Here is a 1,153,433-nt window from a genome sequence, read left to right as displayed (position 1 = left end):
TTAACTTGAGCCCTGCTTACTGACTCTGGAGCCCCAAAGCTTACCAAGTTGTTATTCTTTCTGCTTGAGCAGGCTGTCATTTCTCTCTCTACAATTCTTCCCTAAATTGTATACTTTCTCTAGCAGAAGAAGGTCTCTCCATACTTTTAATGTATAAATTTCTCTTAAAGGTTAATGTATGACAGATTATGACAATATCAATACATCCAAATCTTAAACTTTTAACAATATACTGTATAAGTAGATTTTGAAATAAAGACAGTTCACCTTGGAATTTATTCAAGAGATCTTACAAAGATACCCCTTACTCACGAAAGTATAAAAGTGGAAGTTGTTCAGTCATGTCCGACTCTTTGTGACCCCATGGACTATACAGTCCATGAAGTTCTTCAGGCCAGAATACTGGAGTAGGTAGCCATTCCCTTCTCCAGGGGATAGCCCAAAGATCACATTTTAGCACAGATTTGGTGTGTTTAAAAAAATTATATGTCACCCAATAACTTTATTCTGTCCTCAGGGTATAAACTAGACTTTGATATTTTTTCCTGAGGACAAAAAAATAAGTTACTGTCAGTCTTGACATTTTAAATTCTGTAACAGACAATGTCTTGGGTTTTGTTTTGGCTCCATACATTTTAATGTATTTAACAGCAACAACAAAGCAGCTTTTCTTTTAATAGTTATTTATATTTATTTATTTTGCTGCACCAGGTCTCAGTTGCAGCACACAGGATCTTCAGTCTTCATTATAGCATGCAGGATTTCGTTTTGTTTTGTTTAGTTGCAGTATGCAGGATCTTCAGTTGCAGCATGTAAACTCTTAGTTGAGGCATGTAGGATCCAGTTTCCTGAACAGGAATTGAACCCAGGCCACCTGCATTGAGGGTGTGGAGTCTTAGTCACTGGACCACCAGGGAAGTTCCCCAAAGTAGCATTCATACTTAATAAGGGCTTCCCTGGTGGCTCAGCTGATAAAGAACCTGCCTTCGAATGCAGGAGACACGAGATGCAGGTTCAATCTTAGGGTCAGGAAGATGTCCTGGAGAAGGAAATGGCAACCCGGTTCACTGTTCTTGCCTGGAGAATCCCATGGTGGGCTACAGTCCACAGGATCGCAGAATCAGACATGATTGAGTGTGCATGCATACATACTTGTAAAATAAGCAGAAATCCCATTATCAAAATCCTCATTTTCTGTTATTTAGCAGCTTTAAAATATCAAAGCACAGTACAGTGTTTTCCTTTCTCCAAGGGGGATATGTTCCAAGAACCCCAGTGGATGCCTGAAACCACAGAACCCTACATATGCTATATTTTTCCCCTATCATACTTACCCAACTTAAAGTATAATTTATAAATTAAGCACAGTAAGATATTAACAATAACTAACAGTATAGAGCAATTACAACCATATTCTGTAATAAAACTTATGTGAATGTGATCTCTCTCTGAAAATACCTTATTGTTCAAATTTAATGCCTTTTCCATCTTAACTAAGCATTTATCGTGCACTGATTATTGGCCATAATTTTAGCAACCTGAGGTGTGCCTGCAAAATTAGCACAAATTTATTCTTCCTTCTTCACAATTTCATGGGTACAAGACACACTCTTACCATACATCTTAGAAACTTCAGCGTACAACGTCTTTTCTTTCCTTAGCATGTCAAGAATTTTCATCTTTTCATTTAAAGGAAGCACTTTATGACATCTGTTAGGCATATCAGAATTGCCAGCATCACTACTCTTTGTGCTTTGGGCCATTATCACGGAAAGTAAGGGTTACCTGAATACAAGCACAGCGATACCTTGACAGTCAGTCTGATAACCAAGACAGCTACTGAGGGACTAAGAAATGGGTTACACTGGACAAAGGGGTGATTCTCATCCCAGAAGGGCAGAAAGGTATGGCGAGAGAGGCCATCACACCCCTCAGACCAACGAGTAACTTAAAATTAATCGTTTACTTCTGAAATGTTGCATTTAATATTTTCAGACTGGGGTTGACTTTTGGTAACTGAAACCACAAAAGTGAAACTGTGGATAAAGGGGGACTACCGTTATCTGTGTATAGAATGCAAGAAGTAATAAAAAGTAAAGATTCAGCAAAAAATAAACCACATTTGGATTCTAAATATCTTAATGGTGATTTAGCAATCAGACTTTAAGTGGGTGGCATTTTCAAGGAAACTAAAGGACTTAAATAAAAGTGTGGTGTGAGGCTTCACACTTCATGAAGGTAACTACAATAGGAAAACTTAAAATTGAAGTGTTTATATACCAATTATTTTTGAACTCTTCAGTAAGGTCTTTGTAATATTCACTAAAAGACATTCTTCAGAAACTAAAAAAAAAAAAAATAGATGCCATATTAGCTAAATATTTGGAGCAGAGATAATATTATGTCTGCTATTGTTCTGGAATAGTTACCTACTCTAGTATTCTTGCCTGGAGAATTCCCATGGACAGGAGCCTGGCCAGCTACAGTCCATGGGGTCGCAAAGAGTCAGACCTGACTGAGAAACTAACACTTTCATCATAAATTTAGGTTTGTTTCATTGTATTCTAGCATTTATTCTTCAACCAAATACCTGGGGATGTGATCATATATTTTCCTAATTAAGCTATGTTTAACTGGATACTTAAATTATTTCAGTTGATTAAATCACACTTAATATTCAAAAAGTACCTAAGAACAATACTCTTTTCTTTGAAGAAGTATTTGGTGATATGATAGTTTTTATGACTTTAATTTCCTATATCAAGCTGTTTTGCAAACTAGAACATTTTATCTTTAAAACACAGGCAAGGATATACAGTGCAGGAAAAAGTGTTCTTCATCATCCCTGTTCCCCTCATTACTGTCAAAATCTTTAATACCATGTTCTCTAAGAAAACATCTGTGTACTATTATAAAGTAAGTTCTTGGGTTCCAGGAAAAGTATCTCCAGCCTTCATCTCAAAATGGAGAAATAGTAAAAGCTAATGTTCCAGGAATATACTTTTCTAACATTATTAGATGCTAAAACAAAAGTATTAATAAAAAAAAGTGTTTATTTAAACACTGGAAAACCTACTAATCCAGATCTCCTGGAACATGACATACCTGCTACCTGTCCTGAATAATATATATTGCCTTTTCTCCATCTTGTACTTCAAAGTCAAGCTGAACTATCCTAGGAGATTCGTGAGATTGAGCTTGAAGGGTTCTTGGGACCTGGCAGAACTAACCCTGAAATATGAGACTTTGTAATTCTCCTATTGTCAGCCACAAGTGGTCAGGGTCATTCCAAGTCTTCAGAGGACCTCCCAGGTGCTTTTTGTGCCATATCACCTAGATAGATAGATAGACAAAGGTATCTAAATGTATCTGATGGGACTGTTGTTTTTGTTTTTTAAATCAAGCTACCCTCAAAGGACTGACGATGAAGCTTCAATACTTTGGCCACTTGACGTGAAGAGCTGACTCATTCGAAAAGACCCTGATGCTGGGAAAGACTGAGGGCAGGAGGAGAAAAGGGGAGGCGGCAGAGGATGAGATGGCTGGATGATGAGATGGTTGGATGGCATCACCAACTCAATGGACATGAATGTGAGCAAACTCCAGGAGACAGTGAAGGACAGAGAAGCCTGGTGTGCCAGAGCCCATGAAGTCACAAAGAGTCGGACAGGACTTAGCAACTGAACAACAACAACGCTCAAAAAGAAAGATATTTGATACTATAAGGCAGTTCTTTACTTTCACTAACCAAAAGGAACACCAGTGAAGCAGTCTAAATAATGGTTTTTTCAAAAAGGAATCTTAGCATGGGTAATAAAGTGGAAAGTCCTGGGTTTCAGTTACTAGTTCTGACACTCACTAGATGTGAGATTTTAGCAAGTCTCTTTGTCTCTGACAGATTCTTTTTTCATTTGTGAAATAAGCAAGATAATCACACTTAACCTACCAACCTACAGGATTTTTGTAGGGCCAAACTAGTTAATAAACATATAATAAAATTACTCTATAAATTCTAAAGCAGTTTCTTGATGTCAGACAGTCATGATATTAACAATACCATTGGGTGAAGTCGGCATTCACGTCAACACAATGAGTGACAGTGGGTGGCTAGTTTTCTCACACTCCCTTTGCATTCCCCGTTCCTCCAGACATAGTAAAATCTGGTTTCTGCAGAATAGGACTTAATTTGAGTTACTGGGAAACAAAGCAATTAGCCCAGACAGGATACAGCTGAAGATTTGTGCGAAAGAATGATGAGATGCTTGATCGTGAGCAGGTGTTCTCCCTAGATTATCTAACCTGCAGTTGATTAAATTTGGAAAATACGGCTTGTTCCCAAGTGAGTAAACCTTGGGGTCTTAGCTTTTCGATATTGGGAAGGCCTCAAGAAGGCCCTGTAGGACGGAGTCAGGGAGATTTTCCAAGTATTAGGGGCCTGGATGGAACTCTTATCTTGAAGAAGTCTTGTTACCACACACAAGCCGTTTGCCTGAAGTAACAACAGGATAACTCCAGTCAGTGCCTGACTAGTCAGGAATATAAAAATGTGCAGAGATGCCCTGAGGGCTTGCCGCAGGGAATGCTGGGAAAATAGGAATGCTGGGATGGTGCGGGGCAGGCCGGGAAGGGAAGGTGCAGTGCATTCTGGGAAAGGCCGGGGGGAGGGCCGGGGCAGAGGGACGTGTTGGGAAGTTGCCATGCTGACCTTGAGAGGAAGGACGGAATGGAGGGCTATGGGACCGTTCTGGAATAGAGACTGCTAAGGAGCTGCAGTGTTCATTTATCACAGAAGTGAAGTTACCCTAGTAGTGTTCATTTTAGAGCTGATTTCGCCAGACAAGACAGCTTAGATCGTTTCCAACTAGCCTCTCTTCTCCACAGATGTGTTTCTTCCTTTGGGTTTCCCTACCCTAGTACCTCAGTTTGGTCGAGATGGGCGAAAAGGGACTTTGCTGTGGCCTCTTCCCGTTGTTCCAAGTGTTAATGATCCCCACCTGTACTGACATCCTCATTCTGGCTGTTTAAAGCCTTCTCTGCCTTGGACTCTAATTTTTTTCCGTACTGCGGGGAGAAATGTCTCTGAAGTTTTACTTTTCCACTCGAAATGGATAGAACAGGCCCTCAAAAGTTTCCAAAATCATACTTTAAGTCCCAGTGTAAGTTTTTTTCATTTTAGACAAATTCATTTTATGATTGCATTAATTTGAGACAGAGCCCCAACCCTATTTGAGTGGATTATAGATGAAATCCTATTAAATAGAACTCTATTGGACCTGATTGCAATATGCAAACAAATTGGAATACAACTTCTGGGTCATTTTGAACATGACAAAAGCTAAAGGATTTAACTTTTTTTTTTCTAGTGCTTATTCCCTCTGAACTCTCAGGTGAGATTATCTTTACTCTCTTTTTCATATGTAACCCAATCTAGTTCGTTCAAAATTTAGGACAATTAGATCCATCTGAGCAGGGTGACCATTGCAATCCAGTTAGCGTTTTCTTTCTCTTCTAATGTTTTCTTAAAATCTGATTTAAAATATTCTGTTAAGTGTAGTTTGGTATACTTATAAAATATTTCTTGCTTTCCCTTTCCTCTTTGTGATTTGTGGGAAGGATTGTCTTTAAGTTAAAAGCACTTAGAGTTGCTTTTTGAAAATTACAAAATATAGCAGAAGAGTTGAAGGGAATAATTCAAGTTAATAAGAAGAAAATAATCATTAAAAAAGTATTAAGTACATCAATAGGTAAATTATATTATGGATTATGTCTAATACTATACTGTAAATATAATAAAGAACATCTTTATAATCATAGCAATCATCTATTAAAAGTCTACCAGTTCTGTCATTTTAAACTAACATTTTTAAATGGAATTAAAACCTTTACTTTGGAATCACCATTTCATGGATAAAAATATAGACATAAATATAGAGTATAAATTACTTCAGTGTTAAGTTTTACTGCAATATATCTCTTCAACTTTACATATCTTATTTCTTCTTTGCAATGCAACTTATTTCTATATTTGTTATTGATTTTTTTCTTAATCACGATGAAAATTATATGAATTTTATAAAAAAATATTTTGAAAAGCCCAAAAATGTGTAATATAAAACATAACACCCTTCCACAATAAAGGTTCCCTCCCTCACTCAGAAATAACTACCCTTGGCTGATTGATGCTTTATCCTCCAGATTCTTTATCATATGTATACTAACATATGTTATTATTTTAAAATAAAATTATACTTCAAAAATTATTCTGTCATTTTATTTTTCCACTAAATCAGTCTCAGATAGCTGTGTTAACATTTGTATACTTGATTCTTTTTGAAAGCCTATATAGTATTCCTTGTGTGGATGTACCATAATTTATAAAGCCAACCCCTTGGTCTTGGATATATTGGCTGCGTCAGATTTCTCATTACAGTTCTTTACTGTATCCTTTTTCCTTTCCATTGCAAATCACCACTACCCCAAATTTGGTGTTTACTAGTGACCCAGGACTACTTTATTCCTTTTTCACTTAGCCTATTTTCCAAAAGTTTTTCTGACTTTAGATCTTGTCCTTTCCTTTTGAATTTTGTCTTTTTATTCTTTTTTTTCCATTAGGAACAAAGATCTTCTTATACAAAAAAAATCTCTCCTCTCTGGTACCAGTGTGCTCTCCTCACACTCTTTCCAACCCCAGTGGTGAAGAGAAAAAAGTGCTGAATATCAGGTTTCTGATAAGAAACCAGGGGCTGTTACCAGCAGGGAGCCTTGTCAAGATTTCCCTCATTCTGAGCACTCCATTCCCACGTGAACGACAATGAATGGAGGTTTCACCCGCCCACCCCACATTGTTCAAGTTGTCCTTTGCCCTTTCTGTCAAATCTTGGCACCCAGGAGACAGCAGAACATGTACTGAATTCAACCCTGGCGAGCCACGGATCAATATCACTTGACTCTTCTTACCCATTAGTTGTTCTCTTTCTATGCCTGACGTGGAGTGAGGCCTATGCTATTCTTTGTCATGGCCCCTGCTCAGCTGGCCCAGCTAACCCCTATAGGGTGGGATGGCTCTCTCCATCCCCTAGGCAGAATGCCACAGGCAGAGAGTAGAACCAGGACAAAATCCAAGGTTCAGTCTTAGGACACAGGTTCTCTTGCTGCTTTAGCTGCAGGCTCGGAGACTGTGGAGAAAGTTAGTATGTTTTATCTTTTTGTGATCTTGGTTATCAAATACCAGTTAAGAATATTAACTATCCACTCAATTCACAGAATACTATGAATATGGAAATCTATAAAGTACTTTGAAAATAAGATTCCAAAGAAATAGTTTATTATTTTAAGTCTCTTCTTTTTTTTGTACCTATATTTTAATTGACTTCCTTTGTTTATATCTGCAACTCATTTTTGGTTTTCCTATAATTCATACCTATCCCTCCCCATGAGTTAGTTTTTATTTATGAAACACAGTGTATTTATATTTCCAATGTGATCTTCTTTCAGCAGAGATTTTTGTGTTTTTTGTTTTTGAGGGAGTATGGGGTGGGTTCAGAGAGGGAGAAAGTCATGGCTGTTGTAATTATTTTAAGCTAAAATTTTTTTGTTCCTCCTGTTACTTTTATATTTGAAACATTCTCTGGAATTTTTATATGATTATTAAGGCCTTAATTTTAAGTGGCAACATTCAAACAAGCATAAAAACTTTATAGGGAGACTAAATTCCTGTCTGATAGTAAGTTAAGTGCTTAGAAAATGAGACTAATTCTTCTAAGCCATAGATAAGTTGGTCAGAAAAAAACAAAACCCTAAACCAACTCGGTGTTTGAGTGACTCTGGGCCAATGTCTTAATCTCTCCATATCTGAAACTTCCAACTATAGCACTGGTGGAACTTTGGTGCCAAAGCCAATTGCCTTCTAATTATCAGATGACATATTGCAGGATGGTCTAAATCTAAATGACAGTGAAGACACCTTAGGAGAAAGTTGTCTTAATGCTTTCCAGATTTAAAATAAACATTTTAGGAGTTTAAATGGGATGAAATTTCAGAAAATTGCAGCTCTCATCTCCTGTCATAGTTTATGTTAGAAGAAAAGGATGAGAAATTGTTTTAACTGTCATGAAAATCTTTTTTTTCAATCGTAGAAAAACAGCCTTGGCTATGTATGTGTTCTTTTTCCCCTTTGTTAAAAATAGTCCATTTCTAAGCATATATTACTATCACTTCCTCTCTAATTTAGTTCTTCCTTCCTGAATACATTTTAATACCATGTCAACATATTCCAACAATAAATTATTTTTTTGGCCTTTGATTCTTAAGGAAGGGGGGAAAGGCAAATTTGTCCTTTATTTATAAGCATATAACTTCTAATAAATTATACACAATCTCATAATTCATCTCAGTCTGAATAATCAAGATCATCTGAGTTTTCAAACATAACACTTCACTGTAATAAAAGAGAGCCCAGTGACTCAACATGCAGAACTATACAGTAGTGACTATTATATTGCTGATTAAAGTGATTATAATCTAACATTCCCACCGAGCATTTCATGTTTGCTGTACAAACTACAGAGACTCAGACCATTAAGAGGAAGAAAGGACCTTAGGATCTGTGACGAGTATCAAGAGACTGCCAGTGTCCCAAGCTTACATCTCCAGTAAACTATGGAAACCTCCTATCTACTGAACTGGAAGATAACACAGCATTAAAGATTCCAGAAGGGAGTTGAGTGTGAACAGTGCTAATCACTAGGATAAGGTTCCAAATGACTATACGGCTTTAAGGAGGAAATCTGAAATGAGTGGTACCAACAAAACAATTAATTACATGTGAAATTATACATGAAGCCTTCACATAATGAAGGGTTGAGAAAGTCAGCCTCTAATATTCTTTAATGAAAGGAGGATCTTATGAAATGTTGGCTGAGTCATGGGCTAAGCTGAATGGCCTGCTAACTGGTTAGGTCATCTGAGGCAGTGATGCTTCTGCCTTTGTATTTACATTGGTCTAATTTGGCTTAGTTAGCCTGGACCCTCCATAATGTTACCAGCATGTCTAGGAATTAGGAACCGGAGGCATGGACAGGACCTGCCAGAATGACCTCTTCCCCCTCCCATTCCCCCAGCCCCTGCTTTCTCCACGACCTGCCAAAATCTATATTCAGCGTATCTAAAAATCCAATGACTCCAGAACATGGACAGAGCCTTCATGAAGAGCGTGAGATTGGGAGTTAGACCTCGCTCAGAATTCCAGCTCAGCTATTCACCAGTTGAGTGATCTCAGTCAAGACATTTAATTTTTCTGAACATCATTTTCCTTATCTGAGTATCTGAATAATGAGGACAAAAATATCTACTTCACAGAGTGACCACAAAGAGTATTTATTTTAGCTCAGTGCCTGGAGTACAGCCTCTAGAAGAATGTACCAGTATTATTACTGTTAAGTTTCCTGATCGGCCTTTATAATGTCTACTATCCTGCACGTACACACACAGTTGCCACACAGGCAACCAGTCACGCTTATGTAATGGAACTTCAGTAAGCACTCTGAGCCAGTGAGGCTCAGGTGGGCTTCCCTGGTGACAATATTCCATGTGTTACGCACAGGCACCAGGGAAATAACGCATGTAAGAACTCTGGGGAGAGAGGACCTTGGGAACTCCATATTCAGTGATTTCCTGGATTCTGCCCTATGCTCTTCTTTCCTTGGCTGCTTTTAACCTGTATATTTTCCCCAAAATGAGCTATAACCATGAGTATAACCACTTTTCAGTTTGTTTTTTGAGTCCTGCTAGCAAATTATCGTACCTGAGGAGAAATGTGTTCCTGCTAACTCTGCAGTTTCCCAATCTCCCAAGGAGTTAGCGCTAAACTTCAGCAATATCATAAATGTGATTTTTTTAAAGTGGTACTTTTTCCTCATCTACTATGTATGCCTGTGTGTGTATACATTTGCGTGTCTGTGTATGTAATCCAGCTAACACACATATACCCGCTCCTCAATGGAACAGTGCTTTCAATGCTGGGAAAGAGAGAATCTCTTAAAAAAGGAAATTTTGGAAGCATCTTAATATTTTGTACTCCAAATTTTGAAAGTAGATCTTTATAAACTTAGAAAAATATGGGAAAATGAGCATCAACTACTTAACAGAAGTAATCTAGGTGAAGTAGGGAGAGAGATGATGACAGCATTGCCATTTATTCTCTATAAATAACTGTTAAGTGGTACGATTAAGAGTCATTTTTATGTTTTTTTGAATTCTTCGAATTAATGAAAAATAAGAGTATTCTGGGCAAATTTAGAAATGTATATGTATAAAAAATTTATGTATATTAGGAATTCAGAAATATAAGAATTTCACACTTATTATTTTATGGTCACAGGAAACAGAAAACAATTTATTTCACTTATACACATAGTCTTGTTACAGAGAAGAAAAAGAGAGTGATCAAATCTTTTAAGCATAAAACCTTTTCTATCAGTATAAAATTCTGTGAAGGAAATATAATGAAAAATAAGATGTCAAGGAGAAAAAGGAGTGATATTAAGTATCCCACTGTAAAAGACAAGCTCATTTTGGAATTTTTAAATGCTGATGGCTATCAAACCCCTACGATATTTTGTATTTAATTATATTTATTTAAAAGAACGATATAAATTTTATTTTTAAAATTTCAGTATTTACAGTATGGCAGAAGTACATTTCTTTAGTTATTTAAACTTTTGTTGAATAATTTTGTACATAAACTTAAAAGTTTGTGGAGGGTGTATATGATTTAAAAAATATTTTAGGCGTACACGAGTGAAAGGTTTGGCCATTCACATTCGGGGATCAGTGGGAAAATGCAATACTATTTAATCTAAGCCAAGGATACTCTGCCACCTAGTGGCTTACAAATTTTATGCTCAGTCGAGTCCTATTCTTTGCTACTCCATGGACTGTAGCCCGCCAGGCTCTTCGGTCCATGGGATTCTCCAGGCAAGAATATTGAAGTAGTTTGCCATGCCCTCCTCCAGGGAATCTTCCAGACCCAGGGATCAAACCCGCGTCTCCCCCGAGTCTCCTGCATCTCCTGAATTGCAGGCGGATTCTTTACCCGCTGAGCCACCTGGGCTTTGAAATTTTACTTCTTCTTCTTCTTCAGTCGCTCAGTCGTGTCCGACTCTCCGCGACCCCATGAATCACAGCACGCCAGGCCTCCCTGTCCATCACCAACTCCCGGAGTTCACTCAAACTCATGTCCACAGAGTCGGTGATGCCATCCAGCCATCTCATTCTCTGTCGTCCCCTTCTCCTCCCGCCCCCAACCTTTCCCAGCATCAGAGTCTTTTCCAGTGAGTCAGCTCGTCGCATGAGGTGGCCAAAGTATTGCAGTTTCAGCTTTAGCATCAGTCCTTCCAGTGAACACCCAGGATTGATCTCCTTCAGAATGGACTGGTAGGAATAAAAACCCTTTCTCAGGTCAGGCAAGATGAAGAACTGATTCATAATACACAGAATCAGGGAGATGAATTACTTGATGGCAAAATATGATACAGAGAAGAAAGCCAGAAAATTATCACTGGTAGTTTTTTATGAGGTAGGAAAATTTGTAAAATCTCTCATCTAAGATCAGCTAATATCAGAAATACTTAAAATGCTAGTTCATATAGCTTTCATTTGTGAACTTGATAAAACCAACTTTTCTCTGTTGTTTTATTGTGGAGAAACAGAAAAAAAATTTGATCAATTTCTGTGCACTGTGGAAAATTAAAATTACCAAAGATTCCCTACTTTATTGAAAAAATATATATGTAATTCTTATCACTTGCTTTCAATGCCTGTTGACTAATGCTGTTTTAATTTGTAAATATTTCTGTAAAAAATAAGTGAAAACAAAGAAGTATGGACTTTGTCACAGTAAATCAAGTAACTATATTTCTTACTTCTGGAAAATCATTCTCAAAATTATAACATAATAGAACTTTAAATTTATAGGATATGTCATTTGAATTTGTATGTTTTCTCCTACCATAGTCTCTAGATAATTTGGAATAAGCAGAAGGAAAATTGTATGTCTTTGAGAAGTAGCGTTACAATCTTCAATATTCAGACGGAACTACAGATGACTTCAGAACTCACCATCACATTAACAAAAGTGCCTGTTGACATGTATTTCTATGATGTCTCTATCCAAAAATATTTCTACTTTAATTCTGTAAATAATGACTGGTTTTTGTAATTCCCTTAGAGGAGAAAGGAACTGTACAAACAAGTAGGATATCCACCTTCATTAAATACCTGAAAGTGGTCAAGAGTGAGAGAATATCAGATTGAAACACATTTGCCAGACTGACTTCTATTCTAGTTAAAGTGGAAGTGGGGCTGATCTTCTCTCGTTACAAAATCTAAAATGATCGCTTCATGTCTCAGGATGAAAGGAGGATATGAAATCAGAAAGTCAGAAATCCAGCATAAGCTTTTTTCTCTGTTTCACTCATTTTAAATGATTTTTTTTTTCCTTTCGGTTCCTTGCTTTACCTTGGTTAATTTTTCTATTGTTTGGATTTCTTAATGAAAACAAGAACTCTCTTCTAGAAGTTGGTGGTCGATTTTTGGTTTATTTGCTTTGTGTTTGGGGCTTGCATTATGGATGGGTCTTAAAAGAAAAAGCCCAATTTATTTAGACATATTATGTTAAGAAAATGGTGTCTTAATATATGTGTATATACAGCGATACATACAATGTGTGAATGTAAACAAGTTTTAAAGGTATAGCTCAGCACTAAATGGAGCTAACATTGCAAAAATACACCTGCAAAAGTAACTGAGCAAATTCTGAGGAAGAGGAACGAAGATGACCGGTCCTACCAGATACAAAACATAAAGGTACTGTAAGTAAAAGCCACGCCTCACGTGACTAGACACCTTAGCAGCCGTAACAAAGTACACGTGCAGTACGTGTGGAGATTAGTGCATGACAGCATTAGCACTGTTGAGTGAAAAAAGCAAAGCGTAAAACATACATTGGCACATATCCATTTGTGTGTGTGTTGCTATATAAAGGGGATGATGTTTAAAAAATTTTAGTAGATTCTTCTCTTTTGTCTTTCTGAGTACAGGCCTAGGACACCTAAGGTATCTACTTGCCCAGGATCTCCTTCCAGGGGTAGATCCTTTTGTGACTTAACCGATTATACTTAATCTTCCTCTTTTTCCAAAGGAGCAGATATTCCCATTATAGATGCTGTGGAAATGTCTGACACTTTCCTAGTCTTCCTTTCAGTTGTGGGTATCCATGTGACATGGTTATAGATAATATGAAATACAGAGAAATCTATTGAAACTGCTTCTGGAAAGACTTTTGTTTTTTTTTTTACATGACAAAAAGGAGAGACATGGAGAGATGTTTCTCCACTATGAAAGCCCTCCCGTCTCTTGCCTTTCAGCAGGGCTATCTGAAGTGATGTCCAGAGCAACTGCAGCTACCCTGCGACCTTGAGGTGAGAAACCTAAAGGTAAGACATCAGCATGCTGACAATGGCAGAGCACAAGGTCTGCCCCCTGAATGGCATTATAGACTTGCCAAACCAACTCTGGGCCCTTTAACCCTCAAAGTTTCTGTCTTGTAAGTTTATCAAATGCCTTCATTGTTTAAGCCGCATTTAGTTGGATATTCTCACTTGTGGCCAAAATCATTCTAACATCTATGATATGGACGAGAATGTCTACAGAATGACTGAGGTAATGTGCCATGACTGATAATAAAAAACAGAATTGTGTTGAGAAAAGGGTGATTCAAACTCCCTCACCTGTTCCTCAAATATATCAGCACCCAAGGCCAGAGGACCCATGTGTATTAGGTCCCCACACAGTGAAGAAGTTAGCGTGTTTGTTGGGGCAGTCAGACCACGTGTTTGTCTTTTAATAAATGGCCTCTGCAGGGTGGGGAGGAGGTTAGACAAGCTCGGGTGACAGTGAGGGCAGGAGGAGAAGCTGCACCCCTTCCACAATTCTCTGCCTGGGAGGTGCCACCTCACCGGGTGCCCCATTCCAACCTGGCACAGCCACACCAGGACAAACGTCACCGTGCTCGTGGTCAGGTGGAAGGTCTGACGCCAGGTTTAGCTTTGCCAACCTGTCCTTGGGTCTCACGTGCTGACAGGCTCCAGAGGTAACTGAGAACCTGGCTGGCCAGCCACGCTGAAGTAGCTGCCAGGCAAGGGCGACCTGCTAAGGGGAAGGCTGCAGAAAGAAGGCTGAGCGGGGTCCATGGGCCTGTCAGACAAACCCAGAGGGGCCACACGGCCATCAGAGGCTGGACAGCGCTCACCTCGGCCCAGGGCAGCCACCAGGAACCATGCCCCAACAGCAGACCCCTGACCCTCCACTGAGGTCTGAAGGTTAGCCCTGACCAGAGGAGTGAAGCGCGAGGCCCAGAATGGCCCAGAGGCAGGGACCCAGAGGCCAGTAGACGCACACGAAGTGGACCCGAGCGTATCGGCTGAAGGTCTCATAAGCTGCTTGACCCTCATCCTGAAAGGGGCAGGGCAAAGGACAGGTTCTAGGGAGACTGATCATTCTCATCAAAGTCAGCCTGAAACCTCTTCTAAATGAGCAGCTTAAACTACCAGGTAGACTAGGGCTTAAATGAAATTGGATCCTGGATTTTTTTTTTTTTTTTTTTTTGCTGTTATCCCATGGGTGGTGGAGAGGTGGGGCCAGGGAGGGTACAGAGGAAGGCCTGATTCATTATAGGCAAAAACAAAAAGCATACGTTTCAGTAATATGAGCTAGATGTATGACCTTGCTACACACAGTATTTCATTAAAAGACCTAGAAGAGTGGCCCTGGGGGAGAGGAGCTGGGAGTCTGGGAGTGTAAAAGGGACGTTTACTTTCCTCTGAATACTTTTTGCAGTCTGATTATCTTTCTGTGCCTATATTACTTTTTCAATTAAAAAATAAAAGAGTGCTCAGTAAAAAAAACTAGTGAAAGTAAATGGTATGGGACTTCCCTGGCTGTCCAGGGGTTAAGACTCCATGTTCCCATTGCAGGGGGCATGGGTTTGATCCCTGATTGAGGAACTAAGATCCCACGTGCTGTGCAGCGTGGCCCTCACCAAAAAAGTAAATGGCATGAAAACTGTAAATAGATAGTAGATAACTCATCATTCTTTCTCATAGAAATATTTTTTAAAAGCCATAGTGGACCAGCCAAGAGATTATATAACATGAAAATCACACCTAGCAGGTAAAACTAAACTAGAGGTGAAGGAGGGCACCATAAACCCTCATCGAGTCACCAGGGCACAGGGAGGGACTCCTGTTTGCCACGCACTAAGCTGGACAGTCGCCAGCTGGAGTGGGTACCTCTAACCTCACAGGCTAGGGTGGAGGAGAGATAGCAGGGTCAGCAGCATCAGTGAACTTGGACACCCTCTCTTTTGGCTTAATCAGGGCAGCCACATACTAGCTGGTAACTCTGGGTAAGTTACTTAACGTTTCTTTGCCTCAATATCCTCATATGTCAATTGAGAATAATAAGACTAATACAGTCCTTAGGGTAGCTAAGGACTGTAGGAAGTCCTTAGGATTCAGGGTAAAGCACTCAGAATTGTTCTTGGCATGAAGTTAGCATCTGCTGTCACGGCTACTTCTGGAACTGATTGGGGGTTGGGGTGGAAGGTGCTCAGTCTTCCACTTTCTAAGCTCACAGAAGTACCAGATCTTGGGGTCTGCCATTACCCCAAGCAGTAGCCTCCTAACTGGCCTTCATGCCTCCAGTCCACCCACCTCCGCCCTGGACGCCTGCATGCTGCTGGGTGTATGATGCTTCTAAACTGCAAATGTGATCATCTCACTTCCCTGTTCAAAATCCATCACTTTCCATTGATTTATTTTCTTATTTATTTATGGCTGCTCGGGGTTCTTCGTTGCTGTGAGCAGGCTTTCTCTAGTTGCAGCAAGTGGGGGCTTGTCTCTAATTGCAGTGCATGAGCTTAGTTGCCCCGAGGCAGGTAGAATCTTCCTGGACCAGGGATCAAACCTGTGTGCCCTGAACTGGCAGGTGGTTTCTTAATCGCTGGACCACCAGGGAAGTCCACTCCCCACTGATTTCAGAGTAAATCTTACACCTTTTGGTTTAGCACGCCGGGTCTCGCATCATCTGGGTGTGGGTTCCTCACTAGCCTCCTCTCCTGTCACTCCCACATTGACCCTCTATCTCAGCCACTCGAAACCAGATGTCAGTTCTAAAATGTGGTGTGTGTTTTCTTTCCTCCACTTCTCTTCACGTGCTGTTCCTGAAATACTCTCCCTAGCCTCTTCTTTTTCTAGTAAGTGCATTCTCATCCTCTAAATTCAGTTTGTGTCACCTCGTCCAGGAAGCCCTCTTGGGTCATCCCATTTGATTTGGATGCCCTCCTCTGTGTTCCCATAACTCTTTCATAAAGCCCATTCAGTTCAGTTCAGTCGCTCAGTCGTGTCCGACTCTTTGCGACCCCATGAATCACAGCACACCCATTACGTGCTCTATTATAATTGTGTCTAAATTGTAAATTGCTTAAACACTGAATGCATTTTTGGCTTGGTCTATTTATGTTGGATTTTCAAACTGTATTTTATTTTTCCAATTAATTGAGCATGTTCATCTAGAGTTCAGGGTGACTGTGCCCCCAATGGCACCTGCTATCTATCTCTCCAGGTAAGGGGCCTGGAGGCAGGAGCAGGGTCCTGTCCCCTCTTCTCAGAGCCAGGAGCTGCCTGGCTTCACTGTCCCCTCTCTGTCACACTAGGCCATCTCCTCCCTTCTCTTGGCCAAGCTACTGCCTCCCCAGGAAATGAAATATTGGGGTCCCCCTGCTCCTGGGCCCCCACAGCTCTACATGTTATTTCCTTGGTCATTCATGGACACAACAGGTGAGGTGGGGTGATGGGGATGACCCTCATCATGGACACTGCACTTAACCCAAGTCCTCCGCTATATTGACTGGGGCCGGATTGAGGGGTGGGGGAGGGTGCTGATCCCAGCAGAAAAGAACCTTCTGGGTGATTCTGGTGACAGGGACAGGGACTCAGCAGTGCTAAGCCCTCTTGATGGCTTGTATTACTTTGCTGAGCATCTCAATCTACAGTACTAGTTACAGAGCAGTATTTTACAAATGTTACCGTGCATGAATCCTTAAATTAACTTCCATAAATGTACACGTGATCCTCCTTAGTGTAGATATTCTGCAGTCCAGTTTGGGATACTTTTTTGTTCAAAGAATGTTATTTGGTCTGTTGGAACCTTACAGAACAAGGTATTATAAAGACATAATATTTTCCTACATTTTAGACAACTGTGATCATTTATTTGTACATATAGGAACCAAGTTCCATATCAGTAATGCAAACTGACAAGGTCATAAAGTAGTATGAAGTGTGAACCAGTTTCCCATTTAACGAGGATTTCTGAAGTCATTTTCACTGTGCCTTAGAGGCCTCTGTGAGGAAATCACAGTAAAATATTGGGGATGATGTTTTATCCTCAAATCCTAACAAGTGAAATGCTGTGTTTATGTTAGGAAGAAAATGCCAGAATGGACTGTAACTTCACACTTAGAGAAGAACTCCTACCTTCCAGTCATAAACAAAACCAAAAGCATCAAGCAAGAGGTCCCTCCCAGAGCAGGTTTCAGTCGTCTTTCACACCAGCCAAGGGACATGCTTGATATATCACAGGGCCCCGGCTCAAGCGAGGTTTGGAATTTCCTTTCCTGGTTCTAGCTCTTGGAGACCAAAACAATAATCCCTCAGGGTCGAATACACTGTCAAGCTTGACATCACTTTGGGCTGGAAATCTCTGGACTTTTGTCCCCATGATTCAAAACCAGTGCAGGTATGAAGACTGAAAATCATGCTGACAAGTAAATTAGGGAAAATGAAATATGAATAAAAAGCAAGGTGAGGAAGATTCTCTGTGTCCCTCTTCAAACAAAACCCACATATAATCCAAGACTGTGTGGTACACTCCTTGACAAACGTTCTGTTGTTTGGATTACTGCCCCAGTGCCCTGGATCAGGAGGTCAGAAGCTGGCATCTCAATTCTATATATATGTTTCTTTTTTTTTTTTTTTGGTTGTGTCTTGTGGCATGCAGGATCTCTGTTCCCTGCCCAGGGTCAAACCTATGTCCCCTGAATTGAAAGTGCAGAGTCTTAACCACTGGACCACCAGGGAAGTTCCAGGAATATCAGTTCTAGCAATTACTAATTAGCTGTTTGACTCTGAGTCCCCTTATGGGCTTCAGTTTCTCATAAATAAAAAGTAAAAAAAAAAAGTGCTACATGATTGCTCTTACCCTTAGCTCTAAAACTCACTGATTCTTTTTTTACCAGTTCAGGAGCTATGTGTATTTAAAATGTCTCAATAACAATAGGGCACATGTTAGACTCATAACGCATGTTCCTTGAACTAATTAATTAATTCAGGCACTAAGAACAAGAGGTTCTTCATTAGCAGTTATTCGATGAATTATAAACTAATGACATCTTCCTCTTTCAGACTAGGAGATGAGACTGCTACATAACAGCCAGGAGCTGAACTAAAATCTCGCTGGTGTTTTGCTGGTAACTCCACCTTACTGGATCTGTGTGGCCCAGGAATCAAATTCCCCCATTAACCTAAAGAATCCTTTCATCCCCCCAATAGGAGCCCCATGCCCAGAACAGAAAGTCTTGACCACGTGTGGAATGCACCTTCCAAACAAAATTGAAGAAGCACAGTCCCTAACAAAGTACTGGGTACCTTCCAAACAAAGAAATAACTTGGAAAGGTGATCATGTTTCAAAGATGAAATGGAATATTAGAAGACACAACTATTTTTAAACAGCTAACTACTGAGTAGAAAATAAAAGTGTAATAGATTTCTCTCTTCATTTCATTTAAGAAGATGACTAAAATTTAAAAAATGAAGTAAAAAAGTTAAAAGATGAATAATTATTTAAAAATTATTTAACAGACTGTGTGTCTTGATGTGGGGCTTGAAAAAAATTATTATTTCTGTTGCAGGACCACATATACCCATATATACTGGCAACCCACTCCAGTATTCTTACTGGAGGATTTCATGGACAAAGGAATTTGGCTGGCTACAGTCCATGGCGTCACAAAGAGTCAGACATAACTGAGCGACTAACACACGATTATGGAGAAATACACCAAGTAACTGCTCCTTGCCCTTGCTGCTGTTGCTGCTAAGTCGCTTCAGTCGTGTCCGACTCTGTGCGACCCCAGAGACGGCAGCCCACCAGGCTCCCCCGTCCCTGGGATTCTCCAGGCAAGAACACTGGAGTGGGTTGCCATTTCCTTCTCCAATGCATGAAAGGGAAAAGGGAAAGTGAAGTCGCTCAGTCGTGTCCGACTCTTAGCGACCCCATGGACTGCAGCCCACCAGGCTCCTCCGTCCACGGGATTTTCCAGGCAAGAGTACTGGAGTGGGGTGCCATTGCCTTCTCTGCTCCTTGCCCTTAGAGCAATCATAATCATATATATATATATATACATATATATATATATAATTCATTCTTGGCTCAAGGTCAAGATTAGAAATGCAATATCCAAAGAAACAGCGCCTACACGGTGGTTCAATAGTACAGGCCCTGGGTTTTGACACTGAATAGACTCTGTGACTCTACCATTTGTAACGTCTAATGCTCTCTCTGAGTCTGTCTCTTCTGTTATAAAATGGAAGAAATAACTCTCACCTCACAGGGCTGTTAAGGAGTAAATGCTACGTGCTTAGTCGCTCAGTTGTGTCCGACTCTTTGCAACCCCGTGGGCTGGAGCCCACCAGGCTCCTCTGTCCACGGAGATTCTCCAGGAAAGAATACCGAAGTGGGTTGCTCCTCTTCCAGGGGATCTTTCCAACCTAGGGATCGAACCCAGGTCTTCTGCTTTGCAAGTGGATTCTTTACCATCTGAGCGACCAGGGAAGCCACCAGGGAAGCCAAGGAATAAATGGTACATTGTACAAAGAGCCCAGGACAGAGTGTAGCAATTCAACAAATGGCCTTAATGCCATCTGTGTTGAAGCTTACCAGAACTGGAAGAGGAATCTAACACAGGGGCACGGCTAACAGAAGGGAAAGCTGAGAGACAATTACAAAGTAAGGCTAGGATTCATCCACTCAACAAGCATTCACTGAGGGTCCACCATACGCCAGGTGCCATGCTGGGCGCTGGGGTCAGAAAGGAGAAAGAAGGAATGAGAGCAGAGGGCAGATGCTCCCTACCCCTGGACCCTCCCTACTGTATGATGGGTGGGACAACATTTGTGTTCATTGTGATGGCTGGAATGTGGGCTACTTTAGAGGAATATCTATATTACTGCAGGTATGGGGGGCATGGATAAGGAACCAACTGCCTAATAGGAGTGTGACCTTGGGCAAAACTGCTGACCCTCTCTGGGCTTCAGTTTACATCCACATAAAATAAAGGCAATCACTCGCTTCATGGTGTAAATTGTGATTATGATATGAAACTGGAGAAGGAAATGGCAACCCACTCCAATATTCCTGCCTGGAGAATCCCATAGACAGAGGAGCCTGGTGGGCTACAGTCCATGGAGTCACAAATAGTTGGACAGAACTAAGTGACTAACACACACACACACACATAAGACATAAAATATAATAAAATAGGGAGAGACTGTTCCAATAATAAAGTGTTATTAAAAGTTGGTTATTATATGTCAATAAAGTGTAATGCCATAGATCTATGACACATTATATCTCTGGTTTGAATGGAGTTTAAATAAATTGTTTCCAGTCCCCTCTTGGAGGGTAAGGAGAGAGCCACCTACAAAGACAGGCTTCTGCTTGGTCTCAACTGCTGAACTGAATGAAATTCTCCCTGAGGATGAGTGGCTGGGCTTTTTTACAAGCTGCACTCATGTGGTCACAGAGACCAGGCCACGGCTGGAGGGGCTTGGTACTTCCGCCCAGGCCTAGAGAGGTCATACAGGGCAGGGGTCTCTTCCCAGCCGCCAGCATCTTCCTCTCAAAATAGAGGTTACACCATCTACCTTATGAAATGAAAATACTTTTCATTCCAGTCCCAAAGAAACGCAATGCCAAAGAATGCTCAAACTACCACACAATTGTACTCATCTCACACGCTGGTAAAGTCATGCTCAAAATTCTCGAAGCCAGGCTTCAGCAATACGTGAACAGTGAAATTCCAGATGTTCAAGCTGGTTTTAAAAAAGGCAAAGGAACCAGAGATCAAATAGCCAACATCCTCTGGATCATCAAAAAAGCAAGAGAGTTCCAGAAAAACATCTATTTCTGCTTTGACTATGCCAAAGCCTTTGACTGTGTGGATCACAATAAACTGGAAAATTCTGAAAGAGATGGGAATACCAGACCACCTGACCTGCCTCTTGAGAAACCTGTATGCAGGTCAGGAAGCAACAGTTAGAACTGGACATGGAACAACAGACTGGTTCCAAATAGGAAAAGGAGTACATCAAGGCTGTATATTGTTACCCTGCTTATTTAACTTATATGTAGAGTACATCATGAGAAACTCTGGGCTAGAAGAAGCACAAACTGGAATCAAGATTTTTGGGAGAAATATCAATAACCTCAGGTGTGCAGATGACACCACCCTTATAGCAGAAAGTGAAGAACTAAAGAGCCTCTTGATGAACGTGAAAGAGGAGAGTGAAAAGGTTGGCTTAAAGCTCAACATTCAGAAAACTAAGATCATGGCATCTGGTCCCATCACTTCATGGGAAATAGATGGGGAAACAGTGGAAACAGTGTCAGACTGGCTCCAAAATCACTGCAGATGGTAACTGCAGCCATGAAATTAAAATATGCTTACTCCTTGGAAGGAAAGTTATGACCAAACTAGATAGCATATTAAAAAGCAGAGACATTACTTTGCCAACCAAGGTCCGTCTAGTCAAGGCTATCGTTTTTCCAGTGGTCATGTATGGATGTGTAAGTTGGACTATAAAGAAAGCTGAGCGCCAAAGAATTGATGCTTTTGAACTGTGGTGTTGGAGAAGACTCTTGAGAGTCCCTTGGACTGCAAGGAGATCCAACCAGTCTATCTTAAGGGAGATCAATCCTGGGTGTTCATTGGAAGGACTGATGCTGAGGCTGAAACTCCAATCCTTTGGCCTCCTGAACTGACTCATTTGAAAAGACCGTGATGTTGGGAAAGATTGAAGGCAGAAGGAGAAGGGAATGACAGAGGATGAGATGGCTGGATGGCATCACCGACTCAATGGACATGAGTTTGGGTAAACTCCCGGAGTTGGTGATGGACAGGGAGACCTGGCGTGCTGCGGTCCATCGGGTCGCAGAGTCTGACACGACTGAGTGACTGAACTAAACTGAACCGCCTACTTGGATTTTGCTGAAAGAACTAAATCCCATGATGGTTGTAAAGGCTTAAGTACAATGTGCAGCACAAAGTCAGGCCTAGTCAAGTTTAGGGGGAGATCAGTGGCCTGCAGGGTGGCAGACTCCACAACAGAATCAAGGAACCTCTGGAGACGAGTGAGGGGCCAGTGTGTGTGTATCCGACTCAGTCGTGTCCGCGACCCCATGGACTGTAGCCTGCCAGGCTCCTCGGTCATGGGACACTCCAGACAAGAATACTGGAGTGGGTAGGAGGCTGGATTTAGCAAGTTCGTGATGCGGGTGTTTCCGCGTCTCACGGATGCAGGACGAGCATCCTGTGCGGGGCCGCGGAAGCTCGGCGGCGCTGACCCTGGGATGCCTGTTGCACGCCAGTACCTGCGGGCCGGGGCCACCGGGCGCCTCCCCCGCCGCCACCTGCACACCAGCGAGGGCTGGGGCCACTGCGAGGCTCTCTGGGCACAATCTTCTCCGGCTTGGGTCCGGCGCGCAGACCGCACTGGGGGAGCGCAAGGGGGCGCGCGCATCCCGGACTGGCGTTCCAGGCTGACCGCGCGCGCCGGGCTCCTGGGGCTGAATTCCAGACGCCGAGAAGGCAGGAGGCACTGACCTCTCTCACCCGGCTTCTTCCCGGCCTCCGGTCGGCCCGCGCCGCGCCCCTAGAGCACACACCCGCAGCCGCGCGGCCGGCCGCAGGTCCCCCGGAGTGCCCTCTCCGGTTCCGAGCAGCCGCGAGGCGCTGGGCGCCGCTCCCTGCAGGGATCGGGTTGCCACGGCAACGCGCCAGCCCCAGCATCGCCTCGCGGATCTCCTCTCCAGAAGCCGGAGGCACAGCTCTGGCAAGGCGGAGAGGAGCGAAGCGTGCAGGAGGTCGGCTCGGGGCACCCCTGGCTCTAAGTTTGTCGCCCCCGGCCCGAGTGCACCCCAATCCCTCCCCCAGGGGAGATGTGATCAGGACACAGCAAGAAGGCAGCCATCAGAAACCAAAGCTGCTGACATATTGGATTTGGGACTCCTACCGTCTAGAATTGTGAGAAAATCCATTTATTATTTAAACCACGCAGTCTGTGGTGTTAAGAATTTTCTTACGGCATCCCTCACAAACATAACGGTGTAATAGCTGTGTGAGATCTCCCTCTAGTGGCCACATTGACTAATGCTATGACATTCAAACTATTTCCTGAGCGCTTCTTATTCATGGCAAGCCACACATATTTGATCGCTGTGTCAATTCCTTATTTATTTTACTTTAGTGTTTCCAGCAGCAGGGAATAAATTGGCATCACAGTTCATAGAGATATTCAGTGCCTAAATAGACCAACAGGGGAAACTTGGCACTCTTAGAACCTGGCAAAACCGTAGCTACCTTAAACAATCAGTCAGACATGACTGAGAGACTTCACTTTCACACATTGGAGAAGGAAATGGCAACCCACTCCAGTGTTCTTGCCTGGAGAATCCCAGGGACGGGGGAGCCTGGTGGGCTGCCGTTTGTGGGGTCACACAGAGTCGGACACGACTGAAGTGACTTAGCAGCAGCAGCAGCATACTGTTGTTGAGGAGCTAGGAGAACACACTGGTCATAGCAAACAGCCTCTTCCAACAACACAAGAGAAGACTCTACACATGGACATCACCAGATGGTCAACACCAAAATCAGATTGATTATATTCTTTGCAGCCAAAGATGGAGAAGCTCTATACAGTCAGTAAAAACAAGAACAGGACCTGACTGTGGCTCAGATCATGAAATCATTATTGCCAAATTCAGGCTTAAATTGAAGAAAGTATGGAAAACCACTAGGCCATTCAAATATGACCTAAATTAAACCCCTTATGATTATACAGTGGAAGTGAGAAATAGATTTAAGGGACTGCTGCTGCTGCTGCTAAGTCACTTCAGTCGTGTCTAAGGGAGTAGATCTGATAGAGTGCCTGATGAACTATGGACAGCGGTTCGTGACATTGTACAGGAGATAGGAATCAAGACCATCCCTATGGAAAAGAAATGCAAAAAAGCAAAATTGCTGTCTGAGGAGACTTACAAATAGCTGTGAAAAGAAGAGAAGCAAAAAGCAAAGGAGAAAAGGAACGATATAAGCATCTGAATTAAGAAAGCCTTCCTCAGTGATCAATGCAAAGAAATAGAGGAAAACAACAGAATGGGAAAGACTAGAGATCTCTTCAAAAAAATTAGAGATACCAAGGGAACATTTTATGTGATGATGGACTCAATAAAGGACAGAAATGATACGGACCTAATAGAAGCAGAAGATATTAAGAAGAGATGGCAAGAATACACAGAAGAACTGTACAAAAAAGATCTTCACAACCCAGATAATCACGAAGGTGTGATCACTCACCTAGAGCCAGACATCCTGGAATGTGAAGTCAAGTGGGCCTTAGAAAGCATCACTACAAACAAAGCCAGTGGAGGTGATGAAAATCCAGTTGAACTATTTCAAATCCTGAAAGATGATGCTGTGAAAGTGCTGCACTCAATATGCCAGCAAATTTGGAAAACTCAGCAGTGGCCACAGGACTGGAAAAGGTCAGTTTTCATTCCAATCCAAAAGAAAGGCAATGCCAAAGAATGCTCAAACTCCCGCACAATTGCACTCATCTCACAAGCTAGTAAAGTCATGCTCAAAATCCTCCAAGCCAGGCTTCAGCAATACGTGAACCGAGAATTTCTAGATGTTCAAGCTGGTTTTAGAAAAGGCAAAGGAACCAGAGATCAAATTGCCAATATCCGCTGGATCCTCGAAAAAGCAAGAGAGTTTCAGAAAAACATGTATTTCTGCTTTATTGACTATGCCAAAGCCTTTGACTGTGTGGATCACAATAAACTGTGGAAAATTCTGAAAGAAATGGGAATACCAGACCACCTGACCTGCCTCTTGAGAAACCTGTCTGCAGGTCAGGAAACAACAGTCAGAACTGTACGTGGAACAACAGACTGGTTCCAAATAGGAAAAGGAGTACATCAAGGCTGTATATTGTCACCTTGCTTATTTAACTTATATGCAGAGTACATCATGAGGAACGCTGGGCTGGAAGAAGCACAAGCTGGAATCAAGATTGCTGGGAGAAATATCAATAACCTCAGATATGCAGATGACACCACCCTTATGACAGAAAGTGAAGAGGAACTCAAAAGCCTCTTGATGAAAGTGAAAGAGGAGAGTGAAAAGGTTGGCTTGAAGCTCAATATTCAGAAAACTAAGATCATGGCATCTGGTCCCATCACTTCATGGGAAATAGATGGAAAAACAGTGGAAGCAGTGTCAGACTTTATTTTTTGGGGCTCCAAAATCACTGCAGATGCTGATTGCAGCCATGAAATTAAAAGACGCTTACTCCTTGGAAGGAAAGTTATGACCAACCTAGACAGTATATTAAAAAGCAGAGACATTACTTTGCCAACCAAGGTCCGTCTAGTCAAGGCTATGGTTTTTCCCGTGGTCATGTATGGATGTGAGAGTTGGACTGTGAAGAAAGCTGATCACCGAAGAATCGATGCTTTTGAACTGTGGTGTTGGAGAAGACTCTTGAGAGTCCCTTGGACTGTAAGGAGATCCAACCAGTCCATTCTAAAGGAGGCCAGTCCTGGGTGTTCTTTGAAAGGAGTGATGCTGAGGCTGAAACTCCAATACTTTGGCCACCTCATACGACGAGTTGACTCATTGGAAAAGACCCTGATCCTGAGAGGGATTGGGGGCAGGAGGAAAAGGGGATGACAGAGGATGAGATGGCTGGATGGCATCACTGACTCGATGGATATAAGTTTGAGTGAACTCCGGGAGTTGGTGATGGACAGGAAGGCCTGGCGTTCTGAGATTCATGGGGTCACAGAGTCAGACATGACTGAGCAAATGAACTGAACTGAACTGAACTGATACTGTTGTTAGCACCTTCATATGTAACTCAGATACATATATAATGGTTGACACAGAATATTCATGGTAAAAAATAATGTAAATTGTAATTGTCAAGGACATGAACAAGGAGAACAAATATTAATTATAAAGTAAAATGGCAGAAATAAAATTTTAAAATATGTGTAGTGATTTCTTTGCAACTTCCTTTGAGCCTATAACTATTTCAAAATAAAATTTTAAAAATACCAGTGGTCACAATAAATGGAAATGAAACCAGGCTCTCCAGTCAAAAGATAAAAGTATCAATTTAGACTTTTTTAAAAAAGGAAAAAGAAAATATACCTCAAGCATACAGCATGGTTGAAGGAAAAAGAGTAGAAAAAGAGAAACTGGACAAATGCAAACCAAAGAAAACAGCTATTGGTCTGTTCCTTTAGGAGATAAAGAATTTAGGGTACAAGTATCACTACAGATAAAGAGGACTAAAATTTAATGATAAAAGCTAGATTCATCGAGAAGGTATAACAATTCAAATTTTGTATGTCTTTAAGAACAAAGCCTGAAAACATATGAAGGAAAATTTGACAGAACTACAAGGAGAAACTGACAAGTCAACCACTGAAGTGGCGATGATTTTGCACGGCAGACACACATTGTAGACAATCGTGTTTCTGCTAGTATAGTCACTCCTACTTTATATGATGAAATTCCAATTACCTGCATTTCATAGTGCTCCACAGAAGGTAGGGTGGGTTCCAGGTGCTCCATTATCGACAAATTTAAGAGTTAGTACACTAGACAGAAAGAGAAAGATGAATAAACATCGCTTATCCGTGGGATCTAAAATAAGACCCAGAGGACCTTATCTGCAAAATGGAAACAGACTCACAGAGATAACAGACTTGTGGTTGCCAAGAAAGAGGGGGAAATGGGGGAGGGAGGGGTTGGGAGCCTGAGGTTACAATATGCAACCCACTCCAGCATTTTTGCCTGGAGAATCCCCGTGGACAGAGGAGCCTGGCTGGCTGCAGTCCATGGGGGTCACAAAGAATTGGACACAACTGAGCGACTAAGCGTACACATACACATATCACATATGGAATGGATGAACAACAGTGTGTTACTGTATAGCACAGGGACCTGTGTTCAATACCCTGTGATAAACAATAATGGAAAAGAATATATAAGGAATGTTAAAAAGAATAGGTATTCTTATACACACATATATATATAAGTGATTCATATATATATAAATCTCTTTGTTGTATAGCAGAAATTAATACTACATTGTACATCAATTATACTTCAATAAAAATAAATAAATAAAATGTCACACAGGTTCTTTGTAAAAAAATAAATAAAAGAACTAGTGGATTAGAAACTGAAGTGTGCTATTTCCCTATTCATTTAACAACCATTTATTGAACAATTATTATGTTTAACACATCATGGAGCTTATATGTTAAAAAGAGTCAGTTACTACACTTATTTAGTTTAGCCATATAATGAAAATGCATAAGGGCTTCCCTGGTGGCTCAATGGAGAAGAATCTGCTTGCCAATGCAGGAGATTTGGGTTCGATCCCTGGGTCGGGAAGATCCCCAGGAGATGGAAATGGTAACCTACTCCAGTGTTCTTGCTGGAAAGTCCCATGGACAGAGAGGAGCCTGGTGGGTGTCAAAAAAGTCAGACATGAGTTAGAGACTAAACAAGAACAAGAACAAGGAATGTATAAGCTGGAGTTTTGTAGAGACTTATAGAGTAAACCATCCTGAAGGTCCTCCCTCCCCCAACTAAGGCTTCTGCATCTCTTTCTTAAAGAAATCTGTTTGATGGGATGAGCCACAGTGGTTTCCAAAATCATGATATGCCTTTAGTATATTGTTTTCTAAAACTAAGAAAATACTATTGTAAGTATAAAGGTTGCCCCACAAACTCAGTGGACTCCTTTCTGCTGAGCAGTGGAAGAAGTTTGGGTCCCCATTTATTTCTCCACCGCCTTTGGATGGATTCCATCTACATTCCAGGGATGTCTGATGGTAGCGCCAACGCTGAGGAGGAAGGGCGTGTGGCCTGGATCTCCCAGCGCTGGCCCCAGCTGCCAGGCCCTTCCTTATTCCCTTCTGGTCTCCTGTTATTGCCCCTCAAGGTCACACCCAACACTCGCCTCACTTACAGCCCTGTGGCTCTTCGGGTCTGGCTCCGCTTCAGCTGACTTTGGTGTCCTTGGTTACAGAATGTCCTGGGGCTGCTCCCACACCACTCAGGGGCAGGAGGAACACGCTGCGGTTTTCTAGAGTCCTTCACGCCCGCAGGCTAACCTGCAGGGACCTGGAATGTGTTCTCCTGTTCCATTTCATGCTGGATGAACTCTGCAAGGCTGTCTCTGACCTGTGTCCTAAAACTCCACCCAGCCACGTCTCCCCGGCTGCTCACTGCCTCCCTGGACTGGGAAATGTACAGGGTCCGGTCTTCTCAAGACCCAAATGAACATCTCACTCCTTGCCTTCTCTCTGGTGCCTCCTTTCTCCCCAGGTTTGGGAACTTGATAAAATTTTTGGAAAGGTGTGGGATGGGCAGGAAGTTCTGCTTTCCCTCGGGTATTCTACCAAATCTCCTGTGTAGATGCGATTTCTTTCTCTTCCTTGGGAAATTTGAATGCTAACAATAGACTCCTTATTTTCTTTGCTTTCTGAATGTTTTCTGTTTTGGAGGTAAGGACGCAGAATGTCTTGCTGACTGAAAAAGGAAAGGGTCGGGGGTAAAAGCAAGCATATGGAGAAAACGACCTCCCATATTAAAATAGCAACATATTGCTATTCAATAGTACAGATGAACAAAGAAGGTCTCTTGGATAACATCTATTAAACACTGATTTAAGAAATAACAGGAATAAAGCAAGTTTTATGAAAAAAAAATCCTAGGATAAGGAAAACTAAATACTGGGGAAACCAGCTCAAAATGTACTTAAAAAACCATCAAGTCAACTCCAGGTGAGTAGCGGATTTATTCATAGAAGCCATAATTCGGTGAAACCAGAAGTCAGTGAAAAATGAAGTGTGGATAGTTATGGTTGGAAGACATTATTACACAACCATAGCAATAAGTTTAACTGTACTACAGAAGACTGAAAATGCTTACTGGGGTTATGGATAAAGTAAAGTAAAGGGGATACCCACCCCTGCTAGTGGGGGAGAAGCTGCCGGGGCTAAAAGCATGCAGGTTCCCTGCCTTCAGCAACTGCTAAGCCAGCTTCTCCAGGGTGGAGGGCCTTCTGGGGAAAAAATCCCTCTGAACATCTTTTTTCATGATTCAGGGGCTCCTCTGCCTCCAAAATCGCCTCCTTTAAGTAACAGTGCCTGGTATTTCCCCGGTGATCCAGTGGTTAAGAATCCGCCTGCCAATGCAGGGGATGCAGCGCCACGCCTTGGTCTGGGAGGATTCCACGTGCTTCAGAGCAACTAGGAATGTAAGCCACAATTACTGTGCCCGGGTGCTGCAACTACTGAAGCTTGCACGCCTGGAGCCCGTGCTTTGTGCAACAAAAGAAGCAATCACAGTGGGAAGCCTGTGCGCCGCCACAAAGCGTAGCCGTCACTTGCTGCAACCAGAGAAAGCCCATCACAAAATGAAGACCCACTGCAGCCAAAACAAATAAATAATTGCTTTCAAGTTAGGATGCATTAGGAAAAAAATAACAATGCCTAATATCTTTTTAAACAAAACTTTTGTGTCATAAGCATTTCTAAAATGTTAAGAACACAAGTCTGATTGGGGTAGCACATGAAAGTCATTCACTCAGAAATCCTACTTGGATCTTTTCCCATGAGGTCGGAACAGCCTTGCAGGCACCACATGTACAGTTGTGTCTGCCAGGTGAGCTCCTCCAGGGCAACAATCTTACCTTTCTTGTATCACCAGTGCCCAACAGTATTTGGTGTCAGACTAAGCATGCAAAAATGCTTGTCGAAAGATGAAAAGGAAGTGAATTTGAATGAATGGAGTGTGAATGGTTCAGGTAATTTCTATTTTGATGGATGAAGGTAGGAGGAGAGTAGATACCCAAGGGAGTTTATCATTAAAGGGTTAAAAGTTTCTACAATGAACTAGTGGGTTAAAAAAAAAGACACATCTTGTAGTTGCATAATTTTCTTGGCAGGAGCTAACTAGGAACTGGTAGTTGGAGTGTTTTGCATGAATACACATGATTTTGAAGGCATGTGATGTGTGTGTGCACTCCATTAAGGGCTTGACTATTAAGATTCTTATAAAGAGTTTGTTAATTAAGGTATCGTTCTGATTACTGGAGCTCCCTTAAGCGAAAATGGTAGAGAAATATTGCATTCGTTTTGTTTGGTCTTTTTGAAACAACGCATCAATGCATGGCTATGAAAGTCTACTAAATACTTTCGATTGAAATTCAGCAATTCATGTATGGTCTTATATGGTCAAAAAATAAATTTTCAGAATTGACTCCTCTTGGCTTAGGGCTGAAGTTTAGCATGGGAACAAATAGTAATAGCGGGTTCTAATCCCTAGCGGGTTTAGAGATATACCTACACACAGGCGATTCCTTAGCCCCATCGTCAGCAAGTCCTGAAGTGTTTTTGTTTCCAGTGTCCTTTTCCTCTTTAGCAGCTCCCAGACTCTAGCTCCAATTTGGTAAAAAGAAAAGATTAATTCTTTCAAAGCTGCCACTGGACTTCCCTGGTAGTCCAGTAGTTAAGACTCCAGTGCTTCCAAAGCAGGGGCGCTTAGGTTTGATCCCTGGTCAGGGAGCTAAGATCCCATGTGCTGTGTGGTGCAGCCAGAAAATTAAAAAATATATATTATATATTTATTATATATATTTATATTATATATTGTACTTTATATTATATATATAAATATTATATATAAAATATATATATGTGTGTGTATAAGCTGCCACTAAAATCAAAAGACTCTCTCAATACCTTACTCTCTTTTCTGTGTAACCCTCCCACCACCCCACCCAAATCTCCAGGATACCACGCCACATTTGAAGGTACACTTTTCTCTTTTATCTCAGATGCCGTGTCCATTCTCAGACTGGCAGAAAGACACCACATACTGGGATTGGCGGGCAGACACATGTTCTGCTGAGCACCATTCTCTCCCCTGCCTGTGTAAAGTGATACCCAGACCTTGTGACCACAGACAGCTCATGCTCCTGGGGGCATCTGAGGCCTCCCTTTTCTGAGAAAGTCCATGGAGGGAAAGGACAGTGTATGGATTTCCATGGAAAAGCCCCTGTCAAGGATTCCAGCTACAGCTCCCCTGAGGTGACAGGAGAAACTGACAGAAGCCAAGGAAAAATACGATATCTCCCACTTAGAAAATACTAAAAATTCTGATCAGTAAAATGAAGTGTAACGAAGAAGATAAAACTTCCTGAATCAATATGCTAATTGAACTTAAATGTCTGTTATGTTTAAATAATTGAACACCTTGACAGTAAAAAGTAAATCCAGGCATACTGGCAGATAAAATATTTTGTGTTTTAAGTGGCTGTGGAATCACCTATCAGTTCAGTTCAATTCAGTTCAGTCGCTCAGTCGTGTCCGAATCACCTATAGGCAGTTGTTATTCTTAATAGACTAAAAAAAAAGTTGTTTTTAAAGACTAATGATCAAATAAATAAGTAACTGTATGATAATTTCCTAAATTAAAGCTATCGGAGAAGGCAATGGCAAGCCACTCCAGTACTCTTGCCTAAAAAATCCCATGGACAGAGGAGCCTGGTAGGCTGCAGTCCATGGGGTCACTACGAGTCAGACATGACTGAGCGACTTCACTTTCACTTTTCACTTTCACACATTGGAGAAGGAAATGGCAACCCATTCCAGTGTTCTTGCCTGGAGAATCCCAGGGATGGGGGAGCCTGGTGGGCTGCCGTCTATGGGGTCACACAGAGTCGGACACAACTGAAGTGACTTAGCAGCAGCAGCAGCAGCAAGCACTTACACAAAAATCTAGAATTAGTAATATAAGACAAATAATGGGGAGGAGAAAATACCTACTTGAAAATCAGTTTTGGGTTACCCAAGAATGGTATGGAGAAAAATGAAGTTGGATTATACCACTTTATAATATGTAATGTAGTGTTATATTTTTTAAAAATTACTACCAAAAGAAGTAGAAGATAGATTAATTATGATTTAGGGCAAACAGACTAGTATATCTACAAAAGAGATACATTTACACAAGAACAGGAAGTATATCATCATATTCTACATCTGCTCCTATTTAAATAAATAACATGATTAAAACAATGCAAGAAAATAAATATTTTTAAAAATGAAAAATGCTCAAAACATCTTTATTGTCCCAAATCTATAAAGAATAGTTGTAAGTATAAATACTCTGCATTCATGCCATAAGTGGTCAAGGAAGACTAAGATTTTAAACAAAAGACAAATGCTAGCAAACTAAGTTGAATCATGTGGAATGTGTATAGGTTCATAGTAATTAAAGAGGTGCAACTCATAAAATGTCACAAATAGCAAAAAAATCCTTTCTATTTTTTTTTAAGTCATTGTTGGTGGAGGATCTGTGGGAAATGAGCCTGTTTACATAGCTGGTGAACTCCACATTTCTTCTTCCTCTTTTTTTGAATTATAGGGAGGCCTGGTGTGCTGCAGCCCATGGAGTCACAGTCAGACATGACTGGGTGACTGAACAACATTATATAAGTTTCTGATGTACAACATAGTGATTCATAGTTTTAAAAGGTTATACTCCATTTGCAGTTATTATAAAATATTGGCTATGTTCCCCATGTTGCACAACATTTTGTAGCTTATTTTATACATAATAATTGGTGCCTCTAACCCCTCACCCCTATCTTTCCCCTCCTCGCTTCCCTCTGCCCACTGGAAACCACCAGCTTGTTCTCTATATCTGTGAGCTTGTTTCTTCTGTGCTATATGCACTAGTTTGTTGTAACTTTTAGATTCTACAGAAAAGTCATATTGTACAGTTTTTCTGAAGAGCAATTTCTCAATCTGTTCAGTTCAGTTCAGTGCAGTTCAGTCGCTCAGTCGTGTCCGACTCCTTGCGACCCCATGAATCACAGCACGCCAGGCCTCCCTGTAAATCACCAACTCCCGGAGTTCACTCAAACTCATGTCCATCAAGTTGGGGATGCCATCCAGCCATCTCATTCTCTGGCGTCCCCGTCTCCTCCCGCCCCCAATCCTTCCCAGCATCAGAGTCTTTTCCAGTGAGTCAACTCGTCTCATGAGGTGGCCAAAGTATTGGAGTTTCAGCTTTAGCATCAGTCCTTCCAATGAACACCCAGGATTGATCTCCTTTAGAATGGACTGGTTGGATCTCCTTGCAGTCCAAGGGACTCTCAAGAGTCTTCTCCAGCACCACAGTTCAAAAGCATCAATTCTTCGGCGATCAGCTTTCTTCACAGCCCAACTCTCACATCCATACATGACCACTGGAAAAACCATAGCCTTGACTAGATGGACCTTGATTGATTGGCAAAGTAATGTCTCTGCTCTTTAATATACTATCTAGGTTGGTCATAACTTTCCTTCCAAGGACTAAGCGTCTTTTAATTTCATGGCTGCAATCAGCATCTGCAGTGATTTTGGAGCCCCCCAAAATAAAGTCTGACACTGTTTCCACTGTTTCCCCATCTATTTCCCATGAAGTGATGGGACCAGATGCCATGATCTTTGTTTTCTGAATGTTGAGCTTCAAGCCAACGTTTTCACTCTCCTCTTTCACTTTCATCAAGAGGCTTTTGAGTTCCTCTTCACTTTCTGTCATAAGGGTGGTGTCATCTGCATATCTGAGGTTATTGATATTTCTCCCAGCAATCTTGATTCCAGCTTGTGCTTCTTCCAGCCCAGCGTTCCTCATGATGTACTCTGCATATAAGTTAAATAAGCAAGGTGACAATATACAGCCTTGACGTACTCCTTTTCCTATTTGGAACCAGCCTGTTGTTCCATGTACAGTTCTGACTGTTGCTTCCTGACCTGCATACAGGTTTCTCAAGAGGCAGGTCAGGTGGTCTGGTATTCCCATCTCTTTCAGAATTTTCCACAGTTTATTGTGATCCACACAGTCAAAGGCTTTGGCATAGTCAATGAAGCAGAAATAGATGTTTTTCTGGAACTCTCTTGCTTTCTCCATGATCCAGCAGATGTCTCAATCTGTAGCAGGAGCTAAAACAACATTTAAAATGTTCAATCTATTAATTTCATTTTGGGGATACATGAAAAGCAAAAAAGTTGAAGGGGATAATAAAATCTGTACAGAAGTATCTGTATAGCAGCATTACTTTTCATAATAAAAACAAGAAATATCTCTAATGCATAGTTAAAAGAAAATGGTTTAGACAACTGCTCTATGTTAACAGAAGGTAATTAAGTACACTATTAAATTAAAATGACTAATATGTGGATTATGTTGATCCATGGAAATCTGTATGTGAACCTGGGATAAATCTGAACAAGTAACAAATATGTCCTTGGCTGAACTGAAATAAGCCATGGACGTATTTTGGGGTTCTTGGGGACTGAGCCATATCTTGGGGACTGAGCCAGATTGAATCCACAGGGACAAACTTAGTTCCTAGTACTCAGTAAGTGCTCAAGTATTTGTTGAATAGATGCATAAATGACTTTTCTGTTTATGCTGAATTCTTGACCTTCTGCCTGACCTTGGTAAATGTGCACTTTCATACAGCTCACCTAGGTTTCTGAACTCTAGCCTGCTCCATCCTCAAATAAATGTGTACCCTTTATGGTGCTGGCACTCAGCTAAGTGACCTCTGCTCTACTGAAGTCTCCAAACCCAGGATGACACAGGGCTGCAGCTCACTCAGTGCCTAGCATGATGTCTGTCTGCACCAAGCTCATGAAAAAAAAAAAAAAAAGGAATAAACTTTGTCCAGTGTACAAAGGAACATTAACAAACATGGCAAGAAATTGGATAGTGAAAAGAGTTTAGATCAATCATTCTAGGGGAAGGAACAGCTGTATTTGAAAAGTTGTATGATTCTATGAACTGTCAAAAAATAAGTTGCTGCTGCTGCTAAGTCACTTCAGTCGTGTCTGACTCTGTGTGACCCTATAGACGGCAGCCCACCAGGCTCCCCCATTCCTGGGATTCTCCAGGCAAGAACACTGGAGTGGGTTGCCATTTCCTTCTCCAACGTGTGAAAGTGAAAAGTGAAAGTGAAGTCGCTCAGTCGTGTCTGACCCTTAGCGACCCCACCGACTGCAGCCTACCAGGCTCCTCCATCCATGGGATTTTCTAGGCAAGAGTACTGGAGTGGCTTGCCATTGGATATCAAAGCTCATACTAATATATTTTCCTAAATACAAAAATTTAAATTGCAATCAATTTCTAGGACTAGATAGACTATACCTCCCCAAAGCCAGGTGTCTATTAAAAAAGAGGGAAAAGCAGTCAAGCATTCGACCTTCTCTTACTTAACATTCCCCAGTCATCCGGCTACTCGGATGGGAAGGGTAACAGCACCGACTCTCAAGAAGCTGCCAGCTGCCTGCGAACATTCTGCCCAGAATATTTGCTGAGATTCTATTGAGAGCAGGGTGGAACATTAAACCCTGAAGGGATTAAAAAAAAGAGAGAGAGGCCTATAAGGTCCTCGTTATTTATCAGGGGCTGTGTATCATGGGGTGACAGGCAGATTCAATAGACAAACGACACACACACAAACTAAATACTTGCTAAATAAGTGTTCACCTAGTGGCCCCCCTACCACTCGGCCTGTCCTGGTGGCGCTGAGTGCCGGCCACAGAAACACTTGCTAGCGGAATGAATGGTTGAATGATCTGAATGGACAGAGAGGGGATTCAGCAGGTTGCCACATTAGATGAGGCAATCTCAGCATCAAGTGACGTTGGTGTATTTACTCTGGCGGATCTTCATTTATTTGTGAGCGCACACCACTCTTTAAGGGCCCGCATACAGGCAGGGAGCTCTGGGGAGGGACATAGTTACAAAGAAGAAGAAAAGAAAGAAGAAGAAAAGAGAGCCTTCCACGCCTCGGTCGGGGGCGGGTCGCGTGCAGACCCGGGGTTAAGGCGAGCGGGGCTGGAGGCCGCGGGTCCCGTGTCCGCGTCCAGGTCGGCCTAGGCCTCCTGTGCTATAAATACAGAGGCCCACATGCTGCAGAGACACGGTGTTCCCTGCGCTCGCGGGACAGATAACATGAATTTGCCCTTTAAACGTCCCAAGTGAAGGAACAGCCCCTAGCCCACCCCTGCCTCCCGGAAGGGCCTTCGCCCCCGTTGCCCTCTGCAGAAGAGGGGGCGGGTCAGGAGGCGGGGCTCCGCGCACCCGCCTAGCCAATGAGCGGGGCACGCGGGGCCCCGGGACCCCGCCTCCTCTCGCGAGAGCCTGGGCGGGGTATATAAAGCGGGCAGCGGGGCGAGGTGAGCGGCCCCTTAGCGTCGCGCAGGGTCTGGAGCAGGGGAGGCCGGGGCTGCCCGGGCGGAGGGAGCGAGAGCGCGTCTCGCGGAGGCGGTGTGCGCCCGGCTGTCACCATGAGCGATCAGGCTCTGAGCTTCCTGAAGGACTTCTTGGCCGGCGGCGTGGCCGCTGCCATCTCCAAGACCGCTGTCGCGCCCATCGAGAGGGTCAAACTGCTGCTGCAGGTGAGGACCTTGCGGGCGCGAGCGCGGCGCGGGCGCGTGGGACCGGGCGCGCGGGGCCCCGGAGAGCCGCGGGGCGCGGGGCCGCCCCCCAAATCCGCGCTAGGCCCCGGGCCCGGCGCACGGCCTGCGCGAAGGGGAAGGTGCCCTCTGCGCAGACAGGTCCGGCGTCAGTAGCGGATTCCTGGTGTCGGGTGGCGCCCCGCGTGCGGGTGTCTATATATGGAAACCCACCCCGAGTAGGTTGCAGCCAGCCAGATCCTGCTCCGGGGACAGCGCGGGCACTCAGGCCTCTTGGGTCGGCCTCACCTCTTGGTTTTCAGAGCCTCTTGCACCCTTTTCTCAGCACCTTTTACGATTAACAACATCGGAGTAATTATTACTCAAGATTATTACGGTGTCCGGTGTGCCATGCTATAGCCGACATTATTCTATTATTCATTTATCTTTGTATGACCTCTGTAAGACAGATGCTGTTTCCCCCATTTTGCACATAAAGAAACAGGTCTTGGGAGACCACTTTTCAGAATAAACTCACACTTTTCAGAATAAACTCAGATGGCCTTATTCATCCTTTCCCCAAATCTTTTCCTCTCCAGCTCTGATCTCTGAATGGCTCGTTCTCATCATCTCACCCCCGCCTTTTTTTTTACTTGCCCAAAAAGCAAGGACCCCTCCATGAGGAATTGGGCATTCTCAATTTGGGAGTCAAAATGATCAAAAGCAAGAGAAAACCCCAACAAATGGCCCACAGCAACAGCCCCCATCATAATTGATATATTTGGATTTGCTTGGAAAATGGCAGTCTCCAATGCTGAATGGATTCCTTCTTCTTCTGTTAGAACACCTACTACTCAAAGACTGCGTCTTCAGGGAAACTAAAGAGAGACTGAGGAATCTTCACCTCCTGCCCATCGTATCTGTCAGATCAGAGCAGGTGTCCTTTGGGCCAGGGACCTTTAATTATTTCTGTCTCCCAGTAATATACCCTTAGTACAGTTCTGGCACGTAGGGAAAATGCAGCAAATCAATGTCTCCCTTTACGTAATCAAATCATCCTTTTCAGTGTATTTTGGAACACAACTGTTTCTCTCAAATGCCCTGGTAATTGAGGTAAAACGGGGTTTAGGGGACTCAGTGTCCAAGTATCTAAGACTTCAGTTTACTCAGTGTTCATTTGACTTCCCCATACTTTTTAAACAAGGAAATCATGAAGCGCAAACCTTCTTGTTCTCCTGACCTCTTCTCTCTCCTGACCTCCCTGTCCCCCCCATCTCCCTCCTCCCTCGCCCCTCTCCCCGCTGCAGGTCCAGCATGCCAGCAAACAGATCAGTGCTGAGAAGCAGTACAAAGGGATCATTGATTGCGTGGTGAGAATCCCCAAAGAGCAGGGCTTTCTCTCCTTCTGGAGGGGTAACCTGGCCAACGTGATCCGTTACTTCCCCACCCAAGCTCTCAACTTCGCCTTCAAGGACAAGTACAAGCAGATCTTCCTGGGGGGCGTGGACCGGCATAAGCAGTTCTGGCGCTACTTTGCCGGTAACCTGGCCTCCGGTGGGGCAGCTGGGGCCACCTCCCTCTGCTTTGTCTACCCGCTGGACTTCGCTAGGACCAGGCTGGCTGCCGACGTGGGCAAGGGTGCCGCCCAGCGGGAGTTCACTGGTCTGGGCAACTGTATCAGCAAGATCTTCAAGTCTGATGGCCTGAGGGGCCTCTACCAGGGTTTCAACGTCTCAGTCCAGGGCATCATTATCTACAGAGCCGCCTACTTTGGAGTCTATGATACAGCCAAGGGTGAGAGAAGGGTGTCAGGGGGCGCAGAGCGGAGGAGGGTATGTGCAGAGAGGATCCTGAGGGGTGTCTCACTCATAAAGGACCTTGTCTTGTTAATCTCACTTTCGCCTAGTCCCTCGGCTAAACTGTGGAGGTGGTGAGCTGGGGATCAATAGCTGGGGGACTCTCCTTGTCCTCTCCTGAACTACCCTGGCCTTGAGTTACTCAGAGAGGGCGAAGGGGGTGCCTGGCTCCTTTTATCAGTTACCAAGTTTAACTTGGAGACACTTCAACATGCCCTGTGTGTGGGGCACTGCTCGGGCTTTGCGGATCCAGGGAGGGTTGGCAGCACCAACTTGTGTTGGCTGCTTGGTTACTCCTGAGGCACCCCTCGCGGGGCAGGCTTTTCTGGAAGGGTGGGGTGTGGAGTTGCGGTGCCCTGTTCTCCATCCCCACCTGCTTTTTGCTCAGCTGCTCGGAGGAGGAATCACGTCATGGCCATTTGGCTTCTTGACTCTGCCCACAGGGATGCTGCCTGACCCCAAGAATGTGCACATTATCGTTAGCTGGATGATCGCCCAGACTGTGACGGCGGTCGCGGGGCTGGTGTCCTATCCCTTTGACACCGTCCGCCGAAGGATGATGATGCAGTCTGGCCGGAAAGGGGGTAAGCCCGAGACCCACAAGAACCTTACTTTTCTGCTCAAGGAGAACGCTAGTCAGCGCGTCAGCGCTCTTTATAGCTTGCATTCTTCTAAGTTGTTAGAACTGAGATAAAAATGTAAGAAAGATTGTGATGAATCCTCCCTAATGTTCTAAACTATTCCTTTAAAGATTTGGTTTGTTTTTATCAAAGAAGAACATGGAAAATGGGACATGGTTTGGTTCACCTGGTTTGTGAACTTAACTAGGTAGCTAGCATCATAGAGGGCTTAGGCCTTTTCCCTTAGAGCCTGGCTGCAGAAATAGGGGAAGGAATTGAAGCAATCAGCTAGTTTATTTAAAAATGCTTCTTACCTAGTTTTATAAGTATTATTGGGGACAGTGACTTAGCTGGAGGAGAGATGGCCTCCAGCAGTTTGTGGCAATAGGAAAAGTTTTGGCTTCGATAGGTTGAAACATAAGAAATTGCCATTGTAACAGTAAGAAACAGTGAGTATAGTTTCATCTGCTTCAACCTAATAATTGTATCTCTTGCTTTATAAGAGTATAATCTGAGATTGGATCTCAGTTTTCTTATCAATAATCAACAGGACCCCTCGGCTTAATACTTCTGCTCCCCCCTGCTCCCTTCCTGTTTCTCTGTTTGACTTACGTGAATCAGCTGGTTCACTGCCCCAGTTCTTCACTTGATCTTGAGTTGAACTCGGAATCTAGAGACCCCACCCAGCAGTTATGCAAGGGGAGGGGCTGTCCCATTGACTGTGCTTAGAGCTGGGCTGAAGACTCAAAGTGACCTTTTGTAACACTGAGAACAAACTGTGCAGGTGTCTTTCAGAGGAAAAGTCTCTTTCCTCCAGAACCATGGAGCCCTTACCAACAATGTTTGTTTCCACAGCGGATATCATGTATACTGGGACAGTGGACTGCTGGAGGAAGATTGCAAAAGATGAAGGGCCCAAGGCTTTCTTCAAAGGTGCCTGGTCCAACGTACTGAGAGGCATGGGCGGCGCTTTTGTATTGGTATTGTATGATGAGATCAAAAAGTTTGTCTAATGTGATTAAAACTCGATTTCATTGGTTCCAGATCCATTGTGTGGTTTAATAGACTCTTCCTAAGGGGAAGTAAAAAGAAAGATCTGGGATGAAACCAGATTGAAAGGAATACCTCAGAGGGGGGGAAAAAAACCTTTGAGTATTCATTAAACCACAAATGTATTTTGTATTTATTTTACATTTAAATTTCCACAGCCAATAGAAAATAACTTATCATACTTATATAATTAACTGAAGAACTGATCATGAATAACTTAATGTGAAATGTCAATAAAGACCACTTAATGCATGTTCTCTATTTTCCTGAATTCTTATTAACTGCCAAATGGATTAAAATCATAAGACCGTAAATCTTATTTTCTAGCACAACTCATTGATATAACTCAGTGGACAAGCTTCTAAATATCATCTATTACACTGTGTTATCATGTGAACGCCTAGACTACTTCCGAGTTATGGTTTTCAAACTGAAATAGGTTATGTTCTTTCTCTTCACCTTATACCATCCTGCTGTAGCCTTAGTGGTAACATGGATTGCAGCTTCCATAATCTCACCGTATTTTATGCACTTTTCACACAGTCTTCAGGAATTCTGAGATTCCACTAAAAGGTTTAAATTACAGTTTCAGGAGCTTTGCATGGTTAGGAAGTGCTATCAGTGCCTTTAGAGTACTGTGATACTTGGAATTTTATGACAGGTGGACAGTCATTGAAATCTGTTAGCAAGCTAGCACTGAAATCCTGTTGGATCCTGTGGAAGATAGAAAAAGGCAGAAGCCCATTGGGGAAAAAAAGCTTAAGTGGGGTTAGGAGAGAGGAGGGACATGTCATTGTTAAATAGTATAACATTTAATATCAATAGAATGAATCTTGGCTGAGGCGAACTAGAAGCCAGAGGGAACTGGGGGGAAGGAGAGAAGATAGGCCTTGAAAGAAAATAACTAGACTTAGATACATGGGTATAGAAAATATCTGCCAGCACTTCTTTTCTGCAACAATTTATCAAGACCTGGAGGAAAAGTCAGTTTGGCACTTGACTCTGGTAAGTCTGTGAGCAACAGGAAAACAAGGACAATTCTACATTGGAAAGTAAGCGTTTTAGGTCCAGAAAACCACACGGTTCATAGGGTCCTCGCTTGCTGGGAGTGCCCTGTGGACACAAGCCCCTACGTGTGGGGTGAAGCCTGGAGGGCAGGCACGTGTCTTCACGGTTCTGACAGGTGGCGGAGGGGTGCCTCTGCACTTTCTGTTCTTGACCCGCTTCCTCCCCAAGCTCTTCCACCTTCTCACTCCTGCCTCCCTGACAAAAAAAATGGCTGCCTTGTTCTATTCCAGTAGCTAAGGTCTGAGTTTTGCCACATCCAAGGTAATATCCATCTTAATCTAGTAGTTGTCTCTGCCAACAGGAAAGGCCAACAGAAAGCCTCTCAAGTCCATCTCAAAGCCAGGTCGCAAGTACGGGTCATTAGGGGCCTTTGGATATGTGTCTCGTTGGCTTTCTATCCTAAAGGTGATCTGAAAAGTCCAAGCTCTGCTGCTGATGGAGAGAAAAGAGGGCAGGCTAGTAGGACAAGTGCTTCTGTGGCGTGGCTCTCCAGAGAAGGCCAGCCCTAAGAGTTAGTGCAGGGGGAGGGAGGGTGGGGGGACTTGGGGGGCGGTATGGAAGCAGGTGGGCAGTGCGAGCAGTGGAAGACCCCTGGGCCCTCTCTGGCAGGAACAGGAAGTGGAGAAGGGGATTCAACATTTACTTAATAGTGTGATTAACCCCCTTCTGTGCGTGACCCACAAGTCAGCCTCCCCGCTTCCCGCCAAGTGTTAACCTCCGTGGCCTCAGGAATGGATATATAAGGAGCCTGTGCAGTCAGCCCTCACCCCAGCTCCTTAACGACCCGGAGCCCCCAGGTCCCTCAGCCTTGGGTGGGCAGAACCTCCCTGGACTGCCCTGTCTTTACAATCCCCTCACTGTGGATCCATTCCTCCAGGAGGTGTGTGAAAGTTGTGGAGATGCAGCTGGAAGGCTGAGAATTGGAGAGTGATTCTGAGAGTGGCCAGGGGGTGGGGAGGGAAGGGTCACACCTCTGGGCGGCCTCCCGCAGCAGGAAGAGGGAACCAGGGACAGGGTGGCCCCTGTAGTCCCGGAGGCCAGCTTTCAGCTGTCTCGTCCCTTTAGCTGGATATGGGAGACTGGAGATTGTGAGCACCCCTGCTGCCTGCTGTCAAAAGCAAAAGTAAATCTCTGGAAGAAAATACCATCTAGAGCAGGGGCCAACAAACTTTTTCTCTGAAGGGCAAGGTAGTAAATAGTTCAGGCTGTGTCGACCAGATGGTCTTTGATAGGGCACCTCTGCCCTATTGCAACAGCGCTCTGGACTAGACACGAAACCAGGGTGGCTGGTCTGCAAAACTTCATGGACTGACACTGAACTTCTTAGAGTACTGACATGTCACAAAATATTCCTTTTATTAAAAAAAAAAAAAAACACTTAAAAAGGTAAAGGCCACAAAAATGAGATCTGGGCTGCTGAATATGACCAACAGGCTACTGTAACTCTGTACCCTGATCTAAGGCTTCAAATTTTTCCTACGATTTTTTATATAAACATAACCAAAACCACAAATATAACTTTAAAACAGCCTATAAAAATACATTCTAAAGAGCCACAGAGTAAAATGTGAAAATCAGAAGGGATATTCAAAAATGTTTTGAACTTGATAACAATGGGGTCTTCCCTGGTGGTTCAGTGGTAAAGAATCTGCCTGCCATTGCAGGAGACTCAGGTTTGATTGCTGGGTTGGGAAGATTCCTTGGAGGAGGAAATAGCAATCCAATCCTATAGTATTCCTGCCTGGGAAATTCCATGGACAGAGAGGAGCCTGACAGGCAACACTCCATGGGATTGCAAAAGTCAGACGTGACTTAATCACTAAACAACAAAACAACAAAAATACCATGTTATCAAAACTTGTGGGAAACAGCTAAAGCCATGCTCAGAAGAAACTTATAGCCTTTAATGTATTTATTAGAAAAGACAACAGCAACAACATTAGAAAAGAAGGGCTGAAAATCAGTGGACACGTTCATTCCGAGTTTTAAAAAATGACAGCAAATTAAGCCCAAAGAATAAAGTTGGAACTAAATAACTTAGATAACAGAATTAGTGAAAACCGGACAACCAACAATGGCAGGTGAACTGCATATCTAAGTGTAAAAGGTAAAATTTCCAGAAGGTAATAAAACAGCATTTTTTCAAGTCCTCAGGTAAATGAAAATTTATAAAATCCAACAAAAAGACTCTGATGCTAGGAAAGGTTGGGGGCGGGAGGAGAAGGGGACGACAGAGAATGAGATGGCTGGATGGCATCACCGACTCTGTGGACATGAGTTTGAGTGAACTCCGGGAGTTGGTGATGCACAGGGAGGCCTGGCGTGCTGTGATTCATGGGGTCGCGGAGAGTCGGACACGACTGAGCTACTGAACTGAACATTTAATAAAGAACTAATCATGCAAGAAAAGACTGACAAACTGGACTCGGAAATAGAGACAACATTAAGATTGTATTATGGTGATTCCAGAAATATCTCTAAGTGGATTAAAACAGTCAGTAGAATTTTAAAACCAGTACAAATTTCTGCTATAATGTAGTCTCATTTGCTAGAGCTCAAATATACTACTAGCAGGAACTACTCAGTGATTTACTCCAATGGCACTATTGTTATTTAACCCTTATCAAAAAATTAATAATGTTTTAGCAGCAAGTGTTAGAGTATTTCTTATCATTCATAATACACACTATACCTATGAAATGTTGATGTGAACTTTAAAAAAAACACTCCTTCAAGCTATAAGAGTGTCTCTTGTATTCAAGCTATAAAAGAGTGATTTCCTAAAGGAAATCAATCCTGTATATTCATTGGAAGGACTGTTGCTAAAGCTCCAATACTTTGGCCACCTGATACAAAGAGCCCACTCACTGGAAAAGACCCTGATGCTGGGAAAGACTGAAGGCAAAAGGAAAAGGGGGCAGCAGAGGATGAGATGGTTAGATAGCACCACAAATTCAGTGGGACATATATTTGAGCAAACTCCAGGAAATAGTGCAGGACAGGTGAGCCCGGTGTGCTGCCGTCCATGGGGTCACCAAGGGTCGGACACGACTTATCGACTGAATAACATTGTAGCAGCGTAACAATTATGATGTGGTTTAAAGAGATGATCGAGAATGTAATTTTAAGCACTTTTCCACATAAACATCATACTTCCAAAGTAATATCCTCTTTCCAATTTCATTCTCACTATTTCTTAGTCATGGAACCATGTAGAAGTTATTATTTTAATTGAAAGCCCAGAGATAAATCCACGCACCTATGGATACCTTATCTTTGACAAAGGAGGCAAGAATATAAAATGGAGAAAAGACAGTCTCTTTTAACAAGTGGTGCTGGGAAAACTGGTCAGCCACTTGTAAAAGAATGAAACTAGAACACTCCCTAACACCATACACAAAAATAAAATGGATTAAAGATCTAAATATAAGACCAGAAACTATAAAATTCCTAGAGGAGAACATAGGCAAAACACTCTCCAACATAAATCATGGCAGGATCCTCCATGACCCACCTCCCAGAATATTGGAAGTAAAAGAAAAAATAAACAAATGGGACCTAATTAAAATTAAAAGCTTTAGCACAGCAAAGGAAACTATAAGCAAGGTGAAAAGACAGCCTTCAGAATGGGAGAAAATAATAGCAAATGAAACAACGGACAAGGAATTAATCTCCAAAATATACAAGCAGCTCCGGCAGCTCAATTCTGGAAAAATAAATGACCCAATCAAAAAATGGGCCAAAGAACTAAACAGACATTTCTCCAAAGAAGACATACAGATGGCTAACAAACACATGAAAAAATGCTCATCATCCCTCATAATCAGAGAAATGCAAGTCAAAACCACAATGAGGTACCATTTTACACCAGTCAGAATGGCTGCTATCCAAAAGTCTACAAGCAATAAATGCTGGAGAGGGTGTGGAGAAAAGGGAACCCTCTTACACTGTTGGTGGGAATGCAAACTAGTACAGCCACTATGGAGAACAGTGTGGAGATTCCTCAAAAAACTGGAAATAGAACTGCCATATGATCCAGCAATCGCACTTCTGGGCATATACACCGAGGAAACCAGAATTGAAAGGGACACATGTACTCCAATGTTTATTGCAGCACTGTTTATAATAGCCAGGACATGGAAGCAACCTAGATGTCCATCTGCAGATGAATGGATAAGAAAGCTTTGGTACATATACACAATGGAGTATTACTCAGCCATTAAAAGGAATGCATTTGAATCAGTTCTAATGAGGTGGATGAAACTGGAGCCTATTATACAGAGTGAAGTAAGCCAGAAAGAAAAACACCAATACAGTATACTAACACATATATATGGAATTTAGAAAGATGGTAATGATAACCCTGTATACGAGACAGCAAAAAACAGTCTTTTGGACTCTGTGGGAGAGGGTGAGGGTGGGATGTTTTGGGAGAATAGCATTGAAACATGTATATTATCATATGTGAAACGAATCACCAGTCCAGCTCCGATGCATGATACAGGATGCTCGGGGCTGGTATGCGGGGATGACCCCGAGGGAGGATAAGGGGAGGTGGGAGGGGGGTTCAGGATGGGGAACACATGTACACCCAGGGCGGATTCAGGTCAATGAATGGCAAAACCAATATAATATTGTAAAGTAATTAGCCTCCAATAAAAAAAAATTTTTTTAAATTTAAAAAGGAAGTTATTCTAATTTTTACAATGGGAACAAGAAGACAGTGCATTTGAGAGACAGACAAAGGATCAAAACTCAGTTATCTTTGATTCTTTTCTTTTTTTCTTCATTGTCCCAAGGATGAGTTCTTCATGCCTAAAAGACATTATAGTAGACTGGGAAATTAAAAAAGAATGTTGATTTTTAATTTTCTTACTATCTTTATTCATACAAATAAAGTAGTCATGAGCATTAAGCATGTTTTCTTGGATGGTTTACAATCATTTATATTGGTTCCAACTTTGGCATTTAAGATATTAAACATTTTATGAATTGAATTATTAAAATAAGAGAGTAACTTAAACTTGTGTCCCCAACTTTACATTGGTCATAATACTTTTCATAGTATGCAGTGTTTGAATTTGAAGATGAAAGTACACACACATATCCATCCCAGTGACCTCTTTTTAAAGTTACCTAGATATCCATTTTGGACATTTGGGTTAATGGGCTGAAAACAACTACATTACACTACATTTACAAGCAAACGAGAAAACTTTTATTTGGGGTAGCAGCTAAGAAAGCAGCTTTTTACGGAGACTGAAAAAAATAAGGAAGTAGGGGAAGTATAAGGGTAATTGCTATCCTTAGGAAATAACTTTAATAATTCAAAACTTTTCATAGGATCTTATTAAGAACGATGCAATGCCAGTATAACATTTAACAGATATGAAAGTAACTCTCAATAAGAACCTTGCCTAGTAATTGCTGACCTGGCATGAATATCATTTCTGGTTGCACACGCAAATGTTCAAAATATATATCTTAGGTACAAGTGAACCAAATAAAAAGGAGCGCTAGACAGTCCTTCACATTTTTCATGTTCTTGAAAATGAAAATACTTCTGATTTCTTCATAAAACTACCCCCTAAGTCGTAACAACTTAAAAGGCATCTTGACTTACATCGGAGAATATCACATTCTTCAACTCCTATCCCTCTACTTATGCTTATCAAGGTAAACTAATCATGACAATAGTTGCAAATTTCTCTTTGAAAAGATGAGTATTGTTCTTTCTGACTTTTGCTTTAAGCTGAATCCCTGTTATCAGTAATACTTAGACGAAACTCCTCTGCCTAAGTAGTAAAAACTGAAGGTGTTAATTTAGTATCTAAAATCGAAGTACAGAGAAAAAATTTTTTTAAAGATCAAAGAAAAAGAAAGTACAGTTTTTACCTATAAGATTAAAATTGTGCCATATGGCAGCAAAGACTATACAAAATGTATTCAGAGACTAATACTATTACATAAAAGGTTTCTTTTTCCCCCTAACAACTTAAAAACCAATTTAAAAAAATTGGCTAACTTACTCACTACTGGGAATATATTCAAATATATTCTTATCCCTCCTTAAAGACAGGTTGTTGTTACACAAACATCAAAAAGTGCATTAAGTTAAAAAACAAAACTTTGGTTTAGTACAGCTAAAGTTTATAAAGTAAAGCACTAAATGATGTAAAAACCTATACACCAGAATATCAAATAACAACAAATGAACATTATAACTCAAAGAAAGCAGCAGAAAAATCTCACGGTCAGGTTGTTTTCCCATGAATTTTTGAACTCCATTCTCCCCTCCCTTCTCAAGCCCTACCCGAAACAAAATCTATCAGTACAAACTAAGACCAAGACATTCTGAATTGATGTTCAGCAAAATGCAGTTTGGCTTACCGCTGAAGGTGTTTAAGGAAAGTTAAGTTTGGTGTACACGCTACAGAGCTTGAGCAACCCAGAAAAACAAAAAAACAAATCTTACTGTGTTTACAGATCAAAAATTCACACTGAAAAAAAAAAAAAAGGACAGATTTGGCATTTAGTATAGAAACTTAACAATACATTTTAAGGTATACATAAAAGGCCAGAAATGAAAACAGTGATAACTAGAACAGCAGAAGCAACATGACCGAGATATACTTCGTTGCACAAGAGCCTACAGATTGACAGAAAAAAATACTCTGATTTCAAGAGTCAACTATATTACACCCTACTCACATATCACTAATTTCAAAAGTTCTTTGAAAGTGAAACTGGCAAAAATGGTACTTCCAGGATTCAATACAAAAGGCCAAAACAAAACCAAAAAATTGGCTGACGTTTATAAAGTAGCCTCAACAAATACGGGATTTTTTTCCTCCTTTATCATTCATATTTTTAGTTTTTTTTGTCAGCCCTTAAAAACAGTAGCTGGAACTTCTAAAGGGTGAGAACAATGCATTTGTGTCTTACATTTCCTCTCACTTAAAACAATAAACGATGAACACAGCACAACCCGTCAACAACACCCCTTAAAACACTGTCCTGACACAACTTGGGATCTGCTTCATGGTTCTTCAAGCTGGTGGTGCCTGTTTGCTAATTCAACAAATACTTGCTTTTGCTTATGAAGATCTGGTCCTTGGACAAACTATTCACAATGCAGGAGCTCTAAAGAAACCTAACTTCTCAGCATCCTTACCTACTTCCCCTGAAAAACACAAAAGAGGAGCTTCTAAATTGAGCTTTCTAAGACTCACAATTTGAAATGGTCTGGAATGGTGGATAACATTTTTAAGATCTAACTCAGCGCACACTTCTATAGAGGTAGTAGGCACCTCTGGTAAATCACAAGGACTGCCCTGGTGCAAGCTTCTGTGTTCTCCTCAAAGCTAAATCAGCGCCACCAATGAGAACAATTTCAAAATTCGTTTCATAATAACTCTCTTACGATCAAGTTATAAGTCACACCACCCAAGTTCTGAAGCAAACAGAAAACCAAGTCAGTCAGGAGCTACCCTCACTGTATAAAACTTACAGAAAATGAAAACAAGACAACAACACATTAAATGAGAACTATATAGCTAACATTTTGGTCCAGCGTGCAGGATGCTATCACAACTGCTTCATCAGTCCGACAGTTGAACCAATTTCTATGTTGAGAAAAGACACAGGTATACTACCATTTCTCTATGAAATATATACATGTCTCATATAAACACCCCCTCGCAGGAAACACTGATTTTTATATTAAGTTGTCTTTGTGAAAACCATTTTGCATCAAATTACAAGTCACTGTATACCTTAAATCGCTTAAGCCAGTATTTAGATGTCTACATAGAGAATGACAGCATTATACAAGAACACTTCAACTGGGAATTGGATGAACAATGTTCAAAGTAAAAAGAGTTTTTATAACCAAGCTGTACGGACATTCGGGGGCTTAGGTCTTAGCAACAGGCCGCCACCAGTTGTGTCAAAAGCAGATCGCTCACTCTTACAGCTGAGGCCACTGGTAGCACTGGATGTCCTGGAAGCTCCTTCTGAAAATAGACAAAGAGCAAGAAATTATCTGAACTAACTAAATACATAAATCATCATCTGATACACTTCCTTTCCTAGTCTGAAGCCCAGATTAAAATAAAACTGCCTTCTCTATCTCACATGTGTTTTTAATAGTCTAATTCTATTCTCAACCAGGAATGTACTTCAGAATTCCCTGTGGAACTTAAAATAACAAACATAACCAAACTCTATACAAGGGCATTTTGATGCAAAAGATTTGGGGTGGGAATAAGTGTTTTTAAAAGCCTCTCAAAGGATTCCAGTGGGAAAAATAAAATCTCTCTGTATAACCATTCACACATTTGTTCAACAAATAATTTTGCACATTCAAGGCATGATATTAAGTGTAAGTTATTGGAATAAGATGCTGTCTTAGCCACTAACTCTACCAAGGAAGTGATGCGTGAAGGATGAATGAATGGAATTAAACTAGTTATCTGAGTGTTTAAGACTACAGGTGGTTCCAACTTTCTGTTAGGACTAGCTTTGACAGACTTTGTAGCTTAGAACATATACATGAAGTAACAGCACAGCCTTCTGTAGGGAAAACGGTCTGGCCTTTCCATGTGTTGTACACGCCAACACTCAGCGGCCACTCCCACCTATATTCTCTGGGTGCATAACGGATCATATACTGAGCATTAAGAGGGATTGATCTGAGGACTACAGATTGCTAATTCCTGCCTTAGTTACCAGTGAAGAAGAAGCACGCATTAGGGCCAGAAGATACTACTGAAAACTCTTCACTGGCTAAAGAGACTGCTTCAGCAACTTTTAAACAATCTATCTGTTCATTTCTTCCTTTAATTAACACACTGAAATTAAAAGTCTCTCCTCCATTACCTAAGAGACTACTGATCTTTTCAGTTGTTTAACCTCCTGGTTTCCTTCCTATGGTGCCATTATACGCAGTAAAAAATGAAACCTGAAGTCAAGTGAACTAACACAAAACAAGGCATGCCAGTGAAACACAACAGACTGCATTCCAGAAGTCAGCATTTAAAACTCTATCATAAGAACCAAGGTCATATACTTCTAAAAGGGAAAAGGGTACAAACAAGTCCAAAATACGTGTGCGTGTGCTTACTCAGTGAGCTGTGCTGGCTGAGAGTGGACCTCACTCGTCTGGAGACTGGGGATGAGCTGAGATAACCCATGTTGCGGTGATAGTCCATCAGCTGTTCTGAGCGTTTCATGCCAACTGTTGGCTTCACAGCTTCAAGCCTTTTCAGAAAAGCCTTCATTTAAATGAACAATTTAAAAGCTAACGTTAGATAAATAGCAATAGTTTTTTAAAAGGCAAACACTTTCTAGAACCTGAAATTCACAAAATAAAGTAGAAAAGACTTCAAGTCACTGCAGAAAAAATATTTCAATAATAATGTGGAAAATCTGAAAGTTCCTACCTGTCCCATAGCTAACCAAAACCATTATGACTTTGACAACCAATTGGAGGCACAGCTCTCTTGTTAGGTTACAATCTTAGAAAAGGTGCTGTAAGTTGAAATACATTAAACCTTATTTTCTCATAGAAATGACATTATGGGAGTAATAATGCTAAGAGCCCAATGTTCAACCCTAGAAATGACCGTGAGCATATGCTTAGAGAGGAACTGACATACATACATTTAAGAGCATGAAATAATGTCATTTCTTTCAGCGAGTGAAGTGAAACTATAGACCATACTATAGGAAACTATAAAGTACCCTCGTTGACCTCTTCCCTTCTCCTTCTGCTAAGATTATTCAGGCAATTTTTCTTAAAAACAGAATTCATATTGTGTCCAAATGAATATATGGAAATCTGGTTTAACAAGAACAGTTCCTAATTTTATGAATTAAAAAAATTATCCCCTTTTGAAGTAAGGAAGTTCTAATACAGTTGGGTCTATATGTAGCAAGTGCGCCCTCTACTGGAGAAGGCTGTCCTCCTCACCTGTTCTGCATAGCACCACTCCTTTTGCCCGGAGGCTTGCAGCCTCTGAATTGCTAAGGAGCTGACCTTAGGGAACTGGAGCAGAGTTGCTTTAGTCATTATGCCTGTGAGCCATGTGAACTGGCCTCTATCGCTGGAGACGAGCAAATGAAGGATTATGAATCATGAAAATTACAAAGTATGGACCCTGGCTGTGCAGTACATTGGACACAAAAGTGTGTGTGCGCACATGTGCACCCTTGCATGTGTGTTTTTGACTACAAACAACCCGGCAAACAGGTTAAAAAGTGTATCATCTCACAATGAAGAACCATTTGAGCCAATGCGGCTCTATATAAGGGTTTGGTAGGTGGCTGGTTATACAATGAATACACAAAAGTTGATAGTTTACGAAAATAACCAATTAGAAAACAAAATGAAAAATTTCATTGCAATAACATAAAAAATATCGTTTTAAAGAAAACTACAAAACCTTACTAAGGTCGACTGTTAAGAAGGCTTGAGTAAACAGAAGGACATACCATAGTGCTAGATTAAAAGGTAATATTTTAAGAGTGCCCAACACTCTGCTATTAAAATACAAATTCAACAAAATTCCAACAAAAATTTAATTAAAAAAATTTTATAAAGAAAAAATAATCAGCTATTATGAAGAATAAATGCAAAGGACCATCCAAGAAAAAAATATTATAATTAGTTTTATTTTGCTTAATAAAGCAAATATTTGCTTAATAGAGTTAAGCATAAATCTGGACAATTACCATTCCTTACAATAACATAATAATTTTTATAATAAATTATGCTTATTTCACCATTTAGCTTTAAGCTACTTTTTCTGCTTCTTGTGAATTAAGCTTTTGATCCAGAGGTGCACTGTCCAAGGCCACAAGCCACATATTGTTACAGAACATTGAAAATGTGACTAGTTCAAATTGAGATAAGCTTTAAGTATAAAATATACAACAGACTTCAGAGACTTAGTATCAAAAGACGTAAAATATCTCTCAACAATTTTTTATATTTAGTACATGTTAACGTGTAATATTTTTTATTTAGTCAGGTACATATTATAGTAGAATAATTTCACCTGTTTCTTTGACATTTCTAATGTAACTGTTAGGAAAATTTAAATTAAACATGTGGTTTACTTTATGTTCTACTGTTCTCCAGTATGACAAATAAGATCCTACCATGAAATGGAGAAAAATATTGCTCACATATACAAATTACTAAGTAACAAAGTAAAAAGAAAAAACTAGTGGTAATTTTCCACTGCTTATTAAAATAGCTGAGATGTACAATTGATATGGGGTATAACAGAAGCTGTAAACAGAAGCTGCTTACCAGTTTTCATCTCGCTTGTATCTAGAATAGTCCCTAGACATTAATGGCTTCAACTTCTCAGAAGTAAACCCAAGTTCCTCAAAACAATAAACATAGAATTACTGTATGACCCAGCCAGTCCACTCTTAGGTACAAGCGTAAAAGGAACTCAAAGCTGGGACCTGAAGAGAGTCCTACAGTCAGTGTTCAGTGCAGCATTATTCACAATGGCCAAAATGCGCAAACAATCCACATGGCCATCGTCAGATGAGCGGGGAATCAAAGTGTGGCATATATACATACACGGAATATTATGCAGACACAAAAAGGAATGAAGTTCTGATACAGGCTACAACATGGATGGACCTTGAAAACATTATGGAGTGAAATGAGCCAGGGACAAAATGACCAAATAGTCTATTATTCTACTAATATGAAATATCCAGAATAGACAAATAGAGACAGAAGGTAGATTAGCGGTTACCAAGGGCTGAGGGGAAGGGAGAACAGAGCGTTATTGTTTGGCACAGTGTTTCTGTACGGAGTGATCAAAAATGTTTTGGAAATAAGTAGTATTTATTCACAGCTCAAAACATTGTGAATGTAATTAATGTCACTGAACCAATCACTCAAAGCAGTTAAAATGGCGAACTTCCCTGGTGGCGTGTGCATAAGAATCCTGCCTGCCAATGCACAGGACACAGGTTCGATCCTTGGTCCAGGAGGATTTCACGGGCATGGGGCAACTGAAACCTGCACGCTCTACGGCCCATGAGCCACAGCTCATGAGCCCCTGTGCCCTAGAGCCATGTGCTCTGCAACGAGAGAAGCTGCCACAGCAAGAAGCTCAAGCACCACAACTAGCAGGGAGTCCCTGCTCCCTGCAACCAGAGAAAGCCCGCATACAGCAACAGACACAGCACCGCCAGAAGTATATTAAAAATAAACACAGCAGTATGCACACATCAAAATAATAATAAGGAAGGCACTGAACATTTTAAAAAATTAAAATGGCAAATTGTGTTACTTTTATATATAACTTAAATGAATCATGTAATTTATCAGAACCCACTATATACTTTAGATGGGTATGGTATGTAAATTATACCTCAAAAAAGATGTTAAAAAGAAAAAAGTAATCCCAAAGCGAGGAAACCTGGATATGATTCTACCACCTGCTCTAGCTGTTTAACCATTTTCATAAAATGTAAAGGAATCCTGAACTTGCTAGAGAAATACGGAGAAAGTTATCACATAGTTCACTACCCACCAACCTCATTTCAACTTGTTCTGCTGTCATCTACTCCCTGCCATATTCAGGGTAACTCTCTTGACCAATATTTTACTATTTTTTGCGAATATATTACCCTAGCGCACCAACTCTTGGTGTTACTGATAGTAATAAATTCATAACAGTTACTCTTGCAAATTCAGGTTAAGTAGAACTGTACTGATGATGAAACATAATAAGGGTGAATTTGGGGAACTGTTCTAGGAATTTTAATAACAGCTTCATCACTTGTTTTAACTCTGAATGTATGTGTTCATTAAGGGTCTAGCTCGAGCTTAAGATGCTCCCTGGGTTTAAAATCTTGGCTCAGTCACTCGCTTAGCAGCTCCTTGTCCATGGGTTAATTACATAACCCTTTTAGGTCTCAATTATTCCACCTGTAAGATGTGGATGAAAATAAAGTATGTCCCTAAAAGAATTATTGTCTGGATTCAATAAGCTAATATTTAGAAGACACTTGGAACAATGCCCAGCATTAAAGAGCTCTATGCTGCTGCTGCTGCTAAGTCACTTCAGTCGTGTCCGAATCTGTGTGACCCCATAGACGGAAGCCCACCAGGTTCCCCTGTCCCTGGGATTCTCCAGGCAAGAACACTGGAGTGGGTTGCAATTTCCTTCTCCAATGTGTGAAAGTGAAAAGTGAAAGTGAAGTCGCTCAGTTGTGTCCAACCCTTAGCGACCCCACGGACTGCAGCCTACCAGGCTCCTCAATCCATGGCATTCTCCAGGCAAGAGTACTGGAGTGGCTTGCCATTGCCTTCTCCAAAGAGCTCTGTAAATATCAGCAATTATGAATTGCATTTTAAAAAGAAAATGATATGCTATGAATAGTAGCTTTTTAATGTGAAGATTTTCAACAGTTTCCATATATATATTTCCTAGGATATCAAAGGACTATTACTGTACGATTTTTAATAATCAATGTCTTTCATACATTCAAGCAGCAGGGCACCAAATCTGATCCGAGAATGTGTGTATTATTTAAAATAAATGATATATAAATTATTTTAGCTTTTGAGGATAAAATGAAGTAAAATAGATTTAGCTAGTGACTGAGTACTTTGCAGAAGATGTATGTATCTAATCCTTGGACACCATTTCCTGTATTGCTCTAGTAATTTAACAGATTTAGTCAAATAAATAATAGATCTTGCAGTATTTTCATTTAATACTCCCTTAAAATATAGTTTCCTGGATAAAAAAAGCACATACTGTTACCTTCCAGGCTCATGGCTCATCCGATATTTTATGCCACACAAACCTATTCCTACCTTTATATCATTTAGAAATTTTGGCTGTATCGGGTTTGCTGAAAGTTGGGCTTACAAGTCAGTACAAATGCACTTTATTTGACGACTAAAATGTTAGTCAGTCACTTACCAGATTTTCTCTTTCAATCCTTTGTTGTTCCCTCTGTCTGTTGAGAGCACTATGATACAACTTAGGGGGAGGACCAGTCGATCTCGGAATCATACTCTTGCTTCCCGGTTTCTCAGCCTGTCTTGACAGTTCTTTCAAAAGCCTCTGATTTTCCCGATCAATCTGCCTCACTTCCTCTCTTGTGAAAGAGTAGTTTTTCCTGGGTGCTACTGAAGGCTGATCAAAGTGATGTTTTGGTGGTCCCTTTTTATCTAACTGCAGAAAAGCTACAGAAGTGAACAACAAAAAAAGTGAGCAGAAGAAGGAAAAATGGCTAAATAAACAGCAATGTGATGGCATAATGGTATATGCTTTAACCTTTATCGACGGAAACGACATTAATTCATGATAAGGATGTAGGGAATAATTGCAATGACACCCAGACTACAATTGGGTAGAAAGAAAATTCAGAGGCAGCTTGAAGGTCTATGCTCACTGGGTTCTTTGGGAATAAACACTATACACAAAACCATGAAAACATTCTAATAAGAAATGAACAAGGCACTGGTTATAGACTGCAGGTACAATTTATGGAAAATGCTTTGGTCATGTTCATCCTCCTGCTGCTGCTGCTGCTGCTAAGTCACTTCAGAAGTGTCCGACTCTGTGTGACCCCATAGACGGAAGCCCACCAGGCTCCCCTGTCCCTGGGATTCTCCAGGCAAGAACACTGGAGTGGGTTGCCATTTAGAAACCTCTGGTGGATTGCATTGACACAATACTCAGTTGAGATGGTTTTTATTAGTCAGAAAGGCATCCCAAGTGGTGCACAAGATTCCATCTGCAATGCAGGAGATGGGGGTTCGAATCCTGGGTTGGGAAAATCCCCTGGAATAGGAAATGGCAACCCACTCCAGTCTTCTTGCCTGGGAAATCCCATGGATAGAGAAACCTGGCCGGCTACAGTCCATGGGGTAGCAAAGAATTGGATACAACTGAACGACTGAGCACACCAACATACATAATTCAAAAAATAAAATGTTCTCAGCAATGCAAACAATGGCCAGAAAATGGCAAAAGCAAACCTAGAATATTCTGGAACTTTCGACTTAACCTGAAAGTATTTTACTATACAAGATTTATGGTCTTGATATTGGCATTGTAACAAATACTTCTACTATAAAAGTCAAACTTTTGTTGCTGACTATACATAAGCCATAAGCTATACTTTATTTTTTGGGGCTCCAAAATCACTGCAGATGCTGGTTGCAGCCAGGAAATTAAAAGACGCTTACTCCTTGGAAGGAAAGTTATGACCAACCTAGATAGTATATTAAAAAGCAGAGACATTACTTTGCCAATAAAGGTCTGTCTAGTCAAGGCTATGGTTTTTCCCGTGGTCATGTATGGATGTGAGAGTTGGACTCTGAAGAAAGCTGAGTACCGAATAATTGATTTTTTTGAACTGTGGTGCTGGAGAAGACTTTTGAGAGTCCCTCGGACTGCAAGGAGATCCAACCAGTCCATTCTAAAGGAGATCAATCTTGGGTGTTCATTGGAAGGACTGATGCTAAAGCTGAAACTGCAATACTTTGGCCACCTCATGGGATGAGTTGACTCACTGGAAAAGACTCTGATGCTGGGAAAGGTTGGGGGCGGGAGGAGAAGGGGACGACAGAGAATGAGATGGCTGGATGGCATCACCGACTCGATGGACATGAGTTTGAGTGAACTCCGGGAGTTGGGGATGGACAGGGAGGCCTGGCGTGCTGTGATTCATGGGGTCGGATACGACTGAGCTGAACTGAACTGAACTGATACATAAGCCAAATGAACACCTTATATAAAAGGAGCTTTTAACCAAGAAAAATATTTTGTATACTATGATTATCAAATAAAATTTTTATCAACATGCTAAATTCTCAATCTTTCATATTATTAGAGCAATTTTCAGCAAGTCACAATTATTACTGAACAGTTATCAGAAATGTCTAAACATATTAAGCTTGTTTCACCTGAAGTTTCTGCTAAAAACGAATATGTTATATCAGATTAACAGTATGGCACCTTTGTTTTAACAATATCTTTCTAAAGTAACCATTATTTATTTTAAATTAATTATTTATTTGGCTGCACTGGGTCTTAGTTGAGGCATACAGGATCTAGTTCCCTGACCAGGGATTGAACCCAGGCCCTCTGCACTGGAAGTGTGGAGTCTTAGCCACTGGAAGTCCCCCACTATTTGCTTTCATTGTATCAGAGTACCTTTATGTTCATGGGGTTCTCATGGCAAGAACACTGGTTGCTGTTGGTCATTCTCTCCTCACTGGAAAAGACCCTGACGCTGGGAAAGGCTAAATGCAAAAGGAGAAGAGGACGACAGAGTGTGAGATAGTTAAGACAGCGTCATGGGCTCAACGGACACGAATTTGAGCAGACTCTGGGAGACAGTGAAGGTCAGAGAGGCCTGGCGTGCTGCAGTCCACGGAGCTGCAAAGAGTCACACACTTAACGACCGAACCACCACCACCACCACCTTTATGTACACTCTTTTACTTGCTTAGTACTTTTATGCTGCTAAAAGCATTTTTAACCCCATTTAAAAATGACTGGTGCAGAAAAGTTAAATCCTTTGAGCAAGGTCACAAAACTGTAAATTTACATCTCAACGCTTAAACCAAAGACGATCAGAGATTAAGGAAACTTTAAAGAAAATTATTAACAGTGACTTCCTGATAGGAAAAATTAGGAAATTAATGACTGGTAATTTGTTGAAAAGCACACCAAACTAATGATGAAACCTGAATAGGAACACATTTAGAAGGAGATATATATATAGATTATATATAATTGAATCATCTTGCTTCCAAGAAATATCCATTTTGTAGAATTGAATAAGATTTCTAGATTAATTTAGCCTTTAAAATTAAATTCTAGAGGGAATTAAAAGTAAGCTATTTTCCTAATGTCATTTACAAAAAGCTTTTATAAGTAAAATAAGGCAACACCTAAAAATAAAATAAAGGAAGGAATTCAAGCTAATTCATTTAAAAAAACAAAACGAAACAGCATTCTAACCCTGGATGGGAAAAGTGTATGTTGAGTGCTTACATACTGATGCTAGGTACATTAGCACATTTTCCAAAGTGGCTACTATACGTTTTAGTATGAGGCAACCTCCAATAAATGATCCACTGTCTTTCCAATTAAGATCTAAAAAAATGTCAATTTGAATAAAGTTTCAGGGATAAAAATATATTAATATAAATATGTATATTAGTTAAATTACACATTTAAGAAATACTGCTTTTCCCTAATCTTTGTTAATGAAACAATTTTGCTCAAACTCTGTACAGTATTTCAATATGTCTATTATCACTAGAGCCACTTCTTGAGTCAGTAACACCATTTACTAGAAGTACCAGCTTAACTTGCACCCAAACTGTGATACAGACAGCATTTAAAATGTTCATGTGAATACCATTAATGGAAAATTTATCCCAAGCCATATTATGTCCTTATTTACATTAGTTTTTCTTTAAAAAAAAAAAATCCACCCTGTAGGCATATTCAAAATCCCAATTAAAAAAACCAATGATATATGCTTTTAAAAATGATGTTTCAAAGGTTGGTTTTTTTTTAAGTCCCAACTCTTGTAACTGAGAGGTGATGATTCAAGGAATAATAACTAAATTTACTAGGTTTCTTTATCTTCTTTATGAACATCTTGTCAGATGAGAACTTCTGAAACATTCTTCCGGTTTCCTTCCTTTGCATCTGGGCAGGTCTGTGATGGCTCAGACCAACATGATACAGCCCAAGGCTGGGCAAAAAGAGACACAGATGCAGGCCACTCCCCCACCCCCTTGTCTCTGGAATCCTTGTGCTTGGGGCCCTGGGCCACCCTGTGTCTGGCTGACCCGAGGCTGTGAGTCTGACTACCCTGTGAGGACATCAAAACCACATAGAAGGGCTGTGTGTGGCGTGGGCTCTGTGATGCCAGCCTTCAGGTCATCCTAGGTTGCCACTTTACCCATCTAAGATTGTGATCTGTCATCAGAGCAATAGTAATGAACATACAAAACAGAGTACCAGGAATTGGGTACCGCTGCAACAAAAACCTAACATCTGCAGCATGAGCTTTGAGATCAGATAGTTAAGCAGAGCTAGAAAGGAGGAGACTGCTGGTGAAGCTGGTCAAGTGGCAGAATTTTAGCAACACTGTTGGCTATGACAGCAAAGGAAAATGGAAAACATACCTTCTGCCATTGGTGGATTTTGCTAAGCAGATCTCCAGGGAGAATCTTTAAAGTATCAATAGTTTATTTTACCACCATAAGACAGGATAGAAAACAGATGAACTGAAAAAGGAATCGGTCAGTCTTCAAGCAGAATTTACAGAGAATATCAGAGTTGAGACTTTTGAGGTTCAAAATTATCACTACTTCGGCTTCCTAGTCTCTCTTGGCAGAAGATTCTCAAAGTACTCGAGCTATAATTAAGGAACCACACCCAAGGAGCCACAGCTGCCCTTGGGACTTGATTTAACCCTGGATCACCAGGTGGGAGGGATCTTTGAAAAGGGGGAACATAGTTTTGTATTTGGGAGGAATGTAAATCAATGTATGGCCAGAGGGTGGACTGAAGAAGTTTTGCAGAGTGTCTGTGTTATTTGACACACCTCCCATTAAGAAGGGGGTGGTCTATGCCCCTGCTCTTAAATCTGGGAAGGTGTATAACCAATAGAACATGGAAGAAATGATGCCATGTGGCTTCCGATGCTAGGTCATAAAAGGTGATGAGGTTTGTGCCTTGTTTCCTAGAACACTGTCCCTGGGACTCTGAACCATCTGCACTGAGGCTGAGGTACCTCAAGTAGCCAGACCACAGGGAGAGGCCACGCACGAGCCCTCTGCTCAGCAAGTCCTGGTCTCCAAGTCACCCCAAGCCCAGACACTTGATGTGTGAGTACATCAGCACTCAGATGATTCCAGGCCCCACCTGTCAAGTCACCCCCACCTTTGAGTCTCTCTCTATACCCTAAGGGGTTTCCCTGGTGGCTCAGACAGTAAAGAATCTGCCTCCAATGTGGGAGACCAGGGTTCGACCCCTGGGTCAGGAGGATCCCCTGGAAAAGGGAATGGCTACCCACTCCACTATTCTTGCTTCAAGAATTGCATGGACAGGGGAGCCTGGGTGGGCCACATTAGTCCATGGGATCACAAAGAGCTGGACACGACTGAGCAACTATGAATATACCCTAAGTACTAGAGTGATTTGTTATGGAGCAATAGAAACTGCTATCACTTAAAAATATATATTATGTAACAGACAAGAAAAACAAAAAAACAAAAACCACAGGCCAAGTGCAGCCCGTAAGTGAATAGTTCATACTTTTTTTTTTTGTCTAACATCTACCAATCTTCCACGGTGATTATGGTTTTATCAATTTCATCATCTAGCTCTGTTTTGCTTTTATCAAACACTGCAAATCAATGGCTGTTAAATCTCTTTAGTGTACTTGGTCAGTTTGTTCATGTAAAATACTCTTCTTTGTTCCTTTCAGTGATTTTCACATCTCAAATTCTATTTTGTGTACTAATAAGACTGATATTTCTATTTTTTCCTTGTTACCTGCCTGGCATAACTTTTTTAAGCCTTTATTTTCATTCTTCCTATACTATTGATATTTTAAACATCTTTGCAAGATGGATTTGATTAAAAAAATTTATCCCCTCTGATAACACCTTCTGATAAGTCAAAACAATTTATATTGTTTGATCTCTTCTCACAATTTTATATCCTCAAAAAAATGCTTTTTTTTTTTTGTTGTTCTTTTCCCCCATTTTTCCCCTTTTGGAAGATTGACTATGCTAATTTATTTTTTCTCTAATAGCCTATAAATCCATTCTTCAGGAATAGAAGTTCTTAAACAGATCTCACACCAAAAGTTTACTGAGGACCCCAAATAATGTTTACGTGGGTTATATCTATCAATATTTACCATGTTAGAAATTAATGGTAAAAAAATTGAAAGATATCTGTTAATTCGTCTGAAAATAATAAGCCAGTGCTATGTAAATATCACATTTTATAAAAATAAAAAATTAGTGAGAAAAGAAGCAGAGTTGAACATTTCTGCAATCTTTTACAGCCTGCCTTAATAGAAAACAGCCAGAGCGACACAGCTTGGCCACGCACGCACCACATTTCACATGTCCGTGGCTTAGCTCTAAAAGAAAAACAAAAATATTCTTGGATCTGAAACCTTCACTGGGCAAATTCAGCAGGAATAATAATTTCAGAAACCTCAAGAAACACTGTATGCATAGACTGACCGCCACAATTAGTATTTAAAACACACTCTACTGCTATAAAGAATCTTTGGTGGGTTATACTGGTGACTCCAATAACAGATGCATCAAGAGGCAAACGCCACTTTGTTCCTGGGCCCGTAGTAGCCCTGAGCACCGCATAATGTATGGGCAGGTCCTGGGATCAGGGCTCCCCAGGGGGCAGCAGATTGAATAAAGCTCTAGTCCACGTGCCTACAGACTGAGCCACATTTTAGCTCTGTTTCCTAGTGAAAACAGGATAAGACTAGAAGGCAGAAGCAGGAGGCAAAGATTTATTGTATGTATTTCAGATGGCAAACCTAAGACTAATGGGTAACTGTTACAAAATCCAATTTCAGTGAAACTTAAGATGCATACTTCCTGACCGTTAGCACTGTGGACAGAAGCATCCCACAGTCCTTTCGGTAACAAATAGTGTCTAATGCGGGGATTCCAGCAAGGAATAAGATCCTGCCCTCTTGTTGCTTACACTAACTCCAGAGTCTCCTGAAAGGAAATGGGCTTTTGTGACCGTGAGGCAGGGGTGGGTGTGAAACTTCTGCACAGAATATTCAGAAAAGTACTTCTGAGAAGGTGATAGATAAGCTGAGGGCTGAGCAACAGGCTGAAGTAGCCTCTACAGAGAGAGGGGCCAACCTCAAGTGCAAATAGCCCACGAGTGCAAAGTACTAACATTCTATGAACAGTAAAGAGGTACTGTGGCTGCACCGAGCGGTAATCAGAGAAGGAGCTGAAGGCAGTAAACCTATGATGGCAAGCCATGGTTCAACTTTAACTGCACATTAGACATGTGCACCAGGCTCCCCACGGCAGAGCCTAAGCAGCAGTACTTAATAGTTTGTCTTAATAATTTGAGTAATTCTCCAAGAGATGCTCACCTACTTCCTGGGATGAAGAATCACTGAATAAATAGTCTGTTAGCCAATGAGAAGAAATTTGGTATTTATTGTTAACCTAAGAATAAGCCCACTGAAGAGTTAAGAAGGAAACTAGTAGGTCTGATCTACTTTTTAAAAGATCATTCCCACTGTTAGGGGAAGAAGCAGAGGGGCAAGAATAGAAAACTCAGTCTTGAAAGTTTTAAGAGATTGAATGAGCATTGATCAGGAAAGGCATGCTGAGTGGAGGCTTAGCCCCTAGATGGTAATAGGCAATGCCAAGAATCTGATTTTGAATTCTACTCTGTGTACTAACAAGATTGATACTTTATTTTCTCTTTCTTACCAGCCTGGCATATCTTTTTCAAGACTTTACTTTCTGAGTATTCTTCCTTATACTATCGATATTTTAAATAATTAAACAATCAATGAGCAACAATCAAAGAAAACCTATAAAAGAGGGGACATTCACAAGTGTCAGTTCAGTTCAGTTCAGTTCAGTCGCTCAGTCGTGTCCGACTCTCCGCGACCCCATGAATCACAGCATGCCAGGCCTCCCTGTCCATCACCAACTCCCGGAGTTCACTCAAACTCATGTCCACAGAGTCGGTGATGCCATCCACCCGTCTTATTCTCTGTCGTCCCCTTCTCCTCCCGCCCCCAACCTTTCCCAGCATCAGAGTCTTTTCCAGTGAGTCAACTCGTCGCATGAGGTGGCCAAAGTATTGCAGTTTCAGCTTTAGCATCAGTCCCTCCAATGAACACCCAGGATTGATTTCCTTTAGAATGGACTGGTTGGATCTCCTTGCAGTCCAAGGGACTCTCAAGAGTCTTCTCCAACACCACAGTTCAAAAGCATCAATTCTTTGGCGATCAGCTTTCTTCACAGTCCAATTCTCACATCCATACATGACCACGGGAAAAACCATAGCCTTGACTAGACGGACCTTGGTTGGCAAAGAAATGTCTCTGCTTTTTAATATACTGTCAAGGTTGGTCATAACTTTCCTTCCAAGGAGTAAGCGTCTTTTAATTTCATGGCTGCAATCAGCATCAAGTTGCTCCAAAACACATTTTATCAATCTATGAGACTCATTTGACTAAATAAGGGACTTATTTATGCCTGTCTATCAGGCCACCATATGTAAATTATGTAGCTGAAGATTTATTCTTTCAACTAACATTTCAAACAAATGAAAACAAGAGAGTCCTATTTACAACTTAAAAACGTTATCTTCAATTGCCCTAAAACCTAACCTGCAAGCTCAATATTTTTAGTTTTATGTTAACTAGTCAAAGATGAAGTTTGAGGTTGCTTTTACTTCACCTGGAATATATTGTTCCTTTCAAACTAAATAGTGGGTATAAATAAATTGAGACAGAAATACAGTAGTCAGGATTATCTTAATATCTTAAAAGTAACTAAAACTTGAATCATGCTATTTCATCAACTTGGTAATTATTTTCCAGTAATTCTCTCTAGCCTTTAACTTAAAATCTGAATTGTCTTCTACAGTTTACTCTGAGTTCTCTTAATTTGCCAGCACTCATGCCACCTTCCCTTCAACTTGGTGTTCTTGCATTCTTTCTCAAAGAAAGTGAAATATATCTTACACCCGTGTCCCCATCAAATGTAGGAAAACATCTGGCTCCCCTTCGTGCATTTATTTTATCTGGTCTCCAGGCATTCTGAGTTTCTAAGAATCACTGTGAAGTAGTTTCTAGTCCCAGTTGATCAGTTTTGCAGTAATATAAATAATGATATTCCAGATATCTTTAAATGAAATAATTTGGTTACATTATAATAATATATCCATGATCTCAAACAATAAAACACACCTACTAGAAAAATCAAGGCAAATTCATAGCATTTAATATTTAAGCTCAATATAATATTAGGTTTAATATTTAAATTCAATACACAGGACTTCCCTGGGGGTACAGTGGATAAGAATCTGCCTGCCAATGCAGGGGACAGGGCTGCAATCCCTGGTTTGGGTAGATTCCACATGCCATGGAGTAACTAAGCCCATATACCTCAACTGCTGAGCCCGTGTGCTGCAACTACTGAAGCCCATACACCTAGAAGTGGTGCTCTGCAATGAGAAGCCACCAAAATAAGAAGCCTGTGCACCCCAACTAGACGGTAGCCCCCCCCACAACTAGAGTAAATCCATGCAGCCAAAAATAAATTATAAAATAAACAAAGGCCCTATCTCCAGATACAGTGATTTAAAAAATAAATTCCAAACACAATGTTTAAAATTACCTTTTAAAAGATGATTCAGGTCCATTGTGTCATGTAAGACTTTCTGTTTGTATCTGTGGTCTAAACTGGAATCCAATGCTGTTGACTTTGAGGTGAGACCGGGTTCATGTTTTTCCTTCCCTTTTTTGGCTGCTTTCAAAGATTTCGAGTTATTTTTCAAATCTTCAGCATTTTCATATACTTCCTGCCTTACATTCTCTTGCCTTTTAACTTTCATTTTTCGGTCGCTTGAGGCACCCAGTTCAAAAGACTGAACTGGGCTGATGTCTGGGGTCGATAAAGGAGTGACGTCCGTCACAGTGTCTTCCGATTCTTCGCTGTCATCGCCAACCTCGGGTTTTGTACCTGAAGCGTGGGCTCCTGGTGATTTTTCCCCTGGTTTATATTTCGGTTTGGGTGACAAGTGGGTGGCGCCAGGGAGACGCTTCTTCAGTGATGGAGAGGAATCAGACAGGCCGACATCAGATCCGGAATCTGAACAGCCTGTATCGGAACCTGACGATGAGAAGGACACAGAGGAAGAGGAACTGCTTCTGGAATACTTTTTACTTAGGCTTTTCTTGAATTTATTCGGCAGCTTAGCCGACTTGGGCCTGACAGGATGCTTTTTCTCATCACCAGTGCTGTCCTCTCCATCTGTATAGCAGTCATGCTCACCGTCTTTTACAGTCTGGGGAAGGCTGTTTGGAGTGGGCAAGCGTATTTTATGTTCCACTCTAGCTTCACACACTTTTGATCTTGAAGAAGTGGTCGAGGATGAAGAATTTCCAGCTTGTGCATTATCACCTTCTACAGGGTGTTCCTCTGGAGGAGTTTTCCCATCATTCTCAGTTCCCTTCTCAGTAAGATCATCTTCCTTTCTTTGGAGTTCAAGTTTCAGGTCTACATTTTCCGTATCTTTGTCCATTCTCTCTTCAGTGTCATCATCCTGCTTGTCAAAAACTGAGCTACTGTCACATTTCTTTGCTTCTTCGAAGTCACTGTCAAAGAAAGAATGGTCCACTTCACCTTCTGATATGTCGTCAAACCGATCCATGCCGGCAAAAATATATCTGAAAAAGAGGAAAGTGTAACCATCAGACTAAGAGTAATTTCCAAATTACTCTTTTTATTTTTATACAGTAATTGCAAATTTTCCCAAACTAAGAAGTCTGGGTAATATATAAAGAGAAATATGAAAAAGAAAAAAGCTACCATAAAAACAGTAGCTCAGTGAAATGACAATGGGGGCTACAAGCGTAATGACAAGTTATACCAATGATCTGAACAATAATAAGAGATCATCAAGGCAAGCATATTACAAACGTGGATATATAGGTAAACGCCAAGGAAAAACTGACTTCCATAAAGTAAGTACAGCTAGAGTTTAGAATGCTAAGCCAGCCCAAACAGACATTATTCTGGTAGACTGGTCGGTTAAAGACTCACATTTCTAGGGGAGGCTGAAGCTTCAAGGTTAGTTATGAAAGTCCCAGTTTGGTGGGATGGCCCAGCAGTCAGGACTCCACCAGGAGCCTGCAGTTTAAAAGATGAGAAATGTGACCAAAATCTGAGGCATTAGCAACAGTTTCAGCTACTGCTCTTAAGTTCTTAAACTTTTTGTTGTCCCTTGGTGTGGCGTCTGTAGATTACGGCGTTTTTGCTTAACCCATGTGACAGTCACAGGTCACAGCTTCAGGCTCACAGTCTTAAAGCCAGTCATTCCCTTCTCCACTTTTCTGAGGTTCAGTCTTAGGGAGAGATCATTTCCTTGATGGTTAGTGGCTATGAAAGTGCAATTACAGCATTACTTTTTATACTAAAAAAAAAAACTTGAATAGAGGAATATTTTGAGCCCATTAAAATCATTATTTAAATCACAGGTCAGCAAACTACTGTGAATGGGCTAAATCTGGCCCACCACTTGTTCCGTAAAAAAAGTTTTATTGGGACACAGCCCCGTTCACAGGTTGAAGAACTGTCTCTGACAGCTTTCCCACTGCATCTGCAGAGTTAAGTAGCTATGACAGATACCACAGGGCCCACACAGCCTAAAATATTAACCAATGGATCCTTTGTGGCCCCCTGATGTTGGTGCTATTGTCAGCATGAAAAATGCATTAATACAAAATTGTTAGCTATACTGGATTAATAATACAATTTAGACATTTGGACAAAAAAACGAAGAGTTGAAAAATCAACAATCCCATTGCATTTTTAATATTTCCACTATTGTTATTGTGATAGTGTTCATGTAATAAACTAAGCAAGGAAGTGATGACAGGGAGTCTGCACAGTGAAAAAGAACCAACTGGGTCAGATCCTCAGGCTCAAAACTTGGTGCTACTGCTTCTCAGTTGTTTGTTCCTGGGCACATGGACAAGAAGGTACATCACAGCCCTGTCTGCAACAGAGCTCACTGAGAGAAAAACTCAATGTCCAGTCGGAGGAAGACAGAGAAGAGAAATGTTGTATATTATATACTGTGTATCAGTCAAAAATGATGAGCTGAGAGCCACAAAAATCATGTCTACCAAGAGAGAGGAATTGAATGACAATATAATCATGAAAAACGTAACCCACATACACACACACAAACAAAACAACACTGAACTCTTCAAGCGGACAAACATACATAAAATTCCACCAGCCTGGCCTGGGAAGACATGTGTTAAATATCTAAGAGTGTGAGCCTATAAAGGGAGGGAGGGGGAATGAAGTTGGAAAAAGGGACAAAGGGGAAGCATTAAGAACCGGTATTCTGTGATCACGGGTCATCACAAATATAAAAAGGTATGACTGATCACTGATCGTTATCAATCTAATTCTGCCCAAGTTCAAAGAGATAAACAACAAATCAAATAAGCTACCGCTTATTAATAGTGATTAAATTCTCCCCAAAGCTGTCCTTTTTTTGTAAGATAATTCACACTTTAAAATGTCACAGAATAAAAGAGCTGTGGTAGCTGTTTTATCCCACTGTTTAATGCCTTTAAGGATTAAAAAAATTTTAATACGTTTCTTCAAATTCTAAAATCAAACAGTTTCATAGCACAGCCCAGAGCAAATTTTCTTAGCCAGTTTAAAACACAAACCTTTTAAAAAACAAATCATCCAAATTATTCCAACTTCCGGTCCATCTGCAAAACTTGTTTACACTTTTCAGGAAATAAAATTACTAACCTAAGTCTCATTTGTATTAGTGTTGTTATTCTACTACTGCTGCTGCTGCTGCTAAGTCACTTCAGTCGTGTCCGACTCTGTGTGACCCCATAGACGGAAGCCCACCAGGCTCCCCTGTCCCTGGGATTCTCCAGGCAAGAACACTAGAGTGGGTTTCCATTTCCTTCTCCAATGCGTGAAAGTGAAAAGTGAAAGTGAAGGCTCTCAGTCGTGTCAGTTAAAACATATTGAGTACTTATATGTTGTTCAGTCACTAAGTCACATCCAACTCTTTGTGACCCCATGGACACCAGGCTCCCCTGTCCTTTACTATGTCCTGGAGTTTGCTTAAACTCATGTGCATTGAGTCGGTGATGCCATCCTACCATTTCATGCTCTGTCGTCCCCTTCTCCTCCTGCCCTCATCTTTCCCAATGAGTCTCTTCACATCAGGTGGCCAGAGCATTGGGGCTTCAGCATCAGTCCTTCTAATGAATATTCAGGGTTGATTGTTCGAAGTGCAAAAGAAGTACTAACTCACTGACTCTTGACAACAACTTTTAAGATATTTTGTCACTCTCTCGTAAGTGGGAACTTGCCTGAAGCCACACAGCTAGTTAAGTGGCCTGCCAGGATTCTAAAGTGGGCAGCTTTGAGGATCACGTGACTAATCACTGTTCTACTCTGCTTTAGAAATATGATCCTAGCCTTATGGAAAGAGAAAAACCAAGATCTTCCTTCTTTGAACTGTAAAACACATTGTTGTGATATCTATGATTTATTTGACAGTAAACAGGGGCCAAGATAGTAAAATAATCCCTCCCGTGGTAGGGAGTTTTAAGAGAAAGTGGGACTTGTTTAGCAATTCAGCTTTAGAAACAGTTCTTTTTAAAAAAGGATGGCCTGCCCAGTGAAAATTAGAAACACGTGCTAGTGTTTGCCACACATTTTGCTGGATATATTTGCCATGCAGCAGTTTTCCTCTAGCAAAATAATCTGGAACAAAACTCACTGGCATCACAAACTGAATAAACCAGTTCAGTTCAGTTCAGTCGCTCAGTTGTGTCTGACTCTTTGCGACCCCATGAACCGCAGCACGCCAGGCCTCCCTGTCCATCACCAACTCCTGGAGTCCACCCAAACCCATGTCCATTGAGTCAGTGATGTCATCCAAGCATCTCATCCTCTGTTGTCCCCTTCTCCTCCTGCCCTCAATCTTTCCCAGCATCAGGGTCTTTTCAAATGAGTCAGCTCTTTGCATCAGGTGGCCAAAGTATTGGAGCTTCAGCTTCAACATCAGTCCTTCCAGTGAACACCCAGGACCGATCTCCTTTAGGATGGACTGGTTGGATCTCCTTGCAGTCCAAGGGACTCTCAAGAGTCTTCTCCAGCACTGCAGTTCAAAAGCATCAATTCTTTGGCGCTTAGCTTTCTTTATAGTACAACTCTCACATCCATACATAACCACTGGAAAAACCATAGCCTTGACTAGACAGACCTTTGTTGGCAAAGTAATGTCTCTGCTTTTTAATATGCTGTCTAGGTTGGTCATAACTTTCCTTCCAAGGAGTAAGTGTCTTTTAATTTCATGGCTGCAGTCACCATCTGCAATGATTCTGGAGCCCAGAAAAATAAAGTCAGCCAATGTTTCCCCATCTATTTGCCATGAGGTGATGGGACCAGATGCCATGATCTTGGTTTTCTGAATGTTGAGCTTTAAGCCAACTTTTTCACTTTCTCCTTTCACTTTCATTAAGAGGCTCTTTAGTTCTTCTTCACTTTCTGCCATAAACCAGTAGCCTTAGGTAAATTTAAGTGTTAACCTACGTAATAAGAATTCAGAACTTTGAACTAACTTGTGACTCTCTATCCCAAACTAGTCAAGCTATGGTTTTTCCAGTAGTCATGTATGGATGTGAGAGTTGACTGTGAAGAAAACTGATCACTGAAGAATTGATGCTTTTGAACTGTGGTGTTGGAGAATACTCTTGAGAGACCCTTGGACTGCAAGGAGATCCAACCAGTCCATCCTAAAGGAGATCAGTTCTGGGTGTTCAGTGGAAGGACTGATGCTAAAGCTGAAACTCCAATACTTTGGCCACCTCATGTGACGAGTTGACTCACTGGAAAAGACTCTGATGCTGGGAGGGATTGGGGGCAGGAGAAGGGGATGATAGAGGATGCGATGGCTGGATGGCATCACAGACTCGATGCATATGAGTTGGTGATGGACAGGGAGGCCTAGCATGCTGTGATTCATGGGGTCGCAAAGAGTCGGACACGACTGAGCAACTGAACTGAACTGAACCCCAAACTAAGCTTTCAATCAAACCACCTTTCCAAAGACAGTGAAGAGTTTCCCAGGTATTTCTGGCAAGGAGAGTGACAAAGCTGGGGTAGCAGCGTACAATTTGCATCATATTCTGCTTGGTCAAACCACCTTTTGGATGAAGCACTTAGCTTTGAGTGCCATGGCAAAGAGTCTATAACCTGAGTTATGATTAATGGTTTACCGACCAAGGGCTCACAAAAATAAAAGAAATAACTAAGGGAAAGGGTGTGTTGAGATACTTGAAGAGTAGTGATATGAAACAAACTTGAGAGCTATTATTTGCAGCTCCAGAGGCAGAACTTGCATCAACAAGTAGAATGCATAAAAAAGCTGTTCTGAGTTTAACATTAGAATTGCTCAAAAATGCAATGAGCTCCCTTCAAGGATTATAAGCCATAAGTCATCTAGCCCCAAGTCACTAGATATTGTTGGAGCAAAGACTGGATGGCTATTTGCTGGGGTGCTGCAGAGGGAATTTGTGTGCCCGGAGGATATGACCTTTCCCAACCCTAACATGAGCTAGGCTTAAATCCCAAAGTCTATCCCTGAGCCAAATGACTACAGATACTTCTTTGAAATCCGTTTTTCACAGCTGTTTCCTGCCTTCCCTGTCTTCTTACCAAACTGGGAACTCCTGGTACCTTGCTCATCTTTATATCCTAGCGCCTAAAGTCAGACCCGACATATACTAGATATTCAAAGAATGTTTATCTGATGAAGGAGTTTGGAGTTAGGAGATTTGAGATTGAGCCAGCTATGTAGGGCTTTCCGGGTGGCGCAGTAGTAAAGAATCTGCCTGCCAATGCAGGGGATACTGGAAACATGGGTTCAATCCCTGGGTCAGGAAGATCCCCTTGGAGGAGGAAATGGCAACCTGCTTCAGTATTTTTGTCTGGAAAATTCCATGGAGTGAGAAGCCTGGTAGGCTACAGTCTATGCAGTTGCAAAGTTGCACACGATTGAGCACAGCCAGCTATGTAAGCAGAAAAATTACCTCTTTCACCTGAGTTTTTTTCCTGGATAGTTTTCCATAGCTGTCCTTCATTCCCTTCCTACCCCAAACACTAGAAGCAACTATCCCCTTATCTGCATTTACAAGATCCCTGTGAGTGTGAAAGTCACTCAGTCGTGTCCGACTCTTTGCGACCCCACGGATGGAGGTCTGCCAGGCTCCTCTGTCCATGGAATTCTCCAGGCAAGAATACTGGAGTGGGTAGACATTCCCTTCTCCAGGGGATCTTCCCAACCCAAGGATCAAACTCAGGTCTCCTGCATTGCAGGTGGATTCTTTACCATCTGAGCCACCAGGGAAGCCCCACAAGGTTCCTCTAGTCCCCAACAAATGTGAGCATCTGTCTCCCTATATGGTCACAGTTCATGAGAAGGGGTGCAGAGATCAGTGTCTGGGAGACTTTTCAGGTTTAGCCAAGCCACTCCAGTACTCTTGCCTAGAAAATCCCATGGATGGAGGAGCCTGGTAGGCTGCAGTCCATGGGGTCGCTACGAGTCAGACATGACTGAGCGACTTCACTTTCACTTTTCACTTTCACACATTGGAGAAGGAAATGGCAACCCACGCCAGTATTCTTGCCTGGAGAATCCCAGGGACTGGGGAGCCTGGTGGGCTGCCGTCTATGGGGTCACACAGAGTCGGACACGACTGAAGTGACTTAGCAGCAGCAACATCCAACAGATGGGTTATTGTAAGGACTTAAACATTCAGGTTTTTCCAGTAGTCATGTATGGATGTGAGAGCTGGACACTAAAGAAAGCTGAGTGCCAAAAAATGGATGCTCTTGAACTGTGAAGTTGGAGAAGACTCTTGAGAGTCCCTTGGACTGCAAGGAGATCCAACCAGTCCATCCTAAAGGAAATCAGTCCTGAATATTCACTGGAAGGACTGATGCTGAAGCTGAAATTCCAATCCTTTGGCCACCTGATGCAAAGAACTGACTTATTAGAAAAGACCCTGATGCTGGGAAAGATTGAAGGCAGGAGGAAAAGGGGACAACAGAGGATGAGATGGTTGGATGTCATTAGCAACTCAATGGACATGAGTTTGAGTAAGCTCGGGGAGTTGGTGATGGACAGGGAGGCCTGGTGTGCTGCAGTCCATGGGGTTGCAAAGAGTTGGGATATGATTGAACGACTGAACTGAAACATTCAGGTGACTTAATGAATGGAAAAAATATCCAACTATCCCAACCACTAAGCAGTCCTTTTGATAACCTTCACTTCAGTTAGTGAGATTCAATTTACATTAAAGAGTAATAAAAATATGGACTTAATAAGATAGTAAAGTTTCTCTTTACAACATATTGGGAAAGCGTAAAAATCAAATGACAGTTCATCAGGCTGCAATAACCCTGCTGGTACTCAATGAGGACAAATACTTGCCAAAGCTGCCCAGAAGTCATTTAGACACCCATGTTTCGTAGAGCCCTTGCAGAACCAGCAATACAAATACCAACGCTTTCGCCTTACATCAGGAAAACACACAAAGAGGAATCCGGCAATTTTAACTGTCATTTTAGATACTGGGACATGACGTTTCTGTAGTTAAGACATATGATTTGATCCAAAGAAGGTTAACCTATTGGATACCCGAAAATCTCAGCCCAAAGGAGACACCTGTCTTCCAGGATCTGACGTTCCTTACACGACCCCCCCAGGCTCCACGAGGTAGCGGATAACTGACATCCCCCTCCCGCCTCTGAGTTCAGGGTCAAGTTCCGCGGGGGTGGGCGGGGGAGACCTGAGCCAGGGTCTCCCGGGACGCTGGGGGAACGATCACATCTTCATTCACGGCCGACCCCGACCCCACGCCACCCGCGATCGCGCCGGCCGCGGACGCCTCCGTGTGGGTTACACCAGCCCGCCGACGGGCTGCCCGGGCCGCAGAGGCGGCGGGGCCCGGAGGGCTGGGGCGTGCGGCCCGGCCGGTCCGCCTTCCGCATACCGACCCTGTGCGCTCGCCGCCGCCTGGGCCCCGGAGAGGGGAAACGGATCCCGAACGGGGGCCGGGGGGCGCGGACGCAGGGTCGCCCGCGCGCAGCTCACCCGGCGCCGCAGCCGCCACCTCCTCGCGCCGCCGGCTCCAGGCCGTGCGCCCGCGCGCGCGCTCCCGCAGCCCCTCCACGCGGCCCCGGCGGCCGCCCGCGCTTCCGGGGGCGGAGACGGCGGAACGGGAAAGGAGGTCGCCCGGGGCGGCTCCTCTGGTCCCGCGGGAACCGGGCGGCGCCGGAGGCTGCTCGCGGCGGGCGTCACAAGCGCGGCGGGCGGGCGCTCCCGGGCGCGCGGGCGGCGCGGGGCCTGGCCAGCGGGCCCCCTCTCGGACGTGAAGGCACGCGGGAGGAAAGTGACCTTCGGACCCTCGGTTGTGTCCTGCCTGCACCGCCAAGGTGTTAACTGCTGCCGCCTCTGCTGTTAAAAAAAGCCGCTTTGATGGTCTTGTGATGTTGTACCCAAACAGCAACAGTAACAATAAATATGGAGGCAGCTGATATAAATATGCTTATATCAGCAAAGTTCAGTTTAAACAGCCCTGTGGTCCAGGGGCTGGTAAACACGTAAGAAAGTCCTCCGACAACTGGTAAATGAGATGGGTAGTTCAAACAATCTGAGAAAAATGATCTCCATCCACTATATTGAATTGCAGCCCCTCTTCGTGTTTGAACTCGCAAGCACATAGTAGGTGCGCCAGAGCAGTGGCACCCCACAGATGCCAGCCTGCTAATCCCAAACCTGTGAATATAAAGCAATGTGGACTGTTCTGTGATTAAGGATCTTCAGATGGGAACATCAACCTAGGTTATCCCAGGTGAGCTCAACGTAATCCCAAGGGTCTTTATAAGAGGGGAGACAGGAGATCTGAGGTCAGTAATCCCTGGTGGCTCAGAGGTTAAAGCGTCTGCCTCCAATGCGGGAGACCCGGGTTCGATCCCTGGGTCGGGAAGATCCCCTGGAGAAGGAAACGGTAACCCACTCCAGTATTCTTGCCTGGAGAATCCCATGGACAGAGAAGCTTGGTAGGCTCAGTCCATGGGGTCGCAAAGAGTCGGACACGACTGAGCGACGGAACGGAATAAAAAAAAAAAACATGGCCATGGAAGCAAGAGCTTGTAATATACACCGTGGTGACTACAGTTAATACCATGCTGTAGATTTGATAGAAGCTGGAGTTTCCCCATGGACAGAGGAGCCTGATGGGCTACAGTCCATAGGGTTGCCAAGAGTCCGATACCACTGAAGCAACTTGTCATGTACTGGAAACTGACAAGAGAAGAGAAAGGATTGGGAAGAGAAAGGATTCTCCCCTTGAAGCCTCCAGAAGAAAAGCAGCCCAGGTCACACCTTAATTTTACTTTTGACCTCCAGAACGGTGAGATAAATTCATGTTGTTTTAAACCATTAAGTTTATGGTAATTTGTTAAAGCAGCAACAGGAAATTAATACAATAGGTACCCAATATTTTTTACGTGAAAGTGTAGAGAAAGGAACGCCTGGCAAACCATATCATGCATGCCGAGTCACTTCAGTCGTGTTTGATTCTTTGCAACCCTGTGCACTGTAGCCGGTGAACCTCCACCGACCGTGGGATACTCCAGGCAAGAATACTGGAGTGGGTTGCCATGCCCTCCTCCAGGGAGTCTTCCCCACCCAGGGACTGCACCTGAGTCTCCTGCACTGGAAGCAGATTCTTTACTGCTGCGCCTTCTGGGAGGGGGCCTTCACATGGATTTCAACATGGAGAGATGTAATTCACTGGTTCCAAAGACGGACAAAGCTGAGCACACATGTATGTAGGCCCCCTCTCATTTAATTCCTGATTGGGCCAATATGATTTGCTTTCGCCAATGGGATGTTAACAAATGTAACACAAGCAAAAGCTTAAAAAGAACTTGTATATCACATCTCTGACATGGTCATGTGAAGAGACCCAAGCAATCTCTTGAAGGATGAGAACTCAGGGAACAGAGAGAAGCCATGTTAATGGAGGCTCCATAGCCAAAGTAGTCCTAGCTTGTGCACCAGGAGATCAAAGCATCATTTGTGGCTCAAGGCAAGAAGAGGAGAACTGACCTAACTGACCCCAGACCATTGGCTGACCTGCAAAATCATAAGCATATCCAGTGGTTGTTATTTGGTGGTAGTTATATGACAGTAGATAATTGACATACTCTATTTCCCTAAGTTTCAGGTCAAAACTTGAATAAATTGAAATTATCCTCTTTTGGGGATCTACCCACGTCAATTCTTTGTCTTGATACCAGCTAATTCAGTGTACAGTACTTTCCTTTGTAACTCTCTTTCTCTTTGAAGATTAATACAAAGACACTTCTGCCGGAAAGTTTCCCAACATGAATATTTTTACTTGAGGCCCACTCAGCATAATTTATATATCAATGTCCTAAAATTTTGTTCACAGATTAGTTTTCCTTTTCCAAATGCTGTAGTATGTTTCCTTTAAGCTTTAGCAGTCTACTATTTGTTTTTAAAGTGTTTTATAATTTTTTCACTTCTTTTGAAGTTTGGCTGCACTTACAACCATATTTTCTGTAAACTACACTCTGCTTGGAAGTTTACGAGAGAGAGAGTTAGGTTAACAGACCTGTTATGTTCTTGTGGTGAATCGGCAAAAGAAACTATAATGATCTCTAGGTATTTTGATTCATGTTAATCAGTTCAGTTCAGTTCAGTTCATTCGCTCAGTCGTGTCTGACTTTTTGTGACCTCATGAATCACAGCACGCCAGGCCTCCCTGTCCATCACCAACTCCCAGAGCTCACTCAAACTCATGTCCATCGAGTCGGTGATGCCATCCAGCCATCTCACTCTCTGTCATCCCCTTCTCCTCCCACCCCAAATCTTTCCCAGCATCAGAGTCTTTTCCAGTGAGTCAACTCGTCGCATGAGGTGGCCAAAGTATTGGAGTTTCAGCTTTAGCATCTGTCCCTCCAATGAACCTATACACAATTTTACCCAAAGTGGGCAAAGGCAAACACAGTGTTTTTCTCTCTAACCCTACGACTACCTTTAAGGAGAAGTATACTAAATAGTGAATGGGCTTCCCTAGTACCTCAGACGGTAGAGCATCTGCCTGCAATGCAGGAGACCCGGGTTCAATCCCAGGGCTGGAAAGATCCTCTGGAGAAGGAAATGGCAACCCACTCCAGTATTCTTGCCTGGAGAATTCCATGGACAGAAGAGCCTGATGGGCTACAGTTCATGGGGTTGCAGAGTTGGACATGACTAAGCAGCTAGCCCACATGCTAAATAGTGAAGGGGAAGATTCATTCATAATATCGACAGAGATTGGGTGCTGTATACCTGTTTATACACTAGTACTTTAAATGTCAAATTTTCACTTAATTTATCCTTGTAGTATCCCAGTGAATTCAGACAGACACCATTCCCAGCTTACCAAAGAGAATAATGAAGATAACCCATGGAGTGTTTAATTACAAACCTGTCAGAATGTGCTGGCCATAAGGAATACAATAAATAAGGCATCTCTACTTAATTTGGTCTTAACTTAGACCTGGTAGGACTCAGCACTGACTTCGAGGAAGGGACACCTGGATTGTAATTTAACACCTGACATCTCCCTCGATACCTCCTGATCTCAGGCATGCCCTTGTATATCTTACCACCTCTCAGTGTTCCTCAAACCTTGCACAGGGTAGAAACCAAACTACTACTTTTAAGTAAATGTTTGAATTGTCGGTGCTGACTTCGCAGCAATATGACATTTGCTTTAAGGCAGTTTTCTGACCATGAGTGTACATTTCTCCAGATCTCATTCTTGGGAACAATATATAGTGTGCTGGAAAGATCATGAGTTATAGACCAGGGCTCTCAATAAATGTTAGACAGTTTCCTCTTTATTGATTATACAATTTTACCGACTTTGGTGATTACTATCAGAGAAGGCGATGGCACCCCACTCCAGTACTCTTGCCTGGAGAATCCCATGGACAGAGGAGCCTGGTAGGCTGCAGTCCATGGAGTCGCAAAGAGTTGGACACAACTGAGCGACTTCAGTTTCACTTTTCACCTTCATGCAGTGGAGAAGGAAATGGCAACCCACTCCAGTGTTCTTGCCTGGAGAATCCCAGGGACGGGGGAGCACAGAGTCGGACACGACTGAAGCGACTTAGCAGCAGCAGCAGCAGTGATTACTATAAATCACTTTGCACTTGTCAGGTGGCTGGCTGAGATACCAGCCATAATCAAAAAGCAACAAAACAAAACACTTATAAAAGCATGGCGTACAGGGACTAAGCTCATGGATTTAAACCCTGTTTTTTTCCGCGTCTCTCATATGGGGTGACTAAACGAGATGGAGTTTTTGGAAAGTACCATGACTTAGTGCTTAAATGCACAAGCCTTAGAGCCAGAGCTGCTGCTGCTGCTAAGTCGCTTCAGTCGTGTCTGACTCTGTGCGACCCCATAGATGGCAGTCCACTAGGCTCACCCATCCCTGGGATTCTCCAGGCAAGAACACTGGAGTGGGTTGCCATTTCCTTCTCCTTAGAGCCAGAGCAGGTGGGTGATAAATCCAAAGTCTGATAACTCTATAACAGTTGAGCAAGTTATTTTGCCTTCTCTGCCTCAGTTTCCTCATGGATAGATGGAGATTACATTCAGGGGTGATTGTGAAGATCAAATGAAGCATGTCTAGTGCTTAGAACAGTATCTGACACAGTTAGTGCTCAATTAGTTACTATTATTGTCAACTGCAGTAAACCCATATTTTGGAAAATTTTAAACATATATAACGTATGTCAAGCGCTCCGCATGCTGTCCCCTGCATGTAAAGGATCACAGACACACACAAAAATGTATCTTATTGTCAGTAATATCAAATTACCATGCTTTATTTGAAATAATTTGGAATTGTAGGGTACACTTTGAGGACCCCCAGTGGGATGAACATTATTTTAGGGGCAAAAGGGCTCCTTCAAGGTCAATTACACTGCTTAATTTAAAAAAAAGAGAAGACAAGGAAGACAGGAAGGTAGTAACTACTTTTGAAGTCATCCCCTGTCATCACCTAGGCATGTTTAAGTCACATCTGGCCTAAGGCACTCATTATCGCCTTGTCTTTGACTTACAAGGAATAAGAATAAAGTGGTCCATGAATACTAATATTTAAAACAATCAGCTTTTTAAAAATGACAAATGTGTGTGAACATTTGTTTTTATATAAATAGATAAAATAATTCATTTCTGTGCTGTTTTATTAGACCTTAATATTAGGGATAGTTTTTTTTTGGCCTCCTACTTCCCTTGAAATCCTCCCACTTGAAATCCATGCCATTCCAGGGAAATTTATTATAAAAACATGAATACATGGGTGGCCTTTGTATGTCTATGGACACTGGTATTTTTTCATTTGAATGATAACCTCTTGGATAATACTTTGTTTTAAAAGAATAAACAGGGAGTTCCCTTGTGGTCCAGTGACAAAGACTGCGTTCCCAATTCAGCGGGCCCGGGTTTGATCACCTGGTTGCAAGCTGGATCCCAGATGCTGCAGCTGGAGATCCCACGTGCAGCAATGAAGATCGGGTCCAGCCAAATAAATATTTTAATAGTTAAAAAAATAAATTAATAAAATTCCACTAGTTTACTTTGTAGGAATGTTGTATTTTTCTCAGTTGAAACGATAGAGATTCCTTATAGAAAAGCACAGTATAGTCACAGTATTTGAAAATATATTTTAATGCTTACTTAACTCTATTTCCTAGGAAGCAGGCTATAACTCAATGTATTGGAAAATGCTAGTGCTTTTAAACTTTTGCTTTTTGATGTCTGTCTTCCACATCCTCCATGGCACCTCATCTATTTACCCCCTTCCCTTTCTTCCCCTTTCTATTCTGGATTTGCCCCCTCTATTCTGTCACCCCCTTTTAAGTAAGCATTAATCTCTTTCCAATTCCTTCATCTCCCTTAGAATTCCTTTATTCATTAAAGATACATCTGTTTTGTTGATCATAGTATTTTCTAGTGTTTAGCATATTGGCATCTTTTCAGTAAGCATTATCTGTATATTAACGCCGGGGCCGTGGTAGGAGAAGAAAATATGTATTCTCAAAATTACTTGGAGCACTTTTACTTGCGTGTGGGCACTGGCATTTGTACTGAATCGTTGGCGACAAAAATACAGGGAGTTGGAGCCACAGTGAGGATGGCAGCTGTGCACGCCCCCTGGCGCCAGGCAGACTTTTTAGGGGGGACCTCTCTGTACCTAGGAATTTTTCAGGCAGCATTTACTGCTCCCCGTTTGCCTTGGTCCCGACCCGGAGGCGGCTGGGTGGGAAAAGGGGAAGGTTGTCAGGGGAACTGGGTTAAAAGTGAGGATCAAGAAGGGCTGCCTATTTCAAACAGCAGGTGCAAAGGAGGCAGAAATTTTGAAGGAAGGGCTGTTAAACCCCCACCCACGGGGAGGTTACTTGTTAAGAGATGAGCGGGCCGAGGATTAAGGGATCACCTGAGCTGGAGAGCTGCAAACGCTTCTGACACCTGCAGCAGAATTTTCCATCAACAGACGGTATCCCGGGGGGCGGGGACAGGAGCGCAGGAAAGAGCCGTTTTCGCGTGATTGGCGGCGCCCCCTCACCCGGAGGGGGGGCCCCCGGCGGGTGGGCGGGGCGGAGCCGGGAGGGGGGCGCGGGGGCGGGGCCGGGCGGCGGGTGGGCGGGGGCGGTGGGGGCGGGGCGGAGCCGGGCGGGGCGGGGCCGGGCGGCGGGCGGGCGGGGCGGGGACCGGGCGGGGCGCCCCCCGGCTGTCACTCAGCGGGTCGCGGTGGCTCCCCGCCCCGCCCCCTCCCAGCACGCTCTCCGGGGCCGCCCCCGCCCCCGCTCCGCCCCCTGGGCTCCGCCAGTGCCAGTCCCATCCCGGTGCGGCTACCTGGGGCGCGCCCGACCGGGCAGCCGTGGGCCCGGCGCTGGCCGGCGGCGTCTGTGAGAGCCGTTCCCTCGGGCGGGGACCGCCGACGAGGGCATGAGCGCGGACTCCTGGCTCCGGCGCGGCGGGAGCGGGGAGGGCAGGAGGCGCCGCGCGGAGGCCGCCGTCCGGGGCAGCGCCGGGGTACAGCGGGGCGGGAGATGTGCCTGTCCTTAGCGGCCCAGCAAGCAGCATGCACCCCGATGCCTCCGACAGCGGCGGCGCCGGCCTCGCGGGCGCCCCGGGCGAGCGGCGGCCGGAGCCCCAGGGGGACGCGGCGGCCCCGGGGGCGCCCGGCGGCGGGAGTTGGTGCGTGGCGGCGGCCGCCCTCGCCGCCGTGTGCGCCTCCTGCCTGCTGGCAGGCTGCTGGCCGCCGGCGGCGGGAGGCGCGGGGCCGGGCACGGTCCTGCTCAGGCTCAGCCTGTACCTGGGCTGCGCCGCGGCCGCCTTCCTGCTGGGGACCGTGTTCTCCCTGGTCTGCCGGAGCCCGCGAGCCCCGCCGCCCGACTTCGCCGCCGCCTGGAGACGGCTGGCCGCACGCCGCCGGCCGGAGGTGAGTGCTGGGCGCCCGGCCTTCCCGCCGCGGGAGGGCCGGGGGTCGCGGCCGGCCGGTCCTCTCCGGGAAGCGGGGGCTGGGCCGGGCCGGGCCCGCCGGGCGGGGAGATAGATGCGCGCGTCCTCTCGGCCCCCGCGCGGGGCTGGCTCCGGGCTCGGCGCAGGGCGGGCCGAGATGCCAGCTAGCAGGCGATGCACTTAGTTGCTCGACTCCATCCTCAGTCCCAGGCTCGGGAGCTGAATAATCCTTCCAGATCTTGGCTGTGGCCCTGCCGCGGGGGAGCGGGGCGGCCGCTGCACGCAGGCGCTGCGCCTGGGGCCGGTCATCACGCTGGCTTCTGGTAACCGTTCCCCGTGGGAGGTAACTTTTATGCCCTTTTACAGACCGGTTAACTTGGCGCAGAGGGGCTCACTTGGCTTAGGTCCCCCTCCTGGTATACCTCATGCTGAAAGCCCGGGTACGCTTTTTTTTTTTTTTTTTTAAATCACGCTGTCCTGTCTTCCGCCGTGCAGAGAAGTATCGCAGTTTCAGTGATTTAGGAAACGGATGCCCGAAATCACTGTCGTTTGCATCGAAAGGAACGTTATCATCAGTGGGGTGTGGCGATCTAGTGGAGAATGGTGGTTAAGGAATTTAGGGAAAGACAGTGTTTTAAATGAGCTCTCCGCTTCCTTAGTGCCAAACCGCTGCTTTTTTCTCTACCTCGCAAAGCTTCCCTTTCACAACCCTTGAAAAGAAACTCGGTTCTGTCGTAGCTTGACTTAACCGCTTAACTGAATTTTACTGTCATTAACCTGAAATTGCTCACTCTGGAGTAAGAGAAGTGGCTATGGCTTTATTTTGTTAGAAGCATTATTACTCCCTGGGTTTTGTGTTTGTTTATAATACGACCTGCTTCTTCTTTTTTTTAATTTCACCCTCTTCGCCAAAAGGACCCTTTCCTCAGTGTGTCAGTTCAGAAATCAGAGCTGAAATAATGGCTAAAGAGGTGTAGGTAAAGGGGCGCCCATCCCCACTAAGTTAAGCCGCTGTCAGTATGTTGAGGAACAGGAGCTTCAGTTTTCATAAATAGCCCCAAACTAGCTGTGTTTATTTCTTTTAAAAACCTTCACCCAGCTATTATCTAATTTACCAAGAGTTGGTGAGTATATGTATTTTTCCTCTTGCTTTTTCCCTAGAATGATAAAAGATCCCAAAATTTTACTGTTGATCTGTGAATGATGTTACAATTCTTTAGAGTATTTTAAGCTGTTGTAATCTAGTCCATGTGTATTTAATCGTATTTATCGAGTCGTTCACAGAAACCGGGTATTATTTTGGAAGCTGGGGTTGAATCAACAAGACAGACAAAAGCCCTGCTTTCTGGAGATTATATACTTATGGGGGAATCAGGCATTAAACAAAGAACTGCGTTACTTTTGGACAGTGATAAATGCTTAAATACTTATGAAACCAAAAGTAATTAAGAGTTAAGAGATTAAGAGTGCTTGGTGTGTGGGGGCAGGAAGTTTAGATGGTCGGGTCAGGGTCTAAGCCTTAGTATTGTCACTCCTCTGGCCTGGAAGCCTCCCTGGTTTACCTCCCTTTTTTCTGGAAAATACATTCCCCCAAAGCTCCCAGCTCACTTATACCTCTGATAAAACTTAGGTTATCATCCAGAAAGATGCTTTAGTAGAGGAAGCAGAGAAAATACTACATTAGAGGTGACAGAAAAGGAAGCAGCTTATGTGATCTCTCATGTATACTACCTGAAGATTTCAGGCAGCGGAAGAGGTATAAGTGTACATTAAGGACAGGTGATTATTGGTCATTCTTTTTGAATTCAGATTCCTACAGCATTAAGTAGGTAAATAAGTACATCAAGAGGTTTACTTTCTGTTACCTAGAATTAAAGTGTATGCACATATGCTATTCATATTTGTGTGCCTGCTCAGTTGTGTCCACCTCTGTGCAACCCCATGGACTGTAGCCTGCCAGGCTCCTCTGTCCATAGGATTTCCCAGGCAAGAATGCTGGAGTGGGTGGCCATGCCCTCCTGCAGGGGATCTTCCCGACCCAGGGATCAAGCCCGTGTCTAAAATTATTTATATATATTTACAGTACCAGTGCAGTTTACTCAAGCCTTCCGTTGTGCTGTATTTCCAATAACTTATGCATAATGTTTTAAAAAGATGCTCCTTATGAATGGAAGCATAAGCATGTGGTGTAGTGTGAAATATCTGTCAGTTCTGTGGGGGTAGGAGCTGGACCACACGGGTCATCTAACATATGTGGAGGGGGAGGCTGTTTTGTAGTGAACCAAATGGTTTCTCTTAAGATACAGTGACTACTTTACTACAGAAATTGTGATTCAACATTAAGAAAAGAATCCTCATTTGTTCTTGTATGTTTCAGGTTCTTCTAGTGTCTGCTGAGTGTGTCAGACACTAGGATCTATCCTGTCTGTCTGTCCTTTCTTTTTTCTCCCCCTTCTTGACTTTCTTCTCTAGAGGGAAAAAAATGCATACACTATTAAAAGTAGGCAAACAGAGAAGACTCAACTAGAAAGGAGAAGGTATTTTCATGTCTAGACGTGTTCAAATGCTCCTGCACGCTTTATAAGGTTGGCTGTCATAACTCTTTGTGGTTGAGATCCTTGACTGATATCTTTTGTTATCCCTTGTACCTTGCAGGAGCTCCAAAACGTGTTTGCTGATGATAATGAAAAAAATTAGGTCAGTTTGTGGTCACTAACTGAGGGCTTTCGCCTTTTAGTTAACCTGGTGTTTACTGAGCATCACTTACGTGCAAGGAATTTTATTTTACTTGGCTGGGAATCATTACTGATTAAAGTAGTAAAACTGATTTTTCAACTTGGGTAGAAAGAACATGCAGTGGTTTAGTCAGGTGGCAAAAAAAAAAAAAAGCTTTGTGTAAGGTCAGGAAGGTTGATGCTTAAGTCTTGACATTTGCTCTCTGGGCCCCACTTTAGAAAAACTTGAATTTTGTTGCAGGCCAGCTGGCTGGAGCTGTAATGCTCTGGGGTTCGCCTGCTTCTGGGGCAACAGTTGTTAGCCCTGCTTTGCTGAGTAGGCTGCCGTAGTGTGGTGCTTCTTAGTCCAAGGTTGTAGTTTGGTGTTGTGCCAGACCTATCGACTCACGTGGACCAAAGGCCTCAGATTCACTAGCTGCGGTTACCTGACCCTAGCACATGATCTAACCAAAGCAACAGCAAGAAAAACATGGGAATAATGAATCAATAGTTTAGAAATCCCAGGGACGGGGGAGCCTGGTGGGCTTCCGTCTATGGGGTCACACAGAGTTGGACACGACTGAAGTGACTTAGCAGCAGCAGCAGCAGTTTAGAAACCTTACTTTCATTACTAGACTGGCAGTACAAAGTGCATCTTCATATAATGGAAAAAAGGGAAAATAATTTCTTACATTTCGGTGATAAAAATAAGGAATAACTTTTTAAGATGTCAGTTATTCACATAGTTTATGGATTTTTCTCTTTTACATGGTAATTTATTAGATGTTTCTTGATTTACACTTGATTTACACCATTAAGTTAAAAATAAGCACTGGACAAATGAAGGAAGACTGGAGGCCTGATACAAGAAAAGTCCACAAAGGTGCTTAGTAGCATAATGGGAAACTAAAGTCCACTGCTGTGTGAAGAAAGTATTCGTGAAAGACTTTTCCAAGTTTAGACAGAAAAGTTCAAGAAGTTCATCAAACCTCATAAACATTTACTGTATATCTGCTGCATATTGCTGTTCCGATCTCGGGAGATCATTTTGGCCTAGTTAGTTGCTAAATGTCAGTGCCAGGCACATAGTAGGTTCTTTATGGGTGGATTTTTGTCCCTAATGAATGGATTATTGTTTGAGATGAGAACAGACTTAAGTATCTGACTGACATTTTTAAATTTGAAATTTCAGCCACAGTTCCCTAGAGAAGGGATCATAGTCTCACAGTGTGTAGTCGCTCAGTCTTGTCTGAATCTTTGGGAGCCCGTGGGCTACACTGCCAGGTTCCTCTGTTCGTGGGATTTCCCAGGCAAGAATATCTCAAGGTAGGTGTCACTGAGAACTTCGATAGTTGCTTTGCATTAAGTGGATGGCAGTGTTTTCAGTGTTGGGGAGGATCCAGAGATGAACAAGATGCGCTCTGTCCCTGCCTTCTCAGGCTGAGTAGATTAGATTGATAGGGAGGACTGGAGGGGAGGGCAGATGTTTATAGAGACAGTAAAAACATTCACACAGCAATCCAAGGGGCCACTTGGCTTGGGTGGGACTTCTAGAATCCCTAAATGAGTTCTTTTACTGATACAAAAGTTCTTTTGAGTAAAACAAACTCTATTTAGTTACTCAAGGGAAAAAAGGAAAAGCACCAAGATGTAGGGAGACTATACACAGCCTCTTTGTGACGCTCCTTTATTATGCTAATGTGATAAACTGATCCTCAATAATTTGATAGTGGATAGTGTCTTAATACACTTACTGTCTTCAGATTATTAGGTTGTATTTTGACTGGGGGATTTAAGTCAGGGTGGCTACTGGGAAAAATGTTTTTGAGCAAGATGGCTTTTGAAACCCCCTTAAATCTAACTGTAGTGTAAGAATTGTTTACCTTAAATTCATTCTATTCATAATGTTTAAATTTAACTTTTTTTGCAGGTTATGAATTCACATGGCTTTAATAGAAAAAAGAAAAGCAAGGATATGGATTGAAAAAAATAATCTCCCCTATAGGCAACCATTATTAACAGTTGATTTTCTTCCAGATATGTATTATGTATATACAAGCAAATACAAATACATACTCAAAAACAATATAAACAGTGATTACACATAAAAGAAAATTATTTTCTGTATCTTTATTATGAAGGAACTATTTCTTAGGGTTAGTAGACATCAGAAATTACAGATGAAGAGTGATAACTTCAAAGTAGGAAGCTACAATTCATGATGAAACCTGGAACATTAAAAAAATGGTCATCGAAACCAGCAAATGTATTCTAAGAAATGATGAACATGTATTTTTGAATTTAGCAAAGCTGTCTGAAGGAGGCTTATATATATTTTCACAATTTATACAAAACCAAAAGGATTTCCCTGGTGGCTCAGCTGGAAAAGAATCTGCCTGCAATGTGGGAGACCTGGGTTTGATCCCTGGGTTGGGAAGATCCCCTGGAGAAGGGAGAGTCTACTCACTTCAGTATTCTGGCTTGGAGAATTCTATGGACTGTATGGAATGGGGTCGCAAAGGGTTAGACACAACTGAGCGACTTTCATTTCACTTTGAAACAAACCCAGAAAATTGTATTTTTTCATATTGTATCCTAAATTATTACAAGATTTTGAACATGATTCCTTGTTGTTTAGTTGCTAGGTCTTGTCTCTTTGCAACCCCATGGACTATAGCCTGCCAGGCTCCTCTGTCCATGGGATTTCCCAGGCAAGAAAACTAGAGTGGGTTTCCAGTCCTTCTCCAGGGGCTCTTCCTGACCCAGGTATTGAACCCGCCTCTCCTGCTTGGCAGGCAGATTCTTTACCACTGAGCCACCCGGGAAGCACCCCTAGGAAATTGTTTTGAGTTGCTGGTGAGTGTAATCAGATGAATCCCTAGGAGGTAGGATTGCAGAGGTGGTTTGGGCGGGGTTGTGGAAGTCCTCAGCTGTGAGAGAGTAGGGCTGGGTTGTTGTCTGTGGTTAGGGCAGCTCCTCATACCTTCTGAACTCTGGAGTGTGGCATCAAAGCTGGGTTATGGACATGCTAAATGGAAATGTGATTAGGGGGTACTGGAGGAGAAGCACTAATCAGCTGCAGTGATACAAAGTGAGAGTTAATGAAGCTGTGTGAATGGAGACCGGAAGCTGTGTGAAGGGAGATCAGAGCCAAGAGTGACTTTCATGTTTCTTTCATGTTAATGTCATGATGAGTGAAATTTCTGGTGACTTTCCTGTGAGACATTTCTTTCGTGATAATTACCAGTAGTTATCATTACAGATGGGTTTAAGAATCTTTTCAAGAGCATCTTAACATTCTCTTTAAATAATAAACTCAGCCTCAAACTAAAGTGTCCTACTGTTTGTTCACAAATGTGAAGACCAAAGTTTCCAAGCTTGAGCAGTCTACTTGGAGCCTAAATTCTGATCATTCCCACGAGATTTATTTCTAATTCCCTTGAATCTTAAGCCAGTTTTGTTTTGGACACATGCTACGATGTCAGCTTTGGTAGTTAAATGTTGCCTTCTTAAAGATATCTTAAGTTTCATTTCCCATCCTTATCATTTTGAGGGTAGGAAGTGCCCTACTTTCCTTAGAATGTATGAGCCCGCATGCAGTCAGAATACTGCACACACTTGTACTAAAAAAAGTGATTCAGCAAGTTTGGTGCTGAGGGCTTAGGTTTTAGAAAAGGAAATGTCAGTGGAAGCCTGTTGGTATTAAAATCATGACATACAAACTTGCCTTTTTTTTTTTTTTTTTAACTGCAGCTTTGCTTTTGAAAGAAAAACTTGCAAACTTGGAGCTTGTATTTTTACCAACTTCACTGTTAGGTGACTTTCTAAATGAGGGCTGCTTGTTTGCATGGAAGTGACAGATGATAGGGGTAAATAGACAGTCCTTCCTGGGGACTCTGCTGGGCACCCTGGGGGCTGGGTTCAGTTAGTCATTCTTACACCTTCCTTTAGTCCTGGCGTGTGTGCTTATTTAGTTTCTCCACACACAGTGGAGCTTTCCAGAAAGCCCAGTGGGTTTTGGTTGCATTTTGGTGGGCTCCTCAGCTTGAATAATGCTTTGTGAGAATGCAGTTAGGAGGTGACATGTGTGGGCTCTGTCCCCAGGGCTGGCCCGTGCTTATTAGTGATCCTAGGCCAGCCCCAGTCCATTTGTCAGCCAGCCCGGGGCTTCCATATATGAACAGCCGTGAGCTGGACGTAGAGAAAAATGAATATGGTAACTCCAAGTAAAATGGCTCCAAGGCCAAGGGGGAAGCCAGAAAGAGTTGTGTGCTTTTAGAATAAGACACTGGAACTTGTTTAGGTCACTAGGATCTATTTAATAGTAAGCTTTCTGTTTTAGTGTAGACTACACCTCTTGGAAAGTTGGATGCATTTTTAACAAGTACTCATTTCTAAAGTAGCCTGCCTTGCAGTAGTTCTCACCCACCTTGTATGTATGGGTGAGGTCACGTTAATAGTAGTAACTCAGAGTGGACAGAGTTTGCTCCTGTCTGTTCACGCCGAGCTTCATCCTGCAGTCCTCCTCTTATTTCTGCCAGCCCACAGGCGGGATTTTGTACACACGAGTGCATTCACTTATGTTCTTCTGTTCCTGGTCACTGCAGAACATTTGAGAGAAGCTCCTCTGTGTCACCCGAGCCAGTCTGTGGAAAAGCACGTTTCTTCTGTTTCCTGCTCTCTCAGTTCCCTCAAACTGGAGATCCAGGAGGGCTTGGTCCTTTTTTTTTTTTTTTCCCCTGAGCTGAATCCACGTTATGTGCTTTAAGGAAGTTGACGTATAGCCTTGTTTCTCTCACTGAGTATAATTAAACTTAGTTTTTACCTTGTAATAGAAGCTGAGAGGAGCTTACGTCTCTGTTAGCGTCTCCTGTGAAGATACCCCATCACCTCTGTCTACCTCCTCTCTGTCCCTGCAAAAGAGATGGCTGAGCGGCTGGGCACATCCCGGGCTCAGAGCAGCCCCTGGGGTCAAGAGCTTTCTCAAGTCTCCAACCTTGAGCCACTACTCTGAAGGCCTCTCCTCATATGCAGATATAGTTGTGCAGATTGTGCCAACTCTTTTGACGTGAAACTAACATCCTAAACATTCCAGAAGTTGCAGTGGGTTTTTCCTGAGGTGCAGCTGTTAATCTCGTATTGTTTCTTCTGATTTTTTTTTTCCCCACCACGCTGAACCTTTCTGAGATTTCAACCCCTAGATAAGCGCAGGAAGTTGCTTTGTTTCCTACATTTGAATTTTGATCATTCTTGAGGTCCCATTTGTGGAAGTATATGGCTCTTAGGCAGTCTTACCCTGGGCGCCACCCCCCCCCCCACACACACACAAAATAACCATTTGCTCAGGCTCAGACTCACTCATTCAGCTGCTGACCCTGATCTTTTCATTTGGTGCTCTCAGCAGGACCTGAAACCATCAAGTCCAAGTTTCCATGTGTCCTGTGATCAAGTCCCCGTCCCTCTCCCACTGCTCCTGTGTCAGTGTCTGGCACCTTCTGCAAGTCCTCCATCCAGAAGCCCGAGGCCTTCCTGACATCTCCTCCTTCCTTCCTACACATAGTCCCATCCTCCAAACCTGTCTCCTTACCTCTGGACTATCTTACGTCCACTTACTTCTTCCCATCTATCTTGCTTGGTCCCAGCTATCATCGTGTGCCTCCCAGGTGACTGCAGTAGCCCCTCAGTTCATCTCTCTGCCTCCCTGTCCCTCCTCCAATTCATTCTCCTAAAGATGCAAGCCCAGTCCCATCCTTCTTCCACACCATGTTTAATTAAAAGCCCTCAGCATCTTCCTGGTCTTGTCATAATTACCTTTACTCCTCATGCTCCATCCTCAGCCATCAGAGTACTAAGCCCGCTCTGTCAGCGTTGACTCTGAGTATTGCTTGCTCTATCTCTAGCCCCTGATGCCCGCTTGCCTAATTAACTACTCCTCGGGCTTCAGCCATCACTTCCGCAGAGCGGCTCTCCCTGTCTTCCAACTGCATGTATTCTCGTAGCACCACGCACCTTTCCATCACTGGACTTGGCTCAGTTGTAGATACTTGCACAGTTCCTTGTGTCTTTCTCACTAACTCCTGAACTCCATGAAGGCAGAAACTCCTCTCTGTCTCTTTAACATCTAGCATAATTAAGCAGGTGGGCCGTAAACATTTCTTGAGTGAATGAATAGCTGGGAATCAGCAGAGCACAGGCATTCAGAGAATGGTCCTGGAGTCAGCCAGACATTTGAATTTCAATCTGACTCCGCCTTGATAATGGTGGGACAATGGGCAGTTTACTTAAGATTTCTAAACCTCAGTCTGCCAATCTGAAACATGGAAGTAGTAAATACCTTCAGAGGTTGTTTGGAACAATGTGGTGGTATTGAAAGTGCTTTGAATTAGAAGGTGTTAAATGGTGGATTTTACACTTTAACCTTTTTTATTTATTTTTTGGCTGCGTCATGCAGCTTGTGGGATTTTAGTTCCTCAACTCAAGATTGAACCCAGGACCTGGCAGCAAAAGTGCCCAGCCCTAACCACTGGACTGCCAGAGAATTACTTGCTTTCACCTTTTTTTTTTTTTTAAAAAAAAACACCTTTTAACATAAGATTGAAGATGCAGCTTCAAAAAAATTATACAAAATAAATGTATAGTTGGGTGAGTGATTATAAAATACTCTTGTAACTTCCTGAAGCTCCCCTATATGTCCACCCCAATGGCAGCCCCTTCCCTTCCACCTGAGTAATGCCATCTTGACTCTATAATAATCACTTCCTTGTGTGTTATTATAGTTTTATCAGTCAAATGGGCATCCGTGGATGTTATAGTTTAGTCTTGCCCATTTGAAAAAAAAAAATTGTCTTCCCTGTATCATTTCTTTTCCCTGGGGATTATCTATTGGAGAACCTGCAGCATTTGTCTTGTAGCATCCTGTAATCGGGATTTTGTTGGTTGCATATGAATGCTTCCCAGGTGGCTCAGTGGTAAAGAATCTACCTGTCAAGCAGGAGACACAGCTTTGATCCCTGGGTTGAGAAGACCCCCTGGAGAAGGGAATGTCTACCCACTCCAATATTCTTGCCTGGAGAATTCCATGGACAGAGGAGCCTGGTGGGCTACGGTCCATGGAGTTGCAAAAGAGTCAGACACGACTGAGTGACTAAAACAGCAACCTGTGAATGATCAGCTCGGTTTGTTGTTTCTTCCTTTGTGTGTCCTACCTGTTGTCCAGATCAGACTTGTGTTGGACCCGTTTGGCAAGACTGTAGGTGGTGTGTGAATGTTCATCAGGAGGCGCATAATATATGATTGTCTTTTTTTGGTTTTATTAGTAGCTGTTGATGCTCAGTTACTTGGATCTGTTAATTTGTTGGGGGTGACAAATAGGGGTGTTTTAATTCTGTCATTTCTCTCATTTATTGTTTTGAATTTTTTTGGAAAGAGACATTTTCCAGTCATCTACTCTTTGGTTGCACAGTGGTACAGTTCATATAAAAAAGCAGGATAAATACTAGATTCTTTCCCATTATCAGTTCTCCAAGATAATGAGTTGGTTCCCCCTCATCCTCTGAAGGTGACCAGTTAGTTATATGTTTTAAAAAATATTGTGAACTCGTGAATTTGAATATATTTTATGGGTTCCAGTTAGTTGTAATTATTATTATATAATTTCTTTTTTGAAGGCAGTCTCATCTCTGGCCAGTGGAAATCTTTTCAAGTTGGCTCCTTAGTCCTTTTGATATGACCCCACTAAGTCTGAGAGTTTTCTTGCTATCTGGTGTAGCAAGACAGATCAGGTTCATTTTGAGTGTTTTCTGCTCACACCTGGAACTAGCCATTTCTCCACAAAGAGCCCTGATATCTTTTAAGGGGGAATAGTATTTCAAGAACTCACTCTGTCTCACTTTTGAGCAGCACAGCCAGACTCAGACCCAGCTATTGGGACTTGAGCTGATCATTTGTTTGTGGGGTGACCAGCTGTCCCAGTTTGCTCAGGGCTGTCATGGTTCTCACACTGAAAACTCTGTGCCCCGAAGGGGTGGGGGACTCATTCCAGGTGTTAGGGAGGCTCATTGCTGTTGGTTTGGTCATTGAGTCTTGGCTTTTCTCAACCTTGGAGAGGTTGGAAAAAATATGTATGAGATCCATCTTTTGCAAAGAATAACCACTCATTAGTTAGATTTATATACTCTATGTCTCCTTCAAGGCAGGTAACTCTTACTTTGAATAGTGCTTTGCTATTTGCTTATTATAGCCTATAAATTGACATTGATAATGGGTTCTGGAAAATGGTTTCTCTGGCTGACGTTTGATTCATTTTACTGTAACCGATGGCTCTGAGTATAGTGGACAAATCCATGTACCACAGGAGTCATAATGTGAACGTCATAAAGTGCCTTAGTAACTGCTATAGCTAAACTTAATGTTCATTGCATTTACTGTATGTCTGTATGTATATGCGTTACCTAGTTAAATGGTTGTCTTCCATGTGAAGTAGGAACAGTTAATCTCATTTTACAGATGGGAAAACTGAGGTTTGCCATTCTGCTGTTTAGTCCTTCAGTTATATCACGTTTTTCAACCCCATGGACTGTAGCCTGCCAGGCTCCTCTGTCCATGAGATTTCTGAGGCAAGAATACTGGAGTGGGTTGCCATTTCTTTCTCCAGGGGATCTTCCTGACTCAGGGAACAAACCCAGGTCTCCTCCTTGGCAGGTGGATTCTTTACCACTGAGCCCCCGGGGAAGGCCAAACTGAAGTTTAGAGAGGCTAAAGTATGTGCCCAGAGCAAGTGGAAGAACTAAATTAAACCCAAGTCTTTCTTATTTTGGAGCCTCTACAGTTATTTTAATTATTTATTATTAAATAAAGATTTTAATTATTAAAGATTAGTCTGGCCTGATTCAGGTTTTAGAAAACTTGAGAATCTTTGGGATGGTTCTAGGATCTGTTTAGGAATTAGTGTCACTTTAGAGGTCTCAGAATGACGTCACAGCTGCCCCTTCTGTGCTTATGACAGTCACTGCTGATCAGGTGAGGCTGCTTCTCTTCCCCGCCCCCCGAGTCAGGAGGAAGCCTCAGAATCCTTTTCAACGTAGCATTCCAGGAGGCTACTAAGATTTTACTAGTTGGCATATAACATGAGACCCATCTGCCATTCTGTGTGAGAACCTTGTGGAACAAGTGAAGCCTCCGGATTCCCACTCTGCCCTCACTGTACTGGATCAGACAGTCATACGTTCTTTTCTTCTGTTCTGGGAAAAATCAGAGTTTTCTAAACTGTGATCCGTAAACACTTAATTTCAGAGATGCTTTTAGTTATTATATACTGCAAGAACAGAAGAGGCAAGATGAGAGGCTTGTCGAGGGGGGTGGGTCACATCAATTTGAAGACATAAGTTCTTGAAGCTGTCCACTGTGTATTGCTGTACTAATGTTCTGGGAAATCCAAGTGAAGGGACCCATTTAACTTTTTTTAACCCGGTGTTTTCTAACCATGACTTACACCTGTAAAGCCCACCCCCCACTTTTTTTAAAACAATGAGATTTATTATCTTAGGATTCATCGGTTTACTCAGCCAAGGTCTCAGTCGGCTCATCTATAAACATGGAGCTGAGGGGAACGTCTGCATCTTGGAGGTGGATTTAGGTGAGGTTGTGAAGCTTGCGTTCACCTACAGGGGCTGCCCAGTTTCTTATATTTATTTCCTTATTCTGACTAAGCATCCATCTCTGTCTCTTAACTTTGTGCTCATAATTGTGTATTTTTTTTTCTAAGAAAGCCTTCAATACTGTGTAAATTCCAATCTCTGTAAAACCTGGATCCACCTCTCTCAATATCCCTAGAGTTATTTTGGTTATTAAATAATTTCTTGAAGCTCTTAAAGTTTAAAAATTATAACCCAGAGGTAGGAAAGTCACAGAGGAGGTCAGGCTGCGTGTGGACACACCCCCCTCAGGACCACCCCTCTCTGTCTGTCTTAGCTCTGCCCTCCCCATGGGGGGGCCTGCCTGTCCCCAGCTAGTGGTCCAGAAAGAGGTGGGGAAAGTGACCCCAGATTTGACACTGGAGACCGTGTGGGTGGCGTCTGGGAGGGCAGGGTGGACACGGGGCAGACATGGTGTTGATCCTCTTGGGTGAGGGGTGAGGGGCAGGTGAGGAAGCAGAGATGGGGTGCACAGTGCTCCCTAGCAGCTTGGCTGAGCAGGAGAGAAGGCGGCGTTCACAGGTGTGTGTGTGTGCTGGGTGTGCTTTGGGCAGTTTTGTTGTTGAGGAGAGATTTAACCGCAGTTTTGGGTTAAAGAGAAATCTTGAAAAGTAGAGAGGAAGAGCCTGAAGATCCCAGAGACAGGATGCTAACAGGCTGGGGCAGTGTCCGGGCGGACAGGATCAGGGTGCAGGTGGAGGGTTTCGGGCTCGAGACTAACGGGAAGGAAGTAGAAACAGGAGCAGAGGGAGAAGCTCGTAGGCCGCAAGGCTGGCAGGGGATTGAGATGTTTCAAACCGGGGCGCCTCGACTTTCTGGGTAAGTGGGAGGCAGATTAATTGCTGATAGTGAGGAGGAGGATGTGTCAGGGGTAATTTTATTGAGGTGGTAAGAGATTCCGTGAGTCTTTTGTGACTCTGTCCCAACTGATGTAAAACGATGGCTCTGCTCCAGTACCCTTGCCTGGAAAATCCCATGGACGGAAGAGTGAAGTAGACTACAGTCCATGGGGTTGCAAAGAGTCGGAGACGACTGAGCGACTTCACTTTCTTTCACTTTCACTCTTGTATTAAAATAAATCTTCCAAGAAATAAAACTTCCTAACTTTTTCTCAGGGGTCATACTCTTTTGTCATCACCACCATTTAGCAGTGTTTCTCCAAATGTGGTCTAAAGATGCATAAATAATTTAGGAATTCTTGCCAAAAATGCTGTGTTTCAAAGGCACGCCTTATAGTTGTTGAATTAGGATCTAGAAATCTGCATTGGAACAAAATCCCCAAGTGAGTCTTGAAAATGAGTTACTGTGTTTCCAGGCAGGGGCTGGGGGCTTCCCGAGGTCAGCAGGGACTGAGAAAACTGGGGTGGTCCTGTCCTGTGGATCCACACTCACCACCCGTCCTCTCTGCTCGGAGGTGGGGTGGCTGCTGCGCTGAAGCTTATCTTTAATACCATGTTTCTCATAAGGAGAAGGTTTTATTCTTTGAATTTCTATACATTTATTTTACATAGAAACAGAAGAATTTCTATGATCTAGATCTAGGCTGGGGTAGACAATTTTTTTACTCTCCAGTTATAAGGGATGTGAAAGTCCGTCTCTTCGAGTAGATTCCATTGAATTGTACTTTCTTTTCTTCTTTTTTGCAACTAGTATTTTTATGGCAGTAATCCATCTCACGCATATCAGTATCTAGTACATGTATGTTATCCAAGCTGTTGCCTGGAGCTCAGCTTTTTGCTTCAAGGGAGCTATGAAAATATTAGAAATCTCACTGAATCAAATCACCAGTGTGATGTTTTTCCAGCTAGATCCTGAATATTTTATCACCAGTTTTCATTTAAAAGCCAGTCAACAAATTTAATAAGAGTGGTATTATGGGTATTTGGGACAGTAATGAAGAAAAAAAAAGTGATTGCTTTCATTAAAGCATCTCTGTGAAAAAAAGCAGTTCTGTGTGACTCATCGAGTTGTTGAGTTACATGATAGCTTTGAAGCGGGGGCAACCACTCTGGCATCTTCTCCATTTCAATTCAGTGGTTTCAGTGAGAGCTCTTATGAAAATAATTTTTATAATTTACTTCACTGTGTCTGAACTTCAGAATTCTTATGAAATGATCTCTTGGACTGATTTCATATTTGAGTAGATTTTCTTCCGTGACCTGGGCTGGAGAGCAAAATGTAGAAGAGAGACCAGAATAGGAAGAACGCTAGAATTCCTAAGCAGGGGCTCCCACACTGTTCAAGCTCATCAGTTATTCGATCATGAGCTTCTGTTCCATCAAGGATAGATTAAGTCTTTTGAGCACAGAGAATGTATTTACCTTCGTCTCTGGAACCCAACTAAGCGGCAGATGCACAGAGTCCTCATTACGTGTTAGATGATTGAATGAGTTGATGGAAATGTAAAAACCTCTGATTTCCCTCATGAGCTCAAAATTACAGTGTGAGTCAGTGATAAAATGGCTGCAGAATTTTTCTTACACAAATCTTTGTAGGAATGCAAAAAGCTGCTGCCAGTCATTAGTGATCTTTCCTAAGCCAGTTTGCTTTTTCCTCGTTCTTCTCCCCCAGCCTGAGTCTCTGGTTCTGTACTTGCCAGTTTAGACATACTGCTGTCTGCCTGTGTACTCTCAAGTGCATGTTATAATTTCAGTTTCCAAATCTGTGTCTGGTTTGAAATACACTTAAATTTCTCTTGTAATCAAGTGGAGTGTGTTTTCTCAGGAGCTTCAGATCTGAGTCCTTGACATTAGAAATGAAGCACATTTTTTTCTTCCCACGACCTAATTTGTCCATCTGAATGGAAAAACAACCCTTATTATGTTAACCTGTCTCAAAAAATACCTCTGTTGATCAGTTAATAAAGATTTTGCCTTTGCATTAATAATCATTTTTTTCTTAGCAGATTAATAACCAAGAAACATTATTAAAGGAATTTGCTTGTGATAGTCAAATCTGAAAGTATGCTATGTCGTAACACTAATCACGTGTAATATAACAATAATCATTCTTTAACATTGCAAAAAATTTGGACTATGACTTTTGGCACTGTAAAGATGATCTGTATTTGAATACTCCTTTATAAATGCAACCCACTCCAGTATCCTTGCCTAGAGAATTCCATGGACAGAGGAACCTAGTGGGCTACAGTCCATGGGCCTCAAAGAGCCTGACAATGATTGAGCGACTAAGAGTCTTGCACTTTGAAAAACCCTTTCACACACATTGTCTTCTTGGGATGCGTAACAATCCTTTAGAATAAATAGGACAGACATTATTTAAACTGAATCTCAGAGAAATGGACATATTCATCATAACACAGCAAGAAAATGGCAAAGAATCGACTGCAACCAACTTTTTTCTGGGTCTTAATTAAGTCTTGCCACTGTCATGTGATGTCATGTGCTTTTGCCCTAGTAGTAATAATGGGATTGTGCTGTAGCCTGAAGCACCCTTGAGTTTCATATTTGTTCAGAGAAAAGATCTAATTGATTTCATACCCAGTCATAGGATCTGGTCTCAGGAGCTAACCTATCTGATTATCTTTCTTTATAGAAATAGAAACAGAACCTTGATTCCTACATTTGCATGCAGGCAGGGTTGGCCTTTAGCCTGAGCACAATATTTCTGATAACTGGTGTGTACTAAGCTATAGAAGCTGCTCACCATGTAATCTACCATTCATCTCTTGCCAAAGTTCATTTCAGGTGAAATCATGGTGGGGATTTATGCTTCTGGAGGACACGATGATTTCCTTTACTGCTCTCCGAGGGTGTCCCTGAGGGTAGAGAAGGCCTGACCTGCACCTGCCTCTTGTGGCCATTACTCGTTTTCCCATCTGGAAACACTCTGAAGTGTTGGACTTTCAAGGCATGTAGGTTACTTACTATTGGTTCAAAAGGCTGGACAGGGACTGTTCCTGTTTACCTTTGCATGGTTTGTGCTTCACAGCATCCGATACACACAACGCCCTGTTTGATCAGTTTCTCCTTGGCTGGTAGAGGACTTTCCTTAAAGATAAGAACAACTTTCTCGAGGAACACAGTTGTTTGAAGTCAGAGTTCAAATCCACTTTATGGTTCATAGACACTTCAGTATTGTTTATAACATTTTTGGTAATACTACACTTAGGTCGATAGCATGGAAATGAATAGGTTTTTCATGGAAAATAGGAAAAACGTATTGAGGACCAAGTAAATACACAGTAATAAGAAAATAGTTAAAATACAGTGTAAGTTATTCAAAATAAAACATTCCAGATCTTTATTACATAAAAGATGGTCATGATAAAGTACTGAGCGTGATAAACCAGGCGCAGAAATGTGTGAATGCGATGGTTGTAATTTATTCCGAAGTATATGAAAATAAAGGACCAATAGTAATGTATAATTAACAATACGTTGCCTGGCACAGTTTCAAACACTTCATGAGTATTAATTCAATGCTTGTATCAGTCCTAAGAGGTAGGTACCGTTGTTATTTATATTTGTTTTATGATGAGGCCCTTACGGAAAAGTAAGTTGTCCACGGTTACATGGTAAGAAATGGACTCACCAACTAGGAGGAAATAGACCAAAATATCAGTAGGGATTATCTGTGGATAATGGTGTGAATAAGCTGATTTAATTCTTTACATTTATAGAATGTGTCCCTCTCTACTCTTGATATATTAGAACTAGCAATTTTAAAAGAAATTGAAGCTTATGAGAACATTTGTAGGTTTGAATTTCAGAGAGTAGCTTTTCTTTCTTCTATCTAAAACAAATTATACTCAATTAAGAGGGGGAAAAAGACAAAAAAAAAACCAAACAGTACTTTCTATCAGTACAGTCTCCCTAAATGATAACTTTTCAGTATATATTGGATACAGTTTGATCTATCGATAGGGAGAACCAGACCTTCTTTAGTTCACAATTAAACATTATAAAGCACAATCCAAGAAACTGGTTCTGATCAAAGCAGGTTTTGTTTGAACACTTGAGTACTTCACCAGTGATAGAGAATGTAAAGGCCCATACACGACAGAACGTCTCCAGGAAACGGACACTTTCCTCTCTGGAAAGTACATCCTCAAAGGCAAAAGTACTTCAGGAACAGTATGTTCTATTAAGTTGTGTCTTAACTTTGGTGATTTAACTTTCAATCCTTCTCTCTTGCTTTCATTTCCACGATTCTTTTCCCTTCAGAAAACAATCCAATCAGCTGTTAAAACCAACCAACGATTAGCCTCAGTGTGTTGAAAGTTGATCCTGTTTTGAGTTTTATTAGTGATGGTAGTTGTACTTTGCCACTAGGTGCCGGGCACTCTGCTAAATGCTTTCTGCAAGCCAGCAGTTACAGACTGGACGCCATTGCTGGAAGGGCTGTTGTCACTCACGTCACTGTCTTTGATCAGGGTCTCGGTCAAGTCCGGTGGCCTTTCCATACCTCAGTTCCTTCCTGTCTTCCTGAGAAGGGATCTTTGTGGGTTGTTTGTTTCTTTGCTTTTGATTACATGATTTTTTGAGGATGAGGTAGAATACAGTTGGTTTGAAAGGAGCTATGGTTTTGAGAATAACATAGCTTAAGAATGAGAATATTAGTCACAAGATCCCAATAGATTGTCTGATGCTGCGAATACTTGGGAAGACTGGGCCATGTGACAGCTCCATGTGGATAATGATGGTTGGGGTTTTGTGTTTGTTTTCCTAAGATAAATCACCATTTCAGTAGCTTTACAGGAAATTATGCCCATCACGCCATCAACTCTGTACAATTTTTTTTTCTTTTTTAAAATAAACCAAGATACATTAAAAACATTTTTTTTTAAATTATAGAAGCATAGAGTGAAGGAGAAAGATACTTGTTTATTTGAGTTGTCCAGGTAATAGGCATGAAAGGAATTACTAGCCCTGTCTCTGCTCCCACAGGAAGAACACAGTAAGCAGTGTTGTCTGCGTAAACAATGGAAAGTGAGGTGTGTGTCTTGGCTGGGTTCCAGGTCACCCCTGGCTGTCTCGTTGCTAATGGTGTCAGGGTACCCAGCTCTCTGAGTGGATTCTTTCTCCGGTTGTTGTTCCCTCAGGAGAGGATGTCTTAATTCTGACACGAAGACAGTTAGAGCGTATTATGGCTGTAGACTAAAAGCTGACATCCAGAAGTAAACAGAGCTGATATGATACGTACGTACTCAGGACAGCATTTGTTGATACGACTTCTACTCTCTGATGCTGAGACTCGGATATCGGAGCAAAGCCTTCAGGTTTTGCCCTGTCTTTGGAGAACATTTTCAGAGTGAGCAATTATTTGTTGAGGCTTCTCACTTTCTCTCTCCAGAGAACTCACTGAGTGATTAAAATGACCTCAACAAGTAGGGTCCAAGCTAGGTTTAAATCTCAAAATGAAGATAAGTTTCATTTATCTTAATGAAATGGAGAATAAGGTGTATCATTTTTACATGGCAGGGATCCTGGTTCACCAGATGTTCCTCTGTGTTAGTATTGGCACACGCTCAGTCGTGTCCAGCTCTTTGTGACCCCATGGACCGTAGCCTGTCAGACTCCATGCAAGAATACTGGAGTGAGTTGCCGTGCCCTCCTCCAGAGGATCTTCCCAACCCAGGGATCGAACCCAGGTCTCCTGCATTGCAGGCGGATTCTTTACCGTCTGAACCACCAGGGAAGCCCAGTATTGGGATACTGAGGCCAGACTCCAGGGGAGGGCTGACCGCTCAGACAACACTCGAAGTCCGCAGTTCTGGATGGAGTGGTGAAGCCTCCTGTCACTTACACTTTGTGGCAGAGGGCTGAGGATAGCATGCACGTGTTTCTCTGACCCTCCCCAGCGCCAGCGTTATTGGGAAAGTGGTCGTCTGAGGCAGGCTTTCCCTGCGGAGGGGGAGGGACTGTGAGGTGCAGAGCGGGTCGAGCGTTTGCTGGAACACATCTCTGGGGAAGTCTCTGCTGAGAAGTTCCCCTTTTCGCACCTATAAATGGAAGGAGAGAGAAGGCAGGTTTCGCCTCACCGCCCTCTGGGCCACGGCCGTGCTCACGTGCCTGAGCCTCAGCTGCCGGCCTTCTCCCCGCTTCCTCTCCACCCTGGGATGATGACTGTCTGTGAGTCCCATCCCTCTGTGACCTGAACGAAAAGGCGTGTGCAGTGACTAATCAATGCTAGTGTTGTAGTTTAGTCATGAAGAGGTTCTACTTCCAGAAATATTAAATCCTTCAGAAAAAGGACTTTCCATGTGTGGCTACCCAGTTACTTTGGGCCCCTGATGTTTTCTTTGATCTTCCTGTTCTCCTTACTTCCAGGCTGTCAATTAGGCTGTGGGATGACAGGGCTGAAGAACTCTTTTTGTGTTTTTTTTCTTCCTAATAAGGGTCCTGGGGGACAGAGTGCAGGGAAATCCGGAACCAGACTGAAAAACTGATAATGCTTTTACGTAAAGAGCCAACATAGAAAATGTTATTCCTGTAAACTTTTAAAGTTAAAGAGCATAAACGCCTAATCCAAATACAGTGAGTAGGGACAAACACGATTATTGTATGTATTATGTCTAAGTGGGAAGCAGGGAGAGAAATGTGCAGATAGATGGTAAGAATTGGGAAGGCTGTAACTAGGGAGAAAAAGGAAAGGTAAAAAAATGAGCACAAAATTGTTCAGAAGGAAGCTGTAAAGATAGACACATAAGTACAGAATATGCTCAGACAGGCATGTGTTGTCATAGTCACACCTGCTTCTCTCCCAGCCCTTAAAGACAGTTTCCATTTTAAGAACCTGAATTCAGGAACTTCTCAATTAAGCATCATTTGGCTGTGGTTTCATCATCCGGTTAGTATTGTGCATGAAACTGCCGTACCTGTATTGGGAAAACTATACCCGAGTGTTTGCCAAAGGCTTGAGAAGTTGTGGTTGAAGTTGTTTATCAGTATAGTGCTCTAACAGTGTTAAGTTGTTTAAATACCTGCCTGATGTTCTAAAAAGCACTAGAATTTAAAAATTCTTCTCATTTCTTCAGTCTTTCCCTTTCATGAACTAAAATTTTAAAAATTACAGTAAAATGTCCTGACCATTTAATTTTTATTTTTTAAATTTTTTATTGGAGGCTAATTATTTTACAATATTATATTGGTTGGTTTTGCCATACATTGACATGAATCTGCCCCGGGTGTACATGAGTTCCCCTTCCTGAATCCCCCTCCCACCTCCCTCCTCCCCTTATCCTCCCTCTGGGTCATCCCTGTGCACCAGCCCCGAGCATCCTGTATCATGCGTCGGACCTGGACTGGCGATTCGTTTCACATATGATAATATACATGTTTCAATGCCGTTCTCCCAAACCATCCCACCCTCGCCCCCTCCCACAGAGTCCCAAAGACTGTTCTATATATCTGTGTCTCTTTTGCTGTCTCGTATACAGGGTTATCATTTCCATCTTTCTAAATTCCATATATATGCGTTAGTATATTGTATTGATGTTTTTCTTTCTGGCTTACTTCACTCTGTATAATAGGCTCCAGTTTCATCCACCTCATTAGAACTGATTCAAATGCATTCTTTTTAATGGCTGAGCGAGGAGTTGACTCACTGGAAAAGACTCTGATGCTAGGAAAGGTTGGGGGCAGGAGGAGAAGGGGACGACAGAGAATGAGATGGCTGGATGGCATCACCGACTCTGTGGACGTGACTTTGAGTGGAGTTGGTGATGGACAGGGAGGCCTGATTCATGGGGTCGTGGAGAGTCGGACACGACTGAGTGACTGAACTGAACTGAATACTCCATTGTGTATATGTACCAAAGCTTTCTTATCCATTCGTCTGCAGATGGACATCTAGGTTGCTTCCATGTCCTGGCTATTATAAACAGTGCTGCGATGAACATTGGAGTACATGTGTCTCTTTCAATTCTGGTTTCCTTGGTGTTTATGCCCAGGAGTGCGATTGCTGGATCATATGGCAGTTCTATTTCCAGTTTTTAAGGAATCTCCAGACTGTTCTCCATAGTGGCTGTACTAGTTTGCATTCCCACCAACAGTGTAAGAGGGTTCCCTTCTCTCCACACCCTCTCCAGCATTTATTGCATGTAGACTTTTGGATAGCAGCTATTCTGACTGGTGTGTGGTTTTGATTTGCATTTCTCTGATTACGAGGGATGTAGAGCATTTTTTCATGTGTTTGTTAGCCATCTGTATGTCTTCTTTGGAGAAATGTCTGTTTAGTTCTTTGGCCCATTTTTTGATTGGGTTGTTTATTTTTCCAGAATTGAGCTGCCGGAGCTGCTTGTATATTTTGGAGATTAATTCCTTGTCCGTTGTTTCATTTGCTATTATTTTCTCCCATTCTGAAGGCTGTCTTTTCACCTTGCTTATAGTTTCCTTTGCTGTGCTAAAGCTTTTAATTTTAATTAGGTCCCATTTGTTTATTTTTGCTTTTACTTCCAATATTCTGGGAGGTCATGGAGGATCCTGCTATGATTTATGTCGGAGAGTGTTTTGCCTATGTTCTCCTGTAGGAGTTTTATAGTTTCTGGTCTTACATTTAGATCTTTAATCCATTTTGAGTTTATTTTTGTGTATGGTGTTAGGGAGTGTTCTAGTTTCATTCTTTTACAAGTGGCTGACCAGTTTTCCCAGCACCACTTGTTAAAGATACTCTGACGGTTTAATTTTACAACAAGTTACTCAGAAACTAGAAAGTAGTTTTTGATAGAAGAGAGTGTATTTCTTTTAGGATAAAATGGCTTTTGTCTATAGGATTATGATTGAGGGTTTTTGTCTTTTTTTAAAAATGATTCCTTGAGAAACTGTTGAATGTTATGTATTAATTTGTAGCATTGTATATATGTGTTAGTCACTCAGTCGTGTCCAGCTCTTTGTGACCCCATGGACCATAGCCTGCCAGGCTTCTCTGTCCATGGGATTTCCCAGGCAAGAATACTGGAGTGGGTTGCCATTCCCTTTTCCAGGGGATCTTCCCGACCCAGGGGTTCAGCCTGGGTCTCCTGCACTGCAGGTAGATGCTTTACCATCTGAGCCACCAGGGAAGCCAAGTTTGTAGCCTAAAGGGATTCTTTTCTGAGTGTAACACATACGTCTTAAGGCTTTTAAAAGTATTTCAACTAAAGAATCTTAGCACTATGACTTTTTTTTCAGTAACAGTGATCACAAAAGTGGATGATAGTCTTGGCGTTTGACCTACAGATAGTGTGAAACTAAGCCGAGCATTGGAAATTCTGCTCTCGGGGTTGGGTGGTCCAGGGTCAGGGGTTGGTTGCAGCTGTGTTGGGGTGGCTGCCTGAGAACGGAGGGCTTTCCTCACCCTTATTTATTGAATGAAGCTGATAGGGCCCTTAGCCATTTAGACCTTCTGAGTGACGGTGGCTGGTAGTTAAGCACTTGTAATATTTGCCATGTACAAAAAGGTTCTCTATGTTCCACTAATAACTAGCTTCTTTTTATGCCCTGAAACCAGTGGTGGTGGTGGTTTAGTCACAAAGTCATGTAAGACTCTTGCAACCCCATGGACTGTAGCCTGCCAGGCTCCTCTGTCCATGAGATTTCCCAGGCAAAAAGGCTGGAGTGGGTTGCCATTTCCTTCTCCAGGGGATCTTCCCCACCCAGAGATCAAACCCGGGTCTTCTGCATTGCAGGTGGATTCTTTATCAACTGAGCCCCCAGGGAAGCCCCTGAAACCAATAAGTACGCCCATTGCCATATTTGTTGTTCAGTTGCTCAGTGGTGTCCGACTGTTTGCAACCCCGTGGACTGCAGCACGCCAGGCTTCCCTGTCCTTCACCATCTCTCGGAGCTTGCTCAAACTCATGTCCTTTAAGTCGGTGATGCCATCCAATCATCTCATCCCCTGTCGTCCCCTTCTCCTCCCACCTTCAGTCTTTCCCAGCATCAGAGTCTTTTCCAGTGAGTCAGTTCTTCACATCAGGTGGCCAAAGTATTGGAGTTTCAGCTTCAGCACCAGTCCTTCCAATGAATATTCAGGATTTATTTCCTTTAGGATGGACTGGTTGGATCTCCTTGCAGTCCAAGGGACTCTCAAGAGTCTTCTCCAACACCACAGTTCAAAAGCATCAGTTCTTCAGCACTCAGCCTTCTTCATGGTCCAACATCTGCTTACAATATATATATACTTTTGATCACTTTGGAGTGTGATCAGTTAAAAAGCTTTTCTCTTTAAAGTACCCTTAGCTGCCTGATAGTGGGGTTAAATCCTACATGTTGCCTCTCTGTTTTTGCCAACTAGTACCTTTTTATAATTAAAATTTTAAATTGTGTTATACACACATATATGGAGGAAGAAACCATTTTCAATTGTTTAGCATATGTGTTCCCAAACATTTTCCATCTTGGAAAACTTTTCATGAAGGCATACGTATCCCTAGTTCATTCTTTCTCATGGTTGTATTCTAAAACATGAACCATCACAATTTAACTCTTTGATTCTTGATATACACTTGAGTCCGGGAGTTGGTGATGGACAGGGAGGCCTGGCGTGCTGCATTCCATGGGGTCGCAAAGAGTTGGACATGATTGAGCGACTGAACTGAACTGATAACACTTGATTTATTTCCAATTTCTTCCCTTAGAGACTTTCAGCAGTGAAAGTCTTGGTATATGTACTTTTTTTTTTTTTAATGTGCAAGTATTTTATCTTAGCTAGATTCCTAGAAGTAGAATTACTGAATAAACAGAGTGCTTTTAAATTTTGATATGTGCTCAGTTGTTTTCTTAAAAGCTTTTAGAAATGGACGTTTCCCTTCACGATGTATGGAAATGACCGTTTCCACATATCTTTGCCAACATTAGGTTAGATGACACTTTGCCCCTGCTTTGTCAGGCTGATGGTGTCTCATTGCACTTATTTGCGTTTCTCTCATTGGAAAAGAGGTTGCATTTTTTTTCATAAATTGATTGGTGTTTATCTTTTATGATTGCTCTTTCAATTTCTTTGCCCGGTTTTGAGTTATTTTTCTTGTTTTTGGATCTCTGTATATATGAAATAATATTCCTTTGTTGTACATCTTGCAGATATTGTCTGTCAGTTATATTTTATAGTTATCTTTTGTCACACAGGAATTTCCTATTTTATGTAGTTATATTTGTCAGGTTTCTTTTCCTTTATAACTCTTTTTGTGTCTTATTTTGGAGAGGGCTTCTCTATCCCAGGATTAAACACAGCATCTCCTTTGTTTCCTTTAAATACATTTTTGGTTAAGAAAATATTTAGTTCTTTAATCAGTTTGGAATTATTAATATACAAAGTATGGCGTAAGACTCTAACCTTTCTTCCCACGTGAATATCAAATTATGCCAACACCACTTATTGAATAGTCTGTGTTTTCCTCACAGATTTCAAATTTTTCTCAGTATGTTCTTAATTCTCATATATTTGCCTTTCTGCCTAGATGTTTTTGTACTTTCTACCATTCAGTTGTTTATTTCTACACTGGCATCACACTTTCTTGATATCTGCTGGGGAAAATCCTTCCTTAATTCTTTTTCAAAAATTTCTTAAGCTTAAGCATATGTTTACTTTTCCAGAAGAACTTTATAATCTGTTAAGCAATATTTTTATGTCTGTTTAAATGGTTTTTCATACTTTTGGTTTTATATTTATATGTGATTTATTCAGTAATCTCTCTCTTTTTTTCTTCTTATATTTCAGAGTCCTGTGTATGGAGACTCACATGAGTCAGTTCAGTCTAGAAGGGTAGTCATTTCTCATAATATGGACAAAGCTCTGAAAGAAGGTAAGGACTAAGTGAGGGTATATAATTACCATGGGAAGCAATTCATTATGTTCTAAAAGGAAAAGAGTAATTTCCAGCAAATTTATCTATCCTCTCTCTGTTTGATGCCATTTGGATTTTTTTCATCATGAATTTTTACTTGAAGACATAGTAAATACATCCAGTTGTCGTTTAGTCAGCAAACTGTGTCTGACTCTTTGTGACCCCATGGACTATAGTCCGCCAGTCTCCTCTGTCCTTGGGATTCTCCAGGCAAGAATACCAGAGTGGGTTGCCGTGCCCTTCTCCTGGGGATCTTCCCGACCCCGGGAATAAACCTGTGTCTCCTGCATTGGCAGGTAGATTCTTTTACCATTGAGTCACCAGGGAAGCCCCCAAATACATCCATGTTTCAGTTAAATGAATGGGATCTAAACATTAATTAAGCAGGAATTTGCAGATCACATGAAACTAGCCAGCTTAGTGGGGCTGCTTCCACGATATGAAGCAAGAATCTGTTGTTCACTGTTACTTGAAGTGGGTATCAGGAAGCCTTTTTTTTTCCTTTTGTTAATAGATATAACGTAGAGAAAGTATGTTGGGAATAAATACACTCAGGCTTGCTCATGGGCAAACCAGTTATCAAATTAAGGGATCTTGGCCAACCTTGACGAAAGACTGAAGGACAGAGATGTCAAACCTTTATTAAAGATGATTGAAAAGGGGACTGTGGCGGGTACGGTGTTATATGTCTGGAAATGGGGATGAGTAAGTGTAATTACAAATATTAAAGTTTAAAAGAGAATCTATTTTGATCAAATTAAAGTTTTAAAAATATGTTTTAAAAATCAAATTTCTAAGAACTGACAGTTTCAGTTATTATTTGCAAAAAAAAGTCTGAGGTTTTCCAGATGAAAATTGAGTGTTAAGTATGAAGTTAGGAGAGAACTGGCAACCTACTATATCAGTTCAGTTCAGTTCAGTCGCTCAGTCGTGTCCGACTCTCCGCGACCCCATGAATCACAGCACGCCACGCCTCCCTGTCCATCACCAACTCCCGGAGTACACTCAAACCCATGTCCACAGAGTCGGTGATGCCATCCAGCCATCTCATTCTCCGTCGTCCCCTTCTCCTCCCGCCCCCAACCTTTCCCAGCATCAGAGTCTTTTCCAGTGAGTCAACCCGTCGCATGAGGTGGCCAGAGTATTGCAGTTTTAGCTTTAGCATCAGTCCCTCCAATGAACATCCAGGATTGATCTCCTTTAGAATGGACTGGTTGGATCTCCTTGCAGTATAAGGGACTCTCAAGAGTCTTCTCCAACACCACAGTTCAAAAGCATCGATTCTTTGGCGATCAGCCTTCTTCACAGTCCAACTCTCACATCCATACATGACCACGGGAAAAACCATTGCCTTGACTAGACGGACCTTGGTTGGCAAAGTAATGTCTCTGCTTTTTAATATACTGTCAAGGTTGGTCATAACTTTCCTTCCAAGGAGCAAGCGTCTTTTAATTTCATGGCTGCAATCAGCACCTGCAGTGATTTTGGAGCCCAAAAAAATAAAGTCTGACACTGTTTCCACTGTTTTTCCATCTATTTCCCATGAAGTGATGGGACCAGATGCCATGATCTTTGTTTTCTGAATGTTGAGCTTCAAGCCAACCTTTTCTCTCTCCTCTTTCACTTTCATCAAGAGGCTTTTGAGTTCCTCTTCACTTTCTGCCATAAGGGTAGTGTCATCTGCATATCTGAGGTTATTGATATTTCTCCCGGCAATCTTGATTCCAGCTTGTGCTTCTTCCAGCCCAGCGTTCCTCATGATGTACTCTGAATATAAGTTAAATAAGCAAGGTGACAATATACAACCTTGACGTACACCTTTTCCTATTTGGAACCAGTCTGTTGTTCCATGTCCAGTTCTAACTGTTGCTTCCTGACCTGCATACAGGTTTCTCAAGAGGCAGGTCAGGTGGTCTGGGATTCCCATCTCTTTCAGAATGTTCCACAGTTTATTGTGATCGACACAGTCAAAAGCTTTGGCATATTCAATGAAGCAGAAATAGATATTTTTCTGAAACTCTCTTGCTTTCTCCATGATCCAGCGGATGTTGGCAATTTTTCTGGTGCCTCTGCCTTTTCTAAAACCTGCTTGAACATCTGGGAGTTCACGGTTTACATACTACTATATCAGATACCCTTAAAAGTTTATCTCCTCAAGTTACATTTCCTGGAAAACTGACAGAAGGTAGACTTTTAAAAGTGTTTTTGACTTACTATTAAATCTCACTAGATCTGCAGCCCAATTTTCACTGGACTGCCTTGAATTATCTCAGTAATATGGGCTGGAAATGTAATTCAGCAGTTATCAAGTACCTGCTGCTTGCTCAGTAGAACTCAGACTGTCCCAGGATTAGATGCTGACACAAAAGAAGCATAGCTGGTACCTTGAAGAGCATGGCTTTCTTCCTCCCTATAGGCTCAACTTCTCTAGTTCATGTCTCTTTACCCAGTGGTATGAAATATGTGTTCATTTTTCTTGAATAAATCAATAGATCCACCAGTGACATAAGCTAATAACCTCAGATCTTCCCAGAAGATGACTTTTCTTCTGCACACAGAGAGTAATTACTAATTGCATTTTTGAAAACTTTGCAAACCACAGAGGGACATCTATGTGATCAATGGAATTGTTGTCATCATCACTAGGGCAGTTCCTGGTTGAATGACTGTTTCTTTTTCCAAGAGAGTTGGGTCATGGACCACTTATGACCTATGGGGCTCTACCCTCTTGGTCATGGAAGACTGTACCTGAGTTACCGTGGGGAGAAGGCAGAGGTGGAAAATGGCTCTCTCCCATACTGTTTACTTAGACGGAGTCATTCCTTGTTCTGAACATTTTTAGATATTTACCTAACATAACATTTTCCAGACTAAATGGTAGCTTTTAAACTGGTCTCCTCGCATCTAGTATTTCTCTCTTGTTACCCTAAATCGTCTTTTCAGATTAACTAAAACTGAAGTTCTAATCATGTTATTCCATTGTCTCTAATCTTCTGTGATCCCCTGTTACCTGCTTAGTTCTTGAAGAGCAGGCCTAGAAAATAGATGTATTTAAGTCATACCAGCATTGAATTTTTTGTTAGCTGTTACGCCTTTAGAAGAAAAGCTGTCTGCTTGGCAGTGAGAATAAGTGTTCTTTCATTTCTTACTGTGGTTTGTTACATTACTCATGCATATTTCTTAATGAAGAACATAAAATGATTTTACTATCATGAATTGTCTCCTTGAATTAACACAGATGATATATTTTAAAATATTTTGGATTTTTTTGTACTTGTATGAATGAGTGTCTATAGTTATATAACACATACTTAGAATCGTGTCTTTGTTTTGTACTTTTATATTTTTATGATGCTTAGTTTGAAGAGGGGTGCTGATGAACTATTGAAAGAAGATATACCTGTGACTAGCACATATCTCTGTTACTAAGTACAGATTTTTGCCAGTATTCATTTTTATCCATTTCTCCCCAAAATGTATTATCAGAGGAGTGTTTTAGAGTTACAGTAATCAGAATATGCAATGTGGTTAACAAATGTAATGAAACATCATATAGGTGAATATGGCCTTCACATAAATCCTTTAGCATGTTGAAAAGATCTTAGTTTTAAGTATTAAGTCTCTTATAATTGCTCTTAATTTCCTGCTTTAATTTGAAATTAAATTTTAATGAAAGAAAAAATGCTCCTATTTTCCAAACGCTTCGGTTTGCAGATTTATTTGCTATTAGCTAAAAATCCCAAGGCATGAAAATTTTTAGTTTAATAGAAGAGTTAGAGAGAAGGAATTGCACGTGAAGAGCGTACCAGTGTTTTTATTGGCAAAGTGTGTGTCATCACGCTCTTGCTGCTTGGCCCTGGGATGCCCAGAAGGAGGATAAAAGGATGTGAAAGCCTGGCAGTCATGTAACCCAGCTTACCATCTCAGGAAGTGCTTTCTTCCATATCATCCTTTTCCATCAGATTCTCCGCTTGTGTTGAAATTTCTTATGATGGCACATCCATTGTCTAATATGGCAAACTCTCGAATAGTTTTAATGTTTTTGTTCAGCTCCTCCTTATGTTGAACAGAAAAAAAGCAACTTCCTTGTGATTTCCACCCATCCAGAGCAATTTGTAATTAAACACACAATCAGGGAGTTGGGTACCAAGATAGACTATTTAAAGATTAGGCTATCCAAGAAAATCCAGTACCTCGGGTCTCCACGGCCCCAAAATTTGAGTTAGATAAGAATCTCTTATTTTGAAAGGTTTCAGGAAACAGCGTGTCTTCCCTTGTTTTGCTTTGCACTCTTTATATTTTAAAGCGACTGTTAAATAGCAGCAGACAGCGGGAGAGTGTACTCAGCGTCTGCGGCCCTCGCCCGCGTCTGACGCGTGGCCTTTCTCTTCCCAATAGTGTTTGACTACAGCTTCAGAGACTACATCCTGTCCTGGTACGGAAACCTCAGCAGAGACGAGGGGCGGCTCTACCACCTGCTGTCCGAGGATTTCTGGGAAGTCGCCAGACAGCTGCGCCACCGGCTGAGCCACGTGGACGTGGTCAAAGTCGTCTGCAACGACGTCGTGCGAGCGCTGCTCACTCACTTCTGTGACCTGAAGGCGGCGAGTGCCAGGTAGCTGTCACAGGGGGAACAACCTCGCCTTCCTTTGCTGACAATAAAGTATTTTCATTGTTGAGAAAAGGGGTCAGAGTCACGACAGAACTCTAGCGTATTCATCCTCTTATTGGCCCTTGGCTGGGAATGTTGACATTGCGGGGAATCATTATAATGTTCTAATAGAGCAAATAAAAAATTTTTAACAGAAAACCACTGTATAGACCTGTTTGATTTTGTAAATAGCTGAAGCAGTGAGATTAATTTTACAGAGCCAGCACTATCATGAATTTATTTAGCAGCATTAAAGGTGTCTAGAAATAGAGCATTTAAATATAGTTTTACACTCTGAAGAGTGTCAGTGAGTTTTCAGTTTTCGAGAAAGTTTAAATAAAGTTCATGTTTCTTTTTGTGAGTCCTGTGTTAAGAGCTCTGTTGCATCGTAGTATCCTAAAACTTGATTTTAAAGAAGGAGCTCAGTATTGGAGCTTGCAGGCCATGATTAGAGAAGGTGTTTTCATGTGAAAATTGCCAGTACTCAGGCTTGTCAGTCTTTTGTACTATTAGCAGGGAAAGGTTTGTGCCCAAGAGGTGACTCTGCCTTTGGAAGAAGACTTCAACAAGACCTCGGTGCTCATAACAAATCATTATTCCCTTAGGTTTGCTGATAGGATCCTAAACGTCTGTCTTACTCTTGCCTGAGTGAGAGCATGACGACTCATAGCGCCTCTAACCTGGACATAAAGAGCAGCCTCACTGCAGCGAGTAGCCTTCTGCCCACTGGATACAGACTCAGTTGGAGTAGGAACAGGGTCCCAGCAGTTCCTGGGGCCTCTTCTCGCTGATACAGCACTGCCTCTATTGTAGGGGAGAAGAGAAAGTATTTGCAAAATATGTAAGGGGATGAGGAAGCAGAGGCCTCCTCCTCGGGCAGGTGGTAGCTCTCCTTCTAAGAAGCCCTGTCTTGTGGATTGGTCTGCGAGCACTCGCTGCCCTGCCTGTGAGGTTGTGGGGGCTCCTGGCTGTTAAGGGGGGTCGTGCGGCAGCAGCTGTCCAGGAGTCATCTCTCTCCCCACGCTCACCCAGCTCAGGTTCATGAGGCTGGAATCCACAGGGCCACTGTATGCCTATTCTTTTCCAGTTCACTGCCCCCAGTGTTTTTTGCAGACTTTTTTTTTCTTTAAACTACTTATTTTGCATTGGAGTATAGCTGATTGACAATATTGTGATAGTTTCAGGTGGACACCAAAGGGACTCAGCCAAGCATATACATGTATCTGTTCTCCCCCAAATGCCCCTCCCATCCAGGCTGCCACATAACATTGAGCAGAGTTCCCTGTGCTATACAGTAAGTCCTTGTTGGTTATCCATTTTAAATAGAGCAGTGTGTACATGTCCATGTTTTTTTCAGATTTTAAAAATAAAACGGGGGATACATTTAAAAATTTTGTTTCATTAAACTTTTTATTTTGTATTACACTATAGTGGATTAACAATGTTGTGAGAGTTGGGAATACTTTTCATATTGTGATCCAGTTTCATCAAATCATGCTCATTACTTATGAGAACTTTGATTTTTGCTGTTGTTGTTGTTTACCATTTAAAAGGCATCTGAGATTAAATTTTATCTTGTTCCTTGCGAGTCCCAATCCACAGTTTGAAAAATTTACTGTGGAGCAGGGGTTTTCAGTTTTCCTGTTCTGAGGATACATTCCCTGTGCTCTTGAAGGTTTTCGAGGACCTAAAAGAGCTTTTGTCTGTATGGGTTAGAGCCGTGGGGTCCTGGGGACAGCTTGCGCTGGTGCAGGAGCAACCCTGAAGTCAGTGAGCACCTCCTTGTCACTTTGTAATTGGCCGCAGTGGGAGTACTGACCCCATGAAATTGGGCCAATGCTCCAAATGGGAGCTTTTTTTCCTCCTTTGGAGAGCCAGTTGTTAAACATTTACCAGCTCAGCACTCATATCTGTCAATATTTATCATATCAGATATTAAACTAAGACTTTTTTTAAGTGTAAGAATGCACAGTTCTCTTTCCACTCACGGTCAAGAGTGACAGGGTCACCACACAGCCTGTCGCCTCTGGGAAACTCAACTACAACTCGTGAGAGCAGGCGAGACACATGGGATTGTTTTGTGGCTGTGAACAGGGTTTGGGCCTTACAGACCCGCTTGACAATGTCTGGGGGACACGCGGGAGCCTGCAGACCACCCTCTGAAAACCACCATTTTTAGAGAAAGTAACTTCCAGTAAGGAAGGGGGTATGTGAACTGATGAGGAAGTTATAAGGGTCACCTCGCTGGAGCCTCAGAAGCTTCAGCCTTTCCTCCTGAGTGTTCTGAGGCCCGTGCAGCACCTATGGCATCCGCTCCATAAAGCGCTCCCTAGTTCTGTCTGGTGGATACCGTCATCAGTGGAAGCTCATTTTTAAGTATTTAAATTATGGCTCAATAGAGGACAGTAGTTTTAGATCATTGTTTTATTCCAGTTAGAAGACTGATGAATTTAGGTTTGGGAGAAGAGCAAGCGGTTAGAGAAATGGAGTGTTTTTATGATTATCTGATTTCAACATGAGAATATATTTTTCATTGAGACATTTACCAGCTTGCGAAATGACTGCTTTTGTGGATTATATAAAGATAATATGAGTAAGCATCAGAGTAATAGAAACAGAAACTTGATTGCATTTTAGAAGCGCCTTCTGTTTGGACCTCCAGTTTTCTTGTGCCAAAGATAGATTAATTGGTGTCTGGGCTATGCCTGGAAGCTTTGGTTGATGATTCTTATTAAAGGAAGGAACTCTATCACTGTTCTCTGAGATTATGGATATTTGGGAAAGTGCCAGGAGGTCACTAGTGTTTTGCATATAGATGGTGGTGCCCTGGAGGTGAACGCTGGGGATCTAATATCTGGTTGTGCTTCACCTTCTACACATCACACAGTGAGACTGGGCAGAAATGCATCTAGGTTCTATGGTTATCTCTGCGCTCACCTGCCCCAGATAAAGTGTGCCTTCACCCTGGAAATCGCCATTGGGGTGCAAATTTCCATTGACTGCAAAATGACAGTGGCAGCCAGGAGGCACCCAATTGAATTGGCCACAGTCAGGCAAGAGAATAATAAATTGCATTAATAAAAGCGACACATCCTCTGGTTGACTGTTGGGCAATTGTGTGGAGGCAGCTTTCCGGTCAGCCTGTATTTATTTCCCAGCTGACATGCCATTGGCTGCTCTAAGTCAATCCAGATCACACTTAATTTCTTGCCTGTTTCCTCTTCCTTTGCCCCATCTGTCTTGTTCTAGCATGTTTCAGGAAAATTTAAAAATGATTGTTTTTATGCTATTAAATCAATGGCATTTTTAATTTCATAGCCTCCTTTTTACAGTCTGTGTATTCTTTTTACTCATAAAGCCAGGCATGCTGTTTAAGGGACAAAATAATGCTTTTCCTCACATATTTTTCTCTTTATCTCTGAATTTTTTTTTTTCTTTTCATCTTAATCTCTAATTCTGACTTTGTGTTAAAGAGTTGGGGATGTGGGAGTCAGAGCAGAACTTGAATTACTTCTACCGTTAATTACCTCTGTGACTTTGGACTGTTCACTCGATCATTCAGATCCTTAATATTCTCATCTGTGAAATGGCGATGATAATATACACTTCTTGATGTAGGTGGGAAGATTAAGTAATACTGCGCTTGTGAAATGTATAGAAGGTTAACGTCCTTTTGCTTACTCAAGGCATGAGAGCCCAGAGCTAAGTACTAGGAATTGCAGTAAGGACGCTGACAGAAGGATGCTGTCAGGACCTGGTGACCCTGGATTATGCTTTGTTAGATTTTTTTTTTTTTAAAGGACGCTCTAGATGACATTTAAAAAGAGAGCTAGAAGATTTTAAAATCTAGTTAAAGAGACACTCACCCCTTTCTGGATAGTTGTTGCTACAATTCGGGAGTTCTGTATAACCGTTCATGCTACTTAATTAAGGTTAGAAATCCCAAAAAGCCAGTTTTTCCAGATTAGTCTGTGGTTGAGAAAATTATTGAATATTGATAGTCGAAGAGTGAACATAGTTATTAAAACTGATGTGTTGCCCATTTGAAGTTTGTTTTTTTTTTTACCTAATGGTACCTGACCAAATTGTTTCTAGAAATTTCTTTCCTTCCTTTTCCCTCTGTTGGTGTATTTATTTTTTCAGACATGAAGAGCAGCCGAGGCCTTTTGTGTTACATTCTTGCTTGAGGAACTCGCGTGACGAAGTACGGTTTCTACAGACGTGTTCTCGGGTTCTGGTGCTCTGTCTCCTGCCTTCGAAGGACGTCCAGTCTCTCAGCTTACGCATAATGCTCGCGGAAATTCTGACCACAAAAGGTAGACTTTCATAGCTAATTGACATTACTAATACGATACTTAATGCAAACGAACATGTTCCATGTGAATGTGAGAACACTTTGTATGATACCTGTACAGTACAGACCTTGTATACTGTGGGATGCATGGGAATTAAAGTATTTTCAAAAGATCAAGTTTTACATGTCATTTGACGAAGACATCACTTGGCCCTATGTGATAAATTTTTTTATATAACATATTGCCACATACATAGTCCATTTCGTTTTTTTAATAAGATGACCAGTCCTTATGCCCTTCACAATGTAGCATCCATTACATGCATAAACACAAGCATATCTGTCCTCAAGCAGTAGTGTGCATTCACTGAAAATACCTTTGCTGCAGTATTCATTGCTAATACCTATATGTGACTTAGGTCTTCACAGGTATAGCGGTGGGAAAGAACCTACCTGCCAGTGTGGGAAATGCAAGAGACGCAGGTTCAGTCCCTAAGTCAGGAAGATCCCCTGGAGTCGGAAATGGCAACCCACTCCAGTGTTCTTGCCTGGAGAATTCCATGGACAGAAGAGCCTGGTGGGCTACAGTGCATGGGGTCACAAAAAGTCAGACACGACTGAGCACAGCACCACCACCAACATATGTGACTTGGAATACATAAAAAAGGAACTGTACCACAATATAATGTGGTTGTTAGAAAAAAAGTGTATCCAAGGAAATGCTTAGCTCGGATAAGAAAAATGGAAGAAAATATCATCTAAAGAGAAACTTTCCCTACCTCAGAATCTCAAAGAACGTTGTGTTTATATGCATTGGTTTAATGTCTCATTTATTATCTCAGGATTAGCCAGCTCTGCCCGTTAGCTGATACAGCCAACCCTAGAGAGAAGGCGACCTTTTTAACCTGAAGTTTGTAGGATGACTCTTTCATGGTGTCATTGGCTTTCTCAGAACTTCCTCCCTGAGGCCTGTTTCACCAGTTGGGAGAATGTTAACTTTCACCCTTTTAGCAGATAAAGCATGTTGAGCTTTATAATGGAAATAAAAGGAAAAAATGAACGTATTTAATTTTGATAGCTTTGTTAACCACTTGGGTTCCGAATGGCTTTCTTTCATCATTCTTTCCCATGTAACTCATTTGTTAAAATGACCACTTGGTTGTAGCCTTAGCTGGTAGCAGACCCAGAGGGATGGGTCCGTGTGTGTGTGTGTGTTGCATGTGTGCGCATGCGTGCACACTTTTACATTCCACTTGGGTAGTTTCACAGTGTTTGCCAGGCGCAGTTTCAATTACAGAAGCATGAACACGGCTCCTCTGAAGGAGAAGGCCTTTTCAGTGTTGCTCTCTTCTCTGTCCCGCAGTCTTGAAGCCGGTGGTAGAGCTGCTCAGTAACCCAGATTACATTAACCAGACGCTGCTCGCCCAGCTGGAGCGCAGGGAGCACGTGGATGAACATCACAAGAGAGCCTACACGTACGCGCCTTCCTATGAAGAGTTCGTCAAGCTCATTAACAGCCACTCTGACGTTGAGTTCCTGAAGCAGCTCAGGTACTCGGTCTTTAATTATAGCATGACAATGCTACTAACTATCCTTCTCTGCCTGGTTAGGTTAAAAAAAAAAAGTGGTTGTCAGGGAAGCAGAAATAAAGGAAGTCTGTAGATCTCACTAATCAGTAACAACAAAATTTATCGAGCTTCTCCCTTAGTAGTGGAGTTCGTTTGTTCAAAGTACCATGTTTTTCAAATGATTAGGTTATAATAGAAAGTCGATCAGTTGTTAGAACCTGCGGAGCTGCTCGGATGCTTCCTCTGGGAAAGCAGTGGAAGGAACTGATGTGTGTTTAAAATTACAGCGTAGAACATTTCTGTTGATTTTCTTTTTTCTTAGAAAACACAGAGGCCCGGTTTGGGGAATAAAGGGGTTCTTGACTGATTGTCTTGAGAAATAACACCCCAGGAGTCTCTTTCATAGGGAAGTCCGGCCTCCTTCCCTGACCTGTGACTGGGAGAGTTCCGTGGGCTTTGCTGTGTCGTAGCATCTCGGGCAGTTCTCTGTGAGGCGGCACTGCTGTGTGTTTCATCCTCGCGGTGGTTGTCCCTGTTCATTGTATCTGAGGCACAGACCTGAGGACCAGTTCTTACTCTCTGCTGCTTGCACTTGAGAGGCTGCCAGGAACAACTCTATGATGCCAGGGATTGATCTTTCTGCTCAAAGAGGAGGTGACGCTGCATAAAGTATCTTGTTACTTAGCTACTTATTGTTCATCCGATAAAAAAAAATATTGCCCTCTTATTTAAGGGTCAACTCTGCCCACTCATATTGACAGACAGAATTGCTTTTTATCAGACTTCTGTCTGAAACCCACATCGATGAGCCTCATCAGCACAAATGGAGCTGCTTTCCTCAGTCATAATCTCAACTGTCCCGTTGTTTTTCCTGTACAGTTAGAGGACTCTGCTGTCTGACTTTTATTAGCATTTTAGGTCCCTGTCTTCAGATTGCCCCCAGTAAAATTTTGGGATAGGCTGCCTAAAGCAGGAATTGCATCTTATTTAGACTAAGTGAAACCATCTTTGTTACATATTTGAAAAAAGATGCACACGTGCGTGCTTAGTCGTTCAGTCATGTCTGACTCTTTGCGGCCCCTTGGACTGTAGCCCTCCAGGCTCTTCTGTCGCTAGGATTTCCCAGGCAAGAATACTGGAATGAGTTGCCGTTTCTTCCTCTGGGATCTTCCCGATTCAGGGATCAAACCCGCATCTTCTGCTTGGCAGGGGGATTCTTTACCACTGCATAACTTGGGAAGCCTGGAAGAAAGATGAGTATTTTCTAAAGGAAATAGTCACTCAGCTCTGCTAGACTGGGATGCATTAAAAATAAACAAACAACAGCAAAAAAACCCATGAATGCGCTATTTGTAGTTCTGCAGTAGAACTACAAAAAAAACTTTTCTTTTTTTCTGAGTCAGCATGAGATGCTTTCATGGTGGGATTATAGCGCTAGAAATGCATCCAGCAGGCACACCCCTGGCTATATATTAGAATCAACCAGACTTTTAAAAATTACAGCTTGAGATCCCACTGTCTCTTTGAGGCTGCTTCCTTGTTCTTCTTCTCTAGCCTTCAGGATGTCACACTGAGGCTGTGGGAGTTAGACTGGGTTAATATTTTGAATTTTCTGGGTCTTCTAGGAGGAGCAGTGAACAGCTCTGCTAACAGAACAGGAGCCGGTAATCCGAATGTCGTGTTGATGCAGGATGTTAAAGGGCAGCTGATTAGATTCCAGTGGTGGAGTGGCTGGTGGGGCGATGGCCACCGTCAAGGAAAGGCAGAGAGCCTCGTTCAGAGCTAAGATGCACCCACCCGTGAAATGCGGCAGTCACAGCCGGACTGGAGAAAAGACCGCATGTTCCTATATTTTGAAGATAAAGCGGGCGTCGAAGTGAACATTAAGCAAAGGAGAAGTGAAAGGCCCCAATGGAACCTTTTGTAAACAAGTAGGCAGGTTGTGGCCCAGGAATCTGGCATATCCAGGGCTGTCTGCGTTGTGAAAAGTTACTCTAATGAAAATTATTTGCTCCTCCATGGAACGTACAGATGCCTAGGCTTCACCCCTGGGAACTTTGTAATAACTGGTCTGGAGTGGAACTGGCGCATCAGCCTCCCAGGGGGTCATAAAGTGCGATTAAGACCCCAAGGACGTGGCGTCTCCTTTAAATGTAATATCCTCTCACAAGCTGCCAGTCTGAGGCCTTTTGCCAGATGTCTTGTCATGTGATTCATTCTGTTCTGATTCTTTGAAAACGATGTATACTGTACGAGGTGCCTGGTAACTGATGGGGGGAATACTAACTGATCCGGGCACCTCATTCTTCTGCCAGGCTTACTGTCGTGAGCAAGGGGCATATTATCCCTGACCTTCCGGAGAGACGTGTTTAACCCGAGGTTTCTCAGCCTTGGCAAAATTGACACATGGAGCTGGATGATCCTTTGTTGTGGGGGTTGTTCAACTTACTGTAGAACATAAGCAGCACCCCTGGCCTCCATCCGCTCACTGCCAGCAGCACCCCCAGATTGTGACAACCCAGAATGTCTCTGGACATTGCCTTGTGTCCTCTGGGGGCCAGAAATGTTCTTGCTTAAGAGCCACTGGTTTAACTCCAAGGACAGTTTGGAGATACTGTACTTACATTGTACATGCTTGCTTAGTCTCTTCAGTCGTGTCTGATTCTTTGCAACCCTGTGGACTGTAGCCTGCCAGGCTCTTCTGTCAGTGGAATTCTCCAGACACAAATACTGGAGCGGGTTGCCACGCCCTTCTCCAGGGGACCTTCCTGACCCGGAGATTGAACCTGCATCTATGTCTCCTGCGTTGGCAGGTGGGTTCTTTACCACTAGTGTCACCTGGGAAGCCCCATCTTATATTAGGTTTAGATTCAGCTGAAAATTAGAAAACCCACAGAATAATGACAACTTGTCAAAGAACAGAGGGTGTTTTCTTCCTTACACAGAAGAAGTCTGGAGTACCCAGTGGGGCCCCAACCTTCTTAAGGACCCAGGCTCCTCCTAGCTCACTGCTCTGCCCTCCTGTATTCCAGAGTCCTCATGGTGAGGATGTTCTCTAGGATGCCAGCCGTCATATCCCCATCCCAGGAAGTGGGAGGGAGGCCGGGAAAGATGGTGGCATAGGTCACGTATGCACTGCTTGTCTTCTAAGGAAATTTCTAGAAGCTGCTACATGGCATTGTTGTGTTGGTCAAAACGATTGAGAAAAAAACAAGTAGTCTTTTTCTGGGCACCCTTAGGCTTAGTTAGAATGGGTACAGAATAGGCAGGTAGGCATGTTTGCCCCGGTCCTGTGTGCTGTGGGTTAGAGTAAGGCAGAGCGGCACTGCTTCCCACACGGGCAGTGGGAAGGTGCTTTCCTGGCCTGGACATTCGCCACGGTTAAGGAGATGCCAAGCTATTGCTCAAGAAAGGAAAGCTCCTTTTGTTTTAAACTACCATTTGTTGACAGTCTAATATGTATCCAGCACAACGCAAGGTTCTTTATAATAATCATCTGATGCTTATAACCACCATGTACAATAGGTGCGTGTTGCTTATGGCTTGGTTGAAGAGAGCAAAGCGACTTGCCCTGGATCAAAGCTAATCAGTGACAGAGCTGGGATCTGAACTCGGGTCTGTCTGGCTTCATACCCCGCTTGTAGAGCTGGTGACCTGCCAGCCAGGTGGGCAGAGAACAGCAGTGAGACACAGCCCCAGTCTTGTGGGATTGCCTGCCGGCGTGGAGACAACTCTCCTGGTTGGTGGGGCTTGGCAGGCACCGACCCTGGCATGGGTATAACCCACGCGATAACCATCAGAAGCGCCATCATCTTTTATTAAGACAGTGACAGACCACCAGAGAAACGAGTAGTAATAAAGTAAATCAGAGCAGCCTGTCCCTGCCGTAATCTTATTTACCGCCAGCCTGATCTTTATTAGATTTTTCAGTTCTGTTTTTGTTTATTTCTGACCCTCATTTAGAGAGCAGTGTGGAGAACCTAAAAATAGAGAGGAAATTCTAATAATAAATGAAAAGTTAAAATTAAAGATTATTTTGCTTGGAGAAGAGAAGGAAACCTTTTATCTAGCACACGCTGAGATTGGTGTGGTGTTTTCAGTTTTACGAAAGCAAGAGGCAGTGGGCCTAACTGGATTAACTGAAGAGAACGTGACTAACATTAGCATGGGTTTCTGAGAGGGTTTCTAATTATTTTTTCTTTGGCTATCATAATGCATTGGATTTTTCAACTCTGAATCAGTTTAGGTACATCTGCACGTGAAGATAAGATATTAAAAATAATTAAATTCTTAAAATCTCATGCTTTTATGTAGAAGAATTCAAATTATTTGAATGTTTAGTGTTTTGAACAGAATTCTGAAAATGTGAATCTTGAGCAGTAAATAGGGTCACGTTATAGAGGAACAAGAAAAAAAAAAGAAATCAAGCATGCTTAAGACAACCCATTGCAGTGTGTCAGAAATCAGTGAGCATGTGTAAACCGCTAAGGCAGGCTCGTGTGGGCGGACAGGGAGATGGAAATTCAAACTGTAAAACAGAGGCCTGGCAAATCTTTATGAAAAGAATAAATGAATATAAATTTAGTTTTTAAACACACATTAAAATGCGAGACTGCCTATGAAAAGTGTCTAAAAGATCTTTCAGCTTTATGAAAAATAAAAGTACACTGACTTCAGATATAATTCCTTCCAGTGTCTGAGAAATGGCAGAGGGCACTGAGGTGGGAGTTAAACATATCCGAGGGCACAAGTTATTTTTATTTAGGAGGCAAGATGATTAAGTGTTGGCAGCAATTAAAATGTGATATGAGAAGGGGGATTTTGGTGTGAAGTTTATGCTGTCGCTGTGCTTGTGTTTGGAGCAGCTCTGGCACTGGGTTAGGTGCGGGTAAGTGTTCCCTGCTTTATGAATGACAGAACCACAAGTCAGTTTACGTAAAGCACTTGACCCAGGACCTGCGTGTTTCTAATCGTTAGCTGGTACTAGTATTGTTATTGTTTGTAATCACTAGACCAAGGCTTGCAGATAGACTTCATATTATTGAGAAGACTGGGCAGCTCCTCAAGGCCTGCGAGGATGCAGCGTTTCATCTTAGGGTTTGAGGAGCCCTTATGATCAGGTCCATCTCATCAACACTTTGGTTTTTCCAGTAGTCATGTATGGATGTGAGAGTTGGACCATAAAGAAGGCTAAGCGCTGAAGAATTGATGCTTTCAAACTGTGGTGCTGTAGAAGACTCTTGAGAGTCCCTTGAACAGCATGGAAGTCAAACCAGTCAATCCTAAAGAAAATCAACCCTGAATGTTCATTGGAGGGACAGATGTTGAAGCTGAAGCTCCAATACTTTGGCCACCTGATATGAAGAGCTGACTCACTGGAAAAGACCTGGATGCTGGGAAAGATTGAAGGTGGGAGGAGAAGGGGGCCACAGAGGATGAGATGGCTGGATGATACAGCTGACTCGATGGACATGAGTTTGAGCAAACTCCGGGAGATAGTGAAGGACAGGGAAGCCTGGTGTGCTGCAGTCCATGGCGTTGCAAAGAGTCAGACATGACTGAGCTACTGAAGAACAACATCATCAATTGCAATGGTCTTGTCCATCCTGATGTCTGATCCATCTTAGGGTAAAGGAATAGGGCAAATGAAGACCTCAGTGTCACTTTTATTACTGATGGATCATGGAGAACGTGGTTTACATATGTGGGCAGCACACTGGCTAAAACTGAGTTTCAGAATTAGACGGTCCTTCCTGCCCAGCACTGCTGGACTGGAATCCCTCTGCTTGTGCCTGCTCATCCCTGACGGGTGTGGTCCACTTGCCGCTGCCCCGGAGGCAGAGAACACATGCCCCTGAGAGGAAAGGGCACAGGAGGGCTGCTCTGCACTTGCCCAGCTCCTCTTCCTCTGTGATCAGATGAAAAGCCTCTTCATCTCAGGAGGAGAGGAGTTAAAGAGAGATGGGGAGAGGCCGGGGGTGGGGCTTCTTGGACTTTAAACATGAAGGGTTTGAGAGTAGGGTGAGGTCTGTGGGTACTTCCTGTCTCTTTAAAAAAACAAAACAGAGACAAACACTGCAGTGCTCACAGACCTTCCCTGCTGTCCAGTGGTTAAGACTCCACCGTTCCACCTCAGGGGGTTCAACCCCTGGTCAGCGGAGCTAGGATCCCACGTGCCACGCAGTGTGGCGCAAAAAATGAAAACAAAAGTTTTTTTTACAGATGATTGGGGGAACAAAAGAACTTGTGATTTACGAGTAGTGAAGAGTGGTGAAGGCTGGTGGAGGTGGTTTGCTGGTCCTCGTGAGCAGCTGGTTTCTGTGGCGGGAGGGTTTTTCTTACCCCTGACTTGCAGCATCTGGCGGTTCCTCTGGTGTCCACACTGCCAGCATGGCCGGTGGAAAGCCACCAGCGTGACGTCAGCACATGCGGAGCTGGGAGGAGACCCACGGAGTATGTGTTCATGCAGCATTTCCAGTACACTGACCCCAGTGGGTGTAAAGAACCTCCCACAGAGATAAGAAATCAATGAAATCATTAGGAACCAGTGAGTTTTGAGTACTTTTAATCCTAAAAAAATGGTCAGTTCAGTCAGTGCAGTCACTCAGTCGTGTCTGACTCTTTGCGACCCCATGGGCTGCAGCACGCCAGGCTTCCCTGTCCATCACCAACGCCTGGAGCTTACCCAAACTCATGTCCATTGAGTCGGTGATGCCATCCAACCATCTCATCCTCTGTTGTCCCCTTCTCCTCCTGCCCTCAATCTTTCCAAGCATCAGGGTCTTTTCAAATGAGTCAGCTCTTAGCATGAGGTGGCCAAAGTATTGGAGTTTCAGCTTCAACATCAGTCCTTCCAATGAACACCCAGGACTGATCTCCTTTAGGATGAACAAGTTGAATCTCCTTGCAGTCCAAGGGACTGCTTAAGAGTCTTCTCCAGCACTGCAGTTCAAAAGCATCAATTCTTCAGTGCTCAGCTTTCTTTATAGTCCAGCTTTCACATCCATACATGACTTTGTGTAACTTAATTTTAATAATGGTGGGCTTAATTCCTGAAACGCAGCAGCCAGCTCTCCAGAGCCCGCCCAGGACTGGCGGGCCGACTCCAGCCCTGCACCGAGTAAGTCGTGGCCATGCATGTCCTGTCTTTTGATGTCCTGCACTTGACAGAAATTCAGTTCTTCTAAAGGCAGATGGGCATTAACAACGTAAGAGGTCGTCTCGTGAAGCATCGAGCATCAAGGCAGACCCTGGCCAGCAACACCGGCTCGAGGGTCCGACAGGCCTGGACTTCACTGACCTGGTTTGCACTGTGGCTTCACTGATTGCCGAGTGCATGGCCGGAGGCAAGTCGCTTCCACAATGAGCCTCAGTCTTAACTGTGAAGCAGAGAACATAGTTCCTATTGCATAGGGTTGTCATGATAATTGAGATAACGCATGTAAGGCAGGGCATGCTAGGCTCCCGGTAAGAGCTGAAAAAATAACAGTTGTCAGGAGGAGGAGGAACACTGTCAGGTCCTGACTTGAACACAGTTAATGAAGGCGATGACGTGACACAGTATATCTTATTGCAGAAAAACTTGGTTCAAAACGTGTGAAAAGTCATTAGGACTTTTTTGGTATAGAAGATAAAACTAGGCAACTGAAGGTTACGCGGTAGACATTCTCAGTGAAGATGCTTTATATAAGAACTGGGAATGGAACACAGTGGTGCTATAAATCCATCTGTAAATACTTTATAACAATATTAATGTCATACAAATATGAGGAACACAAGTAGAAATGAGATACTGGTGGCAGAGGAAAACTTTGGCATTCTTGAGGTTAACTCAAGGGCACCAACTGGCCAGCATGACAGAGCTTTGGCTGCTTCTGTAACATGCAATTTTTGTAGACTCTGGGAACTAGCAAATGAATATACAGTCGTTATTTTAGGAAGATTAAAAGATACAAACAAGATTAAGAAAATAGAAATTACTATTCCAGACAGATAAAAAGTATGACTACTTGACATGTATGTTTCCAGATTATTTTCTGTACACATAACATGAATTGTGTGTGTGTGTGTTTACATACACTCTGGATTCCTCAGGCTGCTCTGGTGCAGAACTTTCTAGCTAGTGTGACTAAAGTACAGTGTGTGGGTGTGCAGGGCTGAAGGCGTCCTCAGTGCACGAGGTGGCTGGGATGGTGGTCACCCCTGTGTCCTCATCAGATACCGTCACTCGCTGTGTGTGCCGTGAATGGGAACAGGCTGGGAAACGTGCCTTAGACTCTCTGTGGAATCAGCCGCCTTCTGCATACTGGAAAAGTGGGGGTAGAAAAGTGGGGGGAAAAAGTGCCTCTTTCTCCTGAATCTTAACTGAAAATTTCCCCTGTTTGTGCTGTAGCTCTGGGTACTTCCTGCTTAAGACTGTTAAATATACCTCCTGAAAAGATAGCTCAGGAGCCTGTTGTCATCCTCAGTGGTACTCAGACCAAAAAGCTAAAATTAGATACTTCTCTCTGTTCATAATATTGCTAAAGATTAAAAATTTGATGCCTCGTGTGTTATCAAGAGTGTCCTGTGGGTTGAAATTATGTCCTTTCTGTTACAGCTTTTATAATCTGAACAACAGGGCACAAAATATGCATTCTTTCAGATAGATTCATTATTCATAAGAATTTATCTTAAGAAAATAATCAGGAATATAAGGAAAGATTTCTCCAAGAACGTTTCTTGTAATTTTATTTAAAATAGAGAAGTGCTTGAGATAATTAAAAGCATCTCACAGTAAGGGTCGGTTAAAAAAGTTTTGACTCACCTGTACAGTGGATTGCCATGTAATAATAGTGTGGAAACAGAATATTTAATACTATTGGGAGACAGTAACTATTGTACTGTAAAGAGATCAAACCAGTCAGTCCTAAAGGAAATCAGTCCTGAATATTCATTGGAAGGACTGATGCTAAAGCTGAAATTCCAATCCTTTGGCCACCGAATGCGGAGAGTTGACTCATTTGAAAAGACCCTGATGCTGGGAAAGATTGAAGGCAGGAGGAGAAGGCGATGACAGAAGATGAGATGGTTGGGTGGCATCACTACTTGATGGACATGAGTTTGAGTAAGCTCCAGGAGTTGGTGATGGACAGGGAAGCCTGGCGTGCTGCAGTCCACGGGGTCACAAAGAGTCAGACATGACTGAACGTCTGAACTGAACTGAACTGTAGATTTATAAGTTGTAGAGAACTTTCCTGGTGGTCCAATAGCTTAGACTCCCAGCTCCGGATGCAGGGAACCTGAGTTTGATCCCAGGTCAGGGAAGTTGATCCCATATGCTGCAAATAAGACCTATCAGCAGCAGCAGCAGCAGCCCAATAAATAAATAAATAATAAAATTTTAAAAATAAGCTTGAAGCCAGTATTTATAGCAAAAATTCCATCTTATAAAGCAATAAGAAAATCATGTTTGCATAGAAAAAAGGTTATAAAGATACCACATGTTAATAGCAGTTAACTTTGAATGTCGTGCTTTCTGTATTTTCTCATTGTCTTGAAAGAGCGTTATGTTACTTCAGAGAAAGTAAAAATTGGCTCAGACTGAGAAAGTAAAATCTGCCTGTCCACCTATCAGGCTGGTGGGAGCAGACACTAAAACCAGCTACCAAGTTAACAGGAAATAGTATTTCTTCCAAATACAGCTGTCAAATGTCATGATGGTACTCCCTTCTGAGCAACCCCTGCTTTCTTATTCACTGAAAAGCATGGCTCTGTAAATTTTGTTGGAAACTTTGCTGTATGAAATTATATCAGTAGGAATGACACATCCTATTCTTGCCTGGAGGGTGTCAGTCACTTTGACACAGAGAAGCAGCCCCATTTTAACCCAGAGTTGCAGATGGGGGTTTCTGGACTCAGCATCCTACACTGACTTAACTTTGTGGTTTTTAAGGCAGTAGTGCCCTGGGTTCATCTGAAATTGACCTTTTTACAAGCCCTGCTCTGAGCCTGTCACAGCACTGCTTCATTTACATTTCATCCACACCCTGCCTTTCCCCAGGATCCTATGGTAACTTTTATCTTTTTCTTTGGGGAGATGCCCTATGGTTCCCCTTGTTCATGGCGGTGGGCCAGGAAGCCTGATGTTCTGGGACTATAATGACCCTGGTGGTGTTTGATTGATCAGGCTGAGACTCTCATAGGGAAAAAAAGGTGAGGTTACTTATTATAAAATGGCTTTTATATGTATTTTACAAGCACACACGTACCATCCCCCTAAACAACACACATCTAAAGAGTCAGCAGCAGTGTTAAAGGACAATAATTATAATCGTTGTTAAATTCTTACTGTGAGGCAGATGCAGTTCCAGATATTTTAAGTTCTTTCATGTAACTTTGTAAAAATCCTACGAGGAAAAATGCTGCTATTCCTCTTTTTACAAATGAGGACTCTTGAGTTTTAAAAGCTTGAAAGTTTTTCCTAGGGTGACATTGTAAGCATTGAAAGCAGCATTTGAACAAAGCCCATCTGGTGCCAGAGCTCACATTCTTTATATTTTATATTTGTATATTAATATTTGGCAGTGCTGGGTCTTAGTTGCAGCATGTGGGATCTAGTTCCCTGACCAGGGATTGAACCCAGGTTCCTGCATTGGGAGCACAGAATCTTAGCCATTGGACCACCAAGTTCAGTTCAGTTCAGTTCAGTCGCTCAGTCATGTCCGACTCTTTGCGACCCCATGAATCACAGCACGCCAGGCCTCCCTGTCCATCACCAACTCCCGGAGTTCACTCAAACTCACTCATGTCCATCGAGTCGGTGATGCCATCCAGCCATCTCATTCTCTGTCGTCCCCGTCTCCTCCCACCCCCAATCCCTCCCAGCATCAGACTCTTTTCCAGTGAGTCAACTCGTCGCATGAGGTAGCCAAAGTATTGGAGTTTCAGCTTTAGCATCACTCCTTCCAATGAACACCCAGGATTGATCTCCTTTAGAATGGACTGGTTGGATCTCCTTGCAGTCCAAGGGACTCTCAAGAGTCTTCTCCAGCACCACAGTTCAAAAACATCAATTCTTCGGGGATCAGCTTTCTTCACAGTCCAACTCTCACATCCATACATGACCATGGGAAAAACCATAGCCTTGACTAGACGGACCTTGGTTGGCAAAGTAATGTCTCTGCTTTTTAATATGCTATCCGAAGAAGACCCCAAAGCTCACATTCTTAACTACTCTGATACACTTTATAAATTATCCAGCAGACCTTGGTAGTGTCATGGACATGGGAGATGGCGCCAGCTTAGCTAGAAGAAATCACCATGGCTTCATTTTTTAAACACTTTAGGTGAAGTCCCTTTAATGGAAACATTATCCCTAGCCTGGTACAGAGTAGCCTGTGGTGGTTCTGAAACACTGTTTTTAAATTTCTGGTTTTCTTCTTAAACATTTGTATGTATATGATACTCTGCTCCATGGTAGATCCTTGCTCATTTTAATAGCAGATCGCATTTTAAACCAGTTACCGTGTTGTGCACCTGAATTTGTCCACAGCCTTTGACTCTCCTAAGATGTTCCAGTATGTACACTCCCAAGACAGCTCTGAAGTCATATTTCAGGGATGTGCCTAATGAAGTGGAGAGACTAACTCTTTTGATTTGGCTTCTAAATAATTTTGAAATCAAGTCTGATAGGATCCCAAAGCTGTTCTGAACATTTGATAGTAGAAAGTGTTGATTTCCAAGGTAGTTATTTTGAAGGCTGGTGCTTCCCAGGTGGCACAAGTAGTAAAGAGTCCGCCTGCCCGTGCAGGAGACGCAAGAGACACAGGTTCAGTCCCTGGGTTGGGAAGAGCCCCTGGAGCAGGAAGTGGCAACCCACTCCAGTATTCTTGCCAGGGAAATCCCATGGACCAGAGGAGCCTGGAGGGCTACAGTCCACAGGGCCACAAAGAGTCAGACATGACTGAGTGACCGAGCACACGTTTTGAAGGACTGTGTAGCATTCAGGCGAGATTAAGATCGTTGGGGAGAGTTCATAAAAATAATCTTGGTCTAAGTCTTTGTTAATTTAGCTAAGTGTAAAAAAGTGAAGGGAGGTGAGGTGGCAACTCAGTGGCAGGCTCCAGCAAGCTTTGGGTGACTTTTTCATCGTCCTTGAGACAAAGATGCTCTGGGTAGGACCTTGCGAGGATTGGGAAGAGCTGAATTCTTACTATACTGCTTCCTCCTAAGATTTGAGTTTACATCATCATTTTGGAAAAAGAGATGCTAACAATCTCTGCTCTTCTGATTAAGAGTAAGCCTACAGATAACAATCCGCCCAGTGGTTGAACTGAACTTGGCACCAGCAAGGCTGTGTCGTTCTCTGGAGGGGACGGGCCAAGTGAGTGCCAGGTACCCCCCGATAGCTCCTCAGACAACCAGGAAGGCTGTGCCATCAGCCTCGGCCAGCATTCGGAATGAAAAGTCCTTCCTTTCCTGCTTTGCCTTTTGGCATCAAGTGAAAGTGAGTTCTGCAGATTCAGTCAGCATCTTCAGATGCCTCCTATGCGCTGGGCACCATGTGAGGAGGGTCTGGTATCTGTAAAGATGAATTGACTCTGGACCCTCGATTCTTTCCCCTGTCATCAGGGTGTTCACTGTTCAAAACAGGAGACCCCTGTGGGTGTAAATCGCTAAATGTGAAGACAGTCAGGCCAGAAGTAGAGTGTGAAGAGCTAAACAAGTGGGTGAAAGTGAAAAAAAGTGAAGTCGCTCAGTCGTGTCCCACTCTTTGCAACCCCATGGACTGCAGCCTACCAGGCTCCTCCATCCATGGGATTTTCCAGGCAAGAATACTGGAGTGGGTTGCCATTTCCTTCTCCAGAGGATCTTCCCAACCCAGGGATCAAACCTGGGTCTCCCGCATTGTAGTAAGATGCTTTACCATCTGAGCCACCAGGGAAGTCACAAAGAAGTGGGTAGGAGCAAATATTTCCTGCTGTAAGTGAGTGGGATCTAGGAAGCTTCAGAGAGGAGTTGGCTGAGGCTTGAATGTTTTGGAGTGAATAGGATTTCAGCAGGTGAAGAGGTGAGGTGTAGGAGGGAGAAGAAACGAAGCAGAGCCCGGGTGGTAGGAAAGAGCTGGAGTGTGTTTGGAGCGTTGCACATGGCCTGGTTTGCCTGGAAAATGGCGTCCGAGAGGGATGTGGAAGGCAGTTTGGCTGGAAAGATGGTCTGGCCTTAGCCGTGCTGATAAGCTGTGAAGGGCCTTAGACATGCTAAACACTAACCTGTTGAATTTTAGGGAAGCTGGAAAATGGCTAAGAGCATGCGCTTTAGCATCATCAAGCCCTAGATTGTCATTTTGGTTCTTGTACTTAAAAGCAGTGAAACCTTGTATAGATTTCTTAATGCCCCTGAACTCCAGTTTCTCCCTCTGTAGTGTGGGGTTCTTTACAGTGCCTTGTGAGGATTAAATGAGGTAATGTAAAGTATTTAATTAGGTCCCTGGTACCCGATGAAAGGAGTCTGTTAGCTGATGTTCCTTTAGAATTCTGTGGACTTGTTTGAACGTGCCACTTCCTCAGATGGCATGTATTTTCTCAGTGCCACCGATGACTTATTTGTTCCGGAATGTTCACTGAGAATACCCAGAGAGCAGGTTGTTCAGGATGCTGTGTGCACCTGTTAACTGTTACAGATGTTAGCACTTAGGAATTTAGCTCTTTGGTTTGGACCGCTATCACTAATACACCATAGAATGGGTGGCTCAAGAACAAACGTTCCTTTCTCCCGGTTCTGGAGTTTGGAGAGTCCGAGATCAAGCTGCTGGTAGTCAGACTGGGTGTCTGGTGAGGGCCTGCTTCTGTCCTCATGAGGTGGAGAGAGCTCTCTGGGGTCTCTTTAATATGGGCATGGACCAACCTCAAAACCTAATGACCCTTCCGAGGTCCTGCCTCCAAACACCGTGACCCTGGGGTTTAGGCTTCACCTGTGACTTTAGCGGGGGACACACACACTCCGTCCCTGGCATTCCGAAATATTTACTGCCAAGTTAGGCTCGGTTAAAGAACTCAAGACTCAATCCCTATTTTCAAGAGGCTCCTGATCTAGTTGGAGAATAAAAACAGCATATCTTTTTTCATAGACAAAGCTACAATTTTGTTTTAGGCTCCGACATTTTTGTTTCAGGCTTTCAGTTAAGTTCAGTTCACTCGCTCAGTCGTGTCTGACTCTTTGCGACCCCATGAATCACAGCACGCCAGGCCTCCCTGTCCATCACCACCTCCCGGAATTCACTCAAACTCATGTCCATCGAGTCGGTGATGCCATCCAGCCATCTCATTCTCTGTCGTCCCCTTCTCCTCCCACCCCCAGTCACTCCTAGCATCAGAGTCTTTTCCAGTGAGTCAACTTGTCGCATGAGGTGGCCAAAGTATTGCAGTTTCAGCTTTAGCATCAGTCCTTCCAATGAACACCCAGGATCGATCTCCTTTAGAATAGACTGGTTGGATCTCCTTGCAGTCCAAGGGACTCTCAAGAGTCTTATCCGGCACCACAGTTCAAAAGCATCAATTCTTTGGCGCTCAGCTTTCTTCACAGTCCAACTCTCACATCCATACATGACCACGGGAAAAACCATAGCCTTGACTAGACGGACCTTTGTTGGCAAAGTAATGTCTCTGCTTTTTAATATGCTCTCTAGGTTGGTCATAACTTTCCTTCCAAGGAGTAAGCGTCTTTTAATTTCCTGGCTGCAGTCAGCATCTGCAGTGATTTTGGAGCCCAACTTAAAAGCAGTGAGACCTTGTATAGATTTTTTAAAATTTATTTATTTATTTTAATTAGAGGCTAATTACTTTACAATATTGTAGTGATTTTTGTCATACATTGACATGAATCAGCCACGGGTGTACATGTTTCCCCATCCTGAACCCCCCCTCCCACCTCCCTCCCCATCCCATCCCTCAGGGTCATCCCAGTGCACCAGCCCTGAACACCCTGTCTCATGCATCGAACCTGGACTGGCGATCTGTTTCACATATGATAATATACATGTTTCAATGCTGTTCTCTCAAATCATCCCACCCTCGCCTTCTCCCACAGGGTCCAAAAGTCTGTTCTTTACATCTGTGTCTCTTTTGCTGTCTCATATATAGGGTCATCATTACCATCTTTCTAAATTCCATATATATGAGTTAATATTGTATAGATTTCTTAATCTCCCCAACTCCAGTTTCTCCCTCTGTAGTGTGGGGTTCATTGTAGTACCTTGTGAGGATTAAATGAGATAATGTAAAATATTTAGTTAGGTACCTGGTACCTGATGAGAGGAATCTGTTAGCTGGTATTGCTTTAGAATTCTGTGGGCTTGTTTGAACATACTTCTTCTTCAGATGGCGTTAGGCCCACTGCTTACTTTTAAGTACAAGACTTGTTACCATGTTTAAAAGAAGGGCGAGGCCCCCAAAGCCCTGGACACACCGTTTTCTTCATTTATAACACTCTTTGTGGAAAAGAGTAGATACATGGGTGATATTATAGAGCAGAAGTAATTTAGGGTTTCAGAGAGGAGAAATGTTGATATGAATGAGAGGGACTGATGATAACCTGAGGGAAGAAATAATATACGCAAGATCTGATTAGGTGGCCAAAAAGGGAGGTTATTTTCAGAAGGAAACAGCATAAGCCAAAGCCTGGCAAGTGGCTACAGTTTGAGGAGAGCTGTGTGGAAGCCATCCTGACTTCACTTCAGGTTCCTGTGGGGGTTGAGTGAGGAGGCCAGCATCGGTTGCTGACAATCCCCAGGCTGGAGCAGAGGGGTCCTCCTCCGGGGAGGAGGCTCAACCCCTGCAGGGACCTCCCCGGAGGAGGAGGCGCTGAGAGTGGTCCTTGAGGAAGGGGCTTTGACAGCGCTGCACAGCGTGGGTTGGGTGGGAGATAGGAAGGTTGACATGAAGGAAACAGGCCGTCCAGCTAATGCAGCTGACCCATGGGTGCGAAGGGTGGTGTCTAGAGGAAGAGGACGAGAGGGACTTGTTTAAAGATTCAGGACTTGGAGATTCATATTTACGGGAGGGCGGATATCAAAGATGGTATTTCGAGCCTATAGAAATGATGGGGCTCGTGCAGAAATGGAGAGGGGAGGAAAGCTTCCTGTGCAGGAAGGAAGGTAAGTCTAGTGTGAACTGGCTCGGAGAGAGAAGTAGTTTGGGAACAGTTTTAAGATGACTTATGATTCTGCCACTTTAATGCAGTTGTTCCTTCCTTTATATCTGTTTTGCATTGTAGCCCTGGTTCACAGACCCACATATTTAGATACCTGCAATCATAAATGTACCTGCCATTTTGCATTGTAGAATCATTGAAATCTATTATGTAGTCTTCATAATTTCAGATATTACAGGCTGTTTTCTCCGTCTGATATATCCCTGGAGCTTTCTGAAAGCAGACACCATACTGGTGTTACTTACTTCTGTGTGTCTAGAACCCAGGAAACGATTAGCAAGTGTTTGTTTAATGAAAGCATATTGACCACATGGGTTATTCTTGTGCTTTTTCTTTGTAGAAGTTGCTACAACAAGCCTGTGGAGTTTGGTGACATGCATTTGAGTTGCCTGGAAAAAGTCAGTGCTTTCTGCTTGTAGAACCTAAGTCCAAGGTTGAAATAAAGACTTGGTTAGGGAGTGTTAGACTTGGATGATTCCAGGTTTGTGTACGCTTATAAGCTGTTTCCTCATCTGTTCAGTAACTGGCGGGAAAAATCACATGAAAAACTATCTTTGTGTTTTACCATTAATGAAGGAATGAAGGTGGCTCTGTCACACAACTGTAATGGTCATTAATGTCCTTGCAAGGCTGTCTTTTGCAGAACATTACCCGAGAGTGTGTTCAGCCTGGAGATAACTTCTCCATGTGCAGAGACTTCAGGAAGTTCTCTGCCAGTCAGGTGGCATTTGGCCACAAGACACATTGACGCACGGTTACTTGAACAAGTCAGGGCTTTATTACCCTCAATACCAGGAAGTCCTGAGATGGCCAGGCCGGGGCTGCAGTCGCGGCTTAGTGGTGTGTCTGGAGACCTGAGCTCCTCCCGTCTTCTCCCGTCACCGCGTGGCTTTCGTCCTTGGGGGTGCTGCGCCTCCGTCCCGCTGCATCCTTGTCCCAGGCAGGAGAACTAAGGAAAGGCAGGCACAAAAGCCGAAGGGGCCTTCCCGTGGAGTCCGCCCCTGTAGGAAGCCTTCCTGGAACCCCCTCCTGGCCAGTTCCGCTCACATCTTGTCGGCTACAACTACTTCAGATGGCCGTCCCTAACTGCTCGGGAGAAGGTTAGCATTTTTGGCTGGAGTTCGCTTGCCCCGATCAGTGTGGTCCAGTTAGTGGGGAAGAAGGAGATGAAGGGTGTTGGCAACCGGCAGTTTGCCGCAGGTGACCACCGGCCAGCGCTCCCGACAGTCCGTTCTCTGAGGGTTGGGGTAGCATCGATGTTCATATGACGCAAAGGAAGAAATAAAAAGATGTGAATATGTGAATCTGAACCCATGAAGCGCTATGACTGATGAATTCGAGTCATCCAGGTATTAGTTGAAAAGCAGAAGAACATATTTTGTGCTCTAAAAGCCAGCCAAGGGAACTCCCTGGCGATCCGGGGGTTAGGGACTTGGGGCTTTCACTGCCGTGGGCCTGAGCTCAACCCCTGGCTGGGGAATGAGGATCCAGCAAGCCAGGTGGTGGGGTTATAAAAAAAAAAAAAGCCAGATGTAGCATTAAATCTTAAAATGCTGCTAAGCTTGTGTTCTGATAAAGAGTTAATGTTACATAGTTTTATTACAAGCGGGTTCTTAGTATAATTAAGGGCTGAGAAACACTCAGGATCGACGAGTTTCATTAGGGAAATACTTAATAATAATTGAATAGTCCCTGAGAACTTGGGTTTATAACCCACCTGACTTGAACGTGCTCAGAATAGCCATCGTTCTAGGATTGTACTTGGTCTAAAAATGTAAGGTTTTCTTTATCCTGAAGCAGAGGTGTTCTCAGTCACACGTACATATTCCTGGAGCCGTCACCCACAGCTTCCTCACATTGACACAATCCCAGGTCCCGGGGGAAAACGTCCCATGAACCACCATATCTTATAATGATGGAATATTCCCTAAGTGTTACCTCTAGTAAAGGTTATAGATGGACGTGTTCTATCTGCACAGTCCACTGTGGTTTATGGGGTCTGTGAGGCGGTTCAGCACTTCAAGTGTGGATGGTGCAATGAGGAGCTGAAATTGTGATTTAAGTAGCCCACGTGGCTCGTGGTCACCTTCCTGGACAGCGCAGGTGGGTTTTGGTTACCAGTGTCGGGGGCGGGGGGCATTGGTCGGGGTTGAAAGACGGGGAGGAGTTGCTCATGACCTCAGGGTTTCCCTCTTCAGAGGGGAGGCAGGTGGGAACGCTTCTGTACGGGGAATGGAGGTCGGGGTACGTTCACGACTCTTGCATTCAGGCCTCAGGAATGGGTAGCCCGTGGCGCAGCACCCAGCCCGCTGACTTCATCTGTGTTGGATGGTTTTCATGATCCTTGTGCAGGGTTCACTGTGTTGCAGTTGCTCACTACAAATAGAGTCTGAAATTCTCCCTGAAGATAGTCTTTCCTCCTGTTCCGTCTTTAATTGTTCTCTTTTCTCAATACTCAGGTATCAAATCGTAGTGGAGATAATCCAGGCAACAACAATCAGCAGCTTCCCCCAGCTGAAGAGGCACAAAGGTAAGAACCGGTTCTTTTTCTTCGCTTTTACGTCCTGGGTCTAGTTCCCTGTCTTCCCTCTCCCGCCAGAGTTCGGACATGTATGGAGTATACACTTAAGTATTTCAAACTTGTTAAAATGTTGCTGTATCAGCAAAAGAGAAAGTATGATTTCATCCTGACAAAAACCTTTCTAGTTCTGTGTTCCCTGGTAAACTTTGTGTTCATAATTTTTAGAATATTGAAGTCAGTGGGTAGAATCATGCTGCTGTTCTGTTTACATACTGAACATAGTTTCCTAGTTTTTCCTCATATTAAAAGGCTCCCCCCAAATAGAATTGTTTTGTTAGTTTTTGGAGAGCTTTGTTTAAAAGAGAGTGCTATCTAGTCAGCGTGTCAGCGGGCTGAGCATCTGGGAAGTGCCTCGTCTGAATGTTAACCTCTCCCCGCTGCCCCACCTGCCTGCACTGTTTCCTTAAAGCTGGACAGTCGGGCTGTGCTGGAAGTGACCATGTAGCGATGCTGCCAGGCTGTCTGTGCGGTTCTAAGCAATTTCATGTCCAGGGTTGTTTCTCCTTAGCCTTAGCTTCGTGTTCTCTTTGTGAATAGTAAACTGAAGAAGTGTTTCAAAAAAAATAATGGACAGATGGAAGATCCTAAGAATACTTGGGATTCAAACTAGTCGTGAGAACTTTTTTTTTAATGAAGGTAGAATGAATATGCTAAAATATAATTTTGTTGCTGCATATAAATATGTTTGTTTCAGGCAAGTCTTTTTCAATTATAATTGTTCACTGATTAGGAATTGGTATGTAATTGTGAAAGTATTTTGAGGATTTAAAGGGAGAAAATACCGTTTAACAGGTGGGTATAAATTACCCGATAGTGTGCCCTCTGAAACCTTAAGGAATTAACTAGCTGACTCTGCATTGACTTTTCTCAGGATAATACAGGAGGGCTGGGGGGACTTCTTTACTTTGTATATTCGGGAATGTTCTAATCAGGCTTCGAGGCTTCAATAAACCCCAGCAAATCCACACAACACTCTGAGAATGTTTCAGGTTCACAGTAGAAGAACAAATTACTCTCTTTAACAATGTAGAAATTTTAATTTGATTTTTGATGGCTTTTTTCTTTTAGAATTTGATGTTTTTAAGAAATAAGGTATCAAGTGGTTTTTGAAGTCTTTACAATGTCTTGCTGCTGCTGCTGCTAAGTCACTTCAGTCGTGTCCGACTCTGTGTGACCCCATAGACGGAAGCCCACCAGGCTCCCCCGTCCCTGGGATTCTCCAGGCAAGAACACTGGAGTGGGTTGCCTTTCCTTCTCCAATGTGTGAAGTGAAAAGTGAAAGTGAAGTCGCTCAGTTGTGTCCGACCCTTAGCGACCCCACGGACTGCAGACTACCAGGCTTCTCCATCCATGGGATTTCCTAGGCAAGAGTACTGGAGTGGCTTGCCATTGCCTTCTCCGTACAATGTCTTAACTAGTTTAATTGCTAGTACTGTTCTAGGGAAACTAAGTAATCATAGAAATAAGAAAAAAAAATTTGAGACCCTCTTACCCAGATCTTTGTCCTGTGAGCAAGAAAAATTAGGAATATTTGGAGAAACAGGTTCTTAGAGCAAATTTATAAACACTGCACAATTTATAAATTTTTTGAAGCACTTGGTCTCAGAAGTTTTAAGTGTGCTCACAAAATTTCCTTGCCTCTGACCTTATTTTATCATTCATTCTGGCCAAACATATTGACTGAGGCGTGACTTTTACCTACTAATCCCATCAGCTGCTTGATGGTCACAGAATTTTGGAAGTTTGCTTTGGTCAGGAGGGTGGAGTCCTCATGGATGGGTTTGGTGTCCTATGAGAGAGGCTGCAGAGAGATCCCCAACCTCCCCCGTCATGTGAGGACACAGCAGGAAGATGGCAGTCTGCAGCCAACGTGAGGGGCTTCACCAAGGACCGCCCTGGCGCCCTAGTCTCCAGACTGTGAGAAACACATCTGTGTTGTTGACAGCCGGCCAGTCTGTGGTGTTTGGTTATAGCTGCCCAAACTGAGACACTGGCCAAGTGCGGCATTCTAGTAGTAACGGAACATGTGTTACGACTTCTTTGCTGTTGAAGGTGAGTAAGCCCAGTATTTCAGCTCCCTCTTTTTTTTTTTTTTAATAATTTTTAATTGACTGGCAACTTTATTTTAAATTATATGGGCTTCTCTTAGGTGTGTAAGCCAGCCGAGTTATCACCATACAGCTCCTTAAGCAAGCCCTGGGATTTACTGTCCTGATGTCTAGTCTGATGTCACTTACCCTGCAAGGCTGTGGAGGGGGCGGAGGGTCTCCACGGGGCTGGTTGGTGGGAGCCTCCCCGCCCCAGACCTGGCCCCTGGGTCAGTGGTTTTGAAGGGTGGATCCTGTCAGCACACCTCACAACAGGGATGAATCAGAATCCTGCTTTGGAAATTCAGACATGCAATTAAGAGAGTGGACATTTTAGGCTTTAACCACTAGAACAGCTGCCTGAGAAGCCATAGCTCCCCAATGCCTGGACTCCTTTTTATCCGTAGTTTATTTCCTCCTGTTCTCATCACATCTGCAGTGAGCAAAACCTGTCAGCCCGTTAAGAGGGGTATGAGGTCAATTTAGTGGGAAACTTAAAAGAAAAATCCTTGAGCATCTGATTGTATCCTGTGTGTTACTCTAAATTATTGTGAAGAAAGCTGATCGCCGAAGAATTGATGCTTTTGAACTGTGGTGCTGGAGAAGACTCTTGAGAGTCCCTTGGACTGCAAGGAGATCCAACCAGTCCATTCTAAAGGAGATCAATCCTGGGTGTTCACTGGAAGGACTGATGCTAAAGCTGAAACTCCAATACTTTGGCCACCTCATGCGACGAGTTGACTCACTGGGAAGAGAGTCTGATGCTGGGAAGGATTGGGGACAGGAGGAGACGGGAACGACAGAGAATGAGATGGCTGGATGGCATCACCGACTCAATGGACATGAGTTTGAGTGAACTCCCGGAGTTGGTGATGGACAGGGAGGCCTGGCGTGCTGTGATTCATGGGGTCGCAAAGAGTCGGACACGACTGAGCAACTGAACTGAACTGAACTGAGCTGAAGGCTTTTTCTTTCCCTCACTGCTGTTCTGGATTCTGAAATGTTAGCAAGAATAAAGTGATTCAAGAGTAATATTTATTTTGCTGACTGCAACAAAGGACAGGATGTTGATCTGAGTCTAATAGAAACTGCTCTGTATAAATACTGCACATGTGGGGGTGACGTGTCCATTGTGTGCCTTGTTTAGAGTATAAGAGAGTTTTGGAATTGAGTATATCAAGCAGAACTGTAGAAGAACTTCAGAATATGCTGAATATGAATATACACACAGCTACTTGTTGATAAACCATAACGATTTCCATTAAGAATAATTTTTGAATCATATTTCTTATCTGATTTTGGATTTAAAAGTGTCCCTGCCTAAAGGAAGGCACTATTCTGTAGACACTAGAGGACTTCTCTCAGAGTCCTTTCTAATGCTTTGATTTCGTAGTATTGCAGTAATTTGACACAATTTCTAATTTATGAGTGAGCTAAACTTAGACTGCAGGCCATTGCTGCAGGGCCTTTGCTAGGGTTTCTCTCTGCCCAGCCCTCCCGCCCTGAGCGCGGCAGCGCCCGGAGCCTGCAGTCCCTTCCCTGGCATCCAGCGCAAACCCTGTCCCATCGCTCCCTTGTGGCCAAGGACTCAGCCGCTTCCATTACATGCTCTCTGGTGGTGGTGGTTTAGTCACCAAGTCATGTCCAGTTCTTTTGCGACCCCGTGGACTGCAGCCCATCAGGCTCCTCTGTCCATGGGATTCCCCAGGCAAGAATACTAGAGTGGGTTGCCATGCCCTCCTCCGGGGGATCTTCCCAACCCAGGGATCAAACCCAGGTCTTCCGCCTTGCAGGAGGATTCTTTACCGTCAGAGCTACTAGGGAAGCCCTATGCTCTCTGTGAAAGTGAAAGTGGCTCAGTCGTGTCTGACTCTTTGTGACCGCATGGACTACACAGTTCATGGAATTCTCCAGGCCAGATTACTGGAGTGGGTTGCCATGCCCTCCTCCGGAGGATCTTCCCAACCCAGGGGTCGAACCCAGGTCTCCAGGATTGCGGCTGAGTCACTAGGGAATGCTCTCTGTAGCCTCATAATTTATATATCCAGCTCCGCTCCCATCTTCCCACTACAGAAAGCTTTAGTCATCATCCGTCCTAAGAACCTGTATTTATTCAAGTAAAGTTCAGGTCCAGAGGTTTTCAGCAAGTGCGTGGTCAGTCATGTGTTGATCTGGGGCTCAACCCCACGTGTCCTGCCCTCTTCCCATTGCCCTGCTCACTCACACAGGCGGGTGCTTGAGAGTCACGCTCGGAACTTGGACGCTGCATGCGCCAGAGCTGTGTCTTTGGTTTCTGACTCCTCTGCTTCAGTCACATTCTCATCTGGGAGCAGGCCTCTCTTGGTAATCTGGCATATGGGTTTAACGGATGGGCCTTACTACTTTAAAAATCTGTTGCAAGCGTGTTGGAGGGCCTTCAACCGAGGAAGATGCTGGAAGGTTCAGCACTTGATATATTTAAGGAAGGAAACACGAATAAAAGGCGTGCTGCAGGCCCCTGGCCTAGGCCTCGCCTGGCCCTCGCCGTCTCTGTTGTCCTCTCCGCTGTAACAGGAGCGGCTCCGCCGGGAGCTCCTGCTGGCCTCTGCTTATTCCTCAAGTATCCTTCCTACTGAAGGGGAGCGGCACACTCGACTCTGGAACTTCAGGTGTTTGCTGTGATAAGAGAATCCCACTTGTTCTTTTTTTTTTTAAAGCATACTGGCCCCAAGTTGGAAAGTAAGGTAAATATTGCGTTAGTTCCTGGGCACCTTTTGAGGTGATCTTCAAATAACTTTGAGGAAGTCTGTGACGATCAAGAACTGCCGTCGGCTCTGCATTCAGAAGGAAACAGCATTTCTCCCACTGAAACTGCACTAGTCCCTAAATAAAAACACACCCGTTTTCTGAACCCCCTTCTCAGGGCCTTTTACTGAAACATCTGTTTCAGTGGACAGGACAGATTTCGAAGACTTGTCAACCTGTCAGTGTGGACGGAGGCCTGACCTCTGCCAGCGAGGAGCCCCGATGATCCCTTCCCTCCTGCCTGGGGGGCCTGAGGAGACCTGTGCATCATGGGGGGCGGAACCACATGCTGGGGAGCCCCGTGGGGGTGGGCAAGCGCAGCCTTGCCTCCTGCACCCCCTTAGGAGCTGCGCCTCTGTAGTAATCCTCCCAATGTGGTGGGGGGTACAGTTTTGCCTTCCAAGGGGCAGGGGGCATTTAACCAGGTCTGCAGACGTTTCTGGTTGTCGCCCAGGGGGAAGGGGTGCCTCTGGCATCTAGTGGTAAAGGCCAGGGATGCTGCGAGACATTCCGGCCACACGGGACAGCCCCACAGGGAAGGTTTAGCTGCCCGGAAGGTCACTGGTTCCGAGACCGTGTGTCCTCCGTGGGGCTGCTTAGTGCTTGGCGGACGCGGGGGTGCCGTTTTCGTCCAGCTCCGCTGGTGCCACGCGGGGTCTGTGGTTCGCGCTGTGAGTCACTTCACTGCCCTTTGCCATGTTGGAGGTCGCGCTCAGCAGTTGTCCCCGGTGTTTCTGTTCGGCGGCAAGTCACTGCTCCCTCAAGGGGGAACTGTATCGTGGGCGGAAGCCCCAGAGGGCTCTGTGATGTTGTTCCCGGTGGGTGCCCTGCAGTGTCCACAGGGCTCCTCCGAGGTCTAGCCAGATCTCTCCTCCAGCCAATGACCCCCTTCCCTCCTGCTCTCACCTCAGCAGAATACAGACTTGCCAGGAGGGAAGCCAGTAAAGCCCGATAATGAATTGTTTGAGACAGTTGCAGCACTCACGTGTTCTTCTTGGCACCCGTGTAAAGAGCCGCTACCACCCACTGTGTCACCTGCCACCGTTTGTGGTCTCAGCCTTCTTCCTTAACCTAGATTAAACATAGTGAGATTCACCCAGCTTAACAGCACACGGCGTTACCTAGGGCTCAGCAGACGCGGCTGCAGGAGGCCGGTGTGAACCGGGCAGTGTGTCATCCGCCCCCTGGCCTGTGCTTCTCTTGATGAGAGGATTTCTTGGCTGGACGGGTCCTCAGGTCACAAAGAAGCGTATTCATCTCTCTCTGGATTTCCTAGGATTTTTGCACAACAGTCGCACGCATTGCAGCAGGGCCCTGTTAGGCATTAAACCCTGAACGTGGCATTAGTTTTCTGAGGCAAAAAAATAAACAGAATTGTCTAAGCAACAAACTGGCATTGCATTTGTTCTCAGCAAGCTTTGTGATCAGACAATGACTTTGGCCCTCAACGAACAGAAGGCATTCATGCGAGCAAGGGACACTCCAGCAGGACTCCGGGATGTTTCCTCAGCTCTGCAGCTGGGTTTTAGGGGAAGGTTTATTCTTTCTCCCTTCCCTTTGGAATTTGCCTGGTTTTGTCCTTTTAGAAAGACTTTCAAGCCTTCTCAGGAGAAGAATGTGTTTGTTGTTGAGTGTGTATCTGTTTCTTCCTCTGTGTCTCAATTAGCCTGTTTTAACCCAAAGTTAAAATTGCAGTCTAGGTTTATTTTATAAAAGGCAACTTTTTGTCCTCGCATTTTAAAGTAGCTTAAAGATTATGCACAGAATTTAGAGTTTAAGAATATATGTGTAGCATGTTTAAAATAAATGTAACCAATGCAAACTAGTTTAAGGATATATGCTTTAAATCTTTTTAAAATAAATGTAATCAGTGCAGAATTGTGGACTGCAACTATGGGAGTTTAAGCTCCTTAGACGCAAAGTGTAATGGAAATAACCTGAGTTTTGGTTTTCTGAAAAAGTCACAATTTCAAGCAAGTATTTCTTCAGGTACACCCACAAATAATTTCAGTTTGAAGTATGCTAATTTGGAGACAAACTGCTGCTGCTGCTGCTGCTAAGTCACTTCAGTCGTGTCCGACTCTGTGTGACCCCATAGACGGAAGCCCACCAGGCTCCCCCTTCCCTGGGATTCTCCAGGCAAGAACACTGGAGTGGGTTGCCATTTCCTTCTCCATTGTGTGAAAGTGGAAAGTGAAAGTGAAGTCGCTCAGTCGTGTCCGACCCCTAGCGACCCCACGGACTGCAGCCTACCAGGCTCCTCCATCCATGGGATTTTCTAGGCAAGAGTACTGGAGTGGCTTGCCATTGCCTTCTCCGGGAGACAAACTAACAGTTACTTTATTTAAAATTTTTAATTGGAGGATAATTGCTTTACAATATTGTGTTGGTTTCTGCCATACATCAAATGTTTGTCTTCCCACTAAGAGGGTTCTAAAATACTACTTTTCTTCTCGAGATGCTGAGTTCAGTTCTTTGAGCAGGGCCTCCCTGGCAGCCAAGCACAGGACACAGAATCCATAATTGCCGTCAGATGAAAATGCCTCCTCAGTTCAGTCGCTCAGTCGTGTCCGACTCTTTGCGACCCCATGGACTGCAGGACGCCAGGCCTCCCTGTCCATCACCAAACTCATGTCCATTGAGTCAGTAATGCCATCCAACCGTTTCATCCTCTTTCGTCCCCTTCTCCTCAGTTACACATATGAAAACACCCTGTGACACATGACAGACCCCCTTGAACAGGGCTGACTGTTGACCCGAAGTCTGCACGTGACCATTGGTGATGCATGTCGGAAAAGGCTGCTCTGATAGATACTGTGCCTTATGGTCCTTGCCTGAGCTTTTCCTGTTGGACATGTGCAACCTGTCCAGGCATGGCTGTCAGCATCTGCACAGACTGACTCTGTGACCTGAGGGTGGTGACGACCACCCTGGGGAACTGGCGGTCTCCCTCGGTGTGTGAGGGCTTCCCTGGTGGTTCCATGGTAAAGAATCTGCCTGCCTATCTTGAGACAGAGTTTCGATTCCTGGGTCTAAAGATCCTCTGGAGAAGGAAATGGCTACCCACTCCAGTGTTCTTGCCTAAAAAATTCCGTGGACAGAGGAGCCTGGTGGACTTCAGTCCATGGCATCACAGAGAGAGCCAGACATGACTGAGTGGCTAACAATTTCTCTGAGCGGATAACCTCACTCCCTGCTTCCAGACAACAGACCCCTAGGAAGGGAACTGCTGCAGCTCCCAACACCAGGTCCAGACTGGCTGGTGTCTGCATCCATCCCTGTGCTTAACTGCTTCCTTCCACCAGCATTAAAACCAGCTCATTTCTCACCCATTTAAAACAAAAAAGCCCGCCCTCAGCCCCTGCCCCTCCCTGCCTGCAGGTTATGTATACAAAGCTAGTCTCTTCTCCACAAGGAGGTGCTCAATGCTTGCTACTGCTACTGCTGCTAAGTCACTTCAGTCGTGTCCGACTCTGTGTGACCCCATAGACGGAAGCCCACCAGGCTCCCCCGTCCCTGGGATTCTCCAGGCAAGAACACTGGAGTGGGTTGCCATTTCCTTCTCCAATGCGTGAAAGTGAAGTCACTCAGTCGTGTCCGACCCTTATTACGTTGCTTAGTCATTTTTAAAAATTATTTTGTGTGAATTTTTTGCTTTTGCTTTAAATTTCATAATGCCAACTTAAGGAAGCAAACCATTGTAAATATTTTTAAGTTAAATTTTAAAAAAAAGTCTTCCTGAGACCACAGAGCTCGTGGTGGCAGAGACCAAATTCTAATCTGATTCCAGACTCTACTGACAGCCGTCCCCAGGACTTGTCAGCTCATGGTCCTGGCCACAGCTGATTGGTGGCAGGGAGGGCTAGACGCCGTGTTGGAGTAAGGTACAGAGCGGGAGGTGAGGAGTCTCACCCCGGCTCTCTCTTTCACAGGCAGAGCTGGAGAGAGAGAGCACAGTACCTGATGCATAGCGAGGACTCGGCGGAACCTTAGCTCTGTTATACTGAACCCTCGGTAACATTTGACACAGATCACGCATCCACTCAGCACGTTCCCCGAGTCCCGACTGAGTTGCTGGGCACTGTTGTGGGTGCTGGTGGCACAGCCGTGTTTAAACAAACAAAATGCTACTTTCATGAGGACGTACGTGGAGGATAAGTAAGTCAAATAGGTGGTATGGCAGTCGTGCTATAGGGAAGGTATAAAGCCGAGCGGGAGCAGACTGGTGTTTCAGGGTGGAGGTTGCAGGTAGAAAGAGGGTGATCAGAGATGTCTTTGCTGAGCCCTGAGCTAGGGACCTGAAGGGGACAGGGAACGGAGCCAGGCAGATTCTTGGGGGATCTGCTGAGATAATGGGTATTAAAGCCCCACAGGAAGCTACCCAGTGTGTTCAGGAAGCTGGTCACCAGAGACCATATAGTGTACAGGAGAGGCAGATCCAAAGACAGCCCTGTAGCCTAGTGATTCCCTGTTTTTATGGATTATACCATATAGTTATTATAAAATATTGGCTCTATTTCCTGTGCTATATGTTCTATCCTTGTGTCTTACCTATTTTATACCTGGTGGTGTGTACCTCTTAATCCCCTTCACCTGTGTTGCCCCTCCCCACACTCCTCTTTACCCTGGTAACCACTAGGTTATTACTTGTGAGTCTATTTCTTTTTTAGATTCCACATATAAGTGAAAGCATACAGTATTTATTTTTTTTCTCTCTGACTTACTTCACTAAATATAATGACCCCCAGGTCTATCCATGTCACAAATGGCAAATTTTCAGCCCCAGATTTTCACAAAGTTGGCCCAGAGTCACCATGTTCCCTCCCTCTTTGGTGCCTTGTCCCCTGACTGCCTACTGCCCATCTGTCTCTTTCCAGGTAAAGAAACTGCCGCCATGAAGGCTGATCTCCTGAGGGCCAGGAACATGAAAAGGTACATTAACCAGCTGACCGTGGCGAAGAAGCAGTGTGAGAAGAGGATCAGGGTCCTGGGGGGCCCTGCCTATGACCAGCAGGAGGGCGGGGCCTTCGATGACGCGGAAGGGCCTCAAAGCCAGAAGGTAGAACTTGGCGGGTTCTTGCTTTGCCATTCTGTGTTTGTTATGATCGCTGATGTCATCACATAGACAGTGCTTTCACTTCTTGGTATTTAACCTAAGACATGTATTCCCTAACATAAACTCACATGTTTACTTTTAGGAGTCAAGAATCCACATTTCTTGGTGTCCTTGACTTCCGCAAGTGGTAATTGGTGTGACCGGGGGGTGTGAAATGCGTGTGTGTGTGTGTACACGCCTGTGTGTGTTTTCCTGTCTCCCTTTTGTCCTTCTGCCATCCCAGAGGAGCATATTTATATTTTCAAGGGCCCAATCAGATTGCTGTCTACTAATTGGATAGAAATTACCAGCAGTGAAGCAGAAGGTCTCTTGGAGGTTGTTTTACTTAGCTCTCGCCACAGTGCTATGACTGTGTACTCCGTGTCTCCATTTTACAAAAGATGAAGAAACAGTTGGTGTCAGTAAATTACCTAATAAGGCCATGTGGATAGGAAGAGACGGGACTATAGAAAAACCCGGATCTAGCCGGTTCACAAGTCTGAGTGTAGCTGAGGACCCTGCCCTTGAATGTGAAAAGACTCCCTGATTGTGTCTCTCCTCGAGTTCTTTCTTACAGAGCTCTCAGTCCACCTTTCCTTCTTGACTTCCGTACTGTTTTTAGTTTGCTAAATCTTTTGGCCTGAATACAAATCAGGTAATTTCTTAAGAAGAATAAGTATTTTATTATGGGATGGGGGAACGGATCGTTTGGGATGGACAGGTACACGCTGCTGTATTTAAAATGGGTCACCAGCAAGGGCCTCCTGTGGAGCACAGGGAACTCTGCTTAGTGTTCTGTGGCAGCCTGGATGGGGGGAATGGATGCATGCATATGTATGGCTGAGTCCCTTTGCTGTCCACCTGGAAATACCATAACATTGTTAATCAGCTATACTCCAATATAAAATAAAAAGTTAAAAAAAAGAAAGTTATGCTACAGAGTCAGAAAGCCTGACTCTTAATCCCAGGTTCACTGGGGATTCACTTCGGGCAAGTCAGTTAGCCTCTCTGCACTCTGTTTGTAAAGTAACAGTAATTGTACAGACCATAGAGGGCATGATAATCGTGGAATTAAATAATGCACATAAAATGATAAGCACAGTAGTTGGTATATAATGAGCACTCAATAAACATCTGTTACAACCGGCATTAATTATTTGGGGGTATGTTTTAGTGATGTCATAAATGTAAGAGGAACCCAGTTGTGAACTCTCCTTTCAGGAGAAAGCATCATTCCCAGGATCCTAGTTCTCCATATCCTCTTTAGTCTGCTCTAGACAATTTCATGAGTATTTTGTCGATATTCTGCGGCCGGAGAATCTTGGGCCTGGGGCCCTCTTGGTAACACGTTGGGTGTTTTAGGAGAACGCTTATTCACTATTCTAGGCCTTGTGGTCCTTTTGAGTGCTATAGGGATGTATTTCCTATAGAAAAATTAGCCTGTGGGTTAAGAGACAACACACACAAAACATGAAACTAAGTTAATAGCACACGCATCATGAAACCAGATCCAGTGGGACTGGGACGCAATGAAAAGAAGTAAATAAAAATCCCTGATTGGGAATAATGATCACAGGGCACTTTCTAGCCTGAAACACTCCATGGCCTTTGGCACATGAAACATCCACCAGAACAGTTTTTTGTCTTCTGCCCAGAGGTTATTTGTGGCAGCACCCCTCCCAGAATTACCAGAGGTTTTAGGACAGAAAGAAATATGTAAATCCAACAGAGGAAATTAACACAAGAACATAGTGTTTGCTATATGGAAGCCCTTCGTAAATGGTAGTTTGTATTACGTTGTGTATATATACTTATGTTTGTAAATCATCTATCGAGCAGTAGTGTCCACTTTAACCTGCCCAGTGTTCTCTTTTCCACTTCTACACGAAGTCTCAGAATTACTAAGAGTAGCTCATCTCAGGTTAATGCATTGAGATTGAGTTCATCTCACAGAAACACATTTGACTCGAAAGTGTGCCATGTGTTCATCCTGGTCCCCCAGACCTGCACCGTTAGTGTGTGTTCCTCAGTGAAAGGCTTGTGTAGGCTTCAAGAGAAAATTAAAAGCAAAAACAGAAAACTTGGAGGAGAGAACTTAATTAATTCACCAGCTAAGATATGAGATGGATCAGATCTTGAATCAGACTTGGGATGGGTCTGCTGTCATTTATTTGTTTGTGTGTGCACTTCTAGAACTAAACATAAGAGTGTTCATAAGACACAATAAGAATAAAAGCAGCTAATATTTTAGAAGATGTTTTGGGCTTAATTTTGCAAACACAAGAATTTGTATCTAACTTGGAATTCATTTCAATCTATGAGATTAGACTAGGAAGACTTCCTTAGAACTGTTGGATGTCTCTCCTGCTCAACTCCTCCCTGAGATGAAAATGGGTTGTTCTCTGAGTAATCTGTCATTCCTATCAGAGTTGATATGGGAGCCTTCAGACTTCTTTGGAGCCTGTACAGTTAGGATTTGCACTTTAGAATGCTTCACTGGTAGGTTTACCTGAAGTGAGGATACATTCTATGATTTTCCAAAGTTAGTACACTACATCCTAAGTATTAATGATCTGGAGCAAGGGATGGTCATTCCTTTAATTAGTTACCAAAAGCTGCTAGAAAAATGCCTGCCTCTTTCTGCCCACAAAACAGATTGAAGACTTACTGTCCATGGCAGAGGAGGTGAACATGCATTGATCATATGCACTTGATTTTAGAAAAATCTTACTGATAACATTTCTGAAATTTTTCCATCTGCTACAATATTAGTTTGAAGAATCTTAAACGTAAGTTTTCCTTTTATTGCATTATACTTGCTGCTGCTGCTGCTAAGTCGCCTCAGTCGTGTCCGACTCTGTGCGACCCCATAGACGGCAGCCCACCAGGCTCCCCTGTTCCTGGGATTCTCCAGGCCAGAACACTGGAGTGGGTGCCATTTCCTTCTCCAGTGCGTGAAAGTGAAAGGTGAAAGTGAAGTTGCTCAGTCGTGTCCAACTCTTAGTTACCCCACGGACTGCCGCCTACCAGGCTCCTCTGTCCATGGGATCCTCCAGGCAAAAGTACTGGAGTGGGGTGCCATTGCCCTCTCTGCATTATACTTAGACATCATTTTTATTACTAAATAGATAACTAAGGATATAGCAGTTAAATTCCTTCTAAATTAATTTGAGGCATTTCTCCTTGTTAAGTCCTGAATTACTGTAAAGGTCATCTACTTTTTCTTTAGCAGTCCATGCTCAAGATTGATCACACTGTGTCTTCAGGTAGTGGTTTTTCTTATGGTGTAAGCGCTCAAAATGGTAAATGAAGGGGTAATTTTGAAACTTCCATACATTGGACTTTTTTTTTTTTTTATTTCAAAAGGTTGTGTGATTCAGTAATACATGTACACATATATTATTTTTTTTTCACAAAATTATTAAAAGCTTTATTTACGATTGGAATCATTCAACAAAAAAGCAAAAGCAAATGAGCCTGAAAAAGGAACTAAGCTGTTGTCTAGAATGTCCTCAGAACATTCAATACCTCAGTAGCTAAGCTGCCTTTGCACCTGGCTGGCATGACAACAGTGGCTCAACATACACAGCAGTTGTACTAACAGCAGCACAAGTTTTCCCCTTAAAACTTGCCCAGAATAAAGCAAGAGAACAAGGGGAGAGTATAAATTCTGCCAAAGGGTGTTTAAATACTGCGTGGAACTGTCAACAGCCTGAACCTTTCCCCTCATTTTTGATAGTTGCAGATTGAGGTAGTAAGTGTCATTTAGCAAATGCAGAATGCATGACAAAGAAGAAATCAGATGGCCTTAAAAATCCAAATATGAATGATACTGGTGAGTGTTCTTGGTATATCTTCAACGACTTCTTTCGGGACTTTTCTTTGTCTAAGTATAGCTCCAGCATTACCGAGCACCTGAAGCAAAGGTAAAGCAGCTAGCACTGTTCCAAGTATTCAGTCACTCTAGAGATAGACTTCTGGCCCGTGGTTCCAACAGCACATGTAAAATTCATGAAGCTCAGGAATTTTTGGAGCATCTCTGTCATTATTGAAAAGTCTCCTTCTGGCAGATACTCCCGCACAGTGGTCACATTGATTGGACTCTCCTGGCAGAGACACCCAAGAAGCAGTGCTGTGTATGAGGCCACAGTGCAATCCTCCATGTGTTTGCCAGCATGCTGAAGGGCTTTATTGAGGTCGACTTCCTCATCGTCCTCCTCCTCCTCATTCTTCTCTTCTGTGACATCAGTCTTCTCAGTTGATACGCACTGTGTTTCTCCACTTGTTTCTTGCCACTCTCCACTCTTAAAACGCTGAGTGGTGGGAGCACCTTGGATCAATTCATCTGTTTCACTTTCTGCCAGCTGTGCTGCTCGTTCTCGCTCAAGGAATAGCTGCACTAAAGCCTGAACTGCGTGAACTTGTCCAGCTGTCCTTAAACTATCATCTCCTTCACTGTAGAAGGGAGAATCAAAAGAACATGATGTTTCCATGTTGACAAGACAGTGCCGATTTCGAGCACTGTATTCCACTAGATTTATCAGTAGACCTAAACCCAGCACTCGGATATCAAATCTCTGCTCCGGAGGTAGGTACTTTGGAACTTGAAGCATACAGTTCATGGCTGTGCCAATCAAGCCATCCTGTTCTCCTGCTTTGGTGCTGCCCCCATTCATTATCATTAGTTAAATTGAGCAACACCCCAGTGATGGCCCTCATGCAGCCTTCCACTGCTTTGCCCACGTGATTAGTTACATTCTGGTGAGGCAGAGGCTTACTGTCAGGTAAGCATACACTGTTCTCAGCACGGTTATACTGCTTAATCAGCTCTTCACAATGTTGTAATGCTTTAGCTGATGAAACAATGAGTTGTGAATCTTTATAGGCAATCAAGTAGCTTTGATTCTCTGGATTATGCACTGTTACACTTTCTAAAACTTGTAAACATCTCTCTGCTCCCCATAATGAGGCTACTAGTTTCTCTTCACGGAGAAGGCAATGGCAAGCCACTCCAGTACTCTTGCCTAGAAAATCCCATGGATGGAGCAGCCTGGTAGGCTGCAGTCCATGGGGTCGCTAAGGGTCGGACATGACTGAGCGACTTCACTTTCACTTTTCACTTTCACACATTGGAGAAGGAAATGGCAACCCACTCCAGTGTTCTTGCCTGGAGAATCCCAGGGACGGGGGAGCCTGGTGGGCTTCCGTCTTTGGGGTCACACAGAGTCAGACACGACTGAAGTGACTTAGCAGCAGCAGTTTCTCTTCATCCTCATCTTTACTTAAATGATCCACACATTCTTTCACTTTATCTACAATATGATCCAGACCACCCAAAAGCCGTAGTTCTTTAAACCAGTCTCCTGTTCGTTTAGAAGTAAGGGACAGTAAAGTCTCCATAGCTAAATGCCCAGTCGTTAGATTTTCTAGATCAAGGTGCTTATTGTGTACAGTTTCACAAAGCCTTCGAATTTTTTCTTTGATTTTGTTCATGTCTCTCTCATTCAGCAGCTTAGCTGAAGAAGCATCTTGTTCCAGTTCTAGAAGTCGAATCATCAGATCTAGGCTAGCTCTATCAAGATCCATGTTTAAACGATCTCTACTCAGTATGTACATGAGGGCAGCTGTACAAAGGGACAGATTCTGATGATGCTGAGAATCATCCAAGGTTTTAAAGACCATTGCTACCATTCCGTGTGCTCTCAGGTGCATTCAAAAACTGGGCATGGCACATTTAGTAGCCAAGCTGATAACACTAAGGCAACGTGTGTTTAGAGGCTGAGTGCTCTTTAAGCCACTTAACAAGTACTCAGTGTCATCAGTGAACTCTTGGTTTTCACCAAATTCCACCACATTATTGAAGTGCTTCACATGCTGAACAACAGTATACAATTCTTTGTCTTCTTTTCTGCATTTCAGTGCAGTAACTATATCTTGGTAGGGCTGAGTAGGTATTGTCACAGTTTTTATCACTTTGGGTGGTGGTTCAGGAGCCTTAAAAACTCCATCATCTTTTTGATTTTGCTCCTTTGAAGACAGCCTCACTGTGACACTCTGAGGTTTTACTACTGGTGGCGCAGGTAGTTCTTCCGAATCTGGATGATTCCAATGTCTAGCATTATATACGGCTTTTGTAGGAGACCGTTTGGGGCCACTAAAAATCTTTCTGGTATTTTCCTTTGATTTATCTCCTTGTTTATTTGGAGGCTTCTTCACACTTTCAGGCACACCAGGCAAGTCCTCTGCATTATTAGAACTAGACTGACTGACCTGGGAATTATCATTGCTTTCTAGAGGAGGCTGCAGGGAGGGTGATGGAGCTGTTTTAGTTCTTTTTTTGCTTGTCTTTCTTTCCACCTGATAGTCATCATCTTCATCATCTTCACTTTCACTGAGATCATCAAAGCCAAAATACTTAATTTTGTAGTTAGAACTCCCAGAACCTCCCTCATCACCTCCTGTCTCATCATGATCTTCAAAACCAAAAAATTCAAGTTTAACATCCTTTTTAGATTTAGTATTACTAGGTCGAATTCTAGTAGTGGTCTTAGATGTAGCAATATCTGCTTTTTTTCTTAGCCGGCCAGCTTCTCCCAAATCTGCAGGAGTTGAAGCAGTGAACTCATCCATGCTGCGTTCCATAGTATCCTGTATGGTAACATTACAAACTGACAAGCAAGATGGATGTAAAACAGTATAATCTCTAGTCCGTCCAACTGTCCCTCTAAAACTGGTCCCATGACTTACACTGCCTTTCTTTGCCTGATTCAGGCCATCTTTACTTGATTCACTGTTTGCTTTGGCTAAGACCTGACTGGTGCCGTCCATTAGCTTATCAAAATTCGATGCTCCTTGTGAGGATTTTGCTTTATTGGCCCTACAGTACGTCCTACAGTTGTTTGGCCTAAGAACAGTTTGCATCATGTCTTCCTCAATGGCTTCGTTTAGATTTTCCAACCGATTTTTAAAATCCTCATCCTTCATCTCCAAAAGAGGATCACTATCCAGATTTAAAATACAATCTTCAGATCTGCTGTCTTCAAAATCATTATCCCATTCATATAAACCAGTTCTTACAGATCCCTTGATTGACGATGTTTCTGATGGCGATTCTGACCTTTTTCCAAGTTGGGAATTCCAAGTATCATTTTCCTTGATTTCATCAGCTTTGTATCCAGAAGCCACTGAAGTTTCTTCGTTGTGTTTCTTAGTACTGGCTTCAGCATTTTTGTAAATATGGTGACTATTCTTTTCATGTTCTTCACTAAAGTTCTCCACTTTATCTGAAGTCATTAATTTAGCACAGCTACTTCTGCTTGCATCATCTTCTAAGACATGGTTTGTGCTCTTTTCTTTCCCAAGCAAAGTATCCTCCAAATGTAAGAATTTATCAGATACAACACTGTCTTCACCCATCACATGACTAATTTTGCTATTAGCTTCAAGTACAGAAGTGACGTCTTCCAACTGAGCAGCTTCACTAGATTCTGTGTAAGAGGAACCTTTAGCTAAATTCTTTGAAGAAACTGGTAGAGATTCATCATCACTATCAAATCCAAAAGGATCTCCAGTATTTTCTTCTTCTATCTTAGGTTTCTTCGGAACTTCTTGGATATCTGGTTTGAAATCGGGCCTCTTCTGCCCTAATTTAGCCATAAAAGTGGTTTCTCCCCACTTTGTGCTAAGGGTGGTCCGTTTGTTGGAAAAGACTTCATCAAACTTTGAACTTCTATTTCCTCCTTTCCTACTGTCCGTTCCGTCGCTCAGTCGTGTCCGACTCTATGCGACCCCGTGGACTGTAGCCTACCAGGCTTCTCCGTCCATGGGATTCTCCAGGCAAGAATACTGGAGTGGGTTACCGTTTCCTTCTCCAGGGGATCTTCCCGACCCAGGGATCGAACCCGGGTCTCCCGCATTGGAGGCAGATGCTTTAACCTCTGAGCCATCAGGGAAGCCCCTACTGTGTGTTTTCCCAAATCTGGATGTCATTTTGACACCTGTTTCATATTCTCCTCGGCGCCTGGCGGGTGCTTTAGCCTCGGGCCGCCTCCGCCTCTCCCGCTCCCAACGGCCCAGGGGCGGGCGCCGGCCCCCGGGCGGGAGGACGGGCCGGCTGGTGAGCGAAGAGCGGCAAGGGGCTCCGCCACCGTCGGAACCGCGACTCCGCTCTCTGTGAATAGGAAACCCGGCGGGGCGGGGAGAAGTGGCGGCACCGCGACTTCCCTCCCCGCCTCCAGCGCCGCCGGCCGGGCCCGGGCCTAGGCCTCCCTGGCCGTCGCCGCCGCTGGAGCTGGTACCGGAGCCCGCTTCGTCCCACATATATTATTTTTGAAATTATTTTCCATTATAAATTATTACAGGATATTGACCGTAGGTCTGAGTGCCACACAGTAAACCTTTGTTGCTTGCTGCATATCTGCTTTTTAAATTAGAAATCTCAAACCTTAATCAAGCATAGTAGAGAAGTCTTTGTTACATATAAATAATGTGTACAATATATATGTTTTAGAAAACTTATGAATTTTTGCCTAAGTAAAGAATTTATGACATTTTGATTCTACTTGTTTGACCTAATGTGAATAGAATGCTAGATATACAGTGGACTCTTATGGGTCAATTACAAGAGATTTTTTAAAATGAATGTGATATTGTAATCAAAAAGGCAAGGTATGAAATCATTCGTACATTTCCTTACCCATATGAAAATAGGATGGAAAACAAAAGTACCAATTGATTAGAGTCCAGCTACCTGGTCTTTTAAACATCTCTCTGACTTTTTCTATTATGAGCATGGTTGCTTTCAGCAGTCCATCATGTAAGGCAGGGATTTTTATCTGTTTCCTAGAAATGCGCCTGATACAGAGAAGAAGCCAAATGGATCCTTTGCTGAATGAGCTAATGGTTAATAGAAAATTGGTATTTTTTTGAGTATGTGCACTTTGAATATTCAGTAAGCTTTTTCAATTTAAAGTTTAGGAAGGTGAAACAGGCACTCTTTGACCTTAGAAAATGAGGTATTTTTTTTCCTGAATGTGAAAATGAATCCTTTGGAAGTCAGAGTGAGCTGATATTTAAAATTAGATTTTTAAAAACTCTTAATTACATTCGCTTCATAGATTCTTCAGTTTGAAGATATCTTGGCCAACACTGTCTACCGAGAGCAGTTTCGAGCGTACATGGAGAGGATGGACAAGAGAGCTCTGATTAGTTTTTGGGAGTCTGTGGAGTCTTTAAAGAATGCTAACAAGGTAGGACATGTGGGTCCAAAGGAATGTCGCTCACTGGCTGGTGAAAACTTGTGTTTAGGCAGTGTGTCTGTGTTTTCAATAAAGCCGGAAGATAAGCTATACATTAAAAGAATAGTCTAAGCCAGACTTACTATTGGCATTATGATCTGGCCCATAGTGGTAAATAAAATTATATTTTATTTTTATAGAAAAAGTGCTTTTAAATGTGTGTCAAGGAGAAAAATTTACAAATGTACCCAGTTACTGAATTTAATTTCAGGTAGTTATTTTGTAATTCATTATAAAAAGGCACATCTTACCCACTTTGCTATTATAAGTTTGATCTTATCACCTGTACCTCATTCTTATAACATTGTAATGTGCACACTTAACTGTCATTTTATTTAAAATGATTGTGTTAAGGAAGACAAGAAATAATTCTTGATTATGAATGCCTGTTACAGTGGAAAGCCCAATAATGAGCATTGTGTTTTGTGCTCGGCAATATGTGTTTTGTGCTTCTCAATATATATTTAAGAATTAAGTTGAAGAATGTGAAATACATATCTGTGAATATATGTCAACAAACATATATAACAATATATACAGCATATATAATATATACATTTTGAGAGGCTTATTAAAATAAGCCCAAAGAGTATTATGTACATTAAATTACTCATTTACACTTAATATGAATATTGCTATAGTTTAATATCAACTTAGAATACATCATAATTCACAGACTGTGTTGGTTAAGGAACTAAATCCAGTCTTACAGTATTTTGAAATCTTAGGAATTTCTTTCAGTGTTAATTTATAAGCCACCAATGACCTCATTTTACTCCATATTGTACTAGCCAGCTTCGTTACATATTTTATCTACCAGACTTGACTATAAACTTGGCTTTGGCTGCTATCAGAGCAATACTGTAAAGAGCAATCTAAAAAAATTTCCTAAACTATTAAAAACAAGTTGAAAAATGTCAGTACAGTAAGAGGGTATAGCTTCCTCAAATAACTATATTTTGATCTAGCAACACTGATTAGGATGTAAAAGTTCCATGATGTTGGTTATGTTTATAGTATTCATTAAGTCATTTGTCTTCATTTTTTTGCTACTGTTAAAGACTTTGCATCATTCCTAGAGTTGTCTCTAGCAGAAATGTAAGAGTTCTGTTAATCAGATGTAAGAGATGTTTGCACATTCAAAGTAGGATGGCTGTGACCTAGTGTAGTAAGGCATCATTCTGAAGAGTATGGCTCTTACTTCCACAATTATTATATTGACTTTCTGCTGGAGTAGGAAGTTGGCACTTCTATTTATATTAGATGGAAAAGTCAAATTGAATTTAGCTGATGAATTATATTCCTGTGAAACTGAGATTTATGAGAAGGGAATCCACTGCAAGAAAAGAGCTGTTCTCATTCTTTGGTTTTTCCTTCCAGCATTAAAAATAACTTATATTTGTTAACTGTTCAATGTAAAGTGTTCCTTTTAAGGACTCAACTGGTTTTTTTTTCAGCGTCTGATGCTCACCCCTTGGCCTTAAATGTGCCCACAAAGCTGCACACTCACCCCGCATTCCGGGTGTCTTCCTCCACCTTTAAAATGCAGAGAATTCGGAAGAAAATAGTTTTTCTCAGAGATGGTATTTCATACTTTCTCTTTCCTTATCTCCCCATCTTTTCAGAATGAAATCCCACAATTAGTTGGTGAAATTTACCAGAATTTCTTCGTGGAGAGCAAAGAAATATCAGTGGAAAAATCACTTTACAAAGAAATCCAGCAGTGTCTTGTGGGCAATAAAGGGATCGAAGTGTTCTGCAAAATCCAGGGAGACGTTTATGAGACTCTAAAGGATCGGTATTACCCTTCATTCATCGTCAGCGACCTGTATGAGAAAGTAATGGTGAAAGAGGAAGAAAGACATGTCTCACAGTTGGTCTCCAGCAAGGACGAAGTGGTGAGTCTCATTTACCTTTCTGCTGCCTTTCGTGTGGTCACGCGTGGAACGTGACTAGGTGGGCGCAGACTGTGGGAGTCAGGTAGGGTGTGCACCTCCATCGTCTAACATACAGGACTTTGAAGTACCTTCACTGCTCCTGGTCGGTGCTTCTTTCTCTGTCCTTCTGACCGGCTGGTCCCACTACCCAGCACTGAGTCAGAGACCTCCTTGCCCTGAGTGAGTTTGATGAGTTTGATGCCTGAAAAGTGAGGGCAGGACTCTCGGCAGGTGGGGAAGATGTGTGTGACTTAGGCCAGGTAAGAGTGTCAGCAGCTTGACAGTCTAGTCCAAGACCAGACCAAAGGGATGGGGAAAGGATGAGAGGCAGAGAATGTAGGAAGACCTGCAGGAAATGTTTTGGAGTTTAAACAAAATCAGGTGAAATTAACATGTTTTGGAATAAACCTTTTCCAGCCATACCTGAAGTCTGATTTTCTTACAGTGTATTAGATCATTTTGGGTAGCCCAGTGGCCATCTCCCTTTCACTGTTAATGATTTATATGAGTTTGAAGGTTTTGAAAGTACAAAGAAAAAGTGTTTTAGAGTCACTTTGCATAGAAGGATTGTAATTTATCTTGGATTCTCTCTCTGTCCACTTCACTATGTCTCAAGCCCTGAGGAATCTGGTGCTTCTTCATGATAGTTTTGGAAGTGGATGTCTCTGAACTTCACTCAGACTTGTTAAAAAAAGTTATATTATGGATCTTTACATTTTCAGTGAACAGAACCACTAACCTGAATTGGGCATTACTCATTGCATTTTATTTTTAGAATAGCACAGCTAAAACAAACCAATCTTTATCTCTAACTCAAAAATTAAAATGGTTGATGTGTAAATTTTGTGAACAGTTTATTCAGATTAGTAAAAGCATGAATATCCAACACATAAATTGAATAAAGACTTGAACTGACCGTTGATATGATAGGTAATAAATTGTAAACAAACATGAAAAATGTCCAGCTTCACCTAGGATTCAAAGAAGGGTGACATGTATCATTGACCTTTTGAAAGTACTAGTACTGTCACTTTTAGAAATTTATCCTATGAAAATAATTAAAATGTAGGGGGAGAAAGGTTTATACACTGTGGAGTTTATTTTAATACATCTGGGATGGCAAAAAAGCAGAATCAACCCACAGCAGGAGTAGCAATAGGAATATACCTCAGTTTATTATCAATTCATAGAATACTCTGCAGCCATAGCAGTTATAATTTTGAAGATTACAGTACCTTCAAATATGTAGCATTGTAGTAATATATTTTATGAGAAAGGCAGAATACGCTCTTGAATGTATAAAGGCATACAATAATGTCATAATACGTATACTCATGGACAAGAATTAGGAAGAATATATAAAAACACAGTGAACACAGCTTGGTGTTCTCTGAGTATTACTATTTTCCTTTGACATTTTTTGTCTTTACTGTTTGTTACAAGTAAGAAAAACGAGAAGAAAAAAATCTGGAATAAAGTTAGGGAGTAAACGAACCAGAAGACAGTTCTCAGCAGTTCTTTAATGCTCTTGCTGCTCATGAATCTAATTACTTACATGCTGTTTGTTGGTAATCTGTCAGGTTTTTCCCAAATTATGTAGTTCTTTATGAATCTTAAGTCACTTTCAAGTGCTAACCATCTAACTTATAAAATAATCTACCTCTTGATTAGTAAAATACATCTTTAAAAGAAGGACTGAGCAGAGTGTATGCTAACAATACCTTCACTAGTGGGAATTTGGAAATTTTATTTTAAAAGCTCTGGGAGTTGGTGATGGACAGGGAGCCTACAGTCCATGGGGTCACAAAGAGTCGGACACGGCTGATCGACTGAACTGATTTGAAAGAGACTTGCATGAATTTTTCATAATATCCTAGGAGACCAAAAGCAGCATTTTTTGGTCAGAGTTTAGGCACAGAACATCTGGGTTTAGTTGGAAAGATATCTCAGTTGCCTTCCCTTGTTCTGTGCAGGTTCCCATTTGGGAGATAACAATATGAAATTTTTTTTCTCCTTTCTTTAGGCTATTAAGTATTTCCTTTCTCACTGCAGTTCCAAATACCAGTTACTTTGGTTCTAAATACTGTGACTTTTCACTTTGCTGAGAAAAAGCAGGCTGCTTCTAGGCTTTCTACTATGGTTCTTTCCTTAGTGGGATCCAGTGATTTGGGGCAGTGTATTGTCGTGACCTAGAGCCTGTAGTGTAGGTAATACTGAGGGAATATTCCATCTTTACGAGATACGGTGGTTCATGTGACATTCTCCCCCAGGACTCGGGAGGTGAGGTTGGTGAGGAAGCTGTGGATGAAGGCTCCAGTCAGGTTAATGAACAGGCCAGCTTTGCTGTCAACAAGCTACGAGAGCTGAGTGAGAAGCTGGAGTATAAAAGGCAAGCTCTGAATTCTATTCAAAATGCGCCGAAACCCGACAAGAAGGTAACTTCCATTTTCAAGGTTGTCTGTAAACGTTTCCATTTTTCTAATTTGGTAGATAAAAATTCTATAACTTTTTTTTGTTTTTATGGGGTTTTTGTGTGTGTGTGTGTGTGTGTGTGTGTGTGCGCTTATAGTATAGAATTAGGGGCATTTGTCTTTTACCCATTAGGGTCTGGTTTGTGTTTTCCATCCTCGGCTATGAATCTCTGTGTTTTATATGACTTGTCTGCAGTGCCTTTGGGAAAGGGGCTGAACTGCCCCTTGTGCCAAAATTGTTTCTGGGAGTGAGTTAACTAAGCAGGGATAATCTTAATTTTTTTTTTTTTGTCTTTCAACTCTGCAAGGACAACCTAGATCATCTCATAGAATTATGCAAGAAATAGATTGTTTGGGGACTTCCCTGGCAGTCTGGTGGTTAAGACTTTGTGCTTCCAATGCAGGGGACGCAGGTTTGATCCCTGGTCAGGGAACTAAGATCCCATATGCCATGCTGTGTGGCAAAAAAGTGGTGGGGGGGGAAGGATTGTTTTGCTAGAAACCAACAGAATTTGAAAGTTTAAAAAAAATGTAAACAGCATCTCACCCAGGCGGTGGTGTGGCCTCTTGCTTTGTGTTCCTGCCTCTTGCTTTGTGTTCCTGCTTCTTGGGTCCGACAGGGAGGTTTCCCTTAATGTAGCTGCGGCTGGCGCTCTTTGCTTTGTCAAGCTGATCTCCTCTGGCACCTTCTGTATGTGCCTTCAGAAGCCTCAGTGCTGAGTAAGTTCAGGGCAGGATGAAGAACAAGGGAAGCAGAGTAAACAGAGAAACCTGCCCTGGCGGGGGCGGGGTGGGAGTCAAACATGCTGACCGTGAAACCAAAGATGAAACAATTACAGCCCATACTGATGATACAGTGCAGGACAGGCTTGCTGCAGGCTCTCTCAGGAAGGAACAGGTCCTTGTAGACTGCATGATCAGGAGAGTTTTGAGGCAAAGCTACTGGCCTCAAGTAATAGAGTTGCATAAATTGTGGGGTGTCTTTCCCTCCACCTGTGTCTCCTATAATGTCTTTCTTTCTTTATAGTTTTCCTTGTAGGAATCTTTCACCTCCTTGCTAAAGTTAATTTCCTAAGTATTTTGTGATTTTTTTTAATGCTATTGTAAATGGAACTGTTTTCTTAATTTCCTTTTTGGAGTATGCATTGTCAGTATATAGAAACAGAGCTGATTTGTGTGTGTTGATTTGGTATCCTGCTACTTTCGTGAACTACACAGCGTTTTAGATGGTTTTGTAACTCCCAGGATGTTTCCCCCGTGACAGATTGTTTCTAAATTGAAAGAGGAGATAATTCTAATAGAGAAAGAACGCACAGACCTCCAGTTGCACATGGCGCGGACAGACTGGTGGTGTGAGAACTTGGGCTTGTGGAAAGCCTCCATCACCAGTGGAGAGGTAGGTCTGACTGCTTCCCTTCCCAGCTGATTAGGAGTTTGTTCCCAGAGTGTTAAGTTTGGCTTTATCAGATTAGATTTTGTCCCAAAGAATTAGGGTTGGGAGTCGAAAGCTTGTATTCATCCTTCTGGACTGCACTGGTCCTGCCTTACTCACTCCGAACCTCCATTCTGCTTCCTGACCAGGAGCTGCTTGTTGTGTTGCCTGGTACGGAGCTCGTCTCCTTCCCCTTGAGACAGAAAGTTGTCCTCATTCACGAATTGTAAGCAACTTTCAGATAGAAACAGTTGATAGCCTCAAATTACCAATTTCCTTTTCCACCAAGGGTTGAAAAAAAATGGAAAACACTACTTGAAATTTGGAGATGAAAAATTTTTAATGTATTTCTGATTGATCCATCCTGCTGATGTCAGTGGCTCAAACATCAGTAGCTCCAAGATCTTTAATAATGAATATCTCCTCCTGGAATTAGAAAATATTTTGCTTTTCTCTGAGGGACATGGGACAGTAGTTTTCAGAATACAACACATCCCTTTATTTGAATGTAAAAATGATTTCATTTGATGGAGAAATGCTTATATACATTTATATCGTTAGTGTAAACTTCCTTTCCATCTAACCGACTGTCAACACCTGGAGAAGAAAGTCAGGTCCACCCTACCTAGAGATTATCACGCTAAGCAGAGAAAGTCAGTATCATATAATATCACTCGTGGAATCTGAGTTTAAAAATTAATGTAAATGAATTTATTTATAAAACAGAAACAGACTCACAGATTTTGAAAACAAACTTACTGTTCAGTTCAGTCATTCAGTTGTGTCTGACTCTTTGCAACCCCATGGACTGCAGCACACCAGGCTTCCCTGTCCATCACCAACTCCCAGAGCTTACTCAAACACATGTCCATTGAGTCAGTGATGCCATCCAACCATCTCATCCTCTGTTATCACCTTCTCTTCCTGCCCTCAATCTTTCCCAGCATCAGGGGCTTTTCCAGTGAGTCAGTTATTCGCATCATGGTGGCCAGAGTGTTGGAGTTTCAACATCAGCCCTTCCAATGAATATTCAGGACTGATTTCCTTTAGGATTAACTGGTTTGATCTTCTTGCAGTCCAAGGGACTCTCAAGAGTCTTCTCCAACACCACAGTTCAAAAGCATCAAATTTATTGTTACCAAAGGGGAAAGGTGTCTCAGTGGCCTGATGCTCTTTCTTGGAGAAAGGCTTAGAATTCACAATCTGAAATTTGCTTCTAGTTTAGGAAGCAAATCCGTGCACGTTCTCCAGGTGCCGGCCTGAACGCACACGCCACGTGAGTGCTTACCGCGCGCCCTCAGGTGCTTGCTGTCCTCCCGCTAAGGGGCAGGGCCAGGTGCCTTTGTTGAGGGGAGGGCGGGCAGCGGGTCAGGGGAGGTTGCCCAGAGCCTGGAACCGTGTAGAAACGGTTACTCACTGCTGATGGAAGCCCCTTTGGTGTAGAAGTCTAGGAAGGGGCACCCAGGGGACGTGGTGTCAAAGGTATAAAATGGGGGTACAAACAGATTCTGTTACCTCCTCAGCTTTGCCCAGAGCTGCGTCTGGCATTTCACAGTTGCTTATAATTGTCTTCCAAAGGCAAATACTGAGGAGGGGAGGGAAGGAGGAGAAACCCTCACAAGGCCCTTTGCCCTGGTCGTCAGTTGTTAGTCAGGAGCTTGCTGTGACCTTGGTCCCTGAAAAGATAACGGCAGTGGAGCAGAGGGGTCGTCTGACCGCCCAGCATCCACGAAGCAGCCCCCCGTGGGAATGGCGGAGGGTGTGCTCCCCTCCGGATTTCTGAGCCAGGCCGAGGCGCCGTGAGCTGTGCGCTCCCAGGACAGTCGTGGGCTGTCTGTGCTCCACCTCCTGCCCCACGAGGGACGGTGGTCCTCCTACCCGGCGGGGCTCGGCTGGGCTCAGCAGAATCGCGTCCCTTTGCTTTGCCTTTCTGTCCACTCTTTGCCTCTAATTCGGTTCATGACACTAGTGTATTTTCTTTTTGCTTTTTCTCTTTTCCATTTACGTTAGGAGCAATGGTGGCCTTTTCTGAATTGACGGGTGTGTGTGTGAGTGCTTTAAGAGCTGTCTTCAGTTGGGAGGTAGAGGAAATCATGTCTCCCAACGTGAAGGTTCATGAGAAGAGAAACCACGGTGTGTGGAATCCTATGTTAAACTGGGGAAGCCCCCCACCCTTCTCTGAGAGAGCTTTTGCTCTCTCACACCTGTCTGCTTACCGTTAATTTGCTTTTTCAAGGAAATGCAGGTAGGATGTTGAGTCCGCTGGGCTAGTTTTCTTTTGCTACACAGCAAATTTTCTCACATTTCATGGCTCAAAACATCACCCATTTCTTAGCTCACAGTTCTGCAGGTTGAGGGTCCAGCTGTGTGACTGGGTTCTTTGCTCACTATACCGTAAGGCTGAAGTCAGCTTGCCAGCCAGGCTACGTTCCTGTCTGGAGAATCTGGGGGAAGTCTGCCTCCAAGTGCATCCCGGTTCCCGGCAGAATCCGGTTCCCAGCAGAATCTGGCTCCCGGCGGGGCTGAGGTCTTTGTTCTCCTGCTGTTAGTGTGGCACTGTTCTCAGGGCCTAGAAATACTCCAGATCTTTCCAAGTGGCCTGGTCCACCTCTCTGCCTGCACCGCACGTCAGATCCTTCTTGTGTGTCCTCTGATTCTTTTTCTACTCACCAAAGAAATCCCTCTGCTTCTGCAAGGGCCCCTGAAGTTAGGATGGGCCCGGTCTCAGGTGGGCTGTGCCCTCTGAGGTAGCCTAAAGCCAGAGCAGAACCCGTCCTTTTCAAGTCCCGGGGACGATGCGGGACCTGCACGCCCGGGAGAGGGCTCCTGGAGGGGTGCTGGAGCTGTCGCCTGGCGGGTCTGCTCACCGTGCTCTTTCTTTCTGCTGTGTTGTCTGTTTCTCCAAGGTCACAGAAGAGAACGGCGAGCAAATGCCCTGTTACTTTGTCACGGTAAGCTTACAGGAAGTTGGAGGAGTTGAAACCAAGAACTGGACGGTCCCCAGGAGGCTCAGTGAGTTTCAGAATTTACACCGGAGACTTAGTGAGGTACGAACGCTTGTGGCACAGGCTTAGAATTACTGAGCTTCTGAGAAGAGACCTCAGGGCCCATTTCCATTTTAACGACACAGGGAAACCGGTCCCTCTTTCCCCTTTGCTCTTGACACTGGCAAAGTGGTGTTTTTAGCCTGATGGTTGGAAATTTACTCGTAGGTCAACCATCTAGTCTAGTCTGAGCCCTTGAATACACAGATCACTGTCTGACTTCCGTTGAAGCCAGCAGAACCCCAGAGCTGGTGGAGGGCTGGGGGGATCTCTGGCCAGTGGTTTCAAAGCTGCCAGCTGTGACCCATTAGAGGATAACGGGATCCGTTCGGGGTCGCAGCAATAGAGAGTAGAACGTATTGCATTTCATCACACAAAGGAACTGAGTCAGTGAAGTGTGGTGTTTGAAGGCACAGACTCTGGGGCCAGGTTGCCAGAGTTTGCCTGCAATTTGGGTCCTCGCTTCACTGCTCACCAGCTCGTGGCTGGCCCTGTCACCCTGTCTGTCTGTCCTCATCAGTGGGTGCAGATACAACAGTGCCTTCTGACCCGCCCCCCAGAGCTGTTGGGAGAATGAAAGCAGTAACCATGCACAAAGCGTTTGGAAGGATGTGCTGCACATGGCAAGCATTATTTGTTTTTATTAGTAGTTATTACAGTTGTAGTGGGCTTTCCTGGTGGCTCAGTGGTAAAGAATCCACCTGCCAGTGTAGGAGACTTGGGTTCCATCCCTGGGTCGGGAAGATTCCCTGGAGGAGGAAATGGCAGCCCAGTGCAGTATTCTTGCCTGGGAAATCCTATGGACAGAGGAGCCTGGTGGGCTACAGTCTGGGGTCATGAAGAGTCAGACACGACTGAGCAACTAAACACACGCATAGCTATTACACACGCCAGACTTCTCGTGCAGTGTCTGGCAGGACACAGGATTTAATCCACAAAGAAAAGCCTGTTGTTATTATTTATTAACATCCATTATTAATATATTTACATTCTGCACTTTGCCCCTGAAAGGCAGTAATAAAGCTGCAACCCAAGTGGTTCTTCCCATGCTGTATTTTTGTCAACTGTGATAACGTTCTAATGTTTTACAGATGTGTTGTAAACAAAACACATTCCAAGAGAAAAACTCTTGCCGTGAGTCAGTCGTCCATACCCTGCACCCTGTGCTCTGTGCTGTGTGCAGACCCGTCTTCCCAGCCTGGCTTCATGATTTCCAGCTGCCAGGCACTTGTCAGTCTAGGGACGAGTCATAGCTTTTCTCGTCACATATCCTGTTGCTCCATATTCTTTGAGCCTGGTTAGAACAGGTAGGTTTTCAAGGTGTTCAGTCTCAGAGGAGATGAATACAAGAGGAAGTTCCTTGGTTTGTTCTTATTAAAAAATCTAGAATAAATTTTTAAAGATTTAAATGTGATTTTGAGTAACTAACATTTGTTTATTTTCCCTCACAGTGTTTCCCTTCTTTAAAAAAAGTCCAGTTGCCTTCTCTTAGCAAGCTGCCTTTCAAATCTGTAGATCAAAAGTTTATGGAAAAGTCAAAGAATCAATTAAATAAGTTTTTACAGGTAAGCCACTGACAACTTTTTGGATATGGAAGGAAACATTAGTTACTTGGGGTTAAACTGACTCCATGCTAAGGGTTTGCCTGTTCGCCTTCTATTCTCACACGTCATGCCAGATCCTCACAACATATTTTGGGTTTTTTTCTTCTTTGTTTTTATTATTTTTGTTATTCTGTGTGTGTGGGTTTTTTTTTTTTTTTTTTGGTAGTTAAACTATTGTTGTTCAGTTGCTAAGTCCTGTCCAACTCTTCGTGACGCCATGGACTGCAGCACGCCAGGCTTCCCTGTCCTTCATCTCCCGGAGTTTACCCAAACTCACATCCATCGAGTCGGTGATGCCATCCGACCCTCTCATCCTCTGTCGTCCCCTTTTCCTTTTGCCTTCAATCTTTCCCAGCATCACTGTCTTTTCCAGTGAGTCAGCTCTTCACATCAGGTGGCCAAAGTATTGGAGCTTCAGCATCATTCCTTCCAGTGAATATTCAGGGTTGATTTCCTTTAGGATTTTCTGGTTTGATCTCCGTGCAGTCCAGGGGACTCTCAAGTGTCTTCTCTAGCACAATTTGAAAGCAGCAATTCTTTGGTGGCGCTCAGCCTTCTTTACAGTCCAACTCTCATGTCTAAACATGACTTCTGGAAAAACCATAGCTTTTGGCTCTGTGGACCTTTGTTGGCAAAGTGATACCTCTGCTTTTTAATATACTAAGTTTGTTACAGCTTTTCTTCCAAGGAGCAAGTGTCCTTGCTTAATGTGTCCTTAAGTTAAGCAAGTGTCCTTAATTTCATGGCTGCAGTCACCATCTGCAGTGATTCTGGAGCCCAGGAAAATAAAATCTGTCACTGTTTCCACTTTTTCCCCATCTATTTGTCATGAAGTGATGGGACCAGATGTATAGATATAGAAAATGCAGATACCATATGTAAGCCTTTCTCCGGTTTTATAGCTGGACACAGCCTTGTAACTAGCATCCGGTCCCAGAGACAGGGTGTCTCCTGTCCCGCCAGCATCCCCGCAGGGGACCGGAGTCCTGACTCCCAACCACGTGGTTACAGCTGGTTTTGAACTGCACATGAATGGAGTCACAGGGTGTGGACCCGCTTCTGTGTGACTCCTTTCACTCAGGGTCCCACTTCTTCATTGCAGCCCATCTTTGATTTCCCTTTCCTTCTTGTTTTCACTGTTGAATGGGCTTCTCCTTGTGCACACCCACCGCAGTCCGTTCGCGCTCTTGCTGATGGGTGTTCAGAGAGTTTGCAGCCAGAGGCTGTGCGGGGGAGTGAGGCTGAAGCTGCCACTGCTGGTCTTTGGTGAATATCTGCTGGGAGGTCCCTGGAGATTGGGGGTTTTCATTTATCCTCAGTGGTCAAAGCAGTCTGTACACTCTCATCAGCAGCATGCAGGGTTCTGGTCGCTCCACGCTGGACTGTTTTCTTTTGTGACGTTAAAATTGCGTCTGTTTTTCTGTCGTGTCAGCTGTCTTCTCCATTTCGCTTTGCAGGAGTTGGGTGTGTTTGGATGTAAGTCTCTTGTCGGAGCCTGTGCTGTGGATTTCTTCTCTCTTTCTGTGGGTTGCCTTTTCAGTCTCTTAATGAGTTCTTTTAATGAGCATAATTCTCAATTTTAGTCCAATCTATCCTTTTTTTTCCTTTTTGTGCTTAATGCTTTTTGAGCTCTTTGCCTACTTGCAGGGTCCTAAAGATAGTCTCCTGATTTCCTCTAAACACTTGTTTTCCTTCAGTCGATGTTTGGAAAATGAGACCCAGCAAAGCTATGCTGTCTCCAGTAGCAACCACTGTTTATTTTTTTCCTCAGCTGGGGCCTCTGTCTTCAGTCCATAATTAAGTCACTCACACCATGGGCCCCTGAGTCCTAGTTCTCAGGGGCAGGGGACATGAACCTTCGCCTCATAAAACACTGTTTGCCAATGAAGAAGTAGCTGGAAGTCCTGGGACTTAATAGGTGTTGCGCAGTCTCAATAGAGGCTATATTAAAATATATTCAGTTGAATCAGGTGTATGGATCATAGTTAAATTAGGTAAATTTCAGCTAGAGTTCCCTTCCAGGTGATCATCAGTTTCTGCTTTTCTCTCATATATTAATTTCTCTCCAAAGATACATGTATGTGTTGTTATAAATATAGAAATTTGTGTGTGTGTCCATCAGGAAATAAAATAGTTGCATCTTTGAAAAGCTTTCCGAGTTTAGTTATGGCAGAAGTGGGATAGAGAATCATTTATGTTTAAGTGCTCTTACAGAAATATTACCATCTTGTTGCTGATTCAGAATGTGCAGGAAATACTAAACCCACTCAAGCATTGTACCTGATTAAATCATCCAGATGAATTTAAGGTCTTGTTTGTGAAACGAATCTGCGTTATTCACAATTCCAGGTTGTGAAGTCCCTCGTGTGTGGCTCTGGGCCCCTCCAGCTGACACTTGCATTTCCTTGCTGCCTCTGCTGTTGGGGAAGGGAGGGTCTCGGGGAAAGGAGGGTTGTTTGGTGCTGCCAGCCTTTCAGCCGCCTTTCTGGCTGTGCTTCAGAGACCGGGGCACCCCTACACTTCTGGGGATGTGGAGAGGGGCCAGGTTTGCCCCTCTTGGGTTGCTGGTGATGGAAATAGGTTCATGGTCCCCGCCCTGGTGCCAAGAGGAGAATGTGCTCTGCGCTGCCACCAGGTGGCGAGGGTGAGGCTGAGGGCGGGAACCACCTGCCTGAACAGGTGCAACAGCTTCCCAAGGAGCAGCTTGTCTTTCGATCAGGACTGTAAGTCAGAAAGTAACTGTTTAAATTGTTTTTCATTTCCTCAAAGACTTTATTTGTAAGTGCTCACTGTTTGATATATTTAGGTAGGTTACACAGCTGACTGAAGTTTCAGAATATCATCCTACAAATGGGAAAAGCAAAATGCAAACGGTTTAGTCTGAAAGGCAGATATTAGGTCCACAGGACCTTCTATAAAAGAGGATTCCATTGAGTGTGTGTTTATGTGAATATTTATATATGGGTCCCTGTGGAGGCAAACTAATAACAGATAGTTAATAATCTAGCTGATTGCTCCTCACACACAGATGCCTTACTCCAGCCGTTCCCCCGATTACGCTGCCCCTGCTTCTGGGCTGGCCCTGCTGTCTGCTCTTCCCGGAATGCCCTGTACACTCGTCCCCTCCTATCCACAGCCCTCCTCCACTCTCCGCCACATGCAACGACATGCTCTGAGCCCTCGGGGGGAAGGAGTTGGGACTGGGATTCTGTTCTCAGCATTAAAATGTGATAAAAATCCCAATTATACCTTCCCCCATGGACATAGTCTTTGAGAACATGTCTAACTTTTCATACATAATCAATTTGTTTATTTTCCTTCATAATAGAATATAACTTAGTCCAAACATTTAACACATCCTGAATCATTTCCATGTTTATGATTGTTTATTATTTGAGGCTTACCATCAGTTACCCTCTCCTATGAATTTATGAAAGAGTGTCGGAGTGTAGATTAGCCAGGAAATCAAGGTGGAAGGAGAATACTACACTCCTGCTCATCCACGCTCATGTACCGCTGAGCATTTAAGGCTCTGTGAAAGGAATAAATGCTCAGGGGCCAGGAAGGCAGTAGTGAGTCCAGCAGCCCGTGTCTGCAGTCTCCTTCCCACACCTGAGGCAGAACCTCCAGCCTTAGGCCAGTCTTCTGCAGGACACAGGGAGCTGGCCACCACTGGAATGTGGGCAGCCGGGGGCGGGGTGCCCCTGGGATCCCAGTTCCCAGTGTGGCAGTATTGGGCACGCTCAGAGGGGCTTCTCTAGGGAGGGTCATAGGGTTCATCAGATGCCAACCTGTGTCTGAACAAAGATAATGCAAACCTCATGGGCAGCTCCTCTCTCCTCATCTCCCAGCAGAGAGGGTTCTGCCCTCAAACTGAAGTTCCATCCCCCAGGGGCTCACCCCGTCCGTGGGGCAGGGTTTCCCATTGGTTCATTTATCCCGCAACCCCGTGTCTGTGAGTACCGGACACTTGCACGTCCTTAGGGTCACATCGTTGACGTCCTGACTTGCCAGGAGCACCTGCTTTCACAGAAACGAACCTGACGATGTCCTCCTTTCCTCTCTCCTAAGGCCAGACAGGCACACCGAGAACTTGAAGGAAATTTCCAGTTTAGGGGCCAATAAAAAGCTACATAATTATGTAATCACGCACCACCTGGGGAATGTGGCAGCCCAGGGACAGAAAGCTGCCGCCTGGCAGGCAGTTACCGCCTTGTGGCAGCACAGAGCTCTTTGCTCAGCTGACGTGCAAAGTCCGCAGGCAGCCATGAAGCAGTGGTTGAGTGAGATCCTGGTGTGCTGTGCAAATACGTACCTTGTTCCAACACAGACGAGCGATAGTTAAGTTGACTTTGAAAGGTGGTGGCCCCTGGATCTGCAGGCAGTTTGCAAAGCGCGACTTTTCCATTGCCCCAAGCTGTGAGTTCTCTTGTGGGCCAGTATCTCCCACCAGCAGAATGGTCAGGGAGCTCCAGTCAACCTACCCAAAGTTGTTTGCCATTGAGATCAGTGAGAACTGGGCTAATGCATTTTCTTTCAGGGGGAAAGGCTAATGGTTTTAGGTTCAGAATTGCGAAGGAAGTACACTTCCTGAGACAGCCAGCCCTTTACCTTGACGTCAGGGGCTCCCAGTGCACGGACGTGTTCTTACCATGTAGGAAGAATTAATCCTCTTTCTCCCACAGAATCTGCTTTCGGATGAAAGGCTGTGTCAGAGTGAAGCACTTTATGCCTTTTTGAGCCCTTCTCCTGACTACCTCAAGGTCATTGACGTGCAGGGGAAAAAAGCCAGTTTTTCATTAGCCTCGTTTTTGGAAAGACTCCCTCGCGACTTCTTCTCCCATCAGGAGGTGAGCTGTCTGAAGGCTGTATGTCTTTGAAACGTGTTTAAGCGATCGTCGTCTTGAGGTGGTGTGAAGCAGCAGGTGTTTGTGGCAGGCCTGCTGCACGTGGGGAGAAAGCAGCCCCCTTGACTTACCATTGCGGTCATGTTGGGGGGCAGGGTGGGGGAGCAGGTAGGTAGGTGGGATGCGGCCGAGGTTCTGGGGGAGCCCTCTACGGGAGGCAGCCTGGCTGTTCCCCACGATGGTGACCTTCACTTTGGAGGAGTTGGAGCTAATAATGAGATTCAGGAGACAAGGATGTGTTAGGCAACAGTCAGCAGGTCTTAGACTGGGGGGGTTGGCTTAGGAAAGGGGGCTGATGGAAGATGAGGCAGAGGGTAGATGGAGGGGCAAGGCTGTGCCAGGCTGCGGGGTTCGAGCTTTTTTCTCAGGGGACGGAAAGCCATGGCGTGTTGCAAAGCAAGATGAGCCTGGCAGTGATGTGAGTGGGTGAAGGATGACTAGAGGGAGACCGCGGACGTGGGCAGTCTCATACTCGGGCTTCGGGCTTCCCTCCCGGCGGGCTCCTTACTCGGGCTGCGCCCCTCACCTGGCTCTCCAGCAAGTTACCCAAGCCCGTCTCTGAAATCTGGCATCTCTGTAGTGTGAGAGACTCCTCCGCCTCTTCACCAGAGTTAGTTTAATGAGTTCAGACAGAAGGAAGTGACCACGGAAGGAGCGTCTGCTGCATCGTGAGCTGGAGCGGAGCCACAGGGGATCCCGTGCCCACGTCCCTCCCGAGCACCTCCCTGCCTCTCTCCTTCATGGCCGCATGTGCTGTGTCCGGCCCGACTTGGCCCCTCACCTCTGCCACATCCCGTTTATCCCTGAACCTCTCGCCATGTCCCCTGTGGCCCAGCCACGGCAGGAATCTTCCTTCTGAAGGGGACGCCTCCTCCGGCTGCAGCTCCTCCCTGCTCTCCACAGCCTCTGGTGGTGGGGGGACTCCTCCTCTGCGACTTCTCAACCACTCCTCTGCCGTCCAACCCCGAAGCCCTGGTCCCACAGTGCCAGCTGCTCCCTCTGCAGACAGCAGAATGGACTTCCTCAGCTGTCATCTTCTGGCTGACGTCTGCACCCCTGCCTCCGCTCTGCACCCTACTACAGAAACAGCCACGTGTCTCCTGGTCACTTCCGCACAGAGCTCAGGGCCTCTCAAAGTCGGGCGCCGCATCATACTCGTTTGCACTGGCCTGGTGCCTGGCACATAATGAGTTTTCAACTGAAAGTTGCTGATACGAAGATCAGGAAATGAGACTAGCTGAAATACAGAATAACAGCTTGATTCAGAGCCTTAAAAATAAATTACTTTAAATGATACATGCCTGTAAAACACAGTGAGTTTAAAATCATTTAAGCTGAAAAGCCTTTTAAAACCCTAAATGGTTAGCTATTTTGTCATCTGTGAATTCACTCCTCATGAATGCAGTGACAGAGGCTTTTCAGAATTGTATTAGAGCTTGAATAAGGCTTTGGGATCAAGCTTTTCACTGGGGTTAGAGACACTTTGACCTTTTTTGAAAATGCCTAGAGTTCTGCAGGTAGGAAAGTGGAGGACTGTGTGAGGTTGGACCATGAAGACATCATTCAGAATTGACACTGCAAGAGGGATAGCGCCTCCGTCTCTCTTGGATGAGTGACCTGCTTTCCGTGGCTTTTCTGTTCCCCCAGGAGGAGGCAGAGGAGGACAGTGATCTGTCAGATTATGGTGACGATGTGGATGGAAGGAAAGACGCCTTGGCTGAACCGTGTTTCATGTTGATTGGGGAGATTTTTGAACTTCGAGGAAGTAAGCCTCTTTGTTACGATTCAGTGGTGTTTTCAGGTTAAGTGTCTATACACACATGGACACACGTATATTTAACATCCCTTTGTTCCTGAAGCAGACATGTATTTATATCCATTCAGCAAATACTTTCACAGGCCAGCCAGACACCAAGTTAGGCTCTTAGGAAAGGTATCATCTCTGTGCTCCTGGAATGCAGGGTCGTGATTTACCCTGCACCGTGTTCCCCTGAATACAGAAAGCCGGAATGCTTTGAATTTCTTTTCATGAGACTTAGCACAGCCTCATGGCTTTATCCGGAGAAGGCAATGGCAAGCCACTCCAGTACTCTTGCCTAGAAAATCCCATGGACAGAGGAGCCTGGTGGGCTACAGTCCATGGGGTCGCTACTAGTCGGACAAGACTGAGCAACTTCACTTTCACTTTCACACGTTGGAGAAGGAAATGGCAACCCACTCCAGTGTTCTTGCCTGGAGAATCCCAGGGATGGCGGAGCCTAGTGGGCTGCCATCCATGGGGTCGCACAGAGTCGGACATGACTGAAGTGACTTAGCAGCAGCAGCAGCATGGCTTTATCACCAAAAGGTATACAAAAATTGATTTTGTGCAGCAGAGGAAGAGCCACTTGTTAAAGGTGAGTATGTGGCCAGGGACGCAGGGATGGCCAAGTCTGCTTTCAGCTACCTCTCCACCCCAGAGCAGTGGTCATCCATGGAGGTGTGGGGGACTTTTGTCCCCAGGGGACATTGGGCGTGTCTGGAGACATTCCTGGCTGTCACAGCCTGTGGGGTGGCACCTCAGGCATCTTCTGGGTGGAGGCCGGGGCTGCTGCATCTACACCCCCAGCGCCCTGGGCAGCCCCACAACACAGGGTTCTCCTGACCCAAGTGACAGCAGTACCACGTTGAGAAATCCTCCCCTGAGGGCCCCCAGGGAGATGAACTTCAAAGAAACGAGCATCGAGAGGATCAGGAGACTGTTCTGCTCAGACCTGCACGGGCGCCTCTGTCCCAGAGCACCACTGGGTCAAAGGTCAGACTGCACTGCTCGGCTCTTGTCTCGATTCCTGAGTGGGACCCTCTGCTCCCGCTCACCTTACACAGCCCCCACACTCTGAGTCATGAGGCCAGCGTACTCAGGCACACCTGGAGCCTCAGGTACTAGCTAGAGGTGTGACAGGTGCCCAAAGGCACACCTGAGTGCCTAGAAAAGGAAGCACATGGGAGGAGCCAGGTTTCACAAGGCACAGTCATGCCACCAGCCAGTACGTGTTGCCCTGAGAGTGTCCTGGCCTCTGTCCCCTGGGATGAGCATTTCTTCCCCTGGGGCAAAGGCAGTGCTGAGAGTTGGTCCTACACAGGAAGTAGGCTGTAGCTTCTTATTTACACACCCCTTAACGTGCCACTTAAAGAATTCTGTGTAGATGAAGAAACATCCAAGGGCTGTGACAAACTTGAGCACGTCTTTTTTGTCTTTTAATCCTTGGTATCTGTTATCGTGCCTCGTCCATGAACCTCAGTAGGTGATCAATAAAATGCTTGGGTAGATGCATGAATAGGCAAGAAGATTTTTAGTACTGGGATGGTTTTGGTCATTTTTCTTTCTCTAACATGTGTGTCAGTAACTCAGTTATGTCTGATCCTTTGCGACCCCACGGACTATAGCCCACCAGGTTCCTCTGTCCATGGAATTCTCCAGGCAAGAATACTAGAGTGGGTTGTCATGCCCTTCTCCAGGGGATCTTCCCGACCCGGGGATCAGACCTGGATCTCCTGTATGGCAGGCAGATTCTTTACTGCCTGAGCCACCAGAGAAGCTCAGTGGTTTCTTTCTTCCTCTAAACCAAATCTAAAATAATCAGCAAACACTTTAGGAATTTATGTTTTAGCTATAACTCTATAGGAGAAACAAAAACATCTCAGACATAGAGTCTTCCTTCAGTGAATTTACAGTATAAGGGTTCCCAAAATGTAATTCACATTGAGCAGTAGACACAATTAAATTCTAAACTGCAGGCAGAGGTTTATATATAGATGTTCATTTGAGCATAATTTTAATAATGAAAATTTGGAACTAAGTCAAACTTCAGAAACAGGTGTTAGTTAAATTAGGAACTATCCACATGATGGAGTATTGTCTAAGTATGAAGGATCCTTTCAGATGAAAAAGCTGTAGCTGGTCTATATTTTAGACTCTTTGAGGTGTTTGCTAATGTTTGTATAGGCAGAAAATACCTGTCCTGCACCCACCCAGAGTCTGACTCTTCCTCAGTGAAATCTGGTCTGTTAAACCGTGACTCCTCCAGAGCTGGCAACAGTGAGGACGCACCATCTTCACCTTTGCTCAGTGTGTTCTCTCTGCCACAAGGAGGCTGAGAGAGAGGTGGACGTGTCGGAGGCAGGCAGGCCAGGAGTCGGGCCCCAAGTCCTGTCTCCGCGGCGTGCACTTCCTCCTCGTGCCTGCTCAGAATGTTTGGTTTTGCTGGCGACATTCTAGAGGGCAGTAAATAGAACATCATTGGCAATGAGACATTGCCAATAAATGAATGATTTATGTGCCATCAGGTAACTATTTCAGTGCACGGAGGTAAATATATAAAAGGGAATATTTGGTTTTGATTCTAATTTGCAGATCAAAAATATCCTCACCACATTTCCTTGCCTTCTTTTAGTTTATATTCATATTCTACACTTAAAGCAATGTGTCTCCTAATCTAATGCTAATAGTTAAGAGTTTAGGTCTGTAGGAAGGACCCTTCACAAAACTCTTTGATACAAAATACTGACGTGACTCTGAGCAAAAAAAAGAAAAAAGAGTCTGTGTTAACACTGCCATTTCCCAGGTGAGGCCCCACAGGCTGGGAGGAGAGGATGGCGGCCGCCTGCTCCAAGCAGTGGCGCAGCTGCGCCGGGTCCATGGCTCTCTCAGGATCCTGGTCTTCCCAGTTCCCCTTTCTTCCCCCACAGGCATAAAATATATAAAGCCCCTGGTCCACACAGCAGTATTCAAAGGGAAGAGTTAGACCCAGCCATTCATTGATATTTCAGAATATTCATCCAGCATTTGACTACAGATGCTCCTCATTCACAGCACTGTTAGAACATTGGCTTCAAGAAGCCAGACAGAAATCTCCTGCCTGGGTTTGCACCGTCTGCTAGTGGAAAACAAGACGTCAGCAGCTCAGGGACTCATGAAGTTTTTAGTTCCACTTGCTAGCTCAGTTGTTGTCAGGCATTGAAAAGCTGTAAAAAAAGAAATTGTAGGTTTCATCAGTTGCTAAGTAGAAAGTGAAAGCTTATTAGAATTCTGGGTAGAGAGGTTGGCTAATCTAGACGCAAATTCTGGAGCTCATCGCCCCTGACTTGGTGTCAGGGCTCAGGTTGAATGACATGGTGAGATTTATGCTTTGTGCTGCTGTGACGACGTCACGACTGTGATCACCTGTGGTGATGCTTTCCCTCTGATTTATATTTCAGTGTTTAAATGGGTGAGACGAACGTTGATTGCTCTCGTTCAGGTCACTTTTGGAAGAACCATCAACAAGTAAGTTGCATGAAATTAGTATCTGAATTCATGCCCTACCTTTTGCCTTAACAGTCAGATTACCTCCACAAATGAGGGTTTCCTAGTTTCTCTTTGTATTTCTGATATGATTCTAAGACTGGAGAGGGAAGCAAATATCTTGAAGAATCTCTCCCCCAGAACACACGGTGCACCAGATGACAGAAGCTGGCGCATGCTCCTGCTGGCTGGCTGATGAGGGTCGGAAGATTGTTCTGTAAAGTTCTCTGTTGACCCTGATGCCTGGTTTTAGTACCGTGGGTACAACATTTTTATGGCACATGATGGGGATCAGTTTAATGGCTTAGAATCTTGAGCCAAAGGAAAGCAGGATGAGCATCGCATGGCCGGTATTTATTTGCAGGGTCTGCAAACCATACATTTCTTTTAGAGTTGAGGTGGCATTAAAATATTATTTGTTAGATGATACCTGAGTGTCCATGAAGGGTGTGTATATCCTGTTACACTGCTAAAGCCGTATGTGTATTCTAAACTGTAGCACATTATCCATATACATAAAGGTTATATATACTCTATACCCAGCACTCTTTAAGACTGTCAGCAGCATGACTTCCTCACACAAGAAAAACTGAGACTCAAATGCTAAAATTGAGGGGGAAATCAGTTTAACAGCAAAATATGTTTTAAGATGAATTATCAGATATTTTTCATAGTGAAAGATTTAGTTGTCAAATGTGTGTACAAGGCTACAGTGATAGTTTTATTACACAAATCTTATAAATTTTTGTGGGAAACATAATAAAGGACATTTTATATTTTTATTCATTTGCAGAGAGAATATATTTCCTTGGTGGTGATAAACCAAAATTTACTTCTGTTTAAGTTTTCTTTTTTAATGGTGTTAGTGACTTGTTTGGTTGACTTAGTATTGTGGGCTTTTGTTTTAAACAGAAAAATGCCGTTTAACTTAGTTTCAGTCTGATGAAAACCTCTTAACCTTAGTACTGACAGGCCTTGGATAAAGTTTTCAGAATGGCCCCATTTTGCTTACAATTCCACATTTGCACATTTGTTTTCCAGTTTCAGAAAGTCATGTGTACATTCCTTGCTCTGATTTATGATGTTGGCTCTTAATGCTGAGATGAACAGGTGTGGGTTGAGAGTGGTGAACACGTTAGGTAGTGGTTTTCCTGGCCGGGGGAAGGGCACTGGGTAGGGATCTCCAGGCTGCTGGCTCAGGGGGCTTGTCCTCCGGTGGAGAAGTGGCGGAGCACCCCGCCCTCTGCTCTTCTGCTTCAGGCAGACGATGCCACACCATGTTCAGCAGCAGCTCCACGTGCCTCCTGCCTGCTACTGACTGTCGTTTCACAGTCCAGAATGGCTTCAGAAGCTTCCTACGGTTTTGGCTAATACAAAGTCAGACTTGAATTGATAGAAAATATGTAGGAGATGGCCTTTGGTAAAAGCCACTCACCTAATTCTCAGTCGCGAATTGAAATTTTCCTTCTTTATTTCTTCATGCAATGCCAGTGAATAACCCAAAGACTCCAGTCTAGACAAACTGTTTTGTGATGATGATTTTATTAGGCAGGTCAGCAGGTTCTCTCCTAAAGCAGAAATCCCACTGAATTAATAAAATTACTTTATTTAGTCTAAGCAGTATTGGGAAGTGTCTTAGGAGACATGCAATTACAGGATTACCATGGTTCTGACTCATAGTGGACTCTGGACTTCACTGGCGACTGGGTTACTCTGCATAGTGCTGGGCTTGAAACATCTATTTCAGATACTGCTTCTGAAAACCAGACGTCGTCCCTTTAAAAATCTGGTTGGGATGTCAGATTCTTAATTCACAAATAATAAATCAAACAGCGCTTTAAGTTTGAAGTCTCAGGCCTTCCTGGTGCTTAGAGTCGAAGGTGATTCTGTTCCCCTTTTCTGCAGAGACCTCCCTCCCGCCCTCAGGACTGCTCCTCCCCTGTGAGCTCTGCTGGTCTCTTGACAGCAGCAATCCTCTGGGTGGTTGGAACTGGACTGCTGAAGTCGGCTTTATGGAAGACCTGAGTGACCAGGGATAAAAGCCACTTACTTATAACTCTGCGGGTCAGGGTCTGTTGGTCTTTAATCCTGTGGGAGGCTGGAGTAGCTGGACGGCAGTGTATCCTCTCAGTGCTCCCCTTTGTGGGGAAAGGGGTATTTCTCTTCTCTTTGCCTCGTGAGCTGTGAGATGCTTCCTGGGTTGGAGAACTCCGTCCAGCAGCCCCTGCCACAGCAGCCCCAAGGGACGACTTGTGAAAAAGCTTGCTTCTCCCTGGGACTGCCAGAGCTCAGGAGGGTCTTCAGGCCATTTTTTGCTGTCTTTACATAGATGGATGTTTTCAGTTTGCAACTTTATGGAGACATTAGTATGTTAAATACCATGCACAGTTAGAATAGTTGCCAACTTCAAATGAATCCATCTCCTCTCAGTTCTTGCCTTTCAGAATTGAAAGACACCGTGTGGCAAACATTTAGAGAAGTCAGTAACAGTGGAAATGTGAGCTGCAGGACTGAATGGCCATCAGTGTTACCAAAATGAAAAATAACTTTGAGAGCCAGTGTTTAAAAATCCAATTCCTAGTTTATTCATCAAATGCCTAGATCACACTGTATCTTAACCTACCCACTGATAAATGCCTTTTGAGAAACAGAGAATACAATTTTTAAAAACCTCATACGAGACATACTTTTCTCTTAAAAGACAAATTCGGGACACAGTGAACTGGATTTTCAGTGAGCAAATGTTGGTTTACTACATCAACCTTTTCCGGGACGCTTTTTGGCCCAATGGGAAGCAGGCGCCGCCAAACACAATCCCACGCCAAGAACAAAGCCGCACGCACAGCCAGGAAACAAAGCAGAGAGCACAGCAGAAGCTGCTTGAGAACATTCCAGGTGAGGCCTAGGTTCTGCTCCTGAAAGTCGGACAGAAAGGGAGTGTCGTCAGCCCCACTAAGGCATCTGCCACTTAGGAAACATTATTTACAGTGAAAAAAAGTGATCATACCTTTTTCTTTCAAATCATGTCTTGTCCCTTGCTAAGAAATTATACTGAGAGTCCCCAAAAGAACAGTACTGGTTATAATTTCACTAGAACAATGTTTTAGATAACAGAATTTTATACTTTAAAAATCCCTGTTTTGAGAGCTGTGGTTTTAATTGGGGTATTAAAATTCTAGTCTGTATAAATGCCTGACACTGGCAAGAACCCACCCCTCGTGTTCCTCAGCACCTTTGTGTGCTGTGAGTGCACAGGGCATGGCCTCTCACTGAAGGTCTGGGCACGGTGCACTTGTATCAGTAGCAACTCGGAATACAAACTTAATTTTTCAGATATGCTTCAGAGCCTTGTTGGACAGCAAAATGCCCGTTATGGTATAATAAAAATATTCAATGCACTTCAAGAAACGAGAGCCAATAAGCACCTGCTATATGTGAGTAAAGCCTCCCAGAGGATTCACTGTTCTTCAGTTGTACATTTCTGTATGGGGGGGTAGATTTAATTCTTTATACTTTAATCATTTTTATTCCTTATAACTCTGAACCCATTTTCTCTGCTTTATTTTTGTCTGTTCAATTTGGTTAAAAAAAAAAAATACTCCCAGTGGATGCCACCTCCTCTTCCGAGCCTGCTGCTGTTTCTCTCTTGTGCTGTAACATCTCTGCCTGACTGCTTCGCTTTCTTATTTCAACCAAAACAAACTGTTTCCTAGCTGTCTGTTTTATAATAGTGAGCAATATTAAATACCCCTGATGGCCTGATGATGGTTAATGGACCATGAAATAAATCAATCTGAATGGAGTTCATAGAATACGGATTCCTTTGGAGAGTAACTTGTTCACTGAGGACCATCTCAGGCTTAAAATTAGATTTTAGTCTTAGATGTAGATATCTGAATAAATCTTTAGAAAAAAAGACTTTTTCTTTCTTTCTTGGTTCAGGTGCTGTTGGAACTGCTGCTAACTGAATTGTGTCCTGAGCTGAGAACTCATTTAGATCAACTTAAAGCTTGTCAGGTTTGAGACTGCACAAATAAACCACCAGAGAAATGTCTGTACTAATAGACATGAAACATTTTCCTCTTTTCCACAGAGGGCTTGACTGAGAACCATACTGAACTTTTAGTTACCTCCTTCTAGTTTTATGTGAATTAAGCAGAATTCGGGAGGAAACTTGATGCTGTATATTAGGCAACAGAAAAAAAAAAACCCACTTGTTAATTATTTTTATTTTAATATAAATTCTTTAAAGGACAACATACTGTTTGAAATATAAATGTTGATATGTGATAAGAACCTAGGAAATATTTTAAATATTTATGAAGTTTTGTTTTAAATGAAGAACTCTGAACATTGTACAGTTAATCTCCTCACTGAGGACTCTGAACATTCCGCTATTCGTGTGTACTGAATATTGTTGTGCAATTCTTTGTGTGAAGTTATTGTGAAAATTTTCCTGTCTTTATTTTTACCAAAGATTTCCCATAGTTTGAAGCATTTGAAGCAATAAATTATAAAAATGAATCAGAGTTCTGATGTTTAAGATGCTTGTATCCTTCTCTCAAAAAAAAAAATTTGAAACTGAAGGCAGTTCAGATATATATCAAGTGCCTTGTTTGTAGAAAACATTGTGCATGTGAGTTCTTCTGTAAGAGGTATAAAGGTTGTGCCATTCTCCTAGAATGAATGTGAAAAATATGATTTTTAATTGAATAAGACGAGCCAAATGGGTGCCTAAAAAGCTGTATTCAGGATGGGGGATAGGAGCTAAATTTTGAAAGACAGGTAGGAATGAGATGGGGAAACAAAGAGGAGGGAAGCTACTTCATGCTGCTCATGACTTGACTGTGCCATCAAGCCTTGGGGACTAGGCGGGGCATTAGGTGTACAGACGTGGCTGTGTTTTCAGTAGTAGGGCATGGACAAGTGACTTAATTTGCCTGAGTTTTACCATTTATTATGCAGCGATGAGGAAATACTTCCCCTTTCTAACCGCCAGGAATACTGAAAGAAACTACCTAAGCATAAATTCAGTTTGAAATCCATGAAAGAAAAATACCATGTAAATGTATATTAAAATGGTATTGACTATATCATTGTTGGAGCATACCTGTCAAGTTCTTGATATAAAACGTAAGTTCTGAAAGAGAAATGATTAAAAATTAGTAAAGCAAATTTTATCTCTGAGATTCTGTTAGCTAAAGCTCTTTGATCCTTTTCTCAAACCAAGATATTGTACTTTGGAATTATCATTCACAGCGGCATAGAAAAGACATTCAGAGAAGAGAAGCAGAGTGAGGTCACCAAGCCCCAGGAACCTCACAGCAATTACTTGAAGTGTCCATCTTCTGTAATTAAACCAGAGCTGTTATGACTTCTCAATATTAAATCTTACCTTTTCATAAGTTATTAACTATAAGGACTTAACTGAAGTTTTTTTCTTTTTTTGAAAACAGTTAATGATCTTGAAGCTTCACCTCCCTTAAAGATTGACTCCAATCACAGGTCAAGGTATGCATCATGGCTGGCGGCAGTGGTATTAATAGTTTTCAGGGGCTCACTTGTGCTAGACGTGCCAGCCTTATGGTAACTACAGTAAACTGAAATTTTAACTTCTCTGTTGGATTCACTTAGAACATGCAAGCATAGCATATCACAAAATATGACATGTTAAATTCCTACCTTTACGATTTCTCAGACCTGTGTTCTAATGGCCGTTAAAGTGGTCTTCACTTTGGAGACTGAAGAGTGAGCTATTAAAAGTGCTATTAAAGTCCCCATACATGGCTTTATTACATTTCTATTTTAAGATTCTTAAAGGCTCAAGGAAATGGACTGAGTGTGGAGAAGAAAATATCGGTTGGGAATATGGATCTTCAAATAACTGAAGGAATGTTCTCTGGATGCTATTAAGAAAACAAGAGCAAAGCAAGTGGGTTTGTATTATAGAATGATTTAAGTTAGGTTTTTATGAAATCTTGTAGTGGGCTAGAGAAATGGCAAAGTTGTTCCTGGGGGAGAACACAGTCTTCAGTAGAGATCCAAGAAGGTAAGGACAGGTTTTCAGGGATGGTTTAAGTTTCTACTCTAAGAGATTTAAAGGAGAAGTATATGGCCTAAAGTTTGTTGAAATTTCTTCCCTTTAGATAAAGACAAAATGAAGTTCAAGTAATACAGACAAACCAGAACATGAAACAAAAGCAGGTAGTTTTGTGCCATTTAATACTTTGTTAGTGACCAGTGCCTACATATTAACTGTATTTTACCACTGCTAAGATGAGTTCTTATAAATTACTTTAGAAAGGATGGGTGTGATTTATAAAATAAAGCCAAAACTTTTACAAAGAAGGTGTCATTTGGGTATCTTAAACAATACTTTCAATATTTATTTTACAGATGTGTATTTCCTTTAAAGTCTTTTGTGTATGGATTCTATTTTTTCTGTCGGCTTTTGCCTTTGTAGATGTAATGGATAAGGAAAGCCTCTTGCTGATTTAACAATTTCTGGAAACGGCAACCCACTCCAGTGTTCTTGCCTGGAGAATCCCAGGGACAGGGGAGCCTGGTGGGCTTCCGTCTATGGGGTCACACAGAGTCGGACACGACTGAAGTGACTTAGCAGCAGCAGCAGCAGGTCTTATACTGGTAGATGATTTGAGATTTATCTTTGAAATACACTGAGGGTTTTAAAATGTAGACAAGGACTTGAAGTTCAAAGAGGCATCTTGTTTCAATATAGTAGTTTTACTCACTAAGATGTTTAAGGGAAGATATAGACAGGCAAAATTGTAAGCAGTTTCTTAAACCGACTTATTTTCAAATTTAGATTTCAAGTTTTCCCTTTCAATTTGGATTTTTCTATTTTAAAGTTTTAGATGACTGAATAAAATTATTAAAAACTCACAAAACTAAAGATTAAAGAACTTTAAAGAATTAAACTTTGTCATTTTTTGGTAAGTCTGGAGCACTTATACTATTAAAGTTAAGACTGCACCAAGTATTTGAGGACACTAAGAATGGAAAAAACACTGGCTTTATAGAATAGTTTGCAATACCTGACAATCTGGGCCACTCTTTAGACTAAGAGCTGGATCTCTGAGGACTCTTCCTGAAATTTGATCTTGTTAGCTAGGTTTCAAGTTGTATTGTACAAATTCAAGAATGAAGGTATCATGCCATCATGATACCATTAAAATACCCAGGTTACCATGCCACCATTAAAATACCCAGGATAATCTAACATGCGAGGCAGAAAACATAGCTATTATAAAAATACATACATTATAAGCTGTTAGAATAGATGATCTTTGTTGAAATGCATTGTGATCTAAATTCTTTGATGAATAAGTAAAGTGTGAAGTTCATCTGCCAATGCAGGATTCAGACGACAAGCCTTAAAATTCAGAGAAAGTTATTTAGACATATTTTGGACTGTTGAACCTTTTGTTTTTAAGAAGTAGAGTACAGTGATTTAAGGGAATTTTGTAATTAAGACAAATTTCTACTCTAATTGCTTAATTAGGGGAATTCAAGTTAACCTATGCAAAAGAGATCATACTAAAAATAACCATGCTATTATCATTTGAGGGAGAGAGAATTTTCAGTGCCCAGAATAATGAATTTGCACATTGACAGTATTCTAAGATGTGAATTATTAAAGTAATTAAAATAGAAACCATTACTATTTGACCTCAAACTTGCTATCTCATGTGAATAGCAGCATGGATAATTTTTAAATATATGGTTTGGTTATGCCTAAATCAGTGATAAGGTACATAATTTCATAGTATGTCAAGAATTTGAAAGACAGAAGGCATCTCACCCAAACCTCCCTCTCTGCAGAAACTGTCTCCTTAGTTCCCACAACAGTGGGTCACTGGGCACTTGCTTGCTGCCCTCCCCTTCCCGTCACACTGCCTGGGCTGTAAGCCTCTCCCCACTGTGCCTCCCTTCTAGGACAGCCTCGCAGTCTGCTGAAGACCACCACTGAAGCCCCTCAAGTCCTTTTTCTCGGAGTAAAGTACTTAGTATTTCCTTTATTGTGCCTCATCTGACATGATTCCAGACCTTCATGGGTATTCCAGAAGGGAATTCCCTTTTAAAATGCAGAAAAGTTAGAGGAAGTATCTCCCATAAAATCCAGTGACCAAAACTGAGTAATGGGTCTTTTATTATCTCCCAGCCTAAGGAAAATAGTTTTACAGTCGTACCTGATTATTATTATGTTTTGTTTAGGATGAACATGTACCACATTTCTGGATATTTTTCACCCAGAGTTCTCTTTCCTTATGTCTACTCGGAAAGGACACCTAGTACAGAATCTAAAACTGACTTGGTTTGGAAACTGGTATAATAAAATAATATTTAGATTGTTAAAAAGACAGCTGTTACTCATACTAATAGAGTGGTGTAATGGTAGATATCTCAAAGGTTAGTTGTATTTTTGTACCTTGTTCTGATATTTGTGTTGATACGGGTTTAATACTGTGGACATTTTAATTTCCAATAAAAATAATTTAGGGTTCCAAACTTGCTGACACACTGCAACCTCCTGGGGAACTTAAATCTGCCTGTGTCCGTTCTAGGACATTAAATTGTTCTGAAATAAGGCCTACGTTTTGGAATTCTTAAGAGATCCCCATGTGATTTTAACATGCAAATAATTTTGAGAACCACTGCTGTAACATAATCAGATTTTTAGGCAAGGGACTCAGAAAATTCTTCTTTGCTCTCTTCCCCTCTTCCAGCTGAACAATTTGTGTATTATGCAAATTTTTATGATCTAATTCTAATTTGGACTTATGGATGTCACGGACCTAAGGTGTGCAATTTTTTGCTTTCTTTTTATTAAAAAAATGAACTTGCAGTTACTATTCATAATGACTGCCTTTCTCACTTCCTTTGCAGTTTTTAACAGTTGTGTTTAGATGTGAAATCTATTTGGTATAAATAAACTGATCACATGGATTAACACATGAAAAGGCTGATTTTAACTGGTTGTATTAGATGTCATGCATAAAGACACCTTAATGAAATGTACTCTAATGTATACAGAAAGAAAATAGAGATTCATACTTTTTTTGGGTGAACTAAGGCATGCTTGTTCAGGCTTTAAGGTCTTAGTGCTGAGCCTTAGACTGCAGACAGTGAAACAGAATAATCTGCATCAAAAATAGAAATTTTACCATCTGAACTTAATTATGTTAAAAAGAATGAGAAAACTGTCTGCAAACAAGCTGCATGTCTCACAGCTTCTGGGTAGACAGAGGTTATCTGCATAGTAAGTAAGAAAAAAAAACTATAAAATGTTCAAGTCTCAACTAAAAACCCAGAAATTCTAATTGAGTCCATTTATGTTTGCAATAGGGCTTACTTTAGAATAATAGCGTTTAGCTGTCGCCTCATCCTTTGTGACCCCCAAGCCGAGCTGCAGACACCGTGCGTGGTAGAAAGAGGCCATGGCCATGCCTCTGCTGATGAATTCTGGGAGACAGTCCGTGACCTGGGCTATCATGGGGATGTCGTGAACCTCATCATAGTCGGCTATCCTGGAACACCCAGTCGTCAAGTTTAAAAACACTATCACTTAGGGTTTACATTTTTATAAACATATCCAGAAATTGTCCTTGTGCCCCAAGTGGTTTCCCTAGCATTTCTACAAGTTTTAGAACCAAATTATTTGCTGTATGGGGAAGGGTAAATAGTCAACTAACACAAGTGGAAGAGGAACTAACCACAGTGGTTACTTTACAGCCCCTCTAGGATTACACTCGGAGAAGGCAATGGCAAGCCACTCCAGTACTCTTGCCTAGAAAATCCCATGGATGGAGGAGCCTGGTAGGCTGCAGTCCGTGGGGTTGCTAAGGGTCGGACAAGACTGAGCGACTTTACTTTCACTTTTCACTTTCACACATTGGAGAAGGAAATGGCAACCTACTCCAGTGTTCTTGCCTGGAGAATCCCAGGGACAGGGGAGCCTGGTAGGCTGCCGTCTATGGGGTCGCACAGAGTTGGACACGACTGAAGTGACTTAGCAGTAGCAGTAGCAGAATTACACTTGTCAGGCTTAATAACCACTAGAAAACATTAAGTTTAAAATATTACTACAAAAACTCTTACCACTTTGCAGATGTAAACAACGGAGAGAAAAGCAGTCTTCTCTCTCTTTGGGTATTTAAACATCAACCCTGAATTTGGACTTCAGTCACAGAGGACCGGAAAACACATTGAGAAACTTGCACATCTATGTTAGTGGACAATAAAACGTCATTCGTTATAACCCTGAGATGGACAATTATATGGAAGAGTCCATTCCATGTCAACTGTGATACTGTAGGAAACGGGAATATGGACAATAATGGAAAGTTCCAAAGATTTTTAAAGGACTGTTTGAAGTCTTAGTTCTACCCAGATGGGCTCTTGGGAGATTTGAGACACTGGAGACCACACCTTTAAGTATCCTGCTGCCTGGAGCCCATGATGCTGGGGAGGTGACGGCAAAAGGCGTTCCTTCATCCTCCAGTGTGATGTCCATTTCACACTGGGTGCCTGTGGGCGGGCATGTAGGCAGGGAGATGGCGGCATGGCCTTACAGCCATTCTAGAGGACACCACGTTCTCTTTCTCCTGGCGTGTTGCGTTTGTGCATTGTGGATAGAGGCGGGAAAGTACATGGCCTCAGAACAAATTTCCATATCCTTTATGTTAGTGTTGAGTCTTTTAACCATTCTCATTTTGCTGTCCTCATCAAGCTACAGTGTAACTGTACAGTTACAGAACCCGTGGCTGAGGGTGTAGGAAGAAAACATTTCTCACGTGCCAAGCTATGTTAAATGCTTTATATTCACTATTATTTTTAATCAAGAAGAAAATACTTCTGCAAGATTGCAAAAGAACAACTGGTGCCCTCAGAAGTAAAATTTGCTTAAGATCACTTAGCCGGCATATAGAGCAAAGAGCAGTGAAATCATGTAGATTGATGGCACAGATGTTTCATCAATCACTATCTGATATGGTAGCCACTGGCTGTGTGTGTCTGTTTAAATTAAAATCCAATGAAAGTTACAAGTTAAGTCCTCAGTTGCACTGGCCACTTTGCAAGTGCCAATAGCCATCATTTCCAATACTGCAGTGAGTTCTATTAAACAGACCAGGCACAGAACATCTAGTAAGTTTTTGTAAATACTTTTATCCAGCTTACTCACCTTTTGGAAAATGCAACACACTTTGTAAAGAACTTCATCTTATAGTAATACTCCACGAGATTCCCTTGAGCATAGACGTTGCCACGCTCTGCTGCTTCCCTCAGGCAGTGCAGGGCGGCCTCAGTGTCCTGGCGGATACCTTGTCCGTAGAAGTACATGAGCCCCAGGGCACCCTGAGACTCTAGGTTTCCATTGCCACAAGCTTCTGAATGCCAATAAAATGCCTAAGAAAAAGCATAAATCCATAGTATTCACAAGGTGGAATTTAATTCATCTCTAGGACACAGCTCCAGCCTCTTGAACACAGGTCAGGCTAGCACCAGTTTCACACGCCTCAGAGAGGGTGCTGAGGGAGGCTCCCCTGTTGTCTCCCCACAGTGCAGGCCAGGTCACCGGCTTGAGCTCAGCTATTCAGGTTTTGGGATTTTCAAGTTTTCCAGAGGAAGCACAGAGAAGGTGGGAAACAGGAACCAAGTGTCTGAACGGCTTTGTAAAGCGGCCCAGCAAGGAGACCAGCTGATGATGTTAGATGGTGGCCATCTCTCAGACCCACTTGGAGCTCTGACAGGACCAAAGACAACCAAGGGTACAAACCTGCATGTGATCCAAGCACATCTGCCCTGTGAATCTGAGTTCACAGTGATTTCCAGGTAGCTGTTCAGCTATCTGCCAAGGATCGGGGCAGGGGTTGTGGCGCAGGGAGTGAGTGGTGGTGGTTATGTGCCTCCTACAAGCTTGCCTTGAACACCTCATTTTCTCCTCCCTGTAAGATTTCTTGGAAACAGTTCCCATCACTGATGATTAAGAGAGACTGTACTAACTCAGCCTCCTCTTTTACCTATTATGGTAGAGTATTTTGTAGGTGTGTTTTCCACAGCACACAAAGTGCTCACATCTGTGGTCTCCTTTGGTAGAAGGAGGCAGCATGCATAGTTGAGGAAAGGGCGAGATGAGCTTGGAGATCCTAATATATCAGCTTTCTTTACATTTTAAAGAATGATGAGCTATTCAGGACTACATACGTATTCCTCACTATCCTCCATTCACAGAAGGAATAGTGAGCCAAATATTAATCTACACATGACCCTACAGTCTTATCAAATGAACCGCTGTTACCTTCTCAAGCTCTTTGGGCTCCTTTGTTGAGTAATACAATCCTAGGATACTCTGAGCCTTCACGCTAGCTTTTGGGTTTCCATTGTCTGCAGCAAAAAGCCACAGTCTAGAAGAGAAGAAGGCCAGTTATTCTTTGTTTAGAACATTTGATTAAAACAAAACCTTGTTCTTAGGCCAGATTACCTTTCAGCTTCCTTGTCTGATCGTTTAACACCTTTTCCTTCATAATAAGCTCTCCCAAGGTTGTAAGCTGCTGCAAATTTTAAGTGTCTTGCTCTGGGGCATGGAGAATCAACAATTTTCTTCATATATTCCACTCCTTTTTCCTTCCACAAAGGAAAAGAACAAGACAGAAAGTCCCAGTTTAGTTTTACCCAAATCCCAGTTTAGTTTTACTCAAACTAAGTTTTCTGATAATGCCATGAAGCGTTCATGCTCTGACATTATGTAGAGTCTCGAGTCTGTACCTAACAATATGGTTGTCCTGGAGTCTGCAGGGATAGAAATAAAAGGCCATCTCCTGAGTCAGTGTTCCTAGGACCTCTGGGATGTAAGGCATTCCTCCCATATTACAGCTTCCACAGTTGCATCACATCTCAATATGAGTTCCTTTGTCTCTTCTCATGGTCCTTATTTTGAATCAGCACAGTTCTTAGAACTTGTCAAAGTGTAAGAATAACCAGACACTTTCAACTTTTTAACCCTTACAGGATGCATGTGAGCCCTAAACCCTGTCTTTAAGTGCACTTTCCCTAGCTGTGCTCAGTGATAAATTTATATCTACTACACACATCTTCATATGATGTCTGTGTAGTCACAAAACACAGAAGACATCCTAACTGCTAATAAAAGGCTTGCCCTGTCTCCGAAAACCCAGCCACAAACTGTTTACCAAACCAGGTTCCTCTTGCCCAATGCCCAGCAAGCCAAAACACTGAGACACCAAGGTTTGCAGCAAGGAGGGTTTACAAGGCAGCCAAGTAGTTGGGAGAATAAATCTCAAATTCTGCCCGCTGCAAGGCAGGGGTATTTATGGGATGAAGAAAGCAGTCATTGGAGGCATGGGTAGCGTGGGGAAAAGTGACTGGAAAAAGGTGTGGGAGTCTTTGTTCTGTGCAAGTGTACCTAAGCTATAGGGCTCTGCATGTTCAAAAAGTCACCAAGCAATGGACACTTGTGCATGCCCAGATGAAGAGCCGATGGTTCCATCCCATCTGAACCAGCTCAGCTCGAAGTAGACATACCTGATTTCAGGTTCCTAAAAGGAGCTTGGGCAAGCGTCTTGTTTAGGCTACATGCTGCCTGGGAGACATACCAGTCTTAAAAGCACCTGGATTAGTGAAGGCAATCGAAATTGATCTGAACGTGGTTTCAGACCCCACCTTACCTTTTGACCATTTCTCACTCTTGAGGAAAAGGGGCAAGGACAGATCTGGTTAATTCCTGCTAACATGGGTTTGAATCAATCTCTTAAGCACTTATTTGAGAATATGTTCCTGGTTTCAAGTGAACATCTTTTTTAATGTGGATGATTTTTAAAGTCTTTATTGAATTTGTTATGACATTGCTTCCGTTTTATGCTTTGGTTTTTTGGCTGGGAGGCATGTGGGGTCTTAGCTTCCCAACCAGGAATCAGACCCGCACCCCCAATACTGGGAGGCGGAATCTCAACTGGATCACCAGGCAAGCCCCTCAAGTTAACATTGTGATCCCAAACAAATATCACTTATGCACCAGCTGGCGGGGTATTCATAGGCTCAACACTGGTAATAAAACTTGTAGATAAATATGTACCAGGTTGGGAGCGGGGACAACTATGTACCCTCTGAGGGCACACAGAATACCAGACATGTTAAAACTTAAGACTCTCATCCTTGGGGATTTTATCTGGGACACAGCGAGCCAGGGATCTCTGTCTTATAATACTTTTTACCTATTGGAGTGTCTTGATCATTATCAGTTGACGGAAACACTTAGATAATATGGAAGGGACACAGGTTGGGAAAGTTGTGTGGTTTCTGAAATATCCTCACCAAACAGAACCTTGGCAAGGGGAGATGCCAAAGGTTTGGTTTTGTTTTTTACTCTGAGTACAGGAAGAAAAGACAAAATTTTCATTTAGTCAAGAAAATAAAGGACAGGAAATTTACTGATTAGCCTAATTCAATAGTCACACCTGAAGTCACAGTGAACTTAGGGATGGTCAACAATTAATGACAGGCACAACTAAGGGCTCAACATGATCAAATACAGAAGGTTTTGGATGACAGCCAAAAGGTAGAGAAATTACCTACTTTTGCCAAAGACTGAAAAATTCTGATCACTGAACTGTCCTTCCAAGCCTGGGAGGTTATAAACAAAGAGAAAGCGGAACAAAACAATCTGATAACTAATGAGTTATTTAAATTGCTCTCTGAATTTTATTTTCTCACACCCACCACCAAAGCAACCCCATTCACCTTTCTCTCTCATGGCTTCTTCCTCAATTGAAACTTGAAATCTGTTGGGGGTTCACTGGCCCACTGGGTGAAGCTAGGGTTGATATTCCTCCTGCAGTGTGGTTTCCCTCTCCAGGCCAGTTCCTCATAAGGTCCCAGCTGGGCTTCACAATGTTTAGTCTCCATAACTTCAGTCTAGAGGCTCAGTACCTCCTCCTTTAAGAACTTCTGAAAAGGGTTTTGCTGTGCTTCCAAAGCTGAGGACCCAAATATGGCAGAAGCCGGCCACTTCCAGAGATTCCTGCAGTAGTCTCTTGGTGGGGGCTGCAGCTCTGCCTAGAGCTCCCCTTCTGTCAGAGGGCAAGTCTCTGTCCTTGTGAGAGTTCAAAACCCAAATATTTACCAGAGGGCTGCGAACTCTGCTTTTTCCTGGATACTTGATAGCCTCGTTCAACCAAAAAGGCTGAAATCAAAATCATGTTCTGGCAACTTCCCTGGTGGTACAATGGATAGGAACCTGTCTGCCAATGTAGAGCACACAGGTTGGATCCCTGGTCTTGGAGCAACTAAGCCCATATGCCAACAACTGTTAAGCCTGTGCTCTAGAGCCTGGGAGCTGCAACTACTGAAGCCCGCACGCCTAGAGCCCATGCCCAGCAAAGAGAGAAGCCACTGCAATGAGAAGCCCAAGCATTACAACGAAGAGAAGCCCCTGCTCACCGCAACTAGCAAAAAGCCTACACAGCAACAAAGACCCAGCATAGCCAAAAAAATAAAGAAAAACCATATTCTGGTCTCAAGTGTCCTTTATCTTACTGGTAATCTGAATACCATCCTACCTCCCTCATTGAGTTGAGGGTCCCTTAATCTTTTGCCAGGATTTCTCCAAATATGATGGGTGAAGTTTTAAATCCTCGAGGAAGTACTGTCTGGCAGTACTGTTGTTTTAACTCTTAGTATCAGATCTTCCCACTTGAAAGCAAACAACTTTTGGGATTTAAAACAAGGACGTGCAAGAAAAGGCACCTGTCACCTCTCATACAGTAGACCGACACTTTGCAGACAGATCAGTGACACAGTGCAGGGCTTAGAGACTGCCCCATGAGCCTCTTTTACAATCTGACTGCTCTTAAATCCTGTACAAGCCGACTTCATGTGATGCCCTAACTTATATAGGCCTAGCTCTCCGCTCTTGCTGATCTCTCCTCCACCCAGGCTTCTGGACTCCTGTTTGCAGTCTCTCCTGGAATAGCTGCAGGCTGTTCTCTTTGGGGGTACAAGCCTGCTCTGTTAGTACTTTAACGCTCAGGTGCAAAGGTAACCGTGGTATTTAGTAAATCTCTCAGAAGGGGAATGGGACATTCAGGCATATATACAAAGTTATGCTTTTTCCCCATCTGACAGTCTAGCTCCTGGAAAAAAAGGCATTTTCAGGTTTTCTTTGGACACCTCAGCTCAATCCCCAGTAGCCAATTCCTAACATTTAGACAGTCAGACACAGACATACATGGACAAGCAAGACTAAAACAAAACCATGGCCCTGGGCCTGTGACCTGGACAGAGGCCTGTCACCTTCTGCACGGTCTGCCAGAGTCCCTCCAAGTGGACCTCTGGTCCGTTATCCATTCAGGGCTGCAAAGACAATCTAGGCATAGTTGTGTTTAACAAAGTTACTCACCCAAAAGAAATCTTCCAAACCCAAAAGCCCCAAACCTCCAAATATACTACTGAAAATCAGGTCTGATTGCTCACCGCTCAGAAGCCAACCCTTGAGAGGCAAGTCTGGTGGAAAGTAAAGTGTTTTTCATTCCGGAGGCCAGCAGTGGGACAGAACGCTGGACTCAAGTCCGAAAGCCAACTCCTCACTGACAATCATAGTTGGAGAGGGGGCTGCATGCAGAACAGCACCATCAGTTCTGACAGTCACCTTGAAATTGGTCGTGAACTGGTCTGACCAGCGTCATCTTGATTGTTTTAAGTACACTTAATCTTCAGTTCCAGGGATTGTTTGTTTTCATTTCTTTGGGGCCAGTTCTCATGGCTAGTCTGGTTATTATGTATTTAATTTCTTCTACCTGGTGGGGGTTTCAGTGGCTACAAAACAGCTCAACAGATGTGGTTTAGAACATTATCTGTAGCCCTTGAGGAGGAACTAAAGGTCCTTGGCTTCATTTAATGACTGAAGTAATGCTTCAACACTTTCATTTCTCTGAATTCATTCTTTGACTGAAATTTTTCTCCCTGCAAAAGGCAGGAAGAAGATGCGTGGGTGGGGCTAGGGCGGTGGCAGGAGAGGGGAACGAAGGCCATAGGGTCTGCTTGTCCCCAGGTCCTCAGCACCTGCAAGGGGCCAACAAGCCACGGGTGAAAGGTTCATTTTTACTTACCTCTTGGCTGGCTCACCACATCTGTTACCAAACTAGATTTGTCTTGCCAGACACTGCAAGCCAAACGCTGAGACACCAAGGTTTGCAGCAAAAAGAGGGTTTATTTGCAAGGCAGTCAAACCAGAAGACAGGAAGAAGAAATCTCAAAACAGTTTCCCAAGGCAAGTGGCTCCAGGTATTCGCAGAATAATGAATAACGCAGCATGGCAGTTGGAGGTGTGGGGAGCATGGTGGGCATGGGGAAAGGTGTAGTGACTGGTGGGTAATTTTCACTCTGCGCAGGTGTGACTAAGCTACAGGCTTCTCCGCACATTTAAAAGATCACCAAGCAATGGACACCTGTGGATGCCCAGCTGGAGGGTGGGTGGCCCGATCCAGTCTCAACCAGCTGCTCAAACTAGATGCAGCTGACTCCCAGTTTCTAGACAACCACTTGGGCAATGGTTTATGCTCATGCTGCCTGGAGGGCATGTTAGCTTTAAAACAATCTTGACAAAATGAAGGCAGGTGAAATGGACTTACTCCTCAGTTTCAAAACCCTCAAAAGTCACTCCAAAGAAAAAAATAATATTTAACAGTCATGTACAGCTGTATACACTTCATTCTAACTTTTACCCCCCACTGCTCTCTCAAAATGCTGTTGTTGGCTAAACAACACAGTAAAAGATGAGAAAATAAAGGTGTTTTCCTGGGTCCCAGATCACTTGGATCTATTTCTGTGAGTGTGTGAGGTAGGTGTCTACCATTCCCCCCAGCTTGTTAGGAAGAGAGAACTTAGGGTACCACCACAGTAGAGTGAAGTGTCTAAGTAAATCCTCCCACAGATGGCAGTGATTAAACGGGCCAAACATACAGAACCACTTTGTAAAGGCACTAGGAAGTTTACCAAAGCAAACATAAACTGGAAAAGGGATAACTCTTGAAAACTGCAACTGAAGGGGATCCTTGAAATTCAGTAAACCCCAGATAGGATACACAAAAACCCTCTCCTAGGCACACATCATAGTCAAACTGCTGAAAGCTATAGACACCTTGCAAGCAGCCAGAGAAAAAGGCCACATTACATACAGGAAACATAATACAGAGCTTCCCTGGTGGTTCAGATGGTAAGGTATCGGCCTGCAATGCAGGAGACAGGGGTTCGATCCCTGGGTCTGGAAGATCCCCTAGAGAAGGGGATGGCAACCCACTCCAGTATTCTTGCCTGGAGAACTCCATGGACAGAGGAGCCTGATGGGCTATAGTCCATGGAGTCACAAAGAGTCAGACACGACTGAGCGACTAACACACAATACAGAGACTGACTTCTCATGAGAAGCCAGATTTTAGAATGGCACTTCTGAAGTGGAGGAAGAAAGAGCTCAACCCCAGAACAATTCATTAGAATTGAAGGTAGACTGAGGACATTTTCAGGTACTCACAATTGGAGATAACTCATCACCTGCACATTATACAAGAAATGTTCTTCAAAGGAAGTTTTTCAGGTTGAAAAGAAATGGAATACAGAGTCAAACGGGATCCCACCTTGATAGGAAGGACTGAAGAGCCCCAGAAATGGTAAATATGTACAAATATAAAAGATAAACAGGCACATATATACATACTTGTGTGTATGTATTTTTTCCTCTCAATTTATTTCCAAAGATATATGATTAAAGTAAACACAACTATTTTGTATTTGGGGATTTACAATGTAAATTTCAAGACATTTCAGGTCTACCACACAAAGCACATTTGGTTCAACCAGACTCTGGGTCAAATTAGGCTCAAGAACAACTCAGTAAATTTATAAAGTGATAAAAATTAAAAGAATTTGCTTTTTGCCCCGTTACGTTGGTGTTAACTGAAGGGACCTACAGAAGCCATCTTCCTTTTTGCTCCTTTGGTCTCCATATGCAATCACATCAAAGTCATTCTACTTTGTGGAACTGCCATATCCCAACCCACTGAATCTACCAATTCTCCTCATCTCTCCACACCTTCATGTTCTTCCCGCATTATCAGCTTATTCTATATCTGTCACTGTACTCATTCCTCTGTTCCTCTTGCCCTCCATGACACTCACTCACGAGGCCAATACCGTATGTTCTCCCTACTCTGCTGAACATGAACTGAACATTGCTGAACATTGAACATGGCTGGAAAATAAATAACCATGCTAACAGGTCCTTCTTAAAATTTATGACTATAAATTTCAGAGCAAGCTCTCAGCCCTCACAAGTAATACTATCAATTTGTTTCAACAATAGTCTCTCCCACTTATCTCGAAGAGGGGATACTATTTCAAACCTCCTTTCTCTTCAAACTTCTGCTCTCCCTGCTCCCACTCCCCAGTCTCAGCTCATGGCTTCAATTTTTAAAATATTTTTATAAAAAGTATGGAACAGTTCATGAGTTTGTGTGTCATCTTTGCATAGGCTATGCATACAAGCTGCTAAAGCAAACACATGGCCTCACTTTTATTTCACTGAGAAATAAAATGTTACATACATTTAGGGAGAGGCAGGCAGCTGGCTATGTGGATCTCAGAATTAGTTTCTGGTATGAAGACATGATTGGAAAGCTTTTATAAAGTATGTATAGACAGTGTCAGCCATGGAACTGGATGAGCCTACTCAAGGAGAGAGTGAAAGGAGGCAGGAAGGGCTGAGGCCAAGGTTCTGACATATTTCAACATTAGATGGGAGAGAAGCAGCTAGCACAAGGGTCTGAGGAGCAGTTGTGAAGAGGCAAACAGAAAAAACTGTATTTCAAATATACAAACAATGGTAGAATGATGTGTGCAAAGTATGAGGGAGAATCAGATGAACTAAAGATATCTCAGATGCTAAGGGGAGAGGGTGTTACAAGGAGGGTGTGGTCAGCTGTATTAAATTTGGAGTAAATGCAGGCAATATAGTAATGGATAATGCAGGTTACTAAACTTTCAAAAATTAAACTATATATAGGTTACAACGAGTATCTTACAATTAATGCAAATATTTACTTTTACCGTTCATTTCATCATAGGGTACAATGATTATAAATATGGAAAAATGAAGAATTTCAGGAATTAGAGTATAGTTCTCATTATTAGCTTTATACAAGATAAAGTCAGGGAGGAAAATGTTTCTTGGGCACTTACTCCATGTGCCCCGTGTTAGTTATTTTTATGTGCTGTCATCCAATCTCATCAACAACTATGTGAGTTAGGTTAATGAGTTTTATTTTTTATGCTGCCTTCAATGGATTAACCTGGTAATGTATCCTTAAAGCTTTGTACTGATAAAAGTTCTGAGACTATGTCTGGACTTAGCTACTCTTTGTAGCTGATTGGGTTATGATCAATCATCAAGGTTGGCCACAATCAAAGGAGAGGGGAAATGACAGATGTATCTCTGAGGTTATTTATCTTCATTTTACAAATAAGGACACTAAAGCTAGAAATAATTTTCCCAAGATCATACTGCTAATAGGTGGCGAAACCAATGGTAAAGCCAAAATTTGAAAGCCTGTGTACCTTCACATTTTAGAATTTGTAATAGACCTACATGGATAGGACACCTTAGCAAGTGAATACAGGGAAATTAAATTCTAAATATCTTTGAAAATTTTAAAAATAAATTCCGTAGGAAATTTCTCTGTAATATGAGGCAAAAAAAGGGGAAAGAATTAAAAAATGAAAACCATAAAGCATAGAAAAAATTGTATTACCGATCTCCAAATCTCATAATTTATTCTTTCATCTTCAAGCATGCCAAAAATGAGGCCTAAAAATACTATTGATATACAATAGATTATTATACAGTATTTAAATGAAAATGTAGACTATATCTATTGACAATGAAGGACATTCAAAACACAGATGGAAAAAAAAAGATTACAATACAGTATGTATACTTGGTCTTAAATTTTAAAAATGTAGGTGTATATACACACACATAATTTTTTTCTGCATAGGGCAATACATGAAAGAATATGCTCTAAAATAATAACTATAATAACTTCATATTTGATAGGAAAATTTGGAGTGATCTTAATTTTGCTTATTTTCTAACTTCTCTCCATGTTCATGTAGCTTTAAAGTAACTTTTTAAGAACAAAGGAAAACATTTTAAAACATAAATGTTATTGATGGCTAATAGTAGCAAGGAGGGGGCAAAAAGAAATTTTGTCTTCATGTAAATGCTGAAAGAACAGATAGTTATTTAAATATGAGTACAGATATATATTATTAAAATATAAATAATTTTAAATATATCAAATAATCCAGAAACCATGAAATCTTAAACACTGAACAAAACAATAACTTACAGAGTCTGTGGCCGTCCCCAGGCCATCATAATACATCACTCCTAGCTGGTAAGTTGCCTGATGATCCTTTTCCTTGATTTCTTCAAACTGTTCTAATGCTTCTTCATACCATCCCTGTAAGATCCCAGGATATATTGAATTATTTTCTTTATTATCTTAAAGGAATCAGAGATACTTAGTTCCCACCAAAATCTAGCTAGCAGCACCAAATAAAACAAAAAAAGACAAACAAATTTATGGAATTTACAAGTGAGCCACTGACAACATCAACACACTATAAAAATCAGTAAAATAAACCTAAACATGGCAACTGAGGGAAGTAACGAGGAGGAACCTAGGAGGGACTTTCTTTGACTTTCACTCTTATTCTTGGATATTGCTGAACTACCCTCTAATGATAGCATAGCTTGGTGCTCGTCCCAACCTGTCATAATCACTCATCACTCCCAGAATCTGAGAAACTTCAGAGTTGGGGCCAAAGTCTGTGAGAAAAGAAAAGCATCGGGACACCCATTATTATTAAATATCCCCTCTAATATGGATCTTCCAGTTTTGCCATTTTCTAGCTAAAGAAGACACAGAAAAGCAAATGTGTGCTTCTCAAAAATTATCTTCCTCCCATATGTCCTATAGAAACCTCCATGTCATGTCATTCATTTAAGACTCCTTAGCATCATAGGACGGACAAGGCAATGGCCACTCCAGTACTCTTGCCTAGAAAATCCCATGGACGGAGGAGCCTGGTAGGCTGCAGTCCGTGGGGTCACTAAGGGTCGGACACGACTGAGCGACTTCACTTTCACACACTGGAGAAGGAAATGGCAACCCACTCGAGTGTTCTTGCCTGGAGAATTCCAGGGACGGGGGAGCCTGGTGGGCTTCCGTCTATGGGGTCACACAGAATCAGACACGACTGAAGTGACTTAGCAGCAGCAGCATCATAGGATATAATAAGAAATATGCTAAAGTGTAAGGAACAAACATGGAGCTTGTATCTTCATCCCCCATGGAAAATATCTTACATTAAAGAATAAATCATTTGTAATAGTGGAAAAAGAGTCTCTGAGTTGAAAGGTCAGTACTAGGATGAGAAGGCCTGACAAAAACAACTTCTGGAAAACACAGAAACTACTGAATTTCTCTTTTCCTAAACTGTAATTAATCAACAAATTGATAAAATTAATAAAAATTGCACCAAAATGCTAACAATAAGTTAATAACTTGTAAAGATTCATTCTCTTTTCTGGCTAATGTTTGGCCAAGATATGAAGGCGGGGAAACTCAGAATACTCTATACAGAGAAAGAGAAGAGAAGACCTTACAGTTTTTGTGATTTTAAATGTCATATACATGCTGGAAAAATCTCAGATATATATTTACTTTCAACTCTGGCTTTTATTTTGAGATCTAAAGTATTACATGTAGTTTCTACTTTGAAACCTTATAGTTGGATGATGAAGGGGAATCTTAAACATAAAATGTCCAAAAACTGAACTCTTGGTTTCCTCAAAACTCACCCACATCTCCATTTTTCTGTCCATGCCACCATTACTTGTGTCTCCAAAATAAATCCAGAACCCAGTTCCACTGCTACCACTCTGGTCAAGACCACCATTCTCTCTTGCCCCAACTAGTATCAGTTCAGTTCAGTTCAGTTGCTCAGTCCTGTTCGACTCTTTGAGATCCCATGAATCACAGCATGCCAGGCCTACCTGTCCATCACCAACTCCCGGAATTCACTCAAACTCACGTCCATTGAGTCGGTGATGCCATCCAGCCATCTCATTCTCAGTCGTCCCCTTCTCCTCCTGCCCCCAATCCCTCCCAGCATCAGAGTCTTTTCCAGTGAGTCAACTCTTTGCATGAGGTGGCCAAAGTACTGGAGTTTCAGCTTTAGCATCAGTCCTTCCAATGAACACCCAGGACTGATCTCCTTTAGAATGGACTGGTTGGATCTCCTTGCAGTCCAAGGGACTCTCAAGAGTCTTCTCCAACACCACAGTTCAAAAGCATCAATTCTTCGGTGCTCAGCTTTCTTCACAGTCCAACTCTCACATCCATACATGACCACTGGAAAAACAACAGCCTTGACTAGACGGACCTTGGTTGGCAAAGTAATGTCTCTGCTTTCTAATATGCTATCTAGGTTGGTCATAACTTTCCTTCCAAGGAGTAAGCGTCTTTTAATTTCATGGCTGCAATCAGCATCCGCAGTGAGTTTGGAGCCCCCCAAAATAAAGCCTGTCACTGTTTCCACTGTTTCCCCATCTATTTCCCATGAAGTGATAGGACCAGATGCCATGATATTAGTTTTCTGAATGTTGAGCTTCAAGCCAACCTTTTCACTCTCCTCTTTCACTTTCATCAAGAGGCTTTTTAGTTCCTCTTCACTTTCTGCCATAAGGGTGGTGTCATCTGCATATCTGAGGTTATTGATATTTCTCCCAGCAATCTTGATTCCAGCTTGTGCTTCTTCCAGCCCAGCGTTCCTCATGATGTACTCTGCATATAAGTTAAATAAGCAGGGTGACGATATACAACCTTGATATACTCCTTTTCCTATTTGGAACCAGTCTGTTGTTCCATGTCCAGTTCTAACTGTTGTTTCCTGACCTGCATACAGGTTTCTCAAGAGGCAGGTCAGGTGGTCTGGTATTCCCATCTCTTTCAGAATTCTCCACAGTTTATTGTGATCCACAGAGTCAAAGGCTTTGGCATAGTCAATGAAGCAGAAATAGATGTTTTTCTGGAACTCTCTTGCTTTTTCCATGATCCAGCGGATGTTGGCAATTTGATCTCTGGTGCCTCTGCCTTTTCTAATACCTGCTTGAACATCTAGAAGTTCACAGTTCACGTATTGCTGAAGCCTGGCTTGGAGAATTTTGAGCATGACTTTACTAGCATATGAGATGAGTACAATTGTGTGGTAGTTTGAGCATTCTTTGGCATTGCCTTTCTTTGGGATTGGAATGAAAACTGACCTTTTCCAGTCCTGTGGCCACTGCTGAGTTTTCCAAATTTGCTGGCATATTGAGTGCAGCACTTTCACAGCATCATCTTTCAGGATTTGAAATAGCTCAACTGGAATTCCATCACCTCCACTAGCTTTGTTCGTAGTAATGCTTTCTAAGGCCCACTTGACTTCACATTCCAAGATGTCTGGCTCTAGGTGAGTGATCATTCCATCGTGATTATCCTGGTCGTGAAGATCTTTTTTGTACAGTTCTTCTGTGTATTCTTGCCACCTCTTCTTAATATCTTCTACTTCTGTTAGGTCCATACCATTTCTGTCCTTTATCGAGCCCATCTTTGCATGAAATGTTCCTTTGGTATCTCTAATTTTCTTGAAAAGATCTCTTGTTTTTCCTATTCTGTTGTTTTTCTCTATTTCTTTGCATTGATCGCTGAGGAAGGCTTTCTTATCTCTCCTTGCTATTCTTTGGAACTCTGAATTCAGATGCTTATATCTTTCCTTTTCTCCTTTGCTTTTCACTTCTCTTCTTTTCACAGCTATTTGTAAGGCCTCCTCAGACAGCCATTTTGTTTTTCTGCATTTCTTTTCCATGCGGATGGTCTTGGTCCCTGTCTCCTGTACAATGTCACAAATCTCCGTCCATAGTTCATCAGGCACTCTATTAGATCTAGTCCCTTAAATCTATTTCTCACTTCCACTGTATAATCATAAGGGATTTGATTTAGGTATATCTGAATGGTTTAGTGGTTTCCCCTACTTTCTTCAATTTAAGTCTGAATTTGGCAATAAGGAGTTCATGATCTGAGCCACAGTCAGCTCCTGGTCTTGTTTTTGCTAACTGTATAGAGCTTCTCCATCTTTGGCTGCAAAGAATATAATCAATCTGATTTCGGTGTTGACCATCTGGTGATGTCCATGTGTAGAGTCTTCTCTTGTGTTGTTGAAAGAGGGTGTTTGCTACGACCAGTGCGTTCTCTTGGCAAAACTCTATTAGCCTTTGCCCTGCTTCATTCCGTGCTCCAAGGCCAAATTTGCCTGTTACTCCAGGTGTTTCTTGACTTCCTACTTTTGCATTCCAGTCCCCTATAATGAAAAGGACATCTTTTTGGGGTGTTAATTCTAAAAGGTCTTGTAGGTCTTCATAGAACCGTTCAACTTCAGCTTCTTCAACGTTACTGTTTGGGCATAGGCTTGGATTACTGTAATATTGAATGGTTTGCCTTGGAAACGAACAGAGATCATTCTGTCATTTTTGAGATTGCATCCAAGTACTGCATTTCAGACTTTCTTGTTGATCATGATGGTTACTCCATTTCTTCTAAGGGATTCCTGCCCACAGTAGTAGATATAATGGTCATTTCTCTCTAAACTTGTCTTGGTTTTATACTTCCATTCCAGGCCATTCATCACAGTCTCAAAACACTTCCAACAGCTTCTCACTACTTTTGAAACAAGGTTCGTCTAGAGCCTTTCAGTTCAGTCGCTCAGTCATGTCTGACTCTTTGCGACCCCATGGACTGCAGCATGCCAGGCCTCCCTGTCTATCACCCACTCCCGGAGCTTGCTCAAAATCATGTCCATTGAGTTGGTGATGCCATCCAACCATCTCATCCTCTGTCATCCCCTTCTCCTCCTGCTTTCAATCTTTCCGAGCATCAGGCTCTTTTCCAATGAATTAGTTCTTCACATCAGATGGCCAAAGTATTGGAGTTTCAGCTTCAGCATCAGTGCTTCTAATGAATATTCAGGACTGATTTCCTTTAGGATGTACTGGTTGGATCTCCCTGCAGTCCAAGGGACTCTCAAGAGTCTTCTCCAACACCACAGTTCAAAAGCATCAATTCTTCGGCTATCAGCTTTCTTTATAGTCCAACTCTCACATCCATACATGACTACTGGAAAAAACATAGCTTTGACAAGATGGACCTTTGTTGGCAAAGTAATGTCTCTGCTTTTTAATATGCTCTCTATGTTGGTCACAACTTTCCTTCCAAGGAGCGAGCATCTTTTAATTTCATGTTTGCAGTCACCATCTGCAGTGATTTTGGAGCCCAAGAAAATAAAGTCTGTCTCTGTTTCCACTGTTTCCCCATCAATTGGCCATGAAGTGATGGGACCAGATGCCATGAAATTAATTTTCTGAATGTTGAGCTTTAAGCCACATTTTTCACTCTCCTCTTTCACTTTCATCATGAGGCTCTTTAATTCTTCTTTGCTTTCTGCCATAAGGGTGGTTTCATCTGCATATCTGAGGTTATTGATATTTCTCCCAGCAATCTTGATTCCAGCTTGTGATTCATCCAGTCCAGCATTTCTCATGATGTACTCTGCATATAAGTTAAATAAGCAGGGTGACACTATACAGACTTGACGTACTCCTTTCCCGATTTGGAACCAGTCTGTTGTTCCATGTCCAGTGCTAACTGTTGCTTCTTGACCTGTAGACAGATTTCTCAAGAGTCAGGTCAGGTGGTCTGGTATTCCCATCCCTTTCAGAATTTTCCAGTTTGTTGTGATCCACACAGTCAAAGGCTTTGGCATAGTCTATAAAGCAGTAGTAGATGTTTTTCTGGAACTCTTGCTTTTTCGACGATCCAATGGATGTTGGCAATTTGATCTCTGGTTCCTCTGCCTTTTCTAAATCCAGCTTGATCATCTGGAATTTTACAGTTCACATAGTGTTAAAGCCTGGCTTGGAGAATTTTGAGCATTATTTTGCTAGTGTGTGAGATGAGTGCAATTGTGCAGTAGTTTGAGCATTCTTTGGTATTGCCTTTCTTTGGGACTGGAATGAAAACTGACCTTTTCCAGTCCTGTGGCCACTGCTGAGTGTTCCAAATTTGCTGGCATACTGACGGCAGTACTTTCACAGCATCATCTTTTAGGATTTGAAATGGCTCAACTGGAATTCCATCACCTCCACTAGCTTTGTTTTAAGTGATGCTTCCTAAGGCCCACTTGACTTTGCATTCTATTCACATTGTAGAGCTCACCAAAGTCTTCTTCATCTCAGAAACGTTGCATTTGTTTTCCCTTCTACCTGGAATGACTTCCCTGTGGCTGTCTGCATTGCCTGTTTCCTGAAGTTTCAGTTTCAACAACAGGTCTTTCTGCCCGAACCCTAAGTTATTCTGTATCAGAGTAGCCAGTTAATTGCTTTCATAGTACTTTTAACTTATTTGTAATCATATATTAACTTGTTATCTTCCTTTTGACTATAAGCTCCATGAAACGGGGACCATTCTAATTCCCTCACCACTCTATAGCTAGTACCAAGCATAATAGTAGCAAATACTTATAAAGCACTTATTAAATGGCAGGCCCTATCAGCAAGTATTTTTATAATTAATATATCCTCATAATAGCTCTATGGCACACATATTATTACCCTTCCTTTAGAGATGAGGAAACTGAGGCACTAAGAAAGAGGTTAAGCCTTTGTGACCAAGGGTATAGTTAACAAGCAACAGAACCCAATTGAACCTACGCTCAAAGCTGAAAGATCATTATCTCTTAAACATTATGCTACCTGATCCTCAGAGTGACAGGTACGTGATGCTGCTGCTGCTGCTGAGTCACTTCAGTCGTGTCCGACTCTGTGTGACCCCACAGACGGCAGCCCACGAGGCTCCGCCATCCCTGGGACTCTCCAGGCAAGAACACTGGAGTGGGTTGCCATTTCCTTCTCCAACGCGTAAAAGTGAAAAGTGAAAGTGAAGTCGCTCAGTCATGTCCGACTCTTTGCGACCCCATGGACTGCAGCCTACCAGGCTCCTCTGTCCATGGGATTTTCCAGGCTAGAGTACTGGAGAGTCCTCAACAAATATTTGTTGCCAGAATGAAGGAAGGAGCCATAAAAAGATTAGTAAGTGGGATATAGGTGAAGGGTTGCCCAAGCATTCAAGAGAAAGTGAGGGGTTGGGGACAGAGGTCCCTTTTTGCATCTTCCCTTGGGGTTCAATGAACAATTGAAGTTATACTGCTGAAGCTGGAGTGATATCTTGCACAGGTCTACCTAGGCTTATTTTGCAAATCTCAGCATAATGTGGATAAAGAGGGAAACTCTCTCCTTAATCCATACAGAAACTTACTTAAAGCTACCTTTAAGTACTATTAATCGATAAGAATCAGGATTGTTAATAATATTTTACAAATGACACTGAATATTTTAGCAAAATATAAAAATTAGACTTTTTATTTTTATGCACAAATAGATTTCATAACAAAATGACTCCCATAAATGACATTCATTAGAATGACTTTTATGGAGAAAGGTCGAATAGCTCTGTAAGCTGGGACCAATGTATCAAGCTAAAAGCCACAAACACAATCTAGGGAATTTGACAGAACTTCCCTGGCTTAACAATGGTAAGGAACTCTATAGGAAACTGCTATGAAGATCTAACAATGGCTTTATATGAAATGAAAACAAATCCACAAAAACTGGTACCTCTTCAAAATACAGTTGACCTCGTAGGAAATATGCCATAGTATCCCCTCTTCTTATCCTTTCCTTCAAGAGCTGCAAGGCCTTATCCACCAAATTAGCATGGCTGTAATGATCTGGTTTTTTAAAAAGTAAAGAATTCCATCTTTACCCATATAATGTGAATTTTTTCTCTTAAAGTAATAAAGTATATAGAATTCATCTGACACTGTTTATACTGGTTTCCTTCCTAGTTCTCATTCCTAAAACTGACCTCCTTAGTTCAGGGAAAAAGCACCACCTTAGAAAAAAGAAAGCACTATCATAATACCAGACATTGTACCTTATATAATTAAGAAGTACATTGGTGGGCTGTCACACTAACCCTCTTTCCTCCTAGGCAGGAGCTCTAGCAATGGAGTCTGTGTGGAATTCTTTAGACAAAGCTGGCCTCTGTGAAATTCTTAATTTCAGTCTTAATTAGAACTACTCTAACTAAATGAGCTAACCATCCCCAATTTAATTTTTTTTAGGTCCAAAGAAAAATGGTAGCTTTAAACACCTATTTCAAATAAAGTATGGTACTGTCCTCTCTAACAGAAGTGACATCTGGCTTCTTTTTTCAAGAAGGGTGTTCTAAAGTCCTGAGAGTAAAACCAGGAGCAGGATCTCATGATGAAAGTTCTTCACTGATGATCTGCTACCAGATAAGCTGGGTAGCAATTCCACAGATTCTTACAGGAAAGCTAAAAAGGACTGTAAACTTAACCACTTCCTCGCCAGCAATAAGACTCATATTTCCTGGCTCTTTTTCTCTGGTGTACGTAATTAACATTTAGTGAAAATATTATCAGGACTTGTACTGGTCTCTTCCTTTCTCCACTGGAAGAATTAACCACTTCCTTGCCAGCAATAAGACTCATATTTGCTCTGGTGTACATAATTAACTTTAAGTGAAAATACTATCAGGACTTGTACCAGTCTTTTCCTTTCTCCATTGGAAGACTTTTGCATTCTTAGCAGCGAAGTGGGATAGAGAAGTATAAGAGGAGTTCTTGGGCAACTTTTCACTGGTCAACTTCATCCTGTCTCCACAGTGGGTATTCTGTAAAAGAGAATAAACTAATAATATGGTAGAAATATCTTCCGCCAGGAAAATGCACCAAGAGATTCCATTTCCACTTGACAGAAAGAGCATCCTCCCCTCATCACTGAGGGATAGGGCACCAAACTAACAGCTCTGGTATATGAGCATTCCTTCTTAGGAAACTAGGGCCTTTCACAGCTACGAGAAGCACAGCCCTCGTCCATGTCTGTTCCCACTGCATGGAGTCAATGACAAGAGCTATCTGCAAGTCCTCTCTGGCTGTGAAATCACATGCTCTAGCAAATCATGTCACCCACCACAGCTGCTGCCACTAGTAGGAATTGGTGACACTGCCCATAGATACAGTTCTTGTGCACTGGTACCTTCCCATTACCTCGTAACTGAAGCTCATCAAACTAATCCATTTTAAATGAAAGCACCTGTCTATTTTACCTGGGAATACACTTTTAACTGTGTTGTTCAGTTTTATCTTTCCATCTGTATTGGGTTTCCATGTTATAGGTGGATCACAGTTGAATGGAAAATCAGAGCCTTCATATAAAATGTAGAGGCCACCTCATGTGGGATGAAGAAGTCCAGGTTGGCCTAGGCTGAGGGTAGTGAGGCCGCAAACTCAGTTGTTGCTACGCTTTTTTGTTTACTCCATGGAATTCCACTGTTACAGCGTGCTCTCACCAATCAGGAACAAGCTTCCAGTAAAGCTTCCTGATTGGTGGTGAAGAGAACTCAACAGACCTTTAGCATGACTGGAAAGCCACAATCATACAATTTTATGATACTATTTTGGACAATAAATTGCTTTATTTATGAGAAGGGAGTGGCGACCCACTCCACTATGCTTGCCTGGAGAATTCCATGAAGAGAAGAGCCTGGTGAGCTACAGTCCATGGCGTTGCAGAGTCAGACATGACTGAGCGATTAACACACACAATGAGAATGAAGTGCAGAAAGGGAGATAAATCAGTATACCAGGGGAAAAAATCACCAAAGTATCTATATGATTTTTGGAAGAGGCATTTAATTTTTTAAGAGTTAATTTTCTCATCTGTAGTTTGGATTATAAATAGTTTGAACTAGAGGATTTCAAAATATCTGTTGCTAGATATGTAAACTTTGATTACATGATTCCAAAAACCTATGGTTGTACTAGTAAATATAGAAGTTTCCAAAGAACTTCAGGGTGAAGCAGTATTAGGAGAAGTATTTAGAAGAACTAAGACAATCCAAATACGATGATGTTCACAGCATGTCTGTTATCTCTGAATTGCCAGCATCTCGACTCTTGTGCTTTGGGGCCATCAGTAAGTAAATAAGGGTTACTTGAACACAAGTAAATCTGATAACCCAGGTGGCTACTAGGTGACTAAACTGGACAAAAGGGGTGATTCACCTCCAGGAGGGATGGAGTGCGATTTCATCACACTACTCAGAGCAGCATGCAATTTAAAATTTATGAATTGCTTATTTCTGTAATTTTCCATTCAATATTTTCAGACTATGATGGGCCTGAAACCACAGGAAGTGAAAATGCAGGTAACAGAGGACTACTGTAATTTCCTCCTTCTGTTCCAGGATCCATAGTCATCATGTTTCCTTAGCCTCCTCTGGTCTATGACAGATTCTCAGGTTTTCCTTGTTTTTAACAACTTTGACAGTTTTGTACTGGCCAGATATCCTGTAGAATGTCTCCAATCAGGGTTTACCTGATATTTTACTCATGGTTAGACTTGGGTTATGGACTTTTGGGAAGATGCAGAGGTGAAGTATCTTTTCGGCAGACCGCATCAAGGGTGCATGACTTATCACTGATGATAATAACAAAGACCTGGCCAGGGCAGTGTTTCACAGGTTTCTCCACCATGAAGTTACTTCCCCTCACTTCCCATACTCTACTTTTTGGAAGCAAGAGTCATTCTGCAGAGCCCACTACTCAGAGGAGGACGGGGTAGGGTAAGGATTAACCTCTACTTCCTGGAGTGAGGAATGTCTAAATGATGTGTTTGGAATGCTTTTGTAAAGAAAAGCTGTCTTGTTCCTTACTTCTTTCCTTCCTATCTATCCATCTTTATCAGTTATCTATTGACTTGGCCAAAAAATCCATTTGGGTTTTTCCATAAGATGTTACAGAAAAACCTGAACGAACTTTCTGACCAACCCAGTATCTATTCTTCGTGTCATAATATCCTGGAGCAGTAGTTGTTTAGAGTAACTATACAATTTATCATCTTTTCCAGGAAGTTTGAGTAAGCAAGGCTGCAAGGATTTATACAGTATAAACTAGGCACAGGAAGAATTTCTTTGTGGGAAATCCTTTTGCTTTTACATGTGCTAGTCACTCAGTGGTGTCCGACTCTTTGCAACCCCGTGGACTCTTAAGTCTCCAGGCTCCTCTGTCTATGTGATCTTCCAGGCAAGAACAGTGGAGTGGGCTGCCAGTTCCTTCTCCATTTACAATCATATTAGGATCATATATGGATTTCCTGACTGCCTATGCCAATGAAGGTCATAATTATACTGATTAGTTCAAGTCATTTTCAAACTGTGGATTTAAAAAAAAACTGTTAAAAATCAAAGACCATTTATTGAAATTCCAGCTCTGGCTATCATCTTCTGTCTTTGAAAGGTTTTCTTATTTGCAGTGATATATTATCTTCAGTATATGAGCTATAGAATTGTATCTGCCATACAACTTTATTAATAATTAATATCTAGTTACTTTTAAGGCTCACTGGAACCTGGTCAACATTAATATAAATAACAGGGCACCTAGCTGGCAATAAATAATTGAAACATCATATTCAGAAATGTCTGATGAATATTACTTGAATATGTTTGGGGGTTATAAAATTCTCAAGAGATCTAAATAATACATGTGAAACCAAGTCAACTATTGAGATTTTTCAGTTTTACTTTATATTTCTTCATCTGCTTTAGAGCTAAAGTTTTCTATAACATTATTGCTAAATGTATACAATGTAACCAAATATTATATAATAGTGATAAATGGGGATTAGAAGGTATTCCCAGTTACTCTTTCTTTCAATATTATGCATTTAGGGAATATTTTCTAGTCATCTTTTTGGCCAATAAAGGCAAACAGGAAATAGATGAAATTAGCCTAATTCTAATTAATTAGCCTGTCCACCAAATACTTTTATTTAATAATTTTCACCAATTGGCACATATTCATTCATTCATTAAAGAGGAACTCCTTCAATAGAAGGCATTGGACTAAGCACTGTGGGAGATTAAGTTCTAGAAACAAGGCTACATTAAGTCATCATAAATGAAAGAGTGCTTTTCAATGGATTGTAGTAATCTTCTCTGAGGACTTCATTTTGCTTTAAAGCAGTCAATCTTAGTAGCTTTGAACTACCCAAGATGACCACAATTCTTTAAAATATAGGTATAAGAATGTGGGCTCTGGAGTCAAATTGCCTGAGTTCCAGCTCCATTCCTAATAATGATATGATCTTAGATAAGTTATAGAAATCTCCCTAAGTATCAGTTTCCTTTCCTATCTGTATTAACCATGGGGCATAATAAGTGCCCAATTAATGTCAATGTACCACAACACAATAATATATTGGAATAGACATTCAGCTCAGTTCAGTTCAGTCGCTCAGTCGTGTCCGACTCTCCGCGACCCCATGAAGTAATTTAATATAATTTCTCATTTGTATATCTTTATTTCACATCACTGCTATATGTGTAACATATATTGCAACCAGACTGAATTATACATAGTTCTCAACACTGAAGATATTTAACACTTCTTATAAATTCTCTTCCTCTTCTGGATGACCTAGCAAACTCTTACCCTTCAAGTCTTAGTCCCCACATCTTTCACTCATTTGGTCACTTAGTCATCATTCAAACTTTTTTTTTTTTTTTTACATTCACTCTAAATGGCACCCTTCTGGAAACACAACTACCAGCAAATTACACATAAGTAGAATTGGCAATGCTTGGAAGAGTGACTATTCCATATGCTTCTTAGACCATCTACCACTTTAGAAAATCAATCCCACCTGCAATATGTTCTGTAAAATCTCCAGTCCCTTGCCAGTAAGATATTGTCCCCCCGTGACACACACACTCACACATACAAAGGTATAAATGAACTTAATTGACAAAACAGAAGTAGAGTAACAGTTTTAGAAAACAAGACTTATGGTTACCAGGGGACAAGTGAAGAAGGGATAATTTGGGAGATGGGGCTTGTAGTATACACACACTGCTGCTGCTGCTGCTAAGTCGCTTCAGTCGTGTCCGACTCTGTGCGACCCCATAGACGGCAGCCCACCAGGCTCCCCTGTCCCTGGGATTCTCCAGGCAAGAATACTGGAGTGGGTTGCCATTTCCTTCTCCAATACACACACTACTATATATAAAATAGATAAGAGAGAACCTACTACATAGAACAGGGAACTCTACTCAATACTCTTTAATGGACCATGTGGAAAAAGAAACAAAAAAAGAGTGGATATCTGTATATGTATAACTGATTTACTTTGCTGTATACCTGAGACTAAAAACTGTGAATCAACTATACCCCAATAAAAATTTAAAAATAAAGAAAAAAGCAACAAAAAAGAAAAACAAAAGAAAAAAAATATTGTTCTCCGAATGTATTTATTCTGTATACTTCTGTACTTCACCAGCTCTATTCAGTTTTCAGAAAGCTTTTAGGCCCATTTCTAAATCAGATACTTAGCTGAGACATAGAGTTGTTTGGAAACATTATGAGCGATGGACAAGTATGCAGTGATTAAACGGACAAAAGCTTTAAAAACTACTCACAAAATTCCCTTTCCTTGTGAAATTTAAATATGTCACAGGAAGATAACAATAATTACCAGATTTAATGCATGCTGAACAGAATCTTGTTTTCAAGAAAAAGGACTTAACGTGGAGGTGCATGTATCACACAAATATCCCATTTCATATGTTAACTGAAAAACATAAGTTTTAGAACTCTAAGAACTTCTTCGATGACACCTTGTATTAGTTAGGAATTCTTGAAAATGAACATTTGTGCAAACTTGAAGCTTAATTATATGCTTTGAAAATGAAAAACACGAGAAAAGGAAAACTGGCAATATGGATATGTGTTCTCATATATCTCTGACATTCTTTAAACAGCATAAAAAGTACTGTGAATAGTTTAAATTTAATAAAAAGAACACAAGCACGATTCTATACGTTTGAATATAAGTGTGTGTGTGTGTATATATATATATGCTTATCTTTAAGTACACATATAAACAAAGATGTTTAAAACTACCCCTGTGCAAACAAAAGAAAAGAGAATTTTGCTCACCAAGTCTTTGAGGCAGCAAGGCACTGGATACTTCAGATGAAGAGATTAAGGTGATAACAGGAGGTGCACTCAGTGCTTCAGACAGAGGAAATAAAAGATGAAAAGGGGATGCTCTGTGCTTTGGACAAACAGGCCCTTCAGTTCAGTTCAGTTCAGTCGCTCAGTCGTGTCTGACTCTCTGCGACCCCATGAATCACTGCACACCAGGTAATGAACTCTGCTTCCCATACATAGAAAAGCACAATAATCATTAACTTAGAATATTTGTCCTTTGTAACTAGCAGTGATCTTTTACCAAGATACATGTTGACTGCATGTATTCCCTAACATCTTCCCCACCTGCACCTCTTTGGAGCAGTTGCTCAGTGCTATCTGAGGGCTGTCTCTGGGGCTGCAGTCCTCAGTAAAAACCCGAATAAGCTTTAACTCACACCTCTCATGCTGCACATCTTTCTCTAAGTCGACACCTTGGATCAACTGCATAAATCTAGAAATATAAACTACTGCAAAAATTAGTTTATGGCTCTTATTACAAAATAAACAAGAAACTGTAACCAAAATTAGAACAAAAAGTCCACCCATCTATCTTCAGAGGACACTGAGCTTGTTCTCCAAAAACAGAATAAACTTGCAGTCTTGCTCTCAAAAGGTACCAGTACATTCAGGGGAACAGATTAAGATATTAGGGGAAAATAAATACATGGTTGGATCTTTAGCTTTTAGCTAGATTAACCTGGGGAAGAAAAAAAGGAAAAAGTGCTTAGGAACTGTCCAGAGATAAAATACACGGTCAATGGCTATGGCTTTGAAGTCAGGATGTCGTTTCCACAGTTTTCTGAGGTCCGCCCGGCCCACGGGGAAGAGCCCCCAGGGGTCATAAACGCCCATGGCCTGGTCTTTTCGTTTTTCCACTAACTCCTCACGATGAGTGCGGGGCTCCCGTCTCAGCGAGCTCATGAGAGCGGGGACCACTATGTCCCCAGGCCTGTTCCTGAGGCGCCACATTACAATGGCGGGCTCACTCTACGTCACTCCCGGAAAGGGCACGGTGTCATTTTGGGGTGTGGGTGAAGCAGTCCTGTGGGAAAACCGAGCCCCTTGGCTCACCTTAGCCGCCCCTCCACCACCACCCCTACCTCCCACACGCCCTCAGGCTCTAGCTTTCCTAAACGTCCAGGGCCTGAGGGACAGAGGCAAGCCTGGGCGGCTTTGAACACGATGCCTCAGAAGGAACTTTCTTCCCTCAGGAGCCAGAGGCTGGGGCCGCGGGGGGCCAGCAAGCGCTGTAGCAGCTTCCAAAGGTTGCGTTGCCGCCCAAGATCCTGGTAGCTCCCTCGTTTCCTGGTTACGTGCGCGCCAGCAGAAACCAAAACCTCCACCCGCGACTTCCGCTTCCCCAGAGGGACTAATGGGCTGGGCACAAGCAGCGTGAGACGTGCCGAATTCTGGGCGCCTCATGGCGGCGGGCGAAACCCGGCGGTCCTGACGCCGGTCCTTCATGGCGCACGCGCAACGGGGCCTGGGTGGGAACGGCCCCAGGGCTCCGCCCCGAGGTGGGCGGGCCCGACACCTCCCCCTGGCCAATCAGCTGGCGCGCCCTCGCTGCCGCCTCCTCACCCCCGCCCCCGCCCCCGCCCGCCTCACGGGGCTCCGGGTTACACGTGCTAGTGTTTGTGTACGTGCAGCTGCTGCTGGGCGGAGAAGGGCGGGCAGCCTAGGGTTGGGCTGCTCAGGCCGAGCTGCAGCTGGGGCACGGCGAGGCGGGGCTGGCCCCCTGGCTTTGGTGATCTTTTAAATTCTCCGGCTCTAGGGCGGCCTGTCCACTCTTAACCTGTCCGTCTGCAGCGAGTGCCGTACTGCTCAGCTCTCCCAAGGACGCCTGTCCTCTACATTAGGGGGTAGATGCTGCTGCTAGATTGCAACCCAGAGGTGAGACTCAGGCTGCTTTTGTCCGGCAGGCTTAAGCTTCCACATGTCTGTCTTCTAGAGAGGGCAAGATAGGGTGAGGGTGTACTGACCACTTGGCGCTGCCAAGTCAAGCCTCTTCAGAGTTGGAAGGTTTTTGGAGTGGTGGATTTCAATCCCCGGAGGGCAGGAGCCTGGACAAGGGCGAGAAGGAGTGCTGCTGCTGCTGCTAAGTCACTTCAGTCGTGTCCGACTCTGTGTGACCCCATAGACGGAAGCCCACCAGGCTCCCCCGTCCCAGCTGTTCTTTTCTCGCAGGTGGATAGTCTGAAGCATCTGCTGGAGACCGGGGCCTCTGTCAACGCACCCCCGGATCCCTGCGAGCAGTCGCCTGTCCACTTGGCTGCAGGTGGCGGCCTTGCTTGCTTTCTTCTCTGGCAGCTGCAGACGGGCGCTGACCTCAACCAGCAGGTAACTAGGTAACTGATTGTTGCTGTGTGCAACCCTCCCCTTCAAATCCACACAAACATTTCTTAGACGCCAAGATATTCAGTCGTTTCAGTTATTAGAAACATGACTAGTACAGTGATGCCCATAGAAGCGTGAGACACTATGTAACTTTACAATTTTCCAGTAGCCACGTTAATGAAGCGAGTCACTTTAGTAAACTGACCCAATTAATCAAAATATTTTCATTTCATGTGTAACCAATATAAAACATTATATATATATACATATATATAGGATATGCCTTCTCACCCTGTGTATTTTACGTTGACAGCACATTTCAATTCAGACTAGCCACAATTCAGGTGCTCATTAGCCAGACAGATGGCTGCTGGCGACTACATCAGACATTTCTAAGGTCTACCGTTCATTTCCAAAGGAACAACTGCTCCATTACAAAATTCTCAGGGTAGCACAACTTGTAAGACATGCTCACAATCAATATAATTCCTTACAGAACTTTCTTAGGGTAGTTTGCATCTTCCATTGAATGTTAAATTTTACACTGTAATTTTTTACTTCTGTAGGATTCTATTTTGCTTTTAATCACTTAAAATTTAATGTATGTAGCTGTGACTGCACATGCTTTTATTAATGACAATTCTATGTTTAATAGGGCACCAAATGAACTTTACTTTAAAAAAGAATTAAAAGATTCAGTCCAGTACAGTGCAGTTCTAACCCTACTTCCTCAAATAGCTTCCTCAAGCAATAAACCTCACTTATCAACTTCCACAAGAGTGTTTTGGGGAGAGACTGAAATACGGTGTTTTGTCTGTAAGGATGTTTTTGGAGAAGCTCCACTACACAAGGCAGCAAGAGTTGGAAGCATGGAATGTCTCAGCCTGCTTGTAGCCAGTGATGCCCAAATTGAGTGAGTACGGAATCAGTGACTTCAAATTTTATATTTTCTTGGGTTAAATTAATCAGACTGCTGCAGCTCAATTAAGTGATGCTTGCCTAACTGATAATGTAGTGGAACCATTCAAATGTTAACTTAGGCTGTTAATGATTATCTGATACTATTCGAGTAAATTAAAAAATGGATCCTAAGCTATTAGAGGTACAGTTCTTTTCATGTGTCATGGCAGTATTACATCTTAGTTTTGTTTTAAAAAATCCATTCTATAGATGTTCTCACTGACTTCCTTTGTGTACTCACTCATTGATTGAAATAGAATACTCTTTTATTTGTGCAGAAAGGAAGTGCCCATTCTGTGCTGTCCTCTGTGCTAATTAAGGACATGGAATTCCTCTATGCTTCCTTTACCTCTTTTATTCTGCAACCAATATTTGTATGAGCCCAAAGCATCTTTGTTAGAAATATATTTTTAAAAGGCTAAACAACTTTCAACTTTTACTTGAACACTTTTTTTTTTTGTCTTAAATTTAGTTTATGTAATAAAAATGGGCAAACAGCTGAAGATCTTGCTTGGTCATGTGGATTTCCAGAATGTGCCAAGTTTCTTACAACAATTAAATGTATGCAGACAATAAAATCAAGGGAACAACCCAATAAAGATCATTGTGTTCAAGTGCTCAGACAGAAACGAAGTTTTGGAAGTGAGGAAAATACAAGTGGGAAAAGGAAATGTTGGTAAGTAATTCAGTTTCTTCATTCTTCCTCCTTTAAGGATTTCTTATTTAAAATAGAATTTATTGTTTCATTTAAATATTACCAGTCTTATGTCTTATATATCTTTTCATTCTCATTAACACATTTTAATACTGGATGCAGTAACTACTACTAGACTTTAGAGATCAAAAATTGTCCTGCATGGTGGAAGATTGGGGAGGAAACCCTTTAAAAAAAGGTTTTAATATGTTTTTCAACAACAGATGTATTGGTCATGAAGAGGTGTGGAGAAGGTCTTCACTTCATGCAGGTCTACCACTCAGCTTACGAGCTGTGGCTTCAGGCTCATCAAGTGTGTCTAAACTCCTTCTAAGAAGGAGGAAACCTTTCTTCTAAGCGAAGATAATGTTCAAGAATACATGTATTTACATGCCTATAATGTTCTGGTTGTGCATGCTTTGTCTATTAAAAGAATGTCCAAAGAATAAATTGTTTTCTTTGTGATATTTACAACCTTTGTAAAAACTCATAAAAACCACCAAACTACCCCCAGGATTTAATTTAAAATTAAATTTATTCTTTATCATAACAAAGTTACAAAGTACAACTTTACTACAGTCTTTGAGTCCAGGATATTTTAAATAGTATTTGGTCGCTGAGGGAGACATAAGTTATAGTAAGCATCCTTGTTCCAAAACTCTGGGCCCTTCCATCCACACCAGCCCTAGATGTGGGAGAAGGGAAAGGAAAACCTTTTTACAGGACTACATAATTGAAATTGTAACATTTTACAACTGAATCTTGCAGTAAGACTAAATACCTATACAATGCAAGTATCTGAACTCCTATTAAGCACAGAAAAGTAGCTTATTTGGGTTCATTTCAGATAGAATTGAAAAATTTTTATTGTGATATTTAATCATAGAAATCATTTAAAAAAGGAAAAGCTTCATTATGGTACTATTACTCAATGTCATATTTTATTGATTTTTAAGATGTATGGTTTTATAATTCTGGTAGTCGATGGCATGTGATAATTTAACTGCCATCTGTCCCACGGAAGACTGTATAGACAGTGAGAAAGCTTATGAGCCTTTTCATTGAAAGTGGGCCTCCCCAGCCACTGATTTCCCAGCAGTGGCATCTCAGCAGTGATATCAGGCAGTAAAGAAATCTGAACTTGCACTTGGGAGTTGCATTCTACATTCTTCATTTTCCTCAGGCCATAATCACTGCCACTTCCCAGTTTCATTGCAGTATTAATCCTTTTTTCCAGCAGAGAAAATTATTTTCAAACAACATTTCATTGTGAATATAGTTAAGTTCATCAAATTTCTTCTAGGGCCATTGATTTATTTTCTTAAAGACCCAGCTAAATGACTTGTCTGAATTACATCATTCTGAAATGAAACACCTGCTTACACATACTTGTTCAGAGGTTAGCGAGTGAAGTCGCTCAGTCATGTCTGACTCTCTGCGACCCCATGGACTGTAGCCTACCACGCTCCTCCGTTCTTGGGATTTTCCAGGTAAGAGTACCGGAGTGGGTTGCCATTTCCTTCTCCAGAGGATCTTCCCGACCCAGGGATTGAACCCGGGTCTTCCACATTGTAGGCAGATGCTTTACCATCTGAGCTACCAGGGAAGTCCTTCAGAGGTTAGTGAGGACTCAAAATGTCACTGCATTGAGTGACAGGCAGTGGTCTTGCTCCTTTACCCTACCTAGCTGGGAGTGTATGTGTGTGTGCTCAGTCATGACCTACTCTCGTGACCCCATGGACCCTACCTGGCTCCTGTCCATGGGATTTTCCAGGCAAGAGTACTGGAGTGGGTTGTCAAATGAGGAGAAAATCCTCCTCTAGGGATCTTCCCAGCCCAGAGATGGAACCCGAGTCTCCTGTGTCTCCTGCATCGGTAGGCAGATTCTTTACCACTTGAGTCATTAGGGAAGCCCACCTAACTAGGAGGCTGCTGGGCATTCTGGCAGGGACCTGAAGTCAAAGGTCATAATTCCTACAGAGGAAGATGGTGTGTTAGCCTGTTTTTCAGTGTGGAGGCGAGAGGGTTGAGTGGAGATGCTTTTTGCTGCTGCTGCTGCTAAGTCACTTCAGTCGTGTCTGACTCTGTGTGACCCCATAGACGGAAGCCCATCAGGCTCCCCCGTCCCTGGGATTCTCCAGGCAAGAACACTGGAGTGGTTTGCCATTTCCTTCTCTAAGGTGTGACAGTGAAAGTGAAGTCGCCCAGTCATGTCTGACCCTTAGCGACCCCACAGACTGCAGCCTACCAGGCTCCTCCATCCATGGGATTTTCTAGGCAACAGTACTGGAGTGGCTTGCCACTGCCTTCACCGAGGAGATGCTCTTTAGGTCTTTATTATTTTTCTGATTGCAAAAATAAGATACACATAAAGAAATTCAAATGAGGTGAAAATAAAAATTAAAAAATTCTCTACCAGTTCTGCTCCCTCTGCTTACAGATACCATCAATTAAGTCTTGTTTATTTCCACTGAGAGTTGTTTCTTTACATAATATTCTTTTTATCATTAATTTTTTTCAGCAAAACTTTCTCTAATGAATTTCATGTCCTAAAATCTGTTTCCTTAACGACAGAAAAAGGATTACACTTTCTGTTTTAATCTTTCACACATGTGGGCCATCTCTAGGTAACTGGTCTCAAAATTTTTTCAAGACAAGTGGGTACAGACAGTACCCAAACCAGCAACTGTGGGGATAAGAGGAGCCGGACGTCTTTCTTTTGAGGTGACTGGCTTAGGGAACTTACACAGGAAAGCTCCCCAAGTGGGCAGAGAGGTCAGGCAGAGGGAGGATTGTCCCTCCAGCCCCTGACATAGACTGAATGTATCTAAGACTTGTATGATGAACCCTAATATCCAATGTGCTGGCATCTGAAGTGGGGCCTCTGGGAGCTGACTGCGTTAATGACAAGAGAGCCATCATTAGAGTGCCCAGAGAGCTCCCTCATCCCTTATACTACGTGGGGACAATGAGGAATTCTGCCGTTTTTGAACTAGAAAGTGGGCCTCACCACCCACCAAATCAGCCAGCATCTCCATCCTGGATTTCCCAGCCTCCAGAACTTTGAGAAACAAACCTCCGCTACTATAAGCCGCCCCCTCTACAGTGTTCTGTTATAGCAGCTGTAAGGCTTCTTAGTGCCTTTGAGATAAAATCTGAACGCGTGTGTCTCAGCCTGGCTCTCGGTGGCCATCCTGACTTAGCTCCTGCAGATCCCTCCAGCCATCAGCCACCTCTCTCAACCATCTCAAGTCATGTTAACAATGCCACAGTTCTCAGAACATGTCCAGCTTTCCTTTCACTTCCTTTGAGTGATCCCTTTGCAAGAGCAGCCTTGTAAGCACCACCAAAGACACTGTATTTTTGGGAGGAAGGAATCCTTTATAAGGTGGAGGAGGAAATGGCAACCCACTCCAGTATTCTTGCCTAGAGAATCCCGTGGACAGAGAAGCCTGGTGGGCTGCCGTCTACGGGGTCGCACAGAGTCAGACACAAGTGAAGTGACTTAGAAGCAGCGGCAGCAGTCCTTTATGGACTCTCCTTCTTTGTCCTTCTATACTAGACAAAGAGCTCTTTAAATATCCATTTTAATACCCCCAGTGCTTAGGACAGCGAATGGTAAATATTAGGTACTTAATGAATGTCCAATGAATGAACACTGCTACAGAAAGACAGTCAATATTGCTCCTATTTTCAGGAAGATATGTATACCAGCCAAAAACATGTCATAGACTTAGAAGTCCAAATGCCTTGAAAGAGAAAATTGTGTGTATGTGGCATTTAAAATTTTAAGAATGTGTTTATATTCTTTTAGTATTTATAGATGCTCCAATAATTGGCAAAAGACTTTACCAAAGTGGGGATATAAGAGTTCAGGTACATAAAACACTAAAATCTCTTTACATAAACATCTCATCCATAGGGCTTTAGTAATCTCATATAGCTATATTCAGGTTTGAAGATCTCTCATAAGTGAATTTCAGTGTTAAACCATCCATTTCCCCAGAATTCCCTAGGATTTCTGATTTAAGAAATCTTTTTATTGGTACTAATGACCTATTTGGCAAAAAATATAAAACTTTTTAAAAATTCAAGTTTTGTCTTGTAACACTTGCCTCCGAAAGATTTAGTACTGAGTTTCATGGAAATTTAGTACTAATTTATCATTAAAACTCAGTACTAAATCTGAATTAGTTGCCTATAAATTAACATAAATTTATACCTCCTTTAACTGATAGCTTAAGCATTAACAAATATTCTTAAATTTGTTTCAATTCAAATCTTTCATAGAATGAGATTAAGTTATATGTAAAATATATATGTAAAAGCAGTCAAGTCTCCATAATGTCCATCATACTGCCAATTTTTGGTTAATTTGAAAATTATAAACGTTATATATTTCACTCTTTTTTGAGGCATTGATAAATCTCATTATATTTACAAAAAGCTGTAAAGTCTCCAAAGGAATATATTTATGAGTTTCATACTCTATTATTTTAGTTTCCCCCTGGCTTTCATATCTAGAGAGAATTACTCATCACAGGCTTACAGTCCTTCCTTACAGTGAGGATTTCTGCTCTCAGTTTACAATCAATCTCTCTGTTAGCTTCCAGTTCTCCCTCCTGGTTTTGGGTTCTTTCCTTATATTTATTTGTTAAACACTTACCTTTTCCAAAATAACCTGCAGATCTTCAGCACCTGTATAATGTGGATCTAAAATCAGAAATTTTATCTGTCCTGTAATTTCATTCCATGCAACTCCTAGTATTGTGTGAGCCAAAACTCCTCCCCCTATAGAAGAGGAAATAAAGAAATGAAAGGGCATATGTTAGTCTCAACTTACCACTCAATTTCAGTTGAAAAAGATTTTGCCTATGAATTAATCTAACATAATATCAAAATTGATTGACCTAAACTGGAAAAGACATAACGTCAAACATACTCCGAAAAGACAAAATTACATCTTTAAGATAGAAAAGATACAACCACATCCATAATCATATTAGGTTTCTATGTCACTTTAATATTCATGGAATTACCTAAACTGGATTTAAAAAGGGCCACAGAGGGTCTAAACTCCTCACAGCAGGGTAACAATCATTGCTGTTGGTACCTCTCTCAGCAGACAAGCCATGTTACCTCTGCTCTGAGTACCTCCAGTGGTGCAGCCTGTCTACTCGGTCAGTACTTTCTGTAGTTTGCTGACATCTGCCTACATGCATTTCTTAGCTTGCCTTCTCTCATCCAGGACAAGTCTTATTTCTCATAGAATTGTGAATCTTTAGATTAGCTAATCCAATTCTCTTATTTTACAAAGAAAGCCCAGAGAGGTTAAGCAATTTACATAATGTCACACAGCGAGCCAAGTTCCTGACAGCCATGACTTCCAATGCTATATTGAGTGACCATTGCCTCTTTTCCATTCTGCTCTGAAGTCTATTTGAACACAGTTATCAAATCTCGTCTTAGCCTTTACTACTTCTAGTTATTATAATCTTTTCTATAACTTGCCTCCCACCTTGGAAATTTTAAAAAATATCCAGAGGTCAGTATGCATGATGTAAAAGCTAATTTTAATATGTTTACAAAGGACTGATATGTGCCATTATGTACTTACATTAACGATAAGTTTCACATACTCTCCATCAAGAACACAAGATTCCAAAACACCTTACCAATCATTATTGGAGTTCCTTCACTCTGGAAATGATTAGCCAGTTCCCGTCCCTGAGAGGCCATTTCAGAACCTTGGCTAGAAAAAAACCAGTTTCTATCAGATGAACTATTCTGAGGATCAACTGAGCTTGGGAACTAATGTTTTCTACGTTTTTGGTTTTTTGGTTATTAAAAATATAGATAGAAATTTAACTAAAATTAAGTGGTAGGGAACTGAGAGCAATTTAAAGCAATACAACCTCTAAATATTTAAAGTCACTAAATGAGCTAGGAAAGAAGACCTTGATTCTTTGCTTCTAGAACTGCATAAAGAAGGTTCTGGATTTTTAACCTAAGACTGAAAGTGGTCACTTTGATACTGAGTTGATTCTTATGGTGGATTTAATTTCAGAAGGATAGGTTTTAAATCCTGGGATTTTGTCTTCTTACCATCAAACTCAGCCTGTAATTCCTCATCTTTAATCTGGGACCAAAAATACCTGCCCTTCTATGTGACAGGAGATTCCAGGACTAAAACAGACCATGTCTGTGTAGCTAATGTGAAAACTGTAAAATGTTTTCAAGTACAACATATTTTTAGGGAATATTTCAATATCATACAATTTTTACTTCTGAGAATAGAAAAGATGAATAGATGAAATCATTTTTTTTTTTAGAATGGAGGTGCCAGGTGGTGCTAATTAACCCTTAGCTCTTGCTTCATAAGCAATGTATGAAGCAACATTTTCATGTGTCAAAACTTACACTTTTTAATCACCATCTACTTCACTGTTGCTGCTGCTGCTAAGCTGCTTCAGTCGTGTCCGACTTTGTGCGACCCCATAGACCGCAGCCCACCAGGCTCCCCCGTCCCTGGGATTCTCCAGGCAAGAACACTGGAGTGGGTTGCCATTTCCTTCTCCAGTGCATGAAAGTAAAAAGTGAAAGTGAAGTCGCTCAGTCATATCCGACTCTTCACTACCTAATCTATTATTTATTTGTTAGCACTGATTTCCACATCAAATCCAAATTGCAACTGTGAAATCAGATGTACTAAAGAACTTGGACAATAAGGATAGTGACATTACATTTATCAAGGTTGTCATAATAAATGTATTAAAAACATAAGCTCATATAAAAGGAGTAAGCTAAAGATGGTCATAGAAATCAATCTTATGTAATATTTGCTCATATTTTAATACTAGAAGTGTGATTAGAATAGTAATATTCTATTTTTAATATATAAGGAAAAGAAAATTTCCTATTTATAAATTTTATATTCCTATATTATAAATTACATATTTCCTATATAAAATTTCCTATTATAATAGATAAGGAAAAGATAAAATTATATTTGGATACATGATTAGTTTATTAAAATCTCAGGAAGCAAAAGAGTAGGAAGTAAACTAAAAGGTCAGTCATAGATCAATATTTGATTTTTCCCTTCCAAGATTTCAATGACGTCTGCACTAAAAACCAGACCTTCTGTAACTACTCAAAGTTGACATATTTCCAAGTTTTCCTCTTCCAGACTAAGACCAGGCCTAGATCGTACAAGTCATGAAGTTTACTCACAAACATCTTCTAAAAAATAACAGCAAAAAAATTTAAGATTGGGAAAAATGAGATTTATAAAGCAAGGGGGAAATGTGGAGGAAGAGAAAAGAGCAAAAACAAACTGGGGGAAAAAATGCACTTTTTTCTTTTAAAAAAAGTGACAAACTCTCTTTGAAGTGATTTCTCAAATTTCTTAAAGTTTCCTTACCTGACAAACAGTATTTTTGAAGTTACACCAATCAAATGGTTCAGCACCAGCTGTACCTCGATAGATCCAATCCACTGCCGTGATCCGACAAATGTTGCTGGTTTGTCCCCAGCATCAACTAGAGCCTTCATTTAAAAATACAAAAAGAATCATACACAAGACAGCTATTAAAAATTATGTATAGGGTATTTCCTTTGATTACCAGTATATATGTTTTTTCCCTTCAAAACAGAAGTCAGTCTGGACCATGAGGTAGGTATGATTATTTAATGGTATATTAGGGTTCATGAAATGTCCATATAATTCAAAATGGTATGTTCTGTACCTGCTGGATTTCTCTGTGTGTTGGAATGGATCTCTCTGTGTATCCTTGGTGTTTGAACCAGGAGCAGATAGTCTGCAGAGACCGATAAGCACAGCCCCAGCCATTGTCATCTATTCGATCCTGCATATAATGATGGTAACCGTATGTGCCCTGGACCACATAAACCTATATAAAAAAAAGAAACACAGTAAAATATTAACTTTAGATGTATATATTATACGTACACATACGTATATCATCGATTAAGATAACATTATATACATACACATGCTCGAGTCATTTACTGTTTTCAGAGCTAGATTGTTGCTTTTAGTGCCTTATAAAAATTATTTTTTTAAAAAGAAAAAATACTCTCCAACTCTTTCAATGTATCAGTGTATTACTGATATAAAAGTGAAGTAAGAACAGTATGAGAAAATAAAATTATAAGACAGTATCATTACATAAATGAAAAAATCTTAACAAAATGTTAGCAACCTAAGTCCCACAGAGAATAAAAAAATAATTGATCATAATCAAACATCCACTGGGCACAAGCAGAAAACAACTAATGACACTAATGATCAACAAACTCGTATAAATAATTACTAAACTCACCATACCAGTCTCTACGTTAGGTGGATTGAGATAAGTATGTGGATTTCTAATGTAACCATCTTTGTATGGTTCATCTGGAAAATGATAAGCATTAGACCTTTTGAAATAAGGTCTGTCATGAGGCAGATTGAAGACATCGTGTAATTCCTAAATAAAAGCAGAATCAACAGGAAAGAAGAGAAAAAAGGTTAAATGATATAGGTTACTAGTCAATAAATAAACCCAAACTAGCTACAAAACAGAAAATTTACTATATACTGGTTATACAAGTTATCAAACACTTATGATTTAATTCACGAAGGTCAAAGAGGGTGAGATTTAAACTAAAACCAAAAAGGATTTATTTTTGTTTATCTATGTATATGGACAGAAACTGGAAGAGAATATAGAAAATTGAAAATAATTTGTTACAGTGAAACAACTGAGATAACTTAAAATTACTTATTGTAACACAGTCTGCTAAAATAAATCCAGGCTAAAGACTAGTTTTGAAAGTTTTGTAAATGAGTAATTAACAATGATATACCAAAAAAATCATGCTTAGGTTTTTATTTTTAAAAATCATGCTTAGAGTATTTAACAAATATAAGGGATAGTGATTAGATTACAGAATGGAAATTGGTGGTTTAAAGACCAATATGGCATCAAAATAAAAATACACATATATGTTTAAAAGGCAACATATTCCTGAATGCATAAAAACATATAATAGTTACTCTGAAAGTTTGACATCTTCTTTTTGATATCTCCTATGTATTCGAGCAGTCTGAATGAGATCATTAGCTTGTGTAACTGTTGCCTCTGTAAATCAATTCATTTGGCACTTACAGAGAGGCAGAGGGTTACAGTGTTACATCTCTTTTCAGGGACAGCGATTGGGAAGATGTTTCCATGGTGTAATTTGATGGGTACAAGGCAAGGCCACATATCAAAAATATAGACTACCAAAAAATACATATATACATACACTATCGAACCAGTCATCTGCCAATTAATCTCATTTCTTTGAATGCTGATCATGTTTTCTTCAAAACGCCTCTAATAAAACCCAAATGACCCTGGGAGGTGGGGGATGGAGTAGTACTACAAATCCTAATTAGAAACAGGATAAAATCTAATTTCCCTTCTCTAACTGTAATCTTGTCTCTTTTATAAATCTGCAAGTAATGGAAAAGAAAAGGAAGTTATTAAATAGCACTCATAGCTACTCTAGGCATGTAAGCATCTTTTCATTCTTAAATTTTACTATAGAAAAATAACATACGAACTTCACCGAATATATGAAATTAAAATGTTATATATGATTTAGCATAATTATTTTTTTCTTAAAAACACTTTGAAAAGTTACATGAGACTAGACATTAAATAAGATGCAAAGCCAGTAGTGTGCATACACACTGTATAAAATTAAATCACAAAACACTGGCTATTTATTAGAAGCACAAAATTAATACAAAATGAATGATATTTTTATTTTTCTAAGCATGAATTGGTTTTACCTTTCTATAGGCCTGCAGCTGGCCATCTGGAATTCCTGATGGATATGAAATTGTTACAAGATTTTTCTCCCCTGGTAATAAAAAGTGCAGTGGTTCTGGAACCACAATAGATGTTCCTTTCATGTATTTCAAAATGCATTTTTCCATATCAGTTAGTTGATTATGAATTGCATCAACTAGAAGTTTACGAACTCTGTGGGGGGGAAATAAACAAGTGTATTAACAAAAGTTATAATAGTTATGATACATGAAAGTGTCACATCAATATATTCCTAATATGCCCTTGATAGGACTGGGTTTATTAAAATAAGTCTAAATAATAAAAAGTTAAATGTTAAATAAACTAAATTTCCTCTGTGCAGATAAATGGGAAATTCTATAGGTTTTGCATATTATCCTACTTCCTCAATAAACACTGAATTACTAGATGACTCTTAGTTTAATAATAAACACGGAGTAAACCATAGTAAAAAAAGAACCACCACCACCCTAGATATGCCTCAATGACACTTAAAATGGGCTTTGATTACTTTGGGGAGGGTCCTCATTTAAAGGTGGGAGCAGTGTTAGAAAATACTTACTTTCCCCACGTTTCTTCTGGAGCAACAGATAAAACTGCATCAACTGGTAAAGTCATACTAACGTAGTGGTGTCCTCCGCTTTCCCTTTCAATAATGGGCGTGACGGCTGCCAGAGGGGTGGACACTTCCAGCATCAGATCTATATTTACTATTTGATGCTATAAAGATAAACAGTAATAGTTAAAGCACACTGAACAATAATATAAAAGGTAAGTAAAAGGACTTTTTAAGGACCATTTAAATAAATTATTTAAAAGCACAATTCTTAAAGTAAAATTCTTCTCTGCTTCAAAATTATCTGAGGAGAGGCACAGAGTAAGTGGAAAGTGAAGATGAAACCAGACTGATCATGTATCCAGAAGCATTAAAAGTTCACTACGGTTCATTGCATTATTATATTTTTGGATAGATCTAAAATTTTCAAAAATATTGAATAAACAAGATATAATAACCACACATCAAGACAACTTTTAAACACATGTTATGAATATATACCTCTGCTCTAAAGACATACTAATAATGAACTCTATTAGAAGGTTTGATTTTGATAGTGGTATGGAAAAACAATCCTGAAAATGCTTTCTGTATATTAAACAAATTTAGCAAAATATTAAGAGTACTGGAAGCCAGGTTTCTCACCAGGAAAAGGTTAGGAATTGTGTGAGGCTGAAGGAGAACTGGAGGTGTATGATTTACATGGGTAAATATTGACGTGTGCGTTATATATGTACATGTCTGGCTTCCTTGGAGAAATGGCTGATTCCTGAGATGAAACAGCAAAAGTACATGAACCTGGAACATCCTGGGAAGAAAGTATGAAGTATTCAAAAGTACAGTATCAAGAGGACACTGGAGCCAGCATGAAATTTCTCTTGGCCAAATTAGAAAACATGAGCATCAAAATAACTGATGCCAGTTAACAGACAACTCATTGCATAAAACAGGAATCCATGCTTCCACACAGTTAATACACAGGGAAAAGGAAAAGCTCCTCCTTACAGTACAAAGCCATCTTGTAAATGTAACAGACTTAGAAAAAAATCACCACTTTGCAACCATCAGATTAATGCTAGGTTCTGACAATCATCAAGTGATGTTAGAAGTGTTGGGTAAAAACCTGACGAGGAATAGGATATATACGTAAACCCAAAGCATCTTCCCACAAGATACCTTCTAATTATCAGGGCAAAAAAATAGGACCCTCACAGTGGAGAAAAGTGGCAGTTACCACATTAAGTGATCAACGTTAACGTCACTGATACGAGAACCAACTAAGCATATGCCTCTTTCATACGATGTGCTGAGGACATACGTTACTTCTTTAGTATTGCTATCAATAATGACCATCTGAACCTTCCATAAGTCAGTCTAGAACAAACTCAAACCCAATCTGAGAAACATTCTACAAAATAACTGACCTGTAACCCTCAAGATGTCAACTTCCAACTACCAGTAATTCTCAAATCCTTATCCAAAGCACATAGTTTTTTTGTACACTCCACATTTAAAAATCTCACAGCTCAGGTCGGCACCTCACTGGTGTCTCAAACATAGTAAGACCAATACTGACCTCATGTCTTCCCCATCTCCCATCTTTACCCAAGCAAGAAGCTGGTATCCCACATCCGATTACTCTCCAAGTACAATCCTTTCCACTCCCTAAACATTCCTTGTATCCATCCCCTTCTCTTTATTACTATAGCTACTGGTTTTGTTCAGATTCCCCTGAGTGGTCTCTGTCCACACCTCCAACCTCACGTCCACTCTATTATTCCTACTAGTCTGGAAAAACACTACAGTCATATTAAATATTAACTCTGTACAACTTCCTGCCTTGAAGTAGCTGCTCCGTTTTTTATCTCTAATACCTGGCAAAGATTAACGCACGTGGAAGATACTCAACAGTACTGGTTCAAAAATCAACAGAACCAAAACTGTGAAGAAAAGTAAATCACTTATCATTTACTATTTCATATAGCACAAGCTGGAATCAAGATTGCTGGGAGAAATATCAATAACCTCAGATATGCAGATGACACCACCCTTATGGCAGAAAGTGAAGAGGAACTCAAAAGCCTCTTGATGAAAGTGAAAGAGGAGAGTGAAAAGGTTGGCTTGAAGCTCAACATTCAGAAAACAAAGATTATGGCATCTGGTCCCATCACTTCATGGGAAATAGATGGAAAAACAGTGGAAACAGTGTCAGACTTTATTTTTTTGGGCTCCAAAATCACTGCAGATGCTGATTGCAGCCATGAAATTAAAAGACGCTTGCTCCTTGGAAGGAAAGTTATGACCAACCTTGATAGTATATTAAAAAGCAGAGACATTACTTTGCCAACCAAGGTCTGTCTAGTCAAGGCAATGGTTTTTCCCGTGGTCATGTATGGATGTGAGAGTTGGACTGTGAAGAAGGCTGATCGCCGAAGAATCGATGCTTTTGAACTGTGGTGTTGGAGAAGACTCTTGAGAGCCCCTTATAATGCAAGGAGATCTAACCAGTCCATTCTAAAGGAGATCAGTCCTGGATGTTCATTGGAGGGACTGATGCTAAAGCTGAAACTACAATACTTTGGCCACCTCATGCGACGAGTTGACTCACTGGAAAAGACTCTGATACTGGGAAAGGTTGGGGGCGGGAGAAGGGGACGACAGAGAATGAGATGGCTGGATGGCATCACCGACTCTGTGGACATGAGTTTGAGTGTACTCCGGGAGTTGGTGATGGACAGGGAGGCCTGGCGTGCTGTGATTCATGGGGTCACGGAGAGTCAGACACAACTGAGCGACTGATCTGATCTGATCTGATAGCATAATGTGTCACTGTCATGTTCTAGAATGATTCCTTTTTAAGTAATTTATAAACATACTCAGGGACAAAAGTTTAGATATATAAAACAGAGGTATAACCTTGGGCATGTCACTTAATCTTTCTGGACTTGAATCATCTGATCTGCAAAAAAAAAATAAGAATTTTCTAAGATCTCACTCAACTCCAAATTCAAGGACAAAAATTTTTATCACTAAGGAGACAGGTGATTTGCTTACCATGTCTGATAACTTTTTATCTTTCTTCTTCATGAATTTTCGTTTTGTATCTTCTTCCTGTTCAGATCTAAAATTTGAATACACGGAGATGTTTATAATGTGAAATGATATTGTAAAAACACTTCTAGCAATCTTCAAGCATACTCACTGAATAAAGCGCATTATGTTCTTACAGGCAGAACTATCAGTCAGCTCTCCTGGAATGGTGTTCATGTCACTGTTAGGCCATATGTACAGTGAACTGTGGCAAATTCTGAACACAAGGGCATTTGAAGAAAGCTTGGTTGACAGGTCACTCAGTACATGTTTTAGTGCGTTCTTGATAAAAACTTCTAAATTAAAAGAACACAAATAGAAGTTAATATGAAAAACTGTAAACATTTCAACATGAAGGCATCCAAGCACACAAAACTAGAGCACAGTAAAAGTGACCCCCAAAAATCCATTCCTCAGATTCAATAATGTAAAAAAAATTTTGTCTTTAAAAAAATGGAGATAATATCCATAGACCAGAAAATTCATTCTTTTAATGTGTACAATCCAGTTGCTTTTAGTATACCACAAGGTTTACAATCATCACTATTTAATCCCAGAACATTCTGTCACCCCCAAATGAACCCCGGACTTCCCAGCAGTCATTCCCCACCCCCCTGCACTTACCCATGGCAATCACTAAGCTACTTTTGGTCTCTATTGACTGGCTTACTCTGGACACTTCATATAAATAAAATCACACATTTTGTGGCCTTTTTTGTGTCTGGCTTCTTTCACTCAGCCTAATATCTTCAAGATTCATCCAACTGTGAATCCATCCCTAGCATGAATTAGCACTTCACTCTTTTTTATGGCTGAATAATATTCTATTATATGACCAGAACATACTCTGTTTATTCATTCGTAAGCTGATACACATTTGGGTTGTTTCTATCTTTTCAGTTCAGTTCAGTTCAGTCGCTCAGTCGTGTCCGACTCTTTGCAACCCCATGAATCACAGCACACCAGGCCTCCCTGTCCATCACCAACTCCTGGAGTTCACTTTTAGCTATCATGAATAATGGTTTTACAAATATTTGTGCAGAAGTTATTGGATGGATATGTCTTTAATTCTTTTAGGTAATAACCCAGAAGGAACTGCTGGATCATATGGTGACTTTCTTTTTGTATAACTGTCAAACTGCTTTCTAGAGAATTGCATCATTTTACACTCCCATCAGCAATGGATGAGGATTCCAATTACTCACAAAATACCATATTACTTACAGAAATAACTCTGGAGTGAGATTTGAGTTTCTCTGTAGTTCTCTTCCTCAAACTATATCCCACTAAGACTGTACAAAGTATTGTGTTCTTAAGTCATGTTCTTTTTTCCTCTGTGTGGTAAGTTATCAACCGGGTATTTGTTTGACTTCATTTTCAATGATTTCCTTTTTACTTAACAGAATTTTTTGAATATAAAAATCATTTTCATGGTTCCAAAGTCAAAACTATATAAAAAGATACATCTGAAGAAGACAATATTTAAATATTTGTCCCAGTTTTATACTCCCAAATCCTAAACCTATTTAACTCTGTGGTTAAAATATTTAACTATCACACTGATATCTTGATAAATAAATACCTTGAGGTTGTGGGAGAGAAAGATTACTGATAACAAGTCAGATATAAAAGCATCCTGATATATTTCAGAAATCCAAATTTAAAGATTTATACTTTCACTACAAAAGACAAACATAATTCCTGGATTACCTTCTGCCCATCCCTGAAGACTATGAAATATCTAAATAATTGTGATGTCTTTAAAGTTAAGTACCTCCACTCTCGGTATTTCCTCATTAATGATTCCCTTCAAGGAGTGTTTCAAAGAGTTGGGCACAGGAGGAGGAATACTATAATTAGAAGACAAACTCAAATACATCAATTATTTGGGTAAGAATATCTGCAGTCCCTATTCACATTTGAAATTACATAATTATGTCTGTTGACTGATAGATCAGTTATACTTTGCAGTATAAGTTCATAGCAAAGGATAACTTCAATTTGTAGTGAGTTGTAAAATGTAAGGCTTTATCCACACAGGTAACACACTGCGTGGGAGCTCAGTTGTTAAGTCCTGTCCGACTCTTTGTGACACCATGGACCACAGCCTCTCCAGGTTCCTATGTCAACAGGATCTTCCAGGCAAGAATACTGGAGTGAGTTGCCATTTCCTTCTCGAGAGGATCTTCCTGACCCAGGGATCCAACCCATGTCTCCTGCATTGGCAGATGGATTCTTCACCACTGAGCCACCAGGGAAGCCCAAGGAACAATACTTTACTGATAAGACAGGCTTAAAAATGAGTTTGATTTAGTTCTTGCGACATGATTCTCATCTTGATGGCACATTAAAGAATCAACTAAAAAACTTACTGATGCCCAAGTCTCTGTCCTTGAGACTTACTTTATTTGGTTAGGGATTGGGGATCAGAATGTGGTCCAACACAGAGAACAATTTTTTAATATGAAGGGATGCGTCAGAAAGACCATCGTGCATTCTCTCCCTTCCTCTTTCCAAAGGGCCAGTTAATAATCATCAGCTGGGGATCTTGAAGGAACTCTGACACTGTTTGTTCCTCACCTTTCTGAACTTCTCTATGGCTCCTGACACCCTTGACCATACTTTTTTTGAGTGATTTCATCTAATACAAGGCATTAACTATCATCTTTGGGATATATTAAGTTCTCTATCTCCAATTCTGACTACTCTCCCCCAAGTTTCAGACTCAAATTACCAGTTGCCTGCTGGGAATTCACACTTGATGTACTGTGGCATTTCAAATGAAACACATCTCAAACACAGCTCCTTGTCATCCTCCTCTGATATCCTTTAGCTTGGTTTGTGGCAGCAGTCAGAAACAGGAAGCCATCCTAGAGTTTGGTTTATACCAACACTGCTGATTTTTCTCCCATAGAACCTGCCTGCCATTCCTAAACCACACGACCTCAAGTGAATGGCTTCTGGAGTCTTAGGGTTATGTACTATTTAAGTCTGAGAAGTGTAAGTCTAGCTGTCTCATTTACATTATGCTCAGGGTGGATATTTATATTTATTGTGACAATTTTCTTGGAGAGGGCAGTAAAGCTTCTTAAGTAAGGGGACACCGTAATGTGCAGAGGAGCCCCCATGGGCTAGCACTGGTGGGGAACGCAGCATCTAAGTTTAAATCCAATTCATATCATTTACTATTTGACTTTAGACAGTTTATTCACCCTCTTACTCAGTTTCGTTTGCAAAATGGGGAGAATCTCACCATATTTCATTGTCGCTTTTACAGTAAAAAAGGAGAGTATCTTGGAAGACCTACCATTAGGAGTAGCTAGCTGAAAAGCTAGATCAAGGCCACCTCTTATTCTGAAGAGTATATCCATAGTCTCTGAAATAACCTAAGACAAATAAAACCAAAATTTCATTGTAAAACAAAAGAAACTCATCCTTATATAAGTTAGAATCTAACTGAATTTAGATTAAGGCATAAATTAACTGTGACTTTTCAAATTATTTTTTGAGTTAATTCCTTGCTTTATGGAGAAAAACACACCACCATAAATTTTTTATTAGAGGTTCTCAGCCTTTGTTCCACATTGAAATTACCTGAGGATTTTAAAGTACCCATTCCTAGGCTACACTCCCAGAGATTCTGATAAATTGGTCTGGGGAGGATATTTAAAAACTCTTCTATGTCAATGATTCTAAAGGAAAAAGGTTGAAGACCACACTGTTCTGGGACAGTATTTCTAAATTATAGTCTTCACAATCATAGGGTTTAACAATGCCATGAAAAGATCAACAGTCAAGAAATGGTTTAAGAATGGGACAGGAACACTGAACCTATTATGATAACAACTGGTGGGCAAGACAATGAGAGGAAACTCGTATATCACTGATGGTGGGAGTATAAACTCTTAGAATTCATCATAGAGTGATGTGGCGATAAAAATCAAAAGCCTTACATTGGCATTCTTGGTCTAGTAACTCTGCATACAGAAATTTAATCTAAGGAAATCTGCAAAACACACAAAGATTAGTGTATATGAATGTTAACCTGTTAACAAGAGGAGACCAATTAAATAATTACAAAGATTATATAGCAGTGAAAAATCATGCTTTATGTGAATATTTAATATCAGCAACTTATAAAGGGGAAAAAAAAGCACTTGTAAAATGAGATTATTAGCAGTTCTTAATTTGGGTCCATATGCTGAGTTCCAGGTAGTTGATGACACATGACAAAAGATATATCATTTTGCTTGGGGAGAAGGGTGGAAAAGAGGAAGGCAACCTCTGGGAAAAGGTTTCAAAGATTTCATCAGATTCTCAAAATATGCCTCGAACAAGATGAAGAAACACACTACACAGTAAGAGTCCTATTTTTAACTAAATCAGTAAGTACTACATTTACTGAGCTCTTAAAAAGTAAAAGGCACTATGCTAAATGACCGGACATACACTAACTTTGATACTCAAAATAGGCAACATTACTATTTTTCTCATTTATAATCCTTGTCACATTGTGCCAAGGGCGACTGCTTTTATTTTCCACAAATTATAACCTATTGAAAGGCCATGCCCTTTGCCCCAGTTATATGTCTTGGAATTTATCCTAAAGAAATAATCAAGAAAGTTCAGGAAAAAGTTAGCTTGAATGCTGTCCACTTATCGTACTGTTGTTCATCACAGCAAAAAACAAAAAAAATCCCACCTAAATAGCTATCAATAAGAATCTGTTAAGTATAAGAAGTTGGTTAACTACTATGTACCTATTTGAATAAAAAACATTTAATGGCACTGAAAGATACTAAAGATAAAAGTTAGCAAGAGCAACACTTTGTGACTTTCTGTATGACCTTGTAACTAATGACTCAAGTGTGTCTTTTCTGTAATACTGGAAAAATGTACATCACAGGGTTGTTCTGAAGGCTCCATAAGAGATCTTATGTGAACGCACTAGAAACTCCTTACATTTCTGAACTGAGACTCTCTCTGAAGAAATAATATTTAAACTGAGATCTGAGGGATAAGTAGATAAGAGTATTCCAAAGGAAACACTCCAAAAAACATTCCAAGTTCTAAAGGAAAGATAGGGGTGAAAGTGGCCAAGACTTTCCCAGGCAGGGGCTCTGACTGGTGAAGGACTGCTTAAAAGCCCACTGAAGAGACCAAAGCAGAGGGTTAGATCTCATGATGCCAAGGACAAGAATAACTAGAGACTGTGATGGCTGACAACCATTTAGAGGTCAGTCGTGTCCGAGTCTTTGCGACCCCATGGACTATACAGTCAGGCCAGAAAGCTGGAGTGGGTAGCCGTTCCCTTCTCCAGGGGATCTTCCCAGCCCAGGGATCAAACCCAAGTCTCCCGCATTGCAGGTGGATTCTTTACCAGCTGAGCCACAAGGGAAGCCCAAGAATACTGGCGTGGGTAGCCTATCCCTTCTCCAGGTAATCTTCCCGACCCAGGGATGGAACCGGGGTCTCCTGCATTGCAGGCGGAGTCTTTACCAAATGAGCCATCAGGGAAGCCCTTGTAGATTCCATAGTATTTGAAACATTCCATAGATGTTCAGGAGCTGCGAAGAGGGCGATGTCAAGGATGATTTCCAGGTGTTTGGCATGAACAACGGTGCGGTGGGTGGTGGCGCAATGACCTGAGACGTGGGTCACTGGAGGAAGATCAGGGTGAGGTGGGGATGGTTAAGTCAGTTTTGAACTTGCTGAGTTTAAACTATATATGGGCCAACCAAGTGGAGGTACAGTTAGTAGATATGAGGCTCTGGAGCTCAGAATACATCTCTAAGCTGGACATACCAATTCTGGAGAAAGCCCAGGGTGTAAAGAAACGTACTGACATCTAGGGTTACCGGACTGCAGCAGAACCTGCCTGAGCAATCATGAGGAAACCAATGAAGTGTTACCACCACACAGCCGAGGGAACAACAGTTATGTGGAAAGTTACTCTTTTCTTTTCTAGGCCCACTCTTTCTTCGAAACCTTCAAAAACGTCTCATGATTCCCTCGTTCTCAAAACGCACACACAAGGGAAAGGTGTATGGAGCGCGGTGGAGCCGGGGAGTCGAAGGTCGTCCGGGGGCGGCTTTCCTCCGGCCCCACCGGGAGGGCCCAGACCAAGGCCCGGAGCACCGGTCCCCGGCAGGCACAGTTCTTTCAAGGGCCGCAGAGCCCCACTCGCAGGCAGCTAGTGAGATCGCAGGTGACCACGCAGGAGTCGGCGGCGAGCTGTGGGGGAATACTCACCATATCAGCTACACGAGCCGACAGCAACACCGACGTCCCCCTACCGCGCAGGAGGCTGGCTCGGAAGTGGTTCCGCCAGAGGGCGGGACTTGGGAGGACCGACTACCGTTCCCAACATGCCCTGCGGCGTGCGTCACGGGGCGTACCACCACGCCAGATCTCGCGGGGGGATAACGGGGCGGGGGGCGGAAGTCCTAACGAATGATGGATGCAGGTCCTCCGCACCCTCTTGACGTCTATCTGTCTGTGTCTTCCTCGATCCGGATGCGAACCCTCCACCTAGCCTCCCGCAACGTTCGTTCTCGGAATGGATTCTCCCGTAGCCGGGGCAACGCGCCGCAGACGGTCTCTGCGGCTCGGCGAGCGTGCGGACCCGCTGCCTGGCGAGGTCCAGCGCGGGAATCGCTCGCGCGGGGGCTGCTTTGTGGTGCCGATCGCTCCTGCAGCTTGGCTCGGACTGGAGTTGGGACAATCTCATCTCTGATCTTTGTACCCTTCTCCGAGGTGGCTTGGTACTCTCAGCCATCAGGTACTGTCTTTTAGATACCTGCTGCTGCTGCTGCTGCTGCTCTGAACCTCCGTTTCCCTAATGGGACATCATTTTCCCCAGAAGTTTTCTGTCCCTCCTTCATCCCCTCGGGCACTTTATCCATAACTTTGGAAGGGTACTTTCCGTGTTCCACTGTGTTATACTTTATTGTCTTGCCTAAGAGTATAAGCTCCCTAACAGCAGTATCTGTGCCTTTTAAAATCTCAGTTTTATAACTTCTACCAGCAAGCCCTACTCAGAGGAGGGTTTTGCAAAACGTTAAATAAGTGAATGAAAGATTTTGCCAATGCTGCTCAAGAAGAGTTAAGTAGTGGAAAAATTCAAGGCAAAAACTGCCCTTTTGTTCCCTTTCCTTTCTTCCCTCTGTGTCACACTTCGTTGGGTGGTTCCTGTCTTCCTGGAGTCCACAGTTTAGTGAGGGAAAACAGCAGTTAATTCAAGATGCCTACAGTTCAGTTCAGTCACTCAGTCGTGTCCGACTCTTTGCGACCCATGAACCGCAGCACGCCAGGCCTCCCTGTCCTGTTGGTAATCCAACTCCCGGAGTCCACCCAAACCCATGTCCATCGAGTCGATGATGCCATCCAACCATCTCATCCTCTGCCGTCCCCTTCTCCTCCTGCCCTCAATCTTTCCCAGTATCAGGGTCTTTTCCAATGAGTCAGCTCTTCACACCAGGTGGCCAAAGTATTGGAGTTTCAGCCTCAACATCAGTCCTTCCAATGAAAACCCAAGGCTGATCTCCTTTAGGATGGACTGGTTGGATTTCCTTGCAGTCTAAGGGATTCTCAAGAGTCTTCTCCAACACTACAGTTCAAAAGCATAAATTCTTCAGTGCTCAGCTTTTTTTATAGTCCAACTCTCACATCCAATATGACCACTGGAAAAACCAAGTGAGGGAAAACAGCAGTTAATTCAAGATCCCTACAAGGTGAATGTAAAATAACCCAATATCAAATAAGCATCCATGATCAGGGCTTGGAGAGGGAAGTACATGGTGCTATGATGAAGTGAATTAAGGAAGTGAAGAATGAGCTATACAATCAGAAGGATCAGTATTTTCTGAGGAAAGAAAGGGGTAGGCACAGTGAAGTACCTGCCAAAAGTGAAACAGCATGTGCTAGTGTCCTGTGGTTGGAGAGAGGCCGACTTGAGAACTGGAAGACGATTGGAGCTGAAAGACAATTCCCATGGTGACAGATGAGGGTGATAGTGGCCTTTTGATCCATTTAAAGGATTTGAGCCCCTGTAGCAGCACGGATGGAGAAGGAAATGGCAACCCACTCCAGTGTTCTTGCCTGGAGAATCCCAGGGATGGCGGAGCCTGGTCGGCTGCCGTCTATGGGGTCACACAGAGTTGGACACGACTGAAGCGACTTAGCAGCAGCAGCAGCACAGAAGGACTTTAAGGTTGCAGTGGAGATGGAGCCTTGAAACATGAAACAAATCGAATTAGTGCCCTCCAAATGACTGACTTTTAGTTTTAAAACATAGGAGATCAGAGGTAGGATGGCACGGAGGAGGAGAGGATGAGCCACAGATTCAAATAGGCGATCTTGTTATTGTCATTGAAACAGCTTGCCCTGAATTGAAGGCAGAAGTTTCTTACCTTGGATTATAAACTGGGAAGTGTAAGCCAATGTTTGTTCCAGTACCTAGATCTAGTTGGTGCTTCAAAAATATTACCATGAAATGGAGGCAAGTATTCTTAGCTCTTTGGTCCAACTTTTTAGAACATGTCTAATTAAAGGAAACATCCAAATACGTAGTTGCATATTTCGAGTGATGTTTCAAGAATTCATAATTGCAGTCTGCTCTTTAACAAATACTCTGAATTCCTTGTGGATTTTTGTTTTACTGTTCGTGTTTATCTTGCTTAGTCAGTTGTCCTCTCTTCCTATTCCCGTTGTAAACTGATTTCGCCAAGTGGCACATTTGTTACATACATTTAAACTTGAAAAAATTCAAGAACTTTAGGGTAATGCCTAGGTGTGTTGTGCATTCTATAAAAGTAAGTTGTAATTTTTCATACAAGGGACAATGTAGTATGTTTCGATAGGAGAGTCTAAACTAAAAATGACTGCCTTATATAATTAAGATCTTTCAGGCAACTTTGAACTTCTCAAAAGAAGGATGTTGTTTATACAGTATTTATACCACACTGTACCATCATAATATTACTGTTTGTGACAGATGAATGGCAGTGCCACAGATAAACATTTCTTTGTAATTTGTGGATATTTCAGCTGGAGACTCAAGGGGAGGGTTTGTGGTGATAATTTTGAATCTCCATTATTCCTCCTCGGCCCCACAAAGTAGATTCTTTCCCCATATAGCTTGGGACTATTGTTTTATAATGTAACTGTGCATGTTAACTCTCAGGCTGAAAATATTTTGGACTAAAAGTTAGAATCACCTTTTCCCTAAATTTTCTCCTGTATTTTTCAGTGTAGAGTAGAATTTTGCTGTAGAAGTAGCACGAAGAAACCCGCCGAAGTCACCGACTTAGCGTACACACTCAACAAGGAGCCGCCATGCCTGCGGAAGGAGGGAAACCTGATATGGAGAGGATCGGCCTCTTCAGTGAGATGGGATATATTACTGTGGGTGATAAATATGTGTCGCAGTTTAATCGTAAGTATGATTTGGTTTTCTTTACAGCCTAAGAGTGGATGTCTCCCCTATAAAATTTTGATTTTAACGTTTGTTAAATGGTCTTTTTGAATGGTCTGTGTTTTAAAGCTTCAGGTATAAAGTTGAAAACACCTGTGAAATTTCAATAGCGGTAAGAGAGAACTTTTTTTTGGTAAGATCAGGAAGCTCGTTTTCTTGGACTATCCTACCTTCATATATTCTCATAGGTATTTGTTATTTATGTTCAAGGTGCATGGCAGTTTTCTCCCAGAATATTTTTTTTTGTTTGTGTTGGCTAGTCACTAAGTTGTGTTCGACTCGTTTGCAAGCCCATGGACTGTAGCCCTCCAGGCTCCTCTGTCTGTGGGATTTCTCAGACAAGAATACTGGAGTGAGTTGCCATTTCCTTCTCCAGGGAATCTTCTGGGCCCAGGAATCGCCCCAATCTCCTGTCGCTCCTGCATTGGCAGGCAGATTCTTTGCCACTGGCACCCGACCTGGAAAGCCCAAAAAGGGAATCACAACCATGAAGGGACTGAACCATTGGCTTTTTTTTCCCCCTTAATTGGGACACTCCGCTATATAAATCGGAGAAGGCAATGGCAAGCCACTCAAGTACTCTGAAAATCCCATGGATGGAGGAGCCTGGTAGGCTGCAGTCCGTGGGGTCGCTAAGGGTCGGACACGACTGAGCGACTTCACTTTCACTTTTCACTTTCACACATTGGAGAAGGAAATGGCAACCCACTCTAGTGTTCTTACCTGGAGAATCCCAGGGACAGGGGAGCCTGGAGGGCTTCCGTCATGGGGTCACACAGAGTTGGACACGACTGACGTGACTTAGCAGCAGCAGCTATATAAATAGCATTTACATTTACATCTAAAATGGCCATCCACGATCACTTTCTTGAAAATGAAGTGCCAAATAAATTCCTGAGAGATTTTTAGAAGAGTCATAAATAAAATAATTAAAAAGAATACGCTAATATGGAGCATTTCTAAGGTAAATTGTTAAAAAGGCAAGATGCAAAACAGTTTCCTATGGGAAAGCACTGGATTCAGTGACCTGTAAGGCCTCTTCCACCTCTCAGATTCAGAGTTTAAGAGGATCTCAGTCTAATTATTAAAATGTTTTTACGGAAATGCCTTAGTTCTTATTGTCAGTGAAGCCTTTGATATGGATCTTTCAGTGACCATTTTGAAACAGCATTTAAGAGCTCAAAACTCATTGGCTCAAATCACATTTTGAAACTTTTCTCTGTTGTCCTGGTGTTCTAGTGGCAAGGATCAGCAAAGTTTTCTGTTATTTTTCATGTCCTTTTACTAATGGTGAGCTCAAAATTGTCATATTCCTTTTTTATTTTTAAAGGACCTTTTAATGAAGCTGCAAGCAAAAATAGACAGATTCTACCTGGGGGATCCAAGGAAATGTCCAGTCTCCAGGCAGGTTATTTTGATCCCCATTTTGCAAGGATTTTTGAAGGTGAAAGCTATGTCAATCCGAATCAAGTGAGGAGACGGTACATGATGGAAGAAGCCAAAAAAAATCTCAGCAAAGCTTTCCTGCCTAGCAGTGGAGAGAAAAAGCCGTAAGTATCGGGGAGAAAATCTTAAGTCTGTTTCCTGCATCACTCTCTCTCCTCCAGCCTAAATTGTTGATTTTTCTGTAGGACTTACTTATGTATGACTCACTTTTTAAAGTGTGACTTTTAGGTTAAGTTTGTCTTAGATGGAGACAATTATATTGGGTGATTTAAGTTGTAGGGTAATTGATTAAGTAGATTCTCATTGTCACATTAAATTTTTAGTCATCTATGTCACTATTTTCTATCAGTTTATACTAATAAAGCCAACTAAATAATGACAATAAGTTTTAGTTGAAAATCTTGCAATAGACAGACTAGAAAAAAAAATTGCCTTGGGTCATCATGTCTGTGGCCTTGACTATTTTTTCTGCTTTTTAAAACTTTAAAAAAGTATAAATAAAAAATGTGAAATTAGGAGAAATCTTTTTTGGATAAAAAAGATAATTTATCAAAGTACATTGTTTAAAAATCATGATGAAGTTACATGTAGGGGCTTAACAGTATTTTGGTTATAAAAATTGTCAGGATAAGTTTCTTTTTTTTAACCTTTAAATCCTTAAACTGATAAAATCATATAATCTATGTGCTATAATATAGCTGAGTTTTATAATATGATATTAATTCACACCCAGTAACGTTGACTCTCAATCTAGAGTTTATGACAGATGAGGATTGGTTGAAAAATAATTTTGTGCTTATTTGTGATTTTGAGATTAGTAAAACGTCAGTCTTCCAAGTTAAATTAAGTCTTTCTTAAGAGTGGAGAATGTCTTCTTTTCTGTTATTTTAGTTTATCTTTTCCTACCCTTGTACACTTTGGAGAAGTTTGAACTGTTTATTATTATTATTACTACTTTTTTGGGGGTTTCTTACTTTTCTTCTTAGATGTAAATTCCAATGTGTATTTTTGGGGCTACTATTTTATTTCGTTTTCATGTAACATACGTATATTATCCTTTAAACAACTTTTTTCCTGTTCAACTTTCTCGTCCCCTGAAACTAATATATATTGTTAATAAACTATGCTTAAATAAAAAGTAATTTTAGAAAAAGCACAGCAGAAGAACACACAAAGGTCTGTTTATTCTCATGGTTAACTGAACTAATGTAAACTCTTCTAACCTCCTAGAGATTGTTAAAACGGTTTATACAGAACATTTAAAATGGAATTTTTTACTTTGAATAATAGGGAAAATTAGATTAAAAAAATGACAAAAGAGTTTTTTTTTTCTTAACAAAAGTTAGGCAAGTAAAATCTACTGCATATATTTTGTTCCTCTTTCAATAATATTTTATAGATTTTGGTAAAAATACATATAACACAAAGTTCACTATTTTATTTTGCTTCTTTTTGTTCTCGTTTCACTGTATTTAAGCTGTGGATTAGGAAGTTACTATGGAACCATAGGTGGACCAGTCCCATTTTTCAGTGCACAGTCTAAACCCAAAGAAAAATATGAGCCACCTGGAAAGAATTTATACACAAACCCAGGAAAGAAAGGAACTGGATATGGGTAAGGTATTTCAATACTTTCATATCATTTGTTTTGAATTTTAAAAATTTAATTTCTGAACCCTGAAGTCATCATCATTATTTTCCTTCCTTAGCTATGCAAATATTACCATAGGTAAGCAGTTTCCACACTCTTCTGATCTCTATGATGCAGCAAAACTAAATAACAAGGTAAAAGAATCTCTTGTAACGTATTTCAATCTTTCTCTTACTTAGTTAACTTAGAGAATTCACTTGTGATCCAGTTCGGGTTTATTTTGTTTTATCTATTTGTATTATATGGGCAATGGCAGATTGATGTTTAGGAATTGTCATAATTTTACCATTTTGATTTTAGATTCCCTGGATGAGCTTTAATTCCTGCTATAGTTTATCTTCCATCTCTCTAAACTAGCTGTGAGACTTCTGTCAGAGTGGCCTGATCAACTCTGCTCCATTTTGATTCTAAACGTTGTATCCTAATCCTTAGCTGTATTCCCAACACTCCCTAATATTTTGTGCTTAAGAAAGTAGTGGTAGTCCTTTTGGGCCATTATGGTGAGTGAGCAGAATGGAAGAGTGTTGGGGAGAAGGGAGGAAGTGGAGACTAGAGAAGGATATAAGTTTTTAAATTTTCGTTTGTTTTTCAGCATGCAGTCTTCAATAATTTTGGCTGTGGTGACTTTAAATGGCAGTGAGATAGATGGAGGAGGGCATGGCAACCCACTCCAGTATTCTTGGCTGAAGAATCCCCATGGATAGAGGAGCCTAGCGGGCTATAACCCATAGGGTTGCGCAGAGTCGGACATAACTGAAGTGACTTAACATGCATGTACACACGAGATAGAAGAATAGTGGCCAATTTTGCAAATGAGCATGTCCAAACCCAGGAAAAGTTTTCTATTAAATTGAGCAGAAACCTTGGTCATTTGAAAATAGTCCTCTTTTGTTTCTATGTATGGACTCTTCACTTTATATAAGATTCTATGAAAACTACTTTTTACATAGAATAGAATAATATATTCTATAGGAATGATAATACCTAATATATAAATACATACAAGGCAGTTTTATCTATAGCTTAGTAATTAGTCTTTTATCCTAAGTTTATGGATATAAGATGCTTTTCTCTCTTTAGAATAAAACTTTCATTCCGCATTTAGAACTTACTATTCATAAGTCAGAAATTTTATGTCCCTGAATTTCCTAAAATAATATTGTAACATGAAAGTGTTGTAATGTAAAAAGTAAGTATTGCTTATTCTTAGGAGAAAAGCTGACATTTTTTTGAAGGTCTACCATGTGTCAGGTACTTTGAACACATAATCGCATTTAATCTTTATCATAGCATTAAGGATTGGGGGGATGTTATGATCGTCATTTATAGTTGAAGAAAATGTGACACTAAAAGGGTCAGTAACTTTCCCAGTGTCCCTGGGAAATGCTAGAAAGCTGGAAAGAGTTAGGGTGTGAACTAGAAACTGACTTTTATTTTTAATGCATTATATCATATTATCGATAGTTAATAAAGATTTGCTCAAGTGATATATCTATATACATCAGATAAATTTATATTCAAGATGAACAATCATAGCTGTCCTTCTTCCTAAGCAAGCATATCTTTTGTATCATAAAAATAGAACATAGAAAAGGAATGTTTTAAAAAAGTGAACCCAGCAGTATATACTTAAAAAATCTACATGTTTATATTAAAATTTAAAGTTAAATTAACTTTACGTTACTTCCAGTGTTGAGTAATTTTTGCTATCTAATATAATTTCAAACACTTTAATTTACAGAAAGAGAATGAAGAACATCATCGTTTACTTAAAGGGACAGCTTTCAAATTAAATCTTTACCCGAGGGAATATTTTGATACCAATCCTTACATGTCTGAGAAACCTTTACCACCAATTAAAAAAGCAGAAAAGAAAGAAAAGGTTGGAAACCCTTTTAAGCCGTCTTCTCCTGGTAAAAAGGTACGTTAAAGTTTTTAGAATGAAAAAATACTAAGCATCATAAAAAATGTTGCCTCTTGCTGTCATATTATTTTATTTCCCATTTGTTTATATTCATGCCATGAATCATGGAACCCATTTTGATGAAATTATGAAGTCATAGAGTGTGGATACCATAAGGAATAATGATGCCCTTATGAAATAATTATTACTCATTTCTAAAGTATTTTAATTTACAATGCATTTTCTAAACACCTCTCTAGATCTTAGGTATAGTTTTTCTCAAAACCATAAAAAGTCAGACCATCTTTAGTTTTTGAAAGGTGATTAAAATGAACTGTCTCCCTTCTGCTGAGGTTTTCAAGTGCGAATAAAGATCAAAGTCTCCCTTACAGTTTATAGACTTAGTTTATACCTTAGTTTTTTTTTCCTGTGAATTGTGTGTTCCTTTTACTTGTAAATGTTCTATTAAGACATTTGTCTTTTTCATATTAATCTGTAAGATCTTTTCATATATTAAGGATATTGTTTTATCATTTGTGTTGAAAATAATTTTTCTAGTCTATTGAATCTTTGACTTTGGTTATAGTATTCTGTGCTATTCAGAAATAGCAATAATGATTTATCATTGTAAAATATAAACTTTATAATGATAAAATCATATAAAATAATGATTTTATCAGTCCTCTGTGCTGAGTTTATGTCATCCTCAGAATGACTTTCCTTCCCAGAAACGTTAGTGAAATATACATTCTTGATTTCTTTAACTTAATTTCTTTATCCTTTTGTGTTTAAATTTTCATCTGGAATATATTTTGATGGAAAGAACAAGGTAAGGATCCAGCTTTTATCTTTTTCAAAATTCAATTTTATGGACAAAAGGATGCTTTGAGAGGAGGATGTGTTCCGTATCTTGATTGCCTTTGTGGTTTCAAGGGTGTATCAGTCAGTCAGTTTGGTCACTCAGTTATGTTTGACTCTTTCCGACCCCATGGACTGCAGCACGCCAGGCCTTTCTGTCTGTCATCAACTCCTGGAGTTTACCCAAACTCATGTCCATTGAGTCGGTGATGCCATCCAACCATCTCATCCTCTGTTGTCCCCTTCTCCTCCTGCCCTTTCCCAGCATCAGGGTCTTTTCCAATGAGTCAGCTCTTTGCATCAGGCAGCCAAAGTATTGGAGTTGCAGCTTCAACATCAGTCTTCCAATGAACACCCAGGACTGATCTCCTTTAGGATGGACTGGTTGGAGCTCAGTGCAGTCCAAGGGACTCTCAAGAGTCTTCTCCAATGCCACAGTTCAAAAGCATCAATTCTTCAGCGCTCAGCTTTCTTCATAGTCCAGTTCTCACATCCATACATGACCACTGGAAAAACCACATCTGTCAAAACTCACAGAATCTGTATACTTAAAATGGGTGGAGCTTGTTAAACTTGTAAGTAAAATTTTTCCCATTCTGAAGGCTGTCTTTTCACCTTGCTTATAGTTTCCTTTGCTGTGCAGAAGCTTTTGTTTTAATTAGGTCCCATTTGTTTATTTTTGCTTTTATTTCCAATATTCTGGGAGGTGGGTCATGGAGGATCCTGCTGTGATTTATGTCGGAGAGTGTTTTGCCTACGTTCTCCTCTAGGAGTTTTATAGTTTCTGGTCTTACATTTAGCTCTCTAATCCATTTTAAGTTTATTTTGGTGTATGGTGTTAGGAAGTGTTCTAGTTTCATTCTTTTACAAGTGGCTGACCAGTTTTCCCAGCACCACTTGTTAGAGAGACTGTCTTTTCTCCATTTTATATTCTTACCTCCTTTGTCAAAGATGAGGTGTCCATAGGTGCGTGGATTTATCTCTGGGCTTTCTATTTTGTTCCATTGATCTATATTTCTGTCTTTATGCCAGTACCATACTGTCTTGATGACTGTGGCTTTGTAGTAGAGCCTGAAGTCTGGCAGGTTGATTCCCCCAGTTCCATTCTTCTTCCTCAAGATTGCTTTGGCTATTCGAGGTTTTTTGTATTTCCATACAAATTGTGAGATTATTTGTTCCAGTTCTGTGAAAAATATTGTTGGTAGCTTGATAGGGATTGCATTGAATGTATAAATTACTTTGGGTAGTATACTCATTTTTGCAATATTTATTCTTCCAATCCATGAACATGGTATATTTCTCCATCAATTAGTGTCCTCTTTGATTACTTTCACTAGTGTTTTATAGTTTTCTATGTACAAGTCTTTTGTTTCCTTAGGCAGATATATTCCTAAGTATTTAATTCTTTTCGTTGTAACAGTGAATGGAATAGTTTCCTTAATTTCTCTTTCTATTTTCTCATTACTAGTGTATAGGAATGCAGGGGATTTCTGTGTGTTGATTTCATATCCTGCAACTTTACTGTGTTCATTGATTAGCTCTAGTAGTTTTCTGGTAGAGTCTTTAGGGTTTTCTGTGTAGAGGATCATGTCATCAGCGAACAGTGAAAGTTTTACTTCTTCTTTTCCAATTTGTATTCCTTTTATGTCTTTTTCTGCTCTGATTGCTGTAGCCAAAACTTCCAGAACTATGTTGAATAGTAGTGGTGAGAGTGGGCACCCTTGTCTCGTTCCTGACTTTAGGGGAAATGCTTTCAGTTTTTCACCATTGAGGATAATGTTTGCTGTGGGTTTGTCATATATAGCTTTTATTCTGTTGAGGTATGTCCCTTCTATTCCCACTTTCTGGAGGGTTTTTATCATAAATGGATGTTGAATTTTGTCGAAGGCTTTCTCTGCATCTATTGAGATAATCATGATTTTTATTTTTCAGTTTGTTAATGTGGTGTATTACGTTGATTGATTTGCGCATATTGAAGAATCCTTGCATTCCTGGGATAAAGCCCACTTGGTCATGATGTATGATCTTCTTAATGTGTTGTTGGATTCTGATTGCTAGAATTTTGTTAAGGATTTTTGCATCTATGTTCATCAGTGATATTGGCCTGTAGTTTTCTTTTTTTGTGGATCTTTACCAGGTTTTGGGACTAGGGTGATGGTGGCCTCATAGAATGAGTTTGGAAGTTTCCCTTCCTCAGCAATTTTCTGGAAGAGTTTGAGTAGAATAGGTGTTCGCTCTTCTCTAAATTTTTGGTAGAATTCGGCTGTGAAGCCGTCTGGACCTGGGCTTTTGTTTGCTGGAAGATTTCTGATTACAGCCTGTAGTTCTGTGCTTGTGATGGGTCTGTTCAGATTTTCTATTTCTTCCTGGTTCAGTTTTGGAAAGTTGTACTTTTCTAGGAATTTGTCCATTTCTTCCAGGTTATTCATTTTATTGTCATATAATTGCTGATAGTATTCTCTAATAATCCTTTGTATTTCTGTGTTGTCGGTTGTGATCTCTCCATTTTCATTTCTAATTTTATTGATTTGGTTCTTCTCCCTTTGTTTCTTGATGAGTCTGGCTAGTGGTTTGTCAATTTTATTTACCTTCTCAAAGAACCAGCTTTTGGCTTTGTTGATTTTTGCTATGGTCTCTTTTGTTTCTTTTGCATTTATCTCTGCCCTAATTTTTACAATTTCTTTCCTTCTACTGACCCTGGGGTTCTTCATTTCTTCCTTTTCTAGTTGCTTTAGGTGTAGAGTTAGGTTATTTAGTTGACTTTTCTCTTGTTTCTTGAGGTGTGCCTGTATTGCTATGAACTTCCCCCTTAGCACTGCTTTTACAGTGTCCCAGAGGTTTTGGGTTGTTGTGTTTTCATTTTCATTCATTTCTATGCATATTTTGATTTCTCCTTTGATTTCTTCATTATTCAGCAGCGTGTTGTTCAGCCTCCATATGTTGGCATTTTTAATGGTTTTTCTCCCGTAATTGAGATCTAATCTTACTGCATTGTGGTCAGAAAAGATGCTTGGAATGATTTCAATTTTTTTGAATTTACCAAGGCTAGATTTATGGCCCAGGATGTGATCTATCCTGGAAAAGGTTCCGTGTGCACTTGAGAAAAAGGTGAAATTCATTGTTTTGGGGTGAAATGTCCTATAGATATCTATTAGGTCTAACTGGTCTATTGTATCACTTAAAGTTTGTGTTTCCTTGTTAATTTTCTGTTTAGCTGATCTATCCATAGATGTAAGTGGGGTATTAAAATCTCCCACTATTATTGCATTGTTGTTAATTTCCCCTTTCATACTTGTTAGTAATTGTCTTACATATTGCGGTGCTCCTATGTTGGGTGCATAAATATTTTTAATTGTTATATCTTCTTGGATTGATCCTTTGATCATTATGTAGTTTCCTTCTTTGTCTCTTTTCACAGCCTTTGTTTTAAAGTCTATTTTATCTGATATGAGTTTTGCTACTCCTGCTCTCTTTTGGTCTCTATTTGCGTGGAATATCTTTTTCCAGCCCTTCACTTTCAGTCTGTATGTGTCCCTCGTTTTGAGGTGGGTCTCTTGTAGACAACATATCTGGGGTTCTTGTTTTTGTATCCATTCAGCCAGCCTTTGTCTTTTGGTTGGGGCATTCAACCCATTTACGTTTAAGGTAATTATTGATAAGTATGATCCCGTTGCCATTTTCTTTATTGCTTTGGGTTCGAGTTTATACACCCTTTCTGTGTTTCCTGTCTAGAGAAGATCCTTTAGCATTTGTTGGAGAGCTGGTTTGGTGATGCTGAATTCTCTCAGCTTTTGCTTGTCTGTAAAGCTTTTTATTTCTCCTTCGTATTTGAATGAGATCCTTGCTGGGTATAGTAATCTGGGCTGTAGCTTATTTTCTTTCATCACTTTAAGTATGTCTTGTCATTCACTCCTGGCCTGAAGAGTTTCTGTTGAAAGATCAGCTGTTATCCTTATGGGAATCCCCTTGTGTGTTATTTGTTTTTTTTCCCTTGCTGCTTTTAATATTTGTTCTTTGTGTTTGATCTTTGTTAATTTGATTAATATGTGTCTTGGAGTATTTCGCCTTGGGTTTATCCTGTTGGGGACTCTCTGGGTTTCTTGGACTTGGGTGATTATTTCTTTCCCCATTTTAGGGAAGTTTTCAACAATTATCTCCTCAAGTATTCTCTCATGGTCTTTCTTTTTGTCTTCTTCTTCTGGGACTCCTATGATTCGAATGTTGGGGCATTTAACATTGTCCCAGAGGTCTCTGAGATTGTCCTCATTTCTTTTAATTAGTTTTTCTTTTTCCTCTCTGTTTTATTTATTTCTACAATTCTATCTTCTAGCTCGCTTATCCTGTCTTCTCTCTCTGTTATTCTACTGTTTGTTCCCTCCAGAGTGTTTCTGATTTCATCTATTGCATGATTCATTGTATATTGACTCTTTTTATTTCCTCTAAGTCCTTATTAAACCTTTCTTCCATCTTCTCAATCCTTTTCTCCAGGTTATTTATCTGTAACTCCATTTTGCTTTCAAGATTTTGAATCATTTTCACCATCAAAATTCGAAATTCTTTATCTGGTAGACTCCCTATATCTTCCTCTTTTGTTTGTGTTGGTGGGCATTTATCTTGTTCCTTTACTTGCTGGGTATTTCTCTGCCTCTTCATCTTACTTATATTGCTTTGCTTGGGGTGGCCTTTCCCTCTTCTGGCCGTTTGTGGAGTTCTCTTTATTATGTAGTTTCCTCACTGTGTGTGGGGTTGGACAGGTGACTTGTCAAGGTTCCCTGGTTAGGGAAGCTTGTGTCGGTGTTCTGGTGGGTGGAGCTGGATTTCTTCACTCTGGAGTGCAATGAAGTGTCCAGTAATGAGTTATGAGATGTCAGTGGGTTTGGAGTGACTTTGGGCAGCCTGTATATTGAAGCTCAGGGCTAGTTTCCTGTGTTACTGGAGAATTTGCGTGGTATGTCTTGCTCTGGAACTTGTTGACCCTTGGGTGGTGCTTGGTTTTAGTGTAGGTATGGAGGCGTTTGAAGAGCTCCTATCGGTTAATGTTCCCTGGAGTCAGGAGTTCTCTGGTGTTCTCAGGATTCGGGCTTAAGCCTCTTGCCTCTGGTTTTTGGTATTTTTGGAGTAGCCTCTAGACTACTCTGTCATTTCCAAGGTAGTTCCCTCTGTTTTAGCTTCTGTTTGCTGGTCTCTTCAGTGTCTAATTTCCATCCTGACACTAGGGTGCGGGTGGACACTTTTTAAAGGCTCAGTTGTTCAGTCCTGTTCTGGGAAGGGAGGAACACTGCAGACGAATATCTCTGGCGTCTGTGGGGAGTGCTCGCAGCGTCTCGGTCACACTAGGTTTGCCCCTGCTCACAGCGCGTGTGTTGTCCCAGTCTACACTGCACAGGCTCTAGGTTGCTCTGCCGGGAAATGTCCGAGGCCGGCGCTGGGTTGTATGCACTTCCCAGGTCTGAGCGGCTCAAGTTCAGTTTCTCGGGTACTCCACGAAGGCGCAGACTTGGCTGGGCCTGTGTTTTGTTCCTTCCCTGATCTGAGCAGCTCAGGGGACCAGGTGTTTGGTGAGCGTGGTCGCTGTGACTTATCACCTCCCCAGTCCCTGCCACTCGGTTTTCTGGGTGTACAACTGGTGCACCTTCTCAGGCGAATATCGACCGGCCGGAGCCCAAGAAGTCTTGATTAGCAACAAGCCTGCCTGCAGTTTGTATTGGATGCCTTTCTGGGGCCGCGGTTGCCCCCTCTGGCTCTGGCTGCCCTCCCTGCCTGTCTCACGGGGGATGGGGGATGGGCCAACCGCAGCCGGCTGGCTCTGCTCAGTCCTTTGTTCTGTGAGCGGGGCTGGCGGAGTCTTAGATTAGAGCTTTCCGCCTTTTCGTGGGGAAGCTATCCCAGTCTGCTTTGCTATCCCCAGTTCTCTCAGATTGCCCTCGTGGCATTCAAGCCCAGTCCTCTCTTTAAGCAGTTCAGCCGGCTCCTCCCTGCCCAGCCCCTGCTTGCTAATGGCGTATGCAGGCGTGTGCGCTGCTTCTCTGCTGGGAGTTACCATTTGGCGGGTAATCTGTGGGTTTTAATTGTTTCTTTCTTTTTCCTCCCGGTTATGTGGCCCTCTGAGATTCCAAGGCTCGCCACAGATTCGCCAGTGAGAGTGTTTCCTGGTATTTGGAAACTTCTCTCTTTTAAAGCCTCCCTTCCTGGGATGGAGCTCCGTCCTTACTTCTTTTGTCTCTCTTTTTATCTTTTATGTTTTTTCCTACCTCCTTTCGAAGACAATGGGCTGCTTTTCTGGGTGCCTGATGTCCTCTGCCAGCATTCAGAAGTTGTTTTGTGGACTTTACTCCGCGTTCATATGTTCTTTTGATGAATTTGTAGGGGAGAGAGTGGTCTCGCCGTCCTATTCCTCTGCCATCTTGTTCCTCCCCTCCTATTATTGCATTTTAATATTGGGTGATCTAGTCTCTTCTTATTCTTTAAATAAGTTTATATGACTATTTTCCAGTAGTTATTATTTAGAACTTTGGAATTATTTTGTGAAGTTCTGGGGAAAGAAGACCTTTGGTGTTTTGCTCTAAAATGAGACCTTTAGATTTTAGCTTGTATTAGCATTTTTATACTTTGAATCTTCTTATGTAGAATTAAGCTACTTACAGAAACCTTTGTCTTGTAGATTTTTATATTTTGTTTCACATAGATTTATGTATCATATTTATTCTTATTTTAAGGTCCTAGTCAGTAGTGTCTTTTCCCCATCAATCCCTTTATATTGTTTGTTCTTATTAAAATATCTGATTTTTTTAAAGTCACTGGCACTTTATTAAATTTTATATTCTGATGGGTGTTTCATTGATTCTCTTTGGATCTTTAGATATATGATTATATTATCTGCAAATAATTTTGCTCCTTCCTTTCCAGTATTTCTCTGTCTCATGCCATGCTTGTGCCCGATGTTTAGACATGATATGGGGATCATGGGAATACCTCTAGCGTTCATGTTTAAAAAAATAAGACTAAATCAGGAATGTTTGTAGAATTATGTTGAATGTTTTGGTATAATCTATCTAGACCATCTTTGTTTTTCTCCATTAACTTATTATAAGGTGAGTAAAAATAATAGATTTCTTGAAATGATTCTCACTTGACTGTGTTATATTAATCTTTAAGTGTAATACTGTGTTTTATTTGCTAATATTTTATTAAGTATTTTTGCGTCAATTATTATGTGTTGTGACTGGTCTGTATTTTTTACATTCCTTGTTCTATTTTGATATAAGTAGATGCTAGCATCTAAAAGTAAGAGTTTAATAGCATCAAATATATCTTTTCCTTGAAAATTTAAAAGACTTCTCACAGTAAGTGTTCTGAGCTTAATTTCTTACATGATGTCCATCTATTTTCTGTAGGTGTCTTCTCTTTGAGTCACTTTGACAATATTTTTCTTTGAACACCATTCATTTAATTCAGGTTTTCACATTTGTCAATGTGGAGGTGTAAAAAAATATTATCTTACAGTTTCTGATATTCCATATATGTATAGGTTTCTTCCACCTATTTTTCAATCTTTATAATATAGATTTACCTGTTAATTTTTTAAGCATCATCTGGTGAGTTGGTTTACTTACCACATGTATTTTTCCATTTTCTATTCATCTGTTTTGCTTTTACATCAGTTAATTAATCAATTGTATTTTCTTTAGATTCTTTATTATTTGTTGCTTTTAAAATAATCCATGTGTTTTGATCTTGATAACTTGAAAAATTGCAACCATATCTTTCAAATAAATCATTTTCTTATATATCTGGCTTAGACACTGTAAGAGAAAGGATGCCTAATTAAATGGGTTATTGTGATTGAATAGTTTTCTTGGTGACTATATATAATGTGATGAAAATCTTGTTAATATGTATCCGTTTAAAAAGTCAAAGCAAATGTTTGTTTTGCATATAGGTAAAAAAATGATTGACTTCTCTTAATAGATTATAAGAAAAGTACAATGTATGGTACAGTTATTCCTCAGTATCAATGGGGGATTGGTTTCAAGACCACTGCCCCCTACCCCCAGAATACCAAAATTCAAGGATGCTCAGGTCCCTTACATAAAATGGCCGAGTATTTGTGTGTAACCTTTGCATATCCTCCTGTATAATGTAAATCATTTCTAGACTACTTACAATATCTAATGTAATGCAAATGATATGTAAATAGTTTCCTGTGCATCTCAAGTTCAACTTTTCTTTTGGGGAACTTTCTGGAATTCTTTGTTTAAAAAATATTTTCACCCTGAGATTGGATGAATCTGAGGATGCAGACCTTGCTGGTGTGGAGGACTGATTGTGGATTATGTTTGCCTCTCACTTTCTTTTTCTATGTGCTATTCCTTTATTTTTATTAAAAAATTTTTTTTCAGTATCTTCCCCATCATTTACTGATGTTTACTGAACTCGTGTTGTGCCAGGCTTCCTTTTAGATAAACCTTACCTTTGGCCTCATCTCTCGTCCTCTGGTTCTGAACCCTAACTTCTTCCTGTATCAAAATACATGTGACCGGGTCTCACTCCCTCAGGAATGCACTCACGTCCTGTGTAGTTCATAGCCTGATCTGATAAACTCACTAATATATTAACTGTTGGCAATAGTTTAGAATATTACCTTCTTATAACTATATGCATTTTAATGAGAACTTTTGGAATTATAGTGTCTTAACCCATAAAATTGGTGGTAGGAAGACCCTTTGATGGTATTTGAATTAAACAGAATAAACAGTTTTCTTTAAATGTAAAACCAGCTCCATGTACAATACACAAATATGTATGACCTTTTTCACATCTAATTTTTGTTAGAAGCATTTTGATAGAACCACATTAAATTGTCCCATTTTTACTTGTAGGCTGGTGGAATGAAGGCAGGAACATTTGATCCTTACCCTTCACATTCTGCTGACCCTTACGTGGTTAAATTGAAAAGCCCATCCAGCAAAAGTGCTAAGGTTTTCCATCCGCCAGGTGGACCAAAAAGCAGACCAATTGAAAGTATAATGGCTTTGAATGTCAAAAGGTAATAATATTAGCCCATAAATTATTTTCAGGTTTTAGATTTCTTCAGAGTAATATCTTTTATTTATATATACTTTTAAAAGTCGACACATCTGGGTGACTTTAGAAATCTCAGCTTCTTCTTTATACCTGCCCTCCCCTGTAGAAGTTCTTTCCCATCTTCTGAAATTCCCAATTGAAAAAGCTTAATTTATCTGTACCAAACAGACACAGGTTCAATTCCTGGGTTGGGAAGATCCCCTGGAGAAGGAAATAGCAACCTACTTCAGTATTCTTGCTTGGAGAATCCCATGGACAGAGGAGCCTGGTCTACCGTCCATAGGGACACAAAGAGTCGGACATGACTGAAGTGACTTAGCATGCATACATGCATATATACATATGTATATTTCACTTAGCAGTACATATTAACATTGTTTCTTAAAAGGATCTTTTGACTCATTAAATTATTATCTCTGTATAGGCCCCAGACTCTCAGTAATTGTTTGGACTCATAATGACACTTATTCTGTCTTTAACTTTTAAATAACCCTCTATGAGAACTGGAAATATTCTGATTAATTAAAAATACTTTGAGGAAAAGTATATGTATATTATTCATGTATCATAAGACTCGAATCTTTCCTAGGTCTTTGAGCACTCTCAAAACTGAAAAGTTCTTAGAAGTTCAGAATATAATTTAGAAAAGGACAGCCTGTCATTCTTTTGTTATATGTGAAAGATCATAAATACTGAAGAATTCATTTGATTCCCTTTCTGCCTATTCACCAAAAAAGTTTTAATGCCAATTTGACTAACTTACATATTTCTAACTTCATTGTAATCATACAATGGATTAGGAAAAGGACATCAAATTCATATTCCTTTTAGAAACAATAGTATATCTTTATTACTTGTGGATAGTGATTGTAAAAACATTATTATAATCACAAAAGTAAGACTGTCCTTCATTATTTATATAATTTAACTGTTGTCTATAGGAATAATATATTTTTGCAGGCTAGTTGGTAGAGGATTCATTTGGGAAACAAAGATGTGTAGCCTTTTTTCCATGTCCTTTGACCTTTATCCTTTGACAGCCGAACTGACAGTAAAGTTAGAATTTTCCTCAACACTTCTGCTGCTGCTGCTAAATCACTTCAGTCATGTCCGACTCTGTGTGACCCCATAGACGGAAGCCCACCAGGCTCCCCCGTCCCTGGGATTCTCCAGGCAAGAACACTGGAGTGGGTTGCCATTTCCTTCTCCAATGTGTGAAAGTGAAAAGTGAAAGTAAGTCGCTCAGTCGTGTCCGACCCTTAGCGACCCCATGGACTGCAGCCTACCAGGCTCCTCCATTTATGGGATTGTCTAGGCAAGAGTACTGGAGTGGCTTGCCATTGCCTTCTTCTTTCCTCAACTCACTCACACTCAAATAAATGGAATTTTGTGTGGGGTGGGGAGGAGTGTGGTTTCAAGTTTTCTGGCTATCCAGAGAACAGATCTGAGAAAATTCTATGATGCTCTCAGTTCAGTTCAGTCGCTCAGTCGTGTCCGACTCTTTGCGACCCCATGAATCACGCCAGGCCTCCCTGTCCATCACCAACTCCCGGAGTTCACTCAAACTCACGTCCATTGAGCGGTGATGCCATCCAGCCATCTTATTCTCTGTCATCCCCTTCTCCTCCCGCCCCCAATCCCTCTCAGCATCAGAGTCTTTTCCAGTGAGTCAACTCTTCGCATGAGGTGGCCAAAGTATTGGAGTTTCAGCTTTAGCATCAGTCCTTCTAGCACATGTTTAAAGCAAAGGAAAAAAGTATCCGATTGTTCAGAAGTTTATCATTTGTTTAGTATTTTGAGTTTATTGAAATATCTTTTTTTTTCATTACCACAAATATTATCCTAAATCAAGTTTTAGCTTCTTTTAGCCTAATTTTAAAACTCTGGGAAGTAGTATTTAAAATTGGTCTCATAAACCAGTTTTTCCCTCTTAAATTACATTTTAAAAGTATATCTGATATACGTGAAGCTTTCTCTTTGGTGAGAAAATTTGGTTTTGTTCGGATTGTTAACTTTTAATTGCAAAATGTTTTTTTTACAAGAATATACAGATTACCTGCACCTATAAAATTAAATGTGCATTTATTTTCCAATTGTAGGGCACTAAATATGAAGAACTACAAGACTGCTTCGGTACAGTCCTATTAGCATCTGGAAGACAAATAACCTTACAGGTCCTGACTACCAAAAATACACTATCAAGTGCTCATTACTTGAAAAAATATGTAAGATGTGTGGAACAAATAGCTCAAACATTTAAAAGAAATTTAAGGCTGTGACTCTAATGCTTTTCCTTCTTTTCATACTATTACATCAATAAATGACTAGTATTTGTTAATAATTGCTATGTTTCTTGATCTGTGTTTCTGAGGAGGTGTTTAGGAATGTTTGAAACTGTTATAAAATCTTAAAGTGTACTCTTTCATTTGACGTATATTGCTCCTAACATTAAAAATATTGCCGAGTTGGAGGGTAGGGATGAAAATGGGGACTGAGGGTAGAACGTGCACAATGAATGCTTACTTTTCTATTAAGTGGTACTGTTTTTCTGTTTTTTTTTTAAGATTAATTTTTATTGGAGTATAGTTGCTTTACAGTAAATTCTTAATTTGCTGTTCCTTCTTGGAGGTATTTGGAGGTTGAGTTGACAGGTATCCAAGTGTCTTGGTCCATTAAAGCATTCTTAATCTTGAAAGATGATGTTGTGAAAGTGCTGCACTCAATATGCCAGCAAATTTGGAAAACTCAGTAGTGGCCACAGGACTGGAAAAGGTCAGTCCCAATCCCAAAGAAAGGCAATGCCAAAGAATGCTCAAACTACCGCACAATTGCACTCATCTCACACGCTAATAAAGTCATGCTCAAAATCCTCCAAGCCAGGCTTCAGCAATATGTGGAACTCCCAGATGTTCAAGCAGGCTTTAGAAAAGGCAGAGGCACCAGAGATCAAATTGCCAACATCCGCTGGATCATGGAGAAAGCAAGAGAGTTCCAGAAAAACATCTATTTCTGCTTCATTGACTATGCCAAACCCTTTGGCTGTGTGGATCACAATAAACTGTGGAACATTCTGAAAGAGATGGGAATACCAGACCACCTGACCTGCCTCTTGAGAAACCTGTATGCAAGTCAGGAAGCAACAGTCAGAACTGTACATGGAACAACAGATTGGTTCCAAATAGGAAAAGGAGTGCGTCAAGGCTGTATATTGTCACCTTGTTTATTTAAGTTATATGCAGAGTACATCATGAGGAATGCTGGGCTGGAAGAAGCACAAGCTGGAATCAAGATTGCCGGGAGAAATATCAATAACCTCAGATATCAGATGACACTACCCTTATGGCAGAAAGTGAAGAGGAACTCAAAAGCCTCTTGATGAAAGTGAAAGAGGAGAGTGAAAAGGTTGGCTTGAAGCTCAACATTCAGAAAACAAAGATCATGGCATCTGGTCCCATCACTTCTTGGGAAATAAATGGGAAAACAGTGGAAACAGTGTCAGACTTTATTTTTCGGGGCTCCAAAATCATTGCGGATGCTGATTGCAGCCATGAAATTAAAAGACGCTTACTTCTTGGAAGGAAAGTTATGACCAACCTTGATAATATATTAAAAAGCAGAGACATTACTTTGCCAACCAAGGTCCATCTAGTCAAGGCTATGGTTTTTCCCGTGGTCATGTATAGATGTGAGAGGGACTGTGAAGAAAGCTGATCGCCGAAGAATTGATGCTTTTGAACTGTGGTGTTGGAGAAGACTCTTGAGAGTCCCTTATACTGCAAGGAGATCCAACCAGTCCATTCTAAAGGAGATCAATCCTGGTGTTCATTGGAAGGACTGATGCTAAAGCTGAAACTGCAATACTTTGGCCACCTCATGCGACGAGTTGACTCACTGGAAAAGACTCTGATGCTGGGAAAGGTTGGGGGCGAAAGGTTGGGAGGAGAAGGGGACAACCGAGAATGAGATGGCTGGATGGCATCACCGACTCTGTGGACATGATTTTGAGTGAACTACGGGAGTTGGTGATGGACAGGAAGGCCTGGCGTGCTGTGGTTCGTGGGGTCGCGGAGAGTCAGACACGACTGAGCGACTGAAATGAACTGAACTGAACATCAGGGAAGTTACTGATCCAGTTTTATTTAATAGATTCTCGTATAATGAGGCAGATAGCTCAGTTAATGTGGTATGGTGCCTTCTGTTTATAGCCTGTGTGAAGCATCAGATCTGCTGGTGGCAACCCCAGGCTCAGCAGGGTTGGTGGGAGTGTAGGGTGTGTGTGTGGGGGGGATGGGAGAGTGGGGAATGTACTTTCAGTTCAGTTCAGTTCAGTTCAGTTCAGTCGCTCAGTCGTGTCCGACTCTCCGCGACCCCATGAATCACAGCACGCCAGGCCTCCCTGTCCATCACCAACTCCCGGAGTACACTCAAACTCATGTCCAGAGAGTCGGTGATGCCATCCAGCCATCTCATTCTCCGTCGTCCCCTTCTCCTCCCGCCCCCAACCTTTCCCAGCATCAGAGTCTTTTCCAGTGAGTCAACTCTTCGCATGAGGTGGCCAAAGTATTGGAGTTTCAGCTTTAGCATCAGTCCCTCCAATGAACACCCAGGATTGATCTCCTTTAGAATGGACTGGTTGGATCTCCTTGCAGTATAAGGGACTCTCAAGAGTCTTCTCCAACACCACAGTTCAAAAGCATCGATTCTACGGCGATCAGCTTTCTTCACAGTCCAACTGTCACATCCATACATGACCACGGGAAAAACCATTGCCTTGACTAGACGGACCTTGGTTGGCAAAGTAATGTCTCTGCTTTTTAATACACTATCAAGGTTGGTCATAATTTTCCTTCCAAGGAGCAAGCGTCTTTTAATTTCATGGCTGCAATCAGCATCTGCAGTGATTTTGGAGCCCAAAAAAACAAAGTCTGACACTGTTTCCACTGTTTTTCCATCTATTTCCCATGAAGTGATGGGACCAGATGCCATGATCTTTGTTTTCTGAATGTTGAGCTTCAAGCCAACCTTTTCACTCTCCTCTTTCACTGTCATCAAGTATCAGTTCAGTATCTTATAAAAAAGGCCAGGTTTCAAGATGGATGAAGTTGGTCCTTGGTGTTCTCTTATTCTCCTCTGTAGCTGCCTCTCTAGGTCTTTTCCTCTTCCTTCCCATGTTACCTCTTCACTGGCCCTATCACTTTAAAAAATCTGTTCTTAAAAGTTATGCTTTAAATACATTCCCGTAATTCATAGTGAGGTGTGTCTCAATAGTTCTCATTCAGTTGGGGTGGGGTAGTGGTGGTGTTTTAAAAGGGAAGTTTACAGTATCTATTAATTAAACTGTGGTGATGGAGAAGACTCTTGAGAGTCCCTTGGGCTGCAAGGAGGCCAAACCAGTTCATCCTAAAGGAGCTCAGTCCTGAATATTCATTGGAAGGACTGATGCTGAAGCTGAAACTCCAATACTTTGACCACCTGATGTGAAGAACTGACTCATTTGAAAAGCCCCTGATGCTGGGAAAGATTGAAGGCAGGAGGAGAGGGGAGGAGAGAGGATGAGATGGTTGGATGGCGTCCCTAACTTGATGAACATGAGTTTGGGTAAGCTCCGGGAGTTGGTGAAGGACAGGGAAGCCTGGCATGCTGCAGTCCATGGGGTCACAAAGAGTCAGACACGAGTGAGCGACTGAACTGAACTGATTAGTATAATGTGTTGGGGGAGCTATTTTTGATTTATGGTTTCTTTCTTAGTACTTGTCCCTCTGCCATTCTAGGCCTCCCAGAGCTGAAAATCAGAATGTGTAGAGGCTGCAGTGCTCTGCTTCTAGACCCAGTTTTTTCCAGTGGTGGAGAAGCCAGGTCCGTTCAGGTACACCTGTGACTTTTGAAGGGATTCAGAGGGTACAGAGAAGTTTTCCTGTTGTCAAACGTATATTTTTATTTCATGCCTCATCACTCTTTACTTTTTTCCTAAAAGAATAAATTTTTAAAGAAGACTGAAAAAAAGTTTTCTCAAGGAATATTTACGATTTTTATTTCCTATCCAAAGGACAGTGTGGAATGAAATCTCAAAGACAGTATCAGGGGTATCATGAGCCTCAAAGGGGAATATGTTTGTCTCAGAGTAGCTAAGGTTTTTCCAGGTGGACAAAAATGAATAAAAATTCATTTAGTTACATAGTGGTAAATCTCACCAAACAAGCCAAGGCTGGGGTGTTCCCACCTCTCTGCATTCGGCAGTGGCTCCAGAGCTTCTAGGGTAGGGTAGAGACTACTCTGCACCCACCCTAATGAAAGTCTAAAAAACCAGGCTGAAAAGGATCTGACTGAAAAAGAAGTAAGCACAATCAGTTCCAACAGAAGCACGCACAACTCAGCACAACCAGGTCCATCAATCTGTAAGGGAAGACACCAAATTCAGACACTCAACAATGTAAAATTCACAAAAATCCAGGTTTCACTGGTGGCTCAGTGGTGAAGAACCCGCCTGGCAATACAGGAGACACAGTTTCGTGCTCTGATCCGGGAAGATCTCACATGCCATGGAGCTACTAAGCCTGTGTATGTCACGACTACTGAGCCTGTGCCCTAGAGCTGGCGAGCAGCAACTACTGAAGCCTATTGCCTGCGCACCTCAGCTAGAGAAAAGCCTGTGCAGCAACAAAGACCCAGCATGGCCAAAAATAAACAAGTAAATACAATTATTAAAATAGAAATCCATCTGGAAGATAAACAAGTAAATACAATTATTAAAAAAAAAAATCCATCTTCCAGTTTAAAAACAAAACACAACTACTAGACATGCCAGGAAGCAGGAAAATTTAACCCGCAACCGGGAGAAAAATCAGTCAATAGAAATGAGCCCCATAATGGTAGAGAAGATGGAATTAGCAAATAAAGACATTAAAAGGGCTGTTTGACCTGTTATTGTATTTAAAGGAAAAGCTCAGAGTTTTCTCTTGTAATTACCGCTGGGTGGCTTTTTTCATGTTGCCTGTAGGAATTGGGAGAACCCTTGGGAAAGGGCTGTTACTCTGCCTACCGCTGTTGCTGTGAGCAACAAGCTCCTTTGTCTCTGACCCAGGATTCTCTTGTCTTCCACTGGAAGCCATGACACCGTGTCAGGCTATATATAACACATTAGCTTACAAACTGGATAAAGTCTCAAGGTGTTTATAGTTCTCGACAGCATGGGAATATATACCTAATTCCAATTTCTAATTAAAAACTGGCCCAATCAATTATAAGGTAATCCTGATCATATGTGGAGGTCAATTTAAAACTTTTTGTTGAAAAAAGTACCCGGATGAAAGATTTTGAAATGTTGTTTTCAGAAATTTATTTACATGTCTTGGATGGAAGCAGTTGATACAGTTTACTCGGAGTTCCTGGGGGGAAAAAAAAGAATTTTTGAAAAGATGGGACTGCTAAGTGTACCTTGGAAAAATAATAATTAAAAAAAATTTCCTGCTTGCTACCAAAGTTGCTTTAGCCATATACAATATATAGAAGTAGTATAAATAACACATCTCATCAAAGGACCAAAATCTCTAAGTAATTCCACAGTGTAATGAATTGGATACAAATCTTACAAAAATAGTGTTCAACTTATTACTGTCCTCTGGCTAAACCTGATAGACAGAAGAAATCTTACACATTTCTACGAATCCACCAAGATATACATACCTTTCAAACCAAGGGCTAAAGGCCTATTCCCAGGACTAGAGGTGTCTTCATAAATATCATAGATGTCAAAATGGAATTTATCTTTCCTTGAAACGTGACCCATTTTTGAGAGGTCAATATGGTAACTGCAGATTTTTTCAGTTAGATTTGAATATTCTCTTTGAAGGTTCCGCATCTCAAATTCCAAGGTGTCCCTTTCATTCTCTATACTTCTTACATAGTTTTCTAAGAGTATTTTGTCTTCCTCAAGTCTGCTGATGCTATTTTCAAATTTTATACTTTCTTGGCTATTTTTTTTTAGTTCTTCTTTTAGAAGCTGATTATCGGTCTTAATTTCCATTACCATTTTTGATAACAGTTCACATTCATTGCCCATTTCTGACAAAGTGTTCTTATAAATACTTGCTTCTGACTTTGCATTTTTTATTTCTTGCAGAAAGTTCTCTTCCGTGGTAGATTGGTACGTTTGAATATCCTCAATTTCTCTTGCCATCATCTCTCTCGCAGCAGTAGATTCTTGTAAGGTTGTTTCAAGATTAAGCTTTTCATTTTTAACTGTTTCTACTATTTGAAGAAGTGTCTCTTGTTCGATTTTTGCCAATCTTTCTTTCTCTTTTAGCTGCGCTATCTCTAGGTGGTTTTCTTTCAGTTCATTTTCCAGGGCACCTTTTTCCTTTAGAAGCAGATGTGTTTTTTTCTCTAACATTTCTTTTTCCTCTTGTATCAATAGAATATTTGTTTTCATTGATTCCATTTCTGTGCTCAATCGTTTGTTTTCATTACTGACAATGGCCATATCACTTTGAGTTTTGTGTTCCTTACTTTTTAGTTGATCTAATGTTTCTATTATTTGTTGATTCTCCAAAGAAAGTTGACTGTTTTTTTCCTCGAGGGTTTTATTTTGTCCTTGGAGAACATTATAGTTGCTAACTGTTTTTTTCAATTCTTTAAGACATTCTTTGCCATCTTCTTCTGTTTTTGTTAACTTTGACTGGAGAGTATTCTTTTCGTCAACCAATGTCTTAAGTTGCTTTTCATACATTTCAATTTTCTGTATCAGAGATTGTGTGGTAAAGACAAGAGGTTTAATTTTTGTTTTAAGGGTTAGGTTTTCATTCTCTAGTTTCATTACTTTTTTCTGTATTTGCATAGATTCTTTCAAGTAATTCTGTAAGTACTGAATTTTTGCTACACATTGCTCAGTAACAGAATTGACTTTGGATGTTTTCTCATTTTCAAATATTATTGATCCTCGTTTTACTGTAAATGGTTGTTTTTCTTTGTCTTTCATTTCATATTTTGTTGGGTCAAAGAATGCCAATGTATGTCTTGGGACTCTGGAATGGAATTTTAAATCGGCAATATTCTTGTCAGTGATAGGAATTTCTTTATTGTTTTTCTCATTCCTTTTTCCCCTGTGTATTTCACTTCTAGATAATTTTTTACATTTCCTACAAAAATTCACATGGAATTTTGACACTGTTTCCCTAAGTGGGAGCAATTTGTTTACTAATGCCTCTAATTCCAAAATTCTCTTCGATTTTATATCTTCATTTAAGTTACTTTCAATATTTTCTTCCTTAATAAACTTGTTTTTTTCTTTGTGAATGGGAGGCAGGTCATAATTCCCATGCCTTGGAACAGCTTTTAAAGTCTGCAGTTCGTTTGTAAGTGCCAGTTCCCTATTATGTGACTTCTGAAGCTCTTCCTTCATTTGTTTGATGGAATGGCAAATATCATCTAAATTTTCACAAAATCCGTTCTTGAGAAAAGGCATTGTCATTCTGGACTTATCCAGAATTAGCGTCTCAGCTTGAGACATCCCATTTTGAGGTGCATTAGGTAGAAAATTACAAAAGTTATTATAATTCTTCAACCTGTCAGAATTTTCTGAAGCTGAATTATCTGTCGAAGTTCTCAGAGTTAATATGTCCTTGAAGTTTATCTGGCATGGAACATCTATACTTTGAGGAAGACTGTCAATACTATCACTACTGAATTTTTCTTCTGCTGAATGAAGAGTCCTGGAATCCTCAAAATGATGAATTTTCTCTGTAGAAAGGGTTTCTTCTTGATTCTCTATAGGCTAGGAAAAATTAAAATCACACCATAAATGTACTGTCATTTGCTACATGACCAACAAATTAAGACAATATTTTTGGGAGGATATATTTTTACAACCAGAATAAACATTTTATCCATTTCTTCAACAGAGAAGCCTAACAAGTATGATTCATTTTCTGCAGGAAAATCTACCGTTATTTTGAGATCTGTAACTCTGGTCTTCACAGTGTGCTAAGAAATTATACTTATTTTCGTAAGTAGTGAGATAGCAGGGCCAACCCCTCAATTTCAGAAATAGAAACCCAGCATTTCTCATCATACATTGATGGGGAAGAGAGAAGCCATAGTTCAAAGGGAAGTTTAAAGAAAATGAAAATTTTCATTCCTTCTGTATGTCAACCTTAGCTTGTCTTCCTGGTTTCAAGTGTATCTAGGGCTGTGACTGTTCTGGAAATGTGAGTTCTAATGAGTGGAGACACAGTGACTCTGGTTTGGACCTGTTCTAGAGAATTCACTCTAGGTCTAAGTCAATCCTAAAAGTAGGAGAACTCATAAGTGGACAGAAAGGCTGTAAAAGCTGCCTTGCATTTCAGTTTACTTGGGAATCTTTACATATCTGGACTAAGCCAAATGCCCCTCATATGCTCTTCTAAGAGAAACAAGAAAATTGTAGAAGTATGGAGGAGGTAAACATACATCTTTTAGGTTTTTCAGGACAGGAGTTTCCTTATTTTCACCTCTGATAATCCAGTCACCCTGTGAAGAAGGGGAGAATGTAAAGATGAATATCAAAGGTTGTAATACCATTTCTGAAGAACCTAAGTGTAGAAACGATTTTATGTTGAAGAACATACCAAAGCCGCTTCATTGTGTGTGCCGAATACTAGATTTTTTTCTGGGTTAAATTGTGGGTTTTCTACTTCAATAATACTTTTGTTCAATATTTCACTGATTTCAGACTGTACCTTTAAAAGACAAATTAAGAATATCAGACCTTGATTTATAAACTTATGAATGCACAAGAATAACACATATTATAATTAAAAGATATCTTTAAATTTCCTACACATAAAAGTTATTGGCCGCCATATAAAATATAAATTAAACTTATTGTAATCTCTGTCATTGACGAAATCTTTAAGAAAAGTATGCTTTTGCGATGTGATTATAAAATCAGAAAGACTTAACTGAGGAAAGTAAAATCTTCTGAATTAAAATAACTTTAGATGTTTGATTTTTACATTTTTGAATAAATCAGAGATCCTTGATCGCTGTCATCAGAATGGAATCTGCTGTGTCAGCCTCAGGAGGATTTTATCTTCTCTTCCCGTTTCCTGCACTTGCTTCTAGTACAGGAATATCAGGATGCAGTTTACATAGGGCTTCTAGCTGTTTGTGTTGTGTTCTGTGCCCCCAGTATCCACACCCTGTCCTGTTAACACTGCCCCTTGTTTCTTCTGGATAAAGTCCCTGTGCCTTTGGTGGTGGTAGAGAGCCCACCTCCAGCTCCAAGGGGTGAGCATGTGACCAGTCCGAGCGCTGCCTCCCTCTGAACAGGGACTGCTTTCAAGAATGCATGTGGGGCCGTCAGAATCAGGGCAAACTGCTGAGAGAGCAAAAGCACAGTCTCTTCTCTAAATTGGAGTCTGGAAAGATAAAGGCCAGAACTTTTAGCAACCCTTTTGCTACTACCTGGAGTCTGAGAATCTGATACTGTCAAAAGCAGAACCACGATAAGGAGTGAGACTGATTCTCGGATGATGTAGTCCTGGTCATATGGATAAAGCCGTCCCCAGGTGCCCTACACCTGGGGTTTTCATTACCAGAGCTAACAAAGTGCACTTTCTCCTTCCTTTGAGTTAGATTTTGTATCACTTATGACGAGAGTCCCTATTTGTAGACTGTATATAGGCAACAGTTTAAACATACGTTTGTTTTTTTTTAAATACAGGTATAACAAAATGTAGTTTCCTCCAAATTTGGGGTCTAGAATAGATTGCAGCTCTATTTTATTACATTTATTTTCAAGTAATCAATAGGTTAGGGGTCGTCAGCTTAGACATGTACAATGGTGTCCTCAGTTTGGATATTTTCTATGTAAATTAAAAGAAACGTACCATGCTAACATTTTGCAGAGTCTGTATTCGGAGAGCCTGAAACGATTCCAGTTGTTGCTGAAGAGCCTATAACAAAGTTATACAAGGATGCAATTGAACATCTGTAGGTGAACATACACTTTGTTATGGGATTCCCTAGTGGCCCAGACGGTAAAGAATCTGCCTGCAATGCAGGAGACCTGGGTCAGGAAGATCCCCTGGAGAAGGGCATGACAACCCACTCTGGTATTCTTGCCTGGAGAATCCCATGGACAGAAGAGCCTGTCAGGCTGCAGTCCATGTGGTCGCACAGAGTGGGACATCACTGAAGCGACTTAGCACGCATGAATGCACACTTTGTTAGAATTTTTTAAAAATATCCCCCAAAGTTGCCTATTACAGGGATCATGTGGAGGGTGAGGTGGCTGGCTTACATTCTTAATCATTCTTGCTCACTCTCCAGTATTCTGAGAAAGACCAGACTCCGACTTTACACAGGTTTTCTGAGGAAGTAAAATGAAATATACTCACTTTCAATGCTGATTGTGGTTGGATTTGATTTTCTGATTCTGATACACAGCTGTGTTCTAAAAAGTAAAATTGAAAAATGGTGTGATTTAATTCTTAATTGTTATTTTTAAACAATGTTAATGGAAAGCAGTCTCTTAGCTTTCTTGGATGGTGAGGCAAAGAGATAATGAGAAGACTGATGTCCACATTAGGATAAACCCAGTGCTACCTGTATAACGAATTCAATAATTTTCATCTGACTTAAAATACTGCACCTACTTGAGGTTGTAACAGTGGTTTTACTTTTATAATAAATCATTAATTTGTAACACCAAACTTAGAATACTCTGAAACTTCGATATCTTTGTTTGTCTCAGGGATATAAACTATATGATTTTTGGTATAAAAATGAACAATTCTTATATGATGGGAGACCCTTGGCAAAGTACTATAGAGGTCTCAGTGTCTACGAAACAGCCATGCGATGTTTTTCTTCCTTAATCTGGAAAACAGTTTGGATTAATAGAACATAGGTCTTGTCATGTTCTTAAGCAGAGTGCTATAAAGATCCGTGTGTTCCTTCCTAAAAAACAGATCATTGATCTAAAGTAGGGGAGAGACTCGGAGAAGGCAGTGGCAAGCCACTCCAGTCCTCTTGCCTAGACAATCCCATGGATGGAGCAGCCTGGTAGGCTGCAGTCCGTGGGGTCGCTAAGGGTCAGACACAACTGAGCGACTTCACTTTCACACTTTGGAGAAGGAAATGGCAACCCACTCCAGTGTTCTTGCCTGGAGAATCCCAGGGACGGGGGAGCCTGGTGGGCTTCCGTCTATGGGGTCACACAAAGTCGGACATGACTGAAGTGACTTAGCAGCAGCAGCAGGGGAGAGACTATATAATGTTTGCAAATTTCATGACATATGCAAAATTTTTATTTAAAAAAATTTAAAAACATGTCCTGAATGAAATGAGGGTTACATTAGAATGTTCCGCCTAGGCTGGCAATTTCTGATGTTTAAGAGAAGGTTTCTAAAGAGTTCAGCATAGCTCCTTTGGAATGGAAGTCTGTCAGATGTTATAGAATCTGGTTGCAAAGCATCTTCCCTCCCATCCCGTCCCAATCTGGCCCTTATCACTGAGAGAGCAGCTCTGGTTCACAACCTGGAGTCATTTGGCCAACTGAAGAATCCCACCTTCATCACAGGGCAGGGATGGACACTGAGTCCATCTGGTTACTGTTCAGCTTTGCAGCTTACTGGGAATAAAATGGTAGTCAGAAACGTTCATCTCAGAGAGGAAAAAAGGAACTCAAGTTAAGGTTTGGACCAGTCCTGTAAGGCATCCCAAAGTTCTTCAAACACTAAAATAACCACTACAATATTGTAAAATAATTAGCCTCCAATTAAAATAAATAATTTTAAAAATAAATAAAAAAACCTCTTCTGATGAACTCAAATAATAATAGATCAAAATGCAAATGAAAAATGAATATATCACCTGCTGCTGCTGCTGCTGCTAAGTCTCTTCACTCATGTCCGACTCTGTGTGACCCCATAGACGGCAGCCCACTAGGCTCCTCTGTCCCTGGGATTCTCCAGGCAAGAATACTGGAGTGGGTTGCCATTTCCTTCTCCAATGCATGAAAGTGAAAAGTGAAAGTGAAGTCGCTCAGTCATGCCCGACTCTTAGTGACCCCATGGACTGCAGCCTACCAGGCTCCTCCGTCCATGGGATTTTCCAGGCAAGAGTACTGGAGTGGGGTGCCATTTCCTTCTCCGAATATATCACCTAGAATCCCACCATCCAGAATTAAAGATGCTTGCTCCTTGGAAGGAAAGCTATGACACACCTAGACAGCATATTAAAAGCAGAGGCATCACTTTGCCGACAAAGGTCCGTATAGTCAAAGCTGTGTATGGTTTTTCCAATAGTCATGTACACGTGAGAGAGCTGGACCATAAAGAGGACTGAGCACTGAAAAACTGATGCTTTCACACTGTGGTGCTGGAAAAGACTCTTGAGAGTACCTTGGACAGCAAGGAGCTCAAACCAGTCAATCCTAAAGGAAATCAACCCTGAATATTCATTGGCAGGACCGATGCTGAAGCTGAAACTCCAATACTTTGGCTACGTGATGCAAAGAGCCTACTCATTGGAAAAGACCCTGATGCTGGGAAAGATTAACGGCCGGAAGAGAAGGGGGTGACAGAGGATGAGATAGTTACATAGCATCACTGACTCGATGGACATGAGTTTGAGCAAACTCCAGGAGGCAGTGAATGACAGGGAAGCCTGGTGTTCTGCAGTCCATAGGGTCACAAAGAGACACGACTTAGCGACTGAAAACCAACAACAACAACAAAACTTCAGGTACCTACCCTTTAGTCAGCTCTCTAGATACATATGTGGAAAAAAAACAAATGATTTTCAATCAATAGGATCATATTATGCATTCTACTTTTAAATAATAATATTAGACATATTTGATAAAATAAAACTGCTAAAAGTCAAATTTATTGCTAATATTCAGATTTTTACTCACTACGTGAGAGATTATTTCCTGTGAGAGCCCTCGAAAATATTGGAAATGGGTCATGAAATGGATTAAGAGATTGGAAATTTTATGTTTTAAGTGGGGCTTCCCTGATGGCTCAGCAGGTAAAGAAGCCATCTGCCAATAACATACATTTCTGATGTGAATATTCAGTGTGATTTACTCCATCCATGCCAAAAAATGGAGTAAATGATGAGAAAATTGGCCTCACCCTTCCTCCCACACCTGCTCCCCAGTTGTCATGATGTTTGATAGTGATATTATTTTCATGTTTCATGATGTTCACACTTTGTTCTGTAACTATAATTCTCACAAAACTATTTAAACCCAAAGATATTATTGCTGTAAATATTCCCAGCCTTTAGCTTTATTCTTAATGGATTTCCTATTCACAAATTTATCTCTTCCTGCCCACAGCAACAGCCTCCTTTTTCTGCACAGATTTCCTTTGTCTAGCTAGGACTTGCAAGTTTAGGGCTAAATATAAGGACTCCTTTTGCTAAGATGGAGTAAAAAATGTGGGGCAAAAAGAAATCCAAAGACTTGGTCAAGAGATACAGCCGAATGCAGATCTTAAGGAAAGAGCATGGGCTTTCTAGATGGCTTCTACATGGAACTCCCTCCCTCCGTCTCGTTCTCCTGTGGAAGGTGGAGGTTTGTGGCATTGGATATATATATAGGCAGCATTTTCTGGCTTTACTGTGGCAGTGGATAAGGTGCCTAGTGGGGACCGGCATTTGGGGGAAGAGATATGAAGGTCCAAGAAATTTTTTAACTTGAGAGAGTCTCATCTACCTGCTTGCTGTGGAAATCATGTAGTGGAAATGGAGAAGAATAATTCTGGAGAATGAGGCCAAAGTTAAGAACTGCCTAATTCCAGGAGAGATATGAACTGGAGGAAGTGGCCTGTGATGGAACAAGGACAATCCTTCCACAGAAGTGGGGGCAGCAGAGAATGTGGGACACAGCCAGGTAGCTTAGCAGAATTTAAGGTTGAGGGTCAGGGTGTTTGGGTCTGACTGCTTCTAAGTTTTTTTCGTACAATATGAGATTATATTGCCCATTGAGAGGTAGTGGTGAGAGGTGCTGGCGATTTCATGAAACAAGAAAAGTGAAATAGTTATCTTGGAGAGGGCCTGATAAAATGTTTTCTGGGGAAATAAAGTAACTTTTCCAAATAGCATTGAGATCCACAGTATGACTCAGAAGTGAGTGTTTTTCTCCAGCAAAGTTCCAATGATTCAGTGAAGATACAGGGTAGGCAGAGAGTCATTTATTTTAAAAAGCTATCAAAAGAACTTTTTATTTTTCTTATGAGTTTCAGAGACACTGGCTGCTCCTTACTCCCAACGAGAAGATAATTTTAAAATTCATCAATACTTAAAGAACCATATAGGATTTCGTGATTCTAGAATTGGAAGAGAAGTTATGAATGAAGCACAGGAGAGGGAACAGAATCACACGTCACAGTTTATTAAGTCCTTGCTAAACGTACAATACTGGGAAGTATTTAGACTTAAGTAGAGGATGTGGTGCCAGTCCTGAAGAGGCTTAATCTCTATTCAGATGGAAAGAAACATTATTCAGATTAGATTCAACTTAAATTCTCTAGTTGTTTCATATTTAAATGTCAGAATTTAAAAACAAGATAGTTTGCAACAGGATGCCTTTTGAGATAATTTAGGTAAAGATATGGGGAATTTATTCTAAAGTCGAAAGGAGCTTATGTCATAGTAGACGTGTTTTTGTTGTTTAGTTGCTAAGTTATGTCTGACCCCTTGGACAGTAGCCCACCAAATTTGACCACGGGATTTCCCAGGCAAGAAACTGCAGTGGGTTGCCATTTCCTTCTCCAGGGCATCTTTCCCACCAAGGAATCAAACCCAAGTCTCCTGCATTGGCAGGTGGATTCTTTACTACTGGGCCACCAGGGCAGCCCATTCAACATATAGAGAAAGTTTTAAGGAAACGGAGTTTTAAGAAAGTTTTAAGCTAACGGAGCAGGAAGAACAGATGGATTTTAAAAATGCGATGTGGTAATAAGTCTATATATGATGTTAGATACTCTGTAATTGAAGCTTTTTAATTCTCAGGTTCAAACACTGAGTTTTGCTGTGGCAATTCCCATTCACTCCTAGAAGGAATTGTTTTCTGAAGCCTTGTGAGCTGCTCCATCCATCCAAGCCTTCATTCATTCATGTAACAACTGTTTTTGAACACCTGCTATCTATCAAGTACTGTCCAAGGTGCTGGCAATTTTACAGTTGAACAAAACATGCAACATCTCTGCCCATGTGAAGCTTCCCTTCTAGTGAGGGGCACAGAGGATAGAGTGTGTAGGACGGGAGTAAATCCTATGGGGAAATGTAGGGCACAGGGGAGGGTATGTCCCTGCACAAGGCACTGTCCCGGGAGCTCTGCAGCCAGGCTGCCTGGGCTGGAATCCTGACTTCGCCAGATGCTTGCCATGAGGGACCAATGTCTAGTTTCTAGGCAAAGCCTTACACAGTGCATGGCATACAGTAAGTACTCAAGAAAATGTTACTAATATTACTGTAGCAGCAAGGGTGTTATCAATATGATGATGGTTTGGTAAATTTAAAATTTATAATTGGGATGGAGAGCAGGGATGACCACTCCAGTTCTCCACTGCTTCCTGGTTTGCTCAGAACAAGCCCTCTCATCGTCCATGGAACTGCCAAGCCCAGTTTCCTCTCTGAACCCTCCTGCCATCCTCCTCCTCCTCCTCGCTCATTCTGCCCCCATCACTAGCTACTCCTCAAACATACCAGGCCTCCTACCACCTCAGGGCCCCTGCAGCTGCTGTCCTCTCTTTCCTGGAATGTTCTTTCCCCAGAAATCTGCACTGATGACTCCTTGACCTCTGTCAGGCCTTTGCTCAGATGTCATCTGCTAATGAAGTCTTCTCCCATCCTGTTTAAAATAAAATTGCCCACTCCCCACCCACCTCTGACATTCCATATCCTCCATCACTTCATATATTAACTACTCAAAATCAGAGACCTGAGAACTGTTGCAGGGCATTGTAATTCAGTGTTATTTATGCAAATCACGTTAATGTTCTGTTGGTCAGTACCCAAAGAACAGACCTCTTGGTGACGATGAAATGTAGCTAAGAGAACAGAAAGAGGGCAGAACATAGGGTCACACGTCCGAGTTTCATCTTTAGCTGTAGGCAGCAGATCCCTGCCATCCTTCATCACACCCGACTTGGACTATCTCTCACTGATTGAGCCCCTGCCCTGATACCCACCGTGTTCTAGCGAGAAAGACAGGCTCTCTCAGCCAAGCCTATGTGCTATTTTGTATGTAACATCATTTTCTGTGAACACTGGCATTTTCCTCCAGAGCCTTACATCTCGCTCACGTTAGAGAATACACAGTCTTGCAAAATTCAAGTCCATCAGTCTCTTCTGATCTAAAACGCTCTCCCTGCGGTGCAGAACTGTCTAAAACGTCTGTGAGGACTTCTCCCTGGGTCAGGACTTCTGGAACCACCCCCACCCACCCACACATTGCACAGGGGTGCCTGCCTGGCCTCCCCCCAGAAGACGGGCGGTGCTCAGAAGAGCGGAGAGGGGGCAGGTCAGCCCACCGTCCCCGTAGGGGCCACTGAGATATGGCTTATGCTGGTGGTCACGGGCATCCCGCTGTCTTTGTCTACAGGGGTGTGGCTGCGCCAGCCCTGTTTTCAGAGCCCTTGACAAAGCCTTTGTGAAGGGCCCTGGTTTCTGAAGGTGGACAAACCCGTCCTGACCTCAGATCTCCGGTTACTTCTCCCAGCCCCTCTGCGTGGGGATGGGCCACGTGTCCCATGTGGCTTAGGGGCAACTGTAGATCCGAACGTGGCCCATCAGTTTAGAGACGGCCTCCCGCCCCCAGCGCTCTGCGCCTCCCCTGACATCGCTGACGAACACCAGGCCCCTCTGAGAGCCCTGGAGCCTCCTCCAGTCACTCTGGAGGAAGCCAGACTCCAACTTCAGTGTGCTCAGATGCCCCCCGCACATCTTATTCATGGTTTATATGGAGCTTGAAAACTGCAGCTCGTTAATTATTTCAAACACCCTCCCAGTAGTCCGCAGAAATTTACTATAAAAACAGTTCTTTTGGAAAGAATCGGTATCTTTTTAGTGATTGTCCAGAAAAATCAGCAATTTCTTCTTTGATATTCAGAGAAGCAGTATGGTGTAGCTGGTGTGTTGAGGCCTGGACATTTGCAGCTGCCCTGCTGAATACTGGCTCTGTCACTTGCTGTGTGACCTCGGAGAGTTAGTTCGCCTGTCTGCACCTCTCTCAGCTCCCTCACCAGTAATATGAGAAGAACAGTCGTACCTACTTCATAAGGTTGTTGTGAGGATTAAGTTGATCTGTTTAAGTGCTCAGGACAGACGCAGAGGAAATGTTGCGTGTTAGTTTCTGTTAGTACCAGACGAACAGTCACCGGACGTACACCAGTTGGGCCAGGGGATTTAGGCGGCGTACTGGTTGCTCCGTCATTTCTTGTAGTTTTACTACAGCAAAAAGGCAGAAGCATCACTGCGGGCTGAGCTTGGCCGGGAGGTGTTTGTTTTTTTACCTGTTTCACTGCTACCATTTTCCTTTACCCCCTCAGAAGAATTTAGGATCTTGGACGCTGAAAGGAGGACGCAGTCAACCTCATCCTCTTCCTCAGGACGCTTTTCTGTAACGAAACAGCACTGGGCTTGGGCCTTTTGGCTTTGCCGGGAGGAGGGAGACGAGGCCTGGGGAGGAGGGAGAGGAGGCCTGGGCATGCGGGGCGCGGGCGCGCCGAGAGGCCACCTGGGGGCGCGCTGGGCCGGAGGCGGGGCGGGCGCCGGGACGCCTTCCTCCCGGCCGGCGGAGGTGCGCGGCTGGCCCTGTAGATCCGCACCCCAGACCCGACTCGCTCTGGGGGTGAAGGGGCCGGGGCCGGGGAGGCGGCGCTCTCCAGTACCCGTCCACCTCCCAGGGCGCCCCCTCAAAGGCCAGTCCCAGCCCAGCCTGGCTCTTACCCGGGCTCATTTCTGCTACTCAAGCCTCTTCCCAACTGCCTTCCCTTCTCCCAGACATTCTGCTCGGTTGCTTCTAGCCCGGGCAGCTCGTTGCTTGGCAACGGAGTGGCGGGGACCGCGCGAGGGGCAGTAGGGGGGCGCGCGCAGCGGTGGGGTGGGGAGGAGGAAGATGCGCGCTGGGGCCTGGGGTCCCGGGTCCCAAACGCCCGCCCCGCCCGAGCGGCGGCGCCTGCGACGGTCGTGTGGTTGGAAGGTCCTACCTTCGCTGCTGCTGCTGCTGCTAAGTCGCTTCAGTAGTGTCCGACTCTGTGCGACCCCATGGACAGCAGTCCACCAGGGTCTTCTGTCCACGGGATTCTCTAGGCAAGAAGAATACTGGAGTGGGTTGCCATTTCCTTCTCCACCCACCTTCGCTGTGCCCCCCGAATCCAGTGACAAACTCATTAGCGCGCCCCCCTGCCTGCCCCCCGCGTCTCCCCTGCTCACGCCGAAATTGATCAGACTCTGACTTAACGCAGCACCTGTTGAGCCGAAGTTGTGTGGACAGAGGCGGGTGTTTGGAGAGACTCAGACACCTAGGAACTCCCCGCCTTCTCCGATCGCCATTTCATGGTTTTATTCTGTTCCTCTTGTTTCAACCCATCTGTCAGGTCAGTTTCAGCGACTTGGGATTCAAACTGTCGTAGACAGGGACATCTGTTTGCTGCGGTTAAAAGAAGACCCCTATTTCCAGTAATGAACTTACAATATCAGTGTATTGAAATGTACACTTTAGAGCTGTCGCAGAGGCGCCAATCTTTATTTGTAGAGCATGCTGATTTCCTGTTCACCTGGGCAAACCACTCGTGAAAGATGGATGTTGCCTTGGAAGTGGGGGGTTGGTGGGGCGTGCGCGGAGGGAAGGGGGCGGGGGCTTGTTCAAGTAAAGACTGGTTGACCCTGGCCACAGTCAATCCCCTTGCCCATCAGAAAATGGAGCTCTTTAAGTGAAACTATTAAATGAGTATATGTTATTATTTTGTGATAACAGCCATTACAGATGGAATATAAAATAACTGAAAGTTCAGATTTTGTCACAATAAGGAATTTCAAGTCATGATGGAATAATTTATTATGTAATAATTATGTCCCTCAATTTCATGGAAATGAAGTTCTTTATCATTGTTTCATTGTTTACTAGCTGTAAATTTCTTGTTTCCTAGCCTATAGGAATGGCCTCTGGAAGATTTGGGAGTCTTTCTTGTGGTGTTGTAGACAGTTTTCACAAACTGTAATTTTGAGAACCTAGGTTCTCCACTGATGATTGATGGTGACAAAGTTAATTTTTTCTGAAGAGCTGCAAACGTTTTCATCAATGTAAATGTCAAATTACTCTTCTGAATAAATTTCAGTATTTTGAAGGGAGAATGTAGATAAAAAAGCATTACATTTTAGGAAGTTAACCACTATACTAATGAAATATCCATAACAAATAAGAAATTACTGTAAAATATTTTATTTTATGCAACATTATATATTAATATCTAATAATGTGATAATTAACATAACGTAATATTCTACAATAGCTGATTTGTGTAATGTTTGTGGGTTAGGAATGCAGATGTGTACACAGAAATTACTTGTGGATTTAAATGGGATGATTCAACCATACCATTCAGTACAGGATATAAAAAGCAGATAAGAGCTACAGTATCAAAAACTCAAAGTTGGCCAGTGTGCTCATTTCAGTAGACATCTACTCTAATTTTAAGATACTTCCCAATCAATTCATCAATGAGAGCAGCAGTTCTTTATTTAGGAGTTCAGTTGATTTTAGATGTTAGGTCAACAAGATCATTTGATTACAAGATTCATTTCTCTTTTGTAAACTAAAGAATAACTTTTATTTATTTTTTTTTCTCATTAAAATTCTCTTTTTTTTAATTGAAGGATAGTTGGTTTACAATGTTGTGTTAGTTCCTGATGTACAGCAAAGTGATTCAGTTTTATATTTTTATATATATATATATTCTTTTTCATGTTATTTTCCATCACAATTCCTTACAAAATATTGTATATAGTTCCTCATGCTATATAGTAGGACCTTTTTGTTTATATATTTTATTTTATTTATTTATTTATTTTTCTTGTTTTAATTTTATTTATTTATTTGCATTACAATAGTTTAATATGAACAATCAGAACTAATTAACAGTATAACAATATTTTACAACTGAAATAATTAAAATAAACTATAAAATTACTACATAAAACAGGTCTGATCTAGCTTATTTACTTTCTATAATCTCTTCAGTGCTGCAAAACCATTTATTTCTTTTTTTTTTTTCATGTTTTAATAAACACTTCGTCTTTTTGTATTGCTTTTTTTTCATCACAATAATAGAAATATAACATCATATATCACTGTAAAACACATTTCCACATAAATGCTGATAAGCACAAAATATTTTTCATCATTTACATTTTAACTGTAATAATATATGGCAGAATTAAAGCTGCATCCATCATGAGTCTAACTCACCTTGCTGTAATGAATTTTTAAATGTAATGGTTTCTGTCGCAAAGTAAAATCGTACATAATGTCTAGTGACACAGTACGCTGGTGGATGGGTGGATTTGGAAAATGGAAATGCAACTTCATTTTTAATTAGATTTATAAACTTCACCACCTCCACCTCCAGCCAGCTTCCCAACCCTCCCTCCCACCACCATTATTTATTTATTTATTTTTTTAAAATGAGGCTTTTAATTAATGTTTGACAGAGCTGATTCAGGTTGAATAGACTAAATTTCTTTAAACAAACTTACTTATACTCCAGAGTCCTTTAAAAACTTAATAGCATTTATACATTGAAGGTATTTGATTTTCTTGTAACTAGCACTTCAAATGCAACAAGCATTTGAAGCAACAAGCATTTGACCCAACAAGTAAAACTTTCTACAGTTCATAACTTTTATAAATAAAATAAATTAAATATACAGTGAATAAGTTCTCTGAAATATTTCAATATTTCTGTAGGTTTAGTAACATCGTAAAATACATTTCAACTAAAATTCACAAATCTAAAAACCTGTTAGGCATTTTTAGGCGTTTTAAGTTGGAAATGAAGACCAATGTTACATCGTAATATGCCAATTACAAATAGCACTTCAAATAGCAAATACTACAGTTTGTCCCAAACTTTAAAAACTATTCATGAACTCAACACTGAACTATTGATGGCTATGAGAATTGTTTCCTAGCCTTTTTGAAAATTTCAACCCATTTACGTTTAAGGTAATTATTCATAAGTACGATCCCGTAGCCATTTTCCTTATTACTTTGGGTTCAAGTTTATACACTCTTTCTGTGTTTCCTGTCTAGAGAAGATCCTTTAGCATTTGTTGGAGAGCTGGTTTGGTGATGCTGAATTCCCTCAGCTTTTGCTTGTCTGTAAAGCTTTTGATTGCTCCTTCATATTTGAATGAGATCCTTGCTGGGTATAGTAATCTGGGCTGTAGGGTATTTTCTTTCATCACTTTAAGTATGTCTTGCCACTCCCTTCTGGCCTGAAGAGTTTCTGTTGAAAGATCAGCTGTTATCCTTATGGGAATCCCCTTATGTGTTATTTGCTGCTTTTCCCTTGCTGCTTTTAATATTTGTTCTTTGTGTTTGATCTTTGTTAATTTGATTAATATGTGTCTTGGAGTATTTCGCCTTGGGTTTATCCTGTTGGGGACTCTCTGGGTTTCTTGGACTTGGGTGATTATTTCTTTCCCTATTTTAGGGAAGTTTTCAACTATTATCTCCTCAAGTATTCTCTCATGGTCTTTCTTTTTGTCTTCTTCTTCTGGGACTCCTATGATTCAAATGTTGGAGCGTTTAACATTGTCCCAGAGGTCTCTAATATTGTCCTCATTTCTTTTAATTCGTTTTTCTTTTTTCCTCTCTGTTTCATTTATTTCTACAATTTTATCTTCTAGTTCGCTAATCCTGTCTTCTGCCTCTGTTATTCTATTGTTTGTTCCCTCCAGAGTGTTTCTGATCTCATCTATTGCATTATTCATTGTATATTGACTCTTTTTTATTTCTTCTAGGTCCTTATTAAATCTTTCTTCCATCTTCTCAATCCTTTTCTCCAGATTATTTATCTGTAACTCCATTTTGCTTTCAAGATTTTGAATCATTTTCACCATCAAAATTTGAAATTCTTTATCAGGTAGATTCCCTATATCTTCTTCTTTTGTTTGTGTTGGTGGGCAATTATCTTGTTCCTTTACTTGCTGGGTATTTCTCTGCCTCTTCATCTTGCTTATATTGCTTTGCTTGGGGTGGCCTTTCCCTCTTCTTGCAGTTTGTGGAGTTCTCTTTATTATGTAGTTTCTTCGCTGTGTGTGGGGTTGGACGGGTGACTTGTCCGGGTTCCCTGGTTAGGGAGGCATGTGTCAGTGTTCTGGTGGGTGGGACTTGATTTCTTCTCTTTCCTTTAGAAGACAATGGCTGCTTTTCTGGGAGCCTGATGTCCTCTGCCAGTATTCAGAAGTTGTTTTGTGGACTTTACTCCGCATTCAAATGTTCTTTTGATGAATTTGTGGGGAAGAAAGTGGTCTCGCCGTCTTATCCCTCCGCCATCTTGTTCCTTCCTCCCCAGAACACTGGATTCTTATATTCCACTTGATCGTGGAGTACCTCTTCCCAGCTGCTCCAGCAAGGTGCAGCCGCTGTACCTTACCTCGGACGAGGGGTATCTCCTCAAGGCCGCCCCTCCTGCTTTGAATGTGGATCAGCTCCTCTCGGACCTCCGGTGCCCAAGCAGCCACCGCCTCCTGGACGTGGTACAGCTCCTCTCGGCCACCGCCCTAACCCTGGGTGCGGGGCAGCTCCTCTCAGCCACGATTCTGCGCGTGGTCGGTTGCGCCGGGAGCCGGGCGTCTCTCGCCTCTGCGCCGCCGGGAGCCGGGCGTCTCTCGCCTCTGCGCCGCCGGGAGCCGGGCGTCTCTCGCCTCTGCGCCGCCGGGAGCCGGGCGTCTCTCGCCTCTGCGCCGCCGGGAGCCGGGCGTCTCTCGCCTCTGCGCCGCCGGGAGCCGGGCGTCTCTCGCGTCTGCGCCGCCGGGAGCCGGGCGTCTCTCGCGTCTGCGCCGCCGGGAGCCGGGCGTCTCTCGCGTCTGCGCCGCCGGGAGCCGGGCGTCTCTCGCGTCTGCGCCGCCGGGAGCCGGGCGTCTCTCCTAAAGAATAACTTTTAAAAATAATTTATTTGTCTGAAAATCATTATCACTTAATATACAACAAGCCCATCTTTGGAGCCAACAAAGTTATAATACATTTTAAAAATATCTTTAATAATTAAAGTGTCTACGATATGAATGATATCCCCTCAGAAGAGGCCCCTTGTGAGGGCCCTACACGAAGAGACGTGTGGAGACCCTGTTCTTTGGTGAGAGAGAGAAACTGGATGGTTAAGGAGAGAAACTGTCACCCCCAAAATGGATGTATTTGGTCACTTTTGAGAGTATTTATTGCATTTGTGAATGTATGTCCAGGGAAGTCTTATCTGATTACTTGTGGCCCCACCTATCATGGTTTCTGGGCCTGTGACACTGAAAAGGTTGATGATCCCAGCTGAAATTGGCTAGCAAAGTTTAGAATCAAAACACTTACTCTGAGAGATGCTCATTTTTTTCCCTCCCTTAGTATAATTCAGTTCAGTTCAGTCGCTCAGTCGTGTCCGACTCTCCATGACCCCATGAATCACAGCACGCCTCCCTGTCCATCACCAACTCCCGGAGTTCACTCAAACTCATGTCCACAGAGTCGGTGATGTCATCCAGCCATCTCATTCTCGGTCGTCCCCTTCTCCTCCCGCCCCCAACCTTTCCCAGCATTAGAGTCTTTTCCAGTGAGTCAACTCGTCGCATGAGGTGGCCAAAGTATTGCAGTTTCAGCTTTAGCATCAGTCCTTCCAATGAACACCCAGGATTGATCTCCCTTAAAATGGACTGGTTGAATCTCCTTGCAGTCCAAGGGACTCTCAAGAGTCTTCTCCAACACCATAGTTATTATTGCCCCAATAATTAAGTTTTTGGTGAAATATTCTTAGCTTATACTTCATGGTGTTGAGAAGTGTGGAATTTCATGGAAAAATGTTATTTTCCAGATAAAACTGAAACATGGGAAGGTTTAGGAACTTTTCAAAAACTCTCCTAACTGGTCAGTGCTAGACTTCTTGATTCTGAAATCCTAGTTTTGCCACAAATCGGTTTATTTTTATTTTTTTACCCATAGCAAATCACAGTTTAATGATATAGGACAACATTTCATCTAAATTTTACAAAAGTATAGAGGAGGTAGAAATATTAATGTTAGAACTGAAAGTTTGTTTCCCTGATATGGTGTCACATGTCACCTGTACTATTTTCTCAGTATGGTGAGACTGTTGCTACTTCATTTGACCTCATATCAGGTGGACAGTGGAGAATTTTCTGTCAGGGGATATGCCTTCTCTGGCCATACATGTCAGTCAGTCCAGAAACTGCTGTGAAAATGTCTTATTTATTTATTTTTTATTGTGAAGCTCATTGCTAAAGGTTGGAATTAAAATCTGTACTGCCAGTTTGTTTGTTTTTTTAAATCTGTGAGTCACAATATTTCAGAATCTTCAAATAGTAGCTCTTCTTACAGAATCCATTTTCACCTGTTGACTAACAGCTGCAGAATCAAGAATCTGGAACAAATTCAAGAGCCTGCACAAAAACAAGCTAGTCAAATCTATTCTTAGCAATTTATTACCAGACTGAAATACTTCTGGGGTTTTAGCTCCAGAAGATCTTTTTAAAAACCTGAGATCACAAGGCTATCATTAATCATAGCTGAGGTCTATAGTAGTGTGAAAAAGTGACTGAGTGAGTGAGTGAAAGTCGCTCAGTCGTGTCCGACTCTTTGCGACCCCATGGACTATATGGAACTCTCCAGGCCAGAATACTGGAGCGGGTAGCCTTTCCCTTCTCCAGGGGATCTTCCCAACCCAGGGGTCAAACCCAGGTCTCCCACATTGCAGGCGAATTCTTACCAGCTGAGCCACAAGGGACGTGGTAAATTTGGGCAATTTTCATAGGTTAGTGCTTTGGTCAGAGGAACTATGTGCTGGTGACTTACGTCTTGGATGGCTACTGGACCATCTTAAAGGCTACTACTGCAAATGCAAATCCACAGCCATCTTTAGGTATCTTTTAGAGTTAATTTAAACCTGATTTCATATAGGAGAATAAACCTAGCTCACTACGAATAGCCAGTAGCTTTGGCTCTTAGGAAGTTGATTGCTGCCTTAGGCGACTTATAAATAGTGGTGTAGTGGGGAAACTCAGAAAGTGGAGGTGATCTGCCTGTACTAAAGAGAGAGACAGAGGATTATCAAGGGGGCTTGAGAAGGAATAGATATTAAGGGAAAGAGAGTTTTAGTGTGGTGGAGAGTATGTGAGCATGCCTGCAGGCTGAGAAGAGTCCATAACACAGAAAGACTTGAGTGGGAAAAATAGGCACCCTCTGTAAGATTCACAAACACAGCCTTATCTAATGGAAGTGCCTCATTTCAGAGAAAGTGCATTCCCTATAGCTTCAGCTTCTGTCAGAGAGCCAAGTTCAGTATCATCATCCCTACAGATCAGACAAAGCTTCCTAAGATCAAAAAGACTGTTGGTCCGGACTTCCCTGGTGATCCAGTGGTTAAGAATCTGTCTGCCAATGCAAGGGACATGGGTTCGATCCCTGGTCCGGGAAGATTCCACATGCTTTGGGGCAATTCTAAGCCCATGTGCCACACTATAGCGTAGTCCCCTCTCGCTCGCAGCATCTAAAGAAAGCCCATGTGCAGCAACAAAGATCTGCTGCTGCTGCTGCTGCTAAGTCACTTCAGTCAAAAAAAGGAGAGAGATTTGGTCTTTATTGGTCCTTATTGGTCCAGATTCCAACATTTTTTCCCCCTATATCTAGAATTCCTACCCTTGGAGTCTTTTTTTTCTTTTAGATTAAAGGGCTGTCTCCAGAACAAAACACAAGTATTTGACATAAAAGGGGCAGTAGAAAATTAATAGTACTTGTTAGCAGCAATTAGTCTTTTCCATTGGCTGGCAGAAGCAGCAGTGGAATCAAGGACTGTCTCCATGTGGAGGAGTGACAGGGTTTGAGACATGAAGCAGGGTTCCGGAAGGGTCAAGGCTGAAAGCCTCGGGAACTCAGCAGCATCTGGAGCCCAGATGTGTGAAGGGGTAGGCGGAACAGCATGTGCCCCTGTGTGAGGCATCAGGGTACACAAAGCAGGCTCTTGCATGGGACACTGGTGGCATAACCTTGGTGCTTTAGTGAACCACAGATACACGTGCACTTTGGCATATATACACATGATAGGTAATTCACACGTTGTGTTTTTCAATCCCCTCTACTTCAGGAAAGGAGATAAAATGGGAATTCGATCTCTTAAGAGGTAGGTCTGAAACTCTGCAATGTATTCTTGCCCTGGGCACAGAAACAACTTGTATATACTCATTTTATGTTCTTCTGAAGTGTGATTAATAATATTACTTCAAAATTTGAAAGAAAGAAATTATGATAAAGCAACCACTTCTTATAGGTGCTTTGTTTTAACCTTCATCACGTGAAGCATTCTAGCTAGCTTGAAAATGTCAGCTTGTAAATATAGCCAGTGTATTCAAAAATCCATTTCATTGGGTTCAGTGTCAACATTTCTTACTTGGCAGGTGCTCAACTAAGTATTTATTGAGTGCACTCCAACATGAATAGAAGCTTCAGACAATTATCTTGGAATATTCATGTAGACCAAGTAAATGGTTTATTTGCTTGAATTATCTGAATGCCCTCTATCTTTCTCCAATTTTGTTTTTTATGCTTAAGATTCAGATACCACAGCATAAGTAAAGAAAGGACATTAGGCCATGATGATATGGTAATAAAGAGTAATGGTTGTAAAGAAGTAGTTTCTCAAGGCTAAAATCAAATCTGTTTAAAGGACGGCTTGACAAACTTTTGCAACTCAGGTTGTTAGTAGAAGAACCCATAAGCTTCATCCTGCCTATCTTGGAATGTTCCTGTGTTGGACAAACTTTAGATTATCTTATGTAGAGATAAATAAACTGTTTGCACATCATATTAGCCATTAACTTTGCTTTGCTTACACAGGTGCAAATGTATGTGATAACCAGAACTGTTTTTTATACAAACAGTTGTCCCATCAGTAGAGGGTGTAGCAACTCTATCCTGGGTTTACTCTGAAAAAGGAATAATTTAGTTAATCATGAGCCTAGAGTTCTTAAACAGAGATGATTTCATTGATCATTGCTGGTTTTAATAAGCTTATAAATATAAAGACAGTGACTAATCTGTTTTCTCAGAAGATACAGTATTCTGAGAGCTAAATAAAAACTGGTTGGCATTCTTTGTTTGTGGCATGAATTCCTGTATAAGCCCAAGTGTGAATTCATTATTGAAAGACAAAATGCTAGTACAGGGAGAAATATTGCTTTCTTATTTATTTTTTTAAAAAGTTTTAATTCCTTTCCATTTTAACATTGCTATTTTCACCCTGTACTTTGTATGTTTTAAAATGATTTTTATATTGCATTCATTTTTACTGGTTAAGTCTATCATAAATTTATCTTTATGTTCAAATTCTAGGTAACTCATCAAAAGAATAATTTTAATTAAAAATAACGAACATGCAATTTGAGAATTTGCTTCATACGCCTTGGGGCTTCCCAGGTAAAGAATCTGTCTGCCAATGTGGGACACACGAGTTGGATCCTGAGTAAGGAAGATCCCCTGGAGGAGGAAATGGCAACTCACGCCTGTATTCTTGCCTGGGAAATCCCATAGACAGAGGAGCCTGATAGGCTACAGTCCATGGGGTTGCAAAGAGTTGGACATGACCTAGTGACTAAACCACAATAATCACAAACCTTAGTCACATAGACTGAATTATCAGCTTTAAGCCATATGGCCCCTGAATTTCAGATTAGAGCTATACTACTACTGTTTTTCAAACTGTACTACTTTTCCCCCTCATTATTGAACATCTGAACTTAAGAACTTCATTACAAAGTATATAAAATATAATTTTAAGGAAAATACTGTCTGACATCTAACATAAAGTATGCATTAATGTACAGCATAATGTCTAATATACACTTTTCTTCTCATGAGTCTTTCATTCTTATTTAACTTCTTTTTAGTATGGTATTGCTGCTGCTGCTAAGTCACTTCAGTCCTGTCCGGCTCTGTGTGACCCCATAGACAGAAGCCCACCAGGATCCCCCGTCCCTGGGATTCTCCAGGCAAGAACACTGGAGTGGGTTGCCATTTCCTTCTCCAATGCATGAAAGTGAAAAGTGAAAGTGAAGTCACTAAGTTGTGTCTGACTCCCAGCGACCCCACGGACTGCAGCCTACCAGGCTCCTCCATCCATGGGATTTTCCAGGCAAGAGTACTGGAGTGGCTTGCCATTGCCTTCTCCGTTAGTTTGGTACACGTACCCTCAACTTTGCTTCCTGACTCCAGAGATGCTGTTTTACTTTCTCCAGATAATACGAGGCAAACTTTCACTAGGAAAGGCTATGGGTGTGTGAGAGAGGGGCAGAGAGGGGACACAGTGGGGATTAAGTGCTTCTCAAACAGCTTGTCCATGACCCTCCTTATCATTATCTCCACCATTATCCCCTAGTCTAGAAATGCCTATATTATCAGTTCCCTCGCCTTTTCAAGATTCTGGGTTGAGTCTTCAGTTTTCTCCATTGCTGCTTTGGATTTTAACTTTCTCAGGTTTCCTAAATCAGTTCCCACTCTTTTACTCTCTCGCTTCCAAACTTTTAAGATTATATCCTTCCCAGAAAAAAAAATTTTTTAAATAACATCTGAACTAAAAAAGTAATGTGTTTGAATACAGTCATTTCTTTGATTGCATAGTTTTCTATTTTCTTTGAAGTGCTCCATGAATGAATTTGTGTTTTGGTGCAAGGGTTCTAGTTTCTATCTCAAATGGCCCAGAGGGGTGGGGCAGGTGTTCTGTCTTGTGTCACTAGTTCAAAACCCCAGACCGGTCAGGATCAGAAATAATCAGAGAAGTTTAGGAGAATCCCAGAGCAGTACAACACGGGCCCTAGTTTCCATCTGGGACAATAGGAGGATCCTTGCTCCCAGCCCAGAGGCAGCAGCTGCAGTCGGGTAGACATGACTTTGTGACAAGGGGGTGAGACCAAGGGCCTGAGACAGTCCCTACCTCCCCAGCCTGTTGGTTCCCATGTTTATACTTGGAGAGGACAGTTTCGCAAGTTCTCCTTTGTCCCCAGGGACGAGCTTGGGAAGTAGGTAAGACGTGCACGTCAGGGGGCATTGCTGTGGCACCACCATAGTGAAGGCAAGGTGCCCGAGCTGAGCCAGGGGCCAGATGGGGTTCGTGTCTGAGATGCAAAGAAACCATGACTCCAGGGAAAGCTGAGCTGAGACTTTTGGAGGTGGTGGTAAAGGTGGACTTGTTGCCTGGTTCCAACTATGTTGAGAAAACAACACAAGTGGAACCATGGATTTTCAGCAGAGAATACAAGCAGGACCCCAGGACAGCAGTAGCCCCTTTCCTCCCCAGAGGGTCCCCTGAATGTCTCCTCTTGGAGGTGCCATCTTTGGGAGGAGACAGTGGTGGAGGTGAGCCTTGAGAATAAAGAACTAGCCTTGATGGAGACTGAACTTTGAATATTTATCTGAAAGAGACATTTAAGACGAAAGAGACTATTTCAAAGCAACAGAAACCATTTTAATCTGAGACTATCACCTTTAACTAGCAAATTTAAAACTTCCCCTCCAATCAGCAGAAATTGTGGGCTCATAAGAAAGAGCAAATGAGTTATAAAAATTAAAGAAACCATATTGTTTTCCTTAAAATATCTGAGTTGTCACTTGTGTACAACCCGAGTTGTACACGACAAGTTAGGACTGGGCTCCCTCATTGGAATGTTGATTTTATCTGAATTCAGCGAGTGCCACTTCGTTAGGTATTTTAAAAATATTTTATGAATTTATTATGTTATGTTGCATCCAGCAGTATGACTGAATCTGAAACTAGAGAGATCTAGAGAATTTCTCCCTGACATGCATTGTAATTGTTGAAACAGATAACAGACACTGCAGGTTTTGTTAGAATACAAGATTGTCATTTGGTATTTACTAGAATTGCAAAATCAGCTGGTTAAGGAAAGACAACTGGACTCCCCAAATATCTTGATGTTTACATGTTTGATGGTCATAATAATACAAATGTAAACTGTGGAGAATGACATGAAAAAAGTATTGCTTTAAATGCCATTAAGTTATTGCTAAGCTCCCCCCAAAACAGTTGAATGCATGTTTGTGTTACAGCAGGCATGTTCCTCCCATTCCTTCTCCGAAAAATACAATGTGTCTAAAATTTTGGTTCTAGATTTGGCATCAGCCCTTTGCTATAAATCTGCCCAAAGCCATTAACACCAGCCTGTGTAGGTGCGCATGGGTGTGTGCGTGCTCCTCTGCCTAAGACTTAAGCTTTGGGATAAAGGGTGACTGTGTCGTAGCCCTCTGGGGGCCTCGTGCGGGCCCGGGCGTGAGTTTCGCAGTACAGCTCCCCCTCCACGAAGAAGTAGCCCTTCTGCTTGAGGTTGAGGTTACAGTCGGCGCACACAAAGCACTCCGGATGCCGGTATTTGTCCCGTGCTTTCACAACCGCACCGCTGGTGGGAAAAAGGAGACCCTTGTGAACACACACACACACACAGCCAAAAACATGACCCAAAGGGAGACAACACTGCAGGTAAGGCAGGTGTTTCACATTCAGGAAACAATAGCTGTAAAACTGGGCTCAGCTGTGGAACTGATGCAGTTGCCAGGAAGAGCCAAGACAACCACAATCAATCTTCACGGGTTTCTCTCCACTGTTCACGTGTGAATGTTTTTCAGATTTTTTTTTTTTCCAAGCAAGTTTTCTTTCTTTTTTTTTTTTTAGAGAAATAATAGGATCTTACTTCATGATCTCTCCCCATTGTTTCTTTAGAAGCAGGAGAGATGATGCAGATAATCCTCCGCAAAGGAATTGGACTGTGACCAAGGTTGTTGTCTATACAACCAAAGTCCCTCTGCTTAAACTGTCTAGCTTGGTGGGCCAGCGTCCACTCTATGGAACACAGAACACATCAAAGGGCAGAGATGGAATTTCCATGGGTGGGTACACTTGCATTTTGACAGTAAACTGCAGTTTACTCCAACTTGGGAGCAACAATTGTTGGATTGGCCAAAACAATCCTTTTGGGTTTGTCCACTGCAGCATAAGGAAAAGCCCGAACGAACTTTTTGGCCACCCCAATACTTTGGGTAACATCACGACCTGTCTTGTGTTACGAGGTCCTCTCTGCCCCCAGCCCCCTGTCCTGCTTGTTTCTCTGTCTTCCAGCCCCCTCTGCGCTATAAGCAGGCTTCTCTCCCTCCCCCGCCCTCCTGGGGTGCCTCCTGGGTGACTAGACTGAGCTCCTCAGTGTGAGAGCTAGTGACAGGGGAACAGAAACAGGGGATGGAAGATGTGCTGCCATGGTCCAGGAGGTGGAGGGACTGAAATGATCTGGTTCACTTGAAGATCTGAAACTAGCAAGGGTGGCTATTTACACCTAAAGCCCCTTAAGATGGAAGCCGACTGTGTGTCTAAAAATCATATTTCAGTATTTGTGCAACTTTAGGAAATTGACTAAAGATTATGTGCTTTAATGAACAATTGGATGACCCCCATATTTGTTTCCCTGGGTTTATACAGAAAAGGAAGAATTCAAAGACTATGCATCAACAGAGGGAGGGCTTTTTGAAGTGAAGTCATGATTCTCGGAAATGACTTTTGGGATATACTTCTGGGGCAGTTTCCTTTCATGAACAAATACCTGAAATTATAAGTCAGGATTTCCAGCTCACATTCTGTGATAATTTGGGGGTACACCTAAAGGATTTCTGGTCAAACTGCCCTAAATGTTGTGGACATTTATATTTCAGTTCGCTGAATAGAAATTTGTTTTTTGTAAAACTTAAAGTCTCTTCTAGAAGAAACAGGGAACTGACGCCAAGATTGATGGTGAATTTTGGGTTGAAAATGAAACTTACACGATGCCACTCCCGCATTTGTCACAGAATGGCATCTTCTGTGTGCCTCCAGCACCGCCGTGGACTTTTGTAACTGGAGCCCTCACACTCCGAGTTCCAGCAGGACGGTCATCTGAAAAACAAAGTGCTTCCATTTATGGCCAGGGAGCAGCTGGCTACGGTTTATACTTTGCTTCTATTTTAAGGTGTGCACTTTAACCTGAGGAATTCTTAGCCGTACCCACAATATCATTTGGAAAGAACTAGGATCTGTTCAAGCATAATTTATTCTGAAACAGGACCTTACAAAATGAAATTAGTTAAAAACTGTTGTTGTTGTAGGGAGCTGTTACAAAATGCCCAAAGGAACAGAGAACATTTTGCATCTTTCTTTTTTAAATTGTGGTAAAGTATGCAGGAGATCAGTCCTGGGTGTTCTTTGGAAGGACTGATGCTAAAGCTGAAACTCCAATACTTTGGCCACCTCATGCGAAGAGCTGACTCATTGAAAAAGACTCTGATGATGTGAGGGATTGGGGGCAGGAGGAGAAGGGGACGACAGAGAATGAGATGGCTGGATGGCATCACCGACTCGATGGACGTGAGTTTGAGTGAACTCCGGGAGTTGGTGATGGACAGGGAGGCCTGGCGTGCTGTGATTCATGGGGTCTCAAAGAGTCGGACACGACTGAGCTACTGAACTGAACTGATACATAGCATAAAATGGACCATCTTCGCCATTTTAAGTGTGTAATTGAGTAGCAGTAAGTATGGTCACAATTTTGTGCAACCGTCACTGATACCTATTCTAGAACATTTTCATCATCTAAAACAGAAACTGTATTTCAGTCTCCTTTCAGACCCTAGTGACATCTATTATACTTCCTGTCGCTATGACTGGACTATTCTAAGGTCCTCATATAAATGGAATCATGCAATATCTGTCTCTATGTCCCTGGTTTATTTCATTTAGCAGAATGTTTTCAAGGTTCATCCATGTTGCAGCATATATCAGAATTTTCATTCCCTTTTAAGGCTGAATAATAGTGGACTTTATGAATATATACCACATTATGTTTTTCCATTCATGTGTGAATAGACATTTAGGTTGTTCCCAACTTTTGGCTGTTGTGAATAATGCTTCTGTGGATGCTGGTACGTAAGTACTGGTTTGAGTCCCTGTTTTCACTTCTTCTGAGTATACATCTAGGAGCGGAATTGCAGGATCCCATGGCAATTCTCCCGTTTCAGTTTCTGAGGAACCGCCATACTGTTTTACCCAGTGGCTGCACCATTTCACATTCCTCATCAGCAGTGCACAAGGGTCCCATTTCTCCACATCCTCACTAACACTTATTTTCCTTTTTTTTTTTTGGATAATGGCTATACTAATGGGGCATTTTGCATTTCTGTGCAACTTCCGAAGGACAGTATATACATTTTGGACATGGAAAATCATTGGTAAGAGCATGAACTCTGAAGACCCCAGGAGTGGACTGGAGACCCAACTCTGTTTCTTATTGGCTGTGTGGCTTTGTGGAAATCCGCCCTCTCTATGCCTCATTTTCTCTTTGGAAAAATAACAGCTCCTACCTCACTGAGTTATTGTGAGAATTAAATGATCACATGTGCAAAGCAGCTCGGCACAGGATTTGGAACGTAGTGAGTGTTCATTCCAGTGTTATCTAAAAAATTTGATGATTATGATAGCCTGGGATATGGGGGAGGCTGAGAAATCTTGCAGTATTTTATGATCCTTAAGCTGAACTAGCCCTTGACTACTGAGATAGGATTTATCTCTGATGCTCTTTTACCATCAAGTTGGTGGCTCCTTAAATATGTTCTGGATGTTCTCCTAAACCAGGCAACACCAAATCCTTTTACAGCAAAGAGTCATTTGATGACTGATGAAAATCAATTTTTAGACTCTCATTCCCATTATGCTTGCTGCCCTCCCTTCCCCTGACCCTTGCAATAACCTCTGTCAACAACGTCTCAGCAGATATTCATGGACTGCTCACCAGGGCCATCATTCACTAGTTCCTGGAGCACCCTGAAGGAGCCTGACTGGCGAGGCTGACTAGGTTCATTCCGATTGTCATGGAGCATCCGGTACACATCTGACTCCGGGGGCACGGAGGCCGTGGGTTCACTGAAACAACATGGTAGGCAAAGCCACGTCAGGAGCGTGTGTACGTGCAGGAAGACACAAGATGTCAATAAGCAGTGACTACTATATTTACAGCAACTCCCAGAGATTCAGTATTCTCAAGTTAATCTCTGTTATAGCTAAGTATAATGTGAATTCACACGGTTGCCTTAATAATATCATTGATTAACCTGGGGGTCACTTCAGCACTTCTCCATGTGGAAGAATCCTTCAGAGGGCAACTGAAACGTTGTTAGGAAATAGTAATTTAAAAAATAATGCGTGTGTCTGATGGATATATAATTACAATGTGAACAAAATTAACCTTTTAGAAATAGAAGACCACATACGTGTGATAGTGCATGAGTGAGCCCAGTTTATCTCAGTCATAAAGATGTTAATAAAATTCAGATTCATTTTTGATATTAAACCAAAAGTGTATGGTTTAGTTTTGTTAACTCCTGAATCAAGGTAACATTTTGCCTGTAAATCGAAGAATTCAACTTGTCAGTGTTTGAAAGTGCATAACATAGTCACTTTTACATAGAAGTCGGTTGTATAGGCTACTAAATAGCTGCATTATAATTCACTTACAAAAATGATAGATGATTTATTTTAATAAACTTTCTACAAATATATTCATGATGAACAATAAAAAATACCACAATAAAAATACATGTCAGGCACTGTAATATTTTACTATCTTGTCATTTAATTGCATTATCTACAAAAGGTAGTTGCTATTTGCAGAAATTTTTATTACCTATATCATATTTGGAAATAATCGTCTTACCTTTCTGAAGCTCCTTGCAAACGGCTTTGAAATACATTATGCTATTATTATCTCATTGTATTCATCCCAAGGGCTATCTTTGGGATATTGTTACATAGCACTTGTAAGCATTATAATACTTTATAATGGTTCTATAATATTGAAAGAAGTAATAAGGTTTTATCTTCTAATAAATCTTTTTAATTGAAAAGTACTTTGAACAAATATGCATAATAAAGAAGAAATTAGTCAAAATAGAGACCAATGGAAATTAGGTATCTACATTAGTAGCCTGAGATATTCACTTACAAACCCTTACTCATGGCAAAAATAATAAATGGAAAAATAATTAACTCTTCCACAAGATGCCATTAGAAGAGACAAAAGATATCATTTCTTTTAAAACTTCTCTGAACCTCCCATCCCTTACCCAGTTTTTGATACCCAAAGAAGAAACAAAGTATCCCAGATTATAAATCACTTTTGAGAAGTACATTTGTAAAGTACATTGTAGTTTTTCAAAAGACATGTACATTTCGTCCTGCCATGATTTCATTTTATTGCTATCTGTCACATAAAACTCTGCTTGCTTAATTTCTCAAATCGCCATTATCACAAGGCCTAGATATCTGCAATAAATCCTTAGTACTTATTTTTCTTGAAAGCATTCTTTCAATTAAGACAATGTCACAAGATAACAGTGAAGTCCACAGTGCCCATGTGTTTAGTTAATATGCCCACGGTTCAGAAAGACTCTCATTACCTCATCGAGGGTGTTTCCCCTAGAGCTGTTGAAACCTGACCCTGAAGTGTTTCCATAATATTGTCATCTGAGTACAACTGCATTGGTGTATTAAATTGAGCATGTACAATCTTCACACCAGGAAGTTCCATTTCCAAAGGAATGTTAGGGGCCATCTTAGCAGCAACTTTCAAGTCACCTGGGCAAATAGTACTAAGAGTGCTGACAGAAGAAGGGGTGCTACGTCCGCTGCCACCGTCAACACCGGACGGAGTGCTGCATCCACTGTGTTAATGACCACATCACACAGAAGACCACAAAGGAACCAGAAAATCCAGACAGGGGGACACAGACAACAAGTACAGAGAGGTTAAAAGTAAGAGGTGAATTAAATCGAATGGAAGAGAGATGTTTATTTCTGGCTAGAATTTTAGAAAGGGAACACTTTTAAAAATTCACGATTGAAAAAAGTTTCACAGAATTAAAGGATACTGGTGACACTGCATTTTTTGGCTCTGTTGTACTATAAAATATGCTCTGCTAGGTGAAAGCTTCATGGGAAAAGAGTTGTGTATAAAGGAAGTGGCTCAGGGGAATTGCATTGGCTGGAATCCTTTTACCTATCTGAGCTGCAGTATTTAGAATTAAAATATTAATGAATGATCCTACACAAATAGTAATATGAATATGCAGCATGAAGATCCAATCAAATATTTAGGCTAAACATTGCAAAATAAGTATTTTCAGAAATATAGTTGGGCTTAATTCAAAGTAATTGGCAACTTGAGGTTGTGTGATAAAGATTCTGTTTTATGACTTTTTATACATATTTTGTTACTATTTTAACTTTTCCTATTTAACTCTCTAATTTTGTGAAGACTACACTTTAAGAAACTGTTTGGTGACTTAATATAGGTCCTAGAAATAGCCAATAAATGCTTGTCACCTTGAAATTAATAATTAGAGAGCAAATAAAGTGATCTCAGACTCTTTGGATACAACTTAGGGCTAAGATATGTATCTATATTTCCTTAATACATAGCTATTTCTTGCAAAATTTTGAAAGCACATATATATTTTCATGCATATTTTTCATTTCCTTTTAAAGTCAAGTTAAAGGAACTTACTAAAACATCAGAAAGGCCAGTCATGCAATTTTAAGAACAACTACAGAAATTTCATATTCTCTTTGAATAGAATTCTCTACAGATATGAGGTTAGTCATAACTGACATACTGATGACTGAAAGTCATTTTTCTACATGCATTTTAAATGCAGCATGACAAATGCATTTTTTTTGAGAAATGGAATATATTGTTTTCTTTTTTTTAAAGCATAGTCATTTAAGACAACGCCAAAGGAAATATTAGTATTGATGTAAGCTTCTATCATGTCTGCAAGTTAGCGTTGCTGTAAACTCAAGGCAGAGAAGAGTTTATATGGTGTGTTTATATCAAAGTCAGTGTTCCCTTAGGGCTCAAGTAAGGCCCCTGCCTGCATTTACTCTCTAGGGCTATTAATGTCAACCTCAGGCCCATACAGAGAGCAAAAACCCCAAACTCAATATATTGAGGATTGATTTTGTTGGCTTCATCAGTATTGCAGCCTGGTTAGTCTGGGCAACTCATATCGCTAAATAAATTACAAAAAATATTTTTTGGGTTGTGTTATCTAATTTGACCTGCACAGACTAACGAAGCAGGTAAATATGAATGTGCTCCTTCACTTCCTGGCTGTTGAGAACCTGTCTGAAACTCAGTCAGTAAATTGGTTGATCACACACAAAAATATCAAGTGGTTTATTCACCATTTTCATAGGCTTAACACTACACTGGTTGCTGAAATTGACTTCAGTTGATAAAAGAGTAGAAATGAAATTTCAGAGTGAAGTTCAGTCAGGATCATATTGATTTGACCTCAGTATAATGATGTTTATTAAATTGTAATTTAGGGATTTGAACGGAGAAGGCAATGGCAACCCACTCCAGTACTCTTGCCTAGAAAATCCCATGGACGGAAGAGCCTGGTGGGCTGCAGTCTGTGGGGTCGCTAAGGGTCGGACACGACTGAGCAACTTCACTTTCACTTTTCACTTTCCACTTTCACACATTGGAGAAGGAAATGGCAACCCACTCCAGTGTTCTTGCCTGGAGAATCCCAGGGACAGGGGAGCCTGGTGGGCTTCTGTCTATGGGGTCACACAGAGTCGGACACGACTGAAGTGACTTAGCAGCAGCAGCAGCAGGGATTTGAAACACTGAATTTCAGTATTGGGAGACTGGAGCTTAAAATAGTGAACCTTTTTCACAAGCATTTTATAACTATTCTGACCTTACTGTGTGCCAGGCATGGTGTTAGATAGTGGAGATGTAAACTATGGTTAACTTGGAATTTACAGATAGAACTTATTTTACAGTTGTAATTAATATTATTTTTTCCCCTCTTATTAGTGTTCTTATATACATGCATGTCTGTGTATATAATTTTGTTTAAGCAGAGATTGTGTCTTCTATTTCCTAGTTTCTTAATCATTCTATTTAAGGGCCCATGTCTATCTGTTCACATAGGAAATAAAACCTAAGCAAATGACAATTATCTTTTTATACATTTCTGGAACGATCTTAAATAAGCTCTTGAACTGATGCCAAAAAACAGTTTTCATGGACTCCAGTCACTGTGAAGATGATCATGGGTCAGCATGACCTATTCCTGTGACTTGGAAAGATAGATACTGCTGAAATTTCATGACATTGAGCTATTGACTTGGCAACCTGTAAGGCTGATGATACACTCAATTACTATCATACAACTGGATAGATCATTAGACACAGAACTCATTTCCCTGCTGTGTATATGGACTTTTGGGGACATGCTTCCAGAAGTAGCTTGTCCAAAAACCACTAACCGGATTGTATTTTATCACTTGGATCCATAAAATGCCTTGTATGTATTTTTAATGATAGTTTTGGCTTTAAACATTTACATACTTTCATATGAAAAACTGGTCTTTTAATATGGGTCAGTTACGATGAAACCATTAAAAGAACCCTAACTATTATTAAGACCCAGGGAGATGACTATATGGTATCTCCAACTTACATCTGATTCAAAAGTTGTTTATTAATGGTGTAGTTATCACAAGGTAAGTAGCCACTCAAAATTCCACCTTGATGAAGAATTATTTGGTAAGAACAAGAAATTCGGAAGCTAGAGCAAATAGTGAGGGGCCACAGGAAGACAGGGAGGATAATAGAAGCATTTTTAGAATTTTTTAAGGTTTGTTTACTGGTACCTGTTTTTTAAGCAAATCCTTTCATACCTGTTTTTCCTCTCCCCTCTTCTAAATTTAGCTAGATTGAAAGGCACGTCACAATGAAAAAATTATGAGTAGCTTGTCATTATCACCATGTTTGAATTAAATGAAAATATAAAAGAAGGGCATTACGTACCTGAATCGCTGCCTTACCCTGAATTTTGCTATTAAATATTACTGGTCTTTAGCAGAAACAAGATCTGTGTTACTCTAATGTATCATTTTACTCAAGCCTTGTGGAGTTCTATAGCTCATGTTAGTGAGCTTACATTTATGTTAACCTCAAAAGAATGCAAATATATCTGTTTTACTATGCTTCTTTAGGAAGATGTATGTATATATATTTATTCAATAGTAAAAGAGCATTTTAACTTTTAATCCAGTATTTTTATGTTATTGAGAGTGGGGTTAGAAAACTGTTGAATGGGGGGAAATAGAGAAGGATGTAGAGGGGAATGAAATATGAAGGAGGAACAAACTAAAAGAAGCCAAAAAGGATTGTTCAAAGCTGCCAGTATGCAGGAGGAATAACAGCTCCTGATTCTTCTTGCTATTCAGGAAGTCTAATTAGGTACTCTTGAGATTTTGTTCCTTTATCTAGTGAACATTTGCTGAGCATTTACTGTCCTAGCCTCATTTCTTGGTAGTGGAGATATTATGTGCTTACATTCTAGTGGGGTCAGATGTCTTTGGTAGTCATTGCCTTATTATTAATAGCATCTTTCTCTGGCTCTTTTACTCCATTTCCTCTTTCTGAGTCTGATATCACAAAATTGGCTTACTTTGAGGTCATTTTCTGGCCCTGACTCTAGCTCATGGGAAGGTCTGCACATGGAAATCATATATCAAGTGATGACTGACCATCCATGGCAAGCAGCATAAACTCAGATGTCTCAGGGGCCAGGAGGGTCACACATATATGAAAATGGGCCAGGTGTCATACACATGGGAGTTAAGGGCATTCTGCCAAGATCGAGAGTAGATGTTCCATCTTCAGGCACTGACCTAAATTCCATATTTTTAAACAACGGGAGAGTTAAAGAAAACATTGTGAATTGACTCCACCTACGGACCACCAATCGGGACACCTGATGTAGATCATTGTTCACTAATCTGTTAGGGCTGATCCAGCCTAACCCCCACTTCCTTCCTCTGGGCTGGTTGATGGAGCTGAGGTCAGAGGACTTCAGGTTTCCTGAAGTCACTGTTTCCTGATGTGGCAATACAGGGAGTTCATTTCTTTCCTCGTAGGTTGGAATTTAACTTCTAGAGAAGATTTGAAAAGGATCGTCTGATGATGATCTATTTCTCTGACAGACAAGAAGAGATCTTGCTCATTATTATTCCAGTCTATGCACAGTTATCCATGAGGGTTACCCAGTAAATCTCCCTCCTCCCAACTCTCTCCTTATACTTGTTTTCCCCAAGTGGAAAAATTCCAAGTGGCCTCTCCTCCTTGGCAAGTATCTTATGTGTGTATGTATGTATGTATGTTAGTCTCTCAGTTGTGTCCAACTCTGCAACACCATGGACTGTGGCCTGCCAGACTCCTCTGTCCATGGAATTCTCGAAGGCAAGAATATTGGAGTGGGTGGCCATTCCCTTCTCCAGGGGTCTTCCCAACCCAGGGATTGATCCCAGGTCTCCTGCATTGCAGGCAGATTCTTTACCATATGAGCCACCAGGGAAGCCACACAAGTATCCATGTGTGAAAGTCGCTCAGTTGTGTCTGACTCTCTGTGACCCCGTAGACTGCAGCCCACCAGGCTCCTCTGTTCATGGAATTCTCCAGGCCAGAATACTGGAGTGGGTAGCCATTTCCTCCTCCAGGGGATCTTCCCAACTCAGGGACTGAACCCAGGTCTCCTGCATTGCAGGCGGATTCATTACCATCTGAGCCATCAGGAAAGACCAAGAATAGTGGGGTGGGTAGCTTATCCCTTCTCCAGGGGATATTCCTGACCCAGGGACTGAACCCAGGTCTCCTGCATTATAGGCAGGTTCTTTACCAGCTGAGCCTCCAGGGAAGCCACACAAGTATCCATAAGAATGCAAATTTATTTATGTAAGAGCTAGAATGAATGGGATTACCCAGCAGGCTCTGATGACACAGTGAGAGCTAGGTGCTGAGATGGGATGAATGGAGTCCGTCAAACACAGAAAGCTGCAGCAGCCTTTCCACGTTTGCTCACCTGCTTCCTTACTCCTGACTGGGGGCTGGTTTTCATGTTTGTTCCTGCTGACTGGGCCATCCTGCCCTGGGACAGGGTATGTCTGCTGACCTCAAAGGTCACTGTGTTCTGGATGGGATTCTCAGAGCAGCCGGGGTATCAGTTATAAATACACACAGCGATTGCATAATATTTCACAGCTCTATAATCTTGTCAATATTTAGTCTCAGAAATGGAGGTGAGTTGGCTGCTAGTCTCCGCTAGGTGAATTTGTTTCTTTTGATTTTGCAGTAAGCTTCAAAAAAGCGAAAAGTCACTCCAAACACCTAAGAGTTATGTATCTTGGTGATTAGTAGGATTTATTAAGGAGGCATGCACTCCACACTTCACCATCTTAAAGCTCATGACCTGCTTCGGCCTGGGATTATGAAAGGTTTGGGCCGAACGTTGTGCTTGTGTTCAAAGTAGTTCACATCCTGTAAAAACAAAGCGTTAAAGAGCCCCTCAGTGGAGGATTAATAGATATATATATTTCAGATAAAATTAAATGCACTATAATTGTACAGAAAGGATTATTTATCACCAGATATTGACATGAGTAAGAAGGGTGATGATGGAGCCAGAGCGATTTCTTCCTCTCAACCATCTATTCACTAAACTTTCAGGAACTGGCAGACTGGACCCTGGAACCATGTTCTAGATGCTTGTCTTTAAAAGGAAAATCTGATCCGTGCCTTCAGGAAAGTAAAAATCGAACAGCAAGAGCTGGACTTTCGAAAGGAAAAGCAGCCTAACTATCACCATTGAGAACATGGCCGCCCGAAACCAAGTGGAATACTTACTTTTGAGGTGAACTAGGAATGAGCCCCCGCAGCTGCCCGTGAAGCGCATCTTGGATATTGCTGGTTGAATAGAGCCCAATGGGTGAGTTATAGGAAGCGCTCACTACCTGCCTTTTGTCATCAATGTTTGCTGCTGCAACGAAAGGCTGGGCCCTTCTGTTGTGTGCGGCACCAATGGGTTTGAACTCCTGTACAACGGCAGACAAAATACACAAAGCCACAGAACGCACAACAAAGCCATTAGCGCGCAAACCCACAGCACCGCTCTCGTTAATCAAGGCTTCTCTATCCACTACGAGATTAATGGCAGGGTTAAAGGAGGACTACATTTGCCATGAACTTCGTATGTGTTGTGAACGTCACCATATGTTAAGGTGCAAAGGAACTGATATTATTTGAAGTATAAAATAATGCAAATATTGTACCATTTGTCTGCTCGCTACTGACTTCATCTAAGAAAGTCTTGTAGGACTCATTTCAATCCAGAAATTTTGTGTCAAAAATAAGATTTTTGGCTTAGAAAAATGATTCTGTGTAACACTTTCTTAAGTAGAACTTAGATAAAATTTCTCTTAACATTTCCCGCATTTTAGGAAGTGGGAGACTAAAGCAATCAGAAAGGGAGTGAACATTTATGAATAACTGTCCTGCATCCTTGTAACTAATCAAGTCTTTTCCCTGTTTTTCCTTAATTCCTACAACAAACAAAATTCTTAATTTGCATTAAGATATAACCTTAAATTCTGAAAAAATAATAGAAATTAAAGGACTTCCATTATGAAAGCAGGAAAAACATTTATAGAAAACCTTCCCTTTTTATTGTGCTGATTTCATATTGTGGGTTCAAGTTTACTTTAGTTGCAGAAAGACTTAGGTCAGCATTTCAGAGACAGTGAATGTAGGTGATTTACAAAAGCATTTTCACTTTATTGCTCAGGAAAAAGAACAAACTTCAATCCAAAACTATGAGTTTGAAACATGCCTGAATGACCTGAAACTCTGTTATTATCTTTCAATGTAGGAATTGAGTTTTCCAGTTTTTATACACATGGATAATTTTGTCAAGTCATTAAACTTTTTCTTCTTCTAAACAACAGAAGAAAACCAAAAACAAATGCTAAAATACACACAAGCTGATTCTCTTTCAAACCTTCTCATTTGGCAGAATTAGTTAAGATCAGTCTTCACATTATTTTCACTCACACATTCACACCAACTTCCTTTACTTTCGTGACTTCACCAACAGTGTTTCACAGAGATCTCAAATAGTACAAACATTTATGAATACTTGAAATGTTAATGGAGACTATTTTTATTTAAAAACTAAAAACATCTAGTAATATTCTTGTTTGTGTCATCTTCCCCTTGTGATTATAGATGAGTAAGGTGTGGGAGTGTGCTTTTTAGAAAAAAGTTTGTGTTCCTCTCTTAGGGGTGGAACCACAGTTTTGCGTGGATTTCAGGGAATGCCAACAACTTACTTTAGGGACCCAACCAGAACAATGCTTCTTTTTGGTTCTCCTGAGCAGGCAGTCATCACATATGCTCCCTGTTCCACCATTTAGGCCTATTGGAAAAAGCCCACTTACAAAGTAGCTATGACAAGGCAAATGGGGTACAGCTTCAAATACTAGCCCTAACAGAGTCTTTGACTCCAACTGCCCCAAATCTCATGGTACCTGAAAATCTGTAATGTGGTGAATAAGAGCTTTTCTCTCAACTACTTTGGACAGCATATTTTAATAGCATCCTGAACTTGAAAAGAAGGTCTGTGATTCTATAGTATGATTGACTTGACTCATATCTTATTGATTCAATCTTTAATCTCCAGAATAATGGCTCACTGCCTAGGAGTTGGTTGAGTGACAATGTAGTTGCTGATATTAGAGACCAGAATGATTGAAACAATCAAATGTGGCTTTAGAAAAGTGCTGAATCCCAGAATATGTGAAAATGTGCGCAAAGATTGATACAGCGGTACCATCTGATTGCTTTGACTGACTTAATAATGAATTTGGATTGGCTGTGTTTTATGATTAACCATTATGATTAGCCGTTATTATGGCATGAGAAAAAGTAAATGGGAAATAATTGTAAATAATGACGATGGACATGATTCAAGCCTTTGTCACTTTGGATATGAAAGAAGACAGAAGGCTAATTGCCTAATTTAGTTTTCAGTTCAGTTCAGTTTAATTTTGGTGTATTATAAATCTCTCGGGTTAATTAAAAGAGCATATAAAGAAGTACTGAAGGACTCAAGCTTTGTGGAATTTAGCTTTTTTTTTTAAAAGTGAGATCTTTAAAGATCTTGGTATGTAATATTGATTTTACAAAAAATTAGGTAACATAATGTGATGACTTTATGAGAAAAAAAAAGTCTTTGCCCTTATTTCTTCTTAGTCTTAAAATGATAAATAAACATAGATGGCAACTGACCTATAAGTGAGGCATCTTCTCTGAAAATATTTGTGCAATAATAGCCCCTAGTAGTACTTCAAAAAGCAGCACATAAGTTAATTAGCTCCAAGCTTTTCTTTGCTATTTTCGGTTTTAGTTATATATTGCAAATGTCACAAAAGTGTAATTTGTTAAAATGAAACAATAAAACCCTCTCTCTTTTCTACTCAGATCCTAAAAGGAAGTGTTTCTAATACAAGCTTCAAACATTTGTATTCAGGCTGTGCAAAGCATTAGTTTATGGGCTGCTGGAGTTATTCCAAAAAAGCACAATGAAGTGTATATACTAAAGGTAAACAAAAAATTTAAATATGGCACAGAGAGGCAACATTCTATCCAAGTCTTACATCACTATTGATGGTCAAACAGAATCAAAAGACAAGACCAATTAGAAGCTTGCTATTCTACTTTAATTCCTTTTTATATTTTCCTGGAAAATCATTAGTAATGGAAAAATACTGTAAAAATTTTATCTAGCAGTCAGTATAGTCCAGCTCTTGTGTTTCTTCTACCCAGACAAAAGAATCTAAATGATTCTTATCTCTTAGGAATTCAATAGGTAATTATTGTGATTAATTAGATTTTTCAATATTATTTTTAAATGGTAGGATCTCATATTAAAGAATAATATTTTGAATTAATGAAATGCTAGAGCTGCCTGAGTGAAAGCTAAGTAACTTGACAGAGATCTGCTGACACTGGGAGAATGCAGCTCTTGACAGCAATCTCCCCAGTCCTTGAAATGATCTCAGAGATTTTGTCATTCAAAGAGAGTTCACCTTCCAGTTTCTTACTTGAATAAATATTTGGTCTGAGAACTGAAGCAATGACAAGCTTTGACACAACATGTCTGATACACGTGTGACAGTATGCAGAGCTACTTATAAGAAAAAACGGTGGCAAAATTAGGAAACAAACTATATCAAGAGCTCAAATCAAGGCACACTTAGTAAATGATTATATTTTATCATGGTTGAAATTTGTCAACAATCCCTGTCCCATCCTCATGCTCACCCCTTAAATGAAAAACAAAACCACTCATATTTTCATTTCAGTGATCTGTTTCAAGTGTTCTCCCATAAGTCAGTGGGGAGGAGTTTGGGGACATGAGGATTTTATGAAGACTTGTTTTGGGCAGGCTGCCATCCAGTTATCAAAACATTGCAGAATAAAGTTATTTCATGAAAATATGACAACTTCAAGCCTACTTCTGCACCCTACTTGACTGTGCAGATAATATGTTTTTATTGTCAAACCTTTTATGGAAAGGATGCAGTCTTATCTCATTTAGAAAACAGCATTTTTATTTCTGAAAAGCATCTTTCCTGTTTTGTGATAACTATATTATAATTTTGAATAGTTCAGCTAATATTAAACGAATATGAGGGTAATGCCTTATTGGAGAATGTGACCTTTGAAGAAGGACAAAGAACTCTAACACATACCTTTTGTCCTTTACTATACTTTATATGGAAAAATGCACCCATCTGCTCATAGGCATGTTCAGGATTGTCCAGAAGGAGTTTATCCAATGGCCAGGGGTTGATCTAAACAACCTCTAAGCCTAAGATTGGAGTCTGAATTCATAAAATCAAAATTTAGCTATTTAATAATAGCATGGAAAAATGAAAAAAATCTAGATGTTAAAATTTAGTATCATTTATCACTATAACTGTATAAGAAAAAGTTCCCAAAGCTTAAACCTATTCCTAGGGGAAAAAGCTGGAAAAAAAATACACTCACATTTTATTATTTGTGATTGTACTTGCATGGTAGGGTGTCATGGTTTCCCCCCACCCCCACCCCCCAGTGAATATATATTGCCTTTAAAACGGAAAAATAGTGTTTTAGTTCAATAGTAAAGGTCACATAACTTACAACAGAAGTTTGACTTGGGTTGAGAAACAAGAACTCAACTATTATATCACTCAAACGCAACATTTTACCATTCATATACAATGGCATTTTAAAGACTTACTGGCATTTGTTTTTCAGACTGACACACCTTTATTGTTCAGAAGGGGTTGCTTTATTTGTAGAGTTCTCATTTGGGGAAAGAAAAAATATCGTTTGCAAGATATTTCTTTGCAGAGCTTTGTGTTAATTTTTTTAGAAAATGAATACAAACATAAGTACAGTTTGGCCAGTTCTTCAGTCTCCGTCCACAAGTTAATTCACTGTTTGATACTTATCCCTACATTTTGTTCCCGTTTGTGCTATGTTATTTTCAGATAGCAGAGGTTATGCTGAAATTTAGCTGTATTTTGTAGGGAAGGTCTTTCCTGAAGTGCCAAGCTATGTGAGCTGGTGATGCATAAATCTGGCTGAGGGTCATAAGGAGTAGGAATATTTTGGTCCTTTAGGGGAAGAACAGAAATGGTCCTTATCTCTGAGCCCTTCAAACACCAGCCTCTTAGAGAAAGAGTACAAGTAAGAAGTTAGTCATGACTCGGTCTAATGGAATGTTCAGAGGCTCCATCTGACTGACTTCTGTAGCCCTCAACTCAGTTTTCACCTCTCTCTCTTTTTTTTTTTTTAATAAAAACTATCCCATTCTTTATCTTTTCCCCATGTGTAGTATCATAAATATTTATATTGTCTGACCCCAAAATGCAGGACACATGCACTAACAAACGATTGACAAGAGGCCAGGGTATTTAACATTTGGAGTATCTTTTAAAATTAAGTCTTGGAATAACCATAGTCATAAATTAAAACTCATGGATCTGCAATAAAGATTAAAGGTCAGACAAGTTCCAATTCTGGGGAGATGATAGAAAAACACAGGCTCGCAGCAAGCTCTCAGCTTACCCTGTGCTTAATAAAATCCATACTTGCCGAATTATCCATGTGCCTGAGTGGGTGCTCCAACACAATCAGGGATCACTGGGGATTTGGCACTTCGGTCAAACATGTATAGCTGGTCCCTTATTTTCGTATCAGTGAAATCGGGTTTAAAAAATTAGGAGAAATTTTGAATAGAAATGTGCAGAAGGGTGCCGTACAATTTTCGCTGTGTCCTCTACATGGATCGAGGAAATTCAGAATTCTATCCAGTTTGTCCTAGTAATAGGAGAGGGGGGGGTGTTGATATATGCATGTATGTGAACCTTAAATTTCCTTTTTTGTTTGTTTGTTTCTGCTTTTTAAAGCACCACATGCTCTCTGTTTTCCTGTGTTGCCTCTAAGTGATGAGCTGATGAGGGTTGGAGGAAGCAGGTGGGTTTGGTCATTACTGCCAAGGGCTGTCCACAAGTGACCGCTCTGCCTGGAGGACTTTGCTCTCACTCCTTCCAACCTTTTCTTCTATCAAAGAAGATGTTGATGACAGGTGTTATTCACCCACCCACCTCTGACGCCAGGCTAAGCCACCTTCAGCCTCTGTCACATAGGCAGCCTCCACTGTCAGGAAAGGCCAGGAGACCTTCTGATCACAGCCTGGCAGGAGGGAGTGTCACACCCAGTCATAATGAGAGTGCCCACTGAACTGAATCTCTCTAAGAGCAATTCAGTATGCCAAGTTATTTTTCTATCTTATTTTATTTCAATCTTTAGAAGTCCTATGAGACACATGTAATATGCACTCTCCATGTATTTTTTCCAAGAATAAAATTAATGAGGGCTTAGGCCCCTCACGTTTTTCACTTGAGGGACAAATTCAGGAGTTGATGATCCTGAAAATGGAAACCTTGCTGAAGTATAAATTATAAATATATTTTCAGTTCATTTTCATTAGACATAATCAGTTTAGTAGTGATACTTGTTTAAAAGGGAATATTCAAACTATGTCTGTCTGTGTCTCTAAATGTGGGGAGCATTAACCAAGCAGAGGTTCCTTTTCTTGATTACACTGTCTACACAGCACAATTGGGGGTCAGTTTAATTTCAATTTGTTTCCTTTTTTTGGGGATTTTGAAAGTAGACAGATAAGCATCAGATTATTAGATTAATTTAACTCATTAGAGTTGCCTGAAGGGAAAACCCTTTATATTTTGTAATTCAGCTGCATAGGCAGAATATCATTGTGATTACATAATGCAAAACTCTCTTCTTAGAGTAAACTTAATTATGGAATGCCTGAACTGATAATTAAAGAAGGATGTAACCTAAGAGCTGGGGGAAGACCTTGAGGAATTGAAGGTCACAATAACTATTAGATTAGAGACACCTGTTTCAAATGCTCGACCCTTTTTTTGTTTTGCTTTGTTTTAACATCTTAAATTTCTTGGGTTACCTCATGGTCATTTGTCAGTCGTCCATCATGAAAAATGAAAAAAATAAGCAGACTGTACATAGATATAACCTCTTTTTCCCTAATGAGAACACATTTGTCTTTTAACAAGATATTTACGTAAGAATACTTCTCTTCATAATGTGAACATCATTTAACTCCAAAATTCATACCTGTGGTTCTGATTCTAAGTTGATTTTGAAAGGATGAGCCTTTCCATCTTCAGTTACCTGTGGAGACCATAAGCGAGCTTCCGCCCTGTAAATAAAAATAAAATTCATAAACCCAAATTCTAATGGGACTTCTAGTTTTAATACACTTTAATTTCCTGCATTTGTGAATCCCGGAAGCCCAACCATGCTGGCTCCCTGATGTTGAACTTTCAGCCTTCATAACTGTGAGAAATAAATGTTTGTTGCTTAAGCCAGACAGTCTGTGATATTCGATGGTAGCAACTTGAACGAGGACACCATAGAGTTTCTGGAGAAAGCGGGTCTGCCGTGCATGCAGGAAGCATACAGGAGAGGGAGATCCTGGCGACCTGCCCTGAAGATGACCACAGGGCTCCCCCCGGATCTCCTCAGCTTCCCTCCTGTCCTAAGTAGGGCACCACAGGAGGCAGTGAATGATGTGCCAGGTGGATTTGCTGCTGGCATCAAGGACATGGGCTCCGTCCAACTCTTCTTATGCATCTACTTGGGGTCGTGTGGCTCCTACGGAACTATGTGCTTGGAGGAGCACAGGTGATGCAGAGACGGGGCAGAGTCAGTTTCACCCCATGAAATGGCAGACTCGCTGATGGACTGTGTCCTCTGGACCACAGCAGGGAAAACTGTGGATACAACAGTGGCAGGATAAACACACATGCTAATCACGGCAACAAATCATTCTTTTCACAATTCAGTTCCAGATCTCGGGTCTGATGGCAAAAGATCAGGTTCTATTTCCTAATATTTTTTTGATCAGAAATGTCTCCTTGTCTAAAAACTCTCATGTGCCCATGTCCTCTCATACCTTGTGAGATTCTTCCAGGCTGAATTCAGTACAAAGCAGAAAACAGCATACAGGACATTAGCAACCAGAGTTTAATAGGATCACACTTTGGCAAGCAGGAGATTCTGTTTGGAAATTCCATTCCATTCTCTACCATGTTTAGAACAGCAGTGTAGCTAGACATGCTGTTCGATGTTTATGTGGCCAGTACTATTTTCTCGGTCGACCAACTGGGTTAGTGAAGGAAAAAATTCTTTTAGCCTCTTTCATTATTCTGACATTCCAGAGAATTCTTTTTAGAAATCCTTTGTTAACAGCTACCAGACTGACTTCAGTGAAGGACGGACCAAAGTGGCCAACATATAAAAAAGCCAGTTAAAATTCTGGGTCCTGCAATATTTTTCCTCACTTGGAGGATAAGGTCATTTATCGTTCTGGTTCAGGTTCTCCTGCAAAACAGATCAAATTTTACCACCATTAATTAAAGATCACCTGTCAATTTTGAGACAGAGCTGGTGTCCTGCTGCCTTAATCCTGTCCTGTGCATCAGCATGAGTCATGGACTCTGTCCCGAAGCCATCAATAGCCAGGATGACATCTCCAGGACACAGGTTGGCAGCTGCCGCCTTGCTTCCTGGAGTGATCTGGAAGAAATCATCGCATAGCTAAAAATCAACACCCTGAGGCATCTTGAGTTTTGTGCCTGACATTTGTACTTCACCTTGGTAACATTCTAAATGCTTCACTGGGCAGGAAATACTGTGTTCAGCTGCTCAGTCCTGTCTGACTCTTCGTGACCCCATGGACTGCAGCCTGCCAGGCTCCTCTATCCATCGGATTTCCCAGGCAAGAACACTGGAGTAGGTTGCCATTTCCTCCTCCAGGGGATCTTCCAGACCCAAGAATCAAACCTGAGTCTCCTGCAGCTCCTCCATTAGCAGGCGGATTCTTTACCACTGAGCCACCTGGGAAGTCCCCTGCAGAAAATATTATATCTAGCTTAACTCTTAATTGGCCAATTGTATTCTATTTTCCTCTTATGTGAGATAATTCTATTTCTTACTAACCACATTTTCTCCATCATGACATTTCTAATTCTCTTTGAAAACATCTTCCATGACTCCCTGTTTGAATCACATTTTTGCTTTAAATAAAAATTTGCTTTCTTAGAGTCTTTTGTCACCCCAAACTCTCTATTTGGGAATATAACTTTACTATTAATATATTTAGGGTGCTTTTATATTTGAATTGAAACAGCTTTAGCATCCCCATAATGCACTTGGGTGGGATATAGAAAGCTGGAAAGAGAATCACTCTTGTATTAACAAGAAGCCAGATAATATGCAAAACTATAACTTTTCACGGACTCTTCAGAGAACTGAAGTTGCAGGGCAACCAACTAGCTTGGATCTAAGGAAAGATGGGCGTCTCCAAGGAAAGATGAGATGTAAGCATGGGCTTACTTGTACCAGATCACGAAGGAAGATGGAGCTACGCGTACAAGCTATTGAGAAGAATTTAGCTAAAATTGTGAACAAATTGCTAAAGGCCAAGTATGAGTTAAACAGTGAGAGTCTAGAACCCCTGGGAACTACAGACACAAGAGAAGTTTGTGTCTACTTATAGTCTCTTCTCCATCAACGAAGAAGAGATGGAATAAGTAGAAAACAACTAATAAGATGGCAGCTTTCAATTAAACTGTACCACTGATTACATTGCCATAGCTATTCTTCCAAGGAGCAAGCGTAATGATTCTTTTGATTGCTATACCCACTCCCAGCTTTCCTGGGTAAACCCAACTGACGACTAATAGTCCTCACTTGGTGTCACCCTGCCTACTTCTCTAGCATGATCTCACAACGTTCTGCTCCTCTTCGTCCACTGCCCTACGGCCAGTCAGATTTTCTGCGAGCTCCTCAGATAGGCCAAGCTTGCACCCTCTTCTGGACTTTCACGCACTGTTCCTTCTGCCTGAAATGCTCCGCATGCTCATCACCCTGTTGCTCCTTCTCATCCTTTTGGTTTAGGTTTAAACGTTCTGAAGAGACCTCCCCAGACCTCTGATATAGCGTCTCCAGCCCCTCCCCATTGTTCTCCGCTGTGATGCCCCATTCTTCCCCTCTATGAAGACAACTTGTACTTGCATGTTTGTTTATTTACTTGTGTATTGTGTCTTCCCAACCTCAACTTCTTAAAGGACAATAAATACTATGTATATCCCTAATGCTTCCCAGTGTATACTCAGTGTTCTGAACTGATGAATAACTACTTGAAGGATGAATGAAATGGACATTTAATCAGAGCTTGTGAAATAAAAAGAACTAGTCCTCACACACCCAAAGATGATGGCTATTAATGTCAATCTGTCACTGCTCCTTTTGCAAATTCCCACTAGTTAGAGCAGGATAATATGTGGAAAGAAAGAAAAGAAAGATAGCGCTAAGACATGTCTGACTTTTGCGACCCTATGGGCTGTAGCCCGCCAGGCTCTTCTATCCATGGGATTCTCCAGGCAGTAATACTGGAGTGGGTTGCCATTTCCTTCTCCAGGGGATCTTCCCCACCCAGGAATCAAACCCAGGTCTCCAGCATTGCAGGCAGATTCTTTACCAACTGAGCTATGCAGGAAGCCTGGATAATATGTGGAACTTGACTTAAACCTCAAACTGCTCCAGGAATAAATTAGATCATTCCTAATGTTTAACTGAGGATCAGTCATTATTTCATTTTTTCTCCACTTGCTTAATCTAGTCTTCTATATAATTTAACTTCATGGCTCTAAAAGAGATCCAAGATTCACATAATTGAATGAAGTGAAATGAAAGTCATTCAGTCATGTCTGACTCTTTGCAATCCCATGGACTATACATACAGTCCATGGAATTCTGCAGCCCAGAATACTGGAGTAGATAGCTTTTCCCTTCTCCAGGGGATTGTCCCAACCTAGGGACCGGACCCAGGTCTCCCACATTGAAGGAGGATTCTTTACCAGCTGAGCTACAAGGGAAGCCCGAGAATACCGGAGTGGGTAGCCTTTCCCTTCTCCAGTGGATCTTCCCGACCTAGGGATCGAACCAGGGTCTCCTGCATTGCAGGCAGATTCTCTACCAACTGAGCTATGAGGGAAGCCCCGTATAAATGAATAATTCATATAAATTTATATTCATAAGAAGAAAATAACAAATTCTCATGTGTCTTAGGTCTTCAGTCTCATCAGTAAAATGTTTATTATACTCAGTTCATGGCTCTGATCATCTCACTGTAGCAATCATGATTATTTTCCAGTAAGGACAGATAATGGGGCCCTGGGTGAAGACAACTGGAGATTATTATATCTCAACTTTTGGGAGGCATGCCATTTTTCCATTTAGAAATTCTCCCAGACTCACAACTGTTAGAAGAATAAGAGTTTCCATCCCCAGTGTGGCTTGTAGAGATAAAAATAACCTCAAACTTTTAATTTTCTCTAGCTATAGTTCATCAAAATCAATACAGTCTATTTTTAAACTTCTAAGACCAGAATGCTTTTGAGTTTAAACAAGAGAAAGCATGGCTCAATGTGTTTACTTTTAAAGATTCACCTAGCGTTTCTAATATACTTAAATTTGGTTTACATATAATACTCAATATTGGTTTAGAAAAGCCTAACATTATTTCTTAGCTCTGGTTCCAGTGAGTGTAAACATCTGAGGGTAGGCTTGGTGTGTATCTGTCTATATAAACTTTAAACAGAGACATCTGATTCTGTTTACTAAACGTGGGCTTCCCCAGTGGCTCAGTGGTAAAGAATCAGCCTGCAGTGCAGGAGCTGCAGGAGACGAGGGTTCTATCCCTGGGTAGGGATGATCCCTGGAGGAGGGCATGGCAACCCACTCCAGTATTCCTGCCTGGAGAATCCCATAGACAGAGGAGGCTGGTGGGCTACAGTCCATGAGGTCGCAGAGTCGGATATGACTGAAGTGACTTAGTACCCACGCATTAGTAAATGTAATTAGCAATGTTAATATGGAAGTTAATAACTATCTTATACTTACCCAAAATATTACATTTACAAAACTCTTTTTTTTTCTTTTTCAAAATGTTTTTATTTATTTTTTTTTGTAATTAATTAATTTTTTATTGGAGGCAAATTATTTTACAATATTATATTGGTTGGTTTTGCCATACATTGACATGAATTCGCCCCGGGTTTACATAAGTTCCCCCTCCTGAACCCCCCTCCCACCTCCCTCCTCCCTTTATCCTCCCTCTGGGTCATCCCCGCATGCCAGCCCCGAGCATCCTATAACATGCATTGACCCTGAACTAGTGATTCATTTCACATATGACAACATACGTGTTTCAATGCCATTCTCCCAAATCATCCCACCCTCAACCTCTCCCACAGAGTCCCAAAGACTGATCTATACATCTGTGTCTCTTATGCTGTCTCGTATGCAGGGTTATCATTTGCATCTTTCTAAATTCCATATATATGCGTTAGTATGCTGTATTGGTGTTTTCTTTCCGGCTTACTTCACTCTGTATAATAGGCTCCAGTTTCATCCACCTCATTAGAACTGATTCAAATGTATTCTTTTTAATGGCTGAATAATACTCCATTGTGTATATGTACCAAAGCTTTCTTATCCATTCGTCTGCAGATGGACATCTAGGTTGCTTCTATGTCCTGGCTATTATAAACAGTGCTGCAGTGAACATTGGAGTACATGTGTCTCTTTCAATTCTGGTTTCCTCGGTGTGTATAGCCAGGAGTGCGATTGCTGGATCATATGGCAGTTCTATTTCCAGTTTTTTGAGGAATCTCCACACTGTTCTCCATAGTGGCTGTACTAGTTTGCATTCCCACCAACAGTGTAAGAGGGTTCCTTTCTCTCCACATCCTCTCCAGCATTTATTGCATGTAGACTTTTGGATAGCAGCCATTCTGACTGGTGTGAAATGGTATCTCATTGTGGTTTTGATTTGCATCTCTCTGATTATGAGGGATGTTGAGCATTTTTTCATGTGTTTGTTAGCCATCTGTATGTCTTCTTTGGAGAAATGTCTGTTTAGTTCTTTGGCCCATTTTTTGATTGGGTCATTTATTTTTCTGGAATTGAGCTGCAGGAGCTGCTTGTATATTTTGGAGATTAATCCTTTATCAGTTGCTTCATTTGCTATTATTTTCTCCCATTCTGAAGGCTGTCTTTTCACCTTGCTTATAGTTTCCTTTGCTGTGCAGAAGCTTTTGATTTTAATTAGGTCCCATTTGTTTATTTTTGCTTTTATTTCCAATATTCTGGGAGGTGGGTCATGGAGGATCCTGCTGTGATTTATGTCGGAGAGTGTTTTGCCTACGTTCTCCTCTAGTTTTATAGTTTCTGGTCTTACATTTAGCTCTCTAATCCATTTTGAGTTTATTTTGGTGTATGGTGTTAGGAAGTGTTCTAGTTTCATTCTTTTACAAGTGGCTGACCAGTTTTCCCAGCACCACTTGTTAAAGAGACTGTCTTTTCTCCATTTTATATTCTTGCCACCTTTGTCAAAGATGAGGTGTCCATAGGTGCGTGGATTTATAAAACTCTTTCTAATAACTCTATCACTACATCTCTAAGACAGGCTGGACAAAGGAGGCTGCTTTTTTTCCATCAGAGGAGGTAAAGTGCTAAGGAACCTATGGCTTCTCACTAAGGTGGGAGCTGTGTCGCCAGTGGTTTGATTAAGTCACATAGGAAAGGTCACTGACTGATAGTGATTCTGGAACCAGAGTCTGACTTTGCATTCAACCTGGACATTGATTTCCTGGGATCTCCCAGGTGAGAGTTGATAAGAAAGAAAAAATGTATGTCCAGAGATGGACGAGAGAGAAGGAAAAAACAGGATCTTCCCTTCTTCCTGGGTCTCAAATTCAGAAAGGCTAGTGATCAGCAAGTGACCACTAAATTGGCCTGGTTTTAGGAAGTTAAACGATCTGTTTAATCACAAGAATCTATTATTTCCCAGCATTACTTTATATTATTAGTTTGCGTTTCATTTATATTACTGCCTATAGTTTAACATTTTCCCAAATTAGGAGGAGAGAGAGGTAAAATGAGGCAAAGAGGTTTTTAGTGGATTATTATTCAGTTTCATTAGTGTCTCAAAAGTCAAAAGCACTCAAGAGATCATTGGAAACAGTACTGCCGCCAGCCACTGAATACATGGTTTCAAACTTGTCTGATGAGAAGAATCTCTGGGTGGGGGGGGAGCGGAGGGGGGTCTTTGCTCAACATAAAGATTCCAGTCCAATCCAGAAGCCTAGAATTGTGAAGCAGAAGCTCTAGCAGAGGAATTAGGGAATCTGTGCTTTTAACAAGTCCTTCAGATGATTCCTATTTTTCACATCAATATATTACTTGGGTCTGTTTGGAAAAAAAACAAACAAACTGATTTAAACCACAGGGATACCATCTATAAGGTCCTGTTAACTGTGGGAGACATGAAAGAAGTCCTTGGCCCTGATGGGATTTTTGTGTTAACAATAAAAATGACTGGAACGGTTATGGAGCAAGACAAGTGTGTACTGAAAGGCTGTCCTGTGGGACGTGGATCTCAACAGTGAGAAATCCTATTGTTCAGTTGTTCTCCACTGCCTACAAATAAACTCCAATGTCTGAAAGCCTTCCACAGCACCTGGCTGCAATCTACATTTCTAGTTCAATCAGAATCTCTGCAAGTAGCAACTGGTCATGGATATTTTCAAAAATTATCTGAGTGAGTTTAATGTGCAGCCATGTTTGAGAACCATGTTATACTATTATATATTATATTATATATAATTATGTTATATATTATAACAGTGTTATACTATTGGTGTTTGTCTTTTTTAAGATGAGAAAATGAATACTCAGAAAGTATAAGAAGCATGCTTAGGGTCACACATCCAATGAAAATTTGAAATTCCTCATGAGTCTGTCTAACTCTGTAACTCAAGCTCCTCCACTATCCCACAATGCCACCACTGCAGGTACTCTCTCTTCTCGCACTCCTCCTGTCTCTTTGGTCACACTTCTTTCACGGAATCCTGGACAAGTTGTATCATGGTGGTTGTGTACGTGTCTGTTCTGATACATGAACTTCTCAGAGGGGGTGGAAACTCATTAAGTTATAACTGTATCCCCCACAGTGCTTTACACAAACAATACATTCTGCACCTGATAGATACTTGTGGGATGTATGAATGGCAGGAACAGATGAACTAGTGCTTGGATGTAGACACATCTCTGTTAGAACACAATACAGTCACCTTTCCAAATCTGTGGGTTCTGCATCCAGGATTCAACCAACCAAGGATTGAAAATATTTGGAAAAGAATTCCAAAAAGTTCCAAAAAGCAAAACTTGAATTTGCCACATGCTGGCAACTACTTACATAGTATTTACGTCGCGTTAGGTATTATAAGTAACCTAGAGATGATTTAATGGAGAAGGCAATGGCAAGCCACTCCAGTACTATTGCCTAGAAAATCCCATGGATGGAGGAGCCTGGTAGGCTGCAGTCTGTGGGGTCGCTAAGGATCAGACACGATTGAACGACTTCACTTTCATGCATTGGAGAAGGAAATGGCAACCCACTCTAGTGTTCTTCCCTGGAGAATCCCAGGGACGGGGGAGCCTGGTGGGCTTCCGTCTATGGGGTCACACAGAGTCAGACACGACTGAAGTGACTTAGCAGCAGCAGCAGCAGCAGCAGAGATGATTTAAAGTATACAGGAGGATGTACCTAGGTTATGTGCAAATACTATTTTATGTAAAAAACTTGTTCATCCTGGGGTTTTGGTATCCTTGAGGGGCGATGGGGATTGGGGAGAGAGAGGGGTGGAGTCCTGGAAACAATTCCTCAAGGATACTGAGGGCTACGTGGGAAAAGACCACATTCAATTGTAAACATTTCTTTCTAAAAGTTCAAATATAGTTTATATTAAAGTATTATTCCGTGTTAAAGCCTAACATTTTCTATGTTGGTACCCGGATGCATATACAGCATTCTCAGTCACAGTGATCTCGATCCTGGGTATGCTCTGCATACAAAGGAGGGAAGAAGTGAGTGGGAAGGGACATACTGGCAGGAGATGTATACAGTCATTTTACATCATGTACACAAAAGAAGCCTGTGCTTTATTCTAAACTGGACCATTTGTGAAAACAAACTGTCTGTAACTTGGCTGTGATAATAGATCCACCTTCTGGGTGGTCCAAACATTTAAGACAGAGAGAAATTCCTTTGAAACTTTTGCCAGAAAAAGAAAAGCTGCTCACTTAGAGATGTGAACCTTAAACTTCTGTGAAATACCTAGGCCAGCTGTATACAATGTTCGCAGTAACAATGCCCTCCCCGACGCTAAACATCCGCAACTTAAATTCACCTTGCACCAAGTAAAGAGCACCTTTGCCTAGAAACTGCTACTACTGCTGCTGCTGCTAAGTCACTTCAGTCGTGTCCGACTCTGTGCGACCCCATAGAAGGCAGCCCACCAGGCTCCCCCGTCCCTGGGATTCTCCAGGCAAGAACACTGGAGTGGGTTGCCATTGCCTTCTCCAATGCAGGAAAGTGAAAAGTAAAAGTGAAGCAAAAGTAAAAGCTCAGTCATGTCCGACTCTTCGAGACCCCATGGACTACAGCCTACCAGGCTCCTCCGTCCATGGGATTTTCCAGGCAAGAGTACTGGAGTGGGTTGCCATTGGCTTCTCCCTACCTAGAAACTACTTTCCTACAAATCAAATCACAACCAATTGCTCAAAAAATTTTTTGAGATTATCTGGTATTTGATTTATCATCTGAGTCATCAGGGAAGCCCCAATTTATCTTACTTCCAATTTTTTTCTTATGATACAGAGTTTTACCTGGCTGATAAATTGGATGGTAAACAATTATTGGACGGGGACCCTTTCTTCTAATTTTGTGAATTGTAATTTCACCTGATGGAAAGAGTTGTTTTGTAAACGTGCTCCCCAGCAGAGGGTGGAGCAGAGGACCATTGTCTAAGTAGCATTGCTATCATCTGCTTTTGTAGAGTGTGAGGATGGGAAGGGAGGACATTGCTTGTAGGATAAAAACTGAATTGCCTTGAGGACCATATCTCATTCGTGGGGCTTATTCTGGTGTCCAGTACAGGCACAGGTGTTTTAATTCTTTGCATGCTTAAGAACTTACATAAAACAAATCAATGAACAATAAAAGTTTTTCTTTTTATTTATTGTGGGATATTTTTGAGGATATAACTTGCACCCACTAGGAAAATAAGGTTATGTCAAAGGTGAACAATTTAATAACTCATATTGTATCTATTTTTATTCTGTAACATATATGAGGTACTAGACACTGTGCTTGGCACTGAATAGTGCCCCCCCCCAAATTTGCTGGTTGTTGCCAAGAAGGGGGCATGCAATCTGTGGGATACAGATGTATTCAAACAACTGTGGTACAAGGAGTAACATAAGGAGATGTACAAGAGCTACAGTAATTAAGTGGATGAAATGATGGCTGCCAGAATCAGGCTGGAGGAGTGGTATTTGAATGGGTTTACAGAGGCACAGAGGACGGTAGAATGGGTGGGGAAGAGAATTCTGGAGAAAAATGATAGCAAGAGCAAAGCCACGTTAGAGAAATCATAAGCGGTCCAGAGTATGGGCCCCACTACATATTTATGGAGTGAGAGGAAGAAAGGAGAGAGAAGAGAGGGAGGAAATGAAGTTGGACACTTGAGTGGAGAGAGAAGGTGAAAGCCATGAATGTCATTCTGAAAACCACACGTTTTACTCTCTGTAAACTGGGAATGCCACTGAAGGACTTTTAAAAATGGGGAAGACAGGCTCAACCAGCAACCGTCTCAGAGATGGCTGGTGAGAATATGCATGGTGACTCGAGAAGGGAGACAACTAGGTTTCATCTTGACTGGGGGCAGTGGAAGAAAAGAGGAAAGTGGTAGATCTGAAAGAGGTAGCATCAATGGGGCCTGGATGGCACAAAATACCTCTTTGAAAATACCTGTACAATAAGAAGAGTCTTTCATGTGTTTGGAGGATGCAGGCTTTAGAAGCAAGTCGGCCTGCATCAAAGTCTGTCCCACCACTTGTGGTCATCGGCAGGTTATAAATCTCTTGAAGCCTTACTCCCTTCATCTGCAGAAAGGGATATTACTACTACTACGCTGATAGGATTATTGGAGATTCAAGTGAGTTAGTGGGTATGAAAGGCTCAGAAGAGTACATGGCAGGCAAAAGTATACTAATGCACACACAACCTCATCCACTACCTTTTAACACAGTATAAAAATTATGAAATTAATACAATCATTCTGCCACCTAATTATAATACTGATAAGTATGTTCATATCTTTTAGTCTTTTTCCCAAATGATTTTTAGTATTCTAATAATTTCAGTGGAAGTACTCTCAATTAGGTGTTCATTAAGACAAAAAAGTTCAAGTGACTATGTTTTCATTTATTGAATAAGAATCTACCGTGTGAATGGCTTTGGGTACACTCGGATAATAAAGTGTATGCCTATTAGAATAATAAAAGGTATACCAATTAGGATAAATTTATAAAGTTATCTCAAAAGTGAATGACTTAATCACTCATATTGTGTCTACTTTTATTCTGTAACATAAGAGGTACTAGACACTGTGCTTGGCACTGAGTAGCCCCCTAAATCTGCTGGTTGTTGCCCTAAGCGGGAGAGCATGCAATCTGGGATACAGATGCATTCAAACAACTGTGGTACAAGGTGTGATGTAAGAAGAGGTTGTAGGTCAATTAAGTGGACGAAATGAATTAAGTGGATGAAAACAAAGCAGTGTAGTGGTACCTGCTATCCTTAAGTTAAATTAATTAAAGAGAAAATCTGTAGTCAAATGAAATAATCATATGTGTTCATATGCACTGTTATTGAACGAAGTGTCACTGTGAGTGACACAAATTAATTATGAGTTAAAAATTCAAACAGAATTGGCTTCCCAAATAATAGTTGTCATTATATCAAATATATTTTCTGATAGCTCCTGCAGTCAAGTGCAAAATGTTAAGTTCTGCTTTGAAATAAACATTGTTTATAAAGTCAACAACTCAACATTTCAAGCATAGGATTAATCATATTGATATGTTCTAGAGTAATCGCAAGATACTTCTTTTATAAATCACTGAAAGGATTTTTGTGACAAAGTTGTTTCCCTAAGATTTACTGTAATATGATTTGTTAGGATTTATAATATAAATAGGATTTGTTAGGATTCAAAAGCTTATATCATTTAATATAAACAAATGAAAACTATACTTCAGAAACTTTAAAAATATTTCTCTGTAGAGATAATGGAAATTGTTTCCTTTGGTAAATCCATAAAAGGCATTGCTTGGCCCAGATCATTGAACCATTTTCTGCCTAATTTACTTAGGAACATTTTGGGAGTGTGTTAAGTTCTTATGTCAATATGAAAACACATGTCAGATGTGTTTATGTTTTCAAAAAATATAAAACAAAGCTTGAAATGTTCCATGCATCCGTATGTTTTGAGATATTTTTAAAAGCCATTGGTTCTTAAAACCCATAAGTAGAACAGAATTTAGAATTCTTTGTTCAAAGTCTATGTGAGTATGTCAGATTATAAAGTATACATTTATAAAATATAGTATGAGCAGTAAGGAAGAAAATAAAGCATAGCAGCAGCAGCAGCAGCAAAGATATAAACATGCTGAAAGTTTATGTTTTTAAAATTAGGTTTAATATATATATTTATATGTGATAATTGAAATAATAACAATTTTCTGTTAAGACGATGTTAGAAAAAAATCAACTAGACCAACTAGAAATTTACTGACAGGACAGATCCTGAATTTTTTCACTTTCTTTTTTCTTAATTGGACAATACTTTAGAAAATAGTAAGTTTAAGGAAAGCTTGACTTTGATAATGAGGTTTATCTTCAAAGTTACTAGTCTGAATGATGGCTCTCAATCAGGTGAAGGAAGCTATCTGACACGTTTTCTTTGTAGTTTGAGTTACAGGTGATGATTTCTAAGCCAAGTTCCAGCTTTGGAAAGTATTTACTCAAAATGCCTGGAAACCTAGTAATACAAATTAGTAACTTTTCCCGTCTGGGCTGATATGATAGATTCCAACTTGGCCGGCCCAGGTGGTGCCCTGCAAACAGCGCCCTGAACTTTTCATCCAGACAAGGAAAGCAATCAGATGCGCATCTATCTCCATCAAATCACCACTATTATCTCCGCTTTTCTGATCCCCACCTCGTTTGTTACTGAAGGAAACCTGGCGTCGAGGGAGAGAAGGCAGCCCACTTCGCAGGGAAACCACGCAGCCGGTTCACCCCTCCTCGGAAAACTGCGGGAGGCCAAGAGGCTGCAGACAGAGATCACTAGGACCGATGTGGTTAATTCTCTAAACCGCTCCGCATCCCCCAAACTTTGTTCGCCGAGATGCTGCGGTCCCTCGACCCGTGAACCCGAAGCCAGGACCCACCCTGCACACCCCAGTGGCTCACTGGCCGCTCTCCTCTCCCGAGGGGGCCAGAGTCCCCGACTTGCAGCCGAAAGATGGAAAACACCTACCCTGGTGATGACCAAAGGCTGGTTGAAGTCTATGCCCCCCGACAGTCTGAAGCCCCAGGGCGCCGGCCCGGGCAGGACCACGGTTTGGGGCATGGTGCCTCCTGGCACGGCCTTGCTCGGGCGGGGCCGCAGCGAGTGTCCCCGAGCGGCACGGCCCACTCCGCTCCCGGGGCAGTGTCCCCGCTGGACCGCGCCCCGGGAGCTTTATCCCCGCTCCCGTGTGACGTCACTGGCCTCCCCTCCTCCCCGCCCCCTCCCACCTCGGAGAGCTCCAACTTTGGAAGAAAGAGACGTGCCAGACCCGCGGGAGTTTACAGGCGCGCACCGGCCGGGCGCAGCCTCCCAGACTTCTTGGGCTTAAGGCTGGAGGAGGCTTCGGGTTACAACTCCCATCCCTCTCTTAAAGTAACACCTGTCCTACTGTTTATCTTCTGCTTGGAGAGCCACAGGGAGCTTCATTGGAAGTTAAAAGCAGTTCAACCACAGCCTCTATACTTCAAGTTAAAAGAAGACGAGCATCATCAATGCAATTGGTTATTGAGCAATTTTGAGTTCTTTAATGGTGGCTTACTATTCTGTGACTCTGACTAAGGTACTCTAATTTCTTAAGCCTCAGTTTCCCCTGCAGGGAATTATGGTCCTTCTCTGGTAGGGTTGCTGTGAGAGTTAAATGAGCTATTTCTGCACAGTGCTTTGCACCGCATGTGGGTGTGTACCTGTGCCCTAAGCCACTTCAGTCAAGTTTGACTCTTTGCGACCCCATGGACTCTAGCCCACCAGGCTCCTCTGCCCATGGGATTTCCCAGACAAGAATACTGGAGTGGGATGCCATTTCCTCCTCCAGGAGATCCTTCCCACCCAGGGACAGAACCCGCATCTCCTACGTCTCTTGCCTGGGCAGGCAGTTTTTCTTTTTTTAACCACTAATGCCACCTGGGAAGCCCTTATGTAATCTATGACAATATAAATATATTAAACTTCTATATTTTTTAAATGAAGAAATCTAAAAGTGAAAATATTATGCAAAGGTACCCAATCCAATGGGTCAACTAAAAGTGTATATGAAAAGATAATTCATCAGTATACTCAAAGTGTTAGTGAAAATGTAAGTCGCTCTGTCCTGTCCGACTCTTTGCCACCCCATGGACTGTAGCCTGCGCCAGGCTCCTCTGTCCATGGAATTCTCCAGGCAAGAATGCTGAGTGGGTTGCCATGCCCTCCTCCAGGGGATCTTGCCCACCCAGGGATCGAACCCTGGTCTCCTGCATTGCAGGCAGATTCTTTACTGTCTGAGCCAGCAGGGAACCCCAGTATACTCAAAGTATCATTTAATTTTGATTGGAGTAATTGTATTTCCCTCAAATTCAGTCTCTAAACTTATGTTTTTGACACATGGGTGGCGAGTGTAACAGAAATCTAGGAGCTGGGACTGTCCTGTGTGAGCCGTGCAAGAGGACCCCTGAACAGGATGATACTGGGTATGGGAGAAAAAGAGGGGTGGGTGTTCAGTGAACATCTTAATTGTCCAGGTGCTGCAGTGATTGCTTTATCCCTGTCATTGCTTTATCCCAAGCCCATCATATTGCTATTTTTCTTCTCAATTTTTTTCCAGTAAAGAAGTAATTTCTTAGAAGTTACTTGCATATATCACATAGCTAATAAGTGATACAGTTGGGATCACAAACCCAGGTCTGCCTGACTCTAGGGTGTGCCTGGTGTAGGTCTGAAGACCAGGATAGTCTGAGGGGCGGGGGTCCTGTCTAGGCTCCATGTGGAATTGGGTATTTATTGTGTTATATTCCAGGATGCTCTGATTCCCAAGGAGAAGGGGAAAGACGAGGGAGGAGAAGTATGAAATGCTTAAAAAGCCCAAGGATGAGTGTCTTGGACTTCATGTCCAATACGATAGGGCTGTCTTAATTCAGGTAAGAAGAGCTGCAGTATGCTTTATTAGCAGTCTAGTCTGTTTGTATGTGGTTTTAAGACTCAGAGAGAGGACAGATTCAAGAAGCAAAGAGCAAAGTCGACTAGCCTGGAGATCGTGTAAATCACAAAACCTGGGTTGGAACTACTTTGTCCACTGTGGCGGGTTATGTAAAATCCTAGCGGATAGGTGTTTTCTGGTCCCAAACAGTTCTTTCATCCTTTCTTCCTTCCCTACTTCTCTTTCTGTCTTTAAAGGAAGAGTATGTTTTTAAGTCTGAGAACCTTCAGTCAGTGGTTCTGAATTTTGATGCTCATTAAGAGAGCCTGGGGGGCTTCCTTGGTAGCTCAGATGGTAAAGAATCTGCCTGCAAAGCGGGAGGCCTATCCCAGGTTCTATCCCTGGGTTGGGAAGATCTCCTGGAGAAGGGCATGGCAACCCACTCCAGTATTCCTGCCTGGAGAATCCCCATGGAAGAGGAGTCTGGTGCGCTACAGTCCATGGGGTCTCAAAGAGTTGGACATGACTGAACAACTCAGCACATCACATAGCACAAGACAGCCTGGGTGCTTATTAGAGATGTGGACTCCTGGGCTCCGTTCTACACATATCTGAATTCAGTTGCTCGGGCCAAAATCCACTGTGGGTGGTCTGTGGACCACACATTAAGAAAAAGTAAATCAACACACAGAATTCTATTGTCTTATACTGTGGCTTCATATGTGTGGTTCGTCCTTTCGGAAATGTCTTCTTTTCTCTATCACAGCCCACTGTCTTTCCACATTTTCTGGGAAGACTTGATTGGTCACCAGTATCTACCCCGAACATTTTCTTGACTTGGCTCTTATTTCTTGTCAATATATCCTGATTTTGAATTTAGCTTTTCTCCAATATAACCAAGGACTGGCTAATGTGATGGATGCTGGGGTTAAACACAGGACAAGGGATGAGTCTGGATTTTGACAGGCACATAATCTTCCAAGGATGATGTTTTATTTTGTTTTTATTCTTTACTTTTATTTATTTATTTTTTGGCTACTTGGCATGTGGGATCTTAGTTCCCTGACCAGGGATCAAGAATTTCCCTGCATTGGAAGCACAGAGTCTTAACCACTGTCCCACCAGGGGAGTCCCAAGGTTAATGTTTTCCTGAGAGCTATTTTGCATTCCCAACCAGACAATAGGTTCCTCCAGGGGAGGCGTCCTATTTCATTGGAATTTACCAAAACTGCCATCTAGTGCTGGGCTTTGAGGAGGTGGTCGGTAATTATTGAGAAGTGTGCTGTGCTGTGCTAAGTCACTTTAATCACGTCCAACTCTTTGTGACCCCATGGACTGTAGCCCGCCAGGCTCCTCTGTCCATGAGACTCTCCAGGCAAGAGTACTGAAGTGAGTTGCCGTTTTCTCCTCCAGGGGATCTTCCATAGGTAGAAGCAGGTTTTGGTCTTGACTGGAATTGGTTGGATTGGGGAAGGTCATTGTTCGTTCTTGACTCTCCCTTCCACAACAGTCCTACCAAGAAGCACCTTCCCTGACAGCTTTTGTTATGCTCATTGTTCACGAGGGTTTCGTCTCCCCCAACCCTACCTTGCCGACGCTGTAGTTGCGTGTCTTTGCTGGTATGGCCACACAAACCAACTTATCCAGGGGCCTGGGCAGCCAGCCAGTGCTCCCAAGCCCTTCCCTGCATTGTATCTGACTTCCTCTTTGGTAAGAGCCTGTGTGATTTTCATGCTTTGGAGGATTTGGGCCCTTGTGAAACCTCTTCTGGAGAATTAACCACACTGAATTCCATGCTTTGTGTCTGCCCTCAGTGCTGGCAGGAGCCTCCATTGTTTCATTCCCACGTCGTCACACTACTTGGGACCATGTGATGGTTCAGCTCAAGTTCATTTGGTATTCCCCTCTGAAATGTCACTGAGTTTTCCCACTGTTTGTACTGAATTAACTAATAACAATCAAGAGACTCATCAGTATGCTGGAAATGAGAACTGAGGCACTATGGGCTGAGCAGCAAATAGGGGCGACTTCTGGGTACCAGCCTCTCTTACTGCTGGTGGCTGCTGCTTGCATGCTAGGGCCTTTGCAAATGTCATCTGCAAAATGGCCTTTGCAAATTGCAGTGTCATAGAAAGAAAGAGAGAGTTGGTCAGAGGATGAGTGTTTTTACCATGTTTTTCCATCGAAGCCGCTTATCTGGGGTTATTTCCATCCTTACTAGATTGTCTTCTGGGTGGACTTCAAGCCGAGTGAGGGCAGGTTGCATCCTGGCACTGGCAGCTTGAGGAAGAAGCTTCTTTCTTTGTGGACTATTTACCTGTTTCTAGTTCTGCCAAAGTGAACTTGATCAGAAGAGCTACTATTGTGTGTCAGGCATTGTGCTAAGCATTTAACAGGCTAGTTATTTCTGATTCCTAAGACAATCCTGCAGAATAGATACTGTCCTAGGAAATAGGGACTGTGAGAAGATAAGGAATCTACCTAAGATCTTATACCAGATAAGTGGCAGAGTTGGATTCATTTAGAGCTGCCCCTTTCTGCCACACCCTGCTGCTTCCATTATTTCATAGTGCTTCTTTTTTTTTTTCTTTTTGGCTATGCTGGATTTTTGCTGTGGTGCACAGGCTTTCTAATTAGGGAGCCCCTGGCTCTAGAGCATGGGCTTGGTATTTGTGGTGCGTGGGCTTAGTTGCCCTGCAGCAGGTGGGATCTTAGTTCCATGACTAGGGATGAAACCCATGTCTCCTGCATTGGAAGGCGGATTCTTAGCCACTGGACCACCAGGGAAGTCCTTTCATGTTGCCTCTTAATGCACATTTGCTAGGTTTTATCCAACCCAGACGGAGAAGGCAATGGCAAGTCACTCCAGTACTCTTGCCTAGAAAATCCCATGGATGGAAGAGCCTGTGGGCTGCAGTCTGTGGGGTCGCTAAGGGTTGGACACGACTGAGCGACTTCACTTTCACTTTCACACATTGGAGAAGGAAATGGCAACCCACTCCAGTGTTCTTGCCTGGAGAATCCCAGGGACGGGGGAGCCTGGTGGGCTGCTGTCTATGGGGTCACACAGAGTTGGACACGACTGAAGTGACTCAGCAGCAGCAGCAGCAGCAGCATCCAACCCAGAGAGCTTCTAACAACCTCTACAGGCTGTTCAGTGCCATGGTTTGAGGTCTTTAAGAAGCCAGAAGCTTGTTTTCCCTGGGGACCTACGTGGAGTCACAAATCCCACTGGAAAAGGACTCCTCAGAAAGTTGGAGTTGATTTCACTGACTGCAACCTGTTCTTGATGTTTCAGGGTCCCTAGAAATTCCTGCCTAAATGGGTCTTGGGAAATCAAAGACCTAATCTTCAGTCAAATGGTATTTTACTTGGTAGGGTTAACTGCCCTCAGATTCCATCTAGATTTCTCTTTTTAACATGCTCATGAGCCATTAAAGAGCCAAGATAATAGTTGTAATAGAAATACATTGGAACCCAAGCTTCGGTAACAGAGACCATGTGTTTTGGGGCTTTTCTGCTTGGAGTCAGTTTATCATCTCTATGAAAACATTTCAGATGAGAACAGAGTGAGTGGAAACCCTGGGGGAATGTACAGGGAGCTCTAGACTTGGATGGCTGGATGCCTGGCCTGGATTTAGTCACCCAGAAGGTTTGAAGGAAAGCACTAAGGCTAGAATTTAATCTATCACAGACGCCTTGGCCATCTCCTTGAGCGTTTCCACCTGCTTCACCACTAAGCTGCATGACTGGTGTCTGAGCAAATAAAACGTGTGTGTTCTGTACTTGGTATATCAGTTTAGTCCAGATAGAACTGGGTTCCAGACACAGTCATCTTAGTGGCCCCACGTTTTCTTTTCTTGAAATTCTTTAAGACGAAAAACGGGGAAAATAACTAGTGAGTAATTACTATATATAGTCTGTGTTTATATTATTTGGACAATGTTATTGCTGTTCTAGAATAATGGGCTCAGTCTCCTCTTGAGTGGAGGAAAATGAGTACTTCTGTCCCATTGGTCGCAGTTTTCTGGTCACGTGAAGGGAATGAACATTTCAGGTTCCAAGTCCTGGCCAAGCGGTTGTAGTTGGAAGAAAGCCTTCTCACTACAGGAAGGCCATCTGCAAAGCACACACACTTGCTCTTCCTCCAGGATAATGAAACCTCTAAGTTTTATATGTAGAATTGGATACTCCTGGTACAAACTAAAACCAGTGAAGTCTTCAGTCTACTTATTCCATTAAAATTGTGCGTTTCTTAGACCCTGTCATACCAGAATTTTCTGGACTTTTTTCTTACACGTATCACTGGAAGCTCCTGAGTTCCTTCAAAAGCCCCCTTCCATAATTGCCTCTTAAATATCAGTGGGTTCCAGGCTCATCTCATGTTCTGGAATCTCACTGAGAGGTTTCATAAAAGCCTGTGGCTTTTTTTCCTACATAAAAATTAAAGTCTGGGGACTTTCCTGCGGTCCAGTGGTTTAGACTTCATCTTCCCGTGCAGGGGGTGTGGGTTCAATCCCTGGTTGGGGAACTAAGATCCTGCATGCCAAAAAACCAAGACATAAAACAGAGGCAAGGTTCTAACGAATACAATAAGGACTTTAAAAATAGCCTATGTTAAAAAAAAAAAAAAAAAGAATTCTGGATTGCTGTCTGGCTTCCTTTATGAGCCAGCATGGAGGCAGAGGGCCCGGAGAAGGGCTTCGCAGAGCTGGAAACCTGGGGAAGGGAGTGACCGAAAACCAGAGGCAGAGGAGGAACAGGAGGACCCCAAGAGGCCTCGGCAAGAGATGGATACCCTGTGTATACATTGCAGGCCCCGAGCCCCTTCAGGCCTCTGCACATAAGAAAGCTTCTGGAACCTTCTCGGGACTCATGGAAACTTCTCAGCTCTGTGAGGTCGGGCGCAGTATTTTTCCAGCGAGGCCACGGGTTTGTGAGGTGCTAGAGGGAGGTCGCAGTGGCACCCCACTCCAGTACTCTTGCCTGGAGAATCCTATGGATGGAGGAGCCTGGTAGGCTGCAGTCCATGGGGTCGCTGAGGGTCGGATATTTCACTTTTCACTTTCATGCTTTGGAGAAGGAAATGGCAACCCACTCCAGTGTTCTTGCCTGGAGAAATCCCAGGGACGGTGGAGCGTGGTGGGCTGCAGTCTATGGGGTCGCACAGAGTCGGATACGACTGAAGCGACTTAGCAGCAGCAGCAGCAGCGGGAGGTCGCAGGAGGAAAAAGCGGTCCAGAAGCCGCGAGGCCTGCGCCGAGGGCTGGGTGTGTCCTGACGCGAGGAGGCTTGGCCGCGCCGCGGGCCTCCGAGCTGCAGCCTCTGCTCGCGCGCCGCCGCGGGCTCCCTGGTCCCGCCCCAGCGAGCCTCTTGCAGTCTGAGCGCCAGGTGTGCCGCGGCGCCCGAGGGGGCAGCTTGGCCGGGGCAAGGGGGAAACCGGTGTCTTGTCTTCTGGGTGTGGTGCGCGGACAGCATCTCCTCGTGGCACATGGGGACTCAACCCGCCCGGACGGCTGCTGGGCCTCTGCCCGGTGACCTCCGAGTAGGAGCCGAGGGCCGGACGGCAGGGCGGCCAGAGGGATGTGGACCACTCGCCTGGTAACCGCTCAGGTCCGGCCCCGTTCGGACCCAGGGCTTCTTGTCACCTGGGAGTAGGACACCGTCAGAGACCATGGAGGGCTCCTCACTGGTCAGGAGTTCTTGAGAGGCAGAGAGGGCCCTTACTAGCCGAGCCTATCTACTGATAACATCTATGGTGTTTATCAAACGAGGCATCTCTGGTGCGTGCTCAGACATGGGTTTTATAGGCTTCTCTATCCGCCTCCAGCTTCTGTACCTGCCTGATTGAGGCACCGAGTTCTTAACTAGCACGACTATGACTCTTGCAGATGTCCGGGGTTTGTTTGTTTTACTCATTTTTAGCAGCAGTGCCTAATTGAGTTTTTAATTCTACTCTGTGGTGCTTTTCGGCTGTGCTTGGGGTGTGTGAGCTCTCAAGCTGTGGCTTGTGGGCCCCAGAGCAAAGGGGTCTCAGTAGCTGTGACGCATAGGTTTAGTTGTCCTGCTGGCGTGTGAGATCTCAGTTCCCTAAGGCTCCAACTTGCATTCCCTAAGCTTAACCACTGGATCACCAGGGAAGTCCCCTAGATCTCTGTTTTGTCTTTGTTTCTTGACAGCTTGCCTCTTGCCCTCCGGGCCCCTATAAAAATCTACTTTCAGACCCCAAGAAGAGTCTTATTTTGAGCTAGAATGATACTGGCTAGTCCACACAAATGTTTACTAACCATGGGACTGGGCGGTAGCAACATCCTTTTTGTTTAGAAAACATTAACAGGGACAGGGGTTAATGGGCTGGAGTGGCTTGGGAGCCTCCTTCCAAATATTTTTTTATAGAGAAAGATATATCTATATATTGTATGTGCCTTTGTAGTTCATGGTGGGTGGGGACGGTCACTGGATAAGTTCCAACGTCGTCTTTGTCTCATTCACTTACCTTCACTCCTGTCTTGATCTCGGTCCCCAGTTCAACTTAGACCCTTTTCTATGTAGCTAATCAACTTCTCTTGTGGCTCAGCTGGTAAAGAATCTGCCCGCAATGCGGGAGACCTGGGTTCGATCCCTGGGTTGGGAAGATCCCCTGGAGAAGGGAAAGGCTACCCACTCCAGTATTCTGGCCTGGAGAATTCCATGGACATGAATCGCAAAGAGTCGGACACGACTGAGAGACTTTCACTTTCAATCAACTTCTCTGGCTTCCCTGGTGGTTCAGTGGTAAAGAATCCTCCTGCAATGCAGGAGATACAGGTTTGATCCCTGGGTTGGGAAGATCCCTTGGAGAAGGAAATGGCAACCCACTCCAGTATTCTTGCCAGAAAATCCCATTAACAGAGGCGACTAGCAGGCTACAGTTCATGGGGTCGCAAGAATTGGACACGACTTAACGACTAAACCACCACCACCGCCAATCAGTGTCTTACGCCATGTTACTAACAGTTATGTGATTAATTATTTACTCAGTCACTATATGAGAACATAGAGTGACAGTGGGCAATAACACACGGCTCTTGGTATAAGTCTTATAGACTACTAAAAAAGATAGATGTTGAGACTTCCCAGGTGGTCTAGTAGTTAAAGACTTTGCCTTCCAATGTAGGGCGTGTGAGTTTGATCCTTGGTTGGGGAACCAGGATCCCACATGCCTCCAGGACAAAAACCTGGAACATAAACAACAGAGGCAGTGTTGTAACAAATTCAGTAAAGACTTTAAAATGATTCACATAAAAAAAAATTTTTTTTAAAGGTAGATGTTTAAGAAATAAATGTACAGAGGACTACAGGCATCATGGCAGATGTGTAAGAGGGGTGGAGTGGGGCCATGGGAAGCATGGTTGACTCCTTCTGGGTAGGTAAAGCCATGCTGTCAGTGTGGAGCTGATTTCTGATCAGAGGCTTCTGAGATGGGTCAGTTTTCACCAAGTCTTTCAGATCATTCCTGAACTCTGAAAGAACCTATGTATGTATGAACGAATGCTCCATTGTATCCAACTCTTTGCGACCCCATGGACTGTAGCCCATGAGGCTCCTCTGTCCATGGGGTTTTCCAGGCAAGAATACCAGAGTGGGTTGTCATTTCCTCCTCCAGGGGATCTTCCTTATCCAGGGATTGAACCTGCATCTTTTGAGTCTCCTGCATTGCAGGCAGATTGTTTACCCACTGAGCCACTGCAGAAGCCCAAAAGAGCCTAGTGCACTCCTATAATTGCGAACAAAGCTCCATGGGTATAGAGTGTTGGGTCAAGACCATGGTAAAGGCAGGCAAAGCCTGGGAAGTATCTGTGTACATGTGGTATCCCTGTGGTGCAGTTACACATGTTGTCTACGCTTAGACAAGGAGAGGTTCACAGACAGCATGCAAAGCTGCTCTGGAGGTGACAGAGAACCCGTGTAAGCCACTAAGGGGAACTGAAAACTGAGGTGTCACCATAAACCAAGAAAAATCTCCATATGACCTCATAATAGATTAAAATTCTGGTCACTACCCAGGCTTTTAAACTTACAGGAAGTGTTAGAGTGAGAATAATAAATAATTGAGTTTTGAAACAAGAATGAAAGTCTGTCTCCCCCAGTGAGATATATAGCCTGTCATTACTTTCTTTTTCTGGATGCAAGAGCCATATATCGAAGTGTCTGTTAACATTTTCCCTCAGAGAAATGCAGGCTCAGCTTGTCCAAAATTTGAATCTTCTGCCTCTTTCCTTTCCTCTCCCCCCTGTTCTGGTGAGGAGCACCCCTGGTGTTGCTGGTCAGGGCTCAGACCTAGCTGTTGTCTCCCCTTCTCCTTTCAGCCACCCCAAGTAATGAGCACTCCCCACATGTTAAATGATTCCATTTATTTGAATATTCAGAACAGCCAAATCCATAGAGACAGAAAGCAGATTAGTTGTTTCTGGGGCTGGAGACTGTGGGAAATGGCGAGTGACTATTTCATGGGTGCAGGATTTCATTTTGGGGGAGATGAAAAGATTCTGGAACTAAATAGTGGTGGTGATTGTACAACACAGAGAATGCCCCTACTGCCACCGAATTGCAGTCTGGATGAACTTGGAGGACATTATGTTAAGTGGCATAAACTGGTCACAAAAGGACAAGTACTGTGTAACGTTACTTAGATGTGTGTGTGAAAGTTGCTTAGTTGTGTCTGACTCTTTTGCGACCCCATGGACTATATAGTCCATGGGATTCTCCAGGCCAGAATACTGGAGTGGGTAGCCTTTCGCTTCTCCAGGGGATCTTCCCAACCCAGGGATTGAACCCAGGTCTCCCGCATTGCAGGAGGATTCTTTACCAGCTGAGCCGTGAGGGAAACGTAGATGAGGTGTCTAAAATAGTCAAACCCATAGAAACTCATAGAAACAGGGGCCTGAGGGGAGGAGGAAATGAGGAACTGCTGTTCAGTGGGAATAACATTTCTGGTATGTAAGGTGAATGAGTTCTGGGTCTGTTGTATAACACTGTACCTCTAATTAGCAATTCTATACTGTATGCTTAAAACTTTGCTAAGAGGGTAGATCTCGTATTAAGTGTCCTTACCACACAGAAAAGTTAACTTGAATCATGAACGAGATCAGATCCATAATTCACATGTCATTAATCAGCTTACCAAAGATGATCAGCGAGGCAACGAGTTCTTCCATGCTTTTGATAAACTCTCCACTCTGATACTCAGCCAGAGTCTGTAGTCTTCTTTGAAGGTTTTCTGAATTCCTACATCAAGGAGTACTATCTTCTTGGAGCTGTTTGCTTGAAAGTTAATGAGGCACATGAAATTGGTGAACATTTTCTATTCTCAGGATAGTGAATGGTAGCTTTATTCTTGGGTTCATCTATATTCTTAGAAATTAGAAGAGGTAGATATAATTATGCATTTCTTTAGGTGAAAAAATGAATTCCTTTCAAGAGGTCATGGGCTTTGGGGAGTTTACTATCAGTGGTTGTGCATTTTTGCTGTTCTGTACATACATGCATGCTTAGTCATGTCTGACTCTTTTGTGACCCCATGGACTGTAGCCCACCAGGCTCATCTGTCCATGGGACTTCCCAGACAAGAATACTGGAGTGCGCTGCCTTTTCTTCCTCCAGGGGATCTTCCCAACCCAAGGATCAAACCTGCATCTCCTGAATTGCAGGCAGATTCTTTACCAACTGCTGAGCCATCAGGGAAACCCTCTGTACATACATTCTGTCTAATTTCCCTGTTACTGGGTATGTGCATACTTTAAGTGGTTGGCTGGGCTCATGGAGTGGTCTGAGGGCATAAAATGGGTTGTAGCCAGCTTATTAATAATGGCAACTGAATCCTTTGATTTATATTTTCCTAAGTTCCACCCTCCAGGTAGCAAATTGACCTACCACAGGTTAAAAGCTTCCTGAAAATGAAACCATGAAAGGATTTAAAAGCTATTTTTAAATGTGTCAAATATTGAAAAATGTTAGTTGATTGTGTATTTCTTAAGATACATATATATATTTCTTAAGATTGTGTATTTCTTAAAATCTCAGTGAAACAGTTTGATTATGCTAGTCTGCAAGTGAAACATAAATAATGAATTGTACATTTACCTGGCGGCATGACGTTTAAAAGAAGCCAACATGAAAAAGAAAACATTGCATCTTTGGGTGTCACGGAGACTCTACTATAAAGACTGCCTGCCATTCATATTTTATATGCTTATCTGTTTAGTGGAGACATACCCTTTTGTCTTAGGAAAACACCATAGTTTTTCTCTCTCACTCTTTCCAGGGTTAAATTTAGCACATCTCCACCCATAGCTTATGGTATAATTTTAAATAACACAGGGCCCCACTGGAAGCAAGATATCCCTTTAGCTAAATATTTTTTGAAGGTGGATGGGATGGTGATTGACTTGTGAGGTTGGTGGGAGGCTTAGCAGGCATTCTTAGAATTGCAGGCATGTCTGATTTCATTTTACCAAGCAGTTTAAAATAGATGACAAAGAATTAGTCTGTCTGGGGGGCTTTCATATCGCCTGGTCTTCCAGCTGTGATGGGGAGTGGGTGGAGCAGTGACAACCAGGGCATCCACATCTGACCGCACTGTATCTTGTGGATCTTTCTCTGTGACCCTCAAATTAGAAAAGCACTCTTTATCAGAGACTTGTCAAAGAGAGTCTTATGATCCTTACATTGTGATATCTGTTTATGAAATTCAAATTCCAATTAATTACTGTGGTATTAAATGAATTGTGAGAAATTTGAAACTCGTTTTCTTGATACTAACTTTCTGTACTGTATTCTGTTAAGGTTTTGGTGGGTTTTCTCAGAATTAGGACACAGATTTTAACTTCTTTAAAGAGGATCGTGAAGTTATTCTAGAGACACCCACAAAAGAAACAAAGAAAAACAAAACTACCAAGTAGTCAAAATTGAGCTGGTAGCCTATGCTTTTCGGAACTCAAGTATTGAACTTCTAGGTTTGTCCACCACTTGGCATCAACAAAGATAAGACCATTTCTTATTGTCTTTGAAGTAAATACTCTCAAAAAAAGAAAACACATAGTTGTAGCAGGCAGGCCGTGGAATTCCAGATTGTCTGGTATATATAAAGGACTCATGAGCTGGCCAGGTGCTAAAGTGTTAGTTGCTGTCTACTAGGTGCTATGTGGATTTTTAAATGAAGAGTAGTTGCACGTAGTTGGGGCTTCCCTGGTGGCTCATATTGTAAAGACTCTGTCTTCAATGCAGGAGACCCAGGTTCCATCCCTGGGTCGGGAAGATCCCCTGGAGAAGGGAATGGCTACCCACTCCAGTATTCTTGCCTGGAGAGTTCCATGGACAGAGGAGCCCAGCAGGTAGTTGTGGTGAGTAACCCCTTCTGAAGAAATTGATCCCAGATCAAGAGAGAATAAGAAATTGGATAATGCTCAGAGGTTTGGTGCAAGTCCATAAGTTCAGTTCAGTTCAGTTGCTCAGTCGTGTCCAACTCTTTGTGACCCCATGAACCGCAGCATGCCAGGCCTCCCTGTCCATCACCAACTCCCAGAGTCCTCCCAAACCCACGTCCATTGAGTCGGTGATGCCATCCAACCATTTCATCCTCTGTCGACCCCTTCTCCTTCCCTCAATCTTTCCAGCATCAGGGTCTTTTCAAATGAGTCAGCTCTTCGAATCAGGTGCCCAAAGTATTGGAGTTTCAACTTCAACATCAGTCCTTCCAATGAACACCCAGGAATGATCTCCTTTAGGATGGACTGGTTGGATCTCCTTGCAATCCAAGGGACTCTCAAGAGTCTTCTCCAACACCACATTTCAAAAGTATCAATTCTTTGGTGCTCAGCTTTCTTTATAGTCCAACTGTTACATCCACACATGACCACTGGAAAAACCATAGCCTTGACTAGACGGACCTTTGTTGACAAAGTAATGTCTCTGCTTTTCAATATGCTGTCTAAGTTGGTCATAACTTTTCTTCCAAGGAGTAAGCATCTTTTAATTTCATGGCTGCAGTCACCATCTGCAGTGATTTTGGAGCCCAAAAAACAAAGTCAGCCACTGTTTGCACTGTTTCCCCATCTGTTTCCCATCTATTCCCCATCTATTTCCCATGAAGTGATGGGATGCCATGATCTTAGTTTTCTGAATGTTGAGCTTTAAGCCAACTTTTTCACTCTCCTCTTTCACTTTCATCAAGAGGCTGGCTCTTTAGTTCTTCACTTTCTGCATAAGGGTGGTGTCATCTGCATATCTGAGGTTATTGATATTTCTCCTGGCAATCTTGATTCCAGCTTGTGCTTCCTTGAGCCCAGCGTTTCTCATGATGTACTCTGCATGTAAGTTAAATAAGCAGGGTGACGATATACAGCCTTGACGTACTCCTTTTCCTATTTGGAACCAGTCTATTGTTCCATGTCCAGTTCTAACTGTTGCTTCCTGACCTGCCTACCAGTTTCTCAAGAGGCAGGTCAGGTGTTCTGGTATTCCCATCTCTTCCAGAATTTTCCACAGTTTATTGTTATCACACAGTCAGAGGCTTTGGCATAGTCAATAAAGCAGAAATAGATGTTTTTCTGGAACTCTCTTGCTTTCTCCATGATCCATCAAATGTTGGCAATTGGATCTCTGGTTCCTCTGCCTTTTCTAAAACCATCTTGAACATCTGGAAGTTCACAGTTCACGTATTGCTGAAGCCTGCCTTGGAGAATTTAAAAGGGTGGGGGTGTTGTACTTAGTAGTTATCATTTCAGGTCAGCCAAACCAATCAATATCAAAACATGTATCAGTGGGTTTCAAAGCCCTTAGGCAAGAAATTATAATGAGAAAGAGTGATTTCATGAAAATGTCAATATGATTTAAGACACATACTGCCAGTTACAGGCTTCCTTAGTGGCTCAGTGGTAAAGAACCTGCCTGCCAGTGCAGGAGACATGGGTTTGATCTCTGGGTCAGAAAGATCCTCTGGAGACAGAAATGGCAACCCAGTCCAATATTCTTGCCTGGAAAATTCCATAGACAGGAGCCTGGCAGGCTACAGTCCATGGAGTCACAAAATAATCAGACACAACTTAGTGACTAAACAACAACAACTGACAGTTACTCTAGTGTGAACAAACTGGTAGCTTCAGAGGGCAACTTCGTCAGCCAGCAGTACCCTCAACACTGGGCATGGTTCACTCCTGGGGATTGGTGGCCCTACAACATAAGTAGACATTAGCATGAATGTCATTGCTTCTGGGAGGGAGCAAGCACATTGTGGACTTGGTGTAGCTGTATTGCCTACTCTCCTTGGAACTGTTATTTGGATCGGTGACTTCGGTGGGCATAGGCAGGAGTGATAGCAGCTTCTATGGGCATTGGTGGTTTTTACTTCATCATGTTACATTGGCAGAAGCTGTCATTTTTGGTGTAAACAGTTCTAGGAACCAGACCATGAGAGAAGGCATCATGGTGTACAAGTGAGGTACTCCTGGGGAGAACAGGGAAGTTGAGAGAACTGCCCAGTCGTGGGGGCAGAGTCAGATAGTCGTCTTCTGCCATTGAGTGTGGCCTTCTTTTTATCTCAGATTAAAGCAACCTGAGAATGAGATTTGACCAGTTTGGGCCAGATAATCAGCTTACATTTTGAAGTTTTGAAGTTTTAGGCATCCAGAGGGAACCAGTGAATAATCGAGAAGGGAGAATTATAAAGCATTCCTTGCTTTCCTGTTTCTTTCCATCTTTCTTCTGTTTATGTTAGAAATGTTTAAAATTTCCTTAATTTCAAGAAACTTCCGACTTTACATTGAAAAAAGCTTTTGTAAAACTAAATATTCTGTTTACATTCTTTACACACGTGTAAAAAGAATATAAATGAGGATGAGATTTACTGAAACCCTACCGGCCAGAGTCAACTAGATAGATCCTTTAAAAATACATTATGGCTGTTCCTCTGGAAATTGGGCGTCATTATTTTCCATTCTGTCATTTTCTCCTTAGTGGCTCAGCGCCATATTGATCGTTAGAATCAAACGTCATCTCCAAGTTTGGCAAACAGCTGCCCTGACTTGGTTTAGGGCTAAGGCCTATTCTGGCAAAGAAGATGGATCTGCTCATTCCAGATGAGAAGATTTGGATGGAAATGGTGGGCCATCAGCCAGAGCTTCAGGGATCAGAGCAAGGGCCGCAGTTCACGTACAATGTGAGCTGGACCCAGGAGATGGAATCTACAGTCTCGGGAGCCTGTGTGCCTGTGAGCAAATGTTGAGCTCTCCAGCCAGCAAAATCCACTCATGGAACAATTGCATGGCCTTGAATCTAGGTATGTTGCATCATCTCCTCTGAAAATACTTACACATGGCAAAGGTCAGTCATATTTCAGTTCTCTTAGCAGAAGAAAATTAGCCTGGTTTTTCTTAAAATTCCCTGTTCATATATCATACTTAATTGCAATAGTAGTTTATTATTCCCACTGAAAATATTTTGGATAATACTGTGTTAGATTAGCCTTTAAGCAGCCATTCTGAATCTGCCAGTTTCTTGATTATTCATTTATTTAAAAAACTCTTATGTGTCTCGCATTGGGTAATGACAGAAAAAAATGGAACATAAGATGACATTCCCTGGCTTTGAGAAGACAAATATGGTTGTATAAAACAAGTTGAGATCAATAAATGGGTCAGATGAGTGTTAGCAGTTTCAAAAGTTAAAGACAATTCTGAACAACAGTCCCAAGGATGGAAAATAGTCAGGGAAGGATACTTGGGTGTTTTGTACATTGTGAAGAGAGTGTTTGATCTTAGCTGGCAGAGAAGAGAGGATTTGGCTTTGCAGGCTGGTAAACATTAGCAAAAACTATGTAGGTGGAAAAACACATCTTGTGTGATTGAAGGTAAAGGAAGAGGTAGTGGGGAGCTTGGAAAATGGTTGGAGTGGGAGGAGAAAGACTAAGTAAGAAGACCAGACTAAAATTTGTCTTGTGAAGGTTATTGGAAGAAAATGTTGGATAGAATGCGTGGATCCATCTGATGGAGGTTCTTACAATATCTGGCAGGGGCCTTTGAGTTATCATTCATTCATACATTTGTTCATTTATTTATCAAATATTTATATGTGAGGCATTGGACAAGACATTGGAGATGAACATACCCATTGCTTGCTCTAATGGCTTGACATTAGGAAAAAGAGGCTCATACACAGTCGCTGCAATGAAGGTCTGTTGGAAGTAGCCTGTAACAATACAGAAGATTCATTTTGCCTGGAATAGAGGCAGGACTGAAAAATTTTTGGAAAATATATATTCTTAAGCAGGTGGAACTGATGAAAAAAAATCTTAAGCAGATGAAACTGATGAAGCAGGCTCTGGAAACTGTTGCAGAATAATAGAAATTGAGACACAATGAGAGGACTACATGCTCTAACATAAATTGCAGTGAGCGCTAGCAATCAAGGAGGACGGAAGAAACACCTTAAACGTGTGCAGTTTAGGTGTGTAGTTGGCCTGGGGTTGGGCTGCTGGGAAGAGGCAGTGACACAGAGAAGTTTGGTGCCTACAATTAGAAAGTGCTGACATTGAAGGCAGAGACGAATTCCTGGAATCACTGTGAGTAGCAACTTGCTGTGTGGGCTGGCCGCTGAACTGCCACCCAAGTCCCCAAGAGACAGCAGTCTTGGTCGTTTTCTTTGCTGGCTGTCCAGTACTTCAGGTATTATTTTGTGCATCTCAATCTGTGAGTATGTCACTCCTCTTCCTGTCTATCACCTGAAAGCCCTTGTTCTTCTGGAGAAATCTTATTCATGTTTCAAATGTCATTTCTCTGACACCCCAAGGAACTCCTCATTCCTGTAGATAAGTATCTCTACTTAGTATGCAGCTCTGCTTTGGCATTTACATCTTATTTTACTTAGTCATTTACTTGTAAACCTTTACTGTGGATTGTTCATTCTTCAAGGACAGAGCTTGTGTTTATAGCACAAGCTGGATTAAGCCTAGTTTTGACTTCAAGTCCCTACCTTACCACATATTAGCTCTGTGACTTTACAAAACATGGTTAATCTGTCTTTATCCATGTTCCTCATTTAAAAAACAGGGCAAATCGTATCTACTTAATAAGGTCTCTGATAAAAAGTTATTAAGAGACTATATGTAAAACACTATCAGAGTGGTTTGTTCATGAACACTCAATAAACATTAATATTTTTCTTCCTCCATTTTTGTCATTTGTATTCGCACTGCTCAGCCGTATATAGAAATTTACCACATCCAGGCACTGTTCTAAGCACTTTCAGTTCAGTTCAGTGGCTCAGTCGTGTCCGACTCTCCGTGACCCCATGAACCACAGCACGCCAGGCTTCCCTGTCCATCACCAGCTCCCGGAGTTCACTCAAACTCATGTCCACAGAGTCGGTGATGCCATCCAGCCATCTCATTCCCTGTCATCCCCTTCTCCTCCTGCCCCCAACCTTTCCCAGCATCAGAGTCTTCCAGTGAGTCAACTCGTCGCATGAGGTGGCCAAAGTATTGCAGTTTCAGCTTTAGCATCAGTCCTTCCAATGAACACCCAGGATTGATTTCCTTTAGGATGGACTGGTTGGATCTCCTTGCAGTACAAGGGACTCAAGAGTCTTCTCCAACACCACAGTTCAAAAGCATCAGTTCTTCGGCGATCAGCTTTATTAACTCATTTAATACTCTCTGTAACACCATGAAGAAAACACTTAATATCCTTCTTTTGTTTATGAGGAATCCAGGACACAAAAATGTTAAGTACTTATTGAGGCAAGTCCAGGGAATAAATGGCAGAGGCAAGATATTTTAAAAATATAACTTATTTATTTTTGGCTGTGCTGGGTCTCTGTTGCTGCTTGAGCTCTTCTCTAGTTGTGGCGAGTTGGGGTTTCTCATTGCGGTGCCCTCTCTTGTTGTGGAGCATGGGCTCTCGGGCTCTGGGGCTCCAGCAGTTGCAGCAGCTGGGCTCCATAGCTGAGACTCGCGCTCTAGAGTGCTGGCTCTGTAGTTGTGGTACACGGGCTTAGTTGTTCTCCAGCATGTGGGATCTTCCTGGATTGGGCATCAAACTCTTGTCTCCGGCATTGGCAGGCAGATTCTTTACCACTGAGCCACCAAGGGATACCCAGAGGCAAGATTTGAATCCAGGTAGATGCAACTCTGAAGTCCATGCTCTTATCTTAACCTTGATTCTATACATAGTTTAAATTTGATGTTGAACCTTCTGGAAATCTTCTCATGGTTATGAGCTGGCCCCCTCAATAGAGTTCCAAAAGTAGGACTGCCCTGTGCCTTGAGCAAACCCACTCCTAGTATGTTCTTTCAAGGACTTCTGACTGCTCTTAAATGCTTGAGAAATTTGTTCCCAAATAAAAAAGTATCGGGGTCCAGCCCCGATATGACCCAGGGTATCCTCTGGATGAACGGCGTCGGCGTCAGAGAGAGAGAGAGAGAGACAGGGGCTGATGATTCCTTGGTTTACGCTGGAAACCAATAAAACCCCAGCACGGGGCTTGCTCTGTTTACGTAGGCCGCAGGCGCCCTCTCGAATCACTTGAGGCACCCCACCAGGGCACCCCCTCGAGTGGGTCTTAGAAGCCCAGGCAGATAAGTAAACTCAGAGGGCCCAGCGCTCCAAGGATCTCAACCAGAAAAAGGAGAATAGAGAAAAGGATGGAAAAAGAGAAAGAACGACACGGGGAGACCAAGCTTCAGTGAGCAAGGCCCAAAACTTTATTTTCCAGTGCTGCTTTTATACCCTAAGTTGTGCACATAAAAAACAGAGAAAGAGAGGTATAGAGTCACGCCAAAATCACGCGGGGTCAGCAGTCTTGACCCTTATCAGGATCAGGGCTCATTTTTGTATGTCTCGTGATATACAAAAGTTTTGGGTGGTTTACATCATCTTCTGGCCAGGTGGCCTGCTAACAGTTTATGGCCCTCTCTCCTAACAAAGGTTAGTTAGCTAGAAAAAGGCTTATATTCTTTTAAGTTGATTTTCCTAAAGTCAGGTGCTATACACATGACAAGGTTACATTCCTATAAGGTACAGGTGTAGTGAGCTACAAGAAAGGAATTTATTAACTTAAGATCTGATGTGGTTAAATCAAAGGCTACTACTTATATTCTCTATATGTGATTAATATATTTCCAAGGATACAACAGATACAGGAAACTTTGCAGCAAGCATTGATTCAACAATGAAATCTCTTTTAGTACTATTCTAATGATTTTAACTTCTTCAACAGATTTCTGTATTTTAGAATATCAGACTTTCTGTCCTTGCATGGCTGGGAGGCTATAAACAGTCACACTCATAGTTGTAAGAGCCCGGACAAACTTGTCATGCAAGTTAGAAAGCTATCAGAGGGGCTTGGATTGGAACACTCCTATTAAGCCGAGGAGAACTTTTAAACTACAGTTCTGAATTAATGTTTTCAGAGAAAGGTGGTTGGGGGGAAACCCCCATAAGTATTAGAGGACTTGGTAAGAGGCGTAAGATAGTAAATCAGTCAGATTCCGGTTTTCTTTGGGGTAGATGCTCAGGTAGGTCCAGGGGGCTCCTCGAGTCCTGATTAGCCTTTGCCCGTCAGGCCTCTTCCCCAGTTGACCTTTGCCACGGGTAGGATTTCCCTCGCTGGCTCCCGGCAAAAAAGAGTCAGTTTTTTCTTTCATGGGAACTCCCTCACCCACATGGACGTCCATTCAGATTAGAATATGAATTAACTAAGTAGCTTATTCATCTGAGTCCTACTTCGAGGTTGCTTAATTGTCGTTAAGCTGCAGAGGCATAAGACGTGGCAGTTGCCCTTGTCTTGGTGTTGGCATTGGTGGCACCACCACTACCAGCTACTACTATTTCCTGAACTTCTATATGGAAATATTTTGGAGTAAGTTCTGCTATAGCTTCATCTTGCCGCTGAGAAAGTTGAAGCTCCCAGAGGTAACTCATTCGCCATGGTCATAGACAGAGCAAATATTTATACCTAGGTTTTCCTGACTCAGGCGCTATTGGGAATGCAAAAGCAACATAAGTAGAGAAGCTGGGTGATGGTTCTGTAGCAGCTTGTCCATGGTTTGTCTCAAGAGGAAAGAATGTGGTATACATTATCAGTACTCTCCTGGGTAGTTTTCAGTATCTGTGTGTCCAAGACATCAGGCAGGATGTCTTGGGTTTGAGCCTGGAATCGCCACTCAAGTCTCATAACTCCTTGATTTATTACAAAAATTAGAATGATAATGGCACTCACCCCAAAGGGCTGCTTTGAGGATTAGTTGACATTACGAAGGTGCTTCAGTAAGGTAAGGCACTTTTGAGGACATTTATTGTTTTGTCTGTCCAGCTTCTATGAGATAGAGACATTCACTTATGAGTGGGAGCATAAGTAGAAAAGATATTGTGGACATGAAGTAGAAGAGTCCTGAAGAAACCATGAGTATGAGGAGCCAAAAAGCAGAGAATCAGGATGTGGGCTGCTTATTGCACACAGGTTGGTAGCATTGTCAGATTTCTATCCCTGAGGGGCAAGAAGGTAACTAACACATTAGTCTTCTATTGTTGAATATCAAATGAGCACAGACTCAGCTGCTTAAGACAAAGAAATCTATTTTACCATGATTTCTGTGGATCAGAAGTCTAGGCACAACATAGCTGGGTCCTCTGCTCAGGCTCTCACAGGCTGAAGTCAAGGTGTCGGCGGGGCTGTGGTCAGATGAGGCTCAGGGTCTTCCAGGCTCATTGGTTGTTGGCAGAATTCAGTTCCTGTGGTTGTAGGACTGAGACTCTCAGCTCCCAGAGGTTGTCTGTTACACCCTGCTGTGTGGCCATCTCTGCACTTGGTAGTATGCTTCTTCAAGCCCAACACGGGGATTTCACTCCAGTTTTCCACTCAGCATCTTAAAGAGCAGTGTAATCATGAGTGACTGTCTTACCATACTCACTGCTCCACATTCAAGAGGAGGGGATTACACAGGGTGTCTACACCAGGGAGTGCCAGTCTTTGGGGCCACCTTGGGATTCTGCCTACCACACTCAGTCTAGTCCCAAGGTGCCCTTAGAATCTTTCAGTTTTTGAGCTGTGCTCTACCTTCCTGGGTTCCCACACAATTCCTGTCTCTTGTCACTAAATATTGTAATTCCTTGAGTGAATCAAAAGACCCTATTTAACATATAGGAAGGAAGCATAAGAAAAACTATATCTTCTGAGAAATGATCATTTTTAGTGAAAAAGAAAAAAGTACACATCAAACATTTTAATTATTCCTGATTTAACTATTAATTTAATATGAATTTTGGTTTCAGCAAAAATAGTGATTCTATGACCTATAGTTCCTCTAAGTCAGACTTTTTCATGAAGAAAAATAGAAAGCTTAAAAATCAATTTATTTTCTGACTATTCAGATGGAAGCAGATTTTTCTGTAACAGATTTCACTTTAAAATTAACCAATGGGGCTACAATAGTTTTCTTTTTTTTTCTAGCTCACAATATAACTTTTCAATTTGTGGGGAGGCCAGAAGATGAATTTCTTTTTAGGAAATGAAACAAAACATAAATATTTTCTCAAAAGAGGCCTGCACAGACAATATTAATTATTAGTGATGAAATGGTATAACCTTATGACATCTAATTTTGGTTGTGTTTCAGAGTATTGATTGATGGAATTCAATTTCCTTTTTGCTTTATTTAAACCCATTTTATAGTTCCTGAGAAAAAGCTTGAAAGCCAGCAAACATGATAAATAAGACTAATGTGCACCAAGTACATATTCCTTTCCAAACTGGAAAGTACATACATTCCTTTTTTCTTTTTTCTCTTGAGGGCGTTACTTGGCCAGATAAGCACAGACTGTACTTGTGACTAAGTCAGGAATAAAGTCATAAACTTGTAAACTTCAGGAGAGCAGTGTTGAAAATGAATAGACACGTGTGAATTTCCACATAGATGAGACTCCATGGGAAGTCAGTTCAGATGCCCAGCACAGAGAGGACTGGGTCTCGCTCCCCTGGCTCGGGTACCCTGGGGCCCTTCCCTCCCGCTGGCATTAGAGTGCTGCTGGAGTCAGTGGACAGCGATGCCCCCAGGCCCCTGTCGCTGGGAGAATGTGGGGCAGACATGCTCCAAGGTTTCTAATGTTATTATTTTTGCGGTGGGCCTGGGTCTCTTTTCTTCAGACACTAACCCTCAACAGGAAAAGACTCTGATGCTAGGAAAGGTTGGGGGCGGGAGGAGAAGGGGACAACAGAGAATAAGATGGCTGGATGGCATCATCAACTCTGTGGACATGAGTTTGAGTGAACTCCGGGAGTTGGTGATGGCCAGGGAGGCCTGGCTTGCTGTGATTCATGGGGTTGCAGAGAGTCGGACACAACTGAGCGACTGAACTGAACTGAGCTGAACTGAACCCTCAACACAGTAGGACCAACCTGGCCAATTTGCTCTTTCTTGGTCTCTCCCTTTCATCGTGAAGGCAGTCATTATACAGGTGTTGAGAAAACACCTGCTTCTGTTTTGCTCCGGGATGCACTGGTACTTAAGTGATGGCCTTTACGTGACAGGCAGACTCATGGGGCTCCTGGGATGATGGAGCCTCTGGGCTGAATGCTAGCACTTCTGGTCCTGGCACCTCCGGTCTCCGCTGTCACCAACATCTCTGCCTCCCAAGGGGACTGACTGGACTTTTTACTCCTCATGGTTCCTTAAGCCTCTATTCAGCCAAGAACATCCCACAAGAAAACCTTGACAACAAAACACCAAAGCCTTATAGCTCCAATGACATATCTCTTTCCATTACCGTGAGTACCATTTGCCTTTTAGCACACACATTGTGACAGTGTGGCTGGAGCATCAGCTACGCTCCTGGCTGTGGATCAGCAGTTTTTCTACCTAGGCCCTGCTGTTGTGTCTGGATCCGTCCTCCAAACACCCTTCTCCCGTCATGATGATAAATGTCTCTGCTACGGTCTTTTGCTGTTCTTGGGACACACATAAGATTATGCTAGTTCAGCAGGCAGATTTTGAATTCTTTGGCTTTTAAGCAGAAGGAATCAGGCCACTAATCAATTGTCTTCGTGGTCCTCTGCCCCTTAGTTGCTCATGGTTGCAAAATGATACACGGGGAAAGGCAGCACCCAGTAACTTTACCAGCCGAAATGCAGATAGATATTTTGGTGGATGGTGACATCTGTCTCTTCCACCAGTGGTGTCCAGGACTCAAGATCTTGCCATGCTCTGTGTAATGTGAGGACAGCGAAGGGATTTGAGCTGCATCCACATGCTGATGACCAAGTGCTCACAGCATTCCGGGTATGGTGCTGCTTACTTGCAGGTAACAGTGTTTCTGCTCTCAACAGTCCCTTCTGACTAGGTTCCATTTATTTCTCTGTGGTGTGCTGAAAACTTCTGCAGTTGCCGAGAGGCTTGGTGTGACTTATTTATCAAGTGGTGTGATGACAGAGGGACTTATCTCCAAAGCACTGCCATCATAGCTGGGTTCTCTCACTCTCTTGATTCCAAAGCAATGCCTTTGTGTTGAAGTGACATTTCTTCCTGGAACATGTGCTCTTTGTCTCCTTAGACATGGACTTGTTCCTCTGAATGATAAAATTCAGGTTTGAAGACCTTAACAGCATTTTCTTCAGTGTTCCTTTCCCATATTTCTCAAGCAAACCCCTTCTGGTTCTGAGGGAACCACACAGCCCTCTACGTGCAGAGGGTATTTGCCAGCGTCTGCTTCTTGGGATCAGAGATGAGCTTCTGAAAAAATATAGACATCCTGGGGCCAAGGAGGAGCTTAGTCAGCAGTTACCAGCTAGCTTGAGAAAGGAGAAGTCCATTTATCAAGGATAAAATCATATTACCCTGTAAGTATCTCTCTCTCTTCTTTTCTGTCTCTATAGATTAACTTTCCCTGGACATTACACAAATGCAGTCATGTAATATGTGGTCTTTTTCTTAGTTTTAGAGGAAACAGCATTGTCTTTCACTAATAAGTGTGATGGTAGCTGCAGATTTTTCAAAGAATCCTTTTATCAAGTTGACAAAATTCTTTCCATCTCGAGTTTTGAGACTTGAGTGTTAGATATTGACAAATGCTTTTTTTTCTATGTGTTGACATGATCATATGATTTTTGTCCTTTATTCATATTATGTTAAAATTATTTTATATTGACTTTTAGATATTAAGTCAACTTTGTACTCATACTCAGTCATGGTGTATAAGCCTTTTGATATGTTGTTGAATTCAGCTTGCTGACATTTTGTTGAGAATTTTTGCATTTAGACTCATGAAGAATATTGGCCTGTGGTTTCCTTTTCTTGTGATGTCTTTGTCTGTTCGGACACGACTGAGCGACTGAACTGAACTGAACTGAGCCTTGAGTGACTGGTTGGGAAGTGTTCTGTCTTGTGTTTTGTGGAAGAGTTTTGAAGGAGTGGTGTTGTTTGTCCTTTAGATACTTTATAGCATACACCTGTGAAGACATCTGGACCTAGCCTTTTATTTGAAGAAAGATTTTCAATTACTAATTTAAATTCTTGTTATGCATCTGTTCATATTTTATCCTTTTCACTCAGTCAGTTTTGTTACTGTGTACTTTTTTTTGAATCTTCTTATTTCATCTAAATTGCCTAATTTGTTAGCATAAAAGTCTTCATAGCATGTCCTTATAATCCTTTTACTTTCTGTAGGATTGGTAGTGATGTCTCATCTTTCATTCCTGAGTTGAGTAATTTGAGTCTTCTCACTTTTTGTTTGGTCAGACTAGCTCAGGTTTCTCAACCTCAGCACTATTGATATTTGGGCCCAATAGTTTATTATGAGGGGGCTTTCATTCTATGTAAGATGTTTGACAGCATCTTTCCCTGGCCTTGGGCAACCACTCATCTGCTTTTTGTCTCGATGACTTTGTTCCCGTTTTCTAGAGTTTTATATAAGTGGTCTCACACAGTATGGACTCTTTTGTGCTTGGTTTCTTTCGTTTCGTGTAATGATTTTAAGATTCACCTATATTGTTGTATCAGTTGTCCTCTCTTCCGCCTCCTCCGTTATTTTTTTCCTTAGTAGTATTCTATATTGTGGATATTCCACAGTTGTTTCAGTTCAGTTCATTTCAGTTGAGTCGCTCAGTTGTGTCCAACTCTTTGCGACCCCATGAATCACAGCACGCCAAGCCGCTCTGTCCTCACCAACTCCCAGAGTTCACTCAAACTCATGTCCATCGAGTTGGTGATGCCATCCAGCCATCTCATTCTCTGACGTCCCTGTCTCCTCCTGCCCGCAATCCCTCCCAGCATCAGAGTCTTTTCCAGTGAGTCAACTCTTCACATGAGGTGGCCAAAGTATTGCAGTTTCAGCTTTAGCATCAGTCCTTCCAATGAACACCTATTGATGAAAAATTGTTTTTTTCCCCTCAGTTTGGGGTTATTATGAATAATACTGCTTTGAACGCTTATATTTAACTCTGTGTGGACTTACATTTTCATGTGTGAATTCCTAGGAGTGGACTGACTGGATCCTATGGAAGGCGTATATTTAACTTAAGAGACTGATGAATAGTTTTTCTATGCGGTTGTTCCATTTTGCATTCCTACAAGCAGTGTATGGGATCAGTTACTCTATATCCTTGCTAGCATTTGGTATTGTTAGTATATATACCAGTTCTTGAAGTATAAATTCATGTAAATGAATGGTTGCAAATATAAACAGTTACATGTATTGAAAATAATCTTGAAGAATTACTATGTTTTAGTAACTAAAGTGCTTCCCAGGTGGCGCAGGGATAAAATATCTGCCTGCCAATGCAGGAGATGCAGGAGATGTGGGTTTGATCCCTTGAATTAGGAAATGGCAACCCACTCCAGTATTCTTGCCTGGAAAATTCCACCGACAGAAGGGCCTGGTGGAGTACAGTCCATGGGGTTACAAAGAGTCAGATATGACTAAGCACACAGGCAACTGAAGTAGTTGATAGATCTCCCTCTTCTTTTGTTCTCTTATGTTGTATTAAGTCAATTTCTTTTCACTAAGGAAAGGAAGTTCATATTCTAGTCACTAGTGGACAGTTAAACCCATTGTAGCTGAGGTTAATGAAAAGCACTGCTATTAGTATCCTGGAAGAAAAAAAAAAAATCTCTGAATTACAATTGGGGAAAAAATAGAGAAGGAACAACAAGTGGTTAAATATTATATGTGAAACTGAAGGACTAGGTTAGAATATGGTGATTTTCACAGTAGTTCTAATCATATACGGTCACATTGCTGTCCCCAGACCAGAGCTCCACCTTTAGACTTCAGAAGCTGGGCAGCCAAATTGCACCAAACCTATCTCTTAACAGTGAGTGAGCTTTCCACTCTTTTCCATTTTCCACCATCACTCTCTGGCCATGTTAACAGGGCCTCCTAGAAGACCAGAGGTCATGAGAAATTGGCAGTAGCTGTGACTGAGTCCCCAGTTTTCCCTGAGGCTGCCCGTTTGCTGCCTTTACTATTAAGTTATCAGCAATCAAAGCAGCTGGAGTCAGGCTGGGTGAGGAGGAGGATGTGGGTGGGGTGGTCATTACTGGCCACAGTGAGTACCCTGGGGAAGTCCTGAGCTCATGAGCTTCCTTTTACTCTTGGGGCTCCAGTGTAAGTTGAGTGTGTAAACGTGGAGAGAGAAAGGAGAAAAGAGGAGGAGACAGAGGAAGAGAAAAACACAAAGACAAGATTTGTGACCAAGGAAAAGAGCTTTGAAAAAATACAAGCACAGTATACAACAAAGTTTCTCGTTTTTACAGTAAAATTACTCACTATCCCCTCTGCCTGCTCGTGCAGTGGCAAGCTCTGATGGGGGGCGGACCAGCAGCATAGGAGTGGCTTGTTGTACCCACACGTGTCACTGCAGCCTTACCTGAATCACAGTACGTGCAGGATGGAGGCTGGATGAAGGGGAGGAGCAGTACTGGCTTAGGCTGGAAGCCTGGCTCTGATGCTTACAGACCTCAGCTCCTCTGGGCCTCAGTTTCCTCATGTGTAATGCAGTGGAGATAATATTCTTGTGTGCGTGCGTGCCTGCTTAGTCGCTTCAGTCATGTCCTACTCTTTGCAACCCCATGAACTGTAGCCCACGAGGCTCCTCTGTCCTTGGGATTCTCCAGCAAGAATACTGGAGTGGGTTGCCATGCCCTCCTCCAGTGGATCTTTCTGACTCTGGGATCGAACCTGCATCTCCCACATTGCAGGTGAATTCTTTACTGTTGAGCCACTGGGGAAGCCCAGATAGTATCCTTATCAACGAGCTATTGTGGGGATCAAAATAAGCATGAAAGTTGGCATTCAGTATAAAAACTCTGTTCACAGTATTTTTGCTTTTTCCAATTTTGAAACGTTATTCATGAGAGTTAGTTCTTAACTGTCTCTTAACTGTCATATGTCTTCAAGGACATAGTGGGAATATAGGATTAAATAATTTCTTCTGGGTGTCTTACTTTCATTGCTTTGATGATTAGCATCCCAGATACTTGCCGACAGGCAGCACTTGAAGATCATGGCTCACAAAAGTTTAATTCTTTCACTCAATTACTGAAACTTAGCATATTTTAGTTACTCTCAGTTTAGGTTCCATACTCTCTGGCCTTGCAATACTGCACCAAACTATCCTTCCCTCTTGAGGATTCTCCACAGTTTTTCCTCCATTAAACCCTGTAATGAGTTTTGTTACCAAGATGCCTGCTGTTTCCATGCCTACAAGTCCTGTTTTCCAAACTGGCTGTTCTCAGGCTGGCGAGAGTGAACTGATTTAACTCCAGAAACATTTTCAACTTCCTGAAAGCTTCAATGGCCAGGGGTGCTCCCACAGATCCTCTGCGTTTTTTTTTTTTTTTTTTAAGTTTCTGCTTTCTTTACAGACATGACAGTTTTCTGTAATGCTCTCTAAAATGTAGCATCCATCAAGGCTGTTCTGTGGTTATCAACAAAAAAAACCTCCCTATCTCCTCCCTGCTTCTCCTTTCCAGAATCTCTTGAATGCTTTGATCTCCAGCTGCTTTTTCAGTCATTTTGGTTTCCAGAACTTTTACCTGTTCTGGAGGAACATGTCAACCTTGAACTGCCTTGGCGATGACTTCCCGTGGTGTCTGACACCAAAGACTAAAAATAGCAAGATGAAGCCCAAAGCATTCTCCAAGGAAGTAAAATTGAATAACGTAACCAGATTATTCTTGGTTATCTTGCAGATATCCGTGTGACCAGACGTCTACAAATGGCGGTGAGATCATTTCTAGTCGCCCTTTAATCTGTTGGCAGCTGGCTTCTGAAAGCTTCTTGTGAGATTTTTTCTTTGTTTTCCCCTAAGCCAAAGGCAGCCAGAAGTATTTGAAACTTTCCGTGCTGGATTGTCCTTCTGACTTTCACATGGACCTTTGTCAGGTCCCTTTTCCTTTCTTTCCTCATTTCAGGCTTGTTTTGGGACTGGGGGAAGGGAGCTCTCTACCTTTTTACAGTGGTTGCTAAGAAAGCATCTTCTCTGTTTATAGGCCCCTAACAAATAGTGACAGCTGAAAGACAAATATGGTATGGTGTTTGCAGGAGGAGGATGGAAGGCAGCCAGCAATTAGCAGCTCCGAGCACCAGCGCTCACAATGAGGGCTTTGAGAGTGGGGATTGGCATTATGCTTCCACAGATTGCTTGCAGTAATTTTAAAAGGTGCTTGTCTCATGCCTTCAATGACAAACTTATTTCCAGAAATCAGCCAGGGCTGTATAACTTGATAGGGTTGTAAAATAACATAGTCTTTTCTTTCTCAAAGAAGCCTTTGCTTGTGAACGGGAGTCAGATCTCCATTCTCCAAATCTCCGATATCCATTTTCAGAACAGGGTTCTTGAACCTTCTAGTCAGAGGCTGGAGTGTCACCAGCCAGAAGAGGTAAGCCAGGTGTAGTTTCATTCATGTTCACCCTTTGTTTCTGAGCCTTTACTCCATTCTGGGGGAGTAGCCCTACAGTAGTAGTTTGGAAAAGCATTATGCAAAGAAAAGAGAAAATGAAGTTGTCTTTCTATCTACTGATATCTCATAGGTATTTGAGTTTTTCATTTCCTAATTTTACAGTATAAAAGAAATGGTTGTGTTTGTGTTGCTCAGTCGCTCCGTCGTGCCTGACTCTTTGTGACCCTATGAACTGCAGCCTGCCAGGCCCTTCTCTCCATGGAATTCTCCAGGCAAGAATACTGGAAAGGATTGCCATTTCCTCCTTCAGGGGATTTTTCCGACTCAGGAAACTAACCTTCATCTCCTGCATTGCAGGTGGATTCTTTACCACTGAGCCACAAGGGAAGCCCCCAAAAGAAATGGTTCAGTTCAGTTCAGTCTCTCAGTTGTGTCCGACTCTTTGAGACCCCATGGACTTCTGCACGCCAGGCCCCCCTGTAACTCACCAATTCCCGGAACCTGCTCAAACTCATGTCCGTTGAGTCAGTGATGCCATCCAACCATTTCATCCTCTGTCATCCTCTTCTCCTCCCGCATTCAATCTTTCCCAGCATCAGGGTCTTTTCAAATGAGTCAGCTCTTCACATCTGGTAGCCAAAGTATTGGAGTTTCAGCTTCAGCATCAGTCCTTCCAATGAATATTCAGGACTGATTTCCTTTAGGATGGACTGGTTGGATCTGCTTGCTGTCCAAGGGACTCTCAAAAGTCTTCTCCAACACCACAGTTCAACAGCATCAATTCTTCGGCATTTAGCTTGCTGTATAGTCTGACTTTCACATCCATACATGACTACTGGAAAAACCATAGCTTTGACTAGATGGACTTTTGTTAACAAAGTAATGTCTCTGCTTTTTAATATGCTATCTAGGTTGGTCATAATTTTTCTTCCAAGGAGCAAGTGTCTTTTAATTTCATGGCTGAAGTCACCATCTGCAGTGATTTTGGAGCCTCCCCAAAATAAAGCCTGTCACTGGTTCCACTGTTTCCCCATCTATTTGCCATGAAGTGATGGGACCAGATGCCATGATCTTAGTTTTCTGAATGTTGAGTTTTAAGTCAATTTTTTCACTCTCCTCTTTCACTTTCATCAAGAGGCTCTTTAGTTCTTCACTTTATGCCATAAGGGTGATGTCATCTGCATATCTGAGGTTATTGATATGTCTCCCGGCAATCTTGAATCCAGCTTGTGGTTCATCCAGTCCAGTATTTCTCATGATGTACTCTGCTGCTGCTGCTGCTGTTAAGTTGCTCCAGTCGTGTCTGACTCTGTGTGACCCCATAGATGGCAGCCCACCAGGCTCTCCTGTCCCTGGGATTCTCCAGGCAAGAACACTGGAGTGGGTTGCCATTTCCTTCTCCAGTGCATGAAAGTGAAAAGTGAAAGTGAAGTTGCTCAGTCGTGTCGGACTCTTTGCAACTCCATGGACCAGGCTCCTCTACCCATGGGATTTTCCAGGCAAGAGTACTGGAGTGGGTTACTGCCTTCTCTGCTGTCAGAGGGCAGACAGACTGAAAACCACAATCTCAGAAAACTAACCAATCTGATCACATGGACCACAGCCTTGTATAATTCAATGAAACTAGGAGCCATGCCATGTAGGGCCACCCAAGATGGATGGGTCATGGTGGAGAGTTCTGAAAAAACATGGTAGACTGGAGAAGGGAATGGCAAACACTTCAGTATTCTTGCCTTGAGAACCCCATGAATGGTATGAAAAGGCAAAAAGATAGGACACTGAAAGATGAACTCCCCAGATTGGTAGGTACCCAAATGCTACTGGCGAAGAATGGAGAAATAATTCCAGAAAGAATGAAGAGATGGCGCCAAAGCAAAAACAACACCCAGGTGTGGATGTGCCTGGTGATGGAAGTAAAGTCTGATTTTGTAAAGAACAGTGTTGCATAGGAACCTGGAATGTTTGGTCCATGAATCAAGGCAAATTGGAAGTGGTCACACAGGAAACGGCAAGAGTGAACATTGATGTTTTAGGAATCAGTGAACTAAAATGGATTGGAATGGGTGAATTTAACTCAGATGACCATTGTATTTACTACTGTGGGCAAGAATCCCTTAGAAGAAATGGAGCAGCCATCACAGTCAACAAAAGAGTCCGAAATGCAGTACTTGGATGCAATCTCAAAAATGACAGTATGATCTCTGTTCATTTCCAAGGCAAAGAAATGGTTATCTGGGATAAAATAGAAGGCTATGAGATAATACTTATTGGAAAGGAGGCCATAGAAGACAGATGAAGAAAACAGACAGAGATGTGAAGGAACACAGACAATAATGAGTGATGGAGGGGATGGCATCTTCTAATGTCCTTCACACATATATCAACTTTACACTCATTCACACCCCCAGCCCTAGCTGCAGGTCCTGTGATGATCTCAGTTTACAAGGGAACAGAATAAGGTATACATTACCTGCCCACGATACGCAGTGGATGGTGGAGCTGTGGTCTGAATCCAGGCGGCTTGATTCAGAACCAGTGCTCAGAACCATGGCTCTCTGTTGACTCCGTTGGGAGGCCTCCATTCTCCAAGCCTCAGCTTGTGTTCTCCATCTTTTAGTTTGATCAACTGCACTTTTGGTTCTGAGGAAACTGCCGAGAGAAAACTTTTCTACCGATTTAGTAGGAAGACCACCTAGCTTGCCTGTCTTCTTTTTCCGTCAGCCTCCTCTAAGGGGACATTGTGTATGAAAAATTCTGAAGTGACTTTAGAGAAAACAGAGGACATGTTGATATGGAAAGAATAATAAAAACCTCAGTGTTAATTATTTTCTTAACTCAGTGTACCATTCACAATCTGAACGTTTCAGTTCAGTACCACCATCTTCAGATTTTCTTGAACCCACAAGTGCCTGGATTTATTTTTTCTCGAATCTAAATTATGTCAGAAACCATCCACAGGCAGGTGATATCAGGTAATCAGTGGAGAAAAATTCAAGTACCTATTGGAAAGATTTCATTCCGTGGGAGAACTGAGATACATATTTGTTGATAAAACTGATTAGGCAGGGTTTGTCCTTGGCTTCAGGAGGAAATTCAAATTTCTCATCGTCAAGGGCCCTATTTGCCTCTTCATCCTCTGGTGCAGTGTGTGAGTCTGCAAATGCAATTCTCTCTGCCTTTAATCCCTTCTTGGCCTCTTCACTTAGGAACCTCTAGTGTAAATTTTCTCCTTTACTAACCCAGGTTATTAGGCAATACTTTAAATATTCACTTAAAAAGAAATTTGAAGAGTTTCAGTACTGGCTCTTGAAACTATTTGGGGTTGAATGGAGACTTCTTTTCATTTTATACCCATATGATTATTTTGTAAAGTTTCCATAATTATTTGTGAAAAGAAATCTAACTAATTTAAAATGACAAGGCTTTAATTACTTTGAATGTTTATGGAGCATACTTAAAAAAAATTATTTCTAACTAAGGATGATTGCTTTACAGTATTGTGTTGATCTCTACCAAATACCAACATGAGTCAGCCATAGGTTTACCTATGTCCCCTCCCACTTGAACATCGCTCCCCATCCCACCCCTCTAAGTTGTCACTGAACCCCTGTTTGAGTTCCCTGAGTCATACAACAAATTCCCACTGGCTATCTATTTTGCATATGGTAATGTATGTTTCCATGTTAGTCTCTCCATACATCCCACCCTCTCTTTCCTCCCCTGCCAGCTGTGACCATAAGCCTGTTCTCTGTGTCTGTGTCTCCACTGGGGTATAGAGCATATTTTTTACATGGCAAGGATCTGAGGGCGGCCTTGGGAAGCTCCTGCCCTGGGCAGTGAGGGGCAGTGGAATTTTTATTGTGTGAGAGATGATACCCATACAGTGGATTATGATACAGCCTGCTCCACTGGCAGCAAGGTCCGCCTGTTATGGGAGCACAGAACAGGCAGTGGAGGGTGAGAAGGGGTAGCCTCATTAAAGAAAGGTTTATAGAGGAGATAATATTTTAGTTGGATTTTGAAGGATGTGTTCACCTACTCAAACAACATTGTTGAATGCCTGTTCTATGTAGGCTCCATGACAGGCGCAGGGTGTGAAGAGGGGGAAAAGGCCCACCCTCTGTGTGGAGATAGAAGCCAGGAGTTGGCATTGGCGTCTGCCATGGGCAGTGATCTGTGTGGCGGGAGGCAGTGTCAGGCTCAGATGTCAGCGACAAGGGAAGCCATCGTCTGCCCAGTCCAGCGCGGACCAGTTGTCCCCAGGGGCACAGATCCAGAGTCCAGCCTCATCAGGCCACCACCCTGCAGAGGCCAGCGGAGGACGACGTCTGCCCCCACCATTGCTAGGAGGATCCTCAGGTTTCCGTTGTACCCAGAGCAATTCAGGAAGGAAGAGGGAAGGGGAGAAAAAACTGGTTAGCCAGTGTGCTTTGTGCTTAATGAGTCTTTACCAAAATTAAATTGTCTTAAACCAGAAATGTCTGAGGTGCTAATTGCTAAATTTGAGCTAAAGTAAATTTTTACTGCTGCTCAACAGGGTAAGAGTTCTTGGGGCAGTTTGATTGGCTACACAGTGTATGATCCAATTGGTAAGAAATATCTGAAATAGGCAGATTCATGGGGACAGAAAGTACCATTAGGTACCATCCTAATCTGGTACCATGTTGCTTAACAGACTACATATAGCTTTACATTATTTCTACCAAAGGATAAACTTCAAAAAAAACCCCCAAAAACCAAAACTGGTAATCATAGATAGCTCTGCAAAAATAAAGTGATCCACAAGGTATATAAACTCAGTTTGAGATGACACTTATGAATTAAAATACTTTGGGTTAAATCTGTTTTTTATCTTTTTGATTTCTCTTATGCTTCAAAGATATCAAATGACATGTTACTTTCTAAATCAGAGTGCTTCTTACAGCTATTAAGTATACTGATTCAGAACAAATTTTTAAAATTTTTCATTTTTACTTTTACGTCTATTGATATTGTTATCACAGAAAACTTTTATGTGGAAAATAAATTACCATCACTCTTTTTTAAGAGCAACACTGGAAGTGGGCCATTTCTCATATTGTTTTTATTCCTGCAGTTGGCTTGGCTTGGAGCCGCATAGTTGTCATGGACCCCACCATTTCCTTTCATCCTTAACCCAGTCATTGGCCAAGTCTTGCTTATTTTACTTTTGTAACCCCTCTCACACGTTTTCCACTGCTGCTGCCTTACTGTAGACTCTCCTTTTCTCCCACCTGGACCAGCATGGCTGCTGGCTTCTTGGCATCCATCTTGCTCCCTCTAAAGATTCCAGGGTCATCTTCTTAAGCTTCGTATCATGTCGCCAGGTCACTTCCCACATGCTCTTCACCATGCTTTCCTTGACTGAATCTTCATTTTCTCTCATACTTTGGTCTATCTTCTTTACACAACTATATCATCTCCAACATTTCTTTCTTCTTTTTCTGTGTGAACTAGAGAGTTTGCACCTTTAAATGCTTCTAAAAAGAAGAAGCATTCTTTTCTTTTTTTTGACGCTCCTTAATCATATACCATTCATTTTTCCTGTAGGGTGAGAGTTATCCCTGTCAGCTGCTTGGAATCCTTTCTGGAACAAGACAGCAGAGAAATAAACTATGGACATGGGTGTCTTAATTATTTATCCTGGTCTCCAGAAAGTGTCATGCCCGTAGCAGGAAGATTGTGCATGGCATAATTACTTCTCTGTGAAGCAACCTGAGTATGTAGAGAAAGTACATGAAGTACACAGGACACTTTCTTTCTTCTTTTTCTTTATTTTTTTAGAAGACAGTATTTTATTTTATTTATTTTTTGTCCATGCCACAGGGCATGTGGAATCTGAGTTCCTGACCAGAGATCAAACCCAAAACCCCTTGCACTGGAGGTGCAGAGTCTTCACCACTTGACTTCCAGAGGAATCGCAGATGTTTTAGTTTTTATCTCTCAAATTTCGTCTATATTTTGCACTGGTTTCTCTTAATTCCCTTCATTAACATCCAGCATCCTCCAAGTCTCAGTTCATCCTTTCTTGGCATCTCTCTGTTTTATCTAGGTATGTACTAATATTTAGGCTGACTCTTTTTGGTAAATAGCTTTATTATGGAGATAAAGTTTTAAAATATTTAATTTTTTGCTTTCTTCAGTCAAAAACCTTTGCTTCTTCTGCCCTCAGTATTCATTTAAATATAATTTCTATAGGAGAAATACCAAGAGAAAGACCAAGGTAATATTCATTATTAATCTGATTGAAAAACAGAATGATATAAACTACTGTCTTACAAGCAGTTTCTTGAGAGAGGCTTCCTACTTCCCATTATCAGATTAATAACTGAGCATAGAGGCTTCAGTTCAGAGAGATTTTTAATAATGCAGAGAAGAGGGCTCAGTTGCTTCAGTTGTGTCCAACTCTTTGCGACCCCATGGACTATAGCCCGCCAGGTTCCTCTGTCCATGGGGATTCTCCAGGCAAGAACATTGGAATGGGTAGTCCTTTCCTTCTTCTGCAGAGAAGAGACCCCTGCATATTTAGCTGGAGTAGGTAGGGGGGAAGGGGCCGGGTATAAAGGAAGAGAAAGAAAAGCCATTCTGTGCTGGGAGATGAAAGAAAGAAGGAGACAGAAAGAATGAAGAAAGTGGGATGTCTCTTGATCCCCGCCACCCCCCCTCCACCGGAGGCCTATGCTTTCAGGTGAATTAGCAGTCTAGGCTTCAGGCACATCACAAGTAAGCTGGGCAAAGCAGTGTGGTCAGGCAGACGGGGGGCCCTGGGTTTGAGTTTTGCCACGCTACCGTAATTCCTTATCTGATAGGGATGCCGAGTTGCGAAGGGAGAGATCTACAGTGGTGCACACGATGGTAAGGTGAAGTGACCTCCGAGGCAGAGGCTGAAGAAAGGGCATGGCAGTTGTTCAGTCAGCCTGCAGAAGCTAACACAAGCCTGAGTCAGCCAGGAAGTGACTGGAGCAAACCAAGGCAGATCAGATCGCTAGCCACACCATCCTCAGATTCCAGCCTCGGAGGCCAGGGGACACCCAAGGGACAAGGGATGCAGCCCTGGAGACCAGAATAGGTAGAGGACATCCTCTCCCACCATCCCACTGGATCTTTCCCACCATCGCAAAGGATGTTAGATGTTACTTCTTCCCATTCACCTGGGAACTGTTTTGGGAAGGAAGCTTAGGAGGGGAGGCTAACCTGAAGGACCAAGTGTTTTCATCCTGATGAATGATTCTCTGGGGAAATGTTTTCCCTAAAGACTTCATGGACAGCTCAGAAATGAAAGGAACTCAACGATTCTGTTGATTTTCTTCATTTTGTCAATGAGGATATTGACCTTTCGGTCATTCCAGTAACTTTCAATGTCACAGATGACATGAGGACAGAATTCAGGCTCCATAGACGTCTAGTCTGGTTGTATGTCCATCTCCCCCAGTCCCACTAGGGTTTCTGCAGAGGGACTCGACCTCTGTGTTGGAACTGTCTGAATAACTCATGGTCGGCAGCACTTTATCCACATTTCCTGCTCTGTTATCTTTCTGTTTCTAGCTTTTAGCTGTGTTTTTATGTCATTTCCTTCTTAAGAACAATTAGCTTATATGAAAAATTACTATACCTGTTTTATATAAAATATGCTTTAAAATATTGACTTAAAATGTTTTTCAGTGCTATATTGTGACTGTCCTCTTCAAACATCTAGACTCTCAAACTTAGTTGTGCAGCCAAGAGGTGTATCTACAAGTAAATCCAAATATTCGCTGCTAATTAGAATCAGCCAAAATGGTAACTGCAAAAGGAAAAGAAGGCCAAGGAACTAGCCTTTATTTAGGGTCAACTGTGTGTTCAATTCTGCTTGTGTATTTTTATCTCATTTACTTCTCAGATAAGCTTTATGTGATTTTAAAAAATTGTATCCATGTATAAGCTAACTGAAGTTGTCACCAGTTCAGGGCAACTTCCTTAGAAACCTAAGTGAGTCTGAATTTGAACGATGTGCTTTTCATACTGTTTTACTGATTTGTGTTGGCAAAGCAAGGCCTTCATGCTCTTATGCTTTTGCTTTTGATTAATGCTGAATTCCAGAATGATCCTCAAAAAATATGTCATTATCAGCACCTGCAGAGTCAAAAAGTCACCATGTTTGAATTTGAAGTTTATACCGTGTTCCTTGTTGCTTCTTTAAATCTTTTCTTGCTGGGAAAAATAGCTCCTGAGGTAGGAAGATTATTCATGACCCCATTTAGAAAGCAGGTCATCTCATCAATGCATCATCAGTGTTGAGAAGTGTGCTGTGGTTTTCAATACAGCTGTCTAGTGATTTATCTTTAATAGTGAAAGAAATACCAAGCCCATTAATCCAGGGGCAGATGTCTGCTAAGCTTGTTGTCATATTGTCTGACAGCTGACCAAAGGCTAACTGTTTGTTGGAGGGGTACTGGTGGTGGTGGTGGAAAATCTAGAGAGCAGTAGCTCAGAGTTCATAACTGTTTTGAAATTCCTCCATTAGAAGAAAGAAGGAAGGGAAAGGGAGAGAAGACGATATTTTAGGAGCTTCATTGTAAATACTTTGAACAAACAGTACCAGTGTTTTTCTTAGGGAGTAGGTCAAAGATCAACTTGCTAGTTCCAACTCATTTCTGTCCACCAGTAACTATCTTTCTTAGCTGATGAGTTGGGGGGAAATGCCAGTAATTCTAGGCAGAAGCCTATGCTATCATCAACTCTGATAAGCTATCCAACAACTGCCTGGTTTGTACAGGAGCAGACTTCCAAGGAGGGATTTTCTTACTAGCAAAGTAAGCCTGCAGATGGTCAACAGACACATGAAAAGATGTTCAATATCACTCAAATCAGGGAAATGCAAATCAAAACCACAATGAGATATCACATCACACCTGTCAGAATGGTTATCATCAAAAAGCCAGGAAATAACAAGCGTTGGTGTAGAGAAAAGGGAACTTTTGTGCACTGCTGGTAGGAATGTAAATCAGTGCAGCCACTGTGGGAAATAGTATGGAAGTCCCTCAAAATTATTAAAAAATAAAACTGCCGTGTGATCCAGCAATTCCACTTCTAGGTATTTACCTGAAGAAAACAACAGTATTTTGGAAAGATATTCACACCCCCATATTCATTGCAGCATTATTTACAATAACCAAGACATGGAAGCAACCTAGGTGTTCACGGACAGACAAATGCATAAATAAGATATGGTGTATATATGCAATGGAAGATCGCTCAGCCATAGCAAGAATGAAATTCATGCTATTTGTGAAGACATGGATGGACCCAGAGGATATTATGCCAAGTGAAATTAGACAGAGAAAGAATACCACAAGATCTCACTTACATGTAGAATCTAAAAAACAAAGCAAATGAACAAACGAAAACAACCAGGCTTATAGACACAGAGAACAGATGAAGTGTTGCTGATGGGGAGAAGGAAAGGGGACTGGGAGATTAATAGTTGCAAATTTTCAGTTACATAATAAGTTACAAGGATGTAGTATGCAGCAGACCATAATACTATAATACAGACAATAATACCATAATAATTTTGCAGGTGACGAGTAGTTACTGAGCTTGTTGTGGTGGTCATCTTGCAATGTGTTTGTCAGATCACTAACTTGTACACCTGAAATGAACATGATACTGTACATCAACTATGCTTCAGAAAAATTTTAAAAAGTCATCAAGCCTCATGTCCCAGGTCTGGTCTATGGTGACACACACATGTTCTGAATAGCTCTGTGACTAAGTATGTATTTGTTTTGTTTTGAGTTAAATATCTTCTATCGATAATGAGTCCCAAAACAAGCCCAACAGCAGTCGTGTCTGGCCTTGTCAGAGCTCTGGGTATCAGGCCCCAGGAAAGCTTAGTTGAGATATTGGCAGCTTGCAGTCAGGAATCTTCAAGCCAGGATGCCTTGAATGTGTGGTGTTGATATCCTATTCCTTGTATCAAAGCTCATTTGCAGAAATAAATCCAGGGGCACAGGCTCAGATATAGACTAGTGGTTTTGAGCAATGACAGTATAAAGAGTACTAGGGGTTGATGTTCATTGCATGCATGCATGCTGAGTCGCTTCAGTTGTGTCCGACTCTGTGCGACCCCATGGACAGCACCCACCAGGCTCCTCTGTCCAAGGGATTCTCTAGGCAAGAATACTGGAGTGGGTTGCCATTGCCTTCTCCGAATCATTCAGCTACTTATTAGTAAAACGATTGATGAAATATCTGATGTTCATTAGAGACCCAATAAAGCCAATATTTATACCAATCTAATTTTGAGACCAGTTTTAGTTGATGTGGTTAAATAGTGAGTGAGTCTTTAGAAAAGATACGTTGATTTCTTGCCATTTTGTCTAAGGGAATTTCTCTAGGATAAATACTATATGTAACCTCTTGAGCTTATACCTCATCATGGCTTTATCAGTACTTACACCCTCAGGAGAAACATTGGTATTTCATATCCAGTCAACAACTTCTGGAGCCAATAGCACCCCTGCTTGTGACAACCAAAAATGTCTTCATACATTGCTTGATATCCCCTGGGAGAGGGACAAAATTGCTCTTGGTGAGAAGCACTGTGCTAGTACATTATGAAAATGTTTTAGATTTAACTTTTCTGGAATATATCTACTTTCAAAATAAATTATTATCCGTTCTGTCAGTTTTGATTCAAAACCTGTGCACTCAGCTAACTCCCAGGACAGTTTGGATGTCGTATCCAACTCCGCTGTAGTTCATATATTCCTCTCTTCTTTAGCCACCCCCTTAGCTATAAAAATGCCTGATGCATGTGGTGGCTTATGGCAGGGAGATAATAAATATTATTTCTTCTCTCTCTTGATCTTTTCTTTCTTTCATCTACCAATTCCTTGGATTGCAGCAGATTTTCTAGCCTAGTGGTAATTCTGTAGTTCTTGCCTCTTGGTTTTGTGTTCATTACATTTTCATGAATCCTGGGGTTGACTTTGACTTTTTTCTCACCGGTTTTGTAACCCTTGGTAATGTTGAATTGAAGCACTATTTATTTACTGTTTCAGAATCCTGTTCAATGTTAAATGTCAAGTAATATGTTCAGTATGATTCCATTGTTTTCACACACACACACACACACACATATGCACCACACACAATAGGCTAATACACATGTGCAGAAAAACATTATGGAGGAATATATTCCGCATGATAATCTTTACCCTAAATGAGATGCTTAGTGATTTAGTGTTTTTTCTTTCTGCTCATTTATATTTTCTAATTTTTCCTACAATATGCGTTTTGCTTATAAATTATAAAAGATAAAAATGTTTGCAAAGTCATTCTCAGGCTTTCTGTCTGATCAGTGCAAGAGTTGACACTCACCCACGAGTGTTGTTAATGGTAACCAGAGTTTTGTTTTCAGTGACGCTTATTTTTGGAAGACACTAGGACAACTGAGTCACCCACAGTATTTTAGGGAAAAGGATGAAACAAGAAACCCCAAAGGAACAGGTGAAGATGCGCTAGGCAGATTTCTGTCTTGTACTGAAAGTTTTTTGGGTCAAGATATATGTACGTGCATGAGCTCAGATGGAACTTTCCTGAGCCATGGCGAGGCTGAATTTAGCCGTGAGCTAAGGCGCTCAGTCACTCAGAGTGTCGTCCAGCAGAGAATGGCTAGCGTATCCTGGGGCTTTGTTTATTGAAAAGAGGTCCAATAAGCACACCATGTTCTTAGAGCATGCTGGCCTTGCTCTTCTCCAAATGGCTCTACAATACCAAGCATCTCCCTGAGCACCATCTGCTGCTGACGTGACTCATCGTCAACAGCCTCCAGGACCTTCATGAATCACAGCTCACGGGCAGGCTCATGCTCAGCTGAGACATGTCAATAATTGAAGTTATAGCCTCACTGGTTACTGTGTACTTTTAGAAACCCAAATTAGCTTTCCTCAGGGAAACACTATGGTGGTGGGCAAAAGCAGACACCTCTTTTTGTCATCTTGGGCACAGCTTGATGCTGCTATGAGTGGCTGGCTGTTGATAATGGCAGAGTTTTCGAGAGGGAAGTGATAGAGAGGGAGGGAGCTGGGTGGATGTAGCTGTCTGACTCTGACTGCACACGATCTGATCAAAAGTGTTTAGCACCAGGTTCAGCTGACTTAGAAGAAGGAGTACAAGCTTGGTAGATAGACCCCAGATTCTGAATTCAGGTTCCATTGCATATTTTGTATTAACTTCTCATAGCCTCATCATCCTCATCTATAAAATGGGCACAGAGAAGATTTCCTCTTAGATCTGTTGTGAGGATGAAGACACAGAATGCTTGTAAATGACAGCCTGGGATATAGCAGACATTCAGCGTTCCTTTCTCTCTAGTTGGTTTCCAGGTTTTTGACTGACAGTTCGAATAGATGAGGGGTTCACAGGTTGTTTTTTTTTCCATAAAGGGACAGAGAGCATGTATTTCAGGTTTTGTGGGCCAGGAGGCAAGATTGAGGCTATTATGTACATATTTACATGGACGGAGGTTTGTGACATTGTGCAGGAGACAGGAATCAAGACAATTCCCAAGAAAAAGAAATGCAAAAAAGCAAAATGGCTGTCTGAAGAAGCCTTACAAATAGCTATGAAAAGAAGAGAAGCAAAAAGCAAAGGAGAAGAGGAAAGATATACCTTTTTGAATGCAGAGTTCCAAAGAATAGCAAGGAAAGATAAGAAAGCCTTCCTCAGCGATTAATGCAAAGAAATAGAGGAAAACAATAGAATGGGAAAGACTAGAGATCTCTTCAAGAAAATTAGAGATACCAAGGGAACATTTCATGTAAAGATGGACTCAATAAAGGACAGAAATGGTATGGACTTAACAGAAGCAGAAGATGTTAAGAAGAGGTGGCAAGAATACACAGATGAACTATACAAAAAAGATCTTCACGACCCAGATAATCACAATGGTGTGATCACTCACACTCACCTAGAGCCAGACATCCTGGAATGTGAAGTCAAGTGGGCCTTAGGAAGCATCACTATGAACAAAGCTAGTGAAGTTGATGGAATTCCAGTTGAATTATTTCAAATCCTAAAAGATGATGTTGTGAAAATGCTTCACTCAATATGCCAGCAAATTTGGAAAACTCATCAGGGGCCACAGGACTGGAAAAGGTCGGTTTTCATTCAAATGCCAAAGAATGCTCAAACTACCGCACAACTGCACTCAACTCACATGCTAGTAAAGTAATGCTCAAAATTCTCCAAGCCAGGCTTCAGCAATACATGGACTGTGAACTTCCAGATGTTCAAGCTGGTTTTAGAAAAGGCAGAGGAACCAGAGATCAAATTGTCAACATGCACTGGATCATTGAAAAAGCAAGAGAGTTCCAGAAAGACATCTATTTCTGCTTTATTGACTATGCCAAAGCCTTTGACTCTGTGGATCACAATAAACTGTGGAAAATTCTTCAAGAGATGGGAATACCAGACCACCTGACCTGCCTCTTGAGAAAGTGGTATGCAGGTCAGGAGGCAACAGTTAGAACTGGACATGGAACAACAGACTGGTTCCAAATAGGAAAAGGAGTACGTCAAGGCTGTACATTGTCTCCCTGCTTATTTAACTTACATGCAGAGTACATCATGAGAAATGCTGGGCTGGATTAAGCACAAGCTAGAATCAAGATTGCCAGGAGAAACATCAATAACTTCAGATATGCAGATGACACCACCGTTATGGCAGAAAGTGAAGAAGAACTAAAGAGCCAGCCTCTTGATGAAAGTGAAAGAGGAGAGTGAAAAGGTTGGCTTAAAGCTCCACATTCAGAAAACTAAGATCATGGCATCTGGTCCCATCACTTCATGGCAAATAGATGGGGAAACAGTGGAAACAGTGGCTGACTTTATTTTCTGGGCTCCAAAATCACTGCAGATGGTGATTGCAGCCATGAAATTAAAAGACACTTACTCCTTGGAAGGAACGTTATGACCAACCTAGATAGCATATTGAAAAGCAGAGACATTACTTTGTCAACAAAGGTCCGTCTAGTCAAGGCTACGGTTTTTCCAATGGTCATTTATGGATATGAGAGTTGGACTATAAAGAAAGCTGAATGCTGAAGAATTGATGCTTTTGAACTGTGGTGTTGGAGAAGACTCTTGAGAGTCCCTTGGCCTGCAAGGAGATTCAGCCAGTCCATCCTAAAGGAAATCAGTCCTTTGTGTTCATTGGAAGGACTGGTGTTGAAGCTGAAACTCCAATACTTTGGCCACCTGATTCGAAGAGCTGACTCATTTGAAAAGACCCTGATGCTGGGAAACATTGAGGGCAGGAGGAGAAGTGGTTGACAGAGGTTGAGATGGTTGGATGCCATCACCGACTCAATGGACATGGGTTTGGGTGGACTCTTGGAGTTGGTGATGGACAGGGAGGCCTTGCGTGCTGTGGTTCATGGGGTCGCAAAGAGTCGGACATGACTGAGCGACTGAACTGAACTGATATTACATACTCTATTATCCATATAAGAATAGGAAAGTCAAGAAAATGCATCCAGAAGAGAAAAAGGCTGGGTACCAGATTGTTAGATAAAACCATTTCTATGGGACTTTCTTTTCCAGTGAGTCAACTTGTCGCATAAGGTGGCCAAAGTGTTGGAGTTTCGGCTTTAGCATCAGTCCTTCCAATGAACACCCAGGACTGATCTCCTCCAGAATGGACTGGTTGGATCTCCTTGCAGTCCAAGGGACTCTCAAGAGTCTTCTCCATCACCATAGTTCAAAACCATCAATTCTTTGTTGATCAGCTTTCTTCACAGTCCAACTCTCACATCCATACATGACCACGGGAAAAACCATAGCCCTGACTAGATGGACCTTGGTTGGCAAAGTAATGTCTCTGCTTTTTAATATGCTATCTAGGTTGGTCATAACTTTCCTTCCAAGGAGTAAGCGTCTTTTAATTTCCTGGCTGCAATCAGATTGGGGGTGGGAGGAGACGGGGACGACAGAGAATGAGGTGGCTGGATGGCATCACCGACTCGATGGACATGAGTTTGAGTGAACTCCAGGAGTTGGTGATGGACAGGGAGGCCTGGCGTGCTGTGATTCATGGGGTCACCAAGAGTTGGACACGACTGAGCAACTGAACTGAACTGAACTGAACTGATGGGACTTCATAGAACCATTCAACTTCAGCTTCTTCAGCATTACTGGTTGGGGCATAGACTTGGATTACTGTGATATTGAATGGTTTGCCTTGGAAACAAACAGAGATCATTCTGTTGTTTTTGAGATTCCATCCAAGTACTGCATTTCGGACTCTCTTGTTGACTGTGAGGGGTACTCTATTTCTTCTAAGGGAATCTTGCCCACGGTAGTAGATACAATGGTCATCTGAGTTAAAGTCGCCTATTCCAGTCCATTTTAGTTCACTGATTCCTAAAATGTCTATGTTCACTCACCATTTCCTATTTGACCACTTCCAATTTGCCTTGATTCGTGGACCTAACATTCCAGGTTCCTATGCAATATTGCTCTTTACAGCATTGGACTTTGCTTCCATCAGCAGTCATATCCCCAACTGGGTATTGTTTTTGCTTTGGCTCTGTCTCTTCATTCTTCTGGAGTTATTTCTCCACTGATCTCCAGTAGCATATTGGGCACCTACTGACCTGGGGAGTTCATCTTTCAGTGTCCTATCTTTTTGCCTTTTCATACTGTTCATGGAGTTCTCAAGGCAAGAATAGTGAAGTGGTTTGTCGTTCCCTTCTTCAGTGGGCCACATTTTGTCAGAACCCTCCACCATGACCCATCCATCTTAGGTGGCCCTACACGGCATGGCTCATAGTCCCTTGGACTACAAGGAGATCCAACCAGTCCATCCTAAAGGAGATCAGTCCTGGGTGTTCATTGGAAGGACTGATGTTGAAGCAGAAACTCCAATACTTTGGCCACCTGATGCAAAGAGCTGACTCACTGGAAAAGATCCTGATGCTGGGAAAGATTGAGGGCAGGAGGAGAAGGGGACGATAGAGGATGAGATGGTTGGATGGCATCACCGACTCAATGGACATGGGTTTGGCTAGACTCTGGCAGTTGGTGATGGACAGGGAGGTCTGGCATACTGCGGTTCATGGGGTTGCAAAGAGTCAGACACAACTGAGCAACTGAACTGAACCTACATTACAGAGAGAGAACTAATTTCTCTCAATTTTGAATTGATGAAATCCAAATAATGGCAACCCACTCCACTGTTCTTTCCTGGAGAATTCCAGGAACGGGGGAGCCTGGTGGGCTTCCATCTATGGGGTCGCACAGAGTCAGACACGACTGAAGCAACTTAGCAGGAGCAGCAGCAGCACGGAGGACTCCCAGTGGCTCAGTGGTAAAGAACCTGCCACCAATGTAGGAGATGCGGGTTCAGTCCCTAGGTCAGAAAGATTCGCTAGAGAAGGAAATGGCAACCCACTCCAGTATTCTTGCCTGGAAAATTCCATGGACAGAGGAGCCTGGAAGGCTACCGTTCATGGGGTCGCAAAGAGTCAGACATGACTGAGTGACTGAGCACAAATATAATAACAGGATAAAGTTTTTCTAATATAGACCTACCAGTGAAAAGAAAGGGATTCTTTTTCTGGGGAGAAACATTTGACTTAATTGGGGCTCAAAGTCAGTGCTCCTTATCATCATATTGATTGCCCATGTTCATCTGTACAAACCATTCTTAACTTGCAGACCAAATAAACACAGGCAGCAGGCTGAATTTGGTCCACAGGCCATAGTTTACAGTTTCTTATTGTAGACTCTCTTCAACTAATGGCAGTCTCTGCTTGTGCTCTAACCCAATCATCCATATTGAGTAAATAATTTGAAATCATAATTGCTACATAAACAATAATTGGAAGGCTACAATCTGGAAAGGAAGATGAAATAATTCAATCTGTAAATAGGGTTTTGGAAGCTGACAAAGTGCTTATTCTATCTGATCCAATTGTGGCTGAAATCAGGAAAACAGTAGGAAGAAATGATCAGGCCACACAAACTGACCACCTGCACACAGAGATCAAGCCGTGGATCATCATGGAAACAGTTACTCTATGAGGTTCTTTCTGCTTCTTTTCAAATTTGAAGTGACATGCCTATTTGTATTCATCCCCACCCACTCTGTGCAAAGGAGGGATTAAAATTTGGCACATAAAATGTCAGAGGGTCCCTTCCTGCTGCCCTTCCTCTGACCCAGCTGGCCTGTTGGTGCACGGATGTGAGTCCACAGCCCACTGAGGCTGACGAGTAGAGACAGTGCTCTATGGGGCTTACTGTGTTGGTTTCACAACAAAATGGATCCTATTCTATCTACCAAGGCAACCATTAATGGCATAAATGAGGAATTTCATTGATGATCATGCATTGACATAAAATCAAGTAAAATAGGTCACTAAGCATCAGTTTTGGAGCAAAAAAAAAAAAAAAAAAAAAATTCCGCATTCTACCCAGAGTTCTGACATCCACAGTGAGGAAGCACGGCAGGAGGGCTGAACGCTGGTTATGGCCAGTCTGGATCTGACAGCAGTGCTGGCATGGCTGAGTCAGAAGTCTGGGCAAAATGCAAAGCTGTTAGGATTCTTTGTACTATTTTCATTCTTTTTTTTTTTTTTGCCTGTGCCATGTGGCATACAGGATTCCCAACCAGGGATCAAACCCATACCTCCTGCACTGAGAGCGCAGATATCTATCACTGGTTAAGAATCACTGGACCTTCAGGGAAGTCCCTGCTTAGGCATTCTTGAGCTTGGGCTTTGACAGAGTTGCTGCTGCATCTCAACAGATTCTGCAGAGGGACACAGATGATAAAATTCTCCAGTGAGACAAGGAAGTCCAGAGTTTGAGGCACGTGGTTGATAAAATCCCAGATTTATATATTTAGAGTGCCGATCATTTGGCAGAGTCTCTTGCAGAAAGGTCACCAACAGCATCCTGCATTTGATCCGATTCACCTGGTTAAATTACCCATAAATATTCTCACAAAACCCGGGACTAGAAGAATAATACAGGGCATATTCTTCCTACAATGGGAACATTCCTTTGTGGAAAGCCAATACATGGTGGAAACTACCCAGTGGAATACAGGGGATCAGGGTGGGTGTTAGGGTGAAGCTACATAAGACAACATTGATAACTAAATTGCCAACAGAGGAACGTCCATGTTTCTTAGTATGTGAATGAGTGATATGGAAGAGGGCTGAAGCACATAGAGCCAGAAAGGACTCCAGTTTATTAGGAAGGATCCAAGTGGAAGAGCTAGCTGCTTACTATCTGTTGAGATAAAGGAATGACACCCAATGGCAACACATAATTTGAGATTCATTGAGCGCTTGTGAGTATTAACAGTTTACCATGCCAATGGTGATAAAGCTTTTTGGGGTAAGGATGTTGAACTGAAGATAGTTGAATTTGTAAAGTGCTTACAACTTCTTATAATTAACTTCTTAGAAAAATAGCTATTTTTGAGGCAGAAATATTTTAAAATGTGTTATTTTAGCTGAAGAACAATCTTTAGCCAAAGCGTATTTAGCAAAGGAGCTTTGGTGATGGTTTTAAAAAATATTTCTTATCTGAGCTGATCCAAATGCATCTTTTATCCATTTGTGTGTCAAGAGAACACAGAGCAAATGCATGTTATCTGAGTTTATCTAACAGGTTGGAATAAAGTACACAATTCATCTAAGGATAAATGTCAAGAAGAAAAGCTGAAGTATATGTCCAAGCAAAATTTATTAGATGTCTATTCAAGAAAAACACAATGACCTTTGCTTGTAAGAATTTGAAGTCAATTACCTAAAAGCTTGGTATGAATATTTTTTCGTTTTAAAATCAGATACAGAGAGTAGAAACATTAATTTTTCTTAAGTATGACAGGCAACAGATATTGAAGTCTTCTCTCATAAATGGCATCAAAGATAATTATTCATTTATCAGCAAAGCCGCATGCAGTTGACCTAATTTCAAACCCAAAGCCTTTAAAATATAAAGCTGGCTGTGAACTTGACTATAATCAAGGTAGGCTACTCAAAGATGTTTCTTTACCTTCTTCCTAGTGAAATTCCTCTATAATCAGTATTTATATACATTTTAGTTTGGCTGCTAAAATCTTATATTCATAAACTTTTGCATAAGTGCTATCTTACAGAATCGCACTATCAAGTCATAATAATGATTTGTGGGAGATGTAAAGGATGATCTGGTGAAGGTGTTTTAGCTTAGTTTAAGTGAAGGATAAAGACCAAATTAGGAAATTCCCCTGTCTTCTCAACAACTAAATAGTCTGTACAAAAAAAAGAGCAAATGTATGTACAAAATTCTAGAGTCTACATACATTGTGAAAAGATCAATCACTGTCCACAGAAGAAATGCTGTAAAAAGTTTTATCTATAAGGTGCTGAAGATCCAAATATGAATAGTTCTTATGCAAAGTCATAAGAAATACAAAGCTAGTTCTCGGGGTATGCGTAATTCAGGCACTATTAACCACATTAAATCTTTCAGGTCCCCATATCATCTTGTAGATTTCTACTTCAGGGCAGAAAATACAACCTGAATGATTTAACATTGTCTCTAAAAAGTGCCTAATGTATTCCGAGGAAATAGTTTACACACACCAGGAAAATCAGGCTCAACATATTCCTGTCCTCAAATGTAGCCAGGATTCTGAGTTCCAGAGAAGAAAAATAATTATCATAGTAAAAATAATTGTATTGATCATAATCCTTACTAAAACCAGCCTTAATACTTGTGATGCTTCCAAAGTACTCTATTTCTATAAAATAATGTGTGAGATTCTTCTACATTTCCATAAAATGTATAACATAGCTTATGGATTGTCTGTTCTCATACAATTTCAGATGTGTATGTGTACACACAGTGAAATCTTACCTACGAATATTGCTTACACATACTTTCAAGTGTCTATGTTAGAATAATTCATTGCCCCTGTCACTAACACTGCTTTTATTTAACTTTTATCAGATAAATAAAACACTAAGAGCTCATTGTTCATGATGCTGATTATTACATTTTAATATAAAATAGCAATGCAACTTTACAACACAATAGTTATTTTTTTTTTTTGTAGTCTAGCTAAACCTCTTATAGTCTCATGATTATTACCAAAGGCTCTTATTCACTTATTGTTTGCACTTCTAAAAAGTACAAAAAGAAAACCTGCAGGAAAAGACTCCTATTGGAAACTCACATTCAATTCAACAAAATCACACTCATTCAAATTAACTTTCCTACTCTTGCTTTAGATTTTGTAATCACTGTGCATATTACAACAGATAAGTGCAGGCAAACAATAGTTGAAGTACAGTTGTCATATCGTGTAAACCAGGACACTAGGCAAACTCGTGAAAGGAAAATATACTGCCAAGCTAAGAAGGTGAAAATGCGAACCACAGCAAGTAGTAAGAAACAATCTTCTGGTTGCCTGAAGGGAGAACAGCTTCCAAAGTGGACCAAGGAGCCTCCTTGAGACACTTATTTTTTTTGCCTCAACTGCTCAACCCTTATTAAGCATAGGGTTTTCTTTCTGATGCCACACATCCACTTTTCCAAGTTTAGAGCAGAAAGCAGGAATATGCACTTTCACACGGAGGCTAATCCGCCCATCTTCCCAAGGCGTGGCAGTTCAGTTGCTGGTGGTTTGGTGGCAGGTGGAGATGGTGACGGTGGGTGGGGTGACTTCTGTTGGGAACTGGAAGGCATTACAGCAGGAGGCCTGCGGGATCTCTCAGGCAAGGTTATGGAGATGTGCTGCTGAAATGCGGCATAAATAACCAGGAGAGTGATTCACAGCCTCTTGACATAGTTTCCGGGAAAAGTACCAAAGAATTTGGTTCTTCTAGAGGTTCCTGAAAATAGAAATGATAAATGAAATGGGGGGGAGGGTAACAACCATGAGATATCAGTTCATCAGTTCAAGTGGGCTTGAAAACTCACTAAGAGAGCAAGCCCTCAGAGTTAGAAAAAGAAGAGAGACTCATTGAAAGGATGGGATGACAGAGTCGGCAATCTAATCTCTACTGCCCGATGCCTTCATCACTTCTTAAGCTTAAAGGCTGCGCTCCCATCAGTTCAGTTGAGTTCAGTTCAGTTGCTCAGTCGTGTCCGACTCTCTGCGATCCCGTGGACTGCAGCACGCCAGGCTTCCCTGTCTATCACCAACTCCCGGAGCTTGCTCAAACTCGTGTCCATCGAGCTGTGACGCCATCCAACGGCTCCCATCACACCAGGCTAAAGAGAAAAGCTCAGCCTTTTGGTCTGAGGGGAGAGACAATCTCGCCGAGGAGGTGGGTTTTTAACAACAAGGATACTTGAGTATGATGGGGCTCTATCACTGAGGCTGCTAGACAGGAGTGAGGAGCGGAAGAGGAAACGCATGTGGGTACAATCTTCTCAATAAAGATGGGGCTGGCCGTGGGATAGGACGGACTGGAAAAGGCCCACACCAAGGCTTGGTTCTGTGAGCGGGGTTCTGTCACGGCTTCTTAGCACAGTGTAACACGAACGCTTTATCAGGGATTCCCTCACCACCCAGGTTTGTTATTTCATAGCAGATCATGCTGAACGCCACAGCATTCATTTACAAATAGCCCTGCCAGGGTCCTTCATAAAATATAGAAAATTTGAACAACTTACCAAATCACTAAAGACAAAAAGGCAGACCACCATTAGCGGGCAAGGGTTCTATCATGGGGAAGTTTCTAATATAAGGAGTAAAACCAAATGTATAAAGGACCATCATGATGATCGCCTTTGGATTCAAATATCGTAATTCCTTTGAAGCTTTTTGGAAGAGCAAGTGTTACCAAATTCTTCCTTAGGTTTTCCAGCTCACACAGATTGAACAGTCTCTGTATTTCTCCTTCTCATTTACCCTCTAGAGCTTACTGTCCTGGTTTGATGACTGATCTTTATCCCTGTGCAGGTAAGCCATTTACTCTTCTTCACAGTGGGGAATTAATATAAACAGAGGCAGAGCCTTGTGGCTGCTAATGTGGCCTTTGTTCCTTTATTTCCCCACAGCTGGCCTGTCTACAGAAAGCCTTCATATCTCCATCAGCTGTATCCTTCATCTTCCTACATCTGTTTCCTTTTTATCTCTTTCCTCTGTGACTTAGTGTATGATACTCTTATCTACAAAAATTTTCTCAGAAAACCTCTAGTTTTCTTTCAAGATGGTAAGAATGGGGTTGTTTTGTATGTGCTAAGAATGGAACTTCTCTCTACTTGGACCAAATATTGAAGCTAAGGTGGATCAGCGGATTCTTAAGAAAGGCTATGACAAACCTAGACAGTGTATTAAAAAGGAGAGACCTCACTTTGCCAACAAAGGTTCCTTTAGTCAAAGGGTTTTTCCAGTAGATGTGAGAGTTGGACCATAAAGAAGGCTGAGTGCCTAAGAATTGATGCTTTTGAACTGTGATGCTAGAGAAGTCTCCTGAGAATCCCTTGGACAACAAGGAGAGCAAACCAGTCAATCCTAAAGGAAATCAACCCCGAGTCTTCATCAGAAGGACTGATGCTGACTGACTCCAATACTTTGGCCACTTGATGTGAAGAGCTGACTCACTGGAAAAGACCCTGATGCTGGGAGAGATTGAGGGCAGGAGGAGAAGGGGACGACAGAGGATGAGATTGTTGGATGGCATCATCGACTCAATGACGTGTTTGAGCAAGCTCCGGGAGATAGTGAAGGACAGGGAAGCCTGGCGTGCTGCAGTCCACGGGGTCGCAAAGAGTGGGACACAACTGAGTGGCTGAACAACTTCAAAGGGCACCTCGAGCAGACCTAGTCATGCATGAGTTGTTCACTTCATCTGTTTTCTCAGATTAGATTCTCACCGCTGATGACCAGCATTCTGTGCTGAATAGAATATTTGTGTCTCTCATCTAGGGGACAGCTCATTGTTATTCTCAGATCTAAGTCTTTACTGGTTGGTGCTATTTAGAGAAATTTTCTTCTTTCAGTTGACTTGGAAATAAAACCAGCAGGAAACCACATATACCTGAAGCAGTAATACCAAACAGTATTCAAAATGCAGTTGCCCTAGGATTACATAATGCATATGGATATGTGAAAGATAAAGGCATTATGAAATCAAAGAAAGCTTGACTATCACAGCCAACCATGCACGGGAGCACACATAAGCAAATTATAAAATGGCCAAATGCCTGAAAGGAAATGTACACATACCCACAAACCATCCATCATCACATTTTTCCATCACGTCAATGACATCACTTTCTCTGAGCTCCAGCTCATCTTCATTCCTAGGAGTATAGTTATACAGAGCCTGAAACCTTAAACAAGACAAATGCATGTGTTAAAAAATTTTTTTGCACTTCTATGAAACTACTGAAAGAATATAATATTTATTTTAGTTTGAACCTATCCTTAACATATTAATTAGGTAGTATAAGTCTTTGGTAAGGTTGTAAAGTAAGTAGAGGTAGTTAAGCTTTCATAAGAATTAGACTACTCTAACAGCATTTCAGAACTCACAATGAGGAAAATTTATGGAAGATTCTAATATTCATGAGTTGTATTAAAACATTTTAACATTTATAAATTCAACCTGCACTTCAATTGTACAGTCATAGATAGCTATCATTTGGACATTAAATAATAATACAGAATATAAGAGAAGTGGTATGTGTACTTTTCAGCTATATAAAACAAGAAGGAATTACAGTTTTAACTAGCCATATTCAGAAGCAAGGAACTGCAACTTGCAAGTAGAATTTTCGAATGATTCTAAATTGAGATGTACAAAATGTCTCAGGTAAAGCTTTTATATTGCTATGTGGAAATTACTATAAAAGAGAAGTTTATTTTTTTTACTGGGAGGAAGTCTTTAAAATAGTTTAATTTCGCAGTTTGCATAAGTGTAAGCAGTGATCTCAAGCAGTAGATTAGAGACACAAGTGTTTTTTTAAAATGGGTCCTGGAAAAATTGTGCTTAATGTAAAAACTCTCTCTTGAAATAATTGCATGTAAAAGTATTACTGATAGAATGCTGCCACTTTCTTTCTTTGAATTCTTTGAGAGCATATATTTTGGTGGCATCAATCAGTAATAAACTCAGAGAATTTTGGGTAATAAAATAGCATGCATATTAATATGGACTGGCATTTTGGAAAGACACCAATTCTAGCAGTTTAGAGGGTCAGGAAGCATTTGATATGCAGTTAACATGAAAATATCATATTACTACTAAAATATTATCAGTATTGTGAGGGGGATTTTTTTTTAAGTTAATGAATTTGTTTCTGCTGTTCTTCTTAACAGTTAATGTAATTTTGCCAAAGTAGGAAATAAGAACCACATTTCAGGGCACTTTGGATTTTTTCAAGCCAACTTTAAAAGGTTGATAATATTGGATATTGCTCAGGAACAAGAAGGGTTTGTTTTGATTACTTCAGTCAAGAGAATCATCCTTTAGTAGAACAAAACTATTCCCTCACCTGAACTCAAATGTCATGTGACAAATCAGAGACAGCTGCATTGGCTTCTCTAAACTTTTTCAGATTGGGGGAGGAGGGAGTCTGGATGAAGCTGGACTGGGGGAGGGTGTACTAGGGAAAGACCCGATAAGATGTGGTGTCTAACAGCCTCACCTAGAAAACATTATCTTCTCTGGCCTGAGAGCAAAGCCTGAAATTCCAATGTTAGAGATTTTTTTCCGTGTTAACATTTTTCTCTCTGGATAAACCTCTTTAGCCACTTTGGGGTTTTCTTCTATGGAGAAAGGATTCTGGTTGTGGGAAAGGGCTAAGAAAGATAGCTTAAATCCTTGAGCAGTGGCAAAATAGACAGGGAGGTCTTGAGTACCAGCATTCCTTAATTTGGATGTTTGCAGGGGGCCAGCCCTGGTTGGAGGAGTCAGATTATGTTGTTTGATTTGAAGATGCTCAGGTGAAGGAATGGTATCTTTTGTCCATCCCTGGGGGAAGTTAGTTTCACCACCATTTCTTTTCTGGTCTCACATTTGAGGGAGATAGGCATTCCTGGGGTGCTAAGTCTATGTATATACATTGCATCTCTCACTTTGGGAAACATTGGATCTCTTCAGGCTTCAGCCTTCACCCAGGCCCATCTCCAACCACTCCCAGGAACAGGCCTATTTAAGGCCATAAATCCCAGCTGCTTGAAGAATCTCAAGGTCCCAAGAGCAAAAAAAAAAAAAAAAAAAAAGAATTGGCACGAACTCCTACTTCACTTTAACATGATGAAAACCAGTGTGCTTGTCAAAGTTTACTTACCATTCTGGATTAATTAGACCACCAAAAAAAAAAAAAAAAATTGGAAGTTTCATGGAGACATAAACCTTTCAGAAATCCTCCTGCGTCTCTTGGCTTTCAAAGTCAGTGTTGCACGACAGGAAATGCAGTTGAATTACCATAAAAAAAAAATGCTGTTTTGAAGGATGTGTTGGTGAGATGAATGATGGTGGTGGGGTCAGGATGCCTCAAAAATAAATTTGTCTTTAAAACAGGAAATGCTTGGCCAATCATGAAACTCTGTCTATAACTTGCAGCTTTTTCTGCAACATATTTTACCATACTTCTGAACTGAAGTGACATGATAACATTTTGTTCCTATTTCTTAAATGAAAGAGATTAAGTGATACCCTGCAGTCCATGGGGTCACAAACAGTTGAATGTGACTGAGCGACTGAACAGCAACAACCTATACTTGGCATTGTAATCAAATAGAAACTTAATAAGGAATTTTTATAACGTTCAAAGTAGGACTTTGAAAATGTGCCTTCTCCCACCTGTGAGCTCATAAACACGTGAGTATTAACTCCATATGACATGAAACAGAGTAACATCACCTGTATCCTAATTCATAAATTGATTAAAAGCTGCTAATATAATGCATTGATGATGCAGTGCAGTAAACCTAATCAGTCTCGGATTTATTCTCTGTGATTCATCTCATAGTCAATTTTGTAAAAAAGAACACAAAGTCAACCTTTAGAGGGTTATACTTAAACTTTTTTTTCCCCAACTAAATGAAATTTTAAATGATTTGTTCCTCCAAAACATTTTCTTTTCATTAACAAAAATTTCTTTCTAGCTGTACCCAGTGAGAGCTAGTTTGGGCTTAGAGATGGTTTCTGAGGCCTGTGCTTTTAGCTAAGCACCAGGTATGTGAGCAGTGAGGAGGGACTGACGGCTGGGAAGTCACCAGGCCCTGCTGGATTGCTCTGCTCCAGCCGGGCGTGCTGAAGTCCGTGGGGTCGCAAAGAGTCGGACTGAGCAACTGAACTGAACTGAACTGAGGGGAGTGGAGCTTAGCCAGCCAGCAGGGGGTGCACTGTGTGTCCTCAGGTCAGCCCGACAAGGTTTAGTCCTGTAAATGCTCCTTCCCAGGGCGCTTGCTCCTGACTCAGAGAGGCAACAGCCAACAGGACATGGATAACCTCTGAATGTCTCCCTTGGGCAAAATGGAGCAGAAAGACAACCTTAAATGCAGTATGTGACACCTTGAGGGTTGATTTGACTTAGTATCAGAAAGGAGGTGGGGATTTGAAAGAAAGTGTGAAAAGGCATTTATTTTCCTGGCCCTCTGGGTAGTAAACATCACGTAACTGAATAACAGTGCATGTTTTAAGACCTCCATTTCCAACATTCTGGAACTTCGGAATTATGTCACTAACTTACCACTGTAGGTCTACTTTGACATTCTCTTGCTTTTCAAATATGTGTAAAAACAATGTTAGAACAGTGTCTTTAAGGCTGCAGTTACTAGAATCTACATGCTGAGTAGAACAGGAGATAGGTTCATAAATCTTAGGAATCACTGCAACATTGGAAGGTTTTTCCAGTGCATAAACTAATCTTTGCAAAATCATGGATTTTTTTTCAAAAGTAGCTTCTGTTCTCTGTTGCGAAAGATGGAAGTTATCGCAATTACTCTTAATCTGGGAGGTCTTATCTCATGTTAGTTACTCTGGTCTCTTTCATGTGCAAAGTTGTACCACCCTCGTTTATGGTACATCAATGGTCCGTTTTGTGGGTCAAGGTTAGTCTCAAATTTAGAAGATAAGAAGAATACTTACGGTTCCCCCCCACCTTGAATGTTTTCATGAGTAAACACAGGACGCTGTGGCTGAAATGAAATGATTTTCAATGTAATCAATGCTTAAACTGGTACTAATTAAAAGATAATTTGGATAATGGCATGGCACTTTTCTTGACATTTAATATTTCCTGTTGTAAAAAACCAAGAGGAAGAAAAGAAAAACCAAATAAAGGGTTTCTACAGGATTCATAATTAAAATATTTTGAAAGGTGCTTTAAATTAAGTTGAAATAACCAAAGTTCAAATGTTTGAAACATATCTGCAATCTTGTCTGCTCAAGCTTTAAGGAAGACTCAGGGCTCAGTCCCATTGATTTTTCAAAGGCCAGGAACATGGCAAGAACATAGACACCGAATAACCAGACTGGGGAGTTTGGACATTTTCATTCAACCTTATTCTTCAGCGTTTTCTCAAACAAGCAAAAGATAAACCACATGTAGTCTTAACAGCAAAGTATCCACATTCATTCTAATATACTTTTCCTTCACAGACAACATTTTCACATACGGTACAGAGGAACATGTCAAGAGGCAGACATGCCATGCTACATTTGAATTAACACTCTCTGTTCTCAATGCGGAGGAAACACATGCATTTTTAAAAACAGAAAACAGAGAGTTTTAAGTTGCATGTAACAAACAATATCCAGGTAACACGTAACATTTTACCTGAGAAGAGAAATATTGGTAGAAATCCCCAGTGCACTGAACTCTCAAAAGAGTTTCCTTTCTTTTTAAACTAAGCATCAAGACCAGTATCTGTAATAGATACTTATAATATTGGAAATGACAAGCCTTTGAATCCCATATATCCACATAAATACTTCAATGAATGAAAGTTAACACGTTTCTTGAATATGTAAACTCAATGTCATCTATACCAACTGTCTAAATATTACCTTTTAGAGGGGGAAAAAGCATCACAGTTCATTCACAACACACTTCAAAACCATTCTCTTATAAATGATGGCTACGTGGTAAAGATGAGATAAATCAGAATCTGCATGACAAATTGCATGACAATTATAAAAGTGATTCCTTATTGATGACTAGATTTTAGATCCATGACATTAGACTTCAGGGTCAGTTCCTGGATCCCGGAGTTATAAATGGATAACTGAGAGACTGGGAATTTCCCCCTGCAAATTGTCCATCGAAACCCCACTAGTTCAAGAATGGAGGGTGACTCTGGGATTTCTTTCAGTCTACGAGTCTATAACCTGCTCTCTTCCTGCATTCTATATCCATTCCCTTCCCATCCAAGCTGTCTGTCTAGCATAGAAGACTAGGTACTTGTTACTATACTACTAAAACTTCAAGCTTTCAATTAATAGTCATTGGAAACTACTATTTACCAGCAGTATTCTTAGAAATTTCACTCAACAGTCTATGCGTGGAATATATAAGTGTAAGATTAAACAGTGGATAAAAATTGCTGGACACATGGATGGCTTAAGAGTATAATACTTAGCCTGTACATAAACATAAAATAACTATTTATTATTAAAATGATAAAATATACTATTTAAAGATTAAGACTAAATTTAAATAAATGAAGAGGTAATGTTAAGTCATTCTTAAGCCTACATTTCTTCAAGTTTTCATTCACTCATATATATATGATATATTACATATATATCTCATATAGTTTCATGCAGACATAAGATTTGTATTTATCAGTTGCTATTTATGTTTTGTAATAATTTCCAGTCTCCTTTTCTCAGTCTTTTTTGTTTTAAGTCACTGCAGAATAATGTTCCCTCACATATGTATATCTATCTTTTCTGATTGTCTGAGTCATCTGTCTCTCTTTTTTGCTTTTGAAATTAAGATTGATCTTGCCTTTTTCACTATCAGAAATATCAAAGCTATAAACATTTTTATACAAAGAGATATTTTCTTTTGAGCTGTTCCTTAGAACACATTTCCAGGAGTAAGATTTCAGGCCAAAGATTATGCATTCAAACCACATGATACTGAAAATGCTGGTGTTAGTTACTGAAAAATACTACATTTAAAAATGCAACTTAAAGACATCTAAAATGCCATATTTCAAATCTCATACCAAGATAGCTACTAATGCTCTCACACACAAAAATATCATAGCGCCATTTACAGTGCATAATAAAGTTATAATTAAGAAAATAGTATATGTTCTTGCTTTAAGAGAAAATGTGTAAAATATATTTCACTGTGCTCTAAAAATGGCATGCCTATTTTCACACTTTTAAACCATTCTAATATTTTTGAGTTGAGTAAAAGTTTCACTTCTACATCATGGCATCAGTGTTTGGTAAAACTGGTTGGTCTGATTTCATTGCTGCCTCTCTTAAAATGTGAATACAACTTTAAGATCAGATAGTTAATATTAAAAAAATTTACTTATTACAACCCATATAGCACTTTTCCAGTGTTGTCATTATAGTTCTACTAGTTTAATTTCTTTAATTCAGCTCATCTCCTAAATCATTTAAATGAACCATCTCTGCTAATTATGAAAGTCAGGCTTTTGCTAGAATCATGTGGCTACCTTAATTCCAGAGGCCTCTATCAGCCAGTAACGTCCTTTTTTTTTTAACCAATCTTTCCCAATACTTCCTTCATATCCTTTAAAGGACCCACCCCACTTTTTTTTTTTTTTTTCCCCTGAATCACTGGTTTTCTATACTGGTCACATACTCAGGCTAGGATTTATCACAGCTTTTATTAGCAGAGAAGTTCTGTATCATTATAATAGAGTTTTAGAACTTTTCTGAGGTTACCTTTGATAGAACTCATCTCCATGTGAATGTGGATACCTGGGAACCACTTTGGAGGAAAGATGACCAGTTACACCAACTGAAATAATTTATTTTAAAAGTATTTGGTCAACAGAGGAGTGAGCAGTATAGATACTTGTGAGGGCACGCTTGTGTCTTTCTGGAGTTGGCAGTGACTAACTGTGTGACCTTGGATATGCACCTCAGTTTCCATATTGCTGAAATCAAGGAGTCAGACACAATGATGGTTTAGGTCATGTCCCCCTTAGGGAATCCATAAAGGAATCCACATTTCCACAGATGTCTTTCCCTTGTTACCCATTCAATTGTCAGAGATCTGTGACAACTGATGTTGGTTAATTTCCAAGTGTCTCCGTCACATAAAGGCAATTAATTTTAAAACAATAATTAAACTTCATTTTTCAGATCCATAAACCAAAGCCCAAAGAAAATTTCTTAATACCACAGACAGGTAAGAAGAAGGAACTGAATTATAATTTTGACTCTCTATATTGGATTAAAGATGACTATGATGGAATCGATAGGGTGGGCTTATTCAAGTCACATCTTAATTTCTTCCTTTAGGCAAGTGTTTATGTTCTGTGTGGATACTCAACTGAACTGTTGTGGGAGGCTGTCTTTTGCTTTTCCCTCTCCTGATGTTGAAACTGGGCACAAAGCTTGAGGCAAAGACCTGTGTCTGCACTCTATTGCCACCTAATGGTGAGTAATGGCAGCAACATGTTAAAAAGTATTAACTGCCTTTGGACAGCTCTCCCCAAGTTCCTTCAGCCTGGAGTCATTTTGAAAGGCTATTTTAAAGACCACAGAGCGATGTGGAATAGATATTCATCTGTGTTTTTGATCTGTCTCAGATTTTAAATTCTGAGAAAGGATCAGTTTTTAGCCACCATTATTTTTGGTCTGTGTTCATTTGTATTTTCACTGTCTGCTCAGGCATTTTCTATTACTCATAACTTCTTAGTGGTTCTGTGATAAATACAGAACCAGATACATTAGTGACATTCAAGGCTTCCCTGGTGACTCAGTAGGTAAAGAGTCTGCCTGCAATGCAGGAGACCTGGGTTCGATCCCTGGGTTGGAAGATCCCCTGGAGAAGGAAATAGCAACCCATTCCAGTATTCTTGCCTGGAGAATTCCATGGACAGAGGAGCCTGGTGGACTACAGTTGATGGGGTCACAAAGAGCTGGACACGACTAAGTGACTTTCACTTCACAATGAGTCTTAAGAGCACAATAAAAATTAGAAAATTCAATGAAACATGATATTTTTTGTAGAATCCTAAATATTAGCTTTTTCCTTGACAATGTAGCAATCTTTTTTTTTTCTCTCCTAGTGTCACTATTTTTTAGTGTTGTCAAAAGCAGATACAAGAGAGACAGGTTTTAAACACATGCTAATTTCAAAGCCAGAACCAACCACAAACCACTGCTCATAAGAAAGCTGGTTTGAAATATCCTAGAATCTCTGGTATCAGTAAAATATATACTTTTCTAGTTCAGATAATAAGTCTGTCCTAAAATTAGATAATTCTTATATAAATATTGACCACTACTTTAAATAATAATGTGGAAAAATCTTGGAAAGAGCTATAAGCAGTTCTAGAGTTCTTTTTTTTTTCCCCCAGAAAATGTTAGGTGTGGTACTTTCCAAGCAGAATTAGACGAAATTCTCTTAATAACAGTACCAGATTTATGTTTATAGATGTATTTTTCTTTCCTACATTATACAATAGTTTTAATATTTAAATTATTTTTAAATTGCAAAAACACAACTTTTCATAAATCTAAAGAATATAGAATATTTGTGTTTCATACAAACATGTATAATAGAACATATAAGCACAAATGTAAAAATCTGGCAAAGAAAAAACTTAAGGTGACCCAAAGCATACCATCTCACTGACCCAATGAGGTTTATGGATGGGCCATATTAATTTTGGAAAATTCTTTCTTTTTGTTTTGGCTCTGGAAAGCCCTTCCGTGAGACTTTTTTCCTAGTCAACATTCTCTATGGCAACAACAAATCTCTGCCTCAAAAGCAAAATCAGGTCTTATTATGCAAAGCAAAACACACAAAAATGGCCTAAACACAGAGAAGTATCTACATTTCTTAAAAACAGAAAAGGAAATCTTTGCCATCAAGCCCTTAAAAGCCTGCAGAACCACAACTTCATCATGTGGTGAAGCATGTGAGACTGAACCAGCATCCATTAAAATAGAAATGGGAAAGGACTGACTTATGCAGAGATGAAAATTCTCAAACTCCTCCGCTGTCATTCTCAGAACTGATGGCACCAGTTAGAATCAATTTATTTTCAAGGGCTGTTGATGCTACAGAACTAAGTAGTCAAAGGGAACGTAATCTGACCTTTAAGTTCATTCAAAGCTCTCAAGAGACTGGGAGACCCTGGAGCCCAGAAAAGTAGCATTGGCTTGAAAGGGTCATGGAGCGACTGCAGCACATGCCAGCAGAGCAAGAAGATATTTTACAACAAGGATCATGGATTAAAGGAAATCCAAATAAACTGAACAACCCAGAAACAAACATGCCCGGAAGGGTGTAAGTTCAGTATGTGATTGGTAGCAGCTTTATTCTTTGCACTAAAAATAGTGATGCGAGAGCAGTGATTTACACAAGATGGGGGGATAGAAGACAATATATCCCACGCCCTTTTGTGTACAGAGGAGAATTGGGACATGTCTTTTTGGCTTTTGGAAGGCTTGCACACACGCATAAAAGAGAAGCACATTGCCCACAGACGCAGGATAGGATTTCCGTGTTGATCTGACTTTGTAGCTGTTCATCATCAATAGATCATCTCCTTTCAAGGGTACGTCCAGTCCTACATCCCTGGCAAAGTACAGCAATGACAACTAAGGAAGAGCCAGCCCACCGAGGGCGGAGGGGTGGCCGAGAGCCTGGCTGAAGGCGGGGCGTTCTGACCCTACCCTGTGGGAACCGCCGAGCCCTCTGACAGGGGAGCCGAAGGTCCTCCTGGACATCACTGGGCTACGCGGAGGCTTACCCAGGACAAATACCTCGCTTTTAAAATCAGCCTGGAAAAGCCATAAGAAGTTGATTAGTTCCCGTCTTCATTATCCAGCCTTCAGAGGAGCTTTCTGGTTTCATTTTTGTCCCCCCGCCCCGCCCCCATGCACACACAGCATGCCAAACTCCCGAATAACAGAGCCGGAAGGTTAACGGCCTGCAGACAGCTTGCCTGGCGGCCCAGAGTTTTCACTGCACAAGCATCAGTTGCTGCTTTAATAAGGAACTCACGGGCACAGCAGAGCGACATTTATGGAGGGAAACTGGTATAGGGAAGATGTCTGAATGCAATATGCATGGCTAAGAGCACCTGCAGGAATGTCTATTGAAATGCTTAACGATTGGTTTCAAGAGACTCTCAGATCTGACCTGTTTTCTTTGTGTTTGTTTGAATACATCCAAGGTAAGATCCAGGGATATTTCATTTAATATCCATCAGATTTCATAGATGGTGCCAATCATTTGTCAAAGGCAAATTTTCTAGTAAGACACATACGAAGAAAATATGGCTTTTCTGGAGGAAATGGTGAAATATAATTAAGTTCAGAACACTGTTCTAACTCCCAACACCTTGTGACTGTTTTGATGTTCCTTCAAAGTAACATTTTTTAATACAACAGTGAAAGAGCTAACCTTTCTTGTGTGCCTGTCTGATTTTCTGTCCATTCATGGACTGAACCTAGCAGTGTATTGTCTAGTATTTGATTTGGCTTATGGGAATCTTGGGCTTCCCTGTTGGCTCAGATGGTAAAGAATCTGCCCACAATGCAGGAGACCAGCGTTCGATCCCTGGGTCGGAAAGATCCCCTGGAGAAGGGAATAGCAACCCACTCGAGTATTTTTCCTGGAGAATTCCATAGACAGAGGAGCCTGAAGGGCTGAAGTTCATGGGGTCACAAAGAGTTGGACACGACTGAGTGATTAACACTGTACTGTACTATGGGAACTTTAGCAGGACTAAAGGACTTTTAAATAAAAGCATGTGGTTTTCTCAAATTTCATAATAATTAGTAATAATTGACCTCCTATCTTCAATCTCTGGGGATGAAATGCATCAGGCACTTCTCTTTAGGTCTTGGGGCAGAGAATGCTTCACATTATCCAGTATCCATTCTTTTCTTTGTCATCCCAGTAATGGAATCCTGAATGTCAGGTAGGCACACAGCCATTCTGAATGAAGTCTATTTTCCAGCCTTCCTGTGATAAGTTCTGACAGATGGGATACGTGCAGTTACTAGCAAATGTCCTTCAAGAAAGAAGGCATAAGCTTCCCTCCTCTTTTCTCTTTCCTGCTAGCTGGTTTGAGGAAGGGACTGTTGGAGCTGCTGCAGCCACTTTGGACCACCAACTGGAAGCTTTTCATTGAGCATGGTGGTTTGCCAAAATAAAATGGAGTCTCCTGATGAATATAGAGCAACATACCAATCCTGGATGCCCTACATTTATGCATAAGAAGTATATACTTCTACCTAATTATTTTGAGTTTTTTGGCACTGCAGTTGCCCCAATCTTGACTAATACGAGGTTTCTATAAACATCGAGTCATAGAAAAAAAAAGTAGCATTGGAATGATGTGGATAAACAGCTGGAAAGATCATCTGAACATATTAGGAAGAATCAGGGCTTAATTTCATGTTGGAAACTGTGTTCAAGGGGATCACCTTCTGCTGCGATGGCTTTAAGGTGAGGAGACTTCCTTATGGTACCGTAATAACTGAGTTTCTTGGAAAAAAATAAAAACCCGAAGAGTCTTTCTATCTCTTTACAAAGCACTTCCACTGCAGTTTGAATCCATGGGCTACATGGATTTTTACAAAAGAGTTTTACATAGAATTGGAAGTTCAACTTACATCAAAGCTGAGGATTATAATAATTCTTTTTTTGCGAAAAAACATTATTTTCAAAAAGATGCTCAAAGACTAGAGAAAATGTTGGATTCTGATTTATATATCAAATTCATAATTTATATGTACATTTCAGTCTTCTGTAATCTATAAAGTGGTGGCAACTTTTACAAATGATTTTGCATTCCATGTGACAGACTTATCTCAGAAAATACTTTAGAAGAATAAAACTGCATTAAATTAATATGGGTTAGGTAAAATAGTGGTTGACGAGTATTGATAAAAATGTTATAATGATTTCATGCATACTATACTATGCCTACTAAAACATTATTGCAATTTTATTTTCTCTTTGCTTTTAGTGCTAGGTTACTTTTCTTCTTTGTAACGAGCATAATTTTTAACATTCTTGAAACAAGAAAACTAGGAAGCCTTCTTAAAGGATTCACATCAATTTTTACTGTATCAGATGTGGATTAAACCATAATAATGGCCTAAAATTTGTAGTTGATTCAATTTGTATCTACACTTGCAAGCATAAATTCAGTTGATTTGTGTTTTTCTATGAATAAAAAAATTGACTTATAAGAATCTCAAAAAACTCAGTAGGGGATTAAAATTAACATTTGCTCTCAAATATGAGATAAAAGGAGAAAAATAACTTAATTTTTCTGGAATTAATTATTTAAGTATTCTTTGAAAACATAGTTACTGTGAATATCTCCATGGTCTCATATCATTTTATGAACTGAGACATAAAGAATGTATGAGATGAGCCTGGTTCTTACAGGAGAATAAACCTGTTTAAATTCTGGTTTTGTCCTGACATTACAATGGTGAGTGTTCCATTTCTCTGAATTAGAGAACTCCGATTCTCAAGTTACTTGCCCACTTATTGGCTAACCAATTGGCTGAAGGACAGGTAGGGAAAGGCAAGGAATAAATATTTTGGCTCTAAAAGAAAACCCCCCCCCCCCACACACACACAGAGATGGCAAATTCTTAGTCTTAGACCTTATCTAAAGAATTATTATTATTTTAAAAATTTCCTAATTATTTCCTGCTAGCTAAGATAAAACCTCAAAGGACAAAGAGCAATTAGTCTTTAAAGTATATTACATCCCCCACTCCAAAGATTCCTTTTCTAAGTAAGATAGCATTCACATAGATGGACTATTTTGGTGGATCGATTCGGTGACTGGGGTTTGGAAGATTGCGTAAAAGGCATTTCTTAGGTGTTGGTACTTTCTATTAATAGTTCAAAAACATGACCCTACCAGAGCCTTCCTTTGTTTCATTTTTTACTTATCTGAAGAGGCTCTCATTCCAAGTGGAGAAGATTGCATGCAAGGATGAGTCATTATCTGAAAAGGTTTTGAGGATCGTTCTGAACACAGAAGTAAAACTTTTCTGTGATGGATTGATTTCATGCTGTGGTTCTCATTAAATGTCTTTCCAAGGTCAGTCATTAATTGTGTTAAAAATCTTTTATCATGGTATCCTAAGAGGGAGTTAAACAGCAGCAGAGCCGCCCGCCGGCCTGCAAGTCTCAGAGATGGATGCTTTGTTAACTGCTACAAAAGAAGCCTCCTTCCCACGTCCTCATTAGTGTCCTGCAATTTTGTGGAAGAGCAAGGCTCAAGATAGTCAGTGTCGAAGATCATCCAACCCTCAGGCTCTGCTGAACCTGCTGATTAGTTGGGAAACTTGGGAGGCAACGAGCCCACTAAGAAGTGACAGAAGATGACAGGCACATAGCTGATACCTTTAAATGGGATGGTTCTCCTGCTGATCCTCAACTTGAAAAAGTCTAATGATCACATTTTATTACTATACAAAGTTTAGCTTGTTTTTCTCCGCACTCTTAAGTATAGCTGCTGTGCAAATATATCTTTCAAATTTTCAGACAGAGGCCATGCTAATGATGTTAAAAGTTAGCAACCACTATTGAATGACTTTTTAGATCTTGTAAGATGACATGAATCTAAAGACATACATGTAATTAATGAAGTTCATTGAAAGACATGCAATAAGCCACACTCAAGATGCAGTTACCTTTAATTGTGGTGAACTTATCTCCTGTTGGTAAGAGTATTTAGGGAGGAGCGGAGATGAGTAGGGCTGGGTAGGCTGAGAGAGTGTGGGGACCAGTTCAGAGACAGTGGCCAAGGAGGAGTGAAAGGAAGGGGAGGAAAGCAGACAGCTGGGAAAAGATGTAGATGTTCGATGTCCCGAAGAGAATGAAGATGGCTTAAATATTGAGGAAAGACAAGATGCAATTATGCTTGTGTCCAGAATGAGGTTACATGCTTTTTAGAGAATACCCCCCCACACACACCTAAATATTTTTAAAGTTACTGCATACCCTGGGTGTGTGACATTTATGAAAACTTCTTGCTTTGAAAGCACTAACTTCTGAATTTGATTCAAAATTCCCAGTGGGGTTTGATCAGTTTCATTTTTCTGATACGAGGGGCTGGAGATCAGAATTCCCATAGTCTACAATTTTATAAGGTATTTGTGAAGTAGGGCCTTCTAACCATGAAGGGGAAAAAGTGTAAAACCCTGCAATGACTGTAACTTGCTTGTGAAGTAGATCGCAATTTATGAAGAGTAGGTTTGTTACAAAGCTAGGCAGGTTAGGATCTCTGTCTGTGCCCGCGTGTGCTTGTTGGGAACTGGCTGTAAAACTCAGCACCCCCTTCCTGAACACCATGTCAGTGGTGCTGCCTGCAGCCTGCAGTAGCAGTTCCTGGGAAGCAAGCCACATATCTAATCACATCTTAAAACTGATTAAATTGAAGGGAAAATAAGTTATTTAAGGAAGTGACTTAGAAATATTTTTGATTTACTGCAATGAATGACCTCTATTACTAAAAAGTGTGTTTATTTTATACAAATGCAGGGATGGCTGGGTTCTTTGTCTAGTTGACATTTTCTCACCTGGTTGGGGAACTGCTGAGACTCGGGGTTTTGTGACTGTCCAGTGACCTAATGGACACTTACCATCGTTTAATCCCAAGAATACCCCATATAGACCAAAGACCTCTACATTTGTTATTGATAAGGTCTTAATAGGAAATTGTGAGGTTTTAAAAATGATTTTCATGATGGAAAAATGTTTCAAATAAATGAAATGCACAAGAAAAAAAATTGTCATTTTAAAAGATTTCTAAATAGAGGAGCCATGGGAGAAAGTGACTTGCTTAGCAGCAGAATATGACTAATTGATTTGGTTTCATAATTTTAATATTTGCCAGTAGTCACATTTGCTTTTCTAATTCACAGATTAAATATTTGGGATATCAAGTTTTGTTTCCGTCTTTTTTAGAAGAGAGAAGCTTACAAGAAGCTGAAAGATTTAGAGCATTTCCCTCTTTATTGATTAAAATCACTGCCCAAGGCTCTTTGTTAGTAAGGTGAATATGCAGGACCCAATTCTTAAGTAGTTACCAACTTTAAAAATTACACAATTCTCTCTCACAATTTTCAATTCTCTTCAGAGAGAATTGAAAGGGAAGTGGCGTGTATATATATATTTTTTCTTTTCTTTCTTTCTCTTTTTTCCTTCCTTCTTTTTCAGACTGTTGTTATATCAAATAAATGGTGTTTAGTTTTTGCACTCTGGAGGTGAACTAATCTCTCTCTGTGTGTATCAGTTTCCTCATCTGTATAGTGGGGATGATAATAATGTTGCCTACCTATTGAGTTTTGAAAAGTAAAGATGTATTGTTCTTAGAAAACTATTTGACTAAACAATATAATATCAACATCTTTTCATTTAAAATTTCTTTAAAATAAAGTGTGTTTATGTGCAGGTGTGTGTGTGTGTGTGTGTGTGTGTGTGTGTGTTTAACCTCACCACCTGGAGGCTGGGGGACTTTACATTTAAGTTCTCAAAAACAGGACATTTTAAGTAAAGTACTGCTCAAAGCACTCTGTACATACGTGTTTACTCATCTCTAAAGTGATGGGTCAAATTAGACAATGTGTGAAGACTGTTTCAGTGCTAACATTCTGTAAACCCTATGGTCAAAATGAAAAATAAAAGCCTGTAACTAAAAAAAAGAAACAATTTGAAACTCAGTAATACCTCAAATATTAACTATTATTATTAACATTAAAATTAGAAAGACTTTATAAAATGTTTAAATATGGACTTATAGTAATAAATAACAGAATAACAGTACATATGTACATCATCTTATTAAAATTTGATGTGTTTTTCATCCATCCTTCCACCTCGCCCTTATACTGCATGGTGTTGTGTTTATTGCATGAAAACCTTCTAAGACAATGTCAGAATTGGTGTTTATTAATATGATTAACTGTCATAGCTAATTGTAGTAAGACTGGTTAGTTCTTCAGGAATTAGGCAACGTTAAAATACCTCATCACTGGTTTTTGCTGCATTGCTGTCTTCCTTAGGGGCCCTAGGGCCTGTGAGGGTGGCTATTGGATATCTTGGGCAGTCAGCTTGTCTCTCCTCATCCTCCTCTTCAATGTGCAGGTGTGACATCACCTCTGTGCCATCACGGCCACAGCACAAGGCATCTGGATCTTGAGATTCCGGCCCTCTTCGGGTGCTTGCCCTGACCCCCTCATAGACTTCCTCATCTTCCTCTCCAATGACGGGGAGGGTTTGGGGCAAGGGACCCAGGCCAGGGTGTGCAGAGGTCACAAACTTATCACCCAGGACCTCCGGTACCTTCTCTGGGCCTGCGGAGCCTTCTCTCATTTTGGTCACATCTGCAGACTTGTTCGGAGGTGTCTTTCTAGAATTCTGGAGCATCGCGGCCTCAGGAGGCCGGGCTGCAGTTGAGGTCGTAGCCGAGCGGAGCAAAAGCAGCTGAGAGGAGGGGGCTTTGGCAGGTGTGGGTGCTCGCGGCCATGCGGGGAGAATGGAGGGGTCCTCCTTAATCTCAAGGCTGATCTCCTCTAGCGTATCTGGTTTGGCTGGGTCAGCTGGTAAAGCTAAAGCACCAAGCTTCTCTAATTCATCCAAGAACTTGTCCAGAAAGTGAGGCGGCGTTGGGGCTGAAGGATTTACCAGTGCACCCTTGGCTGGCAGGGACAGCCACCCCGGGGTGGTTCCCTGGAGAGCGTCGCTATCTGGGTCACGAGAAGCTTTGTGCAAGAGAGGGGGGCCTGGTTCACTGGAAGCCAGCTTAGAGATGAGCAGGGATTATGAAGTTACAGAAAACATGAAAGTGAAAATAATGCATCAAAACACAGAGACCGAAATGCAGAAAGACATGGTGGTCAATATAAAATACATGTTATGCTATGGTGTAGATTGGCTGATAGCTTTTGAATTTAAATACATAAAATCCTTAGCATATTAATTAAAGATTGATCTGAACTATGCTAGCATTTGGAAAAGGTCCATTAAATGTCAAATGACAAGGTAAAAGTGTCATAGAGATTATAAAGACAGGAAAATATTTAGAGATTTAATAGACTTCTTTGAAAATAGGTTTCTAGATATTGATTTAATATAAACAACCCTGGAATAATGTTAATGTAGGATGAAAACCAACAATTAAGCCTTTTTTATTCCCAGAACTTGTTTAGTGTCCTTCCTGTGCAAAATCTTTTGAACTTTCATCATTTTCTCACTTACAGTTGCGAGGTGATTATAACATATGGCATAAAATATTTTTACATCATTATACATTAGCACATTTCTAAATGAATAAGTTCTGAGAAAGATTTTTTTTTAAGAAGAGAAACTTATGATCAAAATGAGGCTGAACTTACATAACTACTACTTCAAAGTTTTAAAAAATTCAAAGCAAATGTTTACACAGAAAGAGAGCATGTGACGTGAATAGGAGTAAACTTCTGGTAGGACTTCCATTCTCTTTTTCAAAAGCTTGACATTTCATGTAAACTAGTGGAGGTCTAATTTATGAAACTTAATCTCCTGAAGTAAAAAAAAAATACTTCTGTATATCTTAATATTACCACTGCATTTTGGATGTACTGAACAAAACAGAATTTCTAGTCATTAAAAGTTGTTCTTGACGTGTGCCTTGGAACATTCTAATACATTTATATATTGTTTTTGGACTAGGAAGAATGTTATATGCTACACATGTGAAGTATTTGAGACAGGCTGGCGGAAGACATTTTACTTTGGCTCTTTCCAAGTAGATGACTGGGGTTTGGAAAGAAAAAAATCTTCAAGAGAGATTGCACTTTCTGGCTGACTGTTTTGAATGACATGTCACTGGTGCACTCAGCACTCCTGATCCTCGCGCCTTAGTATGGATCAGTGCACGGTGCATTCTGCACTTAATTTTAACTTCTATCCTATAAGAGGAATGGGGTTTAATGAATTTATCTAGATTTTTTTAAAAAATGGAAATGTGATGTCATGTCACCATGGGGTGGGATAAACAAGACAAAGCGTCACAAAACATTTATGAGCTTCCTTATAGAAGATTCAAGACTAAAGGCTACATGGCACCTTTTAGTGCCAGGAATACGACGTGGCTGAGGAAGAAAGGTCTTTAAATTCCTTATTGTCATGACTATCACCGTTTCTACCTGTTACTACCACTCCTCCAATGCCATTACCACCACAGTTACTAATATACTTGTTAACGGGTTCAAAGTGCTTAGCCTTACCATGGGCTTGCTTCTACTGAAAGTTAAATCGAGTACCCTGAGATACCTATATCACAAAAAATATACCTATAGTACAAGTATATAATTAGAATTGGATTCTACTCTACTAAAAGCAGAAATATCAGAGATAATACCAACAACTTACATTTGAACCTCTCCTAAATAAAGATAGTATGTCTAAAGAAATGTGATTGGAGCATGTCCAAGAGTGATTCATGAATCACAGTGAATTCCCTTCTCTATTTACAGAGATCAGTTAGAAAATAGGATATTTAACATTTAGTTTATTTTGGGTGTCATGGTTTAGAAGTACATTACAGTTTTGTTTTTTTTTCTGAAAATGATTCAGTTCAAAACTATTAAGGAGTTTCCTTCATTTAGCCAGTGACATCATAGTATAGATTCCAGTTGGTGAACTGTTAAATATTTTTTTTTAATTTATGGACATAAGCTTTTCAATGTATTTTTCCCCCAGCAGTGAGAATAAAACACTAATTAGTTATTAGTGAAATTTGTACACATCTCTACTTATAAAATGTGGAATATGATATCCTAAGAAAAACCTAGGAAATTGAAAATACATTTAAATCATATTCACAACAAAGATCAAAGCATTGTGATGTAAACTGCTACATTGCCAATATTTATTAAGACTTCATGGAAAATTTCTTAAGTTTTAAATAAGCCTTTGTAGATACACTCTGATTCTTTATTATAACCTTTTATTTGAAAGGGCGGTCACTTTGAAATTTATCCAGCAGTTCTTTTAAGATGACTGAATGCTAAATAAGACAGATATTTAATACAGAGATGAAGATTTTTTTCTTTTTATCAGTAGGAACTACCGAAGGAAGGTTGTTGCTATCTAAATGCTGAGCTCTGCTAGTGAAGTAAACATTCTAAAGAAGATTGTGGAACATTTTGTCACTGGTCAAACAAAATTAGCAAGTACTAAACTGTTTCACTCTCCAGTGCTAAAGGACTGAGAGTAATTGCTCATAAACCCAGTCTTCAAAGAAAAGTAGAATAAAATACACAGCCTTAGCCCTCTAAAAGAAAATGCTTCTCTTAAGATAGTAGATTCTTTATGTCATTTCCCTTTGTGTAGCTTAAACCATTATGCTAGCACCCATAAGAAAAAACTAAATTACACTGACTTGACCTGGCACTCACACTTAGAAACACAACATGTAAATCTTTCATTTTGCCATAGATACGATGTTGTAGTCTAATGCCCTAATATGTACCAATTATCTTACTCCGAGCTCCCATGTATTATACTAATATGCTAGAATGTCTTCTTACCTTATTTGAACTTAAGCTGTGGATCCGATCACTAGAATAGCTGTGGGGTATTGGAAGTTCAGGATAGTCCTCAGCACCTTTGGTTGTATTCTTCTTGACAACTTCTACATAGGAAACAGGGAAGATGCCTTGTCTGTTGGTTCCTGGAATTTTACCTTCATACCAGTTTTGATCAACTCTTTTAAGAAGAATAATTCTATCTCCCTGTAATGAATAGTAGGAAAATTCATTAGAAATAGACATGCGATAACATAAAAAGTTGTAATTGTCAGTGTTTTTTAATAATAGTTTTCCGCCTGGAAAAGTCTTAAACTTTGAGTGTTTTCTTTTCGTTAGGAGAATGCAACCAAAGCCTCCAGAGTTCACTCCTAAATTATAGCTCATCAACATATATACAGCATAATCATCCATTTATTAGAATCTTTCCTAAGGATACTTGGGCTTTACACATGTTCAGATTGGTCCTGTGGGAAATGTCATGTGTGAGTTATTTCAAAAAGTACAGTAGTTTAACCTGCAGTGTGTTGGTGACAAGACCATCCTCTGATCACTGACAGATTCAAGGGGATGAGCTGCAGTAGGCAGAACTTCAGAATGTGCACCAGAGATTGCAGTGATGGTGTGTCTGAAAAGAGTTACAGAAAGTAACCTCTGGAAGGGATGAAGTTGGATAGCACACCATTTTTCTTCTTTATCTAACGCGCTGCATAGTAACGAAAGAGTAAAAGCTAACGGGATGGGGCAGAGCTAGCATCCTAAATAATGCATAGCTGTGGCCAGGACTCATGTCCACCTGGTCTGCATCAAGACGGTGTAATACCAGCATCCATTCTGGCTGGTGGGTGGCCATGCCATAGTGCTCAGTAATGTTTTTCATAAAACCCCTGGCTTTGGGAATGCTAGGACCTTCTACAGTCACTATTACTGTGACCTGAAGGATCAAGCCAATGCTACAAAACCCATTTTGATAGAACCTTTGAATAACAAGGCAGCAGAAGAACAATATTTTGAAGTGTACTAAAGTGCTATTTTCTTTTGATGTTTTCACTTGTATATCTCCTGATATTTAGCCCGAGGCACCCCTGGGAGAAAATTTGGAGCTCCCCCCGAGGAAAAGTCTCTCTGCAAAGCTTTGCATCCCACAACGACCTCATCAGGAAGGACATGGGAGAGAGGTAGGTAGCAGTGACTCAGGGCAGCCTTACAGGGTCCTTTGCAGAAAATGAGCAAGATGCAAAAATTGTCTAAGGAAGAAGATGACCTGTCTTAGTTTTGAAACTATGCAGCCTTTCAAATGCACCAAGGAAGAAAGCCACTTACCTTTCTCAGCGATAGCTCCACATTGGTGTCAGCACTGAAATTATATTTGGCGACAGCTTCTCCGATTTCACCAAGCTGGGCTGGGGGAGGTGGTCTTGCAGGCTGTGCTTTTTCAGGAGGTGTGAGTTTCTACAAAGGAGAACAGTTCTCTTTACTCTTTGTTTTCTTTTTAAATTAATTTTTATTGGTGTATAGTTGCTTTACAATGTGTTAGTTTCTGCCCTACAGCAAAATGAATCAGCTACATATATACATATATTCCCTCACTTTTGGACTTCCTTACCAATCAGGGCACCAAAGAGCTCAAAGTTGAGTTCCCTGTGCTGTACAGTAAGTTCTCATTAGTTATTCTATTTTATACATGGTATCAATAGTGTATGTGTGTCAGTCCCAATTTCCCAATTCCTCCCAGGCCACTCCCCACCCCTTGTTGGTAGGAGTGTAAATTGATACAGCCACTATGGAAAACAGTATGGAGGGTTCCTTCAAAAATGAAAAAGAGAACTAACATATGACCCAGCAATCCCACTCCTGGAGATATACCCAGAGAAAACCATAATTCAAAAGGATACGTGTACCCTAATGTTCAGAGCAATACTATTTACAATAGCCAGGACATGGAAACAAATGTCCATCAGCAGAGGAATGGATAAAGTAGATGTGATGCATATATAATTGAATATTACTCAGCCATAAAAATGAATGAAATTGGGTCATTTGTGGAGACGTGGATGGTCCTATAGATGGTCATACAGAGTGAGGTAAGAATGAGAAAAACACACGTCATATATTAACTCATAACTGTGGAGTCTAGAACAATGGTACAGATGAACTTATTGGCAAAGCAGCTGTCTATTCTTGACCCATGGTGACTCTAGAAACAACAATCATGTATGGGGGAAGCGGAACGGCTTACCTCTACATATGAGATTGGGAAAATGCCCACTCTCCCGTGATGCTCTCCCTCATACCAATTTTGATCAATTTTCCTGAGGATGTAGACAGTATCTCCTTTCTTAAATGACAGCTCCCTGGAAGAGATACATTTAATGTTTTTGTTTTTTTTTTTCGTGATGTACAGCAGTTATTCTTCAGATCAGCATTCTCACTGGATCTGCATTTGGCTGGTTAATGTACTTCCAGTATTGAAAAAAAAATCTGTTGAGCCCAGTTAGCTAAGGATGCTCCTTGAAAAATTTTTAGAATTCATTTGAAACATTATCACTCTAGAAATGATTGAAAAAGAGCAAATATAAACATCATGTCTGATTTAAATCACAGGCAGATTAATATGATATTCAAAGGTGGGGACAGACGATTGCTATCTAGTCTTTGGTTTATGGGAGAAGAGTCGTGGCACTTGCCATAATGCTGGGTTCATTCTGCACTGATTTTTATTTGTCCTGAAGTTGGTTGTCTAGTTAGTTACTTCTCTCTCTCTGTCTCCTCCTGTAAGCTCAAGCTTACAATGAGGAGACCAATATCATTTCGCCTTAGCACACAACTGCCAACACGAGAAAAAATTTTATTTGTGGTTCCTTGAAGCTGGTTGACAGGCATTTAACTAGAAGTATCTTGATAATGATTTTATCTTGTGAAGCAGAAAAGATTTTATACTTTGATTTTTCAATGAGGCACAATGAGAAACATTTTAAAAAAGTGGAGTATAATTGACATGTAACATTATGTTAGCTTTGGATGTACAACATAATATTGGTATATATTTCAAAATGACCACCACAATAAGTTAACAGTCACCCCATGTAGTTACCATCTTTTTCTTATGATGAGAACCTTTAAGATTTATTAGAAACTTTCAAATATGCAGTAAAGTATTATGAACTATGATCACAAAGATAAACTTGTTTCAAGTGGAAAGACATGCACAGATTGCTTGTACCCTCCTTTATATGTTTTGTTTTTTAAATATGAAAATAATTTCAAGAAACTAAGTATGCTTTTCCATTTTGGCTGTTTCTAAGGGGACAGTAGGTAGACTAGGGTGTTTAATTTTAAGTTATAAAGACATTACTCATCGTGAATAATTCATGCCTAAATTCTCACCCCCACTGTCGTAGTTTTTCATGGCTTCATCTCCCAGGTGATTGTGTCTCTGTGTTATTTTGCCTCCACAATTATGTCTCGTTGAAGGGTACTTATTTCAGATCTTTTGCCAAGAGCCCCACAGTCCCACACATCTGCCTTCCCACTCCCAACTCTTCTGTGTTGTTCTGTTCAGGATCTTGAGTTGGAGCATTTATGTGTGCAGAGTATATAACGCAGAGAGGTTTATAGTAAATGTAGAATATTTCGCATTGATTAAAAGAATTAACTGAAAAAAGTTGGATAGTAAAAAGAATTATCACACATTTAGAAGTGAAAAATCTTCACAATGGAAGTGTGTTAAATTTTCAGTAACCCTAAAAGCAAAGAAGATTCACAGCGCCTAACATTCAAGCACAGTTCAGTTCAGTTCAGTTCAGTCGCTCAGTTGTGTCCGACTCTCCGCGACCCCATGAATCATAGCACGCCAGGCCTCCCTGTCCCTCACCAACTCTCGGAGTTCACTCAAACTCATGTCCACAGAGTCGGTGATGCCATCCAGCCATCTCATTCTCTGTCGTCCCCTTCTCCTCCTGCCCCCAACCTTTCCCAGCCTCAGAGTCTTTTCCAGTGCTTCCCTCTTTATGCATGTGGCAAATATAGAAAATAAAAACCAAAATATTTTCCTGTTTATAATCCAACAGTTTTATTTATACTAAGTACATTTTGTATCTGGAAATGAGATCAGAAAGCTTAGCTTTAAAAAAGGAGTAATTAAAAGACAGCTAATTATTTTTCTTTTAAATATGAAAAGATATCTTTTCTATGTGTAAAGACTTGTACTTAAATTTTTCAAGTCATCTGGGAAAAAAGGACAGCAATCTCACTTTTCAGTTTCAAAATTATGTTCATCTCATCTCAGAGCTAGAATTTCTAGAAGTCTCATTTTTTAATTTTTTAATTGAAGGATAATTGCTTTACAGAATTTTGTTGTTTTCTGTCCAACCTCAAAATGAATCAGCCATAGGTATAAGAGTCTGATGCTGGGAGGGATTGGGGGCGGGAGGAGAAGGGGACGACAGAGAATGAGATGGCTGGATGGCATCACCGACTCGATGGACATGAGTTTGAGTGAACTCCGGGAGTTGGTGATGGACAGGGTGGCTTGGCGTGCTGTGATTCATGGGGTCGCAAAGAGTCAGACACGACTGAGCGACTGAACTGAACTGAACTGAACTGATACACATATCCCCTCCCTTTTGCATCTCCCTCCCATCTCCCTCCCCATCCCACCCCTCTAGGTTGATACAGAGCCCCTGTTTGAGTTTCCTGAGACATATGGCAAATTCCCGTGGGCTGTCTATTTTGCATATGGTAATGTCAGTTTCCATGTTACTCTTTCCATACCTCTCACCCTCCCCTTCCCTCTCCTTGTGTCCATAAGTCTATTCTCTATGTCTGTTTCTCCACTGCTGCCCTGTAAATAAACTCTTCAGTACCATTTTTCTAGATTCCATGTATATGTGTTAGAATATAGTATTTTTCTTTCTCTTTCTGACTGACTTCACTCTGTATAATAGGTTCTAGGTTCATCTACCTCATCAGAACTGACTCAAATGTGTTCCTTTTTATGGCTGAGTAATATTCCATTGTGTACATGTACAACTTCTTTATTCAGTCATCTGTTGATGGACATCTAGGTTGCTTCCATGTTCTAGCTATTGTAAATAGTGCTGCAGTGAACAATGGGATACACGTGTCTTTTTCAATTTTGGTTTCCTCACAATATATGCCTACGAGTGGGATTGCTGGGTCGTATCGTGGTTTTATTCCTAGTTGTTTTTTTAAGGAATCTCCGTACCGTCTTCCATAGTGGCTGTATCAATTTACATTCCCACTAACAGTGTAAGAGCATTCCCTTTACTCCACACCCTCTCCAGCATTTATTGTTTGTAGACTTTTTGATGATGGCCATTCTGACCAGTGTGAGGTGATATCTCAGTGTGGTTTTGATTTGCATTTCTCTAATAATGAGCAATGTTGAACATCTTTTCATGTGTTTGTTGGCCATCTCTATGTCTTTGGAGAAATGTCTGTTTAGGTCTTTTTCCCACTTTTTGATTGGGTTGTTTGTTTTTCTGCCATTGAGTTGTATGAGCTGCTTGTATATTTAGGAAATTAATCCTTTGTCAGTTGTTTCATTTGCTATTATTTTCTCCCATTCTGAGGGTTGTCTTTTCACCTTGCTTATAGTTTCCTTTGCTGTGCAAAAGCTTTTAAGTTTAATCAGTTCCCACTTGTTTGTTTTTATTTCCGTTACTCTAAGAGGTGGGTCATAGAGGATCTTGCTTTGATTTATGTCATCAAATGTTCTGCCTATGTTTTCCTCTAAGAGTTTTATAGTTTCTGGTCTTACATTTAGGTCTTTAATCTACTTTGAGTTTATCTTTGTGTATGGTGTTAGGAGATGTTCTAATTTAATTCTTTTACATGTAGCTGTCCAGTTTTTCCAGCACCATTTATTGAAGAGACTGTCTTTGCCCCTTTGTATATCCTTGCCTCCTTTGTCAAAAATAAGGTACCTATAGGTACATGGGTTTATTTCTGGGCCTTCTATCTTGTTCCATTGGTCTATATTTCTGTTTTTGTGCCAGTACCATACTGTCTTGATGACTGTAGCTTTGTAGTATAATATGAAGTCGGGAGGGTTGATTCCTTCAGCTCCATTCTTTTTTCTCAAGACTGCTTTGGCTATTCGGGGTCTTTTATGTTTCCATATGAATTGTGAAATTTTTTTGTTCTAGTTCTGTGAAAAATGCCATTGGTAATTTGATAGGGATAGCATTGTAGTCATTTTCACAATATTGATTCTTCCTACCCAGGAACATGGAATATCTCTCCACCTGTTTATGTTGTCTTTTATTTCTTTCATTAGTGTCTTGTAATTTTCTGTGTACAGTTCTTTTGTCTCCTTAGGTAAGTTTATTTCTAGATATTTAGTTCTTTTTGTTGCAATGGTGAATGGGATTTATTTCTTAATTTCTTTTTGATTTTTCATTGTTAGTATATATAAATACAAGTGATTTCTGCGTATTGATTGTTGATCCTGCAACTTTGCTAAATTCACTGATTACTCTAGTAATTTTCTGATACTATCTTTAGGGTTTTCTATGTACAGTATCATGTCATCTGCAAACAGTGAGAGCTTTACTTCTTCTTTTCTGATCTGGATTCCTTTTACTTCTTTTTCTCTTCTGATTGCTGTAGCTAGGACTTCCAGAACTATGTTGAATAATAGTGGTGAAAGTGGACACCCTTGTCTTGTTCCTGATCTTAGGAGGAGTGCTTTCAGTTTTTCACCATTGAGAATAATGTTTGCTGTAGGCTTATGGTCTTTACTATGTTGAGGTAGGTTCCTTCTATGCCCATTTTTTGAAGAGTTTTAATCATAAATGGGTGCTGAATTTTGTCAAAGGCTTTCTGCATCTATTGAGATGATCATATGATTTTTATTTTTCAATTTGTTAATATGGTGTATCACATTGATTGATTTGTGTATATTGAAGAATCTTTGCATCCTGGAATAAACCCAACTAGATCATGGTGTATGAACTTTTTGAAGTGTAGCTGAATTCTGTTTCCTAAAATTTTGTTGAGGATTTTTGCATCTGTGTTCATCAGTGATACTGGCCTGTAGTTTTCTTTTTTGTGTGTTTTCTTTGTCTGGTTTTGGTGTCAGGTGATGGTGGCCTCATGGAATGAGTTTGGAAGTGTTCCTTCCTCTGCAATTTTTTGAAAGAGTTTTAGAAGGATAGGCATTAGGTCTTCTCTAATGTTTGATAGCGTTCTCCTGTGAAGCCATCTGGTCCTGGGCTTTTATTTTTTGGAAGATTTTTGATCACAGCTTCAATTTCAGTGGTTATAATTGTGTTGTTCATAATTTCTATTTCTTCCTGGTTCAGTCTTGGAAGATGGAACTTTTCTAAGAATTTGTCCATTTCTTCCAGGTTATCCATTTTATTGCCATACAGTTGTTCATAGTAGTCTCTTATAATCCTTTGTATTTCTGCATTGTCTGTCCTTTTTCATTTTTCTAATTTTCTAATTCTGTTGATTTGATTCTTCTCTTTTTTTCTTGATGAGTCTGGCTAAAGCTTTGTCAATTTTATCTTCTCAAAGAACCAGCTTTTAGTTTTATCAATCTTTATTACTTTTTATTAATCTTTATTGTTTCTTTCATTTATTTTTTATTTATTTCTGCTCAGATCTTTATGATTTCTTTCCTTCTGCTAATTTTGGGGAGTTTTTGTTCTTCTTTTCCAGTTGTTTTAGGTGTAAAGTTAGGTTGATCTACTCAATGTTTTTCTTGTTTCTTGAGGTAGGATTGTATTGCTATAAACGTCCCTCTTAGAACTGCTTTTGCTGTATCACATAGGTTTTGAGTCGTCGTGTTTTCATTGTTATTTGTTTGCAGAAATGTTTTGATTTCCCTTTTGATTTCTTCAGTAACCTGTTGGTTATGTAGAAACGTGTTGTTTAATCTCCATGTGTTTGTGTTTCTTACGGTTTTTTTCTTGTAATTGATATATAGTCTCATAGCATTGTGGTTGGAGAAGATTCTTGATATGATTTCCATTTTATTAAATTTACTGAGGTTTGATTTATGACCCAAGATGTAATCTATCATGGAGAATTCTCCATGTGCACTTGAGAAGAAGGTGTGTTCTTCTGCATTTGGATGGAATGTCCTGAAGATATCAGTGAGATCCATCTCACCTAATGTATCGTTTAAGACTTGTGTTTCCTTATTAATTTTCTGTTTTGATGATCTGTCCATTGGTGTGAGTGGGGTGTTAAAGTCTCCTACTATTATTGTGTTACTGTCAATTTCTCCTTTTATATCCTTTCAATTCAGTTCAGTTCAGTTCAGTTCAGTCGCTCAGTCGTGTCCGACTCTTATGTCCTTTAGTGTTTGTTTTATGTATTGAGGTGCTCCTATGTTGGATGCATAGATATTTACAATTGTTATGTCTTCCTCTTGGATTGATCCCTTGATCATTATGTAGTGTCCTTCCTTATCTCTTGTAATATTCTTTATTTTAAGGTCTATTTTGTCTGATATGAGGATTGCTACTCCAGCTTTCTTTTGCTTCCCATTTGTATGGAATATATTTTCCCATCCTCTCATTTTCAGTCTATATGTGTCTTTAAGTCTGAAGTGGGTTTCTTATAGATAGCACATATATGGGTCTCGTTTTTGTATCCATTCAACCAGTTTGTGTCTTTTGGTTGGAGCATTTAATCCATTTACATTTAAAGTAATTATTGATACATATGTTCCTATTTCCATTTTCTTGTTTGGGGTTGGTTTTTGTAGATCTTTTTTCTTCTCTTATATTTCTCGACTATAAAGTCCCTTTAATATTTGGTATAAAGCTGGTTTGGTGGTACTGAATTCTCTTAACTTTTATTGGTCTGAAAAGCTTTTTATTTCTCCATCAATTTTGAATGAGATCCTTGACAGGTACAGTAATCTTGGTTGTAGATTTTTCATTTTCAGTACTTTAAATATATCCTTCCATTCCCTTCTGGCCTGCAGAGTTTCTGCTGAAAGATCAGCTGTTAAGTGTATGGGGTTTCCCTTGTATGTTACTTGTTGCTTCTCCTTTGTTGCTTTTCTTTTTTTGTGTTTAGTCTTTGTTAGTTTGATTAGTGTGTGTCTTGGCATGTTTCTCCTTGGGTTTATCCTATATGGGACTCTTTGTGCCTCTTGGACTTGACTATTTCCTTTTCCATGTTGGGGAAATTTTCAACTTCAAAAATTTTCTCATACCCTTTCTTTTTCTTTTGTTCTTCTGGGACCCATATAATTTGAATGTTGCTGCATTTGATATTGTCCCAGAGGTGTCTGAGACTATCCTCAGTTCTTTTTATTCTTTTTACTTTATTCTGCTCTTCAGAAGTTACTTCCACCATTTTATCTTCCAGCTCACTGATTTGTTCTTCTGCTTCAGATATTCTGCTATTGATTCCATTTACAGTATTTTTAATTTCAGTAATTGTGTTCTTTGTCTCTGTATGTTTATTCTTTAATTCTTCTAGGTCTTTGTTAATTGATTCTTGCATTTTCTCCATTTTGTTCTCAAGATTTTTGATCATCTTTACTATCATTATTCTGAAATTTTTTTCAGGTAGTTTGGCTATTTCCTCTTCATTTATTTGGACTTGTGTTTCCTGTTTGTTCCTTCATTTGTGTAGTATTTCTCTGCCTTTTCATTATTTTTTTTAACTTATTATGTTTGAGGTCTCCTTTTCCCAGGCTTCAAAGTTGAATTCTTTCTTCCTTTTGGTTTCTGCCCTCTTAAGTTGGTCCAGTGGTTTGTGTAAGCTTCATATAGGGTAAGATTTGTGCTGAGTTTTTGTTTTTTTCTCTGATGGGCAACACTGAGTGAGGTAGTAATTCTATCTGCTGATGATTTGGTTTATATTTTTGTTTGTTTGTTGTTTAGATGAGGTGTCTTGCACAGAGTGCTCATGGTGGTTGGGTGATGCCAGGTCTTGTATTCAAGTGGTTTCCTTTGCGTGAGTTCTCACTATTTGATATTCCCTAGGGTTAGTCCTCTGGTAGTCTAGGGTCTTGGAATCAGTGCTCCTACTCCAAAGGCTCAGGGCTTGTTCTCATGGCATGGGAGGCTCATCTTCCTAGAAGTCTCATTTTGATAAGTTTATTCCACCCCCAACCCCCACCACCTTTGAATAGTGGCCATTGACAACCTTAGGGAATAGCATTTTATCTCTTTTTCCTAGTTAACAATCTAGACATTATGTATTCAGTAAAAAAAAATAGCATTTAAAACAATTATTTGAAACAAATATCTGTCTCTTGTTTGTTAAGATGTTAGGCACAAGAAGTACTCACATTTCTTGCAGGACATTTTATCCTGCCCAGAATGTCTGTAAGATATTTGGCTTCCACCCAAAGGTCCTTGATACATGCTCCTGTCCAAAACCATTTGGCATGGACAAATACACTCATGGACAGTTTGGAGAGGACCAAACTTCAAGGACATCTGGGCCAGATGTCTTCTAACCCTCACATCTAGCTCATGGTTGAAATAACTTCGCAATGTGGCCAGTCCTCCTGAAACTTTCAGAGCTGTCTGGATGTGTGAGCCTTTTTTGTCAAGCTGTATGAGTCATCCACAACCATGATTTTTGTGTCAGGTATGTAACTACACATAGCCACTCTTTTATATTTCCTGAGAATAGAAAAAGAGGTAATTGAGCTGCAATCAGATAAGTCTATTGATACTATGAGGGAAACAATTTTTTTTTCTTCTAAAGAATGGGAAAGTCTAAGGATCTCTTCAAGAAAATTAGAGATACCAAGGGAACATTTCATGCAGAGATGGGCTCAGTAAAGGACAGAAATGGTATAGACCTATCAGAAGCATAAGATATTGAGAAGAGGTGGCAAGAATACACAGAACTATACAAAAAAGATCTTTACAACACAGATAATCATGATGGTGTGATCCAGACATTCTGGAATGTGAAGTCAAGTGGGCCTTAGGAAGCATCACTGCAAACAAAGTTAGTGGAGGTGATGGAATTCTAGTTGAGCTATTTCAAATCCTAAAAGATGATGCTGTGAAAGTGCTGCACTTAATATGCCAGCAAATTTGGAACACTCAGCAGTGACCATAGGACTAAAAAAGGTCAGTTTTCATTTCAATTCCAAAGAAAGGCAATGCCAAAGAATGGTCAAACTACCACACAATTGCACTCATCTCACACACTAGTAAAGTAATGCTCAAAATTCTCCAGGCCAGGCTTCAGTAATATGTGTACCGTGAACTTCCAGATGTTCAAGCTGTATTTAGAAAAGGCAGAGGAACCAGAGATCAAATTGCCAACATCTGCTGGATCATGGAGAAAGCAAGAGAGTTCCAGAAAAACATCGACTTCTGCTTTATTGACTATGCCAAAGCCTTTGACTGTGTGGATCACAATAAACTGTGGAAGATTCTGAAAGAGATGGGAATACCAGACCACCTGACCTGCCTCTTGAGAAACTGGTATGCAGGTCAGGAGACAACAGTTAGAACTGGACATGGAACAACAGACTGGTTCCAAATAGGAAAAGGAGTATGTCAAGACTGTATATTGTCACCCTGCTTATTTAACTTACATGCAGAGTACAGCGTGAGGAACGCTGGGCTGGAAGAAGCACAAGCTGGAATCAAGATTGCTGGGGGGAAGAAATATCAATAACCTCAGATATGCAGATGACACCACCCTTATGGCAGAAAGTGAAGAGGAATTAAAAAGCCTCTTGATGAAAGTGAAAGAGGAGAGTGAAAAAGTTGACTTAAAACTCAACATTCAGAAAACTAACATCTTTGCATCTGGTCCTATCACTTCATGGCAAATAGATGGGGAAACAGAGGAAACAGTGATAGGCTTTATTTTCTTGGGCTCCAAAATCATTGCAGATGATGACTGCAGCCATGAAATTAAAAGATGCTTACTCCTTGGAAGGAAAGTTATGACTAACCTAGATAGCATATTAAAAAGCAGAGATGTTACTTTACCAACAAAGGTCCGTCTAGTCAAGGCTATGGCTTTTCCAGTGGTCATGTATGGATGTGAGAGTTGGACTATAAAGAAAGATGAGTGCAGAAGAATTGATGCTTTTGAACTATGGTGTTCGAGAAGACTCTTGAGAGTCCATCCTAAAGGAATCAGTCCATCCTAAAGGAAATCAGTTCTGATTATTCACTGGAAGAACTGATGTTGAAGCTGAAACTCCAATACTTTGACCACCTGATGCGAAGAACTGACTCATTTGAAAAGACCCTGATGCTGGAAAAGATTGAGGGCAGGAAGAGAAGGGTACAACAGAAGATGAGATGGTTGTTTGCCATCACCGACTCAACAGATGTGAGTTTTAGTAAACTCCAGGAGTTGGTGATGGACAGGGAAGCCAGGCTGCTGCAGTGCCTGGGACTGCAAAGAGTCAGACACAACTGAGCGACTGAAGTGAACTGAAAGTTATGGGATGGCTTCCATGGGTGATTACTCACTCCACTTCTCTAAAGGCGTATAATACAATTAGATTTCATTGGTTGAGGAAGACCTTGTGAAAGTGGGGGTAGTGCAAGTGCCCTTGAGAACAACTCTGTCATATACACTCCCGTGGGCAGTGTGTGGGAGAGTGGGCTTCCCTGAACCTTTGCCACATTCACACATTCACAGTGAGGACTTGGCCATGGAGGAGGGTGAAGGGCTTGGCACTTGGAGCAGATGAAATCCACTGACACAATGGACACCACAGACACCTTTCCTCTGCATTGCACCTCATCTGTCTTTTGATGCTTGTTTCTAATTAAGATTTCTCAAAAAGCTTCTGAGACCTGAGCATATTTTATACATCCTGTCATTCCTCAGGGCTTCACACATCTAAGGACACATTTGATTGTCATAAAGAAGAAATGAAATTTACATGTTTTAAATCATTATTTTATAAAACTGACATGCCTTGTATGAATGAATGATCACACTACATCCGAAGAATAGCAGTGGAAACAGAGCAGATGTTACTTCTCTCATCAGAAAAAGGTTGTAAGCTTTCCTTCAGAATTTTTTTTAACCCTAGATTTAAGTCATGTTCAACATATTCACCTCTAAATAGCATTTTCTTATTCATTCCCAAATTTTGAGTGGTTTTATTGTTTATATGTCTTCTGCCAGAGATGGATTCTTTAACTGTTAATTCATATAATGTGCATTTTTATGACCAAATGGTTTGGTTATTGTATATATTTCATCTAAATGGCATTCAGTTCAGTTCAGTTCAGTTCAGTCGCTCAGTCGTGTCCGACTCTTTGCGACCCTATGAATCACAGCATGCCAGGCCTCCCTATCCATCACCAACTCCCAGAGTTCACTCATAGTGTAATTTAATGCCAGTATCTTGAATTCTATTGGAGACCAAAGTTTCTTAGGTTAGGCATGTGACATAGACCATAATAGAGCTGGAAGTCTTGCTCCTATTTAAACCTCCTCATGTGCTTACTATTAGCTTTCCCTAACCATGTGCCCATCTGATGAACAAGTTCCTAAAAAAAAAACGTGAAAAATTGCAACACAATTTGTGTTGTGAAAACACCAACATTAAAAGACCACAGAATAGGGAATTCCCTGGCAGTCCAGTGGTTAAGACTCTGTCTCCATGCTTCCACTGTGGAGGGTGGAAGGTTGGGTCCTTGGTTGAGAAGCTAAGATCCCACATGACCCTCATTGTGGCCAAATAAATAGATAAAATGTCAACCTCTTAAAAAAAAAAAAAAGGCCACAGGATAAAAATGCACTCAGAGTCTTTAAGCTCTGAGCATTGAGAAATGGAGATTTTTACTATAGGAGTCTTTGTACACAGTTATAGTCTTTAACCACAAACTACCCTTGATATAGTTGGATAAATAAATGTTATCAAATTCTCTAAGTGTTAATTACTCCCCAACACTTTATTTTTACTTCATTCTTGACATGAAAATTCTAGAAACAAAGACCCTTAATTTCATTTTGTTTTTCCTATCCTTTTGAACTCATTGTGCTCGAACATATTTACTGTAATTTAAAACTCAGCGTTTCTCAATGAAACTCAAAATGAAAATAAAATTACCCCCACATCCCAATTAATTAAAAGGAACCATTTAATTAGAGTTGATTGCTGAATTGGGAACTAGGTCTTATTTGTAACACATTTGTCTTTTAAAGTATTATTTTTGTATTTAAAGTCAACTTAAATCATATGATGAATGCTTATACTTACTTGGATGTCTGAGCCTTAAAATCATAAACAGCTTTTGCAGGCAGTTTCTGAAAAGGAAGGAAATGGTTGATGCTAACTTAAAATTTTGGATTTCCTATTAAAAAAGCAGTTTCACATGAATTAAAGAGAAATAAACTTGAAGGATTGATTAAACATATACAATGTAAATCATATATGCAATTTATAAGCAAATCAATTGGTTCTTTTTAGATAGTTAAACTATAACAGATAATTATTGAATATCACATTTCATCTTAGGGACTAAGTTAAATGTATGCCATGAAAGGAGAATAAAATTCCTGCAGAGGATTTGGTCTTTGGTATAATTTTGGCTTTTCCTGGGATAACTGTGGAAGGTCAATTGTTCTGTGTCCTAAGTATTGACACAGCTTCTGAACCATAATTAAAGGACTGGAAAAAGTCACAAAGGAAGTCACTACTCCTTTTACTAAACACTTGTTAACACAGTAGTAAAGAAATATAGCCTAGTTATCATGGAGAGGCTAGTTAGTGGCCAGAAGCATGGGCTTGGTCATTTTGTATTCCCTGGGGAATTCAGGAACTCTCCAGCACCCAGTAAACCAGCTGCTCATCTTTGAGTCCTGACCAGATTCGACACGAGCTCACACTCAAGCTCTGGGGGCACCTGTAGCTATGTACATGAGCTCTCCCTCTCTGTTGCCAATCATCCTCTCACTTCTCTTTCCCTGAGATTCTGGTGGACTTTGGGCATCCTGGATCATTCCTGACTTTGGATCCTGGATCCACAGGCACTGGACTGTGTTAGACACTGGTAGAGAACTTTCTGGAGTGGCTGACAGTCCAGGACCAGCCTTCTGTTTCTATCAAAACTTCATGGCTCCAAGATAGTACAAGCCAGACCGTCAGCCCTGGCTCGGGACCACAGACAGAGCCAGCAGGCTGGGGGTTCCCAGGAACAGCGGTTTTTTTTCAGGGATCCTCCCCAACAAAAGCAGGGCAGCAAAAATTATTTCCATGGAATTTGCATTGATTTGCAGCACAGCTGATAGGACCATCCTTTTCTTCACTGGACCAGAAATCTCGATGGGGAAAGCTTTCTTCCTCCAAGGGGTGGCCCAGCTCAAGACTGTTTCAGACAAAGCTATTAATCTATAGGTCAGGTCAAGACTCAGAGAGTCACTCTCAAAAATGGACTACAACTGGGGGAGACATGCTGCTCAGGATAGAATGCAGTGGCTTCAAATCCTTTGCTTGGGCTCCAGGGAAAACTCATTTCTAGTTTCTCCATCAACACTTTAATATTTTTAATCAGGGCTCTTTACTGGTTTTAGACATAACTTCAGCTGGCAAATGCTTTTGTATATTGTTGAAAAAGACTCAAATGCCACTAAGTAGACTACCTCTTTTTCTGGAGTTCCTCTTCTTTCCCTGGGTGCGGTTCTTCCAAGATCAGTCAGTGTGGCTGAGTAACTCCTAGGGGACTCATGGTCTGTTGGAAAGGACAGGGCCAGAGTGAGTATCCACGTAATCAAAAGCAGACTTGATTAGCCATTTTCTCTGGTGGCAACTATATTCCCCTTCAAATGTGGAGAGACACCACAAGGAAAAACACAGGCCTAAAACTCATAGGTAATTACAAAGATGTGACATAAGACACAAAACAGAGCACTTTTAGAGGAAAAGTATCCAAGATTTCAGAAGTATTATAAAGGTTTAATTGTTACACTGCTGATAAAATTATGCTCCCGCACCTACTATAGGTAATTCAAAGTTACAGGGATTTTTCATCTCAAAGATTTAATACTTGCTGTTCTTTTTGCCACCAGTTTATAATTATAGGCTCTAAGATGAAGACAGGAGCAACCATTATAAAAAACTGAAGCATGTTATGGAACAATTTAAGGATGTAGTAATGAAAAACAAAAAAATATGATGATGGCAAAACTACATTGTGACTATTATCTTCTCTTTTTCTCTCTGTGTTTAATGACTTATTGAGTCTGAAGATGACATCTTAAGGTTTAAGGCTTAATAGGCCATCATCTACTTGCTTCCTTTGTGCTCAACTATCTTATTAGAAAGTGAATATTTATCCCAAGAAACAAAAGGATAAAAATTTTCTAAACAGAAAGTGTCGTATTGGTGGCCAATGACTTATGAACTATTGCATTGTTTCTGTTTGCCTTAAAATATACACAATTAATTGCATTATAAAATAAAGGTGCAAATATCTATCTTATGCTTTTATATGTGGAAATGTAAATGATATTGAATAACTGGAAAAGGTAGCTAATTTATGAAAACGTTACGTTATGACATGTCTCAATCAGTGAAAATTTCAAGTTGTTGACTTTGATTTTAAAAATGTAAATTCACTGTTTTTGAAGCATGTCAGAAGGTATAAATGAAAACAAACATAAATCATAATAAGATAAGCAAATTTGTGCAATAGTTACTAACAGTTGGGTTATATATTCTGTGCTCAAATTCTGAATTGCATGAGTCTGAATCGTGTTTCTGCTACCTACTCATTGTGTGACTTTGGTCAGATTTCTTGTCCTCTTTGGGTATTAACTTCCTCATCTGTAAAACAGTGCTTACAATAATATCTATCATCCAGGTTTATGCTGTGTTAAGTAGAAAATGTGTATAAAGCACTTTGGAAAGTCTGGTGCATAAAACTTTCTGTGAACAATCCAAGTTTCAGCCTGGAAAATTCATTCCAGCTTCTTAAAATTTACACAGTAAACAAATGCACTTTAAGCATTAATGAAAAGGATTGGATAAGAATATCAAAACATCCTGTGTTTTCCAGTAATGTATACCTGAAAAAATGTCCTCTGTATTTGTCCTTCATAGGACAAATTTGTCCTTTCATAGATTTCCATAGGAATCTATGAAAATAAAGTTGAGAGTCACTTTTAGCCTAAATAATCTAATTCAAGTGTCAGTACAGGATTGTTTTAGCAGAAATAGAAAATAAATAATGGAGAGGAAGATAAAATGAATAAATGACTGATGGAAATATGACTTTACATATATAGCTTAAAGATATATTCACAAAAATTTTATCAGTTGTATCTTTTAGAAGAAGAAAGTTATTAAACAAGTCCCATTTTTTCTCTTAATTGCCCATCAATTACTACATTACGTATTTTGGTTTTGCTTCCTGAGTGTGCTAATTTTGTATCTTCTATATAGAATGTAAGCAAATTATTGGGCTAGTGACTGGAAAGTTAATAAAATCAAGGAAAAGATGTTAGACTACTGATTTTGATTCATTTTACACAACAAAAAAAGAGTTAATGCAAAGTTGTCAGTTTCTTAAGGATACTGATATTCAATTATGATTTGTCTTGAAATTCTTATAAACTGGTAAAATAAGTTTAATTTGTCATTTCTATGTAACAGTTATCTCAACCCCCAACATCAAGCTGCAAAACTGTTTAACCCTTTTGATTCTGAATGAGTAAATTTTTGTGATCACTTTAAGCCATACATCAAGTCCAAATATCCCATGAGCAAATGAGAACTATTCGGTAAGATGTTTGTACAACAAGCATTTGCTTCACAACACATAATGAATCCAGGTGGTCACAGCTCAAGAATGATGAGATGTAGGAATGAAACATGAAAGAACTGGAGGGTGAGCATGTGAGCCGCGAGGGGAAAGAAAGAAAAGTTGATCCACCTTGGAGGTTCAGGGCACTGTCATGGCCTTGGTGGTGGAAGTTGTTGTTCGTGTCGTCTTGGAAGGAGGCACTGTGAGGCATTCTCCCACAGTCGTTCTGGTACAACGGACAATGAATAGCACCTTCTTGAGGCAGTGGATGAAAAGGCTGGTGCATGGGGCTCCTTTTTAGGGCTTTGAGCGATGAATTCCTTTCGGGAATATCTGGCAGCAGTTCACTGATAAGACGGTGCAATATACTGTTGTCTGGCAAACTTCCCCTTCTCTTTTCAGCCTTAATTTGGTCACAGATGTCTTTAAGGGCAGAGTCCAGAGCCTCAAACACAGACGTCTTACATTTTGCCTTTTCCATCTGTTTTTTGGGAGTCGAATTTTTTTTCCTCCGGAAAGGCACGGGACTGACGAGAAATGCCAATTTAGAAAGGCCAGGGTCCATTTCTTGTCTCCTGGGCTCATCAGCGTTTTCGTGTTTAGCTCTTTCGTGTTTTAACATCGTGGTAAAGCGAGTGTAGGAGGCAGGGCACCTGCCTTTGCAGGAGCTGATGAGGTGCCGGTGATGGTGGTGGTGATGGTGGTGATGATGGTGGCTGGACCCATAAAAACTTTCAGAGGATGTGAAAGAAAAGTGATCAAAATCACTCTCGCTGCAAAAGGACGATCCTTCAACGTGAACGTAATCACTGTGGTCAGACACAACTCCCTCCTGGTCGCTATCGGAAAACTCCACGTGGGTTCTCGGTTGGTCGTCACTGGTGACTTCAATGTGGATGGGCACCAGGGCTTTAGACTTGTAGCTTCGCGGTACCTGAGAAGGGTGTCTACCTTGATTCTCTTCCTCCAGCAAAGACTCAATGGAAAACCGCCTTTGGGGACATAAACCATTCTGTTGCGGCTCTAGGGTTACAGGAGATAACATTTCATCTCCCAAATTCGGCATGGACTTTGACTTCTGAATCAACTTTTCAAATTCAGAAATGCGGGTGGGGACCATGTCCCTGGGCACCTCCTCCGTGGAGGACTGGCTCCATCCGTGGAGCAGCCCTTTGTGTTGCTGTTCCTTCTCATACTGCATTATTCTCGACTTGACGGAGCAGATGACCTCGGAGTTCATCAGATCCTTGCGGTTGATGCGGTGCATTTTCTTGTACATCTTTAGGAAGCCCGGGGCGTCGTGGGCTGACCTGTGTCGGAGCCTTGATCTGCCGTTACTGCGGCCCTCCTGGATGTAAGGGGAAGCCCACGTCACGGGGCAGCTCTCCTTGGGGTCCTCCTCGCATAACAGAGAACCCATACTTTCCGACTTGGTTTTCGGGTCAGGCAAGCTGTCGCAGTCATCATTTAAAAGGTCGTCACAACTACGGGATTTGATTTTGGGGGAGACGGTTTCTTCAGTGCTGCTCCAGACCTCTGCATTTTGCCGGGCCATCTGCCAGCCATTTTTGAAAGTAATGGCCCTCTGCGAGTCTTGCGGGACATCTAGATGCTGTCTGTAAGTGTTACAGTAATCTAACTCATGGGAGGGGTGGCCGTTGAGCCCTGAGAAACTGCAAAGGGATGGACACGTTTGGCTATCGTCCCCACCTTTTAGTCCAAGGCAGCGTGGTGGAAGAGAGACGTTGGAGAAGTTAAAAGGCTCGTAAAGAGGACAGCATGTCAGTTAGCATCAGATAGCACAGCAAAGATAAAGCAGTTAGTGGGGTTCAATCCAGACACCGAATGTCATACGCATAGCTTCAACTTAGAGAAAAAAATCTAATTCTATAGCAATAAGCATAGCTTTGCAGACAATAGTTAACCAAACCGTGTATGAAAAGTAACTGGTATTGCTAAATATATTTATTTCCATTGCATACTTCATCCATCTTTCTGTGAATATGGTATGTCAAAAATCTAATAGTACCTTGTAAGCCAATAGCATGACCTGGTAGTGATTTAAAGGTTTTGTAATTAATACCAAAAACGTTACAGATTTAATCATCTTAATAGGATCAGAATTTGAGTCTTATTTGATTTATAATAATATGGACATAAAGAGTAACTTATACATTTACGTTTAATTAATACTCCAATAATGATATCAAATAATTTTTCATGGGCATTATATAGAAAAAGCTATAAGACAGAATATTTTCCAGAATTGCAAAATTAAGTTCAGTTGCTGTGAACTACTGCTTCTAATATTTTTCTAAGAAATAAACCAACTAGCACCTTTTTAAACAAACTAATTTACCTCTTTGATTTCTCTACCTTCAACCTCTTATTAGGCAGGTTCCCATAAGGATAATTGTATATATTATAAAACTTTGATCAGAGGTAAATGCATTTGCTTTTTTCCAGGAAAAGTCTTTTAAAAAAATCATTTGCAATGTAATAATGTAGAGCTAACCCTGATGGAAATAGTACTTATGGAAATAGTCTTTTCTTTTGTGTTGCTGAGCTAATTAATAAATGACAGACCACATTACATCTAACGGGACATGTTCTTAAAAATAAGCCTAATGGAAGAAAATATCTCTGTTGACAGCTGCTGCCTTCCCCAAATTCTTCAAAAGTACATAAACACATTAAGTAGCTATGTAGTATTTGGCAAAGGAAGTTAACATCCCCCTAGGATAAAAGCAAAGATCTAAAGTAATCAGAAAGAATCCTTTTAACATTTTGGAGGGATCTAAGCATAGTGAGTCAATGGCATTTCATGACCTATTGGTTTCTTTAGGATATTTGTTTGTATAAATGAGTAGAATCTGGTAAGGGTGCTTCTGATAATTTGAGGAATGGTATGTTGAAAGGGACTTCCTCCCTCTGAATGCTGGAATCTGAATCTTACAGCAAGTACAGCTTTACTAGGTCATGGACAAGAGCTAGCACCTCCTGCCTCTCCAGAGCCCAGTCATCAGAACCAAAAATCCTTACTCACAAACCAGCTAACTCTTAGCTTTACTTTTATGTGGCAGCACTCTCAGTGCTTGCCTTTGGTATGTGTAGCTGAATCTCGGCTACTTTATGGAAACTTCATTTACAGCTCACTTTCTTCCACACTTCAAATTGCTTCTCTCTTCTGTTTCAATCCCAGAGGGTTGGAAAAGACCTTGGGTCCCCAAATCGTAGGTGCCTATGGATGCTGGTTCAATCCTAGGTTTCTGCTTGGGGACTATTCTTGTTACAGCTGCAGTAATATGTAACTAAACAGAGATTTGAAGTAGTGATTGCTCGCTTTCAACACAACTCACTAAACTTCCAGAGAGGAGGCAGGCCATATAGATGAATGGCTTATTGATAAACAAACTTCACAATAATGGACTGTTGTGAATTGAACACTATGTTACATACGGAACATGGATATTCTACTGTATGTATGAATACTGAGTAAAATATAAACCAAGTGATTAAAGAAACAACTTTCATAGGTTAGACAAACTTTTGTCTAGAATTAAATAATTAAAAAAACAACTCAATTTATGTTTTAGGCAACAATGCTCTCTGTTGCTACTACTAATTTCTATTCTATAAGTCTGATTAATTTTACTAGTTGTAGTAACATTAGAAAAATTTGACAGTATGCAAATGTTTGTAAATGTAACCTTTTAATAGCCTGACCATACATTTTTTGACACTTTAAATTTGTTCCAAATAACACACCTGATATATTTGGAGAAAAGAAAGCATTAACAGATGAGAGTCAGAGTCCTTTAAGCCATTCAGAAGGTTCATCATCCTGACTTAGTGTGTGTACAAGGAAAGCTATTGTTTTGAAACCATATTTTATTAAAATACTAACCCTAACCATCTCTGGGTGGTCATCATTGGACCAGCTCTCCCAAGGTTAAAACTTGAACTAGTAAATGATTTACACACCATTTATTGCCGCTCACCTTTTGCTCTTGACGGAGAAGAAGGAGAAGAACTAATGAAGGACTTTGTCAGGGTGGTGCTTGATCCTGGGAGGTCTGCTCGGCCTGGGCTAGTGCTCCTTGCACTGGGGTCCCCCAGGCCCCTGGGCTGCCCTACCGCAGGCTCGCTCCTCCTCCTTTTCCTAAAGTCGCTGGCCATGCTTGCAGAACTGCAAGAAGGAATCAGCTTCAGTTTGGCTGGTGTTGCAGGGATTCAAATGTGAATTAGAAAGACTAGAGGAATGTACTGGAGATGGCCACGGAATGACTCTCACCCTTCATCCCCCAAATTGCATTTTTAGGAATTTGTTCCTTAATATAAAAAACTATTTCTTTACAGTCACCTCTTTGAAAATTAACAGGCTCATCTGCAAAGAGTGACAGATTCATTTCTTCCTTTACCATTTGGATATCTTTTCTTTTCTTTTTTTTTGTTTTGTTTGATTGCTGTGGTTAGGGCTTCCTAGACTTTATTTTTCAGAGCAGTTTTATGTTTATAGAAAAATTGATTGGAAAGTACAGAGAGTCCCTATGTACTCCCTTTCTCTTGCACACGGTTTCTCCTCTTATTATTATCTTTTGTTAGTGTGGTACATTTCTTGCAGTTGATGAGTCATATCAGTACATTATTATTAAATGGAATTAAAGCCCATAGTTTACATTAAGGTCCATGTTTTCTGTTGAACATCCTATGGGTTTGACCAATGTATAACGACATACACACATGCATACATTCCTCACTGCTGTATCATAGAGTAGTGTCATTACCATAAAAATCCCCTGGGCTCAACCCCTTCATCCCTGCCTCCCAATGACACCTGGTGGCCACTGATCTTTTTACTGTTTCTAGTTTCCCCTTTCCCAGAATGTCATGTAGTTGGAATCAACAGTATATAATGTTTTCAGATTAGCTTCTTTCATTTAGCAGTGTGCTCTTAAGGTACCTCCATGGCCTTTCATTGCTGGATAGCTCATTTCTTCATATCATTGAATAATATTCCATTGTATGGATGTACCATTGTTTATCCATTCTCCTATTGAAGGACACCTTGGTCGCTTTCACATTTTGGCAATTAGGAATAAAGCTACTGTAAAATCCATGTTCAGGTTTTCGTATGAACATAAGTTTATAATCACCACTTAAAGTAAAAGTTTTCTTAGTAGACTAATATTTTGTTACTGACAGTTCAGTGCTATGATTTGTACCATACATCTTTTCTCTATATAGAGGAGTTGCACCAACACGAATGTATCTAGAGTTCAGTTCAGTTCAGTTCAGTTCAGTCGCTCAGTAGTGTCCGACTCTTTGCAACCCCATGAATCACAGCACGCCAGGCCTCCTTGTCCATCACCAACTCCCGGAGCTCACTCAAACTCATGTCCATCGAGTCGGTGATGCCATCCAGCCATCTCATTCTCTGTCGTCCCCGTCTCCTCCCACCCCCAATCCCTCCCAGCATCAGACTCTTTTCCAGTGAGTCAACTCGTCGCATAAGGTGGCCAAAGTATTGGAGTTTCAGCTTTAGCATCAGTCCTTCCAATGAACACCCAGGATTGATCTCCTTTAGAATGGACTGGTTGGATCTCCTTGCAGTCCAAGGGACTCTCAAGAGTCTTCTCCAGCACCACAGTTCAAAAGCATCAATTCTTCGGTGATCAGCTTTCTTCACAGTCCAACTCTCACATCCATACATGACGGGAAAAACCATAGTCTTGACTAGACAGACCTTGGTTGGCAAAGTAATGTCTCTGCTTTTTAATATGGTATCTAGGTTGGTCATAACTTTCCTTCCAAGGAGTAAGCGTCTTTTAATTTCCTGGCTGCAGTCAGCATCTGCAGTGATTTTGGAGCCCCCAAAAATATAAAGTCTGACACTGTTTCCACTGTTTCCCCATCTATTTTCCATGAAGTGATGGGACCAGATGCCATGATCTTCGTTTTCTGAATGTTGAGCTTCAAGCCAAACTTTTCACTCTCCTCTTTCACATTCATCAAGAGGCCTTTGAGTTCCTCTTCACTTTGTGCCATAAGGGTGGTGTCATCTGCATATCTGAGGTTATTGATATTTCTCCCGGCAATCTTGATTCCAGCTTGTGCTTCTTCCAGCCTAATCATCTTAGCTTTAAAAATCTTATACTGCCATTCTAACATTCTTCTGTTTATTTAATGAATAACCAATAATCTGGTCATCAAATAAACTATTAGAGTCCTTTCACTTAGTTGTATTAAAAGATGTTGATAGTCTGTAAGGGCAGGGGATTCTTTTTATCATGGTTCTGAGTATAGCATCGTTTAAGACAAACATTAATGAACGAATATATATATCACATAGCATGCTGTCTGTCAAATCTTTAGATAAAATTCCACCACCAGCAGCAGCAACAGTACAACCGGTCCTATGACCAAAGTCTGCTATTTACTTTACTGACATTGTCTTATACAGCATGCATGCACAGTAACCTATGAGGTATTTCAGTGTTTTATAAATAAATGGAACCTACAGACTTTGCACGTATAGAGGTGGAGCCAGACCTCGGAATTTGTCCGCATTCTTCCTAAGAGGATGCCCATCTTCTATCATTATCCTGTCAGGGTCTGTGTGTCTTCATGGAAGTTAGATTAGAAATATTCTAAATACTCTAAAATTAAAATATTCTAGCTGCATTCATAGTTGTACAAGATGTAAAAGGAGGGTTTTGGTGAGCTCTTTTCTTAGTGACCTTAATGCTGTTAAATGGCACCCGTGAAACCAATGTACAAAGGATCCAGTTTACCAAGTGTTTCATTTATGTTGATAGAAATTTGCAGAAGGGCAAATTATTGTTAAGTATCTGTTGCTGATGATATGATATGGCTGGGAGTTTGCATTTTTCAGTATTTTCACTGAACTGTGTCTGAAGTTCTATAGTACTTTAAGGTAAATGTGATATATAAGGCCTACAAAAGAACTTGCCTTGGTAGTCTCTTAGGAAAATTAGGACCTGCAAGTAATTTGGGTTCAGTTATACTTTGTCCCGGAGAAGGCAATGGCAACCTACTCCAGTACTCTTGCCTGGAAAATCCCATGGACGGAGGAGCCTGGTAATAGTCCATGGGGTTGCAAAAGAGTTGGACATGACTCAGTGACTAAACAACAACAACAATAATAGTATTTTACGGAGGAGCCTGGTGGGCTGCAGTCCATGGGGTCGCGAAGAGTCGGACACGACTGAGCGACTGAACTGAACTGAACTGAACAGTATTTTGAGGACTTCCCTGGTGGCTCAGTGATAAAGAACACGCCTGACAATGTGGTAGATACAGGAGATGTGGGTTTGATCTCTGGGTTGGAAAGATCCCCTGAAGAAGGAAATGGCAACCTGCTCCAGCATTCTTGCCTGGGAAATCCCATGGACGGAGGAGCCTGGTAACAGTCCGTGGGGTTGCAAAAGAGTTGGACATGACTCAGTGACTAAACAACAACAACAATAGTATTTTAATTTGTGTGGTCAGAGTATAATGAACAAACATATGCAGAATATAATTTATAAAATTGTTTATAATTTACTATAATTTTTAAAAAATGTATCCTCATCATATCATCTAACAGTATTGGAAACTAGATGTTTATAATCCTTATCTAAGGAGAAGAAAACTGAGTATGGAGGAGACAGGAAAGGCAAGAGTTTCTCAGCCTGTAAAGTGACCTAGAATTATTTCACTTAAACTTTATACATTCTTGAATATTTCCTCATATAAAATGATGCAGAAACAAGTTAAAACAATTTCATGAATTATGGTGCTTAAAATAAAGATGAAGGATAAAACATTTATCATTACTATTTCACTGAAAAAGAAACCACTGGCGTAAAATATTCTGGTTGCATAATGTAAAGAGATTTAAAAAATTTCATTTGGAGAATAATTGCCCTACAATGTTATGTTGGTTTCTGCTGTGCAACGATGTGAATCAGCTCCAACTATACGGATATGTCCTTCCTCTGAGCCTCCCTCCCACCCCCTCACCGCCTGCCAAGAGATTCTTACCTAGTGGGTCTTTCCAGGCTTCTGTCTATAGAGGATTGATACAACGAGGCCTGTTAAGACAGAAGGATGGTTAACGTGAAAATTTTTACCATGGCAAAATTTTGTGTGTCCCTGGACATTAAATTAGGTATCCTAAAAAGAGTATTGTCAGAATTGACATTAAAAATACCATTTATTATGGGTATAAAAATGTTTTGCCAAAAAGAAGTCATGCAGCCTAATTCCTACTTTCCTCTTATCTACTTTCTCATCTGATATACAATCATCCTTTGAGGGGAGTTGGTTCCAGGAGCTCCCCAAGGATACCAAAAATCTGAAGATCTCAAGTCTCTTATGTACAATGATGTACTATTTGCATATAACCTAGCCACATCTTTTATATACTTTAAATCATCTCTAGATTACTTATAATATCTAATGCAATGTAAATGCTATAAAAATAGCTGCTAGTGTGGCAAATTCAAGTTTTGCTTTTTGGAAATTTCTGGAATTTTTTTTTTTTGTGGGAGAAATATTTTTGTCCCTAAGTTAGTTGAATCCATGAATGTGGAAGCTACAGATATGGAGGGCCAGCTGTACAACACTACTTTTCTCTGTGTAACTAAAAATATTCATAAATCAAACATTGCCTAGGGTGAGAAAAAGAAAAATTACCCCTTCATGTAGAAACAGACTATAAATAGAAATTTCTCACATAAAGAAATGGTTTGATGTTTAAAGAAGTATTTGTAGCCATCATTCAATCCTTATAACGCATAAACCTTTATAAATTTTTGTCATATTTCCAGGTGTAATTTTTATGTAGACATAAAATGTAAGCAAAACTTCTTTCATCTGTCAACATAAACATGACTTTTAAAATAAAAAACCACAGAATTTGGTTTGAAATTAAACTACCTGGTCCTTGAATCAGGTACAGATTTGTATCTTTGAAATTATTTACATTCAGGGTTAGGTTAAAATAGAAGATTTAATGAATCAAAGTATAAACTTTTCTTAAAAAGTGGACTTTTTAATCTTTTAGTCAGAAAATCAGCTTTCAGTTGTCCATGGTTATAGGAACAAAGAAAAATAGATACTATAAATTTGGTAAATACTTCCAAATGCTCATTGTAGACACCATTTTCATACTCCTTCATTCTGAACAATACAATGAAATTGATATTAACAATTTTTTGTTAGACATGGATTTGAGAGGCAAGTAGTTGCAGTATGATGTATGATGCCTGGGATGTCTGGGAAAATGCATACCAAGTATGTGTAGATGTATACTGATGAGTCCCATTACACACAACTCTAAAATATCTTCTATTAACTATTATTTTCATTTAATTCTCTCTTACTGAATGAGAATGGAATTACTCCCAAACAAACAAAGCATCCCTATGCAAGAGAATACTACTCCCTCTTTTTAGACAGAGAAAAAGCATATTAGAATATTTTTAGTTCCTATAAAATATTTAGATTCTGAGGTTCTCAACAAATAAAAAGAGAAAAAAAAGTTGATCTGCTAATTGGGTAAGTTTAATGACTGTTTTAACTTGCTACCCTAAATTGGACACTGGAAGGGTAGAAAGATAAATACAAATAAGAAGGATGGAAAACAAGTAAATAAATAAAACCAGGTAATTATATTCTGATTTATAAATATTAGTTCTTCATGTTTGCAGAAGAGCAGTACCAAAGAGCCTCAGAACATCTGTGTGGGTCACAGCTTTCATGGGACACCCAACCACAGTGCCCAGTTGGCCAAAAACAGTGTCCATTTGTGGACACTCTTAGAATACCCTTAAAGTGATCAGAAATTTTGAATCACTAGCTTGAGATGAGCCTAAACACTATTGTAATATGAAATAAAACATAGTGTAAGAAGTGAGGACTCCATGCTGTTGAACTGTGTTTTAGGGTTATGCTAAGAAGCTAAAATTATTCCCCCATGCATTGGTTCCCACAAGGCAAAATAAACTGAAACCAGTATTATGATGTATGCTCAAAGGAAACCGTCCAGTATTAAATTATAAAGAAGCAATAAGAAGTTTAGATAGATGACTAAGAGAAAACTATATATATGATTGGTACTCATTCTGATATGGAAATTGTCTTCAGAAAGGAGGTACCTGTTTTACCTATTATAAGCTACTGAGTATTTACATGTTACCATTATTGTAATACAACCAAGTGAAGGTCATTCAATTAAGTACAGACATTGAGTCTAAGTGATCATGCGGTTAAATTTTGCTTAAAAATCCTTACTTGCTCCTTATTAATGTCAGTTTCTCACTGATACTTATGGACTAAAAATGTGTTATTCATGGCATATACTAGGCACTGAATAAATGGTAGCTAGGTTGATGTCCAATCAATTACAAATTTTACCAGAAATGTTTTACATGAGGTTATTGGAGACAGAATTCAGTACCTTATCAGAGTATTTTTTAATAATGAAAAGCTATAATGTGAAGTTAAAAATATAATTAATATGCTATCAGAACGAATAACACCCTCTTCTCAGTCCCAAGGAGAAGATGAAAAATCAGTTTAAATATCCAAATGCGTCTATATGTGATATTTTTCATCACTACCATTAGCATTACAGAATGCATAGAATTAATTTTCTACTATTTTTACACCAAGTATTACTGTGTAATATTAATTATAGAAATGTATTTTACAGAAATCTATAGTTATTAAGGAATAGTATAACTTGTATACTAGTATAAATAAATAAATAATTTGTATCTAAAAGGTTTTAGTTCTTAGTATATCTCTTGGAAGTGCTAAGAAGTATGGTATAAAGGAAGGTTAAGAGATTTTTTTATCTTTAATTTGCCATTATATTATCATCTGGTTTTGGACGTATTTCTTAAAATAGTTGGACTCTACTTTTCTTGACTGAAAAATGAGTGAGTTAGACATGGCGATCTCTGAATTCCATCTCAGTTCTCAATGAACTGTCTTAATAATATCCTGGAAATATTTTGAGGAATATCTGACCTTATTGAATTCTGAAGTAAATCCTCCTTTGACTGTTGGCATGTTGAAATGACAGTCTTTCTTCAGACTCTGTATTACTTTTTATTTAATACATAAATATTTATACACTTCTCTGTTTTAACATATACTCTGATGCATACTTCAGGGAAAGTCATTTGGAATCGCAGATTGCTGTAGATAGTTGGGTATTTTCTCCTGCAACTGTGCGTTCAATTCGTTACCACCATCGTGTGTCAGTGGTACATCTGGCAGCACAGGTATCCTACTAGTTTTATTTTCTAGTTGTATATATTTAACTGAATTAAGATGTTTCATGAAAACATTTATTGTGTTTTTCATTTATTTAGGATCACAGATAAACTACTATGAAAAACTACTGCAAAAACCCGTTTGTTCATACTTTGCTCTCATCCTAGTTGCGTCTATGAATGCCCATGGGAGGTTTTTGTTTCTTATTAGCTCATGTTTAGACAACCATCACTTTTGCTTATGTCTACTAATGAGTCCTAAATCTGCTTTCCAAAATAATTTCGTTCTTCTTTGCAGAGAAAAAGCTTTTGGCTCTGAATGATTTCTGCCTTCTTCATACTCTCTTTGACTAATTCAAATAATACTTTACATTGCCAGGCATCATATTTTTTATGTATCAGATTGTCATGAACATCATATACAAAGATGAAAAATACATTTCCTGTCATATGCTAGTCATAATCTATTATAGTGGCTGCCTGGATCACAGCATTGAGAAGGCTTAGTAATGTCTACCAAGGGTGTAGTAATGTTTGCCTAGGAAGTTGTAACATGTGTGGCAGTTATTTGTCAGTCCTGTTCTTGATTTTATCTGATGTTAAAATCTAGAAATTGTATCTATGAAAAAGAAAGAATTGAAATAAATTTTAGAAATATATGAGACATAAAAAAATCTGTTTATGGGACTTCCCCAGTGGTCCAGTGGTTAAGATTACATGTTTCCACTGTAGGGGATGTGATTTTAATCCCTGATTAGGGAATTTCCTTGTGCCACATAGTATGGCCAAAAAACAAACAAACAAAAAAACTGATCATCTAAGAATCTAAAGTGTTATTCTGTACCTCCAAGCATGATGATAAAATGGCTCTGAGGAGATTTCCAGCAGTATTTTATTCAGTATAATCAGATACATGCAATAATGCTTTTTGATTATCATACTCAAGATACCAGGATGCATTGAATAGTTCACCTGAAAGTAATGATTGGCATGATTTTTCACCTAAGAGCCAACAACTGTGATGTAATTAATGTTCAAGCAGTGGTACTAGATACCACACAATGATGTGAAGATAGATTTTCAAACCCAGGTTATAGACACTTCAGTGAATCGTAAAACATGGATGTTCAGAATCACAGTAACAGCTTCTAACAAAGAAATCTGAAAAAGAAAGTAATTTGCTTTTTACCTCATTGGAAACACCAGGAGAATGATCTTGAACATAGTCCAGAGCCTTTTTAGGAGGCTGGGTGTAGATGCACCACATAAGCAGAAGTGTAGAGATGGAATGGAGGAGAATCAATGGCAGCAAGGAATGACCATGTGGAAAAGGTGACAACAGTTAGAACTGAGTGCTGACAGCATCAGATACACATAAAAGAGTGACATGAATGGAGCAATGGCGAGGCGGGGGGCGGGTAGCCCAGGAGGAAGAGTGCAATGCTCGTAAATATTTTCAAGCACTGGGCAAAATCACTAGTGATTTGATTAGTATAAACTCATTTCATCAAATCAAAATTAGCACTCCTAGTCTCTAGCCGCAGAGGAATGCAAGGTACATTAAAGAAACACCGAAGGAGCAGGTGGATAGCATGCTGGTGAGTTTCCACATGTAGCTGAAAATGATTGTAGAAAAATGGTGATAATTTAGGCTCAGAACAGACATTGGTTCTATCCCCTGTGAACTATCTAATCAGCAGTAACAACACATTTAAATTAAAGCTGGGAAATTTTTTTCTCTTAAGTAAAATGCATTTATTTGAATTGTTGCAGTTTTAGTCACTATGTTGTGTCCTAATCTTTTGTGATCCCATGGACTACAGCCTGCCAGGTTCCTCTGTCCATGGAATTTCCCAGGCAAGAATACTGGAGTGGGTCACCATTTCCTTCTCCAGGGGATCTTCCCAACTCAGGGATCGAACCCAGGTCTCCTGCATTGGCAGGTGGATTCTTTTACCGCTGAGCCACCTGGGAAGCCCAATTTATGTGAATACTTGGATATAAATTAGGGAAAATATTTTTCCTATTACTTAAAGAAATTCTAAAAAAATTATTTGGTTTATATTCATTTACAGTCACTTTTGATCCAGTTCAATAAGATATAATGAATCTAACTAAGTCTCCTTTGCATTTTAATGGACAAAAGGGACTAACCACCTAGTATATAATACATGGTCAGTATATGAGTGTATAAATCAGTACATGATATGATAAAAGAAAGATTTACTAAAACTTCTGTGCAGTGTATTCAGTTATGTTCTTCAGGCATGTAAAATTCAGAAACACCAATGAAAGTATAAAAACTGTGTAATTGACAGACATCAAATGCACTGCTGTTGGCATCTGCACTTCCCCAATAAAATTTGAGTTGATAAAGGAAATTGTTATTTGAAGCTTGGGTCAACTCTTTTATCCTAAACAGACTAAGCAATTCTTATTGGTGGGGTTTTGGGGACTAGAGATGTTGTGATTTTCAGTAGCAGGAGGGGAAATCAAGGTCTACAGGGTTTCCTTGTTTTTCTCTTTCTTTTCATGCATAAGAGCAAATGAGACATTTTATGGTGGTGATATTCTAGCAGTATATTATAGTAGGGATTTCCCAGGATGTTTGTTTTTTGATAGGTCTGGGATTAACTTCTGACTCTGCCACTTGCTATCTTGAGTAAAATTAACCCCTCTGGCCTCTGGTTTCTTCTTACTGGAGGGATGATGTGAGGTCTCTCTGAGATAACACAGAACCAGCCCTCTGCAGGCGTTTGGTGATTCCAAAGCAAACAGGAGCTATCATCATAGTAATTTTTATTATTGTAAATTTCACGGGTTACTCTTCTGATTGAATTAGACCTAAATGGACTGTAAACAAATACAAATCTTCTATAAAGAATTGTCTGACTATGGGAAGACAGATACTGGTTCAACATTTTGAATTTGCAATCAATTAGATATAAAGTAATCCTAATGTATGATTTGGTGGGGAAAAAAAGAACTATATAGGCAGTGTCTGAACATAACCATTTGGTAGAGAAGTGAGTGTGAGCTAAACTATACCAAATTTGTGTATATAGAATATACTTTTTTCAGTGTTTTTTGGTGTCTATGGAATTTAGCTCTTATTCTCGAAATGACACCTATCTCTTCTGATAACGATTATGTTTTAAAAATCAAACAACATTCTCCTAATCGTTTTATATTAACAGTCTAGCCTCACTTACCGGGCGTCCAAACTCCAGTTCTGAAAAGAATTTATACCAGGGCTCATTTTCTAAATCTATGTCATCTGGATTTATGCGATCAGTCTGGAGCAGATGTGAAGGAAAAGGGAAGGAAAAGTCACACTGAGCTAAGTGAGGGCAACGCTGTGAGGCATGAAAAACACACACGTTCGCACACAAACATGCATCAACTTTCATCCAACAAATCTCAGCCAGAGAGAACAGAGGAGGTACAGTAAAATGAGTCAAATTAGGATACGAAGATTTAGCTTCGATGGCGTCACTTAAGCCCTAGTTGTTTTCTCTGCCATCATTTCTGGTTTTCTCCTTAGCTGGATGCATTAACTATGACAGACTCTCTGTGACAGTGAGGCTGAGCACTGCTAGCCCAGCAAGGTACTAAAACAGGCTCAACTCCATCCCTAGGTAGCTCTTCTGGGCCAGTGCCTCCATCACCCCTGCCCTCAGGGGTCCCAGTGAGTGAGCCTGCCTTCTGCTCACAGTTGACTTGGGTGCAGGCGCTTGGAGAGCCTCGGGGAGGGAAGCGGGGAGGTGGGGAGAGATACAAGGTCGGGGGAGGAGTGAGCAGTGCTGGGAGACTGTTAGCGGGTCACTGGACATGAGGAGCCCAGAAGTCTCGGTGAGAGAGAAAGGGGCAGCAAGGGTGGGGGGTGATGGTGAGTAGCCAGCCTCTGATTATCTTCTCAGCTTCTGGGGAACAAGGGCTACACATGAACTTCCCAACGGCGTGAGTTAAAGAAGGAAGGGGCTCACCCGGATGGGGGAGAGAGCTGGGGCGCACCGACTTGGTGCGGGGATACTGGTCCTGGGTGGAGGGGAGGGGCTACCAGTTACTTCTCCGCAGGGTGACATAGAAATAGGCTTCCGGCCAGGGTCCCTTGGAACAGGTGTCGGAGTGGTTGGGAGAGGGGGCTGCAAGAAAAAGGGGTGAAGGACAAACTGATTCATTAGATAGAGGTTCTTGGTGGGAGTCAACAGGATATGTCCTGCCTCAAGCCAGGCAGAAGGAAACGTTCCAGGAAAGTAAATGGCCCCAGGGGCCCCCAGATAATTTAGGACTGATCCTGAACACTGAAAATAGTGTGAAGAGCCTTCACAAAGCGAAGAAAGTTACATTTTATGATACCCTAAGTATCACCTACCTGTCCACCTTCAGCTAGAGACACGGATGTGGGTGGGGAGGGGTTTTTCATATGGTCAGTCAAGGGTTGGGGAAGAGAGAAAATCCAACCCTGGTTAACATTCTAGAGGAAAAACTAAAAAAAAAATTTTATAGTTGACTTTCACCTCTCCAGTGGTTTCCGAATGTCATATTTAAGGTACAAAAACTAGGACTGTTAATATAAACAGGTTGAGAAAATATATACAATTGCTTTGATAATAGAAAAAAAAAAAAGAGCATTTACTCTACCCAGCAATATCCTTAATGCTTTTAAATAATACATGCCTGACCAGACTGATTCAGGCTACTGATTTTACATTCAAAAGGGATGCTTAAAGTACTACGTATGGGTTATGACATTTTTGAGAGTTTAGTTGCTCAGTGTGTCCGGCTCTTTTGTGACACCATAGACCGTAGTCGGCCAGGATCCTCTCTGTCTGTGGGATTTTCCAGGCAACAGTGCTGGAGTGGGTTGGCATTTCCTTCTCCATTACATGACACTAATTAAATGTGGAGCAGCTGGACGGTAGTATTTTAAGTCGGGGGGGAAAAAAGCTCCTGTTTTCTAAAAGTCGTTCACCTGGGCCAGAAGAGGACATGGTCCAAGAGGTCTGTGAGGTGCTCACGGCCTCAAAGTGGATCCTTCCATTCTCTTCCAATCCCTAAAGCTCTCAAGGACCCGCACCTAGTAACTGCACGTCAGCTCCAGAAGAAATGCTCTACTACCTCTGAGGTAGGCCACATTCGAACAGAAGCCATTGTTTCATCCTAGCTTGTCCAAGTGTTTTGTTGGCCTGTTGCATTCCCAATAGTTTTGTTGATAACACACGGTCTGTATTTAATAATCAATTATATCCAAAATCTTTTAACAGATGTGCTTTTTATTTCAGTATTTTCTGAGACTGTGATAGTAGTTACAGGCAGTGATAGAGAAAGTCTGAGACATCATAACACAAGAGTGAAATGGCCTACAATACCCAAAATATGTGGTGAACAAAGTGATAAAGACCATGTAGTAACCTTGTAACACATTTACGATGGGGTGCTAAGTGAGTAAAAATAGACTATGATACTGGTTGTGGCGGTGTCACAAAGCTTGTGCCTGGAGAAACACAGTGCTGAGACTTCTTTCTTTTCAAATATTATTATCCTTTAGTATTATACCATTATGCAAAACATTGTATGGTTACTATGAAAAATGCTGCAGAAATCTTGAGATGTATTCTCCATTTAGTAAGCATTATGTTTGGTTTACATTTCAGAAGTAATGAAATGGACAGAAAATATTCTGGTAACTAATTTACCGTTTCCTTAATTTAAAAAACTTGTTTCAATTTATTTCTGAGTCGATAGTGTAAAAGTAGTAATTGAGATTTTGATTGTACTAAAATATTATTTTTCTCCAATTATCGTTTAGATTATAGCTGCAGCATGTAGGAATTTTGTAGAATAGTTTGGCTGGAGCTGATTTTTAGGGTAAATGATATTAGAATTTTTCAGTAATTTTGTTCTTTGTGTAAGAGGCCCATTACTGGTTCCAGAGGAGAATAATCTTTAACTTTTTCAAATCTCACTGTTTCTCATGCTACACCTTTAATAATATTGTTATTTCTTGATTTTATAATCTCTGTTTTCATGTACGGTACTTTATTTTCGCTAAGGGGAGACAGAAACTTAAGAGAAAACATTTGTTTAAAAAACGTTTTGAACACTAGAGGGCAGCAAATTTACTAAACAAATAAGTATATTTTCCACTGGTTACAACTTCACTCTGATTTCCACCTTAAAAGTATATATATACAGCAAACAAATATACTAAGTTCTGATTTATAGAAATCTATTTCAGTGATGGACTAGAGAAAAGGGAGAATACTGTCCCGCATCCCACCTTAGAGCAGCAACTTCCCATGACTTAACATTTTGTAGAATAAAACTTCAGTTTACTGTTTCAATGGGCACATGCTAATAGAAATTAGAAGAGAACCTCACCCCTCCATCCACCCCCCGCCCTCCCCCCAACACACCGATTATTAGCAGTTATCCATAACTTTGGGAGGTAATAAAAGGCACAGGCTTGAGCACAGCCTGACTGGTAAAGAAATGCTAAGTGGCAGAACTGGAATTTTCTCTTTGCTGCGGTTGACCTTTTGAATCCCTTTAGTCAGGCAACAATCAAATGTATTCTGTACCAACCTAGAGTTGCCCTAAGGCACACAGGGGCCTCATGGAAGTCAGTGATACACATTCAGATGGTCAGCCCACAGACGGACAGACATCCTCATGATCTCACAAAACAATGCTTTCCATGAGTGACTCGAAAGTGTTTTCAATTGTTCAACACAAATGTTAACACTTAGAAATATTTAGAAAGCACGACCATGCTCATATTTAGAAAGACAACAGAAGAGCAGCGATACTGCGGCACCTCTTTCTACCCTCTTTGGGTCTCCTCTCATTGTGAAAAACACAGCACATCAGTGCTCACTGCAAGAGGAAGGTGTGTAAGAAAACCCAAAACTGAATCACATACGATTCTTATTTAAAGGTAATCTGTTTTTCAAGCTTTGTTTTCTACAGTTGAAAAGAGTTGTGTTGCTTTTCAGAGTATAAAAATTCTCCTGTTCTCAGTATTCTTATTGCAGGCATGGAGTTTCTATTCGCAGTTCTGAACAGAAAGAAATTGGTTCTTTATAACTTATGCTCATTAGATTTTTAAGCTTTAATGATGTTGGCTACTATGTTTTATATTCACTGAGATTCCACAGTAAATGCTCTACACATTGTTAGGACAATTTTTTTATGGTTTAAACCAACAGATGAAACTCTCAGTTTTTATAGCTTAAGCTTCTAGTGACAATCTTCACTGCTAAAGATGTTTAAGTTCACTGAGGGTTTAAATCGCATTTCTGCACTGTGTTTTCAGTGATTGCTCACTTTTATGATGTGTGGGTTTAGTTATCGTAGAGAAAGATTACATCTCCACGTTATTTTATATTTTCAAGCATGAAGGTGTTCTAAACCAGTGCTTAATTGAATTTAATGTGGTTCACCTGTAAATATATCCAAGCCAGAGAGGATGTAGAATTTTTATCAAAATAATCCCTGGAGAGAGTTTATATGATTGTCTCATGGAATAAATTGTGGTTCAAATCAGTTTAAGATAAATTCCTGGTGATTGAAGAGTACTTTTCTAGATCAAACATTAGGGCCATTTAATCATCATTCCTGAATTTATAGTCAATTGAGTATGCAGGCACTTCCAAAAAACTGTATTCAACTTTTACTTTCCTACTAAAGAATATGAATGTACATTCCATTGATTTCTAAGGAAGAGGAGGATCCCTTTGGCCAGGGTCTGGGGGAGGACTTCTGTTCAGTTACCACTGTCTCCTCTCCCCACTTCATGTGCCAGGGAATCAGGGAGCCACAGTTACTAACAGCAGTGTGTGGGACCCGTCGTGTGTGCTTTGGCAGAAACTGGGGGTACCTTTCGTCCCTAGAAACATACGGACTTCACAGATAAGCAACAGAACAAGGATTCCATCCCACCAACTTGACCACTAACTCCAAGGGTAACACCTATCCCCACTCCCTTATTATTAATTCAATGTGTGTTCACTGAGCACCTACCCTGTGCCAGGCATTGGTTTAGGTGCTAGGGATTCAACTGGTGCACCAGATATGGTCCCTGCCTTCAAGGAGCTTAAAGTCTAATGAGGGACACAGACAAGTCAACAGGCTTGTTACAGTTCAGGGTGGTGAGGGGCAGTGCTGCGTGCTTTACAGGTGCTCCTCACAGCAGGGGAAGCAGGCACCTGGTGTCTAGAAGTTAGGGTGGTGCCCTGGGGGAAGTGAGTCAGGTTGAGCAGGAGATAGGGAAGTTTCTGTGGGAGGAAAGAGGTGGTGAGAGAGCATTCCTGGCTGAGGGGCAGCTGTACAGAGGACCAGGGAGGAGGGCGTGCAGAGCTCTCTGTAGAGCTGCAATGTGGCGAGACAGGAAGGGCAGGGAGATACTCCGGGCTGCACAGGTCAGTGGGGCCAGACCACGAGGTTTTTTGTGTATTATGTTAAGGAACTTGGTTTTTCTCTAAGAACCCTTGAGAGCCAGGAGAAAGTTTTGAGCAGGAGGCTTTCTAAGATGTGGAGACGAGATTGGAGAATTAAGGAAATGAGTTAGTGGCTGACAGTCTAATCCAGGTGTGGACAGTGGTGGGCCAGATGGACAGAGAAGCGCAGTGGCCCTTCTCCCAGGAGGCAGGACTTTGAGATGGTTGGGGAGAGGGGAATCCAAGATGACAACTTGGGAAGACTGGGCAGACAATGGCATCATCTCGGAATTCAAAAGAGAAGCAGAGAGTACCCTAGCTGTGGTGTATACCTTACAGAAATTAAAGATGAGAGGAGCAAAGGAATGCTCACAAACTGTCTTGGAGTAAAGACATGAGAGTGCTAAACCTCGCAGTCCTTACCTGCTGTCCATTTGCTGTCCCATCCCTCTTACTTAGCAAACCTGCTCCCTGTCCTCTCTCTCGTGTGTCTAAGACAGTCTCAAATCTTATGCAAACTCTATCAAAATATCAAGACATAGCCAATCTCTGCAACCATGCCCTGCGGCACCATCCCCCCCACCTTTTTTTTTTTCTGGCTTAGAGAGGCAACTGGAATGGATTCAGGGTTGACGAAAAGAAGATACTAGACTAGCTGAGCCCTATAATAAAAAGCCTGGCCAAAATGATACAGATGACTGGCTGAGATCATCTTGCATAAGGCTGGCCCTCAGCAAAATTGTTTAGGAGGGATAAACATTTTGGTTTTTTCTGTTTCTTCATAAGATATCCATTCTCACTTTTTTCTAAGTTTCTAGGTTCCTTTCACTCCCCTTTTCCTGTGGCAGCAGAGAGCTATCGATATCCAAATCTTCAACCATATCTGCCCTCCAGATCTTTCCATTCCTTTTAGAACTAGTTCAATATACTGGGTATGTTGGTTTTGTGTCTTAACTATAATACTCAGGGTCCAGGTTGCTGGTTAAATAAATCCAGTACACTAATTTATTATAAATGAACAAATTAACTTATACTATAAAATAATTAATCAAATCATCTAATTAAGGTGATAATGACTACTAGCTAATGTGTTTGCAGTTTAGCATTGTGCAGGTGATGAAATGCACCAGGTATGAGTCTGCCTGGGCTCAACTCTCAGGTGCAGTGCTCACCAGCCATGGGAAGCCGGGCAAGATTACTTAACAAGTGTTCAGTCTCTCTATCTGTAAAATGGGAATTCCATACATTTACTTCATAGAATTGTTGGGATCATTATATGGTAATAAGGCATGAATTACAAGGCCTGACATCTTAAGTAAGTGCTCAATAAGGAGCTACAACTATTGCTATTGCTTTTGTTATTGCTGTTTTTAAACTTGGAGTCTTCAAGGCATTAACCCAAAGACATGACTAAAGTGGACATTTCATTCACAATGACAGAGCCTGTGAATAAGCTCTTGAGGGGGGCAAATTCATTCTGCATGTCTCCGTTTTAACCACACTGGAGATGGTCTACTTCTTACAAATGCGAGCCTACTCTGCATATGGTTAAACGATAGACTCTAGGTTCCTTGAGGTAAAGACTATGTCTTGCTCATTGCCATGTCCCCTGCACCTAATGCAATGTCTGGCAAATAGGTGGTGCTTCATAAATTTTGTTGCATGAGTAAATACTAGAAATATCCTGATGGACAGCTTCCAAAATCAATCCTGTTTCCTTACACCAAAGCTGCAAAAGCATTCCAGGACAGTAACAATCCCCATCATCCTAAGGGTCTCAGACATTGTTAGAATGATCATTAATGTTTTGGTAACTACATTTAAATCTGAGACTCATATTGCATGATGATTTTGATCTTTTCCATTTTATGCAATGGTGAATTCACAGTTCTCATCCTAAAAATTTCAAAGACTGTGATATTAGTTCTCATCCTAAAAATTTCAAAGATCATGATATTAAATCATATAACTTAGTGAATGAGTTATATGTTTGCAGTGGAACCTGCAATTCAGTGGTGGTCTTTTTTTTTTTTTCTTTCAGTTTTTCTGGTAAAGTCCTGTTACTCTAAAAGATACAAGTTAATTTGAAGAAAGGCAAAGAAGGTTTAGAAAAATATCCTGTATGAATTATGTGATTATAAGGTTTTGGGACATGTTTCTCAAGAACATAACCATAAATAAGGGTTTGAAAACTCAATCAAGGACACATATTGGGTGTGGTGCATAACAGTTTCTAATCAAATTTCAGGGCCAACCTTATATATAATGATGTGGCTTCCTGGGTACTCTTAAAGACACTAACAAAGAAAACTATTTCCTGTTCACTGACACCTAAAATTCTTTCAAGACCAGGACAAGAGTAAACTGCACAATTGTTTCTCTAGAAGCAGGTTTTGATAGAAATGATGCAGAGGAATTTTAGAATTTCAAAGAGATCCTGAAGGCATTGGTCGAGGAGAGAAAGCAGAGGACTCAGAAAGGAGGATTAGGGGAATTAAAAGAGTGACAAGGAAAAGCCTTGTTTGTTAAACTGCACTTTGAGGAGACATGCGGTTATTTTCAACTTTATAGATCTTTTCCTTTGCAGATAATTAAAACATATGATTGGAAAAAATGCTGCAAAGTTAAATATAATCTTGATCCATTAGATTGACAATCAGTCAGGAGACTTGAGGCTTGGTAACCTGAGAGAGATTTAATAAGAATCAATTAAAACAACTTGTTATGAAAAAAGGGCATTTGGAAAATTTCCCTTGAAATATTTCAAAGAAATATTAAGAAACCAATATTGGAAACGAAGGGATGGAACTGCCTGGTCCCTTTGTATCAGAGAGGTCCAAGAACGATTGTTCTCACTGGCAATGTAGATGGGCAGTTCAGTGCGGCATTTGAGTATTCTTTTACTTTAAAAAAATAATTAAATTCGGGATCATGATTAGGCATAGTTATAGTTTCATGCCAATGAGTCCTATATTTGGTGGGTAGGGACAGTATATTAGTGAGTGCATCTTTGATTCTGAGATAAGATGCACAAGTCATGATATACAACAAACATGATTTTTTAATAATGCCAACTAAATAAATTACCTTGGTGATAAAAATTGCTAAACAATATGAAGTTCAGGTTTATTTGGGAGCCCAGGAAGCCTAGAGAACTGGCATTCTGTTTAATGACAAGCGCTTACTGGTCTTTCATGTTGCAGAATGGAGGACTTCCCAGGTTCATATTCAAAAATACTCCTCGGCTCCGAACGGAATTTCCTTGTGTCTACTTTTCTGTCTGGAGGATCCCAGTCATGCCTAGAAATCAACAACAAGTTATATATTAAAATCATTCTCTATGCTTAAAGCCATTGTATAAAACCTCCGAATATCTGTTTTCAAACTTAATTCTGATATAGACTTTTTTTTAAGTGTTTCAGGGTAAAATGTTACCCTGAAAAAAAAAAAGCACGTTTATGTTCTGTTTTACATAAATGACTTAAAGAAAGCCATTTCTTTGATTTCATGTTGTATGTTCCTCTGTTTTTCTAATACAAGGATGTGCCTCCTGCTGGTTCAGTAAGTCACACGAGGGGTCTGGGCATCAGTCAGTGATGTGCTAGTGAACCCTGGGGTCACAAATGCAGCTGTGTATGTTTGTGTTTAGAGTAAGTGGCGGCTACCCGCCATTAAGTCCTGTGAGTTTATCCTATCACTCTGTGACCTGGCGTCCTTGATCTAAAGTGACACAGAGTAATGCACATGTCGGGTTTGATTTTGTTTATCTTGAAAATGGCTTCATAGTTTGTCTGCAAAAAGTGCAAAAGTATCACTTGGGTTGCTGTCCATAGGAGCAAGTTGTGTGACAGGCTAGGCCCTCCATGGTTTTACCCTTGAGAAACTAGAGCCTGGCATCTATTCTGTGCATAGGATACCTTGGAATCAGCTCTTTTTCCTGAACCAACATCCTTCAAGAGGCAGTCAAAGAGGGACTTCAAAAGTAAAACTCTTCTAGATAGCTGAGGCTGAAGAAGGCTTCCTTTGGGAAGATCAGTTTTGAGGAAGAAGAATTTTTCTGCCTATAGATGGGAGCAGTTCTGGCCCATGGAATAGGATGAAATTCTGACTCTCTGCAAGGTTGGAGACACACATATTCTACAAGACAGGAGAGCTAGGGGAAAGCAGGTCCTGGCTTTCTAGTAAATTGATGAGCACTGTTCGGCAGAGAAGAAAGCATTCTAGAAAATTTTAACGGATTATCATGTTTCTTAAGGAAAGATTAATTTTTACTAGACATATAGGACAATACATTTAAGTCTGAGTTAATCTTGGTTCTTTATGGCAGAGATACTATTTTGTGTCTAGACTATTATTTCTCAAATTTAAGATATGATACCTGTAAACATATAATAATCATGAAGAGATGGCATTAAAATAGAATCTCTTCACATATAATGTATGTCTGTCTTTGTGCTGTCTTGTAACCTATATGATCATCAATTACTCCTCATGGTACAGCAGGGTGTTAAATATAATTTCTGGGATGGGTCAGATAGATGGATGCTTAATAACCATATTAATACTGAATAATCTTTACATTTTTATTTATTATTGCTAGAATGGAATGAGCTGTGGCTTTAGTCAGAGCCAAGTGTTAAGTCTGGCTTGGACATACTAGCTGCATGAATTGAGCAACTTACTTTAGTTTTTGAAACTACAGTTTTTTTCCTCTCTAAAATAGGTTTAAAATAGAGCATGTCTCATTGGGTTGTGTTCAGAATTAAGTGATATTATACAGGAAAAGTACTTAGATGAGTGGTTGTAGTGAGGTCTCAATGAAGCTTACCTATAAGTAGGGCTATTAGTCATCATCCTAATAAAAATGGCACAATAAAAGTGTGTTTATAAATTTTTATTTTTGTTTGAATAGATTCTATAAATGTATTTCAGTGGGGAAATTAAAATTAGTGTGTGGAAATGAGACATAGGTAGATACTTGTTAACTAATGCCTTACTTATGAATAACCTTTTCTGTACTTTTGGATATCAGAGGGGAAATTTTAAATCATTAATAGTCCTAACAGTTTGAATCTGAGGAACCTGAAATTTAACTGCAGAGTCTCTGACCTGCTATGCCAAAGGGTGTCCATTATTTCTGTTTGTCATACGCATTTATTGATCAAAGAGTGGAGATGGCACTCAGTTACTTCAAGTCTAACCAAGATGACTAGGATATTATGAGGCAGGAATATGAAAGTGTTTGCTGCACTCTTGATAGAGGAGGTCACCGTGGCTCCTTTACTGATTAATAAGATGATACGTATAAGGTTATACACAAACTATCTCGTAAGGTAAGCACCGATTCTTCTGCTGAATGCTGTGTGGAATTAGTTTTATCCTAAACTTACTATTGGACACTTTGGTGGGGGGGGAAGTCTTACTTTTCTGTTGAAGACCGATCTCTTGCTCGAAATGGTGGAACCGGGGGAGGAACAGGCGGGGGAGGGACGGGGGACGAAGCATCCTTAAACGCATTGGTGCCGTTGTCGGAGTGGCTCTTGGAGAGCGGTCTGTAGGTCTGGGTCTTGGCAGCAGGGTGTGACTGAGTACTGCAAGGTGAGTTGTACAGGCCTGTCAGGAGGCACAGTGCAGCAGAACAAAAACAGAACAGAAACAAGTGACGTTTTTAAAGTGCATTTCACCGTTTGTAATAAATAAAAATTACTTATTTACAAAATATCCCACGATTTTGCCAAGATTATTATCAATAAACATATTCATAATGCATGCATTGAATTATATGCTCTTGATTGATTAATATTATTAACCATTATTAATTCATTAATGTACAGTAGACACAAGCATTGGTTACAGTGAATCTTCATCAATTATTATGGAATTAGTAATAATTCAGACTGGTACTAGAAACAGACTTATAGATACCTAGCAAATTTGCTCCTGGATAATGTAAACTAATAACATGTTTCCAATTATCTTCTGTTACTTCAGAAGCTTTGATTTGTATATAGTAATTGACATGCTAATTACAATCATATAAAAAATTGAGCAAGTTATCTACATGCTGTGCAAGGCATAAGGAAACTTAAACCCTCAATAAGCTCATAATGCATCTCTGGAAAAGAGACATGATTAAAATTATGATTGAAAATAATTGGTAACATATGATAAAGGCCACATGCAGAAACTTATATTAGGAATTAAGATCTTAGAAGATGGTAGATTGGTTAGAGAAGATATAAAAAAAACTGAGGGCACTAGAGTGAGCCCTGAAGGATCAGTTTGGGCGGGTAGAGGAAGAGGTTGTGGAGATGGCAGAAAAAAAGAGACAGAAAGTGCAAAGCATAGAACAGCACCATGCAAGGTTAGTAAAAGGGGAAGAGATTGACTAGAGTTGCTTTGTCTACTGAAATTAAATGGTAAAGCTCTCTAAAGGGCTCTGCGAGTTGATAGGTAACTACTGTTCAGTTTACTCATTCATGGATGCAACCCTCAGTTTGAAAAATAATCATAAAAATTCTAAATCTCCAGCCACCTCAGTCTTTCGAGCTATTACTATTTTCACTTCTCTGCTTCTCCTGGAAGCCCATGCACATTGGCTATGATAAATAAGATACAGTCTCTACACTTTTGTTTTGCCTCAGTTCCACAGTTAGACTTCAACCGTAGTGCTTTTTAAGAACAAAACAACAGACCCAAAATGGAGTCACTCATGCTAAACCCCACGTCATGAAACCGAGACTTAATTTAGTTACGGTTTTGACTCTCCCACCAGTCCATCAGGAATTGCCTGGTCAGCATGAGTTAGACACTCTGCCTGACAGACCTCTGCCCTCCCCTTAAGGAGAGTGACCTTGCGGCAACGTGCTGGCTTTTCTCCTTGGTATAACTTTCTTGTTCCCGCTTCCCTCTGCCTATTTAAAATCTTTCCTTGCGTTCAGCTCCTAGGAGCTCCTTTCTGTCTGCTAGATTGAATGCCACCTGATTCATGAATTGTTGTATAAAGTCAGTAAGATCTTTGAAATTTTCTCAATTGGGTTTTGCATTTTAACAGGCTAAACCCAAGAGGGGAGTTGGGAGTACCTGTGACCACGATATAAAAATTGAGGGACTCTGAGGCGGCCGCCTGCTATCATCTAGGGGGGTGAGGTCTGAAAGCCAGATTCTTACAGATTGTTGAGCTTGTTCTGCTTGTATTTTTGTTTTTCTCCCCCTCTATTTGTCCTTGGATGCTAGTAGTAGAATCCTCAACTGTTAAAAAGGCCTGAGTGCTGGCCTTCAAGTGTCACGGAGAGGGCAACCTCATCTAGTTCAGGGGCCAGGCTGACCCAGGGGACCCTGACAGGGGGTCGCAGCTGCCAAAGGGGACATAGGCCCCCGAGCCTGCCCTAAAGAAGGGAATACAGACACAATGCTATAGTCCTGAGCCCGGAACTGGCAGGTGACCAGAAGCCCCGTGCGGGATCCCCCGATGTGATATTTAGAAGACAGCTGCGATCAGAAACATTTTTTAGGGGTCCCTCATTCCAGCCTGCAACCATTCCCAAAACACCGACTCACAGAAACAGTAGTGGAAATGCCCGGGGCTGAAGCCGTTCCATCATGACCACTGGCAGCTCTGAGTCAGAAGAGTGGTCCGGCAAACTGGTATTTTTAAAAAGCTTTCTATGAATGGTTGCATTTGGAGCAAAAGCATGAACAGGGTCACAAAATACTTTGCTTGACTTGTTTTATTGTGAAGTGTAATCTGAACGATCTTACGCAATTATAACGATTCTTTACTGATAAAAGGAGACCTTTATCTTACTTTGTACCCTTATTACAGTATGTTCTTCCCTGCTGTCCTTCACATTTTGGTTAAACATTCCTGAAGCTGAGAATAAACTAACAGTGGGGGATGAAGGAGATAAAATAGTATTAGTTCTCATTTGCATGAGAAAAGATCCACATTTTTTTGTTACACATGCTGAGAAAAGAAAGAGAAAAAAAAAAGCATCTTCCTAATTGTAGAAACTGAAATCATTCACTCAGAGTGGTTAAAAAAAAAAGTGGGAAGTTCTTCCACGCATGGCAAGGCACAGTGTATTCATGGCAAGCAAGGAAACCAGCCTACCTGCATTATATGTATAAGGAGTATTATACATGTCTGTGTCATCATCTAGAAAACGAAACATAAATATTATGGTAATACAGATTCGCTCACCACATCCTATCGGGATGGCAGAACTTCAGGGAAACAACAGATCTGTTAGAAAGCTAACATGGTTTGCCTAGTTCATAATGCCATTTTAAAATTTTCAAATATTACGTTTTGGTTTTGTTTTGCTGGGCCTCTGCAAATTGACTTCTCTGGGCTGTAACAGCTTTGCTCTGCTGCCTACTTCACAGCATACGGACGTCAGTCCCCTTCCCCTCTTTCCACCTGTTCTGGATCATGAATTTCCTCTAGTAAGGGCTTTAAAGATCTCTTATCAACTTGGTGAGACCCAGCTGTGGCCCACTTTCTTGGCACGGGGTGGATCTGTGTGGACAGAGGAATCATGAGTCTGTTTAAGCAGACAATAGCCAGGCTTGTTTATGCTGTGAACAAGGAAGGATGGATGGATAAGGCCAGAGCCTCTGGGACTCCTCGAGGGTCATCCTCTGAGGCTTTCTGGCAGCTCAGGGGTGAAGAAGAAGCACAGGTATCTGGGAATTGAGGGGTGATCTAGGATTAAGGGCTTCCCTGGTGGCTCAGACAGTAAGGAATCTGACTGCAATGCAGGAGACCCCGGGTTTGATCCCTGGGTCAGGAAGATCCTCTGGAGAAGGAAATGGTAACCCACTCCAGTATTCTTGCCTGGAGAATCCCACAGACAGAGGAACATGGCAGGCTATAGTCAGCGGGGTCACAAAGAATCAGAATGGGCTGAGTGACTAACACTTAACACTAAGAGTAAGGAGTGTTGAAAAGAAGGGAGGACCGTGAAGTCTGCTAGTCTTGACACTTTCCGTGAAACAGAACTACACAGAAGAGTACTTATTCTTCCACCCACAAGGAGCTGAGCAGAAAACAGAACTACATACCCGGCTTGTGTACCATGTGGATTTGCTTAAACATGGTCTTGTACCAGTCCTTCGGTCTGTCAACTGTCTGTAAAAGAAAATGTCCAAAAGTTACAAAACTGGTCACACGTAGACTTTGTTCCTCTTTCTATATTTTATCTTTTTTCATAGCAGATTGTGTTCTGTAATACAATTTTCTCTTTATTATTTCATGATGACAATATCACATTATTGACCAGGGGATTTTTGTAAAAACCAATACCTGTGGCTGGTGATTTGGTATGTAAGTGAATATTGAAACACTCAGGTCAATACTGTTTGGGTAACAAAAGATGCATTAATACATCTCTGGTCAATAAGCTGATATCACTAATTTATCCAGGCATACCCACAGTTTGTAAACATATTACCCCTTGTTTGAGTTTAGGCTGAGCTGGAATATTATATGCTATGTTTTTTCTTCCAGGTCACAGCTGTGCCCAGCCCTGAGTTGATATTTCTACGAGCTTATTTATATAAAATTAGCTAAACTGAGTAAATTCTGAGAGACAGTGAAGGACAGGAAAGCCTGGTATGCTGCAGTTCATGGGGTTACAAAGAGTTGGACCCAACTTAGTGACTGAACAACAACAAGAAGTTGAATCAAAGCTATAGTTTTGTAAATATAGTTCATAGTTATAGTTTTTTGTTTCACTCCTTTTGGTGATAATTATCATTAGCCATAAAAACTTGTTTAGTCAGTTCAGTTCAGTTCAGTCGCTCAGTCGTGTCCGACTCTTTGCGGCCCCATGAATCACAGCATGCCAGGCCTCCCTGTCCATCACCAACTCCCGGAGTACACTCAAACTTATGTCCATCGAGTCGGTGATGCCATCCAGCCATCTCATTCTCTGTTGTCCCCTTTTCCTCCCGCCCCCAATCCTTCCCAGCATCAGAGTCTTTTCCAGTGAGTCAACTCTTCACATGAGGTGGCCAAAGTATTGGAGTTTCAGCTTTAGCATCAGTCCTTCCAATGAACACCTAGGATTGATCTCCTTTAGAATGGACTAGTTGGATCTCCTTGCAGTCCAAGGGACTCTCAAGAGTCTTCTCCAGCACCACAGTTCAAAAGCATCAATTCAGTGAGTACTATTCAATACATTATTTTAAAAATTAACTGGGGAATATTTTGGATGCAAACTGTATTCTGATCATTGGCTTAGAATTAGAGAAATAAAAATTTGATATTTACTAGTCTAAGTTAATAAAATACTGAATATACTAAATAATTTAGTGTCCTGGAGCAAGTCCAAAAATGTAGCTATTGCTTCAAAACTTCTTTAACATAATAATAAAATGTTGGCAGTATTTGCTGTGCTAAACTGTAAGTCCCTTAAAAGCAGAAGCTTCTTATCCACTCTGCTTTTGACATAATATAAACAGTAGGCTACAGTGGAAAGCTGAGATTAATGTCAGATCAACCTAGATTCAATTCTTGGTTCCTTTAATTACTGTTTAATATTTCCCAGCAATGTGAATTTGGGGGAATGAGGTAACCTCTTAGAGCCTCAGTTTTCTCTAAGATGAAATAATTATACACATCATAGAACTGTTATGGAAATCAAAAGAGACAGTGTATGCAAAAAGATCTAGAACAGTGGCTAGAATATAAGAAATGTTCTGTAAGTCATAACAGTAGAAAACCTCAAATATTTACAGAATAAAATAATGAATGACCCAGGTTTTTGGATAGAAGTCTGCCTAATAGTATACCTGTAAATGGGTACTACATATGCCTTACAATCATAATCAAGATTTTGCTTGGCAAATCTTGGCAAAACCTCAGCTCTTCCAGGGTTATTCTGGTAAGAAACATGACCGTTCTGTATATAGTAACTAAATACACCATTTTTTTTAGATAGTTCTCTTCATATAAAATATTCTGTTAGGACAGCCATAAAAATAGTCGTGTGTTTGTTACACTGAGCTGTGGTGTACATTTTATATCCTGATTTTTCTCTCCAATGTGCTCATTGTGTGTTTCTTCTGGAAACTGAGAGTTTGTCCTATATCTAAATTTCTTTTGCTAAGAATATCTGATTCTGATAATAACGACAAATACAGAGTACCATCAAGGCCTACCTGACTTTGCTGGAAATCGCTTCTTCATTCATTTTAGGCTCTTTTTACTGTGGAAATATTGGGTGGATCACTGGCTGACTTTATACTCAAATGGTGGGAGCTGGTGGGGGAGGTAGTGGTAAACCAAGAGTCTAGCTGTTATTTGCTGGTTTAAACAAAGGACTGAACTTGTATTTTTAAGGGATATTTAGTTTCATAAAAGATGGATTTCTTTTTTTATTAAGCTTTAATTCCTTTGTAGTCTTTAGCAATAAAAAATAAGACATAACACTGTGTACACATGTTTCCCAGCCGTACCTGAACAGCACCAATGGCAACGGGGAAGTTGAATAAGTGAGTTATATCACTGTATATGGCAAGGTATCCTGACAGACAGGATTTTTTTCCCTTCACTTGCTGGAGGGCACATATCAGGCAGGATTTTCGTTGTGCCATCTGCTAGCTTTATATGGTGAGCACTGAGATGCCAGGAAATGCCCAAGTTGGTTGACAAAGAGGAGTATGAACCTGGTAAATGGAAACACTTAAACTCTCCATCTCTTTCTCAAAGAAGCCCTCTAAGCATTTAAAGTTCCTTTTATATATGTCCTCAAGTAGGTTGTTACGGCAAATATTGAGATTAAGGAAACAGACGTCTACATGAATTTGAGAAAGTTTACTTTCTTATGTGTTCTTCAAAATGGTTTTGCATGGACAGTAGCTATTAGTAAATCACTCTTTGGTTGTTTTCTCTAACTTGGCTGAATAAACCTGAAAATCTACATTCCTGTAATTTACAAGACATCAGAACTCTACATTGATTTATCAGGCAGAGATTTCCCAAAAGGGAAAAGACACGTATTTTCTACCCACCAGTGTTCATTGTTCTGTTTTTGCCTCTTTTCAGCTTTGAAAAGGCTCTAACGGTGTTATATTTGAAGAAGAAGAAAAGAATCTTGTATTTCACTTAACTAGTTGGCTTTAATTACACAGTCTCATGGGAGCTGGACCCCAGCGGGGTTTGTTGTTGTCGTTAAGGATGGCAGTAAAAGGCTGACATAGATGTCCCAGGTCACATGAGAGAGGGCAGTCTGGGGAGCTGCTCCCCTTCCTGCAAATAGCTCAAAGGTGCGTTTGTTTAACTCTTGGCTTTCTAGAGCTTCTAGGTTACAAAATTCTGTGTCCTTGGTCTGAGATTGAGAAAGACAATGTAGAGAGAAACTGAGAGAGTCAATGTATATAAAGAGACCTAGCCCAGCACCTGGAATATGTCTCAGATGAGCCCAGAGTCTGAAATGTCTAACCAAGACCGTGAGACTGTAAAATGGTACACTGACACAGCACTGCCTTTGCTGTGCACCCTGAGCGGAAAGCCCACGTGAAGCGATGCAAGTCAGATAATCATTGCTTTCTATGCGGATGAGAACGGAAAACAGCCTTGGAGATTCTTGGCCTGCTGTGGCTCCGAGATGGCCTGACTCCATATTTATAAACACAGCTATACTTGGGGATGTGCTGTGCGGGGCTGACAAATAAGAAATGTGAATGAGTCTTCAGACCTGTACCTTTTTTGTAAACTTTGAAACGTCTACAGAGGAGCCTGGCTGTACATAAAAATGCTGGTTCCTTATAAGGAACTTCTGAGTTGCTTATATTTTATTTTCTGTTTTATAGAAGGGAAGCTTGCATTGAATGTCTAGTATATGTGTTTGTTTATGCATATCTAAACATTCAGTAGATAAAACACTATAAAAATTTTAATATTTTTTGATTTTTCATTAACGGTCTCTAACATCTCAGTTTTTTCCTTTTAAAATGTGAAAAGCAAGGCCTTGTTATTTAAGAAAATTATATCTAATGGATAAAAACAGTTCTAACTTTGCAGTGTACTGACTTAAAAACACACCTAGAGGTCTCAGATAAAATAAGAGAGTCTATAACTACGCAGAATCAGGAATCTCTCATTTGTGTAACTATTATGTTTCAAGGGTCAATTTAACAAAACCAGTGACACTGTACCTGTCTGACACTGTATCCCTACTCTATTAGGAAAAGAAAAAAATCTAATTAAAGCATTTGGGGTCAGAAATCTTAAAAAAAGAAACGTACAAGGAAGCACCACCACCAGAAACGTGCAGTCACTGTAAGATTAAAATGTCAGTTCGATCATGAACTTTTCCTGTCACTTAAATATGACAACCATTGGTGCCAACATAGATTTTTTTTTTAGGTCTTTATAATTAGCCACATTCAACATTCCCAGAATCTCATGAGTCTAAAGCCCTAGCAATGACTCTACAGACTTACCTTCTGGCTTCCCTTACTATTTCTAATACAAATGCTTGGAATAATCAGTTTTTAACTCATCTCTCAGATCGTGGGACCATGTAATAAATGCAAATTCAAGGAGAGAAGAACCCCACTCACCCCCCACTCTCCTTCTTTTTGAGCAGATTCCAGTTGCCCCCGACCTCTTTTTCTGATCTAATGCCCAGTCTTTTCCTCTCTGCACTCCTCGGCCCCCACAGGTTTGCATTCCAAACCAGCAGCCCTCGCAACCTCCCAGCCAGGTATGCGGACCCCATGTATGCAGTTGGCGCCGCGGTCCCTCCCCGCCCCCCAGTTTCACCTGCAGAGGTGCTGCGGCTCTCATCCTGGCGCTCTGTCTTCTTCCCTGCAGGCTAGCACAAACCTCCTCTCCAAGTGGACTGGCTCAGCAAGCAGCTGCCTGCCCGAGCTCGGCCTCTGCCGCTGCTGAACTTTGCCAGAAGGGGCTGCCCTGACACACTGAGCAATGGTCTGGCAGAGTTTACAGACTGGAGGGAAAAAAAAAAAAAACCAACCCAAACACTTTCACTGCTCGCCCCGGAGAGCTCTCGGCAGGCACAGCTGAGGACGGACACTCAAATGTGATGTGTATTTTCCTCGGACAGCTTTTCCCTTCTCTGACATGAACTCCTTTCCCTCCAATCATCAGGCTTCTCAACTCCCAATCCAGGGCTCCCAGTCTCCTGGCGGTAAGGCACATCCATCTCCAGACACAAATCACTGGCTTATTCTCAGTGCACGTGGGAATTCAGTGCAGCCAAAGAATTCACATTTAATTCTCCCTTCTCTCTTCTCTCTCTGGTGCCCTAACACTCCTTGGTAAAAGGTGAAGGCAAACAAAGCTTACTTCTATCATCTCACAGAAGCACAGTTTTCGTGCTTTTTAAATTGAAATAGAGAAACAGATTGAGTCATTATCTTCAATGGACAGTTCCTTTTCTCTGCCACACACAGCATAATATTCATGAGAACTCAGATGGCACAGAGGGCAATCCTCATTATATAAGAGTGTAGAAATGTACAAAGCCATCGACAATCCATCCTTTGTGGAGATTTGCACAGCCCAGAGTAAAGCGGGCGCTGGCATTTCCTACCGTTCTGATTGCCGTGGGGATTCCGGATTCATCCACCGGCCCAATCCCTGGGTAGTGGGGCGCCTTGATGACTGTCACTCTCTTCTCCTCCTCGGAGGACCTGTACAGTGGTATTGAGCTGCCCACGCTGCCATCCAGAGACTGGGCATGCTGGGGGTATGCCTCCGAGGAATCTGCAGAGAAGATGTAAAATATATTTGATGCACAGGGAATCAGATTAATGAAGCTTCATATTCATGCCTATTATAATACAGCATATTATAATTACATGTAATTACATAGTTATATGTGATTAATTATGCATAAATATGGGCTTCCCTGGTGGCTCAGACAGTAAAGAATCTGCCTGTAATGTAGGAGGCCCAGGTTTGATTCCTGGGTCGGGAAAATCCCCTGGAGAAGGGAATGACAACCCACTACACTATTCTTGCCTGGAAAATCCCATGGATAGAGGAACCTGGTGGGCTACAGTCCATGGGCTTGCAAAGAGTCGGGCATGACTGAGCGAAAAACACACATGTAATACTACATTTATAAATAAATATAGAGTATATTTGCATCAGTATATCTTCTAGCTCATTTATCTTAAATTTGAGTCACTCATTGTTAACATGTAGGTATTTATTGAACCAGGCTCCTCTGTCCATGAGGATTCTTCAGGCAAGAATACTGGAGTGGGATGCCACGCATTCCTCCAGGGGATCTTCCCAACCCAGGGATCAAACCCAGGTCTCCTGCTTCACAGGCAGATTCTTTACCATCTGAGCCACCAGGGAAGCCCAAGAATTCTGGAGTGGGTACCCTATCCCTTCTCCAGGGGATCTTCCTGATCCAGGAATAGAACTGAGGTCTCCTTCATTGCAATTCTTTACCAGCTGAGCTACCAGGGAAGCCCTATATTACATTTATAAATAGAGTGTATTTCCATCACTATTTCTTTTAACTCATTTATCTTAAATTTGAGCCACTCTTTGTTAACATGTAGGTATATACTGCTCGGACCTCTGAAAACAAGATCGTCATCATTCAGTGACAGGGGTTAAGGGGAAGAACAGTATTTGTTGAAAGACCATGTGGCCGTGTGGCCACCACTGTGTTAAGAAGGTGCTTTTGAGATTTTCCTGGTGGGTCCAGTGATGACGACTTCCTAATGACATCAGGAAATCTTCACATCTAAACATATACTTGGATGTTAAGGCATATGAGTAAAGAAATGATTATAAGCTATTAGTATTAATTTTTATCTAGGACTCTATGATGGTCATAATAGCTTTGTTTTTACTTTAAAGAAGCAAAAAACCATGACTTCTCACCCCGGGATGTGAAAGTTGCCATAAGCATACAGTTTGGCTGAGATTTATCACATTCTTATTTTCAAGCCATCTTTGTTAACTTTTGGTGTACTTTTGTAAGAAACAAAGAGGACAGAGGTGTACTATATATTCCACTTATAGTATACAGGTATTTAAACATTATTATCATTTATTTAGTACAATTGATGATATGACTCTGTTTTTCTACAGTAAATTTCAAAATTTTGCTGACCAAGTATGACTCTCCGCCATGGTTTGACAAGTCTGTTACTCATGTAACTTGGGTCTTTTTTTTTTTTTTTTTATGTGGATAAGGAAGTCTTTATGTCAGGGTAGCAGTCATTGATTACATTTAAGTATAGACATAGATATAGCGGATCTAAAAAAATTCTAAAAAGATACGACTGTGTTTTGTAGCAGAACTTCATAAGATATTTAAAAACTTTGACTCATCATTATAAGGATAAATAAACATAAGACCTCTTCAAACTAAAATCCACTGTAACATTTATAACTTCTATACTCTGATTATGTTTTAGTTTGCAACAGAAAAGGTTTTTCAGTCCATTTCAATTCATGATGAAGGATAAATAAGGCTAAGAATAAAACTGCTTTATGTGCTATTGTATATAAAAGTAATATCTTTCCCAAGAAACTCCAAATTAAGATGCAAAGTGATATTTGACTCTGATTTTCCATTTAATTATGGAAAGGATTTGAGTGGACCCCACAATGCTAATATTTCTATCAAATATTTTTTGAGCACTGAGTGTGTGCAAAGCCCCAGTCTAAACAGTGTTAACTCTGTCTTAATATGTGGTTCATAAGATTCTATGAACTAATAGCTTACATAATACAAGTTAGCCTTTTATTTTATTATGCTCTTATATGGTTCACTAACTCTCATTTTCAGTCTTTTTGTCCTCAACTTTATAAAGTTCCTTTAGGGCAGAATAGTTCCTCTAGGCAGAATTTGTTCAATGTTTATCTATAGAATTTCTTTCTGTGTAGTATAATTTAAATGTAAAATCGACCCATTGATATGTTCTAATATAAAAATCTGTCCATTCTCAAGTATTTATATATTTTATTTGTTGGAGTGGGAGGGACAAAACTGTGTTCATTAAGAGAGACAAAGAGGAGAGTTTAATTTTGATAATAATTATTTGGAAAAATATCATGGCAAGGGTAATTTGTAGAATTTTACTATAGATGTGTGCTCATGCATAGCTCCATAAAGAATCTAAATATAACAGACTCCTATTATAATACTACACCACAGATTGCTTATATAAGGGCAATGTTTTGGCACAAAGACGTTCTGCTTTCTTATACTCTAAAAGGACATCATTATAAGATTCACAGATGATCCCAGGAGCAGCGTTAGAGAAGGAGCAAGTATATTTAGACTTCTGCTTAATGAGTCTCATGGCTCCATGTAAGTCTTATAATTAGAGAGCTTTTGTTGGCCACAGAAGTTTGAGTTGCATAATCCATAGGCTGGGTGTTCCTGGGTAAATTAATACCCTCATTTTCTTTCAATACACAGTGTCAGGGATGAGAAGATGCTGTCTACTGTCAATGAAGACATGGGAGTTAAAGCCCTGTCTAGTTCCTTTCTCTTTGCTGCTTGGTGGTATCCAGAGGATTGGACTCCTGCTTTTCTGGGAGGTAGGTTGAGGTCACGTGGCCCTCCGCTGGTTTCCCTGTTTCTGGCTGTTCTGCAGGCCTTCCAGTTGCTAAGCATGGAACCTTTTTCAGCTTCAATTCAGATGATGGTTTGATTCGGTCAGTTTCCCAATGTTTGGGGTTTTATCTTTACCTTTTTAAAAGCCAAGAAATTCTTATTACATTATCTTCTAAATTGTCCTAACATATTTTGCTGCATAAAAATGTTTCTAGAATTATATAGCACAGCTTCTTTTCCAGGAGGCTCCAAAGAGTTCATTAGCCCCATGAAATTATGTCTTAAAATTTATGTGGCTGTTCTAATGTTCATTTCTTTTTCTGGAGGAGAGCTCTATCTTTGACTTAATTCCCAAAAGATTTAGAAATAACTTCCTATAAAATTCTGAAATCATTTAAAGGAACTCACACCCCTGTCTGAAGGTCTTCTGGTCTCGGTTCCAACAGCAGTTTACTACTTTGTGAGGCGCCTGTCGCCTTGTTAGGCTGTTTTAATTGCTAAACAGTTCTATAATGAAAGCTTTTCCATGAAAGAAAGGGCTGTCTTGAACACAGATGGTATTTGTCCCTCATGGAATGTTCTCCTGGTATATGTGCACTCACTTCTCCCTAAATGGCCATCTTTTTCTTACGCCATCACCCCAAATATCTAACAGCCTTCTCCACACACAGACATAGATGCAGTAATCGTCTTGGAATAGCTGGGTGTCTATTTTCTCCAGTGTTGAGTCCTCTGCCTTTAATTCCTCTCCCAGGATAGGCTCATTTCTTCTTCCTTTTCCAAAAATTTTTTGGATGCTTTATATATTTCTCATGTGGTTTGTACCTGCTATATTGAAATTGTCATGAAAATCATGACTATCAGATGACTTACCAAGTGACCGGCCATGCTGCATGATCATGCTTGAATTGAGTGAGCCAGGTAGCGAGTAAGCAGAAGGGGAAAACGGCCTTTGATAGTAACTCATTGGACTCACAGTGCCTCCAGAGTTTCCATTCACTGTTATCTGGCTCTGAGAAAAGTGCAAAGACATCCTGTTAAAGCACACATTCCCCTATACACCTCATTCCTTTAGATGGCAATAAAGATTTCCACTTACATGACAGTAATCAGCTGTCATGGAGAAGGAAACGGTAACCCACTCCAGTATTCTTGCCTGGAGAATCCCATGGACGGAGAAGCCTGGTAGGCTACAGTCCACGGGGTCGCAAAGAGTCGGACACGACTGAGCGACGGAACGAACGAACGAACGAATCAGCTGTCAAGTGTTTATTTACTTTGAAACTGATGTCAAGAAAGGCATGGCACATTTTTTTCAGTGTCTTCTCTATCTTCCTTTACTCTGAAAATCACTTTATTTTTATGTCAGAGACCATAGGAGGTGATGAGGGGAATGGAAGCAGCTGACCACTGGGCACAGCACTCTGCCAACAGCGATGTCCAAAGATCTCATGGGAGTCAGTTACAATAAACACGAGGATGAATCTGTTCTTATGTCATGACTTAAGTAGTCAGAACACTGTCATACTGCTCTGTGTGTGGGATTTGAAACGAATGTTCTTTGACAAGAAGAAAGGGATTGGCTCTCAGGTTTAATCATGAATGTATATCCTCTAGTGAACCAGTGTTTCCAGGGCAAGGTGACTAACAGAAGGAGGATAATTGTTTGGATTTATATGTCCTGAAGCAATCTATTCTGGAAGAATCAAATTCCTGGCAAAGCATCAGAAAGATGTGTTAAATCTCTGGCTACTTCCTGCTCTCATCTCACTTTTTAGCACTTTATAGTAATACTAATTTGTTGTTTTGATAGCTTTTTATCTGAGTATTTTCATATCCCCATTGGTATTTCAAGATCCTTGTTGGAAATTGTGATATATATGCTTTTTAAACATTTTTTTTTTTCTGTATAACATGCAACCTGGTGCTAATAGCATAGTAGATATTCAGTAGATACATATTAAAACTGAATTGAATCAGCTCAGTTCAGAGAGGTTGAACTCACTGCTATTAAGCTTGCCTGTCTGTCCACAATGCAGCTCTGGGCACTGTGCAGATGGTATAATGCATGCAGATAAGATAAAACGTTAGCAAGAGCACTTAGTTAAAATACAGCTGAATACAGTACACACACAACACATATATGCATACAGATAAAGAACCATAATTTGTGAACTTAACCTACTTATTTTAAAACAATTAAACTTTTGTTGTACAGGCCTGAAACATAGGTAGTCAATTAATTCCACATTTCCATGATTTCTCACTTTAAAGCAGATGTTTTCAAATCATGTAGAATTAATCTAATTTTGTTACTTTCTAGCCGTGCCACATCTGTCCTAAAGTCAGTAAGCATTTCATTACAATGATTGTGCTTAACGATGAAGTACTTCTCTGAGCTGTTACAGAAATTACTCTCATATTATAAGCAACTCTGTCTTGAGGGTCTTCTAACTTAGAGCACTGGCCATTCAAATAAGTGTGATGCACAGATCTCCCCAGATGCTTCAGAATGCTTATATACCTTTGATGAATTATTCAAGAATATTTTTGCCTCGTGGCCCAAATCCAGTTTGGTTGATCTTTGTAAATATATTTTCAATATTATTGTTATAATGTGTTTGAATTAACGTTAAACGTAGGAGATTGTAACTAAACTTTAGGAAAGCTGCCTTTCCTTCTATATTGATGGTTTCAATAACAATGGGTATAGGTTAAAAAAAAATAAACACTGCAAATAGATTTAGTCTTTGATCATGTTAAGTCAATTAAAAAAAAAGTAAGTTCAGTTACAATTAGCTCCACAAGGATATATGTATCCCTTTCAGGCATACATGTAGTATACGTAATTGCAAATCTGCACCATAAAATTTTGAAGCACTTCAGTCATTCATAAATCATTTATTAGGGGCTACTTGTCAAATAGACATATGTAAATGATATAAATATGTATGGAAAATATTTATATTTAATCTAAATGGAAGATAAATTATTGCTATATAAAACAATAAATATTCAAAATTTCTATAATGGAATGACTTGGGAAAATAGTTCCAAAAAATACATAGGGCTAAATTTCTGCAGTGTAGATTAAGATTATTTACATTATTTACTCCTGTTGGACAGATGGGTTCAACAGATGTAGCTGTTAATGAAGGGGCAGTAAGAATTAATATCATACATTGAGTAATCATGTATTTGATGAATAAGGAGATGTGAACTGCTCACACAGGGCACATTCATATGAGTCTCTGAAGTAAATTATTATCTACCAGGATTTAGACTTTATAATCTAATCATAATATTATATGGATATCTAAATTTTTGAGAACCTTCTTATTAAGGCAAATCACTGTACAACTCACTAGAGCAACACAGTGTGAGCATAAGTGACTCTAAAATGAATTAAGAGAATATAATTGACTTCCCAAGATAGGCTTATGAGGACGACTCTTATGGAATTTTCCCTAATAGATGATACAGGGTTGGTTTAGATAAAATCAACACCTATGCAAATAAAAATGCTCAGGTGCAAAATCAGATGGTAGACAAGAAATTGGTCCTTTTGGCTTTTGGAGATCTGTTTAAAAAATGATGGAGCAAAGGAAAGAGGAGTAATGCCATGCATGATAGCAGGGGTGGATAAGGTGATGCCATCTGTCATGGCAGACTGCTGACCCAAGGTTGGGGAAGGTGTTTCAGAACGGTCAGTGGTGTCGGAGTCAGCTATCTGCAGTTCATCGGGGGTGGCTGAGGAGGACTCCCTGGAGGAGCAGGAGTGCTTGCCCCAGGAAAAGTGGGTTATAAAAACAGGGTGAAAAGGTTGGGGGGTCTTTGCAGGTGTGAAGACCCCAAATCAGCAGGTGGTGGCAGGGTAAGTGAGGCTGGACTGGAGCCACCGACTTGTGAAAAAGGGTTATGAGGTAGCCCAGAAGGTGGGCGTGGAGCAGAGGCTTCTGGTCAGATTTGTCTGTGAAGCATTTACCTCCAACACATTGGCAGTTAAGTTCTGGTTTCCAAGCTGAGTTTGAGGAAAAAATAATGAGAAGAGAGATAAATTATCCAATTAATAAAAACATCTCTTTTTTTGCAATGTGACAGAGAAGGCAAAGCACAGATTTATTTGCAAGCACTTTAAGGAAATATATTTAGAAGGATTAGGTGCCAACCACACAGTAGAGGAAAAGCATGAAAACATGCAGAAAATGAATCCAGTGCTCTTTGGAAATAAGAAAGACCAGTTTTCACACAGCTTTCATTTGGGGTAGGGGCTTAAGAGTGTTGGCATAATGGAATTTTTTTCTCCTAAGTTTTAGTTTTTGTACTGATGACAGCCAGTTAATACCTGGTTATCCATCGGTTGGCAGAATTAGTTTCCCTTCACCAGAAAAATGTTATAGTCATTTTCTCCTACTGCCTCCTTCTTGGAAAGTGTCCCCCAACTATAAATCAGTTTGCCTCGTGTTATGCTGATTTACAGATCTAGAGACTGATCAAACTAAGCACAACTAAGTGAAAAGGGAATTTTGTTTCCTTTCCACTCATTGAATCTCTATTTTGATTTCACTATAAGATGCTAAAGGAATTGAACTTTAAGGTATCCGAGCAGTGAAAATGGTGGTATCTTTGTGTGAAAATGGAAAAACAAACAAACAAACAAAACCAGCCATTGATGATGTTAGAGTACCTCCTAGTTGGTTAGAACTACTGTTGGCTATAAATCTCAGGTAAAGGAGAAAGAAACTGAGGATGAAAGAGAAGGTTTAACACCTCCAAGGCTACACAACCCAAGAGGCTGAACATGGTGGGAAGGGTGGTCTGTAAAAGGAAAAGGGTGGATGGCCCATTAAAGATAACCATTCGTCTTAACCTTATGTTATCTGACCACACAGGTCGAATATGATGATAAGTGTATTCACTCAAAGTCAGTAAATGAAACTCTGAACCAAAATATTTTTTCTTACTCCTCACTTTGAAACCCCCACCTCCAGAAGAGAGGTTTTTTGAGTGTTTGGTATGGTGTCAGTTGTAACATAGTTATCCAAAGTATTATATTAATATAAGGATGGGGAATACAGTAAACAGAACTGTATAAACTTAAATATCTTGCCTAGTAAAGATTTCAGTGGTTCTTGGCCAGTCGTCATGTTCATAACTGTTGATCTCATGTAGACTGCTGATCTCATACAAAGTTAAAATTAATGTTTTTCCTCAGATGTTTAATTGAAGAATTTTTTAAAAACCCACTATATAAAATCATCTCTTGGTCATAGATGCCTTGAAAATCTGAAAGCTATTGATCCTTCTCAGGAAAAATGTACAAATTCACAAAATTTCATGTCAACTTTAGAAGTTCATGAATACTCCGAAGCATATCTTTGACAGGTTAAGAAACTCCAACCCTGAATAAAAGTCAGATTTCTCTATTCTATTTTTATGTAGTAAGCTTGTGCTGTTGTTGTTTAAAGACACTCATTTTTACCTTCTTTTGCTGTTTAGGTTGTTACATAATATTAAGCAGAGTTCCCTGTATATACAGTAGGTCTCTGTTGGTTATCTGTTTTAGATGCAGTGGTGTGTGCATGTCCATCTCAATTTGAAAAAGAATAGATATATATGTGCATAGCTGAATCGCTTTGCTGCGCACCTGAATCTAACACAGCATTGTTAATCAACTATAAGCCAATATAAAATTAAACACTGATAAACTAAAAAAAGACACTCATTTTAAATGATACTTTTATACTTGTATAGTATTTAAGATCTTTAGAATTAACCTATAGAAACCTTAAAATAACCCAGAACTTGACATGTTTTAGAAGGACTGCATCCTTTTTATTAGTGAATTTTTAATCATAAGTTTAGATTTTAATGGGAGTAAAACTGTAACATTATGAAACTATAATAATTACAATCTAAGAGGTTAGAATTTTGCTACAAGTCTGAATGGAATTCAGTATAGAACAGTCTTGGGTTGGATAATGTCAATGAAATGCCTCATAACAATGCAGTTTCATTTAGGACATTCTCATATAATGTAAATTTCTTTAGTTCTGTTTATGCTAAGTAAAATTTTTTAAAATTAAATCATTCAAAAAGATTTGAGTCATCTGCGTAAAGAAAGTTTTTTTTCCTTTAAAATAAAAAGAAAAATTTAATGAGTGTACCCCTCTTGGGACTGGCTTGCCCATTTTCTTTGGATGTGAAACATGTCAAAAGTTGAAGAATATCATCTCTAAAACCACCATACTTATGGGGAATGTGATCAGTTTGTTTGTATAGCATTGTATCTAGGAAGGGTCCTTATTCATTGTTCTTCTAAAGAGAGTGTCTACAGAAAACAGAGCTATCTCACTTTCTGAATTTCTCTCAAGCAGCTGATATGCTTGCAATTTTCACGTGTATGTGTGTGGAGATAACAGTAAAATGCCTCTTGTTAACTCATATCACAGTTCAATTTCCAGGGATAAAACTGAAAAGTTCAGCAGTCGATTGGGCACCCACACACAGACTTTGAAATATCTTGGGATAAAGCTGTAACTTTTCTCTTAGACTAGCTGGAGCTTCTTTAATATAACCATGATGCCTGCGTTAATGAAATACCCTCTTAGACACAGGGGGAGAAAAAAAATCACAATACAAATTTTTCCCTGAAGAGAATGTAACAGGAGGAAGCTGAAAGTATGCAAAGTGGAGGGAAGTATTTTCTCACTCTGAACTACTCTGAAGTAGGAAAAACTAGTTTAAAACAAGAACAGATTTTTTTTCCCCTACTGGGTTGGTGGCAGATAGATGACTGCAAAAAATCATCATAGTTGTTTTGTGTCTCTGTCTTTCCATGACCATGTAAGGTTAAAGTACTTGAATGTAAGTCAGAGGTCACCAACATTTTGTGAGTATCAGTTTGTGAGTGTAACACCTGATCAACTAATCTCATAACAAACTCACACAGAAGAAGTCATGAAATATTGGTTGGCCATCCTAATAGAACACATGAGTGACTGGGGCTGGTGTTGATGGGATTTGTCCAGAAAGTATAGTTCATATTCTCTATCTTTTCTAGCATCCCACTTTGCTGGCATTTATTCCTTATCAGCCTTCCTTCACATTTTACATCTTGACCCCATGAAGCCACAGAGATGAGTTCTCTCCCTCTTCTATATGACACTGAGACAAAATCCCCTCTGAGTCCCTAACATTTGTGCATCAGCAGCTGTGAAAATAAAGCTTTGGCAAATGATTGATAACTTTATTTCATAATAGATTTGTTATATATTATATGTATCATAGAGTTTATTCTCCTGAAGCAAAGGACACAGCAGTAAAAAATGCCAGAGAAAGTGTGTGAGGTGTAGATTTTGCTGTCTTTCAAAGCTTCTGACTTAGACTTGCACTTGTCTGACACTGAGAACAATGACACATTTTTAGCAACAGGGTATCTGTTCACATAGTGACAGAGGGTAACATACATCTATTGTTGTCTCTATACATAAATGTGTGCAAGGTAAATTATAACATATGCAGCTTATAAAGCAATGTGTTATATTATTAAATATGGAGAGAATGAAAATTCCTAATGGTAGGCTATAGTTTTCTTCTTACACTAATGGTCAGACTTTAATAAAAACAGAAGTATATAAATGAAACTTCTAGAACACTAAAGTTTCCTTTTTACTCTAAATAGAGCATTTTTGTTTCTTGGGACTGCTGTTTTCTTAGGAGGAGGATTCTTCATAATAGAGCATATATTTGGCTGATTGACGATGTGTAGTGATAGCTCTTGGCATTTACTGAGACTTTCTTACAAGAATATGGAATGTGGGTATTTAAAACAAAAGGTCACTGCTGTGAAAGGCCATTCCATGGCAAATGAGACTTAAAGTATATCACAATAGGCAAGATGTGGAAACATGTCTAGATGCTCATCAGTGGATGAATGAATAAAGAAAATGCAGTATATACAGCAAGGGAAGATTATTTAGCCTTAAAAAAAGGAAATCCTGTCCCATGAGATAACACAGATGATATCCAAAGGCATTATTCTAAATGAAATAAACCAGTCACAGAAGGAGAAATATTGCATGGCTCCACTTTTATGAGGGATCTAAAACAGTCAAGCTCATAGAAGCAGACAGTAGAATGTAGGTGCCAAGAGCGGGGGAGACAGGGAAATGAGAGTTGCTGTTCACAGGAGGAGTTTCAGTTATGCGAGATGGTGACGTGATAGCCTAGAGATCTGTTGTACAAAACCATGCCTGTAGTCAATGATACTATATTGTATACTTTAAAATGTGTTAAGTGGGTGGATCTCAGTTCAATATTCTTACACAATTAAAACAAGTCAGAACTGCAACAGTTTTATACCACTTTTTGACAAAGTGTTATAAAACAAACTTTAATCCACCCATTCAAAAAATGTATTGTTGAAAATAATATATTTCCTTTTCCCAATCAGACGCACAGGAAAAAGGATATTTAAAATAACCACGGTTACTCCATATTGAGGGATTATCATGGCAGTCACTGTACCCAGCTCCTTAAAGGCAGTGTCTTATTCAAACCTCCCAGCAATAGTATGCGATGAATGCTCCATTATTATCCCCACTTTATAGAGGAAGTAAGGATTTTATAGATGAAGTAAGATGAGGCTCAGGGAAGGGTAGCCATTCAGTGAAAGGTCTAACATTAATAACCCCTTAAGTAGCTGACTGTCCAACTTTTCTCCTCCCAGTCTCTCTCAAGCTCATGAGAGAGCTTGAGAAAGCCCCCTTCCCCACTTCTAAGTCAGCGATAGGTCAGCAGATCTCATCTTACACATGTACCGGCAGCATCAGTTGGACAGTTAACCATCTCTTCTTAAGGTACTTTCCCCACTTGGCTTTCAGGAGGCCGCATTTTCTGGATTTCCTCCTCCCTTGGCAGACACTGCCTTTAGTCTCCTGAGTTGGTTCCTCCTCTTACTATCAGGACACCCTTGGGCTCAGTCCTCGGCCCTGCTCCTCTCTTTGCAGCCATGCTCTGGTCATCTCATTCATGGCTGCAAAAGCATCTATAAGCCGATGGCTTATATCTCCAACCCGGGCCTTTCACCGGATCTCTAGACTCCTATATCCATTTGCATCCTGGACCTCTCCACATGGATGTCTAAAACCCACCTCAAACTTATCAGGTCCCAGATGGAACCTCTGATTTTTCCCCAAACCTGCTCTACCCATGGTTATCCAGTCTCAGGGGACAGAGGGTGGCAAGTTCCATCGTTTCCCTGTTGCAAACATGGAAAACTTTGAAGGCAGCCTTGCCTCTTTTCTTTCCCTCACCTCCCACATGCAATCTGTCAGGAAGCCCTATGTACTGTATTTTCAAAATACGTTCAGAATCCGATTTCTCACCACCTCCCCTGCTTCCACCCTGCTCAGCGCCACCGCCATTTCTCACTTAAGCTGTTGCCATTGCCACCTGCTTGGCTTGCCTACTCTCCGTCTTGCCCTCCTGTAGTTTGCTCTCCACGGAGCTGCCGGAATGATTCTGTTAGACTGTAAGTCAAATAATGACAGCCGTAGCCTTAAATTCCCCCACTGACTCCCATTTTCATTGAGAGTAAAAGTTGAAATCCTTACCGTGGCTTCTTAGAACTTCTGCCACCTGGCCTCTGTTACCTCAGACTTGACTTCCTCTTACTCTGAGCCTCACTTGATTCCTTTCCCTCCCACTGGCTTCCCTGATGGTCTTTGAGCAGCCCCAGCATGCTTCAGCCTGAACGCCTTTACACTAAATATTCCCTCTGCCAGGAAAATTCTTCCCCCTTCAAAGTCGCTCTGTCTGCTGCATGAAGGCTCTTTGACTACCCTATTTAACCCCTCACTCCTGCTCAGTGCTGTTTAGTTTATTGACATGATCTCCTTCTAATGTATGCGATCTACTTATCTAAGTTTTTATTAATATTTGTTCCCTTTGCCATCGGTTTCAAATCCAACTCTGTGGCTAGAATAGATGACACACACCCAAGAAATATTTGTTGAATGAATCAAAGCGCATGCTAAGTTGCTTCAGTTACGTCCAACTCTTTGTGACGCCATGGACTATAGCCCACCAGGCTCCTCTGTCCATGAGATTCTCCAGGCAAGAATACTGGAGTGGGTTGCCATGCCCTTCTCCAGGGGAGCTCCTCTGTCCATGAGATTCTCCAGGCAAGAATACTGGAGTGGGTTGCCATGCCCTTCTCCAGGGGATCCTCCCGACCCAGGGATCAAACTGGCATCTCTTATGACTCCTGCACTGGCAAGCGGGTTCTTTACCAGTAGCGCCACCTCGGAAGCCCTGAATGAATCAAAGTGACAGCATCTCAAATCCTGATTTGTGGATCATGCTGATTCCCTGGGGACTGTATAATGAAACCAACTGTCTCTGGTCAGCCTGGATGGTGACAAAACCATAGGGAAGAAAGTTCTCAAGTTAAGTTTCTAAGCATAATAAAACAATTTTAAAAAGCCAGACTGTGTCAGATGAGTGAACAGAGTTGTGAACGTGGTGGTGTCTGCTCTGACTTCTACATCTGCTCCCAGGGACACGTTCTTGGACACAAAGAAGTCTGCTCCCTGACACTAGCCCATCCCCGTCTGTGGTGTGTTGGCTTGATTTTGCTCCATACCTTGTGGGACTGTGGAAGTAGTTAATAAATGTGAGTGGTTTGGAACAGTACCTGCATGTGAACTCTTGGTATTTGTTAGCTGCTATTGACATTTTTACTGTTTTTATTATTACTTCATAGGGGCTCTCAGAAGATATTGCCTTAATTCAAAGAATTTGCACTGATGAAAGAGGTATTTGAGTAGGAACACCCACTTGTCTTTTTAATCATCTAAGCTTAAGGTTTCTGCTTTATGGGTAGGTGTGTGTGGGAAGGGTGTTGATGTCAATCAGATGTCTGTTGAAGACTTTCTATAAAGATAAAAAATACATTGCTTCATGGATATATCTTGGATGATTTTTAATAGTACAGCTACAGTAGATACCATTCTTCAAATTATTTACTCAAGTATGAGTGTTTTCTGGACTCCCACTACTGCAGCAGTTGTTAGCATGTCCTTATAAATGGCTACCATTTAAGCAGAGCTTGTTGAATCCTAAGTAATTTACCTCTACTAACTTCCTACTCTTATCATAGCCTAAGTATTAAGGGTTAATTAATACTCTCATTTCTTTGTTCAGACTCACAGAGAAGTTGGGATGGTTGCCTTATCACATAGCCAGTGATGGACTTTGGATTGGAATCTACAGTTTAGCCTTAAAGCTTATGCTCTTCACATTACAATATTTTGTGAAAAAGCCAAGAAGAGGAACACATTTCTCTTCTAACTAGATTCATAAATGTCAGCAGAATGACACTATGGGAGAATTTAACATATAAGGAAATATAGATTTACTTATGAATAGTCTGCGTATTAAAGATTTATTAATATACTTTCTGAAATAATAAACGTAAAAACATAGAAATTTATTGAGTTTCAATGAAAATGAAGTTTGAACTACCAGAAAATAAACTCTGCTAAAATTAAGATAACTGTCTCTTACCAAAGTGAATTATAATGGACAATTATTTTAAGAGATTTTACCCATGTAAATAAAGTAAAATCTAAGTACTCAGAAATCTGGCATGAACAATATTTCTTTAAAACTTAGAAGTACTTTTCAGTTTTAATTGTTAACCAATCATCAATGATTTCTAATAAATACCTAGAAGGAAGACACTTATAAAACATTATTTCTGGGTAAAAGATCTATAGATTTTTTAGATTAAAAGATCCCTAGAAATTTACTGATGAATTTGGTGGCGTTTTAAATAGGAAGATGGTTTCTTTCTCCTTTCCTGATTGCAAACTAACAAAGCATTGGGTTATATAAGAAGCCCAAACCAAAGGAGTTAGGGTCTCTACAGAAGGCTGTAAGAAGAGATTGGAAGGTGTAAGGTACCACTCGGCAGTCTGAGGACTGAGAGGCCGCAGCAGCTGCAGGTCCTTGTCTCTCTGGCTGGAGAGGTATCTTTGCAGTCTCTGGAGAAAGCTCAGGTGGCTGTCTGTGGCTTTCAGGATCGTGTCCCGAAAGGGGGGCTATCTGGATGGAGAGAGATGCTGTGTGTTTCTCAGGCACTGGGTTAGCGGGTGGTGAGCACGGCCTTTTGAGAAATGATGGTACTTCAACACATTTGGGAAACTGTGGAGGACTAAAGGTGATGCTGCTTCCTGGATCCTGGTTATGGATTAGTTTCAATGTGGAAATTCTCCGAGTTTGAGAATCTTGGGTGTAGTCCTCTTGGAGAAATGGGGTACTCATGTCAGCTTTTGGTGGGGGACCTGCGCTGGAAGGTGGTGGTAGTGGATTAGTGATTTTTTGTGTATATGACACGGTTGTGTTAGATTCTTCAGAATATACAATTGTCTGGCTAGAATCATCATTAGAATACATAGTTCCCTGGAGAGGTGTTCTGTTAGTAAAGAACTCTGTACAGGACTGAATTTGTGTGTTAGTTACTAATTGGTCTAAAATGTCACCCTTTGTATGACTGGTTATCAAGGAGCTACCAAAGCTCTCTTTTCTGGGTGGTGGAAGGGGTGCCTGGGTTACCAAAAGCATCCGGAGAAAGAAATAATGTTGAAGGAAAAACAGAGAGAAAGTCAAAGTTAATCATTAAAGAAACCAGTGTTAACTCTACCCCTAAAGAAAGTAAAGCAATGTCACACCTTCTTATTATGCTATACATTTTGTTGGCCAGATTGAATGATCATGTTTATTTCATTTAGAAGGCATTTTAATTTATTGTCAATAGTTTTCTGGGGGAAAATAGTTTTATAGAGAATACATTATCAAGTTTGCCTCCATCTACTTTCTGGGAAATTAGGTTAAAAGTGAAAATATTTTCTCTTGGTATATTTTTAGACCTTGAGATATATATACAGTATTTATTCACATTGTTTTGGTAACACGTTTCATGCCTGTGACAATTTTACTACTATCTCCAGCACTGAATTTCTTTAGTTAATGTAACGAGCAGTCGCATAACTCATATCTATTCAGTAAATAATATATTGCTGGCCTCCTAACTTTGAAATCCAAATCATCAACTGTTTTTTTAAGAATTAGAAAATATCCTAAAAATTATACCAGAAACTGATGTGCTTTTATCAGGTGAATCAGGAAAAAAGAAAAATCAATAACCTGTTTTGAACTTAAGACTTATCTTCAATGTTGTAAATACAAGTCAATACAAATATAAAAGCAACATATTAAGAATAAAACATATCAAAATATGCATGTTACTAGAAAAGAGACTCTGGAGCAGTGGTTTAAAATAACCCAGTGGACAGCAGTGTGCAGGATTACCTGAGTTGGTGATTTTTTTTCTTGTAGATTTGGTCGAACGCTTCTAAAACCTTTTGCTGCAAGAGAGGAACATGTGGCATCTCCATTCAGTGTCTCTTGATTTCGATCATTGTAACATCTCCAAGCTTTTATTAAGAGAAAACAAATCGGATACAAAAATATCTACATTCACTTTTAACATATTTTTAAAATAAAATTTATTTTTACTTCCAAAATTGAAATTTTATTTTTAGACATTAAAAAAGCATAACTGTGTATGCAATTTAAGTTTACTGTAAGAGTAACAAAGTGGTTATGAGTATGTTTTTAAAAAAACTCACAACAGAGGGTGAGGGTGGGATGATTTGGGAGAATGGCATTGAAACGTATATTATCATATGTGAAACGAATCGCCAATTCAGGGTCGATGCATGTTACAGGATGCTCGGGGCTGGTGTGCGGGGATGACCCAGAGGGAGGATAAGGGGAGGAGGGAAGTGGGAGGGGGGTTCAGGAAGGGGAACTCACGTACACCCGGGGCGGATTCATGTCAGTGTATGGCAAAACCAACCAATATAATATTGTAAAATAATTAGCCTCCAATAAAAAAATAAAATAAAATAAAAAAGGAAAAAAGAAAAAACTCACAACAAATGTAGTAGTTATTCAGAATAGTTTTTTGGTACCTGAGTCTGGTGACTGAGAATCACGCCCTAAAAGAAAAAGAAATGTCAAAATTAGTTCTCTGGTAAAGTGAACAATGCAGTAAAGATCACTTGGCAAAAAACCACGTACATTTTGTTTTTTGGGCAAACATTATCTCAGTTCTAAAACTCTGGGTATATAAAATATACTAATGGAAATTTGTGCATTTGTTTTTACTTCAATTAGACTAGAACTAATTAAATATGATATATAATTAAAACATATATCAAACACTGATTTTTCCCCTCAGTATTATTGCAAGAATTCAATTTTTTCTTATTATTGCTTAAGGTGAATATATGAGTTTTTAAATATCAGTTTGAAGGATCAAAAGTTTGGTCAACAATGAATGGTTCTCCCAACAATGATTAGCTTTCAATGCCATCAATTTTTTGTAGCTTTAATTCTTCTTTACTTTAAGAAAGTGTAAAATACACTGCCATATTATGTGATATTTTCAAATCATTCTCTAGACTTTGAATTTTCTTCTTATTGCCATTTAAGAGTGATTTTATATTCAACAATGAAAAAGCTGTTTCAAGTATTCCACTGTCTTGCAGTAAGCATTTCAGTACTAAAAAACTGCTGTTGATAGTATAGCTGGAAAGCAGCCCGATGACATATTTACTCTCGGTTTTATTTGGAATTATACTTTCAAGGATCTCCTATAAATTACGCACAGTTTTAGGTAATCAGTTGGTATTGCTTGGCTCTATGATACCACAGGGCCAACTTCACCTGGAATCATAAAGCCTTAATTTTGGAAAGGATCTTAGAGGTCGTTCAGCCTAATCTTCTGTCCAGGTCCTGGACGTTAATGATTCAGATTTACTTTTAAGTGGGTGGTCCTTTAAGAATCCTCAGGTGTACAAATATTTCAGTTTCTTTCACATAAATCTAATTTTAGATATATAAAACGGTGAGTGCCAATTTGCTACTTTACTAACCTTATAGTTCTTTGGAAGAACTGAAAGTCATAGAGCATCCCACATGGACACTGTTCACCATAGCCCTGTTTTTATTTCACCCCTGCCTGGAAAGCTTAGGAAAGGGAGGGCAGGTGTGATGTGAGTGGGTAATAAGCATCCTAGACACATGTCAAGTGAAGAGAATAGAGCTTTTTGGTTACTTTTTTAAGAATTGGCCAGGTAAATAACTTGGCAGATGCTTTGAGAAAATACCTTTTGTCTAATATCTTGAACACTCTTCATGACCATTCACTTGTGAAAAAAAAAAAAACAGCTAGAATTTTAGGGATCAGAGCCTTTAATTTTTAGTATTTTTTAGTGGGTGGTCATTGCTTCTTTGAAAATTTAAGAATGAGTGAATGGGACGGATTTAATGTTGCCTGGCTGTTCTGTGCGTGAAAATAGTCTTTGAGAACTAAAAACTTTAACTGCTCTTCCCTCTTACAACAAGCACTCCCTGTGTGCTACAGAAGGTAGCGGATACATCAGAGAAGTTGTCAGGCTTTCCTGGCTTGGGGTCGGGGACTGGACCTAATGTCCTTAGCGGTCCTTTCCACCCTTATGATTCTAACACTATGATGCTTATGTAGCTGTGTTTGCAGTACCCCCTACCTCATAGTCTCTACTCTTGGGTTTTACTTAAATTTCTTTATGATATGCTATATTAGATACTTTTCTTTAAAGTTATGTTGATTTTAATTCTTACAGCCCCTTTCTTTAGAGGGTTTAAGTGCCCTGCAAGAATTAAATGTATTAACTAAATTCAAGTTAACTAACTGATGGCTACTGTCTTTGTCAGTACTATGATAAACCTGTCCATTTATTTTCTTCATTTATCCTCATTTAATTCTGACAAATCCTTATGAGTTGGGGAAATGATTGTTTTTCTAACATTTTCTATGCTCACATGAACATGTTCTATATATATAAACAAACATATACAAATACATATATAAAGATAATTTTTTTCAAACCAAAATGAGATCATTACATCCATTGCAATGCAATTTACACTTTAAAATAAAGGTAATATATTATGGAACCACCTGGCTTTGTATTTAAACTTAGACATTGAAATCCATTTATGGATTGAAGGTGGTGGGCAGGAGTGGGATTCTCCACATGGAAGCTTGATTTTTCCTCAACAAAACTGGATAGGTTAGGGTCAAGTGTCTTCAAAGTCAAGGACATCTGAATAATTGACTAATAAGTGCATGTGTATAAAAGACACTAATACGCGCAGTGAGAATTAGAATTATTTAAATATCCTTCATCCCTTTCCCACTTCTGTTCCAAAACCCATGAATATTATTTAAAAGACCAAAGGAAACCCCAACTAACCAAGGAAAAATAAAATTGACCAACCAACTAACCAGTACCTATGGGTACCTTTCAGGGTCTAGAGAGACTAGAGTTGAAGTCATGAGAGATTAATTATTATAAAAAGACACACTTCAGTGGATGCTGAAATATCACACTCCCAGTTACTTTCTAAAGTATATTTATACTTCCGAGTTCATGTTAATTTTAATTGGACCAAGATGTTTTAAAGGGTTTTCCTTGTGGCTCAGCTGGTAAAGAATCTGCCCGCAAGGCGGGAGACCTGGGTTCGATCCCTGGATTGGGAAGATCCCCTGGAGAAGGGAAAGGCTACTCACTCCAGTATTCTGGCCAGGAGAATTCCATGGACTGTATAGTCTATGGGGTCGCAAAGAGTCGGACACGACTGAGCGATTTTCACTTTCAAGATGTTTAAAAATATATATTAGAAAGCTCTTTGTTGATTGGATTAAAGGAAGATTTAAAGTCTCTTTCAAAGTTAATATTCTATCATTTTATTTGCAACCTTTGACAAAGAAGCAAATTAGTAAAGATTCAAGTTCCTGCAAATCCCACTTCTGACACTCTGTGCCTTCACCCTCAACAGTTTTTAGGTAAAAAACAAGAAAAGTACCCATGAATTATCTTAATTAAATATTATGTTACTTTAGTTCATGCAGTACAAAAACTTAGTTGTTAACACTTGTAGCTACTTAACACATTTTTGGCAAGTGACTGTTGTTTTTAATTAGGTTTTTAAAATATTTTCTACAAGATATCAGTTCTCTTTGACATTTTTTTATTTTTATTTTTAGAGCAAAACAGTCATAAGGGATAGAAGCTATTCTTGAGACAAGAAAAATAAGAACTTGTGGGGCATTAGAAAGGTATTTACAGCCACTTTGATCATCCAAACAGGATAATTCTGGAAAGAGAGAAAGGTCAGAGAAAGCCATTCAAATGTGACATTCTGTGAGTTAGTCATATTATTTATACCTGCAGCCAACAGGTTTGGAGAACTCTGAACTCTCTTCACAGATGTTAATGTAACAGACATGGCGGCACGTTTGCGAGCACACCCACCGCTATCTGGAAGCAAAAAAAATGACATAGCAGAGGCCACAGCAAAGGAGAAAGCACATGCAGTGTCATGCATTTCAGTGACATGTGACAGACATCTGTGTGAGAGATGAACAGCAGCACTAGTAACCGTGGAACACGTCTGCAAAATACACCCACCCCAAACTCAACCGAAACAAAACAGAAGGAAGACGCCAGGGTTATGTCTTAGAAATAGATGCTAATGATTTAGTTTAAAAAAAATCAGATTTTATACTTAATGTTTTATAAGGTTTTTCTTTGAGGAACACCTTGTATAGAACTGAACTTTGTTTATACCATTTGAATTCAACTATTAAATTTACAAGCAGTGTAACTAGCTTTTAAAGTTATGAATATCCTGTATTTCAGGATTAAGAGCTATGGTATAACATACTTTCATATCCATTGTTTTAGGTTTTACTGTATTCGAGCTATTATGATTACTGAAGATAGGTCAAAGGACCTCTTAAAGTAAAAGGTGTTACCTGTTATAGGCATAATACTTTTGATATGTAAGATTCATAAAAACATTCTGTGTCTTCCCGTAGTTATTATTAATTACGGGAAATTTTGCCTAACTGAGATAAAACAATATTGATATATACAGTACTGAAATGACCATGTTTTAAAAATTAGTGTTTGTACTTCTGAACAAGAAGTATATGATTTATGTATTTACACTTAATGCAAATCACAACACGAAGCAGAAGAAGTGAAAATGCATCAGCTATTTTAATATGATTTGAGAAGCTTAGCGTAACAAGACTTCTAAAATTGGAAGGTTAATGTTCTATTTAGGAACAGATTCCAATTCCATTCCCACATTCCTTTGTAGCTGGAATGTGCAATAAATAGTTTTGCTCATTCCCCTGGAACCAAAAGAACTTAAATTTAATTCTTTTTGAAAGCTATAACAAAAAGATAAATTCCATAACCACCAACATTATAGTTATTATATTTTGCCACATGCTAGTCTCGCACATTGCTTTCCTTTATTTCTTAAGGAGTGTATCCACTTCGTTTACTGGACATGAGGGAATTGAGTGCTGAAAGTATGATTTGAATTAATTGTTGGTAAAATCACAAGTAGTAAGCTGAGCAGACCTTTAAATTGACAGGATGATTCTCATGTCAAAATGTGTTTTTAAATATATACTTAAAATAGCAATTTTGTAATGCAGATAATAATTAAAACAGAGAAATGGGACAACAAAAAAAGTAAATAAAATAAACCAAAGACCAAATATAGAAAGACATAAATGGTAAAAACATACAACCAAATGTATCTTCAAGGAGAGGCACCAACAGGATTTTAAACTCTGCAAACTGAAAATAGCCATGGGGGATGAATATTTCTGATAAACTAGAGGTAATATTATTGAATACGCAATATATAGCAGCTATCAATGTCTCAAAGGGTTAAGTATTCCAGGGTGTTGACAGTGTGAATGGAAAGCTCTCATTTACTAGAGATTACATTTTCTAGTTCTTTTAATTCTGAACATCTGAAGAACAAGCAGAGATGCAAAGGGAAAAATTCAGAAGGAGGAGATCCAAGGTCGCTGGTTAAACCTTTGGTTTCCAAAACTCTGTATTAAGCACCCATCACAGTGGATTCACAAGGGTTTGGGAACATAGTTCACATTTTTGAGGAAAACACAGTGATGTCTATCAGACAGACACTGCATCCACCGCTAGCCTGAGGCAGTTCCCAGTTTCAACATCAGAGATCCTGTTATCTTCCTTTAGGTGGGTTTTTGGTGATTGTTACATGGAGCGCAAGTGCCCTGTGAAAGTAATCCGGGCCAGTAATTGAGAGAAGTAAAATACAATCTAACTCTGAGTCTGAGAAATTTTATAGCACCCAGTACACACAGGCATCCCAGTAACAAGTAACTGTGGTTATAGGGAATTGGATAAATGATTATTTTTTTCAACTGAAGTATATGAAATAAAGTGAAGTGTTAGTCGCTCAGTTGTGTCCGATGTGCTGCAAGTCCATGAACTGGGGCTCACCAGGTTCTTCTGTCCATGGGATTCTTCAGGCAAGAATACTTGAGTGGGTTGCCATTTCCTCCTCCAGGAGATCTTCCCAACCCAGGGATCGAACCCGGGTCTCTTGCATTGCAGGCAGACTCTTTACCATCTGAGCCACCAGGGAAGCTCTAAAATAATCTCGGCTATTTGGAGATGCTGGGGAAGTATATGATTTTGTTCAATTTGCTTCTGAGTTGATAGAACATGAGCACTTAACTAAATTGTCTGCACCTAACTGCTTACTAAGTACAACTATCAGGTATTTCTTTTGGCTTGAGGGTGTGTGAAAAATTACTGAGCTCTCTTGGCCCCGTCAACCAAGAAAGTGTGGGAACCTCTGGGTTAAATAATTTTTGTATTCTACGTAACTCTAAGAACTCGGTAAAATGATTGGAGAAATTTTCTTATTAACAGTTTAATAAAGGGCTTAATTTGAAAAGTTGAGGCATTGGTGAAAGTGCTGGAATGAAGAAATCTATTATATCCTGTTTCTTCTTACTTATGTGTTGATACTTGCTGCAATTTCTTGAAGATATTCTTTTAGATCTCAAAATGAGGATGCTATCTTACATATTTAGGTCCTCCAGAAGAACACTAATGCTGCCCTCACCTTCACACTCACTCATGACCTGCTTACACTTCCAGGCAGTGGCAAGACCCTCAGGAGCTGCTTCTACTGCTGGAAAACACTCACAGGAGTAAACCATGTACAATGGAGCATTTAATGTCTTTCTCTCTCTCCTCCCCAGCAAAGATTTTCCTTCTAAAATAGTGCACCAAAAATTCTAAGAGTACGAATACAGCATGTTTTGTATATTTTATACATTATTTAGATACTTTAGTATGAGAAATGTGTCACAGTTCCCTTGACAGGTTTATTATGTATTGGGCTAAAAACAAAGAGCTGCTTTGAAAGAATCTTTTTTTTTTTTGGAAAAACTTTAGTGACTGACAAATGAACATTGAAATAGTAATATCTCTCTTTAATGATTGATAGGTAGATAATGGAGACCTGTTTTATTTACTGGATATTTGGGAACTAATTTCTATTTTGTTTTGAGATACAGTGACAACACTTTCTTCAACTTCCTACAGTGTTGAAAAGCTATGTGTGTGTGTGTGTATGTGCATGTAGTTCTGTGTGTGCATGTGCTAAATCACTTCAGTTGTATCCAACTCTTTGTGACTCTATGGACTGCAGCCCGCCAGGCTCCTCTGTCCATGGGATTCTCCAGGCAAGAATACTGGAGTGGGGTGCCATGCCCTCCTCCAGGGGATCTTCCTGACCCAGGGGTCACAGCTTGTCTCTATGTTTTCTGCACTGGCAGGTGGGTTCTTTACCACTAGCACCACCTGGGAAGCTCTTACAGTTATATATATATTTTCAAAAGTGGTATGTTTTTATAGCAACATTGTAGTATTACTTTGGCATTTTAAACAAAGGGTTCCAGTCACTTCTAATTAATTTTGTATGTATATGTTTGAATAACATATCTACATACATATATAGATGTGGAAATTCACTCATATAATTAAAATATCTGCAAATTAACATCCCGTATAGAGCCCAGCTCACTCCTTTTAATGAGAGGATGCTTTCGAGGGTTATATTCATGCTACTAGAGCAGTAACTTTATTCAAGTACCCGGGAGAATTAAACAAATTTACAAATTTCTATTTGCCTACTTTGTTATTGGGGGTTGAATTCTATGAGTAGGAAGGTTAATTATTAAATGCATTGTAACAAATATGATATACATAGTATGCTGCTGCTGCTAAGTCGCTTCAGTCGTATCTGACTCGGGGTGACCCCACAGACGGCAGCCCACCAGGCTCCGCCGTCCCTGGGATTCTCCAGGTAAGAACAGTGGAGTGGATTGCCATTTCCTTCTCCAATGCATGAAAGTGAAAAGTGAAAGTGAAGTTGCTCAGTTGTGTCCGACTCTTCGCGACCCCACGGACTGCAGCCTACCAGGCTCCTCTGTCCATGGGATTTTCCAGGCAAGAGTACTGGAGTGGGTTGCCATTGCCGTCTCCAATACATAGTATAATCATATATTATACCTCTGTCATAAAAAGGTTCGGAGAAGGCAATGGCAAGCCACTCCAGTACTATTGCCTAGAAAATCCCATGGATGGAGGAGCGTGGTAGGCTGCAGTCCGTGGGGTCGCTAAGGGTCGGACTCGACTGAGTGACTTCGCTTTCACTTCACTTTCACACATTGGAGAAGGAAATGGCAACCCACTCCAGTGTTCTTGCCTGGAGAATCCCAGGGACGGGGGAGCCTGGTGGGCTTCCATCTATGGGGTCAAGCAGAGTCGGACACGACTGAAGTGACTTAGATGCAGCAGCATAATAAGGTTATAATAAGTAGGAAAATCAGACTCCACAAGATGAAGGATTTGGGAAATTATGTTCAACTGAAGTCTGCAAGAAGTCGCTGCAGAACAATCAGTGAATATAACGTCCTCGTGTGCATGTCCCACTGGGGTGATTTTGCAGTTTCACAGTATGACTTAGACAAGCTCAGTGATGGGCTCTCTGTTCTATTTGCTTTTTTCAATCTCCTTTGCCTAATAAGATTTCTCCTTTCATTTCCCATGTATAATTCTCACATCTCCGATTGTCCAAATGACTTTATTTGTTTCATTTCCAGGATTACAATTTCTGTTGATTTCTAAGCCTTCGCTGTACTTGTTGACTGTCTCCAATGTCCTCATCCTGCCTGCACACTGCACACCTATGAGCTGACTGCATCCCCAGGGGCCAGCTGACCTCAAACTCTCAGAGGTCGGTTCCAGCTGGTTTCTGCTAAGAGGCAGCCGCAGAATCACGTTCAGAGCGCACGTCTCTACACTTGATCTAGGGATTAGGTATTGGTTCTCACCAGTGGTTGTTAATCCTCCCTCAAGGCATTTTGATAACAAGAGACAGCAAAAAAGCAACTGGCTTGATGCGAGAAAAAATATCTTCCACTATGCTTTCTCCTTTGCTCTGGAGTGATCACTTATGGGTAGGAAGTGGTATTTTCTAAATACACGTTACAAAATTTCAACTTGCTTTCCAGAATGATTCAATACTGAATATAAGAATCTCAGGAGAAGGAGAAGGTGAAAATGTAAGCTGAAATAATTATATCATGGGGAAAAAATCATATGTGCCTAGCAAGTATTACAAAATTTTTTTTACAATTAATCTGTATACAATATGGGGTTCAGAGCACCAATGTTAAGCTATTTGGAGATACTATTCTCACATCTAAAAATATAATACTTAAGACTCTAAGTGTATTGTGTCTATTGATTAATTAAGCTGACTTCCTGTGAAGTTTTGGCACTCTGTCTACGCTCGCTGTCAACATAAAATGTTTATAGAATGGAGAATTTTAAATGTTCTTTCACTAGAGCAACCAGCCTATGAATTTAGCCTATTTTAAGTGAGAGTTTTCAAATGTATGCATCGAATGATATACTGCCTTTTCCTAGGGTTTATAGGGGTTAATGTCATGATATAATTATAGAAAAAAAGGAATAAGAACAGACAGCAAAACAGAAAATTCTACTTTTGATAGCTGTAAGATTGAAGTACAAAAACAAAGAAATCAAATAATGAATTTGACTATCTCAGAAACTCAGTGTCACATTTAGGATCAGCCAGGTGCTAAACTAATGATTTAGGGCTAAGATGATTTTTAGGCAGTGAAGCTGAAGAGTTTAAAACTAACAGAGACAGCATACCTGTGTTCATTTTGACCTTGGAGGGTTTGTTATTTAAGTCTTCAGTTTTCCTGTAGAAAGAAAATGATGTATTAATTTGTTCACTAGTGTGGGGAGCAAAATATCAAGAAAGTGTTTTTCTTTGGTTTTGGTGTACCTGTGATTGAGCTAATATCACATTATCATTAGTCTTATTTAAATGAGAGTGTAATAAAGTGGGCAGAATTTATAATTCAAGTTAAACTTCAATTATTATTGGTCTTATTATCATAGACTCATGTTTTTGTTTAATGGTGACCATTAATGGATGAAAATGGAGTAGGGTTTTCATGGTTAAAAATTAAATTGCTTTCACAAACATTTATAGTAACAGTTTTTGTTCTTTAAGCCAGAAAGGATCATTGGTGGTTATGTGCCCTCTTCCAGAATTTTAAAAAACACTCTGATACTTTGAAATCATTACTTTACATTATTCAATTTATTGCATTATTTAATTTATTCTATTTGAGATTATTACTTTACATTATTTAATTTGTTATATTCAATTTATTATTGAGTTAACTTATTACCAGGGAATATTTAATGTATTTAATATGTATTTGGAGCAAGTATTCAAAGGTGAGATTCATCTATTTTTACTAAAATGCAATAAATAAATGATGACTACTAAACCCAGTTCCGTTTCTGTATCAGATGTGGTGGTTTTCCCCAATGGAGTGCTTGCTGTATGACAGTTGAGATTAATTTATTGGAAATGGTTGGAAAAATGGTGCTTGTTGTAGAAAACAAGTTTCAAAATATTTATAGTATTTCTTGATGTGTAACATGACTTAGTTCTTTCCCTGGCATATTCTCTGTGCCCACTTTTAGAGTTTCTTATGTCTCTATACCCTGTAACTAAAGCGAAAGGATAGGCTTTTCAGGAACCAATTCTTCTAAGAGGAGGAGCTCTCTCACAGTTGTTTAACCCTGGTCACTTTGCCTTAGCTCCTGAGTAGGGCCTGTTGTCAATGAATATGAACTTCCCTTATGCCACAGATTCAGTTTCCATGTGCATTAGCACACTAATATCTGATAGGTAAAACAAAACAAAACAAAACACCTCATCGATCAGTAAATAATAATAAAATTAAAATGTCCAATTGGGAAGACTGGACAGCTACATCGAAAGAATCAGACTGGACTACTTTCTCACATCATGCACAACAATAGATTCAAAATGGATTAAAGGAGTAAATATACAACTTGAAACCATAAAACTTCTAGCAGAAAACAGAGGCAGTACGCGCTTTGACATTGGCCTTAGTAATATTATTTTTGGATATGTCTCCTCAGGGGAGGAAAACAAAAGCAAAAATAAACAAGTGGGACTACATCAAACTAAAAAGCTTTTGCATAGCAAAAGAAACTGTCAACAAAACGAAGGGACCACCTAAGAAGAACTCATACAACTCAGCATCAAAATATCAAACAACCCATGTAACAATGGGCAGAGGATTTGAAAAGTCTTTTCCCCCTACAAGACATACAGATGGCCAACAGGCACAGGAAAAGACACACACCGTCACTAATCCTCCAGAAAATGCAAATCAAAACCACAGTGAGATATCACCTCCCACCTGTCAGAATGGCTGTTGTCAAAAAGACAACAAGTAACAAGTGTTGGCAAGGATATCAAGAAAAGGGCACCTTGTTCACTACTGGTGAGACTATAAATTGTTGCAGCCACTGTGGAGAAGAGTATGGAGATTCCTCAGAAAATTAAAAATAGAACCACCATAAGTTCCAGCAATTTCACTCCTATCCAAAGAAAACAAAAATACTAATTAGTAAAGACATATGCACCCCTATGTTTGCTGCAGTGTTGTTTACAACAGCCAAGATATGGAAGCCACCCAAGCACCCATCCACAGATTAATAAAGAAGATGTGGCTTATATGTGCAATGGAATATCACTCAGCCATAAAAAGAATGAAATCTTGCCATTTGTGACAATGTGGGTGGACCTAGAGGATGTAAGTAAATACGTCAGGCAGAGAAAGACAAGTAGTGTATGATTTCACTTATATGTGACACTGAAAAAACAAGATAGGGAATTCTCTGGTGGTCCAGTGGTTAGGACTCCACACTTTCACTGCTGAAGGCATAGGGCTAATCCCTGGTCAGGGAACTAAGATCCTGCAAGCCCACATGGCAAGGCCAAAAAAAAGAAAATTAAATAAAAAACCAAAGCAAATGAACAAACATAACGAAACAGAGTCACAGATACAGAGAACAGATAGGAAGTTGCCAAAGGGGAGAGGGTGAGCAGAACAGAGAAATAGGTGAGGGACATTAAGAGGGACAGACTTCCAAGCAGCGAAATAAAGGTGTCATGTGTATGGAAACGTATAGTGTGGGGGATATAGTCAATAAGTATGTAGTATCTTTGTATGGGGATAGATTCCTAGCTAGACTTAATGTAGTGATTATTTTGAAATGTATAGAAATCTCAAATCACTATGTTGTGTAATAGAAGCTAACATACTATATTGTAAGTCAATTATACCTCAACAAACAAACAAACTCATAGAAAAAGAGATCAGATTTGAGGTTGCTACTGGTAGGGGTAGGGGGTATTGGATGAAGGCAGCTAAAAAGTACAAACTTCCAGTTATAAGTAAGTACTAGGTATGTAATGTACATGATAAATATAATTAACACTGCTGCAATTAAATATGAAAGTTGTTGAGAGAAAGTTTGAAGAGTTCTCAGCACACTGAAAAATATATTTTTTTCGATGTCTGTAATTTTGTATCTATATGAGATGGATGTTCACTAAACTTACTGTGGTCATCATTTCATGATGTATGTAGGTCAAATCATTTTGCTGTTTACCTTAAACTTATATGGCACTGTATGTCAGTTATATCTCAATAAACTGGAAAAAAGTTTATTTAAACCTACAAAAAATTTTAAAATGTGGATACTGGCTAAATAAAATGATACCTTCTTCCCCAGGGTAGAGGGAGAATTTGAGAAATAAATGGGCACGAAAACAATACACTCAAATGATATGAGACGTACGTATGAACCAAGAAGAGAAGGATTTTATCTTTCTTATGCCTACATTGAATTACTAATATCTGGGTACTTGTCCTAAGTTGCTTCAGTTGTGTCTGACTTGTTGCAACCCCGTGGACTGTAGCCCATCAGGCTCCTCTGTCCATGGGATTCTCCTGGCAAGAATACTGGAGTGGGTTGCCATTTTCTTCTCCCAGATTCTGGTACTCAGTGAATACTACACAGCAGTGAATATATAGCATGATAAAATGATGGTACTGATGTTCACCCCAAGTTATTTTTTAGAGCTATACACGGAAAACAACACAGATGACATCCTCATGACGTAGTGTTTTGGTATCACCTGATTGTGTTTAGTGTTACATTCTTGCCCATCCACCCTGAAACACACTGCAGCTGCCACATCCAGGACCGAGAGAGTCACGACATTTCACTGAATTTTACCGTAAAATTTCACGCCAATTGACTTTAAATAGTGATTGCAGGACACTTCATTATGATGAGTTTTAACTCTTGTTTTTCAGCTAGTATAAATAAAGAGGCAGGGTTCTATTTTCTTTTTCTGAATACAAAAATAAATGTGGTACATAGCTAAGGAGCTCTACTCTGTAGCCTTAATACCGCCTGGATTGAGGGGATGCCAGTGAAGTCAGGGAAGAAGGCAGTGGTCAGTGCAGGAGCCTTGAGAAAGCCCCAGATATATTTATTTTAATGTCTCAGTAGCAAAACTCCTAATATGTTAACCTTAAATGGGCAAAATAAATAGAAAAGAGAAGCCTCAGGGGATGTCTGTGACCAAGGCTGAAGCAACTGCTAAAACAAGAAGGAATAAACAACCCTTCAGAAAAATGAAGACTGGAAAGACATTTCCCCAGTTTTATTTATCACTCCTTTCAAAACACTTGATGTTTAAAGCTGTTTTAAGTTTCTCAAGTGGGACGGGACATAGGTAAACCTGTGGCTGATTAATGTTGATGTTTGGTGGAAACCAACACAATACTGCAAAGCAGTTACCCTGCAAATAAATAAATTAAAAAAAAAAACTTTTAAGTTTTAAAACTGAATCACAAAGACAGTGTTTGAACTGGGATAGTAATAATTGCTACAGAAAACATCAAACTGAAGGAAGGTTGGTTCTCAAAATATGAAACCTGCTACTATAATAATGTTTTGATACCAAGTTTAAGGAACTAATTATCAGCATTTGTTGTTTGAATTCAAATGCCGATATTTACAAAGTATCTGACACTCAAAAAAGTAGAATAGGATTATTGGGAACAAAGAAAGTTGCCACAAATCCTTGAGCTTGTCATCTTTAAAGTAATGTATCCTGATCCTGTTACTTATAAATGTAATTTGTGAGGGTTTTCTTTTTAACTTCGCATTGTTTTAGATGTCAAAATGTGAAATGACTAACTTCCTAATCAGGAAAGACATTTTCCAAGTTGTTAAAAGAAGAGTCACAGTGATTGAACTCTGCAGAAGAACCCGAAACCCAAGGCTTCTTTGGTGACTAATAAAAATGCGTGATTTGATTTCCATTATTTGTGCTAAAGCCATTAACAAGTCTACAGCTGAGAACTCTCTTTAGACAGTTAGAACTAAGGAGAATCTAATCTCTTTTGTTCTGTTCTGAAAAAGTGCCTTTGATGGTACTTACATAACAAGCACAGATTATTCTGGAAAGCATCAAATTCCTGGAGTGTTTACTTGCTACTAGGAGAGACAGTATTTCAAGTATTCTTTTAAATTGGAATTATACTAGGGCCAAGACTATGAAAACTGACCATAAAACACAGGCTACCTTGAACCTCAGCAGATAAAGAACAGGGCAAAGAACTATCTATGCATTTGAGTGTCAGAAGGATATTCAGCAGGTGGTGTGGAGCTATATTTCCTTAAGGTCAGTTCTTGCTGAAGTTTTTATATAAAAGGCAACATAAAGGCTTACTTGGTGGCTCAGATGATAAAGAATCTGCCTGCAATGTGGGAGACCTGAGTTCAGTCCCTGCATTGGGAAGATCCCTGGAGAAGGAACCCACTCCAGTATTCTTGCCTGGGAAATCCCCTGGACAGAGGAGCCTGGCAGGCTACGGTCCACGGGGTCACAAAAGTCCAACATGACTTAGCAATAAACAACAACAACTCGTATATAGCAGTGGATTTGTTTTTCTCATAGGTCAGAGGGCAACATCATGATTTTGTAGCTATGGTCTCTTAATTTCCCTTGAATTACTTTCAATTATCAGATCTCTCTCTCTTTTTTTTAATAGATCAGAGTAGTCTTTATTTCCAACATGACAGCAGATTGGGTCATTTAAGTTTTGAATGAGGATTTTAAGATGTTTGATTGCTCATTCATGGGCACCAACATGACTTTGTGCCCATAATCTTATAGTTCTGCTTGAATTCTTTTGACTATCGGGCATTCCATTCTGAAGAGGAGCAGGGTCAACGCCTCTCCTCAATTTTGTCCAAGAATTCTGTGTTATGTTATTTTTGTAGGCTTGATTTTAAGCATCAAGGCCAGCTGTACAACTATAGGACTACATTTTAGCTCAGTTAATATGAGGATTTTAAGACTGGAGCCTGAAAGATTTTCCATGGAATAATTTTAATCCAGTAAATTGCTAGGTTATTTTTAAATTATTCTATTCAGAGTTCGTATATAATTCAGAAGATAGGACACACAGAGTGGTGGGAAAATATTGAGGAATGTTAGTTTTTTTTTAAGAGATATATTCTAAACACAAGAATTGTTAGTTTTTTTTAAGAGATATATTCTAAACACAAGAATAAAAATATGGTGCATATTAATTTTATGCACCAGAATTTAGCCTGAATTTACTTTGAAATGGGGTCATATGTACCATTCTTTCTGCATAAACTACCCTGAGTGGTCTGTGCATTTCTTTCTCTCTGTGGTAGGATTAGCAGTATTCATAAATGCCAAATGATTTCACTTTTCAATTATAGCCAAATTACATAATTTAAGTTGTTGACATTTATCCTTTCTACTGTATTAATAGGCTGCTTTGAAATGCTCACGGAAAATACCCCAAGTTGTTTATTATGTTCTTTATAATCCCTGAACTTAGATAAACGAGAATCCATCTCAACCCCTTTTCTGAATGGTTTCTCTGAGCTGACAGCCAGTCTATGATGCCAGCTCGGGGGCTCCTTTGCCTCTTGGTGGGTGGCACAGATCATCCCAGTCAATAATGAGGGCACAGTTATCCCTGCTCAGCCTCCATATAAGAACTTAAATCCCTCTGAACATTCCTGAATGAATGCTGCCTAAAGATGGGTCCTTAGTATGTAGAAGTCAAATTACTCATAGCATTCAGACATAAATGCTGGGGTCAGAACACAGTGTCATTTCATAGGAATAAGACAAAATCATTACTGTGAATAGTGATGAACAAAAGGACATGAGGTCATTGATTATTTTCATAAAAGTACACTGTTCTTTTTCATTATACCAGATATCATTATACCTGGAAAATTTTCCTGAAGACTATAGAAACACATGTTATAGGTGAATTGAATAGTGTTGGTTTAAGAATAGGTCTTGAAGTCAAGTGGATCTGTATTCAAACCCAGTTTTGCCCATATATTTTTCAAGGAAACTAGCAATTTTATTTCTGAGACTTTACAATGCAAGCTAGTCCAAATATGTACAGATTTTCCTTAAAAAGTATACTAGTTCAAAGTCAGTCCTGGTAGATAATTTTCTTTCAGATGCTATTCCAAAGTTCCAAAGTTTGTAATTCACTCTGTTATTTAATGATAAAAGAATATTGGTTTATTTTTGCACTAAATGATCAAGTGCTTTAATATTGCTCTAGTATCCTACTTTCATGATATCTTTTACTTTTATGGTACTTAAGAATGATTATAGAATACATCTAAGTACTTACAAATGCGTTTTTTTCTAAGTCAAAGCTATTGATCAACTTGATAGTATAGTACTAGGAAATTTCTGTTGGTTTCTATTCTGTAAATCAAAAGCCAAATGTATTCCTAATGAAAATAAACCAGAACCCTAATGTGGACCTGGTAATTCAGATACATCATCAAAGAGACATGAAAAGAATTAGACTATAGAAACATATGTTATAGGTGAACTGAATAGTGTTGGAACGATAGGTCTTGAAGTCAAGTGGACCTAGATTCAAACACAGTTGTGCCCATTTGCAGCCATCTAAATAATTTATTCGCTCAGTGGTGTCCAGCTCTTGCAACCCCACGGACTATAGCCCACCAGACTTCTTTGTCCATGGAACTCTCCAGGCAAGAATACTGGTGTGGCTTGCTATTTCCTTCTTCAGGGGATCTTCCCAATCCAGGGATTGAATCTGGGTCAGTCTCCTGGATTTCAGGCAGGTTCTTTACTGTCTGAGCCATCAGGGAAGCCCTTAAAAATGATTTATAGCAACATTATTATCATCTTCAGCAGCAGCAACAGCAGCAGGATCAAACACCCTCCCCCACTGTTGCAAACCATCCCCAGATTGGTTAACTGGCATCATTCCCATTCACCAATATTTTGAGACAGACCTTTACCTTTGATTGAGTCATTTGAATGTAATCAACACTTTCCTGAAAATACACAGACTTTATTGCTTTATATTGAACTAAGCCACCACAGTCTATAAAGTTAATCTGTGTGTATTTTCCCATTACTCAATTATTCCATGCCCAACTTAGTGACATATTGGAATTGAAAAGCAGAAAAATTCTGCTTTCCAGGAAGCTTTTCTTTATTCCTTAAACAGAGCCTTCTTTTAGCTGAGATTCTCCCCATGCCCTCTGCCCACTGCAGTAAATAAGTAGGAGACAGACCCAAAGAAATAGTTGAATCAAACACTAGCCTCTTGCCCCAGTGAAGTCGTTACTACTGAACCTAAGGGGAAGGGACACTTTAAAGGTTGTGACAATTAGCTTTAAAAAAAGACTTTCCATTACCTTTGACAGCTTATAACCCAAGGTGATGGTTGGAGGAAAGAGATGTCTGTTAAATGTCACATAAAGAATTGTGTGGCCAATTGCAGAGTGATAACATCCTGATGACAGCCATCCTTGTTTATTTCACTAAGCGAATATGTCTCCCCTGCCATCCACCACTGCAGAGAGTACCATAAATTTCCACTTTGAGAAGAAAATCTATGATCTTTTAAAAGAAACTCTTCTTTCTGATTTGAAAGAAATAAAACTGTCTCTATTTGCAGATGACTTGATATCACGTACGGAAACCATAAAGATTCTACAAAAAAAACCTGTTAGAACTAATAAATTAACTTAGTAAAGATGCAAGATACAAAATCAATGTGCAAAAATCAGTTGCGTTTCTATCCACTAATCACTAATAGCACTAATCACAAAATATCAGAAAGAAAGATTAAGAAAATAATCCTGCTTACAATTGCGTAAAAAAGAATGAACTACTTTGAATCAATGAAACCAAGGAGGTGAAACGCTTGTACACTAAAACCTGTAAGACATCAGTGGAAGAAATGAAAGAAGCTATAAATAATGGAAAGATATTTCATGCTCACGGCTTGGAAGAATATTGGTAAAATGTCCGTACTACTCTAAACAATCTATAGGTTCAAAGCAGTCCCTACCAAAATTTCAACGGCATTTTTCACAAAAAAAAAAGACAATTCTAAAATTTGTATGGAATCACAGAAGATCATGAATAGCCAAGGTGATCTTGAGAAAGAAGGACAAAACTGGAGACATCACACTTCCTCATTTCAGACTCTATTACAAAGCTATAAAATAAAATTAAAAAAAATATGGTATTGGCCTTAAAAACAGACACACAGACCAATGGAACATAATAGAGAGCCCAGAAATAAACCTATGCAAATATTCTCAGTTTATTTATGACAGAAGAGCCAAGAATATATGATGGGGAAAGGATAGTCCCTTCAGTGGTGCTGGGAAAACTGGACAGCCACATGCAAAAGAATAAAATTGCACACCTATCTTACCCCATACACAAAAATCAACTCAGAATCCATAAAAGATCTGAATATAAGGTCTAAAACCATAAAAGTCCCAGAAGGAAATACAAGGCATAAGCTTGACTTAGGTCTTTGCAATATATTTTTTTTTTCGTACTTGACAACAAAAGTAAAGCAACAAAAGCACAAATACACAGGTAAGAGTATATCAAACTAAAAACTTCTGCACAGCAAAGGAAAGCATCGCAGAAGAAAAACCAGCCTGCGGAATGGGAGAAAATCTCTCCTAGTCATATATCCGATAAAGGGCTAAGATACAAAAATATATAAAGAACTCCTACAAATCAACTGCAAAGAGCCAAAACTCAAAAAAGACCAATTTGATTAAAAAACGGACAGAGGAACGGAATAGACATTTTTTCAAAGAAGAACATATAATGGCCAACAGGTACATGAGAAAGTGTTTAACGTTACTAATCATCACGGAAATGCAAATCAGAACTACAATGAGATTTTACTTCACACCTGTTAGAACAGCTACTATCAAAAAGGCAAGAAGCGCCGGTGAAATGTGGGGATAAGGAAACCCTTGTGTACTGTTGGTGGGACTAAACTGGTGCTGGTACTACAGGGGAAAATGCAGAGGTCCCTCAAAAAGTTAAAAATAGAACTTCCATATGATCCTGGAATCCCACTTGAGGGAATATATCCAAAGGAAATGAAGATAGAATATTGAAGGGATATCTACACTCCCGTGTTCACTGAAGCATTATTCACAGTAGTCAAGACATGGAAGCAACTTAAGTGTCGGCCAACTGATGAATGACTAATGATGTGGTGTATTTACACCAGAAAACATTATTCAAGTCTGAGAAAGAAGGAAGTATTGTCGTTTGTGACAACATGGATGGACTTTGAGGGCATTATGCTAAGCAAAATTAGTAAGACAAATACTGCATGCTATCACTTATATGTGGAATCTAAAACAACAACAAAAAAACAAACACAAACATCAAACTCAGAGAGTAAGAAAGTGGTTGCCAGGGGCTGGGGGTGGGGGCAGGGAAATAGGGAGAGGTTGGTAAAATGGTACAAACTTTGAGCTGTCAGAGGAATAAGGTCTGAGGATCTAATGTATGACATGGTGACCATAGTTGATAACCCTGTATTGCAGAATTGAAATGTGCTGAAAGTAGACTAGGGCTTCCCTCGTGGCTCAGTGGTAAAGAACCCGCCTACCAATGCAGGAGGTCCCTGGGTTGGGAAGATGCCTTGGAAAAGGAAATGGGAACCCACTCCAGTATCCTTGCCTGGGAAATCCCATGGACAGAGGGGTCTGGTGGACTATAGTCCATGGGGTTGCAGAAGAGTCAGATAGACTTCGTGCCTAAACAGCAACAACAGAGAGAGGAGCATTTAAATATTCTCAACAAATAAAGGAAAGATTAGTATATGAAATGATGGATGTGTTAACAAATGGAGAGAGTCCTTTCACGGTGTACATGTGTCATCTCTGTGTACGCTTGCAACATCTTACAACTGTGTATGTCAATGATAGCTTCCATAAAGTTGAAATTTCAAAATGTTAATTACAGTTATGTTCAATGTCAAAAAATAAAAGAACCATAATTTTTAAAAATTTGAACTTTGAAAAAGTTCCTCCTTTTTCAAAATTAGAAAAACATTATTTATCAAAGTATAATTAGTTTACAATATTGTGCTAATTTCTGCTGTATAGCAATATGACTGAGTTATATACATATATACATTCTTTTTAATATTGTTTTCTATTATGGTTTATCCTGGGATATTAAATATAATTCCCTCTGCTATCCAGTAGGATCTTGTTGTTTATTCATAAGTTTCCTCCTATTTTTATTTTTAAACATTTCATTTTAATTTTTATACACTGATATCACAAGTTAGCTGATATAAGAGGAAATTAAATAATCTAGTTTTGTATATATCATATTTAGACTTTAAGTGGAAGCAAACATTAAATGCTGTGGTAGTAGTAAAGAACTATCATTTTATGTGTGTTTTGTTTTTTAAATTTCAACTTCTGAAAAGAACCTGGGATCAGTCATTTCAGTTTTTGAGATTAGGCTTTTGGGGATAAGAGAAATGACTGCTCCAAGTTCAAATAGTAACAAGCTGACACTCAAAAATGACTTAGCTCTCCTGACAGTGAAGAAAAGGCATCTCCTTTTAAGACATCTTCAAATGTAATTGAAATCAAGTTGCTTCTCCTCAACACATTACAATTAACTATAATACAGTACATTAGGCATAGAGCCTAACTGAGTGCTGAATCCTACCTACATCTATTTCTGCTTCATCGACTATGCCAAAGCCTTTGACTGTGTGGATCACAATAAACTGTGGAAAATTCTGAAAGAGATGGGAATACCAAACCACCTGACCTGCCTCTTGAGAAACCTGTATGCAGGTCAGGAAGCAACAGTCAGAACTGTACATGGAACAACAGACTGGTTCCAAATAGGAAAAGGAGTATGTCAAGGTTGTATATTGTCACCCTGCTTATTTAACTTATATGCAGAGTACATCATGAGGAACGCTGGGCTGGAAGAAGCACAAGCTGGAATCAAGATTGCTGGGAGAAATATTAATAAACTCAGATATGCAGATGACACCACCCTTATGGCAGAAAGTGAAGAGGAACTAAAAAGCCTCTTGATGAAAGTGAAAAGGAGAGTGAAAAGTTTGGCTTGAAGCTCAACATTCAGAAAACAAAGATCATGGCATCTGGTCCCATCACTTCATGGGAAATAGATGGAAAAACAGTGGAAACAGTGTCAGACTTTATTTTTTTTGGGCTCCAAAATCACTGTGGATGCTGACTGCAGCCAGGAAATTAAAAGACGCTTACTCCTTGAAAGGAAAGTTATGACCAACCTAGATAATATATTAAAAAGCAGAGACATTACTTTGCCAACAAAGGTCCGTCTACTCAAGGCTATGGTTTTTCCCGTGGTCATGTATGGATGTGAGAGTTGGACTGTGAAGAAAGCTGATCGCCAAAGAATTGATGCTTTTGAACTGTGGTGTTGGAGAAGACTCTGAGAGTCCCTTGTACTGCAAGGAGATCCAACCAGTCCATTCTAAAGGAGATCAATCCTGGGTGTTCATTGGAAGGACTGATGCTAAAGCTGAAACTCCAATACTTTGGCCACATCATGAGACGAGTTGACTCACTGGAAAAGACTCTGATGCTGGGAAGGATTAGGGGCGGGAGGAGAAGGGGACAACAGAGAATGAGATGGCTGGATGGCATCACTGACTCAATGGACATGAGTTTGAGTGAATTCCGGGAGTTGGTGATGGACAGGGAGGCCTGGCGTGCTGTGATTCATGAGGTTGCAAAGAGTTGGACACAACTGAGCGACTGAACTGAACTGAACATATGAGGAAGTGTGGTAGATTCTATAGGTCAAACACAGACCTGGTTGATGAATAAGTAAGGACTGTTAACAGGGGACCATAGATTTATTCTTCTAGAACTGACATGGAGATAATGGTTGCTTATGACAAAGATTTCTTTTGCCCAACTACTGCACAAGCCTAAATAGACAGCTTTATTTAGTCATAGGCCTAGATCAATAACTATTGCTTTTTTTTTTTTAAGAAAACCTCAGAATTTTAAGTTAATATTTATTTGGACGTATTTCCATGGCAATGTTATTTTATGAAATAACTACCTTTAAATAATCTGCTTATTGTTAACTGACTATTAAAGAGTCACATTTTTCTTTTGATTGAACACACCTGCTTCCTGAACACCTGAAATAATGTTTGCATAACTTAGCAAGGGCAAAAAGCCTGCTGTATACGCCAGCAGTAGTACAAACCTGTGTTTGTGTGTGTCTCAGATACGACATAGTGAAACTCTACTTGCTGCTCTATCTGGGATTTGAATTTGGGGGTGCTGGTGGTAGTAAGAACTTTGCTCTAATTTGGTCACTTAACATTTAAATAATATTTCTCTCGCAAAGTTTATTTAGAATGAAAATGTATCTCAAATCGGTTCACAAACATCTTTAGATAATTGGACTAATTTGTGAAAATCCAAGGAAGAAAATAAGGGGCCACTGAAGGAAAATACTGCCTCTGAAGAAATCCTGAATTTATTAAAAGTTGAAATGGTATTTTTGCTGAAGAGTGGGTAGTTTATGACACTATTCATTGGAGCCAAAGAAAATAGATAATAAAGACAGATATCTTCTATTTTCATTGTTAAAATTATCGACTTCTTATATCCAAATGTAATATTAAGAGTGCAAAAGTAGTTCACTAGATCTTTAGCAAGAAATCTGGCAAAATGCTTTATGACATCTCTATGTACTAATGTGAAAGTGTTAGATGGAATGACAGATGAATGAAAAATCATTTTCAGGAGCACCCTTCCCCGGCTGTGTGTTTTCAACATTTTTATTTTTGGGGAAAATAACTAGCATGCTTATCAGTTCCACAGAAGGCATATACCCAAGAGAGGACTAGGTAATTAGCAGAAAGACAGACTGTCTTAACAGGCTGAGTTAAACTTTAACAGGGATAAATAAAAAGTCCTGCAACTCAGCTATACCAAATTATTTCATGATAAGGTCGAAAAGATTGATTTCTCAAAACTTTATCGGAAATATGTCTGCAAGCTTTAGTGGACTGCTAGCTCAGTGTGACACAGGGGTTTAAAAATGTGATTGTATCAATATAAAAATGAGCAGTGGTTGTAGAAATCAAGGAAGATTATGATCTCACTTTTACACTCATGTTGGCATGTCATGGCCTCAATTTTTAAAAAAATGTCGTTCTTTTGGTTTTGTCCATGAGCCAGCCTGCTGCGGATGTGAATGTCTCCCCAGATTTTTAGGGCTAGCCCTGAGTGCTAAAGGGAAGTGGAGAGGCCTCTGAGTGATTCGGTGGAAAGTGCTGTCAATGTGAGTGTTAGCAGCCATAAGAAAATTATTGAAAGTGCCCTGATTTGTTTGTTTTTTCATCTCAGGGAGATCATCTCAGTGGCTTTTAGGATTGATATTCATAATTATTCACACTTAGGCTTTGCACTGACAGGGAGAAGAATAACAGTTGTAACTCAAAGTTTCAGTATCCCTTAGGATGTACCTGATTTTAAGAAACATGATATCCAAATGTTTCCTGGTGGCTCAGACTATAAAGAATCCTCCTGCAGTGTAGGAGACATGGGTTTGATCCCTGGGCTGGGAAAATCCCCTGGAGAAGGGAATGACAACCCACTGCTGTATTATGTCCAAATGCAACTATTTATCAATGCTGTTTTTTTTAAACAATCTGGTTTACAACTCTCATCAGAAAGGATATAAATAACTCCATCCTAGAACTAAGGGCTTTAATAATTCTGCATTATACAACAAAACTGGAGTTGATATCTGTTACTCTTTTGCTCAACAAGATGCCAACTCAAATGACCTCACTTGCAGGTCTTACCCAAGTCACATGTTCCCAGCATTCTTCACTTTTTAATTCCTAATATAGTCCTTCATACCCTGCCACTATTTAAAGCTAAAACTTTCACTCAATCCACCAAAAATAGGCAAAGAAAACAGCATACAAATTTATACTTAAACACTGGGGAGCAGTGAAAATTATTTGAACAAAGATTGTGTCCTTTCATAACACCATGGACACACTCGCTGCATCTCAAAACGATTGGAATACTCTTTAAGATGATGGTTGGACATATTTTAACATACACAGTTAAAGTCTTATTTGACCTGCTCCTTGTTAGTCTTCCCTCCCCGCTTTTATCTATGGGAAGAAGTTCTCTACTTTCTTCCTTTTGAGTTTCGGCTGTTCTTTGAAAAGCAGAAAAGACTTCATCTTGACTTCCCAACGACCTGAGGATTTAGGGCAGGCTGGGTTCCCCTCCAGGGTCATCTGTGGCATGGGGTCACGATCTTAAAAACCCACCCTGGGCTTTTTGTGCCCATCATATGGACTCTGCTGTGAACTCCATCAGGTTCACAGATAGAGCCTGTGTCTGCAGTGAACATCCCATGACAAAAACCTGCCACTCCCTGACTTCAGCATCATTTCTTCTCTATTAATGGACAGCAGGAGCATTCCTTCCTTTCTCCTGCAACATTGCAGAGCTAGAAACTGTGTTATGATCACATGCTGTCATAATGATTCTAGCAAATGTCGTTGAGGAGAGCGAACCCACTTCTGTTTTCTAATGTGAACTCATTCAGAAATCCCAACATCATTGGGATGTTGCCTGTCTGCCCTTCCTACATCAGGGTGAGAAATGGAGACCATCATATTATAATTCACTTCAGGTTGTACACCTCAAACTTGCAAAATGCTGTATGTCAATTATAACTCAATTAAAAAAGAGAAAATATAGCTCATATTCCCTCAAGTCAGGAGGGAGCCAAAGATAATGGGTGGATCAGAAAGTTAGCAACTCTCCATTTTGTGGGAGGGGCAACTTCAGAAATACATTAATACATATACTGTCATCAGCAGCTAGGAAGTGGCAGAGTCAGGATTCAACAATCCATGTTTTAAGGAACTTTCAGCTACGTGCTCTTTAACATTCCCTCAAGGTCTTCCTTGTATGAAAGTGAGTGTCAATATTTAGTCTTCTGTGCCTACATATGTGCTTGGGCAAATCTCTGTACTTCTTGCTGCCTGAGTGTTTTAACTTATAAAATGAAAGGCTTGTTTTAAAATGCAAAAGCACATAAGGTCCTTCTGTGGTCTGAAATTTTCCTAAATCCAGAAAGGGTATAGTTAGTTAATTTATATTTATCGAATGGTACAATCCAGTATCCTTACTAACATGATTGTGTATGATATAAAGCAGAATCTTATTGGAAGTCAGTATTTTAATGACTCATTTACATATTAAAGTTCAGAAAAAAAGATTTTGAAAGATCTGTATTTCTAGTAGCATCAGTATGTGATAGATGCATATTAGTACCAGTCTGAGCCATCATCCATGGCTGCTTTCCTCTAGCTGCCCCGTTTATGTAAGTCCAGGAGTGAGATCCATAGCACTCTTTCTATATGACATGTCTTCCCATATTATCTCAAGTGCCTTTCAGTGGAGATGATCAATTTTAAGATTTCATGGGGCCTAAAACCATATGCATTTTATAAATGTACATCCAAAACAATTTGTATAAAAATAAACTTCAGTCAATAAATTATTATCACCTTTTTAAAGCTTTTTCCATTACGGGTGGTGTGATGGTGTCAGGGACATTGGGAGTGACAAGGATCATTGATTTTGGGGGTTTTCTATTAGAGTTAGCAGTGGAAAAAACAGATAAGTCAAGAATGTGGTTTCAAATTCCAAATGTTACATTATTTTGCATATCTGGTATTTCTAAGAGTAAAGTCTGTTGACCTTTGAGGAAACAAAAGGCTGAAAGATCTCAGCACACCATGTTCCAAACTAGTATTTTCGTTACGTTTTCTTACTGGCTGAGTCAGTCATGTCAGCGCTTGCTAAATTATAATAGCATGTGAAGTACACTGTTATTTCACATGATTTTTCATGTGGATGATTGCTATTATATGCTTTGGTTACTGTGGAAGTTTGACATCAGGCTCACAAACAAATTACCAAAGTCTTATGACCCACAGAAATTTCAATCAGCCTGTTCCTCTTTTCAGAAGCTTTGGAATTAGACTGTTTACCTAGCATAAGTTATGATTTTAGGATATTTTGTTATTTATATGGCAACTGTATGATACACGTGTTAATGATTTACAGTTGACTGAGAAAGAAAATTGACTTAAAGAGAAGGATGAATTAGCAAATGTTTGTGAAGAAACAATTTATTTCCTTCAAAAACATAGATTAACTCTAGGTCCAGGAAATAATGCCAAAAAATTGGTTCTTTATTTTAATAAACACATAAGATTGACTTGTGCATGTGACATCAATTTACATGTAGTAAATGCTTCAAAAAAGGCTTATTTTATGTCGTGTAGGTATTTATGCTAGCATTTTCTTTAAGAACCTAGCTTTTAATATCATCAAAAGTAAATGGCAGCCTAGACCTTCATCCAATTATCCTCATTTGTAAATTGATACATCTAAGTTACATTTCAGATATACTTTATTTCCCACTTCATGCTGGGTTCATGATTATTCCCCTCTCCCCAAACCGCATCCCAGTTTTTAGCATTCCCTAACTCAGAGAATGTCCCCATTCATCATTATTCAATGCATTAATTCATTAATCAAAAAATTTGAAAGCAGGCATTGTATAAGCAGAACTTGGGGGGAACCTTGACCGCTCCGTCTCTCAACTCTATGTGTTTGAAGTTAAAGCGGAGACATTTAGCCCTGGAAAGGACAGTATGCCTCTATTGCAGCCCCACAGGAAGAGATTTGGGTATGAGAGGATAAGCATTTTTAGCTTTCTGAACTTTATGTGGGACAAATACAAGTAAAGCGTAATTTAACATCCAGCATCAGGAAATGGGAGTACATGAAGGTTTATGGTGACGCATGGATGAATATTATTGCTTCATGTACCTATGACAGCAATGAACCCTAAGTGGATGATCTTCCAGTGGTATATAGGTAGGGGGCAGCAAGGCAGATAATATCAACTCTTAATATCTACCTTCCTGCTCCTTATCGCAACCAAAATTAGATCAACACAAAGCAGACCAGTAGTCCCTCAACTGACTTGTTAGTATCTATTTTATACACAGTAGTGTATGTATATATATATAGGACTTCCCTGGTGGATCAGGTGGTAAAGAATCTGCTTGCCATCCAGAGACCTGGGGTCAATCCCTGGGTTGGGAAGACCCCCTGGAGGAGTGTCAGCGTCAATCCCCTAACTCATCCCACCTGTCTTTTCCCCTCTTGGTGTCCATATATTTGTCCTCTACTTCTTTGTCTCTCTATCTGCTTTGCAAATTGGTTCATCTGTCCCATTTTTCTAGATTCCACGTATAAAAGCGACTTTATGTAACATATGTTTTTTCTCTTTCTGACTTCAGTCTGTATGACATACTAGGTACATTCACATCCCTGCAGACTTTGATGTTGAAGGTATCCCTGCTTGCCCCGCCAGCCCAGTGGTGGCAGCTCTCGGACGCACTCGTCACGTCTCTCTACATCTTTGCATCGCTTGACATGACAAACAGAGGATGCTCATCTTCCCAATCACCTCGATCATCTTCATCCTCCTTTAAGGTACCCATGTATGTGCATGCTAAATTGCTTCGGTCATGCCCAACTCTTTGCAACCCCATGGACTGTAGCCCACCAGGCTCCTCTGTCCATGGAATTCTCTAGGCAAAAATACTGGAGTGGGTTTCCATGCCCTCCTCCAGGGAATCTTCCTTACCCAGGGATTGAACCCGTGTCTCTTACATCTCCTGCATTGGCAGGTGGGTTCTTTACCACTAGCGCCACCTGGGAAGACCCCTTAAGATGCCCAGGCTTCCTCTATGCCTTGATACTAAGTGGACAGTCTGGGCACTTGGTGGCTCTCAGGGAATCAGATAATGATCTTAAGGCAGAGACAACTTGGATTCTCACTTCCTAGAGAAGATGTTCCTACATGAAGAGCAAAATGTTCATGGACCAGTAATGCAGCATCCTCAACAATGTATGGACATTTTGGCAAACGATGTGTTGCATGTCTTTCTTTAAGTTTACATATGTCACTACACAATAACTCATAATAAATTTATTGGGTCAGAAAAACTATTGCCATAAATTTACATAAAATATCGGAGACAGGAAGCACAAATAGCATTTGATTCCTTTGCCGGCACCAAAACCACCATCAGAGCCACCCTACATGGCTCCATTAAGCTCTTGTTCATCCTGATTCTGAAGGTTTATTCTCAAGAGGAAGAATGAGCCATCAGACGGATGAGTCACATTTCAGTTATAATCACAGGAACATTAAAAAATGAAATCATTTTATTCAGCTGAACAAATCTTATAAAAAGTAAATTACTTCATTTACCTTTGGCAAAAAGACTAGCTATTTTGAGTCCTCCCTGGAATTATCTCACCCGTTCTTTCCACCCTCTGAGACACCTGCTTCCATCTCTCCCCTTTCCTGGTCACACCAATAAAACAGGAAAAAGCAGGAAACGTGGCGCTGACAACCTTCACATCATCAAGGCAGGAGGGAAAAGGCCCCACAATCAGCAATCTTTTAAAAGCGAGCATCTTTCAAAGAAGCAAATACTTTCAAGACAGTTTAATATTTTAATCTTTATTGTTGCTTTTTTATACCATCTTTTAAAATCCGAACTAGAACATTATTTCTGGGTTTCCAAGCTTCATCTGTATCTCTGTCTGTCTCAACATGTGTTTGAGTATACATGCCTCTCCCCTCACTCCAGATTCTTCTTACTCCAAATTTTCAAGATGGAGTAAAAGTGTTTGCCCCTATATTTACTATTTAAGTTCTTTCCCACACAATGGCATGATGCCTGTATTTTTATTATGGCTGTTAGTTTTCAGCACTTGAGTTGTTTTTGTTTCAGTCTTTATTTTCTGTGTAAGATACACAGCTGCTCTGTGCTGTGGGAGCCCCCGTCTTACGAGTTATGGATTTTGCATTGCGTGTTAGTGATGAATACCAGTGGCAAAGTGAGCATCACCAGTCTGCTGCCCACACTGTGTGGGAGGCAAGAAGGTCTGGCAGTGGAGATGCATTGAGTCCATGTACCTGATGGGGCTGGGAGAAACCAAGCTCTTCGGGTAAACACTGAGGGGCCATAACAGATGCAAAACTGAGTCACAGCTCTATTTGTAAATTGCACATAAATCTATCCCAAACATAACAAGGATCCTACTAATTAGATATGTGGAATTATTTTAAAACCAATGTAATGCCTTCTACAAGACAGAATTATGTAACAGATTGCAACAACTTTTTATTACAGATATTTTGCTTCTCAAGTTCAGGTAGGGCAATTCGCAGAGATATACAGGTCTAACCAGCATTTCCGTGCACACGGTCTCTTGCTATCCAGCCTCATCCAGGTGAGCTCTAAGGGTCAAAGCACCTGCTAACATGGCATAGTGGGGCAGTACATGTCCTTCCACCCTTGTTCTGTGGTTTTACTGCCATCATCTTTTTGTATTATTCTGTGTTTGTTTCATCACAGTTGGGTTTATACTAAGCCCAAGCAAAACTCCCAAAGTTAATGTTGGGGTTTAAGCAGTCATCCCCGAAACAGTGGCAGGGTAAAATATGAATGTGTTTGAAAGAGAGACTGGGTAACTTAAAATTACAACTATTTGAAGATTCATAAATTTACTTCTCAAGTCCCTGCCTGTCCTCAGCGTGCCAGGCTTGGAACATCACCTGCCTGTTGACCGTGTCCATCTGGATGTCCGCCGGGCACGTGACCCTGACCTTTCATTTCACCCTGTCACCTACCCTCTCCTCCTTTCACTTCTTCGTAAACAGCATCACCATTTCAGTTGCTCAGACCAACAACAGTGACATGATATGTGACTTATATTTTCTCTTATATCCCTGACCCTCATTTATGAGCAGATTCTACTATCTCTGCTTTCAGAATATGTCCAGAATCCAAATGCTTTTCATTGCCTTCTCCACTATGGCCTTTCACTTTAGTCTAAGTCTGAACTATTTCAGGAGGCTTGCGACTGGTCTCCTTTCATCTGCTTTTACCACCTGCATTCTGCTGTCCCCAGAGTATTCAGAATGATCTCTTTAAAACCTGAGCGCTGTCACTTAGTCCCCTGGTGGAAACCCTTCAGGCCCTCTAGTCTCCCACACTTACTGTAGTCTGCAGGGTCCTCCGGGTTCTGGGCCCTCAATCGACCTCAGGCTTCATGCTGCCCCTCCCTCCCTGCTTGTTCTGCTCCAGGCTTGCAGACCTTCTCCCCGTGAATACATATGCCAAGCTCAAATGGTCCCAGGTCTTTGCCTTTACCTGGAACATTCACTTTGTATCTGCAGCTCTCTCCTTTAGCCCTTCGGGTCTAAGTTCAAATGCCCCGTTGTCAGAGAGAGCCTTCCTAACCATCCATTACAGAATTCCCCCTCCATATTTTGTTTACCCTTTACAAGCTTTTTTCATCAGAACCCTTCTTATCATCCTCACCTTATGTTTGTTTATCATCTCTTCCCCACCCCCAGAACATAAGCTCAGAAGACCTGGGACTTTTCTCAGGAGAATGTGATTCAGAGGCAGGAAGTTCAGTCATGGGGTGGAGCCTCCAGGGCAGACCCACTGACACGCCGGCCTCCTGTGGCTCCACACAGGGTAGTGCCCGGACGTGATGAGCACTACAGATTCCTGAAATCAATCCCCCCTCCTCCCTTTACAGTTAATGCAAAGAGACAGTCAAACGTTACCACTTAGGCAGCAGTGGGAAATTTTGCTGTTATGAACCGGAGTACAAGAAAAAGAGTGGATCAGATCAGTGTTTTATAATTGGATCAACCGAAACTCTAATCATTATTATTTGCTAATTACTCCACTGTCATTATGCTGCAGCATCGCACACATCAATACTGCCCTATGTTCATTCTGAGCACCATTATTTGCCTTTGTTGTCTTCTCATGTGAAACTAGACAAACAGTCACCAATCAAGTTTGGACTCTGATCACGGGCATTGGTTCCAAACAACACTGATGCAGTTCAGTGAAATTTGGAATCAGTACCACCACTTGTGATTTAACTTTCAAGTCTAAATGGGACAGGTAGCTACCACCTATCATAAGTATAATGAAAAAATTACTCCTTGGTGGGAAGAACCTTCATTATTTAATTGGCTGTATGGTGGATGTTCTATCTTACATTATCAAAACATCAAGGTTTGAGTGGTGAGATTCTGACTTCTAAAAAGAACACATTTAAATTTTTAACAGGTTGTCTTTCATTTATTTCTAAAGGAGTATTCCGAATGATGAGGGGGGCAGCCAACAGGCTAGACTGTAGTATATTTTTGGGCAGTGTCTTACAAGTGAGCCTCAAAGCACCCCACAGCTAGACCACAGATTCTATACTTTGTGCATGGATCATATCAGTCAGATTGGAGTTTCATGGATATGCTAAGCTGGTGTCATGTAGAATGATGGCAGATTGTACAAGCTTAGTGTTTATTTAAATTTGCTTTAGGTCCTTTCCTCATTTGCACACAGAATGTATCCTGAAATTTGACAGAGATATGCTTTATAATAGCAATAAGTAATACCATCTTGCTACTTGTGTATTTCGAATGATTTTAGGTTTTCACTTATGTCAGCTTCAGAACATATGACTCTATGACAAGGTAAGGAGTTGTGTTTCTGGACTACAAGTTAAAGGCTTATAAGTCGCTGTCAAAAGAAAGAAAATCTACTTTACAGTGGCAGTTTTCAAAGAAGGTTTTAGGAAATAAGGTTTTCTGAAAATGAATTCCTGAATTTATTTTCATGAATTCCTGAAAATAAAAGCAAATGTACTTAGTCATTAGTTTTACACTACTCTTGGAGAGCATGTCTGAATAATTTGTTCAAATAGAGCAGTAGTAAAAGGGATGTCTTTAATATTTATGCTGACATAACAGGCATAAATTGGAATTATCCCAGATAATAAGGCAAAAAAGGGACTTAACAAAATTCATTCTATTTTAATATTAATGTAGTTAATATTATTCTCCAGCAATTTATAACTTTTCTCTCTAAGAAATATCCCTGCATTCTAAGAAAAAGATAATGAAGTTAAGGAAAGGCATATAACAAGGTCAAAGGGACAGATGTAAAACAAAATAAAATAACTTTTCAGATTAAAGAAGAAAAATTATAATTTATCCCAAATAATCAAGGTTAAAAAAAATGGGACTGAAATGTTAAAATCAGGAAAAGCACTGGTAAAATTAATTCACTTTTTCCATAAGACCTAACTTAGCAGGATTAAAAGACACTCCTTACACTTCAAAAAATTTTCTGATAAATGTAGATGAGACTTCATTTTATATAATGAGTAGAAAATTTCTGGGGATCAATAATTTGAACTATACAGACTGAAAATGTAGACAGAATTAGAATCGTCACAAGTGTGCATGAGTGACAGTCCCATTCATGTTTCCCTCTTGACTTTAAATGGCTTAACAGACGGAGATCATAAATAATAAATGAAAAATACCACATGTTCAACAGATAAATAATAAATACTAACCACTCATTAAATGTTTTTAGAATATCTAACAGAATATTTTAAAAAGAAGGCTGTTCATGCTCACTGCACATTGTTCTATAATGTAACTCTACTGGAGGGCTTGGTACTAAAGTTGATTACGTATTTTTGTCTGGTCAGAACAGGAATACTTTTCCATATAGAAAGCACAGCAAGAAACCTAAAAGATAACAGTCCTCTTCTTTTTCTTACTAAATAAAAATGGACATAATTTCTACATCAGAGGATTTCATGGAAAAGGCTGGAAATAGATATAATTTCTGTATCAGAGGATTTCATGGAAAAGGCACGTTAGAACTAATACTTATGATCTGAATTGTGGGCATTTTCAAGAACCATGTCATCATTACCTTCTGCCCTTGGTTTCCAGACAGAGTTGGGATTGGCGCACGAGAATGCCTGCTGCTGGGGCGGGCTGGTGCTGTGATCAAGAGTTTGGGGCCAAGCCAGCTGGGTTAAAAGCCCATTCTACCATATCCCCAGATAACTTAAGGAAACTTATTACCTCTCCTCTCCTTGAACCTAATGGAGCTTCCCAATCTATAAATAGGAGTAATGATAGTGCCAACCTTTTCATTGTTCGAGGGTCCAATAATTAATATATATAAAGCGTGCAGACCTGGGTCTGGTGCATCCTGCTGTAATGTTACTACTTACTACACCTGCTATGAAAAGTCGAGTGTTTCTTTGGTGTCAATTCCTGTGACTAGCGGCTAGCTGACTCCTTCCAGACGTGGGTCTCTTTCTTGCCATGGTCATTCATTCAAACGAATTCTCTCGTCAGGTTTCCTCTTTTTATAAATTAAAAATTCTAAAGGGGCGCACTAACTCTTGGTTTGAAGAGCTCAAATGAATTCTCGGAGTCACAGTTGCTTCCTGGAGGCACAGATGGCTGAGTCAAATCTGCTCTGACGGCACCTTCATTTGGCACACGGTGGCTTCCTCAGACTAACGAGGAGCCGATGTTGACTGGTCTCATCAGCACAGCAGACTGTGGGGGCAGAGAACGAAGCCCCCACTGGGAGGAAACACCCGGGAAGGCAAGGCTGCCGTGACGCAGCCCAGCCCTAGGTGACAGATGTCCCTTTATACAGGAGAGTCGGGAAACAGGCGTTAGCAAAAGGGGAACCTGGAGCTGCAAAATGATCTTGATGCCTAGTGACACTGCACTGCGATGAGATTTTTTTAACGACAATAAAAAAGATTATAAAACTCTTTCAATGTCTTTCACATAAAACTGCTCACGCTTGGGATATTTTAATGCCTGTTCTTCCTGCAACATCATCAAAAACGAATTCACTGTATCTGCAAGATATGGAGAAGAGTTAATGGCCAGGGCAGGAGCTCTGCTGGCTTCAAAGTTCAAAGTTAGTGCACTCCGGCTCAGCCACACAAATTATTCCCTGGGAGTAATCTTCAGTGAGTTGCTAGGAGATGACCGGTTTATGTTTTCCTTTGATTACAGGGCATAACCGCCCCACTGTCAGAATGCCAAAAGTTAAAAAAAAAAAAAAAAAAAGGCAGTGATTGCTTAAGGATCATTTTTTCCTATTACTTGCAGTGAAGTATTGAAGCCCAGACCATTCTGCATAAAGAGAGGAGAGTAAGGGAGACATGGAAATGAATGTAGTAGAATTTTAAGAATTGTTATCTGAGCAGGGCCAGTAACAGTTGACATGTCCAGTGTGGCTGGCATGTCACCAATGTTTAATACATATTATTTGTTTAATCAAATGGAATCATAATTTTTAGTAATTTCTTCAAAACCAGTATCATGCGTAGGTGCGGTGCAAGGGTTATGTCTTAAAAGAAGTGCTTATATGTACATGCAGGAGCCTAACACGGGTCAAAAGAGATACATAAACAGAGGAGAACAATCAGCTCAAGCCTCTGGATTGAAATAAAAAGAGGAAAGACTGTAACCCTTCTGGCCCCAAGACTAGGGCTCATTTCATCATGCCACACCATCCTATATATGTATAGCTATATATGCTATGAACTCTAGAAGTCTTTCTCTGTGAGACCTAATATGTTTTAGCGATTGAAACCGACAACTCAGTTTAAACAATTTCTCTTACTTCCCTGGGGGCTCAGATGGTAAAGCATCTACCTGCAACGCAAGAGACCCAGTTTGATCCCTGGGTTGGGAAGAGCCCCTGGAAAAGGGAATGACAGCCCACCCTGATATTTTTGCCTGGAGAGTCCCATGGACAGAGGAGCCTGGCAGGCTACAGGGGTTGCAGAGTTGGACGTGACTGAACAACTAACATACACGCTGATTAGCTGTGGGGCTTGGGTGAATTAGTTACAGGCTCTGTGCCTTGGTGTCTACAGTCATAAAGTGGGGGAAATACTAGTACATACCTCACAAGACCCGTGTGAGGATGAAATGAAAGAATACATGTGATATACTTAGAAAAGAATGTGCTTAAGAAAGTCCCTGGCACTAAGAATGATTAAGGGAATATGAACTATTAAAGAGCCTCTCGATGAAAGCGAAAGAGGAGAGTGGAAAAGTTGGGTTAAAACTCAACATTCAAAAAACTAAGATCATGGTATCCGGTCCCATCACTTCATGGCAAATAGAGGAGGAAACAATGGAAACAGTAACAGACTTTTTATTTTCTTGGGCTCCAAAATCACTGCAGATGGTGACTGCAGCCACGAAATTAAAAGACATTTGCTCCTTGAAAGAAAAGCTATGAACAACTTAGAAAGCAAATTAAAAGCAGAGATATTACTTTGCCAACAAAGGTTCGTCTAGTCAAAGCTATGTGGTTTTTCCAGTAGTCATGTATGGATGTGAGAGTTGGACCATAAAGAAAGATGAGTGCCGAAGAATTGATGCTTTTGAACTGTGGTGTTGAGAAGACTCTTGAGAGTCCCTTGGACTGCAAGGAGATCCAACCAATCCATCCTAAAGGAGATCAGTCCTGAATATTCATTGGAAGGACTGAAGCTGAAGCTCCAATACTTTGGCCACCTGATGCAAAGAACTGACTCATTGGAAAAGACCGTGATGCTGGAAAAGATTGAAGGCAGGAGGAGAAGGGGACGACAGAGGATGAGATGGGTAGGTGGCATCACCGACTCGATGGACATGAGTTTGAGCAAGTTCCGGGAGTTGGTGATGGACAAAAAAGCCTGGCATGCTGCAGTCCATGGGGTCGCAAAGAGTCGGACATGACTGAGTGACTGAACTGAAGATATCATTTTCACTACGTTTATGAGCATTATTTTATTGTTTCTAGAATACAGTTCATCACCACCCAAGAGTTAGAGAATTGCAGGTGTATGAAACTTCAAAAGGTTGGAAAGCCACACGTTCAGATAAAAAGGGTAGACTCACCAAAGTAGGAAAGTGTCAAGGAAGCAAAGAGAAAGCTAAAGTTTTCTGAAATTTCCTGTGTTGGTAGCTGCTGATTCTCACTGTCACAGTGACAGTTACAAATTTAGTGTGCACGTGCTCTAGGCTGCCTAAGGTTAGCTATGTATTAGTCAGATTCTGTGCACAAGGATGTCTATTTATTCCACTTAAAAGTCATGTGGTCCTAGGGCACTTCTGTGGGGTTTGGAAGAACCTGGGATCCAGGTTCTGGGTGCTACCATGTGGAATCTTTGTGGATTTCTCTGTGTCCTCATTTGCTAGTGAAAGTTGGACTTTTAGACAATGTTCCCTAGATCTCCACAACTCATAATTTTCTGATCCCTCTTCAGAAGAGCAGTCCTGTACAATAATTTCTTTCACAGGTTAACTGTAAGCAAACGTGCCCATGTGGAAACTCAGAGTTATAAATCAGGAACAGTTAGATGATTTATTTTTGCTCTGGGGGCTCAGAGGTTAAAGCGTCTGCCTGTAATGCAGGAGACCTGGGTGATCATATTCCATTACATAGCATGTTTGCCCAATGACTGTAAAAGAGAATTTCAAAAAATCAGCTTGTCTGTTGTCTACTGAATCAAGAAAGGTGTGTCATAGACTTGTTAAATGGTGCATTTAAAAAACTCTGGCAAATCATTTTCTTAGAGAGAGAGGTTACCAAAAAAAGGAAAAGAGGAAGAGGAAAATTCAGTCTTTCTGATTTGGAGAAGCGGCAGGTGCAAGTCACAGCTCTGGTACTAAATTGAGACAGCTCCTTAGAGAATGACGTATCCAGACTTGCCTGCAGTATTTTTATAAAGGCTCTCAAACCAGCATGAAAACCACTGTGATTAATTATTAAATGTGATCCAGGCTGGGAAGTCCATGCTGACACAATTCAGATCTGTTTTGCTCTGCAGCCTTTGGCTATCAGTTATGGGGATATATAAGGTGACAGTCATAAGGATCAGTTTCTGCAATGCCATGCCTCAACCTACTTTTATTGTAAATAAACCAGACTGGGGGGCGGGGAAGACAAAGGAAGAAAGTGCCATGTTTCAAGAACATTTGTCTTGATATTTTAGTGACAAGCTTAATCTAATTAATTGTATTTGGCTCTGACTAGCTTAGCATAAGGTGTGAGCGTTCAGCTGCGAGAGGGCAGCTCTTGACAAGGTGAGAAATCCTCGTTTTGATTGTTGAAATTGTCCAGGGTGCAGCTCATCTGTTTTTGAAAATGAAAGCTCTAGTAATATGTGATTTTAAGAAAAGATGCTTTTCTCATACATGACTCTGAGTTCTGTGGTAGGAGGTTATAGCATGGTTACTGCATGTGGCAGAGACAACTAGCAGTCTTCTTATACCAATCTCTCCTTCTTACCCTATAATTGACGTTTTAGCCGGGCACATGGCTTAAGCCAGGCGAGGAGGACTCCATTTCTCAGTTTTCCTTCCTTTGTGACCAGAGTTTGGCCGCTGAGCATGAGATGAATCATATGTGTGCCCTCCAAGGGTAGGTTTTTACAGGGAAAGGGTGCCTTTGACTTTCTCTCTGTCTGCTCTCAACAGACCTGGTGTCAGGATCTGGAGTGGCCATCCTGGCCATGAAAGGGAAGCCGTAAATTGAGTGTGCGAGAGACTGGTTCCCTGATAACAATGGCAGTACCCATCTGCACTGACACACGAGTGGGCAACAAGCATTTCCCTTATTTAAGCCTCTATTATTTTGGATCTCCAACAGCACTGAGCTTTTATCCCAGTGAATGGACTACCACAGTTGGAATCCAGCAAACCATAATTTCTCATTCAATTTATATGTAGGACTAGTTATAAGGGGAAAGTCTCCAATTTTATAGTAAATTTCATTTTCTTTCTGTCACAGGTTGAGTGAAATATTGGCTAGCAAACATATTCCTGGTGGCACTACAACCCTTGTGTTTCTTTTAAAGATCTTATTTCCTTCCTCCCTCTATTTTCCCTTCCACTCTTCCCTGAACGTCTTATCATCTCCATTGGATTATAGATTCCTTCAGGTCTAGACCTATATTCCACGTTCCAGAGTTTACTATCCCATTATCTAAACACAATGTTTTGTACATAAAAAGTTCAGAGCGAGCCTTTGTTTAAAGAGATGCTCCAAAGACATGCACAGAGCTGTGTTAATTCATACACCATGCGTGTAATTGAATTCCTAAAATGAATTCGAAAACAAGTGCCTAAATTAAATACAAAATTAGATTTCTAGGTTTCTAGACAGATATTATTAATCGTTAGTGATAATACATTAAAAAAAAATTCAGTGGCGTTTTAAGTGATTCAGTACCTCAAGAAACAACCCTGGACACAACAAAGAGTAGCATGATGTATTAAATAAGATGAAATTCTTAAAGCCTTTAAGTGTAAAGCACTTCATGGCCAATAATTATTCCCTTATTATCACGTCCAGTAAAAATTATTTAAAGGTTAAGAAAACCAAAAACCATAACAGGCAAAATATCTATGGAATGTCCTATAGGAAGCAAAATGATTTATTCTGAAGTTTAGAAAATAAATTTCTTAAATGCCTTAAATTTCTCATATTGTCCTGAATTCTTCATGTTGCCTGAGTTGAAGTTATGACAGTAGATTCTGATTATCCACATGTAATATAAACATTTGAGAGGACTGCTACTGCCAAAAGACAAAGCAAGTTACATATTACCTTGTGTGTGCTGCATTAGGGAGAGAATATATTCTGTCTTTGCAGTACAGGATCAGGCCCAAAGTTAAGGTTTCTAGGTGTCTGGAAAAAATTTTCAGAAACATTTCTCAGCCAAGAAAGGCACCACCTTTGCCGTGGGGATGATGCTACAATTCCTGCTGTGTCTCCCTCAGAGATTGGGGTTGGTCAGAGACTAAAGTGAGACCATTTTGGACACCGTACACTGGGGACACAAGAACAACTATGATGAAAACTAACTTCCTATTAACTTCTCCTCCCTCATCCCCTGCCCCACACTCTTTTAAGTGTGCTAGAAATGTTTGATCTCTAACCTATTTGTAGATAAAAATCACCATGGTAATTGAATCAGTGCCCCAACTTCCTTAAAAAATAGCAACAGGTAGCAGCTCTTGGTGGAGAAGGCAATGGCACCCCACTCCAGTACTCTTGCCTGGAAAATCCCATGGATGGAGGAGCCTGGTGGGCTGTAGTCCATGGGGTCGCAAAGAGTCGGACATGACTGAGTGACTTCACTTTCACTTTTCACTTTCATGCATTGGAGAAGGAAATGGCAACCCACTCCAGTGTTCTTGCCTGGAGAATCCCAGGGACGGGGGAGCCTGGTGGGCTGCCGTCTATGGGGTTGCACAGAGTTGGACACGACTGAAGTGACTTAGCAGCAGCAGCAGCAGCTCTTGGAAGCTAGTATAAGAGCACTTCCTGGAGCAGCCAGTGAAAATCTTGCTCTCGTCCCTGTTTTGTCACATTTAATGAGAATTTTGATCCAGATGTGACATGCAAACGGGGTTGAGAACCAAACAATTATGAGAAAGAATTCCGGGGTATAGCCAGAAGATGAACCCAAGACAAATAAGTTTCAAATAAGCCAAGTATTTTACTGTAAAGTGAAAGAAAAAAAATACCCAGATCTTTCTGTAAAGTAAAATGGTTTCTGTATTAAAACACACTGAAAAAATGGGGAAAACAAGAACTTTCTTTAGGAGATGAAATCCGTCACTTGAGGAAAAGCCCTGTTCCAGAGAACTGAGGTCTTTCTCTTAATGATAGGCTTTTGTTCCTGTTTGCTCAACTTCTAAATAATTTAGGGAAAACTACCATGTGAGATTATAATCTTTATCCAAAACAACCTTCTCAGTGGTAGTAAAGTGTAGTAAGGGAGAAAAATGAGAAGCTGTTCAAATTTTAGCCAGAACAACAGTTGAAGTCTCAGGATATTATATAAATGGGCACCATTGATACCTGTTGAAAGGTCATGAGATCTATAACAGCTGTTAGAATAAATCGTACTTCAGAATAATCTGCAAAAAATAAATAGACAGGAGATCATGTTTTGTCACTGAGCCCAGACAGGGTGATGAAAAAGCCATGATCATGTATAAGCTTTATTAGCTTATCTGGAGAATGGTGTTAAGGATGGATATGTTACTTGTGTGTGTGTGTGTGTGTGTCTGTGTTACTTTTTGAGTTCTTTTTTATTTTAAGTGAAAAACATCTATGAAGGTCTAGTCTAATGAGACAGAAGAGTTCCTAATTCTTTGAATCTCAAAATGCTTCTTCAGTCCTAATCAGCTGTGAACAATTAGATTTCAGTTATTATTATTATTCACATGGTTATTTAGTTAGAAAGTGGTGTTATTTGGAAAGGACTTCCCAGGTGGCACAGTGGTAAAGAATCCACCTGCCAATGCAGGAGACGCAGGTTCGATCCTTGGGTTGAAAAGATCCCCTGGAGTAGGAAATGGCAATCCACTCCAGTATTCTTGCCTGGGAAATCCTGTGGACAGAGGAACCTGGTGGGCTACGGTCCCTAGGGTTGCAAAGAGTTGGACACGACTAAGTGGCTGAGAATGCACACATACACACACACACACATTATTTGGAAAACTGTTTCTACAATTTATTCTAATTGAGTTTATCATGAAGCAGCTATGTTGCCTTTTTGAATATTTTTAGAGGTGTGAAAATGCTGAATATCACTTCAGACTTTGAAGAGCAGAATGACATTCTACAATGAGTCTGTTTGTGGCATGCGATTGGTGATAAAAAATAGTCAGGCATGAGACTTCCCTGGTGGTCCAGTGGCTAAAGACTCCACGTTCCCAATACAGGCAGCCTGGGTTCAATCCCTGGTCAAGGAACTAGATCCCACATGCTGCAACTAAGAGTTCAAATGTCAAAACTGAGACCCAGGGAAGCCAAATAAGTAAATGCGTTAAAAAAAATCACCAGGCATGGATCATAAGTTATTCTGGGACAGAATTCTGAGAAATATTGAAAACATGGGACTTGAAGAGACCATAAGGCTTCTTTTCCTTCATCCCTGTGTTAGGTTTAAGAACTTCATCTCCCTTTTCTAATGGCCAAAGCATTGAGAATAGTATTGATATTAAACGGAACTGAACTGAACCAGAAACACCTGAGCTTTTCTTAACACCCCTTTACTCCTACCCAAAATACTACCCCAAATTGGCACCCAAAGTGCCAGGAAAATAGCCAGTTTTCTAAGACTCTATGTAATTGTATTTGTGTAATAGCTGAAGTGGGCCAGAGATGAATTTCACATCATCATGAAGGGCAGAAGGAAAAGATCTGAGAAATTAATCCGTCTCAGAACCATTTAAAGGTATATTGTATTTGGAGGCATGACTCTGGCCATAAAGGTGAGCACCGGAAATAACGCAGGTGCCTTCTTGCTGAAGGGGAGCGGCAACTTCACCAAGAACATGAAGAAAAGGACTCTTTTGCTCCATCTCCCTTAAGGAACTCTGAAAACAATTTTATGTTTTAGAGAATAAGACCAATTTAGTTGAAATACAGATCGTATAGAACATATTGAGTATGTTCCAATAAGCTGAAAGCTAAGCAACAGATGTTAACAGAGCAATCTATTTCTATGAGGATCGTGAGAAAATAATTATGAAGCTTTGCGGGAAGCCAGGAGGCAAAAAAGAAAAAAAGATCCAGGATACCAGTATCAGTGTATTCAAATATTCAGAAGGAGAGATGCTGATTCGCTTTAAGGACTACCAAGTTTTATTCCATTTCACCTCCTTAGGATAATTTCCAGTGTTTGTTAAGGCATACGGAATCTGGAGGCTCAAGGTAGAAAGTGTGTCTTAATCACACTAGAAATTCCATAGCTTTGGGGAGTTTAGTAATGCTTCTTTTTTAAGCATGCATCTTTCTAGTTCAGTGATCTCTGGAGCTGAGGGAGAAGCAGTAGAGTTCACAATCACAGAGCAGGGCATTGACCTTGCTTCCGTGACTGTAAAGGCCCTGGGTTCACAAGGAGTGGGGAGAGAGTACAGTACCTGAATCCAGGGACTCCAGCTGTATTGAGACCTCATATTTTTAATCACTTTACTTACTTTAAACTTGTCTTGTATGCTACATACACAAAGGGCAAATACCCAAAAAGTAAGAATTTTCAGTGTTTCTAGCGTTTATATGTTAGCAAATTACTTAAATATTCCAGGTGGTTTCACTCCTCCATGCTAAAGGCCAGTTTCTTTACAATTGGAGAGCAGGAAGCAGTTTTGAGGCTGCAAGTTATCTTTCGTTGTTTCAGCTCCCAAATTAATGATCCAAGAAGCTTTGTATTAAAAAAAAATCTTGGGGGAAAAAATCTTGGGCTTCTTGACTTACATATAGGCATCTGACTATTTTTGAGGATGCTTGGATGTTTTAAAAGATTTTTAAAAAGATACCGTAAATTTAGATCTTAAACTGTGCTGGGACCACTTTGGTGTGTTTTTCTTGACTACTTGGGGGTATTTTTTCATGCACAGAAAGTGAAAGAGGAACGAGCAGCTAGTTAATGGTCTTCTTGGCTTCCAGAAGGAGCTAGTTATCCTTCAACAGCAAATGTTTGCTGGAGTGCTGTCATATTTGCAGAACTGACCTAAGTTTCCTCATATAGCATCCAGCGATCAGATCCATGCTTTGAGATATCAGGTAGGGGTACCTAACCTAACTCCTCTGCTTCTCCTCACCATCATTTGCACTGTTGCCAGAGGCTCTTCCTAAAACCCAGCCCAATTATGCCACTCCTCCTGAAGCTTCTCAGGGCTCTGGTTGTCCAAGGTCAACTTCTAACAATTTAGTGTGACCATAAGGCCATCCCCTGATCTGATGCCATCCTCTGTTTCCAGCCTCCTCTTCCACCACAGCCCTCACTTCAGCCGTGTCTGCCTGTTCTTTCAAAAAGTTTTCCACCATGGATGGTTATGCTGCTTTCCCCATCTGGGTATAGAATTTCCTTTTGGAAATCTCTTGGTTTCCTCAAACTTCACCCATTCTTCAAGGCTTCTGTCTCCCTAATTAGTTACTCTTTTTGTGCTTTTAAAGGTGTTTTTAATCTATTCAAATCCTGTAACATACAATTTATTTCCCCCCGGTCAGGAAATGGCTACCCACTCCAGTGGTCTTGCCTGGGAAATCACATGGACAGAGAAGCCTGGTGGGGCTATGGTCCATGGAGTCGCAAAGAGTCAGACTCGACTTAGTGACTAAAACAACAAAAACCACCACAAATAAACAGTGAAAAGTAGTCTCTGAAATCATGCGTGTGTTCCTCATAGGCTCCAACACAGAAAGAGGCTCTGAAACCAAGTTGTTCATATGTCTGTTGCACTGACTGTCATGATTCTTTTTGTATGTTCTCAAAACACACTCCTCTGGCAATACTGGTATGCTTACCTATTTCCTGTCTGTCTGTTTCATTGACTATAATACACATGAGATTAAGGCTAACTTCTTTATCACCGTTTATCTCACATTCCATCTAGTTCAGCATCCTGTGCATCTTATGTGCCTAGTAAGTTTTTAAAAAGGTGAATCACATATAAGATTGTTGCCGGTTTGTATTTTAACGGAGAGTTTTTAAGTAATTACAGTAAATCTTTGACTAGTTCCTTAAAAAGATTTAGACATCTATTTTTGAGCATTTCTCCTGTTAATATTTACAATGAACTTCAGTTTTCTATGGGTCAGCAGCTATAAACCATCACAGCCTGCTCACATCCAGTAGTTACAAAAGCATGGAAATTATCCTTCAAAAAAAGCACCATGCTGCAGAGATTCTAGTTTGGAATTATTACCACTGGTGCTGAATAGTCAAGCTAATCACTTGTATTCAAAGGAGAAGCTGCATTTGATAAAGTTTTTAAATGTGCGTTTCTGACACCTACCATGTAGAATTCTATTCCAGAGGATCAAACAAAATGTGGCATCTTAATATACTTTCTAGCAGAGCTTCTCTGAGGAAGTTACTTAGTCCCTTCAAGATTTGATGACCTATAAGCTTGTGAATGACAACTTTGAAGTTAGAGTCCTAAGAGGTAAATTAATAGACATTCTGTGTCTGGATATAGCATTGATCATTAAATATTAGCTATTGTTATGTTTATTATTCTTGCTATTGTTCATAGAGTTCTTGTAACTATTGCTATTAATTTCAGGATCATTATTTCTGTTATTTTAATTTCATTTTGGCAAAGTATCATTTTAATCTTTTGATTCATTTTCCTATCTCTAGTCTTCCCTCTGACCTCTCTGAGTCTCTCTCTCTCTTTTGGTTTGATGGTGCAGTGTTGCACAGTTTATCTTTTGACAGGACCAGTGACTTCATATTATCTATTTATACATTCCAAATCAAGCCTGGCACAATATGTTCCCATCCTAATCTTCAAGATGTTCTATTCTATTTCCCTTCTCATGTTCTGTTCTTTAGCCAAACTGGACTTTCTGCTGTTCCTTTTTATACTCATTTTATGTTTCAGCCTTCATATGAGTTTAATTGGCACATTTTAACTGGGCACCTCCCATGTGTCAGGCATAGTTCTGGGTCTCAGGGGTGCCCCGATCATCAAAACCCATCCCTGTCTCCCAGGAATGCATGACTGGTGTGGTGAGGCAAATACGATTTTGAACCACCTTTTATGATATCTTTCCTTAATTGGCATTACTCCTAATCACTCTTGAAATCACACTTATTCTCGGAGGTCCACTGAAAAGTTGCCTGCTGTGTATATGACAGAAATTGCCCTCTTCATTTAAGTGAGTATAATTCCTTGTCTGTACCATTTCATCTTGTCTTATTTTCTGTTATCTGTGTTTATGTTTTCTTGAGGGCAAGGACCATGCTTTATTCATTTTTGTGTTCTTCGTTGTCCCTTATACATATTAGGCTTTCAGTTAATACTGGTTGAATATCAAATGAACGTATCAGTAGAATTTTATTTTAAATATAAAAATACCCAAAGTCTTCATGGATTATTCTTTATCGCTCTACCCCAAAGATACTTCATCTAAAGAAGCTTTGTTGTTCATTCATTAAGTCGTGTCTGACTCTTTGCGACCTCATGGACTACCGCACGCCAGGCTCCTCTGTTCCCCACTATCTCCTGGAGTTTGCTCAAACTCTTGTCCATTGAGTTGGTGATCCTATCTAACCATCTCATCCTCTGCCGCCCGCTTCTCCTTTTGCCTTCAGTCTTTCCTAGCATCAGGGTCTTTTCCAGTCAGTTAGCTCTTCACATCACGTGGCCAAAGTATTAGAGCTTCAGCTTCAGCGTCAATCCTTCCAATGAATATTCAGGGATGCTTTTCTTTAGGATTGACTGACTTGATCTTGCAGTCAAAGGGACTCTCAGGAGTCCTCTCCACACCATAATTCAAAAGCATCCATTGTTTGGTGCTCAGCCTTCTTTAATGGTGCAATTCTCACATTTGTACATGACTCTTGGAAAAACCATGTGTGTGTGCTCAGTCAGACTCTTTGTGGCCCCATGGACTAGCCCACCAAGCTCCTCTGCCCATGGAATTTTCCAGGCAAGAATACTGGAGTGGGTTGCCATTTCCTACTTCTGGGAATCTTCTCAACCCAGGGATCGAACCCTCATCTCCTGCATTAGCAGGAAGGTTCCCTACCACTGAGCCACTGAGCTACCAGGGAAACCCATACATATATATACCCACACACATTTTACTGGACTAGATGTAGGTTAAGCAAATAAGGAGATTGATTGCCCTTTTTTTTGATGTTCTTTTCTTATCCGTTTGTTCTACAAGTGTATATGTATTCACATATTAAAAATTTTTGGAAACAGTTGTAAGATAAATAGAAAGACACAAATATAAAGATAAATATAGTTTGGGATCCTGGAGATGGACCAGGGCTTTCAGAAATAGAAGTAGTAGAAATGTGTCTGGGAGGAAGGTCTGTTTTTAGCACATTTGGGCACACGTCTTTAAATATGAGACACACTTCTGGAAAGAACACGGGGTCCTGTGAGTGAAGTATTGGGTTGCCTTGTTTTATATTTACTTGAGGCTCTTCTAGAGAACCAACAAAAGTGGGAAGGGAAAGCAAAACCACACAGTTCTGTGAGACATTAAGTGTGCTTCTCACAGATCCGGATCCCCGAACAGATGCCCCCACAAAAGCAGCAGCGTCTGGAAGCCTGCGCACACATCACACATTCCTCCCTTCAGACTCCCGGGCGTCATCTCCATGGTGACTAAATGAGTTATTCACTTCAGTCAACCCTGACGTGATGGAAATAGCTTCATCGGGGCAAATTCTCTTCCCCTCTGAAAAGCCGACAGATTTACTGAGGAACTTGCTCAGTTTGCATCAGTGCTCCTGTAGCTTTGATGGGCACAATTACACCATCACAGCTAACAGAATAGGTGTGTCAGAGCCAACATGTTGTGTTAATCACAACATGTTCTAACTGTTGTGTTAACATGTCGTGTTAATTATTACACTGACCCTGTAATAATGCTCACAGACAAGAGGAAGTTAGGAGGATTTTAATAAATTCAGTAACTGACTATTATACTCTTGTATGGGGCATCTAAACGAACCAAATCTTGTTTATTTCAATTCTTTTTATTTTTTTAAAGTTAATAAAAAATTAATGATTCTGTTAACAGATTACCGAATTAAGCCTTTTATGGGATCATACCTACATTCAGAAAGAAAAGCCTGAAGAGATTCATTTCATTTAAATAAGCTCCTTTAACTAAATGTGTTCATTAGGACACAGGCTTATCTATCATGGTTATTAAACCGTTATGCAACAATAAAACTTGATTTCCCAAATAATGCCCCATAATTAGGCTTGTTTTATTTTGATAAAACCAGTTTGCTATACCTTTTAAGATAAAGCAAGGGGAATAGCTTGTTCAGGAAAAATAATTAAACAGAAATAAAACACCTCAATCCCTGTTTTGAATTACTGGTTAATATTCATTCCTGGGCTTTCCGGGTGGTGCAAGTGGTAAAGAACCTGCTTGCCAATGCAGGAGATGTAAGATATGCAGGTTTGATCCCTGGGCTGGGAAGATCCCCTGAAGCAGGGCATGGCAACACCCTCCAGTATTCTTGCTTGGAGAATCCCATGAAGAGTCGGACATGACTGAGCGACTGAGCTGAACTGATGTCATTTAGTGTATTTGAATGCCATTATTATTATTAATGGGTGTATTGTTGTCAGTTGTATGGAAGGACCATACTTACTGGACCATGGTTGTTTCCAATGTTGCGCCATAGTAACCAATGCTGTGTTGAACATTCTGGATTATTCTCTTAGTGTCACAGCCATGTTGACCATGTTGACTAAAGCTCCAAATCCTATTAAAACCTGCCACTGCTCAGTCCTCCCCCCACAAAAAAAGAGAATCCCATGGACAGAGGAACCCGGCGGTCTCCATATAGTCACAAAGAGTCGGACACAACTGAATTGACTTAGCACTCACACATTCATTCTTGAATCTGCTCCAGACAGGTTTTACGCTTACTTTGGTGACTAACTCTCATGGAAATATGATTTGATTTTAAGATTAAACACATCCTAACGGTACAATCCTTGACTAAGGGTTCCAGTATTAAAAAGCACTTGAAATATACATGGTCAATGTTTTCAAATTAGTTTGAGTTTTAGTAAACCTAAGGAGAATAGCTTTTCTGGACATTATTTAAATGTTCAAAAAAAGATTTTTATTCCAAAAACAAAGTGTTTTAAGTTTTGGGACTGTGGGTTTATCCAGTCAGTCCAAGAATAGGACTCAGATAAGGTTCTGTCTTCCTTAATGGGGACTGGAAGATCTATCATAGTGCCAGGGGCTGCATTCCATAGGAAAGCCCACTGGATGGTGTATGGAAAGAATGTGGCTGCAAACGGATGCTTTCAAGCTCTGGTTCTACCATCTGTCACCTAGGCAAATGTTTTCACCTGCTGTGGCTGAGAAGAGCCCTTGGCTTGCCAAATAAAACTGTATTTGTGAATGGGGATCACTTGAAAATATCTTGATAAGGTCCTGTCTTTGCCATTCTGTCTAATTCTGGTCATTGTGATAAACCTCGTGTTCTAGGTAAATACTGGTGGTGCTTCTTTTACTGTAAGCATTCTTCTCTCTTCTCTGGCGATCGATAAGACTCTTTTTTGGTAAAGCAGCAAAACCACAGGGCTTTATTTCTAAATCTGGTTAACCAAACATCTCCCACCTCAACTCATCATCACAGAATAATGCACACTCACACTGGTTATTTTCATTCCAGGTTCTGAAGTTAATCACAATGATTCTCAGCTCAGGAAGAAAATGAATGAAGATGCATTTCGATTTGCTGGTCTCCTTTGAGACTGCACAGGTTTCTCTATTAAATAGAATTGTTAGTGTTGGGTTCCGTGGTTTGGAGATGGGTAGACTGATGCAAATCCCTGGCTGCTTGGGGAGGAGGCAGAGGTGATGACCATGCTCCCAACCTCATCTCCTTCATTCAAACCACGCTGGCCACACGTTAGAAGCCAAATACATGTTATGTGAGGGAGTAGGTGGGGAAATGAATGAAGTCAGCCCTCTGGTCTCTCCTTCCTCAGCTGTAGAATAAAAATGATTACATCTGTTTACCACCAATTATGTGAGAATTAGATAATATACATAAAGTGTTGAGCACAGGGTACTGCATATGATGAGAATTCTGTGACTGGTAATTGCTGATCTTCCTACACGGAGGTCATGTCTCTGATTCATAGAATTCATTTATTTCTTACTGTCCTGTGTTTTCTCAAGGGGCAAATTGTAAGTTCTACCAATATTAAATAAGTATAGTCATGATAAAGCTGCTTTTAAGTCTGTATGCTTGAAAAATGAAAAGACTCTAAGACGTTTCATTGACTTTCTACCCAGTTCTCTCTGGGCCAGCTGAGCAAATCTCTACTCTTTCAGAGGACTCCCCTCTAAGGGACTAGAGGCCGGATATTCTTCTGCCGTTTCCTTTGGACTTCTAGTTTCTGAATAAGAAAAGAGCAGAGCTAGATGCTTAGTGCTGCCTCCATCTGCCTAGTCCTTATGTTAAACTGATTCGAGGAGAACACCCCTCATATCAGGCCAGCTGATGGCCGTAGATCTGTAAGCACGTGGGTTACGAGTACTCAGGGTGCATTAATCCTACAAAATCATCCAATCTAAAGTTTGCCCAGATCCCTAGTTTGCAGCCCATGAAATACAAGGAATAATACAGATCTTTGGTCTCCTGGAGAAACACCCTATTACTCTTTCTCTTTTTCTACTTACTTGGTCTAACGATTCACATTCCAGGTGGTTCTGCCCAGTTTTAGAATTATCAAGATCTACTCTGTAGGAAAAAACCCCCATCACATTTCATGTACAGTATAACTTATCTAATTTATTTTAGGGAATGAGAAAAATCTAACATTCAGTGCAGAATTTTTGGCTCCTTTAACATTAAGAGAAAACTTTAGTTTTTATCATTGGGTTGTATTGTAATATATTTATTTATTATGTAACTCCTTGTGTCACTAATTAATTTACATTTTTCAAAAACATTTCATCAATGGAAAAATACTCTCAAGACAATGATGTAAAACTGAAGATGCAGACCAACACAGTGTAATTCCAATTTTGGATTTTAAAAAGGTCACTATGAAATTTTTTTAAGAACGGGAAAAATGTCTCCAAATGTTCATTTCATCATCTCTCGGATGGGTTGGATTTTTGTAAAAGTCATCTCTCATTTTTGAGAAGCACGTCTTCGTCCACTCAGGGGGACACTTCAGGATAGCCAAGAAACTTTAACACGTCGTATCTTAGCTCTTATGAACCTTCACAAATAAAGGAAACATATGTCTTTGATGAACTGTAATAGAATACTAATGACTCAGCATTTCTCACAAGTAGTCCTTGAGCGAGTCCCTTTTAAGTTCCTTCAAGAAAGGACAGAGATTCCTCTTGTGAACTGCTGCAGCCAGGTTGCAGTAGGCAGTTTACAGCTAGAATGCACAAATAATAGCTCAGCTCAGGGCCCTGCCCTTAGAAGTCACAGGCTGGAGGAGGTCCAGGCTTTAAATGCTGTCCTACTTTTGGAGCTGGACTCCCAGGCACCTGCCTGCCTGCTGGAACAGGTGAGCAAGTATCAACCATCTTGAAACCTGGAAGGGGCTTTATCCTGACTTAGTTGCAGTGTTTTACCCAGATTCCATCCTTATGGCTAAAATGTCATACAGATATATTTTTTAATTGATGTTATCTGCTTAGTGGATATTTTTCCTATCAAAATCACTAAACAGGTTATTCCCTTCTATTAAGCAACAAATGACTCATGCCACTCATTATTTTGTATCTTTTTCTTATGTGCAAGTATCCATATTCTTTAAAAGGCTGTTTTCAAAACCAAGTCCCATTGGTTAATTTAAATCCTTCCCTGAGGCAGGGAGAGAAGAAGAAAGGAAGAAATTATGACCTCACTGTAATGATGGACCAAGTCTTAATTAAAAGTTGAAGCAGCAGGAAAATAAAATAAGATAACTTCTTACTTCATCTCTGATACATAGAACTTACTTGGATACACAGTTTCATCTGGACAGATTCAAATACAGACTCTCCAATACTGCCCTCCTAATATGGGAGGAGCTGAAACTCAGAATAGAACATTTCTCCAAATGGAAAACAGCTCAGATGGTTAATGCAAATGAGGAATTTCAGTTGGCTTTGGACATAGCATAATGCAAAATTACCGTCTCACAAATCACTTTCTCCTGTATCTGCGTATCAAAATATTTATAAAATGTCTTGCATAATCATACCTAACTAAGCCTCTTGGTATTTACCTTTTCAGTAGGATTCTCTTTGTCTTTACACAGAATGTAATGACTAAACAGTGACTTTTAGAAAGGGGAATGTCTCTCTCATTCTGCTCCCATCTCCCTCTTTCCAGATATACTTTCAAATCAGTGTGCAGACAAAGGACTAAAAGTATCACACAGATTCTTATTTGTAGATCATGGATAATAAATTCCACAGCCTGATATCTATGCTCTGATATACGATCTGCTTTCTTGAAAAATATGCACATTTAAAACCCGATTTACAACTGAGGAAGTAAAAATTTTCCTTTTCGAAGTAATATATGAGTAGAAAATGGAAAGTTCAATGGAGATGGGTGATCTTATAAATTGTCTGCATAGGAATAAGTAACTCCAGGGCACTCTGCAGCCCTCTAAATTCAGAACAATCAAGGAGACGCATGAATTTTTAGGAAAACTCATTCCCTTGAAAGATAATCTCAGTGTTGTGTGTGGGTTGGAAGGGCATCAAAGTGTGACAGAAAGACTTTGAAAAAAGAACAATCTGTTACACGGATGGTCCTAGTATTTAGGAAGAAGTAAGCTGACTTTCACTTTTCACTTTCACACATTGGAGAAGAAAATGGCAACCCACTCCAGTGTTCTTGCCTGGAGAATCCCAGGGATGGGGGAGCCTGGTGGGCTTCCATCCATGGGGTCACACAGAGTCGGACACGACTGAAGTGACTTAGCAGCAGCAGCAAGCTGTGGGCTTAAAGTTCACTCAGACCAAAGCTCCCAAGTAATGGTGAGGTGGTGAGTCCTCCGGGCTCTGATCTCACTCAGGAATCACCTGGACCAGGTGGGCCTGTCCTGCCAGTGAGACACTGGACCACGGCCCTCTGTGCTCCCCGTGGAGCAGGCCAGTTGCACAGATGTGGGAGGGAGTGAGTGCTGAGTCTGGGACTGAAGGGTCACCAGCCGGTGATCCACACTTGAAAGATTACTTCTTGCTCGGACATGACCCAGTGCCCAGGAGTGGTGATCCTAGAGTGACCTGGGTCCCCAAAACAATATGGTGAAGTCCTAATCCTGGTACCTACGCAGGTGACCTCACCTGGAAACAGGCTCTTTGCAGATGAGGATTAAGGACATCAGTGGCTGGTGTCCTTAATAAGGACAGAGATTGAGAGAGAGACAGACACACAAGAAAAAGGAACACCTCCATGTGACAGCAAAAGGAGAGACTGGAGCGATGCCGCCACCGGCTAAGGGATGCCAAGCATTTCTGGCCACCACCTGGAGCAAGCAAAAGGTCCAGAGGGGTTCTTCTCTAGAGCCTTCAGGGGCAGAGTGACCCTGCCGACCCCTTGACATCCAGTGGTGGCACCTTGCTGTCCTGTCCACTCTCGGAGCCCAGTGGAAAGCCAGGGAGAATTCACTGGTAGGTGGCTTGGAGGGCCTTAGATGTCCTGCTCTCAGGGGTGTGCATGGTGGTCAGGGCATTCCCGTGCCCTGAAAAGTGTCCGTGAGCAAGAGGCATCCTCTCGCTATAACGAGTAGGACCGTGTGGGCTTGGCTGTAACTGAGAAGCACCAAGGCAGGAGATATTTAGGACAAGGATGGGGCCTGACTGGAGAAGGAAGTGGCAGTATTCTGCCTGGAAAATCCCGTGGACAGAGGAGCCTAGCAGGCTACAGTCCATGGGGTCGCAAAGCTGGACATGACTGAGCAACTAAGCACAAACGCAAAACACATGGGGCCCGATTAGTTTCCTCTTTAGGACAAGGATGGGGCCTGATTATAGTTTCCTCACAGCATTCCTAAGATTCCTTGTCCCTCACCCCCACCCCGCCTCACCCCTACCCAGCACAATATCCTGCTGAGAAATAAGGCAGAGTCAAGAATTCCAGAACCATCACTCTGGCCTCCCCCCTACCCTCCAACTTCCTCTGATTTCCCCACTGGCCTCCTTTACATCAATCAGCTTAAACCAAGGGTATCTCTGAAGAATCTCAGCAGAAACTCTGCTGGGACACGAGAGGAATGACCATCAGGAGAGGGCGGAGCAGCCTCAAAGCCTCTGGTGCCCATCCTTTCACTTCCCTGGGAAATCTTCTTGTTAAAACACACGCACAGACTTTCCTCCCGGCCTTGTCAGCCCCACGCCCGGGCAGCCGCAGTTCCCCATGAGCACAGCGTACCTTCTGAAGAAATGCACCCAGATCAGAATGGTATATGAGTCTGTCCTATTCTGGCTCTAGAAAAGAAACGTTACAATAAATAGGTGGGTGGGATCAGCTCGGTGATCTTGAAAGCAACCAAAATAACAATGAAATCAAGCTCAGGAAAGCTTAACTTTATCGTTGTATTGTGTATACCCTTCTTCCTTGACCAAGTTTGATACCTTGTTCTCGAGAAACAATAGGAAAGGAAATATTTGGGCCAACACCTGTCGTTATTTTTAGTTTGTGACACACCTCAGCTAGTCGCCAGATCTACATGGAATAGGCTTGATCCGGGCTGTTTAACCCATGGTGGTCTCAGGTCGGGGTGAAGCAGGCAACGTGACTTTGGCAGCCCTGACTTGTTTTGCTGATCCATTTCCGCGTTCCTCACCCCATTTATTTAAAACAAACTTTCTCTAACAAAGCTTCATTTCACCGATGAGTATTTTAATAGAATGGAAGTATGCAGGAGAGCAAGGACTATAGTGTCAATATATCTTGTATCCACCATTCCCATATCTTCTTCGCTCTTCCAGAGTCTTTTCCAAATCTGCATGGAGTAGGATAGGAGAGGTGGGAGGCATAAAGAGTATAAGGGAGGTAACCCCACTTCCTGCAGGATCCAGGCAGTTCTCTGGAGTGTTCTCCCCCCACCCCCACCCTCACTCACCACGTGCTTTGCTGTCTGCCCTCCACCCACAGCCAACTCATCCTGCGAGGAGACCCCATTACATCCCCTCCTCAAAGGATCTCTCCTCAATTGATTCACCAGCTCTCAACCCTTTCCTTACAATTCAAAATTTAAGTTGCCCAGATGCTTTTTTCAAATTGAAAATCACCTGTCTGGGTCTGCTCGCTGAATCTTAAAGGGGTACAGCAGTGTATCTGACCATTTAAGGCTCTGTGAGATGCTAACAAGTTGAACACACTCTCCTCTCAGTAAATTCTATCTTAAGCAAGTTTATCTGTGTTTTTGAAACATAGGATTGACCCTGTGGGCAAGAATTTCAGACCAGCCAGGAAGCGACGGTCATGGGAGGTAAGGAGCCACTTTGAGACCAGTGGGAACTTCTCAGGGGTCCTCCTAACTTGTCAGGGGGCATAGCCTAGTCAACCTATTTCTGGGGAAGGCCCTGATTTTCAGGTGAGAAGCAATACCTGTTTCTGCAGATAAATCAATCTCTCATAGTGATAAATACTCCCTGTTGACATTGTAGGAGATGTGTTTCAAATGAATCATAGTAAGCTATTTTTTCCCTTCTGGGCAGAATACTATTTGCAGACATCTGCAAATTTGGGAAGAAAGCTCGTTTCCTAAATGGAACCATTCTGACAAGGAAAAAGGCAAACTGCACACACACACACTCTCTCTCTCTCACACACACACACACACACACAGTGTCTCTCTCACACACACACACACACAGTGTCTCTCTCTCACACACACACATACTCACATGCAACCCTTCCCCCAAATCTCTCCAAGTCTTCATTTTGTTTAAGCTACCTGTTTATAAATAATATCTGATGAAACCTCATTCAAAATGCATCTGCTTTTGTGTTAAACTTTAGTTGCATGGCCATTCCTGGACTGTATCTTTAAAATATTTGTGTGTGTGTATGTGTGTAGTTTTGTCCTCTTCATCACTGATGGATCAAAATAAATGATGTACCTGCAGAAAGCTAAAATCCTGTGTATTGCATGTGCCTTGATGAAGTTAACAGTTGCAGTGAACACATTTCTTAGAAAATGTTCAGAATTTGATTTTGCATACAATCCTAATGTTGCGGAATTTCCAGCAACACAGTTATAGTATTTATTGCAGCCAATATATTCTGTGTTCAAGCGCTTTCCTAAAGTGTTTCTATTAATTCTTCCAAAAACACACAAGGCGGAGCCATGGACAGGTGCCAAGTTACCCAGGTCTAGATGAGGGGTGGGGAGCTGGGTCTCCCACACAAACAGGGCTTAGATGTACTCTGCTATGGCTGCATTAAAAGTGACCCATTCTAACGGTCCCAAAGCATTTGCTCATCACAGCTTCTTGAGAGCGTAGAATACCCGTTGTGTCAGCCTCAGAAATCACCAGCTTTCATGCAGGTGCTGTAGTGCAAGTCTGGGTTTGTACTGAACTAAAAGGAGAAGTGCGCTTTGCATCGAAGGCAATTACAGCATATAGGTGTTGTCATTTAGAAGTGAAGGCCAGCAGAATATACTGCCCCAAGTTATGCTGCTTCGGTATGTTCATTATTTTGAGCTGTGGGCACTTGAAAACAGCAAATGCAGGGAGAGACTTTTTTCTGAGTTCCCTTATCTGCCTAAAGACAGAACCTCCAAAAGGAACTCAATGGTCATGGATCCCCTCCAGGAGTTTCATCAACGAGGGAAGAGGGACTCGTCTTTGGAGGCTAGGAATGACACCACACCACACACACATTGCCACAGATGATCACACCTCCCGCACACTCTTCTAAGGGCCCACTCATCTTCCTAAAAGTCATTTACCCTCTCCTAAGAGACCCGCATCTTTCCTCCCCTTTCCGTGTGAAGACGGCAGTTAAGCCTGAATTCTAAGCCACCCTGGGGAGCTTCTTATTTTTCCCTGTGTACCTCCATGTATACAAGGCATACATGTTAATAAACTTGCTTGTTTTTCTCTTGTTAATCTGTCTTCTGTTAATATTACAGGAGCCTTAGCTAAGAACTCAGGACAGAGCGGGGATAGAGGGGAAGTTATGTTCCTCCCCTACAAAAGTCTTCCCTTGTCTGCAAGTGCCCTGGCATCATTAAGGTCAATGTAGAAGTCTGTTCATGAAGGAACTGGGTACTCTGGTGGTCATTGAGCAGACCTGGGACCCAGGAGAAATAGGGAGGTATAGTGAGCTTTAAGGACAGGTTGAAGCCAATGACATTCAGTCATCACAGCACTCAGCTCTGTCTGGGTACTTTAACACAAACTCAGAGGATGAGGCTTCAGACAAAACGCCTTTTGCAAAGGAGTCAAGGCTGCCTAGTCACAACTCAGGGTTTGTACTGTGGGTGACCCCCAGCCCCCAGTAGTCTTCAGGTGTTCCTGGGTGTCTTCTTCAGCCCAGGACCCCTCTGACACAACCCACTCAACCCAAGGGTCCTCCAGGACGGGGCTCAACACCCATTCACTCAGAGATGGGTCATCCCACACAGTGGCCCACTCTCAGCGGTGACTTGGAATCAGGAACTGAGCCCATAGTGAGGTTAACCAGAGGGTTCCCCAACAAGAAAGCGTGATCCATTTTACTTGAGAGTACGGCTTACCTGGCAGTCCTGTAATTTCTCCCTTGGCCCCTGTCACTAATGTATTCACTTCAAGTTACAAGTTGAGTAAAGCACCTAAGTCCTGGGTCGCCCTTTGCAACACCTATGAATTTGAACTTCTCCCCTCATTTACTAAAGAACAGGAGCCAGGGTAAGAATGGTCAGTGTTCACTGCTATTGAGATTGCCCACAATTTCTCCCTTTTTAGCAATTATTTAAGGGCTTTCAAAGCACTGCTTCTTTCACTGTGTTTCAGGGTGGCTATAAGGAGAGGTTGATTTTCCAATGATGGTTTGGACTTTGCATTTACAAGTAGAATTTCCACAGCTTTCAGGTCTCAGGATTGGGGCTTAAAGAGGCAGGGCAGGAAGAGTGGTAACTGTCCAGCCTGACCGCAGCTGACCCCTGCCCAGCCCGGGAGGAGGACCGAGGGATTGTCCTGCACCTGGGTCTCCCCTTCCCATGATCGGGACCAAGACTCTGTCTGCTCTTTATAACCTGTGCCTCCCCTCGAATGGTCCTACTGTTTTGGGGGACCCATGCTGACAGTAAGATGCAATTCAAAAGAAATGAGGGTTTCTTAAGGGAGGATGGAAGGGAACTCTATTATTAAAACAAACAAACAAATAATGTTAAAACATTGTGTGCTCAAAGATTAGATGGTCTGTAAGACCCGTGACAGTGTGAAGGTTCTGATTCTTGGGTGGGAAGGTGAGGAGCTTCTGGTTATCTCCCCAGCCTCGGGGAAAGAAAGTAGGGCATCTTTGTGAGAATTTATGTTTTACATAGTGGGAGGAATTAAAGGACTCTCCCACAGATAAAGCCAAATCTCCCCCCAATCAGGTTCTGTCTGCTGCCTACCTCTTGTTGACCTCTGAGGTAACATGGAAAAAAAATTAATAATACAGTGAAGTTTCCTTTCAATAAACAAACCTTTCCACTGTCCACTCAGCAGACAGAAACACCCTTTGTTGACTCCAGATACGAGACCAGAAGAGCTAGTTTGCTGGCCACTTAATCTATCTCAATGAAACTGCTTCAGGGAATACAACATACTAGGGGACAAAAAAAAAAGAGAGATGTGAGCTCCATGCTCTGTTCGCCACTTCTGCCTGCACGTCTGATCCAGTCAGGGCAGCTTGTTTGTGAATAGCTTTCAGCACACACAGAGACTCCGCGGATCCGGGAAGAACACATGATCCGTGTTTGAAGCAATTTTTGTATAAATGATTGTGCTGTTAACCTCCGGGGGTCATTCTCATATTTTCTAGAAATTGACTGCTTTGGCTTCTTTCTCAGAATGCCGAGTGTCTCATTCGGGGCGGGGGGGGGAGGGTGGGGGGCAGGACAAATGACAGCTTAGGCATTCCAACAAGAGCCGAGTTAACGTGACTAAGCCCCATCAGGACAGGGGATGTGATGGGACTCAGAAGCCCATCCCAGATGAGGCTTTTCCTTCTCCCCGAACAGAAAAGCAAAACATGCTGTGTGGTTTTTCAACTGGTCAAATTGGGAAATATTTTTAAGCTTTCTGCTTTGCCAAGTGCTTCAGAAAAAAAAAAAAAAAAGTATTTTCTCTCTCTTTCCTGCCAAAACAAGTTCCCCCTTAAATATTTTTTCCCATATCTGGCTACATGTCCAGGATTTCTTCTTTTCTAAGAATAAATAATTTTTCTGGAGTATAAAAATGCCACTTGCTTTATCAGATTAAATGTCTCTTTATATAGAAAAAGCATTTGAAACATTTCATCAGTGGGTCTAAGGAAGGATCCTTGCTTAATATGATTTTGTTAAATTAATTTTGATTAAATATTTGGTCTCTGAATTCTTTTTGTGATCCTCACTGGAATGTTCAGGCTTGTTTTGTAACACTTTCAATACTACTTTTTCTCTCACTGCCCTCATATGATTCCCTTTCACTAGAGAGCATTAAACATGAATTAATTTCTGTATTTGACCAAAATAAATACCTTGGGAATGATACCAATGCAAGGGGACCCTCTGGGTTCCATTCTCTATTTGCATACTTAGCTGAAGTTTAAAGGGTTCAGCTGTCAGGGTTTTAAGAACTCCAGCATTAGAAAAGTGTGAACGTGCAAATTAGATGTCAAGTTTAATACAAAGTGGACAATGTAGCCCAGAGCTGACATTTCCCTTACTGGTGCCCTGCAGATCTTGCCGTTAGGTAGAGCACAGACACACGGGAACACTGAAAAATAGTGGCTCACATGGGTCGGTTGGGTATCTTCATCTTTTACTGGCTGATAATGGCAATAACATTCACAAAACCAAAAGGCTGAATAGAGTTAGAGTCGAGAATATAGGCCAAAAGAAAAGCTTGAAAAAGCAATAATAGCTGTGTACCTGAAATGTGATAAATATGCATATGGAAATAAAGAGCATTATTAGCTCTCATAAAACCACAAACGACCTGGTGAAATACTCTACAGATTTAAAGTTTAATATTGGGCAACAAATACAGTCATTTATTATTGACATTTAATGAACCATTCTACGTAAATCCAGTGTAAGCCAAAAGCATTCTAAGTTTATATATAATGCTATTACTAGTTAGCTAGTTAATGTTTAAAATCTCCTTATGTTTGTTAGTGTGTGAGGGTGTGTGGAGTGTTCAGTGTAGGGGAAGTGGCTTATGGTCTTTTATAAATGGTCATCTTTAAATTTCCTGGTTTGTGAATCTTTATCATTCTTCATAGGGAAGTCTAAAAATGCAAGCTTATTCTATTTGGAGAGCATATAAAGATAAGAATATGCAAGCATTTCAGAGACAGCACATGACAGTGTGATTCTGAAATGTCATAAAGCTGCCTCAGAATAAACTAAGATTCTCTCAGAGGCTAATGACATACCGAAAAACTGGAGGTTGCCACAAATTCTTTTGCTCGTCTTCAAACCCACTGTCATCCCACCACCAAAGGTACCAAATACAATTCCCATCCCTCTTCCATCTTATCACATGGCCCTTTGCCCCTCATGTGTGAGGAAGTAGATATTTACATTTTGAAAATACCAGGCATCTCAAAACACTTACGTTTTGTTGAACTGAGTCTCCCATGGTAAAGGATAAAAGCTAACTCAGCAAGCCTGCTTCCCAGGAGGGGCAGATCAGCATGGTGATGCACCCGAGCCAGAAAGAATACCCTTCATCTGCTGCAGCCGGTTTAGTATCAGTGCTATGAAAAATAGATGATGGAAAATGGAGCCTTGGACAGAAATACAAGTCTGCCGTGGGTGTTTTCTACAGGACTGGAGCAGAGCAAAGTGCCGGTCTCGCCTGTACATTGAACCTGGACTTGGCCTGCATTGGCCAGCAGCCGCACGTGCATGGGATACTCATCAGGGCACCAGCGATGCGGGCTCAGCAATGCTGCTTCATTTACATAAGTGACAGAGAGCAAGCACGTGTGAGGAGTCCGCGGCACAGAGGCTCCAGCCTACGGAGTATCACTAGGGTGGACAGGCCAAGTTATCTGTGCTGCTTGGGTTTTCCCCTTTGCTTGTGCGAAAAGGTGATTTCAAACCCAAGAGTGATCTGTGGCTTTGGCATTAAGGAAAGCTGGCAGGCAGTGAAATGAAGACTTGAAGGTCAGCTTGTCTGTGCCGTGGCATGGAGTTGAGAGGCCAGAAATGCCAAAGGAGCACCTCAGACCAGTTCCCACTGTGTGTACTGCTCCCTTGGCAAAAATAATTAGAACCCAAAAATTTGTAGAGAAAATCTAACTAAAAACTGCCAAGTTAGGACCTGTGGTCCATGCCTTGCCTGAATACGGACAAGGTCTATGAGTATAAGACATGGAAGAGAAATGTCGGCTGAAGACTTGATATAAAGAGGACGAGAGGAGTCATAAAGGAAAAAGACAGAGGAGGGGAACAGAGAGAAGTGCCTGATGAACAGTACCTTTCATTTCTCCAGCCCAGTCACTGCTTCAGAGCCAGGGTCATGCCCCAGACCTCCCCTCCTCCTTATTGTCGTTACGACTCTTGCTTTTGTGGCCCTGATTGGACACTGTGCTAGACTCTACACAGAGCAAACTAAAAACACATTTTTGTTTTTGTTATCTGCTTTATTTCTGGTCCTTCATGTTGGACTAACCCAGCCACAAATCATACAGTGGCCAGCAGACGAGAGCAAACTTGAACGCCTGACTTCCAAGGTGCTTATTGAGATGCTCACCGCCTCCCGCCCCACCCGCCCTCCGCCTGACCCTGGTCGGTACTGGCCTCCTCGCCTCTCCTGCAACTCAGAATCCTTCCGGTTTGATGCAGCCTCGAGTCCCTCCGCGGTTGGCAGCCCTTCCCAACGCCCCCACATGCCTTTCTCAGAAATAGGTATCTCAGTTCCCTCGCATTCTTCCTGACTGAACTCGCCTCACTGACTTATTAATTTTGCTCATTCTTGGTGAAAAAAATAGTTTCTAGTTCTTGAGGATGCGTCCCTGGCTCCAGGAGTTTAGCTGTGGGATTCAGACAACCCTTCAGAATCCTATCTTTCAAGCCTGCCAGCTGGCACTTTAGGATGACTCGGTACCTAAAGCAAGCAGTGAATAAAAATACAATAAAACCCACCTTGTGTGAAGGTGGCACCTGTATGCATCACTGTCTGTGGGGACAGACTGCCCGGCTCCGCGTCTTGTTCTCACCGTTGAGTGGCCAGTGCTCATGTCGCAAAGTGGGAATAATCATAGGACCCACTTCATAGGCTGCTCTTTCACTCATTCATCCATTTGTTCATTCCTTCAGCAAAAATTTATTGAGTACTTACTACCCCTGCCCCCAGACAGACGGAATTCAGATAAGAGTCTGTGCCCTCGTGAAGTTTATATCCCAGGGCACTTTTCTTCCAGGATTGAATAAAAGAATCCACCAGAATGGTTCACCATCATGTCTTTGACGCAGGAAATACACAAGAGTCGTTAGCTATTATTGTAACACTAAACTTATAGCCAAAGTTTAAAATTAGAAGTAAAGATGTATCCGCTATGGTAAAAAGGACAGAAAATATAGGGAAGTCAGGAAAGAGAAACAGTTGCTAAAATCATGCATGAATTTGGTATTAAGTGGACTCAGTGTTTCCTAACCCGTGAGCTGTGCTATTGGATGGGCGTTACACAGCTGGAAAGGTGTATTTATGAAGCCCTGCAGGGTCGCAGACTGAGTCGGACATGACTGAAGTGACTCAGTGTGCACACACACCTGTGTGCTCATGGTCTGACCCCACTCCCCCACACAGCTTGCGGCATGTGTCAACAGCCCCCCCACCCCAACTCTAAAGGGCCCCGGGGAGAATGGCGACAAATAGCCCTGAGTCCTTGGGACACAGTTGGTACCAGCTCCAGTTTACTGAGGAGGCATCTCTTTTACACCCATCTACAAAGCACCCCCTCATGCGATGAGTTGACTCACTGAAAAAGACTCTGATGCTGGGAAAGGTTGGGGGCGGGAGGAGAAGGGGACGACAGAGAATGAGATGGCTGGATGGCATCACCGACTCTGTGGACGTGAGGTTGAGTGAACTCTGGGAGTTGGTGATGGACAGGGAGGCCTGGTGTGCTGTGATTCATGGGGTCGCGGAGAGTCGGACACGACTGAGCGACCGAACTGAACTGAACTGACAAAGCACCCCAGATCTGAACCTCAGATCTCAAGATCAGACAGTGGGTAAGACTGAGCTTTGGTGCTGTTACTCTTTAGTTGATACACGTTCCTTTTTAAGTGTATCTTAACTGTATTTTTATGATCATGCTCACATTACTTTTTTTGTCGCATCCTCGTGAGCAGGCTTGCTGTATAATCTGCTGCTTAGAGGGAACTTTCGAGAAGTCACTTGACCTCTCTAAATTTCAGCACAGTGGGAAAACCTAGAGTGGTGAACTCGCTGTGTCTTGCGAACCCACTAGATCCCGGATTTGACGCTGATTTTGCACAGGCGGCTCGCCTTGCTCCTTGCCTGGTACCTAGGAGACTGCAGACCAGGTCTGGTAAGACCAGACTATGAGGCTTGTAATTATTTCTTCCCCATCATCCATTGGTCCTCAGGATGAAGTGAGGACATGCAGCTAAAAAGTGTGATGTGCAATGATTTATTGCCTCCCTGCAGGAGGTACCCCCAGTAGCTGAGAGCTCTTGATTCTTCACTTCATTATCTACTCAATTACCCTGCCTTCCCCTCTCCCACTCCTGCAAGCTCAGAGAGGCTTCACATATCAAATGGGTGGTGGGACAAGGCAAACTTAAGACTCTTTCTGTCATTTCCCCTCCCTCTCCTAATTCTTCTTCCTCTTCCTCTCTTCCTCCTGCTCCTCCTTGCCTTCTCCTGTTTGTTTTATTTTTCTGTCTCCCACTTTCTCTTCCTAAAAGTTCACATGGCTGGATGCTATTGTAACTATATAGTTACACTATGATCATGTCAGTGCTGGTGATTTTTCAAAACAAATAGCCTATCCTGTAAGTTCCTGCATTCCTGTGGGATTTGGGAACACAGGAGTTCCATAAAGCCTTTTCCAAGGCTCCCCAGAATACTTGGTGAATATGGAATCCAGTTTCTTGTACCAGTCAGTCAGTGTATTAACCTACTTAGAGTATATGCTATGATATTCAGTAGAATACGAGCTTAATAGTTGGTGAGAATTTAAATTTAAATATTATTTTCATAGATAAAGAACAAAGTAGCAACAGACAAATAGCATTTCTCTTTCTGGTTCTCTTTAGATGGTACATTTTAATTTTTAAACATATACTACCCCCACCACCTACCACCCACACACATTTTGAAGATACCAAACTTAGGTGCCTATGATGAAAGCCTGTTTCATTGATCTCTTGGGTTTCTGCCCCCTGGCCACGACTCTGCCATTTTGGCCTTCCAAAGCTGAAACTGCAATACTTTGGCCACCTCATGCGATGAGTTGACTCACTGGAAAAGACTCTGATGCTGGGAAAGGTTGGGGGCGGGAGGAGAAGGCACTGTGGACATGAGTTTGAGTGTACTCCGGGAGTTGGTGATGGACAGGGAGGCCTGGTGTGCTGTGATTCATGGGGTCGCGGAGAGTCGGACACGACTGAGCGACTGAACTGAACTGAACTGAAAAGTGGGCTGGCCCCAGCTGTCCCAAATAAGTCTTCCTGGTCATATTTTTAGTTGTCTCCACTCATCGGCAAGACTTCAACCCTATCTTTCTACATTATAAGCTATGGGAAAGATAGCAGGGGGAGAAATCACAAAAGGAAGAACAAAATGACAGACATTTGCGGGAGACACAGCAAGTGACTTTTCATCAGGGTCGCCTTTAGGTAAGATTTATAGGCGAGAAAGTGTTCTCTACACTTAAGTGACTTGAAAGGTTATAGAAAGATGATTCCCCCGGTGACATAATTCAAATACATTTTGTTGTTTCTGAAAAGTCTGCCACTGACAACACTGTAAGTCAGGTTTTGGGGGTTTGTTTTTGAGAAATGTGATGGATTTCTGTGGATCCACATGGTCTCTTTTACCTCATCCGAGTTACTTAAGTGAGAACGGAGGCTGTGTTTGAAGGGCGGGACCAACCATGACAAGCTGTGACAAGCTGAGGTCATCCTAGACTGTGCACAGTTAGGAATGCCTGGTAAAATGTCCCTGTGTGGGGAGATTTTCTTTCCTCATCAACCAGACTGTCTCCTAAACTAGTTGCAACCTGTAGGCTTTAAGCGGTAAGTAAGGGATGCACTTTTTTCCTGATGCAGTAATTTGAACTTATTGCATATGTCTGGCTGTGAGTGCAAACAGGCTTTTGATGATCTGTGTGATGGGACAGGCCTGGAGGCTGGTAGTTAATGGGCTCTGTGTTCAGGATGGCCAGACCTCTCTTGGTAAGAGCCTCACAGCGTCAAAACCATTCTGTCCTCTCTCGGGGACAGCCAGAGGTAGCAGGTTGTGCCATCACTGGTCCCTTCCTGGGCCCCAGACAGTGAGTTAGACTCAGAGGCAATCAGGGCAATGTGTCCCCTTGTCCTCTCCCAGCATGCACTGCTCCCCGTCTGGAGGAGGAAGATGTGGTCTCTGCCACCTCCTGGACCTGGGATTCTTACACGTCTCCCCAGGTTTGGTCTAAGATGCTGTAAGAGCTGGTTACAAAGCTGTCTTCCATTCAAGGCACATTTTGTGAATTTTGGGGTGGTCTGCTCTGAGGTAGAGGGTTGTTCTCGGTGATACTGTGTAACTGGGAGATTAGCGTTAACACTACAATATCTGATGGGCTTCTGCAATGGCTCAGCGGGTAAAGAGATGCAGGAGATACAGGAGACATGGGTTGGGAAGATCCCTGGGTCAGGAAGATCCCCTGGAGTAGGAAATGGCAACCCACTCCATTATTCCTGCCTGGAGAATCCCATGGACAGAGGAACCTAGTGGGCTACAGTCCACGGGGTCACAAAGAGTCAAACATGACGGAGTGACTTAGCACGCACACACTACAACATCCAGGCCTGTGGCCTCGGCCTCATCCATCATGACTGGGCTCTAATGAAGCAAGCTGTGGCCCAGGGCCTCAGGGTGTAAAGCAGGGTGACTGAGAATGACAGGCTAGGCTTTCTGGAACTCATATGAATCCTCCACGAATCCCACCCAAAGATGCTTAGTCATTCAGGGAAGCTCTTTTTAATCATGCCGCCTTTGATTCATGCAGTTGGTTCTTGAACATAATTTCAGGATGTGTCTCTCAGCCTTACCCCTCTGCTATAGACATCTGCTTCTGAGGTTTGAGGTAAAGGGAAATGGGGAGCAGAGTGCTGAAACCCTCTAAGGTGTGTATCATCTCCTTACACATTAAAGCAAGAACACCCTCCACAGCCTTCCCTGGTGGGGCTTCCCAGGTGGCTCAGATGGTAAAGAGTCTTTCTGCAATGCAGAAGACCTGGGTTCAATCGCTGGGTTGGGACAATTCCCCAGAGAAGCGAACAGCTACCCACTCCAGTATTCTTGCCTCAGAAATCCCATGGACACTACAGTCCATGAGGTCGCATAGAGTCGGACACAACTGAGCAACTAGCGCTTTCTTCACTTTCTTTCACCCTCCACAGCCAGTCCAGGGTATCAAGGGAGGGCCAGAGGCCATTTTAAGGAGCTAATAATGGATGGGAGAGAATTATCATGGGCTTTGTGTCTGTCGTTTTGATATGAGTGACATTTGAAGCATAAAGTTGATTTGTTCACCACCTCAAAGTAATGTCTGATGCTATTAGATTTTGTTACTGAGTTGATTTATCAGTTTGTTTGGGTTTTTTTTTTTTTGGTAATCCAAGTAACATATTGAAAAATGATAGCCAAACCTGGCTTATTATTAGAGCTGGTTCACCTTTTACCTTTGGCAACTATAGGATTTCCTTGGGCTGTTTCTGGAGCCTAATTTATTGATGAGCTCCAGTGCCCCACTGCAAGAAGCAACAACTTTCCACTTGCAAAAATGAGGGGCTCCACCCTTTGGAACAGAACCTGAGGAAGAATGAGAGATAATTCCAAGCTAAGTACTCTTGCCTGGAAAATCCCATGGGCGGAGGAGCCTGGTGGGCTGCAGTCCATGACCCCATGTGAAGAGTCGGGCACGACTGAGCGCCTTCACTTTCACTTTTCACTTTCATGCATTGGAGAAGGAAATGGCAACCCACTCCAGTGTTCTTGCCTGGAGAATCCCAGGGATGGCGGAGCCTGGTGGGCTTCCGTCTATGGGGTTGCGCAGAGTCGGACACGACTGAAGCAACTTAGCAACAGCAGCATCAAGATGGTGTTATTTTCTTAGAGGGGAGCAGACAAAGACCAAAAAGATGTTTGGAAATACAGCTCTGCTTGCTATGGTTATGTGTTTTTTTTTTTTAATGCATATTTAGGAAACTTTGAGTAAGGCTCTTTTAATAAAAACTGGTCCTTGATAAAGCCATGGAATTCCACAGCTACCAGTAGGGATCAGCCACCACTGCATTAGTCAGCTTCCTGGTGGTGCTGAGGAGACTGAAGTGCCCAGCCTCCCTGGAAGCAGAAGTTGCTTCTGACCATCTGGGAAGGAGAGGAACACTGAAACAATGGAAGTCACTTTTGCAAAAACCAGTGCGTAATGGGAGTGACCCTAGCGCCACAGTCAGGAGGCAAGATGGCATGGGGTTGCCAAGAGCAAACAGCGCCGGGAACTGGCCCTGCTCTGAGCCACCCCTGGGAACAGCAGAGACTGTCAGAGGAGATTTAATTACTTTGAGTTTGCTGCCTTGTTGATACCCCACCGAGAGTCAAGCCTTGAGGGAGATAGAGACAGAGCCCTCGTGTTGTTTTAAGTAACAACAAGAAAGAAAAAAAAAAAAAACATTTTTTTTTTCACCTGAAATCTTAGTGGGATTGGATATCAGAACTAATTAGATACCAACTAATTAACACACGGACCTCTGATTCCTGGCCATATGGGGCCAGAATTACAGAGACAAATGTGTGAAGCTGTATAACCTCAGAGTAAATGGACTTTTAGGCCAGCGAAATTTTAGGTAGGGAAGAAACTACACAGATGAGTTAGTTAATGTATGTGTTGACGGATGAGGAAATAATTTTGGAGATGTTGCAGAGGTCAAAGCAGAATGGGCCAGGGTGGACTCATCTGCCAGGAGTTTACAGATCTAATGGAGGACTTTCTGTTGCCTGTGTAGACAAAACAAATACGAAAATGGAGATCAGAGCCTTTGATGCAACCCAAAAAAGAAACTGCATGCCTACCGAATGTATGCCCATTAAACTCCTTATAAACCAAAAATTAGAAACTGTTCTTTGGGGAATTGTTGCTCACCTGCAGCCCTAACTGGGTGCTATGGTTTGATTTTCTGTCTGGTGGGGAGATTCCCTGCTGTCGTGGGCTGATCTGGGTGCTGGAATGTGACACAAAGCAGTTTTGAATCCCAGCTCTGTAACTCACTAGCCCAGGGACTTTGAGAAAGTTAACACATCTGAAGCTCTTCCCCATGTGTAAATGAAAATGATGATACGAAGCATCATTTTAAGGATCAACTATGAGTATCACATATGTTCAGGTTATAAAATCCAGCTTCATTTCATTATCATCAAACCAGGGGTCTAAATTTCCTCATCATCCCAGCAATATTGTCTCTTTCCCACTGGAAAATGTCAAAAATATAGACAGCATCTGTATTCAGAACCCACACACCTGAAATCACATATTTGAAAAGAATTTAAGCAACAATTCATTGTGGTTAGACTTTTATCCATTTACTGCGAGACTTTTAAAAGAATATATTCAGTTTCATCACCCTTTTAAAAGAATAAACTGAAAATATTTCCATCAAAATCATGCCAATGCAAAGCAACGATATTCTGAGCTCAGTCCTTTACAGAAAGAATTCAGATGTAATGAGTAGAAAATTGCCTTAAAAGAAAAAAACTGAAAGAAGTGACAACTTCATTAAACTCAGCTACTGGTCCCACTTTATATTTGTCTTTCCAAACTGCTAATGAATTCTGACCCACTTAGTTATGAAAAAATGTATATCCTGAAGAATCTGTATCCCTTTTGAGGTAATTGATGTATATCTGTTAGATAAAATGCATGTCTGTTATTCATAATACTTGATCTTTAAATTGGCATTAATATGCTACATTTAGGCTAGTAGGGGAAACCCCAGCCAAATTATATAATGCAGTTACTGAGATGAAAGACATTCCGCAAAGGGGGACCCAATCTCAGAACCAGTTAACACAGCCATGAATACTTTATGGGATCTACAGCACATTAGCCACAAACAATTTCCATCCTAGGAAATACACTCAGTGTAGCTACTGGTGCATAATAAATATTTGATCCTAATTAGACCTAATGAATGAATTTTAACTCTGTATCCACTATGCTTTTTAGGACACCGACTCACGAATACCAAAATAAGGTTTTAGGGGAGTGGATATAGAGCCATGGCCATTTAAACACCAGCGCTATCGATCATTTTCCTAAGTCATTTAATGATGATGAAGAACTGTCTGGAAGTCTTTTTTTAAAAATAGGTTTTGGTAAAATACACATCAGGGGAACTATAAGTTGTATAAAAATTCAATAAGATCTACTACTTTATAATAAGAAAATCTTAAATTCCCTTTGTTTAACTTATTTTAATACATTGAGGAATTCAAGGTAAAATATTAAGTATTGGGTACTAATTTGGAACTTGACAGGTTCAAATCTGTTTTTAAAGATTATTCATAAAAATATTCCTTCCAGATAAAGTAGAAACAACTTCATTTGGGGGAATTAAAAAATTAATATCTTGTGGATTTTTCCTTGTGTTAGAATAACTCTTATCCTCCTAGAAAGCAGAAATATTCAATGAGCATTGTCCAAAACACATACTTTCAAATGAAATTAAAAAGTTAAACTCAATGATTTTTTAAAAATTCTTTTAAAATCATGGTACCATTGGATTTGAGTTTCTGAAATTATTCATGTATCTTTTAATAATATAAAACTTCAGTAATTAGCCTCCAATTAAAATAAACTTATATTAAAAAAGTAATAAAAATTCATAAATATATCTTCATATGTAATGATAAAGTCTTTTAGGCTATGTTGGCAAATTTCATTATGGATTCTTGTAGCTATATAGTTTCACCAACTGTGTAAGGTTGGCCAGTGGTCTACAATTGACAAGCCCTAAGTTTTTAGTGGCTTAACACAAGGAGATTAAATATCCAGTGCAGGTCAGTGGGAGTGAGAGTGGGAAGGGGAGGTGTCTGTTCCACCCGGTCATTTAGGAACAGACCTGGCCAGTTATCATGCCCAGACTACACTCTTGATCTGAGCAATCATGCTCTTTTCTGCCTGGGATTGATGCTCTTGCTCCCAATAGCAGTCCTGTCTAGTTCAGGGAAAGACTTGATTAGTGTCCCCTGCACCTTTGTCTTAACATGGGGAAGAGTCACTGTCACCTGGAATGTGGCTATAGATTCTGCCATTCATTTGTCATTGTTGTCGTTTTTCAGTTGCTAAGTCACACCCGACTCTTTTGCAACCCCATGGACTTCAGCTTGCTAGGCTCCTCTGTCCATGGAATTTTCCAGGCAAGATTTTAACTGGCAGACATTAGCAGAGGAGATAAAACAACGAAAACTGTCATAGAGCTTAGAAGTAGCACCAAGTCTTAAAAACTAGATTTGACTACCAAGAGGGGCTAAAGCATTCATTAACTTCAATCACAATGGCTAAAGGTCTCATGTGGACCTTATCACTCGTCAAACATCACTGCATAGAACATACCAGCAATGGCTCACTGAGGTAAAAATCTTTCATTTGTTTATCTCACTGATCCTGATTTCATACCCAGTTACATGTATTAAAAGATCAAGTTTAACTTCAAATGTTAGAAAATAGATCTGCAGTAAATATCAGTGTGTGCATATATATACTCAAGTTCTACTCATCATTGAACGTGGCCTGAACTCTATGTAACTCTAATTACATGTGATCAACCTACAAAAATTTATCTACTATATGTGCTGTTAGGTAATACAGTAATATCTAGGCCTGGGTCCTGAAAAGGCTTTCCATTTCTCCACTTTGGGAATGGTTTCCTTATTGAACTGCATGAGGTGAAAAATAGGAGGTGCACTGCTCAGGGGGCCTGATCTTCTACTAGAAGACTTTAAGATATTGTCAGATTTGGTTCATTCCTCTGGACTTCAGTGGCTACTAAGATATTTAGAGTTTGCAAAGCCCCTTCAGGAAACATGAAATATCCTACTGGTTATGTTATCATTTCATAAGTAGTCTCAGCAATAAGACAGGAAATTCATCAAAGTGAAGGAGGAAGAGCAGGTCAAAATACCCTTGAAAGTGAAAGTTGCCCAGTTGTGTCCAACTCTTTGAGACCCCCATGGACTATACAGCCTATACAGTCCATGAAATTCTCCAGGCCAGAATACTGGAGTGGGTAAGTGTTCCCTTCTCCAGGGGATCTTCCCAACCAGGGATCAAACCCAGGTCTCCCACATTGCAGGTGGATTATTTACCAGCTGAGCCACCAGGGAAGCCCAAGAACACTGAAGTGGGTAGCCTATCCCTTCTCCAGCGGATCTTCCCAACCCAGGAATCGAACCGGGGTCTCCTCCATTGCAAGCAGATTCTTCATCAGCCAAGCTACCGGGGAAGCCCTATATTGAAATTTGAAGAGCAAAATACCCTTGCTGCTCTTCAAATTTTGATTTCTGGGTGGGAAAACACACAACTAAACTTTATATCAATTTTTAGTCTTTGTTGTACATTTTAGCTTTTAGAGATTTTTTTGTTAATTTCCTTTTCATTGTTAACCTGATATTTTAAAGACTTCAGAAACTAATGCTGTTATAAAATAATTTAAAGATAGGAAAATAGCATTTATCTTCAATGTCATTTGCTACAATGCAACATCACAATTCTATCTTAATGGTTAATCTCAGTCCTTAGAAATAAAAACACTGTGTTTACCTTTTTCAAGATAACATAATCAAACACAGAAGCACAATAAAAGTCTAGCAGAGAGAAACCTGTTTGGTATAGGACTATATTGTATAACACATCACACAGATGAGAGCATAAATTAGTTCAGCTATTTCAAGTCCTTAAAGCATCTGCTTTTCTCCAGTTCAGGCTTAGGTGTTTAACAATGATTTCCATAATGGTGGTTTTCTTATTTTACTCTTATTATAGGAGTTACTTGCAAGACGGCTTGTACAAATTGGCTGATTCACTCATGTGATTGAGTGTAATAAGTGGAAACTACTATAGATTGTTAACATGATACCAGGATATCATGTAATTCTTCACACAATTAGACCGGTGGTGCAGAAACTCTCAGGTCCTAAACAACAATTCAAAGATTGCCAGTAAATCTGCATGAATTTGCTTGTGTTACACCTCATTTTTTGGGATTAAATATATTTATCGATAGAGTTTTATATAATTCAGTGAAGTAATCTATAAGTAAGTGAAGTAATCTATAAATCTAAAAGCATTTTTATTTTGGGTATCGCCATGGTCCATGTAAACACTCAGCAGTCAAAAAGTGCATCTGCAGGAAGTGCTCCAAGTCACGTGGCGAGGTTTACGCATCTAAAGACACATATTTCATTCAACGCTGGCACTGTGTGCTCAAGTGGTCCAGTGACTGTGGAATCTGTGACTGCTGGGCGTGGGGAGTAAAAATGATGTGGAAGTTTAAATCGATCAAAAAAGCTATTAGCCACCAATAAAAACACTTCAGTTTTTTAAAGTTAAATATCATGCCAAAGACCTTCCAGAATTATACCACTCCACCAAATTGCTCTTGTTAGGGCCACTAATCATCTCCAGTTTGTGAAATTCACTAGCCACGTCTCAGCTGTCATCTGACTTGATCGTGCCTCCTCCTCTGGTACAATTTCCTCTCTTGGCTTCCAGCACACGGCGCCCTCTTGCTTTTCCTCCTGTCTCTCTAGATACGTCTTCTCAGGTTCATTGATTGGTTTCTCCTCTGCGTCCTGACCTCTCAATCTTGGAATGTCCCAGGGATCTAGATACCCATGGAGAACCAGCCACTTCTTGTCACCTCTTCCATTCCCACCCTGTCCAAAGCCATCATCTACTCTCGGTTGGCTATTGCACTAGCTTCCTACTTAGTTCCCTAGCTTCCACCCTTCCCTTGCAGATTTCTCTCAATAGAGCAGCCAGAGTGTAAGCGTAAGTGCCTTTTATAGTGTAAGTGCCTCTCTGATCTCATCTTCCAGTTGCTCTCTCCTTTCTCTTGGCTGCAACTGGGTCAGGCTCCTTGCTGTACCTCTAACAGGGAAGCCTTGGCTCCTTGAGGGTATTGCGGGGGGCACTTCCTTCTGCCTAGACTATGGTTCCCCCAGAGATCCATATGGACAACTCCTCACTCCTTCATGTTCTTTGCTCCACATTTAAAATTCTGAGCTGCAGTGTCCTCAACACATTCTCCACATCGTCCTTACTCTGTTTATTTTAAAAGCGCTCTGTTACTTTCTCACCTACTACGTAATTACTTATTATGTTTATCTTCTATTGTTTGTTTCTTTTCATGGGAATGTAAGCTCTTTGGGGGCAGAAATTTTGATCAGTGTTGTTCACTGATGTGTCCCAAGAACTCAGAGCAGCGCTTTGCTCTTAGAAGGTGCTCTGCTTGCATCTGTCTGAGTGAATGACAGTGCTATTAATATCTCTAGAGAGACAAGGACCTCAGTCTTTCTAAGTCTAGAAATGAAACATGTCCTCAGTTCAGTTCAGTTCAGTTCAGTCGCTCAGTCGTGTCCGACTCTCCGCCACCCCATGAATCACAGCACACCAGGCCTCCCTGTCCATCACCAACTCCCGGAGTTCACTCAAACTCATGTCCACAGAATCGGTGATGCCATCCAGCCATCTCATTCTCTGTCGTCCCCTTCTCCTCCCGCCCCCAACCTTTCCCAGCATCAGAGTCTTTTCCAGTGAGTCAACTTGTCGCATGAGGTGGCCAGAGTATTGCAGTTTCAGCTTTAGCATCAGTCCTTCCAATGAACACCCAGGATTGATCTCCTTTAGAATGGACTGGTTGGATCTCCTTGCAGTCCAAGGGACTCTCAAGAGTTTTCTCCAACACCACAGTTCAAAAGCATCAATTCTTCGGCGATCAGCTTTCTTCACAGTCCAACTCTCACATCCATACATGACCACAGGAAAAACCATAGCCTTGACTAGACGGACCTTTGTTGGCATAGTAATGTCTCTGCTTTTTAATATACTATCAAGGTTGGTCATAACTTTCCTTCCAAGGAGTAAGTGTCTTTTAATTTCCTGGTTGCAGTCAGCATCTGCAGTGATTTTGGAGCCCAAAAAAATAAAGTCTGACACTGTTTCCACTGTTTTTCCATCAATTTCCCATGAAGTGATGGGACCAGATGCCATGATCTTTGTTTTCTGAATGTTGAGCTTCAAGCCAACCTTTTCACTCTCCTCTTTCACTTTCATCAAGAGGCTTTTGAGTTCCTCTTCACTTTCTGCCATAAGAGTAGTGTCATCTGCATATCTGAGGTTATTGATATTTCTCCCAGCAATCTTGATTCCAGCTTGTGCTTCTTCCAGCCCAGCGTTCCTCATGATGTACTCTGCATATAAGTTAAATAAGCAGGGTGACAATATACAGCCTTGACGCACTCCTTTTCCTATTTGAAACCAGTCTGTTGTTCCATGTACAGTTCTGACTGTTGCTTCCTGACCTGCATACAGGTTTCTCAAGAGGCAGGTCAGGTGGTCTGGGATTCCCATCTCTTTCAGAATTTTCCATAGTTTATTGTGATCGACACAGTCAAAGGCTTTGGCATAGTCAATGAAGCAGAAATAGATGTTTTTCTGGAACTCTCTTGCTTTCTCCATGATCCAGCGGATGTTGGCAATTTGATCTCTGGTACCTCTGCCTTTTCTAAAACCTGCTTGAACATCTGGGAGTTCACGGTTCACATATTGCTGAAGTCAGGCTTGGAGAATTTTGAGCATGACTTTACTAGCGTGTGAGATGAGTGCAATTGTGTGGTAGTTTGAGCATTCTTTGGCATTGCCTTTCTTTGGGATTGGAATGAAGACTGACCTTTTCCAGTCCTGTGGCCACTGCTGAGTTTGCCAAATCTGCTGGCATATTGAGTGCAGCACTTTCACAGCATCATCTTTTAAGACTTGAAATAGCTCAACTGGAATTCCATCACCTCCACTAGCTTTGTTCGTCGTGATGCTTTCTAAGGCCCACTTGACTTCACATTCCAAGATGTCTGGCTCTAGGTCAGTGATCACGTTATCGTGACTATCTTGGTCATGAAGATCTTTTTTGTACAGTTCTTCTGTGTATTCTTGCCATCTCTTCTTAATATCTTCTGCTTCTGTTAGGTCCATACCATTTCTGTCCTTTATCGAGCCCATCTTTGCATGAAATGTTCCCTTGGAATCTTTAATTTTCTTGAAGAGATCTCTTGTTTTTCCTATTCTGTTGTTTTCCTCTATTTCTTTGCACTGATCACTGAGGAAGGCTTTCTTATCTCTCCTTGCTATTCTTTGGAACTCTGCATTCAGATGCTTATATCTTTCCTTTTTTCCTTTGCTTTTCACTTCTCTTCTTTTCACAGCTATTTGTAAGGCCTCCTCAGACAGCCATTTTGCTTTTTTGCATTTCTTTTCCATGGGGTGGTGCACCAAATGCCAGAGGAAAGAACGGTTTCTTGGTTGAGAGATGAAGTAGGTGTTAAAACTATTTATGCCTAATGTAAGGAAACCACCTTTCAAGTAACAGCGACAAAGAGTTGATTGCTTTTTTCTTAGTAATTCTCCTAATACCAAGCATTGTCAGGTTCATAGATGAGGGTAAGCTTTTCCATTTGATACATTTAGAAATCAAATAAGATTCGTGTGTGTGTTGGAAGGGAAGTGGGATGTCTTTTTTAAGGGCTGAGCTACATGAATATAGGATAGGACAGATTTACTGACAGTGAGTACAAAGAACATGGAGAAGGAAATGGCAGCCCAGTCCAGTCTTCTCGCCTGGGAAATCCCATGGACAATATTCTAAGTCAACTTCAGTAATCGCTTAAAGTCAAATCTTCAACTTCTACAAAATACTCTATGCCACAGTACTTTCATATTCCTATGAGGCAAATTTCTGTTTTCCACTCAAAGTTGGCTCATTCAAGAATTGCACAGTTGAGGGACTCCAGCAAATATTCTCATTCTTCCTTTTTCGACATATTTCTATTGCCATGAATGCCCAGGTTTCCCAGTTCTTGGGTTCAAGACTTATATTAGGCATACAATACTCATTGAATTGGAAGTGTTTGTTTAATACTCTTTGAACTGGAAGTTCATTGTTTATTGCTCTCTCTGATTCCATTTTGCTACTGTTCATGGTAGCATGAGGAAGGAATAATCTGAAACATTAACAAAATATATCTACACAGATACCCGCTTTGTGATTTCAAACAGCAGTTTCTAGAGCAACTGATCCCTGGAAAAGAAATGTTATACATGTCCTCAGCTACCTTTTACAAATATAAGTTTATGGTTATTCTGGAAAAATTCCCTGGTGGCTCAGTGGTAAAAATCTGCCTGCAATACAGGAGGTGCAGGAGATGTGGGTTTGATCTCTGGGTCAGAAAGATCCCCTGGAGGAGGAAAGGGCAACCCACTCCAGTCTTCTTGCCTGCAAAATTCCATGGACAGAGGAGCCTGGAGGGTTACAGTCCATGGGGTGGCAAAGAGTTGGACACAACTGAGCACAGTAAATACCTAAAATAAATAATGCATTAAAAACCATGTTTCTCTCTCTCTCTCTTTTTTTAGTTGCATGCAGGTATTTTTGTTTGAAAACTTTGGAATTCTTAAAATAAATTAGTCTCGTTGCTGATTTTGAAAAATGTGAATAAGGGTATAAGAAGCAGAAGAAATACTGTTATCAGTACTACTCTGAATAATATTATTAAAGCAGAAAATATTTTAAATAGTTGGCACTTCAGATACATAATAAAAATTAACAGATATAACCCAACCATGAGATTTAATTCACATTCATACACATATTTGTGTTGGTCTGTGAAGGAAATATGTTTTACGTTGAAATTATGTGTTTCTTTGAAATGTAGTTCAAAGTGAGGAAGAGAACTTTAAACATTTTCTTTCACTTTTAACTCCTTACATGTCTCAAAACAAACACTTGAACATATGTCAAAATACTTGAATTCATAGCTGCAATCAGTAAGGTCTTTATTCATTGAGAAATTGTGTTTCAATATCACTCTTGTTAGACATTTCCTTGGATGTTTATCTTGAAAATCCTACTCAAAGCTCAAATAAGTTTTACTCAAAGTTACATTCATCTTTCATAAATCATTTCAGAAATCATACTCCTTCAATATTTAAGTAGGAACAAACACAGCACTATATAATCCATGGAGAATTTATATATATTTATATATAAGCTAGGATATATATATATATAAATTAGTTTGTGTGTATAAATACACACATACATATAAATTAGTGTGTGTGTATGTGTATATATATATCAGTTCAGTTCAGTCACTCAGTCATGTCTGACTCTTTGCAACCCCATGAACCACAGCACGCCAGGCCTCCCTGTCCATCACCAACTCCCGGAGTCCACCCAAACCCATGTCCATTGAGTTGGTGATGCCATCCAACCATCTTATCCTCTGTCATCCCCTTCTCCTCCTGCCCTCAATCTTTCCCAGCATCAGGGTCTTTTCAAATAAGTCAGCTCTTTGCATCAGGTGGCCAAAGTATTGGAGTTGCAGCTTCAGCATCAGTCCTTCCAATGAACACCCAGGACTGATCTCCTTTAGGATGGACTGGTTGGATCTCCTTGCAGTCCAAGGGACTCTCAAGAGTCTTCTCCAACACCACTATATATACACTAGCACAGCTAGCTATCATTCTAAAGATATTTTCCACAGGAGAAAAAGTCCATCACATACACTCACTTGTATCTAGAGGGTGGATGTTCACAGTGATGCCTGATGTATCTATTTTTGGAGGAATCGTGTCTATCTCTCTTCATTTTTTACCCTCAGTAATTGGTAAAAGGGACCATCATTCTCGGCACAGGAAATGCTTCTTCTGATTGCTACCCCAAGTGACTCACCTTCCTAATGATTTCACTAAATTCCAAATCTAGCTGTCTTTTTGTCCTTGACCCTTGGTCCTCAAAGTTGTGAATTCTGCTCTTCTAGCATCCTTTATCTCTCTTTCATGGCTCTTATTACAGTTTTAATTATATGACTATTTGGCCAATTACTTTTTGATAACCATCTCCTATTGCACAGGGAGGGGGGTGGGATGGGGGGATGGCTAGTTCTCTCATGGACTGTCACAGAGGCCAGAACAGACTACCAAGTAGCCTCTTAATAAACCATTACTGATTAGATGACTAAAGATCAATGGTGCCAGAAACGTTAAAAGATCCAGAAGATTGGTATTTAGAATTTCACTCTTTATATCCTACTATTCAGATAAAGTGATATTTACTATAATTATGACAGTCATTCAATGAGTGGGACCTTTATGCTGTCCCCCAAAACAACTCCATTCCTTGTTTTTGTATTTTTTATGGACTATTAGAGCTCGGTACATTTAACACTTGGCTGTGCTTATGTTTAAGGAGAATGTTCTTACATATAAATCAGAAGAGGAAGGAGATTAGGAATTTACTAGTAAAACCAGTTGGCATTTTAAGTGACCACGGATGATTTTAATACCTTGAGTGATTTCATATTTATTGAGTGAAATATTGTCATGAGGATCTTTTCATATTATTTCAGTCATTTCTTTACTACTTAGTTCTGAAGATATTCACATATTTTAGAGTTGAATGGCTATCATCAAAAAGACAAGAAATAACAAGTCTTATTGAAGATGTGGAGAAAGGAAAGCCTTGTGCCCTGTTGGTGAAAATGTAAAGTGGTGCAGCCTATATGGAAAACAGTATGGAGGCTCTTCAAAAACTTAAAGTCATTTGTTTCTCAAAGACTTCTTCCACTGTCACTTATGAATCACATGGGGTTTCTGGCTTAAAACTTTGTGTTCTTCCTGTGGTCTTTTTTTTTTTTAACAAAATGTTTAGCACTTAGCTTTTGCCTACAGCCATCACATTGTACATAATAAGCGCCAGTGAAACAGGTGATTTGTGAACTACTGTTAGAAGGAGAATCGGAGGGAAAGGATTTTTTGAGAGAAGTAACTAGACTGACTTTGGATCTCTGTTTCATGGCTAGCACAGCGAGCCACACCTTTTCTTACTAATGAATCTGGAAAGGTTGCCAGCTCTGCCTTTTGTTGGGGAAAACACAGGGGTATTTATGTCTGAACACCATATACTGAGTTTACTTCCATTGTTTGACATGATCATCGGCCCTCAAGCCTGAGGAGAGAGCAAAGTGAATGTACTTGCTGTATGATAGGGGAGTGTGGTGTATGGGGAGTCTACAGCTGGTTTATTTCAACAAAGCAACTCTGGCTTCAAGGGATTAGACTGGAGGGCAGAAAATATGGATGTCAAGAGTGATGAGGAAAGTACTGAGAAATTCTAGTCAAGAATGTTGCAGTAGCTTTTAAGCGGGGCAAGGGGGGATATTGCGGAGAAGGCAATGGCAGACCACTCCAGTACTCTTGCCTAGAAAATCCCATGGATGGAGGAGCCTGGTAAGCTGCAGTCCATGGGGTCGCTAAGGGTCGGACACGACTGAGCGACTTCACTTTCACTTTTCACTTTCACACATTGGAGAAGGAAATGGCAACCCACTCCAGTGTTCTTGCCTGGAGAATCCCAGGGACGGCGGAGCCTGGTGGACTGCCGTCTGTGGGGTCACACAGAGTCGGACACGACTGAAGTGACTTAGCAGCAGCAGCAGCAGCAGGGGGGATATTGAAGTTGTGTGTGTAGGTAGACTCAACAGTGACTAAGTTGGTATGAAGGAACATTTGAATGCTTGTTTAAGATTCTAATTCTGAATAACTCGGTGACACAATTATTAAAACAGAGCCCTGGGGAAGAAGAGCAGGTTGGGAATTGGAAGATGATGAGTTTTAGATGATAAGTTTGAAACACGCTAAAGATATTCATATGGGTGTTTACCATTTCCTTACAGATGTGAGGCTGGAACTCATGAAAGAGATGAGGGATAGAGGCATAGATTTTAAGATTTTCACAAAGGAGGATAAAGGTGAACAGAGGGGAGATTTGACATGAGAAACAGAACCCAAGGGAACACCTTTAAGGTCAGACAAAGAAAGATTCACCTGTCAGTGGAATTCAGGAGTGATCAGAGACTGGAGGAAAATATTGTAGTGTCACAGGAGGCAAAGAAGAGACTTAATGGTCAGGGAACTGACAGTGTCTTAATGTCAGAAATCTAAAAGCCTCTTCCTCACATTTGTTTATATGTTTATTAATTATGTAATAATTGGTTTCACAGCTTTAGTAACAATGGCATGAAGAAATTCAAAGTTATTCTCTGTGTTATCAGAACGTCACAATTTCTTCAATGAGTTTAATATTTACAGTTCAAATGTTTTGATGGGCTTTGCCTGGAAACCTAGGAAATATATTTTCTTTGAATTCTGTGATTTAAAATAAGGGACTTTTGGCTTGTACTGAATTTTCAGACTAAGTGTAAAATCACTTGCAATGAAAAAAAAAAGTTATTCAGTATAATCCATCATTCATCAAACCTCCTAAAAAGATAGTGCTGCCTGCCAGCTTTTCCATTTTAGCATTTTGAAATAACTCTATGGATAAAACAAACAAAAAAATCAGAATGAAAATTCTCATTTGGTAGGTTCCTGCCGAATGATCATGAAAAATCACTAAATTTTTCCCCTCATGATATCAAAGTGTTAGTGTGAAAATTAAGAAACAGTTGGGTGTATGTAAATTTTTTTAATAAATTAAATTTTAAGAAGTGTGTTATTAAGTTACAGAGTGAAGTCTTTATATTAAACATAGGTAGTCCTTACTTTGCACAGGATAACATTGACTGGAAACTCATTCATATCAAATCACTGCTGTGGTCCTGTGGCCACTGAGAGGTTTGCCTGTATGTTATAAAATCGCTTTTCACTAAAACTGTCTTTTCAATATTAGCAGCTGAGAACTATATTTAGATTTTTATCAGTATATACAATGTTTATCTTAAATATAAGGCATGGAAGATGCTGGCATTTACTCAGACATTCAAAAGATGAAAGGAATAATATAAAAATATCCGTGTACCCACGATTCATCTTAAAATATAAGACATTATGAATTCAATTAAATTCTGTGGTACACGCCTCTGATAGAAATATCTTCCCTATGTCTCCCAAGGTAACCAGAATCTGAGAATCACATTTTTTAGTGCATCTTTTATAATACTTTTTTTTTCTTTAAGGTGAAAGCAATTCTTTCCTATGTCTGGTTGTGAATTTTTAACGTGAAAAGTTGTTTTGGATTTTATCAATGTCTTCTACCTTGAGATAGATCAGTAGTCAGAGTCGGACATGACTGAGTGACTTCACTTTCACACATTGGAGAAGGAAATGGCAACCCGCTCCAGTGTTCTTGCCTGGAGAATCCCAGGGATGGGGGAGCCTAGTGGGCTTCCATCTATGGGGTCACACAGCGTCGGACAAGACTGAAGTGACTTAGCAGCAGCAGCAGAGTGTCAGAGTGTAAAGTTTTAAACTTCAAGCTCCATATGCTTCATATATAGGATGGTGGCAGGAGTCTTTAAGAAGCAAATGACTGAAGCAATATAAAAAGACCCTTATGACAATATTCACTCAATAATTATGAAAATGCTTAGGATATTAAAAGTAGTTATTTGTGGTCACTTAAAACACCATTTGCATTTACTAGTAACCTCTTAATTTCCTTCCTTTTTGATTTATATGTAAGGTCTTTATTCCTAAATTAAAAAGCACGTCATGTGTTAAGTGAAAGAAGCTATAATGTTCATTGAAAAATGCAAACTGGTCTTCTACCAAGTGTTTTTACATGTAATTTTTGTATGCTCTTATATAGTCATTCAGAATGTTGACTAGGAAAAGGATGTATATGATTAGGTACAAGTGATTTTTAACCTCAATGCTTTTTGTTTAATTTCAATATACAAAATAGGTAAAATATTATAAAGAAGATAAAAATCTCACTGCAATCAAATTTTCTTACCTTAGCATAAATATTATCACTTCGTTTCCAGACAGGTTTTTACACAAACTATGTCCATTCTAGAGATCAATCCTGGGTGTTCATTGGAAGGACTGATGCTAAAGCTGAAACTCCAATACTTTGGCCACCTCATGCGACGAATTGACTCACTGGAAAAGACTCTGATGCTGGGAGGGATAGGAGGCAGGAGGAGAAGGGGACGACAGAGAATCAGATGGCTGGATGGCATCACCAACTCGATGGACATGAGTTTGAGTGAACTCTGGGAGTTGGTGATGGACAGGGAGGCCTGGCGTGCTGTGATTCATGGGGTCGCGGAGAGTCGGACACGACTGAGCGACTGAACTGACTGACTGATTGCTATTAAGTGATGGATCTCACCATGTAAGACAAAGTGCAAATGCCAACTTTAATTTTGGAATATAAAATTCAGCCGTTCATTTTTAAAGTAAAGTAGCTTAAACACTAAAATGAAATATATCTTATATTGAAAACTAGTAGTCATCTTAAAAAAAGTTTTTTGTTCTTTTAAAAAGTCAACTTTCATTATTTTTTCTACAAAAAATTGTCTCTCACCAAATTTACCATTTCACTCAGTTTTTCAAAATTTTACTTGGTTTTTAAAAGTTTCTCATCATAAGCCAGTCTTTTGTGATATCAATATAAAGTTTCAAACTTGTTTATACCTACTTTTGGTTTTTTCTTTGAATGAAAAAAGTCATATTTTATATAAAAAGAAAATTTCAGTGATTTAATTTTATGCCCCACATCAATAGTAAATTGTTGAGTTTTGTAGCAAATAGTTTATAAACAATTATTTACATTTTATAAGTAAAATAATTTATATTTCAAATTATAAAACATTTATAAATAAACAGAATAAGTGTTTATTTAAACTTTTATTTAATTAAATAAAAACACTAAAAAATTTATATTTCAAAGATTTTTATTCAAAGCAATTTAATTTTAAAAAAATCTCAACCACTAAGATGTGATACTCTGTAAGCTATTTACTTCTTCCCAAAGTTATCATTTTACTGCCCTGTACAGTCAGGGATAATGACCACTTCTTACATCAGAATGAGGTGTGGATCTCTTAGCTTGACATTTAGCATCCTTCTTGAATTAGTGCAAAACTTCCTTCTTTATCTCCAACACTCCCCTGCTGAATCCTTCAGTACAGACCCACTGTTCTGGACTATTCACAGATGTCCACGTGAAGGTCAACCAGATGCCAGACAATACCTTCAAACACTTGGCTTTGCTGGTACCACAAGGATGTGGTTTCTAGTCTAACAGCACATTTACTCAGCCATATTTGTTTTGGGATAGATTTCCATGCTTCTCTTTTCTTTTCTCTTTAAGAGAATTTTTTAGCTACACCCTGCGGCTTGTGGGATCTTAGGTCCCCACTCAGAGGTTGAACCCAGGGGGAGCCCAGGCCCTCAGCAGTAAAAGTACAGAGTCCTAACCCCTGGACTGACAGAGAATTCCCAGTTTTCTGTCCTTAACCATGATCTTTAATCCCAGTATAATAAATTTTTTTTAAAGTGAATACTTTCATAGGAAAACACATAAATGTGGAATAGAAAATAGTTTTGATCTACAAATCAAAACTGTATTTGTTAACTATATTTGGTTGTATGCTCATTAAATTTGCAGACAGAGTACCTATACATAACCTTTCCAACATTCTTAGGTATTTTTAACACTAGGAATTTGTTCTAAAGTTGAATGTTATGTGGTTTTAAAATATTTAAATGGTCAGGTCAAACAAACACAAAAGTTCTGAACACTGCTTGGAGCTAAATTCGAAACCAACCAAATTTCTTAGGTTTGCAAAATTGAACAAGAGAAGTACCACTGAGCTGAATGCATGTCAAGAGCAACGGCTCCACTAGAATTAAACCAATTCAAAGTTGTGCTTGGACCAGGATTTGTATCAGGTCAAAGTAACCAAAACGCAATGCTTTAATAACACAAGCTGTACATGTGTTTTTCCATTAAACTAAATTCACTTTCTTTTTTCAAGCCCAAATTTATCTTCAAAACAAGAGATGAGTGTTTCTGTCCTATCTTTTCTAATACTGGATTGACCTTTCAGTAGCAAGGACATTATTTTATTTAAGCTGTATCAAGTTACTAACATGATTCTTTTCACTGACCTGCATCTTGTTGGTCACCAAGTCATAACTTTTGGTTCATTATACCACTGGCCCATGCTTGTCTTTCTCTGTAATCTTCATCCCACTTTTGACTATTTGATATTTAATTATTTGATTATTATTTCTCAGTGAAGTCTAGAAACTCAGAAATTGTTATGATTCCACATAGCGCTCTTATAGCTTGGACTAACCATTTTCTTTTTATCCTTTGGCTATTATGTATTATGTAATGAGATGGAACGGTACACTTTGAAAACTCTTGATATGAGAGCCAACCTGCCATTGGCTATTTTCTAGGGATGTAAAATAGATATTGTGGCAACTCTGGGGATCAGTGTCCTCACCTGTACATTGGGAACACACTGCCTGCATGACCAACCCCATATTGATAGGAATACCACCCTACCTTAAGACCGATGATCCAGGAAATCAGTTATTGAACGTGAAACAACTATGCATGGGGTGAAATAAAAAGTCTATTATCTCTGATAATCCTGAGTATTAAATAAAATTACAGGTGTGGGTATTCTGCAGGTAGAGTTTTAGTTTCTGGGACAAAGTTGAGTTAAAGAAGCCACTACTGAACAGTCCTGATCCCTCACCCTCTGCACCAGACGGTCTCCTCTTACTGCCAGTGCTCTCATCTTTGTCCCTTCCTTCTTTTCAGATGTTTTCGGGTAAATGTAACATTTGCTGAACGAAGTTTACAAATCCCATCTTCCTTTCCAGCCATTCAACACATACACACACAACTTCACAATCCAGCCCATTTGACTGTCACACAACACCTCGAGGTCAAACTTTTCTGAAGAAAATTGACTGCTGAGGATTCCTTTACCCTCAGTATACATTACAAGTAACGTTACCAAACTTTTCAATGCTTACAATGTTCCCTAGGAGTGTGTCAGTTGAGCAGGCCAAAAAAAAAAAAAAAAAATCTGTAAGTTTATTATTTTTCCACCAATATATTTGACACCACCTTTGGAGAACGAACAAAAGGCATACTGTCAAGCAGATAGACCTGGACAAAATGTTACTGTTTGTTTCACTTGAGCACAGAAGTATATTTCAGCAAAGAAAGCCACTCCATGACTCTCCTGGGACTGACTTCCTTCAGCTGAATTATACCAACATGTTCACACCACTTGCTTCAGACTGTGCTGGAGTTTAAAAATGCAGACTTCTATTTGCCAATTGCTTCAATACCCCAGCGATAAAAATTCATGCTAGGATTGAACCTGGCTTTAAAGTATCACAGGACAAATGGAAGTTTATTGCAAAAATGTGTGTATACATGAAATTATAGTCAGAGATGTGAAAATAAGGGGTGCCCTTGTTTGACAGATTCTATACTTCCACAGGACAGCCTCAAAGTCACCAGAAAGTCACCTGGCTTGGGATTATGTTTCAAATCCAGGCTCAGTGACATTCATGAAACTTTTGGCAAAACATGGGCCAAGTTTCGAGCAAGGCTGGGTAGAATACTTCTTTCATGTGGAACCTGTGTGAAACTCAGTGGTTTTGGCTACGTTTCTCCATGAGTTTCACATTCAAACAAGCCAAAGTTTCAAAGTAAAATTAAGAGGCAAAAGGAAACAAAAAAAAAAAACAAACCAAAAAACCCAACAGAATAGGAAAAAAAATGGCTTGCTCAAGAATGGAACGGCCTCTATCACATTCCAAACACATTTCAGGCATTGGATTCTGCAACTGAAATGGCACTGCATTTTGAGCAGTACATTTCTCCCCAGCAATGCCAAATCAAGAATTCCTAGTATTAAAGGGAAGAGTATTCTAGACCCCCCGCAAAGGTAGTGAAAGATATGCTCAAAATGACCGGAGGATTTCAAGTTTTGACTATACACACATCACAGAAATGAGATGATTCAAAAGCTCTTATAATGCAGATCTGAAGAAAGTTAGGAATTAAATATCCAGCTTTGGGAAATTAAAAAAAAAAATAAAATTAGACTGAACAGCTCTAGGTTTTCCTACTATCTCAGTCCCAGTTCTAGAGATCATATTGTATCTGCTTCTAATCCAGAGGGACGGCTCCCATAACTTAACTACCTAGCTCCACCCTCTGAACCTGAGTCCTGCGGCCACCGGCTTCCTTCCTTGTCAGCACGATGCAGAGCACAGGGTGCGTCCTGTGTCAGCTCTGAGGAGCCAGAGTCCCTGCCTGACAGGATTAGGCTCGTCCTACTGTTCACCTTCACCAGGACACAAGGCCAGATTGCCAGGAGACGACAAACTCAGTATCTGGCCGAGGACTTTGAAAATACCCTTTGTTTGCAGTAGAGAAGAAAAGAGTGACAACAAATGTGATATACCCACGAATTTTCTCTAAAACAAAGAGAACATCTAAAAGTTGACTGAATGGCTAGAAAGCGCTACACTCTGCCTATTTTAGGAAATACATTTTTTTCATTCCTTATCCCTCATTCAGCAGAAGTTTCACTAGCATAACAGACTTCTGGCTACAGAGAATTTTTTTCTCCTTTCTTTTTTTTTTCTAGTTTTCCTTTTTTAAATGTTCTTTTATTTCTTTTTAATTTTTTTTCTTCTTTTTCTTTCTTTTTTGGAAAAAAAAAGTTACTCGGAAGATGTGTGTTTAAAATGCATGTTTTCTTTTGACATATGGTGAGATACCAATAAACTTCTTTGAAAATAAGAATCTCTAAATTCCAAGGATTTCGGTATCCATGTTAAAAAGCAACAATAAGGCCCCAAGGCATGTGGCAATTTAGAGGCACTTACATGAGGGGTTGATGGGAGTCTGGTCTGTGCACCATTATTTCCTGCTTGATTTTAGACATCTTCTGAGTGGAGCAGACAGCTGTCATAAACTCTGTGATGGTCAGAGAAACCTGCCATAGAATAGCCTTTGCTTTTCTGTTGGAGGGAGGGGGTCCCTGTACTAATAAAACCTAACACATATCAGTGAGAGAAAACTGAAACCCAACAGATTATTCCAAGGAAATGATATAAAAGCCTTAAACAAAAAAGACTTTTTACTGAACGTAGTAAATACCCACAATCAAAGTCAATGCCATGTTTGAAGTTAAAGTCCACAGATCAAAGTGCTTTGCAAAATGTCAAGACTGAGCGTAAGGTGGGGGAGGGGGGAAAGCACAGAAAACCCTCCAAACTGTTATATTGTCACAGAAGAGAAAGAAATCTGCTAGCCAAAAACCATCAGCTAGGTAAGGAAACCTCAGAACTGAGTCACTGAATTGTGGTAGGAAGATACAATACAAAAGCAAACAAAAAATTGTTCTAATTCCACAGTAGCGATGAACAAACCAGAGGTGAAAGAAGGTAATAAGATAGAGCCGTCTCATTGTCCTTAAAGAATAAATCACTAATCGAGCTCCTTTACTCAGGTAGTTGCATCTTTTCCCTTAAAAAAAAAAAATGCCCTTAGAAAGTTAAAATTAAGCAAACCCCGTCTAAACAAGAAAATGAGGGTGTCTGAAAAGTTCTGGGACGACCCTGGCAAGGAGGCTTAATTAGCGTTCTGCCCGCGGCTCAGGCTCAGTCACAGACAGGTCTGTTTTGCAGGTCAGCATTGTACGGAGCGTGTTCAGCACTGTTTAAAGCTGCAGCCACAGAAACACACAGGGTGCTGCTGGGCTCTGGAACACCGTATCTACCTGGAGGACGTTCAGCACCCCCAGCACCGTCCCCCCCAACCCCCCTGCTTATTTTCACCATTGACAAGTTATTTAAAAAACACTGAGTCCATGTCATAAACCAACAAAATAATTCCAGAATTAAAAAAAAAAAAATCTTACCTACAGGCAGCCAGGTTCAACAGTTGCTCTGAAGAGAGGAAGTAGGAGTCAGTGGCCTTTTACATGTGGAGGTTGTTTATTTAGCCCTTTTTAAAAGGTCTTGAACTCCAGAGGTTTAAGATTAAGTCCAATCCAAGTGTCTGAAAAAAAAAGGGCGGGGGGCAAGAGAGAAGGCAAGTGAGAGAGGGAAAGAATCTCAGCTGCTGGGTGGTGCTACTGTTCTGAGAGCATTTGAGCTATTTTCAGCATTTAACAGCAGCCGGGGTTGTCTGCAAGGGATGAAAAAACTTTGCCTGGATCGCCACATCCCGCCCCCCCCCCAGGGGGTGTGGGGGGGGCAGGGACACAAACCAGGAAACCCACAACAACTTGCTTCACTGTGCAAATATTCATTTACATTTTGAGGAAAACTGCCAGCATGATTGAAAGCAAAACACACAGTAACAACAACAAAAAAACACTTAACTGGAATTTTAAAGAAACATAGTACTTTGCCATAATCCTTGCGTTTTCAAAACGATTCACCTGATTCGTTGAAAATCAGGTGTCCTATTTATGCCGTATTGAGAGGAAAGACTTTTCTTCTGATAGTTTCTGGCCTGCTTATATGGGTCCTAAAAAATATTTTAGGTTTCTCTCTGGGAGGAAAAACTGTTGTCAGCCTATCCTCCTTAAGACTGAAGACAAATGATTTATTTCTAGCCCACACCCACATTTCCAGTCTCATCAACCAGGCTATTTTTGAAAGCTACTGGGTTAAGCTGTTGACATTTCTTATCTCTTGGCAGTGATTGGGGGCCATTCAGTGACAAGATGCAGACAGGCACCCATTCCCTGCTCGCTCCCCACTCCAAAGGCCAGTGAAGAAATACTTCAGACTGGGTCACCAGCAATGACTGGCAAACTCGGAGCTTTCATTTTGTTTGTAGAATGATGAATTAAGATCTGGAAATTGTATTCATTCATTCAACAAACATTTTCGTGGCAAGAACTTCTGATATGCCAAGCACTCTGACAATACAATAGTGGACAAAATTAATTTCTTTGCCTCGAAAGGTTTACACCACACAAATGCAGCGAAAGTAAGGACAGAATTTGTTACAGACGTTTACAGCTTCTTTTCCACAGGCTATTTAAACCATGGCAACTGGAGATGTGGAGATCTCTTTCTACTCTGACCCAGGGAATATATGCGTCATCAGATCGACTCCTGACTTCCATTGCTTCATTAGGCTTTTTGCAACATCCCGAAAAAGGAAAATTAGTTACTTCCTACCAAGGAAACACTTAAGTATTTATATAAAAGCCTCTGTTCTAGATGAAATCCCCGAAACCTCTGAACTCCCTATTCTTTGTAACAAATAAAATGCTTATGCAGTCAGGAAGTACTGCTGAGAGATGAAAGAAGATTCCCTGATCTTAGTCCATTATAAAAACCACCTTGATATATTTTATTGTTAATATTATGAAGGCTGGCTACCAGAGGCTCACATCAAATTCAGTTCTTTCCTTGTAACTGATTAGCGAAAATACTGAGGAAGGAAATAGGTGAGGCAGACTGAGGTACAAACTTCCAGTTGCAATATAAATGAGTCAAGGTGTGGAATGGACAGTGTGGGGATTATATTAGTCAATAATTACGTAATATCTTTGTATGGTGACAGATGGTGACTAGACTTACTGTAGGGATCATTTTGAAATGTATAGAAATAGCAAATTACTATGCCATATAACAAGAACTAAACTTTTTAACCGCTTTTCCTTTTTCTCTTTATAGTAGTTTATAATGAAAAGGAAAGTACATTTAAAAATGGACCTTCCTTGAGAAACTGGGGAAGTTAAGGGAACAGATAATGATTAACTATTTGAGTACTAAGTCAACCATTATTTTTAAATTTCAAACTGGGCGCTTTTCACACCAATACTGACAGAAGTCCGTTGCTTCACGTTGAACTATTTTTAGAGTCATTTTATGTCAATCTGCACTTGAATGAACAGGTTATAACCCAGCTCCCTGTTCCACTTAGGATGAGTCCTACCCTGCCAAGTAACTCACCCAGGACTCCTTTGTTCCCCAAAGATCTTGACTGTCCAGACAGCCTGTCCATAAGTACTTTTCAACAGATTTGACATCACAGAAGAGTGCAAATTGAGGCATATGTTTAAAGGTTAGAGTACTTACCCAACTACTGTGTCTTTTGTAAGTTATTAATACCGTAACAATTATATCAACTGTACTGTTAATGGTTTTATTTCCCTTTTTTCTTTGTGTTTTTTAAAAAAAAAAAATTGATTTAAAATCATTCAGAAATGTTTATATTAGAGTGGGCTTCTTATATTGATGAAACATTAAACAGGCCTTTGGCATAACTTCTCCTGTATAAGATGGGGGTAATAACAATGCCAATCCATAGAGTTGTGGTTGGGTTTATACGATTATACACATAAAATGCTTAACCAAGTAATGCCTGATACACAGAAAGCATAAAAGTTAATGATATTATCACTGTTAAGCCCTGTTGTTGCTGTTGAGTCGCTAAATCATGTCCAACACTTTGTAACCCCATGGACTGCAGCACTCCAGGCTCCTCCATCCTTCATGACTCCCACAGTTTGCTCAAATTCATGTCCACTGAGTTGGTGATGCTATCTAATCATCTCATCCTCTGTCGTCCCCTTCTCCTCCTGCCCTCAGTCTTTCCCAGCATCAGGGCCTTTTCTAATGAGTCAGCTCTTCACATCAGATGGCCAAAGTATTGGAGTTTCAGCTTCAACATCAGTCTTTCCAATGAATATTCAGGACTGATCTCATTTAAGTCTAGAGCCTGCCTATCTAATGTGGTGGATACATGTGGCTGTTGAACCACATGTGGTTTGTCAGAACTGAGATGTCATATAAGTGTAAAATATATACCAGACTTTAAGGATGAAAAATGGATTGTAAGCAGAATTTTTAAAAAATCTTGATTATATGTTAAAACAGTATTGCAGACATATTGCATTAAATATTTTGTTAAAATTAATTTTACCTCTTTTTATTTTTTAAAATGCCAAAGCCTTTTATATTATAAATGTGACTTGTATTATATTTTTATTGGGCAGTGCCATCTAGCCCAATGGTTCTCAAACTATAGTAAGCAACAGAGTCACCTGGAAGGCTCATTAAAACACACATTCTTGGGTCCTAGCCCTAGTTTCTGATTTATATGTCTAGGGAGGGGCCTGAAATTTTGATCGCTAACAAGTCCCCAGGTGATTCTTGACCATACTTTGAGAACCACTGCTGTTGATCCTTGCTACTTAAAAGAGTGGTCCACAGATCAACATCTAATGCCTGGAAACATTAGGACCCTTCGCAAGATTCCGGGCAGCAATGCAGGCTCTGAAGGAAAAGATAAGAACCTAGTTGCCCTGGTGCAAGGCATGAGTGGGACTGGCGGCCGTGTTCACTGGGATTCTTAAACTCTCCAGAAGGACAGGCTTGGTTTCAGAGGCTAGAGGGGGAATAATCTTTCAGAGAGGAAGAGGGAGCGGGAGGAATGGACGGAAATGTTCAAAGTCAGTTTAGCGTTTCATTTCTTTTTCTCCCTCCATAGCACGCAAGAAATACTGAGACTGTTTTCAGCTAAGTATTGGTCTAATCAAAACTGTAACTAAGGCACAGTGGATGCAGAACAAACCATCCTAGAAGGTATTTATGTCTCAAGAAAGGATCTTATTAACTCAGATAACCCTCTAATTGTTAGAAGCACAAGAGATTGGCATTTTGGAGAAGAGAGGTTTCCGCTGTCCTCTGCCCCACCATTAAATAAGTGAACACGTTATTTTGAATGCTTTCACCAGTTTGCCAAATGCCTTTTCAAGTGGCACCAAAGCCTCGTGGGCTCAAAGGGCTTCCTAAAAATGAAATCCTCATTGTAAGAGAAAATGTGGACCCACACCAGTGATATTTAAAACTCCCAGTTCTGTATGCAGCGATCATCTGTAGCTTTAGGTCTTACTGGTTGGTGTGTAATGCTTAAGAGCAGAGAGTATGGGACAGTGTGTCTGTTTGAATCCACTTTGGTATGACCTTGGGCCACTTACTTCACTTCCCTGTGCCTCTGTTTCCTCTTCTTTAAATAGGACTTATCTCAGTAGGCTGTTGTGAGGATTAGAAGAGCTGTCATTTCAAAGGAATGTAGAAAAGTCTGGCATGTTGCAAATGCTATTAATGTTATTGGTTAAATAATTAAAACGTAGTAGAATAACTGTGCAGGTTTCCTTTTATGGCCAAACATGGTAGTTTGTTTTCAGATACCATGATGATTTCTAGGGACTTTTATGTGCGTGGTTTCTTCAATACACGTGTTTTGAGGGCTTCTTTGAGAGTTGTTTAAATTTTTTTCCCCAAGAGAACTCCAAATTCTCATTTGATTCCTCATCGCTTCCTATGATTTGAGAGGATCTCAGTAGGAAGGAAGTGAATGTAGTTTTCCCATGAATATTGTTTTCTAGGTTACACATTCCCCACCCCCACCCCCCGAAGTCCTTTGAAAAGTGAGTTGCACTATAAATGTTTGAAGGCTTTCATGGTCATGTCAGTTGGGTAGCATTGTTTAATTTTCCAGGAGAACAATGCGTCATTCTCTTAGATATTTTAGTGCTTAGGGAGAGGCAGCAGGACTGCCTGGAACACTGGCGTGAGTTTCAAAGATGTATTGAAAAGGCAGTCAGATTCTGATACTATAGAAATGATAGAAATCAGATAACACTGATGAAAGGAAGGGGCGGACCCCCAAAGCAGGCATGTTGGATGCAAAATGAAGGCTCAGTTAAGTGTACTGACATCTCTTATACTTGTCTGCTTCAACCACATGAAACAGTGAACCATGTGTGTGTGCAACGAAACTCGTGATGCTTAGAAGCACCACACACTCAGGAAGTGTCAGCAGGGTCATCTCCAAGAAGTTCAGTGTGTTGAGCAGTGAATAACTGCACCAAGTGGGGAAACCCAAGCCTATGGGTTGAGTGGTTTCAGACCAGTCACACAAGTCCTCTGCGAGGATACCCTAAAATGGAGGCAGAAACATTGAGCCATATAAACCCCGTTCCTAACTCGAGCATCTCGACTTTTGCTGGGACTGATAGAGATTGCATTCGGCCATTCCCGCTCACCCCCATGATCTATATCTGCAGGCATTTTAAAGTTGTCAAATCATATGTCACTTATTTGTGCTTCCTGGTTTACTGACATGAAACGAAATGTGACTTGCCATCCCATTTGCCATCATGCAATCTGGGACTGGATTTTACCAAATAAGGTGAGGGTCTGAATGAACAATTCAGACTAGAGATTCTGTCTATCAAGTGCTAGAGATTCGATAGAAATAACTTCTTAAAACCTTTGTTACAACTCACTTTTCTAGTGAAAACCTTATTGTTTTTAAACTGACTGTCTGAACTCCATGTGTATTTAGCAAGTGCCTCTGCTGTTTTATATAACTATGACTTAGTTCTCGATATTTATATTCCATTGAAATTGAGCATATGCAACAGTTGCTACATATGGTAGAAAAACCATCAAGATAAGCCTTCATAAAGGGGCCTATTTAAGGCTCTGTGCGATCTGCGGCTTCTCATCCCCACGCACATCGCCCTCCCTCGTCTAACTCCCTTTCTTCCAGTTTCTCTGGCCTCCTCAGTTCCTTGGACCACTGTCAGGGCCTGAGTGTGCCTTATTCCCTCTCCCTGCCGCCTGCTCTGCTTGACGTGGATGCCAGGCACCCTTCAGCTGTCAGCTCAAGTGCCTTTTCCTCAGGAAGAGTTTCCCTGCTCTAGCCAAGGTCAAGCATTTTTGTTTTTAACTCTTAAAGAAGCGTGTTCCTTGCATTCCCTCCAACATCAAACGTTGCCTTTGTTTGAGTAATCAATTCATGGATTTCTCCTCTGACTTCCCATCGAACCCCTGACAGGTGTGTTATATTTGTGCCTGGCACTGAGGGAGGGCTCAGTGTGCATTTGTTGAATAAAGAAGCAATTCAGTAAGTTCTGCTCAAGGCATTAAGCAGCACATGACAGTATTTTTCTTATACATAAATGAGAGCTTATAAAAGTATCTTATCTTCTAAAAGGCAAAACCTCTGTATTCTGATTAAGCAGCTGTTTCCAACCAAGAGGATTCTCTGAATGGTTTTGCTTTGTGGTTACACAGTTGATTTAAAAGGTTTTTAAAGAATCAGCACTTGTTTTCCTCCTCAGGATATAATCTATTATCTTAATAACTTGCATTTATCTTCTAAAGTAGGCTTGAAATAAATCGATACCTGCATTCTTGCATCATCCCTCCAGATCTTTTAAAAATCATGTAATACTCCATTAGGTTATATTAATCACTCAAATTGGGATCCCTGATCAAAATTTCTTTTGATTAGGTTTATTGACAGAATGATGTATTTGTGTATTACTAGACAGTTACTGAACAGGGAACAACAGACTGGTTCCAAATAGGAAAAGAAGTACGTCAAGGCTGTGTATTGTCACCCTGCTTATTTAACTTATATGCAGAGTACATCATGAGGAACACTGGGCTAGAAGAAGCACAAGCTGGAATCAAGATTGTCAGGAGAAATATCAACCTCAGATATGCAGATGACACCACCCTTATGGCAGAAAGTGAAGAAGAACTAAAGAGCCTCTTGATGAAAGTGAAAGAGGAGAGTGAAAAAGTTGGCTTAAAGCTCAACATTCAGAAAACTAAGATCATGACATCTGGTCCCATCACTTCATGGGAAATAGATGGGGAAACAGTGGAAACAGTGTCAGACTTTATTTTGGGGGGCTCCAAAATCACTGCAGATGGTGATTGCAGCCATGAAATTAAAAGACGCTTACTCCTTGGTAGGAAAGTGATGACCAACCTAGATAGTATATTAAAAAGCAGAGACATTACTTTGCCAACAGAGGTCCGTTCAGTCAAGGCTATGGTTTTTCCAGTGGTCATGTATGGATGTGAGAGTTGGACTGTGAAGAAAGCTGAGCACCAAAGAATTGATGCTTTTGAACTGTGGTTTTGGAGAAGACTCTTGAGAGTCCCTTGGACTGCAAGGAGATCCGACCAGTCCATTCTAAAGGAGATCAATCCTGGGTGTTCATTGGAAGGACTGATGCTACAGCTGAAACTCCAATACTTTGGCCACCTCATGCGAAGAATTGACTCACTGGAAAAGACTGATGCTGGGAGGGATTGGGGACAGGAGGAGAAGGGGACGACAGAGAATGAGATGGCAGGATGGCATCACCGACTCTACGGACATGGGTTTGAGTTGGTGATGGACAGGGAGGCCTGGTGTGCTGTGATTCATGGGGTCGCAAAGAGTCAAACACGACTGAGCGACTGTACTGTACTGAACTGAACTGAGACAGTTATACCACATGGCTTCCTGCAAGCCGTACCTGATGCTTTTTATAGACACTTGCTGAGCAGACGAACAGAAATGAAGTATCTCACCAACAACACTGCTTGCTCAGGCCATTGTCATTCTAGTGGCATGAAACCCTTTGTCATGTCCATATAGTGCATTAGTTTTAAACACACCAGGAATTACTGGCTGGTGAAAAACTGGGAGATTTGTGATCTTGTTCTCTGGCAAAGGAGAGGAAAGGGAGCTTTGTGTGGCCTGGAATACAGAGCTGAGTTGGAGTCTGGGGGCTGGTCTTTGCCCTGTTGCCTGGGAAGAGGCTGTGAAACACTGTCTTCTACCGTGGGCACAAGGACGCTGGTTAGAGCCGAAGAATGTTTGAAGATGTACTATTTTGTACATGTGTACATGCTTTTCGTACACGTGTAAGACACTTTGAAATCATAACGGCAGAGCATGAAAAATATCTTTTCTGAGGCATTCAAAAAACAAACTAATTAACCCAACCATCTATGGCATATTTCCATCGTTACTATGACCACAAAAGTTAATTCTGCAAGGATAGGCATACATAAATAATACACAAAATGTTAGAAAAATTTCCTTGAAACCCACAGAGATGAAATATGAGTGAAGCATAATGAGGAAGAGTCGACCAGCATTCAAGGGTTAGAAGGAACTGTATAGATTTGTTATATCAAGTGCATAAGAAACACATTTTCCTAAAATGAATGTGGGTCAGAAACGGGAGCTTTCAGATATTGGATGTGTTAATATTTTCTGTGTTCTCCGTCCTCCAATCCAGACCTTCCTACCTTTTTGTGTAGCTTGTTGGTGTGTCCCAGATGTTGCTGCAATACTGATCCCTTCAGTTGTCACCTAACTAGGTGACACCCAAGGCACCTGGAGCTTTGGGGCCAGTCGCCTCTGGCTGTTCGCAACCTCATCTGTTTACCTCAGTGCCTACAGATATGCTCATTTGTCCATGTGCCAGATATAGACAAGTTTGGGTGGAAACAGTCTAACCAGCAAGGTCAGCCTCCTAAAAACAGCAACAATAGTCTTGTTAACAAAGGAAACACAAGAAATGAGACGGTATGGGAGAGGCATGTTAGAAATGTCAAGAAATGAGTAATGATAGCTCAGTTTTACCAAAAACAGGGGGGAAAATCATTGTTCAGACTCTGGGCTGAGTCGGGACTGGCCTGGTCTCCAGAGGAAAGTGCTGAACGGTCTGTCCTGTCTGCAGTTGTGGGTAGTGTGTGCTCAGGCAGAGGGGTGGGGAATGGATGTCTGAGCCAAAGTAAATGCATGCATTTTCACCTTCTCGTGAGTTTCCTCTTTTTCTCAGCCAGGGTTTCTTTAAGGGTCACTTTCGAACAAAGTCTCTCTCTGACACATTTCATTTTACAATCAAGTCACCCACTATATCCAGACTCATGGCTCGAAAAGAAATAAATACTGTAACACAGTCGTGGCAGATGCAGCTTTCTACCTATGGAGGATCCATCTTGGCTTCCAACTCTGCAACAAAATCCTGGTCACAGGTCTATTTAAAAACTTAGCTTTGGGGACTCCCTGGTGGTTTGTTCAGGCTGATAGCTACAGGCAAGACGTCTTCTGGGTGCGAGGCTAACACAGAGCCTCCTGAGGAGAGGGCACGCTAACCTTTGCCCCATCACCTGGCACTGTTCCTCTGAGCTGATGGAAATGCAGATGCCCCTGGGAAGCACCTGCTGAGACAGCCTTGAACCCACCCTGGGCTCCTTGTTGTTTTGGGGAAACCAGCCCCTCACCTGGTCGCTGGAAACTACAAGGCATACCGACACAACCACCCAAGAACAAGGTTCTCAGCTCAGGCTGGCTGAAAGATAGCCAAAGACTATTAGGCTGGCTATGAAGATATCATAATGAACCTAGAGTCTGTCACACAGAGTGCGGTTAACTCAGAAAGTAAAAACCAAACATTGTCTATTAACACGTGTATATGGAATCTAGGAAAATGGTACTGATGAACCTACGTGTACGGCAGGAATAGACACAGACGTGGAGATTGGACTGGTGGACGCAGAGGGACAAGAAGAGGGTGGAATGAATTGAGAGAGTAGAATTGATACATATATACTACCATATGTGAAATATGCAGCTAGTGGGAAGCTGCTGTATAGCAAGGGGAGCTCAACTGACTGCTCCGTGATGAACTCTAGGGGTGGGATGGGGTGGGGTGGGAGCGAGGCCCCAGAGGCAGGGCATATATGTAGACATATAGCTGATTCGTGCTGCTGTGCAGCAGAAGCTAACAATATTGTACAGCAAGTATGTTCCAATAAAAAAATAATAAAGATAATCAAGCACAAAATAGTTTCAGAAGTTCTGAAGGTACTTCTGGACATCAACAGTTAGCCCTCACCTCTTGTGAGTTGCTGTGTTCAGTTTCAGGCCAATTATCATTTTCTAATGGACAGAAAATTGCCATGAAAAACACAGCTGATCTGTTTGAAGCCCAAGGAGCTGCAGCGTTGGAACATTTTCGGCTTTAAACAAATATAGTCGAGTGTTGGCTCTTTTTTTTTTTTTTCCCCCTAAAACTAACAATTAGTGATCAGTGATATCAAGAGGAATAAGAACATCATAATAGTCTGCAGGAAATAGAAAACAGGAACCTATTGTTTACACTGTTCTCAGTGGACATTGCCAGAGCATTGTTCAGAAAACTTTGAGCAGGGTCACTGCAGTGTAGTTTACCAAGGTTTCAAAAGCTAAATTGAATAATGGAATTTGTCCTTGGTACATGAAAAGTGATTTTGAGAAGATGGCGAGGGATGTATTTGAATATTAAATGATCTTAAAATTTTCTACTTAGGATTTCTTAAAATGGTAAATGCTCTCCATCATAACTGAGGTGAAAGCATGTTGAATTAGGAAGCCAATAATTTTTTCAGTTTCAAATAAAACTAAAGATACACATACAACGTGGAAAGTATTTTAAGCATTCTTATCTCATGGCTTCTGGTTGTACCATACATTGAAGAAATGAATATAAAGTATAATACATTCCATTTTGTAACCATCAGTCACGAATAATTTTGTCTTTCTGTCTATATATATGCTTGATGTTTGACAGGAAGGGTCTGGAGGCTGTCTGCCACCACTGAATCTGACACCACTGCCTTCCGTAGCATGGTCACCAAATCTCCTTGAGCTACAGTTCTTGTGTGAAGAAAGTAAGAATTCTTGCAGCACTTAATGCATCTGATTGAGTGTTGGTTGCTGCTCTTGATATGATCATTTTCTCAATGATGCATGGCACACACAGTTAAAAACACATGCTTTGAGGATTAAATAATCCTTAATTAACTTTCTGGTTCTGCCCCTTATTTGCTCCTTGGTTTGGACATGATCTCTGAGTCTCAGTTCCCTCAGCTGATAAGTCGCTCCGTTGTATCTTACTCTTTGCGGCCCCATGGACTGTAGCCCGCCAGGCTCCTCTTCCCATGGGATTTTCCAAGCAAGAATATTAGAGTGGGTTGCCATTTCCTTCTCCAGGGGCTCTTCCCAACCCAGGCATGGAACCCACGGCTCTTACTTCTCCTTCATTGGCAGGCAGATTCTTTACCTCTGGTGCCACCCGGGAAGCCCGCTTAATTACCATAGAGCATTATTAAGGGGATAGAGCAAGATACTGCATGAAAAGTCATACCTGGCCCACAGTGATCATCAGTTATTTTAAAAATCATGTAGAAAAAAATTATTTGTCAATGTAGTAATTGATCTTTGCAAACGTGTTCTTTTAGTTTGCGAATGGGGGAAAATGAAATGGATAGGACACACTGAGATTCTGAGTTTAATTTCCTTATAATTCATTTCAGAGGGCTCACATTCAGACTTTTACGGGGCTTTAAAATTTTTTTAATTTTAAATAGAATTCATGGAATTGTCAAACAGATGGATTAAGAAAATTCCCAATCTTTGCTAATGACTTTGCTATTGACTTTCTCTATGAGTGATATTTTCCCCTTAAAGCAACACCATTATCATCATTTTATTTGGTGAGTAACAGGTTGACGAGGAAATTTATTACCATTAAAAGGAATAAACAAGAATAAGCAAAATAAAAAAAAAGAGTGGACTTTGTAACTCCCTTTAAGAGTCTGTCGTTCCCTTAGCAATTGGGAGGAAAAGAGTTATAATTCTATCCATCTTTGCTAAAAACCAACGCACACTTATATCTATTGACTAAAATTTTGATAAGTGATTAATTGAAGTATAATTATCCCTATTATAGCAATAAGTGCATTTTTGGAAAAAAGATTCAAGGTTTGGGATCAGACTTAGCAAGCCCTGTCACTTTTAGCAAGTTACTTAGTCTGAGCCTTGATTTTCTTTATCTGTAAAACACAAACAATATTCCCTACCTTTTGGGGAGCCTTTTGAGAGGATGACATGAGGCTGTGGGAAAACCAGTTAGTCAAGCACCTGTTGTGGAAGAGTGTTTGATGTGCTGTTGTTGCTGTTTGCTGTAATTTTCCTACTAGACTGCAGGCTCCCTGAGGACCGGCCTCCCTTTAAAAACACAAGTATCAGGACTTCCCTGGCAATCCAGTGGTTAAGACCCTGCACTGCCAATGCAGGGGCCTTGGGTTTGATCCTTGGTCAGGAACTAAGATCTCACATGCCATGTGTGCCCTGTGGTGTGGCCAAAAGATTTAAAAAAAAAAATTTTTTTTTAAAGCCCCGTAAGTATTTCCAGTTCCCAGCACAGTGTCTGGGCCCCAGAATTTTCTGTGTGAATATTTATCTAATGAAAGGGATACTCTGCATGGGGAACTGAAACAACCATGATAAATATTTGGTAAGCTTGACTTGCTTAAGTGAAAGAGACAGGCACTGACCAACTGAACTACTGTTCTAGGGAACAGATTTAAGTAAAAAAGTAAATAGCTTCCCTGGTGACTCAGTGGTAAAGAATCGTCTTGCCCAGCAGGGGACATGGGTTCAATCCCTGCGTCGGGAAGAGCCCCTGGAGAAGGAAATGGCAATCCACTCCAGTATTCTTGCCTGGAAAATCCCATGAACAGAGGAACCTGGCGGGCTGCAGTCCAAAGACTAGGACACGACTTAGTGACTGAACAATAACAACAAAAAAAGTAACTGAAAGACAGCCTCTTCCTCACACATTTAGAAGGGAAAGGCAAGCTGTAAGGGACAGAGAAAGGTTGTTACAGGGATCCCTTTGCTAACTGCTGCTGCTGCTGCTAAGTCGCTTCAGTCGTGTCTGACTCTGTGCAACCCCATAGATGGCAGCCCACCAGGCTCCCCCAACCCTGGGATTCTCCAGGCAAGAAGCTGAGGGGATTATAAATAACGTTTTTAAGTGAAACTGTCTATGTATCACCTATATTTTCTTCCTTTATTAGTTCGTGATTTCTGTAAGCATTGTCTGATTTCTTCTTTGATTCACAGGAGTTTTTATATAAAACTCAGATCTCCTGATTTCTCTTTGATTCCCCCAAAGCATTGCTAAACAGCTATACTCCAATATAAAATTAAAAAGTTAAAAAAAACACACACTGGGGTACAGAGGATCACTTTATACTGGGGCCAGAGTCTGAGAAACACTGTCCTTGTGAGGCTGAAAGGTCAAGCACAGCATCAACAGCAGATTTGAGACCCGAGTTGGGATGAGCAGCCCCACTGGGTCCTGTCGGTCTGACCATGAGCTCCAGGGCTCCTCCATCACTAACTGCTGCTTTCTTTTGCTGGGAGCCGCTTTGATCGAAACTTGGATTCAACCCCTCAGTGAACTAAATTAGAGTGAATGCTATCCACAGTAGTCGACTCATTAAAGTATCAAGTGATGGCTTCAACTGCAACCAAAAGAGATTTTCAGAGAGATAAGAAAATAGACGCAAACAGTAGAGAAGTAGAATTATTTGCAATAATTCTAATGAGAAGGGATTCAGTGGGGGAAAGAAATTAATAGACCATCTCCGAAAACAGAAGTAAAATTCGGAGCTTCAAAGTTCAATATTAGGTCTATTTTAATTGAGGCATAGTCAGACACACAAGTAGAATAAAGTGATCTTGAAATCAATCATCAAAGGAGAAGAATACCATTTAAGATAATTAGAAAAATGACTTGAAAAATGAGATAATTCTCAACAAGTAATTATTTTTATGAATGCAGGGCTCACTTAGTAAAACTCTTCTAAAAAAACAGAACCCTGAGTTCATTCAATAACATTACATTAGGGCGTGCTTATTTGCCCAGTTTTCCAATTCTACTCTGTAATGAATCCTACCTGCAAAGACAGATAAAGAGGGCTAAAATCAGGTTGCCTTTAGATTTGCATATATACAACGTTGAGTAAGAGAATAAAGAATTGGAAAGGTCTTAACCAACACTGCCCATCACCTGTGGCCAAACCAAACCTGAGCTATAAATTGCAATGGCTCTAACATTCTGTAACATGAACTCTGTTTTCTTGTTCCCGATTAAGATCTATCCACTTGGCCTCTTTTTAAAGACTTGTGCACATTTGAACACACCTTTGAGACTCCAAACTGGACTTCTGTACCACGTTCTATTTTGGGTAACAACAAAGGTGCTGGAAATTTCAAGTAGTAACAAACACCACAACCTACAAACTGAAGAACGTGATCTGGTGAAAACCTGATCCCCTGGGCTGTGGGCTCCAATTATTCTTTGGAGTGTTTGACTTAGAGATTTAGACCAGGTTAGGTCATCTTTGCTGCGATGATTTTATTCTTCCAGCTAACGTATTATTGCCCTTTCATTCCCCCTATAACCACAATTCAGCTTAAGGCCATTTTTAAAGCTTGCTTTTGTGTGCCCCGAGAAGGGTACTAGGTCCTTTCTCTGTTCATATGAAATGATGCTGTCCACTTTCCACTAACCATCTCCATGGAGAACTTGTTCCTATTCATGGCGGAGGTCATCTTATCTGGATTTTAATTGAACACAAGGTGATCAGAGCCTTCATGTTTCATGCATAACTTGTTCACAATGTAGTCATAATAACTGATCTGTCAAAATATAATTTATCAAATCAGTGATAAACTAGATTTATAACTTATATATAATATAGTCACATAAGTCGATATATTTTTAGTAGGAAACCTTTGTGTGGTGCCTTCAGAATATATTAGTTTCTTACAACAGAATCATTTGAGACAGACATAACATTGAATTCGTCTTGATTTTTAATGCAATATTGCATGCATCTCCTTCTTAAATAGTAAAGAATCTTGAACACATTCAAGGTGAGGAATGGTTATGTAAGTTTGCTGCTATTCTTGCTTCTCAACTGTCTTCTCACTGTCTTAGTATATTTAGAAGTTTTGAGTTTGAAGTGTCTTCCTACACATGTGAATTCTTGCACAGTTTCCAAATCAAAGTGAGCAGTGCCTCAAGGGCTGTGTTTGCCATTTCTGTTTCAACGAAAAATGATGTATGTACAGTCATTAAAAGGTTTGTGAACGGTCCTTGCTAACTTCTAGGTTGATGAAACAGGGCTCTAGTTTCACACACTTCAGCAGGCAAGATATGCAGGGTCTTGTTTCTTACTACTTATCGCCACTGTCTGCTTCAGTGGTTTTGTTAACTTTGTTCTCAGAGGAACTAGCATTGGGTTAAGATATAAAACACAAGAATAATGAAGTGAGTAAATCAGTCTATTAACACATACCGATTAGTGCCCACGCTTGCACACAAAAACACACTGAAATTAAAACGTTCCTGATTCTCACTTACATGATAATCTCTGTGGCTCTACAAGTAAAATAAGTGTATCTTTGTCATTTCATCTGTTGGATATGTACTAATGGTTTCCTCCAAATGGATAAGGAGTAAACTTTGGGAATTATTACCTAAGTAGCGCGTGACTCGAAAATTGGAATGATTTCCACCTTCAGAGAGTCAAGAGATATACAGACTCGTATTTCACTCCATTTATCTGGATAGCCAGTCACAGTTACAGATGGTCTCTTCATGTAAAAGAAACTTTAAAAAAAATTGAAGTATAGTTGATTTACAATATGGTATTTGTTTAGAGTATACAGCAAAGTTATTCAGTTATGTGTATATATAATCTGTACATATTGTTGCTGTTGTTTAGTTGCTAAGTTGTGTCCAACTTCTCCAGGCTCCTCAGCCCTTGGGATCATCTGTATATATTAATATATATCTATACAGGGCTTCCCCAGCGTCTCAGTGGTAAAGAATCTGCTCTCAATGCAGGAGATGCAGGTTGAATCCAAGGGTAGGAAAGATCCCTTGGAGAATGAAATGGCAACCCACTGCAGTATTCTTGTCTGGGAAATCCCATGGACAGAGGAGCCTGGAGGGCTACCGTCCATGGACTTGCAAAAGAGTCAGAAACAACTTAGCAACTAAATAACAACAATATATACCTCTCTGTGTGTGTGTGTGTGTGTGTAAAGTCTTTTTACCATAGGTTTAACAAGATGTTAAATATAGCTCGCTGTGCTGCACAGTAAATCCTGTGGTCTGTTTTGTATATGGCAGTGTCTATCTGTTGATCACATGCTCCTGATTTATCCTTCCCTGCTCCTTTCACCTTTGGTAACCATAAGTTTGTTTTCTATGCCTGTATGTTGGTTTCTGTTTTGCAAATAAATTAATTTGTATTACTTTTTAGATTCTACATATAAGTGGCATCATATAATATTTGTCTCTAACTTATTTCACTCAGTGGGATAACCTCTAGGTCCATCCATGTTATTGCACATGGTTGAGTAGTAGTCCACACCACATCTTCTTTATCAATTCATCTGCTGATGGACACTTAGTTAGCATCTATGTCTTGGCTATTGTAATTTGTGTTGCTATGAACACTGGTGTGCATGTATCTTCTGCAATTAGAATTCTCGTCTTTTCCAGATATGTGCCCAGGCGTGGGATTGCTGGATCATATGGTAGCTCTATTTTTAGCTTTTAAAGAAAACTCTATACTGAGAAACTTTCACATTTTAATGTCAAGAATGTTAACTTCCTTATTCTTATAATAGTCCTCTGGGTGGGTAGAAAGGATCTCTCATTTCACATATAATAACTCTAAAATTTACTACTTAACAACTGGCTTTATTAATTTAGGGCAGAATTCAAGATTCCCTGGTAACATTTTCCTGCAATGAATGACTTTTTTAACTCACCATTGATTCTGTATCATTGAAACTGCTTTCCTCTTTTACATCCCATAAATGGAAAGAAGAGCTGATTTTGGTTTTTAGTTATAAATATTCCATAATGTTTATCCTCTGAAAAAGTTTGAACTTTGAGTTGGAGACCATGAATATGGGGAAAAGCAATAAAAGATGTCAGTGTGATTTAAAAGCATAGCAATATACTGTATTTAATGATGCTTATTAAAATGGCATTTTTCATAAACAACTTTAAAGATTTTCCTAAGTACTAATTCTGAAAAGTATGCTTATTTTCAATGCAACTTATAAATAACATCTATTTAAATTAGAATGAGTACAGTTTGTCAATGCACCATTTAATTACCACTCAATGGGATGCATACATTCACCATCTACATTAGAAAAAAAATGGGAAATATATTTATGAATACAGTAATTGTTTAAGAAAATTTCCCACACTTCATATCATCATATGTTTTGTGTGTATAGGCTCACACATTCATGAATTAGGCCATTCAGCTTCATATACAAAGTATAATAAACCTTAAGACTGTAATCTCCACAAGGACAAGAACTTCTGTTTAGTTCATGTTCAGTTCAGTTCAGTTGCTCAGTCGTGTCCGACTCTTTGCGACCCCATGAACTGCAGCATGCCAGGCTTCCCTGTCCATCACCAACTCATGGAGTTCACGCAAACTCATATCCATCGAGTCAGTGATGCCATTCAGCCATCTCATTCTCTGTCGTCCCCTTCTCCTCCTGCCCCCAACCCCTCCCAGCATCCGAGTCTTTTCCAGTGAGTCAACTCTTCGCATGAGGGGGCCAAAGTATTGGAGCTTCAGCTTTAGCATCAGTCCTTCCAATGAACACCCAGGACTGATCTCCTTTAGAATGGACTGGTTGGATCTCCTTGCAGTCCAAGGAACTCTCAAGAGTCTTCTCCAACACCACAGTTCAAAAGCATCAATTCTTCGGCGCTCAGATTTCTTCACAGTCCAACTCTCCAATCCATACATAACCACTGGAAAAACCATAGCCTTGACTAGACAGACCTTTATTGGCAAAGTAATATTTCTGCTTTTTAATATACTATCTAGGTTGGTCCTAAATTTCCTTCCAAGGAGTAAGCGTCTTTTAATTTCATGGCTGCAATCAGCATCTGCAGTGATTTTGGAGCCCAAAAAAATAAAGTCTGACACGGTTTCCACTGTTTCCCCATCTATTTCCCATGAAGTGATGGGACCAGATGCCATGATCTTCGTTTTCTGAATGTTGAGCTTTAATCCAACTTTTTCACTCTCCTCTTTCACTTTCATCAAGAGGCTTTTTGGTTCCTCTTCACTTTCTGCCATAAAGGTGGTGTCATTTGCATAGCTGAGGTTATTAATATTTCTCCCGGCAATCTTGATTCCAGCTTGTGCTTCATCCAGCCCAGCATTTCTCATGATGTACTCTGTGTATAAGTTAAATAAGCAGGGTGATAATATACAGCCTTGATATACTCCTTTTCCTATTTGGAACCAGTCTGTTGTTCCATGTCCAGTTCTAACTGTTGCTTCCTGACCCGCATATAGGTTTCTCAACAGGCAGGTCAGGTGGTCTGGGATTCCCATTTTTTTCAGAACTTTCCACATTTTATTGTGATCCACACAGTCAAAGACTTTGGCATAGTCAATAAAGCAGAAATGGATGTTTTTCTGGAACTCTCTTGCTTTTTCCATGATCCAGCGGATGTTGGCAATTTGATCTCTGGTTCCTCTGCCTTTTCTAATACCAGCTTGAACATCTGGAAGTTCACGGTTCACGTATTACTGAAGCCTGGCTGGGAGAATTTTGAGCATGACTTTACTAGCATGTGAGATGAGTACAATTGTGCAGTAGTTTGAGCATTCTTTGGCATTGTCTTTCTTTAGGATTAGAATGAAGACTGACCTTTCCCAGTCCTGTGGCCACTGCTGAGTTTTCCAAATTTGCTGGCATATTGAGTGCAGCACTTTCACAGCATCATCTTTCAGGATTTGAAATAGCTCAACTGGAATTCCATCACCTCCATTAGCTTTGTTTGTAGTGATGCTCTCTAAGGCCCACTTGACTTCCCATTCCAACATGTCTGGCTCTAGGTGAGTGATCACGCCATCGTGATTATCTTGGTCGTGAAGATCTTTTTTGTACAGTTCTTCTGTGTATACTTGCCACCTATTCTTAATATCTTCTGCTTCTGTTAGTTCCATACCATTTCTGTCCTTTATCGAGCCCATCTTTGCATGAAATGTTCCCTTGGTATCTCTAATTTTCTTGAAGAGATCTGTAGTCTTTCCCATTCTGTTGTTTTCCTCTATTTCCTTGCACTGTTCACGTTAGTACAGTACTAATATAGTACTCGTGGGAATAAGCTTACTTAATGCTGGTGGAAAGTGAATGACAGAATAATGGAAGAACCAAAGCAGTGCGACAGGCCACGTGATGTATATTGAAAACGAATGCTTTGGAAATGATCTTTTGAATTTGAAATGATCTTTTTTCCATCTTATTTTTCTTATTTTAAATGTTCTGGATCTATTTCACCTAGTGTGTCAGAGCTTACAGGTTAGGAGTCTTAATGGCTATCTGTGGTTCTAGTTCCTATTTTAAAAATGTGAAAGAGACAAGATTGTTTTTCCTCAAAGTATCCATACATGCTCTTAGAGCGGCCACTTCTGCTTTAGATCACAGTGCCCTGGTTAACAAAGGGAAATTGTTCCACGTGTACATAGCCACAAGACTGTTAATTCTTTTCGAACTCCAGTTGAACTGTATTTGATTCCAAAGTAGAACTAATCATTCTTAATCCGGAGGTAAAACCATCACTACCAGTAAACAGGCCCACTGACATTGAGCACAAAATTTCAAGCTGGCAGTGATCAATTTCTAGTGGTACGTCTTCCAAATAGTCTCCCAAATTAAAGTGGAGGCAAATTGTGGCAATAAAAGGAAACTGATAAAATATGTATAACCAGAGATTCATTTTGTTTTTAATTTCTGTTGCTTCACTTTGCAACATCAGATTGAGATGTCTAAGCGCCTTTGGTGCCCCACAGATTTCTTTCAGCCCTCACCAATATGCATCTCCTTATTTTGAAATTTTCAAAACTCAAGGTTGATTTAGAAAATATGAACAAGCAAAAGAAGAAAAGAAAATTTCATCTGCAATCTCACCACAGAGAGATTATCCTTATTTGCCTTCTAGATTGATTTTCCCCCCTCCTTAATTCTATTGTTGTGTTGATTCCCATCTTTGAGAATAAAGCAACTTGGTATAGTCTGGTAAATAAATATTTCTATAGAGTCCACAAAGAAAAAATATAGAGAGGAGGATAACATGGGAATTATAATATTTTAGGGCAAGCTAGTCAGAAGTTCCCACAAAGAATCAATCTAGAAAAATGTTAGAGCACCGGTTTGGAATCTGGCTGGCCCGTTTGATTCCTCCCTTCTCCACAAGTGTGACCCCGTACAAGATGTTTAACTTCTCAGACCCTGTTTCCTCTTCCGTAAAATGAGAATAATACCCTCATCCGAGTGTTTTTGTGAATAGTCAGTGAGAGGTATTTGAAGAATTTGGCAAACTGCCCAACACAGTATGCATTCGTTGAATGGTAGCTAACATTTATAAGAAAACTTACTGTTATTTTACATTCCTAAGTAATAGTTGCAGGTCACTAAGCTCAGCACCATGTGACTTGAAGATTAATTTTAGATCAGCTCAAGAAAAACATAATTAAGCAGGTAAATCTATTGGCAAAAGACCCTATAATGCATTCTGAAGCAAGTCCTTTGGGACTGTAGGGCTCATTAAAATTCTTCTCTATTAGCTTAGTTAATGGCAGGATGGCTATTTGGAATCAGGATCTTTAAAAATAATGATCTCCCCCATTCTATCCTAACTCGGTGTTTTCACTTAATAACTCTGCGAAGTTTGCCTTGGCGTGAAATAATTCGGTGATAACTAGAAGATACAAAAGTATGTGGGTTCAGTTCAGTTCAGTTCAGTTGCTCAGTTATGTCCGACTCTTTGCGACCCCATGAACCACAGCACGCCAGGCCTCCCTGTCCATCACCAACTCCTGGAGTTCACTCAAACTCATGTCCATCGAGTCAGTGATGACATCCAGCCATCACATTCTCTGTTGTCCCCGTCTCCTCCTACCCCCAATCCCTCCCAGCATCAGAGTCTTTTCCAGTGAGTCAACTCGTCGCATGAGGTGGCCAATGTATTGGAGTTTCAGCTTTAGCATCAGTCCTTCTAATGAACACCCAGGATTGATCTCCTTTAGAATGGACTGGTTGGATCTCCTTGCAGTCCAAGGGACTCTCAACAGTCTTCTCCAGCACCACAGTTCAAAAGCATCAATTCTTCGGCAATCAGCTTTCTTCACAGTCCAAATCTCACATCCATACATGACCACGGGAAAAACCATAGCCTTGACTAGACGGACCTTGATTGGCAAAGTAATGTCTCTGCTTTTTAATATGCTATCTAGGCTGGTCATAACTTTCAAGGAGTAAGCGTCTTTTAATTTCCTGGTTGCAATCAGCATCTGCAGTGATTTTGGAGCCCAAAAAATAAAGTCTGACACTGTTTCCACTGTTTCCCCATCTATTTCCCATGAAGTGATGGGACCAGATGCCATGATCTTCGTTTTCTGAATGTTGAGCTTCAAGCCAACCTTTTCACTCTCCTCTTTCACTTTCATCAAGAGGCCTTTGAGTTCCTCTTCACTTTCTGCCATAAGGGTGGTGTCATCTGCATATCTGAGGTTATTGATATTTCTCCCGGCAATCTTGATTCCAGCTTGTGCTTCATCCAGCCCAGTGTTCCTCATGATGTACTCTGCATATAAGTTAAATAAGCAGGGTGACAATATACAACCTTGACATACTCCTTTTCCTATTTGGAACCAGTCTGTTGTTCCATGTCCAGTTCTAATTGTTGCTTCCTGACCTGCATACAGGTTTCTCAAGAGGCAGGTCAGGTGGTCTGGGATTCCCATCTCTTTCAGAATTTTCCACAGTTTATTGTGATCCACACAGTCAAAGGCTTTGGCATAGTCAATGAAGCAGAAATAGATGTTTTTCTGGAACTCTCTTGCTTTTTGCATGATCCAGCGGATGTTGGCAATTTGATCTCTGGTTCCTCTGCCTTTTCTAAAACCTGCTTGAACATCTGGAAGTTCATGATTCACATATTGCTGAAGCATAGCTTGGAGAATTTTGAGCATGACTTTACTAGTGTGTGAGATGAGTGCAATTGTGGGTTAGGTTCTTCTAAAAGCTTCTTTGAGTTTTAAAGGTCAAGTTTAAGAACTATATGATCACTGGACGTCTGGTGGGTTTTATACCAAGATGCTTTACGTTATCTATTGTGGAAATTCATTTAGATAATTTTGCAGTACATAGTTTTTGCCCTGGGCCCAATCCGGGTCTATCATGTCAAGACCTCTCTGCTAGATCCCCATTTCTCTTTCATACCAGAAGACTTTTGATGGCAGAGTTGTCATTTATTGAGAGCCAGTTATGTGCCAGGCACTGTTGTGGATACTTTTGCATGAATTATTTCATGTACTAGAACTAACGGGCCTACAACCCAGGCATAATATCCTCATTTACCTGGTTCCAGAACTGTGGTTGAAAGATGTTAAATCACACGCCTGCACTTACATCCCTTGAAGGCCACGCCCATGACCGGACCTTACTCTATCCTGCAAGCTCCTCCCGTGCCTGCCCGGCTCTTTCTTAAAAATAAACTGGAGGGACTTTGATGCAGAATTAGAGAAAATTAGTCTTTGACAAGGCTCATACAAAGGGAAAAGCAGTTATGGGCTATTGAAACTTAAAAAGTACTTAATTCATACTGTAATTTCAGTTCAGTCGCTCAGTCGTGTCCGACTCTTTGCGACCCCATGAATCACAGCATGCCAGGCCTCCCTGTCCATCACCAACTCCCGGAGCTCACTCAAACTCATGTCCATCGAGTCGGTGATGCCATCCAGCCATCTCATTCTCTGTCATCCCCGTCTCCTCCCACCCCCAATCACTCCCAGCATCAGAGTCTTTTCCAGTGACCATTAAAAATCAGCAACCAACAATAATGAGCATAAAATTATTTACTAAATACAATTAACTGGGACTTCAAACTGTAATTTGGATTTTTACAACAACCACATAAATAAACGACATCAGATGGGAAGGAGAATGGAGACAGATGGAGGAGGAGGAAGGGCAAAGCAGGATCAGGGTAGGGGGTTTTGGGGGGCACATTCACATTCCTGAGAGTCTGGGGCCGTCTTGGCACCTGGTGCTATTCAGTGAGGCAGATCCCTACTTCCATTTGTGATGTACTACAGGGAAAGTCTGAAACTGATCAGTATGTTGACACTGTTAGGGTCGAGGAACTTCCATTCACAGAAATCCATAAATACAAAAATCAAAATGCATCTTCAAGCATTGGCCTGGACATAGAACTGCAGGCAGACAGCCCACCCCAGACTCTCGAGCTATTTGGCTTATCTGGAGAGTTCCAGATTATGCTTCCTTGACCCAGTGCTCCTCCCCCCATCCTCTGGGAAGGCTCGATCTTCCCACTTCCATGTTGGAATGCCCTCTTACCACGGGAAAGGTGGGGAGAGAGGGTTTTCTAGAAGGTAGAAGAGAAATGAGGAGCTTTCCGATCCCTCCTGCATGTTGGGAACTTCAAGGGTCCCCTTGACATGATGCAGGGACCCAGGTGATGGCACTCTGATGACCGAGGTCCTACTGTGTGGAGTATAGGAAGGGTATGGCAGGACTGATGCATCCCAAGGGCCCCAGCCTGGGGAGAAGCTGATTTCCTTCCAGCCAGGAAAAGTGGCTACCTCTAGTGGTAGTCAAATTCATTATTCATCTTATTAAGTCCATTGAGTTTGATGCACAAAAGACAAGCGTGGTCACATCTGATGAATAAAAATGCAAGTTGTGTGCAGGGTTGGCTCTATGGACCTGCGGTGCCTCGGAAGTAAAGAATCCACCTGCCAATGAAGGAGACACAGGTTCAATCCCTGGTCCAGGAAGATCCCCTGGAGAAGGAAATGGCAACCCACTCCACTATTCTTGCCTGGGAAATCCCATGAACAAAGGAGTCTTGGCGGGCTACAGTCCATGGGGTCACAGTGAGTCAGACACAACTTAGCAACGGAACAACAACAAAACTGGAGCATTTATCCCTGGTCCTGTGCTTAGACAGGGCAGATGCTGGGTTTAATACTTTATGGTCTTCATCTTGAAATTATCAATCATTTTTTAATAAGGAGTCTCATAGTTTCATTTTGCATCAGGCTTTGCCTATTACATGTCAATTCCCACTTGTATGAAATTTCAACACAGACAATCACCGTTTCCTGAAGTTTCTGAAACTCCAGTCTCATGTCCCACATCCTTAAGAGATAAAAGAGCAAGGTCCGGGGCAGTGTTCTTCCTGTAATTTGCACCATCCTCTGTGAAACCCTTGAATTTAGTCTCACCACCTGCCCCCACCCCGGTTGTACTTTATACTGGAATAGAGGTTTTATAATGGAAATCTTATTACAGTATTTCACTTCCTGTTTGAACTCTCCCAAAGCCTTCTCATGTACCTGAGCGTGACACGTGATGCCACCGTCTGGCTCTGCTGTTCTTGTCCTTGTCACCTTCTCTCTGTCCATGTCAAGCACCCTGCATTCCAACCACACCCAACGACTTGACTTTCAGTCCTTAGAATACCTCTTCTAGCTCCTGTGCTTCAGCACATGCTGCTTGTCAATCACGGAGCTCAGTGCGTTCCAAGACAAGAGCCCACTTACTCTTTATGCCCCAAATGTTTCCTTGTTGATACCTCAGGGGCACCCCCCCACCCCCGACACAAGCACAGTATCCTGTGCATGCCCTACAGTTCTACGAATGCCATACCACTCAGAGTGAGAATCACCTATTTTTAAGACTGTCGAGCAGTCCTTGTTTAAGATGCAGACCAAACACTTAGAAGAGTCGACCTGAGCATTTCCTCACCTCTATATTGGTTATTTGTGATACTTTTTGTTGGTCATCCTCAGCATCCTTTCCCTCATCCCTGAAGACTGTGAACAGTTCTCAAGAACTGAGTCTGGCAAGTCGCCACTGAACTTGCAGAGCCTGCACAGCACAGGCCTCTCTACTTAACTCGTTCATATATACATGATTGCTAATAATACTGGGTTGGCCAAAAAGTTCACTCAGGTTTGTCTCTAAGATGGTACCAAAAACCTCAACCAACTTTTTGGCCAATGCAATACTGCCAGCACTTCGTGAGCATCTTCTACGTGCTGGGCCCCATTCTACACATTTAACCTTTACAATCCAGTTAAGCCTCAAATTCCTTTGAGAGAATTTATTATTTTTTTTAATCCTTATTTATTTTTCCCAGAAAAATTAAACTAGTAGTGCTCATAACTTCAATAGGAAAATAACTTTTGCTCAATACTAAACTACACAAAGGCATGTCTTTTGAGGAAATACATAAATGCATGATTATACTTCCCTTATAGTACTTATCACTCTTCATCTTCTAATTATAAAAATTAGTGTTCCTGTCTTATCTCTATTACTAGACTGTAAGCTTTTTAAGTGGCTTTCTGTTTAATTTTCTTATCTTTTTATCCATGCTAAACACATTGTAGGTCCTTGAGGATGCAATAAATGAAAAGATGAGTGATATGAAAATTCAAGAATGATTTTTAAATATACAATTAAAACTTTGGTATCTGTATTTGAGTCTGGTCTCTCCTTACAGTGTTCTCAGAACTTAGCATCTCTTTCTCTGATATTTTCCCTCTCAAAGCCTTCTTTTCAATATCAGATAAAATCTGATGCCAACTAATTGATGTGAACATACCAGCAAGAGAGACAACAATCTTCAGAAGCCTGGGAAGAAAAGGGAGTTAGAGACTTCGTGTCAGTGTGTGGTCAAGGCCAGCTGCAGGAACAGGGCACTCTAGATATTCTAGTCTACTTAGCAGATATGGACTCGTGGTTCTGATGTGTTCGCTGGGCAAATCTAGTTTGAGGATAGTCTTCAAATTGTCTGTCCCTGACATTTTACCTGTCAGATGCAATTCTGATTTTATTTCCCTAAAGAACACACTGACCAACTATATAGTAATCTGACCTTTTGGGAAGTGATGTTTCTTAATGTTAGTAAACAACAACCATTCTGTTTTGTTGGCCAGATAAAATACTGTCTGTCACTCTGTGAGCTGCATTACATAAGAGTGTGCACTGATTTCTCAAAAAATGCTTTACTCTTCTCATAACACAAAATAATATACAGGGAGCCAAACAACAGAATGTTGGTTCTGTATATGAACCATGCAAGTGTTTCATTAAAGAAGACTGACTAAGTTGTCATGGAAATTGTTCTAATTTGAGACTTACTGGATACATCAATATTTCATTTCTGTACCTGCCATATCTCCCTAAAATGTAAGACATGGAGCTTCATAGGAACTCAGATTTTGTTGTAAAAGGGAATAGCGTTGGTCTAGGTCTTCTTCCAGTAGTCATGTACAGATGCGAGAGTTGGACTGTGAAGAAAGCTGAGCGCCGAAGAATTGATGCTTTTGAACTGTGGTGTTGGAGAAGACTCTTGAGAGTCCCTTGTACTGCAAGGAGATCCAACCAGTCCATCCTAAAGGAGATCAGTCCTGGGTGTTCATTGGAAGGACTGATGTTGAAGCTGAAACTCCAATACTTTGGCCACCTCATGCGAAGAATTGACTTATTGGAAGGACTGGGGGCAGGAGGAGAAGGGAACAACAGAGGATGAGATGGCTGGATGGCATCACCGACTTGATGGACATGAGTCTGGGTGAACTCTGGGAGTTGGTGATAGACAGGGAGGCCTGGAGTGCTGCGGTTTATGGGGTCGCAGAGAGTTGGACACGACTGAGCGACTGAACTGAACTGAGGTCTTTGTAATAGTTAGAAGAGGAAAAGAGCATAAACCGAACTGTATTTCGGTTTCTGTCATTAAAATTAGAACTTGAATTTTCAAAAGAAATGCTTTACTTCTGGTTGGAAATCAGAACATGTGACTTTTCCTAATTTCTACTGAACTCCTAGCTCTTTTAGTTGAATGACCTTATCCAATAGCAAATACCTTGGAGTACTGGGATCCTCCTGGGTCCTGTTGTTAAGCTCCTGTCCTCTCCTCCCCTCTGGGCTTTCTCTGGACCATGGAAGTCAGCACTTCCTCTCGCAGACTGGGTTATAAACAGAATGCAGAGGAGTGTGGGAGCAAGGCAGTTCGTGAATGGAACACTCCCCAGAAAGCTTAATTTTATGATTGTAATCTTTCAGTTCTTGACAGTTGCAAAGTTAAATGTTAGTGCCATGAGGAGTGAACAAGAGTTTCAGGGGTATGCTTTCCCAGTTCATTCCAAAGGAAGCAAAAGTTTAGGGTTCAAAATGATTATGATGTGTTAATACATCACATAATAATACATATATCAGGTGCAATTATTTTACCAGAGAACTGTCAATATGAAAGAACATTTGGGACTTTGGGTCAAAAGGAAGGTGATTTTCAAATTAAATTAGATTATTCATGGCTTTTTCATTTACTTTTATTTATAAAATGAGAATGACGAAACTCTGCTGCCAGTAAATCTAAAAGTTAATTTAAAATGTATTAAAAGCACATTTTTCACTTCAGAAGGAAGGTTTTTAAATGCAAGAAAAAAGTCATATTAATTATATAAATTAGTTATGTTAGTCTTCTAAAATTAAATTTATGTTCGAAAGGAAGTCAGTAATATAATCAGCTTGTAGACTACATATAATATAAAAAGTCATGTTTCTAAGTAAAGTCAGTGTCAAAGAATTCAGAAAATATTACCAGTCATCTGAAGTTTTGCTCTAAGAAAAAAACCCTTTTCCCAAAACAGATGTATTTTCAACAAATGAATAACAGCTCTTCTAGTAAAGGAGATAACGTGCTTTCCCACATTTTTATTGTTTCCTTGATTGTCAGAGATACAAACATATAGTTAACTTGTTCAGGAGATTAAATTCTGGGGGAAAAGTCTAAAGTGATTTAAGTGAGCAGGAACATTTTTGGTTGTGTCATGACTCCCTCTGTTGAGGAGGTCCCATGTATTAAGAAGGCTGGCTCTGACATTTAACTTAGTGCTTTAAATGAAAAGCATATTAACCAAAAACAAACAGTAAAACCATAGCAAAACAAAACATTTACAGATATGTAAACTGAATTCATCTCATGATGGTTACATGGAACCACATACAGTTCTTATTACCTTGGCTCCATCTCTTTTCCTTGGTGTCAGTTTTATTTGTTGAAATTGATTTAGCAGACTACTTGGGCCAATCATCCAAACTCATCTACTGTTGGCCATTCCCATGACAAGTTGATGGAGGTAAAAACAGACATAAAACACCATCACTCCCTCATGGAATTCACTTTCATATGGAAAGATGAGACACATATAGGGAAAAGTTCATTAAAATTAGATAAAAATAATATAATTTACAAACTCATATGAGAGCATCTTAGAAGGAGCAACTAAATGTGCTATTTATTCAGTCCCTCTTTGGGGACTAATTTAAGATCCCATTATGGAAAATTCCAGTTAAAATACCCTTAAAAGCTTCATGAATCCTCAGATCCTTCATTAAAAGTTAGTATATGTAAAGTTCTTAGGGTGGTAGCTAACACAGAGTAAACTCCACACACAGTAGCCAGATACAGCAGCAACCTAAATGTCCATCACAAGATGAATGGATAAAGATGTGGAATGTGTGTGTGTGTATCTATGTACATATATATGTACAAACACACACATAGAGAGTAATATATGGAATATTACTCAGCCCTAAGAAAGACTACCCTTATGGCAGAAAGTGAAGAGGAACTCAAAAGCCTCTTGATGAAAGTGAAAGAGGAGAGTGAAAAGGTTGGCTTGAAGCTCAACATTCAGAAAACAAAGATCATGGCATCTGGTCCCATCACTTCATGGGAAATAGATGGAAAAACAGTGGAAACAGTGTCAGACTTTGTTTTTTTGGGCTCCAAAATCACTGCAGATGCTGATTGCAGCCATGAAATTAAAAGACGCTTGCTCCTTGGAAGGAAAGTTATGACCAACCTTGATAGTATATTAAAAAGCAGAGACATTACTTTGCCGACCAAGGTCCGTCTAGTCAAGGCAATGGTTTTTCCCGTGGTCATGTATGGATGTGAGAATTGGACTGTGAAGAAAGCTGATCGCCGAAGAATCGATGCTTTTGAACTGTGGTGTTGGAGAAGACTCTTGAGAGTCCCTTATACTGCAAGGAGATCCAACCAGTCCATTCTAAAGGAGATCAATCCTGGATGTTCATTGGAGGGACTGATGCTAAAGCTGAAACTTCAATACTTTGGCCACCTCATGAGACGAGTTGACTCACTGGAAAAGACTCTGATGCTGGGAAAGGTTGGGGGCGGGAGGAGAAGGGGACGACGGAGAATGAGATGGCTGGATGGCATCACCGACTCTGTGGACATGAGTTTGAGTGTACTCCGGGAGTTGGTGATGGACAGGGAGGCCTGGCGTGCTGTGATTCATGGGGTCGCGGAGAGTCGGACACGACTGAGCGACTGAACTGAACTGAACTGAACTGAAGAAAGAATGGAATGTTGCCATTTGTGACACCTATGAAGGGACCTAGAAGGTCTAAGTGAAATAAATCAGACACAGAAAGACTAATACTACATGACTTCACTTTTATGTGGAATCTAAAAAACAAAACAAATGAGTAAACATCGCAAAGCAGAAACAGACGTCATAGATACAGAGAGCCGACAGGTGGCTGCCAGAGGGGAGTCGCTGAGGGGAGGGAAAAACAAGTGAGGGAGACTAAGTGCTACAAACTTGCAAAATAAGTGAGTCATAGGTGTGAAACCTACAGAGTGGGAAATACAGTCAGCAACTATGTAAAATCTTTGTATGGTAACAACAACAAGCCAATATATGTAAAGCTCTTCAGACAGTAGCTGGCAAGGAGTAAAGTCTATGTAATTTTTTATTAGCAGCAGTATCTTTTGGATTGAAAAAACTGAGCAATTTTTTCTGCAGTTTATTGAAATCTTGTTATTCAGTTTTCATTGTTTTCTTGAGTTTAATCACAGCAGTTTTCTTTGGCCATGGAAGGTCTCCCAGTTCTTATGGTTTTTAACTTGAAAAAATCTCCCAGATGGATGCCTTTTTCTGTCTTGAATTCTGTTTAACTATATTCTAAAGCCTTAAAATAAACCTCTTAATTTTTGTAACTCTAGGTTTTAACATTTTTATCTTGCGCTAAAAAGCCCAAGATATTCTTACTCTTTAGTGTTGATCATATTTTGATGAATGTGATGGTAACCAGAGATTTTAAGAAAGTTAAAAGAGTAGAAATCAATTTTTCTTGGTGTCTGAATTAGTCACTAAATGATGTGTGTCCTTTGAATTTTCTCTAAGCTTCTGGTTATATTTCTGCTTTATATCATTGTTAAAATATATGAGTCTTCTCATCAGAAAGACTATATTTTATTCTAAAAAATAATAGCATTAAAAAAATTTTCCATCTTTTTTTCGGTCTCAAGTTTCATGATTTCAAAAAAAAAAAAACCTCAGAAAATCTTGTCAGTGACCTTTTAATCTTTAAATTCAAGCAACATCTTCTGATCAACATGTTGCCATTAGCACAACTCAAGGGAAAAACTGATCCATTCATTCAGTCCACAAGTACTGACTGAATATTTAATAAATAGACTTGTCTGCTACTTGCCTACAAGCTTCCAGCTGACCTTGCAAAGCAAGCTGAGTTGTCCCTGGAACTTTAATTCTGCGCAAGCAATCTGTACATTTTCCTGTTCTTGCTACAGTCAGCATCTCCCTTAACCTAAACTGGTTCAAGCCGGTGCTTGAGGTGCATCAGCCAACACAAGTCTATTCACTCTGTTCCAGAACAATTAAGTTATAAAATTTTTATCTTCACTACTAGTAATGCTATGCTCTTGATATATACATCTCCACATCTGGATACTGAGAGACAAGTTCTTTCCAAAATTATTTATCCCCACAGGATATAATAGTGTTTATTTTACTGCAATTATGTACCTGACAGATTAAGTGTGCTTGTTTCAGAAAGTGCTCAAACAGTTCACCAGATGACATGGTTAGCACAAGAACAGCTGAAACTGTTATCTAATCTCTTTCCCTTTGTTAACTGTAGCGCAGAAATTTGAAATCTTTTGATTTCAAGACATCTTGATAATCTGTGAAAAAGCTCGCTTGCAAACAACCAAGCGTTGCTTTCTTAATTTTTTTTTTTTTTGGGTTAACGTGTAAAGTGAAGGAAAACCTTATTAAACATTAAGATCTGATCGCAAAAGAATCCAAAGAGGCAGAAGTAGCTGATGTGTCCACAGGTGGAGGATGAGTCCTCACATAGTCAAAAACAAGCATGTTTCTTTCTATCCGCCACCTCCGCGGACTAAATGTTTCCGAAGAAGATAACTATCCCTGACTAGAAGTAGCGACAGCGACTTTATAGAGGCAGATAGAATGAACATTTATACTAATACATTTTCTGCAACATGGCCAGTGTTTCCTTAGAATGTCTCATTTGCATATATTTGTGTAGATACATTTAAAAGGTTTCCATTCTTTATACTATTCCCTGCCTGGACTCTGAGGGATTTTTGTAACAAGTGCTCTTGATTAAAAGACTATTTTTGGTACAGTTTGTTTGGCTTCCTTTTGGCTGATCCTTAAAGCCACATTTGTCTCTGCTGCTGCTGCTGCTAAGTCGCTTCAGTCGTGTCCGACTCTGTGCGACCCCATAGACGGCAGCCCACCAGGCTCCGCCATCCCTGGGATTCTCCAGGCAAGAACACTGGAGTGGGTTGCCATTTCCTTCTCCAACATTTGTCTCTAGAAGATACCAAATTCAGTAGAAGGTCAGAAGGCTTGGAGCCTGAGAGGTTTATTCTGCCCCTCATGTTCAGCCATTCCTGAAAAATTGATCAGGAAAGGAAATCTAAAAATAAGTATTTCTAATTGGTTGGATTAATTTTCCTACTTAAAGCAGAGGATAGGATTCATTATAAGAAAGTCTTTTTGGTGTGTAATTTACACCAGCTGTTGAGAAGACATCTCAAAGTAAAGTTAGAAGAATTGAATGTCTAGGTCACCCAAAAAGTCCAAATTTTTTTAAGTAGGCAACAGTGTACATTAAAAACCAAAAATATAACTAAAACTTTTAAATAATGTTCTTATTAAAAATAAAATTTTCTTAAATTCTAACGTGGATAAACAAAATTAAGAAATATAGTGAGAGTATGGCTAGATTTTTTTTTTTTTGAGGTAGAAAATTTTTCTTTGAAAGTGAGACTTTTGCTTAGTTAGGAAAATTGAAAGATTTCTGGATTTTGGCTCAAATAATTCTCTTCAAAGGTGCAAAATTAATCCTGGATCTAAATCATATCAGACCTGTATAGGGAAGAAGAAACATTTGACTAAATTCTTGGTTGACAAAACTTCTGTTTTGAAGACTAGGGTAAAGTATAATACAGTTCTATATGGATATATCATGTTGCTTAAACTCAAAATAAAACCCTCTTTTTGATGATTCTCTGTCATATATCAAATAAGATCATCTTAAATGAACTTAATCTGGAATGAGGGTTCTTATCCATCAATATTTAGAACTCAATTAATTATAGATGTGTTCCCTTATAGCTAAATGTATATGTCTTAACTTTCTCAGAAATGTAGATAAAGAGATCTTGAAAATCTCCATATAATTCTTTGCAGTAACAATTTAGAATTTAACAGACATCTATTATTAAATTATTTGAGGAACTTTTAGAAAATTATCTAATACAATTATATATTATATTACTTCATTATAAATGCAAGGAGCGCCCTCATTTCATTTGAACCTCAACATACTTATGTGTCATACATACATATAAGTATGTCAACATTCAACTTAGTTACTTAAAAAAGCAAATCTTAAAAATGATACAGAAATACTATGGAATCATGTTTCCTGAAATCTAATTACTGTATACAATATAAAATAATTGATTAAGCATGGTTAGTCTTTAAGACGAATAGAACCAATTTCAACTTTAGCTATTATTTAATTAGCACACTATACATTAATAATAGCTAGAAGATAGTAAAAATAAGCCTTTAAAGGACAGCAAGATACTCAAGAGTTACTATATATCTTACGTTGATTATAAAGTTCAATGCTGGAAAACAGTGTGAAAAAATGAAATATGAATTTAGGTGGTTTCCTAAATATTTGGCTTAGTAATTACAAACATTTGGATATTTTAAATTCCATAATCTTTGCTTTTATGTACAAGAATTCATATTATATTAATTCCAACCTTTGCTTTTTAGGTGAGTATCTTAGAGATGAGGGATTATATATTTATTCATTCTTAATGTAACTTTTGATAAATTCTTATTTTTATCACAACATTTGTGATAAATTTTCCATAAAAAGACTGTAAAAATTTAGGCTTTAAAAAATAACAAGCATGCCATCTAATATAGAAAAAAGAGTGGGAAGTCTCTATAACCAAACGCATACCTGTAAAAGAGTGTAACAATTCTCTCCATCACCCAGGAACTCAAGTTATGGAAAAGTATAAGGTAACTAGTTATTATCTTTAACCTTTCAGGTTTACATGGAAAATCAAAAGAAATTCTGCTATTGTAGGCATTAATCCTTTGGTTTCTTCCAAGTTCATGGCCTCTACTTTCCTCTGACTTTAGTATGGAAAACAATTCCATAACTAACATTTTTATAATCAACTACTAATCATCATCATCAATTCAACATTAATTTTAAATGACCTGATTTTAAAGCATATTTCTAATAGGGATATTTATTGTGCTTATTTTCCCCCGCAAATTCTATAATAGCTACAGTAGTAAAACAGTATCTTCTAGATATTAAAGCTTTTAAGTTGGTTTTATTTAAAACTTACATATTGTAAAATTTCTGATGTATTACGGGACATGTATTCCTTCTATTAAATTGTGATCTTGAAGCTACAATTTCAAATCAGGGAAATTAAAGGCTCCTTGCTGTTTTTAGATGTTTTGAATTTCTCTGATCAAAAGCAGTATAATTGATAATAGGACTTCCGTTTCGAGATCAAGCCCATATTTATGGTAACTAATAGGAAAACAGTGAAGTCGAGGTTACCAGTACAATGTCAGAATGCCAAGTTCTAGACACTCGACAAAGTACGTTCAGAGGTCAGTAATACTCTGTAAGCCCTTGAGCAGAGACAAGGGTAATCGGGTGTAGTGGGCAGCACTACGGACATAAGATCGGATGGAGCTGAAGCAGAAGGTGAGCAAGTGTCAGGGGAGACATTCTAGGTGGCTGCCGCTGTGGGGGTGATTTAAAGAAAAAATCTATGCAGAGGAGATAGGCTTTGCCAAAGTTTGGTATAGTGCATTTGGGAAATTACAAAGTATTTGCTGTTGTTAGCAGGTGAGTTGGGAAGTAGCAGAAAACAGTAAAAGGTGCGGAGTCTTGAAAAATAGGGATTTACATCTCTGTGTCTGGTTCTCAAAATTGTTGTGTTCGTAACTATGCAGATGTGCTGTGCAGTAGTGGACTTAGACTGCTAATCTTTCAGAGCACATCACCTAAAAGGTTATTAACGTAGGGGAAGAAAGCACAGGTATAAAGTCTGTGTGTCCCTCTTCCCAGAATCTGACTCCCGTCACATATGGTGGCACGCAAAGGCAACAGGAGACCTCAACCTTCAGTATGTCACACCTGGTTCTTCTAAAAACTCCCCCAAGAAAATCTAATACAAGATCCTCTCTTGCTGCTGGGCTTTTCACCGTGTTAATTCTAAAAATTCCTTTGGCCATGCAAAGCTTCAACAGGAATTAAGTTGATGAAAGACTTTTCCCACCTTTCCTTTTGCTATGGCAGACTCACTTTCTTGGCTGATGTTATTTATAAAATTTCACTCAAAATTAAGTCTGTTAGTTCAACTTTGCTTTGAAAGTTAAACGGAAGTGAAGTGCAACGCTATCACCTCACTGTTTTATCCGATACATTGTCACACACACACACACACAAACAATATTCCTAGTTAGAGCTCTTATCCTTAAATGTTTGGAGATGATTTTCTGGACTGAGATTGCTTATATCTTGAATTTTTTGAATATTTCTGTATCTTGATTATTGGTGACATTTAGAACAGAAGTTTCTAAACTATTCTCCTTGTGCTCTACAACTCTCTTATCTGAGGGCATAATGACATTGCTATATTTGTGAAACAGGTAATGTACACTCATACATAACTATGAAAATTATATTATCATACTTAAAAGGTGTATCCTATGTCATTCACATGTTTGGTAAAAGGATAGCAAATAAAGATATATTTCTTAGAAGTAGATCTCAGATCCCATTTATTTTACACTTCATGGTAGATTTCATCTTTAGCACTTACAGGTTTTTATTCTACATTTTCAACACAATATTTTTCCTTAAATATTTTCTATAGCATTGTAAATGATCTGACATTTTCCGATAGACCAACAACAGAACTGATTTACCTAAAGCTGAAATGTTGCTAAAATAGAACTTAATCATTATTTGATCATTTCCTCACCAGGAATTTTGATTTGACTAACCAATTTCAACCCACAGTAACAGCTTTGTTCCTAAGAGATTATACTCAGTAAGGAGCAATTCCTACTGCAATTCAAAATCTGTTCTATTATCATGGAGCAATGGCTAGCAAACATCCACTGCAAATATTAGTACATCTGTCAGAGGAGTGTTGTGTTTTTAGTTTCACTCTCTCTCTCTGAAACCTATCTGTTTGTGAGAAAAGTTGTGCAATAAAAGAAGTTTTACTGTCACATAGTAATGCTGTGCTTGAACTCAATGCAGCGATTCACTTCCTTTCTTTGCCTGGATTCCAAGCTAAGGCGCACAATGAGGGTGTTGTGTTCTGGGCTAGCGTGGCATGCATGATACTCAGGGAGGATGTGTGAGCAGCTTCCAGTACCTACACTATTTGCTTTACAACTACCCCCAACCAAATCAAACAGCACACCAAGGCTCTGCTCAGAGTAAGCAGGGGACATGATCCACTGGCGATTATGACCTACATAGGGACAGACTTCCTTAATGTAAATATATATAGAGGTGTGTTAAGAGTTAAATACATCATTTCAGAGGCTTAAAAATAAATTCTTCACAGCTTTCCAGCCCTGATTTTCAATGTAATTGTCTTAATGTATGTCAAAATGCAGGTTATAAAAGCCTCCATTGTTTCTCAAGGAGAAAGGTTGTTGATTATGAAGGTTGTCCAAAAGGACAAGCCATCATGGTGTGTTAGAACAGCAATTTTTATCTAAAACCCCGAGGCATATAGGAATTTTTTTTAAAAATCACTATGATTTCTAGAAAAAATTCTTCTCTGATACTATTTTATGTGTGTGTGTTGCCTTGGTAAAGTCAAAGAACCAACAATGAATGTAAACGTCCAGGTGAAGTTTTGCCCAGAGTTATTGTTATGCTGTGCTGGAGAAAGGACAAAAAGGCTTACCTCTGTCAGTCAAGTGGCTACACGGGGACCCTCCTTCTCAGCCTCGGCCTCAGTGTGCAGGCAGATGCTCTCTGAGCCAACAATCTGTTAACAGGAAGCAGGTAAACCCGAGCGCGTCTGCCCGCGTTACAGTCCAGTGCCCATCGGAGCACACACCTGCTTCTTCAGACCTGCCACTCATACGCAACAGCCACGCAGCGGACCGGTGTTTGCAGCCGGAAACACCTCCTGCGGGGTCAGTAGTTCTCAGGGTAAGCAGCTAGAGAGCTGCCGAGATAACACTGCAGGCCAGGCGAGCCTTCCCAAGACAAAAACCTTTCCTGCTGTGTGATAGCAGATAGGCAGCGTTATCGCCTTGCATTCCACGTTCTCAGATCAGCTACTAGGAAAAGCAGTCAACAGCTTGTCCAAACGGCAGCTGGCAGGCATGCCTGGCCGTGCTAATTGTATACTAACATGCCCACCGCTTCTCTCTTCCCTCAAATAGATTTTTTTAAAAAATGCTCCTTCCAGGGTAAAGCTCGGCAGAATATGCCACCCTGTTTTCCATAAGTAAAATGGCTGGTCCTCCCAGCAACTGCTTGCAGACAGCTCATTGGGTTCCACTGGCTTTTCGTAGTCATAGCAACAACCAACAGACAGACTTAGCAAGCACGGCTGATCACGTGCGGCGCCCCGACACAGCTTGTTAATTTCTTTTCATCGAACTCATCATTTTGGGAGGAGGGTAGCTTCTGTGGTCATTCTCAATAGTTCAGCCATGGTACAAGTGCTCTTGAGTTTTCACCTTTCAGGAGGAACTTCTGTTATCGGAGCCATGTGAATTTGAGCCAGGGGAGCCCTTCTCAATACATAGATTTGTGTCCATCCAGGTTAATAACATGCAAATCACCGTAGCAACAGTAATTGAAACCATTGTCAAAACGGGGTCTACCTTCCTCATAGCCTCAAGGAGACTGGCAATATGGGCAGTTATATCAATACTTTCTGTTTTTCAATGATAGTCTGTAGCCTCTCAGCTGAAACAAAGTCCTTTGACTCATTATATGTGGCCAAAATAACCAAACCAGTTAGGATATTTTAATGAGGTGTTACTTATGGACTCCATGTATTTAATTACTTTAATATACTTTTCTGTAATACAAACTTTAAAATAAAATTCTAAAAATGCCTATTGTCTCCTACTGTGGAAAATGACTCTTTAACTCATTTATGATTTATTCGTAATATTAAAATACTTTAGAAAATCCAAACCAAATTAAGACTCTTTTGCTTTAAAACTACCTTAGAAGCAGGAGTAGTTTTACTTCCTCAGTTAGATGGATCTCATCCCACACTTCCTTAAAATTTCACCTCTTCAGGGAAGTTCCCATAATACACACCATGAACCATTTATACTTTCTGTAAAATCCCCACCCTTCAATACTGTCACCAGTCATATTCTATTTGACATACTTTCAAGACACCATCCTGTTTCTTTTTGTTTCTAGCAACTTGATTGGAATAGTTGTATTAATACTTTGCAGTTATAAGCACAGATACTTCCTTCATTTGCTGGTAGTCATCGGTTTACTGTTTTGTAAGTATTGTGTTTCCCTCCCCACTTTAGGACTCCTGCTTCAGTAGTAATTACCAACATTACTGTGCATAAGAATCCTGTGCATGCAGATTTGGGGGTCCCATTTTCATTCTGTCTTCAAGCATATTCACATTCGGTCAGTTTGAGCCTGCTCAGTTTATCACATCTGCTGAAGAAAAGTCAGTGGGTTGTTCCCACCTCACATTGTTTTCAGCCTTCCCTGATCTGAGTTCCTTTCCCTTAAGTCATTTTGAGTTTGCTGCTCCTGAACTTGCCCCTGCTTTCCACTTCAGCCTCAGGTTCTGTTCTTCACTCCCCATGTTTCAGCAGTTTTGAATGACATCCCATTCCTTGCTTCCTGACCTTGCAGATGTTACAAAAGCTTCTCCATCAAGTTCATCCGCCTAGCATCTTCTGCCTGCATCCCAGTCTGCTTCCTACTGTATCTTTCCACACCTTGCTCAGATAGACCCCCTCCCTAAAGACAGTCCTGGGTGGATTTGCAGTGGTCTTCTCTCTGCCTCCACTGTACTTGGAATCTCCTTCTACTGTTACATCCTTGTCATGCGCTCTAGATTATTAGCAGTTTTCCTTTCTTGTCTGACTCTTCTACTGCTCCATCAACACCCTGAGGCCAACCTAGTCCACATCTTATTTATCATACTTCAGTTCAGTTCAGTTCAGTCGCTCAGTCGTGTCTCACTCTCTGCGACCCCATGAATCACAGCACGCCAGGCCTCCCGGAGTTCACTCAAACTCATGTCCACAGAGTTGGTGATGCCATCCAGCCATCTCATTCTCTGTCGTCCCCGTCTCCTCCTGCCCCTAATCCTTCCCAGCATCAGAGTTTTTTCCAGTGAGTCAACTCTTCGCATGAGGTGGCCAAAGTATTGGAGTTTCAGCTTTAGCATCACTCCTTCCAATGAACACCCAGGATTGATCTCCTTTAGAATGGACTGGTTGGTTCTAATTTTTCATTACACTTTTAGTGACAACCTAGAACACTGTCTGAACAGATGTTGAAAGACTGGCTAGTGTAAAATCTGGGTTTTAATTCATCTTTTCAATACCAGGCATTACTGACTTACTGTGACTTCCGAAAACTTTAAGTGATTTTGATTAAATGTTGGCATTTTTTAAAAAAAATTATCAAGAAACATCCTGAATTCATCTGGTATTTTAGGGTGGATTCTCACTACCTGTTCAAGAATGTCTTTATTCTACCCTCACATGTGATTGATTGTTTAGCTAAGTTTAAGCATCTTTGAAGTCATTTTCCTTTTAAATTATGAAGGTCTTCTTTTGTCTTGTCTTCTTGCCCCAATACACCCCCACTATACTCCACTGAAGGAGAGAGCTAGAGAATCCCCAAAGCTGCACAGGATTAGGAACTGGGAAGCAGGCAGGAACTGAGATGAATCATTTTGCTTCCATGGTTCCCTCATGGCCCCTCTGTTAGTTGTTACAAATCACTCTGTGCAGCGGGGGATGGGAGGTGGGTGGTGGGGCGCTGTGTTCTTTGCAGAATCAGGCCTCACCATCTGCCCCAAGCCTCTCCTCTCATTGCTCTGACTGCCCGGACGCATCACTCTGGCCCTCTGGCTCTGCTCTGCCTCATCTGACTTTTATTCTCCCTTCTAACTTGCTCATTGCTAAATACAGGGTCCCAAGAAACAAATAGGATTTTCCCAGCTCATCTTTCTGAACCAGATGAGATACATCATAAGTTGCTAGTAGCTGTATACCTGGCCTGCCCTAAATCAGATTCCAATGCCAGCTAGAGTAGGGACCCTTGGCATTATATGGCTTTCAAAATGTTGCCAATATAATAGGTACAAAGCAGTCACCTGTTATTATCTTAATTTGCATTTCTTTAGTTACTTATGAAATCGAACTTCTCTTCATGTTCAGTGGTCTTTTGAATCATCTCTTCCATTCATTTCCTGTTCATAGCTCTTGCCTGTTTTCTCTATTGAGGTTTGTCTTAGTGTAGAATTTTAAACAAAATGTCTGTGAAAAGTGCTTTTTAAATTTTTATATATTTAAACATTATAATTAAATTTGGTACATAATTAATACTTAATAAGTTATCCTATATAAGGGGAGACCAGTAATTCACTGCCAATTATTTTGGTTTATATTATGAAGAATGTGGGTAAAAATCCACGTTCTTAATTTTGAAATTTTTTTCAGTATAAATGTGTATACTGCCACACTACAATATGAAGAATGATTTTCTAAAACAAAATCTAAAGTCATATAAATCACATTTGCCTTTTAAAATGTTGTCAGCAAAAGTGCCTTTCAAAATTACTATTACTTTTATCTCTAAAATAGCAAGTATCTTTAAAGAAAAAGAAAGGGTGAGGAACTGCTGTCTGCAGTGAACATATATTGCTTGTAAAATTAGAAAGAAAACAATAAGTGTCTTTAAAAATGAAAATAAAAGGTCTGAGGAGCTGATGCAAATAAAAGGAGACTTAGGAGACAGACTGAAAGCCACGTGTGATCCTGGATTGGGCACTAGATCAGGAAAAAAGATTCCATAAAGTCTACTCTGGAGACAATTCGTGCATTTGAATATGGACTCTGTGATATTTAATAGTGTTGTTCCCATTCTGTATTATAGTATGATTTTTAAAATATATGTCTTTGTTCTTAGGAAACATATGTTGAAGTATTTAGGGTAAATGGCCATGGACTGTGCAACGTACTTTCAAATGGTTCAGCAGAAAGAATAATAATGCATAATAGTTAATATATTTGTCTTTTTTTAATGTATTCGTCTTATGTGTGCATGTTCATGGTACAATTTACCACTTATAAGAACAGATAGGGACATATGTATACTTATGGCTGATTCACATTGTTGTATGGCAGAAACCAACATGACATTGTAAACCAATTATTCTCCAATTAAAAATAAAAATTGGGACTTCCCTAGTGGTCCAGTGGCTAAGACTCTGAGCTCCCAATGCAGGGGGCCCAGGTTCAAACCGTGGTTGAGGAACTAGATCCTACATGCTGCAACTAAGACCCAGCACAGCCAAATAAAAAAATAAATATTAAAAATAAAAACTAAAAAAAAATAGATGATGACTAGATTTATGTAAACCTATGTATACATCTATCCATCCATCTATCGAAGGCTAGCATGGATGTGGCAAAATACAAACAAATAGTGAATCTTAGGTGAAGGGTATTCCAGTTTATTATTCTTTGCACTTTTCTGTAAGTTTGAAGTTATTTGTTTTTAAGATAAAAAAGTTTTAAAAAATGAAATAAAACAAGTGTTTAGAACAAAAACAGATTTAAGGTAAGATTACTTGATGAGACACAAAGTTAAAACTAAAGTTATTAAGTTCTAGACTAAGATGATAATGATTAGTGTTATGAAGAGGCTACTTTGGTAGAGAGTATTAGAAACATTCTGTACTTTCAGAGAAGTTTGTTGTTTCCCTACATTTACTGCTTTCCTATGTCCTGATAGTAAGCCACGTATCCCTTATTTCCCATATAGAAATCCTTCTCAATCTGGTTCCTTCACTGCTGTAAAAATTCAGCAAGATCACTGCTGATTGAAGCAATATTCTGCAGTCACACCCAGCCCTACAGCCTCTGCAGCTGGGTGACCGTCTTCCAAGGGACCCCATTCCTGATGTAACAAAGAGGCTCTTTGTACAACTAAGAGAACAGACCTTGAGCATGGTTTGTTTAATGGGATAGTATAGACTGTTATAAAGCTTAGACTGAATTTTCTAATTCCTAGCAACACAGAGAATATGCCAAAGAATTTTTCTAAATCTTGCATAATTAGATATGTTAGCAATAACATGAAAAATGTGCTTCTAAGTGGGACCAAGATGGGAAGTGTGACAACTACCCTGGATGGGATTAGAAAGAGGCGTGGGGTACCTCTGTTAAGCAAATGGGATTTATTTCTAAACTTCCATCCTCCAAGAAATATATGCTGGGAAGCTAACTGACTCACAGGCTATTAATCAATGCCTTCATATCCTCTGAGGAAGTCTAAGCTTGATAAGGATCCAGAATGACCTTGATAAATCAGAGGTACCTGAAACCAAAACAAACCCAGCAGAGTGAAGGCTTTATGGACATCCACTTACTGATTGAATTACAAATGAGAAAATGATTACAGACGAACAAAACCTTACTAGAGGGCAAATGATAAGAATATAAATATCAGCTACATAAAAATGTTGTTAAAAGCTGAATATAAAGTGAAATCTGTTAACACAAAAATACCATATGTGTACCACAGAAGTAAATTCCATTGGTAGTTATGAGAACCCACTAGAAATTCTGTATCCCCTCTGGATGAAGAGGAAAGAGGAAACTGTAACAGAAGGGACAGAAAGAAGATTTGGCCAGGCTTAAATACAGAGAATGTGGTCTTGACTGGCTAATAATAACAACGTTGTGTTAAGCATTTCAGGTTTCTCAAGCTCTGGGCTTGCAGATACCTTTAATTGCAGGTGCTTTCAAGTGTGACTTTATCGGAAAATGTCCATTAATATGTGTCAGTACTAGGTGGGGGAAGAAATAGTGTTAGCCAATAGCAAAAGGAAAAATCTAATCTACAGGGAACTTTCCACACCCACCAGTCCCTCAGCCTGGTAACCCCCACCCCCAGGCAAATACATCTTGCTTGCTCCCCCTTCCTGCCTTTCCTCACCCGCAAAGAAAAGCACCCTTGGCTTTTACTAATATCAAGCCCACAGTGTGAGAGATTCGTCAAACCCCGTATAGCAAAGCCTGCACTTGCTCCCAAGGAATTTGACTGTTTGTGCTTCATAATGATAAGCTTGAAAAGCTACCTAGAAAGAGGCGGCTGGTGGCTTTTGCTCCCCTACAAGGGGCCAGGCTTTGTTCTCTGAGAGGCACTCTGACCAGATGAACAGTGTCTCTCGAGGGGGCTTTTCCACCTCCCGTTGTTTCCTTGTGGAGACATCGGCTCCCAGGCACCTACGGGCTACGTGGCACAGCGCCCGACCCCGCAGCAAACCACGGGCTCAGGCGTCACCACTTTATTGAATTAGTAGCGAGGCCCCGTCAGCCTGGGCAAACAACTCCCGGAGAGAAGCACTCTAAAACAAATGCCGCTGGTTTCACCTGAGCCACCGAAACAAATCATGAGGCGTAAGGTGAAACTTGGCAGGCTCTGCAAGCTCTGAAGAGGCAGTTGCCAAAGCCCTCAGCCACCAAACACACAAATTTCAGAGGAATGCAAATTAATGGGGGTCGCCCTTTGCCCTTTAGACATTTTTTTTCTGATGTAACTGTTCAGTAAGATTTATTCATCACAGTGAACAAATAATGAGGTCTGAGTAATACATGATTTGGTACATATTTTAGAATCCAAGTGTTTGATACCAAATGAGAAAAATGTTGAAAACAAATTAAAAACCAAAATGACAAAATGTGCTAGACTTAGTAGACGCACAGTGGAAAGCCTCCCAGGGACGGCATACACAGCTAGAAGAAATGAACAACCTGTGTGCCCTTGCAGGGGCTTCCTGGGTGGCTCAGTGATAAAGAATCCACCTGCTATGCAGGAGCCACGGGAGACACGTGTTCTATCCCTGGGCCGGGAAGATTCACTGGAGGAGGGCATGGCAACCCACTCCAGTATTCTTGCCTGGATTCATGGACAGAGGAGCCTGGTGGGCTATAGTCCATGGCGTTACAAAGAGTTGGACATGACTGAAGTGGCTTAGCAAGCATGCATGCAGAATACTGGATGGGAGCTCCCTTTTTTCAGGGTAGAATTGGAATCCAGAATGGTAATTATTCTACCAAATCTACCCAGAGCAGAATTCATTTCATCAGAACAGGAATCATGTCTGTTTCATCGTCACCCTGTTTCTGTTGCTTAGCATAGCACCTGGCACGCAGAAACAAACATGATGGCTGAATGAATGAACAGGCTGGGGATGTCCTGGGTTAATTGTATCTTCCTTCATGGCCGCCCCTCTATGCAACGTGACAAACATCCCTCTAACCTGTACTACCTGCCAAGAACCTCATCCGGTGTCAGGTTACTAAATTACAGCTCTCCTTCTGAGAGAGGAAAATACAAGTGACTCAAGTAGTTATGTTACAATGGGACTTGCTCTTAGGGACAATTATGCCCAGGGAGCCAGAGAAGAATGACTAGGGGCTGTACTCGGCCTGGGCTAAGAGGACTAGGAGGGGGTTTTCATTCTGGGAACTGGGGAACAGGACAGCCAGCAGAGGCCGTGTGACAGCTCAGGGACAAGAGAGCAAGTGTGAAGTTTGTAGGACCTTAGTTGAGTGTGGCGGAAACATGGGCTGGGGCAGGCGTGAAAGGCAATGAGACTGAAAAGGCAGATGTTGGGCAGTTTGTGAAATACCTTGTTCTACTTGTTAAGGACTTTGGTCTTTCAGGAAATGGGAAGCCATAACAGAGTTTTTAAAAGACCAAAGATGTGACCATATTTGTACTTTAGGAAGGTAACTCTGGGACACATTTACCGAGGCAATACATTTTAGTGGAGCAACTCCTTGAGCTGGGTGTTTTGATGGCTTTTTATCATCAGACCTTTATTGAACATCTTTATGTGAGGTATTAGATCAGGTGCCAAAGACTTGCCAGCAAAATGAAGGACTCATAAATCATAAGACATATCCTTATTTTACATTCCTCTAAAGGGAAAAAAAAAACTTGCCAATAAACTGGTGACACAATGTTCCATTTTATGTTTGAATACTATTTGTTGGAAGAGTTCTTTTAAATGGATGCGGAGTAAATCTCATCATCTCTCACTCTGGGCACACAAAAGAGAGAAAAAGTAGTTAAGATATCCCTAAAATTCCTCACGTTCAGTGTCCAACTCCTCTGAATGACATTTAGGTACCCTCCTTCCCCATGACACATACAGTATTGTCACCTGTTTAGTGGTAATTTTAAAAACTTGGCCTTTAACCTGAAACTTGCAGGTCCCCACTTGCCCTCTGCCAGGAGCTGGGCTAGGAGAGCCGATTTAGGACTGCTGGCCCAGCCCCTCCAGGGGGCCCCTTCTCACCCGACTGCAGACTCACCCACCACCTTGCCTCTCTGCCAAGGTAGTTTTCCTTTCTTCTGTGTGTGTTTCTATGTTCTTGGTCCCCCAACCTCTCCTGCCACCTTTGTGGATCAAGACCAGGTCCCAACCACAGTCAGAAAATAACACCGTGTACAGTGGCATGCCTTGAACAGTCACTAATTTTCACTGTTGTGAAAGTGATTGGATTTAGAATGAAACAAATGGTTTTAGGTTAAAAAAAAAAAGAAAAGAAAAGAAAAAAAGCTTGGCCAAAAAAACCCAGAAAACAAAAGTTGGCCAGTTTTAGAATCACTTCGAAAAGTGGTAAAGACAGAGCCCTGTCATGCTTAATTCTGAAAAGCCTGGGCTTCCATGTTCTTTGCTATTATTCCAGGAGGTTCTAGGACACCTGACGTTTGCAAATCACTGCTCCATGCCACCAGAAGGGCTGTTGGCACAAGAGCACTGCTTGAAGTGGGTGTGCCTCTTTTGTGTTCAGAACACTCCCTGACGTTCGGTGAATGTCGATGTCCATACACATGGCAAGAGCGTCAAGACTGCCTGGCTGAGAAGCATATGGTTTTCTGAAATGTTTCAATGGCAGAAAGCGTGCATCTTAGAATTATTGAAAGACGGTTATTTTCCTTTAGAAATAGAATGGGAACTTTACAAAGCAGGCAGGGAATTCATTAAAGATAATGATTACTTGAATTCTGTCATAGGGAAGTGATTAAATCGATTATGGTTCTTCTACACCTAGGGCTTTCCAGGTGGCTCAGTGTGAAAGAATCCACCTGCCAATGGAGACACAGGTTTGATCACTGGCTTGGGGAGATCCCCTGGGATAGGGAATGGCAACCCACTCCAGTATTCTTGCCTGGAAAATTCCATGGACAGAGGTGCCTGACGGGCTACTGTCCATGGGGTCACAAAAGAGCTGGACATGACTGAGCGACTGAACACTCTACTCCTTTTACCGCAGGGTATGTTTAGTGTTTAACAGCAATTATGCAGTATGATATCTACAGAATGTGTTCTGTGAGAGGCTATTCAGAAAGGGCTGCTGCTGCTGCTGCTAAGTCGCTTCAGTCGTGTCTGATTCTGTGCGACCCCACAGACGGCAGCCCACCAGGACGGGGCCCTGGGATTCTCCAGGCAAGAACACTGGAGTGGGTTGGCATTTCCTTCTCCGATGCATGAAAGTGAAAAGTGAAAGTGAAGTCGCTCAGTCATGTCTGACTCTTCCCAACCCCATGGACTGCAGCCTACCAGGCTTCTCCGTGCATGGGATTTTCCAGGCAAGAGTAGGGAGTGGGGTGCCATCTCCTTCTCCGTCAGAAAGGGCACCACAGGCCAAAACAGTGTGGGAAACCCTGTGAACTCTGTCTCTTTGGTAGTTTCATGGTGTACTTGAGCATTTTGAAAGACATGAAAGAGGAATCAAGATCCTATTTGACTTTTAATACAGAATTGTCCTATTTATAGCACAGAAGACGTTCATATTATATTTAAATAAATAGCAGCAGCAGTAAACCCATAAAAATATGCAGTAGCACAATTTCATTTTTGTAAGTAAAATTTGGAATATATTTTCATGGAAGAAATACAGGATTTATACTAAACATTACCCATATTTAATAATGAGTGATTGGATTATATGCAAATTTTCTTTATTTGTGTTGAATTGTATACTCTTCAATAAATGGACATATTTTCCATAAGAAAACAGTTATTAAAATAGTAATAATGAACTGACTATATGAAAACACCAAAGAAAAATTTTAATTTTACTGATCTGTTCTCCATGGGAAGCTCTGATGAATATAATTTCAATGAGAAGGTGGAAACCTGTTTTATGAGACTTTTTCAATTCACATCAGACTGGGAGGAGAGTGTTAGTCATAAATTATAGTAAAAGGAGAGAGGAACAGAATAAATATAGGCATTGGGTGTGATTCTTATCTGGTCTTTTTCAAGGTCATATATTTATGGAATTGAGATTTTGAAACAAATGAGTCATGGTTTGTCTATGGTTTGGTATAAAGGCCAAGTAGAGAATTTAGTGTATTGGATCTCAAAATTTTGTTCAGCTGTTGAAGAGAAATATCCTGAAATGAACAGTCTGCAGCTTGCGCTGCTGCTGTGTGTGTGCTCAGTCATGACTGAGCGATCGAGCATGCAGCACATACCTGTTTGGGGAACACAATTCAACCCATAACAGTTATGGGGTTGTACTTATCATTTCTTTTGGAGCAAAAAGTCGTAGCTCTCAATCCAGAGCTGGGGCTGCAAAGAACTGAAGCATGGATAATATCAAACAGGTTGTTTATTTAGATGTCTTTTTTCCCTCCACTGAATTGCCTAGAAGATTCTTCTACCAGATATAGACTGACTCTACCATGATAAAATTGAAGCAGCAACAACACGAAGGGATATCATTGATACGTTGAAGAGATCCTACCAAATCTCTTCCAGACTGAATGCTTTTTTCCAGAAGAATCTTCCAGAGCAAAATTCTCCAAGCCCATCTATTCTCACTTTAAAATGTGTCCTCCTCCCCTATGGCTGTGGACAGTCTGATGCCCATGTGTGGAATCTGAGATCCACCTGTAGGCTTCCATGTTCTCTTTAGCCGTCAATTTCTGAGAAAACATGTATGATTTCATTGCATCTATAAAGGTAAGCATTGCTTCTTAATCCAGACTCTCTCAGACTTTACGTCATTGTCTGTTTATAGGTCAAGTATAGCAGCTTCGGACACCAGTCATCTGAAGCAGTTATTGCACCTTTCAAATGTACCTAAAATCTCAGAGAATTATTAGGCACATGGAGAACATCTTTTTGTTGTTCATTTTATTCAGTGTTGTTTTTTTTTACTGTGTTGAAAATCATTTGCAATTTCAGAGCATAGTGTAATGGTCCCATTGCTGTGTCAATGTAATTTATTGAGCAGATTACCATGTGCCAGGCACTATGCTACAAGTTTTATAAATATTAAATCGGTTCCTCATAGAGACCTGCCAAGTAGGAATTATTATTATGTGAGAGATGAGAAATTAGGCTTCAAAAATCATGATGTCCAAAGTCAGAGAATTACATGATATTTTTGCCTTACGAAATTTCTTATTGAAACACTTTGTAAATTAATTTTCTGTAAATGTAGAGACTCCCGTGGTTTATTTGGATCAGATTACTGGAAGTCAGCTATAAAGAAATGGTGATGTTTTCAGCGATTTTTTTTTAATCTAAGATAAATCATTTTGATCGTTCTCATTATAGTTTCTGCATCATAAAATATAAAGTATTATATTTTTTCAATGCTTTGAGGCACTGCACATAGGACTGTGGTGAGGGAGAAAGCATTATTAGACTTTAAATGCTAAGTTATTTTACTAGCAACAGTTATGACTTTAATATCAAACTACAGAGTTGCTCCTGACATGAATGAAACAATTTCTGCTTCCAGCTGTTCTATACACTGGGTCTAAGTCCACTGTGAAGAAAGAGGAATAATTGTTTTGATTTTCTCTCAGCTGCAGTGACTTCACTTGCTTAAGATTTATTCTCTCTGCTATAGAATATCTTCCTCTAAAACTCCTACAAAGTGAAATAACTTAGGTCACCACAGGGAGTCTTTCTGCAGTTAATGAAACAAGCTAACCTGAAAGCATTTCAAGTCCATGGCTTAAGAAGTCAAACAAGAACTTAATTTAAGCAGAATCAAAGTAGGGGAGCAACATTTTAGTCAGCAATATTTAAGACAGTGACACCTCATCAAATGTGAACTCAAATTCTTATAAATTCTTTCACCACATTCATGCATGCACAATGGGTTTCCCTGGGGGCTCAGAGGGTAAAGAATCTGCCTGCAATGCAGGAGACCTGGATTCCATCCCTGGGTTGGGAAGATCCCCTGGAGAAGGAAATAGCAACCCTCTCCAGTATTCTTGCCTGGAGAATTTCATGCATTCTCCATGTGGTGCTGGAGGACTCTTGAGAGTCCCTTGAACAGCAAGGAGATCAAGCCAGTCAGTCCTAAAGGAAATAACCCCTGAATATTCATTAGAAGGACTGATGCTGAAGCTGAAGCTCCAATACTTTGACCACCTGATACAAAGAGCTGACTTATCGGAAAAGACTCTGATGCTGGGAAAGATTGAAGGCAGGATGAAAAGGGCGTGACAGAGATGAGATGGTTGGATAGCATCACCCACTCAATGAATATGAGTTTGAGCAAACTTTGGGAGATAGTGAAGGACAGGGAGGCCTGGCATGCTGCAGTCCATGGGATCGCAAAGAGTCATACACAACCTAAACAACAACAATGCCTGTATATCCTAAGAAATATCTTTTAGCGCTCAGATGCTCTACAGAACTAGGGCAATTTTCTCTAATGTTTTCCTTTACATCTAGGACTTGGTAGAAATATTTTTTAATCAGAGTGACCCATAAGGTACACTCACCAAGCTGAGGTTTGCGCCATTTATTGACTATTAATACCTGTTATTCAAGTTATACTGGTTTATGATAGGCATCAACACAGAAAAACAGCACAGTACATCAACATGTTGTGGAAATATTTCTTGAGTTTCCTTTTGAAATTTTTCGTTTTCTTTGCCTTTTTATATTATTCTTATGCAAGTCATATTTTCTGAACAAAATAAATTGGTTCTCTTAGCTGGTGAGTATAAGCAGATTTATTGAAAACAGAATTCAGAATACTTGAAATTACAATTATCTTGCAAAATCAGATAACATTCTACCTTTCCCTGATTTTCAGGGTCAGTGGGAGAAAAGGAAGGATAAAAAGTCAGGGATATCACACTAATTTACCCAAAAAAATATTTCCTTGAATTCTGTGAAGTGTCAGGCACTAAATTTAGGTGAAATAACATTAAAATGAGAACCAGAAGACAAGATTTACTGTAAAATTTAATCCCTAATTCTGGGATCTTGGACACATCACTGACTTTATGTTTGTCAGTCTCCTTATTTGTAGATTGGGGATTATTTGGGTTCCTACCCGTTCCATGTTATCATGAGGATCTGAAGAGTCTTTGTATTTGCTAATATAAAGGATAATGCAAATGAAATGCAGTTGGTTTCCCTTCTCCACTGCTACCACTACCTGCCCGGTCCCCCATCAGCACCATCTTTGTCACCATCATCATCATTAGCTCTGTGGTTGGCTCTCTAGAAACAGATGGTAAGGAGGGGCTTTCCTCAACAAGGTTACTGGGAGTACCCTTAGTTATAATGCCTGTAGGAGAGTGGAAGAAGGAAAAGTGAACGGAGAGAGAAGGTGAACTCTGATGAAGCATCTGCAGAGGACACCGGAGGCTGTGGTGCTAAGATTACGCTGTCAGTGTGTCCCAAGCAAAGCCAAGGCGGGCTGGGCCTTTTCACTCCTTCATCCACTCATTGCATGCAGGCCGCCTACATGCATGTGTGCTAAGTCACTTCAGTCGTGTCTGACTCTTTGTGACCCCATGGACCCACCAGGATCCCCTGTCCATGGTATTCTCCAGGCAAGAATACTGGAGTGGGTTGCCAAGCCCTCCTCCTGGGGAGCTTCCTGACTCAGGGATCAAACCTACATCTCTGACATTTCTTTCACTGGAAAGGGGGTTATTTACCACTGGTGCCTACATGAAGGGGGCATAACTGGGTAAAAGCATTTGTGGAAGGAGACTCAGTTGTAAGCCTTCAACAATACACACTCCTGGGGTAGGGGTGGAGGGCTGGGAGAGTGAGCATTTGGTTCTGAAGGGGAGATAGGAGGGATTTTAGCATCCTCTAAAATTATTGTCATCATCATCATCTGGAGCTTGAAATGACCTTTAAGAAATCCTTGAGAGGCACTGTCATGTCATTTTTCTTCTATAACATAGCAAGGAAAGAAAAGATAAAGCTGCTCTGATAGTTAAGCATTGCATGATAGTTGAACCTCAAGAGCATCCTAGAACAGCAAGGAATTATGGTCTACCCACAGTCATGGCAAGATCAGGTCCCACATGGCCCAAGAAGCAGACACATAACAGAGTACATCGATTCCATATCAAATATCTCTTGTCTCCACATTGATTACCCTTCAGTTTCCATTTCTTTGATTGAATGATAGATTTTCAGGGTGGGAAAGGGGATTGAAGTACCGCCTTGCGTTTGAGCTCTGCTTAGAACCCTGACAAACCCTACCAGCCTTTATTGGCTGGAACGACTCCTGTGATGAGGGCTCCCTACATTCCCGAGCAGCCTCTTCTGTTGTCAGGCACTTCATGTGTGAGTGGGGTCTGCTTTCCCAGTTTCTACCAATGGTCCCATTGCTGTGCTATGAGACAACAGAACAGATCTAATCTATCCACTTTGCGTTCTATACACATACTTGCATATTTGTATACAAACACATACTTGTATATGTGGACACAAACTTGTCCCCAGTTTATAATAATTTTAAAATCATTTCAACTGTCTTTTGACTATCTTCTTTTCCTCTTAAACTGTGAAGATTGCTGTAACTTTTCTCTAATCCATGCAAAGGATGAGACACCCATAGTTCTTGCTACTGCCTCTATTCATGTGGCTTAATATTAACATACTAGATGCTAAGTTCCACACGTGAACTGTGTGATACGGTTGCTAAATAAAGCTCTGTTTTAAAGCCATTTGCCTCTTAACCTTGTACAGTGCAGCTAGGTTTCTTTGAATGTGAGTGTATGACACTGCATAGACCTTGGTAAAACTTAATTTTGTCTCTCATTCCAACTCTTTGAGATCTTGGTGGACCCTAATTTTGTTCAGGCACAATTGTAATTGCATATCCCTTGATAACACATTTATACCGGCACTTTTGCAAGTCAAGTTGGATTCTTTTCACTTCTTCACATTTTTTTTGTTATTTCCATTTCTCTGATTACTATTATTAATTTGTCATTGTTGTTTTAGTTGCTAAGTAGAGTCTGACTCTTTGCGACCCCCTCCACTGTCCATGGGATTTCCCAGGCAAGAATACTGGAGTGGGTTGCCTTTTCCTTCTCCAGGGAATCTTCCTGACCCAGGGATCAAACCCACATTTCCTGCACTGGCAGGTGGATTCTTTACCACCAAGGAAGTCTTTCACTTCTTTTTCACATTTTTGGTTATTTCAATTTCTCTAATTACTATTATTCATTTAGATGTAGAAACTTGAAAGAAAACTAGTGAGAAAATTCACTTCTGGTTGGCCATCTAGATGCTCTCAGACCATAGTTTGGAGAATGAGACAGTGAGCTATTGTAAGTTTCCTGATTAATGAATCCGCTGGATAATCATATAAAGGCAGGAACTCCAGCATACGTGTTGAGGGACTGTGAGGTGATAAAGCACATTTTTACTGAATCATTCTTTGAGTTACCCAGTATCTAATTTTGAGTCTGCAAACAGAAAAGAGTTATGGGAGGAAACAGCTGAATAAACACGATCATAAACATTGAAGAAATAAGGGCATATCTAGTGTGTTGGAAAGATTTCCTTTTGATCTCTGAAAGGCAGTCTCGTCCAGTTAAGAAGAGTGGCTTCTGTAGTAAAAGTAAAGACACTGAGGTCCACAGGATAAAGAAAAAAGCTTCTTAGGATGGAGTCTTGCTGGTAATAATGCTTCCTTTTTCAAGGTACAACCTGAATAACTCAGATTACCGCTGTGTGTCTCAGTAACATAGTTAATTATTTACCTTTCTCATCATTGGTTCAGATTCTTTTCTTATCAAATTGCTATGCGCAAACCCCAAATAAACAGCCTCCCTAGAACAGTTAGTGATCACGTTAAACTGGATTGGTATGACGGTGACGGAATAGTCTTCTTTCTCTCATGATTTCTCTCATTTCCCACAACCATTCTTCTAGTGAAAGTCAGGGATAATTTGTGTTCCTAAGTTGAGGGTGCTTAGGCTTTGCTGTGACTTGGTTCTTTCTGGTCTTTTAAATCTGTCCTTTAGACCTCATCCCTAATTTTTGAGCTATTCCAGTTTCTCCATTCATTGCCCCTTGTAGCTCAGAAGCTAAAGAATTCTCCTGGAATGCAAGAGACCTGGGTTCGATCCCTGGATCAGGAAGATCCCCTCTCCATTCAGTAGAGTATCTCACATTTCACTAGAGAAAGTCTGTTTTCCTATGCAAGGTTTTTCTGCTGTTTGGACTTTTGATCATATGCTCTAAAATGGACCTAACATGATCATCTAGAATTGGAATGATTTAATGATTGAAAATAATTAGACAGCAAAGCTGCTATTTGGGGCCTTTTCTTTTCCCCAAGAATCCTTTCAGGTGCAGAATGCTTTGCCCAAATTGTGGCAGAAGAGCTGGCAGGTGAGGTGATTGCAAACAGATGCTCCTTTTCTGTTGCAACTTTCAGTCTAAACTTCACGCTCAAATGAAGCAGTTATTCTTATCCTTGACTTTAGGTATGATTCTTTCCTACTTAAGGTACATCACTCTTGATCTTTTATCCTTACTTTAAAGGTCTTATGAAGTTGTATCTTTTATTATGACATCTGAAATCATTTGTGGAAGCAAGGAAGATACAAAATAGGAAATAAAAAAAGAGGGGAGCCCAAAGGGATTAAACAACTTGCCCAAGATTATACACCAAGTTAGTTGCCCATTCAGTCATTCAGTCATTCTAGAATGGCTCATTAAGTATTCATTATGTCACAGGTATTGGGAGAGGTGTGGGCATAGAATGGTAACCAAGATAGAGGCCTTAGGGAGCTTACAGTCTAGAACAGAATGCAGGTCTCTTGATTCTAAAAGTTCTGCTCTTTCCACTGTACTCTGCCATGTTATTGGTGCCAAAAAAAAAAAAATGCATTCCCTGTGTGTCTACCCAGGGCTGAACAGAAACAAAACTGTGAAGCTATAAAGACCTCAATTTCCTCATCTCTAAATTGGAACTACTAATAACATCTAACTAGCAGGGCTACAGATTAAATGAAATAATTCCTATGAAGGGCTTAGCACAGTGTTTGGAGAAGACTCTTGAGAGTCCCTTGGACTGCAAGGAGATCCAACCAGTCCTTCCTAAAGGAAATCAGTCCTGGGCGTTCATTGGAAGGATTGATGTTGCAGCTGAAACTCCAATATTTTGGCCACCTGATGTGAAGAGCTGACTCATCTGAAAAGACCCTGATGTTGGGAAAGATTGAAGGAGGGAAGAGAAGGGGATGACAGCGGATGAGATGGTTAGATGGCATCACCAAGTCAATGGACGTGAGTTTGGGTAAACTCTGGGAGTTGGTGATGGACAGGGAGGCCCGGCGTGCTGTAATTCATGGGGTCTCAAAGAGTTGGACATGACTGAGCCACTGAACTGAACAGTGCAATACGTGTTAAATATTATTACCACTACTGCTGATGTTCTCTGGCTAGTCAGTCTTATCATTATCATTATCCATTTTCAAACTCTAAGTTGGAAATCGTTGATGAACCAAATGAAACTCTTCATCATTAATCATTAGTCAAGTGTAATGGTTGAGGTTTAAATATTTTCTGAAACTTGTCTTCACTTCTTTGAAAAATTCTTTTCCTCTCATAATAGCAGAGTTTAGCAGGTTTGATATTTCTAAGATCTCACCTTTCTAGCTGTTACGGAGTGTTAAAACTGTTATAGTACAATCTGGAACATTTTTCTGAATTATGTTGTTCTCATACATGGTTTTAAAATGGCTAATTCCGAAGAACAAAGGCTAAGTTATCCATGGAGAATGAAGTCATAATTTTATTTTTATCTCTCCTGTCTGAGTATAACTACCACAGCACATCATGTCCAAGTAATGCGAACATGTCTGGTTGGCACAGCTACAATAGCAGGACTGATAAGTAACTGATCAGCTTATTCACAGCATTCTTTTCATGGGGAGGTCACTGTCCCCTTGTTCCTAAAAGTTCCAACAAAGCTTAAACATTCCAGAAACTGGTCATTGAAATTAATTAAATGGCTTCATGTACATTGCTCCTGGATTATCTGCTTGTAATACGGTAGCTTCTGTGCTTTTAAGTTTGCCTAATTAAATCCTTTCAAATGTGAGGAGTTAAGCAATTAGCACTACTAAACCATGTAATTAATATATGCCTTAAACCCACTTTAAAAAATAAAATGGTTTGGGAAAGAACTATTTTGAGTAATAGATCACTACTACATATGAGATACAAAAGAATTATCCATGTCTACAACTATATGACTGTGGAATAGTATCTTAATGTTTCTTCATATAAAAAATGGGAATTACAGCACCTAATTCACAGGTTTTTGTAAGGATTTTCACAGGGCAATCCATTCAATTAATATTTAATCTTGATATTTAATTTTCATTTAATATTAATTCTCAACTAATTTTTCTTTCAATTAATACAAAGCTAAAATGTAGTAAAATTCAATACTATAGTTCTAATGGAAATAACTTTTCTTCAGTTTTGATTCAGAAGGCACTTGATGCTTTTGTATCACATAGATAATGTCTAACTCCCTTACCAGACTGTAAGCCTGTACCACGTAGCACAGTTCCTGGCACGTAACACGCGCTCAACAAATAGTTCTAGAATTAATCAATGGATAATATGAATATAAAATTATGACATTGGAAATGTCAATTAATAGATATTCAGATGGTAAAATAATGAGTAAACCAACTTCTATACTCTAAGTAAACACAAAATATAAAGGTATATACGGGAGACCCTAATTAGATAGACATATGGACTGATGTATCTTACAGTGTACTTTAGCTTATGTCCACTTCTTTGAGATGTTTATGAGCAAAATATGCCCCCTTGCTCTTGAAAAGTTTATTCATGAAGTGGAGAAAAGCATGCACATATTATTTTCAAATCAGGCAGCATTCAAGCAATGTTAAATGTGTATGCCATTCTACTAGGGGTATATGCTACCCCTCTATATGCTGCTGCTACTGCTAAGTCACTTCAGTCGTGTCCGACTCTGTGTGACCCCATAGACGGCAGCCCACCAGGCTCCGCCGTCCCTGGGATTCTCCAGGCAAGAACACTGGAGTGGGTTGCCACCTCCTTCTCCAATGTGTGAAAGTGAAAAGTGAAAGTGAAGTCGCTCAGTCGTGTCAGACCCTTAGCGACCCCACGGACTGCAGCCTACCAGGCTCCTCCATCCATGGGATTTTCTAGGCAATAGTACTGGAGTGGCTTGCCATTACCTTCTCCACTCTATATGCTACTAGACCCTAAAATGAGAATTACTCTTCATTTTACAAAAATACTGAATATAAATATTTCTATACAAAATAATTTCAGTGTTAGGCCTTATAAATTTTAACACCCAAAATTACTTAATTTGGATATTATGGAATATCAGTATACATTTGATTTGTTTTGGACATGATAAAAAATAATCATTTTTGCTAGCAACTACACTAGTGTTTTTCATACATACTCCCAAAGTAAAAATGTTTATAAGTTATAAAATAGCCTAACCGTGGAAGCTATTATAAAACATCAAAAATATCTTCAAAAATAATTGGCAATAACTTTATGGGAAAAAGTGGAATGAAATAAAACATGTAAGTGACTATCAAATGTTGCTAGTACAAGGAAAATAAAAGAATATTTCCATTCCAGTGGAGCTTAAAACTTTATTGACTTGTTTAGTTGGAAAAGGAATAAAACCATGTTATCTTATATTTGGTGACCCATAGATATTTTCCCCTGAAAATCTAGACTACACTAGAAAAAAGAATTTGTCAACAGAACATTAGAATAGGCTTACAATAAGTAAAAATTTTATACGAGCATTGCTCAAAATAATGATAAAAACAGAGAGATTTAAAATACGTGTGTGTGCATGTGCATATGTGTGTTTGCAGTATTCAGCTAATGGGTACTAAGTAATAGAAAAACGCTTCCGTCGGTTCTCCTCCACCCAGAAACCAACATAATGGCACAGGATTCAAATTTGAAAGCCTCACTTGAAGGTGAGAGACTGGCTTTCTTCACAAGACAAGGGATTTTGGAAGAGAGTGAGCCTGACCCGTGGCCTTGAAGTTCCATAAACAATCTATTACAGACTCAAGGGAAAATATGAAACCTCTTGACATTTTCATAGTTGAGGTTTCTAACTATGATAGTGAAGTTTAATTCTGGGAAACTTAAGCAAGGATGTAATACACGATGATCTAAAAGGTTCAGGTGAAGGATTACAGCTGCCTACCTGGAATGCGATCTTGAATCCATGTCTAATTAAAAAGCATAATCCTAGATCATTTCACTAAAATACTTGGGAAACTAATGCACTGAAATCCATCCTGAGCCAATGAAACTAGCTGAACAATCATGCTCTGTAGTTCTCCCCATTTTGCATCCTCTTAGCATCTCCTTCTACACAAGCTTTATTTTCCACTTTGAAGCAGCAACTACACTGCCAGTGTTCTTCCTGATCAGGGCAGATAAAAGTCAACTTAGAGAAGAGGCCATGTGATGTACAGAGGGATTCTAAGGGCAAGTATTTTATAAAATCATCTCACAGTTGAAACAATAATAATAATTTAAAAAATCAATATTTATTAAGTGCTATATACTCATCACCAAGTGCTTTATAGAAGTCACTCTAATCTTTACCATGAATCTATGGGGTGGGTATGGTGTTTATCCCCATTTTATAGACCAGGACACGAAACCTCAGAAAGTTATAAAACTAGTAAGTGGCAGAGCCTTGATTCAAATGTAGCTCAGAGCCGGACACTAGAATGTCAGTAATACTCAAGGATTAAGCTCTTCTTAGCCAAAGAATGCCATGGGAAAAAAAATATATCTTATTTTGAATCTTAATGTCTGAAAGCACAGGGATAAGGAATTACGTGAATAGTCAGAAGTTTGGAAAGATGCATGTTTGCCTAAAAGTGGGTCTGTGACCTAAGACATTCATTCAGGATCTCTTGACTCCAGTGTACTCGATTTACAAACATGGCTATGCTCCTAATTCTAAAAGTGTATGCTGTTTATGTCTACACAGCACCTGAAATAAACACCAGTCACCACCTCTTAGTAATAGATATTTGATTATGAGTCTATGTTACCCACAAGGTGTTAAAAAGAGATCTTAAGTTACTCCTATTATATCTCTTGCTTATGCATATAGTTGTTGATGAATTCATATATATATATGCACACATAAATATGTAAGAAACAAAATTATATAACTCTAAGTAATCCTGCTTATATGCAGAATTTGTTAAATTTACATGAATTTTTTGAATTTTACATAAAACAGAATTCATCAACTCTTTATGCCCAAAGAAATGCAGGCCCAAACACAGATAAAGGCCAAAATATTCTCTGAAGGTTGCCATGCCATTTACTCCGGAACCAAAATGAGCCAGGGGATCTCAACCCAAAAAATGTTTTTAAAATAGTTGATTTCTGGCTCTAGTGTTCTCCACATTTTATAAACAGGGAAGCTATTGGTTTCAAAGCTCTTATAATAAATACTTTTTTCCCTTAAGCACTTCAAAAACCTCAGAAGAAAGGCCAAGTGTGAGGAAAGTTCTCATACAATCCTTAATCAAACACAACTAGGTTGAAAGAAGATATATACTGCTTTGCTGAAGTGGCTTTCATCCTAATTAAGTTGAGATAGATCATTCTTCTTCAGACTTATGAACATAACCCCTAATATAATTGTTAACATTCCTGCAGTCAGATTGTTCCATGTAAATATAACTCCTGAAGATATGTTGAGATATTGCTTTTGAAAGCTTATAAATCTCTATGTAGTTAATCATCATAAAAGTATTAAAATATACAATCATAAATATGAAAAAGACCTAAGAGAAAAATTATCTAAATTACTCAGACTATCCCCAAAATGTACAGCTTTTTTAATTAAAAAAAAAAAACTAAAAACAAAAACCAGCATTGTTTTGAGAAAAGGAAAGATGCTGGATTCTTTTGTGTTCTGTTTGGGCAAGTTATCTAAAACTCTTCCATGTGAGGAGTTTTTTAACGTGGAGATGGTCTCTAAAAGCTTCTCCACTGGTCCCAGTCTAGAGATCTGTATCCCTGCTGAATCTTCCTTTATGATGCTTCCCAGTTGATGCTGATTTCCGGCACCCTGGAAGGTGCACAGGACGCCCACCATAGTCACCCCAGGTCTGGTTGGCCCCACCCACCCCATCCGCCTCCGTCGTCTTCCTCCTTCCCAGCTGCAGCGGTCCAGCCATCAGTCACGCGATTCCTGTGGACTAAAACCACAGCCGCGGCCTCTGCCGTCTCAGTTCCTAACTCACAGACTGTCTCCGCCTCCCCCGGGGGCTTAGGCAAAGCTTCCCTCATACCCAGTAGGGTTGATGGCCACAGCAACTCCCCACCCAGGTCTGCCCCAGCTCAAGCACAGACACCGTGGTTTCCCCGGAGGCTCAGGTAGGAGAATCCGAGAGCGTGGAGGGGTTAACTCTGACCAAGGGAGAAAAGAGAGAGGGAGGAGCCAGCAGAGATGAGATGCAGCGGCTCACTCCACACATCCTAACAATCACCCGTGTTTGAGAGACTCTGCCCCGCTCAGGAATGTATCCCCTCCTATTTGCTTTTCCTCTTCCCCTGCCTCGCTTTCAGTTTCCCTCCATCTTCCGACTTGGGTTTGCTTATCACCATCCCTTCCCCATAGAGTAAGCACTGCCGGGCTCTTGCTTCTAGAAAAACTGATTAAGCCCTAGCGATAGCAACCATCCAGACTTCTCTGTCGTCACCTGACATACGCCCCCTTATCGCTTAGAGCTCACCATGAGGACCTGCAGCTCCCGAGGAGGCATCTCCTATCTGCTCACAGACAGGTCTGCTCAGCTGCCATGGGGCACCTGGGGGTGTTGATTTATATGATAAATTCGTCCTTCCAGCAGGTCCCACTGTCTTTCTTGGGCCGTCAACTGGGTATCCCTTTCTTGCCCTGGCTTTGAGGCACTAAATCTTTAAGGTCCCAGTGCTAATTGGTGTTATTTTGCAAGCGAAGACAAAACATTTGTTTTTTTTAAATTTTGTTCCATCTGTCTTTAGAGAGACCCAATGACAGCAGGGCTCAGGCTCTGTTGTAAAAAAAAAAAAAAAAGTTTTAGGGAGACTTCCCTGGTGGTCTAGTGGTTAAGAATCCATGCTTTCACTGAAGGGGAGATGGGTTCGATCCCTGGTCAGGAAGTTAAGATCCTGCATGGCCGAGGCATGGCAAAAATTTTTTTTAAACTTTCAGAAGGGAACTGAGTCAGAAGATAAATTCAAAAGGCAAATGTCCAGGGTAGCTCAGATACAGCCCTGGGATTCAATCTCTGTCACTGGCTCCAGGCAGAGAAAGAGGGCGTATAGAAGATGAATAAGTTTCTGAGAATTTTCAAATGAGTCTCTAGACAAGGATGGAAGCAGATCTGGGAAAGTCAGGATATTTTACCCAAGATTCATGCCCCTAATACTCTTCTGGGGATGCTGGCAGTGCCCCAGGGGTCAGGTTAGGAGAGCTGCAAGAGACTGTTTTTATCTTTATTTTCTGGTGATATTTACAATGTCCATGTGTCCTGCAGTCCCTATTCCAAAGAAAAAACTCTCGAGCACTAGGTGTTCCTCAGGGGAGAGGCGAGGAGAAAAATGAAATTTCTTCTCATGCACAGCAGTGCTTCCGTGCACTTTGACTTGTTTACAGTGTTGTCACAAGTTGTTTTTTGATGGGACTGTCTTCCAAGTCTTGGCCCATAAAGGGTGCACTTCTGACACTCTTAAGAAGCCAGTGCACCATAAAATAAAGGCAGTTTGTACAAATTAAAATGCTGTGTGCTTTGAGTCTGGGGAGGAGAAACAAAGAATTCTTGTTACTACCTAGGATCATTAGGCATTTGGCTTGATCACAGAAGGGCCTTCAGAGGGGCAGAGTCATAAAGGCAGGGGGCATGGCACCAAAGAGAGTGGAGAGCATCAGTGAGCAGGTAGAGAAATGAAGCATTGTGAAATGTGTCTATCAGGTAGGGTATAACCTGGTGCTCCCCAGGTGGCACTAGTGGTAAAGAACCCACCTGCCAATGCAGGAGACACGAGACTCGGGTTCCAGCCCTGGGTTGAGGAAGATCCACTGGTGGAGGGCATGGCAACCCACTCCAGTATTCTTGCCTGGAGAATCCCATGGGCAGAGGAGCCTGGTGGGCTACAGTCCCTGGGGTAGCAGAGTCAGATGTGACTGAAGTGATTTAGCACATAACAACCTGGGGCTCACTGTGAATCATTTCCCATGGAAGAAATGGAAAGAGTGGAGAAGAGCAGCTGGGAGCACTTCGTGTAAGTGTGGACGTAGCTGCTGGACACAGCCCAGGAGCACAGGTGTGTTCACCAGTTGTGAAGATCGATAAGGAGGTTCTGTGCTGTGTAGCTTATTGGTAGAGTCAGGGTATTTTGTGGATGAATAGAGCCTACCCGTTTTAAGCATATTGTTGAGATAAACAAAGAAAGGTCAGATCTTCCTGTATTACAGAAATGCTCTAAGGAGAGGCAACTTCACATGAATGGGTCAAAAAGAAAGTCAAAGTATTAAATGCCTACGTATTTGTAGACCGAAAACACCTCTCATTCAGGCTAGATGGAATCTGGCTGGATTTTGTCGTGGTTCTTTTCTAATCTTCTCTGTTGTGTGGCTGACTGCTTGTGCTCAGAAGAATAGGAATGCTGCTATCTTGCGTATCTGATCTGCCACCCCTGCTATTAATTTCCTTCAAGCATGTCTGTCAGCTCTCTGGGCATACAAAACCCTTTTAGTTCCTTTCCAATCTTCTTTTTCCATCAAATACAAGTAGGCAGGAGGAAAGAAAACATGTTACTCTTGGAAAAGAAATCAGAGATGGTCTTTGAGAAGTATGATGTCCTTGTCTCTTTTTCTGTGCAACTCTATTTCACTTCTCTGAATTCTTTCTTTGCATATACTCGGTCCTTGAAAATCATTAAAGGGACCAGATGCATGTAGTACTTAAACGCATGCTTGCATTCATTCAACCACTCATCAGATGTCTTCTGTGTGCTCTGAATCGTCAGGCACTTGGTGCTGAGACAAGGTGGCAGCATCCATCCTTGAAGATGATCACTGTTGTGCAGGGAAGACTGATCCACAAACTGACTTGATCATTTGAATAGAGCATCAGGAAGGTGCTCCTAACTCAGATGGGGTGTGAATGACAGCAGAGGGGGATGGTGGGGGGAAGCAAGGCCTCCTGGGGAAGGTGACGTCTCAGCATGTCTTAAAGGAGAAGCATGCACTCAGTGGAAGAGGTTAGGAAGCACAACCAGACAAAGTGGATGAGATGAAGAAAGGCCAGGAAGTGAAGAAGTGGGTGATATGCACAGCGTTGCAGAAGAATGAAGGAGGTCAAAAGACCAGGCCTTCCTCCCCCTGTTATCCAACCTCAGTTTACCTTGTAGGTGATGCCCAGTATCTAAGACGTTTGGTTTCAGAATAATACAAAGCTGTATTTTAGACAGATTAGTTTAAGAAAACAAGGCTGAAGAAAGGAACATCAATTAAGCTGTTGCAAAAGATAATGAGGCCCTGGAAGGAGGCAAGACGCTGAGATATGTGAGGGAAGTGCAGCAGTGAAGTCTCCAGCAGCTTCGGCTGTGTGTTGGAGGTGGTTGAGCTCATGGCTGGATTGTTAGTGTCTCAATGCTGTTCTTTCCTTCTGTTTTCTTCCCCTAGATTGGAGGTGTCAGAGCCCCTACATTTTGGTCACTCTTTGGCCACCAGAGTCTCCTGTTAGGTTTCCACAAATAATACTCAGGAAAGATCAGAAGGCAGAAGAGAAGGAAAACCTCCTATTATCCCAGCAATGGTGGGTAGGAGCATGAGCTTTGGCAGATGACAGAATGAGGTTTTGAGAGTAGTTTCTAGGTCATTTCCTGAGAACCACTCCCTTTGGTCTTGTAGACAGCTGAGATCTTAGGTGGAAGTTCTTTGAGATTCCTGTAAACTATTTTCCTAAAAGCTAGCAGTGACTTCTCTGACCTTTGCTTCTGTAGAGCTTCTAATTGATTCTGTAGTTTCCTAGTTTCCTGTATTAAATTCTTTCCTGCTTAAAGCTAACTTTTATGGATGATGCCCGGGTTTCTGTCTTACATACCCAGGTGGATGGATGACTGAATTATAGAATTCATCCATCCATTTAGTCCTTCAGTTTCATTCCACCTGAGCATTGGTATAGATATTACAGATACAGTCACTACTGTCAGAATGATCAATGAGCCTGCCCTCGTGGAGCTTACCTTTTAGAGGCAGAAACAAAAGAGTGCAGGAAACAAATAATTAGGCAATGTCATTTCAGATGGTAGTAACGATTAGAAAGAAAATACAAGGATCATAGGAAAGAGAATGTGTAGGCAGTGGAGTGACTAGACTGAAAAGAGAAGGGTGTCAGGAAGGAGGTCACATTTCAGTCTGAATGACCTAAACGACCAAAAGCATTTCTGTTGCAAAGATTTATTTCTGGCATAAGTAACAACCAACTTGACTGGCACAAGGAAGAGAACGGGAGGCCATGTGGCTGATTGGGCCCTGGTGAGGAGGGGAGTGTTAGGAGAGGAAGCCTGAGAATTAGGCAGGAGTCAGGTCACGTAGCGGAGAAGGCGATGGCACCCCACTCCAGTACTCTTGCCTGGAAAATCCAACGGACGGAGGAGCCTGGTAGGCTGCAGTCCATGGGGTTGCTAAGAGTTGGACACGACTGAGTGACTTCACTTTCACGCACTGGAGAAGGAAATGGCAACCCACTCCAGTGTTCTTGCCTGGAGAATCCCAGGGACGGGGGAGCCTGGTGGGCTGCCGTCTGTGGGGTCACACAGAGTCGGACATGACTGAAGTGACTTAGCAACAGCAGCAGCAGCAGGTCACGTAGGGGCTTCCCAGCTGGCGCTACTGGTAAAGAACCTACCTGTCAATGCAACAGACATAAGAGACGGAAATTCAGTCCCTGGGTTGGAAAGATCCCCTGGAGGAGGCCATGGCACCCCAGTCCAGTATTCTTGCCTGGAGAATCCCATGGACAGAGGAGCCTGGCGGGCTGCAGTCCATAGAGTCACAAAGAGTTGGACACGACTGAAGCGACTTACCATGCACGCACACGCAGGCCGTGTAGGGCCTTCTAAGTCCTTGTGAATTGTTTGGAACCAGCCTTCAAAAGGTTTAAGCAAAGGGGCTGCACAATCAGATTTGTGTTTAAAAAAAACATACACTAGAGAAAACAGTGTGTAGAGGCGTATGGAGAGACTAGGATTAATGGAGTAAATATTGGAAATATTAAATCTGACGTGCTTCTGGGACATGTAATTGGCATGCAATTGGATAAGTAAGTGTGTTAGAAAAGGTCTGGTATTGAGTATGGAATTAGGGGTCATCAATACATAAGGGACATTGGATACTTCAAGAGTGTGTGAGGTAACATGGGGAGCGTATGGAGAAAGAACAGAGCACCTGATTAGGCAGACTTTGTGGAATCTCTAAGGACAGCTGGAGGAAAAAGTTCCTACAAAAGAGACAAAGGAAGAAGACCCAAAAGGTGTAGGGTCACAGATGGCAGGAGTTTCAATAAAGGGAGTGACTGCCAGGTAGTTTGGGGTTTCCTTTAGGAGTGGTGAAAATGCTTAGAACTAGATTATAGTGATGGTTGAGTAACATTGTAAGTTTACTAAATGTCACTGAAATTATATACCTAATGTGGCTAAACTGGTAAGTTTTATATTTTATGTAGGCGCTAGTGGAAAAGAACCAGCCCGACAGTGCAGAAGCCATAAGAGACGCAAATTTGATCCATGCATCAGGGAAGATTCCCCTGGAGAAGGAAAGGAGTGCCCACTCTAGTATTCTTGCCTGGAGAATCCCATGGACAGAGGAGTCTGGTGGGCTACAGTCCATAAAGTCACAAAGAGACACAACTGAAGCAACTTGCTGCTGCTGCTGCTAAGTCACTTCAGTCGTGTCCAACTCTGTGTGACCCCATAGACGGCAGCCGACCAGGCTCCGCCGTCCCTGAGATTCTCCAGGCAAGAACACTGGAGTGGGTTGCCGTTTCCTTCTCCAATGTGTGAAAGTGACTTAGCGCACCACAATTTAAAGAGAAAAAAAAAAGAAGCTACAGAAGAAAACAAAGGGGAAAAAAACTTTGTAGTAATAAATGTGCATTAGAGAAAAAATTTCTTAGATAGCACACCAAATGCACAAGCCAGAAAAGGAAAATTTTATATACTGAACTTAAAAACTAAAAACCTTTGTGTTTTCTACTGCTACGAAAACAAAAATTTCATAGACTAAGAGACAAATTTGCACAATACATGTACGATAATAGGCTGGTATCTAGAACATATAAAAAACTTTCATAACAGAAAAATTATGAGATAACCTAATAAAAAAAAAGAAGCAAAAGTTTTGAACAGAAATTTTACCAAAGATGAGATACAATTGGAAAATAAAAGCATGATAATATACACAATATTATTAGTCATTGCTGCTGCTGCTGCGTCACTTCAGTCGTGTCAGACTCTGTGTGACCCCATAGACGGAAGCCCACCAGGCTCCCCCTTCCCTGGGATTCTCCAGGCAAGAACACTGGAGTGGGTTGCCATTTCCTTCTCCAATGTGTGAAACTGAAAGGTGAAAGTGAAGTCGTTCAGTCGTGTCCGACCCTTAGCGACCCCACAGACTGCAGCCCACCAGGCTCCTCCATCCATGGGATTTTCTAGGCAAGAGTACTGGAGTGGCTTGCCATTGCCTTCTCTGTATTAGTCATTAGGAAACTACAAATGAAAACGAGATATCACCACACACTTTTCAAAATGGCTAAAATTTTTTAAAACACAAAAACTGTAATACCAAAGGCTGGCATGGATATAGTAGAGCAGTAACTTTCAGTCTCTGCTAGTGGGAACCCTAAGTGGTATAGCCACTTTGGAAGACAGTTTGGCAGTTTCAGATACAGTGAAACATAAATTTCAGGTAACCTAGTAATTCTTCTCCTAGGTATTTAAGAGAAATGAAAACTTTGTTCACACAAAAACCCATATATAAATGTTTCTAGAGGCTCACTAAAACCTGGAAATAACACACGTATCCATTAGCTGGAGCATGGATAAATCAACTGTGGTACATCCATGCAATAAAATGCTACTCTGCAATAAAAAGTAAAAACTATGAAATTAAAAGACGCTTGCTCCTTGGAAGGAAAGTTATGACCAACCTTGATGGTATATTAAAAAGCAGAGACATTACTTTGCCAACCAAGGTCCGTCTAGTCAAGGCAATGGTTTTTCCCGTGGTCATGTATGGTTGTGAGAGTTGGACTGTGAAGAAGGCTGATCGCCGAAGAATCGATGCTTTTGAACTGTGGTGTTGGAGAAGACTCTTGAGAGTCCCTTATACTGCAAGGAGATCCAACCAGTCCATTCTAAAGGAGATCAATCCTGGATGTTCATTGGAGGGACTGATGCTAAAGCTGAAACTGCAATACTTTGGCCACCTCATGCGACGAGTTGACTCACTGGAAAAGACTCTGATGCTGGGAAAGGTTGGGGGCGGGAGGAGAAGGGGACGACGGAGAATGAGATGGCTGGATGGCATCACCGACTCTGTGGACATGAGTTTGAGTGTACTCCGGGAGTTGGTGATGGACAGGGAGGCCTGGCGTGCTGTGATTCATGGGGTCGCGGAGAGTCGGACACGACTGAGCGACTGAACTGAACTGAACTGAATTGAACTGGTGTATCCAACAACAGAGACAAACCTCAAATGTGTGATGCTAGTGAAAGAAGCCAGACACAAAAGCCTGCATATTATATGTTTCCATTAACAGGACATTCTGGAAAAGACAAAACTGTACGGACAGAAAATAGATTAGGAATTGCCAGGAGCTGGAGGATGGGAAGACACTGAATACAGAGGAATGCAAGGAACTTCTCTGGAGTGATGGAAAATGTCTGTATCTCGATGTGAAGAGAGTTACGTGGCTGCATGCCTTTTTCAGAATTCATATCCCTGTGCACCTAAGAAGGTGAAATTATACTTTTATAAGCCTGACTTTGAAACATGACTGGGAATGCCAGTTGGTTAAACCAAACGAAAGGATATTGGCAGTTCTGTTGAGAGCAGTTTCATCGGTCGAGCCCGAAGCAAGATTGAGATCGGAGCATCCATTTTTCAGCAAGGCAGAGAGCAAGACGTTCCATGGAGAATGAGTGGGCCTCTCCTGAACGCTACATTAGTCAGTTAAATTGCCATGTGTCTTTTCCTTTAGGCTTGTAATTCAAAACCAGGTAAGTGTGAGGGCTTGGCAGAAGGAGGGGCACATGGGGTAATGATTCAGAATCTCCAAGGGCATTTGTGTTTGAAAAAAATCTTATATTAATTTGGAGAAAGAACTCTATTTGTCCAGTGAAAACTAGGGAAAGCAAAGCTTGACAAAATATTTTTGTTTGATGAGAATACTCAGAAAGCAAACAAAAATGGCTCGCTGTGGGGTCATGCCCACTATGAGGATTCTTCAGTGTGGCTTGAGTGGTGATGGAGATGAGATATTTTATGACACAAGGGAGCAGAGGCTAAGACAACTGGAGAAATTCTACCTCACAATAGACACGATACTGATATTATTTTAGTTCTTCTCACCACCTCATATTTAAGCCTTAACTAACAACAAACAGCTTGTTTTACAATAAGAAAAAAAAAAAAAGCCCTAATTTTATTTCTACCTACTGAGTAAATGGTGAAGTAAGTCAGTTTCTTTGGGGTTGGAAGAAATGATCTGATCTGATTTCCCTGTGAAAACCCCTGCGGTATCTTTTGGATCAAGGCATCAAATTCTCACCCTGCCCAGCCATGGAGGTGACTTCTGAGTGCTGAAATGCTGGTACCATAAAATCAACCATAACGAGTGAGTCATGGTGGCCAGTTATAGCTCAGGGCCCATCCTCGAAGGATCTGGGGTCCCCGTGTGTGGATCGTCCAATCACTCGTCCCCTCCTCCCAATGGCAGCAGGCTCCAGCCAGACCTCGCAAGATGACTAAGCGACACTTGGCATGTGTGAAATTCCTCCCCGATCTGTGGCCCTTCCCAGAACTGCTGTAGTGACGATTATAGTAACCTTGACTCCGTAAGGAATGTGACAACTTAAACCCCGTAGACTACTTAGCAACATGTTTTTCCGGAGCAGTAAGTTGTTCCCTAGGGACCTGGAATGATGACGAAACTGTGGAAACTCACGTCTAAGGAGACATGTTCATCAGGCTTAAGAAACAGTGACTGAAATGTCTAGAACATGTGTGGTATCTCTGACACAATGGGAAGGATTTTTTTACTATCATTTTTGATGGCTAGCCTCATCAAAGCATAGTTGCCTTGGCTTTTGCATTAGAACTAACTGGTTCTTTGCAGGCTTCTCATATTCATGCTGGGATGCAGGGCTGACCTGGTCTGTACTCTAAGATCTGAACCATCCAGAAATTTCAGAATGACAAATTTTGCTCCTAAGTCAAGGCTTGGGATTGGGCAGTCCAGAGAATTTGATTAGCCTCAGAGACCCCTGGGGACTATACTTTGAGCTCTAGCCTCACATACCTCCAAATTATACCGGTACAGTAGAATGGAGGTATCTTTAGCAGCATAGCAATATAGGGTGTTGCTATGGCAATTTTTCCATAAGGGCTCTAGGATTCAGGTCAAGTTTAATGGTCTCCATGGTGATTCAGGGCTTCAAGGGCATTCCTGGGAAGTCATGTGTCATATGGGTAACAGGCAACCTATATTTCAACACAGATAGCCTAATATCATGAAATGAAAATGGAAGTGAAAGTCAGTGCGCTGGGATGTGAAGGGTGAGTGGTTTTTAACCCCATGAAATCCCACTGTGACACACAATCTTAAGTTTTGCTTTAGTAATAATTATATTTTCATGTCAGTGACTTCTGTGACTCTGTGATTCTGAAACCGGGAAATCAACCTGAATGCAAAGGGAAATTCAAACAAACACAAATTTATAAGAAGTGAGCTTTTAAAAGTATTAGGAAAATTGTTGCAGGAATGAAGATTCTCATGGTTCATGATTAAACCCAAGTTTTGAATGTCCTTTATATAAGGACATCTATAACTTTTTACAAGCTTCCCTTGTGCCTCAGATGCTAAAGAGTCTGCCTGCAATGCAGGAGACACGGGTTCAATGCCTGGGTTGGGAAGATCTCCTGGAGGAGGGCATGGCAACCCACTCCAGTATTCTTGCCTGGAGAATCCCATGGACCAAGAAGCCTGGTGGGCTACAGTCCATGAGGTCGCATAGAGCTGGACACAGCTGAGCAACTAACACCTTTTACAAGAGTTTGGGTCTCTCTCCTCTATTAAATCCAGTGGGTGCAGTTCCAGGCTTTATTCCTACAGGTAATATATTCTAAACGTTTTCAAGTTGTTTGAGATCATTGGATACCCCAGATGAAGCAAAGTAAAATATGTACTGTGGCATTTTTACCACGGTGACTTATCTATATCAAAGAAGCGATAATAGTGCCACTCCCACGACATAGTGACTTTGCTGCTAGCTGGCCTGAAAAAGTTTTGTTCTTTTGGATAATGCCCTTTGATCATGAGAGTGGTATCTGAACCTTAGTACAGTGATCACTGGTGTTCCATTTGTCAGCGCTACAGAGTTGTTCCTTTCTACACAGAATATTATAAAGATCCTTCCCCTTGGCATACACTGGTTGACCCTGTTGCTAGATTCTGGTATATTCTGGTAGATTCTTGATAGATTCTGGTAGCATTCCCATGATAAAATAAGTCATCTCCAGTGCGAGGATACTCAGAGAAGGCAATGGCACCCCACTGCAGTACTCTTGCCTGGAAAATCCCGTGGACAGAGGAGCCTGGTAGGCTGTAGTCATGGGATCGCTAACAGTTGGATACGACTGAACGACTTCACTTTCACTTTTCACTTTCATGCATTGGAGAAGGAAATGGCAACCCACTCCAGTGTTCTTGCCTGGAGAATCCCAGGGACGGGGGAGCCTGGTGGGAGGCCTTCTATGGGGTCGCAGAGTTGGACACGACTGAAGCGACTTAGCAGCAGCAGCAGCAGTAGTGTGAGGATAATTCTTCATTGATATACTCAGAAATTCTTGTTCCTGTGTTAAGCTCTTTCCTGCCTCCAGGATTACTCTTTTAGATGCAATCTTTGATGCTTCAGCCCCCATTGACGAGTAAGGCAATAGCCCAGCACACCGTGCTCTCACAGGGCAGGCCTGGGTCTTTGCCTATAAAAATGGAACATTAGCAGCCCCTTGTTTCAATTCCATGAATGTGGCAGGACTGTGAAAGGTCTTATTTCATCTGGTCCTCTTCACAGGAGACTGAAAGAAGACAGGCAGAATGTCGATGGCCAAACTCATTTAATTTCTGTTGAGATGAAAAAACAAAGAACAGATCTAGGTTGCCATAAACAGAAGATAGGCGTACGGTTGTTAAAATTACACAAACAACTGGAGAAGGGAAGGCCATCTGCTCTTGTAGCATCAGGGTTTCTACGCTGCCTTTTGATCCACACCCTGGTGACTCCTGCCCTGTTTCAGCCTTCAAGTCTTCAAGACTGTGTAGATACTAATTTATACTTGGTCTCTGGTTTGTTATCAAATGAAGCTTGTTCATGGCATAAGAAGAGAATCTGATTTGATGCCTACGAGACTTTTCTTCTCATCCCAGTTTTCAGGCATGAGTCACCATTTCCTCCTAAAATAAGGAAAGGACTAAATTTGGCTTGCATGTGGGTCGTACCACTGGTAATGAGTTGGGAAAAGCGCACAGCTCCCTGTCCATGTGTCGTGGGTTCTCATCGCAATCTTGAGAGATGCTGAGCTGTCACAGGAAATTTAAGATTCTGCTCCACTGACTTATCCCATATGTCACGTCTAACATCTTTGTGAGAAAGTTGCTGGAGAGAAAGAGGACAGTTTCTTCATGGTTGTCAGAGAAACACAAGCATATGACAGTGTGTAGTTCTTTAATATTCTGGCATCACTGGTTTTAGAAAACTCTTATTCCCAGTCACAGGTGACCATAGTTGCCCAATTCAAAACCAACCCAAAAAATGGAGTTTCAGATAAACATATCAAAATACTACCACCATCCATTTGGCAGGTATTATACAGCTAATTTTATAGGAGAAGAAATTGAAGCTAAAAGAAATAGTATCACCTCTCCAGAGTTTTATAGGATGAAGTGTTTATCCTTTCTAAACACATAATGCCTAACCAGAGAGTATGTTAACCTGGTATTCTTTGAGGCATGATCTTGGCTTCATTTATTCATAGATAGGATTCCTACCACACCCCAAACGTGTGCAGGGGGGTGGGCTTGAGGTCACTGTCCGATGGTGACAGATGAAAGCAGCTGTATACTTCTTTCTTGTGCATATAAGGATAAGATAAAAGGGGTACATTTATGAGGTATATTTTCTGTCCACCTTTGGGGAGAAATATGCAAGCATATAATTTTTCAACGTGAGATATAAAGTAACTGTCAGGATTTTTTTCTCTGTATTATACTTGTAAAAATTCTCAAACACTCTTCTGGATATACACATATGGTACTGTCACATCATCAGATGAGCAATAGAAGCAGATAGTGTGCCAGTAGACTTCTTTTTGATGGAGTTGAAACCTAGAAACTCTGAATAAGGTCTAAGGAGGAAATGGAAGGAAAATCATGTTTGTATTTTCTCTGCTGAAGGCAAGATTATGGAGCCTTTGGTGTGTGTTTTGGATTTTTTTCATTCTCTCAATGACTTTATTATTTTTTTTAATTAAGGTATAAATGACATGTGTCTAGGACTTTTAGTAATGCTTTCAGTCAGCACCAAATAGGTAAAAAAAGAAAGAGATGTTATTCATATGCTATTCTTAAGTTTCTTGTAGAAGTCAGCCATCTGTACTACTGAGGCTTATCTTTACACAAAAGTTTAAGAAAACAGTCTCTGGAATTAAATATTCAACACAGAAATTATGCATTACAGTCTTTAAGTGTGTGTGTTTGTTAGTCGCTCAGTGGTGTCTGAGTGACCCCAGGGAATGTAGCCTACTAGGCTCCTCTGTCCATGGGATTCTCCAGGCAAGAATACTGGAGTGGGTTGCCATGCCCTCCTCCAGAGGATCTTCCCAACCCAGGGATCAAATCTGGGTCTCCTGCATTGTAGGCAGATTCTTTACCATATGAGCCACCAAGGAAGCCCACAATCTTTAAACAGTTAACTATACTAAAGAGTGTGATAAGTGCTTTATTCAAGTATGAACAGGTATGAATGTTACAAAGAGGGAGGAATTAAGGAAGGTGTCCCAAAGAGAGCAGAAACCCAAGCTGAGTTTTGAAGGTGAGCAGTAGCTGGTTGGCAAGTGTTGGGGGTGGGGGGGAGAATGGAGGGCAGACCCAGATTCACAGGAAAAATGAGAAAGAGTAATGGCAATGATTTCTTGGTTTGAAGTTTACCTACGAAATGCTGTGGTTCCATTTAAATTAAAATCTTAATTATATAAGGTCGTTGAGATAGGTATATTGACTTTTCTTTACCTCATCCTCCTTGGTGGTGGGGGAACCTGTTACCCCTCTAAATGCTTATTATTGTAATAACAGCACAGCGTATTCACGCCACTGTGAACCTGACCGCCTGGCTCCTGCTGACTGCTTCAGGGAACAGCAGCTGTCCCAGGCGAGGCAGGAACGCGATTGTTGCGGTAATTAACATCTGGGATTCTACTTTAGCATTCAGATTTCTTTTAATCGCTTGAGGTAAACTTGGCTCCGTCATCAAAATATGACAAGGCACTGTCTTGGTTATCCATTTTGCGGAACAAATCACTGCGTTTTAAATAAACAAAATGTGTCTGTTGTGAATCTAAATTTGGAGCTGAAAGAATGTAGTCTCAAAATGATTCTCTTGATGAGAGAGAGGCACAACGAGACATTCTTGTGGCCAGAGGACTCCTGCACAGGAAGGAAGGGGAATGAAGAAGCAGCTCAGAGAGAAAGAGAGAAGCAGAGATAGGGAGAACGAGAGAGAGAATCTGAGTCTCTAATTCCAAAAGCATCCTTGCCCTTGGGTGCCATGAAACTTTTCCCATAACATTAAAATGCTTTCTGCTAGTTTCAAACTATACTACTAGCAGGTTTCTCATATTACAACATTTTATAAGCACACATTTCTATGAAGCCATCTTAAAGATTATAATCTATATATTAATAAGTGTATTTAAATGATGGCAGAATAAAGATGGGCACAATAAAGGATGGAAATGGTATGGACCTAACAGAAGCAGAAATTAAGAAGAGGTGGCAAGAATACACAGAAGAACTGTACAAAAAAGATCTTCCTGACCCACATAATCACGATGGTGTGATCACTCACCTAGAGCCAGACATCCTGGAAAGCGAAGTCAAGTGGGCCTTAGGAAGCATCACTACGATCAAAGCTAGTGGAGGTGATGGAATTCCAATTGAGCCATTTCAAAACCTAAAAGATGATGCCGTGAAAGTGCTGCACTCAATATGCCAGCAAATTTGGAAAACTCAGCAGTGGCCACAGAACTGGAAAAGATCAGTTTTCATTCCAGTCCCAAAGAAAGGCAATGCCAAAGAATGCTCAAACTACCGCACAATTGCAGTCATCTCACATGCTAGCAAAGTGATGCTCAAAATTGTCCAAGCCAGGATTCAACAGTATGTGAACCGTGAACTTCCAAAGGTTCAAGCTGGATTTAGAAAAGGCAGAGGAACCAGAGATCAAATTGCCAACATCCGTTGTATCATCAAAAATGCAAGAGAGTTCCGGAAAACATCTACTTCTGCTTTACTGACTATGCCAAAGCCTTTGACTGTGTGGATCACAACAAACTGTGGAAAATTCTGAAAGAGATGGGAATACTGACCACCTGACCTGCCTCTTGAGAAATCTGTATGCAGGTCAGGAAGTAAGAATTAGAACTAGACATGGAACAACAGACTGGTTCCAAATCAGGAAAGGAGTATGTCAGGGCTGTATATTCTCACCCTGCTTATTTTATGCAGAGTGCATCATGAGAAATGCTGGGCTGGATGAAGCACAAGCTGGAATCAAGATTGCCGGGAGAAATATCAATAACCTCAGTTATGCAGATGACACCACCCTTATGGCAGAAAGCGAAGAACTAAAGTGAAAGAGAAGAGTGAAAAAGTTGTCTTAAAACTCAATATTCAGAAAACTAAGATCATGGAATCTGGTCCCATCACTTCATGGCAAATAGATGGGGAAACAGAGACAGACTTTATTTTTTTGGCCTCCAAAATCACAGCAGGTGGTGACTGCAGCTATGAAATTAAAAGACGCTTGCTCCTTGGAAGAAAAGTTGTGACCAACCTAGACAGCATATTAAAAAGCAAAGACATTTCTTTGCTAACAAAGGTACATCTAGTCAAAGCTATGGTTTTTTCAGTAGTCATGTATGGATTTGAGAGTTGGACCATAAAGAAAGCTAAGCACTGAAGAATTGATTCTTTTGAACTGTGGTGTTGGAGAAGTCTCTAGAGAGTCCCTTGGACTGCCAGGAGATCCAACCAGTCCATCCTAAAGGAAATCAGTCCTGAATATTCATTGGAAGGACTGATGCTGAAGGTGAAACTCCAATGCTTTGGCCACCTGATGCAGAAAACTGACTCATTGGAAAAGACCCTGATGCTGGGAAAGACTGAAAGCAGGAGGAGAAGGGGCCAACAAAGGTTGAGATGGTTGGATTGTACCATCGACTCGATGGACATGAGTTTGAGTAAACTCTGGGAGTTGGTGATGGACAGGGAGACCTGGTGTGCTGCAGTCCATGGGGTTGCAAAGAGTCGGACACAACTGTGTGACTGAACTGAACTGAATTGAGAATAAAGACCACAGTCTAATAGTTTACTTACCCCTGCAAAAATGGTCATAGATGATCAGTTTCTCTGTAAATTAACTAGTTTAATTGGGGCATAACTTTTTCTCACATTATCTTCTGACATTCTCCCCTGCATTTTAGGAGCTAAAATGAAAACTTATTAGTTCTTTTTAGGCTCACTAGGATGGCGTTTCCTCTCTGAAGCCCTGAGACTTTCGAAGAGTTCATTTAGGGATGTGCACATGGTATATTTAGCTTTACCTACACAGTCCAAGTGGAGGATGTCCATAAAGCTTTTGCTTCAGTGCTTTTTGTGGACATGCAAATGCATCTATTTTGGGGGCCATCTTTATGTTTGTAGTAACATGTATGAAGTGTACCTCAGAACACAGAAAACAACAAGAAGCACTTTACAGAGAAAGCACTAGATTTTATTAACCACTGGAAATCCCTGGGGGGAAATGTCATTTCATTAGGAGGCTTCTTGGCGGCTAATCAAGGACTTTTCATTTCCTTAAGCACATTGATATGGTAGCAACTTTCATTCTCTGAAAAAGAAACCATTGGGGGAAAGCACTTTCTGAGAGGTCTGTTTGTGTTTGGTCAATATATCATCAGGAATCAAAGCAGAGTAAAAACCCAGCATCCGTGCCCTGATTAGATGTTGGTATTCACACTGTACCCTTCCGAGGCCTCACTGCCCACTGCAGTGCCACCTGTGATGTGTGCTGTTTAGACCTGGGACCCTTGTTTGGCATGAAGATGCCATTGTCTCCCAGGCCCATGACTAAACTATGGTTGGTTGTCAAAAGCTTATAAGGCACTGCCTTGGTCACTGGGCTTGTGAAATGAGCCACTTTTTTAAATGAGAAAAATATGCCAACACTCAATAAATGTAAGTCAAATATACGTCTGCATGGCAGATTACAATATTCTGCTGCCACTCAAATTACACGAACACTAGGATACTAATCTGTGCGTTTCTTACATTCCTTTCTGTTATTCATTGAATCCAAAGTCCAGTTTAAATTGTGCATCCAAACTAGGATGTCCCTCTTTTAGAATCAGAAGCAGTGTCATAAGGCAGAAAGATCACAGGCTTCTGGATCAAGCTGGATTACAACTGCATCTCCCACACTGCTGTGTGACCAGCTCCTTGACTTTTATTCATAGCTTCCTTATTGGTAAAATCCCAATCGTCCCATCAGACTGTGGTTCAAAATCATGGCAAATAATAAAGATTATGAATCAATATGCCCAGGTCACTGCTGACATGAAGAAAGACACACAGCAGAGTTACTTCCTCTTTCCTCCCACCTCCTGCCTTTTAACTAACCTGTTATCTAGCTCAGACCTTTGTGAGGTTCATAATCCTCTAGATTTTTCACTGCTGGTACCACTAGCCTCTCTTTTCGTCTAGCAGCACAAGTTAAAATACTCTGTTTTTCTTTGCTACTTATTTTCATATGTCCTATTCTCACCCTTCCTCCACATTCTCCTTACACAGCAGAAATGAAAAGGCTTTGGGAAAAATAAGGCGCTCTGGATTTCGTGGGGGTTGCAGATTGCTATTTGACACACTTTCTTTCCAGCAGGTCCATAAATTGCACTTTTTTTTTTTTTTTTTTTGCTGAAGTTGCCATAAGCACTGGTTTCTCTCAGGCAAACCTGCATTTCAGAGCATGCTTCTGAAGGGAGAGGCACAGGAGAGATTTTAAAGGAGCTCACATCACGCACTATGTGTCATAAGATCAAATCTCCCTTTACGCAGAAAACTGAATCCACTTTTATCCAAAGAATTAATTGGATTAATTGACTTCATGAACTTACTCTATGTAATAATTGGAGACAATCCAAAACATATGGGCAACATGTGACAACTTTCCGATTTCTTTCCTTGTGACAATTTCATCTATTTTTACGATGAAGTAAATGAAGCTTAGACCATCAAAAGGAGTCTACACATTTACAATAGTTTCCAATGATGCCTTGAAATTACTAATTATTTATTGATTTCTGTAAAAACCTTTAAAATTTTCTCAATATTGGGACTGGTCCATTTATGCATTATAAGGCACGTGTACTAGCTTTGGGCGAATTCAAAAGGCTGGCAGAAAACAAAGACAGGAGGAAAATTGCAGGAAATTGCAAACCAAACAACCATCACCACCTTGGCTTATTTTGTTGCCTGTAAAGGAGGTTTCTGGGGCTTCCCTGGTAAGACAGTGGTAAAGAATTGCCTGCCAATGCAGGAGATGCAAGTTCAACCCCTGGGTCAGGAAGATCCCCAGGAAGAGGAAATGGCAACCCACTCCAGTGTTCTTGCCTGGGACATGCCATGAACGAGGAGCTGGGCAGGCTACAGTCCATGGGGTCACAAGAAAATGGGCACAAGGAGGTTTCTACCAAGTCTTAAAAAAAATACAGTATTGGCCTTAGTAGGACTTACTTTAGTCGAAAAAGACTGAGTAAATAGAACTCATTCTGAAAATAGACCATGGTTTTCTCAGAACTTCTTGGGGTGGAAAATAAACACCTTCGCTGGCCATGTTTTCCACGGGATAAAGCTCAGATATTTCTGCAGAGCACATCTCGTCTTCCTCACGGCTCTGCCCCTGCCTTCTCTGTCTACCACCACCCCCATGCCCTCCACCCCAAGTCCTTGCGGTTCCTCCAGGGGCTTAGAGCTCCTGATCTTACTGGCCTTGCTTCCTCGCTAGGAATGCCTATTTCCGCTCTGTGAGGTTGCTCCATGGGCCCCTCGTTGCCATGGGAAACTGGCCTCTCCCTCCTGTTTCGCCCCACTGTTTCCTGCCTACCTGATTTCTAGACCTTATGACACATTTGCTCTTGCTGGTTTCCATACCATACCAGTCCTCTCTAGTAAACTGTAAGCTTCCTGAGGCCGGACCATTTTAAAGCCACCTTTCTATTCTCGGTGCCTGGTGCCTAAGAGGTGACCAATAAAAGATGCTGAATAAATGTTAAGATAGCGTGGGATAAAAACTTGAAGCCAGAGCTATGTGAATAATGAATAAAATCTAAGGGGCCAGTGGCTGTTATTTCCAAGAACAGATGCCTAGAAAGAATGAACTGGTAAAGAAATCAATACTATGAGTCACTTAGATGAATGGCAGGGAACAATGGCACTGAGTCATTTTTACTATATGCAAAAGATCCTTCCGTACTTTATGAACTTGTTTTTTTTCCTGTTTAACATTGGAAGTGGCTTGAAGGTGGCCCATAAATAAAAGGTTGCTGGTAATTGCACAAGCAGTTCTGGGAAACTTTCCACTAGAGATGAAATAGAATTACACAGAATTATAATGAGCAATGGAAAACAGAGAAGAGTGAGAGAAAGAAGATTTGCCCATTAAATCAGGAAACAGTGGTTAAATCTTTATAAATCACCAGCCTCACAGGAGGCACTGGATAAACAAGATAGTCAAGATAAAGTCAAGGTTCTTTATCTTGACGAGCTTGCATCCCAGTGCAGGGGGAGATGGAGAAGTAAACAAATAAATCAGGGGTCAATCATTTCAGATAATGAGGAGTGGCAGGAAGATAATACAGAGCACCATGTGTTAAGAACATAACTGAAGGACTACTTTCATTGGGCTGATTAGAAAAAGGCCTTTCCAAGGAGTTGGGATTTGTGCTGAGACCCCGGTAAACAGAAAAACCATCAGAACATCTGGGAGAAGAATGTTCCAGGCAGATGGGATATGTGTGGGTCCCTGAGATCAGACCAAGTTCAGAGAGCTTGAGAAACCAAAAGAAGGCTTGTGTGGGCAGAGCGCAGAATCGGAGGGAAACAGTGATTCATGTAGCGGGCCTGGAGAGACAGACGGCGGCTCACGCGGTGCCTTGGGGGTCACGGAGGGGAATCTGGGTTTGATTATGGCAGAATTTTAATTAAATAAGTGAAAAGAGCTGTGATTTTTATTATAAAAATAAAGATCACTCTGCCTGCTGTGGAGAGTCCTGATAACAGGGAAGCAATTGGATATGGGGCAGTGACAGCCATAGTCCAGATAAGAGGTTGCGGCTTGAGCAGGGTTGTGATGCCAGAGAGAACGCTGAAACCACAGGATTAACCAGGTACCGAGGGTGGAGAGGAGCTTGACTGCCAGAAATATTGTACAAATGGAATAGAAAACTGTGTGTGTGTGTGAGAGAGAGAGAGATAAAGGAATTAAGATTAAGTACATAATAGGCTCTAGGTTCATCCACCTCATTAGAACTGACTCAAATGTATTCCTTTTTAGAACTCAACCCGGGGCTCTGTAACAGGTTAGAGGGGTAGGATGGGGAGGGAGGTGGTGGGAGGTTCAAGAGAGAGGGAACATAGTTATGCCGATGGCTGATTCATGCTGATGTTTGGCAGAAACCAACACAATATCATAGAGAAATTGCCCTTCAATTCAAAATCAATACATTTAAATTTAAAAAGATTAAGTGTTGTTGAAACCTGGAAATGCAGCCATGGCTGGGCAGTGACTACAGATTAGATCTGGGGAGGCCAGATTCTGCAGAGCCTTGAGCCTTACAGGTTGTGGTACAGGGTTTAACTCGTCTGAGAATAAGTGAAGAATGGCCACATGGTTTTCAGCAGGAGACTGACTTTAACTTGACTGGGAACACAGCTTGCATTTCTGTGACTCCAGGGCAGAGAGGGGGAGGGAAGGTCACCAGGCCTGAGCTCAGCACGGAGGTGGGAGAGCTTTTCGAGCTGTTTGCTCCTGAACCTTGAGCCTTGAGTCCCTCACGTGGCAGAGATCACTGCCTGTACTGCCGTGTGATTATTTAGACATGGCCCTCGCCTCTTGAACTAAATTCTTTGTGCATTGAGGGTAGCTGCTTATGTGACTCATTCCCAAAGCATTTGACAATAATATTCAAGAAAACATATTTCTTGAATGAATGTTCCAGTTACAGGGTCCTTCTTGCTCTGAGGTGAAGCTTGGCAACTCTGCCTCTTCCTTCTCTGTCCCTGATTCCCAGGTCCCCCTCGTGTTTCCCTTACTGTGGAAGTGGTGACGGCGGAGTTTTCCCTCCTCAAATGCACCTGCCACCTTCTGGACAGGTGGCCAAGTCTGGATGTAATTGCCGTTGAGCAGCTACTGAAACTCATCTTTGTACCCTCCCAGCCTGTTAGAAACCTTGCACCTTTGCAGCTCAGCACCCCAGTGGTCCAGTGCTATCCTCTGCACACCCTCTCATCCCCGCCAGGGTCCACCCCTGCACCCCAGGCCAGTGGAGAGATGGGCCAGGGAGATGGTGATGGAAGCTTCTCAAATAGCATCAATTATCTGTTATTCTAACATGCTCAGTGCTGAGGAGACTAAATGCATGATCCCCGCCTCCCACATGGCATTTGCATTTTTATAATAGGAGAGGCATGATGCTAAAACTTTTTCAGAATTATAGGATCTGCCTTCTTTCACCAATGTCTATAATCTGAATAACAATAAACTTTTATCCAGTGCCTTTATATGCCAGGCAATGTGCCGGATACTGAGTTTGAAAACAAAAAAGAGATTAAAGAAAAAAACTATGCAGTCCTCTGAGACTACGAAAACTATTTTCATTTAGTCAGGGAGACAGATAGGTGACTAGACAATTGCAACCCCGTGCAAAGCCCTGTCCTCATTTCATGAGGGAATTTATCACCATTTACCATCCACCATCCTTGCGGCCTTAACTCATCATCAAAAGACCACATGTTAAATGTACCGTTCTCATATCCATTGGGATTAAGTCATTACATAAATTAGTTTATAAATATCAGTGGTACTGCATACAATTATTATAATTATTCAGTCTCCAGGTTTCTAGTTTAGTCAGGCACCTTAATTTAATTTATTATTCTTCCTTTTGTTTGGGATTGAAATTCCAAACAGCCTTAATGGTATTCTTGTAATTTTTAAACAAAATAGGGTCCCACAGGAAATGTGGAGATAATATGTCTTCAAAGGGAATGAGCAGCTTGCCAATTATCACATTTTTATTAACATATCAAATGTTTATGATTATGAATTCAGTGTGACCACTTCATTATAGGATTTATTTGCTCTTCATTTTAGGGTTATTTAGAAAGGACTATATTCAGAAAAACTGTGTTCTTTGTTTAATTTTTTGGCTGTGAAATATAGCATAAAAGGAAGATAAAAAGTCCCTACAGGAACACAGATTATCATTTACAAAGACTTAACAGCAAGTTCACATGTTTTCCACCCTATTTATTTTGCTCCACGAGATAAGGGGAGGCATGCAATGTCTAACTCTTACGTTACAGTTAATTTTAACTCCCATATCAATAAGCAGATGCCTTTTCAAGTTATAAAAAGTATGTCGTTATTATCAACTGGAGAGAATGAGATCATTGTGCTTATCATACTATAAAAAGTCAGAAGGGTGAAAACATACCTCAGGAAAAAAAATCTCATCCAACCAACGAAATACCTTTGAGGCAAAGAATATCACACTGAATTTTCCCCACGAGAAAGGGTTCAATTCAAAGAAAGAGATTAAAAGCCCCGAATGAGTCACAGGAGTGTAATGTACAACTTAGGGAATATAGTCAATATTTTATAATAACTTGGTCTGATGTTTAACCTATAAAAGTATAGAATCATTATATTGTATTCCTGATACTAAGTCAACTACACCTCAGTAAATAAAAAAGAAAAATAAGTTAAAGCCCCAAATGAAAATGATCTCTCAGAAATGAAAGGATTGTTGTATGTAAGCTTATTTCATGATGCTGTATGGTAAGGTTTTCTCCCTATTGATTTACGAACTCTTCTACAAAGCGGAAAGATCAGGATAGAAATATCCAGTTGACATTTGGATGATTATCACGTTTGAAGACTGAAATCATCACCCCTGACTATCACTAGATTGGTTCCATTGGATTAAGCTCTAGGATTTGGGAGGGGGAAGCAGGAAGGAAATTAACGATTTACCAAAAGAAAGTAACATGATGGAGACAAAGCAGACATCCTGTGGAAAGTGGGTTGTATGTAATGAGAGTGGGAGGTAAAGATTAATAGAAGCTGGCATACAACAGAAATTCGGGTGGGCACTTTAGATAAAACATTCTCCTTGCCTTGCCCAGTCCACGTTCTTGTAGCCCTCCTATCTCCCAAAATAAATGCCTAGTTTAGACATTACCTAAGGCATCTTTCTGTTCTGTGTTTTCCTGTCTTTGATGTGGCTGCCAAGATGGAATAATTTAGAATTGCCTTTCATAGTAAAAGAGAATAATTCACAAAAGTTTAATTATCAACCTCCAAGTCACTGCAACGTCAGCCACGGAAACAATGGCACGCTGGCCGGGCCCTGCCCAGGAGCAAAGAAGCCCAGGGCCCGCGTGATCCAGGACCTCTGCAGTGTCTTTCCTGCTGTCCCTCTCCCTGCCCTTGGCACCCCTGCCCTCACCAAGGCCCACTAATTAGCTTAACTATGCTGGAAATAATCCTCTTTGCTGAAATGCTGTATACAAATCTCAGACCTAAAATCAGATTAACTGTTTCCTGTTTCTATTTACTATTTCTAGTTATAGTAAATAGTTAACTATTTAGTCTTTCTCCCCAGGACCTAGAAAAAAGTAAGACTCTGAGGGATTTAGAATACACACACACATAGGCTTTGAAGAATATTTTATATACTTTTATTTATGTATTTATATATGTGTGCATATATATGTGAGTGTGTGTATATATAGATAGATAGGCTTTGAAAGTTATCACAGTCTAGCCAGGCTGCTGTTGTTCAGTCGCTCAGTCATGTCTGACTCTTTGCGACCCCATGGACTGCATCGTGCCAGGCTTCCCTGTTCTTCACCATCTCCCCGAGTTTGCTCAAATTCACGTCCACTAAGTCGATGATGCCATCCGAGCATCGCATCCTCTGTCACTCCATTCTCCTCCTGCTTTCAGTCTTTCCCAGCATCAGGGACTGTTCCCATGAGTTAGGTTGGAGGCATTGAAAGTCACACCATACCTATCCAAGAGTATCCTTACTAAAAGAATTATTCACCAACTCAGAAAATATTCATCTTATTTCTACCTTCACCCTTAAGAGTTTCCTTCCATTTCAAACACTTTGCATTTGTGTCTAGTTCTTTTTGATGTACGCTCTGGTTCTAGACTCAAAGAACCCTAGTCAGGCTGTAGCATCATCAGATTTTAAATCCTGCTCCCAAATTTTATCAGATGCCTAGTGCAAAAATTCTAGCTCTTCCTTCTTCTTTTTTTGCCACACGGCATGGGGGTCTTATTTCCATGACCAAGGATCAAATCCATGCCCCTGCAGTGGAAGCACAGAGTCTCAACCACTGGATTGCCAGGGGAGTCCCTCTAGCTCTTTCTGGATAAACGTAACTTAGTTTCTCTTGCCCATGGTGCTGAGATTTTTATTTTAGCAATGAAGCAGCTTTGACTCTGAGCTGCAGACCGTCTACAAGCTGATCTCAAACAACATGATTTAACTAGGACTATTGCCAGGGGTTGTCTTGAACTCTCACCCAGGAAATGCAGATCATGATTCGGACAGATTTCTAAGGGAAATTCTAGGTTGAGAAAGTCTCAAAACTGTAGTTATGTTTGAGAGGGTTTTGATAGATGTTGATCCCTGCACTGGTTTCTGTAGTTACCAGCCAGTGGGCATCGTAAGACACAGATCACTATCACTAAAGGGCAGCTGAAGGAAGTTGGTGTTGGGTGGAGAGACAAAATGAGCCAGTATTTCCAGCCGCACAGCAAACAAACCAAGTCCATCAAACAAGCCAAAAAGGAAGACTTGCTCCAAATTAAATTTCATTTCTCTTCTAATTCAATTAATTTGTTAGCAACAACACTTCATTAAGGTAAAACATTTTACAATGGAAATGAGATCAAGTTAATTGGATGCACACAGTTAAATCCAGACACACATACATAACATTTAATGCCCATTCAGTTTTTAAAAGGCCATGAACTCGATTCTAGAGGCCTAATTTTTCTTCTTCCTGTTTCTTGTCCCATCATATGTGTGAAATAATAACAGATTCTATGGACATTGTTTTATATGCTACCAAATGCATTGAGTTCAAATCACTTAAAAAATTTTCCAGAAGGCAGAATCAGTTTTTTTCTCATTTCCCCTTCTTTCTCCATCTCAAAATTCTTAATATGTGAAATAAATCTGTGAAATAAATCATATTTTATGACCAATGTATCTGTTTTACATCCTGATAGCTGGCTAGAAACCTCAATAAAAGACATAGATTTGTAAGATTTGTATTTGCAGATCTTTCATTTCCTCTAGAGATGATATAGTAGTTGAGAATCTCTAAGAAGTCAGGTAAGAAGGAATTGTGGTGACCCAAGGACGAAAGAGAAGATAAAACCAAGGAGGGTCTTGGAATTTGCAGGAACAGAAAGACCAGACCCTTATCGTCCTTCCCTCCTCCATGTCATAACTATTAATGGAATAGTTCAACCTGTCTCCCCTCCCACCCCAGAGGGAGAAGGTACTTGCCCTTCTCTTCCCCCACCCAGTATAAGTGGGGGAAGATCAGCAAATGACCCGTAAGACCCCTATCCCACTCCTTGTACCCTGGGTATAAAAGTGGACTAAGGACCCCCGTTCAACATCGGTTCTGCCTTGAGCTGGCCTGCTGTTCTAACAGCGTCTCCCACTCGAATAAGCTTTATTTCCCTCTCATTCTGTCTCATGTCTGGAAATTCTCTTCCAACCCGCGCCCAGACCACGTCAGGAATGTTTGGTTTAAGTCAACTTATATTTGATTTCAACCACTGGTCTGGCAAGAATTAAAACCTTAATCATTATGACAGTTTTTTTCCTTGAGCCCCATCCTTGCCTTGCAAAGATGCTGGTGTCTTTATTGTTTCAGAAATAGAGGGGAGGTCCCTGTCTTGAGTACAAATGTATCCGTCATCTAGCCTTGCTATATCAACTTTATGTCTGGGAACTCTACCGCTTATGGCCACACGTGGCTCTGGAACTCCCCAGTGAAGCTGTGGTATCTTTGCTGTGAGGTCCAACTACTCATCAGGTTACTCACAGGACAGATACACCCACCTCTATCTTATCTGTTGGGAAATCTCTCCCTCTGGAGGACTTCAAAGGCCAAATCTTTTCTCCATTCTCTTTCAGTGTTTGGTGTTTAATTGCTAAGTTACGTCTGACTCTTTGGCAACCGCATGAACTGTAGCCCACCAGGCTCTTCTGTCCATGGGATTTCCCAGACAAGAATACTGGAGTGGGTTGCCGTTTCCTCCTCCAGGAGATCTTTCCAACCCAAGGATCGAACCTTTGTCTCCTGAATTGGCAGGCAGAGTCTTTACCACTGAGCCACAGGGAAGCCTCCTCTCTTAGGGACACCTGCCTACTTTCAACTCATTTACACTCCTATAAAAGACAGGAGGTTGGAAATGGCAGCCCACTCCAGTGTTCTTGCCTGGAGATTCCCAGGGACGGGGGAGCCTGGTGGGCTGCCACCTATGGGGTCGCACAGAGTCGGACATGACTGAAGTGACTTAGCAGCAGCAGCAGCAAAAGGTAGGAAGTGCTTCTATTGTTCAACAGGAAGTAAGCAAAGTGGCAGAGAAGAGAGTAGTGGCAGAAAGTTCAGTAATAGAGCAGAAATAAAATGCTTCCACTTTCTACAGAGCAAAACCTTCAAATCTCAGAAAAAAAAGGATTTGTATTGAGGGGAGGCGCATGGAGATAAAAAACAGAAAGAACACAGACACATTTAATATTTCAATAGATTACCTCACCACTATTTAAGATCTTGATTGTTGGCTAAGGACTAACCATCTTTTTTATTCTGTCTCTTGTAATTTTTTCCCATTGACCCCTTTCTATAGAGCCTGATTAGTGGAAGAGAGAAAGAACCAAAAGTATGGGGCAAAATTCTGAGGCAAGGAAACTGTCTCCGTAATCAAGAGGATATCACATGGTATCCGATTCCCACCAAAAGCTTCTGAACCAGTATGCCAGATCCCTTGTCTTGGGCAGTAGTTGGACAACTTGTCAGATAGAAATCTGATATTCATTCTAGATAGGTCGGAATGTTCTGCTATGAGTACACAGTGATAAAGACAAACAGAGTCTTCTGGAGTTAAATCTAGAGGCGAAACAATGGTGACTTTCTGAAGCAGAACATAAATACGCAATCACCACAAGGCTCTGAATGCTCGGGAGGTTGGGAAAGAATTTGCCTCTGGTGGTGAATAAGATTTAGAAAACACAATGGACACAATGGAATTGGGGGAAGGATGGGGACCACCTCAAAGATGCTGAGACAGTGCTAGGCAGCCAGTTTTCTATTCTGAGCAGCAAAATCTAAGAACAAAGCTGATATAAATAATTGATAAAAATGCTGTTTTTCTAACTTTTTGATTTACTAAAGACTGCATTGGGATATGCTTTCAGTTAGGATAGTCACTCAATTGATTAAAAAAAAATACACCTGAAAAACTACCGTTTAAACAAAGTAAGAGTTTATTTTTTTCTATCAAAAATAGTAGGTAGGCAAGTCAAGATTCATATGAAGAACCTGCTACATTATTACTGTTGCAGGCTCCTCTGTTTTTGTTGTTTTGCCCTCCTCAGTTTTATGGCCTCATACTTGGCTCATACAGGATGGCTCCTGCAACCTCACTTATCACAGTTACACTCAAGCAAGAAGGAGAAACGGGAAGCTGAGGCACATACCAACATCCATGAACCCCAGGCAGTAGCTGCAGCTCCCATTTCATTGACTCAAATTGGCTGCTATGGATGCTGGGAAATGTAGTTTTCACCCGGTCATGTTTTCACTTCAAATGCAACTAGGGTTCTCTTAGTAGGAAAGGAGATCGGATATTGAGTAGGCAACTTGGGGTACTTGCCAGAGTCACCAGGCCTGGAATAAAGGCTGATGGACAGTTCCAGGAACTTGGAGATGGAACTTCATTTCTGCTTTTGACTCTGCATATTAGCAAATTTCCCAGCTATAAAATGAAGTGTATTTTTTTTCTGGTTCCTGAGAGAATGGGTTTCTTTGAGGAATCATTTAAATGTGACAGTTATTTTATTAATATTTTCTTCAAATAAAAGACAACCATGATGATAAATAATGCTATTGAGAAGTATTTAATCATGTGGAAACTGTAGCTACATTATATTTTAAATATATTCACATCATGGTTTTACTTTTGTGAAGAAATACATACATAAATGCAAAAAGAAAAGAAAAAATAGCTAAAGCCCAAACTATAAATTTTAGTTCTGTGTAAATGGTGAAATTATGGAGAATCTGTTTATTAGAACATAAGCCTCCTGAGGGCAAGGATTTGGGTCAGTTTTCTCCACTATTTTGTTGAACTTCTGGGACAGGGTCTGGTACAGTGTAAGAACCCTATAAATGCATGTTGAATGACTTCATATTCTGTTCTCCATATTTATATTTTTAAGTTTCTATTGCTTATTATAGTTAAAATGCATTTTCAGGAGCCTGCTAATGTTAGGCGTAAGCTTTAGGGCCACATCATTTTCAAATACCATCTCCCCACACACTTTCAACTCCCTATTGCTATTTTTAGATAGTTTTCATAAAGGACCTAAGTATAAATGAATTTTGCATATCTTTAAGTATTCTAAGAGAATTCTGGAGAAGGAAATGGCAACCCACTCCAGTACTCTTGCCTGGAAAATTCCACGGACTGGGGAGCCTGGTAGGTTACAGTCCATGGGGTCGCAAAGAGTCGGACACGACTGAGCGACTTAATAATAAAATAATGATAAGTATTCTAACAATTGTTTTCAGTTACTTGTTGACCTCAAACTTCCATTTGTTGCCCTTGACTATAATTGTGTGAATGACCTTGCTACTAATACAGGGACGAGGCCATTTATTTGATTCCAAAGTTAAATAGTTATTATCACATTTTACCCTACTTTGTTTTCTGCATGTTACAGAATAATATTGTGTTTAGTGTAACACTTCACACAAGTGAACATTCGTGTATTTTAAACTTCTGGATCTTTTTTATGACTGAATAGCTGGTTGAATGGAATCATATTTCATCATAAAAGTGTAGGGATGATTTAGAGAATGTGCTAGGGAGGCAGTGTTTTGGTGATCCCCTATAAGTTCTCACGCCAGAAGTCAGTGCTGAGTCTTGTTTTATAATCAACCTAACTCTAGGGTTAAGACTCTGCTAGATAAAAACCAACCAAACAAACAAAAACAACAACAAAACAGAAACCTCTCTTGGAGCCTTTGGAAGCTTTGGAAGTCCCTTTGTGGTCAATCCATGTTGCTAAACCTGAGTTACACTTCATGTTAAGAACATTAGGTGATGACCATGGTTAGTAGCTTCCCAAGTGGAGCTAGTGTAAAGAACCCACCTGCCAATGCGGAAGACATAAGAGACGTGGGTTCAGTCCCTGGGTGGGGAAGATCCCCTGGAGAAGGGCATGACAACCCACTCTGGTATTCTTTCCTGGAGAATCCCATGGACATAGGAGCCTGGCAGGCTACAACAGAGTCAGACATGACTGAAGCAACTTAGCACGCTTGCACAGAGTGGCTTTTCTTTATTCTGTGTTTAGTTTTTAAAGATCATACACAATAGATGTGATTCTTTTTTCTTTGTTGATATCTCAAACAACATAGCTACAGAAAGAGTAAATCTAGACGTCAACTCCTTGGCTTCTGCCTTCCACTCATTGCTGTCTCTGAAGGTCAATGCTGTGAGCAGTTGTGCCTGGCTGCTTCCAGTTTATCTGCGAGATGCTTACATATACATATCACGTGTCCACACTGACACATGTATACCGTTGGTGCTTTGTTCATCATACATGTCATTCTAGAATCTATATTGCTTTTTGCTGCCTTGCTTTTTTTTTGTTTGTTTAATAACATAACTTGCAAGAATTTTTTTTTTCTTACCTCAATATATACAAATCTAGTTGTTTCTAAAAGTTTCATCAGATCAGATCAGATCAGATCAGTCGCTCAGTCGTGTCCGACTCTCCGCGACCCCATGAATCACAGCACGCCAGGCCTCCCTGTCCATCACCAACTCCCGGAGCTCACTCAAACTCATGTCCACAGAGTCGGTGATGCCATCCAGCCATCTCATTCTCGGTCGTCCCCTTCTCCTCCCGCCCCCAACCTTTCCCAGCATCAGAGTCTTTTCCAGTGAGTCAACTCTTCGCATGAGGTGGCCAAAGTATTGCAGCTTCAGCTTTAGCATCAGTCCCTCCAATGAACATCCAGGATTGATCTCCTCTAAAAAGGACTGGTTGGATCTCCTTGCAGTATAAGGGACTCTCAAGAGTCTTCTCCAACACCACAGTTCAAAAGCATCGATTCTTTGGCGATCAGCCTTCTTCACAGTCCAACTCTCACATCCATACATGACCACGGGAAAAACCATAGCCTTGACTAGACGGACCTTGGTTGGCAAAGTAATGTCTCTGCTTTTTAATATACTATCAAGGTTGGTCATAACTTTCCTTCCAAGGAGCAAGCGTCTTTTAATTTCATGGCTGCAGTCAGCATCTGCAGTGATTTTGGAGCCCCCAAAAATAAAGTCTGACACTGTTTCCACTGTTTTTCCATCTATTTCCCATGAAGTGATGGGACCAGATGCCATGATCTTTGTTTTCTGAATGTTGAGCTTCAAGCCAACCTTTTCACTCTCCTCTTTCACTTTCATCAAGAGGCTTTTGAGTTCCTCTTCACTTTCTGCCATAAGGGTAGTGTCATCTGCATATCTGAGGTTATTGATATTTCTCCCAGCAATCTTGATTCCAGCTTGTGCTTCTTCCAGCCCAGCATTCCTCATGATGTACTCTGCATATAAGTTAAATAAGCAAGGTGACAATATACAACCTTGACGTACACCTTTTCCTATTTGGAACCAGTCTGTTGTTCCATGTCCAGTTCTAACTGTTACTTCCTGACCTGCATACAGGTTTCTCAAGAGGCAGGTCAGGTGGTCTGGGATTCCCATCTCTTTCAGAATGTTCCACAGTTTATTGTGATCCACACAGTCAAAGGCTTTGGCATAGTCAATGAAGCAGAAATAGATGTTTTTCTGAAACTCTCTTGCTTTCTCCATGATCCAGCGGATGTTGGCAATTTGATCTCTGGTGCCTCTGCCTTTTCTAAAACCTGCTTGAACATCTGGGAGTTTATGGTTTACATACTGCTGAAGCCTGGCTTGGAGAATTTTGAGCATGACTTTACTAGCGTGTGAGATGAGTGCAATTGTGCGGTAGTTGGAGCATTCTTTGGCATTGCCTTTCTTTGGGATTGGAATGAAGACTGACCTCTTCCAGTCCTGTGGCCACTGCTGAGTTTTCCAAATCTGCTGGCATATTGAGCGCAGCACTTTCACAGCATCATCTTTCAAGACTTGAAATAGCTCAACTGGAATTCCATCACCTCCACTAGCTTTGTTCGTAGTGATGCTTTCTAAGGCCCACTTGACTTCACATTCCAAGATGTCTGGCTCTAGGTCAGTGATCACGTTATCGTGACTATCTTGGTCGTGAAGCTCTTTTTTGTACAGTTCTTCTGTGTATTCCTGCCACCTCTTCTTAATATCTTCTGCTTCTGTTAGGTCCATACCATTTCTGTCCTTTATCGAGCCCATCTTTGCATGAAATGTTCCCTTGGAATCTCTAATTTTCTTGAAGAGGTCTCTTGTCTTTCCCATTTTGTTGTTTTTCTCTATTTCTTTGCATTGATCACTGAGGAAGTCTTTCTTATCTCTCCTTGCTACTCTTTGGAACTCTGCATTCAGATGCTTATATCTTTCCTTTTCTCCTTTGCACAGAATGATTTCTGTTCATTTCCAAGGCAAACCATTCAATATTACAGTAATCCAGGCCTATGCCCCAACCAGTAATGCTGAAGAAGCCGAAGTTAATCGGTTCTATGAAGACCTACAAGACCTTTTAGAACTAACACCCAAAAAAGATGTCCTTTTCATTATAGGGGACTGGAATGCAAAAGTAGGAAGTCAAGAAACACCTGGAGTAACTGGCAAATTTGGCCTTGGAGCACGGAATGAAGCAAGGCAAAGGCTAATAGAGTTTTGTCAAGAGAATGCACTGGTCATAGCAAACACCCTCTTCCAACAACACAAGAGAAGACTCTACACATGGACATCACCAGATGGTCAACACCGAAATCAGATTGATTATATTCTTTGCAACCAAAGATGGAGAAGCTGTATACAGTTAGCAAAAACAAGACCAGGAGCTGACTGTGGCTCAGATCATGAACTCCTTATTGTGAAATTCAGACTTAAATTGAAGAAAGTAGGGAAAACCACTAGACCGTTCAGATATGACCTCAGTCAAATCCCTTATGATTATACAGTGGAAGTGAGAAATAGATTTAAGGGACTAGATCTGATAGATAGAGTGCCTGATGAACTCTGGATGGAGGTTCGTGACATTGTACAGGAGACAGGGACCAAGACCATCCCCATGGAAAAGAAATGCAGAAGAGCGAAATGGCTGTCTGAGGAGGCCTTACAAAAGTTTCATAGTGTGGTATAATATGGAACTTAGGTACTTGAAAAACTACAACCCACCCTCTGATGTTCGTTCATATTTTGTTTTTCTTCATGAGAAACGTTCTCTATATTTGTCCCTCTTCTCCATATGCCTTTTGGTCTGAGTCTAAAGTACTTATGTGTAACAGAATCGTAGAAGAATTGCAATAACTTTTATTGTAAGGTTTAAATATTTCATGAATTTGAGACTTTGACCTTTACTGGTTGAATGCCATAACAAAAGGGGGTTTCCTACTTCATACTTTCACCAAGACTAGAAGGCATTATCCCCCTGGAATGCTTATGTACCCCATGCATTTGATCATGGAGTACCCTTCGTTCTATATTTGAAAGGGATTGATTTTAATACGGCAAGAGCTTTTCTAAAAGATGGAAAGGTTGTCAGTGGTCTGCTTTCAGATTTAGTCCCATTCTAAATAAATCCTCTTTTTCTGCTAGTATATATTACACATGAACAGACCAGACCATGGCTGAACCTGGAAGAATACAGAATATAATAGTAAGCATTATACTATGGGCTTATTTAAGTGAAAAATGTTAATAACAAATGTTATCACAATGCAAATACTAATGCACTGTGATGTTAACAACAACAACAACAACAAAAATAACAATTCTGTTGAAATGAAAATTCCAGGACAAATACTAAACCAGTTGGGATGCTGGAACAATAGACATAAGTTTGTACTAGGCAGACTAGAGTGTTATCAAACTCTTCATGTTTCTCTAAAACCAAACTTTAAGAATCAGAGAAGGTGCTGATGACATTAAAATAACATGGTATCTTTTAAGTCGATTAATACTTTTTAGTCATGATTTTGTTTTAGGATTGTTTTCAGTTTTGAAATGCAGTTTCTCTTGGATGATGAGACCATAAGTCAAAGATCTGCTTCGAGAAAAGAATAAAATTTTTTGTAATAACCTCTGGATCATGAAGGATGAGTGAGTGAGTGAAATCACTCAGTCGTGTCTGACTCTTTGCGACCCCATGGACTGTAGCCTACCAGGCTCCTCCCTCCATGGGATTCTCCAGGCAAGAGTACTGGAGTGGGTTGCCATTTCCCTATATTTCCTTTAAAAATGGTCTCCGGGGGCACAAATAAACAGCAGCCATAGTAATGTCATATATATAACTATCCACGGAAGAGCCAGAAAGATAAAACCTATTATTACAATTTGCAATCTGTTAAACCATTAACTATAAAATTAAAGGGTGGTTTTTAAAAAACTTAAAATTTATCTTTTATAAAAGAGCCAAGATAAGCATAAAAGAGAGATTTGTTTGATAAGTTGCTTTTTAAGGAAATTACTTCAGTTACATAACAATTCAAATGTATTTACAAACCATATTAAACTCTAACTGTTAGTCAGTGTAACCCAGGAGTCAGCATCATATATATTTGATTTGATAATTTTAAAAGTACAACTCTCTCTCCTAAAAATCATGGAATTTTTTAAATCAGATGATCATTGAAAAGGCAGAATTCAACAGTCAGTGCTCATTAAAAATATAAATAAATGGAGACAACCAAATACAGCAACTCTTTACCAAAAATCAAAAATGCATATTACCCAAAAAGGCATGACATTAAAATATTTTTAACTAAAATAAAGAACTAGACAGGAATATTTCCTACTTCTATTATCACGCTTGAAGGTTTCAGTATATATCATTAAGTTATAATGTAACTTCATAAGCATTGAAAAGAAAAAGATCAAACTTTCTCTTATTCCTGGTGATATTATTTTATATCTAGAAAAGCCAAATGATTCTCCCAAAAAGAAAGATATGAATTTGTATGTATGTCAGATAAATAATAAAAAAATAATATTTGCTCTACTTGAGTGATTGTCAAAGTGGGCATGTAGAAAAAACTACTAATATAATTTGAAAAGCTGTAAAATTTTCAGGAAATCCATATGTGAAGATCACTATAAAATCTTGTGATAAAACCTAAAAGCAAAGCATTTGCTCCAAGCCCATTCTCTTCCACCCCACCCTGTCGCTTCCTCCTTTATTCCCTTCCTGGTAAATAACACCTCCTTCTACCCAATTTCTTAGGCCTAAAATCCAGGAGCCATACCTGGTTGCTGCCCTTTTACTTATCTCCACATCCAAGCCCTCAGCCAGTTTTATTGACTTCATCTCTAACTACTTGCTGAATATAACTACTTCCCATCACCTCCATGGAGAAGGAAATGGCAACCCACTCCAGTGTTCTTGCCTGGAGAATCCCAGGGATGGGGGAGCCTGGCGGGCTGCCGCCTATGGGGTCGCACAGAGTCAGACACGACTGAAGTGACTTAGCAGCAGCAGCAGCATCACCTCCAATGTCAAGATTTTAACTTCATCCATTTTGGTCTCTCCGGGATCAAGGAACCCACCTCCTAGCAGGTATTTTTGCCAAAACTCTTTCCTTTTTGCAGTACATTTTCCACCCAGCAGCCAAAGTAATCTAGAGCTCAAATCTGATTCTATTGCTCCCCAGTGAAGACCCCACTGTAATGGAATGAAATTCCAGCTTCTTATCTTAGTCTGTACAGTCTGGCCTCTGCTTACTTCCTTAACATCATCTCTTACCCCACCCTCCACTCACTGAAGCCACTCCAGCAGCACCCATTTTTCTCTCCCTTGACCAGGCCAAGCTCATGTCTGTGTCAGGTCTTTCTACAACTGCAGCAGCTACTTTAATACCAGCTCTCCAGTCTCTTTTTGTTTTCTTCATGAGTACTTACAACCATCTGAAATTATTCATTTATTGGATCTTGGTTAAAATACTTAGCACCAACACTAGAAAGTAAGCACCATAAATGGAGGATGGTCAGGAATCTGTCTTGTTTCCTGTTTTACCCTGGTGTCTAGAGTTACTGTGGCATGAAGTAGGCTTTCAGTGTATACCAGCTGTATGACTAAAAGAAAGAATAAAAGAAAACTATAAATGTTCCCATTTTACAGATTGAAAACTTGAGGCTTGGCAAGATATGTCAATTGCACATGATTCAGTAGCTAAGATTTGGCCAAGTTCAGACTCAAGATCAGTCCTGTCATTGTGCAGTTTCCCCTATGCATGCTACCTCCCCGCTCTACCACATTGCCATCTATATCTTGATTTTTCAGATTCAACCCCTCCAGAATCAGACATCTTATTGTTTAGTGAACCCAGTTGCACTTAATGATTTTAGGAGCCAGTTGTAGTTTGAATCTTCAAATCAAACATGGAGTATGCTGACTCTGCGTAGTTGGAGAGCATGTGAAGTTTGATATGGTTTTCAAATGCATTTGACTTGTTCTATAATTGCATTGATTCCTTGAGAAAAGCAATCTTATTAAAATCAAATGAGGAATATTATGCCCTGTCAAAACTGATCTATCATATTATAACAAGAATAATGAATGATGTCTTGAGGGAAAGAACATTGTTTGATTATTGTGGCAGTTGTCCTTAAAGACAAAGAATGTCTTGAAAAGATATTTTTACACAAAGAACTCTAGACTCTGAAAACAAACCTTCTACAAAAATAGCAATTTGTTATTTATAAACAACAAGGATAAATGCAAATTTCTCATTGATGTTTTCTAAAAATCATTGCGCTTAGGGCCACTCGGCACTTTCTTTTCTTGCCAGACTCTCAAACTACAGGAAACTAAATAGAACAAAATTGCCAATTTCAGCTGATAGCCTAGAGGAAAATAGACTTTAGAGACAAGGGCTGATACGTGGTAACTGGTTCAGGATCTGGAAAGTATTGCCTATGGTCAGCATAAGCATCCTGGAAATTGGGATGATAGCTGTACAAACACAGCACTGAGAAGAAGCAGGAGACAGAGGAAAGGGTGAAGAGATAAAAGATTGGGGGGAGAGAAAAGGAAAGAAGAAGAGAAGAGAAGAAGATAAGGAACGGGAAAGGAAAGCAAACAAGGAATCAGTGAGGACAAGTCTGCATTTCAGTTCAGTTCAGTTCAGTTCAGTTCAGTCGCTCAGTCGTGTCCAACTCTCCGCGACCCCATGAATCACAGCACGCCAGGCCTCCCTGTCCATCACCAACTCCTGGAGTTCACTCAAACTCATGTCCACAGAGTCGGTGATGCCATCCAGCCATCTCATTCTCGGTTGTCCCCTTCTCCTCCCGCCCCCAACCTTTCCCAGCATCAGAGTCTTTTCCAGTGAGTCAACTCGTCGCATGAGGTGGCCAAAGTACTGCAGTTTCAGCTTTAGCATCAGTCCTTCCAATGAACACCCAGGATCGATCTCCCTTAGAATGGACTAGTTGGATCTCCTTGCAGTACAAGGGACTCAAGAGTCTTCTCCAACACCACAGTTCAAAAGCATCAATTCTTCGGCGATCAGCCTTCTTCATAGTCCAACTTTCACATCCATACATGACCATGGGAAAAACCATAGCCTTGACTAGACGGACCTTGGTTGGCAAAGTAATGTCTCTGCTTTTTAATGTATTATCAAGGTTGGTCATAACTTTCCTTCCAAGGAGTAAGTGTCTTTTAGTTTCATGGCTGCAATCAGCATCTGCAGTGATTTTGGAGCCCCAAAAAATAAAGTCTGACACTGTTTCCACTGTTTTTCCATCTATTTCCCATGAAGTGATGGGACCAGATGCCATGATCTTTGTTTTCTGAATGTTGAGCTTCAAGCCAACCTTTTCACTCTCCTCTTTCACTTTCATCCAGAGGCTTTTGAGTTCCTCTTCACTTTCTGCCATAAGGGTAGTGTCATCTGCATATCTAAGATTATTGATATTTCTCCCAGCAATCTTGATTCCAGCTTGTGCTTCTTCCAGCCCAGTGTTCCTCATGATGTACTCTGCATATAAGTTAAATAAGCAGGGTGATAATATACAGCTTTGACGCACTCCTTTTCCTATTTGGAACCAGTCTGTTGTTCCATGTACAGTTCTGACTGTTGCTTCCTGACCTGCATACAGGTTTCTCAAGAGGCAGGTCAGGTGGTCTGGTATTCCCATCTCTTTCAGAATTTTCCACAGTTTATTGTGATCCACACAGTCAAAGGCTTTAGAAACTAGTAAAATTGAAATGATGTTACACAATGAGACGCCTTTCAAATTCTTAGCACTGTAGAAGGATCTAACATAACTTCAGTAAAACAAAGTTTAGATGGTCATATAACAAAACTATGATATAAAAAGGGATATTGCAAGTTAAGGAAATTGAGAAACAAAATAATAGCCTTCTACAGAAAAGTGCGTTAGAGGGAGCAATAAACAGATAATGAGAGCAGAAGCACAGGAAAAGAGATTAAAAGCAAATGGAGAGAAGATAATAGGTTTGCAGACTAGGCAACGGTGATCAGAAGAAAGAGTATTGGGTTGGCCGAAAGGTTCATTTGGGTTTTTCCATAAGATGTTTCCAATATTTTGGAAGAAAGAAGCTATCATAGCACCTGCCATTTCTTTATTTTCTGTTTTTGTTTTTCCTTTCTTGAGTTTGTTACACCACCACAAAAATGCTTTGTTTTATATTTTGGTTTTCTGGTTAAGACGCATGTGTGATCTGAACTTCCCAACCAGGGATCGAACTTGCTCTCCTTGCATTGTAAGTCAAAGTGCTAGCCACTGGACTGCCAGGGAAGTCCCTCAACATTTCTTTCTCTTAAGAATGTTGTACCAGTACTCTTTACACTGATCACTGTTGTCTAGAAAATTCTCTGAAATTAGGGATGGAAACTCTGTTCCTGGGAAAATGCACATAGAACAACTCATACCAAAATACATTCGTTTAAAATTATTTAACATCAAACATTTTTTAAAAAAAGAAGAATTTTTAGACATCCAGATAGGAAAAAAGGAAGTTATCTAAAAGTGATGAGAAATTTGGGCAAGTCACAGACCTCTTCAGAATTCAGGGAATATGGAACAAGTGAATTCTTCTTGAAAAAAAGTGCCAATGACTTTTGACTATAATATCTGACAAAATATGTTATTAATCAAAGTGAAAATGTCAGGAATAGAAAAACAGTTACGAGAGGATGGTGTGAGGATGAATTTTTTTGTTACAATAACACTAAGGTTAAATTATTGTGACAATTTTGGTTATAGAATTTAAAGTATATTAAATCTTGGCAAAATGAATATAATAATATGACCAAAGAGCAGCATGTAAGAAAAGCAAAAGAAGAAGGTATGAAATTGTTAATTTCCTTAGTCTTCCACATGATTGAGTTCATCGATAATATCTAAATTTAAAACAAAGGTATAAAAAACTAAATGAACCTAATTGCTTAATGATTTTCAAAATGTTTTTTCTTCTTGATGTGATCTTTTACACACTAGTATTTCATGTAACCAAGAAATATTTATCTGCATGTCTACAATTCATTCAGCTTTATGTAATTTCTTGCTTCCATTAGTGCAAAGTAACTTTTAGTACCTTTTGAATGTTAAGCTGGTGAAAAAGAAATGAAAATCATACTGATTGGAAAGGAAGAAAAAACTGTCTTTATTCAAAGGCAAATATGATTGTGTGCATAAAAATTCCCGAATAATCTACCAGAAACTACTATATTGATGGATAACAAGACTCAATATTGTTAAGATATCAGATCTTCCCAAACTCATCTAGAGATTGAATGCAACCTCAACAAAAATTCTTTATACTGTATATATGTATTTATATATATATATAGTATAAAGAACTTTCAGAATTCACTAAGAAAACTAGTAAAAAAAAAAAACCAAGAAAACTCAATTTGAAAAATGGATAAAAGCTTTGAATAGATACTTCACCAAAAAAGGCATATTAATAATAAATGAAGTGTGCTAATGTAAGTCATCAGGAAAATGCAAATTAAAGCCATCATGAGATACCACTACACACCTATTAGATGGCTCAACCAGTGCTGATGGGAATGCAGAGAACTATAGCACTCATACATGGCTAGTGAGATTGCAAAATGGTTCACCTGCTTTGGGAAACAGTTTGCCAGTTTCCCATGTCATTGAACATCTACTGACAAGAGCAATTCCACTTCTAGGTTTTTGCCCAAGAGAAATTAAAATTTATAACCAAAGTCCTGAGTACAAATGTTCAAAGAAGCTGTATTTATAGTAGCCCAAACTCAAATGTCCTTCTACTGGACCTTTGAGTTTGAACAGATAAACAAAATGTGCTACGTTGATACAATTCAGCAATAAAAATTAAAATACAAGCTACTATTACATCAGTATTGAGGTAGAATGTCAGAAGCACTATGCTAAGTGAAAGAAATCAGACACAAAAAACTGCATACTGTGCGATCTCATTTAAAAGACTTCCTGGGAAAGCAAAACTGTAGTGTCAGAAATCAGATTAGTTTTTCCAGGATCTGGGAGAGGGAGAACGTGATTGACTAGAAAGGGGCACGAGGGAATTTATGGGGTTACTGTGATATTCTATATTTTGATTGCAGCTTACAGGACTGAATTTCCCGGAACTCATAAAACTGTACATTTAAAAAGAGTGAATTTTATTGAATGTAATTATTCCTCAGAAAACCTGACTGTAAAAACTAATTTGACATGTTTGTAGCTGCTGTATGTGAAAATTGTTCCCATTTATCTTTTCTATCTGGATGTCCTTATAGAGAGATAAATATTATTACTAACACTAATGATGATTATATATCAAGCTGATGGGACTTTGGGTGACATTTTTCATTCTGTACTGCTCGATTTTTCATATGAATATGTATTATTTTTAATAAAACAATAGTCATCCGTCTTTTGTTAAAAGTTCAAAATAAAGGCTCAAAAAATAGAAAGGATCAATAAGATCTGAACAAAGGGAATCCAGACCATCCCTGAGGTTCCCAAGAGAGAAGCTATATTTTCACTGGGGGATGAAGTCACTCTTCTTTCTGGGTTTCAGGTCATGAGATGGGCAGGTATTTTGTAGATGAGTCATCATATAGATTGTTACATCTTCACAAGATGACCCACTTCCTCTGTTATCTCTCAACATTCTTCAGTTCTAAACATACTCCTGACTCATAAGTTTCTAACATTTAGTCTTTTTTGAAGTCAGTGTATTCCTGGAATGTCATATAACGAAGAGTTTCTTTAGATAGTTTTTTTTGTGTTGTCCACACAATCTTTTCTCAGTCTTTAGGAGAAATGATTACACATTATACATATATATTAAATATGTAACAATAAATAAATATATACACACTTAGATGTACAATTGTACTTATGTCAGTCACTCAGTCAAGTCTGACTCTTTGCGACCCCATGGACTGTATGTAGCCCACCAGGCTCCTCTGTCCATGGAATTTTCCAGGCAAGAATATCGGAGTGGGTTGCCATTCCCTTCTCCAGGGAAGCTTCCTGACCCACATATCAAACCCAGGTCTCCTACATTGCAGGTCAGTTCTTTGCCATCTGAGCCACCTGGGAAGTCAATAATTATAGTAATAAAGCTATAGTCATGCTATTGATTCCCCTACAGAAAAGCCAGCAACTAACCTGGCAGCACTGAATCAACTGACATATCAAATCCACCATCTGTTCTCAACCTGCGCATCAGCTCTTCCACACCTGTCCTACAGTTATCTTGGGAATGATATCAATAGGAAGAAAAAGAAAAACCAAAATGTTCAAGTAATGTTGCTAGAAACAATGGGACCACTTAGGAAAGCTGAACGTTGCAATCACTGGAACCAGTTCACAGGTTTCTCCTTAAAGCTCTCAAGACTTGAGCTAGAAGTAAAGATTCACAGTTCTTGTTTGTGGCCTTCGGATGGCATGCTGCGGATGTGTAAGATGCTCTTATGTGAACTACACAATCTGAGAATGAGGCCAAAGTCCACTCCCGCCCTTTCACATTCCTGCCTCTGGAGTGTTCTAGGGCCACCCACTAAGGCTCAGGGGCCAAACTTACCCCAGATCCCTTCTAGTCTCATGGATCCCATTCAGCTTATGAGATTATCTCCATTGCCAAGTACACTTCAAAAGGCTAGCATTTCGTAGTTTACTTTTCAAGTTCTTTAGGCCTACCATCAACGTTACCATATATAAACTCAAAAAAGAACTAACCAGTTATTTTTATCACTTCTCATCACGCACTTCAAAATTTTTAGGAAAGGATAAAATGTGTAATAATGTAGGCATGAACTTGAACACTTGGCTCTTTGTTTAGAATTCCTCTAGAATATCCTTGGCATCTCTGTAGAGAAAAAAAAGGGTATCATGATGAGTGCCAAATCGTGCTTCACACACACCCACTCCATTTTCCATTACACTTTTTGGGGATATCTTTTTTGGAGGAAAATAATTTGGTCTTATTCATATAAGTTTCCATAAAGATGCTTAATCTTAAAACTTTATATTTTTTAATTGCAGTATAGTTGATTTACAATATTGTGTTAGTTTCAGCTGTGCAGCAAAGTAATTCATCTGTATATGTAATATATTTCTTTTTCATCTTCTTTACCATTATGGTTTATTACAAGATATTGAGGATAGTTCCCTGTGCACGTGTGTTCAGTCACTCAGTTCTGTCCAACTCTTTATGACCCCATGGACTGTAACCCCCTAGGCTCCTCTGTCTTTGGGATTTCCCAGGGAATAATACTGAAGTGGGTTGCCATTTCCTCCTCCAGAGGATCTTCCCCACCCAGGGATCAAACCCACGTCTCCTGCATTAGCAGGAGGATTCTTTACTGCTGAGCCACCAGGGAAGCCCCATAGTTCCCTGTGCTATACAGTAAATCCTTGTTGTTTATTTTATGTTATCTATTTTATATATCTGTTCATCCCATACTCCTAATTTATCCCTCCTACTCTCCCCTTTGGTAGCCATAATTTGTTTCCTATGTCTGTGAGCCTGTTTCTGTTTTGTAAATCATTAGTGTTATTTTTTAGATTCCACATAAATTATATCATATGATATTTGTCTTTCTCCATCTGACTTACTTCATTTAGTATGATAATCTCTAGGTGTATCCATGTTCCTGCAAATGGCATGATTTTATTCTTTTTTATGGCTGAGTACTATTCCATTGTGTATGTATCCCACACCTTCTTTATCCATTCATTTGTCAATGTAAATTTAGGCTGCTTCCATATCTTAGCTATCGTACATAGTGCTGCTATGAACATTGGGGTGAGTGTATCTTTTCAAATTAGAGTTTTCCTCTTTTACGAATATATGTCTGGGAGTGGGATTGCTGGATCATATAGTAGGTTTATTTTTGTTTAAGGAAATTCCATACTGTTTCTCGTGGTGGTCTAATTTACATTCCCACCAACAGTATAGAAGGGTTCCCTTTTCCCTACACCATCTCCAGCCTTTACTACTTGTAGACATTTTGATGATGGCCATTCTGACCAATGTGAGGGGGTTTTGACTTGCATTTCTCTAATAATTAGTGATGTTGAGCATCTTTTCACGTGCCTCTTGAGTATCTGTACGTATTTTTTAGAGAAATGTCTATTTAGGCCTTCTGCCTGTGGTTTTGATTGGGTTGCTTCTTTTTTTGATACTGAGTTGTAGAAGTTGTATATTTTGGAAGTTAACCACTTGTTGTTGCATCATTTGCAAATATTTTCTGCAGATCCATAGGCTGTCTTTTCATTTTGATGATAGTTTCCTTTTCTTTGCAAAAGATTTAAGTTTGAGTGGGTCCCATTTGTTTATTTTTACTTTTATTTCTTTTACCTTGGGAGACTGATCTAAGAAAATATTGCTACAATTGATGTCAGGTAAAACTTTTTATTTTAACATAAAAGGACAAAAAGGCGGCTCTCTCAACTTAGCATTCCTATTTAAAATTTCTGAGTCAATCCATGGCACTTAACATTCCTTTTCTTATAAGTAACTGTTGTCCTTGGTAAACCATCTGACAAGCTGGTAAACACAAGTGTTTGCAAGCAAATGCAATGTGCTACAAGTGGACCCAGCAAGCCCATAGGCAAAGATGGAAAATTATGAACTGAGAAAGCATTTAGGCTGACTGATGACTTGCTCCCTGACTATGCCTGCTAGAAGAGGAACTCAAAAGCCTCTTGATGAAAGTGAAAGAAGAGAGTGAAAAAGTTGGCTTAAAGCTCAACATTCAGAAAACTAAGATCATGGGATCTGGTCCCATCACTTCATGGGAAATAGATGGAGAAACAGTGAAAACAGTGTCAGACTTTATTTTTGGGCTCCAAAATCACTGCAGATGCTGATTGCAGCCATGAAATTAAAAGACGCTTACTCCTTGCCAGGAAAGTTATGACCAACCTAGATAGCATATTAAAAAGAAGAGACATTACTTTGCCAATAAAGGTCCATCTAGTCAAGGCTATGGTTTTTCCAGCGGTCATGTATGGATGTGAGAGTTGGACTGTGAAGAAAGTTGATTGCCGAAGAATTGATGCTTTTGAATTATGGTGCTGGAGAAGACTCTTGAGAGTCCCTTGGACTGCAAGGAGATCCAACCAGTCCATTCTAAAGGAGATCAGTCCTGGGCGTTCATTGGAAGGACTGATGCTGAAGCTGAAACTCCAATACTTTGGCCACTTGATGCAAAGAGTTGACTCATTGGAAAAGACTCTGATTCTGGGAGGGATTGGGGGCAGGAGGAGAAAGGGATGACAGAGAATGAAATGGCTGGATGGCATCACCGACTCGATGGACATGAGTTTGTGTGAACTCCAGGAGTTGGTGATAGACAGGGAGGCCTGGCATGCTGCATTTCATGGGGTTGCAAAGAGTCGGACACGACTGAGCAACTGAACTGAACTGAGAAACTCTTTTGAAAGAAAAAATGAGGTGGACGGCAAAAAGGTAGGGTATTTTAGGTTGTACTGAGAGATGTATACTATTAATGTGGTGCTGTCTGGTTCTGCCCCACCAGCCACTGCTCAGGCCAAATCTGGGACATGGGATTTGGTGCAGGGAAGTGCACACTCAGAGGGACTTAGAACATCTATAACAAGGAAAGGAAACATCATGATAAGAGGACTGGGACTCATGAGGCATAAAGGATGCTCAGTGCAATAAAGCCTGGAACAAACTCAGCATGGCAAGAAGGGACATTGTCACCATCTTCAAACATCCGACGAACTGTGGTTTGATGAGAGGTGCATATTGTTCAGTGTGTAACTTAGACCATAGGGTTGAAAACTGCAGAGAAACAGATTTCAACTCAAGAACAACCGAGGATAGAGGAAGACCCTTCCAGCCAGTCTCAAGATAGAAAGGACTGCTTGGGAGGTGCGAGCTGGGTTTGTCGGTACCCTGGGGTCACTTTAGCAAAGACAGGCTAGCCATGCAGTGGGAGCAGTAGACGGCATTAGCGGAGTAAGGAGATAGAGTCCATGGAACAAAGTGTGATTGTTGAGTGAGAGCGTGGGTGTACTCCCTTGCTTAAAGACTCACAGTTCAAGTGATGAAAAAAGAAAACACAAAATCATTTCTTTCTGCTAGTAGAATGCTGTATGGGCTGGAAGAAAAGGTGCTGTGTGTACCGAGGAGGTCTTTGAGCAAACCAAATCACAGTATTTGAAGAAACACACTTCCCTCTTTCACACAGTTCTGAGGCTGTTATAAAGATTTGATTGTTTGAAGAGTTGAAAAACTACTGCTTAATGAACAACCACAGTCTGGTTTCAGGAAGGGGAAATCACAACTTTGGGGCCATCCTAGACTGTGATTTTTGCTATTTAAGAGTTTGACACTGTAAACTCATGCCAGGCGGTGTGCACATTTATGGACTAGAAACATTGTGGTTTGTTAAAAAATATTTTTCTTGCAAGTGATTTGACAAAATGTTATTTCTTATATTTTAGCAAAATGAGCTACTATAACCTAAGTAAAACAGGTTAGCATTCTTAATACAGGGAACTGTAACCTAACAAGTTTTGGAAAGCCTGAGGAGTGGCAAGATCCTTCTAATTTAGGAAAATATTCTTTGGGTATTTTTATTATTGTTGCTAAAAGCATCATTTTCATCTTCTAGAGAGTTACCAATAAGATGTGATTACTGACCTTAATAACAAATAATCCACTATGTATCTGTGATTTTTTTCCCTCAAAAATTTTATCCATAAGGATAAACAACAGTTGGGTAGAAAGAGTTCCTTTTTTGTTTTACTAAATTATCATGGTTAAATCACACACTATATATATACACACACATACACATTCACACACACACTTTGCATTGTTGTGAGTCTTCACTATAATTTTGATAAGCACAAATTTTATGAAACCTACCATTCTAGATTTTTTGTCCTCCAGCATCCAACATGTTGCTTGTCCAGTTTTCCTAATTCTGAATTCTTATTGTGTTAATGTTACCTTGTAAAATGTTTTGCTGAGTGTCAGTGACTTGCAAAGATAAATCCTTGTACAGAGTCCCAGAATCTGCAACTGTTAATTTATTTGGAGAAAGAGTATTTGCAGATGTGATTCTCTGGGGTGGATCCCAGTGCAGTTGTATGTATCCTTATGAGAGAGGCAGAGGGAGTTTTGAAAAAGACACAGAAAGGAGAAGCTGATGAAAATGAAGGCAGAGGTTAGAGTGATGCAGTCACCAACCAAGGACTGTGGCAGTCACCAGGAGCTGGAGGAGGAAGGAGCTGATTCTCCTCTATACCCTCCAGAGGGAGTGTGCCCTACTGACACCTTGACTTTGGACTTCTGGCTCCCCAAACTGGGAGAGAACATGTTTCCTATGCTTTAAGTCACCCGATTTCTGATGGTTTGTTACAGCACCCAGAGGAATCCAATGTAATGTTGTTCAGTTCTGGAGTACGCTTTGCTGCCTTTTCCTGACTCCTGAAAATTGCCCCAGCAATGTTATGGAATTCTCTTCCCTATCATTGCGTGTTGAAATCAAGCCGATGCTCAAGGCTTAGCTCCACACAGTGTGGCCTGAGCCTCCTGTCTCCACTCCAACCAGCACACTGGCTGAGTCAACTCCACTCCCAGCACACAACACTGAGAAAGTCACTAACCTGTTGAGTCTAGTCTTTCACTCTTAATCAACTCGACCTCCCCTAGGACTTTGCTCTGACCATATCCTGTCCATTTATCCCCCTTTCTTGGCACCTTCCTAAATATGGGAAAGCATGCTAAGGTCCCTCCCTGTTTAAGTGAAGAAAAAGCAACTGCCCCTAGGTATCTAGCACCCCACCCAACCTTTTTCCCTTGCAATTTAAAAAAAAAAGAATCACTTTCATGACCTCATCATTCACTCATTCTATGACATTTCAAACTTGGTTCCCATATTTGCCATCTGCTGTTTTTTTCAAATTCATTAGTAATTTCACGGTTGTGAAGTCCAGCTTCTGCTTCTTGGTCTTCACCTTGTTTGCCCTGTTCCTAGCACTTACGTCTACTGTGGGTTGCTTAAAAGACATCTCCACTGGCCTTTTGGATTCAGCATGTTTACAGCCAGTATCATCACACTGACCCCCAATTTATCTTTCAGTGTCCCCCCTCAGTCTCTCAGCTTGCTGCTAAACATTTGGTTTTTCCTTTCTTCTACTGTGCCCAATCATTTGTTCTATCCTCCTCCTCTTCCCGCTGCCAGTTTGATTTCCTTAACATCTGTCTAATTTATTATTACTGCCTCTCCATGAGACATACTGAAGTTTTCATTACTCACTTGTCACCTGGGCTATCCCAATTACTGCCTAACACACATTCGACTGCCTGCTTTCCTTCTTTTCCACCCCTAACCCTGGCAGATTAATTTTTTTTAACCGCGTGTTTATTAGCGTAGCATTCATTTGTACAAAATCTGCTAATGGCTATCCATTTTCTGTTGGATTCAGCATATTCAATTCACTTTACTTCAACTGACATCGAAATGCTCTTTGCAGTATAAAAGTCATCACTGTGGCTCGCATTTACAGAGTGTCCCTGTGTTCCAGGCACCATGAAGCACTCCACAGAGGCTGCCTCCTTGTTTCCTTTGATCTCCACAACCACCCAGTGTGGCAGGAACCGTTAACATTTGATGGTTCTAAATAAGGATCCCGAGGGTGAGCCAGGATTAGACCTGATCCTTCTAGCTCTGCAGCCTAAGGAGAGAGTCCAGCAAAGAGACTCCTCCACACATGCTCCCTTCCTGAGTCTGCCTGACCCCGGCCCCAGAAGCCTCCCTGTTTCCTGACTTCCTGTCCTGATCACGTCCTCAGCTTTCTCACCTCTGCCTATTCAGCTCATGCACATCCTCTGAAGTCTGTGCTGGGTACTAACTCTCTCAGAAATGATACTGATGAACCTGTTTGCAGGGCAGAAGTAGAGATGCAGATGTAGAGGGCAGACCTGTGACCATGGGGTGGTGGGGAAGGAGCGGGTGGGATGAACTGAGAGTAGCATTGATATATATATACAACTATCATATAAAATAACTAGCAGGAAGCTGCTGTATAGCCCAGGGAGCTCAGCTCAGGGCTCTGTGATGACCTAGAGGGTGGAATGGGGGACTGAGGTGGGAAGGAAGTCCAAGAGGGAGGGGATGTATCTATTGCTGTTGCTGTTCAGTCACCCAGTCGTGTCCGACTCTGCGACCCCATGGACTGCAGCATGCCAAGCCTCCCTGTCCATCTCCCAAAGTTTGCCCAAGTTCATGTCCATTGTATCAGATATATCCGTGCATATAGCTGACTCAAGTTGTACAGCAGAAAACTGATACAACATTGTAAAGCAATTATACTCCAATTAAAAATAATAATAATAAATAAAAACATTTTTTAAGGTCGCTTATTTTCCCCTAGTGTATTCCCACCTCCTTCAAGTCCTCATGTGCCCCAAGGCCTCACCTGGCCCTTTCTAACAGTCCAGAGTTCGTGTACCTTGACTCACTGTTGGCTTCCATGCTCACTGACTCTGGCTCTGCCTTGTTATATCTTCTTCAATACAGGGCACACTGGCCTGAACATAATAGTGACTCTGTATTTGTTGAATTTCAATGCCTAGCATGTCTGTCCTGCTAAAGGTAAGACTCTTTAAGGATAGGAACAAAACTATAAGCACTTTGGTATGTTTTATAGTCTTAGAGACAGTGCATCATATATAGTTGACTCTCAAATATTGAATGAATGATGAATAAAAGAATAGAGTGAAAAAAGGAATCACATAAGCTCTCTGGGTTTGGTCAACTATGAAATAAGGGAATTGAGATAGACTGCCTCTAAAATTCCTTCAGATCTCAAATGTTATGAGTTGAAGATTCTGTCTATTCTAGTATTTCTCTTTTGCAGCAGGCAACAAAAATTTAAGTGAAAGTATGCAAAAGTACCTCCCAGAATTTAATCTAAGAAACCATTTAAAACAACCTATTTTCATACTTTATGTTAAATTTGATACCAAGTTAATTTCTTTACTCTCGTTTTAACCAGAAATCCTTAAGCATCAAAGTGAACTAGAACATTTCAATTGTCTTAGAAGATTATCCTGAGTGTACGGAAGGATAATGATTAAAATCTTTATTATAAGAAAATATACATTTATGAAAGAACTTTGAAGTCGCTAATGTTTTAGAATCAAGTCGTGTATCCTTAAGGGGCAAAGGTTGGGCATAATCTAAAATATCCACTCAGGAAGTTCTACGGGATTTCCTTTTCACAAACACCAAGCAATCAGCATCAGTTATTCCTCAGAGCAGTGGCAGATTTCCAAAATATTTGTTTCATTAATGAGGACTCTGATTATAGACCTGTGTTCACAGGATCAGTACACACAATAGCCAAAATGTGGAAGCACACCAAATGTCCAGGACTAGGTAAGCAAGTATGGTGTATTTGTACAATAGAATATCATTCAGCCTTAAAAAGAAGAAGGTTCTGATGTAGGCCACAAGATGGATGAGCCTTGAAGACATTGCGCTGAGTGAAAGAAGTCCATCACAAGGGATGGATATTGTGTGATTATATGAGATATCTAGACTAGGTGCATTCACAGAGACGGACAGGAGAATGGTGGTTCTGGGGGAGGGGAAGGAAGAAGAGTTAATATTTTGTTGGGGGCAGACCCAGTTTTGGAAGAGGAAAGAGATCTGGAGATGGATGATGGTGATGGTTTGCACAATAATGTGAATGTACTTAAAGTCGCTGAAGACTATATATTTAAAAATCGCTAAAATGGTAAATACAATATTATTGATAGTTTACCACACACACAAAAAGGGAACAGCAATTTTGAGCAGGGAAAAGGGCAACTACATCAAGACACAAGAACGAGGGAAGTATAGAATGTATCCTTCTCTGGTCCACATACTCTGACCAGATGTCATCTAGACCAGTGAAGAGATTCATCTTGGGTTTGCTCAGGTTGCTGTATGTGAAAGGCAGGGATAAAGAGACAATTCTGCATGAAATGCGGGAAAGTATTCAATACAATGATTTCCGTTGCATCATGAGGAAGAAGGATAAGGGGCAGGTCCCGTTAGACTTCGGCAATGGGCTGTCTGGTGCTGTCCTCCACTATTATGGCCTGCGCTGTATACCTCCCCCACCCCCACCCCTCACAGGCTGAAGCTTTGAACAGCGATGAAACGGTGTTTGGAGATGAGGCCTTTGGGAGGCGGTTAGGGCTGGCTTAGAGTGTAGGGATGGAGCCCTCCTGATGGGATTCACTAAGTCTGTTCTCCTTCCTCCCCCATCCCTGAGTGCACACACCAAAGAAAGACCATGTGAGGAAATAGCCAGAGTGACCTGCCTTAAGCCAGAAGAGCCGGCACCTTGATTCTGGATGTCTAACCTGCAGAATTGTCAGAGGGAAGGTTCTGTTGTTAGGACAGCCACTCTCTGGTACTTTGTTCTGGCAACTCAAGCTGATTCTCGCATGTACTAGAGACACGTGTGTGGTAGGAAGGTCTGATGGAGGGTGCTGACATTTGCACCCTCGAGCCTGGTTGACGCAAGTTGTTGTTGCTGTTCTTGTTGTTTAGCCGATAAGTCACGTCCGACTTTTTTGGCAACCCATGGAGTAGTCCTCCAAGCTCTTGGGTCTGTGGGATTTCCCAGGCAAGAATAATGAAACAGGATGCCATTTCCTTCTCCAGGGGATCTTCCCAACCCAGGGATCAAACCAGTGTCTCCTGCATTGGCAGGCAGGTTCTTTACCACTGAGCCACTAGGGCTGAAGCCCGGTGAACAGGTTTAAATACAGCAAACACCACACGCTTTGCCACATCCAGGGTGAGGTGCCGGGGACTGAAGGCTGGTGCTGAAACACACCCAATAGAAGGGCTTGTGTTTGTAAAACTTCATCCTTTGCTGTGATCCTGAGACATCTGGGCCCCTCGGCACCTCATTTATGGATATTATGAACATCTGCAAGGGAGGGAATATACGTGTGCATATTTCCAAAGAGTGAAAACAGTGTGGGAACACATTAAAGGAGGAAAGATGAAAAAGAACACAGCAAAAGGATCAAACGCGGAAGAAAATGTTGGCAGGGCATGTAGGGTGTGGAAAGTGGGAGTACCATCTCCCAAATGCTTCGTGGCCCCCGGCATAGTCACATAACAGTAAAATTAGATTTTGACTAATTTTCCAGCATACGACTTGGCTGCAGAAGTAAGAAACAAAAAGAGACAGTCATTTCTGTTATTGGAAGTCTTCAGAAATAAAACTAGATTTGAAAATCTCACTGTATCCTTCCAGTTCCCCAGACATCGTCTCCAGCCCCTTTGAGATTGGTCTTAACCCAGGGCAGCTCCATCCTTTCCAATTAAGCCACACATTCCCCTGGAGACTCGGTCAAGGATATCAGACGCACACAGATGTCTTATCCACAAGGCACCAATTTCCCCCTTTAATTGTTTGCCTGTCAGAATCAATATCTCTCTGGGGTCTGCTTTTGGGGCCCAGCCAATCCATTCCATGGTGCTGATACAGCTCAGCTTATGCCAAACAGAGCTGCCGCCTCAGTCCCCATTAAGGGGACAAAGCACGCCATAATCCCAGATGTCATACCCCATGGCTACGGTAGGCGCTGTGACTTGAAAATCATAGCCTGTCAGAGAAGGAAGGGGGTCTAGAGACTGTCTCATCCCAGCCTGACATCTTCCTGAAAAAGAGACCGAGGGGAGCCCTCACACACAATGTGAGTTCCTGCCCACACATACCTTCTGATTCCCAGGCCGGTTCTGTTTCTACCCTGCGTAGTACTCCAGAGCGTCAGGTTTTAAATGATCTCTCCCTTTGATCACATGGCACATTTGCCTTTGATTTTAGACCTAATAAAATATGATTGGGCTTCCCTGATGGCTCAGACGGTAAAGAATTCGCCTGCAGTGCAAGAGACCCAGGTTCGATCGCTGGCTTGGGAAGATCCCCTGGAGGAGGGCATGGCAACTCACTCCAGTATTCTTGCCTGGAGAATCCGCATGGACAGAGGAGTCTGGTGAGTGGCAGTCCATGGGGTCGCAAAGAGTCAAACATGACTGAAGTGACTTAGCCCATGCACACCACAAAATATGATTTACCAGTTGCATGCTTCCAAGAACCCAAGACATAGAAAAAAAAGAAGAGTGAATTAGGGCTCACAAGAGACCAAAATTCTGACCATGATCCAACCTCTTATGAGTGACAGGCCCAACAGGTAATGTCACTGAAGCAAAGGCAGCTGATTATATTAAGGCCAAGGTGTAGTGGACATTGTTTTGACCACACAGCACCTTCTGAACTCCATGCCTGTTCGAGGAATTTCCTACTGTCGGAACACCTAACTCTACTAAACCATTCCAATAAAGATTAAAAAAAAACACAACAACATAGGGGACTTCCCTGGTGGTTCAGTGGTTAAGAATCCGCCTGCCAACGTAGGGGACACAGGCTCGATCCCTGGTCCAGGAAGATCCCATAAGCCAAGGAACAGCTAAGCCCACACACCACAACTACTGAATCCGTACATCCTAGAGACTCTGTTCTGCAACGAGAAGCCACCACAATGAGAAACCCACTCAGCACACCTAGAGAGTAGGCCCTGAGCAGCACCGAAGACCCAGTGAAGCCAAAAATAATTAGTTAAAAAAGAGAATTGAATAAAAGCCAGGTTCACACTTGCCCTGGCCCCGTACCCCAGCTCAGCCTATGCTCCAGCCTCAGACATAAAGTAGGGGACAGATAACCAGAGAGGCGAGATCTGTGGAGGACAGTGCAGTAGTGGCATGGGCATCTGTGCCCCAGGCTGCAGGGGTCCTGGGGCCAGGAGTGGCATCGTGGTGATAGCTCCACACCAGTCAGGAGCCCTGATAATGGCATCCCAGCGCCTGGCAGTCTTCTTGCTCAGTGTCCAGGTCCCAGTGTTCTTGGCCCCAGACAGCACTTTGACTGTGATTGGCCTGGACAAGGCAGCTGAGAGGGAAGGACTAGGGGTCTTCTCTGAGAACTCGGCCGTAACAATAAGAAATTTGAATATTGTGACTTCAGCACACTGTAACATTAATAATTTTTTCAGAGAAGTCAAATGTAGGCAGACGATCGATTTTCTTTTCCTTTCAAAAGAATTCTTAATGAAAAAGTTTGATCACTAATTTGTAGCACAAACCTTTAGTTCAGTTCAGTTCAGTCGCTCAGTCGTGTCCGACTCTTTGCGACCCCGTGAATCACGCCAGGCCTCCCTGTCCATCACCAACTCCTGGAGTTTACCCAAACTCATGTCCATTGAGTCAGTGATACCATCCAGCCATCCCATCCTCTGTCTTCCCCTTCTCCTCCTGCCCCCAATCCCTCCCAGCATTAGGGTCCTTTCCAATGAGTCAACTCTTCGCATGAGGTGGCCAAAGTATTGGAGTTTCAACTTTAGCATCAGTCCTTCCAATGAACACCCAGGACTGATCTCCTTTAGAATGGACTGGTTGGATCTCCTTGGAGTCCAAGGGACTCTCCAACACTACAGTTCAAAATCATCAATTCTTCGGGGCTCAGCTTTCTTCCAGAGAAGGCAATGGCAACCTACTCCAGTACTCTTGCCTAGAAAATCCCATGGATGGAGGAGCCTGGTAGACTGCAGTCCATGGGGTCGCTAAGAGTTGGACACGACTGAGCAACTTCACTTTCACTTTCATGCATTGGAGAAGGAAATGGCAACCCACTCCAGTATTCTTGCCTGGAGAATCCCAGGGACGGGGGATCCTGGTGGGTTGCTGTCTATGGGGTCACACAGAGTCGGACACGACTGAAGTGACTTAGCAGCAGTAGCAGCAGCTTTCTTCACAGTCCAGCTCTCACATCCATACATGACCATTGGAAAAACCATAGCCTTGACTAGATGGACCTTTGTTGGCAAAGTAATGTCTCTGCTTTTTAATATGCTATCTAGGAAACCTTCAACTGGATTGTAAATAGTAAGGGTTGATGAAAAGACTATTAGAGTGATTTGAAATCTCAACAAAAGGTATGGCTATAATTATTTATCTCTGAAGAAGGATCAAATGATCATTAGCTCTCCCCCCTAAAAGTTTTGAATTAGTCAGTGATCTCATTTAATGAAATTGAGTAAAACAAATACTCTAATGGGTTCCATAGTGATTTTCTTGTGAAATTTGTTGTGGGAAGCAGGTGGAAAAGAAAGATTCCCCTGAACTCATGCATAAGGAAATACACTTAAAGAAAATGGGTAATTTTATGCATCAGTGGGTTCTGAGTTCAATACAAACTCTGAGAAGAGATTTAGTCACCTTTGCTGCTATTAGTATATTCAGCAGGTGTCAAGAATAAACAGGCTGCTGGATTAAAGGGAATAATAGTAGTTAATGATGACTGTATTAACACCTTCCCACGGAGCAAGGATTGTATCTTGAAGTAGTTTTCAGAGGAAGAACAGGCTATAATGGGGACTGACCTCCGAGAGGCTGGAGACAAAGCTCAGGGTAAAGGAAATGCCAGTGGTGTTCTGTTTTCATTTAATCATGGACATTAACATTGCAAGTTAATTTGGAAAGCAAGGGGAAAGTTCTGACAATGGGCTTTGTACCTTCTCAAACAATTATAAGAATGATAACTCTAAAAAGGGAAGAATACCAGAGTAATAGAAATATTTGAGGTATTATTTATACTGAGATTAACTAGAACCTTAATATGCTGATAAGGTAAAATGTCCAACAGTGGAATTTTCCTGAACTAGCTTCTTTCAGTAATACAAGGAAAGTTTAACTTGGAGAATAATATTTATGTCAGTTGCACTGAGGTTACACATTATAGAATAATTTTCTTTGAACTGTTAATAACTGATTTTTGAGATATGGAAATTCCTTAGTTCTGACTTCAATTTACCGCTCTTTCTGTAAACACAGAACTACCATGTGGTATAATAAAATGATGGATGAAGGGTGTTGTGTGACCCCCCCCCCCGGGTGTTTCTGTACCCTTTTCCTAGGCACATGTGACTGCAGTGTGTGCTCAGTTACAGAGTCATGTCTTCTGCAGATGCTGCAGCCAGAAGGTTCTTATTTGAAGGATGACTTCACGGGAAAGTAGGCTCAGTGTGTTGATGAATTTCACTCAACAGTTTCCAGCTACTCTGATGATACCTGTGCTCCGTTACATGAACACATGGGGGAAAAGTTACCACATGCCACTGATTAGTATGTATTACTGAACCACTGGAAAATGTGTAGTCATCTGTAGCAACCATAAACACTGATGGTTGAAAAGGATATGTCCTCCATGTAGCCATGAGTAAAAAAAAAAAGTCATGGAACACCGATGGATATGGTTTCAAGCCAAGAAATAAAGAGAATTCAAAGGTTTAAAGGGTTTGACAGTTCCATAGCTGAGGTTAACATTCCACCTAAGCACCATGACTATAATAGTATGACTTTTTGACATATAAATAGACTCTGTATCTTTAATGAATATTTTCTTTTTAACACACCATTCCTGCAAGAAGACAAAACAAAGATTCTGATAATACATCTAGTTTTGTGATATCCAGGAAACTCATAAATATACTATGCCATCGAAAGTTTTAAAATTTATATTGTACATAGATCATTCTGGCAATGAAAGAGAGGGAATATAAGAAGGGAGATTGGAAAGGGAAATATTTCAGTAGTCTGTGTCAAAGAGTCTTGGAGAAGACTCTTGAGAGTCCCTTGGACTGCAAGGGGATCCAACCAGTCCATCCTAAAGGAAATCAGTCCTGAATATTCATTGGAAGGACTGATGCTGAAGCTGAAACTCTAATACTTTGGTCACCTGATGCGAAGAACTGACTCACTAGAAAAGATTTTGATGCTGGGAAAGATTGAAGGCGGGAGGAGAAGGGGACGACAGAGGATGAGATGGTTGGATGGCATCACCGACTCGATGGACATGAGTTTAAGCAAGCTCTGGGAGCTGGTGATGGACAGGGAGGCCTGGCGTGCTGTAGTCCATGAGGTCACAAAGAGTCAGACACGACTGAGTGAGTGAAATGAACTGAACTGTGTCAAAGCTAAGAAAGGTCTGAACAAGTACCATGTGCATAAGGAAGGAGACAGAGGGAGTTGTTTTAATTTAGAAGTGAAATCTCTCATACTCAATGATTCACTGAATGATGAGCTGGATGAGAGAAATGGAAGAATCAAGAATAATTCCTGGGTATTAATAATTCCTGAGACAGTATTGCTTAGACTTAGTCAGAGACTTGTGGCAAAATAAATATAAAACAAAGGCTACAAAAGAAATCATTAAACTAACTTGTGGCTTCATCAATTGGCATGTTGGCCTTATTGCATAGTCATTATCCCTGGGACAAAATCAAAGATGAAATAGGAATAAAATGAGCAGTGACATGGAAAAGGTGTCAGTTCCAAGTCTTCAGGAAAAGCAAAGAATATTGTTTGAATGCTGTGAGCTTCAGTATAGAGGCCAAGGCATCCTGTGATTTAATTAAGGCGCGTTGATCATAAATCTAAAAACCAGTTGCCTATGATGTTCCACACATTGTTGTACTGATATGATCAGAGAGTAATATCCTGAGAAACTCTTGTCTATGGATTTGTTTAATTTTTAATTTGTGTTGTTTAATGGAGACACACAGAATGCCAGGCTTTGGGTCAGTTTGGTACAATATTCTGTATGTGTGTGTATATGTGTATGTGTGCATGTTTGCTGAGAGAGAGAGAGAGAAGAAACACTGCAATAGTTCAGACTAAGCATCTGATTCAGTGACTAAAAGCAAGGACTAAATTTAATCCAGAGCCCAAGGATAGCCCAATGAAAGCAATGCAATGACCAAGTTGTCTAACACCATTTATAGACATCTATTTTTTTCTGGGTCAAGGCTGACCTCATTTGGTACAAATCCAACATCTGCAATCTCAACCAAATGAAACAAGATAGAAAAATTAGGTTTGCTTTTATTTCCTAAATAATTAGCCCTGGAATTCCCTTTTTCAGTCTAAAATGATGAAGCCATTTATAAAATTTAATGCCTAGCCATCTTTTCAGAATACATGTATTATGCAGAATGATTCCAAAACCAGATTTTTCCCCTTGCTTTACCCAAAAATTTGAAGAGAAACATTTCAGTAAAATCATTTATGGCAGAAATGTTTTAAAAATATGGAGGGGCTATTTGGGATCACTGCAGATGCTGATTGCAGCCAGGAAATTAAAAGACGCTTACTCCTTGGAAGGAAAGTTATGACCAACCTAGATAGCATATTAAAAAGCAGAGACATTACTTTGCCAACCAAGGTCCATCTAGTCAAGGCTATGGTTTTTCCCGTGGTCATGTATGGATGTGAGAGTTGGACTGTGAAGAAAGCTGATCGCCGAAGAATTGATGCTTTTGAACTGTGGTGCTGGAGAAGACTCTTGAGAGTCCCTTGGACTGCAAAGAGATCCAACTAGTCCATTCTAAAGGAGATCAATCCTGGGTGTTCATTGGAAGGACTGATGCTAAAGCTGAAACTCCAATACTTTGGCCACCTCATGCGTCGAGTTGACTCACTGGAAAAGAGTCTGATGCTGGGAGGGTTGGGGGCGGGAGGAGACAGGGACAACAGAGAATGAGATGGCTGGATGGCATCACCGACTTGATGGACATGAGTTTGAGTGAACTCCGGGAGTTGGTGATGGACAGGGAGGCCTGGCGTGCTGTGATTCATGGGGTCGCAAAGAGTCGGACACGACTGAGAGACTGAACTGAACTGAACTGATATATTCTTATTAATTACATCCTCATATCTATGGAGTTTTCTAGCAATGGTTATAGGAGTTTTGGTTAACATGCAAAGATAAATTTCTGTTTGCTAAATTATTCTTATTAAGGCAAATGTTGAAATATTTATTAGGTTTCAATAATGAATTAAAAGCTCCTTAGCATGGAAGGAAATATGTTTTTACTGGACAGTTCTTATGAGGCAGGTGTTGAAACAAAGTCTCAAGGTTAAAGTTTAATTGTTCAGAAAATACATGTAACCAAACCGTTGGAAACCTTAATTTTGTGATTAAAAGAGCATCCTGCTTTCTTGTTATTTTAACTTTTAAGTCCTCAGTTTTATGTGAAATAGTCACCTCTTAATAAAAGTGTAAGTATGATAAGAAAGATCTATTGTGAAAAGGGTTGTCGTGTGGGTTATCTGTCAGTCAGAATTATTATGAGTAGTTTGCCCTATTCTGTGTAAATTCTATCAGGAAGTAATCTTTTTCCTGGCAATAATATTTTCAATGAGCATATTAGATATTCTTCTATCTGTTCTTCAAAATCTGGGTTAAAAATATTACTTGAGATAGCAGTGCTGAATAAGATGCCACTTTGCAATAATAATACTTTTTCAAAGCTCAATTTTCTGAGTGTCTCTTTGAGAAATACAAAAAGATAAATTATTTTTAAATCCCTTATTTACATTGTTTCTACTATATTAAGGTAACAATAGTAATATTAGAGGCTACAGGGTCTCAAACAGTTATTAAAGACAATATAAAAAGACCATCTTTGGTAAGGCTGAGATTAAAAAGAAAGAAATTCTAACTTGATAATTGGAACTATAAATATATAATTAATATATAAACAGCATATGCATTAATATTATATAATGATTTATGTCTATAAATCAAATGTACATATGTACCATGCATGTTCAATCCTAATTGCTTTCTGTATCTTACTGAAGCTGCTATAGTAAAGCGCCTCCTAAGGTGCTGCTTTTGTATTCTCTAAATTACTTCAGTTCACCTCTATTGAGAGCAGATGGTTCAGCTGGTCTGGGCTTTATGCATCATTCCCAAATGGGATATTAATTCTGTGGCACAGTAATTAAAAGTTCCTGCTCTGAAGCTGGCTTTACCATTAACGAGCTGCGCACTTTCAGAGAGGCTACTTAACCTCTCTAAGCCTCAGGTTCCTCATCTGTGACCTGCGAATAACAATAGCACTGATTCCACGGGGTGTTTCGAGCTTTACATCCATGGAAGCTTCTGTGTGATGACTGCCTGGCGCAGAGTAGGCATGAGATAAATATCAGCCATCATCACCATTATTACTAAGAACTAAAGAGAATACAGAGAAGCCTATGGTCAATGGGGCCAAAAAGAGTTAGACTTGACTGAGCAACTAAACAACAACTGTATCAATTAACTATGCATATGACTTCTCAGGGGAAAAGACCTGCGTAAATATCTACTGCCCTTTCCACATAAGAATAGCAGGATCTCTGTTTATACACAAGAAGGAAAGCTGCGACATTGGGAGACTGTATTTCTGCGCTTGAGACGTAGAGACAGAGATTGAGACGGCAGTCGAAGCTCGAGTGTCCCACCTCCCTGCAGACGTGCCAGGTGGAATCCAGGGCGGCAGCGGAAGAGGCTTCTTGGTAACGGTGGTTTCCTCAGCCTCAGGACTGTGTGGAGAGGCTGTCTCTCTCTGAAGAAGTAAAACGCCTTCCCTTGGGTGACTCTCTGCCTGTATGTAATACCCAGAGGCAGGTAGGAATGAAAAGGAATGTTCCAGGGACTTCCCTGGTGGTCCAGTGGTTAAGACTTTGCCTTCCAAGGCAGGGGGTGCAGGTTTGATTTCCTGGTCGGGAAGCTAAGACCCCACAGGCAGGCGTGTGTGCTAGGTCCCTTTAGTCGTGTCTGACTCTGCAGCCTCATGGACTGTAGCCTGCCCTGTTCTTCTGTCCATGGGATCCTCTAGGCAAGAATACTGGAGTGGGTTTCCATGCCCACCTCCAGGGGGTCTTCCCCACCCAGGGATCGAACCTGTGTCTCTTACATCTCACACATTGTCAGGCAGGTTCTTTACCACTAGTGCCACCTGGGAAGCCCAAGAGCCCACGTGCCCTGCGGCCAAAAAACATAAAACAGAAGCAATATCATAAATTTATTAACGACTTTAAAAATGGTCCACATTAAAAAAAACTTCAAAAATAAATAAAATTTTTAAAAAAGATCGTTTCTCTGACTCAGTATTTCTCTGAAATTTCTGATTAAATAGATAACGGTACACACAGCCCAAGGACAGAAGCAATTTGTCAAGATCTCATGCTGACATGTGTAAGATAATCTCAAATCCAATTTTGATATTGTGGCGTGAACTTAATGTTTCATTGGACCAAGAAGAGGAAAAGCACAAAAACATGCAGTTTCCCAGAGAGTTATGGCAAAGCTCAGGCCTCTAAACAGAGATATAACCCCCTGAGACACCCAGCATCATGTAGGGACAAAGCAATAACGCCAGCTTGCTGGGTGATCTAACAGTGACTGCGTCATGCCCGTAAATCAGCTGTCTCCAATCTGTGTGCTTCAAACCCCTGCAAGGAGTTCATAAAGCATATCTAAACTGGGCTTGTTGATAAATGATATATATGTACATATTCATATACATACACAAAACAGACATAATGCAAATGCATGTACATGATACTTTCACTGTGCGTAGCAGCTACGTAAATATACTGTCAATGTTAGAGTTTTATTTTCTCAATCAAGAGATACTAAAAGTTTTTCATTACAGAGATCTGTAGAATGTTTTGGCTCAGAAAAATGACTCTCATGTGAAAATGCTGGAATACACAGCGAAACAATATTCCATTCCTAAGACATAACACTCTTCCACCTCTGAAGCATGATGAAGCAGCTGTGAGAATGGTTAAACGCTTGAGTTTGCATTTGGTTTTAATTGTCCTCTCCGTCTTTTTGTATGTGTCTGCACATACTAAGAATCCCAGGGACAGAGGAGCCTGGTGGGCTGCCGTTTATGGGGTCGCACAGAGTCGGACACGACTGACGCGACTTAGCAGCAGCAGCAGCACATACCAACTCATGACCTCATATATATGTTTGTGCTTGTGTGCTCAATCTGACTCTTTGTGACCCCATGGACGGTAGCTCACCAGGCTCCTCTGTCCATGGGATTTTCCAGGCAAGAGTACTGGAACGGGTTTCCATTTCCTTCTCAAGAGGATCTTCCCAGCCCAGGGACTGAATCCACATCTCCTGCAGTTCTCGTCTTCCAGGTGGATTCTTCACCCACTGAGCCATTGGGGAAACCTGACCTCATATGAATCACCAAATCCAAGACCACAAGGGCAAGATGAATAGCACAGTCAGGGTTTGTTAAACAAAAACCAATGTTCTCTGCTGTCAGAAGAATAGAACACAAGCTCATTTGGGCCCAGCAGAGGGAGAACGACCCTCTGCCTCAGTTGCATATTCTTTCTGAGCCCAAGGTAATAGTCCAAGTGATTTCAGAACAAGGCTAATGTGGAACAAGTCTCACTGTCCTCACCACTCTCACTGTTTTACTCTCAGGCAAAAACAGGGCAAAGTAAATATCAAAGTTATTCCAGGAAGAAGCTGGGAGATTTGATTTTAAATGCTCAGACATCTCAAGGTCAAGAGCATGTGTGGAAACTGGAGTGAAGCTGTATTGTCTACACTGTGATGGCTGAGTGCGGACCATGGCAGTTATCCTCAAACAAATGCTTTGGAGGGAGGGCTGCTGAAGGGGAGATAGGAAGATGTCAGCTTAGTTTATGGCCAGTGTCCGCACGTGGAATATAAAAGCTGCATCATCTATATAGATGCAATAAATTATTGCTGTTTGCTCTCACAAGCAATGATTTGTTTTATACATCTCCAGAATTATTCAATACTATTGAATTGGAACTCCAGCCAAAATTGAAACAACTTTTGTTGTCTATTTATTGATGCTTATTTGAACCAACCCCTTTAAAGACAGTGGAAAGTTAATTATAAATATTTGTGAAGATATTTGAATCTGAACCAGAAAATTTTAGATCACTTTTGACAAGGCTTTTTTCGGTCTGAAATAAATATTGCAGTTATTTATAAAGTTGTCATTCATAAAGCATTGCTTAAGAATATGCCTACTGTAGCATGCTACAAAGAAATAACCATCAATGAATCAATGAATGAAATATGGCCATTCTTCACATGATTCTTCACATATCTGGGATTATATGCAGGATTCTAATACATATGAATATGATAATATTATATCTGTATTGATATGAAAAGGCAAAGATCTTTCTTCTAATAAATAATTTTTTATTATTACACCCCAAATCCCCACTTGAGAGGAAAAATTTATGTAGAATTATGGAATATGTGTAATTTATGTGGAGGATTTGTGGTTCATCCATTCCTTCAGACACTTACTCATTGTCATTGTTGGTTGAAGCCAGACCATGGGATAGTGGAGGTTCAGATCAAATTTCCTTCATAGTCTGTTTCCCAGCATTGCCTTTTGGTGTTATAATGTTAATTTTTGTGCTGAGAAACTATAAGAAGTAGCCATCATAGATAGTTTTGGAAGTTTCTAAACTTCATATGTAAAGATATACACTATATAACTATATATAAATATATAAAATTATGTATAGAGATCTCCACCAGTGTATGCCAATGCCAGTATATATTGAGAGCCCTGTGATCTAAAATTCCATATAAAAAAACATTTTACTCAATTAATGAAAGAGTAAAATATTGAGTAACATCACACACAAGATTTTACTTGCTATGAAATGCTTAGAGTGTGGCTGTGTAATACAGCCTAATTCAGTAGAGTCCATATGTCTCAGCACCTAGTTGAGCTGGGAACAGATTTAACAGTCTTTAGTGGAAGTTGGGCTGACTAACATCCACTAATACCACACTGTTTAATTTATTGTTGCTCTAGAATACATTTTAAAATCTGGGCAAACCCTCTCTCATTTTGTTCTTTTTTCTCTCAAAATATTTTTTCCTATCATTTTATCTCACCCTTTAAGTTTGCTCATGGCTGAAATGATCTGTTCTATTATCTCTGTGTATGGTTTCTTTAAGTCTGTTTTGCCCAGGGAAGTCCAGTTTATGCCTGTTGTCCCATCATACTGTTTCATTCTCAGAGGTGTCCAGATTCAGATGATAAAGTATATACAGTAAGTCCCCTACATACAAACCTTCAGGTTGGGAACTTTGTAAGATGTGACTATGTGGCCAGCCCCTGTGTGCCAGCCATTGAACTGTTCAGTTCAGTTCAGTTCAGTCGCTCAGTCGTGTCCGACTCTCCGCGACCCCATGAATCACAGCACGCCAGGCCTCCCTGTCCATCACCAACTCCCGGAGTACACTCAAACTCATGTCCACAGAGTCGGTGATGCCATCCAGCCATCTCATTCTCCGTCGTCCCCTTCTCCTCCCTCCCCCAACCTTTCCCAGCATCAGAGTCTTTTCCAGTGAGTCAACTCGTCGTATGAGGTGGCCAAAGTATTGGAGTTTCAGCTTTAGCATCAGTCCCTCCAATGAACATCCAGGATTGATCTCCTTTAGAATGGACTGGTTGGATCTCCTTGCAGTATAAGGGACTCTCAAGAGTCTTCTCCAACACCACAGTTCAAAAGCATCGATTCTTCGGCGATCAACCTTCTTCACAGTCCAACTCTCACATCCATACATGACCACGGGAAAAACCATTGCCTTGACTAGACGGACCTTGGTTGGCAAAGTAATGTCTCTGCTTTTTAATATACTATCAAGGTTGGTCATAACTTTCCTTCCAAGGAGCAAGCGTCTTTTAATTTCATGGCTGCAATCAGCATCTGCAGTGATTTTGGAGCCCAAAAAACAAAGTCTGACACTGTTTCCACTGTTTTTCCATCTATTTCCCATGAAGTGATGGGACCAGATGCCATGATCTTTGTTTTCTGAATGTTGAGCTTCAAACCAACCTTGTGTGCCAGCCATTGAACTGTACTACTGTACTTTTCAAGGTACTGTACTATAAGATTAAAAATGCTAATTTTTTGTGTTTTTATGTATGTATTATTTGTGTCAAAAGTATTATAAACCTATTACAGTACTATATACCTGTAATATATACGAACTAGGTCTACTCTGAGTGTGTTCATAACTCCAACTTGTAAGTTTAACAAATTTAGCTAGGTACCCAACTAACACATTACCTAGTTCATATGAAGGGAACTTACTGTAGTTCACAATTCTGTCCATTTTATTCTTGCCCACAGCTCTCACCATCCCCTGACTTTCCTGCCTCCCGGCTGTCCATCCAGCTTCATCACCTATTCTGTTCCATCCTCCAGTATCCGTTCTTCCTCTGCCACCGTCTCTACTTTGCAGTCCCAGTGAATGTCCCCCTTCTGCTTTAAATGGCTTAAAATATGTATGCTGAATAAATTAACTAATCACTTCTCACATGTTTCCCCCAAAATGTTTTACATTTATTTTGTCAAAATTCAAGAAACATCTCTATTGAGATTTTCTGCTTCATTGGTCTGGATATTAGTATTATTGTTGGTTTTGATCCAATAATAAAAATGACTATAGTGGAACTTTTGTCTTGATTTCTAGTCCTATTATTGTCTTTGTGAGGCAAAATTAATAAAGAACTAAAATTTGACATAATGATATAAATTATCTGTTTAATTCTCAAAAAATGTCTTTTTTTTAATAACTGATTTCATTTCTACTTGTAGATCAAGTATATCAGTTTAGAAAAATTGGTAGTAATATGGTCATAAAAACATTTTGTATACTTTATCTTCTCTCAATTGAAGTAAAGAAAAGTTTGGTTTAATTGGGACAAACCTTTTAGGTTATGCAGAGTCTTAAAATATAACTCCTATCCATATGTCTTAATAGTCTGGAATGCTATTTATTTGATATACTTCATACTCATCTAAAGGTGGCCACTTTCCATCTTTAAGAGTTTCTACTTAGTCAAAGTAGGAGAGGATGGAGTGTATCCAAAATGAGAAGATGAACCTAGATGGAAAAAACCATGATTACCACTGAGATACTAGCAGCTGCTTTTCTTTTTAAAGTCCTCCATTTCACCATGTTGATTTTAAAGAAAAATAAACTTAGGGCTTTTTTTGCTCTAGAGAATAGCAAGAAAAAAAACTTGACCCACTGACTAAGCCCTTGATAGCATGAACACTTTGAAATGTTAGACAACACATAAAAGCATCAAGCACTAACCTTTCAGGATTGAATGTTACCAAATAAACAGCCGGATACTGCTGGCATTAACACCTATTATTGTGTTGCATTAGTTTTATGGATACAATAAACCCTCCTGGATGATGAACATTTTGTAATTCAAAGAATGACTCATGGAAAAATATAGTTTTCATTTACTAAAGTGCTGTAGGATTGAATTTAGAAATGTCTTGCTGTGTTGAAATTGATTCAATTTGAAAGGCAATCCAAAAACTACAATAAACGTTAAAAATGTACGAGTATGTTTTGCTTCTTTTGTTTATTTGGGAAAACAGAAGCAAATATAATAATGGTCCTGGGACCCACTGCACAGTTATATCTTATTACATAAGCAAGCATTATCTAAAACAGTCACGATGTCACTTCTGTTTGTGCAACAAATAAACATAAATGAAATAAAATCAGTTTCTAAAAGATGTTAGATGGCATCCAATAAAGCGTTGCAACTAAAGTTCACTCTGTCAAAAACTTTTTTGAATGTTTGTATATCTTGATTTGGGTTTCCCTGGTGGCTAAGTGGTAAAGAATCCACCTGCCGATGCAAAAGATGCAGATTTGATCCCTGGGTTGGGAAGATCCCCTGGAAAAGGCAATGGCAATCTGCTCCAGTATTCTTGCCTGGGAAATCCAATAGACGGAGGAGCCTGGTAGGTTACGGTCCATGGGTTTACGAAGAACTGGACACGACTTAGCAACTAAACACCACCAACGCCTTGATTTAGATTGACTTTGGCCACCTCATGCGAAGAGTTGACTCACTGGAAAAGACTCTGGTGCTGGGAGCGATTGGGGGCGGGAGGAGAAGGGGACGACAGAGAATGAGATGGCTGGATGGCATCACCAACTCAATGGATATGAGTTTGAGTAAACTCCAGGAGTTGGTGATGGACAGGGAGGCCTGGCGTGCTGTGATTCATGGGGCCGCAAAGAGTCGGACACGACTGAGTGACTGAACTGAATTGAACTGAATGGGACAACATCTGGATTTTTTGTTGTTGTTTAGGTCACTAAGTCATGTCCGACTCTTTGTGACCCCATGGACTGCAGCATACCAGGCTCCTCTGTCCTTCACCATCTCTTGGAACTTGCTCAAACTCCATGTCCATTGAGTCAGTGATGCCATCCAACCATCTCATCCTCTGTCACCCACTCTCCTCCTGCCCTCAATCTTTCCCAGCATCACGGTCTTTATCTCCTTGCTCTCCAGGGGACTCTCAAGAGTCTTCTTCAACACCACAGTCTCAAAGCATCAATTCTTCAGCGCTCAGCTTTCTTTATGGTCCAGCTCTCACATGTGCACATGACTTCTGGAAAAAACCATAGCTTTGACCATACAGATCTTTGTTGGCAAAGTGATGTCTCTGCTTTTTAATATGCTGTCTAGGTTTGTCCACTGCAGATGGTGACTGCAGCCATGAAATTAAAATACGCTTGCTCCTTGGAATAAAAGCTATGGCCAACCTAGACAGCATGTATGGATGTGAGAGTTGGACCATAAAGAAAGCTGAGCGCCAAAGAATTGATGCTTTTGAACTGTGATGTTGGAGAAGATTTTTGAGAGTCCCTTGGACTGCAAGGAGATCAAACCAGTCAATCCTAAAGGAAATCAGTCCTGAATATTCATTGGAAGGCCTGATGCTGAAACTGGAACTCCAATACTTAGACCACCTGATATGAAAGACTGACTCCTTGGAAAAGACCCTGATGCTGGGAAAGACTGAAGGCAGGAGAAGAAGGGGATGAGATGATTGGATGGCATCACAGACTCGATGGACATGCGTTTGAGCAAGTTCTGGGGGTTAGTAGTAGACAGGGAAACCTGGCATTTTACAGTCTGTGGGGTTGCAAAGAGTTGGACCCGACTGAGCAACTGAACTGACTTATAGGTTTGTCATTGATTTCTTCCAAGGAGCAAGCATCTTTTAATTTTGTAGATGCAGTCACCATCCACAATGATTTTGGAGCCCAAGAAAATAAAATCTGCCACTGTTTCCACTTTCCCTCCATCTATTTACCATGAAGTAATGGGTCTTGCCTAGAAAATCCCATGGATGGAGGAGCCTGGTAGGCTGCAATCTGTGGGGTCGCTAAGGGTCTGACACGACTGAGCGACTTCACTTTCACTTTTCACTTTCACACATTGGAGAAGGAAATGGCAACCCACTCCAGTGTTCTTGCCTGGAGAATCCCAGGGACGGGGGAGCCTGGTGGGCTTCCGTCTGTGGGGTCACACAGAGTCGGACACGACTGAAGTGACTTAGCAGCAGCAGCAGCAGCTGTTGGGCTTCCCTTGTGGCTCAGCTGGTAAAGAATCTGCCTGCAATGCGGAAGACCTGGGTTCGATCCTTGGGTTGGGAAGATCCCCTGGAGAAGGGAAAGGTTACCCACTCCATTATTCTGGCCTAGGGAATTCCATGGACTGTATAGTCCATGGGGTCGCAAAGAATCAGACACAACTGAGTGACTTTCACTTCACCTCAATGGAACTGTATGCCATGATCTTAGTTTTCTGACTGTTGAGTTTTAAGCCACCTTTTCACTCTCCTCTTTCACCCTCATCAAAAGGCTCTTTAGTTTCTCTTCACTTTATGCCATTAGAGGATTTCTTTAAAGTATCTGATAAAGTCATATCTAAGGATTCACCAAGTGATTCTTTGAAGATAAGTCTAAACCAACACAGTTAGACGGAATCATTTTAAACTCGGAATCTGTATTTTGCTTTTATCTGATCTCAAGCATGGAATTAAAAGCCTTAAGCAATCACCTACCACTAATAATTTTCTCTTTTCTTCTTGAGGATTTAATTAGATCAGACTCTAAGGAGCATAAAGACTTGTTGGTCATCCCAGCAAGGGAGCAGTTAGAGGAAATGATTTCTTAATAGCAAGAAATGTCTTTCTTTGGGATCTTAAAACTAGAGTAGATTCTCATCATTCTGGATTTTTGGATGCATGAATGACTTTTCAAAGACTCATTCATTGCAATGGTTTACTTTGAATGCATTCCCAGAAAAATATTTTTTTGAGTTCTGAAGGTTAAATTTTTTAAAAGGTCACACAGCAAACATAACTTAATCTTCCCCTATGGGAGATGGTTAACTCTAAATCACACTGAATTTAATTATAACAGGTCCTTATAAAACCATACACCTTTCTCAAGGTTTTCAACATACATACCTTCCAATATGTATAGCTGTTTATATACAGAAATTAACAAAGAAAGAAAGCAAGGAAGCAAAAGAAAATTTGGAGTGCCAAAATAGATACGTCTTGAAGTATTCTCTTTCTAGTCTGAAATTCCATGATCCTGTGACTGGGTTATTTTTACAACAACCTGGATCTTTTACAACAAGCTTGATCTAATCTTTGCCAAAGTTGCAACATCCAGCTATAAGCAAAGAAACACAAGAAACACAAAGATTAGAAAACCGAACTAGAGTGACCCTTTTTCTCTGGGCTTAAAAATCAGTACATTTTCTCTCCCTTTAAAAAGTTTGGGAAGAGAAAAATAATACTGTATCATTGCATTTGGTTGCTTCACTAAATCTCAGTTGGAAAAAATAGTGGTACAGTACCATTTTCCCATTACAGTGTAATTTCTATATACAGATCATCTTCAATATTCCACTCTGTCTTGAAAGTATGCTTTGATAATCTGGTCGACAGAGTTGCCATTCTAATGTGTTACCTTAGAGAAGACACAGGTAACTTTGCTGTATAACAAGTTACATAGTCACACAGCGGAATGTTATTCAGCAGCTGGTTCAGAGTTTGATGGTTTATAAATTGTGCAAATATCTGAGATTTGGAGATGAAAGGTACTATTATGTTATTACCATGAATGTACGATTATTTAAAATACTGTGGTGTAACCCAGGCCTGCAAGAATCTATTAAGTTAACATTATGCATTCTTTGGGTTTTGAGGTTTCTGAAACTCATCCATCATTCAGTGCCAATTGACATTTATAAATACCACAAAGACTAACGATCAGGCGGCTTTGTTTCATTTCTCTGCGCTCCCTCTCCCTCTTCCTGTTCCACCTTCTTCCTGACCTCTGTAACCAATCATGACTTCTTTATAGTCATTTGAAAAACAGTGTTGAAATGTTTATATACAATCGATTTGTAATTAATTGGAAATGACTTGATGGGGCTGTCTGATGCCCGCTGGTAAAGGAAAGCCTGGGTTATGTCTAATGGGTTTCTTTCCACCTCGTTCAGCTATAACGCGTGACGAAAAGACTGTAAATGAAGATGGACTGTGTAATGAATTATGGCTCTCCAGATGGACATGAAGGACAGGGGAACAAAAGGCTTTCGTCTGAAGGGATGCTCCGTAGAACAAAGTCACAGGTACCACTTTTCAATTTTTCACATTATTTTGAAAGGTTCTTTGGCCTTTATACCACTTTCAACAAAAATTTTATGTAATCAAGAGAACCAAATGAATGGCAGCTTTAAGAGAGATCTGAATGGAGCATTTATTTTCCCAGCAACTTTAGCTGTGTTCAGTTTCATCTCCCGTGAGTCTGCTCCTAAGGGCATCCACATGTGCTCCATACGTGTTTTATCTAACACCTTGCAAAGCATTTTCTTAAAATGTAAGTCTTGGCAAGATTTTGCCTATTGACTCAAAGCCTAAAGTGATAATTAACTCAAAAGACCATTATGATGTATGGAAAAATCATTGTGCATTGGAAAAAAGCCATCTATTTAGTGAGACAGTTTAGATCCAGGAAAGTAAAGATAGACGGGTTGGATTGCAATCTCACACTGACATTTGATGTCTATTTATTTCACTTTTACATTTCTTTCCTTGTCCTTCCTTCCTGCCTCCCTTCCTTTTGCTCCTTCTTTTAGAAATACTTCTTAAGAATTTCCTATGTGCTAGACTTATACCAGAGAGAAAAAATTAATAGGTCCTGATGAACGGGCTTTAGGGTCTATTGGAGACAGACATTAATCAAATAGTTGTTTCACTGAAAATGTATAACTGCAGAACAAAATATATATTCCAAATGAAAGAAAAATAGCTCTATAATAGGGTTAAACAAACAAACAAATCTAACACTGATAGCTTAGAATGTTTGACATCTGGAAGTCTTGTTATGAGGAGAAGCATTTGAGCTGGAATATGAAATATGTGGAATTAGCTCAATGAAAGGAGGATGGAGGAAGAAGTAGCCTATGAAAAGATCCTGTGATGGGAGGTTTATATGAATTGTGTACCAGAGAGCAGAATGCAATGGTCAGTGGTTTAAAATGAGATTGGATAAGGAGTGTGAAAAGGTGCTCAATATAGTTGTAAAGAAAATGCAGATCAAAATGACAATGAAATATAACCTCGTGCCTGTTATGATGGCTGCTATAACAAAATTAGGTAAGTTTCGGTGAGGATGTAGAGAAACTTCAGCACTTGGGCACTGTTGGTAGGACGGTAGTATGGTATAGGCACTCTGGAAAAGAGTACAGGAGTTCCTCAAAAATTAAAAATTGAACTATCATATGATCCAGCAATCCCACTTCTGCATGTAAATCCAAAAGGATTAAAATCAAGATATCAAAGAGATATCTACATACCTATGTCATTTGCAACACTATTCACAACAGCCAAGATATGGAAACAATCTAAATGTTGATAAAGATGATGAAGAAAAGATAGTATGTCTGTATAATGGAATGCATGCATGCTCAGTCACTCGGTCATGTCTGACTCTTTGTGACCCCATGGACTGTAGCTGCCAGAGCTTCTCTGTCCATGGAATTCATTCAGTCTTAACAAAGAAGGAAATCCTACCATTTGCAACAGCATGGATGAACCTAGAGTACATTATGCTGGATGAAATAAGCTAGTCATAGAAGGACAAATGTTGCCTGATTTCACTTATATAAGATATCTAAAATAGAGAATGGAATGGTGGTTACCAGGGACCTGGGGGGGTGGGAAGAGAAATGGAGAATAGTTTCTCAATGGGTATAAAGCTTCTCATATACAAGATGAATATGGTCTAAAGACCTGCTGTACAACACACTGTGCACGTTAAAATATAGTAAGGGGGACTTCCCTGGCAGCCCAGTAGTTAGCACTCCACGCTTCCACTACAGGGTGCAACAGGTTCAATCCCTGGTTGGGGAATTAAGATCACACCAGCTGTGCAGTGCAGCCAAAAACAATAAATAAACAAAATAAAATAATAAAATATATTGAGGCTAGAACTCATGTTAAATGTTCTTACTACAATGAAACACAAAAGAACACACATTTTTTGGAGGTGATACATGTACTTGGTATCTTGATTGGGCGATGGTGTCACAAATGTAGACATATGTCCAAACTCATCAAAACTTATACATTAAATATGTGCAGATTTGTGTTTATCAATTTATATCTCAACAAAACTAAAAAAGATAATTAAATGAGGATGGATAAATAAGGAGAGATCAGATCTCATAAGGGTCTAATGGGTCATCAAACTGCTGAAGGGTTTTGAATTAGAGAATGCCAAGACTCAATTTTTTCACTGTAAAAGGGCCATTAAATTGCAATATGAAGAGTGGATGAGATGGAAACAAGAGTGAATGCAGAGTAACGAAATGCAGAGGTTATTTCCGAGTCTAAGCAGGACCACGAGGTGGACTCCTATCCCTAATTATTGAAACTAAATTAGAAAAGTAGGGTCATCACAATGGTCTTTGGTCTGTTTCCATCTAGGAAATGTTTACATAGATGTGGCTTCCCCTCTAGGAATTGACCAGAAATCACAGCAGGGAGAATGACTGGCAGAGGTATACTGAACACATCAGTCTTATTGCCTGTGATACCCAACATCACTTTCCAGTTAAAGTCACCTGCTCAGAGGAGTACAGGCAGGCAATTCTTTAATAATGACTATCAGAGTTGATCAGATTAACCTCCCAATTAAAGGCAGTTCTGTTTATGGGCTGATTCTTGAAGTGATCTGGTATGTGAATAGAGTGTTTGATGCCCAAGACATGACACTCCAAGTACATCTTCCTTCGAATAGTGATTCTCAATGGGAGCAATTGTACTTTTCAGGAGATATTTTCAGTATCGGAGACATTCTTTTTAGTCCTAAGCTAGAGGTATCGGGTATATAAAGGACAGTTGTTGTTCAGTTGTCCAGTCTTTGTGATCCCATGGACTGAAGCATGGACAGGGACACTAGTAAACATCCTCCAAAATGCAGGACAGCCCCACAGCAAAGAATTTGTCCCAAACGTTAATAGTATGGAGGTTGAGAAATGCTGACTTCCAAGAACTGATGGAGACATCCGTGTATCAGGAATGTGTTCATACATGCTTAGTCATGTCTGACTCTTTGCAACCCCACCAGGCTTCTCTGTCCATGGGATTTTCCAGGCAAGAATACTGGAGTGGGTTGCCGTTTCCTTCTCCAGTGGATCTTCCTGACCCAAGGATTGAACCCACGTCTCTTGAGTCTCCTGCACTGGCAGGCGGGTTCTTTACCGCTGGTGCCACCTGACAGTAATGTATCATGAATATGGCAGACAAAAAACAACTCCTCGTTTAGCCATGGAAGCTACATGAGAAATGTGATGATTAAGAAAAACAGTCTAGACACGATCTAACAGGGCAGCAGTTATCCGCAGCACCTTGGATGTTTATCCAGCCTTGTAACTGATGCACGAGTGTATGGATAGCCTGTCTGAGTAAGTCAGAATGAACCCATAGAAGCAGCATCTCATCCAGAAGCCTCTAAACAAAATCAAAGCAGAAGCCGGAAGAAAACTTTTGTAGCTCCTAAGATGGTTCCAGGTGACAGCGGAGCCTTTGTGTTGTTCTCTGAGAACAAGGGATGTTGGGGGAATCATGAAGAATGAATTCTTCCGTGAACTTATTTAGCAACATCAAGTCCTTTCTCTTACGGCCCAACATAGTCAACTGGTCTCCTAAGGCAGGAGCTTATTATCATTTAGTTCAAGCTCCAGCTTCCTTGGGAGATTGAAAACTATGTCCCAGCTATTTTAGTACTTCTTCTGTCTAGAAGTCTGTCTCAAGTCTTCCGTTCTCCAGTGTCCTGTCTGTCGTGCTGAGAGCAGATGCTGGCCAGATGCCTAAAGTGAGACGGGCACAGGCTCTGCATCCAGACAAAATGTTGTTCAAATCCCAGCTCAGCCACTAGTTAGATCTGTGGCTGTGAACACACTCCTTAATCTTTCTGAGCCTTAGTTTCATGGTCTGTGCAATGTGGTTAATAGCCCATCTTAAGCAGTTGATAATTAAATGAGATAATAGAAAATGCATGGGCCTTTTGCCTGTATAATTAAAAAAAATTTTTATCCTAATTTCTGATTTGGAAAAGCACTCAAGGTGAGAAAAGTAAAATACATACTGTACTAGAAGCAATTGGACACACATAGGCTATTTAACCACTTCACAGAGACATGGCATTAAATTGAGACAACTTGAAAGACATGATATAGTGACCTAGCTTCACTGCTTATTGGCAGTCTTTTTATCATCTTTTTCATTTTTATTTCAAAGATGTCTCATTCCCTTCCTGTCCTCTTTCCATATCTTGCATCTCTGGGAAACCCAGCCCAAGGTGACACATATCTGATGCTCAAAATTGCATGTTGAATTACATAAGTAAAGTGTCCTCTTTGCTTTTCCTATGACTTACCTTTCTTATATAATCCCAGCAACATCAACTACTTCTGTCATAACGCTCCTAGGGTCATTCCCAATGCCTTTTACATACATTCTTTCCTTAGAAATAAGGTAAATAATTTCTGGCCGTATGAATATATATTTCAGATTCTAATAACAAGCAAAAAAGCTGACTACTACTGTGAACTATTACTCAAAGAAATAACTTTAGATGTCCTCATTAATGTCCTTCCTCATTAATCTTCCAGTAATATGAATAGTATTAGCATTTCCATTTAAGGAAATGCAGACTGTATGTCATTCGCATTGGATTAAAAGCAATTCTAAGAAAATATTATAAAATCAGATAAAAATTGTGATGTTGTATGTCACATTGTTTTAAATATTAAAGTAGCAAAATCTTCCTAGTTCTAAATTCAGGATGTTTGGGATATTTAAATTGGTCTTCATCGTTTCTGTAAAAGAAAACTTTTAAATTCACTCCTTTTATAGATCTTGAATGGCCAGATACAAATCAGAACTCAAACCAATTCCCACCATCTCTGATGTAAGCTCCCATTCTGTGAGCTGGATGACTTAATGGAAGGCCGGGGCAGATCAGTTTACTGTAGCACAAGGTGTCTCTGTCCCAGGATTTTTGTCCCTGCATTCGTAGCCAGTCCAGTCATATATCACACACCTACTTTGGCTGTAACTGGAGACAGCTGATGTACAATAGTGCTGAAAGAAAGGTACTTTTTCAGCCAGGGGACATTGTAACAGATCCTGCTTTGTCTAGTGTTGCCACACAAAGTACCCCCATTCCATCCTTCCTAAAAGGGCTTGAGTGATTGAAAGGGAAAAAACAGAGCAGAATAGAGTGGGTATGTCTGAGAGAGTCTGGCCACTCAACATTCCAAGTGTGATGTAACTTAAATCTTGGAATATTCTAATTTTATTTTTTAACTGGCGACTCAAAAGAAATTTACAAGAAAATTGTGTGTGTGTGTGTGTGTGAATTTTCACTAGTTTCCCTCAAGAAGTTAGGATGTTTCAAAGACTCAAGATGTTAAAGCTTGGAACTTAATACAATTAGTTTTGAATTTTATCAGTTCAAAATGTTGAATTATGAATCAAGGCAACATTTGGAATATTGAATCTTGATTAAAATGAAAGGAAAGAATGTTACTATTCTTTTTCTGATAAGAAAAGTATAAGAAAAGTCATCTGCACAAATTCACAAAATATGTTAGTGCTAAAGATGGATCATCAAAATGCTTTTGAATGACCCATTTAATGAGACTTGCTGTCATGGCAGTTTGAATAATATGAAAGAAAGCTAGGAGACTAGTACTTTTGTTGAGAGTCCCTCAGCACATGGAAAGCAGACTTGGATGAAAATGCCGACACGTTCCTTGGCAATTATATCTGACTTCCTCTTCACTAAGGATACAGAAGATCAGAGAGGCAGAAAGCAGGTAAACCAGATAGCTCTTGGCTTAAGTAGTACTTTCGTGATATTTGAGGGTTTCAATTTTCTGTGGCTCTCTTTCTCAGAGACATTAGACAGCTACCCTTTAATCTTTTGCTGGGTAGCTTTAATCTTTCTCCACTTAGCCATTTCTAAATTGGGGATAACACTGATACCATGAGGATTAGCTAAGCATATTTGTAGGTACTTAACAATCAGTGTAGGATTTTTTTTTTAACTTTTCAAAATGTCCCTTGAAAATTGAATCTCATCTCTTATGGAGCTGATCAAGTTAACTATCTCCTAAGAATAGATTGTTCATGAAGTGAAGATGAAAAACTCAAATACTTCAGAATGGTGGCTTTGAAAAAAGATTTCATTACATGGCTCCCTATTATCCTGGGAGAGTATGTCTAACAACAAAGTTTGGAGAGAGGGAAAGAAAAAAAGAATGGGATCTATTTTAACTGGCACAGTAAGAAATAGTGAGACTATCCATGTGAAGTCACAGGTCTGTAAGATCCTGAGCTCATAGGCTACCACAAAGAAATTGACATTTATTCTTTTATCAGCCTGCCACTAAGCTGGCTGCTATTTTTAGCCAATTCTTTAATGCAGGATGCTTACAAGCCTGCTAGGATTTCACAGAGATCCTGGGGGGCTTCTTGCAAGTAAGTAGTCCTGCATTCCTTAGCGCTTTGAGTATCAGCAGTCTTCAGAAGCCTTCACTCCTAGATATTAGTTTATTCAGATACTCTGCTATAGGATCCACCTGTTACAGGAACATCACTGATTGCATTAAGCCACTCTATGGCCCCAAACACTAGTTAACATGGGGAGAATAGGAGTCGTTCACATCATGTAAAGCATTCTTCATCTTATGAACAGATTCAGTTAGCAACACAGCCCCTTAATAAGTGAGCTCTCAGTTCAGTTACCAGTCACCACAGCCCTAATCAGGCACACGATGGCTACATGTCATGAAATTTCCTTACAGTTTTGGCTCTCTGGAGGTCGTGGACTTAGCATTAAAGATCATGGTTAGCTCACCACATGATCCTGCACTCCCTCTCCTGGCCATATATCTGGAGAAAAGCGTGATCTGAAAGAATACATGCACGCCAATGTTCACTGAAGCACTGTTTATAATACCCAAGACATGGAAGCAACTGAAATATTAGCCCATAGACAGAGGAATGGATAAAGAAGATGTAATACGTATATACAATGGAATAATAAAAAGAATGTAAGAATTCTGTGATGGAAAAAATAGCAATGATCTGCATAAGAAGTTTTGTGAATTTCTACCTCTCTCTTCATTAATTAAGTCATGAATGCAACATATTTTTTATAAAAGTTCAAGTGCCTGCAAAATGTATGTCTCTAAAAACTCAATGCATTAATATGTCCACCCTATTGAAACATAATTTCCTTAGTAGCTAAGTTAGAGACATACTGATTAAATGAAAAATATTTAAATTGATAAATGATGTACAATTTTATGATATAATTAAGTGAAGATTTCTGTGTAAAATTGCACAATCATATTAAAGACAGTATTATGATATTTCGTTCTTATTCAGAATAGAGAAGGAAAAAGGAGGAAGGAGGGGATGAGGAAAGTGGGAATCTAGAATAAACGTTAATTGAGCAACTACTATATATACAACACTATATCAGGAGCTAAGGAGAAAGTTTCTGTCCTGAAAAAGTTTATAGTCTGATTATGCTAAAAAGTATTAGACAAAAAATAAAGGAAAGAAAAGAGCAATAGAGAGAGAAGAAAATCATAAATAACAAGGATATGTAAACAAATGGTCTGGTCTCACTATATAGGTGTTCAGAGTACAGGAATAAAAATGGGAGAAAAACAATTCCTTTATGAGCTTTCTCCAATGTGCCTCTTAGGGAGGAAACTTCAGTTCAATTCAGTCGCTCAGTCATGTCTGACTCTTTGCGACCCCATGAATCACAGCACGCCAGGCCTCCCTGTCCATCACCAACTCCCAGAGTTCACTCAAACTCATGTCCATCGAGTCGCTGATGCCATCCAGCCATCTCATTCTCTGTCGTCCCCTTCTCCTCCCGCCCCCAACCTTTCCCAGCATCAGACTCTTTTCCAGTGAGTCAACTCGACGCATGAGGTGGCCAAAGTATTGGAGTTTCAGCTTTAGCATCAGTCCTTCCAATGAACACCCAGGATTGATCTCCTTTAGAATGGACTGGTTGGATCTCCTTGCAGTTCAAGGGACTCTCAAGAGTCTTCTCCAGCACCACAGTTCAAAAGCATCAATTATTTGGCAATCAGCTTTCTTCACAGTCCAACACTCACATCCATACCTGACCACAGGAAAAACCATAGCCTTGACTAGACGGACCTTGGTTGGCAAAGTAATGTCTCTGCTTTTTAATATGCTATCTAGGTTGGTCATAACTTTCCTTCCAAGGAGTAAGCGTCTTTTAATTTCCTGGCTGCAATCAGCATCTGCAGTGATTTTGGAGCCCCCAAAAATAAAGTCTGACACTGTTTCCACTGTTTCCCCATCTATTTCCCATGAAGTGATGGGACCAGATGCCATGATCTTTGTTTTCTGAATGTTGAGCGTCAAGCCAAACTTTTCACTCTCCTCTTTCACTTTCATCAAGAGGCTTTTCATTGCAGCACTGTTTATAATAGCCAGGACATGGAAGCAACCTAGATGTCCATCTGCAGATGAACGGATAAGAAAGCTTTGGTACATATACACAATGGAGTACTTTTCAGCCATCAAAAAGAATGCATTTGAATCAGTTTTAATGAGGTGGATGAAATTGGAGCCAATTATACAGAGTGAAGTAAGCCAGAAAGAAAAGCATCAATACAGTATACTAACGCATATATATGGAATTTAGAAAGATGGTAACCTGAACCCTGTATACGAGACTGCAAAAGAGACATAGACATATAGAACAGTCTTTGGGACTCTGTGGGAGAGGGTGAAGGTGGGATGATTGGGGAGAACGGCATTGTAGCATGTATATTATCATAAGTGACCAGTCCAGGTTCGACGCATGATACAGGATGCTTGGGGCTGGTGCACGGGGATGACATGGAGGGAGGATATGGGGAAGAGGGAGGTGGGAGGGGGGTTCAAGAAAGAGAACACATGTACACCCGGGGAGGATTCATGTCAATGTATGGCAAAACCAACCAATATATTAATGTAAGGTAATTTGCCTCCAATAAAATAAATTAAAAAAAAAAAGAGGCTTTTGAGTTCCTCTTCACTTTCTGCCATAAGGGTGGTGTCATCTGCATATCTGAGGTTATTGATATTTCTCCCAGCAATCTTGATCCCAGCTTGTGCTTCTTCCAGCCCAGCATTCCTCATGATGTACTCTGCATATAAGTTAAATAAGCAGGGTGACAATATACAACCTTGACGTACTCCTTTTCCTATTTGGAACCAGTCGGTTGTTCCATGTCCAGTTCTAACTGTTACTTCCTGACCTGCATACAGGTTTCTCAAGAGGCAGGTCAGGTGGTCTGGTATTCCCATCTCTTTCAGAATGTTCCACAGTTTATTGTGATCCACACAGTCAAAGGCTTTGGCACAGACAATGAAGCAGAAATAGATGTTTTTCTGGAATTCTCTTGCTTTCTCCATGATCCAGCGGATGTTGGCAATTTGATCTCTGGTGCCTCTGCCTTTTCTAAAACCTGCTTGAACATCTGGAAGTTCACGGTTCACATACTGCTGAAGCCTGGCTTGGAGAATTTTGAGCATGACTTTACTAGCATGTGAGATGAGTGCAATTGTGCGGTAGTTTGAGCATTCTTTGGCATTGCCTTTCTTTGGGATTGGAATGAAGACTGACCTTTTCCAGTCCTGTGGCCACTGCTGAGTTTTCCAAATTTGCTGGCATATTGAGTGCAGCACTTTCACAGCATCATTTTTCAGGATTTGAAATAGCTCAATTGGAATTCCATCACCTCCACTAGCTTTGTTTGTAGTGATGCTTTCTAAGGCCCACTTGACTTCACATTCCAAGATGTCTGGCTCCAGGTGAGGGATCACGCCATCGTGATTATCTTCGTCGTGAAGCTCTTTTTTGTACAGTTCTTCTGTGTATTCTTGCCACCTCTTCTTAATATCTTCTGCTTCTGTTAGGTCCATACCATTTCTGTCCTTTATCGAGCCCACCTTTGCATAAAATGTTCCCTTGATATCTCTAATTTTCTTGAAAAGATCTCTTGTTTTTCCTATTCTGTTGTTTTCCTCTATTTCTTTGCATTGATTGCTGAGGAAGGCTTTCTTATCTCTCCTTGCTATTCTTTGGAACTCTGCATTCAGATGCTTATATCTTTCCTTTTCTCCTTTGCTTTTCGCGTCTCTTCTTTTCACAGCTATTTGTAAAGCCTCCTCAGACAGCCATTTTGCTTTTTTGTGTTTCTTTTCCATGGGGATGATCTTGGTCCCTGTCTCCTGTACAATGTCACGAACCTCCGTCCAGAGTTCATCAGGCACTCTATCAGATCTAGACCCTTAAATCTATTTCTTACTTCCACTGTATAATCATAAGGGATTTGATTTAGGTCATATCTGAATGGTCTAGTGGTTTTCCCTACTTTCTTCAATTAAACCTTGAGAAAACACCTTAGGAAACCAATTGGACTTTGGGGACCCCAACGTCAAGAGGCAAACAGGTTACTTAGAAACAGCTGCACAACTCTGCTTATGGGATGAAATGGAATCTGTGTGAGAGAGAGCAGAGAAGGCAGTGGATACAGGGGAAGAAGGGGATTGAGCCCCTAAAATCTGGAGAAATCATGTTGAGGCCATCACAGGGCTCAGGAGGTGGTGCTGGGTCATCCTGTCATAACCTACGCATAGTTTTCCAGTGCCGGCGGCCACGGCCAGCAAAAAGGAAGGGCTGTGAGTCTAGGCTCCTCTAAACTCTGTAGGTGAGGATGATGACATATGTACTTCGGCCAGAGACTCCTGTTGCCATGAAAAAAGGATCCTCTCACGCTGTGTTAGGTCACTTAAATATAGCCCTATAAACCTTTACCAAACCAATGCCATTAAGGATCTAAGCTAACTGCATGGCTTGTTCTCTTTACCCAAAGCCAAGTTTTTATTAGACAATGTGAAAAGAACAGACAGTCTCCCCAAAGCACTTTTCCTGCTTTGCAGGGCTGCGTTCACTGGGAGCGTCTGAGACCAGCATCTGTGCAGACTCCCTGGAACAGACAGGCCACCTTGTGTTCAGGTCTCGCCATTTCTGACTTATCCTCTGAAGGGAACACACCTTTTCCCAGCTGCTCATGAAGAGTTTTACCATCCATTTTAAATGCACACGTTTAGGAGTCACTTGTCAATTATCCCTCTGTGATGTGTTCAGCTCTCTGTAATCAATACCTTGGCACTCATGGGGAAAGCAGAATTCTTCTTAAGCCTTCTATTTTACAATGCTCCTCCTGAAAATGCCTTCCTCTGCTAATTCAATGTGTGTATGTCATGGAGGAAGCATGTAGATTCCATGCACTCAATGCTCTGATGGCTGTTTTTAGCCACTCAGTCAGAAAGATGAGATGGTAACTAATAATGGCCAATTTCCTGAACGAACGTCTGAAACACTAGCAACCATACTGCCTTCAAAGGCAGCATAGAGCGTGTGGATAATTACATTTTCATGTTGGTAGAAACACCATCCACCCAGTGATTTTTCGTCTCCTTTAGGATGACAGAGCTTCTACAGTGTTATTGCAGACTCACTGTGAAGTGTGGCGTTTAGCAGTAACCATTGAAGTGGCAGGCAGGGCTGCAATCGAATGATCTCTATGGGTCTATTAACTTCCCAGAGCTGCTCTAACAAATTCTATGACTTGAACAATAGGAATTTATTCTCTCAGGGTTCGGGAAGCTAGAAGTCCAAGATCAAGGTGTCAGTGGTGTTAGCTGTGGTTGTTCCCTGCTGAGAGTTGGCAGGGAGACTGTCCTAGGCCTCTCCCCTGGTGTCCAGTGGTTTGCTAACCATCCTTGGCATCCCTTGGCTTCTTGATGAGTCACCTGGTCTTTGCCTTCATCTTCACATGGTGCTTTCCATATGCATGTGGGTCTGTGTCCAGATTTCCCCTTTTTATAAGGACAGCTGATGTGAACAGCAAATAGTCGACTCATTGGAAAAGACCCTGATGCTGGGAAAGACTGAAGGCAGAAGGAGAAGGGGACAACAGAGGATGAGATGGTTGGATGGCATCACTGCCTCAATGGATGAGAGTTTGAGCAAACTCCAGGAGACAGTGAGGGACAGGGAGGCCTGGCATGCCGCAGTCCATGGGGTCACAGAGTTGTACACAAATTGGTGACTCAACAACAACATAAGGACACCAGTTGTATTGGATTAAGTGTCCACCCTCCTCCCAGCATGACCTCATCTTAACTAAGTTAACAACAATCTATTTCCAAATAAGGTCACATTCTGAGTCCTGGGAGTTAGAACTTCAAAATATGAACTTGGTGTGGGGAGTGCAATTTAACCGAGAACAGTGGTATTATGGTAAAAGTAGGCCACCTGAAATTGGAATCCTTCTTGAAAAGATCATAAAGCTTAGGTAAAGGAGCTAACCTTTGGCTGGCTATTCACACTCTCTAGCCTGCTGTGGTGCATGCTTTCCAAAGATTCTAGTTTTATTCTACATCGAAGAGTTCTTCTTCAAAGCATTTTTCTCCAGAGGTTAAAAAAAATTAAGTCTTTAGAGAAGATATGTCCTCAAACTTTGCCCAGTAAGTTTCTTTGGAGGCTTTCTCTCCAGCTGGCAATTTTGCTGATTTTTCCTTTAACCCTCACCCTCATTGGACAATTTGCTGCTGTTGTTGTTTAGTTGCTAAGTCATGTCAGTCTTTGAGACTCCATGGACTGTAGCCCGCCAGGCTCCTCTGTCCATGGGATCCTCCAGACAAGAATACTGGAGTGGGTTGTCATTTCCTTCTCCAGGGGATCTTCCCAGATCAGGGACCAAACCCGTGTCTCCTGCATTGGCAGGTGGATTGTTTAACACTGTGCCACCAGGGAAACCCCCTTGGCTAATATCATAACTCAAAAACTGTTTGAATAAGCATCCAGAGGACGAAGGGACTTTCCTTCTTTTCTTCATGTATTCATTCCACAAATGGCTCTGAGGACCTCTCTTGATGATATGACCTCTTCAGATCCTTAAGGATTAAAAACATAAATAAGAGACTCTCCTCACTATGGGGACTTATACTCTAGACTTCTACTCTAGTAGTAAAGCCACTAAAGCCCTGCGTTCTTCTCATTCAGGAGCCCATCAAGTGATGCCTATTTAAAACCATGAGACATAAGCCACCACTTCACTTTAGTAAGAAAAGGAAGAGGTGGCAGGGAGGGGAAGTGCGGAATACAGTGTGATGTGAAAACACGATGCTGCCCTGGGTGTCACTGGAAGTCAGCCCCAGACAGGGGTTCTTACAGTCAGCTCCCACACCTCCCACTTTCCGAGCAGTGTTAGTGGAGACTTGCTCATCTCTTCTTCCATAGAACATCTCCTATTCTCTCTGCCCTTTCAAACTCAGCCCCATTTTTTTTCCCTGAATAGCATGTTCATTATATTACTCCTGCTCAGATGCTTTCAGTGGTTGCCCACTTCTTAGATTCTAGACAAGTAGTTGTGAACATTTTGCAGTTCAGATATGGTTTTGATCATCTGAGAGAACCTGGGATCCTAAATGCACACATGCACACACCCTTATTCTGACTCAGTACTCATTGGTCCATCAACTCCAAGTTAAACCATTTGCTCGAGAAGATAAGAGCCCAAACTTCTTGCCCCAAAAGTCAAAGCTCTCTCTCACCTACCATTCATTTCCAATGGCATGGCCATTGCTGAAATCTCAGTTGTAACTATCCACCCTGATAATTATCTCCTTTCGTATTAGATTCTGGCATTGCCACTCCAAGAATTGTTTATTTCCTTGAGAATTTCAAGGCATTGGCTCTACTAAGTTCTCACTGTCCTTCCCATGTGCCACTTTTTTTTTTATCATTTATTTAACCTTTTTGTTTTATATTGGAGTATGACTGATTAACAATGTCGTGATAGTTTCAGGTGCATAGCGAAGCAACTCAGCCACACATTAATATGTATCCATTCTCTCTCAAGCTCCTCTCCCGCCCAGGATGCCACCCATGTGCTACTTTTCTATTCAACTGCATGGTTGTCATTGTTTGTGCAGTCACCCCCTTGCATTCTCCCTTAATTCCTTTGTCCTTCACTTTTCCCTGTGTATACTTATCTGACAATATACCAGTCTGGTTAAACCCAACTCTCTAACTACTTTATATCTGATTCAAATGGCAAATGCAACTAAGGAAATAGACACAAGCATGCTTATGGGTCTTACTTTAAGTATAGGACTACACATTTCAAATAGGTCTTAATATTGCCTGGCAATTGTAACAAATTTCCCAGTAAATATTCTTGTTCACACTCCCAGAGAACTTTTTACTAATATCTTCTTTTAAAACTTTCAACCTGTACCCTCCAGCCATGTGGTATCAGCTGATCACCTTCAGTTCAGTTCAGTTCAGTCGCTCAGTTGTGTCCGACTCTTTGCGACCCCATGAATCACAGCACGCCAGGCCTCCCTGTCCATCACCAACTCCCAGAGTTCACTCAAACTCATGTCCATCGAGTCGGTGATGCCATCCAGTCATCTCATTCTCTGTCGTCCCCGTCTCCTCCTGCCCCCAACCTTTCCCAGCATCAGAGTCTTTTCCAGTGAGTCAACTCGTCGCATGAGACTTTATGCTTTTTCGAAAAAGTAGAAGTATTCTGACGAGAATTGTTTCCTTTTCTACCCCCAGTACACCACTTGACCTAGATTTCTCTCCTCTTCCATTTTACTGTGGAGAAGGCAATGGCAACCCACTCCTGTATTCTTCCCTGGAGAATCCCATGGACAGAGGAGCCCATACGGTTACAGTCCATGGGGTCGCAAAGAGTCGGACACGACTGAGCGACTGTCTCTGACTCTCACTCCATTGTACTGAACAATCTCTCCCTTTGTCTGCAGAAGACAAGCCATTCCACTACTCAGTACATTCTGCCATGCGATTATTTCTAGTGTCTCTCGGGATCACTCATTTCTTCCTCTTCAATGTAATGGTTCCATCGGTGTTCGGATATGCTGTATCGTTTCCCATCTTCACAACAAGAGAGTGCCTCTCCTAGTCCGCATTCTCCATAACTCTGCTGCTCCCTCTCCTTATCCCCCTTCCCAGCAGCAGTAGCCGCACTGTCTGTCTCACTTTTCCTACCTCCCATTCCCTTCATTATCCTCTCCACCCTTTCCTCCCCATCACGTCAACAAGACCATTCCCGTCATAGTCACCAAATCCCTCCATCTCGTCAAATCCAAAGGGAAAGTCAATGCCCTCTTCTTCCTTGACCTCGCAGTAGCATTTGGCCCAGATGACATTCTTTTTTTTTAACTTTTTATTCTATATTGGAGTGTAGCCGATTAACAACGTTGTGATAGTTTCAGATGGACAGCAAAAGGACTCAGCCATGCATACACATGTATCCATCCTCTCCCAAACTTCCTCCCATCCAGGCTGCCACATCGCATTGAGCAGACTTCCATTTTCCATACAGGAAATGGCAACCCACTCTAGTATTCTTGCCTGGAGAATCCCGTGGATGGAAGAGCCTGGTGGGACAAGTCCACAGGGTCGCAAAGAGTCGGACACGACTGAGAGACTTCACTCACTCACTTCGCTCAGGTCCTTGCTGGTTATCCATTTTAAACAGAGTAGTGTGTGCACAGATGGCATTTTTTTTCTTGAAGCATTTCTTTTCTTATCTTGCAGGACACCCCATTCCCTGGGTTTTTCTCCTATGTCACTGATGGCTCCTGCATCCTCTGCCTCTACATGGAGGAATACTTTAGAACTTGGGCCTTGGTTTCCCACCTTTTCCCCTCCTTTGGCGATCCCACGTGGTCCTGAGGTTCAAATGTCACTAAACGTGGATGACTCCTAAACATGTATCTCCAGCCCCAGCCTCTAGTTTTATCTCCATTAAAGTCAACAGCCCAGTTACCACCAGGATGACTAATGGGAGTTCAAACTTTATAAAGCCTGGGCAGAACAACTGATTTATTAAACTCCTTCCCTAAAAACTTGTTTGTTGCCGATCTGCCCTTTAATCCTCAAACACTTGACCCATTCTAAAGGTTCTTCCACTGGAACACATCAGCGTCCTGTTATATTTTGCTGTGTCTACAACCAGGTCCTGTAACTACCCCATCCAGTCCCTTCCCTTCTCACTGGACCCTGCCTTCATCTCTTCACTATTTTCCCTGCTTCCACAGCTGCCCTCTTGCCGTCCAAGAATAAACTTAGGCATCAATTCATATATTTTTTCTGCTTAAAATCCTCTAATGTCTTCTCAGCACATATAGAACAAAATCCAAGTTTATTACCATGGTCTTTGTTGACTTTTATACTCTGACCCAACCTACTTCTCTGACATTTTCTATACCCTTCTCCAGCCAAGCTCGCCCCACCAGCTTGTTCCTGCCTGGGGCCTTTATCCTGCTGAGTTTTCTATTGGGACATGCTCCCAAACAGTTTTGCCTGGCTGTTTCTTTCCCATCATTTGGGATTCTGTTCTTGTTCCTCTGCAAAGAACTCTTCTACATCACCCTATCTGAAAATACTATGCCTGGTTTATTCTCTAGTCTGGTAGTTCTCAACCAGGGATGATTTTGCCTGCCAGGGAACCTTTAACAATGGCTAAAGACAGTTTTGACTGATGCTACTAGGAGGGTGGTCCTCACATCTAGTGGGTAGAAACCAAGGATGCTGCTAAACATCCTCAAATGCACAGAACTGCCCCCTAAACAAAGAATTATCTGACTCCAAATGTCAATCACGCTGAAGTTGAAAACCTAAGCCATTGCTCTGCTTCATTATTATCACAGCACTTACCAGTGTAATAATAATAGCCTCCATGGGTTTCAGATTTACCCTGTGCCAGGCACTGTCCTGTACATACAATAAAAACTATAAAGCTTTTCATGTGTTTTTCTCATTGATCCTCACACCAGCCCTACGAGGCAGGTACTATTATTATCTTCATTATAGAGCTAAGACACTGAGGCCTGGAAAGCTTGACTATCTTGCTCGAGGTCAGACTGGGGAACTGGGATTTGAGTCCAGACTGTCTGGCTCCAAAGCCTAGTACTTTCATTATTACATTACAGGGCTGTGAGATTACATTTTTGACTATGTGTCTATTATCTGTCTTCTCCTCCTGGTATATAATCTCTACGAGAACGGAGGCCTTGTCTGTCTTATCTCTGGACCCTATCTAGACATGTAGTAGGCACTCAAAAATCTTGAGTGAGTGATGGGCCCCAAGTAGTCTTCTAGCATTATTTCTTATGATTTTCTGGAACAAAGTCAATTTCCCAGGTGATGACACCCTTCCTCTCTCTCCTTGAGGTATTCCACTTTCTTTCCTTCTCTGTGGCTCAGCCCACGCTCTCTCCCAGGTCTGGTTTGTCCTCCTTATCTCTTTCCTGAATCCTTGCACGGTGTGGACCCTTTTCTCCAGCCTCACCTCAAACCTTACATAACACACTCCTAGATCCATATTGTCTTCTGGTGGAAAGAATTTTAGAGATCACAAACAACCCAAATTATTTATTTTGCATTTGGAAGAATAAAATTCAGAAAAATCTAAATATGATACCGATACAATGCCCCCTTTCTCTTTCTTCTCTTTGGAATTGGCATGTAACTGAACTGCTGGTGGCAGGAGGTAATTTGTAGAAGCTTCTGGGACAGTATGTCCCCTATAACTTAGCAAAGTACTTTTCTCTTCCTCAAGTCAAGAACTGCATTTACTTAGCTGACTACACTTCTCCAGTTTCAAATTTTCTTTACTCCTAACCTTCTGGACAATGTGTCCTCATGTTCTTATTTAAAATAATTTCCACCTGTGCCCCTGATTTATTATTTTTTTTTACAAATCAGAATTATGGTTCTTGCCTTTAGGGGGTTTAGAATAGACAGGCAAGAGACAACATGTGTTCTCATCTGGTTCATAATCTGAGGGAATTACTGGAAGAACAGGTCATGACACTCCAAATTGTTCTGATTATTTCTGGGAGTTTAACAGAAGAAATGTGGCTTTGATTTGCACCTAGATGATGAACAGATGTTGGCATACTTAATACGTAGGACAAGAGAAAAGAAATTCCACAGTTAACCTGTGTAATATCATCAATATATCCTATGACACACATGGTTCAATTCAACAATAATTTATAGGAGACTTTGGCACTTCCTCTGAAGGAATGGAATTGGATAAATGGTGTTTCTAGAGAAATACTCTCTTCTTAGGTTATGACATGTGTTCAGGAAAGATGTACCCAGAAAAGCTTTCTAAGTTGCCTAAAGGTATTTCAGTGTGGACAAACCTGGTAGTTATTTAGGAAACAAGACAGTCCACGTGGGACAAATAACCATCCTTTGGACTACCTAAGGAATCAAAGAGGAAAATCTTTCTTTAGAGTAGCAAGATCTGGCAGTCACCACCTTAACCAAAAGATCAAACGCAGCATGGCTGAAGCTGGACATCATTAGAGTGTGACGCCATATAAAGCGCCACTCAGGACTCTGCCTTCCCCCAAACTGACAGACGGGACCTGCTCAAGCTGAAAGAACTAACTGCCAGCTTAGAGGAGACAAAAAGAATGAACAGTAACGATAACGTGAACATCATTGCAAAGCGGCACCCACACAAATCCTGATTGTGGGACATTTTACAAGGCAACTGGTTTGCTCTCTTCAAAAGTCAATGTCATGGGGAAAAACAGTGGAGGGCCGTATTATACTTGATTAATGGAGACTAAATGCATGAGCCTCAAATATAACCTGATTGAAGAACAAAAGAATAAAATCATGAATAAGGAATAAAGAAGTTTGAAAATGAAATAAGATATTAGATGGTATTAGGAAAATACTAATTTTCTTGGTTGTATGTTAATATTAAGGCTAGGGAGATAATGTCCTTATTCGCAGGGTATCCATATCTAGGAAAGAAGGGTGTCATAATGTCTGCAGTTGAATTTCAAATATTTCTTCCAGACACACACGGGGATGTAGCAATATGACAAATATAATTGCTTTACAATGGTGTATTAGTTCCTGCTGTACAACAGCGTGAATCAGCTATATGTATATGTATATACCTCCCTCTCGAGCCTCCCTCCCGAGCCTCCCTCCAACCCCACCCCATCCCTCCACTCCAGATCATCACAGGGCACCGAGCTGAGCTTCCTGTGCTTTATTGCAGCTTCCCACCAGCTAGCTATTTTATACAGGATAGTGTATGATACATGTTAATGATTGCATCTAGGCGGTGGATATCTTTCAGCTCTTCTGTTTGTTTGAATACTGAGTGCAAAAATGTTGAAACAAAGCTAATGGTGGTGTTCTGGAAAATTGCCCACCATCTATTAGTTTGCTTTATTTCTTAGAAAGCATTTTATGAAAATTCTCTATCCTGTGAAATTACTTAAATAGCTATCTACTTTCCTTTACTAAATCTGCTGCAAATTCTAATTAGCAGTTGGCAAAATAGTATCAGAGGGCCCCAAGCAGAGGTATTAAGTACAAGATCAGAGCCATTATATAGATGCTGGCTTGGGAGTATCAAGATCTGGATTCCAACACTTACACCTCCGTTAACATGTATGTTGTTGGCCAAACCACTTAAACACCTACATAGATTGAGCCCCAATTTCATTTTATTTCAAAGGATCTGGATTTCATGGTCTTCCATTCCTAACAGATGATTCCAGGCTGTGAATTTATTAATACAGTAAAATTAGATACTATAAAGACATAGCATGTCTAGAATTTGGATCTGCAACGCAGAGTGCAGAAATCTCACGGCTCTTTGATGCATTTACACTTTGCACACTGTGGAAAGTTTAAATGTGGCACAGAGTCATAAATATTTAACAAGGGAAACCTGGCACACAAAAAGCATTCAGCAACACATGTGTGTGAAGCTTTGCTGAAAGCGGTCATTGGGCAGGCAGAGCAAGGGACCTTCTGTCCTAGAAAATGAAGAAAGTATAAAGGAGTATGAGTGTGAATTTTATAAGTCATTGGTAGGCCAATAAATATTATGGTGTGTCCAGCGATTGGTAAACGTGTTTTCTCTTTAATCCTATGGCACAGGTAAATGTAGGACTAGAAGTGCCATCAACAGCAGAGACATTTAGTATCAAATATGAAACTCTAATACTTTGGCCACCTCATGCGACGAGTTGACTCACTGGAAAAGACCCTGATGCTGGGAAGGATTGGGGGCGGGAGGAGAAGGGGACGACAGAGAATGAGATGGCTGGATGGCATCACCGACTCGATGGACATGAGTTTGAGTGAACTCCGGGAGTTGGTGATGGACAGGGAGGTATGGTGTGCTGTGATTCATGGGGTCGCAAAGAGTCGGACACGACTAAGCGACTGAACTGATCTGCTTCAAACCCCCTTCTTACTGAACTCCTCAAATATAGCAATTAATAGTTCATGACTTCCCTCATAGCTCAGTTAGTACAGAATCTGCCTGCAATACAGGAGACCTGGGTTCGATTTGTGGGTCAGGAAGATCCTCTGGAGAGGGAAACACAACCCACTCCAGTATTCTTGCCTGGAGAATCCCATGGACGGAGGAACCTGCCAGTATACTGTCCACGGGGTCACAAAAGGGTTGGACACGACTGAGCAAAAGCACAACTAAAACTCTGTGCTCTGGGGACCTTAGGGCTTAGGAATCACGTTAAACTAGATAGTCATATATGGCATTGTGTTCCACAGTGTACTCAAAAGTTAGTGTTGACTTGGGAAGGGGCCCTGAACATTAAACAGAATGTTGAGGGAATTCCCTGGCAATCCAGTGGTTAGGACTCTGTGCTTTCATTGCCAAAGGCCCGGGTTTGACCCTAGTCAGGGCACTAAAACCCCATAAGACACACAGTGCAGTCAAAAAAATAAGAAGAATATTGATCTTTAGCAATTATTAAACATCAGAGCAGCACTTGTCAGATTGCTTGGAAGCTTGTTTCACCTATTTGATTCTGTGTGCTAGTTAATACAGTGGCAGTTACAGTGAGAGGCTGACCATTTGCAGAGCTTTTATCAGCTCTCTGCAAACAGAATCATGTTGCATAAATGAGGAAGCCAAACCAAATGTACAGAGAATTATCAACATGTAAAAGTGTGCCATGTTAATTAGCAACAGTTTAAACTATCCCCTCAAAACTTGTGACTCAAGTCAAGAGGAAGCACGTTGAATGTGCCACATTTTACATCACAAATGAAAAATGATGATCAATCCCAAGCTGTATCCTGATTGTTGCACAATTTGGGTGAATCTTCAAGAAGGATATTTGATTTCACATACAGCTTCTCTTATGGCATTCCACTTATCACATTTTTATAGGAAAAATGTTCTCCATTGCCACTTTCATTTCATAGTATTCTTGTTTTTCTCATCAGTTATTTATTTATTCATTCAGCAGTTATGAAGAAACAGGAAAGCATACGTAAACATGGTCCATGTGTTAGAAATGTGAACGGGGGCTAAATGAGATTGAAGAAGGATATGTAATCCATGCTGGGTATGTGTGTAAGCTGTGGACAGAGTGAATGGGGATTGCTGTAGGATCTGACGTGCCAAGACCGCGGTGGTAGGGGTAGAAGTAAGGAAGTGATTGGATGGAGGAGATACAGGACAGGGAACCAGGTAGAAGCAGCAGCTCTCAGAAAAGCTTGAGGAGCTGTAACAACAAGAAATGTTTGGCAGCCTACAAGTAGTTCAAAATGAATGAAATATAGAGGGTGGGCACAGAGGCAATTAGGAGAGAATCTCACATATTGAGAGGTGAACAGGAAAGACTTTGCAGTCTACAAGGGAGCTGGACTTTATTCTGAGAACACAGAGCTATCTAGGACGTTATTAATACTAACATGAGTAAACTGGGTTTTAGATTGAGAATGCTGGCTTTTATGTACAGGTTGAATGGGGTGGGCCTAGGGATCTGTCCAAGGTCATTGCTGTAATCTGAACAAAGAAATCTGAAAAATGTGAATTAAGACAGTTGGGAAGATGAAGGGGGAAAGAGGTGGTTTGTAAAGAGCAATAAATGCACAGCGATGTTTGTAAGTTTAGCTCTCTGGAAAAATCCGCAGAGTGTGAAGCATAGAAGTCATGATGAGAGTTAGCAGTAGATATGAATTCCAGAAAAATCAATGCGTGACATTTATTGAGCAGTCATGTTTCAAAATATTTTCCCTTGGTAGACAATGTTCTAATCAAAATGTCAGCAAAGGGAATACAAACCAAACCAAACCAAATGAAAAACAAAACAAACTTCCATCTCCTCGTCTACCTATTTTCTCTCCTAAATAACAGATTCATTCTTTTAAAAATATATCAATGGAAGAAGTTCAACATGATGTCCATCTGAACCTGGTTTGTGGACAGGGTGTATTTTACAGCATACATCTTTAAATATGAAATGTAAAGGGCTGAATTAGATGATAAAACCTTCTCCAAAATGTCAGTTCGCTTTTTATTTTATCAAACAGATAAAAGATAATTCAGTAACAGAAAATGAAAAATTATGACCCATTAGACTGCTCCCTGCCTCCAGAACTTATCCTTCGTCCATGTATCAGGGTGATAAAACCAGACACCTCTCCCTGGGCAGTAACCCAAAGTTGGGTCCCTGGGCTAGAACTAGACACTGTCAGTCCCCAGTTTCTACCCCATCCTCCAACAGCCAGACACCCAGGGCAAGGATGGGATCAAAGGAGAAAGGAGAATGTTTGCCTCCACAATTCACGCTCCTGGCGTCTACAGCTCTTCCCCTCCCAGTTTTCTTGAATTCTCTCCCCATCCTCTCCCTGCTCCCTCAGCAGAGGCGTGCAGTCCACGTATGTGGTCAGTCTTCAGTGTCCACAGTCATGGGCCTCTTAGGGGATGTGCTCTATAGATGGAGAAATTTTGCAGCCCTCAGTTAGTTTAGCCTGGAATGAGAAGTGTTGTCTCCTCTAAGTCCCCTTTGCTTTCAATTTCCTGATTTTCCTCCAGTTCCAAACCTTGGAAATGAGTTTATGTTTTTCCTTCCAAAGTAATTCACCTTTCCTCTGGCCTGAGCCGTCTCCCACCGTTTAAGAGCCAAAAGAGCAAAGTGAGAAAGGGCGCGAGCTCCAGAGTTAGGGAAACAGGTCCCGAGCCTCCTCATTTCAGGTTCTACAATCTTAGACAAGTCTGACCACCTCTCTGTTCTCTCATCTATCAAATAGAGGTTGCAAAATCCTTTCTCTCTTGGGGTTTTTTAAGTGCATTGAAATGAATCAATTCATGTAATATACTGAACATATGGTCCAGCACCAAGCAAGTGCTAATCTGAATACATATATTAATTCTGGAAGCAATTGCTTCTTTTTCTGTCTATCTAGACCTCTCTGGTTAGTTTTTTGGGGGGTCAGGAACTCACATTAATGCAGTCCGAGACTCCTTCCTGATCTAGCTTCTCCACTGTTCTCATTTTTAATGTTCTGTATGAGACCAGCTCTGCTTACCTGAACCTCTCCAATCTCAATCAGTCCATTCAGGTTTAAGTTTGTTTTTTATTTATTCACATAGTATCTTCTCTGAAACCTCTGGGCTTCGTTATCATTTTCTCCCTAAATTCAGGCCCATCTCAGGGAACAGTATCACATCTTATAAAGCACATCAGTGTTCCCTTCCTCTTCTGTCCACTGTCTTGCTGTTCATTCATTCATGCAAACGATGATAATCACTTTTTTCTGCATTCAAGGAGTTCAAAGTGTAATGGGAAGGTGGATGAAATATTGTGATGAGTAGAATGATGAATTTCAACTTTAATGAGATAGCATGTGTAACATATTTACCTAAGAGAGCACCCGGAAGATAGTAAGGATCACCGAGTATTAGCGATCTTATTATACGGCATAAAGAATATCACTGAAAAGAAGCACATAACTCTTGAGTTACATGTTCAGTGATGAACAGGAGACTTCTGGGAAATAGGAGGAGGAAGCGATTCTGCCTTTCTTGTCAGGGAAGCAGCACGTATAAAGGCAAACATGGCAGAACACAGGCTAAAACACCACTTAGTGTTTGCGAATTCCAAGTATTCCCAGAGGATGAAGGAAGAAGCGGATAGAGGAATTGGTGGAGAGCTGAGGCTGGTAAGGCAGGTAGATGTCGGATAGTAAAAGTTCCTTTTCACTTTGCCAGGTATCACGTTTGAACTGGAGTCTGGAGCAGAAAGAATTGTTCCAAATTATTAAATGCCTGCTCCGCAGCAGATGGCATCATAGATATTTGGCATTCATTATCCTAATTAAACTTCCTCTGAAATACAAGGTAGATAGATAATCAGTCTGGTTTCATTGATATGGAAATCAAAGGTCAATTGAAAAAAATAGTACAGACAGGATTTGAATGAAGGTCACTGGATTGAAAGTTCATATTCTACTGTACCACATTTTGGAAGAGATTGGACTAAGTTAGTGGGAAGTGAGGAGCTGTATTAAGAAAATGAATAATGTGAATACATCTGCTTTTTAAAATTGTAACATTGCAGCAGTGGAGAATAGATTAAAGAAGGGAGAACCTAGAAACAGAAAGACCCATTAAAACCTGAAGCAGTAAGTTGGTGAGAGGTACAGGACTCCAAACAAAAATGATGGAAAATTCAAAGAAAACGCCAAATCTGAGATCTGTTGGGGAAGAATAACTGACAACATCTCATTCTCAAAACAGTCACTGACATTTTATCACATGAGGCCCATCTTATGGAGGGTCAACCATCCCACCATGGTGATCGGAAGACAAAAAGAGGGGAAGGAAAGGAAAAAGAGTTTTTGCTGGAGCTGGTAACGGGTCCCATAAAGAATATTTTGGGCTGGGACTTCCCTGGTGGTCTAAGTGTTAAGACTCCATGCTTCCATTGCAGGGGGCATGAGTTTGATCCCTGGTCAAGGAACTAAGATCCCACATGCCACGTGGCCAAAGAGAGAATATTTTGGAAGCTCCCTGGTGGCCTAGTGTTTGGGCTTTGGGACTTTCACTGCCATGGCCCAGGTTCAATCCCTGGAGGTGTGCATTACAGCAAAAATAATAATAATAATAAAGAATAAAGTTTTCAGCATCAGGCTACAGCTCAAAATTCAACCTATTTTTTTTTAATAACAAATAAGGACACACTCTCAGATATGATGAATAAAATGAAATTATAGGCAGGTAAAGGATCAATTTTGGGGCTCCAAAATCACTGCAGATGCTGATTGCAGCCATGAATTTAAAAGATGCTTGCTCCTTGGAAGGAAAGTTATGACCAACCTTGATAGTATATTAAAAAGCAGAGACACTACTTTGCCAACCAAGGTCCGTCTAGTCAAGGCAATGGTTTTTTCCGTGGTCATGTATGGATGTGAGAGTTGGACTGTGAAGAAAGCTGATCGCCGAAGAATCGATGCTTTTGAACTATGGTGTTGGAGAAGACACTTGAGAGTCCCTTATACTGCAAGGAGATCCAACCAGGCCATTCTAGAGGAGATCAATCCTGGATGTTCATTGGAGGGACTGATGCTAAAGCTGAAACTGCAATACTTTGGCCACCTCATGCGACGTGTTGACTCACTGGAAAAGACTCTGATGCTGGGAAAGGTTGGGGGCGGGAGGAGAAGGGGACGACGGAGAATGAGATGGCTGGATGGCATCACCGACTCTGTGGACATGGGTTTGAGTGTACTCCGGGAGTTGGTGATGGACAGGGAGGCCTGGCGTGCTGTGATTCATGGGGTCGTGGAGAGTCGGACACGACTGAGCGACTGGACTGAACTGAACTGAAAGGATCAATTCTTAGAGAGGCTCTAACCAAGGGAGAAAGTTACAATTTTGCTACAGTTAGTAAAAGGGAGACCAACTTGGGCTGTAGAAACTCTGTATTGATGTGCAGGCTGAGAGTTGTGCAGGCTGAGAGTTTTGAGGGCAGTTTTTATGAGTTATTTCACTGAGATTCTTTATTCAACTCAAATAATAATATTTACCTGGTGCTTCTGTGTGCCCAGTAGGGTGACTGTGCAGTGGTAAGTGTCCCTGCCAGGATCCCAGTGATGGGTTTTTTTAATGCATATTTGGAATCTTAAGAAATACAAGACCATGCTAGGAATAATATTTTTGATTTTTAATACACATTTTGCCATGTTGAGAATTTCTTATGTGTTTTTTTTTTTTTAATTAGCATTGCATGTTTTTCCACTATGAACAAGCAGAGTTCTCTTCAGGAGTTGTCCAGGGACCTTCACAAGGGGTGATCGGATCTTACAGTGATGACTGTAGGGAGCTCAAAAGTCCCTGTGAATGAATTATGAATGGATCAGAGTCCCAGATAGTTCAAGAAGAATCTGGATGGCCACCAAACAAACATACAAATGTTTCCCTATAACTACCAGGAGGAAGGTGTCTAAATGGTACAATTTAAAGAGAGTAAGGAAGGATGGATAGTGCCTTAGAATGACTGATCTGCAGGTCATAAATCCAGACTCCCCCTTCAAATAAGCCCGAAGCATCACACTAGCAAAAAACAAGACTACATTTTTGGGCAGCGCTCCAGCAGACTCACTCCCTTGTTTTCCATGACCTGCATCAGAGGGATTTGATATTATAGTAACACAGTGCTAGCTGTTCACAGGCAGGCCCCATCACCTCACCACTCAGGCACAGTATGAAAAACTTACACTTGCCTTCCTTTCTTAGTCCATGACAAAGATTTTGAAAAGCCCTGAGAAGGGTTTACAACATCATGAGGGAAGAAACTGGACTGCTCATACAATGCCTGAAACTGGCCTTCTGTGTTTCTAATGACGAGTGGGTAGATCACCTGGGCTCATTCCAGACGTCTTCATCTGACTCGAGAAGCCCAGCTCACTGCCTGGCTGGTGTTGTCCTGAGGTCTCTGCCCTTTTCCCATCTTCTGGAAGCCAACCTCACCTCCTGGCTGGTGTCCTTTTATGGCTATTCCCACCAGCCCTCCCTGACATGGAACATTCTGGACTTGGCTCCTCCACTAATGAGAGCAACCTCTTATGGAACACTTTATCAGAGCAGACTTATCAGATCTGCTTGGGCAGTTCCCAGGTATCAGCAGTACCACGAGTCTGCCAGAACACATTGACCTGAGGCTTCCGAGAGATGCCAGACAAAAGTAAATTCTTCCTAATTCACAGATTTTATTGCGAGAGACAGTTGAGGCTATGAATTCAACCACTTTACTCTTCGTGTAACTTAGGTAGCTTGGTAGTTCAACATACATACATCGAGGAGCTTCTTGGGAAATGGATTGTGTTAATAAGTTGAACAAACACTTATGTAATATTTTCTACGAGACAGGCCTTTTGCCAGGCAATGGTAAATTTGAAGTCAGCTTCTGTCCTTTCCCTGGAAGAACTCCAATCTGGGTAAGGAAACAAACAAACATCTCCAAAGCTCTAAAAAGAAGGCAGAGAATTCAAAGTGGCAGAAGAGAAAAGTTAAAACAGCTTTTCAAAGTGTCACTTTATTGGGAGGTGTTCGCATTTCAGTGGTATTAAAGGTAGAATTTAAGACACTAGGCAGTGGGGGGGTTGACCTTTGAACCACCAGGACCGTCCTGTCAGCAAACCATCTGGCCAGTGCCCTAAAGTTTCAAGTAGCCGGCAGACTCCTCTCTGCATACCCTAACAGGTCAGGGCGGAGCAGTGAATGGGAGTTAATTTTAAGAAAATCAAGGAGGTGAAGTTGAATTACCTCGAATGGCAAGAGTTTTGAGGGTTTCACACATGTGAAGATCATTCCTTTTCAGAGGCTGTATTGATGTTCTAAGACCTGTTTATGTCTAAGTTGAGTGTGCCTACAAGTCAGCGTTAGTTTTCAACAAAGCTACGTCACATTATCTCCTTGTGCACATCCTGGCAAAAATAACTGTCATAAAAAAAGTAAACGTTTTGCTCTGCCCCTTAGATTTTATTTTCTGTCCCTTGTTTACTCCCCTTCAAGGCAGTAAATAAATTCTTCCCAAGAACAGCATGAGGTCACTGCCTGCAGCAAGCATCTTCCTAGGTGACCGAGGAAAACAAAGTGAGCATGTATCATGCTTTCTCATCACGTTGCTGCCTACCGAGGCTTTCTACTTTACTTAGGACCCACAGCCCAATTTTATGTTCCCAGTCAAGCCACTGTCCCTGCAAGTGTTTATCAAGTTATCTCGGTGTGGTCAGATGTGTCCCAGCCTTCAGTGGGTGCTTCCTCTCTCAACAGCACCCCCTTTTGCCTTCCCTCTCCACCCTCACACTAGGTTTTGCAATCTTTCTCCTACCTAGCACTATCCCATCAGCATCTGCTCCCAGGTGCTGCCCAAAGGCCAAGGTGTAACACTATCTTCAGGTAGTCTTGCCAAGGCTATTTGCATTTCAATAGGATTCAGGGCATTACCCTGAAGGCATTGCTCTCACAAGGCAGAAATTTAGACATTACTGGGGAGATGGAAGAGAATGGAAGGGGTGGAGGACAGTGATGAGCTAACAAGGGCCCTTCTCCTGCTTCTACTGTAGTCAATACCCTCTTCTAAGTGTAAAGAATAATCACATCTATGCCCAGTCAACCCCAAGGAGGTCAGACTTGACTTTGATTTCATATCTTCTTAATTACACCCTTCTCCTATTTACATAAACGCCCAATAATTATGTGGATTCCTCTAACTCTCACAAGCCAGCCAGGAAGGGCTAATCTACCTATGTTTACAGGTAGCTGGCAATGCCAGGATTTAAGCCAGGTCTGTCTGGAGCCAAAGGCCGGTCACCATTCATTATTTTATCCCCATATAGCTTCAGGGGAAAATGCTCCTTCTTTTACTTTAATTCAATACCTTTAACCTGTCTCTCTTGCTGACTTAAAATGCTTTATTGACTCCAACCTTATTTTTTAAAATTACATTTTGCCTGTTCCTTTTATTCTTCCTTTAGTAGAAATCCATGTTACATCATCTCAGGTGTAAGGACACTTCTTACAGTTCAAGACAACACCCTTCCATATTCTTTTCTGCAAAACAACACTAATTCCTGTATTCCCATTACCATTCATCAAAGTTGCTAATGAATTCTCTATGGTCATCCAGTTAAGTGGCTAATTTTATGTCCTCCAAACCCATGTCTTTTAAACAGAGAAATAAAAAAGCAATAATTTCATATATATGAAAAGTATTTTATTGTATAGTTGATTTTTAAATTTTAAAACTTAAAATTATAAGTTTTATATTATTTCATTATGATGAATGCATTGTATTACATATAACTAGTGACTTTTTAAGTTTAAATAGTGGTTTTGAAACATTCAGTTCAATTCAGTTCAGTCGCTCAGTCGTGTCCGACTCTTTGCGACCCCATGAATCACATTAGCTATACATAATTACCTTTATTTTTTATATGCTATTCTATAAATAAAATCATACATCTTATAAATATTTATAGAGCCTGAAAGTCACAAAGTGTGTCATAATACATAATTGATGATGTTACAGAGGCAAAGTGTATTTAGCGCCACAGACCATAATGAATAAATAAATGAATACAAACAAGGATAAGAAAATACCACAGGCCTTGAAATTCAGAAACTATAATCAATGCCTTAATATCCCCCCTCTTTTAAAAGATACACAAAGAATCTGCATGATTAAGGGAGCTTGCAGATACATAATATGGAAATGTTAGTCCTGACAATTAGCTATGGAGATTAAAATGTTAATGGGCCATGCTTTTCCAAGATAAGAAAATGAAGCAAAGCACTTTTTGTATTCATTTCTGCTCCCTAAGACAACAGTTTATCTCAACTTCATTCGGGCCACCACTGATAATCCACCAATGTGTAATTTCAAATGTCCCACGGAGGATAATGGACCATTTGCCATATGACTAACAATTTAATGTCTCAGCCATAAATTAAATCCTTCTTAATGTATGGTACATGATGGAAAGCCTCTGTTCTATCCATTTCTTCCAAGAGATAATTGATGCAGAGGAGAAACAAAAGAAGGGGTTCCCTCTTAAAAATAAACGCTCCACAAAGCAATCGCCTGCCTCACCTAATGCAATACGTTTCTCATGGGTCTTTTGTTACCCTGTAACATATTAAATTATCCTGCCAATTACCTTGGCAACTAAAACGAGAGCTTCTAATATGCTGACGACTTTTGGACGATTACACCAGCTGTCAGTAAGAAATGATAATTAAGGTATCTTAATTATTAAGCATGATGAGAATATGCAAAATGTGTGTGTGTGTTTTAATAAAACTTGTGTCTAAAGCACAGAGAAATCCTCATACTGACAAAATTCTCTTTCTCTGCCTGAGATCATCTACGTGGCCCCTTTTCTCTCTGAGACTAGCAGACAGCTGGATAAATTTCAACAACCTATGAGATATGTAGTCTTGCCCTCACCTCAGCCTGCCAGTTATTTCCCTGGGTCTCTTTTAGTTATAAATGTAGCAGACTGTGATGATTTTAAAGCTACATTTTTGGCCAGCTTACCTTCAGAACAATAGCAACAATAACAAAAGAGTCCGTTCTAATAAAGGGTCTTTGAACAGTCAGTTTAAACCACCTAAAAGTGTTCTTTTATGCTGCTTATTACTGTCTCCGCCGGAGGTTAACCGTCTTAAAAGGCTGGCATTTAGACTGAGACTAGGAACAAAGCATCACTGGAAAGCAGAGAGCTCTTCCTCTGTCACCAACATCTGTACTTCCAGAAATTCTCAAGAAATATAACGACTCAACGAAAAAGAAGCGATACCTTTGAGTGAGAACATTCCAGCACAGGGATACCGTCTTGCTGGCTGCTGTGTAGAATGAGCTGCGTGGGCATGTATCTCTCTCTTCTTAGCTACGGTGTCTGCTTGGTGGCCGCTGCCAACATAGGCAGCGTTACAACATGTATGTGGTGTTCGTCCGCAATAAAAGCAGACTAACCAGCCCAGCTTGGTGCGGCTTGCCGGAGGCATCAGATCTTTAGACCCTCGCCATCTGATTGGCTGCTTCCTAGTCTCACTGTACTCGGCTGCCTTAACCTTGCACTGTGTTCAATATATTTTCCCCGGGGATACAGTTCGAGAATTGCTGGTTAGGGAATCAGAGGCAGGTTAAACTGAGTTGGTTTTAAAAAAGCAGTGGCATGATTTTCTATGAACATGTCTAATGTTTAATTTTCCAAAGTTCTACATAGCCTATCCTGGAGAAACCCAATAGGATGGATATAATTTAACCATCACAATTTTATGTTTCCTCTCTGAAAATACCTCCAGTTTAATACACGAATGACACAGGATTGAAGTGATCAGGTGGCATTTTGCGATGTGGCATGTCTGTATAATCAACATTAAATCAAAACAGATGGGGATGACAGAATATATTAAGAGGGTTATTAGAAATGCCAGACGATGCTGTTGAATAAGGCTGTTGAAGCCATCTAAAGAAAGTGTTACAAATCACTTATGCAAAACACTCTTACAGTATTTATGGTTGACTTTATATAGCTATGATAATGAAAACCTAAAGATCAATGACAAACAATAAAGGCTTTGTTACCATCTCTAGCAGAAAAGTGCCAGGAAGAAATATCAAATCTGGTATTCTATGAAAACAGGCCAGACTAGAAAGGAGTAGAAAAGTACACTCTTATCATCTTCTATCCACATATTAGATTCAATTTTATACATGACTTAGGCCAAAGATTTAGAGTATTTAAAAGTAACCACTGGTATTATATTATTTAAAAAAATAATCAAATTATTTATATCTTCAAATTAAAGATAGTGCATTGATTGCATATGTTTAATCTTCTCTCCTTCACAAGACCTCACTAAAATGACAGTAAAGTTAAGCCATAAATCCATAAAGACAAAGAAATAGGTGAAGTGTGCAACCAAATTTAGAGAACTAGAAAGCAGATGGAGTGGTGGTAAGTGAACAGGGAAAGCTGAATCCCAAACTAACAATGTAGAAAGTCAAGAAATGACAAAATTTGCAACACACTGACCTGAATAAGCTCTGGAATTGGTAACATAATGAATATCTGGAACTGGAAATAAGGTGGGGCTGAAAACGGCAGGTGCTCTGACCACCCATGCTTCATCTTAGCAGAACACTGGAGGTTTATTCTCTGGAGAGACTAAAAGGATCTCTCTTGACTAGCATGGTTTAAAAAAAAAGATAGTATAATGAAAATATGAGAATTAATGAGAAATGGGTCTCCTTTCCTGACTTAGCTTCTGTGAGACAAGTAACAGTATGTAGACTCTTCAAAAAGGACATCTGAAGAGTGCTCTCTGGGACTCGATCTTCCCAAAACATTAAGACTTCAAGGCGCTAATATTGGACCTTGTTCAGTCACTCGGTTGTGTCCGACTTGTTGCAATCTCACGGACTGTAGCCTGTCAGGCTCCTCTGTCCAAGGGATTCTCCAGGGAAGAATACTGGAGTGGGTTGCCATTTCCTACTCCAGGGGATCTTCCTAACCCAGGGATCAAACCTGAGTCTCTTGTGTCTCTCAGATTGGCTGGCAGATTCTTTACCACTGGTGCCATGGGGAGCCCTCTATTTCCCTGAGTTTGCTCAGATTCCTGTCCATTCAATCAGTGACGCCACCCAACCATCTCATCCTCTGTTGTCGCCTTCTCCTTTTTCCTTCAATCTTTCCCAGCATCAGGGTCTTTTCCAGTGAGTCAGCTTTTTGCACCAGGTATTGCCAGAGTATTGGAGCTTCAGCTTTAGCATCAATCCTTCCAAAGAATATTCAGTGTTGATTTCCTTTAGGATTAACTGGTTTGATCTCCCTACAGTCCAGAGGACTCTCAAGACACTTTCTAATAAATTACCCAACCAGATGACCCAGCAATGAAACCACATTGATAAGCTCTACACGTGAGATTTATTTATTCATTTATTTATTTGTTGATTTATTGGCCATGCAACTTGTGGGATCGAACCCATGCCCTCCACAGTAAGAGTACCACGTCCTAATGACAGGACCACCAGGGACTTCCCTACATGTGAGATTTAGTGCCCCACTCCTATGTATGTGTGCATGCATGCTAAGTTTCTTCAGTCACGTCTGACTCTTTGTGACCCCACGGACTATAGTCTGCCCGGTTCCTCTGTCCATGGGGATTCTCCAGGCAAGAATACTGGAGTGGGTTGCCAGGCCCTCCTCCAGGGGATCATCCCAACCCAAGGATCGAACCTGCGACTCCTGCATTGCAGGGAAATTCTTTACCGATGAGCCACCAGGGAAGCCCCACTCTTAAGTATAACAATTATCTAATATCAAAGCAGTTCAGTTCAGTTCAGTCGCTCAGTCATGTCCAACTCTTTGTGACCCCATGAATCACAGCACGCCAGGCCTCCCTGTCCATCACCAACTCCCAGAGTTCACTCAAACTCATGTCCATCGAGTCGGTGATGCCATCCAGCCATCTCATTCTCTGTCGTCCCCGTCTCCTCCCACCCCCAATCCCTCCCAGCATCAGACTCTTTTCCAGTGAGTCAACTCGTCGCATGAGGTGGCCAAAGTATCGGAGTTTCAGCTTTAGCATCAGTCCTTCCAATGAACACCCAGGATTGATCTCCTCTAGAATGGACTGGTTGGATCTCCTTGCAGTCCAAGGGACTCTCAAGAGTCTTCTCCAACACCACAGTTCAAAAGCATCAATTCTTCGGCGATCAGCTTTCTTCACAGTCCAACTCTCACATCCATACATGACCACTGGAAAAACCATAGCCTTGACTAGACGGACCTTGGTTGGCAAAGTAATGTCTCTGCTTTTTAATATGCTATCAAAGCAGAGACCAGACCAAAAGAAACCGACAATAAACAGGCAGACAAATAAATATGGAAAAAGTAAACTGGGGGAAACAATAGGTGTATAGGAAGAACAGTTAAATGCTGTCATTAACGCCCTTGTCGAAATGAAAGATGCGCAAGCAGCTCACTCTGCATGGCCCCAACGAGCGTGACTATCAGTTACACAGTGCAGTTCATAGCACAGTCCCCTGTTAACACAGCTCGGATTTCAGTTACCAAGGCATGTTGCCTAAAGGTAATTGCACAGCATACAAACTTTTCTGTTGGCTCTTCTGCCCTGACTGTGGAGTCTCTCGAAGTAATAGGGGCACATCGTGCTCAGGGACCAATCACATCACTTCCTTCAGCCACTCTTGGCGATTGGGCACTGCGCATCTGTTAGTTCACTCCCAGACAGCAGAGTGTGTAGTCGTGTCACCATGTTGTGTCCCAACGATAAACCCATGTGACATTTTCCAGAATCGATAATGGAAAGAGGAAATCGGCCCATGGAGATGAAAGCACAGCAGTGAAATGAAAAAATGGCCATGGTGATATTGCCCTGCACTTTTCGTTTGTGTGTGATGTCCTTGTCTGCTTTTGGTGTCAGGGTGATGATGGCCCCGTGAAATGAGTTTGGGAGTGTTCCCCTGTCTGTAATTTTTTGGATGAATCAGAGAAACATAGGTATTAGCTCTTCTCTAAACATTTGATAGAGTTCGACTGTGAAGCCATCTGGCCCTGGGCTTTTGTTTGTTGAAAGATTTTTAATCACAGTTTCAATTTCAGTGCTTGGGATTGGTCTGTTCATATTTTCTTTCTGGTTCCCACCTTTCTCAAACTGTGGTTCTGTCATTTCTTTTTTAATCTCAAGTAAATGTGATTGTTGGTTCAGTTCAGTTCAGTTCAGTCCAGTCGCTCAGTTGTGTCCGACTCTTTGCGATCCCATGAATCACAGCACGCCAGGCCTCCTTGTCCATCACCAACTCCTGGAGTTCACTCAAACTCATGTCCATCGAGTCGGTGATGCCATCCAGCCATCTCATTCTCTGTCGTCCCCGTCTCCTCCCATCCCAATCCCTCCCAGCATCAGAGTCTTTTCCAGTGAGTCATCTCGTCGCATGAGGTGGCCAAAGTATTGGAGTTTCAGGTTTAGCATCAGTCTTTCCAATGAACACCCAGGACTGATCTCCTTTAGGATGGACTGGTTGGATCTCCTTGCAGTCCAAGGGACTCTCAAGGGTCTTCTCCAACACCGTTACATAATATCTGTTTTGGGGTACAATATGTGAGACACATGCTCACCAGCCCGAACTCAAAGAATGGACTTGGAGACAGAGGTCCAGCAGGAAGTGAGGCGTTCATGACGGTCTTAAAAGATTGGGTGTCTGATGGGCACACTCCCAGAGTTGTTACACAGAGCAGGTTATCCCTTGCATGCAAGTCGCTCCCACAGTTCCTCATTGACTGAGTACTGTGGGGTGATCATTCTTCCTGGACAACACCTACGTTTATTCCCTCCCTCTTTGTGGGCTGGCCCCTCCCTGACATCTTGTTTCCTCCTTTCCTACACACCTATTCCTGTTCTTATGCTTTGAATTCATCAATAGAATGAACCCGTACAAAAATTTTAGGCATCCTGCCCTCCCTTTGTTTGCCCGATTTTCCGGTTTTGTAAGTCTTATGGTTATCACGCACTCTAGCAATGTAATGCTCAAAATTCTCCAAGCCAGACTTCAACCTTATGTGAACCACGAACGTCTAGATGTTCAAGATGGATTTAGAAAAGGCAGACAGAGATCAAATTGCCAACATCTGTTAGATCATAGAAAGTGCAAGAGAATTCCAGAAAAACATCTACTTCTGCTTCATTGAATGCACTAAAGCCTTTGACTATGTGGATCACAACAAACTGTGCAAAATTCTTTAAGAGATGGGAATACCAGAGCACCTTACCTGCCTCCTGAGAAATCTATATGCAGGTCAAGAAGCAATGGTTAGAAGCAGACATGGAACAATGGACTGGTTCAAAATTGGGAAAGGAGTGCATCCAGGCTGTATATTGTCACCCTGCTTATTTAACTTCTATGCAGAGTACATCATGTGACATGCTGGGCTGGATGAAGCATAAGCTGGAATCATCATTGCCAGAAGAAACATCAGTAACCTCAGATACGCAGATGACACCACTCTAATGGCAGAAAGCAAAGAGGAACTAAAGAACCTCCTGGTGAAAGTGAAAGAGGAGAATGAAAAAGCTGGCTTAAAACTCAACATTCAGAAAACTAAGATCATGGCATCTGCTCTCGTCATTTCATGGCAAATAGATGGGGAAACAATGGAAACAGTGACAGACTTTATTTTCTTGGGCTCCAAAATCACTGCAGATGGTGACTGCAGCCATGAAATTAAAAGATGCTTGCTCCTTGGAAGAAAAACTATGACCAAAGCAGAGACATTACTTTGCCAACCAAGGTCCACATAGTCAAAACTATGGTTTTTCCAGCAGTCAAGTATGGATGTGAGCGTTGGACCATAAAGAAGGCTGAGCGCTGAAGAATTGATGCTTTTGAACTGTGGTGCTGGAGAAGATTCTTGAAAGTCCCTTGGACTGCAGGGAGATCAAACCAGTCAATCCTAAAGGAAATCAGTCCTGAATATTCATTGGAAGGACTGATGCTGGAGCTGAAGCTTCAATACTTTGGCCACCTGATGCGAAGAACTGACTCCTTGGAAAAGACCCTGATGCTAGGAAAGATTAAAGACAGGAGGAGAAGGGGATGACAGAGGATGAGATGGTTGGATGGCATCACTGACTCGATGGATTTGAGTTTAAGCAAGCTCCAGGAGTTGGTGATGGACAGGGAAGCCTGGCGTGCTGCAGCCCATGGGGTTCACTAAGAGTCAGACACGACTAAGCGACTGAACTAACTGAACTGAACTATGGCTATTACATCAGCAAGCTGTCTTGAACATGGACCACTTTAAGTTTTTAATTTCTTACAGATACTTTGCTTGATATTGCAAATTAAGGAAATTAATATAGATGCTCAATATCTAAGCACTTTACTACTCAGTTCCTGCTTAATTTCCAAGATTATCTCTGTCTTAGAGGCAAAAATTATGAATTCTACTTGGAATCCTTCACCAAATATAATGTTTGTTAGCAGCAGTCTCTGTTTCAGATACGTCAATTTCAGTCACTTTCTTGTTAAGGGAATTTCAGAAAAAATAACACATCTTAAAATCAGTGTTAGGACATGCACATGGCATGTTCAAAATTCTGAAGTGATGAAAAAGTGAAATAAAACAAACAGCATTTGAGAGAAATATACAAATATGTTCAGACTATTTTTCTCCAAAATGTTTATAATTATTCTAAAATAAATGAAAAACTAATTTATAAATGAGATTCTATAAAATAAGTTATACTACTGCTTTAACATGAGGTGAATTTTATGAAATTATAGACATAATTTCAGTTACAAATTTTACCTCTTAATGATTTTTAAGCAAATGAAAGCAAAGTTAGTAAAAAATTTTAAATACCTATTTGATGATTATTGAGGAAATTTAAGAAGGTCAGGGATACTTGATCCAATTGCAAAGGATTTGGCCACCACAGAAAATACCTGTTTAAATCAACCTTTTTGGCTAGAAATAAAATAAGCATTCCTTTAGTTTTACCTGCAACTAAAAGTTTACCTAAAACTTTTTTACCATTACCTTCAGAATGTAATCTGTAAGACTAACTTATTATAAAAGATGGCTTTTCACAGCCGACATTTCATGCAATCATATATTCATTCATTTAGTTATTCATCAAACACTGCTATGCCTCCTTTATGTTGGCACCAGGATTTGTGTGGAAATGTGGTTTTCACGGTAAAGAAAGAGATGAAAACTGGAGAAAATAGTACTGGAAGGAACAAACTGATCCATCCTATACTGCCATCCATCTGGTCCACCCTACACCCTCTACGTCTTGAGTAGGATATTGCATGCCCAGAGATGCCCTTTAAACTTACTTTTCCTAGGCCTGTGTAGTCCATATAAGCAGATACTTCTCATGTCTTACCAGGTTTAATTGGGGCTTGCCATGAGTGATGACAGACTTCCCATGCAGATGTAGAAAAAGGACTTGTGGACAGTACAGAAGGAGAGAGGATGAGTTGAGGGAGTGCCACTGACAAATATACACTCCCATGTGTAAAATGGTAAAACAAAAGTGTGTAAAATAGGCAGCCAGTGGGAGGCTGCCGCACAGCACCGGGAACTCAGCTCCGTGCTCTGTGACAACCTAGGCGGGCAGGATAGCAGATGGGGTGGGAGGGAGGCTCAGGAAGAAGGGGAGATGCATTGTACAGCAGAAACGAACACAACATTGGAGAGCAATTACACTACAACTTTTTAAAAATACGATGTGGCCTATAAAAAAGAGAGAATTGAATAATAAAGTAGTTTCTACCGTATGGAAGTGAAATAACTACCTTAAAATGGCAGACTGCCTATTTCACTGATTGAATTTGTATTAACACATTTTTAGCAGAAGCTTTACCATAACCTATGGGAGTCTCTAAAGTTTTGAAATATAAATGTTAACTGCCAGTTCCAAATCTCAAAACAAGGCTACAGAACAGACTTTTGGTAATTAACCCCGGGCACCAAAGAGCAGCCCCTTCCCTTCCTCCACACACACCCTCTGTTTACAGTAGTTTAGTTCTTTCACGTCTATCAGTGCTTTTGTCTGCTCACTTCAAAGCCATATTCAGCTGCGGGTCTCAAACACAATGCAGAAGGCTGGTGTCTGCTTACGAGAGCCGAAACGCTTTGTTGCAGAACTGCCTTAACATCTAAACTTATTGGTCTAGATTACCACCTTGACCTACTTCATTCATTTATTTTCATGAAAATGGAGACTTCTGATGCTGCTTCATTCACATGAAAGGCATCCTTTAGAAGAGTGAGCAGATAAAACTATTCTTCTGATAAATTTCTCCACTCACATTAGGTCTTCTCAGCAATAAGTAGCGGAAATAAAATACTTACATCTCTATAAGCAATTCTGGGGAACACTGAGGTTTCTACTTAAAATATGTTTAAAAGCATCAGTTTAGTCCCTGATAAAAATAAATCATCCCTCAGCTAAACTCCTTACTGACTCTATCCCCTTCAGATCCATTTACATCCTAACCATGTCCACTACAGATCGGCCCTTGCCATCTGCCTCTACAAAGAGTAAATCGTGTGCTGCTGCAGCTGCTGGTTTTCAACACCCTCTGAAAGGAGTTCAGGATGGACACGGCAGAAATGAGGCACTCTGTGCTCAGGTGGAGGATGGGCGAGCTGGCGGGACAGGTCTTCAGAGAGTTAGATACTTTCAGGAGCCGATATTAACAGTCTGATTCTTCTATCTCCGCGTATCTAGAAAAGCACTTAAATCGTTCATGGTGACAACTGTTCCTTGTGACTAGCAAAAGTTTCAGGAGACTAGCAGAAACCTTCTGGAAAAATATGTGTCTGATTGCACATAATCCCCCTTTACTAAAATCAAATACACACTGACCTCTCAACCTGTCTTTAGAACAGTTTCTCAGAGCTACCTGAGGTGCTGTCTCCTGGGCTGCAGTCCTCATTTTGCCCCCAGTAAAACGTAACTCACAACTCTCGTGTTGTGCGTTTTTTAAAGTCAGCAACCACCTACTGTTAACACTTGGCCCCCATGAAAACAAAGGAAGATGAGGATCAGAGAGGAGTTTTTAGAAATAGTGGAAGACATGATTATTTATATAGAAGGTACATTGAATTCCGAGCAGGATGAATATATGCATACCTACACTCACATTAAAACTACAAAAAGTCAAATATAAAATTGTAAAGATAGAAAAGAAAATTTACCTACCCAGGTAAAACAATTGGGTAAACAGCATCAGTTCAGTCCCTCAGTCCCTTTATCACTCAGTTTAGTCAGTTCAGTAGCTCAGTCGTGTTCAACTCTTTGTGACCCCATGGACTGCAGCATGCCAGGCTTCCCTGTCCATCACCAACTCCTGGAGCTTGCTCAAACTCATGTCCATCAAGTCAGTGATGCCATCCAACCATCACATCCTCTGTCATCCCCTTCTTCTCCTGTCCTCAATCTTTCCCAGCACCAGGGTCTTTTACCAAGGAGTCGGTTCTTCGTATCAGGTGGCTAAAGTATTGGAATTTCAGCGTCAGCATCAGTCCTTCCAGTGAATATTCAGGACTGATTTCCTTTAAGATGGACTGGTTGGATCTCCTTGCAGTCCAAGGGACTCTCAAGAGTTTTCTCCAACAGCACAATTCAAAATTTCCAAATTGGTTCCAAAGTGAGTAAACGGCATACTTCTCATTAATAAAAAGACATGTGGAGATATTATAGAATAACATCTTCAAACTGATGAGAGGGGGAAAAAACACCTCTCAGAGTTAAAATTCTACATACTGCTGAAATATTAATTAAAATAGAGGGGAGTAAACAGAAGTGAGGATTAACACCAAAAAGGACACCAAGAGCTCAAAATAGAAATTCACGGCCATGGTGCTAATTGTTGAACAACTACCCAATTCCATGATCTGTATCATTAAAGGCAGTTCAGCATTTGAGAAGCTTTGAATTTAACAATCTTGCGATTTGTATGTGTGACTCTGTGTCCAGAAATAGCCTTTGAAAAATGTAGTATTCTAATTATACTTCATGCTCATACCAGCTATTCATTATTTTAATTATGATTTTATTATAAAACCCCATAAAGGAAGAGACCAGGACCCTCGTAGTCATCATTTTATTCCCAGTTGCTAACACATTGCTTGGCACCTTGTAGGAACTCAGCACACAGTTAGGGGCTAAATACATGAATTGTTTGTCTAAATCTACCTCTACAACTTTTCACCCTCCCTGTCAATATTCTTCCTGAAGGTTAGAAAAAAATATTCTCTTTTTCTTAATCTGCTACTCTTTTGCATATGGTGTGGAATCTGTTCTTTCTTAAAAAATGCAAGAAGTGACCTTTTTTTTTTTTCTGGAAAGAAGGATAAGAAATTAAGAAACTGTAGAGTTGGAATTAATGATTCGGGAATATATTTAAATAAGATACAAATGTATTACTCACCCTGTCATTGAAAGCAAGAGTCTTGAAGTCAAATTTCTTAAAGGGCTAGACAGATAATAGCTATAAATGTTTAGGACTTCTGGTGGTCCAGTGTTTAAGCCTGCAGTTCCACTGTAGGGGGTCACAGATTCCAGCCTTGGTAGGGGAACTAAGATCCTGCATGCCACTTGGCACAGCCAAAAAAAAAAAGTTATAAATGTTTAAAAAGAACAGATAGAAAGGGAGGGCTGTGACCCATGAAAATACAATTAAAATATACTGAAATTTACTTCCCCAAATACTATGGATTAGGTATTCTGGAATGCACCTCTTAAAAATCTTTTTAAATACCAGAAAAAAAAATGCAATAAATATTTAAATCCTCCACTGAACTTTAGCTGAAGGAACTGACTCTATTTCTAGGTGTTTGAACAAGGGCTAATGTATTGAGGCTCTGGAATTGCTTGCTGACACCAGGGGGCTGAGGGTTAGAGGTGAAGCTTTATTTAGGTCAACACATTGTGGAGTGCCGGAACTGAGATTTCTTCATAAATCTAAAGTCCGTAAGATATTAGACCTTTCATGATAAAAGAATGGGTTAGGAAAAAAATCCTCTGTGTCAGAGGGAAAGTTGTGTCTTTCTCAGTTTCAGATCGGAGTGAGGAAAAAATATATATTGTACTTTTAGGCATGACCATATGAGTTTGTGCTTCCCCTATGACTTTTCAAACCTCCAAATGAGAAATTGGAATATTAGTTCAGGATTTAGGATGCCCTCAGGGATACTGGAGAAGCAAGTTCTTTCTGGAGTCATGGTTCTTCAACCCAGGTCTCCTGGAGACTCACTAGATTTCAGTTAGTCAAGCAAACCACCCTGTTGTGTCGGTACCAAAAGACTGATGTATAGATAGATCTTTCTAGGTGTGAGCAAGAATAAAAGGACATTTTAAAAAGCAGATTCAGGCTCTGTCGCGCAATGGATAGCGCATTGGACTTCTAAAAAGCAGATTCAACTCATGCATGGTTTGAATTAATGTATATAGGATTGATGTTAAATTATTTTCAAAATGAATGGTAAAATGATGAAGAATGTACCATTGCAGTAAAGGCTTTGCATGTGGTTTTGACTCCATGAGAGGAAAGGTAGATATTCAGCTAGAAAGAGCAGTTTATGACTTTACCAGAGAATGTATACAAATGCTTCAGAAATTAAAGCTTTGTATCATTTCCAATAGCCTTTCAGAGGGTATTACTTACAAGTCATACAGTTGACTCATTCATTCTTACAATATTTACTTAATAAAGAAAATTTCATGTCAAAAAATGAAATAGTCAAGTGGGCTAAAAATGGCTCTCTTCCTCTTAAAACCTTCTGGAGATTCCTACTCTATCAAACGAAGTTGTAGGACTGAAATGTTTCTTAAGGTCACTTCCAACTAGGGCTTTCTGTCTGTCCAATGTGACTTGTAGCAGAAATCTAAGGTTTTTGCAAGCTGATGTCATAGTAATTTCAAGTCATTGTAAAACACTAAGTGAATTTTCCAATGTCTGTTTTCCTATAATGTTTCAAATTATCTTGGTGGTTGATAACACTGAAACTAACATGATAGAAATAGAAAAAATATTTTTCTGATAAACTTCAAACTATAAGCGACCCTTGTCCATATTTTTAGAAATCTTACCCTATTAACAAGACAGGCAACAGCTTAACTAAAGAATTAGCAACAAAATCAGCAGGAAATTTTACTTGAAGCATTTTATGTAAGTAATCGGGTTCTCAATTCTGCAGAAAATGAAAGCAAACATGTTTTGGAGGTTGTTTTGAATTTAATAGAATGGCGTTCACACCTGTATATACCAATCCTCGCCAAGCTGTGGAAACCACTCTAGTTAATGTGATTGAAAACCTCAGTAGTGGAATTCCTTTTGCTTCAGTTTCACTAGAGCTTTACAGGAAGAAAAATATTTCCAAATGGATGGAAATTTCATTTAGCACTGACTAATTTTGGCCCTATGTTCCTAGAAAATCCATATCGAATTGTCTAAGGCATTTCTGGCACTTTTAACAGGCAAACTGCGAGCAAGTCATTTATGTCCCCAAAACAAACTTTGAAAGTGAAGCTGGGCTGAAAGTAGGCAAAAGGAACCATAGACTTTTTTTTTTAATGAAAAACACACAAAACTCAAACCATTTTTAGAAATTCAAATTTAAAGAGGAAGAATCAGCAGAGAGATAGCAATTGTTTGCATCTATTCTAGGAAAGACTGGAAGATAATTCTTCACTAATTGCTTACAACAGGACAGGTTACTCACTCCCATGACTGATTTAAAAAAAAAACACACCACAAAACTTTACAATTCATTCCTGCTGGTCTGTAAAGGCATGTTGCTTTGCGCTTATGTCATTCTCTGAATTCTAATTAGGTTGTGGAATGAACTCAGGTCTAAAGCTTATTGGGGCCTTGGGAAGCTGGGGAGAGGGTGGGATGCGCGAATGTTTAGGGCACTAAGAAGAAGAAGCATTTGTTTCTAATATATATATCTAATATATACAATCCTCAAAGAAGTTTTGTTAAGCTTGAGTTGAATATCACGGAACTGAGTGGAGTTGAATTCAATCTAAGTGAATCAATCGTTGATCACACTGTGATTTTTAGAGTAAATTTTTTTTTCTTCTGAATGCGTCCTTGAAGCCTGTCCTTTGACAAGAGGCAAGAACATCTATCTGTAAGTTCTTCCTGAGAACAGTTAACCAGTTTGACTTAGGAATGGGTGGTTTCCTCTTACTATAATGAAAATTTAAAATTGAAACCAATAAATCAGGATAAAAAAGGAATGGTTTCCTCAATATCTTTATTATGCAATATTAGTTATCTCTCACATCCATTTCTTTTTCCAGCTGGAACCACAAATAAAATAATGTTTCTTGCTGTGTTTCTCATTAGCATCTGACTCTGTGCTGTGCTGTGCTTAGTCGCTCAGTCGTGTCCGACTCTCTACAGCTAGACTCTTAAGATCCAGGAGGATAGGGACTGTGTCTATTTTGTTCACCCTTCCATCGCAGGACTGGCTGAATGCCTGGCATACAATAGCTACGTAATAACTACATAGTAATGGACACTTTATTGGATTCTGACCCCTCCAATTCCCATTTCCCCACCTTCCTAGATTGGGTCACTGGATTCACAACATAAACTACTTGCATTTAAACTACTTGTCTGGTTATGGTTAAGGGGAACCCAATTCAGACAGGACATGTCTTCATAGACTGCCTCTCGCTTCTCTCCTAGCAGGGTCAAACTTTTCTTCACAGTAATATCACAGCTTCTTGTGTCCTAAGGTGGTACTACTGCTTTGGGAGAAGGTACCTTAGACGTTATGCTTAGGACCATAGTAGAGCCTCCATTGGAAACTTACATCACCATTTCTGAACACTTACCCAATTACCATCCACCCCCCTGTATCACTAGATATTTGCTCTGTGAATCATATGTTCCCTGCTGCTGCTCTTTGGATCTTGCTGTCACTTCTCCTATTCTCACTGCCTTGTTCTTGTGGCCCTCACTCCTGCCTGGAGATGCCAAACTGAATGCCATCTGAAGTCAGGCAGTAGCTCAGAGGGTATTCAAGGAAGCCAGGAAACCTTGTACCAAGCATCCCTCCAGATTTAAAAACCATCGTGGACAACTCAGACCATAGATACACCATGGAGAGAAGCACCAAACAACTGCCTGGCAGGCAAATCCGGAAGGTACCAAGAACCAGGCCAGACACGGGTGGGATCATGTTTTAGACAAAATGAGGATCTAGAGACTTTCCCAGACTTCCCTGGTGGCTGGGATGGTAAAGAATCTGCCTGCAATCAGGAGACCCAGGTTCAAACACTGGGTCAGGAAGATCCTCTGGAGAAGGGCATGGCAACCCACTCCAGAATCCCTGCCTGCAGAATCCCATGGACAGAGGAACTTGGCAGGCTATACAGTCCATGTGTTCGCAAAGAGTTGGACAGGACTGAGTGACTAACACACGTTCAAACACACAGAAACTTTCCTGGTGGTCCAGTTGTTAAGAACCTGCCTGGAGGGGACACGGATTGGATCCCTGGTCTAGAAGGATTCCAATGCCTCGGGGCACCTGAGCCTGTGCTCCACAGCTACTGAGCCCTGAGCTTCAGAGCCCATAAGCCACGACTGAGCCCTTGTGCCCTAGAGGCCGTGCTCCACAGCAAGTGAAGCCATCGCAGTGAGAAGCCAGCTCTCTGCAACTGGAGAGGAGCCGCTGCTCGCCACAACTAAAGGAAAGCCCGCGAAGCCAAGAATAAATACATTTTTTAAAAAATGAGGATCTAGGGGAGTGATTTCCCCAACTTCCCTTATGACAGTGAGAATTTCAAAAAAGAGGCGTCTTGTTCCTTGCATAGCTTATTCAGCATTACTTACAAGACACCCATGACCCTAAAAGATAAAATAAGAACCAACATTAACCAATACTAATCATAAAAAGCTATCTAATCTTCTGACTAGCACAATGCCAAAATAAAGAAACCTGCCTTTTCCAGCTTTTTCCCTCCATAGAGAAATTATAAGCGTGTGTAATAAGATTTTAGGTAACCAGGTGGGTTTTAGCAAGATGAATCGAAGAATATGCCTTCTGAAGTATATATTTCTAAAATATATATTTCTAAAGTTATTCATGGCTATTTGCTTTCAAAGCTTAACATGTGCCAGGATATGAAGTGATACCTTCTGCCCAGTATTCATTGCAGTCATGGAATCTTAGAGTTCAAATACCCTTGACTAAAATATTGCTTTAGTAAAAATTCAATTACAACCTGATGTATATGGAAAAATCCCAGAATATAAGCATATGAATTTAAATTGGCATTGGGTATTCTGTGCTTTTACTTATTTATATCAAAAAGTCACATTATCAAAATGTTGGCATATAATTTTAACATCCAGTAGGGAAGGCAAAATAAACATATCTGTTATTTTTTTTAAGAAAGTTACATTCCTGAGTGATTTTAGTGTGTTTAAAAATTAAGCACAAAAATGTGTTGTTGTTCAGTCACTCAGTCATGTCTGACTCTTTGTGACCCCGTGGACTGCAGCACACCAGGCCTCCCTGTCCATCACCACCTCCCAGAGTTTGCTCAAACTCATGTCCATTGAGTCAGTGATGCCATCCAACCATCTCATCCTCTGTCATCCCCTTCTCCTCCTGCTTTCAATCTTTCCCCAAATCAGGGTCTTTTCCAATGAGTCAGCTCTTCACATCACATGGCCAAAGTATTGAAGCTTCAGGGTTAGCCCTTCCAATGAATATTCAGGACTGATTTCCTTTAGGATTGACTGCTTTGATCTCCCTGCAGTCCAAGGGACTCTCAAGAGCCTTTTTCAGCACCACAGCTCAAAAGCATCAACTTTTTAGCACTCAGCTTTCCTTATGGTCCAACTCTCACATTCATACATGACTACTAGAAAAACCATAGCTTTGACTAGACAGGCCTTTGTCGGCAAAGTGATGTCTCTGCTTTTTAATATGCTGTCAAGGTTGGTCATAGCTTTTCTTCCAAGGAGCAGCATCTTTTAATTTCATCCAGCAAGGTTCTAAGTCGTTTTATTTCCTCCCATCAGTCCCAGGCTCCAGTCACCATATACAAGCCCTTTTCTGCACGTAGTTCTTAGGCCAGCTTTATTTCCTGGCTTCTGGGATGTAGAGGCACCTATTATGATGGCATTTGAAACAGCCAGTTTATATGTAAAGGCAACACTCTTAATCTGATCTTTTTTTTACTTTAGCTTAATGGTAAGGCTTTGAGAAAGGTTCTGAGAAACAAGAGCTATGAATCTACTATTGTTTGAAGTAGAGACGTGGGAAGTATTTTCAACCCCATCTGCTCTGTTTCATCTCTGCCTTTCAACTTGTCAATTCTTGCCTGTGTTTATTTCGTTCTTGCGATACCTTGCTAAATGCAGCAAGGACTAACCAATACAAGTTAACATTCTAGCACTCTGGTTACAGCTTTGATAGGTACACGTGGTCTGTCTTTTAAGTTATCACATGCATGAGTGCATGCTAAGTTGCTTCACTTGTGTCCGACTCTTTATGATCCCATGGACTGTAGCCTGCCTATCTCCTCTGTCCGTGGGATTCTCCAGGCAGGAATACTGGAGTGGGGTGCCATGCCCTCCTCCAGGGGATCTTACCAACCCAGGGATTGAACCCGCATCTCTTAGATCTCCTGCATTGGCAGGCAGATTCTTTACCTCAAGCACCACCTGGGAAGCCCCAGGTTGTCATGAAAGTGAAAGTGAAGTCGCTCAGTCCTGTCTGACTCTTTGCAACCCCATACATTGTAGCCTACCAGGCTCCTCTGTCCATGGGATTTTCCAGGCAATAGTACGGGAGTGGACTGCCATTTCCTTCTCCAGGGGATCTTCCCAACCCAGGGCTTGAACCCAGGTCTCCCGCATTGCAGACAGACGCTTTACCGTCTGAGCCACCAGGGAAGTCCTCCAGGTTGTCATAGATTCTATCAAATATTTTACCAGTCTCCTAACTTGGTGTGTACATGCCCTCATCTCCCACCACATGGCTGTTAATCACAACTATTTTACGACCTGTTATGTTAGCATCCAATTCCAGGTGCCAGTTTCTATGTAGAGAAGCTGAGCTACTAATGTAAAGACGTAGCTTGAAACACTGAATTAAAACAGGGTTACCATGTAATTTATTTTGACATCATGAAAGAGAACGCCATTTATCATTAAGCCAAAACAACACACATAAGGGGCTTCCCAGGTGCCTCAGTGGTAAAGAATCCGCCTGCCAATGCAAGAGACATGGGTTCAAACCCTGGATTGGGATGATCCCTTGGAGCCGGAAATGGCAACCCACTCCAGTATTCTTGCCTGGAGAATCCCATGGACAGAGGAGCCTGGTGGGCTACAGTCCATGGGGTTTCAGAGTCTGACACAAGTGAGTGACTGAACACACACACGCGCACATAAGGCAAGGCTGTCCTAAGCAAATTGGGACTGTGCTCACCCTATGTCAACTTTACATGAAGTTGAAAAGTTTGTTTTCACCTCTTGTATTGGGACTAAGGTGCGTGGTCTGGATGGGCCATGACCTCTCTCCTCTGAACAGGCCTCCAGAGAGCCAGGTTCCTTCCATTTTCCTTTACCTCCCTTCTCTGGAAGCCATTGTCAAGAGTTTAGCTCAAGAAAAGGAAAAGTATGGAACTGTGCTCGCCCAGTATTTTAAGACAAAGAACAAGTGACAAATGTCACTTCATCTACATTGTACAGAGAACTGAGCTCCACGGTCACACCACATGCCAGGAAGACTTGGAAATGTGTTGTCTGATTGGGCAGTTCTGAGTCCAGCAATAACTCTAGTGTGAAGGGAAAATGAGATTTTGTGCTATGGAAAAATGGAAGAGAGATTTTGGTGGATTTTCAGCAACCTCCACCTAAACAACAGTCTTCTATCTAAGGAATTATTTCCTCATTTGCCATTTAAAGGTAAAATTTCCAACATTCCTGGGCTTTTGTGAGTTGTCTTGGATGAAATCTACCTGTGTTTATCACCTCCAGTTCATTTACTAAATTATCCTGGTTTGGAAGCAAGTTAGGCTAAAGTTTTAACCAAATTTATTGTTTTATGTATATGGTCTTTCACCATTATTTTTCACACTTACATTTAATTTTGTGATATTCTGATAGTATGCTATCTTTCTAGGTGATCTATCTTTGATAAAATAGTCTATCTTTAATCTCCCCTTTTCTGGGAGAGTTGATGTTACTCTCAGTTATTAAATACCAAAATCTTCATTGTTACATTAGTCAGAGAATCCTGGATTTTCCTGCTGAAGGAAAAATCGTGTTTTTACACAATTTAGGGAAAATCCTCTTTTCCCTAATACTTAAACATATTTTGTGTTTTATAGTACATAAGAGCAGAGGGACTACTTTAGGAGGAATAAACATCCAATGTCCTTTGCTGGCTTTTATTACTTTCAAAAAGTTACTGAAACTTATCTGATGGTAATAATCATTCAGTTCAGTTCAGTTCAGTTGCTCAGTCGTGTCCAACTCTTTGCGACCCCATGAATCACAGCACGCCAGGCCTCCCTGTCCATCACCAACTCCCGGAGCTCACTCAAACTCATGTCCATCGAGTCGCTGATGCCATCCAGCCATCTCATTCTCTGTCATCCCCATCTCCTCCCACCCCCAATCCCTCCCAGCATCAGACTCTTTTCCAGTGAGTCAGCTCATCACATGAGGTGGCCAAAGTATTGGAGTTTCAACTTTAGCATCAGTCCTTCCAATGAACACCCAGGATTGATCTCCTTTAGAATGGACTGGTTTCACCTCCTTGCAGTCCAAGGGACTCTCAAGAGTCTTCCCCAGCACCATAATTCAAAAGCATCAATTCTTCGGCGATCAGCTTTCTTCACAGTCCAACTCTCACATCCATACATGACCACGGGAAAAACCATAGCCTTGACTAGACAGACTTAATGTCTCTGCTTTTTAATATGCTATCTAGGTTGGTCATAACTTTCCTTCCAAGGAGTAAGCGTCTTTTAATTTCCTGGCTGCAATCAGCATCTGCAGTGATTTTGGAGCCCCCCAAAATAAAGTCTGACACTGTTTCCACTGTTCCCCATCTATTTCCCATGAAGTGATGGGACCAGATGCCATGATCTTCGTTTTCTGAATGTTGAGCTTCAAGCCAACCTTTTCACTCTCCTCTTTCACTTTCATCAAGAGGCTTTTGAGTTCCTTTTCACTTTCTGCCATAAGGGTGGTGTCATCTGCCTATCTGAGATTATTGATATTTCTCCCGGCAATCGTCTTTATTCCATCTTAGTAGGAGAACAAGCATTTCTTTCTCTGATGGATTCTCATCCCTCTATCTACCCAGTGGGGCTAATGGCTGATTTGATACTTCCTTTTCCCAGGAATGAGGGTTTTCCAGCACTTTTCATTATCCACATAATTAACTTTGGGGCTCAGGGATTTACTAATTGGAGCCTTGACAGTCTTGTGCTGGTAGAGAGATTTGTTTTGGCAAAACCACTTACAGGCAGTTTTCACTGGATTGGGATGACTTATGATTTTACCATATCTTGAGGGTACTAAGGCTCAGTTCTTAGGCCTTGTTAATCCTTCAACATTCCCTACTTCAATTCTACTGTGCAGAGCAAAAGAAGCTCCAAATGCCTCCTAAAATCTTCATGGGAGTAGAATTCTAAGTGTGGAGTAACCAAGTTGGGCAAGATTTGTTTTCTGCTTTAGCTTCTCTGGGGTGCATTATCCAGCCTTGAAGTCAATGAACTCTTCAAGTGAGCCAGCCAGTGCAGCGTATAGACTAGGTCACTGCTGCAATAGCCTGAAAGAGCTGGTGTACTTTGCAAAAGTTAGGACTTCTTTTTGAGGTAGAAACAGCTGAAGGAGCCTGACTTACTGTGGTGCTGAGATAAAATCACTTTGCCTAAAAACACCTTAAACGCAAAAATGCCAACTTGTTAATGTATTGTGCAAACATGAATTTATGAAATCACCAAGTGTGAAATGAATGATTAATGAATAAAAGCTGAAAGGCTCACACTTACACATTGATTTTAGTTATGCTGAAGGTGACTTCTGAGGGCACCCTTCTGATCCTGCTGTTTTATTTCCACAAACTATTATCTGAAGGATGATGGTGCCTTTTTTTTTTTTTCCTGTTTGGATTTCCCTAATACAGTATAGAAAAATAAACCCTTTCATGGGAATTAAAATGAAAGAGTCCTTTCAGAGTTCCAAAAATATTACCCCAACTCTGCCAAGATTAATATGGTCAAAGTTTCCATGAAAAGCATAATTTCATGGGAGTTATGCCTGTTCAGATGTGTACAAAAAAAACCGACTTAGTACTCCTTTCTGATCAAAATGTACTTGAAGGAACGATTAATTTGCTTTATCCTACTATTAATACTGCCATGCGGACTGTTACTGCAGGTGTTTGTCATTAGATGGTTGAAGTTTATGTTTGGGGTTTTAACATAAAAGAAACTTGCACTTTGTAAGTCTTAATTGTTTATTTGTTTATGTTGTATTCCTACACATTGAAGGTAACTTTGGCAGGTAGGATTATTATTTCTTTTCCAGTTTTTAACAACCAAGAAAGTAAAACACAGAGGACTTCAGAGACTTAAGCAAAACCATATAGCAAGTAAATGGTAAATTAAAATTCAGCCCTCCAAGTTCAATATTTCAGTAGACAGAAAACTTCTGTCTACTGAAATACCTCTACAATATACCCAAACTCTGATAAACTGAATAATACAAAACAGTGGGTTCCACTTAACAGTTTGAGTCAGGGACCTTCACTTTTTTCTAAAGTCATGTCTTAATTTGCAGAACCTTCCCTGGCCACGTCAAAAGGTAAAGAAAACAAACCTCGTGAAAAACAAGGTTAAGTTCTAGAACTGGAGTCTCTGGGTCTGCCCAGGAGAGCTTGAAGAGGATGAGAAGATGATTGGAGCCTTTACAGCAACTGTGGTGCCTTTGAGAGATAAGATAGCATCATTGTAACCAATACCATGCTCTCATTAGCGCAAAGTCTAATCTGGCTTTGTGTGAAATTTTCCATGCTGTCCTTGGTTATTGTCCTTTGGTGGAGAGGTCTGGCAAATGGTCTTCGAGTGACCTCATTCCACTGAATTGTGGGCTTGAGCCAGAAATTGAATTCTGCAAAATGGACATGGCTTAGAAGAAAGAGAATATGAAGATGGTGCTATAAATGAGAGGCTGTAGAGTGGACAAATGAAAACCCTCACAGCATTAAATCTGGCATCCCTTTTTAGGATCAGTTAATAGGTGATGCAGTTCCAGGTGGACTGGTTAGAGAAAGAATTTACCATATAGAGGAGAGTTAGGCTTGGTCAGCTGTACACCAGATGACCTCTAACGACCATCAAGTTTCCTATAAAATAGCCATTTAAATGTGGCAGAACATAGTAAGACTTGCGTCATATTCTCCTAGAGTATATTTGCAATAAATTACCAATAATACCTGTAGGTCTTATAAACTTCAAAAATATCACCAGTATATTGACAATTAAAAGGCAAGAGTAAATTGTATCTTGAAATATCCTAGAATTATGATGCTCAAAGTGTCATAGGACTTACCATGTGATGTCTTCTAGAGAATTAGAAAGTGAAAAAATGAAAGTGTTAGTTGCTCAGACATGTCCAACTCTTTTGAGCCCATACAGCCCATACACTGTAGCCCACCAGGCTCCTCTGTCCATGGAATTCTCCAGGTAAGAATACTGGAGTGGGTTGCCATGCCCTCCTCCAGGGCATCTTCCCAACCCAGGGATCAAACCCAGGTCTCCCGCATTGCAGGCGGATTCTTTACCATCTGAGTCAACAGGGAAGCCCCTGAACTAGATCAGAATGATAAAGACAGACACATAGACACATACTCGTAGAAGAAGATGTTAACACATGATTCTAAAGTATTCATGGAAATACAGATGTGGGAACAGAGCAACTCTGGAGTAAATGTGTTCGGTGATACGCGTGAGCACACACAGGCTGGGTTTTCTCTTTGTAAGAACAGCAGAAAGGTGGTTCTCAGTGCACCCTGGTGTGACTGTGTGTGGCCAAAAGTCCAGACTTTGTCCAGCCTGGTGACCCAGCTGGACCTCTGTTCATACTCCAGGTAGGTAAACTTTTGTATGACTTTAGACAGAATTCTTAATCTTCCTGATCCGTGATTTCCTCATCTGTGGAATGGGGTTGGTAATACAATGAGATAAGAAGTGCTTGGCATTCAGCAGGCACATTCCCTTTCTTACTTTTGGGATCGTTGTTGCATATGGTGAATAAGTTTTGGCACCTAATACCTGATTTGTTAACAGGGTAGAACTTTCTAGGTCCAATGCCATACATTAGTGTCCTGCGATACATTTAAGAACCATCGTTTTTTTGCAATATGAACATTTTTGTGGAATGTAAATTTACATTTTAATTGTATATCACAGTCTACTGTATGTTCACAGATCAACTTATCTCAAACTTCTGAATTTTCATGAGTCAGAAATTTAACATAGCTCAGCAGATAATTTTTTTTAGTGCTATTTAGAAAAGATATTGCTTGTCCCCTAAATTTTTAGTACTTTCAACCAGTTCTTTTCTGTGTCCAGGTCATAAACCAACCCTCTATTCATGTGTCAGAGATGGACAGGAGGAATGAATGAACACTGGATTATAACCCAGCAGAGTAACTAACATGCTCTTGCTTGGTAAAACTGAGACTGTGACTATTGCTGATTTTAGGACGTTGGGAGCCATATTCTCTGTGAGAACTTCCCTTGTGGCTCAGTTGGTAAAGAATCCACCTGCAAAGTGGGAGACCTGGGTTCTTTCCCTGGGTTGGGAAGATCTCCTGGAGAAGGGAATGCCTACCCACTCCAGTATTCTGGCCTGGAGAATTCCATGGACTGTATCGTCCATGAGCAAAATTGCTTAGAGTCTGGAAAACAAGGATTCAGATAACACAGATCACTCACAAACACAGAGTTTCGTGCTCTGGATTTTTTCCTCAGTGATGATAATATTGTGGGAGCTCCTGGGTTTCAGATCTGAGTCACTGGAAACTTTAAGGCTGAGTTACATTTATTGTCAAGCACTGGAGGCGTGTGTTCTAACGTCGAAGGTTCCTTGGGATGGTTTGTGTTTAACATTTACCAAGCTATTTCATTTGTACTGACATGTAAAACCCTACGAGCCATTTCTCTTTTTATTTTATTGTATTATTTGTTTATTTTGGCTGTGCTGGGTCTTCATTGCTGCTTGGGCTTCTATCTAATTATAGCGAGGAGGGGCTACTCCTTTACTTGTACTTGGGCTTCGCGTTGCAGTGGCTTCTCTTGTTGCAGAGCATGGGTGCTAGGGTGTGGGGGCCTCGGTAGTTGCAGCACATGGGCCCAGTGGTTGTGGATCCTGGGTTCAATAGCACAGGCTCAGCAGTCGCAGAGCATGGGCTTAGTCGCTCCATGGCATGTGGGATTTTCCTGCCCCGGGGTTCGAACCTGTGACTCCTGCATTGGCAGCCAGATTCTTTACCAATGAGCCACCAGGGAAGCCCAAGGAACTACTTCTTTATGACCGTAAAAACCTGTTTTCCTTTATTTTCTACGACAGTTAATTTGTTCATATTTTCAACTAAATATAGTGACTTTCAAGTTTTATTATTTATAGCATTATACTATTGCTTTTGGCCATAAAACTATGCTTTATGTAAAACTGTAGAAGACAAAATGTTATTCAGTAATTTATGGGACAATTGGGTTTTCCATTAAGTTTACGGTAGCAAATTAGTATGATTAATTGTGGGTGAAGTGAGCCTAAATTTCCAAACACCCTAAACAGAACAACTCCCCAGTGATTGAAAAGAAGATTCAAGTTGGCTTGAAAAGGTCTGTTGTTTTTGCTGCTTATTCAGTTACCCGCCTTTGATGACAGCGTCCTGATTTTCTTTTGGCAAGACATGACTTTCCTCTTTACTCTCAGCCCTATAGACTGGGGGTTCCTGAGGCCATTCCCAAGCTCCAGGTGTGAGGGTTAATCCTGCTCTGGACCCTGGGTGTACCCCATCCTTTTGGCTACTACGGTTAAGGATGGTCCCATGACCTAAGCTGTTCCAAGAAAGTTGACCTCAGGATTGTTATTGAACTATTAAGGAAAATGGAGCTCTCTTTCCTGTGGGGCTACCGAACTACTGTCATGTACGCCTGGGGAAGTGAGACATCTTGCCATCATGTTGACAGAATTTGCCCTAGAATGAAGACCCCGTCTTAAAAACCAGAGCTGAGATGTAAAGACAGGCTCTTAAAAACCAAAGCTAAGACAAAAAGACAGGCTCCTTGCAACAGGATTAATTCTGGGTTTGCCTGAAAGGATAAGACAACATTTCTCCTGAAGCCCCCCACCCAATCCATCGATTTATTTTTGACATGTTAAAATGATCCCATAATAAAGAGACACAAGGATAAAAGTTGGAAGCTTTGAACCATCCTGACTACAATCTCATTTTAACAATGTGATTGGATAAACACTGTTGCTTGTCAATTTCCCAGTCTATAAAAAGTGGGAAGCATGTTAAGATGTGCATAATAAGAAGCCTATTTGTCTGTACTGAATGACAGAGGTAAGTGGTGGCTTTCATACCTCCACTATAGATGAGCCCACAGACTTGCCTGACAAATTGTTTTATGCCTAAACTTTTCCAGCACTTACCTATATGCGTTCCTCACTCTTTGGCATCCCGTCCCTTCCTCACAACATAGTTCTCCTGTCACTTGTAAGATACCCATGATGTAAGAGCCTGCTTCTGAGCATTTCTTACCAAGTTTTCATATAAACGGCAGCTCCTTTCCAGGAGACATCTCCACTTAATTCTTCTCCAAGTATACTGAAGGGGTTTCTTCAAATAATTTAAAAGCATCTATATTTAGGAATGAAAAGTCTAAAGATGACCTCTGCAGAGCTCTCCCTTCAGTTAAGCGCAATTTTATTAAATATATATTTTCATTCTCGTACTGGATGCTCCCCAACTTCCAGTACCATTTGATGTCAAGTTTTGAGGCCTGATAATACTTTTACCATCCACAAAGTTTTTACGGACTCCACACAGACTTGTCAACACCTTTGTTGTTATTCCTTTCAAAGGTTACATGTGAATATTCCATGTGAATCTAACAGACTAGTAAAATCCAAGAACTTTATGTTCTTGGATTTTTTTTGTTTGTTTTCCACAGATTCATCCTTTTGAGGAACTAGGGACATAGAATATACTAGTCTGGATGGCTGTGGGTTAGATTAATCCAAAAGTTTAAAGTGGAAATCATCTTTTACCGTCTTGTCTTTTATACACACACACACACACACACACATACATACACACACACACACACATACATACACATACACACATACATACACACACACACACATACACACACACAAAACATGTACACACTTTCAGCTCCATATTTTTTTCTTGTACATAAAGATACAAGGAATAGACCAAGTGATATCTAGATCCCTGAGACTGAGTCTATAATTTTATAAAACATATTACTCATTGCTGATCATGATCAGATGTACAATTCTGTCCTTATTGGGAATACAGAGGTAGCACTCTATAATCATTAAAATATAATTTAACTGAGACTACATTATTAAATTTACCAAGTACCTAGAATCTTTGCTTTTCATTTGTTTGCTCTAGAAAATCATGATAGTCAAATGAAAAGAGGGATTTTTAAATGTATATTTTAAATCCATGGTTTCCTGAGTCTTTGATTTGATCATTGCATGAAAACCCTTTCCTCTCACCTCTTCTGTATCTAAACTATTGCAGAATAATAGCCCATTACAGTCCAACAACTCTCAGATCATTTAGTCCCCTACCCATGGTGGTGGTGGTGGTGGTGGTTTAGTCGCTAAGTCATGTCTGACTCCTTTGTGACCCCATGAACTGAAGCCCACCAGGCTCCTCTGTCCATGGGATGTCCCAGGCAAGAATACTGGAGTGGGCTGCCATTTCCTTCTCCAGGGGATCTTCCCGACCCAGGGATTGAACCTGCATCTCTCACATCTCCTGCATTGCAGATAGATTCTTTACCATTAGGCCACCTGCGAAGCCCTATACCATTACTGAGAGGCAAAACAGTGAAGTCTAAAATAATGTGGCTTAGTAAAGGTCACTCTCGGCTGGATCAGGTCAAATGAGGATAGAAAATAGACTTTCAAGATAAAGCTCTTTCTCCAATATTGCATTGCCTCAGCGCAGTTAAGCTTCAGGTTAATGCTAATGAAATACTACCATATTATCCAAATACAAGTTAATCGTACTCAGCATATTATGTTATTAAGGAAAGAAGTTTATTTAAATACCTTAAAACTATTTTCAACAAGGGACTCATTAAAAAGGATTTTCTGGCAAGCGTATGTTAAGTAGAGAAATCAATTCATCTGAATGTTTGCCTCTAAAGTATTCTTATTATTCAGAATTTGATTCATCACAGGCAAGACCACAGGTATTACCCAAGTACGTCAAATTCATAGGTGTTTCAGATAAGCAAACAGCTGGAAGCAGACTGCTTTTCATCTGTTTCTGTGTCTTCCAGCTCTTCAGCTTACCTGTATATAATAAACATCACACACACCTGCTAAATGTTATCCCCATTCCTCTAACTGAGAATCACCCTAAGTACTTTGGGCCCATGGAGCCAGAAAATGGCCAAGACAGGGAACCCTACGATGCACTATCTCTGCCCCATCTCCTCCTCCGTCCTCTGGGGAGATCACACATATTTCTACCTATCTCAACCCTTGATTGGAAACAGCTCTGTGAATTCCACACTAGAATGTTTCTCATAGATACTCCTTCAGTATGGCTTATTGAGCCTCTGCTGGGTGTCAAGCACTTCTCTGCTCTGGTGTTACAGCAGCGAATCATTAGACAGGGGTCCTGGCCCCCTAGCACTCACTCGCATTCCGGAGAGAGGGACAGAAAAAAACACAGCCCTGACCATATAAAAGTGATGAGGACCATGGAGATAAAAAAAAAAAAAAACATAGGGTATAGGGGACTCAAAGAAAAGGGACACTTGCCAAGAAAAGAAATGTAACCTCAGGACATGATTATTTCTGCAGTAAATCAAAGCTGCAGAATCAGGACCAGTGCTGAAAGAAAGTGGAAGCGTTAGTCGCTCAGTCGTGTCCAACTCTTTGGGACCACAGGGGCTGTAGCCAGCCAGGCTCCTCTGTCCATGGGTTTCTCCCAGCAAGAATACTGCAGAGGGTTGTCATTCCCTCCTCCAGAGGATCTTCCCCACCTATAAAAGACATAGGTTTTATAATTATTGAGGTATGGCAAGACCAAAGCATTAGGAAATGATTACCAGTGAAAGATAGTTTGTTACTCACAGACCCCAAGAAGAGGGGCCACACCACACCACAGCGGGGACCTAGGGGGCATTCGGGAGACAGGGAGAACAAAGGAAAAATGTGGGCAAGAACCTTTCTCCTGGCTTCTCTGGGAAGGAGCAGGCAACGCTGTGTGAGCAGTCTTAGGGATCCCTAGTTTGAATGATTTTCACGGGCTCCAGAGCACAGAGGCTGTGCTGATTTCTGTGATAATTAGTGCAGGAACTCGCCCTGAGTCTAAAAAACCAATAGAGGAGGCAGTCAGGGTTGTGAGCTCCAGGATAACTGGTTTTCTTTTTGAAAGGCGAAGCTTTCGAAAGGCCAAGGAAGAGATGCATTTTATTATCCCTAGCAATTGGTTCATCCTGGAAGAGGAAGTCCCTCCTCCGTCAGCAAGGACCCAGATGCAAAGCTTCAAAACACAGATACTGCGAAAGATACAAACTTCCAATTATAGGGTGAAAAGTGCTGGGGGTCCAGCTTAGAGCACAGTGACTTAGTTAATGACACTGTGTTGCATACTTGAAAGTTTCTAGGAGACTAGATCTTAAATGTTCTCACTGCCATAACCACAAAGAAATAGTAATTCTGTGAGCTGACAGGTGTGTTAACTAGCCTGGATGTGGTATTATTTTTTTCATACATACACAAGTCTAATCACCACATTGTACACCCTAAACTTTATAAAGTTACATGTCAATTATATCCCAATAAGGGCGTCCCTGGTGGCTCAGACAGTAAAGAATCTGCCTACAATGTGGGAGACCTGGATTGAATTCCTGGGTGGAGAAGATTGCTTGGAGGAGGACATGGCCACCCACTCCAGTATTCATGCCTGGAGAATCCCATGGACAGAGGAGCCTGGGGGCTACATCCTAATAAAGCTGAAAAAAATAAGACATGGGTAGTACACCTATTGGAGAAGGCAATGGCACCCCACTCCAGTACTCTCGCCTGGAAAATCCCATGGATGGAGGAGCCTGGTGGGCTACAGTCCATGGGGTCGCTAAGAGTCGGACACGACTGAGCGGCTTCACTTTCACTTTTCACTTTCAAGCATTGGAGAAGGAAATGGCAACCCACTCCAGTGTTCTTGCTTGGAGAATCCCAGGGATGGGGGGAGCCTGGTGGCCTGCCGTCTATGGGGTCGCACAGAGTCGGACACGACTGAAGTGACTTAGCAGTACACCTATATTCTCAGTGTCAAATAACACTTGGGGCAATGCGATAGCCATATCTAGTCTCCCCCACTAGGAAGGAAAACGGGAAATATTAGTAAGAGTTAGTATTGAAAAGTATTAATTACCCCAGTAAACACTCTCCACATTCTGTAACACAGAGCCTTGCTAATCAAGACAAGATCGTCACTTTATGGATGTATTTTCTTGTCATGGAGTTTCCCTCATATGTTTCCCTGCATTTGTACAGTATGAATGCTTTACACTATATAAATGGTTTTTGAATGCTTGACTCCACTGAAAGAGTCCTGCTGTACAAATTGGTTTGAAACCCCTGAACTGATCATCCTAGAAGCCCAGCTAGTTCCAGGGCCTTCCGTGATTCCAGTCCCAAAGTCTTCATGTCAAAGCATCCTTTGCTTATTTTGCTACCAAAAAAAAAAAAGGCATTTAAACTGTTGCTGGAGATTTTTAATGGTGGCAAGCTTGCACAGGCTCTTCTGGCCCCATGTTTAAGTGACCCTTGACCTTCCACTTCCCCGAACCGATGAAAACATAACTGTATTAACACAGATAAATGAGTATTTCTTAACTGCCCACTGTGGGGAAATGCTGTGTTAAAAGCTTGATTTACTGATTTATTCAACACATGTTTATTGAGTGTTGATTATGTGTGAGACACTTTTGCGGGCATCGAGGCTACAGGAGTGAATGAAATAGACAAAAGCTCCTTTATGGAACTGATTTCTTAGGGAGGGGGGTCTGGCAGTAAAAACTGATGGGGTGTCAGAGGTGATAAGTACCACAGAATGAAGTGGAGGAGAGGAAGCGTGGGGAGGGAAGGTCTCTGTGGAGGTGACATTCCTGTTGGAGAGGGGGACAGAGAGGGAGAGGCCTGGGACTATGAGAGGCGCGGTTAGAACTTGGGATCCTTGCAATGGAGGTTATGGGGCGAGTATATCGTAGCAATAAGGCCCATTCCCTGACCTGGAGAACTGCAGGGTCACTAGAGAGATAAGGTTAAGATGAAATCACTAGAAATCGGTAATCAAAGATGGATTCTGCTGTATGGTCCACGCAAACAAGTGAATTCAGAGTTAAACCTCTAAAGGATGCTTATGTTCGTGCCTGCCAGTACAGTCATTAACCAGATGACAGGCCTGGCAGCCCCTAAAATTAGGGCACATTCCCACACTTGTCTTCACGACTCTCTGCAAACCTTCCCTCAGTGTTTACTACGGACAGTTCACTAAGCAGTGAGAACTGGCAAAGTCAGGCATGTGGACTTGCTGATGGACGGTATCTTTTGTGATCTGTTTCTGTGGGGAGGCTGTGGTGGGATTGAGAGGTGTCTGAGATGAAGGGGAGACAGGTATCTGTGACTGAAGAGAAGGAACCAGGGGCTTCCCTTGTAGCTCGGCTGGTAAAGAATCCGCCTGTAATGAGGGAGACCTGGGTTCGATCCCTGGGTTGGGAAGATCCCCTGGAGAAGGGAAAGGCTACCCACTCCAGTATTCTGGCCTGGAGAACTCCATGGATCATGTAGTCTATGATAAAAACCACCAAGGATACAGAATTTCCATATCATTAGGTAATCAAAATCAAAGCCCATGTACCAAAAAAAAAAAAAACCTTGTTCAAGAGAAGGAGCCAGGGGTTGTCACAGATTGTCAATGTTGCTGTTCAGTCACTAAGTTGTGTCTGACCCTTTGCAACCCCAGGGACTGCAGCATTCCAGGCTCGCTTGTCCTCCACTATCTCCCAGGGTTTGCTCAAGTTCGTGTCCATCGAGTCGGTGATGCCATCCAGCCGTCTCATCCTCTGTCGTCCCCTTCTCCTCCTGCCTTCAGTCTTTCCCACCATCAGGGTCTTTTCCAATGAGTCAGTTCTTTGCATCAGGTGGCCAAAGTATTGGAACTTCAGCTTCAGCATCAGTCCTTCCAACAAATATTGGGTTGATTTCCTTTAGGATTGTCTGGTTGGATCTCCTTGCAGCCCAAGGGACTCTCAAGAGTCACAGATGCGTGGTGATGAAAAGAGAAGAGGAGAGCTCAGCTTTGATTGGCTGCTCCGTCAGCTTGGATGTACACGGAGAGGCTGTGGGGAGGTCAGTCCTGGTCTACGGAAGACCCCAAGGGGGTCAGCTGCTCGGGCTCCCTGGGACACACTCCCTTGGGACTTCCCTCTTCTGTAACACGGGCAGCAGCCCTAGAAGGAAGCCTGGCTCTCACGGGGCTTTGAGGAAAACAGAAGAGAACAAGGAAGGGTGTACAGGCAGAACCCAGGAGGGTGTTGGTGAGACTGCTCCAGGATTCCCTGAGATAGCCGAGGCAAGCTGGGCATCGCCAAGAGGGGCTGCCTGGAGAGCGAGTGTGTGCAGGAAGCAGGACCAGCAAAACAGGTCACTGGTGTCAAAGGGCTGCCCGAGGAACTCAAAGCTTGGTTAGCTGTGTAGAAGCCAGCCTCTTACATCAAGACACCTCACTTCAGAGCTCAGCACCTGTGCTGTAAGACATTTGTAGTCAGTTCTTACTGAATTGAAAAGAATTTTTAATCTAGTCTCCCTGGAAATTGCTTAATATACAAGGGAGCAGAAGGTGAGTGCCAGACGGACACAGATACTCAGTTCAGAGGAAGGAGACCTTGAACTCCAAATATGAGTGAAGACTTAACCTGTAAATAATATACAGTGTTGCAGTATTCTTGCCTGGAGAATTCCATGGACAGAGGAGCCTGGTGGGCTGCCGTCTATGGGGTCGCTAAGCATTGGACACGACTGAGGGACGGAGCTTGCACACACGTGACTTCATCTCATTGCAGAAAATTTGCAGACTCGTAGTTAATATCTGCTGTCAGCCTTGTAACCAGCACCAGCCATTCTGGCCCTGAAGCCAGGCAAAGTTAGGGATCATTTCTTTCCACAGTAAAAAGTTTTACAGGCTACTTTTATATCCTCCTAGAAACAGCTGTAGTGCAGTCGTGAGAAACATCTCTCCCCCTACACACCCACAGAGGCATTTGAAGCATCAGGAGAAGTACATTACACTTAAGGTACGGCAATATATTTTTTATGTAGTAGTTTTTATATAGTATTTTTATGTCATAGTTAATCACAGGAGCAGAGAATTGCTTAACTCTCCTCCTCTCCTACCCCTTATAAAAATTTTTTTTGATGCCTAATAATGTGATCAGAGGTTAAAGCGTCTGCCTCCAATGCGGGAGACCCGGGTTCGATCCCTGGGTCGGGAAGATCCCCTGGAGAAGGAAATGGTAACCCACTCCAGTATTCTTGCCTGGAGAATCCCATGGACGGAGAAGCCTGGTAGGCTACAGTCCACAGGGTCACAAAGAGTCGGACACGACTGAGCGACTGAACGGAACGGAACGGAATGTGATCAAAACAATACATTCACCGTTCTCTCTAGAAAATGAATCGGGCTAAAAATCTTTGCGCCTATGGTAACAATTACTCATTGATAGCTTAACACTTAGGAAGAGGACTCAAGGTTTTCAAGACTTAGTTGGAGCCCCCACATGGAAACTGGTGAGTGAAAAGAGATACCGTCTCCTTCCCTACACCCAAACCACACCACCTGGTATAGAGGCCGGTCATCTGCTAGTGCTTGGGGCAGGCAAATGAGACACTGTCTAGAACTTGGGATCCAAAGCCACGTCCTTAACACTGACTGCGCCAGTGCGCCCTGGGAAGCAGTGGTATAGACCGATTGCAGGATTCGAGTCTTAGAGTTCTGTTCAGTTCAGCCCATTCACTCAGTCCCATCCGACTCTTTGCGATGGACTGCAGCACGCCAGGCCTCCCTGTCCATCGCCAACTTCCGGAGTTCACTCAAACTCATGTCCATTGAGTCGGTGATGCCATCCAGCCATCTCATCCTCTGTCGTCCCCTTCTCCTCCTGCCTTCAATCTTTCCCAGCATCAGTCTTTTCCAGTGAGTCAGAGAATGGAGACCCGTTAAGATGTGCGGAGAGCAACACTGCACTCTAGTGGTCACAGAGAGAATTGGCGGTCGGGGCACTTGTTTTTCTCTAGCTGCCTGCCTGATGCTGCCAGCAACTTCCAGAGCAATCTGCTGCTACCAAAGTGAAGGAAACAATGGATACAATTTACAGGGTAAAATCCAGGCCCCAGTAACCCTGGTCTTGTGATTCATGGGGTCGCGGAGAGTCGGACACGACTGAGCGACTGAACTGAACTGAACTGAACTGTCTGACTTGTCTGGGTAATGAGTGCCTGATCTGATGCAGCCTTTGGGGAAGTGAGTCATGTGTCCATTTTATTCATAATTCAACTTTTCTAATGACAAATCCAAGATACCTCTGTCTCTATCGATTATGGATGGAGTTTTTCATCAAATGAGGTACTAATATCTGCTGTCCATTCCCATGGCATTATGATGAGGATCAAGTAAAAGTATATGAAAACAGTTTAAAAGTATAAAGCTCTGACCAAATGTTGTTATCGAGGAAAACGCATGTTTATCTATTTTCACTGAAAAGAATTCGCTAATTCAACCCTGTATTTTTGGATTTTTACCTACAGATAAGACATAATAATGAAAAATTTATGTATATACACACACACATACACACACACACAAGTAATGAAAACAATTTGTATTCTATTCAATTTTCTGCCTTCTAGACCGACTAATGAAAAGTCTTGCCAGGAAGAAAATGTTTAATTGATAATTTTAAATTTTGAGAGATATACATCCTTACCCTTCTGTGATTCACCCAAAGGGGTTTCTTTAAGGATTGTGTAACCCTTATTTTCAGAGGAATTTTTTAATGTCTTTAAGTTTCAGGAGTTACAACTTGCTCATTGTGTCATCTGACTTCTCATTTTATAGATGAGGATGCTGAGGTCCAAAGTGAGATTCATGGCAATAGCTTTAAGTGGCTTTGCCAGGTAGAAGTCAAAATGAAAATAAAAATGGTTATTTCAGTAGAATAAGGCCAAAAACCATCTAGTGAACACTGCTTATGCAAAGAAAATTAAGAAAGGGTGTCAATTATAAGATCCTCATAGCAATCTTCTCTACTAATTTCTTCCCATTTCTGTAAATTTTAAACCCATATTTTTATTACTATTAAAGTAGGCAACAAGATGACAAAGGAACAAAGCCCCCAGGGGTGTTTTCACAGTGTGGTGCCACCATTATTATAAGCACACATATGCTCAGTGTGGAAGGAAATAGACAGCAGAGAGAGTTGCCCCAGGTCGGTAACAGTAGCTTCCTGCTAAGTGCCACCACCAGCTGATCTTGCTGGTCATTAAAATACAAGGAAGAGCATGATTATAAATAATAGCTTGGATTGATGAATTTTCCCCTACATTAGGGTTAAAAATTGGGCAATGACACTTGGGTTCAAAGTATGTAATGTAATTTTTTTTTTCCTTCACTGGAAAAATATTCTCAGTAAAATCTCAGATTCAGAAACAAAACAAGAGGACACATTCTCATCTGCTGGGCTGGGGAAGATAGAATACGAAAGACTGTTTCCAACCAGGAAAACAATTGCTTAATGTAATTTGGGGTGTGTGTGGAGGGTTCTTTTATAATGACTTAAAGATATTGAAGGTCATGTCAGGCAAAGGTTGACAGCTATCTTACTTCCCGCTTACTTGAAAGCTCAAGGAAACACCATCCATGCATTCTTAGTCCCTTCAGTCGTGTCCGAGTCTTTGCAACCCCATGGACTCTATCTAGCTCGCCAGGCTCCTCTGTCCATGGGATTTCCCTAACACTGGAGCAGGCTGCCATTTCCTCCTCCAAAATAACAGCAAACGAGATCAAAGCAATGCTGAGACAACCAAGAACGAACCAGCTGTTTAATTTGCATGTGGAATTACTTTTCTCTCTGCAGGGCTCAGCACCCCCACCCCTGCCCAAGTGGAACCTTAAATACCAAGGCATGAGGACATGGATGTGCCAGCCTACGCAGTGCCACGCTGTAGGATTTTCTGCAACATCCATTTCTTATCCTCTTCTATAGTCTGATACTCTCTTCACCAGCTTGTTTCTTTAGTCAGCGGTTAAAGAAAAGGAAAATCTTTCAAATGCTAAAATATTTCTTTCATTTTTTAGAATTACAAGGCTTGAACCTTTATACTATACATTGCATCCATAGTTCAAAGGTTACTTTTCACAGTGTATTGTCATCAGGTTGAACATTTTAAGGTACATCCTATGGCTTCCCAAGTGCGCGCGTTCATGCAGTCCACTGGGCTTGAGTTGCTCTGTCTTGTTCTGCTTTGGAACGTGTGGCCCGTGTGTTTTTGGGTGTCTTAGGAATGATAGGCAAATGCCGGTGGAGACAAGGCAAACAGGGCTGAGTCTGTGATCTCCAGACAGATTCCACCGACCCCTCACCCACCTCATGAGACCCCAGGGGCAGCCTAGCCTCCCGTCCTGCCTTCTGTCCCTGTGCTCGTCTGCGTCACCAGCTTCTGCTCTTGGGTTTGTCCACAGACTGACTCGTCGCTGTGCTCCCATGCCTGGTAATTGACATCTTCTGCCCTGCGTATGGAGAAGGCAATGGCAAGCCACTCCAGTACTCTTGCCTAGAAAATCCCATGGACAGAGGAGCCTGGTTGGCTGCAGTCCGTGGGGTCGCTAAGGGTCGGACATGACTGAGCGACTTCACTTTCACTTTTCACTTTCACACATTGGAGAAGGAAATGGCAACCCACTCCAGTGTTCTTGCCTGGAGAATCCCAGGGACGGGGGAGCCTGGTGGGCTTCCGTCCATGGGGTCCCACAGAGTCGGACACGACTGAAGTGAGTTAGCAGCAGCAGCAGCAGTCCTGCATATATTCTGATTACTGTTGGCCTGAGTCCCGTGCCCTTGCCTGGGCATCTCACTCTGACCAGTCCCTGTTTGGCTCCGATAGTCCTGTCTTGGCACTGACACATCGTACTGGGCTGAAAGGGACCCCAAAAGGAGAGCCTTGGCCACTGTGTGGCATCCCTTTTCTTTTCAGAGCCAGGCTGCCATCTCCTTCCCGTGGTCCGGATCGAGTAATAACCAGACATCCATGCATTTGTGTGCGTGCTAAGTTGTTTCAGCCGTGTCTTACTCTTTGTGACCCCATGCACTGTAGCCAGCCGGAGACGTCTCCTCTGTCCATGGGATTTTCCAGGCACGAATACTGGAGTGGGTTGCCATTTCCTTTTCCAGGCAATCTTCCCAGCCCAGAGATCAAACCCTTATCACGACTCTCACGTCTCCTGCATTGGCAGCATTCTTTATCACTCAGTTCCGTCAGTTCAGTCGCTCAGTCGTGTCTGACTCTTTGCAACCCCATGGACTGCAGCACGCCAGGCCTCCCTGTCCATCACCAAGTCCCGGAGCTTGCTCAGATTCACGTCCATCGAGTCGGTGATGCCACCTGTAGTCTTTATCGCTGGAGCCACCTGTACTTGGGCTACAACAGGTTACATAAAAGTGTTCCTTCCATTCCTCTTTCAAGAATAAGGAACTGAAATTCTGACTCTTCTTCTTATTTCAGAGTTAGCCCAGATCTGAATTCTCTTCTTGAGGTCTAGCAGGTCAACCCCATCTTAGCCACAGTCAGCTCTGAGCCCTCCAGGTGAACTCAGCCTTTCCGTAAGATGAGCAGGTTCTAGGTCAACCAGACTAACTATAGGTGATGCCACCTGTAGGTCTTTATCACTGGAGCCACCTGTACTTGGGCTACAACAAGTCCAGAGTTCCAAAAAGCATGAAAAGGATAGTGTGAATGACAGCATCCTAGATATTAGTTTTCAAACTTCTGTTTTAAGAAAAACATACTGATTTTAATCAAATGCCATCTACTAGATTCCCTGTTATTAGTCTGGTTGACCTAGAACCTGCTGATCTTACAGAAAGGCTGAGTTCACCTGGAGGGCTCAGAGCTGACTGTGGCTAAGATGGGGTTGACCTACTAGACCTCAAAGAGAGAATTCTGATCTGAGCTAACCTCATGCGACGAGTTGACTCACTGGAAAAGACTCTGATGCTGGGAAAGGTTGGGGGCAGGAGGAGAAGGGGACGACAGAGAATGAGATGGCTGGATGGCATCACCAACTCTGTGGACATGACGTTGAGTGAACTCCAGGAGTTGGTGATGGACAGGGAGGCCTGGCGTGCTGTGATTCATGGGGTCGCGGAGAGTCGGACACGACTGAGCGACTGAACTGAACTGAACTGAACCCTGGAATAAGAATAAAAGACAGAATTCCAGTTCCTTATTCGTGAACAAGGAATGGAAGGCATACTTCTATGTAAATGCTTTTATTTACATAAAACACTTTTGTGTAAATTCTTCATAAATGCCCCTCACCCTTTCTGAGTGGAAAACTCTTGCTCAAAATTTCAGAAATAACTCAGAAAATTACACATCCTTGGTGCCCTGCGGCCTGTTTCCTCAGGCCTCTGTTCCTCCGTGTCTGCTTCCACTCCTATTATGGCTTCATCACTCAGCTTCATCTCGCTTGTTTATGTCCACTGCTGTCCCTGGGTTGTGAGTAACTGCAGGGCAAAGACTGTGCCTTATTCATCTTTGTGCCCTCAACCCTTTACATGGTGATGTGCAAATAGCAGACGCTTCATAAATGCTCGGTGAAGTAATGAACGTTTCACATTGGAAGCTTTTAGCAGCTCAGGTGCTGTGATCTCTGCTCAGGGAGACAGTCACACTCCAGACAACCCCCCTCCCCAAAGAGATCTCTGCTCTCTGCTTCTGCTTGGATGTGGACAGCTTGGAGGAGATGTCACCGCCCCCTCCCCCGCCCAAGGCCAGCTAACCTACAGAATCATAAGCATTTTTTGAGCACATCAGAAAGCAATCAAGTGAACTCGATTCTGAGAAGTTGACAGGCCCGTGAAGGGGAAGTGGGTGGCAAGACTCACTTTGGCAGAGCGCGGGGGTGGGGGAGGATGGAGCTGCCGTAAAAGCAGGTGGGAGAAAACAGCTAAAACTTTCACAAATGCTGAGAGGCGATGGCAGGCCAGTGAGACGGCTGGTAATGTCCGGGAGCCCGAGACGCAGGGAGCAGGTGCCCTGGTGTCATTTCCGCACGGCCCTCTGCTGTGGGCGTGGGAGAAGGGTGGAGGGCGGAGCAGGAAACAGGCCTGGCTGCGGAGGGAGGAGCAGAGGGAGATCTCTGCCCTTGGGGAGGAGCCAGAAAGTGCTGGGCCTGCCCCGGGCACAAGGAAATCAAGGTCTTTTAGGGCTGAGTCTATTCCACGTCGTCTTTATCCATTTATCTGGTGATGAGCTCTTGGGTGGAACAACAGACTGGTTCCAAATACGAAAAGGAGTGCGTCAAGGTTGTATATTGTCACCGTGCTTATTTAACTTACATGCAGAGTACATCATGAGGAACGCTGGGCTGGAAGAAGCACAAGCTGGAATCAAGATTGCCGGGAGAAATATCAATAACCTCAAATATGCAGATGACACCACCCTTATGGCAGAAAGTGAAGAGGAACTCAAAATCCTCTTGATGAAAGTGAAAGAGGAGAGTGAAAAAGTTGGCTTGAAGCTCAACATTCAGAAAACTAAGATCATGGCATCTGGTCCCATCGCTTAATGGGAAATAGATGGAGAAGCAGTGGAAACAGTGTCAGACTTTATTTTTTTGGGCTCCAAACTCACTGTGGATACTGATTGCAGCCATGAAATTAAGACGCTTGCTCCTTGGAAGGAAAGTTATGACCAACCTAGATAGCATATTAAAAAGCAGAGACATTATTTTGCCAACAAAGGTCCATCTAGTCAAGGCTATGGTTTTTCCAGTGGTCATGTATGGATGTGAGAGTTGGACTGTGAAGAAAGCTGATCACCGAAGAATTGATGCTTTTGAACTGTAGTGCTGAAGAAGACTCTTGAGAGTCCCTTGGACTGCAAGGAGATCCAACCAGTCCATTCTAAAGGAGATCAATCCTGGGTGTTCATTGGAAGGACTGATGCTAAAGCTGAAACTCCAATACTTTGGCCACCTCATGCGAAGAGCTGACTCACTGGAAAAGACTCTGATGCTGGGAGGGATTGGGGGCGGGAGGAGAAGGGGACGACAGAGAATGAGATGGCTGGATGGCATCACCGACTCGGTGGACATGAGTCTGAGTGAACTCCGGGAGTTGGTGATGGACAGGGAGGCCTGGCGTGCTGTGATTCATGGGGTCGCAAAGAGTCATACACGACTGAGGGACTGAACTGAACTGAACTGAGCTCTTGGGTTGGTTCTTATCACGGCTATTGTAAATAGTGCTGCAGGGAACACTGGGGGGCATGTCTCTCTTCCAGTTAGGGTTTTTGTTTTCTTCAGATGAATACCCAGGAATGGAGTTGCCAGATCATATGGTAGTTCGATTTTTAGTTTTTTGAGGTACCTCCATACTGTTTTCTGTGGGGACTGCAGCTGGTTCCATTCCTACCAACAGCGCACAAGTGCTCCCTTTTCTGTGCATCCTCACCAATTCTTGTTATTATCTTTTCTTTTTTTATTTTTGGCTGTGCTGGCTCTTTTGCTGGGCTCGGGCTTTCTCTAGTTGTGGTGCGCTGACCTCTCATTGCGAAGCACAGCCCCGCGGGCTTCAGTAGTTGTGGCCCACGGGCTCTAGAGCGCAGGCTCCATCATTGTGGCACGCAGACTTAGCTGTTCCACGGCATGTGGGATCTTCCCGAGTCAGGGATCAGACCCACGTCTCCTGCATTGGCGGGTGAATTCTTTACCACTGAGCCACCAGGGAAGCCCTTGTTATTATCTTTCTGATGACAGCCATTCTGACAGGTCTGAGGTGGTATCTCATTGTGATTTTCATTTGCATCTCCCTGATGATCAGTGATACTGAGCACCTTCTCACGCGCCTGTGGGCCATCTGTATCTCATCTTTGGAAAAATGTCTGTTCAGGTCCTCTGCCTATTTTTTGGTTGTTTTTTGTTTGTTTGTTTGTTTGTTTTGACATTGAGTTGTGAATCTTGCCATTTGCAGCCACATGAACGGACTCAGAGGGTATTATGCTAAGTGAACTAAGTCAGATAGAGAAAAATAAATGCTGTATGATTTCACTTACATGTGGGATCAGAAATGCAAACACACAAAACAAAACAGAAGCAGACCCGTAGATATAGAGGACGAATGGGTAGCTACCAGAGGAGGGGATAGGTGGCGGGGGGGGGGGGTGGACAAAATAGGTGCAGGCGATTAACAGGTACAAACTTCCAGCTGTAAAATAATGAGGTCATGAGGATGTCACGACAGCACAGGGAATATAGTCTCGAACATTAGAACAGCCTTGCATGGTGACGGATGGTAACTGGAATCTTTGTGGTGATCACTTCATAATGTCATAAAACTATCAAATCACTCTGTTGTACACCCCGGGGACTGCAGCACTCCAGGCCCCCCAGTCCTTCACCATCTCCTGAAGTTTGCTTTATAACTTAATTTTCAAAAAGAAAGGAATCACCTCGGGGTCTTGTGCTCATCGCTCATGTATGACTCTTTGCAACCCCATGGACTGTAGCCCGCCGGGCTCCTCTGTCCATGGGGGTCTCCAGGCAAGAATACTGGAGTGGGTCACCGTTTCCTCCTCTAAGGGATCTTCCTGGCCCGGGGATCAAACCCGAGTCTCTTGAAGTCTCCTGCACTGGCCGGTGGATTCCTTACCACTGCACCGCCTAGGGTAGTTACTGTGGGGGAAGAGGCAGGGACTGCCCTTGAGCCAAGGCTGCCGGGAGCTTTGTGGTCAGGGGCAGCAGCTGGGAGGGGCGACACGGCACCAATGTGTCCCTGTGTCAGTGTCTCTGTTACCGCTGGCCACTCGGCATCGACTATGGAGATCAGGAGAGAGTTTCTGGATGATTCTAACAGACTGGCGGCTGAGTCCAGCTCTTCACTGCCCGGCACTGCTCATCGCCTCCTTGGGACCACAGTCAGCCCTTCGCTACAAGGGAGCCTGGGGAGTGCCTTTTGAATTTTCTGTTTTTTGGCTTTTCTGCTGCTGCAGTTCAACATAGCATTGCAGCTAGACTTCAAGAAGGGATTCTGTAAGTGGGTTGGAATAGGAGTAGTAAAAGCCAATCCGTAATATTTACTGCTCCTACCACCGGACTAGATGCGTGTCCATTACCCTATTTATTTCCTTCTAGTGCCAGGGCCCTCAGAACAAAATAAAACACATGTGGTTGTTTGTTGATTTTTATTTGCTCAATGCATCCTCCTACCTTATTCATTTGTAAGTTCCACTCGCAAGTGGTAAAGAACCTGCCTGCCAATGCAGGAGACATATGAGACTTGGATTCAATCCCTGGGTTGAGAAGATCCTCTGGAGGAGGACATGGCTACCCACTCCTATATTCTTGCCTGGAGAATCCCATGGACAGAGGACCCTGGCAAGCTACAGTCCATGGGGTCTCAAAGAGTCGGACATGACTGAAGCGGCTTAACATGCACACACACACTCATGCAGGGACACTGTCCATCTCGTCCTCAGCTGTATGCTCACTGTAAATCACAGTGCCCAGCATACAACTGGCCCTCAGTAAATATTGGAGAGAAGTCAGCAGACCCCTTTGAGAATTAAACAGAAGCAAATGATGGCCCTTTCCATGGAAAAATACATCTAGCTGCAGGCACAGCATTTCCATCTCGCTTTCTGAGATTCCCCAGGAAGAAAGCACAGTGAGGAGATGGAGATGCCATGTGTGCCTTCATCACTTGGCTGTAAATGCAGCAATTTTGCTCATAGAGTGACTACAATGTATGGGACACCCTCTCCCCTCGACTAGTAGAAAGCCCAGATTAGAAACGCGTCAGCCCTCTGTGCAGGTGGGAGAGTGCCACGGGTCCCTGGCTGGTCACTGCCCTAAAAGTGCAGGCCAGCAGCTCACACCATTTTTGGAAATGCCTGGCTGCTGCAGAAACGGCAGTAGATCTCTATCCGGCATTTACACAAATTCCTGGAACCTGTGCCAGCTCGCCTCTCAGAGAGATTCGCTGGCAACACAAAAGGAAGAAAAAGAAATCCTAGGTCTTAGGGTGCATTTTTTTCATTCTCTTTCTACAGCTTAAAGAGCCTAAGAGCCTGAGAAGGGATTCATTCGCAGTCCTTGAATAATAGCCAGAAAGGGAGATTAATAAGAAAAGAAGGTATGTGAGTTTCAGAGTGCGGGGGGGATGGACTTTTCTGGGTTTTAGTATGAGAAGAATTTAGGGCCCTGCCTGTACGTTCAGCTTCCTGGTCCTGTTGGTATCACTCACCGCTGAGGTTCAGGGGCCCCTCTTGCCTTTTCTTTCACCAGGAAGGAACCAAAGTCAAGGTCAGTCCTAAGGTCACAGTGAGGTGGTCTCCTAGCCCCCAAGGGAGGGCTCAGAGCAGGGCCTCTGGCCCAGGCTCTCTCCTCTGACTGCTGGTGGAGAATAAATAAGACACCTGCTTTGCTTCATCCAGTGCTCATGGGCACAAGGAAAAGTTCTGCTGCCTCTGAGAAATCTGGCCTGGAGAGATGCTCCTTTCAAGTGATGACCCTGCCCCCAACTTCCATATTTCAAAGGAGAGTCAGCCATGAACAAGCAAACAAGTGTGCAGCCGGTTAATCAGATGGGTCTCGGAACTTTTGGATAACAATCAGCTTTCTGCATTAGTTCTTTTTCCAACGGGAATTCTTCCCGTGTGATCTTCTCCCCCCACCCAAAATGTGTCATTTGGCCCATTTAACAACCCTGATGGACTCATTTTTTTTCCTCATATGAAACATGGCAATATTCTTTAAAAGAAAGTACCTTATCTCCCTTCATATGAGGGATGGTTCGTAATAAGCACAATGTTTTCTGAAATGTATTTTCTGAGCTAATTCCTTTCAAACATGATTTCCATTTTGGGTAAATCTCAATGGCCAGCCATCCCAGCCTTGAGGAAGTAGGTTTCAGTGCTTTGGGGAAACGTGGAGTCCTGCTTGTAGCAACAGTGAAACTGGAATTGTGTTGCTGTGGGCAGTGTGCAAGACAGCGAGACCAAAGGCTGGACTTAGGAGAGAAGAGGATGAGAAAGAAAAAAGAGTAAGCTGGAGAGAGGTGAAGAGAGAGGGGAAAAGAGAAGGAATTTTATGAATCTCCGAAGCGCATAAAGGTGCTGGGATCCCAGAGCTTCAGCCCTGATGGTAGAGAAGAGACGTTGTGGGGAGCAGGACTGCTCAGGAGACCCTGCCTGCTCTGCTAGGAGGATGTGGTGAATGCGGGGAGTTTTTGAGTGGGGAGAGCGAACCGTTGTGCCTGTTCCCTTGGTGTTGGGAGAGGGTGGGAAGAAGCTGAGAGAGGCCATCTGAGCATCTAATGAAGGGGGATTTTACATTAAAAAATCAGGGTGAGCTAAATCTGGATTCACCATCCTACCTTTTCCTCATCACCAACCCCAGCAGATCAAAACTGCTGACTGCGGTGTGATCGGTTATAGAGAAATTGAGAAGCTTCGTTTTCTTTACCCACCTGAGTGCAGTGTGGAGAGTTTTGCCACCCGGTCACTCAGTTCAAGTTAGCCAGTAGACAGGGAGGCCTGGCGTGCTGTGATTCATGGGATCGCAAAGAGTCGGACACGACAGAGCAACTGAAGTGAACTGAACTGAACTGAGCATGTCTACTTTATTGATGAATAGGCCTGCAGGAAGCAAAAGGCAGAGCCTGGCAGGCTGCAGTCCATGGGGTCGCTACTTTCACTGAGTTAGAAGGCTTTTTTTTTATTTTAAGAAATGGAAATTGGGCACATCAATTTCTCTCTAACCTACAATCGTCCACAGAGAGGCAGAGTTTTCATCCATCTGAACTCCAGTCAAGCCCAAATCAGTTTAACAAACATCCTGAGTTATTTTCAGCCAGGATCGGCGCTGAAATTAATTTCCAGGCCCAAGATGCAGTCTCTCCTGCTTGGACATGATATCAGCAAGCCAAGGCATAGATGATTTTTCTATCCCATTCATGTTATTACAAGTGGAATTAAATTGCTATGAAACACTTTATAGTGTGAAAAAAAAAACCTTATTTGTACACATATTAACATAGTTCTTAACGGACACGACTGAGCAACTGAACTGAAATATATAATTACCTATCAAAATCCCACCCATTCTTAGTTTTAAATATAAAGAAGTAAATGTGCTTTTGTACATGAAAAGTAGTGTTAGTCACTCCGTCGTGTCCAGCTCTTTGAGACCCTGTTGACTGTAGCCCACCAGGCTCCTCTGTCCATGGGATTCTCCAGGCAAGAATAGTGCAGTGGGTTGCCATTCTCTTCTCCAGGGGATCTTTCTGACCCTGAAATTGAACCTGGGTCTCCTGCATTGCAGGCAGATTCTTTACCATCTGAGTCAACAGGAAAGTTTTGTACATACTCCATGGCTCTTTAAACGGACTGTGCATATTGGGAGAAACTTTGCTCCCAACATTTAATATAAATAATGAGAAACAGTAGAGAAATAATTGGCAGAACACCAGTTATCTGTCAGTAAAGGCTGAGAATTGCCCAGATGGAGGTGAGCAGCAGGCCCAGTTCTGTCATTTTTATTTGCATCTAAGACTGTTGACCCGTGGACTATCTTCTGAAGAATTAAAGCTAACTCATTTTTTATGTTTACCTGATACTCCGCAATGATCCAACTTACCAGCTCAGTTTTATTTTTACAATCTTATAGTCAGATTCCGATTTCATTTGCAAGCTGAGATGAATCCAAGTCTGCCACTTCAATAAATATCTCAGTTAATCCATTTTAATGAGCAGAGACCTCATGCACGTAAGCCAGAGATAAATGTGGAAAACAAAATACCAAAACACCAGCAATTAAAATGACACAGCAGGGAAGCAATAGGAGAGCACAGGAAAGATTGCACGAATGAACTGACTTGAAAGGGAGGAATCTGAGCGAGGGCCCTGCATTCAGTCACTAGCAAAGGACAGTTAAACGATCAGGACAAGTAAGTAGAATGGGAGGAAGGAGGTCGGGTGGGAGGAAACAGGAAAGTCAGTGTTAGAGATGGGTGAGGTCAGGGGAACTAGCCTTTCATCCACTTAGCCATCCAATGACTGAACCAGGCTGTTTAGAATAAAGGTTGCAGAAGGCTGTGCAAGAGATGAAACAGAAAACAGAAGGGAAGAAGAACAAAGGGATCAAACTGATCTCGACCAAGAATTATGAGCTCTGTAAACTGGGGAAGTGACAGTGGATTTATACAATCTGATTCAGTTCATCTGTCACACACGGGAGGGAACTGATGAAAAGTCGGGCTTTTCCAGGAAGGGATGTAGATAAGAGAGATGAAGCTGCAGAAAAAACGGAGTGATGTACAGGGAAGGCTGGGGAGGTGGGGGCGGTGGGAATGGGAGGGAGCAACTCCCGTGATACAGACAGCGGCTTACTGTTGTGCTTGACCCAGTGAGGGGGAGGGGAAGGATGCTGAAGAAAGAGGTGGGCCATAGGCACAACTCAGCAGCCCTACAGACTTAGAAGACAGGCAGCAAAACATACGCGTGTAAAGCAGACGTGGACTTCGGTCTGCTGAGTATCCCCTGACATAGGAAAACTGTCCCAGTAGCTCTTGTGCTTACTCCTGGACAATCAGCAGGAAAACCCTCTGCTTTTTCTACCACTGCGAGGGAACCCAAATCTCATGGCTGCTGCAGGTCCAAACAAGGAGCATGAGAAAACGGAGAAGAAAGGAAGGAACGAGGAGCAAACTCAAGTGTCTAATGACTCTAATTTCTGGGTAGCCTATCCGGTCACCGAATTTTAAAGTGAAATTTAATTTTGCCAGCATTTAAAAACAAAACGGAACTGATCTCTTTGCTCCATCTAGCGTTGCATGTTGAAATGACAAGATCCTTGACACCTCTCACCACCCAGAGGAACAGCAGTGTTACCCAACCACAGAAACGGAAGTTGAAAGAGGGACCAGGCAAAATGAGCCTCTTCTGCTGAAAAACCCTGAGAAGCGCTCTGAAGCAGAAGATCAGGCATTCCAAGCACCAGTTGAATTTTTTCCATTGTAGCCACAGAAATTCCCAAACCTAAGGTGAGGCAGTGATTGTGATCCCCCTACTGACTTGGGAGTTCAGATGTGAGACATGACCCTAGCTGCCAATACAATGAAAGCAAACATAGCCTAGAATATAACCTTACAGGTTAACTTGAACATCAGCAGATACATCATACACTGTAGAGACTTATGTGTATTCTAGAAGGAAAGAAGGAACATATCATACTTGTATAACTATATCTGATTTAAAACAAGAACACGTTAAGTAAAACAGAGTCTTAAGGCTATTTCATTGTAATTGCTAAAAAGTATTAAATAGGAAAGTAAAATTATCACTGAAAGATGCTAATAATAGTAATGACCATTCATTGAATATTCACTGTATGCTGGACATGCGCATCCACTATTTCATTTAATCCTCACAATAGTCCTCTAAGGTGGGTATCACTAAAGCTGTTATTCAGATGTAGAAGTTAAGGCCACCCAAGGTCATTCATAGTCATTAACTGACAGAACTGGGACGCTAACGTTAATCCTTCTGATTACAAAGCTGTAGCTTTCACTGCTGTGCCTCTTTCTGTCAGAAGTGCTTTAAATTCATGACTATGGGTCTAAAAGTTCAACTTCCTGGCTGTTTCCCATTTCCTCAATCTGTTTCCTGTCATTTTCATTCAGTTCAGTTCAGTTCGGTCATTCGGTCGTGTCCGACTCTTTGTGACCTCATGGACTGCAGCACGCCAGGCTTCCCTGTCCGTCATTTCCATTAGGCTAGTTTAAAATGATACCCAGAAGTGATCGTCTGATGTTGCAAAAGTGCAGCACAGCTGAAGTGATCACTCGAAACTTGGGCCACGCCCAAACTGTGAGGCAGAGGAAGAGGATTTTCATAACTGTGTATCTCATTTCCAAATGCCAAGGAGCAGGTCTCCCCACCTCAGGGCCTGGTGGTACCAGGGACGGACATTATTGACACACTGATCATATGAAAAGGGGGTGCTTTACAAATGAGTGGCTTCTCCAGAAACCTTGTCTCATTAACTTAATGAAGCAAAGGCAGTTCTGCAGTCTCAACACAAAAAGGAGGATGGTCAAATTCTCTCCTTGCTTAGCAGATTAGCCAGTTCCTCAAAGTCCTGTGCCTTTTGCTAGGCCTCGTCAGGAACTTTCCAAAAACTTAAACCAAAAAAGATGGAAGAAATGTTCTCTCAAATTGCATTTGATTGGTTCATGAGCACTCTTTAAATGATCTTAAGTTAATTACATTCCTGTTGAGAAGAATTTTGTTTTCTATACAAGGACCAACCATTGCATGATGCTGGGTCATTAAACTTCCCAAGTTTGGAACAAAAATTTCCTCTGTGAATGGATATAAAGGTGTGTTGGACCAAAGTAACATATTTTAGGTCTCAAAAGCATCTTAGAATAGTTTGGTTTAGTGCTGCTGCTGCTGCTGCTAAGTCACTTCAGTCGTGTCCGACTCTGTGTAACCCCATAAACGGCAGCCCACCAGGCTCTGCCGTCCCTGGGATTCTCCAGGCAAGAACACTGGAGTGGGTTGCTACTTGGTTTAGTACTAAAGTGTGTTTATTGCTAAAGTGGCCAAGCTTGATGGCAGCAAAATGTTAAAAGATCTCATCTTCCTCTTTTAGAACTGTATAATTGTTTTTGTTTTTTTTCATATTTTAAGGATAAGGACATTGATATATTCAAGTCAGCAAGAAAACAAAAAGGTTTATTTCTTTAACATTCCTGGGTTTATATGAGGGGCAATTTTAGAGATCTGGCTAAATGTAAACTTCCACATCCAAAAGCTGAATGTTTACTTAGATTTGCCAAATGCCATATCCCTCTAATTTCTTCTGTGTGGATGCTGGTGTGATGCTGTTGATAGCTTATACTTACCTTCTGATACTTTGCCAACTAGTTTTTCTTTAGATGCAGTCCATGGGTTTGAGGTTTTGCTATCCAATTGCTCTATCTACTTTAAATCTGCTTTTATCTGCTGCCACTGCCATATCTTCAAAGCCTCCACCTCTTAGTATTCATTCTTTATTATGTTAATAAGAACAGAGTATGGGCATGATAAAAGTTTAAACAACATGCAAGAGTTTACTATGAAAATTAAATCCTTTTTCCTTCACACATATACCTAGAGTTCTCCCTTCTCTGGGAGGAATTACTATTCACACTGTCTTACATAACTTTCTAGAGCTTTTTTAAGACTATAAAAGAATATACTTTAGAGATATAGGTGTTTTTTCCTCTTTTTACAGAAATGGAGCATACCATATATTGTTTTGCAATTTGGCTGTTTCAGTTAACAATATAAATTGAAAACCTTTCTAAAATGGTAAATATATACCTACCTCATTTTAACTCCCCTGCAAGTATTCTGTTTATTGAGTTAGCAAATGTTATGGACCAATCCTGTATTAGTGCAGTGAAGGTTTTTGAACATAATGTTTTAACCATTCTGGAGAGTATATTGAGGAGTTAAATTCCCAGAATGAAATGGAAGAGCATAGAGTCGAAAAACCTTTCTAAGCAAGAAACAAAATTCAGACGCTGTGAGTGGATGGATAAGTATGATTACACTAAACTTTTTCATGGCCTGAAACAACTCTGAAAAAAATTTAAAGACAGGGACTTCCCTGGTGGTTCAGTGGTTAAGACTCCATGCTTCCACTGCAGGGGGCCCAGGTTCGATCTTTGGTGGGAGAACTACGATCCCATAAGCGGTGTGGCCAAAAAAAAAGGGCAATTAACAAACCAGGCAAAATGACAGGGTATATAATAAAAAGTTTCATTTTCTTAGTATTAAAAATCTTCTTATAAATACTAAAGAAAAATTACAGAAACAGTAGAAAAACCAGAAAATAACATAATCAGAAACGTTAGTGAAAAACAAATAAAGATGAAAAAATCCTCAGCTTCGCTCAGTTACCAAGGGAGAAAAAGAAGGGGAGGGAAAAATTGGGAGATTGGGATTGATATATACACACTACTAGAAATAGAATGACTAATAGGAACCTGCTGTATAGTACAGGAACTCTACTCAGTACTCTGTAATGACCTATATGGGGATAGAATCTAAAAAAAGAGTAGATATATGTAAATGTATAATTGACTCACTTTCCTGTACAGCAGAAACTAACACAATGCTGTGAATCAACTATACTCCAATAAAAATTAATTTTTAAATAAGTAAATGAATGAATAAATTAAAAAAAATAAAATTTGCTGATGGCTCAGTGGTAAAGAATCCACCTACAATACAGGAGATGCAGGTTTGATCCTTGGGGCCAGGAAAATCCCCTGCAGGAGGAAATGGCAACACAGTCCGATATTCTTGCCTGGGAAATCCCATGGACAGAGGAGCCGAGCAGGCTGCAGTCCATGGGGTTGCAAAGAGTCGAACACAACTGAGTGTACACACATACACACCCCAAAGATGCTATTTTTCATTTATCAAATTGTCGAAGTTTAAGTATCCTTGAAACTATATGAAAGAAGGAACTCTCAAGATCTATTTGGCAGGAATATAATTTGAGGATTGGTATAACATTTTGGATGAAGATTGAACAATAACTACCAATGTTAATGGCATATCCTTATTTTTAAAACATACACGTTTAAGTCTCCTAATATCTTCAGGTCCTTGTCAATGACATCTCCTTAGCCAGTCTCCCCTTTGATGTGCTGGTGGTGTGCCCTGAGACATGTGGGCACCTGGCGGTAACAGTATCTGAATACCCCAAGATGGTGATTTGACAGATAAAATCAGGTCCTGTTTTCCTAGACTATCTATGGGTAGTCCTCAAGAAATACAACATTGTTAATCTGATGAAATCCCATTTATGTGCACACAAGCTGTTGTACACAATTAGCTTGTTTGTTTGGAGTGCTCAGAACTCAGAGGTACTGCCTATCTAGCTTTCTTATAAGAATTACTTGATTGATGTTAGTAGAAAAAAAACCAATCAATAGCTATAATTTATTGAGTACACTCTATATGCCAAACATTGAGTTGAATCATCCCTAATCTTCACAGTAATTCTGTTAATTGGGTTACACTGTCCCCAGTTGACTGAGGAGGAAATTCATGCTTAGATGAGGAAAACTGCCGAAGATCATAAAGCTAGTAAGTGACTGAGTCATGATTTGACCTTGGGTTTGATAAGCTCCGAAGTATCACAGTATATGCCTTTCTTAGTAGTTGGGAATCATATTTAGAAATCACATGTGGTAAGATACCTACTTGTTGATGCTACTGTGAATGAAATTGTTTTCTTCCTTCTTTTTTGGTCATGTGGCTCCAGGAATCTTAGTTCCCCAACCAGGGCCTGAACCCCTGCCCTCAGCAGTAAAAGTGAGGAGTCCTAACCACTGGACTGCCAGGGAATTCCCATGAAATTGTTCTGTTCATTTATTTTCAGATTTACTTATTGTTAGTGCATGGAAACACAACTGAGTTTTGTGTGTTGACATTGTATCCAGCAACTCTGCTGAATTTATTGGTTCTATTAATCTGTGTGTGTGTGTGTGTGTGTGTATGTGTGATCCTATGTGTGTGTGATCCTTGGAGTTTTCTATATATAAGATCATGTCATACCTGTTCAGAGGTCATTTCACTTCTTTCTTCCTAACTTGAGTGTCTTTTGTTTATTTTTCTCACCTAATTTTCCTCCTGAGAACTTCCAATACTATGTTGAATTGAAGTGGCAAAAGCGAGCATCCTTGTCTTGTTTCAGATATTAGGGGAAAGGCTTTTAGTCTTTCATCAATGAGTATAATATTAGCTGTGGGGTTTTCATAATAGCTCTTATTTTGTTGCGGAGAAGGCAATGGCAAGCCACTCCAGTACTCTTGCCTAGAAAATCGCATGGACAGAGGAGCCTGGTGGGCTGTAGTCCATGGGGTCGCTACTAGTCGGACACCACTGAGCGACTTCACTTTCACTTTTCACTTTCACACATTGGAGAAGGAAATGGCAACCCACTCCAGTGTTCTTGCCTGGAGAATCCCAGGGATGGCGGAGCCTGGTCGGCTGCCGTCTATGGGGTCGCACAGAGTCAGACACGACTGAAGCAACTTAGCAGCACCAGCAGCAGCTTATTTTGTTGAGGAAGTTTCTTCTTGTCCTAGTTTGTTGATGTCATATAATTTTGGTTTGTTTTGTGTTTTCTAACATTGTCTAGTAAAGTAATGCTCAAAATTCTCCAAGCCAGGCTTCAACGGTAGTTGAACCGAGAACTTCCAGATATTCAAGCTGGATTTAGAAAAAGCAGAGGAACCAGAGATCAAATTGCCAACATCTGTTGGATTGTTGAATAAGCAAGAGAGTTCCAGAAAAACATCTACTTCTGCATTATTGACTATGCCAAAACCTTTGACTGGGTGGATCACAACAAACTGTGGAAAATTCTTCAAGAGATGGGAATACCAGACCACCTGACCTTCCTCTTGAGAAATTTGTATGCAGGTCAGGAAGCAACAGTTAGAACTGGACATGGGACAACAGACTGGTTCCAAATTGGGAAAGGAGTACATCAAGGCTGTATATTGTCACCCACTTATTTAACTTATATGCAGAGTACATCATGAGAAATGCTGGGCTAGATGAAGCACAAGCTGGAATCAAGATTGCCAGGAGAAATATCAATAACCTCAGATATCAGATGACACCACCCTTATGGCAGAAAGCAAAGAAGAACTAAACAGCCTCTTGATGAAAGTGAAAGAGGAGAGTGAAAAAGTTGGCTTGAAGCTCAACATTCAGAAAAATAAGATCATGGCTTCTGGCCCCATCACTTCATGGTAAATAGATGGGGAAACAATGGAAACAGTGACAGACTTTATTTTGGGGGGGCTCCAAAATCACTGTAGATGGTGATTGCAGCCATGAAATTAAAAGATGTTTACTCCTTGAAAGAAAAGTTATGACCAACCTAGACAGCATATTAAAAAGCAGAAATATTACTTTGCCAACAAAGGTCCCATCTAGTCAAAGCTATGGTTTTTCCAGTAGTCATGTATGGATATGAGAGTTGGACTACAAAGAAGGCTGAGCATTGAAGAATTGATGCTTTTGAACTGTGGTGTTAGAGAAGACTCTTGAGAGTCCCTTGGACAGCAAGGAGATCCAAAAAGTCCATCCTAAAGGAAATCAGTCCTGAATATTCATTGGAAGGACTGATGTTGAAGCTAAAACTCCAATACTTAAAGGTCACCTGATGCAAAGAGCAGACTCATTTGAAAAGACCCTGATGCTGGGAAAGATTGAAGGCAGGAGGAGAAGGGGATGACAGGATGAGATGGTTGGATGACATCACCGACTCAATGGACATGAGTTTGAGTAAACTCCGGGAGTTGGTGATGGACAGGGAGGCCTGGCGTGCTGCAGTCCATGGGGTCTCGAAGAGTCAGACATGACTGAGCGACTGAACTGAACTGACCGAACCTTGTCTTGACTCTGTTTTGAGGTCGTGGCTTGAAGCTGTTCAGTTGTTTTTGAGCAATTAATCCACACCCCACAGCTTGAGCAATTAAGTCCACACCACAACCACTTCCCTTACAGGACTTTCTCACAAAGGCCAGTGTACATTTACCCCAGTTGCCCTGGAGTTTGGTTCCAGACCGGTAGGGACAGCCCCTTGGCCCCAGATTCTGCTGAAAGTATTCAAATTAGTCAATCCACAGGAAGCCATAAAAACTAGCTAAGGTCCCCACAACCCAGCTTACTGCTACGCTGTCACAAACTGCAACACCCTGTGTGGGCCTGGCTGGCAGCCTTCTCTGGTTTGGATCTGCCTTTCGTCTGAGTGCTATTGTATCCTGCTTCACCATCAAAAGAATCTTTAAATCTTATAAAACAGCTGATGCTGTGAGCAGAATGCTGTGCATGGGCTCTTGAGCAGCTCTGTGAATGGGACTGCGCTTGTCTTACTGATTGGTTCCAAGCTCCTGAGAGAGTCACTTAGGATAAAATCTGTGCCTCTGATGAACTTGCCACATCTCTCCTTGCTAATGTCCCAGATCGGGGAACATTCAAAATGAGTAGTCCTCACTGGCTAAACCGGACTTCTAGATACTAGCCCAGGTGGGTCCACCTTAGGGCAGCAGGAGCGCTGGACATGCTCCTGGGTTTCGGGTCACAACCTGTGTTTGGCAGAGGCTCATTCCAGGGCCCATCACATCTTTGACATTGGCGTTTCTTTATTATTATTTGGAGCAGAACCCTTATTCTTCCCTGTGTTTCCTGGGTACCCTGTGGAGGAAGGTGTTGGGTGGCTCCCCCAGGGCAGACAGTCAGCACCCCAGTCTCGATGTCGATGTTGCTAAGATGAGCTCTGGCCCCCGCCTGTCCTCTTCGCATTGTGGACCTCACCTCTCTCCAACCAACATGCTCCCCACACTCTTGTTGTCATCCCTGGGGACCAGTAGCCCAATGTTTAATCCAAAGGGGGCTCTTGGCACGAGAACACCAATATCTTACTCCCATACAGGACTCCCCCTCTCCAGAATGCCTACCTGAGTTACCCAGTTGCTTGAATAAGGCAAAAAACCCTGAGCCACTGCACTCAGACTTCAGTAAGTGCTGCCTGTATCAACATGCAGAAGGGCTCATACTCAAGAAAAGGGGGCTAACTGCACTGTCCAAGGTCAGGCTGCCTGCTGTACCCTCAAAGTGCACACCCCAGCCCCTGGAAGGTGGCCTGGGAACCCTGGGAAAGACAGACAGCAGCTGCTAGGTAGGTCCTAGCCCTTCCCCTGCTTTCCCTGCATTCATTTGGAAGGTTCTCCAGTGAATTATCAGACAGAGACAGAAAATAAGAACTGAGGCTTTAACCAACTAGGAGCAACCCCACTGGAAAGAATACAGAGGAATGAAATGTTTAATTATGTACTTTATTATATAAATTCTATATATTACTTAAGTATATAAATTTCAAACAAAGGTCCATAATTTGACCCATTGGCAATCCAAAATTTACTTTTAAAATGTGTATAACAAAAAGATAAATTGATGCCGGTTGACTCTTGTGCCTCTGCTGCATAGGTTCTAAATTAACTTAAATATTTGCTAAAATATACCAATTGAACAAACTTCGTGGACTTAATCAATATGGGAGCTCAAGTCATAATTGTTGGCCAATATCTGGGATGTGATAAATTTAAGAATGGTGGCCTTTTTAATCTCAGGGAAACAATCAAATATTAAAGAGAAAAAAAATAATTTTGCCTTCCCTAAATTTCCCACGGTCATAGTACCCTTTGCCTTAAAATATCCTGCAGTGACATAGACACTCAGCACAATGAATAATATGCTTCAGGGTTCCAGACATGACTGATCAGAACCAAAGCATACATTTCACTTCTCAAAACAAATACCGTTGGTCTCCTGTAAAAGGCACTGAGCAGAATTTACTGCCTCCAAGAGGGCCCTCCTAACAGGTTAAACTGAGAAAACTAATGCATTCCTCAACAGCTTCTGTTCAAGTTATAAAATTACCAATAACCTGTTAAATAAGTCTCTGCCTTTCGCTGGGCCTTAATCTCTCTTAATTCAAGGTCCCTTGGTTGACTCATATTTTACATAAACTTTAAAAACTTTCCCATCACCCTTTCCTGTATTTAAAGGATGAAGTGTCTCTCCTCCAAGTATACAGACTTATATGGGCCTTTACCAGCTGAGCTACCAGGGAAGCCTGATGAGAAGGCAATGGCAAGCCACTCCAGTACTCTTGCCTAGAAAATCCCATGGATGGAGGAGCCTGGTAAGCTGAAGTCTGTGGGGTCACTAAGGGTCGGACACGACTGAGCAACTTCACTTTCACTTTTCACTTTCACACATTGGAGAAGGAAATGGCAACCCACTCCAGTGTTCTTGCCTGGAGAATCCCAGGGAAGGGGGAGCCTGGTGGGCTTCCGTCTATGGGGTCACACAGAGTCGGACACGACTGAAGTGACTTAGCAGCAGCAGCAGCAGCATGGGCCTTTAAGATTGTCTCTGTCCTTTACTATGCAAAAATGGGCACAATAAAGACAGAAATGGTATGGACCTAACAGAAGCAGAAGATATTAAGAAAAGGTGGCAAGAATACACAAATGAACTATACAAAAAAGATCTTAATGACCCAGATAACCGTGATGGTGTGATCACTCACCTAGAGTCAGATATCCTGGAGTCCAAAGTCAAATGGGCCTTAGGAAGCATCACTACGAACAAAGCTAGTGGAAGTGATGGAATTCCAGCTGAGCTATTTAGGTCCTAAATGATACTGCTGCCCTCAGTATGCCAGCAAATTTGGAAAACTCAGCAGTGGTCACATTACTGGAAAAGGTCAGTTTTCATTTCAATCCCAAAGAAAGGCAATTGCCAAAGAATGTTCAAAGTACTACACAATTGCACTCATCTCACACACTAGCAAAGTAATGCTCAAAATTCTCCAAGTCAGGCTTCAACAGTACATGAACTGAGAACTTCCAGATATTCAAGCTGGATTTAGAAAAGGCAGAGGAACCAGAGATCAAATTGCCAACATTTGTTGGATCACAGAAAAAACGAGAGAGTTCCAGAAAAACATCTACTTCAGTTTTGTTGACTATGCCAAAGCCTTGGACTGGGTGGATCACAACAAACTGTGGAAAATTCTGAAAGAGGTGGGAATATCAGACCACCTGACCTGCCTCTTGAGAAATCTGTATGCAGGTCAAGAAGGAACAGGTAGAACTGGACATGGAACAACGGACTGGTTCCGAATTGGGAAAGGAGTAAGTCAAGGCTGTATATTGTCACCCCACTTATTTAACTTATATGCAGAGCACATCATGAGAAACGCTGGGCTGGAGGAGGCACAAGCTGGGATCAAGATTGCCAGGAGAAATATCAATAACCTCAGATATGCAGATGACACCACCCTTATGGCAGAAAGTGAAGAGGAACTAAAGAGCCTCTTGATGAAAGTGAAAGAGGAGGGTGGCTTAAAACACAACATTCAAAAAACTAAGATCATGGCATCTGGTCCCATCACTTCATGACAAATAGATGGGGAAACAATGGAAACAGTGACAGACTTTATTTCTTGGGCTCCTCCAAAATCACTGCAGATGGTGACTGCAGCCATGAAATTAAAAGATGCTTGCTCCTTGGAAGAAAAGCTATGACCAACCTAGACAGCATATTAATAAGCATTTTAAAAAGGAGAAATATTACTTTGCCAACAAAAGTCTGTCTAGTCAAAGCTATGATTTTTCCAGTGGTCATGTATGGATGTGAGAGTTGGACCATAAAGAAAGCTGAGCGCCAAAGAATTGATGCTTTTGAACTGTGGTGTTAGAGAAGACTCTTGAGAGTCCCTTGGACAGCAAGGAGATCAAACCTGTCAGTCCTAAAGGAAATCAATCCTGAATATTCATTGGATGGACTGATGTTGAAGCTGAAGCTTTGGCCACCTGATGCAAAGAACTGACTCATTGGAAAAGACCCTGATTGCTGGGAAAGATTGAAGGCAGGAGGAGGGGATGACAGAGGATGAGATGGTTGGATGGCATCACCAACTCGACGGACATGAGTTTGAGCAAGCTCCGGGAGTTGGTGATGGACAGAGAGGCCTGGCGTGCTGTAGTCCATGGGGTCACAAAGAGTCAGACACGACTGAGCAACTGAACTGAACTGAAGATTGTCTCACCCTCTTTGTATAGATTTTCTATCCTGCTTGCATCCCATATGGCCTGAGGCCAGATCCAGGGAGCACACTCTACTGAGATCCGATAGATCCAGGTTGTTCCCTGAGCCACACACCTGCCCATTGGATATAAGAGCCCCTGTAACATAAACTTCCAGTGTCCAGATCTTCCTCTCTATTCAGGTTATTGGGGGTAGATCATCAATCTTGCTCCCCATCTGATCCTCCCTAGGGAGTTAAAATACTTTTTCCAGCGCCAGTGCCTCTATACAGTGGAAGATCCAGAGGAAAGATAGAAAACTCCACTTAATAAATGCAAATCACTTTCAGAGATAATAATGGAATCAACATCATACCCCATAATAATACAACTAGAAAACCTCTCTTTGATAAAAATACATGGGGGGTGGGCCTGTGTGCACAGACCTCTGCTTTAGGCAATGAAACACTGTCAAGTGAAGCTGCACACCATCCAGTCTATTGGTCATGAAGTTTTCATTAATTTGTGTTCTGGAGCCTTAAGCCTTTCAAATAAGCCCTTGTTTCAACCAAACATGATGTATTCTGAAGCCCACTTGCCATCCAATTTAGGCCAAAGACCTCACTAGCTTGCCTATCACCAACAAAACTGGCAAGCTATGACCAACCTGGACAGCATATTAAAAAGCAGAGAAGTTATTTTGCCAACAAAGGGCCTTCTAGTCAGAGCTATGGTTTTTCCAGTATTTGGGTACGGATGTGAGAGTTGGACCATAAAGAAAGGTGAGCGCTGAAGACTTGATCATTTCGAACTGTGGTGTTGGAGAAGACTCTTGAGGGTCCCTTGGACAGCACGGAGATCAAACAAGTCAATCCTAAAGGAGATCAACCCTGAATATTCATTGGAAGAACTAGTGCTGAAGCTCCAATACTTTGGCCACCTGATGTGAAGAACCAACTCGCTGGGAAAGACCCTGATGCTGGGAAAGATTGAGGGCAGGAGGAGAAGCGGGTGACAGAGGATGAGATGGTTGGATAGCATCACCAACTCAATGGACGTGAGTTTGAGCAAACTCTGGGAGATAGTGATGGACAGGGACGCCTGGCGTGCTGCAGTCCATGGGGTCACAAAGTGAGTCAGTCCCCACTTAGCAACTGAACAACAATATACCCTCCAACAATGTAGCCAGACCCCTCACCTTGACTCAAGAAATACACCAAATATTATTGTTATAAAAACATGACTTATATTTTAATACACTCTTTAACTCTAACCAGAATGATTCTAGAGACTCCGGAAATTTCAGTCTATTTCTTGGCTGTATGCTGTGCTCAGTCATGTCCAGCTCTTGGCTGATACTGTATAAATGTGGAACTTGGGGCTCTTTGTACTTCTTGTCCTCCTTTCTACTCTCATGATAAATTGTTTTCTATTAAGTTTAGGGCAAATTAAGCCCAATCTCTAGAAGTCTCCTCTATTATTTCAGTTCAGTTCAGTTCAGTTCAGTCGCTCAGTTGTGTCCGACTCTCTGCGACCCCATGAATCACAGCACGCCAGGCCTCCCTGTCCATCACTCAAACTCATGTCCATCGAGTCGGTGATGCCATCCAGCCATCTCATTCTCTGTCGTCCCCTTCTCCTCCCACCCCCAATCCCTCTCAGCATCAGACTCTTTTCCAGTGAGTCAACTCGTTGCATGAGGTGGCCAAAGTATTGGAGTTAGGGGTCCTCAAATATACCCCAAAAATGGAACTCAAAACTAATATCCAAACATCAAGGAGTCGATTATAATAGAGTTTTTAAAAAAATGCTCTCTTGACCCAGTTTGAGGCCCTGATCAGGGGTTGGTCAGCTCCTCCTCTTGAGGAATTCACTCGCTTCCTTTGAGGGCCTTTCACAGTCCAAGCCACTTTATAACAGGTAGTTTAAGCAGAAAGAAACATTACCGTTTCTTTGGGTGATGTTAAAAATGTACATTTAACTCTTATATAGGCCCATTTCTAGGTAAAGAATAAGATTAACATTTTATACAGACTGTAGACCCTAGATTACAACTTTATGAGTTGCATTAGGTTTTTGTACTTTTTCTCCAAATCTTTAGCCTAATGACCTCCCTTTCCCCCACCTTTCTTCCGCTTTTACTTCTCATTTTTTAAGGACCAGTTCTCATATTATTATAAATCATCCCAGATACAGTGTAGCTTCCTCTTAGGGGAAAGGCAAGAAGCATGTTCAAAAGCAAATACCGATCCTTTCAACACTGGACAACCTCTTTAATTTTCTGTGTTTACTTTGCCTGGGAAATGCCATGGACAGAGGAGCCTGGGGGGCTACAGTCCATGGGTTCCCAAAAGAGTCAGACATGACTTAAGAGACTAAACAATAACAAATTCAAAATTTGCTTTATAAAGTGGAAATCAGCCTGCAGGAGCATTCAGCTCTCACCAATGACTCATTTCGATTTGATTCCACTGAATTATCAGTTGCTTTTGATACTTTGAACTTCCTTGTGTTAAGTGTGATTGTTTAATGGCTTTGTCTAATATTTATAACTCCATTCATTGGAAACCCAGTAGGCATCAATTCATTCAGAATTAATTAGGATATTTAAAGTGTGGTTGTTGTTGTTGCTTGCTAAGTTGTGTCTGACTGTTTGCAACCCCATGGATTGCAGCAGACCAGGCTCCTCTGTCGTCCGCTATATCCTGGAGTTTGCTCAAATTCATGTCCATATAAAGTATTCAGTTCAGTTCAGTTCAGTCGCTCAGTTGTGACCGACTCTTTGCGACCCCATGAATCGCAGCACTCCAGGCCTCCCTGTCCATTACCAACTCCCAGAGTTCACTCAAACTCACCTCCATCAAGTCGGTGATGCCATCCAGCCATCTCATCCTCTGTTGTCCCCTTCTCATGTTCCCAATCCCTCCCAGCATAGGAGTCTTTTCCAGTGAGTCAACTCTTCACATGAGGTGGCCAAAGTATTGGAGTTTCAGCTTTAGCATCAGTCCTTCCAATGAACACCCAGGACTGATCTCCTTTAGAATGGACTGGTTGGATCTCCTTGCAGTCCAAGGGACTCTCAAGAGTCTTCTCCAACACCATAGTTCAAAAGCATCAATTCTTCGGTGTTCAGCTTTCTTCAACGTCCAACTCTCACATCCATACATGACCACTGGAAAAACCATAGCCTTGACTAGATGGATCTTTGTTGGAAAAGTAATATCTCTGCTTTTTAATATGCTATCTAGGTTGGTCATAACTTTCCTTCCAAGGAGTAAGCATCTTTTAATTTCATGACTGCAATCACCACCTGCAGTGATTTTGGAGCCCAGAAAAATAAAGTCTGACACTGTTTCCACTGTTTCCCCATCTATTTCCCATGAAGTGATAGGACCAGATGCCATGATCTTAGTTTTCTGAATGTTGAGCTTCAAGCCAACTTTTTCACTCTCTTCTTTCACTTTCATCAAGAGGCTTTTTAGTTCCTCTTCACTTTCTGCCATAAGAGTGGTGTCATCTGCATATCTGAGGTTATTGATATTTTTTCCGGAAATCTTGATTCCAGCTTGTGCTTCTTCCAGCCCAGTGTTTCTCATGATGTACTCTGCATATAAGTTAAATAAGCAGGGTGACAATATACAACCTTGACGTACTCCTTTTCCTATTTGGTAGGATGATGTTATATTGCATATCAACTATACTCCAGTTCAAAGGAAAGGGGAAAAAGTAATAATAGTAAGGACAAGTGCTCTTATCAGCAGATTTTGATTTGAAATTAAGCTGCTCCTCATATAGACAGAGGTAGCACCCCTCGGGTTATTTATTTAATCATAACTCTGTAGAACAATTCCAGGAAGCGAGTCCCTTGGACTGCAAGGAGATCCAACCAGTCCATTCTAAAGGAGATCAGTCCTGGGTGTTCATTGGAAGGACTGATGCTAAAGCTGAAACTCCAGTACTTTGGCCACCTCATGTGAAGAGTTGACTCACTGGAAAAGACTCTGATGCTAGGAGGGATTGGGGGTGGGAGGAGATGGGGACAACAGAGAATGAGATGGCTGGATGGCATCACTGACTCGATGGACATGAGTTTGAGTGAACTCCAGGAGTTGGTGATGGACAGGGAGGCCTGGCGTGCTGTGATTCATGGGGTCGCAAAGAGTCAGACGTGACTGAGTGACTGAACTGAACTGAACTGAATTTACTCATAATTATTACTGAGAAAATGTCCACGTTGAAAATAAATAAAGTGTAGGATGATAGTGAAGTGGAACTTTATTTTATTTTATTTTGCTACCCTACATGGTATGCAGGATCTTAATTCCCCAACCAGGGATAGAACCTGTTCCCCCTGCAGTGGAAGTGAGCAGTGTTAACCACTGAAGCTGGGATTTTTTTTTTTTAATTAATAAATGAATACCAAATTTAAAGCAGAGAGTTTGAAGCACCCTTCCCCATATCCTGAGACTGTCAGTGAAGAAGCGCAAGACCCATTCACACAAACCCACCTCCCTAGATTTACAAGAGAGAGAAGGTCTAACCACTTTCAACCACCCTGTAAAATTACCAAGAAATAACAAAATTAAATCCAAAGTAAGTTAGATGCTCCGTGTGTCAAATGTTGCGTGTGTGTGTTCTTTTTCCTTTCAGAGGGGAAGTTCAGGTTCACTCTTGCTTGGTAGACATGAATGAAAGTAACAGGAGGGGCACAGTGTTACTTCCTCTCATTAAAATTCTTGCTGAGTTTGTTGTCTGGCCAACAACAGACTTAATTTAAACCATCCCTTCAGTAAGCAGAAATGGAAATGATGCTGGCAAGAGGAACTGCATCTTTCACATTATTATTTTTGTGGTTTTTAAATTTATTTCCTTTGCTTTATTATTTTTGGCCGCACAGGGTCTTCACTGTAGCACCTACCACCATAATAGATAAATAAGTTAATGCATAATTAAGAAACATACACTGAAGAGAAACTAACCTGTGTTGTTTTTAGAAGCCAGCATGAATTGAGGACTGTTCATATCTCGATGGGAACTGATATTATGCCTAAACTGATAATTGCATTATGAGGTCACCGTAAAAATTATTTTGGGGAGCCATTTGTTAGTTCAGCCAACATTATGGAAAGCCTGATATGTACAAGAAGTTATAAGGCATAAGAGATGGGTGTGTTGGATTATGGAAGGAGTGAATTTTATGTAATGATGTCTAACACATCACACCAGATTTTTTTGATTTAGTACATCACGTTATTTATGTTTGTTCTTCTAAAATTGTTGGGGCAGGACTTGTGGGGACAGCTCATCTCTGCCTCCTGGGGCATCAGCTGGAGTGACTCAACTGGGATTGGAAGATCCACTCCCAGTGTGGCGTACTCAATGGCCATCTTCTGGTTGCTCTGTTGGAGATACCAGCCAGACCCTTGGTTCTCCTCCCTGTTGCCTTGCACAAGGTTAGCTGGGCTTCTCGCCGCATGGCCACTGGGTTCTGAAATGAAGCGGGAAAGTTCTCATGTGCCAATGCTTATCCAGCCTTGGCTAGCTATGTGCTTACTAATATCCCGTTGGCCAACGTTAGTCATGTGGTCAAATCCAGGGTCAATGTGGAGACCACTCAAGGGTCTGAATACTGAAGGGCAGCCTGGTCCATTGGAGCTGGCAGAGCTAACCTACCATGGAAGAGTGACCGGAGAGTCACACACAAACACATCCTGTCCTGTCTTCAGGGGCTCACAGAGGAGAAACCTGAATACTGGGAATGTTTTACTGCACATCCCAATGCGTAGATGTAGTGGATAAATCATTTACTCGGGGCAGTTACCTGCTTATGCTATTATAGCATAGATGTGACAACAGAGGCTCAGAAAAATGTAACCACAAGGTGGCATGCCCAGTGCTGGGGCCCAGGAAAGGGCATTTTGCACCTGAAACAAATGTATTCCTTGCTCTCATTTCTGCAATCAACTCAAGCTAGTGACAGGTTTCACCTGTTCCGGGCTCTTTTCTTGCCTCATTTGTATAAAGCACTGCAGCAGCTTGCAGTATGTCCGCAGGCAAAGCCCTCTTCTCACTGTGTTTCATTTTCCTCCTTTCTCAAACAAGGAAGTTGGATTCAGTGATCTCTACAGTTCCTACCAATTGTTATATTTTACTGTATCCATAGCATTACAGTGAGAAATGGAAGATTTCCTGCCATGTCAGTAAACAAGGATGCCACAGTTATCAGCGATTGCAGCCCTCCAACCTGAGCTGGTCAGCCCTGAGGGAACTCAGGAAGGAAAGAATGCCTGCCGTTTAGCAGCCATCTGACTGCAGCCACTCCCCACGGTGAGCCCTGAGGAAACCCAAGATGTGAAAACACAGGACACTGGCCCCAGATAGCTAAGGTGTATATCAAAGGAATGATTTCAGTGAAACCAGACTCTTGCATCTTCCTATACATATAAAGGTGCTAAATTCCTTGAAAAGTGTTAGATACTCAGTCCTTCTGACTCTTTGTGACCCCATGGACTGTAGCCCACCAGGCTCCTCTCCCATGGAGTTCTCCAGGCAAGAATACTGGAGTGGGTTGCCATTCCCTTCTCCAGGGGATCTTCCCAACCCAGGGGTCTCCTGCACTGCAAGCAGATTCTTTACCATCTGAGCCACCAGGCAAGTCCTGAGAAACCAGGAAGTCTGATTTCTTTAATTAATGATGGTTTCTTTAATTACTGATTGAATTGATACTCCTGACTACCTGCACTTGGTTGAAAAACTCCTGTATATCCTAGTTCCTCCTCTTTCTTCCTCTGAATAGTTTCTCAGAGCTATCTAAAATGCTATCTCCCAGGCTGCATTTCTCATTTTACCCCCAAGCAAACTTACCTCCCAACTCTAAAAAAGTTGAGTAATTAAAAAAAATAGTAATCATGTTACATTAACAATAAAAAAAAAAGTGTTCATTTTTTTAACAAGCATATTCCTTACACTAGTTGAAGTCAGTAAAGCTAATTGATAACTAAATAGTGAATCTGAATTTTCTCTGGATGTGTCTACTTGTTCTCTAACAGAGTCTGCCCATGTAAAGTGGAACAGAGTGAGTTAGGACTGGCTCATGGCTTTGCCAAAGCCAGCTTTTCCTCTACTGCGAAACGTGATCTCTTTGATCAAACGGTTAATTTCTACATTATTTGCCTTACAAGGTTGCCGAAAAGATAAAGTGAGATAAGAGAAGTGAAAGTTCAGTTCAGTTCAGTTCAGTCACTCAGTCGTGTCCGACTCTCCGCGACCCCATGAATCACAGCACGCCAGGCCTCCCTGTCCATCACCAACTCCCAGAGTTCACTCAAACTCCTGTCCATCGAGTCGGTGATGCCATCCAGCCATCTCATTCTTGGTCGTCCCCTTCTCCTCCCACCCCCAACCTTTCCCAGCATCAGAGTCTTTTCCAGTGAGTCAACTCTTTGCATGAGGTGGCCAAAGTATTACAGTTTCAGCTTTAGCATCAGTCCTTCCAATGAACACCCAGGATTGATCTCCTTTAGAATGGACTGGTTGGATCTCTTTGCAGTCCAAGGGACTCTCAAGAGTCTTCTCCAACACCACAGTTCAAGTACTTAGATTTAATTAGGGACTGAGGGTTTTTTCTGTTCCTCTAATCATATTCTACTAGATTTCTGACAGCCATGCATCAGACTTTGGTTTGGAAAAAAAAAATAAATAGAGGAATTCACTCTCAGTCAGATATTCATCAACCTCTGGACTATTAGTTCTGCTCATATCAAAGGGTAAAGTCTTAATTCTTTCAACATTCTCTGTCACTGTGTCTGTGACCCTTTCAATAAAACCCAAGGGACTGTACATGAAAAAGAAAAAAAAAGACATTTTAAAGAAGCAATATAAAACACTTCTGAGTCTGTGATGTTTTTCTTTTGAATGTACCAAGTAGAAAAGCTGTCTTTTTTTTTTTTAACTTTAGTTTCACTTTCAAAATTGCAGCACACTCCCCAGATGAAAACGAACTGGATTTGGACTAATGAAGAAAGGAACGGTCAGCTGGTGTCACAGTAAGTGAAGGTATATTTTTTACATTCTTATTGGGATAGGAGCTCTCATGTTGGATAAAGCTAGAATCACATTGGTTTTAACATTCTTTGGTCTTTGTTTGATCTGGTGCTTGAAATGGAGTCAGAATCATTCAACAAGAACAGAGGAAAGGGGAGAGTATGAAGGAGTGAGGAGAAGTGTATGGTAACACAGAGGAAAAGTGACAGCAGCAATTTCTAGTTAACATGAGAAAACGTTTTGTGTGGTATTCTTTTTCTTTGTGATGTTCTGTGGTGGGAAATCACACTGAGGAGGTGATAGAAATCCTTCTGCAACTGCCTTCTTAAACAAAAATATCATATCTTTTCTTAAAGATACAAAGCCCTCTGAGCTTTAAAGAACTTATCTCCTTTTCTCGGTCTTTTTGGCTAGAGAGGAGATAAGGGCAGACATTCTATAATGAATCTGACTATGAGAAAATATTCAGGCTTTCCTAGGAGTAAGCAAATAGCTTTCTTTGGCCTAAAGAGGAAAACAGAAGAAGATGAGACATGGAACAATGTCCAGAAGTGTAGAAAGGTCAGAAATGAGTCAGTGTGGGTTGGTCAGCCTCAGGTAGTACTGGTTTGGGGAAGCTGGCTCCAAATTTTCAAGTAGGATTACATGTTAGTGTGTGTCTGCATAAATTTTGGGGAAAATGTTGGGAATTTACAAACCAAACTGTACAAGCCAAACTATAAATAAGGATTAAGCAGCCTGGCTCCAGACGCCATTTCCCCAACATTATTGTCTTTCACTTGGAAAAGTGAAATGTGTAATCCTAAGTTTTCCAAAATGGCAAGGCTCAGTGAGTCCACTTTTCCTCTCTTTCAGCCTTTCTTTGTTTCTATGACACCTCATGAAAAGTCAGCTCTTCACTCTCATCTCATTATCTCGCTGTGTTTTTGTTTGTTTTACTGAAGTACATTCTAGAATTAAAGTCCTTTATGCGGGTTGCTTAGTTATAAACTTACTGAGTCTGTGCATATCTCAAAATGCTTTTTCCCCTTATCTTTAATTGTTCAGCCTGACATGAAATTTGAGGCTCAAAATTATTCCCCATGAATGTTTTGAAAGCTTATCACTATTGTTTTCTAGTGACTGATGTTGCTGGTGAAAAGCTTTGTAGCAATCAGGATCTCTTTCCTGTGAAAGTAATGGATCATATGTTCTCCTTAGAGAGTTTTAGGATATTTTTGGTGAGTGATCACATTCTGAAGTTTCATAAGAGTATGTGTATTTTTCCTTTTTCACTCACCCTGCCTGGCATTTGGGGAGTCTTTTCTAGCAGATGAAGTGTTATCTTCAGATCTGGGAATGTCTTTCAGTCCTTACATGTTTTATAAATGGCTTAATCCTTCTCAGTAATTCTGATCTCTAGCTGTTGCCCTTCTGGAAGCAGTAAATGTCACCTAGACAAGGAGGGGAGTGTATTTTGGGGACTGTGCCTATAAACTGGTAAAGAGAGGTCCTACCCTTATGGTACTAGGAGAAGAGTTTTAGGAATAGGCTTTAAAGTGAGAAATGTAACAATAGATTAAATGAAATAAAAATAACTAAGGAGAAATGTGAAGAGGATGAGGAAATAGTATAATTATGTTCCCTATTTGTGGGGGGGAGAGTGGGAAGAAACTACTTAAAGTCTGGAAATAAAGAAATAGAAACATAAGCATATCATTCAGGTTTGTGTAAGTGACCATGAGAATTAAAAGTAGAAGCTGTCAAGAGGTTTACCTTGGAAGGTTGGAACTGTGCCACGTGCTGTGCTTAGTCGCTCAGTTGTGTCCGACTCTTTGTGACCCCATTGACTGTAGCCCGCCAGACTCCTCTGTTCATGGGGATTCTCCAGGCAAGAATACTGGGGTGGGTTGCCATGCCCTCCTCTAGGGGATCTTCGCAACCCAGGGATCGAACCCAGGTCTCCCACATTGCAGGCAGATTCTTCACCACTGAGTCACCATGGAAGGGGAGCGTTTGTGGGTTCCATTTGTGACCTTTTTATGCTGATTCAGTCCACTTGATGTATTACTTGTATAAAACATACTTGTTTATCATAAATGTTATGAGTATCAAGAAGATACATAGTCACGTTTGGTTGCATATTATTACAAGGAATAAACCAATGAATATGAAAGTGTATGTTATTAATGCTGTCCATTATTTCTATGCTTTTCTTTATAAGGCAAAATCATGAGCAGGCCTTTGCCTTGTCATATCTGCTTCTTTTCGGGACTGTTGACCTGTTGGATACTGTGTACATCTTCTGCCAACAAATGTACTGTTAGACATGAAGTAGCTGATTGCAGTCATCTGAAGTTGACTCAAATACCTGATGACCTCCCAACAAACATAACTGTGTTGAATCTTACCCATAATCAACTCAGAAGATTGCCACCTGCCAATTTTACAAGATATAGCCAACTTACTATCTTGGATGGGGGATTTAACTCCATCTCAAAGCTGGAACCAGAACTGTGTCAAAGTCTCCCTTGGTTGGAAATTTTGAACCTCCAACACAATGAGATATCTCAGCTTTCTGATAAAACCTTTATCTTCTGCATGAATTTGACTGAACTCCATCTAATGTCCAACTCAATCCAGAAAATTCAAAACGATCCCTTTAAAAACCTGAAGGTAAGAAGGAAATGAGTATTTTCATGTAAGAAATGAAAAATATATTATCAAATATTGTTTTCAAATCATTTATGCATCATTAGTCTTCGTAGCTATCAAGGTGAAGGATGAGAAGTCTGATCTACATAAATGGGAAGAGGGGGCCCCCACACTCAAATATGGCCTTTATGATTGGAAATATTTTCAAAAGAGCAAATATTGTCTTAAATCAGTTTCAATCTTAATTCTGAAGAACTCCCCTCTTTTGTATCCTTCCACTTGAAGCAGAACTTAGATACAAGATGTGGAGACCAGAGACGAATCAGAATAACCCATGATGAAAGGCAAATAAACTCTCAGTACTGCTGATTTAGTACCTGTGGTGATGAAAAAGTGTCGAGTCCAAAATCTGATTTAAATGAAGTTAACAAACTGATGCATGATAAAGCAAATTGTTCAACTAAAAATTATCTCCTTTTGATTTGCAAAATCTTCTACCTTATTGCTTTTCCAGTGGCTACCACCTTTTTCCTGTCAGCACTTTTCTTGAATTGTAAATCTATGCAAAATGTATGCTTGTGTCTTTAAATCTGAGTATTAAGTGCTGTTTTATATTAAAGTTATTTTCAGAACTCTTTGTTTTCTTCATTTTGTAGGCTAACAAAAACTGAGCATCCCTTGGCCTTAGATACCAAGAATAATGAACACATTTAATATGCTTAGACATATTTATAAAATGATTCACTGGATAGCTGAGGATTTGAAATGCTTTCTTGTTGTGCCTGATGTTGATATGGATGAAATGTCTTTGGACCCAAAGACCTCAAAATCTGGTTAATTGCTGGCAAGATGTTATTTTTATTTTTAAAGCATAAATTGAAGGCTTATGCTATTAATAGACATTAAGTAAGACTTTTCCCTAACATGTATCCACTTTTCCTTATGTTTTACCTGAGTGGAAGTTTACATATTCAAAAGTAACATGAAATGGTAAAAACATCCCAAAGCACAGACAAAACAAATAAAAATTAGTATTCTGTACTAGTCAGGATGCAAAATTTACACAACCACCAATATTCCTCAATATAAAAATTCTTTTAAAATTTCATGGCCAGTAACATTCTCTTCATGCCTCTTAAGATGCTGTTTCTTCAACTTTTTTTCTGTTGTTTAGATTCAAAACTAATGCATGATTATATGTTTGATAAGCCACATGAATATTTCTAACATCATAAATGAAAGCTTATTATAAATAAGTAACATGCTTATTATGAATATTCTTTACATCATGACAAATAAAACTTGTCCGTATATTTTGGAAGAGAAGTAAATTCTTTGAATTAAGAAATTCATCTTTGTAGCAATGGTGTTTTCAGTAACAATCAGGATTTCTTATTACTCCTACAGTCAGTTTTCTAGAGAGTAATTGAGTTGTGCTATTTTGCTGTCCAGTTATTTCTAAGATTCCTGTACATTTAGAAGAACCATTTTTGATGCCAAGACTATAACTTACATACATATTTTTTTTCTCCTCAGAATTTAATCAAATTAGACCTCTCTCATAATGGCTTATCATCTACTAAATTAGGAACTCAACTCCAACTGGAAAACCTCCAAGAGCTTCTATTATCAAATAATAAAATTTCTTCACTAACACCAGAAGAACTTGGTTTCCTTGGCAATTCTTCTTTAAAAAGATTAGAGTTGTCATCAAATCAAATCAAAGAGGTAAGGTGAAAATTCCTGTGTTGTACTTTTCAGTGTGGGCAGACCCTAATTGTCTCATACAGATGAGAATCTAAAGCTGGAGATGAGAAAGGGATGATAACCTTTGTCATATTTTCCAGAAATCCTTCACACATACTGCCTTGGGCCATTGATGTCAGCCTCACGAGGAAGTGTGTTTGGTAGCTGTTAGAATCCAGAATCTGGGGCTGTGCTGTCAAAAAGAAGTGGAGGGTCCACTACAGACCAGAACTTTGGCCTTGGGGCACTTACATGCTTCTCTGGGTCTAGCTTCCTTGCCTATAGAGTGGAAATAATGCTACCTATTGTACAGAAGCCCTGGAAAAGTTAATAATAGTGTGATGGTTAAGAGCACAGACTTTAGAGTTGGGTTAGCTGATTTCCTGTCTGGGCTTCATCTGTTAGTAATTATGTAATCGGGCAAATGATTCAAGTTCTGTCTGCTCCAGTTCCCTAGATCTAAAATGGATATAGTAATTACACTTCCCCATAGGGTTGTGTGACAAAGAATTTAGCACAGTCTCTGGCATGTAGGAAGTTCTCGATAAATGATAACTTGCATTATATTTTTACAAACATCTTCCTATAACGGAGTAAACCTAACCTTCTTTTTTTCTTGGGTCTATGACCATCAACTTGCTAATTATTTTTGCGTACAGGTATGTCTGTATTTTATTCCTTACAAGCCAAGAAGAGTATTGGGAATTCTAAGCAAAATCAATTTTTTTTAAAACTATGTTGATTTTCAGATAAAAAAAAGAGACTGTGAATGAAATTATCCTGAGATAATAATTAAATATCTTATGCAAGCTATTTGTGTTCATTTTGAACAGCGTTTTTTGGTTTAGAACATTTGTTGTAGAAATATATAAATAAATAAATGTAAAATATGTTAAGTAATGAGGAGAAAAAAATCATCCAAAACCCGACAATCCAAGACAACCAGTGTTAGAATTTGGATATGTTTGTATCCAGCTTTTCTTCATGTAATAAAAGAAATAACAACAACAACTGAAATTCCTACAGTACTTATGTGTCAGGCATTGTGGCAAGTTCTTTTTTTTTAAACTTTATTTTGTATTGGGATATAGCCGATTAACAATGTTGTGCTAGTTTCAGGTGATTAGCAAAGGAATACAGCCTAACTTTATACAGTTCTGTAATTAACTTATGCTTATCATGGTTTTACACAGGAGTAAACTGAGGGACTTCCCCAGCGATCCAGTGGCTAAGACGCAACATTCTCAATGCAAAGGGCCCAGATTCAATCTTTGGTCTAGAACTAGATTCCACATGATGCAACTAAGAGTTTGCATGCCACAACTAAGTCCTGGCAGAGCCAAATAAATAAATAACTTTAAGAAAAAAAAGAGTAAATCGAGATGAGGAAAAGTTAAGGAACTTACCCAGAATCTCAGGTGATGGGCTGGTGACTGAGCTGGGTTTCTAGAAATGTTAGACCAGGGCATGTACTCTTCCCAGCTGTGCTGTATTGCTTCTCTGAGGATGACGGTGCATCCTGCCTTTTAAAATTAATATCATGTCATGAGTATCCTCTATGTCATTAAGAGTTATTCAAAAACTTAATTTTAGTGACAGCAAAATAACCCTATCATATAGATTTACCTTAATTAATCTGACCCTTAATTAATTAAAGACCCTGATGCTGGGAAAGATTGAGGGCAGGAGGAGAGGGGGACGACAGAGGATGAGATGGTTGGATGGCATCACCGACTCGATGGACATGGGTTTGGGTGGACTCCGGGAGCTGGTGATTGCCAGGGAGGCCTGGTGTGCTATCGCATGGGGTCGCAAAGAGTCGGACATGACTGAGTGACTGAGCTGAATCTAATCATTTTCTTGCTTTGTATTTTGACTCAGTTAGGATAAAGCACACTTTTTTCCATGTCTTTGTTATTTCTTCCATTAGCCCTAAGGTCACAGAGGTGACACGTTAGAAACCAGAGCCTCTTTGCTCTCCCAATAGACTCGATCTATCCTCTCTGGATTCCTTCTCTCCTGCCTTCTGCCCTCTTGTTCCAGCATTGAGTCCCAGGGCAGCCAAGACTTCCGGTGAGGGACTCAGGGACAGAGCGGAAGGCAGATGGAAACAGGATAATGAAATAGTCAGGAGAAACCTTGGTGGAAAGACAGAGAGTGTCGCTGGAGCTCAGAGTCACAGACGGGAAAGTGCATGTCAGTGAACACTTCAGTCAGTGGGTGGTAATAAAATCCACTCCTTCATTCCACTGTGTTCACTGAGAGCAGTGATTACCAAGACAGAAACAGCATCTGCCCCAGAGCTTACTTTGCAAAGAGTTTACTAATTACAGTTATACTCAGTGTGGTGAAGTAAAAGTACTAAGTGTGTGTGTTAGTCACTCAGTCGTGTCCAACTCTTTGTGACCCCATGGACTGTAGCCCGCCAGGCTCCTCTGTCCATGGGATTCTCCAGGCAAGAATACTGGAGTGGGTAGCCCTTCCCTTCTCCAGGGGATCTTCCCCACCCAGGGATCAAACCCAGGTCTCCCACATTGCAGGCAGATTCTTTACTGTCTGAGCCACCAGGGAAGCTGTTTAACCTAGTCTGGGAGATCAGGGAAGACCCTCTGAAGAAGTGGCATGGAGGCCAAGATGTGGGTGCTGAGTAGTAGCCAGTGACCAGTAGGAGTACAGGCTGGAGCAGGAGGCAGGTGACCCAGGCACAGAGGAAGGAGCTGGCAGACAGGGATGGAGAGAAAACCCAGAGGAGGTGGTGAAAGAGGAAAGAAAGGTGAGTGAAGCGCTGCGCCTGTTTTCCAAGGGTCATACAGACTCTGCTGTGTTTTGATTATTAACCTCTTCTTCCATTCACTCTTAGTTCTTTCCTGGGTGTTTTCATCCCATTGGAAAATTATCTGGCCTCTCTCTGAACAATGCTGAGCTGAGCCCCAGTCTCACAGAGAAGCTCTGCTTGGAATTGTCAAATACAAGCATTGAGAATCTGTCCCTGAGCAGCAACCGGCTGGACACAATCAGCCACACGACCTTCAATGGACTGAAGCAGACGAATCTCACCACGCTGGACCTTTCCCGTAACTCCTTACGTGTGATGGCTGATGACTCCTTTGCCTGGCTTCCACATCTCGAACACCTCTCTCTGGAGTATAATAACATAGAGCATTTGTCTTCTCGCTCTTTTTATGGGCTTTCCAACTTGAGACAGCTGAACTTGAGACGGTCTTTTACTAGACAAAGCATTTCACTGGCTTCACTCCCCAAGATTGACGATTTTTCATTCCAGTGGCTAAAATGTTTGGAGTACCTCAACATGGAAGATAACAACTTTCCAGGCATAAAAAGAAATACTTTCACGGGATTGGTGAGGCTGAAATTTTTAAGTCTATCCAACTCCTTCTCAAGTTTGCGGACTTTAACCAATGAGACATTTCTATCGCTCGCTGGTTCCCCTCTGCTCCTACTCAACCTAACCAAAAATAAAATCTCAAAAATTCAGAGTGGTGCTTTTTCTTGGTTGGGGCACCTGGAGTTGCTTGACCTCGGCCTTAATGAAATTGGGCAAGAACTCACAGGCCTGGAATGGAAAGGCCTGGACAATATTGTCGAAATCTACCTTTCCTACAACAAATACCTAGAACTGACCACCAACTCTTTCACCTCAGTTCCAAGCCTTCAAAGACTGATGCTCCGAAGGGTGGCCCTGAAAAATGTGGATAGCTCCCCTTCGCCTTTTCACCCTCTTCTGAACCTGGTCATTCTGGATCTAAGCAACAACAACATAGCCAACATAAATGATGAATTGTTGAAGGGTCTTGAGAAACTAGAAATTCTGGATTTGCAGCATAACAACTTAGCTCGGCTCTGGAAGCATGCCAACCCTGGTGGCCCTGTTCAGTTTCTGAAGGGCCTTTCTCGCCTCCACATCCTTAACTTAGAGTCTAATGGCTTTGATGAGATCCCAGTGGAAGCCTTCAAGGACTTACGTGAATTGAAGAGTATTGATTTAGGAATGAATAATTTAAATATCCTTTCACAATCTGTCTTTGATAATCAAGTGTCACTAAAGTCATTAAGCCTTCAGAAGAACCTCATAACATCTGTTGAAAAGACTGTTTTTGGGCTAGCATTCAGGAACCTGAATTATTTAGATATGCGTTTTAATCCATTTGATTGTACCTGTGAAAGCATTGCCTGGTTTGTTAATTGGATTAATAGTACCCATACCAGCATCTCTGAACTATCGAACCATTACCTCTGCAACACTCCGTCTCAATACCATGGTTTCCCAGTAATGCTTTTTGATGTATCGCCCTGCAAAGACAGTGCCCCATTTGAACTCCTTTTCATGATTAACACCAATATCCTTTTGATTTTTATCTTTATTGTACTGCTCATCCATTTTGAGGGCTGGAGGATATCTTTTTATTGGAATGTTTCAGTGCATCGAGTTCTCGGTTTCAAAGAAATAGATAGAGCAGAGCAGTTTGAATATGCAGCATATATAATTCATGCCTATAAAGATAGGGATTGGGTCTGGAAGCACTTCTCCCCAATGGAGGAAGAAGATCATACTCTCAGATTTTGTCTGGAAGAAAGGGACTTTGAGGCAGGTGTCTTTGAACTTGAAGCAATTGTGAACAGCATCAGAAGGAGCAGAAAAATTATTTTCGTTGTAACACAGAATCTATTGAAAGATCCATTATGCAAAAGGTAGGTGAACACCATGACATTTGAAATGTATTCTTATCTTTAAATTGAGCTTTTGGTTTTTTTTTTAAATTTTATTTTATTGATTTGCCTGTGTCCAGCCTTAGTTGTGACACTTGGGATTGTCCATGCATCATGGGGTGCATTGGCTCCCTAGCTGTGGTCCGAGAGCTCAGCAGCTGGCAGCATGCAGGCCTCGTTTCTCCACAACATGTGGGATCCTCGCTCCCCCATGAGTGCCTGCTCAGTCACTTCAGGCACGTCCAACTCTTCAGTTCCCCCACCAGGGATCAAACCCATGTCTACTGCATTGGCAGGTGGAGTCTTTACCACTGAACCACCAGGGAAGCCTCTGAACCACCAGAAAGAAAGTGAAAGTTGCTCAGTCACGTTTGACCATTTGCAGCCCCATGGACTATACAGTCCATGGCATTCTCCAGGCCAGAATTCTGGAGTGGGTAGCCGTTCCCTTCTCCAGAGGATCTTTCCAACCCAGGGATCAAACCCAGGTGTCCCGCATTGCAGGCGGATTCTTCACCAGCTGAGTCCTTAAGGAAGCCCCTGAACCACCAGGAAAGCCCCTGAATCGAGCTTTTAAATATTACTAACGTTATTATTCACAACTCAAAGTATTTTAAAAATAAAATTAAAAAGAAACATAACCTGGGTTTTAGTGACAAGATTAAAGTTAATTACAAGGAGAATGTTAGATTTTAGAGCTTTGGGCTGTTAAAAACTGTGTATTCATATATGACTTAATGTTTTTAACTTAGATTCAAGGTTCACCATGCAGTTCAGCAAGCTATTGAACAAAATCTGGATTCCATTATATTGATCTTTCTTGAGGAGATTCCGGATTATAAACTGAACCATGCACTCTGTTTGCGAAGAGGGATGTTTAAATCTCATTGCATCTTGAACTGGCCAGTTCAGAAAGAACGGGTAAATGCTTTTCATCATAAATTGAAAGTAGCACTTGGGTCCAGAAATTCAGTACATTAAATTTATTTAAAGACTAAAGTAAAGGAGTAAGTTTCTTAATTTAAAAAAAGTTCCATGGTAAATTTACATTTTCCTTGACAGTAACATAAATCTGTTTGTTCATATTCATAAGTAAGAATATCACCACAATGTCTCTTCTATGGAAATATGTCTCCCTATTTCAGGCCTTTTATTACCAATTGACATAATCTGACCCCATATAAACATATAAGTATCTTTTACTAACAAACACACAGGTTACTGAGGCCTGTGAAAACAGTTTTGAAATCGTCCTCAATTTAAAAAAAGTTAGAAGTATATGAGGGTTTATGATAATTATATTTGTTATTTTTTTTCTGGATGCACTCAGAATAAAATATGACTTTTAATGGGTAGGGTAAAATGTACACCAATATTTTTAAGAGTTTAATTGCAGCAATTTTTTAACTGAAAACCTTGTGTTTTAGTGGTACCTGTTGCAGTGTTGACTTTATTAAATGTTAAATGCCACTTTAGTACACACGTGTGTGTGCTGAGTTGCTGAGTTGGGTGTCTGACTCTTTTCGACCTCATGGCTGGGCGCTTCAGCCCATGGCATTTTCCAGGCAAGAATACTGGAGTGAGTTGCCACTTCCTTCTCCAGGGGATCTTCCCGACCCAGGGAGCAAACCAGTGTCTCTTGTACCTCCTGACTTGGCAGGGGATTGTTTACTACTGTGCCAGCTGGGAATCCCATATACTCAGGAAAAAAAACATTTATTCTTCATTTTGATTACTTAATAAAATAAATGTTTTAATGAATACTTATGTTTCCTGATATTTGGACTTCTGAGGCATTAGAAGAAACTATTCTTTTGCTTACAAGTGTTTCAGGAAGGCTTACTTCCCAAAGGTTAATTAGTAGATTGGCTTTGTGGAAACAAAATATTGTTTTACCCTGGTCACAGACTCAGGAGATGGCCCTGGCTGATTCACTTGGTTCCACTGGGATTTTCTGCCTGCCGATCTTGACAATTATAACGATTAACAAAATCTTAGCTATTCCTACCTGACTCATTTGAAAAGACCCTGATGCTGGGAAAGATTGAAGGCGGGAGGAGAAAGGGACGACAAAGGATGAGATCGTTGGATGGCATCACCGACTCAATAGACACGAATTTGAGCAAGCTCTGGGAGTTGGTGATGGACAGGGAAGCCTGGCACACTGCAGTCCATGGAGTCGCAAACAGTCGGACACAACTGATCTACTGAACTGAACTATTCCTATAGTGATGATGATTGTGGTATAATATATTCATGTAGACTATATTATTATAACCATTTAAAAAGTATCCTGTGTATAAGTTACTGCTTACGATTATTTTGTTTTACTTTCATTGTATAGGAAAAAAAGGGTCTAATTATTGGAAATTGACATGAATAGCTTTTTAAAACCTTTATAGTTCTGGTATTCAAATTTAAGGGAGAGTTGAAATGATCATGCTGAGATAGTTTCTGTATCTGAAGCATTCATTTGTCTGCTGAATTTAGGAAGCATGTGAGATGTCACATTTTGGAGATTTGGTTTAAATATTCTGTATTGCATATTAACTGTGCGTATATATATATATATATATACACACACACACACACAGAACTGTTAGATGGTTCTGCATTGTCAGGGCAAGTTCATGTAACCCTAAAGAAAGTGCACTCGCTGTACTGCTGGTTCTGAAGAAATCTACAACGATGTGGGTACATGGAGAATTCATTTTCTCTCTCGTTATATGCCACCCTTACACTTGAGATGTTAGTTGTATTGTTTTTTGTAAAGATTTGTTTTCTAACTGTGAAAAGTGAGAGTGAAAGTCACTCAGTCATGTCCAACTCTTTGCGACCCCATGGACTGTATAGTCCATGGAATTCTCCAGGCCAGAACACTGGAGTGGGTAGCCTTTCCCTTCTCCAGGGGATCTTCCCAACCCAGGGATCGAACCCAGGTCTCCCACATTGCAGGCGGATTCTTCACCAGCTGAGCCACCAAGGAAGCCCATCTGTGAAGGAATCCTGTTTTATTTTGGCATCATAAAATAAAAATCACAACTGCTTTTTTCTTGATGTACTTTGTATGATATCTATCCATACTCCCAACCTCATTGAAACATTTTGAGGTCTATTTATTATTATTATTATGAATTTATCAATATATTATCAGTTTGTGAAAAGCAAAGCAGGAAGTAGTATTGCTTTTTCTCTCTTGTTTATTTGTTTATGAAGTCACTGATCACAGGGGCACAATTTAAATTGAGCTCAAATGTCATTTTCTAGAAGTTGCTTAATATTTATGAGGTTAGGCTGTACAAGGGATGACCAGTTTAATATAAATATAAATATGAATATAAATATAACTAATAAAAGGTATAAGCCTTAACTTGTGTTTGACCCACACAGGAAGCAGCACCCGGTTCTTCTGCAGGTTGACCTTTCTAATTGTTCTCGGGGGAGTCCATCCCCCTTGGGTTCAAGACAAAGGGAGTACAGAAAAGGATGTTTGTCTGACCTAATTTCCACAGGTGAACTGACTTGTCTGAATGCCCTCAGAATGTCATCGTGTAAACCGTTCACCCCAACTCCTTCCCATTTTCACTTTCAGAGCAGAATCCAGCTGAATCAACAACATGGAATTTGAAATAAATCTAGGTATTGAGATTTAAAAATGACACCTTTTAGGCTGCAGTAAGAAGTAGGTGCAATCCATTTGTGAGAAGGAGAGGTTTTCAACACCATCTACTTAACAATGTCTACTTTTTCAAATGTCTACCTTGGATTATTTATAAAAGGGTCTCAGTAGTAAGTGATGGCCATCCTGAGAAAATGTAAAGATGTTCCAAATCAAGAGCTCCAAATAAGTTTCTTGCCAACCGTAGAGACAGTGGGCATCAGAGATCTTTTGGGGGTGGTGAAAATGTCCTAAAATTGGATTGTGGTTAATGATTGCACAGCACTGTAAATTTACTAAAAATTATTGAATCATGCACTTAAAACAGGTGAATTTTTGGTGTGAAAATGAAACATTAATATAGCTATTTAAAAATCATATTCATTGAAGAGCTAGCCAGATGTGCCTGTAGTTAGGCACTAAGTCGTGTCCGACACTTTGGGACCCCATGGAGTGTAGGTTTCTCTGTCCATGGGATTCTCCAGGCAAGAATGCTGGAGTGGACTGACCTTTCCTTCTCCAATATGTGCCTAACCCTGTGCTAAGCACTGTGGGGTACAGTTGGGTCTGAGATGCACTGTAGGAAACGGGGCAGTAGGAGTTGAGATGGGAAGGGATGCTCAGAGATGGACTTGGCCAAGGAAGGATTTTGGTGAGTGACAAGGAAGATGGCAGAATGAATTCTAAGGTGGAAGGGAAGGAGGGAGACATGGCTTGGTGCTGGAACACAGTCAGGGTATGCAGAGGATGGAAATATTGTGGAGGGCGTAGCAGAAGAGCTTAGATTTAAGGGGTTAGGTATTTTGTGTTTGTTTTGGTTTTGCTCGTTTCTCATATTTATTTTTATGTAGCCGTGGCTGGTCCAAGTTGCAGCACACAGGGTCTTTGGTTGTGGCATTCGGGCATCTGGCTCCCTGAACAGGGATGGAGCCTGGGTCCCCTGCATGGGGTACTCAGTGTCTTAGCCACCGAGCCACCAGGGAAGTACTTAAGGCATTCTGAAGTTGTAACTTGGTGGATTTCTATTCGCAAAACGAGAAATTATCATAAAATTCCCTCTTGGGGTCTGTGACTTCGATTTACATGACACCTGGTTGAACAGAGGAGCATAACTTGTAACTTCACAGTCCACACAAGCCAGACTTACTCTCACATAACACAAGGGGATTTGAAGTGTTTATTTTTTTCCCAATAAATACATAAAATCTGTATTTTATATAGCATGATGATTGATCACTAGTTACTAAGTACACCAGGTGATATGTCAGCCATTCTTAGCTCTTGCAACCAAGCTTCAATCCATATTACTGTTCAGGGGAAAAACTGGTTCTGTGACTTTCCCCCCACCAGCTTAACAAACTGTCATGAGGGAGGGGGTCACGGCACTTTTCAGTGATGGAAAACTTTTCCAGTTCTGTGTGAGAATTCCTGGAAAACCTGTTCTGAATTCTTAGCTCACTTTTATCGTAAGTCAGTTCCCCAGTAAACAGACTCCTGGAGGGAGATTAACTGAAGCAGGTGTCGAGTTAAAAAATATTCACAACCTAAAAGTTGAGTCGTGTTTTATTTGGCGGGAAATTTTAGAACTTCAAGCCTGGGAGGCAGCACTTCAAGTAACCCCGAGAGAACTGCTCCATGGAGGCGAAGGGAACGGCCAGGTTTCAGAGAAGTTTTACAACAAAGACCATGTAGTCTGAATGTCAAAAGATACTTGAAAATTAAAGAAAATCAGATATCTCAAGTTAAGAAATTTAGGGCTTTTCCATGTATGGGCTGCCCAGGTGGCTTAGCAGTAAAGAATCTGCCTGCCAATCAGGAGACCAGGGTTCGATCCCTGGGTTGGGAAGATCCCCTGGGGAAGGAAATGGCAGCCCACAATAGTTATCTTGCTGGGAAATCTGGTGAACAGAGGAGCTTGGAGGTCTACAGTCCGTGTGGTTGCAGAATCAGACACGACTGAACGATTAAACAGCATGCATGGGAAGATGCAAGAATCTGGGATCACTGAAATCATCCCTTTGATGTGCACTTCAGCTACCTGGGGCCAGTATCTCCTCTGAAGAGACCTAACCCTTGAAACTTACAAGCTTCCTAAACATGCTTCCTCCATAGGATGAGTTACAGAACTTTATCTTAGATCAAGTACTCTTGGACGGGAAGGGTCAGGCTGCTAAACACCAGGAATGCCTGGGAGGGGTCACAGGAGGGAACAACCTTACGACCCACCGTTACTGATGCAAGCATCTGTGCAAACCCAAAGCCCTGGTAGAAGAAAGGGCTTTGTCTTGGCTGTGGCCTCAGAGGAGGGCTCTCAGATCGGAGACTTTTCTCCACTCGTTTGCTGAAGATAACCCTTCGGTGCAGGGTGATTTAAAGAGCTGTTCTGCTGGGGTTGTTTTGGTGTGAAGCAGCCTTGACTGGGATAAACACTGGGTCAAATGAGATCGGCCTTCCTCAGAGAGACCCAGTTACCTAAGCAGTGATGAGAAACACAGGATCCCTCTAGACTTCCTGATAACAGTGATTCTGCAGCCTCTCCTGATGTAACTTATCTCTGGCGGCTCACAGCATTCCCTGGCCTTAAAGGGCATGTGCTCCCAAGATCAATCCTTGCTCAGAAGAGAGAGGAACACCCCTGCTCACCACCAGATCCACATTTCCTAGGGGTCACCAGGTGAGTTCTGGACAGGATAGCAGAGTCTAACAGAGGAAAGGTGGTATTTCAGGGATGGTCCAGGACTGAGGTTAGGAAACAGAAGTTCTGGTTAATCTTTTGAATAGGTTCTTTTCATCATTCATTTTTATTTATTTGTGTATTTGGGGCTGGGTCATCACTTCTTTCTCGAGGTGCGGCGAGCGGGGGCTACTCTCTAGTTCCAGTGAGCAGGCTTCTCATTGCAGTGGCTTCCCTTGTTGCGGAACACAGGCTCCAGGTGCGCAGGCTTCAGTAGTTATGGTCCAAGGTTTAGTTGCCCACAGCATGCGGGATCTTCCTAGACCAGGGATTGAACCTGTGTCCCCTGCATCGGCTGGCAGATTCTCAATCACTGGCCCACCTGGGAAGTCCCTTAGGCCATTTTAGAAATTGGGTTATTGGGTGTTTTTTTTGTTTGTTTGTTTGGTTTTTTGCTATTGAATTGGTTTGCAGAACTCAGAGACATATTTTACTTACTAGATTACCAGTTTATTATAAAAGGATATGACTCAGGAACAGGCAGATGGAAAAGATGCCTAGGGCAAGATATGGGGAAAGGGTGTGGCGTTTCCATTCCCTCCTGGAGTTCAGCCACTCTCCCTGAATCTATAGGTGTTTGCCAACCCAGAAGCCCTCTAATCGTCATACTTAGAGGGTTTTATGGAGGCTTCATTACATGGGCAAGATTGATTAAATCGTTGGCCAATGGTGATTGAAATCAGTGTCAGGCCCCTCCTCCCCAGAAGGTGGGGGAGGGACTGAAATTTCCAAACCTCTGATCACATGCTAGCTCCGTTGGCACCCAGCCCCCATCCTTAGGTTCTTTCCACGTCATCTCATTAAGTTAAAGTCAGTTGTGGTGGAAAGGGACTTTTCACCAGTTGTGGTGAAAAGTGAAGCTTGGTATCTTCACTTTTATGGCTCTGAAGTGTTTCAGGAACTGAAATCAAGAAACCAAATGTTATAACAAAAGCTGCTCCCATTGCTCTTCTCACTGAAAGAATTTCGAGGGTTTTAGCTCCATGCCAGAAAGGAACAAAGGCCAAACACATATTATGAATCACAATATCACAACCTGTTATCACATATACGGCTTACAAATGTTTTCTCCCATTCTGTAGGTTGCTGTTTACTCTTTCCATTGTGTTCATTGCTGTGCAGAGGTGTTTAGTGTGCTGTAGTCCCACTCATCCATTTTTTCTTTTGTTGCTTGTGCTTTGGGGGTCGTATCTGTGAAATCATTGCCAATACCAAGGTCTTGAAGGTTTTCCCCTGTATTCTCATCTAGTAGGTTTACAGTTTCAGGTCTTATGTTTAAGTTTTTCATCCATGTGAGTTGATTATTGTGTATGGTGTAAGATGAGGCCAACAGGTATATGGATAGATGCTCAGCATCAGGGAATTGCAGATCAAAGCCACAATGTGATATCATCTCACATCTGTTGAAATGGATTTTATTGAAAAAAAAAAACAAAAAACAAAAGACAGTACGTGTTGATGAGGTTGTGGAGAAACTGGAACCCTTGCACACTGGTGCAGTTGCTATGGAAAATAATATGGAGATTCCTCAAAAAACAAGTATCAAATGATCCTGCAATCCCACTTCTGGGTATTTATCCTGTAAAACATTAATAAACAGAGACCAGAAGAGGGCGCTCTCATACCCTTGAGGATAGCTGAGCCAAACAGAAAAAAGAAAGACTCTCTTTCCTGGCAAGGACCCAGCCAATGAAAAGTCAGGGACTCTGTTTACTGCAGCTCTCCTTACTTCGCTGGGTTTTTTTCCTCCCAAGAAAGATGGTCTCCCTCTCTTGCTGTGTGGGAACTTGCACGTGGCTCACCCTGGTTATGGACCCCAGTTACAATTCTATGCTGATCCCAAATTAGCTCGTTTTTGCTGGAGAAATATCTGGCATTTGTTTCAGGTCAGCAATCCAAAAGAGTTAATGTTCAGGATCTCAAAGAGATATTAGCAGATTCATTACAGCACAACAGTCAAAGGCACAAAAGTGCAAACAAACCAATTATATATTATTATAGTCTATTATTATCTAATGTGTGCATGCATGTGTGCTCAGTCACTTAAGTCCTGTCTGACTCTTTGCAACCCTATGGACTATAGCCTGTTGAGCCCTTCTGAACATGGGGTTCTCCAGGCTAGAATACTGGAATGGGTTGCCATGCCCTCCTCTAGGGGATCTTCCTGACCCAGGGATCGAACCCTCATCCTCTGTGTCTCCTGCATTGCAGGACAATTCTTTACCACTGAGTGACCTGGGAAGCCCTAATCTAATGTGTGTGTGTGTGTATGTGTGTGTATAATTATTTTTTATAATATTTATAAGCCTCTTAAAGGCAAATTTATTTATATGCAGCTTGGACAGTAATTAACACACTATGACATTTTGTCCATGCTATATGGGAAATTATCTTTTTTAAAAAAAGGAGATATTGGAACTTCCCTGGCGGTCCAGTGGTTAAGACTCCAAGCTTCCAATGCAGGGCCCTCAGATTCCATCCCTGGTTGGGGAACTAAGATCCCACATGCTGTGTGACATTGCCAAATTAAAAACTAAATCAATAAAATATTCAAAACTTTCCTTGAACTCACCTTTCTGTGACTCCCTTCTTAATCTTTCACTTTTCATTATGTGCTTATTGGCCACAGGGCTTTAAGCAATCAGGGAAAGCTTATGGCCAGTTACCATAACAACAAAGAAATGACCACTGGAGGAGTCCAAAGAGAGAAGGTCCTTGACTGTATTCCTGGAAAACTGATGAGTCAGTCCCCAACAGTGCTGTCGTTTTTGAAAACTGTTTAAATTTATCATATGAATTATCTCTGTGCTTTTTAAAACTAGTTTTCCTCACAGTGGCCTTTTCTTGCTGTACTTTAAAAGTCAGAACTATAAGCATCGTGTCCTTTATAATCTACTGAACTTTAAACATTTAAAGTGCTATAAGTCAAAGGTAAGAATATTTTATGCCCGTCGTGCTTTGTAGACCACTCCAAAATGTGTGACACGGGCGTAAGGGTCATTTTGAGCTGACAGCAATTAAGAAAAAGGACACCCAGGATGAGCAATCTGCATCCCCATCCCCACCACCACCGTCTGCATCAAAGCAGAACAGAAATTCTCATGTGAAGGTGAACCCCCCCGCCACCATCTGCATCAAAGCAGAACAGAAATGCCCATGTGAAAGCGAACCCCCACCACAAACCACTGCCCTCCCCAACCTCCCGAACCAGGAGCAGGAAGAGATAAGATGGCACCATGAAAAGGTCAGCATTAACAAACCTCACTAAGCAGCTGTATTGTCCATTACTTTCGCCATGATTTTACTGTCCCACACTTTGCTGTCCCTAGAAACGTGAAGTCCTTTTCCCTTGTCTTCTTGTTCTCAAGTCACTCCAGCCTGCAGCAGCTTGAAGCAGCATTTTGATTCTTGACCAGAGATGGAAGGAGGTGAGTGACAGCACTGACCCAGGGGCTAGTGACAAGGCCCCTGGCCCCTCAGCTTTGTGGAAATGAATTCCCACAATGCAACAGAAAGCAGTGAAACAAGTCAAGTGTTTATTAGGAGGAACAAGAGTGCCTGTGAGCAGGCACACGGGGCAGAGGCAGAGAGTCATGCCCTCGTGGTACTTTGAATCTCTTACATGGAGTGTTTCTTCCGGGTTTCCTCTCACCAGTCACCTTGCTTTGCCTTGTTCCGAGTCTGTGTTTGGTTTAGCTCAGGTCCTCCCATCTGGGCGTGCATCTCTTAGCCAAGATGGATTCCAGGGAAGAGGCCTATGGGTAGACTGACATCAGCACTCTCTTTTTGACCTCCACCGAGCCTTTCTGTACAAGGGTAGTCAGGAAGCTCTCCTTGACCTTGAGAATGAAGAATATGTGGTCTCTGTCTCTCATCTGGGCAGGGCTCAGCCTCTCCTCATCTTCCTACTATCGTCTTCATCTTGGAGTGTCTGTCCACGGGGAACGAACTCTAGCTGAAAACCTCTGCTACAGGTGACTTTCCTCCTCTGGATCAGTATGTGCTTTGCAATCCCAGCCAGTGGTTCGATCTGTTTCAGTGTCAACTGCCATGAGCTCTGCTTCAGGTGGAGAGCTAGGCTTTAGTGAATTCTTTGTACATAAGTATTTGTTACCAATATTTTACCAGATGCTTTCAATTTCTCTTGCTGATGCATTATCTTGGCTGGTGTTACAGAAAAATCGTACAAATATTATTTCCTTACTGGGAAGCTTCTTAACTTTACTCTTGTTAATCTTTCTTTTGTCAGTCTTTTATTTAGGGCCCAGCCAATGAACCTAAGGTGTAGGGAGAAAAATAATTTTCTTCCTCTTCTACAGTTGCAAGCTTTTTTTAGAGAACTCTTAACCAGTTCTTTAGTTTCCTCTCTATTCCTCTTTTGGAGCATCTTGGTTTGTGAAATGTTTTTCATGAAGAGTCAGGGATTTTTCCTCCCCCTCCCCCACCCCCAGCAATTACCTTGGCTCTGCAAATGTTTTCAGATTTCAATTTATCAGTCTTTGGCAAGACTGATAAGTGTCATGGAACAGAAGTTCACATGCTCAATGCACAGTGAGGCCAAACAATGAAAGGGCAGAGTTTGGAGCAGAGAGAGGTTTACTGAATGGCCAGGCAAGGAGAATGAGTGGCTCGTGTTCAAAAAATCTCAAACCCCTCAATGGTTTTCAGCGAAATGTTTTTATAGGCTTAGGGTGAGGGCTACAGGATGTGTGACTTTCTTCTCTTTGGTTGATGGTGAGATAAAAGAGATGTTCCGGAAGTTACCATCCTCCACGTGGGTGGAGACTTTAGTTCTTTCGGAAGAACTCAAAGGTATTGGTCTGTGTGTCCTTTGAGGAGGAGCCTGGTCCCTGCTTTAATAGCTACACTATGGCTACAGTCCACGGGGTCGCATAGAGTCGGACACGACTGAGCGACGGAACGGAACGGAACGGATTGTTTCTTGATTGTTCCTCCTTTGTTTCCAAATTCCTTCACTTCCTTGATTCAGTTCAGTTCAGTTCAGTTGTTTCTGACTCTCTGGAACCCCATGGACTGCAGCACGCCAGGCCTCCCTGTCCTTCACCAACTCCCGGAGCTTGCTCAAACTCACGTCCATTGAGTCAGTGATGCCATCCGACCATCTCATCGTCTGTCGTCCCCTTCTCCCACCTTCAGTCTTTCCCAGCATCAGGGTCTTTTCAAATGAGTCAGTTCTTCACATCAGGTGGCCAAAGTGTTAGCGTTTCAGCTTCAGCATCAGTCCTTCCAATGAATATTCAGGACTGATCTCCTTTAGGATGGATTGGTTGGATCTTCTTGCAGTCCAAGGGACTCTCAAGAGCCTTCTCCAACACCACAGTTCAAAAGCATCGATTCTTTGGCGCTCAGCTTTCTTTATGGTCCAGCTCTCACATCCATACATGACTACTGGAAAAACCATAGCCTTGACTAGATGGACCTTTGTGAGCAAAGTGATGTCTCTGCTTTTTAATACACTGTATAGGTTGGTCATAACTTTCCTTCCAAGGAGCAACCGTCTTTTAATTTCAAGGCTGCAGTCACCATCTGCAGTGATTTTGGAGCCCAAAAAATTAAAGTCTGTCACTGTTTCCGTTGTCTCCCCATCTACTTCCTTGATTAGCAGGGGCTTGAATTAGCCTTTTGGAACTCTGGGATGTTCTAGGAGGCTGAAGAAACCTTTCCCTACAAACACAGAAAGGATTTATACCCAGGAGGACTCCACAGGTTCTGGCTCCCTTTCATTAATCTTGCACAAAGTTATTATGTGCTAAAACTGAGGCTTTATACCAAATCAAACTCTCAGGCACAAGGCTGCTGTGTACCTCCCAGTTCTCTTTAAGCACAAACTTGGACGTGCAGACCCTTGAAGCGGACAGAGACCTCCTGGTGAGACCTGAAGCCCTCGAGCCCAGCAGCCCCACCACATGCATGAATTTCCTGTGCTCCGCTGGAGGGCGATGCACTGCAGGCACTGCTGCCTGAGTCCTGGGCTTCAGCTGTGCTGAGATAAAGAGGATCCGCTCAGTGTAACTTGGTATCACATGTGATGAAAAACCAACATCCACTGAGAGCTTATCCTGTGGGATCATATCACATCCCAAGCATGTGTCAGTTAATGTAACTCTCCAAGTCCCATTATTTGAGATAGAAACCATTATCACCCTGGGATTACAGATGAAGAAACTAAGAAACAGAGAGCCATGGGTGTTGGCCAGTAGCAGAGACGGTGTGAACTAGGAAGTCTAGCCCCGGAGGCTTCCATACTGTACCGTCTCCACCCAGGTGCTAAGCTAAATATTTGTCAAATCAACAAATGCCTTTTCTTGCCCAGAAGTTTAGTTGTTTCTTCTATAAAATCAGATTTGATAGTATTTTTCTTTATAGAATCTTGACCGTGGTGTCACGCTGAGACAATGTAAATCCCTAAACAGATTAATTCCTCAGGTTGTTTTAACTTTCAGGTTTCCAAAACATAATATCTCTACATAGCAACATGGTCATCACTTCCTAATACTTTCTCAGTGATGTAGCCAAGCATCATTATATACATCAGAAAACCAATTAATTAAACAACTTAAGCAGGAGAATTTTATCACAGAAAACACAGCTTTGACATTTCAGATAAAGTCTATCCAAAATCAACACTGGCAAAATTAGAAAGGATGATTTGCTGCATCTACTCTCATTTCCTTACTCTGCCTGAGCCAGGCCATCATGGTACATCACCCGGGGCTCATGTTTTAAGAATGACATGCTACTGGTAATTAACAGAAAAGCCTGGTAGCCTCTAACATCTGTCTGAAAGACTGTTGACAGATGAACAATGGGTATAAAAGACCTGGCATCTTGTGTAGAATTGTTTATCATGTTTGCAATTATCTGCCATTTTCAAAGGACCTTCAAACAAAACGATCAATCATTTATCCATTGTGCCTTCTTCATGAAGCTGGCTGACCAGAAGGTTCTTACATCCACTGTTTAAACCACGATATTTTTTTCTGTCCTTTTTATATTTTCTGCCATCCTCCCTGTAGATTTTTTTTAGACAATTATGATAATTATTTTAATTTGTAGCCAGCTTTTTAGAGCAAATACACCCACTGAGGAGAAGGAAATGGCAACCCACTCCAGTATTCTTGCCTAGAGAATCCCATGGACAGAGGAGCCTGGAGGGCTGCTGTCCATAGAGTCATACAGAGTCGGACATGACTGAAGTGACTTAGCATGCCTGCATGCATTGGAGAAGGAAATGGCAGCCCTCACCAGTATTCTTGCCTGGAGAATCCCAGGGACAGAGGAGCCTGGGGGGCTGCCGTCTATGGGGTTGCACAGAGTTGGACGTGACTGAAGCGACTTAGCATAGCAGCAGCACACCCACTGAAGACTTCCATAGAGGTACCAGAAAGATCCTATGATCATGAAGCATTCCAAACATTAACTACTATCCCAATGGTGTATTTGTTCCCTAGGGCTGTTATAACAAAGTGTCACAAACTGGGTGATTTTTTAAAAAATTTATTTATTTTGGTTGCATCAGGTCTTGGTTGCAGCATGTGGGATCTTTTCATTGTGGTGCATGGGCTCAGTAGTTGCATGGACTCCAGAGCATGTGGGCTTCAGCAATTGTGGCACATGGGCTTAGTTGCTCTATGGCATCCGGGATCCTAACTCCCCAACCAAGGATTGAACCCACGTATCCTGGTGGCTCAGCTGGGACAGAATTCGCCTGCAGTGTGGGAGACCTGGGTTCAATCCCTGGGTTAGGAAGATCCCCTGGAGAAGGGAATGGCTCCCCGCTCCAGTATTCTGGCCTGGAGAATGCCATGGACTGTATAGCCCATGAGGTCTGCTCCTGCAAAGAGCAGGACACAACTGAGCGACTTTCACTTTCACCCTTCATTGCAAGGTGGACCACCAGGGAAGTCCTACAAACTGGGTGATTTAAAATGATAGAAATGTTTCCCATCACAGTTCCGGAAACTAGAATTCTGATAACAGATGCCTGTGGAGCCAAGCCTCCTCTGAAACCTGTAGGAAAGGGTCTTCCTTGCCTCTTCCTAACTTCCAGGGGCTGGCCTTCAAAGATCGACACCCCTGGGCTTACAGCTGCCTCACTCCTACCTCTGCCTCTGTCATTACATGATGTTCTCCTTGTGTGTTTGTGTTCAGAGATCTCTCTTCTTAAGGGTATTGGATTAGAGCCCATGCTAATGACCTTGTCTTATGTTGATTTTATCTGTAAAGATCCTATTAATATCTCCATTTAAGGCTACATACACACACAGAGTTAGGACTACATCATATCTTTGTGGGGAACACAGTTCAGCCCATAACAGAGAGGATACCTGCAAGCACACCTCAGATACAAACTACCTTCAAGGCTGGGACTTGAAAGAGTAGGAACTTTTCTGCTGGCCTTATTTACAGTATCTTTTTATTTAAAGTGGTCTTCCCAGGTGTCTCAGTGGTAAAGAACCTGCCTGCCAATGCAGGAGGTGTGAATTCGATCCCTGGGTGGGAAAGATCCCTTGAAAAGAAAATGGCAACCCATTCCAGTATTCTTGCCTGGGAAATCCTATGAACAGAGGAGCCTGGTGGGCTACATTCATGAGGTCTCAAAAGAGTTGGACATGACTTCGCAGCTATACAATAATAGCATGTATGTAAAAAAAAAAAAAAAAGACCTGTGCAATAAGGGAAGTGGTTAGTCACGAAAGCATAGAAATAACTAAAGTTAGAGAGCTGAAGACAGGTGGGTGAATTCCCTGCTGTTCATGGAGAAGGGTGATTTGCTCCTATATTATTGCCCTCTGTATATGAAATATATATCATATATATGACTCACTCCCCTTGTTTTGATTCTGTGCTCAACTTAATTTGACCTCAACAGGAATTCCTCTCTTAGGGAAAGAGCAGACAACACTGCAACTGTTATTACTTAACACAACTGAGTTGGATTTACACATCAGTATTTTATGAGTTAAGTTACTGGGGATCCATCTTAAGAGGTTTCTCAGAAGGTCCTTGACCTGTAAAATCAGAAACCCAGAGAGGTGGCAGCAGACAAGTGCAGCTCCCAAGGAACTGGGTGAGTTGAATCAAGCTTCACTCAGCAATGACCCTTTGGGCGGACTCTCCCTTCAAGTTACATTACTTGTGTTCAAAATCAATCCGATGATTAGGGGCTTAAACCCTGAAAGCTCATACTCTAGAAATGATCTGAATACAGCTTATTAACCTTCCCTCCTATCAGAGAGCGGGCCATGGTTCATTTTGGCCTTTGATTGGCTAAGTCCCAGATCTTTTGGAATCAGGGTTATGATTCCCAGGTTTGTGTTCAAACTTCGTATCATTTTGCCCAGAGTTCTGCGAATCTGAAGTTCTAAGGGTGACGGAGAAATTGGGAGAGTGTTCCTTTAAGGCGAGGGTCAAGGAGGAGACCCAGGTGTCTATTGTAGACGCAGCCCGAGGCTGCAGTCTGGGGCCCAATTAGCAGTGAGCTAAGCCGGGTTTTTGTTTAGCTTAGCAACCGCCTGTGCCGTCCCGGGGGCCCGTCGGGGTCTCTTCGGGGGCCGGAGGGGCGGGTCTGAGTCTTCCGCCCGCGGTGGCACCGGCGGCTGCAGGAGTCGCCCCCCGTGGGCACCGGGACCCCTGCCCTCGGGGTCTCGCAGCAGCCTTGGGCTGAGAAGGATCTGCTCACCGCAGAGGGCGGCCAACCCGGCGTCGGGGAAGGGCAGGCCGAGGAGTCGCGGGGCCGAGCGCCCGGAGGGTTTCCTCCGCGAGGAGAGCATCAGAACAGCCCCCCAGGGGGTGCGCGACGAGAGGGGACCCCCGGGCCCAGGGCCGCCTCGTCCCGAGCCCTGCGGGCGGCGGTGGATGGAGCCCTGCAGCCCGGCTCCGCGTGGACTTGAGGTTCGGGCCACAGCCAGGACGGCGTTGCTAGGGCCAGGACATGAAGGTCGCGGTGCTGGACCTTGGGTCTCTCTTTGCCAAAATCTTCAAGACTTCGACGGCGCCCCCTGCAGCCCCCTCGCCGGTCGCCTCCTCCAGCCCCTCGCGAGGCGCTGCTGCCGCGGGGGCCGCGGGCTCCCGCCCGGGCACCTCGCTCAGCGCGGCCCGGACCTTGACCGTCCTCCCGGCCCTGGCTCCCGACTCCCCGTCCAGCTGTCGGGGGCCCTCGGTCCTGCTGCAGCCGCCGCCCGCCGCGCTCCATCCCCTGCTCGCCGCCCCCCACGCCCGAGTCTCCGTCGCCGGCCGCCCGGCCGAGGCGGTGCGGACTCCCGCTTCGCTGCCCAGTAGCCCGGGAGCAGCCAAAGTCCGGTCCTCGCCCCTGCCCTTGGCTCTGCCGCCCGCCCCCTCCAGCGGCGGCCGCAGCTCGGCGGGCTCCCCCGCCCACCCGGTGGTCGTGGCGCGGCCGCCCCCGGGCCCCGGCGCGGTCTGGGAGGCGCATCCGTCCATCGGGGGCTCGGCGGGCAGCAGCAGCAGTGTGACCGCGAGCCCGCGGAACCCTCGCCCCGCCGGCCCTGGGGAGAGAGAGCCCAGCGCTCGGGTGCCCCCCGGGCCTGGCCCCAAGACCCTGTTCTTCACTTTGCCGGACATCGGCGAGGAGTGGGCCTCGGATAGCGACTCGGACGACGGCTGGCGAGGGTGAGTAGCCCCACTGGGGCCAGGCAGGTCCTTCTGGGGACCCCACTCCTCCACCTGCCACAGCCACCTTGCCGGGCACCCGGTTACAGAACGGCGCTATTTGCATCACTTCCACTAACTCCCCTGGATCACCCTGCTTGCACTTTTCTTGGGTCCTGATTCCTTGGCTTTCTGTTCTTTTCAAATACAGGCTGTGACAGGCTTGCGCTCAGCTTTCTGGGAGATAATCCTCTGGTGTTTACCATCAGAGAGGGAGAGACGATGAAACAGGGCTTGCAGGAAAGGAGGGCAACATTTTGTTTCTTTTCTCGCTGAAGCCTTCCCTCTTAGATCATTTGAGAGTCTGGTTTCCTTAAGGACTTAGAAAGGAGCCTTTGAGTCCTTCTCTCTGATGCAGGATTAACAGTTGTGCAGGTAACCCAATACCTACACTGGCAGCTCTCATTTTAAGAAATGGTGAGACTCATGCCTCCCCCTTTTTCAAAGATCAGCTCCAATTCTCATCCTTTTAAGTGGGATTTTTTTTTTTTTTGGTATGAGACATGGAGTTAATTTATGTATGCATAACATCATCTGACACAAATGGATTTGTTATATCTTGTATCCTAGAGCTGCGTTCTTCCTATGGGGCCTTGAGATACTCTGGAAACACTGACTGACTTCATGGGGACCATCTCAGTGGGAATTGGGAGACACTTCCCTCAGCACACAAACTCACACACATTCCGCTTGTAAAATGTGGATGTCAGAAGTCAGGCAAATTTTATTAATGAGCAGAAGATATAGCTATTCTTAAGTGGATGCTGATTGCAGCCATGAAATTAAAAGATGCTTACTCCTTGGAAGGAAAGTTATGACCAACCTTGATAATATATTAAAAAGCAGAGACATTACTTTGCTAACAAAGGTCCATCTAGTCAGGGCTATGGTTTTTCCCGTGGTCATGTATGGATGTGAGAGTTGGACTGTGAAGAAAGCTGATCGCCGAAGAATTGATACTTTTGAACTGTGCTGCTGGAGAAGACTCTTGAGAGTCCCTTGTACCGCAAGGAGATCCAACCAGTCCATTCTAAGGGAGATCGATCCTGGGTGTTCATTGGAAGGACTGATGCTAAAGCTGAAACTGCAATACTTTGGCCACCTCATGAGACGAGTTGACTCACTGGAAAAGACTCTGATGCTGGGAAAGGTTGGGGGCGGGAGGACAAGGGGACGACAGAGAATGAGATGGCTGGATGGCATCACCAACTCTGTGGACATGAGTTTGAGTGAACTCCGGGAGTTGGTGATGGATAGGGAGGCCTGGCGTGCTGTGATTCATGGGGTCGCGGAGAGTCGGACACAACTGAGCGACTGAACTGAACTGAAGTGGATGTAAAGATGTTCAGCCTTCTGAATTTCACAAAAGGATACAGTCAAGGGCAAATGTAGTGAAACGGTCAAGCACAAACCAGGAAGTCCCTTTCCTGGATGCAGATTTCTTCATTGTAGTCTAGTGAAGGAAGAACGGTCAGGCCTGCTAGCCGAAAAGCTCTCCTCTGCCCACAAAAATGGACTGGAAAACTTTGGCATTAAGACTGATTCTAAGTCATTCAAAATTCAAATAACTATTTTCACAAAGCCGTGTGACACTCATCTCAGTGTTAAAATAAGCAGTTAAGTAGTAAGTTCTTTTCACTTATTGTATTATGAAATAGATGAATTAACTGATTTTTCCCCCTAAAGGAAAATCAATTGCATTTGGGATGAGTGGCTAGAATCCCTGGAGGAGGGCATGGCAACCCACTCCAGTAGTCTTGCCTGGAGAATCCTCACAAACAGAAGAGCCTGCCAGGCTATAGTCCATAGGGTCGCAAAGAGTTGGACAGAAGCGACTGAGCATGCATGCATGCAAGTGGCTAGAATACGTATGCCTAAGGAATTAGACCTTTGTTATTGGCTACTGGTCCTTAACATTTATGCAATTAATGTTTTATGAGCAAACAGATATACACACTGATCTTGAACTCTAGTCTTAGTCCTTTCTCCCAGCAGGCACTGAGACATTCAGTAGGGCCAGTGAAAGCACTAGTGTGGTTTTCTTTCTTGAACATTTTAGTCTATGTTAGCATTGTCCAAAAATGCTCAATGGATACTTTTTTGAATAACACTGTATTTGGCACTATTTACAGTATGCTAATCTGCATCCTTGGAAGGAAAGTTATGACCAACCTAGATAGCATATTAAAAAGCAGAGACATTACTTTGCCACCCAAGGTCCGTCTAGTCAAGGCTATGGTTTTTCCCGTGGTCATATATGGATGTGAGAGTTGGACTGTGAAGAAAGCTGATCGCCGAAGAATTGATGCTTTTGAACTGTGGTGCTGGAGAAGACTCTTGAGAGTACCTTGGACTGCAAGGAGATCCAACCAGTCCATTCTAAAGGAGATCGATCCTGGGTGTTCATTGGAAGGACTGATGCTAAAGCTGAAACTGCAATACTTTGGCCACCTCATGCGACGAGTTGACTCACTGGAAAAGACTCTGATGCTAGGAAGGATTGGGGGTGGGAGGAGACAGGGATGACAGAGAATGAGATGGCTGGATGGCATCACCGACTTGATGGACATGAGTTTGAGTGAACTCCGGGAGTTGGTGATGGACAGGGAGGGCTGGCGTGTTGTGATTCATGGGGTCGCAAAGAGTCAGACACGACTGAGCGACTAAACTGAACTGAACTGAACTGAATCTGCATTAGCAGATATATCCAATTGTCCTGAAAGGGCAGACACTGAATTTTATAAAATTGCTTTGAGGAATAATAGGCATGGATACATGTATTCAAGGATCTTCCTATTTATGCTTGTTTGTTCTCTCTGTGAAACACCCTACAACACTTTGAGTACATTAGTTGGTTGCTTTTTTCTTTTGCACATACAAATAGTCATATTCCCTTCCATTCATGCCTCATTTCTTTTCTTAATCATGAAATTTACAAAGGGACAAGGGGGACGAAAGAAAGAAAATGTTTCTTTCGATCTTACAGATCTTTTGCATCTTGAAATGTATTTTTTCCCTCCTGGACATCTGGGTTGACTATAACACTGAATAAGAAAACATCCTTCAACAATGGATTTAAATTGCACAACAATTTTCACCTTATCTATTTGTTTTCAGATAGCTGCTGTTAATCATTAGCCCACTTAACTAATAATAAAACCATATATTTGGTTTTCTCAAGCCAGGTATGTGAAGAGTAGAAGGTGGTTAAAGTAGGAATAAGAGAGGGAAGAAGGGAAAAAGCATAACTAAAGAGAATGTAGATACATGTCAAACAAAGGAAAGAAAATCTTGAGAAAGTTAATCTAATTTTAAGACCACCACTCATTTACAAAGAAAAGTCCTCATTCACAGTTTATATTGTTTGGAAGATCTATGCATCTTACCTTTGACCTGATTCTGTTCTTGGCCTTTACTAAAATTAAAAATACTGAAATTAATTTCAGTGGGGACATATGCAAGCTTTCTTTCAATTCAGAGCCTTTTTTCTTTTTCACTAAGGTGCTGTGTAATAGCGTAAGTTTTGATCTCGGATTCATAGATTAAATGAATGACTAGCCGACAGAAGAGGGGTTCACTCTTTCCAGTGACACGTTTAAACCAGAGGCAGAAGTACCGAGTTGCCTCCTTTACCCCACTCTCCCACACCCCCAGGTGTGTGAACCAGCGCTTGTCAACTTCACCTTCATTTCCCTGTGTCTTTCATATACACATTGTCCCTCCTTCACAGTGGTTTCCTGTCTCCCCATCCCTCATCACTATCTCCTTTTGCATTTCTGGTTTGATCTATGCAATTATCACCTTGTAAAAGGACTTATTCCTTCTTTGTCTGCGAATAGAAGAAGTTCTCTCAGTAGATCAGATAGTCAGATAGAGAACTATTGTTTGTGAAGATTGGTAGATTTAAACTTCATGTGGTTGGACAGTATTTCTCTCTTTTTGGAGTTATTGCTGATAATATATAGTCATTGCTTTTGTGAGTGGTTGACTTCCCTTGTTAAAGTCTTATAAGTGTGGAAATATCACAGTAGCTGCCTGCAGGACTTGTGAACTTGACTGCCAATGAAAAAGAATGCAGGGACTTAATGTGAGTCCAGAGCTGGGGTGACTCTTCAGGACTCAGGCAGGAATCGAATGAGTTGAATTCCAGTCTCAAACCATTTGCTCGCTGTGTAATTCTGGGCAAGCTCTTCAGTTTCCACCTTGATAAAATGAAGATAATAATGATGCTTTTCTCATCCGGATGTTCCAAAAATTCATTGAAATAATATTTTAAGTGCCTAACATAGAGAAATGTGTATAATCCTGGTGGCTCAGATAGTAAAGAATCCGCCTGCAGTGTGGGAGACCTGGGTTCGATCCCTGGGTTGGGAAGATCCCCCTGGAGGAGGGCATGGCAACCCACTCCAGTATTCTTGCCTGGAGAATTCCATGGACAGAGGAGTCTGGCAGGCTATACTCCATGGGGTTGCAAAGAATCAGACATGACTGAGTGACTAAGTGCATCTGATTCTTATCTACTTCTTGGCACATAAATGAAAATAGAAAAGTATGTTTCATTGAAGAATACATTCCAGGGGAAGAAAAGAGTGACAAAAATTCATTTATATTTATCATCTTGACTGTAGTAAATGGAATCTTTTAGTGCAGTTATTCTGTTCCGTTCCGTCGTTCAGTCGTGTCCGACTCTTTGTGACCCGGTGGACTGTAGCCTACCAGGCTTCTCCGTCCATGGGATTCTCCAGGCAAGAATACCGGAGTGGGTTACCGTTTCCTTCTCCAGGGGATCGTCCCGACCCAGGGATGGAACCCGGGTCTCCCGCATAACGTCTCAGACACGTTAACCTCTGAGCAGAACAAATAAAAGTACACTCTAATCTTTCATCATTTTCCCTGCAAAACTTAACAGAAGATAAAGGCTACTTTAATTAGCATTACTACTGATTGCTGTACAGTATCTAGAAGAAAATGTATTTGCCACCCGGGGATCAAACTTTTAGTGTTTAGAGACACTGCAGAGTAACCAGTAGCCTCACAAATCAAATCATACATGGCCAATACTTCATATAGCCCTTGCTATTCCTACTCGGTGATGTGTTCTTTATATGTACAGCATATCTTTTTAAAACTGTAAACTCTTTGTCCCGTGACATTTAAGATGGCACACATTCACAAAAGGCATTTAATAAACATTTATTAAATGAATAAATGAAAATATTTTCATTACAATATCCACTTTCGTATGTTCCTAATCTTGTAAAAAATCCAGAGGAAATTTAAATGTACTTATGTATTTTTTTAATATTTATTTATTTATGGCTGTGCTGTCTCTTTGTTGCTGCTCAGGCTTTTCTCTAGTTGCGGGGAGTGTGGGCTTCTCATTGCAGTAGCTTCTCTTGTTGCAGAGCAGGGGGCTCTAGGCACACAGGCTTCAGTGGTTGCTGCACTTAGGCTCAATAGTTGTGGCCCACAGGCTTAGTTGCCCCGTGGCATGTGGGATTTTCCCGAACCAGAGATTGAACCAGTGTCCCCTGTATTGCAAAGCAGATTCTTAACCACTAGAAAGCCAAGAAAGCCCTCTTTTAAAAAAAAAAAGTATTTATTTGACTCCGCCGGGTCTTAATTGTGGCATGTAGGAGCAGCATCTTTGTTGTGGCATGTAGGATCTGGTTCCCTGGCCAGGGATGGAATGCAGGCCCTCTGTGTTGGGAGCTTGGAGTCTGAGCCACTGGACCACCAGCGAAGTCCCTAAATGTCATTTAAGAATAATTGTCTTGGGCATTTCTGTTCTGTTGTCTTGGAGTTTTCCCAGAGTTGGTAATGCTTTCTGCTGGGACTTTGCATTCCCGCAGGGATGAATGGTGTGCTCAGTAGACAATTGTCATTTGACTGTTACTTTCTATTACAGTCAGATGACCATAAATTTCATTAAAAAATAGTAATGAACCTGACTTGGGCATTCATGCCTCGCATTTGCTTAAACCCAAGAAAAGAATTTTGTTCTTAACATCTTATACAGTAGGTTTTTAAGTTTTGAATTACCTTCTTTATTACTTGAAGGCTCAAAAACTGAACTTGAGCTATTATGTCCTTCTGCTGTATGTTCAAAAGACACATATTGAACATTTTCTAATGTAATAGCTAATGTGTGTAACACTTGGTATGTTAGCAGTTACCGGTTTCCACTCCATGATAAGTACAGAAAGTAAGAACAAATTCCTGGTGGTCCAGGACTCTATGCTTCCAGTGAAGGGGCCATTAGTTTGATTCTTGGTCAGGGAACTAAGATCCTGAATGCCACGGGGTGTGGCAAAAAAATAAATAAAAATCATTAAACTCCTTACCAAATTATATTATATAAAAAATAATAACCTTTGAAAAAATGAGAGAAATAATGAGAATGAATAATGAGAAAGAATGAGAGAATAAATGTTTAGAAAAGTTTTTAGCAATTGACAGAGTAACATTATGTCTATTGACTGATAAAACTTTTGGACTTTGTATTTTGTGCATCTTTTTTTCCATTTTGCTTTCTAATAATTATTATACTATTATATATAGTATAATATAATGGTATAATAATTATTATAATTATTTTTATTATATAAAGTTATAACATCCACAATGAATAGAAAAAAAAATTTAATAGACTACACATTAGTCCTTGGGGTTGCAGGGAGGTTGCAAAGAGTCAGACACAACTTAGTGACTGCGTATGTAGCACATGTTAGCTTGAGAGGCACTGAAGCAGACTTTAAACACTTGTAAACCACAATGAACAGCAAATTTCAGGACACCAGGAGGGAGAAAAACAGCCAGATGACCACACTGGCATTTTAACTCTTCCTAAAATACAGGGCTAAGCAATGTTTGAACATTATCCTCTAATAAAAGAAGAAGTGCTTTCAATGATTGTTCAAATAATCTAGAGTCAAGAATATGCTCTAGTCACAGTGTCTTTGGGAGCCCTGGCTGTGGGGATATAACCTGTGGCCAGAAGGAGGAGGTTTCTCACTCTTAATGCTTTTTTTTTTTTAAGTTTTACACCAATGCTGCATTCCGTCAGAGCTCAATCACAGCCCTCGATGGCAGTTGTTTCTTTCGTAAGGCAGAACTTGCAAGTACAGATCATGTGTTTTTTTTGTTTTTAAAGGAACTTTTAAGAGGAAATTTACAGACATGATGTGCTTTCTTCTCTTATTGCCAATCTGTAGTCTCTTTGGAAAGATCCCTGACTTACCATTAATAAATGATCAGATGTATTAATCCCTTCTGAATTGCATAGGAGGGAATCATGTCCCATAGGAGGGAATCCTATGACCCATTAAGTTTTTTTAAGTTTAATTTACATTTGAAACTCACTTTCTTCCCCTGGTGGAAATGAAAACCCAGTTATCGGGGATTGCTCTCATCTTTATCTTAGACTTGAGCCTCGTTCTGGGGGCTTACATAAGACCAGGGCATTCATCAGTGGGGAAGGAGCCCACTTGTTCTTTAATAACCTCTGTTACTGCTGAATATACTGAGATATCCATAATCTTGTCCTTCATAATAACCCAGGTCCCATGCCTTTATCCACAAAGGCCCTTCCAGTTAGGGGTCGCCCCGCTTAATTCTGTGGGACTTCTGGGAGGCCCTGGGGGCAGCCCACTGCTCTCATACCAACATTCTCTATCACAGGACTTCCAGGAGGATGCCAACCCACACCACACAGCCTTCCTCGGGGATTCTACCAGCCCACCTAGGTTGTATACAAGGATCGGCGCCCTCTGATCCCTTACCTCGTAACATCATCAGTCAGCCTCTGTTGCCCCTGAGGTCTGCATTTTGTGCTTCTGCATCAGTTTCCTGAAAGACATCCTCTAGGAACTCCCTGGTGCTGAGAGGCTGATTCAGGGCTCCACTGGCCCATGAGAATAAGAAGAGAAGCACTTTTCCAATGATGGGCTGGATAGATTTCCGCCCTCATTAACTTCCTGGCCAGGCACCTTCCTTATGGTACAGTGTTTCACTGCTTTAAAGCATTAGTTTTGTGACTGTTTCTCAAATATGTATTATTCTATGAAGCCAAGGTTCTTAGCATAATGACTAGTATTTCCTTGTCTACCAGGTACCAAATGCTGTGTATTCTATAGTCATTATCATGAATCCCCAGAACACACACACAAGGAAGGAATTTTATTTCCATTTACATATGAACAAATTGAGGTACAGAAAGGATTATAAATGGTCTCATTCAGATGGTTAATATGTGGAAATGAAAGATTCAATTCAGGCAGTCAATTTTTATCACCCACGCTTACATGTAGCCAAGTTTTTTTAAAGAATTTAAATGGTAATAAGGATTAAAATCTATTTCTAAGGAAATCGGTAGTATTTTTTCTGAAAAAAACTGACTCTAAGAAATTGTACTCTTTCCAATAAAAATTAGTTTGAAAATAAAAATCATGTTAATAAGTAAACTAAAATTATCTTTCTTAAAATATTCCTAGTAATACTATAAGGAGACAAAAATTAAAGTGTACTGTTGTCCACTTTGAGGCACAGATAACAAATTATTTTTATTATAAAGCTAGAATTTCTTTAAAGAATTTCCTTTCTTTAAAGCAAAACTGTTGTCATCTCTCTTTTATTATGTATGTGTTTCTCATAAATTATTTTGTGTATATTTAATAGTAAATCAAATATTTTATTTGTACAAGTAAGGTAGATAATTAGCAAGCATTGTCTTACTGGGGAAAAATAACAGGAGAAGCAATTAGATATGCCTTTGCTAAGGGGAAAAGGTACACATTAGCATTTTCTCAATTAGCCGTTTCACTTAAGGGTTTAGAAGAAGCCTTATATTAATAAATAAATATTGACAACAGTAAAGATATGGGAATGGAGGTGAAAGGGATAGTCTTGGTAAAACTCTACTTTTTAATTTCTAATTTAATTTAATTTTTGGCTGCACCATCCAGCCTTGCAGGGTCTTAGCTCTCCTACCAAGAATCAAACCCAGGCCCTCTACAGTTAGAGCACAGGGTCCTAACCACTGGACCACCTGGGAATTCCCTACTCTATTTTTAAAATGTGAATTACTGATAAAATGAGTCCTAAATTTCTTGGTTCAGATTTCACACAGCTGAGACTGAAGTGAAGGACCATGATTTTAGGTGAGATGTGAGTAAGAAGAAATTGTTCTCATAAAACGGACTCAGAGACTTCGAGAATAGGCTTATATTTGCAGGGGGTTGTGGGGAGGAAGGATGGGGGAAGGGATAGGTAGGGAGCTTGAGATGGACTTGTACACGCTGCTTTATTTAAAATGGATAACCAGCAAGGACCTACAGTATAGTACAGGGGACTCTTCTCAATGTTATGCAGAAACCTGGATAGGAGGTGAGTTTGGGGGAGAATGGATACATGGATATGTATGGCTGAGTCCCTTCGCTGTTCACCTTAAACTATCACAACATTGTTAATCGTCTATACCCCAATATAAAAAGTTGACATTAATACATGTAATAGGCAGTTGACTAAAATAAAAGCAAAGCAAGAAAAAAAAAGTTAAAAAAGAAATTTTTCTCCATAGACAATTTGTATAGTAATTTTATCTTCAACAGTAACTCAGCTCAGTGTTATAAAAAACAAAAACAACACAACCCTCTGTGGGACACCTTACTACATAATACCTTTTTTTTTCCCCCTTCATATAATGAGGAAAATGTGCTTTTCCCTTTATTAGCCGTTTCACTTAAGGGTTTAGAAGAAGCCTTAAATGGAAATGTGTCTTAATGTTTCAGAGCTTGTGATTTTTGTGAATTCAAAGTCAATATGAAATTCAGTTTAGGAATGGAACACTTTTCTTTACCATTTAATGTATTTAATGTTGCTCTTTTGCTTAACATGGACACTTTGAGTTTAGCATCGTGTGTGTGTGTGTGTGTGTGTGTGTGTGTGTGTGAAATCCAAATACACATAAGCCATCTATCTGTCCCTGTTGGAAACCTCTGTTTTTGCCTCAAACTGACTCCAAAGCAGCGGTCAATCTTGTTTTCACCATTAAGTAAATAAGTTGTTCTTGCATTAAAGAATTGCAGGAGGGATGGGGGACTTCCCTGGTAGTCCACTGATTCATCCTCTGAGCTGCCAGTGCAGGGAGTGAGGGTTCCGTCCCTGGTCAGGGAACGAAGATCCCTCATACCATTCAGTGTGGCAAAAAGATTAAAAAAAAAAAGAATTAGGGATAAAATGTGTATATTACTGAAGATTCCCTTGGGAGATTAATGGAGATTTGTATCACACGTTATACAATATTTCAGTGTAAAAATTTCCTTCATTCTACTTCCAACAGTGACAAACTAGGTTGTTCTAGGAAAACCACAAGTTGAGTGCATCTAGAAGAGTTGGATAATAAATTAAAAAAAAAAAAACAACACTGAAGTTTTGGTAAACTGGAAATAGACCAGCCTCATAGGAACTGAAACCAAGCTTAAAATCTTCTTAATTCCTGATTGGATTTAGATGATTTGAATTTTCTGGAGCTCCTAGCCCTGTCTGCTGTAAGAACCAGATTTAATCCCCTCTGTATTTATATATTATAGCAACAAGTGTCTATTGTTCATCAAAGACACAGTTTATATATAAGAATACAGAAATATTGAATATAAATGTTTATGGATGAAGAGCTTGTATATTCAATTTCTAATGAAAAGAAACACACACTTAGTATTTCCACAGCAGAGAAATAGCAATATTAATCATCTGACAAATTATGCTGGTACAATATCATTTTCTAGCTTAGACTGCTTTTTAATAAAGGGTTACCTTTTCTATACAAAAAAGTAGTCCCCTTTTAGGGTTGTTGTGAGGTTTGGGAGTAAGGTATGTAGGTCCCTGACCCTAATTCCCTGCCAAGGTGAAAGCAGCATCCATGGAGGGTGTCAGTGAGGTGACACTTTGTGTCGACTACACAGACTAGATATTGCTCACTGAAACAGTGATTTCTGATCTAACCAGGTTCTGTATCTGTGGTGGTGGTGGTAGTTTAGTTGCTAAGTCATGTCCAACTCTTGCGACCCCATGGACTGTAGCCCACCAGGCTCCTCTGTCCATGGGATTCTCCAGGCAAGAGTACTGGAGTGGGTTGCCATTTCCTTCTCCAGGGGATCCTCCTAACCCAGGAATCGAACCTGGGTCTCCTGCATTGCAGGCAGATAATTTACCGACTGAGCTATGAGGGAAACCTATATCTGCACTATAATGAAAATTCACTAAACCTTGCAAAAGCATTGTTGCTGTTCAGTCACTCATCCATGTCCTACTCTCTGTGACCCCATGGACTGCAGCACGCCAGGCTTCCCTGTCCTTCACTATTTTCCAGGGTTTGCTCAAACTCATGTCCATTGAGTTGGTGATGCCAATGCATCCATCTCAACCTCTGTCGTCCCCTTCTTCCCCTGCCTTCAGTCTTTCCTAACATCAAGGTCTTTTACAGTGAGTCAGCTCTTTGCATCAGATGCCCAAAGTACTGGAGCTTCAGCTTTAGTATCACTCCTTCCAATGAATATTCAGGAGTGATTTCCTTTAGGATTGACTGGTTGGATCTCCTTGCAGTCCAAGGGACTCTCAAGAGACTTCTCTAACACCACAGTTCAAAAGTATCAGTTCTTTGGTGCTCAGCCTTATTCATGGTCCAACTCTCACATCCATACACAACTCCTGGAAAAATCATAGCTTTGACTAGACAGACCTTTGTCGGCAAAGTAATTTTTCTGCTTTTTAACACACTACGTTTGTCATAGCTTTTCTTCCAAGGAGCAAGTGTCTTTAATTTCATGGCTGCAGTCACCATCTGCAGTGATTTTGGAGCCCAAGAAAATAAAGTCTGTCACTGTTTCCATTGTTTCCCCACTTATTTACCATAAAGTGATGGGACCAGATGCCATGATCTTAGTTTTTGGAATGTTGAGTTATAAGCCAGCCTTTCACTCTCCTCTTTCACCTTCATCAAGAGGCTCTTTAGTTCCTCTTTGCTTTCGGCCATAGGTGGTGTCATCTGCATATCTGAGGTTATTGATATTTCACCTGGCAATCTTGATTCCAGCTTGTGCTTAATCCAGTCCAGCATTTTGCATGCGACTCTGTAGACATGAGTTTGAGTGAACTCCGGGAGTTGGTGATGGACAGGGAGGCCTGGTGTGCTGTGATTCATGGGGTCGCGGAGAGTCGGACACGACTGAGCGACTGAACTGAACTGAACTGAACCCTGCATGTAAATTAAATAAGCAGGGTGACAATATACAGCCTTGGTGTACTCCTTTCCCAATTTTGAACCAGTCCATATTCCATGTCCGGTTCTAACTGTTGCTTCTTGACCTGCATACAGATTTCTCAGGAGGCAGGTTAGGTGGTCTGGTATTCCCATCTCTTGAAGAATTTTCCACAGTTTGTTGTGAGCCACATAATCAAAGTCTTCAGCATAGTCAATGAAGCAGAAATAGATATCCTTCTGGAATTCTCTTGCTTTTTCTATGATCCAACAGATGTTGTCAATTTGATCTCTGACTCCTCTGCCTTTTCTAAATCCAGCTTGTACATCTGGAAGTTCTCAATTCACATATGTTGAAGGCTAGCTTGAAGGATTTTGAGCATTACTTTGCTAGCATGTGAAATGAATGCAGTTGTGCAATAGTTTGAACATGCTTGGCATTGCCCTTCTTTGGGACTAGAATGAAAGCTGACATTTTCCAGTTCTGTGGCCACTGCTGAGTTTTAAATTTGCTGGCATATTATGTGCAGCACTTTAACAGCATCACCTTTTAGGATTTGAGATAGCTTAGCTGGAATTCCACCACTTCCACTAGCTTTGTTTGTAGTGATTTTTCCTAAGGCCCACTTGACTTCGCACTATAGAGTGCCTGGCTCTAGGTGAGTGATCACACCATCATGGTTATTTGGGTCATGAAGATCTTTTTTGAATAGTTCTGTATATTCTTGCAACCTCTTCTTAATCTCTTCTACTTCTTTTAGGTCCGTACTGTTTCTGTCTTTTATTTTGCCCATCTTGTATGAAATGTTCCCTTGGTATCTCTAATTTTCTTGAAGAGATCTCTAGCCTTTCCCTTTCTATTGTTTTCCTCTTTTTCTTATGCAAAACATAATGGAATTAAAATGTAACGGCATGGTTTTCAAAGTGCTAAAAGAGTGCCATCTAGTGCTTGTGTGGCAGTATTGCATGCAAACAACTCCGTTTTAACGACTTGGCTCCCATAATTGTGGTGGCATAGGTAAATCCCATACCTGCAGGGTAGATCAGCGGGCTCAAGACCCAGGGGAGAATTTTAGTTGCAGTTCAAGTCCAAAGTTGGTCTGCTGGCAGAACTCTTTCTTGGTCTTCAGAGCCAGAGGACATGCTCCCAAGGAGGAGGCTCCTCATCCTCACTTGGCCAGGACTGGGGTGATGACATTTTAGGGGATTCTTGAGAGGCCTGAGTGTGCTGGGCATGTGGGAGGGATAGGGACTCAAAGAGGATGATGGCAGAGTAGAAAAGTCTGCAGATTCTTTTACCCTTTTCCTGCTGAGAGAGGCATTCTATCTTCCAGCAGGAGGAATAGATGAGCTTCTTTATACCTGCTCAGGGTTAGAAGGCCTCGGATCTCACAGGAGAATAGACGGCCAGGGCAGACCGTGTCCCCATAATTCGTTGTAATTATTAAGAACGTCTTAGTGAGAAAGGGCACACCCCAGGTGGTGCCCACCTTTGGGCATCTTTCTTTGACAATGTATCTTACTTCAGCCAGCTCACTCTTGTTTCTTTTAGTTTATGAAAACAGTGGCTTGGCCACTTGGCTGCTTCACAGCATAGCCTCTGGTGACTCGCATCCTGGTGTCATTGTGTGACGTCAAGACTGAAACAAGCACATATTAATCAACCAAAACAAGGAGTATGAGAGAAAGCTTCTGAAGATGGAGAGACAGGACCGCACAGGAAGTGAATCCGGGTGCCTAATGAGACCTAGTGCTGTGTGTGTGGGAGAGTGTGTGTGCGCGCGCTGTAGACTCTTGCAACTCCAAGGAGTGTAGCCCGCCAAGTTCCTCTATTCATGGGATTCTCCAGACAAGGATACTGGAATGGGTTGCCATTTCCTACTCTGAGGGATCGTCCCCACCCAGGGATCAGACCCCCTCTCCTGCTGTTTCTTGCATTGGCAGGCAGATTCTTTACCACTGAGCCACCTGGGAAGCCCAATGAGACCTAGAGACCCTGTTAATTAGTAGCTTGCCTTTACCAGGCTGAGACTTCATTTTTTATTAAACCTCCCTCCACTTATCTTCACCCCCACTAGGAATCCTTTGACGCGAGGAGAGGGGTGGGTGAAATGGTTCCGTATTCCTCCTGTTGATTAAAATTCTATTTTTAAAGATTAAGGACGGTGGACACCTGTCTGGGCTGGCCCTGGAGAAGGGGGTGAGAAGGCCAGATCGGTGCGCGCTGCAGGCGCAGAGAGGGCAGGGAGCGGTGGACGCTTGCGGTCAAAGCTGGGGGCACTGGACTGTGAAAGGTGGCCCCTGGCAGCGGGGAGGGGGCACGCGTGCTCTGCCAGGGAGAGGGGGCACGGACCGAGGCCCTGGGCGGCTGGTGGGAGCAGGGAGAGCCGCGAGTCTCTGGAAAACGGGGACGCAGCCAGGGAACCAGCCGCCGGCGCTGCCCGACCTCCGCGAGGGGCGCGGCAGCCACGGAGGCGGAGGGGAGGGCTGGCGCGGGTCGGGAGGCGTCGCCCCGCTGCGCCGGAATCTGGCCGGAGGAGCCGGAGGCGGGAGCAGCGCCGGGTGCCCGGCGATCGCAGTGCCCATGGACCGCGCCGCCTGGGCCCGGAGCGCCCCTGGCCGCGCCCCTGGAGACTCGCGGTTCCCGGCGGCGCCGCAGAGGCACGTGCAGGGCTAGCGGGCCTGGGCGCAGAGCTGGGCGGCCGGGGACCCCCGGCCCCCGGGGCGCGGGGGCGCCGCCTGCAGGGCGCGGGTGCGGGTTGGCAGCGCCCAGCGGTGCCCAGGCCTCTGGGCTCCGGGCCCGGCCCACAGGACGCGAGCGCAGGCCTGAGGCTGATGGTGATTGGGTAAGTCCTGATCTGGGAAGGTAGAAGGCATGAACTTGCCTCCGTATAGATAGCATTTTTGTGCCATGCGCTTGATTTTTTTTTTTTTTTCCCCACTGCTTTCAAAGCCAGAATCCATCTGGTCTGTTCCTCGGCATCCATTCATGAAATCTCATGCTGACATCATCCGGCCTCCGGGAGCCAAGATGCTCGCTTGGTCTGACGAGCATTCGTGGCGTATGAGATGACTTTTCATCAGTCCCGAGCGCAGAGAGCCTCAGTTGCTTCTAGGGTGTGCTTGTGTAAATCGAGGTTTATCATCCTGCATTCCAGCCCCTTCACGTTTCAGACAGTCTTTTAAAGCATAAATATACATTTTGAAAGCTGCTGTTACTGATTACTAATTGAATTTCTGTAGAGTAAAGTGACAGAGATTTGTTGGCTATCGAGTTTTGTAGTTTTTTTTCCCCCCTTTCTGCAGTGGGGCGCTTGTAGGATATCAGCTCACCAACCAGCAGGGAACCCCAGCCAGGCAGTGAAAGTCCAGTTAACTGGACTGCCAGTTAACTCCCAAGAGGCAACTTAAAAAATAATAAAAGTTGATTATCTCGTCATTTCCTAGACCTGGAATAGAGTGACTGGAGAGAGTGCACGTGCCTGCTAAGTCACTGAAGTCGTGTTTCGCGATTCTTTGCAACCCCCTGTTCTGTAGCCGGCCAGGCTGCTCTGTCCATGAGATTCTCCAGGCAAGAATCCTGGAGTGGGTTTCCATGCCCTCCTCCAAGGGACCTTTCCAAACCTTAGCCTTAATTTAACTTTCATGTAGGAATCAATTAGTGCAGTAGAGTTCAGTGGTTGCCCTTCAGTCTGCCCTAAGACCCAGATCTTGTGCCCAGATCAACAGCCTTAAATGTACCGACTAGTAAGGAGAAAAGGAAAGATATAAGCATCTGAATGCAGAGTTCCAAAGAATAGCAAGGAGAGATAAGAAAGCCTTCCTCAGTGATCAGTGCAAAGAAATAGAGGAAAACAACAGAATAGGAAAAACAAGAGATCTTTTCAAGAAAATTAGAGATTCCAAGGGAACATTGCATGCAAAGATGGGCTCGATAAAGGACAGAAATGGTATGGACCTAACAGAAGCAGAAGATATTAAGAAGAGGTGGCAAGAATACACAGAAGAACTGTACAAAAAAGATCTTCATGACCAAGATAGTCACGATAACATGATCACTGACCTAGAGCCAGACATCTTGGAATGTGAAGTCAAGTGGGCCTTAGAAAGCATCACTACGAAGAAAGCTAGTGGAGGTGACGGAATTCCAGTTGAGCTATTTCAAATCTTGAAAGATGATGCTGTGAAAGTGCTGCACTCAATATGCCAGCAAATTTGGAAAACTCAGCAGTGGCCACAGGACTGGAAAAAGTCAGTCTTCATTCCAATCCCAAAGAAAGGCAATGCCAAAGAATGCTCAAACTACCGCACAATTGCACTTATCTCACACGCTAGCAAAGTGATGCTCAAAATTCTCCAAGCCAGGCTTCAGCAATATGTGAACCGTGAACTCCCAGATGTTCAAGCAGGTTTTAGAAAAGGCAGAGGCACCAGAGATCAAATTGCCAACATCCGCTGGATCATGGAGAAAGCAAGAGAGTTCCAGAAGAGCATCTATTTCTGCTTCATTGACTATGCCAAAGCCTTTGACTGTGTGGATCACAGTAAACTGTGGAGAATTCTGAAAGAGATGGGAATCCCAGACCACCTAACCTGCCTCTTGAGAAACCTGTATGCAGGTCAGGAAGCAACAGTCAGAACTGTACATGGAACAACAGACTGGTTCCAAATCAGGAAAGGAGTATGTCAGGGCTGTATATTCTCACCCTGCTTATTTTATGCAGAGTGCATCATGAGAAATGCTGGGCTAGATGAAGCACAAGCTGGAATCAAGATTGCTGGGAGAAATATCAATAACCTCACATATGCAGATGACACCACCCTTATGGCAGAAAGTGAAGAGGAACTCAAAAGCCTCTTGATGAAAGTGAAAGAGGAGAGTGAAAAGGTTGGCTTGAAGCTCAACATTCAGAAAACAAAGATCATGGCATCTGGTCCCATCACTTCATGGGGAATAGATGGAAAAACAGTGGAAACAGTGTCAGACTTTATTTTTTTGGGCTCCAAAATCACTGCAGATGCTGATTGCAGCCATGAAATTAAAAGACGCTTACTCCTTGGAAGGAAAGTTATGACCAACCTTGATAATATATTAAAAAGCAGAGACATTACTTTGCCAACAAAGGTCCGTCTAGTCAAGGCAATGGTTTTTCCTGTGGTCATGTATGGATGTGAGAGTTGGACTGTGAAGAAAGCTGATCGCCAAAGAATCGATGCTTTTGAACTGTGATGTTGGAGAAGACTCTTGAGAGTTCCTTGTACTGCAAGGAGATCCAACCAATCCATTCTAAGGGAGATCGATCCTGGGTGTTCATTGGAAGGACTGATGCTAAAGCTGAGACTGCAATACTTTGGCCACCTCATGTGACGAGTTGACTCACTGGAGAAGACTCTGATGCTGGGAAAGGTTGGGGGTGGGAGGAGAAGGGGACGACCGAGAATGAGATGGCTGGATGGCATCACCGACTCTGTGGACTTGAGTCTGAGTGAGCTCCGGGAGTTGGTGATGGACAGGGAGGCCTGGCGTGTTGTGATTCATGGGGTCGCGGAGAGTTGGACACGACTGAGCGACTGAACTGAACTGAAAATTTAAACAGATTGGACAGGAAATAGTGTAAAACTCTTATATGTCTGTGTATCATGTAATACAAGCTTACTAGACGTCTCACCGCTTTAAAGTTTTAAGATATTTATAAGACATGCTTTAAGTTGTGTATACTTTCCTAGACTCTATAGATGACGGAGGAGTTGACAGTTTACAGGATATTAAAGATGCTCAGTATTATGTCTGATATAACTACAGTACATGGTTAGAGGACAGAGAAACCACAAAGTTCAAAATAAACTGTGAAAAGAAACATGGCCAGTTTTATATGTTTTATCCTTCATTCACCGTATCAGCAAATTGTGGTTCCAGGAGAGACTTGCAGATTAGATGGCCTGGGTCCCAGGACCAGCTCCAACCCTCTCTTCTTCTTGACTTTGAGCAGTCATTGAGTTTGTTGGGCTCAAATTCCTCTTCAGAATTCCTCTGAACTTTGTGGTCAAATGTATTTGCTATTCAGCTGAACTCTGATGTTTAAGGTGTTCCACAGCAGTACAGGGGTTTCAGAGAAGATGGGGCAGGGAGAGGTGAGGAGAGAAGAGCTGGGGAGATGGTGTGGAGGTAGCTAGCATTTTCAGGCATCTGTTTTCCAGCTCTCTGCCCCTTCCCAGCATCCTTGCATCTTTCAGTCCTCCTGTCCTCAGCTACACTTTGACATGAGTAGGAATGCTGATCTGAGCAAGAATATGGTGTGATGTGAAGAGATGGGTTCCTTCTTCAATTTGTAAACAGCTTTCTTCTTAGTTTGAAAAGATATCCCCTTGCTCCCTTAGAAAAAGGGTGAATTTTTTGAAAGAAGAAATTACTGTTCATTGAAAACAAAGCAAACTGGCACGAGTCTGATATAGTGAATTTAACTTCCAATTACAGAAAAGGAACTTTCAGTTGCAGAGGAAGAGCTCAAAATGAGAAAGGTGGATTTGAGTGGATTAGGTCCTCCATAAATAGTCATTTTTGGAGATAGCAGCTATGCTAAGAACTGTCAATCTTCTTTCTTTATAAAGGATAAAGAATTCTCCAGCAATATCTTGGATGTGGAGGATACTTTCATTTTGTATTAAACAGAAACATTCAGAGTGATTAGAGGGCCAAAGCATGCTCTTTGTATGAGGTACTAATTTAATATCTAACTAGGGATCCTTTCAGCAAACAGAGAGCATCTCTAAGTGAAAGGAAGTATTTTAGGTGCTGCTGCTGCTGCTGCTAAGTCACTTCAGTCGTGTCCGACTTAATAAGGTATCAGGATCATCCCAATAAAAAAGTTAAGTAGGGGCTTCCCTGGTGGTCCAGTGGCTAAGATGCCACGCTCCCAGTGCGGGGGGCCTGGGTCTGAACCCTGGTTGGGGAATTAGATCCCACATGCCTCAACTTAAGAGTTTGCATGCCACAACCAAAGATCCCATGTGCCGCAACTAAGCCCTGGTGCAGCCAAGTAAATAAATATAAATATTTTTAAAAAACTAAAGTACCAGGACAGGCATATAATAGGAAATGCTGGGGAAAGTGAAATAAAATAAGAACACAGCGTTTATCGAGTGACATATGCCAACAAAGTAGTGATTTATCTGGCCTGATCATGTAGACACTTCACATATTCATCCGGTTTAAGTCTCACAACAACTGGAGAAATAACTTGGTCAAGCACACAGCCTTGTCAGTGCCTGGGCAAGATTCTAATCCATGCTATTTTATTCTATAGATATTACCAAATAATAATATTTTATCCAATTTACCACCCTGGTGTTTAAAATTCTTTCTCAATAACAAGCAAATTAACTTATATATGAGAATATATTTTATAACGCTCAAAGCAGATCTAGTTGATACAATTTTTTATTGTCTCTTATGTCATAAGTATTTTTATTTTATCTAGAGTTATAGAGTCATGTGGAAATGACTGGGTAGGGTTAGAGGTAAGGCAGTGTATTAGCATAAAAGCTTGTCTATATTCTTTTCTCCATTACCTTTTCTTTAACAGCTTTATTCTTAGGATTGCTTGCTTGTACTTATGACTATTAAACAATAAATAGAGGGAAAAAAATCCTATAATTGTTATTCTCCCTTGTAAATATATATATGATTGCTCACTTTTGTGTAGTGATAACTACACAAAGTAATAGTAATTAAAAGTAATAGTAATTAACTCTTGTTAAAAATTCTCTTTGTTGTAGAGTTCTTTAGTATATAACAAAGTGAAAAACTGATCCTATTAATATTTTTTAAAACTCCATTTACATTCAGAAACACAAGTGTTGAAAATTACATACCATTTATTTGAAAAGCAAATTTTTAAATGAATGCTAGAGTGGTGCCCCTGTTAGAAATATTGAAAGTTGACTTTTTTCCTCAAATAACTACCATATCTAAAGTTAATATAAAACATGTGGGAAAATATGACTTTGATAAAAGAACAGAAGTAGTTTACTGTTAGAACCGTATTTTGATTAGAGGAAAGTAAATATTTTAAGAGGTTCATTGAAAGGACATTTTAATGATTAACACTAACTGGACTACACCAGCCAGGTTTAATGCCATATTTAAAATTGAGAGATTTCTTCTGTTTTAGTTTTCCATTACTTTTAATATTTTAAAACTATCTTTTTTTTTTTGGTACAAGGCTGGTTGGCTTTTGCAAGCCCAAGGGCTCCTGGGGTCAAGGAATACCTGGGACCTGAAATCCAGTTCACGTTTCCATCACCAAATTTTGGAGTGAGACTGTGTCCACCTAGGTTTGGGGCAACCTTTAGACCAATCTGGTTGAGTCACAAGAAGTTGCTAGTTTATGTAACAGTGCATATAGGTTAGTAACAAGCTTGATTTTTTAAAAATTAATTTTTTTTAATTGGCGGCTAATTACTTTACAAAATTGTGGTGGTTTTTGCATACATCAACATGAATCAGCCACGGATGCACATGTGTCCCCCCCATCCTGAACCTCCCTTCCACCTCCCTCCCCACCCCACAACCTTGATTTTAAGAAAAATAAAAATGGTAGGGAACTAAGCCTCAGTGTCTTGAGGTGTGTGTGGGGTGTGTATGCTCATACATGTGTGTGTTTAGGGACACGTGATGGGAAGAGAGGGGCAAGTTTCTGTGAAAGGGAATTTTAAGTGTCTTAATGCACAAACTTATTACAGTTACTTTTCATATTTTATTTTTTCAGAAGAGGACTGTCAGAAGGATCTGGAAAGCAGCATTTCGCCGTGAAAAGCAAAGATCCTTTACCTACCCATTTTACAAAAAATGTACAGAAAGCCATTGCTAAATACAGCCGGTAAGAATTAGCCTTTTAAATGCTTCTGATCACAAAATCAAAACTTGCCTGAACGAATATGGGAAACAGAATCACTGATGGGCCATGGGTTTCTACAAGGTTAAAAAAAAAACAAAAACCTTTATTTTTAGCCAAGTGAAGTGTTACACTGCAAATCTTTTAAAATCAGGGTACTGTGAAAATTAACCAGTATATTTAAAGAAAAAAAGAGGAAGTAAGCTCAGAGAGGTGAAGCCGCTTCCCAATGAAACGTGCTCCCAGTAACTGTCATTTGTGTTCCTTATATTTCTTCCTGCAGGGAATCTGTGTCGTCATTTTCATCAAGTGGGAGCCCCACGCCTACAGAAGCCCCCAACTCCTGGTCTGGGTCTGGGACACAGAGTTCAACAACTGGTTTATCTACAGAGAGGAGCTCCATTTACTCCTGGAGAGATGATGTATGTCTCACAAAATTATGGATAATCTCATGGTTACAATTCATAATGATAATCTGCTTATTTTTTAAAAAAAGTTTTTACCAAATTAAAACCTTTACCTGGTCCACTTGTACATACACATAAAAGCACTGACATGTCACACATAAAACTGAAAATGCAGACACTCTTAAGAAAAATTAAAAAGCTCCCATAACCACACGATACAGCATCTTGGCTGTTGATAGTTCTGTTTTTCCCACCTCCAAACCCCCCATCAGGTTGTTATATATGATTTCTTGCATAAATATCTGTGGTTGGAAATTCAGGAGAGATTCTGACAATTAGGAACTTGAATAACAGAAAAATTGGGGAAAAATAAAAGCTGTTTAAAAAAATGATAATCATGATTAGGGAATTTCCCCTGAATATTCTAAGTCAGGTATTTTACATCTAATCCTAGCAGAAGATGTTAGCCCTGTAATGAGACTGAGCTGGGTGGAACTTTAGACTGCAGCCCAAACTTACCATTCAAATCTGTGCGATTGCACAGTTTCTGACCTCATCATCCCCTCTTGAGTCTGAGAATTCCAGAACACAGGCTTTTGTGATGTCCCTGTGGCCATGAAAGAGTTGGGACTAGCTCCTTTGATGGTCTCATTCCTGCTGTTTTCTTGTTTGTGCTCTGGTTTTCTTTGCTTTCTTTAAAAGCAGCTCTCCGCCCTGGACTGTGGACGTGCGCCCACTCCCCGGGGATGGTTTCATGGCAGCCATTCTCCAAAGGGGTCAGAGGGAGAGGGTTGTGGGGTGCGGAGCAGGGGTTGGGGGGCAGCTGAAAGGGAGTCAGCCCTGAGTCACTCCGGCACTTTTCGGGGGAGATGTGAGTCTGTCACTGGGATAAACACCGCCCACGCTCATGCCCACACCCTCCCACTCCCACCCACACTCTGGTCAAAAGAGTGCAGATGGGAAGAAGGCTGACAACCATTGCTTTAGGAAGCATTACTGTCCCAATGCTGGGTTCCTTTCCTGCAAATTTTCAAGTAATTATCCAAAGAGAGTCTTAGGACTTCCATTTACAGAGTATAAATTACTCCAGTCCCTAAACATTGTTTTGCTTTGAATTTAAAAACGTTTATTTACTTTTCAATAGGTCATATTTGTAAAAGCAACAAAATACAAAAGAGAGAAAAAGGAAAATAAGCCCTCTTCACACCCCAGCCAAATAGTCTTCCGAGTTTTCTCCTTATTTGTATTTTAAAAGATATCATTCAGCTACCCTGCAGTCTGGGAATATAGTTTTTTTATCAACTAAGGGGAAGAAGTATCATGAAAAATATGGAATAGCAGTCTGTGAAAATCAGCCTGAATTGACCATTTTGGATCAGGTATGTCAGGCTGAATGTATGGGTTAGACTTCAGGTTCACACACCCGCCCTGGGAGAAAATGGACCGAACTAAAGCCAGCCCTTGCCCTGTAAGCCAATAATTGGTTCTTCCAACTATACTTCTGTTCATGTTTTCCTCGCTGACTGTAAGGGCATTGGGTCTGTTACTTCTCAGTCATTTTCAATATACAGAAAAACTGAAGGGTTTTCTCACTGACAGTTCACTGCGCCCACAGCCCAAGAATCTCTTAAGGCCAGACAGGAAAAATGAATACTCTGGTCTCATCCTTTTTGTTTGTTTGTTTTTCTGTTTTCCTGGATTAAAAGAAAGTGAAATAATATTCCTTTTCATTAGAAAAAGGTTGTAATTTGCAGATGTAGTTAGGTGTCCAATGCACAACTGTGCTCATGTCTGTGTACACACACGTGTGTGCATGTGTACATGCTTGGATATATGGTGTGTGTGTTTCTGTCATTATCAATGTCTATGTCAATGTGTATATTCATAGCTGTAACTATGTTTATGTAAAATCTTGGATTATGAGACTTTCTCGTAGTAGAGATTCTCTCTATTTAACAGTTAAGGAAACTAAGTCTCAGTTGGGATGTAATTTTTCAGAAGAGTAAAAATTGTAGCCCTGGTATGTCTGGTTTCGATCGAGTCACACTCCCTCCTATTATATAAATTTCTAAGTGTCATTGATTCTGAAGCCCTTATCATAAGACAACTTCTAGTCCTGTGACTAAATGTGCATTTCTATATTTTAGGAGTTTGATAAAGCCAGTGCACAGAAAGTGCAGCAGTTATTCTGGGAGGTCGAGGAAATGTTGTTTGAAGGGAAAGTAAGCCCTCAGACCCAGAATCTCCAGGCTGAGTGCCGTGAATGGGCAGGCCGGTCCCTGCATCTGAGGTGAGGAGGTTGTTCAGAGAAATTCTTTGGAAGGGGGTTGGGAACTGCTCCCTGTTGACCTGTTTAGTACATCGGTATATTTTGAGTGAAAGTGCTTGTCAAAATATGTACCCTGAACACATGTGTTTTACTGAGAAATCACTCCCTTTGAAATGGTGTCTGGGGAAATCTGGAGACCTTCCAAGTTCACTTCAATTTGTGAGAAGCGAATGGAGCTCTTGCTCAGAAAGGCGTGGCATACATCACAGATGCAAGAATGGAAGAAGGGAGGGAGCCAGCCTGCCTTCCCACTCCCTAGTCTGTGAGCAGCTGCGTTGGTCCGCCCTTGAGGAGCCACGCCTGGGGCGAGGTCTGGGCAGGAACAGATTATTTGCTGGGTGACAGCACGGATGAATCTGACCATCTCCTCAAGATCCCTTATGTAGGAGAAGGTCACCTATTTCTTTTCAATATCAAAGACGAAGGATATAGATTGAGTATAAAGGGAAGATCGTCTTCCTTCAATTATTCAGCCAAACCTACTTACAGGGTTAAAAAAAAAAATCCATGTCTGTTATCTGAAGTTCTGGGGAGACGGCATTAGAACTTCCATACACATGTTGATAAATCTTCTGGTTATCTTCACTAAGTAACTAAGACTTTTAAAAATCCTGACAACTAAGATTTTTAAGTCTTTACTTGGTAGGTTTAATTTTTCGTCTCCAGGCCATGGTAAGCCCCTGCCTTAGTGTCCACTAGACATTAATGACACACCTAGGCATCTTGGTGCACTTGCCTAAACCCAGGAGCTCAGATCTGTTTCTTTCAGTGTTGTCTTACATACTTAAGATAAAAATGAAGGAAGAGAGAGGGTAGAGAAAAGAAAAGATGGCAAGGACTGTAAACCAAGTCTATATATTCACATTACTTTCCTTTGTTGTGTATGTTTCGGTTAACGTTTATAGGGAACTTCTGTGTGCCCAGCATTACCCTAGTTGTCTGAATGTGATTATACTGTCTCTAAGCTACTTGTTAGTCCTACAAGGGAACTATTACTCTACTGTGCATACAAAATGGAACAGACAAAATCAGTGGCTCAGGGAGCCTGCAAACTTTGGCTCAGGGCTCTCCATCAATGGCAAGAAGAGTGTATGTCCCCCCCAAAGTCCGTACGTTTCCTGTGATCCCGTTACACTGCTCATGTACCAGTATTTACCTTATGGCTTCATACTTTCAAAACTGCTTCAAAACACCTTCCCCTTTCCAATAAAAAATATTAGTTTACTTTATTTTCCCCCCACTTTCAGAGTATTAGGAAGACAGCTCATCCCGCCCGCCGATGAAGGAGTTGAGCATTTCCAGAGCAGCAGGCCTGCTTCTGCCATCCGCGAACCCTTCCTTGATGACTGTGGACACAGCAGCAACATCAGAGAGTATGTTGCTAGAAGTTACTTTCGAAAGTGAAAATGTGAAAGTGTTAGTCGCTCAGTCATGTCTGACTCTCTGCGATCCCATGGACCATAGCCCGCCAGGCTCCTCTGTCCATGGAATTCTCCAGCACTATTGGAGTGGGTTGCCATTTCCTTCTCCAAGGGATCTTGCTGACCCAGGCATCGAACCCGGGTCTCCTGCATTGCAGGCAGATTGTTTACCAACTGAGCCACCTGGGAAGCATAGTTTAAATTATATATTTAAATGAATAAGTAATAGCCAGAGTGTGCATGTGCTAAGTTGTTCCAGTTGTGTCTGACTCTGACCCTATGAACTGTCCACGGCACCTCTGTCCATGGGATTCTCCAGGCAAGAATAGTGGAGTGGGTAGCCATGCCCTACTCTTTACGACCCCATGGACTGTAGCCCTCCGGGCTCCTCTGTCCGTGGAATTCTCCAGGCACTGGAGAGAGAGATGCCATGTCCTCCTCCAGGAGATCTTCCTGATCCAGAGAGGGAACCCGAGTCTCCTGTGTCTCCTGCATTGGCACGTGGATTCACCACCACTGTGCCATGTAGGAAGCCCTCAAAAGTATTTTCAAATGCATTTTAGTTATACTTTTTCATGTCTATCTCAGCCGTGATCCTTGGCTTCACCAACATAAAAATTTAGATTTCAATAAAGGGCAAGTACAGAGCAATTTTTTTTTAACCCAAGATACTTCTGATTCTAAACTGATGATGCTATGTTTGTGTAATACAAATATCAAGACAGTTAGCTTTTAAACTGTTGTTTCAAATACTCCGAGAGGCGGGGGCTAGATGCCAAATCAAGAACTGCCTCATGGTGATGGAGACTAAGCCTCAAGACAGTAGCAGAAGAAATAGAGCTCTTTTGCTCATGAACAGATTTTGGTAAATCCCTTATGCCATTCACGCATCTTAGGGACTGTGCCGTCTGATGCTCCTTCGTCATAGCAAAGAAGACACAAACTCGTACAATAATTGAGACTTTTAAGAAGCCCTTAAAAATTTTAATGATGCCTAGGTTAAAATGTTGCTTTTAAGCATATGACTTTTGTCAAATGTAATGTTTAGTGCTTTTCTAAAATTTGGAAATCTGTGGCTTTATAACTAATTTAAAGGCCCACCCTGATCATGTGAACATTGTATTGTTGACCCTCATGGAGAATCTATTTTTCCCCATAGGCTGTGCATCTCTGGCTCTCAGATAGTCCCGGCCGTGCTCTCAGCCCCCTCCCTGCCGGGTCCTGATGGTACCAGGGTTGTGGACCTCATGGCACATTCATCTCTGGAAGAAGAGGTTTTTGATGTGGATGGAAAGATTGAAGAGTATTTTGCTTTTGACAGAAAACAAGAGTAAATAGAATTTCATTCGACATTGACTTAGTACAATAATATTTATTGGGCATGTGTGTTGATTATAGGCTCATTTAGTGTTTTGTGCATTTTTCACTTACCCGAAAGATTTTCCATTCTTTTGAGAGTCCTGTGCTCCCCAAAGTTTTTCAATTCCTGGCAGGATATAGATATGTTAGAGCAGTGTTTCCCTTTCTTACTGACAAAGTGGCACCGACAGAAAACAAGATTGCATTTAGCATGTTGGTGAAAGTGGAAAGGCTCCTAGTGGCCTCTGTCCCCCAGGGTTTCTGTATCTGGCTGCCCAGGAGAGCAAAGGGGAAAAGGTCCAGGTCCAGTCTCTGCTCTAAATGCGCATCTGGTTCTTAGACAAAAGCTATTGGTATTGTATAATGAAAATTTGCCTCCTGATTAAAAATTGGTACTAAAAAAATGCTGTTTGTTTATATACATATAGTATACATTTATGCATGTGTGTTGGATAGATAGAGGAATAGCATTATTTTAACCTCAGCCATTGATAGCTTAGTAATGAGAATGGGTTTTGTCCTTAGTGTTGAGGACTGTCTTGAACAAAAACCAGCTCATCGTCGTAGGACGTGGTGTAAGCACGGACTTCCTCCTGTGTCACCACACGACTGTATCAGAGACACGGTGGCTGCAGAAGTGTTTGATCACGTCTGGATGAATGTGGTGGAGGTGTTGGAAAAGCTTACCAGAAAAAACTGGGAGCTTACACTTACAGGTACTTAATTTGTAGAATGTGACGTATTGAAAAGAAAAAGTAACCCATGCTCCTCAGCTTTCAGTCCCACTTGCTTGACTTGGCCAAATCTAGGACATGACTGGGGTGAGAAGGGAAGTGGGTTTCTGCCTTTATTCACAAGTAACCTTTAATCACCTCAGAAATGACATTCTCGTGTTTTGAGCTATAAAAATAAGACTGAGGTATTCCTGAAAAAATACAGAAATACATTAGAGAGAAGCTGGAAGTCACTTTTTAAATTCTGATTAAAAAAAATTACCTAACTAATCTCTAGTAATGGGATATTGGTTTTTAATTCTAGATGACATTATTTATAAAATAAAAGGTCAAAAAAGCTAATTTATTAATCACTTCATTTACCTGTAGCAAATGTTCTCTACTCGAAACCAAGCAGAAGCAAATGATAGAAATGTCAGTGGTGGACAGTAATGACTCGTGTTAACCAGTTTTCACAATAGTATAATAATCATATTAATTAAATATTACTTTTTGCAATCAAAGGGATTAATTGGGATATTATAAAATACCAAGACTCATTCTTGCCCCAGAGTATAATTCTGATTTTTTTTTTTTTTTTTTTTACCTACTGCTGAAAGGATAGGCATTTCATTAGATGCTCTTGGAAAAGTGTCAAAGCCCATTACTCTGTGGGGTTTGTTCTCTTTAAGGTTCAGTGGCCACTGCAGACTCATGGTATCTCAAGAAGAAATACTCTCTCTGAACAGTGAATTTTAAGTACATATACAGTATTAGATAATGTTTCTTAATATTATTGGTTTTTCTCTGGCACAGAAGGAAAAAAACAGAAAGAAAAATTGAAAGTAGCTGAGAATAAATCTCCACCCACAGTAATTTCCCGTATTAATGCTGATGTGTCCAGTGTTCCGCCATCCAGAAGTTCTGAAACTCGAAGTGTATCCCTGGCTTCTCATCTTAACCCGCCGCAGGTAGGTGCTTTCTCCCTCTCTCTTTCAGTCTTTATATATTTGGCCTCAGTTTGTCCAGAGTGCAAGATATTTGGGTCTGCTGACCAATAAGACCAAAATTTTAAAATATTTTATGAAGTTTAATAGAATCACCAGATTGTTTGATAGAACAGGGACACTCAGATTTGAGACTTTCCAGACTCCAGTACTATTGCCTGGAAGGTCCCATGGATGGAGGAGCCTGGTGGGCTGCAGTCCGTGGGGTCGCTCAGGGTTGGACACGACTGAGCGACTTCACTTTCACTTTTCACTTTCCACTTTCACACAATGGAGAAGGAAATGGCAGCCCACTCCAGTGTTCTTGCCTGGAGAATCCCAGGGACGGGGGAGCCTGGTGGGCTTCCGTCTATGGGGTCACACAGAGTCGGACACGACTGAAGTGACTTAGCAGCAGCAGCAGCTGTTTTGAGTGGTAGACTGATTCCACAATTTTTGAAAGAAAAAATGGTTTCCCCAGTATTTCTAGACAGGTTGAAGGTTATGGATGCTCTCCTTCTCTCCCACCAAAGCAGTAAAGGACTCGATCAATTTGGAGTATGCATGGAGTTCGTTCAGCATTTATTGAGTTTGTATTAAGTGAACTGTATTGGGGCTTCTTAGGTGGCTCAGTGGTAAAGGATCTGCCTGCCAATGCAGGAGACTCAGATTCGATCCCTGGGTCAGGAAGATCCCCTGGCATAGGAAATGGCAACCCACTCCAGTATTCTTGGCTGAGAAATTCCATGGACAAAGGAGCCTGGTGGGCTACAGTCCATGGGGTTGCAAAGAATCAGACACAACTGAGCACTCACACACCAACTGTATTAGGTGTTTTAAGGACATACAGAGATGATCACAGCATATTCTCTGAACTAGTCAAGTGAAACGTATGATACAGGTCAGATGCAGTGTATTCTCTAAGTGATGTGCAAAAGAAGGCTTGGAAGAGAATGTGGGTGACGATGATTTACCCTGCCTGAAGCAAGACTTCATCTTTTAGGCTGGAGATGAGATTTGAGCCAAACATGAAGAAACAGGTAGTTTTCCTGGTTGGGAAGACCGTGTGGGTCAATTCAGACAATTCTCACATGGAGGAGTGAGGGAGGGCGGCAGTGATGGACGGAGGGCAGCAGTGATGGATGGAGGGCGGCAGTGATGGACTGAGGGCTGGAGAATGGGCGCTGGGACCAGCAGAGTCTCTGTGGCAGGACATGGCATTGGGAATTGAGACCCGTGAAGAGGATTATCTTGGACCTGTTGTTCAACTTTTCTAAACTTCAGTTTCTTCATCTGTAGAATGAGGGCAATTGTATGTTGTGCAAGGGAATGTTGTGAAGACAGAATCAGATAAACATGTGAGAGCTCCTAGCATAGGCATGTACTGGGAACTCAATACGGTTTTCTTGAATTATGTCCCTATTCAAAGATCTAGTGGAAAGTAGGCAGGAAAGGATGCACTTGTTCATGGGAGACCTTCAGGAGGGCTAAGGAGTTTGGACTTTATGTTTGCACAGCCCATCTGGGGTGGGGAAGCAGACAGAAGATGAAATTGCTAGTCCTTACAAGTTAGTTGGAGGGAGTCAAGCCTTGACAAACAGTACAGCATGCACACACACACACAGACAATCTAGTAGATAGGTTTAGAATAGATGACAGTTGTAGCTTTAGATATAGACTGCAACTGTGGAGGATGACAAAGCAGAGGCAAAAATATGCACCTAGCATAGGAGCAGTAGGGCGTGAGGTTCAGGGAGCAGTGGGTTAAAACAGAAATAACTAATTGAATTTACTCGCTAGTGCCAGGGCTTTCCACTTAGTCTTAGCTTGGCTCTTCAAAAGAAACTTTTGAAATAGCTACCAGCTTAATGTACTTTTTGGTCTCTTTAAATTGCTGACAGGCTCAATAATAATTTCCCACTTTTCATATTAAAATATGAAATGTGAATCACATACAAATGAACAGTTAATGACAACATAGAAGAGAAGCTTTAACTGTCAGGCAACATAAATATACTTGAGAAATATGGAAATTTTCAAATCTAAGGAAATTTTTAAACATATTTTATTGTACTTATGGCTTTTTATGGTTTTAAAAAAATTTTTTACAGCTATTTTGTTTTAATTTGGAAAAATGTAAAAGAAAGTGAATGGGCAACAAAGTTAAAAGTAAAAATAAAATACTAGTAGAGTTTATTTTGAAATAGCAAAGCATTTTGTGGTAATCACAATAGGTCTTAATTTATGCCTCTGACATTTATTTTTGTATGTATTCGATATGAGGAAAATGGGATTAGGGTTGCCATATTTTCCTGGAATTAGAATTCTAGTTTCAGAAACCCTGTTCGCCTGAAACTAAATATTATTTTAAATCGTATTTGGCCATATTAAAGGCCGGATACGAGATTAGTAATAATTTAGCCTTTACTTCATGCTTTCACCAAGGTTATCAAATTGAATTCTAATAACTCTACGAAGTTGGACTTGTTATCACCAACATAAAGGTTGAGTGAGCAAGTGTCAGTCACTCAGTTGTGTCCGAGTCTTTGTGACCCCATGGACTATAGCCTGCCAGACTCCTCCGTCCATGGGATTCTCCAGACAAGAATACTGGTGTGGGTTGCCATTCCTTTCTTCAGGAGATCTTCCCAAACGAGGAATCGAACCTGCATCTCCTGCCTTGCAGGAGGATTCTTTACTGCTGAGCGACTGGGGAAGCCCATTCGGAAATTCATTCCTTTTTAATTTCTCTTCACATATTTTTAGAAAATAGAGTCCCTTTATTAAATGCACCTCCAATTAGCCAGTTTGAAGGTGTCCTTTAACAGTAATTGCAGTGACCCTGGATGCTTTTTAATTTTTATTGTGTTTACTTTCCTCAGATACATCGCTTCTCCAACAATTTTTATAGTGACTTGAATGGTGTGATGACAATTCAAGCAAAACCACTTCAGCAGAGACCTACCTATTTTGCAGATAGAACACAGTACGTATGAAAAACAGTGATCCACCCTGTTCCCTTTGCTGGATGCATTCTAGCCCTAAAGACCACATGCAGTCAATGTGTAAAAGTAGAAGGATGATACTCTGGTATCAGCCACAAAACAATTTCTGTTAGGTTGGGGCTGATAAGAAAAGGGGACTGTAGCTATGAATTCTGCATCTTGTGGGCTACATGGTTTGATGCAAACAAGAAGAAACTTAGATCATTTTTCCCCCGTTGATTATCCTTTGTTGAAATTAAAATTGGGCTGGAAATGTTAGTCTGTTCATTCATTGAACAAATGGGGCTATGTTCTGCATGCCAGGCTCTAGACAGAGTCTGGTAAAGGATAAATATGTAAGTGCCCTGTTTTTGAAGAGCTTACCCCTGAGCAATTAAGTTGCTTTCTCTCCCCCAGGAGTGAGCAGGAGGACAGACCACTGGGTATAGGAGCTGCTGTTCTTTCCTCAGCCCCGAACCGTCTGGCCCGGATCACGGATGCTCGTGGACCACAGACCTCCGCAAAGAAGATGCTAGCACACAGGAGGCTGCCTTCTCTGGACTCCCAGAGACTGAAAATCCCCAGTGTGTACAGTGATGAAGTTCTTAGGGGGACAAAACTGTAAGTCTTGTTTCTCTCTGGTGGTAAAGCAAAGATCACAGAGGACAGAGATGCTTGTCATTAGTTTCTGGTTTATTCCAGACAAAGCATCCACTGTCAAATGTTATATGAACATTTTTCTAAGTGGTTCATTACTCTGGATATTTAACATGAATTGAAGTAGTATACTTAGTTGGATCAGTTCAGTTCAGTCGCTCAGTCGTGTCCGACTCTCCGCGACCCCATGAATCACAGCATGCCAGGTGTCCCTGACCATCACCAAATCCCAGAGTTCACTCAAACTCAGGTCCACAGAGTCGGTGATGCCATCCAGCCATCTCATTCTCCGTCGTCCCCTTCTCCCCCCGACCCCAACCTTTCCTAGCATCAGACTCTTTTCCAGTGAGTCAACTCGTCGCATGAGGTGGCCAAAGTATTGCAGTTCCAGCTTTAGCATCAGTCCTTCCAATGAACACCCAGGATTGATCTCCTTTAGAATGGACTGGTTGGATCTCCTTGCAGTCCAAGGGCCTCTCAAGAGACTTCTCCAACACCACAGTTCAAAAGCATCAATTCTTCGGCGATCAGCTTTCTTCACAGTCCAACTCTCACATCCATACATGACCACGGGAAAAACCATAGCCTTGACTAGATGGACCTTTGTTGGCAAAGTAATGTCTCTGCTTTTTAATATGCTATCTAGGTTGGTCATAACTTTCCTTCCAAAGAGTAAGCGTCTTTTAATTTCCTGGCTGCAATCAGCACCTGCAGTGATTTTGGAGCCCCCAAAAAAATAAAGTCTGACACTGTTTCCACTGTTTTTCCGTCTATTTCCCATGAAGTGATGGAACCAGATGCCATGATCTTTGTTTTCTGAATGTTGAGCTTCAAGCCAACCTTTTCACTCTCCTCTTTCACTTTCATCAAGAGGCTTTTGAGTTCCTCTTCACTTTCTGCCATAAGGGTGGTGTCATCTGCATATCTGAGGTTATTGATATTTCTCCCAGCAATCTTGATTCCAGCTTGTGCTTCTTCCAGCCCAGCGTTCCTCATGATGTACTCTGCATATAAGGTAAATAAGCAGGGTGACAATATACAGCCTTGACGTACTCCTTTTCCTATTTGGAATCAGTCTGTTGTTCCATGTCCAGTTCTGACTGTTGCTTCCTGACCTGCATACAGGTTTCTCAAGAGGCAGGTCAGGTGGTCTGGGATTCCCATCTCTTTCAGAATGTTCCACAGTTTATTGTGATCCACACAGTCAAAGGCTTTGGCATAGTCAATAAAGCAGAAATAGATGTTTTTCTGGAACTCTCTTGCTTTCTCCATGATCCAGCGGATGTTGGCAATTTGATATCTAGTGCCTCTGCCTTTTCTAAAACCTGCTTGAACATCTGGGAGTTCACGGTTCACATATTGCTGAAGCTTGGCATGGAGAATTTTGAGCATGACTTTACTAGCGTGTGAGGTGAGTGCAATTGTGCAGTAGTTTGAGCATTCTTTGGCATTGCCTTTCTTTGGGATTGGAATGAAGACTGACCTTTTCCAGTCCTGTGGCCACTGCTGAGTTTTCCAAATTTGCTGGCATATTGAGCGCAGCACTTTCACAGCATCATCTTTCAAGATTTGAAATAGCTCAACTGGAATTCCATCACCTCCACTAGCTTTCTTCGTAGTGATGCTTTCTAAGGCCCACTTGACTTCACATTCCAAGATGTCTGGCTCTAGGTCAGTGATCACATTATCGTGACTATCTTGGTCGTGAAGATCTTTTTTGTACAGTTCTTCTGTGTATTCCTGCCACCTCTTCGTAATATCTTCTGCTTCTGTTAGGTCCATACCATTTCTGTCCTTTATCTAGCCCATCTTTGCATGAAATGTTCCCTTGGAATCTCTAATTTTCTTGAAGAGATCTCTTGTTTTTCCTATTCTGTTGTTTTCCTCTATTTCTTTGCATTGATCACTGAGGAAGGCTTTCTTATTCTCCTTGGTATTCTTTGGAACTCTGCATTCAGATGCTTATATCTTTCCTTTTCTCCTTTGCTTTTCGCTTCTCTTCTTTTCACAGCTATTTGTAAGGTCTCCTCAGACAGCCATTTTGCTTTTTTGCCTTTCTTTTCCATGGGGATGGTCTTGGTCCCTGTCTCCTGTACAATGTCACGAACCTCCATCCAGAGTTCATCAGGCACTCTATCTATCAGATCTAGTCCCTTAAATCTATTTCTCACTTCTACTATATAATCATAAGGGATTTGATTTAGGTCATATCTGAATGGTCTAGTGGTTTTCCCTACTTTCTTCAATTTAAGTCTGAATTTGGCAATAAGGAGTTCATGATCTGAGCCACAGTCAGCTCCTGGTCTTGTTTCTGCTAACTATGTACAGCTTCTCCATCTTTGGCTGCAAAGAATATAATCAATCTGATTTCAGTGTTGACCATCTGGTGATGTCCACGTGTAGAGTCTTCTCTTGTGTTGTTGGAAGAGGCTGTTTGCTATGACCAGTGTGTTCTCTTGACAAAACTCTATTAGCCTTTGCCCTGCTTCATTCCGTGCTCCAAGGTCAAATTTGCCTGTTACTCCAGGTGTTTCTTGACTTCCTACTTTTGCATTCCAGTCCCCTATAATGAAAAGGACATCTTTTTTGGGTGTTAGTTCTAAAAGGTCTTGTAGGTCTTCATAGAACCGTTCAACTTCGACTTCTTCAGCGTTACTGGTTGGGGCATAGGCCTGGATTACTGTAATATTGAATGGTTAAAGTCAGGCCATGTACCTAGAGCACAGGCAGCCAAACAAAAGAAAGCTCTTTGAGGGAGAGGGTCTTGGATGGGTTTCAGTGACTGGGTCTGTAAAACTAATAATTAGCTAATTATTAGCTTTTAAAAAACATAATTGATACTTTCATTGTGATGTGTAAAAATTGATGTACATAGCTGTTAGAGTAAGTGGCTCAGCAGTAAAGAACCTTACCTGTGATGCAGGAGATGCGTAAGGAGCTGTGGGTTCGATTCTTGGACTGGGAAGATCCCCTGGAGAAAGAAATGGCAACCCACTCCAGTATTTTTGCCTGGGAAATCCCATGGACAGCCCACGAGGTCACAGAAGAGTTGGACACAACTTAAAGACTCAACAACATACCTATTAGTTTTATTTATCTCTAAGGACAAGTTTCACTCTGTGTAGGGAATTTCAGAAAATCTTTTGGCCTTGGGGATCAACATCAAATCATTGCCTTATTAAAAAGGCATTTGTTGCTTCCTTTAATTGTAGAATTACAGAGGAACAGTTTTCTCAGTCACCCAAGTGTCAGGCAATGTTCAGGTTAATAGCTAGTGTCTTGTTGATTGCTTTGACGTTCCCAGAACAGCTTTTTTAAATGTATTTTGGCTGCTTTGGGTCTTAGTCACTGCACACAAGATGTTACACTGTGCCACATGAGATCTCATCAGTAGTTCCCCAACCAAAGCTCGAACCTGCGTCTGCAAGCAGATTTTTAACCACTGGACCACCAGGGAAGTCCTATAATGTAGCACTTTTTCATACACTTTTTCACTTAAACATTATTCATATTTTCCATGTTATTGCATATTTTTGAAAGCATGATTTTAATGACTAAGATATAATTATGTGGGTATATGTGTTGCCCTGTTACTGGAAAATTTCATTTCTTGTATATTTTCACTGTTATAATGTGCAGTGAATATTATCTGACATAAATCTTAGTTCAGTTCAGTTCAGTCGCTCAGTCGTGTCCGACTCTCCGCAACCCCATGAATCACAGCACGCCAGGCCTCCCTGTCCATCACCAACTCCCGGAGTTCACTCAAACTCATGTCCACAGAGTCGGTGATGCCATCCAGCCATCTCATTCTCCGTCGTCCCCTTCTCCTCCCGCCCCCAACCTTTCCCAGCATCAGAGTCTTTTCCAGTGAGTCAACTCGTCGCATGAGGTGGCCAAAGTATTGCAGCTTCAGCTTTAGCATCAGTCCCTCCAATGAACATCCAGGATTGATCTCCTCTAGAATGGACTGGTTGGATCTCCTTGCAGTATAAGGGACTCTCAAGAGTCTTCTCCAACACCACAATTAGGGTGTCTTAAAATTATTTCCTGGTGGTGAGTCCTAGAAGTAAAGCTACCAGGTCAAAGGTTATGGATATTTTTAAGGTTCTTGAAATATTTTTTCAAACTTCTTCTAAGAATGGTTCTACCAATTTTTATAGATCCCCTGGCAACAGACAAGACTCTTTCCTTATAGCCTGTAAACTTTAGGTTCAGTTCAGTTCAGTTCAGTTCAGTCGCTCAGTCGTGTCCCGACTCTCCGCGACCCCATGAATCACAGCACGCCAGGCCTCCCTGTCCATCACCAACTCCCGGAGTACACTCAAACTCATGTCCACAGAGTCGGTGATGCCATCCAGCCATCTCATTCTCTGTCGTCCCCTTCTCCTCCCGCCCCCAACCTTTCCCAGCATCAGAGTCTTTTCCAGTGAGTCAACTCGTCGCATGAGGTGGCCAAAGTATTGCAGTTTCAGCTTTAGCATCAGTCCCTCCAATGAACATCCAGGATTGATCTCCTTTAGAATGGACTGGTTGGATCTCCTTGCAGTATAAGGGACTCTCAAGAGTCTTCTCCAACACCACAGTTCAAAAGCACCGATTCTTCGGCGATCAGCTTTCTTCACAGTCCAACTCTCACATCCATACATGACCACGGGAAAAACCATTGCCTTGACTAGACGGACCTTGGTTGGCAAAGTAATGTCTCTGCTTTTTAATATACTATCAAGGTTGGTCATAACTTTCCTTCCAAGGAGCAAGCGTCTTTTAATTTCATGGCTGCAATCAGCATCTGCAGTGATTTTGGAGCCCAAAAAAACAAAGTCTGACACTGTTTCCACTGTTTTTCCATCTATTTCCCATGAGTTTCAGAAAAACATCTATTTCTGCTTCATTGACTATGCCAAAGCCTTCGACTGTGTGGATCACAATAAACTGTGGAACACTGTGAAAGAGATGGGAATCCCAGACCACCTGACCTGCCTCTTGAGAAACCTGTATGCAGGTCAGGAAGCAACTGTTAGAACTGGACATGGAACAACAGACTGGTTCCAAAGAGGAAAAGGTGTACGTCAAGGTTGTATATTGTCACCTTGTTTATTTAACTTATATGCAGAGTACATCATGAGGAACGCTGGGCTGGAAGAAGCACAAGCTGGAATCAAGATTGCTGGGAGAAATATCAATAACCTCAGATATGCAGATGACACTACCCTTATGGCAGAAAGTGAAGAGGAACTCAAAAGCCTCTTGATGAAAGTGAAAGAGGAGAGTGAAAAGGTTGGCTTGAAGCTCAACATTCAGAAAACAAAGATCATGGCATCTGGTCCCATCACTTCATGGAAATAGATGGAAAAACTTTAGGTAGTATGTGTATTTTAAAACCTGATGGATCAAAACCTGTCATATTTTAATTTTCATAAGTTTATGATTAGTGAATAAATGAAAAATGAATTAGAATTCATTTCTAGAGTATCCATCTCTATTCTTGTGCATGAGTTGGATCGTTTAATTTTTCAATATTATTATCTGGTAAGGAAAGGTGTCTTATTATCCTTACTCTTATTAAAATTTCTAATCCATCCTGATAAATTTTATAGTCTGTCAAATTTTAAAAAAAGTATCACATCGGACCTCATAGCATTAAATCTATTTAAAATTTAGGAATAATTGACATTTTCACAATATTTAGTTTTCCCATCAAAGAACATTATTTTGCCTCTTGATTTATGACCTTACATAAAATTTTGTGGTTTTCCTCACCTAAGCCCTGCACAGTAGAATTAATTTTATCCTGCAATTGATTGCTCTATTCCCTAAATTTCTACAGCAGTTGTAATAAGAACCAGATACTGGACATAGCACTATATCAACTGCATTGCCTTGTAATCTAATTACTTAATGTGCCTTCATCTTATTTTCAATAACTTGTAATCTCCCTGAGGGCTTCCCTGGTGGCTCAATGGTAAAGAATCCTCCTGCCAGTGCAGGAGAGGCAGAAGTCGCAGGTTCAATCCCTGAGTCCAGAAGATCCCCTGGAGGAGGAAATGGCAGGCGCAGACGCGGGAGACGCCCGGCTCCGGCAGCGCAGGCGCGGGAGACGCCCGGCTCCGGCGCAACCGACCACGTGCAGAATCGTGGCTGAGATGACCTACCCCGCGCCCAGGGTTAGGGCGGTGGCCGAGAGGAGCTATACCACGTTCAGGAGGCGGTGGCTGCTTGGGCACCAGAGGGCCGAGAGGAGCTGATCTACATTCAAAGCAGGAGGCGCGGCCTTGAGGAGATACCCCTTGTCCAAGGTAAGGTACAGCGGCTGCACCTTGCTGGAGCAGCTGGGAAGAGATACTCCACAACCAAGTGGAATATAAGAATCCAGTGTTCTGGGGAGGAAGGAACAAGATGGCGGAGGGATAAGACGGCGAGACCACTTTCTCCCCCACAAATTCATCAAAAGAACATTTGAACGCGGAGTCAAGTCCACAAAACAACTTCTGAATACTGGCAGAGGACATCAGGCTCCCAGAAAAGCAGCCCATTGTCTTCTAAAGGAGAGAGAAGAAATCCAGCTCCACCCACCAGAACACCGACACATGCTTCCCTAACCAGGGAACCCGGACAATCACCCGTCCAACCCCACACACAGCGAAGAAACTACGTAATAAAGAGAACTCCACAAACTGCAAGAAGAGGGAAAGGCCACCCCAAGCAAAGCAATATAAGCAAGATGAAGAGGCAGAGAAATACCCCGCAAGTAAAGGAACAAGATAATTGCCCACCAACACAAACAAAAGAAGAAGATATAGGGAATTTACCTGATAAAGAATTTCAAATTTTGATGGTGAAAATGATTCAAAATCTTGAAAGCAAAATGGAGTTACATATAAATAACCTGGAGAAAAGGATTGAGAAGATGGAAGAAAGATTTAATAAGGACTTAGAAGAAATAAAAAAGAGTCAATATACAATGAATAATGCAATAGATGAGATCAGAAACACTCTGGAGGGAACAAACAGTAGAATAACAGAGGCAGAAGACAGGATAAGAGAACTAGAAGATAGAATTGTAGAAATAAATGAAACAGAGAGGAAAAAAGAAAAACGAATTAAAAGAAATGAGGACAATATTAGAGACCTCTGGGACAATGTTAAACGCTCCAACATTCGAATCATAGGAGTCCCAGAAGAAGAAGACAAAAAGAAAGACCATGAGAGAATACTTGAGGAGATAATAGTTGAAAACTTCCCTAAAATGGGGAAAGAAATAATCACCCAAGTCCAAGAAACCCAGAGAGTCCCCAACAGGATAAACCCAAGGCGAAATACTCCAAGACACATATTAATCAAATTAACAAAGATCAAACACAAAGAACAAATATTAAAAGCAGCAAGGGAAAAGCAGCAAATAACACATAAGGGGATTCCCATAAGGATAACAGCTGATCTTTCAACAGAAACTCTTCAGGCCAGAAGGGAGTGGCAAGACATACTTAAAGTGATGAAAGAAAATACCCTACAGCCCAGATTACTATACCCAGCAAGGATCTCATTCAAATATGAAGGAGAAATCAAAAGCTTTACAGACAAGCAAAAGCTGAGGGAATTCAGCATCACCAAACCAGCTCTCCAACAAATGCTAAAGGATCTTCTATAGACAGGAAACACAGAAAGAGTGTATAAACTTGAACCCAAAGCAATAAAGAAAATGGCTACGGGATCGTACTTATCAATAATTACCTTAAACGTAAATGGGTTGAAATTTTCAAAAAGGCTAGGAAACAATTCTCATAGCCATCAATAGTTCAGTGTTGAGTTCATGAATAGTTTTTAAAGTTTGGGACAAACTGTAGTATTTGCTATTTGAAGTACTATTTGTAATTGGCATATTACGATGTAACATTGGTCTTCATTTCCAACTTAAAACGCCTAAAAATGCCTAACAGGTTTTTAGATTTGTGAATTTTAGTTGAAATGTATTTTACGATGTTACTAAACCTGCAGAAATATTGAAATATTTCAGAGAACTTATTCACTGTACATTTAATTTATTTTATTTATAAAAGTTATGAACTGTAGAAAGTTTTACTTGTTGGGTCAAATGCTTGTTGCTTCAAATGCTTTTTGCATTTGAAGTGCTAGTTACAAGAAAATCAAATACCTTCAATGTATAAATGCTATTAAGTTTTTAAAGGACTCTGGAGTATAAGTAAGTTTGTTTAAAGAAATTTAGTCTGTTCAACTTGAAAAAAAAAATAAAATTGGATTATTTGATTTAAAAAAAAAAGAACCAGATACTGGACATAGCACTATATCAACTGCATTGCCTTGTAATCTAATTACTTAATGTGCCTTCATCTTATTTTCAATAACTTGTAATCTCCCTGAGGGCTTCCCTGGTGGCTCAATGGTAAAGAATCCTCCTGCCAGTGCAGGAGAGGCAGAAGACGCAGGTTCGATCCCTGAGTCCAGAAGATCCCCTGGAGGAGGAAATGGCAACCCACTCCAGCCTTCTTGCCTGGGAAATCCCATGGACAGAGGAGCCTGGTGGGCTACAGTCCACAGGGTCACAGAAGGTTGGACCCAACTTAGAGACTAAACAACAACGAATCTCCTTAAGGGGAGGAACCAGACCTTCAGAAACTCATGTGTTCTGCGCATAGCTGAGCACTTATTAAACACAGGCTCATAGTCCTTGCTAAACACAGGAGTGACTGGAGCTGGGGCTCAGTCCCCTGCCCACATTCATCTTCAGGAAACTCAGCTCATTCTGCTAGGCGCTGGAGGCAGGCTGTGATCAATAGCTCAGGTGAGGAGCTTTGTGGAAAAGTCTTTCGTCTCTCTGCACCTTGGTGCTCAGGTCATGTTGTGTTTACAGGCAAACTGGCGTGGACCGTATGGGCTCCCCACTGACTCAAACCCCATGGAGCCGGTTGCCCCCAATAGGCCCAGAGACTGGAGAGCACCACACGGCAGGTCCCGGATCGCGCCCTGTTTCCGTAAGACAGATTTCTTAATACTTAAGTGCACCATTTTCATTGTTTGTTGGAAAGCAAGCAAACATAATTGGAACACTTTCACACGAGCTCAGTAGCATAAAACATCTCTCTGATCCGCTTCCTGAAAGTCAGTGGCTTGTGAGAATATACAGGAGGTAGGAGGATTGATTCATTATTTTGTGAAATACAAACATGGCCTGAATTAAATCAGAGTCTAGGTGTCAAGGAAATATCTGATGGTCAGGATGGTGTAGTAAGGAAAACAGTGTGAAGGTTCAGTCAGGAGGGGCTTCCCTGGGGGCTCAGATGGTAAAGAATCTGCCTGTGATGGAGGAGACCTGAGTTCGATCCCTGGGTTGGGAAAATCCCCTGGAGAAGGAAATGGCAACCTACTCCAGTATTCTTGCCTGGAGAATTCCATGGACAGGTAGATCTGTGTTTGCAGCCTGTCACACAAACTCTCTGTATGATTTGGTATAAATTAATCTCCCTTAATTTTCTTATTTATAAAAGGACAGTAATGAGTCCCACCTCAAAGAATTGTTATAAGGATTAAATGAATTTATAGATGTTAAATAATGCCTGGCATAGATTAAAAGCACAGTAAAATACTCTGCCATTTTTACTAGTTCTCTTTTTTTTTTGGCCCAGCCACATGGCATCAGGGATCTTAGTTCCCTGATCAGGGATTGAGCCCTGGCCATGGCAGTGAAAATGCTGAGTCCCTAACCATGGACTACCAGAGAAGTCCTAAACTCTCATCTTTATAGCTAATCTGTACCATGTTCACTGCAGTGTAGAGGCACTGTCTTCTTCACCCAAGCTCAGTTCAGCAAAGCAATTATGGAAAGCCTGAGAAAGCTATGCTGCTGGTAGGAAGCATAATCATATTTCCCCCAGATTTATACTGACTGCTCACTGCACTCTAATATAAGCAACTATTTAAAAAAAATTTTTTTTAATTAATTTTTATTTTTGGCCACATAGCATATAGAATCTTAGTTCCCTGACCAGGCATTGAACCCACACACCCTGCGTTGGAAGTGTGGAGCCTTAACCACTGGACAGCCAAAGAAGTACCTAACTTGTGTCTCTTTGATAAAATATAGAAGAATCTCAATTGTGGGAACATAAAGCCTAGAGAGAGAAAAACCAACTGAGGGCAGTGCTTTCTCTCACATTCCTTCTGCCTCCTTGGGCACAGCAATAAAACTCATCCCCAGAAGGCAAGAGTTGCAAAGCTTTAATATTTAGCCTCAGAATATTGTGGCTTAGAGTGGAATCATAAAAGCAGTCAAACATCACAATTTTAAAAAGTCAGATGCTTCCCAAATGCAGAATAACATTTCTATCATAATTTAAGAATTTTATGTGATTAATGTTCTAATCCATATTTACTTATTAGGGCTTTATCAGATTAAAAGATAGTTCAATTCAGTCGCTCAGTCGTGTCCGATTCTCTGTGACCCCATGAATCACAGCACGCCAGGCCTCCCTGTCTATCACCAACTCCCAGAGTTCACTCAAACTCATGTCCATCGAGTTGGTTAGTTACACAATTAAAGTATATTTTGATATTTGTGTTTAGTAGACCTTATACTTAGCAACATCTAAATAAAAGTTTTTCAAATAAGCTAATGAAAGAATGAATAGACCGAGAGACTGACTGAAGCCTATACAGATTTTCTTTCGTCTTTTTAAGAACTGCATTTAACAAGAACGTATTATCCTTTATTTAGCTCAGAGGAAGACATCTACAAAACCATGGGTTGAGTGCACTACCTGATAGCGTAGAACGGTCACCTCTTCGAGAAAGATCTCTTACCACGGAACAGTTTTCACGGCCCAGCACTACCCAAACATTTCGGGTAGGTTCTCTGTTAACCATAACTCTGATTCTTAAAAGTATTCGAAGCAATAAAACTCATCCTTCATTTTATTTTTCTTCTAACAGTCAGATACACCTCGAAAAGCTTCACTGACACTGATGGAATTTGCTGGGCACGTGTGGACAGGTCAAAGTTTTTTAACAGGTCAGTGTTTTCCATATACAAACAAAATGACGTCGTATGTGAAATTTCAAGTTTTCAAGATTCTCTACCTTGAGAGGACCAAGTGTTTGTAGTCTTTGGTTTTATCTCAGGAATTTTTATAAAGAGCAAAATACAAAGACAAGCACTTCTCAACTGTTGGTTAAAATAACAAAAATCTTCTGAGGACATGTGAAGATCTAACTGGTTTTTTTAAGAAACAGTTCATGAATCCAGTAGCATCTCATCTGGCAAACAGATACTCTGAGGAGTTGCAGGGCATGGACAGCTTTTATAAAAGGAAGGCAGGATAAGGAAAGGAAGTCATAAACAAAGAAAAAAGGAAAGTTCATTGGAGGAAAAGAGAGGTTTAAGTGATGATGGCTTCTCATTGGCTGAGCTGCTGGGTTTCCCATTGGCTGGGCTTGTTGCTAGGCAACAAGGAAGCCTTTCCTCCTCCTGCTGAGGTAGGAATGTGGCTGGGCTGCCTGTTTTGGAGACCAAGATAGTTTCTTTCTGCTGTGCTTAGTCACTCAGTCGTGTCCGACTTTTTGCAACTCCAAGGACTGTAGCCCTCCAGGCTCCTCTGTCTGTGGGGTTCTCCAGGAGTGGATTGCCATGCCCTTCTCCCAGGGATCTTCCCAAGTCAGGGAAAAAACCCAGGTCTCCCGCATTGTAGGCAGATTCTTTATTGTCTGAGATACCAGGGAAGCCCAAGAATACTGGAGTGGGTAGCTTATCCCTTCTCCAGGGGATCTTCCCAACCCAGGAATCGAACTGGGTCTTTTGCATTGCAGGCAGATTCTTTACCAGCTGTCTTCCTATTGGGATTTTTGGAGTGGTAAGCAGGACACAAGAGCTCCCTCTACTGGCCTTCTGACCCCAACTTTGGCTGAGGTTTCCTTTTATTGATTTTCATAATCTTAAAGGAGAAAATGCCCAAAGGTTCTGAATAACTTAGGGCCTCACCCACGTAAAAAAGAAAATGCTGTCTTATGAGAAATCAATGTCTTTCTCTGTTGTAGAGTTTCTACACTTTTCTTCTAAATGAAACTCTATACTTTTAGATTCTCTTTGAAGATCTAATTACAAAAATGCTTCACAAAAGTAATAATACAAATATTCCAGTTATTTTATGATTTAGAGTTTTACAGATGAATACTTATTCTTAGCTAGTATATCATTTAAAGAATGAAGTTTCTAGACTGAACTCAGGCCAATGATATTTTAATTTTCCAAACCATTACCAGCATTTTTATTTAAGGAGGTAACGGCATTGTCCCCTGGAAAAGGGATATGGCAACCCACTCCAGTACTCTTGCCTGGAAAATCGCATGGACAGAGGAGCCTGGTGGGCTACAGTCCATGGGGTTGCAAAGTATCTGTCATGACTCAATGACTAAACCAGCACCACCGCATAGCCTCGTCATGATGTGTGTCACTCTGGAATCAAATGCCTAACTCCAGAACCTATTGGCTGAGCACTTTGGGAGAGCCTCAGCCTCTCCTGAGGGGCTTCCTTGGTGGCTCAGTGGTAAAGAATCTACCTGCCAGTGCAGGAGATGCAAGAGAGGTGGGTTCAATTCCAGGTTCGGAAAGATCCCCGGGAGGAGGAAATGCAACCCACTGCAGTATTCTTACCTGGGAAATCCCATAGACAGAGGAACCTGGTGAGCTACAGTCCACGGGGTCACAAAAGAGTCAGACACGATTAAGCAGCTAAACAAAGAAAACAACAATCTCTCTGGATCTTAGTTCTTTTATAATAGACTAATTATTGGGAAAACGTACGGAAAGGACCTAGCCAGATGTCAGGGATGCACTGTTCGCTCAAAAATTATGAACCATTTGTATTATAAGTAATCTGAAATGTAGAGGATAATTTGCTGTTTTAAGGGAAATACTTAATATAGTATCATTTTAAAATAAATCTAGTATAATTCAAGCATTGGGACAATCTCGGCTTATCACCGTTTTTCATCAGCCCAGCATAGTGATGTCCAAGATTCTTTACTCGTCTGAAATTCCCCTTGTTATCTGTGCTCGTAGCTCTAAGCTGCCAGGCCTTTTTGTTGCTCTCTTCCTTATACACTCCCCAGCAGTGTTTGCTGCCGTTTTCAATGACAGCAGTTCTTTCTGTAAACGGCAGCCATGGTCCTTGAGAGACAGGAGAGTGAGGGGGGATAAATGTGATCTCTGCAGATGGCCAGTAGACGGTGGTGCTGAGGAGTTTTGATGAATTTGATTTTGGAGATGTTGATCGAAGTGTGCTAAGTGGAAAAGTGGAATAGCACATAGCAAGAGAGGTTAGGAAGGGGGAACCGAACTCTGAATTTGTTTAAAATCTACACTCTCACTTTTTCACCAAATACTAAGTTACTGTATTCTCTTACTATTGCTGGTTGGAGCCCTCTTTCATGTCTATAGAAGTGATGGAAGGGAGACTTCCCTGGTGGTCCACTGGCTAAGCTCCATGCTGCCAATGCAGGGGGCTCAGGTTCGATCCCTGGTCAGGGAACTAGATCCCACATGCTGCAACTGAGATGGGGAACAGCCAAAATAAAATTAAAGCAAAATAAAGTAGTAATGTGATTTTTTACAAAGCAACGAAAGGTATATGAGAGAGATGATCCTGTATTTCTAACGATGTATTTTCTGATGAGCAGGCATGTGGTTTCTGCTTACCTTTGTTCCCAGATCCAAAAGCAGCAGGGGCTATAAACTTACCAACATTTGTTCTGTAGCAGGAAAAATGAGAGGCCAATAGTGGGAAGGACTTCTCAAGGCAGCTGACAGTTATCTGGGACAACTCACAGGCAGGACCCAGGCCCGGTTAAGGGGAGCACCGCTCCTTCTTCTCAGCACCCCAAATGGCAGTTTCTCCATATGACTGTTCCCTGATTTGTGTAGAAGTGACATTACAATTTTTTTAATTAAAAAAATATATATCATCTGCACGGAACATACAAACATGATCCTTTTGAGAGCTGAGGTTTGTAAAAACATCTGAATGAGAACTTTGCTTGGTGTTTCAGGCTCACAGTATCCACCTAAATCTTTCCAGAGGACAACACTGACTTTAAGAAAGAGATTCCAAGTGGCCTCCTGATGTGACGTCACCAGAACGCCAACCCTTCTGGAGCATTCAAAGCCTCAGCACACCATTTATCACTTGAAAAATGGAAGAAGTATTATGTTATGTATCTGACAGTCTGAGATGTTAGACTGCCTGAGATAAATGCAAACAAATAAACAATTTAATTTTGAACACTTTGCATTGTTAAGAGAACATGAGTCAGAGTTACCAACCACCTCCTTTACCGGAAGCATTCCAATACGGGTTCTTTAGGTTTTGCTCCGGAGAAGGCAATGGCAAGCCACTCCAGTACTCTTGCCTAGAAAATCCCATGGATGGAGGAGCCTGGTAGGCTGCAGTCCGTGGGGTCGCTAGGGGTCGGACACGACTGAGCGACTTCACTTTCACTTTTCACTTTCACACATTGGAGAAGGAAATGGCGGCCCGCTCCAGTGTTCTTGCCTGGAGAATCCCGGGGACGGGAGCCTGGTGGGCTTCCGTCTGTGGGGTCACACGGAGTCGGACACGACTGAAGTGACTTAGCAGCAGCAGCAGCAGCAGGCTTTGCTCAGACGAATCTAGATTGTGTTTATAATCCGTCCTTTTACCAGTTAAAAGACTTCCACATGCTTAATGTGTGTATTCACACACTAATATATGAAAGTATATTATTTAGGAATATGCCTTTTTATCTAGCAGTGTGTAACTATGTCATGGCATTTTTTTTTTGTCTCGTTCTGTTATTAATGCCATCAAAAGCCTAGTCACTAACAGATATTACTCGCTCCTTAGAAGATAGAAAAGTTGGTACAGTATGCTAGGTTGACTGATATTCACATTGTTTTGGTTGCTGTGCTGACTTAGAGGAAGGTCAGTGGTTAAGTGTCTTAAGGCAATTTCGTTTTTACTAGTTTTCATGCTCAAATTCAGGCAGTCTATTTAAAATACAATAGAAGTATCCCAAATTGATTGCTTTTGTAAAAGCTGAATATAAATGTATTGAAACCATATTGCATATGGTTTCATCTTTACTATTAATAACCGAAGTGCTCATCCACTGGTGGGAAGTGTTTGCAGCAGCATCTTCCTCATTTTAACACAATCTGAACCCTGCTTAAACAGTCACTTCTGCAGAAAACCTTCCCAGACCCCTCTGTCTCAACAACAGCTCTCTCCACCCTCTGCCCTCTAGCCCTGCCATATTTTCCTTCAGAGCACATGTCCTGATCTGATATTAACATAGAAAATTGAACAGAGAAGGTGCGGGAACAGTATCAGTTGGAGGCAACCCTCTAGGGTCCTATATCTTTAATAGTGACTGAAATCCTTGGACGCAGATATTCTTAGATCTCAAATGGCCATAATGTCTTCTTTTCTATCAGAGAAGTATAGTCTATGCATATAAAGTGCCTGTAAAAAAAGGTAAAAGAAAGTCAGCACAATGACTAGAATAATCTGATTATTAGTCAACCTGGCATACTGTACCAACTTTTCTAAAGGAGGGAGTAACATCTATTAGTGACTAGGATTTTAATGGCATTAATAATAGAATGAGACAGAAGTCAAGACAGTTATATACTGCTAGATTAAAAAGGCATATTCCTAAATAATATACTTTCATATATTAGTGTGAATACATGCACTAAGCATGTGTGTGACTGTGTGACAGCCATCCTGGATTTATTACTTCATCAAATATTTATCAAGCACCTTCTTCGTGTAATATTCTGGAACATTGGGCTGAACAAGACAAAGACTTTGCCCGAATAGAACTTATATTCTCGTGGAGAACACAGAGTATAAACAAATCAATAGAAATATAAGGTCAGATAATAATAAATGCTATGAAGAAAGATAAAATACGGCCATGTGACAGGATGGAAAGAGTTGCAAGTTTAGACAGAATAATCAGGAAAGGCTTTATTGCAAAGAGTATTTGAGCAAAGACTCAAAGAAAATGAGAAAAGAAGTCATATAGAGATGAAAAAAAAAAAAGAATTCTAGACAGAGGGGAAAACACACAGCCTAAAACAGGAGCATACCTGGAAGTTTAGAGAGCAGTAAAGAGGCCCACTGAACAGGGGATGGACTTAGCAAGGGGGTAAATAATAAGAGAGGAAATCAGTAAAATAACAGGGGCAAGGGATTAAGATTCTTTTTGGCGATGGGAGTTATAAGCTACCTGAAACCAGAAGCCACTGGAGGATTTTGAGGACAGAGTGATGTAATCTGATGTCAGATGATGTTTCAGATTAGATGACAGAGGGGCAGCTGGTGACAAGTCAGAGACTTTGGGTGTGTTCTCAAATTTGAACCAGTAGGATCTGCTGTTGGATTGGATGAGGAGGGTAACAAAAAAACAAAAAGGAATGCAGGTTGACCCCAAGGCTTTGGTTTAATACTTGGAAAAATGATGTTGACATTTTCCAAAATCAGAAAGAATTCAAGAGAAGCAGATTTGAAAGCATGTTGGGATGTGTTTGTTTGATGCCTATTAGATGTCTAAGTGGAGATGTTACACTGGGGTTTAGAGAGGAGGTTCAGACTGGGGAAATATATATGCATATATATACATATAGATGCAGCTATATATACCCCCAGATATTTTATATATATATATAAAATACTGGTATAATTTAAGTACTGAAATGGATGAGCTAACCAAGCGAGTGGAGAATGGAAAAGCAAAGAAAAAGGAGAGTTCGCGCTCTAGGTATTTTACCATCTAATGGTATGTGGTGCAAAGAGAAACTAGCAAAGCAGAAAGAATGGCTGGTGAGGGAGAAAACAATCCAGAGAATATGGAATCCTCAAAGTTAAACGGGGCAGGGGTTCAAGGAAGTAGTAAGCACTCACATATGTTGAATGCTGTTGATAAGTCAATTTAGATAGGGTCTGAGAAATGACTTAAAGGGTTAGCTACATGGAATAGGGCTTCCCTCATAGCTCAGTTGGTAAAGAATACGCCTGCAATGCAGGTAGACCCTGGTTCGATTCCTGGGTCAGGAAGATCCCCTGGAGAAGGGATAGGCTACCCACTCCAGTGTTCTTCTTGTGGCTCAGCTGGTAAAGAATCCGCCCGCAATGCGAGAGACCTGGGTTCCTTCCCTGGGTTGGGAAGATCCCCTGGAGAAGGAAAGGCTACCCACTCCAGTATTCTGGCCTAGAGAATTCCATGGACTGCATAGTCCATGGGGTCGCAAAGAGACACAACTGAGCGACTTTAAAAAAAAAAAAAAAGAACATGGAAGATATTGGTGATCTTGACAAGATCTGTGCTAGGAGAATAGTCAAGGCAAAACTCTGACTGCAGAGGCTTCAGGAGAGAATACAGGGAGTGGAATTAAAGACAACAGGAATTTATACTGATGCCTTCATGTGTGTGAGTATATAGATAACATAGTTCTGTATCCAGCCAGAATTTTTCAGTCTAAAATACCTTTTCCATACTGGGAACCATTCCAAGTGACAGAAAATTTAAGTAAATCCAAGTGTCAACATTTATAAAGCTCTTCTGTAGTTTATAACATATTCTGGCCTACCACTTTAACTGTCAAAAGCACTTATTTCAAGCTGGACAGAGTAGCCAACAAAGACCTTCCAAGTGAGAAGGAATTCATCCTTTACTCTAGAATGAATCTTCGGGAGGGAAGGTTCACACCTTCCTACTCAGTTGGATTCATTCCACGAGGCTGACAATCAACACGGTTACAAAAGCTGACAGTCTTGACCTTGGCAGAGCACTGTTCCCTATACAGAGGATCCTTCCACTTTATGGTCGACTCACTGTGGACTTTGTCACCAGGAGAGAAAGGATGAGGCTGTACATTTCTTGCAGGCCTGGCCATTTGACTGGTTTCATCTGATATTTCAATATTCCAAGGCAGTATGAGAAGGTCCCATCTGGTAACAAGGAAACCATAGGAAAGATGAAAGGGAACAAAATAGAAGGCTTTTATTGTGTTGCCCCTTTAAAAAAAAACAAACTTCAGTGCCTCTTCCTCACTCACCAATTGTCTTCAAAATAGAAATAAAACATTTAAGCCCAGCAGTCAAGCTCTGTTTCAGCTTGCTCCATGCCGCCAGTCAAATCATCTTGGTCTTGTCACTATGAGTTGACCCGTGTGCAAACAGGAGCCCCTCCATCGCCTTTTGAATCCCTCATATCCCGCCCTGGGTGGGGGCATTTCTTGGCTCACATTTGCTGTCCCGGGATCACTCACCCCCACTCCCGGGATCACCCACCCCCAGTCCCGGCTCGCCCTGTTTCTCCACTTCCGAGGGCAGCACTTGTATGTTACAGTTCTTGTTTTGTCCACAGAGATTAGCAGAGAGTCAGATATATACAAACCCTGTACTTTTATATGTATAACTGACCTTGAAGTTCAGCCTCGATCCATTTTTTGGAGAGATCTTAGTCATGTGGGATCTTCATTCCTGAACAAGTAGAAGTGCTGAGTCTTAATCACAGGGCCACTGGGAAGTTCTACCCTTATCCTTTATAGAGGAGGAAATGAAAGTCCAGGAAGATACACTAACAGATATTGCACAGATACACTTTTTTAAAGTCTTAAAGTAATTAAACAATATAGATGTGAATCACATAAAAGCACAAGTTTCTTCATTCCCAAATGATCAAGTTGCTCAGTATTTTTCTTTCCAGATATCAGTCTAGCGGTAGAGAAGGGGGGAAAAAAAGCCTCCCAGAGAGGGCATTAGGTCATACACTTGGTTCTGTGACTTGCTTATTTTTTTCACTTAATATTTCACAAACATTGTTCTATGTCAGTATATGTTGATGACTTGAAATCCAGTTAGAGAAAAGTCTTAGGTTTCCTCTGCAGGTGGCTGTGAGCAAACTATATAGTAGCTTGCTGGTAAAACTAATCCAATTAAGCAAAGTAAAAATGCAGGATATTCTCTCTGCATCCTGCTGTTGTGTAAAAATTGTATAAATCTTAATTTTATGTTGAACTGGTTCATAGTGCTTTTCAGGTCTACTCTATCCTCCTTTTCTGCCTATTAATTTTTGAGTTTGATATTGAAATTACAAGTAAAAATCTTAATTTATCTACTTTAAAAATAATTTTAATATATAGTGGAACTGAATGTAACTCTGTTCTGTATTTCTCACATCTCCTGTAAATGTGTTATCATACTTTCATAATTTAGAAAAGAAAAAAAAATGCAGGGTATTCTCAATACTTCACCTTCGTTGGCACTTTTCCTACAATTTAAGGACCTTCTGCTAGGAGAGGAACACTCCCCTGTCAGCCCCTTTTCGAGGAAGTATCAAGAGTAGAGAGGGAAAGGAGAGTCAGGACTGGGAACCTGGAGAAAAGGGAGGCATTGAGAGTCACAGAACCCAGGCCCTGGGCAGAACCTTCTGTCTTTGCCTTTTCCCTCTGCGGGCTCAGCGGTGTGTTGCCTTTCCCTTTTCAGCGTGCTCCCCAACTGCTTCTCCTTATCAAACCCTCCTCTCCCAGCATCTCTTACCTTCACAGCTTTCAGAGACCCCCCCCCACCTCCATCCTCACCCACCCGCCCTTATCTTGTTCTCTTGGGGTGCTAACTTTTCTTGGTCCCGAAAAATATTCTGAAACATACTTGGATCACAGCTTGGATTACTCAACTCACCTGTGTCGCAATTGGCCGCCCCAAAACAGCCTGATAACTGGTGCCCCGAAGGTCGTGCCCCTAAGGCTACTCAGCATCAGAGCAGGTAGCTGCCCGGGTGACCCTAATGTGGAAGCCAAGCGGAGTGCAAAGGAGCAAGGTTAGATACCCAGCCGGGGGCGAAAAATGAGCTCCAGAGGCTGAGCTTCAAAACAGATGCTTTTTTTTGTCCCCCCATTTTAAAACATCCTGCTCGCTGTACACCTGAAGTTGTCCGGGACCCAGCAGCTGCTGGGCATAACCCACGCAGCCTCCCGGCCCCTGGATGCCTCTCCATCACTAAGCCGCTTGTTTCCACTCCGCCTTCATTATCCTCCAGTCTCCACCCACTAACGCGCCTCCGTTTACACCCCGTGCAGCCTATTGAGCGCTCAAGCCGCTTTCCGAACTTTCGTTTTCGGCTGGAAGCGCAGCAGAGGCCGGTGCGCGTTAGGAAGGTTTTTCCCGTCGTAACAAGGCCAGCCAGGCGTCGCTGGCTGGAGACCAGAGTGGCAGCCAGGCGGTGCCCGCCCCTTCCACCGGCGGGTAGTGACCCGGCCCGGCGCGCCCGGTCCTGCAGCTCCGGGACCTCCTCCCCGCGCCCGCGCACTTGACCTCAGGGGGTGGACAGCGCCGGCCGCCCGAGCATCCCGCCGCGCGGTCCCCGCAGGCTCGGGCGCGATGCTGGCGCCGTGGTTGCTGAGCGTCGGGCCGACGCTGCTGCTCTGGGGCGGGCTGTGCGCCGTCTCCCTGGCGGGCACCACCCTCACCCTGAACCTCCTGCAGATGGTGGCGAGCTACGCGCGGAAGTGGCGTCAGATGCGCCCCGTCCCGACCATTGGGGACCCCTACCCCGTGGTGGGACACGCGCTGATGATGAAGCCCGACGCAAGAGGTAAGGGCGTCGGCCGCGGCCCCATCCGAGGGCCCGGGCTTCCGGCACGCGCCGCCCGCCGGCCTTCGTGCATGTAGTCTGGCCACTGAAGTGCCCGGCCTGCCGACGCCGGGAGAGAGAGAGTTTGTCACCCACTCGTTAGGAGATGGCTTCCCAAGTCTATCCAGCTTCCCTGACACCTGGCAGAATTGCGGGTGCATCTGGTCCAAATGAACTTTTTCTGCCCGTGCAGCACAGACCGCAGGCTTTCTAAGCTCTTGTCCTGCTTTTCTGCGGCTTCTTTTTCCACCTCGTAGCTGCTCCTACACCTCAGAACACTGCTGTCTTTGCTTCTGTCTGGGCTCTTAAAACCTTTAAGAGCAGAAACTTCCCTGTGCCAGCGTGCTAAGTAGCTTCAGTCGTGTTCCACTCTTTGTGGCCCCATGGGAGGTAGCCTGCCAGGCTCCTCTGTCCGTGGGATTCTCCAAGCTAGAATACTGGAGTGGGTGGCCATGCCCTTCTCCAGGGGATCTTCCCAACCCAGGGATGGAACCCAGGCCCCTTACATCTCCTGCATGTGCAGGCGGGTTCTTTACCTCTGGCACCACCTGGAACAAGATAAATCCCTTAGAACACAGAAGTCTCCGTCTCTCTCTCTCTCTCTCTAAAGGCAATTGAGGTTCTTCCCTATCCAGACATCACAAGACTTGACCACAACTTTGATTCCTTCTTGACTTTCATATTTTAGCCTTTTTAAGGAGGTTATGTAATAACAAAACTTATGGCCAGGCCTTCTTGAAAACTCATGCAGGAAGTTTCAAAATTCTTATTTAAGAGTAAATTTATTTTTATTGAGATCATCTTTTTGGAAGAGAGAGATTTATATTGTTTTGTTGATGGAAAAGATCGCTTTAAGCTAGAAAAATCTCAGAAGTATCTGAGATTTGGAGTCCTCCGTTAGGGAGGATGAATTATTAACAGATATAAGCACTTTATTTTCAGGGCTTCCCAGGTGGCACCAGTGGTAAAAAATCTGCCTGCCAATGCAGGAGACCCAAGAAACTGGGGTTCGATTCCTGGGTTGGGAAGATCCCCTGGAGGAGGAAATGGCAACCCACTCCAGTATGCTTGCCTGGAAAAAAAATCCCATGGACAGATGAACCTAGTGGGCTACAGTCCATGGGGTCGCAGAGAGTCAAACACAGCTGAGAACACACTTTATTTTCATGGGGGTATAAACTGAATTACCCAGAGCTGAAAAGATTTGCTCAATATGACATATTTTAAAATAAGTCAGGGATCAGAACCCAATTCCCCCTCCAATTAATTGTAAATATTAGTGGTTTTACAGGCTGAAGATTAACTGCAATGCTTGAAGGGTTATTTTCCTTTGTTTTCCCAAGCAAACCAATGTTGTCATCTTAAACTCACAAGAATACCACGAGGCCTCGTGGGAGAGTGTTTACCATAATACTGAATGTATTTTAAGGCAGAAGAAATCCAAGTAAACTTTTCACCAGCCAAACATCAAAGTGACTAATGTCATAAGTGATCCAACAACACATTTATTTATATCAAAACCACATTTGTAAAATCATCTTGAAAGTGTTAGTTGCTCAGTTGTGTCCGACTCTTTGTGACCCCATGGACTGTAGCCCACCAGGTTCCTCTGTCGTTGGGATTCTCCGGGCAAGAATACTGGAGTGGGTAGCCCTTCCCTTTTCCAGGGCATCTTTCCCACCCAGGATTGAACCCAAATCTCCTCCATTGCAAACAGATTCTTTACCATCTAAGCTACCAGAGAAGTCCCTAATACTTAAAAGCCGAGCTAACTTCCCTTTCTATCCTAAGGCTTTATAATATTAAACAAAAAAGTTATGTAAGAATATAGACCTTCCCATCCCCACTAAAGAAACAGTATGCTTAAGGAGTCTCATGTTCTTTTTGAAAATTTTTCCAATTGAAATCTCCACTGAAAAAGACCTATTTTAAAACAAACTGTGAGTTGTCTTTGGAATTACTTTCTGAGTGAAGAGAATGATAGTGTCCTGTCTTTCATAAAGGGCCATTTTAATCTGGCATATAAATACTGGATTTTGGCATCAGGCAAACCTTGGCTCAATTTCCAGCTTTGGAACCAAGTTGTTTGATTTTGGGAAGTTGTTTAAAACATGGTTTCTTTTTTTCTTTTTTTTTAACGATGGACTTGTAATACTATTTTTTTCTTTTGTTGTTAAGTCCATGGTTAAAAAAAAAGAAAAAAAGAAACCACTCTAACTTAGAGTTTTAAACAACTTCCCAAAATCAAACAACTTGATTCCAAAGCTGGAAATTGGGCCAAGGTTTGCCTGATGCCAAAATCCAGTATTAATATGCCAGGTTAAAATGGCCCTTTATGAAAGACTACTGTCATTCTCTTCACTCAGAAAGTAATTCCAAAGACAACTCACAGTTTGTTTTAAAATAGGTCTTATTCAGTAGAGATTTCAATTAGAAAAATTTTCAAAAAGAACATGAGACTCCTTAAGCATACTGTTTCTTTAGTGGGGATGGGAAGGTCTATATTCTTACATAACTTTTTTGTTTAATATTATAAACTTGTAGTATTACGGACTTCCCTGGTGGCTCAGATGGTAAAGTGTCTGCCTACAATTTGGGAGACCCGGGTTCAATCCCTGGTTTGGGAAGATCTCTTGGAGAAGGAAATGGCAACCCACTCCAGTATTCTTGCCTGGAAAATCCCATGGACAGAGGAACCTGGTAGGCTATAGTCCATGGGGTCACAAAGAGTTGGACACGACTGAGCGACTTCACTTTCACTTTGTAATATTACAGAGTAATTTTAAGGATTAAATTTAATGCATGTGGTTTCTAGAGCACTGTCCAAACTTGGTTAGAATAAGTTCTTTGAGATTGTCAGTCATCCATTTGTTGAGGCCCTGCTTTGTGCCAGTGTTGAGCTCAACAAAACTTGGAATTTCAGAATATTCTGAGAAATATTTCCTGTCCTCGGCATCTCGTCTCACATGGAGGCTGTGCCTTCCATTTTGTGGCTGTCTTCCCGTGAGCCTCTTGAACCCTAGTAGACTCTTGCCTTTGCTTCTGTGTCAGCACTTGTCTTCCTCAGCGGCTACCTGTTATTGGACCTGATACCTTCAAATCCCAGATTCAGACTTCCCTGTCTCCTCTGTCAGATCACACTGAGGCAGGCAGTATATATTCAGTCATAAAAAGAAGGAAATATTGCCATTTGTGAAAACATGGATGAAACTTGAGGCCATTCATGCTAAATGAAATGTCTGACAAGATAAGTGTTGTGTGATCTTACTTCTCTGCGGAATCTAAAATAACATAAGGAACTTATTACAAAATTGTCTTTTTTAAAAAAAAGTACTAGAGTATAGTTGATTCACAATATTACATTAGTTTCAGGTATCCTACAAAGTAAATCAGTTATACATATATATATGTGTGTGTGTGTATAGTTATCTCCACTCTTTTTTTAGATTCTTTTCTCATATAGGCCATTACAGAGTTTTAAGTAGAGTTTCCTATGCTCGACAGTAGATCCTTATTGGACAGAATTCTTGTCTTGATTGATTTTAAGGTTAAATATTTCTCCTAGATTTTTTTCAGCAGGTAATTGATTTCACTGAAGAATACCGACACCTGCCACTGCTGAAACTTTGGCTCGGGCCCGTACCTCTCGTGGCCCTTTATAACGCAGAAAATGTGGAAGTGAGTATGTGGCAAATATGGTCGCTATTCCACTGTCTGTTTGATGGTGTGGGAATCTCATTAGATGTCATTCTCCACATTCACCTGCCTCTCCCCATTTCCCTCAGTAAATTCTCTATTCAGTTCCTACTCGGTGACAGAAACCAGGAATCATCTTGGGTGTTTTCTTTCAATTCCATTTAGTCCTCAAGACTGAATGACAGTTATATGTTCAAAACTCTTTTAATTGAATTTCTTTGAGGCACAGGAATAAAAATGAATCACAGAGAAATAAAAATTATGAAACCTTGTTTTAAAAAGTAGTTGTGTTCTAGCCAGATGTTCTTGTAATTGATATCATTTTGATGTCTATATCTCTCTCTTTTTTTTTTCTCTTTTTAAGGTAATTTTAAACAATTCAAAGCACATTGAAAAATCCTATATGTACAAGTTCTTAGAACCGTGGCTTGGACTTGGACTTCTTACAAGGTATGTCTGTGGAAATTTGTAAAGCTGTCTTATAGAAACAGTTTCTTCTCTGGGTAACTTGTTATTTCAGGAACTGACCCAAAGTATTCTTCCAATAACAAGACTGAGCTCTCGAGAATTATGGGAGCAGGCAGAAGGAAAAATCTAGTTAACAATGGGCCTTTGATTGACAGGAGTCCTGGGTATATGGTAATGTCTAGGCACTGTATTCAATAGTGATAATCACTAGTGTTCCAAGAACAATGAGGAGGTACTGATATATGAATGGAGTAAAGCAAAGGATTCTTTGGAGGAGGGAAATCTTGAAAATATAATTAAAAAGCAGTCACATCTCCCCAGAGAAGTATATCAAACATAGGGACCTCAATTCTTGAGTCGGTTCAGAAACAGGACTCCAGAAAGACAGGACCCTTGTGGGGACTTTAGATTATTCAAAGATAATAGAGATTAAAGTAAATCATGGAGCAGTGGATCATCTGAGGACTATGGTATTGATAAAAGGTAGAAAAATTCTAATCTTTAGAATCTCAGAACTTAGAAATTTAGGAAAAATTTTAGTTGTTTCCATTTTTAATAAATGCCCTTGTAAATATTAGTAATATAGAAAAATATCCAAAATATTCACATTCTGTAGCTATCCGTGAGTCTTTGTCATTCTGATCAAATCAATCGAGAATCTACAGAATAAGCTATTTCAGGAGAACTTGGTGACTTGACTATATTTATATTTTATCTGTTTCAGATGTTGCTTCTTTTTCCTTTGTAACCATGTATTGTATTTCTAGTACTGGAAACAAATGGCGCTCTAGGAGGAAAATGTTAACGCCCACTTTCCATTTTACAATTCTGGAGGATTTCTTAGATGTCATGAATCAACAAGCAAATATATTGGTTACTAAGCTTGAGAAGCATGTTAACCAAGAAGCGTTTAACTGCTTTTTTTACGTCACTCTTTGTACCTTAGATATAATCTGTGGTAAGTCTCACTGATTTGTTTTTAAAGTTAAGCTGTAAAGATAAAATGGCCCAAATAGAAAATAACAGTTCATGGTGTATGTGGAGGGGAGCCATTTAGAAGGGATTTTGGGTTCATCTGGATAGTCCTATTGCTAAATTAGCCTCCTGAGAAGCAGTGGCCATTCATAGGACTTCAAACCCAGCAGTTACAGAGCCAACGTGACCAGAAGGTCAGCGGGAAGGAAGGGCAGGAGCTGGGAGGAAGAGAAGCAGAAGATTCGAGAGAAAAGGGATAAGAAGAATTCTGCAATGTATCAGAGCAGGACATAATGTCTTTTTTTCAAGTGTCTGACACTGGAAAATGTACCCAAGATGTGTGCGTGAATTGAATGGTTACTTCTCTATTTTGCAGAAACAGCTATGGGAAAGAACATTGGTGCTCAAAGCAATGATGATTCCGAGTATGTTCGAGCCGTTTATAGGTAAATGAAATCCTTTCAATTATTTCCAAAACCGTTATTGATTAGGGCTTTAAAAATGATTGCTAATCACTTGTTTGTATTGTATCTTTTTCATCATTTCAAAATGAAACATTATACTAAAAATCAACCTAATCATTAAAAGCATACATTTCAATAGTACAGGAAGAGTTGTGTAAATTATAACACATTCAGATTACACAGTAATTTAAAATGACTATTTTATAATATACTGAGAGATTATATTATGATGCTCAGTTGTAAGAGAAAGATATACATTTTCATGGAAAAAATGAGAAGATGCTATATCAAAATGTTAGCTGTGTTTATGGTTGTTGTGTGTGTGCTTCTTTTTCTTGTGTTTTATTTTTGTTGTGGTTCATTCCCCTTTCCTATGTTTTCTACACTTCAGTATTTCTTAATAGAAATAATCAACTTTACTTTTAAAACTGCTCGTGATTATTAAGAGGCAGAGCCAGGATCTGATTCAACATACCCTATGTTTATTCCACTTCTCATTTCACTTAATCTTATTAATTGTTGAGCATCTAACCTGCCATTCACCGCACAAGGTACTGACTAGTTGTATATGGGCACATGAAACAGAATAACAGGGGAAACAGGCATTGAAGCAACTGAATATAAACTTATAAATTATGATAATGACTTGGAAAGAAAAGCTCAAGTTGATGTGAGAGGGGAAATGGGGATAAATTTTACAGACTGAGTGGCCATGAAAGGTCCTTTCTGTGGAATTGGCATCTAAGCTGGTCACAAAGGAGGAGGTTGTGTAGATCTTTCTGCTTTTCACTGGAAATGCTGAGGGTGGTGCTCATGACAACTGTGTGACAGATAGGGGATTAATGAGCACTTTTCCGTGGAAGTGGGAAGTCAGTTGTTTTGTTGGCACTGCAGAGGAGTGAGCAAGTGAATAAGTGGACATTAAAAAGAGGCAGATTTCATATGACCTTGTGGTGCAAGAGCCATACGTGGCCTGGGGAGGGCAAGAACTCTCCCTGCAGAAGCAGCAGCAGAGATCAGATGGCCATCTGGTCAGAATGCTTTATAATGGATTCTTCATTCCTCTCAAGAACGCATTCAATGTTTAAGCTTTCCTGGATAGTCCATGCCTTCATGTTGATGGTAAAGCCTGGAGTTCTCAATAGCCTCTAAGACGAATCATTGCCATTCCCCAAATCACCCACGCTGAGACAAGGCATCACATTAGGGCTCAAGAAATACACATTTTCAGTATATCAGCTGATGTGTTTTTGTCCTGTTTATAGGATGAGTGATTCGATACATCACAGAATGAAGGCGCCCTGGCTCTGGCTTGACCTTGTATTCTATATGTTTAAAGATGGACGGGAACACAGAAGGAGCCTAAAGATTGTACATGATTTTACCAACAATGTAAGCCCTCGCTTTTTTTTTTTTTTTTAACTTGTGATAAAACATACTCAACATAAAATTTACCATTAAGTGCATTCAGGATGTTGTGAACCATCTCCACTCTCCACTTCCAGATCTTTACAAGTCCAAGATTTTTATGTTGTGTTACCATAGTCTGGAAGCTGTGTCTCATTAAAGGTGAATAATAATGGGAAAAAGTAGACAGCATGATTGCATCTTAATTAGGTATTAGCATTATGGATGTGGTTACTGGCAGGAGATGTTGGATGAATGAAGTTTTAGATCAAGGTGGCCACAGTGGAAATAATCTCCATTACTGAGTAGTGGGAGATTGACCAACAGTTTGTATCCTTTAACTATAATTATTTTCTCAAATTACATGCATTACTATCAATACCAATAATTAATGAACTGCAAATTGGATGGACGATACTATTTACTTAATAAATATTGAAAATTGCATACTGAGTGCCAGGCACTAGGGGTTTCCCCAGGGATGAAGAGAAATATGGTGTTTTGTCCCCAAAGAACTTTAGAATCCATTCATTCAGCCCACTTAGCAGCAGGTTTGGTCAATTGCATGATAGGAGGAGTTGAAATACATAACCAAATTAAGTTTATGGGCTTTAGTTCTTTTATTCGCTCAGAAAAGATCTAACGAACGTCCTTAAATGCCAGGCAGTGCTCTGAAAGTTAAAGTGAGAGTCACTCAGTTATGTCCGACTCTTTGTGACCCTGGACTATACAGTCCTTGGAATTCTCCAGGCCAGAATACTAGAGTGGGTAGCCTTTCCCTTCTCCTGGGGATCTTCCCAACCCAGGGATCGAACCCAGGTCTCCCACATTTCAGGTGGATTCTTTACCAGCTGAGCTATCAGGGAAGGGTTGGGCTTACATCAGTGAACAAAGACAGATTTGCTACCATGGGGATGCTATATTTGAGGTATGCATTATATTATATAGTAAATATAATATAATGTCAGGGGATGAGTGAAGTGGAAAAAAATAGAGTTAGGAAGATAGTGCTGGGGACCAGGGTAGCAGTGATCTGGGAAGGTCTTTCTGATAGTGTGCAGAGGGGACAGACCTTAAAGAAGGAAGGAGCCAGCCACACTGGCGTCTGAAGAGAGAGACGTCTAGGCAACGGGAACAGCAAGCACGTCAGGTGACGTCACCTATGAACTTGCTGTTTATTTTCTCCAATCCAAACAGTAATGAGAGCAATCCATAATTAGCCTGTTATGTAATGACTGCATTCTCTTCACCACCCAAGCTTTTTCTCATTAGCTCATTCAAATCTCTAGGGCACCATTTAGGGGACTAGCAAGCCTATTCCTGTGTTAGAAGGATGGCACTTGAATATGCTGAATTTGTCTGATGTTAAATTTGTTTTTAAAAGTCTTATCAAATAATGCCCTAAATTTTTAACAGGGAGCTTTTCTATATTTTCCACAACAGCCTAAGTTATTGTTGAGTCAGAATAGGAAAGGTTTAGAGAAAAAAAAATCCATGAAAGAAACTAGTATATTTTCATGGGAAAATGTATTATGGGGCTATATCAAACTCCACACAAGAGCATATTATTTAAATCATACAGGTCATCGCTGAACGGGCCAATGAAATGAAGAGACGTGAAGAAGGTACAAGTAATGACAAGGAGGAGGACTTTCCTGCACGCAAAACTAAATACAGGGCTTTTCTTGACCAGCTTTTAAATGTGACTGATGACCAAGGGAACAGGCTGAGTCACGAAGATATCAGAGAAGAAGTTGACACCTTTATGTTTGAGGTATTTTGTCATATTGTTTTCGGGCATCATTTAAAAAATTCCAGTTATGTTTTTGAATCTTTAGCAATATTTTTAAAAGTTTATTCCTTTTAAAGTAGCATCATATAACTGAGGATGAGTCACTAAATTACAACTAGAAATTACAAAAGAACCTGATTAAGTGATAAGAGATCAACTTCCTTCTTCAGAAAAAACCTTTGACATGTGGTGAGTAAAGCAGTTTTCTCAGGATAACCTAACACCCATCAGACTTTTCCAAGTAGAAAAGCAGCCAGAGATTTCTCAGTTCCCTGTATTGCTTCATGCTTAAAAAAACAAAAACTCTGAAACCCACAAGTCTGTCTTTTCACTACCTCCTTTTTGAAGTTCTAGCAGATGAACTCTGGCTATGAGCTGCCCAAACTAAAGAAGATTAACAAGAGCCCTCAGATAGCGAATTTAACTAGTTTGTGGATTCTAAAGGGATTTCTGGCCTTCACATCATTAAAAGAAAGTTGCGGTTTTTACAAAAGGCAATTTTAGTGTTATTAAATATTATAAAGAATGAATCGTTTAGCGGATGGATTGCCAAACAAAGATGAAGAAATGTTTTAAAAAGCACCGCGTGGTAATATTCCAGAAGTGGAGGAAAGTGAAGTGCATGGGTACCATGGCTGAGGGCAGGCCGCCCCTGGGTGGGATGAGCCGCCCTGCCTGCTGGCGTCTGGGGACAGTACCGGAACACACGTGCTCCTGAGGGCGCAGTGCAGGAAAGCAGGCTGTGTTGAGTGTCCCTAGACCCAATTTCTCCTTCTGGCTCTCTCCTGATGAGCCTTATGAGATGCCGCCTGTCACCACAGATCCTTCCCTATGCTCAGCAGGCATCTCTTACTTGTTTGGATCACGCTTCTGCTTATAAATTCAAGAGCAGTTATTAAGAATTATTTAGCAAGAGCACTTCCTTCTGTGGCTTTGGTGAACAGCTGAGTGAAAGGGGCCGGATCGTATCTGGAGTTCAGGGTGACTTCCGTAAAGGCACCGCAGGCTGGAGAAGAGGCCAGGACACCAATATCAGAGACCCCAAAACTACATGTTGTATAAAATTGCAGAATAAGCCTCAAACAATTCAACTTAGAGGCTTCCCTGGTGGCTCAGTGGTAGAGATTCTGCCTGCCAATGCAGGAGACGCAGGTTTGATCCCTGAGTTGGGAAGTTCAGTTCAGTTCAGTCGCTCAGTCGTGTCCAACTCTCTGCGACCCCGTGAATCACAGCATGCCAGGCCTCCCTGTCCATCACCAACTCCCGGAGTTCACTCAAACTCATGTCCACAGAGTCGGTGATGCCATCCAGCCATCTCATTCTCAGTCGTCCCCTTCTCCTCCTGCCCCCAACCTTTCCCAGCATCAGAGTCTTTTCCAGTGAGTCAATCGTCACATGAGGTGGCCAAAGTATTGGAGTTTCAATACTCCAAAATTGAAGCTTTAGCATCAGTCCTTCCAATGAACACCCAGGATTGATCTCCTTTAGAATGGACTGGTTGGATCTCCTTGCAGTATAAGGGACGCTTGCTCCTTGGAAGGAAAGTTATGACCAACCTTGATAGTATATTAAAAAGCAGAGACATTACTTTGCCAACCAAGGTCCGTCTAGTCAAGGCAATGGTTTTTCCCGTGGTCATGTATGGATGTGAGAGTTGGACTGTGAAGAAAGCTGGTTGCCGAAGAATCGATGCTTTTGAACTGTGGTGTTGGAGAAGACTCTTGAGAGTCCCTTATACTGCAAGGAGTTGGGAAGATGCCCTGGGAAAGAAATGGCAATCCACTCAGTGTTATTGCCTGGGAAATCCCATTGACAGAGGAACCTGATGGGCTACAGTCCATGGGGTCACAAAGAGTCAGACACAACTGAGCGACTAAACAACAGTGGCAACAAATTCAACTGAGAAGCTGTTTTAGGAAGCAGGTGCTTTGGAGATTACTGTCCAGAGAAAGAAAAATGACAGTTATCACTTGTGTTGCATAGAGCAAATGGAAAAGTAAGAACTTCCACTGAGGAATAATTTTGTCTTTAGTGCCCCTGAAAGTCTTATTCATAGAGCTATACTATTATTATTGATTTTCCAAATAATTTTTTTTCCTGAAGAACTCAGGGAAACAATTTTTGGATCTGTTTTTAATCTCTCAAATGTAAATAGCGGTATCAAGTATTTCATGGAGTTTTTCTGAAGAATAGTTGAGTTGGTTTCTGCAAAGTACTTAGTATATTGCCTAAAGCTCAGCCAGTATTACAGGAGGGGATGCATCAACTTGGAGGATGTTACTCAGAACCACACATAGACTCCTGGCCTCCAGGGTCCACAAGTAAAGCCCACCTTACAAAGGCTAGAAGATGGAGGAGTACAGGTCTGGAAGACTGGCTCATGAAAGTCAGACATTTCCCCCTTAAAAACAGTCTAGAGCACCTTGTCCCCTTGGGAGACTCCCTTATTATCACAAGCCAGTCACTTCTCACCACATATGCAAACTTGTGTGGCGTTGAAATGCCTCTCTAAGCATCAATCTCCCCTTTGAAGGGACTGTTTTGTTTCTTATCAAGGTGAAATACTGCACCCAGTTAATTTATTATGTTTGGACTCACGGCGCAGCTGTCAGATTCAGACAAGTCAAAAGGGAGTTCTCTCTTCTAATCTTCGCCATACAATTCTGCTAAGCTATTTTTTTCCTTGCATTTGTAGGGCCATGATACAACTGCAGCTGCAATAAACTGGTCCTTGTATCTATTGGGTTCATATCCAGAAGTCCAGAAAAAAGTGGACAGTGAACTGGAAGAAGTGTTTGGTATGTTCAGCCCCTTCACTAGTTACCCTGTGGTTCCATGTCCACCGAAGCAAGAGTTGTTCTTGCTCCGAAAGGGTATGCAGTAGGAGCTGTTCTAAAGGTACCGCAATAGGCAGAAAGGCTCCCATGTGGGGTTCCTTCCAACGCCAGTTTTCTTAGCAAGGCCTGGCTAAGAATATAGGCATTTGCTAAGTGCCTGGCATGTGATGCACAGATAAATGTTATGATCCTCAGGCATCTCACTGCTTATAGATAAAGCAGACGTACATGCAAAAGCACTGAGTGATGGGGTCAAGGAAACCTGTTTCATCCTGCATTGCATCTAGTCACAAATGAGAAAAAAGATGCATGAAGCTGCTAGGATGTACATTTCTGTCACACAGCCAGCAATCTGCAGGCTGATGTCAGCAGTGATGTCATCAGATTCCCAGCACCCCAGAAAGAAACCCTGTCTCATTACTTGGCCACTCTCCTCTCTTCCCTCAGCCCCTGGCAATCTCTGATTTACAGTCTGTTTCTAGTGGGACTTACTACCTGTTCTGGGTACTTCCTGGGCTTCCCAGGTGGCTCAGTGGTAAAGAATCCACCTGCCCATGCAGGAGATATGGGTTGGATCCCTGGGTAGGGAAGATCCCCTGGAGAAGGAAATAGCTACCCGCTCCAGTATTCTTGCCTGGGAAATCCCACAGACAGAGGAGCCTGGAGGGCTCCAATGCATCAAGTTGCAAAAGAGTCGGACATGACTTAGCAACTAAACAACAGAGTACTTCCTATAAATGGAATCCTACAAATTGTGATTGTTGGTGTCTGGTTTCTTTCACTGAGTAGATCTCATTTTATTTTGATTATGGGTAACATTAGAGATTCTACTTTAGCTGTAGATATTTAACATTCAGTGTTTTGATGTGTATTCTTCATCAATGTCCCATCTCCCAAGCTCAGATAATTCTTTCATTGTTATTCTGTGTATTCTGTTAAAACCAGGGAAGTCTGACCGTCCTGTTACCCTAGAAGACCTGAAGAAACTTAAATATCTGGAATGTATTATTAAGGAGAGCCTTCGCCTTTTCCCATCTGTTCCTTTCTTTGCCCGTAATCTTACCGAAGACTGTGAAGTTGGTAAGGATTGTATAATTTGAATAGCAGGGAGAGTGGGTTATTTTTATGGTCTGTCTTGCTCCATCCTCATGGCCTATTGACTACTTCTTGACAGCGGGTTACAAAATCGTGCAAGACTCTCAAGTAATCATCGTGCCCTACGCACTGCATAGAGATCCAAAGTACTTCCCAGATCCTGAGGAATTCAAGCCAGAACGGTTCTTTCCTGAGAATTCAAAAGGACGTCATCCATATGCATATGTGCCCTTTTCTGCGGGCCCCCGAAACTGTATAGGTCTGTATCCACCAGAACTGTTTTCACCTTTCAGGTTGGCAGAGCGATAGTGGTTTTCTTACAAAAATTTCTTGAGATATAGCATCCCATAGGCAACTGTCTTTTTAAAAAACTGACTTCCTTTTCCTTCCCCTTTGCTACACATTATTGTTTTAAAATGTGACTGTCATAAAGTTTATTAGTTTTCTGGTGCAGCCATAACAAAGTACCCTACACTGGGTGTTTAAACCACAGGAATTTATTTTCTCCCAATTCTGGAGGCTAGAAGTCCAAGATCAAGGTGACAACGGAATTGGTAATAAGCCTCTCCTTAGCTTACTGGATCCATGCTGCTCTTCTCCCTGCATCCATACATGGCCTCTGTTTGTGTGTTCTAATCTTTCCTTTCCATAAGGATACCAGTCAGATTGGATTAGGATCCACCCATCTGACCATCTTTAATTTAATTACTTCTTTAAACGTCCTGTCTCCAAACACAGTCATATTCTGAGATACTGAGTTTTCAGATTCATAAATACTTACAGTATTCTTAAATACTGAGTTTAAGATTCATAAATCTTAAAAAAAAAGCCTATGAATTTGGGGGGTCAGGGCACAATTTAGCCCATAACATAAAGCCTAATTCTTTCCTTGGTAGACGTTGACAATGTTACAGCTTTTAGATGAAAAAAGAATATACTTCATATGATAGAAAACTTATATATAATGATTCATTACATTTAATTTCTGTTTGTTGCTTTTAAGAACTTCATTTTGGAAAACTAAAACACAAAACACCACAAAGCCAGCAGAAGTGCTTAAACAAAGTGAATGCACTTCACCAAGCATTGTAAACATGTTCAGCTTCAGAATTTCTAGCATTTTATCATTTATGCAAATACAGACATTCATAAAATAAGACCAGATTTAAATGGGTGAGTCTGAAGCTTATTTGGTGACTCTGTAGTAAATTAAATTAAAGGCTCAATAAGAACGTAATCTAGAGTAGTGATTCTCAGGCTTGAAGGAGCCCAGGATTCATTTAGGCTTTTGCTAAAATATAAATTCCTGGTCCATCCCAGCTGTGCAGATGTACTGGGTGGGAGATGGAAAGGGCACTCAAGAATCTTCATTTTTAACAAGCATCCCAAGTGATTCTGATTCTCCCAGGGCCCTTGGCAAAAATATAAAATTGTTTGCTTCCTCTGATTGGACTTCTGATTTCTCACATTTAAGGTATATCTATCTAATGATGTTGGTATTTACTTTAATTTGAAGGTCAAAAGTTTGCCATAATGGAAGAAAAGACCATTCTCTCCTGCATCCTGAGGCACTTTTGGGTAGAATGCAACCAAAAAAGAGAAGAACTTGGTCTGGCAGGAGATCTTATTCTTCGTCCAAGTAACGGCATCTGGATCAAGTTGAAGAGGAGAAACACAGATGAATCCTAACCGTATTACTGAGTTATGCTCTTATCATAAAAAGGGCTTTCTTTAAAGGGAACTTTTCATTTATAATTTGGATTCATTTACAATCATGGATTGTAAATTTCATAATTTCTTAATTGAGGGATTTTCATAATTTCTTAATTGAGGGATTATTCAGTATTCTTAATCCCTCAATTTAATTTTTCTCTTGTCCCACTTAGCTTAGGGTCAAGTCTACCAAAGCAAGAGTTTCCATATCTTCATCACCATCATAGCTTTGACTCCTGGTCTTGATCCCAAGATAAATTAACTGATGACTGTACACAAATGAACATATAAAAACTTCTCCACAGAAGGATCCACAGGCCAATTCCATTCCAATCAACAGAGCCAAAAGATAGAATTTAAATGAAGTTCTAGAATATTTTTAAGATGTTCTTATTGACTCAGGAATAAATATTTGCATGTACACATATTAATTTGTTCAAAAAGGCTGTATAATTAAGTACTATGACTTAAGGAGCTTAAATTTCAAGAATTGTATCAATGGCATCAGTTTTGAGGAGAATAATCCTTACTATACTTTTCAAAGATTTAATCATGTACAGTGGATCATTTATAAGTTCACTCATAGGTTTTGTCCCTCTTTCCCTTCGGACTTATAGCTTTCCTTTCATTTTTCAGAGCATCACAATTACCTTTCTATATTGTATATTATTGGGAGAGATTCCTCCTGGAAATCTCCAGTCCCTCACCATGCCTCAGGGAATTGATTGGGAGCTCTAAGGCTTTGGAATTGGCTCAGAGGTTAAAGCGTCTGCCTCCAATGCGAGAGACCCGGGTTCGATCCCTGGGTTGGGAAGATCCCCTGGAGAAGGAAATGGTAACCCACTCCAGTATTCTTGCCTGGAGAATCCCATGGACGGAGAAGCCTGGTAGGCTACAGTCCATGGGGTCGCATAGAGTCGGACATGACTGAGCGACAGAACGGAACAGAAGGACCTTAGAGATTTTCTAGTTATGCAGTGACCTCTCCCTGTCTATAGGTTCTGAATCCATGGATTCAACCAAGGACTGATAGAAACTATTTGAAAAAACAATTCCAGAAAGTTCCAGAAAGCAAAACTATTTACAAAGCATTTACGTTGTATTCACAACTACTTGTGTAGCAGTTACATTGTATTAGGTGTTGTAAGTAATCTAGAGATGATTTAAAGTATAGAATTGGATGTGCAGATCCATGTGCAAATGCTACAGTATTTTGTATAAGGGACTTGAGCATCCATAGATCAGTGTCTGTGGAGGTCCTGGAACCAATCCCTTGTGAATACCAAGGGGTACTTCCTCTTAATAGAAGAGGCTGAGTTCAGGGGAAAGGTAAGTCCCAAAGCCATGCTGCTGTGGGTGATGATAAAGCTGGCAATGGAGATCTTTAAATCTCTCCACTCCCAATATGGTGACACTTCCACAATAGAATCTTGCTTCATGGCACACATATCTAGATATGTCATTAGAATATAGATGTTCTGCCTCTGATTTTGGCATATTTCCTCTTCCATTATTAAAGGAAAAGAGAAGCCATTCATCTATATCAAGTAACCCAGTCACATCTCACTTAGTATAGGGTTAGACGTCTAGTAAATTGAATCCTCCAGGGCGTACCTGTCAAGCTGATAACAGACACCCGTTCCCCAAATTTTAATGCCGTAGACACCATTGCTAGCCCCTCACTCAGTGACTTTTAAAAACTTGAAATAATTTTAATAAAATTGTTTCTTCAATTTCCCAAGATAATAACTGGTAGAAACAACAAATGAAGCAGATGCGTGATGTATTCTTCAATGGATCTCAAAGAAAGAGGTTTCAAAACCAAAACCACTTGGGAGGCACCGCGGGCCGTGGTACTAAGGGCGGGGTCAGCAGATCTGCCCACTCTCGCGTCCCAGAGACCCCAGTGTGGACAGCCCAGCCCCTGAGCTGAGCAGAAAGAGTCAAGGACATATACGATACAAGGAAAAGATTTCCATCTTATGGTTAACCTTCTTACTTAAAAACTGGGTGTGTGTAGAAATCTTGCTCCCCAGTGACCCTGGATAATTGGAATTTTGTTTGTGGAAATTGTGTCTTATTTCTGAATTTCATGCACTTACATGTAAACCTTTGTGTGTGTTTAAGTGACCCTACAATACAATGTAAAGTAAAATGTAAAGTGAAATATTGCTCCATGTTGTCTTTTGGTCTAAAATCTTCATTTAGCCTCAGAATAATTTTTTTTTTAACCTGGAAATTCTCTGAAGCTGTGTCAGAGTTGGAACTGAGAAATATGTCACCTTTTGTAATACGGAAATGTAGATGCTGATTTTTTAAAATAAAAGGATGATCAAATATCTATATCCCTATTACCTGTCTTCTACTCAAAAGAGGTAAACAAAAGAGGTAACTCAAGAAAAATAAATTGCATTTTAAACATGGGTGCTACATTTTATCCTAAGAGTTGACATCAGTTGGAAATATGGATAAAAGATAATTTAGTGGATGACTGATTCATAATGTAATAAAAGTATTAGTAGTTTTGAGTTGATATCATTAGTGTCATTCACACTTTCTAACAAAAGGATCCTTAGGATGCTATCATAGACTGATTTCAAGTTTCCCATACTTTGAAGCATAAACTAGAGGAGAAGCAGAAATCCCAGAACATTTTGTTCATCTGATAGCAAAAAGTAAAATCCCTCTTAAGGGCTCCATGGGAGTAAGCAAAAACCATTGCATCACTGGTCCCAGGGGTTTGCAGCCTAAAAACCTCTCCAGGAGGGGGCCTATTGAACTGACACTCTATTCTCCCTCACAGAAAACCGAGGAATGTCAATTTCTGAACCACCTGACCTGTCTCACAAAGAGATGCTGGTCATAAAAAGGTCACTTTTTACCCTGGAATGTATTTGGATCAATCAAATGTATTTATTTCCAGCATCTAATGAGATGCTGATAGATACATTTAACTTCGTTTACTCTACCTAGAGACTCTTTCTAGGAACAGCACCTTCTTTATTTTTAGAATTATCCTGTGATACCCCCACTTTCTCTTCTCCTTTTGCTTCGTCAAACCACACCCACTGTAAATATGGGGCTCCAGAGCCAGCCATGGAGAGCTCCCCTCCTTCCCAAAGGCTCTCACACTTTGAATCTCTAGGACTTTTATGCTGACCGCAGAAGCAAGCTCTCTTTTTAAAGGGCTCAGTGGTAAGATTAGGCACAGCCTTATAATCCCCATTTGATTAGTTACTAAAACAGTTTAGTAACCTTAATTATTAATACATCGGCAAAATTTCTTTTGTCCTGTAACATAAAGTAATCATGGACAAATGTGGTACCCCATTTTCTTTGATGTCTGGGATGATAGAGGGAAGCCTTGGGGAACATTTTAGAATTCTGCCTGCCATTGCCTCTTTTCATCTTCTTTCTGATTTGCTTCTTCTGAATCCACAAGCAAATCTTTAGTTTTATTATATTACGAGAACATATGTTCCACTATAAGTAAAATTCAGAAGAAACACAGGAGTATATTTAAATAGATTTAAACCGGTAATCACACCATTTAGGGAAAAAACCTCAGGGTTTCTGCTGTGATCCGGAGAGAGGGCAGTTTTCTCCAGTTACCTTTTCCCTGATGAGGCCAGTAGCAAATGAAATCACCAATTTAGACTCTTTAATATTGCACAAGTCAGAGGATTCCCTTTTGTTGTTTGCTGGTGTGTCAGTTGATGCCCCAAATTTAAATGGGTATTTAAATATGCAGTATGAATATTTGAAATATGCTACTTCATTACAGCCAGAAAAAATGTTTTACTGGCAACATTTTCCTACATTCTTAATAAACACAGTTCTGCACTGCAGTAACATGCATTAAATATTTATTTAAGAACTCCCTAAAAATCTAATTTACTAGCTAGAAAGATGTACTGCATCTTTGAAGAATAGTTAGAAAACAAAGGAGATTTAGTGGGCGAGGGACTGTAGTCTTTACATATTTTTAAAAGTACAAGAAAGAGAGTTATTTCGTATAGACTTAATAGGTCAGTCTGGAATGATGGGTAGAAGTGGCAAGGAGATATATTTCAGTATACAGGGAGATTTTTTTCTTGAAAATAAAATTCCCTGAACAAGAATAGGCTTCTAGGAAAACCAGTATGTTTCTTTCAGGTCTAGGTGTCCTGAAAGAGAAGTCTACATTCTATGCTAGCAGTGCTAACTTTATCTGAAAAGGGGCAGATAGTAAATCTTTTCAGCTTTGAAGACCATACTGTCTCTATCACAACTACTTAACTCTATAGGGTATAAGCAACCACGGATAATACAGGAGTGAATGAGCATGACTGTGTTCCAATAAAGCTTCATTTATAAAAAAAGGCACTGGACCAGATTTGGTCTGTGAACAAATTGTCAAACCCTGCTATGTTCTATTTCCTGAACTGGATGGGAGGAAGTCCTAAACATTGGTCAATTCCATTCCATCCTACAAACCTCACTGTTACAGGATTCCTTCACTAGGACAAAGGAAGGCATAGATACCACTTGCTAAAAGGCTCATCATGACTTCCAGGAGGATGGATCCCTTTCCACCCCCTTATTCATATGTATCCAGGTCATTATATTGGAAACATCTAGTTAGATATATTATGAGCCCCAAATAACTAGGAATGTTGGGGACATTTTAAAAAATGGAAATGTGTACATGAATTATGTGGTCCTGTTATGAAACAGTTAACGTATTAAATAGTTGAACACAGAAATGGGATGTTCATAGAATATGTTGACAGGACAAAAAGTTGAAACTCTTGGCAGAAAACCAAAGTCAATATCGGAGCCAAGCAAATACTGCGTGCAGAGCCCTATCGGGAAAGTCTGAAGACCGGTCACTTTTCAATGGCAAGAGACACCCTCAGCACCAGAACCACAGAAGCAATTGTGATTTCAGGTAGAGAATTTCTATTATTCTGATTGCTTCCAAATAGTGTTTTTTTTTCATTAAGCATTGTTTTTTACTTTATAAAGCAACTATTAGATGACATTTTAATTTCCTGCGTATTTAGAGAATGTAGAAGGAACTGATGCTCTTATATGTGGAAACATGTAAGTGCAAGATATTTTTCAATCAAAGAGAACATTGATTAAAAAATTTTAAATGGGCTTGACTATTTGGAATATCTTTCCTTAGGGATTTTGAACAGATACCATTGCCATGGTTTACAATAATTTTCCTTTTGCTCAAATCAAGAGGTTTCACAAATGTTTAATTTCCCTCTACCAATTTCCTTCGCATAATTGCGAAGAATATAGGTGCCAAATGGACAATAAACACAACAGCAATCTAGAGGTCTCAATTTGTATCTCATGCCAAATGCTTGAGCTTAAAATGTTCAGAAAACCATTGCTTTCTATACTGATAGTTGTGTGCTTAGATTTGCTATCCAGACACTTACAAGAAAATATGTATTACCTTAAATTAAGATTCACGTTAGATATGATCTATAAACAGTAGAGTGCTGTGCCTGCTGCTTTCTCTTTCAGGATGATTGCACTCAGGCAAGCAGCTTACTTCATCTGCTTGTTTGCTACAGTTTCCTGTGGTGAGTGGATTATCTCTAAGACACAAAGTTAAGGATGATGGGGAGAGTAATCAAGCAAGACATCCGACCCTCAGGACACATATCCTTTTAAGGTTCAGCACCAACTGCCACTTGGCAGATATATCATCCTAGACACACCAGAAGGAGGGGCCCAGAAACGAGACTATCTTGGCAGGTGTCGACAGAAGCTTCTGTTTGGAAAAGACTCTCTACAAAGCAGATCTTAAAACAGTCAGCCCTCTATTTTTATTATCAACATTAAAAAGTCAACTTTATCTGAATATTCAGAAGAGTGCTAGGTATTTTATAGCATCCAGATCCAACCCGAGTACCATAACAACTCAGTACATATTTTTACTCTTTTAGACTTCTGGAGAATCATTTCAGAAAAGAAAGTACCTAATTTATATTTAATTTAGGAAGTCATCTATTTGAATAGTTTGAGTTTCACCATCAGGTTTTGATCTTATTTCTCTTTCTATCCATTAAAATTTCACGGAATAAGAATGATTTTAGACACTGTTTTTCATTAATCATTGTAGAATGGAGTTTTTACAATGCCACCATTAGGGGGGGGATTCTGAGTCTTTGTTGACTTAAGAAGACCACATCACAATGATGTTTATGGCTAAGACAAACACTTCTAGGTGTCTAGGGTAAGGGTTACATTTGGCAAAAAATAAATTCTTAAGGAAGAAGCTTTTTTCCCCTAAAGCAAACTCCCCTCCATCTGTCCCCTCATTCCAAATTGCTCTTCTGATCCATAATCATTATCGCATACAAATAAATTGAATGCTGAGGAGTAGAAGCCAGAGATGCTGTGAACCATGGTCACTTCAATTTTATTATTTTTGAAAAAAATTATGATCATGCTAGGGAAATCAGAGGTGCAAATTAGCAGAAAATGAGAAAATACCTGTCATCTGTAGTCTTATAATACAGAGATGGCCTTTGTTAAAAATATCTTTTTCAGATATTTTTCTTTATGTGTCTTTACACACTCAACAAAGATGTCATTAGATACTTTTTTGTAACTTATGTTTCCCATTTATAGTGATCTTTCAAGCAAATAAATATATATCATGGTTTTAGAGCTTAATATTATTCTCTATTCATGGTATTTTTGTATGCACATTCTTATACACATGTTTATTTCTGAAGAAAAAAATTTTGGAAATTAAAACACCAGATATAGTAAAGGTCTGCATATTTTTTAAGGTTTTATGATATATGTCATCAAATTATCTTCCAGAAAAGTTGTTCCCATGTTAGAAGATAGGGAGAAACCAAGCTAAGATTGCATTTGAGGAAAAATAATTTATGTACAAATTTTTATGGTTGAGCATGATAAATGAAAATCAACCAAGTATTTTTATGCACAGGTAGCCATAAACTAATTTTAACATCATGCATCAAGCCCTAATATATCGCTATTTCAGGAATTCCTTGGCTGTCCAGTGGTTAGGACTCTGTGCTCCCACTGCAGACATGGGTTCGAGCCCTGGTCAGGGAACTAAGACCCCACATACTGTATAGCAGCTATATTTCATCCTGCTGCTGCATTTAGTCATGTCCTAAGATCTTTGGGTATTCCATGGACCAATGAAGAAGGTTTAGAATGCAGATACATTTCTTTTAAAATTATCATTTCTTCCAAATTAATGTGTCTTTTTTCAATGATTCTGTCACAGGATGCTTGACTCAACTGTATAGCAACACCTTTTTCAGAGGTGGGGATGTATCTGCCATGTACACCCCAGATGCCCAGTACTGTCAGATGATGTGCACCTTCCATCCTAGGTGCTTGCTATTTAGTTTTCTTCCTGAAAATTCAACCAATGATGCAGACAAAAGGTAAAAGTTGATATTTCTTTACTGGAGAAGCCAGTCATTTTTCAAAATGGAATCAGTTGTGTGCACCACATAGCACGATTATATTTCTAAATGGCCACCTTCATCAGAATCACCCTGAGGAGTTCTTATCTAAGCAGATTCTTAGGCTCAAGCCCAGACCTATCAAACTTAAGTCTCTTGGGCCTGGAAATCTGCATTTTAAACAATGACTTAGAGCCATAGAAAGTAGTCTTTTCCTATCTAAGACCTCAAGGAAAACACTTGAAAATCATTGAGTTAAGAGATTATCTCAAGAAAAGGTCTAATGCTGCTGCTGCTGCTACAAAGTCGCTTCAGTTGTGTCTGACTCTTAGCGACCCCATGGGCTGCAGCCCACCAGGCTCCTCCATCCATGGGATTTCCCAGGCAAGAGTACTGGAGTGGGGTGCCATTGCCTTCTCCAGAAAGGGTCTAATAATAGGTGAATATTTCACCTGAACAAGAAAGGTACTTGCTGTCTGATGCATGATCACACTTATGGATAGCACAGTTCTTAAGAAGATACTATAGAAGGCAAGCATTTTGTTGAGAAAGTAATTAAAATCCATCTTATAGCCTTGGGAGAAGGTAGGCCTGAATGATGCCTATAATGAGCCAGTTTGGGCACCTATAGTATTCATGGCATGTGTATGCCTACATGTGCATGGATGCATGCATGTGTGTGTGTGTGTGTGCACGCATGTATGGACATGAATATATATTGTTAACTGGTCATTTGGAAAAGTAAGAGCATTTGAAAAGTAGTTGGTAATGAAAAGTCTTATTCAGTCATAAAGTTGCTCAAGTACAACCACAGTTTTATTATAATTTTCTTTAATTTTGATCAATATCCAGAATGAATGTTTCTTGCTTGTTTCCATTTCCATATCCACAATTCTTTTCCTTTATCTTTATTCTATTTGAATTAAAAACTAGGAGTTATACTGTCATTCCCTGATTCTACAAGGGAAACAAAAGTGAAAATGTTAGTTGTGTGGTCGTGTCCGACTCTTTGTGACCCGATGGACTGTAGCCTACCAGGCTCCTCTGTCCATGGAATTATCCCAGACAAAAATACTGGAGTGGATAGCCATTCCCTTCTCCAGGTGATTTTTCCCAACCTAGAGACCGAACCCAGGTCCCCTGCATTGCAAGCAGATTCTTTACCATCTGAGCCACCAGGGAAGCCCTCTACAAGGAAAAACTTGTATAGCAAACATAGACTGTATGTTAGAGGCAGCAACTTTTCACTTAAAAAGTTGAATCGGGTTCTAGAATCCTTTTAAATAAGGAAATTACATTAAAGTTGACACTAAAGACAGAATGAAGTTTTTTAGTAGGTGTGGACTGTAAGGAGTTAGTAATCAGGATGAATACCAAATATAGAGGCAACTCTCATGACTGATTTAATTTCTTAAGTAAATGAAAATATTTATAACAACAGTCAAAGGGTGGGAACATAATTCCCACAAAGCTTGGGAACACGGGAAGAATCATTCCCTCTTTTATATGATTGACTTTCTGTACTTTGAAATGTGAATATAAAGGAAAATAATGCTAAAGTTAGGTATTACAAAGATTGGTCGGTATTAAGGAATTGCCTCTAAGAATGTTTTTCCCAGCAGGTGTCAGGCATGCTGTATTATTTTCCTTATTCCTGGCTGTATTTATGAGTGCATAGAAATGCTAGACATTTCCTCAATGTGTGTTTATTATTCTACTTCTTATTAAGCTACTTTTACAAAACAGGTTTGGTTGCTTTTTGAAGGACAGTGTTACAGGAACCCTGCCAAGAGTGTCACGGACAGGTGCAATTTCGGGACATTCCTTAAAGCGATGTGGTCATCAAATCAGTGGTAAGGTGTGGATTTATGAGCTCAGTTTGAATGGACAGTGGGTCTACCTTAGAACAGCTTCTGCTCAAACTGTAGCACCACACACTTTTGGAACGGAGCACTTAGATAAAAGAGATGGGGTTGTATTCTGGACGCACCCTCTTATCTTCAGCAGTCATCTCATACTTGAGGAGCCTCTATTATTTATGAGGTTGGAATTTTGGTGTAAGATGTACAGAAATACACAACCGAACAATAGTCTCCCTTTGATTCCCAAACAGAAACAGACCAACACAGAACACACTTAATGGTTATTAATGGAGAAGGGTTGGGGAGGGATAGATTGGGACTTTGGGATGGACATGTATACACTGCTATATTTAAATAGATAACCAACAAGGACCTACTGTATACCACAGGGAACTCTGCTCAATATTCTATAATAACCTATGTGGTAAAAGAATCTGAAAGAGAATGGATATGCGTATATGTATAACTGAATCAATTTGCTGTTCCTGAAACCAACACAACATTTTAAATCAACTGTTCAGTTCAGTCGCTCAGTCGTGTCTGACTCTTTGCAACCCCATGAATCACAGCACGCCAGGCCTCCCTGTCTATCACCAACTCTCAGAGTTCACTCAAACTCATGTCCTTCGAGTTGGTGATGCCATCCAGCCATCTCATTCTCTGTCATCCCCTTCTCTTCCCACCCCCAATCCCTCCCAGCATCAGAGTCTTTTCCAGTAAGTCAAATCTTTGCATGAGGTGGCCAGAGTATTGGAGTTTCAGCTTTAACATCAGTCCTTCGAATGAACACCCAGGATTGATTTCCTTTAGAATGGACTGGTTGGATCTCCTTGCAGTCCAAGGGATTCTCAAGAGTCTTCTCCAGCACCACAGTTCAAAAGCATCAATTCTTCGGTGATCAGCTTTCTTCACAGTCCAACTCTCACATCCATACATGACCATTGGAAAAACCATAGCCTTGACTAGACAGACCTTTGTTGGCAAAGTAAAATCAACTGTAGTCCACTATAAAATTTTAAAAAAGCTACCCAGCCCAAATTGATGATTTATTTTCAGAAGAGAAACTAATTGAATTTGCTCTGTGTGTTTTATTTGGACAGCTTGCCACCGAAGCATTTATAAAGGAATTGATATGAGAGGAGTCAATTTCAATGTGTCTAAGGTGAAAAGTGCTGAAGAATGCCAGGAAAGGTGCACCAACAACATTCACTGCCAGTTTTTCACATATGCCACGAAAACCTTCTTCAATGCAGAATACCGGTGAGGAAAATTCAGTGTCTCTTCTTTCTGATGGTGTTTTCAGAAACATAACCATTTTTTCTTCATAACCATTTTTTGAAAATGAAAATTAGAGAGAGTTTTTAGGTCTAATCAGTTTTCTTAAAGAGAATAAGAATATTCTCAAAGAGATGGAAATACCAGACCACCTTACCTACCTCCTGAGAAACCGGCATGCAGGTCAAGAAGCAACAGTTAAAACTGGACTTGGTTGCTAGAATTTTGTTAAGGATTTTTGCATCTATGTTCATCAGTGATATTGGCCTGTAGTTTTCATTTTTTGTGGGGTCTTTACCAGGTTTTGCTGAAGAAGCCGAAGTTAATCGGTTCTATGAAGACCTACAAGACCTTCTAGAACTAACACCCAAAAAAGATGTCCTTTTCATTCTAGGGGACTGGAATGCAAAAGTAGGAAGTCAAGAAACACCTGGAGTAACTGGCAAATTTGGCCTTGGAGCACGGAATGAAGCAGGGCAAAGGCTAATAGAGTTTTGTCAAGAGAATGCACTGGTCATAGCAAACACCCTCTTCCAACAACACAAGAGAAGACTCTACACATGGACATCACCAGATGGTCAACACCGAAATCAGATTGATTATATTCTTTGCAACCAAAGATGGAGAAGCTGTATACAGTTAGCGAAAACAAGACCAGGAGCTGACTGTGGCTCAGATCATGAACTCCTTATTGCCAAATTCAGACTTAAATTGAAGAAAGTAGGGAAAACCACTAAACCATTCAGATATGACCTCAATCAAATCCCTTATGATTATGCAGTGGAAGTGAGAAATAGATTTAAGGGACTAGATCTGATTGATAGAGTGCCTGATGAACTCTGGAAAGAGGTTCGTGACATTGTACAGGAGACAGGGACCAAGACCATCCCCATGGAAAAGAAATGCAAAAGAGCAAAATGGCTGTCTGAGGAGGCCTTACAAATAGCTGTAAAAAGAAGAGAGGCGAAAAGCAAAGGAGAAAAGGAAAGATATAAGCATCTGAATGCAGAGTTCCAAAGAATAGCAAGGAGAGATAAGAAAGCCTTCCTCAGTGATCAATGCAAAGAAATAGAGGAAAACAACAGAATAGGAAAAACAAGAGACCTCTTCAAGAAAATTAGAGATTCCAAGGGAACTTTTCATGCAAAGATGGGCTCGATAAAGGACAGAAATGGTATGGACCTAACAGAAGCAGAAGATATTAAGAAGAGGTGGCAGGAATACACAGAAGAACTGTACAAAAAAGATCTTCACGACCAAGATAGTCACGATAATGTGATCACTGACCTAGAGCCAGACATCTTGGAATGTGAAGTCAAGTGGGCCTTAGAAAGCATCACTAGGAACAAAGCTAGTGGAGGTGATGGAATTCCAGTTGAGCTATTTCAAGTCTTGAAAGATGATGCTGTGAAAGTGCTGCACTCAATATGCCAGCAGATTTGGAAAACTCAGCAGTGGCCACAGGACTGGAAGAGGTCAGTCTTCATTCCAATCCCAAAGAAAGGCAATGCCAAAGAATGCTCAAACTACCGCACAATTGCACTCATCTCACACGCTAGTAAAGTCATGCTCAAAATTCTCCAAGCCAGGCTTCAGCAGTATGTAAACCGTGAACTCCCAGATGTTCAAGCAGGTTTTAGAAAAGGCAGAGGCACCAGAGATCAAATTGCCAACATCCGCTGGATCATGGAGAAAGCAAGAGAGTTTCAGCAAAACATCTATTTCTGCTTCATTGACTATGCCAAAGCCTTTGACTGTGTCGATCACAATAAACTGTGGAACATTCTGAAAGAGATGGGAATCCCAGACCACCTGACCTGCCTCTTGAGAAACCTGTATGCAGGTCAGGAAGCAACAGTTAGAACCAGTCATGGAACAACAGACTGGTTCCAAATAGGAAAAGGTGTACGTCAAGGTTGTATATTGTCACCTTGCTTATTTAACTTATATGCAGAGTACATCATGAGGAACGCTGGGCTGGAAGAAGCACAAGCTGGAATCAAGATTGCTGGGAGAAATATCAATAATCTCAGATATGCAGATGACACTACCCTTATGGCAGAAAGTGAAGAGGAACTCAAAAGCCTCTTGATGAAAGTGAAAGAGGAGAGTGAAAAGGTTGGCTTGAAGCTCAACATTCAGAAAACAAAGATCATGGCATCTGGTCCCATCACTTCATGGGAAATAGATGGAAAAACAGTGGAAAGAGTGTCAGACTTTGTTTTTTTGGGCTCTAAAATCACTGCGGATGCTGATTGCAGCCATGAAATTAAAAGACGCTTGCTCCTTGGAAGGAAAGTTATGACCAACCTTGATAGTATATTGAAAAGCAGAGACATTACTTTGCCGACCAAGGTCCGTCTAGTCAAGGCAATGGTTTTTCCCGTGGTCATGTATGGATGTGAGAGTTGGACTGTGAAGAAAGCTGATCGCCGAAGAATCGATGCTTTTGAACTGTGGTGTTGGAGAAGACTCTTGAGAGTCCCTTATACTGCAAGGAGATCCAACCAGTCCATTCTAAAGGAGATCAATCCTGGATGTTCATTGGAGGGACTGATGCTGAAGCTGAAACTCCAATACTTTGGCCACCTCATGCGACGAGTTGACTCACTGGAAAAGACTCTGATGCTGGGAAAGGTTGGGGGCGGGAGGAGAAGGGGACGACGGAGAATGAGATGGCTGGATGGCATCACCGATTCTGTGGACATGAGTTTGAGTGTACTCCGGGAGTTGGTGATGGACAGGGAGGCCTGGCGTGCTGTGATTCATGGGGTCGCGGAGAGTCAGACACGACTGAGCGACTGAACTGAACTGAACTGACTGAACTACCAGGTTTTGGGATTAGGGTGATGGTGGCCTCATAGAATGAGTTTGGAAGTTTCCCTTCCTCAGCAATTTTCTGGAAGAGTTTGAGTAGAATAGGTGTTAGCTCTTCTCTAAATTTTTGGTAGAATTCGGCTGTGAAGCCGTCTGGACCTGGGCTTTTGTTTGCTGGAAGATTCCTGATTACAGCCTCTAGTTCTGTGCTTGTGATGGGTCTGTTCAGATTTTCTATTTCTTCCTGGTTCAGTTTTGGAAAATTGTACTTTTCAAGGAATTTGTCCATTTCTTCCAGGTTATTCATTTTATTGCCATATAATTGCTGATAGTATTCTCTAATAATCCTTTGTATTTCTGTGTTGTCAGTTGTGATCTCTCCATTTTCATTTCTAATTTTATTGATTTGGTTCTTCTCCCTTTGTTTCTTGATAAGTCTGGCTAGTGGTTTGTCAATTTTATTTACCTTCTCAAAGAACCAGCTTTTGGCTTTGTTGATTTTTGCTATGGTCTCTTTTGTTTCTTTTGCATTTATCTCTGCCCTAATTTTTACAATTTCTTTCCTTCTACTGACCCTGGGGTTAACAAAATTCTAGCAATCAGAATCCAACAACATATTAAGAAGATCATACATCATGACCAAGTGGGCTTTATCCCAGGAATGCAAGGATTCTTCAATATCCGCAAATCAATCAACATAATACACCACATTAACAAACTGAAAAATAAAAATCATATGATTATCTCAACAGATGCAGAGAAAGCCTTCGACAAAATTCAACATCCATTTATGATAAAAACCCTCCAGAAAGTGGGAATAGAAGGGACATACCTCAACAGAATAAAAGCTATATATGACAAACCCACAGCAAACATTATCCTCAATGGTGAAAAACTGAAAGCATTTCCCCTAAAGTCAGGAACAAGACAAGGGTGCCCACTCTCACCACTACTCTTCAACATAGTTCTGGAAGTTTTGGCTACAGCAATCAGAGCAGAAAAAGACATAAAAGGAATACAAATTGGAAAATAAGAAGTAAAACTTTCACTGTTCGCTGATGACATGATCCTCTACACAGAAAACCCTAGAGACTCTACCAGAAAACTACTAGAGCTAATCAATGATTACAGTAACACTGCAGGATATAAAATCAACACACAGAAATCCCTTGCATTCCTATACACTAATAATTAGAAAATAGAGAAATTAAGGAAACTATTCCATTCACTGTTGCAACGAAAAGAATTAAATACTTAGGAATATATCTACCTAAGGAAACAAAAGACTTGTACATAGAAAACTATAAAACACTACTGAAAGCAATCAAAGAGGACACTAATAGATGGAGAAATATACCATGTTCATGGATTGGAAGAACAAATATAAAAATGAGTATACTACCCAAAGTAATTTATACATTCAATGCAATCCCTATCAAGCTACCAATGATATTTTTCACAGAACTAGAACAAATAATCTCACAATTTGTATGGAAATACAAAAAACCTCAAATAGCCAAAGCAATCTTGAGGAAGAAAAATGGAACTGGGGGAATTAACCTGCCGGACTTCAGGCTCTACTACAAAGCCACAGTCATCAAGACAGTATGGTACTGGCATAAAGACAGAAATATAGATCAATGGAACAAAATAGAAAGCCCAGAGATAAATCCACGCACCTATGGACACCTCATCTTTGACAAAGGAGGCAAGAATATAAAATGGAGAAAAGACAGTCTCTTTAACAAGTGGTGCTGGGAAAACTGGTCAGGCACTTGTAAAAGAATGAAACTAGAACACTTCCTAACACCATACACCAAAATAAACTCAAAATGGATTAGAGAGCTAAATGTAAGACCAGAAACTATAAAACTCCTAGAGGAGAACGTAGGCAAAACACTCTCCGACATAAATCACAGCAGGATCCTCCAAGACCCACCTCCCAGAATATTGGAAATAAAAGCAAAAATAAACAAATGGGACCTAATTAAAATCAAAAGCTTCTGCACAGCAAAGGAAACTATAAGTAAGGTGAAAAGACAGCCTTCAGAATGGGAGAAAATAATAGCAAATGAAGCAACTGATAAAGGATTAATCTCCAAATTATACAAGCAGCTCCTGCAGCTCAATTCCAGAAAAATAAATGACCCAATCAAAAAATGGGCCAAAGAACTAAACAGACATTTCTCCAAAGAAGACATAAAGATGGCTAACAAACACATGAAAAAATGCTCAACATCCCTCATAATCAGAGAGATGCAAATCAAAACCACAATGAGATACCATTTCACACCAGTCAGAATGGCTGCTATCCAAAAGTCTACATGCAATAAATGCTGGAGAGGATGTGGAGAGAAAGGAACCCTCTTACACTGTTGGTGGGAATGCAAACTAGTACAGCCACTATGGAGAACAGTGTGGAGATTCCTCAAAATATTGGAAATAGAACTGCCATATGATCCAGCAATCGCACTCCTGGGCATACAAACTGAGGAAACCAGAATTGAAAGAGACACGTGTACTCCAATGTTCATTGCAGCAATGTTTATAATAGCCAGGACATGGAAGCAACCTAGATGTCCATCTGCAGACGAATGGATAAGAAAGCTTTGGTACATATACACAATGGAGTATTATTCAGCCATTAAAAATAATACATTTGGAAACAGTTCTAATGAGGTGGATGAAACTGGAACCTATTATACAGAGTGAAGTAAGCCAGAAAGAAAAACACCAATACAGTATAGTAATACATATATATGGAATTTAGAAAGATGCAAATGATAACCCTGTATACGAGACAGCAAAAGAGACACAGATGTATAGAACAGTCTTTCGGACTCTATGGCAGAGGGTGAGGGTGGGATGATTTGGGAGAATGGCATTGAAACACGTATGTTGTCATATGTGAAATGAATCACTAGTTCAGGGTCAATGCATGTTATAGGATGCTCGGGGCTGGCATGCGGGGATGACCCAGAGGGAGGATAAAGGGAGGAGGGAGGTGGGAGGGGGGTTCAGGAGGGGGAACTTATGTAAACCCGGGGCGAATTCATATCAATGTATGGCAAAACCAACCAATATAATATTGTAAAATAATTTGCCTCCAATAAAAAATAAATTAATTACCAAAAAAAAAAAAAAACTGGACTTGGAACAACGGACTGATTCAAAATTGGGAAAGGAGTACATCAAGGCTGTATACTGTCACCTGGCTTATTTAACTTATATGCAGAGTACATCAGGCAAAATGCCGGACTGGATGAATCACAAGCTGGAATCAAGATTGCCAGCAGAAATATCAACAACTTCAGATATGCAGATGATACCACTTTAATGGCAGAAAGTGAAGTGGAACTAAAGAGCCTCTTGATGAAGGTGAAAGAGTGAAAAAACTGGGTTAAAACTCAACATTCAAAAAACAGATCATGGTATCTGGCCCTATCACTTCATGGCAAATAGATGGGGGAAATGTGGAAACAGTGTCGGATTTCATTTTCTTGGGCTCCAAAATCAATGTGGACAGTAACTGCAGCCATGAAATTAAAAGACACTTGATCCTTGGGAGAATAGCTAAGTCAAACCTAGACAGTGTTTTAAAAAGCAGAGACATCACTTTGACGACAAAGGTCCATATAGTCAAACGCAGCATGGTTTTTCCAGTAGTCATGTATGGATGTGAGAGTTGGACCATAAAGAAGGCTGAGCACCAAAGAATTGACACTTTTGAACTGCGGTGCTGGATAAGACTCTTAAGAATCACTTAGACTGCAAGGAGATCAAACTATTCAATCCTAGAGGAAATCAACCCTGAATGTTCATCGGAAGGACCGATGCTGAAGCCAGAGCTCCAGTATTTTGGCCATCTGATTTAAAGAGCTGACTCACTGGAAAAGCCCCTGATGCTGGGAGGAAGAGAGGGCAAGAGGAGAAGCGGGCAACAGAGGATAAGATGGTTGGATGGTTATCACTGACACAATGGACATGAGTCAGAGCAAACCCAGAGAGAGAGTGGTGGACAGAGAAGCCTGGCGTGCTGCAGTTCATGGGGTCCCAGAGCTGGACATGACTTAGAAACGGAACAGCAGTCTTCTTATTATTTTATTCTATTTTGGCATCATTTTTCCTGAAGAGAAAAATTTCCATTTGGTCCGCAAATACCCTGGGCTTGTGGAGTGAAGATTCAGTAGAATAATGTCCTGTAGAAGAATAGTTCCTACTGCACCCTCAGCCTAACCTTCCCTCCATAGAGGGGGAGATGTCTGCTTGATGAGTAACACAACCCCTAACTCACTCATCACTGAGGTCACTGTTCTGATTGCTTTGTTTATTTTCCACTGACCATGGATCATTTTCAACAGGGAATGGACTTCTGCAGGCACCTTGAAGTTCAGGAAGCCAAGTAACCTCTGTTTTTCACATTCAGGAACAACTGCCTATTAAAACACAGCCCACAGGGGACACCTACGCGTATAAAGGTGCTGACTGATGTGGAGTCTGGATTCTCACTGAAGGCCTGTGGAAACTCGAAAATTGGTAATTGGATGGCTCCTACTTCACTGTGGGGGCTTCTTCCCCAGTGGCTTAGTGGTAGAGAATCTGCCTGCAATGCAGGAGATATAGGAATACAGGCTTGATCCCTGGGTCGTGAAGATCCCCTGGAGAAGGGAATGCAACTCACTCCTGTGTGCTTGCCTGGAGGATTCCATGAGCAGAGGAGCCTGGCGGACTACAGTCTATGGGGTTGCAAAAGAGTCAGAGACAACTTAGTGACTAAACAAGAACAAACAAGGGAATACTAGTCATTATGCTAAGAACCTTGGCTTTGTAGAATAATGCACATTTGAGCAATGTTCACATCAGTCAGCGAACCACCATAAGGAAGGTAACCAACCAGAAAGTCAATGAGGGCGGATATTTATATAGTCCTTCATTTGATTTGCACCATAGACAATTAAGGGTTTCCCTTGTAGTTCAGACGGTAAAGAATCTGCCTGCAATGCAGGAGATGTAGGAGACACAGGCTGAATCCCTGGGCTGGGAAGATCCCCTGGAGAAGGAAATGGCAACTCACTTCAGTATTCTTGCCTAGAAAATCCCATGGACTGAGAAGCCTGGCCGCCCGTGGGGTCTCAAGGAGTCAGACATGACTGAGTGCGCGCGTGCGGGCGTGCGTGTGCACACACACACACATACACACACATACACACACACAAAACCACTGTGTGATTGTAGTAGGCAGAAAAAGATCCCCAAAACATCCACATCCTAATCTCTGGAATCTGTAAATATGTTACCTTACAGAGCATAAAAGGTTCGATTAAATATGTGATTATGTTAAAAAACTTTGAGATTATTCTGGATTATGTGGATAGACCCAATGTAGTCACAAGGGTCCTGGTAAAAGAAAGAGAAAGCAGAATGATCAGAGAGTCAGAGAGATCAGAAGAGGTTACACTTCTGGCTTTGAAAATGGAGGAAGGGTCCCTAAGTCACAGAATGCAGGTGGCCTCTAGAATATTGAACTGAAGGAAAAAAGTTCTACAGAAATTCCCAAAGGAACAAAGCCACACCAGCATCTTGATTTAAAGCCCAGTAAGACTCATTTCTCGAGAAGGAAATGGCAACCCATTCCAGTATCTTTGCCCAGAAAAATCCCATGGACAGAGGAGCTAGACGAGCTGCAGTCCATGGGGTTATAAATAGTTAGACACGACTGATGACTAAGCACGACACGTTATTCCCATCATGAAAGAACTAAACACCAAGGACAAAGATCCATTTCAGACTTCTCAACTGCTGATCTTCAGAACCGTGAGAAAATAAATTTGTGTTGTTTTAAGCCACTAAGTTTGGGATGCTTTTTTAAGCAGCCACAGGAAACTAGTACAGTGACATCGTAGACAAAACTATATGGTCATTTCTTGGTGGTGTCTATTATCGAGTGAAAGGACTCTAGCATAATAAATCAATGGAACCCTGTAGTTTCAGTCATAGGGGTAATTTTAATTGAAAGAGCCAGAAAATTTGCTAAGATATTCTGTCTTATTTAGCATATCAGCATGTCAATGATAATACGTTATTGAAGCCAAATTATCTATAGCCACTTCTATACAGTATCAAGTGCTGACTCTGTGCCAAGCCCTGAACGGGGAGCTGGGCTAGGATCCTGCCTTAGAAGAATAGCGAGTTGGCAGCAATGCCTCTCTTTTCCCGTTGGTTCCCAGCCTCCCCAACACACCTCCTCCATGGTGTGCTCCAGATTTATTGCTTCAAGTATTATTTCATTTTTTAATATTCAGACTTGGTTCTTTTCTGTAATTTCTGTCTATTGATATTGTCTGGTGAGACATTGTTTTCATACTTCTCTTCAGTCCTTTAAGTGTGGTGTTTTTGGTTTTTTTTTGGTGTGTGGACCATTTTTAGAATCTTTACTGAATTTGTTACAATATTGTTTCTGTTTTAAGTTTTGGGGCTTTTTTTTTTTTGGCCACGAGGCATGTGGGATCTTAGCTCTCCTACCAGGGATCAAACCCATATCTCCTGCACTGAAGGTGAAGTCTTAATCACTGGACCAACAGGGACGTTCCCTCTCCAGTTCTTTGGACGTGGTTTCCTTTAGCACTTTATACATATTTCAAATAGCTGATGTCAAGTCTTGGTATAGTAAATCCAGTGTTCATGCTCCCTCAGTCATGGTTTAGATTGACCTTTACTTCTGTGTAGGGGCCATATTTCCTTGTTTCTTGACATGTTTCATGATTTTTTTGTAAAAAAGAAAAATTAGACTTTTTAAATACAAACATGTGACAAACTCTGGACATCAAATTCCCTCCTTCCTCAGAGTTTGTTGTTGTTACTATTTTGTGTTGCTGTTTGTTTGGAGACTTTCCTGAGCTAACTGTGTACATTGTTTACTCTCTGTTGTGACATGACCATGGATGTCTGTGCTCAGCTTCCTCCACAGTTTTCTAATGACAGGATAGAAGTTTCCTTGGGTGCCTAGAAGTAGTGAGTTTGCCAGCCTTGGACAAGGGGCTTTTTGTGAGACTTAGGGCACGCGTTTCACTGCCCTGCCCTACCCTGCCCTTTACATCTTTGCCCTGACCTCCACTTTCTGCTGACACAGAGCTCAAAGTCAGTCCTCGGTGAAGGCTCGGGGCCTTCCCAGCATGGGAAATGTGCAGAGCCTCTTATGCACACAGTCAGCTCCATACAAGTATATGGCTTTCCAGATTCCCAGGAATATCTCAGAGATTTTCAAACTCTCCTTGGTTTTCCTTCTAAGATTCTCATTGGCTTCTGGTACCCCCCTGTTATAAGACTCCTGACTTAGGCAGCTACAATGTTGTATAATAGTCACAATCTTTTTTTTTTAGACAAACACTTTCAAGGAAAAGGCTGTTAACACTGAGGAGGTTCTGAATCAGGTCAAAGAAACTCAGTCCTTGGGAGTGGGGTTTTCCTGAGAATCTCCAGTCAAATAATGACAGTTATCTGGGGACAGGGCTTGGGAGTAGCTCCAACTCCGTTCTGCCCCCTCCTGAGGCTATTAGGCTGCTGGTTTTCCCCATGATTGCGGTTATTTTCAAGGCTTCCATGGAGCTGTGGAGAGGGGATGAGAGGGCAAGTTAAAAACCTCACAGAACTCAGGGTTCTTGCTGAGATTTGACTGTTGTTCTTGGATAAAAACTCCCTGGGCTGTTAAAAGCCTTTGGTTCATTTCTAGAGTTCTGAAACGACGTTAATTTTGACAGTCTGGCTAGTGCTCTTTTTTTTTTTTTTTTAATGGAGGAAAGGCTTTTGGAAAGTCTTTACTCTGTCATTCCTACTGACATCTTGTAGTGCTTTTGACAAACAAAACCAATGAAAATGAAACTAGCTTTAAAAAACAACATGGTCTTTGGAACATAGTTAGCTGCTGCTCTTTTGTCATCTGGACAGGTCAGACTGTGACTGCACTTTGTATTCAGCAATGTGTTCCATATTTTGTTTAGACCAATAGACACATCACATGAGAGTAACCAAGATCCTGAGATATCTAGAAGCATAGGAAAATAAGATACCATTAAAGAAACAGATTAGACACTTAACCCTAAAATGTCAGGATGACTGTTTTAAATTTTTGTTTTTGAAGAATGGTCATTGGGAAAAGGATTAGACTAATCTGTGTGGTTTCATAAAATAGATACCACTATGACGAAAATAAGAAAAAAATTCTGACTCCTAGAGTGGTCCAGAAGTGAACCTTGTCATGAGGTAGTCAGCTCCTTGTCATTATAAACATCTGAAATAAAGGTTGAACTACTTGAGAGGATGTAGTTGTAGGTAGACATAGAATCCCATAAATTCTCTTCAAGCTTAAAGTCTGATTATTTAAAAAAAAAAAAGATCTAATTATTTGAGATCTAATTTCCTAAACTTTCCATCTGAAGATATTATGTGTGGCAGGCACATTTTCTTGATCCAACTATGTTCATTTAAATTTGGATTCTTTTCGTCTTTCTCATAATTGCTACAATTATTCTTTAAGCTTACACAATTTTAATAGAATTTGTTTTTGTTGTTCAGTGGATAAATCATGTCCAATTCTTTGCAATCCCATAGACTGCAGCACACCAGGCTTCCTTGTCTTTCACTATCTCCTGGAGTTTGCTCAAATTCATGTCCATTGAGTCGATGATGCTATACAACCATCTCATCCTCTGTCGTCCCCTTCTCCTCCTGCCTTCAATCTTTCCCAGCATCAGGGTCTTTTCTAGTGAGTTGGCTCTTCTCATCAGGTGGCCAGATATTGGAACTTCAGTTTCAGCATCAGTCCTTCCAATGAACACCCAGGACTGATCTCCTTTAGGATTGACTGGCTTGATCTCCTTGCAGTCCAAGGGACTCCCAAGAGTCTGCTCCAGCACCACAGTTCAAAAGCATCAATTTTTCAGCACTCAGCCTTCTTTTTGACCCACCTCACATCCGTACATGACTAATGGAAAAACCATAGCTTTGACTAGACAGACCTTTGCTGGCAAACTGACGTCTTTGCTTTTTAATAGGCTGTCTAGGTTTGTCATAACTTTCCTTCCAAATGTCCAGCTCTGTGACCCCATGGACACGACATGACCTGCCAGGCTCCTCTGTCCATGTGATTTCCCAGGCAAGACTACTGCAGTGAGTTGCCATTTCCTCCTCCAGGGTATCTTCCTGACTCAAGGATCAAACCTGTGGCTCCTGCTGTGTCTCCTGCATTGCAGACAGATTCTTTACTGCTTAACCACCTGAGAGGCACTGCTGCTGCTGCTGCTGCTAAGTCACTTCAGTCGTGTCCGACTCTGTGCGACCCCATAGACGGCAGCCCTAATAGACTTTTAAAGTGAAAGTGATAGTCGCTCAGTCGTGTCTGACTCTTTGCGACCCCATACAGTCCATGGAATTCTCTAGGCCAAAATACCAGAGTGAGTAGCCTTTCCCTCCTCCAGGGGATCTTCCCAACCCAGGGTTCAAACCCAGGTCTCCCACATTGCAGGCAGATTCTTTTCCAGCTGAGCCACAAGGGAAGTCCAAGAATACTGGAATGGGTAGCCTATCCCTTCTCCAGTGGATTTTCCTGAGCCAGGAAATGAAATACTTTATGTGTCATCAAATTGAGTAAATTGAGTAAATAATAAGAACATAAGTAAAAGTATAATTGAGATATAATTATGTTATGGAAAATGAAAGTGGATTTTCCTCTTCTAATTTCAACGGGTACACGGCATTTTTGTTAGAAATTCAGGTTTTTGTTGATGTCTATTTTTCAAAATATTCAGGAAAAGATAACACAAAAGCTCCTGTGCCTGAGGACTGAATTTCAGGGTCAGGGTAATATAAAGAAAATATAAACAAAAGCTGAGTAGCTTAGGTATTTCCAACCAAGTAGGATAGATCACAGGTTAAGACATTTTATTTCTCTGACATAGGTAGCTGTCTTTTATCAGATTGACACCAATTTTTTCTTCTCCCAAATGGCAAACAAGCAGCTTGGGGATGTTTCAACAGACTTTTTTTCACTAAGGATGTGTAGTTCTATGAACAAAGTCATAGTTTCCTCAGTTATGATGACGAAGTACAAGCATATGCAGCATTGTGACATGTACATCTTCCCCTGTGGGTTCACAGGCTGCCGCATGGACATTTTCCAACATCGTGCATTTGCAGATGTGGATGTTGCCAGAATTATCACACCAGATGCTTTTGTGTGTCGAACCATTTGTACCTATCACCCCAGCTGCCTTTTCTTCACATTCTATACAAATGCATGGAAGATACACTCACAGAGGTCAGTAGGCGTGTGTCACGTTTGCTACTATCTTGGCATCATTTTCATTTTACACTTTGAGTTTTTCCCACGTTCTGTTCTTTTCCCTCAAACCATTTGACTCATAGAATGAACTTATGGTTACCAGAGGAGAAAGTGGCGGGGGAGAGGGATAGTTTGGGACTTTGGGGTGGACATGTACACACTGCTATATTTAAAGTGGATAACCAGCAAGGACCGACTCTATAGCACAGGGAACTCTGCTGAATGCTATATGGCAGCCTGGCTGGGAGGCAATTTTGAGGAAGAAGCATATATGTATATGTATGGCTGAGTCTCTTTGCTGTCCACCTGAATCTATCACAACATTGTTAATTGGCTATACTCTAATATAAAATAAATTTTTTTAATTAAAAAAAAACAAAAAACACTTGAACTCATAGTTTAAATAGGTGTTCTTCTGCCAGGTGCAGATTAGTTAAGAGATTAGCAGACTTTCCTACCCATCTTCTCTTACTTAAACAGACCATCCAATCAATGAAACAACAGCCATGGATACCTTTCCTACTAATCTTAATGTTTTGTATTAGCTTGAAGTAAACCACTCACTGGGAGCATATCCTTTAAGTTCCATTGTTCTGACCCCAGTATTTCAGAAACTAGAGCCCTGTTTATCCTGATCAAGGTTCTGGTTCCATCTCTTGACCCATAGATAACCTGTCCTTTACTTTACACACAAGACAGAGCAAAGAGAAGGGTATCAAGTTATAAAAGCATCAGCACCATAAATCCCAAGAATCTGTTCTTTCTTCTTCTTTTTTAATTAGAAGGTAAAACTTTACCCTTCTCCTCTTTTTGGCCTATCTGTGCCTATAAGTTTTCTTCAGAGGGAGATGTGGCTTGATTTACATTTAATCTCTGTAATTCATTAGAGTCCTGTAGTCTGATGTTCTTTGGAGGGAATTTCTCAGAATAAAATTTGCAAGGGGTGTTTTTTTGATATGAGGTGTTCTTGTATTTGCCTTTAATGGGGTTGTCTTTCTCTTTTTTTTTTTGGACAATAGAAATGTTTGTTTCCTTAAGACTTCCCAAAGTGGGAGCCCGAGTTCCCCTACTCCTCAGGAAAATGCCATCTCTGGATACAGCCTTCTAACCTGCAAACAAACTCTGCCTGGTAATGCGATTTGATAAAAAAAAAATATTACGCAAAGTGTGATACATTCTATGATCTTCTAACAAGCCTCAGTGTTCCAGAAACGTGTGTATGTGTGGCTTATCATTTGCATTTTCTATCTTTTTTACTTTGTCATAGGCACAGAGCCCTGCCACTCCAAAATTTACCCACAAGTTGCTTTTGCAGGAGAAGAGTTGCATGTGACCTTTGTTAAAGGAGTGGATGATTGCCAAGAGACTTGTACAAAGATGATTCGCTGTCAGTTTTTTACTTATTCTTTACTCCCAGAAGACTGTAGAGGAGAGAAGTTAGTGAATGCTTATTTTTCAAAGACAGTTGGCAGATAATTTCCTGGGCTTTCATCCTCTGAGGTTTAATCTCATGCTGATCATCTTGTCTAGGTGTAACTGTTCCTTACGCTTGTCTTTGGATGGTTCCCCAACTAACATTACTTATGGGATGCACGCAAGCTCTGGTTATTCTTTGAGGTTGTGTAAACGTGGGGACAGCCGTGGTGAGTAAATCTCACTTTTTTCATAAAACTGTAGAGGGATGTCTGAGTTGTTTTGATAACTTTTTAAATCTTCTATAGTCGAATTAGGTGTCTTGTTTTCCTTAATTGAAAGGGACTGTGATTCACCCCCTGATCCCACCATTAACTTCAATGCTCTCTTTTTAGTCTGTACAACAAAAAAGACACGCATTGTTGGAGGAACAGATGCTTCTTGGGGAGAGTGGCCCTGGCAGGTCAGCCTGCAAGTGAAGCTGAGAGCTCAGAGCCACCTGTGCGGAGGGTCAATCATTGGACGCCAGTGGGTCTTAACTGCTGCCCATTGCTTTGATGGGTAAGGTTTGGCTGCATCTTATCTGGAGTTATATCTTGCCTCTTCATTTTGAAGACTCTTATAATCAATTTCTCCATCATCGTGTCAGTTTATTAATATCTATCCCTCCATAAAGTTACAATAGCTTTGGGTGGTGACAACTTTAAAGATTTTCTCTCTCAGCAACTTTCCCAGGTAACTCAGGGATGAAGAATCCGCCTGCCTCCAGGGAAGTTTCTATCCCTGGGTTGGAAAGACTCCCTGGAGGAGGAAATGGCAACCTGTTCCAGTATTTGTGGCTGGAAAATTCCATGGACAGAGGAGCCTGGTGGGCTCCATAGGGTCACAGAGTTGGACATGACTGAGCACACATGCACGCCATTGTGAACTGTAGCCACCATGCTATATGTTATATCCCCAGAACATATTTATCCTGTAACTTTGCTCTAGATAGTAATTTTAGACTTATTTTGCATATATCCATATTTAAAGAGTTAATTTAAATGTTCACACTTCCCAAAATATAGATATAATTTAAATAGTGCTGAGGTTCCTCTCATTTACCCTATTAGAGATGTTACGTTAAAAACTGGGTTTTCCTCTTGGTTGGATGTCAAGTCAAAAGATACAACCAAACCAAAAATTGGGATAAGAAAGGATTTATTATTGCAGTGAGTAAGGAGAACACTGGGGATCTTTCCCAAAGCAGTTGTGTCCCCAGACAGCAGAACTGGAGAAGTTTTAAGCTAAGGGTACATGCATATGCTTGAAGGGCCTTGGCCTGAGTTCAGGCCTTAGTTGATTGAAGTCATGAGGGTCAGAAAAGGTCAACATCATCATGTCTTAGGTTCTGGTTGATCTGGTAGTTGAGTGCTTCTGGCTAATCTTTGCCATTGAAAGACAACTAGGAGTCTTTACAGCTGATCCATAATCTTTGCTACTGTCACTTCTCTTACCTGTAATAATCGTTTGTCTCTGCATTTTTTTATTTCCTTTAAGATCATTAATTACTGAGACCTATTCAAGGACAGGGCTTTCCTGTGGTTTAGCCATAAAGAATCTGCCTGCAATGCAAGAGACATAGGTTTGATCCCTGGATGGGGAGAATCCCCTGGAGGAGGTCATGGCAACCCACTCCAGTATTCTTGCCAGGAAAACCCTATGGACTGGCAGGCTATAGTCCATGGGATTGCAAAAAGTCCAACACGATTGAAGCAACTGAGCACATTTAAGGACTAGCGTTGTGGCCTGGGTTAGATCACAAAACGGCTTAAGCTAAAAATGGTTTCTTTTATATCAAGAAAACCGTGGCTGGATCTCTTTCTCTGGGGACTCCCTATCCTATCTGGTTACAGAGAGACTTGTGTACAGTCATTCTTTCTTTCCAGTTCTGAATTTCATGGAAGTGATTGCTTTCAACTTGGTGAATGATTTTCCACGATAAACTGTGAGACATCTCCCGAACAGTTTCTCTCAGAAAGAGACAGCAACATTCTTGTATATTCACTTACAGAAAACATGACATAATTATACACTTTCCAATATTTTTAACTAAATCTTCAGGGTTCAGCACTGCTGCTGTTGGTGCTAAATTGCAAGGAGGAGAAATTAGGTATGTAAGCATACATTATATGTAGTATTTTCTTCCCAGTTCTGTTTTGAAAGGTAAAGTGAAAGGAGAAAAGAGCAATATCAAAGGCCAGTCTTTCTGGTTTCAAATCAGTTCTTATTTTTCCCTCCTAGGCTTCTCTTGTCAAATATTTGGCGCATTTATGGTGGCATTTTAAATCTGTCAGAGATAACAACAGAGACATCTTTCTCACAAATCAAAGAGATTATTGTCCACCCAAATTATAAAATCTCAGAAGGCAGTCATGACATTGCCTTAATAAAACTTGAGGCTCCTTTGAATTTTACTGGTACGTAGCATATTTAAGGAGACATGTATAGCTGAATTGTGTTGGTTTAAATTTTCACATCAGTTTCAAGGAGGGGTCAGAATCTAAGGAGACTCTCTTTATTTTCTAGTTAGTGAAGTTGCGGGAAAGATGAGTATTGCCAGGAAAAATAATTCGAGACTTGACAAAATGTCTTCTACTTAAGGGCCAAGATGTGTTACTTAGTTCTTTCAGGAAGGAATACAGCTGCATATTATACTATTAAAATAATAACAAACATGGAAGGGAGCATGACTTCCTTTGACAAGAGCAGCAGAATTAGCATTGCCTTGGGCAAAGGCATATTCAAATATTAATTTCCAGGTGAAACCTGAGTAGGGAAGAGACTGTTGGACAAGGCAGTTCTGGGAGACAGTAACTTTGTGGTTGGACGGGGTGCATTTGGAGGTACAAAAAGCTCCACAGTTGCTGAATGCCTGCTGGGTCTGCTAAAGATTCTGTGACCTCAGGCAGGATGTCCTTGCCTCCAGTTACCCCCCCCCCATGGGATTGTTATTAAAATCAGTTAATAAGTTAAAGTGCCTAAAAATCATGCTTAAAACAGTGTAGACCCCTCTGCTATTACTATTGAGGGAATCATACACAAGAACTTGTAAAGGCTCTTGACAGTAAATTTGGGTTCAGAGTTTTAAAATTTAACCCCCAAAATAACTGTGATTGGTGAGACATTTTCTTGAGTCACTGACCTTAGGAATTGAGTGGAAAGTAAAGGGTGTATTCTACTTGGTGCCACTCCAGAGAAAGAGAATATGGTGGGGGGGGGGGGGGGTGGGGAGGGGGCGGGGCAGGGAGAGTACGTATTTTTAAAGTCAGTGTCCATAACTAAATATAGCCAAACTCTAATGTAAAAATTACCTTTCAGATTTGCAAAAAGCAATATGCCTACCTTCCAAAGATGATCCAAAACCAGTTTACACTGACTGTTGGATAACTGGATGGGGCTTCACGGAGGAAAAAGGTACCACATGGCATTTTATATGCTAAAACACATGGAGTGGATTTGTTTAACTAGCCTTAAAGTTATATCCAGATGCATGATTTTTTCCCTAACTATTCATTGGCCACCTCATGCGACGAGTTGACTGACTGGAAAAGACTCTGGTGCTGGGAAAGGTTGGGGGCGGGAGGCAAAGGGGACGACCCAGAATGAGATGGCTGGATGGCATCACTGACTCTGTGGACATGAGTTTGAGTGAACTCCGGGAGTTCGTGATGGACAGGGAGGCCTGGCATGCTGTGATTCATGGGGTCGCGGAGAGTCGGACACGACTGAGCGACTGAACTGAACTGAACTGAACTGATTCATTCCCAGATATGTATTCAGTAATTCTTGAGTAGACTGTTTTGCTTGGTCCTGGAAAAATTCATAGGGTAATCTCTTAAGCACTTTTGTTTGACTTCTCCTAAAGGATTGGTCCCATACAGGACTAACAACTTCCCCAAGCCCATCCTGTCCTCAGAATTAATAGAGTTCCCATCTCCCAAGGCCACTGTTATCCCTTGGATTAATAGCCAGGAGTACAGGCAGACATGTCATCTGTCTTTCTGGAAGGCTTTTAAATCTTTTTTGAGAATACATCCTTCCTGCAACCTGGTAAAGCCTGTGAACCTCTTCTCTAATGATGCTTTTACACCCACAAATAAAACACATAGGATTACAAAGAAAACCAATGAAACTGCAACTTATCAGAATACATTTGAAAATGACAGTGTTAATAGCTCAGTCGTGTCAGACTCTTTGAGACCCCTTGGACTGCAGCCCGCCAGGTTCCTCTCTGTCCAAGGGATTCTCCAGGCAAGAATACTAGAGTTGATTGCCATGTTCCCCTCCAAGGGATCTTCCTGACCCAGGGATCAAACCTGGGTCTCCTGCACTGCCGGTGGACTTTTTACCATCTGAGCCACCAGGGAAGCCTTTATTTCTTAACAATTAATGTAAATCAACTTTATTATAAGTTGTATAGTTCATTCCTGCCAAATTGAGAACTATAGATTTTTTAAAAACTTTTTAAAATTGCAGTATAGTTGATTTACAATGTTGTGTGAGTTGCTGTTGTATAGCAAAGTGAATCAGTTATACGTATATCCACTCTTTCTTAGATTCTTTGCCCATACAGGTCATTGCAGAGTACTGAGTAGCACTGCCCGTAATATACAGTAGTTCCTTACTGGTTATCTGTTTTATGTATAGCAGGGTGTATATGTAAATAACCAATAAGGACCTCCTGTATATGTTGAGGGGCTTCCCAGGTGGCATTAGGGGCAAAGAACCTGCCTGCCAAGGCAAGAGTCGTAAGAGACTAGAGTTGGATCCCTGGGTCGGGAAGATCCCCTGGAGGAGGACATGGAAACCCACTCCAGAATTCTTGCCTGGAGAATCCCATGGACAGAGGAGCCTGGCGGGCTATGGTCCACAGGGTCACAAAGAGTAGGACTCGACTGAGCGACTGAGCACACATATGTATATTTTTTCCAGTTTTATTGAGATATAATCGACATACATGACTGAATGAGTCTATGCTGTACAGACTAATGTTTTGCCTTATATATGTTGTGAAATGATCACTATTATACATTTGGTTAGCATTCATCATCTATTATAGATGCGTGTGTGCTAAGTCACTTCAGTCAAGTCTGACTCTTCGCGACACTATGGACCATAGCCCGCCAGTCTCCTCGTCCGTGGGATTCTCCAGGCAAGAATACTGGAGTGGGTTGCCATGCCCTCCTCCAGGGGATCTTCCCGACCCAGGGACTGAACCTGAATCTCTTATGTCTGCTACATTAGCAGTCAGGTTCTTTACCACTAGCACCACCTAGGAAGCCCCTATTACAGATACAGACATACAAAAATTTTTATATGAAGAAATAACCTTCACGGAAACTTCATCGTTCTCATTTAAGACTGTAGTCTTACTTCTATATTTATTTTATTGCCTTTTTCTGATGTTACTTCACAGGTAAAATCCAAAATACCCTACAAAAGGCAAATATTCCTTTGATATCAAATGAAGAATGCCAGAAAAGTTACAGAGATTATACAATAACCAAACAGATGATCTGTGCTGGCTATAAAGAAGGAGGAAAAGATGCTTGCAAGGTAATGCATTAGAGTATGAAAAACACAATAGGCCACTTGAGAAAAATCATTTCAAATATGTTTTTCCAAGAGTAGTTCTCTATAGCTTTCTAAATGACTCGGAACCAAATAATCTGATAATTTCATAGAAAATCTTAAAAAAGTTGAATATACACCTATAATTTTTATATATTATCTATCTCACAGGCATATGCCATCTTTAAGGGAAGACAATTGTGAAGACAATCATTGTGCTAAAATACAAGCACATTATCTCACCTTGGGATGTGATGATGTCAAATTTTCTGTGTTGGAATGAACAGAAAATGCCAACTATATACTGTTGAATAAGGTCACTTTTACCATGTCCAACAGCTCATAAGACCATGAAATATCTGAAGAGCTACTAGAAATTGTTTGCGTGGTGTGTGTCGTATGACTACAGAATTTTAAAAGCACATCCATCATAACCTTCTCTCATTTTTTCCACCCACTGTGACACAGGGTGATTCAGGTGGTCCCTTGGTTTGTCAACACGAAGAAACATGGCAGTTGGTGGGCATCACTAGTTGGGGTGAAGGCTGTGCCCGCAGGGAACAACCAGGAGTCTACACCAAAGTTGCTGAGTACATGGACTGGATTTTAGAGAAAACCCAGGACAGCCATGGTCAGCCTTTGAGGAAGTAGCCAGCTGGAGAAGCTTCATAGACATGGGGAAGAGGCCCCCTTGGGGTATTTGATTAACAACCTGCATTCAATTCACGTGCTGAACCTTGGGGTTTCTCATCTGCAAAAACCCCACAGAGGACAAGAGGAGTGGTGTCTACCTCTTGTCCTTGTCATAAAAGGAACAATGCATAACGCTTTCAGCATTCGGTAATAATACCGTAATGAGAGAGAAAAACAACCGTGTATCTCTACAATTGTTTGTTATGAAATAAAAATGGCAAAAGAGTGTGATTAACGTGTTTTACTCTGATAGTGAAGCAGAATGGAAGACAAGAGACTCCAGGTTGTAGCACATTGCCTGGGATCATTCTAACCTTACCACTGCCTCTGGAACTCAGTCTATCGCAATGATAATAAATTCCTCTCTCGGTCTCACCTGCATGGTCATTCATACCTACTACTGCCTGCCTCACTTGGGGTGAAGAGCCAGTGAGCCTGGATTTTTTTCTGCCAAGTGGAATGGAAGAAACCTGTGAAATATGCTCTTTTGCAAGGAAGAGATGGGTTATCTGAACTTGGAAGATTAGCAGTGTAGCTTTCCATGTGGTCTTCTTACCTTGGTTCCCTGGGCGTTGCCACAGGGCTCCAGACTGGCTGTGCAGACCTGTGGGGCTGCGAATGTCTGGGTTCAACTTCTGCCACAAGCCTCACGTAGCCTTTGTGGAAGGCAGGGGATCTGATTTGCTAGGGGTTCAGTGGGCTTCCCAGGTACCAATAGTGGTAAAGAACCCACCTGCCAATGCAGGAGACATAAGAGACACAGGTTTGATCCATGGGTTGGGAAGATCCCCTGGAGGAGGGCTTGGAAACCCACTCCAGTATTCCTGCCTGGAGAATCCCACGGATGGAGGAGCCTGGCAGGCTACAGTCCATAGGGTTGCAAAGAGTTGGACATAATTCACTTAGCACACACAGTGGATTCTGGGTTCTGCAGCAGTAACCCAAAGGCAGTAATAAGTAAATTCCTGGTGGTAGGAAGCAGTCCTGGAGTGAATGATATCAATTCTTACGTAACACATATTCCAAACTTGTCAGTGATCAACCACCACAACTGATATCAGGTAGCTGTATTCCATTCCACTGAACTGACTTGACATTGACACAGAACTTGACCATTCACAAAATACTCTGTAAATGAAAAATAGAAAAGCAAAGTTCCTAAAAGAGGTTGAGATTTTCCTTCTACGTTCACAGACACACTGAGAGGTAGAAAGAGCTAAAGATGGAGGGGACTGGTTGAGAAAACCACAAGGTCCGAGTTATTCATAAACCACACGGTAGGAAACTGAAGAGTTAAGGGCTTACTCCACAAATAAATTCCCCAGATTTTGTAATATCCGGCTGGATTCCCTGAAATGATTAAAAAAAAACAAAGCCGCACAACTTCAACTTTTACTTCAGGGTACAAAACAGATACTGTGGGTGTCGTTTTATATTTACAAAGAAAAAAGAGTGGTTTGCAGTGAAAATCTTTTATCTCGGCTATTAGTGTCCTAAGGGATGTTTGAATAGGACTTGAAGGGCTTGCAGTGCAATCCTTGGGCTTTTGTAATTTTTTTTTTTTTTTTTACCCTCGGGCTCTTGCTGGTCAGGGAATGACCTCCTTTGGGCAAAAGAGGAGAGCATTAAATGTGAAGCTCCTCCGGGATATGCTGATCATTTTAAAGTTGCCAAGTGGAACCAGTGGTGCTGGACTGGTCTCTTTATTACCCATCACGTGTTCAGCGCAAGGGGGAACAGAAAGAGCACTTCATACAGTAAAAGCGTCAACAAGCTGAGATGTGTATAAGAGGCTAAGAGGGCCAGAGGCTGGCATGACTTTCCCTTCACGAGGGCAAATGGACACGGAGATGTGGGGCAGCGCCGAGCCTGGAAGCCAGCGCTGCGCCACCAGCATAGGAACCCGCAGGACACCCAGCACATGTGCACATCTGACACGAGGTTAGCCAAGGGCTCCTGCATCTGTCTCATTCCTCACCGAGGTGTGGGAAACATCTAAGGTATACTCAAAATGTATTAAAGGGGGAGCCACTTCCATTCACATCTCATGGATTACAAATGGGCATTCACGTTTAAAGAATGAGTATGTCTTTAGGCTCAAGATGAACCAATGGCGGCTCAAAGAGGTAAAGAGACTAGTTCAAGGTCACCCGCAAGGACAGAGTCAGGACTAGGATTGGGATTCATATCCCAGGTGAAAGTTATGAGCAACCTAGACAGCATATTAAAAAGCAGAGACATTACTTTGCCAACAAAGGTCTGTCTAGTCAAGACTATGGTTTTTCCAGTGGTCATGTATGGATGTGAGAGTTGGACTGTGAAGAAAGCTGACGGCCAAAGAATTGATGCTTTTGAACTGTGGTGCGGGAGAAGACTCTTGAGAGTCCCTTGGACTGCAAGGAGATCCAACCAGTCCATCCTAAAGGAGATCAGTCCTGGGTGTTCATTGGAGGGACTGATGTTGAAGCTGAAACTCCAATACTTTGGCCACCTGACACAGAGAGCTGACCTAGTGAAAAGACCCTGATGCTGGGAAAGATTGAGGGCAGGAGGAGAAGGGGACGATAGAGGATGAGATGGTTGGATGGCATCACCGACTCAATGGACCTGAGTTTGAGTAAGCTCTGGGAGTTGGTGATGGTCAGGGAGGCCTGGTGTGCTGTGGTTCATGGGGTTGCAATGGGTCGGACAGGACTGAGTGACTGAACTGAACTGATGTATCCTAGGTCCGTATCCTGTTTTATTATGAGGAAGATAAAAAATGACAGGAGCACGTACAGCCGTCATTCGCTATTTTCATTATCATCTAAAGCAGTGGTTCTCAACTGGACACACTCCCAGCCAGGGGACTTTTGGCAATATCTAGAGACATTTGGTTGCCACACCTGGATGATGTGGGTATTAGTGGGTAGAAGCCAGAGATGTTGGTAAACATCCTACTATGGACAGAACAGCCCCTCAGAACACAGAATTATCTGTCCCAGATATTAGTAATGCCAGGGTTGAAGGTCAGTATTAAAAGAGAATGAAAAGGGGATATTTCAGGGACAGCAAGGAAGAGGTTTCAGGATGTGGGAGTCTGTGCTTTTTCTTCAAAGCAAGTCTTGATAAGAAATGAGCTCCAAGAGAAAGAAAGCTGATGTTGGCTGTGACTGAGAAAGTGCACCTGTGTGTTTTTTCCTGTCCCAGACAGAGAATTTTAGGTCACCAAGGATTCCAGCTTCTGACTTATTCTTGGGTCTCTACAGATCAAGTTCTGGATTTTTCCTGAGATTTTGTCCAGTAATTCCCTATTTTCATTAAGCTTCAAAAGCATTCTATTTCACTGTGGGGGGAGAGGGGGTGCGAAGAGAAAGCTTTAAGATAAAAGTATTTAACATTAGAATTCTAATCTGGAAAACACTGGTTGAAGAGAATTCTTAGAATCTGTTCAGTTCAGTCCAGTTGCTCAGTTGTGTCCGACTCTTTGCGACCCCATGAATAGCAGCACACCAGGCCTCCCTGTCCATCACCAACTCCCAGAGTTCACTCAAACTCACGTCCATCGAGTCGGTGATGCCATCCAGCCATCTCATCCTCTGTCGTCCCCTTCTCCTCCTGCCCCCAATCCCACCCAACATCAGGGTATTTTCCAATGAGTCAACTCTTCACATGAGGTGGCCAAAGTATTGGAGTTTCAGCCGCAGCATCAGTCCTTCCAGTGAACACCCAGGACTGGTCTCCTTTAGGATGGACTGGTTGGGTCTCCTTGCAGTCCAAGGGACTCGCAAGAGTCTTCTCCAGCACCACAGTTCAAAAGCATCAATTCTTTGTATTCTTTAAGTATTCTTAGAATGCTGCTGCCAAGTCACTTCAGTCGTGTCCGACTCTGTGTGACCCCATAGACGGAAGCCCACCAGGCTCCCCAAACCCTGGGATTCTCCAGGCAAGAACACTGGAGTGGATTGCCATTTCCTTCTCCAGTGTGTGAAAGTGAAAAGTGAAAGTGAATACTTGGTGTCAATTTGAAAAGAAGCTCTGTTTAATATGGAAGAGTTCCTATGCAGTTAAGACTCTTATTCTATTTTCATTTGAATAGACAAGAATATTTCGGAATCCTTATATTATTTTGAAGGCTTTAGAAATTTCACTAATTAACGAGACCAAATTTAGGAAAATATTATTTGGTTTCCCAATGATGTATATCACTTGTCAGAGTCTTTCTGTTTCTCTCAATAGAGTTGGAGGCTTACCATTATAATCTTTGTTCTAAGGCTTTAGGACAGAGGTAGGGCTTCACGAGGTAAACGGTACAGGGATATAAAGACTTTACATAATTTCATGTATCAGTTTTCCACAAAAAGCTTTCCTGGCATAAATTCTCTATTCTATGTTTGAACTGCATAAAGAACAGTGCATTATAGACATATGCTTTTTGTGTAGCTGAAATGTACTTTTATTTTTGTTTATTTATTTTTGGCTCTGCCACATGGGATCTAGTTCCCTGAAAGTGAAAGTGTTAGTCACTCAATTGATCCCTACTCTTTGTGACCACATGGACTGTAGCCCACCAGGCTCCTCTGACCATGGGATTCCCTAGGCAAGAACACTGGAGTGGGTTGCCATTTCCTCCTCCAGGGGATTTTCCCAACCCAAGGATTAAACCCACACCTCCTGGGTCTCCTGCATTGCAGGCAGATGCTTAACCGCTGGGCTACTAGTGCTCATTCCAACTAATCCTCTCTTTCCAGGTCTCTGAGGAGGTAACAGTGTATAAAGGGAAATGGGCTTGCAGAAGAGCAGGCATCTACAATTGGACCCACCCGCTGCACAACCCTGGAACAGCTGAATTTCAATTCTCTACTGTTCCAAGCATCAGTAAGTCCATCAGACGGCTTCCCTTGTTTTCTTTTCAGATGGTGAGACTTCAGTTAGCCTGGAATTAATGATTAACAGTTGCTATTTGAAAATGTGGTTAAGTGCAGCTTTGGCCAACAGGCATTCTCATGTTGAGTTTGCCCAATGGTTAAGGCACACGGGCAAATTTAAGTTCTCTAAGCTTCTCTCTGGGTCACTTGTTTGAATACACAGTAAAACGAGAGAGAAAAAAAATCAGTGTATTGAAAAAGCAAGCACCTCTCCCAGAGTACATGTTTGATATGCAAAGATTTTAAGGACTTTCACAGGCATTCTGCACAAGGAAACAATATTACATCACACTGGGAATCAGTAAAAGTAAATATTAAAGTTAAGTGAACAGTACTTGCAAACACTCATTTAGAAGAGAATGGCCATTTTGGAAGACAAAAAACATTCTTATTAAGAATTGCAACAAGGAAGGTGTTTCAGGTATGATTTCAAAAATTATTATTTAAGATGTCCCTCAAACAATTATTCCTTGAAGTGCCTTTTTCTGGGGAGTTAAGAAAATCTTAGGGAATAAAACATGTCTGATTTAATATTTTGGAAGTTTTTATTTAATATCCATAAGCAATGTGGGAGGAGATTGCAGAATGGAAGAAGAGTAATAGTTTGTACTCAGTAGCAAGTATTTTAGAAATTAAAAAGATATTCAAGAATAATATGAACACATTGGAAGATGATCTGTCTCATAGATTTCCCTTGAGACAGGAAAACTGTCTCAAGTTTTCCATAGAGATGTCGATTCAGGGCTTTGTGGGGACAAGTATGTATGTAGAAAACTAAGACAATCTAGGAATATAGTTGCAACCTCATTTTAAAAAATAGAAAATTTTAGAAGTAGAAAATCAGTTATAGCTTCTTTGATAGATTTAGGAAAGAAACTTCAACAATGGAAAAAAAGGAAATGAATTGGAAGAGAAGATAAACATGGAAATGCTGAGATGGAGAAAGGGTCAGACGATCATGAGAAATGTCTGATTAACAGTGAGCTGGAGGCAAATGAGAGGGAGGGACGGAAGGAAAGGGGACGACCCTTCTCTCCAAGTCCTTGGTTCCTCCCAACCGCGAACGTGTTGCTGCTGCTGCTAGGTCGCTTGACCACTGCACAAGTAACCATAGTGAGGAATACTCTAGGATTGGGGGGAGGATAAAATTCAGCATTATGATAAGGAGCTCTGTGAACACTATGGAATTATTTACTCCTCTCCCTCCAAACTTCTTGTAAACTCTGACATCAGTAAATTAATTATAAATTCATGTCTAATGTTCTAAACATATGCACATTTTTAATTTTTTCTAGGATGACTTTATTATATCAAATGGTACATTTCACTTTATTTGCCTCAGTTGCTGGTGGTAAGTAGAGTTTTATATTTAGTGTGGACTGGAAAGAGTTTGGTTCCCTGACTTGTGGATTAGAAAACAGCAGGGCATAAACCCAAAAGGGAAAATCACACGTTATCTTATTAATATTTTATTTAAGAAGGTCTAGTCGGGGGGTGGGTCTAAACCTGATACTAATTACCATCAAACTAGTAATGAGTGATAATGATATTTTGAGATACCTGAAACTGCAGTGTTTTCAAATCTGCTATTTTTATTACGACAAAGGCACAGGTCCTGTGGACACGAATGCATTTTGTTCTTACACTAGTCATAGAAAGATATGCCATATTTTAGTTAGAAGTTAGTGAAAATAAAGTTGGAATTTCTCCCCATTTAAATCCATGGACTACATAATCCTGTAAGCCTCTAGTGATAATTTCTACTGTTCTTTACCTATGTACTTTTCCACATACTTACTGGCATGTTGATTATTACTGAGATAGAATTACTTATTTTTAGTTTTACTTATATTTTTGTTGCTACAATAAGTTTGAGTTATATTTTGTTCTGCCCAAATATTTTAATTTTTGTTATATATATATATATACTTATATATTTAAGAAAACCAAGGGTTGTATCTTAGTATTTGTCAAGGAAAATATACCAAGATTAAAAACTCCAATACATTTATTCAGTGATTAAATAATAATGGCCTAAAAATCCACAATCCGGAATGTTAGATGTTTCATTCTAGAAACAGAAGAAAATTTCAACTTTATGTAATTTAGTTTTGTTTGTATTTTTAACTTACTTATGGTTTCAGTGGAAAGTGAAAGTGAAGTCGCTCAGTCGTATCTGACTCTTTGCGATCCCATGGACTGTGGCCTACCAGTCTCCTCCGTCCATGGGATTTTCCAGTCAAGAATACTGGAGTGGGTTGCCATTTCCTTCTCCGGGGGATCTTCCTGACCCAGGGATTGAACCCGGGTCTCCCACATTGTAGGCAGATTCTTTACCATCTGAGTCACAAGGGAAGTCCTTCAGTGGAAGGGGCTTCAATAATTTTTCCAAGAGTCTAAAGTTTTTGTTACTAAAATGACCTATTTGTTTGGTTTTGTTTTATTAAAATACAATTGATGTACAGCACCGTATATGTTTAAGGTGTTCAGTATAATGATTTTACTTACATACATCATGAAATGATGGCCACAATAGATTTAGTGACCATCCATCATCTCATATAGATACAACATTAAAGAAACAGAAAAAAAATGTGTTCCTTATGATACAGTCTCGTAGGATTTACTCTCCTAACTTTCACATATAATGTACATCAGTGTTAATTATATTTATCATGTTGTACATTTCTGGTACTTATTTATCTTATAACTTGAAGTTTGTACCTTTTGAATTCTTTTTTTTTTTTTTGGCCATGCCATGCGGCATGCAGGGTCTTAGCTCCCCAGCCAGGAATCAAACCCAAGCCCTCTGCATTTGGAGCACAAAGTCTTAACCACTGGACTGCTAGGAAATCCCCCCTTTGACTATTCATATCCAATACCCTTTTCCTCAAGTGACTGTCTCTGGTGTACACAAATCTGATCTCTTTTTAAACAATGTTTGTTTTTAAAGTATAACTGATGTACAATGCTATGTTAGTTCCTAAAAACAAAGCAAATGAACAAACACGATGAAACAGAAATAGAGTCATAGAAACACAGAATAAACAGGTGATTGCCAGAGAGGAGGTGGTAAGGTGAAGAGAGAAGTAGGTGAGGGTGATTAGGAGGTCCAAACTTCCAGCTGCAAATAAATGATTTGTAGTAATAGACTGTACAGTGTGGAATATGGTCAAGATTTATGTACTACCTCTGTATGGTGACTGATGGTAACGAGATTTGTCGTGATGATAAACTGGTCACTATGTTGTGCAACAGGAACTAACATGGTGTTGTAGGTCAATTGAACTGGTCCATTTAAAAGGGTGAAGTGATATAATACCTTATCTCATCAAGGGCCACCAAACGCTACCCAAAGCAGTAGGTACCCAAAGTTGGGTAGCTACCCAAAGGCTACACGGAGCCTTTGTTTCACACAAGCATGACGTTTAGACACAAAGAAGTGATGGGGAAAGGAAAAGCAGAGACCATTCTAGACCTGGATGGGGTCCTACAAGGCATTTTTGCCAGAAAAGTTCTGAGAAACAAATCAATTACTCTCAAAGCACCCACATCTCCAGACAATCACTCAGAAGCGCTGTTCTATTGAGACACACATGCCGTTTTATAATTTTCTTTTCTATCTATGGCTGCTTATCCAATAAACTAAAAGTGTTGATGGCCCTGGTTTCTAAGTTCTGGCGTATTTCCCATTAGGTAGATCTATTTCACTTGCTTTGTGAGATTATTACCTGATTGGACATGTGCCCCATAAAATCCAAAATCACATGTGTCATGTATTACAACCTAGAGTGTGTAACCACGCTGTTCCAAGATGCTTACTTTAGAGGAGGAGACATTACTGTGGTTTTCACGCCAAATGCCAAGCACTGTCAAATCATCTGCACCCACCATCCAAGGTGTTTGCTCTTCACTTTTATGACTGAATCATCATCAGAAGATCCTACCAAGTGGTAAATGTTTGCTTTTCTACATAGAGGAAATAGATTGTATATGACAGACAATTACCACCAATGAACTGTCATCTACCATTTTATAAAACTTAATGTTAACATTGGAAAATATATCTTCCTTCAACTGAAATATTAAACATTTACAGAAGAAAGAGCAGCGTTTAGGCAGGTCAGGAGGAAGAGACGTGCCCCTCAGTGTGGACTTTCCAACTTCTCTGGTGGTCTGAATATTAACGATACTCTCTGATATTTTTCTACTTTAAAGCCAGTTCATCATTTTGTTCTTTGCCTTTCAATTGATTATTGATATTTTATATTATTCAAATTAGTACATTTCCCTCAATGATGTTATTAGAAAAAGAATTCATCGTTCATAAAGGTAATTTGAAATAGTACAATGATTTCATATCACCCCAAGACTTTTTGCCATTTTTGTCTTCTCTATTATATATGTATAGATGTCTAATCATTTGAAATAATTTGAAGCCATCATAAAATTTCACCCTTAAATATTTCAGTATACATTATCGTACACAAAAGACATTAAAAATTAGTTTATATCATCTCAGTTGTCCTTCCAATGTAATTTACAGCAATTAACCAGAATCTTATCAAGATTCACAAATTACATTTGATGGTTTTGTCTCTATAGTCATATTCTTAAAAATCTTGGGACATTCCACCTACCATTTTTGTTTTCATATTGAGCTTAACATTTAATAATAAAGCTTTACTGCAGAATGACATTATCAACATCTTTATGCACTATTGCTGCATTCAGAGTATTTACATAGTTCCCTGAACTTATAAAATTTATTATTCTAGAATCTACGACTAGGGTTGGCTAAGTTTTCTTAATAGGCATAAAGGAAATATCGTACGCTTTGTGGATCCAATAGCAAAATCAAGGATATTATATAAATACTTATATAATGATTCAAAATATAATCACTGAAAACTATAGAAACCATTCTTAGCTCATGAACCATATATTGAAACAGCAGAGTTGCATTTAACTGAAAGGCCATAGTTCACCCACTCCTATTTCGTGTTTGGAAGGAAAATTTTATGTCCTCTTTCCAATGTCAGGATGTTGAAAACCAAATTCACAGTCTCTTAAGAAAATATTTGTTTTGGCATGAGATAAAGGAATTTGTTTCCTTCTCTTTGACGCTCTGTGGGCTGACTTTTAAGATCCATTATTTTAAAAACATACATTTTCACCCAGTAATGTTATTTCTTTAAAAAAAAACAGGTATACTTGCATCCTGAAAGATAGTGTTACAGAAACACTGCCAATGGTGAATATGACAGGAGCAATTTCTGGATATTCTTCCAAGCAATGCTTGCACCAAATAAGTGGTAAGATGTCTTGCTAGAACTGATATTTATTAGTTACTGTGATGTATACATGTAGTTACACCAGCTATAGTTTTATGGCTGTAAAATGAAATCCTGCAATATGGAAACAAAGCCTCTCAGTGAAGTACTCTTCACATAGAGTAGAAATTAGCACACACGCGTGTCTTCCCCCAGCACCCCATTATGTTGGGATTGTGCTTAATCTCTCAGTCATGTCTGACATTTTGTGGCCCCATGGACATAGCCCGCCAGGCTCCTCCGTCAATGGAATTTTGCAGGCAAGAATATTGGAGGAGGGTGCCATTTCCTACTCCACAGGATTTTTCCAACCCAGGGATTGAACCCCTGTCTCTTGTGTCTCCTGCATTGGCAGGTAGATTCTTCACCACTAATGCCACCTGGAAAGCCCCACCCCGTTACAGTTCGTTAATATTTATCTCGTTGGACACATCCAACTACGTCAGTTCATCATTCATCTTTTTCCCTCTCCTTTCCAACTTAAAGTTTTATATGAAAGTCCTTATTAAATATATTAATTCAAATCAAGGAAAGCAGCTATAAAGGTTGAGATGACACTTGCCATAATAGTGAAATAGATACTAGTATAGGTTAATTAGTGAATCAGTCCATTAGTGGAGTTAAGGAGACAAGAGAGGCCAGTTTATAAAACTGAAGCAGAAATGTACAAGTCTCATATTGCTGCAGTGTAAGGAGGACACTGGCATTCTCTTACTATTTCCACAGAAGAGTAGGAATTAAGCAGATTAAAATAAAACTAGAGGATTTCTGAGAAAAAGTCAGTGAAAGAGTAGAAAGAGTAAGTCTGGAGGAACAGTGGCTAAGATTGAATTATCAGACTTGACCTCAGAGACTGAAAAATAAACATATATTCTGATTTTATTTCCAGCTTGCAACAAAGATGTGTATGTGGACCTAAACATGAAGGGGATGAACTATAATAGCTCGATCACCCAGAGTGCTCAGGAATGCCAAGAGAGGTGTACAGATGACATACACTGTCATTTTTTTACATTCTCCACAAGGCACTTTCCAAGCATAAAGGATCGGTGAGTGAGCTGTGGGCTGATGGAAAACAAAATGGAATTCTTTTTTTTTTTTCCTATCAGCTTGATGTCAACTTTTATTTTTAACCCATGCAAGACAATTCTAAAAATACTAATACTATAGATTTTTTGGTGAAAAATGTATTTAAAGTCCAACTTAGATGCACTTCCTTTCATAATACAGAATCTGTCTTTCAATGACACTTACCAAAAATGTTAAATCCACCTCCTAGCTAATTTATTGTTGTTGCTGTTTAGTCTCTTAAGTTATGTCCAACTCTTTTGTGACCCCATGGATTATAGCCCACCAGGCTCCTCTGTCCATGGGATTTCCCAGGCAAGAATACTGGAGTGGGTTGCCATTTCCTTCTCCAGGGGATCTTCCTGACCCAGGGACTGAACCTGTGTCTGCTGCTAATTTATAGAGTGCCACATTTTTTAACTGGCAATTTTAAAACAGTTTCAAAGGTCAGTCAGTTCCATTCTCAGCCTAAAGGATGTTACAATCTGAACTTGTAGAATCAAAAAGAAAAACCTATTTAGATATCCTCCCAAATAACAGTTCCCCACCTGAGACAAAGTAACTGAAACCCCGTGTGAAATACTTTAAAACTTGTCCCACTACTAGATTTTGAAATATTCCAGGGATAAATCTATTATGTAAAAATATAAAAGGATATGATTTGTAACTGATTAACCTCTTTTCTCTTAAGAAATATTTTTAGGGGAAAAGATCATTAACTTTTAAATTTAGAAATATTTGAGATATTCTGGATTTGTATAGGGAACTACTGTTATCTGGAACTTCCCTGGTGACTCAGGGGTAAAGAATCTGCCTGCAGTGCAGGAGCCATAGGAGGTGTGAGTTCAATCCCTGGGTTGGGAAGATCCCCTGGAGAAGGAAGGGGCAAACCACTCCAATATTCTTTCCTGGGAGATTTCATGGACAGAGGAGCCTGGCAGGCTATAGTCCATGGGTTCGCAGAGAGTTGGACATAACCGAAGCGACTTAGCACACACAAGAACTATGCTTATTTGAAATCCAACAATGAAAGAACTCAAAATGACTAGTATTTGGATTTTAACATTCTGGTCTACACATTCACAAAAAGGAGATGAGAGGAAATAAAGTGTCAAAGATTTACTTGAAGAAAAGCAATGAATGATAACACAAGATGAAGTTCCAAATCAATAGTTAAGGTTTCGTGGTTTATCTTTAGCTCTGCTCAGACCCACCTTTTTACATATTTTATGTGGAAGAGTCAATGCAAAGTGAACAGCAAGCCAGGATATCAGGAGTTGCTAGGTGTTATTTGAAAAGTTAAAATGGTAAAATTGAGATGAGTTTGAGAAGTCTTTAATTCCTACATCTCCACTCTTCATGTCACTACCCATCTAAAGCTGTCATTTTACTGATGAAAAAATAAAACTGACAAAATTCACAGAACCACCAACTCCCAGCAGAGATGAGACTCAAGAGCAGCTGTCTAGTTGCTCAGATAAATGTTTTCAGAGCAATTCTTTAGCTTCCATGCCCAGGCCATCTCTAAATGTGAATTTTTTATTACCTTATATTTTTCCTTACTTGCGTTTGGAGGGATAAAATAATTTTCCATTTTGGTCTTTATTCAGTAACACTTGTCTGTTGAAGAACACCCAAACAGGGACACCAACCAGCATAACGAAGCTCCATGAAGTGGTGTCTGGATTTTCTTTGAAGTCTTGTGGCCTTTCTAACCTGGGTAACTATTATTTTCTTAATGAGATAGTTTAGCCATTTAATGCTAATGATATGTACAATGGGCCTCACTTAGGATACCAATTTGTGCTTTTATCTTCCTCATGAGAAAAAATTCATAAAGTTCTACAGGACTAAAATTTATATTGGAATTTAAAGCTTAAAACAATCACTTCAGTTATCCTAATTTTAAAAGTGTAAAAGATCTTGGGATAAACAAATCTTTTAACGTTTCTAGTAAGACCTTGTTTCTTTAGAGACGTTTTAGGTTCACAGCAAAATTGAGAGGAAAGAATAAAGATTTCCCTTAACCTCCTGCCCAGACATGTAATCAGCCTCCCCTATTACCAGCATCCCTCACCAGATGGTACATTTGTTACAACTGATGAACCAATATCATAATCACATCATAATCACCCAAAGTTCACTCTTGGAGTCATACATCGTATGGGTCTGATCAAATACATAATGGCATGTTTCCATCGTCAGAGTACCATTCAGAATATTTTCACTGCCTTAAAACTTCTCTGTGTTCTGCCTGTTCATCCCTCCCTCATCTCCCAACAAATTTTTATGTGGAATTTACGAATACCATGAGTGGGGTTTTTACCTTTACCGATGCTACCAATGAACTGACCTTCTGAATACAATTTCTTCTGTCGTGCAGCTTGTATTAGGGACATTTTCCCTAGAACGGCGTTTGTGGACACTACCATCGACACCGTCATGGCCCCAGATCCCTTTGTCTGCCGCAGCATTTGTACTCACCATCCCAGTTGTCTGTTTTTTACCTTCTTGTCTGAAGAATGGCCAACAGCATCTGAAAGGTAAGGAGTTAAGATTAAGGGTCATGTGTTATCTTTTGAAACAGTTGATCAAAACCCACCCTTGAAAATTCTGAGCAACTACAAATTTTATCTAAATGTCTCTCTAGAGATAAAAACTGCAAGGAAGAATCCTAGCTCCTCTCTTTCCATTTCCCACTTACTGACCAGAGGACTCTTGCTTTTCTTTAGGTTAGGGAGGTCTTTGCCTTCAGCAAAAGGAGAGCAACAGAGGATGAGATGATTAGATACCATCAGCGACTCAATGGACTTGAATTTGAACAAATTCTGGGAGATAGTGAAGGATAGGGAAGCCTGGTGTGCTGCAGTCCATGGGGTCCCAAAGTTGGACACAACTTAGGGACTGAACAAGAATGACAACGAGAGAGTTGCTAGTTCTGAATAGAAGGAAGAAAATAATGCTAGTCACTGAGAGGTATCAGCGCAATGCCTGGTTTAAGATCATTGACCCTGAAGTACAAAGAGCTGGAAATAGCAGTGGCCTGTCAAATTCAAAGTGGAGAGGGGTGGAAACAGTGGCCTTCATCAAAAGAATTGGGGATAATGGTGGAGGACGCTTTGAGAATTTAGGCCATTTCCCTACCAATGGATACTAACACAGGAAACTGTAATAAAAGCACGGGAAATTGCTATGATCATCAAAAGGATGTTTGTTGCCCCCATTAATAAAATTCACTAAAAAAAGGAGAAATCATCTTAAGACTGTTTGCTTAAAAATCTAGATTGTAGGTATTATCCGAATCTGAATTCTTAAGAGTCCCTTGCCATTTGCTTGACATGGCTGTTCATTCCTGGGGAGAGTGTCCCCCAGAGCAATTCAGCCAAAATAAGCCCTTGAGCTCCTGCCCATCAAGCAAGACTGGTGGTTTATTAAGGGAGGATATAACTACAGAAGCATCAATACTAGGATTGTCGCATGAGAATATGTTACTTTCATTCTCTCAATATGGTTCTAAACATGGAGATGCGATAAGTATGCTCAATAGATTAAAAACCTTGTACTGCTTGGGCCAGAGTGGAAGTAAAACAGAAGTGATCAGATTGGGATATATTGTTAATGTAGAACCAGTAAGATTTGCTGATGGATTGAATACCAGCATGAAGGAAAAAGTCAGTGATGGCTGCAAAATTTTTGGCTCAAGAAAGCTAGAAGGATGGAAATACCAATGAAGAGATGAGGGAAGATTTCCTATGGAGTTGATTCAAAAGGGAAGAGCTGTCTGGTAGTCTATGGGAAAGAAATATCGAATTGTCAGTTAAAAAGAGAGATTTAAGTCAGTGATTAGGTATCCCTAGCTGGTAATTAATGCCTCTGAAACTGCTGAGATCATTAAAAAATTGAACAGAGAGAAGGAGGGCAAAGATTGAGCCTTAAGGCATTAAAAATTTCAGAACTTAGAAAGATGCCTTTGTAAGGTGTTATTTTGTCTTAATCATGGTTCTCTTTCTTGTATATTCCGTTTATAAAATTCCAAGTCAATAACTATAAGAGCAGGTATTTAATCATCATTACAGGGTGAGAGAAGAACATGGGTGCTACAAGCCAAGACTTGGCCTCTTAAATTCGAATTAATGAATATTAAATAAAACGAAATCTTCATTTCCTCAGCTGTATTAGCCACATTTCAAGAATTCATCATATGGCTGGCTAGTGGCTATTGTAGTGACTAGCATAGATGTGGCGTGTTTACGTCATTGCAAAAAACTCTGTTGGACATCACTGCCCTGGACTGTGATTTTGTACTAGTTAGGAAAGGTTACTTCCTCCCAGAGAAATGCCGCCTGGGTGTGGAGCCTGCATTTATCTTTGTCTAAGCCTACAGCAACCCTGGGTAGCATATTTCTAGACAGCATGAAAATTCTTGGATGGTTGAGATAGTCTAGGAAAGTTGAGAGAAAGGAAATGAAAAAAGAAGGTACTAGGAACAGTGATGTTGAACAGAGCAAGCTCAGAAAATTTAGAGGCAGTTTGGAAAATTTGTCTGCAACCTATGCAACCTAGAGTCTGACTCAGTGTACTTTCAAAACGGAGCTGATTTCTATATGTGCAATGAAAATGTCTTCTTTGATATGTTTTACATGGTGCCTCTTGACTTCCCTTTTTCACTTTTAGAAATCTGTGTCTCCTTAAAACATCTTTAAGTGGATTGCCAAGCTCACGCTTTAGAAAGAACAAAGCTTTTTCTGGTTTTAGTCTACAAAACTGCCGGCACAGTGTCCCAGGTAATCAGTGCAAGCTCCTTCTTTGATCAAGGTCAACAAATGGGTGGGAGGGTTTTGCATTTTACATCTCAATATGTGCTTCTGCTGTCCAGTGTTCTGCCATTCTTCATTCTATCGCAACACTGATTTCTTGGGAGAAGAACTGGACATCGTAGACGTGGACGGGCATGAGGCCTGCCAGAAAACATGTACCAACAGCATCCGCTGCCAGTTCTTTACCTATTCTCCATCTCAAGAATCATGCAACGGAGGGAAGTAAGACATAGGTCAAGTCCCATAGACGCTACTGTCCCAGCTTGTTGAGAGATGTGTTATGTTTACACCATTTTGCTTCCAACCTGCAGGGGTAAATGTTACTTAAAACTTTCTGCAAATGGATCTCCAACTAAAATACTTCATGTGACAGGAAGCATCTCTGGATACACGTTAAGGTTATGTAAAATGGATAATGGTGAGTTTAATGTCACTTGAAAAAAGTGATAACCTGAAGGAGTTATTTTATACTGAGTATGTCATGACTAAGAGAATCAATAATAGCCACAGAGGCGAGAAAATTAATAGAACAATGAAGCTAGTTGCAATTTTCTGTTATTTTCACTGCTGTCAATCAGGCTGATCTGTTTTAAAGGTAAGTATTGGGCTTTAACTAAACTCTGCATTGCCTGGCATTAATTAAATATATGTTATAATCCCTGGGTCAAGAAGATCCCCTCGAGAAGGGAATGGCAACCCACCCCAGTATTCTCGCCTGGAGAATCCCATGGGGTTGCTAAGAGTCAGACACGACTTAGTGACTAACATTTTTTGCTTAAACATTTTATAGTTTGATACATTTATATAACCAGTATTTTCTGGTGAGGCTCAGATTTAGTCAACATTTTTATGTCTGTTTGTTGATATCAAGGTCAATGATCTTTCTTATTATCCTTTATAACAGAAATATCAACCAGCATCTTAATTAGTCATTTTCTATTGGTTGTTACTTGATCTTTAACTGAAATATAAACAACCATCTTATGTTTGGAAAATTATGTTATATATACAAGAAATATTCAGTAACTCCTCCTCCAGGGACTTCAGATTTCCTGCAAGTGTTCGGAGTATTTATGAATATTAGCAAAAGTTAACAGTAAAACCTTATTAACTTGTAACAATGAGTATGAGAGAGTGGAAATAAAAAGATTATCTATATTAAGCAAGACCTATAATAATATAAAAATGATAATACCAGATCAGCAGGACTTCCATTCCAGTGGCCAGTTTCTGAGCATAGTAACAAAAGATGGTTTGTAGGCAAGCAACACTAAGGGACAGAATAGGAACATTCTCCCTGCACGTATTCCTCCCTAAATTATCGTAATAACCTATGACGACTTTAGTGTTCATTGATTTACATACACTGCATGTTTCTAGACTTTTATTGCTTACTGCCCAATATTACAATGCAATATAAATTAAGTTGCAGCTGAGATTTAATGAGTGAAATGGAAGTGATAATTATGCTTTGTAGTAGATTTCAAAGTATGAAAATCTGTGTCAGAAATACTGGCTCTACTGAGAGGTGAATAAATAAATCCTGAGGTTCTGAAAACTTGTTTTGTAGAACACACAATGTTACATTGTGTCCAATATTACCCTGCTGCTGCTGCTGCTAAGTCGCTTCAATCATGTCCGACTCTGTGCGACCCCATAGACAGCAGCCCACCAGGCTTCCCCGTCCCTGCTGGGAAATTCTGCCTTCCTAGAGTTTAGAGGGGCTCTGATGGGACTCTGGATGGTTCTAGCCTCTTTACGAAGACAGTCAGTTGAGTTGTATCTCATACCTTCTCTGTTTTTCTTACAATAAATTTACCCAAGACAAAAAGGAGCATTTACAGTCTTTCTGTTGTCCTGGTGGTACCAAGCAATAGAAAGAATGCAGCCGATTTTATCGTCAGTGATGGTAATATCGTTTTAAAAAGGGGAGCTAGCACTTACACCATTAATTGAAGAATCCATTGTCTACCCTCCTTCCTTATGTTCCTTTCTAACCAATCTATGGACTCTGGTCTCTAAAGGTTGCAGACTATATCAGGTGTAGACTAAACAGAAAATATAAGATAAAGGAAAATAAAATCTTGTGTCTTTTTAGTGCACCTTCTAAAATAAGTGAAATGAGCTGATTGGGTTTTGCTGCATTGGATTAAAAATGTGCTAATATTCAAGGGAATATCTGACCGAGATGTTTATATCTTTTACTGTCATTGGTTTATACTATAACTTAACTTTCTGGAGACACAGAGCAATTGCCATCCAAAGAAACATCTATTAGTTCAAAATGCATGGGTATTTTCAGCACTTTGTTTGAACTGAGAAACGAACACCAAGATCTGTAACTCAACTTAACAAGGTCTTTATTTACGTGTTCTTAATATATTTTAGTTACTGCTGACATATTAATTTTCCAAGTCAAGAAAGAAACTGAGGGGTGAGTTTGAATCAAAGTCCTCGGAAATATCAAGGGTCGAGCATAAAACCCCAATCTGTCAACAAGACCAAAGGGCAGAAGCAGTTCACAAAGAGAAGAGAAGCCGGGTTGGGGTGGGGGTAGAGCCCGGTGACTGACCGGGCCAAAGGGTAGCTGGGGTGGGAGGGCAGTGGGAAGAACTGGACAAAGACTACAAGCTGAGTGCAAGGTGCTTGCCTCTAACCAGAGTTCTCAAATGTCAGTGAGGCAGATCAAAACTTAGGTGGTTAGGGTCCACTGTCCGAGTATCTGATTCATGACGTCTAAGGTCGGGCCCAGGAGTGATCATCTCTCACAAATTCACAGGTCATACCTGGGAGGTTGGTCTGCGGGCCAAACTTGACAACCATCGCTTTAAAAGAACCGCTGGGGTTGTCGTTTCAGGGAGGGTAAGGCTCGAAGTCCCAGATGAGGCATTATTTTGTTGTTGCTGTTCAGTCGCTCAGTCATGTCCAACTGTTTACAACCCCATGGACTACAGCATGCCAGGCTGCCCTGTCGTTCTCTACTATTTGGGGCATTATTTGGGAACGTGCAATTACAAGGTGACCCACTCATTCGGGTTTTATGTCCATATTGTGCTTTGCCAACTTGAGTCTAAAGTATCTTCAAGTGAAGGTCATGGTACATTATTGAACCCAGGGAAGGGCGTTCTTCGCTATGTGCCTGAAGGAATGTAACTACTGATGGAAAATGAAGATTTAGGAAGCTATTCACTGCAATCCTTCTGTTGTAGTATGTATAACCAAAATCAAGACCAGAATTGTTGGAGGAACCCAGTCTGTTCACGGAGAGTGGCCATGGCAGATATCTCTGCACGTGACATCACCCACCCAGAGACACCTGTGCGGGGGCGCCATCATCGGAAACCAGTGGATATTAACAGCTGCTCACTGTTTCAAGGAGTTCAGTACCACTGCTGGTTTGACTTGTTCACCATGCTGTTGAATATATTAATATTAAATCGACTCTAGTGTTTTATTTCAGAGATGTAAATTTTCCTATTTGCTAAATTAATTTTCTGTCTTTAGTGGGGAAAAAAGCCAAAAGGAAGAGCTGTTCATATTCTATACCAGCACCAGAAAAGGTGCAGGAACATAGCTGTTTGACTCCATAATATTCCACTTTTCTGGTTAAATGTATACACATCCCCAGGGGACTTCTGGTTACCTCCTGTTGAGTATGTCACCTTCTGTGCACTGTCCTGGGCTTTGGGTTTAGGACTAAACTCAAAGAGAATGTCCCGCTTCCTGACTGTAATTTCCTATTTATTCTCCACTCCCCTCTGTCTCCTCCTCCTCCTTCTTCTCTCTCTCTCTCCCTTCCCCTCTCCCCACCCCTCACTCTATTTCCAGACACAGAAAGAAGGATTTATTATACATCATCATATTGGATTCCCTACCTCAGTCATTTTCATTACTGGCCAGATATAAAAGCTCCATCGAGCGCGTACAGACTGTATGTATCCCAGGGAATTTTAGTTGACCAGATTCCCTCTTTGCACTGCAGTATCTTCTGGGTTGTTTTTAGACTCAGATTTGTGGTTTTCTTGGTTTATTTTTATCTTTATGCATCTTACTCATAACTCAAAGATTTGAGGTCAATAGTCTCTTTTAGCTTTTACATATGGGACAGTGGGGTGCCAGAAAGTATGAGTGAATTTCTCAGGGTCACAGCCAATCAACAGCAGCACTGAAAGTAAAACCCAGAACTCTGTGTGTGTGTGTGTGTGTGTGTGTGTGTGTGTTGAAGGGTGGAAAAAGTATTCATTGATGTTTGTGTTTTTAATATAAGGTAAATGATAGCCCTGGACCTTCCATAAAAGAGGACTATGTGACTGAAAAATCTTAGCAGAAAATCACTTCTTTCCACCTAAAAGCCCCCCACTTGTAGAAAATATTAGCCAGCTAGGAATGGTTAGTTAAATAGCACTGTATCTCAGAAGGTTGGGAATTATTTGCTAAAGGAATTCTCTTTTCCTTTCTTGCTTACTCCTTAGGGTCGAGTCACCTAACGTGTTGCGTGTCTATAGCGGCATTTTGAATCAATCAGAAATAAAAGAGGATACATCTTTCTTCGGGGTTCAAGAAATAATAATTCATGATCAATATGAAAAGGCAGAAAGTGGATATGATATTGCCTTGTTGAAACTGGAAACAGCAATGAATTACACAGGTATGGAAAATTTGAAACAGAAAGTTGTCTGCAGTGATGCGGGGCTTCACACTCCCAGGTCCATGGCCTGACCCTGGCAATTCCTCCGAGTGTTACTGTCATTAAAAAGCGAGAAGGGCTGCAAAGCTCCCCTTTCAGTCCATTAAGACTGAGTGGTGGTCCAGTGGTTGAGATTTTGCCTTTCAATACAGGGGGTGCAGGTTTGATCCCTGGTCTGGGAGTTACGATCCCACATGCCACATCCCACAGGCAAAAAAAAAATCAGTGCATAAACAACAGAAGCAATATTGTAACAAACTCAATAAAGGCTTTAAAAATGGTCCATATTTTTAAAAATGCATATTCACATAAAAGACTGACGTGCTGTCCTGATGATTGAATCTATTTTTTTGTGGGGAGGGGTTAAGATGGCAAGTTTTCTTCAGATTCACAGAATGACATGACTTCATAATATATTGGAATGTTAAAGATGATTTATATCTCCTTTTTAAGGAAGAAAGGATGGCAGGTCAGAATGATGAAGCAGTTTCTATAGGATCACAGACCTCATCAGAGTGACAGAGTTAATGGAGGAGGCTGTCTCTTGTTCCCCCCTCTTTGATGTATGACAGATAACTCTGAACATGAGGAGTGAAAATGTATGACAAAGAGGCAAAAAAAAAAAAAAACACGAATATAATAAACTGGGAACACACCCTAATCATAGAAAGTGAAGGAAGAGAGTTTTCCTGGTAAATGTGATGTATCCTGCTTCTGATAACTAAACTGTGATTTTTAAAACTTAGATTCTCAATGGCCCATATGCCTACCTTCCAAAGGAGACAGAAATGTGATGTATACTGAATGCTGGGTGACCGGATGGGGATACAGAAAATTAAGAGGTAAGAAAATATATTTCTCTGTGTGCTAAAGCTGAACATACAGAACATAGTTTAATCACAACGCTTTCTGCCATCTCAAGTCACACAGCTAAAACGAGAGTAAAATAATAACATTATTAAATTGCAGAAAGCGTATTCATAAGGATGGAAAGGCAAAAATCACCCAAATGAAGATACCTCGCCTGTTTGACTGGAAATTTTAAACATGACAATCTCTTTAAAGACTCATTACTTTTAATGAAGTTTAATTCAAAACCTATCACTTATCAATAAATGTCTTAGCCTGTTTTCCAATTATTTTCTCTGGGAAGTAATTCCAGTTAAAGCCATAATTAATTTTGAGCTTAATTAACATGAACAAAATGGTACAATAGTGAGAATAACATCTTCTCTACACGCTGTAATTACAAAAGTTCTGTGAACTAAGCCTGATTTCTTTTTTCTTCTAGATTTTTAAATAGGTATGGTTTTTATTTTAAATATATGTACTTATATTTGAATTTATATTATATGTATGTGGTTATTCCATTTATAAACCAAAATTTTGTTTTAGACAAAATACAGAATACTCTCCAGAAAGCCAAGGTACCCTTGATGACAAATGAAGAATGCCAGGCAGGTTACAGAGGGCACAGAATAACCAATAAGATGGTTTGCGCGGGCTACAGAGAAGGAGGGAAGGACGCTTGTAAGGTAACCCTGTCTTCAGCCAATTGAATAAACTCAAATTAGAAAGTTTAATGCATTAAAAATTTTTTAATTTTTAAGTTAAATTTTTTTACTAATTTATTTATATTTGCCTGTGCTGGGTCTCTGCTGCTGCGCAGGGGCTTTCTCTAGTTGCAGGGCCCAGGGACTACTCCCAAGCTGCAGTGCTCAGGCTCAGTAATGTGACACCCGGGCTGAGTTGCTTCACATGAGTGGGATCTTAGTTCACAGACCAGGGATCCAACCCAGGCCTCCCCCGCTGCATTGGCGGGTGGATTCTTAATCACTGGGCCAGGGAAGTCCTCTGTTTGGTGCATTTAAAAAAAATCAGTCTTCTGCCAATGAGCAGGGAACACAGTGGGTTTGTTTTTTCCTTACCCTAAAATCTGACGTGGATAGATTGGTGTGGGGGACAGGTAATCTGCTTCTTTGAAGTTTATTAAAGGGTCAAGACAGAATTTCAGGTAAAATCACTCCCAGGACAATGCATTTAAGATGCGAAGTCTGAACTGATCTGTGTGCCTTTTTCTCTTCTCTGTCTGTCACAGGGGGATTCGGGGGGGCCCCTGTCCTGTAAACACAACGAGGTGTGGCACCTGGTAGGCATCACGAGCTGGGGTGAAGGCTGTGGCCAAAGGGAGCGGCCGGGTGTTTACACCAACGTGGTCGAGTACGTGGACTGGATTCTGGAGAAAACGCAAGGCCCTTGAAAGGGTCCTCAGAGACCATTCGACTGCCTGAAGGGTGAATCCGATCATTCCCTGAAGAGGGCTTGGATTTCACTGAGGAAGACACTGCACCTTCATTTTCCTCCACAGGCTACAATTCTGAGACTGCCACAGACTGCAGGGGTGGGTGTTAGTAAGAAAAAGCAAACTGTCGTGCTCCCTAAGCTCCCAGGGTTCCGTGATGATCAGAGTCCGACTTCAGTGTCCCATCTCTGTCTGTTGGCTATACCTCTCCGAAACCAAAGATATACAATAAAGATTAAGATATTTAAAGATGAAAGCATAGCCTGATAGACCAGAAAAGAATCAAGTGGTGGCACCAAAGCATCGGGTAGAACTGCTCAAAGAAACCACTGTAAAAAGGTGTGGTGCATGAAACATGCCAAGCGGAGCAAATAGGAACCGAGACAGCCATCATCCAATCGCAAGATTCTGCGCTCTGCGTATGGGGAATTCTTTCGGGAAGAAAGAACTTCACTGAATTTGATGGCAGGTTTCAGAATAATCAAGAATTCTTGTCGTTAATTTTTAAATGGGTTTGGGTAGATGATTAAGTGAGTGTGAATGTGGACTCCAGAATTTCTGCAAGGAAAAGGATTAAAAGCAGTGATCCACCTGGAAGTGGGTCCTCTGTTTGTGCGTGGATTTCATATGCATTTGGCACAGTTTTGGATGCAGGAGTGCTGGTGAAGATGAGCGGGGTGAGCTAAAGAGTTAGACAACCTGCCTCTGTGAGTGTGGGTTCACAAATCTACATTCGTAGATGATAAATGTACCGGACAGGAATCCATGTAACATGCACCAATCCTACAGGTGAAAATGATTTGGGAACACATGGACGGGTACAGTAGCATCTTCAGCATTTTCAAGGCAGCACCTTGTATTCTCAGTACTGGGATGTTCCCCGTCATGCAAATATTTACATGGGTATTGTTTTTCATATAGTCTAATCATCTAAAATTTGCACTATCTCCACCAGTTTTCAATCCATGCCAACAACCTGTGTCAAGATTCTATCTAATATGCACAGTATTGATTGAGCAGACTGAACTGGGGGGAACACGGTGGTGAGCCAGTCACTATATCTCTGCCTTCAGGAAGCTTCCAGTCTGGTTAGCAGGAGCCACAAAAAGAAAATAATTGCACATGTATAAAATACAGAATTTTAAATGGAAATGAGGAGGCAACATAGGGTTCTACGAGAAGGAAGGGGAAAAGAGAATTTGGAGCAGGTTCAAAGACTGGGATGAAAAGGAATTTTCTGAGGAAGACACAGTGAAAACAAAAGCAAAAAAAAAAAAAAATCAAAAACACTGGAATGGTATTAAGACCTTGGCTCCTGTCCCGCCTCATTAAAGACTCAGGGAAACTTTGCTCCATTTTGACGAAGAGGCTTGTCCCAACTGGTCCTGTTGGACCCCCTCCTCCCTTCACCCCCGGGGTCCTCCTCACCCTCTCATCTTCTGTTCTTACAGGCTTTCCCCAGGGCCTACATCAGAGTGGGGCAGAAAGGGCCTGTCCCTATCCTTGTGCAAGAGACTTTCCCACACTCTGGTTAAGGTCTTCCAAGTTCACATGTAGAGACTTCACTACTGCCCTAGGCTCCAGCACTGTGAAGGGTGGTGCCGTGCTGTGGCAGAGGTTTCCTCTCTCAGCCCGCCTCTCCCCGAGAGCCTGAAGCTGCCTGGTACCCTGGGGGGGCGGTGGTGCGCTTCTGGGGGCCTCTCCTGACATCCATCCTATTTCCCTCGAGGAGTATGCATGCATTGTTCATCCATCAGAGCAGGCAAGCTTCTCTTTCCTTCTGTCCTTCTCAAGGCCATCTACTGACCGAAACTGACTCTTCCAAGCAATTTTTCAACTAGGAATGTGCGCGCATGTGTGTGTGTGTGTGTCTGTCTGTCTGTGCGCGCGCGCTCATGCCTGGGGTTGGGGCGGGCGGGAATGAATGAAAAGGAATGTTTCTGATAACCACAACACTTAACACTCACTCAGCTTCACTGCTTGTCTGGGTCTTGATCCCTTATCTTCAGATGAAGATTTAGTTTACTAGGGCTTGGGTAACAACACACTGCCACAAACTGAACGCTTTAAAACAACAGAAACTCTTTCTCTCACAATTCTAAAGGCTGGAAACCAGAAATCAAGGTTCAGCAGGGTCATGCTTTCTCCAAGGCCCCCAGCGGTGGGTCTTTCCTGGCCTCTAAATTTTAAATTATGGCCATCTTAGATCTCTGGGGGACTTCCCTGATAGCTCAGTTGGTAAAGAATTCGCCTGCAATGCAGGAGACCCCAGTTCGATTCCTGGATCGGGAAAATCCGCTGGAGAAGGGATAGGCTACCCACTCCGGTGTTCTTGGGCTTCCCTTGTGGCTCAGATGGTAAAGAATCCACCTGCAATGTGGAAGACGTAGGATCAATCCCTGCGTTGGGAAGATCCCCTGGAGAAGGGAAAGGCTACCCACTGCAGCATTCTGACTTGGAGAATTCAGTCCATGGGGTCGCAAACAGTTGAACAGGACTGAGTGACTTTCACTTAGATCCCCAGGGCAGTCAGGTGTGAAAGCAGAGTCCTGACTGACCATTGCACCACCTGGGAATTCTTCAATTAGGAGCTTCTGGAGAAGCCATTTAAGCAATCCTTTAAGGATATCATTTCTATCATTTCATTCAATCCAAGAGAGTTAAAATGGACATCCTAGAGTTAACAGGTTGTTAAGTGGATATCCTAAACTTAAATTTTAGTTGGCCAACCGGTCAGCAATTACTGTTGTTAATAATAATGGGAGCATCACTTCTGGCTAACAAGAGTAAGTGAAAGTGTTAGTCGCTCAGTTGTGTCTGACTCTTTGAGACTCCATGGACTGTAACCCACCAGGCTTCTCTGTCCATGGAATTCTCCAGGCAAGAATACTGGAGTGGGTTGCCATTCCCTTCTCCAGGGGATCTTCCCAACCCAGAGATCAAACCTGGGTCTCCTGCATTTGCAGGCAGAGTCTCTACCATCTGAGATACCAGGGAAGCCCAACAAGAGAAGAAAAGAATGCAATTAAGAATATGACAATATGTCCATCTTGCAGAATGCCTGCTGTGTGCTTTGCTTCTGTACTCCTCGTCACCACCATGCAAGACAAGGTAGTATTATCCCCATTATAGTATATTATGTTGTTGCTTTTACAGGGGAAAAAAAGGACAAAACACCTTGCAAGTATTTTCCTCTCAGTTCTCCACTTTCCCTCTAGATGGCACTTTGGTACCTCCTTTGGCCTCATTTTAAACCCTAGGATCGAACAGAATGCACTTAATTTATGATATATGTAAACAAATTCTGTGTATTGATATATATCTGGGAACACTAAATCAAATCAACTGCTTCAATTCAAATTCGCATGACTTTTCAAATATAATGGTTGTAAATATCTAGTTCCTAGACAGTAGCTTGTCCTTTAAACCACGTGCTCCAGAGTTCCCCAGCTTTGGGGACTTCACTTCCCCTTAGTGACCAACTACAGGAGCCCCCAGCAGTGGGCGACCCTGGGCCTGGGTCCCAAGGTGCGCTCCCAAAGACCTCTAGAGCTGCAGACCAAGTGCTTACCTGTCTTCTAAAAAATCATCCCCTGCCACTTGCCATCTGGTTGAATCACATGGCTTGGGACTTCTTTTCTAAACCATATTTACGTATTTATTTGGCTGCACTGGGTCTTAGCTATGATAGGCGGGATCTTTAGCTATGGCCTGCGAACTCTTAGTTGCAGCATTTGGGACCTAGATCCCTGACCAGGGATCGAACCCAGGCACCCTGCTTTGAGAGCTTGGAGTCTTAGCCACTGGACCACCATGTGTGTCCCTCGGGACTTCTTCTTGCCATCTCTCTGTGGTTTCCTTTAAGCAGCTACAACCCTTCCTCCCAACCCTCAGCTGTCTATGCGTCCCCCCTTCCCCCCACTTGGCTTGGTCCACATGTGAACACAATCCCCCTCCCTTGAGTATTCAGAGTATTTCAAAGATCACACTGCAATATTGAAAACAAACAAACAGAAACCTTTGAATTCTGAAGGCTTGGTGAGAATAAAAAAAAAGAAAAGAAAAACACACCTCCCCTCAAAACACATACACACACATTCGCACACCCCACATTTGGAAGGAAACAGTGGAAACAGTGACAGACTTTATTTTTCTGGGCTCCTAAATCACTGTAAATGGTGATTACAGCCATGAAATTAAAAGACGCTTGCTCCGTGGAAGAAAAGTTATGACCAACCTAGTCAGCATATTAAAAAGAAGAGACATTACTTTGCCAACAAAGGTCCGTCTAGTCAAAGCTATGGTTTTTCCAGTGGTCATGTACAGATGTGAGAGTTGGACTATAAAGAAAGCTGAATGCCGAAGAAATGATGCTTTTGAACTGTGGTGTTGGAGAAGACTCTTGAGAGTCCCTTGGACTGCCAGGAGATCCAACCAGTCCATCCTAAAGGAGATCAGTCCTGGCTGTTCATTGGAGGGACTGATGTTGAAGATGAAACTCCAATCCTTTGGCCACCTGATGCGAAGAACTGACTCATTTGAAAAGACCCTGATGCTGGGAAAGATTGAAGGCGGAAGGAGAAGGGGATGACAGAGGATAAGATGATTGGATGGCATCACCGACCCAATAGATATGGGTTTGGGTAAGCTCCAGGAGTTGGTGATGTACAGGGAGGTCTGGCGTGCTGCAGTCCACGGGGTCCTAAGACTCTGACACGACTGAGCGACTGGACTGAACTGAAAGACTCCGTGAGTCCAGTTACTCCAAGACTCCGTGAGTCCAGTTGTTCCACTGAGGTTTCCCTACTGGCAGTGTGTCTCCCGGACCACCCGCCCCCGCCTCCCCGCCCCCAGCTTGCAGAGACCAGCGAGCCTGGGGCCGAAGCTCATACTGTTTTGTAGCTTTGACAAAAAAAATCTCTTAGGGAGTCTTAGCATTTGGGTTTGTTCACTACATGGGACAGAGAGAAGGCCTGGGGTACAAACCTGCCCTGAGTCATGGACTGTATTTAACAAGCCTGCCAGCGGACTTAGGGACTTGAAAAATTTAAAAAACCAGTGGGAAGTAAGTCTAGGGAAGTAGGTGCAAGTTTCCCAAAGGGAAGTGTGAAACCGTCAGAGCTTCCAGGTATGCACACCAGAGGGCGCAGTGATTCTGTGAGCAGAAGACTAATCTAGATCTCAGAATCTAGAACCGAGACATTTTTGAAGCCTCCTGTCACTCCCCTCTCGGCTCTACCTTAGCCTGTCTTCAATTTGAAGCCTCGAGTTTTCAAAACTTACTGGAGTCCTGTCTTAGCTTGAGCATCCCATAACAAAACCACAATTCCTACTAATCAGAGATACTTAGATGCTGTGGAGGGCACGTTGTGCAGAGCCCCTGAACAGATTTTTGGCTCCACAAATTTGTCTCTGGCTCCCACGCAGCTCTTTAGAAACTTCTGTCCCCCTAGCTGTGTCTGGACATCTCAGAAATGGACTTGAAACACCTCCCCAGTTCAGCCACTATATCACTAAACTAGAATTGCCTTCCGTGGAAGAAAAAAAAAAAAAAAATAGGGCCTTTAAGAAATTGAGTTCAGATGATGGCCCCCTGATAAGAGGGGTCTGTTCATCAGATATTTCAGTGCCCACACTCTGGGGGGAAATAAGGCCTCCAGAAGTCATGTTATTCTGACATAAGCCATTAAATTATTTATTTGGCATAATTTGGCCTAAGATTTACTTTCTCACGCCATCTTATTGGGAGTTAGTGGGAACAGTGAGTATAAAGCAAGCCATGAGAATTGTTGTTCAGTTGCTATGTCATGTACGACTCTTTGCAACCACATGGACTGCAGCACACCAGGCTCCTCTGTCCACCACTGTCTCCCAGTGTTTGTTAAATTCATGTCCATTGAGTCAGTGAAGCTACCTAACCATCTCAGCCTCTGCCACCCCCTTCTCCTTTCGCCCTCAAGCTTTCCTAGCATCAGGGTCTTTTCCACTGAGTTGGCTCTTTACATCAGGTGGTCAGAATATTGGAGCTTCAGCTTCAGAACCAGTCCTTCCAGTGAATATTCAGGTTTATTTCCTTTAGGACTGATGACTTTGATCTCCTTGCTGTCCAAGGGACTCTCAAGAGTCTTATCCAGCACCACAATTTGAAACCACAGATTCTTTTGTGCTCAACTTTCTTTATGGTCCAACTCTCACATCCATACATGACTACTGAAAAAAACCACAGCTTTGACTACACGGAACTTTGTTGGACTGTTTACCAAAAGAACCTGACATTTACATCTAACAGTATGATTAATCTCAATTTTTAATCCAAATCTGGATTCCATGTGCTTGTGTTTCATGCTGAATTTTCCCATCTGTTTTCAAATTTGACATTGCTCTGAAGTTTCCCTTTTAAACTATGTTAATTGGGTTCTAGAAATATAAAGATGACTGGAAAGAATTAAGTCAGAATATGAGCAGTGCATTGGGATTGTGGAGGGGATTTTTATTCATCTCTCTCTGTATTTTGATGTATTTTACAAGTTTCCTCAAGAAATATGTCTTGTATTTATATTCAGAAAATACCATTAAAATTCCTAAATATTTAAGACTGTTAAATTTTTATTCTTGATCATTTGAACATGAACATAAGCCAAAAGCTTCTCCCAGTTAAGAACAGAAAACTTTTAGCACTGAAACACATAATGAAATATTTAATGATCATTTTATATGACTGGATCCACTGATAGCAAAATAACCACATTTTTAGACACACATCAAAAAAATCTTTAAAGAAACTGACATTATTTTAAAGTTCATGAATTAGTTATATTTTAGATTTATTCTACTTTTGATCACAGGGATGAATCACAACCGTTGTTCTGCTGTCCTCTTGTTTGGGGCTTCATTTGGGTACCTCTTGCCTCTTTGATCATTAGAACATACAAAGAATGTCTGTAGAAGCAGTAGATGCTTCCCACGAAAAGTGAAGTGAAGTGAAAGTCGCTCAGTCATGTCCAACTCTTTGCGACCCCGTAGACTATACAGTCCATGGAATGCTCCAGGCCAGAATACTGGAGTGGGTAGCCTTTCCCTTCTCCAGGGGATCTTCCCAACCCAGGGATCAAACCCAGGTCTCCCACACTGCAGGTGGATTCTTAACCAGCTGAGCCACCAGGGAAGTCCAAGAATACTGGAGTGGGTAGCCTATCCCTTCTCCAGCAGATCTTCCTAACCCAGGAATCGAACTGGGGTCTCCTGCATTGCAGGCAGATTCTTTACCAACTGAACTATCAGGGAAGCCCCTGCTTCTCACGGAAGACAGGCTGTTTTCCTTTGGCTGCTAAGGATGATATAATGATCCACACTGTGAGCAGAAGAGGCCGATTTCCAGAGAGCGAGGCTGGTTTTTGGCAGTGCCAATGCCCTGATCAGAATGAGATGACACCGTGAATTCCCATTCCGACGAAGGAAATTAAAAAACCCAATTTGAAACCAGCTTTGACTAGACTTTTTTGCAAAATGAAAAAATGATATGAGCTAAATAATTCAAGCCTTTATTTAGAGCCACAGACACTGTGGGACATTACCTCTCCGCTGGCAAGAGCCTGGCCTCGGAATTCAGCTGCTTCATTCTCCCTGCGTTCTAGTCTCCACCTGCCACCCCAAAAAACTGCCAGCACCTGCAGATCCCCGAGATCTCACCTTCTGGAGCCAGGGGCTGATCTGTGGAGCCAAAACTCCTCTCCCCACTGCCTTAATTTTGGTTCATCAAAAACAGAACATTAGAGAAGATTCTCAAGACTGTTCATAATGGAATAAAACTTGATTCTTTTCTATTGGGGAAAAAAAAAAAAAAAGAATGGTTGTCCAGTTCCGGTGAGGTTGTCAGAGAAGCACAGGAGGAAATTTCTGTGCAGAGGTTACATCTTTGCATTTGACTTCCTTTGTAGCTTAGTCTCTAAAGAATCTGCCTGCAGTGCAGGAGACCAGGGTTCGATCCCTGGGTCAGGATGATTTCCTAAAGAAGGAAATGGCAACCCACTCCAGCATTCTTGCCTGGAGAATCCCATAGACAGAGGAGTCTGGCGGGCCACAGTCCATGGAGTTGCAAGAGTCGGACATGACTTAGCAACTAAACCACCACCACCATCCATCGTGGCGTTTCCTCCGGGCTCTCCCATCCAGTCGCCTGGCCCTGCCCTGTATATAGAGAACCTCTCGTGCTCCAGGGCCAGCAGCGCTGCAGTCACACAGGTCTCTCTCCAGCTGACCTGAAGTCCTGGGGGCTAGTCAGCTACATCTTTCTCCCAATAATTGATCTAATGCAGAAGTAGAAATTGGCTTCCCAGGTGGTGCTAGTTGTAAAGACCCCACCTGCCAAAGCAGGAGACATAAAAGATGCAGGTTTGATCCCTAGGTTGGGAAGGTCCCCTGGAGGAGGGCATGTCAACCCACTCCTGTATTCTTGCCTGGAGAATCCCACGGACAGAGGAGCCTGGCATCTATGGAGTCGCACAGAGTCGGACTTGACTGAAGCGACTTAGCACAGCACAGTTCTGGGTCTTCGTCGCTGCGTGCGGGCTTTTCTCTAGTTGCGGCGAGCGGGGGCTCCTCTCCAGTTGTGGCACTTGGGTTGCTCATGTGGTGGCTGCTCATGTTGCAAAGCACAGGCTCTGGGTACATGGGCTTCAGCAGTGGTGGCTCCCAGGCTTAGCTGCTCCGGGCATATGGGATTTTCCTGGAGCAGGGCTCAAACCTGTGTCCCCTGCACTGGCAAGTGGATTTTTAACCTCTAGGCCACCAGGGAAGCCCTTAAATATGTATTGTATGAATCTTCTCCCAGCTTGTGGTTGTTGATTTTATGTTCTTTATTAAATCTTTTGGTGTACTTTAAGTAAATAATTTGATATAATTCTATATCAAACTACCAGTCTTTTATGATTAGTAATTTTAGGTCTTAATGAAAACCCTTCTTCACTATTAATTTTATACAATTGTTTTCCAAAATATCTGAGCTTTTTTGGTATCACATTGAAGTCTTTCATCCTTCAGGAACTTATTTTGGTATATGGTATGCAGAAAGGATCAATTTTCCCCACACGGATAACCAACCGTCCCAGGGCTGTTTTGAAACCTTGATCCTTTTTTCAGTTATCGGCCATGCCACCACCACGTATATTTTGGTTTCTCGTGTGTGTGAGTCTAGTTCTCTGCTCTTTATTGGGTTCCTCTTCTCGGTTTGTTGATTTTAGTACCAGCATCAAATTTTCTTAATTGACCATTGCTTTGCAATTTGTCTTCCTCTCTGGTAGGAAATGATTTCTCCAATTGTCCTTCTTCAGTGTCTTGTCTATTCTTATGTGTTTGGCACTCCATGTTATTTAGAACCATACTGTCATTTCTTTAAATAAAAAAAAAAAGAGCCTATAGGTGTTTGACTGGAATTGGGTTGACTCTAGATTAATCTGGAGAGTGAATACTACTGTGTATTCTGTTTGGAGTTTGATGATGTTGGGTTTTGCTACCTAGGAACACAGAATTTTTTCATTGCTTTTGTCTTTATTATCATCTTTCAGAAAGTTTTTAGTGTTCTCCATGCTACCCGTAAACATCTCTCGCTAGATGTATTTCTGAGCATCTGGCTTTTGTGGTAGATTTTACTTGTAAAGCCATCTGGGCCTGTTAATTTCTCTGTGCAAAGAATTTTGATTACAGATTCAATCATTTTAATGCAAAAATATTTGGTTTAATTTAATATTTGAAGAGCCTGAGTGGCTGCAATGTTTTCCTCTAGAGAGGAAGGGCATTTACTTCTGCCTGCAGCCAGGGAGCCCTTCTGACTCAGAACCCCTTCAGCTTCAGGGAGGTGAGGCTGAGAGGGGAGTGCAGTCCGGGGGCTCCATTCACTCTCCTGCAAGTCCTGCTGGCCCTCGTTTGTCTATTGGCAGCTGGACTCCAGAGGAACCTTGCTTTTATGTGAATAATGCTTAGTATGTGTGCCTCTGAAAGATGTTTAGGGCAGGCTGTAGGTGTTTCGACCCCCCCAACCCCGACCCCCGTGAAAGGGTCCCGAGAATATCCAGTCTGACATTCTGCCAAAAGTAAACATCTCAAGGCTAACTCTTAGGAAGCTACTCATGACTCCCAGTTGCTACAAAAAATGATAATTTAGGGAAGGGCTGATCCTGATGGAAGGCGGCTGAAGGGGGTAGGCTTGTTTGAGGCGGGCAGTGACGAAGGCTGACCCTGACGCTGTCCTTTCTGGTTTTCTACACATCTACCAGTTGGCACCACCGACTCGATGGACATGAGTTTGAGTGAGCTCCGGGAGTTGGTGATGGACAGGGAGGCCTGGCGTGCTGTGATTCATGGGGTCGCAAAGAGTCGGACACGACTGAGCGACTGAACTGAACTGAACCAATTGGGGAGTGGTGAAATGAGGCTATTTCAACCTGACAGTGATGCTTTGGGGAATGCTCAATGCAAGGAGGTCTCATGTAGTTTTTCTAGTTTGCTTATGCACTCGCTTTGCTGAAAGAATAACCTTGTGCATGGTTCCTGAGCTCCAGTGAGGGCCGCACAGGACAGCCATGACCTTGGAATGAGCAGCGGTGCTACTCACTTGTAATCATGCTCCAGTCTTCCCTCTGCTCTGCTTTGCTTACGTGGACTGGCACTTGAGCATTGCTCTCAGACTTCTCTCTGAGAGTTCCTATCGCCCACCACCCATGAAATGAAACACTGTGCCCTATTCACCTCTATGTCAAGTACTCAGCCTGGCAAATGTCTGGTGTATGGAACTCATCAAAGACAAGGGAAGTAAAGAGGACAGTTTGTTTCCTTTCTAAGTGGTTTGAATATATATATTTTTCAAAATCAGAAATATGATCTTATTGGTTCATTTGTAACTTGGCTTATATATAGCCTTTTATTGAATACAACAAATAAATTGAAGCACAAATATCTTTGGGAGCATCACCCACAAGAATATGGAAAATTGGCAAGTAGGTGAATTGCAGCTCATTCTAAAGGCCAGAGTCATATCTGGAAATTACTCATTGGCCTCGTTAGAGAGGCCAGCTCCACACAAGGCAGCCTAATTAGCACTCATGATTGCTTTCTATCTGATTTTACACTGTATGCATACACAGTTTGGATTCTATCTTACCTCATTTGTGAAATAGTTTTTACCTTTTATTCTTTCAAATAATAAACGTTGGTTGTGATTTTCCTAAGTGTACCCGATGCTGGATATTAGGAGTACAATAAAGTGAATGATTACCCTATGGGATTTCAGAGTCTCAGGAATAGATAGACAGTTGGAGGAGTGTAAAAAGTACTTTGAAAGAGGTATGCATATACAAAATTCTGATAACTGAGAGTAGTGAATTCTGCCTGACAGTCAAGAAAGACTCAGTAGAAGAAATTATATTTGAGTCAGGTAGCAAACACATAGGAATTTTCCAGGATAAGTACAAGAGAAACTTCTTGGGCAGAAGAACCATCAGATGCTGTGGCTATGATGACAGTGGATTGGAATGGGAAGAACATATGCTCACATTCTGGCCTGTTGCTTCTTGGATCTTGATTGACAATCATTTTCCTCTGAGAGAATAATTTCTTCTTTGCAAATCAGACATAAATTACCTATCACACAAAGCTGTTGCAGGTTTGATTAAGATAAAAAGTGCCTAGCACAGCACACTGGCTCATAAAAATCAGTCCAAAAGTGGTAGCTTTAACTCACAGAGACAAATAAGTCATGATAAATCAATGTCAGGAAATGAATCGCAGGTCAATAATTATTTTTAATATCTTCCAATGAAGTCCAAAGTGTTTAGAGACCTATCTCTCATTGCTTATTTCCACTGTTTTTTATTCTGATTCTAAAAAGAAGGGCAAAAGAAAGTTTTACTTCCTCCAAACTTAAATTTAGCTTAGTTTTGATTCACTGTGATATCAAACAATGGCAATTTTCATACTCTGCTGCATTTGGGTTAAAATAGAACTTAAATGGTTGACCCTCCATAGCACTTGATGTTCTGATAAGAATAACAGCTGGCTGCTCTGTATTTCAAACATCTTTAGCATTCCACTGACTTCTCTCTGTTCTTAGAAAGGAAAGGGTTATTAAGAGGTCTGTAAACAGTTTCTCCTGCCTTATGAACACCAGAAGCAAACTTGGCCATGAGCAGAAACCCCTGCAAACATCAACTATTAAATCGGGATCTCTCAGGGTTGCCATATACTAATTACTCATCTGTTGTCATTCTGTTTCTAGGTCGTGTCTGACTCTTTGAGACCACATAGACTGCAGCACTCCAGGCTTCCCTGTCCTTCACTACCTCCCAGAGTTTGCTCAAACTCATGCCCATTGAGTCAGTGATGCTCTCCAACCATCTCAACCTCTGTCTCACCCCCTTCTCCTTTTGCCCTCAATTTTTCCCAGCATCAGGGTCTTTTCCAATGAGTTGGCTCTTCACATCAGTTGGCCAATGATATTGGAGTTTCAGCTTCAGCATCAGTCCTTCCAGTGAATATTCAGGCTTGATTTCCTTTGAGATTGACTGATTTGATCTCACAGTCCAAGGGACTCTCAAGAGTCTTCCCAGCACCACAATTCAAAAGCATCAATTCTTCAGCGTTCAGCCTTATGGTCCAGCTCTCACATCCGTACATGTGAAAGTTGCTCAGTCATGTCTGACTCTTTGCAATCCCGTGGACTATACAGTCCATGGAATTCTCCAGAATTCTCTACTGGAGTGGGTAGCCTTTCCCTTCTTCAAGGGATCCTCCCGGCCCAGGGATCAAACCCAGGTCTCCCACAATGCAGGCAGATTCTTTACCAGCTGAGCCACAAGGGAAGCCCCCACATCCATCATGACTGGAAAAACCATAGTTCTGACTAGATGGACCTTTATCAGCAAAGTGATGTCTCTGCTTTTTAATATGCTGTCTAGGTTTATCATAGCTGTTCTTCTAAAGGAGCAAGTGTTTTTTCATTTCATGGCTGCAGTCACTGCCTGCAATTTTGGAACCCAAGAAAGTAAAATCTGTCACTGTTTCCACTTTTTCTTCTTCTATTTGCCATGGAATGATGGGACATGACGCCATGATCTTAATTTCTTGAATGCTGAGTTTAAACCCAGCTTTTTCACTCTCCTCTATCACCCTCATAAGAGGCTCTTTAGTTCCTCTTTGCTTTCTGCCATTAAAGTGGTATCATCTGCATCTAGAAATGCTTTTAACAAGGTACTCCTTGTCTGTCTAGAACAGATCACTTACTGTCAATAAAGTTGCAATGTGTGGACTGCAGCTATGTTGAAGGATAAATGTTGGGACCAGATAAAGCTACATGATATGGAAGATAAATAAACTGAAAGACTCTTAAACTCAGTGGCAGGTTTGTACTAATCTGTGCCCCTACAAGGTTCTCTTTCAGAAACCAAACCTCATTCTGGCAGAAAAGGGGACTGGGTAGCTCTATGGTATGAATTTGGGAACTCCTGGGTACTGATTTGTTGCGCATGCTATTATTTTTATTATATATTTTATTTCTGAGAAGGCAATGGCAAGCCACTCCAGTACTCTTGCCTAGAAAATCCCATGGATGGAGGAGCCTGGTAGGCTGCAGTCTGTGGGGTTGCTAAGGGTCAGACATGACTGAGCGACTTCACTTTCACTTTTCACTTTCACACATTGGAGAAGGAAATGGCAACCCACTCCAGTGTTCTTGCCTGGAGAATCCCAGGGACGGGGGAGCCTGATGGGCTTCCGTCTATGGGGTCACACAGAGTCGGACACGACTGAAGTGACTTAGCAGCAGCATATATTTTATTTATCATCAATAACAGTCTTGCTGGGTATGAAATGTGCTTTGTGTGCACCTAATTGGCAGTTAAGGCCTTTGTGTTCATTCAGTTTAAAAATCATAGAGAAATTCAACCTGAAATTGTCTTCACAAGAAGGAAGGATTCCAACTGCACATCAGCCTGAAAAAATGTAACATTCATTTAATATACTTTTGTAGTTGTTTGGACCCAGAAGCCCTGGAGCTGCTTCTCTCTGCTCAGCTGTTATCTGCTTCTTCTTGGGTGTTATTAAGCATGTGAGAAGTTCTAGAGGAACAAATACTTTACTAGTAAAGATATCTGCTCAGGCTAGAACTTTTCTGACAACAGTAATGATCCCATTAGTTATTTTAATAGTTTAAATGGTGCCTTGGAGAGTAAGAAGATCCGCCATTAAGGGGGAAAAAAGCACAGCTGAGTTGTCTCATTAATGAATTGAGCTGCTCATTAGCTAATCTTTTCCAAAGTCTCTAAATGGTGTCCTGGTTAACGGCCACTAGAAATACAAAAGAATTTTAATAGAGGTTCTCAGTCTAAAACCTTGGCAGCTGTAACGTTGATGACTTTGTACATAATAATAATAACAACATACATAAGAGCTGCCAACTTTTACTGAGAGCTTACTATTTGCCAGACACTCATGGGAATAGGGAATCCCGGAAAAGACAAGCCGAATTAGTTCATTTGGCTAGCTGCTGGATGTCTAACTCAAGTTATATGTACATTTATTAAGTTGGGTCAATGACATAATTGGCCAACTGTTCAAAATTGTACAGATGGTGAGTACAGGCGGGTCCCAGAGGTTCATGATTTATGAGAAGATGCATTGCATATTGCCTCTCCGGAGAAGAAAACTCCTTTCTCCCAAGCAGCATACATCCTCATTGTGGGGCAACAGAGGAGAAAGTTTTGCTGTGGCTATTGTTTTTATCCTTAATTTTCCTGACTTCCAAACCATCCAAAATGAACAAGGAATTGTCACGGACTGCATACAATGAACTACAGTTGGGTGGTGGCCATGAGTTTGAGCAAACTCTGGGAGACAGTGAAGGCCAGGGAAGCCTGGTGTGCAGCAGTTCATGGGGCTGCAAAGACTTCATGACTTAGCAACTGAAGAACAACATGGAAAAAAGAGACCATTTCAGTCCTTTAATAAAATCTCCAACAACCCCAGCAGCTGATTCAGGTCATTGGATTCTCATCAAACTCTAAGCAGGACAGGGTTTGTCAGAGAATTTACTCCCCACTGGTATCTCATGCAGCCAAGAGGACGGGTGTGGAGAGTCAGAAAGCCTGGCTCCAATCCCACTTCTGAGTGTTACTAAGCTGTGTGACTTCACCCAACTTACTACATCTTCTAATATTTCACTTTCCTCATCTCTAAAAGTGAAGACACTAGTAACTACCTCGTTGTGCTGTGCTTAGTTACTTAGTCATGTCCAACTCTTTGGGACCCCATGAAACTGTAGCCCACCGGGCTTCTCTGTCCATGGGATTCTCCAGGCAAAAATACTGGAGTGGGTTGCCATGCCCTCCTCCTGGAGATCTTCCCAACCCAGGGATTGAACCCAGGTCTCCTGCACTGCAGGTGGATTCTTTACCATCTGCACCACCAGGCAAGCCCAACTACCTCAATGCGTTGTTGTAAAAATTGAATTCAAATGAGATGATGCAAGATAATGCTCCAGTAATATACCAAACCATCCACTAGATGGCAGTTGTTATTAATTTTTATGGTTACTGTTAATGGGAGGACCCCTTGGACCAATTCATCTCAGTGATATTAGGCTTCAATTTCCTCCACTCAAGATTTCAGTACCACTCCTGCCAACTATGACTTGAACCCTGCCCCAAACTCCATTCATCTGCCCTAAGATTCCATACCAGACTGTTTCCTATACACCCTTCCAACCAATACTGTGGCCTCCTCCCTACTCCCTATGGGTTGTATTTCTACCATGAAATAAAATAAAAATCATGCCAGTGCTCACTTGGTTTTCTAGTATGAGCTGATGCAATAACTTTCTTATAGATGATCTAATAAGTTGCCTCCATATTTTTTCAAGGCTTCACAGATAATTTCTTTTTGGGGAATAGTATTCCACTGTCTGCATGTACAACAGCTTATTTATCCATTCCCCTCCAACTCTTTGCAGCCCCATGGACTGTTGCCTGCCAGGCTCCTCTGTCCATGGGATTCTCCAGGCAAGAATCCTGGAGTGGGTTGCTGTGCCCTCCTCCAGGGAATCTTCCCAACCCAGGGATCGAACCTGCAACTCCTATGTTTCCTGCATTGGCAGGTGGGTTCTTTACCACTAGCACCACCAGGGAAGCCCTATTGAGGCTTAGATTTAATCTAAGAATGTTAAGATATTGTATTGGGACAGACACAGGCATGAATTAGGCAATGCTTTACTGTATAAACTCTGTGAGAGCTGTGTGTGGCTCTTTCTGCTTCCAAAATATCCTATGTAAAACCACTAATACTTGTAAAAGTCCACTGTGAAGAATTTCCTCTCCTGAGTATATAATTTTGATCACCGTGGGATGAGGGAACTTTCTGAAGTAATTGCTGACATGGAAATACACAAAAAGGCTTTGTGCCCCAGCGACCAAGAAGAAGAATGCAAACAACTTGATGGAAAGATGCAGTAGCTTCCCGGTTGCAGGCACACTGAGCACATATTCTATCAACTATTGGCACGTTTTGCTTTGGGGAACAGAAAGCTTCTTTATATAATACGGGTAATTAGTCTCATGCTCAGCTGGGGGTTCGGCTCGGCTTCTGTCTCAGTAAACAGAACCAGAGAGGGGTTAGCTCTGCGGCGGGATGCCTGCCAAACGTTAATCCCTACTGGACGGATGAAAATAAAACCTTATTAAAAACTCTTGTTCTGGCCTTAAACATTTCCCTATGTTTCTGCTGTATGGCCAGGGCTAACACATGTGGCTCCTTGAAACTGCGTCATCCTACAGGGCACCTTTCTTGTGGGATGACCTTGTTTTCCACACTCTAAAATGTGTAGGTGGGGAGCGTTTTGGTTGTTAAGTGTAGTTAGTTATTCCTGAATGATCTTTTCACAAAGAAAATCCGAATATGTCATCACTCTGCTTAAAACACTTTAAATGCTCCTCGGTGGTGGTGGGATGAAGATCCCAATTCCTCCCATAGCCTCAGGAGCCAGCATCACCTGGCCTCTGACGGTCCCTGCAGTCTCCTGTCATACACGAGCCCCCTGCCCCTTGCCATCTGTTCTCAGCACGCGTCTCCTTCTGTGACCTCACTCCTCTATCACCTCTATCACTTTTCCCAGGAATCGGTTCTTCTTCCACTTGTAGCTCAACTGTTACTTCCCTGGGAAGCCCTTCTGACCATTTAGCAAACAAACATGAAAGTCCCTGGTGTACTTTCTTGGGAAGGCACCACTTCTCAGCTCCTCCTTCCAGCATCACACTCCCCGTGTGCATCTGTCACCTAGAGACACAGGTCACATTCAGATATCGGGCACAGGAGGTAGTGACGTTTGACGTTTTTCCCAGATATTTCTCTGAAAAACGCAAGGGTTGTTGGTGACAGTGGATTTGTGGCAATGACCATTGTTAGCTTCTGGTCTACAGAGATTTTGTAACTCTTTGAAAAGTTCAGGCTTCCGTAGTGGCTCAATGGTAAAGAATCTGCCTGCCAAGGCAGGAGACATGAGTTTGATCCCTGGTGCATGGAATTAAAAGACGCTTGCTCTTTGGAAGAAAAGCTATGACCAACCTAGACAGCATATTAAAAAGCAGAGACATTACTTTGTCAACAAAGGTCTGTCTAGTCAAGGCTATGGTTTTTCCAGTGGTCATGTATGGATGTGAGAGTTGGACTGTGAAGAAAGCTGATCGCCGAAGAATTGATGCTTTTGAACTGTGGTGGTGGAGAAGATTCTTGAGAGTCCCTTGGACTACAAGGAGATCCAACCAGTCCATCCTAAAGGAGACCAGTCCTGGGTGTTCATTGGAAGGACTGATGTTGAAGCTGAAACTCCAATCCTTTGGCCACCTCATGTGAAGAACTGATTCATTTGAAAAGACTCTGATGCTGGGAAGATTGAAGGCAGGAGGAAAGGGGATGACAGAGGATAAGATGGTTGGATGGCATCACCGACTCAATGGACATGAGTTTGGGTAAACTCCAGGAGTTGGTGATGGATAGGGAGGCCTGGTGTGCTGCAGTCCATGGGGTCACAGAGTCGGACACGACTGAGTGACTGAACTGAACGGAGCCCACTCTACCGAGCGAGAGCTCTCGAGCCCAGCAGCTGCAACGAGAGTGGCCCCCGGTCTCTGCAAATAGAGAAAAGCCCTTGCAGCAATGAAGATCCAGCACAACCAAAAATAAACCTTTTTTTTTTTTTTAAAGAGGTCAAGAGAGAGCATGGTCATTTCAGTCAGCACCTCCCAGGCCAGGCTCTAGTGCACTAGTTCCACAACTTCCTGCAGCTGTGCCCTGCCACTGGCTGCCCACTCTTGATGCCCTCACTTCTCCTGCCAGTTTTGCTTGCATCTGTCCCACTTCTATTCATTATCCTGCCTGGTGACCTCCAAGTCATTGATTCCCTCATTCAGCCAGGCTCTAGTCCAGAAACCCTTCTGTACGTGCCGAGCTTCATACTCCAGATTTCATATTGTTACCAGGAAGCCCTGATGAAGCTGTTCACAAACCCAAGTGACGGCAGAGGCAAGGTGGATCGCCTTATAAACACTCCTCACACCTTGGTTGCATCATCTCAGCGAGCTTTATGCCTCCAGATTTTTGCTTCAGATAATGATTCACCTCTTTCACAGCATTACCTGTACAGACTATTCTGACACTATTTCTTTGCACGCTTAAAAAAAGAAAAAAGGACTCAGGTTTGCCGAGAAAAAGAAACCTATAAGCTTCAGAGGGATTTGGATGGCTCAGAGATGTCAACTGCTTTCCTAAAGCTGTTGCTGCTGCTGCTAAGTTACTTCAGTCGTGTCCGACTCTGTGTGACCCCATAAACGGAAGCCCACCAGGCTCCCCCTTCCCTGGGATTCTCCAGGCAAGAACACTGGAGTGGGTTGCCATTTCCTTCTCCAATGTGTGAAAGTGAAAAGTGAATGTGAAGTCGTTCAGTCGTGTCCGACCCTTAGCGACCCCACGGACTGCAGCCCACCAGGCTCCTCCATCCATGGGATTTTCTAGGCAAGAGTACTGGAGTGGCTTGCCATTGCCTTCTCCGCTTTCCTAAAGCTCCGACATGCAAATATATGATAGTATTTATATGCAGACAGATTCTTTGGTAAGGTCAAGAGTGCATGCGTGCATGCTAAGCTGCTTCAGTCATGTTGACTCTGTGCAACTCCATGGACTGTAGCCCGCCAGGCTCCTCTGTCCACGGGATTCTCCAGGCAAGAATATTGGAGTGGGTTGCCATGCCCTCTTCCAGAGGATCTTCCCGACCCAGGCAACTAACCCACGGCTCCTGCACTGCAGGTAGATTCTTTACCACTGAGCCACAGGGGAAGCCCAAGAGTACATCATTTCGAACTAAATGTTCTAAGATGTTAACTGCCTTTTTTGCTTGTTTGTTTAACCCACAGCACCATAGGACCCACCACTGAGGCCCCAAATGTTTTTATAGAGATGCATTAGTAAGAAGAGTCCTGGTTTATTAAAGAACGATTCAAATACATTCTGAACTTGACAATTCTGAGTGAATCCTGCACCCTCTGTACAACAATCCATATGCCTTTGGGAGTGAGGGGAATGGCCAGTCCTAGGTCACTCAAGTCACTCGGTTGTTATGGGAGCTGCTCTCAGCCAGGTCAACAAGCCAGTCAAGTTGCCATCGCTATGACTACAGCAGAAGAAAGCTCGGAGATCACCCCAGTCTTTGAGATTCATCCCAATCAACGTCTGAACTCTAGAGTTTAATTATAATTCAAAATAAAGTTCTTGAAGTAAAAAAAAGACTGAAATCTATGAGGCTGAATCACACGAAATTGCTAATATTCAAAATTATGTACGTTTATCAATGCAACTTCATTTTATTCAATGTAATACTCATTTAAAAAGCCCACTAGGATCTGGGCAAAAAGAACCCATGATTCTCAACCCTGAAACATGCCAGTAAAATTACTAATGTTTACAGATTAAAAAAAAACTTATTTCTGCACCTCTAAAAAACAAACAAAGCCATTTACAGAGGGAAGAAATCTTGATTCACCTTAGATTTCTCAATAGCACATACAAAGCAGAAGAATGAGGTAACATTTTCAAGAAACTCAAGGAAAGTACGACTCAATTACTTTCTATCCAGCCAAGTTTTCTTTTTTTTAACTTCCAAGGCTTTGGAAAATAGTTTAAAACATAGACACATTTGGAATATTGCAATCACAATTTGTCCCTGAGAAATCAACTACAAGACAAGCTTCATCGGAACATGTGGCTATGGCAGAAACTTTGAACAAAGTACTGAGCATTAAATATATTTACATGTAAATCTAAGATTAAAGCAAGATTAGGATAAAGAAGGAAGAATGGTGTGCAGATGTTAAACACTCCAAGAAAGTAAAAACAATTCCATTTTAAAAAGGAGAGAAAGGGGGGAGAAAACAGACCAAACTCACTGCATGGGGGATAGATGATAATAGAAGATAACGAACCAAACAGTAAACACCTAAGTCAGGGAGAAGGAAGCTAAGGACTTTGTAAGAGATATTAATATGAAAGTTACCACCAGGAAAAAAAAAGCAAGCCTTTCTAAAATCCCAAAGAATTACAAAACACAGGGTAGTTTAATTTTTTAAAAATAAACGCAAAGGAGTGGTTGCCAAAGGTTATGGAGGAGATGAGAATTTAAATACAAAGGGCTAGCACAAAGGCAGCTTTGGGGCGGATGGAATCGTTATGAATTTCAACTGTGGTGGTTGTTACCCAAATCAGTGCATGTGTTAAGATTTACGGAACTGTCCAGCAAAAGAAAACATCTATGTCACTGTTTAATTAATTGATTGATTGAAAAAAATATTCTTTAAAAATATAGCAAAAGCAGGTCTGTCAACATACTGGATGAATAAATGGATACCTTCCCCAAATCCCCCCTCCCCAAAATGAACAAAGAAAAGAGACGGCATGATGAAAGACACATCGTAAACCAAACATGATTCCTACACTAAGCAAAACGTAAAACAATGACATAGAAAACAAGAGCTATCAAAATAGTAGTCTTGATACTATAAAGACAGCCTCCTCACTCACCAGCACAACTCTAACACGGGTACCTCAACACCAAAACACTTGCTTTTAACTGAGCTGCTCTAAATGAACGGTCCCTGGTCATACGTAATGCCAACTCTCCTCCATGTTTAGGGTTCATCCCTGCTCCCTACCGAAAGACACACTCTGGCAGCTGTACCCATCTTGACTTCAAGATCCACTGAGTCACCCCATCAATGTACAACATACTGTTATTTCTCCAACTTGAAATCCCTTCTCGTATTCTCACTTTCACCAAGTTTATCACCCCGTTTTTCTGGGCCCCAGGCATGGTTAATATTAATGACTATTGTCACAAGCATAATAACAGCTACAGGAGTAAAAGAAAAGGCTACTGTTTTTCTCAGCAGAAAGGAGTACTACTGTAAAAAAATATCTAATTTCAAGGAAGTGAATCGTTACAATGATTTTCACTAACCAACTTTAATGAGCTTATTGATGTGCTAACAAACTCATTCTTAATTTCCTGTTTCCAAGACATTTTTAATCACCAAAAAATGTTCAGAGATTAGTATCCAAAGAAATGCATAAATATGAATCAATACAACACAGAATTTCTTTAAAAATTATTGTGGGGCAGCTGGCAGTCAAGACAGCTCTTGAGACAAAGTCTTACTCTGGGCAGGAGTCTGATACCTGGGGCTCCCCAACAACCCAGGTCTGTTGCCTCCATATTTTTCCTTCTGGAATCATAGTAGGGCTGGTAATGATATCCAAATAGGAAGAAATTGTAAACCTTTTCATGTCTAATTTTTTAAAAAACTGAAGGTTACTGTGAAATGATGACTTTGTATACTAAGGCCCAGGGATTGAACGAACACACATCTCCACATCTCCTGCAACGCAGATAGATTCTTTACCAGTGAGCCACCGAGGAAGCCCCATATACTAAGGCCAAGACCGAGTAAATGTTTTTTAAATGTATTAAAATTGTGTTACTTATCTTGTGCATTTTTTTTTTGTTACTTTATACGGATTGGCATAACAAGCAGAAAATTGGACTGATCACGTCCGTGAATAAATGATGTGGACATTAGCAGTTCAATTCCGTTGTGCTGGAGAATGAAGTCCCCCCAGCCACCCCCAGGCCTGCAGGGAAGCACAGGGACGATGGTGGCAGGTCACTGAGGTTGATTCAGACAGTTTAACAAATAACAGCTGCTGCAAACCTTCCCTCCACTGTGTGAAGAGCACTTAGTTCTTACCCAGAGTCAACAAACCCAGGTCACTGTCAGCTTCATGCAAAGGTGCTAAGTACCATATTAATAATAAAAGTCCACAAATTAGGGGCTTCCCTGGTCGTCCTAAAGGAGATCAGTCCTGGGTGTTCATTGGAAGGAGATGCTGAAGCTGAAACTCCAATACTTTGTCCACCTGATATGAAGAGCTGACTCATTGGAAAAGACCCTGATGCTGGGAAAGATTGAGGGCAGGAGGAGAAGGGGATGACAGAGGGTGAGATGGTTGGATGGCATCACCGATTCAATGGACATGTGTTTGGGTAGGCTCCAGGAGTTGGTGATGGACAGGGAGGCCTGGTGTGCTGCGGTTCATGGGGTTGCAAAGAATCGGACACGACTGAGCGACTGAACTGAATTGGTCGTCCAGTATTCTACAAGTATTCTTGCTTGGAGAATCCCATGGACAGAGCAGCCTGGCAGGCTACAGTCCACACCATCGCCAAGAGTCGGACATGACTGAAACGACTTAGCACTGGTAGTCCAGTGGTTAACAATCTGCCTTGCAATCCAGGGGACACCAGTTTGATCCCTGGTCCGGGAAGATCCCACATTCCAGCAGGCAACTAAGCCCACGAAACACAAATACTGAGCCCATGTGCTGCAACTACTGATGCCCACACACTGTAGTGCTTGTGCTTCAAAACAAGAGAAACCACTGCAAGGAGTAGCCTGTGTATTACAATGAAAAGTAGCCCCTGCTCACCCCAACTGCAGCAGTGAAGACCACTGCAACCAAAAAAATTTAAGTAAATAAATCTTTTTTAAAAAGTGCACAAATTAAAACAAATTTCTACCATGCATGTCTTAAAATTAATCCATTTGATTAGGAGAGTGAATTTAGCTAGATTTGAGAAAGTGTGAAATCAAAATTGGTTAGGACTGAAACAAAAGTATTCTGAATCACCTTAGATAGCTCCTGGGAGAAGGAAAGTAATTTTTTCCCCCTGTTCCTCCAGATTTTAAGCTATCCTTGGAAATTGCATAGCTCCTGGGTTCCTCTCTTCACAAGATAAATGACATGTTTCATTTTGCTTATCACAACTTGATAAGGGCTAAAAATAACTTTACGGATCACCACCTTGTGGTGGCGAAGGGGCTTGTGTAACTCAATGAAGCTATGAGCCATACCATGCAGGGCCACCCAAGATGGATGGGTTGTAGTGGAGAGTGCTGACGAAACATGATCCGCTGGAGTAGGGAATGGCAAACCACCCCAGTATACTTGCCTCATGAACTGTATAAAAGGCCAGAAGGATATGACACCAAAAGATGAGTCCCCCAGGTCTGAAGGAGTTCAATATGCTACTGGGGGAGAGTGGAGGAGAATTACCAATAACCCCAGCATGAATGAAGTGACTGGGCCAAAGAAGATGCAAAGCTCAGTTGTGGATGTGTCTGGTGATGAAAGTAAAATCTGATGCTGCAAAGTACAGTATTGTACAGGAACCTGGAATGTTAGGTCCATGAATCAAGGTAGATTGGATGTGGTCAAGCAGGAGATGGCAAGAGTAAACATCAACATCTTAGGAATATGTGAGCTAAAATGGATGGGAATGGAGAGTTTAATTCAGATGACCATTATATGGCAAGAATCCCATAGAAGAAATGGAGTAGCCCTCATAATCAACAAGAGTCTGAAATACAGTACTTGAGTACAACCTCAAAAATGACAGAATGATCTGTTTGTTTTCAAGGCACAACATCATTTGTTTTCAACATCACAGTAATCCAAATCTATTCCCCAAACAATGATGCTGAAGAAGCTGCAGTTGATCAGTTCTATGAAGACCTAGAAGACCTCCTAGAACTTAAGAAAGATGTTCCATTCATGATCAGGTATTGAAATGCGAAAGTAGGAAGTCAAGATATACCTGGAATAACAGGCAAGTTTGGCCTCGGAGAATAAAATGGAGCAGGATGAAGACTAACTGAATTCTGCCAAGGGAATGCACTGGTCATAGCAAATACCCTTTTTCAGCAACACGAGAGACGACTTTACACGTGAACGTCACCAAATTGTCAATACCGAAATCAAATTGATTACATTCTTCGCTGCCGAAGATGGAGAAGCTGTACACACTCAGCAAAAACAAGATCTGTGGCTCAGATCATCAGCTTCTCATTGAAGAATTCAGGCTTAAACTAAAGAAAACTGGGAAAAATACTATTCCAGCCAGGTATGACTTAAATAAAATCTCATTTGAATTTGCAGTAGAGGTAATGAATAGATTCAAGGGACTAGATCTAGTTAACAGTATGCCTGAAGAATTATGGACAGAGATCCATAATATTTTACAGAGGACAGCAGACAAAACCATCCCAAAGAAAAAGAAAAATGAGAAGGCAAAGTGGTTATCTGAGGAGGCTTTACAGATAGTGGAAGAATGAAGAGAAGTGGAAAGCAAGGGAGAGAAGGAAAGTTACATCCAATTAAATGCAAAGTTCCAAAGAACAGCTAGAACAGACAAGAAGGCCTTCTTCAATGAGCAGTGATTAATAATAGAAGAAAACAACAAAAGGGGAAAGACTAGAGATCTCTTCAGGAAAATTGGAAACATCAAAGGAGCATTCCGCCCAAAGTTGTGCTCAATAAAGGATAAAAATGGTAGAGACTTAGTAGACACTGAAGAGATCAAGAAGAGATGAAAGAATACACGGAAGAACTGTATAAAAAATTCTTAATGAACCAGATTGTGTGGTTTGTCACCCAAAGCCAGACATACTGGAGTGCGAAGTCAAGTGGGCCTTAAGAAGCACTGCTGTTAATAAAGCCAGTGGAGGCAATGAAATTCCAGAAGAGCTATTCAAATCCCTAAAGGATGATGCCATCAAGGTTTTGCATTCAATATGTCAGCAATCTGGAAGACCCAGCAGTGGCCACAGGACTGGAAAAGGTCAATCATCATCCAATTCCAAGAAGGGTAGTACCAAAGAATCTGCTAACCATCGGACAATCACATTCATCTCCCATGCTAGTAACGTCACGCTTAAAATCTTACATGCTAGGCTTCAGCATTATGCGAACCAAGAATTTCCAGATGTCCAAGCTGGGTTTAGAAAAGGAAGAGGAACTAGAGACCACATTGCCAAATTTGCTGGATTATAGAGAAAGCTAGGGGATTTCAGTAAAACATCTATCTCTGTTTCATCAACTATGCTAAATAAAGCATTTGACTGTGTGGATCATGACAAACGGTGGAAAGCTCTTAGATGCGAATGCCAAACCATCTTACCTGTCTCCTGAGAAACCTGTGTGTGACTCAAGAAGCAAGAGTTGGAACCCTGTATGGAACAACTGACTGGTTCAAGATTGAGAAAGGAGTACGGCAGGGCTGTCTGTTGTCACCTTGTTTGTTTAACCTACACACTGAGCACATCATGAGAAAGGCTGGGCTGGAAGAGTTACAAGCTGAAATCAAGATAGGTGGGAGAAAGATCAACAACCTCAGATATGTGGATGATACCACTCTAATGGCAGAAAGCGAAGAGTAACTAAAGAGAGTCCTGATGAGGGTAAAACAGCTGGCTTAAGACTAAATACATGAAAAAACTAAGATCATGGCATCAGCCCCCATTCAATTCAGTTCAGTCGCTCAGTTGTGTCCGACTCTCCGCGACCCCATGAATCACAGCACGCCAGGCCTCCCTGTCCATCACCAACTCCCGGAGTTCACTCAAACTCATGTCCACAGAGTCGGTGATGCCATCCAGCCATCTCATTCTCTGTCATCCCCTTCTCCTCCCGCCCCCAACCTTTCCCAGCATCAGAGTCTTTTCCAGTGAGTCAACTCATCGCATGAGGTGGCCAAAGTATTCAGCCCCCATTACTGCATGGCAAATAGAAGGGGAAAGGTGGAAGTAGTGACAGATTCCTTGTTCATGGGCTCCAAAATCACTGCGGATTGGTGACTGCAGCCATGAAATCAGAAGATGATTGCTTCTTGGCAGGAAAGCAATGACAAACTGAGACATTACTCTGCCAACAAAGTTCATCGTCAAGGGTGTGGTCTTCCCAGTGGTCATGTACAGTTGTGAAGACTGGACCATAAAGAAAGCAGAATGCCAAAGAATTGATGCCTTCAAGGTGTGGTGCTGGAGAAGACTTCTGTAAGCCCCTTGGACAGCAAGGAGATCAAACCAGTCAGTCTTAAGGGAGATTAACCCTGAATATTCACTGCAAGGACTGATGCTGAAGCTGAAGCTCCAGTATTTTGGTCATCTGATGCAAACAGTGGAGAAGGAAACGGCAACCCACTCCAGTATTCTTGTCTGGAGAATCCCATGGATGGAGAAGTCTGGTAGGCTACAGTCCACGGGGTCGCAAAGAGTCGGACACGACTGAGCGACGGAACGGAACGGATGCAAACAGATGGTTCATTGGAAAAGTTCCTGATGCTGGGAGAGATTTTGGGCAGAAAGAGAAGAGGGCATTAGAGGATGAGATGCAATGAACATGAACTTGGTCAAACTCTGGGAAATGGTGAGGGACAGGGAGGCCTGGCATGCTACAGTCCATGGGTCGCAAAGAGTCAGAGATGACTGGGTGCCTGAAAAGCAACAAAAACAAATTAACTTTGAAGACAGAAGAGAAGCCCTAGGATGGCACGGAGAATAGGCTGGCCAAGAATGCTTCTTTGGAGAGTCTAGGTTAACCTGGATTGCAGGTATAAATGACAAGGAAAAGCTCTTCTCAGGGTTTTCCCTATAGGTTCAACTCAGTACCTCAAAAACAGTCTGATTCCCATCCTAGTTCTGGGGGATCCAGATCACTGAGGGGGCCTGGGATTCTGCACTTGGCCTGCTCCTCAGTTGCTTCCCATTGTACGCTACAGTTTGAGAACAACTGGTCTCCAAATTCAAGCCACTCAAAGGCATTTATTTGCCAAAGATGTTCTTAAGATTGCACCAGAGTGCAGTGGACTCTAGTCTCTTTAAAAAATGAACAATAACAGGAGAGCATCTTTTACGTCTCAGTGTCTGAATTAGGATAACCAAGTCAGAGGAACATGTACAGGAGGTCCCTCAAGGCGTTAAGCCTGCACCTGTCCATCTGAACATTTTGTTCAATCCCTGCTAGTGAAAATGTGGCCCATCTATTTAGCATTCTTCGGCTTAACAATTCTCCCAGAATTATTCCATTTCCATTGACTGTCTGGGGTGAATTACACTTTAGTCAACGGAAGCAAGAAGAAACAGAACACTTCCATTTATACTAGTGATTATTTGCCTTGGAAAATAGCATATCTATTTCTTCCAAGTGAAGTGAGCATTTTAATCTTGTGCCTGAGATATTTTATTACTTTCACACACTCCACACATTGCCTGACTTCCCTAGTAGGATTTAGTCCCCCAAACATTCTAGTAATGTTTAAATTTTATGCAGACTTGCAGTGGTGAGTGATATTAGACATGGCAAATAAACTGATTCCTTTTGGTGTTTCCACTTCCCATGCAATTTTATTAAGTACATTTTATGAATAGAGATACCATTTTTAAAGATAAAGCCTATAGAGAATTTTAAAAAAACGAAATAAGGATTATAGCCCCTACCTTTAGGTTTTAGTTTTAATATGTGTCAAATGTATCCATTTTTTTCTTGTATAATCAATACTTTCTATGTCTTAATATATCTTTTCCTATTTGAAAAGCAGTCATCTATATTTTCTGCTTGGATTTTTAAAGTTTTGTTTGACACTTAAGTCCATGAGTCACCTCAATTGAGGTTTATGGATCATGTGATGTGGAGGATCCAGTCTCATCTTTTACTTGTATATTCTCTTAATGCTGCTGCTAAGTCACTTCAGTCGTGTCCGACTCTGTGTGACCCCATAGACGGCAGCCCACCAGGCTCCCTCGTCCCTGGGATTCTCCAGGCAAGAACACTGCAGTGGGTTGCCATTTCCTTCTCCAATGTGTGAAAGTGAAAAGTGAAAGTGAAGTCGCTCAGTCGTGTCCGACCCTTAGCGACCCCACGGACTGCAGCCCACCAGGCTCCTCCATCCATGGGATTTTCTAGGCAAGAGTACTGGAGTGGCTTGCTATTGCCTTCTCCGTAATAATGCCTATTGTACAGTAAATAAAGAGCCACAGATTTCTTTTATTGCAAAGGAAGTCACATGACTAGACCTCAATCCAAGGAAGTGGTATGGCATGGAAGTGTAGTAATTCCCTATGCCTGAGAGTAGAACTGGAAATATCTGGTAGACCGCACTAATACCCTCATGGGTCTACTGAGCTTGAACTTTTGGACCAGACTCTATTACAGGTGCTAAGGCTACAGGGGTGAAAACAATAGACAAAGTACTTGTCATCAGGAAGATTACATTCTCACTGTGGAGACACAGCAAATAGCATTTTAGCCAAGTTCAGTTCAGTCGCTCAGTCGTGTGAAGGATACTCAATTCCAGAAGAGTTGTAATCCTAGAACATTGCCTGCTATCAGAAACTTCCTTAGATGCAGCCACCTTACACCAGGAATCGACAGACTGATGGTTCTAGAACTGACGGATGGATGGCATCACCCACTCAATGGGCATGAGTTTGAGCTAGCTCCGGGAGATGGTGAAGGATAGGGAAGCCTGGGATGCTGCAGTCTGTGGGGTCACAACAAGTCGGACACGACTGAGCAACTGAACAGCAACTAGAATTGACAGGAAAATTGAACAGTAAAGCTAAAAAAGTGACTTTGTGATGATTTTTATAGTCCAACTTGCTGGCAGAATTGATTGACGTAAAAAGCCAGAACAGCATTTATTTTGGTTTTAGAATTCCTCTACATGGAACAAACAGTGGCAGAAATATTCCCCAGTTGTTTAGAACACAAAGTTTGCTGCATGAGTCAGCACTTCTGAGTCAGTTGCTCTATACAGGTTTCTGATCTGAGTTCTTTGTGAAGTTAATAGATCTACAGTCACTTCCTGCCCAGTGCTACAAATATATGTGGGAGTTTTCATCTGAGCACATCTCATTTGATCCAGAGGTAAAATAGCAAAAAGTCATAATACCCCTATTCATTTGCTTCATCCTCAATCCCAATCAAGCAACTGTGGAGGATTCTCTAATACAAGCATGCCATTTCCTTCTCCAATGTGTGAAAGTGAAAAGTGAAAGTGAAGTTGCTCAGTCATGTCCGACTCATAGCGATCCCATGGACTGCAGCCTACCAGGCTCCTCCATCCATGGGATTTGCTAGGCAAGAGTACTGGAGTGGCATCTCAAATGATGACTGTTGATGAAGTTGAGGATGAAGGTGATTATAACCAGTGCAACCTAAATCACTAATTTATGGTAAAAATGCAGATAAAGTTTCTTATTTTTTCTGGTCACCAACTTTAGTTCTCAGATGCCTTATACAAAAGAAACAGACTTTCTTCCTCTCTGAGACCATATTTCTAACCCTGCAAATTAAAGCCCTGGTGGGGTCGCACAGAGTCGGACATGACTGAAGCAACTTAGCAGCAGCAGCAGCAGGTAGTCTTGAGGGCTAAAAGGTCAATTCTGAATTCCAGGGCCACAGAGCAAGAACAAGAAGGAAGCCTGATTTGTCTAGGTGCACAGGGGCTTTGGTAGTTTTAATTGTTCAAAATCCATACCGCCTGGCCCAGTGAACACATCTCCACTTGCCTGGGGTTCCTTGAACACTTGGCTCCCACCCACACCACAGTCATGCCCTGTGCTGGGCTTCATTGCAGCGGCTCTGGGCTCAGCTTTGATCTTTTTCTACTGCCGCGTGTGTTTATGACGGGTGTGTGCTGGAATTGGGTCTCCACAGGATTCTAACCCTAAGTCCTGCTCTCTCTTTCCTCCCTGGACATCCCCTTTCCATTTTATTGAGCCCGATGGTCTTTTCTCTCAGCCGGTCTTGGTGAGTGCCTCTCTGATGAACATATCAATAGGTTTTTCTAACTTTCATTCTCAGGTTGAAATGTTTTGCTCCCCCTCCAGCTCCCAGTGAAGATAAGAAAAAGTCATCCTTGAAGAATAAAATGAGCCTATCAAACCAACCCTTGATTGTTAAGTTGAAAGACAAAAATGTGTCAGTCCAAGGAGTACAGGGGAAATAATTGTCTGAACACTGTCTCTGGTTCAACAAAACAGTTCCTTTGCAAGTATATTTCTAGAGCAGAGAGATGTATCAGGTGCATGGGGCAGTGACGCTGGCTAACAACTTATCTAACAGGCCAGCTGTCATGACACCAGATCCACCAAGCAAATTTCATTTACTATCGCAGCTCCCTATTTAAATTTTCCTCCAGGAGAGAAAAAATTGGTCAGTGATCACAAATCTCCTGTTGGCTGGAGAGTTTTCTTTCTCACTGAAAATGACAAACCATCCTTCTGGTTTTTATATTTCAAATCTATGACCTTGAATAAGGTGAGTATATCCACCAGGAGGTGTCAGCTGTCAGATCAGATTCAGAATCTTCCGTTCTGAAAACCCTACCCCTGATTTGTGTTGGATTTGCCAGAGTAAAGCCAGTCAGCTTTCCCTGCATGATACTTAGCTTTCTTGCAAGCGATCTTTCTACAGACTGCAACACACACACACACACACACACACACACACACACACACTTTCTAAGGGTCATGATTGGTGGGTGATAAACTCAATAATTTGAAAATTTCTAAATAAAGGGGAACAATCATGTATCCTGCCATTTCTTTACCAACCATATCAGCAAATGTCCAAGTAGTAAATGAGAAAAACTTACTGATAGAAATATCCCAGCTAGTAAATGGATAGAAATAATAGAATTAGAATATAGCCCTTTAGCAACTTCTCATGAATTAATGAGGGCTTTCCAAGTGGCGCTAGCAGTAAAGAACCCACCTGCCAGTACAGGAGACACAAAGAGACGTGGGTTCGATCCCTGGGTCAGGAAGATCTTCTGGAGAAGGAAAAGGTGACCCACTCCAGTATTCTTGCCAGGAGAATTCCATGGACAGAGGAGCCTGATGGGTTACAGTCCAAAGAGTCACAGTCATACATGACTGAAGCGACGTGGCACACAGGCATGAATTAATGTTACTGGTAGTTAAAATGGCTATTAACACCACAAAGAGACAATCAGAAACAAGCTTTCTCTCCATGTTATGGTTGCCAGAGGGGAAAGGTGAGAGGAAGGGATAGTTAGGTGGATTGGGACGGACATGTACACACTGCTATAATTAAAATGGATAACCCACAAGGACCTACTGGTAGCATAGGGAACTCTGCTCAATGTTATGTGGCAGCTTGGCTGGGAGGGGTGTTTGGAATAGAATGTTGGTTGCTTAGTCCTGTCCAAGTGTTTGTGGCCCCATGGACTGTAGCCGGCCGGGCTCCTCTGTCCATGGAATTCTTCAGGCAAGCATACTGGAGTGGATAGCCATTCCCTTCTCCAGGGGATCTTCCTGACCCAGGGATCAAACCCATGTCTCCTGCATCTCTTGCCTTGCAGGTGTATTCTTTACCATCTGAGCCACCAGGAAAGCAGAATGGGACAGAATGGATACACATATATGTATGGCTAAGTCACTCTGCTTTCCGCCTAAAACTATCACAACATTAATAATCGGTTATACGCCAATATAAAATAAAGGTTTTTTTTTTTTAAAGAAAACAACCCCTCTTGATGAAGATAACAACTTCTAAAGTGATCTTGCCTCTCCTCCTCCTTAAATTAAATAAATAACTCAAGCAAATCGCATCAAGTCTGTATACCCAACTACTAATCTGCAAAAACACTGAGGACAGATGAAAACAGACATTAGAAAACTTCCAATGGTCTGCAAAATCCAGACCACTGGAAGTGCTGCAGGAAAGATAATCCACCTTCTTCAAGAAATTAAGTGAGAGGGGGAAAGAAGATGATGGAGAATCCACAGATTAAAAAAAACATAAGAGCTACCTCAACGAATCACTCTAGAAGACCCCAACTAGATGCTGATTTGAGCAAACTAATTTTAAATAGCATTTATAAGACAAGTGGAAAAGTTAATATTGACAGGACATTTTATGAACTGAAGAAATATTACATTTTTATGTGAGATGAGAAGTTGGTGTTTATTTTCAGAATTCTTTTTTTCAGAATTCTTATCTTTTGGAGATACATACAAAAACACTTCAGGTTAAACCTATATAATGTCCACACTTGCTTTAAAATAATATGAGTATAGAGACTTGGGAGGGGGTAGATAGAACAAGATTGTCTTTGAGCTTAGAACTTTGGAAACAGGATGATGAGAATATGGAGATGATTGTACCATTAAGTTGGAGTTTATATGTGTTTGAAATGGCTATTTCAATACAGGGTATTGAAAATACTAATTTTCACAATAAAAGTTTTAAAGTCGACAATAATAGCAGCAATTTGGAAATTCTCAGGTTTTACCTCTTATAGAATAACCTATTCAAGACAGAACACTGACACTCTGTGTGATGCTGTGTGAACAAACCAGATTTCTTTTGGTGGTTGTCAAATTCTTTTCATGACCTCAAAAAAATTGGGTAATAAGATTGAAATATAGTGATGTTACACTTAGAACCACTGAATTTTAAAAGCGTCAAAGAAAATATTAATAACATTGTTAAGAAATTCCATATACCATATGCTAATGTAGTTGTTTTTATGAGTTTTCTAGGGTGGTAAGTCAGCTAAAATTTATTAATGGAGATGAAGACTATAATTTTTGCCAGGTACATACCGACATCTTACATATTAAGGGAAAGACAGCAATAAAATGATATGAAAATAATGCAGAAAAGCTTTAAAATTTATCACATAATAGGTACAAAGAGTTTAATTCAAAATATATTTTCAGATTTGGGAGCTGCTCTGAGATAACATATATATTCTATTTTGGTCAATGTTATATATTACCGTAAAAGATCACAGAAAGGATTTAGATATAAATATATGGAAAGATAAATAGAAAGTGAATATCCTTTGTTCTTTTACTTTCTATGATATCTTAAGCAAATATATAACATTGATTGAGTTTGACATATGTTTGAGATAATGCTATTAGTTAAAAAGAACTATGGATAAATTTTCACTTGGATTTATTCATTTATGAATTAATAAATTTATTTATTTATCTTTGTGTTTGTGCTTTGGCAGGCTGGAAAACTGGAAACTCAAGTGACAGTGTTGAGACTGAAATCTATAAGTCAGACAAGTAGTCTGAAAATACAGGCAAGATTTCAATGTTAGCATTACTTTTAAGTCAATTAATTATAAGTGTTAATCACATTTACAAAAATACCTTTACAGCAACATTGAGGCTTGTGTTTGACCAAACAACTGGGCACTGTAGCCTACCCAAGTTGACACATAAAATGAACCATCACAAGCACATTTTTTTTAACCACGAGGTCTTTGAGTGAAAAAGACATTTGGGATCAAAGACTATTTGTGTTAATTGTATGTTTCCAGCTTTTAGCCTTTGGAGCTATATTGATGTTATGTTACAGAAACGTCTGAGTGCCTAACACGTGCCAAAGACTGTTTAGTGCTGGACACGTTCATTGATCACGTTAGACTTTGGTCTGAGAGTGTGTAAGGGTGTGACTTAGCCTGGTTGCAGAAGCTGGGGGGAGGGAGAGGTATGTGAGAGGTTTTTGACAGTGACATTTAAGTCACACTAAGTGACATTGAAGTCACACTAAGTCTTGGAGCCGGAGAAGGCAATGACACCCCACTCCAGTACTCTTGCCTGGAAAATCCCATGGATAGAGGAGCCTGGTAGGCTGCAGTCCGTGGGGTCACTAAGGATCGGACACGACTGAGTGACTTCACTTTCACTTTCACTTTCACACATTGGAGAAGGAAATGGCAACCCACTCCAGTGTTCTTGCCTGGAGAATCCCAGGGACGGCGAAGCCTGGTGGGCTTCCATTTATGGGGTCGCACAGCATTGGACACAACTGAAGTGACTTAGCAGCAGCAGCAGCAGCAAGTCTTGGAGCAGGGACGTGACTTTGCCAGGTGAAGATGAGGATGGATGAAAACATTCTGGGCAGAGGGAAGAGGGTGAGCAGAGCCTGGGAATTCAGGGATAATCCTACACTAAGGATTTAAATTTTTTACCTTAAGTGCAATAACAAATACATATTGCAATTTATCCTATTATTTTCTATGAAGTCAGAGAATAAAAGAATATGGTTTAAAAGAGAAGGAACGGATGGGAATTCCCTGGTGGTTACGATTCTGTGCTTTCACTGCGAGGGGTGCAGTTTCACTCCCTGGTCAGGGAACTAAGATCACACATGCCGGACAGTGTGGCCAAAAGAAAAAAAAATTTTTTTAATTAAAAAAAAGAGAGAGATGGAATAAATATAGTGTATATGTTTGCTGTTCTGTTTCCTCAGGAAATAGAACATTTGATGAAACAAGTAACAAATTGTCAGTTCATCTTTAACAAGCTGCAATTCCATTAAAATGTGACTTCAGTCTAAAGAAACGAATATCTAAGGTACTTCTTGTTATGACATTTTGCTGGTATGGGATTCTGCGTCACTTCAAAATCACTGCAGTTTGTAGACCTCATTTTATGACCTCAAATCATGTGGCTGGCTATTTGAATTTTAAAAATCAGAAATTGCTAGATCAAGAACAGATCTTTCTCTGGAGTTCAGTTCTGTCTTCCTACTAGATATGACAAGTACGAGGATGTTCTCATTGGAGGAATTCTCATAGGAGGAATTCAAGGTTGCCTTTCTCTTTTATTGTTAATGAATTGAGATAAATATTTCTATTTGAAAAAAGATGAAGTCAGTGGGAAACAAGGTAGATGAGAAGTGACTTTATTGAAGTAAAAAAATGCCTGTGAAAAATGATTGCATGTCTTGTAGTGCTGGCCACTGGTCATGTTTCTGACTAGTTGTTTTTTTTTTTTTAATTTTTGTTGGAGTATAGTTGCTTTACAATGCTGTGTTACTTCCTACTGTGCAGCAAAGCAAATCAGCTATTTGTACACATACATCCCCTCTTTTTCAGATCTTCCCATTTAGGTCACCATGGAGCAGTGAGTGGGGTTCCCTGAGTTGTACATAGGGTCTCACTAGTGTCCAGTTCTGCTCCGCTCTTCCACTCTCCCCATCAAAGTACTCTCTCCTCTCAGCCAATGCATTAGTCAGCATTCTCCAGAGAACCAGAACCAATATGTGCCTGGCACACAATGGGTGACCAACAAATGAATGAATGACACACATTTCTTTTATGCATTTATTCCTCATGCAGGTGTTTTGTAACTTTTACTTCATTCTAGTTTTATTTTTTCCAATTTTTATTTCCCCGAGTCAAACGTCTCACGTTCTGCCTAGATATTAATGATCTATACAAAAAAACTGTCCAGACGACTATTATGTAACGACTCAACACTGCACATGTGTAAACATTGCTAAAACCCACAATATCCTTAAGAGCTATTTCCTGTAACTGATTTGATCTATTCACTTAAGATTATGCTTTCACTTACTTAAATTGAGTGGTTATCCCAGACAGGTGGTCCTTACCAATAACAGGAACCAAGTTATTATAAACAACATCTAATTGCAAAAACAACTTTTGCTCTTTTACTGCTTTTTCTTTTATACCTTTTTGCTATACATTTTATCATAATTTTAGTGGAAGAACATCTGGTTCAAGTATTTTATTTTTAAAATGCGCCTACGAGATTTAAGATGAGAAAGAAAAAATTTTATGATTTCCATTTTGAGCATATACTAGTTATTGGGGAAAATAGTTGCAGAATATGTACAAGGTGTAATGAAACTAGAACATTTAGTACCAGAAGATGAAGAAGTGCTCAAAAATGATAGGATACATAAAAGAACAGAAAGCCAATTTTAATTGGCTTCTATTTGCTAAACTAGGGGCAATTTGAACATTAAAATAAATAAATAACAGCAGTTACAAACTATATCCATTGAATAAATTAGAAAAACATGGAGCAATGCGAAATTCTGCAGATAGATCTGACTGTTGATATGTCTGGTCGAACAGGAATACTATTTTCCTATTTTGCCCAGATCTGACAAAAGATAGTTGACAGTACGAGAGCGGAACCGTATCAACTTTTTAACTTTTAAAGCCATTTGGGACTTCCTTGGTGGTTCAGTGGTTAAAAATCTGTGCTTCCTCTGCAAGGGGCATGGGTTCAATCCCTGGTTAGGGAAGTAAGATCCCTCAGGCCACAGAGTACAGCAAAACAAACCAAAAACCAACCAAACAAAAATAAAAACGAAGTACCTGCCATCTGAATCTCTAAGAAGCTTCTTTGTCTGAAACAATTGCACTGGAAATGGCTGCAGCCTTAGAGTAGGACACTTCTCTTTTCCAAAACCTGGGTTAAAAGAAGGCTTCATTTTCCTCTCTTCCCACCCGTGTGTCTCACTTTCCTTTTCAATGGGACTCTGTGCACTAGAAGATTCTTAACTAGCAGAAATGGCTCTACTTGAACAGATAGAAGAGTGTCCTAAAAGTCTTGTGCTATGGACAACTAGCATGATTGAGGGAAAGCTAGCCATCTCACTAACTTCACTAGGAGGTAAACTCCAAGCAGAAACTACAAGAAATTGGGCATGTGACAGCAAAGGATGTCAACATTTCTTGTGTAAAATACCATATTATAATTTGTTCAAGAAAGTGGATGCTGGCAGGGGGGTGGGGGGTGGGTTGCGGGCTTCTCAACGGTATTGTCATGATTTTCTACTCTTGGGGTAAAATGGAATGAAAAAAATGTCGTGTGATTGTATTAGAGATGTTTACCTTCCAAGGAGATGTGAATTGAAAAAAGAGATTTAGGACTTAAGGAAGCACTATATATCAGCTCGATCAGGCTTCCAATGAGTAAAGCTTTGGAGTACACGAACCAATTCAGAATTCTCCACATGTTGAATAAAGTAACTTTGGGGGTCTATGGACTAGTCAACAGCAGGCTGTTTGGTCCAAAGGGAAATGTGGGAGAACAGGACCATAAAGGCTGGGACCCCCACTCTACTCTGTGCCTCAGGATTGGCAGTCTGCATATTTCTGCCTAGGGGTCTGCAAGGAGATCAAAGCAGTCAGTCCTAAAGGAAATCAACAATTTCCGTTAGGAATCCAATCAATATTCCTTTGAATATTCATTCAATGGAAGGACTGAAGCTGAAGCTCCAGTACTTCGGTCATTTGATGCGAAGAGCTGATTCATTGGAAAAGACCCTGATGCTGGGAAAGATTGAAGGCAAAAGGAGAAGAGGGTGGCAGAGGATTAGATGGTTGGATGGCATTACCGACTCAATGGACATGAATTTGAGCAAACTCTGGGAGATAGTGAAGGACAGGGAAACCTGGCATGCTGCAATCCATAGAGTCAGAGTCAGACATGATTTAGTGACTGAACAACAAAACCACAAAAATCAAGCTCTGTCCCTTGGGTCTATCCTCTCCCTGCTCTGCATATGAGGTTGATCTAGGGCATTATTGGACAAGGAGAAGCTGTACCTTAACATCCATCGGGGAAGACATGTGAAAGAAAAGGCCATGGGTTAGCTTGTTCTATCCTCCCTTTCAATGGACTTTAATGCCTAGATATCCTGCTTGTTTAGCTGAGTTGTCCCTATGGGAAGGGTTACTGCTGCTGCTGCTGCTAAGACGCTTCAGTCGTGTCCGACTCTGTGCGACCCACAGACGGCAGCCCACCAGGCTCCGCGTCCCTGGGATTCTCCAGGCAAGAACACTGGAGTGGGTTGTCATTTCCTTCTCCAATGCATGAAAGTGAAAGTGAAGTCGCTCAGTCACAGCCGACTCTTCACGACCCAATGGACTGCAGCCTACCAGGCTCCTCCGTCCATGCGATTTTTCAGGCAAGAGTACTGGAGTGGGGTGCCATTGCCTTCTCCAATGGGAAGGGTTAAGAGGGAGGCAAATGGTCAGTTTTCACTCCAGGCACACTATGAGCTTTTGATGAAAGTTCCCACTTTGAAGAAGGAAGGAACAAATCATTCTACATTTGGATAAAGTGATGAGTTTGGTTGGGATTTGAGGGGGTCAGTGGGTGAGAAGGGCTTCCCCTGTGGCTCAGCAATAAAGAATCCACCTGCAATACAGGAGACACGGGTTCGATCCCTGGGTTGGGAAGATCCCCTGGAGGAAGGCATGGCAACCCACTCCAGTATTCTTGCCTGGAGAATCCCATGACAGAGGAGCCTGGAAGGCTACAGTCCATGGGATCACAAAGAGTCAGACATGACTAAGCGACTGAGCACTCACACACGGGTGAGAAATAAAATTAGAGAGAGGGTCCTCACGTGGTCCAGTGATGATGACGTGCTGGGGACTGAGGGCCGTGAGGACTAAGCCGTCTGACCCTGAGGAAAGGCAAACAGAGAGTATAGGAGGGGATGAGGGAGGGGAGGGAGGAGGCGAGCGGGAAAGGGAGGCCATGCTTCACCCTTTCTCAGTCCTGAACCAACCCAGAGACCAGTAAAGGAACCCAGCAGATGGACAGAAGGTCAGCTTTTGTCACTGGCAGAGCTGTTAAGAATATGACTTGGTTCTAAGACCACAAAAACTCCTAACTCCCAGACCCCGGGTGCTATAATTTAACTGTGTGCTCCCCCACCAAAGCAACTCATATGTTGAAATCCTAACGCCCACTGTGCTGGTATTAGGCGAATCCTTTGGGTGCTTGGGGGATGAGAGTGAAGCCCTCAGAAAAGAGATTCAGTCCAGTTCAGGTCACTCGCTCATTCGTGTCCGACTCCTTGCGACCCCATGGACTGCAGCACGCCAGACCTCCCTGTCCATCACCAACTCCCGGAGTTAACAAACTTATGTCCATCGAGTCGGTGATGCCAGCCAATCATCTCATCCTCTGTTGTCTCCTTCTCCTCCCGCCTTCAATCTTTCCCAGCATCAGGGTCTTTTCTAATGAGTCAGTTCTTCGCATCAGGTGGATGAGTGCCCTTATAAAAGAGATGCTTCCACGACGCGACGTTACAGCCAAAGACAGACATTTGTTAACTGGGAAGCAAGGTCTCATCAGACACAGAATCTGACCATGGGGGTCACCTGATCTAGAACGCCCAGCCTCCAGAACTGTGAGAGATAAATTTCTGTTGTTCATAAGTCACCCAGTCTGTACTGTTACAGCTGCCTGAACAGACCCAGAAACAGGGCTGGTCAGGCTCCCCCACCATTCACAGGCAATGCTCAACAGACAGAGCTAGGACCCTGCTGGGGTGGGGGGCAAGGGAGCTGGTGCCCTCTGAAGGAATGAGGGGGCGGGGGGATCTCTAAATCACACATTAGAGAAGTTATTCCTCCTCACCCTGGGGAGAATGAGAGCTGCCAGTGAGAGAGCAGGGTGCTTGGGGAGAAATCCATCTGGATGAAAACCCCAAAAAATCAGGCTGAGGGCCCCATTTTCAGGAGATGTGCTCTTCTTGCCATTTCCTGAGATCCGGCCACTTAGGTACCTATAATTTTTCATGTTTTTATTCTTCAGGTTTGCCTGCATATTTCTGCCAGATCCCAGCTGCGTTTGGCATGTGATATAGGTATTTTTGACTATAGCGATTACATCCATCTCCCAGTTTTGCTCGAAATGGAGGGTTTTCCTTTATGATTTCCAGCAGGAGACAGAGAAAAATGATGATTTATACAGCAATGCTCAGACCAAAAACATCTACTTAGATATGTTTTAATTTGTATTTATTGGAAATAATATTTTCTGTGGCAGTTGGTTTTTGGTGAGTACACCATGTTGCTATATAGAACAATTTTTTGAGACCTCATCCTCATGACTAATTGCAATGTTCCTAGTATTGTGTAAAAACTAGGGTAACATTCTGTTTAATTAAATGCTCAATCATAAGGTGGAAATGACTATCTTTGCCTCAAAAGCAAAGATTCTGTTTGCAGAAGTAGCAAAAACACATAGAAAATTTTAATTTCATTTGATCCCCAGTGGCTAGACTCTATTATTCATTAAATCATATTTGGCGGGAGGGGGAGAGGTTACCCTCCCCACCTTTACAAATTTCAGCAACATTTTCTGGTGATGCAGGGCCTGGCACCCTCTTCTGAAACCAGCCCTCCACTGTGGCCTCCACCTTAATCAGTTTACATTCACAGAAAAGGATCATCACTAAGCCCAGCATGACCACATTCTCAACACACATACATGCATCAGAGAGAATACTCAGAGAGCGATCAGCTAAGTACGTGGCACATAAAAATGCATAGCTGAATTTCACCTTCAGTTTTGCGCTTCTGTATAAGAAGATAAACATTTGTTTCAGTGTCAAGTTAAGATGGCATCTAATAAGAAAACATGAAGGCTTTGTAAAGGCAGTGATGGTTTCTCTTCCAGAAAGGGCTCTGCATGAAGCACCATTTGCCTGAATATATGTCCTTAAAGTCAGAGATGATGTTTGAACCACTTAAGATGTTCCCATCCCCCAGCCTGCCATTTAGATTTTCCTTAGGATGGATTCTGTTGATCCCACTAAAATCTCTGCAAATGGGTGACAGGACAGTGTGCTTCTCACCCTTGTTATATGCTTTCTCTTCAGACTGAACATTTTTCAAAACTATAAACACACTGCATGGTTGAGACTGGACACCAACATTGGTTGGAGAGAAATAGAAACCCTACGGGGTCGCAAAGAGTCGGACACGACTGAGCGACTGAACTGAACTGAACTGAAAGTAGATCTATAACTCTAAAGAGTTAATTTAGTATGATTCCACATGAGAAATATTTTAAGAAGTAAATATTGTTGCAGAAGATGTAAGATAAAGTATTTTGTTTTAAAAGTCAAAATTTATTCTGCAAAAACATGATGTACAGGTGGTGAATAGCTGGCTCGGTAAATTTTTGGTTTTGAGAAATAGTGGCTCAAGTAACTAACCTCCAAGATAGCAAGGGTCATCGTCAAGATATATGAGGATTGGGCTTTCCTGGTGGTCCAGTGTTTAAAAACCCACCTTGCAATTCAGAGGACACCAATTTGATCCCTGGTCTGGGAAGATCCCACATGCTGCAGGGCAGCTTAGCCCATGCACCCTAAAGCCTGTGCTCCCCAACAAGAGATGTCACTGCAATGAAAAGTCCATGCACCACATCTGATCATCACAACTAGACAAAGTCTGTGCACGACAATAAAGATCCAGTGCAACCAAAAATAAGTAAATAAAATAATTTTTTTAAAAAAATGTTAAAGGTATACGAGGATTGGTATCAAAAGGCCGGCAGGACTTAGGCAGCTGCCCTCACCATCCCCCCATCTCTCAGGAGCCCAGTAATCCCTTGCAAGGTGGATCTATAAATGCTCTTTCTCTCAAAGTTGTCCTCTAATGGCCACTTGTGGCCCACTTCACCATTGATCCCATCCCATCTTACCACTTTCCTGATTCCAGATTACTAAGAGAAGGATGTGATTTACCTAATTTATTTTTTCAGTATGGCTTTGGATGAATGCCTAGCAATCCATGGATTTTTCTGAATAAGGCAGAACACAGATGGTTGCAAATTCCTTTCTACTCTCATTGAAAGATGAAGTCTAATTTTCTCCCCCTTAAAACTGTCCTTGCCTTAGTGATTTCCTTGAGTAGTAGAATATAGAAGGAACAACTTGGAAGAAGAGCTTCCACAGTGAGATCAGAAGAAACCTTGAAGCTTCTATCAGGGTCCCTAGTAAACCAGGGTCTCTCTTGGAGCCTTGAGCTGTTGCGTTAACCACCTGGCTTGAAAGACATAGGAAAAGACTCTGAGACTACATGGAAAGGAATAGGTGCCCAGCTGAGCTCAGCCTTCCATCGTGCCCACCAAGGTGCCAGCCCTGGGAGTGAATCCACTTTAGATCCTCCAGATCAGACCAGCAGTCCACCAAATGCCACCAGCTGTCCCTAGTCAATGCTGTGTACAACGGAATCACCCACAGGAGCACAGCCCAAATCCCTGACCCACAGTTGAGGTGGATAGACAGCATCATTGACTCAATGGATGTGAGTTTGAGCAAACTCTGGGAGACAGTGAAGGACTGGGAAGCCTGGCGTGCTGCAGCCCATGGGGTCAGGAAGAGTTGGACACAACTTAGCAACTGAACAATGACAACAGTTAGGATGGTTGATAAAATGGTTGTTGTTTTAAGCCACTGAATATTAGGGCAGTTTGTTATGCAGCAGTAGGTAACTGAGACACCTCTGCTCCAATCAGCCTTATAGAGGAGACTGTGTGTCATCAGGAGTTGTAACTGAGACCCCTAGGTGAATTACTGTCCTTAAATTCTCCTGAGGATCTAAGAGAAAGGAACCTGATTAAGTTACCGCTAGACGCTGGTGGGATTTAGGTTAAAACAGCAAAGGCACATCTACATGACAGATGAAATTACTGACGTCACTAGCCAGATTGCCACTTAATCAGAGAGATGAAAGTATAATCATGTTGGACATAGAAAGGGATATACAGTGCCTTGACAGGCTAACTCTAACATTCACAGCCTCTTCTTGTTGGTCTCACGTTTTCATCATCACCTGAAGAAGTGCCTTCAGTTTTTTGAACTGTGGCCTAAATGTACTTTGTAGACATGCACTCAAAAGTAAAAGATTATACGTGTGAAAAAGTTACATGTAGAAAGTTTTGGAGAAAAAAACCCTAAAACTTAGAAGTCAGTTACACAGTCACTCAAAAAAGATATTAACTATTGCATTTCTCATAATCCATGGCAGTTACTGAAAGACAACTATTTTTTCTCAGACGTTGTAAATTTCAGCCTTCAATCTACATATTTCTCCAGAATCCACCATAGGCATCTATGCAGTGGTTTACTGTCTGTTATATTCTGACTTGCCTTTAAAATAGTTTTCTCTCTCAATTTACCTTGTTGAAACAGAGTGAAGACCTTGATATCACCAAGAAATTTCTGTGAGTTATTAAAAATTAATAAAACATGAAAACATAAAACATTTAATCCTTGTTAAATATGTTCTCCATTTTTCCTTTGAACTGATAGGAATAATTCTGTTAATTATAAAAGATTCCAGATGTCCTAACCTTCGTTTAATATATTTTTAAAAATATTAACATGTTTTGAGAATCTCTAAGATAACCTATTATACTCCTTATAAACCCAGAGGCCAGGTATTTCTTGTAAGTGGCCAAGGAAATCAAAACCTACAAACTCTATTCATGTTTCTGACAATATGATAATTCACACTTCAGGTGGCCTGAAGGTACTAGTGTTTGACAAGCTATTTTTACTATATATAGTAACTTTTAATTACTTCTGAGCCATCAGGGAAGGTGGCTCAGATGATTAAGAATATGTTTGCAGTGCGGGAGACCCAGGTTTGATCCCTGGCTAAGGAAGATCCCCTGGAAAAGGGAACGACAACCCACTGCAGTATTCTTGCCAGGAGAATTTCATGGACAGAGGAGCCTGAAGGGTTACAGTCCATGGGGTCACAAAGAATTGGACATGACTAAGTGACTAATGCTTTCACTTTATATTTTAATTGTCTTTCTCAAAATTTTCTTTTGGAGGACAGTGTCCTCTGATTTGAGTGGAGGGAAAAACCCACCTCCAACTCCAAAGGTGAGATGTTAAGGGCTTTAGTCAATCAACACATGTTATCCCTTGAAAAGTGAAAGGGAAAGTCATTCAGTTGTGTCCGACTCTTTGCGACCCCATGGACTATATAGTCCATGGATTTCTCCAGGTCAGAATACTAGAGTGGGTAGCCTTTCGCTTCTCCAGGGGATCTTCCCAACCCAGGGATCAAACCCAGGTCTCCTGCATTGCAGGTAGATTCTCTACCAGCTGAGCCACAAGGGAAGCCCAAGAATACTAGAGTGTGTAGCCTATCCCGTCTCCAGCAGATCTTCCTGAACCAGGAATTGAACTGGGGTCTCCTGCATTGCAGGCGAATTCTTTACCAACTGAGCTATCAGGAAAGCCAAATCTCTTATCCCTTTGCCAAAGAGATTTTCTTAGAGAGGGGCAAATAACCTACTAAAAACCCAGGTGGTATATTCTGGGGATTCTGCAAAACTAAAGTATTTTCTTCTGGTTTGAGGAGCTTCTGAAAGGCATCCTCTCCTGGATGTGAGGCTGCTACTGCTACTGCTGCTAAGTCACTTCAGTCGTGTCCGACTCTGTGTGACCCCATAGACGGAAGCCCACCAGGCTCCCCCGTCCCTGGGATTCTCCAGGCAAGAACACTGGAGTGGGTTGCCATTTCCTTCTCCAATGTGTGAAAGTGAAAAGTGAAAGTGAAGTCGCTCAGTCGTGTCCAACCCATAGCGATCCCACGGACTGCAGCCTACCAGGCTCCTCCATCCATGGGATTTTTTAGGCAAGAGTACTGGAGTGGCTTGCCATTGCCTTCTCTGGGATGTGAGGCTGGAGTACTGAAACTACAGTAACCATTTTGCTGCCAGCTGAGACATCCTTAGCCTGCAAGGGGTCCTGTGTGTGACAGGAAAAGCAGACTAGTGAGACAGATGCCAACTGGGTCCTTGTGACTTTTTGATATATAGAGCAAAATTTCACATCAAGTATACTTTTGGATTTTGCATTTATATGAATCCAAAAATTCTCTTACAAAAAAAGTGAGTTTTTAGTTTATGTTTTGCTGCTAAAAGATTTGTCTGATACCATGTCTTCTGTTTTACCTCAGCATCTTTGCAGAGTTTGGAGATAAACCTTAAATTCTCTTGGGATTGTGTTTGTTTTTTTTTTTTTTTGACAGGGTCTGTTTTGTTCAGTGCTGAACCCTATTCTCTTGAACACTGCCCAGGAATATTAGTAGATGCTCAGTAGATATTTGTCCATGGAATGTGCAAAGTCAGTTCAACATTTAAGATCGATGTTATCAATGATATATATTGAAAGAAGATGCCATCTGCCTTCTAGGACTGTCATAGCTAGAGAGAAGTCAATGCCTCACTTCAAAACTTCAAAGGACAGGCTAAGTCTCCTGTTAGGAACTAATGCATCTGGTGATTTTTAAGTTGAAGCCAATGCTCTTTTACCATTCAAAAATTCTAGGACATTTAATAATTTTGCTAAATCAACTCTGCCTTTGCTTTATAAATGGAACAACACAGCCTGGATGAAAGCACATCTGTTTACAGCATGGTTCACTGAATTTTGTAATCTACTGTTGAGACCTGCTTAGAAAAAGATTCCTTTCAAAATATTACTACTGATTGATAATGCACCTGGTTGCTCAAGAGCTCTGGTATATGAGATTAGTGTGGTTTTCATGACTGCTAACACAGCATTCATTCTGAAGTCCATGGATCAAGGAGTAATTTTGACTTTCAAGCCTTTTTATTGAAGAAATGTATTTTGTAAGATTATAGCTGCCATGGATAATGATTTCTATAACTGGTCTGGGCAAAGTCAATGGAAAACCTTCTGGAAAGGATTCACCATTCCAGATTCCAGTAAGAACAATGGTGATTCACGGGAAGAAGTCAAAATAGGAACATTAACAGGAGTTTGGCAGAAGTTAACTCCAACCCTTAGAAATGACTTTGAGGGGTTCATGACTTCAGTGGAGGAGGTAATTGCAGATGTGGTACAAATAGCAAGAGAACTAGAATTAGAAGTGGAGCCTTAAGATGTGACTGGATTGCTGCAATCTCATAATACAACTTTAGCAGATGAGGAGTTGCTTCCTATAGATGAGTAAAGAAAGTGGTTTCCTGGGACTACCCGAGTGGTCCAGGGGTTAAGAATCCGCCTTGCAATGCCAGGGGTCTGATCCCTGGTCCATGAACTAAGACCGTACATGCTGTGAAGGAATAAAGTGATTAAGCCCACATGCCACAACTACTGAGCCTTCATGCTCTGGAGCCTGTGTGCTGCAACTGGAGTCCATGCATTGCAAGAAAAGACCCCAAGTACTGCAACTAAGATCCAGTGCAGCCAAATAATAAATGAATGAACATTCACACACACAAATGAAAGTGTTTTCCTGAGACGGAATCTACTCCTGATGAAGAGGATGTGATCATTGTTGATATGACAACAAAGGATTGAGAAAATTACATAATCTTCATCCACAAAGCAGCGGTGGGGTTTGGGGAGACTGATTCCAGTCTTGAGAGTTCTACTGTGTGCAAAGTGCTATCAAACACTGCTGCAGGCTACAGAGAAATCATTCATGAAATGAAGAGTCATTTGACGAGGCAAACTTCACTGCTGTCTTATTTTAATGAACTGTCACAGCCACCCCAGCCTTTAGCAAACACTGCTCTGATCAGTCAGCAGCCATCAATATCCAGGCAACACCCTCTACCAGCAAAAAAAATAATAATAATAATAACTCCTCACTAAAGGCTCAGATGATGGTCAGCATTTTTAGCAATAAACCATTTTTAAATTAAGGTATTTATGTAGTTTTTTTTAGACATAATGCTATTGCACACTTACTAGACTATGATAAAGTGTAAACATAAATTTTATATGCACTGGGAAACCAAAAGATTCATGTGAGTTGCTTATTGTGATATTCAACTTATTGTGGTGGTCTAGAATCAAACCCTCAACATCTCTGAAGTCTTGCCTGTACCCTAAAAAGTTTAGATTAAGGGAAAAAGCAATAGTAAAGTAGATAGCAGACCCTCAGTCTCTTCCCAAGCTCCTGGGCTAGAGATGAATTTTCCATGGCTTTATGATAGTTAACTATGAAAAGATCTTTATAGTGTAACGCTTACTTTTACCTTTAATGTGTGTTAACACTCATGTGTGTGCTGTGTGCTAAGTTGCTTCCATTGTGTCCAACCCTGTGCAACCCCATGGATTGTAGCCCATCAGGCTCCTCTGTCCATGGGATTCTCCAGACAAGAATACTGGAGTGGGTTGCTGTGCCCTCCTCCAGAGGATCTTCACTACCCAGGTATTGAACCTGTGTCTCTTATGTATTCTGCATTGGCAGGTGGTTTCTTTACCACTAGCATATACAAATAAGGAAATGGTATACAAATAAGGAAATGCTTCTGTCATAATTTAGGAGAATTATTAGATGAAAGTACATATACAAGAATCTAAAATTTTCTTAACATGTTCTCATGAAATTAGCTCTGACATATCTTAATACAGCCAAATCTCAACTTTGCCTAGCAGTGTTTTATGAAAGGGTATATGAAAGGGTAGGAAAGCATAAAAATAGATGATCAGCACTGTAGATGCTGCCTCTGTAAATGCAGTTCAACAACCACCTGCACAAGAATCAGGATGGTATAAAAGAAATGTGAAATCCTGACTCCTGTCCATGCCTGTTGAATCAAAATCTCTGAGAACACAACCCTGTCATCTGTATTAAATAAGCCCCCTGGTTGATTTTCATGCACATTAAAGTTTGAGAACAGCTAGTTTATATATTATTGTGAAAAAGGTAAAATCAGGTAACAGAACTTAAGTACCATATTCCTTTATTCTCCTTTTTTTCCCAATTCAAAGGAAGATTTCTTTTTTCTTGAGTCTTTTTAACTACCTGACTAAAAATGGAAATCAATCAGAGGACCTGTTTGAAATTCCTATTTCAATTCCGGACAATTTTACAGGTGAAAACGGCCTTGAATCTAATAGAATGACTGTTGCATAATTTTCTTTAGCTCTTTTCTTACGTGTTTATCTAGTTCCAATTATAGTTTGTTACTTCTAAAGCCATCATAATCAAACCCATGTGATTCTCTGTCCTGTCATGAACTCTTTAAATTCATATTCTAGACAGTCACATGAGTATTGTAATCAACCCAACAATACTTGTGATACGCTGAAACAATTAGGTTAATATGCAAAAAAACAAGTAAACTTGGTGAATAAAATTGGATAAACTTACTTGACATTTGCAGATAAAATCACAGAGGTACTTAATAGATCTTTTCACATATTTTAGAAATATAAATCCAAATTGCTCCCAAACTACCAGTTATATTTAAACCAGTACAGTGCCATTTATGGTTTAATAATTTGGAATACCACTATTTTTTATTTGATGATCATTTAGGTCTAAGGCAAAGCTGGTATTCTCTTTGAGTTCTTTGATGAAGAAATGTCAAATAACATTTAAAGGAATTTTGAAATTGAACAGAGTTAAAATTCGAATTACTTTTTCTTCCAAGTTAAAATTTGTTATTGTTGAGTTGCTAAGTCATGTCTGAGTCTTTTGCCACCCCATGTAACCCACCAAGCTCCAGGCAAGAATACTGGAGTGGGTTGCATTTCCTTCTCAGGGGATGTTCCTGACACAGGGTTCAAACCCATGTCTCCTGCAATGGCAGGCAGATTCTTTTCCATGAAGCTACCAGTGAAGCCCCTAACCTAAAATACTATTTGTTAAAAGCTTAAATTATGGTCAAAGAAAAAGAGCTGAGACATTTTAGTAAATCTCAACTGCAAGGAGATCCAACCAGTCCATTCTAAAGGAGATCAATCCTGGATGTTCATTGGAGGGACTGATGCTAAAGCTGAAACTGCAATACTTTGGCCACCTCATGCGACGAGTTGACTCACTGGAAAAGACTCTGATGCTGGGAAAGTTTGGGGGCGGGAGGAGAAGGGGACGACGGAGAATGAGATGGCTGGATGGCATCACCGACTCTGTGGACATGAGTTTGAGTGAGCTCCGGGAGTTGGTGATGGACAGGGAGGCCTGGCGTGCTGTGATTCATGGGGTCGCGGAGAGTCGGACACGACTGAGCGACTGAACTGAACTGAACTGAACTGAACTGAATTACATATTATAAAGAGAATATAAAAGGCGGTATCAATGTAAACATGCCACAGTCAGTAAAAGTCACTTCAAACAAGCAATGCATCTACATGAGGACTGGGAGACCTAACCAGAAGTCTGCAAGAAATTGTTTTATTTTGCTGTTTTACTTACATCTACCAGCAGAGGGAGTAAAAACTCACCTATAACTGAGCCCAGATTCCAAAAAGAAATTCAGAGATACAGGATTAAACAGGATTTTAACTCTTGAATTTCATAAATGAAGAATCTGAGGTTGCAGAGGGGAAAGCAGTGTATAGCATTTTCACTACTTACTAATGGTGGGGCCAGATGAACAATTTCTATCTCCTGGCTTTCAAGATGGCGCAGGCTACATTCTTAAATTCAGTTGTCAACTTGGGTATTTATCACAATGGCCCTGAGAATTAAGTTTTCTTAAAAAAAAAAAACAACTGTTAATTTTGTATCAGGGTATAGCCAATTAACAGTGTTGGGAAAGCTTCAGGTGGCCAACAAAGGGACTCCACCATACTTAGACATGCTCCAATTCTCTCCCAAAACCCCCTCCAATCCAGGCTGCTGCCAACATTGAACAGAGTCCCATGTGCTATACAGTAGGATCTTGTTGGTTATCCACTTTAAATACAGCAGTATGTACATGTCCATCCCAAACTCACAAACTTAAGGTTTCCAGGGAGCGGGGAAGGGACAGTTAGGGAGTTCGGGAAGAGTTTTCCTAATTCCCTCTGTGCATTAAGGAAGTGAAGCTCAGAGCAGCTGGAGAAGACTCTTGGCAAAAGGAAGCAAACATATGTTCCTCCAGGCTGGTGAAGGAGCTCATCCAGAAGCAGCACTAGGCTGCTGCTAAGACCAGAGTTGGAGTTTCCCAGAGAGAGGTGACAGCTTTGTCCCCTATTACATCTCATCCCACCTCATCCCCCAACCTGGAGCCATCCAGACCAAGGAACCTTGCTTTAGGAACCACTAAGGAACTCCTCAGCAAACTTGGGGAATTTAATTCAGATGACCATTATATCTACTACTGTGGGCAAGAATCCCATAGAAGAAAAGGAGTAGCCATCATAGTCAACAAAAGAGTTCTGAGTACAGTACTTGGGTGCATCCTCAAAAATGACAGAATGATCTTGGTTCGTTTTCATGGCAAGCTATTCACTATCGCAGGAATCTAAGTCTATGCCCCAACCAATGATGCTGAAGAAGCTGAACTTGATCAGTTCTATGAAGACCTAGAAGACCTCCTAGAACTAATGCTTCAAACAGACGTTCTATTCATCATGGGGATCGGAATGCAAAAGTGGGAAGTCAAGATATACCTGGAATAAGGGCAAGTTTGGCCTCGGAGAACAAAATGGAGCAGGACGAGGACTCACTGAATTCTGCCAAGGGAATGCACTGGTCATAGCAAACACCCTTTTCAGCAACACAGGAGACGACTTTACACGTGAACATCACTAAACGGTCAATTACTGAAATCAAACTGATTACATTCTTTGCAGCCAAAGATGGAGAAACTGTATACAGTTAGAAAAGAAAAGACCTGGAGCTGACTGTGGCTCAGATCATCAGCTCCTCACAGCAAAATTCAGGCTTAAACTAAAGAAAATGGGGAAAACACAGGCCAGACAGGTATGATTTAAATCAAAACCTGTATGAATTTGCAGTAGAGGTAATGAATAGATTCAAGGGACTAGATCTAGGTAACAGTGCCTGAAGAACTATGGACAGAGATCCATAATACTGTCCAGGAGGCGGTGAACAAAACCATCCCAAAGAAAAAGAAAAGCGAGAAGGCAAAGTGGTTATCTGAGGAGGCTTTACAAATAGCGGAAGAACAAAGAGAAGCGAAAAGCAAGGGAGAGAGGAAAAAATGCAGAGTTCCAAAGAACAGCTAGAAGAGACAAGAAGGCCTTCTTCAATGAACATGATTAATAATAGAAGAAAACAACAAAAGGGGAAAGACTAGAGATCTCTTTAGGAAAATTGGAAACATCAAAGGAGCGTTCCGCCCAAAGTTGTGCTCAATAAAAGATAAAAATGGTAGAGACTTACTTAGTAGACACTGAAGAGACCAAGATGAGATGAAAGGATACACGGAAGAACTGTATGAAAAAGATCTTAATGAACCGGATTACCGTGATGGAGAGGTTAGTCACCCAGAGACAGACATACTGGAGTGGGAAGTCAAATGGGCTTCAAGAAGCACTGCTGTTAATAAAGCTAGTGGATGCGATGAAATTCCAGCCAAACTATTCAGATCCCTAAAGGAGGATGCCATCGAGGTATGGAACAACTGATTGGTTCAAGATTGAGAAAGGAGTACGGCAGGGCTGTCTGCTGTCACCCTGTTTGCTTAATCGGTACGCAGAGCACATCATGAGAAATGCTGGGCTGGATGAGTTCCAAGCTGGAATCAAGATAGGCAGGAGAAACATCAACAGCCTCAGATATGCAGATGATACCACTCTAAGGGCAGAAAGTGAAGAGGAACTAAAGAGTCTCTTGATGGGTGAAGGAGGAGAGTGAAAGAGCTGGCTTAAGGCTAAATATTAAAAAAAACTAAGATCATGGCATCCGCCCTCATTACTTCATGGTGAATAGAAGGGGGAAAGGTGGAAGTAGTGACAGATTTCCTCTTCTTGGGCTCCAAAATCACTGCAGACAGTGACTGCAGCCATGAAATCAGAAGGTGATTTTCTTGGCAGCAAAGTGATGACAAACTAGACAGAGTGTTGAAAAGCAGAGACATCACTCTGCCGACAAAGGTTCATATAGTCAAGGCCATGGTCTTCTAGAGGTCACGTTTGGTTGCGAGAGCTGGACCACAAAGAAGGCAGAATGCCAAAGAATTGATGCCTTCAAATTGTGGTCCTGGAGAAGACCCCTCAAAGTCCCTTGGACAGCAAGGAGATCAGACAGTCAATCTTAAGGGAGATGAACACTGAATATTCACTGCCAGGACTGATGCTGAAGCTCCAGTATTTTGGTCACCTGATGCAAACAGATGACTCATTGGAAAAGTCCCTGATTTGGGGAATGATTGAGGGCAGAAAGAGAAGATTTTATCACAGGATGAGATGGCTGGACGGCATCACCAATGCAGTGAATATGAACTTGGGCAAACTCCAAGAGATGGTGAGGGACAGGAGGGCCTGGCATGCTACAGCCCCTGGGGTCGCAAAGAGTTGGACACGACTGGGTGACTGAACAGCAAGAACAATGGACTCCTCATCCCCTTAGGACATAAGCCAGGGTGAGAGACCACTCTGCAGGGAGGGTGAGATAGAAGACACTCATTTCCTCCTAGCCCAAAGCATGTGCCATCCCAGTGGAAGGGAAGACATTGTAAAAGCACTGCCCAAGATTAATCCGCAGAGGAGTGAAAAGCCGCATGATTAGACCTCGTTTCTACTTTAGCCCAAGCTAGACTCCAGCAAGGTATGTTCTAGCAAGCTAAAGAAATGTCAGTTGACTCAGACAAAATGAGCCTTAACTGATTTTTTTTTTTAACTGAAGTACAGTTGATTTACTTGGATTAGTTTTGGGTCTACAGCAAAGTGACACAGTTATACATATTTTTTTCAGGTTATTTTCCACTGTAAGTTACAATATAATTTTGAATGTAGTTCCTCGTGCTATATAGTACTTCTTATTGTTTATTTCACTTGAGGTGGTTTGCATCTGTTAAGTGATTTAAAAATGCTTCTGGGGGACTTCCCTGGTGGTCCAATGGTTAAGAATCCACCTTGAAATGCAGGGAATGGGGTTCAATCCCTGGTTGGGGAACTACAATTCCATATGCTGTGGGGCAACTAAACAAGCACACCTTAACTAGAGAGAAACCTGCGTGCTGTAGCTAAGACCCAGTGCAGCCAAAAATAAATAAATAAATGATTTTTAAAAAATCAAATGCTTCTGGGACATGGTTCTATGTTGATTCCAGGAACCCCTGCCCTCCAAGGATACCAAACTCCATAGATGCTCAATACCCTTATATAAAATGATATCTGGAGGACTGTAAGAGCAAGCTTCTCAACCCTCCTTTGGTTTCCAACCCTAAGGAGAGCTTGGCAACTGGCCATGCCTGGTCAGTGAGGTCTGGAATGGTCCCTGGCACTGGAATTTTCAAAACTATTCCAAGGAGATCTTGCTGTGCTGCTGGGTGTTAGGCACTCAGTTCAGTTCAATTCAGTCGCTCAGTCATGTCCGACTCTCCGCGACCCCATGAATCACAGCACGCCAGGCCTCCCTGTCCATCACCAACTCCCGGAGTTCACTCAAACTCATGTCCACAGAGTCGGTGATGCCATCAAAAGCATCGTAGGAAGGAATATCATATACAAGACACAGGACAGGCCCACGTTCAGCAGGAAACATACAAAGGAGCAAAGAATTATATACTTAATGCACTTTTTGTACTCTGGAAAACAGTTAAACAGAGCAGGAATCAAGCAAACAAAAAGTTAAAATGGGTCAACAGGAGACTGGAGATTTAGGAAAGGAAATAAAAGACTGAATGCCCTTTGAAGTGTAATAAATTAGAAACAGCAAGAAACAATGATCAGAGCTGCAAAGTAAATTGGTGGCAGCAAGGAAGGACCAGAAATGCTAACACATAGGGAAAGATAGAAAGTAAAGCAACCGAAGGCAGAGGAGATGGTCAGCCACCTGACAGCCTGCTCATGCGAACAAAGCACAACACAGGCTTTCCTCAAAGTCGAAACACATGACATTTACAGAAAAAAAAAATCACTTCGAGAAGTACTAAGTACTCCTCCACATCAAAAGGAAGCAAAATCTAATAGAAAACCAAAAGGTATAAAGATGGCCAATTAGTGTATGGCCATGTAAATTCAGGCAATATGAAATCAAGATAATGTAATTTATTGCCTTTTACAGTTCCTGTTGGTAAAAATTGAACAGATAAATAAAACCTAATATTGACAAGGCATAAAATAGGCATTTGTATATGATGCTGGAAAAAGCTATCATTTTAAGATACAAATACCGCCTTCATTATTAGGCAATTATCTCCATGCACACACTCAGCTAGGGCAGGAATATGTACGAGTAAGATCATTCTAGCATTTTCACTACTTGTGAAAAATAGAAAAAGATTGTCAATTTTTGTTTGTGGAGGACTGGTTTAAACTCTGAACTATCTGTATAATGGGAATGGCAGGTGTTCAGAGTATAAGTTAGGATATAGGAACTCTGTATTTGTTGATATAGAAAGATCTTCAAGATGAACCAAGTGACAGGATTGGTATTTACTCATAATATGAATTCCTATGTTTCTAAAAAGACTATAGCTTACATTCAAATAAAAATGCATTAAAAATCCACAATAAACTGTTCATAGTGATTACAGCTGAATAAAACTGAACATTTGGGAGTAGAAGTGATATTTTATACCTTCCCATTCCTTTTGAAATTTTAATCACATGCTTGTATTCTCTTCATTTTTAATGATATAAGACTTTAGAAGTTTTTCATTAAAAGGGGTTAGATATTTTCAAGTTTAAGGGGTTTTTATGGAGAAAACAATCATTAACCAGCAAAACAAACTACTCATCAATGTTTTCCCTCATGGTTTAACATAGCTAACATTTCACTCTGAAACATACACCATTATTTTTACTGGCAACGAAGAAATCATACAATTATATTGGAACTAGTGTTGAATAATTTTATTTTGTTCACATAAAGAAACATGAATAAAATGTATAGCTGTAATTTAAATCTGACACAAGTATTAACATTACATGCTCAGCATTCATTTTGCTATAGCACAGCAAAAAGAATTTTTCCTCTCCTAAAACTTACAATCAAGGCCCTCAAAGGAGGCTTTCTTTCTTTTCTTGGAGAGACATCTTGGAGTTTTAATTATACCACGAACCTACAAGTTTCAAACCTGAATTTTCATAATTAACCAATGTTGTTTCTTAGAAAACAATATATATCACAGGATTTGTGTGTAGTACTATTGTTTTCCCTTAGATTATGTTTTGTTATCTCACACCCCAATTACTGATTATTCTAAATCTATAGTGACTCTTGTTAGCATGACTACTGAAACAATGAGACCCTAAAATACTGATTTCAGTTGCTCCCAGAATCTGACTATTCCTACAGGACATTGAGAAATTGTTATCAATGATGAAAACACATATTAATTAATTTTAATTTATTTATCTACCCTCTCTTGCAACATAGAGACTTAAATGCAAAGGAAATGGAAGCCAGTTGCCAACTATTTTTAGAAGTCTTATACTTAAGGTGAAAAGGCAATAGCAAGCCACTCCAGTACTCTTGCCTAGAAAATCCCATGGATGGAGCAGCCTGGTAGGCTGCAGTCCGTGGGGTCGTTAAGGGTCGGACACGACTGAGCGACTTCACTGTCACTTTTCACTTTCACACATTGGAGAAGGAAATGGCAACCCACTCCAGTGTTCTTGCCTGGAGAATCCCAGGGCCAGGGGAGCCTGGTGGGCTTCCATCTATGGGGTCACACAGAGTCGGACACGACTGAAGTGACTTAGCAGCAGCAGCAGCAGCAGCAAGGTCACTTCAGATGCTGATTGCAGCCATGAAATTAAAAGACGCTTACTCCTTGGAAGGAAAGTTATGACCAACCTAGATAGCATATGAAAAAGCAGAGACATTACTTTGTCAACCAAGGTCCGTCTAGTCTAGGCTATGGTTTTTCCCGTGGTCATGTATGGATGTGAGAGTTGGACTGTGAAGAAAGCTGATCGCCGAAGAATTGATGCTTTTGAACTGTGGTGCTGGAGAAGACTCCTGAGAGTCCCTTGGACTGCAAGGAGATCCAACCAGTCCATTCTAAAGGAGATCAATCCTGGGTGTTCATTGGAAGGGCTGATGCTAAAGCTGGAACTGCAATACTTTGGCCACCTCATGCGATGAGTTGACTCACTGGAAAAGACTCTGATGCTGGGAAAGGTTGGGGGCGGGAGGAGAAGGGGACGATAGAGAATGAGATGGCTGGATGGCATCGCCAACTCTATGGACATGAGTTTGAGTGAACTCCGGGAGTTGGTGATGGACAGGGAGGGCTGGCGTGCTGTGATTCATGGGGTCGCAGAGAGTCGGACACGACTGAGCGACTGAACTGAACTGAACTGAAGGTATGGTCTGATTATATTTATCCTTAGGTTATAAAAGTTTTAATTCAGTACATTTTAGATTCAGTCTTTCTAATGTTCCTATGAGTCCAGCTCCCAGAATCAGGAGACAAAAATCCATGTTTTAAGAAAATTCATTATGATACAGGGGAAATTCACCTACTTGTAGATAACCACTGTGCTTTTGCAATTCAGATGTGAAGTTACTATGATGAGTACTTTAAACACACACACACACACACGCAGACACACTATACTCTTTGCTTTATAAGATGAGAAAAAGACAAATACTGTCTATTAATACATGCATATGGGATTTGGAAAGATGGTACTGACGATCCTACATGCAGGGCAACAAAGGAGACTGAGGGTAAAGAACAGACTATTGGACTCTGTGGGAGAAGGTGAGGGTGGGATGATCTGAGAGAACAGCGTTGAAACATGTACATTACCATATGTGAAACAGACAACCATATGCCAAGTTCAAGCATGAAGCAGGGCGCCCAAAGCTGCTGCTCTGGAACAACCCAGAGGGAGAGGGTAGGGAAGGAGGGGGGAGGGTGGTTCAGGATGGGGGGACACATGTATACCTGTGGCCTATTTATGTGGATACATGGCACGAACCATCACAATATTGCAAAGTAATTATCCTCCACTTAAAATAAATTAATAATAAAAAATATAAATTGAAAACCTGGAAAAAGTCATAGAAAATGATTCCTCTCAGGAAAGAGTGTGTTTATTCTATGTAGTTCCCATTAATTATCCTAATTGTCTGAGGAACCTCGAAGTGTCCTCTCTGTTGAACTGGCCTTGGCCATTTGTGTGGCTGACAACCTGCGGCTCTCCCTATATGGAATTCAATGAAAACTTCAAATCAACGTATCAGCTCTTATTTGAAAGAGCTTGTTCACCCACTGCTTTATCTACTACAGTTCAGTCCTCGCAGAGAAACACTGAAAGCTTGAATTGGCATGTTAAAGTTGAATTAAACTGGTTACACTTTTTATGGTTTCCCAGGAGGTGCTAGTGGTAAAGAACCCATCTGCCAATGCAAGAGATGTGAGAGACATGAGTTCGATCCCTGAGTCAGGAAGATCCCCTGGAGAAGGGCATAGCAATGCACTCCAGTATTCTTGCCTGGAGAATCCCATGGACAGAGGAGCCTGGCAGGCTACAGTCCATGGGGTTGCAAGAGTCAGACACGACTGAAGCGACTTAACACAGCACTTTTTTTACTTTTCAGATGGTCACGGATATCAATGTCAAAACAGAGATCTGTCTGTCATTCAGCCACAGAAGATGAAGTCAATCAAGACTAAACTCTGTCCACAACATCTTGCTCAGATATTCTCCTTGATAACGAGACTGGGTAACACCCTCAGAACGGATAGCATCTCCAACTTACAGAACATAAGAACTCATGAAAAGAGTGTTTTCCTTAACAAACTTACAATATTATTGCGTTGCAGACACTGTTTTAAGTACACTGCTTAAGTACTGTTTTAAGTATGATTATTGACTCATTCGGGACTTTCTAGGTGGCCAAAGTGGTAAAGAATCTGCCTGCCAATGGAGGAAGCTCTAGAGATGTGGGTTCCATCCCTGGGTCAGGAAGATTCCCCTGGAGTAGGAAATGGCAACCCACTCCAGTTTTCTTGCCTGAGAAATCCCATGGATAGAGGAGCCTGGGGGCTACAGTCCATAGGGTTGCAGAGAGGTGGACACAACTGAGCATGCACACACCCAGTCTTCTTAAAGCAGGCTTTTCTTTTTAAAAAAAAAATAATTTTCACAATTTGTTTTTCACCCTTTTGCTTTTCTTCACTCTCATGCTTGAGAATAAATCTCCATTAAAAAATTATTTTGTACAGAACAAAAAGAGCCATATTCTTCATTTAAACATGAAGAACTCTAAGAGCTGAGTAATTTGCCCAAGGTCACGCAGCTGGTCGGTCAGTGGCAGAGCTGGGGTTTGAACTCAGGTACCATGGGATCAGCATCCAAGTTCTGAATGACTTTGCTACACTGCCCCTGTGACTGCGATGAAGAAGTTTTCTCAGTCTCAGAACTATTCACATTTGGGGCTGGAGAATTCTCGGTGCAGGGGTCTGTCCCACCCACTGTAATAGCCCTGGCCTCTTCTCACTAGGTGCCTGCAGAATCCACCCACACCCCATGGTCTGCCAGGCTCCTCTGTCCATGGGATTCTCCAGGCAAGAATCCTGGAGTGGGTTGCCAGTTCCTTCTCCAGAGGATCTTCCCGACTCAGGGATCGAACCCTGGTCTCCCACAGTGCAGGCAGACTCTTTACCATCTAAGCCACCGTGGAAACCCAAAAAAAAATGCCTTCAGATATTGCCAAATGTCCCCCTTATTAAAAAATATCCCCTATTTCTCTCATTGAAACAGAGACTGATTAGAGGAAACAGTAATAGAAAAAAATATGAGATGACTAAAAACAATCCCACCTTTTGAGACAGACTTACTAGGAAATATCTCAGCATATTCCTTCATTTGTTTTTACGTTGTCTCTCTTACCTAGCTTTCTTCTAAACTCTTCTTTGGCTTGCTGCTGCTGCTGCTAAGTCACTTCAGTCGTGTCTGACTCTGTGTGACCCCATAGACGGAAGCCCACCAGGCTCCCCCATCCCTGGGATTCTCCAGGCAAGAACACTGGAGTGGGTTTCTTTGGCTTAGGGAGCTAGAAAAAAGAGCTCTTTCCTTTTTACTTTAAACTGCAAGCATTTGAGAATTTATGATGTACTCAATGTTGTCCGAGATGATGGGTGTTCAGAATTATAACACAGATTTTAGCTTAGTTGAAGAAAACCAGCAACAGAGAAGCTAGTCTCAAGCAGAGCAGAAGGCTGTTCTTCCAACCTTTCCAGGCTTTATGATGACTCTGCCCACCTTGCTGCTAATGGTTAAATGCTCTGTTTTTATTTTAGTTTTGTATTTTTTTTAAGATTTTTAAAAATGTGGACCATTTTAAAAGTCTTTATTGAATTTGTTACAATATTGCTTCTTTTGTTTATGTTCTGGTTTTTTGGCCTTCAGGCATGTGGACTCTTAGCTCCCTGACCAGGGATGGAACCTGCATCCCCTGTATTGGAAAGCAAAGTCTTAACCACTGGACCAGCCAGGGGAGTCTCCAGGCACTATTATTTGGCATCCTGTTGCTCCCAATGCTATCACAGAGTCCAGTTCTGTACTGACATTTCCTAACATTGGCTGAGCTTATAGAACTGGACACCTATAGTGAGCACCACAGTGATGGCCTTCTCACTGGTGAATTTCTGAGAGCTTTGGCCTGTGGGCTTCCCTGGTGGCTCGGACAGTAAAGAATCTGCCTGCAGTGGGGGAGACACACACTCAATCCCTGGGTCAGGAAGATCCCCTGGAGAAGGGAATGGCAATCCCTTCCAGTATTCTTGCCTGGAGAATTCTATGGACAGAGAAGCTTGGCAGGCTACAGTCCATGGGTTGCAAAGAGTTGGACCTGACTGAGCAGCTAACACACTTGGTCTATGATGTTTCCTACTGGTAGTCTTGGGGAGCACAGTCATCTGATTGGTTTTCTGCCCATTAATACATTCATTCCATATCCAGTGTCTCTAGCTACACACTCTGAATCTTTCTACACCCTCCTGTAGCATTTGCAAAGGAAATTTGAACATTCTGTTTCACTCTTCATACAGGCTATCCCTTTCTTCAATCTTTCTAAGAACCACATTACCAACCCATTAGCCCCATCAGCGGAGAAGGCAATGGCACCCCACTCCAATACTCTTGCCTGGAGAATCCCATGGATGGAGGAGCCTGGTAGGCTACAGTTCATGGGGTCGCTAAGAGTCGGACACGACTGAGCGACTTCACTTTCACTTTTCACTTTCATGCATTGGAGAAGGAAATGGCAACCCACTCCATTGTTCTTGCCCAGAGAATCCCAGGGATGGAGGAGCCTGTTGGGCTGCCCTCTATGGGGTTGCACAGAGTCAGACACGACTGACGCAACTTAGCAGCAGCAGCCCCATCAGGGTGTTCAGTGTTCACCCAGAAGAACAGAGAATGTTCTCATATTGATAAACTCTAAGTTTCCTTCCCCTTGAACCAGAATCTTCAGGATCCAGCCTGACATGCACTAACTGGCCCTGATTCACATGTGGGCGATGTTCTAGAGTTTCTCTGGGTCGTATCCTCTTTCCTCTCCTACTGTTCCTATCACTTCCCTAGCCGGGTGATGTGTTTTAACTCTAATTTTGACTCAAGTGAACAGGAGGGAAGATGGGATAGAGCCTGAGCCCGGCATTTGCTGTCTTTCAAGGTAAAGGCTCCGCCTTACCTTCAGGCAAGGGGGTGGGGGAACAACAGACTTTCACATGAGAAATGGACCATTTTTTCCTGTCCAGAGGGTCCAGGGGTATCTGGATGTAATAGGTAGCTTCTAACATGGCTTCCAATGATCTCCACCCCTGCCATTCATGCCCTGAAGTAACCAACTACCTTGGGCGTTGGTTGGACCCAGTGACTTGCTTTTAATAAAAACAGTAAAGCACAAGTGATGTGATGTTAGTTCAGAGACTAGTTACAAAAGCAGTTGACTTTCTTTGCTTTCACTCCCGCCTCTCTGGTTCTATTTGCCTGCTTCTGTCTCTCGGGAACTGCTTTAAGAAAGAGGCACATGGGACCAGGAAGAGAAGATGGTTTCCAAATAGAGATAATGAGGAACTGAGGTCCTGGGTCCAAATAGCCCCAAGAAAATGAATACTGCCAACAACCAGGTGGATAAGCTGGGAAGTCAAATTGATCCTGGAGATGACTGCATCCTCAGCATACACCTACTTGCTCTGTTTTGGGAGACTCTAACCTAAAGAGCTTTCCTCAGACCAGCTGAAGACCAGAATTAGTAAGTGTGGCTTCTTTAAGCCTGTAAGTCTGGGGGTAGTTTGTTACACAGAAACAAATAACTGATACATTCAAGTAAAGGACTGACTTTAACATGGCCTTGAACTTCCTTTTGATGTTTCTATGAAATGATCACATCAAGGTCTAGAATATAAGCTGTTTTTTCCTCACCCCCAGAGGTTGCAGGATGAAATAAAGAAATAAATCCCATGCATGTATATGGAACAAGAAAAAATGTTTTGGGATTTAAAAAAAGATTTTTTATAGAAATACATTTGTTAAATAGTGCAACAAATTTATATTTGGAATCGAATACAGCTTATTGGTTGCACAAATCAAGCTGGAGAAAATCGTGTTCAATTAATCTAAGTTCTCTTCCATGATGGACAAGAATATATAAATATATGATATATGAACACTTGGGCTTCCCAGGTGAAGCAGTGATAAAGAATCCACCTGCCAATCCACCACAGGAGACACAAAAGATGCGGGTTCAATCCCTGGGTTGGGAAGATCCCCTGGAGTAGGAAATGGCAACCCACTGCAGTATTCTTGCCTGGAAAAATCCCATGGACAGAGGAGCCTGGTGGGCTATGGTCCATAGGGCCGCAAAGAGTCAGACACAACTGAGCACTCACACACATATGGATAGCTCTGTGATTTATATTCTGCTAAGTAAAATGCCAAAAACAGAAAGACAGGCTTATTGCTGGCAAACAGGCATATATCTTAAATAACTATCAAATGACCCTCCGTCATTAATCAGCTTATAATTTCCAACAAATAACAGGAAAAACTTACTAGCCACCTTGAAAATAATGACAAGAAATCAGTCATCTTTACATGTATACAGATATATATACACATATATAAGTTTTATTAGAACAAATAAATACAAGCAGACATCCCACTGAATCTCATCTTTGGCAGTTACTAGGTACAGACACGTAAACAGAAGTGAAGAAAAACATGAAGTATATTACATGATGGGTTACTTTTTCAAAAATATAAAAATAACCTTTTTTGAAAAAGCAGGTTTTGTAGGTTTTTAATTAAATTTATACTCTAACAACAAGAAAATGGTGACAAGTATAAAACAATATCAGAACTCAGGTTGATACTTTCTATTTTGAGTTTGTCTAAACTTTAGTTCAATGGTCAGAGTGCCAAACACTCATCGTGGCAAAAGAAGGTGCAATTTTTTCTATTTTAAACGAACAAAATTATTTTCTCCCCTCTATGTTAATAAGACAGATATGCTCACATCATTCACTTCAAAGTAACAGTTTTATCAGGAATTAGAGCACCGGATGACCCATGAAAATACAGAATCAGTACCTAATTTATCAAAGCAATGATAACCAACTGGTTTTGAAACAGTCATGTTAATCATAACCCTCTTGTAATCAGAACAGTAACGTGTCCTCATAGTAAAGTTACTGCTTCCTATGAACAAAGCATCATTTCATTATTACTAACAACAGAGCACAATACCCAAGTAATCTTTTCAATTTTCAAAGCTGTGGAGAGCATTCACATTCCCTGAAATTATCAACATTAAAAGATGAAACAAAAACCAGTCAACTAGTTAAAAAACACAATATGTATATACATATACGCACAGATACCCACACACAAACACTTTCTCTCATGTTAAACTCAAAGATAAAAACATTCCGAAATAAAACTCAACATTCAAAAAAACTAAGATCATGGCATCTGGTCCCATCACTTCATGGCAAATAGATGGGGAAACAATGGAAACAGCAGCAGACTTTATTTTCTTAGGCTCCAAAATCATTGCAGATGGTGACTACAGCCATGAAATTCAAAGACGCTTGCTTCTTGGAAGAAAAGCTATGACCAACCTAGACTGCATAAGAAAGGCAAAGGCAATGCCAAAGAATGCTCAAACTACTGCACAATTGTATTCATCTCACACATTAGTAAAGTACTGCTCAAAATTCTCCAATCCAGGCTTCAGCAATATGTGAACCATGAATTTCCAGATGTTCAAGCTGGTTTTAGAAAAGGCAGAGGAACCAGAGATCAAGTTGCCAACATCCGCTGGATCATCGAAAAAGCAAGAGTGTTCCAGAAAAAAAACATCTATTTCTGCTTTATTGACTATGCCAAAGCCTTTGACTGTGTAGATCACAATAAACTGTGGAAAATTCTGAAAGAGATGGAAATAGCAGACCACCTGACCTGTCTCTTGAGAAACCTGTATGCAGGTCAGGAAGCAACAGTTAGAACTGGACATGGAACAACAGACTGGTTCCAAATAGGAAAAGGAGTATGTCAAGACTGTATATTGTCATCCTGCTTATTTAACTTATATGCAGAGTATATCATGAGAAACGCTGGGCTGGATGAAGCACAAGCTGGAATCAAGATTGCTGGGAGAAATATCAATAACCTCAGATATGTAGATGACACCACCCTTATGGCAGAAAGTGAAGAAGAACTAAAGAGCCTCTTGATGAAAGTGAAAGAAGAGAGTGAAAAAGTTAGCTTAAAGCTCAACATTCAGAAAACTAAGATCAAGGCACCCGGTCCCATCACTTCATGGCAAATAGATGGGGAAACAGTGGCAGACTTTATTTTTCTGGGCTCTAAAAATCACTGCAGATGGTGACTGCAGCCATGAAATTAAGATGCTTATACCTAGGAAGGACAGTTATGACCAACCTAGACAGCATATTAAAAAGCAGAGACATTACTTTGCCAAAAAAGGTCTGTCTAGTCAAGGCTGTGGTTTTTCTAGTAGTCATGTATGGATGTGAGAGTTGGACTATAAAGAAAGCTGAGCGCTGAAGAACTGATGCTTTTGAACTGTGGTGGAGAAGACTCTTGAGAGTCCCTTGGACTGCAAGGAGATCCAACCAGTCCATCCTAAAGGAGATCAGTCCTGAATATTCATTGGAAGGACTGATGCTGAAGCTGAAACTCCAATCCTTTGGCCACCTGATGTGAAGGGCTGACTCATTTGAAAAGACCCTGATGCTGGGAAAGATTGAGGGCAGGAGGAAAAGGGGACGACAGAGGATGAGATGGTTGGACATGAGTCTGAGTAAACTCAATGGACATGAATTTGAGTAAACTCCGGGAGTTGGCGATGGACAGGGAGGCCTGGCGTGCTGCAGTCCATGGGGTCACAAAGAGTCAGACACGACTGAGCAACTGAACCGACTGAAATAATCAACTTTATTAATTTAAAATGTTTTTGTTACAAAAATGATTAAGGCTTGTGATTGTAATTACATATTCCTTTATGATTGATGTCTCGTAGTGGAATTTAAATTTTCCTTTGCCACTTTAAAGTAAGGAAAGGAAAAAAAAATAAAGTAAGGAAAGGTTGAGGGGCTTCCCTGGTGGTCCGGTGGTTAAGACTCCACACTCCCACTGCAGGGGGTGTAGGTTTGAACCCTGGTTGGGGAACTAAGATCCCACATGACATGGAGAATAAAAGCAAAACAAAACAAGATGATCACACATCTTGTGCAATGACTCCAGGGGTAGGTAGTATACACTGAACCCAGTTAGGCTATATCCCGCATTTCAGGAACTTGGCACAAAAGTTGAGATCACATCTATCTAAAAACCTTACAATTACCAGACCATCTCCTGGTATCCGCTTAGTTTATTCCTAAAATTTTACCCTATTTGTTATTGCTACATTATATGTAGGTTAAGACTTTGGCCAAATATTTTGGTCTTTTCCTATATTTTACAATTCTCCTTTATATTCGGTCTTTGGTGTTCCAAAAGACCCTTGCTAAAACAAGTACTCACTCATCAGCAACATAAATATTAGACCCAACTAAAATCTCCCTTTCCCCCCAAATTTTTACCAACATGCTGTTTTGAGAGATTTACAAAAGTTGCAACCAAAAATAACAAAACTGCTGTTCATCCTTGTAGAGAATCTAGCTTTTTTTTTCTTTACAAAATAATTTTTAAATGAAGATTTACTTTTAAGCATAAGAGTAAAAAGTAAAACAGTGAAAAATTCTGAAAATTATTTTTTAAAAACGAAAAGGCTACTTAAAGAAGATTGTGTGTGTGCATGATCAGTGGTGTCTGACTCTTTGCAACACTATGGACTGTAACCTGCCAGACTCCTCTGCCCATGGAATTTTCCAGGCAAGAATACTGGAGTGGGTTGCCATTTCCATCTCCAGAGTATCTTCCCAACCCAGGGATCAAAATCCCATCTCCTGTGTCTCCTGCATTGGCAGACAGATTCTTTACCACTGAGATATCTGGGAAGAGCTTATGCTCAGATAACTCTCAAATGTAACATTCAGTCATTTAAATTTGATATGTATCTATTATGGTCCAGATGTGTTTGCTTATTCACAGTGAAATATTTGATAATGCATCAGAGACAGTCCAAAAAATGGTCAAAATTATTATTCATTATAAAATATTCAAGTTGAATGTGTTTACTCAACGAGCAATTATAGATTTAACATCCAAGACTGGTCATAGAGTCACACTGCTTCCCAGAATATTTAAAATCAAGTAGTTCTGCTGCTTTGTCAAGAAATAATATTGTTTATGCACAAAAATGATTTACATGCCCAAATACATGGTAATGAAACTTGAAATAAAGTAGAAAATTGAAATTACTCCTCCCTCAAAGCACAATGCTCTATTAACGCCTTAGTTTTAAACAAAAATAATCCTATTTTGTGTGATTATGAAGCTTACATAATGAAACACAGGCAATAAAAGTCCCAAACTAATATGTTCCAACAGGTATAAGAAATACAACATATGTTTAAAAGTGAGATTCAGTAGGGGCAAACAGGGGCAAAACAGAATTCTGTGTGATTTAAATTTTTCAGAAAGAAATACAACTGAGGAAAACCCTCCAGAGTTAATATGCAAATGATTGATATAAATTGGAATGGTCAGTCTCTGGAGTCCGTCCACTACAACTGGATATTAGTGTAGGAATGTAAATAATATTATGCTAGAAACTGCACATGATTCTAGCAATTGACTTTTTAAAAAGACAATATTTTTGTTGTTGTTATTGTTGTTTTTACTATTCTTATCCTCAACAGTCTTGTGTAGACTTTGCATATCCAGATTCTGGTTAAAAAAAAAAAAAAGTATTTCCTCGCCTTATAACATAGGTGTTGCTATCAGCTTCACAAAGCAGCCAGCCTAGGCAGTGAAATGCAAGCTGCAGACAGTCCAAATACTCATAAAATCTGTAAACTGTGCCACTTCAAAATGCCATTTCGTTTCACTGCTAACCCTCATATCACCACCACTACTCTGACAGACAGAGGGAAGGCTGACGAAAACTATTACACTGGTAAGTAATTCTGATAAAGAAGTTGACCTTAACAGAGGCTTATAATTAATTAACATAGCAGACCTGATGAAAATGTGCTCCCTTTAATAACACAGCACATTGCCAGCTATTCATTTTGTACTATGAAACAGTACTTACCATTGGATCAATAGTAATCTGGTAGTCTTTAAAGAGTTAATCTTTCAAATAGTTCACAAAGTAACTCACACACTGGCGAAATCAGACGCAGCAGATTACCTACCTATCTGAGGATTTTTCAGGAGAGAAAAACTTTTTATTTATTAATATTACAGTGAGGACACCGCTGATCCATGTCTCGAAAGCTTACACATCTTTTACAATGCGATTTCAATAGAAGAAATCTCAGTCTTTGATCTTTATGAATTACTTTTTCATTGTCATCCTTTTAACTAGCTAATACTTTGATGATAGAGAAGAAAACATTTCTAGACTTTAAAGTCACATACTTGATCTTCAGGTGAGATACTCTACTTGGCAGATAATTTTTAAAAGGCATAGCTTCTGTGCAGTATTTTTGCTATTGTATAAATTAAGAAATAAAATGTTATAAAGAGCAAGAAATCATACTACACATAGTTAGCAACACAGTAATTCATCCTCAGCATCAAGAGCAAAGTATAATATCTTTCAAAAACAGTTACCATGGTTAATCTTTTTGAATGTTCAGTTATCTGAAATTTGGGACTTTAGCTTTAAAATGATCTTTACTATTTAATTTAGCTCTGACTAGACCTTTAACACATAAATGACTTGATGGGAAAAGTTTTACAGATAACTTACAAACATACACACCCATCCCCCATCACTATCACCATCAACTTCTTCACCACAAACTATAACTTGTTGTTGTTCAGTCACTAAGTCCTGTCTGAATCTCTGAGACTCCATAGACTGCAGCACACCAGCCTACCCTGTCTTTCACTATCTCCCGAAGTTTGCTTAAACTCATGTCCGTTGAGTCAGCAATGCCATCCAACCATCTCATCCTCTGAACCCTCTTCTCCTCCTGCCTTCAATCTCTCCCACCAGCAGGGTCTTTTCCAATGAGTCAGTTCTTTGCATCTGGTGGCCAAAGTATTGAAGTTACAGCTTCAGCATCAGTCCTTCCAATGAATATTCAGGACTGAATATTTAGGATATTCAATTTCCTTTAGGATGGACTGGTTTGATCTCCTTGCAGTCCAAGGGACTCTCAAGAGTCTTCTCCAACACCACAGTTCAAAAGCATCAGTTCTTTGGTGCTCAGTCTTGTTTATGGTCCAGTTCTCACATCCGTACATGACAACTAGAAAATCATAGCTTTGATTATATGAAACTTTTTGGCAAAGTGACGTCTTTGCCTTTTAATATGCTGTCTAGCTTTCCTTCCAAGGAACAAGCGTCTTTTAATTTCATGGCTTCAGTCACTGTCTGCAATGATTTTGGAGCCCAAGAAAATAAAATCTGTAATAATTTAGTATTTCCCAAATATGCTTGATCAAACAAATTATCAGAGATATCTTTTACAATAATTGACCCTAGAATTTTCCAAGGAGATTCTGATTATATAGCTGTAGAGATATTAGCAAACATATCCAGATCACTTTTGTCTTCTGTATATAGTTGCAAAACACCAATTCATTCTAGAATGTGATAGTTTGTTTTTGTTGTTGTTGTTTTTATTTTTGCATAACTTTAAAATACAAGAAAATCTGGTTCTAATTTCCTGCAAAGCACTCCATGCCACAAACCTCATAGTACTTCCAAATAGCTATTTGGGTTAAACTTAGAATCATAGTTTATGAAACCATACTTTACTCATGCTTTTTTTCCTTCTTCTTCTAGACTTTCAGTACATTAGGGCAATGAAATACTGAGCTATTACAGAATATTGTTTTGAGTTACCTATAAAAGAAAAACTTTCTGGTTTAGCAATTTACTTGCCCAAATAGATTATCAATCAAGAACACATTCATTGCATTTAGCACATATATCTAAGAATCTACAACTCTTTGATTCTTTGGCATTTTTAACTAATTCAGTTCAGTTCAGTCACTCAGTTGCATCCAACTCTTTGTGTCCCCATGAACTGCAGCACGCCAGGCCTCCCTGTCCATCCCCAACTCCCAGAGCTTGCTCAAACTCATGTCCATTGACTTGGTGATGCCATCCAACAATCTCATCCTCTGTCTTCCCCTTCTCCTCCTGCCTTCATCTTTCCCAACATCAGGGTCTTTTCCAGTGAGTCAGTTCTTCACATCAGGTGGCCAAAGTATTGGGACTTCAGCTTCAGCATCAGTCCTTCCAATGAATATTCAGGACTGATTTCCTTTAGGATGGACTGGTTGGATCTCCTTGCAGTCCAAGGGACTCTCAAGAGACTTCTCCAACACCACAGTTCAAAAGCATCAGTTCTTCAGCGCTCAGCTTTCTTTACAGTCCAACTCTCATATCCATACATGACTACCAGAAAAACCATAGCTTTGACTAGACAGACCTTTGTTGGACCTTTTAACTGATTAGATGACTCAATAAATTAAAAGAGAAAAATTCAAAACAGCTGTTCAGCGACATGAATGATAATGATATTCAGTGTCAAGATAATAACAAACCAAATGTCTAACAAAGTTGAACACAGTTTTCTAAGTAGTTAGTGCTTTAAAATACTATGGTTATTGACATTTGAAAAGAATTCCGCCACATAGTTTGTTCTTTATCTAGTTGAATGCACAGCTTTTAATAGATAGGATCACTGTGATTATCATGACTGCATCTGCCCAATGGTAATCCAGCCAATTGAAGATTTGGTGATGGCAGTGGTTGCGGAGTTATTTCACTGATTTATTTTCAGCCTTTCTCTGTGTAATGAGTTACTCATCTCACTTTCCCTTTTTAAAAACATATTGCTTGTTTTTCTACTAGAAATATTCAAAAAGTGGAGGAAAAAAAAGCAATTACTACCTTGGTGGCACTCGGCAATAAAAGAAAAGTTCTCACACTTTCTCCACTTGAATATATTCAGCATTTTTCTTAAAATTAACTCCCACTCTGTTCCCTGAACTATACTCTTCAATGAACGTACAACTCACTGTATGTTCTGTTCTCTTGGTAAGTAGAACCAGAGACTTGTTCAAAATGCTGACAGCACATTAGCTCAGACATACAGAGACAAACTCTGAAGACTGTAAGTGTTCTCCTCCACATTGTTTTTCTAGGCATCTATCAAGAGGGAATGAAAGTGAGTAAGGCTTGGAGCAGTGTTCAGATCTTGCCATTCATGCTCTGCATTTTTAAACGGAGTCCACCTTTATTAGGTTACGGTTGGCTATTAATGGAGAAGGTTTGCGTTTAATTCTATCTGCTACGTGATTGGAGTTATCCACAAAGAACATCTTGATGGTACACAATGAGACTATAATTTTTCTGTATTCCTGCCTGAAATTTTGGTTCAGTAGTCCATATATGATCGCATTGAGGCAGCTGTTGAAATACGCCATATAGTAACTGGCCACAAACAGCCACTCGGGGATCCTGGGTGCCATGCTGGCGGGGTCCGAGGCCACAACGAGACCAATGAAGTTCAGAGGAGCCCAGCAAATAGCAAAGAGAACAAAAACCACAAACATGGTGACAAAATTCCTGAAGTCCTGGGGCTTCAGTTTTGGTTTGTTGTCGGGTTTCACCCTCCATCTGACCTGAAGAACCAGGGCCCAGATTCTCAAGTAACAGAAGATGACTACGAGCATCGGAACTATGAAATGGAACACCACCACGGCTATCGTGTAGGCTGAGCTGACAGACTGTGTGAAGGTACAGGAGTAGATCCTGGGGTCGTACTGCAGGGTTCCCACACACAGGTTGGGCACGATCGCCACGAGTGTCAGCATCCATATCAGGAACACGTAGCAGAGGGAACTGGTGCTGCTGTACAGCTTGTCGTATCTGAGGCTGTGGCAGATGTAGCAATAGCGGTTGATGGCAATTCCCGTGATATTGAAAACGGACCCGATGACACTCAAGCCCATCAGAAAGCCACTAAGTTGGCAATGCAGGGAGCTCAGGCTCCACCCATTGTTAACTATAGACGCGAGCGCCAAGGGGTATGGATACACAGCCACCAGCAGGTCTGCAACTGCCAGGCTCACCACAAACACATTCCCTGAAAGAGAAAGGTTTAGAAAACACGGGTTAGGGCCAGTTTCACATGGGTTTTCTTTCACAGGTATTCAAGAAAGAGCTATGTCTGCTGCTCGGATGACCCAATATCACAGTTACTGAAAGACAGTGAAAAGTGTTGGTCGCTCAGTCGTGTCCAACTCTCTGCAACCCCATGGACTGTAACCCCATCAGCTCCTCTGTCCAGGGGATTTTCCAGTCAAGAGTACTGGAGTGGGCTGCCATTTCCTTTGTGGTTAGGGCCAGTTTCACGTGGGTCACATGGGTTTTCTTTCACAGTTTTTAAAAAAAGAGCTGGGTCTGCAAACTCGGGTGACATGACATCACAGCTTCTGCCACATTCTAAAAGAAGTGGAAGCCATTTCCCTGGGAACTGAACTCTCCATTGTCCTTATCAGATCAACTCCACTGTTCCCAAGCTCCTGGATTCCCCAAACAAGGCATGTTTCATGGTCAAAACTGTTCTCTTTTTAACACCTTGGTTTCTCTTGTGCTTTAAAAAAAAAAAAAAAAAATCTTGAGTTCAGGATACTCCCATCATGTCTTTTATTCTGGAATGGTCTATATTATTTGAGAAACCTCATATAGCTTTTTTTTTTCCTCAAGCCAGGCAGGACTTCCCTAAGTTCCAGGCCTTTTATCTCTAACTCTTCAAAGGTTCTAAAATTTCTGTTCCTGGAACACAGAGGGCCCTCATCCATAGCATATTTATGAAGAAAAAGGATCCTGTTATCAGCGGCTGGGTTAGAATATTGGCTTTGCTCCTTACTAGCTGTCTAACTGGGGCAAGTTACATTATCACATCAAACTTCAATTTCCTCTTCTGTAAGTGGAGATAATGATGACATTGTCTTTGCAGGGTATGATGAGGACTAAATGAGGCCATCTCTGTCAAGTACTGAGCAGTGTCTGTCACATGATAGGTGATCAATAAATGCTCTACAACTCTCTCACCTCAATCCAAAGGAAAAGGGAGAGATGCTTTTAGATTTTATAGACAACTTAAGGTAGAAAAATTAAACTCTAGATAATCAGGGTAAGTAACAATTTTATATGAACACAATAATTCAACATATTTTAAAGTTTAAGTATACTCTAGTCAAATTTTACAAGCTCTTTTACAAGTATGTTAAAGTTAAGACCCCTATATATGAACAAGTACTGTCCTGAGAGCGTATTCTTAAGTCCAATTTTTTTGCATGTCCAACATAGTTAGCCTAGGCACCCAACTAGTAGAATTGGCTATATACTACTATACTGTAATAGGTATATAACACTTTTCACACACACAATACATAAAAGTGCTAGTCGCTCAGTCATGTCTGACTCTTTGTGACCCCAGGGACTGTAGCTCTGTCCATGGGGTTCTCTAGGGGTGAACAGTGGAGGGGGTTACCATTCCCTTCTCCAGGAGATCTTTCCAACCCAGGGATTGAACCCAGGTCTCCTGCTTTACAGGCAGATTCTCTACCATCTGAGCCACCAGGATGCCAAAATACATAAAAAACAAACACAAAAAAAATTAAACATTTTTAATCTTACAGATATTAAGACGAGGTAGCAAGAATACACAGAAGAACTGTACAAAAAAGATCTTCATGACCCAGATAATCATGATGGTGTGATTACTCACCTAGAGCCAGACATCCTGGAATGTGAAGTCAAGTGGGCCTTAGGAAGCATCATTAGGAACAGAACTAGTGAAGGTGATGGAATTCCAGTTGAGCTATTTCAAATCCTAAAAGATGATGCTTTGAAAGTGCTGCACTCAATATGCCAGCAAATTTGGCCACTCAGCACTGTCCACAGGACTGGAAAAGGTCAATTTTCATTCCAATCCCAAAGAAAGGCAATGCCAAAGAATACTCAAACTACTGCATAATTGCACTCATCTCACATGCTAGTAAAGTACTGCTCAAAATGCTCCAAGCCAGGCTTCAGCAATATGTGAACCGTGAACTTCCAGATGTTCAAGCTGATTTTAGAAAAGGCAGAGGCACCAGAGATCAAATTACCAACATCCACTGGATTATCAAAAAAGCAAGAGAGTTCCAGAAAAACATCTATTTCTGCTTCATTGACTATGCCAAAGCCTTTGACTGTGTGGATCACAACAAACTATGGAAAATTCTGAAAGAGATGGGAATACCAGACCACCTGACCTGCCTCTTGAAAAACCTGTATGCAGGGCAGGAAGCAACAGTTAGAACTGGACATGGAAAAACAGACTGGTTCCAAATAGGAAAAGGAGTATGTCAAGGCTGTATATTGTCACCCTGCTTATTTAACTTATATGCAGAGTACATCATGAGGAACACTGGGCTGGGAGAAGCACAAGCTGGAATCAAGATTGCTGGGAGAAATATCAATAACCTCAGATATGCAGATGATACCACCCTTATGGCAGAAATTGAAGAGGAACTAAACAGCCTCTTGATGAAAGTGAAAGAAGAGGGTGAAAAAGTTGGCTTAAAGCTCAACATTCAGGAAAATAAGATCATGGCATCCAGTTTTGTCACTTCATGGCAAATAAATGGGGAAACAGTGGAAACAGTGGCTGACTTTATTTTTCTGGGCTCCAAAATCTGCAGATGGTGACTGCAGGCATTAAATTACTCCTTGGAAGGAATCAGCCTGGACAGCATATTAAAAAGCAGAGACATTACTTTCTCAACAAAGGTCCATCTGGTCAAGGATATGGTTTTTCCAGTAGTCATGTATGGATGTGAGAGTTGGACGATAAGCAAAGCTGAGTGCCAAAGAATTGATGCTTTTGAACTGTGGTGTTGGAAAAGACTCTTGAGAGTCCCTTGTACTGCATGGAGATCCAACCAGTTCATCCTAAAGGAGATCAGTCCTGGGTGTTCTTTGGAAGGACTGATGTTGAAGCTGAAAATTCCAATCCTTTGGCCACATGATGCGAAGAGCTGACTCATTTGAAAAGACCCTGATGCTGGGAAAGATTGAGGGCAGGAAGAGAAGGGGACGATGGAGGATGAGATGGTTGGATGGCATCACCGACTCAATGGACATGAGTTTGGGTAGACTCTGGGAGTTGGTGATGGACAGGGAGGCCTGGTGTGCTGTGGTTCATGGGGTCGCAAAGAGTCGGACACAACTGAGCGACTGAACTGAATCTTACAGTACTTTGAAAAATACAGTAGTACAGTACAACAGCTGGCACACAGGGGCTGTCATCAAGAGAACAGGCAAAAAGAATTACTGACAGGAGCAGGGAGAGGAGGTGGGACATGGTAGAGCCGACTGTCATCAGTAGGTGACGGAGTGCAAGCTGCAGTTTCACTCATGCCTGGTGTGGATGGTACAGGTTCTGGTTCCTTGCTGGATTCAATTCTATCTCCCCTCTTGAAAAACCTGATCCTGTGATGTCTGGATGGTAGCTCTTTCTGTTCTCATCATAGATAACAGAGGAGCACTGAATCGCATTGTGGAAGAAAGGCTGCTACAACCTTTGTGTACCATTCTATGTTCAGCTCCTGTGTCTCAAAAGCTATCAGTGCCTCCTCAGATAGAGCTAACTTAGGTGACTGGACATGTGAATGCACGTTGACATCTTTGAAAGTTTGCCGCTTGAAGGCTCATATGTAGGGGACTTCCTGTATTTACTTTTGTGGTTTGTTTTCCTTTGTTTCATACTATTCTTCTGCCCTGAGCAGCTCCTCATCTAACTTTTCATTGCTCCCCATCCCTCCCAGTCTGTGTTAAAAGAAATGCTTAGAACCTTCACTTGTTTGCCCAACCACATGGAAGAGCTTTCTCTTTTGAAGGTTCCTGAATCACTTTATTTTTACAACTTTCAATTTAGGAAACGTCGTAATAAATTCCATTCAGTAAAAATGTATTAAGTGCATAGGTTCTGGGGAAATGGGAATAAACGGGCAGAACTCCTCCGACCCTCAATCTTAGAAAATCAAACACAATTTAAAAGAGAAGGAACCTGAGGGATGGAATGGGGAGGGAAGTGGCGGGGGAGGTTCAAGATGGGGAACACATGTACACCCGGGGCAGATTCATGTCAATGTACGGCAAAACCAACACAATAATGTAAAGTAACTAGCCTCCAATTAAAATAAATAAATTAAAAAGAAAAAAAGAAGATCTTAGCTCAAGAACCATGAAGCAAAACCTGGAAAGCCCAGATTAGAGCAGGAAATTGGAGGCCTCAGATAAGAGGTGTGCTGGAGGTGGTGGTAGGAGTGGGTGGCTGCGAGGGGCTAGAGAAAAAGAAGATGACTGATCATTCTGACAGAGTTGACTGTGTGGAAAATTGTATTGAGAATTGTTTTATAGCGGTTTGTGGGGGAGGGAAGATTTAGCTATAAGTTCAAATAAGAAATGAAACAATTGTTATTAACTCAGCAGTGAACAATATTTACGTGATCATCATAATAAAAAACCCAAATATGGATTTAAAAAATAAATAAATAAAAAATAAAAGAGAAGGAAGAAGTACATCATGAGTATGTACAGAAGACAAGACAGAGAGGAAGGGAGGGGGCTGGACAAGTGGGAAGAACCTTTCAGGCAGACTGGTGTGTGTTCTGCTTCGATTACATTTACTTGTAAACTTGCTGTTCTTCTGTTTCAACACCGCAGTCGCCTGAGATTGTCTGCCTGATATCTGTATCCTGAATAGTACCCAGCTGAGACTTTTGCTCTAAAGTTTGAGGAAATAAATTCAATTGTCTTCTCCCAACATCTGAAATAAAATAACCTTTGTGAGTTTTCTGTCTGAAAAATTTTATTCCATCCTGAAAAATCCTGCAAAGAAGTGAAGTAAAAAAGCTGCAGTGACTAAAAAAGGCAAGGTTTTGCATGTAAGTAGGAATTTCAGATAGACTGTCATGAAAACAATTTTCTTTGAAAATTGGTTATACTAAGCCAAATTGAAGCAATAAAAGCAAATTTATTTTTCCTACAGTTCAATTTCAATTACCAATGAAATGTTTAAATTCTAACGTGGGCATATTTCAATAAATTTTTTGACTCAGCATATTTAATACCTTAAAAATGAGTGGAATATCTGAAACTCAGCTACAAATTAAACTGTCATCAAAATAGTACATTTTTACCCAGAACATTATGATGACAAATGGGCTTGATATAATTTTTCTTTTTAAGTTTTAAAATAATAAGTGATGTCACAAATTTCTTTCATGGCTTTAATCCTCTGCTCCATTTATTTTATAGTGATTATTCTTCTTTTCTGTTCAAATAATTACCATAATCAAATGATTCATTTACTTTTCTTTGAAATGATCCTAGTTTACAAGAGGAGAAGAAAAAAATGAAGCTATAGATTCTATGCAGATGTTGTTGGGGAGCTCAGCTAGAGGCTTTGTCATAGCTGCCGTGTGTGTGTGTGTGTCTGTGTGTTGTGTGGTGTGACAGGGAGGAGGAGAGGAAAGATAGTTCCTATTTTTCATTTAAGAATTCTACCAGACAAGAGTAATCACAATTGGACTGCAAGGAGATACAACCAGTCCATTTTAAAGGAGATCAGTCCTGGGTGTTCATTGAAAAGACTGATGCTAAAGCTGAAACTCCAATACTTTGGCCACCTCATGCAAAGAGTTGACTCACTGGAAAAGACTCTGATGCTGGGAGGGATTGGGGGCGGGAGGAGAAGGGGACAACAGAGAATGAGATGGCTGGATGGCATCACCGACTCGATGGACATGAGTTTGAATGAACTCCGGGAGCTGGTGATGGACAGGGAGGCCTGGCGTGCTGTGATTCATGGGGTTGCAAAGAGTTGGACACAACTGAACCGAACTGAACTTCATCTCGTCCATCTAAACTCTGGGTGACTCCAGATAGATATCACCTATCTGCTTTTACAGACATCTAGGAGTCTATGCAACCAGTGTAACAATGCACTCTGAAATTTAAAATAATCTCTCTTAATGTCCTATTGGGTTCCAGTCTTTCCTCCAAGGTACAAGTTTGTTGTCATTCTCCCTCTTGACATCCATCGTTTCTTCTCAACCTCCTTGTCTGTGAACTTCAGACTTGTGATGGTTAATTTTATGTGTCAACTTGACACTATCTTGGTATCTGTGGTTAAACATTTCTGGGTGTGTCTCTAAGGGTGTTTCAAAAAAAGTACATTGGAATCAGTAGACTGAGTAATGCAGAGGCCCTCCCTAGTGTGGATGGGCATCATCCAATTCATTGAGAGCCTAAAGAAAACAAAAATTTGGAGGAAAGGAGAACTCAGCCTTGTTGGCTGCCTACTGAGCGGGAACCTCGGTCTTCCCCTGCCCTTGGACTGGGACTTCTGCCTTAGACACTCCTGACTCTAAGGTCTTCAGGCTCAGACTAGAACTCTGCCCTGGCTCTTCTGAGCCTCCAGCTTCAGATGGTAGACTGTGGGATGCCTCAGCCTCCACAGTCATGTGAGCCAACCCTTCACGATAAATATAGCATCTTTAATGTATATAAATGAAATGCATTTATCCCTGAAACTCTGATGAGTGCTGGGTGCTTCCATTTACTGCAGCTGCACCCTTCTCCAGAGAAATGCCCTTAATGGAACAATGAATGACCAGCTGACCCTGAAGCACAAAGGCCAGCCCTCCTGCCTCGAGAGGTGACAACCGCATGGTTGGATTTACTCCTAGAGGCCCTCGCCTCATGGTCAGGCCAAGTCCAGGCTTCACCAGCGATCCCACCCTTGCTTGCCTTGTTCCCTGCCTGGTCTCCCCCTCACTTACTTCTGCTCCCTCCTGAGCATGCACTTTCTACAAAGCATGAGCACCGAACCTCTGATCTTGTTCTCAACTTCGGCATTTAGGCAAAATCAGACAGACCTTCAGCTCTGTGATGTGTCTGGGTGGTTTTCGAAAGAAGTCTTCAGCTTCTCGGTGGAAAAAGAGGAGCTAGTTCTATGCCATCTTACAAACCAAGCAGCCAACCTCTTTGGGTACAAGTTATAGACTCTGAATGCTTCTCGGCATCACTCTTCAATTCTTTCATCCTCGGCTAGGGGTGGACATGCTTCCTGTATCTCACTTCCACCTGTGCGTGGAGGTCTGTCTTCCTCTAAGACTGTATTTGAGATTCAGGACCGTGAGAAAGAATCTTTCAACCCTCCCTGACAGCACGGTGGCTCGCACATAACAGGTACCAAGAACAGTTTCCTGGATGAACTAATACATCCCTAGTCTCTACACAACACCTGTCCAGAGCAGAAATTGCGTGCTCTTATCTGCCCCAATTTCGGTTTCTCAACAGACCAATATTCATTCCTTCTTTCATTGTCAGCCAGGACTTTACCCATGTGCAGAGCACGATTAGAGACTCACTGAATTCATTGCTCATGAGGGTTTTTTTCAGCCACCCCCACAAAAAAACCTGCTGTGCCTGGACTTTAACATCAAACTGGTAAAGATCAATTAAAATTGGGGATGGGGGTAGGAATGAGTTTCAGTTACTCTTGGAAACATTTTTCATTTGTTTTACGCAGCAAATCCATAGACTCAGCTCTGAGAAATCTGGTTTATAAACCTGGATGATATAAAAAATTCCATGTGCATATTAAACATTAAAGGTAGGACAGGAGAAAGTTGAGATGTTGAAGGTGTTAGGGTGCAGTACAGGGAATGCAGAAGGGCTTATTTTGCACATCAAAGTGCACTGGCCCTGTCTTACGTTCTTGAACTTCAAAGGACTATATCTCAGAAATGTGTCTTTTTAGATTATCAGAGGGAGTGTGGACCAGATGCTCAGAAACAAGCCACATCTGAGTTCGAATCCTGACTATGTCGCTTGCTAGATGACCTCAGGTAAATCGGCGCCTCAGTCTCTTCATATGTAATAGGTCACGATACTAATGGCCGTGGTGAAGACGCAAGAGGACGCACGGAACGTGCTTGGCTTTGGATAAACACGTATTCCTTACTTCTCCTTGGCTGTGGTGGAAACAGCATTCAGCTTCATAAAAGGTGGCTCCCCAGAGCAGACGCACACCAGGGCTGGAGGGAGCGTCTCGTCTGCCCTGGCTCTTGCCTGGATCCCTGTTACCTTGCAGGGGTCTACTCCAGGCAAATAAGCCTGCTTTTCTTTTTTGAAACTTTCTATTCAGCTGAGCTGGGTCTTTGCTGTGGTGTGCTGGAGCACGGGCTTAGTTGTTCTGCAGCATGTGGAATCTTCCCGAATCAGGGACAGAACCCGTGTCTCTCTCCTGCATTGGGAGGTGGATTCTTAACCACTGGACCACCACGGAAGTCCCCAAACAAACCTGCTCTTACCCTCCTGTCTAGAAGACGCTGTTCCCACAACACACGACTGCGTGTGAGGACAGCTTGGCTCTCTGGCCACCTCCAACGTACTTCCTTCCTGGGTCTTCAGGAAGAAGAAATGTGTCTTTTTAGATTATCAGAGGGTCTCTTTCTCTGTCACACTGCACCTCCCCATTCTGCTCCTTAATTTGGCCATGACTCCCTAACACTGTGAACACAGATGATGACTAGCTGGTCTTAACTGTTAGGCAAATACAGCCTCTCTACAATAAAAGAGCCTAAGAACACCACAAGGAGCTCAACATAAAGTAATATAGTACAGAAACGTATCACTGCACATCACCTATGTTTCAATTAAAAAATAAAAGAACTTGAGGAAAAAAGGGTAATACACCTGACCCTCTTGCCCTAGCTCAATTTTGAGTTTTTAAAGGTGTGAAATCTTGCTTAAGGATTCTGCTCATTTTCTAGATCTGGTCATTCCGTTCTTAGAAGGATGGTTCAGGGAGACACCTGTAATATGTAAATACCCATATTATAGCCATATTGATCCAGTCTTTCATCTTTACACTGACTACAAATTATTCACGTCTGCACTATTTTTTATATCACAGAATGAAGGATGAAACTTTAAAGACAGAAATGGAATACTTGAACCACATTTTTAAAAAGGCAACCAAAAAACTCTATTAACTCTACTTGAGATGTGTGTGTGTTAGTTCAGTTGTGTCTGACTCTTCGCAACCCCATGGACTATAGCCCATCAGGCTCCTCTGTCCATGGGATTTTCCAGGCCAGAATACTGGAGGGGGTTGCATTTCCTTCTCCAGGGGATCTTCCTGACCCAGGGATCAAGCCCATGTCTCCTGTGTCTTCTGCATAGCAGGAAGATTCTTTCCCCACTGAGCCATTGGGGGTAGTCTTTATTTCCTTAGACACCTTTCCCGGTTTTGAAGGACTCAGGGAAATGCCAGCTTTAACAGACAAATTAATGCCACTTAATAATATCTCTATTTAATTAGAGAAGAACTTTAAATTGCTAAATTAAAAAAAAAATTCCTGTCAATATTAAAACTGGTGGGACTTCCCTGGTGGTCCAGTGGTTAAGAGTCTGTGCTTCCAACACAAGGGGCACAGGTTTGATCCCTGGTCATGGAACTAAGATTTCATATGCCACACAAGGTGGCCAATAAATGAATATTAGAAATGGTACAATCATATTATTGCCCTTTTTATATGCTAAAATTAAATGAGAAGAAATAAAAAATGCTAACAGTACAGAACTATAAGATTCTCATAAAACTAAGATTTAAAACTTCAAAATTTGGTTTTTTTGATGTACTTAGAGAATATTAAAAAGCATACATCTATATAGTATATGCATGATATATAAAAACATATATATATATCACATGTAGCAACCTTTTTAAAAAGCTTATTTGGTAAAAGAATAACTGAAAGTACTTCAAACTCTAAATAGAGGAAATAATTAATGTAAGCTAGTAGAATAAGTCAAGTAAGTAAAAAGGGCACAAATGAAATTAAAACTTAAAAAAAAACTAGCAAATAAAATTCTTAAAAGTATACATTAAAATGTAAACCAAATCCTAAAATTAATTAACTGGAATAGTGTTTGTTTTGCCAAAGAACTGTGTCCCAAGCTCCGATATTCTCCTGGACTTGGCACCTAGGAGACACCCAACAAGTATTTAAGAAATAAAAGGAAATTGAATGTATAAAGATAAAAGTACATTATCCCTTCCTAGATCACAAGAGAGTTTTGTATTCCTAAGTGTTTCAGAAAATTACATAAGAGAAAATACAAATCGCTGATTATAAACATTTATTATCTGCCATTTAATAGATACATGAGAAAATTTTTATGAATTGAGGTTAGCAGGTTGGTCCTCGAACCTTTCCCATTAGGAATTTCTTCAGGTTAACTTCTTCACAAGACATGGGGCCAATATATTCTCCTCAAAGCTCTGCTTTTGTCTCTATTCTTGACTCTTACTATTGACTCTATTGATATTCTTTCACTGATTTGCCCTTAAAGGAAAGTTCACATTTCCCTGTTTATTACCCTCTATTCTTTCATCCTGAGGTAACACTTTTAAAAATGCTCATGACTACTTTAAGCTCCAGCTATCACCTACCAATCAACTTGAAAAGTTTCCCTGTTATATAACATGTTCTAAGTCTTACACCTTTATACTCCATGTTTTATTTTTATTTGAAAATAGAAGAACAAAATTTTAAAAGTACCTTGACTGCAGTCATGAAATTAAAAGACGCTTTCTCCTTGGAAGAAAAGCTATGACCAACTAGTCAGCATATTGAAAAGCAGAGACATTACTTTGTCAACCAAGGTCCATCTAGTCAAAGCTATGGTTTTTCCAGTAGTCATGTATGGATGTGAGAGTTAGACTATAAAAAAAGCTGAGCATCAAAGAATCGATGCTTTTGAACTGTGGAGTTGGAGAAGACTCTTGAGAGTCCCTTGGACTGCAAGGAGATCCAATCAGTCTACCCTAAAGGAAATCAGTCCTGAATATTCATTGGAAGAACTGATGCTGAAGCTGAAACTCCAATACTTTGGCCACCTTGTGTGAAGAGCTGACTCATTGGAAAAGACCCTGATGTTGGGAAAGATTGAAGGTGGGAGGAGAAGGGGATGACAGAGGATGAAATGGTTGGATGGCTTCACCAACTCGATGGACCTGAATTTGAGCAAGCTCCTAGAGTTGGTGATGGACAGGGAAGCCTGGTTGTGCTGCAGTCCACGGGGTCGCAAAGAGCCGGACATGACTGAGCAACTGTACTGAACTGAACTGACAGAAGTTAATCTGTTGAAATAGGAGCCATGTTTTACAAATGCTTAGCATTGTGGCTTGCATTTTGACAACCAACAAGGATTTGTATTCTGTCTCATATTGAAGGTATTCAATAAATTCTTATAAATATTCAATTCAATCAGCACCAAAAGTGCTCAACATCAGAGCAAGTAAGCATCCTTTTAAGCCATAAGCTCAACAACTCAAATTCATCCTAAAATAGTCTAAATAGTATTCAGACTCAAGTAGATTCTTTTTTTTTAATTTTCTTATCCATTTCTCTAAGACTAATTTCTTCAGTGTGGTTGCCAAAAATGTACAGCTCTGTAGGAGAAAAAAAATTTAGAGAATGTCAATCAGAAAACCCAAAAGTTTATCCTTCATTTGCAGCATTATTAAATTTCACTAAATTTCCTTGAGCTATCACCCAGAGACCTCCGGTTTCAGGTCAGCTAACCTATTTGAAAGTTGAGAAAATTAGGTTGCTGATTAAGGAATCAACTTTGTGAATGAGAACAGATAATATTGATGACACCATGCAGTGTCCTAAACACGCAAAAATGCTTCTTTAAAAACAATCCATTAATTGCCTCTTTGGTAGCCTAGAAAATCCTTAGTGTGTGTATTTATTTTGTAGAAGATAGGGCATTTCTGTTAGACAACTGAAAAATTTATAGGAAAAAGAGGGAAATTCAAGGTACCTTGTAACGATCTTACTATTCACCTCAAATGTTCTAGTTTTTATTTTTCAAAGGTGTTAATAAAGAATGAGCAAAACAAGCTTGGAGACTCAATGGAGATTTAAAATGACTTCCAAGGCAGACATTTTTCAAAGCAGGTATTTTTTTTTTAAAAAAAAAGCAGAACCCTCAAATGTTAGTAAGAAATAAAAGCAGAAGGTTCATATTTTATCCTTGGTTGACTTTCTAAATTGCCAAGAGAAAAATGATTCTGAAAGATGGCAAAAGTAAGTTCTATCTCATCCATAATTAATTTAATGCTGAGAATTACTACTTTCTTATGAGACTGAATAACGGGAAGAATGCAAGATCCAAATTTAGCCATGTGGACCTAAATTCAATCATGAAAACCACTGCCCTAATGTTTCCAGGGAATTTGACAAATCTGGAAAAATTTAGAGTTCCATATTAAAATACTTTAAAAAAACAATGCCTAAGCATGCAAAAGTAAACATCAATAAAATGTCTTTAAAGGTAACATATTGCCTTGAGTCAATAATTTCAAACATCGTGGAGAATAACAGGAAGAAGACAACAGTCTGAGAAGAAAAACATCAGATTAGGGATTTTATTAAACATTGACTTCGTCAGCCTGAAATCATTCTCCATTCTCCAAGTTTGTACATAAAAGTTAGATCATAACTTTCTCAATAATAACATACTTGTCTGAGAAAGTTTTTGCAGCTTCCAGGACTAAAACATTTTAACTTAAAAAACAGTTTGGCTATTGAGATAATCAGTCTCTCAGAGGGTGGATATTGAAATAATCAGAATCTCAGTCCTACTTTGCCGTGAAAGGTCATGTTCATTACAAATGGAAAAACTGAGGCATCAGAGAATTTCCATAAATTTACATATTGCTGCAGGAGAATTAGATCCTAAATCTTCAATTTCTAACATTACATCTCTTGTCATGCATAGCCTCCAATTTCTTTTAAAATATAGGTTAAAAAAAAACCCGAGTAATAATAAATAAAAACCACCTAAGAATGGCAACCCACTCCAGTGTTCTTGCCTGGAGAATCCCAGGGACGGGGGAGCCTGGTGGGCTTCTGTCTATGGGGTCACACAGAGTCGGACACGACTGAAGTGACTTAGCAGCAGCAGCAGCAAGAACTACTCACAGAATACACACTACTTCTAACATGGAAAGAAAGTGTCATTTGCTCAGTCGTGTCCCACTCTTTGAGATCCCATGGACTGTAGCCCACCAGCTCCTCTGTCCAGGTGATTTTCCAGGCAAGACTACTGCAGTAGGTTGCCAGGTCCTTCTCCAGGGGATCTTCCCGACCCAGGGATCGAACGCAGGTCTCCCGCATTGCAGGCAGATTCTTTACCATCTGAGCCACCAGGGATAACCTAATAATACTTTTACTTGTAAATTATTTTATGACTTCCAAGTGGTAGGTAGATAGGTGGATGGGTGGGCAGAATCTAAGTTTATCCTCCTAGCATCCCTGTGAGATAAGTACCCCCCCGGAAAGATGGAGAAGCTGAGGTTGAGAGACATTGAGAAACTGGGTTCTAAACATACTGCAAATAAAAGTATTGCAAATACAAGTCTCAGCCTGGGTCTTCTGACATTAATTGCTGTGAGCCTTCCACTGTACTACACTGGGCTGTGTGCTGAGGTAAGAAATACTGATCATTAATCTATGAATTTCGGGGTTTAGTTTCCTTTATCTACATGAGGAGGATGTTATAAGGACAAATAAAACAAAATGTGGGAAAGTACTTTGAAAACTGTAAATTGCTGTACAAAGTAAATTGTAAATACAAAGCAGTAGACATTCCAAATAAGTTATTTTTCTACTTTATCCACAGAAATTGGACCAAATTTGCTCTCTGTGAAAGTGTGACACAAAGTACAATTCCAGCAGCTTCCTGCTTTAATTTTTCTCAAGCTTGAAAAACGCTTCAAACACAAATTAATAAATAACTTAAAAATATAACTGTAGGGTTGAAAAGCTGAATTCCTTTAATAATCGGGGTTAGTAATTTGATATGGATGCTATAAAATATTTATGTGTTAAATGGAAATGTTGACCAAAGATGGCCAGCGGTTTTTGCAAAATTGTGTATGAACCAGAGCAATAAAAAGGAGGCTTTGGTTTTATTACAAAAGGTTTAGATTTACCATTAAAATGAGGAATACCGTATATCCTTGAATCTAGGCCTTTGTTACTATTTTAGTTACCTTATACCTGATGTCATGGATATTCAGCATATCACAGGAAAGCATCATTGACACTGGAAAGAGAATGTAAGGTGCAAAATGAAGGCGTATTGAAAAAGAAAGTTCCTGGGGACTTCTTTGGTGGTCCAGTTACTAAGACTCCATGCTCCCAATGCAGGGGGCCTGGGCTCCACCCCTGGTTAGGAAAACTAGATCCTGCATGCCCCAACAAAGACCTCGCACACCTAAATAAAGAAAAAAAAATTTTTTTAAAGAAAGTTCCTGAAAGGATAAAATGACTCAGAAGTGTTGAAAATGAGTTGTTTTTATTTTTCTTTTTGGATTTGGGAACTTGGTTCATATATAAATACTTTAGATTCTGCTGTAGTTTTCTTTGGCTTTAAAGAATCCACAGGACTCTGGTTTTTAAATCACCAGGAAACCATGTGACTAAGCCACTTTCATGACCTCCATACAGACATTCCAAATTGATACTGCAGGAGAGACTGTCTGATTCTTTCTTTTAGAACCACTTCTAACATCTGCCTTTGAACACCTCCATGAGAGGGAAGCGTTTGCTTATGTGAACCTGCTGTTCTTCAGGTGTACATTGTTGCAAACTGAATTGCCAGGCTGGCGGTCTATTGAAGCCGTTCCTCCTGAGTGGTTACAGTTTGAAAGGGTCACGACAGGCCTGGAGGAGCCCATGTCTCCCCGATGGCCCACCCAGAGGCATTCAGGATTGCTTGCTCACATACTCTGCTGGTCAGCTCATCATATGTATCCCTGGCTCATCCTGCCCAAACTCATGAGAACCTCATCATGTCCCAGAGAAGTAATCCATTGCTCTGCAACCAGAAAAAGGCCCATCAGAACAGGCTTGAATTATTCTGGGTAGTCGGTCACTTCATGCTTTTCCAAGGAGGGAAAACCATATGGAAAATTTCTAAAATTTGTAAACATTTCTTGGGAAATAAAGTGGGGAAACAAGATGTCATTAAGATATTTTCCTCCAGCCAATATATGACAAGTGAACCAGATAGTTTAGGACAAGTGAGGCACACTTTGGTACAAATACAATGCCAGTTATCACCATCCACACACACAGCACCGCACCCACAAATCTCCATTGCTAGTCAATTTCATAGCACTGATTCCCAACTTTGTAGTCAGTTTCACAATCATGTAAATCAAAGGACTCAGAATCAGAAAGGACTCAGAGATCTTGTCCATCAATTTACTAAAGTGCAAACAGTCCAAAGAGATGATGGATAAACACAGATCCATTCAGGAAAGAAGGCCCAGAGCCTTGGTTCTGGATCAGGTCTCTTTCCAAGCTCCTTTCACATCTCCCTATAGGATCTGATTTACTGGTCTCCAACACAGGAGCAGAGAAGGAAATGGCAATCCACTCCAGTGTTCTTGCCTGGAGAATCCCAGGGACAGGGGAGCCTGGTGGGCTTCCGTCTGTGGGGTCACACAGAGTCGGACACGACTGAAGTGACTTAGCAGCAGCAGCAGCAGCAGCAACACAGGAGCACTCAACTTACGGGCAGCTGCACATACTTATACTTATTTCCACCCTATCCCTGACTCTAAATCCACTCTCTATTATCATGTCATGAACCCGAACACTCTCCTGACATTTCTGAATTAATAAGGGAAGCTCCCACCCACTTCCATCCATACCACTCTTTCCCATCCTCACAGGATCCCAAGAGGCTCAGAATTCAGACAAGGCAGGTTGTTTTTCAGAAGCTCATGAGTTTCAGGTGACCTAGCAATTCTGAAGATTATTTCAGCCATATTGTTGGTCTGAATGCTCTTGTGGACTAGCTAGTATAAGAACCACAATATCATATACAATATTCTTCTAAGAAATCCATAGTGTGTTAATTGCTCAGTCATGTCTGACTCTTTGTGACCCCATGGACCATAGCCTACCAGGTTCCTCAGTCCATTGAATTCTCCAGGCAAGAATATTGAAGTGGGTTGCCATGCCCTTCTCCAGAAGTCTACCCTGCATTGAGGGTAGACTTCTTACCATCTGAGCCACCAGGGAGTGAACTTGTACAATACAATGCACTTATAAGTTCAGGGATATTTTTTGCTGATGCCCAACAGACACAAATAGGAAAAAGAGATTCAGGTATGACCTTTACTAAGTGACTGAATCTAATTATGTGGTTGAAGAAAATCAGAGACCAAAGAGCAAAAACAGACAATGGAGAAGAACAAATGAGAAGGCAAACAAAGAGAAAGGAAGGGAAGGAGGGCAAAAAAGCTAGCGCAGGTGATTAGAATGGTCAAGGGCTCAATCAAGACAGCCATGAACACATGCAATGGGACCTGGGCTGGAGAACTGATGACCAGGTGGTAAGTGTGGTCAAGGTTAATGGAGATGGCATTGTGTGTCGTCCTTCACTGTCTGAGCAAAGGATACAAGCAAAGAGTCAAGTTCAACACAGGCAACAATCTGCTCATAGATGATAGAAAAACTTCAGGTTGGTGGTTTTCAGTACTTGGATTCTGCATAAATTCTAGTTCAAGCTGTGAATAATAATAATACTGCCACCGACGAGTTGACTCACTGGAAAAGAGTCTGATGCTAGGAGGGATTGGGGGTGGGAGGAGACGGGGACGACAGGGAATGCGACGGCTGGATGGCATCACAGACTTGATGGACATGAGTTTGAGTGAACTCCAGGAGTTGGTGATGAACAGGGAGGCCTGGCATGCTGTGATTCATGGGGTCGCAGAGAGTCGGACACGACTGAGGACTGAACTGAACTGATCAACACCCTTATTTCAAATAATTTTCCAAAAGTGATGGTCACTCATGTAAATAAATATGTCAAAATACACCAAGCTGTACACTTAAATTTCATGCATTTTTACTAAGTTATACCTGAATTTGAAAATATAACCTCAGATATGCAGATGACGATCACACCACCCTTATGGCAGAAAGTGAAGAGGAACTAAAAAGCCTCTTGATGAAAGTGAAAGAGGAGAGTGAAAAGGTTGGCTTGACGCTCAACATTCAGAAAACAAAGATCATGGCATCTGGTCCCATCACTTCATGGGAAATAGATGGAAAAACAGTGGAAACAGTGTCAGACTTTATTTTTTTGGGCTCCAAAATCACTGCAGATGCTGATTGCAGCCAGGAAATTAAAAGACACTTACTCCTTGGAAGGAAAGTTATGACCAACCTAGATAGCATATTAAAAAGCAGAGACATTACTTTGTCAACAAAGGTCCGTCTAGTCAAAGCTATGGTTTTTCCCGTGGTCATGTATGGATGTGAGAATTGGACTGTGAAGAAAGCTGATTGCCGAAGAATTGATGCTTTTGAACTGTGGTGCTGGAGAAGACTCTTGAGAGTCCCTTGGACTGCAAGGAGATCCAACCAGTCCATTCTAAAGGAGATCAATCCTGGGTGTTCATTGGAAGGACTGGTGCTATAGCTGAAGCTCCAATACTTTGGCCACCTCATGCGACAAGTTGACTCACTGGAAAAGACTCTGATGCTGGGAGGGATTGGGGGTGGGAGGAGACGGGGATGACAGAGAATGTGATGGCTGGATGGCATCACCGACTCAATGGACATGAGTTTGAGTGAATTCCGGGAGTTGGTGATGGACAGGGAGGCCTGGCGTGCTGTGATTCATGGGGTCGCAAACAGTAGGACATGACTGAGCGGCTGAACTGAACTGAACTGAGGCATTGCTAAGACCCCAAAGCATCTTAAGACCAACCCTGGAGCATCCAAGGTTAAATTCATAAGTCAAGGCAGAGGCTACATGTTTTCTCCACAGTTTGTACAGCCCTTCCACATGCTGACACAGGATAGACAGGAATAATGTTCAATATCGATCTGAAAAAAAAAAACGTGTGGGAATGGAATACCAGTGTCGATCACCCAGTCTTGGAGTCACTCTGGGAACATTTTTGCCTTATTTTACTCTACTGAAAGTTTACCCCACGATGCACCAGACTGAAAAATGATAATAAACCTCTTTAGAAAAGTATCTTTCTAAGCTATTGCATCCTTGTCTTCTTAAGCAGAACATCCTGAATGTGATCGGACCTTTCTTTGATGGCTCAGGGTCATAGGTAACAAATCCATCACTGTGCTCTGTTCTTGGGAGTGGTTAACACTGGGCAGTTATTTGTTTCTGTACAAAGTTCCCATAAAAGGCTGTGCTTCTTCAGCTTTCCAGACCTGCTTTTAATGAGTCTATTTCTACCCATGCTGTTTGCCACATGTACCATTCCCTTATATGTGCCAATATTCCTTCTAATTCACTGCTTATAATTTATAAGGGTGCAGATACTAGCCTCAGAGGTTTGTGGTGCTCCAACGCAGAACAAATCAGCTGTGGGTGAGAGCCCATTATTTTGCTTATTTCCATTTATTGCCTATTTTCTATAGAGGTTATACTGCCAAATCATTAAATTTTAAATAAACAGTCTTGCTTTATTTTTTTAGCTAAAGTTTTAAAGTATAACATGTATGTAGAAAAATGCGTAAGTCATGTCTACAGCTTATTTTAACAAACTGAATACACCTGTGTTAGGTGTACCTAGGGGAAAAAAACACACAATTACACCTGCTTTATCCTTTTCAATGTATGCATCATTTTCCACATGCAAAGTTTGCAAAGTATCCTTTTCCAAATGCATCATCTCACTAGGTAACCACATCAATCTGTGAGGCTAGAAGATTAGATATTTTCTGTATTTGACAAACGTGGAAGGTGCGGCTTGGATGTCTTAACTGATTTCTTAGATCACAAGGTAGTTAGCAAGTATGAATGCCAATGTTTCCATGCAGAAATCTTTCCATTACACTATGAAATTTGCTCAGAAGATGCAAATACGATACTGTTGGTTCTTAACATCAAATTTTGGACAGGAGCCCAGCAGACAGCCTGTCAGCACCTAAGACCCTGGTGGCTGGCTGGGGTTGGTGTCTGCGTCTGTTATGGTTCTGATGAACAGGAGGAGCGGGGCTTAGACAATCATGCCATTATACCACTTTCCCGAAAGAAAAGTTCTAGCTCAAAGTTTAAGATGCCTTGGCATTCCTATTTTCTTATCACAGCTCTTCCATTCTCTCCTGTCCATCTTTTCATCCTTAATACCAATAAAATAAATTTAACTGAAATTGAAGGACTCTACAATCACAATTTTTCATAAGGATCCCTAAACTCATATTTGCATCAGTGATCTCTTTCACTCTTTCAGAGTACCATTCATGCTGTTGTTGTTTAGTCACTAAATCGTGTCCAACTCTTTTGTGACTCCATGGACCCCACCACCCTTCTCTGTCCATGGGATTTCCCAGGCAAGAATACTGAAGTGGCTGCCACTTCCTTCTCCAGGGGACCTTCCTGACCCAGGGATCAAACCCACATCTCCTGTGTATCCTGCATTGGCAGGCAGATTCTTTAGCACTGAGCCACCTGGGAAGCCCACCATTCATTCTAGAAAACCTCAAAGAGTTTGAATTGTAATAGTGGTTCTTTTGAATAAAAATCCCCAATTACAAATGTATAGAAGTTTCAAATATTTAAGCTCACCACAGGTCTGTCTCCCAGTTAGCTACAGGAATACAATGTTTTATAAACTCTATCAAAAAATTGCTCAGCAAACAATCAAAATACAAAGCAGTGTGATGGGACAGCACTTTGCCTAAGGTCTTTCTCGTAAAGCATAAGAAGTAGACTTGTTCCAGGCATGTGGATATTTTTTTTTTTAATGAAAGGTTCTGTAGGATTCAAACTTTCCAAGTGCTGCAACTGTTGATATCAATGAAGTGAGGTGAGCTCTTGGAGAAAGATCTGAGAATTACACCCTACTTGACATCTTGGAATGTGAAGTCAAGTGGGCCTTAGAAAGCATCACTACGAACAAAGCTAGTGGAGGTGATGGAATTCCAGTTGAGCTATTTCAAATCTTGAAAGACGATGCTGTGAAAGTGCTGCACTCAATATGCCAGCAAATTTGGAAAACTCAGCAGTGGCCACAGGACTGGAAAAGGTCAGTCTTCATTCCAATCCCAAAGAAAGGCAATGCCAAAGAATGTTCAAACTACTGCACAATTGCACTCATCTCACACGCTAGTAAAGTCATGCTCAAAATTCTCCAAACCAGGCTTCAGCAATATGTGAACCGTGAATCTCCAGATGCTCAAGCAGCTTTTAGAAAAGGCAGAGGCACCAGAGATCACATTGCCAACATCCACTGGATCATGGAGAAAGCAAGAGAGTTCCAGAAAAACATCTATTTCTGCTTCATTGACTATGCCAAAGCCTTTGACTGTGTGGATCACAATAAACTGTGGAACATTCTGAAAGAGATGGGAATACCAGACCACCTGACCTGCCTCTTGAGAAACCTGTATGCAGGTCAGGAAGCAACAGTCAGAACTGTACATGGAACAACAGACTGGTTCCAAATAGGAAAAGGAGTATGTCAAGGCTATATATTGTCACCTTGCTTATTTAACTTATATGCAGAGTACATCATGAGGAACGCTGGGCTGGAAGAAGCACAAGCTGGAATCAAGATTGCCGGGAGAAATATCAATAACCTCAGATATGCAGATGACACTACCCTTATGGCAGAAAGAGAAGAGGAACTAAAAAGCCTCTTGATGAAAGTGAAAGAGGAGAGTGAAAAGGTTGGCTTGAAGCTCAACATTCAGAAAACAAAGATCATGGCATCTGGTCCCATCACTTCATGGGAAATAGATGGGGAAACAGTGGAAACAGTTCCAGATTTTATTTTTTTTGGGCTCCAAAATCACTGACTGCAGCCATGAAATTAAAAGACGCTTACTCCTTGGAAGGAAAGTTATGACCAACCTAGATAGCATATTAAAAAGCAGAGACATTACTTTGCCAACCAAGATCCGTCTAGTCAAGGCTATGGTTTTTCCTGTGGTCATGTATGGATGTGAGAGTTGGACTGTGAAGAAAGCTGAGCGCCGAAGAATTGATGCTTTTGAACTGTGGTGTTGGAGAAGACTCTTGAGAGTCCCTTGTGCTGCAAGGAGATCCAACCAGTCTATTCTAAAGGAGATCAATCCTGGGTGTTCATTGGAAGGACTGATGCTAAAGCTGAAACTGCAATACTTTGGCCACCTCATGAGACGAGTTGACTCACTGGAAAAGACTCTGATGCTGGGAAAGGTTGGGGGCGGGAGAAGGGGACGACAGAGAATGAGATGGCTGGATGGCATCACCGACTCTGTGGACATGAGTTTGAGTGAACTCCGGGAGTTGGTGATGGACGGGGAGGCCTGGTGTGCTGTGATTCATGGGGTTGCGGAGAGTCAGACACGACTGAGCAACTGAACTGAACTGAATTGACAATTTAGGGTTGAAAACAAAGTCCTGTTATTAAACCCTAACCCAAGGAATCAAAACAATCACTAACGCAATGAGACTATTGCACTGCAGATTAACTCATCATAATCAAAGTCAGCATGCCCAGAACCTCGAGATCCAGGGTGCTGTGGGGACTGGTAGGAAATCAGTCCTGGTGAGAAAGTAGGCTTCTCAACTCTGCTCCTGGAATATGACAGAGAATTCTCATACCAGGCTCACGAAGCTGGTCTCCTCATATCCTCTTTTTATTTTTTTTTTTAAAGAAAATTCCATTTAACTTAAAAGAAAACAAAAACATTTCACCCATTTGTCTCAATCTCTCTATCCATTTCTGGCAATCTACCCACAACCACCAATCTGTTTTCTGTATCATGAGCTTGGTTTTTTTGGGGGGTGGGTGGGTGGATTTACATGTATGAGAGATAATATGCTATTTGTCTTTCTCTGTCTGACTTATTTCCCTTAGCATAATGTCCTGAAGGTCTATCCGTGTTGTCACAAATGGCAAGATTTCATTCTACTGTATTCATTCAGTTCAGTTACTCAGTCGTGTCCAACTCTTTGTGATCCCATGGACTGCAGCACGCCAGGATTCTACTGAATGGCTGATATTCCATTGTGCAGTTATACAACATTTTGTTTATCCTTTAAGCTGTCAATGGACACTTATATTGCTTCCATATCTTGGCTACTGTAACCAACGCTGCAATGAACATAGAGGTGCATATATCTTTTCAAGTTACTGTTTTGCTTTCTTTGGGTAAATACCTAGAACTGGAATTGCTTAATCATGTGGTAGCTCTCTTTTAAATTTTTTGAGGAACCTTCATACTGTTTTCCCCAGTGGCTGCACTGTCTACATTCCCACCAACAGTATAGAAAGGTTCCTTCCCGCCACATTCTTACCATCACTTGCTCTCTCTCATCTTTTTGATGAATGCCATTCTGACAGATGTGAGGTTCTATCTCATTGTGATTTTGATTTGCATTTCCCTGGTGATTAACTATAGCGAGCATCTTCTTTTATACCTGTTGACCACCAGTATGTCTTCAGAAACATGTCTATTCAGATCTTCTGCTCATTTTTTAATCAGATGTTTGGGTTTTTGCTATTGAGTTGTATGAGTTCTTTATAGACTTTGAATATTAGCCCCTTATCAGATATATAATTTGAAAATATTTTCTCCCATTCCATAGGATGCCTTTTCATTTTGCATGACTTCCCTTGCTGTACAGAAGACATTTAGTTTGATATAGTCCCACTTGTTTACTTTTGCTTTTGATGTCAGATTCAAAAATTAAACGCCAAGACCAGTGTCAAGGAGCTGTTGCTGCTGCTGCTGCTAAGTCGCTTCAGTTGTGTACGACTCTGTGCGACTCCATAGACAGCAGCCCACCAGGCTCCCCTGTCCCTGGGATTCTCCAGGCAAGAACACTGGAGTGGGCTGCCATTTCCTTCTCCAATGCATGCAAGTGAAAAGTGAAAGTGAAGTATCTTAGTCGTCCCTTAACGACTCCATGGACTCAGCCCACCAGGCTCCTCCGTCCATGGGATTTTCCAAGCAAGAGTACTGGAGTGGGGCTCCACTGCCCTCTCTGGTTAAGGAGCTACAGTCTACATTTTCTTCTAGGAGCCTCTTCCTAAAGGCAGAATTCCTTTTGGCAACCTTGTTTCAGCCAATCAACGAAGTGAGGCTAGTCAATGGACTAATTCCAATTCAATTCATATTACCAGGTGCTGATTAATTCTTAAACTACGGACCGTGCCAAGCATTACAGAAAAAAGGGAGCCCTCTTGGAAAGGAACTCAACAAAATCAAATTGTTGACTGACTACCAGTTAGAACAAAAATACTGCTTTTAACAAATTTGTAAGCACATGGTTCCTTCCCATCCCCACCCCAACCTCCTAAAAGTTTGCCTCCAAACACAGAAGTAGCCATCTAGTCATCATTTAGAGGTATGAATATCCAGTGTCCTATGGACAAATCATTCTGGGGCTCCCACCAAGGAAAAACTAATTTCAATTCGTTGCTTGGAGAAAAAAAAAAAAATGAAGTTTAACTCAAGCACAAAGTTAGCTCTAGTAGTACAGTATATGAAAACACACTATTACATCAATATCTATGTTTAAAATGTAAATTTGTTTAACAAGGGGAGAATAACAGTCACTTTCCCAAGCAGGTATAGGTGTCTGTGGTTCTTCTTTGTATGCTAAAAACTGAAAACTCTTCCTGACAACAAAACTAAAAATACTTTGCCTATCATCTTGCCAGCTTACATATTTTCTCATATTTGAACAATGCTGGGAAAAATCGGTTACATGTCAAACCAAGCAGTTGATTTACTCATTGATCTGATTTGAAAGGAACTTTCTGCAACCTGTATGTGGTCTCTCTCAATCTAATAAAGCTGAGAAATTGAAAATTGTACAGTGGGTCCCCCCCCCCAAAAAAAAGAAAATCTGACTCTGACTTAGAAATTGAAGGCTTCTTAGTTGTTTTATGGAAACACATCTAAGATGGGCAGGTTCAAGAAAAAGTACTTCGGTCTCTATTTTTAAACATGACCCAAGGCCCCAGGTTTTAAGAAAAAAGTTTAACTTTTCTAGGAAAGAGCCAGCTGACAGCTCGAGGCAGCTGCGTGCTTGCAAAGGTGGCCGAATAGGGGAGAGGCTGCCGTCGGGGAAAGCTGCGGGCTTGCCTGTCCAGCCTGCCGGGTCCTGGGAGCCCCTACCTGCGTTCCTCAACTTCTTGTTCCGATACACAGACAGGACCACCAGGAGGTTGCCCACGATGTCCACCACGATGGTGAAGATGAGGATGGAGGCGAGGGTGGCGGCCAGCCACGAGGGCCGCGGCCGCGCGCCGTCCCCGGCGCCCGGCGCCGCCTGCGAGACATTGAACAGCGCGCTGCTGCTGTTGCCCCTGGGGGTCCCGCCCGGCGAGCCCCACAGCCGCCCCGCCATCGCGCGGGCACGGCCAGCGCCCGTGGATCCCCGGAGCGGCGAGATCCCGCCCCGCCGCCTTTTATGAGCCGGCTCCCAGCCCGGCCCGCGGCGGGACTCCGCACCTGCCGCCCTGCCCGGGGCACCTGGCGCCGCCCGGGCGCCGCGGACTGTGCGGACAGCGCCCCCGTGCGGGCAGCCCGGGCCGCCGCCTGCACCCAAGGGGACCCTGCGCCTTCTGTAAAAAAAAAAAAAAAAATTAATATTAATTTTAATTGGAGGCTAATTACTTTACAATATTGTATTGGTTTTTGCCCTACATTGACATGAATCAGCCATGGGTGCACATGTGTCCCCCATCCTGAACCCCCCTCCCACCTCCCTCCCCATCCCACCCCTCAGGGTCATCCCAGTGCCCTGGAGCTGAGCTCCCTGTCTCATGCATCAAACCTGGACTGGTGATCTATTTCACATATGGTAATATACATGTTTCAATGCTATTCTCTCAAATCATCCCACCCTTGCCTTCTCCCACAGGGTCCCTGTGCCTTCTTAAGGAACGTTGCTCTTTGGTCCAGGGACCCTGCCATGCTCCATTAAACAGTGTCCCTTCTGGGACATTTCCCCAAATCAGGGCCAGACTGCTTGGGCTCCAACCCTACCTCAGATCAGGGTACCTTAGATAACCATCATGTGCCCCAGGTTCCTCATCTGTAAAATGCGATGTTACAAAAAATAACTCATTAACCTCCTAGATGGTAAGAGATGAAAAAAGACTCAAGGAATTTTTGCAGCCAGGTGTCACACCATAACCCCTCACCTCTGCCTCATATGCTGCAAAGGCCATCCGTAATGGTGATCATCTTTCCCCAAAAGCTGTTTTGGGGACTTCTTGAACACTGTCCTTAAAACGACAAATTCTTGCCCTCAACCTCTTGCACGCCTCTACCTGTTTCCACTATGTAGGAAGAATGGAGCATGCTGTTGGCTTGAAATGATAGAAGGTTCCACTGAGAACACTGGCTGACGGCGATCATAAACTCATTGTGCTTTCAAATGTCAGGGATTAAATAGATTCAAAGGAGCCCCAAGCTTGCGTCTATAGCTGTTCAATTCAGTCAATCGTTCTCTACCAGACTTCTCCCAGGAACAGTACAGACCTAAACACCTTTACCTGCCAAATCCCCATGCTCTCCCTGCAGACATCTGCAAGGCACACACTCACCGTACATCTTTTAAAAACAAGCCTCCTTTGACCGCTGGAGGTATCCCAGAAATCTGCAACCTCAAAATGTAACTACCAGCCACCAGGCTGTGGGAGTGACTCCAAAACAGTGTGAGACGAGGCAAGTCAACAGCAGTCTGGAACTTTTCAATAAATCAGCCAAAGACTGATTAAATTATCCAGGAAATAAACCAATTCACCTGTATCCCAGGTTTTACTTGTATCTTTCCTGTATCCAGGCCTTACGGGTACAATCTTTGAAATCAATTTCCTTTCATTCATGAATGTACTTGTTTAAGAAAAATTGACATACTTGGCTCTATGTTTAAAATACAGTCCTTGACTTCTTTTTGTGCTAGTGAATAAGGTAAGGGAGCAGGTCCTAGGATGTCTGCATGCTAAGTTGCTTCAGTCATGTTGGACTCTTTGCGACCGTATGGACTGTAACCCCCAGGCTCCTCTGTCCGTGGGATTCTCCAGGCTAGAATACTGGAGTGGGTTGTCATACCCTTCTCCAGGGGACCTTCCTGACCCAGGGATCAAACCTGAGTCTCTTATGTCTCCTGGATGCACAGCTGAGTTCTTTACCACTAGCACCACCTGGGACCTCTCCTTTTAAGTACTGTCTTGCTCCCAGCCCTGGAGAGTCAGAGGGGCATGCTGCCTTATCCCAGGTGCTGTTTTTGCTTGTTTTGATGCAAAGAGGACAGTTTAGAAGACCTCCTTTTGGTCCAGGAGATCCTCACAGAAAAAGCAACATGGAACCTGCCTGCCTGCCTTTCATTGTTTTCTTGCCCTATCCTATGTGGTAGAGAAGCCTGGATGCTGTTACCTGGGTGAAAGGAAAGGGTCAGAGGGGCATCCTTTGGGCTTGAGCTGGAATGTGTCGCCAAATACCACGCCTTTCAAGATGGTTCTCTGAAGCATCCTTAGAATCTTCCTTTGGGGACTGGTGCTTTTATATGGAACACGGGGTCCAAAAGACACAGGTAGGGCTGCCCCCTGTTGCCCTCCTGCCTGAGGCCCCTACTTTGGAAGCTGCTAGAAGAAGCCCCTGGCAAGCAACAGAGGCCAGGTCCTAGGGTAAGCCTTGTGGTATATGCTAGAGTCATACCAGTGTTCAGCTGACACCCATGAGCACCCTAGGGAGAACCGCACTGTTAGAAAAAATAAAATATAGTCCTTGCCCTCCAAATGGCAGTGAACGCTGTGGCTGTATGTATGACAGAGGTGAAATGAGTCCACAGTGAGAGCATTGAGGAGGGAATTTGAAAACTAATAGACACTTCAAATGAGTTAAGGAATAGGATTTTAATTGTTTCTTTTTAAGAGAAATTTTAGGTTTACAGCAAAATTGAAGGCAAGGACAGATATTTCCTATATAGCCCCCTGCTATCTACACAGCCCCATCCACAGCCAGCACCCCACACCACAGTGGTACTTTTATTACCATTTATAAACCTATGTGAACACTCCATTCTACCCCAAAGTTGCAGTTTACATGAGGGTTCCCACTTGGTCGTGTAGCCTGTTGGTTTAGACAATTGCATAATGATGTATGTCCATCATTATAAAATCACGGAGTATTTTCACTCTAAAAACCTTCTGTGCTCTACCTGTTCCTCCCTTCCCTCCAACCTCTGGCAACCACTGATCTTTTTTACTGGCATAGTTTTGCCTTTTCCAGAACATCCTCTAGTTGAAATTATACAGTATGTAGCCCTGTCGGATTGGCTTCTTTCACTTGGGAATTTGTTTTTAAGCTTCCCCCAGGCCCTTTTCTTGCTTAATAGCACCTTTATTTTTAGTGTTGAATAACATTCCATTATTTAGATGCGACACAGTTTAGTTATCCATTCACCTACGGAAGGGCATCTTTGTTGCCTCTAAGTTTTTGGCAATTGTGAATAAAACTGCCCAGTCGTCACACAAGCATCGTACATGTGCTCTTATCAGCAAACTTAAAGCCAGCTGTGACACACATCATAAATAATTATATTCTGTGATAACTCCATTAGACGATTTTTTTTCCATCCTGAACATTGGGGTCAAAAATAGTTTGCAGCAGAACAATAGATTTCCATTCAGTTCAGTTCAGTCACTCAGTCGTGTCTGACTCTTTGCGACCCCATGAATCACAGCACGCCAGGCCTCCCTGTCCATCACCAACTCCCGGAGTTCACTCAAACTCATGTCCATCGAGTCGGTGATGCCAGCCAGCCGTCTCATTCTCTGTCGTCCCCTTCTCCTCCCGCCCCCAATCCCTCCCGGCATCATTCTTTAATTTTCTTATCCAGTTCAGCAGTATGATCTGAAAGTTATCAAATGTTTTCCATATGATTTATTGCATATTCTTCCCCATCCAGGAACAACAGCTCAAGGATAATATTATTATCATTTCTCAACAAAAACCACCTTCATTCTTTATACCTTCTCTCACTGACAACACACATTCAACTTGCTTTGGACACCGAAATGCTTCCCTTATCATTTTAGTAGCTGTAATTACATAATATTGTATAGTATAGCCTTTTGTTAAGGTTAAAAGCCTTAACAAAACCAAGAAGTAAGCAATTGAACTGTTACACCTCCATCTACTGATTGGTGAACTTAAGTACATATTCCATAACTTCTAAAAGCTTATGTTTTTCTCATAGCATAATTTCTCTTTAATGTGGTACAAATGTATATTTAATAAACCCAAACATCTTTTGAAATTCTACTAATTAACCCAAAAAAGACTAAAGTCAGGCAAAGTGGCCTGTGTTTGTATTTTGAGGACAGAAGAGTTCACTTCAAGCTTCCTTTTAAGCATATTTTTGTTCTCTTGGGGTCAAGATTTTGAAAACAGTATTTTATCAAACTAGCTTTCTTTAACTGCATATGCAAGGAAAGAAAAAACAGTTTTGGAATTTCAAGAGTTTCATCTTGACCATTTTTTCCCCAGAGTTTAAAGAATACTGTTTCATAAATCATTAAAAAAAATTTTTTCTCGTTAGTCATAATCTCATACTAAAGTTTTTTCTAATGAATTGAACTTGTATTTACCATTGTACAGAAGACAACATAGATGCCAGTCACACAAAGGGAATATCTGCTCACACACCATCAGACAGGAGGGTCACAAAGCCGCCAAGAGGACGATGGGAAGGGAATCAAACCAGTACCTCCGTGACACAAACAGCCTTCAGAACCAGCTGGCAAATGTCCGAACAGCAGTTTGTGCTCAAAAGAGAAGTCAGCCGGGTGCACACCAGTGGATTTACTCAGCCTCGGAGCTTGTCAGCTCGTCCAGACGCATGTTTCTGTTCCACCAAGGAAGAGAGGATGCTGGCAGCTGCTGCAGGGCAGGGGAGAAGCAGGGAAGCTCCCCGAAACAAGTGGTTTCAGCAGCTGCTAGAAACGTCCCCCTAAGACCTCCTCCCTGGGCTGGCGAACCAGGAGCCATCCCCGTGCGTTGTCCAGGCCTCGATCGAATTCAGGAAAACCCTGGAGTCAGCTCAGCAGCCCCACCTGAGGCACCAAAAACTGTAATTGAAAGTGTCTGGGTCCGGCTGCTCACCCATCAAAAGCCGATAAATAGGCAAGGTTGGTGGAAAGCAAAGCTTGCTTTACTTCCGAGGCCAGCAACAGTGGGGAGGGGACATGCCTGCAAAGGCCGACTCCTGCCATTGATGATCCCTGGGCAAGAGCTCTCACGGAGGGAGGGGGCTAACGCAGGAGCAGCACCGTCAGCTCTGCCGATCGTCCTGAAATTGGTCCTGCCGTGATCTGGTCAAGGGTAGCTGTCTTCATTTCCAATTCCAGGATGGACGTGTTCTCAGTTCTTTGACGCCAGCTCTCAGAGTTGTGGCGGCTTATGTCCTGGCTATAGTCGTAGTTAACTACATCATGTAGTTAACTTCCGTCACCTGGTGGGGGTTTCAGTGCCCACAGAACAGCTCAAAGGAGATGGCTCAGAATATCATCTATAGCTCTTGAGGATGAACGAAATTAAACATCTTCTTTGGCTAAAGTTTCCCATGGACAAAAGGCAGGCAGAGGACGTGGTGGGGATAGGGGGGAGGACTGCAGTGTCTTTCTCTGTTTCCATATCAATTAGAATATTACCTGCTGTACTCAAATACAGTGACAAAGTGGAATGCAAACACACAGACACACACACAGACACACACACACACACACACACACTCCCCACAGCTGATCGTCATCAATAATTTTCTTACAGCTTGAAGCATCAGACATTTGTAAAGGATTAGGGCAGCTTGGCTCTTCCGCTTTGTAACGGAGAAGCCAAGCCCGAGTTCCTTGCTGGCAGAGCAAGGACCTCATCATAAGCCCTAGTTAGAGATTTCAGTCCATTTGTTCTAAATAAGAATCGGGTTTCTCCAGGTGGGGCTTCACCAGCTTGTATCAGGCCCTGGGCCTGCATTCCATGAGCAATTTCATACTAAATATTTACCAAGCACTTCTGAAAAATTTCAGTGAGTCTGAACTTTAATAACTCAGGAAGTACAGTTGTGTAAATAAGAGGTTTTACCACATGCAGGGAGATGAAACGGCACTGGGGGTGTTTGTGTTTGTGTGTGTGTGTGTGTACTGGGAAAGGATACTCATGACATGGGGCTCACTCACCACATGAAACGCTTTAACAGATTACAGTGATTTCACAGTGACGAGGGCAGAGTTCCTGAAGTAAGCCATTTCCCTCCCAGTTCATTGGCTGCCTTAATGCTCCAAGCCTGGGGAATCAGCCTTGTCCCCAGAGTCACCTTGACAGAGGATAAGAGGTTTCACTCCATGCTCCTGTCTACTTTTGTGAAAGCATCAGAGCCCCCGAAATCCACGAAGGGAGAAGTTGTGTTTGTTACTACATCTTTAACTGCAAATTGCTTACAGAAAATAATCCCCATGCCCCCATGACAGTCACTGCCAAGGTCCTCCAGATACATAGGGGACAGAATCGTGCTGCCTGAGTTTCAAATTAACATACAGAAAACTCATAAGTCATAAGGAGACCATTCTGATTTTGATTTACTCTGTTACTCCAAGCATGTAACTATTGTTTCAGCATTAACAAATACTAGACCTTTTTGGGCTTCCCTGGTGGCTCAGACGGTAAAGAATCTGCTTGCAGTGCAGGAGACTTGGGTTCACTCCCTGGGTTGGGAAGATCCCCTAGAGAAGGGCATGGCAACCCACTCCAGTATTCTGGTCTGGAGAATTCTAGCTTTTAAAGAGCTTTTTTAGGAGTGGGGAAACAAGAGTGCTAAAGTTTCGGAGTTCAGTTTTTACTAAATGTGTTGCTTTATAGCACACAACCCTGGACCACCCTGGAATATTTCTCGGTCAAAGGTCATGACTACTCATAAGTAAGCTTCGTTCACTTTCAGTGCAAAGGGTAGAGATTACATTAATATATGTTGATGCAACCCACACAATGAAAGGAGCTGAGTGACTCAGAGGAGGGCATGCAAGCCTCGGAAGCACCAGTACTTGGGCCAAGATGAAATGGAGAATGTTATTTTTATTTTGTTCAATGAAGCAGGTGAGAGAATGAGGGGCCACAGGGTAGCAAGCTGTGAACTTGACCCCGAATGTTCCCATCTTATTTCCCATTAAGAGGAGGGTGGGCTCCCAAGGATGAAGGGGGCTTTCCACATGGCATCTTTGTCATCGTGGACAAATGTCTCCATTTCTCTATATAAATGGGATCATAGAAAATACTCCCCTGTACCAGAGTTATAAACCTTATCTTGCTAAAGTCATAGAAGAAAGCCCAGTGCATAGACTCAGCAAGGTTTGATGTTATTATTCTAGTAAAGAACAAACCTAGCCTTGTCATTCTGCATGAGGGGGGTCTCCAGAAGCATGGACCATTCAAAACCAGGGCATAGACAGTATATGGAAGAACCATGACCTGAGGATATTTTTTTATTTTGTGAAGCTCCCCCTTAGAAGTAAACACTTAGCGATTTTTATCATTAAAATAAAAACTCAGAATTTATTATTATTAATAACTATCTCAGTCCAATAAGTGCTTTTAGTTGGAGAATAGTTTTATATTTTGAACATTCAGTTTAATTAAAAGAATTCATGTTTTTAATAAGGTTTATTAATGAAGTTTTATTTTATCCATCCTAACTTAAAACATATATTTGAAAGAAGGGAAAAATACTCATTGGAGGTAAAAATTTAGATCACAAGAGCATCACTTTAAAATGTCATTTGTAATCCTAATTTGCAGGCTGGGTTCACATTTCAAATCTGTGGCCAAGAAATGGAACCGTGCTCCTAAGTCTGTGGCAGGCATGAAGGGCTTGACATGTCCTCTGGAGAGATGATTTTTTCCTTTTCCTATCTTCTCTCCTCATCCTAAAACTGTTAGGTAGTATCCATAAACATCAAAATTAATGGAAGCAAGAGTCCTGAGACATTTTGAGAATTTCACTTTACCCCTTAAGATAATTGGATGATTATCTGTGGTTTAGAAATCACTGAGCTCACACTTCTCATCTCTTTCTTGCAGATCCTGCGAAAAGTTTCAGCTCTGCTCAAGATGAATTTGGTCCCATGACATTTTCATTCAAATGCTATGCCTTTTCTTTCTTATGTCCAGCCTCATCGAAAATGGAGCCTCTTCTGTGGTCACTCTTTCCAGCAGCATTAATGACCCAAGTGTTCACAGAAGCAGAGATTTTCTTGGGGAAAAAAATTACTTGTCATTCTTTTCTAGTGGTTCATTCTGTTTGCAATCAAAGCTGTAAACTGCTGGTAAGAAAATTACATTCTGACAAACAGCGCTGTCCTGGCTGGTGCACTAATTGAAATTGAATCACACGCCTTAGATGGAGAGCAATCAGAAAGTTCATGGAATGAATTGGTTGTTGTTTAGTCTCTCAGTCGTGTCTGACTCTTAGAGACTCCATGGACTGCAGCCCACCAGGATTCTCTATGGGATTTCCCAGGCAAGAATACTGGAGTGGGTTGCCATTTCCTTCTCCAGCAGATCTTCCCTACCCAGGGATTGAAACTGGTCTCCTGCATTGGCAGGCTGATTCTTTACAACTGAACCGTGGGGGAAATCCTCACGGAATGAATGCCAGTCTGCAAAAGAGAAAGAACAGCCCACACTGGACCTTCAAAAAATGTCTGATCAGACTCAATAGGCTGGTGAAGGTGGGGAATGGCTGCTAGAGGGGACCCCCATCAACTGAAAAAGAGGCTGGGGGCACTGGGCAGGGGGTGGGGATACTTTTCCAAGTCCAATAGACTATCAACCTAGATGGTATATTGATATGGAGTCCCTGAAAACTGAATGGAAATGAAGGCTAATTTTGTGATGATCAATTCTTGTCTAGAGTTTATTTTTCACAGAAATAAATTCACAGGAACAGGAAAAAGAGCAGGATTGTCCAGAATCCCCTAGACCAGGGCTTTCTGGCACCAAGGTCCTGACCCCCCAGCCCGCTGGGTGATTGGGAGGAGCCCAGGGCACTGAAACACACGGCGGCTGAAAGCCTAGCACCTCACGTCACTGCATCATACAACTATCACCTCCTATCCATGCTGTGATGTGGAAAAGGCAGAGGAAAAAAGCATGCATAGAAATATCACTGGAGAAGGAAATGGCAACCCACTCCAGTATGCTTGTCTGGAAAATCCCATGGACAGAAGAGCCAGGTGTGTTACAGTTCAGGGGGTCGCAAAGAGTTGGACGTGACTGAAGTGACTTATCACAGCAAGAGCACTAGGTCGATTGTAAGGAAATGTAAAAATGCCATCAAAGTTCTGCCGTTTTTGTTGTCTTAGCTCTAAATTTTATTGTAGGCAATATTTTGAAAACAATCCACGTACCTAGAAATCTGTCCTGAAGAGGAACAAAAATGAATCTACAAAGACATTAATATTGGATTAAAAAAGACATTAATGCTGGGAAAACTGTGAGAAGTCGTAAACATCATTAAGCATAGTAAAATAGATAGGTTCTAAATCCGTATTATGAAACATTATGCTCTATAAAAGCATAGAAACATTATGCTCTTCATATGCTCTATGAAACTCTTTAAAAAGGCATTTTCTAAAAAGGATCATTTACATGGTGAAGTGGTGAAAAGAAGGGAGCAAAACTGGATACAAAGTACCAAGTTTGTGAATCAAACTTAGGTAGCACACTCAGAAAGGAAATCAGACCACACACACAGAACAATACTGGATTTGTTTCTGGGTAGTGTGTGTAAGTTCTTCAGTTGTGTCTCTTGGCAACCCTGTGGAAATGACATTTAGCAGTGCTCAGAAATACTGAAAAAGCAGTGGAATTTTCTAAGGCATCTGAATTTTGCAAGGGAACTCTAAATGGGCAACAAGCAAACAGTCAAAAAGAAATCTAGTTGGGGAAAGTGACAGACCCTGACTTATACCTACCAAGGGTAATGGAAATACAGCCTTTAAGGAAAAAATGGATAAGCATATGCTAGTTCCATGTGGTTGCCTAATTTTTCTGTAATAAAAGTGTTCAACACTAATTCATAGAGTTGGTGTTATGTTAATCATTTTCATTTGAGACCTTATATAAGATGTTTATTCATTTCTAACTAGCTCCGGATGATGCCTTTAAAAAAAAAATAAAATGCTAGTCGTCTTCAGTTTAAAATACGGTCTGTATAACATTTTGGAAGATCAAAGTATTGTCAAAATAAAAAACAACAGAGTGCCAATGGTGGTGGGTAGACTTCCAAGGTGATCCACAAGAACCCCACCTGGGGATTAATAGTATAATTTCCCCCTTGAGCCTTTAAAGATGTGGTTTGCAAATACAATGGGAATCCCCACGGTTAGGTCACTAATCAGTTGATTTTTAATTAGTCAAATGGCAGAGTATTCTGGATGGGCCTGACCCAATCAGGTGAGTCCTTAAACCAGGGACTGAGCCCCTCCCGAGGTCAGAGATGGGAAGCATGAGGGAAATTCTTCTGCTCACTTTGAAGTTAAGTAAGCTACTAAGTTATCAGAGGGTCACAGAGCTAGAACCTGAGTCAGAGGCTGCCAAAAAAGTGGGTATAGTCAGTGAGAAGGCAGGAAACTCTGTTGTACAGCCAGTAAGACAATGGGGACCTATGTCCCAATGACCCCAAGGAACTGAATCTGCCCACAAGATGCAAGCCTGGATGAGGACCCAGACCTCAGGGGGCCACAGCCCAGAGGAAAACTTGGTTTCAGCCTTGCAAGATGTGAGCAGAGATCCACGTCATGCCATGCTGGGCTTCTGACCTGCAGAGCTGGAGCTAACAAATAGGGGGTATTTTAAGCCACCACATGTACGGTAATTTGCAATGGAGCAACAGGAAACTAAGACATTGACGTTCTCCTAAGCACTGAGGATCAATGGCTAAGAGCATATTCCGGACTTCCAGTTTAACATGGCAGAGGACTGTATTCTTCTCTTGAAAAACCAAGACAAGGAAAGGGAGAAAAAGTTAAAGCAACCCCGTTTTCAAAGCAAGTAAGAGGTAGTAACTGTAAAGCACACTACAGCGTGTGAAGACGGGTGGTGAGCGGAGTGATAAATCCTGCCTTCGCAGAGGAGGAATCAGACCTCGCAGCCTGGAGAGATCATGCAGCCTGCAATGATTTCTCACTGGAAAATGGGCAATGAACGGGGTGAGTCCCAGGGGTACGGGCTGCTTCAACTGTATACAAGTTGTCAGACCCCAGCCTCTCAGCTCGGTTCTGAGCAGGACTATTCCCGGGAATGAGAGCTGGGGACTAACTGCATGATAAAACTGCCAGTCTTCCCATCCAGCCAACTTTAAAATAAGAGCAACAGTATTTCTCAAGCAGAAATGGAAGGTAGGTCCCTTCCCTGGAGAAGTGAATTTTTAAAGACCTCTGGGTATCAGCAGAGGTCCTCCTCTTGTAGTTTTGACCACGTCTCAAGAGGCACTCTTGGAGAGACCACACCTGTTTTTTCCTTCTTTTCTTTAACCTTCTAACCTTGGGGCCTTTACACTAGCTCTTCTGCCAGGAATGCTGGTGCCCCAGGTGACCCCATTGGCATCATTCCCCCTTATCAGTTTCAGCTGTTTATTCAAATGCCAGCTTGCCACTGAGGTCTTCCACAAATTCACCTCCCATCCCCAACCCTCCCCATCACTTTCCTTCCCACATACGAAGTCTTCTCCTTAGTGCTCATCACTCCATACACTGCTTTGTATTTTAGTGATTTACTGTCTCCCTTTGCCACCCACCCTCCCTTCGTGTAAAACCTAAGATGACAGAGCATTTTTTGTCTGTAAAGAACAACACTCAGTAGGTGATCAAAAAGATTTTTTAAATACATAAAAACTAACAAATTTTTTAAAAATAAGAGAAAAATTAAAGCAATTAAGAAAAAAATAAAATTGTAAAGTAGATGGAAAGAAACATCATATACTACTTAGCTCTGTGGTAAATATTTACATCATCAAAGCAATGAAAACATTATGAATGAAGGAAACCAAAAACGTAAGCTGTAACAATATGGGAGGATAGCAAGAGAATTAGAGGCTGAGAGGTTTGATAGGTTACATCATCTTCTGCAATTCCTAAAATTAGTGACTCAAGAAATAATATATGTACACCCGGGGCGGATTCATGTCAATGTATGGCAAAACCAACCAATATAATATTGTAAAATAATTAGCCTTCAATAAAAGAAAAAAAAGGAAATAATATATACACTTAAAAATTTCAAAGGAAAAATGAGAAAAGCAGCTTAAAGAGTTACAAGTGGTGACAGCAAAATGTGAGTTTGCTGCTTTTGGTTGTACATATTTTAGCTCTCTTTGACGTTTAAACTATATGTATTAAATAACATGTCATTTAATAAAAGGGAAAATGCGGTTTTGCAAAGTTATAGGAACGCCTGATTCTCTGTAACTCTTATCACAGTGGCTGGCACGTGGTTGGTACTGAACAAGTACCTGTGGGACAGAGGGATGGATTCTGACTATAAATACACAAGGAAGATGACTTCTGGGTTTCACTTTAAATCCTATAGAAGTAGGATGTGTTCTTTGACAAGAGAAAGGTAAAATGCTTCACAGAAAGTTTTGTGATATAAATCATAGGTGAAAACTATATATGCACTGAAATTATGACCAAGTAATAGCAATAATGCATAAGAAAAAAAATTTTAAATGTTAGAAAATGTTTATTATATAAAAGAGTGCTGTGCCTCTATACCTATAGTTTTGAGCAGTATCACGTGGCAATATACTGCCACCTAGTGTCAACATCTGTAAGTACAGTCTGGTTTTGGCAACTGGAAGAGACCTTTCACATTTAAGCCATAAAAGCTGTCCATCTATATCCATCCACCCTTCTTTCTCAATTCATTAACTGAATCCTGAAAAGGAGTATAAATAGGGAGGAAATAACAGACAGCAAAGCTAAAGTATTTTATTAATAATTTATTGTCAGTAAGAAAGACTGGTTAATGGTAGTTTTCAGTAAAAACCTTTACAAGACCTTGCATCACAAATATACAGACACTATAAAAATTGTGTCGTGGTGGTTTTGGTTCTAAACGATTTTGCAGAAGGTCCTCATTACACTTTCCAATAATGAAAAATGTTTATAATCCTAAAATACAGCAACCCATTTATTTAAGACATGTTCATGGATCAGATCTGTCCTCATCCTATGTACAGCTGGAAATGAATGACTATACTGAAATGTATGAATGAAATGTCCTACTTCAGCTGAAAAGGACAGAGAGTGAAACCCTGGTTATATAAAAAAAAAAAAAAAATCAGGGTGCTAGGTAAATGACATGAACACCACCAAAATCCGGTCAAAAACAAAATGCACGAAGTTATCTTGAAAATCTAGGGGAAAACTATGAAAAATCAAAACTGTACATAAAATTTACAAAAAAAAAACCAGGAAAATTAAAATAATCAAATCTATATAAATACATGAATCATGCTAACGAGAGAGCGAGCTGATTTTCGCTTCATTGTTTTAACACGGGACGAATGTAAATACAAAAAAAAAAATGGGAATGGTGCGGCGGACGTCAACCGCATCCGACGACAGTAGGTCAGGACACTGGCGATGGCGAACAGGTCAGGAGGCGCGGGCGGGGGTTCCGTGCAGCCATGCCCGGGGGCGGCTCCCCGAAAGAAGGGGCGCAAGCGCTGCTGCAGAGAACGGTGCAGGGCAGGGCATCCGCGGCAGGGATCGCTCTAGGTTCGCTGGGGTTCAGGCACTTGGGGGGCGGGGGCGGGGGGCGAGTCTGCGGGTCAGACCTCCGTGTGCTGCTGTGAGTCCGGCGGCGGGACCGTCAGCTCCTCGAAGGGGCCGTCGTCCCCGCTCTCGTAGTCACTCATCATGACCTCCGACTCGGCCTCGCAGCACGCGGACACGTCGGAGCAGGACGCCGTGGAGGCGTACACCGACAGCGGCAGGCTTTCCGCGGCGGGGGCTTCGCAGGTCCTGGGGTACCCCGCAGGGTAGGGGGCGTAGGGTCCTCTGCGGGCGCTGCCGTCGCCGGCGCCGGCTTTCCGAGGCTCGGACAGGTCCACGGCGTAGAAGCCGGGCAGGTACTGGTGCGCGTGGAGCCTCTGGCGGCCTCGGGAGGCCGAGCCCGGGCTCCCCGCGCCCGGCGAGGCCCTGGGCGGGTGCATGGGCTCGAGCTGGTCGCTGAGCTCGGGGGGCAGGGGCGGGAGCTCGTCCGCGCCGGGGAAGTCCTCCGGCGGGGGCGGAAAGTCATTCTCAAGGTCGTAGCCTCCGGGGTAGTAGTCCGTGTCGATGGCGCTGGGATCGGCCGCGTACAGCGGGGTCTGCTCGTCGATGACCTCGTAATTGGGGAATTCCTGGATGTCCGGCAGAGGAACGCTGGGCATCCAATCCGACGTGTCCCAGTGATACCCTTGGTGGAAAAGAAAACCAGACGTCAACGTGTTTTCCTCCCCAGCGTGTGCGCCGCGGAAAGGGCCCAGTGTATGCAGCACGCACAGGCGCAAAGGCACCGTCTGGGGAACCCTTGGTCCCTGCTTTGACCCCCTCCCCTCCCGCGCCGGCTCTGAGACCCTCTGTGAGTTAGGCTCTGCTCCTGAAATGCGGACTTACAGTTTTAGGTAAGTACCTAACTTTCAAAGAAACGTTAAGTTTTTAACAGAAGAAGCAGTATGCTAGCGCCTAGAGGACATGCACTTTTCTTCAAACGATTCCAATCATCCTTTCAGCTTTCCCGCAGTCATTGAGAACCCTCTGCCCTCTATGAAGAAGAGTGTTAGTTCAGCCTTAGGACCTTGATAAAGAAATTTTGTCCTTGCACAAAGGCGTCTCAAGAATGTCACCTGATCTGTATGTACTACTTGTCATTAAAAAAGATACCAACGAATGTGTCTTGCAGATAATAAAAGTAATCACTAGCATGCAAAATTTTAAAAATAAATTTCCTTTAGAATGTCATAAATTTAATGTTACAATTGTACTATTTTCCACGAGTCCTCAGAAAGACAATAAATTATATTAATTTAGTAACATAGCAAAGCATGCCTCAAAATCAAAGGAAAGGCAATGAAACATTGACAAATGTAATACAATTTTTGATAAACTACAGTAATTTTGTTTCTTTAAAAAGGACTAAGGGTCATTTTCAACTATATAAAGGTATAATTATTAAAAAAAATAAAGAGAAAAACCCCTTCCAGTTTGGGGGTAGCCCCCTCCCAGGATTTTTGAAATCCTTTGGCAGTCAGTGAAGGTGAGGCAGGTGCGTTTAGAATGCAGGCCACGAACAAGTAGGCAGTAGTTACGGGTGCAGACACGTGCAAGTCACACTGGGTCAGGTCTCTGCCCATTTGTTTAGTGAAAAATCAATGAACAACTGGCATGCATAAGTCACCTCTTGATTTGCTGAGGTCAGGAGCAGCCAAAGACTCTTTTGGTTGCAGAGTAGAGAGAAAAGAAAACACTTGTAATTAAAAGAGAAAGACGGCTGAAAAGGCAATAAAGATAAGTCCATAACACAATATCAACTGTTTTATAAAGGCCCAGTCAGCCATGTACTGTGCCTTCTAAGCCATTATCTGTGAAAATCCCAAACGGTGAGAGATTTGTGTAGCTCAGATAAAACGGGGCGTGGGAGCAGAGGGAGCAGACGAGGGATGACGAACTAGGGACTTGGCCGGGACAATCGGACAGGGTTTTACTTTCTTTCCCTTGTTCCTGGCAAGCTACTCCTGAAAACACAACATTTTGTTAGGAGTCATTGAAATAGAGTTACAAGGCTCTAATAAAATGTAAACTGATAAGGAATTTAAATGACCCCCTCATGTCACTGAGAAATATTACAAAATCATTTTTTTTTCTAAGGCTGGGTAACATCAGGTTGCTTAGGTGATAATGCAAAATACATAAGCTAGAGCTACAGGAGAGACACAAACTTCACAGCACAATATAGCCTTCACATGTCCAGAATTCAGAGAAACCACGAACACACTTAGATACTAATGAACAGCTAAGAGAAAACCTCACCAGACCTTGCCCTGAACATGATTTTATATTCACATTGTCCACCTTTCCTTAGAGACACCATCAGCTGACCTGAACCCTGAGCCCACCCAAATCTGCCTGGCTTCTCCCTCTCCTGGAGTCCTTGTTTTGCACACAGAACTCCGGCATGGGGCAGAGTCAATGTGAATCACGTGACCGCAGGGCAGGCTGCTTACCCTGGCTAAGCTTCAGGCTCTTCTCTTCGAAATGGAGGTGGAAATCCCTTAGTTTTTATGAGGATTAAATCAGATAATGTAGGTCAAGCACTAACCATTGACTATCATTGTAATTCTTATTGTGGAAATAGATTGACTAGTAATTTTCTAAACTAGACCCATGCTTTCTGTGCATTCAATGATGCTCTTGAAAACCCAGTGATAAAGTAACTTGGAACAAATAAGATTTGATTGACAGTTCTCGTCTAGGAATTAAATAAAAAACTTGTGGTGATTTCTAGAACATGAGTAAGCCAGTATTTAGCTAACATTTATCTCTGGAACTATTCTAAAAAGCCTGCTAAAAATGTGGTAGTTTCTTTCCAAAAAGAGGATTGACAACTTCTGTTTACTAAACAGTCATTCCATTATTCTTAGTTTTCCATTTTAAACTCAATTTATATATTTCATACGTCAAAGATATTTTTCAACGAAATAGATTGCCATGAAAGAACTATTCTAATTCTGTTTCTTTAAACTCAGTCAATATATTATATAAATATCAGGGTTTCATCATGGGAGAACTAAGATTCAGTAGACAAAATATAGATCCCCTTCTGATAACGCCAAGTTAGGACATGGTAACTTCCTGGAAACTAAGTGTAAGGCTCACTGGTAACCACAATTAGTAAGCAGCACCCCATCAAACTTGGCTTGAAATCATCCTTCTCTCACCTACGTCTCAGCAAACCTATTTGTTGTCCCAGCAGCAAGGATTCCCTAAGCTTTGTGGGCTCCCAGTGGTCTAGGCCAGTAGTTCTCCAAGTGTGGTTCTTACACCAGCAACATCAGAATTAACTGGGGGCTGGTTGGTTAGAAATGTGCATTCTCAGGGCCCTAGCCAGATTTGCTCAATCAGAAATCTTGGCGTTAGGGCCTAACAATTAAGCTTTTCACAAGACCTACAGTGATCTGATTTCTAGTCTGAAAACACCTGTGCACTCTGCATGTGATAACTCGAATGCCAGTGAACTGCTGCTGCTGCTGCTAAGTCACTTCAGTCGTGTCTGACTCTGTGTGACCCCATAGACAGAACCCCACCAGGTTCCCCCGTCCCTGGGATTCTCCAGGCAAGAACACTGGAGTGGGTTGCCATTTCCTTCTCCAGTGCATGAAAGTGAAAAGTGAAAGTGAAGTCGCTCAGTCGTGTCCGACCCTTAGCGACCCCACGGACTGCAGCCCACCAGGCTCCTCTATCCATGGGATTTTCTAGGCAATAGTACTGGAGTGGCTTGCCATTGCCTTCTCCGGCCAGTGCACTGACAGAGGGCTAATTTGAAATAATTTAAGGCAGGAATTTCTTAAAATTTTGAACAGATAAAGCTTCCTATGAAATGATTTTTACTCAACCAAATATAAAAATATTGCCTTCTATCATGTTCTACAATTTTCCTCCACCATACCAGGGAAAATACAAAAGGGAAGAGTCAGGTATAGGCAATTGTAAAAGCTGTGTTATACTTAGTTTTACTCCTATTCACATGAAGAGAATTTTCTATATTAAAACATTTTTTTAGATAATTAGAATTACTTTTAACTTCTTCATACTGTTCCGCGTAAAGGCAGTTGTCAAGACACTATGGGTGACTTCTGGCAACTGTGTAAATTTACTGTGAACCACAAAAGGGTAAAAAAGGCCACAGACACACGTAACATACGTAACACATATATAGAATGATATTTTGCAACACCTCTGGATTATGAATGGACACACCTGCACAGCATAAGAGTATTCACCCTCTTCAGAACCAGCACATAAGGACTTTGTACAACACTACAATGCAAAAGCACACCACTCCAGGGACAGTCACTGTGAACACGAACACAGAACACACACACAACTATACCTTCTTCAGTCACCATGTCAACGACAGCATTGACAAGGTGTATTACAGTCACTATGGAAGCTTGTGAAAAGGCACAAGAGCAGGAAATTAGAAAGACCTTCAGTGAGTCAGGAAACTGCATTAAATACGATTTCTGCATATTATACAGCCTCTACCTCATAGTTTAACGATGTGAATACTTGAAACATAGCTATGTAATTATGTATGATCTTTGCACTTGTTCCTTATATGTCTCAGATTTTTCCAATCAAGTTATATGTTTGTTATCATTAATCAAAGGAATAGAGTAACGAGTAACCATATTATACTCTAATTTAGGAAAAGAACTTTCAGCCATAAATTTGTTTCACAATTACAATTATGAATCAAATCAGGACAAAACAACCCTGATTTTAACATCCCATGGGCAAAAGCTTTCACATTCAAAGAGTCAAATACTTGGCTAAGCCAATTTTCTGGGTCCATTTAATACACTCATACATTGTTTGCAGGAAGAAAATTAAAAGCTGCATAATAAGGTAAAATATGCAATATGAATACAAAAATGGCTGTGTCTCTGCTCTCTGTACTCCCACCCCAATTTTCCTGTCTTTCTGCAGACGAGTTAACAGCTGGTGAGCTAACATACCAGCAGAGAAACGCAGACTGTCTGCCTGGCTGTTTCCTGTGTAAATCCCCTTTTCATTCCTGTATCAAACTGTTTCAAAGTATTTATGCCAAGATAAATAAGTGTGCACATAACAGGCAGAAGGATGGCCCTCCGAAAAGGCCACATCCTCGCCCTGGGAACAAGTTACCATCCTTGGCCAAAGGGACTTTGCTAATTTGATGAAGTTAAAGAGCCTGAGATGAAGAGACTCCCCTGCATGATCTGTGCAGCCCCCATTTAATCGCAAGGGTTCTTAAGGGGAGCAACTTTCCCAGCTGTGGTTGGAGAGCTAGACTGCAGCAGACAGACCGGTGAAGCACAGTGTTGCTATCTTTGACAGATGGAGGCCATGAGCCATGGAATGTGGGGAGGTTCTAGACGCTGGGAAAGGTACAGGACAGGGTCTCTCCTCTGGCGTCTCCAGAAAGGAGACAGTCCTGCTGATATCTTAATTTCAGCCTGCTGAGACAAGCGTCACACTTCTAAACTGCAGAACTATAACAAATCTATCTTGTCGTAAGCCAATTATGTAATCTGTTACAACAGCCTTAGAAAACTAGAAATAGGATTTAAATATACTTTTTATACAGGCTTCAAATTTATGATTTATAATGATTAAAATTATGATAAAGGTTAAAATAAAGACACTCCTGGATAATATATTTTTTCCTCACATTGTATTATCTGGCAATTAATTTTCCTAACTAGTTTGACCATAGCTTATTAAAAGTATCTAAGATTATTAAGAAGAATGATGTTTCAGTTAAAAAAAAAAAAAACCTAGGAAAAGAAAGAAACTACTGGCAAAATTCTGAGATTTATGAAGAGCATTTAAGGACAAAGATATAAATTATTATGTAAATTGGCAACTCTATGTTTTAGAATTAAAACTAATGAAAGAAAGAATTCTACTTTGTTGTTGGTTTGATAAGCAGAGCTCTGTCCAAATACTTTATCGCTAAATAATAAACACTGTTGCACCTTCATATCCTATATAACATGCTTGAAATGGCTCAGGAATGAATGGCACATACATATGGCCATCCTTAGTTTCGAAATGGTCTCTGCAGTGTATTTTGGACTACCTACTCTGTGTGATTCATGGGGTCGCGGAGAGTCGGACATGACTGAGCGACTGAACTGAACTGAACGCTGAGTTTACAAATAATCAAATAATTGTTAGTGAGTTATTTCCTTCCATCAATAAATTGTTTACACATGGCATTTTTATGCAAAGAAATTATAATCAAACTAATTCTGACATTCAAAAATTACCACTAAAAACTCACTTTATTGGGTTTCTGGACACTGACCGTTTTCTCTACTGGTATGTGCTAATATGGTAAAAGTGTTTATCAACGCCATTCACCCTCAAAGAAACGAAACTGGCAGCAAAGATCCCACTGTCAAACTTTCTTCATTAGAAATATAATCCAACTTACTAGCAATCTCTTAAACTGTGCTCTCAGTCAGTACGCTCTGATCCAAATGGGAGCTGAGGCCGCAAGGGAGTCGGTGGGGAGAGACAAACAGAACCTTGTAACAATCACAGGTGCTGCTCAAGTGGCCCGTGTCAGACTATCGCATCTCCTCTTAGGGCTGTGGGGGCGCGAGCGTGTGTGCAACGCAGGTGTGCTCAAGGAAGCTGGTACAAGGTTTCTTTTTTTTTTTTTAATCCACATAACTTCTATAGCATTCACTGTCATGGAAGAAAGGTCAATGCAGAACTAACCGATCAGACAGAGCTTATCTTTCAATCAGTTATATTTTCTTTCCTATTACGACCAGTCACTACCGTTCCAATTTCTAAGCATGAAGGACGTTTTCCACATCGTCCCCAGAGGATGTTCATGCAAGGCTGTCCAACTGTGGCCTGCAGTGAAGTGTGAAGGCCGTCTGAGACGGAACCAGCGACTATGTCCCTGTCCTGTGTCACGTGCGCGGGGCTGTGGCCGGTGAGCGCTGCGGATGCGTGTTTACTCACCATTGTCATCGCACGACTCCGACTGGAAGGAGCTCAGGGAGTGCACTTCGGACAGGCTTTCCCGGGCGCTGTATGGGTGAGATGGCTTCTCCTCCAAAGGCTTTTTGGAGAGACAAGGATCAAGATCCACTACTTTAGCTAAAAGGAGATGACAGACAAAACAGTTACACGCCATGAAGGCAGGAGACTCTCTTTTCTTCCCTGCTGTATCCTGACACGAAGCAAGTGTGACCCGTGGACTGCCTGGCATTTATGCAATAAAAGAACATTGAAAGAAAAAAAAAAGAAAAGAAACATCTCCACAACAGAACAAGATACAAAATACAAAACCTACAAATACAGCTGGCAGACTCATAAGAATAGAAATTCTCAATAAACCGGCCTCTGGTGGAGACTATCAGACAACATGGGGAATTAAAATTTTATTTGAAGATGGTAATATATAGCTTTTTCAAGGCATCCAGTAGACGTCAGGCCACTTAAATATTGTCACTTCTGCCAGCCACATTCTGAGAAAAAAAAAATCATATCATGCAAATGCCCTCCCAATTTTTCTGTCATAAAAATCCCCTCACCAGTTAGAGTTGAGAACCCAGATCAATTACAAAAACAAAATGATCTTTCCAGATGAATGGAACACAACTAGATTCAATTCCTAAATTAAAGCAACATCGCGGCTACAGTGCTCGGTCAGGCCTGGGATGCCAGGAACAGGTTCCCAATCGTACCAGAGCTCTGTGGAGTCTGAGCACGTTCATTACTAACAAAGACGCCACGCTGCCGCGAGGTCAGAGACATTTTATTGAGATGGAGAAAACCAGTCTTACTATCATAGTCGAAGTCCCAGCTAGGTTTCTGGATGGAGTCGCTGTCAGAAGGAGAGTTTGAGGGTGGCGGGGGAGGCAGGTTTGGGGCTACGCTGCAGACGGCCACGGCTTTCCGGTGTCCGTGCATGGACTCGGGGTTGAAGGTGCTGAACTCGGGGTGCTCGGGTATAGCCGACCCTTCGAAGGAGTTGCGGTCAAGGTTGTTTCGAGAGTCACTTGGAATGCTTGGGGTGTAGGAGATGGGCCGGACAGGCACCTGGGGTGGTATGTCGGAGTAAATGTTCTTATTCAGCTTGGAATCGAAATACGGTCTTTGCAAGAAAGCTGTGCTGGGTCCCAGGTGTTTGTCCTCGGGTTCAGGCTGGGGTTTCTTCTTCCGACTGATCATCTTGCGGCAGAAGACGAACAGGAGCACCAGCAGAAAGATGCCCGTGAGGAAGACGACGATGCCGATCCCCTCGGCCAGGCCGATGTTCCAGGGGGTCGACACGTACTGGTTGGGAGCCACGTCTTCGCAGTGTTTTCCCTTGTACTCGCGGCTGCAGTTGCAGTGGTAGGAGCCGTGCGTGTTCTCACAGAGGGCCCCGTTCCGGCAGGGGTTGCCAGCACATTCGTCAACGTCGCTCTGACACCTGCCGAGACAGCCCAGGGTTAGGAGAGGCCTTGGCAGCATCATAGAGACCAAAGGCTAATCATCCCTCCCTAATAGGACTCAGCCAACACTGACCTGGGCTTCCCAGGTGGCACTAATGGTAAAGAACCTGCCTGCCAGTGCAGGAGACACGGGTTCCATCCCGGGGTGGGGAAGACCCCCTGGAGGAGGGCATGGCAACCCCACTCCAGTATTCTTGCCTGGAGCATCCCATGGACAGAGGAGCCTGGTGGGCTTCAGTCTATGGGGTCGCAGAGAGTCGGACACGACTGAAGTGACTTAGCAACAATGACCCAGACACAGCACAGCCAAAACACACTGTCGACAGTAACTACACAAAAATCCTTCGTGCAGTAATGACTCATTTGAGTTTACACCCTGTACGTCTGGGAGATAAATGTATCACGTCAATGTTTAGCTGCCATTTTTCTAAGGATTCAACAGATGACTGAATCAAATTCATTGGCTAAACGTCTGTGTGTCTTGATTTCTAATCCAGATATTTAGAAAAGTGCATGCTGATAAATGTATTCCAAGAGGGCTGGATTAAATTTCTCCGATAACTTTCCCATGAGGGAATATGATAGCTCCATACAGCATGTGAAAGGCTAGAAAACTCTCTGCTTTTCATTTTTAAATGTTTCTCCATGTTGAAAACCCTCCTTGGCTCCTCACCCTTTCAGAATCGCCCACAGGAAAGTCCCCTCAAGCCCCCTCCTCCCCTCCCCTTCCCAGTGGGCGTCTCTGGCACCGTGCGGGTCTCCCGTCACCGCTCAAACCCTTCCTCCTCTAACAAAATGCATGGTCCTCTAACAGTCCTATACGCACCTGGCATTACAATTTTGATTACTGGGACATTTTCGTCAACTATATTGAGTACTGACTAGGACCCAAGTAGATGAATGAATGAAAACCACGTGACTGACGGGGAAATTCAGAATTACTTCTAGAGCAAAACCTTACGTGAATCCCTGCAGGCAGGTCACACTTCAAGCCTTCTAACAAAAGTGACGGGTGAAGGCTTTTCTAGACGTATTGCACTAAGCACTTGCATGTAACAAGCACCGAGTTTTTGAACTGAACCTGCTGGAAAGTCTAAGGTGAAATGGCACCTGGAACTGAAAACCATTTCATTCAGCGTCGACAACGGGCATCTTAACGCCTCATATTCTTCACCAAAAATACTGATCGCCTCTCAGACTATGGACGGCTCACAAAAGATACCTAAAGAGTCGAGAAATGTTTTAGATGCTACATAAACGATGAAAAAAAGTCATCTATCTCATAGACAGGTAACAACCCCATAGGCATCTGTTGTAAAAAAAAAAAAACAATCTTACTGTTTCCACAGTTACTTCCTGCAAGTACCCTACGTTCCTTGTTTATAAATAACATTCTTAAAGTATAGAAGCACTCTATATTCAAAGCATATAGTGTTTCAAGCATTATATCATGTTTACTTGCTCAATATTTTTTTAAAAGAATGAAAAGATAAATTATACAAAGTCACTGCTGCTGCTGCTAAGTCACTTCAGTCGTGTCCGACTCTGTGTGACCCCATAGACGGAAACCCACCAGGCTCCCCCGTCCGTGGGATTCTCCAGGCAAGAACACTGGAGTGGGTTGCCATTTCCTTCTCCAATGTGTGAAAGTGAAAAGTGAAAGTAAAAAGTGAAAGTAAAGTTGCTCAGTCGTGTCCGACCCTTAGCGACCCCACGGACTGCAGCCTACCAGGCTCCTCCATCCATGGGATTTTCTAGGCAAGAGTACTGGAGTGGCTTGCCATTGCCTTCTCCGTACAAAGTCACTATGAGCTCTGAATTCAAATTCTAAAGCAACACAGTCCAAATTATTGAAGTTTTGTTGCATCTGCCAATCGCTGTGACCCTACAGCGAGCTGCAAACACAGATCTTGAAAGAAGTCAGTTACCTGTCTCCCCTAAAACCTGAGTCACACTGACAGACAGCACCATCCAAACTGTCAAAACACGTTCCACCGTTTTTACAAGGTTCATCTTTGCAGTAGGGGCTAAGCTGGCACCTGAAGGACAAGGGAAAATAAGCATAAAAACCTAATGTTTTTTCCTGCAACTCAGAAGCAAATGAATGCAGATGTTGCACACACACACGATGACGGCAGAAGTGCTCCTGCTCCGATGAGTGATGGAAGTCTGGGGAAACTACACACCTCTGACCAGTATACAGTCCTCTGCACTGGCAGACGAAGTCTCCGTTGTCCACGATGCAGGTACCGCCGTACAGGCAGGGGTTGGAAGAACACGGGTTGACGCTCACCTCGCAGTAGGTCCCGATGTACAAGGCGTTGCATTTGCAGTAATAACCTAAACCGGCAAATGGGAACCAAAAGTACTATCACTCGGGAACTCAAAAAAAGAAGTCTCAGGATATTGGCTTTTACATTTAAGTGAAAATTAAGCTAAGACTTGTAAAACCTATTCGATCCCCCATACCCTCTGGGTACAAACTGTATCACCAAACCTTTCACCGCTGGAATCACCCGAATACGAAGGGCTGAAGAGGGAACTCGTGACTCAATCAAGGTCATCCTAACTTACCCAAGGGAACCCAAGGCCTTCTGGAAAACCACACTCCCACCCCCGTCTCGAGTGAGCAAGGCTAGCAGGCCCCACGCTGGGCCAGCGGGTAAAAGGAGGCTTAGGGAGAACTATGTGGAACCAATTCCAACCCCCTGGCTGGCGTCCTTGTGACTGGAAAGGCATTCAGGGTCAGCTGTGGTTTCCTGTGGCTACTAGTGCAGAATGACACATGTCTGGAAATGCAATGTAGTGAGGCCACCACTCGGCGGGAGAGAAACTGTCCCCTCCAGCTGCTCCCAGAATGAACCCTAAGTCCAGCTCCACTCGAGTGTCACTTAGGCCGGCTGCCGTATGCAACCAAACTGACTGCACGTGAAGAAGAAAAGCAGAAACGCCGGGAGACCTCTGCCCCCAGCGCATACACATGGATGGATCACTTAGGAGAGGCTCTGGTGTGAGGCTTACCTCCCGTCGGGGAGGGGTGGCAGACGCCCCCGTTCTGGCAGGGGCTGCTCGAGCAGTCCTCTGTCGCCGCCAGCAAGCACCCGGGAGACACATCCACTGACTCCTCGATGTGTGCGTAGCTCCTGGGTCTGTTGTTTAAGGGCAGCTCCTGTCCATTCAGGTAAATGGAGTCCATGCAGCCCCGGAAACCACTGCCCACCTGGGGGCTCCGTCCGTGCCGCGAGCCCTGCTGGCGGACGTGGCCCCCAAAAAACACGTGGCTGTCGAGGTTGAGGGTTTTCAGTGTCCCCGGGGCTGTGCCCGAGGCGGTGTGGACCTGATCCAGAACCAGCCTGGCGTAGTTCCCGTTCACCTCCAGGGACACCGCGTGCCACAGCCCGTCATTGACCTGGATGCTCTGCACCGAGACGATGCCAGGGCCGCTGCCACAGTCGAACTTGTACTGCAGCCTCCCGTTGTGGATCTGCGACAGAGACAATCACTGTGCCCGTTACTCTGGCGGAATCGTCGAGCCCAGCCTTGGATCATGCATCTAAAGGAGGGGCTGGGTCTGTGGCCTAAAGGCAGCAAGTTAGTGCAAGCAGGGATGAAAGGGAAAGTCGCTCAGTCATGTCTGACTGTTTACGACCTTATGGATTGTAGCCTGCCAGGCTTCTCTGTCCATGCAATTCTCCAGGCAAGAAATACTGGAGAAGGTGGCTCTTCCCTTCTCCAGGGGATCTTCCTGACTCGGGGATCGAACCCAGGTCTCCCGCATTGCGGGCGGATTTTTTACCAGGGAAGCCCAAGGTCTTGCATTTAAGTACTATAGAACACGTGCTCCTTGGTTTACTTACAAATAATAACAACAGGCCTCTCAGGGACATCAAAGTTCCACCTACATAACCTAAAGGCATTGTGTAAGTGACTGACGACTGCTAACCGAACAGAAGAGCATCAGATTTTGCTTAAAATCAAAAACGAATCACTCGTGATTGAAAAAAAAAAAGAGAAGGTAAACTGAGCATCACTTCAAGTGTATATAGGACCTTTCTATAAACTCTCCATAATGTTAATAAGATTAATATCAGAGTTTGAATGTAATGGTCACAGGAACCTGAAAATTTTTGTAAAAAACAGAAGTAAATGTCTATGTTACTGTATAGCAAAAAGAACCTTTCATCCCATAGAACTTATGTGTTGGTATCAATGAATCATTTAAAGGAAGAACTCACTCATTTCATGTTGCTTATCTTATTCTTTTAAAAAAATGGGCCATCTGAACATACAATGGAATTTATACTTTTAAAGTCTCCCACAATCTGAGATACAAATACGCACTGACACTCACCTCCAAGATGCTATAGTCGGTCCCTCGAGCATACATGACAACCGCGTGGGCAGAGTACGTTCGAAGCCTCATGGTCAGCTTCATCTCTAACTTGTTTTCATTTTCCATTAGACGATATTTCACAAAGCTGTTTCCAGTAAATGTTAGGGATGCACTCCCTGGGAATCACAAAGAGAAGACATAAATCAGAACCAAGTTTAAGCATATTTGTATAAGTTGTCCCCCCACCACCATGCCCGAATTCAAGTTTTGGATATAAGATTTTACAGTATAAAATTCAATTCAATGGGAAATGTCTATTTGTTTCATAAACAGCAACAGCTAAACTAGATCTCCACTTGGAGCGAATAAGTTAAGACTGTTGGAAGACACAGAGAAATGAATTCTAAGATAAATAAGAGATCCAGATATGAAATATTCATTAAAAAATCATTAGAAAACAATTTAGAAAAATACGTAGCCTCAAGGCGGTTTGCAAAATGTTCTCAAGCAAGACGTAAAACAATTCATATTCTACAAAAATGATGAAACTAATATCAATCCAGAGATGAAAACTATTTTGTAAAATTATTCACAAATGAGAAAATAAAAATTAAACAAATCAAAAGACCTGTAACATACAGACAGTGGGGTCTATTAACATGTAAATAATGTTAATGTTCAAAATTATACAGAGCTCCATCCATTAAAAATAAGAAACAGACAAATAATCCAGATAACCAAGCAGGAAGCATGAACTGGCCAGTCAAAGCAGAGGAAGTGCTACCAGGCCATGAACAGGTGAAAAGACAGCTTTCACAAGTAGCCAGAAAAACGGCAATTTAAATAATTAGAGGTCATTTCATCCCTGGTGGCTCAGATGGGAAAGAATCTGCCCGCAATTTAGGAGACCTGAATTCGATCCCTGGGTCAGGAAGATCCCCTGGAGAAGGAAATGGCAACCCACTCCAGTATTCCTGACTGGAGAATCCCATGGACAGAGGAGCCTGGTGGGCTACAGCCCATAGGGTCACAAAGGGTCAGACATGACTAACACTTTTATTACATTTTTTCACTCTTTTATTCTTTTAGTCTCTCACCTGGGCACTGACCAGACTTGCCACCTGGACAGACGCAGGTATACGTCTCTTCTCTGGGGTCAGTGACACATTCCGATCCTTCAGGGCACGGATTGTCTTCACATCCATGATGGACAAGTGGGCATTTTCCCTCTTTGTTTAAAAAAAAAAAAGAGGGGAGAGGGAAAGCTAATGAGTAGGAATTTCAAGAAAACGGATCTTCATTGTGTCACCATCAAAGGCTGTAACATGAACCGACCCACACACCCATTTCCACCCTCCAGTGCGTTACCTCTACAGAGGCACATGGCTGTCCGCCGGTGGCGTGGGGTCACAAAGCTCAGTCTGGCCGTGCTGTGAGTTGACATCACACTCTCGTCCACAGACACCTTCTCGTCACAGAACTTCCAGGGGCAGTCGAGGCCCGCACACAGCTTCCGGAACACTTCCAGGATCCTCACGCCGATAATCTCCTCGATGTCCGACACGGAAGAGTTGATCTTCTGCAGGAGCTGTCTGGTGGAAACGTGGGCGACACCTGACCGCTCTACAAACAGCAATACGTCCAGGTGTGGGTGAGGCTCGGCGGGCTGCAAGCTGACGATCTGAATGTCGTTTCTCCTCACGCCCAGGATGTTCCGCAAAGCTCGCTGGAAGTTGCGCCAGTAGTCGCCGACGAACTCTTCAGGGGTGAGGTTGGCGAAGCGCACAGCGACCGTCTGGTTGAGCATCTCCTGCGTCACCTGTCTGACCTGCACCGTGATGTCGGCCGCAGTGGTGAACTTGCCGTCCGTCACGCTCACGTTGAGCAGGTACTGCCCTATGTCCAGCTTCTTGTGCGCGATCAGTTTGCCCCCCGTGCTGGACACGGAGAAGAGGTTGTCCATCTGCGGGTCGAGGCTGTAGGTCAACGTGTCGTACACGTCTTGGTCGGTGGCGTGGATCTTCCCGATGACACCGCCCGAGTACTCCTCTCCGAAAGCAGTGATGAAAATCTCCAGTGGCAGGATTGCCGGAGGGTAGATGCTCTCTTCAATGACCCTGATGTCAATATATGTCAGAGACGACAGCTGAGGCTTTCCACTGTCTGCCACCTGTGAGCAAAGAGGGGAGAAAATCACCTTTGTCTGTTTCGTCGTTCACAACTTCTTAATATAAATACATCTACGCTGCTCAAGTTCTAAAATGTGACCAATTGTTAGATACTTAATTCTTTGCGTAAAAAGCATTACCAAGGGACAGAGTAGAAAGCTTTTTTCGGAGGAGGTATTTTAATTGGTCCCAGTGAAATTGGGAGTATGATGCTTGAATTCATAGGAAAGAGATTGTTAATAGTAGTGACTTGGTGGTAACATTAATCGTGTACAGTTCTGGCATGTACGGGTGGTTTGTTGAAAGAAACCACAGGATAAATACTCCTTTCTGGCGCTTGCACTGACTCATGCTGAAACTTAGCTCCACCAACATCTACGCTAAAGTGTGTGCTAAGTCACTTCAGGCGTCTCTGACTTTTTGCGACCCCACGGACTGTAGCCTGCCAGGCTCCTCTGTCCAGGGGGATTCTCCAGGCAAGAATTCTGGAATGGGCTGCCATGCCCTCTTCCAGGGGATCTTCCCCACCCAGGGGATCAAATCCGCATCTCTTATGTTTCCTGGATTGCCAGATGAGTTCTTTACCATTAGTGCTACCTGGGAAGGTCTATGATAAAGTAACTGAAAATAAATATGCCCTTGCCAAGTACTGTGAGATAAAAATGAATATCTGACAAAAAAAAAAAGAAAACCAGACTGTAATTCTAATTCAGTTTTGCCGTTTTGTCTTCTCACAAGGCATAAGCTGCTTACATATGAGAAGACAGATCACCGCAGTGGTTCTTTTCCATTGAGTCCTCAAAAAAAAAACTATGAAGAAAGGCGTGAATACCTTAACATGCAGTAAGTAATGATCCTTCACTTTCCTATTTATGGTGGCCGCCGTCAGGAGGGCTCCCTGCTGGTTGACTTCGAACGCCTCCTCTTCATTCCCGCTCACAATGCTGAAGAAAAAGGGGGGCCCGTTGTGGGAGGAGTCCCTGTCCGTCACCACCAGCTGCAGCACGCTGAACCCCACGGGCTTGTTCTCCTGCACAGGCGAAGGGAACAACATAGCCGTCAGCAAGACACCGCGCAAGCTTTCGAGAACAGGACGCTTACAGAAAACAGACACTGCTGCTTCGTTTGGAAGGAGAGGGGAGAGGGGCTGGTGGTTCTGGGAAGAACGGGAGGGAAAATGGGTAGCGAAGGGGGTGCTGGAGGGGACGGGGTGTGCAGGGAGACTGGGGAGGGGAGAGGTGCTTGGCGGGGGAGTGGGAGGGTCTGTGTGGGGCAAGGAGGAAACGCAGGGCAGAAGGCAAGGTTAAGAAGCAAGCTACTGAGCCTGTTTTAAAAACCAAAGCCAAAAGAAGAGAGATGAAAGCATTTTGGAAATGGTTCATCTTTTAGTACTGACAGAGAGCCCTGTAATGTCACCCTTCCCATTTTTCTCAAAAGTGGTCTTTGCAAAAGGAAAGCTATTTCGAATGAACAGTCGAGGCCCATGAGAGCACACGTTTCAGCAGGGACGCATTCCAGGAGCCCAGGACCCGCGGTCACCTGGATGATCAGGCTGTAGTTCCCCCTGGAGAAGACGGGGGCATTGTCGTTGACGTCAGACACGTCGATGTTCACGGTGGTTGTGGCGACTCTGGGGGGACTGCCATTGTCAGAGGCCTGCACGGTGAGCGTGTAGCCTGAAATCTTGGGGAAAACACAAAGAGAAGCGTGTCTGTTTCCACAAGACCAAAGAATAGTCTCAAGCGTGCTTCTGACACCCCCAGAGGGGCAGATCTGAGGGTCTCTGTCCCCTGAACCCTGCAGGCGGGTGATTCCCTAGCCTGCACACAGGGGCATGGCCACAAGCCACCTGCAGAATGGAATGTGTCTGCCCGACAGAAAAAAGTTACTAACACGGAGGAGGATCTCAGATGCCTCTCAAAAACCTACTTGCTCTGTTAAGGTGTTCTAACTTTGAAAATGTGCCGATCTACTAACAGAAATTAATACGGAAAAGGAACTCAAATGATGAGAACAGATGTGCACACATGTCAGAGTGCAACCTTCCCTCTGCCCCAATGAGACCCTCAGCTAGAAGCAGACACACATCTAGCTGTCTCCTGCCCTTGAGGGCTCATTCATTCTCAACACTCGGGATTCTCCAGCTCATCTTCCGCATCAATGTCGCACTTGGACTGCCGTCAACGGTCTCAATCTCCCAAGACCCTTCTCTTTGTGACTTCCTACTAGAAAAGGTTAATTAAGTGGGGCAGGGGGCTGCTTTTCTAGGACAGCTCCTTTTAAGGTCTCTCTTTCAGAGGAAGCAGTGAAGAGGCCAGTCCTGCGAGACATGCCCACGGAGAGGGCGACTCAGCCTGGGGAACTCACCTGCCACCTCACAATGGACATGAGTTTACTCAAAGTTTTGAGAAGTCAGTTTCAAGCCAAAAACACTAACTTTTGTTCTGCCCAGCAGTACCGCAATCCTAAGCGTTAACGGTCACGCCTCCCAATCTCTTGGAAGAGTCCTTGCTCAAAAATAACGAGTCAGAAAAGAAATTAAAGAATGGTGATTTTATGAAGTATCTCAGCACTATCTCCCCAAACTCCTTTCAACTTGGATGTGCCCACTATTCTGAAATCACAGTCTGCATTACCCCGATGCCCTTCTAATTCCCTGAACGAAGGCTCTTTCACTTCTTCTCTTCATCACCTCCGCGGCAGCTCCCCTCCTGTTTGCGAGAGAGGGTGAGTAAGTGGATGGGTGGCTGGGTGGAGACAGGGAAGGAGGGCTTGCCTCTCTCCTCATTCCCTCACATTTACCTCCAAACCTCGGATCACTTCCACGATCATCTCCAGAGGCACGTGCCTTCTCTGTATTTCCAGCTTTCAAGTCCCAAGTTGGACTAAAGTGGCCCAAAACTGGCTGAACAACTTCACCTACTGAATATGCCACTTTCCTTGACAGATCAGCACAGCCAAAACCACACTCGCGCAACTCTCCCCGGTGCTACGTCTGTGCCCTGTGACCTCCTCTGATGCACTCCTCAGTCACAGTGAGCCTGTGGCATCAAGGCGTCGGCCCCTCTGCTCTTGCTGGAGGGCCGCGGCCCAGCTCTCTGTGCCCCTCGCTTTTCCTCTACCAAGTTTCCGCACTTAAGTCTTGTCTCACGAGTCACTGCTGACTGTCTCCACGCGGGCTCCTGTCGCCTTGTGACGACTGCCACTGGTCCTCCGACCCCTCACGACACTCAGACCTGCTGCAGGCCTGGTCCCGACCACCCCCCTGCACCGCGGCACTTGGGTGCACAGTCGTCGGGAACCACCTAACGCCCGCAATGCGGGCCTGAACCTAGAATCCTGGCTTTGTCTGTGGCTTGAAATCTGTTCCTAAAACACCTGATGTTACCTTCTCTCCCTCACTTGTAAGATCCCTCTCCTCCAACACAACTGAATAAAACCTCCTGAATACACCCCGTGACTGCCTTTCTCCGTTCTTTCTTCCCCCAGTCCCTCAAGGGGAATTCCCTCCTCTCAACACTAGCATCTCCCAAATCTCTGCTGTTATGTAAAACCCAGATTCGAGCTCCACGAAGTGTCTCCAGACACTGGTGCCAACAGCAGTTTCATCCTAAATACAACACTTTTATTCTCGAAACTCCACAAGTATGAAACAAATCACATATTCTGGAGATCTTCATACTATAATTGCTTTTCAGGTATTTATATTCTGCTTGTCACTTCCTGAGAATAAGGCTGGTTCTTTTGACATTTCCCCAAATGTTGGCACTTCCATCTATTTATTTGATAATCTGTAAACAAGTACTGCAAGGAGATCCAACCAGTCCATTCTAAAGGAGATCAATCCTGGGTGTTCATTGGAAGGACAGATGCTAAAGCTGAAGCTGCAATACTTTGGCCACCTCATGCGTCGAGTTGACTCACTGGAAAAAGAGTCTGATGCTGGGAAGGATTGGGGGTGGGAGGAGAAGGGGACGACAGAGAATGAGATGGCTGGATGGCATCACCAACTCTGTGGACATGAGTTTGAGTGAACTCCGGGAGTTGGTGATGGACAGGGAGGCCTGGCGTGCTGTGATTCAGGGGGTCGCAGAGAGTCGGACACAACTGAGTGACTGAACTGAACTGAACTGAACCAATTTAATTTCTCCACTTACTGTTTCCCGGTCGAGAAGTTTGGTCACCTTCACTTCTCCTCTAGCAGGGTCGATTGTAAACGGACTTCCCTGGTTGCCGTCTATAATCGCATAGTGGATGTGGCTGTTTGAAGGTCCGTCAGCATCATCTGCCATAACCTAGAAAACATCACACTCCTGTTTAGGAGACATATGAGGACGTGACAGACGTCTATTGAGCTAATTTCTGGTATCAACAGCAATTACTTATAATTGAGCCAGTAACTGGGTTAATAAAAGACATTTCCTCATCTTCCAATTATTTTTAAGTAAGGCCACTGTAAGAACTGGCTAAGAGCGTCCCTGGTGGCTCAGCGGTAAAGAACACGCCTGCCAGTGCAGGACACACAAGTCTGATCCCTGGTTTGGGAGGATCCCACACGCCACGGAGCAACTAAGCCTGTGTGCCACAGCTACTGAGCTGCGCTCCAGAGCCCGGGAGCCGCAACGGCTGAGCTGATGCGTGGCAACGACGGAAGCCCTCTGCAACTGAGAGCGTAGCCCCCGCTCTCCACAACTAGAGAAACCCTGAAGAGCAACAATGGCCCAGCACAGCCAGAAATAAACAAACAAATAGAATTAAAACAGCAGCAGCAACAAGAAAACGGGATAAATCCCTAGAAACGTGCTTGCAAAGACCCAGAAGAAAGCTGGAAAGGGAGAGACACACACCGTAATGACGGACTGTTCGAGAACCGCGTCCTCACTGAGGACTGTCGTGTAGGTGTCTTGGCTGAACACTGGGGTGTTGTCGTTGACGTCTGTCACATTGATGCTCACGGTGGCAACGTCGCTTAACGACGGTGTGCCTCCGTCAGTGGCTTCTACAGTCAGGTAGTACTCGTGAGAGCTTTCATAGTCCAGATTCTCAATGATAAATATGGCCCCTGAGTAGAAAGTCAGAGTTACTTCCAGTGCTTTAAAACGCCACCACTTTCTCCTCCTATGACTGAATTCTTCAATAGTTTACTTACCATTTATGTATGTTTTCTAATTTCTTAATCTAATAATTAAAACAGGAATTGGCTCATCCTGGCAACTTTCTTTATTGCTTTTACTTTCCTGATACTCTTTGGAATATTTAAATTGCTATTAAACTTAAATTGCTCTTAAACTTAAATTGCTCAGTACTCGCTATATCCCTGTTATAAAAATGATTACATTTCTTATCTCTTCTAAATGACAGTTTACTACAGACTTTAATTAGAACAGAAAGAAAACATAAAAACTATTCTTTGGCTTTTCATTTTCTTTTCCTTCTCCTACTTTTACAGAAATTCATATCCTTTTTAAAAATCTCTTGAATAACTCTTTGTTTACATTCTATCATTTTTTAAAAAATCCCTTTTTGATTTAATAATTCCTTTAATGTTTTTCAATGTCTTTCTTTTTTACCTCCTTACAGTCTATCCTTACTTAAAGAGTCCTAAAAATATAACAATTTTATATGGGCTAAAAATACATTTTAAGATAGCATCATCACACACCTACCCTTCATCTGAAATAGTCACATACAATTAAACACAGTTTGCATGGAGACAGCAATTTCCTTATAGTTATTTCAGTCGACAGGTTAACAAGACTACAAAAGTATTTATGCAGCCAGAGTCAAGAGCTCCAGTGACTTTTGACCTCATTGGCAGTCCCTCACTAAGGAACTCAGTCGAGGTATTTGCCAGCTGTACACAGCTAGCATAATGAAGAAGTCAATTTAATGAATTATCGGGTGCCCCTACTGAATCGAAGATCAAAGAGGTCAAAACTCCTGTTTCACTGGGGAAGCTATTTCATATGAGATCCACGAGGGACACAAAAAAAGGGAGCCATTATGCAAAATTTTCTACTATCTTCCACTCTTTATCTTCACTGATTTATTACATTTTCTATCTTTACTAAATTATTAGAGTATGATGCTTTAATTTTCTCCTTAAATTTTCTCATATCTATAACAGACACACCAGAAATTATTTTAGTGTGTAGAACTATAGTTTTAAAGCCTTCTAAACCACTATGAATCCCACTTCAGATAACAACACACAGGAAATCTGAGTTTTCTCTTTTTTAGGGTATCTATTGACAACATATGACCTGTCATTATACCAGTAAAGTGCTGAGCAATCTAGACTTTCTGGCAGAATAAGGGCTTCCTCACATCCGTGAGGTAGGTTACCTGTTTTAGAGTCAATGCTGAATTTTCTGTGTTCATTCCCACTAATGATAGAGTAGGTGATTTCTGCGTTTGCTTCAATGTCCCGACTCGCTGCGTACACTTGGAGAACTTCAGTCCCAATGAGAACATCCTCAGACACCGTTGCACCGTACTCACGGTATTCAAACACGGGCGGGTTGTCATTTATATCCAAAATAGATATGACAATGGTGCCAGTAGCTGTCAACCTTCTGGGCAAACCGTGATCAACAGCTTTCAAAGTCAGAGTGTATACTGCCTGGAGTTCTCTATCCAAAGGCTTTTCTAACTGAATGATTCCAGATAATTCATTAATGGAGAACTGCCCATCAGCGGAGTTAAGCAGTGAGTAGGAGATTTTCCGATTCAGTCCTGTCAAGACACCACATCATGTCAGAATGCTTTATTTCAAGAAATGTAAGCACGCTTCTTAAAAATATGTTCACCTTTGGCTGATTCATGTTGATGTTGGACAGAGAACAACAAAATTCTGTAAAGCAACTATCCTTCAATTAAAAAATAAATTAAAAAAATACATGTAGCATACATATGAAAAGGGAAAATGCTAATATATATTATTTAAAAATTCTTGTTGACTAAGATCTTAAAAATGTAGCTTTTAAATGAAAGATTCACTGAGTTAAAACAAATATAACTTCATAGTCATCTGACTTTTTTTAAGACCATATTATATAGGAACTTATGTTCTAGAAACCCAGATCTTTAAAAATAAAGCCTACATATTACTTAGCTTCAGTGACAAACATTTATTTGAAAATTAATATATTTGATATTCTAACTCTTCAGTATAGGAATGACTGGAGAAGTTATTTCTATTCTCTGCTATCAAAATGCTATGAATATATATCCTAGAGTCTTACTTTCTCCGCAAAAAAACTTGTAAGATCTGTAAAACAAAAACAATGTATTGTTTGCTTCTGTTATTTTCCTATGATACTAAATCTCTTTGTCACAAATGCTTTAGTCACCAAAAAAAAAAAAACCCTTTATCAATTAATTCAATGGGATATAAAAATCAGTGATCACAGGCTAGAGTTTTAGAGGCATCACAGTAAGTTCACTGAGCACAATTTCGAGATTTTGAATATTCATTAAAAACGAGTTCCTTTTTCTGAAGACTTCATTCAATCTTTAATGCCAACACATTTTCTCTAAGTTTGTTTTTTTTTTTATATGGACCAGTTTTAAAGTCTTTACTGAATCTGTTACAATACAGTTTACGTTTTGGTTTTTCGGCCACAAGGCGTATGGGATCTTAGCTTCCCAAACAGGGATCTAACCCACACCCGCTACACTGGCAGGAGAAGTCTTAACCACTGGGCCACCAAGGAAATCCCAACGCTAACACAACAGCGAGTTACTCAACATGCATCAGGATGGGTATGTGAAAGGGGGTCAGTGCGTTTTAGAACAGCCCCTCCGGCCACAGTCTGAAGACAAGAGCATCTTCCGGGTATACCTGCATCCGCGTCCGTGGCCTGCACTCTGGTCAGGAGTGTGCCCGGCTCTGTGTTTTCAAACACAGTGATGGTGTAGGGATCAGCAGAGAACTCGGGGGCGTTATCATTCACGTCCTCTAACGTGAGCACAATGCTAGCTTGGCAGGACCTTCCCCCTCCATCGGCGGCCTTGACGAGAAGATGGTAAGTTGCTTGCTCCTCGCGATCAAGGGGGGCTGATGTTTTCAGTTCACCTAAAAACAAACAAATACCCATGGGCTCACTTGACACTGAAGATGTAACTGCTAGCAGACATCCTTCTTCCTCTTACATTTATAAAATCTGAATAATGGCCTTCCTTTGGAGAATAATTTTGTCGGTGACAGAGTCAACAGCTGGGAAAGCCCTCTGAGTTGGCGGCTGTCAAACCCTGCAAGGGGCCAGCTCTAAGCCATAAAGATCTCCAGGCAAGGGTCTCGTGTATTATATAGAATGTCAAAAAAGCAGAAGAGTTGTCAATTTACCAAGTTCAAGGAATTTTTTAATTGACTCAAAAATTAGATTCAAATGTCTGTAATTAATTTGAGGGCAAGCTTAATGGAAAACTGTTACTTGATACCCAATTTTAACAAAATACAAATTCAAAGAGAAATACAATCTAGAGGTTTAAAGACAGGTAAAATATCATTAATCATTTTAATGAATATGCTGAATTATAAATTTATGGTCACAAGTTCAATAAAACAAACTATATGGAAACCTGATAAAGCAGAAAGCTTGATATACTTTAACTTGAGTTGTTTTCCTTTTTTAAAGAAGGTGATATAAAAAAACTTACAAATGTTAAATCCTTGATTCAAGTAGGTGATATTGCTGCTGCTAATTTTTTATCTCACCATAAACTTTACACAGCTAATTGTTGCTTACCTTTCTAAAAGGTGCCATTTTTGTAGCAGAAGAGTAAAATTTACAAGAACAAAATATAATTTCAAATTATCTGTGTGATCCAAAACCACCTGAATATGTGACTCTGTTGAAACAGAATCTGTATTGCCCAAATTCCACCTTTACCTGTGTCTGGATTTAGTTTGAATTTTTCTGCACCTGGACCAAATAATGTGTAAGTAATCTCAGCGTTGGAACGGATATCTGCATCCGTCGCAGAGACCTGCATGATCAGCTTCCCAGGAAAGGCATCTTCTGGAATCGTGTCAGAATATAAAGTCTACAAAGACGGTAAACAATACCATTAACTTAGAACATTGAAAGTTAACATGACTGCCAAGGGAGAACATAAATCATTTAACTGGGGTCACAGAACACATGGGAAATGAATAAAACTAAAATCCAAGGGGTCTGCAGAACTGTTTTTCTTACAAAAGAGGAGTCAGGTCACAGCTAGCAACCCCCTATGCTGAACTACAGCTCTTCCTTGGTACCCATGTTGTCCTCGCGTTAAAAGCTATGGGCTCCGCAGGGGCAAAAGCCACACCCTGCACCTCTGGGCTCTGGGCTCTTCTAGCAAATGCAAGGGCTCTAAAAACAGTCTGCTGGAGCAGAAGTGAGCTATGTATCAAGAACTGCTGGCCTAATATTCCCCCCTTGCATTACCTCACCCCCAGATGAAGGGAATCCCTTCAGGAAAATGTAACAGCATGTTTAGAGTTAACATACAACTGTAATCCTGTCCACAATTCACAGTATTTTTGAACGATGTTTTCAAGCTTTTTAAATAAACCCCAAAAGTACTTCTGAAACGACTCCAACTTTGGCTCCATCAACCCCATCTCGACTTAAACACTAAGAACTTACAACGTGAAAGACGTGCAGTAGCGCCATGTGACTGCCCGACTGAAAGGTTTAAGAAAGAAATCTGAATTCATAATCTATGAACTTAAAGACAGGAGTAGCCTACCTTTTCACAAACGGGACTGTTGTCATTTGCATCAAGGACTTTGACTTCAACTATAGCTTTGGATGAGAAGGTCCCGTCGGTTGCTGTGATGGTCAGAAGGTAATTGTCCCTTTCCTCTCTATCTAGAGGTTTCTTCACATAGACCTTCCATTCATTCTGTATATTTTCAATAGCAAACTGCCCCAAAGGATCCCCGCCTATGAAATGAAAGGAAAGAGATGACAGTCAAATTTGTTGAAATTGAAAAAAAAAAAAGGAATAAGTAATAGGAAAAACAAATTGTACAAAAGATATATAATTTAAAAGTTAGTTTTTAAAAAATTATTCCATTTATATTTGTTTTACTAGCTTTCTCGTTTACTAAGCCCCAACCCTCAACAAAACCAAAAAAACAAAGCAAGCAGCACTAAAATGTGTATCTGAACACTGCATTAAGCCAAACAGAATTTAAAGACTATCAGTAACACTTTCATCTACACTGCGACTGTATTTTTTGTAATATCTTTTTCATATACTATGTATAAAGTTCGACAGAATGAATCATAAAAATCAAAATCTGACTAATGTAACAAGGATTGGCCTTGCTCAGGCAAAGAACTTGAAATATAAAGAGATTGCTACTTTCTACTTATTTTAAATATACAATTGAATCTTTAACTCTCAACTGCCATAAAATAATGTATCTCAGAATCCATGCTTCTGATACCACTTGATTTGAAATTAAGCTGTTTACATGTGTTACCTGTTATGTAGTAGGTAACCTGTCTGTTGATCTCCTCAGAATCGGCATCCGTGGTGCTCACGATGGCAATCACGCCCCCAGGAGGATCGTCTTCACTCACGGTCCCTTTGTAGATCTCAGCCGTGAACCGAGGGGGGCTGTCGTTGACATCAGTGACGGTAACATCCACAATGGCTGTGGAGGAAAGCTGAACCTTCTCACCGTGATCTGACGCAACCACCTTAATCTGGTAGCTGTCTCTCTTTTCATGGTCCAGTTCCCTCAGCGTGGTGATCCAGCCCGTTTCCATGTTAATGGCAAAGGATTCGATGATGTCCACGCTCTGTGACTGATCTAGATTATACATGACCTGGCCGTTGCTTCCTGAATCCAGGTCAGATGCCCTGATCTGAATGACTCTGCTCCCCGCTGGCAGGTTTTCAACAATAAAGGCCTCGTATGGACTAGACTCCAAGACAGGGCTGTTATCATTGGCGTCCTTCACCTGGATGCTAACGTCGACAGAAGCCACCACCTCATAGTCCCCGTGAGTGCATCTGGCAAGCACGGAAAACTGGAACCACTTTGTGGTCTCGTGGTCAAGACTCTTCTCCAGTTTCAGCCTCCCGCTCTGCCTGTCGATCACAAAGAACTCATCTCTGTTGCTCTCGGGGGTATTCCCTTTGACCAGGCTGTAAAGGACAGTCCCACTGTGTTCTGCCCGAATGAGGTCTATTTCGGTTCCGATGGGCACGTCTTCAGAAACCGTATAGGTGTAAAATGGCTCTGAAAACCTGGGAAGCCGCATTTCTGGTGGGAGCACTTTAACGTAGATGGGAACAACTGATTCTCTTTGTGGGGACCCGTTGTCCAGAGCTCTGACAAAGAAAGTGAAGACCTCATTCTCCAAGCCAATTAAACTTTCCTTTGTAGTAATTACGCCGGACGCTCTGTTGATCTCCAAATTCTCTTTAACGCTTTCAGAATCTGCTTCAATGGCATAGGTGATGTCGGCGTTGGAGCCCTCGTCGGCATCACTGGCGAGGACTTTGATGACTGACGTCCCTTTGGGAGCGCTGGACCCGATGTTCACCTCAAACCTGGTTGCTCGAAACTGTGGGGCATTGTCATTGTCGTCTGTGAGGATGACGTTAATGGTGCAGAAGGCAACCTTGCCTCCAGCGTCCTTGGCCATGAAACGAATGGGGATGACTTTCTCTGCTGGGGTTTCTCGATCAAGCTTTTCTAAAGTGAAGATCTGCCCCCGCTCGTTTGTGTAAAACCGGTCTCTGGCGAAGTCATTGACAATGTGGTAGGTAACATGACCATAAATACCCGAATCCCCATCGGCTGCTTTGACCTCAGTCACCAGAGTGTGCAAGGGAGCGTTTTCAGCGAGCTCCACTTCATACTCGTTTTGAAGAAACACGGGACTGTGCAAATTGCCTCCAATCACAGTCACGTGAACCTGAGCAGAACTCCTAAAAACTCCATCTGACGCAGACACCTGGAGGGTGTAGGATGGCTTCAAGGCGTGCCGGCGCAGGTTTGAGAGCGTGATGATCCCTGTCTTGCCGTCGATGACAAAATTCTTATGGTCATTGCCAGACAGGATGGAATATTCCAACTTGTCTGCGTCTGAACTGTCTGCATCATAGGCCCTTACACAGGTCACAAAATGCCCGTGGGCGGCGTGCTCACTAATTCTGGCTTCATAAAGCTGCTGGTCGAAGAGAGGAGGGTGATCGTTGAGGTCGGTGACGTCCACCGTGACAACCACGTCACTGCTCAGAGGGGGCATGCCGCCATCCACAGCCCTCACGGAAATCTGGTGCTGCCGGAACTGCTCGTAGTCCAGAGTCCTGACCAGCGAGATGAGGCCAGTGCCGCTGTCTATGTGAAAATGATCATGGCTCTTGCTGTGATTCCCCACCATGTGGTAGGAAATCCCTCTGTTTGGTTCCGAGTCGGCATCTGTTGCTCTGACTTGAACCACAGACGTTCCAATGACAGATGCCTCGGACAGGGTGGCGGCGTAAGACTGCTGGGCAAACAAGGGAGGGTTGTCGTTGATGTCCTCCACGATTATGTCCACAAAGACTTCGGCGTGAGCGCCGGTCAAGGAGTCCGTGGCTCGGATGCTCAGCTTATATGCCGGGTGGGACTCGAAGTCCAGGGGCGCCACGACACTGATAACTCCGGTGTTGAAGTTCACAGTGAACTGGCTGAAAGGGTCACCCTCAGTGATGCTGTAGTGCACTTTCAGGCCCTCGGGGCTGTTGGCTTGTACGTGGACCACGGGGCTGTGCATCTGTGCGTTCTCTGGGATCTCAGCACTGTAGAAAGGCTTTTCAAACACGGGCATGGCTTTGTTCATCACGGTGATGGGGACGATGACCTCGGCGGAGAAAGCTGGATCTCCCCCATCTCTGGCGACCACTGTGACAAGATACTCTTTATTTAAAGTGTCAGGTTCAAACGGTTTTTTCAGTGAGATCTCCCCAGAGGATCCAATCTGGAAGTGTTCATGGTGCTCCTTGAGGTAGTAATGAACCTCCCCATTTCGGCCGCTGTCCCTGTCGACGGCGGTCACGTGGCGGATAACCTGGCCCACGGCGGCATCCACTTTCACCAGGGCGTAGTAAGGGAGGTTGACAAACACTGGGGTGTTATCGTTCTGGTCCTCGATGACGACCTTCACGATGGCGTGGGCCACGGCCGGAGGCTTCCGCTCCCGCGTGACCTCCACCACCACGTCAAAGGCCTCCTGCTGCTCGCGATCGAATGGTATGCCGGTGGTCGACAGAACTCCGGACGTGCGGCTGATTCTGAACCTGTGATCCGGGTTCAGGATGTGGTAGAACAGGGGCTCGTTGATTGGATTCCCAAGGGCAGTTATGACAGCTAACGTCCTGACCTCGGTGGAATTCTCTTTCACTACGGCAGAGTAGAAATCCTGAGTAAATTTCAGCTGACTCTCCTTGCTTTCTTTCACGTTAATTTTGACGGCCGCGAAGCTTGCGAACCTGCCGTCGGAAGCTCTGACGGTTAACTCATAGCGGCTCCTCAGCTGAGTCGTGTTCTGCACGGTTATGGTTCCAGTCTTGCGGTCCATCAAGAACTTCTCCCCAATGTTGCCTTCGGTGATGGAGTACATTAACTGTGAGAACGCACTTGAATCAGCATCAGTGGCATTCACCGCGATGACCCTGACTCCTCTGTAGGTTGGCAGCAAAAGAGATGCTTCATACAATGATGCGGAGAACACAGGAGGGCAGTCGTTAATGTCAATGACGTGTATAGTCACATTGGCTGCATATTCAGCAAATAAACGTGGTGTCCCCATGTCATGAACTTGCACAGTAAAGTGAAATGTGCTTGCTTCTTCATAGTCCAAACTTAGGACTGTATGAATAGCACCAGTGCTAGAATCAATGGTAAAGTATTTGTGTACAGATGGTTCAACAATGTGATAAACAAGCAAGGCATTTGATTCTTTATCGGCATCAGTGGCTCGAATAACTAATGGGACGTTCCTGTCTGTTAGGACCACGCTGTTAATTGAAGCTGATTCACTAACGAGCCCTGTATACTCTGCTTGCATAAAAACTGGCAAGTTGTCATTTTCATCCAGCAAGTGCACCAACACGGTTGTGTTTGTAGACAAACCAGCCATGTTAGTTCCTTGTACTGTCAATGTATAGATGGGCAAGGTTTCAAAATCCAAAGCTTTCTGAGTGATGATACTTCCAGAGTGTGGATTAATATCAAAGGCATCAGCTACATTTCCATCCTTTATTTCATATACCACTGATGACTGGCTGTGGGCTGTAACCATTCCGACAAAACTCCCAAGGCCGACAGTTTCACTAATTTCAACAGAATATTCTTTTGATGTAAACTTGGGAGAGGCGTTGTCGGCAATGGTCACAAAGACCCGCACAGAGGTCATTTCACTCATTGGTGGGTCGCCTTTATCTGTAGCTTTCACCATTAAGTCATATGCCACCTGGTTACTTCGATCTAATTCTCTGGCAGTTTTTATGGAGCCCAAGATGGGGTCGATCGTAAAAGAATTTCCAATGTTTCCTGGGAGGAGACAGAGAGAAGCATGTTGAGAGAAAAATACAAGGACCGATCAGCATTCGAAGGGAACTGGATTCATTCAACTTGTCTCATTTCTCAATGTGTTTCATTTCTATCCACCTAAACTAAGGCAAACTTTTCCAAGTTTTGTCTATAAATTATCAAAAAAACAAAAAAACAACCCAGAATTAATATCTCTATGCAGCTAAAGTTAAAACTCTCTCTGGCTGAACCAGGAATGTGTTGTGGAAAAAGCTGAGTCTCCTTCATAAAGCAGTGAAGTTAATCATTTCCGAGAGTCCCTCAAACCCCCTTTGGGATGTATTCATTGCTTGCAAATTCTCCAGAATCTCATATGAAAGGGAAGACTTCAATTAAATTCAACAAACTTCAATAGTGAGTCCTCATTTTAAACATCTGGGAACTGATGAAGAAGCCTGTATGGAATCTGCCCCACTTTCCAGGTTTTGAAGATTTCAATAACATTCCCTGAATTTTTTTCAGATCAATTTAATTTCTAGGTGAGTGTTTCTCAACCCAGAGGCGATCTCACCCAGAGGGACGTTCAGTCCTGTTTGGACATATTTTAGGTGACCACTACTTGTGGAGAGAGGGTGCTCCTACCATCCATTGGGTAGCGACCAGGTGCTGCAAACACCCTACAACACACAGGACAGCCTCACAACAAAGCGTTTTTTGATCCAAAAATGTCAATAATGCTAACATAGAAAATCCTAAGATAGTTCTTACATTATCTACAACAGCTACACGTACAACTCCACGATATTCCGTGGCTTTGCATCACTGACTGAAACCTATCTGAGGAAGCCAGTTTACTGCAGTTACACAGTTTACTATCTTTTTGGAGAGATCACGGCAGTGTGAGCATCCTCAGATTCGATCCATCCACAAACCCTTCGTCCGTTTCCTGTTTTCTAAACAAAGAGTCCAGAATCATTTATTTGAGTCATAGAATTGAACTTATTTTCCCCAAACAAATTCTTACACTGATGCAAAACAAGGCTGACTTGCCTCTTAACTGCTTTCTCAAACTCATGCTTTCCTCCAGGTGAGCCATCAAATGTGGCCCCTTCATGGACCAGAAATACCCAGAGTGGCTTGCCAATCAGGGGCTCAGGGCAGCACTCCCTTCCCCACACCATTACTAGTAAACACTTCCTCAACGGCCTTCATTTCCTTCCTTTAATACATTTTCCAAAAAATCCGTGATAGTTCTTCCTGAGGCCAGACCCAGTCTGGTTTTCATTAAGTCTGCCTGGCTCCGCATCCAGGCCCCGGGGCCGTGTCCTGACCTGCAGCAGGACCGAGGCCCGGAACGTCTCCAGACCACGAGGTGCTGAGCCGAAGCCTGGCCTGCGAACGGGGTCACAATGCCTCTGCCAGGCCGTGCAGACACTAATTTCCGGCCTGTCTGTATTTACAAGAGCCAGTGACCCCGGATCCTCTCTCGCTGTGTTTCAGGCACCCATCGGAATTTCGAGGCCCTCTCTCAGCTACCTGTGCGTCTTCCTGGGTCCACAGCTGTGGCTGGGTGGCTGCCTGGCCCGAGGCAGGGGACCGTGAAAACCTTGGACAACTGTCTGCCTCCCCGCCCTCTACCCTCCTATGTCTGTACTGATAAAGCAGCTGACCAACCTCATATTTTATATTCGTCCATCGATACGCATTTCTCTTATTTTGTACAGTGAAAGCTTCAAATACACAAGGCCTTACTTGGAGGAGTGGATGGATTCTATCTGCACCAAGAGGCTCCTCAATCAGGTAAACTCATCCTCAGTGGGTTGGGCGGGGGGGTCCTCTCCTGGAAAAGCCTTTCCCCCCAGTTATTCTCACTGCCTCTCCATGTACCCGTTCATTTGTTCACTCTTTCAGGCTCTGCCCGAATGCCTCCTTCTTGAAGAACATGACGGTGAGGCGTCCCTGACCGCCCCACTCAATCGTGGCTGGTCTGTCCCGCTACCCTGGCCTTTTTCTACAGCACATCGTATTGCCACTTTGTTCTTATCTGTTCTCCCCCTGGAATGTCGGCTCCACTTCAGCAGGGGTTGTCTTATTCGTTGTTTTATCACCTCTGCCTAGAAGAACACCTGATACTTAGGAGACACTCCACAAATATTTGTTGAATGAAACAACTTTTAGACAAGTATGGAAAGAAAACAAATTAATTACCAAACAGGTTGATCAGCAGCTTGGAAAAAATTAATACATTCATTAAATATTATATTTCTATTCAGGGTTTCCCAGGTGGTACAGTGGTAAAGAATCTGCCTGCCAATGCAAGAGATACAGGAGACTTGGGCTCGATCCCTGGAGGAGGGCATGGCAACCTACTCCAGTATCCTTGCCTGGAAAATCCCATGGACACAGGAGTCTGGTGGGCTGCAGCCCATGGGGTTGCAAAGAGTCAGACATAACTGAGTGACTGAACACGCACATAGATCTGTTTGGTTTTCTTTTCCTCACTGATACTATACTTCAATCACTGCCAACAACCATTTATTACAATCGCTGCCACCCAGCCAGCACCTCATTTAAAAGAACTAACAAAAGGAAAGTGTAAGGACTAACTGGAAATCTGTGATAAAAATTTTCATCAGCAATGTGAAATTCAGAAACAGTCTTGACTACGTGCATAGTTTTACTTTGATAAAGACGGCTCTGAGCTTGTCAATGATAACAAGAAGGTTAAACAGGGACACAGCTGGTTAGTTAATATATTGGATCCTACCCATACATATACTACAGCAGAAACCATCAGATTTGCAGATGGGAAAGCAAAGTCATGTTTACGTGGAAAGACCCTGAGGGCTGCTGAGAGGCTAAAATGCGTCTTTGTCTGATTGAGTAATAGCCACATTCACCCAATACTGAAATACACAGAAGGCATTTGTGGACAAATTAACAGGGCAGTGACAAAAGTCTGTACTAGGTTGGGGCCTCGGTCATTCACTTTAGGGGAGATCATCGCTGATTTCTGCTGCTGCTGCTGCTAAGTCACCTCAGTCGTGTCCGACTCTGTGTGACCCCATAGACGGAAGTTCATCAGGCTCCCCCATCCCTGGAATTCTCCAGGCAAGAACAGTGGAGTGGGTTGCCATTTCCTTCTCCAATGTGTGAAAGTGAAAAGTGAAAGTGAAAAGTGAAAGTGAAGTCGTGTCCGACCCTTAGCGACCCCATGGACTGCAGCCTACCAGGCTCCTCCATCCATGGGATTTTCTAGGCAAGAGTACTGGAGTGGCTTGCCATTGCCTTCTCCACGCTGATTTCTAAACAATCTTAATTTGTTCCTTCTGTATGAACAAGGCAGTTATCCAAACAAACATGCAAATGTGTGCATGTCAGCTGTGACTGTATTATACACACCTACACCCCAAAAGGCACGTCAGAGAGCTGTGCTAAGACCTGCCTCTTCCCACGGTGGACACACCGTGGGTGCCCCCTGCCTAACAGTACAGCAAGCAAGCTCTGTAAAGTTGCAACTGCAATGACATTTAACCTAAGTTTGGGGAAGAAAACCAATTCTAGCCAATACATATTTTTACTGAGTGTCTTCTATTTCCAGAGGTTACAACAGTTTTGAAGACACAATCATCTACTTTAAAAAAATACTATAGCTCAGAGTATGGCACAGATCTATCTCTAAACACATACTATTACTGAAAATATTCTTCAATGACTTCCTTTATCCCTAAAGACTTGACATCAGACCAAACCCTTTGCTCAATAAATTGCTGCTAATTAAACCAGCAACATTATGGCCAGAATTTACAGCTACCCTTCGGAGCTTTATTAAATGACACAAGTCAGGAGCAGGTGAGTATGATTACACTGTTGAACGAAGGCTGTGTGACCATTTTATGGTTCCTTCTAGTCAACAAATTTACAGACACGTAATTCTATCGCATTTTAGTGGCAGTCATTTCCTAAAAATCAAGTGGAATAGTATGATTTTTACATTACCAAATCTATGAAATTATCTTAAGTCCAAATTTTATATCCGAATAGGCCCCTTGTATTATCTGGTTTTTGAGTGGAGACACAGTTCCATTCCTGGAATACCAGATTACTAATCCCATCAGTCATTACAGGCATTTAAAGAATTCGCATGCCTTCAGTCAGACACTGACAATCATATTTTAAACACCCAGTTGTTGAAAATTATGTGAAAGCTAAGGGAAAGTTTAGCATTTTCTCCTACACAAACCCAGTCAGTTTGTCTAGGAGAAAATTATTTTATTGAAGTGCTCAGGCATGCACAAATGGAATGCACTGCTTTTTTTAATGGTTAAATTTCTGAACCAGTGGAAAAATCATCTTTATTCAAGTCACTAACTACACTACAATACATTTCAACACTGCAACCTCAGGCAGTATATGAGGCTTTATTTCTGAGAAATGGCCTAAATTTGGTCATTTTCAGGGAAAATATGAAACTTCAAATATATTAAGAAATAAAAATCGTTTAACCACATAAAATATAGTGATCAAGCACTGTTTTTTAAAAAGTGCTCTCCATTTGCTCAGCTTTGGATTATGTGATCCGGAGTTAGTTATATCCCTATCAATTCTAATACCTAGAAAGATGTATAATTCCTAAAATGCAGAAGTATGGACTTATTTAAAAAAAAAAAAATCAGGTTAAAGGGATGATCTCAATATTCTAAAATCACCATAGGGAAAGAATGGAAGAGAGTATGAGAGTATGCCATTGTACTAAAAACAGCAGAGAGAGATGGGAACTTGGAAGCTGCTTTCTTCATATTTAAGCACTAATATTAACACTAATACTCATAGTATTTGGCATGAGTCAGGCAAGTCCTGGAGCAAGGTAATTTCTGACTGGATAAATCACACGCTCTAAAGCAGATCCCGGCTTCATCAGGGGCAGAACTATTTCGCAAGAACATACATCTGTGGACGGATGGTAGCCCCTACCTGCCAAGGACAAGCATGAATGCTCCTAGCAGGGAACCTGGCACAGAACATGAGAGTCCAGATGAAGACACAAATGACCGAAGAGCAGCAGCAACAGCACAGAATCGCATGCCACTCTGCCACCACCACTCACAGCTGCTCCTCCTCCATGGAATCGGCAGCAGGCCTCTGGTGCTACGCGAGGTGCTAAGTCGCGTCAGCCGTGTCCGACTCTTTGCGATCCCAGGCTCCTCTGTCCATGGGATTCTCCAGGCAACAATACTGGAGTGGGCTGCCATTCACACGTGGAGCTGTCCAGGCTCACAATTCCAGCTGGACTTTCCACCCTTGCTGTCTCCTGCCCGACTCCAGCAGGGCCCCAGCCTTGTCAACATTTCTTCAAGTCCTTGTCCCAGCCAAGAGACCTACTGCAACCACCCTCTTCCATTAATGAAATGCACCTGTGAAAGATGCATGGGGGTAACAGCAGCAGAAAAGCGAAACCTGGAAGGGGTAGGAGTGGCATGGTACCCTTCATCGGACGTGACCCAGTGAGAACTGCGTGAGTCAGCGCTCCTGTCAAGGAGCTTCCTGCTCTGCCCAAGAGAAAATACTCTGACTAAATGAAAAATGTTAACTCACTAGGCCAGCCTTATTCTAAGAGTACTCTGTGGAGGAATGTGACTGTGTAGTTAAAATCATTTTGGAAATCCTGAATTGATCAAATAAAGTTTTCTTCACTGCAGGACTTCTCAGAGCCTTGAATTACGCTAACATTATGAAATCTTTGAGACCATCACCCAAACGTAATTAGGACTCTCTCTCTTTGCTTTCTAATGAATTAAAAGTTCAATTTTTTCCCCTCTTTCTCTTAATAATCAGTTTAAGCAGTTTTCATAGTGATACACAAAAGTCTTTCAACATCTAGAAGTAATTTTAGAAGAAATATCTTTCTAACAAGTGCAAAGTTATAAACCTATGCAGTGCTCCAAAAATACCTGATTCAATGGAGTACAATACTTCAGCATTTTTCCCTTTGTCCTTGTCCAGAGCTGTAACCTGCAACACCACTGAGCCAACAGCAGCTGATTCGTAAACCCGCCCTTCGTAGGAGGAGCTTGTGAACCAGGGGGCGTGGTCATTGGTGTCGCTGACATTAACAACAATCCTTGCAAAGTTGCGCTTTACAGGGACATCTTGATCTCGTACCTAAAAGAATCAGCATATTATCAATCCTGTTAAGGTTAAAAATCCCTCTCAATCACATGGAGCCCTCCAGGAACCAAATGGTAGCAGAACAATGAACAAAAAGCCCTACCATTACTGTGAGAATATGCTGATGAATGGCTTCATGATCAAGCTTTTCTGACGTATAGAGAGAGCCGGTTGCAGGATCAAGACGGAATTTCTTGAGACTCACTGGATCAATACTGCTCTGCAGAGTGTAGATCAGTTTGTTTTTTTCATCTTTATCCACAGCACTGATTTGCAAGATTTCTGTTTCTGGCACTGTATCTTCAGGAATAACAACTTCATATTTTGATGTAGAAAATTGAGGACGATGGTCATTTGTGTCTATTACTTTGATGAATACCTGCAACGACAAAATGACTCATAACAATATGCCTAATTACAATGTTTTAGTACTAAAAAGGAAAAATCTGGAAAAATCAGATGCACATTGAAAAAAAACTAATTTTGAGCAAAACAGAATTCAAACACGAGAAATAAAGGCAGCCAAAATCTGGAATAAAAAACGTTTTAAATTGTTCATTGACATACTACCTGTATTAATATGAGTAAGATAATAAAGACCTTTCTAAATTATTGAGACTAATTTTTAAGAGAAAAATGTAACACACATTTCTTTCTGAAATGCATACTTACTTTCTCTTAGGTCTCCAGAGAAGAGATATTTCTAGATTATTCATGGAAAGATTAAAAATTTACTTTACCAAGTTTTATAGATTGATTTGATTACAGCCATGAAATTAAAAGAAGGAAAGTTATGACCAACCTAGACAGCATATTAAAAAGCAGAGACGTTACTTTGCCAACAAAGGTCCATCTAGTCAAGGCTATGGTTTTTCCTGTGGTCATGTTTGGATGTGAGAGTTGGACTGGGAAGAAAGAAGATTGCCCAAGAATTGATGCTTTTGAACTGTGGTGCTGGAAAAGACTCTTGAGAGTCCCTTGGACTGCAAGGAGATCCAACCAGTCCATTCTAAAGGAGATCAGTCCTGGGTGTTCATTGGAAGGACTGATGCTAAAGCTGAAACTCCAATACTTTGACCACCTCATGCGACGAGTTGACTCAATGGAAGAGAGTCTGATGCTGGGAGGGACTGGGGGTGGGAGGAGAAGGGGACGACAGAGAATGAGATGGCTGGATGGCATCACTGACTCGATGGACATGAGTTTGAGTGAACTCCAAGAGTTGGTGAAGGACAGGGAGGCCTGGTGTGCTGTGATTCATGGGGTCGCAAAGAGTCGGACACGACTGAGCAACTGAACTGAACTGAACTTCCTGTATCAGATTTGCACCTGTAACTATTAAGCTACTGAGGTGAGGATGCTACTTAAAGGTCATAATATCTGAAGTTCTTGCTCTAATCGTTGAGACTCCAAATCTCTACCCATAAGATATTGTGAGTAAGAAGGAAAATTAGGAATGTGCTTTAAAAGTCTTATATTTTTGTGACCACAAACGACACATAGATAGTACACACATTTCTCACTTAAAAGCAATGTTAAGTACCCTGGAGATAGTTCTCTGAAGTATGCCAGCATAGGAGGAAAATCTTAAAGGAAAAAAGAACGGATCAAGTGAGTCCCAAGCTAAATTTAAAAAATTACCCTGACAGTAAGATTAATTTTTAGATTGAAAAGACATATGTGGATAAGGGATAGTAGAAATCACTATGATTACAAAAGGTGGTTCAATTATAAACAAGAAACCAGAGCTTCACTAGCTCATATGGAATAAAGCTCAGTAGTTTGAATGGCACAAGAGGCCAAAGTCCCTGGACCACATGAGGGTGTTTAACCACTTTGGGGTTAACAGAGGTTAGCAAGTATGTGGACCAGAGCTCTTTTCATGAAGACAATACTACCATTCTGTTCTAAGAATACCAAAACCTCAGTGGTGAATCTGTAACATTAAACTACGTGAATACCAAACCCCAGAAAGGTTTTACGTAACAGTTATGTATGTAAACGTTTAAAACTATAGATACCTCACTTTGAAAGGTCAATGATGATCCAAAAGTCATGGCTATAAAGATAATTTCTATAAATTAAATCGTTATATATTCACTTCCAGTATACATTAAAACACCATGATGCTGGGAAAGACTGAGGGCAGGAGGAGAAGGGGAGAAAAGAGGATGAGATAGTTGGATGGCATCACCGACTCAATGGACATGAGCTTGAGCAAACTCCAGGAGACAATGAAGGACAGGGAAGCCTGGCATACTGCAGTCCATGCGGTTGCAAAGAGTTGGACATGACTGAGCGGCTGAACAACTAATACATTAAAATGTCTTTTTCTCACCAAGTGCTGGGCAGAAATAGTTTAATCATTCTTCCAGATCACCTGATCCCACCTAAACAGGGACAGCTGGAGTAAGAACAATTCTTGTTGATAAAACAATTCAACTGACATATTTTCTGTGCATGTCCACGCTCAGCACTTGTGTTTGTGGAGGGTGTAAAGGAATTGTGGACGTCCCTGCCTGCTGAAGCTCTCAACCTCACTGGGCAGTGCCTTGCACACATAGGTTTCCTATATTATCAAGGAGGTTTTCAGGAGTCCAGAGATGGTCTGGGCCATTTGGGAAGCTTTCGAGGAAGAGGCAGACTCTGCTTGCATGGCTTTTCGATTGGCAGGTGAAATACACCAGAGTAGAAGGAAAAGATGTGAAGGCAAGGGCGGAATGAACATCCTGTCTCTAAGAGACTGCTGAGGAGGCCCTGGACCAGGGGTGACACAGCACAGGAGCAGGGAGAAGGGAGGGGCCAGGAGCAGAGCTGTCTCCCAGCAGAAGCTGAGAACTACATGGCCTGTGTGCTCCAAACAGAACCGCATGGCCTGTGTGCTCCGAACTGCCTGATGCGGAAAATTCACCTCCCGTCCCTCCCACTGGGCCAACGGTCTGGTGGCAGGCAGGGCAGGGTGAATTGCTGGGACAGAGGATGGAGGCAGGAAGGTGACTCGGTGCCCAGAGGGGTCACAAGAGCCCAAACCGGTGCTCATGGGCAAGAGGAACACACAGGGAGCACTCACGGGGGACAGGCCTGAGAGCCAGAAGAGGGGACACTGGAGTGTCGCCTCGCTTCACCCTCAGAGGAGCTCTATGAGGAGGGAGTCACCGTGCCCACCTTCCACAGAGGGTCCCTGCCCACATACAGGTGTAAGAGGCAGAGCCCCCGCCCAAACCAAATGGTCTGTCCCAGGGTGTGCAATGATGATGTTCCAGAGACACTGAAAGAAAACATAAAAGTGAGGCTGTTTCCAAAAAAAGAAAACAAAAAGCAAAACTGTAAATTGGATTTGGCAAGTTACCTTGAGATATCAGATAAAGCAAAGTGCCTTGATTTAATATCAGTCAGCATCCTCAACAGAAAACCAGAGGACAGGAAGGCAAGGATGGCAGCTGTTGCAACGGGGCACCGGCCACTAGGTCATGACCCTCCACCACCCACCTCTGTGAGGATGCACCCCGCATAACCACAGGAACGCTCTCCGATCCATGGACCTGCCGCCTGCCGCTCCTGACCCTGGTGCAGCAAAACCTTTTCTGTTGGATCCCAAGTTTCACCAGCAAATGGGAATCTACCCGCTGTGCCTTGTCAGCCTGGCTCTGATCTCCGTGTTCTTCAGCTGGTGCTTGCCTCTCTGCTCCCACTCAGATTCCTATCTTCCTATACTCAGCCCCAGCCTGGGAATCAAAACCTCATTACTGATTGTTCCCTTAACGCCCACACCTGGACAAGTCAGCCTGGGCCCTGGAACTGCTCTCTGATACTCTGATCAGCTCTCCCTGCCAGCAATTCACTACGATATTATCAAGATCCTCTGCAAATGACTCAGAATAAGTTACAGAAGTATGCCTGAAGCACTGAAATGGAAGAACGTCTGTGTCCCTGAGAAAAGAAGACTAGAATACATTTACTGGACTTTATGGGAATTTTAGTCACTGTATTTCATATGAGGCTCCTACCTATAGCAAGGAAAACTACAATTACCAGGAGTTATGTGGTAAGTGGTAAATACTACCTGGAGATACACCATCTTTAGGAATGAAAACGCTTGGCACCCAGGATCATTTCTATGCTTTTAAGTTTTTTTTGCTAGACTTCTGGTTAGTCTATTACTTGAACTGATCTCCATACAGTTATACTTTTTAACCTTTCAAAATTATCCTGCTAAATTCATTACAACTTTTGATGCTTTTACTCTCATTTTCATGCTCTAGAGTCTAGCTTCTACAATGAAAACAGTTACCGACAAGATTGAATTAATATTGTGTTGGCAATTTTACATGACAATCCCAAAATGACCCCAAAGCACGATTCATATATCAATTCTAAATACACTAAAAATCACAAGCATTTGGAGAAAGAAATAAGGTCATTTCACAACCGACTTTAAATTATCTATTCATTTATTAATTGAAAAGATGTCACAGGCCATAATTTTTATTCTTCAATACAACTAAATGATTTAGCAGATGATCTGTCTTAAGATTTAAAAAATTATAATCTAAAGACAGGAAATTGGAATTCATGAGCATTTTATCTTCTAACATTTAATTTCTTCCTTTTACCTTTCAGACACAGCAAATCATACACAAGCCTTTAGCTTCCACCATTCTAATGTAAACTCAAAGAGGACAGAACTTTGTGTCCTGCTATTCAGCTTTTGGAACAATACCTGGCATGTAGCAAGTATTTAACAAGTTCTACAATCAGCCCTCACCATGAATCAAAGAGAACTTATATGAAAGAAGAGAATTTAAATGTAATTTATAGGGCTGACATTTAAATTTCAAACTCAATGATCTGACCATGTCTTAATCATCAGACAGGAACAAATAAAGATGTTAGAGGAATTATTAGAACAGTTTAATCAGTTATTTTACACAACCAAAAGTAGCCAAGGGGAAAAAACAATCCAAAAAGGTATTATAAAAAATAATCCCTTTAACCAGTTTTAATGCAAATGACTTGGGACAAGTCATTCTCAACAGTGATACACTTTATACTAATACAATTCAAAATGAGTATTAAAAGATTTTGATGGCATAACAATGTGTGGGACTTTTTAAAGTCTACTTTCAAATTTTTAAAAACTGGCTGCTGCTGCTGCTAAGTCACTTCAGTCATGTCCGACTCTGTGTGACCCCATAGATGGAAGCCCACCAGGCTCCCCCATCCCTGGGATTCTCCAGGCAAGAACACTGGAGTGGGTTGCCATAATTGCATTCAAAACCTAAATCAGGGTTCATGGTGAATTTTCATTCCCTAAATAAAAATCCTCAGTGTGTCCATGTATATAAACTGTATCAACATAGTAACTTCTGATGTGGGAACCTCAGAGGGCAGAATCAACTGTCCCCATTGCCTGTGGACCCCTAGACCAGAAGCCTGTGCCATCAGCCATTCACCTACCTGAGTCAGTATAGTGGTGGTTCCATCTGTAGCCTCTACTGTGAGGTTATAGTTTGATTTCTGTTCTGCATCAAGAGGCTTGGCAATAATGATGGTTCCAGTGCCCTTGTCCACATCAAAGTGACTGTCGTAGTTACCACCTAGTTTAAGTTAGGACAAACAAAAGTAAAAACAGGTCACAGGATGAAAATCTACCATTTTTTTTGTGTGGCTTTCTAATTTTTAATGGCAGTTAAAAAAAAAAGAAGAAGAAAGAAAAAATTCTGATACAGTGATCAAAGTGATTCCAAGGAGCTTTCATTTTGAAAGATCAGAAAACAAGGACCAACTGGAAAGACAACATTTGCTTACTGAAAAATAAGAAAAAAAAAAAAAAAGGCTGATCCATGACTGTTGAGGAAGCTACTAAGTGAGAAGAAGCAAGAATCAAAAACAACAACAAAAAAAACCATTTCTAATTCTACCAACTGCAGAATTACTTTCAGTTTGTTTCTTCAAGGATTCAGAATACTTCTTTACATCTCAGTAGCTACAAATCACATCATTCAGTACCCAAAGGTGGCTGCTTAAAATTTTCCTTAAAAAATTTTTTTACTTAAAAATTTGTGACAATTAGAGAATACAGATCTAATAAAATCACTATTAAAAACAAATGTTAACTCTGAAAAAAACAGAAGTTAATGTCAGTTAGTCCTGACTGTACACTACTAGAAAACTTTTCCCATTGCTGTGGAATACAAAGCTTAATGAAGCAAAGTTTTCTATAATATTAACGTAACCCAAATGCATTCCCCATCATATTCCAGATACAACTCTCTGTTCAAAGCCATTGAACTTGAGATACTTATACCAATGAAATGAGATGGCATGAAAATAAAGTCTAAACATCATGATGAAGTTCTATTATTAAATTCAACCAAAAAGCAAAACAGCACATGCACAAAACAGAATGTTCAGTTAAATCTAAAAATCCAAGGATCTATGGATGTATGGCAAGTCAGTATGTTTGCACCTGGGATGGATGAGCATGGACCCGCTATGAAAAGAAAAAGCAATGAAAGATGGTTACTGGAAAGAATAAAGTTTGAAAAATGGCTGTTTTTCTTTAGATCTCATAATCTGAGGCAAATTATGTGATCTCAGCAGATACCTTCTGCTGTACAGTTCAGGTCACAAGTCATCGGAAAGATGTAAAACACTTCTCTAGCAAGTGTGTCTCCTGGCACAGCCAAAAAGATGCAAGCATGGAAGGCAAGCACAGAACAAGGAGAGCAATCAGTCACAGCGGTTCCCAAGGCAGTCAGATTACATGGCGGGGGTTGGGGGGGTGGGGGGAGTGGGTGTGACGGGAGGGAGAGGGTGAGAGGGTGGGGTGAAGGGATGTGAGATGCTGCCTGGGGACAGCCTGCTCATCTGGAAATGTGACAGGAATTAAGGCAAAGCAAGCAAACTGCTCTCACTGAGGTTGACTATGAAGACAGTCCTTTTTGTTCATTTAAAATTAAAACTGTAATGGTTTCATAGGTGTTGATAAGATCAACAATTTCATGCAAAGACCAAAGTTGGGAAAATACCCCAGCTATCTAGAGAGAAAGTTTAAGGGGTACAGCCTGAACCCTGTGTCCCAGAAGCTTCAACCTGCTGAGACAGCATCTGGGTGGGGCAGGAGGGCTCGGGGGTGAAGAGGGAAAAGGGATACTGGGTTCCAGCTAGAGACGACCTAAATATACTTCTGATTTTAATTATTCTTGTAATTAAAAATACTGTGTAGACATAAGAATTAAAATACTAAGATATCGAAGTCTAATGAAAAACTGTTTTCAGGATATTGTATGACATTCTATGTCTAGCTAAATTAAATGAAAGAAAAAAATAAAGAATTGGCTGAGGCATATAATTTTTTTTAGCCTGATTTAATCTAGTGATCCCCCAGGTGGTACAGTGGTAAAGAATCCACCTGCAATGCAGGAGACATGGGTTTGGTCCCTGGATTGAGAAGATCCTCTAGAGAAGGGAACGGCTACCCACTCCAGTATTCCTGCCTGGGAAATCTCTGGACAGAGGAGCCTGATGGGCTACAGTCCATGGGAATGCAAAGAGCTGGACACGACTTAGTGACTAAACAACAATCTAGTGAAGCCTGCTTCCTACTGAAAATGAGGTAAATCAAACTTAAAAAGTCATAGTTGACACTACCACTTATAAATTAAAAATTTTAAGCATATTCCCTATAAAATACTGACATGTGACAATCACACAGGCAGTTATTTTAAACATTCAAATCATATTCACTAAAAATAGTTACATGCCATATGTTATATATCAAGAAGGAAAAATTAAGAAGCTGTGCCTTTGGACCAAACATTTATATTTCTGTGTTCTTCTGATGTACTTTTTAAAACCTTATTTTTATATTAATAAAGTACATACACAGTGCTTTTAAGCAAGTTTAATATATGTTGGATATTACCGTAAAAAAATGTTGCAAGCAAAATGATGCCATTTAAAACAAATTCTCCCCTTACAGGACTTACTATCAATTTTAAATTCTGAGATGTGCACAAAAATGGGCTCCCCTCAGGGTGACCCAGACAGGACAATGAGAGCTATCACGAACACTTACCAATGATGTCAAACCAGAGAGGTATGCCTGGAGGCTCAACAGATATGACTCCAATCATGTGAGCAACTGGATCACTTTCCATTACAGTAAAGCTAAAAAATGATTCTTCAAAGGAAATCGGCTCCAGGGATGGTTTCGGTTTGGAAATCCATTCAATGTGGAGTCGAGTGGTTGACGACTTTTGGGGGCGACCATTATCAACAGCCTTAATCTATAAAATGTGGGCAGAGAGTGGAAAAAAACCCACATATGAAAAGTTGCATCCCATAACTGAAGCATGCATTGGTTTGGTCTAACACTGAACCAATTTCAAACACTTAATATCCCGTGCTGTCTATTCCATGTGTTTAACGTCCGATAAAAAAGAGCAACCTCTTCCTGCCTTGCTGAACAGAAATAACTGGAATGATGAACGGAAAAACAAACCCACACTTCCCTCTGTCAGGTTACCACACTGAGGTCAGCAGATGAAGAGACAAAGTTGTGAGAGAAGAGACCGAAGACTAGATTAACAGTCAAAGCATGCAAGAAATTCAAAGACTAGACCTTCACTCACCGAAAGAATATCATATTCTCCAGCTCCAGAAAACTTCTTGGACAAAACCACTCCCGTTTTTGGCTCAATAAAAAATTTGCCGTGCTCATTCCCTTCTTCAATGCTGTAGGAGATTTCCGCGTTGGGACCTTCATCTTTGTCTGCGGCGATCACACGATACAGAGGCTCTCGTTTGGTGTTTCTTTCCCGTTCTGGCTTTTCCCGCTCTGGGAGCCTGATCTTGTAGAACTTTTGCAGGAACTGAGGCTTGTTGTCGTTTTCGTCAAGGATCTTCACGATGACTCTTGTGATGGTTGACCTGGGGGGGCTACCGTTGTCTGTCACAGTAACCTGTTTTTGTTTTTTTTTTTTAAAAAAGGTAGTATCAAGAAATGTTTTTAAGATATACTGTTTAAAAAGTGAGTGTCTTCTTCCTATTGATAATCAGCTTTTGTATAAACCTCTGCAGTTCACATGGCACTATGACACACACAGGTTCTTTTCTGACCACCGCCCTGTGAGGGGCAGGACCACCTCTTCACCTTCACCGCGATCTGGGGCGGGGGGCGGGGGGAAGAACCAGCTCTGAGCCCTGGTTCTCTCCTTACCCCGCCATCCCTCTTCCTTACACACCCTAACTGTAATGTCACAGCCACCAAAATGGTAAGCTCTCACAAACTTGTATTTTTAAGTGAAGGAAGACGTACGTGAAGATTTTGCTAAGTACTTAAAGAGTCCTCTTATATATGTTTAAAAATAAAATCTTAACATGCTGCATTTAAAACCTATCACTTTTAAACCTCATCAATATAATAAGTTAAATCAGCCAATTAAAATACACATTAAGTATCAGGAGCAAGCCTTTTAATCCTAGCAATCATTTTGCTTGGCTCTCTTTTACTGTACACAAGTTTTGGTAGAGAGGACACAAATACTTAAATTGAAGGCCAACTTATTAAAGAAGGTTTTCAGTAAAAGAAATGCAAAATAACTTTCATTCTAGGTATTCATGTATTGAGTTTAGGCATGAAAATCTAAGATTCTTGAGGGTTACACTGATGAATGCTTCTATAATAAGAAACAATTTCACCCTCAAATTACATGTTCATTTTCACTTCAATATGTACATTAAAAGGAACGACCTCAGTTATTCTCCCCTCACCCACATCCTCCCAAATTAATCAATGTAATACTAAAAACATTAAAGTAGACTGAAGTTTCCTGTGAAACTATGTTCCTTTTAAAGCTTGGCAGGTGTAAATTCTATTGTTTATAAAAGTATGAATGAATGTATCCTGAGGGTACTTGTCAAGACTATTTAAATAAAGTTAACTGCTTTAATTGAAGTACATGATTTTCCTTCCCAAACTCTCAAAATAAAACTGAATTGTATTTACTATTTTAACTTCTCAAAATATTTCCCTTTGATCAGTTTTCATATGATCCATAGGGAAAAGGAAAAATTAAAAAGAAATACACTGTGTATTATGCTTTGTAGCATTCATCAAATTGTTCCTAAGTTTGGGGTCATAACCCGCTGCCAGTAACAAAGCTTTTCATATGTGACTTAAAAAAAAAATTATTTCTAAAGACAGTCAAATCCATGCCAACTCTGGCCCTTCAAATAAATTACCACAAAAGGACTTCAGAAAAATACACATGATATTATAAGCAAACTAATCTTCAGTTCAGTTCAGTTCAGTTCAGTTCAGTCGCTCAGTCGTGTCCGACTCTTCGCGAACCCATGAATCACAGCACGCCAGGCCTCCCTGTCCATCAAACTAATCTTATTTCCCATCAATATCTTAGTATCATCTTTGAAGCCCTAAGTATCTTGTACCTGCTCCCACTGGCCCTTGACATTCACTGAGAAAACAGGCTCCACAGTGAGGCACACAGGTAACAGGTGTGCTGAGTGGTCCTGACCAGGGCGACAGGACCACACAAAGAAGGATGCCATCGTTCGCAACCTGCTGTTCTGGATGTTTCGGCATCCGTTTATTTTCTGGGAATAAAACGGTGGATAAAGGAGACCTGAACTACACTCACAATGTTTTCTTTATTTTCCTTTTTCTTAATAACCAGAAGCTAATGTAACAATACAGCAGCAGCTATGAATGACTAATGTGAGACTGCGCTTTCTCATAATATTTATGACTACAACAGTCTTCAAATTATTACAATATCCTTCAAATTATTAAAAATAAAGAAATGCTTACTTCTAATATGTGTTCATCTTGTTGCTCTCGGTCTAGTTTCCTTGCTGTGGTTGTGATGAGACCTATGAAATGATAACAGTTCATGAATCCTCACAAAATAAAGTCCATTACAGAATACTGCAACTGAAACCACACACTGAGGAGAAGCTTGAGCAAACGCCTAATCTATTCTCAAGAGGAATAAATTATTCATTCATATATAGCTAACTATTTCATTGACAAACAAACATATTATGTATTAACATATTTTATACTTTCTTAGGGCTTCTCCGGTGGCTCAGACGGTAAAGAATCCGCCTGCCATGTAGCAGACCTGGGTTCGATTCCTGGGTTGGGAAGATTCCCCTGGAGAAGGGCATGGCAACCCACTCCAGTATTCTTGCCTGGAGAATCCTCATGGACAGAAGAGCCTGGCAAGCTACAGTCCATGAGGTTACAAGGAGTCAGACACGACTGAATGACTAAGCACAGCACACAGCATACTTTCTCTTCTTAATAGTTCTTAAACATATTAGATAAATGACAAGTATTAAGTGGAAAAAATCAGTTACGTTTAAAAATTTTGTTTAGTAGTTTCCACATTACATTTTCTCAGAAAAAAATTTTATAAAAAGTAAGATGAAATTATCCAGGATTTCAACCTCATTCGTATCTCCTGTGACTGCTGCAGAGGTGATTAAGAATTGACAGAAAAAGCTTCTATATCAAAAAGGACTACTGGAAAATATAATGTTGACTATGATTTATTACCTCTGGGCCATCCACCCTCAAACATGAGGAACTGTCTTAAAAAGTAATGGGATTTTCCAGTAAATGCTAGTCAAATAACAATCATTTAATTTCCCCCAAAAGAAGAAGAGAAATGATCCTCAAAGAAACCCCATATCCATTATTCCTTTGATTTTCCTATCAAACAAGAATATCTATATCTATCTAAACTGTCAAAATACGTTGAAACCTAGAAGGCCATTAAAATTAATGAAACATATTCTTATATTTCACACAAATTAAAAACAAAATTCTTCCAACCACTAAAATATCCTCTGCAAACTGTGTTGATGATGGACAGGTACAAACTGAGTGGTTCTGACATCGGATGTGAGGATCAGGTAAGGCCTTTAGGTGGCAAATTGCCGCTAGGACTAAGCCTCCTTTTGCCCAGCTTTCTGTGGCTTTCCACAGAGAAATATCTCAAATAATTCATATTTAAGAACAGATTTTATCATTCTAATTAATTTTCTCCTATTATCCTAGCTAATTTCACAAAACTACCAATTAAAGGCTATTTAAAGCATTTCTCTAAACTTGTAAAATGAAAGGTTTCTGTTTTCATTTAATTCAAAGTCTTTTCTCCTTAAATAGTCACTAAGAATCTACATCAACATTATCTTCCCCACAATTCAGTAAAGTAATGCTCTCTTTTTTAATAAGGACAACAAAAGACTATATTGTATGTTACAATCTGGGGTTTTTCCAAAACCGAATTTCTAGATAAAAGAGGTTCAAGGCAAATGGTTCACAATGCTTAATGGTGTGAAAATGTGGCTTACTGTTGCACAGGCTTGATTTTCATTAGTTGAAAATCTTTTAAAGTTAATCCCCTTTTTTCCTTATCAAAAGTTTACCACACTTTCTGATTGTGGTTTTAAGGAACTCAAAAATGACAAGAAAGCGCTGTGATTAGCCCCATCTAATCGTCCTCATGTACCCATCAGAAACTTGCTCTTAATGCTAACATCGCAAGAGGCCACAGCTTGTCATGGTCACAGCCAAACAGGGTTCTGTTCTGTAGAACACAATGATTCATCACAGGAAATCTTAGCAAATAAATTTCTGTGACCAGTAAGTAAGTATCCTAGCAAATATGGTTCCTCACTTCACAGTTTCCTTACAGCACGCCAGACTGCTAATGAGGACGACCTTGTGTCCATATTACCAGTTCAGTATAAAGACCAAAGAGTTCCCCAGGTAGCTCAGCTGGTAAACTCCTGCAATGCAGGAGACCCTGGTTAGATTCCTGGGTCAGGAAGTTCCCCTGGAGAAGGGTTAGGACACCCACTCCAGTACTCTTGGGCTTCTCTGGTGGCTCAGATGGTAAGGAATCTGCCTGCAATGAAGGAGACCTGGGTTCGATCCCTGGGTTGGGAAGGTCCCCTGGAGGCGGGCATGGCAACCCATTCCAGTATTCTTGCCTGGAGAATCCCCGTGGACAGAGGAGCCTGGTGGGTTACAGTCCACAGGGTCGCAAAAACTTGGACATGACTGAGCGACTAAGCACAGAAAGACAAAAAGCAAACCTATCACCTAGGTTTCAGTTCAGTTCAGTACCTCAGTCGTGACCGACTCTCCGCGACCCCATGAATCACAGCACGCCAGGCCTCCCTGTCCATCACCAACTCCCGGAGTTCACTCAAACTCAGGTCCATCGAGTCGGTGATGCCATCCAGCCATCTCATTCTCTGTCGTCCCCTTCTCCTCCTGCCCCCAACCCTTCCCAGCATCAGAGTCTTTGGGAATTAACTGAATTCTTTATATACTTAAAATTAATTCTCCCTTAACGCAAATGGAATATTAATTCCATTTAAATGCAATGAATTCTACTGTTCCTTTTTCAAATCATCCCAGCTACTCCTATCCATTCCTCAGCCTCTCAGTTTAAGCCTCACTTCTGAGGTCTCCTGTGACAAGCCTAGCCTGGGGTTCTGCTCCTGGGTTTTCCAGGCTCTCTCATTTGCTCTGTCATAACATCACCACATGGGCACTCCAGTCACTCATTTGTCTTTTTTGTATCCTTCAAAGTCCACAAGACTCTGCCTTTCCTGTGTACCTTGCTGTCTAATACCTTAAAAAAACACTTAAATGTGTGAACATGTGAATTTCTTAAAACCGTAAGTGTAGATTTTTAACATATGTATTAGATCAAGAGGCACATAAACTACACTAAACTTGGAAATGATATAAATTTATAGCTTATATAAGAGAGGACCATTTAACACGTATTTACAGGGAAGAGGCGTCAGGCCTCGAGGCAGGGGGTCTAGGTGACTGTGGTGTCCAGCAGAAGACAATTAGAGGCACAGATGTGAAGTGCAGAGAAGTTGCCAGAGGCAGAGACAGACTTAATTACACCCCAAGTACAGAAAGGAGAGTGAAGAATGGTGAACAGTGCGTGTGTGCTTCAGTCGTGTCAGACACTCTGCGACCCTATGAACCATAGCCCGCCAGCCTCCTCTGTCCATGGGATTCTCCAGGCAAGGATACAGGAGTGGGTTGCCATTTCCTTCTCCTACCAAAAAATAGAGGAGGGATAGCCAACCTTATTGAAGTGTCCAGAACGCCATGAAGAAGCCTCAGAAGCAAAGGAGGAAGTCCCTCTGCCAAGTAACTTCAAGGGAAGCTTGGAAAAGAAGATCAAGCGAGAGCCAGGGAGGCAGGAAGAAGATCAGGAAAGGGATTTCTCTAACGAGGAGGGGATGGTCCAGCAGGCTAGCAGTGTACGTGATGAGTGATTATAACCATGAAGATCCAGACGTGGACTAACCAATACAGGAGCTGCGAGCCAGCTGCATGTACGGTGTTTCAGCCGTTTCTTCCTACGTTCGCACACCTGTACCAAAAGGATGCCTATCCCGAGGGCCACAGTTTCCTGGTCCCTAACACCATCATCAGGGAGGGGCAGAGCAAGCCTGTCCATGGGGTGGTGTGAGGCGCGGCCGCCCCTCGGAGAAAATGAGTGCTTCCTGTGGAATCTCCACACAGGATGAACTCTGAAATGCTCTAAGGAAGCAGGAACATCGAGGAAGACCGTGGATGCTCTCTGGAGGGGCGCTTGACCTCACGGCAAGGCCACCACACTGGGAGCAGAAAACAACGGAAATGCTATCCAAGCAGCCATTTAGCTTTGGAATTCATGATGCAGTTCACTTCCATTTTCACCTCTGTAATTTTTCACATCTCAGGCCTGCTAATCCTCCGCCTTGCCTGCCTGACAAACATCTATTTTCAAAAACGAATCCGGGGCATCCCTTTTCTACATACATGCTATTAACCCCGTCGGGATGAAATATCTAATAAGTGTTTCCATTTCTTTCTCTTTAAACTCGGGTGCTCATCTGTTCTGTTCACCACTAAATCCCAGAAGCAGCTATACTTCATGAGATAGAACACTATTTCAGAAATAGAGAGAAGCCTTTAAGATGATCAAACTCAGCTACCTGAGCCGGAGACAAATTAAATTCTTCCAATTCACCAGTAAATCAGCATCAGAGGCAGGATTAGAATTTAGTTTTCCAGAAGCCCAGATGAGAGGTTTGGGGTTTTTAATCCTCCCTTCCCATCACATAATACTGTATAATTTACTGCACTTTGCTATTTCAACTCTCGGAAAATTCTCAACTGTCACTTACGTGAAGTTTAAGGAAAAAAACCAGCAACAGTTAATCATTCGTCATTTAACAGGTCCAAAAAAGCACCTTAGAGAATAAAATAGAGTGGGAGAAGGCAGGAAAAAAGCATACGCAAGTGCTGCCTCTTGAAATCTTGTATCTTTATCTTTCTTTTCTCCTGAACTCTGTTAGGTTAAAAACAGAAATGAAAAGACAAAAAATTTCCTGGCCCTACAAAACATCCCATTTGTAGACCAATGCCATTATAAACGGAGAAGGCGATGGCACCCCACTCCAGTACTTTTGCCTGGAAAATCCCATGGACGGAGGAGCCTGGTAGGCTGCAGTCCACGGGGTCGCGAAGAGTCGGACACAACTGAGCGACTTCACTTTCACTTTTCACTTTCATGCATTGGAGAAGGAAATGGCAACCCACTCCAGTGTTCTTGCCTAGAGAATCCCAGGGACGGGGGAGCCTGGTGGGCTGCCATCTATGGGGTCGCACAGAGTCGGACACGACTGAAGTGACTTAGCAGCAGCAGCCATTATAAACAGAAACGGGCTGAGAGAGCAAATACACTTTATTGTTGTTTATTTGATAAGTTATGTTTGGCTCTTTGAAACCCCATGGACTTGTAGCCCACCAGGCTCCTCTGTTCATGGAATTCTCCAGGCAAGAATACTGGAGTGGGTTGCCATGCCCTCCTCCAGGAGATCTTCCCAACCCAGGGATCAAACGCAGGTCTCCTGCATTGCAGGCAGATTCCTTTTACCGTTTAAGCTACCAGGGAAGCTGTTGCTCCAAAACAAAAGCTAACTAATGCATCAAATGAATTCATCTCTAATTGTTTTCTGGCTCAGTAAATCCCCAAGTATTGTGCTATGAGCCTTAAATGTATTATCTCACTCGATCTGTATGTATATATATCGCGATACTACACCATAATAAATAAATATTTTTACAGGCTCAGAAATTAAGTTGGTTACTCAACATCATCGTGCAAAGGGGCGAGATGGGAGCTGAGTAAACACAGAGCATCAGAGTCTGAAGCCACAATAAGAATGAAAGAAGCCAAGGAGGAACGATGGAAGGCTTAGGTTCAGGAAGGGTCTGAAATATCAGCACATGGATGCAATGAGATGGCAGCTGGAGACGAAAAAGCAAACGAAAAAAACAGAATTTCTGAATAGGGTTAAGGTCCAACTGCCTGGAGAGAGAAAATAACTTGTGATCTGCAGAAGGAGTTTTTAAAGAAACAAAACTATGAAAGAAAAAGTCCTGACTCAAAAAAAAAAAAAGCCGTGTGGTCATGCATTTACCTTGCTTGGCAGGAAATTTACTTTGAGTCATTTTCTAGTTATTCTACTTGAAAATAAGCAGAGGAAGGAGAAAGATCAAGGACGAGAACAAAAGCCTGCTCACCTAATTAACATTTCCCACTATTCTGATGACTCCTTAAGCCCGCTGTCATCCTTTTGCTTATTTTACAGAAACGCGTGAACTACAGCAACATACATTCTGGAAAGGCGCTGTGGTCACAGAACTCCTGGAGATGATGGACAAGTCTCACCTTGAGCACTGTGTGATACGCAGCCCCTCCAGCATACGTGGTCACCAAGCACTGGAAATGTAGCTGGTGTGAATCAAACACTGACTTTTTAAATTCATTTAAATGATTTAACTCATCTCTATTCCTCTGGAGAGTCTCCAATTTCAAATTATATGTGTCAAAACCCAATTTTAACATCCACAATAGTCAGAATCTTTTTCTGTGGTTACAATTTGAAGCGGTATTTCAACAGCAAACATATTGTTATATCAAGATCCAAATTCTGCAAGCAGCTGTCTTAACTCTAAATAGTGAAAACAGCAAAACTTTCCAAGATTTTGAGATGCTGAACAGTAGTTCGATTTTTTTTTTTTTTATGTTTCCATGGTGCCTGCTCTGAGTTGTTAAGCTATCACGAAACTACAGCAACTAGTCAAATGTATGGAAAATAAAGGAGGCAATACATCGGCAATTATTAATAATAACTGTCAGTTACTCTAATGTTTTACTCTAATTTTTCGAAAAGGCACTGATGCTGGGAAAGATTGCGGACAAGAGGAGAAGGGGGTGACAGAGGATGAGATGGTTGGATGGCATCACCAACTCAATGGACATGAGTTTGAGCAAACTCTGGAGATAGTGAAGGAAAGGGAAACCTGGTGTGGTGCAGTCCATGGGGTCCCAAAGAGTCAGACACGACTGAGTGACTGAACACCACCACCAGTCTAATTTTTAAAGTATTAAAGCAAGCAAAGGACAGTGAGACAGGAAAGCAAGAGACATTAACTGTAGAATTCCATGTGGAGCACGTGTGAAATACTGCTCCAAGGGACTTTCTAGTCTACAGATCTTTGTGCCCAGCCAGCCTTAATAAAGTGACAGTGTTCTCAAAACAAGACTGCTAACTGCCATTCACAAAGAGCACAGCTCAAAGTCCTGAGGTCTGGAGAGTGGGCAGACAGAGGACAGCACAGGAGGGTGGAGGACAGAAAGCAGACCAAGGACAGTGTTTTCCTATTCAAATTTCTAAGACTCCTCTTCCAACAGGTGAAATGGAAATTGTATGAATTTTGCTAATTTTCAGACAAATCAACTGGAGAATAAGTATTAAGCAGCAACCACATCCTCCGTATCACGCTTGATGCTCACCTTGACCCTCCAGAACCTTAGCCAGGACTGAATGGCCATAAAACAAGCAAGAGGAGACGAGCACCCGTAGTGGAAAGGCAAAGCAGACCTGCAAAGGCAGGCAAGGAGGTGGGCATTGCTACCGGAGTTCCCATCTAAAAATACAGACTGCCTGACAGGCCAAGAGCGAACTTCCAGTTTTTCTAGTTATCACTCGGCATCCGTCCCCTTGGAGCTCTGGCCCTTGGGCCCAGCGCTCCTCCGCAGCACGGCGCTGTCTTTATTTAGGTGGTGTTCTAAGGCTGCATGTAACCACAGCCTGTCTGGAGCTCTCTTGGCAGCTGCTGCCATCTGAGCAGCTATTGTTTGTCTCTGCAGTCCTGGTGCCAGCGGGATTAGGCTTGGAGCCAAAAATGGAACTCTATTCATAGGCTGTCAAGGCTGGAGGGGCGCTCGGAACTCATTTAGTTCAAACTTTCACAGTCCTGTGGAAAACCCTCAAAGAATGAAATCGAATGACCAGCCTAAAGTCACACAAGCAGGGGCTGAGCAGGAATTAGCACCCTGAAATCTCCAGACTTCTCTTCTGGCTTTAATTCTATCTTGACTAGCTGTTTCTCAGTGAAAAAATGGATGGTGCTGAGACATGAGATAAATATCAAAAGCCAAATGCAATTTACTGGGAATTGCCTTCAACATTCCCACAAATGTCAGATACAGCACTGATAGAGAAAGGAAGAAACCCAACCCGTTTTATAAAGTTAACATCATGTCGATGTAAAAGCGGCTAATCTCACTTAGGCATTTAAATGCAAAATCTTAAAATACTAGTACTTAAAATAATTTTAGCAAATGATATTCAGCAACATAGAAAAGAATACTCCTTGAAAGAATTTATCTTAAGGACTCAAGATTAACAGATTTTGGGGGGGAAAGCTTGTCTATTCCAACGTGTGCAGAAAAAGCAGTGCATAAAATCTGATTTTTATTAGACTTTAAGGATAACATACTTTATGGTAAAATAAAAAATAAGCAGGAAGAACAGGTAAGATCTATAGAGTCTTCCTTAATATTTGCAAATATTTGGGAAAAGACCACAAATCAGTAAACTTTTTTTTTTTTTTTTAATGAATTCCTCCCATTGTAAAGTGACTGGCCCTTCATTTCCTTCCTGTGCAGCTATCAAATGTTACCGGAAACCCTTGGAAGTTGTTTGCAGCTATAGCTGTTTCCTATTGCACTTTGTTCAGCCACAATAAAATGCCATTTACTCTGATGGAGAAAAAACAGTTGTAATATGACACTCGACTAGAACATGGATGGTTACACAGCATACCTATACACTATTACAGCATTTTATGACTTTCTCATGCTTTAGGGATTACCATATATATGTGTGTATGTATTTTATATATACACATGTATATATATATACAGACATATACATTATTCTATCTGCAATTAAAGAACACTGAACATAAAATAACCCTACATTATTCTATTCTGCATGTAAACAAAAGAATAAAAGGTCCCTGTATAAAGTTGTCCTCTACAAAGCATATGAAGCTGTAACTTGGCTAATCTGAGCATGAACCTCTCAACGCAGAATAAGGGATGAACAAAAATGGAGAAAATGGTAAAGATTTGATAAACATACATATAACCAACTGTGAGAGCTGGAATTTCAAGCTCTGAAATATTTTTAACAGGATATAATAGCACAAAGAAGTGTGAAAATCTCAAAACTTGAAAATATTTTATCTTCTAACGAGAAATAGTTATTTCTCAAAGTAGAAGAGATCTGAATAATAGTCTATCATCAACTTGACAAATGTTTTCTGAGATTTCAACTTTGGTAACTAATAGTCTACTCCTATTCTTTAAAGAAGAATTTTAATAACCTGGAGAAGCAAAATACAGATCTCATCTTTTTCAAAGTATTCACGGCTTAGAGTAATGGAAAATAAATTTAATTCTTACTTCAGGAATATCAAGTAGTCTACCCTCTCAGAAATAAATCAGCAGTACTACCAGTTCAACTACTAAATACATCAACAAAGGGTCGGAAAACTACTGCCAAACTGATTTGGTATAGCTTACAAACTAAGAATGGCTTTTACATTCTTAATCAAAAATAAACAAAAGAATATATTGTGACACAGGAAAAGTATATGAAATTCAAATTTTGATGCTCATAAATAAAGTTTTATTGGCACACACAGCCATTCTCATGAATTCCCCTGCTGTCGAGGGTGGCTTTTGCTCTGCAGGGACAGAGCTGAGTGGCTGTGACAGAGACTGTGTGGCGTGCAAAGCTGAAATTATTTCAGACTTGGCCCTTCACGGCAAAGGTTTAATGATCCTTGCCGTACACGGTTAATAAAACTAAGTTTAAACACTTAGTGTTATTTACAAGTTTTGTGCTTTTCGGTCTGAAAATATTACTAGAAATAAGATTTGCCTAAAAAGCAACCATTATATAATTCAGCAAAACACAGAGACAGTACAGAAAAAACAGTTCCGAAACCGCATGTACATCCCAAACCCGAGCGCCCATCAAGTGAACATGGGATCCTGCATCCAGAAGCAGCAGTTATGAAACTCATGTCTTCCTGGCTCTGACCTCAGGTGGCCTTTGCCTCTCTCTGAAGCCCTGTGTAGCGGTGGTTTAGTGGCCCAGTCGTGTCCGACTCTTGTGACTCCATGGACAGTAACCCACCAGGCTCCTCTGTCCACGGGATTTCATAGGCAGGAACACTGGGCTGGGTTGCCATTTCCTTCTCCACTGAAGTCATATAATTTCTTGAAAATTGGGAAAAACACAAACGAAGAAGACAGCAGACTGCTGGCATTTGCAGTCTCTGCCCATCTCACAGGGTTTCTTGTAAAGATCAACTACTTGAAGCTACTTTAATATATAAAGTGCCACATGCCTAATAAGCTACACTTGTCACTGCCCTTCTGGCTCCTGGAGAAAGTTTTATTTCAGCCTGATCTAAAAGTGAGGTCAGGGGGAAGAGTGGGACAAGAAAGATCAGAACACAGCACAGAAGAGTAGCAAAAAAAGGAAAGCCACGGGCTGCTGGTTTCTCTTTGGCCGTCTCCTTCAAGGTCAAGTCTCAAAGGTAACAAGCATGTGACAGTCTCACAGAAATCAGCCCAAACAGAGGGAATCTGTGGCTTCTGTGATTCCAATGGTGCCATGTGCTCCAGATCTAATAATAAGAGATTTAGAGTAGAGATCAGGCTCCAAAACACATGAAATTTTAACTCTACAGAATTGATAAAGGAACAGTCAGGAAAACAGTAAGCTGCAACAGCCTCAAGAAATTTTTAAACCATTTTAAATTTTAAACAGATAGAAACAAATCCAATAGTTGTCAAAGAGCCTAAACCCTTTGAAGATGTTCTTGCAGATACACAGAAATCACATCCACAAACATACTCTATATTCAAAAAGGATGCCTCTACTTAACACACATTTCTGATGAATTTATTTTAACCATAAAAAATTTCTTTTTCAGTGTTTGTTCCCAAACAGGAAAATGTACCCCAATGAAAGGGAAGATACCAAAAAAAAAAACCCACAAGCAGTTACTAGACAGTATAAAATAAGTGGATCAGTGAAATGGGTATGTAAGGTACATGGATATGTACCTATATTCTTATAGTAATGTGGCAAGCTCATCAATGACTATAATAAAATAATTTTCCTAAGGTACAGCCTCTAATGCTAATAAGGGGAAAACCCGAGATATTTATCACTGTGTTCAGTATGCTACCCCCCCGGTGAAAAAGATGAGAAAAAAAATAATGCGTGCTTGTTTGTACATGAGTAAAAGAAAGTACAACAGCAGTTGCCTCAAAGTGCTTGAAAATGTAGGCTTTCTTATCATGCAAGAATGGTGAGACCACCAGATCAGAAGACCACCGTCACTGAAAAGACAATTTATTTTTCACCGCAGCCAAGCAGGTCTGCATCGGGGTCAGTCAGGAGGCAGAAGGAGCAGGAGAAATGGGTTGCAACCTTCCCTGTGGTTTCCGTGGAAAGGGCAAGGTGCTGCAGCTCAAGGTTTAGAACTGCCTGGTATGAATTATTTCAGTGGGCCCCAGTCTTCACTACAATATCTGTGACTCTCAAAAGAAACCATATTGAGTGTAAGAACCTTTACCAAAAAAAAAAAAAGTATATACTCTATGAGTCTACTTATAGAACATTTTAGGGAAAGCAAACTAATATACAGTGATTAAAGGCAGATCAGTGGCTGCCTGGGGGTGGGAGGAGACAGCAATAGAAGGGAGAGGCTTGGGGAACTTAGGGGGAGAGATGGGTAGGTTTGCTGCCTGACTGCGGTGATGGTTTCACAGTTGCGTAGCTATGTCAAAACTCGTCCAATCGCAGGCTTTAACTATGTGCAATTTATTGTACGTCAATGACACTCCAATACAACTTTTTTTAAAAGTAAAGAGCAATACTTGCTTTGTGTCCAAAACTTGGAAAATACCAACACAGAGACAAGGGAATAAAAGTGTAGTCGTTTCTAAAGCACGCACAGGCCCCAAATGAACACTTGGAAATTACATGCCAACTGTAAGTGACCTATCGGACCTCAAAAGTTCAAGTTGATAGCATTGACTAGAAAGACATTTGGCTTGGGCGGCTCCGGTTTGCTGAGGTTCCCTGCGGAGAGTGGAGCCTGGGAGTGCACACTGGTCCCCATTGTTCGGGCCCCTTCTTCTCTGTCCTTGACATTCTGCAAAGGAAGCTGTGACGCATGTGCGTGCAGGAGCCAGGGCTGCTAGGGCTCAAATGATCTAACACGCTCTGCTCTTGCCTCTCTCCCACCTCAAGCAACTGCATGCTTTTTGTTAAAAGAAGCAGATTTACCCTGATACTGAGCACAATCAAACAAAAAATGTTATAAGAACTTCTGGCGTTAACAAAAGTGTGTATTAGAAAAGAAAACTGGATCAAGTCGCTTTTGCTTGTCCCTTCTGTTAAAAGGAAACACCCTGCCACCCCACTTATAAACAACATAACGGGAACCATCTGAGACGCAGAAAGGCAGTTCCAGGCACAAAATACATTTAAACATGTTCATCCGAACTTGTCGCTGAGAATCTCCAATTCAGCTGATCAAACCCAGTCCTAGACAAGGTCTTTTGGTTCCGTTTTAAAAAAAATAGGCATCCCACTCTGACAATAGGAGAGAGTTTCTGGAGGGATGTTTCCTTCTCTCCAGGAGGACTTAGTGAGGTCATCTGATATAAGTTTATACAGAACATTCCAAGGGACTGCACAGAGACTCTCCAAAATAGGTCATTATTTATAAAAATAACATAAATATTATCCTTGAACGCTTCTTCTGGTATTTACGCCTTTCCACCAAGCACAGCCATTCTCGCATACACTTATCGAACCAGCTTTCTCGGCCTCACCACTCCTTCCAATTGTCCCAACATGAAGAACACCCCCGAACCCCTTCTCCCTCCATCCACTTGACTACTTGCTGTATCGGCACACTAACTTTTCCAAGGGGCCTCATCCTCCTTACTGCATCACCACATCCCATCATGACTTTCCCACTTCCTCCAAAGGCGTTTATCAGTATCTGGGCACACACCTCATTCACCTGTCTCTGCTATTTCATGCACGCAGACTAAATTCTCAGAGCAACTCTTAACATGCTGAATAGACAGCAGTGGCTCAGTAAACATCTGATGTGTAAAAAATGATTTGAATGGCAATGAATTCAGATTTCCTTCAGTCTGCTGGATGTTGTGATAATCATCAGGTTTCTAAATTTCTCTTAACCACTAAGAAGCAAGTAGACCCATTTCACTTTATCAGATCTGCTCATCCAAAGGACAGGCATCTGTTTATCAACCTACTGAGACCCTGGTTATCTCATGCAGTGTTAACAGAGCAGAGGTAACTAACACGTGTATGGGTGAGGCCGTGGCATCTCTCCCAGCTGCAAAGATGCTCATCACTAATCACAAAACGCAAGGACCTGGAAGCCAGTTTTCTCCAAGATCTCAGAGGTAAACCTCACTACTGCCCACATCTCATGCCTTCCAGCCTGGTGATTTTCTCACTCTGCCATTAATAATGAAGCAACATGATTCTGGGACCCCAGCTGGTGTGATGGGTCAGCGCATCAGAGGAACTTTCTTCTACCTGACTGTCTTCACCAGCTTTCACAATCTGGCCCCCAGTGATATTGACCAGCCTACTGAAAGTCAGTCTGCTTTAAAAGTTCTGAGGCACATGTATCCTTTGCGGCATTACATTTGGACCCTGAAGATAATACCCAAATTATCTGCTGAGTTGCAGAAACAGAAGTATCCAGAGGCAGACCTTGTGAAGCTGTATATTTACTATCTTCTTGTACAGTGCCCATGCTAACATATGGTTATTTCTAGACTTTCAGAGACTTAGGTGACTGGTGGAATGATCAGACATTTTTACGAAACACAGTTTACTACACGCTTCACAACAAATATTCCTGAGTGCTAACTACAGTTATTCTCCACTGTTATCTGCCTTCAACTCATAAATAAATAAAACCTCTTGGGAATCTGCATGAATTTTTCCCCACTGTTTTATAAACGGGATCTATATGCCGCCCAAGGGTCTGGGAGCTAGCTGTGGACTCTGAAATGGGATTTCTTGTCCCCAGAGATAAGGAAGGGTTTTGAGGTTTCAGCAGACATCCCTTCCAAAGAGTTTAAGACAGACTTAAAGGGAGTGGCAATGCCACATTAATCCCGTTTCTTCAAGACATAACACAACAGTAGGGTCCTCATCATTTCAGAGGCTGCAGACAGATAACCAAGGTTTCAAGGCTCCCCACAGTAGCTCTAACTTATATAATTTCTCTTAGTTTCTTTCTCCTTCTCCTCAAATACACATTATGTCCAGACATACGGTATCTGCCTCAGATATTCCAAAGGGCATATGTATGGCTTGCTTGCCTGTCTCGTCACAGAGGACTTAATCTAATCTAAAAGAGAAATGATATAAGAAAAGTGAAAACATTTTAAAGTCTAACTAATCAAGCGACTGTTTAAAAGGGGTGGTTATGTTCCTGAATTACCACCTTGAGGCTGTGGCTTCTAGATTTCTCAAGGTCTGTGACCAACCCCCATTTCAAGCAAATGGTTTCTTGACTGTGAAATCCTCCTCTGAAATTGTTATATCTCATCTTTCTTCTTTTATATTTGACAGGGCATTCCAAATTTTTTAGCTGTTAGTTCTTTCCTTTCATTTCACCAAAAATGAGGCTGAACTGACTTACGAGTAATGCAGTGAAACAGTATAAAAGACACTGCTTAAACAAGCCTTTAGTAACCAGAGGTACTGCTGATTCCAATCTTCACAAAAAAGTAAAGTGAAATTGTTCTCACTCAGTCGAGTCCGACTCTTTATGACCCCATGGACTATAGCCCACCAGGGTCCTCTGTCCATGGGATTCTCCAGGCAAGAATACTGGAGTGGGTTGCCATGCCCTTCTCCAGGGGATCTTCCCAACCCAGGAATCGAACCCGGGTCTCTTGCACTGCAGGTAGATTCCTCACTGTCTGAGCCACCAGGGTGTTCTTATACAATCTCTTGGTTCCAGCGCTTATTCTTAGGCTCAAGAAACCCTCTTGGCATCCTATTCCTAACACTTCCAAAAGCAAAGACCCTCAAGTCCTGTTTCTCTCCCACATAATTAAATTCTTACAGGGCTCAATCCTTCTTAATCTGGTTTTGTAACAGTCCAAACCACATTCTTAATCTCCATCAGAGGAACATATCAGAATTCGGCCAAAGAGCAAGAGCATATTAATCTCAAGGCAAAAGTACAGTAAAAAAATCAATCTTGTTTACTTGTTCTAATCAAGAAAGACAGTCTATAGGACAGGTTGGAATATGGTGACAAGAGGTTTAAAAACTAATTTTTAAACATACTTTTTAAGACACAAAATATTACATACACACATGCTCCCTTATCAAGTATCTTTCTATAGACATTTCAGTACATGGATATTGAACTCAAGCTTCTCTCCACCTTAACAACTGCTTCCTTTTAAATTCAACAAAGTAAATTATAAAATAAGAACAGTACCAAAAAAAAAAGGAATAACAAAGATTGGCAAGGAAGCTGAGAATGCCTTCTTAATTCTGGTGTTTATCTATTATTTCCTTGATATATCATATAGACAACTCAATAACTGAACAGGACAGTGCCCCTAAATAAGACATAATAAGCAAAGGCCTGACAGAGGTATATAAATTATAAATCTACCTCTTCATAATCTAGATTATGGAAACTAGATTCTATGGAAAGTACTGGCTCACTGAGTAGTCTAGGTTCAAAGGCCAATGACCTCCTTCAAGAAAAGTTTTATCTTCCAACGAAGGAACTGTCCTCTTGGTGTCATGCGGTAGTCCTGTTTTAACTCTCATCAAGAGGGCTTCTAAACTCCACTTGCAGACTTTTCAAGCATAAATGGTAGCTAACTTTTTACTACACAAGGACGGCTATGCTGAACCTCTGTGTATACGTCTGTGAAATAGGATAAGAACCAAGGCTTAATGAAAAAGTTGATGCACTGTCAAATGTAAAAGTTCAAACATTCGAAGTTTATAAGAATTCTGGAGTCAAGGAATTACCTTCTTAGAATGTTGGACACTCAGAGAAAAAAAAATGGTCAGAAGGAAAATTTGACGTGTGAGTTCAAGAATTTGCTCCCAATTTGAAAATTACTGAATTCTGATCCTTTACTGCCTGCAGACACACAGCACTGCTCTATGGAAAAATTCCAAAACAACATTAAAAAAAAGAAAGTACTGTGAACTGTGAAATAAACTCTTTTGATAGTTTTCATAAAATGGAGAGTTTGGAAAATGCAGCAGCAGTAGAATCTGCAGTTAAGTTTAAAATACATTACTAAATTTAGGAGCTATTAATGAAACTTCAAAGTTTGCTTTTTCACCTGCAAGTGAAACTCTAGTAAGAAGCAAAGTAGTTTTACAAAAGCAAATTGAAAGAAAAAAAAAATGGGGCTAAATTTTCATCAGAGAATACAACCTTGTCTTGAATAATTCTAAAGGAAAATGATTTATCAAAAATGAAAGAAAAGTGGCAAATAAAGAAATTTAATTCTTAAATTTCCCCAAATCAAGAGCGTACAAGCATGAATATATCATACATAATAGAATTAACACATACCTGTTTTAGAATTAATTGAAAAAAATCCCTGTGGATTTCCACTTGTGATTTTGTATGTCAGCTTGTCATCAGAGCTAGAGTCTGGATCAAATGCCTCGATCTGGACCACAGATACATCCTTGGGAGAGTTTTCCATTATTTCCGGATAATAAACAGGCTCCGACGTCTGCGGAGCGTTGTCATTCACATCCTCCACCTCTATGTAGACCTCTACAAAGGAGGACAGGGGCACCACGCCCTGATCAGAGGCGTAGACTGTCAGCCAGTAATGAGAGGTCGACTCGCGGTCCAGTCGATCTGAAGTCTCTATGACACCTAGCAAAGGAAGAAGAAAAGCATGAAGCAGAATGTCAGCAACAACAATCTGTCACTGTGGGAAAGTGTCAGCCTACATGACAACTCTGACTTATGCAAGTCTCACAGCAAAGCCATCTTAAGCAAATGGTCTAACCTCTCTGTGCCTTGGTTTCCTCCTCTATACAATGGGATAACAACAGTAATTTGATTAAATGAACTAGTACACTTACAATGATTAGAATACAGCACTCGGCACATACCATCACTCTTATAGAAGTTTCTGTCATCATTAGTATTAGGTGCCAGGCACCACATGGAGTGCTTTACAAAAATTATCCGATTTAAGTCTCAAAACAGCCCAAAGAAATGAATGGGCAAATATGGTCTCTTAGGTCCTGAAATCCTTTCGTTTCCTTCAACAGCCTTAAACAAATGGCAACACGATCAAGATGCTACAAACATCTGTGCTCTCACCATGTTACAAGAGCCATAGGGGCAGAGACAGCCTCCTTGTCAAATACCAGTTTACATGGCACGTTACTTTTATTATTTATATAACTGTTTATTAGATGAATGAACAAGAATGAATGTAATTCTTAACTGAACTTGGTACAGAATCGTCCTCAAATGGACCCAAACTAGGACACATTTCTCATTAAATCAACTAGTGAGAGGCAGAGCTATAAAATTACAAAGATGACAGTTAGAATGTCTGTAACATTTTGGCCCAGACCCTGAAATCACTCATAGGCTTACTTAATCTCAGGATGATTAACAGCGGAAATATCCGTTTGTCTTGAGCAAACCCCACCTTTTTATTCAATGGTATAATCTTGTCATTTGGTTTTCCCAAAATACACCACTGCATTGTTTTCTCTTGTGGGGGGGGGTGGTGTGTGTGTGTGTGTGTGTGTGTGTGTGTGTCGCTCAGTCATGTCCGACTCTTTATGACCCATGGACTGTTTCCCACTGCATTGTTTTCTCTTGTGGTGTGTGTGTGTGTGTGTGTGTGTGTGTGTGTGTGTCGCTCAGTCATGTCCGACTCTTTATGACCCATGGACTGTTTCCCAAAATACACCACTGCATTGTTTTCTCTTGTGGGGTGTGTGTGTGTGTGTGTGTGTGTGTGTGTCGCTCAGTCATGTCCGACTCTTTATGACCCATGGACTGTTTCCCAAAATACACCACTGCATTGTTTTCTCTTGTGGGGTGTGTGTGTGTGTGTGTGTGTGTCGCTCAGTCATGTCCGACTCTTTATGACCCATGGACTGTGTGTGTGTGTGTGTGTGTGTGTGTGTGTGTCGCTCAGTCATGTCCGACTCTTTATGACCCATGGACTATAGCCCACCAGGCTCTTCTGTCCATGGGACTCTCTGGGCAAGAATACCAGAGTGGGTTGCCATTTCCTTCTCAGGGACTGAATCTGGGTTTCCTGCACTGTAGGCGGATCCTTTACCATCTGAGCCACAGCAAAGAGCATCACTGTGAGTTAATGCTACTTTCAGGGTTCAATATGATCCAGGTTGAACTCTGGAAATCCTACAACTCTAGAATCCCTAAAGTTTCCCATTGAATGCAAAATGCTATGGAAAAAGTAACAAATATCAATTTAATCTGGGCTCAGAAATTAAGCAGTATTTATTTTGACCAAATACACATCTGTATTTCTTATTTTTTGATCACTATGAAAATTTAAATATGTGCTTATCTGAGGTTATTAATATAAAAAAAGACCTCCTGTTTTTAAATGTTAAATAATTATAGCTAACCCTCCCCGAAAGGTTTCCAACTTATAAAGAGCAAACCTAAATATTAAAATGTGAAGTGGATTATCATAAAATGAATATGTATTGCTATTCAGAAGCATTACGACTACTGCTTCATTAATTCTTAGCAAACCCTCAAAATGGATCTCCCCCTAAAACTATAGAACAAAGACTCAGAACTCTTAAATAAAAAAGGAGCTAGCTGGTGTCTGTGCAGCAGATAAGTCAAACATGTTTTCCTTTTTCTCTTGTCCAAACATGAGTCTATGCATACTGAATCTGTTCACTAAATTAGCAAAATGATATCTGTTTTTAGCCTGAAAGAAGAGTGCCCTTAGTAACCATGGGAAAGTAATCTTTTCCAGTTTTTCTTTTTTATCGCTCCCATCAGTTGATACAAAGGACACCGGGGAATAACTGAATGTTCTAAGAGGATTACATAAACAAATGAATGCACAAATGCTTTTCTTGTTTCTGCCATGTCATGAAAATGTAACATAATTCACTTGGCAGGTGAAGCATTATTAGAAAATTTCGAGACAGGTACAAGGTACTTGCATTCATCTCTTTTGAATTCTAATCCTCAACTAGTTCATTTTAAAAACTGTGTCTCTCAGTGTCATTTGCAGGCATTTAATAACAATAATTAGGAAATGTTTTGTCCATCTTTACCATATATCAGGCACTATAACTATCTTACAGGCATTATTTTATTCACTCCTTGTATCTAATCTTCCCATATATGTGGTGTTGCTGCTGCTGCTGCTAAGTCACTTCAGTCGTGTCCGACTCTGTGTGACCCCAGAGACGGAAGCCCACCAGGCTCCCCCTTTCCTGGGATTCTCCAGGCAAGAACACTGGAGTGGGTTGCCATTTCCTTCTCCGATGTGTGAAAGTGAAAAGTGAAAGTGAAGTCGCTCAGTCGTGTCCGACCCTTAGCGACCCCATGGACTGCAGCCTACCAGGCTCCTCCATCCATGGGATTTTCTAGGCAAGAGTACTGGAGTGGCTTGCCATTGCCTTCTCCGATATCCTCATTTTGTGAATGAAAATCTCAGATTAAAAGGGATGAGGCTTTCCCAGGGTCACAGGAAATGGCAGAGCTGGAGTTCAAACACCACGAATCTCTGACGTCAGGTACCAACAAAATCCCATCAGTCTTACCGTTAGTATGACAAAGGTGCAGTCAACCAAATTTACTGTGAAAACCCTGAAAAGACAAGTCAATGCTATTCTGTCCATTTTTTTGCAGATCAGTACTCAGAAGGAGTGAATTAAGTGTTCATTCACATACAGTAGGTTTGTTGTTTTTTTTTTTACTGTCAGGGTAGAAGGAAAAAAGAGACAGAAAATACAAATACATTATAAGATTTAAATCACAGACAAAAACAGCTATTGATTTTCCATCCAGTTCCACGTGGAGTCTGGTCAGAAAGCGTCCAGACTGCAGTGTACATGCATGAGACGGATGCTTCGGCTGGGAACTGCCCTCTCTCCCAATCAACCTAGCAACTGAGGGAGACCCTACATGTCTGTGCCTGACTGCTGAGCCACAGTCTGGAGGGAAGGTGTCAAGGCCCAGGGAATCACCATATGTTACCATCAGTTCAAAGTGAGACGCCAAAGTCACTCTACTCAAATATGGGAGAAACTAGAATTGCGTGAATTAGCAATTAAACATGCCTAAGTGAGACACTCGGAGAAGGAAATGGAAAGGAAAGGAAAAACCCACTCCAGTATTCTTGCCTAGAGAATCCTGTGGACAGAGGAGCCTGGTGGGCTACTGTCTATAGGGTTGCATAGAGTTGGACACGACTGAAGCAACTTAGCATGCATGCTTGCATTGGATAAGGAAATGGCAACCCACCCCAGTATTCTTGCCTGGAGAATCCCAGGGATGGAGGAGCCTGGTGGGCTGCCGTCTATGGGGTCGCAGAGTCGGACACGAATGAAGCAACTTAGCAGCAGCAAATGAAATACTCAGGTATTCATATTTCATGAATTCCTGGACTATATATCTTTATGTATGTTTCATATAGTGACTTCTGAGATGTTCATGTTTTAATGTATTTTATTATACCCTTGTAAAAGAGCAAAATTAATTAATACAGCTGATAGGTAACTAAAAAATAAGGTGAATTTTTAACTTCCAAAGGGAAAGGAGGGCATACTGAATAATCTCTTCTTTAAAAAAAAAAAAAAAAAAAAGCTCTGATAATAATATGAGTAAAATTGCTATATTTATAATAATTTAATAGTGTAAGGATTTACAGCATGTCAAGGACTTCATTAGGTGCTTACATGCATTAAATCATGTAAAGAACATAGGAATCATTTGATTTTCTTCCAAGCTTCACAAACGAGGAGGCAGAAGTTTAGATAAAGTAAGCAAATGGCCCTAGCCGTAAGAGCGATTGAGAAGCACAGTGATTACGGAGTCAGTCAACAGTTAAAGAGGTGGAACTGAGATGTCAATGAGCCAGTCTGATTCCAGAACTTTGTCTTGTCGCCATCAGGCTACACTGTTATCATTAGCCACAGATTCACCGTCACACACAGCACCCCAGCAAGGGTGCTGGGGACCACGGACGTGGGTAGGGGCTGCCACGATGAGAGCCCACAAGTAGTTTCCCATTGTGGAGGTAAGAGTCTTTCCCAAACTTCAAGGACAGTAACGCACAGAAGATTCCAGGGCCCCGCTTAGTCACAGAGGTCCAGGGTCCAGTGCCTAAGCACTACTTTAATTGCAGATTCTAATTCGAACCACTGTTCTAAAAGCACGGCGTAGGTGGGAATAGACCATACTTTGGCAGAGAGATTTTTGCAGAGAGTTTATAAGAGTCCAGAGTAAGGTACCTCCTCAACCAGAGGCTCATCGGAATCTCATTTATTCTTTATAGGCATCCTGGTTTCTGAGACAACCAACAAAGCAACTGCTTACAAATCTGGCCAGGGCAGTGTTTATGCTTTCTGTCCTTACCCACTTACTCCTAATTCATCTTCAGCCATCATTTCAGTTCTTGTACACTTGTCACCATTCTTCCCCCATCCTTCCTAGAGCCACAACTGGCATGCAGAGATGGCTCTCTTCTGTAACTTATCTTAATCCATTCAAAAGAAACACATTTTCAAAATTCCATCATGAAGACGTCTTCATTAGTACCTTTGACACAAGAAAACGGCAACCGAAGACTCTCAGGTATTGCTGGAAGTGAATCGACTTACTGTGATCCTTCTCAAAACTATACCCAGTCCCATTCTTCCCAGTCCATGATTGTCTACCAAACCAGCTTTCAATAGCTCCTACTTGTCTGCACACTGGGTTATAAATTCACTTTTCCTGAAACAACCAACAGAAACTATAAATACTTAAACTCTGGTTTTAAAGAGATTTTTTAACACACACCCACAATAATACTCCATTTTATTTGGCACATATATACATCCATACGCTGACTTCCAAAGATTTCCCTCTTGTCTTCAAATACCTCCCTCTCTGCGTCTATTTTTTTTTCCTTTTTCACTTTCTGGAAAAGCAGCAATGGCATGCAACCAACTAGATGATCTGTAAGCCTGGGCCGGGAGAGACAAAGAAGTGACAGCCCAGGGCTGCCGCAGAGCTCCCTGCAGCCAGACAAGATAATCGGTGATGTACCAGAAAAAGCCAGTGAGATGGCTATGGTGGAAATGACACCTTTCTTGTCAAAAGGTTACAGCGCAGAAGCAGCAGGCAAGGTAAGGACGCTGCTGTGTGATTCGACACTGCATTCTGAGCACAGAAGACAAGTTCAGACAAGCTTGGTATATATGCGCCATCCAGCAATGTTCTCGGCTTTAATGAAACATGACGGAAGCAAGAGATGCCTAGTTTTTCCAATCTCAAGAATATAAGGAAGGCATTTTCAGGGGGAGTTTGTTAAAAGCTGAAAATTTTGAAAGAAGCCGGAAATCTGGAGCTATTAAATAAAAATATTTATCATTCCAAACATACTCTCTAGGATTTCAAAACTACCACCAGATGTCACTATGGAAACTGATTTTAAATGTGCATACAGCGGAAAAACAGAGCTGAAGGAAAAAATACAATGTTACTGTTCAAAGAGCTTGACCCATGTGGCTGAAAATACAGCTCACAGCAAAATTTCTTTCTAAAAGGTTTCATTCATGTCCATATATTTAAACAGGCCAATGATTAGACAGGCAGTGATGGCGTCTTCCTTACACGGTCCAATTATTCAAAGGCTGTAGGGTACAGTATTAGTTGCTCAAGTAAGTGGCCCAAAAGTAAATAAAAGTTTCCAAAAATAACTACTTTCTGCTGCCCATCCCTGATGGCTAATGGCCTGTTAAGTTGAACACTGGCCTTGGACAGGAACGGCCAGCAGTCTCCCCAGCTGCCACCGGTCAGCAAGATGCTTTCAACACAGCAATCTTTATGGCAAAAATAAAACAATATGTAGTCACTATAGTGCCCAAGAGCTTCCCTGGTGGCTCAGAGGTTAAAGCATCTGCCTCCAATGCGGGAGACCCGGGTTCGATCCCTGGGTCGGGAAGATCTGGTCGGGAAGATCCCCTGGAGAAGGAAATGGTAACCCACTCCAGTATTCTTGCCTGGAGAATCCCATGGACGGAGAAGCCTGGTAGGCTACAGTCCACGGGGTCGCAAAGAGTCGGACACGACTGAGCGACTGAACGGAACGGAACGGATAGTGCCCAAAATAATTTAACTGATTCAAAGTTCAATGGCCAGAGAGTACCTTTTCTTCCTGGAGTTTTCCTATTCTCTTGGTTTAACAAGTGTTGGCCCCATATCAAGTTCTAGTGCCAAAGCTTTCAACAGAACCATGCTATTTCAGCTTCTTTAGTTACTCCAACTAAAAAATATTATAATCAGCAACAATTTGGCAACATAAACTTGCAAACCCTACCCTCATCTCTGATATACCATATCATCACACCTTTTTATTTTTTAAACTTCTCTGCAACCAAGTTTATGGCAGCAATTGTATGAAAAGCTTCTTAGTCAACCACCAGAAAAACTTCAACTGTAATTTTTGTTATTTTCCCTGAAGGCAACAAGGGGTTGACCGTTCTTTTCTCCACTTCTATAGTCTCATTATAAACAGAGTAACTTTTTTGGAACTAAATGTTTTCTCAAATGTAAAAATAATACTCTCTTAAAAAGAACACCGATCTTCTACAGACTAGAGATACAACAGCTATACTTCTGCAATTAATCTGCAAATGGTTACTCCATGTTTTTCCGCTCATTATGGAAAAATCAGAAGTTGCTCAACTGTCGTATTAAATAGCAATGTGCTATAAGGCATTTGTCTTTATATTTATAGAGTAAACGATAAGCTCTCTCCTAAAAACTATACCTTTTGAGGGCATGGATTTGCTGCCTGTTCAGGGCTGGTAAATGGGTGCTTATTAAGGATGTGTTGAAAAACAGATGTTCATCAAAAAACAAGGTAAGTATGAAAAACAAGCCCCAAACAAGAGTAACTTAAGGAAATATGACGGCTAAAGGTCATGTGGGGTCCTGGGTAGGATCCTGGACCAGAAAAAGCACACTGGATAAAAACCAAGAAATGGAGTAAACTATGGGCCTTAGTTAACAAGAACATATTGATAATAGTTCATTAATTATAACAAATAGACAATAATAGGGGAAACTGTGTAGGGCAGGGGACTATATGCGAACTCTGTATTAGCTGCTCAACTTTTCTGTAAATCTACCAAATTTTTTCAAAAGACGTCCATCAGAGATAATGAATATGTAATGTTTCTTCTTTAAGTGATAAAAACTTTTGAGTTTTGTTTTTAATCTCATTTTCATTAAACAAAAGATTCAGACTGATAATGTTATTAATACGATACCTTGAGACCCTAGAGTGTCCATAGAAAAATCCTTGTTACGTTGGGCTAAAGATTTAAACAGCAATCCAATTATTTATCTGTTTACATTGTAATTTCTAAATTTAATGTAAATATAAGAAAGATCTGTTATCACTCAAGTTTTGCCTTGATAACATTCACGTGCAAAGGTGAGAAAATGAGTTTCTTGACATAAAAAGCTCTATTTCTGAAATTTAACCACTCTTTAAAATGACTGCACCAATCTGACAAGCAACAGTATCTAACAAATGAAAACTCTTTAGTTCTTTTAGAAACATTAAGTACAGTAGATCATAATATAAATATGTAATATGTCTATATTTAATGTTCCTGCCTGTTTTTGCATTAGTTGGCAAAACGGCATAGTTACTGCTGACTAAAATACAGGACCAAATGAGATAAGAGTCTGCTAAAGGCATTTCAGATGCTAAAATGGCTATACAGTCCACCTAGGGAATGACATAGAAAAAATACTTTTGGTAGTCAAATAAAAGTTTCATACTTCCTTTCACCTCAAGTATATAAGATATAAGATATTAGCATGTATTTTTACTGGTGTTGGTAAGTATAAAACATAAGGAAAATATAGAGAGAGTCATGGTTAATAGTCTTGCAGACAAAAATTCTCTGCCAAAAAAAAAAAAACTTAATACTTCTAAAAAGTGAGTAATACATAATTAAAATTTTAAATGCTCAAGACCACACAAATAGGATAAATATCCCATGCTTTTGATAAATTAAAAAAAAGTCAAAATGAGTCCACTAAGAAGCAACCCCCACAGGCCAAGCAAGCCCCTAGGCAGCACATCAGCATATAGCACAGTCCAATGTGTACCACTCTGTCTTCTCATGGCTAAAAAGAGTAAGTCCTGTCGCAAAGGTGAACAATATGGTACCTACTGCGACCATCATCCAGTCTTCCCAAAGCAAGAGCTTGCCGTGTTATTTTGTGAGAAGCCATTTGTGACCAGGAACACAGCAAAGTCAAGTGAAATGGTAATGATGATGGTGATATTATTATAAAACAAATCCATCTATTATATAGAGTTCATGATACACTAGCTATGATTTCAAGTATTTCTCAAATCTTTTCATCTTTACAGAAACGCTAAGAGGTGGGTAATAGAAACTCTAAGAAGTGGGTTGTTAGTTAAACAGAGTTAAATAGAGATGAGGAAACCATGTCTATTTCAGATGAGGAAACAATGTCAGCCACCTGCCCAAAGTCACACAATTAAGCTTATTACTGGTGGAACTGAGGCTCAATCCCAAAGAGTCTGGCCCCAGCCATTCTGTGATACTTCTGAGTCTCTGGCTGTGTCCTCTGATTGGAGAAATACACTAGGGAAACAACACAGCCTGCCATTTCCTGGGGAAGTCCTGTCTTCAACGGAACGCATAAATGGAGGGACCCTGGTTCTGCTGCTTTCCCAGCATCTGGGGATCTAGGTAAAAGATCTGACGCTGCAAAAACCTTGCTGTTCTGCGTCATTAAAACATTAAGCATGCTTCACAGCATCAGGACAAAAAGGGGACGTGGCTCATTTATGATGGTACATATGACACAGCTTTAAAAAGTGGTACGTCTGTGAATTACAAGGAATAATGTCAACAATACACAGATTGAGCAAAAATATAAATCTTTATAAAACTGTATATATAGAATACAACCTTGATTTGGTTTAGTTCTATTTCAAACACCAGAAGTACAAATACAGAAGTATATGCCCAGTGTGGGGGGTGGGGGGCATGGGGGAAGGTCCAGAATAAACAAAGCGACAGGGGGACAATAAAGGAAATCGATGAATTAAAAAAATTTTTAACTGTAAATTTCCATAACCATGAATTTTAAGTTATGCTTAAAATGCATACAATAAAAAGCCAAGTCAAACTTAAGTACCAACAGTCCTTTAAGAGTTTTGCTAATATAACCTTCTTTCATTTTCTCTTTACAGCTTAGATATACTTTCATCTCTTTCATTTAATCTGAGTCAATGGATAACTGACAGCTTCAATGATTTAATATTCAAAAGTGTTTATTAATATATATGAAACTACTTCCAGTGTCAGATTGAAGTACAACTGTATGAAACAAATTACATTACAATGAGAACTAAACAAACAAAAAAGACTACTTAAAAGTCTTATTATATATAGGAAATTATATAATTATATTGCATTGAATTAGATTATAAGTTAACAATTAAGGAAAAGCTTCTTATGCAGTAACTGTCAATCTGTTTTTTCATTATTTAGATTGCCTATTTAAATCATTTTAATTAAACTGTATATCTATCAACTCTTTCAATTAAAACTGCTGCAATAACTTTAAAATCAGCTGAGGAAGCTTTTTGACTTGCCAACTTACTAAAACATATTAATTAAAGTTCATAATCAGATTTTAAGCATCATGTTTCAAGTCCAGGGATTGCTTTAGCTTTGAAAAGAATCATTCCCATGGCAAGCCCTGCTAAATCATGTTTTTATGCTTTGTGGAAAATGGTTCCAAGTTCTGATTTCCATGTCAGAATCATTAATATTGTTAATGAGGGCTTTCATGGATAAGCTCGTTTAAAAAGGATCATCCCTGGGTATCAAAGGTATCATCTGAACATATACAACTGCGATAAAACTATGACCACCAGACAGTCTTTGGAGGGATTAAGATCCAGAGGATGCGTATCACATACCAACGGCACTGCTTCTAGCAGTTTGTTTCTCATTTTAAAAGGTTTTCAATTTCAACATAGATTACTTTTTCCACCTTACAGTTATTGGATGCACACTCAGCATATGGTTTATATACGCCATTTTGTTGAATCCTTACAATTATTCTGTAAGCTGGACGGCCTCTCCTCATCTTCCATATGCAGACTCAGAGGGTTAGAGCTGAAAAATCACTGGACTAAGGCGGAGTCTGGTCGGCTGCCGTCTATAGGGTCACACAGTCAGACACGACTGAAGCAACTTAGCAGCAGCAGCAGCAAGGTCATCATCATAGTACAGATTCATCAATGAATTAATTAAAGAATTCCCTTAGTCTTAGTCATCTAAGCACTTACATTCACTAACCAGTCTTAAGACTCAAAAGTTGAGTAAGTTACCCAACCAGTTGCGGAGCAGAGAGAATCCAAAACCTGGCTGACTAGTCCACAGCTGAAACTCACAGCCACCAGGGGGCTCCCTTCTGCTTTTCCTGTTCTTACGGGGTGAAGAGATGTGATTTAACAGGCATCGCCAACTCTTTGTAGAGTTCTTTTCTCATAAGCCTGGGAAGGTGATCTTCATGGGCTTTCCTGGTGGCTCAGTAGTACAAAGAATCTGCCTGCCTATGCAGGAGATGCAGGTTTGATCCCTGGGTCAGGAAGAGCCCCTGGAGAAGGAAATGGCAACCCACCCCAGTATTCTTGCCTGGAGAATCCTATGAACTGAGGAGAGCCTAGCAGACTACAGTCCATGGGGTCACCACGAGTTGGACATGACTTAGCGACTCAGCAACAAGGTGATCTTCATAAATCTATCACCATTGATAGAAATAAAAAATCAACACATCAAAAGTTTACCTCACCTGCCCACAGTGGGAGGAATGAAAATAATTAAAGTATAAAGGATCGAACCGTGTCTCTTTTGTCTTCTGCATTGGCAGGCGGGTTCTTTACCAGCTGAGCCACCAGGGAAGCCCATAAACCCAACTAAATGTGGGCCAAATGGATCCCCACACAAAGTTCAAGGATCCCATGTGACAGTGTTTAGGATAAAAAAGGATAGAAAAAAGAATTCACATGGTTCTATATCCATCGAGTTAGTAAATTTATCATGTCATCTTGTTACACAGAAGTGCAGACTTTATTTACATTAAATGAAGCATAAAGTTATAGGCGTTGTAATTACTGAATATCACTGTAAGAATATCACAACTGAGTTAGTTGTGAATGTGCTGTTATTAATCTTAAAATATTGAGAGGTAGAGATGGAGTTCTAAATCTTAAAAGCAAGTTGTAAACATTTTGTGTCAGATAAAAACTGATTGTTTTAAGAAAACCCTCCTTTGGAAAAGAAATCTTGGTGACATCTTAATCCAGACTCCAATACTTAAGAAAACCTATACCAATATCCAATACTCCAATAACAGATTAAAAAAAAAAAACTGTACAATACTGGTTTCATCAAAAAGGATTTACTATCGTTTAAGGTGGCCTGGATCTTGCTAGAAATTATTCTGGAACCTGGTATTACTGATTGATACCTTCTTTCAGTCATTCAGCAAACACATGGTTCCTAAAATGGCCAGGCCTAGAAAGAAGTACTAAACAAAGAAAAGTAAAACAAATTATTATAGGGAAGGTAGTTAAAATAGTAATGTATTTCTTCAAACTGCCTTTTTGAGAAGGGCAACATAGTATTTTAATGACTAATTATTGGAACATTTCTTTTCTATTATTTTATCTCGTAAAAAGTCATGCAAATCCATTTTTAGGTTATCAGTGCCTGACTGAATTTTAGGATGCAAGATGTAATATATGATTTTTAAAAATAAATTATAATATTAATTCCATTTTCTGAGAAAAGATAGGGAGAAGATGTATATATACACTAAGACTGGCGGATTACAGGGTAAGTGAAATTTCTCTTCTTTGTGTTCACATTTTCTAATTTTTCTACAAGAACTACATATGTCTTGTATAAAAATACTTCTTTAAGCCCATATGTATAAAGGATCAATGCAAAGTGTATCAACTAGAATTAATTCTAGTACAATTTCAGAAATGTAAAAGCAACCTTTAAAAGTCAAGAGTGACTTCGAGGTTTTCTTAAGCCGGGGAACAACTGCCTGAAACACTTGTACGGCAAAGTGTCCTCCAACATGGAGAAGACAAGGGACTATTCAACGATTCAAATGTCAGTTGAGAGGACTATGCCTCATGCCAAACTCCTTAACGCACTCCCTTGCTAAAGAAGGAATGGAATGAGATTCCTGGGCTACAGTCAAGTATTACAGTGGCCACTGTATAAACACAGCTCTTTCCAAAAGAGACAGTTGTCTCCGGGGTCCTGGAAGGCACCGGGCTGGGAGAAGAGCAAGTGTTCCTTTTCCCCAGGTCTGTTTAGGTTTCCAGAAAACAGATTCTAAACACAGAAAAGTGCAACTGCTGCTGCTGCTGCTAAGTCACTTCAGTCGTGTCCGACTCTGTGTGACCCCATAGACGGAAGCCCACCAGGCTCCCCCTTCCCTGGGATTCTCCAGGCAAGAACACCGGAGTGGGCTGCCATTTCCTTCTCCAATGTGTGAAAGTGGAAAGTGAAAAGTGAAAGTGAAGTCGCTCAGTCGTGTCCGACCCTTAGCGATCCCACGGACTGCAGCCTACCAGGCTCCTCCATCCATGGGATTTTCTAGGCAAGAGTACTGGAGTGGCTTGCCATTGCCTTCTCCTTTTCTTAAAATAAAACCTGAGACCCACATGCAGTTCAGCTATGCAAAGGGTACATGTGTTTTACATGATCTGAATCCTAGTTGAAGCAAATAAAAATCCTTATACTGTATAAATCCCCCCTTTTCCTAGCTACTCCCAGGCAGCATTTTCCTTTACTTTTGATCAGTGAATGAAACAAACCTGTTTCTCTATTAAATTCCATTTTAATAATAAAGCAGTTTTCAAGTTAAATTCAAATTAATGTACAAACTGAAAAGCTATAATTTAGAGGCAATATTCAGCTACTTTTAATACCCAATTTGCTACCAAACCCCAGTTTCTAAAAGAACTCACAATGCAGGTGAAGCTAACCTAGCTGCAAACTCACTCACTGCCACTAATAACTTAGGATAAACTGTGGGTAAATTGTGTTTTATGCTAACAAATTAAATCAAACACCTATAAATAATGACCTAAACTCATTAGAAGATTAGATTAAACCTTACTAAGAATACTAAGGCAAAACATCACTTTGTATTATACACAATCCCCTCTCTAACTTCACCTATTTTCTGAATCCACATTTCTTTAAATGAAGAAAAGGTATTAGGAAGGGACTTCAATAGACCAGAAGATTCCTAATTTGAATTTTTTTTTTTAAATCACAAAAGACAGGGGAGGAATTATATAGTCTGCACTATGCTAAGCAAATAGGAAACAAACTTCATGAAGTGCTCTGAAACACTGGGAACAGTAATCCATTACCTTAGAGATGATGGAGACACAGTTCTTACTGGAGACAATAAGAGGCTATACGAGAGTAGATGGATGGGGTCTCAAATAGCTGTCATGTGTCTGCACTAAAAAAAACTAACGCAGAGAACTGAATTTGGGAAAACAATTAACTGCATAGAATAAATAACCATTATTTTTTTTTCTTAACTTCATCTGCGACCAAAGTTGTTCTTTAAAAAAGTAGTAATGAACATTTCATTAACAAGTGAAATATTTTCTTCTCTAGTTCTCCTAACCATTGCTAAAAAGGGGGGGACATTAGAAGATACAGACTATGAACGTAAGTACGGGGACATCACGGAGCCATAGATATTAGAAAAGCATATACAACCTAATTAGAAGAAACACAGTCAAAAGTGCACAGCAATTAATCACAGCATTCCCTTGCTCAGTCTCTATCGTGTCCACGTCCTTGCGGCCCCATGGACTGCAGCACGCCAGGCTTCCCTGTCTTTCACCGTCTCCTGGAATTTGCTCCAAGTCACGTCCATTGAGTCGGTGACGCCATCCAACCGTCGCATACTACTTGTAATTAACTAGTAAAACAGTTACTGAAACGTCTCACAGACAATATAAAAATATAAATAAATACAAATAAAACCTTCTGGATTAAAGGTACAACCGACCAAAACTACAAAACACTAAAAACACATCTTCCTTAATAGTTAAGTAAACGGTAATCTAATAAAATGGGAGTTTTCCACATTTTGTTTTGAAAATTATCTTCACTTTCCAAAATTCTCCCCGCCCCCCGCCGACAAAACTAAATACAAATTCAAAATGCAAAGGGGGGGGGAAGCATGAGACATAAACATTACCGTCATTTCTAAAAAACCTCAACTATTTCTAGCACATGACAGGATATCAGATAAGTTCAAAGAAAAGAGGCCAGATGTTCTCTTATCAACTCTGTCATTTTTAAAATGACTTTTAAAACAGAGATTCAATCCTAAATTCCTGGATAGATTTGTCTCTTCATCCAACCATTTATGAAAGAGGTAGTAAAGCAATCATATCTTTTCCAGTTATTTTACTTTTTGGTTGGTTTGCTGTAACAAGCTATTTGTTAAAATCTGAAAAAATGTATAAATGTATACCACTTTATAATCTGGTAACTTCTCAAGCATAACTCACAGATCCAGTAAACTAATCCATTTACTTCTAACTATATCAATTAGTGGAAATAATACACATGGATTTCCCAAATGATCTAAGTACCAAATCAGAAAAACAAAATAATTGTGTTTGTAAATTTAGTCTCAACTAAATATTGAAGGAATTTTAAAAATGTTCACTTTACTAGCATATTCTGAAATAATGCTGGCATAGCCATGGCTTTAATTATTGTCTTTAAAAGAGAAATATAACCCAACAGACTAATCTGTTCAAAAGAAACTGCAAAGGGTCAGAATGAAAGACAGATTCCTTTAGCAGACCTGATGTTTTCTTAATAGGGAAAAACAGCTAATTCAAAGATTCAAAGAAGAGAACTCATAATAACATAACCATGAGATTTGAATTATACTTGTGACTATTGGTGATACCATCATAAATCCTTTAAGATGCTTCCATAAAGCAGTCATTTCTGCAGTGTTTCTCTACCCCTTTTCCCCGTGCCCTCCACCCCCGCCCCTCTGGAAGAAAGCATAATGGGATCCATACTCCCAAATACCCCAACAAAGGCACAAGCAGGCAGCTGACCTCCTAAGCAAACAGCATTTGATGAACTTTCATGATACTTAGTTACTTTAAACCATCAAACCAAAGCAGATAAATAAAGAATTAAAAAACAAGTGATAAAAATCATCTAATTCAACCCTCTAACTTAACAGATGAGGAAGCTGTGATTCAGAGATTAAAGACGTGTCATTAGGCTGCAGAGCTTGAATCAAAGCCCTAAGTGGACCCCCATCTCCTGAAACCCCAACCTACCTTCAAGAGCAGTACCTAGCAGAGAAATGAAGGGCTGTCTTAACCCGAATTCCAGTGGGAGTGAAATGAGGCTTATGGTTTGTGGGAGCGATGACTGGTATCAGGAATAGCACGCGTCAGTGGCACAATCTCAAGGTTAACCACTGCTGCTGCTGCTGCTACGTCACTTCAGTCATGTCTGACTCTTCGGGACCCCATGGACTGCAGCGTACCAGGCTCCTCTGTCCATGGGATTTTCCAGGTAAGAGTACTAGAGTAGGGAGCCATTGCCTTCTCCGGGTTAACCACTGGAGAGCTCGAAATACTCCAAGCCCGACCTTACCTCACTCTCCACACCTCTGACCTAATCACACTTCCCAATCACCGATGAAGGGTATTATTCATTTCAGAACTGGAGAGGGCAACAGGATTTTCAGACAATGTAGGCTCTGTTCTTCAAATCCATCACTCTGAAGTACACTAGTCTTCAAGCAATATAATCAATCATTCTTACAGTGTCCGTGTTAACCGTACCAACTCTGCACTTCAATTAATGTGTGACTGATGGTCATTTATGACTGTCAGTGCCTTAGTGTCCTCACAGATAAAATGGGGAGGACAGATGTGTTTCAAGGATTGCTTGATTAGTATTAAAAAACACAGGCAATAACTACTGAGTCCATCCTGATGCTTGAGAAGCTAAAGCAAAGCCAAGATTTAGGAAGATTCTTACAGAGCTGAAAAGTGAAAGTCGCTCAGTCATGTTTCTGTGACCCCATGGACTATACAGTCCATTGAATTCTCTAGTCCAGAAAACTAGAGTGGGTAGCCTTTCCCCTCTCCAGGGGATCTTCCCAACCCAGGGATCCAACCCAGGTTTCCCGCATTGCAGGCAGATTCTTTACCAGCTGAGCCACAAAGGAAGCCCAAGAATACTGGAGTGGGTAGTCTATCCCTTCTCCAAGGGATCTTCCCAACCCAGGAATTGAACCAGGGTCTCCTGCTTAGCAGGCGGATTCTTTACCAACTGAGCTATCAGTGAAGCCCAAAGTTGCTCAGTTGTGTCCAACTCTTTGAGGCCCCATGGACTATACAGTCCATGGAATTCTCCAGGCCAGAATACTGGAGTGAGTAGCTGTTCCCTTCTCCAGGTATGACACCTTAATCCCTAACTTTGTACTTTACAAGGATGCTACCATTACTTCAGAGACAAACTAGCGAACAGAAACCACATTATATTGAAGCAGTGTTTGAAGCAAAATAGTAGAATCACTTGAAGACCAGGTGAGTGAACCACTCTGAGTGCCCTGAATGGGATACTGCAGAGCAGGGGACTACAGTGGGCTGCTGTGTCCACACTTTACACACAGGCACATAAGTCAGTTGTTTCACTGTCAGTACAAAAAAATATGTTAAATGTTTGCATCCAGACTGAAGAAGCGGTCACTGAGGCCTGTTATAAACCCTCGCACAGAACCCCAATAAAGGACAGAGTTACTTCTGGAAGATGCTATAAAGTCTCATTTCAAATATGATGTGATTATCAAAATTAGAAAAAAATCAAATTAGAATACATGATTACTAAAAAAATCTGAAGACTAAACTATATATTATAGTTAATCCCTTTGTCATCAAAGGTATAAAACTGTTAGTATCATATGGAGATAAGGGACATTAGAGGATCGCTTTGTCTAAGTTAAGAACTGGGTACGGAAGATGAAGCAGAACCCTCCCAAGATTCTTTTCTAAGGTTCATTAATTTAACTTCTAAAGAGAAAAAATTGTTGCTGTTGTTATTTAGTTGCTAAGTTGTATCTGATTCTTTTGCGACCGCCAGGACTATAGCCCGCCAGGCTCCTCTGTTGATGGGATTTCCCAGGCAAGAATACTAGAGTGGATAGCCATTTCCTTCTCCAGGGGATCTTCCCCACCCAGGGACTGAACTCCTGTATCCTGTATCCGCAGGTAGATTCTTTACCTCTGAGCCACCAGGAGAAGCTCTAAAGTTTTGTCTCTAATTCAGACTTTTTACGATGTATAACCTCATGAGACGAGCTGACTCACTGGAAAAGACTCTGATGCTGGGAAAGGTTGGGGGCGGGAGGAGAAGGGGACGACGGAGAATGAGATGGCTGGATGGCATCACCGACTCTGTGGACAGGAGTTTGAGTGTACTCCGGGAGTTGGTGATGGACAGGGAGGCCTGGCGTGCTGTGATTCATGGGGTCGCGGAGAGTCGGACACGACTGAGCGACTGAACTGAACTGAACTGAACTGAAGCACAAATAAAAACTTTGAAATTAAAAAGTTGCTTCTGAACGAAATCAGCTGAGTTTTAATGATATTTTTTAACTCATTAAAACAGCAATCTTATTTCAAGGGCTTATATCCAAGAGAAAAGTCTGTTACCAAAGAGGAAAATTGGTTTGGCACACCATCAAAACCGAAAGGAGCCTTTTTCTTCTTTTCCTCCTTGACACCAGTGATTACCAGCTATCACAGAGGTCCTCGAGGGGCCAGGCGTAAAGCCTGGACTGGCATAAGAATTCACAGTGGGACTTCCAAAGGGTAGAACAGCACGTGGTATGGAAAAAGAAGCCTCAGCAGCAAACTGGGAGGGCAGGCAAGCTGGGCTTCTGCTGGGTGAGGCAGGGCCATGCCCTGCTCTGGCCTGAAGGTGCATCCCACCAATCACCTCCAGCTATGTTCTCTTCTTTGTGAAAAGACAAACTTTTGAAGGACTTTTTAAATTACACATTTTTTTTTTAATAAGATCTCGATTGAACCTCTCAGATGGTAAAGTATCTGCCATCAATGAAGGAGACCTGAATTCGATTTCTGGGCTGGGAAGATTCCTTGGAGAGGAAATGGCCAGCAACTCCGGTATTCTTGCCTGGAGAATCCCATGGACAGAGGAGCCTGGTGTGCTACTGTACCTGGGGTCAAAGGAGTCAGACACATTGATCAACTAACACACACACACACACACACACACACACGCAGGCACGCGCGCACACAGACTGAACCTTCATGCAGATGAACTAGATCTAGTCCCAGACTAAGGTTCCGCTGTACGGTGTGTTTAGGGTTTCTCTGCTTGACACCATGAAATGAGTGATGAGTGCTTGAGGAAGGCCAGGCCTGTGGCTGTGTGAGGGAGAAAGAGTGCTTGTGTAAACTTCCTGTTGGCCCCCAGACAAGACTCACCTGCTACTGTGCATCTCACCTAGAAGGCACCTGCATTCCACACCTGCACATTTCCAGGCACAGAAAGTGGAACTGTATTTGGCCCACTTTCAGCAGAATGAAATCACTGAGAAACTTCTTTAGGAAACTTCAAATTACCACCAAGCATTTTCCAAAGCAATCCACATCCTTTCACAAGTGAATGATCACAGGTTAATCATTAACTTTTGAGGGGAGAAGGGGTAACTGGGGCGGGGTAATTGGAAAAAAAAAATTACAAGTCCCATTACCCCACTAATATTAGAGGCAGCACAGTGAAAAACACTTTCAGGCAAATCATCTGTATATGGCAATAAAACTAAACAAAAACTGAACAAATTAAAAAAAAAACAAACCTTTTGGATAGGGTACCATATTAAATAAAAGAGGCGTGGTTTACGTTCACTATTCTGAGTTTTGACTAAAATGTTGAGCTCTTACTATTTTTGGCAACTTCTTTTATGTCCAGAGTCAAGTCATGAATTTTAGGAATGCAGCAGGCAAGCTGCACTTGTGCATGAAATACTGTATCTAAGAGGATGAAAGTCCACCAGTGCCCTAATCCCCTAGGCAAGAAAGGTAAGTACAGAGCCCAAGTCTCAAAGCCAGAAATGACGGAGGAGTCACTGAGAATCACATTCCTGTCTTATCTGGCTTGACTTTGATTCACCTCACCTTGCTTTCATCACAGGAAGGGCAGTCCAAGGGCATTCCCCTCAGATCAAACAAAGCATTGGGAATCAGCAGAGGCAGACATGTGAACTCTTCTCAGGGGGAAAGGAAGAACAAGCCTGACATTTCATGAATGAATAAGCTGTAATGAAGCATTTTGGTCTGTGTCCTTACATAAAATTTCAAAGAGCTGCTAGAATATGGGACTGCAATAGCAAGCGTTAACCACTGCAAGAGAGGCAGTTAACCGCAAAGTTAAACACCCACGTTTTTTTAGTAAGAACGTCAAATAGACGAAGACCTGCAATTTCCTATTTCAAAGGAAAAATCTGTGAAAAGATTTCCTTAAAATCACAGATTTTGCAACCAGCAAATAATGGCCTGGTTTCAATGCCTCCAGCTATTCCTTAGGTAAGGATTACATAGTCAACATTAAAAAAAAAAAAAAAATTCCAGTTAACTTTTCTTTTGAACACAACTTCTTTAGCTTTTTGAAGCATTTAGCTAGTAACTTTCCAGCCAGTAACATTTGGCCAGTATAAGGCTTTCTACACATAGGATTCTGTGAGGATAACAGAAATCTGCTTTCCAGAAAGCCAACACACACTTGGTTATGAAGTGAAGACTTCAGGTTAACTTTTACCATAGGCTATTTTATTTGCTTCAAATTAGGTAAGAAACACTATTCTCTCAAATAAAAAAACACTGGCAGAGTCCGAATTCTCTGATCCATTCGGCAGGTTGCTTGGAAACTTATCCAAGTCCATTTTGAAGCGGGCTTCCCAGGTGGCAACAGTGGTAAAGAAACTGCCTGCCAATGCAGGGGGCATTAAGGGACGTGAGTTCGATCCCTAGGTTGGAAAGATCCCCTGGAGAAGGGCATGGCAAACTGCTCCAGTATTCTTGCCTAGAGAATCCCATGGACAGGAGCCTGGCGGACTATGGTCCATAAGGTTGCAAATAGCTGGAAACACTGAGGCAAGTTAGCATGCACACATGTCCATTTCAAAACACCCAGGCTGTGGGAATCTGCTGTAAGGAAGTCTACTTCCCTTGATGAAAGAGAGTGCAATATACCCCCGCCCCCGCAAAAAAACCTACTAAAATAAATGAATCAACCTCAGATCCCTACTCTACCTCCGCTGCCTCTCTGACTCACTTACGACAATCCCTGAAGCTAGAATTCAAATACATACAGGAAGGAAGCATTGGGAAATAGAGCCCCAAAGAGCTGTAATCAACCAACTGTTCCATTAAAACAGACAACTACTGTCTGGTTTAGAAAAATAATGGAATTTTTACTTCCAGATGATTAAAGATGCATCCATTCAGTACTGTTGCCTTTAGAACAACTCCCCCACAATGCATAAGGCATTGTGCACATAACTATTTGTGAATTTTCTCCTCCACCTAAATTCTGAAGAAACCAAACGTAGAGATTTTTTTTCTCTGCATACTTCCTCCCATCTTTTTCATTTCATTGGTAAATTAGACTCTAAAAGGCACTCGTTATGACTTACTGCAGTTGTAGGTATGCAACAGGAAGCTAACAAAAAATAGACATTTGTGGATTTCCAAATGAGTGTTCTTTTTTCCAAGGGCTCAATAAAATCACCTTGGCATATTTAAATCAATGTAGTAACCTCATAACATCAGGTCTAATCTGTTTAAATGCAGTACTCTGCCTCAATTACAAATCTAATGTTAATATTTTATTCTCAGATCGACTGCCTAAGTCATTATCTCAAAACTTTGGTTTTCTAAAAACCTATTCTTCACACAATTCTCTTTGAACAGAAACCTGTGTCTTTTATCAGTGTCAGGAGCTGTTCCCAGGTACTTAATTTGAGTTAATAGCTGTCAAGGAATTGCTTGTTGCCTGATAACAGAGCTTGGATAATCTGTTCTCATATCATCCCATGAATAAGTTAATTTGTTTTAATTCGATCCCTATGCTGCTGAGTATATATCAACTATGGATGTGTGTTAGTGAATTAATTTACAAGGACCACTTAGGGAAGGAAGAGAGAAGAACTTGTAGTCTTGGTTTTAACAGCAAAGTCACAATTTTTATTTGAAAAGCCTCACAACAGCTAACATTAGAAATTCATACTAAACATATGCTTTTATAGAGTAAACAGATCAAGTGAAATAAAAAGTAAAGTCTCATTTTAGAGTTATTTCCCACCCTCCCCCCCACCACAGGAACTTTAGCACACAGCAGACATACATTAAAAAAAAAAGAAGAAGCATTAAGATGCCACTGGGGAGAAAGAGCTTTTTTAAAAAAAGCTGAATTAAATCAGAGTACAGTCTCAAAAAGTTTGCTTGTAAAAATCAGAATCTTCAAACGCATCACCAGAAATACAGCCAGAAAATAACAATCACCATTTCAACTATGATAGTTCCTTGAATGAAGTAAGTTTTTTTGACGAACAAATATTGGCATCTCTTGGGTTTTTGCTTTTGCTGTCGGTGGCAGCCAGAATGCAGAGAGAGGAACTCTCCTAAACTGCTGAGGAAGCTTTCATTTCTAGATAAATATGCGGCAATTTGTTTTGAATCAAAAAGTTTTTAAAATTTTTATTTCCTCTGACCCAGTAATTCCACTTCCTGCAATTCATGCTAGGGCAACAGAGAAACAATACACACACAAGGAAGTAATTTAAAAGTATTCAAAAATTGGATATTGCTATACATATCACCATTAACCTCTGTGATGGCATACTATTTTACCAAGAATCAAGTTCTCTAAGAATATTTAAAAATCATAAAAGGATATGAATATTGAAAGAAAGTCAACAAAGCGATATGTACGGTGTAAGTTAACTTTTTAAAAAATCCAGCACTTGGGGTTGTATAGGGCTGTGTGCACACAAGTTAGGAAAACATTTCAGTTATGCTCTAAAGAGAAGAACTTTAAGAAGTGTTTTTTCTTCTAATAGCCTACATTTTCCCAGAACTCTACATTGGTTATATATCTCTTTCTTTTAATTGGAAAATAAAGCTCATTTTAAAAATGCAAGTGGTTCCCTGCCAACTTTGCCCAAATGCTATGGAGAGTCAACTCTTCAAAGAAAAGAATCAATATTATGTAATCATTTTCAAACTCCCCTTTCAAGACCTTTAAAGGGGACTTCTAAAGCTAACAGAAACTGCAAGCAGGAAATAAATTTGCAACTGAACGGATGCACCCCCAGAGATGGGACGAGATGCACCCTCAGTGGCTTGGGGGACAATTTCCTTTTATTATTCCTTCGCTCCCAAGTGCTTTTCAATGCCTGAAGAAGTTAATAGGTCCTTAATAAGGACTCGGCTCCCTGAACTGATTCCTGTTCATAAGGTAATCTGGAGACCCGCATGTGGCCCTTTCACATGGGCTTTAGCAAATTTCCTGCAGTGAGATGGCCCCAGGGCAACTCTGTTTTCCTGTGACCTAATCAATAGGGCCCTCCAATCTACAGTCCTGAAGGGGGGTGGGAGGAGAGCTCAAGCTTTATTAAGGAATGCTATTTACCTGTCACAGTGATGGCTCACCCCGCAGGGGTTAAAAAAAAAAACAAAAACCTGAAACTCCAGCTGCTTCAGCAGATTCCCAGCCAGCAGCCAACACAAAATAAACATATTTACTTAAGCTTCATTCATAACTTTTGATGTGAAACTGCTGAAGCCCCAAAGGAAACAGGTAGATCTGTGAGATACCAGGCCAGCGGTTGAGGTACATACAGCACAGCAAGTATTAATGGTCTGTCCATTCAGATGCCCTGAAGGGGGTCATTACTAGGATATGACAGGAGAAGAAAAAAAAAAAAAATCCCAGGGTACACATCCCAAAATTTACACAGAAAGTCACCAAAGCTGAAACTGTGAACTTTTAAACTCTGAGATGAATTTAAAACTGAAGTAACACAAGAGCAGGTTTACCGAAGGGCTGCTTATCGTCACTGCCCTTCATCTCAGAGAGAATTAAGAAAAGTACAGGTTTTAAGCTACAAAAGCTAGCAATTTCACAAGCCCATAGGAACTTTTTTGTTAAGGACCATAGGTTTCACTTCACTTGGAAATGGCAGACCTGGTCTAATCACATCTTCTCGAAAATTGCTCTGTAAAATACTGTCTTAAGACATCGCACACATTCACATGAAGAAGATTTAGGCCTCACAGGTCAAATCAGACTAGAATTATGTCACCACCCCAAATATGCATCCAAAAGACAATATGAATAGGACTAGTTTAATAAGAGATGTTTATCCTTGGAAGAAAAGCTATGACAAACCTGCTGCTGAAAGCAGAGACATCACTTTACTGATAAAGGTCCGTATAGTCAAAGCAATGGTTTTTCCAGTGGTCATGTATGAATATGAGATCTGGACCACAAAGAAGGCTGAGCACCAAAGAATTGATGCATTTGAACTGTGGTAACTGGAGAAGACTCTTGAGAGTCCCCCGGACAGCAAGGAGATCAAACCAGTCAACCCTGAAGGAAATCCGTCCTGAATATTCATTGGAAGGACTGATGCTGAAGCTCCAATACTTTGGCCACCTGATGTGAAGAACTGACTCACTGGAAAAGACCCTGATGCTGGGAAAGATTGAAGACAGGAGGAGAAGGGGGTGACAGAGAATGAGATGGTTGGATGGCATCACCGACTCGATGGACATGAGTTTGAGCAAGCTCTGGGAGATAGTGAAGGACAAGGAAGCGTGACGTGCTGCAGTCCATGGGGTCTCAAAGAGCTGGACACAACTGAATGACTAAACAAGTTACAAAGCTTAGCAATTTCACAAGTCCATAGGAACTTTTTTGTTAAGTACCACAGGTTTCGCTTCACTTAGAAATGGCAGACCTGGCCTAATTACACCCTTTGGAAAATCATTCTATAAAATACTGTCTTAAGACATCATATATGTTCACATGAAGAAGATAGGCCCCACAGGTCAAATCGGACTAGAATTATGTCACCAATTCCAAATATGCGTCCAAAAGACAATACAATGGAACTGGCTAAATAAGAGATGTTTATCCTGGAAAAAAAAAAAGACACCTAATTGACTGAGAATTTTACAAAAGCTTTCACTGAGCAGTTTTTAATTGAAAGCAAAGTTCTAATTTGAAATGAACCAATAGGTTGTTTTCCAATGTCCATTAACACAAAGCAAGAAAGAGGCCAAGTCAAATGATTGCAAAATGAGTTTCCATCTACTCTTGACACTAGCTTAACTCCACAAGAATTGCTTCACTGTAATATTTTTATATGCCAGGATCTAGGCCATCAGCATCTTTGACAAAGAAATTTTCTGCAACACCAGCAAAATAGGTTTTTAACATCCTCCCTAAATACCATCCCAGACATTCAACTCATCACACAGAAATACTCAACTCTTCCCACCCACGCTTCCCCACAAGGTGCACCAACCAATCACAGAGGAACAGACATGCAGCCATCACCTCACTGGGTGACTGGGCCTTGCTCTGAAGCGGCAAGTATTCTTTAAAGTAACTGAACACAAATCTCTCAGTCTGCACTGTGAGATTTCCACTGTCTGGAAATCTGGAAGTGGGGATAGTGCACATGGGGATGCGATATAAATACACATCACTTCAAGACTTCAGGTGAATAAAATGCAAGGTCTCAACACTTACGTTGATTACATGCTGAAATATATGTTAGACCAAATGAAATATATTAGTAAAATTAATCTCGTGTGTGTGTGGCATCCGTGGACTCAGGCGCTCGGTCATGTCCAATTCTTTTGGGACCCCACGGACTGTAGCCCGCCAGGTTTCTCTCTCCATGGGATTTCCCAGGCAAGAATACTGTAGTGAGTAGCCATTCCCTTCTCCAGGGGATTTTCTTGACCTGGGGATAGAACCCTAATGTCTCTAATGTCCTCTGCATTGGCAGGCAGTTTCTTTACCACTAGCGCCAATTTATATACATGGACAGCCCTATTGAGTAATATTGCCTCGACTGGTAAACTAATTTTTCATTAAATATTTGAAAAACAAAGCAAACATTGGCAGAATTTATACAATTGTGCAAATATAAGCTGCGGAAACAGGCTCATTTTTTTCATACAGGCACTTGCACTGGAATAAAATGCTTAAACAATAGGGTATTTCCAGTAAATGGTTGTACTGTCTACTCTGGGACATGAATTTGTTTGTTGTTACACAGACTGTACTGACTAGGTGTCATTAATACTATAATGAAGGTTCATCTCTAATCCCAAAATAGAGAATTTAAGAGTGCTAGTGTGTTATATGTGGCTTCCCAGGTGGTTCAGTGGTAAAGAATCCGCCTGCAATGCAGAAGAGGTGGGTTCGATCCCTGGGTTAGGAAGATTCCCTGGAGAAGGTAATAGCAACCCATTCCAGTATTCTTGCTTGGAAAATCCCATGGACAGAGGAACCTGCGGGCTACAGTTGATGGGGTCGCAAAAGAGTTGGACATGACTCAGCGATGAAACAACAGCAAATTCTCTTAGATAAAATGAGCTTCTATATACTCTATTTTAAGATTCACTATTTATTAAAATATCAAAATTTAGGTTAGCATCTCTAGACCAGGTTTCCAATGAAACCTAAATTAAACTTGCTATAGAACCTTAATTTCCTCCTATGAAAGAATTTTATTAGAAACAAGACCATTCATTTTGATATTTAATTATGACTGTACAGAGATAAACAATGAACAAATATTTGTGCTTTACTGAGGTCACTTACTCTTCTTCTCTAAGGAGGATTATTTTTCCTTGTTTTTCTAATCTCTGCAGAAAATAAAACTAACCAGGGTTTAATTATATCTTCTTTAAAAAAAAAAAAAAAGATAGCCACTAATTTCCTTTTCCATGGATAAGTCAATGTGATCAAAGCCATTAATCTCCCAAATTTCAAGACAGAAACATCACAATGCTTAGTCAGTCAGTATATTTATGAGTTTGTTGCCAGTCGGTACATTTAAAAGCTGGTTTCAAGTCCTGAGATTTAAAATGTCATGGGAGGCGCTTTTCCAATTTATTCTGTTGCATTCGTCCCATAACTCTAATAAAAGTTAACTTTAATATAATATTAAGTGGCATTAAAAAACATCTTTAAATTATTTTTAATATATTTCCACTTAAGCTATGCAGAGGTATAAGGAAGATGCATGAAGCCAAGAGATGGCAAAGCAACCGTCCAATATTCCCTTCCTCTTTAGATATTCCCCAGATCATCCCTCTATTTCCCATTTCCCCAAGTCTTCCTCTAAGAAAAAGTAATAAATGGACGCAATAATTTGTGACAAATTAATCAACAAGATAAATGGCATACAAAACAACATCCAGAAGCCAAAAGCTATAGTGAAGACTCCTGGTTGCCTTTACTTTACTCAGTATCTCTGCCTTTGGCATTAAAATGCTATTCAAAAACTGGAATCCTCAAATTCCCCTGGGGGCAAGCAACTTCAGAAATCTTTGTGATAACAATTGGGAATAAAGACTACAGGTCTGATGTCTTCAGACTCTTGGTATCTTTGTTCAAGTTTCAGCTTTCATGAAAATGTTCTTTTAAACAGTTTGAAGCATTTTAAAACTATGAAATATTTTAACAGCATTAAAAACCTTATGTATACATGAATGTGTAAGGGAGAAAATTTTCAAGGCACTACAGATAGATATTTTCACAATTTTCAAATGCCTTTAAATTCTTATTACCTTTAATATGCAAAAGGAGTTTCCAAAAGGGGAAAAAGTCAGGTACAGTGACTGCAATGGACTGAAAAATGAATAATACTTCACAACTCCTCCCATCGAGAGGTGGAGTCTATCTTCCTACCCATTGAGTCACCTTGCTCAGTCAATAGAATGTAGGAGAAGTAGTGACAGATGAGTTCTGAGCACAGGCCTCAAAAAGTCTTGCTGCTTCCATTCTCAAGCTCTTGGAACCCTGAGACTATTATGAGAACAAATTCAAGCTAGTCTGCTGGGTGATGACAGACACAGGGCCTATAGCCCTGGCCCCCAACCACCATTTAGCCAACTCCCAGAAGCTGAGCCACCATGCTGACAGCAAATGACCCAACTCATGAAAGCTCAGCTGAAATTAGCGAAGGAAACACCCAGATGAATCCAGCCCCAACTGCCAACCTACCGAAATGTAACCTAAATAAACTGTGGTGTTATGAAGCCATTAAGTTTAAGGTGGTTTACTTCCCAATCAGCTCAGTTCAGTTCAGTTCAGTTGCTCAGTCGTGTCCAACTCTCCGCTACCCCATGAATCACAGCACGCCAGGCCTCCATGTCCATCACCAACTCCCAGAGTTCACTCAAACTCATGTCCACAGAGTCGGTGATGCCATCCAGCCATCTCATTCTCGGTCGTCCCCTTCTCCTCCCGCCCCCAAAAGGTACATAATTCTCCGTGATTCCCCTCACAGTATTTCAGATCAGCCCAATGATGATGAAAGTTTCAAATCAGCTTTGAATTTGTCTGCATTTACTCCACTAAATCTTCTAATCTTCCTCATTAAACTTAACCCAGATATCATCTCTCCTTTTCTTGTAACTCTCAACTGTTCTCAAGCACCAAATGTGCCTCCTCTGAACAGATCTCTGCCCGAAAACAGAGAACTTCCATGAAGGTTTCTTGCTCTTCCTTGAATCATCCTAAGGAGTTACTTATATGTTGCTGCTCCTGCTGCTAAGTCGCTTCAGTCGTGTCCGACTCTGTGTGACCCCATAGATGAAAGCCCACCAGGCTCCCCCGTCCCTGGGATTCTCCAGGCAAGAACACTGGAGTGGGTTGCCATTTCCTTCTCCAATGCATGAAAGTGAAAAGTGAAAGTGAAGTCACTCAGTCGTGTCTGACTCTTAGCGACCCCATTGATTGCAGCCTACCAGGCTCCTCCATCCATGGGATTTTCCAGGCAAGAGTACTGGAGTGGGGTGCCATTGCCTTCTCCGACTTATATGTTAGGGGGGAAAAATGTTAACTGAATTGGACACTGCTAACCATCTATTCATAGAGATGAAAGGTTTGGAATCAGATGCCTAAATAAGCAAGAAAAGCAGACAAAGAGCAAATGTTAGTTAACAAACTTTTTTCACCTAGATGCAGTCACTTAAATGAGAATATTTTTTGGTTTTTGCATATATTACTCTCTTTACAGTCAGGGCATTGAATTTCTCCTTAATTTTACTATGCTTTCAAAAAAAGGTTTTGCTATAAGTAAACAGCATCCCTTTAACAGAAATAACCAAGAGATTTACAACAGACAGCAAATGGCTTTTTAAGAGTACACTGTATATGTGTTCAATCTACTGCAGAAAGCTGACAGTTTCAAAAACACTCTAGAAGTAATTACTTCTTTCAAGCTTTAGGAAATTCATCAATAATGATACTCGCAAATAAAAAAAAAGGCTCTATCAATCTAAAAGTCTTTCAAGTGTTCAAATTTTTGCCAAATAACAGACAATAGAAATGGATATTCATCTCTCAGTACTTAAAACAAGAAATATTTTTCAACCCAGAGAATTACACAGGTTATGCTACAACCCAAGAAAACACAATCCCTAAGGCAGGTGTCCTCACCTAGGAAGCCACAAAAGCGAGGATTTCTAATTCTTGGTGTTGGAAACTCAATCGGACAAATGAAGTTGCTTCTGGAGAAGGTAAAATATAACAAAAGGAATCGGCACCACTACTGCAATTTTGCTGTGGCTGTAAATCTAATTCTTTTGCTTTAAATTATTTCAGAGATATGGAAAAAGCAGTATTTTAAGTGGAAGATCAGTTTTAACTACAGCACATATGATATCTTTCTATCCCAATTAGAATTTTCTGTCAATATTCCAGGTAGAACAAATTTAAAAGGTCCTTCCCAATCATAGTTACTTAGCATATGTGTCTCCTTTTATTATTTGGTAATAATCTATTTCGAGTTCAAATTGTTCTCATACACCAGATGTCGCTGTGTGCCTACTACGTGCCAGGCACGCTTCCAGGCACCAGTAATAACAGCAAGAACAACACAAAGTCCCTGCCCTCATTAGCTACTATCGTGGTAAGTGAAATGACAAAAGCAGATTTTCTTAAAAACATGCTAGAATAGTTCTAATATATACTTTATGTAAAACACATTATTTGAAAACTCAGGGGCTTTAAACCTTATATTCTATAGATGCGATAGCTTTTCTTTCTAAAATCAACAACATTCAGCTAATTAAAACCAAACAGGGATACTATTCATGTTCATTCTTTTCTAATCAGTTTTCATCTTCTACATGAAGTCATCACTCTCTTAGGAAAGAATCCTTAAACTGTTTTAGTTCTATCCTTTAAAAGTAATGGATTTCCATTCAGATGTCTCAAACAGTGAACTAACTTGTTTTTTACTTGGCAAACTCATCTTTTTTTTTTTTCATTTAAAAACGTAAACACCTTCAGCTGAGGAACAAATCAAAGAAGAACTACATCATGGAACAAACATTTACTGGCTTTATCAAAAGATGACCATCACCGAACAAGTATTTACTGATGACTAACTGGGTGCCGAGCACTGTGACGAGATAAACGAAGATGTTTGAGATAGCTTGATGTCACGTAGTTTTAAGTCTAAACAGGCAAGTAAAACTGTTCATAAAAAGCCAAAAGCAGGGAGTTCCCTGGTGGTCTAGTGGTTAGGATTCGGTGCTTTCACTGCCCTGGTCAAGGAACTAGTCTTGCAAGGTGTGACCAAGGTTTAAAAAAAAAAAAGCTAAAAGTAAATGGATCTCAGAGAATCTTTTAACCAAGAATTTATGGTTGAACTGCTTTAAAACACTTTAAAAGTTAATTCAAAGTTTTCCAAAACAGCTTTCCAAAAAGCTGTTTTCAACTAACAAAATGCTTTTAATTTATGATAAAGAAAACATATTACTTGATTCCAAAATCACTGTTAACAAAAACTGACAAAACATATTTACTGGAAGTGATAGGAATATCAATACCTGTAAATCACAGGGCTTCCCTGGTGGCTCAGACAGTAAAGAATCTGCCTGCTATGTGGGAGACCTGGGTTTGATCTCTGGGTTGGGAAGATTCACTTGGACAAGGGCATGGCAACTCACTCCAGTATTCTTGTCTGGAGAATCCCCATACATGGATCAGAAAATGTTCCCACACAAACATTTATTTCATCTTTCACTGTAAAATTATTCAATGCTCCTTTACAACAAACAGTAGGCTTAAAAATAGGCATTATTCACCAAACTTTTTTTTAATAAAAGACTACTTACAAAACTAGTTTATTAAATCCCCAATGCTCCGATTTTTAAGGTCGTTTAAATAAAAATCCAGTCTGCCAAGAAAGTTAAGTTCAATTATTAGAAGTCCACATTTTCTCACCCTGTTTTACTTTGATAAATAAAGGCATACTAGTAATTTGAGCTATGGAGGATTTCCACAGTAGGCTGGCTGTTGTGTATATACGTGTGTGTGTGCACATCTGCATGCGTGTGTGTGTGCTCAGTCGTGTCCAACTCTTTGAGACCCCACTGGCTGCGGCCTGCCAGGCTCCTCTGTCCATGGAATTTTCCAGGCAAGAATAAGCTGGCAATACTAAATATCAAATCCTGGTCCAGAGGGTTGCTTATTTAAAGATGGACATACTGCTTATCATTTTACTACAATCGTTTGTCTACTCAACCTTAATGGGGAGACAGGAATATCTGAAGATAACAGGTTTGCAACAAACTGCAGGTTATTACTTCACTTGGAAACAGACTTGGATAACAGATTCTCTTGAATCATTTTACGCACATGCACAAACATACAAAAGAGTGATTTCTATTTGTCCATTGTAAAGGTTTACCTCCTTCATTTATAAAGCAGAAATAAAACCCACTGCAGAAGCACATGTCAGACTAAAGGCCACATACTGTATGCAGAGACACCTGCGGGCTAGGGAGCATTATACAAACGCTGTGTTCTCCACTGTCCCCATTGTTATCACTGCTCCTCCCCACTGGTCCTCCCTCCTGAGAACTTCTGAGGACTGGCCACCCTGGAACCTCTAGGACAGAGGGACTTAGACCCAGGGTCCAAGGACACTGAGGGTCTTGAATACAATTAGCCATTCATGAGCCCCTGGTTCGGTAAGAAAACTGCTGAATCTCTGAATAGAGAATAATACACAGCTTTCAACAGGTTATGAAAAGTTTTTGTGGTTCTGAAAACAAGCCTGTTTTGAAGATCTGGGCTCACGTATCCAGGAGGGTAGGAGAAGAAATGTCTTACATATACCATTTTCACGAACACCATTATTATCTGGTACAATCAGTCTGTTTGCAGAACAAAGGCTATGCGCGCTCCGTCAGCCTCTGTGATTAAAAGCAGCAGAAAAATGAGTAAGACCGTGCTCTGTCCTTGAGTTCTGGGACACACACAAAAAAAGAGCAGAAAACAAAAAACCCTGAGTCAGATACGTACAGAAAGGGGTATAAAGACAATCAGACTAATGACCTGGTCTCAGGAAACGCTTCTCAGGAGAGGCAGCATTGGCTTATTAGGCCAACCTAAGAAATATTTCCTGAGAGCCTATGACATGAACCCAGTATAAAAGGTTTAGCATCCACCCTCACAAGGAGCTGACAACTGAGAAGAAAAGGACTGTAAATAAACAATTACACTAGAGTGAAACTCACAATAATGTGGAAAAAAAAAAAAAGCCACATACAAGACAAGAATCAGCTCTATATGAAGGAGAAAGCTTGTCAAGAAAGATTTATTAAGCAGAGTCGGAAAATAAGAGCCGATCAGGAGATCAGTCAGCAATCTCCTGAAGGCAGGGAGACAGGAAGCGGCGGGGCGCAGAGAGGTGAGTGGACGCGGGGAAGCGACGGGTACTGATGAGGGAGCACGGGCAAATGACTCAGGAGGAGAGAGGAGAGTTCACTAGGGCATCACTGGCCACGCTGGAGAGCCTGGACTTCATGTAATAGGGACTGGAAAGGTTTTCAGGAGGAATTCCACGAAGGATGGAAGCCCCTGGTCAAGGACCATCTCTGTATTACCCAGAATACCCTCAATGTATCACACCTTTTCTGACTCTTTAAACCCACGGACTATATAGCCCGTCAGGCTCCTCTCTGTTCACGGGATTTCCCAGGCAAGAATATAGGAGTGGGTTGCCACTTCGTTCTCCAGGGGATCTTCCTGACCCAGGGATCGGCCCCGCGTCTCCTGCATTGGCAGGTGGATTCTTTACCACAGAGTCACCTGGGAAGCCCTGTGTCAGACACTCAGTTCAGTTCAGTCGCTTAGTCGTGTCCGACTCTCTGTGACCCCATTAATCACAGTACGCCAGGCCTCCCTGTCCATCACCAGCTCCCAGAGTTCACTCAAACTCATTTTCATCGAGTCGGTGATGCCATCCAGCCATCTCATTCTCTGCCATCCCCGTCTCCTCCTACCCCCTATGACACTACTTAGTTTAAAAAATACGTGTGTATAAATACTTCAAAATTCGATGAACAGAGTACATTCCCATCTATTTCTACTCATGAATTATGATGATGATCTAATGAGACAATAAGGAGTATGTCAAGGCTGTATATTGTCACCCTGCTTATCTAACTTATACGCAGAGTACATCGTAAGAAACGCTGGGCTGGATGAAGCACAAGCTAGAATCAAGACTGCTGGGAGAAATATCAATAACCTCAGATATGCAGATGACACCACCCTTATGGCAGAAAGTGAAGAACTAAAGAGCCCCTTGATGAAAGTGAAAGAGAGTGAAGAAGTTGGCTTAAAACTCAACATTCAGAAAACTAAGATCATAGCATCCGGCCCCATCACTTCATGGCAAAAAGATGCGCAAACAGTGGCTGCAGATGATGACTACAGCCATGAAATTAAAAGATGCTTACCCCTTGGAAGGAACGTTATGAACAACCTAGACAGCATATTAAAAAGCAGAGATATTACTTTGCCAACAAAGGTCCGTCTAGTCAAGGCTATGGTTTTTCCAGTGGTCATGTATGGATGTGACAGTTGGACTGTCAAGAAAGCTGATCGCCGAAGAACTGATGCTTTTGAACTGTGAAGTTGGAGAAGACTCTTGAGAGTCCCTTGGACTGCAAAGAGATCAAACCAGTCCATCCAAAAGGAGATCAGTCCTGAGTACTCATTGGAAGGACTGATGTTGAAGCTGAAACTCCAATCCTTTAGCCACCTGATGCGAAGAGCCGATTCATTTGAAAAGACCCTGATGCTGGGAAAGATTGAGAGCAAGAGAAGGGGATGACAGAGGATGAGATGGTTGGATGGCATCACCAACTCGATGGACATGAGTTCGGGTAGACTCTGGGAGTTGGTGATGGACAGGGAGGCCTGGAGTGCTGCAGTTCATGGGGTCACAAAGAGTCGGACATGACTGAGGGACTGAACTGAACTGAGACAATAAAGAGCTTAAAACAGGGCTAGTACACAGTGGGGTTAAGTTAGTTCTAAGCTCAGTCATGTTGGACTCTCTGCGATCACACGGCCTGGAACCCGCCAGGCTCCTCTGTCCATGGGATTCTCCAAGCAAGAATACTGGAGTGGGTTGCCATGCCCCTCTTCAGATCTTCCAGACCCACAGATCGAACCCAGGTCTCCTGAACTGCAGGCAGATTCTTTACCATCTGGGCCACCAGGTAAAGCACTCAATGAATATGAACTACAATTACATGTCAATGGTGATAAAGATGAACAAAATAAGAGTACAGTATGGCTAAACTGGCTCAAATTAGAAAGAAGTCTTAAGAAATCACAGAAATAGCTGGGTAACTTTATTAAAAAAAACATAAAGAAAAGCAAAAATCAACTAGGCTAAAATTAAAAAGACCACATTTGGTAGACTTTCTCCAGTATAAAATAAATAGACACTGGTAAAGAATCTTTTTCAACAGATCAGTTTACTGAGTTACATGGAGGCCTAGCAATGAAACAGATTAAATACGATAGCAGACATTCCGAAGGGGCATACTTCAATTCCCAAGGCAAGTTAATTGATAAGACTGGCCCTTGAAGTATATATGTGAATAGTTTCCTCCACTTTTATCACTGCTGTTAAACTGGATAACTGCCAACTCAACAAGTTCCGCATGTGCCCTTGAATAACAATCTTTCCAAGCCCATTTATTCTCAGGAACAAAGACATGAAAGGCTGGGCTTCGTGGCATTGTGTCCTGGACAGTGAGCATACACTATGTACACCAATACGTTTCGTTTTTAAAAAAACTAAATGCTAGGAAGGCAGCTGCGAAGCAAAGGAGCATACAAAATACAAACAGATAATTCAAACCTTGACAAACCCAGGCTTGCAAATGAAAATAATCCACAAAGTCAAAACAACAGCGACCAAATGGTTAAGAAAAAAAATCCAACATGAGCAAACAACTGAGTGTCAAGATCTACTCAATTTTCATAATTGGGCAAGGCGGGCAACAGGGAAAGAACAGCCTGGATGTGAATGTGGTATTAAATCTTTACACACACAGGCCACTCCAAGTATGAACACTCAGGTCTTCAACACGTTCAGAACATAAAGGTGGTTCCTCTGCCAGGAGGGCTGGGGAGGAGAACAGGTTCATCAGGGCACCAAGGAGGTCAAGGCAGGACAATGGCACAGGGAACTCCATTCAAAGAGGAAGAGTGGGTTAAGCCAGCTCCAGCTGCTGTGTGGGTGAAACTGGTTTTAAAGGTTAGCCAGGACTCTAACAGCCAACCTAAACAATGTTTCCATGAGAAGAGGCTTCGATTAATGTCCGATACAGTTCAGGCAGGCAGGCAGGTGGCATTTTTATTCATGGGAAGGTCATAGTGTCACAACTGCAAACACAGATGAGAAACCTGCCCGCTGCCACTAGACAGCAAAGCTCACTACCGTCTACATTCAGCACGAGTCACCCGATACCAATCACTTCAGTGCAATAATGTTAAAGAGTTTAAATGCCACCACTTCGTAACGCTAAAACTCTGTTTTACTAAATGTGCCAAAGAGCTGCACATCATTCTGAGAATAAAAATGAAGGAAGGAGAGTCTCTGAGTCAATACTCCTTCTAAGACCAAGCCTCAAATTTAGGACTGAAGCAAACAGCCCAGCCCACCTCCATTCAGCCCAGAATCCTACTCAACCTGTGGTTTTTATATGGGCTCCCTCCAGGGAATGCCATGGACAGAGGAGGCTAGTGGGCTACAGTCCATGGGGGTTGCAAAGAGTTGGACACAACTGACCACAAACAGCGTGGCAAGACCACTTTTGAGTGACGGCAGTTCAGTGCAGAATTCCTGGGCACACACTCCCTAGTTCTGCCACTTAGCACTCAAGTGGTTTTGCATGTTCAGTCGCGTCCAACTCTGTGACCCCGTGGACTGTAGATCACTAGGCTCCTCCGTCCATGGGATTCTCCAGGCCAGAATACTGGAGTGGATTGCCATTTCCTTCTCCAGGGGATCTTCCTGACCCAGGGATTGAACCTGTGTCTCCTGGATCACAGGCACACACTTTACTAATGAGTCACCTGGGAAGTCCGAAGTGGCTTTAGGCAAGCTGTTTAACTTCTGAATGTTTCGTCACAGGTAACATAGGGATAAGAGTTAACTAACTGGTAGTTGTGAAAGTGAAAGTGAAGTCGTGTCCAACTCTTTGTAGTCCCATGGACTGTAGCCAGCCAGGCTCCTCTGTCCATGGGATTCTCCAGGCAAGAATACTGGAGTGGGTTGCCATTTCCTTCTCCAGGGGATCTTCCTGACCCAGGGATTGAACCTGGGTCTACTGCATTGCAGGCAGACGCTTTTACCGGCCGAGCCACCAGGGAAGTCACAGTTGTGAGTCAACTGTGAGTTGCAGCTGTGAGGATTAAACAAGGTAACACACACAGAGGGCTTAGAACAGCGCTGGCTGTGACACTCAGTAAGTATCTGTGGTTCATTATTACAATGTCCACTGTCACCATTGTCATTATCACCAAAGGCTTGAGGCCGGAGAGCACCTGTCCCCTCCAGGCTCTGGCTCTCACTCACCACGCAGAACTGAATCAATGCCCTGCACACTTCCACCATGTGCTGCTCAACACGAGACCACCCGGAACCACAGGGCACAGGGTGTTACATCCCGCCTCCTCCTCCAGCAACCACCCTGGGCACCTAAAGCATCAACCTGTTAAATATACAAAAAACTAAAGGAAAGCTGAAGCACACATTACCATATGTAAAATACAAAGCCAATGGGAACTTGCTGTATGACTCAGGGAACTCAACCCGGGGCTCTTCACAACCTAGAGGGGTGGGATGGGGAGGGAGGTGGGAGGGATGTTCAAGAGGGAGGGCACATATGTGTAAGTATGGCTGATTCAGGCTGATGTACGGCGGAAACCCACACAATACTGTACAGCAATTATCCTTCAATTAAAAATAAATTAATTTTTTTAAAAAGTGAAAAAAAAAAAACACTAAAAACAGAGTTCCCTTTGGATTTCTAATGAGATCCTGTTTTCACCTGAAAACCCTCCTGGCTCACCGGAGGATCCCTGCCCCAGCAGAAATGACTACCATGCCCGCCCCATCCTCTGACTCAAGAGTCACAGATTCTTTACTCCCAACCAGAGCAACGGCACATACACGATCATAATGTGGTTTCTGCCAAAGCCCCATTTTCGGTCTCACTGGGGCTAGGAAACCAGTTTCCTTTCTCCTCAACTTTCCGAAGAGGAGAACAAAAAGAAACAACAGGACAGAAAGCAGCTGTGGCCACTCAAGGGAGGTGATGGCGACACAAAAGCCCTTTCACCAGCACATTTCTTCACTCCCTTGGGGCCTCCCACCAGTCCCTAGTTCAGTTCCTGCTGCCAGGAATTCTAGACCCAGCTCCAAGCGGGGGAACTGGTCCCACCCCAGGAGATCACACTTCGAGGAACCGCCCAGCCCTCAGCTACTCTTACAGGCTTTTCAGTCCTCATGCTTGAGCCCATTAATAACCTTCCTCCTCTGCAAGCTACTTTCTGTCCTGAGAGAAGTGGCTGTAGGAAAAATCATGGTTCCCTGGCTGTGTGCAGAATATCCTACTTTTAAGTTGGGAAAAGGTCTTTTTTAAACTTGAGCAAATAATTAAAATCATAATGAAAACACTCAAGAGCTCTGCCAAACCAGACCGAATCCCCAGAGGTATTCTTCCTCCTAGCTGAAGCCAACAATAAGGTGAGCCTGGACTGGAATTCCCCTCTGTTTCCACCACGCTAACTGGTTGCTCCTTCGTCCTCTAAGCCATTCTTCAGACCTAGGAACGGTGCAGTAACGCTCCCCCGGAATGACACTGTAGCTGGGTTCTCTCAAGAAAGACGGAGTCCTTACTCTCCCTCCCGAAATTCATGAACGATGATTTATCCCGTTGCAAAATCTGTACTTCCATGTTAATTCATCCCAAGTCTTTTCATTGGAATGTAAATTTCAATCCTGAAACCACAATTGGTATTCTAAGAGTAATACAGCACTAAGAAGTTCAGAAATTTGCTTTTATCTTAGTGAAAAACACGGTCTCCCCAAGTACATCGAGTCAGAAGGGGAAAACGCTCTTACTGGGTTGCATTACAGTAACAGCCCAACTGAAGTACTCCAGACAGAAGGGAAAACACACAGAGAAGGCATTCGTTAAATACAGACATGGGTGGAGCAGGGCTCAACTAAACACTGCTACAATATGAGGTCCTATTAACAATTTTAAAAACAAACATTTTGGCCAAGCGTTTTGCTAGATTTAAAAATTATACCCTATCTTAAAAATGAGCAAAAACCTGCAACGTTTTATTGGTGCTCAAGTAATAATTCACTCGGTTTGGTCCTCACTAGCCAAGAATACTAAGCTGAATGAATTCCACAAATCTCCAGGAGGAAGCCCTAAGATTCTACTCTGCTCAACTCGGAAGCTTCTGACAGAGCAACCAGGAACATACTGAAAGTGAGAATGGGGTGGATGCTAAGAAGTATAAAGTCGGGCAAATAAAAACTGAAATGTGAAATTACACGTTTCCAAGATACCTACTCCGCTAACATTTCTGTTAAACCTGCTTTACAATCCTCACTGCAGATTTTAAGGATTCAAAAAGGGGAGAATCTTTACAGAGTACTGGAGATTGACTCTCTAACGGGAGACTTTCCAAATAATGTTTCGCCCAACACTCAACCCTTCCAAACCTCAATCATGTGGGCTTGGATTTGTCAGAATGGTTCACTAACACCCAGAAGCCTCTTCAGGAAAAAGCATATGACACAGTGAGAGATTAACTGACGAGTCAAATGACTGTCACCCCCTACACTGCAAGTATGTGTTACCTCCCAGCAAAGCCAATTAGCAAAATATGCATAACACCCAGAGCCGACAGGGCTGTTCACTCAACTAAGCATTTTCGGTAGTCCATAGCATTTTGAGTTTAAGCAGGGTTTTCTTTTTTTAAGGGAAAAGGGAGGATCTTAAAAATAGTAAGAACTAAATTCAGACAGCTGAATATGTCCTCTGTTCTATGAGAAGCATACAAATGATATCCCTATGTAACAACGCTGAAATAGGTAAAACACCACAAAAACTCGGTTTTATTATATTCAGCCAACGATCGAGTTTAAAGTTAAGTCAAAGGCAAGAAGCAAAGAGACAACGAGGCAGGCAGGTTCGTGGTCTTCAGTCACAGCAGCTCTGAACAGGCCCACGGCCGTCAGCCATGTATGAAAGGCTTCACTCGAGGAGAAGGGGAGAGCTCAGCAGAAGTGGGCAAGCAGCAGAGGCGCCAAGTTCTCTGTGACCGACTCTTCAGGACCCCATGCACTGCAGCCCGCCAGGCTCCTCGGTCCATGGGATTTTCCAGGCAAGAATACTGGAGTGAGTTGCCATTTCCTTCTCCAGGGGATCATCCCAAGTCAGGGACTGAACCTGGGTCTCCTGCATTGCAGGCAGATTCTTGAGTAACCAGGGAAGCCCATACCGACCTTCTAGAAAGATGCTAATGACTCGACCTGGGCCAGGCCAACCCCAGCTAATGCTGGAGTTTGCCTGCCTTGCCGGGGGGGTACCCACTGGTGTTTCAGAACTGCCCCTACTTTTCCTCATCTGCCAGGCACCTCCCCACACTCCCTGCTACTGCTACTGCTAAGTCACTTCAGTCGTGTCCGACTCTGTGTGACCCCATAGATGGAAGCCCACCAGGCTCCCCCATCCTTGGGATTCTCCAGGCAAGAACACTGGAGTGGGTTGCCATTTCCTTCTCCATCCGGGGCCGCAACTCCCGCCAACCTGCCCTCAAAATCAGTGAGACAAAACCCAAACGAAAAAGTGGCATATCTAATTTTAGGATTTCTAGTGCACAAACATATTGACTTTTCATGAAGGAATTTGACACCATGATACCAGATGTCTTGCTGGGGATCGCTGTAAAAAAAACTTGGACTGATAATCCTACTGCCAAAAAAAAAATTTCTTCCAACATATACCAGGGCAAGGTATAAAAACTATTACATCACCTTTATGCAACTTCAAAAAGCATATAAACATAAATCTGCTGTATTTTCCTCTGTAATGGAAGGACTATAGAAGAGATGACCTAGAAATTTCCCATTTTTCTCTCACCTTTAAATCTCAACCTTTGTACCAATACATAACAGTTGATCATACACTTTCCTAACTCAATGCCCATAATCCCAACCCATGCCTGGCCTCTCACTAAATTACCAGCTGGGAAGTCTGGCGCTGCCATTCAGCTTGAAAACGACTAAAATTATTTCAGGATGCTGTCCTGTTCAGCTGGTTGGCTGCACACCCCCTCCCCTATCCGCCCACCCCTGACAGTAAGAATATTCCAGTCTCTTCAATTTATAGACCAGAAATGCTAGTTTCCAAATAGGTCTTTAAAAAGCAACAATAGAAGTACTCTTCTCAACTTGAAAGAAAAAAACCCAAATGGCAGTGCTCACATAGTTTAGGACATAAAGGAAACGCAAATTAAGGTTTTGTTTCTCTTTTCTGTCTTTCAACGATGACAGTTCTCTCTCAAGGTGTCCAAAGCCCACCTCGGAAAAGAAAAAAATAAGTAGGAAAAATCGTCCTAATGAAATTCATAAAAACACTTCGTACTTTCAGCTTCAGTTACTAAATTCTAAGGTATTTTTCTATGCTGCCATCATACCTGAAAACTAATTCATATCAGAGAGTACGATAACGCTATTTTCTCTTGAATTAAACCATTGCAGGTATTCTAGATGAGTGGCGCACAGTCTGCAGATCTATACCACATACTGCTGCTGCTAAGTCACTTCAGTCGTGTCCGACTCTGTGCGACCCCATGGACGGCAGCCCACCAGGCTCCCCTGTCCGTGGGATTCTCCAGGCAAGAACACTGGAGTGGGTTGCCATTTCCTTCTCCAATGCATGAAAGTGAAAAGTGAAAGTGAAGTCAATCAGTTGTGTACGATAACGCTATTTTCTCTTGAATTAAACCATTACAGGTATTTTAGATGAGCGGCACGCAGTCTGCAGATCTATACCACATACTGCTGCTGCTAAGTCGCTTCAGTCGTGTCCAGCTCTGTGCGACCCCACGGACGGCAGCCTACTAGGCTCCTCCGCCCATGGGATTTTCCAGGCAAGAGTACTGGAGTGGGTTGCCATTGCATTCTCCAATACCACATACTAGAGATATATAATTCACTAGAGAAAGAATCCTCTAAATAAATAAAAACACGTTAAAAATTGTGTATCCTCTGAAATCACTTATTTCTAGGACAATAATTACATTTTTTCATGTGCTGTACACTTATGAGATGTGGAACTGCATACCGGGGTGGGTATTGACTGAAGAACTTCTTTGTGGTATTACTGAATAAAAACTTGAAAGTTTAAAACAATAAAAAAAAATATGCCTTTTAGAATGGACACATTCGTAAAGGAAATAGCAGTGAGGTTAATAAACAAACCAAAGCCCATCTATGGCTGATGACTGCTAGGATTACCCAGTTTCCTTCTATTTCCCCTAGCAGTTTCAGAAGGCAGGACATTCAAAACAAAAATAATGTTTAATTTATGCATTCAATTTTTCACCATGTAATAAGCAGCTTCTATTAGGCAATATCTAGTGGGTGCTGAGGATAGAAAATACATGCGCTAAAAGCCTGTCCTTAAAGGTAGTTTTGTGATGAACTGTGTCTCCCAAAATTCACGTGTCAAAGTCCTAAATCCCCAGTACCTCAAAACATGACTGTCCTTAGAGAGAGGGCCCCAAATGAGACAAACGAGTTAAAATGAGGGGGCAGTCCCTCATACAAAGAGATAAGGACACAGACATAAACAGAGGTCATGTGATGTCACAGGGGAAGATGGTCACCTACAGGCCAAGGAGAGAGGGCTCGGGAGAAACCTACTCTGCCAACACCTTGATCTTTGACTTGCAGCCCCCGCAACTGTGAAAAAACAATTTCTGTTTTTTAAGCTCCGTGTCTGTGGCAGACCTTTGTTATGGCTGCCCCAGCAAACTAATAAATGGTTCACACGCCAGCAGGGGAGACTGACATATAACTATAAAATCCATGAACAGCAGTTAAATTAGAGGTATGTACAAAATGCAAAATAATAAATATATACTCTAGCATGAATGGCTGTCCCAGATGGTCTGTTTTTAGGGCCTCATTCTAGGAGGTAGGATGTCATAACAGAGCATTACTACCACTTTCAAAAGACATTATTAAACAACAGACGCTAACACGTTATTTCACTTTATCCCCACATAAATCTTTTAGTAAATTGGAGGGCCCCCATTTTACATGTGGAGGAAGTCAATTTTAAGAGGATAATCAATTTGTCCAAGACCATCAGATTAACAGCTGAGAGAGCCACGATTCAAAGCCAGGTCCCTCCAACTCCACATTCCAGAGCCTATACCTGCCCTTCAAACGAAACCTAGAGAATGTACACAGCCTTCTCTCTGTAGGCGCCCTTCCTTACAGGTGTCCACTAATGTCTGAATAGCATGCTCGGTAGCGGAGTCGTCACCTGTGTCTGCACCTGAACCAGCTGGAAAAACTTCGGAAGGGACTCTCAAGAGTTACCGAAAACTCACAATGATGCTTTTGATAAAATACAGAACAAACCTGGAGATCAGGATCAATGGTCATGATTTCAATTCAGGTTTCTCTGGTTGCATACTACACAAAGACACAGGCAACAGGACAGAAAGCATGGATGTGCATTGAGCCCGAAGGGCCAAAGGGGAACCGTGAAGGTGTCAACACGGGGTACATCTACTTTAGAAAGAAATGCGAGGGACGCGCAAAGCAGCATAACGAGAACACACTCACCTGTTTCTTCATCTATTCTGAAAACACCCACACCAGAACCGTCTCGAATGGAGTAGTGGATCTCCCCATCTCGTCCCGTGTCCTCGTCACGAGCAGACACCTTCATGACTGAGGAACCAACAGGGGCGTTTTCCTTCACCGCACCCTTTTCCACAAAGCTGGGAAACACCGGTGGATGGAGGTTCTCATTCACGTCGATGACCTCAACTTCAATGTAGCAAGTGGAAGACAGAGAAATGGGCTTCCCTTTGTCCTTGGCCCTCACCGTGAGATTATATACCTGCTTCTTCTCAAAGTCCAACTGCTGTATGATTCTCACGGCTCCGCTGAGCTTATCCACATCAAAGTTTCCTTCTCCGTGGTCCAGGAGACTGTACCTCACTTGACTAGACTGACCCAAATCAGGGTCGTGGGCCTCTAACCACATGATTATGGTCCCTTCTGGAAGGTCCTCTCGAACTTTCACGCGGTAATTAGGGGGAATAAACTTGGGCGGGTTGTCATTCACATCCTCTAAGGATACTTTGAGAATCACGGTGGAGAGCAGCTGGGGTTCTTCCCTGGCTTGATCCCTGGCTTCCACCTTTAAGTAATGCACGTGCTGCTCCTCACGGTCCAAGGGGTTCAGGATTTTAACCACTCCAGTCACGCTGTCTATTGAGAACTTGTCTGTGTCTGTGAGAATCGAGTACCTCACATGTCCGTTTGGCCCCAGGTCTTTATCTGTGGCTTCCACCTGGATGATCTCACTATTCATCTCCTTGTCTTCGCTCACTTCAACAAAGTAGCTCTCCTGTAAAAATTCAGGTGGATTATCATTGGCGTCCAGGACTCGGATGTCCAGCAGATGCCACGCTGCCCTCTGTGGCAGGCCCAGGTCAGACACTGTGATGTTCAGGGTGTACCTGTCTGTCGTCTCACGGTCAAGGGGAGACAGGATTTTGAGCATCCCCGTTTCCATGTCCATAATGAAGCAGCTATCCTCATTTCCTCCGGAAACGGCGTAGACCAGCTTCCCATTGAAGCCAGTGTCGAGATCAGTAGCATTCATGAAAAGCAGGCTGGAACCCACAGGCTGGTTTTCCTTGACCTGGATCCCAGCTGGAAGAGTACTTCTGAACTGGGGCGCGTGAGCATTGACAGAGTGGGAATCAAAGAAGACATCCTCGACCTCTCCCTGGCTGTGCAGCTTATTTGCCTGCAGGAGTTTCTCCGCCAGCATTTTGGCCACGCCCGTCTCCTCACAATGCAGGCTGACTGGCTTGCGAAGGGCAGCCACGGTCACGTTGATGTATAACGGGGTGGCAAAATTCTCTCCATCTGTAGCCGTGATTCTCAGGCTGTGAAACGACGCCTTGGCCCCTAAGCCGTCCATCAGCGACTGCTTTAATGACAGCACCCCGGAGTTGGGGTTCAAGCTGAACAAGTCCAGTTCATTTCCAGCCTCGATCTGGTATCGCACCAACTGAAGTTCATCTGCATCGATAGCAGAGACGGTAGTTATCTGCTCCCCGACACCCAGATCCCTGGGAATTGTTCCTTCACAATTTATCTTCTCGAAGAGGGGTGTGTTGTCATTCAAGTTATTGAGAGTAAGGGTGGCAAGGATCTCAACCTCCCGGCGGTAGGGCGAGCCCCAGTCTGACGCGCGAATCCTCAGAGTGTAAACCCGTGGCATCAGCTCATAGTCCAAGTTTTCTGAAGTACTCACGGCGCCTGTGAAATGGTTAATGACGAACGGCACGTGATTTAAGTTCGCAATGCTGTAAGTCACGTACCCGTTCTCACCCTCATCAGGGTCCACAGCGCTGACACTCATGACCGTAGTACCAACGGGCACGTTCTCATCAAAAGATGCTTTGTAGGCTGTCTGGGTAAATTCCGGAGGGTGACTGTTGGCACTCAAGACTTTAACCAAGACTCTGGTCGAGGCTTTTCTGTCACTAGTTGTGACTTCGAGTTCAAAATGGGATGCCTGCTGTCTTTTCAGGGGTTCTAAGATCGAAATGAGACCAGTGTTATGATTCAGACTGAATTTAGCTTTTCCAGGTGTGCTTTTAAAAACGTACTTCAAATGAGGATAGCTAGGTGTGGCTTTTACCATTACCACGGGTGTGTGGGGAGGAGCGAATTCGCTGATTTCTGCTCTGTAAACCTCCTTCTCGAACCTAACGGGCCCCGCTTTGAACCGTGGCGAAATCACATGGATCACTTTCACAGAAGAGAACTGGGGAGGAGTTCCTTTGTCTTTCGCCTGGAGCGTCAGGTTGTAGCCGAAAGGATGACTGTCCCAGTCGATGGCGCCAACGGCTTTGAGCTTGTATTCTCTGCTCCCTGGAGAGGCCCTCACTGTTCGGAACTGCTGAAGGAGGTCTCCCGCCACGATGCTTAAAGACGCGACCTCCCCGTTGGCGCCCTGATCGCAGTCGTCCACGGTCACGATGGCGTACGTGGGGTCCCTGTCCAGGTCGGACGGTGACGAGGTCACAGCTGTTATCACGGGGGCACACGCGTTGGCCTGCTCGACGTGAACCGTGAGCTTGGCCATGCTGCTGATGCCGCTGCTCCCGTATAACTTCATGCCGCGGTCCACGGCGAGAATCTCCATCTCGTAGACACTGGTCTCTGCGTAGTCAAGTCTGCCCGTTAAAACGATGGTGCCACTGGTGGGGTGGATGGCAAACATGTCTGTTCGGTCTTTGAAACTGTAGTAAAATTCTCCATTGGTGCCTATGTCTGCATCCGTGGCACTGACTCTCGCAATACTGGTCCTTATGGCTGTGTTTTCAGGTAGAGACACGCTGTACGAGGTTGGGGAGAAGAGGGGTCTCAGGTCATTTGTATCCAGCACTTGCACCCTGACCTTTGTGCGTGCTTCAGCATTAGTACTTTTTTCCACTGCTTTGACAATCAACGTGTAGTGGTCTTTCACTTCTCTGTTGAGAATAGCTGTATTTCCTCCTTTGGTCCTTATTCTCAGAAAGCAAAAGTCTCCAAGAACGTACTCTTCAGCTTTGAATAGGTTTTCGTTGTCTCCTGAGATGATTTTGTACCTTAACTCCCACAGTGGATTTGTCATGTAAATGCCCATCTTTACGGGATGCCCCACGTAGGTTTTTGCTGCAGAGTTTTCATGTACTGTGACGTTGTACTGGAAATGTGTGAACTGCAAGGGGGTCTGTTCCAGCGTCCCGCTTCCATCACCGTCTCCGAAATGCTGGAGGAGGCGCAGCAGAAGCAGAAGCGAGGCCAAGTGCCTCCCCATCGCTTAACTGTCAGGCACCTACGAGCCAAGCAAATAAGAAACATTACTTCAGGGAAATAAACAAAAAGCGTACATTTTTTCGTGAGGCTTGTTTCAGACCTCACATTTTAATATAGCATTCCCCATCTACACAGAATATGAGTAAGTGCAACGGTTTTCCAACAGAAGTATCAACGCTGCTAATATTTCTAGAATTACTAAGGTCAAGAACAATTTTCAGTTTACTGACTCCAACAATCTTAATGACCATCTGCCAGCTGTTACAACAAAATTTATTCCTGCACTTCAATCTTGAAGGCAAGTATACCGTTGCTGCTGCTGCTAAGTCACTTCAGTCGTGTCCAACCCTGTACAATCCCACAGACAGCAGCCCAACAGGCTTCTCCATACCTGGGATTCTCCAGGCAAGAATCCTGGACTGGGTTGCCATTTCCTTCTCCAATGCATGCATGCATGCATGCTAAGTCGCTTCAGTCATGTCCAACTGTGCAACCCCAGAGATAGCAGCCCACCAGGTTCCTCTGTCCACAGGATTCTCCAGGCAAGAACACTGGAGTGGGTTGCCATTTCCTTCTCCGGAAGGCAACTATAACCAACTGATAAAAAGGTACACAAAGGCCCGTCTAGTCAAGGCTATGGTTTTTCCAGTGGTCATGTATGGATGTGAGAGTTGGACTGTGAAGAAAGCTGATCGCCGAAGAACTGATGTTTTTGAACTGTGGTGCTGGAGAAGACTCTTGAGAGTCCCTTGGACTGCAAGGAGATCCAACCAGTCCATCCTAAAGGAAATCAGTCCTGGGTGTTCATTGGAAGGACTGATGCTGAAGCTGAAACTCCAATACTTTGGCCACCAAAGTCAGTGGAGAGCTGACTCATTGGAAAAGACCCTGATGCTGGGAAAGATTGAAGGCAGGAGGATAAGGGGACGACAGAGGATGAGATGGTTGGATGACATCACCGACTCAATGGACATGAATCTGAGTAAACTCCTAGAGCTGGTGATGGACAGGGCAGCCTGGTGTGCTGCAGTCCATGGGGTCGCAAAGAGTCAGGCATGACTGAGCGACTGAACTGAGCTGAAAAAGGTGCACAGTGAAGGCTGTTTCCACTTGGTGCGGTGCAGGTGTGTGCATGCTCAGTCATGTCCAACTCGTGACCCCGTGGACTGGGGCCCACCAAGCTTCTCTGTCCATGGGATTTCCCAGGCAAGGATACCGGAACGGGTTGCGATTTCCTTCCCCAAGGGATCTTCCCCACCCATACGTCTCTTGTGTCTCCTGCACTAGCAGGCATAATTCTTTACCACTACGCTATGTGAGAAGTTTTTGTTTACATTTACTTACATGAAGTGAAAGGGAAAGTGTTAGTTGCTCAGTTATGTCTGACTCTTTGTGACTCCATGTACTGTAGCCCACCAGGCTCCTCTGTCCATGGTATTTCCCAGGCAAGAATACCGGAGTGGGTTGTCATTCCCTTCTCCAGGGGAATCTTCTTGACCCAGGGATTGAACCCGAGTCTCCCGCATTGCAGGCAAATCCTTTACTATCTGAGCCACCAGGGAAGCCTACATTTCCTTGTATACAGTATATTATGTACTCAAAACCTCATGAACTTAACACTACCACACTATTCTGAGCATGAGAAGCTTCGAACAACTAAATCAGAACAACCAAAAAAACTCTCAATGGTGCTTTTATATAACCTCCCATAATGACAGCTTACAATCTCATTTCAAACTTTATCCTGAAATTATATTTCTTTATAAGAATGATTAAGTTCACTCCCTACATAATACAAGGGTTTAGCATCTCATTTGGCACTATATAACTATTTAAAGGTATTAAAATAATTATATCATCAAGTTTAATACTGAAGTCATTTCTGAACCAACAAACTGAGCCAAAAAAAGTCTGTTTAGAAAAAGAAGACCAAGAGCTTGGGTGTCCAACAGGACCTGCCCTCCCTCAACCTGGGATGTGGATCTTGGCATCAGCACTGGGGTGTCATGACTGCTGCCCACAACCAGTGCTCAGAGGGTCCACTGTCTTCATGGCTCTGAATAACCTGTCCCCTGAACACAAAACACAAACACATACAAAACTAAATCATCTAAGCGATCACATGTAGAGGGGCCGGATCAGCAAGGTAGCGGGCACTGCAGATGGTCCAAGGGTGAAGCGGGAGGAAAGGGGACATTTGAGAAAGGGGTGCCCTGAACCAGTGGGGAAGGCAGCCAAGACCACTGGGCTGGGGCCTGGCTGGGAAGCAGGACAACTACCTTCAGACCAACTGTTTCCCTAGGGACCGACATCGTTCACTTGGTAAATCAAGGCAGCTTCACAAAAGGACAGCACTGCGGTCCTGAAAAGGACCTCTCCGATGAACACCCGGGAAATGGGACTGCTCCCCGAGCTGAGAGAAACAGCAGGCTGGAGAGCTGGCCAAACAGCCAGGGGAAATTAGCATGGCAACTTAAATTCAGAGGAGCTTAACTCAGCGACTGCCAACTTTGCCCCATGAGTCATTTCATTAGGGAAAAAAAAGAAAAAAGCTGATAAGCTGAAAGCAATGAGAAGCTTAACTGATACTCAATCACATTGAAGTCGGGCAGCCTAACTTGCTCTTTAGTGACCACGTCTTCTCACCAGATCAAGTCAGGAAAGCAGACAGATTTCTGCCCTCTAGAACAACTGATACTTAAACAAAATAAGACAATCTTTCCCCAAAACTCTCTCTTAATTTGGTCCACAGATCTAATACTCAAGGGAAATTTGAGGAGGATGCAACAATCTGGTGATTTTATCAAAACAAGTGACAACTTTGATTCACGACTGAATTCAACCTACAGGTATTGAGAACTGGACAGTAGACAGACTACTATGCTGTGCTTAGTCTCTCAGTCGTGTCCGATTCTTTGAGACCCCATGGACTGTAGCCTGCCAGGCTCCTCTGTCCATGGGATTCTCTAGGCAAGAATACTGCAGTGGGTTGCCATGCCCTCCTCAGGATCTTCCCAACCCAGGAATCGAACCCAGGACTCCCACACTGCAGGTGGATTCTTCACCATCTGAGCCACCAGGGAAGCCCATGAATACTGGAATGGATGGCTGATCCCTCCTCCAGGGGATCTTCCCGCCTCAGGAATCGAAACGGCATCTCCTACATTGCAGGCAGATTCTTTACCAGCTGAGCTACCAGGGAAGCCCCAGACTGTGCTGCTGCTAAGTCGCTCCAGTCGTGTCCGACGCTGTGCGACCCCATAGACGGCAGCCCACCAGGCTCCCCGTCCCTGGGATTCTCCAGGCAAGAACACTGGAGTGGGTTGCCACTGCCTTCTCCCAGACTGTGCTAGGTATATGGAATTCAACAACTCATAGAACTATTTTAAAAGGCAAAGATCCTGATTCTGAGGCATTCACAAACCAGAGATAAAATGTAAAGAAAATGCTTTAAAGAACCATTAAAAAGATGATGTTTGCACAAGCACCTTTATTTTAGAACACAATATTACTATCAACAGTATCCACTTTACAACAAAATATTAATCCAGGATTCTACTGCAAAATATTTTTGCTTAATTCTACTAATAAAATACTATGGAGTCATCAAAAAGAGTAAGAGAGTATGCTATACACTGACATGTAAAGATGTCTAGATATATTAACAGGGAAAACTAAACCAATCCCATTTACGTTTGCAAAAAGGAAGGGGAGATAAAAACATGCATAGTTCATGAATGTGCTTAAAAATGACTGAGAAATTCTGAATGGATAAGAAGTAAACTGTTAACAGTAGTAACTTCTAGAGAATAGGCAGCTGGGGGAATGTTTACACCTTCACTTTACTATGTGAATCTTTATCATATATATGTATGCACATATACACACACACACACACATTAGCATGAATTCACTTTTCACTATTTGAGTCATTCAACACCTCTTTAATGAACACCTACCATACCCATTTTCCCTGATGGCTCAGCAGGTAAAGAATCTGCCTGCCAATGCAGGAGACACAGGAGACTCAGGTTCGATCCCCTGGAGTAGGAAATAGCAGCTCACTCCAGCAATCTTGCCTGAAAAATCTCATGGACAGAGGCGCCTGGTGGGCTCAGGTCATGGGGTTGCAAAGAGTCAGATACTACTGAGCATGCACGCACCACTGTGCTGGACCACCGTGTCTGGAACAGTTCTACATGCTGCTGATACATACGATCAACTCCTCATGGAAGGTACAGTTCCTGGTGACAGACAAACAAACATGGAAACAAAGAGCCTATCAGATGTTGCTGATGAGGGCTAAGGAGAAAAATAAAGCAGAAACAAATAGAGACGGTAGTCAGAAACACAGAAGGAAGAGAGAAAAACGACACGAGTTTCTCAACCTCAGCCGTACTGATGTTCGGGGCAGATAATTCTTGACTGGGCAAGAGGGGCTGTGGGGCAGAGAGCTGCCCCAGGCATCCTTTGGTGTTAAGCCTGCTCTCCACCCAACTAAAAGCCTACAGCCTCTCCTTCCCGCAGCCACAGCAAAAAAAAATGTCTGCAGACAGTGCCAAATGGCCCCTGAAGCTCAAAGTCATGTCTGGGAGAGAAGTGCTTGTTAGAGAAGCCACAAAGAGACAGACCACGGAGGCTTGGCACAGTGGGTGAGGGGAGAGCAGCAAAGGAGATCCTTTTATATGGCCTGTCATTTTATAAAACTTTTGGATTTTCAGAAAAATTACAAGTTCCCCACTATTAACATCTCTCCTAATGATCGTACAGTTGTCGCAACTAATGAACTAATATTAATACACTGTTAGTCACTGTCTAGTCCCAATGCCCTTTGTCTGTCCCAGGATCCCAGCCAAGACAGCCACGTTGTATTCAGTCACCATATCGTCTCAGACTCCTCTGGACTCTAACAGTTTCTCTGATTTGCCTTGTTTTTCATGACCTTGACTGTTTTGAGACGTACTGGTCAGGTATTTTGTAGACTGTCCCTGAAGTGGAATTTGTCGGATGTTTTTCGCATGATTAGACTGGGGCTATGCATTGAGGGGAGGCCGAGCAGCAGCGGGTGAAGTGCCGTGTTCATCACATTGCCTCGGTGCTGATGCTGACCCTGGTCACCGGGCTGAAGCAGGACTTGTCTGCTTTCTCTGCAGTGGGAGACTCGCTCCCCGGTTTCCCTACTGTACCCTTTAGAAGGAAGTCACTATGCAGTCCACTAGTAAGGGGTGGAGAGTTCTGCTACATAAATCATCTAGAGTTCTTCTGTGAGGGAGATCTGCTGCTGCTAAGTCACTTCAGTCGTGTCCGACTCTGTGTGACCCCATAGACGGAAGCCCACCAGGCTCCCCCGTCCCTGGGATTCTCCAGGCAAGAACACTGGAGTGGGTTGCCATTTCCTTCTCCAATGTGTGAAAGTGAAAAGTGAAAGTGAAGTCGCTCAGTCATGTCCGACCCTTAGCGACCCCACGGACTGCAACCTACCAGGCTCCTCCATCCATGGGATTTTCTAGGCAAGAGTACTGGAGTGGCTTGCCATTGCCTTCTCCTCTCCTAATTATGTCTTTATCATTTCTTCTGATCAGTGTGGCTCCATGGATAAAAGGTGATTTGTAGGACTTTGGATGCTATTAATACTACAAATAAAATGAAAACAGGGGAGTGACATGCTGGAATCTAAAGTGAAATGTTATGACCAACCTAGACAGCATATTAAAAAGCAGAGCCATTACTTTGCCAACAAAAGTCTGTCTAGTCAAGGCTATGGTTTTTCCAGTAGTCATGTACGGATGTGAGAGTTGGACTATAAAGAAAGCTGAGCGCCAAAGAATTGATGCTTTTGAACTGTGGTGTTGGAGAAGGCTCTTGAGAGTCCTTTGGACTGCAAGGAGATCCAACCAATCCATCCTACAGGAAATCAGTCCTGAATATTCATTGGAAGGACTGATGCTGAAGCTGAAGGTCCAATACTTTGGCCACCTCATGTGAAGAGTTGACTCACTGGAAAAGACTCTGATGCTGGGAGGAACTGGGGGCAGGAGGAGAAGGGGACGACAGAGAATGAGATGGCTGGATGGCCATCACCAACTCGATGGACATGAGTGAGTAAACTCCGGGAGTTGGTGATGGACAGGGAGGCCTGGTGTGCTGCAGTCCATGGGGTCGCAAAGAGTTGGACACGACTGAACGTGAACTGAACTGAACTCAAAGTGAAAGGGCTACTCAGGTACAAGAGTGGACAACAGGAGGGAGGGTGGCCGGGGTAAAAGCTCGAGGGAGACCAGTTAGAAGACAGTGCAGTAGACACTGTACAGGTTAGAGACCCTGGTGGCTCTGCCCAAATGCGGTCATGGAACGGGTGGGGAGGAGGGGGACATTCTGGATCCATTTCAGGACTCGCTGATGAACTGGAGGGTAGAGGCAGGAGGAGAGAAAGGGGAAGACATCCAAGAAGATCCTGGAGACTGTGTGCTGAGCTGGAAGCGGGCTTCAGCCCGCTCCCTTCAGAGAGAGGGAAGCCTGAGCTGAGGGAGGAGCAGATTTTAGGGAGTGCAATCGGGGGTTCAGTTTTGGACATGTTAGGACAGAAGTGCTAACTGCTATCCAAGTAATGATTTCCAGTCGGCAGTTAGACATGCAGGAAAGGCCCAGCCCTGGAGACAGAAGCCGGACAGTGGTCAGAATGTGGAAGATGTTATTAATATACTTAAAAGCAGAAAACTAAATGAGATCACCCGCAAAGAGGACACTGAGAGACAAGAAAGGGAAACCAAGGACAGAGCCCTGCTATCCTCCAAGATGTAGGAGGAAGACAAGAGGAACCAGCCACTGGGGCAGAAGCAAGAAGTGGTGTGACAGTGACACGGTAAGCAAAGGGATCTCTCTAAACATCTGAATCCTCACATGAGGACTTGACAGTGACCCATCTATACTGGCTGGTGCCCTGCTGATCCCTATACCACGGGGGCCCTGGACACGCCCTTCACCCCAATGGCAAGGAGAAGGGCTCAAGATGTCAAACCACTGCAGCTTTCTTCCCCACAGCATCTCCATGACCAGCGGCCCCTGCAGCCTCTGCTGCCTCCCACGTTTCCCTCACAGCTGGATTCCCATCACCTCTTACCCTTCACAACTCACCCACCACAGTTCAACTTTTTTGGCCACGTTCATAACTGAGACCTCTTAAAATCCTGAATTCACTCGGCAAACTTGGCTAATAGGATGCCACTGTAACCATAATAAACTATTAAAGGAAAGGCTTTTCATCAGAAAAAAAAAAAAAATCCACTTTCTGAGAGATAGTGTTATGTTGTTGTTGCTTAGTCACTAAGTTGTGTCTGACTCTTTGCAACCCCGTGGACTGTAGCCTGCCAGGCTCCTCTGTCCATGGGATTTTCCAGGCAAGAATACTGGAGCGGAGGATCCAGTATTATTCCACTTTGGAAGCATTCTTCTCCAGAGGATCTTCCCGACTTAGAAAGAATGGAACTCGTGTCTTCTGTGTCTCCTGCATTGGCAGGCAGATTATCTACCACTGAGACATCGGGGAAGCCCAAGAGATACTGTTAAACTTACAGTAATTTAACCAAGAACTGTGAACTCAGGTTTCACCTTAAAATGCCATGATCAAAGAAACTGTGGCTACTACTCTATGTAAAACAAACAGCAAAGCTGGAAAGCACACACACACACACAAAATCTTAGAAAGATACCAATACCATTTCATCTAAAAAGTACATTATTACCTAGCGCTCACACTTACGAAAATTAAACTCCAAAAACCATTTTAGCCAAAGGCTACACTTTTGATATTTAGAAGGTGATCACACTATTTGAACATAGTAATCCAGGATTTCTTCTGTGCATTTTGCAAAGTGAAAACAAAGAATGCTTACCTAGTTCAGCCTTTAGGGAAAAGGGCCTCAGGTCGAAAGCTTAAGTATCTTTAGCATAGATTTTTGAAAATCCATAAAAAAGATCATTTTTATGGCAGAAGTCAGGTATTAACACATTCGTGTTTCTTCATTAGCAACACTTCCATGTAAAGTGTTTCAGTTAATTCCTGCCACCACACAGGCTTCACACAACAGAACACAGCCCCATGCTGAGAACATACTGCCTAAGTTTTAGATCAAGTATCCAGATCTAGTATTTAGATCTGAATCTTCTGAATGAAGATTCAGAAGTGCTAGGTGGGACCCGACATGATGCAATTCATACATTCTATTAAATGTTGCATATTTATTATTCAAAGTCACAACTCTTATGCACACCATTAGCCATTCCAGCCCTCTATCTAAGAGGGAAGCAGGATCAGACTCTCCATCCCACATACGATAATAAAGTTACACAGAAATATTCAAAAATTTTGTGTTTTCCCTTATCACACTCCTATCTTCTATCTGACCTCAGTGAGAATGTCACTAGAACTCAACTTATTACTGAAATTTAGAGCTTCCTGTTCGATTTGGGTAGGGTCACATTTTAAAAGCATATTCTAGAGATGTCTAAACAGTGAGGAAGATAACTATGCTTTCAAAGAGAACTGTCATGAAGTTGTCAAAAGACAATAAGGAATGTAAACAACTCTAGCTTTTTAAAGATACTGTATATTAAATAAATGCTTAATGATCTCTAAAATCACTTAACAGGACTCAATAAAGAGTACTGTCTGTCTTACAAAGCCTGCTTATTACTCAGCTATAACCAATTCACAGCTTCCAGATGACATTCACAACCGGACAAAACCCTGCATTTTTCTAATAAATTATAATAGCCACAGACAGTAGTTTTAAAAGTTTCCATTCTCAACACTGAAAAATGAATGGGCAAGTCCTGTTTATTTCTGGGTGCATACTAAATCCTTTTAAGCCATCTTTATACTTTTTTTCAGTAAAAATGGGGGCAGGGGGTAGCACTATCTACCCAGAACTGGTATGCTTTGGTCTTTTTTTCTCACCATTCATCAAACCACAAATCAAGTTCACAGCTAAGATTTCTACAACTTGTTTTGCATCTATGTCCCCTCTCTGAACCATTCCCTCCTGGATTCCCTCTTCCCACAGACCCCACCCTAACCTAACACCCACCCAATCCCAGATCCCTAGCTCACTGAGGTGCTATGACGGACTACTCTGACCCGGATAGATCTCTCTTATCACGCTGGAGATCATTGTTCATTTGGCCTTCTCCCCTGCTGGACTGTAAGCTTCTTGAGAGCAGGACACCTGCTTTGTTCACCACTGTTCAGTCTATATGGCTCAGTGTGTGGCACAGAGGAGATCTACAGCTGTTCAGGTTCATCAATGGACAGATGGACGAGGATCGGGGATGGAAAACAGAAGGCAGGACCGAAGGGAGGCTGCTGGGAGCGGGATAAGGAGGAATAACGTGGGAAATTAACACATCCATCATTGTAAACCCAACAGAAAATCCAGGCACAACCACTAGGCCAGTAACAGGACTGCAGACAGGTGCCCTGAAGAAGGCTCTAATTTCTAGCAGCTCAGAAAGGGGTCACCATCTACCTCAAAATGCTTCCAAAGTGGCTATGGGCAACGCCAGATCAGTGAGCTTATTATGAAGTATTATGCTTGAACATTATATGAAGATAAGAATTAAATAATTACTGATTTTCCTAAGTGGTCTGTAGAAGACATTTAATTATAGACTTATCTCCACATATATAATAAACCTTTCGAGATAAGCCAGAATTTGGGCAATATAATTAAATCTCAGACTTAAAGATGATTTTTAAAATTTATATGTTGTGAAATAGATTCCCCATTTAATTCAATAGATTTTTCAAATAAAAAGTTGCTTTCAGACAAGAGAAAAGGAAAAAACAGCACCTTACTGATATTAGTTAAATGAATCATCTACATCGCTCACTTCAAACAACTCCTTACCAGCGCCTAAGGACAAACTAACACTTGCAAATTGAACAATTAGTTGAGACAAAAAGACATACCTTGGCTTCATCAACTATATAATTTGGTCCAAAAGAAACCTTACCTATTACAGTTTCCCACTCATAAATATTAAATAGACACCCAGCCTTCCAGCTTCCTGCTATTAAATCAGGTCCTTTAGGCCACAAATTAGGCCACGGAGACATTTAATGCAACAATAATGCACTAATTTGATTCAGTTTACTGATTCCATGTAAAATCAGCCAAACCTGGGTGGGAAAACAGGGATAAGAGAGTTAAAAAAATCTGTAACATCTCTTTCACTTCTATCATTCAAACAAATGACTACTTCAGAAATGACTTAGGAGCTAAGTCCAAACACATACACTAGCAAGGCATGGGACCAGGGCAAGGAAAACAATGTTACTTTGGACATCATTTTTAGAGTCCTCTTTTGGCACCTGTCCATTACACAGATTTAAATGGTCTATTAACATGGTGGGAACCCACTGGGAGTACTGTGTGTGTGTGTGCTCAGTCACTAAGTCATGTCCGACCCCTGGCGACCCCATGGACTGCTGCCAGCCAAGTTCCTCTGTCCATGGGATCTCCCAGGAAAAAATACTGGAGTGGGTTGCCATTTCCTCCTCTAGGCTATCTCCCCCACCCAGGGATCAAACTGGCAATCTCCTGCCTTGCCCAGCGGATTCTTTACCACAGAGCTACCAGAAGTACTTTTAGTGACTAATTAAGACACAAAGGAATATATATACAGGAGGCCTGAAATATTTTATGAAGTCCTCTAATAATCTTACTTCCCTTCAGAATGCCAAAGAATTTGGCTCATTTAAGGTATTCCTTTTTCAAGAAACGGGTACACAATCACACACTTTACTCAGATCAAACCTGACAATGAATGTGTTAAACACCAAGTTTGACATAACTCTAAGTTATATCCATTGCTGTTTTTAAAAATTACGGAATGTTTTAAGCGCTTTTCACCCATCTTAAAGCTTAAATAAATAGCAAAGAAAAGTGTCAGTCACTCAGCCGTGTCCGACTCTTTGTGACCCCATGGACTGTAGCCCCACCAGGCTCCTCTGTCCATGGGATTCTCCAGCAATAATACTGGAGTGGGTAGCCATTCCCTTTTCCAGGGGCTCTTGCCAGCCTAGGATCGAACCTGGGTCTCCTGCATTGCAGGCAGATTCTTCACTGTCTGAGCCACCAGGGCAGCCCTACAGAAAAGAAAGGGAGACGGTAGCTCCACTGTGGAACTAGAGCTGTCCTAAAACACTGAAGGCAAAGCCAAACATCAGAATGAGCCTATACAGCTGGAGAAACACCTATGTGCTTGGATTTTATGAGCAACTGCAGTACTGGATATGCTTGAGAAGAACAACTAAAAGTAAACTGAAAAAACAGCACCATCGTCCAGTTTTAACATGTGCAGCTATCTTCTTAAAACTACTGAAACCTAACTCAACTTGTATGAAGCCTTAAGAATCGGCTTCTGTGAAAAATACATAAATAACTGAAGATCACTTGCGTTCTAGATCTTTTCCAATTTTCATAATCACTGTAAATATCCAAGCTTAAAAAAAAAAAACAAACTCCTCTACTAGGCACCAGGGAAGTTGCTTAACAAAAGCTATTTAATGAAAGCACAGTTCAGACACATGCGGAAAAAAAGAAAACAAAACAAAAAAAACCCTCTAACTGCATAGAAAATATTTATGAGTTTACTTTCCTAATGCATACAATTGCGTCCTTGTCTTCAAAGCTCCGCCGTTCACATTCGTGGGAACAAAAATATCTTCAGAGACTAGAGAAAGTTAGCTTCCTAGAGGAAAGCAGTTAGAGGAAAAAAACGCACCAAAGAACCAGAGAATCTCTTCCTTAAAAAAAAAAAGAAAAAAAAGACCTTAAAGTTTCACTTCCAAAAAAGCTACAAACACCCTGACAGCACAATTGCAAATGTTTAGTCCGGAGATTTCTCAACCGCACCTATTCTAACTACCTTCAACCAGCTACCACTCAAACTTCAGGGCAGCACTCCCTCCACCCAGCCAGGGCACAAACATCCAAGGAAACCGGCGACTCCATTTCAAAAACCCCATCCCTCAGCAGCTGGCCTCTCCTCCCATCACACCTATGCCGTGAAATCTCTCGCAAATCGGAAGCAACAGCCGCGGAGCGAGATCGGCTAGGTCCTCGGCAGACACGCGTGTTACCGGGGAGGAGAGAGCGCGGAGCGCGCACGTGAAGTTTCCCAGCTCCCGGGCGCCGGCGCGCAGGTCCTCGGCCCTGCGGGCGCCCGGAGTCCCGTGCCGCGGCCGCCGCTCGGATTTCCAGCAATGGCTCCGGGAGCCAGAGCCGGGGCGGCGCGGGGCGGCCAGCCGCCCGCCCGATCCAAGTGCTTGGATCGGTGATTACCAGGCAGGTCACGTCGCGAATTACCCGCTCCCGCCTCTCCGCCTCCCGCGCGCCACCCGCTCGAACCCCCCGGGGCCTGCCCTGAACTTTCCCAACGAGCAGGCGCCTGGGCACCTACCACCCATCCGGGGGGTCTCTTTCTCTCCATTCCGTTCCCAGGCGCCGCCGGGGCACGATCCTGGGCTGGGCACTCCGGGCAGGAGTCCCCCCGACCCCACCCGCGCCGAGCCGGGTGGAAGCCCTCCAAGCCCGCAGAAGCAAGGTGCCCGACCGATCGGTCGGCGATGGCACCGCGAGCGCCGCCGCGCCCCTCGCCCACAGTTCCCGGGCCCTTCTGGCCTCCTTCCAACTTACAGCAAAGTTGGCCCCAAGTGGCCGCCACAGAGTTCTCGGGGGCGCGCGCCTCGCCGCCTCAGCGCGTCCCCGGGCAGGGACCGGGTCGGCCGGGCGCCTGGCTGGGGCCGCCGCGCCGCATCGTGTCCCCGCGAGCGGCTCGCCCGCGCTCTCCGTGCGCCCCTGCTTGGAGGCAGCGCCCGGACGCCCGCGCGCGCGCCCCGCTCTCCCTGGCCGCCGGGCGCAGCCCCCCGCGCGGCTCACGCACCCGGCGCGGGGGATATCCCTCCGCTCCCGGCCACGCCCGCCCGCGCCGGCGCTAGTTTCTCCCGCGCTGAAACTCTCGACCCTACTTTCCCCGGGGCTGCCAGACATCCCCCCAGCCCGCCGGGCCCCCGGGACGCGAAGCCCGGCCAAAGGGTCAGGGAGCTCCTGGCCGCTACAGCGACCGGCTCCTTGCCAGGAGATCAGTGAATGCCCAGGAAGATATAGCGACACCGCGAGGAGAAAACAGATCGCTCTAGCGCCGAGGTTAGTTATAGCCAGCACAGATTTGTGCAAGGAATTAATATGGAATGTTCCCTGCTAGGAGAGGGGAAACATTAGCTTAGCTCCAAAAAAAAAAAAAAAAAAAAAAAAAAATCAGCTATGGGTTTAAAGAAAAAGCTTCCCACGCCTCCCCCCTCCCGTTTAGATTTCCGAGTACCTTGAGGGAATTCCTAAATCTGCATTTGAATGCCGTGGTTGCAGGTCTGCCCTTGCTCGGCGGAATCAAGTCTTACAAAAGGTCTGAAAAGGAATGCAGTTTGATGGGAATCTACTTCCTTCTTCAATCTACACTGAAACCCCGGGAAAGTGAAAACGCTTCCTCCGCGACCTCTTTGTGCAGAGGTTAGACCGCGGGACCTCCCAGGCCCGGGTTACGAACCCCAAGGCCGGCCTCCCCCGGCGCACGCCCCGGGATCCCCAAGGCTGCGGGGACAAAAGGCAGCTTGTGCCGCCTCGTGCTCTTTCCCACCGGTGAGTACAGCCCGCAAAGCGTGAACGCAGTATAACGTGAAACTCCAGGTTCTTTAGGGAGAAGGGGAAACCTCGGGGAAACCGCCCCCCTCCGCGAGCCCGAGCGCGCAGTCGGGGTATCCCGGAGCTGTGAGCCCATCCTCGGCGCGGGCAAAGCTCCAGGCGCCGGCTCAGCGCAGCCTGGAATGCTCCCGGGCGTAGGGAAACAGCCTGGGGAAGAGGGCGGACGTGACCTCGGAAAGTTTGTGGAGCTAGAATACGTTAACACTGTGAGGACAAAGAGAGATGATTTCCCCAGAACCGGTGGAGGGAGGGGGCTGCTGGAGGAGCTACCAGGCCGATGGGGGCGAGGGAGTCTAGGGTTAAAGAGGGAACTGCCTTAGTTCAAAGTTAATGCAGCCTACTCTTAGGCCATCTCAAAGACGATGATTAGGAAAAAAAGTGTCTACCGGGTCGTGGCTGGGAAGGAGAAAACACGCCTGCAGAATGAGTGTGCTGATTCCCGGCACTAAAGAGTACGTAGTGTATTCCCGCGTATTATTTAGAATACACACAAATTCACACATCCAACAAACATCATCCAAACATTTGGCTACGGCCATAACTGCGCAAAGCGCTCCGGGGGTTACAGGTCAGTTTCATACATGAAACACCTAGGAAGTAGGTGACCTGATCTCCAAGCTCAATTCATTGGTGCCCCGGACCGAATTCTAACTCGAAACGAAACACAGCCACACGCGAACGCCAAGTTTGTAGGGGCAGTATGCAGGGCTGGGGGATAGGAGGGGGTGAATAAAAAGGCTAAAAAGACACCATCCCATAACATACAATCACAAGATTTTGAAATGGCGTACAAGAATTCCTGGAGAAAAACCACTATTCATTAATAAATAATAACGCTTACTTGAATTAAAACATCTGTTGGGGAATCCCGATTTGCCGGCCAGGTCGACTGAGAAACCTAACTGCCTGGAAGAAGTCGCACTTCGTCGCCAGAAGAACAGCCAAGCCAGAGATGTAGATTTCAGAGTCCGGTGCTGCCACGTTTTTAAATGATCCTTTAGCCCCAAAGGAACGAAAAGGAGGTGCCTTTTAGCTACCCTCTAATTACCTTCACATGAATGAGAGATAGAGTTCAAGCTCCACGTTTGTCCTCTCAATAGTCAGTGCTCCCTAACCCAAAACCCAGAGGTTCTGGGACATTAGGGGGATGGGGAGTGGGTTCCCAAAAATTAAAAAAAAAAAAAAACCCGCTTTCTGCCAGCACCGCTTCTGCATCCAGTTCACCCAAGCTGGTAATTGTAAATTAGAGACAGAAGGGGCCGGAGTGGGTGGTAAGTGAAGCCTAGGGTGACGGCCAGGGACCTCACGCCCACGTTCCATGAGCACCCGGCGGGTCCAAGTTCGCGGTCCGCGCGGAGCCCCGCTGGGAGCGCGCGCTTCGCCGGGAGTCCTGACTAGAGGGCGCTGCGCCACTGCGGATCACGCAGCACCGAGGCGCCCTCCCCGGGCACCATTTCTATAATAAGTTACGTTCGAAATAATGCACAAACGGGGTAGCTTTTCAAGTTCTTTTGAACAGTGCTCTTCAAGTATTTCACGAATTCCAAAACCTGTGCATACTGATCTTTGATTCCCGAGCTAAGCACAGCCTTTGGGGGTGGTGGGGGGGTGGGAGGGTGCTGTTCCCCAAGCGGAAAGTCGGTAGGATGCACACGCTTCCCCGTACTAGTCAAGCACCCTCTCATCATTTCATTTCTGTTTAAACTTAAAAAGACAGAAAGGCTTGCACGAAAGAAGGAACTCACCTGTTCCAGCCGAGTCCTCTGGGCCCTGCTTTAAAGTGCCGATAGCTCCGTAATCCCCACGCGATCTGGATGTTTGTTAGAAGCCGTGTCTGAAGTACCAACTTCGCTTCTTCCCTGCGGTCTTCACCATGTCCCCGGCGAGGGTGCGATCCGCCCGCGCTGCCCAGGTGGTCGCATCTCCGGAGGCTTACCGTCCTGGGGGGAAAAAACTTGAGCAGCGAAAAAGGAGGCGAGTGCGCGAGGGCCGGGGAGAAACCAAGTTTGTCCGGACTTGTCCGGGCAGCCGAGCCGCGGAGTTTGCGAGTTGCGGCCGGGAACTGCGGCGGATCGCTGCCTCTCTCGGCGCTCCTCCCTCCCTCCTGGAGGCCGCGGGGGAGGGGAGGTGACGTCAGCGCCCCGCCTCGCCCCCCGCCCCGCGCCCGAGACCCGGGCGCTCCCGCGGGGTCCGCCTCCCGGACAGTAGCGGCGGCGAGCGGGCAGGCCGGGCCGGCCGCTCTGCCGCCGCGGTGTCTTGCGGTCCCGACGGCGGAGCGTCCGCCCTTCTCCACCGCGCCGCGTCTCCCCCGGCGCCGCCGCGCCCCGGCACCTGAGCGGCCCCGCGGCGCGCACCTCTCCGGCGGGCTTCCTCGCCGGCCTCCTCCGCCCGCGTTTCCCACGCCTCGAACTGCAGGTGATGCTCTTCCCCTTCTGCCGCTGAGATTTCGTCGCGACGTGTCGCCTGCCCGGTTTTTGTTCTTTTGCTTTTGCAGGGCGGAAGCCCCAACAGCCTCTGCAGACTGGCCTGGACGACTTGTACTTTTTTTTGCAGCCCTCCAACTTCAGGATGTGATCTGTTTTAAATACTTCTCGGGCTCTAGCGCTGTTTGTGGTCTGTGCGTTGAAAATCACGGAGCCATATTTTAACGTGCAAATCCTTTCCAAAAGCGCCTCCGTTTTTAGAGCGTACTCTGAAGCATCCGAGGATCCGAGGGGTGCGGGGGGGGGGGGCGGGGGCGGGGGAGAATGAGAGAGGAGCCAATTCCTGTTTCTTACAAGTCATCCATCATGATAGGGGCTAATACACGAATGAATCAACCGTCTACTCATAATGTAGGATCAGATTGTTGAATTTGTAAGTGAAATGCGTCTTTCTATGGAAGCATCCAGACTCCATTATGGAAACATCCACTAGAGGAAAATATCTGCTGTGGAATATATATATATTTTTCATGCCGCTAAAGTACCAAAATAAAAATCTCTCCTCAACAGCATGAAACTTCCAGGGAGCCATTTCTGTGAGTTTATACTGTCCCCAGAAGGTTGGCATTAAAATTCCAAGACCCCTGGAAAAGGGCTGGCGGCTGGGAACGGGTTCTGTTAATACCTTTGCAGCCATTGGTGTATATCAAGTGGTCAATTTAGCTTCTGTTATCTTTGAAAGGCAAAGAGCAAAACCCCCAGGACACAGGAAGCAAGGCAAAGACTTAAATAGTTAAGAGGAAAGACGATTAAATGTTGGCCCGTTGGGTGAACCTAGCCTTAAGGAAGTCATATAAATTCTCTATATTTCAGTTCCCACCTCTTGATAAGGGCATGATATCTGTTTCACATTGTAAAACTGTATTCTTGTATTTTTCCATTTAAAAATGTGTATTGAATGTCATTTATTTGCCAGGGAAGCAGCATTCAAGCAGGCAACCCTTTTCCCCAGCATCATATGAAGTGTCTAGTAAGCACATAATAGGGGTTTCCCTGGTAGCTCAGCTGGTAAAGAACCCGCTCTAAATGCAGGAGACCTGGGTTCGATCCCTGGTTTCGGAAAATCCCCAGGAGGAGGGCATGGCAACCCACTCCAGTATTCTTGCCTGGAGAATTCCATGGACAGAGGAGCCTGAAGGACTACAGTCCGTGGGGTCGAAAAAACTCGGACTTGACTGAGCGACTAAGCACAAGCACTTAGGAGTTCATCAATAGTCGTTTTCTTTCCCTCCGTGGTTCTTTGCAATGACTAGCGTTTCTCCGCTATACAATTAGGATGAGTTTATAGAGAAGGAAAAGGCAACCCACTCCAGTATTCTTGCCTGGAGAATCCCATGGAGAGAGGAGCCTGGTAGGCTACCGTCCAAGGGGTCTCAAAGAGTCGGACACGACTGAGCCACTTCACTTTCAAAAGGAGGTTTTAAATGATTTTAAATGATTTCGATATGGGTGGGAGAGAAGGGCACCATGAGTCTGCAGACCCAGGGGCACCCACAAGGTGCCAGATTTCCGAGGGGTGAGGAGCAAATCAAAGGACAATTGACTTGAAAGGACAGCCCATAAGTGCAGAGGACAGCCCGCTCCTGCTTCACTGTTTTGTCTACACAGGCTCGCTCCTTTTATGTCAATAGTTGACATTAGAAATTGACCGCTTATTACAAATATTTTATGAGTAATACACATAAATTTGCCCCAGATGCAGCTGTGCAAGGCAATTTGGTTTGCTCTGCTCACGTTGGAGTTATCACAGGTAAAGAAACGTTTTCCAATAGAAAAAAAAATGCAAACGAAAATTATATATAATAATTGATGGCATTAATCGAAATAGGTTCTTTTGAAAACAAAGTGAGGAGAGCAGAAAACTTTTAACAAAACTACACTGGGCTTCCCTACCGGTCCAGTGGTGAAGACTCTGTGCTTCCACTGCAGTGGGCATGGGTTCCATCCCTGGTCAGGGAACTAAGATCCCACAGGTGGAGCAGTGCAACCAAAAAATAAATAAATAAAAATAGAGACCACCTCTGGACTTAAACAGTCCAATACCACTAGCCTCAAGTGGCTGAGTAAATTAAAGTCCAATTCCTTGGTGTCACTAGCCACACTTCAAGTACTCAATATCCACTTGTGGCTAATGGCAGCTGTATTATTTAGGACCAATGAAAGAACATTTTTTTTTATCATGACAGGGTTTTGTTGGACAATGTTGTTCTGTTCTGTTCTGTTCAGTCGCTCAGTCGTGTCCGACTCTTTGCGACCCCGACCCCGTGGACTGTAGCCTACCAGGCTTCTCCATCCATGGGATTCTCCAGGCAAGAATAACCCACTCCAGTATTCTTGCCTGGAGAATCCCATGGGACAATGTTGTTACAGACTGCTATTGTTTTTGGAAGGCTACATCAAGCATTATAATTTTGATACATTCAATACTGAGTCACTTCCAAAGCCTTAAGAAAAAGCAACTATCACAGAAAGATTCACTCATGTCCCAGATTTAATCATGTTACCAACAGCATGTTAAGTGAAATCATAAAGGATTCAAACTTTAATGACTTAGGTGTGTTTGGTGATTAAGAAATATTAACGTGGCTTAAATGGCCTTTTCACTGTCTCCAACTATTGCTGAGGAGGAAAACCAGGGGGAGTCACTCAGTTTAAAGTAGGAAAGAATTCTAAGACATTTTAAAAATAGTCCCAGGGTGACATAATTGTAGGTAGGCTGACTGATTTCTGTCATCCCACCCTCTCTGCTTTCTCATCTATACCCTCTTCCCCCCTACACTTCCTGAAGGTGAGGCATATTTTATCCTTTGCCTTCAAATACAGCTCTCCTTCAGGAGAGAGACGGAGCCATTGCACTCTCCAAAGGAGCCATTGGAACAGACAACTAGTCCAACCGATAAGAATCAGTAGAGGTTAACTAGGGGTATGTCTGTGTTCATTTTCCTGGTCCCCTCCAAGTCCATTATAACAAGAGCT

At 41.4% G+C, this 1,153,433-nt stretch overlaps 17 protein-coding genes, 1 long non-coding RNA gene and 2 pseudogenes across 103 annotated transcripts; 9 read left to right on the top strand and 11 right to left on the bottom strand.

Moving 5' to 3' along the window:
* LOC148773763 (mitochondrial intermembrane space import and assembly protein 40 pseudogene) overlaps positions 1-13,829 on the bottom strand; it is a 14,403-nt pseudogene extending 574 nt beyond the window's left edge.
* A 22,875-nt stretch (positions 13,830-36,704) lies between these two features.
* On the top strand, positions 36,705-40,455 carry SLC25A4 (solute carrier family 25 member 4). The gene is made up of 4 exons (XM_055416409.2): positions 36,705-36,937; positions 38,242-38,728; positions 39,234-39,374; positions 40,266-40,455. The coding sequence occupies exons 1-4, from the start codon at positions 36,827-36,829 to the stop codon at positions 40,421-40,423; spliced, it is 897 nt and encodes a 298-aa protein (XP_055272384.1). The 5' UTR covers positions 36,705-36,826; the 3' UTR covers positions 40,424-40,455.
* A 7,007-nt stretch (positions 40,456-47,462) lies between these two features.
* Positions 47,463-73,618, bottom strand: CFAP97 (cilia and flagella associated protein 97). Of its 2 annotated transcripts, none has more exons than XM_055416412.2 (5): positions 73,511-73,618; positions 64,978-66,029; positions 55,496-55,761; positions 50,653-50,803; positions 47,463-49,543 (listed from the first exon to the last, which is right to left on the bottom strand). In XM_055416412.2, exons 2-5 carry the CDS (start codon positions 66,011-66,013, stop codon positions 49,413-49,415), a joined length of 1,584 nt encoding a protein of 527 aa, XP_055272387.2. In that variant the 5' UTR covers positions 66,014-66,029; positions 73,511-73,618; the 3' UTR covers positions 47,463-49,412. The 2 variants fall into 2 exon arrangements, with proteins under 2 accessions (XP_055272387.2, XP_055272386.2); XM_055416411.2 differs by having other exon boundaries at positions 73,414-73,591.
* A 6,701-nt stretch (positions 73,619-80,319) lies between these two features.
* Positions 80,320-179,961, top strand: SNX25 (sorting nexin 25). 2 transcript variants are annotated; one of them, XM_055416413.2, is made up of 19 exons: positions 80,320-80,954; positions 106,041-106,125; positions 110,566-110,782; positions 114,962-115,134; positions 116,476-116,662; positions 135,331-135,401; positions 145,201-145,382; positions 154,535-154,666; positions 156,340-156,612; positions 158,922-159,086; positions 160,387-160,518; positions 163,461-163,601; positions 165,050-165,163; positions 169,888-170,052; positions 171,757-171,874; positions 175,348-175,414; positions 178,134-178,327; positions 178,766-178,866; positions 179,375-179,961. In XM_055416413.2, the coding sequence occupies exons 1-19, from the start codon at positions 80,595-80,597 to the stop codon at positions 179,453-179,455; spliced, it is 2,958 nt and encodes a 985-aa protein (XP_055272388.2). In that variant the 5' UTR covers positions 80,320-80,594; the 3' UTR covers positions 179,456-179,961. The 2 variants fall into 2 exon arrangements, with proteins under 2 accessions (XP_055272388.2, XP_055272390.2); XM_055416415.2 differs by lacking the exon at positions 80,320-80,954 and adding an exon at positions 81,148-81,317.
* On the bottom strand, positions 149,206-153,737 carry LOC148773762 (wings apart-like protein homolog pseudogene; annotated as a pseudogene).
* Positions 173,047-212,166, bottom strand: LRP2BP (LRP2 binding protein). 15 transcript variants are annotated; one of them, XR_008684531.2, is made up of 13 exons: positions 211,040-212,165; positions 210,701-210,917; positions 210,237-210,332; positions 205,248-205,374; positions 204,294-204,406; positions 196,870-196,983; positions 187,935-188,077; positions 187,752-187,857; positions 186,636-186,859; positions 184,806-184,980; positions 182,713-182,825; positions 180,543-180,572; positions 177,994-178,347 (listed from the first exon to the last, which is right to left on the bottom strand). XR_008684531.2 is itself a non-coding variant. In XM_088832663.1 (11 exons), the coding sequence occupies exons 3-10, from the start codon at positions 205,351-205,353 to the stop codon at positions 182,760-182,762; spliced, it is 1,047 nt and encodes a 348-aa protein (XP_088688789.1). In that variant the 5' UTR covers positions 205,354-205,374; positions 210,237-210,332; positions 210,701-212,166; the 3' UTR covers positions 173,047-175,113; positions 182,713-182,759. The 15 variants fall into 15 exon arrangements, 5 of the variants coding, with proteins under 5 accessions (XP_088688789.1, XP_055272391.1, XP_088688790.1 ...); XR_008684532.2 differs by having other exon boundaries at positions 211,837-212,165; XR_016036482.1 differs by having other exon boundaries at positions 210,701-210,775; positions 211,837-212,165.
* Positions 212,167-212,375: 209 nt separating this feature from the next.
* Positions 212,376-232,204, top strand: ANKRD37 (ankyrin repeat domain 37). 5 transcript variants are annotated; one of them, XR_016036531.1, is made up of 6 exons: positions 212,376-212,629; positions 212,924-213,076; positions 213,895-213,986; positions 214,506-214,709; positions 216,031-216,217; positions 230,277-232,204. XR_016036531.1 is itself a non-coding variant. In XM_088832777.1 (5 exons), exons 1-5 carry the CDS (start codon positions 212,603-212,605, stop codon positions 230,278-230,280), a joined length of 480 nt encoding a protein of 159 aa, XP_088688903.1. In that variant the 5' UTR covers positions 212,376-212,602; the 3' UTR covers positions 230,281-232,204. The 5 variants fall into 5 exon arrangements, 4 of the variants coding, with proteins under 4 accessions (XP_088688903.1, XP_055272402.1, XP_088688905.1 ...); XM_088832777.1 differs by lacking the exon at positions 216,031-216,217; XM_055416427.2 differs by lacking the exon at positions 230,277-232,204 and having other exon boundaries at positions 216,031-216,348.
* Positions 215,244-234,563, bottom strand: UFSP2 (UFM1 specific peptidase 2). 3 transcript variants are annotated; one of them, XM_055416420.2, is made up of 13 exons: positions 234,489-234,539; positions 233,736-233,896; positions 231,544-231,622; positions 228,349-228,532; positions 228,201-228,267; positions 225,153-225,310; positions 224,572-224,764; positions 223,073-223,219; positions 222,476-222,640; positions 222,151-222,275; positions 220,403-220,479; positions 219,394-219,518; positions 215,244-215,412 (listed from the first exon to the last, which is right to left on the bottom strand). In XM_055416420.2, exons 2-13 carry the CDS (start codon positions 233,769-233,771, stop codon positions 215,326-215,328), a joined length of 1,443 nt encoding a protein of 480 aa, XP_055272395.1. In that variant the 5' UTR covers positions 233,772-233,896; positions 234,489-234,539; the 3' UTR covers positions 215,244-215,325. The 3 variants fall into 3 exon arrangements, with proteins under 3 accessions (XP_055272395.1, XP_055272396.1, XP_055272397.1); XM_055416421.2 differs by lacking the exon at positions 233,736-233,896 and having other exon boundaries at positions 234,489-234,563; XM_055416422.2 differs by lacking the exons at positions 233,736-233,896; positions 234,489-234,539 and adding an exon at positions 232,190-232,246.
* Positions 234,564-234,671: 108 nt separating this feature from the next.
* Positions 234,672-255,001, top strand: CFAP96 (cilia and flagella associated protein 96). Of its 2 annotated transcripts, XM_055416423.2 has the most exons (8): positions 234,677-235,017; positions 237,487-237,672; positions 239,042-239,261; positions 240,635-240,772; positions 240,867-240,942; positions 242,550-242,729; positions 252,449-252,615; positions 254,753-254,926. In XM_055416423.2, the coding sequence occupies exons 2-8, from the start codon at positions 237,573-237,575 to the stop codon at positions 254,799-254,801; spliced, it is 930 nt and encodes a 309-aa protein (XP_055272398.1). In that variant the 5' UTR covers positions 234,677-235,017; positions 237,487-237,572; the 3' UTR covers positions 254,802-254,926. The 2 variants fall into 2 exon arrangements, with proteins under 2 accessions (XP_055272399.2, XP_055272398.1); XM_055416424.2 differs by lacking the exon at positions 252,449-252,615 and having other exon boundaries at positions 234,672-235,017; positions 254,753-255,001.
* A 4,975-nt stretch (positions 255,002-259,976) lies between these two features.
* On the bottom strand, positions 259,977-283,986 carry CCDC110 (coiled-coil domain containing 110). The gene is made up of 10 exons (XM_055416428.2): positions 283,887-283,986; positions 273,116-273,160; positions 272,855-272,953; positions 272,159-272,263; positions 265,028-265,083; positions 264,518-264,583; positions 263,255-263,365; positions 263,097-263,156; positions 260,337-262,422; positions 259,977-260,038 (listed from the first exon to the last, which is right to left on the bottom strand). Exons 1-10 carry the CDS (start codon positions 283,984-283,986, stop codon positions 259,989-259,991), a joined length of 2,778 nt encoding a protein of 925 aa, XP_055272403.2. The 3' UTR covers positions 259,977-259,988.
* Positions 283,987-284,364: 378 nt separating this feature from the next.
* Positions 284,365-317,176, bottom strand: PDLIM3 (PDZ and LIM domain 3). 3 transcript variants are annotated; one of them, XM_055416429.2, is made up of 8 exons: positions 316,979-317,174; positions 304,888-305,039; positions 303,576-303,660; positions 296,278-296,345; positions 290,407-290,670; positions 288,744-288,874; positions 286,744-286,855; positions 284,365-285,335 (listed from the first exon to the last, which is right to left on the bottom strand). In XM_055416429.2, the coding sequence occupies exons 1-8, from the start codon at positions 317,069-317,071 to the stop codon at positions 285,146-285,148; spliced, it is 1,095 nt and encodes a 364-aa protein (XP_055272404.1). In that variant the 5' UTR covers positions 317,072-317,174; the 3' UTR covers positions 284,365-285,145. The 3 variants fall into 3 exon arrangements, with proteins under 3 accessions (XP_055272404.1, XP_055272405.1, XP_055272406.1); XM_055416430.2 differs by lacking the exons at positions 290,407-290,670; positions 296,278-296,345 and adding an exon at positions 296,712-296,899 and having other exon boundaries at positions 316,979-317,176; XM_055416431.2 differs by lacking the exon at positions 290,407-290,670.
* A 23,932-nt stretch (positions 317,177-341,108) lies between these two features.
* Positions 341,109-788,792, top strand: TLR3 (toll like receptor 3). Of its 19 annotated transcripts, none has more exons than XM_088832557.1 (13): positions 377,336-377,444; positions 390,647-390,751; positions 437,021-437,212; positions 444,476-444,597; positions 485,877-486,072; positions 512,446-512,500; positions 673,516-673,647; positions 749,548-749,763; positions 768,373-768,440; positions 770,642-771,093; positions 772,609-772,800; positions 775,679-777,528; positions 778,299-788,792. In XM_088832557.1, the coding sequence occupies exons 9-13, from the start codon at positions 768,410-768,412 to the stop codon at positions 778,525-778,527; spliced, it is 2,754 nt and encodes a 917-aa protein (XP_088688683.1). In that variant the 5' UTR covers positions 377,336-377,444; positions 390,647-390,751; positions 437,021-437,212; positions 444,476-444,597; positions 485,877-486,072; positions 512,446-512,500; positions 673,516-673,647; positions 749,548-749,763; positions 768,373-768,409; the 3' UTR covers positions 778,528-788,792. The 19 variants fall into 19 exon arrangements, with proteins under 19 accessions (XP_088688689.1, XP_088688688.1, XP_088688690.1 ...); XM_088832554.1 differs by having other exon boundaries at positions 437,021-439,319; XM_088832563.1 differs by lacking the exons at positions 377,336-377,444; positions 437,021-437,212 and adding an exon at positions 341,109-341,230.
* Positions 366,861-582,542, bottom strand: SORBS2 (sorbin and SH3 domain containing 2). Of its 31 annotated transcripts, XM_088832591.1 has the most exons (29): positions 467,839-467,888; positions 461,959-462,051; positions 458,656-458,682; positions 457,991-458,115; positions 456,587-457,225; positions 448,599-448,634; positions 445,487-445,625; positions 441,614-441,786; positions 436,113-436,179; positions 435,160-435,204; positions 432,470-432,659; positions 430,232-430,346; positions 422,592-422,750; positions 421,818-421,901; positions 419,795-419,851; positions 415,364-415,413; positions 411,319-411,506; positions 407,447-409,027; positions 405,156-405,244; positions 403,774-403,820; positions 391,813-391,927; positions 390,897-391,025; positions 389,577-389,780; positions 386,029-386,805; positions 383,694-383,888; positions 379,695-379,802; positions 373,941-373,990; positions 370,067-370,143; positions 366,861-367,721 (listed from the first exon to the last, which is right to left on the bottom strand). In XM_088832591.1, exons 1-29 carry the CDS (start codon positions 467,846-467,848, stop codon positions 367,660-367,662), a joined length of 5,631 nt encoding a protein of 1,876 aa, XP_088688717.1. In that variant the 5' UTR covers positions 467,849-467,888; the 3' UTR covers positions 366,861-367,659. The 31 variants fall into 31 exon arrangements, with proteins under 31 accessions (XP_088688717.1, XP_088688699.1, XP_088688698.1 ...); XM_088832573.1 differs by lacking the exons at positions 379,695-379,802; positions 383,694-383,888; positions 386,029-386,805; ... (1 more) ...; positions 448,599-448,634; positions 456,587-457,225 and adding exons at positions 511,438-511,493; positions 545,460-545,599; positions 581,718-582,542 and having other exon boundaries at positions 370,067-370,173; XM_088832572.1 differs by lacking the exons at positions 379,695-379,802; positions 383,694-383,888; positions 386,029-386,805; ... (1 more) ...; positions 448,599-448,634; positions 456,587-457,225 and adding exons at positions 545,460-545,599; positions 581,718-582,542 and having other exon boundaries at positions 370,067-370,173.
* Positions 788,793-788,899: 107 nt separating the features above from the next.
* Positions 788,900-841,019, top strand: FAM149A (family with sequence similarity 149 member A). 2 transcript variants are annotated; one of them, XM_055416434.2, is made up of 14 exons: positions 788,900-794,588; positions 815,652-815,762; positions 816,061-816,199; positions 818,332-818,474; positions 819,761-819,886; positions 821,094-821,264; positions 821,819-822,009; positions 822,823-822,977; positions 825,875-825,978; positions 826,394-826,597; positions 835,506-835,626; positions 837,366-837,494; positions 837,581-837,659; positions 840,692-841,019. In XM_055416434.2, exons 1-14 carry the CDS (start codon positions 793,894-793,896, stop codon positions 840,763-840,765), a joined length of 2,442 nt encoding a protein of 813 aa, XP_055272409.2. In that variant the 5' UTR covers positions 788,900-793,893; the 3' UTR covers positions 840,766-841,019. The 2 variants fall into 2 exon arrangements, with proteins under 2 accessions (XP_055272409.2, XP_088688695.1); XM_088832569.1 differs by lacking the exon at positions 788,900-794,588 and adding an exon at positions 809,409-809,729 and having other exon boundaries at positions 840,692-841,009.
* On the bottom strand, positions 839,689-846,629 carry LOC129549323 (uncharacterized). 4 transcript variants are annotated; one of them, XR_016036463.1, is made up of 5 exons: positions 846,370-846,629; positions 844,743-845,169; positions 844,520-844,635; positions 840,050-840,553; positions 839,689-839,926 (listed from the first exon to the last, which is right to left on the bottom strand). It is a non-coding gene; the product is annotated as an uncharacterized LOC129549323 (long non-coding RNA). The 4 variants fall into 4 exon arrangements; XR_016036461.1 differs by having other exon boundaries at positions 839,689-840,553; XR_016036464.1 differs by lacking the exon at positions 846,370-846,629 and adding an exon at positions 845,943-846,128 and having other exon boundaries at positions 839,689-840,553.
* Positions 846,630-846,814: 185 nt separating this feature from the next.
* CYP4V2 (cytochrome P450 family 4 subfamily V member 2) lies at positions 846,815-864,140 on the top strand. Its single transcript, XM_055416439.2, has 11 exons — positions 846,815-847,282; positions 850,887-850,999; positions 851,382-851,467; positions 852,253-852,443; positions 852,837-852,906; positions 854,190-854,316; positions 855,914-856,105; positions 858,819-858,921; positions 859,906-860,040; positions 860,135-860,314; positions 861,572-864,140. The coding sequence occupies exons 1-11, from the start codon at positions 847,069-847,071 to the stop codon at positions 861,742-861,744; spliced, it is 1,584 nt and encodes a 527-aa protein (XP_055272414.2). The 5' UTR covers positions 846,815-847,068; the 3' UTR covers positions 861,745-864,140.
* Positions 864,141-864,154: 14 nt separating this feature from the next.
* On the top strand, positions 864,155-893,606 carry KLKB1 (kallikrein B1). Of its 2 annotated transcripts, XM_055416441.2 has the most exons (15): positions 866,602-866,698; positions 867,292-867,350; positions 869,042-869,204; positions 870,972-871,078; positions 872,188-872,347; positions 879,606-879,715; positions 885,332-885,491; positions 886,535-886,644; positions 886,783-886,951; positions 887,046-887,158; positions 887,324-887,489; positions 889,212-889,387; positions 890,289-890,384; positions 892,387-892,526; positions 893,010-893,606. In XM_055416441.2, exons 2-15 carry the CDS (start codon positions 867,293-867,295, stop codon positions 893,190-893,192), a joined length of 1,911 nt encoding a protein of 636 aa, XP_055272416.2. In that variant the 5' UTR covers positions 866,602-866,698; position 867,292; the 3' UTR covers positions 893,193-893,606. The 2 variants fall into 2 exon arrangements, with proteins under 2 accessions (XP_055272417.2, XP_055272416.2); XM_055416442.2 differs by lacking the exon at positions 867,292-867,350 and having other exon boundaries at positions 864,155-866,698.
* Positions 893,607-897,932: 4,326 nt separating this feature from the next.
* On the top strand, positions 897,933-916,982 carry F11 (coagulation factor XI). 3 transcript variants are annotated; one of them, XM_055416449.2, is made up of 15 exons: positions 897,933-898,091; positions 899,437-899,492; positions 901,932-902,094; positions 903,350-903,456; positions 904,364-904,523; positions 906,153-906,262; positions 906,926-907,085; positions 909,217-909,326; positions 909,419-909,581; positions 909,671-909,777; positions 912,569-912,737; positions 913,832-914,007; positions 914,793-914,888; positions 915,442-915,581; positions 916,145-916,982. In XM_055416449.2, exons 2-15 carry the CDS (start codon positions 899,438-899,440, stop codon positions 916,304-916,306), a joined length of 1,878 nt encoding a protein of 625 aa, XP_055272424.2. In that variant the 5' UTR covers positions 897,933-898,091; position 899,437; the 3' UTR covers positions 916,307-916,982. The 3 variants fall into 3 exon arrangements, with proteins under 3 accessions (XP_055272424.2, XP_055272422.2, XP_055272426.2); XM_055416447.2 differs by lacking the exon at positions 897,933-898,091 and adding an exon at positions 898,476-898,562; XM_055416451.2 differs by lacking the exons at positions 897,933-898,091; positions 901,932-902,094; positions 903,350-903,456 and adding an exon at positions 898,476-898,562 and having other exon boundaries at positions 916,145-916,981.
* A 63,366-nt stretch (positions 916,983-980,348) lies between these two features.
* Positions 980,349-1,011,488, bottom strand: MTNR1A (melatonin receptor 1A). Its single transcript, XM_055416453.2, has 2 exons — positions 1,011,161-1,011,488; positions 980,349-986,994 (listed from the first exon to the last, which is right to left on the bottom strand). Exons 1-2 carry the CDS (start codon positions 1,011,390-1,011,392, stop codon positions 986,126-986,128), a joined length of 1,101 nt encoding a protein of 366 aa, XP_055272428.1. The 5' UTR covers positions 1,011,393-1,011,488; the 3' UTR covers positions 980,349-986,125.
* An 11,413-nt stretch (positions 1,011,489-1,022,901) lies between these two features.
* FAT1 (FAT atypical cadherin 1) lies at positions 1,022,902-1,149,852 on the bottom strand. Of its 6 annotated transcripts, XR_016036509.1 has the most exons (29): positions 1,149,720-1,149,852; positions 1,130,951-1,134,233; positions 1,087,631-1,087,945; positions 1,071,347-1,071,408; positions 1,069,149-1,069,478; positions 1,068,593-1,068,803; positions 1,065,970-1,066,109; positions 1,060,616-1,060,891; positions 1,060,296-1,060,506; positions 1,050,298-1,054,365; positions 1,049,556-1,049,752; positions 1,048,712-1,048,865; positions 1,047,661-1,047,894; positions 1,046,163-1,046,552; positions 1,044,665-1,044,879; positions 1,043,975-1,044,112; positions 1,041,357-1,041,500; positions 1,040,650-1,040,847; positions 1,039,018-1,039,819; positions 1,038,747-1,038,878; positions 1,037,668-1,037,825; positions 1,036,338-1,036,800; positions 1,035,503-1,035,656; positions 1,035,245-1,035,355; positions 1,032,663-1,033,294; positions 1,031,836-1,031,973; positions 1,031,294-1,031,346; positions 1,026,491-1,026,526; positions 1,025,406-1,025,509 (listed from the first exon to the last, which is right to left on the bottom strand). XR_016036509.1 is itself a non-coding variant. In XM_055416455.2 (28 exons), exons 2-28 carry the CDS (start codon positions 1,134,213-1,134,215, stop codon positions 1,024,881-1,024,883), a joined length of 13,803 nt encoding a protein of 4,600 aa, XP_055272430.2. In that variant the 5' UTR covers positions 1,134,216-1,134,233; positions 1,149,720-1,149,852; the 3' UTR covers positions 1,022,902-1,024,880. The 6 variants fall into 6 exon arrangements, 5 of the variants coding, with proteins under 5 accessions (XP_055272430.2, XP_055272429.2, XP_055272431.2 ...); XM_055416455.2 differs by lacking the exon at positions 1,031,294-1,031,346 and having other exon boundaries at positions 1,022,902-1,025,509; XM_055416454.2 differs by lacking the exons at positions 1,031,294-1,031,346; positions 1,149,720-1,149,852 and adding an exon at positions 1,148,816-1,148,963 and having other exon boundaries at positions 1,022,902-1,025,509.
* Positions 1,149,853-1,153,433: the final 3,581 nt, after the last annotated feature.

The sequence above is a fragment of the Moschus berezovskii genome, chromosome 26, assembly GCF_049115385.1.
Source record: "Moschus berezovskii isolate FMDL1 chromosome 26, NW_MosBer_1.0, whole genome shotgun sequence".
Lineage (NCBI taxonomy): Eukaryota > Metazoa > Chordata > Mammalia > Artiodactyla > Moschidae > Moschus > Moschus berezovskii.
Note: the sequence above shows the minus strand (reverse complement) of the source record. Positions and strands in the feature narration are given on the sequence as shown.

Excerpts from the sequence above, each read along its gene's own strand:
- ANKRD37 (XM_055416427.2), top strand. The coding sequence starts at position 212,603 with ATGCTGCTGCTAGATTGCAACCCAGAG. Across the intron at positions 212,630-212,923 it reads TGCTAGATTGCAACCCAGAG|GTGGATAGTCTGAAGCATCT; the intron begins GTGAGACTCAGG and ends CTTTTCTCGCAG. Across the intron at positions 213,987-214,505 it reads GCCAGTGATGCCCAAATTGA|TTTATGTAATAAAAATGGGC; the intron begins GTGAGTACGGAA and ends TCTTAAATTTAG.
- TLR3 (XM_088832563.1), top strand. The coding sequence starts at position 768,410 with ATGAAGAAAGGAACGGTCAGCTGGTGTCACA. Across the intron at positions 771,094-772,608 it reads ATCCCTTTAAAAACCTGAAG|AATTTAATCAAATTAGACCT; the intron begins GTAAGAAGGAAA and ends TTTTCTCCTCAG. Across the intron at positions 777,529-778,298 it reads AAAGATCCATTATGCAAAAG|ATTCAAGGTTCACCATGCAG; the intron begins GTAGGTGAACAC and ends TTTTTAACTTAG.
- UFSP2 (XM_055416420.2), bottom strand. The coding sequence starts at position 233,771 with ATGGAATCTACAAGGGCTTCCCTGATGGCTCATTTG. Across the intron at positions 228,268-228,348 it reads AACATAATGCGCTTTATTCA|ATCTGAACAGGAAGAAGATA; the intron begins GTGAGTATGCTT and ends TTCAAATTTTAG. Across the intron at positions 225,311-228,200 it reads ATAAAAAGTTATCAGACATG|CATCAAATAGTAAATATAGA; the intron begins GTAAGCAAATCA and ends TTATCTTTATAG.
- SORBS2 (XM_088832591.1), bottom strand. Across the intron at positions 432,660-435,159 it reads TCCTTATACATATAATGCAG|GCCTGTACAACTCACCTTGC; the intron begins GTAGGCTGGTTT and ends GCCTCCTGACAG. Across the intron at positions 430,347-432,469 it reads GATCGGTCTTCAACAGAAAA|GCATGACTGGGATCCTCCAG; the intron begins GTAAGACTTCCC and ends GTTGATTTCTAG.
- CCDC110 (XM_055416428.2), bottom strand. The coding sequence starts at position 283,986 with ATGGTGGTGCCACAGCAATGCCCCCTGACGTGCACGTCTTACCTACTT. Across the intron at positions 264,584-265,027 it reads AACCACAATCAGCATTGAAA|GCTCTTCAGCAACAACTGGA; the intron begins GTGAGTATATTT and ends ACTTTGTTATAG. Across the intron at positions 262,423-263,096 it reads TCCTGAAAAACCTAAAAGAT|CCTATAGAGAATCAAGAAGA; the intron begins GTATGTTTACCT and ends AATTTTTCCTAG.
- CFAP96 (XM_055416423.2), top strand. The coding sequence starts at position 237,573 with ATGCCTGCGGAAGGAGGGAAACCTGATATGGAGAGGATCGGCCTCTTC. Across the intron at positions 237,673-239,041 it reads ATATGTGTCGCAGTTTAATC|GACCTTTTAATGAAGCTGCA; the intron begins GTAAGTATGATT and ends TTATTTTTAAAG. Across the intron at positions 239,262-240,634 it reads AGCAGTGGAGAGAAAAAGCC|CTGTGGATTAGGAAGTTACT; the intron begins GTAAGTATCGGG and ends ACTGTATTTAAG.
- FAM149A (XM_055416434.2), top strand. The coding sequence starts at position 793,894 with ATGAAGGTCGCGGTGCTGGACCTTGGGTCTCTCTTTGCCAAAATCTTC. Across the intron at positions 794,589-815,651 it reads TCGGACGACGGCTGGCGAGG|AAGAGGACTGTCAGAAGGAT; the intron begins GTGAGTAGCCCC and ends TTATTTTTTCAG. Across the intron at positions 816,200-818,331 it reads TTTACTCCTGGAGAGATGAT|GAGTTTGATAAAGCCAGTGC; the intron begins GTATGTCTCACA and ends TCTATATTTTAG.
- PDLIM3 (XM_055416429.2), bottom strand. The coding sequence starts at position 317,071 with ATGCCCCAAACCGTGGTCCTGCCCGGGCCGGCGCCCTGGGGCTTCAGA. Across the intron at positions 290,671-296,277 it reads ATAATCCCAGGCCGAAGCAG|TGGATGCAGCACTCCGTCCG; the intron begins GTCATGAGCTTT and ends TCATTAACACAG. Across the intron at positions 288,875-290,406 it reads GGGGAAACACCCTCGATGAG|TGAACCCACGGCCTCCGTGC; the intron begins GTAATGAGAGTC and ends ATGTTGTTTCAG.
- SNX25 (XM_055416413.2), top strand. The coding sequence starts at position 80,595 with ATGCACCCCGATGCCTCCGACAGCGGCGGCGCCGGCCTCGCGGGCGCC. Across the intron at positions 154,667-156,339 it reads CTTTAAAGAATGCTAACAAG|AATGAAATCCCACAATTAGT; the intron begins GTAGGACATGTG and ends CCATCTTTTCAG. Across the intron at positions 165,164-169,887 it reads AATTAAATAAGTTTTTACAG|AATCTGCTTTCGGATGAAAG; the intron begins GTAAGCCACTGA and ends TTTCTCCCACAG.
- LRP2BP (XM_088832663.1), bottom strand. The coding sequence starts at position 205,353 with ATGAAGTTGACCAGTGAAAAGTTGCCCAAGAACTCCTCTTATACTTCT. Across the intron at positions 196,984-204,293 it reads GTCAACTGTATTTTGAAGAG|GGATGGTATGAAGAAGCATT; the intron begins GTACCAGTTTTT and ends GGGATCTTACAG. Across the intron at positions 188,078-196,869 it reads TGGGGACGGCCACAGACTCT|GAAAAAGGAGTGGAATATAT; the intron begins GTAAGTTATTGT and ends CCTTTGTGGAAG.
- F11 (XM_055416449.2), top strand. The coding sequence starts at position 899,438 with ATGACTTTATTATATCAAATGGTACATTTCACTTTATTTGCCTCAGTT. Across the intron at positions 907,086-909,216 it reads TGGCCAACAGCATCTGAAAG|AAATCTGTGTCTCCTTAAAA; the intron begins GTAAGGAGTTAA and ends TTTCACTTTTAG. Across the intron at positions 915,582-916,144 it reads GAGGGAAGGACGCTTGTAAG|GGGGATTCGGGGGGGCCCCT; the intron begins GTAACCCTGTCT and ends TGTCTGTCACAG.
- KLKB1 (XM_055416441.2), top strand. The coding sequence starts at position 867,293 with ATGATTGCACTCAGGCAAGCAGCTTACTTCATCTGCTTGTTTGCTACA. Across the intron at positions 871,079-872,187 it reads ATGTGGTCATCAAATCAGTG|CTTGCCACCGAAGCATTTAT; the intron begins GTAAGGTGTGGA and ends TTATTTGGACAG. Across the intron at positions 886,952-887,045 it reads GAAGACTGTAGAGGAGAGAA|GTGTAACTGTTCCTTACGCT; the intron begins GTTAGTGAATGC and ends CATCTTGTCTAG.
- FAT1 (XM_055416455.2), bottom strand. The coding sequence starts at position 1,134,215 with ATGGGGAGGCACTTGGCCTCGCTTCTGCTTCTGCTGCGCCTCCTCCAG. Across the intron at positions 1,046,553-1,047,660 it reads GGCCACGGACGCGGATGCAG|GACTGAATCGGAAAATCTCC; the intron begins GTATACCCGGAA and ends GTGTCTTGACAG. Across the intron at positions 1,026,527-1,031,835 it reads GGAGTCGTGCGATGACAATG|AGTCTTTGGCTGCTCCTGAC; the intron begins GTGAGTAAACAC and ends TGCAACCAAAAG.
- CFAP97 (XM_055416412.2), bottom strand. The coding sequence starts at position 66,013 with ATGGATCGGTTTGACGACATATCAGAAGGTGAAGTGGACCATTCTTTC. Across the intron at positions 55,762-64,977 it reads CCTGAATCATCTTTTAAAAG|CTTTTCTGCAGTTAGATAAA; the intron begins GTAATTTTAAAC and ends TCACTTCTGTAG. Across the intron at positions 49,544-50,652 it reads CAGCCAGCACAGCTCACTGA|AAGGAGCTTCCAGGACATCC; the intron begins GTAAGCACACGC and ends GTCTATTTTCAG.
- CYP4V2 (XM_055416439.2), top strand. The coding sequence starts at position 847,069 with ATGCTGGCGCCGTGGTTGCTGAGCGTCGGGCCGACGCTGCTGCTCTGG. Across the intron at positions 847,283-850,886 it reads GATGAAGCCCGACGCAAGAG|ATTTTTTTCAGCAGGTAATT; the intron begins GTAAGGGCGTCG and ends TATTTCTCCTAG. Across the intron at positions 852,444-852,836 it reads TACCTTAGATATAATCTGTG|AAACAGCTATGGGAAAGAAC; the intron begins GTAAGTCTCACT and ends TCTATTTTGCAG.
- SLC25A4 (XM_055416409.2), top strand. The coding sequence starts at position 36,827 with ATGAGCGATCAGGCTCTGAGCTTCCTGAAGGACTTCTTGGCCGGCGGC. Across the intron at positions 36,938-38,241 it reads GGGTCAAACTGCTGCTGCAG|GTCCAGCATGCCAGCAAACA; the intron begins GTGAGGACCTTG and ends TCCCCGCTGCAG. Across the intron at positions 38,729-39,233 it reads AGTCTATGATACAGCCAAGG|GGATGCTGCCTGACCCCAAG; the intron begins GTGAGAGAAGGG and ends CTCTGCCCACAG.
- MTNR1A (XM_055416453.2), bottom strand. The coding sequence starts at position 1,011,392 with ATGGCGGGGCGGCTGTGGGGCTCGCCGGGCGGGACCCCCAGGGGCAAC. Across the intron at positions 986,995-1,011,160 it reads CAAGAAGTTGAGGAACGCAG|GGAATGTGTTTGTGGTGAGC; the intron begins GTAGGGGCTCCC and ends TTTCTCTTTCAG.